This window comes from Eptesicus fuscus, chromosome 4, assembly GCF_027574615.1.
Source record: "Eptesicus fuscus isolate TK198812 chromosome 4, DD_ASM_mEF_20220401, whole genome shotgun sequence".
NCBI classification, from domain to species: Eukaryota; Metazoa; Chordata; class Mammalia; order Chiroptera; family Vespertilionidae; genus Eptesicus; species Eptesicus fuscus.
The window spans coordinates 77,468,463-78,621,895 of NC_072476.1; the positions used below are offsets into that span (position 1 = coordinate 77,468,463).

The window sequence follows — 1,153,433 nt, forward strand, 5'->3', positions numbered from 1 at the left end:
TTTATCTGTTATTCCTATCTGTTGTCCAGACAGCACATGCTGTGTCTGGGGCGATTTCTACCACTTTCTCTACTAATGGAGCACCCGTGACATCTGGAGCTCCAACTGGCTTGAGCACAACTCTTGGACCCTCCGGGCGGGCCAGGCTTTTTACCAGGCCTCTGAGTACTTACAAGGTGCTCAGATTTGTAGGAACGAGGGTGTTGGTAATGATCGGAATTGCCCACTCTGCCTTCCCACCAAGTGAAAAATGAACCTTTTATAGATAAATGCAAATCTCTCTAAGCAGAGGTGGTTGGCCCTTTAAATACCAGTCCTAAAGGACTCTGGGTTAACAGGATCAACCTGGCTGGCTCACATCTTCAGTCGTGCCAAACAAAGGGACACTTCGTGGATCTAAAGCCCGAGAGTCTGTTCCTGTCTTTGGCCCCTCAGGTAAGTCAGTGCATTTATCTGGGTCTCATTTTTATCACCTGAAGAAATGGCCACATTCGAAGCAAGCCATGGTATTTTAGCGTTTAGTCTTCCCCACAATTTAGTTATCACTAACTACTTTACATAAAGAGGGCATGAATTAGTGCTTTGCATTTTCAGGAAGGCATTTCCCCACCCAATGCATGTCCCACATCAGTGATTCAGCTTGCTTGTCTGTGTCTGAAGGCTCCAAGCAAGCTACCCAAGGCTGTTGTTTCTCTGCTTTAACAGGAGCAGCATATGCAAATCTGTTACAGAGAAGTGGCTTCTGATACGAAAACCAAGCCCTCTCACCTTGCCTTTCTTGTGCTCTTTCTTTTGGCTGTAACGCGCCCCCTGATTCCTGCCCATCTATTCGGACATATAGCAACCTGAACCACCTTATTTGTTGGGGTTTCAAGGTGACCACTTCTCCTGAAGACTAGGTCTGCACATTCCCAGACCTCAGTGTGCCTGCCTGGCTTTCTGACTTCATGCTTTGACTAAACCATTGACTTAATGGTCCCTGGCTCCTGGCAGCTCCTCACACCCATCCCAGATCCTGGGAGACCATCCAGTCTCAGGTATGTGGCCATCTCAGGCCCCATACCTTGACCTGTGTTTAGGACTCATGATCTCCTGTCCAGATAACAGTACTTGACTGGCCCAAAGGAGGTTGTTTACTCAATTGGACACTGAAGAGACGATATGTCAGTGATAATTATTACTAAAGCTGTGTTCATTTCTTGCTATTCGCTGTGTACAAGAAACCCTGCTAGGAAAAAGAAAAGGGAAGGGTTTGAACTTGCTCTACCTTTCTGATTAAGGACTTGCTTAAAGGAACTTGCAAGTTTATATCTCTGCATAAGGTCTGGCAGCTGCTGCCTTTATTACACAAGGCGACTTGAGCTAAACAAAATGAATCGGAACTGCACACTGTAAGCAAGGGATATTATTTCTGTCATTTTTGGCTGCCAACAAAATGTCAAGAAAATTACAATGTAATAGCTACCACTGTGAAAGAGAATAAAAAAATTTTAAAAAATAACTTTTTATGCCTACGGAAAAGCTTTCCATTCTCTCTGCTTTTACAGGGCAGCACAAGAGCCTTCTGTGGGTCTTGGCACCAGACAGCACATAAACAATCATTTGTACACACTAGGCATCAAAATGCGCGCTGTTCCTGGGGTCTGTATCCTTTACCTTGACAGGATCAGAGAGAGAGTTTTAATCTGATTTATTTTATATGCAGCAATTGCTTCTTTTGTCAGCAAGAAAGCAATCCAGCTAAATGAATATTTTTATAAAGAGCAGCATAAGCATTTTAAAAATTAAATCACACCTTAACAAGAGTTGACCTTTCTTCCCCTTTTCCCACTCCCCCCCGAATGCACTGCACAAACCCGGCAATGACCTGCCTTCTCATTGCTCAAAGCACTGGCAGGATCCTTCAGGGGAAAAAAAGTTGTCCAGTCAAGCTCTGAGTGTGCACTTAATCCCTGTTGAAAATTTATAACAACAACAACAACAACAAACAATAAAGGCCTCAGGTGGCAGTGCAACTTTTAACATGTCTCCCTGGCTTCTCCTACTTGGCTTCAGAAATCTGTAGACTTTAGACAGGGTATTGGGGGGTTCCTGGGGTTTAGAGAAGGTTGTCGGTCTGGAGCCAGGAAGGGCCTACAGACTTGGAAAAAGACCAACCCAGGGGCAGAAGGGGAGGCAGTACTGTAAGAAATGATTATTAATTCATTGATGCAGTTCAGCTGAGGACCTGATGAGTTCACAGAGGAGAAAACCAGCTCTGAGAGTGATGTGGCCCCATTAGACTGCTATTTGCCTCTGGACAGCACATCACTGAGGGAGCTGGCTCCAATAATCCTCTGAACTAAGAAAATATTAGGTTGTAAGCTGCTCTGGGTGAAATAACACATCCTGGACTTTTTGTCACGTGTGAAGGCCATGTACAAAAGCCTGAATCTCCTAATCTCCAGCTCTGAGCTCTCCTTGTTATATCATGTCTAGTGGTCAGCACAGTATTCTGCTTTGAAAAGGAGCAGAGAGAGGAGAGGTTGAGAATGATGTATAAATATCTTTAAATTGTGTCTGCCACGAGAAGCAGCTCAGGCTGTTCATAGGTGAATTGTGTTCGTTTTTTCATTGGGTGGATGACCAGAGTCTGAACTCCAATAACTGTTAGCTGTTAGCACTAGTATTTGCAAGTTTTTATGTATCTAATTTTCAAACACTATTTCCATTGACTTCACTGAATCTCACAAGAGCCCTTTCAGGTAGTTACTGTAATTATCCCCTTTGACAGATGAGAAAGCTAGAGCTTAGAAAGGGTTTAAGAACCTGGCCACATGTCAAGCACTTAGTAAGAGATGGAGCTATGGTTAGGTCCCAGTAGACCACAGCGTCTAAGCTTTCGGCTTTACATTATTCTGCCTCTCATCTGCTTCTAAGGATGGTCATGTTATGTAATTGAAAAAATAAAAAATAAATGAAAAAAAAATGATGGTCATGTCAGCATAGACCAAGGTCATGATATGGTCTTGTTACCTTTTTTTCTATTCAAAAGTTACCTCTGTCTTCATTTGCCTGTGAAGAAAATTCACATTCTATTTTCCCTCTCTCTCTAGCATAGCATCTTACTTTGGGAAAGAATGTCCTGGGTCATCAGAGGTGTCAAAAGATGTTTCATCCCCTACCCACCCTTGAAGACCCATGTGCATGTATTATCTCCAGAGCAACTGGTCCTTGGAGAAGGGTGTGGACTTGCAGTGAACTCTCTCGCCCATCCTCCAATGCCCAGAAGACTGCCAGAGGAGTCCTTTTCCCAGGAGTAAGCCTTTTTACTTCTCTTCTATGGGTGGTGTCTTTCTGATTTTAAAAATACTTTCTTTTTCTCATTCTCATTCTCTGTGTGCATATACTATGCATGCTGCTGTTTCTTCAATGCCCGCCTGCCACACTGACACCATCTCCCTCTGCATGCCTCTTCTTTCCTCTACACAGGACAGGGTGGACAAAAGCCCAGACTTTGGAGGGACTGGGGAGAGATGGGTTGTGTTTTTCTTCGCCTGTGATACATTATTTCCTTTCACCAGTAATGGTTCCTCCAATGCTGTCTCCTGGGGACACGTTGCTGCTCTGGCCTGGAGCTGCCCTGGTTACTTGGTCTGGGCTCATGTACAGCTCTAATTCAATTTACAACGCACTTACATAACTGTTCCCAGTCTCAAGTTGACCTTGATGTCAAGCAGCGGTCAAGTTGTACCAGCCCGGAGAAAGGAGGAGGAATCTCTGGTCCGCCCTTGAGAACATTTTAACTGGGGTTCTGGAATGGAATGCGGCACGAAAAGGCCAAACCAGACCAGTACATTCTTTGGGAGGGTGAAAGCAAGGTTGTTAATTTTTATAAGATGGATGCTGTTGACTTTTAGGGCAAATTTGTGTCCCTTAGGATTGTGGTAGTTGTCCTTTGACCAAAGATAAGGGAGCTGTCTTCTTTCCCCATTAAACTCTGTAAGGGAAGGAGCCATTTGACCTCATGGAAAGTGCTCCGAGGAGTGTCTTCAGCTTGGAAACCTCTTCAGGACAGACTTTCAGCACATTCTTTTCCGGAGAGTCCTGGTTCTACTCAGTTCTAAATAGTGTCAAGAATACGAAGTTTTGCTTCTGAGCCAGGGGTTTCAACATGAAAGCAAAAAAAAAACACAAAACAAAAACACACACACACACACACACACACACAAAACCAACAAAGTGAAGGCTAAGCAAATTAGTGAAGATTTCAGAAATTCAATAGCACAAAAGCTCTCTGAGAACAGGGACTCTGTTTATCTTGTTCTCTGTTGTATCTCTGCAGCACAAAAAGTATCTGGCATGGCCTAGATGCTCAGAGAATATATGTAGAGTGATGCATAACATGATGTATAATATAATTTATGGATAGTGGCAACTGATCTTTTACCTGTTAATTTGCCCAAGAATATCATTCCAAAAGTTTTCAGAATTCTATTTCACATATTTAGTCATATATGTGTCTGTGCAATTATGTTGGATAAATATGGTACAAATTTATACATATGTTGTAACTTTATAAATATACATCCTATCTAATAAAGACGGAATATGCAAATTGACCATAACTCCATGACAAAAGTGGTGGCGCCCACAGCCAATAAGGAGGGAACATGCAAATTGATGCAACAAGGTGAGAGGCGGAAGGTGGCTCTAGATGGAGCGAAGGCGCAAAGGCGGCTCCGGGCCATAAGCGAAAAAAGGCGAAGGAGGGCAGAAAGGTGGCTCCAGGCTGGAGTGAAGGCGGTGCCGGCAGCCAGGGGAAGGAAGGCCTATTCTTGCACGAATCTTTGTGCATTGGGCCTCTAGTACATACGTATATATTAAGTTATTTTTGGCTTGTCCTGCAGAGCTTATTTGAGGGACTCACATGAGGGACATCCAGCTCACTTCCTAGCTTCTTGTTAAACATGTTTTTCTCACTATCCTTCCACATGACCTTGGCCACTGCCATCTCAAAGTCCTTAGGCTTTAGTGGACAAACCCTTCAGTTTAGCTTTTGATGCTGCTGATATGGCATGAACTTGCAATTTTTCTTTAGGTTGAACCCCTGGGTCATCCTATATAATAAAGAGGTAATATGCAAATTGACCCTCACACCCTCACATCACAAGATGGCCGCCCCATGTTGTCACAAGATGGCCACCCCCATGTCATCACAAGATGGCCACCACAAGATGGCCGCCCCCACATTGAGACAAGATGGCTGCCCCCACATCGTCACAAGATAGCCACCACAAGATGGCCATCCCCACGTCATCACAAGATGGCTACCCCCACGTTGTTACAAGATGGCCAGCAGGGGAGGGCAGTTGGGGGTGATCAGGCTGGCAGGGGAGTGGGTAAGTGTCAATCAGGCTGGCAGGGGAGCAGTTAGGGGGCTATCAGGCTGGTATGTCGAGTGGTTAGGGGCAATCAGTCAGCCAGTCAGGCAAGTGGTTAGGAGCTAGCAGTCCTAGATTGTGAGAGGGATCCAAGATTGAAGAGGGTACAGGCTGGGCTGAGGGACATCCCCCCCCCGCCAGTGCACAAATTTTGTGCACCATACTAGCTTCATGGGTGTGAGACTTGCACAGTTATACAGGGCCCCTTCCTTAGAAGGCCTCATGCTTAGTTTAGTGCTCTGCTATCCTCATCTTGAAACTCTTCACAATTTTGAACAGGAAGACCTCATTTTCATTTTGTACAGCACCCTGCAAATTATGTAGCTAATCCTGTCCAAAATACAGACAGAGCTAGTGTAAAGAAATAGCATCCAATATCACCTGCATGTGCTAAGAGTTCTCAGCGAGAAAAACAGCTGCTTACTGAACAAACCAACAACTGGGATAACACACACATCAAAAAATAATGTTATACTATTTACAAATCATTGAGAGATATTAACTATGCTTTTAAAAAGAATAACCAGGGATATAATTCATGAATTCACTTGTGGTTCTTCTCTTCTATGAACTCTCTCTGCTTTAGCTATCTTTCTTTACCTGCCAAAATTCTACCAATTTTGAGGGGGTCTATAAATATTCTTAAATCATCTATATTGGCTACTATATAGATGTTTTCTTACAACAACACGAACATCTTGATTTCTAACTCTATTGCTTAATCTGTATCACATTTAGAATTTGATAAAAATTAATTTGAGGCTTCAGTACATGCTTTCTAATGCTTTCAAAAAAAGTGTTGTCATATCAAATTATTTCCAAAATCTTGCTTCCCAATGTTAACTTTTCTAATAGTCCATAGCCTGGTACTAGGCATCTATAGCCAATGAGTAAATATCTAATTAGTTAAATTAAACTAACTAGTGATTAGTAATTTCTTGTGTGTCACACATTAACATAGGTATCAAGAACTCTCACATATCCTTTTAAAGTAAAAGTTAAACTTTCTAATCAGTTGTTTTTGCTCAAAAACTTTTTTAAAGTTGCCATAATATTAGATGATAGCCTACACATGCTGCTTGTATACAATGAATTCAAGCCTCTTTGTATTTCTAAACTAGGAAGCTGAAGAAACTTTAAGAAACACCAGGCCTTTGAAAAAAATGGTTATGGTGTTTTAGTAGATTTAATTTTCCTAAGGTCTCCCAATTTCAAAGCATACCAACTGCTCAAGCCTTGCTTTGCAGAACCATTTAACACTCACTTTCATCTCATACAGTTTCCCGTGTTTATAATTACAAAGGATATTTTATGCCGGCTTAAATATTTATATATTTATTTATAAAAATGTCAAGTCACTCAGCAAGTTGGCTGATCAGAGCCTGATTCTCATGCATATCTTGATGCAAAGTAAGAAAGTTGTTGCTTTAAAGTTGAGTGGGGCCAGATCCTCACAGTCAGATAGTTCTTAATTGCTTTATTTTCTACATAGGGATTTTCTGAAATATATTTATTTTGCAGTGAAGAAAAGGTTTTAAAACTTTGCTTTCACTTCACACTGAGACTAAGAAATAGGCAGATGGAAAATAATAATTTTCCTCAGTGCTGCCTTGGTGGGAGAAATATTTTTTTTAGACTCCACATTTTCCTACATATTCCAGCAACACCAAAATTTTGTTTTCCATTCGTTTGATTCTTATTAACTAACTTCAATCCTCTCTGGGTAGAGAGGATCCCAAGTGAGATGCCATCTTATCATGATGCCCAGATAGAATAAATGTTCCACCTTTAACATTGACAGAGAGCCTAACATTTAAACTCATACCACCTCCTTTTATGCGAGGAGGCCCTCATTTACACTGCTCTTTTCTAAAGAAGCTCAAACTTTTTATTTTGTTTCTCTGTTTAAAAAAAGTATCCCTAGTCAAAAAACAGCCCTCAAAAATTAAAAGAACACAATGAAGTAATGACTTACCACATGTAAACAGGCTGTGAGAGTAAATAATCTCTGAAGAGAATCAACTTAAAGTGTTTAAATAGCTATTAATTTAGTCATGGAAACAATTTAAACCTAAATGTCCAGGCATAACAGAAGAAAAAGATTAGGACTAAATGGAAATCAGGAGTCACCCATCATTTTCTGCAAGGCCTGCTTTTCATAAAAATCATTGTCTTTGGGAAAATTCTGTCCTTCTTTTGCCGCAGGCAAATAACTAACTCTCTTTTCTTATTTTCAAGGTTCTCAATTGGGATTCAGATAACACAGGTGGTTTCTCTTCAGTGTTTCAGGTTTGCCTGATTTTAAAATATATTTTCTCCATAAATGTTCATCTACATTCTAAACACAAAACACTTCCAAGAAATCTACATACCTACAATAATGATTACCCAATTAGTCACTCCTTCTAAAAAGGGTGAGGAACAAAACAGTGAGGTGATGGAAGGGATTGGTTAAAGTAGGTGATCCACTAGGATGTTGGGACCATGAGCTCCTAGACACAACACATCCTCCTTTCCATGTGCAATAGAAAGCCCCAGGGGTGGAGCTGAGGAGGGTGGCATGAGAGGAAGCAGGTGTACTCCATACGTGAGTAGTGGTACAAATCTAGTATTCAGCTCTGACTTTCTGCGGATCAAGTTCTAACTAACCATTTGGATGTGTTGATGACTCATCCTTTGAGCTAATGTAAGTTTTCATACACTGCTGTCACCATAGGTGAATACCAGATTGACACTGACTAAGACTCTGAGAGTTAGAAAAATGCGATAGACTATTAATGATCTTAAGTAATAATTCATGACACTCTCAAGACACAATTTTAATTCATTTCAATAAAAGAGGCTCTACCACATATTGTATGAGGTGAAGGGGAGAGGTCAGGAGTGTCAAAAAGTCAAATCTAAATAGGTTGAGTTACAAGACTTTAAATAGGATTAATGTAACTAGCTAGGTATATATCTATGAATGCTGTTTCCAAAACCTTCATATGTGACTAGAATGATAATGGTATACTGGCCATGGAGGCTTGGGTGGTCAGCTTTGTTCAAATTTGGCCCGAAGTCCTAAGAATGCCCAGGCAACTTAGGGCTAGTCAATAGAGAAAGACCAAAGTTAATCCAGGTAGTAATTGAGAATATTTATGGATTTAGTGGGTATGTCATATATTCATTAGTATGAAAGAATGTAACTCGGGAGCAGCCAGATGGAAGAGATCCATAGGCCAAGGTATATGGGAAGGGGTACAGAGCTTCCATGACCTCTCCAAGCCCACTACTCTCCCAGGACCTCCGGGTGTCTACCAACACAGAAGCTCTCCCAACCCTGTCTTTCTGGGTTTAGGGGGCCTGCATTATACAGGCATGATTTATTAAATCATTGCCACTGTTTGATTCAATCTCCAATCCTCCCCTCCCTGGAGGCTGAACGGTGGGTAAGTAACAACCCTCTACTTATGGTTTGTTCCCCTGGCAACCAGTCCTCATTCTTAGGGCCTTTCTAAAAGTCACCTCATTAACATAAATTCAGATGTGGTTGAAGTGGCTTGTTATGAATAACAAGATACTCCTTTCACCTTTATGGTCTGAAATGATTTCTGGAACTGAGGACAAAAGACAAAGTATTACATCCAAGTCACTCCCATTACTCTTACACTTAGGAAATTATAAGAGTTTTAGGAGCTTGGTGCTAGAAATAGGATGAAGATCAAATATATATTTATTATATATTACAATATCACAATATTATATTATGTTAACATTATACATTTAATATCTATTTTATTTTTAAAAATTTATTGTTATTGTTAAATGTATTACAGATCTCTCCCTCTTTACTCCAATGACCTCCTCCACTCCCCATCCCACAAGCCCCCAGGCCTTCACTGCACTATTATCTACACTGAGTAGCCAGATTATTATGATCTCTGAACGCATAATAATCTGGCCACTCAGTATATATCCTATATAATAAAAGGCTAATATGCAAATTGTCCCCTCGACCAGGAGTTTGACCAGCAGGCAGGCCGGCCAACTGCCTGTGTTCCCCCGCCTGGTCAAGCCAGCCAGACCCCACCCATGCACCCCACCCATGCACGAATTCATGCACTGGGCCTCATACATACATATATATATATATATATATATATATATATACACATATATGTATATTTACCAAGTGGCCAGATTATTATGCATTCAGAGATCATAATAATCTGGCCACTCAGTGTATGTCCATGGGTTATGCATATATACATTTAAGTACTTCTTTTTATTCACATTAAAGATAATCTTTTAAGGCAAAATTATATAAAGCACCACAATTTAATGGATAGCAATTAACCATACTTGCAGAAATGTCTATACAGCTGAATTGGGCTTTTAAGTTACAAGCATCTACTGAGACGCAGTGGTGCACATGTTGGTTCCCTAAAGCCAGAAGGAAGAAAACTCACTTGTGTAATGCTATGATAATTCTCTCTCTTCTATGTAGTCTTCCTAGACCTGTTTCATAGGTTAATTTTTAAAAATTCTTTCCTGTTGAGGCCGATGTTTGCAAGTATCTTCTAATCATGAAGTGTCTCACTTTTAAGGAAAATATAAACCCTTACAAAACTCTTATGGGTACTTTCACTGCTAACATAGAGTAAGTATATTGTGTTTTATGATAAAGGAAGGTGTCTGCAACCCACAGCTTACACAAAGGTTAATCATCAAACTTATGTTTGATTTTCTTTTTTAATCCTCACCCAAGGATATGCTCATTGATTTTAGAGAGAGGGGGAAAGAGAGAGAGGGAGAAACATCGATGTGAGAGAGAATAGCATTGGCTGCCCAGGGACTGAACCTGAAACCTTTTGGTATACAAGAGGACACCCACTGAACCACACTGGCCAGGGCCAAAGTTGTGTTTTAAAGGAGGAAAAAGAGTTAGGAAGAAATTCTTTAAGAGTAGTAAAGCCATTTCCATAACAAAAACAAATTATGAAAAGTTGACTAAATTACATCCAGTAACTCTGTGCTTAGTGACTAGTTAATCATGGCATCTGGAGGAGCCTGCCTCGCACTGGGCTTTCTGAGGTCTAAATAGCAGAAAATTGAATATTGGAGAAAAGGGGGCTTATCAAGTGATTTTGCTTTGTTTTATTTTGTTTTAACAAAAGCAGTAATGCACTCAGGAGTCCTTAATTTAATTCATAAAGCCAGGCAAAATGTTTATGTGTTTGTTACTATAAAAGTTAAATTAAGTATCAAAGAAGATTTTTTGAAGCAAAGTTATTTAAATAAAAATAAAAAATTTAAAGAGAACCATGGTTCAGTGATGGAAAAACAGGGCTTTTTCTTAATTCAGTTATTTAGTGCAGAAAAAGTTACGATAATCACCAGACTGACCCGAGGTTTCGGATTTCTATGAGACATCAATGGCAGCCTGTGGGTAAAACGAACCTGCAGAGATACATAGAGTAATAGTTGAATCTTCTAAGGCTCTCTCTGCAAAGGCGAATCTCCCCTGCATGGAAATATTTTTTCACTTCTCCTTTTCACAGTCTTGCCTTCTTCACATTTTTTTTGAACTGAACTGGCAACCAAGTTAGAGTAAAATCCCACATCTCTTTGTGAGAGCTAGAAAAGTCAACCTTGATCTGGACTCTGCCTCTTAACAGCAGCCCTCTCCTTCATCTCTGAGAGAATGTGATGATGTTCTGGACCATCTTGTTCATAGAATTAAACATGATAATAAATGGAAAATGGGTAGCAAAATGCTCAGAACAGACTAAACCCCCTTCAAAGACATGATTCCTCTTCCCTTTCATTTTTTATTCACCAACTGAGACTCTCTTTTGAAGGATCCTAGGAAAATCTTCCTCTAAACCCATCCTTTCCCACTGCTCTGCTTCTCCCTACTTCTGAAATCCATCTGACCTACTCAGGCTACTTCTATTGCATCTTTGCTTGACTTGTATATGTGGTGGGTAGGAGTGAAGAGAACAGATTAGGGGGAAGAAGGATGCAGGCTGAATTCAACAGAAGTGGTGGAAATGATGCCTCTCCCCCACTCTAATAGAACTGGGTAGAGTATAAGGCTTACACTGGGCCTCACTCACCAGGGGAGGAATTACTTTCCTCCAAAAGCAGGGCATAGATGATTCCTATGTCTTCTCTGACCATCTCATGGAAGGGGGTATGAAAGGTCATGGACATTCTTCCATTTTCTGCCACCATGTAAATCATACACCTGGGTTGAAGTCCAAGGCCAGAGACAGGCCTGGTCTGGGCAGGCAGGATTGGCTCATTCATTAGGCACAGTGCCTATGGCTCAAAACATTCTTAGGGACCCACAAAAATGCTCTAATTGCTTTTAAAATCAGAAGAAGAAAAAATAAATACTTAGGTAAAAAATAATGTTTTAATATATACTTTTATTATATTATTATTACTATTAATCTTTATACCAACACTATCAATCAATGTAATTCTTGATTTTTGTGTTTGATTAGAGGAAGGTGCCTACATCGACAGAAGACCTAAGGTTCTTGAAAGTCATGTGTGGCTCAGTGGCCAAGCTCTCATACTCTTTTTCCAGTTGTTGACCTGGTAAAGTGAGTCTGCAATTCACATCTTAATGGATTCTGCTCAGCAGCACCAGCCTTCCCATGTGCAAAGGGAGATTAAGAGACATTGCCTTGACTTTAAGTCAAGGCATAATTTCCAGTTGATTCTTACTGGACATCCCTAATAGTTGCCAAGTGTTTGCCCATTAACAAAGCTGACTATGTTTGTCTTATCCATTTTGCCTATCTTAATTTTCCTTTTCATTTCTTCTACCAATTTCTTGTGACTGTTTTGTGTCAAGTTAAAGCTGGCATGAAGTAGAGATGTCTTAGGTGCCCATAAGCTCCAAAAGATTTTCCTTGCAGATACTCACCTACTTTTTCCTGTTCCTCACCTCCCTCCCCCTACATTTTCCTTTGGAGTTATTTGGTCCTACTTTATTTCTATAAGAAAACAAAGACTTATTTGGAACCTAAGAACTTTCAAATCAACCAAGAGTTTTACAAGTAGAAGGCCTTGGCTTCAGAAAGAAAATTTAGTTGCAACAAATATTCCCCATAGTTCTGACCCTCATAGTACTTTTTGGCTCTAGGTCACAGGGATCTCTGTTGAGGGATTCTATGGGATAATTCTAAGGAATTCTGCCATAATTTATTGAATGCTTACTAAGTTCAATGCATTCCCTATGCATGACCCCAGGAGTCATATGACACAGATCCACCCCTTCAGAATGGTGCAATGTAGTATTGATGACTGTTAGGGGTTGAACTATGTTTCATCCACATTGTTGTGTTGAAGTCTTAGCCCTCAGTACCTTTGAATGTGACCTTATTTGGAAATAGTGTCAATGCAGATGTCATTAGTTAAGATGAGGTCTTTAGGGTGAGCCCTAATCCAATATGACTGGTGTCCTGATAAATAGGGGAAATTTAGACCCAAAAACGCAAGGAAAATGCCATATGAAGATGAAGGCAGAGATCAGGGTTATGCTTCTACAATCCAAGCAACACCAACAATCACCAGCAAACCACGGGAAGCTGGGCAAGAGCATGGAACAGACTCTCCCTCACAGTCCTCAGAAGGAACCAACTCTGCTAATACCTTGATCTCAGACTTCTAGCCTCTAGAACTGTGAGACAATAGATCTCTGTTGTTTGAGCCATTATGTGTGTGGTCTATTGTTATAGCAGCCATAGGAAACTAACACAGCACTAACTAAACCCCTCACATAAAACAATACAATCAAGTCATTATTACTAAGCAAACACGAGGGATTTATTTGTACAGAAAGAAATAGGTAAAAAAGACTCAAAGACGCGAAAGCCTAGTAAACAGTTCCATTCTGAAAATGAGAGTTATTTAAAACTTACCAGGGAAAACTCTATTTAGGTTTTGCTCATCATCTTTGGAAGAGAGGGAAGTTGGTTTTTTTCCGTTAGCACCTCACACTGCCTTCCTCTCCAGCCTGGGTGGTGACCGTGTGGCTGTCAGCCCTCTTCACACTACTCGGCTGTGGTCAGGGCTGGCCCACGATGTTGGATTTGGTGTGGCCCTTTCAACAGACTCACTTTCTGGCAGATATTCTGCCACCACAGAGAGAATTTTTTGACCAGGTTGTGGTAATTTGCAATAAAAGGATAAACATAAATGGAACTCCCTGTACTTTTTCATTATAGAAATAGTCAACATTTAGCACTTCAATGGTACTGTGTACTTTTCTCTGAATTGCTCTGTGGGAAGCATTTTTAAACATGATATCTGGTCCCCAAATAGATAGGACATAATGGTTTCATATCAACCATGAAGCAGATTGAAGACTCTATAAAGCCTTTTTTAGCATTACAAGTAGAGTGATACCTTCCCTCTTCCCAATACATAAACGACAATAGAATTTACCCTGAAAAGTTCCTCAGAGCAAACTCTCTCCTATCTTAACACGGGATTTTCACAAACAATCCCATGTGGATGTCTGTCCTACATGGACGTCTACCAGTGTAGGCAGAAAAGAGTAGAGTAGAGTTATTAAATAAAAGGGAAGCTCAGATTAGTGATAAAATATGCAGGAAATCAGATGTAGAACTAACAGCCTAAAAAGTTTCTTTGTTATTAAGACAGGTTGAGGATAGAGAACCTGTGTTGTTCAAGGAAAGAACCAATTAAGGGCCAGATCCTCAGGTTTTATTCATTCAGTTATTCATTGATTCACCAACTCCACCAAATACCTATAAACATGCTGAAAAAAATGCACTTGGGCCTTGTCTTCATGTAGTTTTCATAGGACATGGAAGATGAGGCCACACACAATTAAGTCAGTAGAGTACAATGTGGGGAAGTAGAGACTGTTACAAGAACTCAAGTTATCTTAATTATGGGAATTCTCCTAGATTTTTAGGAATGAACTCTGTCTTTACCATTCTCTTTTCTACCATAGTAGAGTCCATGGGACATAAGACACATGTTTATGTGAGCAAAATTGTATTTACAAGGATTTTCACTGTATACTGGTTTATAGTAGCAAGAGTCTAGAAATAAAAAGAAAGCCAATTTATTTATGTTAATATTGAAAAAAATCTCCAAATATATTAAACTAGAGGCCCAGTGCATGATTGAATCATGCATGTGTAGGGTCCCCTACACGCTTTTGCTTTCGATCACGGGGGAGCTGGGTGCCTGTCCGCTGGTGCACCAGGCGCCAGACGCTTCTGAAAGGCCTGGTGCCTGAGCGGAAAGGCATCCAGCTCCCACGCTGTTGCTTTTGACTGCGGGGAGCTGGGTGCCTGTCCGCTGGTGCACCAGGCCTTTCAGAAGCCTCTGGCACCGTGGAGGCTTCTGAAAGGCCTGCAGCCTGAGCGGACAGGCACCCAGCTCCCACGCTTTCCTTTCGATCGCTGGTGCCTGAGTGGACAGGCACCCAGCTCCCACACTTTCGCTTTCGATCGCTGGTGCCTAAGTGGACAGGCACCCAGCTCCCATGCTTTCGCTTTCGATCGCTGGTGCACCTGAGCAGACAGGCACTCAGCTCCCCCGCTTTTGATGGTCCCCGCGGTGGGACGTCAGCTCGCTGCCCCAGAGGCCCCTTCTGTGCCACAGCACAGCCATGGCGCAGTCGCTGAGCTTGTGCCGCTGCTGGCGACGCAGCTCAGCGTCCCGCTGGCCCAATCAGCTACCCCGGCCACCCCGAGTCCCGCCCCCCCGCACCTCCTGGCCAATCGTGGGCATAGCAAAGGTACGGTCAATTTGCATATTTGTCTATTATTGGGTAGGATAGAAAAGTAATGTGTAGAAATATGGATGCTATACACTTATTTATGTGGGGAAAAAAGTGACCTTCAAGGAGAGAAATAGCTGTCTGGGGTAGGAGAGAGACTTGCTTTTCAATCTATAAGCTATTTTTGCTATTTGATTTTTAAAAATCCCATTCATCTATTGCTTAAAAAAATAAAAAAAACACACACACAGAAACTCATTTTTATACTAAGCAATAAATGTATAATACTAGTTTTCCATTTAGTTTAGAAAAAAATAGAGGAGATATCTAAATATTTAGTATTTCTTACATTGAGAAAACTAAGCCTGTCAGTACCTAAAGAATTTACGCAGTCTCTGCCATTTTTTCCTATTCCACTTATATAATTTGTAACAGGAAGGACTTAGAAAATCCTTAAATAGAGTGTAAGGATTAAAAGCATTTGGAATACAAGAAAGTACTTAGTACCAAAGAGAATCCTCCCCTGAAGGAAAACCAGTTAGACATAGACTCTCATTATGTCATTGGACTCTCCTGGGCATTTAGTATGACAGATGAATTCTATAATCAATTAAAGAATGTTGTGCAATTCTTTTCTACTTCAGCTATTATGAGACAGTATAGATAGAATAAAAATAACTGAGATGTTGGCCTTTACACTGCTTCCATGACCTTCATCTCTTCTCTTTTGCTTGGATATTTACTTGTATTATCTTTGGTGTTACATAATGAATTAAAACAGAGCATTAAAGATAAACTTGTATTCCTAATAAGAATAGCATTGTAAATTCATAATTTTAGACATTCCAAATGTTACAAACATATAACAATGATATATTTTAAAAATAGGAAAAAATACAGATATGATAAAAAATAAGATAGACCAGAGAGGAATATGAATTGTATAGCAAAAATATAGGCTGAAGTTGAGAGCTATTGGGCTGGGGACCTTGGGGGCTCTAGGTCTGGCAGTGGATGCTGAGGATGTTGATGCCTGTGGGATAACAGGGACTAAAACTGCCTGTTGTAAGGCTGAGGGACACAAGCCTAGAGACTGGCTTACTTCCTAAAATCAGGAGGTGGGATGGGTTGACCTGCCCTCTAAAAGAAGCTGGAATAAAACTATTTGCTTCCATTACCTTGGGCTACAGTTTCTGTAAAGCTATGTGGATTTGGAGACAGGAGGGAGAAATATCGCTTCAATGCCAGTTTAGCCAAGCTATTTATTATCTTATGGTTTGATTGTATAATATTTTCAATATTCTTCAGCACAGATACCATTAATAGCCAATAGAAGGCCTGAGTCTGAATTATCAGTCCTGTGGAAAAGGATGGAAGCAACCACAAAATTGGTAGACAGAGCTGATAGTTGGTTTTCAAAAGAGAAGAAGAAAAATAACACTGCTACTCAAGATAAACCTTCAAATAAAAGTTCCACACAGAAGAGAAATACAGACACCAATAAAATCAGCAAATTGGAGATGAGTTTACCCAAAGACAGAAACAATACAGCATCTGAACACTAGTTTAAAATTAGTGTTTTGGGGATACTCAAGGTGATAAAGAAAGAACACCTCCTCCTTAAAATACTAAATAAAATCAATTAAGCAGAGAATTAGTATACTAAAAGACAGTTCTAAGGAATTGATCCAAAAACACAGTACAGAGAGAAAAATAGATTTTAAAGTGTAAAAGAACAGTTGATAAAGATGGAAGACAAACTATTTCCAACAAAGGCAACCAGGAAAGGAAAATAGGGGAAATGAGAGAAGAGCACTATCCTAAGGAAGAATGGCAAAATGTATGGTCCAGAATTAAAGAAATACTTGATTTTTCAGATTTAAAGTGCACACACAGCACTTAGTCAAATAAATTAATCCAGACTTAGAAAATAAATTATTTTATATATCAAGCTTAAAAAAAAATTAAGCCTGGCCAGTATGGCTCAGTGGTTGACTGTTGACCTATGAACCAGTAGATCACAGTTCAATCCCAGTCAGGGCACATACCTGGGTTGCTAGGTCCATCCCCAGTGGGGGGAATGAGAAGGCAGCCGATCAATGATTCTCTCTCATCACTGACGTTTCTTTCTCTCTCTCCCTCTCCCTTCTCTCTGAAATCAATAAAAATATATACATTTTAAAAAAGAAAAAATTAATATAAGCTACCAGATAGAGAATATGACAATTAGAAGGAAAGCAGGTTAAAAAGCAATGGAAAAGGAGGGTTCTGGGAAGATGGTAGATTAGGAAGCACCATAAATCTGTCTCCCCACCTAGACAACAATTGCACTGGCAGAAGTTGTCTACTCAACTATTCAGAATCTGGAGTCTGTTGAAAGCTTTCAAATTCCAGGGGAATCCTTCCCACTCTTGGTGGGAATGTAAAATGGTATAGTTTCTATAGAGAATAGAACAGTAGTTTCAGAAAATAATAAAAAATAGAATTAACATTGTGTATGTACTTAAAATATTTTTTAAAGTTTCAAAGAGATATTGTACATCTATGTTCATAGCATTATTTATAATATCTAAAATGTGGAAGCAATCTAAGTGTCCATTGGATAAACAAAATGTGACATATACATACAATGGAATATTATTCCACCGTTTAAAGGAAATCGTGACATGTGCCACAACATAGGTAAAACTTGAGAATATTTTTCTTCCTCTCCCTGTTGGAGATGCAAGATATATCTCTTCCTTTTGGGAAGGGAAAATAAAGACATTGGATATACTATTAAAATTATTTAGGTACGGGAAGCCTAGCCTTACCTTCAACTGGGAAGAACTCGGATACCTCCCAGGACAAAAACAATACAAAAGATCAACAAAACCAAGAGCTGGTTCTTTGAAAGGATAAACAAGATTGATGAACTTCTAGCCAGGCTCACCAAGAAGCAAAGAGAGAGGACTCAAATAAACAAAATCAGAAATGAAAGAGGTGAAGTAACAATCAATCCCACAGACATACAAAGAATTATGAAAAAATACTATGAACAGTTCTATTCCAACAAAATGGACAACCTAGACGAAATGGACATATTCTTAGAAAAATACAAGCTCCAAAAACTCAATGAAGAAGAATAAAAAAAACCTTAATAAGCCAATAATAACTACCAAAGAAATTGAAGCAGTGATCAAAAAATATTCTAGCAAACAAAAGCCCTGGTCCAGATGGCTTTACAGGGGAGTTCTACCAGGCATTCAAAGAAGAACTAAAACCTATCCTCCTCAGACTATTCCAAAAAATTCAAGAGGAAGGCACATTTCCAAGCTCTTTCTATGAAGCCAGCATTACCCTAATCCCAACACCAGATAAAGACACCACAAAAAAGAGAACTACAGGCCAATATCCTTGATGAACATAGATGCTAAAATCCTCAACAGAATTCTAGCAAATCGGATTCAGCAATACATTAGAAAGATCATACACCATGACCAAGTGGGATATATTCCAGGGATGCAAGGATGGTACAATATCCACAAATCAATAAATGTGATACATCACATAAACGAACTGAGAGACAAAAATCACATAATCATATCAATTGATGCAAAAAAGCATTTGACAAAATCCAACACCCTTTCTTGATAAAAACTCTCAGCAAAGTGGGAAAAGAGGGATCATACCTCAACATAATAAAAGCCCTATATGACAAACCTACAGCTAACATCATACTCAATGGGCAAAAACTAAACTCATTTCCCCTAAGAACAGGAACAAGACAAGGATGCCCTCTTTCACCCCTCCTGTTGGACATAATACTAGAAGTACTAGCCACAGTGATCAGACAAGAAGAAGAAATAAAAGGCATCCAAATTGGAAAAGAAGAAGTAAAACTGTCCTTATTCACAGATGGCATGATACTATACATAGAAAACCCCAAAGACTACATCAAAAAACTACTAGACCCAATAAATGAATTTGGCAATGTAGCAGGATACAAGATTAACACCCAGAAATCTATGGCCTTTTTATATGCCAATAATGAAATCACAGAAAAAGAAATGCAAAAAACAATCCCATTTACCATTGCACCAAAAAAATTAAGATACCTAGGAATAAACTAACTAAGGACATAAAAGACCTCTACTCAGAAAACTACAGGACATTGAAAAAAGAGATAGAGGAAGACATAAACAAATGGAAGAACATACCAGGTTCATGGATTGGTAGAATCAACATCATTAAAATGTCCATACTACCTAAAGCAATCTATAGAGTCAATGCAATACCTATTAAAATAGCAATGGCATAATTCAAAGATCTAGAACAAACTCTCCAAAAATTCATCTGGAATAAAAAAAGACCCCAAATAGCCACAGCTATCCTGAGAAAGAAGAACAACGTTGGAAGGATCACAATACTAGATATCAAGCTATATTACCAAGCCACGGTTCTCAAAACTGCCTGGTACTGGCACAAGAACAGACATAGAGACCAATGGAACAGAATAGAGAACCCAGAAATTGACCCAAGCCATTACACTCAATTAATATTTGACAAAGGAGGCAAGAGCATACAATGGAGTCAAAACAGTCTCTTTAATAAACGGTGCTGGGAAATTTGGTCAGATACATGCAAAAAAATGAAACTAGATCACCACTTACACCATACACAAAACAAACTCAAAATGGCTAAAGGACTTGAATGTAAGATGGAAAACCATAAAAATCCTACAAGACTACATAGGCAGCAAAATTGCAGATATATGTCATAGCAGTATCTTTGCAGACACAGATCCTAGGGCAAGAGAGACTAAGGAGAAAATAAACAAATGGGACTACATCAAAATAAAAAGCTTCTGCACAGCAAAAGAAACCATCAACAAAACAAGAAAGTCCACTGCATGGGAGAACATATTTGCCAATGTTATCTCCAATAAGGGTTTAATCTCCAAAATTTACAGGGAACTCATACAACTTAACAAAAGGAAGGTAAACAATCCAATCAAAAAATGGGCAAAGGACCTAAATAGACACTTTTCAAAAGAGGACATTCAGAAAGCCAAGAGACATATGAAAACATGCTCAAAGTCACTAATCATCCGAGAGATGCAAATCAAAACAACAATGAGGTACCACCTCACACCTGTCAGAATGGCTATCATCAACAAATCAACAAACGACAAGCCCTGGTGAGGATGCGGAGAAAAAGGAATCCTTCTTCACTGTTGGTGGGAATGCAGACCGGTGCAGCCATTGTGGAAAACAGTATGGCGTTTCCTCAAAAATTTAAAAATGGAATTGCCATTTAACCCAGTAATACCACTTCTAGGAATATATCCCAAGAAAACAGAAACACCAGTCAGAAAGGATATATGCACCCCATTGTTCATAGCAGCACAATTTACAATAGCTAAGATTTGGAAACAGCCTAAATGCCCATCAGCAGATGAGTGGATTAGAAAACTATGGTACATCTACATAATGGAATACTATTCTGCTATAAAAAAGAAGGAATTCTTACCATTTGCAGCAGCATGGATGAAACTGGAGAGCATTATGCTAAGTGAAATAAGCCAATCAGTGAAAGAAAAATACCACATGATCTCACTCATTTATGGATAATAAAGAACATTATAACCTGATGAACAAAAAGGTAGATACAGAGGCAGAGAAGCATCAAACAGACTGTCAAATTTTAGCAGGAAGGCTGGGGAAGGTTGTGTGGGGGAGGTAAGAGATCAACTGAAGGGCTTGTATGCATGCATATAAGCATAACCAATGGACACAAGACACTGGGGGTGGGGGTAAGTGAGGGCATGTGCCAGAGGGTAGGGGAGGTCGGGGGACGGTCAATGGAAAAAAAAAGGAGACATATGTACTACTATTTGTAATACTTTAAACAATAAAATTAAATTAAAAAACAAACAGAAAAAACCCTTGAGAATATTATATTACCGTATTTTCTGGTGTATAAGACGACTTTTTAACCCAGGAAAATCTTCTATACGCCCAGTCGTCTTATACGCTGGAAAATATGGTAAATGAAATAAGCCAGTCACAGAAAGACAAATACTTTTATGATTCCAATGATATGAGGTACCTATACTAGTCAAAATCATAGCGACAAAAAGTAGGATGGTGGTTGCCAGGGGCTGCAGGAGAGGAAATGGGGAGTTGTTATTTAATGGTACAGAGTTTCAGTTTTGTTTAAACTACCTTCTTTTCATTTAAACAACACACACCCAACTGGTTATCATTTGTCACCGTCAGTATTCCGTTCGGTTTGCCAACAATACATTTTCCCAATTTTTGTGTTTACCCTTGTTCTCTGCATCTCAGTCCCTCTCTGTGTGATTCTATAGGTGCACTAATGAATGCACGGCTGCAAGTTCTAAGGTGGGAAGACACTCGAAAGTCACAACTCTGTGCTTTTAAGCTGTGTACTCTATCCCACTGTTTGTTTTTTTAAAATATATTTTTATTGATTTCAGAGTGGAAAGGAGAGGGAGAGAGGTAGAAACATCCACAATGAGAGAGAATCGTTGATTGGCTGCCTCCTGCACACCCCCTACGGGGGATAGTTCCTGCAACCCCGGCATGTGCAGGAAATTGAACAGTGACCTCCTGGGTCATAGGTCCACACTCAGAGGACATCCAGATCAAAGGAAAGTAGATGTGGATACCACAGAGAAACCATAATGCCTTTGTTGGTTTGTTTATTTCTTTGCAAAACAAGAGAGCTTTTTCTTTCCCTCCAAAGAACATAATAGCACTTATTGAAGTTACCACTCATTTGTCTTAGTTGATTAATACTGATAATTAACATTAACTCTAAGTGTCTCATCTTAATCAGACTGCATACCCTTTGAGGGATAGTATTTTATTAATCTTAGATCTCTAGCACTTAAAGTAGTGTGGGCATCTAGTAAATACAATAATGTTTGCTTAATTAATAAGTGCTAAAGGGGACAATACATTTTCTCTATAGAGTGAAATTAAGAAGTCTATACAAGGAATTTAGACACAGAAGCAGAAGGAGATACCAAAGACATTGCCCTCCCACACCCAGAGCACCACACCCTCTAACTACACAGCAGACATACTCAGGTGCTTTCCTGGCAAGGCCCTGTTATACCAACCAGGCTGGGACAAGATGATATCTACGGCCTCTGCTGACTATAAAATACCATAACAATGACCTGGTGTCTTTAATATCTACCAATAATTACAGGGGAAGAAAGCAGTTTAATGCCACAGGTGTACCGTGACCATGATCCCTAGGTGGACTCCCTTTGTGCTGCACTATTGTAAAATATAAAGGAAACATTTCACCCCTTCTACAGCTCTTTTTCCTTGAAATAGTCCCACATATGGACCCTTAGAGATGACCTTCAACTTGCCATTATAAGTGTATTTATTTATTTCATACCACAGGCCACTCCTTTTTAGTTTCTGTGTTAGTAATTCAAGAATCATGGGTGCACTACCTTCCTGGAGCCCAAAGGGAAGAGGCAATAATTGTCCTCCTCCTAAGCACATTACTTGCCTATTTTATAAATGTTTCCCGTATAGTATAAGGATCTTTAAAAAACAATAACAATCAGTTGGCAATTACATTATAAGTTATGAATAATATAAAAATTGCCCAGTTATTTTCTCTGGGTAGCCTAGACCTTTTTTTTTTTTTTCTATTAGAAAGGACTTATAGGTTCATTTATCAAAACATATTTTTCTCTTTCGATCTTATATTTTAAAGTCTTGTGAATTTTAACCTTATATTTATTGCCTACTAGACTAGAAATACAGGAGAAAGTGGCAGCAAGAACAGCTGAATGGCATTGTTAATTATGATGGACAATGAGCTGCAGTGTGTGAGGGAGAAACAGAGAGACCTTTGTGTTGCTGGGAAGCATGTGACCAGCTGCTCCAGGTCGGCCAGAGCAGCTCCATTTGTGAGTCTACTTTTCTGAATTTTCTTCAAGATGCTGATTGAACCTGGTCTTTTCCACCACCTTTCCCACTTTCCCCCAGTAATTGTGAGAGATAAGAAAAGGAGGAACTCCTATGAATAGCGGTATGGCTTATTTCATCCTCTAGGCTTTTCTGGAACTTTTCTAAAACATAGTGTCCAAAATTTTTGATCATGGATTTAGTCAGTAAAACATATGTTCCTGCTTATAAATTATACTAGAGGCCCGGTGCATGGATTCATGCAATGGTGGGGGCCCTCGGCCTGGCCTGTGGGGATTGAGCTGAAACTGGCTCTCCGACATCCCCTGGGGGGTCTCAGGTTGCAAGAGGGCACAGGCCAGGCTGAGGGAGCCCACCAGTGCACAATCGGGGCAGGGAGGGACTGTCGGAGAGCTCCAGGTGTGTCCAGCCCATCTCGCCCAGTCCTGATCAGCCAGACCTCAGCAGCAAGCTAACCTACCGGTGGGAGTATCTTCGCCCTGGTGGCCATTGCACATCATAGCGACTGGTCAAACAGTCGAACAAACAGTCGGGCACTTAGCATATTGGGCTTTTATTATATAGTATTCTTGTACTACTTATGTTGACATTTTGTGCTAACATATCATGTTCCTTAAAAACATACAAAAATAGAAATTAGAAGAGTGATGCAAAATAAATAGAATTTTTCTTAATAGTTCCCCCTGCACCCTAATGCATTACCTTGTACACCCTTTAGAGGGTTTGTACCCTATTCTGGAGGTTCCTGAATAAAAGACAGCTATGAGTTGACCAGAGAAAAGTGCATTCCTATGTAAGAAGCTGTACCCTCCTTTTGACATCATTCAGGGATATGACAACTCAGACAGTTTCCCCATGTTGCAGCATACTGCTGGGAAGACCATGCAAAAAACACAGGCCAGTGCCCGTTGAGGGTCTGGAGCCATGAAATCTAGTCCCAGCCCTATCATTAACCAGCCCTGTGACTCAGAAAATCATTTAAACTCTCTGAGTTTAATGTTGCTGGTAAAAATAACTTTCCTGTCCATTTCTACTAATTGCTATAAATATCAAACAAGGTAACAGATTTATAATTTCCTGTCTATTTCTCCCAACTACAATAAATATCAAACAAGGCAATAGATTTACAATGATTTTGTAAAGAACAACATGGGATATAAATGCAAGGCAATGTGACTGTTTTTGAAGATCCTGATAGGTTGCCCCCACACCAACGTTTGCTGCAGCAACAAAACTAATTCCATAGACTCACCTCCCTTTTGCCCACCCCAAACAGATAAATGGTGAAAATCCAAGGCTTTTCTTTTAGGTTTTAGTGAATAATTTCCTAACTCTTCTTTTCAAGGTTTTAGGATCATAAGAGGTAAGAACAGAGAAGTTTTATAGTTGAAAAAAACCTAACCGGTCATGTCAGCTCTGAGAATATTTTATGCATGAAGACAGCAAAGCTCAGAGAGCTCAGTGTTGTTCCCAGGATCACCCCGCTGGGAAAGGAGTTGCATTAGTACCTGTGCTCCTGTTTTGGAATCCCGTATTTTCCCACAATGCAGCTGCAACTCCTTTCCTTCTCTCAATGCTGACGTGCAGGGCTGATTCACACCATCATGTAAATAATATTTTCTTCATTAGCTGCACTTTGCTCTCAGGCCAAGGCAGGTCCTGATGAAATCCAGCAGATATCTATTCTCCATCACAAAAGATTCTCTCCCTTTTCTTATCTTTAAGTCTTACAAGTCAATCCCACCCTCTCCACTGTCTCCAATTCGTGTGTACTTTTGTTTGATTCCTACCCTGATTGCTTTGTTAGCTCTCAGTGATTTTTTTATTTTATTTTTTGGTCAGGAAAGGACTGTGGACAGAGGTGATGGGCACTTATGTTGCCATGGGAGGTGTCTTTCCCCTTCAAAGGACTGACAGCTGTTGTGTGAGACACTCAAGGTAAAACAATGTTCTCACGGAGGGTAAAAATAGGGAGGTAAAAATAACGCTCTCACAGAAGTCTCACACCAGAAGTAGGCGTGAATATTTGGGAGAGGAGAATTTAGAACAGGGGGGTAGAGATGCCAGGAGCAGAGGCTGGTGAAATGGATGTGTATCCCTCCAGAGGCTGTTTCCTCTCTAGGGTTTATTTCTCCAGTCAGGCGGGCCTTCCTCTTTCTCCTTCTCCCCTTTTCTACCTTAGGCTTCCGTCAGCCACTTCCCACTTCCCAACCTACCTACCTACCAAAATCCATCTCTGATTTAATGTGAAATCACTCTCAAGTTACATTTTCTTCTTATAAGTTTATATTTTTCAATGATAGTTGACATTCAATATTATTATTATTTTAAAAAAATATTTATTGATTTTTTTACAGAGAGGAAGGGAGAGGGAAAGAGAGTTAGAAACATCGATGAGAGAGAAACATCAATAAGCTGCCTCCTGCACATCCCCTACTGGGGATGTGCCCGCAACCAAGATACATGCCCTTGACCGGAATCAAACCTGGGACCCTTGAGTCTGCAGGTTGACGTTCTATCCACTGAGCCAAATGGGTTAGGGCGGCATTCAATATTATTTTATATTAGTTTCAGGTGTACAGCATAGTGTTCAGACAATTATAAAATTTATGAAGTGATGCCCTGATAATTCTATACCCACCATACATCGTAGCATTTTCAATGCGTCCCATTTTCCCCACTTAGGTTTTTTCTAGGTATTTAATGGAAAAATGCTCTCTAGGAGCAAGATATATTAAACCCCAGGATCCATGTTTCCAACTGGATAGAAATAAGTGAATTCATTTAATAAAATGCCTTTCAATGAAGCCTTCACCCAAGCTGTCAAGATAAGACTAAGCAGTCAGAGGTCCAAAGCAAAGAGCCGGCAAGACCTTTTTGTGACTTCCATTCATTCTTGACTTTGTTCTCATAAAATGTCCACTTTGTGTGCCACAGGATCAGAGTACAAATAGCCAGATCACCAACGTAACTTTTGAGAACAAAGACATATTGATATATACTGCAACCAATTTGTCTTTTAGGGTTATCTGGCCAAGTCAGGATTCACGTGACTCTGGTTTGTGCATGGAAGAAAGCCCAGCATTTTTGTTTTCTCCCCGCCTGAGTGTTATATTGTATGTTTGAAATCCAAGTGCCAGCTAGGCCCCTAGCACAGAGCAGGTGTTCTATAAATGATTACTGAGTTTAACGGACTGGTACTCAGAACCAGAAACACCGTAGTTAAAAAGCTGAAAGGTTTTCCTTTGTCTAAATGTGAATGGTAAACACAATGTAAGCTCAAACGCTCAAAAAAAGGGGATTAGAAAATGATGAGTTAGAGGAGGGGAGAGAGGACAGCAGATAGCAGACTCTTGAGAACTGGTCCAAAACATTTCAAGAGGAGAACATATGAAAGGCCAGTGTTTTCTGGACATGTCATAAGAGTCCTATGACAAGAGGTTTGTTAAATAATCACTAAGAGGAGACCAACCTTGCCACAAAAGACATAGAAGAAAGAGAAGTAGACCAGGAGGTGCCTGTGAGAGCTTGGAATTGTCCACCCATCATCTTCTCCTCCTTTGCTCCCATTCCACACCCTGTACGCTGACTCACAGGGCAGTGAGGGGACAGGCTAAACTCCTGTCAGGCTCATCCCATTAGAGTTCACTGAGTGAGAAGGAAAGAATGACTCCTTGCTTCTTCACCGCTCACTCTTTCACCACTGCCAGAAATTAAAAATATTTGATGGCAAAGAAACAATCTTTATGACTCCTAAACCCAGGTATAGCATATACTATGGTCCAAACACTTCCGCAGGTAGTGGAAGCCAGATTCATCGTACTAATAAGAATTCTTAACTTCTTAGAGTAACTAGGTTTACACCGGAGCATTTTTCTTAGTTCAAATGGGAATTCGTAAAATATCTAAGATCATATAGTTGAATACAAGGTAAAACAATCAACCAAACAACCAAGCAACAACAGCAAAAACTTACCTTTGAGGCTCCTTTCACTTTATAAAAAGATTTCACAACACAATCAATGTTTTAATTTTAACACAAACTCATTTTATAGGAGACCTACCAGATACCTCTGCTTGTCTTGATCAAGTGTTTTTGTTTTCTGTTATTTCACCAACTCAAGACCTTTCCTCCTTCCTTCAAAGACCCTCAGGAACCTGACTGAGCTCCTTTGATATCTCCATTAACAAGAGCTTACAGGTGAGATCTCAAAGGCTGGGGTGATTGGCAAAATGTTCATAGATATCTTCCAGATATTCAGTTGCCTCAAGTTCATTTACAGCATTGAGAGAGTTGGAGAGAGGAAGGATAAAAGGCCTAGAGCTGCTCTGGCCAACACGATGCTACAGGTGGCTATGAGCACTTAAAATGCAGATAGTGCAACAAAGGGAATTTTAAGTATGTTTGGAACAATTTGGACTCTAAGTACAGATCAAAGATTTCTGATGAAAACTTATGATCTGAATTGAGATGTGCTCTAAGCATAAAACACCAGATTCTTAACATTTCACAGGGAAAAAGAACAACCTTTACTATTATATATTTGCATTCGTTAAATATGAAAATGATAATATCGTGGATATATTGGGTTGAATAAAATATATTGTTAAAATTAATTTCGCCTCTTTCTTTTTACTTTTTTAATGGGACTACTAGAAAATTTAAGATTAAATATTATAGTTCCCATTGTATTTTCATTTGATAGTGCTGGTCCAAAGGGCAGTTTTGACTTAAATCAAACTATTGTAGCTCACCCACCTGCCTAATCACACCTTTGGCAGTAAACTTTAATATTTCTTTGTCAAACATGCTTTTTGTTTTCAAATGGAATTACTGACATCTTCAAAAGGAAATTGGGGTCAGGGAGGAAGAGAAGCCAAGAGACAAAAGGCTATCACCAATGAGCTTCCTCCATGAACAAGCAGATGCAACTGCTTCTTACTGCAGTCTCAAAATTTGTACGTTCTAATTCTTGCATTATATATATAAAATCACAGAGAAATTTAAAGATGTGGAATTTATAACAACAGTGGGAAGGAAATTTCATTCTGACCTGGTTTCCATCACACTGTATGGGAATAATTATAAACAGGAGAGGGATGCTTCAAGAATAAATTTTCATGGTATTGTCAATGGAACTTTGGACTTAAGGAAACACATTCCTAATGATATGGTAATTACAGGATGTCAAGGTTTGGGGGTGGGAGAGTGGGCGTCAGAGAGAGAATACCACTCATAACATTTCCAAGGCAGAGATTTGTCTTTGGATATTTTCAATTTTTTTTTAGAAGACTTAGCAGAGCTCCAGGATGAGCTGCTTTTGTGTCTTAGAAAACTTTACATATGACATCTCTAAGAGTAGCCCTGTCAGTCACTACTGGATGTGGCATCCGTGAATTCTGGCACCTTAGATGCCCTGTGCTCCACTGCTTCTCACATGGCATTCACATTCACTTATAGTGCTTAATCTAATTGATAGCTCCATTATTCACCCCAACACGACGTAGAAACGTGAATTAATTTTAACTTATCATTCTTCCTTACCTCCCCAACTCCCAATCAATCACCATATCCAGAACCTCTCAGTTTCATCCTTTCTTTCCTTCCCCATTCATCATCTCTATACTAATCCCAATTGCCACATAACTCATCTCTCTCAGTCTTCAGTATTATCCTTTTAGAATTCATACTTCAAACGTTTCAAAAGTTATCTATCTAAAATTTAAATCATACCATATCATTCCCCATTTAAATACATTCAAGAACTACACATCACCTATAGAATTTAGCTTCTTGTGCCTGGCCCACAGGCTTTTGATGCCTAGCACCGATCCACCAACCTCTACAACTCCATTACTTGCTACTTCTTGACTCACACTTTATGATTAAATAATACCAACTGTTTTATGTAGACACTATGCTGTTTTATGACTTTCTGTCTTTGTTTATACTCATCCCTCCATCTGGAACACCTTTCCCACCTCTTTTATTACCACTCTTCCTGTAAGTTCCAATTTAGTTATTATCGCTCACAGAAAGTCTTTCCTGGGCTTTTAGGCTGAACTACATGGGGCACTCTACTCTGCATTCCCATAGCACAGGAGGCTAATTTCTAGTTCAGCAATAAAAATTTATGTTATAGTGACATTATTAAAATTATCTGCTCAATGTCTGTCTCTTCTGCTAGATTCTAAGACTAAAGTGGGAACCAGAACATACCCATCTTTGTAATCTCACTGCTAATATTAACTGACTTTTGGTAAATATTTGTTGGAATGAATTCACCAAGGGGAAGTGTATAAGGGATTGGGGATGGAACCTCTACAAGTTTAAAGTCAGAACTTAGACTCCTGGTGCTCTTGCTGTTAACCAGGGGATTGAAATGGAAAGAAAGTAATAAAATAACATAGTGGCTGAAAGAGAGTAAGAGGAGAAAGTAGTCACAAGCTGTGGACTCAAAAAATAAAATAAATAATAATCCTCAAGGGAGGGACTACATAATCAGTGAAAACTTGGGGAGGCCACATTATCAGGTTGAAATCTGGGCCCTTTACTCTTCTGCTCCTATCCCAGAGGAAGCAGTGGGCTTGTTAGAATGTTTTCCATCTCTGGACATTTCATTCTACCCTTAAACTTTTGTTTTATCAGATTTCACCTGTATAAAAACAACTGTGGGCTTGGAAGTATAATTTTTCAAAGTTCAAACAAATCTGATTATGTTCATATGTTCAAGATCTGGTAGATTTAAGGGCCAGCCCTCAGGAAGCCAACACATCAACTCTCGGGATGAAGAACAGACGGAGTTGCAAGCAACATCCAAATGACTTACCCAATGACCCTTTTAAGAAAGTGTTCTGATGACATTCCCAATTGGCAACCAACGCCTGTGGCCCGCAGTGTGATAGCTGTCCATTTCTATCTGGGAAGACCAGTGGGACCTGGAAGATCAAATTGGCAGTCTTAGTTTCTGGCTCAGCACCAAAGGCTTTGCCTAGATGAGTGGCTAATGGCGAAGTTGGCTTTCTTTTAAGCTCAGTTACACATACTAGGCAGTGCGTGCTTAAAGTGACGGGATTGTGACTAACGTTTTATCTCATCACTTTCCCGAGGTACCACTTTCAATGTTATCTAAGTAACTGAAACTCAACAAACCCCCATAACAATGAACTCCTGTCCAGAGGGCAGTGAGTGGAAAGGGGAGTTGCCCCTTACAGCCTCTTTTCCCATATTTGCACTTGGCTTTATTACAGTGGCAAACTAGTCAGCCTAAGAAGAGCTGATCTTGTAGTTTGAGATTTTCCGAACCAGATGTGCAGATGAATGTGCAGCTTAACAACAGGAAAGCATATTTGAAAAGCACTCAAGCCCACTTGAACTTGGGTGGGTTTCACATGCGCTCTGTGAGCCCAAGGTTTATGAGAGAGACTGTTGTTGAACTGTGGTGCCTTCCTAGAGGCCTGAGGACAGGCAGGTATTTCCACACCAAGACACTGAGACAACGGACACCCTGGAAAATGAGCACAGCAGTTTCTCCCGCCTTTTCCCTCACTCCTGGTCCCAGAAAAGTACAGTGTGAGCTGGGACGGCAGAAGAGGTAGGCAGAGTAGCAGTGACAGGAGAAAGAGTAAAGAGGTCAAGACTAATAGCAGAGTAGCAGAGGGAGGTGATGATCTGGAAAGAGACGCAAGTCTGACAACCCTGCATTATGTTGTCAAATGCTAAACCAAGTGAGTGTTACTCCCTTTTAGACTGTGGGAAAGGGTGATTATGACTGAGCCTGGTTTCCCACACCATTCTCTAGTGATCATACCTCTCCGAATGGTAAACAGATGAAAGATTACACATGCAGTTGAGCCCAGATGGAGAGGGCATGATAAAGATAGAATGATAAGCGTTGCCCTGGCATAACTGCATATATTTGGAAATGAAACTTTCCTTGCAGACATCGTCCTTATACCAAGCCATGCATTATGGAGTTGCTAATAATTTCTTGTGTTACCAGAAGAATTTCTTGTTCTTGTACATAACACTCCCAGTGTGAATGGCAGAAGTGCATACTTCTGTGCCAAATGCCTAATGCATAAAGAAACCAGCTGTTGGTGCTGGCCAGCTGCTGACTTAGACAGGCTCGACACAGGAAATAAACACCTTGTGTAGAACACAATGTGGCCTCTGCTGAGCCCCAAGTGGACTGGTGCTGGTAAAATCTCCAAAGGAAAATCTCAGCTGCCAAATTCCCTCTATCCAAACACAAAACATCTACTACTTGCTTGAAACAGATGGCTATGGACAATGACAAGGACACCAGGGGCCATTTCCTTGCTATCCTCTAACATTTGTAGAGAGTTGCTAGGGACCCTGTGGCTGTCCTCACACCTCATTTCATCTCCATGATAGCTCTCTGGTGGTGAGGTTGGTGTTACTCAACTCCTAGCACCTTCTCCCTTTGCTCATTCGCACTAGCTGCACTGGCCTTTTTGATGTTCTTTCCATAGCCCTGGGCCCTTGCAATTACTTCCTGCCTCAAACATCTCCTCCTCACCTTTGCAGGGCTGACTCCCTGAGTTCATGCTGCTTAAACATTCCAACCTCAGAAAGGCTTTCTTTCTCTAACCACCTCATCAAACCTCTAATCTACTCCCCTCCTTCCCTATACATTTTAGCACTTATCCTGCCTTATCATTCTGTGAGCAATTTTAACTATTTTAAAATTATATTAACCCTTATTTGGCTATTTTGATGTTGCTGTCTCTGTCTGTAACTAAAATGTAAGATCTATATAGGCATGGTTTTTTTTTTCTCTCTTTACTGATTTCTAACATGGAGACAGTGCTTGATACATGGTAGGAAAGCAATAAATATTGGCTGACTGACAGAATGAGTGAACAATAAGAGGAACATCCTATATAATAAAAGGCTAATATGCAAATCGACCAAATGGAGGAATGACCAGTCGCTATAATGCACACTGACCACCAGGGGGCAGATGCTCTATGCAGGAGCTGCCCCCTGGTGGTCAGTGTGCTCCCACAGGGGGAGCGCTGCTCAGCCAGAAGCCAGGTCTGACTGTGGCTTAGTGGCGGAGCTAAGGATATCCTTGGGGAGCAGGCCTAAGCCGTCAGTCTGACACCCCCGAGGGCTCCTGTACTACAAGAAGGTGCAGGCTGGGCTCAGGGACCTGGGCTCAGGGAAATTTGTGCACTGGGCCTCTAGTGTGTAATAAACAGATTCACTCCACATCACTCCATTCGGCAGAGGGGGATGTGTGACTCAAACAAGGTCTTTGGATTTCAAATCTCACGCTGTTTCCTGTACACAAGGTTTTCTCTATTTATTACAAAACTTACATTTGGTTTCAATGTTTATTCTAGGAAAAAATAAACGAATCTAGACAGGAATCCTAAGGCACTGTCACCACCCTCATGATTGGGAACCACTCTCATGATTTATTATCCAGCATTTTATGTTTAAGCCTCCCAAAGCTAAAAGCAGCAGTTTCCCTGAGTGCAAAGCTAGACACCAAAGGCAACAGTTTCCAGAAGAGTGGGATCTATGAAGCCTCAATGAATGTGGGGTGTTTCTAATTAGCTTCTAATAATAAGTAATGTTAAAGGTCTCCCAGAAGGCAGGAGGCACACCATCTCAATTTTAAGTGACATATTATAATCCTGATTGTAGTGTGTTACTGAGGTGGAACTTCACATATGGATAACAGCGACTGTCCTGACTCCCAGACCCTGTTAGAGGAATCTCTTTCTTTGAGATCTGTGACACTTGTTTTATACCTCTCGTATTTTCCTCATCAAAACAGCCACATATACAAAAGATTACTCATATTCTAAACACCATATTCTGCATTTATTAAACTGGAATTAAGCATTTATATTATTATTATTATTTTTCAAATGTGATATATACTCATTAGATAAAATTTGGAAAATAAAACTCCTAAATGACAAAATCATTCACAATCCTATATAAGTTTACAGATGAACTGTAGAATCATTTTATTAAGTTAAAAAATTCTTCTGGAATTATATATTTTTTATGTTTATATTTTATTAAACTTATAAATTAACTTATGAAGAATGGATATTTTACAATATTCAGTCACAAATTCTGTAAGCATGATATATATTTTAGAAGTACTTTAAATATTGAGGGTAATAACCATTAAGAAGGAATATTTTTGGTTTTTAAAAATGTTTTGCTTTATTAATTTTATATGTTTTTAGATACTTAGAAGTTAAAAATGTGTGTTTAGATGTGTTGGTGTTTTTTTCAAGAATCAAGAAGGGATAGGAGAGATTTCTGAGCTCTAAAATGCTATCATTCTTCTTGCAGAACACAGATGTTACTTTGGGGCTACATCTCAGCCAAGGCAATTCAAACTTCCAAGAGCTGGGTAATCTGCTTCTTGTCCTCTCTCTTCTTTTTTTCTTTCCTTTATTTCCTCTATGACTCCCCATTGCTTTCTTTTCCTTCCTGAAAATACTTTTTTCCTTTATTTTGTCTTTATTGTTTCTAGTTTCTGATTTATACCTTTTAAAACTTTTATTCTATTCTCAGAAGAAAAGAAAAAAAAAATGATCAGTGTTCCTATCCTCACGAATTAAAAGAGCATGCCAGACTCTATCACTTCTGGGGGAAAGTTCAGTTAATCACAGAGATGGCACCCAACAACAGTGAGTAGCCAAACATCTACATAAGATGATCTGAGAGAACTGGGCACTACCTGCCCTACTTCTGAAACCCCCATTTAGGGTTATGGAGAACAATGAAGGGTGGAACATTCAAGCCTCCTTTTTTTTTAAAAAAAATTTTTTTTTAATTGATTTCAGAGAAGAAGGGAGAGAGAGTTAGAAATATCAATGATGAGAGAGAACTATTGATTGGCTGCCTCCTGCATGCCCCACACTGGGGACTGAACCCGGGCAATGTGCCCTGACCAGGAATTGAACCATGACCTCCTGGTTCATAGGTCAGTGTTCAGCCACTGAGCCACGCTGGCTAGGCTCAAGCTTCCTTCAGACTATTTATTCCTTCAGAGTATTAACTGGTCCTTTCCACCTCTTCTGTCTTTTCTCAAATCCCTGATGTAGTCCTTCTAACTTGAATAACTCCAGTTAGCCTTAAGTTGGTCTCTCTCATTCATCTTCTCCCTCATTCACCTTGCACATCACTGCCAGGCTAATCTTCATAAAACTGTACTTATAGTTGTCATCTGTTCAAAAATCTACAGTGGCTTCCTGTTATCTTTGGCATTAGTTATAAATTCTTGGTTTGGCTTTCTTAGCCATTCATCACATGATAGCAATTTTATTTCCCCAGCACTCCCCACCAGGATTTCATAACCACTCACTTCCTTTCATACATTCTGCTCTTATTTCCAACTTCTTGCCTCTGCCTCTGCTGCTTTTCATCATTTTTAAGAACTTCTCTCTTCTCAGTCTACCCAGCATTTTTTCTCTCCTACATAAAGCTTCCTTCCACTACTCTAGACAATATAAATTTTCCTCTTAATTTCTTATTGCCTATAAAATGAGCACCACACAGTTCAGCACTTAATTGATCTCCATATTTTTGTTTTGTTTCCCCAGCTGGATTGTAAACTCCATTAGGAATGTGGACTTATGTTTTCAAATTTATAACACCAGATTATTTTTTGAACCAGAAGAGCTTTCTTTGTGTTCACTGACCTGTGCAGTTAAGTCCCTGAAATTAATTCAGTACACAGAACAATCCCAAGTGATATGCAGCATGCTTTATAAGAAGATACTGGGTGTTGATGGGAACTACCGGTCTACTTCAGTGAATTTCAATTGAATTATCTTCCCTGTACCAGAAAGTCTAGCAGGTACATGTATTTCTCTTTTAGAAAGCGATGAAAATGAATCCTCCCAACCAATGTATTCAAGAGCAGCTCAGTGTCTTTCAAAATGAGGATAATGTATAAAATGAAAGAACACACAATTAAGCCAAACCAAGTAGAAATTTCTCAGCTTGTCAATGAGATAAACAGCTTCACAGGTATATTCCCCAAACAGCAAGCCTCCAAACCCTTTGCATATATAAACTAGTGACCCAATACATGAAATTCGTGCACATTAAAAGGGAATTAATTAGAGGAAATATTTTAATATTGCTATTTGCCCTTTTCTCTATAATAGAAGTGTCAGAGATGAAAATTAGTAAAATGTATGTGAAAATCTTCCTCCTGTCAGAGTCTGGGGTGTGCCACAGGAACCAGAGTCACATCCCCACCCACCCACGTGTGCCTCGAATTTACTCAAGACCCAGACTTGGCTGGCCCCACCCCCATTGGGCTAGATCCAGACCCGGCCGGCCCCACCCCCGTAAAGCCCTGCCAGGTGGGGTGTGTGGCCTCAGGTCACCTGGCCGGGTGCCAGGGCGGGGGGCACCACCTGAGGTCCCCTGGCCTGACTCTGGGGTCGGGGGCACAGCCTCAGGTCCCTTAGCCTGGCACCGGGGTGGGGGACATGGCCCAGGGTCCCCCGTCAAGCCCTGCTGGGTGGGGGATGCAGCCTGAGGTCCCCCGTCAAGCCCTGCCAGGCTGGGGGCACAGCCTAAGGTCTCCTGTCAAGCCCCACCAGGAGGGGGGTATAGCCTCAGGACCCCTGCCCTGGCCCAGTGCCAAGCAGCCTGAGGTCCCTGCTGATTGCTCATTAAGGCTTGTTATGGGAACTTGGCCTCTGCTGTGGGTGCAGCCATCTTGTTACAGTGTGACGGTCAATTTGCATATTCCCTCTTTATTAGATAGGATGAAGATGTTTAAGAAGTCACATGGCAAGAAAGGAGCCTCATCCAGTCATTTTCCAAAGAGGGATTTAGTTCCTCCTCCAAGGAGTGTGAAATACATATACAACTCTTTTCATATGAATAAGAAAATCTTTCAATGCTGCCTTTTTAAAAGCAGCCATGTCTAGGGTAACCTCATAAATATGCTGACAGTTCACAACTCTATTCGCTATGTACAGCCTCTGTGTTCCCCAGCTGCACCTCTCCTAAGTCTTGCTCATTTCTCATAGACACTAAAGCCTGCCAACTGGACTAATCAACAATATAAAGGCCACTGGCTCACTCGCTGCCTCATTTTAATTCAGCTATGTAATTAGCAGATAATTTATATAAAGTATCCATCAGAAATACTCCTAAAGGTATTCACACTTTTGAATTAATCAGAGTTAAAAACAATGCTAGGATTTTCAGGAAAAATATAAACTTTTATGAATTTCAATAAAACAATAAAACCCTAGGGTTTGAAAAAAGTGAGACTGTTTGGTGAAACTTTGCTTCTGCCTTTGCTGGCAGAAGCTGAGGGACCAATACTATTTTGCAACAAATACGCTTGTGCACATGGTTCTCAATGTCTGCATAGAAGCATTGTTTTCTCTAAAATCTGGAGATAGAGCTGTGGTCCCCCAGTCACTGCAGAGAAAGGAACCATGTGTTATGCTGCAGATGGGCAATTTCCTCTGGCCGCATTCATGCACTGTACAATGGAAAAGCGAAGAGAAGTGCGGAATGATTTGATAAAAAATGCTTTTATAACAGGAATAGTGGATTATTTACTTTTGAAAGGTCAGTTAGGAAAGGATATCATGCATTGTAGAGTAATACATATGAAAATGAGTTCAAGTCATGAACTCCTGCAGGGGGCTCAGTACTAAAAAGTCACTCAAATAGCTATAGTAAGTACTCAGTTAGCTGGAATGGTTAGAGAATTACATCCTCTGCTTAAAAATATGTTGCAGTGAAGTCTCCATTGTGATCTCCACATCATGCCTAGATTTAAAATCTTCAGGAATTAGGGTAAAGTAACAACCTGATTCCATGTCCTGGCCACCGCCCTTACCAGATGTGTGATGTTGATTATGTAATCTACCCTCACCAAGCCTGAATTCTTATAACTGGAACATGGAGGTAAAACTGGATTAAATGTCATGCTAGAACTGCCACTTCAGGCCAAAATAGAGTTTTCTCTCTTGTCCCACACAAATAAAAATATAAAATATATAAAGCAGTGGCTTCTAAAATACTGGGTATTAGACAATGGATGGTGATTCCTGGGGTATGAGCAATGAATGTGGTGAGTCCTCTGACTGCCCCAGCTTACAGCCTGGAGAATGGTTTTTGGCCATGGAACAGAGAGGGGAAATAGGGAAGGTCCAGCAAAATCCCTGAGTTGAAGAGATAGGGCTGAGTGTCTGGGGACACTGAGGCAGCTGGAGTTCATAAGACAAAGTACAGAGAAAAAAGAGTCTCATAGAAAGAGAACTTCAGGAACTGCAGAGGGTCCCCCTCAAGTTAGCAGAGCATTGATAGCACACACATGTGATTAAAGTAATTGAGACTGGGGAAAATTCATCCACAGGATTGGAAGAAACAGTACCTGCCACTCACAGAGTCAGAAAGTTCCTGTTCCTAACAGCTGGAGTGGAAAACATCGTAAGTCACATGAACTTGGGAGAGTACTGAGAAGGGTCTGCCTCAGTAGCAGAGAATAATTACATTTAAACTGAACACGGCTCTGATATTGCATAACGGAACTTCGAAGGAAGACTTGAAAAAAATCAAAAGGTTTCCAAATAAGTGTGTCCTAGAATAAAACATAAGAATATTTATAGAAAGACAAAAATATCCCATAGCTAGCAAAGAAAAAGTTAGAACCCCTAACATCCAATAAAATATTACCAGGTATTAAAAAAGGAAGGAAAACATGACTCATAATGAGAAGAAAATCATAACCGACCCACAACTGACACAGATGTTAGAATTAGCAAAGATTTCAAACAGTTATTATAACTGTATTCCATATATTCAAGAAGTTGAGACATGAAAACATTAAAAAAGCCCAGATCTAAATTTTAAAGAGGAAAATTACGATATCTTCAGTGAAAAAATAAACTTCAAATTAAACATGGCAGAAGTGGAGAATAGTGGACTTAAAGATATAGCCATGGAAACTGTTCAAAATTAAGCACAAAGAGATAAAATAAACCCCCAAAGTAAAATGAATATTAGTGACTTGTGGAACAATTTCAAGTGGATTAATAGATGTGTAACTGGAATCTCTGAAAGACAGGGGGTGATAGAAAAATATTTGAAGAAATAACAGTATTTTCCCCCAAATTTGATAAAACTATAAACCCATAGAACCAAGATGCTACATAAAATGCAGCACAAGTACACACATATACCCACAAAAACATGAGAAAAAAAGATTATACTAAGGCACATCATAAAATTTCTCAAAAACAGTGATAAAAGAAAATATTAAAAAACAAGAAAACAGGTGTGTTACATACAGAGAAAAGACAAAGAATACAGCAGATTTTTTTAAATAAGAAAAAACATAGTGAAAAACCATAGTGACCAACATTCAAAAGAAAAAATGTCAACCTAAAATTCTATTCCCCAGTTAAATATTTTTCAAACACAAAGGGAAAAAAGACATATTCAATCATACAAGAGCTGAAAGACTTCATCACCAACAGAAACACACTACAAGAAATGTGGAGGGAAATTCTCAAAGCAGAAAAAACAATTTATCACCTGGACTATGGATCTACAAAAGGAATGCAGAGCACCAGAATGGGAATAATATGAGTAAGTATTTAATATTGTTTTCTTGTTATTTAAATAATTTTAATAGATAATTGGCTATTTCAACAAAAGTAACAATTGTAGTATGGGGTTTATAACAGATAAACAATATTGAAACACACCAATGGTACCAAAGTTAACTCTGGGAAATTTGAAGTATACTATTATAAACTTCTTAAAATATACATGAAGTGGCACAATATCACTTAAATATAGAGTGTGAAAAGTTAGCAATGTATACTATAAACCCTAAAGCAACCTCTAAAAAATCAAAATGAAGATTTAGAGCTAATTAGCCAACAAAGGAGATAAAATGGAATCAAGAAATATCCAGCTGTTACAAGAACAGAAGAAAAAGAGGAAAAGAACAAAGAATAAATGGAGTAAATATAAAATAAATGACATAATAGAATTAAACCTAATCACATAAATAATCACATTAAATGGGAATGCTATAACCACCCTACTTACAAGGTAGTAATTGTTAGATTGAACATAAAAATAAGGCCCAAATATTTTTAGGCTTTTTAAATAGAAATTGGCAAGCTGATACTAGCATTCATATGGAAATGTAAAGAACCTATTGTAGCCAAAATGATTCTGAAAAAGAACAAAGTTGGAGAATAAAACTACGTGATTTTAAGATTATTATAAAACTTCATTAGTCATGACAGGGTGGTGCTGACTGGATATTTGTCTTTATTTTATCCTCTTCCTTCCCCCTCCCCAGTGTTTCAAAGTTATTTATATATTTTATAGCATTAAAAAACAAAATTATGTAACTAAATAAAAGTTCATCTGCACAGCAGATAATCACACTGACATTTATATGGCACTAAATCTACAGAATATATACAAATTTATATATACAAATATATAAATTGAACAGAATTGAATATAGAAATAGACGCACACATAGATGGAAAAGTTATTTTCAACAAAGGTAATTCAATGGTGAATGGTTATCTTTTCAACCAGTGGTGCTGGGAAAATTGCTAATTCATCTACAATGAATAAGTTTTTAACCATGCCTTGCATCATATAAAAAATTAACTCAATTGAATCATAGACTTAAAGTAAAATAAAATAATAAAAAGGCATCATTTAGAAGAAAACAGGAGAATGTCTTTGTGACCTTGGATTGGTTGATGATTTCTTAGGTATGACACCAAAAGTGTTATCCATAATATTAAAAATTTATTAATTAGACTTTAGGGAATTTAAAACTTTGATCTTTTTGGTAGACAGTATTAGAAAATTAAAAATAAGAGATAGATGTAAAGAAAATATTTCAAATCATGTATTAGACAAAGAATTTGTATCTAGATTACATAAAGAATTCTCAAAAGGTAATAAGAAAACAGATTATTCAGTTTTTTTAAAATAGGCAAAAGTTTGATATATAGATGGCAAAGAAGATATATAGATGACCATGAAGCACATGAAAACATGTTCAGCATTATTAGTCATAAGAAAAACACAAATTAAAACCCCAATGAGATACTACTACACACCTGATATGACGGCTAAAATTAAAATGTCCGGACATACCAAGCATTGGGGAGAACTTCTAGAAACTGGGAGCTCTCTTATGGTACCGATGGGAAGGAATATAGCACAGTCACCTGGGAACATAGTTTGGCAATTTCTTTTAAAGTTAAACACATACTAGTTCACTATTCGGTAGTTATTAGATAAATAAAAGCATGAGTCATACAAAGACTTGTATAGAAATATTCATAACCCAAAACTGGAAATAAATCAAATGTTCATCAACAGGTAATAAATAAACAAATAGTGATCTAGTGATAGGATAGAGCATTATATCAAAGCCCTGGAAAGAGGCAATGCTGGTTGGTAAAAGGAGCTAGGACTGAGAATCAGGAGTCTTGCATTGTGGTCCTCACTCTACCACTGTCTGAGAACTCAGATAAACAAGTTCACTTTCCTGGACCTCATCTATTCAATAAAGCAGAAATATTTATTTTTACCCTAAAAGCTTTTGAATTCCCTTACTCAGAAAACACACACACACACACACACACACACACACACACACACACACACACAACTAAAGAAAGTAAGGCAGAGAATCTTATAAAAAGGATAATGGATAATGGATTCTCTTCAGTTTCTTATTGTTTGACTGGCTATTCTGGAGAATCTGTGCCAGTGATAGAATAAAAGTGATCAAATATGACTAGAAAAGGACTTTTATTCCAAAAGGAATAAGAAACCAATAGCCCACTCTGGCCTCTGAAGTACAGAACTCAAGGTATGAGCCCGGAGTATAACTCCAGTTTCTTGGTAGTTCCAATAGAATTCTGTAGACAAAAAGTTTGTGGATATTTGCCTTTATTTCATCCTCTTCCCCCCCCCCTTCCCAGTGTTTCAAAGTTATTTATATATTTTATAGCATTAAAAAACAGAATTATGTAACTAAATAAAAGTTTATCTGCACAGCAGATAATTACACTGACATTTATATGGCACTAAGTCTACAGAAGAATACAAATCCTCAAAGTCACAGGAGGCTATATTATAGTCAAGCTCTCTTAATTCCACAGCTGGGCTAGCATCAAGCCAATCTTGCCATGACAATCCAGAAAGTTACATTCTCATATAATATTTTATTGGTTGACTAAAATTTGGAGTGGTGCCAACTCTTTAGGATATGTAAATAAGTGTTTTAAGCCAGGAGAAATTGTTTTCTAATTCAAGGGTTAAAGTGAGTACTTTTAGTTATGCCTAAGGGAGTGGGTTACATTTGGAGTTATTATTAAATGAATGTGTATATACCTATCTATGTATAAACAAATGTGTAGGCATCTTATTGCTTATCTGGTTCTGGTAATGGTAATATCACTATTATGACTTAGTTCATGCTTTATCCCTCTGAAATATTCCATGATCTTATTTGAAATGTCGTCACATTAAAGAATTCTTTTTTTTTCCTTTGCTGTCAAAAATAAACTACTCTAACATGGGCACAATCCCCTGCAAACATTCACACTTGTAATCACACTCATGCACACCCCAGGTCTTTTCTGACAGCTTGCAAAAATCTCTATTGCCTTTTCATGCGGCCTTCACAGTTACAGAGCTGAAATTTCTTTGGCTATTTCCTCCCATGTTTATATAGCTCAGCTTTTCAAAGGGTTTTTAAAAATGGCTTAGACACACCTAAGAAAAATATGCATTTCTTTTCATGACTTGGCTAATAGCCAAGGTTTTTAAATCCCCATTTACCAAGAAAACAGTGCTCTCAAAGTGTGCCATGTATCAGCAAAGCAAAGATGCTCTTGATAGCGATTCAAAAGCCCATATCAGCACTGCGCTTTCTTCTGTCCTTGTTGCCCAGAGTTATTTGTTACCTGTAGAGAGAGCTATTCCAGCTTCCCCCTCCTATTGATGAATTTCTGATGCATATCTGGTGTCTGATACAACATACACAATGTAAACCTCACCCCTGTACCCGTATTCTTTATAAGCCCTGGAACAACATAGTAAGTGAATAAAAAACTTCCTACTTTTCAGGGACAGTTACTAAAAAAAAAAAAAGAGTTTACTTAATGTCTTAAATTGGGATCTTTACAAGCAAAATATGAGTTGAGGATTTGTACGCAAGTGATTTATTGCTAATATGTAGGAGAAACTCACAAGGGGATTCAGACAGCAGTGTAGAAGAGGGGTATGACTCCAGGCTAAGTTTCATGAAGGCTTCAAGTTCATTCTGCACAAAAACTTGGAAGTATAACTTACACCTCCAAGTTTTTCTCCTTTGAGGTCGGGGCTGGGCCATTGGCTAAGGATGGGTTGGGAAGATATAAAACTCTAGGCACTTCCAGCTCTCTAAATATTCTGTCAATGAGGCTCTAGATGTCCCCAAGGGAGTACCTCAGAGCAAATCAAAGTGCAGGCCATTAAAAGCAAAAGCTGGGTCAACAGTGATCGTACTTCTAGGAATCTAACCTAAGAATCACGAAACACCAATAAAAAAGAATATATGCACCCTTATGTTTACAGCAGCATAATTTATAATAGCTAAGATGTGGAAACAGCTAAATGCCCATCAGTAGATGAATGGATAAAAAAAAGCAGTACATTTACACAATGGAATACTATGCAGCAATAGAAAAAGAAGTATCTATTACCCTTTGAGACAGCATGCAGGTACCTGGAGATGATTATGCTGAGTGAAATAAGCTAGTCAGAGAAAGACAATTATCACTTTTATGTGGAATCTAATGAACACAATAAACTGGTGAATAAAATAGAACCAGAGACATGGAAACATGGAACAGACTGACCAATCTCAGAGGGAAGAGGGAAGGGGGACAGGAAGAGATTAACTAAAGAACTTATATGTGTATTTGCATTGCCCATGAACACAGACGATAGGATGGTGGTGGGAACCAGGTGGTGAAGGACAAGAGGGAAAAAGGGAAGACATTTGTAATACTCTCAACAATAAAGATTAAAGCAAAAACAAAAAAAAAACAAAACGCAAAAGCTCACAGAAGCCAGGGAAGGAACAGACAGAAATAGTAAATGGGCCCTAGGGCATGTGGCCAGCACCAGCAGTGTTCTCTAAACACTCATTGGGCGCCTGCTCTGTGCTGGATAGTGCTCACTGCTGGGGATACGTTGGTGGCAAGTAGATCTCTTGCCCATTCCAGTTAAGTTTAAAATGGGGTTGAAAAAAAAAGACTCATAAGCCAATATTCACACAAATGAATAGAACATTACAACTATAAATACTTTGAAAAAAAAACACGTTATGAGAACATTTATTAGAGGGACTTGACTTAGTCTTATGTTCAACAAATGTTTTTCGAAGGAAATGACTCAATATGTAGCAATTTGGTTTCCTGGCCACATGAAGAAAAACCACATTGTAGTTGTTAGTGTTTTTGCTAGGTAAAAGCAATTTACAAACTTTCAGGTATCCTGAAGTAATTCCCAAAGTCAGAAAAAATCCTATGAAAAGCCTTTAAATAGTGAATCAGAAGAAAGGAGATAATATTCAGATTGGGTAAACTAGGGAATAGTCTACAGTCCAATCTTTATATAGGCATCACAGTATAACACAAACAGCCTGGATAAGGAAGTCTCTCTCTCTCTCTCTCTCTCTCTCTCTCTCTCTCACTCTCTCTCTCACACACACACACACACACACACACACACACACACTACACACTCCCTGGTCAGGTTTTGACAGCAAGGGGAATTTTATGACTAGGAATAATGATAGAAATTTCTATATGGTGACACAATATGTAGGAACCAGATTAGACGCTCTATATTCATTATCTGGTTAGGTCCTAACAAACAACCCATGAGCTAGGTACTATCTTTATCCCAACTTTGCAGAAAGGAAAATAGGAGGCAGGAGGTTAAGACATTTGCCCAAGGTCACTGAGATGTAAACCAGTTGAATAGGATTGAATGCAAATCTGTGTGACTTCCAAGCTGAGCCATCATAACCAATTTGCCAGGCTAGCTGGACAAGCAGCACCCACTTATGTGAAAACTCTTCCTGGAAAGGGAATACAGACTATGGCAGCTTAAATCCAGTAGGGTCCTAGCTAATTATCCTCTTTAGCTACAAGGCTGGCTAGCTAGCTAATAAGCCCCCTTTCTAAACAATGGGGTTTCACTAAGGAGTCAGCTGGAGCCCCTAGCTCTATAGACATGCTCCCGTGGTCTTGTAGGCAAGCATATTGTAAAACTTTGTTTATAGCCTCAGACACATCATATCTTAGACTATTATTTCCAACATGTTCATCAGGGAGCGTATAAGGTCAGTGCCAGAGGCCCACTAGATCTTGACAACTAGAGTCCGCACCAGCAAGAGTGTGTCTTTTCCCATAGCACCAGGCATGCGGTAACTCACTCAATGCTTTCCATGAGCAGTTAAAATATGTGAATTTCACATCAGGAGCCTTTCACCCATTCATTACAAAGGAACACTAGATTGTTTCTTTCCTCTCTCATATATAGTGACTATGAGTGCTTAGTAGTGACTGCCTTGAACACTGTTGCAGAGAATCCAGAGGCAACATGAAGGTTCAACAGGAGGGAACCCCAAGATCAACTGGTGAGGTCCCTGGTGAGTGCAAGACTGGGGAGAGTGTGCAGCCTGTTGTCCACCCTGGATGAAGCAGTGTTTCCCAAACCTTATGCCTCTCAGGGGACTCTGGCCCAAAGCACAGATTTCCACATCTAGGTCAAAGCTACTGAACCTGCAAGGACAGGTGCCTGGAAACTGGCATTTCAACAATGGCTTCAGGTGATTTTCACAATTAGGTAAGTTTGGAAAACACTGAGGGTAGCCATCCTTTATCCCACATACACTCCCAGGTTTTATGGTGTCAAAAAAATTCTCACAGTTATATTTTATTTGACCTGAACAACCCTTTCTGCAGCTGTATGTACTTGCACATATGTGTGTGCCCTTGCTCATGCATGTGTAGGAGCATGTGACAAGGAGAGGTTCCCTACCATTCAGCCAACCCAAGAACTAGTGATGGCTCTTCCCTTCCTTATCACCACCCCTCCTCCAGGGTTCCAGAACTCACACCTTCTTTTGTGTGTGGCAAGAAGTTCAAGTGTCCTGAGCAGTTCACAGAGTCTCAGCTACTTTTCAAGTGAGAGGCAGGCATCCTTTAGTTGTATGATCATGACAGGTGAGCAGCTGCCAGAGGGGTGGCCTTTAGGCACCTCTTCTGCAGAGCCAACAGGCACTTCCAGCCAAGGCCACAGGTATGTGGGCCCTGGCTCAGCTTCCACATGGTCCCCGCTTCTGACCACTGGCATTCTCTTTTTGTTAAAGCTTCCTCTCTCCTTGACTCCCCCAATTTCCTGACTACCTCCTCCATGGTACCACCTCACTACCTATCTTTCTCTTTATAGCACAAATATACCTCATCTATATTCTAGTGTGTGTGTGTGTGTGTGTGTGTGTGTGTGTGTGTGTGTGTGGTGTACATTGTTCATGTAATCAGCTCGCTCCTATACTCCTCCCCTCAGGACCTCTCCTGATTTTCCTGGTTTGGGAGAAATAATAAAAAAATTTAAAAAAGCACACACACACACACACACACACACACACACACACACACACACAACAACAAAAAAAAACCACCAGGGAATCTTTTCTGTTTATTTTCTTCTCTCCATGCCATAACAGAACTAGTTTTCTGTTATTGTTCTGCCTGATGTTATCATCAGGAAATGCAGGAAAAAAAGGAATGGCCACCTTAAATATTTTATGGCCTTATCTGGCCATTTCTTCACTAGAATATAAGCTCCCCAAGGGCAGAAACTTGCCTGATTTTGTTGTGGTCTTTTTAGAGTTTGGTCCACAGTATGGCATGTGTATGAAATAGCTATTGGGTTAATGAGCGATATTCCAGCCTTGACTCTTCTAGTGCCCTTTTCAGATTCATAACTCAGCTATATTTTCAAGGCCCAGCTCAGGTCTTACCTCCTCCAAGAGGATGCTCCCGAGTAACCCTGTTTTTCACTCATCCCTTTAAAACTTTTATCTCTATCTCACACCTCCTTGTTATTTCAATAATTTTAGCTTATTGGTCTATTTAAGGCATAGGACAGTCTCAACAACTTTCAATAGTGAGTTTCATTCAGGTTGTTTTTTAGAAATCCCTCAAAGCACACCGATGGCATCATTCCAGAATCTAACTCAAGAAAAGTAATTTGGGTCAAAACAATGCTCTCTGGGTCCACAGCTCTTTGACTCTTTGACTTGTCATTATTCTCTTATTTTTAATATGTGCCCTATTTCCTCCTCACTTCCTTCATGAACAAAGGATTGTGTGTTTTCCTCTACAGCGATGAGCGTGGCTCGAGGCACGTAGTAAATTCCCACTGATGACTTGATTGATTTTAAAGACACTAGGGTTATTTCAGAGACACTAATGTTCTTTTCCATGGATAATTCTGTGGCAAATATATCCTTCCTAATTCACAGGAAGACTCTCTTGGTCTTATGTTGTGGTTTCAGTGTTCTGTGGACAATAAAAGAAAATGTGTATGACTGCAAACACATGTGCTCCCATCCTCTGTCAGGATAGCAATGAAAATTAAAGTCTAAAAAATGGTTAATTGCATCTAAAGGGGGTGTGTGTTTCTGTTTGTTCTGAAATGTTGCTTTTGACTAAGGGAAAAGTAAATTTCTGGAATGGTTAGGGTCTTGAATGTTATTTTCCTCTTCAAAACTTTGTCTCAGCTCAAAGCTTGCTTTTGCAAAAAAAAAAATTTTTTTTCAAGCAACTGAAGGAAAGAGAGTATTTTTTGCAACAGTATTTGTCTCATTTTAGCAATGAAAATATAAATGTTCAAACGACACTGGCAGCACAACTCAAATCTGGGGAGGTAATTTTTCTTACACACCAACCTTTAATACCGAAAAATTAAACAAGGATGGGATTTCATGCTACTCCAGTAAATTAGAGAATCATTTAACAAAAAGAAGTAAAAAATAAGAAAAGAGCCCTGGATGGCTCATTTCATTGGAACATTGCCCCATATACCAAAAGGTTGCAGGTTTGATTCCCAGTCAGGGTACATACCTAGGTTGAGGGTTCACTCCCTGGTTGGGAAGGTTCCAGGAAGCAATTGCTCAATGTTTTTCTCTCTCATATTGATGTTTCTCTGTATCTCTGTCTCTCTGTCTGTCTCTCTCCCTTCCTCTCTCTCTGAAAATCAATGGAATCATATCCTTGGTTGAGGGTAAAAAAATAATGAAAAAAATAAATAAAATAAGGCATCATTAGACAGTAAAGCCTGTACTAATGAGAGAATAAGGCTTTGATTCTTTCCCCCAAGATCTAGCAGTGCTGGTTGGGAATGAAATGATTAGGGTTTGTGTAATACATAACCCAAGCACAGCTTCCTTTTACCACAAAACCCGCATCTCAGAATTTTATATTCTTGAACTCTGGTGTTCTTTCCTGGTAAAGCAAACACATGTATGTTTTCTTAATGGTTTCCATACAATTATAAAGTCATTAGAGTCATTAAGCACTATTCCAACTGAGGATGTTTAGACATGTGCTTCAATAAAGATTAAAAGAGGAATCATGGACATTTAAATGGCACTAGCTTTTAAACATGAGTATTTTCTCAAATTTCTAATCATTTCTTTTAATTTGTTTATAAGAATAATATAGTTCTTGGCTTGAATATACATATTAAAGGGAAGGATAATTTTGTAAAAATATCTTAACATGAAAAACTTCATACATTTGGTGAACATGTCATCTCAACCCAGATGAATTTATTTTACAAATATCTTGATTCTCCTAATGTCCAGATAATTTCTAGGTGCTGGATATTGAGAGGGAATGAATTCAACTAAGTAGAAAGCATAATTCATTACAATAGGTGTTCTTTATACTGGGTGACCCTTCCTTCCTTCCTTCCTTTCTTTTCTTTTCTTTCTTTCTTTCTTTCTTTCTTTCTTTCTTTCTTTCTTTCTTTCTTTCTTTCTTTCTTTCTTTCTTTCTTCTTTCTTTCTTTCTTTCTTTCTTTCTTTCTTTCTTTCTTTCTTTCTTTCTTTCTTTCTTTCTTCTTCTTCTTCTTCTTCTTCTTCTTCTTCTTCTTCTTCTTCTTCTTCTTCTTCTTCTTCTCTCTCTCTCTCTCTCTCTCTCTCTCTCTCTCTCTCTCTCTCTTTAAATCTTCACCCAAGGATATGTTTTTATTGACTTGAGAGAAAAGAAGAAGAGAAAAAAGGAAGGTAGGTTAGAGGGAGGGAGGGAGGGAGGGAGAGCGAGAGAGAAAAACATCGATTGGTTGTCTCCCATAGGCACCAAGACCAGGGATGGAACCTGAAACCTGGGTATGTGCCCTGACCTGAAAGAGAACTCTGCAACCATTTGGTGTACCAGACATGCTCCAACCAATTGAGCCATCCAGCCAGGGCAGACTGACCTTTTGATTCTTTTTCCCATGGGGGAGTCTAGCCAGATTTTAAACGCATAGTATTTTCCATATCCTCAACTTGTCAGACAAGTGGCTGAAGTAATCCAAGACTATTAGCAAAAAAAAAAATGTTATGATTAGCTTTTGGTCAATTTGGATAAACTGAAAAATGAAAAACAGGAGCAAATGACAGACCATGGGATTTGCAAATTATAGTTAATGAAACCACTATTCAGGCTCTGAATCACACGGACAATTACAGATAACTTTCTGCAGAAAGGATTTCTTATTTCTATACACAGTGAAAAAAATCACTGTTATGTTTTTTCTGATTAATATTAAAAGACATATCTGGAGAAAAAAAAAAGGAAAAAAAATACCATTAAACTGATCCAAAGCAAAGTCATAATATCCAGTACCTTAGGGCAAAAATAGATTGTAGTTTCTTCATTGTATTACAGACTAGACAAGGGGGGAAAAAAGAGATAGCCTGTAAAAAATGAAAACACTGGGAAGCAGTTTTCCAGTGTCTTCATTGATATGGAAATAATTAAACCAGCAGTGAAAACAAGCACTGGGCAGGAACAGGGTCCTCAGAGCATCAGTGTGAAATGACAGAACACTAAGGAGTAGGTCTAATGGATATTGACTCTAAAAGACATTTGGGAATCGTGTTTTGGATGGTGCAAGAGTTAGCTTACAAGCTTGGCTTCTGTAACAAAGATCCAAAAATAACGATGGCTCAACAGAAGTGAATTTCTCTTTCATATAATTGTGGCGAGGGTGACAGGGACCCAGACTCTCAGTTTTTTGACCTGCCAATCTCAATCCTTATCTTTTATTTGTTCTCTATAATAGCTACTGCAGCTCGGCCTTCATGTGAGAAAGGGCCTATCCCTTTTCTTTAAGGGCTGGTTTCAGGTTTCAGAATCTTTACACATCACTTTGATTCACATGCATTTGGGTTGAGCTTGGTCACATGACCATAACCTGCTGAAAGGGAGGCTGGAAATGTAGTCTTTGAACTGGAAGCTATATGCCCATGATAAAACTTGGTGGGTCTTCCCTTATGTTTAATGCCTAATTCTCTTACCGGATCACCTGGCTGTCAGGGGTCTTATTATTTTAGGGACAAAACTTCCTTCCAGATACCACTTTGTGTGCGCTGGTAAAATTCAGGATGCTTTCCGTCTGTTTATCAATCACCAAGGACAAGCACCTTGAACTAATGGTACTAGTTGTCCATCCTTGTCAGTTCCTTCCTGATGTTAGGCTAAAATTTTATGTCATTTTTGCTTGCTGCAACATTTAGCATGGTACTCAGTCCCTTGGATTTGCTATTGTGTGTGTGTGTGTGTGTGTGTGTGTGTGTGTGTGTATAAAAGTCATAAAAATTTTGTTTTATTGTGGGTGGGAATGGGCTTGGTAATTTAGAAGAACAATTAGAAAAGCTGGACCAACAATTTTAAATATTTGAAGGCATCACAGAAAAGAAGCCCGTGAAAAATACTGAGGCTGTATTCTAAGAGAAGAAGGAACCTGAGACATTTTGGTTTGCGTTGCTCCTAAGGGCATCTGTAGATTTTGAAAAGAACCTAAGCAGTATACCCTTTAGCCTCACAGGCACGCTCCCTCTGTGATAATTCATTAAGTGATATAAGGTCAGAATTTGTGTAATTTCAGAAAGCATGTTATACATTAATAAAAGAAAGTATGTTTGAAACAAATGAAACTATATAGAAAATAATATAACAAACACCTATGAACCCAAGATGAAAATAATTCTATCATTTAAAAAAATTACTTTGTATTTCTCTTTCTATTTTTATAAGAAATAAAATATTTTAGAGGTAGTCGGAGATCTACCCCATCTGCGTTCCTCCCATTCTTAGAGCATACAGCATCTTAAAGTTGGTGAACCACTCCTATGCATATATTTGTACTTTTACTATATTTATAGTAAACATTTGTAAAAAATTTGGTCTAATATTTTGGGTTTTAAATTTCATATAGAATATCACCTTTTATCTTTTCCAATTTGCATTGATCACTCCATATTTTCTTAGATCTCTCCATGTTGAAATGTATAGATGAAATTTATTTCTTTAGACTCCTACATATAGCTTCAGTGTCTGAACAGTCAATTCAGTAACCATTCCCCTACTGCAGGACAGGCGAATGGTCTCCACAATTTTTGCTATTAAAAACATTACTGCAGAGAACGTCACTGTACCTATCTCTTTGTTCTCGTGTTTGAGACTCCCCTATAGTAGAAATCCAGAAAGGAAAAGGCAGACAGTGGGGCAAACACATCTTCAACTTGACTATATATTGTCAAATTATTTACTCTACAGTTGGTTGCCATAGTGAAACTCCCACAAGTAATGTGAAAGAGTGCCCGTTTCTTCACATTCTTGCCAGGAGTTGATATTATCAAGGTAGTTTTGTTTTATATGTTGGGAGTGTTTAAAGTGGCACATCAATGTGGCTTTATTTTGTGTTTTCCTGAATACTGGGGAGGGTGAACAGATTTTCCATATGTTCACTGTGCATTATTTTTTCCCCTTTGTGATTTGCATGATAAAAATTGACCATTTTCCCATTGGGTTGATTGCATTTTCCTTACTGATTTTCAGGTTTTAAAATGTACTCTAGAACTGTATTCTTTTTCTGATAAATAAGTTACAAATATTTTTTCCCAGTATGTGACAAGTATTTCTGTCACAAAGAAGCTTTTATTATTATTAAAAGAGTTTTTATTTATTATCAATGATAATGTAGTTAAAGTTGTCATTCTTTATATTTTGGGTTGTTTTTCTCTATCTTAATTGAGAAATCATTCCTTAATAATTCATAATGCTATTACCTTTTCTTCTAATACATTTAAAGTTTTGCTTTTCAAGTAAGGGTTTTCAACTCATCTCTTTTGCAGAGCAGTAGGTTTCACATTTTAATTATGTTTTGCTGAATTTTATTTTTGGGTTATATTTTCAGTGTTGTAGTTATCTCCAAACCTAAGTTCACAGGGTTTCCTCCCATGTTTCCTTCTAGAAGCTTTATAATTTTTATTTGACATTTAGCTCTATGGCCCATTTTGAGTTAATTTTTGTAGCAGGAGTAAGGTCTGCACCTAGATTCATTTTGTGTGTATGGTCATCCAGTTATTGACATCCAGCACTATCTGCTAAAAGGACTAGTCTTTCTCCACTGAATTGCTTTTTCTTTTTGGTCAAAGATCAATTGGTTATACTTGTGTGGGTCTCTTTCTGGGTTCTCTATTTTGTTTCAATAATCTGTTTATTGTTTCACCAATACCACATTGCCTCGATTACTATAACTTTACAGTAAGTCTTGAACTTAGGTATTACGAGTCCTCTAACTATGTTCTTTGTCTTTAGTACTTTACATCTTTTTTTCCCCCCACTCACCCTCCTGCTTACACTACCAAATAAAGTGTCAGCATTGAAATCCTTGCCTTGTGTTCTGTTTTCTGTAAGACCAATGTTATGTACTGAATATTTAGTGCCCCGCCCCCCACCAAATTCATAAAGCCTAACCCCACAATATGCTTGTATTTAGAGATGGGTCTTTAAGAAAATAACTAAGTTTAAATGAGGTCATAAGGGTGAGGCCTTGGTCCAATAGAATTAGTGTCCTTTTAAGAAAAGACACCAGAAACTTTCCTCTCCCTCTCTCTGCCCCCCTTTCCTCCTCTCCTCCTTTCTGTCTCTGTGTATTTACCAATGAAAAGCCATATGAGCATATAGTAGGAAAGTGAACATCTACAAACCAAAAAGAGAAATCTCACCAGAAACTGACCCTGACAGCATCTTAATCTTGAACTCTATCCTCCAGATCAGTGAGAAAATACATTTCTGTTGGTTAAGCCACCACGTCTGGCATTTTGTTATGGTAGCCCAAGCAGACTAGTCTATTCTTAGACTAGAATAAGACTAAGTATAACTTTTGTAAATATCAAATAGGATTTTTCTTAATCCAATCTGACAATCCTTGTCTTTTAACTGTTGAGGTTAGTTCATTGAAAGTTATTGTATTCCTGATAGTATTCATTGCTAACACTTTATTTAATGCTTTCTAAATCACATATTTTTCTTTTTCTCCTTTCAGAACAAATATTATACTGATTTATTTTCCTTAATTCTTTCTTTCATTGGTTAAGGAATTATACATTTAATCTTTATGGTTTACCCTTTAATTTGGAACATGCATGCCTGTCTGAACAGAGTCAAAATTGAATCCACAATGTTACCACATTTCCAAACAGTTCAAGGACTTTAGAAATGTTTACTCTGATTACCCACTCTTAACTTTAACGTCATATTTTTTTAGATTTTTACTTCAACTTTCTTTATAAGAACCTCATATTGTTCATAATTAATTTCATTTTGTATATTGCTAACATGCATTTTGTTTACCCTATGTTTGCCAATTGTTTTGCCCACTATTGATTTTGGAAACCCTCTTCTTCCTTCTGGGTTCAATTTTCTTCTTTCTGGGATAAATCCTTTAATAATTGCTTTAGCAAGGATACATGGGTGGTAAAGTCTCTATGTCCCTTTTGTCTAAAATTGTTCTTATTATGTTTTCACTCTTGATTGATAGTTTGTCTAGTTTATAATTCTAGGTTGACAGTTATATTCTCAGCAATTTGAAGATGTAATTTAATTGTACCATGGCCTCTATTGTTACCATGAGAAGTCTATTGTCAATAATTTTTCCTTCATTTGTCTTATTTAAAACATTTTATTCTTGGATCTAAGGATTTATGTTTTTCATCAGTTGTATAATATTCTCAGCCATCATCTTGTTAATATTTGACTCCTCATCATTGTTGTTCTTTATACTTTTGAACTTTTAGTAGCCATGTCTTAACCCTTCTCATTTCTCCTTCATGTCTCTCTCATGTTTTTTTTTATTTTTTTTACCTTCCTTAATTGCATTTTACTTAATTTCCTCAGATCTATCTTCTAGTTCAATATTTTTACTTTAGCTGTTTCTAACATACCCCATAAGATAGTGTTTATTGCTTAACTTTAAAAGTTCTGTTTAACTTGTTTTAATCTGCTTGGATTTTATGTATTTGTTTCTTGTGTATTTCTTATAGATTTGATTTATTACCTAATTATTTGAACACAATTTTATATTCTCTATTAGAATATGCTATAATGTGAAAATATTGATTTTTCTAATGTTGCTATCCGTGTGTCATTAGTTTCTCACCCATGTTGCATCATTTACTTATGAAAGCTCAACTTGGGAGGCACTTTATCTATGGGAGTCATGAAGCATATATGTAGTGGAGTAACATTATCTTTGTGTCTAACAAATCAATAAAAATATAATTTTTAAAAAAGAATTTATGCTCAAGAGACATATCTCAGACTGTAGTCAATATCTTGAATAGACTGGACTCATTACTTGTGGGTGGAAATAACATAATTTAAAAATATATACATTTTTATTGATTTCAGAGAGGAAGGGAGAGAGAGAAACATCAATGATGAGGCAGAATCATTGATTGGCTGCCTCCTGCATACCCCCTACTGGGGATTGAGACTGCAACCTGGGCATGTGCCCTTGATTGGAATTGAACCTGGGACACTTCAATCCACAGGCCGACACTCTATCCACTGAGCCAAACTAGCTAGGGCTAAAATAGCATAATATTTAATACAAAGTAAATAATATCAGAATTTCTGATAAAGATCAAATTGAGCTAAATGTTTGAATCTCGACTGATACTGTATTTTTTAAAGATGGGGCTGGTTTTGAATCTTTATGTTATGGCAGCCTATACATATCCTATATAATAAAAACCTAATATGCTAAGTGGCCAGTCATCCATTCAACCAATCAAAGTGTAATATGCTAATGAAATGCTAAGGTTGCTCAACCACTCGCTATGGCATGCACTGACCACCAGGGGGCAGACACTCCAACCAGTAGATTAGCTTGCTGCTGGGGTCTGGCAGATGGGGGGACTAAGCGAGATGGGCAAGACATGCCCTGGAGCCCTTCCATGGTCCCTCCCCAGCTGGCCAACCTCCTGAGACCCTCCCTGGCCCCGATTGTGCACCAGTTGGGTTCCTCAGCCTGGCCTGTGCCCTCTCCCAATCTGGGACCCCTCAGGGGATGTCAGAGAGCCAGTTTCAACCCGACCCCATTCAGCACAGGAGCTGCCCCATGGTGATCAGTGTGCTCCTACAGGGAGAGCGCCGCTCAGCCAGAAGCTGGGCTCATGGCTGGAGTGCAGGGGTGGTGGCAGGAGCCTCTCCTGCCTCTGCGGCAGTGCTAATGATGTGCACTAATGATGTCTGACTGACAGCTTAGGCCCGCTCCCTGTCAGTCAAAATCTCCCGAGGGTTCTTTGACTTCAAGAGGGCACAGACCTGGCTGAGGGACTCCTCTCCCTCATGTGCACAAATTTGGTGCACCAGGCCTCTAGTCTTGATGATAAAGTGACATTTTAGATAAGACTTGAAGGACGTGAAAGAGCAAGCCATGCGGGTACCTGGGAAAAGAACATTCCATTCTGAAACAAAGCAAGTGCAACATTTCTGAAGCAGAAACATGCTGGGTGCCCTTGAGGAACATTGAGGAGGTCACTATAAATGGAATGCACTGAGGAAGGGAGAGAGTAATAGGTGATGAAATTTGAGGTAGCAAAGGATCAAGCTACAGTAAGTACTTTGCCTTTTACTCTGAGATGAGAAGTCATTGGAGGATTTTGAACAGAGAAGTGTTTGTTTCCTTTTTAATGAGTTCATTCTGACTGCTGTGTTGAGATCAGACTGAGGGAGGCAAAATCAGAAGAAGGGAAACAAACTAGAAGGTTATTTCAGTAACTGAGCGACAAGAAGATGGTAGCTTATACCAGAGCAAAAGCAGGGAGGCGATAAGAACTGGTTGGATGCTGGACATATTTTCAGTCACTTATTCAACAAGTGTTTACTAAATCTGGTCCTATCTTGAATATAGGACATGCCGTGCTGAGTCCCCCAAAGAATCAAAACCAAACAAAGCCCCTCTCCCCCATAAAAAAAGACCAAACCACCCTGGTGTCTATTCTTGAGTTACGATAAAATTTGAGGTGGGAGGGTGGGGGTAGAATCAGGCAATATAGTCGTAAACAAATAAACAAGATTAATTTCTGAGAGGCATACATACTATGAAACAAGTTAACCAGTGTACTGTGAGAGTTCCTGGGTGGATGGACTCTGCTGCTTTAGATTGTGTGTCCGGGAAAGGCCACTCTGAGGAAGAACGGACCTATCTGCTTGGATGCGAATGATGAGAAGGAGGCAGCCAAGTGCAGATCTGTGGGTGATTATTCCAGGTAGAATGAACAGCAAGTTCATAATTTTGGAGCTTGCTCAACACACAGATGTTAAGTCCAGCAGTATGGCTGGAACACAGGGTGAGAAGGGGTAAGTGGTAGGCAGTGAGATTAGGGAGGAAGATTATGTACTAGTAGGACCTTGCAGTCCATCATAAGGAATTTGGATTTTACTCCAAGTAGTTTACAAAGCCACTGGGAGCCTTTAAATAAGGGAATAGCGTGGTCTGCTTTACAGTTTTAGAAAATCCTACTGGCAAATGTGTAGAGGATCGATTTTGTTGGAGACCAACGTGTGGAGAGCTCATGAACAGTTGCAAATATGAGCCTGAAGCTTAGGAGCGAGTCAGACTAGAAGATACCACCTGAGCCCTAACCGGTTTGGCTCAGTGGATAGAGCATTGGATAGAAAGGTCCCAGGTTCGATTCCGGTCAAGGGCATGTACCTTGGTTGCGGGCACATCCCCAGTAGGAGGTGTGCAGGAGGCAGCTGATCGATGTTTCTCTCTCATCAGATGTTTCCAACTCTCTATCCCTCTCCCTTCCTCTCTGTAAAAAATCAATAAAATGTATTTTAAAAAAAAGAAGATACCACCTGAGGAGTCATTGGTGTATGGATGCTATTGAAAGGAAGGAGTTAGGTGAGCGGACTTCCAGAGTGAGGGGGGTGGCAGAGTCAGAGCCCAGAGGATGGCCCAGTCCACTTCTAGGGACTATTCATGTATCTATCTGTCTCCTCTCAGATTCCCTAGTTCTTATTCCCATTCTCTCCTGAGCCCACTCCCATCAGACCTCTAGCTCCACTGCTCTACTGAATCTGCCCCTGTATGATCACCATTCTTTTCTTGAAACACAAGGCAAGTGGGTTTTAATAAAAGAACAGCAAACTGGAGAATTGGGGAGAATTAGAGCAATACCACCGTGACAGTACCCCACCAGAGAGAGATGAAGGAGTGAAAAGTTAAAGTGTCAATTTCCACCATGTTTGAGAGCAAAATCCTACCAGAAGCATCGTGGCTTGGGTCTGACTTCTCAATTTCAACTGCTTGCCTGTGATTATATTCACCACCTGCTCCTGGATTCCCTCAGGCTAAGTTCCACCACGCAATCCTGTGACTTCCAGTTGGACCTCCCCAGTGCTGTGCCAGCCTGGCATGCCACCTGCTATCTACTGCCTGGCCTTTCAGATATTCTATTCTGCCTGCTAGACTGAACCTCTCTAACACCTACAAATAAATGTATTCCTTTCCTACCATCTCTTATGCATTTCTAGTCCTAATCCCTGATTTCTCTAAGCTATGCATCTTGCAATAATTAATGAAGTTCCGGTCAGCCATGCCTTTCAATATGACATTTACTACAAAAATTCCAACTTGCCATCCTTTATTCTTTACAGCATTCTTTAGGGTCTAGACAGGGCTGGGGAATGTCTGGCCTGCGGTCCGTATAAGGCCCGCAAAATCATTTGGTCTGGCTCTGCCAGGGCATTAGGGCTGAGTTAATTCAATGTTTGATCAAGTATAGCAGGCTAATTTTTAAGTTGATACTTGTGTGTGGCCCACAAATAATGTTATAAATATCCAAATGGCCCTTGGCAGAAAAAAGACAGCTTACACACTCTGTGCTTTAAATCTGACTCGATGCACTATATGAATTTGAAGAAGTCTCCGGGCTCATTTTAATAGATACCTTGTGACTGACCCGGGTCAGATAACCAATAAAGGCTGCGCTCTTCTATTAAGCACCTACTCTCATATGTTTATCAAATTGACAGAAGTGGTGAAGAAAACAGTGAATGGAGTGAAGAGAACTTGGTAATCAGATTCCATTTTTAATATACTGTACTGGGAAATATTGAACCGAAGTTTGGTGAGCAGAAAAGCCTTTGCTACTAGTTATAACTCTTTTTCCTAGTGCTTGGTAAAGGAAGACACAAGAGTCTTGGAGGAGTTACTAGGAATTAAACACACACACACACACACACACACAAAACAAAAAAAAAAAAAAAAACAGTCACACTACTTTTTAAAAAATCAACTCCTCTATTATTTTGAGTTTATAATTCTCTCTATATATGTATTTAATTACATACTTTATTATTTATTTGACACTCTTATGGGGTGAATTGTGTTCCTCCAGAATTTGTATGGTGAAATCCTAATCACCAGTATGGTATCTCAGAATGGGGCCTTATCTGGAAATACCATCATTGCAGATGAAATTAGTTAAAATGAGGTAGTCATACTGGAGTAGGGTGGGCTCCTAATCCAATATGACTGATGTCTTAAAGGGGATATTTGGACACACACACACACACACACACACACACACACACACACACAGGGAGAATGCTCTGTAAAGATAAAGGCAGAGATCTACAAGCCAAGGAACACCCAAGGTTGTCAGCAAAGCACCTGAAGCGAGGAGAGAGGCCTGGAACAGGTTTTTCTTCACAGCCCTCAGCAGGAGCCAGCCCTGCCAACACCTTGATCTCAGACTTCCAGCCTCCAGAACTGCGAGACAGTAAACTTCTGTTGTTTAAGCCACCCAATTGGTGGTGCTTTGTTATAGCAGCCCTAGCACACTAACACAAAGCTTGAGCAGACATAAATCCCATTCTCTACAATAGTCCAGTCATGTTTTCCATGTTGCATTGATAAAAGTGCAGCACAATTTGTCCACGCTTCAGCATTCTGCCAGCACAAACCCTCACCTCATCAACATCACCACAGGAGGGAAGAGGAAACAAGCCCACGTGTGTGTGTGCAAACACATGCTCGCTCTCCCGAAGAGACCGATGGAGCGCTTCTTAATCTAGGTCTATTTCAAAAGGGCCGCAGAAAAGAAAGCACATTTAAAACAAACGTTCACCCTCGTTGCGAAGTCAATGCCTCACAACATTACTTTAGTATCAGACATGAAAATGAAACCTGAATTATGCGGTTGAGTCTAATGTCTCTTCAGGTGCTGTGTGACAAAGAGAAACAGTGGCATTTTGTATGATAATTGGTTGGGGGTGAGCAGCATGCATTTAAACACCATGCCAGGACACCTCTGCATTTCAGAAAACAATCTCATTAACACATTTCACGGGACACTTGTGCAGTGGAAGAATTTTAATTATCCCCGAGGCCTTGGAAACATAATGCAAACTGCTTCAGGAACAGAAAAAAATAAGCTTTATATTGCCCTCGGTAGTGTCAGTTTCATAGTTTCATCTGTATTAATATTTCATCATTGTTTTATTAGGATAATTTCTACCTTGCAGGGTAAGTAAAAATACACGTTTAGGGGCTGGGAAGAGGGAGGTAAAAGTGTGGGCGGGGGGGGGGCATGGGAGAGATTTGCAATATTATCAATAATAAAAATATATTTTTAAAAACGTGTTTATGGAAATACAGGACATGGACAGATAGACAGTATATTTATTTCATTCAGTTGACACGGTGGTATCTACTGACATCAGGAATGGGATGAGATAGTCTATGAAAGAAAAATGCTGGTTTCTTGTTTGTTGCTTTCAAATTTGTATAAAACCCAAAGAATAAAAACCAGCCCAAACAACAGGTAACCTTCCCAAACTTGATCTGGTAGTTTGGCTTCAGACTACGTGCACCGAATGAGATATCCGGTTCCACACAAGGACTTTAGAGATCACTACCTCTATTCTGACCCACGTTCTTCCTCCGCCCCACCTCCCTGTCAACCAGACACACAGGGCTTAAGGCTGCTTCTGAGCAACTCAGACAGGACAGAGCAGCACGTGGTAGCCACCTAGCTGGAGCCTCACCAGCACATTTCCCAAGCCTGTCTGTTAGAACTCATTTATGGGTGAGTCATGGGCCCGTGCGCACCACCCAACCTGCTTAGGAGCATCGCTCTGTCATTTTAACAGCTAGACCCGCAGGCAACATGTACACAGTTATGATAGGGTGAGGAGTGTTCAGCTCGTCTAGGATCTGATGGGCAGGGCAGCCTTAGTACTTTATAATAGTTCTTAGAAGTGTTTACAGAACGCTGTGTTTTGCACCTGATGGTAAAGCACACTGGGAGGCCTTGCTGTGCAGAGCTGGGGGGCCTTGCCATGCAGAGCTGGGGGCCCGTGAGAAGCCTCAGTCTTCCCAAGCAGAGGCGGCCTCTCCTTTCCTCCAAGCACCACGAAGAAGGCATTACATTTAAATGGTAGCAAGAAAGATGTGGATGAGATCAGAAGAGTTTAGGGCTCTGAAATGATAACAATGCTTTGTCTACCTAAATTCAGCATCTCCTTGGGGAGTATTAAACAATGGCAAATTAGAATTATCTTTCACCCATTTTGTAATACCCAAATTCAGTGCACCTTGGAAGACATTAAAGTGCATAAATCTAAATGGTGCTTTGTGGATTTAGGACTAGGAGTCTATGTTCCTGCCTGTTATGGAAATCCCTCTGGATTTATGAAGATGAAATTAGTTTTTCCAACTCTTTTTTAAAATTAATTTGTTGTTGTTGTTGTTAAGCCTCACCTGAGGATATTTTTAAAAAATATATTTTATTGATTTTTTTTACTGAGAGGAAAGGAGAGGGATAGAGAGTTAGAAACATCCATGAGAGAGAAACATCGATCAGCTGCCTCCTACACGCCCCCTACTGGGGATGTGCCTGCAACCAAGGTACATGCCCTTGACCAGAATCGAACCTGGGACCCTTGAGTCCGCAGGCCGACGCTCTATCCACTGAGCCAAACCGGTTAGGGCGAGGATATTTTTTTAAATTGATTTTCAGAGATAGTGAAAGGGAGGGAGCAGTGAGGGAAGGAGAGAAACATTAATGTGAGACACATGGATTGGTTGCCTCCCACAGGCAGGATCGAACCTGCAACCCAGGTATGTGCCCTTGACTAGAATCGAACCCAAGACTCTCGGTGCATGGGCCAATGCTCAACCCACTGAGCAACATGGCAAGGGTAGTTTTTCCAACTCTTAACCAATGAACATCTCATATCCTACCTACAGTGCTCTTCCTTTAGATGTGTTTGCTACTAATCCTCTTTAGGTGCCTCTTTGCTCTCTGTTTGGTCTTCCAGATAGTTTTCCTGTGGACAAAGAACTAAAATTTAAAAGTACATTGTGCTTTCAAAAACAGCTTAACCCTTTCTGCCTTCAAGCTTAGTATGCTTACATATGAAGAAAGATCCAAGAATTCATCCCATTGCTATACTTTATCTTGGTTTGTTGGAGATATAAATTGAAGGAAGCACTTTCATGCTCAGACATTGCCATGAATGGTGAAGGAAAAAGACATGTGAATTCAAGAAAGGGCTCATTAAGAAGGAAGCATGAACAGGTGGATAGAAAAATCAGCTTACTACAGTATAGAGATAATGCCATGTTAATCTGAAGTCCAAACTCTGATGGGCAATCAGTGCTCTAATGAGCTAGAAGTTAAGCTTTGAAATCCCTGAATTCTCATGTTCCCAATTAAATTACAGATTTACTTGTGATTCCATTATTGGTTCAGCTTGACTACAAGTAGGGAGAAAAGGAAATGCCATTTCTGCTCTCATGTTTCTCCTCTTTGTGAGTCTCAGTGACGAATAGTGAGTGAATGAGGGTAAATGGTTTTGGCTAATTGTAGAAAACTTGGAAGTCTTCTTGCTCCCCTGTGTCTAGTTTTTAAACTATTTCACTCAATAGTTAAGATTTGATTATGAAAGTTCAGAGAGAGAACTCTTTTCGGTTCTAGCTAAGCCAGTATCTTGATTCAAATCCATTATTAAAGCATTCTTTCATTAGTTCTACAAAAATTTATTGAGTGCATGCTATGTACCAGAAATCATTCTAGATTCAGGGTAGCAGTTGTAAAACATTTGACAAATGTTCCTATGTTCATAGACTTAACTTGTAGTGAGAGGAGATGGACATTAGATAAGTAAGCAAGTGAAACTCTTCTGCTATGACCCAATCTTCCCATAAGTAAATAACCCTACAATAAATTCTGTTATATTCTATGGAGTTGTCTGCTTTACCTTTTTGTCTGAAGATACCTTCTCCTTACAGTGTCCAGTGTACCTTTGCGTCCAACTTCCCTGCTCCACATCGCATCTACCTACTAATCCCCTTACCTCAGGAAAAACTACTTTAAAAGTTGGATATACATTTATCAGTCCTTTCTATGTTTACATACATAATGTGTATATGAAAGTTTTATTCATGAATGGGATCATCCTTTACATATTTTTGACAACTTGCTTTTCTGACTTAATAATGTAGATTTACCTGGATTAATACAGAAATATCTATCTCATTCTTCAACGACAGTGTAGTATTTCATAGTATGGATTTACCACCAATTATCCTTCCCATTGGTGAAATTAAAATTATTTTTAATGAATATCCTTTTCCTCACTCAATAGTGAACATATGTAAGTGTTTCTGTAGGACAGATATCCAGATTTTGGAATAGAAAAACAAATGCAGGTTTTTACAAATTTTCTTTTGGTCACAGCTTCTGTGAGATTTAATTCACCCACTTAAAGTATAAAATTAAATAGTTTTCATATATTTAGAGTTGTGTAGTCATTACCAAAATAAATTTTAGAACACTGTTGATTTTCTCTATTTTTCATATACCCTTTATTTCATTAATTTCCTTCCTTCCACCTGTTTTATGTTTAATTAGCCCCTTCTTTGCTTTTGATTTGGCAGGTACTGCACCAGCATGGTTCTGATTGTGTTTTTATTTTTTTCTACATGAACCCATCAAAGGGGAGAAGGGATTGTGCCAATGGAAAATAAAATGTTAATGATAGTAGTGTGTATAAATATGATAAGTTGAATCAGAACAAACTAGATGCTGCATATTACAAATTTGTTGGAAAGCTTTTTTTTATTTTAAAAAGGCACTCTGATTAGCTTCATATGTTCTGTAATATTTATGTGTTAAAATATTATAATCATTTAAATATCCAGTAATATTTAATGCTTAAAATATTTTTTAAAAATATTGACTAATTAGATTGTGAATCTCCATGAGGCCAGTGGCTGCCACATTATCTTTTTTTTTTAATCTTCTACATATAGTGCAAGACTTTAGAAACTGGTAGATGTCCAATATGTGTTTGCCAAGTAAATGAATTTAAAAAAATTATTTCTAAGAATAACATTTTTACTCTGCAGTACTAAACATGTACTCCTTAATATTCCTCCTAAAGAGTTTATTTAGACACCCCACACATATTCTCTATGTGCCTATTATGTGCCAGGCCATGCATAGGGCACTGGGGCCACAGAAGTGACCTGGGCAGACACAGGCTCTGATTTTATAGATCATGAAACACATAGTCTCGGGATCATTAGATAAAATTGTAATGACTGGTTCCATGGAAAGTATATGGTGCTAGAATACCGAGTAACAGGGGATCCTCATCTAGTTTGTAGAAGGTTTCCCTGACAAAATGCCATCTAAGCAGACCCCTGTAGGAAGTAAGGGGCTGCTATACTGATGTGTTCTTTTAGGACTGCACAGTAGACTTTGTGTTTTAAAGTATTTCATGGTTCTTGCCTTTAGATTGGGCACGCACTCCCCAGTAATCTATAATGCTCACAGCTTTGTTCTGACTGGTCCCTGGCCTGAGCAAAAATTTATGTTACTTGCTTGTTCCCTGTAGGTCTCTGAGTATGTGAGTATTGATGTAGAACATTGGCTCTTGTTTTTATGTTTTGTTTTGTTTAACTCAATCTAAGGTAAGAAATGCATTCTACATCTTGATTCAGTACAAACTCATTTCCTATATGTGTATGTGAAAGAATCTATGCTTACTACAGATCTATTTCATTATTTAAAAACTCTGGTCATGGTCCAATAAGTTAATTTTATTTCATGAGACAATAATTGTCTATAGACTATAATTTTAAGGAAAAATTTATAGTTTTGGAATGCAGAAAAAAGGCTAAGCTAGGCCAGTTTTTCATTGTGTACTAAATAATAATCATTTATCATACAGAACAAAGAGACATCCTTCTTCTACCCCACCTCCCAAACACTGAGGTTTAACCTACTATAATTCTTATCCCATGGCCAGCTCCTCATATGCTTGACTACTTTGACATCTAGAAAGCCACAGCATAGAAAATAATAAGCAACAGCGAGACAAATTACCCTGCTCAATTGCACATAACCTTTCAGAAGGCCCTTCGGGTTGGATTTCCAGAACTCTCACCTTTATATTGCAAGTTTAGTATAATAAAATGAGAACAATGAAAGACCTGGGAGGAGGGGAAGAATCACAGAACGAGAGACTTGACTGGGGCTTTGGGCCAGCAGGCTCTCCTCAATAAAGTTTTTCTATGGCATCTGAGGAGTTAAGTATTAAGGATCTGAAATGGAACTTGGACCAGTATGAGCTTCCCTGGGGGCTGGAGTAGAGGCCAAGGCATGAATGATGACATGAGTGAGGTGAGTCTAAAGTCTAGAGACAAAGAATTTGTGACACACCCCAGATGCCTATCAAGAGTCACTTTGGGCAGTGCCAAGGCAAAAATCAGCATGTGATCCTGCCTCTCTGGGAGAGGCCATAACGATCCACTTCCACTATGAATATCTGGAAATCTTTTTCATAGGTCTGGCCACCCCTCCCCACCCCTGCCCCAACCATCCTCTATTATTGCATTATTTCATGGGATTAAGAAAGCTGGCCTAACAATGAGGCATCATTCAACACACTCTAAACACAAATATATAAAAGAATAATTATTTGGAAGGGACACTTGCTGGGCAGCTTTAGACAAACAAAATTACTTAATAACCCTTGTGGAAAAAATTATAGTAGGTTACAAGACTGGAGGAAGCCATGGTAATTTGGAAACAATGTATGTTTCTCTGGAACAGACTTAATAGAAGACACTTGATTTTGTTGGTGATAATTGCAACAGATTTCCATGATGAAGTACATGAAATGTGCCCATGGTTGGAATTTTACCCAGAATTGTTTTAACATGTTGCCTCTTCCTTTTCTGGTGTTCTAGAGTCAAAGCATACTGTTTCTCTACCACCCTAGTAACACTTGTGTGGAATTGGAGATTGGTGAAACTATATAATAAAATCTCAGCACTTTCCCAGATGCTTGCATGAGGTCCTATTTGACCTACTTATATGGCTACAGCAATCTGTTAGGTTGGGCTCTCTGGCAGCTCTCCTTGGCTTTCTGGGAGTTAAGTCCATCTGCTTTTGCTACAATGTGTTTAACATTAATTTTGAAATGTACATTCAAAATCCAGTCTAGGTGTCCATTTATATCCAGAGACACATACCCTTGTTATAAACCCCCTGTAGGTGACATGCCTTACTGAAGGCAGCTTAAGACTTACCTATCATTGTTCTCAGGCAGCTTCTGTGCCTCATTAGTCAGGATAATTGAGAATAAGCTGCATTTGTAAAACTAAGTCCATTGGCTAAGCTTCAAAATCTTCTTGCACATGTGCGACACTGGATGGCATCAGGAAGATGGCATTGGTAGCAGATTATTCTTGTACCCTAGTAGCCTAATGGAATAGCTGCTTGATATTATAACTTATAAGTTCTGCAGTGATGTCTACTAGCATGGGGTGAGACAAGATGCTATCTGGCTAGAACAAAAAGAGCTCCCACTCCTGGAGAATAAATATTTGCTGCATTATTGTTCTTCAAGCAAGGGGTTAGGAGTGGTGAGTTGTAGGCATAATGCCAAAGGGGTCATCATTTGCCAAGCTCATTATTCCCACAGTGGGATATAATTGAAAGTCCATAGAGGTAAAAAGTGCTGGCTGCTTAGACCACTCCTTTCTGTGCATAAAGTGAGGGAAGACCTTATGCAAACCACTACCACATGGGCATTCAGAGTCAAGGAAGACCTGTACCCAGGACCACAGCCGTACCGCACAAGCCTCTCATCCATTCCCCGACCTTCTCAACCCTACAAATAGAATCCTATAGAGAGCAGCAGCCAGAGATACGAAGCCAGCATCCTAGGGGAGACCATGCATGCCTCATGACAGGCAGATTTGTGATGTCTAAGGCCAGAGAGTGAGCACCTAAGTCAAGTTCAGCACATCCATCTTACTGAGCTTCCGTCTGTCTGCCTGCCCCCTCCTGTCATTTCCATGTCTCTAGCCACTGTTTAGACTCTCCTTGGTGAACTCCTCTCAGCTACTCTCTCTCTTATTCCACTTCAATACTATTATTGGAGTGGTTACTGGTGGCTTATAACTTAACTCTTTCTTCAGCTTCATAGGCAAACCATCATAGTGTAAAATTCATGGGATTTTAACGAGGCAGATATGTAATTGATTTTTAGCTCTTTTGCCTATTGGCAGTGGCAACTTGAGCAAGATGCTTAACTACTCATCTGTAATCCTTGCAGGGTGGCTGGGAGAATGAACTCATCCCTTCATTCAGCAATTGTTCATTAAACATCCTAAAGCAGGAAAAGCAGAAGACCTAGTGCCTGGCATATAAGCACATTATAATAGAAACACAATTAACATTTTGTTCTTATTATGATGAAAATAACAATAGAGACAGAAGTAATATTCAATAGCAATATAACCTGGATCCTACATTTTAGCCAGTAAATATCAACCCATTGACTATTGTTTCTATGATTCTTGTTGGGCATAAAATTTCTAGTTTATCCTCACTGTAGATAGCACTTTTTTTTTCTTGGCTTGGCTTTTGCAAAGTGCTCAGGTTGTAGTCTTTTGATCGGGATAATATAGTCATCTGCGAGAATTTGAATTCCTTCACAAGCTTCCTGTATCAAGTGACTCTCACTAGAAGAGTTCCCGTGCTGAGGAGAAGTTGGATGGCGTCCTGTGAAATCTCCACCTGCCATATGGTGTGACAAATGTCTCAAGGTAATCGTTTCCTTCATTCCAGTCCAGCCTGCCAGGGACCCGGTGCTACGTCTGCAACACACAACACCAGCGGCTTAACTGCACTCAGGCCTTCAAAAGAAACTACTGGGAATCTTCTGATACCACGAATTCTCTGAAGTCTCCACCATCCAACAGAGCTTGGGTTTCCCGAGTTCATCCTCCTAAGTGTCGTCTTCTGGTTTTATGTTAACCGTGCTTGTTCTTATTACTAGTTCTGGGAATTGGTTTTAAGTTAATAAAAGTGTTCCTAGTATAATTACTAAGTGACTGTTGCCCTAGTTCCCTGTGGTTAATAGGCCCCCGCTAACAATCTCACAACTTAGAGGAACTTGTTTATAATTGTTTGTGAGTGTTTTGTCTTATTTTCTTTACTTGGAAAAAAACTCCAATGATGTTTTCTTCTACAGCTTGTTCTACAGAGTACTTGCCATTAAGTAGCAGTTCCTACAGCATGGGTATCTAGAGGGCATTGTCTTTCTTTAGCTGATATATTGTTTAACTTATTAACCACATGTTTGGGTGATTAGTCAAATTAATTGCTTTACATAAGAGGTCTTGTACAATAAGGTTGTTATTTATTTTTCTTGGTCACATCCTTAGGGTTAGGAAAACAACAACCTAGTTCATGCTTAATCTCTTGAAACCTTTATTTACTAATTGCCTTGTTAGCCATGTTGATATTTTTTTCTTAGGCTTGAAAATGGGAATTCCCCAATGGAATGGAATGGCTTGTGGGAAAGGACTGAAAAGAAATGGTGAATCCATGCTCCATATTGGCAAGCTCAGTGGTGCTAGTATTTCCGATTTTGACAAATACAGTCAATTGTGTACTCACTGTTCTCCAGCAGGAACTTCTGCTGGAGAACAGTGAGTACACAATTACCTGAATACAGCTCTAGCGCTCTCCAGTAACCTTTATAGGAGCATCATCGCGGTACCATGGATCCCAATGAGACCAGCTAAGGCCTGTTGCTTCCACATTGTAGTTAAACTTCTCCATCTCACAGCCTGATTCTCTTGCTTCCCCCACAAGCTTTCTGCATACAGATCTCTACCCCAGAGATTATTTTCTGGGGAACTGACAAAAGAGAGTTAATACCAAGAGTGGTCCTAGGAGGAAGACTCTAAAATGGAATCTTTGAACTCAATGATATGCAGCCAGGTGGCCATGAGAACACAGTCACTAGTGGTAAGTAGAGAACTAACAGCCCCTGGTGTGCTGCATTGGTGCAATTGGCATGCTATTACCAGTGGTGAACTGACCTGCAATAACAGCTAAAAAGAATGCACTGGCTAGTGCAATATCTGAGGAGAATTTGAGCAGTATGGGGAAAGGAGGAATCATAGTGATTATGAAATTGGATGGCTACTCTGGTGCTACTGATACAGGATAGACAGCAAAATGCTGAGGAAGATTAATGCCCAACAGCAAAGGGCAGAAAAATTTGAGAACCAGAAAATTTAACTGTAAGGGGAGTAGAGCTGAAAAGAAGGTTGAATTCTCAACCCCAACCAGTCTGCTTCACAAAAGTTAGTTTCTAAACTTCTAAACTGAGCCTGTATCTCAGATCCAAACTCACTGACAGAAAGAGAAGCTGTGTTGTAATCAGAAAGAACCCTGCTACACCGCAGAGAGAGTGTACAGGATTGGGTTCCCAATCAGCATGGAACAACATCCACTTCCTTGGATAACATATACTAGATACAGAGCCATAACCAGACATCTTGAGGACTTTTGGCAAAGGTTTTATGTTAACATAGATCACTTAAAGCATCATTATTGCCCTTGTTAGAATTGTGATAACCTGAATGCCAGGTAATAAATGGAGTCATGTCCCAAGTCTGGCTCAGCGAGGGTCCAGTTGGTGGTCATGTTCCCATGTGGCAAATGTACATTTTGAAGGGTCAGGCTTAGGAGTTGCCAGGAACCCTACATTAGTTCCGTGGCCTGTAGTAAAATAGCTATTATAGTGGGTAAGGCAAAGCAGAAGTTTATGAAATTGCCCCTTCCTCTGTCCAAGAGAGCGAATCAAAAAAGACTTTGACATCCTGAGCAGAATGTCAGCGCTAAGTGTTACCTTAAAACCTAAAGTGGTAGTCGCCTTCTTATCTCCAGTTAATTCACAAGTCTGGCCCCTACAAAAATTACATGGATTCTGATAGATGAGAGTGGACTACCACTAACTCAATCAAGCACCAGAATCAACTGTAGATGCTGTACCAGATGTGGTATTTCTGCCCACGCAGATGGTCATGGCCTCAGGGACATAATCTGGCAAATGCCTTCTTTCCATTCCTATTAAGAAGGAGGCTCAGAAGCCATTCCATGCATGCAGAAAAGATAATATTTAAGATCTTGCCTCAGGGCTCTGTCAGTTCTCTAACCCTGTGTCAACATTCATTGTAAAGGGACCAGAACTATCCGGACATTCCACAGAACATCACATTGGGTCACTGTTCTGATGACATCTTCATCGGATTGGAAGGCCATTGTAAAATGCTTTTGCCTCTGACGGTGGGAGATAAACTCTATGAAGATTTGAGTTTCTTCCACACTGGTGAAGCTCTGAATAATCCAGAGGACTAGACATGCTTGGACATTCCTCTAAAGTAGGACAGATGATTGCGTCATGTCCCTTCTGCTGCTGAGAGGGAAGCAGAGATTCTAGATGCAGTGTATTTCACACTTGGGAATATTGCTCTGCTCCTTTTGCTAAGTAACACGAAGGCTGAGAGCTTTGAGTGGAACTCAGTGTAGCAAATGCAGGCCATGGAATCATCAGCCCTATACCGTAGACCTTCTCAACCCTAGAAATAGAATATCCTATAGAGAGCAGCTAATGCTAGGGTACTAGAGGTGCCTGTGGCAAAAAGAGACATTCAGTGCAGGGTCTAGTCTAGCCAGCCCTTACAGGAACATCACAATGTAGACTGCTGCAGATCTGGAGCCAGCCAGGCCATCTGAACTCCAGAATCACATACAGCATTTAAAATACAATTACTGCTATGCTACTGAGCCCTGAGAGAGATTGAGCTTCTGCCTATGAGGTGACTATGAAGCCACAGCTGTCTGTTGTAACTGGGTTCTGCCCACCAGGCCCTGGCCATGCAGTCTCAATAGCAACCCATCCTAAGCTGGAAATGGTGCATCCAGAATAAAAAATGATCAAGGCCAGAGACACAAGTAAGCTGGTTACACAAGTAACCAAGAGGCCCAGGTTACCACGTCATCATCAACCACCTTGCCACTGACTTCTTTCCCTCAGATCACATCTATGACTACATGGGAGTCCATCAGACCAGCTGAAGGAGAAATTAAAAGACTGAGGTTGTTCCTAGATGAGTCCATTCAAGTGTGGGTACAAGCTGAAAATGGTCTGTTACTCTACTACAGTCTTACTCAGGGAAGGTCCAGAAAAAGGGTACTGAGGAAAAACCCTGCTGATGGGCAGAGCTTAACAGAACGCATCTGGATATCCACTTTGTGTGGAAGGAGAAGTGGTGGAAGGAAATGTAGACGTGGATTCTTGGGCAGCAGTGAATGGTTTCACTGAGTGGACAGAGGTCTGGAAGGAATAATATTGAAAGACAAAGAAAAGGAGGAGAGGGAAACAGCATGAGAATGGACCTGCGAGCAGGCACAAAATGTGAAGATCGATACTTTAACACTTCCCAGAGAGCATCCACCCAGAAGAGTGCCTGCTAGGGTTCTAGGCAGAGAACAAGGGCCCTAACAGAGATGTATTATTTGGGAAATAACAGACAATGGTGGGTGTCTCCAATCAGATACAAAGCTGTTTGAAACATTCAGCAAGGCAACCCCTCTCCCCGCCCCCCACACATACATATTTTTCTCATTTGAGTTAGTTTTTAAAATAGCATAACTAGAAGCAAAAATTAGATGATAAAGCAACAGTAAGTGCCACTAAGATCTTCTATTGCTCTGCACCACAGGACTCTCAGTAGTGTGTGATGAGATGAGGAGGATGTTCTAGCTTGGGTCCAATAACTGGGACTCAGCATTTCAGGAGAGATTTTGTGGAGCTACATGGATGCCTGTGTGTGGCTATATTAAAAGGGAAGTGTTTCACTAGCTCGAGAAACATTGGGTAGTTCAGAGTCCTGAATGAAGACTCGTGAGATCTTCCTTTAGCCTCCTCTTGCTAACATGTTTTTAGACTTGTCTTTCTAGATCTTGATTTCCTCACCTATAAAATAAGGGGTCGGGCTAGATCAGAACCTCTTCATTTTTCTTGCTCTAACATGCCTGTGAGTAGCTCAGAAACATAAATGAGACCTCCACGTGCACCCAGACTTTGATACACTGAGCGTGTTAGAAAGAACCACTCCTTAATACTACAAACAGGAAAAGCCTGGGTCCGTAATGTGCTTAAATTCTTGTTCAGTTATAAATTCTATCTTTTTTGATATAGCTCATAATAAAATCATTATATAAAACTAAACCACTAGGCGTTTTTGGGTTGTTATTTTTGGTTTCTATTCATCTGCTTGTAGAATATTAGAATATTCCAGGACCTACATGTGTTTCTTCAATCACCAGTCATTTTTTTTTTTTTTTTTTTTTTTTTGGTAAACATGTCTTCCTTTTTGCCAAAATATTACAATTAAAATTTTCAGAAAAAAGAAATTTGTGATGTACTGCCAGTTTTATGCACTCTATGCTTTCCCTCTAAACCCATCAAATATTTTCTTTGTGATTACAACTATATAGAGCAGGCGTCCTCAAACTACGGCCCGCGGGCCACATGCGGGTGTTTTTGCCGTTTTGTTTTTTTACTTCAAAATAAGATACGTGCAGTGTGCATAGGAATTTGTTCATAGTTTTTTTTTAAACTATAGTCTGGCCCTCCAACGGTTTGAGGGACAGTGAACTGGCCCCCTGTATAAAAAGTTTGAGGACCCCTGATATAGAGAGACAAAAAAGAGCAAACAACAAATAGAAAATACTCTGCAGGGAGTATGTTAGGTAATTAAGAAGAGATGTCTACAGTGGCTTAAATGTATGACTTTGATAAGAATAAGTAGTAAAATATAACACCCCCCCCAAATGGCATTTTGCACATACAAGTATTTTTCTTAAAAAAAAAAATTACTTTGGGATGTACTCTAGCAAAATTAAAAAGTAACAGAAATGCAAATCAAAATGACAATGAAATATCACTTTATAACCACTAGGATGATTGTAATAAATGTTGGTGAGGAAGTAGAGAAACTGGAACCCTCATACACTGCTGGTGGGGTTTTAAAATGATGCTGGTATAAACAAACCTACTGCACTGCCAGTCATAGAAAAGTATGGCACACACAATTATGTACAGTACATCATATTTGATAATGATAAGCAACTATGTTTCTGGCTTATGTATATACTATACTTTTTATCATTATTTTAGAGTGTACTCTTTCTACTTATATAAAACTAGGAGCCAGGTGCATGAAATTCGTGCACTGGGGGGGGTGGGGGGGTCCCTCAGCCCAACCAGCCCCCTCTCACATACTGGAAGCCCTCAGGGGATGTCCTACTGAGGGCTTAGGCCCAATCCCCACGGGAAGCGGGCCTAAGCCGCAGTCTGGCCTCCCTTTGTGGGAGGCAACCAGGCTGATCAGGGGAAGGCACCAGCCCCATCACCCCGCTGCTGCAGCCACTGCCAGTCACCACAGCCACCAAGGTGTTTTCATCAACACGACTCTAGTCCCTTCACCAAGAAAAAATGACAACTTTCTTTAGGCATTTTCAAGATGTGTCTTTCATAGGATATGCATTTCTTTCTTTCTTTTTTTTTTTTTTATCCTCGCCTAAGGATATGTTTCCATTGACTTTTAGAGAATGTGGAAGAGAAAGGGAAAGACAGAGAGAAACATCAAAGTGAGAGGAACACTTTGATTGGTTGCCTCCTGCATGAGCCCTGATCTGGGCCCCGGCCAGGGAGGAGGCTGTAACCTAGGTATATGCCCTTGGTCAGAATCAACCCAGACCCTGCTGTCGGCAGGCTGAGGCTCTATTCACTGAGTCAAACCGGCTAGGGCAGGATATGACATTTCTTAGCCCTCCAGCAGCGGACCTTCGTTTTTTTCTCCAGATGTGTGGTGGAAAAACCCTAGATCACCTTTTCGGATTCTTATTACCCAAGTTACTAAGAATATTACCTGTGGCATACAGGAAGCTTAGCCAATGTGCAGTCAGAAAAGGTGTTTCCTCTATAGTTCATACCAATCACCGGCTGTGCCCTGCCCAGGCCTAAAGCCTCTGGCCAAAGCTTTAGGCCTGGGCAGGGGAGCTCCAGCTCCCTGTTATCGCAGACACCGCCCATTGGGCAGGGGACCCCAGCTCCCTGCAATCCACCACAGGAGCAGACTCCCTCTCAGGAGAAGACCCCCAGTTCCCTGCGATCCATCGCAGGCTCCCCGCTCTTGTCCAAGGCCAGAAAAGCCTCTGGTGGAGGCTTTCCCGGCCTTGGGCTCGGCGGACCCCAGCCTTCCTGCGATGGATCGCAGGAGCGGACCCCCAGTTCCCTGCAATCCATCTCAGGCTCCCCGCTGGTGCCTAAGGCCAGAAAAGCCTCCAGCGGATGCTTTCCTGGTGGGCGTGGCTTGTGGGTGTAGTGAAGGTATGGTCAATTTGCATATTACTCTTTTATTAGGTAGGATGTTTGCTATAAAACAGTATGTCATGTCCTGGATGGTGTGGCTCAGTTGGTTGAACATTGTCCCATGCACCAAAATGTTGCTGGTTCGATTCCTGGTCAGGGCACATGCCGGGGTTACGGGCATGATTCTCAGTAGGGAGTGTGCAGGAGGCAGCTGATCAATGTTTCTTACATCAATGTTTATCTCTCTCTCTCTCTCCCTTCCTCTCCCTTCTTCTCTCTCTAAAATCCATAAAAATATATTTACAAAACAAACACTGGCAGCAGCCTCATGCATCTCATGTGTAACACATACCTTAATTGCATCATTTCCTTTTTTTCTTAATTCCATCTCATGTTGTTTTGTCTAGTAATATGATATACAGGCTTGTAGTCTGGGAGCAATAGGCTATACAATATAGCCTAGGTGTGTACTAGACAGACCCTATCATCCAGGTTTGTGTAAGTGCACTCTATGATGTTCTCACAAAGACCCAATCGCCTAATGATGCCTTTCTCAGAGGTATCTCTATCATTAAGTGATGCATTACTGTCTTGTTCAGCAATAAAAATGAGTGAAGTATTGATACATGCTTCTGTGTGGCTGAAACTTGAAAACATTAAGTGAAAGATGCCAGATGCAAAAGACCACATATATGATGGTTTAAATAAAATGTCCAGAACAGGCAACCATATAGAGATAGAAAGTAGATTAGTGGTTGCCTAGGGCTGGGGTGGGTGGTGGGTGAGAAGAAATGGGGAATGACTGCTAATGAGTATGTAGTTTCTTTTGGGGTGATGAAAGTGTTTTAAAATTATTATAGCAATGGTTACAATCTCCGTGACTATACTAAAAACCACTGAGTGGGGGAATTGTATGGTTTGTGAATTATGTCTCAATGAAACTGCTATAAAACAATGACAGAAGAGAGGCAAAGACTCAAAATATATGATAGAATGTACAATGGAACCAAGAAGTGATGCAAGAAGTCCATTGTGACAGTTACACAGCAGGCTGATCAACGTTGACACATATTAGAATGAACAGGGCAACAGGAAGAATATCTTCAGTAAGAAAATAGGTATCATTACACAAACCATGTGATTTAGAAGTATAATGTGATATTGGTAAAATGAAGGCATATATCTCTTCTGATAAATTAGAACAAAGAAAGGTCATTAGAAAAAGTACATACAAAAAACCATTACCCAAAAACGGCATGATCTTTAGCAAATAATGTCTAAGGAAAAGTACTGCTTGAAACACAAAGCTACACCTCAGCTGATTGAGAGAGCAAACAATCAACAGTCACTCAGAGCTCATACGGAATGGCTTTGGGTCAATAACAGAAAATGAAATCATTTCTTTGTGATGGGTTTGTACTTTTCCTGACAGTAATATGATATTTTGATAACATATTTGTTCACAGAACAGTCTTTTCCTTTTAATTAATTCTTTTAAAAATCATCTAAAAATGTGTTTGCATCTTAAAAATTGTTTTTCTTTTATAAAAATAAAAGGGTTTACATAAAAGTTACGAGTATTTTCTGACATTTTCTTCTACACTTTTTTTTTTTAGAGACAACTGATCAAATTTTACCTTTGGTAAATTTAAACTTATTCTCATGTAAGGAATATGTAGCTTAAAAATAAAATAACCCCAATATCTTAATAATTTTCATAATCTCTTTTAACTCAGGATGAATTTTTAGTATTCAACCAACAGCTCTAATTTTAAAGAAAATTTGGCTGAAGTTTAATAGTTTTTAAAATTTCTGCTGTTTCTTTATATTCTTTTTAATTCACATATAAGTATCAGGTTATCTTATTTAAAAAGTTAAAATAACTACTTTTAGTTTATGTAATTCATGTAATGTTATATTATTCAATATATAGTATCAAGTTGACTGGCTAATTAAAAAAATTATGATTTTTCTCTCCAAGCTACCATATCTCAAAATATACAGTATTTTAGATTAAAAGCATATGTTTAAAAAAATTCTAAAAGTACAGTCAAAGAAAATAACAAACACTTGCTTATTATGTACTAGATGAGAGAAGTTTTAATAAGCCTACATCAAAGGCAGAGCCATAAAAGGAAAAATAATAGATTGGTCAACATAAAATATATTTTTATGTGAAACAACAATGTTAGCATCAATAAAAGGCAAAAAGAAAACAAAAGGCATATCAATAACATATAGCATAAAATGCAGTTATTTAACTTAAAAAAGAGATGCCAATACCAATGGGCAAAACCATAAATAATATATGCACAGCTGATTTATCAACAGAAATTTTTCATACCAGAGGGAGTGGCAAGAAATATTCAAAGTGATGAATAGCAAGGACCTACAACCAAGATTATTCTACCCAGCAAAGCTATCATTTAGAATTGAAGGTCAGATAAAGAGCTTCACAGACAAGAAAAGGCTAAAGGAGTTCATGATATACCAAGCCAGTATTATGTGAAATGTTGAAGGGTATTGTTTAAGAAGAGGAAGCAAAAATAAAAATTAAAAAAAGAAGAGGAAGAAGAAGAAAAATAAAAGATAAAAATATGAACAATAAAATGGCAATAAATACATATCTATCAACAATGAATCTAAAAATTAAAATAAACAAACAAGGAATCCAATGAACAAAACAAACTGATGAATAAAATAAAACCAGAGACATGGAAACATGAAACAGACTGATGAATCTCAGAGAGAAGGGGAGTGGGAAGAGATTAACCAAATAACTTATATGCATATATGCATTACCTATGGACATAGACAATAGGGTGGTGAAGGCCTAGGGCTAGGCAGGAACCAGGTACAGGGGGGCAATGGGGGGTAAAAAGGGACATCTCTAATACTCTCAACAAAAGAAGAAATACAAATGAATAGTGAAATATTCACTTTCACTGGTAATCAAAGAATGCAAAATAAAATCCTGTTTTTCCTTAGCAAAGGAATGAAGATACATTATAATGATAGAAATTATATATAGATATATAGATATATTTTAATGCAAAAATATTCTATATAATTAGATGTAATATGCAAACTGACCCTCACACCCTCGTACAAGATGGCTGCCCCCATGTGGTCAAAGATGGCCACCACAAGATAGCTGGCAGGGGAGGGTAGTTGTGGGTGGTCAGGCCATCAGGGGAGGGCAGTTAGGGGCAACCAGGCCAGCAGGAGAGGGTAGTTGGGGGTGACCAGGCAGGCAGGGGAGGGCAGTTAGGGGTGACTCGGCCAGCAGGGGAGGGCAGCTGGGGGTGACCAGGCAGGCAGGGGAGGGCAGTTGGGGGTGATCGGGCCAGCAGGGGAGGGCAGTTGGGGGCAATTGGGCTGGCAAGGGAGCAGTTAGGCATTGATCAGGCTGGCAGGGGAGTGGTTAGGGGGTGATCAGGCTGGTAGGCTGGTGAGCAGTTGGGAGCCAGCAGTCCCGGATTGTGAGAGGGATGTCCGACTGCTGGTTTAGGCCCCATCCCACAGGGGTCCCAGATTGGAGAGGGTGCAGGTTGGGCTGAGGGACACCCCCTCCTCCCCCAGTGTACGAATTCCATGCACCGGGCCTCTAGTATTACATAATATAAAACTTCATTAGCAGTTCATGAATTTGCTGAATTATAAGACTTTTATATGAAAATTATAATGGAAAGCTCTTATCCCCTTTTTTTAAATTAAAAATTCTTTTTAGAATAAGTTCTGGGAATCTAAGGTATAGCATGGTGATGGCAGTTAACAATACTTTGTATTATATACTTGAAAGTGGCTAAAAGAGTACATCTTAAATGTTCTTAACACAAAACAGAAATGGTAATTATGCGACATGATGGAGGTGTTAGCTAAGCTATGATGGTAATCATTTTGCAGTATATAAGTGTATCAAATCAATGAGTTGTACATCTTAAATAGGATCAATTATAAGGTAATAAAACTGGGAATAAATAACAAAACTTCTTTTTAGTTCAGGACTTGATCTTATGTATCCTTGAAACACTATCACATACTGTCCATCATTGAACTTAAAATCTAACAGTGTCTGGTAATAAAATATTTAATATGTATCTGAATAAATCCATATGATATAACAGCTCAATTAAACACGAGTTTTTGGTTCCCAGAGTTCTTTTTTCTGCGTGGCCAGTGTTCACCCACAGAGCCTTTCACCCCTCAGGCCAGCATGGGGCTGCTGAGCTTGCTGAGGAGGTGGGTGGAGCTCTTTTGTCAGCCTACGTGGTCCCAAGGACATAAGGTCTATTGTGTCCAGTCCAGGAAGGAGCTGTGATTCCCCGGGCAGGCAGGTCTCAGCAAGCCCAACCACAGTGGCGCCATTCAGGTCAGCTATCCACAAGCTTAGCTGTTAACGCATGTCACCCGTCAATTATTAAAAAACAATGCTAAAAGATTTTCTAGTTTTACACTTTAACAAAAATAATGTTAGAACCTACATTTAAACTCCTATATTATAATTGACTTTTGTCAGCCAGCTTATATTTAAAGCCTACTTATTTCCATTTATTTAGAAACTAGAGGCCCAATGCACGAAAATTCGTGCAAGAGTAGGCCTTCCTTCCCCCGGCTGCCGGCACCGGCTTCCCTCTGGCACCCGGGACCTGGCTGGCTTCCCTCCAGCCCCAGGGAAGGATGTCCAGAAGATGTCCAGTCTAATTAGCATATTACCTTTTTATTATTATAGATGAGGTTGTATTTTTTGAGGGGACCTGGCCCCTAAACAGGATTGTTCCAGAGACTGCTACCAAAGGAATGAATATTTAGTAAGAGCTAACAAATTCTAGATATTGATCTATGTACTTTACATAAATTAGCTCATTTAATTAATTCATTGAGAAAATGTTATAGTTGAGGAAAATAAGGCTTTGTAATTGCTTTGCCCAAGGTCAGTCACACAGCTTAAAATGGCAAGGACAAAATTTGAATCCTGCTGTTAGGGTTCCCAAGACCACATTCTTAACTACCAAGCTATCTGATAAAGATTTAAAAGAAGACTGAATATGGAAGAATACTTAGCTATTTTTATGATTATAAATTATCACAGCAAATATAGAGTTGGAAATTTATGATGTGTCTAAAGAAATAAAATCACTGTCTCGGAATTTAGATGAGAACAAAAAGGTTTCCCAGTCACGTAGGCTCTGACCAGAATGCTGGGTTAAGCACCACTAGCGATTTGCATCTATTAACTTATACCAAGCCAACACATTAAGCCTCATTACCTCAGTCATATTGAATTACATTTTGTAATTTAATGAAATGTGAAGTTATACCATGAAGTGCAGTCATCACCTCAAAGTGCTGATGTGTTTTCTGGCAAAGGATCAACTGGACAGACCCGATTCCCAATCTTCCCTCCTGCTGAAGGTGATCATATCCTGCCTCTGCCTTCTTTTGGCCAAATGCTTCTTTTTCTACATCTTTTCTCAAAGTGGTTTACATTAGAAGTAAAGTAGACACATTATGTTTATAATTTTATCTTGTATCATTAATTCTCTTTCCCTTGTGACAAGAAACCCATGGGTAGAGAAAATGCTGGAAAAGTGTATTCCAAGATTGGGAAGACTCTTATACGAGGCAGTATCTTGCTTAGACAGATGGCTTTAGTGTCAACATAATAGAGACCTTGTACCTTTTAGAAGTATCCTGGTACTTTAGTAAATAGATCCTGTTAGACAAACCACAACATTCACGTACTCACATGCACATACTGGATTCAATTACCTAATGTTTTTAGTATTTCACGTCTACCATCATAGAGTGATTGGACTCGATGTTTTTACTTATACTTTTCTTATATGATTTTGGTATCAAAGTTATATCCATATGCAGGATCTGTTTTAGCATTTTGTATGTATTACCTTCTTTCTAATTATTTCTAGCTTTCTGTCTCTCCTTCTGCATGCTTAGAATTTCCTCTGGCTCATCCTTCATGTTACTGGTTTGTCTTTGTGCATTGCTGATTTCCTTCTATCTGTTCTCTTATGACTTGTAATACCATTCAATTTTTTGAAATAACTCCTTTTTATAGCTAAGCTGATACTTTTAAATTTCAGTCTATTTACTTATCATTTCATCTTTTATCTCCTTTTTGTTAGAGTCCAGGTTTCTCTCTTTTTTCTGATATCCCTTTAAAAGGCAATCATTTATTACCTAGGTTTTTTTTTTTGTTTGTTTCCCAGAACACATATTTTCAAAAATTATGCTTTATTTTGAAATGTAGTATTTATTTTCCTTTTTTTATTACAGATTTTTTTCACAAGTCACATTTCTCCCCTTATTCAGTTAAAAAGAAGGCTATCTTTAACTATCATTTCAAAATAAACAAACAAACAATAAATAGCCTAAATGGATTCTTCTTGCATTTCCTCATGTACTTGGGTAAGTTTCCTGCCTCCTCTTTGAATCTCGCTGCATACTTGGCTGGACAAGCCAATGGCATCCGGTCACCCATTTAAGGTCATAATCATCAGCCTTTGGTGGAGGAGATAGCTGAAGATTATGAGCCTTAATAATTAAATAATTTTATGAATGAAAGATTTTTCTATATATTTGTGAAATTATTTCACCAAGTTTTAGTTCCACTGACTTGGGAGTACATTGTTTTATTCAGCCATATTCGTACAAATTCAACATCAAGAGATTCCCATTATTATGTCCTTTCTGTTTGGTAAAGGAAAATACATATTTTTTTCTCCATCACCAGCTTCTCCCCTTCACATATCACCATATTACCATGAGCCTGCGATTGTAACATGTAGCCACCAAAATAGTTCCAAGTGAGTTGTGTCCCATCTCTTTAATGATCTAGACATTGCTTTTTCCATATTACCATTGTTAATCACTTTCAGAGACAAAGAATATATGCGGGGGGAGGGGGGACGGCCCTTGCTTTCCTCAAAGGGTCTATGACATATAAATGCAGCACAGAGACCGGTCCTAATTGTAGTGGTTTTCCCCTGCAGTCTTTCAACTCTTTCAGTCCTTTTAAACTGAGGGATATTTAGAGGAATTTTCCATAATGTTTTCTTCTTACTTGTCACAACTCATGCTGCCCCAGTATTCTCTCAGTTGTACGGTAGCTCACTGAATCTGTCTTCACTTTCATTCAAAGGTTTGTGTGTGTTTTTTTCTAATAGAAAATGTCAGAAATTTTATAGTGCCATATTGACACTATTGCAAAGATTAAGTGCTGGTATGATTTTCTTATATATTCTTCCCTACCTGTAGTCCTCCTAAATCCCTGTATTTTCAATATTAGAAGTTCTGGATCTTACTATTATTTTTTGTTTATTTCCTTTTTTAGTGAGTCCTGTATGGACCTAACCCTTATAGGGTATAATACCTTGAGACAGTTCACTACTTTCTTTATCTGTTTAAAAAATGTGACTTTTCATAAGTTAGGTTTCATACATATGGAGCTTAACTGTGGTTATGGCAACACACTTTGCAATTTGCTCTCTTTTTTCTTTTTCTCTTTTGATTTTGAACAAGGCAATTACACTCTTTTTCGCATATGCAGAATTCTTCTGCTGGGAGCAATATTGCGATTTACTTTGCCAATGAAATTTCTGTTGCAGCAATATGGCAGAAATAAAAGTATTTTTTTCCATAGGAATATAATTTCAGTTCATTTCTCTATGGTTTCCACTCCAAGTATTAAATACACCACAATCTATATATAAATAAGAAAGCTTTTGAACTCTAATGGCAAAAGATGATGTAGATATTTTAACGCTACTCTCATACAATTATCCTGGTTTAAAACTCCCTTTGATGTGGTAGAGTGTTATGAAGCTGGAGAAGATGCAAATATAAAGGAAAATTATTAAAAGTAGCATTCTTATGATCTATAAACCTCTTGTTTCCATCCCCTTTCACTTGCTTTTAAGATCAATTGTGAACGGAGGCTCACGATTCTGGTTTTCTAAAGGAAGGTACAGCGTGCACCAAAACCATAACCGAGACATCGCAGCCTCCAGCACAGATCGTGAAATCCCCACATGGCCTTGGCTAGTGACCCTGAGGCTCCTGGACATGCACGAAAGCAGTCAAGTGGGCAGGGAGATAGAAATAGTTCCATTCCTAGAATATGCTTAGATACTGTCCAACCAAATATTGTGGGAAAGATACTTTGATCACTACACAAATCACTGGAAACTTCCTTAGTCCAATACTAGACTAGGCTTGACAATGTAAAACCAATTGTGCCTCAATACTGGTGCCTTAGACACCGGGCAGATATTGCTCATCGTGTCCAAGCATTACCACCGAGCCCACTCCTCCCACTCCTTCTCCACAGAGCATTCCAGAAACTTCCCCCAGTCACCTAGGGTCAGCCTGCAAGATGCCATTACTCTGCCATCCTAAATCCTAAAGCGTTATTCAATCTCCATAGTAGGTTACAGTTTACGGAACCTAAGGAAACATATAACACCTTATACTAGTACCACTCGTCATTCATTTACTGAGAAATGCCCTGCCTCTTCCTTGAAGACAATTCACAACTGAAAACCCTTTGAGAAAACTTGGGGAAGCAATTTCTATTAGATAGTCTTGGCCTATGATTTAGTGTAGCTCTGATTTTACTTATAACTGGTCCATGATGAGGACAAGAGATCAATTCCTTCCTACACAGATCAGGCTTGGAAAGAATGGGTAAAGAGCTGGAGAATGGTGCCCCCGGGTAGAAGGGCTGCTGGAAACTTTCCTCAGAAGCCTCCTGACCTGGAGCCCACATTCCAGGGAGGCCCATCAGAGTGGCCTCATTTGAGGACAGTGAACACGCACGACTAGATCCTTGGATGGAGAATGCACCTTTATTTTCCATTTTTTTCATTTATATAAGAAACAAATATTCATGTCAAAAACTATAAAAGAGAAAGAGGAGGTTAAGAACTAGAAAGAGAAAGTAAAAATTCCCTGTTATCCCATTTTCTGTGAAAAACTGCTATTAATAGTATCCACAGGTATTTTTAATACAAATTGACAATAGGAACATATCCAGTTTTATACCTGCTAGAAAGGCCCATGCTTACAGCATTTCCCTGACCTCAAGCACATTTTCATCTGTTGGCTAAAGTTTTATGAGGTTGAGATTATTTCTCACCTACCTGAATCCCTCTAGCTCTAAAAAGCCATAAAAGAACAATCTGGGACATGGCTTTTAATGCTCAGGTTTGTGTCCTTTGAGTTTTCCATTAGAAAGAAAGAAATGATTTGTTTCATTGGAATCAGAGTTAAGGAACTTGACTCAGAGCTAAGAAAATGTCCAGATTTGTCAGTCTCAAGATTACTTTAGCAGTTTCAGGGTTGGTTTTTTTGGTCGTTGTTTTTCTTTGGTTCTGTTCTTAACATGTCCATTGGATTATCTTCTCTCCACCACCCACCACTTTTTAAAGGATGAACACGATTTCAGTACTTCTATGAAGCAGAATTATGCCCTTGCCTGGAGCCAAGCGACCTGATGTTTGAATCAGTGTTGTCATAACAATGAACATTGAAGGAGGAGGATGAAGAAATAGTCTGCATCTCACTATGATTTCTAGTGCTTTTTAGCCTTCCTGGCCCACCTGCAGAAAGGATGGGATGTTAGGAATGAAGTCTATTTACATTAAGCAACTGGCCTAACTATTTGGTGAAGGAACATTTGTAAAGGTCCTCCTTCCCTTTAGAATGTTGGCCAAGACTGCATCCTTTCTCCACAGGGTAAGAAATGGGAACTGCCCACTACCTCAGCGTTTTAGCATTGGTGTGTTTTTTGAGGAGTGGCAATGTACTCTACTTGTTGAGGATGAGAAACCATGTGATTGATATTCAAAGAGGACCCACAGGAGATTCCCCTTTTAGGAAAACACATCTGAGTGAGATGGTTAGAGGAGGAGGACTAGGGTGATCAAAGTTCCGGAGATGAGCAAAGAGCACGTGCACCAGCTTGCGTGTCCAATGTGGATGGGTGGGCGACTCCGGCAGGGGCTTGTTCTCCTCTTGCTAAAACCCCAGTGACCAAGAAGAGGAGAGGACAGTGCTGGCAATGTTTCCACGAGAGCACATGAAACCCAGGCCCAAGGAGAACTGCAGAACACTTGAGAAAACCACAAGCACAGGGACTCCTAAAGCTTTCATTAGGCCCCCAAAAGGATCAAACTCCCCACCCCCTTAAATAAGCCATCTTATGGCCTTGTGGCTCATAACTGTCATCCCATTATTTGGGGATCAAGAATGGATCCAGGTAGGAGCCCGGTTAAAATTAAGGAGAAGAAAAATTAAATTGTTGTATCTGGTTTATCTTTTTAGTGTAAGCAATGAAACAACTGTGAGGCATATACTGCATACTTCATGTCTTGGATCAACAAGGGAGCCATGCCAAATGTCAGATTAAATATTCCACAGCTGAAGTGTTTGCATAACTTTTCAGTGGCTACCATTTAAAGAAAAACAGTGATGGGCCTTTAAAGAAAATATTCCCTTAACTTGACAAGCTCACAGTGTACTGCCAGCAATTGCTCTCAACTTGGAAGGCAAGGCCATGCATATCTTGTCCCTGGAGTGTGGGTGCCAGCTGGCAAGCGAGGCCCAGTGTTTCCATTCGCTCCCGAAGCATGAAGCCCCACTGTGCGCCCTGCAGGCCACAGCTGCACTGCTGTATTGTTCAACCATGTCTGCTTTGGCTAAGAAGCAAGTCATTTCGGGAAGGTATTTCCTGGTTCTCAATGTGTCTTGCAATCGCTGCGTGTGTTTTCAGTTTGGGTTGGCTCTGTGGGTCTGCTGAGGAAACTGGAGACGTGTCTTTTATTGAAACAAAATAATAAGTTTGAACAAATCATCTTTATTGTCATTGGCTCTGGTGTGGTTTGGAGTAATTTGAGCTTTGTATTTTTAAAGGATTGCTCAAGAGGTGATGCTCTTCAATCTCAGATTATGTGAGGGAAGGGAGAGAACTGATATACCCTAAACACCTACTAAGCGTCAGGTGTTGTTTGTGTATTATCTCAATGTCTATTCCTAACAATCTAAGGAAGGAGTTGTTCATGCATTTTCCCTGATGAAGAAATGGAGGTAACTGAGAGAGCCTCTCACTTGCCCAAGGTCAGGTAGTTTAGTTAAGAACACACACTGTGAAGTCCAGTTGCTTTGTTTCACTGCAGATCTGCCCCTTACTCCCTGTGACCTTGGGCATGCTCCAAGTCCCTCAACTGGAAAATGAGAGTAATAATAGGGACCCTCCATTGAAAGTTAAATGTGTGGAAAGTGATCAGCATGCTAACCAGTCAATAAATTCATCCCTGATTATGTGACAGTGCAGAGATTTCAACCTAGTGCCGCTCCTTCCTAACCTGGTGCCAAGGCCACCTCACCACTCTGCTGGTCAGTGCTAGTCTTCTAAATGGCGAAGCTTTGAGTCAACACTGTTATTCAAGTGACTCAAAGTAGAAGGCGATTTAATGTCCTCATTTTAAAATTCTTTTCCCTGGTGAGACAAACAAGGCCTGCAGCTCTAGCTCAGGCGTGGGCATCTACAAAAGCAACTCTTCCTGCAAAGGAACCAGGAGGGAATGAGGAAGAAAAAATTGGTGGGAGATATAGAGGCTGGAGGGCTCTGTCGTCTCGTTATCTGGGTTAGTGGCTTGGATTGAGAAGTAAAAATTGAAAAATTGCCATGTGGTATGTTTTCTCATGACAGTGGCTATCTGGTCTACTCACTGCCACAAAAGCGGACCTGATGGTAACTGTGCTCAGCCCTCATGCTCAAACCCCAACTGGTGCTCCCTATGTGTCAGGCTCTGTGCTGAGCCCTGGGATGCAAAGATGCAGAAGACAAGACAAGTGGATCTCTGTCCCTGCAGAGATCCAGGCAAGTGTTCACATGAGCCTTATAACACAGAGTCTTGCTCTCCATCACAGCTGTTTAAGTTTCAGACCCTTGGAATCCATTCAAAAGAAAGCCTTGTGTACTTCATCATCTGTCACATAACCAGGAATTTTTAAGCTTTGTGAAGAGGCTTAGGTGACTTTCTTTAATAATCCTTGGTGAGAAAATAAAATACACAAATAGGAGAGAGGCCCATAATGCAACCAACATGGTTAATCACTTGGAAGTTTTTTCCAGTCTTGCATGGATTTCTTGGGCCTCGGTAACTGTGTAGCCCCAGGGACTTGGAATCAGAGACATGAGTTCCGGCTTTGACATGGATAAGTTGTATGGTTTTAGCCAAAAATCACTCAACCCATCTGAGTCATATTTTTTTTTTATCTGTAAAATAAGGAGGATGAATAATATTAAGGCCATAGACTTATTATCAAAGAGTGAATAGTTTGTCTTTGGAAGCCTTTTATATGCAGTAAAGACTTATAAGTATTTATTCTTGTTACTTCCATTCTTGCTTTCACTTCCATTCATTTTGGATAACTTTTGCAAAGGGTGACTTTTACTTTGTAAGTTTTTGCTTTAGAGTTTGATGTCTGTGAATGTGTCAATAAGGAGGTGAAAAAGGACAGCATCAGTGAGCAGTTTCTCAATATCACATCCATGAGGGTAATAGGTGAAAAGAGGGCACCTCCACTGTTTGATTTTTTTTTTAAAGATCATTTGTGAATTATTTACTTTATATCAGATATTACACTAAATACTGTTTGTGTATGTGTGTATGTAAAATTTCACAACATTCTCATTTTCACACAAACTCATTAGATATTATTTCCATTTTACAAATTAAAAAAAAACCAACATCTGTAGTTCAAAGAAGATGTGGTACATTTATACAATGAAATATTACTCAGCAATAAAAAAAAGAATGAAATCTGCCATTTGCGACATGGATGGACCTAGAGGGTATTATACCAAGTAAAATAAGTTAGACAGAGAAAGACAAACACCATATGATTCCACTTATATGTTGAATCTAAAAAAACAAACAAGCCCTAACTGATTTGGCTCAGTGGATAGAGTGTCAGCCTGCGACTGAAGGGTCCCAGGTTTGATTCCGGTCAAGGGCATGTACCTTGGCTGCCAGCACATCCCCAGTAGGGGATGTGTAGGAGGCAGCTGATCAATGTTTCTCTCTCACCGATGTTGCTAACTCTCTATCCCCTTCCCTTCCTCTCTGTAAAAAGATCAATAATATATATATATAAATATATAAAATAAAAATAAAAAAACAAACAAATGAATACACAAACAAAACAGAAACAAGCTGGTGGTTGCCAAATGGGGGTGGATGGGTAAAATTTTTTAAAAGGGAAAAAAAGTATAGCACAAATAATTATGTACAAATCAAAATACTTGATTTTAAAAGAAAAAGCTTGGTTTTAAAAGCCTAAGCAATATTCTTAAGGTCAGAAATCTAGTAAGTACTTGAACTAGGATATGAGCTTCTATCTGCTTGAATCCAAACTACCGTTTCTTACTGACAATCTATTCTGTGTCTGAAGACGATTCTATATAATAAAAGGCTAATATGCAAATTGTCCCCTTGGTAGCTTGACTGACTGGGAGTTTGACCACTCGCTATGACATGCGCTGACCACCAGGGGTGGCACGGAATGAAGGAAGGCCCCAGCTGGCAGCCAGCAGCTGGGGGAAGGGAGGTCCTGGCCAGCAGCCGGCAGCTGCTAGGGACCCTACCCGTGCACAATTTTCGTGCACTGGGCCTCTAGTGATATAATAATCTGAAATGGACAAGGGACAACTAACAACAATGCCCATGTATTCTGTTTATAGGAACTAAGATGTGATGGTTTTTAGCTTTCTTTTAGAGTTCTATAAATATGTGCCTATGGATAAGAACTTGTGAGATATCTGAGCAAAAGATAAGTGAAAAGTCTTCTCTTCTCCTAAAGAAATGGAGAAGCTATGTCATTGAAAATTTAAAGTTCATCTATACCATACAAATCTTACATCTATTCTGTAGTTGAAGCTATTTCACCTGCACCACCTAGCAGGTCCCCAGATTTTATATCATTCACCATTCTAATGTGCTCAGGGAAGCTGACTCTGTTCTCAGATTTGTTGGAGGAAATTAGGAGTAGTCTGAGCCCTTAGGGGATATATATATATATATTTGTATTTGGGATTTGGGTAGGAGGGAAAGTCCTTAAAGGCCATTATTTTTTTCCTGGATTTGATGACTTTTTTAATCTTCAAATGGTTCTGTAATCTGTGATTAATCTTCAGAACTCCTGAAACACTCCTATGAAGGCAACCCAGATTCCACACTTAATGAGATTTATCCATCACTAATCTCTGTATCTATTTTTAACAGAAGTATCTCACTTATTTCCAAGACAGAACACGTCTCTATAACATGCTACTGCAGCACATTCTATATCCCCGTTGATTAGAGCACAAGACAGGGTAGAGGGCGAGGGCTCAGCCAGAGACATTTCACCCTTTATATTTCAGGTTGCACTGCAGATAGAAGAACTGCGTGGTTTAGACACTATGCAGACGAATTAAAACTCAAAGCTACATTTAAATGTGTGTGTCTGTGACTGCATGATTATGCTTCATAATTTCTAATTCCATTCTCTGTTCTACCCTACCCAGGCCAAAGCAAAAGAAATGAACTAAACCAAACCAAACCCAAACCAAAAAAATAAACCCCACACAAAAACAAAACAAAAAACCCAAACCAAAAATGCCCAAACCTGCTTTATTTGTTGACAATAATAAATGTGGGACATTCTTTCAATTAAGTGATAAACTGCTTTTCTCTGGCACCCACCATACATGGAAAATCGCATGCAGCTAAGGTGACCTAGGTTGGGAACCCTCAGAGGAGCCACCTGGGAGGCCTGCACTAATGAAGCCATCTCCTCTGGAACTCTTAGTTGGAAGCGAACCCATTTTCAAGGCTCACTTGGGAAGAGGAGAAGAGATGCTGAGCAGGTAAAATTAAGATGCCTTGCCATACTTTTTGCATCTACAGTATGAAGGATTTGGACTGATTAAGAGAATGCCAAGGACCAGTTAAGCTTCAATATTCTCTCATGATCTGATGTTCTCCCTATGTAATATGCTCTTCTGTCAAACCAAACTATAATTTCTTTCTTCACAGAAACCCAAACTACTTTCCATGGAGTAGGCTGCTTAATACAATTGCCCTGTGAGCAAAATAAAATTACTATTTTGAGGTTCATAGCAAAGCAATGCTAGATAGTTATTTTGTTCTTTGGTCTCTTATTCTAGGCGCATGAGCCACACAGTACATCTCACCGACCATTAGCTCTTTACCTTGCTTCAAACCAGCTTCAGAAGTTATCAAGGTCTGTGCTAGAACAATGAAGAGAAGATCTGTGCATCACATTTCCAGCAAACCAGAGCTCTGGGAAATAAATGTTTTCAAACTTCAAGGGTTACTAGCCAGTTATTTCAGTGATTAGAGCTTCGGCCCAAGGGCCTGAGGACGGAAGGGTCATGGGTTAGATTCAGGTCAAGGGCAAGTACCTAGGTTGCAGGTTCCATCCCTGGCCCAGTTGGGGCGCATGCAAGAGCCAACCAATCAATGTTTCTCTCTCTCCCCCTCCCTTCTACCTTCTCTAAAAATCAATGAAAAAATACCCTGGGGTGAGGATTAACAACAACAACAACGAAAATGTACTAACATTCTTTTAGGTATTGGCTTGACAAAGAATCCTTTCCTTTTGCAGATAATCACTCTGCCCGCTTTTCTACCTGGGAAGTCTAAATTTTTGTAAGTTGGGTTCCTTTAAAGTGAGTTGGCCTGTGAGTAAACAGTGCACTTTCAGAGTGACAAAATTCCAGGTGGACTGGCTGGGGCTTGCATGGGGTGGCCATAACAGCAATGCCATGGGGTTTTTCCTTGTTGTTGCATTTAGAAGCTAAGAATATCAGAAATGACATTTCTTAAAAGCACATATTCATTGTCCTAGTTTGTCTGACTGCTTCCAGGGTGCCATCATCATGATACCTGAGCAGGTTTCACAAAAACAACTTTAAAATAAAGAGTCTTCAGAAGATTCATTCTTGATTCTAAATAAAGTGTAGCAAATAGTAACTAAAAAAAAAGAATGGCTGGCCTGGCTGCTGGCATGGCTCAGTGGTTGAGCATCTACCTATGAACCAGGAGGTCCTGGTTTGATTCCTGGTCAGGGCACATGCCTGGGTGGCAGGCTCAACCCCTAGTAGGGGGTGTGCAGGAGGCAGCCGATCAATGATTCTCTCATCATTTATGTTTCTATCTCTCTCTCCCTTTCCTTTCCTCTCTGAAATTAATAATTTTTTTTTATAAAAAAGGATGGCTGCAAAAAATTAAGATGTTGACACATATTCAAAATATTTTCTGAAATGGAAAGACACAGGGGGCCTTTTTCTCTCCCCCAGGCTTACTCTGTACTTCTAATCCTCACTTAATTATGCAGGGACTGGCTAAAATAATGGCTCTGAATAAGAAATTTATTTGGGGATGCCACATAAAAGTTATTTTATAATGGCTCTAATCTGATCATTTTAACCTCCAGCTTTCCCTGAGGGCCACTGTGAGGAAGATTTCCATTAAAATGCCCAGTTTCCACGGCTTCGAGAGGCACTGCTGGCGGTGCCGGGCTGTCACCAGCACAGCCTTTCACTTATCTGACAGGGGATGGGCCGGAGCCAGTGCGGAACCACAGTGAGACGGCTGCTTGTGTCCCTCCACAATTCACATGTTGACATTTCTTCTCCAATGTGATGGTATCTGGAGGCGAGGCTTTAGGGAGTGATTAGGTCATGAGGGTGGAGCCCTCATGAATGGGATTAGTGCCCCTATAAGAGACCTCAGAGAGCCCTGTTGGGGTCCACCATGTGAGGACAAGTGAGGAGACAGCCTTCTATGAACTAGGACGAGGGTCCTTACCTGACATCAAATAAATCTTCTGGAGCCTTGGTGTTTGGACTTCCAACCTCCAGCACTGTGAGAAATAAGTGTTTGTTGTTCAAGCCACTCAGTCTATTCTGACATTTTTTATAGCAGCCTGAACTAAGACAGAGTAAGCCCTGATACTGCCTGTCTCTACTGCTAAGGAGCAAACTTTATAAACTTCCCTTTCTTTTTTAGGGACTCCAGCATTTTATCCTTAGCACCTTGTAAGTTCACACAAACCCCTTTGTCATCTGTTGCTGAGTTTCTTTGAAGCTATTTATAGCTCGGGTTGTGTCCTCCTTGAGTCTACTTTTTTTTCTAATTTAATAAATTGAGTGGCAGGTCCCACTTGTGAGGCTTGTTTTCATTGCTCCTTCACCATTCCCCATGTTAGGATTCATTTGAGGTGGTTAGAGAGAAAAAAAAGTATGCATCTGCCTAATGTTCAGTGAATATCTATTTGCAAAACACTGTGGAGCATTCAACGTTGAATCAGACTTGGACCCAATTTTCATGTAGTTTCAACGTGAAGGAAATATAAAACATTAAAAAATAATCTTATAAGAAGAAAGTGTTAGGGGTCAGTAGCAAGTTCCAAGGAAAATGACATTTGGTCTTCCTGGGGATCAGGAAGAGTCTCGTGGAAGTCATTTTGGGGTTAAGCTTTAAAGTATTCTTTTAAAAATGTGTAAGAAAATCAATTTCATTTTCTTGATGTCACAGCCCCAGCAAGTGGTTTTGTACCAAATTTAATGGAAGTTCCACAGAACTCCATTTGCGTGGGAAGAAAAAGAAAGGGAAGTAACCACAAATTTAAAATAAAATAAAAAAGAAACAAAATTCTGGATAACTTTTAGCATTTGTTCCACTCCCCAAGTAATAAAATTCACCTGGGAATTCTGAATAAAAGGACAGAAAACAGAAATGGGGAGATGGGAAGGAGGGCATATTGGTGAAGAAAAACAGCCACAGGGCAGACCTCACTCACCCTCCCTAAACCAGGAGGACATTCAGAAGGGAAGCTGAAGGTCCCCTAGATTTCTCTCTCCAAAATATAGCTGAGGGGAAATGAAGGGAGGCAAACAGAGCCTGAGAGGGCAGGGGCATTGGGAAAGGAAACAGTAAACAAAGGAGATGGCAAAGAGTAAGGGAGATGGATTTGTATAGACAGACAGAGCTGAGGAACACTTAAACTAAAAAAGCAAATGTCCTAAACTTCATTTTTATTTTTTAAAAAGATCTCCTTGTTATCTCTACCCTATGCTGAACTCAGTCCCTTAAACCCCTACCCTACCCCCTTTAGTGTGTATCATTAATACTTTGCTCTTGCTTGAGAGAATCCAGTGATCTCATGGGGTTGAGGAGTATGGACTTGTACCTGGAAGGAAGTGCAGAGTTTCCCCTGACCCAGGACTTCCAATGCTAGGCAATGCTAATGCCATTTTGGGGGTTGGTTTGTCTGGGGACCCAAGGCTTATATGGCCTGTGACTTTCCCTTATGGGAACTGTTTCAGTGTTTGGCTGGGCTTCTCATATGGAGACTAGAAAACAGATACAATTTGGGTATGACCTCCTGTACCTCTGGGTCCGTAAACACTGAAGGCCTGGCATTTTCCAGCACAGTGAAGGAGTCAGGACCTCTAGGGCCTCCAGCCTTGCAAATGCTACATCGGCTGAATTTTGAGGTGGCTTGTTGGGATGTCCAAGTGTACCTTCTCCTGGGACAGGGAAGTCAGGGCAGGGTTTGGTCCAGGACCAGCCAGTTGCTGGGCTGGGTGGTACCTCCTCATCTTCCCTTTCCTTGCTTCAGCTCTTTAAATGTTTTAATCACTGGAAGGGACCAGGTAAATGAAGCTCTTGAAAAATAAGCGTGGAAAGGTAAGTTGGAACAACATTTAGGAAAGTCTTAAATGAAAACAAGCCTCACAAATGTGACGTTCTTTGGTAGGCAGTAGGAAACTACTGAAGATTTCTGAACATGGGAATAACAGGATCATGACTTGGATTTAGAATGATTCACTTTCCTATTATTGTTTAGAGGGAAAAGAGTCAAGATGCAAGCAAGAGAATATTAAACCAAAATGGCTTAGATGATAGAGATTATCTCACTCAAGAAATCCCATGGCTACAGAGAGATTCTATTGTTTTCTACAAAACAGTGGTGATATTTGAAACCAAGATACTGGCTGAGGGTGTCAAAAGAGGACACGGAGACCACAATAAAAGTGATCAATAATAGAAATGTAGGGAATGTCAAGGAAGTAAGTTAGAAGGCAAAAAAAACAAAAATTAAATTTATTATTACCTATTTTTTATCACTCCTAGTTTAGCACAAAATCGCACCTCTACCCTTAAATAATTATTTTTAAATGAAAATAATTCAATATGAATAACCAGTCTCTCAGGAGTATTATGTTCTTATTTTAGAAAACCAATTTGGCCAAGTATAAGGTTAATGAAAAGAGATCTTTTTCTATGGACAAGACTTCTGATCTATTTCAAAATAATTTTACTACTGTCACCAAAAGTAATTAAAGCATTCATCCCTAGTGGCCACTTGTCACCTTACGAGAAGTTTCCACATTCCCACTGGGCGTACCCACTGAAATTCGTACAGTCACTCAGCCACCCACAGGGCAGTCTCCCACTGAAAACGGGAAAGGTGCTATTTCCCAGACTGGCTACAGTTGTCTGTAACCAGGCCAGGTGCTCACCAAGAGTTTCAGATATGAATGCCCACGTCAGGGGTGCCTCTTCACATGTCTTGGCAGGATATCCTCCAGGACTTTATTATAATAACCCTGAGATTCTATTTTGCACGGCAGATGAAGGGATGTGGACTTGCAATTAAAATAGGAAAAGATGATTTGCCACATGTTGTGGTTGACCTCACCTCGTTAACGCATCACCACTGTCATTCTTCAGAGCACTCTAGGTCCATGTGGCGACAACCCGCCAAGGCAGGCATTGCTCAGTGCTCTGCCATATAATTGTTCTTTTCATCAAGAGACCAAAATTACCCAGTCACAGGACAAGGATTCTGTCGGGGCACCAAAGAGCATGATGGGCCTCTGCAGATCATGAAGTAGATGTCAGGCAACCTGACCTTGCAGATTGATTCTAGCACCCACCCCCAAGGACTCAACTCTTTGCTCTTTGGGAGATAGGCTTTTGCCACACAAAAAATAATGAAACTTGTCTAACATGAGTTCAACAGCGCTACATTCTGTAAAATTATATCAGAACTTTTAATGTAAAAAGCTCAATAGTGTAATTATAAAGGGATCGCTAGGACACTGTATATTTTTGGAGCAGATTTGAATGACTGAAAAGATAAGTAAACATCTATAGATGCACAGGCCTAGATATAGTTAACATTTATTGAGCGCTGACCATGTGCCAATATCCCTCTATATAAAACCCTAATATGCAAATAGACCGAACAGCAGAACAACTGAACCACTGAACAACCGGTTGCTATGACGTGTGCTGACCACCAGGGGGCATGCGTGGAACATGGCAGACATTGGCAGCAGGCGGCAGAGCGTGGAACATGGTGGGAGTCAGCCGCAGTGGATGGTGGATCAAGCAAGTGGGGGTGTCAGACCAAGGCAGGGGGCTGGTTGCTGTCATTTGGGGTGAGCCTCTGGTGGTTACTGAAAATTCTTTGCTTCCATGTGCCGCAGTCTCGCCCAGCGCTCGCACCCACTGCCGGCACCGGAGCTGCTGCTCACACCTGCTGCCGGCACCAGCCCGATTGCTCGGCACCGTCAGCGGGTGCCAGCCCCGATTGCCCCTGGGGGGTGGCTTCTCCACCTCCCCCTGCTCCTTGAGGGGCTATCAGAGCAGCAGCCACTGCTCACACCCACTGAAGGCACGGAGCTATTGGGGCCGGCGCCAGCAGCAGGTGTGAGTGGGGCCGGTGCCATCAGCATGTGGGAGCAGTGGCGGCAGGAGCGGGGCTGCAGGCAGAGAGGGGACTGGGGGCCGTGGTGGGAGAGGCCAGGCGGGGGAGCAGAGGATGGGCCGAGACCCGCCCCTGTGCCCACTGCAGCCTCGCAGCCCACAATTTCTTTCAAGATGCATGAATTCATGCACTGGGCCCCTCGTATGTAAATATATTCAATACCTGCATATCAACCAGATTATATCAATTTATTTTGTTTTTCTTTCCTTTCTCCTCCAAGCTTCATTACACAACACAGTTTTGACTTGGATAGCTGAGCAGCAATCTTCAGGACTGCAAGGGGAAGCTGCTGCTAATGAACAGGACATAACACACTCCATTCTCTCTGGAACCTGTGTCCATGGACACTGGCCTCAGATAGGTAGCTAGCTGGTGGCTCTTTCAATCACGTCTTCATACTTTGCGGTTACAATATGTATGTAATTCAGTGCATTAAGTAAATGGTTCTCAGCATCTTGTGACTGAGGACCTATTTCCAAAATGATTTAGTGCAGTTTCTCTTGAAGTCTGGGCTAAAGAGGAAATTATTAGGCTCAGAAGGGTTTTACCTAAAACCTTCTGTGTCTGCTTGTCGAAAATGACTGTGCCAATTAGGCTTCTCATGAATCCCCCTGCCACACTTCACTCTGAGGGCTCCAGTCTTCACCTCAGGCGTCCCTCGGGTTCTGGCATGCCGCTGAAATGCCACTGAGGTGGGAGTCACTCAGTGCGAAATTCCTGGAAATATGTAATTCACTTAGGGACACAGGGCTCTTATATGGCCATACATTCCAATGTGATTTTTTTTTTTTCTTTCCCTAACCACATATTGAAGTCAATCTGCTCGGGTTAATAGAAGAGGTATAAGCAGGGCTACACCAAGTGTGGTCTACAGACCAGGCCATGACCTGTGAGTTGTTGCCAGTCCATGCAGTAATATGTACAGAGATCAGAAGTGAACATTTAGAAACTTCTATAGCAATTTGACAGAGTAATATTTCTATGTCCATTAAATCTGATATTTTTTTTTTATCCTCATCCAAGGATATTTTTCCTATTGATTTTCAGACAGAGTAGAAGGGAGGGAATAGAGAAGAGGGGGGAAAGAAGAAAGAGAGAGAAAAAAAGAGAGAAATCTCAATGTGAGAGAGACACATCGATTGGTTGCCTCCTGCTCCAGCCCCGACCGGGCCAGGGATTGAACCTGCAGCCCCCTTTGGTCCATGGACTGATGCTCTAACCACTGAGGAAAACTTCCCAGGGCTAAATCTGATAATTTTTTTAGTGAGTCTTATATTTTGTCTTTTTGTTTCCTGTTTTATTTTTATTATAATTTATCTTCTAACAGTTGATTTCCCTCTACCCCCCCCCCCTTTTTTTGCTTCTTTTCATACTTAGTAACGTTTTGTATTGGATTGTGGAGAGTATAAATTCTCGCTGTTGGGTGCTGGATTTTGCTTGTTTCTTCACATAGCAGTGGGCTTTGTTGTGGCACACAGTTCCGTTACCAGGGATCAGTGTGATCCTCTCAAGGTGTGCGTTTAGGCTGCCTCCAAGCAGTAAGCTAAGGCAATAGCAGGACTTACTTTGTTTGTTTCCCTTCTCTAAAGGGATCAATCTCCTAGAAGGACTTTTGTCCAGTATCTGAAAACCATCGTTTCACATATTTTTCTGGTTTCTTAATTGCTTAATGTGGAAGAGTGAATCAATCTCCTTTATTTCATTTTGGCTAGAAATGAATTTCCTAGCACTTTATCTTAACATCCTTGATCTTGATGTCCAGCAATTCACTGTTAGTAATTTACTATATTTTATAAAAGGATCTATCTACAATAGAATAAAAGTTTTTTAAAAAAGCAAAATGGTAACAAACAAACAAACAACTCAATTAGAAAATGAGCAAATGACTTAAATAAAGAGAATATACACATGGCTAATAAGCACATAAAAACATGCTCTAAATAGCTAATCACTTGGGAAATGCAAATCAAAACCTAAATAAGATGCCACCTCATACTCATTAGAGTGGCTATTAGACACAACAAGCCCCAGAAAATAAGTTCTGGTGAGGAGGAAAATGGAACCTTTGTGTATCACTAATCTATAATAATAAAAGTGTAATATGCAAATTGACCAAAAGACCGAACAGCAGAACAACCCGTCCAGACGACCTTCTGGATGACCACGCTATGACAACCACTGGTGCCAGGCCAGCCAAGGTGGGTGCAATGCGATTGGTCGGGGGCTCGGCCATCGTCCCATGATCGCCTGGTGGGGCGATCACTTGGGGAGCTCCACTATTACCCCAAAGAGGGAGGCCTAGGCCACCAACCAGCAGGCTGTGGTGGGTGGGCGGGGCCTCCCTCTGCAAGGGGTGACCCATCACGAACCCACGGCCAGGTGGGTAGGGCCTACTCTTTGGGGCAATTGGTCGTGGGGCTCCCGGACTGTGAGAGGGCACAGTCCGGGCTGAGGGACACTCTCCCCCCTCCCCCGCAGTGCACAAATTTCATGCACTGGGCCTCTAATGGGAATATAAAGTGGTTCAGCCTCTCTAGAAAACAATATGGTGGTTCCTCAAAAAATTAACAACAGAATTATCGAATGTTCCACCAATTTCACTTCTGGATATGCAGGCAGTCCTTGGGTTATGTTGGACTCAACATACATCATTTCGTGGTTACGTAGCCATCTCCCATTTATTTATTAAAAAAAAAAAGTTCCGTCATTTCGGCATATGTACATATGTGCTTTATGTTTTTTATAATTTATTTACCACAAGTAAAGGTCAGGAATTGTTACCTTTCTTTTAAATTTATTTTACTGTTTCACTTCGTTACTACTGTGTATGTGCTCCATGTGAGTGACATAGGTGCTTATGTAGGTGGGTTCCGACTAAGGCGAAAATCACATTACATCGCACCGTAGGAACAGATCTCCGATGTAACCTGAGGACCTACTGTATACTAAAAATAATTGAAAGCAGGCACTCAAACATTTGTACACTAATATTCATAGCAGTACTATTCACAATAGCCAAAAGATGGAAGCAACTCAACTATTTATTGATAAATGAATGGATTTTTAAAAAGTTGTATTTTATACAATGGAATATTATTTAGCCTTAAAAAGAAAGGAAATTCTGACATGCTATAGCATGAATGAACCTTTAAAATATTATGTAACTGAAATAAGCCAATAGTCATAAAAAGACAAATATAGTATGATTTTGCTTACATGTGGTACCTAGAATAGTGAAATTGAAAGAGTCAAACTGTAGAATAGTGGTGCTCTGGCCAGGTGGCTCAGTTGGCCGGAGCATTGTCCCGTATGCCAAAAAAGTTGCAAGTTAAATTCCTGGTCAGGGCATATACCTAAGTTGCGGGTTTGAGTCCCGGTTGGGGCACACATGGAAGGCAACCCATCAGTGTTTCTCTGTCACATCGATGTTTTTCTCTCTCCCTGTCTCTCTTCCTTCCTATCTCTTTAAAATCAATGAATGTGTCCTTGGATGGAGATTAAGAAAAACAAAAGAAGAAAAAGAAAGCTACCCGAAGACTATTGCACAAGTTTAATAAAAAAATAAAAGAAATAAGAAAAAAAATAGAATGGTGGCTGCCTGGGGGTGGAAGGAGAGGAAAATGGGGAGTTATTGTTTAGTGGGTACAGAGTTTGAAAAATGAACCGAGTTCAGGAGATGGACAGTGGTGATAGTTGTGCAATAACATGAACACACTTAATCCCTCTGAACTGTATACACTTACAAATGGTAAAATGGTGAATTTTGCATTATATACATTTTACCACAAAAAGAAGATTACTTAAAAACAAAACAGCAACTGGATCTTGCCCACACATAGCTTGGGAATCACTGATCTTCTGAGGCTGCAGGTAGGAAAAGGCCTATGAGGGGGGGAGTTTGATGAGCTTTCTACCCATGACTAAAGATGACCGGCAGTACAGGGACCACCCAGCCAGGCAACCAGGAAGGTCCCACTATGTCAAATCTTTAGAATCTGCCACAGTGGTTATTTTTGTATCATCTTTTTTCCTCCTCAATTAGCAGTGAAATCCTTAACAGTGATCTGTACATGGGCTTCGTAATAGTGAGGAAAGCATCGTCTGGGGGAGGCTGCATTATCTCCTATCTTGGGGAGAGACCTCAAAAAATTGGGGAGGTAACGGCCGCTCGGGAGAGGATCAAAAGCAATTAAGTCCTTATGGTCTGAAGGGAGGAAGAAGGACAATATCAGCCCAAGACATTTTTTTTTTTTATCATGAAAAAGGAATGCTATTAAGTAGTATGTATAGCATGATCCCGTTCCTACATGCTAGGAAAATATAAATTTCTATGTATATATGCGTAGAAGAAAATTCCCTGGAACTATATAAGTCAAAATGTGAACATTGTATATATTTGTATAGTTATACTTTCTCTCTCTAGGTTTTGTTTTTATTACCTGTTGTTTTCACAATGGGTAGGTAAAACTTTTATAATTAGGGGCAAGAAAGTGACTGTTTTATTTCAAAATTAGAAAAGGCTTAGAGGAAGATGTTATATGCCCAGGCTTGAGGTACCCTTAATTTTGCTTTTGGAGATTTATGCATAAATTAGCCTATATTTTATTATTTCTCGTTGTTTTAAACATCAAAGATCTGACCAGCAGTTTACACATTATAAGGTAACAATGCTTATCGTTTTAAGTGCTGGAAATAGATTTCATTCATCTAGGTCAGATAAGATTAGAGTAATTAAGGTCACTGGACTTTGTCATTTCACAAATCCTTAAATCCAACTCTAATCCTATTCATTAATGCTGCAAAAAAAGGATTAATTGCTAACTTAAAATGTTTCATGCCTATCCAAACACAAATGTTAGACTATTACATGTTATTAATGCATGGCTTTGTGTCTTTAGAGAGGCACTGATGTAGTCAGTACTCTAAGAGTTACAGATTTACTAGTCCTGCAGAGGTTATCCCTGGGGTAACAAGCACGGAATGTTCTGTGGCAGGAGAATGTCTAAGATGAAACAACCTAATTAATCAAGATGGGGCATGCATGTGTTGACTATGCAACATGAGCAGATGCCGTCAACCCCTGAACTGTCACCATGCGGCCTGTGGCAGAGGCAATGGCCCAGCTAGAACAGGCTGGCTGCCAGGGCGAGCACCCTGTTTTCCTATTGCCACATCGGACTCGGGCTCAGTTGTCTCAACTTCAGCCTGACCCAGCTGGAAAGGACACTCTTATGATTCTCCAGCATCAAACCTTTCACCACTTTAAAAAGGAGACAAACAGACTGAAGTCTTAATCAACCTCTCAATCTCTCTCTCTCTCTCTCTCTCTCTCTCTCTCTCTCTCTCTCTCTCTCTCTCTCTCTCCTTTTCTAATTAAGACAAAGTGTCTATCTCAACCTTTACAGTCCTCTGCAGCCATTAAAAATGTTGCCTTGAAAGGTTTTGAAAGACACGGGGATGAGTTCACTCTCCTCTATTATTGTGAAAAGAGCAGCTTACTAATGTAACCTTCTGAATATAGGGTAAAATTCCAATTTTGTAAACAAAAAGATAGAGCCTCCATCTAGTATAAAAGGCAAGAAGGGGTAAAAGACCTAATGTCCACATTAGATGGGGAGAGTTAAAATTTATGGGTTTTGTTTTTGCTTTCTTGGGAGAAGGGGGGCTTTCCCTCATGTTCCAAATTTTCTGGAGTAGAAATGTATTACTTTCTAAATATAAAAGACTCCTAATAAATGTTATTTTAGAGTTATTCCCTACCCCGATGATAGAGTAGCTTCTATTTCAACAGCAACAGATATTTTCCTAGAAACAGAAATTGTTCAGCCATGCCACATTTTTCTCAAGCCGAAATCTTTACATGTACCCTGACCTTCTTTATCACAAAATCAGAAAACTTATCCAGAAGGGGAAAATGGACACTGTCCAATCAGCTCTGCTTTTTCTCCAAGCTCTGCAGCAAGATTTAATAAAGAGGCTGCCTTGGGCCAAGGGGTCATTTCCTTTGAAAATGCTTTTCCCTCTCCTTGCCCTGACACCAGGAAGGAAAAATATAACAATTGGCATTCATAGGGTTTAAAAGTACTTTCACACATAAGAAGAAGAATGCAAAGAGACGTTCTCTCCAGAACAGTCTGATGCCGTGCTGACAAACACATCCTATTACCTAAGCACATTCTAACTTGGGTCAGAAGGGGCGGTGAAGGGAATCTGCGGCATGGGATACGGGAACTGGTGTCATGCCAGGCACTGTCCTAATCACTGGACATATAGCATGCCGTCCTCATAACCCCTCTTAGAGGAAGGCATTGTTATTTATATCAGGGGTCAGATACAGCTTATAGCTTGCTTTTTAAAAAAATAGAATTGTATTGGAACACAGCCACGCTCATTTGTTTATTTTCTAGAGCTGCGTTCCTTCTATAATTGCAGGAGCCAGTCATTGAGCAGAGACCACTTTTCCTGCAAAGCCTAAACTGTTTATTACTTGGACCCGTGCAGAAAACATTTGCCGATTCCTGATTTGCTTGATACCTATGAGGAAAATGAGGATTGAGGACACTCAAGAATATTTCAATGTCACTCAGCTACTTATGGGCGGGGTCAAGATATAATTATGTGTCTATCTTACTTTATAGCCCATGTTTTTTATAGTTCTCCAAATCAGAATTTAAAGAGTAAGACCCCAACTTCCTCCAGAGGATGTCATGCATGTGGCATAGCACATTACAAGCTAAGATGAGATGTGAAAAATGGTGCTACTATTTTAAGACACATTATGAGGCATAATAACTGTTGGGTTCCTGAAGCTTTTAAGAATACTCCACTCTAAGCTATTTGCCCTCCCCCGACACACACACCTTTCTAATTTAACTCTAGAGCAAAAAATAAAACAAAACCATTAAAAAAAAACTAGTAAAATTTTATATGCAAAATTGACATTTGGTGTTATTATATAGCTCTCACATTAGAAGAGACTTTGAAATATTTGATGTGTTTCCTTAGTGCGATATGGTACCACCTGTGTGAACTGGTGAGCTTCTTCCCGGTCTAGATAGGGAAGGGAAGGAAAATGTGAGCTTAAAATAAAAGTCTAATCTAGGCTTCATCTTTAGCATGGCTTTTGTTTTAAATGTCAGTTTCTCTTTCAAAACCTCTTTTACTTAACTCCTTCACCGCTCATTGAGCTGAGGCAGGGGACTTTGCAGAGTCGTTTTGTAGGTTTCTGCTGTGGGAGAAATTGCTAATTCTCACCTGGTCACACTACCTCACGCATTGGTGACATAAAGATACAAGGCCTTAAGAACAGAGATCAGACAAGGGTGACAAGCTGGTTCAATTCACAGGAGGGGCAACCATGCAGGGAAGTCGCATGTTCCCAAGACGTGTCTTTCCCAGACAGAGTCTAGCTGTTCTGTCAGCCAGAGCAAGGCTAGGTAAGGGGGGGGGAACAAAATGGAAGACCACCAACTTGTTTTTTGCTCTTGAGACAAGTGAGAATTCAAGGTTTTGAAAGTAAAGGCTTCCATGTATTTGAGTCCTCTTACCTCTGGTTCAGGACCCAAAGGGAAGAAGTTAAATCAGTAGCAAAGTAGTGATCCTACCAGGCAAATGTAAGAAGCAGAAATAAAAGCCTTCATTCCACAAATCTAATCTGGGAGCAGCACCACTCCCTGGCAGTCAGGCAAGGAACTTGTTCCTTTTCTTGCTGATTTCACCTGTCCCTTTCCCTCCGGGAAATGGAAGGGGAAAAATTCCAACCAATCAGCTCAACTTGGTGAAAGTGCTCATTAACTGTTTCCTGGTGATGGCAGTGAAAGTACTGGCTAGAGCCTAGCTTGGGTGTTTCCATTTCCTACACATGCAAATTGTCTGTTAACACTGAAGAACTGGGTTGGCAGTTACATGCTCCAGAGGCCCCTAAGACAGTGATGGGCAACCTTTTGAGCTTGGTGTGTCAAACTTCGCCAAAAAACTGAGCATAACTCGGGTAGTGTGTCACTTTGAGGAAAAAACATTATTTCGCAAATGTTTCATCCTCGGGAGCAGCAAATGTTTCATCCTCGGCATGCGGCCCCCTCAGCGGCCGCGTGTCATCAGAAATGGCTACGTGTGTCAGTGCTGACACGCGTGTCATAGGTTCGCCATCACTGGCCTAAGAGAAGAGCCTCTGACCTCAGCTCATGCCTCACTGGGGATAAGAAAGCCAAGGGCAAGGGATCTATCTAGCAGGACACACTGACTCAGTTGGGTCATGCTCTATAATCACAAGATCAGGACAACCCACAGCACCAGACAATTTCTGCCAAATCAGCTTTTGCGTCTCCTGGGTAGGACATTCCTCCTTGTCTGAAACAAGTAGAAAGAGAGAGAGAGAGAGAGAGAGAGAGAGAGAGAGAGAGAGAGGAGAGAGAGAGAGAGGTGGGAGGAGGGGGGGTTCAATCAGATTTTTCTCAATCCCATTATACCTCTCTGCAGCCTACCAGGTGACTTGTGGCTCCAGAGGGGAATGTTCCTGCAGCCCAGTACATTCCCACCAAAACACAGCTGGGATTAGCAGTTGGCTCTCCCTGTCTGCCTTTCTTCCATTTCTCCAGTTGGCAATTTCATCTGTTGAAATGTGGCTGAGTCATTACCACACCTCTGTGGCCCCTTTCTTGATTCTTCCAACCAGAGATCGTTCCTTTCTCGCCTGTGTTTCCTTACATCTCCACGTAGAGGGCATCATGCCATAAAGGAGGCACCTGGTTATTATCTGTCCACTAATCGCTGTGTTTATCTTTGTAGCTGCAGCATCCAGTTCAGTACCCAGCACATGTAAACATTCAGGAAGTCTTTGTTTATGGCTAATCAGAAAATGTGGTTATGGGTTATTTCATAAAAATAAATATTAAGTTAAATATAAATTAAAAGTAATTATTAAAATTAAATTCAGAATGAACTGATGAACAAAATAGATCCAGAGACACTGAAGCATGCAACAGAGTGAAATCTTTCACAGAGTGACATCTTTCACAGCGGGGCTGGGAAGAGATTAACCCGAAGAATTTATATGCATATATGCATAGCCCATGGACACAGACAATAGTGCGGTGAAGGTCTGGGGAGCGGGTAGTAGCAGGGTGGAGAGGGTCTCTGGGGGAAAAAGAAGGGGACATCTATAATACTTTCAATAACAAAGATACATTAAAAAAATAAAATTCAAAATAAATGGATTAAATTTGATATTAGTAAAACTATTGCTCAAAGAATCACAAAACAAGTATCTACATTATCAGAAGAAATGAAAAGTTTAAGCAAAAAAGAAAGAAACAATGGGCAGGAATGTGTGCAGGTAGCATTTCATTCTAGAAGAAGCCAAGTGTGGGACGCATGATGCTCACTGGCCTCCAGCTGCCAGGGAAAACATGGACAGGGAGCTATCACCACAGGGTAAATAAACATTTCATGCCCAAAGGTGCAAAGAGCAGGAAGGCACCAGGAGGTGTCATTTAGCTTACACATGGAGTAAAATTATTGGGGAAAAAGACAAAAGACTGAAAGCCCCAAATTCAGGACAGCAGCTACCTCTTGTCAGTGGGATAGGCAGGATGATTGGATTGGGGAGCACATGTGCAACTTTGACAGATAGTGATGGGTTCATTGTTGGTCAATTTTTGTTATGGTTCTGATGTACATATATGTTATGTACTTTTCTCTATGAATCAAATCCTATATAATAAAGAGGTGATATTCAAATTGACCATCACACCCTCACACAAGATGGCCACCCCCATTTGGTCACAAGATGGCCGCCACAAGATGGCCGGCAGGGGAGGGCAATTGGGGGCGATCAGGCCAGCAGGAGAGGGCAGTTGGGGGGTGATTGGGTCGGCAGGGGAGCAGTTAGCGTCGATCAGGCTGGCAGGGGAGTGGTTAGGGGCAATCAGGCAGTAGGCAGGCGAGCTGTTGGGAGCCAGCAGTCCCGGATTGTGAGAGCGATGTCCGACTGCCGGTTTAGGCCTAAACCGGCAGTCGGACATCCCTTGAGGGGTCCCAGATTGTAGAGGGTGCAGGCTGGGCTAAGAGACGCGCCCCCCCCCTGAAAGTGTACGAATTTCATGCACTGGGCCTCTAGTATTATATAACATCTAACCAACATTTTATTACTAAAATCCATTTTGTTTTGAATGAGTTTTATATTTAGAAGGTTTGCTATCTATTGTTCCACGATACAAGAAGTGAAAACTCAGATATGGAGTAAAAATGTCTTCAACATGAAACAATTTTTCAAGAAACCTTTTATCTCTGATTTAAAGATGAGAAAACCAAGGCACAGAGAAATCAATTAATTTGCCAAAGTTACCCAACAGGCAAATGTCACTTTTTATTTCTTTCATTCTTCCAGCCAATAGTAATATTTAAGCTGTTTTACTTTGAGAGAAAAAAGAAAAGCCAGGGTAAACTTTCTACCAGCAGAGATAATATTTCAAATAAGCTCAAGTTTAAAATATTTGTAGTAATTGATTTTTTTTCCTTGAGACTCTCCTTGGTCATTTCCACAAGAAACTGGGCAGAGCTTAGAACGATAGCCATCCAAGTTCTGAAAATATTTAGAACAAGTTCCTACCAAAATTTCCTTCACTCTTCCCACATGAAATCATGACTCCAATAGACTAATACTGATGAACATTTAAGAGTAAAAATGTCAAAGGAATGTTTGAAGCTTCAATATGCTTCATAGTTTAATAAATGAGAGAAAAGATTCAATCAACTGAAATTTCCTTTGAAGTAATTTTGCTAATCTCCATATCCAGTTTAATCTTCCTGTCACACAGAGGTAAACAATGAAAGTTGCTACATAGAGATGTAAGTGGATTTTCTCTTCAGCAGAACAAGAATAGATTTCATAAGTGGAAAATTTCTCACTTGGAATGAGGGTCCTCAGCCAAACCAGCCCCTCCGTGCGAGTGACATTCACAAGAAAAGTACAAATTGGTTATTACAAAATTGTCATGGGGATATAAATACAGCATGGGAAAAATCCTATATAATAAAACCCTAATATGCAAATTGACCGAACGGCAGAATGACCAGTTACTATGACGCACACTGATCACCAGGGGGCAGATGCTCAACACTGGTGGTCAGTGTGCTCCCACAGGGGGAGCACCGCTCAGCCAGAAGCCAGGCTCACACGCAGTGGTGGTGGCAAGAGCCTCTCCTCCTGCTGTTGCAATACTAAGGACTCCTCCAGGGATGTCCACTTGCAGGCTTAGGCCCCCGAGAGGTCCCAGACTGTGAGAGAGCACAGGCCAGGCTGAGGGACCCTCTGCCAGTGTACGAATGTCATGCACTGGACCTCTAATCCTATATAATAAGAGAGGAATATGCTAATTATCCATTACGCCGTGAGGCGTAATGACCGACTGCCTAATGACCGGTTTATGGATCTGCAGGAGGGTGGGGCAGTGAACTATAAGCTGGTGGCGGAGAGCTACAGGAGGGGACAGGGCAGCAAGCTATGAGGGTGGGGGGGGGAAGGGCAGCGGGGGGAGAGCTACAGGAGGGCAGCAGTGACCTACTGGCACACGGATTTGTGCACAGGGCTAGTAGTAGTTAATAATATTCTAACTATGTACAGTGCCAGGGGGGTATGAGATTTATCAGGATGATAACTTAGTAATATAATTATGTAATGTCAATCACTGCGGGTGTACACCTGAAACTAATATAAGTATGTCAACTATAATTGAAAAATAAAAAATGATTTAAATTAAAAAATAAAAGCCTATGTGCCTACGTCCTTACCACAGCCTGTAAGACCCTTCATAATCTGTTCTTGACTAAACATCTGCCTGATCGTCTCTCCTCTTCCTCAATTTAGTTCAGTTGCACTGGCTTTCTTTCTGTTTCTGGCATATACTATCACTTATTCCTGCCTTAGGGCCTTTTTTTTTTTTTTTTGCCTCATAGCATATATAATTAACTGGCATTACATTACATGCGCTTAGACTGCTTGTGGGCAGTCTCCTTCCCCAGCCCCAGGAGAATGTAACCTCAAAGAGAATAAAGACTTTGTTTGCTCTGGTAAAAAAAACAAAACAAAACAAAACAAAAAAAACACGATGAATCCAGTAGTTCTGTGGAGAAGAAGGGAAAACCTAGAGGATTTGTCCTTGGCATGCTCAGTGCCAAGCAGGATCTGGTTCATTTTGTTTCTTCCTGTGACTCCCCAAGGAAAACGTCATGACTTTGTGAAAAGGCAATTCCCCTAACGTTTATAAAACGACATGGAAATTCAACTGTCTTTCTGAAAGGAGCCAGCAGAATGAACATATTGAGCAGAAAGTGATATCCTTACCAGGGAAACCGAAAGGATGGAGATTAAAACATGTGGTAGAAGTAAGAACGGTGAAATAATTGGAAGACTATAAAATCGTAAATGAGATTCCTCAGAGGAAGTGATTATCATACAGGGAAAGTAGGATCCCCAGTTGCCATTCTAAACATACATTATGAAGAGTTAGTAAGAGACTGAAAGTGGAAAGAGGTTTCCACTCAATAACCTTTTCCTTTAAACAGTTTTATTGAAGTATAATTGACATACCGTAAAACTTACATATGTACAGTATATAGTTTGGTTAGTTCTGACAGATGTATTCACCTATGAAACTATCACCGCAATCAAGATGATGAACATATCCATCACCACCAAAAGTCTATTCATGCCTCTCTGTAATCCCTCCCTCCAGATATTCTCTACTCCCAACCTACGCAACCACTCTACTGCCATATGGGCTAATTTGCACTTTGTAGAATTTCCTATAAATGGAACATACAGTTTTTGTCTGGCTTCTTTCACTCAGCATAATTATTTTGAGATGCATCCACATTATAACTGATACCGTAGTTTCATATCTTTTTATTGCTGAACAATATTTCATTGTATAGATATACCATTCATTTATCCATTTGTGGATTTCTGTCATATTCAGGTTTTGGTTATGCCTCCTCATGCTCAAATCTTTGTAGAACATATGATTTTATTTCTCTTGGGTACACAGTGGACCATCTGATACATGTTTGTTTAAATTTTAAAGAAACCATTAAATTTTTCTAAAGCAGTTGTACCATTTAACATTCTCACCAGTGGTATGTGAGGATTCCAGTTGCTCCACATCCTTGCCAACACTTGGTATGGTTAGTCTTTTTAATTTCAATCATTCTAATAGCTGTAGAGTAGAAGGGCCTTATATTTTTAATTTATGCTTTCCCAATGACAAATAATACTAAATATATGTTCTTGTGCTTACGTGACCTATAAATGTTGCTCATATCTTTTGTCCATTGTTTAGCTGCGTTCTGCACATAAATCCTCCATCAGATAAAGATTTGCACATGTTTTTCCCTAGTCTGTGGCCTGTTTTTCATTCTTTTAACATAGTCTTACAAAGGCACAACTTTTTCATCTTAATGAAATCCAACTTATCAATTTCTTTTTGTATGGACTGTTTTGGTGTCATAGCTAAAAATCTGTGACTAACCCAAAGTCACAAAGGTTTCACTTATGTTTTCTATTAGAAGTTTAAAAATTTTGGGTTTTATAGTTAAATCTGTAATCTATTTTGAGTTTATGTTTGCATTTGGTGTGAGTTGTAAATTGAATTTTTTTTTGCATGTGAATAAATATCCAATCATTGAAAAAGCTATTCTTCTTACACTAAATTGCCATTATACTTTATCAAAAATCAGTTGTCCATATATGGGGTGGGGCAAAAGTGGGTTTACAGTTGTGAAATACAGTTTATTCTTATATTATTATTTATTAATTATTACATTATTTTACATATCACCCCTGTTTATGTGGGTCTAGTTCCATGCTCTCTATGCTGTTCCATTGATCTATTTGTTAACTTTATATCAATTCCATAGTGTCTTGATTACTTAGTTTCATAATAGTGTATAAAGTAGATTGTGTTAATCCTCCAACTTTGTTCCATTTGTCAAAGTTATTTCGGCTATCTTATATCCTTTCCATTTATGTGTGAATTCTGGAGTTAGCTTGCTAATTGCTGAGAGTTTGATAGGAATTGCATTGAATCTATAGATCAATTTGGAAAAAAAAGTGCTAGCTCAACAACACTGAATAGTTTGTTCATGAATATGACATATCTCTCCATTTACTTAGGTGTTCTTTAATTTCTCTCAGCATAGCATTATAGTTTTTAATGTACAAATCTTATTCATCTTTTGTCAGATTTATTCCTAAGTATTTAATATTTTGGATATTATCTATTTCATTTTTTTCTTGTTCCATGCTGGTATATAGAAATACAATAAAATATTTTATATTGATTTTGTGTCCTGCAATCTTTCTAAATTTACTTGTTATAGTAGTTTTTCTTATGGATTCCATTAGATTTTATACATAGTTGATTATGTTGTCTGTTGAATAATGACAGTTTTGCTTTATCCTTTTCAGTTTAGATGCCTTTTTTTTCATTCATTCACTCATTCATCCATTTAACCATCCATTCATCCATCCATCCATACACACATACATACATACATACATACATATATTCATCCATTCATTATTGGTCTAATTGCACTGCTTAGAACCTTCAGTACAATGTTGAGCAGATGTTCTTAATGTCTTTCTGATGTTACACCTATAGATCATTTTAAAAGCAATTTTTAAAAAAGAAAGAAGAGAAATGTAAGAAGTGGTCAGTATCATTCAAGTAAAGGGTTAAGATGGGTGATGGTTTCCAGAGATGTGGGGGTTTGGGGAGACTGGGTGAGAAAGATAAAGAGATTAAGAATTGATATTTACAAAATAGTCCTGGGGATGTGAAGTACAGCATAGAAAATATTTACTTAGATGTTCTTTAATATTGTAATAACTATGTATGTCACCAGGTGGGTACTTAAAATATTTGGGGGATCACTTTGTAAAGTATATGATTATCCAACCCCTATGCTATACACCTAAACTAATGCAAAATAATATTGAATGTAAACTTAATTGAAAAATTAAAAAAATAACAAAAGAGTTAAGAGGTGGGGGACAACTAGGGCAAGGGAATAACCAGCAGGTGAGGGCAAGATATAAGTAAATGCTATGGCAAGGCCAAGCATCGTTCCAGTCTTCGGGGGAATTTGATATAGGTAAGGAGCATTTGCAATGTCCACACCTGGGCACCAGTGCAGGCGAGCTGGAAGGAAATGAGCACAATCCAACCCCTCTGCTGATCATGGATTTGTCCCTCCAATACATCCCTGCATCACAATGTTAAAGACTACATTTTGCCACTCACAGTAATCATGTTTTACCTACAAGTGAGATTTAAAATATGCCACAAATTCTTAGTTGCAGTCTCTAGGTTGCTGGGACCTGACCTAACCTTTGGGCATCAGCAAGAAGTAAAAGCACAGCAGGATTAAGTAATCTGAAAGAAGCAAATATAGATAAGCCTTAAGTCCAGCATGAATTTATTTCTTAGGCAACATAGCTTGATTACTGATTTGTTTTTCCCAGTGTTTTGGATGATTGTACCCCATGAAAAAAAAGTTGAGTTAAAGTTAAAAATAATTCTGATTGGAACTAAATCACACCTGTTCTCAAAACATAGGCAAAGTCTCATGCTCCTTACAGGAAGTTTATGGTATGCGTCTCTTTGTATGCAAGCTCAAACATCATTAGTCTGTATTGAAGTAGGCAAGTTAGCCTGGTGCCACAGAACAACACTCGATCAGGAGTCAGAAGGTTTTATTTTAGGTTCATATAAGACTTTTTCAAAACCATACAGCAACTAAAGAGTCTGATCCGAGCAGTGGGAAAGAACATGGAACATCTGGAGTCAGAGGGGAAGGAAAGAAGAGAGAAAGTGGCAGGTAGAAGGGCTCATGTTTAGAAGATTCATGTAAGTGAGATGCAGAGCAGGGGTGAGGTACCTGAGCTCTGCAGCAGGAGAGATGGGTTTCAATTTTGGCCCTACCACTTCCTGGTTGTGTTAAAGTAGGTTCTTTACAACCTTTCTCATTCTTTAAATTGGGGTGATTATAATGCCTGACACACAGGGTTTTGTGTGGCCTAAATTATGCCACACAAATGTACAAACCCCTTATAAATCGGCCTGGATATGAAAATATAATCTGATGTCATTATGGCTGAGGTGACTTCATTCATTCAACATATATATGTTGAGCACCTACTATGTGCCAACACTGTTCCAGGCACTTAGTTTACCTTAGGTGAACAAACCAGCAAAATCCCTGCCTTCATGGTATCTATAGTCTATTGGGGGTGATGGATAGTGGACATAATAAATGAGTAAATGGTACAATATGATTTAAAGTGATACATATTCAGGAGAAAAGAAATAGAGCAAGTAAGCTATTAAGGGGGGGAGCGGTTAGGAGTGCTGAAGAGGCTCAATTATCATAATAAATGTGGTGGTCAGGGCAGGCCTCATTGAGAAGGTAACATATAAGAAAAGAGTGAGAGAGCAAGGCAGTCACATATGAGGGAAGATCATTCTAGGCAGAGGAAACAGCAATGCAAGGTAGTCAGGCAGCAGAATGCCTAGAGAGCATTAAGAGTAACAAAGAGTTCATTGGAGTAAAAGACTTGTAAGGGGTGAGGTCGTGGGCCCTGATAAGGCACCCCTGACAAGGACTTGCGCGTTCACTCTGAATGAAATGGGAAGCGATTGGAGGGATTGGCATAGAGAAGTGACTTGATCCAATTTATGTTTGAAAGGCTCCTCTGGCTGAGAACAAACTCTGGGGTCACAAAGTTGTCAGTAGGAAGGTTATTATAATAATTCAGGAGTGGATGATACTAACTCAGAGCCAGGGCAGTAATCGTAGAAGTGATGAAAAGTATTTTTGAGATAGAAGCAGGAGGATTTGGGGCAGATTGGATTTAGGTGTAAGAGAAAGGGAAGAATCAGGATGACGTTGAGGTCTGAGTAATGAGAAGGCTGGACTTGCTCTCAGCGAGACAGAACATAGGCTTTGGGCCAGATCAGGATTTCAATTTGAGGCATGTTACACTTGAGATGTCTATTCATCATGTCTACTAATTTTTGTGATGCTCATATGAAATAAAGTGTATTATCTGGACGAGTCCTTAAGTTGTACCTATGGAAGGAAGAAGCAGATATGCTAAGGTTCAGAGAGCATCTGCCTCCAGAGGATTCACCTTAAAGCCTGAAAATGTAAGGTCATTGCTTTAATCTCATCTCTACAACCTGCTTCCTCCCTCTGCTGTCACTGTTTACACTTAAAAATATTTTAAAAATTATATGAAGTCACAGGACTCATAGATTTTTCTTTCTACTATTCCTATTACATTTCATCAAAATGTTTATTCTGACCTTATTTCCTAATATGATAGGTGCATGAATGAGGGTTGGCTATCATCTGACTCGGGGACAATGAGAATCTTGGACCACTTGACAGCTCACCCCCATGGTATCACTACAAATATCATCACATGGTTGCCTTACACCAGGACTGCGCCAGGCACTATTTTAAAACATTTCCTTTCTTCTATCCCTCCCCATACCTGAAGGACCTACACATGCTATGTCAGGTCTATCAGGGACAGGGTTTCACTTCAGCAATCTTATTGAGAGCAATCCCTGGGCATTGCTCTAGGGATGTGTTGCAGATGCTTCTATCTGCCAGACGAAAGCCCTGCATCACACATTAGATAAGGCAAACCCATGTTCCCTCAGCCATGCACGTGGTTGGAAAAGTTGACCGATCATCTGGAGTTTCCTGACTACCACCGATGACTTGAAATCTGGGCAACAGGAAATAGTAACGATGATATTTATGGTGTTTTCCCACAACAGTGCTGAGTGTAAGTTGCCTCTGAGCCTTGTTCTCTGGGGGGCACAGATGTGTGTGTATGTGATCCTAACGTCGGGAATCAAGGAGACGCCTCTCTGTCCCTCTGTTCTGTTTTAATGTCCTTCTCCTGTAAACCATGTCTCTGGAGGGCAGATGGCAGGCTCTGGCTGGCTACCCAGGCAAGCTAAGCTGCCATTGCTCTCCCTTTCAGTTGTTTAAAGATACCATGTCACCCCCAAAACCAATTTCTGACTTAAATTTGCTTATCCACCAAAAAAAAAAATTTTTTTTGATGTGGTTCATAAGACATTTGGACTGAAGATAAGAGATAAAAGTCAGAACAAAGTTTATCCCGAGATTCAAAAGAAATAAGGAAATACAATTCCCAGCTTAAAAACCAAACTGTCCTTTTGAAATCTATTCAGGGGCGGGGGCAGAGGGGGGGAACATCAATATTCTGCTTCAGTGCCTTAGCACTTAAAAGGGATATATTGGGCTCTATAATTTAACTGCCAAATTTGACATTCATATCCATCTGGACATTTTTAAAAGGATCCTTGAGCCAGTCAGAATTGGCAGTTGACTGTATAATCACACCTGCATATGGCACGGGGCTTTTTTTTTTTTTTAATGGGCAACAGTGAGAGCATGAAAGTATTGCATGATATGCCTTCATTGAGAGCCCACACTGAAAACATGTTTGCACGTGTGAGTAATTATATTTAAAGCCCTCTGTTAACAAGCCTTTGTTCTTTGTTTCCTACAAATCAAATTAGTTGGGGACCCAGTTCATTTTGAAATTATCTGGAAAATGTTTTGGTGTTCGAAAATTTCCTTTGTACCAAAGTTAAAAGGCAAGCCACAAACCTCCACAGCTAGTGAAATAAAAATGCATAAAACCAACAACAAATTAAATATGGTAAACACACATGCAGCATGGGAGTGTAAGTAAAACTTGTGTCTCCAAGACCATGTCAACCTCCACGTGGGATTTACCTCTGACTCATTGTAGATAAAGACAATTTAATGCTCATGTATTTGGAGAACCTGACTTCAGAAAGATCACATTTGTCTCGGACCAATGTAGGCTGCCAGGTCTCTCCTTCCACCTCCCATGTAAATTCAAGTCTAACTGCACATACTCCAGCTCCATCTGGGAATAAAGCTGTTGCACAAGGGGGGGCTACTTTTTGAGATGATTTCAAAGAAAGATCAAAGGGAACGGGGAAGGGCACCTCCTTACTTGGGAGAGCCCAAATAAGAAATTGTCTTCAGTCACCTGCCCTGCCTTCTTTGCCGGTAAACACAGCTCAGTTTGGGAAAGGCAATGAGATAATCTACAAGAAGCCTTTGGGATGGTCTTGTAAAAGATGGCCCGTTGACTCTGGCTACTCTGTTTCTTTAGAAAATGGTCACTGTGTGAAAATCCTGTACAGAATGGCCACTCACCCCTGTGCAGGAGATTCCATCTAAACAGCTCTTGGGGAAAGCTTTAAGAACTTCTAACCACCAACATGGAAGGGGACATCCAAAAACACATGGGAAATTAAAGATTTTATTTAAAATGCAGAGTGGGAGCCTACAGGCATCTTCTATCTCACGCATACAGGGAATCCGTGGTTACCTTGGTGATGTTGGGCATTTCCTCTTCCTCAGTCTCCCTGTCCCCCTCCCCTTTTCCTGTTTTCTCTCTTCCTATTCATCCTCTGGCTTGCTCATCAATTTACAAGACACCAAAAGCCATTGTTACCCTTTATGTGCAGAAAATGCTTTTGAAAAATCAAAAATGCCTAATGTAAAAGACTGTAGTCATCACAAACATTATTTAAAAAATCAAATCATGTTTCTTACTTAATTTGGTTCTATTTCTTTGGTAGCTAAATATAAGCAAATATATGAATTTATAGAATAAAACCCATGCTTGGTTTTGACTCCTGAAGTAAGTGGAAAAAACCACCATTTCATGTTTCTTAGCGAGGGGGTAAAAAAATCAGTCTTGCTTTCCAAATGAGAAGGGTTTTTAGGACTTGAATGGGGCAAGTGTTAGGATACAAGATTTTATAATCATCATGTATGCCTTGCAAATCATCCTCAGATACATTTACCTTGAACAATATGGGGTTAGGGTGCCAACTACTCTGAACTCAAAAATCCACATATAATTGAAGTCAGCCCTCAGCATACATGGACTCCCAACCACCAGTTGGCCCTTGAATAATGCACGTTGGAACTGCATTGGTCAATTGTAAACACTCTGGGTTTAGGTGAATCTGTGCAGTTCAAACCCATGTTGTTCAAGGGTCTATTGCAGGATATTAGGTCATTTGAACATAAAATATGTGAAAATACAATGTTTAGTTTCCCAGTCTCTAGCATGACCTAGGACTGTGGTTCTCAAATGTTGCTGCATATTAAAACCATCTCAGCAGATTTTAGAATTCAAATTCCAAGCTATAAGTTAATTTAAAGCTCTATGGCTTCTTCTTCTTCTTCTTTTTTTAACACCACAGGTGATTCCAATATGAAGCCAGTGTTAAGTCAGACACAAGGCATGGCTTCTCAAACTTCACTGTACATTTGAAAAATCTGGTATTCAGTTCGTCTGAGTTGGGGTGCAAGGTTCTGCAGTTGTCACAAGCTCTCAGGTGGTGCTGATGCAGATGCAGATGCCACTTTAAGTAGCAGAGATGTTCTGCAATGGTTCTCAAATGTTAGTATGCATCAGAATCACCTGAAGGGCTTGTTAAAACACTGATTGCTAAGGCTCGCCTCTGGAGTTTCTGATTCGGTAGCTCTGGAGTGGGGCCTGGGAATTTAAATTTCTAACAAGTTCTGAGGTGATGCTGAAACTGCTGTTCTGGAGACCACAGCACCCCTGATGCAAAGCATGCTTCAAGGGGGTTGGAAAGAAGTTGAGTGAGCCAACAGCTATATCTGCAACAGATGGCCACCATGTGGCATTTCTAATGAATTCAAAGAGTTTCTATTCCATTTGGATCCAACAACAGAGTTGGACTCAGAGGAGAAAGTGAAATGTAATTACTTATACCAAATCCAGTTACCTTTGTCCATCTTCCTTCCATGCGTGGAATTACTGACGAGTTCCTTGGGGAGACCTCACAGGAGCATGTAGCTGGGTGGCAGAAGCAAGAAGAAGGAAAGGTAGAAGGTTCATTTTTTGTATCTCAGTTAATGAACAGGACTATTTATCTGCACACTTTACTCTTTGGAAAATTAAGGAAAAATATCTGAATGTTAGATGAATGGCAGAGGTAAGCAATCTGTGGCTCACGTGGTTCCCATGGGAAAGATTTCAAGTGACATTCAGTTTATTGCTAGTTCATTAGACACACACCAGACATTATTGTGTCTTTACCACAACTTACTCTAGTGTGTGTGTGTGTGTGGGGGGGGGGGCGGGGGATTCCTGAATGTATCAGCAGCCAACAGCTTTTAGGAAGACTTTTATCATAAGTGAGGCAAATAAAATTGGTGTAAGGCAATAATAGTTTTTGAACAAAGTGTTCCATTTTAATTTACCAATCAGATTGAGTTTCACTCAAAATCTTGGTTTGGGATCATTACTTACACTTTATTAGGATACCTCCTATCTCCCCATTTGTACTACTTCTACTCCATATTTATGGGGTACTGGGCTCTCAAAATGGAGATCCTGTATCTCACTCATGGTTACTGCATAAGTCAAATGAACCTGAGAATACTATCATGATCTGAGGCTCCATGACCTCTATTTATTAAGGAACTGAAATAGCTAAGCACCTGGACTTAAACAAAATGTAATGCTCTCCATTCATAGATTTAAAAATGAAAGCCTGGTGTAGCTCAGTTGGTTGGAGCATCGTTCCGTACATCATAAGGTTTTGGGTTTGATTCCCAGTCAGGCTGCGGTTGGGGTGAGTGTGGGAGGCAACCAATTGATGTTTCCCTCTCATGTTGCTATTTCTCTCCCTCTCTAAAATCAAATTTAAAAATTCTAAATACCTTGTGAGAGAAATTTTGACTAATGTCTGACTCTTTTCTTGAGTTTTAACTCAAAATGACCACAATGTCTTTCCCATCTGACTAGCCCCTGGTGATTCAAAGCATTTTCTTTGACACTAGGAGAGAGTCTATCAAAACTACTGAAAAAGATGGAATACTCCAGCCTTGGAAAGGCAAAGATAAATGTGACAGTGAGCCGTTTCTACTCATAACACGTCTGACACCAAACCAGAGGGTCCCACCCGTCCTTACAGCAACTGATTCTCTGATGCTCCAGACACCAACTGGTTGTCCAACAATTTAATTTAATTCTGATACTAACTGCCCAGAGTTAGCACAGACAGATTAGGGATAAGTCCCAGAGAACTGACCCATTGACTTCAGATGGCAGCTGCAAGTCCCAGCCTTCCATACTTCTGACCAAATGGCTATCCATTGGGATTTCCCACAACCCCCTCCTCAGATTTGATAATTTGCTAGACTGGCTCACAGAACTCAGGAATACACTTTACTTACATTTGCCAGTTTATTATAAAGAACACAACTCATGAACCACCAAATGGGACAGATGCATAGGAGAAGGCATCGGAGGGTGTGCCACCCTCCAGCACATCAATGCGTTCACTAACCCAGCAGTTCCCGGAATCATTTAGGGGTTTTTTAAGAGGATTCCTTACATAGGCAAGATTAATGCAAGTATTGACCATTGGTGATTAACTTGATCTCTAGCTCCTTCCTCCTCCCAGTAGGTTAGAGAGTGGGGCTGAAAATTACAAGCTTCAATTAAAATTCAAGGCTTTGTTTTTCTGGTGACCAGCTCCCAACCTGAAACCATCTATAGGTCTACCAAGAGTCACCTTCTTAGAAAATAAAGATGCTCCCATCAGCCTTATCACTTAGAAAATTCCAACATTTTTAAAAGTTCTTTACCAAAGTTTTTAAAAGTTCTCTGGGAACAAAGACCAAATATCTTTCTATGATATCACATGCAGGGGTCTCCAGTCCTGGAGAGTCATGCAATCAAGTAGTGGAGGTAAGACATAAAGATAATTACAGAATGAACAATACAATAATGCATCATCTTTGAGGGTTATAGACTAAAAGTGGTACAGGCATTTAGAAAAGAGGGTTCAATCACCAAGGGCTAGATTTGCCTGTGCCAACCCAATCTCCAAAATGACTGATGAACTTACTCCACATCAGGCTCAGAACAGATGGAAAAAAAAAAAAAAAGCACACACACACACACACACACACACACACACTCTAAAGCTCAGTTCTTTTGATCTGAGGGATAGTGGAGCAAAGGAGAGAGTGAGATTAGAAATGGAACCCACACCTGGATTTCATCCTTCCCATCTTCAGTCTGTGCCCCAATCTTGTGGGGAGAGAGGAGGTGACAGGGAGGTAGGGGGAAATAAACTTTAGAAATATTAGGTGAGTGACATTGAGAGGTACTGGCCTTCCTCCTAGTCACCATGAAGAGTAGCCTGTAACACCTTAGGAACCCAAGCCTACAATTTGCAGCAAGACCAATGTAATATAGAAGTGATAACATTGGGAAAAGCGGCAGGAGGAAAGAGGACACAGAAGCACTTCAGCCCACTACATTTTGCATGGGATGTGAAGGAACCCAAGAAATCCTTCTGTTGTCCATGAGGAGACACAAAGGTCCCGAGCAAAGGCTCAGGGAAGGATGGAGATGCCTTTGCTGGCAGGAAATTAAAGTGGCAGCGAGCGGACTTTGTGTATTAGAAGACTCCTCTTAGTCAGACCAAACCAGTCAGACCTTAGCAGGGATCGTTCAAATGGGCAGATCAGTCTGGCCACACCTGCTGCAGAAGCCAGCAAGAATCCAAAGGTTGCACCACATGTGTAGTTAGGCCAGGTAATGTCAAGAAGTTCAAAAAAATATATAGGAGTGTTCTATGATGCTAAAAGAAAATGTTGTTGGGTATGTAGATAAAGAGATCTGTGTGCATAAAAGTGACAATTGAACCCATGCTAGTGAATGAAGTCTCTGAGGTGTAACGTAAGCTGAGCCAATCACATGGGGAGAAGGAGCGTGGCTATCGAAGACAGACAGGAGACCCCAATAAACATTCACCTGTCCCTGTTCGGAGGCAGGGCTCAAAGGCAGAGATGGCAGTTTGTGATTTAAAAAGATGTTGTTGAGAGAGATTTCCATTGGTGCCCGAAACCTGTTGCCAATTCACTATTCACACATCAGATGCTGGGAGAGGTGTTATCCACACCATGTGGCAAGAAAATTCAGTGGAAAGAAAACAGCAACTTCTGAATGTTATCAATCAACAGTTATTAAAGAGAGACAGCAGAGCAGCTTCAGAGGTAGGGGATTGTATACCTGGCAGGCAAGGAAGAAGAGAGCCTTAGGAAAAGCAAATGACCAAAAATGCTGAATGTCCCCTGAAGCCTGAAGTCAAAATGAGTCCAGAATAAAGAGTGGGGTTGGGGAAGGAAAGCAGAAAGAAAACAACTCTACTCATATAAGAAATTTTGCAGTAAAAAAGAAAACAGTGTGCATTTCAACATTTATAGAAGAGCTTTTGAGTCATCAGTCATTTCATATCTAATTTGGAGATGCCTACTATGTTAGGAAAACCTGGGCCATATTTATAGACAAAGAAGAAATTACAGGAGGAACAATAAAAGATGTAAGAGAAAGAGGGGCTACATGGGATGGAGTGAGGGAGATGTGTGCTGGAGTCAAGACCTGAAGGGAGAAGGAAGGGCTCAGGAGGTGGGTAGAGAGTGAGGGGATCTCTTCTTTTTTAAAGAGCTGAAGTAAAGAACAGCACGATGGAATTCCAGACCGTGAACTGGGGGCAAAGAAAGGAGGCAGTCATTGCTTACAGCAAGGCTTCTCAACCTCAGCACTGTTAACATGTTGGCTAGGTCATTCTCTGTTGGGGATGGTGGTTCCTGTGCAGGGTGTCTAGCAGCATCCCTGACCTCTACCCACTGGATGCCAGTACAAACCTTCAGATGTGACAGCCAAAAGGTCTCCAGACATTGCTGATGTCTTCTGGGGAGACTGGGGCAACATTGCCCTTGGTTGAGAACCACTGGGTTAGAGAGAATGGTGGAAGGCACCAAGATGAGGAAGCTGCTCCCATATTCCAGAGGGCCTCAAATAGGTGAGTCCATATGGGAGAATGAGAATGTGTGTGTGCAGGACACAGGTGTAAACACTGAGGCAGGGGTATAAAAGATAGGGAAGGGGCTAAATCCCACCAGGAAAGCATCTATCCCTTTGTAGTTGATACACCTCAGCTTTTGGAAAAATGACATTATTTACTTGTTAGGTTTAAAAACCTCGTGAGTTATTTATAATATATTATTGCAGCCACTGACTGCTAAAACTTCACCAGAATGGACTAGCAGGGGGACCGCCCTGTCACACAGTGGATTCTCATAGCCTCTTCAGAACCCCAATGCCACTGAAAATATGGCAGGCTATGGGCAAATCTGATTAGTCTCCTGTTCCCAGAGAAATTCTATGGGATAGAGATGGGCAGACTTAAATAAACCGGAGATTCTAGAATCTCTTGCTTCTGAATAAAACTGGTAAGAATAGTAAGTTTACCATTTACAGGTAGGAGCTTAGGGATACAAACCACCCCTAATCTCTAGTCCCTCACTACACAATGATTGGTGGCAGAACTATGAGGCACTCACATCTTCCATATTCAGTAGCAAAGCTACAGATAGTTCCTCCATCTCAATAATATATACGGGGATGGACAAAAGTAGGTTTATAGTTGTGAGTATGCAAAACAGAGTTTTTGTTTAATCTTACTTATTAACTAGAGTCCCGGTGCACAGATTTGTGCACCAGTGAGGTCCCTCGGCCTGGCCTGCAGGGATCAGGCCGAAACCAGCTTTCTGACATCCCCCAAGGGGTCCTGGATTGCGAGAGGGTGCAGACCAGGCTGAGGAACCCCACCAGTGCACAAATCTGTGCACCGGGCCTCTAGTATGCATATAAGATCTTTGTTTAATCTCTTCCCGCCCTCTCCCCTCCCCTCTTCCCTCTGAGATTCATCAGTCTGTTCAATGTTTCCATGCCTGTGGTTTCTGCTCTTGTGTCAAGCGTTTGCCCCCTGGGGGTTAGTGCTTGTCATAGCTACTAGTCAGATGGTGGAATGGTCAAACAGTCGGCTAGTCGGCCAGTCACTTAGGCTTTTATATATATAGATTATTTTGTTATTTATTTACATTACAACTGTAAATCTACTTTTGTCCATTCCTATAAAATAGAATTAGGAACCTTTCCCAGGCCCTGGACAAAGCCATAGATGCTGTGTAGGTGGATATATGATTGATTATACATTGCTGATCAAGACAGTGGCATAAGTTGGTAGACATATATTAAGAAAATTGAGAAGAGCAAAAACTCCCCTCGTCTGTTGATTCTGGCCAAGAGAAGTTTTCCTGTCTACTTTTATGGAGGAAAATATCTCTATTTGTTCCAGAGGGAAAATGCCTCTCACCTTCCACCAGGCTTATCCAAACTGCTTCTCAGGAAGATCATGTATATTTCCTGCATCCTCACTGCATTCTCCTCACAATTTGAAAATAACCTCTTCTGATACTGTGAGAAAGAGTGCCCTAGGGGAAACAACCCTGGATTCACTCATTCTCCCATCCATCCATTCACTCATTCATCTGACCCACAATGATTGCACACCTGGCACTGTTGTCAGCTCTGTGGATGGATAATGAATAAGATCTGAATGCTCCTGCCCTACTGGATTGTAATGAGAAAGTGCAGTGCTGACCACCACTCTACTTCCAAAAGGTGTTGGTCACTAGACTTCTTTCATCATAAGACAAAGGACAAGAGCATCTAGTCTTTAATATCCACAATTGGTAAGTCAGTCTAGAGCAGTGGAACAATACTTTTGGTCTATGCTATAAGCTGAATTATGCCACCCCTCTTCCCCAAAGAAAAGTCCTATTGAAGTTCTAACTCCCAATACATCAGCACATGACCATATTTGGAAACAGAGTCTTTATAGATGTGATTAAATTAAAATGAGGCTACTAGGGTGAACCCTAAGCCAGTCTGACTGGTGTACTTATAAAAAGACGAATGCTGGACACAGAAAAGTACAGAAAGAAGACCATGTAAAGACACAAGGAAAACGAGGCCATGAATAAGCCAAGGAGAGAAGGAAGCCTCAGAAGGAACTAATCCTGCCAACACCTTGATCCCGGACTTCTAGCCTCCAGACCTGTGGGAAAATAAAATTCTATTGTTTAAGCCACCCAATCTGTGGGATTCTGTTATGGCAGCCTTAGGGAACAAATGCAGTCAATATAAAGACACACAGAGAAACACTTATTTAAAAGTAAGTCCTAACCCTGAATAAGAATGTCCAGGTATCAGGGCCCCAACTATATCTAAAAAATAAAAAAAATAAAAAAAAAACGGAAAGAGGGCTGGTGATATATCTGATATCACCAAAGTCGGAAATCCACTCGCTTTCCCAAGATGTCCATTGTCACAAGTCATTTGCCCTGTTCATATCTCACTAGGTTTCCTTTTGAAAAAGGCAGAAAAAATAGGGCACTGCTTGCTTCACAGAGGTGTTTTGAATTTAATTACTAAATGCTTGTTAAAGCTCTCCATGAAGCCTTTTGATGAAACAAACTCTCTTTAATTACCAAGTATTGTTTAATATGGAGGTGCAGCCTGGAGGCACTGCAGGCTCCAGCAAGGCCTAGCTCATTTTTATGCAAATTAAGCACCTTAATCTACCTGGCAAATTACTGAGCCAGCAGCAAGCTTTAGTCAGGGGCTCTGTGGGTGTCCTTTCTACTTCCTTCCAAGTCCTCTCCACTTTTTCACCTCAGTCAGTTTAGTGTGCTCCCATCAGAAAATCCACTAGCGTAATTTCACATTAATGACCTTCTTGACACTTTGTGTTATTCTTCTGGGATAATCCTGTGCTGACTTAAAATATTGGTGTGCCTGAACTCATTGGCCTTATCACTGTTGTACTCACTTGTAATGTTCTTGGAGTAGAGCCCTGAAAGAGTGTGCATGGGAGGGTGGCTGCGTAGAGTTGAAAGGAGGTGGAGAAAGGTATCTATCTAGAAGCCTCAATTACCTAGAAGCCTTGGGTTATCTAGAAGCCATGAGGAGAGAACCAGGCAGAGAGAGGAGGATAGTAAGAAGTTGGAAAGGGGGAGGCTCCAAGGAAATTTAGCCAAAAGCCCTCCTTATCTTTGAGGTTATTTGCATTTCCCATTGATGTTCTTAAAGGAGAGAATGTAAGCACCAGGGATAGGATTAAATCACAGCTTTCCAACAGGTGTGTAGAAAATGGTTTACAGTGATGCAGAAATGTCTAGCTATTGATTCTCTTCAGCCCTTGGAGCAGCCTACTGATCTGGAAGAAGTGGTCCCCAGGCCTGTTCCCTCCAACAGCTGGAAGCCTAATCAGGGGCTTTAAATTCCCTCCAGTTTACACAATATGTAGAAAAACATCACTTTTTTTTTTTCATGTGTTTCACAATGGGGGGAAATTTTGGAACAACTGGATTAATGTGTTTCCATGGCTTCCTTTATTTTCCCTGCTTTCTCTCTCACCATGTCAGGTTAATCTCTACACAACTACCAGGTGGATCCTGATAAAATGCCCTGCCTTGGTTCAAATCCTTCCAATATTGCCCATTATTTTAAGAATAAATCCCTTAATGTGGCTAATAAAGCCCTTCACAATCTGCCTCTATGTACATTTTAGGCCACATAATTCACTTCTGTCTCATTCTCTGCTCTAACCAACTCAACTGTTTTCAGTTCCCCCAACAAGTCATTCAGACTCTCAGTTTCAGGTCTTTACACATGATGCTGCCTCTGTCTGGAACACCACTCTCAACACATACACACTACCTGGCAACTCCAACTTATTCATAAGGGAAGGAATCATATCGGTTTTGCTCACCATTGGTATCTAATTGGCCTTGTACACTGTTTCACATAGAGTAATATTTGTTGGATGGGAGAGTAGATGAATGGATGAGTTTTTCATACTGGAGAGTCAATAGTTTTGTTGCTTTTAACTTTAGTATCTTTTTGTTTTGTTTTTAATTCTACATCAGTACTAGAAATAAAATAACATTCTCCTCACCAAATCTCCTCAAAGGGGTATCACTGTCTCTGGCCACATTATAGGCATAAACTTGAACAAAATCAGGGCTTTATTAGCAAAGAAGAGGATTTGGAAATAAATATTGGATAAGAAACTACTAATGTTTTCTGTAGACTTCAAGAGATGGAAAAAACATAGAGGAAGTAATGAAGGAAGGACTACAATTCAACAAATACTGAGTTCCTATAATGCCATGAGGATAGAGCTAAGTACTAGGGAAAGGGTGGTATACAGGCAGACAGCCTCTCTCTTCAGAGATCTTGGATTCTAGCAGATAATTCATAACTCAGAGAAGCCATCTCATTTTGAAGAGGGTATTATGACTAGAAGCATAGTTGCCATAAACAAGTATAGTGAACCCATGTAACCTAATCTAGAGGGTAAGTTAACACTTCCTTGAGGAAGGGACACCTAAGTTGATATGTGAGAGATGGCTACTTGTACAGAAAAGTGTAAAGAAGAGTGTTCTAGGCTGCATGCCAAAGGTCTTGCCTCCAGAGAAAGAATGATGGTCTCAAAAAGCTGACAGGATATCGGTGTGATGGGAGTGTAGACAGCGAAAGGTGTGCTCTGAAGTAAGTGTAAAGAAACACACAGTCCATGACACAGCCTTGCAGACCACATTTGTTTTGGAGCTTTATTCCAAGGGCAAGTGAAAACAAGTGCTTCTCACTGAGGAGAGACATGATCAGATTTGTTTTATAAGATCACCTGGTGCATGGTGCAGAGAATGTTTGAGAAAGACAAGTGGGAATAGAATCTAGGACCCCATACAGAAGGTGATGGTGCCTAAATGAAGGTGGCAACAGCGGGGCTGAAGAATGGTAGATGGATTGAAGAGAGGCTTAGTAAATAGAAGCAGCAGGGCTTGATGATTTAGCTAGCTCAGGAGGGAGAGTGAAAGAGAAGAGAAAAGGAAGACTTTGAGGCTTTTTGCTAGAAAAAGCAGGTGAAATGTGCTTCCACTTATTATAGTGGGGGAAAAGAGGGGAGTTTGGCAGGGAGTGGATAATGAGTTCAGTGCTCCATACTTGGTTTTGAGATGACTAAAGTACCGATATTGAAGAGTCATAGTATTTGTTAGAACAGTGGTTCTCAAAGTGTGGTTACAGAGACAGCAGTTTTAATATCAGGGAGGAATCTGTTAGAACTGCACATTTTCAGGCTTCATCTCAGACCTACTGAAGCAGCAACTCTCAGAGTGAGGCCCCCGCTCTGCATCTTAGCGTTCTACTTAAAATTCACTACTTATCACACACTGCTTTTTATGAGCACTAGGATGTAGTGGCATGTCACAGAAATAACAGCACTTGGGATTCAGAAGATGTGGGTTTGAGTCACAGCGCCCTCCTTTACCAAGGCTTCCAGGTGATTCTGATGCACTCCCAAGGTGAAGACCCACCAGCCCAGTGGTCGGCAAACTCATTAGTCAACAGAGCCAAATATCAACAGTACAATGATGAAATTTCTTTTGAGAGCCAAATTTTTTAAACTTAAACTTCTTCTAACACCACTTCTTCAAAATAGACTCACCCAGGCCGTGGTATTTTGTGGAGAGCCACACTCAAGGGGCCAAAGAGCTGCATGTGGCTCTCGAGCCGCAGTTTGCCGACCACTGCACTAGACAATCTATGAGGAATAATAAGAAGAAAGGGTTGGATGAAAGGAGAGAAAACAGGAAAAAGAACATACCAGACCAGCACTGCTTTGGTGGGAAATTATTCTACTTTCTCCTAGTTTGCTGACCAAACTGGATTTGTTGTTTTAATTTATCATCTCTAACTGGCCTGTATAGCATCTCAATAAAGGTTCTTTCTTTCATCAGTCTCCCTCCAATTTCCCTGGCACCAATTTCAGATGGCTGCTAGAGACATCTTAACAAATACAGCTCTGACCATAACTGTTGTCAGGTTAAAAAACTTCACAGGCCACAGGGACCTACTCAACAAATCTAGCTTCCTTGGCTGGAAGTTAAGGCTGTCTGCATTCTAGACCTGTGTAACAATTTACCCACCATGCACACTCTGTACTTAACAACAACTGAGCTGGCCATCATTTCCAAAACATGCTTGGCACTTGTCCAATCTTTTGATGTGTCTCTTGTTTTTTCTCCTCCACCCATATTCTATTTTCACCTGTTGATATCCTACCCATAGCCTGAAAGTCTTCAGTGACACTCTTAGGCAGTGATGTGTTGGGGATGGCTTATCCATACCTCTTCCCAACTCACCATTCAGTGATTTCATGCTGGTAGCTTGAAATCAGCCATGTTGAGAATATTTACATCACAGACACTGGCAAACATTACATATCAGGCTTGTATCCCCCCAGAGATCCAGTTGGTAAATATTTACCAGTACACCACTGTCCTTCTATGATCCTCCAACAAAGCTAGACAAAGTATGGGACAAATCTGAACTGCTGCCTGTTTTTTGTATATAAGGTATTGTTGGCACACAGCCACACCCATTTGTTGACGTGTCATCGACAGATTCCTTCACACTATGGTGACAGAATAAAGTAGTTGCAACAGAGACCCTATAGTCTGCAAAGCCTAAAATACTTACTATCTGGACCTTTAAGAAAAACTTTGACAACCCCCATCCTTGGCACAATATTGTATATTCACTACGTACCATACACTGGTATTATGACTAGAAGTGTAGTCATAATACATTTCATTTTCATCAAATGAAATGGACATTGCAATGAAATGTCATGGAAATAACACTTGGAATTCAGAAGACGTGGTTCACGTCTCTGCTTGCTAGCTGTGAGTCTTTTTTACTTAACCGTGCTGACTGTGAATTTCCTCATCTAAAAAAGAATGGCCTACCTGAGAGCAATGTGCTGAAATCAAACATGTGAAAACGCCTTGTAAATTATAAAGCATTATGCAAATACAAGACCATGCCATTGTAATTTATGTGCAGATCTTTCCCACCAGACTCTCTCAGGGCAGTTTCATAGCTCCGTGGTGTTGGCCTCCATCACAGTTAGCATCTTGTATGCAGGTGGTATTCAATAGGTCACTGCGGGATGAAGGATGAATGGTGGGGATTTTCTTTTACATTCCCTAACAGCTGACTTGGTTTCTCAGCAATGAGGGCAAGATTAGCCCTAGGGAGAAAACCATGAAATGATCCTGTGTCCTCTTGCTTCCTTGACTGCCCCATTCCCTACCTTGTCCTTGCTGATGTGATTCTTCCTAATGGAGTCTCCTTCCTTCTGGGATCCATCTTGTGCCCATTACATGATTGTGTGCTGATAAAAATAAGTAAACCGTTTTTTTGAACAGTCTCAACTCCTTGGGATATCAACACGTGACATCTTCTTCTTTTTCAAACAACTGTCCACCAAATTTGCTTTGTTGAGCCTCGTTTCCCCATCTAACCTATCCTTTGTCAATCCACTCAATCTGAAAACAGTTTACACATTCTTGCCATGCTGTGAGGTAGGAGTACAGGCTGCTTGGTCTCTATCTCTCCTCTTGGCCCACAGTCACTCTCCAATTCCTTTTCTCCACTTCCCCTAGTTACGCAGTTACCTAACGGGTTAACGAAATGGCAGCACCCCCAGTTTAACTGGTGATTCTCTGGAGACCTTCCTGCATGGGCTTCAGGGAAGCCAAGGCCCCCAGGTCACTGGCATGATGTAAAAGAGAGCACTTCCTAAGACTGGCCAGGCTCTCTCCACCCCATTCCCCTTCCTGTCATGATCAGGTGGGGAGAAGGAATGTGGTTGGATTGACAGAGCTGATTTGGGGCCTCTTGATAAACCTTTGGGGCTGGGAGAACACCTCTAAATGCTGGCAGCTCTCTAGACTTCATAAATTGGGTTGTTGGTGATTTTGGTATCCACTTTTGGCCTTAGCCATAATTCTGTGACCACGAGAAAAGCATTTCTACAGCCTGTTATAATTAAACAGTAATATCCTTTAATTCTTCAAGACGTTAAAGCAAAAGTAGCTATGGGTGGCAGAGGGGAGCGGGTAGGGTGGAGATTTAGGAGACCCCAGGAGAACCAGCCATCTCCACCTTTGTACAAGTGCCCTCTACTGCAGACGAAATAAGGAGAGTCTGTTTCTTAAGCATTCTGCAGAAGTCTTACCAAAACAGTACTAAGCCTAAGGTTATGTCAGTATTGCCCTTCAAACCCAGTTTACTCTTGTCCATGAAGGTCTAAACGTGCTGTACCAGGGAGTTGGAATCTAGGGAGACTGTGGGAGGGCTAAGGAATAGGGAGCGGATGAAAGCAAAGCAATGCCAACTAAGGTTCAGATCAATAAGATGGGCTTGCAGGAGTGAAACAAGATTTCCTTGGAGAAAGACTATATTGAGTCTGAGTCATGAGTCCTGGTAATCCAGCATCTTTGTAAAACTGAATACAGTGACCGTTTGAAACTTTTAATGAGAACTACTTGAAATTCTTTAAATTGGAGAGATTGTTGTTTTTCATTGTATTTATCTTCCTTCCAATGAGAGAAATCTCAAATAATGTTTAATTGCTGTTTTCTGATAGTACTAGTACATATATTTCTTTCTCACAAAATGCCTCTGCCAGGAAAATCAGTGAATAATCTGTAAGTACTCTCAACCAATAAAAAGGGATGGGAATGGAAAAGTAATTGCATGTGTTGCACCTGCCTCCAGAAATCCACTCACAGCTTATGGTTCTCTGAAATCCTCTCTGAGGAGTTTGAAGACAATGGTGCGATTGTTCTGCTTCCTCCTGGCTTTACGATGCCAGCACCTCGGTGGCACAGACATGAAGGAAAAGCACCTGCTTTTGCTTCCAGGGGCCATACCAACCTGAAACTAGCAAATTAAGTAATGCCTGAAGCAAAGAGAACTCTGAAAACTGATTGTACTTTTAAACTAATTTTGTAAGCAGGAATCTTTAATTAGTAGCTTCTTCATTGCTATAATTTATTTTGAAGAAACACTTCAATGGCTGACAAAGAAATGCCAAACAAAATGAGCTGTTTAGGTGCACACACAGGAGATTCTTTCTCCTTTTATATATCTCACTGCATGGCCTGACTCCCTCAATGGCTCCTCTGGCTTAGTACTGTTTTGGTAAGACTTCTGCAGAATGCTTCATTCAATCTATTCCCCACAGTCATCTGCAAAGTTTTCATGGCAACATTTTCACAAAAGAGGACTCTTCCCTCTTCCACTTACTTCCCGTGTGTTGTTTTTTTGTTTGTTTGTTTTTGTTTTGTTAACAGTTGTGAACAATTATATCTGGAGGAGAAAATGCCAATCATTGCTACCATTTGTTGAGCACCCACTGCGCAGTGCTGTGCTACATTATCAATACTTTTCACAGCAATACAAGAAAAAACTCTGTTTTAGCTCATTTTATAGTGGGGAACTGAGGCTCAGAGAATGTATGCCTGGCCAAAGTCCACTTATCTCTTTAGTCAGAGGTTTTGTCTCAACAAAAATGGTAAAAGGGTCATAACTTCAGCCCTGGTAAGAGTTCTAGGGACAGATATCTGAGGGGTCAGACAAGTTTATATATTTCAAGAGTTCAAATAAATCTGGTCAATTCATCAGAAGTTAGTTTAGATGCCAATGCGTCAGGTGCCGAGAGAGACAAAGAGCAAGTACATGATGATATCCTCCTGCCCTCGGGAATACACATTTCACCTACTAGACAAGATGAGCTTGGGATAAAAAGAATCAGAGACTATAGTCAAGACAGTATATTTATAAACTGAAAAACCATGTGGCAGACAGAAAGAATTCAAGAGGCCAGAGCAGTAGCTTCAATTTCAGCAATGAAGAGGACACTCAGAGGAGCCTGTAAAACTCATTGTGATTTCAATAAAAGGAGGAGAGCAAGGGTTTTTTCAGACCAAATTTCAACCAGTTGCTGCTTAATCAAATCCTAGTCTCCTGTTCCTGCCCAAGGAGAAATCTACCTTGTTCTCACGTTGTGCGGAGAGCTGATCCAGGCTGCGAGCTCAGGAAGCTGATCCAGGATGCTCTGTCTGCTTCCAAACCCAGGGAGTCACTCCCGTGAGCTGCTGCTAATTGAGCTCAGCTCTCATTAATTGACTAGATATTGGGTGTTAAGTTGCTATCAGTTGTACCTGGCATGAGTTGTGTCTGTCTTTCACATTCAAAACAGAAAATAAGCAGGTGTCAGCCTCCTTAACTATTCACAGTCCTCCTGAAACCTCGCAAGAGTCATCTTTCCATCAGAAAAACATTTCTCTGGGAGCCACACTTGTCACTAAGTATCCTCCACCCCAAGCAGGCTCCTTTGAGATGTTTTTGTGTGATGCTTTCAAATGCTTGGGTAGAGTACATATGTCAATTATTCTTGCATTTTCTAAACTTATACATTGTATAAAAGTTCTACCCTCTTTTTTGCCCTACCTATAGATATTTTTAGAATTAAATATTAAAAAAGTGTTCAGTTTAGTCTCTGATAAGTAGTGGATATCTCATCATTATTAATCACTTTTTTTTATGTCTCTCTCTAGCAATTTACAGATAAAGACACTGAAGCTCATAGAGATTAAGAGTCGCACTAAAGTCACAGATCTAAAAGTATTGGTCTGAGGGGATGCATTTAGGACTATGGGAAGCCTAAGCTCCTGTTATTTTTCTACTGGTTCAAAAAATATAACCAGTTTAGTTTATCTGTGATATATGGTTTAGACAATCTCTTCATTCTCTCTCTCTCTCTTGTTTTCATTTTGGTTTTGGTTAAGTTATACAACCAACAACACAATGAAAATACAGAATTTGTCATCACTCTAGTCTTTCCATGCCCCTTTTTAGTTAATCCCTTCCCCCAACTCTCAGGCCTTGGGATTTGATTTCTGTTACTATGAAAAGATTTTTGTCTTTTATAGCACATCACATAAATAAAATCATATAGTGTATAGCATTTTAAAAAATTAATACCTATCTAATTCACATACCCTAAAATTCATCCCTTTTAAGTATATAATTCAGTGGTGTTTAGTACATATGGAACATTGTGCTACTATCACAAATGACAGACTCCAGAATATATTCACCTGTTTAAAAACAAAACAACAACAAATAAACCCATGCCTATTAACAGTCCCTCTTCATTCCCCACCACTCCTAGACCCTAGAAAACACTAATCTACTTTGTATCACTGTGCATTTGCCTATTCTGGACATTTCTTATACATGGAATCATACAATGTGTGGCCTTTTGTATCAGCTTCTTTCACTTAGCACATTGTTTCAAGGTTTCTCCATGTGGTAACATGTATCAGTACTCCATTCCTATACTATGGCTGAATAACATTCCACTGTATGTTCATTCCACAATTTGTTCATTCATTGATCAGTTGATGAACATTTGAGTTGTTTCTACTTTTTGACTATTATGAATAATGCTACTATGAATGTTCATGTAAAAGTTTTTGTGTGAATATATGTTTTAAATTTCTGTGGGCTTCTATACCAACAAGTGGACTTTTTGGCTCATATGGAAACTATGTTTTACCTTCTTGAGCAACTGATACACAATTTTTCAAAGTGGCCACACCATTCATTTACATTTCAATTGGGTTGTCTATTTAATAGCATTTTATCTGACTTCTTTTATGTAGTATAATGCTTTGAATGTTCCTTCATGTTGTTGCATTCCTGTTTATTGTTGAGTAGTATTCCATTGTATTGATAGACTATAATTTATCCATTCACTAGATGATGAACATCTGGGTTGTTTCCAGTTTGGGGCAATTATGAATAACACTACTATAAACATTCTTATACATATGTTTTCAATTATCTTGGGTAAATAGAAGTCATATTATTGTGCCATATGGTAGTATATGTTGACTTTTATAAGAACCTGGTTTTCAAAGTAGCTGTACCATTTTGCACTCCCACCAGCAAAGTACGAATGTACGAGATAATTTATGTCTTGATAGCTCCTTGTCAGCACTAGGCATTTTTAGCTTTTTAAAATGTAGCCATTCTGGTAAATATATAATAGTCTCTCATTGTGGTTTTAAATTCTGTATTTAATTTGTAGTGTTTAATAACATTGACCTTTCCATTTTCATTTTTAAAATTTTATGGGAGTATTTTATTTGTTGTTTTAAATTAAGAGGGCATTTTGTTGTTGTTGTTAATCCTCACCCCAAGGATATTTTCTCCACTGAATTTTAGAGAGAGTGGAAGGGAGGAAGGAGGGGGGCAGAAAGAGAGAGAGAAAGATAAACATCAATGTAAGAGAGACACATCGATTGGTTGCCATCCACACATGCCCCCAATAGTGGTAGGAATCAAACCTACAACCCAGATACATGCTCTCAACCAGGAATCGAACCCCTAACGCTTTGGTTTGCATACTGATGCTCAAACTATTGAGCTCACCAGCAAAGCACTGCTCTACTTTTTATTGTTTCTTTTCTACTGCTTGTGTTAAATTTAATTTGCTCTTGTTTTTCTAGTTTCCTATGGTAAAAGCTTAGATTATTGATTTTAAATCTTTTTTCTAATATATGCATGCATTTCTATAAATGTCCCTTTAAACACTGCTTTCTCTCTTAATCCCACATATTTTGAAGGATTATACAAAACTCATTTATATACATATGAGAGAGATAGAGAGATAGATAGAGAGAGAGTAGAGAGAGAGAGAGAGAGAGAGACAGAGAGAGAGAGAGAGAGAATAATTTCTGCTATTTCACCAAGGATGCATCTTTATAGAAAAAATTTTAATTTACAGTCTTGGCTGGGAAGGGGGACATTTTCAGGGGCTTCCAAGAAAATGGTCTTTTCTACTCTTTTCCACAGGTCAAATAATAAATGTGAAGTTTTTTCAGTTGCTCAGTATGTCCACCCTGATTATGCATTTGGGAAATGGAGTACCACCAGGTAGATCTATGGATTCAATAGGTCTACTATTAAAATAGACCTGGGTGAGGATTCTGCTTCTCATCTTACAATTGCCTCCACTTCATTGTGGTTACTGGGTCTAGTAGGGCACCTGCGGTTATCACTGGGTAAGCTTATGAATGGAAAAGAGAGTTTTATACTCTGAACTCATAATGCTATCTTGACTGGAGGCTTAAAGGTCCTAATGCTTTGATCTTTATAATGTATCATTTTATCCATCAGAGATTGACAGTTTTCACATACACATATTTAAATGGAGTAAAGTTTTGTTTTTTTTCTTATCTCCCCTATAAGTTTGTAAGTTCTTTGACACTGTCCTATGTATTGTTTGTTGTTCACACAAAGCCTGAATACTGATCATGGGTCAATAAATGTTTGCTAAAGGAACAATCATACCCTTTATAGGTTTTCTATACTTATGACTCTATAAATGATTCACAGTCGTTTTCCAATAAAAGTAAGTGGAAGTGATTTTAAAATACCCTTGTGGGATCTGACACTCCATAACTGTAAGATATTAGCCCCCAAATTTAGACATAATGTGGTTTGTCTGTGCACCATTAAAAACACAGTTGGTCCCAAACATAAAGTATTGGCTCAACCTGTCACCACATGTTGGCTTTAATCTCTCTTACCAGAGCCTGCTTTTCTGCAAAGAGCTGGAGACATGGACATTGACTGCACCCAAGCTGTACAGTTGACAACCTCCACCACCTGACAGGAGCTGATCTATGCTCACTCCCAGGAAATCCAGAAGTCTCTGGTTTATCAGTTTCAGATCGGTGCACAAGGGCAGGGAATTTAACCTCTCAAACCTCAGGATCTCAGGGCAGAGGAGTGGACACATGTCAAAATATGGAGGCTCCTTCTGACTCACTAGTATGAAGAAGAGGCATTTCTAGAAGATGTGACAATCCTGACATGACTAGAAAACAGGTGCACATCATCTCCAGTAATAAATGAAAAAAACAAAATAAGTATTCTCTTAACAAAAATATCAAATAGCTTAAACATGAAAAGACTGGATACTTTATTATGCCTTCACTTTTTGAAAAAAATTGTGTTTAGTAAACTTCTTTTAATAAAGGAATTAAAATACTTTCTTGTCTTTTTTTTTTTTTTTTTTTTTTTGTACTTTTAGGCAGCAAAGCCATTGGCTCACTAATAATCCAAGGCAGTCGCTCAGCCATTGCAGTAGTTACAGCTTTTTGACAGCAGGATCTGGGTGAGATAAATTGACTTCAACATTTTTGTTAAAAATAAAAGCCCCACAAATCTGGCCCATCATTTTAAACTGGCAGGAATATAAATAGTTGATGGACTTTACTCTGCATAAAGCCAAACAAAGGCCAGGAAGATGTCATTTGAAGGTGATTAGAGCCTGTGTGTTTATGGGAGCAAGATGTGGCCACCCTCTGGCTTAGGGTCCATCTGATTTGGTCTGTTTATAAATAGAATTCCGAAGTGAATCAACCCACTTCCTGTTAGTCTCTCAATCTCATGGGTTTTTTTTTGTTGTTGTTGTTTTCCCCCCTCTAACGTCTGAATTTGATGTCTTTCACTGTTTGGAAGGGAAAAATGCTGTCTGTCATTTATCAAAACCTAAACAGCTGTAATAAAACAATGTTCATTTAATTTTAATACTAAGTAAATAAATGTGAGCAATGACTATAGTATGGAAACATGGGGCCCTGAGGTTCAAATTGAATGAATTTTACTTCCAATTCAGGTTCACAAGTTTTCAGATTTTCTTGAGCTCCCTTCCAGTTCCCCAATGTTGCTAGATGAGCAGGGACAGCATACTCTTTAGAAATAGCTTCTTAAATCACTCCCACACCATAGTACTAAGCTTGTTTAGATTTGAGGAGTTTTCTATTTGTTTATTTTTACTTTACCCCCTGGCAATGGGCAAGGAGACTCCTGATTGGTGGTGTTGCTCTTATATCAGTGAGGGGGTGAAGCAGATGTACAGTCCCTAATTCATCCTAGCCTGATGCCTGGGTTGGTGGCCAGAGCTGTTTCATGCCTGGGGCACATAAAAAAATAATTTACTTTGAGAGCAAGAGTGGGTGATTTGAAAATGTGTTGGCTTGAAAACCATGGAGCAATGAAAGACATCATTGTGCTTTCCAGATCAGGTGTAAAATGGACAGGAAAAACATGTGCACTTCTTTATAATTCTACCCATATGACTCATCCCTAACCCACAGTAATTGTGCACGTAATCCTATGACATGCTTTAGTCATTAGCAAGCCATTTCAATGTTCTTGTACTTTGGATCAAACTCTGTATCATTTCAGTGTTTCATTCAATCAAGGTGATTAAGGCCATCAGTAAACAATATTTATTATGAACCCATGGTGTACCATTTCCATCTTACATCCTTCAAAAAGCAAAGGTGGTCTGCCTTTGGACACTTGAAGGGTGTTTGCAGTAAGTTGCATGATGGGAGAGCCTGAATTAATAATGGCTTTTTAGAACCAAGCTAACATTAAACTCTATTGAGACTAATTTGAAAATTTAAGTTGTATTTTTCCGTTAAAGCATATGTAAATATAGAACTAATTTGGAATAGCACCTATGCTAACATAAAATATGCTCCCAGCTAAGAGTATTTTAATCAAAGGGATTTCTAAGGTTGATTAGGGCAGCTATATAACTACTGGTCATTATTAATTTTTTACTAATTCCCTAGAACACTGCCCATGGCAACTGGTCTGAACCTCCTTTAGTCTTCTCTGTTTCTGTGCCCCTGCTCTCAGCAGGCCAGAAGGAAGTAAAACTTGTCTTTTAGCTTATTAATTGACCATGAGGAGCTACATCAAGACATGATATAGAAAACTGCCTTCTACCAGAGACAGTGAACTTCAAGCCGGATGCATTAACTGCATGAGACTTCCTTGAAAGTAGTCCATTCCATGCAAAATAGAGGAATGGGAGTACTAGAAAGAAAAGGGTGGTGAATGCAGGGATGTGCACTCGCACTCAGATGCTCCATCAATATCAAGGAAGATCCACTGTCCAGCTCTCTAGTGGATAGCCCCTGGCTGTCCAGCTCCACCAGGGTTTGCCTCGGTTGCAGAGAACTTCCTCACCCAAAGGCATGCTCTTCTTGGGCAGCTCATATGCAGTGAGTGATTGCATTGGAAGTGTATAGTCCTGGACATTTCAGACCAGTGCAGACACCCCTACATGCCCCTCAAGCTCTGAGCCTTTTCAGGCTCCATCACAATTTTTCCCTCTAAACAATGAGGTTTCAGCCTCCTCTCTTCCATGGGAGCTAGTCTTTAATAAATATACTACGTGCCTAACTCCATCACAGGGTCTGCTTTCAGAGACAGGCTTTCAACAGAATGATATAAAGAAGAACAGATATCAATGGGAAAAAATAGATAAAAAAACTAAAAATTGGTTCTTTGAAAGATCAAAAACATTAATAAACACCTAGCAAGATGCATTAAGAAAAACAGAGCAAAATGAAACACTTAGAAAAAAATGTTTGACATTGGTAGAGTCAAGATATAGAACATTTCTATCACCACAAGTATCCCTTATATTGCCCTTTCATAGCTGTAACCACCCATCCCCCCTCCTCACACCCTAATCCCTGGAAATATCTAATCTGTTCTCCCTTCTATTTTATCTTTTCAAGAAAAATATATAGTATGATTTCAAGAAATCACATAGTATGATTTTTATTATTGGATTTTTCACTCAATATAATTCCCTGGAGATTTATCCAAGTTGTCATTTATATGAATAATTCATTTCTTTTTATTGCTGAACTAGAGGCCCAGTGCATGAAATTTGTACGGGGAGGGGGGTGGTGTGTGTCCCTCAGACCAGCCTGCACCCTCTCCAATCTGGGACCCCTCAAGGGATGTCCGACTGCCCATTTAGGCCCGATACCTCTCACAATCCAGGACTGCTGGCTCCCAACTGCTCACCTGCCTGCCTTCCTGATTGCCCCTAACCGCTTCTGCCTGCCAGCCTGATCACCCCCTAACCACTCCCCTGCCAGCCAGATTGCCCCTAACTGCCCTCCCCTGCCAGCCTGGTCACCCCCAACTGTCCTCCCCTGCAGGCCTGGTCACCCCAACTGCCCTCCCCTGAAGGCCTGATCACCCCCAACTGCCCTCCCTTGCAGGCCTGGTCCCTCCCAACTGCCCTCCCCTGCTGGCCATTTTGTGGTGGTCATCTTGTGTCCACATGGGGGTGGCCATCTTGTATGTTGGTGTGATGGTCAATTTGCATATTGCCTCTTTATTATATAGGATAGTATTCTATGGTATGGGTTGTACCAGTTTGTTTAACCATTTGTTCTTTGAAGGACACCTGAGTTGTTTCCAGTGATTAGCTAGTAGGAATACAGCTAAACACTGGAACATTTATGTATATAATTTTTTAAAGACAAATCTTACTTTTTCTAGGATGAATGCTTATATGCAATTGTTAGGTTATATGGTCATGGCATGGTGCCTCGAACTGAATTGTGTCTTCCCAAAATTCATGTCTTGAAGCCTCAATCCCCAATACTTCAGAAATAGGGAGGTAACTACAGTAAAATGAGGTCATATGATTAGGCCTTAATCTCCTATGGCTGTTGGTCTATATAAGAAGATGGGATTAAAATACAGACAACTCACAGACCAAGAGGTTACCATGTGAAGACACATTGAGAAGGCAGCCATCTTCAAGCCAAGGGGAGAGGCCTCAAAATAAGGCTAGCTAACACTTTGATCTTGGATTTCTAGCCTCCAGGACTACTAGAAAATAAATTTCTGTTGTTTAAGCCACCCAGTCTGTGGTCATTTCTTATGGCAGCCCTAGTAAACTGATGCACATTGGCTAGTTTTATAAGAAACTGCCAAACTGTTTTCCAGAGCTGCAGTGCCATTCCTGCCAACAATGTATGAGTGATCAGTTTCTCTGCACCTCTTTTAGCATTTGGTGGTGTCATTACCTTTCATTTACCGAAAATAACTTATCTTGTGCTTATTTTCCATCTATATATCCTCTTCATGTCTTTTTTCCATTTTAGATTTTTGTTTTTTATTGTTAAACTTTGAGAGTCCTTTATATATTCTAGATACTAGTCTTTTGTTGAATTTATGGCTTTTAAATGTTTTCTCTGTAGCTTGTCTTCTTGTTTTCTTAACAGGGCATCTTGTAGAGTAAATTTTTTAAAAATTTTCATGAGTTCCAGTTTATCAATTTTTTTTCTAATTCATCATGCTTTCATGCCTGTTTTGTGAAATTATGAGTACTTCCAAGGCTAGTCTTGCTTTCCCTGGAATTGGTATTACTATGCCTCTTGGCCAAGGGACAAAAAGTGAGCTGAATATTTAATCATAGAATATAGACCGAGGGAGGCATTAGTTCTTTTTATTTTTCTATATATTTTTTAAATTTTATTTTCTTGTTTAAAGTATTACAAATACTAGCACATATGTCTCCTTGTCTTTTTTTGGTCAATGAGTCATTAGTTCTGTTCACCAAATATTTCTTCTCTTTTTTGGCATATAAATTGTATTACAATGTCTCTTTGGAGTTCAGAAAACCATGTGACTTGCTTTGAGCAATAAAATATAAGCTGAAGTAACATTTTGCATTTCCTGATTAAAGCCTTTAATAACGAGAGTGCTGCACCATTGCCTTCCTGTATAGATTCGTGATGCTCCAGATGGTAGAGGCTCCATCATCCTGCAAACCTAAGTAAAATGATGTGAGACAGAGCTCTGGAAACCCAAATACACATGTAACATGAGTGAGAAATAAATCCCATTGTTTTAAACCACTAATTTTGTTTGTTTATTGCCACTGCATAATTGCATCCATTTTTACTGATATAACACCAACTAGAGGCCCGGTGCACAAAATTCATGCACTGGAAGGGGGGTCCCCTCAGCCTACCCTGCTCCATCTCACAGTTTGGGAGCCCTCAGGGGATGTCCTACTGACGGCGTAGGCCTGCTCCCTGCAGTCTGGCCACCCTCTGTGGGAGGCGAGCAGCTGATCAGGGGAAGGCATCACCCCCATCACCAGCTGCTGCTGCCACTGCTGGTTGCCGCAGCCACCAAGGTGTTTTCATCAACATGGACTCCAGTCCCTTCACCATGAAAAAGTGACAACTTTCTTTAGGCATTTTCAAGATGTCTCTTTCATAGGCTATGCCATTTCTTTCTTTCATTTTTCATATCCTCACCTGAGGATATTTTTCCATTGATTTTTAGAGAGTATAGAAGAGAGAGGGAAAGACAGAGAGAAACATCAATGTGAGAGGGACACTTCGATTGGTTGCCTCCTGCATGAGCTCTGACCTGGGCCCCAGCCAGGGAGGAGCCTGCAACCTAGGTACATGCCCTTGATCATAATCGAACCTGGACCCTGTGGTCCATAGGCCGAGGCTCTATCCACTGAGTCAAACCAGCTAGGGCAGGATATGATATTTCTTAGCCCCTCCAGCAGAGGACCTTTGTTTTTTCCTCCAGGAGTGAGGTGGAAAAACCCTAGATCACCTTCTTGGATTCTTATTACCCAAATTACCAAGAACACTGCAAGTGGTGTACCAGGAGCTTAGCCAATGAGCAGTCAGAAAAGGTGTTTCCAAGCTCAGAGGCGTGACTGCTGGTACGTTGCGGCTGGAGCAGGCCCCCCTGCCTGTGTCTGCTCCGGGGCTGCCCAAGCCAGTGCAGTGACTCGGGCAGGCCCCCCTGTCTCTGTCTCCATCTCCACTCTGGGCCTCACTTGCGTGTGCAGCCTCCTCCTGACCGGTCATGACTGTTACGGTGTCCCAGCCTAATTTTCATATTACCTCCCTCTCAACTCTCTCTCTCTCTCTCTCTCTCTCTCTCTCTCTCTCTCTCTCTCTCTCTATATATATATATATATATATATATGTATATATGTATATACATATATATCTATATATATATATATATCTATATATGTATATATGTATATACATATATACGTATATATGTATATATATATATATGTATATCTGTATATCTGTATATATATATACATATATATATATATATAGATATAGATATATCTCTCTCTCTATATATATATATATATATATGTATATATGTATATATATATATATATATATATATATATGTATATATATGTATATATACGTATATATATATATATACACGCATATATATATACATATATATACATATATATATATATTCATTAAATGGAAATCCAAATTTGAATTGATCTTCATATCTTTGTAAGTCTATTTATAGAAATAAATTTGCTAAATGAAAAAAGTATGGTCATACCACGTTCCCGAATAAAACTTATGAAAACACGGTTTCTATATGTAGATCAGCAACAGCAGTCCATGGGTCAAGATACAATCACACCAAAATTCATTCCTGGCACTGAGCCAATATTTAATATTTTTAAATATAATTCACAAGAGGGAGATGAAGCGATTAAAGGGCAAAATGCTGAGCAGAAATAGCTAAGTAAATATTTCAAAGGTTTGACAACAGCTTAACAACAAATAATTTAACTAAATTTTATACTCACTGAGCAAGGTGCTGGGTGAATAAAAGAAAAACACCACCTTTGTAGTTTAGTCTGTGAATGAGGGAGGTACTAAAGAGATTATGACAGTAGACATATGTCCCAGGTCCTGAGAAATCACAGGAGGGGTAAATGCTATGGTATCCAAGTTTATGCATTATGATGAAAACCCATTTTTAGCTCCCGCCCACATGGGAAGGTTGCAGTCTTGATTAACTGAGTAAAATTTAATCCAGACCCATAAGGGTAGAATCCAAGAGAAGCCAGCCAGAGAACAGGGTGTAGTCAGATGAAAGAGCCAGAGAAGTACAAGGTCCCTCAGCAAAAACAAGAAGATACACCTCAGTAAAAAGTAATTAGAGAGAGGCATTTCACACAGTGTGGGAAGAAAATAGGAATAAGTCCCTCTGGGCAAGAAAAGATTAGGTGTATTTTGGGTTTGGTGCATATGTGTATACATGCATGATATTTCCCCTGAAACTTGAAATGCTTTAAATGGTAACTAATAGTCTTGATAAATTTAGACTTAAACATATTCTTTATGAATAATCTTATACTTACTTGACTCAGTGTAAGAAAAAGTAACAATAGCATGGTCAGTGTGGCTCAGTGGTTGAGCATTGACCCATGAACCAAGTGGTCACTGGTTCAATTCCCAGTCAGGGCACATGCCCAGGTTACAGGGTTGATTTCCTCATAGGGGGCATGTAGGAGGCAGCCTATCGATGATGTTTCTCTCTCATCATTGTTTCTATCTCTCTATCTCTCTCACTTCCTCTCTCTCTCTAAAGATCAATAAAACATATTTTTTAAAAGTAACAATAAAGAAGGTTTTCTGCATCAAAAGAGGTTGGGAGTTAAAGCCCAAGTGCCCAGGTCACAACTTCTAGAAACTTTCTGAACTTCCTCAGTCATTAGCAAGTAATGATGGTGACTAAGCTTGCTGCCCACACCCTCCCCCATAACATTCTTAATGTCAAGCCCAGGTCCAATTAACAAAATTTCACTGAAGAAGGAAACTGAAGAAGATACAAATAAGTGGAAGCATATACTATGTTCAAGGATAGGAAGAATTAACATCATTAAAATGTCCATAATACACAAAGCAATCTATAGAAAACATAATTACTTTCAAGACACCAATGCCATGTTTCACAGAACTACAACAAATAATTCAAAAATTTATTTGGAACCATAAAAGACCTCTTATAGCCATAACAATCTTGAGAAAGAAGAACAAAGTTGGAGGAATCACACTACTCAATATCAAACTATATTACAAGGCTATGGAAATCAAAACACTATAGTACTGGAATAAAAGCAGACACAAAGATCAGTGGAGCAGAATAGAGCACCCAGAAATAAATCCACACCTTTATGGCTAATTAGTATTTTGACAAAGGAGGCAAAAATATACAATGGGTCAAAGACAATCTATTCAATAAATTCTGTCGGGAAAATTGGACAGACACAGGCAAAAAAAAAAAAAAAGGAAACTAGACCACCTTCTTACACCTCACACATAAATAAACTCAAAATGGATTAAAGACTTAAATGTAAATCTCAAAACCATGAAAATCCTACAAGAAAAAATAAGCTGAAAGTCTTGAACATTTCTCATAGCAATATTTTTTTTCTGATTTATCTTTGTGGGCAAGGGAAACAAAAGAAAAATAAACAAATGGAACTAAAAAGTTTTTGCACAGCAAAGGAAAACATCAACAAAATGAAAAGACAACCCACTGAATGGGAGAACATCTTAATTAATCAATGATACATCTGATAAGGGGTTAATATCCAAATTTATGAATACCATATATAACGCAACACAAAAAAATCAACAATCCAATTAAAAGAAATTGAATAGACATTTATCTAAAGAGAACATGCAGTTGGCCAACAGACATGAAAAGATGCTCAAGTCACTAATCATCAGAGAGATACAAATTAAAACCACAATGAGATAACACCTCACTCCTGTCAAAATGGCTATCATCAACAAATCAACAAACAAGTGTTGGTGAGAATATGGAGAAAAGAGAACTGTCATGCATTGTTAACAGGAATGCAGACTGATGCATTCACTGTGGAAAACAGTTTGGAGTTTTATGACTTGTGACTCAGTGATTCCACTCTAGAAATATATTTGAAGGAAACTGAAACACTAATTCAAAAGAATATATGTAACTCTCTGTTCATTGCAGTGTTATTTACAATGGCCAAGATTTGGAAGCAGCCCAAGTGCCAATCAGTAGGGGAGTGGATAAAAAAAGCTGTGGTACATTTACACAATGGAATACTATCCATTGTAGGGTAAGAAGGAAATCTTACCTTTTGCGACAGTCTGGATGGACCTGGAGCATACTACGCTAAATGAAATAAGCCAGTCAGAGAAAGACAAATACGGTATGATTTCACTTACATGTGGAATCTAATAAATAAAATAAAATAACAAACAAAATAGAAATAGACTCTCGATATAGAGAACATATATATGTTCTCAGAAGGGATGGATTGGGGAGGGAGGGGCTGATGAAAAAGATGAAGGGATTAAGGAAAAAAAAAAAAGCTCACGTAACACCTCATAGACACAAATAGTGTGATTACCAGAGGGAAAGGTGATGGAGGGAGGTAGAAGAGGGGGATAAGCCGGATAAATGATGATGGAAGGAGACTTGACTTGGTCAACACACAATACAATATACAGATGTGGTATTTTAGAATTGTACACTTAAAACCTTTATAATTTTATTAACCAAGGCCACCCAAATAAATCAATAAAATAAACAAACAAAAATTTCTTTCACCTGTTTATTCAACACCCTTCCCAGCCACTGCTCAGCTCCTCTATGCCATCCCTGTTCTTTGACCTAAAGAAGATACAGTCTATGTCTTTATGACTACTTTTAGTTACTAGCCATGGTTTTAAAACCCCTGAAGTATACATGACGAAAGAAGAGAGAGACTAGATACATAATTGGACAGATGAAGGTGGATAGTTGGAAAATCAGGTTGATTGTGAACAATAAAAATTCCAACTCTGCCCTCTGGGAGTTTACAATCCAGCAGGAGCCAGGTGTGCAAATCAGAACAATATACACTGCGTCAGTGCAGACACACAATGCATATTCAATGGGGGCGAAGGCGCACCTAAGTCAGCCAGGGCGAGATGGAGAAAGCTTCACAGAAACCCTTGAGCTAAACATGGAAAGACTAAGTAGAAATGCTTTGAGCCGGCTGGGGGAGGCACTCCAGGCAGAATACGTGTGTTAGAAAGTGTGAGAGTCTACAGAGAATCTGATATTGCTATGAGGATGGCTAGGGGAAGAGAGGTGGGGCATGAAGCCACTTCATAAGGGATCAGGAAGAAAAAGTCATAATGGTGGTAAAAGCTATTGAAAAAAACTAAAATATATTCACATTAATCATAAAGGTAAGGCATTCTTTATATATTTTTTAAAAAAGAGTCTGTTTTATTATTTATATTTATACATTTTTACTTTGGTTTTAATGTGTACTGAATACTAAGTAGTGACTAGATAAAAAGAATATGTAAAACAGGAGTAGTTATAAATCATGATAAAACAAATACTGCTCCTTTACCTGGTTGAAGAAGAAGAAAGTTACTATCACCTGGAAAGCCCCTCCCAGGGTCATGCCCTTGCCTTCCTGCTCAGAAATCATCATTAAAGGGCTGAGCCCAGGCTAAGCCCACATTCTTCCCCCTCCCTGCTTCCCTATGAATATTTAACCAACCCCTCCCTTCCTATCCTAATCTCATACCCTGAACATAAAAATAAATGCTTTTTTAAAAAAAAAAACAGGAAACAATGCCTCTGATTTTTCTCCCCTAACACCTTTATTATTTTAATTTATCTTTATTGTTGAAAGTATTAGATGTCCCTCCTTTTCCCCCCATTCCTACAACCCCACTACACCCCACTCCTGCCCCAGGCCTTCACTGCACTATCGTCTGTGTCCATGGGTTATGCACACATGAATATAAATTCTGTGGTTAATCCCCACCCCGCCACCCCCCTTATACCAGAAAGCTGAGGCGCAGGCAAGTAATATCCAGTTAATTAGTGGTAAATGCAGAACTAGCACCAAGAGCTCCAAATTCCATTTTAGTTTGAGTCAGAAAAACCAACTCTAATTTTACCTCTAGTTTGCTTACTATCCCACCTTGCATGACACCTCACTTCCTTGGAATTTTATAGTTTGGATCATAGGGAGACCCAGGTTAAAAAGCCACAAGCAGATGACAGAGAGCAAAGCATTGTAACTTGTCCCTGTATTTGGGAAAGTTTAGGCAACTATCATAATAAATTACATCTTCACTACTGCAATATTCATTTTGAAGGCTTGAGGGTATATAGTTCCTTAATGTTTAGTGGACTAATTATCAGTAGTCTGAGCCAAGAGGTGTGTCAAATTAAAGTTTGAGTCACTGGGAGCTTCAACTTAAAATTCAAGAATCCTCTTGGCTCTAGATCAAGGACGTCATGTCAAGCAACATTAACATGAGAAACATTAAAAGTTAACTTTTGTCCTTGCTACAGAACCAAAAAATGACCACAAAAAAATAAAAACATTATAAATAAGTACCACGGGGCTCTGCTCTTACCTGCTGGGCACAGGCATCGTAAGTGTTTGAATGTTGTCTGCAGATGTCTATTGACAGACTCATTAGGGAAGGTGGCTTTGTAAAGGCTTTGCATCCTAGGTATGAAAATCATTATGCAGCCAGGAACTTCCAAGCTTCAACTCATTAGCTATTCTTCCCTCATCTGGGTCTTAACTGTTTGTCCTTTAGAATAAAGCAACCATACGGGCTGGCACAGACATCCAAAGGCCATTTAACTTTTGAATGTTGATGGGAAGGGACTTCAAAGATGGCTTAATCTAACTCCCTCTGTTTACAAAAAAAGGGAACCTGGGACCCAGAAAGTATCAATATCTGCTGAAGGTCATGGAAAGGCAGGACTTGGGACATGGTTCATTTTTCTTCCCACTCCCTCAGTCATTGTATCAGGCAGCAGTAGACTGCACTTTTACACAGGACATCTGCCCCTGCAGGGAAGGTAGTGCTGGCTGAGCCTGTCAGAGAAGGGACACACAGCCCTTGACTTACCTCTTTGACTCTATGCCTTTGCTCAGAAAGAGCCATGAATCTGTGCTTCATCCCAGGAAGGCTGTCTGGAAGGACTTCCTGGCAGCCCACAGCGACAGCCAAGGCTTCCAGAGTGAGCCTTGTTACATCATCAGTCCTGTAGGTGGATCCTGGGGTGAGTGGGTAGGTGGAGTGGGATTCTGTCATGAAATATACTTGGGCACATTAGCCTGTCAGTGCAGTAAATAGGCTGCCTGACTTTGTTGAACCCAGCACTATCTCCACCTAGTTTGACCAGTTTCCCCTCTCCTTTATTCTTCTTTCCATATGCTCATTATTATTCCAGAGTTACATTCAATGGATTGCGCCTTGGGAATCCTGCACCAAGGAATGTCTTCTGCCCACCTCATTGCCTCAGTTCAGCTTTCCAGAAAGGGCCCATGCTCCGCTTAGGCACAGGTAAGCAGAGCTCTATTGCTGGGGGGTGGTTTGATTTCATCACTTCATTGTAGAGAGTTCAGAGTATTGTTACTGTCACACATGACAAAGTCAACATTATAAGACTTGCTGCTAAGCTTCTACAAGGCTGTGACAGAGTAAAACATCAGATCCATATTTCCATTCCTGAAAAAAAAAATCTTCTCAAACTCTATGCCAATTTTATTTTTTTTAGGCAACATAGACACATTTTTCACATTAGATCATATATCAAACATAATTTAACTGACCCTTACAAATATCAATGTGTATAGGTGAATTTAAATCCCTTTCTATGATCAAATTCCTTTCTGAAAGAAAGTTCTTTTGTTCATTTATAGTCACTAAACAATATTTATTTAGCACCTACTATATGCCAGATATTTTTTTAATTTTTTTATTGTTTAAAGTATTACATATAGTAGTAGTACATATATCTCCTTTTTTTTTTCCCATTGACCTTCCCCCAGCCTCCCCTACCCCCAGTCGCATGTATATGCCAGATATTTTATATGGCTATGAACAAAACAGACCAAGATACTTACTAGTACATGCAAGGCTTAGGTGCTAGTAGTAGAAACAATCAATCAAAAAATCAACAAACATACAAATAAATAAATATAAAATTATTATTATTATTATGTGTACATAGGTAAAACATATATGATCCTAAATGCTAATGGTAGGAAAGGTGTCAATCACATGTTTGTAAAAGAACTGGAAGTTTCCTTTACCTTCTGACCATCATCTCATCCTAAGTGTAATTCCCTGAAGTTCTCTGGGAAGCAGGAAGGCTGGAAAAGCAGAGGAAGATGGCTGTCTCGGGTGGCAGCCTTATGCCAGTAGCTACCTTTATCCATTCTGCTGTGGTGACATCTGTCCAGGTTGGATAATCTATGCAGAGTCACCTGCCTGCCTTCAGCAGGGGTTCAGCAGAACATGTATCTTGACATTACACTGACATGCCCACTCCCTCCTCTCATTCTAGAGTTGCCTGAAGGTGGGAGGCCAATCTAGAAGTAAAGGAGGTGATTTGGATGCCATGCAAATGCTTGCAGAAGATTCAAAAATTGTGCCTTAAATAACATTATTTTCTTCTTGTTTTCTCCTAATCTTTCTGATTCCTTCCAGGAGAAAGTCTCAGCAACAATCCCTGACACTCTCCTCTAACACTACCAGCTTTCTTTTTTTTTTAACTGGAAGAACACAGAACTGAGGCAGAGCCCTAGACAATAACAATATGTAGCCAGAACTTAATGACATTGATTTACTTTCACTGTATTTAACATTGCTTCAAACAAATGTATTTAAGCAAAAGTGAGGCGATTTAAATAAAATATTTATTAAGTAGCAGTCCAGGTGTTTTTAGATGTTTCACAAATTGTGAAGATGGAACATGGGTGACTGAAGTTAGGAAAACACTATTCTTGCCTCAAAAAAGCCGACAGCAAACTTCTGAATTTCCCTCATGCTCTTAGAGTTACATATCACTAAATAGCTCAAAAAGCCAGTTACTGGGGATTTTTAGCTCCATATTTCTGCCCATGTCTAAATACTTTCCTAATGATAATAATGTCCTATCAATAACCAATGCGTGATTTCTGTCCTCTTCCAATCCATAAGCTTCTTTTAATCCCTTGGAAATCTTCTTGCCCATGGGTTTGGGGAAAACTAAATGATCATGAGCACACTGTACCTCCCAGATGACCCGATGACTACTGCAAGTATTTCTGTCTACACTGGAAATTAGAGTGCAAAGAGCCTCCAAGGTGACTGGAGGATGATATTGCAATTTTTCACTAAATGACTAGAATTATTATAAAAAACCTGACACCTGTCATTAGTATCCTGGAAGGAGATAAAAATTCACCCCAAAGCAAGGATATTTCAGCTGGATCAACTGTGCCAACTGAACCAGTTTCTCTACGTACACATCCATCCCTCCTGTCTCATGTCCACAGATGGGATACAGAATGTACTGATGTGGCAATGGTGTTAAAAATAAAATATCTTCTCATAAGTTTAAGCATGGTCAAAAGTAACACTCATGTAACACCTGGACTTTTCTATTCACCCCCTTTCCCTCCACAGTCACCCACATGTTCTTCCCTGCCAACCTGTCTGCTGACAGAAGGGCTGGACAGCCTGAAAAATATATTTTTAGCACAAATCATCTTTTTTTAAATCAGTCAACATATCAAGAGAACATTTTATTCCTTCTCTCTCTCTCTCTCTCTCTCTCTCTCTCTCTCTCTCTCTCTCTCTCTCACACACACACACACACACACACACACCCTTTGCTTTTTCCACAACGTAAATCCTCATGTGAATGTATCTTATCCTTCAAAGCTCTTCATTATAATTTAAAACTTTGGATTATTTCTTTCCAAGAAACCAGGGAATACAAATGATACACACAATATTCTTTGATTCTTAATAGCTTTGTTCCTTGAAAAACAGAATTTAAAATTCAGCTTTACGCAATCTCCCCATTCTCTAAAAGTACATAGCTGCCTACACTTGTTGTTTTTTTTTTTTTATTTTAATTTATTTTATTTTATTGATTAAGGTATTACATATGTGTCCTTATCTCCCCATTGCCCCCCAAATCCCCCCACTCATGCCCTCACCCCCCTGTTGTCTGCGTCCCTGCCTACACTTGTTGATTGTCATTAAAGCCATGTCCACATAGTTCACTCCTGAGATTGACTTTCTATGTAACTGTCCAAAAACTAGACAAAATTGGTTGAGTCTATAAATCTTTCTAATATATTCCCAATGAGGCCGTGCTTGGTTAACTTTCCTATGCAAGCACAGTAAGTCTGCTGCAGGAACACGTTATAAATGGATATCTGAGAAGCAGAGAATGGGTTATTCTCCTGGTCTCTATGTCCTCTGCCTTCTGCTCACAAGGCCAGGCAGGGTAAAGTGATGCACACCAAGGCCAATCGGGCTGCAAGAACTTACGTTGACTTCTTTCTTCTGAGCACACATGGGCTAGGGCTCGCTTCCTTTTAACTTTTAAATTTTATGTGTGTGCTGGCAACTGCAGCTCATCCCCAAGACATAATCCAAACAGAGAAACTATAGAGTTTTCCAATTGGCTTCACATGGAGTATCTACAAAGGCATATAGTGCACCTTGGATGACTTTCAAATTTTTTCAAAGCCATCTGGAGTTTTTTAAAGTTGTCATTCTTTAAAGAACCTGCAGAGAGAGTGGAGAGCATTGGGGTCTCAGGAAGAAATAAGATTTAAGATAGCCAACAGCTGTGGGAAATCCAGGTACTGTCCCCTCCAAGTGCTTCAGCTCTTACCTGCACTCCCCCTGCTGACTCAGCTGCACTCTCCTGAAGTGGTTCTTTCTCCCTGAACACCACCTGCCTCGCTGCAGAGAAAGTGACAGTCTGCTTTGCCTTGTCTGTGAAAAGCCTGGGGTCTTCTCATTCCCAGCGATTCTATCTTGTCATTTAACTCTACACAACAACAGCTGTTTCTCCTTTATTTCTCTCCTACTGTTTTAAGCATAAATTGCCAAACCTAGTTCTGAATTTGCAACCAGATAATCCTTATTCTTCCTAGTCTCTCTTACTAAATCATGACACATCACCATTTTGCTAATGGTAACTTCTTTATTTCTCATGTTTGGCACATTTATGCTTTTGATCCCTTCCCTATAAGGAGAGGTTCCTCTGCTTCTCTTCTGCTTCCTATTTCCACGAAGCTCTGGATTTGAGTCTAACCATTGCTTTCCTTCTGTCTCCCTCTTCAGCATCCACCTGCAATATTTATTACTTCTCACTCCCTGAATCCCATCTCTTAGGTCAATATGTCAATATCTACCAATGTAGGTTATGATTTCATGGGGCTTTTTAAAGCCTTAATGAACTTCCATCTCTGTCTCACTCTTGCTACTCAAATAAATTTTAAAGATCCATGCTAGCAAAAAGAAATCTTTATGACACTAGACTTTAACTATATTTCCCTTAAAAAGCATGAAATAAAAGCACAAGTCAAAGAAAACCTGACCCAAACTGATTCAACAATATTCCTCAGTGAACTCAAATAAGGGTGATTTACTATCCATGCATCTATCCAGAATGATATCCTGTCTGTGTCATGGAAACCCCTCAAGTGCCGTGCAGGAATAAAAGGTACACGCAGTTTACACTCTTCCTGTTTAGATAACATGGTCTTAATCAGCAGAAGCTAAAAATAGAGATCACTGGTTTCTGGAAAGAATTGACTCCAAATTCTCTTTCTAAGGAATTGGAAATGAGAAGTCAAAGGGTCTTTGCTTCTTAGGAACAACAATAAAAATTAAAAACACATTTCCTCTGCTAGTATTTTCTAAACATTGAGAAGGTTGACGAGTATATTTAGTCTTTGAAAACACTTTCCTAGGCAATGTATAAGCTTGAGAAATATATAGTTTTTGCTATGGAATTGAATATATTCATGAGCCTTGAACTCTTAGAGAAAAGTCAGTCCTAAGTCTATAAAATGCAATTTTCCAAAATGTAAAGTTTAACTATGAAAAGTAATTTTTTAACTCCTTTCTGTCTTGAGAGTCACTAGAAGTATTTAGGCATATTATCTATCTGTCTACCTATAATGTTTTTTAAAATGATTATTGGGATGATCGATCTGGCCACTACATTATAAATTAATGATCTCAAACATGCTCATCTGCATGAGCAGATCAATTGTAAACAAATTATAATGTTCTGTGCCTTAGTTCACAGCTGATTTCAATTATCATGTTCCATTCCTCTCTGTTTGGACATATAAAGTTAAGAAAATTGAAGTTCTGAGTAGGCCTGACTTATATGGAGAGGTGAGTTTAGGGTAGTGATAGAAGTCATTTCAGGTCCTCTGGCACAGTGATACCTGGAGACAAATAAATCTCAGTAAACACTATTTATGCTCATTCCCTCCCACCTGGACCTGAATGAATCATCCAGAGTGACCACCCACAAGGTCTTGTTTGTACTTATTGATTACTCCACGCTATTGTGACCATGTACAAATTACAGTATTTCAGAGCACTCAGAGTTCTAACTGAGCATTACAAAACCCAACTATATGTTACCTTTTATTATTCCTTTTTCTACAAAATGTCCTTGTGCAGAATAATGCATCCTCACTCCTATCAAAGCATACAAACAATAAATACCTATGATTACAAGGTTGAACCAATTTCCCTGAGAATGGGGAGAGGTATTTTATATTTGTTATATTGATATTCCATTGAGTAATTTTTCTTCTAAAGCCCAAATTACTTCTTGGAAGTAAATCCAGAGCAATAAAAAATTTGATATAAATCTTCTGGGCTACTTAGGGCTAGATTATTGTTAAATTGTCTCTTAGGAAACCAATTTGTATTTTCAATCAATTAGCAGCATTTGTTCATCAACACAGAATACAAACTAATAGTTTTAAATCTATCTCTGAATATAATAGGAAGAGTAATAAATTATGTTTATTTGTAAGGGGGAAAGAGGGATAAAGACATAAGCTATCTAATGTGCTGTTTAGAAAAGAACCAACAGGAATCAATAGAGTACTGCTGGCACAAAAAATTACATCTCACTCACCCATCTTCTCTGTTTTGCCAAGTGAGAGAAGACCACATGACTTGAACGGCTAAAAGTAAGACGATGCCTTTGCTTGGGTTTTTCAAGGACAAAGAGGTAAGCTAGGGTGCTCACTATGCAAGTCCCTTTCTTGTAATACTGCTGTGCAAATGTCAACATCTTCCAATAAATGGCAGGTCACTAAAAAGCTAATAATTAAGTCCCAGTGTTTGGGCTAGAAATAAAAAAGAACATAGCTAACATATAGAAGTCATCATGATTTAACTGGAGGAATAAAATGTCTACTTCTAGAAACACTTCAGTTGCAAATTTCTGAGAAATAAATTAATTTTGTATTTGGATTGGTCTTTTAAGAGATGAAATATAAATTGTAAATATGAATTACAGAATCCCAAAATTTAGGTAATTTTTTTTTTTTTTTTTTTTTGGCAGGGGGGCGTTAAATTAGTCTGCTGTCAAAGAATGAGTCAGGCCAGGCCAAAGTGGCTCAGTGATTGAGCATCGACCTATGAACCAGGAGGTCACAGTTTGATTCCCAGTCAGGGCACATGCCCGGGTTGCCAGCTCGATTCCCAGTATGGGTCATGCAGGAGTCAGCCCATCAATGATTATCTCTCATCATTGATGTTTCTATCTCTCTCTCCCTCTCTGGAATCAATATAAATATATATACTGTATTTTCCGGCGTATAAGACGACTTTTAAACCTAGGAAAATCCTCTCAAAAGTCAGGGGTCTTATACGCCAGAAAATACGGTATATAATATATTTAAAAAGAATGAGTGAGTAATTAGATATGAAAACATTTGAAAGGTTGCCCCAACCTTTTGAAAGAATGCATTCAATTGAACGATGACTGCCATGGAACACATCCTTACCTTCTCTTAGTCCAAAAACTTTTAGGGTAGAATATATACAATATATTCTGAGCCCAATGAAGCAAATGTATAGAAAAAAAGAGCACCAGGAAAAAAAAAGATGCTAAAAGTAAAAAATATTTGCCTTTCAGTGGCAAGATGACAATGACTTTCTCCTACTTTTCTATATCTTTTAGTACCTCCTTGTCTTTCAAATTGAACATTTATAACTTATAATCACAAATGAAAAGGCGGAAGGAAACCTATACTCATTTACTCATTTGTATGCCAAACATCTGGGGAGTGCCATGCTTGATGATAGAGGAGCTATAGCCCATTTCTCAATTGGATCCCAGAACTTCCTACATCTTCTGGGAAGCCATGGATTTCCAGGGACCACTTTAGACCAAGGTGACACTTCTCCTCTGAAGTGGGGCTCAGGAAGCTGCATATCTGAGTCACCCACAGGGGATTCTTTTGCATACTAGTTTGAGAAACTCTGGTACTGAGACACTTTGAAGGAACCTCTACACCTGATTGTGGAAGGCTTCCCTAGGCTGAGACTTGGAGAAGTGATGAGACTGGGGGAGAAGAGGAACAAGGGAAGAAGAACAGGATGACCCTAACATCTGATCTCTCTAGCTCAGTGTTTTGCAGTTCTGGCAGTCCATTTTAATCATTTGGGACTTTGCTCCTCAAGGATGCTGAGCATTGGCATCAGTTGGGAGCTTGTTCAAAGAGCAAATATTCAAGTGACAGTCTGGACCTTCGGATTGTGAATCTACATTTTAACACAATTCCTGAAAATCTGCATGTCTGTTAAATTTGGAGAACCACTTTTGAGAAGCACCTAGATTAGGGCTTCTGAAATGGATACCTTTCATTAACTTCACTCTTCCAGGTGTATATGTATTGAGTAGAATTTGTTTTTCTTTGCTTTGAATGATGCCTAAATGCACCATAATCTTCCCACTTAAACAATTATATAGAACTAGAGGCCCGATACACGAAGATTCGTGCAAGAATAGGCCTTCCTTCCCCTGGCTGCTGGCACCGGTTTCCTTCCAGCACCCAGGACCCGGGCCTTCGCTCTGGCCACTGCCTCCCGCCTTCGCTCTGGGTGGGCTGTCATCTTTGTCACGTTAATTTGCATATTTCCTCCTTATTGGCTGTGGGCACCTCCATCTTTGTTGTGAAATGATGGTCAATTTGCATATTACTCTTTTATTAGCTAGGATAGTAAATGAAAGTACCTCTTTCTCCAGGGTAATTGGTATTGACAATATGATATAAAGAAGCATTCTTGATCTTTCCCCTAAATTTATGAAAAATATACTCTAATTACTTTCCATATTGGGGCCTTTGCACACACTATTCCCCATTTGTGAAAGAGTCTTATCTCACTTTTCATTTAAGCTCTAGCTCATCCTTCAGATCTCATGTTAAAAAGTCACTTTCTCAAATAAAATCTAAATGCAGACTAGGTCCTTGGTATATGCTATTTTTTAAAAGAAAAATTTTATTTCACTCTATGGCTATAATTTTAGATTTCCTACAATAATTGTGACCAAAGGGGGGGGGAGGGGCATATTTTTAAGGATCCTTAGATATACCATACAGTGAAACAGTTATTGGTAATTCACACTGCATTTAAACTTACCTGAAGCCTTGTTTGTTATACATAGAGATTTACTGCATAACTTAAAAAATGAATGAATTTCATGTCAGATCGGGGACTAGTGTATCAAATTATAAATTAGGAACTCACTTTCTATTAGGTGAGAAATCATTTCTAACTCAACTTTTTTGGTAATTAAAAAATTCCTTGTAAAATTGTTCCTTCTTTGTAAAGTAGTTTCTTTGGTGTCATGAATTTTTCTTCTGAATAATTTCAGAACTGCTTTTGTGAACGATGTTTATTGTATTTATCATCCAACAAATGTGTTGGTACTTAACATTGCCAATGAAAATGACATTCTGTGGTCTAAAATTCATTGGTTATTATCATAGTAGTGTTTAACTTGAATCACAGAAGTCTATACTAAATGCTTACTATTACTTTATGTTTGCCTTATCTCTTCTTTCTACATTTTATTATGAAACGGAATCAAGTTAATTTAGAAACTATTTTACTCATCCGACAGCCATTACAAAAATATGCAAGTAAACAAGCCAAATATTTCTTTCTTGGCATAGTTTTAAATATATGTAAGTGCATATTATGTAAAAATCTTAAAATTTCTATAAAAATGGATGTTGCCAAATCAGTTAAGTGCTGAAGTGATTACTGAAATTATTCTCTTGTGAATGGTTTGTAATTTTCATGCTGTTTTCTCATTTTTCCACAACCTTTAAATGTTTGATCTTAAAATGTTTTTTTTTTCTCTCCCTCCTTCTGAAGATTTTGTAAAGTCTCAGATTTTTTATTTTTTACATTTTCTGCATGCAGCCACTAAACTTTAAAGCTTATTCATTTTTACCATTTTTTACATATGAAGCGAGTGATCAGTTAATGTTATGGTCAGAACTCACTTCTGGCAGTGACTGATTATGACTGGGTGCAGAGGACACTTTAAGACACTCAGTCTCCTCAAGAGTGTGTGTGGTGTCCTAGCTGGTTTGGCTCAGTGGATTGAGCATCGGCTATGACCTCAGCTCGATCCCCAGTGTGGAGAATGCAGGAGGCAGGCAATCAGTGATTCTCTCTCATCATTGATGTTTCTATCTCTCTCTCCCTCTCTCTTCCTCTTTGAAATCAATAAAAATATATGTTTTTTTAAAAAGAGTGTGTGGTTTGAGGCAGTGGTAAGAAAGAAAATACTTTTATTGCATTATATTCCACAACCCACAAATTTGATGATGTTAAGAGTCATGGGTGCTAGCAGGTGCTAAGTAAACATTTGTTTAATTGGTTAATTTCCTGCTGCTAGAGACATAATCCAGGATACATCTATAAAACAACTTTGTTAAATATATCATTCAGTTCGTCTATCTTCTTTTTAAAATTTTTAATTATTGACAGTATTATAGATGTCCCCCATTTTTCCCCCTTTCCCCACCTCCATCCAGCCTCCACCCCACCCCAGGCCTTCACCACACTATGGTCTGTGTCCATGGGCTATGCATATATGCATATAAATTCTTTGGTTAATCTCCCCCACCCCCCCACCACCACCACCCCACACATACCCCTTCCCTCTGAGATCTGTCAGTCTGTTCTATGCATACATGTTTTTGGATCTATTTTGGTCATCAGTTTATCGTCTATCTCTTTTTATTTTGTTTGATTTTTGGCTATGTAATCAAAGACTGAATTAAAATCTTTCACTACAGCTGCGTTCCATTGTGTTTGGCAACTTCACCTTAATCTCTACAATGTTCCTGCCTTTGTGAAGCTTACATTCCAATCAGGCTGCCTGACAAGAAAACAAGCAAACAAATACACAAAAATGTATTTGTCAGCAGTGTTTATTTTCATCATAAATTTTGTCATCAACCAATATAAAAAATATAATCTTTTTAGTTTTTTATAATACTTTCTACTTAAATATTTTTTTGTTAATGCTAGCATGGAAATTCCTAATTCTAATTGTTAACATTTATTTTTATTTATTTTATTCCCTTTATTTTTAATGTTTTTGTTATATTTTATTTTGGCAATCCGTCTTTTAATAGGAAAGTTTATTCCATTCACATTTGTTATGACAAATAGCATTTGGACATATTATACCATGAAGATTCAGGGGTGTTTTATATTGCTGATTTATTTGGGGGAAAACTAGGATATTTACTGGTAAGAAATACGTAGATTAAAGTAGCCTGAATAGGGAATTACAAATGAAGAAACCAAAGAAAAAGCATTTAGTCAAAAGATGGAAGATGGTCAATAAGCTCAAAAAGCTCCAGAGAGACCCAGCCGGTGTTACTCAAACTATGAATCTGGAGGTCACAGTTGGATTCCTGGTTGGGGTACATGCCCAGGTTGAGGGCTTAACCCCCCAGTGGGGTGTGTGCAGGAGGCAGCCGATCAATGATTCTCTCTTCCCTCTCATCATTGATGTTTTTGTCTCTCTTTCCTGCTCCCTCCCTTCCGCTATGAAATCAATAAAAATATTTTTTTAAAAAAAGCTCCAGAGAAATCAAAGTGGTGATTGAGTTTGACAGCTTGCACATTAACAATGGTCTTGCATTTTCAACAAGTTGAGAAAGGATGGGAGGTAAACTCAAATAATGCATATAATCTCCTCTGAGAAGTCTTGCTCTCCTCTTTTTCAATTCATAGATCCTCTTGGTTCATTTTCTTTCTCTCTTCCTCCTCCCAATCTTCCTACACTCAATTACCAATAATCGAACTAAGAGAATCCTGGGCATATAATAAACATTCATTCTCCATAAAACATCTATGGCTGTACTGATCACCTGCGGGAATCCTGTAGAACCGCATTCACTGCACACACCACTGTTATTCAACCCAAAATACCAGTCATTGCAGCTACAGCCTGAGTAGTTATGCCATCTCTCTCAGAAGCTAATTTTCCAAACTCAAAGGCATTTATTCCAGGTTTTGTATACTGCATCCCAGGACTTTTTAACTTTTTTTTTTTTTTTTTAGTGTCATGGACTCTTCTATGTTCTTGTCTGCTTCTTTGCTGATTCGTTGCTATAGGAATTTAGCCTTTAGGGGAAGACTTTCTTGAACAGACAATTAATGGGATTCTTTGACCAGAGCCAAAAATTAAACTTAAATCCCCCTTACTGCAAAGAAACAGTTAAGTAATACTTTTCACTGTTTGGATCTCTTTTGAAGGAACAGCGTCATTTACTACTTAGAAATTGCATTAATATCTAATGTTGCCTGCCAACCTGTGGCTATGCTAAGTTTGTATAGTAGTACAAGCAAGATGGATAAGGATCCAGATAATTTACATTCATGTCCAAATTGTATGTCTTTCTGTCAAGTAAACTTGGGCACATCGCTCAATCCTCTGGACTTTTGTTTCTTAATTTCTCAACCATAAAACAGAATACCCTCAGAAGGATTGCTATTGAATTAACTGAGATAGTGACATACTTGTTTACTGAGAACAGATGAAGAAATAATCTACATTATTAGAATAAGCTGTGTTATTTTTCATTGGCATTCTTTTATTATAAACCTAGATATATTAAAATCCTGAAATGAAGTCATTTTATAGTCATATTAAAGAAGAAATCACTCTTCTTTACTGATATGTGGTTTATTATATTCTATTCACCTCGTGGGTTTTAGGAGAAAATGTGGAAACAGATGTTCAAGTGCTTGAAATGAACTGCACAAGTCAACACAATAGCCATGGAAAATGTACATTCAGTCAGTGTAATTAAAACTCTGCCTGAATTTCAGTCCCAGCATCTGCTCTTACCAGACCATCTCAAGTCAAGATCACCTCCTCCCCACCTTTATTTTTTTTTAAATATTTTTATTAATTTCAGAGAGGAAGGGAGAAGGAGAGAGAGAGAGAAACATCAATGATTAGAGAGAATCATTGATTAGCTGCCTCCTGCACGCCCCCTACTGGGGATTGAGCCCACAACCCAGGCATGTGCCCTTGACCAGAATTGAACCTGGGACACTTCAGTCCACAGGCCGACGCTCTATCCACTAAGCCAAAACAGCTAGGGTATCCCCTCCCTCCTTTCAAACATTTATCTCTAAAATCCACAGAAGAGGTCAAATCATCTCTCTTCATAATTCTAAAATTATAATCATATGTTTGATTCTAAATGTTGGCCTGGATCTCTCATTCCAAATGAAATTAATTTTCAAAAGCAAATCTAAATTGGAGATAACCATATGCTCTCATCCCAGTAACAGGCACATAAAGCTATTTCTAGGATGTTATTTCATTATATAATCATCAGTAATTCCACTTCTAGGGTTTTCTCTTGTACTACACTGACCTCGGGAAAACCTAGGTTAGTAAGCATGACATGACATACAACTCCCGGACAAATTATATCAGCAACACCTGCAGATCATATATAAAATCCCCAGGACAGAAGCTAGAAAGGGCACTCGGAGCCCAGCCAAACTCTAGTCTCAGAGGCCACATCTAGCACAGGACAAGCTGCAGGGAAATGAGTGCCTGTGACGGATGGGCCCAGAGGCGCTGCCATGCCATCAGTCAGAATCATGGCTATTTGGAGGTGCCTCCAGGCATGACTGTGGGGTGAGGGGGGAAGGGGAAATTCCCAAGGTACTACAATCTATTAGGAGCGCTGCTTATTAAACTAGTTTACTTTCTTCTTAATGTTAAACCACGTACCACAAATATCACAGCCGCCTCTGTACAGACATGAGAAAAGCCTCTATCAAGCAGAGGGCAGGAGCATATAGGAGCCCTTTGTGAAAAGGAAAAGTACAAATAGACAGCCAGACGAGGAAGCCAAACGATGCAGCCAGGAGGACAAGCAGTGCTGAGAAAGAGATGTCTTTATTTGAAGAAGGTGACAGCTGTGGAGGGAATTACCTGGCTAGATTCTAATAAGAAATAGCATACTCAGAGAGGCTCAAGATTTATTCAGCTCAGTATTTTGTCTTACACAGTGGCCCTAAGCAATTTTTTTTCTGGAAGGATCTGATTTCTATCATTGCCAGCAACTTAAATTTAAAAAAAGAACAGAAGAAAAAAAGGCTAGACGGATACCTAGACTTCCTTAGAATGCTCTAATGGATGCTCATAGTGAATCACAGTGGATGGGATGGTTCTTTTGCTGCCTGTACTATATTCCCAATGGAAAGGAGGGTCTATCCTGGAAAGGAGGGATCCTTAATATTAACGCTCATGGTGAGTCAGAAAATGGAATGTGGAGCATATCACTGACAGGAATGAAAAGAAAGTAGAAGCCCCCAGTGTCGCCACATTTCATTATCTGAAAACATCAGGAACCTAGAATAATCTCACGCTTTGTTATATCCCCTGTGTGTTATTTAGAATTTACTCTAAATGACAGAGTATCTAAAGTATGAGTATAAAATAAGGAGGGAGAGAAATATTAAAATCAATGACTCAATATCCTACAGAGGGAAACGTCCTCTATCTCTTAAAGTGTAGCTATAGAAAGCCAATCTTATATAATAAAGGCTAATATACAAATCAACCGAACGGCAGAATGACTGGTTGCTATGACACGCACTGACCACCAGGGGGCAGATACTCAATGCAGGCGCTGCCTCCTGGTGGTCAGTGTGCTCCCACAGGGGGAGTGCCGCTCAGCCAGAAGCCAAGCTCACTGCTGGTGAGCACAGTGGTGGTGGCAGGAGCCTCTCCCACCTCTGCGGCAGCACTAAGGATGTCAGTCGGACATCCCCCGAGGGTTCCCGAACTGTGAGAGGGTGCAGGCTGGGCTGAAGGACTCCCCCCCACCCCCCCAAGTGCACAAATTTCATGCACTGGGCCTCTAGTATCTTGTATAATGGTGAAAAGTTGGGCATTTTCCTTTTGAAGTTAGGAATATGACAAAGTTGCCTGTTGTCTCTACTTCTATGCAATGTTTAACATTTGGAAGAACTGACAAACTGTTTTCCCTAGTGGCTATATCATTTTACATTCCCACCAGCAGTATATGAAGTTTTCAATTTCTCCACAAACCTTTTAGCCCTTGTTATTGCCTGTCTCTTTTATTTTTTTTATTTTAGCATCTTCGTGATTGTGAAGTGGTTTCCCAAGGTGGTTTCGATTTGCATTTTTGTAATGACTAATGATGTTGACCATATTTTCAAGTGCTTAATGGCCATTTATTATATCTTCTCTAGACAACTTGTTAAAATCCTTTGCTGGTATTTTTTAATTGGGCTTTTTTTTTCGTTGTTGACTTGTATGAGTCTTTTATGTATCTGGATAAAAGTGTCATATCAAATACATAATTTACAAAGATTTTCTCCCATTCTCTGTATTGTCTTTCTACTTTCATTATGGTGTCCTTTGAAGCACAAAAGTCTTTAATTTTGATGAAGTACAATTTATCTTTTTGTGTGTGTGTCATTTGTATTTTTGGTGTTGTATCTAAGAAACCATTGCCTAACCCAAGGTTACAAATTTTTACTCTCACACTTCCTTCTGAGACTTCTATAGCTTTAGCTCTTACACTTAGAACTACTAGTATGATTTATCTTGAGTCATTTTTGTGTATGGTCTCAGGTAGAAATTCAAATTCATTCCTTTCTTTTTTTTTACTAAAACCATTGTAGCTTTAATAGGATTCTTAAGATAAATAGTAATAAATTATTAATTTCCAAAGATTGAACCATATTCTAAACTTGATGAGAATTACTAGGTGTACCAGTTAATAATGTGGATTTTTTTCAATAGATGGAGTTATACATATGTTGATATATATGCGATTTGATATGTATGCTATTTTGTTGTATTGACAACAAGCCTTAAAACTTCATATGTCAAATTTTCTGAAGGTGTTAACATCATAGATATTTTTACACTTTAAAATGTCAAATTTTGTGCCAAAAAGAGAGCATTTGTGGGAAGTTCTAACTCATTACTTTATTTTGAAGAAAAATGCTGCTGAATACTTCAGGAAGCTTATGATGAACATGCTCCATCTCAAGATACTTGTGAACACTGGTTTAAATGCTTTAAAAGTGATGATTTCAATGTGAAAGACAAAGAACGTCCAGGTCAACCAAAAAAGTTTGAGACCAACAATTACAAGCATTATTGGATGAAAATGTGTGTCAAACTCAAAAACAACTTGCAGAAAGATTAAACATTGCTCAGCAAACAATTTGCGATCATTTACAAGCAATGGGAAAGATTTTAAAGGCAGGAAAATGGGTGCCACATCAACTGAACGAAAGACAAATGGAAAACCAAAAAGTCATCAGTAAAATGTTGTTTCAATTGCACGAAATAAAGTCTTTTTTGCATCGAATTGTGACTGGTGATGAAAAGTGGAATTATTTTGAGAATCCCAAATGCACAAAATCATGGGTTGATTCAGGTCAACCATCAACATTGACTGCAAGGCTAAATCGCTTCGGAAAGAAGACAATGCTCTGCATTTGGTGGGATCAGGAAAGTGTGGTATTATGAGCTTCTAAAACCAGATGAAACCATTAATACTGATCGCTACTGACAACAAATAATAAATTTGAATCACGCTTTGATCATGAAATGACCAGAATGTGCCAGAAGACACGGCAAAGTAATTTTGCTTCATGATGATGCACCATCACACACGTCAAAACCAGTTAAAGACACATTAAAAGATCTTGCCTGGGAAATATTAACCCACCCGCTGTATTCACCAGACCTTGCTCCTTCAGATTACCACTTGTTGTGATCGATGTCACACACACTTTCTGAGCAGCACTTCAAAACATATGAAGAAGTGGAAAACTGGGTCTCTGAATGGTTTGCCTCAAAACAAGAAAAGTTCTATTGGGACGATATCCACAAATTACCTGAAAGATGGGGAAATGTGTAGCTAGCGATGGACATTACTTTGAATAAAGCACTTTTGATGTTTCTCTTTAAATTATTGTGTTTTCTTTGATTACAAAGTCCACTATTATTAACCGGTACACCTAGTAGAAGCCTGGAAAAGTCTCAGTGATTTTAAGTACTCAGTGGGGCAAATTGTAGTTTCCTGTCTCTTCTGTTTAAATATGTAAACCCTTGAGCTAACCCTGGACTTTTTTGAGGACTTCTCTGACTGCTGCTTTCCTTTCCATCACATAGTTCACCAGATTAAAAGCCAGGCCTTGCCCAGCCGGTGTGACTCAGTGGTTGAGCACTGACCTATGCACCAAGAGGTTTCTGGCTGGATTCCCAGTCAGGACACATGCCCGGGTTGCTGGCTCTATCCCCAGTAGGGAGTGTGCAGGAGGCAGCTGATCAATATTGATTTTTTTTATCCATGTTTCTATCTCTCTCTCCATCTCCCCTCCTCTCTCTCTAACATCAATAAAAAACATATTAAAATAAACAAACACACAAATAAAAATGTGTCTTCCCTAAACATCCTTCCATCAAGACTTTGAATGTTATTTATTTTGAATGTGGATATTCAATTTCCTGACACCATTTGTTGAAAAGACTGTCCTTTCCCCATTTATTGGTCTTGGCACCCTGGTTAAAATCAATTGATCATAAATGTAAGAATTTATTTTTGCATTATCAACTTTATTCCAGTGATCAATGTACCTATTCTTATGGCAATACTTTGCTGTCTCAATTATTGTAACTTTGTAGCAACTTTTGAAATTGGAAAGTGTGAGACCTCCACCTATGCTCTTTTGTCTCAAGATTGTTTGGCTGTTCTGGGTTCCTTGAAATTCCATATGAATATTTTTATTTTAATATATTTTTATTGATTTCAGAGAGAAAGGGAGAGGGAGAGAGAGGTAGAAACATCAATGATGATAGAGAATCATTGGTTGGCTGCCTCCTGCACGCCCCCTACTGGGGATTGAGCCCACAACCTGAGCATGTGCTCTGACTGGAATCGAACTCAGGACACTTCAGTCTGCAGGCTGAGGCTCTATTCAATGAGCCAAACCGGCTAGGGCTCCATATGAATTTTAGAATAAGCTTACCAATTAATGCTAAAAATGCAACTTGGATTTTGATAGGGATTTTATTGAATATGTAGATTATTTTGAAAAGTATAGCCATCTTTACAGTAGTAAGCCTTTTAATCCATGTACATGGAATATTTTTCTATTTATTTATGTCTTACTTAAGTTATTTAAATAAAGTTTTATTGTTGTATGTCTTGTCCTTTTTAAAATTCTATTACTCAACATTTCTTTTATAGTTTGTACTATTGAGAGTGGAATTATTTTCTTAATTTTATGTTTAGATTGTTTAATAGGTTAACATTATTTTTATATATTGATCTGTCTTGCAACTCAGTAGAAAAATGAGCAAATAATTTATAGGCACATCACAAAAGAAGAAACTCAAATAGCCAATCACACAAAGAAAAGCAGCGGTACATTGGAAAAATAAAAAGTACAAGTACGGTCATGAGGAGATGCCACTACTCACCCGTTAAATTCGGAAAATAGAGAAGTCTGACAATGCTTAATGTAGGTAATTATGTAAGTATCAGAAAATACTCTACTGGTAGGAGGGAAAATTTTTATGGCAATGTTAGAAAATTGTGTGTCATTATCTGGTAAAATGAAATATATGCAAACACAATAATCCAGCTATCCCACTCCTATACATATTGTACCTTAAAGACATATTTGCTTATGTGTACCAAGATTATCATTTTAAAACATTCATAACAATATTTCTCATAATTACAAACTTTTTGAAAGAATCCACATGCTCACTATTAGAACGGATATATAAAATGTTTTATGTTCTTACAGTAAGAGAATACATTAAAATAGATTTGAATAAATTACAGATATGTAGATAAACTTACAAATGTGTATGCAGGAAAAAGAAAGTCATAAAATAGTAATTTCAGTCTTCTTCTATTTACATACAGTTCAAGAACAGGCAGTACTAATCTAATTTTTAAGGATGCATATACAAGTATAAAAATCTAAAGAAAAAAATGAGTGCTAGAAAAGTAAGGTCAGAGTTGTCTTAAATGCCCTAAGTTACTTTATAATAATGTAGTGATGACAGAGTAGTAAAGAATGTACGAGAAATTCTGTGATTCCTTAATGTTCTATTTCATGACTTGGTAGAGTTATATGGGTATTTGCTTTATACACAAATGTTAAAATGTACCTACAATTAATTAAGCAATTTTCTGAATATCACATCTTATAAGAAAAACTAGAGGCCTGGCGCACAAAAATCATGCGCAGATATGGTCCCTAGGCCTGGCCTGTGACCAGCCCAGGTTCTCTGTTCACCATCAGGGGATCGGAGCCTGCCAACCGTGTGGGAGGGACCAGGAGGTGGTCAGTGCGCCTCATAGTGACTGGTCGAGTGGTCATTCTGGTTGTTCTGCTGTTCAGTTGATTTGCATATAACTCTTTTATATATATAGATATTTGAGCCAGTAAACAAACACATTGTTTTTCCATGATTAGCTTACATCTACTCATGATTTAGTTAACCCTGCCTCTTATCAGAGAGAGATATTTGCAATATTTAAAGTTTTTGTTGCAAATGGGAATTTTATGCTGAAATTCAACAAAGGAAAACAGATCAAACCTAGGGCTCTGTTTGAAGTGGGGGATGGGAGGCCTGGATCATGGTTCACTCAAAGCTCTCCCTTTGACATCTTTCTCTCAATCCAGTAACACCTTTATGAAATCCTGGAACTACAGGCATGAACAGTTTGGAAACCACTGTTAGAGGCTGTTGGAGCAGGAAAAACCTTGGATTTCACCTCACTTAAGCTCCTCATCTTACAGAGAAGGCTTTATGACATGTCCAAGGTCATCCAGCTAGTTAATGGCAGAGTTGGCTTAAAACCCAGGATTGATTTTTAGCAGTGTATTTATTTTCACAGCTTAGTTTTTCAATGAATGCAGCATTGAGAATCACTCATCTGTAGTTTCTAATATGTCTTCCAGAATTTTTTTATGGCAATTAGCTCTATTAGCAATGCATTAGCAATAAAGTAAAGCATAGCCAAAAAATTCTCTGGGGACAAATATATGTGTGTATTAATAAATACATATCTATACTCTATATTATAGATATACTAATAACTACATATTATAATATATATATATATATCCTAAAAAATGAGGCCACTATATAAAGTTAAAATCAGTTGGGCTACTTTAACCTCAATTAAAAAAAGCAAGCAAAAGGAAGCATTTATTACAGGGAAGGTGAAAATTGGCTGTGTCTCTTCCCCACTAAGTCAAGCCAGATGAAATGGGTTGAACAGAGAAGAGCAAGAGATTTAAGACATTATCTTTCAGAAGAATTTCCTCATACCATGAGTGCTAAATGTAGACGTAAAATGATCACCTCTTTAAAATAAAAAACATTCTAAAATTATTTTCTCTGATAGTTTGTAAACAGGATAGTTCTCTATGGGACTTTTATAGTAATTGGAAGGACTAAATACTCTTCAGTGGCATTTTATGCGTAACAACAGGATTCAGACTGTCCTGGGGTGTGGCCACAGGGTCAGCCTCACCCTACTCCCAGCCTTATGTGGCAGCCAAGGAGGCGTGCTGTCCATATCTGCCTTCAAGAAAGAACTTGCCCCTTAGCTGCGATCAGCAATGTTTGAGCCAAGGTTACACTCTTCCTGGGCAGTTTCTAGCCAATGTCTCAGCCCAACAGAGGTACTAGGGCACCATTTCTGACAATATGGAATGCCTCTATGGACAATTTTTCTGCCCCAGCACCTAATGGACTGGCCTGCAGAGCTGTACTACTGTCTGAAGCACTTGCTTCCTACAGCTCTTTACCTTCTCTTCTCCTTTTATAGATAGCATATCTACATCATGATCTAAAGCTTTTTCTTATTTATTCTAGCTTCTTCTTCATTTTATTTTTCATGAGCATTACCCTCAATATATCTCTGACACCCTGAATTCTATCTTGGTGCCCAGAGGACCCAAAGGGCACAGAAGCTCTGATCACTTCAGCTCGTGCTCTTTCTTTTCCTAAGGAGACCAAGTTATGCAGTTACAGAAAAGAAGAAAGCTGTTTTACTCCATTATAGTAAATGCATTTAGGAAGAAACAAACTAGAAAAATTAACATACTGGTCTAGGAAAATTTAACTTGCCCACAAATGGTTCCTTGCCAGGAAACTTTTGAAAGGGTTCCTTTCACTCCACCCCATTCCTTCCTTCCCTCTTCTGTATAAGATTAGAGAAAAAAAAAAAAGGAATAAGAAGGGCAGGAGACCTGAAGAATCTCTCTCACCCTCCATCACAGGCTGAATGATCATGGCCTGCTCACCCATGTCTACTCTTGGTTCTATCTGCAGACATCTTGATCTCAGAATTAGCCCCAACTGTGGCTTTGGGGCCCATGGAGAACAACAATGCAATCATCACATCTTATTTTTTTTGGGAAAAGGTTTACAAAATTCTCTATTCCTGTGATTCTTTAGAACTCTCTAGACCCCCATCCATCCTCCAATACATCACACATGTACACATGTGTATACACACACACACACACACACACACACACTTGAACACTTTTCTCTACTCTTGGCATCCCCATATCCACACCTCTATGACTCATATTGTCTTATTACTCTTCCTACATTAAATAAAACATTTTAGTTCAGCTATTTTGGTTTTGTATGCCTTATGCATCTTTGTACCCAGACAGAATCATGGCAGGCCTAAGCAATTCAAGGAGAAAGGAAGAGCGGGAGGGACTAAATGAATCTTGGGTCTATTTAAGTTTAAAATCTATCTAGCCAAGTAAATATGGACAAGAAATTTGTTTCTAAGCCTCAGTTTTCTCATCTGTAAAAGTGGAATGTAATAATACCTTTAGAATATTCGTCTAGTGAATATAATTCTATATAATATCTAAAATTAGAATTGCTCTTAAATCAAGAAAGAATTTGTGTTCACACAAAGTAGCTAATGTTTCTACATTTTTAAAAAGTAAATATTAAATATAAATTTGTTAAGAGTAATCCATTTAGTTTTAAATTTTCATGCTGTGAGATTAATGTGCTACAATAAAATTTTATTTAAGTCTCACCCTCACCCCTTAACCACTCTTTTCAGCTGCACATTTTATTTATATGCTACATGTGTTCACTTATGTTCATCAAGACAGCCTGACTTTTCTCAGCTATTCGTTCAAGTTGACTTAAAATACATCCAGATATTTTGTGGATGAAGCAATTGCACTAACATCATAAAGTAAAACCATCCAGAAAGAAATTGTTTAGACTTGCATAGGTGACCTATTTGTTGAATTCTCCTGGAAGGCTTTATGCCAGGAAGAATAATTCCTTCTCCCTATAGATTAAATCGAATATATATTGCCAACACACAGACACCCTGAGCCACCATCCAATAAGTTGACTCACTTGAATTTATAGTTATGATAAAGTCATTTGCAAAAACAAACCCAAGCTGTTAACCAGTCAGAACTAATCCCAGAATCAAAATCCAGTCCACAAATGGGGCTGTACCACTGTGGCCATGAACATTGGCTCATGCAGATGCTCTGAAGGCTCTGAATGACAAGCCTGATGGAAAGGAAGGGGGAAGATTGGGCCTGCGACATTGTTCACCAAATGTGGTGACTAAAGAGAACAAGCAATTCCGTCTGGGACCCAGAGTATTTGGCAGCAATCAAGGCAGCTTTGCCTTTGGTGGCAAAACAAAGTTTTTTTTGTGTGTTTTTTTTTTTCCTCCCCCTTGTCTTTCACAAGGGGAAAAGTGTAATCATTTTTTAATATTGGCTCCTTTATTAAAGTCTGTTAGCACACATTTCCAGATTCACTTCAGAAAGGAAACAAAATAAAAGTGTGGATGCGTGCTAATTACTCAAAAAACATGGTGCACCAGATGGCAACCCAGGTCTGCTTCAGTCTAGTAGGTAAATAATGCTTCCCAAGCTCTTTGTCCCCTTTGAAAACCACATTTTGAATTATTTTCCTGGCAAATACTGTTAATGCAGGAAATAGCCACAGGAAAGCCACATTTACTAGTAGTCCATAGTGGGTGAAGGTAGACATTTTTCCCCCGCATGCTAAATTCTGCAGGATTATTGGGCTCAGAAAAAGTAAAGAAAAGTTCTCATAATAGCTAAAAGCATGAAGTCAGCTTTCAGTCAAAACACAAACACCAGAGAGAATGGATTTATTTTCAAAGCATGTGTAATGTTTCAGGCCTTGTCTGCCTGTTTGATATGGGTTTGACGATTTTGACTTCAAGGTTCCCCTCACTAAGTTGTGTAATGAGCTCTCTTGCATTACTTATAAGAGGTTTTAAAATTCAATGTCAGTACTATATACAGTCATGGTCCATTCTAAGAAAAACACAACTTGCGCTTTTCAAATGTTTTTCTGCTGAGTGGAATATACACAATAAATTCTGCATGACATTTCATTCTCTACATATCACCACAGTGTGCTCCATGGTTGAAAGCACTGCCTTGCATAATATATCTGTAAACTTGAGGGGCAGAGCAGTGCATTTGTGATACTGGCATTTGGTTCCTTCCTCTCGGGTGGTTTCTTTCCTTTTTTCCTTACCAAGTAGGTAACTGGCTATGATCATTGCTACAGATGAGGGATGTGACAAGTGAGAGAGTGGAAATAACCCACAAGAGCAATCAGTGGCTTGGGATACAGACCAAATAGCTGGGAGAACCTGGGAAGAAAGCATAGCTTCCCTGTCCTAGGGAAGGAATCCCAAGTCCTGACATCCAGGCAATTAGGGGAAACATCAGATAAGACAGGACCACACACAGGACCACAGTGGGACTAGTGATGATGGATGATCAGGACCAAGGCAGAAAATGGATGTAGCAGTCAGTTCTTGCATTGTTCAGTCTCACATTGATGTTTCTCTCTCTCTCTCTCTCTCTCTCTCTCTCTCTTCCTCCCTCCCTCCCTCCCTCCCTCCCTCTCTCTCTCTCTCTCTTTCTTTCTCTTTTTCTCTCCCTTCCTCTCTCTCTCTAAAAAAAATCAATACAAATCTTTGAAGAAAAAAAAAAAAGAACAAATGTCCCTCCTTGCCAAGCTTTGGCATCATGTATGTTTCACACATTTACATATAATTCTCGGGAAAGGATGGTGGAGAAGACAGAGATATCCTCAAAATGATGGGCATTGTTACTACCCTTTCTAGGAGAATAAAGTCTCAAAAATCAGGTTGAGCTTTAAAAAAAAATAGAAAATTTATTTTTCATAACTCAGTTTGCTGATTGAGGGTCATGCCTGTAATGTTTATAAAGGTAATTTGAAGTTTGGGAGAAAGCATATTAGGGATAACAGAAAGATATTTCCTAAAGAAATTTGGGAAAGGTAAAACTGAACAAATTAACAATTCTACTGAGGGAATTCTCATGTTTCAGAACATTGGCCATGCTATATATGAGAGTTTCCAGTATGCCAAGTGCTTTGCCCGAATTAACTTATCCACTCCTCCTAACAGCCTTAGGAGGATGGTGGGACTATTATCTCCAATTCACAGATTCAGAAAGGGATGTGTTCATAGCAGTAAATGACCTGCCTGGGATTCAAAACTAGGCTAGTAGGAAGTTACAGGTGCAAAATACAGGACCATGAGCTTGGTGCTCTGTTGCACCCTGAATGTGCAGAACTGATGCAAAGTAGGAAGTGCTTTTTAAAGCATCCTCTTCTTACTTTCTCAACAGCCTTGGTTCAGAATCCAAGCAGAATGTGGAGCTAGGTGTCTTGCTCTTCAGAACACCATCTGAAACTACAAAGTCATCATGACCCATTTACTTCTTTCATTTCCCAGTCTCTCCATGGTGTGACTAGGGTTAATGACTTTATTTCCCAATAAAAGTAGCATTTTAATGCCTTAAAAAGTAAAATACTATCTCGGCCTACACCAGCATCCAGACATCCCCCGAGGGCTCCCAGACTGCGAGAGAGCCCAGGCTGGATGGAAGGACCCCCCCCTCCCAAGTCCAAGAATTTCGTGCACTGGGCCTCTAGTATATATACATATATATTTTATAAGGGAGATATATCTCTTTTTTATGAGGTAGGACAATCATCATTATTTCCAAATGTAGGGGGAGGGGATTGCCAAGTTATACAAAAAAAGAAAATTAGGATGACAGATATTTGTCTATGGAATTGTGATTCAAGAAAATAAAATATATTTGTGTTAAAAAAAATTAAGGTTATATATTGGCCAGAACTATGAGTAAGCAGAATGAAATTTCCTTTCTTTGTACCTTTTTTATTTTCTCTCTGACATCAGTGATAATCTTTTCATTTTACATAAATTTACTCAGTTTTAAGTAGCACCTCTTTATAGACAGAGAATCTCATAATAAATATGGATCCAACTTCCAGATGACCAACCGACTGACCCAGTTTCCAGGACAGAAGCCAAGATTTGATTTGAATTAAAGCACCAGATAGTTTCTCAAACAAGTTTATTGCCTGATTATCCAAAGAGCCTGCTCAAGTCTCCAGTTCAGTTTATCCAAGGTATACTTTGTAGTTTTCCATTCATTACAGCTTGTAACAACATGCCATAGTGTTTACCTCTTCCTTCAAATGCAAGCTCACCTTGCTCAGATGGGAAGTTTCTCTCCTGCTTTGCTGACTGACCCTTCAAAGGCTCCTTTGCTGATTCCTTTCCTTCTACTAACAGTTGGAATTTCTCAAAGTGCAACCCTTGGCCCTCCTTTACCCAACAATCTCTCTCCAAATGATTTCTTCCACTCCTATAGCTTTTGTTACTATCACAATGCAAGGGCTGCTAAAGGCACCTCTCTCCGAGCTCCAGGTCCCATCCCTATGTCTACAGGCAGCTAATATTTATTGACTAGTCAGCAACTGCTGTACCAAGAGGTGTGCATGTATAATTTCAATTTGGTCTTTCATATGTTTTCATATTTAATTCTTTTGTTTTTTTCCATATATATACATTCTTTGTAAAATTAAATGATAAAAGATGAAGAGTCATCTCAGGCTATCTACTGGTCCCCTTCCTATATGATCTCATCTCTGCCCATCCCCAAGTGTCTACTGTTAGTTTGATGTGTGTTCTCACTTAATCTTCACAACAACTTAGTGCAGGTACAGTCATTGTCCTCTCCATTTTACTGATGAGGAAATTGATGCATAACCAGATTTAAGAACTTGTCCAAGATCTCATGGATCTTAAGTGGCAGAATAGGGATTACAGATTCAGGTTCACCTCACTTCAGCCCTTCCACTCTTCCATTTTCATTCTGTCACTTCACCTGGGTGTCTCTCAGAGGCACCTCAAATTCAACTGTTCAAACTTAAGCTCACAATTTTCCTGCCTTGTACCCACTCACCAAGCCTGGCCCTTCTTTTGGGTCTTAATGTCAACAAAAGACACAATCCAATAACCATTTGTTCATTGAGAAAACTTGGGTTTATCCTTAATACCACTTCCTCTTTTTTATTAATATAATGAAAAAGTACCTTTATTTTACAGAGCAAAAATAGCATGTATACTTAATTTTTCAAGGATTGGTATAATGATATATACATGGAAGGACCAAAATTTCCACTTCTCACAACTCTAAGTTACTAGGAAAAAGAATCCAATCAAACAGCCCATTTAATGTCTTTCATAACTTCATTTTCTTTTATAAAGTTAGTTATACTAAGTTGAGTTAGTAACAGCGGCTAGATCTCTTGACTTTATACAGATAACCACATTTTGTACATCTATGCCTATGGCAAATATATCCAATCCACTTCCTCTTTAATAATTAATATCTTATTGGTCACCAAACCTTGCTGATGTGATTCTTAAATCTCTATAGGTTCTGTGAGATTCTCTCTATCACCACTGGCACCAGCACCTCTTGATAAATCTGCTTCCAGACTTGCCACTTTCCAAATCAACCAATACACAGTCACCATATGGATTTTTAAATATGCTCACATTGCAGCATGCCACTCCCCTCTTTAAAATCTCTAGTTTCCCATTTCTCTTAGAATAAAAGGAAATATCATTAGTATTGCTTATAAGGCTCTCTTCATTCCATTTCTTGCTCATTTCCAGGTCTCCTGGCCTCAGTCTCTGTGCTCCAATCAAACTGACTTTCTCTCAGTTCCTCAAACAAGTCACTCCTCTTTCAGCCACAGAATCTCACACATGCTGTTCCCCCTATTGGAGCTCTTTTCCCCTCATTCTTAACCTATATAACTGTTCAGCAGGCAAAACTTAGGTTGCCCAGAAGAACCCTTATTGACACCATAATCTATTTCTGGCTACACTTCTATATGCTTATATCACTATTTTGTGTTTATTACACTTACCACTCTATATTTAATTCATTCATTTAATCTATGTTTCCTTTACTAGATCATAAGCTCTAGGAGGGCAAAAACAGTGTCTCTCTCTCACTCACTCCTGTGCCTGGAACACAGCAAGCTTATAATAACTTGTGAAATGAAATTCAGTATGAGCGCTGGTATGTAGCATACTTACTTGGCTGTCAAGTTTCCATTCCCGGAAAGTAGAAATGGTAGCATGAGCTTAGAGTTACATTACCTCTTTCAGGTGACTTGGATTCGTGCCTGGCAAGCCTGGCTTCTGGTAAAAGTATTTAGAGACAGTTTCAATAGTTCAAGGAGTTAAGGATGTTCTGTAGTGGACGACCCTAGGGAACAGAAATGGGGCACTTTCAATCTTGGTCTTCTCCCCCAACTTTCCTCTCCAACCCAAGAGTCACCAGAGGAACTCTAGATATCACAAAGCAAGATTACTGGGAAATCTTTTGCAAACACGCTTCTCTGTATATTTCCAAACAGTACTACTTTAATTGATTCAAGTTTGCAAAATTGGATTCTAATTTCAAGACAACTCCCCAAACAATTCACCACAGCACAGAACATTAGAATTATGGTAGGTATAATTAAAACGCCAGTGCATTCTAATATTGTCTCGTCCTCCATTGCTCCCACCCACAATTGGGTTTTCATACCAACAAAGAAACAGCTGTATGATCAGCGGGCTTCCATCTGTGAGCCTCCATCTGCAGATTCTTCTGCACTTGTACCAAGCGGATCTGGAAAAGCAAAACACATTCTATTCTTGATTTTACTCTTTTCTATTATTTCACATGTGCAAAAACAAAAGCTGAGAGATCCATTGGGGCTTTCCCTCAAATTAGAAGTTCCCAGTTTATTTCTGATATTCCTTGGGTCTTCTGGTTAATGCTATTGTGGAGAATTCTGAAGCAGTTGAGGAGGGGGTAAGGGACAGAAGAACAAGAATCCTTATCAAGGTAACAGCACTGCTGTGGCTGTGCCTCACTCAACATAAAATGAAAGAATATCTGAAAAAAAAATGAAAATCATGAGGCACCTACTACTTCAGAATAGTTGTTGTCAAACTTCTTCACTCACAATACTTCCATCATTCCCCACCATCAACTCCCATCAAAATTCATAAAACAAGTTACTTACTTGTCTTTTCAGCAGATTTTAAAGCCTAGGGAATATGTCATGTGCAGGAAGTTGTAATGTTCTAATTCTGATCACTTGACTATTGCTTCTACCAACTTTTTGGGGATCTGTTCTTTTCAGCAGTTTCTTGAGCCACTGCTGCCATAGGCTCCATATTTATTTAACATGCTTTTAAGAAATATACTGGTACCTGGCTGGTGTGGCTCAGCGATTGAGTGTAGACCTATGAACCAGGAAGTCATGGGTTCAATTTCCAGTCAGGGCACATGCTCAGGTTGCGGGCTAGATCCTCAGTGTGGGGCATGGAGGAGGCAGTCGATCAATGATTCTCTCTCATCATTGATGTTTCTCTCTCTCTCTCTCCCTCTCTCTTCCTCTGTGAAATCAATAAAAATATATTTAAAAAAAAGAAAAGAAACTGGCGATCTCTTACACATCCTTCAGTACTCAGTTCATTCAAGTGCCACCTCTTCATAATGTCTTTCCAGATATCTTCAGGAAGAGTAAAATGCGCAAGTAGTCATTTTATTTTTTTTATTGCTGCATATTCATATCAATTATATCTCTGATTACAAAGCTATATCTTTTATTGACATATCTAGCTCCTTAATTAACTGGTTCTTATTTTCCTATTTTTGTTTATGTCTTCAGACACTAAAATATAAATAAATGAATGAAATTAGTTTCTTGATTTTTATTAACTCAAAAATTGTCCAGCAAAATGCACCAAACAAGCAAAAACTCTATGAAGTACAGTAAGACATCCATTGTACAAAATACTCTCTATAACCCATGGACATGGACAGAGAGTATTTCTTTCGAGAAATCAACTACAAAGATAAATTCAAATTCTCATTTTAGCTCCTCATTACTACCTTCTATCCAACCATATCTCTGCCATTTTTTAATATAAAGTATAAGAAACTACCTCCAATTATGTAACTGGTAGCTTGCTTTACCTTGCCAAACTTCAATTTCCCCAATCAAGGCTCATAAGGTTGGTATAAGGATTTAATGGAGTGATGCACAGTGCATGTAACAACGCTTTTTATAGTGCTGGGCAGATTGTGAGGAGTGAATAGAACTCCACTATCATTTTTTATGAATATTAGGAACTTAACATCTGTTTTGATGTCTTCCTATTCTCACTATACAAAGCCATTGACAAAGCCATTAGCCATAAAAAAAAAGATGATCAAAAGACAGGGAATGACAGGCAAAATGTGAAATAAAACCCATAAAATCCATCTTTGAAGAGTAATAATATATTTTATTTATAGCAAATCCACAGGTAATCTATCTGAAGGAATCTGCACTGTCCATAGGTCACTTCTTTGATAACTAATGGTTTTCCATATATTTTGGCTCAAAAGGCTTACCACCCTATGTTGCAAGAACTGTGATGACTGGGGATAGCTTCTGCAAAAGCCACTCTGCTGATGAACTTTATTTAAATAGCTACTTTCAGACATTAGCAAACTGACATGTATATCATATTTTATGTCACATATATACCACACATATATACCAAAGGCACTAAAGCACTAGTTTCATCATTATAGTATTCTAGTTAAAATTAATAGACAAAAGAATAACATATCAAAGGGTAACCACACTTATTTCTGCTTTCTATTGACTCCAAATGGTCCTCTTTTGATATTATAATAAAAAACAATAAACTGGATAAAGGTAAAGGTCATGTGTACTCAGGATCTCTCATTTGCCATCCAAGTAGGTACACAATCAATAAATAAATCGATCAATAAACTCACATTGAGGTCCCTGGAGATACCAGGTTCTCTGCTGTTAGTTGAGGATTTTTAGTTCAATAAAATACAGTCCCTGCTTTCAAGAGACTTATTTTCTAGTAGATTATACAGTCTAATAAATTAAATTGTCATATGTGGCAAAAAGTATTATAAAGTTAACAATCTGGCACTTATGGAGACAGAGCCCAAAGGAGACAGAAAATTATGGAAGCTTCCTAAAAGAAGTGGCATAAGCTGAATTTTAAGGCATAAATAGGAGATATTAATCACAGAAAGAGAAAAGAGGCAACCAAGAGGAGAACTGCATGTGCAAAGCTGTGAAGGATAACTTGTCCAAGGAGCTGCAGAGATCACTATGGTGCTAACTGAGGTAATCTGGAGGTTGTGGAGATGAGACTGGATGAAAAATACCTAAAGATAAGATCTTGAAGGACCTTGGGTGTGAGGAATTTAGGCTTTTTCATGAAAGCCATTGAGAGCCAACCTATATAATAAAAGCCTAGGTGGTGCAACATGCTTGTGCGATGTCATCACAAGATGGCCACCACAAAATGGCTGACCTCATGTCATCATAAGATGGCCACCACAAGATGGCCGACAGGGGAAGGCAGTTGTGGGCAATTGGGCCAGCAGGGAAGGGCAGTTGGGGGCATTCAGGCAGACAGGGGAAGGCAGTTGGGGGTCATCAGGCCAGCAAGGGAGGGCAGTTGTGAGTGATCAGGCGAGCAGGGGAGCAGTTAGGCGTCAATCAGGCTGTCAGGGAAGCGGTTAGGGGGCAATCAGGCTGGAAGGCAGAAGGAGTTGGGGGCACACAGGCAGGCAGGCAGGCAAGTGGTTAGGAGCCAGCAGTCCCAGATTATGAGAGGGATGTCCGACTGCTGGTTTAGGCCCGATCCTGCAAACCGGCAGTTGGATATCCCCCAAGGAGTCCCAGATAGGAGAGGGTGCAGGCCGGGCTGAGGGATAACCCCCCCCCCCCCCCATGCACAAATTTTGTGCACTGGGCCTCTAGTTAAAGAATAAATGGGAAAGTGACATAACCAAATTGGCATCACAGCAGATGACTCTGGCTGAAGTGTAGAGAATGAACCATATGCAGAGATACACCAAACTTTGTCACACATTGTAAACACTCTGACATAGCAACCTAGTGCACTTAAACACAGAAATAGAAATAAAGAATAGTTTCACATAGCAACTTAGTACACTTAAACACAGAAGTAGAACTAAAGAATAGCTTCACAAAACAACATAACGTTGTACTAAATGTGATACACTGATACTTTATATTTTGTGTCATTTTTAAATATTCTGGTCTTGGTCCACTAAATTTATTTTACAATCCTCTATTGGGATGTGACCCATGGTTTGAAAACTCCTGGATAAGAAGAAACAGACTGGAATCAGGGAGATCAGATATGACGTTGTTGCTGTAATTCAAACAAGAAGAGATGTGGACCTCAGCTAGGGCAATATAATGAAAAGGATATGGTATCTCTTGTCTTATTACTAAAGATCTATTTCTTTCACATGCTATAACCTAGTTAAGTAAACTTGGCAGTGTTAGTGCACTTCTGAGATAATCATCATTTGAGTGCTTGCCACGTTTCACACCGTGCAAAGAACTCTACACCTGTATTAGCTCTAATTCTGACTACAACACTGCAGGGCAGTTATTATTACCTCCACTTTACAGACAGGAACACCAATAGCCCAGGGACATTAAATAGATTTGCCAAGTTCACACAGATAGAAATTAACAGAGAGGTACACGGCCAATCTGTTTAACTCTAGTTAATTCATATTAACCATTGTATGCTAGCCTATTGAATGAATACATCGCAATACCTGTTGAAGATTATTTAGCTTATTTCCAGCTCCTTGTTATAAATAATGCTGCCAATGTGCAAGAGTTTTGTTAGAGTGGAATTCCTGGATCATAAAGTGGTCTTTGTCATAAATATATTTTATACTTATTAAGGAATATAATTTAATTTTATTTTATTTACTTATTTAATCAATAGAGTTAGTTATTTTTTCCTATTGGCTTATAAACAGCATTGTTAGGCTACAATATTGTAAATATTATTTATATGTGGTAAATTTTTTCTAGCAATATGATTTTGTCATATGTTTGGGAAAAAAAGGTAAGATAAACCCTGTGTAAGATTTGTTACAATATAATAGAAGTGTTTTCTGTAATATATTAAGTTTAGTATAAAAGATGATGGATACCTCCCACAGATTACTCATTTATCCAAAAACATTGTACTGTGACTGTATAAGTGGATTTAAAAAAATTATATTTATTGGGGTAACATTGGTTAATAACATCATAAGTTCCACGTGTACACATCTATAATACATCACCTGAACATAAGTATTCTGTGCTTACCACCCAAAGTCTAGTCTCCTTTCATCATCATATATTTGTTCACCTTAACCCTCCCCATCCTCCTAAAACCCTCTTCCCCTCTGCTAATAACATACTGCTGTCTGTGTCTGAGTTTGTTTTGCTCATTTGTTGCTTTGTTTTACATCACCCATATGAGTGGAATCATATGGTTCTTGTCAACTTGACCCCAAAGGCAAAGGAAGCAAAAATTAATGAATGGGACTCTTATCAAACTAAAAAGCTTCTGCACAGCAAAAGAAACCATCAGCAAAACAAATAGGCAACCAACTGAATAGGAGAAGATATTTGCAAACAATATCTCTGATAAGGGGCTAATATCCAAAATATATAAAGAACTCACACAACTCACACAAAATATATAAAGAACTCAATAACAATAAAAAAATCCAATTAAAAAATGAGCAGAGGACCTTAACAGACATACAGATAAATAACAGGTATGTGAAAAGACACTCAACTTCACTAGCTATGAGGAAAATGCAAATTAAAACCACAAAGAAATACCACCTCATTCATGTTAGAATGGCTATTATCAATAAGAAAAGAAGATGTGGAGAAAAGGAAACTCTCATATACTGCTGGTAGGAATGTAAATTGGTGCAGCCGCTATGAAAACTAGTATAGAGGTTCCTCCAAAAAGTAAGCATAGAGCTACCATATAACCCAGCAATCCTTCTTCTGGGTTTCTACCCAAAATCTTGGAAACACTTATTTGTAAAGATCAATGTTCTCCTATGTTCATTGCAGCCTTATTCACAAAAGCAAGACCTGGACCTTCAATAGATGAGTGTATAAAGAAGATGTGGTATATTTATGTAATTGAATACTACTCAGCATAAAAAATGATGAAATATTGCCATTTGAGAGCACATGGATGGATCTTGAGAGTATTATGTTAAGTGAAATAAGTCATCAATTCCATTTTATTAAATGTTTTGAACATTGTTGGTTGTTGATTTTATTCCCTAGTCCTTTTCTGCATCCTTGGAAATAATCATATGAAATGTAACACTAATAGTATGATAAATTTTAATATATTTTTTAATATTAAACCATCTTTGCATCACTGAAATAAATCCCACTTATATATATTTCTTTTGTAATGTACCAATGGGGTCTGCTTATCATTAAGTATACTAAAGGCCCAGTGCACGAATTTGTGCACCGGTAGGAGGAGGAGATGGCAGGAAGTTGGCCGGCTGGCCTGCCCCAATCAGGCCAGGCCGATCAGGGCCAGGCTGGCAGGGGGGAGGGGCCGAGGGCGATTGGCCCATGGACCCTGCCTCTGATTGGGGTGGGGGGCTGCTTGGGGATGGGGCTGGCCATGGGAGGGGCTGTGGGCCAGTGTGGGGGGGTGATCGGGGTGGGCCAGCTGGAGGGAGGGGCTGCGGGCCAATTGGGGTGGTGGGAGCCTATCAGGGGCAGGGTTGGCTGCGGGCCAATTGGGGTGGTGGGAGCCTATCAGGGGCAGGGTTGGCTGGGAGGAGGGGCTGCAGGAGGTTGGCCAGCTCCATCCCCCGATTGGGCTGGTTCACTGGCCGCAGTGGGTATCATAGTGACTGGTCATTCAGGTTATTTTGGCATTCTGGTCACTGGCTTTTTATATATAGAGAGAAACATTTCACTTTTTAAAAGACCTTTGTATCAATATTTATAAATAAGATTAATCTGTTGTTTCTTTTCTGGTGTAATCTTGTCTTAGCCTTTAATACAATACCTACTTCATAAAATTAAACTTTAGTATGTACTTAAAGAAAATAAAACTCCTACCAAGTGAGCATTCAAATGTTCTCTTTTCAATGAATGGCTATGACTTATAGTGTTTAATAATATTCTTGCGTACTTTTGCATTTCCACATTTTTTAACATTCTTCAATGTGGAATTGCTCTGTGTGTATTTCAAATTCTGGCATAAATTTTCAAATTGCTCTTCAAAGATGTTGTAAGAGTGGTATATATTCTTCGCCTAGCCCTGCTACTTCTCCCTAAGAGTTGAAAAGCCCCACAAGTACACAGTGCTCCCTGTGGTAGAACGGAAGTGAGTCAAACGACAACCCACGGGCAAGCCTGCGATTTTGCTCAGAAATCCATTTGAGGGTCTCTCCAGTTCAGAAAGACAAAACTGGGCACTTTCAAAATTCGAAATCATAAGCCAAAGCTAAAATAATTTTAACCTGGGAAAAAGTGTGATGTTAATATCAGGCATGTGCTAAGCCAGACAGTATCACCTTCTTTCAACTTTAACCTCTCTGTTCACTGTAGGTTCTCTCCACTATGACCATCCTTCTATCCTGCTTCTTGTTCAATAGTTAGTAAATAAGTCACACTTCCTTGAAGGGAAAATATTTGAATGACAATATATTCAAAACACAAAACCAGAAAGGAAAAAGGGTTACAACAGAAGATAACACCAGCAGGTAAAGTAAAAACAAATTTAAAACAGAGAAAAGTAAGTAAAAATTTAAATGGCAATAGTGTTAAGGTAATGAGAATAAAACAAAGTAAGAAATAAAAATAAATTTAAAATTGGAGAAGCAGGTAAAGTAGAAGTTTTAAAGTATCTGCCTATATCAGAGCAAAGATGCATATTAAAATATTACTTATTTTCTGCAATAAAACAGAAGGCAACCTTAATATATAACCAAACAGGACAAATAAAGTGAAAGAGAAGGAAAAACATGTAGCCCTAGACAGTTTGGCTCAGTGGATAGAGCTTCGGTCCACAGACTGAAGGGTCACAGGTTCAATTCTGGTCAAAGGCATGTGCCTAGGTTGCAAGTTCCATCCTGGCCCAGTCAGGGTGTATGTGGGAGGCAACCAATCAATGGATGTGTCTCTCTCACATTGATGTTTCTCTCTCTCTCTCTCCCCTCCCTTCTACTCTCTCTAAAAATCAATGGAAAAATATTGTCAGGTGAGGATTAACAACAAAATAAATAAATAAAAAGAAGAAGGAAGAAAAAAATGTGGACGCCTCACTAAAGGGAAGCTTCCTGCTGCAGAGTATCTCACTGCAGAACATGGAGACAGCCATTAGGAGCTCGTTCTAATTCTTACCATTCTACTGATATGGATTATGCTTTAAAACAGCCATCAAATAACATTATGTTCCTTTGAAGAAAAGAAAACCCTCCTTCCCAGCTTCAGCTAAAGGTAAAAAAGTAGAAGTCAACTCACATTATAATACTCATTCTCTATTTTTTTTTCAAATACAGTGATTTTAAATCTCAATCCACACCCTTAGGTAAATAAAATAGTATAACTTAATAGTCTATAACTCAACTGAATTTCTATTTTAAACCCCATCATGCCACATGACAAAAGCTAATTTCCATTACTATAATGTGACCTTGCTTCCTCTCATCTTCAAGTCTAATTTCTACGGGCCTGACCAAGTCTGAAGGCATGGCAGAGTAAGCGACATTCTTCTGTCCACACAAGTACATACTAATCTATGCATGATCATGTTTTATAATCAGTTTGATCCCTGGAATACTTTAGACAGCCCTCGGCTCTCTGCGTGGCTGTTTTAGGACTGAGTCCTCTCAACTACTTCTAAAGAATCTCTACTCTAGGACTCGAGGACCATCCTGGTGCATCTGTGCAGAAGTAACAGCCTAGAATCTTGTTGAAATGTTGCCATAATGGATACCAAGCTATTTTCTAGTGTCTCCCAAGTCCATCTCGTGTTTCATTACCTTCATGGGACTGCCTGGGAAGTAGGGTCCAGGGCCCCTCTGTCCAGGATGCAGAGCCTCTCTCTTTCTTGGCCCAAGGAAATCTTTTCTATTTCCCAAAGAGAGCTCCCCACTCTCCTCAAATCCATGCCACCTGTTTCTCTTAAATCTTAGATCTTTAACACTTTCAATCCGAAAAGCAACTAGGAAACAATAAGCTTTGGCAACCAAATTGAATGACAGGAGAGAAAATGTAAAATATTTGGAGAAAAATACTGGATAATAATTTTAGAAATTATGTTCCTATTACATAGTCTTTTTCCTTCCTCATTATGTCTTACTCATCTTCGAACATTTTGAACTAAATTCAAAAGGTTGCTTTTTTTTTTGATTTCTTGTTCTTAAGATTTTTAGAAACACGTTTTCCCCTTTTCATTTATAGTAACATTCTTTTTGCATATTAATACTGCATATTAATAGAATAATAATAGTGTCAGGTTAACACAACACAATTTCCTGGGTTAAAAAATATTGCCCCTATCCTTTCTGAGTTTCTGTGCTAAAATTTGGGGGTTGGGCTTTTAAGCTTAATCTTAAAAGAAAACCTAAACCTACACTTTTGATGAAAATGCATTTTTCATTGTCTCCCTTTGATATTAAAATAATCTTAAATTTTAGAACTTTCTTTTCATCTTGAATTGAAACCAGCTTTAGAAAACTGGTGAGAGGAAGGGGAGGGGAATCTTCTCCCTAGTATCAAGTCTACAGATGTGGAATCAAAGCTTATGTTTATAAGACAATTTCCAACAATATTATATTGTTTAGTTTATGCCTCTCTTTTTTCTCCCACATCTAATGGATGGAAAAGAACTAGGTGTTGCTCACTGACAGCCAATTAAGAGTCCGTTGTGTAAAAACTCCTCAGAGGAGCTGGACAAGGGGGTTTGAAATATTTCTTTTGATGTATTTTCAGAGGGCAATGGCAGCACTACTTAAAACTGAGCATATATAATTTGAAACCTTCATCTCATTTATCATTCTTGACATTTTTTTTCACATTAACAATCCAGAGCTCCAGTTCATGCAAATCTTCCCAATGATTCTGACTTAAACATTCAAAAAATCATTATAAATAAATGCAGTCTATGATATATACTTTTGTTCAAGGAGAATTTTATATATATGCCACCCTAGTAGGAGGAATGTAAATATATTAATAGGTGAAGCATAAAGAAAAAGAAAGTAGGCATTTGGATTTTTCTACATCTTATTTCTACAAATCACTCCCAATTTCCCATATTAAGATTCACATACAATACAATTACTAATTGCTCCACTAAAATGACTTCATTAAATTTTTCCATCCATTTTTTAAACACAAAATCTACACATCAAATGAAGGCTCTCATTATATATTCTCATTGACAATAGCATAAAGGGTACATCCATAATGGGTTCCTAGAGAATATAATCAAATTAACTAAACAATAAAAATAATCATAAAGACTAAAGAAGCTTCAGGAATAAAAAAAGAGAGGATGTGAAAGAACAAATTAATAATAAGACTTCTGAAAATCTCCAGTGTGCGGTTTTTTGTTTTGTTGTTGTTGTTTTACTATATGCTTCCCAATGTGAGTTAAAATACATCCATTCCAATTAGGAATAGCCAATTATGTAAATTTGTACTCTTAACATAGACTTCTGATTGAGACCACGAGAAAGAACAAGCAGATGGAGAGACCCTTGGGAGAGCTGGTGTAAATAAAAGCTTGTGAGACAAAAAGGATCCTTTCACACAAGGAGAAAAATCCAAGCTTTTTCATCAAACAGTGTTCTTATTGTGCATTTAACTATTTTAATAAAGAGTGCAATAATAAGTTGGGTCTACCAACATATTCAACCTTTCAAAACAATGTCCAAGTCTGCTGTTAATAATTTAGTATGATTGATTATTTTGGAGAAAAGAAGATTCTTCATTCAGAAGGCCACTTTTTACCACCCGCATTCATCTCTGAATTCAGAGCTTAAACTCGCTTCTAGCTAGTAGGCCAGAGATTTTAGCCATTTTCTCATGGGCCTTACAAACCACAGCAGCAATGCTCATTTGGACGTGAGCATGATGATGGTAATGTACTCACTGCTAATATGCATACCAGCACATCTTTACCCTTTACAACCTCTTCAATACCTCCTAATGGTGCCTCTCGTGAGCTAATGTAAATTAGCTGGTGGGTATTTTTCCTACCTTTCTTCCTGGCCATTGAAATGTTGAAGGGAGATCTTGCATTATCAGAAGTTAAATCATTCTAGAAAGCTACTGATAACAAAAGACTATGGTCTTGGCATAGAAATTAACAACTACTAGTAAGGGGAATAAAAGAAAGTGTAAAGAAATAAAACCTAATATAAACTGGAATTTAATACACGATGAAGGTGATGTTTAAATCAGTGGGAAGAGATGGTTTACTTCATAAATGGAGCTAGAAGAACTCAGTATCCATCTAGAGGAAAATGAAGTTGATCCCTTAATTCACACCAAATGCAAAAATAAATTTCAGATGAATTAAAGATTTATGTGTAAAAATTAAAATAATATAAAAAAATTCTTTTAAAATTTCTATATGTACAATCCTATAGACAGGGGAGACTGTTTTACCAATTCTGTGAACCAGACACACAAAAATGAAGATATAGATGTACATATTTAAAATTAAAAATGTTGTTTGAAAAAGGGACTATACTGATAAAAATATTTACAACACACATGACAGGTAAATGATTAATATCTTTAGCACAAAAATAGCTCTTACAAATTAACAACAAAAATGCAACAACCCTATAATGTTGGAGCAATAGATATAGTCAATTGAAAGCATAATATCAAAAAAAATTCAACCCTATTGAAGCAACAAGTGAATAATTTATATCCATCAGATTGTCAAAAAATAGTTATAATATCTATATTAGAAGAGATTAAAGAAAAATTCTACTATATTGTTTGTGTAAATCTGAATTACTAAAGTCTTTTTTGGAAAGCAATCTACAGTATTTATTAAATTGAAAATATGTATACCATAATCCACACAATTCCACTCCTATTAATTCATTTTATAGAAATAATAGTACTAATCTATAAAAGGATATATTTATAAAGCCTTTAAATGGAGAATTATTTAGTGAGGAGAAAATATAAATAAAATGAATGTTTATCAAAAGAGGAATTCTTTTTATTATTTATTTATTTATTTATTTATTTATTTATTTACTAGTGGCCCGGTGTACAAAATTCATGTATGGGGGGATGGGGGACCCCTCAGCCCGGCCTGAATCCTCTCCAATCTAGGACCCCTTGGGGGATGTCTGACTGCCAGTTTAGGCCCAATCCCACAGTTGGACATCCCTCTCGCAATCTAGGACTGCTGGCTCCTAACTGCTCACCTGCCTGCCTGCCTGATTGCCTCTAACCACTCTGCCTGCCTACCTGCTCACCCCAACTGCCCCCCCCCCCGCCAACCTGTTTGCCCCCAACTGGCCGCCCCTGCCGGCCTGGTGGCCCCCAACTGCCCTCTTCTCCTCTGCCTGATTGCCCCTAACTGCCTCTGCCTTGGCCCCACCACCATGGCTTTGTCCGGAAGGACATCCAGAAGGTCTCCCAGAAGGTCTCCCAGTCTAATTAGCATATTACCCTTTTATTAGTATAGATTATTTTAATCCTCACCTGAGGATATTTTCCCATTGATTTTTAGAGAGACTACAAGAGAAAGGGAAAGACAGAGGGAAATGTCAATGTGAGAGAAACACATTGATTAGTTGCCTTCTGCATGAGCCCCGACCAGGGCCTGGGCTAGGTAGGAGCCTGCAACCGAGGTATGTGCCCTTGACCAGAATGGAACCCAGGACCCTTCGGTCCGCAGGCTGATGCTCTATTCACTGACCCAAAACGGCTAGGGCAGAATTCTTTTTCTTTTTTTTTAATATATTTTTATTTATTTCAGAAAGGGAGAGGGAGACAGAAATAGAAATATCAATGATGAGAGAGAATCATTGATTGGCTGCCTCCTGCAAGCCCCACACTGCAGATCAACACCACAACCTGAGCATGTGCCTTGACCAGGAATAGAACTATGACCTCCTGATTCATAGGTCAATGCTCAACCACTGAGCCACACCAGCCAGGCAAGAATTCTTAAATAAATGTCGTTATATTCATAAAATGAATTTGGCAGTATTAAAAAGAATGCATTAGACATACACCAATTAATTTGGAAGTTTTTCTCTAGTGTATGGTTCAGTAAGGAAATCAAGATTCAAAGAAGCTTATGTGATATGACCGTTTTTTAATGAGAAATATATACTGCATGTGAATGATTGCTTGTCTTTTTCTTTCTTTTAAAAATGACATTGCTATTTACATAATTCACCCTTTCAATGTGTACAAATCGGCATGTCATTTATTTTTACATTCATCTTAAACTTTCATGGAACACTACCGAAGGCATCCCAGAGCACAGGAGGACCTCTCCTCACTGACGACAGAAACACACGCATCAGAAGCTTATCCTGAAGATCAGACACTAAAAATCAGTGGCTACTGTGCCACGCAGATGCATTCATGATTGCCCTGTGCCAAGCAGATGCACTCAGGATTGCCCTGTGCCACGCAGACGCATTCAGGATTGCCCTGTGCCACGCAGACGCACTCAGGATTGCCCTGTGCCACGCAGACGCACTCAGGATTGCCCTGTGCCACGCAGACGCATTCAGGATTGCCCTGTGCCATGCAGGCACATTCAGGATTGCCCGGGGGATGTCAGAGAAGCATCTCCAGGGCTCCCAAGAGTCTCCCAAATGGGTTTGAAAACCCAAGGAATACAGTGCTAACTATTGTCAAAATGCATATTCTTCCTTGCCCACTCCCTGAAGAAATTCAGGTAAAGAAAAAGACACTTCTAAAACATAATATTATCAACAAGTAATGCACTGCGCAGCTAAAAAGAGTGAGTAAAACTCTTCTACCGAACCCTGTACTTTGCCTTCTCCAGCCTGTTTCCACTTCTCCTTGGTTAGGCATTGGGTCTTGGCTAAACCAATATGTTCTGATTTTTCCCCCCTATTTCTTTTCAAACCACATTAACTCACACAGGAGCCAAACCTCTTAACTAAAGAATAATTTATGACAGAACAACTAGCATTTTAAACCAAGTTGTTTTGGGGGAGGAGGGAGAAAAGCCAGGAGGTCAGGAGTTTATCCCTGAGCACAGCATGCTGGCAGCCTCCTCTCTAGGGCTGGCCTGCTGGGATTATCACATTACAGCCAGGGCCTGTGCCAAGGCCAGAAACAATACCACCCCGATCCTTTTCATCCCCTCCATGGTCTCGCAGAGCCACCGAGCCCACAGAACAGTGAGGCTCGCTGCTCTAAGGACCCTGGACCTGCAGAAGGGCTTGGTTTTCAGCAGCGGAAAAGTCACAGAAATGCAGGAGGCTTGGTTGCCTCAGTGAAGAGAGGCCATGTTGCTGGGATAAGTGATCCTTAGGCACATTGTGTGGTTCAACTGAAGGCAATGCGGTCCACCAACAGAAGCTCTAAGTGGTGCTGGGCAAGACAAGGCCCAACCAGCACAATACAAAAGGATGACTCATCAAACTGCCTACACGCATGCTTAGCATCTCCCTTCCGCTCACAAATCACAAGCAGATGCTGCGGGTCATGACACTGAATTTCACTCCTAGGTCACCTTGTCAGCTGGACAGGTTCAAGGCCAAGGTGTCTGACCCAGGTGCAATGAACCCAGAGCTGGCATGCAACCTTGGGCAGTGGGACAAAAAACAAAGCCAACTGGGAAAAACTTGGGGGGTGGGGATGGGATTTCCAGATCTGTGTGGTGGATGTCACTGGAGGCAAAGGTTGACCCAGAACTAACAAAAACCCTATTTCCCCTTCTTCTATTATAGGGAAAGTCTCAGATTCTCTGTAGAAAGTGAGAGAATTTAGTAAATGCTCCCTCCCCCCTGGGGTGGGGGATGGGGACTGGCGGTGATTGTAGGAATAAACAGTGCATTGGCACCTGCTTGAGCAAGAGGGGATGGTGTGGACGTGTGCAGGTGGAGACAGCTGCTCCTGTAGTGGAGAACCCACGTCCCAGGAATGGCGCTTCCTCCTCCTGCCTCTCCAGGGTCACTGACCAGAGACAGCTGTCGGTGTCGGCATGCTCAGTGTCACTGGCTGGTGCGTCTGCGGAGAATCACGCTGCACTGGCTCCGGAATCCTGTAAGCAGATGGTGAGCCTGGGGTCTGTGTGCTGAGGGAGCTGCTGCCATCTACCAATGGGCCTCCCTGGGCACTGACTGAGCTGGCACAGAGGGAACAGGCTCGTGCAAATGTCCTTGGTGTGGTCAACTGTGGTTTAGTTGGCAAGGCTACCCTGTGCGTTATATGAATCAGATCCGTAAGTGTCACTCCAGTCAACTCTGCAAATACTTCCAGCAGAATTCCCCCAATGGTTTATTAACTGTACATATTTTGTATTTTAAGAGCCAGCGCTCTCTTGGAAGACAGTGAGGTATACCAATAATTATATAAGATTCCTCATGTCACATATGCTATTTATTATGACTATAAACTGTATAATATCTAATGACTTTTCTCCTAGATAAAGTTAATTTAATCCACTCATTTTCCATTTACTGTCTTTTCAGTTTCAATGGGGGAAAATAAAAACAAAAGTGGAAAATGAATTATTTTTTGTTTTATGAGAATTAATATAGCTAAGAAAATATCCCCTTCTGGACCGGTAATGATAGGCCCCTGCCTGGCTCCAGCAGTGGATATTGTTTCAAACGTTACAGCATTTTGCTGATGAACATGCCCCACTAAATTCCTAACCATTAATTTTCTAAATTGTACTTTTTAAACTTGACAAGACTTGTTTGGATACGGAATTATATCCTCTTCTAAACTTCTTCCTTCTGAGTTTATTTTTTCCTTTAAGGAGTATTTCCCTGCTTTGTACAACGTTCTTAATAGTCAGATATTCTCAATTTGCTTCGCAGCCTCCTCTATCTCCACGTGTTAATTTTTGCATCTGAATGATGGAGGTTAAAGGCCAGTTTCACAGTCAGATGGTGTTGCCTTATGAGAGAAAGAAAGGAAATAAGATATCAGAGCAGGTCTGACCCAGGCTCTTCATGTTGGTCTGCGGCTCCATTCCCCAGATTTTTCTTAAAAAGGACCAGGTCAGATGCAGACCCAAGAACCACAGATACATCTTCCAGACTTGACTGTTTATGCTCTGCAGGTAAGATCTCCCAGTACAGGGCTTGTTTTATCCAACTTCTTGTCAGTCTATATAGAACTCCTAATATAGAAATCACTTTCCAGGACCAGAAAGATTTTTTAAAAAAATATAGAGCTATATGTCAACATTTACTAGATTATATATCATTTTTTATTATCATGTCCCGAATGCCCCAAAATCCCAAAGTTCATCCCATAGTAACATTTTTGGCTACTACTAAGAAGACCACAATTTTGGAAAGGAAAGGCCTGCCTCCTTTAATAAAAGTATGAGAGAAAAACAAGGTAAAAAATGATTAAAGGCAACAGAGACCTAAAATGTATCTACTAAAACTAGACATTAATATTTATACTGACCTTCAATATTGAGCTTCAGATATTTTACCAATTTCTTATTATGAAAAATTCTTGTCATAAAGAAAACAATCACTGAATTCTTTTTGCTTCTATCTGTGTATTGTTGCTGAAAATCAGTAGGTTCCAAACTTTTATGACCCTTCATATTACCATCTTGAGATTCTTAACTTGGGGTTCACTTAGATGGGAAAAAATGGTAGTGGTATCCATGACTTTGTTAGCAATATAAATTACAGATATTTTTTATATCATGCTATAGCTATATGTGATGAATTATTTTATTCTCATCACTGTGTTGAAATCCAGTAAATTTTATAAAAAATTCATTGGTTGATATTATTTTTAGTGTATTTATAATGAAGCAAATGTATTACTATATCATAGATTTAAAAACATTTTGATAACTAAATGTCAAACTAATCCTATGTATTTTACTTTATTCATTAAAATATTTTCAAAAAAATAAAATAAATTAATATTATTCTAAGAAAGAATCCACAGACATTGCCAGACTGCTGAAAGAGACTGGCTCATGTGTGCACACACATACAAGCTAAAAATCACATACCAAGCCTACATGATTGATGGCATGGCCCAGGTGATATATGAAGAAGTAGTCAAAGAAACTAAAAAAAAGAAGTGCCATGCTTCATTATCAATGCTGGCCATGTGTGGGGATGAGAATATACAGGAATATGCACCTTGAATTTACTTTCCCAACTCTAACACCTGTGGATGAGATTTACATACTTTGGGGGGAGTGGATAGTGAGCTGTAGCATGGTTTAATCATAAAAAATGCTGATTACTTTTGAGTTCACTATTACTGAATATTCTATAGGTAACATTATGCAACTCATTACATTTGAGGATACATTTAAAACCCTACAAATTACTTCACTATTTTGAGGCCAATCCTGGAACAACAACCTGAAACAATCTCTCTCCTCCCATAGAAATGCTAATTTAAGTATTTTTAAATATCTCACCTAAAGCTGTATATTGAGGCTACCTTGTTCTTGGATTAGTGCTCCCAATCTTATCACAGGTATTTGCACTTGCTGCTGCCAGCGATTCTAGTTTCCGTCATTTTAAATGTAAAACCTGCTCATGAAGTTGGTTTCAAAATCCCTCTAGTGGAGAAGTCACCTATTAAATCACTCCCTCAGCAGATTGAGTGTTGCCCTGTGTTCTGGAATTAAATATTTAACATTTCCAACAAGTGGCTAAAGATAATGCAGGTAATTGTACATTGAAAGCATTTTGCTGTATCTCCTGACCCAGCAGAGGCCCATTTTATGAGGCCCTAAAAAAACCTCAGTAATGTATAGAAAAATGAAAAGGTATAGGTTGGGCAGTGGTCTATACTAGAAGAGATTGTCAGCAATTGAGAGCTGGGTCTTACAGAAACGTGAGGCCCAAAGAGAAATTACTGAGGAAAGTGATAGCAGTAACTTTCTCCATCTTATCGTGTCCTTCGCTGTTCTTTTCTGCTCCCTACTCTGCCCCTTCTCCTGTATCCTTTATTTTCTCCTTTAAATTTATAAACCCTCTCTTTCTCTTCCTCTATTTTCCATTTTTCATTTTCTTCTCTCCCTGTCTTCCTACTATTTTCTAGCTCTTTCTCCCATCTCTTCTTTTCTGCTTTTCTCCTTTAATTTCTGTTTTGCCTTCCCCTTTTTGAGCCCCATAAGAAAATCCCACCTGTGTAAGGAAAGTACAGTAGTCATGGGAGCCCTCAAGAGGAAGTGTCTGCATGATCTATTGTTTCCCATTCTTTTGCTTTCAAACTACCTATGTCTTTATATTCGAAGTGCCTCTTGTTAGTAGTGCATATTTGGGTCATGCATGTGTGAGCACAAGTATGTTTTAATCCATTCTGGTAACCTCTTTTAATTGGAATGTTAGACCGTTTATATCAAATCTAATTATTGATAAAGTTGGGATTAACTTTATCATTTTGGACACAGGCAACAGTGTGGTGAAGAACGGAGAGGGGCGGAGGGAAGTGGGGTAGAAGGGGCAGAATAAGGGACATCTGAGACATAGGAGACACAGGACATAGGAGATCACATTCAATTCCTAGTCAGGGCACATGCCTGGATTGTGGTCTCTGTCCCCAGTGGGAGGCGTGCAGGAGGCAGCCAATCGATGATTCACTCTCATCCTTGATGTTTCTCTCTCTCTCTCTCCCTCTCCCTTCCTCTCTGAAATCGATAAAAAATATTTTTTTTAAAAAATAGTGTCAATAATAAAAAAAGGAGTAAAAAAAAAAAGCAAACTAGTTTATTTTGATAAAAAATCCAAGTATGGTTACCATTGGGATTGAGGAGGTGCCTGAGTACAAGCAGAGATGATTCTGGGAGAGGCTGGAAATGTGTGTATCTTGATCTAATTACAAAAATGTATGAATGAAAGGAAGAGAATGGTTTCATTAAGACTATCGACAATGAAAAAATATATGGTGTTAATCATAGGTAAAAAAAAATAATAACAAAAATCTTCTATTCCTCTTCAAAGAACATAAACTAAAAAAATTTTTTTTGTAAATGTAATAAAAATTTAAACTTCTATGTAGAAAAAAATACTCTGAATAATTGACAAGGCAAATCATACACTGCTTTTCAAAAATTGCAAATATCCTTAAGATATAATGATTTTCCTACAAATAAATATAATAATAGAGAAATAGTTATCACCTATGGCCAGAAAATTTAGAAAAAATACAAATGACCAACAAATTATGAAAATTGTGTTTATTATAAAAGGAAAGCATTACAATACATAACACCACAATATTTTTAGCTTATTAAAATGCTAAAGATTCTAAAGAGATAATAGTATATTTAAAAGTGAGGGAATAAAGTTCTCTCAGATGTTGTTGGTGAAAGAATAAATTGGTACAAGAATATTTATTTGAAAATGCTTTGAAAATACTGTTCATTTTAATGTATGAATCCATTTATAAGACTATACCCAAGAAAAAAAGAAATATATGCAGAAGTGTTTACTATAGTAAATGTATTGAGTAAAAAAAAAAAATGTAGCAAAGCATTATGTGAAGAAAATTTCATTTTCAGAAAAATAAATATCTGGGGATGGGCATTATGAGTAAGTTATAATTTTCTTCAGTTTTTCTATTTGCATGTTTAATTTTAAAAAACAATTTGATTTATTTAAAATTCTATATGACCCTTAACTTATATTTTTAAAAATTATAAATATATTTAAGTAAGCATATATATAGAAAATGAATATGAAGGAAATTATCACAATATTACCTGTTATTTTTACTGCAATGATAGCCTTTGGGATATTAATTTTCCTCAACATTTTTAAGTGTTTCTCTATAATAAATATATATATTTCTTTTTAAATAATATAGAACAATTTCTAAAGTAAATGAGAAATTTAGAGAAGTACTAATAGAAAGTCCACCATTGGGGGCGAGATCAGGCCAGCAGGGGAGGGCATCAAACTGCTCTCCCCTGCCGGCCTGATTGCCCCTAACTCCCTCTGCCTGCCTGATTGCCCTAACTGCCCTCTCCTGCCAGCCTGATCTCTCCCCCAACTGCCCTCCCCTGCTGGCCTGATCGCCCCTAACTGCATCTGCCTCAGCCCCCACCACCATGGCTTTGTCCAGAAGGAAGTCGGACATCCGGAAGATGGCCGGTTGACCTGGTCTAATTAGCATATTACCCTTTTATTAGTATAGATAGATTACATAGGATAGGATTGCTTAAATCGGGGGGAGGCCTTTTTCAGCAGGAGATGCTCTTGGCAGACAAAAATACATAATCCCTATATCTGGACTGATAGCCAGCCATATGCACTATACTGCCAAACGGTCATTAAGAAATTGAACCACTTTCTTACACCTTACACCAAACAGCTGTTGCCCTTAAAATCCCTCCTCAGCCTCCACCTTAGGTTCTGCCTTCTTAGTTCACCCAGACTAGGTTCTGATTGGTCAGTTTCTATGCCAGTCAGTGTCTCTGAGCCTATCTCCGGGCCTGATCAGAGAGGCGGGGCTGATCAGCAGCCACCCCAGGCTGCTGGCGAGTGGGCTGAACTGCTGACCTCTTGGAGAGAGAGAGAGGCTCAGCTGCTGGCGAGGCCCCGGGGGGGGGGGGGGGGGGGGGGGGGGGGGAGAGAGAGAGAGAGAGAGAGAGAGAGAGAGAGAGAGAGAGAGAGAGGCAAGGGCCCTTGCCTCTCTCTCTCTCTCTCTCTCCCTGGGCCTCGCCAGCAGCCTGGGGTGGCTGCTGATCAGCCACACCTCTCTCTCTCTCCAAGAGGTCAGCAGTTCAGTCTGCTCACCAGTCCCCACCCACCTGAGCCTGCTGCACGTGCAGCCTGATGTTCGGTCTTCCCTTCAGTTGTTTTGGATGTTACAGACCCTGGCTCTTTATATATACAGATATTCTGGCTATTTTATAACCAAATAGGCAAAACTAACCAAATTTTCTGGTTGTACACTAGTGAAAAATGCCCACATTTCTCATGACACATCCTCAATTTTAGGACCCATTTAGAACTCAATGACATTCAGACTGAAAGAACCAATTTGTTTCTTTTCTAATTGTACGTCAATATGAGAAGAAATGTGGTTAAGAGAAATGGCTTATCTAACCTGTGAATGTATGAAAACTATTTGTCAGGTGGTGACTTGAAAGCTGTTTTAAATTTAGAGTGTATTTCACAAAGCGGTGGCTAGAAAAAGCTCTGCACACAATAGGCCTTTCTCTTGTTTCTCTAATGAGTAGTTTTCAAGTATTCACTGCACAGTCCCTGGAGTAGCAGCACCGTTAGAAATGCAAATTCTTGCGCTCCACTGTACTACTGAAGCAAAAACTCAGGTGTTGTGGCACAATAATCAATTATGAACAAGCCACCTAATGAATCCAGTGATTCATACACAGTTTGAGAATGATTGCTCTAGATGGTCTTTTGTGCATGTCCTTTATAATCTACTTAGAGAAGATAAAAGCATTATGGCTTCATCTATAGAAATAATTTTATTTCATGATGAATCTTTTTGAACTTGTACAGCATTATCTATCATTTATTATCTCTGAAAGGTGAAAATCTGACATCAGAATTCTTATGATGAATAAACAACATTGTGACATATTAGAAGCAAATTCATATGTCAATGTGTTCCTATTTAACATGGATTAAGGTGAAGACAGCAGATCCTACTGAAAGAACCTAGGTTACATGTTGTCATATAATATCCTTGTGTTCATTAGACTAAAACAAAGTCCTGAAATCTTAGAACCCACCAACAATGATAAAATAAGAATATTATCCTATCATTACTATAGTTCCTAAAAACAGAGTTTAAGATTATCTCTTTTAGCAACTCAGAAATATGTTAGAGGATAGAGGTGAAGAATTTGTGGCACACATTGCCCAAAATAATCGAAGTCTGCAAATTATCAATTTAGCTGTGTTGAGTCTATATTCTACAGCAAGAATACTTTCCAGAAAAGAGAAGAGAATCAGAATATATACATTTTGGGGGAAGGGTATGATTTGACAAGAGACGCATGTCCATTTCTAATCATACAAGAAAAATATATCAGCAGGGATGATGAATAAAGCCACTTTTGTCTCAGAGTAATCTCTGGGATCTTCAGAAAATGTTGAACACATCCTTTCTTTCATCTTTAATGTTTTATCTATCTGTTGCTGTTATCTATTTATTTCACGATTTTATGTCTGCAATTTGGACAAGACAGTATGGCAGGATAGTTTGTCTCTACTCCACAAAGCATCAGCTGGGATGGCTTGAAACCTGGGAACTAGAGTGAGTGAAGGCTCATTGACTCAGATGTCTCATAATTGAACATGGTTGTTGGTTGAGGATTTAGCTGGGATTGCTGGCCAAAGACTTATCCATGTCTTCTTTCTGTTTGGCCCAGGGCTTCTAAGGGTGAGCATTCTGAGAGAAACAGGTGGAAAGCCACATATCTTTTGTAGCCCAGCCTCTACAGTCAAAGCTGGCAAGATGTCTGCCACACTCACCATCTTCCACAGAATCAAAGGAAAAGAACACAGACTCCCACTTATTGATGAGTGAGTGTGAAATTTCTAGAAGAGAATGTAGGACCAGAAATATAGCTATGGCCACTTTTGCAAAATACAGTGTGCCACAGTCCTCTGGCCACAACAATTCACATTTCTTCCCTAGAGATAAGAGTGAGCAAGACCTCAGATGCTTCCAGCCTCGAGCTTTAGAGCCAACCCAGGTTTTCTGAGAATAGCAAAAGAAAGCTAACCCCACTGAGCCCTGCCTAAGTTGCATATTCATGAGCAAAATAAATGTTTTTATTGTAAGCCGTTATGTTTGGACTGATTTGTTATACAGCAATCATAAGTGGAATACAGATCCTCAACTATTTTCCACTGGCTAAACACAGGTAAGAGACACAATAGCATAAAAGACACTATTCAATACAACCAGATGTTTAAAATAAGATAAGCTGGTTCTCAAACTCTAACTCCTTCTCTTACTCCAGAAAACATTTTGAAATACAAGTAAGTGGGCGTTATATCATAGTAATAACCCTGAATTCACTTGAATTTAGACAAAAAATAATATTTTACAAATTTTGGTACCTCACCTATTGCTTCTGACATACCACACAACTGTAACAATGAGATGTAGATGAAAAGCCACTGACCTAGACGCTCTGAGAGGTAAATGCTGCTTTAAAAGAGTTTAACAAATGTCTGCAAAGCTAACAAATGAATGCAAAAACCCGAGTTTAGTTATTTTTGTCTTTCAAGAAGATTAGCCTGCAGTAGCTTGCTTCTGGCTGGACAGGAATGTATAAAATGAATGAGAAATGGAAATATTATCAATAAGCAACTTTTTCTGTTCATGCTGAGAGGTGGTGGAGAAACCACAAGTCACTCTCTATCTCAGACACCTAGCCCATTGGGCAAGTTAAATCTTCACAAGTACAGTGGGCATACTTCTCATTGTGCCCAGTAGAGTCCCACCATTCCATTTGATTTCACACTCTTCCCAAACAAAATTTTCTACAATAACTTATGTGGTCATTATACTCATAAGTAAAGTGTTCAGAAAATAACTTATGGGTTTGTGGGATGTATTATGATCTCTGGACAAATTTTTGGAATAATTTCTAAGAGAGGGGATCTGGATAATGTACTTTACATCCAAAAAGATAGTCCCAATCTGGAATCAAGACATGAGAATCATGTTTGCCCTGGATTCATCATGTTACACTCTGTTAGCTGTCCTCCTCTTAACAGTCTGACTCCTTGCCAGTTGTAACACTACATCTGTTAGTTACAGCTGGGCAGTAAGTAGAATTTTCACTAAAAGCACTCAACATAGCTCTCCAATGGCTTCTACTGATACTTTAAAGTCAGCTTCTAAGTGTTCTGTAAAATTAATTTGCTTGCTCAGGATTGCATACTTCCTTTATCACAGTATGCAAGGAAGCCATGGGAAGAAAGTCTTTGCCCAAGTTTCTGTTGATTAAGGAACTTTGTCTTCTATCTAGCCCAGTTGTCTTGCAAAAAATATCCCAAATTTAATCAAAACATTTTTATAAGTTTTCTAACAGGAACATTGGCTTTGATAATTAAGTCATCATACTTTAAGCTTTCATACTATTCATTAAAAGCAAAGCCACAGCCCTGGCTGGTGTGGCTCAGTTGGTTGGAACATTGTCCAGTGCAGAAAGGGTTGCAGATTCGATTCCTGGTCAGGGCACACTCAGGTTGTGGATTTCATCTGATGCAGAAGGCAACTGATTGATGTTTTACTCTCACATTGATGTTTCTCTCTCTCTCTCTCTCTCTCTCTCTCTCTCTCTCAGGTTATGATTACTACAATATGGAAAATTTGAAACATTAAAACAAGTAGCCTAGCACATGCTGTTCTTAAAATAAAGCCAAGATCTTTGATTTTAACCTCCAAGGAGCACATACTTTGCACATATGGGAAGACAAGGGGTCCCCAATGCTCTGGGCGAGGCTATAAATAAAGAATGTATCACATGACAGATAAAAGCAGAGCCTGATTTTCCTGTTCTCCCTGAACACCCAAAAGATCAGAGAGTTAATTCTTGTCTCTGAAGTCTAAAAACCATCAATTATGAAAAGTCTCAGTTAGGGATTACTTTTATTTTCATCAGTCTCCATAAACTTGAAAGCACTAAATGTCCAAGCTCATAAGATGTATTCTCTGACTTGCTCACCAATCTATCGAGTAGACTCACATATGCATGTGAGTAGGTATAGATACCTCCATCTCTCAATATTTTATGCAACAAAAACATCATTTGCTTTTATGAAGGAGCCCCTCTCCACTTTTAACAAAAACAGGGCTTTTTAAACAAAAGGTGCAACATTCCTGTGAGTCAGACCCTTCCCAATAGCCTACTAGATTCATCATATTAAGTGAACTTCCAACAGAGGGAGCTGACTTTGGGCATTAGTGGGGTGCTCTCCAGTCTCCTTGCTCAAGTCCAAAGGACTTACCATAACTGGCTTCTGCCTCGTTACCTAGCATTATTGAAGAGATGTCAATTTGGAACATCCTATTAGTCACAGTGACCAAAATGAAAGTCCATAAAAGTAAACTGAGTATAATGTTTTGGGGTTTGGGCCATAGGCGTTGGGGAAGGTGCTCTGCCTGGTGTGGCCTTGTGTTCCCCTGTGTTCTGTTCTGGGTGGATTTAAACCCAAACTCTCCTTGCAGGCAAACCCATGGATTTAACTACAGGGTGCCTGGGATGCTGAACCTATTCTCCTGGCATTGCAGCTACTCTCAGCTCAGCGTGGGGTGACAACTAGGCAATGGAGGTGAGCATGAGCAAGTTCATAGTGTGAAGGTTCTTAATATATCTCTGAAAGAAATCTTGCTCACAAAGTTCAAGTTCAGATGACTTTGAGATGAAATACAAGAATCTTAAACTAAAGAGTTTTCATTGGCTTCATTAATTTCTAACTGTGGAACAGTGAAAGCCATAAAAATTAACTAGCTATGGCGTACGCAGGCAGAGAGCAAATATGACCATATTGAATGACCATATTGATATCTCTTATCATCCAGATATCAACTGCCTGTCTCTAAACATTTCTAGTTCCTGAGTTTAAGCAGTGACTATTGCCCAATGGTTTGGAGCTTCTGCAATGAGCCTCCTAGAAGTTAATACAGTACCTAGCAAAACTTCTGTGAGTATTAAAAGCATAAAGCAATCATAGGCTAGGCTCAGACAATTTAGTGTGTAAACCTGCTTTGAGGTCATCCTAATGTTATAGAGCCTGTTCCTTAAATTTATGCTTGTGATACCCTAGTGTGCTTTCAAATGGTAATTGTCTAATCAATATTTTATTATCATCTGTAGGGAAACAATTATAGGGTGTTAGGACTACCATCTTCCACTCTCCACCCTCCTGCTCCCAAGAAAAAGAAATCTCTCCTGCTTATCTTGTCATTCTTAGGACAACAGTAAAGAGTTAAAAATACTTTTCCCCTGAGATAGAAGAATTAAAATATAAGTAGTATCTCCTGCCCAGCAGCTGTGTGGATGAAGGAAAATTCTGCTAAAGAAAAAATAGCACAGAGATAGGAAGGTTCAGTGTGGGTAGATTTTATGTTTCTCTGAAAATTTTGATGAAAAAGATATTAGAATGAGAAATAAACATCAGCAATCTGGACAACTGAGAACCATTATAGAGCTATGCCTTTAATGCTGTTTTATTTACAGTATTTACACTGGTCTTTAGAGGATAAACAGTGTCTATCTTACTCTGAATGTACTAATTTGACCCAGAAAATATTCTCATACAAATATGTAGGAAACATATTAATATTGGACACTTAAACCCCCCAGATCAGTTTCCATATTTAAAATGAGACTCATATTTAATTAAAAAAATGTCAGCTCATTAGTGGTTGCCCCATTTCACATACCCTTTGCACAAGAGACAGAACTCCGTGTTCTTCACAAGCTAGTTTTAGTTGCGCATGCACTGGGATTGAGTTATCATGCTGACTTAATTTACTGCTGCAACTCTTGCATCAGTCAAGCCAGAAGGGTATAATTAGAAGGAAGATGTTCTTAAGTATTAAAAATTTAATCATGGCAAACCAGGGCGAGGAGAAATGATTACCTATGTGGACAGCTTCTATCAAGCAGGCATTGGGATAAATTACCAAGATGCCAAGCCATTAAGCAGAACTCTTAGATAAACCACTAACATTTACTTTCAGTACTTCCCAGGGAAAGTACAAAATGCACAGGTCCCTAAAATGATCTCAGATTGTCTTCTGAGGTAAGTTACTCCGGGCTATAATCTATTTGCTCTCTCTCTTGTTGCAGTTTGTATTATTCTTGATTATTAAAAAAAATTACTCTTTGTGATATATTCAGCTAGGGTTTTTCTTTCACTATAGGTCACTGGTTTTCCTTATATTTATTAAGAAGAAAATTTACTGGCTACATTTTTTCAATCACACTTTACAAAAGAAGTCCCCTGAATCTTCAAGAGAGTCCTGGCTTTACCCACAGAGCCCTCTACTAACCCAGTGCCAAGAAGAGTTAGGGCAATCTTCCTTCTGTTCAACCATACCATGAGACCACAGGGTTGCCAGTGTTCACAGGGATGAGTAACATGGAATACCAGCACTCCAACCTTTACTTCCAACTCCCAACAAAAGCCCAGCAGAGGACTTCCAGCCAAGATGGTGCAGAAAGTTAGCCATAGACATATTAAAATGCAGCTAAATTCTCTAAAAAAACGCATTCAGAAATGCTGAAAGAAAAGGCATGGAAAGTTCTACTGGGCAAATAGCTGCTATGGCAAAAATAATGCAGACAATGTAGAACTTAAGGTAAAATTGTTCACTGTTACTAGAGAAAAGGATCAAAGGATCAATAATTTCTTAAAATAAAAGAATTACCCCACCAAGGAATTCTACCAAGTATGAAGTTTTTGCTATAAGTAACAGAGAGAGTCTCAATATAAATGGAATAAAAACAGATAGAATAATAATGAGGAATTAACCAATTCAGAATACCAGAGTAGGATTTTTTAACACTCTTCTATCAGGCAAAGAAAATACCTGAACTATATGAGATTTAAATAAAAAATCAGTAAGATTATATCTTTAGAACAATCATGCAACAAAGATAAATTTTTTTTCAGTTCATGTGGAAACTTTATAAAAGTTGACTACAAACCAGGCCACAAAGTAAGTCACATAATCTGTATAATAAAGACTATACTAGACAATGCAATTTAGATGGAAATCAATAATTAAAGGTTAATTTATAAATACATTTGAAAACAGAAAATGTTCTCCTGAACAACACCTTGGCCAAAGAGGAAATTAAAGGGGAAAAGAATGACAATAAACATTCCACTCAAAAGTGCAGCTGAATGGTATGTAGAAATTACTAGCTTCTTTCTAAGGACTAGGCTGTCATGAGGTAAAATTTAATGAAGAAAGAATTACAATCTAAAGATTCTAGAAGACTAATAATGACAACTTTTGAACTGCTACACAATGTCTGACATTCTTACATCCACTTTGTGCTGTTTGAGTAAGCATTTCTGTGCTATATTTTTACAGAGCATGAAAGGTTTGTTGGTAAAAAGGTTGATGCTTAAGGAGTCAGATCATGAACACAGAAGTCAGATAGCATGGGCTTGAATTTCTGCTCTGTTGAATGACTAAGGGCAAGTTATTAGCTTCTTACGCTTCAAATTTTTCATCTAAATTGTTTTAGTTATTATAGATTTTTTTACTCTTTAAGTTCTAGAATCAACTTGTGTATATGTACATAAAATCCTACTGGGTAGAATTTTTATTAAATCTATAGATAATTTTGGGAATAGTTGACATCTCTACTGTGTTAAGATTTCTAGTCCATAAACATGGTATGCCTTTCTATTACTTAGGTCTTTATGAAAATTTCTTTTCTCAATATTTTGTAGTTTTAAATATAGAGACCTTATACATATTGTATAAGATTTATACTTAAGTATTTCATATTTTAATTCTATTGTAAAAGGTAATGCATTTAAATTTTGGTTTCCAAATTTTCACTGCTTGCATATAGACATACCATTTATTTTTGTGTGTTGACTTCATATCCTGCAATCTTGCTATACTCACTTACTAGTGTACATTAGAGAGTTTTAAAGGGATTTCATGAATCAACCTAGAGAGATGTCCCCAAAGCAGCTCAATTCTTCAGTGGAGAAATCTCACTGAGTGTTGTTTAGAAACAAAATATTGGAAATTACAACAGGGACAGGGCTCACTAAGTAGGAATTTTTCTCCCTTATTTCTATATATTCCCTCCCTTTCTGTTAAATGGCATTTAGTTTTGGAAACAATCATTTCTACATGCAAACATTGGAATTGTGTGAGACTGGATACCCTAGGTTTAGTATAGGCACAGCTCCACTTCCCATATGTGTAGTCCTACATAATAATTTCTGGGTTGATTCTAGTGTCTTTTGTTTTTGTGCTTTATGTAGTTTGAAAATTCTTGAGGTACCTACATCCTATATAATAAAAGCCTAATATGCTAAGTGTCCAGTCATCCAGTTGGCCATTCAACCAATCAAAGTGTAATATGCTAATGCTATGCTAAGGCGGCTCAACTGCTCGCTATGACAGGGGGAAGACAGTCAACCAGTCGACCAGTCGCTATGACATGCACTGATCACCAGGGGGCAGATGCTCTGACTGGTAGGTTAGCTTGCTGCTGGGGTCCTGCTAATCGGGACTGAGCGAGACAAGCCAGACATGACCTGGAGCCCCTCTGCAGTCCCTCCTCAGCTGGCCAACCTCCCTCGTCCCTCCCCATCCCCAATCATGCACCGGTGGGGTCCCTGGTCTGGCCTGTGCCCTCTTGCAATCTGGGACTCCTCGGGGGATGTCAAAGAGCCCGTTTTGGCCCAATCCCACAGGCGAGGCCGAGGGACCCCACTGGTGCACAAATTTGTGCACCAGGCCTCTAGTATTTAAATAAGATTAAATCATTTCTGGGATAGTGTTATTGCTAGCTGTATTGTATTATATTCAAATCCACATATGAAAATGCTCAGTTAATCAGAATATTCATTTAACTAAAAGTCAGTCCACTAGAGATAAACAACCTTTTGCAAAATGAGGCAAATCCACTAGTGCTAAACCATAAAGAATATACAATGAAGTTAACATTACTTTGTCAGCCACATAATTAGAAAAAAATTAATTGGCATCTATGAACCACAAAGAAGGTAGGCTGATGGTTGGTTGCAATTCTTTGTTTTTTTTTTAAAAATATATTTTTATTGATTTCAGAGAGGAAGGGAGAGATAGAGAGAGATAGAAACAGCAAAGATGAGAGAGAATCATTGATCATCTGGCTGCCTCCTGCATGCTCCACACTAGGGATCGAGCCACAACCTGGGCATGTGCCCTGACTGGGAATTGAACTGTGACCTTCTGATTCATAGGTTGATGCTCAACTACTGAGCCATGCCAGCCAGGCACAATCCTTAATCTTAATATCCTATACCTTGTTACAGTCCTCAAAGAAAATGTTAAAAACCTCCTAGAAAAAATGACTCAAATAGCTAATACTACCAGTGGCCTGTCATTTATCACCCCAATTTTTTTGAAGGACCTATATAATAAATGTGCCTTATATTTTCTCTTCCTGAATATAATATAAATGTCTTAACCCTTCAGACAGTGACACTGACTTTTTAAAAAATCTGATTTATTTTCTATCATTTTGTAGACAGCAATTATTAAATAATTGTTAAGTAAATCAATTAATGAAGAAATGACTGCAACAAGGACTTACTGTGAACAAAAGCAGTAAAACGAAATGCTAATTAGAGGCAGCACGCCACAGTTTAAGGGCATGTACCTTCCCTCTGGGATGAGCAGATGAGTCTGTGGTCTCTAAGCATCTCATGGACCCATTATCTGGCAATGCACCCCCATCTCGGTGCCTAATTAAAGCATTTCTCTGAAAGGCATCAAAAAGTTAACGTTGCTTCAAACCAGATGTGCCTGGCATGCAGAAACATTCTGGCCCTAGCAAACTGCAGTTTCTTCATCTGGGTGATGTAAGCACTGGCCTTAGCTGTACCCAATTTAGACATCAGAAACTTGTCCATTTGTACTATGCTATTTACCCATTACACTCATTCAATTTTCCCACATGCCTTTCCCAATTATCTACCAATTTAGTCCATTTAATCTATCTCTACTACAGTAAATATGTTCCCCTTTAGCATTTACTAGCATTTGGGCCCGACTTTCACGGGCCTCTAACAGGCTTTGTGATTCATTTATTTTTCCTCTTCCCATTCAATTTTGTACTTATGAATCATCACAAAAGTGGATGCTGCTGCTGTAGACAAATGCACTGGCAAGAACCTAACTATACAACTGCCCATTTAGTCCTGAAACTACATGAAACAGAATAATGGCTGCAAAATTGATCTAGGCCACAGGGCAGAAACCATACTTAAACTTCATTCAGCATAGCACCTGCCACAGAGCTGATGCCTGGGTGCCATTTACTGTCCTTTCCATTATTGTTGATAATAACAGTGCTTACAAATGGAACAACATTTCTCCTGCTGCAGATCAAAAGAATCTAGAAAAATAGCCAATTATTTTATTTGAGAGAGGAAGAAAGTAATAATTCAATTTCCTCAGTTTTGCTGGGAGCTTGGCAGCTAATGTTAATTATTATCTCTAGTCATTTGGGCATTAGTATAACTAGCGCTTCTAAATTAAATAAAGAGCATTTGTCTATTTTTGTTTCGTAGGTGATTTGGCCCATTCTAACTTTTGGGAAGAGGACCAGTCTGGCTTATCTGACTTATAGGCACTTCTCCCGGGCACTTCAAAGCACTCCTAACTCTCCTTCAGCACTGATCATTCGGCATAAGGATCCTGGAGGCTGGTTTGTAATCATGTACATTTGCATCACCCATAAGATCTTTATTAAGGAGGCTTTATTAAGGAGGCTTCTCTGTTTCAATATATTTCTTTATACTTTAGGAAAGCTCTTTCTCCTATGTGCCAAGAAAAATATCGCAGCAATACGGAAGTATACATAGAACCTCAAGAACTCCAGGGTTTGCCACTATGAATATTTTATCATGGGAAGAGAATCATTTGATACAATCAAAAGACAATTCAGAAGATTATCAAATTCATAAGAACTTTACAAAGAGACACATTCTTGGAGAACATTGTTTACTTGGCAGTCTTATTGAAAAGGGGCCCTTTGATGTGGCCAGTTTGGGAGGTCAAGGGTTTTCTATGGCTAATGTTGGAACCAACAATGTCCCCCGCCCACATAAATCAGAAACAAGGGAAAACATGATCACCTAGCCGGCAATCGCCGCAGTAGCCTTCACAAACCCGAGATTCTGAAAAATGGATCTTGGCACAGATGGCCGTTTGACCACCCAGTTTGCATTCCCCTCTCTCGTCCTTACTTACAGAATCTGATTTTATTTCGGGGGGCAATTTGCCCAGATAAAAGAGTGTATTTCCTAGTCTTTCTAAAACTAGTAGAGACCAGTGAGACTAAAGTGGAAACAATTGGGCGGGAGACCTGGGAAAGCTCTTTAAAGACACCTGACTCCCCAGGCAGCCCTCGCCACCACTACAACCACTTCTTTGTGACTGAGATACACACGTGATGGACAGGAACACTCCAGCAGTCACTATGGACCATTTTGCAGATGAATGAAAGATGCAAAGGATGATGAAGCAGCAGAAAGAGGAGGCTGGTCGCTGACAACTAGGACCCTGATTTGCCAGCTCTGAAATTTCTACCTCTTATAGGAGAGAAAAGGGAAATCAGTGTCTATTTCATGCCACAGTTCTTTGGGTTTTCTGTTCAGGGAATTCTGCCAAGACTAATCCTAACTGACAAACTGAACAAGCAATCATCTAAGCTGAGGGAGCACTATCTATGTCCTTCACATTGGATTTGGTGCTTACATTAATACAGTATATGCGGAAGGGGTTATCCTTGCCCTCTGATTTAAAACTTAGGGAAATAAGACTGAGCACATCAAAGTGTCATCACTTCTGTCAGAAATACACATGAACTCATATAACACACTGTACTTCTGTTATGATGCCATTTTCCATACAATGTTTCCTTCTTAAAAACACTGAATAATCCTTGAAAGATCAACTGTGCCTAATTTAAAACCCGAGTAATCAATGAGAACATTACAACTATGCACAATGGTAATGATGATGTGTGAGTTGCCCTGGCATTCTGCTTCTCTCTCATAGCTACAGGTGATTCCAGCTTGTTCTACCGTGTGATTTGCCTCCTTCTCAAATTCAATAAGCTCCTGCTTAATCACTTAAGTGCTTGGACTTGTTAAATAAATTAACCCAGGAGGCCATTAGAGTGGGGTGTCTCATATATGGTAAAGGCCTGTTGAGCAAACCCAAACCTAAAAGCCTCAAGGTCACAAAATCAAAACCCAAAGAGAACCAAACCCAGTCAGCCATCTAGGCTTTGAGCTCTAGCCAGTCACCAATTTCCTTACTTTGCTTCTGTGTTTGCCCCATAAAAATCTCTCCTCCAGCTCCTGTCTGCACAGTGCTTCTAATCACTTTTGGTTGATGCTGCCCGAATCAAATAAACTTTGGCTCAAATAAACCCTTAAAAATGTTTAAGTATTCCTTAGTTTTTTATTGAACAGAGTTCTGTGATGGAGAATCAGGAAGAAATGGGAGAATGGGAGTTCAATAAAGCAGGAGATGCACAGTGGTAAAGACTGAAAGAGTGTTGTTTTTCTTAGCGTTCAATAGCTTTTCAACAAAGGGTTAAAAGCCATTTATCTCAGTCATCGAGTAAGTGTATTTTAATTTTTTCAGAAACTGGCAGATTATTTTCCAAAGTGGCTGTTCCATTTTATACTACCACCAGCGATGACAGAGAATCTCAGTTACTGCACATTCTCAGACACACTGTCAGTTTGTTATAGCCTTTCTAATGATATACAGTGGTATTTCACTGTCGTTTTAATTTCCATTTTTCTGATGACTAATGATAGTATCTTTTCATGTCTAATTGGCCATTTATAGATCTTCTTTTGTGAAATGTCTGTTCAAATTTTGCCCATTTTCAATTGGTTTGCTTAACTTATTGTCATTGAATTATAAAACTCATTATATTTTAGATACAAGTACTTCATTTTGGATAGTAGCTATTATTGCTCCTTCAAGTTCACTGATCTATTTTTTCTTCATTGTCTAAGATATTAAACCTATCTTGTGAAATTTTTAACTCATATATTTATTTTTTCAGCTCTGGAAGCTACACATGTTTTATATGTTCCATTCCTCACCTCAATATGTTTATGTTTTACTTTAAATTATAGAATATTTAAAAGAGCTCTTTTCAAGTTGTTATCTTTCATAGTTGTTAGGTGCTTACATTAATATAGCAGACATTCCAGTTTTTATTTAATTCCATCATCTCTATCATTTCTGGGTCTATTTTTCATGCCTGAATTGTCTTTTGATTGTTGTTCACATGTTTTTGCTTTTTTTGATTCCTAGTATTTTTAGATTGGATGCTGCCTTCTGAATGCTCTGTTGTTGTCTAAACTGTACTATCTTCCTTTAAAGAATGCTCTCTTTTGATTTTGGGCAGTTGAATGGAAAGGATCAACTTTTTCCTTTTAAGCTTTGTTTCTAGGTGTTGTGAGGGCAGGTCTAATTTAGCCAGGATTCTGAAGTTTGACCTTTTGGGAATCTCTACCCAATGCCTGTGTGTCCCGAGTCTGTCCATTCTAGAATGTCTCCCAGACCAATATGATCTCTTGAAATTGTTTGGCTTATAGCTTCTTGGTCACTCTTTGTCCTCTTGGAGTATCACCCTATACCTACACAGTTTAGTTTTCATTAGAATACTTAAGAGGCCCCTCTGCCCCGCTGCAGAGTTCTGGGGCTCTGTCTCTGATAAGCTTCCCCTCTTCTGGTACTCTGCCCCACCACTATCAGTTGCCTCCATTTATATGAATTCTGGCCTCTGTCACTTCAATTCAGTGAAACCACCAATGCTCTACTGGAGCCTCTCTCTGGACCAGGGTCCATTGAACACCTATAGGTAGAGGATGAGTTAGAGTTTACCTTGTTTTGTTCCCTTCTCTCCTGGGACACAATCCTGTTTGCCAAGGGTCTGAAACCAGAGTTGCTTTGTCTTTTTTCCAGATTTCTATTTGTTTACAGGAGAAGAGAAACTTTATTACTGCCATGACCAGAAACACTTATCCTAGATCAAGCATGTCAAACTCAAAGGCTAACATGGGTCAAATAAACAAGGTTTAAGTTTATGTGGACCTCAAAAAAACAAAAGCCTCAATTTTCATAGAAACTTAGGTTTATTTTAATAGAGACATGCTGAATACAAAGGGCTGAAATAAAAGAGGAATCATTAACATAAAATAATAGAACATTTTAATAAAATTTAATATTTTTCCTTGAACATTAACTTACCAGACACTGAATAACTGCACAAATTAGTAAGTGTAATGCAAATAAACCTATTTTTCTTGTTCTCTGAAAGGGAAATATTTCCTGTTGCACACACCAAACAAGTCAGTACAAGACTAATGACTTGGCAATTGGCTGCTAAAATATTCGCTGCTAGTATTAGTGGAGAGAAATGGTGCGCCTGTGTGTAAGGCGTATAGGGAAATGAATGCAACAGGATTATAGTAATCAGTCATTAGTGAACGTTGTAGTTCGTTATTAATAATTATGTATAACAGGATATTGTAAAAATTAAATTATGAAATTTTTATTAAAATGTTTCTTACATACCATTATACTGGCTGAGCTGCAAAAATATTCATTGTGGGCCGCATGCGGCCCATGGGCCACAAGTTTGACATGCTTGTCCTAGATGAATATTTCTGCATATGGATGTGTAGTGTGATGGTCATTGACAAAGAGACAATGAAGCAATTGCGATGTCTGAGGGCCCTAATATGTATAAGATTTTAATATATGATAATAGGCATTTAAAACAATGCAAATGAGATAAATTATTCAATAAATAAGATAGGAAAATGCAACAAATCAATAAATGACAAGTGCTGGTGAGAATGTGGAGAAAAAGACACCTTAGTACACTGCTGATAGCAATGAAGACTGGTGCAGCCATTATGGAAAACAGTATGGAATCTCCTCAAAAAAATTAAATATGGAACTGCCATTTGACTTAGTGATCCCACTTCTAGGAATATATCTTAAGAAACACTAAATACCAATCAGAAAGAATTTATGTACCCCTATGTTCATAGCAGCACAATTTACAATAGCTAAGATCTGGAAACAGCCCAAGTGCCCATCAGTAGATGAGTGGATAAAATAGCTGTGGCACATTTAATACTATGGAATACTATGGAATACTATGAAGCAGTAAAAAAGGATCTCTTACCCTTTGAGACAGCATGGAGGGACCTGGAGAGCACTATGCTAAGATAAATAAGCCAGTCAGAGAAAGACAAGTATCACATGATCTCACTTATATTTGGAATCTAATGAACCATATAAGCTGATGAATAAAATAGATCCAGAGACATAGAAGCATGAAATAGACTAATAAATTTCAGAGGGAAGGTGAGGGTGGGGAGTGATTAACTCAAGAACTTATATGCATATATGCATAACCCATGCACAACGACAATAGAGTGGTGAAGGCCTGGGAGGGGCAGGTGAGGGGTGGAGGGGTCAATAGGAAAACAAACAAACAAATAAACAAAGAGGACATCTGTAATATTTTCAACAATAAAGATAAATTTTAAAAAATAATGGGATGCTGACTATAAATAATTTGGGAAACCAGAAATAAAAGAGATATTGGATTGGAAAAATCAGGAATATCTATTTTTTACAAGGTTGGTTTGAATTGAAACCTGAAAAAAGTGATAGGACTGAAATAAGCTGAAAAAAAGCGAGGACAGGCTTATGAAGGAAACTTCCAGGTCTTCCAGCTGCCTCCAATAGGGACAATATCAAGGCTTAGGTAAAAAAGCTGCTCAAATTTGCTTAAGTTGAGTAGTTAAGATCTATATGGATGCCTGGTATTTATTGCCTTCCTAAAAAGTATTATATGTCCACTCAGTTTATGAGACATCCGTTAAAGTCCTTTGAAAATAATAATGTCCTAAGCAAATAGTTAATATCAATATTAATCCACATATGTGGGGTGAAATTCAGGTAGCATTCAACTCAAACACTCAATAGCAATTATCAAAACAACCCTGTTATTGAAATGAGTAGAATTCAACCTAAAAAGATAGTCAGTGTCACATGTTTCAAACATAAACTTGACCCAATTAAACTTGCCTCACCAACCCAAGGGTGATACTTAATGATACCACTTTGTACTTAGATGTGCTATTTTAATAAGACATGGACAGATTTAACAGGTGTTGCAATGAACAAGTAAATATTTTTCAGTCAATAAATCTGCACATAGATATTCAGGATAGATTTAAATGTAGCACTGCAAGTAATATCTTATTACTAATTTCAGATGCATACAAATATTCGTGGTCTGCTGGAAGTAGCATCTCCATATGGTATGACTTGCAAAGTCCTCACACATCTCATGCATTATTATAAAATTGAGAGAACATTTCAGCATTGTAAATATGCTGTATTTCATAAGTCAAATGCTTATGTGACTTGGTGAAAAAAAAACAAAAACCCACCACCTATTCTGGTAACATCTGAGTCACAAATTGAATGTATTCACTTGAGAATATCATTTCATATCTTTCTATACCTGAGTTTCTCCATTTCTAAATTGAATTATCTAAACTACCAAACAACTTGGTGGATTGAAAGAAGAAGAGAAAGTTGTTCTGATGAAACAAATATTCTATGTACATTTAAAAAAATAATTTTATAATGTAATATGGAAATATTGCTGCACAAATTTCCCCACTTGGACACTATATAAAAAAATTAAGGCTGAAGACAGAAGCAAATATGGCATTAATTCTTTCCATTTTAATGACAAATAGAAGTTATCATTTTCAATTTTATACTTCCTTCTAGTGAAGTAAAAATCGCATGGCTTATATGACAGAAATAAAATTACGCAGAGAAGTTGCACTTAGAGAGATAGTCAAGTCTAATATTGAAGATCAGCATTATAAAAACACATGACTAAAGAAATATATTTATGGCAAAATAAAAAAAGATTCACTCCTAAACCAAGAAAATATTTGGACAAATATTGTTCACATCTTTAGTTCTCCAAACAATTTTTATTTGGATGGGCAAGTTAATTCTTCTAATGACACTATTTGCTTAATAGTTATAAGGTAAAGCAATACTTAATTTTATATAAATAGAAAAGGTAAACATATAAAACTTTAAACAGGGAAACAGGTTATTCATTTTGAGCAATATCACTGTTGTTTCCCTAGATCCTTGGCACAGTGGTAGCATACAATAGGTGTTCAATAAATAATGGTTGAATAAATAATTGGATAGTAGTAGGAATTTCTTATAAGATTATAGACTAGTAAACAAATCCAATAAATTTATAACTCACATTGGCAAAGCATGCATCTTATTTTCTGGTACTGCAACATGTTGATTGTTTCAGCCTTATATAGTACTATATAGTTGTTTGTTGTTTTGGGGGGATTTTATTATTGCCCCCACTACCAAAAACTAAAAAAAAAGTAAGGCTCATAATTTAGGGCTCAATTTAAACCTGAGAATGAATTCACAAAAAGAGGAAAGAATTTGTTTACTGAAAATAAGGGATCCAAGACCATTTTTCTATGGTTCTACCGGTAGTTACTTTATACACTAGCCGCATTGTACTTGACACACTAGCAGCATTAGGTAAAGTTAAAAAATGAATTAACTCACTTCCCCTTCTCCACTCTACTTTCATTACTCCCAGCCCTGGGCACTGTTCTGATATAGCCCAGTGGTCGGCAAACTGCGGCTCTCGAGCCACATGCAGCTCTTTGGCCCCTTGAGTGTGGCTCTTCCACAAAATATCACGGCTTGGGCGAGTCTATTTTGAAGAAGTGGCATTAGAAGAAGTTTAAGTTTAAAAAATTTGGCTCTCAAAAGAAATTTCAATCGTTGTACTGTTGATATTTGGCTCTGTTGACTAATGGGTTTGCCGACCACTGATATAGCCAATCTGCATGAGTTTTCAGACAGTTTCACAGCTATCCTTAAAACAGTATGTCTTTTAAAAATATTTTAGCAATATCTTAAAGCAATCACATACTTGTGATCATTCCTTGTCTCTCCTGTATCTTGAAACTTTCAGTCCATGATGAGTTATTCTTATCAGCATTTTAAAATAATCTGGCTCTTTGCCATAAATACAATCATGACCAGAAGATCAATCACAATGAAAACTACTCTCTCTGGGACTATGTTTCCCATCCATTCACCTGGTTATCTCTCATTACCCGTTCCCTACACTGCCAAACTTCTCAGAAGACTGGTCTATACGTGTTGTCACCAATTTCTCAATTCTTTTTCAGTCCACCTTGTAAACCCACCATTAGAGTTACTACTATTTTCTATGCTATGAGAGTCACCAAATGCACAAATGGCCACCATGCTGCCATAAACAATAAAACAAGTTATAAACAATAAAAAAGTCTGAATCTCAAGCCTTTATGGGTGAGGTGTATGCTCAGATCACATTGAGAGTTATTCTCCGATGCCAAGTGGATCCATGAAGAAGCATTGGGTTTGTCTAGTTATGGGCTGGTATCCACCCAGGACAGGTTGGTGTAGTTACCCAGCCACTTCGCTGTGTGCACTGTAGCCTTCATTGCCACAAACCAGACACGTCTCTTTGTGTTTTAGTCTCCATGACAGCAAGATAGACTCAATAATAATGAGTTCAGTGTAGAAATTATTCACAATAAAAAAATATAGTCTACCAAATGCTTTGAACTCCTGGGAAACTGTGTAAACACAGTTTATCATTTGAATTCTGAGACCTTGTCCTCGGAATCGTGTGGCTCCCAGTGCCATGTTGCCTCTGCATTCTTTCCACATAGGCAGCCTTTTCTGTTTAATGTCCGACATGCTGCTCCAAGATTTCACAATTTCCAGACAAACTTTTCTTTTTTCCGTTTAAGGGAAAATTTTCCTATGCCCATAATCATGCATTTTTTTCCTTCTCTTTAAAAAAGTGAGGTTCTTAGTTGTCATTTCAATACCAGTTAATTTGGAAGGCAGGAGACAAGTTCCAAAACACTGTGATTTTTAGATGGCATCTAATCACTTCTCTGTTTTAGTTTCCATTACAAACGAAATGAGGATGGCAGACTACTCAGTCATGGGGCACATTTCCCTGAATGTGGCCTATGATCAAGTAACTTCTGTAAGGCCTCCCTAAGCAGAAATATTTAGCTTGAGACATTTTTAATAGGCAGCCCAGCCATAATTATCTATGATAAAGCTTGAGAACCACTGCTCCTAGAATGATAATTGATGATCTTCTGACTTTAGGGACTTCTGTGATTCAAGCTTTGCCATTCTTAACTAACCTCTCTAAGGAAGAAGTTCTTAGTGGGCCCAACTCTGCCTCATACAACATTTTCTCTCAGAATGCTGGGCAGAGCAATGGGGAGCCTTCCTCTGCTGTACAGTGTGGCACAGTGCGGAGAGGTGTCCCCAGTGGTAAACAGAGTCACACCTACCAAACCCTAATCTTGAAGAGAGTAAGGCCTGGCTGTGTTTATAGTCCATCCCTGTAACTGCTTTCCCCAGGAAACATAATTAGAATATGTGTGGTCTCAGATAAGTACAAATCCCACCAACTAGAAGTTAATCTAGTTAATTATCAGGATAGAGTGACTTGTTCTATTGCTTCTTGGGAGTTTATAGAAACATTTCTGATGCCAACTCAATACAAAAATTATATTAAACTACTTGCACTAAAGACCATCTGATTTTTAACTTTTTAACCTTTAGGTTACAACTTCCAAAAATGTCTTTTCCTTCTGTATTGAAGGAAGTATGCGCCTTTAAGACACTCTTCAGTCTATCCAAGCTATGGAATAGAAAGGGTAGAATTTGGGACATCAATTTTACCTCTATAAACAGAAAAAAAGGTTGCATGGTTTGGTTGAAATCCTCATTCAAGAGAACCAGACCGAGCAGCTTTCACTACATTTGACACAGCACCTTTTTACTCTACAAAGCTATCACACACGCCTGTGAAAAGTGGGACTTCATACCTGTCAAAGTGTTTCTTTGACATTTCAAGAATAACATCAGGAGTTTGAACTATGCCATATACCATATGGTTTATATCACCTACTTCATATAATTTTATGAGAAGTTTCATCTCAATTTTTTACAATGTTATTTTTTAAAAAAACAATTTTTATCTTTTTCTCTAGGAGGAAAAAAAAAAAAAAAGATCAGTGGCTCATGAAGAACAATAAAGAAAAAAGAGGCTCCATGGTTCATTCAGTCCTATAAAAAGTCAAAGTTACCGAGGAGCAGTGTGAAGGGGTCCTTTTGTAGTGATGGAATGGAACGGTCTGTATCTTGTTGTAGAGGTGGATCCATGCATGAATCTATACATGGGATAAAGTTTCTTAGTATTACGTGCATACAAAATGAGTACTTGTAAAAGCTGGTGACATTTGAGTAAGATCTGTAGTTTAGGTAATTGCATTATGCCAATGTCAATTTCCTGGTTTTAATAACGAACTCTAATTCTGTAGAATGTTACCATAATAGGGAGGTGAAAGGTAGCTGGGCGAAGAGCACATGGGACCTTCATGTATTACTTTTTTGAAACACATTGTGAGTCTATGACTAGTTCAAAATAAAAAGCTAATGGACAGATTAAGCGTTCATCTCATCGTTTATTCCTTCTCAAATAAGCTGATGCCAGATGCTTTACCCACACACATTATCTGTGCAAAGTACAATTCATTTGATTTGGAGAATCCAGTAGGGATTGGGGTCAACATCACTAGTCACTCATCACCCTTTAAAACTCAAGCTACAGAACCTAAGTAACCCAAAAGTGAAACTTGAGCAGGTGTTTTTGGTGACTTATAAACACAGGGTTCTTAGACATTGAAAAACTGTCAAGAGATTTATTGCCCAGATCTGGGCCATCTGGTCGCCTCAGGGAGTTGCCTATCTTTTAACCCTTCTCTGTAGACACTTGCTTTTTCTTGTCTCCATCTTTGTTATCTCCTCTTGCCCCTTTACATGCTATAAAACAAACTCTTCTTAGAAATTCCTGGATTTTTCTCCAGAAATTGTGTCTTGTATACCCTTCATTGAGCATCACGATGGTCTCACATATTTGAGATGTGCTTTCTTGTAAATTTCTCCTTCTATGCTAGGAAGAGCTTGAGGAGCATGAGCCTGTGCGGTTTACTCTCTTCTGAAATGATTGCAGAGAAAGATATTTGACTTGTCATTGCATAATCACTGTTGGAGGGCACTTCAGGAACCTCAGTATTACACTCAGTCTGCTATTGCTAAAACCAGGACGGGCTACATGGAAGCATATTTGGGGAGATGGTGGGGTGGGGTGGCAGGCAACTGGTATGAATGTATCTTTAAAAGAATTAGAGATCAGTGGGGAAAGGAAAAAGCCACAGTATTTTTAAAAAAAGATCTATTATCTCTCTCGGCCTCAGTTTCTTCATTTATAAAACACAAGTTTTGACTAGAAAGCCTAATACAATAATATTCTATTATTTGGACCATTCAAATAAATTAAGCAAATAATCCAAAAGGCAGAGAAAAATCACTTCTCCAAATGCAGTTCATCTTATAGATCAAACATAAACAATTTCTTAAATTTTATCTTGAAAAATTCAAGTATAGGAAGCAAGGAGCGACTGCAGAAATAACTTTCTCCTTGAGTCTCTTCACAGTTAAAGCTGTCATTAAGTCATGTCTGATTCTATTCCTATCTACAATCTCTGATCTGCTTCCTAGAGCTTTTTTTGAGAATTGGAGTAAAATGGTCTGCAGTTTTTGGTCCTTCCTTGTATACAACCCACACTAGGGAATTGAAAAAAAAAAAAACACAAAAACACCCAAACAAACATAAAAACCATATTGCAGCCCTAGCTGGTTTGGCTCACTGGATAGAGCGTTGGCCTGATGACTGAAGGGTCCTGGGTTCGATTCCAGCCAAGGGCATGTGCCGGGTTGCGGGCTCCATCCCCAGTGGGGGATGTGCAGGAGGCAGCATATCAGTGATTCTCTCTCATCATTGATGTTTCTATCTACCCCTACCTCTCCCTTCCTCTCTAAAATCAACAAAAATATACTTTAAAAAAAAAAAAAACATATTGCAGGCTCCAGAGCAGCCTGGTTCCTTGCACTGGGGGAAAAATGTTTTACTATGTTCGTCTGCCTTTGCTCTGCAGGATTTATTGTGTGTTGAGGCCCCTGGATCACCCTAGTTCATATAAACAGGAAACATTTTTCAAATAAAGGGAAAAAGGAAAGAGAAAGCTAGAACACACTACGCACTATAGGTACAATCCACAATGAAAAATTAGCATATTGCTAAATTTCCTTCCCCCAAGATTATGTGAGTCTGGACTTCCAAAGAGCTTGACATTGTATATAGTTGATGCAAATCAGGTGTCCTGGAGTCCCAGATGGGAAGGTCATAAGTCCAAAGTTAAACAGCGTGGGGGTGCCCTGTTGCAGACCTAGAAATAAGATTTCAATCTGCCTGGGTCACATCCTCTCATGATAGGTAGGCCCAGTAAATACTGAAGTACTCAGGAACTGGAAATATCATCTCACACAAGCCAAAATGCATTTAGGAAGTGAGAAATTGAACAGAATTTAATGATACGGTGAATTATGAAACTGCTAGAAGTTGTACAGTAATGGTGTGAAAAGTTAACCAAAGCTTCTATAGAGAACATTTTCTAAAATAATGAAAACTTGTGGTAAAGTATAACACTGTATCTCTCTATTCATAATGTTATAGTTTACCTTTCTGTATGCAATGCATAATTGAAATTTTAAATTTATGCACTTTTAGTATGCCCAAAGTTGCTTTTAATCTTTTGCTGAAAATGAATACAGCAAGAGGTCATAGATGCCACAGGTATTCTAATAGTGCATTGGTGGCAAAAAGCTACATGGATGTGGTCCTTTCACGCTCTTGGCTTCACTGAGGATATTTATGCATGGTAGCAGTGACAAGCTATTGCCTTAAGATTGTGCTTTCACTGGATACTATTTAAACTGATCTCTAGAATATATTTACAGAGTAAAAAATTGTATTTGTGAAAACTCTGATAAGTGAGGCAAGAGGAAGGGTTGGCTTACAAATAATGATGAGAAACAATTCCTATTTGAAGTGCCCACAGTTTTACAGCAGATGAGAAATGGCAGCATCGGAAAATATATGCTATGGGGCCTGACATATTCTGGAAAAGTTAGGAAAGGCTTTCTGGAAAAGGTGATCTGAGCCAAGGGGAGAAGTAGGAACAGAGCAGGTTGGACAAATGAACAGCTTATACCAAGTCAAAATGTAAGAGCACAGGGGGAAATGGCAAGTACATGGTTTTGCTACGTCTGAGTGATGCTGCTACAAAGCAGGGAGTGGTCACGTCAATATGGGCCTTGGACATCCTATCAGGAAGTTTGAGCCTGATCTCAAGTGGTATAGGAGACATGGATGGATTTAAGAAAAGGCATAATGTGTTCAGATTTTCCTTTCAGAAAAATCACTGCCAGTATGATGGACACATTTAAGTGACAATGAGACCAGTTAGGAACCTGTTATGGGGATTTAGATAACAAATAACGACAGCCTGAACTAAGACAATGACAATATAAATAGAAGGAAGAGCATGAAAATAACAGGTGATGAGGAGGCAGAATCAACCAGACTTAAAGATGAACTGGGTGCTGCAGGGAGAGAGAAAGGAGGGACTTAGGTATTTCCAGGTTTAATGAGCATCAATTACAAGTAACAAATATGACAAGAATTTAGAGGGTGATGTGTTTAGTTGTAGACATGTTTAATGGTGAAGTATCTATAGATCATCCAGAAATAAGTAATTTCTGAGTAATCAGACTCCAAGAGGGAGATCCTAATTGGAGATGTGGTCTTGGGATCATCACAGCGTCTATGATCAAAACTGTAAATGTAGCTGAGGTCACTAAAGGAGAGGGTATAGTAGAGGAGAGAGAACTGAACTCTGGAAAATATGTCCATTAGAAGTATGAATTAATGGGGAGAGATCTATCGATAACGGCATCTGAGAAGAGGCAATAAGACACAGCAGCGAAGGGTCATATACTAAACAGGATAGTGTCAAAAAAGAGGAATAATCAAGAGAGAAGATTGAGAGAATAACATGGAGAATTATCCACTAGATTTGACAATTTGGAGATATTGGCAAGAGTAGTTTCAAAAGAGAACAAAGAGAGGGTATGTGCTGAGAGGAAAGATCATTAAAAATGAAATAACTGAAGATCTAGAAATGAGGAGAAACCACTTATAGAGTTCACAGAATAAGTGTGTGTTCAGAGGAGTTGGGGAGTGTAGTCAACAAAGGGGTTCAGAACACAGCTGAAGAAATTATTCCTGGACAAGTGAGTGGTTGGCTTTTTCATTGAGTTAGAAATAAAGGAAAGGAGAGGTGCAGAAAGTTGAATGAGATCTTAGGATGGGCTTCTATCTTCTCCATGAAAAAGGAGGCATGGTTATCAGTTGGCAGTAAATGAGGAGGAGGTGAGATAAGAAATATAAGATTAGTATGAAGGTTTCATTCATTCAACAACATTTACAAAATACTTAGTTCAACACTTACTATATTGTACCAGCCAGGTCCAGAAATTAAATTCAAGGTGCTCAGATGCATGGCAGGAGAAAGTCCTAGAAAGGCTATCAGAAGGATTTGAGCAAAAGCTGACTGGTTACAGACAGAAGGATCACCCCAACCAGGCCGAGCTTCACTAATATCAATATGAACACTTGAATGGAGTGAGCTTTTCTTTAGCTGTGACCAGAAGTCTAAGTGTAGAAGTAGATGCTTAAATGGATCCTGAGTTGGATATTGTGAGTAAGATGTAGTAGAAAGACCAGGGGGTGAAATAATTAGAAAGTAAGGTATTGTGAGGCCAGGAGGAGGAAACACAGACTCTAAAGTGGTAATAGACCTGTACATAACAGAGGATTCAAAACACTGAAGTCTCTGTGAGCTGGAAGGGAAGGTTGAGGGAGGCAAAGAGGTAAGATTGATAGATGAATAGGGTCCCCCCTCCCACACCCGCCCACCGCACCACCACCGAAGTATGAGATAAAAGCTAGGATTTCAGAAGATAAATACTTCTGGAATGTGGCCAGGAGAGTAAATTGCTAAAGTGGAGGCAAAAGAAATTAGGAGATTAAGAAATATGGAGGCTAAGGCACTAGGAGTATGGGCCATATAGACATTGGAGTGATGAGCAAGAGTGTGACTTGTGTGCAGGAGTTGGGTCAAAAAAAGGATGATTCCAATGGTATAGACCACAAAGGATAAGCATTTTTTTTACAGGAATAGGTATATATTGACCTGGAAGTAGAAATACAAATTTAGGGGGAATCCAATCCAAACCTGTTCTGATGGTATGTGGCATGTGGCAGAGAGAGCATCACAATATAAAACAAAGTGGTGTTTTCAGAGACCAGCCAGGTTTCTATTATGGCAATACACTGGAGGAAAATTCAGAAAAGAGGATATTGGAGAGGTTGGTGAAGGGAAGACTGGTATGAGGAATTGGGGTAAAGGGCAGTAGGAAACAAGGATAAGGAGCAGAATATACAGGGCAATAAAAGCCGTTAGTAATAGGATGGATTCCTGGAGAAGCTGGTGTTTTGGGAAGTGGCCAAGGATGACATATACTGAGTCAGATTAATTTAGAAGCAGATGGACCTCTGATTGATAAGTCATGTCAGTGACTGCTGAGGCTTACATAAGGAAGTTTTCCATTGCACTCTGGTATAGTTGGTCAGGGGGGAAATGGTGCAAGGAAATATCGTGGGAGTAGAGTTTAGGGAACAAGTTGAGAGGAATTGCCATGGTGGGTCTGCCAAAGGAAGGGGCACAACAAGGGGACTGGGCTGAGTTTCCTAAGCGCCTTTAAGTGTCCATTGTACTTAGTATCAGCATTGAACAGCATAAATCTCTCTCATACCCATACCATTCTTTTTTCTTCCCTGTGGACTCTATGAATCATGCAACCGATCATGTTTCTTTTCACTGGCTGCCAGGAAGCTCAAAAACAAAAATTTGGCTTGTGGGTACAAGACTTAAAAGCATACATTTAGAGGAATAACTATGCCCCAGGTTTCATCTTACTTTTATTAACCTTATTTTTTCTTTCACCAATTTTTCTCAGTTTTTTTTTTCTTTTTAGGCTTGTTATTAGAAGACACTTCTACTCTGTTTAAAATGAGAATAGGCATACATAATAAACATTAAGCTGTGATTAACTCAAGCTTGTACAAAGGACATAATTAAATACTCAGATACTAGACACCTGAGGGAGAACATTTATTAGTACAGAACTTATGAGAATGCTAATGATTCTGCAAGTCATGTGTGTTGCCAGGTTTACATCTTGCATGTAGACTCTGATATTCATATTATGATTACATAGGCAGTGCTCCAGCTGCAAGTTCCCATGTGACCATATTATTATAGTGACCATATTATTATAGTGACCATAAAATTAATTGCCCAAACCCAGGCACTTTTGAGAGTCATAAGAAGAACCCCAAATTATTATGTCAGGACAATAGTATAGGCTGAGACACATGATCACCCTCCAACTAGATCAATTTTAAAAATATGCGCTTAAGTTCCTAATTACCCTCATTCTTTAAAGAAAAGCCTCAGCTCTGTTATATTACTCTTGCAATTTTCTACAGGAACACAGCTCTGTGTGAGAGTTTGTTCAATTTCAGAGTTATTTGGATGTCCACAGGGCTCTGCTGACTTCCAATAAAGGGTTATAAAGCTACTAGTTCTGATAACTAGGAACTCTCTTGCCAGTCAATCAAGCAACTGGTTAGCTCATTATACTCATGGTGAAACCACCCAGCAGGATGGAAACGGAGGAGAGAGAATGAATTTAGACAGCTGTTGGGTCACCTTCCCTACGCCACTGCAATGTGTTTCACTTGATTACACCTATGCAACATGAAAATAAATCCCATACATTTGAAATGCACAGTGCAAAATATCACATGTACCTGTGCACCAAATAGGAACTGAAATCATTTGTGTTGGATTATGGCTCCACGTGAGCTGTCAGACATGATATTCGTGGCCTTTTTGGTAGGCACGTTTAAAAAAAGGTTAGTAAAGGGAGCTTTGTCCTTTTTTATGTATACCCTAGATGGTAGTAAACACATGTTCACATCTCAGATGGCTCTGGAGTCTCAGGACTGGCTACCCCTGAAATATCAGAGAAAAATGCAGGTCGCAGTTCTAACCAAATGAGAGTGAGAAACAAAGGACATTTCTGATAGAAACATAAACGGACAAGTTTTCCATCCTCAAGCGGAACCCCCAAGACCACCCACATGGCAGGTTTTCCCAACTCTGAAAGAAGGGCCCACCCTGAATCAGAGCATCCATATGAGGCATCTAAAAATAGCGTGTGGGGGCTGGGTTAGTTTCAGCTCCTTACTCTGACAGATCCTGTGTTCCAGCTCATTATTAGGCAATGCACCCTTAGGAGGAGATGGTTCCAGAGCCTCTGAATGTTTGGGCTGCTTCCAACCATAACTCTGATCTCCCCTGCCTGCTAAGGCAGGACCCTCGGGGGTGCAGCGGTGCAGGGGTAGAAGACCTCCTCATCCAGCGGCAGGTTTGTAAAACTGAAGGGTATTTGCTCCCAGGTTGGTTCTGAGAGTGAGTCAGGTGTTAGGCCTCCCCAGGCGAAATGAAACCCCGGCTAAAGTTTGGAGCTGAAGCAGAGAGGGGCACTGGGAAGCACCATGGGGAAGCCAAGCACATGGGACCAGGCCTGGAGCGATGCCGGACCCTTTAACTCTTTTCTCTACTCCTGACCCTTTAACTCTTCGGGCATCAGTTCACTCTGCATGCAGCCCACGCCTGAGACCTGCTTGGATGAGACCCCCATGCCCCAGACCCCAGGCCCCATGAGGTTCAATTTGCATCATTTTGGGGGTGCCTCGCTTCATCACCTTGAGATTAAAAATAAAACACCACCAAGAGTGGACTAATCCTCTGTACACATCTGAGTATAACACATCTTAGGTCAACATTTATATAATAAAAATGAATCTCAAACAGAATTTATTCATGCTGCTGCTGCTGATCAAAGAAAACGTTACCCTTTGCAGGGGGCGGAGGGCAGGACATTTACTAGCAAGGAATTTTCTTCAACACTTTGAGCTTATAGTTTGTGGCTACATTAATGCCCTTCGTTCGAAGAGTATTTTTCAAAGAAACAAAGTGGGTTTCAACTGTTTCTACGTTAGAAAGTATTAGGTGGTACATTGATAGACGGCAAAGTAATATAATGATTTTTGCATATAGGACACGATGTAACAAAACGCCATTTTACTTTGCCATGGTTTTGCAAATCATAGTAAATGATTACTAGTCCTGTTCAGAAAATAGGTAAATTACCAACATGTTTGCAAGCGAAAACTCTTTTCTTTGTCAGTGTAAGTAATCCCAGACCGTGTTTACTGAGGATAAAATAAAATAACATTAGGCAGTTAACCAGAAAAACGCTCCTAATGTGGGTCTTGTTGCTCTCATCAATCACACGGATAACTGCTGCCCTGAACCGAATCAATCTGAAATAGTTGGTTGATCTGGCATCCATAACTCTCTCCTACCTCAAGGTCCCACTGCTCTCCTCCAGTGACACCAAAGTTTACCCAGGGAGTCCCGGAAAACTCCGTGTGAGAATCGAACATAACCTTCAAAGTTTTATAGAACAGAAGTCTGGCTTTTTAGAATTATTGCATTACACTTAGAGCTGCTCCGTGAGCAACATAAGCAGAACGGTCCACCAAAATGTTGGCTTTCCTTAAGCCTCAAGTGTTGACATAAACAGAATGTTGACACAGCACTGTAGCTTCACCACTCCACATGTACATCATCACTTTTGTTCCTCTCACGCTGGCTGCTAACCCAAACGGGACCCTCGGCCCATCTTTTACTCTCAGTCTCAGCCAGGGAGCATATTTGATTGGGTCTCACTGGGATAGAAAGTAAGAACAATTAAACCATTTAAGACTATGAAAAAAAAAGGGAGGGGGGTAAATTCCAGTTTGTTCAAGAAAAAGAGATGTTCAAGATAGATATAAAGGACATTTCATCCATCCCTAAAAGGAGCCAGGTTCATAGCTTTGACAGGAAGAGAAATCCACCTCTGGGAGTGGATGCGCCCACTGTGGGAGTCTCCCAGCTTCTTCAAGGGTGAATTTTCCTTCAGGTTAGCAATATGCTTGAGCGCAGGGTCTGTAACTCTGCCTTCATCCACGGTGTAACTTAAGCACGTTATCAGTCTCTCTAACCAGAGCCCCAAATACATAAAATGAGAATGACAATAATAATATCTACTGCACTGAGTTGTCCTGAGAATAAAATAACATGTGTAGGTGTTTAATTACAGTGTCACATATGCAGTAAACATTTGAAAAGCAATGTTACTTTATTATTATTTTCCACATGAAGCCCTAGTACTAAGAAATGTTTATAAAACCTAGTAAATGTGGAATGTTTATTGACAGAACTGATGGTAATATATACTAAAGTACACAAACAAATTTATTTACATTTTATGTTAACATGGGATTTTATTATTCTCACCCTGTCACATAATTCACTAGTTCCACCAACTTGTCTTTACTAATTTTCTTCATTGAAGTAAAATTATACATCCTACATCCCTTGTACTACATCTGAACAAACTGTGATGTTCTGTGAAATATGTTTGCCGAGGTCTTTGCTTAAATAAGAACTTTCAAATCCTACCATACAATGTCATCAATAGAAGCATCTTGTCCGTTTGTTAAAAAGCAAGCAGAGGAAAAAATCACGAATTTGAATAAAAGATTCCAGGCATTGTTACTATCACGGATATTAGTGAAGTCCTACAGAGAATGTGAGAGAATTCAACCTGTACCAGCATCAAAACATTCACGGGATTTCTGATAGTTCCGGCTGCAGCACTAATGTCTCAGGAACCACTTATATTTATCAGAACAGTCATGTCAAAAGCTCAGTTTTACTCATCATAGCCATACACTGTATTGACTGTTCTTTAATGATTATACTTGCAAAGTTCAAATAGTCAGCCGTTTTTCATTTATGTTGTGCAATATTTTGAAGGCTGTAAACACTCCTTCAAAATTATTCTGGGTGGTCTCAGTAAGGGGGAAGGGGACATAATTAAGAATGACATTAGCAAAGGGAAAGAAAGGCAGACTTTAATCTGAGAACAGAAAACAACTTTCCTAACTACACCAAGAGCTACTATGATAATATCCAAAGGAAAGTGAAGGAAAACAATGGCACAAAATAATTTGATGAGGCCAAATGAAGAATTTTAATTCCTCAAATATCATTAATGCAATTTTTAGCTGAAAGCTGGAACACTGTAAAATAAACAATAGCACACATTTACTTTATTTTGAATGTGAAATGAATAGAATAACCCCGAGGGAATATTTATATTTTAGACCAAGACTTTCACATCAGGTTTGGAAACCTCAGCGAATGTGGCAAAGCATGAGTAAAGCAAGGGAAGGGCCAGCAAGAATCTTAACTTTTCTCCTGACCCATCCTATGGGTTAGGATAGTGAACACCTCAAACAAATGAGACAAGGAAGTCAGGGAGATCTTTTTCTAGAACTATTTTTTTGGATATAAATATCATGAATCATCCCAAAACTGGTAAGAGAAGTGTGAAGAATTCGGGAAGGCACAAGGAGAGCTATGCAGCCAGCACTGATGCCTCAAAGGGAAGGGAGGCAAGGCAGCTGAAGGTCAGCCAGAGGGCAGCCTGGAAAGGGTGGGGGAAGGGAACCCAAAGTATGATAGGCTCTTCCAAAGAGATGAAGAGCAGGCAGTCTGTTTGAAAGAGAAAGTTGTATAATCTATCCAAAATGGTTGATCTCTGCTATCATCAGAATCATGCCCTCCCTGCCCCTTTCCCCACACTTCCCAGGTAAAACTTGTTTGCTGCTGGAAAAGAATATGGAAGAATTAGAGTTACTGACCCTATTTCTCAATACTTTGGATGTGCATAATTAATACTCAGCAAATGAGAAAGAGGGGGGAGTATTGGGAGATGGGGACAGGGAGAATGTGAGAAAGAACACCAAGAGGAAGAGAATGGTTGGGAGCCTGCAGAAATGGTAAAAAGAAGAGGAGGATGAGAGTAAACTTCAAGGGGATAACAAGGGGGGGGGGGTAAGAATGGCCTGCTGGGCTTGAGGATCCTGGGATATTTCCAGACACAAACCATATGGATGAGGAAATAAACAATTCCAATTCCTAGGGTTAAAATGAAAAAGAGTTCTCCATTTCCTGTGGGAAATTGGAGCCTGCTCTAAACACTGGTGGTGATTGTGTTTGACTTCCTTTGCAAATGCTCTACTATAAAATGCTAATACTAAATAATCTTGAAGACTTTATTTTCAAGCTCATTTAATTTGCAGAAGAGCTTTTCTTGTTTTAATTTTGGAATTCTAAATTCTCAGGATTGGGACCATGGAAGTCAACTAGGCCAGCTCTTATCAGATTCATAGAAATATTTGGCTTGATGAGCCAACACCTCCCATGGCACTCAGTTAAGCAATGTGGTCAAAGTCCTATGTACTCCCAATGGGGTGATATCTCAGATGACTGGCCAAGGTCAAGGATTATGAAATGTGGATTTCACATCCCAGCTCTCTAGGCACTTTAATGAGCAATCACATGAAATCTGGAACTCTCTTGAGACTAAAATCCTTGCATGTAGATTGCACTTGCAAGTTTGCCAAAACCATGTACAGTAGTTCCCCCAAATTTCCATTTCTGCTGTTTTAGTTACCAATGGTCAATTGTGGTTGACCATTCAGGGGAAAAAAGCGCCTCAGAGAAGTCCAGGAATTAACCTCACATCACACAGATAATAAATGGCAAAATCAAGCTTTGGCCTAATCTCTGTGGGTCTGTCTTCAATAGCTCCATCTAGAGAGAGTGGTGGAGTACAAGTCAACATGACCGCTATGTGTTAGTTATCCTTACAAATATAGACAGACCCACATTTTAGGCCTCAATTCTACAAACTTATAATTATTCATTTAAAAGTCAATTAAAAAAAAAATATATATATATATGTTTTTATTTCAGAGAGGAAGGGAGATAGAAACATCAATGATGAGAGATAATCATTGGTCAGTTGCCTCCTGCACATCCCACACTATGGACTGAGCCTACAACCCAGGCATGTGCCCTCACCAGGAATCAAATTATGACTTCCTGTTTCATAGATTGACACTCAACCACTGAGTCACACCAGCCGGGCTAGAAGTCAAAATTTTTATCAAATAAAGTCTCTTAAAGAAATAAGTATCAGTTTGACCAAAGTGTAAGAAGTTATAGTTGCTAGGCATATTGCAATTGTACAGGATCTTATATTCTGTCAAACATCTCATAGAGTATACCTCATTCAATTTTTATAGCAAATGGTTATAGTCTGCATTTTATAGTTGAAACACAGGTTCAGAGATGTTGGATAATTCAGGCATTTCTATACCATATGCTTAGAGAACCATTCTGAATCTGAGTGTATAGTTATAGTTTTTCTCTCTGCACACTTCCATCTCTGCCAATTTATACTTGAATGATGTTGTTTCTAATTTTTTCCTTAAAAAATTAATGTGGTGCTTCTAACCAGATATGTCCCCCACTGAGCCACTCATCAAAATATATCCATACTAGAGGCCCAGTACACGAAATTCGTGCACGGAGGGGGGTGGTTCCCTCAGCCAGCCTGCACCCACTCTAATCGAGGACCCCTTTCACAATATGGGACTGCTGGCTCCTAACCACTCACCTGCCTGCCTTCCTGATTGCCCCTAACCCCTTTGCCTGCCTGCCTGATCGCCCCTAACCTCTTTGCCTGCCTGCCTGCCTGATCGCCCCTAACTGCCTCTGCCTGCCTGATCATCCCTAACTGCACTCGCCTGCCAGGCAATTTGATTCTGATTGGTCAGTTTCTATGCCAGTCAGCGTCAAAAGCTCTGCCTCCTAGGCAGCCATTGGCTCCTCACAGTTGACCCAGATTTGGTTCTGATTGGTCAGTTTCTATGCCAGTCAGTGTAAAAAGCTCTGCCTCCTAGGCAGCCATTGGCTCCTCACAGTTGACCCAGATTTGGTTCTGATTGGTCAGTTTCTATGCCAGTCAGCATCTCTGGGCCTATCAACAGGGCCTGATCAGAAAGCCAGGGCTGATCAGCAGCCCCAGTGGAGGCCTGGAGAGAAATGGAGGCATAGCTTTTGGCCAGGCCAGGAGAGAAAGAAAGGCAAGTTCTGATCAATGGCTGCCACAGAGGCTACAGATCAGACCCTGCCTCTCTCTCTGCAGGCCTCTCTCTGGGCCTGATCTGCAGCCCCCTAGGCAGTCAGTGCTGGGTTGGGGCACTGGCAGTGGCCCCAGTCAGTGCTGGGTCACCATGACAACCCAGCACTGACTTCTGGTCTGTTGGAGCCTTCTGTCATAATGGTCATTACGACCCTGGCTCTTTATTATATAGATTACCTGCAACAGGATAGACCCTACACAAGCAAAACACACATTAGCCATCAGAACCACTTTTACTCTATAATGAAGGTCCCTGAAGAGTACAGCTTACTCTTTAACCTTTTGCACTCGGATGTCGAGTGTGACTCGACACGGTTAGTGTTAGAATAAAGGAATCAAGAAAAAAGCAAGCGAGTGCAAAGGGTTAAGTGGCTTCTCTAGTAAGTACTAATGGAATAGTTAGTGGATATTAGTACAGTATAATTAAATAATTGTTATTAAAGAGAATTTTAAAAACAAGCTTTATCTTGTGTGACTTCAAATTGCCGTTTTACATCGATAGCCACTAGGGTGGGTGATGGTAAGTTACAAAGAAAATAGAAAAATTGCCTTTATTAATTTTTACTAGTAAAATATACTTTACTAGTGAGCTTTCAAGACATGGTCATGTTCAATCCTGTTTCAAGGCTAAAAAGGGGTAGGAAATGTATGCATATATCTTTCAAGGTTCTTATATAAAAACTTTCAGAAACATCCATGTGGAATTAGGGTAGTTTAATGTGTATCCAACAAAGGGATTATGATGCTAGCCATGTTTTCCCACCCTGCTTGCTATATCCCAGGAAAAAGACCAAAGGAGCATCTCTGAAATTTTACTTGGACAAAATTTCACAAGTGCCCTCTCAAAATTGCTACTGGGCAGAAAGAAATCACCAGTTTCAGTTCACTTGGGAGTCATAAATTCAGAAATCAGGTGAAAAAGCTTTGCATACACCGATTTGAGTTGGGTGATGCAATGGAACAACTTCATTGAAGTATTTCAGAGCTGCAGTTCCAAGTAGAAAGTACAAAATAAGTAGGATGCCATGGTATTTCTCACTTCTTCAAGAACTTTAGACAAGTCAGATTTTATCCCCTCTAGGGAACAAATGTCTATTTTGGAGCTCCTTCCAACATCTACTAAGAACAAATCTAATGTGATTCAAAGGGAATCCCATAGGGAGGACTTACAAAGCTTTAGACGGCCAACACTTCAAATCAGTGGGTACGTTTAACCAATTATGTCAGTATCATTAGCTGGGCAATGAAAGTTTTTTCAGGTCTATTATTCCTCCTTTCACAGACTGGAAAAATATACATATTATTTTCTGTTATTCTAACTATTGAGATTAGAGCCCATAGAAGTTTTCAAGAAGATTTAAATCATGTGTATTTTATATGAGACAAAGTGGAAGTGCTTTAGTGTTTAATTAATGACCTGGTGACATATTTTCAAAACACCCGTGTTTCTAAGTCCCTCAGCAGTGTCAAATCCAGGACTTCCTCCTCACTTCAGCCAAGGTTGAACTTAAATTCCAGCTCCATGGATAATAGGAAACAAGCTTTCTGTTATGGTGGCTAACAAATGTATGTCACCCCAGTGACTAACTGCAATGAAACAAAGAAGCAAAATACAGGAAAGGTGAAACAGCAATAGGACAGAGCCTAAATAAATGGGCAAGCTTGTCCGAGCCACAATAAACAGCGGATTATTTAAAACCACTCTTGCAATGCTCCTTACATCCCTCATAATGAGATATCAGGAATAACTAGACTTAAAAGAAGAGGCCCTGCAGAGTTACATTGGCAATGCCATGAAAACTACAGAAAAGGAGAAACACTAATAGTGAACAAAATAATAATAATTACACGGTGCATTCACTTTTGTGTTCTGCAAAAGCATCTAACGTCATTTTCTCAAAAGCATGCCTAATCGATTTTTCACCTGAAAAAAATAGACTTTACATCAGAGGAATACAAAGCATGTGTCAAATTCCCAATGTCCTTCGGGCACATCAGCTTGTAGCTGGTCAAACGGTTTCTCCCTTCTTCCATGCACCATGTCGGTTTGAGTTAATGGTGCCACTGTTGACTGGCAGAAGAAAATCTCTCATTCAAAATCTTTTCCTCACAATCATTTTTTAAACTTGAAAGGCTGTTGCTTATGTTAAAAAATTTTTCTCACATGCTAATATCCCCATTTTTTAAAGTAATTATAGTTCAAGTGATCTCTACAAAATAAACATATATATTTTCTATAGCTTATTTCCCTCTTCTCATTTTTTTTCCTTCTCATTTTTGCTCTAACTCTTGCCTAATTTCTTCAGCAAAATCTCTCATTTCTTTTGGTTGCATATACAAACAACAACAACAAAAATGTTCATGTTGTTTTGGAGTTCTAGAAGTATAAAAACTATTATTAGCACAGCCATATCAAACAAAAGGGAAGCATTTACCTTTTAAATAAAATTAGATACAGCCCTAGCCGGTTTGGCTTAGCGGCTAGAGCGTTGGCCTGTGGACCGAAGGGTCGCAGGTTCAATTCCGGTCAAGGGCACATGCCTGGGTTGCAAGCTCAGTCCAACATGCAGGAGGCAGCCAATCAATGATCCTCCAATCATTGGTGTTATTATCTCTCTCTTCCTCTCTTCCTCTCTGAAATCAATAAAAATACATTTTTTTAAAATTAGATATAATAAAACATTTATCTGCAAAGCCCTTAAAAGTACTCACAAACCTAAAATCTTCTCCAAAGTTTCTATCTACTTCCTCATTCTCCTTTCCCTTAAGCAAAATCATCTAAGAGTAAGTTGTAATAACATCCCACCCTCTCTTTTTACCAATATTGTGACAGCATTACTCTTTTTCCCTTATTTTATTGCCAGTGAGCGTATTTACCAGTTATCTCATGGCTTAAATAGAGTATGAATTTGCCTGGAAATTTAACTACTCTTTATGACATTGTCCCTATCGACAAATATGCTGATGTTTAAGATACTTCAACTTCAAAATAATTGCCAAACAGAACTCCATATCAGCAGTGGTCAAACTGGCTGAACAAATAAAACCAAGAGACTGAGCCTCAAAAATACAAAAGGACCTCATCAAGGATGTATCAGGACATTCTTTCAACAAGTAAGAAGATTCACTATTTGGATTATTAGCTAAGAGCACATCCCCAACACCATGACTCTTCCTATAGAACCCCGTCACATGTCCCGCAGGAAGCAGCAGTAAATGTGGAAATGCTACCATTTCTGATCATGGCCAATCACTTTATAGGCAGCCTAAAAATGATTTTAAAAAAACCACATACACATATTTCTGAACTTTAAAATCTTTGGCTCTTAGAGCTGAAAAACAGAACTAAAATGGTGCTTATGCATCAGCAAAAATTCAGTGATAGCACAGACTCGTAAATGTCACAAAAACTTTCATATGTAGTGTTGCTTATGCTAAAAATTTTTTCTCACATGCCTGCTAAAATCCCGAGGCTACAATATCTTGGATCATTGTCTATATCATTAGAGAGGAGAGAGGCAGAGAGACACTAGAGGAGAGAGAAAGCCTTAGAAGCAGAGAGGACACTGCAAGAGTATTTTAGAAGCAGAAAGGACCAGAGGCATCAGCTGGCCCAGTCTTTTCTGTATCACATGTGGGCAAATGAAGCAGGGAGCGAGCTGTGTCCAGGGTCACATAGAAGACTGGGGGCACACGTGCAACTGAGGTTTCCATCGCCCAGCTCTGGTCTAACACTGTTTTTACAGTACTCCATAGTGCTTTGTATTAAGAGAGAGCTGAAATTACATTTTAAATATATAGTATTTTAATTAAACGTATATATGGTTTTCAAATGAAAGTAGCTAAGAATCAAGGAATGCTACTTATAAACTCTCTTTGTAATTTATATTAGCTTTTTTTGCAACTCAAGTTATGAATAAAAAGAAAAAAGAAGGGATACCATTTTATTTAAGTATGTTTCATATTTTCTATTCTAAAAGTAAAATGTGCATTTGAATAAAATTGGACCACATAAGACTAAAAACAACAATAATTAAAATAAGCCTTAGACCCACCATCTAAGACAGTCACTCTTAATAAGCAGGTGTATATCCTTCTATTTTTATTTTTCTGTCGTAATTTTACATATTTATAACTAGATTATATACATAATGCTGAATTTTCATTTTCACTCAGCAGTATAACATAAGCAATTTTTAAAATGCATGCTCTGAGAGAAAACTAGAAAAGAAAAATAATTTATTTTAACTCAATTTAATAATTAAAATTAATATTAGTTTAAACTTTTTAATAACAATTAAATAATCCCTAATACCACACCATTTAGTTATATCCTTTCCTGTCATTCTTCAGTGTGGTTTCCTATCCCCTGTGTCGGCACCTACTCTCCTCTGTAAATGCCAGGGCTTGACTTTGGAGCCTCAGGATACAGCAAGTGAACAGAGGCGAGAAGAGCAATTAGCAGGAGAGGCCAACCACAGGACCTTTCCCTTACCTCTTGCTCAAGTTCATGCCACGTTTAAAATCTCTTCATTTAGGATGGTATTCAGCTGGCAAAGGAGATTCCAAAAGGATAAAGAGGGAACAGAATGATCCACAGAAGGGGAAACAGTTAAAAATGAGGCGCTGACCACAAAAGTCTATAAATTTCAAAAAGAAAGCCTCCCAAGGAAGTCAGGGGATAGTGGGTGAAATCCAAGGTAGGAGAATGGAATAGAGAATAACAGAGGAAAACTAAGAAACAGCAGGAAAAAAGATGAGATTAAAATAGAGCAACTGCAGTTCCCTCTTTTCTACCTGTTCTTCTGTGACCTAGACTGATAAGTTACTGCCCAAAGCACGATGGTACTTTTTGGGACATATTTTCTCCCTCCTACTGACACTCAGGCTCTTCCAGTTATTTTCATTTTGATGTAGGACTTGACTCTGCCCACACCTCCTCACATGGTGGAGTACTGTGCTAATTTAGCTTCCTTTACCCTCTTCTCCTGCCAGCTGGCACAAAACCTTGAGAGAGCCAATGGTTTGAAATGATTTATAACTATATTGAGAGAAGGTTCTGAGGTTTCATATCTCTCAGTTTTTACAATGATGTTTTTACTGCTGGAAAAGGTTTTGACTGCAGGAAAGGTAACCATCACTTTTCAACTGATTGGCAGTGGTAGAATATATTCAGTTGAAATTTGAAGATGACAATTGTCCTTGTCATCTTTCCTATAATGAAATAAACTATCTGTTTCACTTTCTGATGGGTGTTTGTAGACACACCTACTGAATTTAGAGTTCTATATTTAAAATCTTTAGGCAAGCAACTGAGAGGGGAGGGTTTAGTAATTTACAGTTATCAAAACAACAAACTGTATATTCCTGGGTTGTTTTCTAGAGTGAATTTATGAGAATTTTTATAATTAGGTCAGTTTTATAAAATTACTAGAGGCCTGGTGCATGAAAATTCATGCATTCGGGGGGGGGGGGGTGTGTCCCTCAGCCCGACCTATGCCCTCTCGCAGTCTGAGACCCCTCAGGGGATGTCCACCTGCCGGCTTTGGCCCAATTTCCCTGGGTCTAATCTGGTAGTCAGACATCCCTCTGGCAGGCTAGGAGCCCTTGGGGGATGCCTGACTGATGGCTTAGGCCTACTCCCCATGGGGAACAAGCATAAGCCACAGTCGGACAGCCTTAGCACTGCTGAGAAGGTGGGAGAGGCTTCTGCCATCGCTGCTGCACTCGCAGCCATCAGCCTGGCTTATGGCAGAGTGGAGCGCCTTCTGTGGGAGCACACTTACCACCAAGGGGCAGCTCCAGTATTGAGCATCTGCCCCCAGGTGATCAGTATGCGTCATAGCGACGGGTAGTTCCACTGTTAGGGTCAATTTGCATATTACCCTTTTATTATATAGGACTAGAGGCCCGGTGCATGAAATTTGTGCATTGGGGGTGGGGGGTCGTCCCCTCAGCCCAGCCTGCACCCTTTCCAATCTGGGACCCCTTGGTGGATGTCCGACTGCCGGTTTAGGCCCAATCCTAGGGGATCGGGCCTAAACCGGCAGTCGGACATCCCTCTCAAAATCCGAAACCACTGGCTTCTAACTGCTCACCTGCCTGCCTGCTTGATTGCCCGTAACTGCCCCCCCTGCCATCCTGGTCACCCCCAACTGCACCCCTGCCAGCATGGTTGCCCTCAACTGCCCCCCCTGCCGGCCTGGTCACCCCATGCAGCCTGCTGTTCAGTCATTTGGTCACCCCTCACTAACCCCCCTGTTGGCCTGGTCACCCACACAGCCTGCTGCTCAGTCTTTCGGTCATCCCTCACTAACCCCCCTGCCGGCCTGGTCGCCCCATGCAGCCTGCTGCTCAGTTGTTTGATCATCCCTCACTAACCCCCCTGTCGGCCTAGTCGCCCCACACAGCCTATTCGGTTGTCAGTTCGGTTGCGATGGTTGCTTAGGCTTTTATATATATAGCTTGTCTATCAGTCTAAATATTTTCAATATGACAGCCTTTATATGTAAACTAGAGGCCCAGGGCACAGGTTTTGAGCACTGGTGGGGGGCATGGCCTGTGGGGATCAGCCGGCTGTGGGAACACTGATCCTCCCAGTCAGCCGAGCAATGCTCCCACTGTGGGAGCACACTGACCATCAGGGGGAAGCTCCTGTCAAGCAGTTGACTGGTCACTTAGGCTTTTATATATATATATATATAGATTAGCTACCCAAGATACTATAAGAACCAGAAGTAAGCCGGTGTGTCTTCCTCATTCCTCTTGATACTTGGCTACACTGCAGCTCCTGGGGGTATTCTCACCATCCTTACTTAACTAGTATGAAAAGATAACATTGTAAACTGGACAAGCTTCCAACTACTTGTACAGAACTCTTACCCTGGGTCAGACTTCACACCTTTCTAAATTCATACAGCTTCTTTCATGGTGCAGTTTGAAGCTAAAGAACAAGTAAAACATTCCCTCCAGCTTGCCTTTTGACACTCCCTATACCTCATACAAATACCTATGCCAATATTATACTGAAAGGCCACATACATAGCTAACCATATCAGTGTTCTGTCTCTGTAAGGCTGCAGCCACAACCCTATGTGTATATGTGCATGTAAATAGATATGTGTTCCACTCCGAAAAGAATTGCAATTGGATTTTCATGTATCTTTCAATGTCCACTTTGAAAATGAGTAAAAAGAATAGAATCAAAATGAGTGATCAAACACAGCCATATATGTCAGGCTAAAGACTTGCCACATGGGGGCTTTTAAAACAGTAGACGAGAAAGGCTCCGGAGTGCGCTGAGCACTGGCCCCGATTGCACTGAACCCCATTCCGGGCGAACCCTGGGAAACTCACTCACTTTCGCAACTCCGCCGCCCCCGCAGGCTGCCCGGCCCGGGACGCTGGGGACGCCGCCGCAGCGGCGGCGCCCGGAGCCCGGCGGCCTCCCAGCACCCGTCCCCGCCGCGCAGCCCCCGCGCGCCTGGTGCCGCGGGCCGCGCGCCCCGCACACCGGACGAAGGCCCGGGCGCCCTCTCCGTGCACCTCCCGGCGGCGCTAGACTTCAGTAGAGTTGACTGAATTAAAGGGATTAAGAAGTATAAATTGGGGGGACGCCACGGCGGCGACGTCCGGAACACGGCGATGGCGGTGCCTGGAGCTCGGCAGCCGCCCAGCGCCCGTCCCAGCCGCGCGGCCCTCGCGCGCCTGGTTCCGCGGGACGCGCGCACCGCGCACCAGACAGAGGCCCGGGCGCCCTCTCCGTGCACCTCCCGGCGGCGCTAGACTTCAGTAGAGTTGACTGAATTCAAGGGATTAAGAAGTATAAATTGGGGGGACGCCGCGGTGGCGACGTCCGGAACACGGCGATGGCGGTGCCTGGAGCTCGGCGGCCGCCCAGCGCCCGTCCCAGCCGCGCGGCCCTCGCGCGCCTGGTTCCGCGGGACGCGCGCACCGCGCACCAGACGGAGGCCCAGGCGCCCTCTCCGTGCACCTCCCGGCGGCGCTAGACTTCAGTAGAGTTGACTGAATTCAAGGGATTAAGAAGTATAAATTGGGGGGACGCCGCGGCGGCGACGTCCAGAACACGGCGATGGCGGTGCCTGGAGCTCGGCGGCCGCCCAGCGTCCGTCCCAGCCGCGCAGCCCTCGCGCGCCTGGTTCCGCGGGACGCGCGCACCGCGCACCGGACGGAGGCCCGGGCGCCCTCTCCGTGCACCTCCCGGCGGCGCTAGACTTCAGTAGAGTTGACTGAAATGAAGGGATTAAGAAGTACAAATTGAGAAGTTTGAAAAAGATGGCGGCGGAGGTTAAAGGCTGTTCTGTTGCCTCGCACCCAGCGAAATCGGAGGGGATGAGGTGTGGAGGTGCGTGGGTCTGGCTGGTGGCGGGGGAAAGGGGCTTTTGTTCCAAACCTAAGGGAGATTAGCTCTCCATCACCCTGAAACCCATCTTCTGGCGAACCCCGGGAGACCCAGATGCCTGCGGGGAGAGGCGGGACTCTTGCAGAGGTGCGCCCAGCAATCAGTGTTTGCTGCGCTGGAGTGCGGAACGAGGGGACTTAGATACATGGAAGGCAGAAGGACCAGACTCACAGCCATCGAGGCTCGCCGCACCATGGCCTGTTGGCGCCCTGAGACCCCGCCCCGCCCTGGGACCCGCCCCGCACGTTTTGAAGACCTGCCCCGCAAGTCTTGCAGGCACACCTGCGCCCCAAGCAACGGCTTATGCATGTGGGTGGCCTGCCCTCTGGCAGTGGACCAGATGATCTGCTGTTCTAGTCGGACTGCTCCAGGGCCACTCAGACAGGAGGAAGAAACTACAGTTTTTGCTGTAATCCTTGCTGAGTGCCTAAGGCAGTAGCTGATCTACACCCCATTGGAGACCCAGAAACGAGGGCATCTAGTGGTCTGTGGGAGATGACACCAGATTTCAACCACGTGCATAAGGGACACATTCAACGGGAATATTCAGTGAGCGCCAAAGCTTTGCTGCACCAAGACCCGGCCCATAAACGTGTCTCCTGCACAGCAACTCTTCCTTTATAGACAAAGAGAGCCCCCCCAGTGACACCAACAACAATCAAGACTTAACTATACAAAGGAGGACCAAGATGGAGGCATAGGGCGGAAGCCTGATTGTTGCCTACCACAACAACTTTGAGACTACGACAAGAGAGCAGAGCAGACACCATCCAAGACTACCATAGGGCTGGATGAGTAGATGCTCTACAACTAGAATAAAAGAGGGGTATGTGGGATGAGGGTGATGCCGGTGACCCAAAGACCACACTTTAAGAACTACAGCTCAGGCGACACAAAAGAACTATGGCTCAGGCGATACAACAGCGGCCTGGAATGTGCTCGGCGCAGTTCCCCCGGCGGTCTCCGGCTGAGGGGACGGCTCCACTGGCAGCCAAGCACGGACAGACGAGCCCCTATGAGACATGGGGTGGGAGACTCCGCGCTTGCTGACCTCTGAGTCCGTCAAGAATCTCAACGCCCCGGAAGCGGCCAGGTGCGCATGCTCGGCGACCGGCCACCGATGCAGACCCAAGGGCCGACGCAGCGACGCCAGACTGGCCCACCGCCATGCACCGGGTGCACCGGAGCTTCGCCGAGCCGCCGCCCGACGAGTTCTGCAGCAGCCATACTGGAGCTCCGGAAGGATGGCCAGGGGAATTGCTGAGGGGGGATTGACCGGCAGGAATTGGGATCGGGAAGACGGGGCCCCGCTGAGACCCGGATGCGGGCGGGGTTGCGCGCCTCTGGGCTCGGGTGTGGTCACACGCCTCTGGGTATAAGTGAGGCCTCACGTCCCTGGGTCTAGCTGAGGCCACATGCCCCTGGGTCCAGGTGAGGCCGGACTCCGGGTCCGGGTGAGGCCAAGTGCCCCTGGACCCGGATGACGCTGGATCCCGTGCCCGGGCGAGGCCAAGCGCCCCTGGGTCTGGGAGAGCCCACACACCCCTGGGTCCAGGCGAGACCATGTGTCCCTGGATCCGGGTGAGGCCGCGTGCACCTAGGCCCGGGTGAGCCCAAGTGGCCCTGGGTCTGGGAGAGGCCAAGCGTCCCTGGGTCCGGGTGAGACCATGTGTCCCAGGATCTGGGTGAGGCCTCGTGCACCTAGGCCCGGGTGAGCCCAAGTGGCCCTGGGTCGGGGAGAGGCCAAGCGTCCCTGGGTCCGGGTGAGACCATGTGTCCCTGGATCCGGATGAGGCCTCGTGCACCTAGGCCCGGGTGAGCCCAAGTGGCCCTGGGTCGGGGAGAGGCCAAGCGTCCCTGGGTCCGGGTGAGACCATGTGTCCCTGGATCCGGATGAGGCCTCGTGCACCTAGGCCCGGGTGAGCCCAAGTGGCCCTGGGTCTGGGAGAGGCCAAGCATCCCTGGGTCCGGGTGAGACCATGTGTCCCAGATTCCGGGTGAGGCCTCGTGCACCTAGGCCCGGGTGAGCCCAAGTGGCCCTGGGTCTGGGAGAGGCCAAGCGTCCCTGGGTCCGGGTGAGACCATGCGTCCCTGGATCCGGATGAGGCCTCGTGCACCTAGGCCCGGGTGAGCCCAAGTGGCCCTGGGTCTGGGAGAGGCCAAGCGTCCCTGGGTCCGGGAGAGACCATGTGTCCCTGGATCCAGGTGAGGCCTTGTGCAACTAAGCCCGGGTGAGGCCACGTGCCCCTGGGTCTGGGAGAGGCCAAGCGTCCCTGGGTACGGGTGAAGCCAGATCCTGGGTCCGGGTGAGGCCGTGCGCCCCTGGATCCATCCGGGTGAGGCTGGGTCCCAGGCCCGGGTGAGACCACGCGCCCCTTGGGTATGGGTGAGGCCACGTGCCCCTTAGTCCAGGTGACGCCGTGCCCTGGGTTCGGCCAAAACCAAACCAGAGGGAGTCGGACCTCCATTACCACCATTTGTCCACCATCCAGAGCTGAGGGGTCAGTGCTGACATGTACACATAAGGAACTACTGGACATCGAAATTGGGTCTCAAAAGAACTGTTGGTCCAGGGGGAAGCTCGCTACAGATTGATTCATTTGCCTGTCAGCATAAATATTATTGCTCGTCTCACATTCAGTTCTTATTAGTATACTAGTAGCCCGGTGCACGAAATTCGTGCACATTGAAAGGGAATTAATTAGATGAAATATTTTAATATTGCTATTTGCCCTTTCTCTATAATAAAAGTGTGAGAGATAAAAGGAAATGAGTACAATGTATATGAAAATAATACATAAGTTTATTAATAAGTAAACAATAACAAACTGATATAACAATAACAAACTGATATAACAATAACAAACTCGTAATATAAAAACAACATTGATGCAAATAATGATTGATAAAGTGATTAAACTTATTCTAATATCTTCCTGTATACCACATTAAGAGTAAAAACACTTTCAGAGTGCTTGACTAATTTCCCTTGAGATAAAGTATTTACAGCTTTAACTTTAACGTAACATGCTCTTTGAACTCAAGAGAAAGCAACAGCCATAACTGGTTTGGCTCAGTGGATAGAGCGTCGCCCTGTGGACTGAAAGATTCCAGATTCGATTCAGGTCAAGGGCATGTACCTTGGTTGCGGGCACATCCCCCGTAGGAGGTGTGCAGGAGGCAGCTGATCGATATTTCTCTCTCATCGATGTTCCTAACTATCTATCCCTCTCCCTTCTTCTCTGTAAAAAAAAATCAATAAAATATTTTTTAAAAATAATTTAAAAAAAAGTGAGAGAGAAAGCAACATATAACTGACCATGTCCAAAAATGGGTTCAGGTAGGAATATTCCTACTCTGTCTAGAGTTTGTCCTTGTGATTTATTAATAGTCATCACAAATGCTGGCATAACAGGAAAATATCTTCGAATTAATTTAAATGGGTGGCCAGTGTCAAATGGTGACAAATCAATTCTTGGAATCAGAACAATCTCTCCCTCTGCAGATCCTGTTAATATTTCAGCTTTGATAATATTAGGTTGCAATCTTTTGATAATAAATCTGGTACCATTACAAAGACCCCATTTACTATTAAGATTTCTCAATAGCATGATGATTGCACCCACTTTCAATTTTAATTTATGACACGGCATTCCAGAAGGAGTAATACTATTAAGAAATTCAATAGGAAAATTTTCCTTTTCAGCATCTGTTGAGTCAATGGAATCATCACTCAAATAGGCATGAAAATCTCCATCAAGTATATCCAAAATTTCTTCATTTAATTTTTGAACATGCTCATTTTTTGAACAAAGAATTGCATGTTTAGATATATTTCCAAAGATGGCTTAAATAATAGATCCATTAAAAATCATTTCATGGGGAATTTCAATAATATCCATTCCTAAATGAAAACTGCTATCAAGTTTGCCATCTCCAAGTTTTACTAACCATTCACTATAAGCAGAATCCTCTGATCTCATATTTGTTTTAAGAGACAACTGTCTGAAACATCCCCAAACACTACAATACTTTAAAACTTATTTGTACTATGGCCAATCGTATAGCATGGCAACACAAAAATTCCCTCTGAAAAGAACTTTCCCACCAAATGCAACATTCAAATTAGCGCCAGCGAGAGCTTTATATGTATGGCACATGTGCGAGTCAAAGCTTATTTTTATATTTCCAGTGCGTCATATGTACCAGTTGGTCAGACGGATGGACAAATGTCGGTCACTTAGCCTTTTATCTATACAGATTATACGTCATGATTTTAACTTTTTAAAAAATTATCCTTTAATACCTCCAAAGCACAATGAGTAAGAATCTGAAGGTTTATGTGGCTTCTATTTGGTTTCTAGGACAAAGTTCTTTCCTTTACCCACCACTCACTTCTCTCCTTTTACTCTTGAATGTTAATTCCAACATAATTTTTGTAACACCTCTTGAAAAGAATCCCACCAAGTTTTTGATAGTCCACATGATAAAACTTACAGAAAAATACAGCATGAGACTTTCATTCTCTCACTAAGTTCTTCATATAACTGTAATTCCTCAGCCTCTAAAGAATGAAAAAGGAAAATAAAAGTGCCTTCTCTCATTCCAAGGCCTTTCTCAGTCAGGCAACCACAAAAAGAAAGAATGAGCCTACAATTCATGCCACGTAATCTCTATCAGGCATAATTCAAATCAAATCCCATCAGGCAAAGTCTGGGATAATTAAAATGTGTAAGAGAACAGTGGTGACCTGGGGGAGAACTTATGAAACCTTGTCTCCTGCTTTTGCTGACTATTCTTTTCGTTATGCTAGACTCCCAAGTCCCTATAGGGGACCTGGTCAGATGGCTGTGGGTGCTAACCCATGCCGTCTGCCCTGGTCCGTGATCCGTGATCGTGGACCTGGTCAGATGGCTGTGGGTGCTAACCCACGCCACCTGGATCCGTGATCGGGGACCTGGGCAGCCTGCTGCAGGCATTAACCCACGCTGCCTGCCCTGGTCCATGATCCCTGATAGGGTCTTTGAGTCAGCTGCTGCTGGCGGGAACTGACTCGAAGCCCTTATCCCGGACCTGGTCAGGTGGCTGCCTGCACTAACCCACGCCGCCTGTCCTGCTCTGAGATCGGTGATCACGGACCTGGGCAGCCGGCTGTGGACTTTAACCCACGCTGCCTGCCCTGGTCCATGATCCCTGATAGGGGCTTTGAGTCAGCTGCCACTGGCGATGGCTGACTTGAAGCCCTTATCCGGGACCTGGTCAGGCGGCTGCGGGCGCTAACCCACGCTGCCTTCCCTGGTCTGTGATCCCTGATCGTGGACCTGGGCAGGTGGCTGCAGGCCTTAACCCACACCGCCTGCCCTGGTCCATGATCAGTGATGGCGGACCTAGGCAGCCAGCTGCAGGCCTTAACCCACGCCGCCTGCCCTGGTCCATGATCCCTGATAGGGGCTTCGAGTCAGCCTCTGTCAGCAGCAGCTGAATGGAAGCCCTTATCCAGGACCTGGTCAGGCGGCTGCAGGCACTAACCCATGCCAACTGCCCTGGTCCGCCATCGGTGATGGCGGACCTGGGCAGGCGGCTGCAGGCGTTAACCCGCGCCGCCTGCCCAGGTCCGCGATCGGTGATGGCGGACCTGGGCAGGCGGCTGCCCTTTCGGCCCGGTCCGCGATCGGTGATCGTGGACCTGGGCAGCGGCTGCGGGCGTTAACCCGCGCCGCCTGCCCAGGTCCGCGATCGGTGATGGCGGACCTGGGCAGGCGGCTGCCCTTTCGGCCCCGGTCCGCGATCGGTGATGGCGGACCTGGGCAGGCGGCTGCCCTTTCGGCCCCGGTCCGCGATCGGTGATGGCGGACCTGGGCAGGCCGCTGCGGGCGTTAACCCGCGCCGCCTGCCCAGGTCCGCGATCGGTGATGGCGGACCTGGGCAGGCGGCTGCCCTTTCGGCCCCGGTCCGCGATCGGTGATGGCGGACCTGGGCAGGCCGCTGCGGGCGTTAACCCCCGCCGCCTGCCCAGGTCCGCGATCGGTGATGGCGGACCTGGGCAGGCGGCTGCCCTTTCGGCCCCGGTCCGCGATCGGTGATGGCGGACCTGGGCAGGCCGCTGCGGGCGTTAACCCGCGCCGCCTGCCCAGGTCCGCGATTGGTGATGGCGGACCTGGGCAGGCGGCTGCCCTTTCGGCCCCGGTCCGCGATCGGTGATGGCGGACCTGGGCAGGCGGCTGCCCTTTCGGCCCCGGTCCGCGATCGGTGATCGTGGACCTGGGCAGCGGCTGCGGGCGTTAACCCGCGTCGCCTGCCCAGGTCCGCGATCGGTGATGGCGGACCTGGGCAGGCGGCTGCGGGCGTTAACCCGCGCCGCCTGCCCAGGTCCGCGATCGGTGATGGCGGACCTGGGCAGGCGGCTGCCCTTTCAGCCCCGGTCCGCGATCGGTGATGGCGGACCTGGGCAGGCAGCTGCGGGCGTTAACCCGCGCCGCCTGCCCAGGTCCGCGATCGGTGATGGCGGACCTGGGCAGGCGGCTGCCCTTTCGGCCCCGGTCTGCGATCGGTGATGGCGGACCTGGGCAGGCCGCTGCGGGCGTTAACCCGCGCTGCCTGCCCAGGTCCGCGATCGGTGATGGCGGACCTGGGCAGGCGGCTGCCCTTTCGGCCCCGGTCCGCGATCGGTGATGGCGGACCTGGGCAGGCCGCTGCGGGCGTTAACCCCCGCCGCCTGCCCAGGTCCGCGATCGGTGATGGCGGACCTGGGCAGGCGGCTGCCCTTTCGGCCCCGGTCCGCGATCGGTGATGGCGGACCTGGGCAGGCCGCTGCGGGCGTTAACCCGCGCCGCCTGCCCAGGTCCGCGATTGGTGATGGCGGACCTGGGCAGGCGGCTGCCCTTTCGGCCCCGGTCCGCGATCGGTGATGGCGGACCTGGGCAGGCGGCTGCCCTTTCGGCCCCGGTCCGCGATCGGTGATCGTGGACCTGGGCAGCAGCTGCGGGCGTTAACCCGCGTCGCCTGCCCAGGTCCGCGATCGGTGATGGCGGACCTGGGCAGGCGGCTGCGGGCGTTAACCCGCGCCGCCTGCCCAGGTCCGCGATCGGTGATGGCGGACCTGGGCAGGCGGCTGCCCTTTCGGCCCCGGTCCGCGATCGGTGATGGCGGACCTGGGCAGGCCGCTGCGGGCGTTAACCCGCGCCGCCTGCCCAGGTCCGCGATCGGTGATGGCGGACCTGGGCAGGCGGCTGCCCTTTCGGCCCCGGTCTGCGATCGGTGATGGCGGACCTGGGCAGGCCGCTGCGGGCGTTAACCCGCGCTGCCTGCCCAGGTCCGCGATCGGTGATGGCGGACCTGGGCAGGCGGCTGCCCTTTCGGCCCCGGTCCGCGATCGGTGATCGTGGACCTGGGCAGCGGCTGCGGGCGTTAACCCGCGCCGCCTGCCCAGGTCCGCAATCGGTGATGGCGGACCTGGGCAGGCGGCTGCCCTTTCGGCCCCGGTCAGCGATTGGTGATCATGGACCTGGGCAGATCGGTGATTGGTGATCGTTGACCTGGGCAGATCCGTGATTGTGGACCAGGGCAGCCGGCTGCGGGGTTAACCGCCTGCCCCAGTCCACCATCATGGCTTGGATCTCACAGGCATAGGTGCTGCCCTCTCCCCCCCGCCATCTTTGCTGGTTTAACGTGTATATTTGCTTCTGATTGGCTGGTGGGCGTGGCTGGTGGGCGTGGCTGGTGGGCGTGGCTGGTGGGCGTGGCTTATGGGTGTAGCGAAGGTGCGGTCAATTTGCATACTACTGTTTTATTAGATAAGATATCTAGTGACATTTGATCTCGTTCATCTAGAGGACATGATGAACAACATAGACTGAGGAACAAGAACAGAACCAGAAGCAAGGAGGCATCGATCGGACTATCGGGCCTCAGAGGGAGGATAGGGGAGGGTAGGGGGAGGGTGGGGGGAGGGGGAGAGTCCAACCAAAGGACCTGTATGCATGCATATAAGCCTATCCAACGGTTAAGTTCAACAGGGGATTGGGGCATGCGTGGGGAGAGGGGTGGGATGGGAATGGGGGGGATGAGGACAAATATGTGACACCTTAATCAATAAAGAAATAAAAAAAATAAATAAATAAATAAAAAATAAAATGTATTAAAAAAAAAATAAAATAAAATAAAACAGTAGACGAAAAGCCAAATTATACAGCCACCAGGCTCTAGTGATGTATTTCCACTTACATCCACTGGGAAAACAGCGTGTAGGGCCTTGTAGGCCAGTGTAAGGGCTTTGAGTTGTATTCTGCATGAGAAAGGAGCCTCTGGAAATTCTAAGCAGAGGCAGATCATAGTCTGGCTTATGTTGTGAAAGGATCGCTCTGGCTCCTGTGCTGTGATTAAACCGTAAAGGCAAGAGCAGAAGCAGGGAGTCCACTTAGGAGGCCAAAGCAATAGCCCAGGAGGAAGGCGGTGGTGGACTGGCCCAGGGTGGTAGCAGGAAGATAAGGAGCAAAGGCTGGATTGAGGGGACTGGATTTGGCCGTGTGTTGGAGGAAATAAATGAGGAAGAACAGAGTTTAATGTTGCCATAGAGTAGATACTCTCTACATGTTAGTTTCTTTCATTTCTCTCTTCCTAATGGATATTTGAGTTAAAGCATTGGGGAAAGGAGGAATTTGGAGGGATGGAAGAAATAAAGATTGATAAGGAGAGACAGAGCATAGGCTTGGGTATAAAGTTGGGTGCCTCTTCAAGCCACATGGTCTTTAAAAGCTGCTAGTGGGGTGGGGGTCCCTCCCACACCTCACCCCTGACCCCTGCAGAAAGGAGTCCTGCTGGAAGTGTACTACACAGTTTCCAAAGGATGCTTTCTGACTTTAGTCTGACTTTAGAAGATCAGTCTTGATAACCCTACAAGAGGAGGAAAAAACCTTTTTGAAATGTTGATCAGGTCTTAAGGTCTTTTTTTATTTTTAATCTTTATTGTTGAAAGTATTACAGATGTCCCCTTTTTCCCCATTGACTGCTTGTAGCTCACCCCACCCCTCTACCCCAGGCCTTTACCACATTATTGTATGTGTCCATGGGTTATGCAGATACGCATACAAGTTCTTTGGTTGATCTCTTCCTACACACCCAACCACCCCTGCCTTCCCTCTAATATTCCACAATCAGGTCAAATCTCATCAATGCTTAACTTCTCCTCCCTCCCCCAAACACCTGAACTGACACACCCATGGCACAAGATAAAACCTGGAACTTGGATTCAGCTAAGGGAAAATGGGGGCATCAAAGGACCTGAATTGGTTAGTATATATTTTTATTTCCCAGAGACATAAGGGCTGCAATGATAAATGATATCACTTGAAAAAATAAGCTGTATTTCACCCACCGAACAATGTTTAAATATGAGATGCTACTCACTATAATAATAATAATAATACTCTAATGTTAATATCTACTCTAGTAGTTTAATGTCCATCTATCTATTTTTCTCCTATAAACATATATTTGAAATGTATTTTGCAAATATGTCTTGTGAATTTATTTAAGCTTGGTTATATTTCAAAAGCTCCAACTCCAGCAGGGTAAAATAGCTTAATTTATCAACATCTGATAGTCATACTGAAATAAACCATCTACAGCCTTGAGAAGAGTGGGCAGTACAGGCAGGGAACCCTTTTCCCAGGAACAGTCCAGAGCAGAACTTGGATAGCCCAAGGGATACCTGACATCTGGACATGGTGGCAAACTAGGAAAATGAGGAAATCTACATGTCCCTGGTGTGGCTTTCTTTGGTGAAAGATAGCAGAGAAAAAGAAGTCTTTTTCTTTCCTTCATGTTTCTGACAACGCTGCCATGTCCAGTTGAAAATGAGCCTCTGGCAGAATTCTGGACCTGGGCTACAGGTCCCCTGTGGGCACATATGATGGAGAGGAATTAGGACAGTCTTGATATACTCATTTAGCCCTCACTGCTCTGGGGGATTTTCTCTCTCTCATAACTTGAGACAAGGTTTTATTTCATTTCCTTTTCAACATTGGCCTCAGCCATTTCATGCTCTTACTACTCTTCAAAACCAATTTCTAACAGCCAGAAATCACTTGAAATGAGAACGAGAGTCTTTGAAAAGCGGTGGGGTTCTAGAAGCCAAAAGTTTTAGAAGAGAAAAGTGAAGCCAAGGAAGTCTGGGTAATTGCTCTCAGTTATGAGAGGAGAAAAAAGAAAAAAGAAAAACCATTCCGACACGTGACATTCAAGTTTTTTCAACTTCACAAAATGTTCAGGTTACACACTATAAAACTCTATTTTTATAACATCTTTGAAAGGATACATTTTAGAAATGAAGGGCAGATTAGTGGCTGAAGAGGCTTGTGGGGGAAGTGCAGGAAGAAGGTGGTTGTGATTATAAAAGGGCAACAAAAGAAATCCTTGTGTTGTTGGTTGGCATTGTTGAGTATTTTGATTGTGGTGGTGAATATGCCAACTTATAGGGGTGATAAAATTTATTGAACTTAATACACACACATGGGGTGCGAGTAAAACTGGGAAACTCTGAATTAAGATTTCTGAATTCTATCAATGCCAATATCCTGGTTGTAATATGTTACTGTAGTTTGCAAAATATTATCACTGGGGAAAACTTGGCAAAATGTACAGGGGATTGATCTGTATTTTTTCTTACAACTGCATATGAATCTAAACTTACCTAAATAAAAAATTCAATTTTAGAAAAGTGATTAATGAAAAGACTTTAAGATGTTCTTCATGCTACTGATACTGACAAATCTAGAAAAGCTGACAAAGCATTTTTACCAGTGAGGTATAGTTAATAAAAAACAATGAAAAATTGTTTTAGCTAATAATTATAGAAATATAAGCAATGATAGTTAAACATCATTTTTACCCATCAAGAGTTAATATTAGCCCTGGCTGGTATGGCTCAATTAGTTGAAGCATCATCCCATACACCAAAAGGTGGCAGGTTCAATTCTTGGTCAGGACACATACCCAGGTTGTGGGTTTGATTCCCTGTCAGGGGAGTATGGGAGGCAACTGATCAATGTTTCTCTCTCACATCAATGTTTCTTTTTCAGTCTCTCTCTCTCTCTCTCTCTCTCTCTCTCTATCTATCTCTCTCTCTCTCTTTCTCTCTCCCTTTAAAAAAAAAAGATTTAATAAAAATAAAAAGCTTATGGGTAAGTATATTAAGACCTATGCTCCCATGCAAAGATACTAGGGGTACAAATTGATGCAATATTTCATTTAAAGCTTTGTAAAAATGATTACAAATAGCTTTGTAAAAATGATTCATGCTTGGTATTTAAAATTAAAAAAATAAATAAGGATAGTAGAAGAATGCAAAAAGTCATCTAAAATTCTATCATCTATGCCCTGGCCTATTTTACTCAGTGGTTAGAGAGTCAGACTGCTGACAGAAGGGTCAAAGAGATTTCAGGTCAAGGGCACATACCTGGGTGTCTCTCTCATTAATGTTTCTCTCTCTCTCTCTCTCTCTTCCCTTCCAGTCTCTCTAAAACTCAATGAAAAAAAATATCCTCAGGTGAGGATTTAAAAAAATTCTATTACCCAGAAATAGCCCTTAATATATGGCAAACATTTCAGACTATAGGGTTTTTTAAATGCATATCAGACAGATAAAATAATTTAAGAAATAAATTACATTATACATGATTTTAAAATAAAAGTATTTAATTCTGTTTTCCTTGAAACTAGCAAAACAATATAACTATCTTTAAATTGCAGGAATTGCTGACTATCTGGTAAGCATTTCTTTGTAGCAAGCAATATAATTTCTCAAGAGGATTTTCCAAATTAAAAAGATGAGGTAAAATATTATGAACTGGGTTTATTATGTGTCTCTATGTGTATTTTAATATGCATCCATTAACAAGCATCTATTTCAATTTTCAAGTACTAAAATTTAGTCAACTCAGTGATAAAAAGTAGGGGTCTAATGAAACTCATAATTTAACCACAAATATCCCATTCTATATTTTACATACACAGAACAAGCTTACTGAGAGGATGAGTTTTCAAGAAAAAAGTAATAATGGAATGCTAGGCTAAAAGCAAAACAGTATATAAAATGAAAAAGTGATATGAGATGCCAAATATAGCAGTGATTATAGCAATTCTCAATACAGAGAAATTACTTATGTATTCAGATTATCTGTATCCTTCCTCCTGAATTACTTGCCCAGTGAAGATTTAGCTTGGTGATTTCATCAACCAATGCCTTACACACAATCAGTAACTCAGAACAACACTATGTTTTAGAAGTGCCCTGGTTTTATTCTATAACCTTTTCTCTACATTTTCAATTGCTTTTTTTCCTTTTTTCTTTTTGTTTATTAGACAGATGAGTACATTGATTCATTACAAAAAACTTCCAGATTGGCAATAATGAAAGCTATATGTCAGTATATACTATCTTAAAATAATATCCATAAAACTATGCACTTTGGCCCGTTAATCCTATAAATTTATTTCAAAGAAATAAACAGAGATACGTTCAACATAGGTAAAGCTATTTGTTATTATTTATGATAATAAAAATTAGAAATAATGAGTAGTAAAGGGCTTGTTAAATAAATTATAAGGAAGCATAAACCATGAAAAACTATTTTCAAAATGTATATATATGATAGCAAATGCATAGAAAAACATATGGAAAGGTACATGCACAATTGATAACAACAGTTACCTCTGGAGCCGAAACCGGTTTGGCTCAGTGGATAGAGCATTGGCCTGCGGACTAAAAGGTCTCAGGTTCGATTCTGGTCATGGGCATGTACATTGGTTGCGGGCACATTCCCGGTAGGGGGTGTGCAGGAGGCAGCTGGTCGATGTTTCTCTCTCATCGATGTTTCTAGCTCTCTGTCCCTCTCCCTTTCTCTCTGTAAAAAATCAATAAAATATATTTTTAAAAAAAAATAAATAAAAACAGTTACTTCTGGTGATAGGATAAGGACTTAATTATTTGAGACTTTTAAAATGAAAATACATTGGTATATTACTTGATTAATTTAACAAATACACAAAAACTATTATTAATGTTCTACAAGCCCTACACAAATAAGAACTAGGTAGAAGAAAAATAGCAATGAACAAAAGCACATTCTTAAGATGAAGCACCATATGTCTATTAAAATTCCTGTTTTTGAATAAATTTTAGTGACATGGGAAAATGTTCACTATATATTACTAAGTAGAGAAAAGGGAGGGTAAAATATTCTCTCTGCTGCAAATATCTGTGTATATCTTTAAACAGGAAGAAACGTCAAAATATTAATAGTTGTTATATCTGGTTTGTAAACTATTGATGATTTCTGTTTTCTTTCTACATTCATTTCCTAATTTTTCTGTATATTATATAATAACAGCAAAAAAAATACTTTAAAGCCAAACTGAAAACTGCCCAGCAGTGTGGCTCAGTGGCTGAGCATCCATCTATGAACCAGGAGGTAACAGTTGGATTCCTGGTCAGAGCACATGCCCGGGTTGCAGGCTCAATTCCCTGTGTGGGGTGTGCAGAGGCAGCCAATCGATGATGCTTCTCTCTCTTTCTCTCTCTCTCTCTCTCTCTCTCGCTCTCGCTCTCTCTCTCTCTCGCTCTCACTCTCTCTCTCTCTCTCTCCCCCCTTCCTCTCTGAAATCAATAAAAATATATTATAAAAAATAAAAGTCAAACTAAAAACTGAGTTTTCTCTTCAATTATACAGAACATTGCCATTAATTCCCAGAAAAACAGCCTTTTTTATAGCTCTTTCTCATAAAGGTGATGCATGGTACATGATAGTCAATTATTTCACTAACTAGAAACTGGCAATGGTCTCACACAGGCTGAAGGGATCTGTCAATTTTACTAAAAACAAAACAAACAAAATGGGGGAACAGATTAGAGAAATTCAGAGGAGTTTTCCTAAATAATCAGCAATGTTAGCAAATAGTAGACATCTTCTTGGCTTTAATAAATCAGTGCATTCTGAATGGCAGCTCATGTAATGTTGTTGCATCCTGGGGACTGTGGGTTAGTCAGAAGTGAAAAGTCCTAATGGAGTAGATTTCAAAGCAAGGCGAGGAGTGCTCCTCTCTGGGATAGTCCTTGCCTGTCAGCGATGATTTCTATGTGCTCTGCTGAAGGCAGTGGGCTGCACGAAAGGACTTGTTTTCTGCTTTATCACAATAAGTAGCAAAAACAGCAAAATACTTTGTGACCTAAATGACACATTTTATAAGTTGGGATTTCCAGGCAATTTTAAGTACAAAGTGACCTGGGCAGAGATTCTCACTCACATTAGTTTAGAAGTTCAAGGTTCCCAAATGATTTCAATAGATGCCATAAAATTCTCAAATCAAAATTATATTTAACTTACTTTAATTTTTTAAATGTCAAAATATACACATCATGCAGTTCTTTAAGAGGTCATGTGTGTGTGAATTCACACACACACACATACAAAACGAACAGGAGTTGCTGAACATAGCAGTGAGCATTTTACCACCATCTGAGCCATGTAGACCCCCTCCAAAGCCTTCAGTTGTTGCTAGTGATCTTCTCAATTGACCATGCTCTAATAAGGGTCATGAAAAAAGATATTGTAATTTTCTGCTTAAAGAGATGGGCCAATGTTGTATATGCTTTTAGCCCCACAAACCTGGACCCATTGCTAAGTGGCATTAATAAGGCCAGAGTATAGCTGGAAGGAGAGGAGATCAGAAAATGGAATGATATAAATATTTTCTGTGTGCTAAATATATGCTAGGTCTAATGAAAGGCATTTTGTGCAAACTAAAGCTTCTACCTGATCCCAGAACTTCAATTTCATACTTCAGAGCTCACACCTTTACTTCCTGGCTCTGGGTAAAATAAGTTCAGGTGAATTATGGGGCCCACAAAGGAAACAGGTTCACAACAACTCTTATAGGGATGAGGGCAATGGGAAAGGGGTGGGGTGTTTGTCCCTGCCTTGGTTCTTCATTGTCTTCCACTTCTCTTTTCTTGATTGATAATATTACATTTTATTTATAAGGCACTCTTTGGTTTCAAAGTATTTTTAACATATTTCATCTGAGCTTACAACACCCTAAAATATAGGCAGGTATTATTAAAGCCATTTTACAGACTAGAAAACTAAGATTTACAGATGTTGGCTTGTTTGCTGAGGATCATAAGCAAATCATAGAAATAATAGACAGAATGCTTACCAAAACCCAGGCTTCGTGACCTTCTAGGTCATCCAGTGACCTTCCCACTATTCCATGCCTTGAATCAATATAAGAGGCAAAGAGTAAACAGGCCTTCCTTCACATAACACTAGTTTCTACAAAACTCCCCTGGGCCCATTCCAGGCTAAATTAGATCTACACACAGCCACAGGAACTCAGAGGAGCAAAAACACTAACATAATAATCTTTTCTCTTGACTTTCATTATGAGAGTATCAACAAACAAGCCCATCCATCTAACTCAAGGCCAAGGCCAACCACTTTGCCCCTAAACTCTGCCTCTAAAATAAATGCATTACCCTTGGCCTCCACCATCACATACCCAAAATCTTAGCCTTCTCTGCAAACTTCCACAAGCTTCCCCCTCTCTCTCCTCTCCCCTCTGTCACTTTGGTACTTCAACAAATTCACCCTTTTAGGAACTCACATCTCATTTTTTATTGCATGTGGAAATCATGATAGTTCTAATGTCAAAACAGAACCACTCATCATCATCCAATGTTACTAAAAGAGGAAGAAGTTGAGTGTGAAGATGGCCAAAGAGGTGATCTTGCCAGCTCTGCCCAATTCCCCAACTACAGGAAATTCTTTTCCCTCCCTAACTCCAATGAAAGGCTTTTATAACTCAAACTGGGCCAACAGAATGGAAAAGTAAAGGTAACTGACATGAAAAATGATTTCCAGAGAACATGGCCACATTTCTAGAATAAGCAGGTTATGGTCATTGCTTTAATTTTTTTCATCACTTGTTTTTTCACCTCCTCTTTTTAATTAGTTTTCCTTCTTACCACTCTCCTGAAATGGCACACTTTAGAGTTGCCAATAGCCCCTTCCTGGCAAGCCAATTGCTTCTTTACTCAGTCCCTGTTGTCTGCATTCTCTACATGGCCATTTACCCAATTATTTTCCCCTTCTTAAAACTTTTCCATGCCTTTGGCCTCTCAGGCATACCAAGTTCTGGCTCTTCCCTGTTTCTCCACCTACTACTTTTTTCTCTGGTTCTCATTAGAGAATGTTCTGCTAAACTCTGTCCCTCATTCTGGTTTGCTAATTTTCCCACTCCAATAAACAAAAAGGATTCAAAACCTATGCGTTACCCCCCAGTGAATCTGAGAAATAGGCCATTTGTTCCTACTTGAAAATAAAAGGTGTTTTTAAAGTTTAGCTCAGGAAGGACTCTGCAAGAAGGCAGGGACATGGTGGGTTGACTTTGGTTTGAGACATAAATGAGGTTGTCCAAGGAGTCAGTGAAAGCTCAAAGACCTCTCTGCCAAAGTCTTCCCCAAGGTGGGAGCAAATAGTGAATCTTTTTACTCCCATCATTATAGGCCAAATGCCAAGGACTCAAGGACCATAGCTCAAGGGCCACACATTTAATGTGAATCACTAATAGCGATAATCCTGTGGCTGATCAGTCATAAGCTAAATTGATATGTAATTAAGAGCATCTTTGGCCTTTCAGTGCTCCATGAGAATCAGCACACTTTTCTAATAGAAGGGCGATGTAATTTTAGAAGTTGTGAATAATGGAATTAGGAACTCACTGAGGGATATGCTTGCTCACAGTGTATCCTACTTAAACAAGATCCCCTCCAGAGCCCCCACATGTCTCATGCCCAGGGAAAAAAAGCAGTGGCTAAATGTTTGATTGATTTTATACAGATAGAGGTAAAATTCCTTGCTTTCTCAATATTAACTGGAAGGTACCAGTACACATTACAGGGCTTCTTAGGATTCATTCACTCATTCAGAAAGTGATCTAATTTACTGCTGAACATGCATAGGCAATGTAGGAAATGTAAAGGTAAGTTGGAAGTATTTCCTCTGGACCAAAATTTGACAATCTAGTGCTATGTACTTAAATAAATCAGTATAAGTGGAAAGTAAGTGATGTAAGAACTGTCCAGATAAAACACTATGTGTTTAGCTTTATTAGAATCAGGATCGAAGATTACTCTTAAGTAGTATTTTATTTTCATTGCATATCCCAATTCATTCCTTCATTTCACTGTTACTTATTACTTGCTCACAAACTGAATGGACGTGGGGAATACAGAGTGACAAAACACATAGTAATCCAGTCCCTATGTAGCTTAGAATCTCATCAGGAAAGCACATCCTACCTAATAATAGACAAATATGCAAATTGACCATACCTCCGACACACCCACAAGCCATGCCCACAAGCCACGCCCACCATCCGATCAGAGCGAGCATGCAAATTAACCCAAACCAAGATGGCTACAGCCACAGAGAGCAAGGTTTCCTAGGTAACAGAGGAAGCCAAGCTTTCTGCCTGCCCTTGCCAGGCCTAAGCCTCCACTCAAGCTACAAAGTTTCAATTATAGAAGGTAAACAAATTCAAACAAATGGCGGCAGAATGGAGCTTGAGAGAGCAGGCCAGGGTTGCTGCCGGCAACAGGGGAAGCAAAGCTTTCTGCACACCCTGGCCGGGCCCACCCGCTTAAGGCAACAAAGTTTCAATTATAACCCCAACACAAATGGCTGCCAGCCTGGAGGGAGCCCCAGGCTTGGCTCTGCTCCAGGCTACAAAGTTTCAATTATAGAAGGAAAATAAATTCCAGATACCAGGGCCTCCGCTTGGGTTGCCAGGGGGCATGGTCGGCCTGCAAACCACCACAGGCCCCTCGCTCAGGCCGCCCCATGTCCCAAGGGAACCCCCACCTGATCTGGGACACCCTTCAGGGCAAACCAGCTGGCCCCCACCCCTGTAGCAGGCCTCTATCCTATCTAATAAAAGAGTAATATACAGATTGATCATCACTGCAACACACAATATAGCTGCCCCCATGTGGACACAACACACAATATAGCTGCCCCCATGTGGTCAAAGATCCTGCCCCCATGTGGACACAAGATGGCCACCACAAGAGGGCCAGCAGGAGAGGGCAGTTGGGAGGCACCCAGCCTGCAAGGGAGGGCAGTTGAGAGGGACCAGGCCTGCAAGGGAGGGCAGTTGGAGGTGATCAACCCTGCAGGAGAGGGCAGTTAGGGGTGACCAGGCTGGCAGAGGAGGGAAGTTGGGGGCAAACAGGCTGGCAGCAGAGTGGTTAGGGCGTGATCAGGCTGGCAGGCAGAAGTGGTTAGGGGCAATCAGGAAGGCAGGCAGGCAAGCAGTTGGGAGCCAGCAGTCCTGGATTGTGAGAGGGATGTCTGACTGCCCGTTTAGGCCCGATCCCACCCACCGGGATCGGGCCTAAACAGGCAGTCGAACATCCCTTGAGGGGTCCCATACTGGAAAGGGTACAGGCTGGGCTGAGGGACAACCCCTCTCCGTGCACGAATTTCATGCACCGGGCCTCTAGTGTTACATAAGTAATTGCAAGGACACTGAGAATCACCAAAACAATGTACTGGATCTTGAAACTTTACAATATCCAGTCTTGCCTCCTCCTCTCCATCTCCCACAAGATATCCTTGTGCTTCCTCTTTCTCAGCCAGGAAGCCCAGGAAAGTGGCTGTGGGGTTGAAAATTTCAACCTATGATACAAAAGATCCATTTATGGATCACAGACAATATTGGTGTTTTTTATCTCCAAAGGACCTAGTCTCTAGTGAGAATTAAAATTAGGGCAGTCAAACATATGTTGGTCCTTCAACTAACCAGAATGCAGTCTAAGACTAATTACTAGGCAATGTTTCTCAATTAGACATGATAATCCTCTTCACAAAAGCTAGGTTAACATACTTTGTTTTATACCAAGCCCCAAAGTTTGATGGTGAAAATAGCCTTATATTGGGTAGCTGAGAAACTCAGCTGGGACACAGCCTCATGATGGCAAGTGATAAAAGAAAGTGACTCATATCCATTCTTGGTCATTCACTTATTCCATATATAAAAACAAACTCATTAATAGTTTATTCTCTCATTTGTTTGTATATTTAGCACACATTAGGCATGGCATGCTATACACTACACTTGGAGTTAAAGACAAATAAAGCACAGCCCCTGCCCTCAAGGTGTCTAGTTATCAAAGCACAGAAGAGGAAGTGATCAGCACCCAAAGCTTAACTACAACCCCATGGAGGTGGGTCTTAGAGGAAGACAACAGCCATTACTGGGCCTGCCAGGCAGAGATAACAGCTGAAGGAAAAAACCCAGAGGTTTATGGGAGGATAATGAAGGAATTTGCATGTTTAGAGCCTGGTTGAATTACAAGTTTTATGACATATTAATTTAATAAGACTTTTTATCCTGAGTCTTGGAAGAGTCTGAAAATACATTGACTATCGACTTTAAGTGTTTCTCTCTAAGTAAAACCATCCTTCAATCTGAACTACAAGGCTTACAAAAGCATTGCTTATTAAAAGTAACTCTTCTCCAAAAAGGAAGAAAAACTCTAAATCCTAAGAACAAATGTGGAAGGAGGGTCAGAGTATAGTGAATGCTTCAACAGTTACACAGTCACTTTAGCAAACTTTAGCCCAATTTCATTGTGAGAGAGAGAGAGGGAGCATTTTATAGTTATAAAATAATGACCAATATTTTCTTCAGCACGTTTTTATCCCTATCTCTCAATATCCTTGACAAGTATCATCTGATAGAATTTTTATTATTCCATAGCTGAAGCCAACAGTGGTTAAGAATCTGACACAAATACATTTACTCGGGAAAACAGAGTTAGATTTAAGGCCCAGTGCCCAATCCACCATTCTATTTCCAAACTAGTTCTGGACAACACTTTTGAAAATGAGCTATAATTCAGAAAGGAAATGAACTCTGAGTCACCTTGTAACTAATCCAAAACACCTCCATTCAGTGCCATTACACCCTCCAACTTAGAGTGACTGAGGGCCAAGACATCTCATAGATCCTGTGTCTTTCATGCTGAACCAGTGATTTTCTAGGTAGAGAAGCAGAAAACTCCCCCAGCGCCCCCTTCCCGGCCCTCAAGATGTAGGAAGTGCCCTTCCTTCTGCTATACTCCCTGGGGAGAGAGTAGATGCTTCTTTTGTGGCCATTATTTTTTCTATTATTAGTTCATTTTAATTTATGTTTTATTCTTAATTGTACGGTTTGATGAATTTTGACAAATGTATAATTCTGCACAATAACCACTACCCCCGTCAAGATATACTTTTTCATCACCTGAGAACTTTTCCTATTGCCCCTTCCCAGGCAATTCCTGTCTATCCCCAACAGAGGCAACAACACTACTGATTTCTGTCTCCATAAAACAGTTTTGCCTGTAATAGAATTTCATAAAAATGGAGGCTTCCAATATAAACCCTTTTGTGTGTCTGGTTTCTTTCACTCAGCATGTTTTTGAGAGCCATCCATGTTAGTAGGGGTATTGGCACTTCACTCCTTTTTACTGCTGAGTAATATCACACTGTATGAATATACCACAATTGTTTGTCCATTTTCCTGCTGATGGATATTTGGGTTGTTTTCAATTAGAGGCTGTTAATAATAAAGCTGCCTTAAATATACCTTAAGAAGTATTTCTAGGGGCAGTTGCTTTCATTTCTCCTGGGTATACAATGAAAGGGATGAAAGAACTAAAGGCTTTGCTAGGACAGGGCTAACCCTCATTGCAGGGCTAAAGTAGCCCACTCCTAAGGCATGGCCTCTGGCATCTCAACCAAACATTCAATATGTTCATTGAGGTCTCTCCCCTCTGAGTGTTGGGAATTCCAACATCTCCAAATCCTATGCTACTTTCAGAATCCTCATTCATCTAAGAGTAATTATTTTTGCCAAGACTGACAGTCTCATGTGCATAATCGGCTACAGCCCCAGAGAAACCTATATTCAGACTTCTGAAATTCCTTCTCTGTACATTATTCTGTATTCTGATGCCCTGCCTTGCAAGGTTCAATACCCCACAAACTTTGAAATCTATTTTCTTTGTCCAGCAAGACAGCTGTTTTCTGTGTGGGCTCTTTTTCCGTGTGTTGTCACTTGGCAAGGACCCCAACTCAGAGAGCCAGGGTAAATGTGGAGCTCACCTTGTTTATTTCTCTTCTCGCAAGGATCACAGACTCGTGCTGTTTGCCAATGCCTAAAAAAAAGCTGCTTCAAATTTTTCACCCAGTGTTGTATTTGTTAATGGAGGAAAGATAAATTTGCTAATAATTTATATGCCATGGATGGAACTCTAAGACCATTACTAGAGGTTTCTTTTCCCAAGTAGAAGGAAAACACACACACACACACACACACACACACACACACACACACACACACACCAACAGAAACTCTTAAATATGTAAGACTTTCCAATACCTGAAATTTGGAACCTATACACTTTTTTTTTTATAGCAAAGGTGGAGATTTATTGAAGAACAAGTACAGACTCCCATGTGGGGAGGGGGAAAGAGTCCCCTGGAACCTACACACTTCTAATCCTGATTAAATTATAACCCCCCCAACCCCCTAAAAAGGCATTTACTGGTGGCAACATTTCTTGTTTGTCTTAAGAAAACTAGAAGAAACATAAAACCAAACCAGACCTTGGAAAGGTGGCTTCATAGGGCATGGGACCTCAGAAGTTGACCACCTGGGTTGCTGGCCAGTCTAAATTTGTTCTTGAGCATGATTATCAGCTCTACACACCTGATAACCTTTCAAGTGACATTTAGGCCATTCATTGAGTCAAAGTGCAACTTCTTTGGAGATCAGATTCTCTTGTGGCTAGAATGATCATTTATTGTTCAAACTGGGAATCCGACAGTTTTAATAAATATGCAAGGACAAGAGTCATACACTATGACGGGGACACATGGTCACGCTGCTTATATTGTGTTCATGAGGAGGTAGTCAGAATGGTCTCCTGCCCGGAGCTGGAGATAAGAAAGGAAGGTGGTCCTAACACTACTTGTAACTCTTACACTCAGCATGAAATGGCAAAGTCTGTTACTTTTCTCTCTAAGGAAACAGAGGTCTGAGGAAGTTTACAGATCTACTAGTCTCAAGTGGCCAGTTCTCACTTTCCTTTCCTTTAGTACATTTCCTGTCATGTTCTGAAAGACGACTTCACTCTAACTGCAGGAATTGCCATTGTGCATATGCCGTGCATGTGTGTGAGGGGATAAGGAGAAGGAGAGAGAAAACATAAAGAGAAAGTGCATTTTGCCATTCTTCTTGATAGGCACATTAAGTTGCTTTCATCTTTTTTTCTGTGGAAAGTTGGAGAAATGGTGCTTAGGTCCTATGCATTGTTTATTGTATTGTCTTCATTAAGGGCATTGTGTGATGCATGAAAGTAAGAATCTTCCTTTTTATTAAAGATTGTGTTCCTCATTGTGATTAGTGGGAATACTAATCAGCAAAGAAGAAAAGAAGGAATGATCATGCAAGAACTAAAATAAATAGTTTGTTAAAGGGAACAGATTTATCCTAGTCCTTGAAAAATATTCTCTCAATATCCTTTGTAAAAAGGCCTGCAGCGTAAAGCATCCCCAGTCCTCTTCTCTTTAGTCCCTTGGTTCTATTTAACAGTTGTTCCAGAACATTTACAGCCATTCAGCCTGGTTTCCATTGATTTCTTTAACTGTTCTCAGAAAATATGATTACAAAATGTTCTCATGCCATTGGGATATCAAAGAAAAAGTACATAATAATGTTCTTACAAAACAGAAACCTTATTTGTCCTACAGTCATCGCCAGATAGAAAACATTTTTAAAGGAGCAATGAACAAATGTCTTCTCTAGTCTTCTTCTTAATTAGATGGTTAAGAAACAGGTAATATTCTTGGTATGGGAAATGTAAGTAAATGATGATGTATGACTAGCAGCGTTCTCAGAGTGGCTTGATCTGTCTGATGTCATCCATGCATAAATGGATAGGAGATAGGAGATATTTACATGAAAATAAAACAAAACACTGATGTCATTTGGGCCGAGTGTAGCATTTAATACAGCAGTGCTGACACATTGCAGAGGTAAAAACAGGCACTCCTAAAATCTCCAGAGTTCTACAGCAGGCATGTATGTGCAGTTCAGCTATGAGAGAGCTGCATCTCCTTAATTCTAGAAGTTTATGGGCATGTAAATACTAATCAGAACATAAATCATAATAGCTTTATTTAGACAGTTTATGAAGATTCTGAACTTATATTTGAACTTTCAGCAATCGAAGAGAATGATTTAAAAAAAAAAAACCCTCTCTTTAGTGCCTATTACTTCTGACATAAGGTTATTCCTTTGTATCACATACAAATCGGAAGAAACAGGAAGCCTGCTGTTTCAAATGTAGAAGATGAACAAGGAGAGACAATCAAGACTAGGACTAATCCTTCCCTTAGCTCCTCCAGATGAAATTTTCACCTGTTCCTTGTTGAGGAGAGTTGATATGAAATACTAATCAGCATCACAGATGATGAGAAGTTTATCCTTCTAATTGGGCCAAAACAGCCTTCTAATTGCATCAACTCTTGCATCTTATAGCCAATCCACCAGGAAATCCTGTTGGCTCTGCATTCAAATATATCCAAAATCTGACGAATTCTTACTATCATCAGTGCTCCTACTCTACTCAAGCTACCATCACCTCTCAACTAGAGTATTGCAATAGTCTCCAACTGATCTTTCTGTTTTCAATCCTTACTTCTGGCATCCAGAGTAACCGTTTGAAAACTAAGGCAGATATTGTCACTGATCTTCTTGAAGTGCTGCAATGGCTTTTCATTTTACTGGGGGGGCCGGGGGTGGGAGGTGTGGAATTAAAGTCCTCATGAAGGTATATATAATTTACATATAGTGTGGGGCAAAAGTAGGTTTACAGCTGCTTGTATGAAAAGTAATACAATTACTAATAAATAATAATACAAGACTAAATTGTTTTGTGTACTCACAACTGTAAACCTACTTTTGCCCCACCTGTATACTGGTGCAGAACCACTAGTATCAGTCAATCAATTATCCTGCCAGATGGTCCAGTACACAGGTCCAGATTTATGCACAAAGCAGAACAGACCACTTGTAACATCTAAATGAAATGAATTTATGAAGCCAGAAAGACTCTCTCACTTAAAACCCCTTCTCTTACTGATAGATAATAGAAATTTGAGCAAGGGGATCTTAACGTCTGACCTTATTACTTTGATCTTTGTTGAATAATAAACATATTTTAGAAAGGTAAAAGTGTGTGCTATTAGAAATTATATTTAAGAGATTATGACTTATACCCTTTTTGGCAGTAAATTTTGATAGAAAAATAACATGGACGTTGCAATAATGGGAGAGAGAAATGGAATCAAATCTTACATAATGAACAGGCAGACCACAAGCTTCAGCTGCATCACAATTTTACCAAGGGCCAAAACTAAGAGACTGGTATTAAAATTTTAATGGCCTTTTAAGAATTCACTATCAAAAATAATAGTACATACTTGTTGCTATATTTCAAGTAATACAAAAATATGTAATTAAGAAAAAACTTTACCTTCACCTCTAATTCTATCCTCAACACCATCAACCATACATAAGTTTTAGTTTAGTATATATCCTTCCACTGAGATAAATTTAAATTTAAAGTATACTTCTAATGCTAACTGAGCCAAAACTTTTACAATCAGTTTCATTATACCATTTACTAGGGTTAATTATTTTTCAAAAAATTGTCTTAGCTTTCTGTAGACTATTAGAAGGTAATTATTTTATTTTTAAAAAAAGAAAGAAAAAGGATTCAAATATAGAAACCCTTTTATTACATCTCTCACTAAGTCTGGCAAACTAGCTCATTAAGCAACATTTTCTTAAGTTTTATATTTTATCAAAGGTCATGAATTCTTTCAGAAAAAGAAAATGAGATGCTGTTTTCCCAATGGACATTTTACAGAAATATTTTTCTCATTTTTTACATTGAAAGTACACTTGGATAAATTAATAATTTCTGTGATTTTTTAAATCCTAACTCAGGGACAGGCTCTGAGTTCAATAAACACGCTTCATGAAATATCTCCTGTAAGTCCTCATAACAAGCAGAAATGTTTATACTGGTTTTACTGATTATACAGTTAAGAACTAGAAATTAATCAAGGAATTTCCAAAACCCTCAAAATTGTCAAAGTAAGGTTTCTATGATTTATAGAAAAGTGTCTATGTAATTTCAGATTCTAATTTTTCTGTTTTTCAGTTTTGTCTTCAAACTTTCAAAATGTGCTTTGAACTAGAATTTTTCATATTTTTTTGCTAAAAGGGAAATGCTTTTTCTTTTGGGAAAAAAATAGAGGAATAACCAAAGTAATAAAGTTACTACAATCAATTCAGCACAATATAACTTTATATATCCAAACCCTAGAAAATCATATCTTTGATTTCTTGGAACAATTTTAGAATATGAGAAAGAAATAATCATGCAGGAACATGGCTAAGACCTGAGCTAAAACTAAGTGAAGGCAAGTGCTAGACCAATAGGGGGAGAGGAGGTCTAAGCAGACAGATGTAGCTGAACTATATCTAGAAATGGGAAAACATTATCTCTCATTTATCCAGGACAAGATGACAAGTTTCATCTCATGTGTGAACATCTGATTGATAGCAGCTGCCTGGGAGTATTGTTCTGAAGGGATTTGAAGGCTCTCCTTGTGCTCAGCCAGAAAGTATTAGAAAGATTTTGACATGTCTAATTTGGGAATAAATTAGGGAATGGTAACATACATGTTATGCATTTGCTATCTTTTAGCTATAAGACAAAGCAGAAATGGGGACTAATAGTCACTATGCACTTATTTTGTATCAGGTGCTTCATATCTATTCTATTAACTTCTCATGGATCCAATGAGGTTAACATTACAATCAACATTTTACAGATGAGGACAATCATTCTCTGGGAGAAAGAGGGAAGAAACAGTGACTTTGTGATAGAGGGAAGGGAAGGCAACATGCAAATTACCAGTCCTAATATGAAAAGTGTGTGTCAGCTGTTGTCATCCAAGAAGAATCTATGTTCACTAATGTCTTCCTTTCCCATTGCTTCCAGTGTTCCTAATGTTTCTTATAGTTGAGTATCACAAATATTCATCAATCTAAATGTTCTCATTCTTTAAGATGTACCATTATGCTAATTATATCTTCTTTATATATGGTGAATAATTTTTTCTCTTTGGAAATTACTTTAGAGTTTGAAGAAACTTTATTCAAGCTCTCTGATTACTGCTACTAGACCAAAAAAAGATTTAGAACAATCAAAAGGAAAACATACTAGTCCAAGAGTACAGAACTCATCAGCAGTCTCAGCTACTGAGAAATACCCAGATACCAATAACTTGATCTGCATTTTTCTTAAAAAATACATTTTCATTGATTTCAGAGAGAAGGTAAGGGGGAGAGAGATAGAAACATCAATGATGAGAGAGAACCATTCATAGGCTGCCTCCTGCACTCCCCCTACTGGTGATGGAGCCCAAAACCCAGGCATGTGTCCCAATGGGGAACTGAACTGTGACCTCCTCGTTCATGAGTCGACACTCAACCACTGAGCAACACTAGCCAGGCTTGATCTGCATCTTGATTAGTCACTCCTCCCCTCTGGACCTCAGTTTTCCTGACAGGGGGTTGTCAGTCCCTCTAAGACCTTTGTTGACTCCCAGATGTTATTGTTTCTAATAGTTCAAGTGCAACTCTTACTAGAAAGAGTCAGAGAGGTTTTGCCATGAATAGTAAATAATGTTGGCTGTGGATAACGAATAAATTTTTCTTTGTTTCTTTTGTCAAATCACTTGGGATATTTTAAGACATATTGGGCATCTACGAGCTGTAAGCTCCTTGCAGGGCCCAGAGACCAAGGAGGGTCATTCATTCACTCAACCTGTGTTTACTGACCACTGGCTATAAGTAAGAAACTGTGTAGGTTTGAGAAGAATCTAAAGTTGTATGAAGTTATAAATTTGCTATAAACTTATGAATAATAAAGACACTTTGGTAACTAAAACATATAGCAGAAAGTAAAAAGAACAATAAGTAGTATACAGGTAAGTTGCTAGGGGAGGTCAGAGAAAGGGTATGGTACTTCCTATGGAGCCATGGAACTGGTAAAAGCTGTCTCCAAGGACAGAGCCGTGTGAGCAGGCCCTCAAGAATAAGGAAGTCCTGGTCACATAGAGAAGAGTGTGAAAAGGAAGGTGATCCTGGTAGATGATCCACTGTGAGCCAAGACAAGGAGGTGGGCAGGTGTAGAACATATATGGAGAAAAGTAAACCACTCACCCTGGCTGGAGTGAAAGGTCCCGGAAGAGGACTAGAAGTAAATGACAATGGAAAATAGTACAGAATCTTCAGTGCCAAACAATGGAGTTAAAGACTTTGTTTTCTGATTTAAATCGTTTTGATCAGGAGAATAAAATCCTTTGCCATCTGTTCAATAAATCTGGCAACATATAGAGTACATTGGACCGAGAAGATCCTGGGGATAAGGAGATCAATTAGGAACTACCTTAATATCCAACTAACAAGTACCTGGATTAGCATCATTAAAGTGGGCATGGAGAAAGGGGAGCACATGTAAAACTAATAATAATTATAATAATACATCTATTGAGTGTTCAGTGTGCCCCCTGCACTGTTCAGAGAATAAGTAAATAACTCATTTAATCCTCACAATAGTGCTATGAGGGAAGTTCTAGTTTTCAGTTTTATATAGTTGCTCAGAAAGATTAAAAATTTCCTGAAGTCACCCAATAAGGAACGTAACCTCTGGTTCCAGAACCCTGTTTCTTAACCATTCAGAAATAAGATTGGCATGACATAGCCATTGACTGATGATGAGAAGCAAGGATGAAGGATGAATCAAAGTGGATGCTGAGACTCCAAGCCTGGTTGCCAGGAAGATGCAGAGGCAGCTGTCAAAGAATGGAGGAGGGAAATTGTGGGGCAGGCTTGGAAGAAAGATCATGAGTTTAGGGCCTGTTACTTTGAAATGCAACCCACGAACAAAGGTATTTGTTCATATGGGGCTAGTGACACAGACTTGTTAGGGTGAAAGTTGGTGTCATGGCATTTCCCAAGCAGAGTAGGTGAGAGGAGAGTGAGGTCAGGCCATGGTGGAACAATGAAATGGAAAAGAAGAAGAACTAGAAAGGGTTAAAAAACAAAGACAGTCCATGGAGAAAGGGAATGAGGTTGGGGAGTACGTGCTGTGGAAACTAAGAACTGGCTCCAAGAGGCGAAAACGACGATGTCAGTGGAATCAGGGAGGAGAGAGCAGGGTGAAAAGCCACGCAGGAAAGCCCCACGTTAATTTGATATGTCACCCTAGCCACAGAGACACAGTGTCGTTTCCACGAGGGCTCACCCTATGATCAAGGGCATGGAGAAAATCTGACCTCTCATTGAATGTAACACATGCTAACGAAGGACAAATGAGCAAATCATTACCTAGATTCTGACTCTTCCAGGGAACCTCTGCCTGTATATGTAACAAGCAAAATAATAAGCAGGTAACCAAAATAGGTAATAAGTAAAATAAACGTCCCCAACTTACCTACACCATGTGCTTAGTCCTTTAGAAATGCATTTCTAAATAATCAACTCTACTGACCAAATAAGTATCCTATGACCTCACTTACCAGAGAAACATGCTGTGACCTCTCAGCCCCACCTGCTATTTCATACACTGTTGCTCCCCAGATGAAATAGAAGAAGTTTGTTATTAAATCTGTAAGGGAAACGGGCTCCCATCCCTGTCCTCATTGTGTGACAGCTCACTTTACCACGGGAGGTGTGTGGCTTTATTCCAGGTAAGCCAAGGATGTGGACTCAATACTTGTCCCTGCCCAACTCTCCCCTGGCCAGTCAAGCTGACTCAGCCCTGGTCCTCTCAGCTTTCGGCCACAAGACCCAACTTAAACTGAACCAGTGATTAGGAATCATGTGTTCTCATAGAAGGACAGAGGGCAGGAGTCAATTATAAAGGAATGTAGAAGCACATTTACAACTCCAATTCGCCCTGCTTCTTGGAGGTAACCCTGACATTTACGAGAATAGGCAGGGAGCACCCCATGGCAATCTATCTGTAGTCCATGTTATGCTGCTACCATACCGTTTTTCTGTTTGTTTTCTTTATTGCTTTTTGGTTGTTTAGCTGTCAATAACAACATGTAGGAATACAATGACATCAGTGACATAAAATGCTGGAAGGAAGGAGATATGTCAGTGATGAAAAGCCAGAGATTCATATTTAGAAACTAAAATAAATGCCAGTTACATAATTACAAGGACGAGGCCCTTGCTTTGGTGCAGCCTCTGGTCCCCGGTGGCCCTCTGGCGTCTGTCTTCCAACTGGCAGAATTCAGCACAGGGAAGAACACAGTTGCCATTTGATAAAGCATATTAATTCCCAGCGGGGAACATTAACTGTCTTCACAATACTTCTCTTGATGCAAATATATTGTATATTTAATTACAAATCATCTACTAATTTTTTTTCAATTGTCCTAATAATTATTATTGCTTAAAAGTATGGCAGTGAAACAGCTTCTGCTTTTTGAAAAGTTGATTTTGACAGCAGGTGCTTTTTATGCCACTGTAATTTTTCCTATAAAGATCATTACCACTTCATTGTAACTGCCAGCTGTTCGAAGGGTATTTCTGTTCCTGATGATGGTTTGATTGATTATTGCAGCTCTGATTCCTCTGTGCTAAAGAGTCTAGTCTGTTGGGATTTCCAAAAGGCATCTTCGTAATTCTTAATATCAGCTCATATTAGTTCACTCTGTTGCCAACTGTCAGCCATGAGGTAACGTTTCTTTATAAAACACAAAGGCAATTATCCTTTCCTTTTTGGTCAACAAATTTTAAAAAATAAACAAAACATTTGTGTGTGGCTTCAAATAATATGTTTCTTCAGCTTCTAACTCAACCAGTTATGCTTTGAAGACAACCAATTTGGGCAAAGTATTTTGTTTGAAGGATAGTATCGTATTTAAAGAGGAGCAGGAGTTCTCTAGATTTAAAAATATATGATGAGTGTAATACATACAATATTTTTCATGTTTTAAAAAGTAATACCTACCTTACAAACCCAATTTTGTAATTTTACCCAAACTATACAGTATACCTAAAAGTGAACAGATGTTGTTATCTATCTCTGAACCTCATGCGATCCTTAGTTTAAAGGCTCTATGGATCCATGCTGATCTACCTTTGCTTTCCCTCAGAGAGAAGGATGCTGAATATATCAATTGCAGGAACATCCTGTCCTCTTTGGGAGCCTAACCCAGCAGAGGAAGAACATAAACAATTGCCTCATCGCAGTCCTACTTCTTTTCTAACTTCTTAAAGACATGCAGCTGCATGGTCTCTGGCAAGGCCTTCAGCTTCTGGATGCCGGGATGGCTCCATCTATAAAATGGTGCTGACAATATGACCTGATTTTGTGCAAACCAAATGACATAACCTCCACGAAGTTCTTGGAAGAATTACTGTCACATATGACATATTCAAATGTTATAGGCTACTTGATGTTCATTATTAAAGAACTGCACAATTTTTATTGAGCTTCTTCTTACAGTCAGGCAATCTACTGAGTGAAAGAATGAAATATAACCTTTCTTTTCTAAGGCCAAGGTCAGCAGACGGCAGCCTGCGGCAGCATGTTTTTGCTTGGCCCCAAAGCTAAGAATCAATTGTATATTTCAAAGGGTTATATATATAAAAAAAGAAAACACGAAGAATAATATACAACAAAGACCTGTAGAGCCCTTAAACTCTAAAATATTTACTAGCGATCCCTCCACAGAATAAATTTGCTAAGTCCTGCTCCAAGAAGCTTTCAGTCTAGCAGGGGAAACCAGTGAGCACTATGGTGAGAGTGTCATGTGGAGCAGAAATGTTCTGGTGAGGGAACCCCAGGCTATTTATTAATCTTGCCAAGAACAGTAGGGAGAAAACCACAGAAGGATTTACAGAAGACATTATACCAGTATTTGAACTAGGACATATAGACTTGCAGAGCAGGTAAAATCACATCAGTCTGACAAGGGATAGGAAGATGCACAAAGAAAAAAAAAATGACAAAAATACAAGGATGGTTTAAAGAATTATGGTTCCATCAAGTGTGACTTGATTCTAGGGTACCTATTTGTGTGGGATGTGGAATGAGGAAGAGGGGAGTTAATAGTCAAAGTTGAGTGTAGAAAGAGCCATAATGTGAAGAGCCTTAGAAACCCTAATAAAGGTTAGGACTTTGATTTCCAGATGAAAAGTTATCACCAAAGGTTTTTAAGTCGTAGTGTGACAAAATTAGACTAGAGATTTAGAACCATAATTCAGACAACAGTACAAAAAATTAAGTTATAGAAAAGCTTTGATTGGGGCCAAGATGAATAATAGGAATCAGATTAACCTTCTGCCTGAAACACATTAAAAAACAACAACAAAAGACCCTAGACACAATATATGAAACAAGGTTTTCAGACATTGACAACAGGTAGTGTCCATTACTCCAGAGAGAAGGGGGAAATAATTTGCCCAGATTCCTGTGTGGAGAAAGGTTCTAGGCTTCAGCACAGAAGGGGTTAAATATAGCCCATAATAAGGAGAAAAATCAATCAATAGAAGCAGACTTTAAGAAATGACAAAGATTTCAGAATTGGTAGGCAAGTACATTAAACTTATAACTATGCTAGAGGCCCAGCGCATGGAATTTGAGCACGGGTACGGTCCCTAGGCCTGGCCTGTGATCAGGGCTGATCTTTCCCAGCTGCTGGCAGCCGGCCCTGCTCCCCACTCCACCACCAAAGCTGGTCACACTCTGTGTGTGGGGTGATCGGTGGGGTGATGGAGGCCCCACTTGCTCGCACTTGCCTTGGTCTAGTGCCAGCCGCCACCCATCCCCGGTTCCCTATTCGCCATCAGGCAATGGGAGCCTGCTGGCCAGGGGGAGGGACCAAGAGGTTGGCCAGCAGGCCCCGATCAGGCATTGGGGCCTGTGGGCTGGGGGCAGCTCCTGCATTGAGCATCTGCCCCCTGGTGGTCAGTGCACATCATAGCAACTGGTTGTTCCACTGTCCGGTCGATTTGCATATTATGCTTTTATATATATAGATTCCAAACATGCAAAAGTCATAGTCATATTTGAGCATGTTAAGGAAAGATATAAAGGATATTTTTTAAAACACCTAAGTTAAATGTCTAGAGACAAAAATAATACTGCAATGTCTACAATGAAAAATAAACTGGATAGGATTAACAAAAAATTGACACTACTGAAAAATAGCATCAATGCATCTGAAAACATAGTAATAGGAACTATCCAAAATGACACACACAGAGAAAAAAAGCCCCCTTACCTCAATAAGAATGGAAATAAGTGTTAGTGAGCTGTGGGATAACTTCAAGCTTCCTGATATGTATGCATTCAGTCCTTGAGAGAAAGATATAATGATGTTGGACAAAAAACTATTTGAAAAAATAATTTTTGAAAGCAAAGTTTTCTAAACTGAATATATACTACAAATCCACAGACTCAAGGAGTTAAATGAACCCCAAGCACAAGAAGCATGCATGTAACAACCCTAAGTTTTATCATAATCCAATTGGTTTGAAACCAGTGATAGGCAGAAAATCGTAAAAGAGGCTGGGGCAGGGGGCAGGAAAACATAACTGTGCTGAGTGAAAGAAGTCAGAAAGAGAGAGAACATCCCACTTACACAACATTCTGGGAAATGCAAACTGATCTGTAATAGCATAAAGATCCATGACTGCCTGGGAATGGAAGAAGGTTTATGGGGAGGGGAGTAAGGGACAGATTACACAGGAGCACAGGTTATGTCCATTATCTCTATTATGGTGATGGTTTTGAAATTCCTCAAGTTGCATACTTTAAGTGTGTGCAATATATTGTACATCAATTATAGCTCAGTCAACCTGGGAAACAAAATGATGTTCAGGATTGAGATGTAGAGAGGCAGGGATCAATCTACTAATGATAATAGATGAAGGAAGAAATGATGAAGACCAGAGCCAGAGAGGTGACTTTAGGAATGAAGAGAATAAATGGATGTGAGCTGTTCTGAGGTAGAGTGGGCAATTGGGCAGCCAGTGTATGGTGTTACTATTAACAGTATTTAGGAACATAGAAGGAACAACTGATTGAAGGAGAAAGGTAATGATTTGAGTTCTGAGCATGTCCTATGGGACCTCTAATTATAAATTGAAAAAATCACTGTGTATACAGCACTTGATTTAAGGAGGGAGATCTTGGTTGAAGGTATAGATTTTGGAATTGTAAGTATATATAGTAGAAAACTTAGGATATGGGATTGGGTGAGGATGCCCAGGGAGTCTCCTTAGATTAAGAAAGAAGTAAGGAAATGGAGCCTTGAAAAATACCAATATTAAAGGAGGAGCAATAGGCTCAGTTCTCTGAGGGGCTCACTCCTCTTTTTATCATCCTACACTCTAATCTGAATTTTCCAATCAGGGCCGATGAGAAAATCTTCAACAACAAGAGATTTACTTCTCCCAGGAATGGCCAAGATGTGTGCTTACTATTTCAACTCAGCCTTGGATCAAAACAAGAATTATTTCATCAGATTATCAAGTGCCATACAACATACATACCCAACTCTTCTCAGGGTACACAATGCACCTCCATTTTGCTATGTTTGGTGAGAGACATAACAGAAAACTGGGAGATGAAGGAATGGAAGGAATTTTAGAAGACAAGCCTCCTTATCCTGGCAAATACTTCTGTAGCTCTCATCAAAGGGCACTAAAATAAGATTTTAATTAATAGGGGGAAAGTATTATACTTCTCCTTAAGATAATAAAAAAAATAACTTTCCACTCCAAATTCCTCTGTGCTTACCAAGAAAAAGGGGGGTGTGTTGGGGTAATTGAGAGCTGTCTTTTGTGGATCAAGCTGAGAGAGATTATGTCCCTTCTGGTAAAGGACACCTGCTGGGCACCACCACTTCCTTCCTGTCCCTCCCCAGTCCCACTGCTGCATGGGCTTAGAGAAAGCAAAACTGTTCACATAACCACTGCCTCTAATGACAAACATTTATGTTTTGATTTCTAAGAAAAAAATCCAGAGAGCCAAAACCTCTTTATTCTTTGCTCAGTACAATGAATTCAAACCTCTTAGGCCTGGAAGCATCAGAAACTAGTAGAGCATAAAATAAAGAGCACCAGCAGAAGGATCCTTTCTTGGATATCCCTACAAGTGAGGCAGCATCTCGACAATACTTGGTCTTTGGGAGGGAAACAGTTTGCAGTCAGACAAAGCTGCTTCTTGCTCTCTGACATTTAACTTGACCTTTTATGTTTTCCCATCTTCCATTTGTAGACCAAATTCAAACTCACTAAGCTCTAACTCATCAAATAGACTACCCTGCAAAAATGAAGATGGTGTCAAGCCCTGGCCAGTTTGCTCAGTGGTTAGAGTGACAGCCCTCGGACCAAAGGGTCATGGGGTCGGTTCCTGGTTAAGAGTATGTACTTTGGTTGCAGGCTTGAACCCGTGTGGGAGGCAACCAGTCACTATGTCTCCCTCACATTGATGTTTCTCTCTCTCTCCCTCCGCCCCCTCCCCCTTCCATTTTCTCTTAAAAAAAAATCAATGGAAAATATATTCTCTGGTGAGGATTTAAAAAAAAAAAGATGGAGTCAAGTTTTGGATAACACTTGAAGATTGTTTTTGTTTCTGTATTGGTGACTCACACCCTGGACTACAAACTATCCCTTCTACCTGGTCAGCTCAGAAATCTACCTGTTTCTAGGGTGGGTACAAGCAGAGAAGACAATAAACTTCAGATACATGGTCCAGAAAAAAGTTCCAAATTTCACTGCTAATGATATATTTAGGACTCCCACAAGGACTTCCTTTCATGAAAAGATAAACTAGTGGTTCTCACGGAATTCCTCTTGTGATTGCTGTGAAGTAACTACTGACTGCAATTTCGAGGCCACAGAAGAGACAGCATGGCAAATGGCATCATCATCATAGAGACGTGCTACACAAACAGATCCTAACATCAGTTACTTTGTTTTTAATCAACTGAGATATACTGTATTCAAGAAAGACAATTCAACTGAATACCTGGGGGACAAATGTAGATCAAACAAGCAGATCAGGGCAATTGGAGTGCAAGGTCCAATCCCAAGTACAGAAGGGCTGAGTGAGCTAACCTTAAGTCTCTTAAAATTTGTTGGTTGAGGTCTTAGTATGTTCATCGGACCTTTCATTCAAGCAGGCTTTTTGAGTTTTAAAAGCTTTAATAGCTTCCTTTTATTGCCTCTCGCATTAAGTTGTCTTTCTTGTGTGCCCTCTTTTCTTACTTCCAGCTTTCATCCTTTTCAAAAGAATTAACAGTACTTGGACCTCCTACACGATGATCCTCAAAGAGATTCTGCACTCAGTTTAGTTGAAACATAATAGGGGAGGGAGAGAAATATAAGTCTATTTTAAGAATAGCAACATATAATTCAAAAGAATGGAATTGCTCAAAGGAGACAGCCCCCTGAGGAAATACATGACAATAACCCATAAAAAGTAATTAAAACATTCCTGGTATACTCCAAAGTGGCCAGGATAATTTAATTACAAACCTCATAGTTACATTATGAAGATTTACACCAAAGCTAGAAGCAAGAAGTGACCAAGACGGGAAAGACTTAATCACAGAGCATCTTAATTACTTCTCCCTCAGAGAACCACTTGCGTTCTCTCTCACAGAAGCCTTCTTCACCATTTCTGAGGAGCATTCACATTAACTTTTTTTTTAAAAGCTGGAAAGCTCACGAGTGACCCTGATGGGAATGGTAAAGCTGTCGTATTCAGATCTTCTGTGGCAGAAGGTAATAGGAGCATCCACATCAAGAATGGTCAGCAGACTTGGGTTGTGAAATCTTTCCTGCATGAAGTCAAGAACCTACATACTACCCGCTGGCCCTGGGCAGACCCACTCAGGGAGAGGTCCCTGTCCTGGTAACATCTTCTGGCACCCAAAATGGGACCTTCCAGAGCCCACGCAGCCCAGCTGGCTCACTTGCTGTGAATTGGATTGTCTTATTGTGGTACAGAGTGGCGGGATTCCAGAGAAGCCCACCCAGGACCACCTCACAGACTTGGGGCTCTGCTAGGTACCAGCAGGGTCCACTGGACCCCACCAGCTCCTCAGTTTGCTTCCAGTGAACTTGGAAGAGTTCCCTTGGAATTCTGGACCCCCCTGTTTTAAGGAGGTCAAGAACCCACACACTACCAGCCAGCCCTAGACAGACCCCCTCAGGTCCCCTTTCTGGAAACAGTGGGACCTGGAATTGTTTTCATTACATCCTCTCTTGTCATCAGTGTCGGGGAAATCTACCTGTCAGCTACAGAGTAAATCCTTCAAAATGCAGCCCATCAACATTCAGATGGAAGATAAACCTGCCCCTCTGGACATGGAGTCACCCACCCACATGACCGTCTCCAGGTGACACCTGGGTGATGGGGTTCGGTGTATCAGGACCTGATCACCCCTGACATCTGAAGGAACCCCTTCCTTCACCCTTGTTTGGACTTCGTGGAGTTGAGTCCCCTGTGTAAGGTAAAACCCATCCCCAGGGCATCTGGATACTGCCCTGGTTTTATTAAGGTCACCCTCAGGGCATGAGGTCAACACATTCACGGGAAGAACACACTTTGTCTTTGTATTTCTCTCTGCTGGCTTGGAGTTGAGCCTCTGTCTGAGCAAGGTAAGTCCATCCTCAGGCATCTAATGCCCTGACCACGGGTAAGGCCACCCTCAGGACATGGGGTAAACACATTGACAGGCAACTCATACTATAACCCCCAGTCCTCTATTGGAGCATTCATTATACTGATTTTTGACAACCCTGCTCTTGTCATGTCACGTATTATGACACCAGATTTCTGGCTTTTCAGTGAGCCAAAGCTGCTCCACCTAGGCTCTCTCTTGATGCTTAATTCCTTCTATTGGAACTGAGGCTTCCTTTGTTGCTGCTGATCATTCACAGCCCTAGAAGCTTTCATTGAGGGCCTCAACAGGCCTTCCAGCGGGATAATTCGGAAAGTAAACCAGGCTGATTTAACTGAAGAAAAAAAAAAGTGCCATTTTAAACTTTAAGCAGCTGAAGTTGTCACTGCCTGATTCCACCCCTATTATCCAGCCTTCTTAAAAGTTATCAAGAGCAAATAAAAAATCTTGTGCCTCCTCTACAAAAATTGTAATTCAAACTATGTGTATGGTCTTTATGTAATACTAGAGGCCCGGTGCACGAAATTTGTGCACTTGGGGAGGGGGTGTCCCTCAGCCCAGCCTGCACCCTCTCAAATCTGGGATCCCTCTCACAATCCGGGACTGCTGGCTCCAAACCGCTCACCTGCCTGCCTGCCTGATTACCCCTAACCGCTTTTGCCTGCCAACCTGATCATCCTGTAACCACTTCTCGGCCACCTGATCAATGACTAACTGCTCCCCTGCCAGCCCGATTTCCCCCAACTGCCCTCCCCTGCTGGCCTGTTCGCCCCCAACTGCCCTCCCCTTCTGGCCATCTTGTGGCGGCCATCTTTGAGCACATGGGGGTGGCCATCTTGTGCAAGGGTGTGAAGGTCAATTTGCATATTACCTCTTTATTATATAGGATGTGGAAATCTGTATGATATGTGGTGAATTTTCTGGAGTTTAATATTTTATTGGCCCAAAGACATTAAATAGATTAACCAGGATCCTGTGGTCTGGACAAAATATTCGATGTTAAAACCTGTTTAAGTTTGATTGATGTCTTTTAGAGTTTAATACCATAGAATATATGCTTGTTTTACCTGGATTTACAAAAAGTTTATGTCATGGTCTTTTGGTTAAGTTATTTGACAAGCTTCCCAAGGTTTAAATTTTAAGAAACTTTAAACTGAGAAATGACTTGGAGTTATTCTAATGGGCCACTGGAATACCTCAAGGATATGTTCTATCTCCTTATAAAAGAGAAGTCTTTGAACTAATTAGGCCTCTTTGATGTGCTGGAAATTTCATAAGAAGCTTTGCCAAATAAAAATAATAACTATGAGAAAAAAACAGAATGGTCAGCAGTCATCACACCAGTAACCGGAGTGTATATCCAACAAAACACATTCTGTCTGGTCCATGGGCAAGCGGGCAGCTTTCAACACAATGGTGTTTAGGATTCTCCATAAGGCCTCCTCTGCTCTCAAATAACTAACCTCCTACCAACCTAGCATTCTGCTTCCCTCTGTTCAAGATTTGAGTCATTAGAAAGAAGAGTGCATTAAAAAACAAAGGCAATGCTATTGTTTTCAGAAGGCTTCTTTTACAATGTAGTTTCTTCTTAGGAGCAGAGGGGATGGGCCTTATCCTAATGCCCAAGATCATGATTCTGACAATACTTTCAGCTACCAGTAACAAAACACAGAAAAATTATGATTTCACATACAACAAAATACAAATATAGGGGAGCTCTAGACGTATATTGTGATATAATAAGAAATCTATTTGATCTTTGCCCCTGGTTTCTGGCACAGAGTTCTGAAAACCTCTCAAATTTCCTGACAAGAGTATCTTATATTATTTTCATAAAGAGCCCCTTTCTATAACACCTGAGTTTATGCTAATGAGGTGACTTAGAGGAGGGCCCCTCCATCACCTCATGAGGGGACTTTCACCAGAAAGACCAAGTGACTAGAAAGACGGTTGAAGTTTTAGCCCCACCTACCAACCTCCGGAACAGGATGAGGGCTGCAGATGAAGTGCTATAAAAACTCTTGAATAATGAGATTTGATGGGCTTCTGGGTTGGTGAATACATCAAGGAGCTGGGAGGATGGCATGCCTGGAAAGGGAAGGAAGCTCTGTGAACCTTTCCCCCTCATACCTTGGCCTATGCATCTCTTCCATTTGTCTGTTCCTGAATCGTACCCTTTTTAGAAAATCTGTAATAGTAAGTAAAGCACTTTCCTGAATCCTATTAGCCATTTTAGCAAATTACTGAACCTGGGGAGGGGGTTGTGGGAACCCCCTGAATTATAGCCAGACAGTCAGAAGTGCTGGTGGTCTGGGACTTGCAATTGACATGGAAAGGAGAAGCAGTCTTATGGGACTGAGTCCCTAACCTGTGGTCTGTGCTAACTTCTGGTAGGTAGTGTCAGACTTGAATTGGGACACCTACTTAGTGTCTGAAGAGCTGGAGAATTTGGTTGTTGTGAGGAAAAAAAAAACACTTGTTTGATGTCAGAAGTGCCGTGTGTAGACACAGATCATAATACATAACAACCTGGGTTCTAGTTCAAGATTTGGAACTACAACCCACAGGCAAAATCTGTCCTACTAAGTTTTTTTGTGTAAATAAAGCTTTATTGCAACAAAGCCTTGGCCATTCCTTTATGTATGTTTGTGGCTGCTTCTGTACTGCAAAAAGAGACATGAGTGGTTGTGCCACAGATCATATGGTCTCAAAGCCTAAAATAATTATTAACTGGCTTTTAACATGAAAAAAGTTGCTTACACTTGCTCTATCTCTATCTTTTTTAACATAAAAATATGCTTTTATTGATATTGAAGAGAGAAAGGGAGAGGGAGAGAGAGATAGGAACATCAATGATGAGAGAGAATCATCTATCAGCTGCTTCCTGCACAACACCTACTGGGGATGAAGCCCACAATCCGGGAATCGAACCTTGACCTCCTGTTTCATGGATTGACAATCACTGAGCCACACTGGCTGGACTCTACCTCTATCTTCCTGTAATTCTCTAGCAATTAAGAATTCCTGTAATTATTAAACAATGCAAGTAGTTTAAGTACAGGCAAGTCTGGACAGAATGCAATACATTCTTTCAGTTGAGTCATTTTATAGATTCTGACCTTCAATGACATTTGATACCACCTATTTAGCACTCAGACATACACGGTTAAATCTTATTAATGGTTTCACAAAATTACAAGTTTCCTGACAGATTATATATTCCTACCAGGGTAAGAATTTTGTTTCCTCTGAATAAACGTTGCTAATAATAGGTGCTCAGCATAAATTAAATAAACAACTCTACCTTTTTTGCAATCCACAGTTTTTAAATGTTTTATGTTCCAAATTTTATCTGTAGACATGAACTGAAAGTTGGGTCAATTTTCCCCTTAAAATAATTGTTAAAGACAGTAGTTAGGTCTCTAGAATAGTCCACAAAAGATTCTTTAGTAAATAATGCAGCTAATATAGTTTATAATAAAAAGCAGTGAAAAAACCACACTAAGAAGGCCATGATCACTTTAGAAGCTTCTGATTTAGAGTATTATGCTAAGTGAAATAAGCCAGTCAGAGAAAGACAAGAGAATATAATTTCATTCATATATGGAATCTAATGAACAAAATAAACTAACAAAATAGTAACAGACTTATAGATACAGAGAACAGACTGAAAGCTATCAGAGGTGAGGGAGTTGGGGCTGGGTGAAAAGGTGAAGGGATTAAGCAAAAATAACAACAACAAACTCATAGACACAACAACATGGTGATTACCAGATGGAAAGGAGGAATACGGAGAGGCAGAAGAGGATAAAGGGGGGATAAATGGTGGTGGAAGGAGATTTGAATTAGGGTGTTGAATACACAATACAACATACAGATGATGTATTATAGAATTGTACACTTGAAACTTACATAACTTTATTAACCAACTAGAGGACTGGTGCATGAAATTCGTGCACTCAGCGGGGGGGGGGGGTCCCTCAGCCTGGCCTGTGCCCTCTCACAGTCCAGGAGCCCCACGATCAATCACCCTGCAGAGGGAGGCCCCACCCACCCATTGTAGCACTGCCGGCCAGGTAGCCCCAGCCTCCCTCTGTGGGGTGATCGATCGCTGGGCTCCACAATCAATCGCACCCGCTTTGGCTGGCCTGGCACCAGTGGGTGTCATAGCATGGTAGTCCAGACAGTCATTCTGCTGTTCAGCCATTTGGTTGATTTGCATATTCGCTTTTATTATTACAGATGTCACCCTGATAAATTCAATAAAAAAAATTTTAAAGAATATTATAGAACAACTTTCCCTTGAAAAGTAAAAGCATTTAGTAGTCATCAGGACAAGAAGCACCTCCACAATTAAAAGCATTACAACCAGACCAGCTGGCATGGCTCAGTGTTTGAGCATCAACCTATGTATCAGGAGGTCATGGTTCAATTCCCAGTCAGGGCTTATACCTGGGTTATGGGCTCAGTCCCCAGTGTGGGGCATGTGGGAGGCAGCTGATCAATGATTCTTTCTCATCACTGATGTTTCTATCTCTATCTCTCTTCTTTCCTCTCTGAAATTAATAAAAATATATATTTTTAAAAAGCTTTATAACCAGAGAAGATCAATCCTAGCCCAAAATGCCACCTTTTCATGATCACTAGCACTCAAAAAATTCTTTATCTGTTTTTTATGGGTCAGAACATGCTGAAAATTCATACCAGCACACAGACAGTTTTTATCTAACCAGTTTAAATAAATTAATATTTTCATTTTTTTTTACTGCTTGCCAAGAAAAATTTTACATGCCAGTTGCACTGGAAAAAGTGGGAAATAGTACAGGGGTGGGGTGTGGGAGAAGGGAGCAAAATGAGATACATTGTACCATTTATCAATTAATGAAGACAATATTTTTTAAAGTATTGGCACACCACTTTCAATAGTGTAGTAGGTCTGGGGGAGGGGTAGACAGGCAATTGGGGGTAAATGGAGGATATTTGTAATACTTTCAACAACAAAGATAAATTTAAATACATATATATCAAGTATAACTAACGTTTATACTGGTTTTACGCCTTATTTCTAAAATCTTTTGATAAAAGGAATCACTCTTAGGATCAAGTCCCATAAGCATCCAACCAATTTTCCTCTTCTATTTGCATAGATACCCATTACAGATACAGAAATGGTTTAATAGTCCATTCTGTACCTCTGTTTAGCAAACCAAAACTAATTCTTAGAGTAAAATTCAAGTAATCAATTTTGATCCCTGCAGCTTGTTTTATAATTATCATAACTAGTCAAAGGTGGCTAAAAGGAGACAGCGTATCATTTGCTTCCCAAGGACATGCCTTGGGATGCCTCGCCAGTGTGTGTTTTTTTTTTTTTAATTTAAATTCTTTATAGTTTAAAGTATTACATAAGTCTCCTCTTTTCCCCATTGACCTCTCCCTGGCCACCCCCATTCCCAAGCACATGCCCTCACCCCCCATCTGTGTCCATTGGTTATGCTCATATGCATCAGTCCTTTGGTTTATCTCTTACCCCCTCACCCTCTGCCTTCCCTCATAGGTTGGACAGTCTGTTCGATGCTTCTATTACTCTGATTTTATTTTTGTTCATCAGTTTATGTTGTTCATTATATTCCACAAATAAGTGAGATCATGTGATATTTATCTTTCTCTGACTGGCTTATTTCACTTAGCATAATGCTCTCCAGCTCCATCCATGTGGTTGCAAATGGTAAGGATTCTTTCTTTTTTATGGCAGCGTAGTATTCCATTGTGTAGATGTACCACTGTTTTCTAATCCACTCATCTGCTGATGGGCACTAAGGCTGTTTCCAAATCTTAGCTATTGAAAATTGTGCTGCTATGAACATAGGGGTGCATATATCCTTTCTGATTGGTGTTTCTGTTTTCTTGGGATATAGTCCTAGAAGTGGGATAACTGGGTCAAATGAAAGTTCCGATTTTAGTTTTTTGAGGAAACTCCATACTGTTCTCCACAGTGACTGCACCAGTCTGCATTCCCACCAGCAGTGCACGAGGGTTCCTTTTTCTCCGCACCCTCTCCAGCACTTGTCGTTTGTTGATTTGTTGACAGCCATTCTGACAGGTGTGAGATGGTACTTCATTTTTGTTTTGATTTGCAACTTTCAGATGATTAGTGACTTTGAGCATGTTTTCATATGTCTCTTGGCCTTCTGTATGTCCTCTTTCAAAAAGTGTCTATTTAGGTTCTTTGCCCATTTTTTTATTGGATTGCAACTTACACCATACACAAAAATAAACTCAAAATGGATAAAGGACTTAAATGTAAGATGGGAAACCACAAAAATCTTAGAAGAATCCATAGGCAGCAAAGTAGCAGACATATGTCATAGCAATATCTTTACTAACACAGCTCCTAGGACAATGAAAACTAAGGAGAAAATAAACAAATGGGACTACATCAAAATAAAAATCTTCTGCACAGCAAAAGAAACCATCAACAAAACAACAAGAAAGCCCACTGCATGGGAGAACATATTTGCCAATGTCACCTCTGATAAGGGTTTAATCTCCACAATTTATAGGGAACTCATTCATACAACTTAATAAAAGGTAATGTTTCTTTTGCAAGTCTATCTTCACCAAGATATTTTTTTTAATCATATAAAAATATGTAAGTGCCAACTAAGCTAACATGCGCTACAGGTGATGAGAACCCAGCAATTCCAAAGTTACTTTCTTACTTTTGAAATGAGGATATGACAATATCTACAACATTATTATTATATCAAATGAGATAAAGCATAAACCAGTTAGCAAACAAAGTGCCTAACACAATGGGTCAGTAAATATACAGTGGTTTGGAAGTAAACGTTTAACAACTAGCGGGGAAGACAGATGTCCGATTTAGAATATTTACTAATTTTTATGGTACAAATACTCTCACCATGGCTGATTTCAAACTACCAACATGATTTCACTAACCAGACAGCTTAAGAGAGATGTACACAATCAGAGAATCGCTGTACTTATACAGACATTAGTTAAAGAAGAGATGTAAGATTTGAAGAGCTATTGGAATGATAAGGAACAATTAGGAAGCTCAAAACAGGAAGCTGTGAAAGCACTTCTAGGAGAAATGTGATCTTTACTTCATCCAGGGAGGGGAAGGCAAAGATGGGGAAACAGAGAGATTCAAGATAAGCTACAAGAAAGGGTCATCAGGTTGTGGGGAGTGAAGAGAGGTAGAAGTCCAGTTTCTGGCTCATACAAGTGGGTTGATAGAAATGCCATTTACTGAGAGAAGGAAAACCAATGAAAACTGAGATTTCAATGGTGTATTGAAGTGAATTTTAGACTATCCTTTTAGGTTCTGGTCTTCATGTGAGCTCGAGATTGAAATTGGGACTTGGTCATATACTTGGCATTGAAACCATTATGTAGATGAAAATGCCCAGAGGAAGGATGTAGAGTAAGACTAGAAAAGGACCCAAAACTGAGCCCTGCCGTTCCAAAAATTATTGACTGATAAGGGAAGGAGACACCTTCAAAGGAGCCTGAGAAAAGCCGTCTGAGAAGAAAGGATTAAAAAAAAAAAAAAAGTGGTACCATGAAAACCAATACAATTTTTCAAAGAGAGGGAAGAGCTAACCACTGAGATGTCACATAAAATGAGTAAAATGTATATTAGATTTAGCAATTTGGGAAGTTATTGGTAACTTTAGTAAAAATTGTTTTAGGAGAGGGATTGAGGTACAACCCAGGCGCCAGTTTCTTGGACAGAAAATGATTCTTATCACATGATTTTTTAATGTAAATTCAGGGCACTAAGATAGTCTGGATTTCCTGAGGATTTGTTCAATTACATGACACAAAAATCCATGTGTGATATCCACTATATAGACATAGGAATTCATCGTCTGTAATCTCATGAGATTCACACATCCTCCAGAAAAGAAGTAGTTAAAATTTCCACATAGTGCAAAAATAATGAACCATATTTGCAGACATATGTCCAGTAGTCTTCTGAAGGTTCCTTTCTCATTGAGTGCTATCTATGTGCATACAAGAGTTGGATGGAGGAAAGAAATTAAATTGGCTAAAAAATAAGACAACATTGACTTTCCTTTCCCAGTGGAAATGTTCTAGAAAACATTAGAAACAAATCAGTGTAAGAAAGGTACAGGATTTTTTGTTGGTTGATTTTTGGGTAATAATGATAGTTTCTTGTTGTTTTGTTACTGTTGTCACTACCTATTTGCAATTAAATAAAATGGTGTTTTAAAACTAAGTTTATTTATAACTGTGGCATAACAAAAATGTACTATTTTTTCATCCAAAGCACAGGTGTCATATTTCTAGGCAAACATTTAAAAAGTTACCTGTGCTATTTTCCAAAATTCTTCACATTGAAAAGAAAAAGGCCAAATAAATTATGATTTTTTTCCTCAGAGTAGATGGTTTGCATTCTAAGAACCACTATTAGTTAATTTCAGGCATTCCTGCTCTGGTTTCATTAAAAGACCATTTGGCAGACTGAATAATTTCTACTTGAGTTAACATATTTGCTTAAAATAGATATTTCATGAGCCCATTTTTTCTCTTTACAGTTAAATGTACAACTGTAAATTAAAAATCTTTAAGTAACTAAGAAAAAATAAGCAAAAAGATGCTCTTAGTCAATTTAAATAAACATTTTTCAAATAAAAATGTGTTAGCAGCCTAAATTACACAGTTTTCCCCATTGTGTTGTACAAGTAGAACCTGCTTATATTATCATCTTCATGGAAATTTAGAGTTGAGAAACTTATAAGTTCAGAAAAATCTCAGAAATACTTTTAGTCAATGAATAATCACAGAAAATGATCAATTTCCATCATAGAAATTTTTTCTTCTCACTAGGTTTCATTCAAATTTCATTTTGTCTTTTATTAGAAAATGGTTGGATTTTAAATGAAATAGTCATGTGCAAACAAAATGCATGTTGTAAAATCACATGAGATTGATAATATTTATTAAAAGCTACCCATTTGAATTATAACAAGGGACAAAACATTACTAACAAGTCCATAGTCTAAACAAGTCAATACCTGCTTGCAGCACTGCATCTGAAGAGGCAGCCAGTCTGGCCCACCGTCTGCCTAATCTGCTTTGAGAGCAGCGGGAATTTGAGTTAAGCAGTATTTCTGTATTTTTCTATTTCCCTTATGGAATCTTCAAATCATAGCACAAAGGTATAATAAGTAATTCACTTATTTATACATTTCCTACCAAGTATTTTTCTCCCTAATCCACTTTAATGAACAGCTCTTCAAGAGAAATGAAAGCTGACCATCTGGCACTCACAACCCAAATACTTATTTTAGTCAAAGTAATTGAATATAAGGATGGGATGAGGAGAATGAGATTTTGCTGAACAGAGCTGATCCTAGTCAGCAAGTCCTAGCTAATCAGTAGTTAATCCCACTTTGGTTGCATGAAACGGGAAGCTTAGAAAAAGTCTAAGCTTCTTTTAGGCACCCAAGAGTTACCCTCTGGAATAACGATTTCATCTAAGAGGTAACCTATGCTCTTCACACCATCCAACCATTCTGGGTCTGTAAGTTTAGTCCAGGTTCAGCCTCCTGCCTGGTCACCCAGCCTTCTTTGCATGGCCTTATACTTACCTTATATTTGTCTTCAAGTTGCCCTGTCTCCCACTTTCCTATGAACCACACCTACTTTCTGCTGGGCACAAATGATTTTTAGGTCTTATTTCTACAATAGAATAAATTCTTTGAGGATACATGCTGCATCTAATTCTTCTAAAGCAAATGCTTTTAGACCAAATGCATGCTGGGTTGTTTTAAATATAACTGTCTACATGGGATGCTTACTCTATGCTAGAACTGTGCTGCAGGAATCAACTGCCTGTTAAGCTGTCCCCCTGGCCTGAGTTGAAGAAGTATTTTAAATTTTATCTAGAGTTGAGAAATTACTAGACTCTTCTCCGGTTTTGTAGGAGGAACTGATGCTGAAATAAAAATCAACAACAGCAATATTGCCTTCTTGATTTTCCCAATGAAGAACAAGTCCTGCTAACTATTTCTAGTCTTAATTCCTTGTGGTCCATGGCATTAGCATCACCTGGGATCTGTTAGCACAATAGCAACAGAGGCTCCACCTCAGACGTTGTGGATCAGAATGTGCAGCTTAACAAGACCCACAGGTGCATTATTTGGCACTAAGTTTTAAGCAGTGATTTAGTTCACAACTCTTTTACTTTATATATTTGCCTTTTGTTGCATTTGATTGGACCATTTAAGTACTATGTGTCCGATGTAACAACTCAGACCATATAAAATAGTATATGTAAAAAGTTAATACTTCATCCTAACCACCTGTGATAATCAATGATGAAAGTTGACTGTGTATTTGTCTATACCTTTCTCTAGGTTCATATATACTTAAACAAAAATATATATGCACATAACTGATAAGTTATGAGTGGTGGAGCAATCCTATTTCCTCTGAGCTCCAGAATGTGGACATTGATACAAAGAGGCTGTTAACCCAAATCAGCATCATATGCTTACATCTTCCCAAGCCATTTCTCAGACTCCCTGCTAATGGGCAGTTTCACAGCAATCTGTGCACAAATGCTAGCCTCCAAGCAGTAAAACAAAAATGAATCAAGTGGATGCATGGAATAAATGCTCAGGCTATAAAGGCCTAAGCCTTTGTATATATTTCACATGACAGTCTGCACACAGTGTGAATAGAAACAAACATCCTATCTAATAAAAGAGTAATATGCAAATTAACCATCACTCCACTACAACCACAAGCCATGCCCACCAGCCAATCAGGAGAGAGTATGCAAATAAACCCAATCAAGATGGCTGTGGCCACGGATCGAGCAGGAGGCTTGGGTTTCCCCAGCAATGGAGGAAGCCAAGCTTTCCCCACACCCTGGCAGGTCCAGGCCTCCACTCAAGGCTACAAAGTTTCAATTATAGAAGATAAATAAATCCCAGATACCAGGGCCTCCGCTTGGGTCGCCGGGGGATGTGGCCAGCCTGCAAACCACCACAGGCCCCTCGGCCAGGCCACCCCATGTCCCAAGGGAACCCCCACCCTGATCCAGGACACCCTTCAAGGCAAACCAGCCAACCCCCACCCATGTACCAGGCCTCTATCCTATCTAATAAAAGAGTAATATGCAAATTGACCATCACTCCAACACACAAGATAGCTGCCCCTATGTGGTCAAAGATCCTGTCCCCATGTGGACACAAAATGGCGGCCACAAGATGGCCAGCAGGGGAGGGCAGTTGTGGGTGATCAGGCCAGCAAGGGAGGGCAGTTGGGGGGGATCAGGCTGGCAGAGGAGGGAAGTTTGGGGCGACCAGGCCTGTAGGGAAGGGCAGTTGTGGGGGACCCAGCTGCAGGGGAGAGTAGTTGGGGGGGGGGGGGGCACCAGGCCTGCAGGGGAGAGCAATGGGGGGGGGAGGGGGCGACCAGGCCTGCAGGTGAGGGCAGTTAGGGGTGAGCAGGCCTGCAGGGGAGGGCAGTTAGGGGTGACCAGGCCTGCAGGGGAGGGCAGTTAGGGGCAATCAGACTGGCAGGGGAGCAGTTAGGCATCAATCAGGCTGTCAGAGGAGGGTGATCAGGCTGGCAGGCAGAAGCGGTTAAGGGCAATCAGGAAGGCAGGCAGGCAAGCAGTTGGGAGCCAGCAGTCCTGGATTGTGAGAGGGATGTCCGACTGCCCGTTTAGGCCCGATCTGGGATTGGGCCTAAACGGGCAGTCAGACATCCCTCGAGGGGTCCCATATTGGAGAGGGTGCAGGCTGGGCTGAGGGACACACACCCCCGTGCACGAATTTTATGCACTGGCCCTCTAGTTTATGCAATAAAATCAGCACATTGTGGTCTTTTCTTTCTCCACCTACAACTGAGCAGTATTGATAGTGATGAAAATTATATGGCTTGATTCAGAGGACAAAGGACATTAAAGCGCACTTTTCCCTTAAAGTCAAATGTCAATGTTACAAAGCCAGGAAATGGTTGTTATACATTCACAAGTTTTATCTACATAATCAATGCACATTATTTATGCATCTACAGAGTAAATTATATAAGTAAAAAGAAATAACTATTTTGCAGGAAATAAAAATTATAGTTTATCCAAGGACAATAGGTATTTGAAAGCATCAAAATAAGATAAAACTGAAGAAAATCAAGAATTATGTTAACAATAATCAAAGGCAGGGTATGCATCAAATTATGAACTCACCAACTCTTCTTGTAGATGGCTTCCTTAGTGTGGGACAACACTAACTCTAATCCTTTTTTCCTACAGATAGGAATTTGACGGGTCCATGTAGGATACCATCTGGAGTGTGGGTCAGCGAAGGGCCTAAAGCCCTATCTGATGGCGCAGTTCTCTCTGACAGCACAGAGTGTGTCCTCAGAGGTGGAGTCAGTCCTTTTAACTTATCCTTGAGATCTCATCCCACATCTTAACTCTCCAAATGTCCAAATTATAACACTACAGGGTTTCCAACTTTGACGGAAGCCTCCTGGTCTGGTGTTCAGAAAAACTGGAACAAAAAGAATCCTTAAATAAATGAGCAGTGACTAGGTGAACCCAGCTGGTGATATAATACAAGGCCATTAACCATGGTGCCAGTGCCCTCCAATTAGTGGATATTGATCAGCATCCAACTAGCCCAGAAACTTTATTTCTATTCTTGTGAAAATTTGCTTGTGTATAATAGAACTCTGTTACAAGAGGATATGTGGAAAAACATAACATCAGGCAGGTTTGAAACATACTTGAAAAAATATTTTTTAAATGTATTCCTCATGCGCTACTCTGCCAAGAACATCCAATTGGCCTGACTTAAAACACAAACAAAAAGAGACCTAGGAATCAGTATCACCGAATGAGAGTTAACTATGCACCAGACAACATGCTAAATGTTTTACCTACACTATCTCATGTCATCACTAAAACAACTGTGTGTTAAACATTATCACCATGCTACAGATAAGGAAATAGAGGCTAAGAGTCAATGGCTTCCAAGGGTCATGCAACTACAGGAGCCGCAGAGACATCTTTTGATGGCAGATATTTCTGCCTCAAGAGTCCAGGGTCCTTCACGCTCTTCTACGGAGGCTTTAGAGTGAATGCATTAACACATGGGGGGAATAAAGCATTGGATTCAGAGTCACAATACGAGTGTCTGCAGTGCAGTATAACTTTACAAATCTTTTTCCCACCCCCGCCCCCAAGATGAAGATCCTTAGCCATTTAGAAGGATTGCAGAGATTCATCCTTGACATATACATTTAAGCTCTTGCTGCAGGTTAAATAATGGACAGACAAGTGCTATCAAGTACTTAAGTATTGTGTGGGAAGAAAGATGGCATCATCCATACATACATTGGAAAAGGGGATTGGAGAAAATGTCTGCGGCGTTTTAGCTTTTCCATTAATGTATGACTTCAAACAAATGGACAAAGATTTGTATCCCCCTAATAGCAATCCAATTAATTCAAACAGAATTTGAAGTTAACCTATAGATTTCAAGCCAAGGGCATTATTACCTTTTAACTAGTGATGTGTAGCTAGGCTAATATTTATGAAACAGTACAAATCTTATTTAGCAAAAAGTCTGCTTCTAAGCTGGGAGACATGCAGGGCTCTAAATCTTATCAGCACAAAAGCCAGAAAAAGGTTAATCCTGATTTAGCCGCCTAGACATTAAAAGCCGGTCAGCTGTTTCTGTCCTTTTGTTCTGTCCCACCTGCACAAATCCTCAAGGCTCCCTCTAACTCTGCTGCAAGGGGCTGGGTGTCAGGAGGGCCCCAGGCTGGTGGCATGAAGGGACTTTACAGAGAAAGTTCCCGCACCATACCTACGCTGCACACATTGCCAGAGGGCTCACACATGTCCAAAAACTCAGGTGAGAAAATTATCCATCTATTCCAGCTTTGAATTATGTAGGGTCTTACAAGAGTCTGTATGTTCTCTTTCTTTTTGTTTAAAGACAAAGAATAAGAGAGAGAAAGCAATCGGATATTTTGAAACATCAGGGGTTATAGTTTGGGGCTGGTATATATGCAAGCTAAGAATGTCCGTGGTGCTCTAAGTGTCAACCCAAGAAGAGCTGAAAGTAGACAAGGCAGGAAAGACTAAGAGTCACAGAGAATTCTACAGCTCAGGGGGTATTTTGCTGTTATCACGCAAACAAACAAGCTAGCAAACACACACACACACACACACACACACACACACACACAAATAAACAGGAAATCATTTTGTCTAACACGTGTATTCTACTGATTTAAAAAAAAAAAAAGTAAGTCCAGAATTAGGGGGTCACTCACGTCTCTTTTATTAAAACAAAAAACAAACAAACAAAAATAGGCCTTCTTTTGACCCAATCTCTTCCTCTAATTATCAACTCCTTTCACTCTTTCACAATTTGTCTTCGTTCAATTCCCCCTTCCATAGAATTTACTATCTCTTAGGTTCATGGGCAAGTTATTTAAATTATCTGTCCCTTATTTTCTCATCCATAAAAGAGGAGACTAAGAGTCCATACATCAGAGACTGTTGTAAGGATTAATTGAATACCTAGGAAGAGTGCTAAAGTTAGGAGAGACAGTTTGAGACCAGGACAAGTCTGGGTCTGCACTTGTCTGCAGGACAGGCCTGGCCACTACCCTTTGGGAATGTCCTTCAGTGATGGGATTCACTATGAAGCAGAGTTCTAGAGCTAGGCACTTCAAGAAAAGAGGCTGAGGGTAGCATATAGTCTACTGAAGAGGGTTTATGGACTTTAACTCCAGGTTTTAGACATTAAAAACTTAGCAGGAGGAGGAACCAAAGGACCTTTGGGAGGTATCCACTCCATGGGGAAGAAGTTTGGGGTTAGGAGAACCGAGAATTGCTGTTGGGAGGGGGAGGAAGAAGATGCAACACAGAAGGTAGATCACATCCAGTATCAGCAATCAGAGACTCCGTTACGAAGGTAATGAGCACCACTGTGTTAGTTCAGGGCCTCTGAGAAGCAGAAACCAAGAGAGGATTGGATATATAGGAGATTTGGTGGAGGAAATACCTGTGAAGGGTACAGGGATAGGAGCCAGAGAAGGTAGGGAAGAACCTTGAGACTGTGATGTGGGTCTGAGTCCTGTGGAGAAGACGGGGATGGAAGGATTTGGGACAGGAATAGTCCCAGACTGCAGTGCTGTTCCAAGAAAGTCTTGGCCAGACCAATGGAAAGTCCTCTAGCCAAAGTTGACCATCAGAGGGGTCCCACATCTTACAGGGAAGGGCCTGAATTAGTCCCTCGCTGTGCTCAGTCATTGACTGAGAGAAGCCTGTGGGAAGTGTGGCTGCAGTGGGAACCTGGTGGTGGATCCTGAAGTACAGAGCTGGGCTATCAATCCATTATGCTCCTGCAGCAGGAGATCTGAGAGCTCATGTTCATGGCCACCACATTACACTTGTGCTGCATGGACTTATTCTGCATACAGGCTTAGGAGTTGGTGGGGGAGAGGGGTATCTCATACTGAAGGAAGGAAGTTGGTCAGAGGACTATAACAAGTTCTCATTCCATCCATTCGAAATTCCCTCACCCCCTGCTGCCACCTCGGCAGATTTGAGTGGCTTATCTGGTAGTGTGACCCAAACTTCCACTGTTTCTGAGAAATCACACCCTTCTGACCCTGAGGTTCCTGCACATATCTGTTCACAGCTCTAATAGGGTAAAGGAGTGCCAGCAGATGCCAAAGCAGATCAGAAAGGTTGCGCACACATTCTTTTCTCCCCACGTTGTGCAAATGCAGCCCTACTACCCCTGCTGGTTAGCATTTCCCGCCAGAATATGACTGTCCTTTGTGCCTACTGGCCCCTGAACACAAGTTGTTCAAAGTGCTTTGCAACAGGGGCCACATGGACTTCAATGGGACCTGACTGTATCCTCTGGCAGAAGGTTATTTGCTTCAAACCTGCAAGCCTAGGGACAGCATCTCCAGTGGGTCACTGGGAGTGGGGGTACCTGGAGCCACTTCTGCATCCACCCCTCATTTCCCAGACTCATATATTTTTTCTATTGAGGACACAGTGTCATTGAAAGCTCTTGACTTAATGCCTATATATTGCATCTCAAACGATAGCACTCTACTCTTCCATAGAGTTGCCTCCAAGCTAGTGCTTCAGCCATGCCTTCAGATGGCTATTTTTTGAAGTCAGCTCTTTCTGGGTGGTGGCGGTGCAGTGTGTGATAAGATCAGTGGGTCCTATGGTCATGACCCCACGCCTCCTTTGCTATAAAGTCAGAGACATGATTGGTCCCGTGTCTGTGGGTCAGGCATCCTGTGAGTCTCTGGCTATTGTTTGGCAGACAGGAAAGGCAAACACGTACACAGTGTAGATATCTATGCCTGAAAGGATGAGCCATTGGACCTTCCAAGACAGGCCCAATGTAGCTACTTTACCACCAAGTGGCCAGTTGGACTCCTGATGGAATATCTATATGGGCTCAGATTTGGCTTTCTTGCAGACAGAGCATTGAGAGGCTGCAGGGGCTACATCTGAGGGTGCACAGTTCAAAGTCACCACTTCGTCGGCACGGACCTTGAGCAAATCACAGGGCCTCTCTGCTTTTATAAATAACTAGAGGCCCAGTGCACGAAATTCGTGCATGGAGGGGGGTTGTCCCTCAGCCCAGCCTGTACCCTCTCCAATATGGGACCCCTCAAGGGATGTCTGACTGCCCGTTTAGGCCCGATCCTGGGACATCCCTCTCACAATCCAGTCGGACATCCCTCTCACAATCCAGGACTGCTGGCTCCCAACTGCTTGCCTGCCTGCCTTCCTGATTGCCCCTAACCGCTTCTGCCTGCCAGCCTGTTTGCCCCCAACTTCCCTCCTCTGCCGACCTGGTCACCCCTAACTGCCCTCTCCTGCAGGGTTGATCACCTCCAACTGCCCTCCCTTGCAGGCCTGGTCCTTCTCAACTGCCCTCCCTTGCAGGCCGGGTGCCTCCCAACTGCCCTCTCCTGCTGGCCATCTTGTGGTGGCCATCTTGTGTCCACATGGGGGCAGGATCTTTGACCACATGGAGGCAGCTATATTGTGTGTTGCAGTGATGATCAATCTGTATATTACTCTTTTATTAGATAGGATAGAGGCCTGGTACAGGGGTGGGGGCCAGCTGGTTTGCCCTGAAGGGTGTCCCAGATCAGGTGGGGGTTCCCTTGGGGCATGGGGCGGCCTGAGTGAGGGGCCTGTGGTGGTTTGCAGGCCGGCCATGCCCCCTGGCAACCCAAGCAGAGGCCCTGGTATCTGGAATTTATTTTCCTTCTACAATTGAAACTTTGTAGTCTGGAGCGGAGCCAAGCCTGGGGCTCCCTCCGCGGCTGGCCGGCAGCCATTTCTGTTGGGGTTATAATTGAAACTTTGTTGCCTTAAGTGGGTGGGCCCGGCCAGGGTGTGCAGAAAGCTTTGCTTCCCCTGTTGCCAGCGGCAATCCTGGCCTGCTCTCTCAAGCTCCATTCTGCCGCCATTTGTTTGAATTTGTTTACCTTCTATAATTGAAACTTTGTAGCTTGAGTGGAGGCTTTGGCCTGGCAAGGGCAGGCGGAAAGCTTGGCTTCCTCTGTTACCTAGGAAACCTTGCTCTCTGTGGCTGTAGCCATCTTGGTTTGTGTTAATTTGCATACTCGCTCTGATTGGATGGTGGGTGCAGCTTGTGGGCATGGCTTGTGGGTATGTCGGAGGCATGGTCAATTTGCATATTTGTCTATTATTAGGTAGGATAAGGGAAGCTGAACTAAGTATTCCCTAAAATTTCTTCCATGTCCCACACTATGAAATACTATGAAATGGAGGTCTAAGATCTTCCTGAATAGAGGGGTGGTGCTCTTCTAGCTTCTGAGTCTATGCACAGTGGCCCCATTCTTGATTTACTTAAATTAGTATTTTCTGTGGATAATTATATTGGCAGAATTCACAATAAAGTAGATTGTAAAATATTTGAGGCTTTGTTACTTTCATGTAAACTAGGCTAAAGAACCTACTTTAATCAAGTAAACTTTTTAATTATTTCACTAATTTGCACATGAGACAATTGTTTAAAACACACACACACACACACACACACACACAAACACACACACACACTCTTACCCTGGCCGGTGTGGCTCAGTTGGTTGGAGAATCTTCCTATACACTGAAAGGTTGAGGGTTCAATTCCTGGTCAGGGGGTCATGGCACATACCCAGTATACATCCCCTGTTGGGGTGCATACGGGAGGCAACCAATCAATGTTTCTGTCTCTCCCTCTCCCTTCCTCTCTCTCTCTCTCAAAATCAATTAAAAATAACAACAACAACAAACCATATTCTTCTGTGAGGATTAAAAAAAAAAAGCACTTTAAACTTAAAAAAAAAAACTTTAAAAAAAGCACTTCTGCATCCTCCTCCTGCCTACTAATTCACTACTAAACCACCAGTGGGGCTCTTGGTTTAAATCACTTTGGTTAGGGTATCACTAGGGTGACAGATGCAATCCACATGATAAAATCCAGATGTTTTATTATCAAGATTGTGGTTTCAGAACTTCAGCCAGTTATCTGTTTACCTGCCTGCTCTGTCCCTGTTTCATCTCTTCCTGAGACCCTCCTGGTTCCTCTCATCTGGCTTGACCTTATACAAGTTACTTAACTTCTCTGTAACCTTGATCATTTCTTCACCTATAGAATTATGTCCTTCTCATTATGTGGTTCAGGAGATTAAATGAGATTATGTACATAAATGGTTAGCCGAGATCTGAAGTGTGCTATGTGTTGAATACATGATCATTTTAATTATTTTGATTCGTTGACCATTTAATTGCCTCACTCTACTCCCTCCTACCAACAAATGCCCTCAGCATATTTGCATAGACTTTGGGTCTCCTCTTAACTTTCTTAGTTCTCAGGAGGAAGTAGATCTTAATTTCTACTGATCCCTGTTCCAGACACTGGCATTTCCCATGTGTCTCAGCCTTATAATTGCCCAACTGAAAGGACCCTGTTTCATCTTCACACTCCCAAAGTGAGGGTCTCAAAAGGAGTTTGGTTTCTGATATTTTAAATAATATCCCCTTCCTACACTCAGAAACATAGTCATTTTCTGTTCATGCTGATTGGCACAACCTGTGAAGGTAGATTTCGTGTGCCCAACAAAGGTAAGCCAGAGCTCAGACTTGGTTCAAAGTACTAGGGTCTGATTTAATGGCAATGTCCAATAAGTGCTCAAAGCTAACAATTTAAAAATTTTCCCCCAAAACAAAGTCACTACAAAATAGGAGTCCACTTTTCCCCCTCCCCCAATTTAAAAGTAGTCCCATCGAAATGCATATTTTTTCAATGGAAAAAGGCTACAAGTTTTGGGTGATACTTCCTAACAATGCCTGGTTGTAGGTGATGGTTTTCAAACTTCCCATTTTTTTTATTTGTGAGATTTCAGTTTAACGATCCCAAAGTCACAGATAAGGGAGCCGGCTCAGAGCAGACATGCAGTTTGCTAGGGATCACAGAGATGAAGGAACCCTTTCTTATTTAGAGTATATTGGAGTCAGCACACTTTTTCTGAAAAGAGTATGATTGTAAGTATTTTATGCTTTTCAGGCCACATATAGCTTCTGTTGCATATTCTTTATTATATGTCTTAAAACCTTTTAAGAATATAAAAATCTTAGCTCTGTGCTGGACTGGATTTGGCCTACAGGCCGTAGTTTATCAACCCTGGACTAGAACATCTTTGCTGATGTATTAATTGCATTTTATTTTTCACTTGTCTCATGAACCAGATAAAATTTAAAATGGCTTCATGCTTCACAACTATACTAGTAGTTTACCATTGAACAACACAGGTTTGAACCACATGGGTTCATGCTTGATTTTTTTTTTTTTTTTTACAGCAAATAGCTATACTGTTTCCATCAGTGATTGGGAGTCTGTGGATGCAGAAAGCCAAGTGTATGCATTGATCTACATCATCTCATGTAAGGGACTTGAACATCAGCAGATTTTGGTATCTGTGAGATTTCATGAAACCAATTCCCCATGGATACCAAGGGGCACTGTTTTGGGGGAGTCAAAAGTTATACACAAATTTTTGACTGTGTGGTGGCTTGGCGCCCCTAACACTTGCACTGTTCAAGGTTCAGCTATAGTTATTTATTTTGTTTGGGAAGGTGATGTTATTTGTTTGTTCAATAACAATTATAATTTTTACTGCTTTTTCATAATTCTCTTCCAAAAGTTTTTAAAAATAAATTTATAATATACACTGAGTGGCCTGATTATTATGATCTCTGAATGCATAATAATCTGGCTACTCAGTATATATATATTAGAGGCCCGGTGCATGAATTCATGTATGGGTGGGGTCCGTCCAGCCTGTCCAGGGGGAGGGGACATGGGCAGTTGGCCGGCCTGCCTGCCTGCCTGCTGGTCGAACTCCTGGTCGAGGGGACAATTTGCATATTAGCCTTTTATTATATAAGATATACACTGAGTGGCCAGATTATTATGCGTTCAGAGATCATAATAATCTGGCCACTCAGTGTATAGATCTCTAAATTAACAGATCCCTCAGCCTAAAAAAGCTAAGTAATTTGACTATATTCTTATGAACAGTAAAATATGTCAGTCTAATCCCTTTGATTTAAAAATATCTTATATAGTCTAAACTGCCAAGGATTTTGCATGGTGTCCTTTTTCCGAAAATTTCTGTATATAAAAGGGGAAGAAAATGGGGCTTCTGAGCTAAACTTTACTACTTGTCAGCACTTCAAACTTAACCAGTGATTCTGTCTCTAAAAAATTCATCAACCCGTATAAATAGCACACAGAAAAGTTGAAAAGAATATAAAGAATTAGGTTCTTTCATCAATATTCACTTGTCTGTCTTTTTAGTCCTCATGACTTTTTTAGGGATTACTAATAAAGATCATTTTTCACGTCGGCTCAGAAAAAAAGCAAACAGGAAATCAATACCATGTTAATAAATACAAGGGTGACCCTGGGTGGAAATTAGTCATTCTTCAAATGTTATTGGCTTTAATCTGTTATGAGAATTGCTCTTCTTATGTCCTAGAGTCATAGGAAACATGGAATTTTGTAAGCCAGATGCTAAGATGACCTTCTTCATAATCTATTCCATATGCTAATTGTTTCACAAACCCACTCATCTTAACAACCAGGTGGGTCAAAATCGTTTTGGCATAGTCTTGATGAAAAACATATCTCATATGTTATGCATTACAAAATAGAGACATGGTCCATCCTTCTCCTCCTTCCCTCCACCTTCCTTGAGAGAATTAAGGATTGGCTACAGCCAAAAGCTGGGTACTGTGTGTCTCATCGATTCCTGCTGGTGCATTTCTAGACCAGGCCCTGGATACAGTCAGTCTTTGCCTGCTGTTCTTTTCAAACACCTGTTTCTTCTCCATGAACCTCAGGGTTATCTTCCACTCTTTTTTGCATTTTTATACATTTCCTTAGTATTTTTCTCTTAAATAAATTAATTTTACTTTGGGTTATTTTGTGATATTTTAAATTTGAATCTGCCACATACTCCCACCCAATGACAACAACTAGATCCCATATGTAAAAGAATTGCCTCATGGGTTGTGGAGACTGGGTGAGTCCAAAATCTGATGGGGGAGTCTGGCAGGCCTGAGACTCAGGAAAGAGCTGCAATTTTTAAAGTGAGGTTTAAAATAACTGTCTGTACACAATGCAAAAGCTTACTTCTCTTTGATCTTTAGATCTTTAAAGCGAGAAACTATTAATTCTTTTTATCATTTACTTGAGATTCAAAATATCCAGATTTTTGGAGGGTAGAGTTCAACGGAAATCATTTATGTGTTTACTCTTTGTTCTCAACTTCCTTCATAACCATGATTGTAAAAATCTACCAAATGATTGCTATATATCCTTCTTTCAGAAGAAACATGGGCCTTTGATATTCCCTTATTAAAGATATTTTTATGAGTTAAAAACCCCAATTTTTTTAGTCAAAGTCAATCAAGTAGGGTGCCAAGTGCCTCCAAGGGAATCTTGAAAAATCTGCTCTTGCTTTTAAAAGGATCCTATGTGGTTTTTAAGCTTGGAAAAATCACTGCTTTGCAAAGGTGATATCTAGCTAGTTTAACAAACCAAATATCCTTGTTGGGGGCAATAAGGCTAAAAATGCATGCTCTATACAGATATTCCAGATTTTCTTGGTATTTACATGTGCATTTGAATAGTGAAATTTCTGCAAGGTAAATCCTGGCAGAGAATATCCAAATGCCAACACAAACAAATATTATCAAAATCAACACAGTGTGAGGAAGCACTGCCTACTAGAGAAGCTACTCTACATCAGAGCATTAATACTCTGAACACTCTTACAAAAAAAAAAAAAAACACCACAAAAAACATTACAAGTCAAACCATGATAACAATCTCCAGAATAGAGTTCAAGTTCTTCACTTGCCCAGGAAGTTTGCTATATCAAACATTGTTATATATAATTTAGCCATTACCTGGGGTCTACACATGCTTTCATTTTGTTTGGCATGGCATTCAACACCATTGCTATTAGTGAGTAGATGGTATGCATGTGTACCCACAGGTATATACATGGAGGGTTTAGAAACCAGGTCTACCATATAATAAGTATATAGAGCTCTCTTTGAACATATAAATGAAATGAATGGAAACTATCTCCTCAATCAGATATATCTTTAATAGAATGTCGCAGGGGCATGCCACTCTACAGGCTCCTTTCCTCGGAGAACTCACTTCTGTCCAAATCTCGATCCTGTGTTTCCTCTTCTCTCTAGCATAAAGTAAACTTCCTTTACATTATTATCATAAACTTTTATGGGCTTTTCAAATTTTGTGTGTGTCTGTGCTATTTTGTTCAAATGTACATTTTTTCCTCTTCCAAAATGCTAAGAGATTCATTTTGGTCTCTTGAAATTCTGAATAAATTCTTGGATTAAGTCAGTCCAATCAAATTGCCAGTTCTAAATACTGGCTACAGCACCAGAATAACACATTTGTGCTTGTGGAAAGTGTCTTGGGGTTATTGGTCAGACCCATTTTGGGTGTTGATTTGTTTCCCCACATAGCACCTTGAGAAAGACCCATACTTCTAGCGGGGGGGAGAAGGGATTCCTCTTCAGAATGATCTTGAAAAAAAAATTCACTTATATTCTGAAAAAGAGTGATTGGGTAACCTGTTGTGAGACAATTATACTAAGGATACAGAGCATAAAGCTGAAACATTTGTCCATCCAAATATTCTGTGCTCAGTGATGAGGGTACACAGATGAAAAGGGTGTGTTTTCTCTCCTCTAAGTGCTAAAATCTATGGGAAGATATATAAACAGATAGTTATAGCACCATACAATAAGTTCTCTAAGGGTATGTGAATACAGTGATGTAGAATCCAAAGGAGGGGAGGATGTGTGTGTGTGCGCTGTTATTTTCCCCCATTACTGGCATCTCTTTCAAGAAGTCTCCTGAGACAGAGTCAAAACAAAGAAGTTCTAAATATGCATCTGGAAGCGTCACACAAGAATGAGGGCTTCATTGTATTGGGATTGAATAAGGTGCTGATTATATAAGTATCATTACCTGCCCGGGTTGAGCTTTGACTATTTCTAGCATTTGCTAAGAACGAAGGCTTCTCAGTGGAGTGCCAAGGAAACTGTTGGAGGTTGCCAGTCATTTTACAGAAATGCCACAGAACACGGCATGCCAGATGGCTACTGATGAAAGTGATGAAGGTTCACGCTTGGAAATGAAGTCCAATTCCATATTTGGTCCTCCTTTCCTTCTTTCTCTTTTGAATGCATAAGAGAGCACAAACTCAGCCTTATTCTACTCCTGCCCTACAAAATCCCCATTATCCTTTCTTCTTTTAATAACGTCCTGGAGAGATGGAGGCAAGTTAAAATCTGCTTTATTCCCAAAGCCTCAGAGGCCCCAGAGCCCTGTCTCTCTGAGCCAAGAGCTTTCTCTTACCTCTTCTTATTCATGACTGCCAGAAATGACTGTCAATGAAACCCTCAGAGGGTGGCCTGCCAGGGACTAAAGTTTCTGTGAGGTAAGTTTTTCCCATCTCAACACCTCATACAAGGGGGAAGAAGAAATGCCCGCTGGAAATGTTTCTAATGGTTCTGTTTTGTGGAAGGCTTACCTTGTCTCTACTGAGGACATTCCACACAACCACATCCCTTGGCTGCCTTTTCCTTTTCTGAGTAGTGCAGGACAGTAGAGCTAACTGCTTCTTCCTCACTCCTAATGTCCCAGGTAGAGGGGGCTCTCCTGGGGTAACAATTCTAGTCTATCTCCCTTCCTTCTCTCACTATATCCAGGGAAGAGAAGGGGTAATGAGGAGAAAAAAAACTGAGCCTGCTTCTCCCAGCATCTTGTTTCTTTCACTCTGTGGACCACATCACCACTGTTTCTCTTTGCCAGGGCTTGGGTGGGCAAGACTGGGTTCAGCATCACTAGGCCATCTTACCTAGAGTCATACGACCACCATTCAAGCTAAGGTTTTATCATAGTAAAGGTGACATTTTAGTTCTTTATCTGATATTTAAGATCATCTCAGTGACCCTACAGATCAGAAGTAGTGATTTTGTTGCATTCTGTTCTTTGGTCTTGAGGTATAGTGGGAGAAAGGGAAATGGTGGCACATTTCTTCATCCACCTTCAAGGTATAAGAAAGCCCTGAGATGAGGCAGAACAAGTCAGGAAAACCCTGCTTTTTGATGGCTTTAAGTTGATTTTGTCCTATAGGGTAGGTAAACAACAACATTCTGACATTCGGGTGTTTTGGTTACATGAAGACTTTGGGTCTCCCTCTTTTTTCCATATACCATGACCTCAAAACTACATCTCCAAAAATCCTTCCTAAAGCTTTCCAAGAAGTGTTCCCCTGAGCGATATCTCCCTCCTCTAATTGCCCTGTACTTGCTCTGATGGCATTTGAATGAATGAATGAATGAATGAATGAATGAATGAATCTTAAAAATGAAGTATCCTTTGCTTTCCCATCTGTGGAAGAGATGGAGCCCTTCCTGACCTTCTCCAGGGTTGCTTCTCTGCTACTCTAAGCCCCACTGAAAAGCCTCAGGAACAGCAGGAGCCCAGAAACTCTTCATCTAATAGCCCAATAAAAATGTATGAAAATCTATTGTAACAACCATGTATGGTGTCAGATGAGTACTAGATTTATTGGGGTGATCACTTAGTAAGATATATAATGTCAAGGTCATATACCTAAAATGAATATAATATTGTATGTCAACTGTAATTGAAAAATAAAAATTTTTAAATAAAGTAAAAGATCAAGACAGATTAGAATATGCAACTTGATTTTCATCTCACTGGACTTTGCTTTGTATTGCCTTGAACTTTGGGGTCAGCATAAGGTCTGTAACTTTCAGGTCTCCACTGGCACAGGATGGTGAGGTAGAGTGCAGTGTTCCAGGCAATTTGAAGGAACAGAGACTGGGCTTGGCTAGAAAAGACCTGAGAAAAGCAATTTTGATGCCTGGATAATCGCCCCATTGCTTACAAAGCATGCCAGTGGAAACCTGTCCCAGGGGTTCCAAGCTTAGAAAGTAAAGTGATTGAAGCTCAATCCAGAATGAGGATAGTGAGGCAATTAAGCAGGGGAAAAAGTGGGGCCTTTGCCTGGAGCAACTTCTGTTCCATCAATTGAGAGAATTCACTTGCCCGAAAAGGAAGGTTGTTTCAGCACCTGGCACCAGAATTCTCAATATATGAGCTTTGCAGTCTCCTTTGATCTGCATTTACTAGTTCCTGGATTATCAGGCAGTAACTAAGGGAAGAAACATATTCTCTAGCTGCACTTGGCCCATGGGCTGTGACCAGCTCTGAGAGCTGCAGCCCCCACATAGTTAACCTACTCTCTGTACAGGTTTTCTCATTGGGGCTGCCTTCCAAAATTCCAGTTGAAGAGAATTTAGTCATCTCAGGCCAAACTACACCTCTATCCTTTATAGGTTACTTTTAGCTTCACACATCTTTCATCTCCTAGCCTTGCAATGATGGCCCCAATGCTATGGTACCACCCCAAAAATTCAGGTACTATATTTTTTTATTTGAAAGGAGAGGGATTCAGAGAAGTAATTTGACTTTTCAATTTCCTTGTCTAAAAAAATGGAAATAACAAGAAGTAATCTCTAAGATTTGTCATGATGACCGAATGTAATATTTTATGTCAAGGACCAAAAACAGTGACTAGGATGTAGTAAGTATAGACTAAGCAATCACTTTCTCCTCAACCTTCTCCCCCAAGTAGGCCCTAGAGAGCTGTTCTAGATCAGTGGTTCCATTCCAGTATGTGCTAGTGAGAGCCAATTGTCAAAGTTTTAGAAATTTTGTGAGCCAGTTGACGTCTTGCTGGGAGCTGGAAATTGGCCATGGTGGGAGTATTCGTATCATAGAAATTAGCAGACACTGTAAATCATGGCCTGCACCCACCCACCCAGAGATCTGGTTGATTAGCAAACTACCAGTGGTTCTCAAGGTGTAGTCCCTGAAATCCCAGCAACAACGGCACTTGAAACCTTTTAGTAATGCAAATTACCAGTCATATTTATGGCCATGAGCCCTGATGAATCACAAACTCTGGAGAAGGGGTCCAGAAATCCATGTTTTAACAAACCCTTTTAATGAGAGTTGTACCTGGTATGTCTAATGACTAGCAGAGAGATCAGTGTGGTGAAGTAAGGAGAGTCATAGAGTAGGTAAGAGGAGATGGGGTGGCAGAGGAGTGCAGGTCACAAAGAGATGAAGACCACTATAAGGATTTTAACTTGTGTTCAAAAACCACTAAAGGGTTTTGAGCAGAAGAACATAAAGTATTTTAAGTCTTATGGAAAAGAATCACTGTGACTGCTGTGTTGAGAATAGGTACAAGGGTGATAAGAGGAGATAGTGGCTTGGGCCAGGATGGTAGAAATATATATGACAAAAAAATGGTTGGTTTCAAGATATATTTTGGAGATAGAGCCAACGGGATTTGATGTTCATAGTTTAGATGTAGATAGTGAAAGAATGAGGAGTCAGAGACGACTTAAAAATTCTCTAGCATTCTCTAGCCTGAGCAACTGGAAAGAAAGATATTCTTTTTAAGATCTGGAAAGGATGGGCTAATGGAAGGTGGGAGAATGGTGATCAGATTAGTCCACTTTGGACATGAGTTTAAAAAGTCTATTAGACATCAAGAGGAAATGTCAAGGAGATCATTAGAAATGTATTTGGAGGTTGAACTGAGGATTTCATTTTGGAAATCATCACCTTCCAGATGGTACTTAATGAGCTGGGATAACATAGTGACTGCAGATGGAGAGAATGCAGATGGGTCCTGGCCCTGAGAAGTGCAGAGGTCTGGAAGATAGATGTGAAGAAACCAGCAAAGAACACTGAGAAGGAGCAATCAATGAATTTTCATTCAATACAAGTTATGGAAGCATTCAGAGAGTGAAATAATACATTGCAAGTAGCTATACAACTTTAGTTGATGTTTCCCAGGGCCTCCTATATGACCTTTCTTAACCATCAATGAGTGACATAGTCATCACTCACAGCAGGCCCTCTAGGTTAAGGCAGTGTTGAGTTACATGTGAAGGGGGAACCACTGAGCTGGTCTGCTCTTTCTTTACTTGTTAACTTCCTACGGGACTCACTGCTCCCAAGAGTCATTACCACAAGTTAATCTCGGGCAGCAGACCAATCTCAATCTATGCCTGTGTTTGTGAATGTTTTTGCTTTATCAAAAGTAACATGTAATTATCTTAAAAATAGAATTCTCCTCTTTACCATGAGCTGGAACAGTCAAACCTCCTTAAGCCCTGTGTGCTTTTACAAGGACAGTTTATCCAATTACCTTTTTAAGCTTTTAAAAGTCTCTGACTCATTTGAGCAAGTGGAGAAAAAAGACAAAACATCAATATCTTGCTGGAAAAATATTGTGATTGTTGGCACTGAAAAAAACAACCCACTATGATAAAGGCATTGTGTTCCCCAAATCAAGTGTATGCCTCATCTTTTTCTTAAGAAATCTTCCTGCATTTGGGGGCTTTACGAGTTGTGAATGTCTGCAACCTACACAATACAGCTTTGAACAAGTTATTTTCCCTGATCATTCATTCTTTCCCAGGCAAAATGAGGATAATAATATCTACACAATAATATGTGCCTAGGAAGCACCCAAAACAATGCCTGATACTCAGCTCCTTCCACTGCCCTGAAACGTGGCCACAAGCTGCTGAAATGACTATTCCACATTTGAAAGAACTGCTGCTACTGTCTGTCCGATCTCATCCCTACTTCACAGTCCTTCTCCAATTGCCAATAGAAAGCAATAAAACATGTACTTGGGATCATTTTTACCAAAACAGGACATTATGACTTGGTTGTTTATTTATAGAGAATATTAGGACATAACCTTATTAAAACAGCTGTGAATACAATGTAAAATGACTTTTTTTAAAATTATCAATGGGGTGGGCAAGAAGGGGTCAATGGGAGGGGAAAAATGGATACATCTGTATTACTTTCAACAATAAAAATAAATTTAAAAATTAAAAATAAATAAATAACCCCAAGTATTTGACATTAGGGATTTGTCTGCTGGGAATAGCTTTCACTATGATAGAAAACTCGAGAGAAGAAGTAGGTTTAGGGAATGGGAACAAAGAGGGAAAATAAGCTAAATTCCTGGTGTGTTAAATTCTACATTTCTACAGTTTATTCAAGTGGAAGTATGCAGCGGGCAATTAAGTATGAAAATTAGAAAGGAAACGTGGATAGAAGGTAAAGCTTAGAGAGTAAACGGCATGTCAGCATGTGATGGTGAGTGGGAAGAGGTGACATCTACCTTAAAGGCTAGAGCTGTGGCTCTGAAGCTCTAGAACAGAGCCCAGAAAGTATCCTTGCAGAAGAGGCTAAGAAGATGCCTAAAGAGGAAGGGGAGCACTGCAGAGCAGTCTTTTCAAAGGGATGGACTTTACAATAATATGCTGCTGTTATCAAAAATTGAATGTATACATGCCAATGTGTAAAGATGTTCAACAGACATTACATAAAAAGAGCAGGTTGAAGAACAATATGTGTGGTATGATCTCATTGTATTTTTTTTCATGTTGAATCTGAACTGAGTATTTCTAGGATATGCAAGAGATTGTCAAAAAGTGGTCCTTAAAAAGTGAGACTGGAGAATCAGAGAGAGGAGAAGGGGAGTGTAAATTACCACTTAGTGTGCCCCAGTATTAATGGAATATTAAGTGTGTATTACATTTGTATATATTTTTAAGTTAATGAAAAAGGGTGAGTGAGACCAACAGTAAATGGTGCAGAGAAATAAAAATGAAAACTATTCATTAGCTTTGCAACAAAGAGGTCATTAGCACATTTATGGAAGTCTTTTCAGTGGCATGATGGTGCATTGGAATGGAAAAACTCTGTAGCCACCTCTTTCTAGAAGGTTGGTGATAAAGAGACAGGAAACCATAGGACAGTTACAGGACAGGGGATGGGTTCAGGAAGTTTTCTTAATCTGGAGAGTTTAGAACCCTTTGACATCTTGATGGAATTCACCTTATTACCAAGCAGGAAGGGGGACAGGGACTTGAGATAGACATCTCAGAGGGGTAGCAAGAGATTGGACGTGGAGAAAAGATGCAGGAATTAACCTGGGACAAAAGAGGCACCTCTCTCACTGCAAAAGAATGTGAAAAGGAAAGAGTTAAGACAATCCAGGTCCATCTGTAGGGTTGCTATCAATAACACACACCAGTACCTTAGGCTTTTGAAATTTCCCTCGATGCAATAAAAAAAGTATAATCAAATTCTATGCTGCAGGCCTGTAGCAGAGTGATTTAGAGTTTGAAAACTGACATTCATGATGAAAACATAGTCTCTCTTTAATATCATTACTGTGCAAAGCAAGCCCATTTGCTAGTAAAAGGCCTTATGTACAATTACAGCTTTTGAAGGGGTTATCATTTAGATCTGGATAAGTTGTATGAATTATAAGGTGTCTCTTCACTCTTTATTTACACCCCAGAAGTCCTGCAATATGATAACATTAATTTACTTTATGAGTAATGCTGTGAGTTTCTTGAGGTCGGGGTTTATGTCATCTTTGTCTTTATGTACTTGGATTCAAGCACTGGGCCCAGCACAGTCACTGCTCAAGTAACGGTTAATGAACAAATGGGCGTAATTAAAAAAGAAAGTTGGTGCTTTATTTTTAAATGTATATGTGTTGATATATAAATTGCCATATAAACTTATTCTTTAAAGCCTAAAAAGAAGCCATTGCAAGAGTGCTTTCAACAGCAGGGAGGAGAGAAGAGGTTATAAAACTGTTCATAGTGCAGACTGGCCTGTGTGTATTTATTCCATATTGCTCACTCCAGTGTTAGTCATGACTTCAAAATAATAGCACAAGTTCATGCATTTTCACACCTCAAACGAAGGTTACACTCCTCATGCCAGCCTGCTGTGCACATTTATAGGAGAGAAACCTCACCGAGTATCCAAGCATCTCCTAGGACATCCAAGAGTTTTTACCAATATTCACCACGGGAGCTGCCCAGTGCAAATTCAATCAGACCTGTCATTGAAAAAGTATGCATTGGATGGCACACTCTTCTGAAGGACCAGATTGCCCCAAGGGGTTGCAGGGAGTGGAGCTCTGTGCACCTAAATAACTGGCTCCAGGATTTTTTTCTCCTGCTTGGAGACAGTTAGAATGCATTGCCATCTGAGGGCTATTTATTAGTCTGTATTAAAAAAAAAAAAGTTGAATGTTGAGCTAATAGATTGGAAATATGTCCACATAACATGACTTGCTCTTCCCACTGGCACTCAGAATGGCAGCTTGGAAAAAGGGCCAGGAATGTAAAACACATCACATCTACTTAGCAGCTTCCCAGGTGGGCCAGCTCTGACAGTGTTAAGGCAGACCCACCAGAAAGCCATCCTGCATGTGCGTGCTCTGATTTTACTCAACAGGAAGAAGACCTTTCGGAAGTACTGGATTTATTTTTGAAAGTAAATTGAAAGGCTGGTCTTCTACACAGAGCATCCTGTGAGTAAATTACAGAGCTTGTTTTTCGACTGCCACACACTAAGATGGGCACAGTTTCGTTGAAGCATCCTTCTGAAATGGCCTGTTTCTTTTTGCTCTCATTTTCACAGCACATGTAAGAATTTGACAAGCTAACCTCCAGTGATTTTCTTTCTTTTGTCAGGCTTCATATATTTGAGAAGCAATAGAGAGAGAGAGAGAGAGAGAGAGAGAGAGAGAGAGAGAGAGAGAGAAGGAAAAGAAGCAATGACACAAAATTAGAGGGTAAGCAGGACAAGATAATGTCTCAATGTGGGTAGATGTGATATCTTTCTTCTGGAAGTTTAAGGCTTACACAAACTCACCTAGACTCCTGAGTATATTCATGGCATAATCATTCATCGCCTCATAAAAGCAAAGAAAGAATCATTTGACATACTGTCCTAACCCTTAAACCTCAATGTCTTCCTCTGTAAAATGGAAATAATGCATATATGGTATGACGGGGCAGTCATGAGCACTAAATGAGATCACATAGTAATGTGATTGCACAGTTCCTAGTACCACAAGAGCCCTCAATCAGTTATGATCATCATTGTAATTAAGCAGAGTAGGAATGTTACCTTAAGTCTGCAAGATAAACTGCCACATTATCTTGATCCATGAGGTACAAGGCCACTCACCACTCAACCTGTATTTCAGAAAGAAATAAAAGGTCTTGGGCATTGATTCATAGCACTTACCAAAAAAAAATCTGGTTGTTATTAAACACTGCAAATGACCAAATTATCCTCAAACACACAGAGTCACAGCATAGCTGGAAAATGAAAGTGCACAGGCATCCTTTACCACCTTACCAGATAGCACCCCCAGACCACAGGTGGAAGGTCTATGCCCTGGGTGAGGCCATCCAGTGTAGCAGAAGCCAACCTATGGGTTCCTGACCTATGCCCCCTTAGCAGCAACCCAGCCAATGGCTTCCACCTGCATGCACCTATGTCTCTTTGCCTGAGGGCTTTCTTTGGCCCTCTTAGCTGGATGGTGGAGAGGGCAGAAATGCTAGATAGTTAATATCCCCTGAAGCAGACCTCCACATATAACTAATGGAGGTTAGTGAGTTTCTAGCTAGGTGGGATAACCTGAGACATTTCTACACAGTCCCTTAGAACTCCCAGCAGGATGGAGCCTTGGCTGTGTATAGCGATTACCTGCTCGATAATGCCACTGTCAGCTTCCTTCCCTTCCCTCTCTCTCTTCCCCCTTTACCACTAGTATTTCCTGGGACCACCTCCCAAATCCTTGTCTTCAGGATCTCCTTCTAGAAACACCCACCAAACACACCAAAAAAAGGCCCTTCCTTTAGGCTCCATAAGGAGCTCCCTCAACTCCTCATCACAGAGCTGCACCCTCCACCCCCCCGCCCCCACTCCACCATGGACATTATCATGAGTGCTATTTCCATTGTGGATTTCTAATTTAGGAATAGCATATACAGCTTGCAAAACAATGTCTACCTTATGGGAAACAATACTAGCCAAGATTCCTTGGGAGCTCCCCTTCTACCCAGCATCATAAGAATCAATTCTTTTGTACTATCTATAACCATCACAATAAAGTAGGTATCATTATTAACCCCACAGAGGTGTCAGGTCATGTGCCAAAGTCTAACAAAGTGAGAGGGAGAGCTGGGTTGGAACCCATGTCAGTTTGGCATCAATGCCCATGAAGTTGAATTCCTTATGATCCCCATAAAACCCACTGAGGAGCAGTTCTGGAGTCTGTATATTTATAGAACATGGTTAGGTGACTAACATATTTGGGCTTACTGCCCCAGTTTATCACTTTTTCCTTCTTCTTACCCATCAGCAACTTCTGTTTAGTCTGCTTTACTCCAATCTTCAGTCATTTTCAATACAAAGTTTAAGGCATGAGTGTATGACTCAGACAGGTATTTGTCCCCTCACATTGTTCTCCCCTTTCTTCCTCTGATCATAAAGCCCCTTAGTTGTAACTGAACACGTGGCTGTCAGCTAGAGACGTCCTCTTCCAGCCTGTCTTGCAGCTAGATGTGACCAAAAGCATGTCAGTGAACGTGCTGAGGACAACTTCCAGGAACGACCATGTTGTGCTTTCCTTCCACATCTTCCTCCTCCTTTCCTCTGGGAGAGAACTCAGATGCTGGGGCCATGGAGCATCAACAGTGACCAGAAGCATGAGGACGACACCCTTGGATGGCAGGACAAGAAACCTGGGTCCCTAGACGCCCAAACAGCTGATAGCAATTGCTCAGTCCCTCTGATCACACACATGCCCACATTGTCAACTGAGGGTTAAACAGTTATCTCATTTGAGCCATTGTTATTTGTTCTACTCGGAAGCAGCCAAACCAAATCCTCAATAATACAAAGAGAGAAAGAGAAGGAGGAACTGAGAAGAAAGTGAGCAGGGAAATCGTGTAGCACAATTGGGATTGGGGGTTGGGAGGATCCCAGAAAGGAGAGCAAGGCTTAGAATGAGGATGAAGTGTGTTTTTATTTATTTGCTTGTTTTAAAGTTTCAGAAACACAGAGGAAGAGGAGGAAATCAAAGCCAGAGAAGAAAGGATGAGCAACGGCATTCTCTTTCATCCTGCCTCTTGGGAGGCTGTGGGTGGCAGGGAAACAGAAGGGGAAATGAATTGCCAGCTGTTATCAGAGCCCATAAAAAGTTCAAATCCAGCCTTCTGCTGGGGAGCAGAAGATGCCATTGACTCTGAAGCAGAAGGGGTCCTTGGGATGAACTAGGTGACCACAGGCGCCTTTGCACGTGCCAGCACCTCAATCAACCCTGGGCCTCCCTCGCTCTGGAGCAGAGCAAACCTCCTCCCGGTAAGGGGAGTGTTCAGGTCAGTCTACTCACAAGTGTGATGATCGCACAATGCGAACGTGTGCAAATATCCAGTCATTTCCTAAGAGGACACATGTTTTTAAACATTCATTTCCAGAGTCCGCTCACCAGGACATTGTCAGTTACTTACATAAAAACAAATACAGCTACTTTGAATTAAGGAACACTTTAAAATCACATGCTAATTATTCTTCCATGCAATGCCTAACCACAGCCGGCCCTTTTGAGTGAACATGATTGACTGCCTTTCAGGACCTGGCAAAGCCCCAGTCCCACACGGTCCCACACACAGTGCTGCTCAAGCTGGCTGCCAGGCCTCCGCCTCGGCCACGCAACCGCACTTCGCTGGGGCAGGGGGTGTTGATGTGGCGCTTTAGAAGCAACACGCAGATCAATGGGAGAAGCAAATTAGCCGTGGTCAGTGAATAACGATGTGATAAAAAGTGCAACAACAGCACACAATTTGAATCAGAATATATCAAAAGTTAAAAGCCAGCGACTCTGGAAGAATATGAATAAGAGTGCAATCCAGGGTCCAGGCTCCCTAATTGTCTTGAGTCATTCTTGCCTTTAATGCCAGTGGTCTGAAAACCCATTCTGCAGAACTTCAAGAAGTCCAGTCTTGGGGGAATTTTCCTCCCTTAACTATTGCTGAACCTTGATGGAGGTACTTACACATCACAAAAGTCTCTCCTGACTGTCACCCACCACCTCAACCAGACATTTTTTTTCTCAGCAACTTGTCTCTTCTGTGGGTCATTACTTGAAGGCTCACAACTAGTTGCTGGGGCTGTTGTCTTTTTCCCTGAACTATGTCTTCCTGAGCATTAACACCCTCAAGGTTTCTCTCTCTCTCTCCCTTTCTCTCTCTCTCTCTCTCTCTCTTCCTCTCCCTTTCTCTCTCTCTAAAAATCAATAAAAATTAAAAAAAAGAAGAAGAAGAGAAGAAGTGGAAAGGATACACAGAGATAAACATGGGAAGAAGGCCAGGCCAGGTGACGATGAAGACAGAAACTGGAGTGATGCAGATACAAGTCAAGGAATTAACTCCAAGGACTGCCAGGAACCAGCAGCGGCTAAAAGAGAGGCATGGAACAGATTGTGCCTTGGAGCTTCCAGAAGAACCGCCTCTGCCAACATCTAGATTTCTGACTTCTGCACTCCTGAACTGTGAGAGAGTAAATTTCTGTTGTTTTAAGCCACTCAGCTTGGGATGATTTGTTATGGCAGCCACAGGAAACCAATGCAACTCCTAATATTTTCTAGTCACAGTACCAAGCACTAAATGTGTAGAAATGAGCAGACAGGTAAAGTTCCATTCTCATTGACCTGAAATTCAAGTGGAGAAAACAAATAATCAGCAAGTAACCAAATAAATAGGATTACTTCAGAATGTGATTGATTTTATGAAGAAGCAAAATAAAACAGAGTCATGGGTAGAGCTGACGGGGGTGGAAGGTGCAGTAACATGGCCTTGTAGAGAGGATATTTCTGCCATGTTCACACCCAGAGTGTTGGTACTCCCCACTGACTCCCCCGCCCAGCCGGGACTCTCCAGACAGTGCTCCCTTCTGCTCTGTGAGTTCCTCTCATCCCAGCCATGGAGATATGGCCCCTCCTCTCCTCTCTTCCAAACCTCAGTGCCTGGGGATCCAGCGGTGGTTCTGCTTCTGACCTAACATCCTGTGTTCACCCACAGATATTTTCCCCTCCACACGCTCCCAGGCCTGAGCATGTATCAAAACTGACAAGAATCGCACACCCTCCGCCCTTCCAGCTTGTACATAATGGATGTCAGTATATTTCCTCACCATTCTAAGAGAGCAGATCCAATTCGACTTAATTATCTCCGGAGCTCTGTAAACAGCCGCCAGTCAGTGCTAAACCCTGTGGTTTATGGAGAGAACACCACAAATGACAGGAAGCTGCAGGGGAAAATAGTCTGACTGCCTTTGGCATGCTCATTTCTGAGTAAAGATACCTCCATTCATCAATGGGGACATTTATGAAACCTGGGCTGTCAAGATGATATTCTAGAAAGAGGCAAAGGCGTCCCAGAGCGTTGTCATTATGCTATTTGAGCAGAAGCCCTACAAACAGAATGGAAGATGCTCCACCAGACAGGGAACCAACCAACTGCCAAGTGTGAATGTCAGTGCTGCCCCGCCCCCCACACACACCTACCCTGGCATTCTGGAAGCAGCACAGACCCAAAAGCAAATGCATTTAACCAGACTAGACTTCTTAAGAGAAACGTTTCCACGCAACAAATGCCTGGTTTCACAAGATGAAAGATGCCGCACCAGCCTCTGATTGACTGACAAGCGCGCTGTGGGCACAGGGAGGAAGCGGTGAGTGGAAGCAGGCTCCGCCCTCTCAGCAGACTTAGGAGCCCTGAGCTGAGGGGCCCTAAGTCAGGAGCAGGCGAAGGTGGTACTCAGAGAGGGACGCGCTCAAGTGTGAAAGTGGGGTCTTATTACAAAGCAGATTCCAAGATGGGGCCTAGAATTGGGCACCTGGAAGAAGCTCCTGGTGACAGGGCAGAAGAAGCTAGAGAACCCACCAACAGGAATGTGAGTCCACTCAGGAGGCCGTGAGGAGCACCTAGGTGTCCGGTAACAAGCAATACCTCTCTGCTTCTCTGCGAATGTCCAAACTGGGGCAATGATAAACTGTTCATATTAGATGTCATTTACCACCAACAAAGGTAACATTGATAATTACATACAGCAATTCTACGTGCTGAATTAAGACAGGTTCAAAAAATAAATGTTATTTTTAAAAGATGATAAATCAGTGTCTTTCCAATTGGCCTGAATGTGACAATCATCTCAAAGCAGTTCAAAACACCAATGCCGAGCCCCAGCTCACAGCGGCTGAACCCGAATCTCTGGGCCTAGTGTGTGCGCAGGAGGTGGGGGGTAGAAGGGAAGAGGTGGACAGCCCTGAAGGGAGGGAAGAGAAAAACTCAAAACAAGAGGGACTACAGAGAAGGAGTACATACACACACTTCTTCCTTCTATCCCACATCCTCTCGGTCCCATTAATGGACGCTCCGTTTCCCAGTGTTTTTCTATTCCAAGTGTGTTCCATGGGCCAGCAATGTCAGTGTCACCTGGGAGCTTATTAAAAACAATTGTAAGCTCCTCCCCCAACGTATTGAATCAGTATCTGCATTTTAACAAGATCTCCAGGTAATTAGTGTGCGTAGTGAAGTCTGAACGCATGGCTGTATGGAGACTTGAGCCCAAGCTCTCCTGCGCCGACACATGCTAGATACCAAGACGATAATTAAACTGCTCGAGCAATGCAAGCTGGGATCAGCTGCCGCATATACCCCGCCAGGCAGGCGGCTGCAGGAGAGGGTGCCTGCGAACTGTAATTGATTTACAACATCATCTGGCTGTAAGGAAGTGAAAGCCAAGTTGTCTTTCTCTGTATTGATATAATTACCGACATGAGGGGAAGCAGGTTCCTTCTTCAGATCAACTAACCTTGTTATTTATCAGCCTGTGCTCACTCTGCTTCTGATTAGCAATTTATTCTGGGTGGTTATTGACTGACCCCACTCAGCCTCGTTATTCATCCTGTTCCCACCAGCAACAATTGTTTAGCTCTCGGGATGATGGAAATGTAGATGCAGTTATGTTTGCATTTTCTATGTTTCTTGCCTGCCTCTATAGACAGAACATTACCTAAGGACCATGACTGCCTTTTTAACTCCTTGCAATACCTAGCAAAATAGCATTTATTTTCTCAGCAACTTGTCTCTTCTGAAAAAATATAATGGATGCTGCTGGGTGATGCCAGGAACCATTCTCAACACTGTTCATCTCAATTCTCCATCTCATGAGCTAGAAACAAAACTGTTTTAAAGCCACATTGGAACACCCTCAGTTCAACAGAGCTCACCGCCTGCCTCTGTGCACCGACTCTATGCTGCAAGTCAATCATAAAAAGCAGATGCTGTCACCAGCTTAGAAGTTGCTTCCCAAGAGTCCATTTCAAAGTCATTTATTGGAGCCTCTAGTGTATTATCCCCAAACAATCCCTTCCATTCCTTCTGTTGCCAGACTGGAGCCCCAGAGTAGGAAGCCATACTCCTACAATACTAATCAAGAGCCAACAATGTTAAATGTAATCCATGTGGGGTTTATTCAATTTGACAGTTGGTGCTGAAGGAACAGTTTGAATCAGAAAACTATTAGTAGGTGGAAATGGATGATGTTACAGATTCTGACTTTCATATATGTGTAGCAGCTTTAAAGATGGCTAACATTAATTCTTCAGAGCTAACCTATAAAAAACTAGTAATAACAATATACCTTTAATAATTTACTGAAAAAATACAGTGTTAGCAGGGGAAAGAGTCCTTCCAACCTGAAAATTCTTTGGTTAATTTGCTTCCTGTGGATTTTGGCTCAGCCCCAAAAATGAGAAGGAGAGGTCATGAGAGAGGAGGACTGAGGTCCTGTGCATGGCTGGAAAGGGAAAATGGCCATTATAAGCCAATAAGTCTCTTTGATTAGGATACAACTACAGGATTTTGGCACCTCCTATGGTTACTTGAAATCCTAGAGTTCCTCATATTCCCCCAAAAGAGCCTTTGATTCAGATAAGTGATTGCAGATGAATTAGAGAAATAACTCTAATAAACCTAAAAGAAAATCATGATTTTATTAAGGAGTCAATAATGATCAGTGACTAACCATCTATCTTGTATGTACTCATAAGCATTTCTATCAGATATATATACACACACACACACACACACACACACACGTACACACACACACACACACACACACACACACTAGAGGTTCGATGCACAAAATTCATGCAAGGGGCTCAGCCCTTGCAGCTCTGGCTTTGTCTGGAAGGTCATCCAGAAGGTCGTTCGGCTGTCTGGTCTAATTAGCATATTATGCTCTTATTATTATAGATATATCATATATAATAAACACCTAATATGCTAAGTGTCTGGTTGACTGGTTGGCCGTTCAACCAATCAAAGCATAATATGCTAATGATATGCTAAGGCCACTCAACTGCTCATTATGACATGCACTGACCACCAGGGGGAAGACGCTCCGACCAGTAGGTTAGCTTGCTACTGGGGTCTGGCCAATTGGGACTGAGCAAGATGGGCCAGACATGCCCTGGAGCCCTCCTGTGGTCCCTTCCCAGTTGGCCAACCTCCTGCGTCCCTCCCCGGCCCTGATCATGCACTGGTGGGGTCCCTCAGCTTGGCCTGTGCTCTCTCGCAATCCAGGACCACTTGGGGGATGTCAGAGAGTCAGTTTTGGCCCAATCCCATTGGCCAGGTTGAGGGACCCCACTGGTGCATGAATTCATGCACAGGGCCTCTAGTATATACATGTATGTATATACTAGAGGCCTGATGCATGAAGATTCATGCAAGAAGAGGCCTTCCTTCCCCTGGCTGCCGGCACTGCCTTTGCTCCGGCCCAGAGCCACCTTTCTGCCTTCGCTCCAGCCTGGAGCTGCCTTTCTGTCTTCGCTCTGGCCCAGAGCTGCCTTCTGCCTCTCCCCTTGTTGCGTCAATTTGCATATTCCCTCCTTATTGGCTGTGGGCACCACCATCTTTGTCAAGGAGTTATGGTCAATTTGCATATTCTGTCTTTATTAGACAGGTTATATATATATATATAGGGGCCCAGTGCACAAATTTGTGCACCTTGAAAGGAACTGTGGGCCATGAGGCTGCAGTGGGCACAGGGGCAGGTCTCAGCCCATCCTCCATGCCCCCACCCAGCCCCTCCCGCCACAGCCCCCAGTCCCGTCTGCTGACAACCCTGCTTCTGCCTCCACTCCCACAAGCTGACAGCTCTACCCCCCTCACACCCACTGACCATGCGGAGTGATTGGGGCTGGTGCCAGCAGCAGGTGCAAGCAGGACTGGCACCATCAGCAGGTGCAAGTGGTGGCTGCTGACCCCAATCTCCCCTCAGAAGCAGGGGAAGGTGGAGAAGCCCTCAGGGGCTGTTGGGGCCAGTAGCCACTGCTCGCACCTGCTGACAACGCCGAGTGATCGGGACTGGCACTGGGCGCTGGCAGCGGGTGCATGTGGGGCCGGCGCCATCAGCGGGTGCAAGTGGCAGCTGCCAGTCCTGATTGCCCCTCAGGAGCAGGGCAAGGTGGAGAAGCCCTGACAGGCAATCGGGGTGGCAGCTGCCGCTTACACCTGCTGATGGCTCTGAGCAATTGGGGCCAGCACCAAGTTCCAGCAGCGGGTGCGAGCAGAAGCTCCAGCCTCAGCAGTGGGTGCGAGCAGGGCAGGCACCAGCAGCAGGTGTGAGCGCCAGCTGGGACTGCAGCACATGGAAGCAAAGAAATTTCAGTAACCACCAGAGGTTCACCCCAATTACAGTGGCCGGCACCCCCCCTTGGTCTGGCACCCCCGCTCACCTGCTCCACCATCCCGTCGTGGCCGATGCCTGCCATGTTCTGCGCTGTGCTGTCTGCTGCCAACGCCCACCATGTTCTGTGGATGCCCCCTCATGGTCAGCACACATCGTAGTGATCGGTTGTTGGGTTGTTCTGCTGTTTGGTCTATTTGCATATTAGCCTTTTATTATATTCTTTATTTAAATAGATTTTAGAATAAAATGGCTATACTTAGCCACATTGCATGTGAAACCATGCTGAGTTCTCAGTTAACTCTGCTTTGTGAGAATGTAGACTTAGGGACCACAAAGACCCCTAGTCCAAGAGCCACTGTTTACCTAGTGGCCTATATCAGAACTGCATTCAAAGTACCCAGGGGAAAAAGGCAGTGACCTATTAAAACCCACAGCTACAAATAAGTAACAATATCACATTTCTGAAAATGGGATTTGTAAAATGAAAACTTCATGAAAAAACAATTTCCAATAGTGGAAGGTTGGATAGGTGGAGAAGAGTAAGAATGGGGTTTACATGGGTAAAGGGGATTCTAGGCAGACTAAAGCAAAGACAAACTTGTATTTTGACAGCAGAGAAGGCCTCTCCTCATGCTCCCCAAGGGCATTGTGTCCCAAGGGAAGTCCCTGAGCCACAGTGACTGCTGTTGTCTAGGGGACTTGCATTCCAGGTTGCTGGAGCTGGGAGCAGATTATGGCCAATAGCCCGGACATTTTCTCCACTTAACATTGTACATAAGCAGACCTGACTCAAATAATTTCAGAGCTTTGGGCAGGAGTATAAATGGAGGTCCACATGCCTTGTGTCTAAATTATAAGCCAACCAAGCAAACTATTAAATACAATTTCTTCTATTCTCCTACCTTAATGGATATACCTTTCTATAACCTGGAGGCCAGGTTCCAAAATAGAGTTCTCAGAATTTGAATAAGAACATGACATCAGAGAATGATATCCCAGGGACAACCGACTTCAGCCTCTGACATGTGGGGTGTTGCTGCCTTGTCTTCCCAAACCCAGCTCTATCCTGCCCCTTTACCCGCACCTATGTGGACACCCAGACTTCTGTCCACAGCAGCCATTTGACCACCCCACAGGCCTTGAAGTTCACACACCAGTGGCCCAGTCTGCCTTCTCAAGACAGACCTGGAGAAGAGGACCATGGAGGTTCATTGGGCAGAGAATTTCAGGGTCCTGGGACCAGGAGCATGACCTTGAAGACCTGGTGCAGGCTCCAGGTGGGCATATGGGGAAAACATGCTTGGACAAGTCCAGAGAGGATCTAAAGATCTTTCCTGGTTTGAGGCAGAAATGACTGCCCCAGAAATTTTCTCATGTCTCCTAATGCCCCCAAGGAAACAGGTGGGAAAATCAAAGTTTATACTTCTCCCAAACAAACAGCACTGGATATGTTACTGATTCAGAAGATTTCCATTACATCAGCATCTTAAAAAATCATTCAGGAGAGAGAAGACCAATCTTTTTGAAAGAAGAATTCCAAAAACTCTTAAGTAGATTCCCTGCTCTGGGAAGTGGAACTTAACCCACTCTCTCTTGAACATGGGCTAGAGTCAGTGATTTGTATCACTGAGAGAGACTAGAAAATGAAAAATAGTAACTTGACAGTGAAGAAACCAGGCAAATACTACCTTCACCAAATGATTAAGGTCAACCTCATCAGTGAAAAGTCATGTTGATATCATGTACTCTCCCCGCCCCCAAATAATAATATCTTATGTTGATAAGGAGGGATATACTCTGTGGTTTTCTTCCCCAAAACCCATAACCCCAGTCTAACCATAAGAGAAACATCAGACACATTCAAAATAGGAACATCTACAAAATACCTGGCCAGACTCCTTAAGACTGTCAAAATCCTAAAAACAAAACAAAAGACAAAAACAAAACAAGAAAAACTGAGATACTATCAGAGAGCAGAGACTACAGAGACATGAAAACAAAATGCAGTGTGGAACCCTGGGCTGCATCCTGGCACAGAAAAGAGACATTAATGTGGAAACTTGCAAAATACAAATAAAAATTGGAGCCTACTTAATAATACTGCAGCAATGTTGGCTTGTTAGTTTTGACAAATGTACTATGGTAATGTAAGATATTAGCAATGGAGACAACTGGGTGAACAGTGTATGGAAACTCTCTGTATTCTCTTGGCCACTTTTCTATAAATCTAACATGATTCCAAAGCAAAAAAGTTATTTTTTAAAAAATGTTCTTCCACAGCATCAAAGAATCACAGTCTATCCATCACTCTGTCTCATTGTGGCCCACATTCACTCGATGGAACAATGGGATGGCATTTCCCAGGTGGGGCATGCTGGTTTGGAGCCCTTTTGCATGAGATCTCAAAGATGCCAATTTTCACAGACAAGCTCAGTCTGATCCATCCCAGGGGGGCACACAAAAGTGACAGAGCCTCAGAACATCAAGATGTGTCTGTAAGCATTCCAAAGAAAATAAATAAGGTTTAGAAGAAGAAGAGAAGGGGAAATTACTTGTGGCATGTTTACAATTTGGAACAGCATAAAATAGGAAACAAATGACATATATAAAATCTCTGGTAATAAACTTGAGGAGGAATCATTAAACAGACCACATAGACCATGTCACTCTGGAACAATAATCCACTCTAAAACCTCCTTTTAGCGAGCACACAGTAGGCATTCCACAAAACTGACTCAGAATGAAATTATTTGTAAACAGAAGCCATCATCTGCATCTATTGTTAAAAAGGGGACACTGGGAGTCTGCATTAAACTCAATATATCAACTATTTTTAAGATAAGCATTTGGGTTATCATGGGAAAGTAGCACCAGACCTCGGTCTGGCCATACACCAGCTTCCATTCACTCAGACAACCAGGAGAAAACTCGGTGAGTCTCATACACATAAGCATATAGGATTTGATAGTGAATAATACACATGACTGCAAGTATTTTCTGTAGTTATACATTTGCTCTAGGCAAAAATAATGTATTTTCTAATTAATTTAGGTATCTTCAAATCAGCCCCACTATGTTTCAGGGGAGCAAAATCAGGTAACTGCACCATAGCTGATCCAATGGAGAAGAGAATATCAGGAAATTCACTAGTACCTCTTTAAAAAGCCACATTTTGCCCTCTCATGGAGATTCTTGCTGTTGAGAAGTTGTTTTGAAAGTGATTAATTATATGAAACTCTAGGTCTTATAACATTTAGCAGCAATTTAGAAGTACCATTTACATAGGATTAACTACTTTTGAATAGATGTTTCAACATCCATCCAGGACTTAATTGTTAAACCTTCCTTTGTCAGATAACCAAAAGGGATTTGAACTCAAAGTGAACGATATTGCTAAAAGCCCATACTAACCCCAGAAATACTGTGGAAGACAGAGATAGAAAGAGAGAGACAGAGAAAGAGAAAGAGAAAGTAATATGGAAAGGGAAAGAGAGATAATGAGAAAGAGGGGGAGGGAGAGGGAGAGGGGGAGGGAGAGGGAGAGGGAGAGGGAGAGGGAGAGGGAGAGGGAGAGGGAGAGGGAGAGGGAGAAGGAGAGGGAGAGGGAGACAGAGGGAGAGGGAGAGGGAGAGGGAGAGGGAGAGGGAGAGAGAGAGGGAGAGGGAGAGGGAGAGGGAGAGGGAGAGGGAGATCGGCTGTAGATAAATTTTGAAGCAAATTAAGTTTCTTTGTATCTGGCCATGCTCTAAACATTTGCTTTGCTCTCCTTTTCTCCCCTCATTCAAACTTTCCTGTTTTGAGCATCATCCCTTCAATTTTACAATGACTTCAGTTGCAATGAACAGAAATCAATTGATGAAAAATTTTTAGATCAATTAACTAAAAAATCTAGAATCAAGCACTATATAATTGTTACTTATTTGTAAAAATCATGCCAATCTCAGTGTAACCAGCAAAATACACTGGCTTTGTGTTTTATTTTTACAACCTCTCAGAACCTCAAATTTTGTCATCTATACAGCAAGGAGAATAAATCCCATTTTGCAGGGTTGTGAAGGTATGAATGGCCCTGTACGTGGTAGGCATCCAATGAACGTTAGCTTCCTGCCCCTTCCTTCCCCTCCTCCTCCCTCCTGACTTTACTATCTCCTTTCCACTTACTTCAGAAAGTAAACACTCCTCCTGTGAGAATGTTTTTGTACTTCACTAAACTGCCCTCTGTTTATCATCACTTTATTTATAATAATTATTAATAGCAGTCCAATACCCATATCCACCTCAGAGAGTTGCACACATCTGCATTTGCTGGAAGCTGGTTTTCTCTCAAGGTGTCCACAATAATAACAAAACAGAAAAGTGCCTTTAAAAACTTGCCCAGAACACACAGAGCCATTAATGTCACAGGCAATATGGCAGAGTTGATTTCTTGACAGCAGGTTAATTAGTTCTCTCCCATAGGATGGCATTGCCATAACTAAACCAATAACAGCAAGGAAAAATGCACCCTTGGGCAATCAAAGACATTCAGACAATAATGAGGAATGGCAAGGGGCACTGAGTGCCAAGGCTATTTTCGAGTTGCTGTTATTTAATCATGATGGGCCCAAGAAGTCAAGCCCTCCCAGGCCAGATAGCATCTGCCCTCGAGAGAGCCCCCGTGTTAAACAGATAGCAGGTATTTCAGCTTTATACTAGGCCTTCCTTTACAAACTCGTGGTAAATGCAAGCAAGAAGGCCCACATGTAGATAAAACCTTGTACCTGTGCTTATGCGGTGCCATATACCATCTCCCCTGGTACTGACATGATTAATAGCATCTGTTCTGTGACCTAATTATAGCCAAATTCATGCATATTCATGACAGGGAGGGAAGGAGGGAAACTCACACACTCTAGGAGCCTACCTGCATGGGCAGGTCCCTCTAAAGGAGAGCACTAAGTAAGCCCCACGAAAAGGCTGCTGTTCTGAGTGCTCATGACACCCCGTGACATGGCTGAAGGGTGCATTTTTCTCTCCTCCATTCAGATGTTAGGAGTACATAGTTTCCCCAGGGACACTTTTCTCAAAACCCTGGAGAAGGTCCAGGGAAGTCGTATTTGGCAGCATAGACTCATTGGGATACCCTTCAGAAAGGTTTGGGGGATTCAAAATTCAAAGAAAAGCAGTACCACATGGTCGTATATATATCCCTACACCACCATGCCCTAAAGGCTGGGTATGTTGGGGAAATACAGCCCCCCTGGCCCTTCTACATCCAAGATTCATTGGGCTGAGAGGTGATTATCAGTGTCCAGCCTAACCTTCAAAGCTCAGCTGAGTATATGGGACCTTGTGGCTCAAAGCAACAGGAAAAATAGACCTAAACAAAGATGACTGATCAGAATATGTACAAACTGCTCAAAAAGCCTTCAATGTGAGTTCCAGAGCACAGTCTGCTAAGCCTTGTCTCTTGACATGACGTTGGAAGGTCACAGGTGTTCACAACTACTAGGACCTCTACCATGATCCTCCCATAGAAACTCAGGTGTGACTATGCAGAACCAAATGAATAGTCATCCTTCTCCATGGGAAGCTTGGCTCCATGGGAATTTAGACACCCTGATTTTCTCTGCAAAAGCCCGTCTGAATCCTGTCTGTCAATTTCCTGGGATCAGCCTGGTTTTCAGGGCATCCCATGAATCAGTGTTTGCCAAGCAATTTAAAGAATCTGCTCAGAGGAAGCAGGTATGCAGATGGTTACGGTTTCCTCGAAGGTCAAGGACATCAGCAGACATAATTGATGGGCTCTGTCATCAGGCACCCTTGGAAATGCATCTTCAGTGTCACTGCGAAGTCAGAAGTGACTGCTACTTTCAGATGGCTCCTCACACATGATTTATAAGAATCTTCATTAAGGTGTGAATCAAGGCATGGTGTCAGAATATTTCTGAAAAGTTGTAGAATTTTGAAGTGATTGAAACAACCCTTAGTTAATTCTGGATTATTCACTAGAATTTTCAGTTCTTATACAATCAAGATGCATGCATTATGAAATTAAACCCTATGAGGGACACAACAGAAATTAAGATACAGTCACTGACCTTGCAGGACCTCAAAACCTAGGTGAAAAGTGAGTAATGTGAAATGAACAGCCCTAAAATGAAGCAGAATGTGATTAACCAGTTAACTACCACAAGTCCAAAACAGAAGCCATCCCCACACGCCACGATATTTTGAATTTAATTAAAAAATAAATTTGCAATGAATATTATAAAAATAAACTAGAGGCCCAGGGTGCACAAAATTTGTGCATGGAGAGGGGGTGGGGGCAGCGGGGGGGTGGGCCTCAGCCAAGCCTGTGCCCTTTCACAGTCCGGGAGCCCTCAGGGGATGTCTGACTACATTTTTAAAAAATCACCCTGTACTTAATTTTCTTACTAACTTCTCCTTTTAAACTCCCCTCACTCTCACATTCTGTTTCTTCTTTTTATTTAACTATTTGCCTGGCCTCACCTCATTTTAGCATCCTTCTCTTTATTGCTTTCTTTCCCTCCCTCCCTTTGAACCTCCCACGGCCCCTCTCCCTCCCTTCCCCCTCCCTTCTCTCCTTCATTCCCCATGTCTGTCTCCTTCTGACTCCTTGCACCCTCCCCCCATTCGCCTTTCCCTTGTGAGCCTGAACCCTGCCTCCCTCCCTCCTTCCCTATTATTACCCCCCCTCCCCCTTCACTGGTTTCTCTTTTAAACCTTCCCCTTTCCTCTCTGGGACATGATTCCAGCCCCGCCTGAGCGCACTTTGATATTAAAGCTTCCGTTCAGGGGGCGTTAACCCCCAGCCCAGGGCCCAGTGCTGGCCAGGCCTTTGCCGCCCCGCCCCCCCCATCCCCCCATCCCCAGCCTCCCCACTGCCATCATCCTCCCATTCCCTGCCCAGGACGTTCTAGTCAACAAAGTACACTTAACGCGCCAGCAACCTAACCCTGGCCCATGTCTTTGGGGTCCAGCCTCAGGGACGAAAGCGGTACCCTTCTTTGTGTCCAACTCCGCCCCAGCTAAGTTGTGCCTCCCCTCCCAGCGCAGGGCACCCAGCCCAGTGAGGGTAGCCAAGGACCTGCAGCCCCAGCACTGCGAGGGCCTCCGCCTGGAAGGCCTCAAACTGTCCACCCCTTCATCCCAACAGCCCACACCGAGGCCACTGCCCTCCTCCCACATCTGGGCAGGGCTCCCTGCTCAGAGCCTCCTGCACCCCGCCCCTCACCAGGCACAGCTTCTCCACCCCACCCCACCGAGGTCGCCACCCCCTCCCGTTTGCAGCCCCGAATTTCCTTCCCTTTTCCATTCCTGCATCTTTTTCTTGTTCCCTTTCTGTATTTCTGTTTCTCCACTTGGCCTGTCTGCATGCAGGCCTGCCTTCCTCTCCCTCTCCTTTCTTAATCCCTCCTACTGTATCCTATCCTACCTACCCCAAGCCTCGCAGCTGCCTGAGCAGGGGGCAGGGAACGCAGCCTGCTGAACAGTCGTTATGTGACGCTGTCCTGGACAATTTGCATATTCCTCTATTATTAGTGTAAATATATTACTCACAATTCAGGTGTTATTGAATATTTTCAGCTGAAAATTCTCACAAAAAATGATTTTAAAGTTGGTCAGGGCTGTCACTTAGGGAAAACATTTTTTTTTAATAGACACATGTGGCGTGTGGGAAAGGTCCGCCGCTTGCGTCTACAGATGCTTATGGTGTACTATGGGTTAGTGCCACAGAATACTGCAGAAAATAAATACCAAGCTTGTCCGGCCACAAAAATAAAAATAAATAAAACACCGCTAGGAAAATAAACAAAACCCAGAGACCTACTGTTCCGTCTCCAAATAATATGAAACTCCTTTTACCCACACAAAAACGTAAATTTTCTTAGTCTTCATTGATTATGTCCTAATCAATTCACATATCAAACCAATTATTCATTTTGTGGCCTAATGCTATTACCTTCTCAAATAGCCATGACTATACATTCACTAAGACAATGAGGCCAGTTAAACAGATTACAAATGAGATGTTCATCATAAACCCAGAAGGCAAACCAAATCTTCAAGATGGGAAATATTTGACATATGAGAATTTAATCTTGCTATCTTATATTTAACTGATGGTGCTCGTGGGAGAAATGCCAGACATTCTAAATGGAAAGTTTATTGATTGAACTTAACCTCAAAGTTTAAAAATACATAACACCAAGATAAAAGCCATGGTTTGAGCCTCAACCAAAGACGATTTAAAACTCAATTTAGTACTTAGTAAATATTCATTGGTCATTGAATGAGAATACAAATAGCATTCACATCATATATTTCAGCATTCAGGTTTTCCACAACCAATGATTACTTACTCCCCGAAACAGCATAGCACATATGAGGTAAGACATTACAGATGGGAAGGGTATGGATCCCAGTCCTCTTAACTCCAGTGCTGCGCAAAGCTGGAAACTTGGAATGCATATGTCTCTATATGTGTGCTGAGCCCTCCCAACTTGTACCATTATTTGTTACATCACATCGGCACTGACTTTAACAAAATCACTACCAAGGAACATTCAAATAATAGGTACCCTTTTTTTTATTCTTCCACCTTCTGTGTTCCCTCTTTTTACTCTGAAAAGGAATTCATTCATAACTAGAAACTTGATCAAGTTTTGCGAACACTTATAGCTCTTGGATAGCTCCATTTTCACTAAGATGGGATATAAAAAGTAGGTCACTTATTATTAAATATTCCAATTAAATGACCTCAAGCTCCTTTATCAAGAATGAGTGACTATTTGCTTCCCTTATTTGACTCCAATAATGCTGACTCAGCAAGAAACAGTCCTAGTGAGCACCTCAGCTTGATGCAGAATGAAGGCCTTGAGGCCCACCTGCACTGGACCAAGTTTGTGCTGCTTGGGCCTTAAGCCTTAAATGGGTGCCGCATTCCTTGTTTCCTAAGCATGGAAGCACTTGCAATAGCTCAAGATGTCCCCATAGTTTGAACATCTGCTGTTGGTGCTATTGCCATCACCACGACAACCGGACCCCATGCCACAGATGACAAGGAGAGACCTGTGCACTGGCTGGCTGGACCCACAGAGACCCTGGCTCCCCAACCATTTCCCAGAGTGGCCAGTTACACAGCCCAGAGTGCAGGGGTTGGGGGACAGTTCTGAGACACCTCTTCATAAGGCCTCTGTGAAGACATCCCCCAAATAACTGAGCAGTCGGCTGTGCATAAAGCTGTGATCTGCTCTGTAACACATCCCCTTGTACTTTCTCTCCCTCCCTCCCTGCTTCACATCCTTCTTTCTACTGCCTCTTGCTTCCCTGGAATGATACCCCCCTATAAAGCATAGGGAAGCACCTAAGCTTCTTCCTCAGGCTATTTCCTAGTAAGTCTGAGCTAAGACTCCATTTCTGCTGATTAAACTGAGACATCTCAGGTTCCCACTAAAGGGAGGAAATCTCCCTCCATACATGTTACATGCAGCTCTATTTATATCATTGTAGCTGGGTCCCAATGCTACTATAGTAAGTTACAGTGTACTTGCAGTACACACACACACACACACACACACACACACACACACACACACACATCTCCATGAAAATATCCCACATCCACCCCAGTGCCAGAGAAGCTAGGACAGAAGGAGCCTCTATCCTTAACCGTACTGTGTTCAGAAACTCACTCCCCTCCAACCCCATGACATTAGTGTTGCCTTTGAGAGTAGAAGAGAAAGCATCTCCCTCTTTTAGTCTGAAGAGCCACTCTATTTCCTGCCTTACAAGAGCTGAATTTTGTTTCAAGGAAAGTCTCAGCTTATTATATGAGGCGATGAGAAAAGCATGACCATCCAGAAGTCCCTTCAGTTAGAGTCCTTGTATGGCTCACTCTGCCTCTGTGGGACATCACAAGGCGGATCACCGCAGGCAGGTAGCATTCTCCCCCGCTACTGTTTAGCCAGGGCCAGGCCTACTAGGAGGCTTATTCAGCTCTCTTTACTCTGTCATTTCAATGGCAAATAAAGGTCTTTCTCCCCCAAATCATCCAGTCCCTTCTTCCCTCACTGACAGGTTATTTTCATTTCTGGCAATGAATTCCTTTTTTAAGGAATTAAGTGGGGAAGACAGGACAGGGAATGGTTATATATTAGCCAGTCAATATACTTGCCCAGATCCATGGACAGCAAGCCTGGTTCTAATGCAATTGCATATCACTTGCAACTTTCAGCCAACGTACACTGAGCACGTACTGTGTGCCAGGCATTGTGCCAGGTGCTAGGAAAAACAAACCAAATTTCGTCTCTCTGCCCCAAAGAGACACACTGCAAAATGGTTGGGACTTGTTTTGTTTGCCTTGTTATTATCATTTTATTATAAAACCTCATGTTTCATAATAAACAAATATGAAAACAAATCCATATTATTGTCCATCACTCCAAGTGCATTTTGGGGAGTCATATGGACCGATAAATGCCTTTTCACACAATTATAATCATTGCTTACAAAGTATTTTAAAATAAACATCATGTCACATATATCATGTCCTTGCATGAACTTAAATGTTAACATTTAGAAAATTATATAGAACGGTAATTTTTATCCTTCTTTCTTTTCAAAGATACCTAACAAAAATGACAACCTTCTACCAGTGACAATATCTTGGAGACTTGTGGTCAAGTACCCTTCTCACTTCTGCCCCCTATTCTGAGACTCACCAATCCATAACATTCCATAGTAATGCAGAACCAGAGTTTACATAAGTGCTGCTTAATGGTCATCACTTGGGTAATTGTTCTCTTTGGTGTAGAGTAATGGGTACACATCACTGCCATGGACATTTCTAATAAATCACCCTCTTTCTTTGGGGGTATATTCCTCACGGTGAGTGTGTGACTGTTGTTGTACCATACCAGATCACTGCCCAGAAGGACTAGAGCAATAGAGAGCCACTTACAGAGTAATTCAAGTGTAAGAGTCCCCTTAGCCCGCTAGGTTTGATCAGTTAAGCTCATTCTGCTGAATCAAGTTGTTTTCATTCTCATTTCCGCAATTATTTCAAAGCCATGTATTTATTCTACATGTTTTACTTCCTGCATTTCCTTTGATGTAAACCATCTGTTCAAATCCTTTGACACCTGCAAAAGTGACTTTATGTGAGAAATAGAAGGAGGTAAGAAGAGACTTGGGACATGATAGGGCTTATGGGCTATGGCTGCTGGGGGGTGGGGGATCCTAACCATGGGGACCAGGTCCCAAAAGAAAGGGGACAAGATCAGGGAACTCTTTACTGCGCCAGCCCTACGTTCTGCACAGAAAGCCACAGACCGCCACCAAAGAAGGGGAAATTCCCCAACCTTTGTGCCAGTTCCCAAAACACAGACTACAGCCAGTCATTCTACATGAGCCAGCATTTTCAAAGGGCTTTTTAGACATGCCTCACAGCCCCTGAATCCATCTGAGCACCCCTATGACAAAGGAAGGAGCTGAGTCACTGCGGGTTGGCTGGCTGACTTGGAGGCCAGGGCCTGTTAGCAGACCTGGAGGCAAGAAGCAAAGCCTAAATTCTGCCCTGGGCTGGTGAAAAGAGACCATCTTGCCTCTTCATTGTATCCATCAAGGAACAGACCACCAATTGTGACTTCCCCCACTTCCCACAAAAGAGCAGTTTGCCACTCTGCCAACAGTGGGCCCTGAATAGACTGGCCCTATGCTGAGAGTTCTTGGATCCCAATTCTCTGCACCGAGCCGAGAGCAGCCCCAGCTTGCTCGCCAGTCATATCATATGCAAGCCAAGTGCCCTGAGCGGTTGGAAGTCCTCTCCTGCAGCTTGAGGTGGCTTGGGTATAAAAGTGAGTGCCAGTGACTTGGCCATTCCCTCCATGTTCTTGAAGAAGAAAATAAAAACTGCATAATGCCTCAAGCTAATTGTTCAAGTAAATCAATCCTAGTTTCTTAATTAGAAATTTGACTGTACTGCCTCTCCATAGATTTAAAGACTATCAAAACACCAGATCAATTTAATTGCCTTCCAAGTTGTTCAGGCAGCTTTGGCCCAGCATCCATGTAGGTTATAGGACCACGTTATCGATACTCAACAGACCAGATCTTTGGCAATGAATTTTCCTAAAAAAATCAGGCACCACCCTAGCTGGTTTGGCTCAGTGGATAGAGTGTCGGCCTGCAGACTGAAGGGTCCTGGGTTGAATTCTGGTAAGGGCACATGCCCAGGTTGTGGGCTCAATCCCCAGTAGGGGGCATGCAGGAGGCAGCAGATCAATGACTCTCTCTTTGATGTTTCTATCTCTTTCTCTCCCCCTCTCCCTTCCTCTCTGAAATCAATAAAAATATATTTAAAAATAAATAAAGCCAGGCACTGTAAAAACAAGTTCTTCAATATTCTGGCTTTTCTATTTCATATCACCTGGAAGTGAGAGAAGAAGGCAGATATGTCTGCTTCCAAATTGACCCTTTCTAACTCATTGCATGAAAATTTGGATCCTACTTAAAGGGCTAGTTTGTTCTCCCATACAGAACCAAATGTGCTTCTGTTGTCAGGGTTTTATTTCACTTTATGGCTATATTAGAGGTAGTGGATCACAAAAAGAAGACCAAGATTTTATGAAAGCAATGTTTATGCAGCCCCTTGGAAATTCACTGTCAAATGTATACAGTGGGAGTCTTGGGAATGAAGACACGGCTTTAAAAGCCCGTCCTTCAAAGTGTGATGATCATTCTGGGCAAATAAATAAAGCAGCATTGACTCCAGACCTTGTCTGCAGCCAGAGACAGAGAGCTACAAAAGCCTCCAGTGCTCCCAGGGTCCCTGGCCACTCTCCCTGTCCCCATTTGCTGCCCTGCTCCTCACAAGCGGGCAGACTGCATTTGCTGCTGGCAAGTCCCCAGACTTTACCTTGACAGGAATGCATCTATGGGTTTCATTCCCCAGCTGTAGGAACCACCAGGGGAAGTGCCTCTGTTTTCATTGGGTTCCCCACAAACCAGCTCTTGGCTCTCGTAAGCATTCTCTGGCCGGAAGGGCAGGCCATGGTGGCAGCTCGCTTACTGTGACACCCAGGGCTGCTCACAAATGGCTGGGGCTGCTGTTCCATTTTGTGTCCAGAGCCCCAGCAAAGGAGGCAATAATTCAGCCAGGACTAACTTAGAGGCTACGTGTGCCAGGCTCGGGTTTAAGTGCGAGGTTTATAACACTGAACGAAAAGGCAAGGTTCATGCCCCAGTGCAGTTTATTTTCTAGAAAGGGAAACAGACAATAAACAATAAAATAATAATTAGATGTGACCACTGCAAGCACTGGTCGGGCCTTAGTAAAATTGAAATTGGATGACATGAGAGTGAGTGACTTGTGTTGCATTGGGGTTTCAAAGGAGTCCCATCCGGGGAGATGACAATTGAACTCCTTATGACTGAATGATGAAGTTAGATGAAATAAAACTTGCAGAGACCTTGGAGATAGGGCAAAGGGCAGAGCACTTGTGGCCTTCGAGAAAGATCCATGAACTCTGCCATCACAGTCTGTTAGCCTTGCCAGAGAAGTGAGACCAGTGTACCATGGGAACATGGCAGAGAGCCAGCTGTGGCCCTGGAGGTCATCTCATCCAGCCCCTTATTTTAAGGTCAGAAAGCAAAGGCTCAGAAGACAAAAGTGTTTTTCCCTAAGTCACATGGTTTTAGATGGGCATGGCAAGTTCAGGGGTGGGGTGGGGGTTATGAGGAGGTGGGGATGTTTTAAGGAAGGATAGCCTTTCTGAAACCTCTACAATCATAGTAGTTTACTCCACCACAGGGAAAGCAAACCCAATTCTCATAAAAGGTAACTGCCTAAATTAGTCAGGATAGGCCGGGTTATGCTGCCAAAACAAATGACTCCAAAACTTAGTGACTTAAAAGCAATGTAGCTTGCTTATTCTGGGTCAGCATAAAGGGTCTGTTTATCATGGTCAAGTCACTATCGTGAGCATTCCCCAGAGGAGAGGGAGAGCTCTGGAGGGCCTCACATTGACAAAGAAATATTCCAGCTCAGAAGTAAGGCATGCCACTTTGCTCACAACTCCTTGGCCAGGGCTACTTAAATGGACCCTCACAAATACAACGATTGAAATTTCTTTTGAGAGCCAAATTTTTTAAACTTAAACTTCTTCTAACGCCACTTCTTCAAAATAGACTCGCCCAGGCCGTGGTATTTTGTGGAAGAGCCACACTCAAGGAGCCAAAGAGCCGCATGTGGCTCGTGAGCCGCAGTTTGCCAACCACGGGGCTAGGATATGCAGCTTACACGTGCACAAAGGAGAGGGAAGAACTAGAAGTATTTGGCAAATTATACTTAGGACCAACAGTAAGTTCTATACTCTACAGGTTGCACCAGCAAATGTAAAACCCTACACAGGACCAAATAACAGGCCTTCATTTTCTATCCTAGAAAAGTGGAGACATTATCAGGAATAAAGTAACCAGAAACCATGATGAGAGGAATCCCTAATAGCTGATCACTCACTGTTACTGTCAATGTGCAGAGGGGGAGCTCAGGAGGGAGAATGCTATGCTAACATCTGGATATCAGTTCCCTGATTCTCAGGGCCTCGAACCTGGATCTAAGAAGTTCTATCCTATTAGGAATTGATACCCTAAAATGTATCTTACTGCCCAATGAGTAGGAAGTCCTAATGTTATTTTAGGAGACAGTTTCAATGGTGAACTGGCTCAGAAAGAGTGTTGACTTTGACAGAAGGTTCATCTCAAACCTTCTAAGGCTATTTCCCTGCCAGAAAGATCCAGCAACATGTCATACCACCTCGACCTTGCCTTAGAAATAGCCACATGCAGATTTGCTACCTGCCTCAGGCACCTGCAGCCCCCAAAAGAATTTTCATCTTCTGCCTCTCCTGCCCTGAGTGACCTTGTGCATCCTTGTGAGTATGGCACTATGGCTGTACTCAGGACAACGCCACAAACTCAAAGACATGCACACACCCTCTCACGTGAGAGCTCCCTCTGTCTAATGCAAACACAGTGTGAATACTGAGGAATGGAATTCTCTTCTGTTCTCTTTTGCTCCAGCAAAGACATTTATGTCCAGGGCAGAAGTTGATGTTCTGTTCCCAAAGGCCACAGTGAGAAGGATTTAGAAATTCAGGCCAAGGACCCAGCACTTCAAAGAAACCACACAGTAGAGTTCCAGTCACATGAACCCCAAGAATGTGATGGTTATTTTTAAATCTTCAAAATCTGCCCACTTTTTCCATATACATCACTCTATTAGAATTTCCTTGACCAAAGCCCCCCTGTCAGGAGGGGAAGCAATCCAAAATCACATAGACTTCCTGGCTACAGAATTCTTCCCCACTTTTCCATGGAAATTGTGCAGAAAAATCTGGGTTCCCCGCAGGATGTCAAAATGGCCTCAGTCTGCTGGCCTCTCTAAGACCCTGGAATCCTCCTTAAGGAAATTCCACCCAATGACCTTTTTCAGCACATAATTGGTGTGTGAGGTTTTCTTAAGCCCTGCGCTAAGATGTTTCTGGTACTAAGCCGTTGGCAATTTGGAATCTCCTGTGATTACTGCAGATTGCTGTGCCACTTCGCAGAGGTCAAAAGCCAAGCAGGCAAGTACCGCGGGGCTTTGGGGACACACAGCACTGATGTGTTTGCCAAACTAAAATGTTTTCTCATTACAACTACACAAAATCTGCAATTACTGGTCTGCTAAGACCGTTGAGAGAAGTCCTATACATTTTCTGCACCTCACAAAGAGTCTGCAGGAGTTCACAGACCGCCACCCCGCTCCTCCATCTGGCTCGACTTTGTCAAGGCGAGTTTTAATCGTATTAAAATGTCACATCTGAAGGATAAACTTTTTCATGGGGCCGAACACATTGTATTTACAAGGGACTTTTAATGCTGATTCATGATCTGAGCTGTCTCCAGTTTGAGTGGAGGTTCTGGTTTGGCTTCTGGCCAATAGTGATCTCTCCCACCACCCCCTCCTTTCTCCCTCCACCTCACCCCTTACCACCTTTGCCACTGGCATTGGATCTATGGTTTCACCAGTCACAGCTGGGGAGGAAATTCTCCCTCATCATCGAGTGTTTAGCTCACTTCCTCCACTGAGTCATCCAAGAACATGGGTTTCACCAGCTAAGAAGTCATTTTTCAGGAGCGGTACACCCTCACTCCTCCAGGCAACCTGCCAAAATTCCCTCTCCTTATTAACTTAACCAAAATATCCCTATTCAGTGTCAACTCCCAGGTTAATATGAGAAATGACTCTTTGCCAATGTGAAAAGAGGCAGCAGTGGGTTACCGGTATTGGCAACAAGGTCATTGTCACCGTCGTGGTTGCAGCTACCATTTCTGAGGGCTTACTCTATGTCAGACACTAACCTATTCCTCTTCTACATCTTCTCATTCAATACTAAAAACAAATGCATGAGGGGAAAGCTTCATACCCACATTTTAGAGAGGAGGAGACAATTCAAGGAAGAGTAAATAACCTGCCCCAAGGTCAGTTAGTGACAGAGCCAAGATAAGATCTCAGACATTCTGACTCTGCTTATTCTCTTAGCAGTCTTCCCACACGGAGACAAACATAAAAGGTGTTTCCCCAGAATAGTATGCTCTCAGGACCTGTTCCTACCCTTTTTCTGCTCTCTCCTCTGTTCTCCTGAGGAACAGAGGACACCCTCGCCTTGTAGAATGGCAGAGATCTCAGTGAGGGAGCAGGGGGCCCAGCCTCAAGCCCAGCACGGGCCTCAGTTCCACACCTAGTCTGGTTATCAGATTTCCGTCCTCCATGTGGGAGAAAGGAAGGCAGGCACACCCTCAGCTTGCAAAGCCTTGAGCTCCTCTGGCACACATTGGGGTCTCCATTTAGCATGTAGGTAGGCTTGTCACCCGAGGTAAAGACCAGACACTAGTTCCTCTATAACAGGATGAAAACCAGGCCTCTCCCTGGCCAGCACTAGCCTGGAGGCACTGACTAGATCGGGACTGACTTCATTCCTGCATTGAGAGTCAAGACACAGGAGGTGAGTCAATACCCAAAGCTCTCTGAGACTTATTACATGGAGATGGGGCTGCCATAGCCCTGCACAGAGTCAGGTGGCCTGAGGCCCAGCACCTATCATGCAGGTCCAACACATTTGGTTCTTTCTCTGGAGATGGACTGACTTTAGGGAGCTACACTGCAGAGATCCCCAAATCCCACAGGCTCCTCAGCTCCAGACCGATCCTGACTCTATGGCCTTTGACATTCTCTCTGGTTCCAGGTGTTGTTGTTTTTTATCACTTCACACCTGACCTCCAATTCACCTCTCTATTCCCCACCAGGTCCTCCTTATCTGATCCAACCCTGTCTGGGCAGGGGGGTGGGGGGCCTCGGCCACCACCTGTGTTGGGGGCTCCACCAGGCACAAGGGTGAGGACTGCCATGTGTTTGAGCAGCAAATTCATTGAAGGAGAAATCATGAAATAGGTGATTTGTTTCAGCACACCCACCAAATGTGCCTCGTCTGTCCTCTCCTCAACACTCATTCCCTCATTCTCTTACACAAGAGATTGAGTAGTATCTTATGGATCACAAAAATTAAGCACAAGTTCTCACTGAGGCATTTCAATGCCACCCCACCCTTTCCTTTGACCAACTCTGGGCTCTATTCTCACTACTTCTCTCCACAGAAACCCTGCCTGGCCACCCGGAAGCACTGCCAGCCACTGACCTTGAGCAAGTCCCCTCATCTTCCAGGACTTCAGGGTCACTGCTCATTGCAAAGGATATCTAAAGCCTTTGCCCCCAAACACTCAATTCTCAGCCTTGAGAAAATGGGGGTTCATTTGACAGCAAAAGGGCTAGACAGCCACATTTTTTAACCATAGTGGGAGTTATTTTTTAGCTCCCAGTACCCTGAAAAAACAAAAACAAAAAACTACCACTTCATTTTGTCCATCATCACCTTGACCTCTGCTTCAGGATGACTGACTATCTTTAGTCCCTGGAGTGGCCCCGGCTCACTCTATGGTCAGGCCACTGTGGAATGACAAGTTTCCTCACATCCCTGCAGACTGTGCCAAAGACTTGTCAGGGTCTGGAATGATCTGGTAATAAAAACCCACTAAAGCTAAAGTTGCTACAAGTGAGAGAACATTTATGAATGAGATGCTTCTCACTGCACTCACGTCAGGAAGTGAATCACTCAACCTTCCACCCGCCAGAAATTCCTCCCTTTAGATCTGGAGGATTCACCATCCAACAGTTTTCAGATCCAGTGGGGAACAGGAAGGCGGGCCCCCCAAGGGTGGGTGTTAAAATAAACAGGCTCTGGCAGCATGAAGAACCTCCTGTTTCTCTAAGAAGCAGCTGAGACACAGAAGGAAGTACATGGTCATAACATGCAGGTTTCTGTACTGCCCTAGTGTGTAAGTCAAACTCAATTTTAAAATTATGACATAAATGCTAATACTCATTGCTATATAAAGCTGCAAACCACCCCCCCCCTTTTATTTGAGATTATGCTGCTATTCACTACAGGCAAGAAGATGGAAATCTAGAAAAATAACATATTGTGGAAGTGAAGTTACAGGTGTCGTAGAAACCTCCCAAGTTCTGTTTTTACGAGGCACACATATTGTTTGCTCAAAGGCAAATAGTCCTGGCCAACACTGAGCCACTTCCAGGAATTGCTTTCCTCTTTGTGTTACTTTTCATTCCTAAAGGTGGAGTTCAAAGGACACATGAACCCCTACACCCTAATATCTACATCCTTGTATTTATGTGTATATGTGCCTTCCTTTAGGAAGGGAACTCATACATTTCATTGAGCTCCAAAAGGATTCAGAAACCCGACAAAGGTTAAAGACTCACCATTGTAATAGGAGGGCCTTATCCATCTTTCAAGGTAAAGAACTACAGTTGATATTTGAACAACACGGGTGAGGGGTGCAGCCCCTTGCAATCGACAATTCAAATATAACTTGATTCTACAGTCGGCCCTTTACATCCAGGAATTCAACCAACTGAAGATCAAAAGTTGTATTCTTGGTTCTTGGTCCACCATTGGAAAATCATGATTGAGAATTGGGAAATACTGTGTGTGTTTTTTATCTGTGGTTGTTGAACCTATGGATGTGAAGGGCTGACTGTATATATTATTTTTTTAAAGTCCACATATAAGTGGGTCCTGCAATTCAAACTCATGTTCTTACAGGGTCAATTGTAGGTCAAATAGAGCCCACATGGATGTCTCCAGATTCCATGCACTGTCACCAGGAAGGACTCCCACCAGATGTCTGCAATTTGTACCCTCCATCCTCAATCAGGAAACTATTTACATATATTCAAATTATCTGGCTTTAATTCAAAACAATAGGTACTGGACACCTATTTGTGCTAGGACTGTGCTAAGCATTAGGGATAAAATTGGCATGCACAGGTACTGCAGTGTGGGCTGTTAAAGTATTGAAGTTCTTCCATACTGCCAATGTCTCCCCTTCTGGGATCCCTGGAGTTCCCCAAAATCCATCAGCTAAAGGGTTAACACCTGGTTATGCAGAGGGCCTCCAGGACTCTCCTCAGTACTGCAGTCAGTGTTTGTGTGGATCAACAAGGAGTGGGACAGAGGCTACCAAAAGGAAACACACGCTAATTTTAATGTAAACGAAAATCTCATAATCCTGACATCTGTTAACATTTTGACTATCACCCCTGGATATAATTGTGGGCAAAAACTAAACTGGTATTTGTCCTCTTTTTACTTACCTTCTGTATCAACCAGAGAAATTAATAGAAGCTGCTGTGAGAGATGACCCCAAAATCTTAACTGTTTAATACAATAAAACATGATGCCTCAAGGTTCTGTATGGGCTGGCAGTACACCTGTCAGGACCCAGGCTTTAACAAAGATTACCTCACTTCCATGCTATTACATTGGCCAGGGCCCAATCATGTGGCCAATCTAACTGCAAGGGAGGCTGGGAAATGTAGTCTTCCTGTGTGCCCATAATAGTAAAGATTGGTAAGCTTCTAGACACCTCTGACACACAGTCTAAACTTACAGCCTAGTATGGCACATGGCTATTAAACAAACAATTGCATTAATCTCTCTCTCTCTCTCTCTCTCCCTCCCGTTTATGTTCCTTCTCTGAAATGTTGGCACTAGATGGTATTTGCTATCTCTCTGACTGAAGTGAGGAAGTTGCTGGGCTCTTCAAGGCTAATTACATGTTGTTAATGGCTGCCTTTCACACCCTTCTCTCTCTCTGCCCAGTGTCCTTGCCCAAAATCAGATGCCTCCAATGCCAAACAGCCACCGAGGTCATACTGTGGGGCGGTCTTCTTCAACCAGTCTCCTTCCTTTCTGCTCCTTCCCTTTCCCAGTTGTAGCAAAACCCTGGTAATAACTTTCACTTCCTCAACGGGAAGGAGTGGGATAGAGGGTGCCAAAAGGAAACACACACTAATTTTAATGTAAACGAAAACTAGCAAGTCAGCTTTTATCTGAAATGTTTACTCTTCGGTTGCTCTTAGCATCCAGATGTCATGATCCCCCTGCCTGCCATACCTGTTCCATGTCCAGAGAACTTTGCTTTTCCATGATCCACTGGCAGTCAATAGAGGGGGGCCAGATACATGTGAGTACAAACCCTATCCGTCTCTCTACCAGCTCTGTGACCCTGAGTCCCAATTTTCTCATTTGTGGTACCAAAGCCAACTTCATAAAGCCCTTGTGGTGGTGAAATGAGGTGAGTCGTGTGGCTGCCCCAGGCACACACAGGGCTGAACTCCGGTCTTCAGCCTGGGGTGCACTTGCCAGATACCCCATACACAGAGATTATTAGTCACTCTAGATACAGTGCCCATGTCAAGCGCTGGCAGCATTCAATGCCCAGTGAGCATGCGCGTTTTACATCAGATCCCAACTCTAGCTGTGTGACCCTAAGCAAGTCACCTAACATCTCTGTGACTCTAGGCCCTTTGCCATCTGTAAGAAGGGCAATTTAGTACCTTCATGTCTCTCCTGAGTACATTCTGCAAACAAATAAAAAAAATTAAGTTCTTGGAGCTCCTTGAAAAGGAGCATTCCCTAAATTCAAACCTATGATTACATAATTCTGCAATATCAAAAGGTGAACCAAAAAGACTATTCGATGCAAACTTGTTTTTCTAGGGGAAAGCTTTATTTTCCAAGAAGGAATAATCTACAAACAATACCCACTGCAATTTTAAGTGGGAGGTTGGGTTCTGGGATTTTATTTGTTTTGTCTTTTGTTTTAGCGGATATATACCCAGGTGAGCCTGAACATGAAAGTTTTAACCTGCGATCCAATACCTAAATATTTAGAAAGGTTCTATAGCAACTTGAGGATTAACCATGAGCACATCACCACTGAGGAGAAAGCAGGTGCCACTGCTGTAATCCGGGGCTGAGTTCGTGTGATCTCCTCTCTCCTCCCAAACGGCACATGGGGCACCTGGATAGCTCGGCATGTGCTCCAGCAGCCTCCCTCCTGATCTGGAGACAGACCAAAGAGCACCACTGCTGAAAGGAAATTAGGAGGGCTGATGCCATCCATCAGGAAATGGAGTATAACTATAATGGAGCTAAAGCATAATGTGTTTTTCCAGCTTAGAGAACTCTGTGAATGACATCTTTTTTGCCCTGCTAATGACAGGAAATGAATCATTCCGTTTGAGTTGCCCAGGGAAGTTCCATGCCTGGCCTTGGGGAGTTAGCCTGCAGCAGGGCTTCTCTCTCCTGGGCAGCAGCGGGAAGGCCTCCCAACACTTGGAATCGGACAAAAGGCCTGGACCGGAAGGGCAGGTTGGTGCAACTCAGCATGGAGGAACACAGGTCTACTGGGCTTGGAATTCAAAATGTGGTACTTTATCCCCTTCACATTCCACAGACAGAAAATCATCAGGGGGCTTGGTGTGTGTGTGTGTGTGTGTGTGTGTGTGTGTGTGTGTGTGTGTGTGTGTGTTGCGTCCCTGTCCCTCTCTGCCTTACGCAAAGAGAGACAAGGAGACTTAAATAACCCAATAGCAGTCATCATGCACAGTAAAATGAGGACTTGCCAGTGTAGAATCTAGCAAACAATATTATATCACCAAGTGGATTCTAACGAGTTTGAGTGGACACTTCTAGCTCCCTCCCTGCACCATCTCTCCACTGAGAAACCTGAGAAGGTTTTAAGTATTTGGGTGGGGGGGGACTAAAACAAGGGAAAGATCACCGGTTAGTGCCTAAATATGCCAAACTCTCTTCTAAGCGCTCCATGGGGCTCATCAAATCAGATTATGTGACCTGAACAGATCAGGCCAATTCATGACTCCTTCCATCCAGTGTCTCCTGCTTCTCAGGAGCAGCCCTCACTTAGTGTCACTGATTCAAGCAGGGACACTTGACTAGAGGATAAAGGGAAAACCCACAAATAGGAAAGAGCGGGGTCACCCTGTACAGACGGGAAGCTATGGAGGGGTAACCCGGGGAAACAGGGCTTCCCCAACCACAGAGGGAGCCTGCCCCCAAATCCCACACCCTGTGTCCTAAGCGGGTAGTGTGCAGAGAAAATATGCAGATGCCAAGGCCAGGGATGGGCCTTCTAGGTGAGGAGAGATCACACAAAAGCACAAAAAGATCCCAGAACAAATACAAAGAAACAGCGAGCTGTTCAATAGGACTGACAAGGAATGAACAATGGGCTAACTCCATTTAAAAAGACGGGAGGGAGAGGGAGAAAGTAGAATAGGAATGACCTCTAGGGCAACTTATGTTATATTTGGAGTTACAGAATCCTTTTGCTTCTCTCCAAAGTGTGAGCAGAGGGATGGTTAACCTTGATGTTGAAAGCAGATTTGATTTTATTCCTTTCCTTCTATATTACCTGCCTCCATCCCTCACCTCCATACACATACAGAGCAGAAAGTTTAGTGATTTGATTTTTAGCCGGAGGGTTTGAAATGCTCAGACTCCCTGGCACCCCACGTTCAAATTCTAGCAGAACAATTAAAGCCTTCCTCCTTTCACGCCTGCTGGTTGGGGGTATATTCTGTTTACTTTCTTCTGCAAGGTCCAAGTGGATGAATTTCCAGTCTGCAGCAAGATTCCGTGCCATTTACCAGGGTAGATAGAACAAAGATACGTGAGTTCTTAAGAGGGTAAATGAGGTGATGATCTAACGTGCACAACGGGAAAATATTTTAGTAAATTAAAGACTCAGATCTCTTGTTATCTCTCTTCATGAGGAGTAATTGTTTGCTAATGCAGGTGAGTGGGAGATCAAATATTTGATTCCAAGCATCAGTGGAAGAATGTGTTGATTAGAACTGAGTGAGTCCCAGCCACGCAGATGCCAGAAGCAGGACATTCAAACACATTCATAGTTGTTCCTGACCACCCATGTTTTTATTGAGGTGCAACATCTTTTGTAAAAACAAATGATTAACCGTGACTCTAAGATGAAAATGAGGCCATCCTTAGTGGTTCCATTTGTATTCAAGATCATTGGCTCTGGAACAGGACAGCCTGGGTCCTCTCCCTGTCCCATCACTTACTGAGGGGTGTGATCTTGGGCAAGTTACTTAACCTCGCTGAGCTTCAGTTTCCTCATTGGTAAATTAAAGAAACAGCAATGCCAAGATCCCTGAGTTGTTGAAATAATTCAAAGAAATGACTTAATACAAGTACAGCCATGAGGAACAAGGCTTGGCATTAAATATAGACTGGAAACGGATACTCTCATGATGTCAAACATCTATAATGGGATAGGACATTGATTTCCCAGGAACAGGGAGGACAAATGGGCAATGCCATTTGTTTAAGGAAAGGGCCCACAACTCAAAATAAGAATTCTTACAAGGGATATGTGTTGCCTATGTGAGCAGTATGACGTGTGTGTTTTTTAAAGAAGTTAAAACAACTGGCCGACCGGTGTGGCTCAGTAGTTGAGTGTCGACTATGACCTCAGCTCAATCCCTGGTGTGTGGAGTATGCAGGAGGCAGCCAATCAATGATTCTCTCTCATCATTGATGTTTCTATCTCTCTCTCCCCCTCCCTTCCTCTCTGAAATCATTTTTTTAAAGTTAACAACTGAACCATAGGCATTGATTAGTTTAGTGTTTAACCACAAATGTTCACCATACAAAGATACATAACTGAAAGAAGTTATTTTATATCTAACAACACTTATCTTCCAGGCCTTACTAACTAAATGAGAGCTGCAAATACTGTATAAAGAGGCCATGATCCTCACAGCTAATAGAAAAAGGTGCATTGCAATGCAATGCTGCATGCACACCTAATAGAAAAAGGTGCATTGCAATGCAATGCTGCACGCATGTCTCAGGGGATGCACAAAATGCCAGAGGGGCAAAGAAGAGGAAATTGTTGGTTCCATCTGGGGAATCCAGGAGGCGTATGTGTGCTGGGTCTTAAAAGATATGTATTAGTGATCTAAGGCAGTGGTTTTCAACCAGTGTGTGACAAGAAATTTTAAAGTATGCAACACCTCACTATTTAGTCAGGGGCACTGATTTCTTTTCCCTTAGATTGTCAAATTAAAAAATGACAACAACCAACACAACAATAGCTATTTGGTATGAATGAGTCTAAATTATTCCTATTTTTTTGGTCAGGAATATATATATATTCCTGCCATGAGATGGAAAAGGTTGCAAATCACTGGCCTAAGGGATAAGAATATCCTCTAGAGACAAATTGGAACAAGACTGGTAAGGGCGTGTATCCTGTAGACACCGGGAGACCTGTTAAGAGTTTACTTGGTGAAGTGTGTGCTTCAGAAAGACACCTTCAGTGGCAGTGTGGAGAATGGGTTGAGGCGGGGAGAGATACAGTGAGGGAGAATAGGCAAGGACTACTGAAATAGCCCGAGCATGAAACAATGCAAGCCAAAACTAGGACAGAGTCGATAGGAATGAAGAGATGGGGGTGGCTGGATAAAAGAACTAGAACTAGCAGAACATGGCCAATACTTAAACATCAGTTAGGAGTAAGGAGTCAAAATGATGGGAGGACTCCATCTTGCATTGTCAGCTGGATGGTGGTACCCTATTGGAAGGAAAGACTATGGGATAGAAACAAATGCTCTCATGTTGGTTTCGGTGGGGGTTTTGCACATACTGAGTTGGAGGAGCCTCTCAGGTGATTAGGTGAAGGTGTCCATAGGTACTTGGGACCAAGTCCTGGAATGGAAGCAAAAGACAGGAGTTTGAAACCTAGACCTAAGCATCATGGGCCATCAGGCTTTCTTTGAAGACAGGGTCGAACGGAACATGTAACATGAGGAGAAAGTCAAAGATGGAACCCAAGGGCACGCAAAGTGGGGCAAGTGACAGAGCTGCTGGTGAGAGAGGAACGTGGCTGAGGCACCTGGTCATGGAAGAACTCAGGTTCTAACTTTGGGGCCTCAGGCTAAAGTTAGACTCCTCAAATTCTCCTTTCCACCATGTACATTGATGAGAAGAGAGCTTACCTCTATTTGATCTCACAATGAACAGCTAAGTAAACATCTGTAAAGAACGCAGAACCTAGAAGGTGGCACTGAACATAGCATTGGCGTATGACGGGGACACCACTTTGTCTTGCTATCTATTCAGCAGCTTGGACATCGGCATGGGACTACACATGTTCTTACTATGACCTGTCACTGTTGAAGGATTAGCCTCTTTCCCCCACTGTGTCTTCAGAGGCACCACCCCACTTCTGGCTCCTTGCCAGGTCATGCTGGCTCCACGCGGCATTCTCTGCCTTCCGCATTGCCAGGTCTTCGGCTTTCGCCAGTCCATAAGCTTTCACAATCCCCTAAAGGAATCTTGCTGCAAATGCACTCTCATGCTCTGAGTATTTGCAAAAGACACAGGATAGCTCTACAGTTATCTGTTTTAGAGATGTGTTATCATTAGAGTTAGATGAAACATGGATTACAACTTTGTCTCTGCCCCTCACCAGCCACAGGATATCATTTTACTTATTAAGCTCTTTGATTGCCAGTTTCCTCATCTGGGAAAATGGGGTTGATCCTTTAGTCGGGTGCTAATGGGTGCCAACCCAGCACCTATTCTTCTTTCTTAACAAGATCCCAGTTTTGCCAGATACCCACTTCCTCTCATGGCATCATGAGCCTCAGGCCAGTGGACCTCATTGATCTAAGGGTAATGATGTTCGCTTTTCTAATGACCGGTTCAGAAACAGGCCGCATTCTGAACACTGGAGTGTCAAGGAAAGTCTGCTGCAGACACTTGGGGGGATGTTTCTCACTTCTAAGAGAGCGCCCCACAGAGAGATGACTGCACTCTGGACTTCGCTGTGTCTGGCGTTGACGTCTGGAACGACTGCCACCATCGTGCTTCTAGCTTGAGAGAGAAGCCAGTGGAGGGATGACAGCTGAGAGGGAAAGAAACAGAGCTGCACTTGACGTTTTGGATTGCTAATCAGCCAACTCCGCAGACCGCTCTGAGTCTGGACTTCCTATTGTGAGAGAGAATGAATTTTCTCATCGCTTAAGCCGGTTTGCCCTGGCGATTTCAAATATTCTGACAGAGTGGTGGTATCCACTTCATAGGATTGCAGTGAAAATTAAACGAACCCCTGTGAAGTGCTTGGAAGGCAGGAAGTGCTCGAGCAGGTAGGAAGTGTGCTGTTCCGTCACTTCCATACAAGAGCTGCATCTTGTATGGCTCACCTTGGGAAATATCACGTGAATGCTGCATATTACTTGTTCTACAGCCATGCAGTTGGTGAACCATGATTTTCATAAACTGAATGTGCTCCATATTATATCCATTGTGCTGAGCACATTGCCCAAGTTATCTCATTGAATCCTTTCAATAATCCTGGGTCCACCACTCACTCTTAAAATCCCATTTTGCAAGTGATAAAACTGTGTCGCCCTAGCTAGTTTGGCTCAGTGGATAGAGCGTCAGCCTGCGGACTGAAGGGTCCTGAGTTCGATTCCAGTCAAGGGCACATTCCTGGGTTGCAGGCTCAATCCACAGTGGGGGGCGTGCAGGAGGTGGCTGGTCAATGATTCTGTCTCATCATTAATATTTCTATCTCTCTTTCCCCCTCTCCCTTCCTCTCTGAAATAAATAAGTATATATATTTTTTAAATGTGTCTAAAGAAATGGACCTAAACGTGGACTTATACCTCCAAATCTAATATTGCACCAATTTGCTTTTGAATGTTGAAATGATCTATTTCGCAGGCAACTGTGAAGAAGGTGCTCCTGTTTGTGAAGCTCGAGATGGGGCCAGCTGGGGACAGAGAACTGAGGCTATTCAGACTTGACTTTAGAGTCCAGAAAGCAATCTGAAATAGGGTGAGCAGGAATGCAAATGTTGAGAAGCACATGATTGAGATGAGCAGATTAAACTAAATGGTGAGTTTATAAGCTCTAAGGATATTAGAAAAATCAGAAAAGGCCAATGAGTAAGTTCTCTGTGTCAGGCAAAAAGCATATTTATTTTATTTTGGCCTAAATAGAGTTATCAATAATGAGCAGGTGTAAGGTCATTTTTTATCTAAAATATATGTGTTATATATGCATGTGTGCAGTCACAAAAAGACAACTGGAAATAAATGTAGCAATATTAAGTAGGAATTTCTCTAGATGGTGAAATTGTGATTATTTATAATTATCTCCTTTGGATTTTTCCATAGTTTCCAAATTTCCTAACCAAAATTATTTATATGCATTAATTATATAATTAGAAAAATAAGTATGTAAACATGTATGTGTGTGCACACACATGCACACGCACACGCACACACACACAATATACTAAGCATATTCCTGCTGGGTCAGCCAGCTTTAGTCAACTCCGCTTTCACCCTGGCTCTCCTTCTTCTAGCCACCTGCCACCTTTTTGCTTGTACCAGCTTCTCTTCCCCAAGGGAGTGAGCTCCTGCCTTGAAGGGAGGGATGCAGTCTAGAGGACATCCTCGCCTAACCAGTTGTCCTGCTCCCGTGGCCACAGAGCCAGGATGAGAGAGGCACCCCAGGTGAGGGGCACTCTAAGCATGTCCTGCTTAGGGGAACAGCTTGCTTTCAGATAATGGCTCCCCACGGGCTTCATGCTCAGTCTGCAAAGGAACTAGGAGGTGAATGCCCCCCATAGACTCCTCCAATAGGCAATTGGGAGGAAAAGAAAGGATTCTCTGAAAATTCAATAGCACTGGAAAGGGAAAAAATAATATTTCAAGGCACATATTTCTCTTGATATTAGAAAATACCCAGCAGGTGAATTTGATATTTTTCTCATGTTTTGAAACATGGAAGGAAGGAAGGAAGGAAGGAAGGAAGGAAGGAAGGAAGGAAGGAAGGAAGGAAGGAAGGAAGGAAGGAAGGAAGGAAAGAAGGAAGGAAAGGAGGGAGGAAGGAAGGAAAAAGGAAAGGAAAGGAAAGGAAAGGAAAGGAAAGGAAAGGAAAGGAAAGGAAAGGAAAGGAAAGGAGGGGAGGAGGACCAACAACAAAAATAGTTTCCTTTTCTTGAAATCAGTACCAAGAGTTAAAAAGAAATTATCTTGACAGCCAGCTCCTGAATTTTCTTTAGGAAACTGTTTCTTTATGAAAACATCTTAATAAAGTAGGGTGTGAGGCTGTGAGCACAGGGGTTAGCAGAAGACAAGGCAATTAAGCTCTGACATGAATAACATGGACTTTAGGAAAAAGAACATCTGATTTTCAACTAAGACTATGTGCTTTCCTGAGAAATGAAGAGGTAATTCCCCTCTGATTCTCTTGAACACTTGGTAAAACCTACTAAGGACATACACAGGGATCTGGAGAAATAGGGGTAGTTTATGGAAATCTAAAGGACTGAATTTTATGCTGGGAGTGGGACCCAGGGACTCAAGAACTAGAGACCTTCATAAAGGGAATTCATTTAGCAGAAGCAGGAGCCCAGGTCCAGAAGCAACGTCCATAGCAATCATTAGGACGAATTAGTTTGGATGAATTAGTTTCCACCTCACAGCAGCCCTGTGAAGTAGAAACCATCCTGATCTCCATGTTGTAGATGAGGGCAGCAAGGCACAGACAGGTCGCTCACGCTCCGCAGGGGCCCATGCTCCTAATCACTAAGGTGAACCACTTCTCCTACACAGAAGTTCCAGTCCCCAGAAACTCACGAGGTGCTATTGGACTTTCTCCCCTTTTTGGATGGGAGTTTCCTGGCAATCTTATGTATTCATACCAAGTGGCAGGAGGGCACAACTGACATTTGGGTCACAGTGATATGAGACAGTCATGATTTGCTGGCAGACACTCCAGGTTTGCTTTCTAGTTTCTATTTCTGTGACCTTAGAAAAGTCCTCTTTGCTGATCCTTGGTTTCTCTTCAGTAAAGTAATGGGCTAGTAAGAAGACCAACCTCATGAGATTATGTAATAAATCAGCCAATGAACCGAAAGCACCCATCACTGAGCCCAGCACAAAAGTGCCCAATAAATGGAGCCTTTTATTTGTTCTCTGCAGTTAAAATATATACTGATGCTGAGAATACGAGCGAACAGCTGGCCACCAGCAAACCTGCGCAGGCTCTGACCATCAGGTGCACCTCCTGTAAATGGGAAACATCTGGTTCCCTTTATATAGGCCACTAGGATTTCAGTCAAATCAAATAAATATAGGCCTAAAGAAAATTTAGGGAAAATATGCATTCAAAGGTCACTTTAATGTATGATTGTGTGAACTGAATATTAGAGTGGGAAATACAATGTTCCTGCCACTGTCTGAATAGACTGTGATTCATTGCCATCTGCAATTTACATGATACCATTTTTCCAAGGATTAAAGTTTCTGATTTCAAGTTCAACACATATGTTGAAGTTTTGCTTTCTTTCTCCCATCAGGATTTTTATACAGGAGCCTGAATTCAGATTAAACAAACATATAACAAGCCCATATCACATTTTAAGCTGAAAAGAAAGAAAGAAAGAAAGAAAGAAAGAAAGAAAGAAAGAAAGAAAGAAAGAAAGAAAGAAAGAAAGAAAGAAAGAAAGAAAGAAAGAAAGAAAGAAATCGAGCCTGGTTGAGCCAGCCCACCTCTCTGCTTCCAGCTGGGCCGTAACTGTCAGATGTTCTACTTAAACAGAAACAGAGGGCCTGTCTCGTGTCTCTGTGGGAGCCAAGTGAGATGAGAAACCAGAGAAAAGGCGATTGTTTCAAAAACTGCAATGCTGGTGTACTTGGAGTTCTCAGAAAGCAATAATTGCTGAACACCAAATTTTTAGCTATCAAAGGGCCCCTGTTCAGGAGTTTAACCTCATCCCACAAGAGGGCTTGGAGAACATGTGATGTGAATAAAATGTTTCTATGCATGTTCTTTCCGAAAATATTCTAGAGAAAATACTAAAGCTGCTAAGGAGGAGGAGGAGGAGGAGGAAGAAGAGGAGGAGGAGGAGGAGGAGGAGGAGGAGGAGGAGGAGGATTACTTCCTTTTATAGACTGGCTAATATTCCATCATGTGTGTATACCACATTTTACTTATCCATTCATCTGTTGACGGGCACTTGAAATGATGAACTGTCCGGGCTTTCAAAAATCATTGAAAAAGAATTTTGCACAAAAATAGGACACTGAAGTATGGGGTGAGAGGCATTCATTCATGTGGCTTTGCACCTGAAACATTAAGGGTAAGAAGTGTAAAATGAAATCCATGAATTTGCACCCACAAAATAATTCCTTAAAAAAAAGTGTACCGGTACTTGATATGTCTCAGATGAAGGAGAGCTTTCATTAAAAAAGAAAAAGAAAAGCAATTCCATGGTTTCCAGAATTCCAAGTGGCTTAAATTCATTTTTTTTTTCCCTCTGCAAACAAAATCAGAGGGCTCCAGAGACCCGGGAAGATCCCGTTACTGCACCCCAGCTGGTGCACGAGCCATTGGCCCAAAGCAGACACCAGCGAACCTTTAACAGCAGTGCCCAGCCACTGCCTCGCCCTGTGCCTCAGAGTTAGACAATGCCAGGTGCCCCTTCCGGGAAAGTTTCCCACAATCCGAGGAAAGCAAAGCCGTTAATGATGTCTGACGAACAGCAGTTGGAAATATAGGCAAAATTATCTCCCCACCCCCACACACCCACTCCTGTAAGGAGGCCCATGCTCCCCCTGTGACCAGCCTGCCTTGGTCACGGCACTGCACTGAGAGGGTCACACTCAGGACAGAAGACACAGGCAGAACACTCAGTAATCCCCTGCAAAATCCTTGGAACAAGAAAGCTAAGGGAACAAAAATCTCGTTGAAAGTTTATATTTTCCTTTATTTTTATTGCTGACACTATTGCAGATGTCCCCGTCTCCTCCCCGTTGCACGGTGAAAGTGTTTTGAAAGAGTGGATTTTGTGCATGTTGAACAGAAGATCACTTGACTTGCATTTGTTTTTTGAAAACACTCGGGCAGAATGGTCTGATGTGCCCCTTCTGTGGGTGTGCCCAGCAAGTTGGCCCCGAATCAGCCCCGGAACTCTCCCTTTAGAAACAACACAGCCCCATCCCCACCTCTTTCAGCATGTCCAGAGGTTAATCATTTAACAATAGATGCTCCTTTACTAGAAGCAGGGGGCATCCGGGGGGTAATAAAAGTTCACTCCCCATTTTTCAATTAAAGTCAATTATTTGAGGTAGGGGATGTCCAATAGGCATATTTGGGTGAAGGGTTCGAGCAAAGATCAAAGGGACCCAGCAGCAAAGCGTGTAGAGCAGCAACCTGCGCAGGCTTCCCAAGGGCTGTCTGAGCCCCTACAGGGGTGGGATGAACAAGCACAGCCAGAAACTGGGAAGATTAAAGGGGCTGACGACTCCTATTTGCCACTTCTTAGTGCTTTTCCCCCAGAGAGCCCCGCCAAGGCCAGGAAACAAGAGTGGACCGGAGCCTGTACCTGCATCTGTTCTCATAATGAAAACGTAACAGATTTAGGGAAAACACCATCACAGCCCCTCTCAGAATAAACCAGATGTGCAGAGACAGTTAAGACATTTAGGGACCCAGTTCAGGAGTTGTTAACATTTGGGGAGCAATGGTCCACTTTAGGGAATATGGCAAAAGCGATGAGCCTTCTCTCCAGAAAAAAATAAAATAAAAAATGCCCACATGCACAAAGCTACAACACATTGCAAACTGTTTTGAAGGGTTCACAAGATCCCTGAAGCTCTGTGGGTCATGAGCAAAAGACATCTAACCAGCCGCCTCCCACCCATTCCCACCCTATTATAAATTGAGAAAGCTGAGGGCCCAATGGCTAACTAATATCTGTAGTTTTGAGTAGCCAGCATAGCGGCAGAGCCAAAGCGAGTTCCAGTTCTCCCAATTCCTAAAGCAGGATTCTTTCCAGTGCTTTGTGAATCATTAAAAGAACTTTCCTATTTTTTGTTTTTGTTTTATTTTGTTTTGTTTAGATCTCACCCCAAAGATAACTGACATAAAAATCGGTATCTTCTGAAGCCACTCACTCTAAAGGGGCCACAGGGCAAAATGTTAAGGGATCTGGAATATTAAACAAGAGCATCCTTGTTTTATATACAGGTCGATTTTTTTTTTTTTTAAATTCTGGGAAAAGAACGTTCTGATGAGAGCTGCCTGGCTACTCGCAAAGTGAGCTCCCATTTATCCCTGTTTGTCCGCTCCTGGATGTGACCGCGCCTGAACCATCCGCCACATGCGCAAGTGTGCTTGTCTACTGCTGGCTGGACATCTTTTTGAAGCAATTTCATCTTATTCTCTTTAGCATTCACTGAGAACTCTGTCCCCGTTTCCCTCTCTCTATTCAGAACCTGGCTGCCGTTCTTTCCAAGTCAACAGTAAACCATCCAAGTTGTCATGGGGCCAGCCCTCCCCTCCCCACCCCCCACAGCCACTGACTAATGAATCCTCTTGAAATCCAGGCCTGAAGTGTAAGCTATTATGGAGTGGACGACCCCTTTAGGGGCCCCTTTAGGCAACAGAGCGAGCAAGGATTTGGGTGGGCTCTCCTAGAACATGCAATATATCTTTATCACTTGGCTAGGAGGGCTAATTGAAAGTTACTGTGGACCAATATGTTTTTGGATCCCTTGCTTCCTTCACTTTGCAAGACCAAGAATTAGTCCTTAGAGAGGCAAAGATTCTAGGAAAAAGTAGAACACTAGTTGCATAAAAAATTTTTAACCAAGTATGTAGAATGCAGATCTTTCCAAGATTGGTCATTATCTTGGGTGCTTTAGTCATTGCCTTTTGGGAGGCAGCAGGAACAAGAATGCAGGTCCCTGGGGCACTGGCTGGGCCTGGCCCAAGGAGGGGAAGTACTGGTATCAGATGAGATCATTTCAGGCCAAGGAGGGTGACCATTCTAAGACTTTGCCATGACTCCCAAGCTTGTGCCCACTTCATCTGCCCTCTTACCCAAAGGCTTACAGCTGGGAGGGTGCACACAGATGAACCAGTTTTGGGGGACCCCCTAGGAGTTCTGTGTTAAACTCCAGAGTCTGATTTGGGTCCCAAATGAATCCAGGAAGCTACAGGAATGTGCCCATCGCCTTACAGCCCCAGAGCAGCTTTAAGCCCGGCACACTCCAGGGTCATCCTCATTTCTACACTGGAGAACCGGCAGGCATCCCGGCGGTGGGCCATCACTGGGCAAAGGGCAGGCTGTCCGTGGCAGGGCCTCACCAGCAGCAAAGGGAAGACGCCTGGCAGTGGGCATTCGAATGGCTCCTGAAGTGCTGGAGGCCCTGGCTTGGCTTTCTGGAAGCTCCCTCAAAGCTAGCTACAGCCTCTGCAAGGAGAACTTCCGGGTCCAATCCTCCACTCTCCCAGCTTGACCTCCATTAAGATGAAGCTTGTCCCTCTCACCTGCCCCATGCTGCCGAGGCAACTGCCTCCATCAGTCCGTCTGGATGCAGAGTCCTGAATTATTTACCTCTGCCCCTGCTCTTCCAATCTGCTGATACAGTATACATCGTATAACTGACTCCCCTGAGGAACTCCCCTTTTCATTTTTAAAGTCTATTTTCGGCAATTCCACTTCTGGATATGTACCCAAAAGAACTGAAAGCAGAAACTGGAACAGATATTTGTACACCCACATTCATAGCAGCATTATTCAGAATAGTCAAAAGGTAGAAGCAACCCAAGTGCCCATCAACAGATGAATAGATAAGTAAAATGTGGTATACACACACGATGGAATATTAGCCAGTCATCAAAAGGAAGGAAATTCTGACATATGCCACAACATGGATGAACCGTGAAGACATGCTAACTGCAATAAGCCAGTCACAAAAGAAGAAATACTATATGATTCTATCTCAAGTAATCAAATTCACAGAGATGAAAAGTAGAATGGTGGCTCACAGGGGCTGGGGGAGAGGACAATGGGGAGTTATTGTGTAATGGGTACAGTGTCAATTTGAAAAGGTGAAAGAGTTCTGGAAACAGATTGTAGTAACGGTGGTATACACTGTGAATGGACTCAATGTCCTTAAACTATATACTTGAAATGGTTAAAAGGATAAATGGATAAATGCTATATATATATATATATATATATATATATATATATATATATATACTGAGTGGCCAGATTATTATGACCACCCCATCAGTACTTTGTTGGGCCACCTTTTGCCTTCAACACTGCGGCGATTCTTCTTGGCATTGACTCCACGAGATGTTGAAGTGATGTGAGGAATCTGACACCATGCCTGATGAATAGCACTGTCCAGTTCTGTGAGATTTGATGGTTGTGGAACCAGCTGCCTGATGGCTCTTTCAACTTCGTCCCACAAATGCTCAATTGGATTGAGATCTGGTGATTGTGAGGGCCACCTAAGCAAGGTAAAGTCTCCCTCATGTTCTTGAAACCACTCCTGCACAATACAAGCATGACGCATTGTCTTATTGGAAGAAGCCATCTCCATTGGGATACGCCATCAACATGATAGGATGAACTTGATCAGCAATGATACTTAGGTATGTTGTGCTATTCAGACGTTGTTCCACACGAATTAAAGGGCCCAAATCATGCCAGGAAAACATGCCCCAAACCATAACACTGCCCCCACCAGCTTGAAGGGTTGTACTCATGCATGTGGGGTACGTGCTTTCATGCTGTTTCTGCGAAATTCTCACTCTGCCATCTGCATGATGCAACTGGAAACATGATTCATTGGACCACATGACTTTTTTCCAATACTCGACTGTCCAATCCTTGTGTTCCTGTGTGAATTGGAGACGTTTTATCTTGGTAACTACAGACAGCAAAGGTGTTCGAACAGGCCTTTGGCTTCCATATCCCATACGATGCAGTGTACGGCTAATTTGCCGACAAACATCAGGTGGTCATAATAATCTGGCCACTCAGTGTATATTTCATCACAATTTAAAAATGTTTTAAGAGTCTATTTGGAAGAAAAAACAAAACAGTGTCACCTCCTTGGGGCACATGTGCTGACTGCGATACTATTGAAACTGAAGCTAGAAGTCCCTTCCCAGGCTTCCTGTCACTTGCTCACTCCCCTGTTGTGCCCCAATAGCTGCCCTAGAGTTGCTGGAGGCCTGGAAAGCATGGGGTGGCTTTGGGAGGCAGAGTGTCCCTGCAGGCCCAGAAAGATGCCATCTTTCCCCCATGTTTCTGCTGAGATGATAACTATTCACAGCATGACATTCTAAGCAAAAATGACATAAAAGCAATTTTCCTCAATACTATTTCTGGACTTTGTCAGAGTCGTTCATTGCCTTCTGAAGTGCTTGCATTGCTAATGAGGGCTTTCAGTGCACAATACAGCAAGGGTCCTTCAAAATCCTATTGGGAGGGAGAAGGAAGAAATTGCTGTTTCATTCTTAAGTCCATCCTGAAAGGTTACAGGCAATTAGATGGGAGAATCAAGGACTTCCTAGCTCCAGGCATCTAGGACCCACCCCCATGCCTGCCTCCGGAATCTAATGCTTCTAAGAGCTTGCTGTGCTAGTAGTGGGAAACAGAGTGATACGTTCCTAGAGATAAGTCCAGCTCATGCTATATGTGGGGTTGGAACCTTGCACCGAGTATGACCAATGGCACTTGTAATGACTGCCTTTGTAACTGTCATAAGTATGATGGACCTCAAAGTTGAAGGGCTTCTAAAACATCAATTCAAAAGTCATGCTAGATAGACTAGGGTCCTGGTACAAAAGCTTCTCATAGATGGGCTGGTCATAGGACAGCCCACTATCAAAGGATTGATGCCAATTAGCTTCTGCCTCCCTACCACCTACCTCCCTGGTAGAGTGAAATAGGCATGGATAAGTATAAAGCACTACCCAAACATGAAGAATTCTAAGAATAAGGAAAGAGAGGCACACTAGGACATTAAAGTGTGTGACACACAGCTACGCTTAACGGCTTTAAGACCTTTGCTTTTCCTCCTCACTCCTTACATTCTAAATCCTCAAATTTCAGGGAACATGGACTTGCTGAAAAGGACTTAGATCCCGTGGTCTATTTGATGAAGGGGCAGAAGACCAAGGCAGCAACCAATCAAAGACGAGAACTCCTTCATCCCCCTTCTTCCGTAAATTGATCTACACAGCAGAAGAGTTCCTTCTTTCGAAGGAGCAAATGATCCTTCTTTGAAGGGGCCTTCCACGTCCAATGGGCTGCTCCTCCTTGTGTGAGGGTAGATGTTGCCTTATTTACTGTTTCCTTATTCTTCCCTCTGGAGGGTATTGCCGCTGAACAGAACATCCTTTCAGGAGTCATTTCTGTCACTGACACCAAAGCTGCCCTCTCCCTCTCCCATTTCTGTTGAATTCTTAGACTATCAGAGCAAAAGCCAATACTAGAGATTCGCCCTAGTCCCAGAGAGGATCAGGGACTTGCCCAAGGTCACACAGCTAATTAGTGACACACCTAACTAGTGAAATATCATCTTCCCCCTCACCACTCTATTCTTTATTTCTAGCTCCATGCCTAGCATGTAATAATCACTCAGTCCATATATGATATAATAAATGAGTTCTTTTTGTATCTTACATGGAACCAATCATTCTATTTCTTGATGGGAGGTGGGATAGGGAAAGAAATGCCGATTACTTTATTAGTATTTGTTTGGCCAGCAAATGAGAGGAACAGTTACCTGGGGCTGAAGGTTCTGAGGGTGCACTCAGTCTTCTTAATATCTAGGTTGTCTTTCCTGTCACCTGAACGTCTAGGTGTAGTCAAGACCTTTGTGTCATTTGTGGATGAGCACCATGCCTTGCCCTTGGTCTTGTATGGGAAATCACAAAATTGTGTGCGCATGCATGCACTTGTGTATGTGTGTGTGCATGTGTGTGCGCGCATGTGTGTGTATGTGTGTGTGTGTGCATGCGTTGGAGAGAGGTGGGGCAGAGGCAGAAACATAATGACTAACTCTTGCAGGTAGAGACAGCAGGTGGTGAGAAAGAACAGGAGTGTGGGCCTAGGGCTGCAATTCCTGTGCCACCGAGTCCCTCCGCAGCAGGCAATGTTGGCAGGAGGCATTATGCCACATTTGCAGATGATAATGAAACTGAAGAAGAGCAAATTGTTAGTCACTGTTATGAAATCCCGAACCCCATTGATATTCCCTCCCTCTGGGCTGGGAAAACTTATGCTGTACTCAAGCACAATGTTTCCCAGCCCAAGGCTGCTCCCCTGTTGAGACTGACCCTGAATAGGTAACAACCATTACCAGATAGACCAGCTGAGGGCTGACCCTCTCTGGGCCCACTGACTGCCCCTGACCTGCAGGAGCTCAGCTGGGTCCTGGACCCTGCCGTGTGTCTGAGCAGAGCAGGCTGAGGAACAGGACTTTCCTTGCTGAAGGTTTGCATGTGGCTGATACAGCCTTTGAGAATTTTCAGAGGCCATGTGTCCTTTGAGTGAAGAATGACACTATAATTTGCAACCTAATTTACTATAAGCAATACTCCATAATCCTTTTCAAACCTCAATGCATTAAAAGTGCAAAACCGTTGCCTGCTGCCTTCCTTTGCCAAAGAAAATCAGGGTGGGGCCCGTGTTGATGTAGTCCTATTCTCTGCCAGAGGACAAGAGCCTGTTGTCAGCTTATCTGTCAGCTCCTTTGTAAGGACGGATCAATGCAGACAAAGGCAAAGGGGGGGTCCTTTGTGACCTGCCCCATTTTTTCTTGCTCCTCCATAGTGGTCTTTTATTTGAGGTCATGGGCCTGAAATCCTCCAAGAAGAGGCAGCAAAATTAAAAGCCTGTTAAACGCTGTTCAGACCAAAAGAATACAAAAATTACAAGTTGTGGTTCAATTCTCACAAGAAAGGTTGTCCAAAGAGTTTATCATATTTTCAAGTATAGAATCATGTCTGACACATAGATATTCAAAAATATTTCTTCCATTTAAAGCTCCACACAAGCAATATATCACAGTAAAAGTGAAAAGATGTCTGAGAAAACATTTTCTTCAATGCAGAGACCAGGGCAGAGAAATGGACGGGACAGAGCTTGGAAGTGGGCTCACGGAGCGCGCCACCGGCTGACGCAGCCCCAGCAGAACCCAAGTGGCTCCATCAGCACGCTGCCTTTCAGCGGCTTCTCACTTCAAAATCTAAGTGACAAGCTTCTCTCCTTGAAACCACTGTACTTCTCCAAATCAGTACGACTCTCATTACAGATGGCTAAGAGAGAAGAAAATGTTTTAAAGCCACAATGAAGATGAGAAAAAATGGAGGTTGAGATAAAACGACTGGAAATCAAATTCGTGGTTTTTTGAGGACTTTTCCATCGTTAATTTATTTCTACATTGGGCTGCTGTGGAACTGAGGCTGGCTCCCGAGAGCAGGTGAGAAAGCTGAGGCTGAGGTACTGCTGGCCAGGTCGAGGGCTTCTAACCAAAAGCCAAGCCCCTGTGGCTGGAAGGAGTCCCAGAGGTACCTCCCCTTCCAAGTCCCAAGTGGCCTCAAAGATGCTGTAAGACAAGGCTCACCACCTTGAGGCCTGTTTTAGCATCACCTACAAGCTCAGCATGGCTTGTCCATTTTTGTAAAAAAAGTTTTATTGGAACACAGCCCCACTTGTTCATTTACATCAGTGATGGCGAACCTCTGACACACGTGTCAGTGCCATTTCTGATGACACGCGGCCGCCTCAGCGGCCGCATGCCGAGGATGAAACATTTATGTTATTTAAACTATAAATATCGCGAAATAATGTTTTTTCCTCAAAGTGACACACTACCTGAGTTATGCTCAGTTTTTTGGCGAAGTTTGACACACCTATTTCAAAAGGTTGCCCATCACTGATTTACATGTTCTCTGTGGCTGAGTTTTATGTTACAAGGACAGTTAAATAGTTGCCAGAGACCGTAGGCCCACAAATCCTAAGGTATTAGTATCTGGCATTTGACAGAAAAGTTGCCCATCTCTCTCCAAGATCACTCAGGAAAAGCGTCAAGAACAGGCACCGTTCTGCATGCCTCTTCCTGAGACCCAGAGGAGAGAGGCTTGTTTTCCCCACTAAGGCAGAGAACTCTCTCCGAGGCTGAGGCCTGAGCTAAACTCCTCTGCCAGGGCATCCTGATCATTTCCAAGCTTGTAGAGCCATTAAAGTAAATGATCTGTGCATTTCCCGCTCCTGTTCTCAAGCTGCTCGGGGCCCCCATTATCTCATGGTAAGTAACGGACTGTAATTGCCCAAACATGTGAGGATACACAGGACATCAGATAAACACTGAGGAGGGAAAAGAGGTGACTGTTTGTGGCTCTGGGCTGAGTCATCAGTCAGGCATTTCACACACACACCCCAGGGCAGACCTCTGGACTTGCCTACTGATAAAAGGACCTTCCCCGAGATGAAAATTAACTTGGATTGACTGTTTTAGGACTATCCTATTTTTATAATGTCCAGATCAAGCATCAACCAAGTCTAGATCTCGGGGCAGTTGGCATTTATGAACCAACTGTTCCACAGGGCTTCACACCCAAGAATTCAGAGCTTCACAGAGCGGGGAGAATGCTGCCGCATTTGGGGGACTGGAGGAAGACAATGTGGGACTGTTTGCCAACAACAAGTTCCGGGCATCTTTTGTTAAGATGAGTCTGGAAAGCTGCTGCATCTGCCTCTGCTGGGAAGTGGGCACGATCGCCATTGTTTGCAGCCCCCCTGGTTGTGGCTGCTCCGTGTGCACAGAGCTGGCCAGGGCGGAGGTTCCATATGCTAGTCATTCTTTTGAGTGCTTGGTGGTTGGTTCTCCAGGTACATAAATCGTTGCCTACCATGCTCCTGACTGGACAGCCCAGGCTGGAATGATTTGGGGGTGGGGGTGGCACATGGAGCAGCCAGTTCCTTGAGTGTGAGGTGAAGAGGCCTCCTGAGAGGGAGGGACAAGGCCAAAGGTGCCCTGGAAGTAGAGGACACACAGGACATAGTTCTAGCTTACAGCATACATGTGTCCAACGACTGGAACCCTACAGACCCCAGCATTTCCAAGGTGCAGATTGGACTGGGGACAGCTTCAGCCTGTGCCTGTGCGGTTCCAACTTGATCCCGATCTTCCCTCCCAGCCTGCCCTTGGATTTCAGCTTTCACGTCATTGAAGTCAATTCCTTGTCATGCCTGTCTGGCTCTAGCAGTTCTGTCTCTCTGGTCGAACCTGATTCATACAGAGGACAGGCTACTCTAGCCATGCAAACCAGCACAAGATCACGGCATTGTAAAGTCCACCAGCAAAGTTGTTCTCAACTTTTCTCCACTCCCCCCACCCCACTTAAGGGACGTAGGGATATGGCACTTTTCTATCCAAACCATGGCTCCCTCGCCATGATTTCAATAAGGGGGTTGGTAGGCGACTGGAGCCAAAACTCTAAGAGTTGTAGTTCCCAAAGCCTCCCGGAGGTTCTGCTTTCCTCCTCCCACAGCTCACCTGAGCATCCCTCTAACCAAGAGGCTCTGGCAGAGGAGGGGCACACTGGTCTCATTTCTTCCCTTGATATCCTGTTCACCCAAAAGAGTGTCCAGGTAGGAGAATTTCAGGCCTGGCAATGATGCAGTGCTCAGACCACCAGACCTTGATTCAACATAAGCTTTTCTCTGTTCCCCCAATTTCCAGCACCTGCGTAGAAATGACCAGGCATAGCCAGCACATCCTTTGTTATAGTTTGCATATTATTTGAGTTATATATTCAGTAAATCATCTGTTGAAAACCTTTTCTCTGTATTTACTTAACCTGGGTCCCACCTGGACTTGGGCAGAGTCGAAGGAAGGGACAGGTTGCATGTGGGTTAGGGTGTGGTGTCTGGCTTTGAACACCAGCCCATCCTGGGATCCTGTTTCCCTGGGGAAGGATGCAGGGCCCTTCAGTGGTTGAAGAGGAGTGAGATGAAATAAGGGAGAGGGGTGGGCAGGGATGGGGAGGAACCAATTTCTTTCAGCCTCCCCACCAATATCCAGAATCCCCATCCAAGGAGGTGTCCGAATCCAGGTGGGGTCCCTGAGGCTAGAAACTCCTGTTGGATTTTATGTTTATGTCAGTGCCGTCAGATCAACAGATCCTTGGAAACACAACTTTGGAGGTTTCTGCTTATTGTTGACTTCAGAAATGACCAGGAAGAAGCTGACATACAAATAGTATATTTTTAATTACTCGCTAATTTAAAATCTTATGTATGAGTTCCAGCCAGTGTTGCTTAGTCATTGAGCTTCGACCTATGAAGTAGGAGGTCACTGTTCAATTCCTGATCAGGGCACATGCCCGGGTTGTGGGCTCAGTCCCCAGTAGGGGGTATGCAGGAGGCAGCCTATCAGAAATTCTCTCTCATCATTGATGTTTCTCTCTCTCTCCCTCTCCCTTCTTCTCTGAAATAAGTAAAAATATATATATATATTTTTAAAAATAATAAAATCTTATGTATGAGAAGACACAGAGCACAGAATCTATCAAATCAGCTCCATGGTGCTGCATCGGAGAAAGCACAGGATGGCAGTCGAGGTAGCAATCACTGAGCATGATGTGTGCGTCTCTTTCAGCATCTATGCTTGTGTGGGGTTAAACTTGCTCCCCAGCTCAGAGATACTGCAGAAACAATATTTTCATGACTCCTTTATGAAACTGCTTTTTAAAACAGAACCTTAATCGTTAGCAAAAACTATTTCTTTGGGGATTAGACTATAGGATAATATCAATTTGGGAACAAACTTTTGGCTAAGATTTAAGATTTTCACGTGGCTGGATCAAGTTTCTGGAGAGTAAAAAAAGAGAGAAAGAAAAGATTTGAGACAAGGCACTCTTTTGTGTTTAACTGAGTCAAAATCAACTTTATATCAAAAAAGGGAAAGATGAAACTGATCATGTGAATATTATTCCCAAAAGGAGGGAGAGCGTTTTTACCAATTAAAAATATGTAGGCAAATATATATATTTACACACACACACACACACACAACACACACACACACAAGTCTGGTGTTTCAGACTCATCAAAAGCAAAAGAAGTAATACATACACACAAGTAACCTTCTACATCTCTCAGAACTAAAAAACTTACCCTATTTTCCAGCATATAAGACACCCGACTTTTGAGAAGATTTTCCTGGGTTAAAAAGTCGTCTTATATGCCGGAAAATACGGTAACATTATTACAGAAATTATTCTGAAGCTTGTTAGCCTCAATGAGGTTTATGAACTTTCCTATAAAGCAGGCATTATGTCTGTGATTAATATATTTCTGAACCAAAAATTAGGGCACAATCTGCCACATGGAATTTAAGGGGGAGGGAGAATAGTTTCAGGAAATTCAGGACACATGGTAGCCGTAAGGAAGCCACATGTAAAATAGCACCAATTTTTAAATTTCTTCAGTTTTAAGAATTATGTTCCATGTATTCCTGACATCCTTCCTCCCCCAAGGAAGGAGGATTACAGTTCATGTGACAGGTTTGGGAGGCTTGGGTGGTGCTTTATGGTTTATAAAATATTTTCACATTTTTTATTTCATATAATTAGCAAAAGTACCTTAAAATGAAAGCAAAGAAGCAATTATGACTGTACCCACTTTATTGGAAGTACTATTAAGCTCCCCATTTTGTTATTATAGAAAAAGGGGCTGGCCCTGGTTGGTGTGGCTCAGTTGTTTGGAGCATCGTCCTGTATACTGAAGGTGGCGGGTTCAATCCCAGTCAGGGCACATACCCAGGTTTCAGGTTCAATCCCCCATCAGGAGTGGTACAGGAGACAACCAATAGATGTTTCTCTCTCTCTATCCCTCTCCCTATAAAACTACAATGATCAAGACAGTGGGGAACTGGAGAAAGGATAAACACACACAAGAGAATAGGACAGAGTCTAGAAATAGATCCACACATAAATGATCAACTGATTTTTGATAAAGGTGCTATGGTAAGGAGAAAAAATTTTCAACAAGTAGTGTTGGAAAATCTGGACATCCATATGCAAATAATGGACCTCAACTCACACTACACACAAAAACTAACTCTAAGTAGATCATAAACCTAAGTGTAAAATCCCAAATCTATAAGGTTTGTAGAAGAAAACAATGGAGAAAATCTTTGAGAGATTTGGTTAGACAAAGTTTCTCAGATTGGATACAAAAAGTATGAGAAAACTGATAAAACAGGATTCCATAAAAATTAAAAGTTTCAGCAGCATCAGAGGCAGTGGTGAAAATGAAAAGAGAAGCTGCATATTGTGAGAAAGTATGCACAAATGTACATATGATAATGGACTGGTATCCAGAATATACAAAACCTCTCATAACTTAATAAGAAAACAAACAACCTTAATTAAAAATGGGCAAAATATTTAAAGAGAAACTTCATAAAAGAGATACAGGTGGCAAATGAGCACATAAAAGGACTTTCAACCATTAGTCATTAGGGAAATGTATGTTAAGATACCACAATATACCGAATAGAATGTAAACAAACAAAAAACTGGCATTACCTAGGGCTCATGAGGATGTAAAACCCCTGGAACCCTCATGCATTGTCAAGTGGGCATAAAAAATGGTACAGCTACTGGAAAATGCTGCCATTTCTTAGAAAATTAAATATACATTTTCCATATAACCCAGCAATACTCTTTTCTCAGTATTTATCTTAAAAAAATTAAAATACACATTCACACAAAAAAAAAACTATAAGCAAATGTTTATAGCATCTTTACTTATAACTAGTGACCTGGTGCACAAAATTCGTGCATGGAGGGGGTGTTCCCTCAGCTCAGCCTGCACCCTCTCCAATTGGGGACCCCTTGGGGGATATCTGACTGCCGGTTTAGGCCCGATCAGGCCTAAACCGTCAGTTGGACATCCCTCTCGCAATCTGGGACCACTGGCTCCTAACCACTCACCTGCCTGCCTGCCTGATCACCCCTAACTGCCTCTGCCTGCCTGCCTGATTGCCCCAACCCCTCTGCCTGCCTGCCTGATCACCCCTAACTGCTCTGCCTGCCTGCCTGCCTGATTGCCCCTAACCTCTCTTCCTGCCTGCCTGATCGCCCCTAACTGCCTCTGCCTGCCTGCCTGCCTGATCACCCCTAACTTCCCTCCTCTGCCAACCTGATCTCGCCCCCAAATGCCCTCCCCTGTCAGCCTGATCTCACCCCCAACTGCCTCTGCCTGTCTGATCACCCCTAACTGTCCTCCCCTGCTGGCCTGATCTTGCCCCCAGCTGTCCTCCCCTGCAGGCCTGATCTCGCCCCCAATGGCCCTCCCCTGCCGGCCTGATTGCCCCCAACTGCCCTCCCCTGCCAGCCTGATCTCGCTCCCAATGGCCCTCCCCTGCCAACCTGATCTCGCCCCCAAATGCCCTCCCCTCCTGGCCTGATCTTGCCCCCCAATGGCCCTCCCCTGCCTGCCTGATCACCCCTAACTGCCCTCCTCTGCCGGCCTGATCTCACCCCCAACTGCCCTCCCCGGCTGGCCAATTTGGTTCTGATTGGTCAGTTTCTATGCCAGTCAGCATCAAAAGCTCCACCTTCTAGGCAGCCATTGGTTCCTCAAGTTTACCCAGATTTGGTTGGTTCCTATGCCAGTCAGCATCTCTGGGCCTATCTCTGGGCCTGATCAGAGAGGAGAGGCTGATCAGCAGCCCCCATGGAAGCCTGGAGAGAAAGAGAGGTGCGGCTGCTGGTGAAGCCCAGAGAGAAAGAGAGAGGCAATGGCTGATCAGCAGCTGCCACAGAGGCTGCGGATCAGACCCTGACTCTCTCTTCGGGCTTCTCTCCGGGCCTGATCTGAAACCCCCTCAGTAGTCAGTGCTGGATCACCACAGCAACCCAGCACTGACTGCAGGACTAATTTCCGGTGTTCAGTCGAGCCTTTGGTTGGTTGTTATGGACCCTGGGTTTTTATACATATGTTAGGATTATAAAAAACAAACAAACCTGGAAACAACCCAGGTGAATATCAACTGGGAGAGAAATAAATTGTGATAGAGATATATTTTGAAATACTGCTCTGCAGTAAAAATGTAACAAACTACTGACACACTTAATAAAATGAGTAAGACTCAAAAGCATAATTTTAAGTAAAATATGTTATACATAAAAGGTTCTATACTATATGATTCTATTTTTCTGACAATGTTGAAAAGGCAAAATCTAAAGGAGTGAAAAATCATATCAGTTGCTTTTAAGGAGTATGGTGGCAGAAAGGGATTAATTACCAAAGGGCGTGACTGAAATTTGGGGGTTATAGAAATTTCCTAGAACTTGACTTTGGTGGGATTACATGACTGTATATTTTTGTCAAAAGTCATACACCTAAAATGTATGAATTTTATAGCATGTAAATTATATCTCAATTAACCTTATTTTTTTTTTAAATAATGAGGAAAAAAAGACTTTCACCTTGAAAAACATACAAAAATCCCCCAGAAGTATGAGTCAAATAGGTGACAAGTCAGTTTAACATTGGCTGATGTCAACGTATAAGAGAATGTGAATATCTGGTTCTTTCTATGATTTTGATCATATTTATATGTTTTCATATATTTGGAAGAAAACCAACTAGTCTTAGCTGGATTATCAACCAGAAAAAATTTAATAGATGCCAGAAAAGGCAATTTTTCTCCAAATGTAGTAGAATGAATGGTAAACTGCGCCCCCCCCCCCCCCAAAAAAAATATATATATATGCACATTCTAATTCTCAGAATCTATGAATGTTACCTTATATGGCAAAAGGTGTGATTAAGTTAAGGATCTTGAGAAGAGACCCTTATCCTGGGTAGTCTGTCCTAAATTTAGTCACATGTATCTTTATAAGGGAGGCAGATTTGAGACACACAGACAAGAAAGTGATGAAAGATAGAGGCAGAGATTGAGTGATGCAGCCACAAGCCAAAGACTGCTGGCAACCAACAGAAGCTAGAGAAGGCAAGAATTGGATTCTCTCCTGGAGCCCCCAGAAGGAGCATGGCCCTGTCGACACCTTGATTTCAGCTCAGTGAAATCAGTCTTGGATTTCTGAACTCCAGACTTCTAAAAAAATAAATTTCTGCTGCATTAAGCCACTGAGTTTGTGATAATGTTACAGCAGCCATAGGAAAACAATACACCACATTATGATGATATGGTAATACAAGAATATGGATAGATGTGCTTAACTTCACAACAGAAGTAGGCCCTGCATGGATTATTCTTGGATTATACTGACCAACATAGCCTGTTGCATGGATTACTCCCCATGCCCTCACCATCACACCCACATGGTAGGCCTGCCCAGAGGGGAAGTCAAACCACAGTGACTGCAGCAGAGGCTGCTACTTGCCTACCCAGTAGCCATTCTCCTTTCTTCCTTAGCAACAGACACCTACACAGTTTGACATTGCAATGTGCCAGCTGAAAAACCACATTTCCAAGCCTCCTTCACTGACACAGGTGGCCAATGAGATTTAAGCAGAAGTTACTGGGGAACGTTTCAGGGAAAGCCCTTCAAAAGTTGATTCAACTTGTATTCAAGTGCCCTTATCCACCTCTTTTTCTTCTTTCTGATGTCTGTAAGGCAGAGAGAATGGATGGAGCTTCAGCACCTATCTTTTGACAGTGAGGTGACCTTGAACATAGCACACACTAAGGAGGGAAGAGCCAAAATGACAGAAGGTGCCTGGCTTCCCAGTGACCCTGGGGCTGCTGTGCTGGCCCTAGACTGCTTGCGTCTGTTTTACATGAAAGAAAAAAAATGGGGAGCGCCTTATTTTGAGTCTCTATTAGTAACAATCAATAGCAATTCCTGCCCAGCCTGTGTGGCTCAGTGGTTGAGCATTGACCTATGCACCAGGAGGTCATAGTTCGATTCCGGGTCAGGGCACATGCCCCAGTGTGGAGCGAGCAGGAGGCAGCCGATCAATGATTACCTCTCATCATTGATGTTTCTATCTCTCTCTCCTCCCTTCCTCTCCAAAATCAATAAAAATCCTATATAATAAAAGCCCAGCCACCAAACGCCGGGACGACCAGAATGACCATTCGACCAGTCGCTATGATGTGCACTGACCACCAGGGGCAAGACACCAATGCAGGAGCTGCCCCCTGGTGGTCAGTGCACTACCACAATGGGAGCGCAGCTTGGCTGACTGGATGAGCGGCTGCTCCTGCTGTGAACCCCTGGCCGACGGGCAGGAACCCGGGCTGCAATCGTCACCACGCAGCCACCGGGCTCACAGAGCTGACACCAGAGGCTGGGAGGCGAGTTCGTGGCCACCTCAGGACTGAGGCCTACTCCTCTGCCTCTCAGTGCTATTGTCCCTGGGCCCAGCCCCGACCAGGTCCCCTGGAGAGACAAGTGCTCCAGCTCCACAGAAGATGTGGAACCAGTGACAGCCGCTCAGAGGGCGGGTCCACAGCTGCTCAGCTGACTGGGATGAGTGGTGCTCCCACAGTGGGCCGAGCCCCGCAGACCACGCCCCCCACCAGTGCATGCATCCCATGCACCAGGCCTCTAGTATATATATATATTTTTTTTTAAAAAGCAATTCCTGATTCAAGGACTTAATTAACTTTATAGAATTGATACTGGTGTAATGAACCTAGTTATTAATAACAACAAAGGACCAAAGAAAAGCCCAGACATTATATGCATGTCCGCTGGGACTGGACAAATGGGAAGATAGATGCATGCCCTGTAAATTTGGGGTGCTATAGGGAAGGTGCATGCTGTCAATCACACCTGGGGACAGAGGTCATTGGCCAGAATGGGCTTGGCTACTCAAGCATACCAAGATTTGGGATATTTAATCCCCTGAACAATCCACTCTCTTATGCTTTCGGGACCCTTGGGACTCTTGTTGCTTGGGGCATGCTCTCCTGCCTTCTCCCATGTGGCCCAGGGCCATGCAGATCCCCACACACAATGGACTAATGGACTGTAACTAGCCTCACGCTTACCAAATCCAACTCTGGACAATGGCTTTGCTTCTAGCTTTACTGAAACCCAGCTGCACTTCTCCTATGACTGGACTAAGGGAAATGGGACTTTAGGAACCTAGGGATGTAATTCAACACAAATAAAAATCACTCATTCTCCCAGGTGAGTCTCAGAAAATTCTTTTTCTCAAGATATTGTAGGGACACCACCCCCAGCACCCAGTGGGGAAAAGGACCCCCCCTCCTCATACTTCATCCAATAACAAAATACTACAAACTTGAAAGAGAGAGCTGAACATGAAAAGTCTAAAATGATAGCTTGATTTCTCCCCTGGTTTAGCTTTCTCAGAACAAGATTTCTCTTATTTTAATCTGCTAATCCTCGCTCTTTCCTTTTTCAGTTAAAGTGAAAATGAATAGAAATGTATGAATAGAAATGTAAGTCACACCATTCTACATTCCAAAACTGTGTGAAAAGAACCCCCAGCCCTGTTACTTGTTACAAATCAGGAAAAAAGTCACCTTAGCAGCCAAATGACTCACTTCCCCATTCTCTTACTAGGTGTACCAGTTAATAATGGCAGATTTTGTAATAAAAGAAAACAGGATAATTTCAAGAACAACATCAAAAGTGCTTTATTCAAAGTAATGTCCATCACTAGCTACACATTTCCCCCATCTTTCAGGTAATTTGTGGATACCATCCCAATAGAACTTTTCTTGTTTTGAGGCAAACCATTCAGAGACCCAATTTTCCATTTCTTCGTACGTTTTGAAGTGCTGCTCAGAAAGTGCGTGTGCCATCAATTGGAACAAGTGGTAATCTGAAGGAGCAAGGTCTGGTGAATAAAGTGGGTGGGTTAATACTTCCCAGGCAAGATCTTTTAACGTGTCTTTAACTGGTTTTGAAGTGTGTTGGTGCGTCATCATGAAGCAAAATTACTTTGCCATGTCTTCTGGCACATTCTGGTCGTTCACAATCAAAGTGTGGTTCAAATTGATTATTTGTTGTTGGTAGTGATCAATATTAATGGTTTCACCTGGTTTTAGAAGCTCATAATACACCACACCTTCCTGATACCACCAAACGAAGAGCATTGTCTTCTTTCCGAAGTGATTTGGCCTTGCAGTCGATGTTGATGGTTGACCTGGATCAACCCATGATTTTGTGCATTTGGGATTCTCAAAATAAATCCACTTTTCATCGCCAGTCACAATTCAATGCAAAAAATACTTTCTTTCATGCTGTTGAAGCAACATTTTACTGATGACTTCTCAGTTTTCCATTTGTCTTTCGTTCAGTTGATGTGGCACCCATTTTCTTTCCTTTAAAATCTTTCCCATTGCTTGTAAACAATTGAAAATTGTTTGCTGAGCAACGTTTAATCTTTCTGCAAGTTTTTTAGGAGTCTGACATGCATCTTCAACCAATAATGCTTGTAATTATTGATCTTCAAAAGTTTTCGGTTGACCTGGATGTTCTTTGTCTTTCATATCGAAATCATTACTTTTAAAGCGTTTAAACCAGTGTTCACAAGTATCTTGAGATGGAGCATGTTCACCCTAAGCTTCCTGAAGTATATGATAACTTTTCCTTCAAAATAAAGTAATGAATTAAAACTTCCCTCAAATCCTTTTTTTTGGCACAAAATTCGACATTTTTAAGCGTAAAAATATCTATGATGTTAACACCTTCAGCAAGTTTGACATATGAAGTTTTGAAGCTTGCTGTCAATGAACAAAATAGCATACATATCAAATCGCATATATATCAATATATGTGTAACTCCATCTATTGAAAAAATCTGCATTATTAACTGGTACACCTAGTATATTACTTCTCAATGTACTCAAAGAGCATTGAAACACTGCCTTACTAAACTAGGTACTTTTGCATTTTTCAGAGGCCAACTTAATTTTACTCTAAAGAATTCAGATAATTTTCTCTTGATCATTGAAAACACAATTAAACCTACAAAACAGGTATAGAGGTGTGAGGTCTAAAAATCTTTTTAAAAAAGTGAAGTTCCACTGGAGAGCATTATGCTAAGTGAAATAAGCCAGTCAGAGAAAGGCAAATATCACATGATCTCACTCATATGTGGGATATAATGATCAACATAATTTGATGAACAAGAATAGATCCAGAGACAAATGGTAGGGGAGGGGGGATTAGAGAGCAACCAAAGGACTTGTATGCATACATATTAGCATAACCAATGGACACAGACACTGGGGAGATGGGGGCTTGCCTGGGGTGGGAATGGCTGGGGGGAGGCGTCAATTGGGGAAAAAGGAGACATGTAAAACTTTAGACAATAAAAATAAAATAAGATAAAATAATAAAAAAGTGAAGTTCCAGATGAGGGTAAAGAATAGGGAGAATTGATGATTCAAGTGACTAAAAGCAGATGCATAAAATAGCAAGAAGAATGATCATAATAATAATTAATAATAATCCTAGCTAATAGATGGAATATGCTAATTGACCATCACACCCTCACAAGATGGCAGCACCCACAGCCTCAAGATGGCGGCACCCAGTCCCCTCAGCCCTGCCTCATCCAACCAGAGTCCCCCAGTCCCCTCAGCCCCACCTCATCCAGCCTCAGTCCCCCAGTCCCCTCAGCCCCGCCTCATCCAGCCTCAGTTCCCCCAGTCCCCTCAGCCCCACATCACCCAGTCCCCACAGCATCCAGCCTTATCCAGCCTCAGTTCCCCAGTCTCCTCAGCCCCACAGGGGAGGGAAGTTGGGGATGATCATATTGGCAGGGGAGCAGTTAGGTGTTAATCAGGCTGGCAGGGAGCGATTAGGGGGATATCAGGCTGGCAGGGAGAGTGGTTAGAGGCAATCAGGCAGGCAGGCAGGCAGGTGAGTGGTTAGGAGCCAGCAATTCGGATTGTGAGAGGGATGTCCCCCGAGGGGTCCCAGATTGGAGAGGGTTCAGGCTGGGCTGAGGGACACCCCCCTCCCATGCATGAATTTAGTGCACAGAGCCTCTAGTGATAATAAAAAGAGCCTCTGCAGGTTTCAAAACCTCAGAGGACCAGCAACTGGAACAACTGGTTGCTGGGGGCCTGAATCTCAGCCTCATTTCTGTTGACAAGAGCCCATTCACAGCCCCTCACAAACCTCCATTCACCCCCCTCTGACTGTCCTGGGGGATCATCAGGGCATGCCAGGACTATACACACAGGGCACGTTAAACAAGATGGCAAGCTCTGCCAGGTACAGGACGGAGGGTAAGACAGTTCATCTAAGCTGGACTCCTAATCTAATTTACCCACATTGGAGTTTCCTTCAACCCCAATAATATTTCTTAAAAGGAGGGTTAAACCAGCCCAGGGGAAACCCGAGCTGCCGAGTTTTTGCTGTGTGCGCTTCCCGTTGAAAGGAGGCCACTGTCCACACACAAAGGAGGGGGCTCCGTGGAGCACTGCCCAGCGAACCGCCCCAGGATGCTTCCACCCAAGTGTAAACACAACGCGTCTGTGCCGTTAGTGCCACTGGGTCACCAAGTGGAGAGGAACAGGGGGTCACTTCAACTGCACTTTAACTTCAGCCCGGGAACCTTCTCTGAGCAAAGCTGAAAGCTCACTCACACCACAGGGCACACTGACCTCCGTCTGGGAGGGTGGGAAACAGAGAGGTTTAGGCAGCCAAGGAGTTGAGTGCGCTTCTGCCACCATCCTGTTTTAGCTCCTCAGGCTCCTTGCACTTCAGTCTCCTTATCAGCAAACTGGGTTGACAATACATTTATCCCGGGGGGGGGGAGGTGGAAAACAATGGCCATAGGAGCTCAGTAAATTCTGACTCATTTTTCACTTCTACACATTCCCATAGCCCCACACTGACAGCCTGCAGGCCAAAGCCGGCCCACAGACATAGCTTTGCTACAATATTGTGTGTTCTGTATTTTAAGTAGCCACAACTAAATATTGTCCCAAAACTGCAGTTTCCGTTTATCTTGAAAAACTGCAATGCTAACGCCCGTGCCTTTGGTCACGTGACTGCTAGTGTTGCTTGTTTAGACAGGGCATACGTTAGCCAGCTCATCAGCTTCCTGACACAGCTGTGCTTGTTCCCTGATAACACAGACATTTGAACCTGCCAAATCTGCTAGCAGTCACACAGGGGTCCACTCAAACCACCATCTCTTTTTCCCACATCACATGTTCCTTTGGTACCCCAGTCCAGTATTCACGATAAACATGCCATTGGGATAACTCTGCTCATGATGTAGCAAGAGATTGAATGTGAAACTGAAAGTCCAGTCAACCAGTTACATGAAACCAAGTGATGGAGGAGGGAGGTCAAAGAGACACATGCCCCAAACCCACCCACGATAGATTGACTATATCCAATTAGGTTCATTCGTTTTGCTTTGTGAATTCAGTGAAAATAGTTCATAGGAATAAATGAAGTATAAATCATGCACTTTAATCCTATTGCTGTTAATTACTGTTTAAATGCATCTCTTTATTCTAAGATAATTTGAGCCAGCTTACACTTACAATCAAATATTAAGTTAGATTAATTATCAAATAAATAGATAATGGGAACAAACTGTTGAGAGCGCAAGGAGAAATAAGCACTCTCATATTGCCGACTCGATATGAGTAAAAAATGGTACAACCCCTACAAGGGGGGATTTGGAATATCTAATAAAATTCTAGATGAAGTTACCATTTAGAGCCCCCAAAACCCACTTCTAGAAATACATCTTAAAGTTACACCTGCATAAGTGAGAAATAACATATGCATAAGTGTATTAGTTACCTATTGCTGCATCACACATCTAGGCCTGGGCGGTTTACTGACACTCATCATTTCCAGGCAAACAGGAATTGTCAGTCATCATAGTAACAAATTGCCCTAAAATTTAGCAGCTTAAAGCAATATACTTTTTTAAAAAAAATTCACAGTTTCTGTGAGTCAGGAACCCAGAAATGGCTTAGCTGGACCTCGCTTCAGTCTCCCTCAAGACTGCAGCCGAAATGTCAGACAGGTTGGGAGTCCCATCTGAGGCTTAATAGGAGAGGATCTGCTTCCAAACTCACCTGGTTATTGGCAGAATTGTGTTCCTCGAGTGATTGGAATGAAAGCTCTGCTGGCTGTGGGCTGGAGGCCGTACTTAGTTCCTTGCATATGGCCCTCCCTAACATGTCAGCTTGCTTAAGCAAAGCCAAAACAAACAAAATAAGAGAATTTCCTAGGAAGACAGAACTCACAATTTTGGTAACCTAACCATAGATGTGACATCCTTCAACATTGCCTTATTCTATTGGTCAGTAGCTAGTTAATATTGCCACACTCTATTGGTTAGAAGGTGGGGCTTACACAATGCCAAGAAGGAGAAATCACCTGGGTCCAACACAGAATCTGATCCCCGTATCAGACACACCTGTATTCCATTTCAAATCTGAGGTCGTGATCAGCTTTACACAGGTGCAACTGACAGGGCTTTGCTTCAAGCCTGTGATGATGGCTAATATAGATGATAGTATTCTGAGGAGTAACATAGATGGACAAGAGTGGAGTGTTTCTTGACTTTTATTTTTTAAACAAAAACAAAACAAACAAAAAACAGAGCTAGAGGGCAGAACACTGAAGTCAGATGCTACAATGGAAAAATCATGGCCTTCGCCTGAGTTCCCAATTGAGTTCCTAGACCCAGAACCCACTGACTGAAGGGGAGACTGAGTCTCCTTAAAGACCACTGCAAGTCCATTACAAGTATATCCAACAAACATTCCCACAGTCCTTCCCCAAATAACCTACGGCCACTTACCAGAATAACTGTGCATTGGGAAAAGGAGAATAGAGAGATGTTTCAAGAAATGGTGCTTGTGGGTTCTAAACCTTAAACACTACCAAGATATTTAAAATGGCATATACTATGGTTCTCTGGTTAGAAAAGTGTGGAGGATGGGTAAATGAAATTCTGGCCCAAGTCCACCTTATGGTGGGACTAATAGTTATTTCTCCACTAACTGAGTTTATAATTGGGATACATAAACTTAGAAGATGGCAATCCCTTACACTTGTTCCCTGATTGCTGAAGTTAGAGCCTTTATGGTAAGAAGGCCTAAGTGGAAGGCCATTGTGATTTTTTTAGCTCTAACAGCTTTGGGTGATAGGTACATGCAAAGCAAAATCAGATACCACCCATTTTCTTCCTGGGCATCACTTGAGGTGAGACTAAAAGTCCTAAAGCCAGCGTGTGCCCAGAGAGTGTGATTTTGATGCACACTGGGTATGTTTCTGGACTCCTGATTATGTCCTCCACCCACTAGTCTATCTTTGTAACACATTAACAGGAGGTCAGTTATATATCCTCTACAGAGGTTCTAGACCCTCCCAATCAAGGTAATTATAGGCCACAGCTGGTCTACTCAGAAGGCTGTGGGACAGGACTAGAGGTCACCTCTGAAAGTCCTACATCACTAGATCAGCCCACATCAACTTCCCATCACTAACTTCTCCCCAGGGACAGCTCAGGTACAGGGAGGAGATCCACGCTGGGCAGGTGTGGGAGCTAACCTGGCTTAAAATCCTCACTTCCCAAAGGAGCCAATACTCTGTCCATAACAAGTCCCCAATAGCTTGCTTGGCCCCCAAGGAGCACCTCTTACAAAAGTCACCACACTCAGGGAAGCCAAAGCACAGTGTCCTTAACAAAGCATGATTCTGTCTAGTTCCGCCCCTTCCTGATGCAATTTACCAGTCAGGGGTCATTTGTATCAGGACCAATGGGGCCTGGAAATATAGTTTGTAACCTACCCTTAAGAGGTTGCCAGTAACAGAGCTATATGGCTAACCTCAAGCCAAGTTCTCATTCAGAAGGAAAAGGTTTGTTTACCCTTTACCCACCCATCATTATATGAAAAAACCCACAGATTCTGTTCTTCTTTAGGAAGAAGCTACTGTTCCTGTGTCTTTGGGGGAGCCACATGGAAAGATATGGGTGAAAGGAGAGGAATTCCAGAGCCAGCTCTGCCTCTTCCCTTGTTTTCTAGAGCAATCCCTGCTTGAAGCATGAGGCTGACATGCTTTTTGGTTTGTCTGTTTGTTTGTTTGTCTGTGAGAGGGAGGCTACTATTGCAACAACCCAGCCAAATCTTCGGGCTTCACCTGACAGCCAGAGACTGAGTGCTGGGGACTAGGAAAGCAGAATGTAAATGTCACCACTCTCTACTGTGCCCTCCAAGTCAGAGGCAGGGCGGTCCTACCCAGGGTCCAGAAAACCTGGTGAATAATCAGAAGCAGTTCTCCTTAACCCCTGGGAGCTCACTGCCTCCCAGGTGGGCCTGCATGCTGGACACGGCCCCGAGTCGGCAGGGACCTCTCACCTTTCCTCTCTCAGGCCCCTGAGCCCATAGGCCCTTTCAGCTCGGCCCTTCCACGGTGCACCCTCTCTCCCTCTCCCAGGTCCGTCCCTGGGCTCCATCCATGTGCCGTGGTTTAGAGCTAAAGAGAGTTTAGGGTCCATATGGATAAAGGGCAGGGTGAAAGTCAAGCATTTATTCCCACAATAATGAAATCATTTTCCTCCAGAGGCTGATGCCTCAGTAAAACTCTCCTGCTCTATTTTGCTAAAAGGATCTAGGACTCTTTCCTCCCCCTCTGAGTTACATGAAGGACAGGTGTGGGGATGAACTCATTCTGCACCTAAATAGCCCCAGTTTCAAAGAAACCTGCCTTTTTATTCCTCCCCCCAAACAGAACCTCCATGGAAAGAGGTGTTCCCTGAAAGACCTCCCCTCCCCCAAGGCTGAGCAGCAGGCACCTCTTCCCAGAGTCCTGCGTTTTCACCTTCAGGGCTCCGCCCCGCCCTCCGTGGCCAGAATCTCCCTTTGCAGCATGCCAACCAGCACCAGCCCAGCAGAGAACACTCGTTCTTCCCTCCCCCAGCAAGTCCAATACACATCTTTAGTGATTCTTGTGGGGCTTTGGTCAGCTGTCCAGAAGGCCAAGAGCAGGCTCTGGAAGGAGACAGAAGAGCTGGCATCTGTGGGCCAAGGAGAGGTGTGTAGCGACTCCTTAATGAACTTGTTGGAGGCGGGGGGGATGAAATGGAGGGCCACGTCCGTCCGAGGAGGCAGGAGAGCTGGGGAAAGAGAGCAGATGCGGTAAAAGATACCCTTTCATGTTTCCTGTGCACTAGAAATCTGCAGATGTATGCTGGCAGGGCTACAGTCAGACAACGGGGAGGCTGGAGTTGACACATCTGGAAGTCATTTGCAGGGGGCAGAGTTCAAACGCTCTCTGCTTCAGCTGCTTTCAGACATACCTAGCCCTGCAGGCTGTGAGGGAGGGAGGGGCCGGCCATTCCGCCCCTGGGGCCTCACTCCCGGGAAAGCCCTACCTAAGCCCTTGGGTTTTCCTCTGTATCGGTTCAGTCACGTGGAAAAGTCGAAATAATTATTTAAAAAAAAAAAATTTAAAAAAGGACAGGGGAGGAGGGGTGCAAAAAGGGAAATGTGCCACAACTGAGAGAAGCCTGGCTGGAAATCAAGAAACAAAATGTACTTGGACCCCGTCCAGTGCATGAGTTAACTTGAGAGCAGAGAACAGCATTCAGGGGAGGGAAGAAAAGGCTTTCTCTGTGCAGAGTAACACCCAGGGATCACGCTCACACCACATTCCCTTTTCTCAGAAATCCTTGTACATTTTGCCTTCACTGATTTCAGGAATGCAGAGGGCTCTTGGTCCAGAGGGAACTGCTCCCGATGGATGGATTTATGGGCTGCTGCAGAGAGGGGGCAGCGTCTCTGAGGGCTGGTCATCACCCGCACTGACCCGCAGCCTCCTGCTGCTGCTGTGAGACGGGTCCTCCCTCCCAGAGGGGGCAAGGTCGCCTCGGGTGTTCAGCTTCCCTCAGAGGAGAAACACATCTTTGGGGTGAAATTGTGTCCTGGCTCAAAGCTCCTGCCATGCTCAGCTGTGCAGTCCAGATTGGCTGCAGCTGCCGGCTGGCTGAGCTGAGCGTGGGCTTCGCGGACTTGCGTGTGGCAAGAGGAGCGTGCAAGGAGCGGAAATGAGTTCAAGGCGCCGGGGCACACCCAGGTGGGTTGATGTGGTCCAGGACCCCAGAGAGATCAGAGTTCACCTGGGGAGAGGACAGAGCACATGAAGAGATGAGTAACAAAATACAACTTCATATTATAATAGATGCCACATGTGAAATAAAACACATTCAGACAGATGTGCTCCTAATCCCCATCCCCAAAACCTGCTTACCTTCCTGTCCCCTCTACCTCGAAGCATGTCTCTGCCATCCCTGACATTGCCCAAACCGGAAATGTTTATTTCTCTCCCTCTGTCACCCCACATATCCCATTTGGCCTCAGGTCCTGGTGATTTTATGCCTTTAGCACCTCTTGAATGTGTCCAACTCCCCATCCCACCCACCTCAGCATCTCTTGCCTGAATCACTGTAGCTACCTCTGAATTGGACTCGTTGCATGAATCCATCCTCTGAGTTATCTTTGTGAAATATAATGCTGAGCATTTCACTTCTCTTAAATGGTCCAATGGCTCCCTACAACTTTCAGCATGAAGCTCAGCCTCCTGAGCATGACGTACAAAATTTACATGATCTGGTTTTTGTCTTCTTTCTGAACCTCATCTTCCACATTGTGCTGGTAAATGTTGAACAACCCGACCTCCAGATGCACCGTGTGCTATCTTATACCACAATTCCCCCTCAAACATCACTGAACTTTTCCCAACTTCCTGGCCACGCCCTCATCTCTCCCTCACCTGGGCCTCTGTATATCTTTCTCTCTCTGCCCAGAAAAGAGATTATTTCCACCTCCCTCATCCCTAGGCCTCCTTTAAGACATAGATCCTCCAAGAAGTTACCCTGTAACAAACACAGTGAACTGCCTGTCGTGGCCACCAGAATGCCGCACTGTCATTGTGCGCTGGCGGGGCCTGCTGCTCTCACCAGGCACCATGAAGAACAAGCACTATTTTTTTTCAATTACACTTGGCATTTACTATTATTTATATCAGCTTCAGGTGTACAGCATAGAGGTTAGACATTTATATAATTTACAAAGTGATCCCCCTGATAACTACAGTACCTACCTAGCACCGTACATAGCTATTCTAAGTGCCCATCAGTAAAAAAGTGGATAAAAAACCTGTGGTACATATACACAATGGAATATTACTTGGCCATAAAAAAAGAATGAAATCTTACCATTTGCAATGACATGGATGGACCTAGAGGGTATAATGCTAAGTGAAATAAGTCAGTCAGAGAAAAATACCATATGATTTCACTTATATGTGGACTCTAAAGAACAAAATAGACAAATGAACAAGCACTATTTTTAAATCTGTACCCAAGCAGCCTTAAATGTTCAGTAATCACTGAATTAAAGAGTACAAATAGTGCTGGGTTTTAATTTACTACCCTCTTCTAAAAAGTTATGTGTACCCTCTTGTAAAAAAATCAAGGTTGTGAATAAATGCTATTGGCCTTCCACAGACATCTAACTCTGGGAAGTACAGATGTCAGAGTAGCCAGCGAAGGCTTCTTGGAGTATGGTTTCCAAATTTAGCAAATTAGAGTACAAGATGCCCAGTTAAATATGAATTTTAGATAAACAATAAATATTTTAGTATAAATGTTCCATGCAATATTCGAGATATATAGTAAAAAGCATTCAATAATCTGAAATTTATATTTAATAGGGCATTCTGTATTTTATCTGGCAACCCGATATTTGATGAGTCTGCATTTGAGCAAGAACTTGATGAATGAGTCAGATTTAGAGAGGACAAAGAGAACAGGGACTGGGTCTTGTCACTGAAGACTGGTTGGGTGTTGGGTGGGGGGGGGGGGGTAATAAATACACAGCAGAGAATGAAAACTTTCAAGGAACTTTCAGTTGGTCCGGTTAGAGCAGTGGTCGGCAAACTCATTAGTCAACAGAGCCAAATATCAACAGTACAATGATTGAAATTTCTTTTGAGAGCCAAATTTTTTAAACTTAAACTTCTTCTAACACCACTTCTTCAAAATAGACTCGCCCAGGCCGTGGTATTTTGTGGAAGAGCCACACTCAAGGGGCCAAAGAGCCGCATGTGGCTCGCAAGCCGCAATTTGCCGACCACGGGGTTAGAGCATAGGTTTGTGACCACAGAGGTTGAGAGGCTGAAAAGTGAAAAATATTAAAATAAAACTTGAGATCATCAGAGAGGAGACCATCGCAATTATCCACACATTTGTTCAGAGTTCATGAGTCCTGAATTGGCCTAGAGCCGTGGTCGGCAAACTGCGGCTCGCGATCCACATGCGGCTCTTTGGCCCCTTGAGTGTGGCTCTTCCACAAAATACCACGGCCTGGGCGAGTCTATTTTGAAGAAGTGGCGTTAGAAGAAGTTTAAGTTTAAAAAATGTGGCTCTCAAAAGAAATTTCAATCATTGTACTGTTGATATTTGGCTCTGTTGACTAATGAGTTTGCCGACCACGGGCCTAGAGGCAATTGGAATAAAAGACAGGAAGAAAGGGCAGATTTCTAAACACATGGGGAGTGTGGGGGGAGGTCTAAGGAATCCTCAAAGATTCAAGACTCTGGAGGAGCAGTCAGGTTAGAAAGAGCAGTCAGAAGAGGATATGAGAGTTAATTTCCCTCCCTCAGTATGGGCCTTGCTAAGCTAGGCTGTTTGATACTTCCTATCATACCCAAAGGCCTCAGTGTCTCAACCCACCCCTGCTGAGCATTGACTCAACAAAGGCACCAAGTGGACTCTGCGTTTCCAGTCCTCCTGGGAGAGTGTGTTTGTTTTAAATGCCAAAGAAGAGCCACATCTGAATGCAGATTCCAGAGCTCAGCATGTGCCTCTGACCTGACGGCTCTTTCTGCACAGTTCATTCCCCTGTTTCTGCAGAGTGTTGACTAGACACCGCCTTGCACATGGTGTTCTGCAGAGCAAATGGAAGAGAAAGGATCCCTGCCCCTGCTAGGCTTCCCAGCATGAACTGGCATCCCTAATGTAGAAAACGCAAAAAAAAATGCACTGCAGCTGAAGCGCCGATGAGCCTTGAAAGGCATCCAGCTGCACTCTTAAACCCAGCTGGTCTGTGTCCTGGTTGAATAAGGGAATAGACTGGCAAGTCTTGGGAAACCCGGTCCAAAAGGCTGACATGTCTGAGAGTGCTTGGCCTCCCTTGGAGGCACGAGGCTGGGGGCAAAAAGGCTCAGTAGCAGGATGTTAAGAAAGATGGAGGGGTCCTACCTAACAAGGACTCCAAAGAGCTGACTCCTATTGGAGTCTAGTTTCAAGGAGAGGGATGGAAATTAGCAGTGACAGGTGGCCCACAAACCCACAGGGACCAAACCGGAGAACCTCAAGAAGTCAGGGTGGTGGCACCTGAATTCCCAACAGGTCACCGTGATAGGAAACCTCCTGCCACGCTCACCATGCGCTCCATCTACTCCTCTGTCTCCACCCGTCTCCTGTGTGTCAATCACCCGGCCACCCACAAAGAGGCCAGAGAGGAGGCTCCCTGCTATCTCCTGCTAATGCCCCGGGACTGCCTCCTGCGAGCCTTCCCCTTCCTCTGTGAGGCCATCCAGCTCCACAGAGCTCAACCCTTTCTCTTTTCCATTCTTGTCCTCAAGTTGATTCATAGCAGTATTCCTTTGGCCTCCTAATTACTGCCAGACATGAAGCTGATGGGTCGGGCTTTGTAGACACTATTACTGCCAGATTCTCTTCCCTTCATTGTCTGGAAGCCTGTCTCTATTTAAGCCCTAATCCTTTTTGCCATTTTTGACCTAGTTCCCAGTATTTTATATTTTTCCATATTAAGTTAAATAAGCCACTTGTCAGCCTGCATATATTTTATTGGATCCAGCTCTTCTTTTGTGAATCACATGAATGCCTGGCAGAAAACAATTCCACCGTCCAGTTCCAGGGATTTATCCACTATCTTAACTTACAGCATGAAGGACTAGATGAAAAGCCCATTGATATTCCTTAACCAGGCAAAGAGGTGCTGTAACTCATTACCAACCTACGCCCTGCCGTCTTCAGATGGGCCAATGTGTTTAAATATATCAAAAATATGAAAGAAGCATGGATAAAGGACTTCTTACAACTGTTAAATCTACCCATTCCTGAATGAAGAAATTATAACAGTTGATGTGTTTCACAGATAAGGAGGAAGAAGTAATTGAGCAAGAGAAGAAAAGGAGTGTGGGGAGTCAGGAGTCCAACAACAATAACTAGACACTCATCTAAGGTATAATTAATCCTCCCTCCTCTTAAATCCCAGGTAACCCTGTGTGTAACTGAGCAAAAGCCTAAGAGGCACTGCTTTGGAAATTTTGTTTCTTGAAACGTGTATGGCATGACCACAGATCTAAACAAAGACATCTTTGGTGATAAATAAACCACAGACTGGACCCCCTGCCCCTTTCTGAGCATATTTCAGAAGGAACCACAAACCCTTTGCTCCAAACCAAACTTGTAATGGCCCTCGCTATTGCTTTAATATGCTCCATCTTGCTTATCCATCATTCAGGGAAACAGACGATGTAGGGGTTTTTCAGGTAGTACTGTACTTAGCCTATTTTCTCCTCCCAAACCAAGTATTTTCACAGCTGACCAATGAAAACTGCACAGCCCGTGGGAACCTTGGGAATTGCACTCAGAAATAATGTTGAGGTCGTTTTATAATCCCAGCAAGGAGTGGTATCAGCCTTGCCCTGCCTGGTGGCAACTTGCATTGTGCAATGCAGAGATAACATCTGGAACATGTGAGAAATAAGAAATAAAAGCTATTGGTTTTGGCCCTCCAAGAAGAGAAGCTGATGCTTATCCAATTTTTATCAAATTATAGAGTCAATCCATTCTGTTTTAGAAGAGTATTTTTTTATGACTGATAAGATATCAACAGTAAAAAAATAAAATAATTAACAAATAGCTGTGACAAATATATGCTATGCACTTTCTATGCATTATTTTAACACAACCATCTGTCAGATAGATGTTGTCATGATGAACGATTTGTAGGTGGAAACCTGAGATTTCGTTAGTTAACAAGCGTCCAAGGACAGACACTTGGTAGATACGCACCGATCCATCTAAGCCCAGAGCCCATGCTCCTAGATACAATGCTTTAAATTACGCTCATGATAAAATAAAATAAAAAGTTTTAATTAGTTATGTATAAAGGAGAACAAGACCACTCAGAGACGTGCTCAAACCTCCTCAAAGACACATTATATATACACTCACGGTTTCACATGCTTAACATGCTGTTGTACAAGCTTTGTGTTTTCATTTGAAATGCACTGTGAAGGTCTTTTACAGCAATAAGTACACTTCTACCCCATCGTATTTAATGCTCTTTTCCATTGTTATCCCTACACCACAATGTATATAATCCATCCTCTTGTTGGACATTTTAGAGAGTGCTGTGATAAATATTCCAGTAGCTAACGTCTTACACACATCTTTATATCTGTTAGATAAATTCCTAGAAACAAGGTATACATTGTTCACATATTACCAAATTGCCTTGGGAAGTGTGAATTTCCATTCCTGTCAGCAGCATAGTAAACAGTGTCCTCTTGCCCACACCATTACCAACATTGGGTGTTAGCGTTTTATCACCTTCGCCCATTTGAAAGGGGAAATAATAAGATCTCCTTGGTGTTTAACTTGCTCTTCCTTAATTAGTACTGGGGTAGAACCTTTTTCATATGGTTATTGGTATTTGTATCAGTTCTTTGTGAACTCCCTACTCATGTCCATAGCTCATTTTTCTTAAAGGGCTCCTTATACAGTAATCATTTGCCAAAACAATGTGTCAAATATATTTCTCTAATTTTTCATTTGTTTTTTTTAATTGCAAACAACTTTATCTTTTTAAGTTTTTAAAACTAAAATTTTATTTCTTAGAACAGTTTAAGATGTATATAAAAATTACAAAGATAGCACAAAGAGGTTCCATATACCCTGTACCAAGTTTCCCCTATTATTTACCTCTTACCTTACTTAGTGTGGTATGTTCGTTCTAGTTAATGAACCATTATTAATTCCTCTTGGCTGTGGCCGTGCCTTAGACTTTTCTTGCTTTTATTGATCTTGACAGTTTTGTGGATAATTTGCAGAATATTCCCTATTGAGGTTTATCTGTTTTTCTCATGATAAAGATTTTGGGGTTGGCATGAATGACCAGAGATAAAGTGCCATTTTCATCATATTGTATCAAGTATATACTAATATGACTTATTCTGTATACTAACATGACTCTTGATCAACAGCCAAAGCAGTGCTTGTCAACTTTCTCCATTTACTCTTACTTCCCCTCCTTTCCATCCTATGTTCTTGGCAGAGGGGCTGGGGGAGGCGCTATGTACAACCCACATTTAGGAGTAAGCACTTATGCTCCCTCTCCTTGAGGACAAAATATTTACATAAATAATTCTGAGTTCTTCTAATTGCAGAGAACTTTATATTTTTCTCCTTTTTCTGGTTTCTGCCATTGGCATCATCCTTATAAAAAACTTCAAGGCTATAAAAATACCTAGTTGTTGGGTTTTTTTTTTTTTGTACTTCACAGTATTTTTTATATTGAAATGTTGAATTTGTCTAGAAATAAATGTTTAATTTATCTACTAATTAATTTATTAGTGTAAGATGTACTTTATTGCTTATAATATATTAAGCCAAGTGTCCAAACACCATTTGCTAAATAATCTATGAATTCATAACTCATTTGTAATTACATATTTATTTTATACAAAAACTTTGTATATACTTATGCTCATTTTTAGAATTATTGCTCTATTCCATAAATTGTTCTCCTACTCCTCCACCCCTATTATCTGTCTTAGTTGATATAGCTTTATAAGCCATATTAATGCCTCAGAGGGCAATGTTCCCTTCAGTATTATCAACAGTTTATTCATTTAAATGCATTTAAGAATTATTCTGGTATTACAGTTAGAATTAGATTACATAACTAGAATAATTTGGAAAGAATTGATAACCTTACAATCTGAGTAAATTGTTCCTTCTAGGAATAAGGAAGGCATATCTATTCAAGTTTTCTTTTATTTTTCTCATTAATATATTAACTTTCTTCATATCCTACCTAATAATAGAGCAATATGCAAATTGACCATACCTTCGCTACACCCACAAGCCACGCCCACCAGGAAACCATCCTGCCAGAGGCTTTTCCAGCCTTGGTCACCAGGAGATCCGTCGCCGGGATGCTGGGGTGCAGCCTTGGGCACCAGCGGGGAGCCTGCGACAGATGGCAGGCAACTGGCGGTCGGCTCCTGCAACAACCAGAGGCTGACCAACTGGAAGTCAGTGCTAGCCCCGCCCCCAAGCAAGCGGTTAGGGGCAATCAGGCAGGCAGGCAGAGGGGTTAGGGATGATCAGGTAGGCAGACCAGTGGTTAGGGGTGATCAGGTAGGCAGGCAAGTAGTTAGGGGAGATCAGGTAGGCAGACCAGCGGTAGGGGTGATCAGGTAGGCAGACAGACCCTCACTGGGCTTGCCCCGCCCCCAAGCAAGCTGTTAGGGGCAATCAGGCAGGCAGGCAGAGTGGATAGGGGTGATCAGGTAGGCAGACCAGTGGTTAGGGGTGATCAGGCAGGTAGGCGAGTGGTTAGGGGCAATCAGGTAGACAGACAGCCCCTTGCATGGCTGGCCCCACCCGCCAGCAAAGAGGGAGGCCCAGGCCAGCCAAGCCATTGCACCCTAGCCTGTCGCCTGCAGAGGGAGGCCACCGGTGGCAGGGGAGGGGAGGCAGTGCTGCACAGATGGCAAGCAGTGGCAGAGGCAGGGGTGGGGCCAGCTTCCTGCAGACCGGGGAAGGAAAGACCCGATAGGCCCTGATCTCAGGCCAGGCCTAGGGACCCTACCCGAGGGGTCCCAGATTGTGAGAGGGTGGTTGGGCTGAAGGACGCCCCCGAGTGCATGAATCTTCATGCACTGGGCCGCTAGTATATTATAATGTGTAGTATTACTTAAATAAAATCATCTTCTCTCTGTTACATTTTACAACTGGCTACTGTGAAACTTAGATTTACACAACTAAAATCAAGCTGACCTCATTCTCACAATGGTAAACTTGATGCCCAAAGACACTAATTGTCACTTAAAAGTCTCCCATTTCATCAGCCACACAACTTAGTAAGTAGAGGCAGCTAGTCCTGACAACTCTGCCTCTAGGATCCACTTCCCCCTCTCTACCACCAACACCCTGGTCAATGCCTGGGCTATTATTATTATGACTTTCCTGCTCCCCCTAACTGGTCCTCCTGATTCCACACTCCTTCCTTTAATCCATTCTTTGAATTTCAAAAATGAACAAATTATATCACTTCCCTGCTTAAAACCTTCCATGGGCTTCTTAAATCCAAATGTCTTACTCTAGCCCATAGGACTTTACATGATCTGGGCCCCAGGTACCTTTCCAACCATATTTCCTACCTGCCCTCCCGTCTCAGTGTGCTCCACACATGACCATTTCCTCAGGGTCTTTCTGCAAGCTCTTCCTTTGCCTGGGGGCTCTCCCTGGTCCCGGTCACTGCTCCTTCTGATCCTTCAAAGCTCATCTGAAGTGTCACCTACTCAAGGTCCTTCCTACCTATCCAAGATAAAGTAGACCCTGTTACTCTCTTATCACATCCTCCTGTTTTATTTTTATAAAAACATTTAGCACAAAATTTTAATTTATTCATGAATTGTATATCATTTCCCCTCAACCTGGCTCTCTCCCATCTCCATCGTGAAGACAGGGTCTCTGAACAGTCTTAATCTGTCTTGAACACTGTTGAGTCCCTAGGGACTAGGTAAGTACCTGGCACAGAGCAGATGCTCAGTAAAAATCTGTGAAATGAACAATTCAATGAATAAAGTCAGGTCTTCTAAGTCTCGGTACACCTTGGTCGGTGCAAGCAGGTCATATTCTACAACCTGGAGGACCTGTGTTTGCACCTCAGTCTTAGTCCTCTTTTAATTTGCGTCCTTGGGAAAAATACTGAAAGCCTTGGAATATTGCTTCCTTTAGTCATAAAATGGGGTGATTAGTAACTGCCTCATAGGATTGGCTTGAGAATTACATGAGAAAACATGTATAAAGCACCAGCATAATTCCTGGTATAGAATAGGTACCAAGATCTGTTAGTTTTTGCTCATTCCTGAGCGATTTCACTCACCAACTAGCATCTTTACCTAAGTTTCAACTAGGGAGCTACAGAATTTAATGCTCAAAGAGCCTCAGTATTAGATTAAGTAAGACTTTCAAATTAGTACAAAGTAGGAAGTGCTACCATTTGGGATGGCTCCTTGTTGCAATTTTTTTCCTGAAATTCAGAATAGGCATGTCAGCAGATTATTTTCTACCTTAAATTGGAACATGGAATCAAAGACAAGGACAGTCGAACAAGTCAACAGCAAAAAATCTTCATTTTGCTATAGATCAACACAATTTGGGTCTTAATCTTAATACCACACTAGGGGAAAATACTCATTGCTCAGATGTCACATAGCACACTGGAATTATGAAAGGTGGCATTAACCATAATCCCCAGAGGACTATTAAAACTTCAAATACATGGATGATGGTGGTTTCCTGAAGCAATTTCGCTGAGTTTCCATGAGCCTCCAACATCAGGGGAGTACATAAATTACATAAGCTATAAAGTCTGACACAGTAGAAGTGGTTCATTCTCAAAAAGGAAATGAATTCTTTGACCTTGACTATCAAAACACCACCATTGATTTTTCTTCGCTTCCTTTGGAATTTATAATTGAGAAACCAGTTCAATTTGTTTCCCTTTTATTTATATTTTTGAGAGGTGAGCACATGGGTACAAGTTTCTTAAATCTTTGAAGGGTAGGCAGGTCACTGAAAAGGCTAACAATATTAGTCTGTGGCACCCTCCAAATCGCGTAAGCAGCCCTACTTAGGATCAGGGCTCACTTTAGTTGAAATATTACCTGGAAAATAGTGGGCACAACAGTTCAGGTCACCTAATAGCAACAGTACAGGTGCTATTATGAAGAGGTAATACATGAGCTTGTTTGTTTGTTTTTAGTTTTAACACACAACATGTGTTTTTCCAAGAGGTGCTAGAGAGGATGCAGCCAGCACCAGGCAGGAGCACCCGCCCAGCACAGGTACTGAGAGCACCCACTCCAGGGTGCTGCCAGGTTTGAATTCCTGTTTCACATCTTTAGCTGGGGGCCTCAGCAAAGTTACTTCATCCTTTTGTGCCTCAGTCTTCTTGTCTGTATAAAGGAATGATAATAGCAGTGCCTACATTTTAGGGTTGGAATGAGGACCCAATGGGAAGTTAGAATTTGTAGGGAACTAAATAAAGCTGATTAAAGCTTTCATGTAATTCGGTTCTAACTCAAGGGAGATTTTTAATGTTTCTGCTCCATGACCTTGTGTCTTCAGTGGGAAAGGAAGGGATAAACCCTGCCTTTAATGGGATGATGGGCAGAGACTCTCTTCACCCAGCCCCACCTTGTCCCTACCTTGTCCCACAGGTGGAAGAGGTAAATATGAGTTGTGAAGAAACTGACACAAGTGAAACGATAAAAATCCAATCCAACTCACCTTAATATTCAAAGGAGGATTCAGAAATTGAACCCTGGTCCTTCAGTTTCCAGTCCTGCCTGCAACTTTCTGCAGGTGTCATTACAAACAGTGACCTGTTCTCAGAGCACAGATCCTGAGAACTTGCTTGGCAAAGGGCAGATATCAAAATCTCCATGTGCAGAGGGCCCCATGGTGCCAAAAGAAGTAAATAAGACAGCACCACTCTAATGCTCCCAAGAATGTAAAGCCCCCGTACGGGAAAGAATGCTTCAAACTCTTCAGTGTCGATTTGGCTGTGCCCCAGGCCTCACCATCGCTGCCTTGCTGTCTTACCTTTGCCCCTGAGTACTGAGTGATCTCTCTGAAATGGGAAAATAACTTTCAGCACAGCCCCTGAGAGCAGCCCATCTACTGAGAGGAAACTTAAATGAAACTTCTGAGTGGCCCACCTTACCACTACATGGGGGCAACTCTTTAAAACTAAGGTTTGTGAGAAGGAAGAGGAATTCTGTGAACCTAACCTGGGTGTCCACCTAAGAGGGCTGTTCACGGATTTCGGGCTAGTCCAGATGAGCTATGGATTTCTCAGCCCCCAGGGCAGACTCTCGTAACGAGAGGATAATTCTAGAAGATGATTCTAGAAAGTGAGAACAAAGACTGTGTCGACCCATTCATCACAATTGCAATAATGAATAGCCTAATGTCGATGGCAGAAGAAAGCGGAGAAAATAAAATGTTAAAAGACAGAGAGGCAGTTAGGAAAACTGCATACTGATCATTTTTCTTAGGACACACCATTGAGAAAAATTAAGTCTTTAACCTCCGATAGCTTCCTGTGGCTCGGCCCCAGAAATCTAATTGAGAGACTCGGGTCCGCAGAAGGCTGCTGTCTGCTCTGGCTGCAGAATCATATTAGAAACATGTGACTCAATTACTGTAAGAAACGAAGAATCGCTGCTGCAGCCTCATTACATAGACTGTATGCCCAGACGATGCTTTTCTAATCTTTGTTTACAGGTCCTTCTCTCCCATTATCTCTAGCACACAGATGAAGGAGAAACCTCAGGGGACATGGCATTCTATTAGATTCTTGGGTTTCCCAAGTGCCTTTTGCATTTCCATTGTAGAAAAGACCCAGGAATGAGTGCCTGTATAACAGACAGAAGGACAATAACTTCTGGGAAAGCATTGTAATATTACGACATTACAATACACTTTTTATCTTTGGAGTTAGTCAAGCTGTTAGACCCACAGTGGTTTCTCACAATTGCGTGCTTCTCTCCTCGTTTTATCTGCCCGTTGCACATTCTGAGACAGGATAAGTGCATCTTTCTGTTTGTTCACAAAATTTTGCTCCAATAGTATTTGCACAGAATCAACCCCTGCTGAGGCTCGGGGTCTCATCATAGTTTTGCACTTTCTCAGTCTCCGGCTAGTGGCAGGTGTAAGCAGCTCAGATGAGTCAGCAGGCCTTCAGAGGAGGAAGTAGCAGCCAAGATGTAGTCTCAAATCTCCCTCCCTGTTCGGCCTTTAAGACCCTAGCCCCAGCTCAGTGCCCAGATCTCAAGAAATGTTCTGTGAGTAAATGAATAGATGAGCAAATTAACCAACCAAGGACTGCAACTAAACGGCCAGGGAGACTCAGGAACATGGGATGTTGATACCTGCTATGAGTACGACTCTCTCATTAAAAATGCAATTGAAGCTGCAGTCACCAATAGAGAACTCCCAAAAGAGCACAGGAATTTCTGATGGCGGTATCCAGAATTGGCTGTATTTGCTTAATCTTCTATGGCATGCAGTTTACATAGCCTGTGGGGGTAAAATAATAAGGAAATAATATTGATGTTGATAATGATAACAAAACAACCAGTAAGGGGCATTACAGGTTAATTTACCATAAAAAGTAATATTACTAGTAGACGTTATTTTTGATGATGTCCTTGTTCTGAGATTGGGCAGTGGGCTCATAAGTGTTCATTATTCTACTAAAAATATTGAACCAAAGATTGTAATCAATAATCAATAAAATTCTGTGTGACTAGGGGTTAAAAGTAAACTAAAGAGAGCAAATCTTACAATATATAATTCTCAACCTATTATTATACTTATCTACCTTTGCAAAGCACTTCAACTTAAATAGTACTCAGTGTTCGATTTCAGTTACTGATTTACTTTTGTCTAAGGTTTAATAAAATGCTTGTTAATATGGAAAATGGTCAATAGATAGCTCTCAATAACCCTAAGTGAGATGAACATGTGATATATGGCTTTGATTACAAAGAGCCATTCTGTTTTAGGGCCATTATGGACTGGGGACCTATCCAAATCTACACAATAAACTATGTTGAAAGAAAGAAAGAAAACAAAAACAACAGGCTTCCACTATATTCAGGCACGTGGCCTGAAAGGAAGACTTGTGAAAACCAGTTCAGTGCTATGTTCCCTCATTCATGAGCAATGTCCTCAGTTGTCACAAACACTAATCATGGTTAAAGTGCAATTCCGAGGACAGGATTGAATTAGCCAATGCCCCAACAACAATAACAACCATAAAAAGAGGACGAACTGAGTGATGACTTTACCCTTGCGTAAGGCTTAACGAATTTTTCATGATATTAGAGCCCGAATTTGTTACCAGGCTGCCAGAGGAGTAGAGCGCTGTGGAGCCGGATGAATGATCCTAGTGACTGTGACGGCGCTGACTGGACCATCCAGTGTTCTGCTCGTTCCCTCAGGAGTCAGCACCAAATCTGACCATACACACTTCATTTTATGGCCTGCTTGTACTTACCTACAGAGAGCAACCCTACGAACAGTGAAGAGATTAGACTTTAAGTTAGAGGGAGCATTTTTACCCTGCAAGTCTATAATGGTGCCTAAGAAGAGCCAATCAGCTCTAGGTTGAGAGCTAATTCTGCAACAGGAGGATTTTTTTAACATGAAGAAAATGCCATTTTGCTCTGTATTAAATCTCACAATTGAAACCTGGGCTATGTCAGACTGTCATCACTCGTGTTGCCTTTACAATTATTCTAAAGGTGGGTCTCATGGTTTGCACCCTGCCATGCGTGTACCTTAGAGGGAAGTCCAATGTCACAGGATACAGTTGAAGGAAAAGACTTTATTGAAGAAAGTGGAGGCCTGCACAGTGAGGCTCAGCAAGAGCAGAGGGGCTGGGTCACCGACTGTCCCCATAGAGCAGAAGCCAGGGCAACTGCTGGACACGCCGTGTGGCTCATCTACTACTGAGGGAAGCCAAGCCCCTCTTCTCTATACATGTGCAAAGGCCATGAAGGAGAAAATGGGTTTGTTACAGAACTTGCAGACAGACTCCTGCTATAGGTGGGCTGGGTTTAGAGGCCAGCTGCTCACTGACCTTGTCCAGGGAAGCCAGACAGCCACGCAGCATCCAGCAATCATGAGGCTCGCTGGATTGCAGGCCTCCCTGCTAGGGAGAAAGGCCATCCTTTGCATGAAAAGCTGAGCTTGGGGACTTGAGGTCACTTGCAGACACCTGTTCTTTGCAGCACATTATGACCCATAAAAGTTTACACAACACTGAAATAAAATCATGATAACCTAAATTTTTTGCTTCCCTGTGTCTTAATTGGCCTTTTTGGAATGATCCTTTATAGCTAGTCCTATCTAATAAAGAGAGAATATGCAAATTGACCATCACACCATAACAAAAATGGCTACGCCCACAGTGGAGGCAGGAATTCCGTAACACAAGATGGCTGCACCCACAGTGGAGGCCAAGTTCCCGTAATGAGCCTTAACAGCAATCAGCAGGGACCTGAGGCTGCTTGGCACTGGGCTGGGGTAGGAGACCTGAGGCTGCGCCTCCTGCCTGGTGGGGCTTGACAGGGGAACCTCAGGCCGCACCCCCCCACACCCTGGCTCTGGGCCAGGTGACCTGAGGCTGCGCCCCCCCCACCCAGCGGGGCTTGATGGGGGTGGGGTCGGCCAGGTCTGGATCTAGCCCAATGGGGGTGGGGCTGGCCAGGTCTGGGTCTCTCGTGATTTCAAGGCACATGTGGGTGGGCGGGGACTTGACTTTGGTTCCCATGGCATGCCCTAGACTCTGACAGGAGGAAGATTTTCATATACATTTTACTAATTTTCTTTCATCTCTGACACTTCCATTATAGAGAAAGGGCAAATAGCAATATTAAAATATTTCCTCTAATTAATTCCCTTTTAATGTGCCCGAATTTTCGTGCACCGGGTCAGTAGTGTTAAATAAAGCATTCTGTGTCTTCTTAGAGAAAGAAGGCATCCCTTGCCAGGTTTCTCTATTTTCATAAAAAGAAGCATACATATTTCTCTACAAACAACTATAAATCCTTTGCTTCCTTTTATGTTGTAATCTATTTGTTATACTAGGACTAATGTGAGAAAACACAAATCTATGGTGTAGGTCACGCCTGTCACCAGAGCCCCTTGCCTGTGACAAGGCCCTGGGATTGACCACCTGCTTCTCAGCTGCTAAGCTCCTGACCTGACCCCCTTCGGCAACAAGACATACCTGTTTTCTCCTCATTCTCTAACAATAAACAGTGATGTAATATATGGATCAATTAACCCTATGAACCTTTTTTTTGGTATCTAATGTGTAGTGAAATTAGTGGTGAGAATTCTATGTACTCAGAGAGGATATCTTTGTCAGGAAAGGCTTCTGAATTCCTTACTTTCTGTCTGTGAAATTTTTACACTTGGATTCAGTTGGGCTCGCTACCAGGTGAGAGGCTGTATCATCACAGCTCATGAGCCCTCGTGTAGCATGTCCTTGGGTCTGGTCTGTGTTAGCCTCTTGTCCTGACCTGTCTCGCAACTCTTCATTTTAGAGTTTACCATTACTTTATTGTATGTGTATTGTTGCAGACCACTTCCTTCCCTTTTTGGGGATGAGGTTTTGTGTAAATAAATTAGTAATAAATACATTACTTATTACACACATTGGATGTTGCTCCCTAATGGTTGGTTTTTGGTGTATGTGAATCTCAAAAATGGAGCCACTGTCTACAGCTTTTGTTGACCAGCTATTAAATACTTGGTTGGCTATGAATATTGCCAAAACAGTGTACTGAACGTGGGACCCCAAAATCTCAGTTTGATTCCTGACCCTGCATTTGGTTCTTTTCCCTAAATGTTCCTTTCCCCTCTGTTGTTTCTTCATACTGGGGAGGGGAGGGATGTCATAAAAATAAATGCAAAAGGCATATTCCACAGGAAATTACCAAAGACTCTGCTATATTCTTGGCAACACTTTGCAGTCAGGAAGAAACTTCTCTTTAAGAAAAAAAGAAAATATCATATTGAAATAATTTATTAACTGATTAAATACCAAGATAAGGTATGACTCAAGTCTCATTAACAAACCAACTCTGGGCCAAGTCTCCAAACCTCTTTTATGAGCCCTTGAAGGATTCCTTAAGCTAAGTTTCCTAAGGTCTAGAACAGATTGCTTGACCTTGAGCCCAAATCAATAAAATTCTCCCAAGTATCTCCCTGAGCCCTCTGGGTGAGGGCCTGACAGCTGGATGGGGCATCACCCAGGAAGAGCAGTGTGTACCATGCCACACGTCGAGGAATGTCGATAGCGTCAAGAATCAAGCAGGTACCTGTCTGCTTCCTGTGGTCCTCCAGCACTGGGAACTAGACCAAGGCACCAAGTTTCAACTGTAGTAAACCATGAGCAAAAGGGGCAAATGACAATAGTGCAATTTAACAACAAGCAGGGGGCATTTTTTTTTACACCAAAGATGTCCTGAAAATACAACTAATAGGCTACCATGTAAACAACACTTTTCCCATAAGCAAAGTAGTCTTGCAACTGTCAGTGACCCAGGTCTTCCAATCCACTTCTTTACAGCGGGCCTTGGAGACCCCTTCATGATATACATGAGTGAAGAAATGAGCAAAGGAGCAACGAAATGCATGTCACTCCTACCAATGGTTCAGAACCACTAGAGGATGCAATCAGAAATGTCAACATAAGCCTCAGGTCTTCCGATGCTGTCAGAATGGCTCTCAGTTGCTCTTACTTTTATATTAATCAGACTCCAGCTGGTTCAAGGTTTGTCATCATAGAATGAGATGCCATTTTTATGCAAATTAGGAATTCAATTCTTTTGTGATGCATCTCTCTAAGATCTATAAGGATATTTCGTTTCTTCTCAAATATTGTGCCACATTCCATTCCGATTGCCTTAAGACTCAAGGGATCTATTCTAACTTTTTCTTAATCATCAAAATATCTCAATATTTTAAGTATGGCTGTGTGATGAAATGTCCTAAATAAATCATTTAGATCCCCAATGCACTATGGGGCTTGACATCAGAATTGACTAGCCCACATACACAAAAGTTCTGTATGTATGGAAGGTAGCCGGCCTGCTGTTCTAGAGTAAGCGGGGGTAAGATAGGGGGGTGGGGGGGGAGGGAGGAAGGGGGCCGCTATCGACATTCTTGACGCTCACTCCTTCCATACACAGTGACCAGCCCACACACAATCATTCTCTCCACACGACTGTCCAGATGACACAGAGGCACCTCTGCTAATTATAGGCTAAAACCTCCTGCCCTAAATAGAATTCTATTAGAAAATCTGATACTAGATGTATAGTCCTCTAAAACACTTCAAAACAACAAGAAGCACCTTTTAAAAACATTTGCTGTAGGCTCAGATTCTGCCAACATGTTGAGTATCTAATATGTATCACCATACTTGGAGTTCTATATTTTCATCAACATAATTTTTCCTGAAGCAGGAACCACTTGATTTCTATATCATGAATGGTATTTTCAGTCGGATTAATGTCCTTGCAACTTGAATTACCTGAGAGATATCACAGCTACCGTTTTCATGATTGACTAGTACTTCTTTCCTTAACTACGGCAAAAATCCAGCCATGTTCCCAGGCCTCCTACTTTGTGGATGGTAAAAAACAATATTATGCTAAGATAGAAATTAATAGAAAATTATACAAGAGAAGTAGACAAAAACATGTGTGTGTATCCGTGGGTGTTACTACACGTGTAGCCCTCATCTGGCTGTGGGGGAAGCAGGCATTGGAAGAGAGCAGCTCTCTTTTTCTTTCAAAGACATCCACATTATTTCACCAGGTTTTTATCTAAATACAAATTGCAAGACAGCCTAGACGTTTCCCTTTCACTTCCTTGTATTTTTCTCCCTTGAATAATTTCCGGGCTCGACTCCCGATTCTGCCACACAGCAGCTTTGTGACAGTTGACAGGTTACTTAACTTCTCAGACTCTCTCCTGAAGAACAGAGATATTAACATCATCTGACTGAGGGTTGCTATGGGGATGAAATAAGGAAGCCTCCATGTGAAGTTCTGGGCGCCTCTCCTCACTTGCATTAGATCACTTTCCACTCCTGGCCTTTCTTCAAGCGTATGCTTATCAGAACCACGGTATCAACACCCCAGTTTCATGTACAAACTTGCAAAATATCAGCTCTTCATCTCTCTGCCCTTCAGTAAATGGGTACCCTGGGCACACACACAATGCACAAACATGAAAACATTCACTTTTAATACCAGTGGCACCGGCATCAAGGAAGTCGCTTAATAGACAACATGTTTTAAAGTCAGGAATTATTTTCCAAGTATTAATTTACCAGCTTTCCACACGCCAAGTTCCCAATGTGGCCAAGAACATTGGAGACCTTGCAGGCTTCATGTTTCCCCTAATGGGGCACTAATTGTTTTCAAATAAATGCCCCTGGTATGCAAGCTCTCTATGGAGAATGAAAGTGGGTTAGGGAATGGTTAACTTAACCCATCATCTCATGGCTGCAATGGCACACTCAGAAGATTCCAGGAAAGATCTGCTTGGGATTAAATATATTTAATATTCGATGAGATTATTTACTATTTGGATGACAAGAGTATCAATTGTGAAACACCTCTCTCAAAATTAACAGTGCAATTCTATCACTGCTCCCCATAACATTTACTTTTCCAAAAATAATCGCATCCTCAATACAAAGACACAGGCGCACACACATAAGCATCACACACACACTCCACTTTCTTGATACAAAGTATTTTCTCTGTGAAAGGCTCTTTAATTTTGCAATCTTTTTTTTAGGACTTTAAAAATGAGGTGTTTTCGCAGCGCCACCTTGTGGTAGTAAGCCATTTCAAATTAATCCATCCACCATCACCTAGAAGCTTCTCCTTCCTTGCTTTTTTTTTAATGCATTTTTTTTTCATTTGAATTCATTAATCATTCCTCAATATTAGTGTTACTGAAGATAAGGATTTCATCAAAACTCAAAAATTCCATTAAAAAAAAAACCTAACAGACAAGCAGTAATGTGAGCCCAAGTAGAACCTGTACACATACGAATATCTCTGTCTTTAGGGGAAAGAAGTGTAGCTTAAAATGAACCAAACTTATTAAGGATAAGCAAAGGGAGAGGTCGGTTTTAAAAGAAAGCTAACCTGATTTAGAGCATTTTGGTGAGAGTTTCCCCCCTTACAGTGCCACATTTCTTGCTGTGCTGCCAGTCTGAGAGCCAGGCAGCTCAGACCAGCCAGCAAATGCTTCTCAGCACAAACAATGGAATATTAAAGCCATTGATACTCTCACAGCAGCAGGGATCATAGCCAGGTGCTAAAGGAATTGCTTGTTTATAAACAAATAATCAAATATTCCTTCCTTCTTCCTCATTTCTGCTCCCTCTCAAATAACTACCAGCATCCCTTTCTCCAAGGGCCAGAGGGCTACTTGGGGAAAATAATAATAACATGATTTTTTTCCTAAATTACTACACCTGTAAGGGTTTAGACATTCACTAGAAGCAGGCAATGTATAGGCTTTTTTGAGGATGAGATCATTAAATCCATTGAAAACTTCATCTAGCCTTTGAAAGTCCTTGACCTTTTCAGCATTGAAACATACGTGATGATGTGGATTCATATAATGAACAATGAGAATATAGGAGTAGAGAGAAGACTCAAGAATAATGGCCACAGAGCCCTAGCTGGTTTGGCTCAGTGGATAGAGCATCGGCATGCGGACTAAAGGGTCCCAGGTTCGATTCTGGTCAAGAGCAGATGCCCAGGTTGCGGGCTCAATCCCCAGTAGGGGGCGTGCAGGAGGCAGCCAACCAATGATTCTCTCTCATCATTGATGTTTCTATCTCTCTCTCCCTCTCCCTTCCTCTCTGAAATCAATAAATATATTTATTTTTAAAAAAAAAAAAAGAATAATGGCCACATAATATCCACTCATGAGTCAAACCAAGAGTACCCAGGCAGCTGAAAGACCTTCTCTAATGGTGAGACCCAAGGGGATGGTGACCTCCTGATTTAAATTTCAAGTTCAGATACACATACATATGCACACATAGGCACACACATGGGCACATGTGCACACATGCACATGCATGAATACATATACACTGGGACAATCATCCATTTCATTGGCATAGGCATAGGGTTTAACCCAAGGTCCTTATATCCAAGGCCTCAGACCTGGGTCCAAGTCCCAAAAATGATGGAATGGGATGGGGGAATCAAAAATCAAGTTGTCAACTTCTGTGCAAGACGAAAGTGAGAGAAGTAACCTTTGTCTATTGGAGATTTTGGTTAACAGGAACAAAAGCTTAGCATGAGCAGATGACAAATGAGGGTGAGATAGTGGGGGGAACTATATACCTGACTCTGAGGAGGAAGGGATGACTGGAGCAGACACAGGAAGCTCCGAGTAAGCCACAGAAATCACCCAAACCCAATGCATTGTCCGTGCGTGCAGGGCCCTGGAGGCCTGCCCGATTCAGACAGCTGACCTTCCCAGGTCTGAGTGACTCCCACAGGCCGAGATTGTGACCAGGCAGTGAATGCCTTCCCTTCCTGGTGACCCTGCATTACATTCCAGTAAGTCCTCCCGGGGTACAATTGTTCCTTTATCTTCCCAGGAAGGAATTTGTGATTCCTTCTGGAAACGGGAGTGTTGTGGGTGTCAGACTCGCTCTCTTGGCTGCCGGCTCAGAGTCTGACCATATACAGACCTGGAAGGACGCCCAATCATGTGTGGGCCATGATGCAACGGTCCCGCTGCCCACCAGGCTGGGTGGTGGCTTTAACTCTCTAGGACCCAGTAGCCTCTTGGTGACCACAAAGCAGAAATCGCCATGTCTCCAATGGTTTAAAGCATGGGTCAGCAAACTATAGCCCCTAGGCTGAATCTTACCACCTGTGTCTATAAATAAAGTTTTCCTGGAACCCAGCCAGCCTCATTCATGTCAGTATCCTCTATGGCTGCTTTGACACAACAATGGCAGAGCTGAGTGGCTGCAGCAGCAACCATGGGCCTGCAGAGCCTGAATTATTTACTATCTGGCCTTTTACAGAGAAAGACTGCCAACCTGATTTAAAGAAGGGCCATCCAGAGAAGGCAGTGTGGTATACCAGAAGGACCATGAGAAGGGGCCTCCAAAGGCCAGGGTTCTAGCCCTGGCTCTGGGAGAAAGCACCTGGTCTCTAGCTCTGAGTGACCTCCAATGTCTCTTCTAGCTGCAAAAGACACAAAACTTCCGTGATTTCAGTATTTGGTAAGGCACAGGGTTTCAGATACCAATTTTACTGCCAAATACTTTTCAGTCTCAAAAAAAAAAAAGAAAGTCATTTTGCTATTTGTAATCCAAGGATTGTGATATTTTAAATCATTAGATTGGTATCTATATCTAGTTCTTAAAAAATCAGCACACACAGACACCCATATATGCGTACACCAGAGCAAGCTGTCCAGCCCTCTGGTATAAGCATAGAGTTTCACACGCAAGCTCCTGCACTGACCTTCCGTGGGAAAGACGTGCATTCTAGGGCCTCACCACTTGCTCAGAGAAATCTGCTGTGACCAGGGCCTCACCATCTGTAAAGCTGTGATCAAAACATCACTATTCAGTTACCACCTAGGACACAGCTGTAGAATTATGGAGAAGTGTTTCTCAAAAGTGAGCAACTGTCTGAGTCTGTCTCCTGACTAAAAAAGGAGGCTAATTCCCAAAACATGTTGTACTTTAGAGCACATTTATATACAACTCAGTGGATGCTATCCTGTTTACTTGTATCCCATACCATTGTTATTTAATGGCTTCTTGATGAGACTTGCAAATAGTTTCCAAGCCTTCCTCAAATAAAAAATATAACACAATGGGGCTGGTTTTCAATCAAGGCTTCTTAGTCTAGGTTCTCTACAAACACACAGTCTGAAATAAGATCATTTATTTGGGGAAGTGATTTTAAACAACAGGAGTGGAGAATTAGGCAGATTGAAACAGGGAAGGAGGAGAAGCCGATGCAAGTGGCCGTCAGTCACTGGTGTGGGCAACTGCAGCTCCACGGCCCTGGGATGCTGTGAGTGGCCTTGCAGAATGGGCCCCCGTGTCTCCCCAAGAATTGCCGGGAGGGAGAGTATTCATCCACCAACTCCCATCATTGCCCCCTCGGGATTTTGTCCACTCCCACTTCCAGGGCATTCATGCAGCAGGTTGGCTGGCCAGGCCTCGGCAAGCAACAGCCTCAGAGAAGCCCCAGCTCAGATAGCAAGAGCTAGCGGGTCAGAGCTGCACGTAGCTGTCACAGCAATGGCGGGAGGCAAAGGGCAGACTAAGAGGATATAAGAAAGGGCATAAGAAGTGACCCCTCCACTGTGTGATGCTTAAATTTTACTACCATCCTCCCAACACACCATCAGTTAGGTTCACAGGATTCCATTATTCCTTCATCCCACATCAGAATGGCTGCCTCCCGGTAGACACCAGGAATAAAGGAACGAAGACACTTTCCTTGGGCTCAAAGAGAATTCCAGTTTGAAGGAGGACACCACTCTGTCCATAAACTACTTTAACGCACTCAGCTCAGCACTGTCAGTTCATATGTGAACACAGACAGGCTCTCCTGCCTGTATGATGGGTAGTCATGATCCGAGGTCAATATAAGGGAAATCTTCAGAAAGAGGATGGTGCCTGGGGGGTTTCAAAGGACCAACAGGAATTTTTCAGGAAGTAAAATAGGTCACCTAGGCTGTCATGGAAGTTGGGGAAGTCAAAACGCACGCAGGGGAATACCAGGACTTTTAAGAGGTTGAAACATTGATCACGTGTGGGGAATGGTCAGCCAGGAAGAGGTAACAGAGCCCAGACCGGGAAACTCTGGGCCCCATCCTGAGCACCTTGAACTCCATTTTACTGAAAATAGGGGAACATGGAAAGATTATTAAAAAGGAAGGGAGTTATTCAATTTGCTCTTAGGGAAGATAACGCCAATAACATCGGAAGGGAGTTTACACCATCTCAAAGGCATTCCAGAGGTAAATTAAACCCTTGTATCTTGATGATCCCAAGATTAAAATAATTCAGTTCTGTCAAACATTTCAATTCATAGAGTACACAGGAATCGCTTTTTCTGTAAATGTACAGAACAGTGTGGCTAAATTTAACACAAGACTAAATGAAAACCATCTCGAGGCTTCATCAAAGCAGAGACTTTTGTGAGAGTGTGTGTCTGTTATTTATTATTTAGTGTTCACAGCAGTTTACAACTCCAGCCTAGAAACAATTTAAACCATGGGTCATTTCCCTGGCCTTTTACTTCTGAGAAACAGAATGATAATTTAGAAAGATTAATGCCAGGGCTCAGCCCAGAAGGGTAGGTTTTTCCTACCCTGTTGAGAAGAAAAATCAAGTCACTTGGGCTTTTTATTACGACCATGAACAATGGGCATCCAAAAGCAAGTTGACTTTCTCAGCTTAAGTTTGGCAAAAGAGATTCACTCTAAGGCTCCTTAGGTGAATATACGTGGCAAATAAAAGAGGCATGGTCATATCAGTGGAGGAAGAAGAAGGCAAAGATGTGAAATTGATCATTAAGGGACAGATACTGACACGAGAGAAAGATTTAAAGGAGCAAAGAACCTCCTTCCCTCAGTTTCCACATTGCCAAGTATGAGCAGGTGCCCCATTTCTCCCTTTGCTAGACTGTTCATAATTGATGCTGATGTTGGATGGCTAGAAATGTGACCCATTTCTAGAAAGACAATCCAGAGTCCCTCCGCTTATGTTGAAGTCCCTTCACTTCATGAAGACAAGGCCACCATCTATTTTCAAACCATGGGCCATTTGGACAGTTTGCTCAGACCCGGGGACCCCTTTCCTATTTCTATTTTCCAAATAATAATGTATTCAAGGACATAAAATAAAATTATATTGAAGCCCAGCTCACAATTCAAAATCGCACAGCGCCGCCCAACTTCAAGTTGCTGGTCCAGCCCCTCCTCGCACCCTGGGCTCTGCAGCAGCCGTGGCCACTGCCAGTCCAGCCCTGCCTCACTCTCCAGGCCCCGCAGCAGCCGCAGCCACTGCTGATCAGGCCCTCCCCCAGTGCAGGCGCGCGGAGGCCCCTGCCACCCAACCCCCGACGCTGTGCAGGCAACCTCCTCCTGTCCAGTCGACCCATTACAGTGTCCCGGTTAATTAGCATATTTCTCTATTTTATATATATATGTAGGTAATCACCAAACTACTGCAGAACAAATTCTGTGATATACTAATGCATGTACTTCTTTATTGGTGCACAATACCAAGATCTAATGGGGACTCTGGTAACTGGCACAATTTTGATGGCATCATGAGCATGAATGATATTGTGAAATATCTGCAACACTGTGAGGTGACATGAAAATATCAGTCATTTCTAGTTGGCAAACTCATTTGTGCTGGGGATATTGCTATGGTTTATTGCTGCTAAAAATTGACGCATGTGCTAAAGTTCAATTAGGGGCCTGTGAAACTAAAGATGTAATTCACAAATCCCCACTTACTCTTTCAGGTCACATTTCTGAAGGTGTGGCCTCCATGTTTCAATTCACTTCCTGGAAAAAAAGCAATTCCAATTCAAGGAATTCCTCAGATCTCCATATAATAGACGTTATTATAAATCAATTGATTGAAAACACACAGAATAACTAAAAGCTACCATGAATTTAGAGTTACTTAGAAATATTTAAATTTTATAAATCAAAACCCCATCTATATATACTAGACCTAGATCAGTGCCCATAGAGCCACTCATGCAAGAACTTGTATTTATTCAGATGATAGACAATGCACTCAGCACATAAGAATTTGGAAAGTTGTTTCTAACATAACTCATGTCCGTTTTAAAAAGAAATGTAATTCCAGCCCTGACCAGTTTGGCTCAGTGGATAGAGTGTCAGCCTGCAGACTCAAGGGTCCCAGGTTCGATTCCGGTCAAGGGCACGTACCTTGGTTGCGGGCACATCCCCAGTGGGAGGTGTGCGGGAGGCAGCTGATGGATGTTTCTCTCTCATTGATGTTTCTAGCTCTCCCTCTCCCTTTCTCTCTGTTAAAAATCAATAAAATATATTTTTTTAAAAAGAAATGTAATTCCAAATATAAACCACAGATTTTGGCTTCTTTGTGGGACCTTGAACAAATGAGCTCAGTTTTCTAATTTGTAAAATGGGTACTAAAGTCATATCGAGTTCATTAAATTACTGTAAAAACTGAAATAAGCTAGAGAAGTGTTTTTCTAAAAAAAAAAATGGGTTATAAGCCATTTAGCAGAACATAAAATCCATTAACATGTCACATTCTTTAAATGAAATAGAATAAAATGGAAAACAGCAAAGTGCACCATACAATAAAAGTAAGTGTTGTTTGGGGAAACTTCTATTCCAAATATAGATGTTCAACTTAGTCCTGCTTTACAGCACTACATTTTAAATAGTGAGTCATGAAAAAGTTTTTTTAATGCTGAAATAAAACATGTGAAGTATATAGCAGAGGCAAGCTGTTGTTAGTAATTACAGCAAATCATTGGGGTCCAAGGTCCAGAGTCACAGATTGGGGACCACTCCTCCAAAGAGGCTACTCGGAGACCTGGTTTGCTAGGAAGGTATGGGACCAGCATTTTCAACATACTATAATCCTGCAGAGGGACCAGGACAGCCTTACCAGTGGGAGAGGAGAAAAATAAAACTATGGCTCTAGGAAAACAGAATCAAGTTTTATTTATCTTACCTCAAGACCCTCTCTGTTAACAACTGGTCATGTGACCTCATATAAGTTATTTAATTTCCCTGCCCCACAGTTCCCTAGAAATGAAGATAATAATAGTAACTATCTCATAGAGAATTACATTAGTTAAATGCAAAAAGTGCTTACTATGCCTGACACATAGTAAGTGCTCAATAAATGCTAGCTCTTGCTGTATTGGCTATGATTATTATTATTATTATTACTATTGAGAATAGACGAAAATCTACAAACAGTGATGATTTTTCCATCTCCTCCAATACTTTTAAATGATTGGTATCTTTCATTTTTATTCCCGAAACAAAAGACTTTTTGAAACCAAATAAGAGTCTGGGAACAACTTTCTCTTCAGGAAGTCCTTTATCTATTACCACCTACACTCTTCTTTCCTCTTAGATCTGAATTACTTTTCCAGGGTTATTTTTCTGTCTTTCGTGGCTGGCAGTGGGGGGTGGGGGGGTGTAGAAATGCTCCCACCCTAACCATAGCTGAAATTTCATCAGGAGACCCACAGGTGCGAAGCCCGGCTTTCCAGATGCACGATCTCTTGCTTCCAGGTGGAAAACACCATCAGGAATCGGTGTGACCCATGCGAAGGGCAGTGGAGCTTTTCCAATATTCACAGACACATGGGCCCCGAGATTAAAACTGGGATTTAACACACCAGAGCCCAATCCCCTGACACTGCCTGGTAGCCGCCGGACTGGAAATAGACTTTCTGGGGGACCGCGGAGTTTCTAAATCACATTACCCTTTTGTCAAGCTACGCAGCAGGTGAGCAGTGGAATAATTTAGAATCTCCACATCTGGGAACAGCACGCACTCCAGAGAGGAATTAGCCTCTCCAAGGCTGCATTTCTTCTCTGCCTCCCTTGCCCTAGAAGCGTCTGTTAAAACTCAGGTATCCACCATCCTTTGAGTCACAGTGGTGCCCTCCTACCCCCCCGCCCCCCCCCCTGCCAAAGGGGGTTTGGAATGCCCCTCACCCAGCTTCCCACCCAGACCCCTATGTTCTCTGTCTCCTTTAAGTCTCCAGAAGAAAATATCGCCGATCCAGAGAAAATAAACGGCCTCGGGGGCTGGGCAGAATCTCAGAGAATAAATAACAGCAGCCAAGAGCAGAGCCAAAAGAAACACAGCAGAGCAGAGAGGGTTTGGCCAGGCTTTTAAATGTGAAATTTTTCCCAAATGCAAGTTGCTAGGTTAGTATAACCAGTGTCTATTTATCCAGCATCTAGAGGCAACAATTGCTCATATTTTAGCATTATGTACATGTGTGTGTATCTATTTGATTGTGGGGGGTGGGGGGGCAGCGGGGGGTGTTCATAGAATCATTTGAAAGTTGCTGACATCATGCACTGCACCCATCACTATTTCAGCGTGTCCTTGGAATGAGGACAGTCTCCTCTGTCACTTTAATAGAATGATCACATCTAAACAACTGGAGAATAGTTCCGTAAGGTCATCTAATGTTAGTCCACACTCCAATCTCCCTCCTAGGCTAAGAATTAAAGCATTGTGTTTGCTTGCTAACAGCCCTTTCAATATAGTGTGGTCCTCTACCTCTTATTTCAATGGCATTGGCCTTTGCGTGCGTCTGGGCCAGCTGCCTACAGAATAGCTCTCATTGAGCCCAGCGAGTTGTGATTGGAAGGGGCAGGAGAGGAAAAGGTGCACGGCACAGGGTAGCAGGGGCAGTAAACAGGACCTTCCCTCTCACTCAGAGTGAAGACGAGGGCCCCCGCCCTGCACCCCTGCCCTCGCCCCATTTCTCCACCTTACACACCTCACCGCGGCACGCTGGCCTCCTGCTGCTCTGCTCGTGCTGACAACACACCCAGCATGACCTTTCGGCCCTGACTCTTCCCTCTTCCCAGAATGCTTTTCTCCCACGTGTCCAAAAGGGTGCCCTCCACTCCTGCAGGTCATTGCTCTGTGAACCTTCCTTAAACATCTCCTTTAAAATTGCAAGCCACCCCCCACCCCCGGCTTATTTTTCCTGACAGTGTGTTTCGACATGGAGCTTTCCACGCTTTTCATTTCTTTGGCTGATTGCTTGTCTCTCCCCTGGAATCCTGCTCCTCTAGGACAGGGTGTTGTGTGATGTGCTCACTGCGGCACCAGCGCCTGTATCCGTGCCCAGCTCCATTCAGCACATAGTTAGTAAGAGCCCCTGTGGTGCTGCAGACACTGGCAGAGCAGCAGGCCACGGGTGCACCCCTGGGAGCTGACAGCCTCGCTGCCCAGCACTGGAAATGGCTCTCAGCAGCCCGCTGAGGCCCTAGTGTTAGCTTGGATCTCGGCTGACCACACACCACACCCCTCTGTCCCACCGGCAGCTCATGAATCCCCCAGATGCCTATGTGGGTCTCTGACAATTCACCTGGCCTGACACCTTGTCTGTGGGTCCCAGTCAGAGCAGCCACTCAAACTCGATCCCCCCTCCCCCTCCCCCTTCCCACCCCTTCTCACCACCTGCCACCCCCTCACATTATGTTTAATAATTCCTGGCACAGCAATGCTCCTCACACCCTGCTCTTACTTTTCCTTGTATCCACCCATCACCTCCAGCTTGTGGCCCTGGGAACCTTCAACCCCTCCTTCACATTTCAACTCAATGCTACCTCCTCTGGGACCTGGGCACTTCTATCTGCTACACTCACACAGGGCACGTTGTCTGAAATGAACACTTGAGCGATGATTTGTCTCCTGACAGCTGGACCTCAGCATGGTCCTGGGAGGCACACCCTGTGACGGGCTTGGGTCCTTGCATCTTCCTCTCCACCAAGTCTCTGGCGACATACTAGGTGTCTAACCCATGTGGACAATTTGGTCTAAGTCACTGTTCTGCCCTGGGCAGGGCTGTCTGTTGAGGGCCTAAGGACCAGAGTTAGCGACCCTGAACTTCCTCATTCCAATTTTATGGCTCAGGCCCAGGGTTAATGGTAAATGTTCTCATAGTTTACATTTGCTGAAACATTATGTAAACCCAGCATCAGGCAGCAGTTTGACTGGCGACAAACAATTCTGCATTCCAGAGAATGGTGACCTTGTGGCCAGTTGGTTCAGTTTGCTTTTCACTAACAAAGAGACTCTCATTTAAAGCTCTGAAAGGTAAACCACATTCTATGTTCCATCTTGCCCTCCCTCATAGAAATGTGAGCGTATGTGCATGCATGTGTGAGTGTGAGAGAGACAGAGAGAGATAGAGAGAGAAATTAGCCTAGGTGCTCTGCTTCATGCTAACGCGCATGCCCGGACCCAAAATGAAGAATGTATAACATACAAGGGATGAGGCACCAGGTTTAAAGGGCCATGGTGCGTCACAGCTAGCCTTAGCAGACCACCTGTTTCCAAAGTATTGACAAAAATGGACAACATCCTTGCTAAATCTCTGCTTCATTTTATTTCGCTCTTAGTGACATTATCTTTTTCTCACACACACACACACACACACACACACACACACACACACTGAATCCAGGCGATTAGATGTGCCTAACATTCTTGTCATGGCCAACACCCAATAATCAGCAGTGTTAGGATTTCCATAAGGAGTTCATACTAATTTTCTACAACCAAAATATTGTCTCTATTGTGAATGCGCTTCTGTCATTTCTACCTATGACATGTTCACATGGCTGCAATGTCACTGAACGCTCTTATTTGTAAATCTTCAGCCATTGTGGTTGCCATAACAGACCTGCATTCATGTTTCTGTGTGGGGGAGGGAGGAGGGGAAGCACAGGAGCCCCAGCTAAGAGCGTGCAGACTCGGGGGTGATGGTAGCATTTCTTGTGGGGTCTTGAGGCTCCCTCCCCTGGCTGCGAGCATTGTTTCAGTTTGTCTAGTGTAAAGCCAGCTGAATCTCCTCCAGATTCCAGTTTGGGTCAGATCTCAGGAGACAGCCTGTCTGGTTGTTCAAAAAACAAATATCTGCCTGAATGTTCACCCCAACCTGGAGTCAGGGCAGATCACGGATGCCTTGTGACCCGCCAGTGTTCCCGCCCAGGTGGAGGCGAGGGGTAAGGACATGCAGTGCTGTGACCTCCACATCTGAAGTCAGGAAAAAGCCTACACAGAAGTCCTGCGAGCAGGTGCTGAGGCCGCGGAGCCCGTTTCTCTCTTGCACAATCACTCTCTCCTGAGAGGCATCTAACCTCCTCATTCTTTTCCATCCACTCATGGACCCTGCTCTCAGGCCTCCGAGCACTGCCGACGGTCCCCCACTAATTAGTGAGCATATAGGCCTGACCCTGATCAGTTCCCAGGAAAAAGGGGAGAGGACTAGAGAAGGATCCCCACTCATGAGGAATTTATAATCCAGAGGTGGAGACAAAAATATAATAGCATACAAAACAGTCTAGGAGAGAAACAGCCTAGGTGCCCGTCAGCAGATGACTGGATCAGAAAACTGTAGTACATCTACACAATGGAATACTATGCTGCCATAAAAAAGAAGGAATTCTCATCATTTGCAGCAACCTGGATGGAATTGGAGAACATTATGTTAAGTGAAATAAGCCAGTCAATGAAAGAAAAATACCACATGATCTCACTCATTTATGGATAATAAAGCACATTATAAACTTGAACAAAAAGATAGATACAGAGACAGTAAAGCATCAAACAGACTGTCAAATTACAGGGGGAAAGTTAGGGAGAGGTGGGGGAGATAAGAGATCAATCAAAGGACTTGTATGCATGCATATAAGCATAACCAACGGATGCAAAACTTGGGGGGGTGAGGGCATATATGGGAGTGGGGTGGGGGGTGGCAATGGTAAGATATGTACACATATAATACCTTATTAAAAAAAAAAAAGAAACATGTAGCTAAAAAAAAAACAACAGTCTAGGAGATATGGGATCATAGTATTGTACACACATGTTAGGGGCCTTTGGTCAACAGGTTTTTCTGCAAATGGGTGAGATGATCTTCAGATGGGCATTAAGACTTGTCCAAGAAGGGGCAGAGGCAGGTGGGATTTGAGTCCGTGCTTTAAATCGTCTGCCTTTAAAGCATTTCAAACATTTTTTAATTGAATTGCAGTGACTTCCAATATTTCTCATTACAACCTGACTTTTTAATATAGTGAGAAATTTCTCATCAAATGTAGCATTTTAAACTTATATTTAAATGTGTAAGAATATGTATATTTTATTAACATCTTTGTCTGTGTGTGTGTGTGTATGTGTGTGTGTGTGTGTGTGTGTGTTTCTTTTCTACCAGGAAAATCAGAGAAAATTTCTATGCTAATGCTAACCTCCAAACACTAATATAACAGAGGTATCTGCTAATTAATATAATAACTTAGTAAAGAGGCAGGTAGGTGGGGTAGAAAGAGCTTGGGCATTGGAGAAAGGAGGCATAATTTAAACCTGCTACTTTCTCATTATGTGAACCTAGAACAGAATAACAACCTTTATCTCATGGGTTGTTTAATGGGGAAAAGGGTTAATGTACACAAAGTGGATAGCCCAGTTCAGTTTTACATATGCTATTTTGAGCTGCCTAGTATTCTTTTGGGAATTGGGTTTAAATCATTACAAACCATGACAAGGCTGCTTTTAAAGTTAATCTTTGTTTATTAATTATACTATCTTTAAGGATGAAATCACGCTCTCAGGCCTTATCTTGAGACTGGTGATAATCAGATAACAACTGCAATGGGAAGTTTAATCACAGTCGGTTGAGGTTTACTTAGTATGAGCTTTGAAGGGAAGCTGTGTTTCAGGGAGGTGTGAGGAGGGGTGTGTTCTGACAGAGGGGATGGAGAGGACATTCTGATGAGCAACAATGAGTGAGACTGGAAGGACAGGAAAAGGCTGGGGACAAGAGAAATCGATCCATCAATGCAAATAGAAATCTTGCAGGCCCTGTGGGGAGACAGCATGGGAGAGTGGAGGTCTCACAGGTTTGGCAATCAGCTGCTTCCAAATTCATGGTCAGCAGTAGAAGCTGTGTGACCCTGAGCAAGGCACGTGACCTTTCCACACCTCCACCTCATCACTGGTAAAATAATACACTCCTCACATGGAAGATTAGAAATGATCTATGTAAGGTGCATGACACAACAACCTTTCCACAGGGACATCTACTAAATAGCCACTAAAATCCCCAACACCTGTGTGAAGCAGGTCCCTAACCAAACAAACTAGAACTGCTAGAACTATCCAACTAGCCAGCCAAAATGAGGGCAGAGACTGATGAGCTAGAAAACAAACAACAGACAACGCACAAGCAAAACAATCTTTTTGGGAGCCCTCGTAAGATCAACCAAGAAAAAATATATATAAAGAATAATATTGGAATACTATGGATAATGTTTTGATGTGCCCACAGATATGAGGTTTTAGGGGACCTGGTAACTAAACATCAGGAAACCAGAATTCACCAGCTATACCTTATGACCTTCAGGAAGCTCCAGTCTGGAATGGCGCAGGTGGAACAGGACAGAAAAACAGCCGGGCTACCAAACTGGCATTGCAGACATCCGATCAAGAAATTCATGTGCACCTGATGGAACAGCACCAGACGATACCCTTTCTGTGGAGAAGATTAATATGCTGATTTAGGAAGTGGGACTGAGGCCATTGGAAGGTGGTATCCAGGTAGTCCGTGAGGTTTTCTTTCTCCCAGAGTTTTCCCATGTACAACAGTGGTCAGTTCTGGAAGGACATTGCTTAGAGGCTGACTGCTCCAAGAAAAAAAAAAACTAAACTAAAAATACTACACGAAAACAAAACAAAACAAACAAACAAAAAACAGAGAAAACAGGCAAAACCACAACAACTGGGACCCACGACATGCCTTAAGAATTTCCCTCCGAGTTTCAGGTCCTGCAGGTCCTGAAGCATGTGAGGAAAGACAGTGTGCCTATGGGTTCTGGATGCCAGGCCCTGGTCAGCAGCAGCGGCCACACACAAAGGAAACAAGGAAGAAAAACCCATAAGCTCCAACATCATTTAAAGTGGTACTACCATGCTTAATCCTGCAAAACAAGAGTAAACATGTCGTACGCACTGATTGCACAAGGCCTCCCTGTGTTCTCTAAACAGTTCTACTGCATGTAAGACTAATGATGTATATTCCAGCTATAAGGAGCTTTCCCCATGTAATTGACAAAAATTGCTTTCTTGGAATTCAGAAGAGTTTTTGAAGTGATGCTATATATGGCCTCGCTATCCTTACATAAACCAAACAAATACAAACTCCAACCCGAGAAGTTTGTGCTGCTGCCTCCTATTCCAGTCACATATGTTAAATTAATTAAACATGGAGGTCATTAGACCGGGCTAGCTGTAATGTCTTGGCAGCCCACATAAGCAAACCAAACCTAATCCTGTAAATGCCTCAAGGTCAAGAAATTAAAATCTAAGGACAACCAATCATAAGCAACCAGCTAGGATCTCCCAACAAGGCAACTGCTTACCGTATTTTTCTGTGTATAAGACCCCCCCCCATGTATAAGATGCCCCACACTTTTCCAACCCAAAATTAAGAAGGTCAATATTTTAAACATTTTGCTGGTTTTCCTCTTAAGACCTTCTTCCTTTTTGGCATCTTAACGAGTTGTTCTTCCTGTTTTCTCCACTGTCTGATCATACACTCAGTGGGACGAGGTCCAAATTGTCTCTCTGTAGTTCTATTTCCATGCTCTTTTGCATAGCTCTTTACATTCAGTTTGAATTTTGCAGAGTAAGACCATCGCTTACCAGTATTTATCTTTTTATTCTTTGACTTTTGGCTTTAGGATGCTCCGGTCCCTGTTGCATCTGTGCACTCTCCACCTCCACCTCCAATTACAGCTGGTGATTGGAGGCAGCCTGTTTGACAAGGTATAGGCAGGTACGCACCCGCGGCTCACTCCTCATCTGACTTCCGTGTATAAGACACCCCTCGATTTTTCAGTCTAACAATTTTAGAAAAAAATAGCATCTTATACATGGAAAAATACGGTATACTATAGCCAATCACATAATTTTCTCACTTGCTTTGAGTCTTCTCTATAAAACTCTTTTCTCTAACTACCTCTGGCTTGTCTCTGCCTGATTAGAATCCATGTTTGTGCAAATAAACTCTTAAGCATTTTAATATGCTTCAGTTTATCTTATAGAACATTCAAACTCAGTCCTAAATACCATCCTAGCTTATTGTCATGTTCTCTGGCATTTAAGGAGGAAAATGTTTTAGAGACCATCTAGGCCACCTCCCCTCCCCCCTCCCTCCCTCCCTTCCCCCACCCCACTATCACCCATCGCTGATTAAAATAAAGGAAATAAGGTTCAGGGATGTTGAGAAATGTCTATCCCTCCATGTATGTGAACAAAAAATTTTAACAAAATTTAACTATATTCATGTAAGTTGCCACCTCCCAGCACGTCTGAGTGACAGATGCTACTCAGTCACTCTATCACTCATACTGAGTGACAGGAACCCGCAGTGAAAGTGCTGTGTCATGTTCAGTCATGTGAGAAATCTATTTTTTTGAAGATTGCCACAAATGCATTACAACTTGGATGTTCATATCAGACAAAGACAACTTGGAAACAGGAAGTGTTTTTAGTTGCATGAAGCTCATAGTGACAGCCCTTCAAGCAATTCACACATCACAGAGAAGGATTTTTTAATACGGAGCTGTTTTTTAAAAAGTAACTTTAGCCCTGGCTGGTGTGGCTCAGTTGTTTGGAACATCATCCCATGCGCCAAAGGGTGGGGGTCCAAACCCCTCCCAGTCAGGGCACATACCCAGGTTTTGAGTTCAATCACCGGGCAGGATGGGTATGAGAGGCAACTGATCGATGTTTCTCTTTCTCTCTCCCTTTCCCCTCCTCTTGCTCTCTCTAAAATAGCAATTAAAAAACATATCCTTGGGTAGTACTAAAAAAAAAAGGGGCAACATTAACCATGGCTGGGTAACTCAGTTGTTTTTAGAGCATCTGCCCAATTCACCAAGGTTATGGATTCGATCCTCTCCCCCTACCACCACCACCACCACATTAGGGCACATACAAGAATCAACCAATGAATGCATAAATTAGTGGAACAACAAATCGATGTTTCTCTCTCTCTCTCTCTCTCTCTCTCTCTCTCTCTCTCTCTCTCTCTCTCTTCACCTCTCTAAAATTGAAAAAGCAACTTTAAAAATATTTCACTAAAATTAGTATTTCACTAAAATGACTAGAAGTCTTAAATCTGATAATTGCTCTCCTTCCCCTCACCCTCCAAGCCCCCACCAGTCCACACGGAGTCTGGCCCTGCTTGCCCACCGTGAGCTCTCAGGACCTGTCATTCCCATGCTCACCCCGCTGGCCTCCTGAGAAAATCATTCTGGTCTCTTCCTTTGTCCATCTGCCACAAGCCCGCATGTCCCTCTCTGAGACTTAGTGCTCCTTTTGTTTGCCTTGAGCAGATCTATTTTCACATGCTCTATAATTCCAACAGCAAACTCATCCCACATGAGAGCCTGAAACCTCGCCAGTCCACACAAAGGCATGGGCCATCCAAGCACCTGCCACAGGTACCAATTTTCAGGAAGATACAGTGAGCCAACAGGAGGAGACACGTGCAATATGTTGCCAGGGAATCAGCTTTGCAAATGAAACTTCGCATAACGGTGCAAGGGTAATCCACTCCTGGCTCCCAACGTGTGTCTTTAAGAGCATCCCGCGTGGCAGTGCCTTCTCCCTGTGGTGCATCCAGCAGACTGCATGGCCCGAAGGCTGTCACAGATCTGAACATCAGCTGACAGAACAGCCAAGGTCGGGCCTGAGGGGCCAAGAAAATGCATAATACTGCAGAATGTAATATTATTTACCAGTAACAAGCAATCCACATTATCTCAATTGGAAGCCCTCACCTAAGATTTCTATGAAGTTGACTAGTTCAGGGGGGAAAACAAATTTAAAGAGAGAGAACTAAAGAAAAATGGGAAATGTTTTGCTATCATAAAAGTCAGAAATAAAAATGTTTAAATACCTTTTGAACAAAAGTTTACTACTGTTCATGTAGTGTTTCCTGCACTTTGCAAACAGGAGTTACTTATCACTACAGAAAACATGTGAGGTGGAAGACAATTTTAATGAAGGCTGGATGCTATGCTATAAATCAGTGCTAGTAATAAACTGTAATTTTTAAGTAGAAATATAGGTGTGTAATTTTTTAAAGAGAAAATAGGCTTTTCCTTGCCATCACAAAATGACCATTGAATAAACCCTTAAAGAATAGCCACTTGAAGTCTGCCAACTATTGCCTTGCCCCAGAATCCCACCCACATGTCCAGGCATGGCCGTGACCTTAGCCCCATTTTATTAGCATGTCCCCACACAAGACCCATCCCAGTTTTCCCGGCACAGTCCCTCCTCTCCATCGCAAAGTTGGTCCATCCACTTACTCCCCTGTCTGTTGCTTCTCTCTCCTGTTTCAAAAGCAGCGAGGTTCCCTTTCTCTCCAAATGTGTTTCTTCCTTAGCTTCCACATATAAGTTTGGTTTCACTGATCAGTTCCTCCCTCACCTCTGTACTCTCCTATTCTGTACTCACATTCTTCCTCTTGGGCAGCATTGAATGGAGCCTAAGTCTCGTTTACTCTGACACACCCATCTCCTCTTCACTAGCACCCTGATGGACCATCTTCTTTCTCTTCCGCACATTATCTCCAAACTTTTGAACAAGTAAACCTACTTGTAAGAGTAAATGACCTATATTTCTTCACCAAGCCCACATGCCTTAGCCCAAAGTCCAAACAGACAGGTGGTAGAAATGCGAGAAGGAGGCTGGGTGCAGTGGAGGAAATCTGGAGGGAGGAAACCCACCCTCCCACTCCCCCCACCCCATGACAGCCCTGACAGGGGCTCCGGCCAACATCCAGCCCCAGATGAATGAGAGCCCTAGGGAGCCAGATCACTTTAATTTGGAATATGAGCGTTTCATGTGAAATTTAACAATTTTTAAATATTATCACTTAATTTGATTTTTAAAAAAAATATTGAAGATTAAATACCTCTTCTGATTGAAATCGGCTATGGCCCTGAAATTTGCAAAGTGTGCTTTAAACCTGTGGCTTCCTTTACCCAGCAATCTCCAAAAACAGTTCTCGTCCAAGCCATCGGTGCCCTCTTAGCTATCACAAGCAATGGCCTTTCTCAACTCACTTTCCTCAAGCGTGAGGGCGGGGGAGCATATTTTATCTCAAGCTCCAGTGCTGAACTGTCCTAACAAATTCTGGGACACCGCCCTCCCTTCACTGTTCTGTCTTGTCTCCTCTTTCTGAGGCTTATCTTACTTGATCATTTTCTTCTTTCTCTTTCAAAAATCTCTAGTTACAGAAATCATCTAATCTCTGGGCTTCAACTTCAAGAGCTCACTCCCCCAAACTCTCAGCTTCTCAACACCAGTCTCAAACTCCTGTGTATTTGGGTGCAAGAACACCCCCCCCCCCCAAACAAACAAAAAAAAAACAACTATGTGCTGACTCATCTCATCCCTTAGCATGTTGCCACCAAACTCACTTATTCCATTTCTCTTCCTCTTAACCAACCGGCCTCAAAACATCACCAATTGTTCCCTCTCTCGCAACACCCAATCCATCATCACTTCTTTTCTGTGCCCTTTGAAGTCTGTCAGGAATGGCTCCGCCTCTTTTTTCTTCCTCCTTGACTCTGGCTAGCTCTCAGCTGAAAGATGACTCACAGAGCCTACAGATCCCCGCTCCCGGCTCAGGCCTTCATTTCTTCATCCCCACTCTGCTACCAGAAGCATCGTCCTGGAGGGCTCCACTCCTGGCCCTCCTGTCCTCAGATCAGCTAAATGGCTTCAGATTGGATCTCAAGACTCTCTGTCGGCTGACTCCTCCTACCTTTCAGCCTGATCTCCTTCCACTGCCTTCTCAACACCCCCTGCATTTCAACCAAACTTTCCTGTTTCCTGAGCACACACCTCTTTCTCTTTGCTTAAGCCAGCCTCCTGCATGAAATATCCTCCCTTCCCTCTATTAAAATTCTAAATGGCAAGCAAAGCCCTTTTCAAATATCCTGACTGCTCCCTGACTAATGTAACTCTTTTCTATCTCTTGCTCTGGCGGGACTTATCACAGAGGAGCCTTGTTAGAGTTCGTGGTGCATGTGTTATTTCTGTAAGACAATGGGTTTCTGTAAGTGGCAGGCATTTGTCTGGGGCCCCTCATCACCCTACACAGTGACTTCCATCTGCATATCTGAAGACCTAATGGCAGGGCCAGTAATAGTAATAATAATCGCATCATGGGTGTTCCCCAGCTGGGGCTGAGTCTGGTAGCATGAGAAAGTGAGGCCTGCTTGTCTCTCAGGCCAAGGCGATCTTGGGATTAGAACGATATATATGGCCTGGCTGGCATGGCTCAGCGGTTGAGTCTCGAACTATGAACCAGGAGGTGACGGTTCGATTCCAGGTTAGGGCACATGCACAGGTTGTAAGCTCAATCCCCAATAAGGGGCATGCAGGAGGCAGCCAATCAATGATTCTCTCTCATCATTGATGTTTCTATTCCTCTCTCCCTCTCCCTTCCTCTCTGAAATCAATAAATATATATGCATATATATATTTTTTAAAAAGAATGATATATACGTAGTGGACAAGTTACAGGTGCAAGCTCACAGTTCTCATTTTAGCTTGATTCTGGTTCATGTCACGTGAACTTGAACTGCTACTTTCAGTTCTTCCAATTTGAGATGCAAATACTGCCGAGTTGCCAGAATGGTAAACTCCTTTGTTCGTTCTCTCCACCCCCCACCCCCCATCCTGTCCCCTGGTACTCTAGCCTCTTTATTACCTTGGACTTGGCTTCCTCCAGGATTCGGCCCACAGCCTCGGATCCACACAGTTGCCTTAATCCTTTGCACTCGCTTGCTTTTTTCTCGATTCCTTTATTCTAATGCTAACTGTGTCGAGTCACACTCGACATCCGAGTGCAAAAGGTTAAACTATTTTCATTCTCCTTAAAAATAAATGCAGTGGGTTTGTGTGTCTGTGGTTTTTTTAAATTGAAACCGGAGCACATCCCACATGGTTAAAAATAATTTAAACAGATAAAAGTGTACTGAACGAAAAGCCTCCCTCCCACATCATGGTTCTCTCAGTCCCTTGAAATACAATCACTATACCAGTGGTCAGCAAACTCATTAGTCAGCAGAGCCAAATATCAACAGTACAACGATTTAAATTTCTTTTGAGAGCCAAATTTTTTAAACTTAAACTTCTTCTAACGCCACTTTTTCAAAATAGACTTGCCCAGGCCATGGTATTTTGTGGAAGAGCCACACTCAAGGGGCCAAAGAGCCGCATGTGGCTCGCGAGCCGCAGTTTGCCAACCACAGCACTATACCATTTGGGGGTACCTTTTCAGAAGTTTTTCCTCCCTTGCAAATATATCTATAATATAATTATTTTTATAGGAACAAAGAACACAATGCACACTCTTGTGCTACTTGGTTTTTGTTCTTAATGCCATCCAGTAACTTGTAAATCTGTTAACACATGGAAGATGGTGCCTGGCCCATGGTAAATGCTAAATAAACTTCACATATATGTATCAGAGGACCTCCCAGCATTCAAGCGTGTACACCCAGAGGACCCAGGAGCACTCGGGAAAAATGCTGCTTCTGCGGGACCAGAGCTCAAAGATGCCTTTTCCCACCCATATGCCCAGAGACAGCCTGCAGACGTGGCTGTCCCTCCTCCCACCCCTGGTGTGACATTCCGAGGAAGCACTGCCACCACAGCGCCCCTAAATGAAGTCCCACCTCACTTTCCCCGATCCCACCAGGTCTGAATAATACGTGGGCGGGTAAAGGTTTCATCAAGGGTCTGGCCGCAACCACTTCCAGAAAACTGAGAAGAAAGCCTCCTCACACTTCAATTGGATCACATGGTACTGAAAGCTAGATCCCCCCCAGATACAAGGCGCCGTGTTGAGCCAGCACCCAACCCGCTTTGCAGAGGCTGGCTCGGCTCTGCTCCCGTCCCAGGGTGTTTCCGGCAGGAAAAGTGAAGTCCTCGCCTCTGGCTCCTGACCCGAACCTCCGAGCTCACAGGAGGAGAGAATTAGGAAGCTGCATGGGGCAAGAGCAAGGCTGGGTGCTCCGGGGGGGCAGGGGAGGGGGTTGTGGGGAGACACTGGCGTCTCGGTTCCCCCTCACAATCAGCTTCCAGTTCAGATATTTCGTGTGAACGCTCTGAGGAACACATGCCCTGCTTTCGCCATTCTCAGTTCCCTAACCGGGAGGCTGCAGCGCTTACTGTGGGCTGTTAGCTTACCTGCAGAGCCTTTCACTGTCCAGGCTGACAGCCATCCGCCCAGAATGCACCAGGCCAGACAGCAAGCACCCAGAATGCACCAGGCCAGATACCAACCAGGTTGGGGGATGGGGAAGGGAGAGGCTCAGGGCAGGCTCAGAGCTTCTTGATGACAGTTAGTTTTTTGGAGCGGGGCAGGGAGGTCTGTGGAATTTGGGAGAGCCTGCCCCTGCATTTAGGAAGGAAGCTGGTGACCTCAATAAACACTGACCGCCCAGCAGGTGTGGCTCCGTGGGTGAGCATCAACCCAGGAACCCAGAGGTCACTGGTTTGATTCCCGGCAGGGCACACGCCGGGGTTGCGGGCTTGATCCCCACCCAGTAGGGGGCGTGCAGGAGGCAGCCCATGGATGATATTTCTCTCTCATTCATGTTTCTCTCTCTATATCCCTCTCACGTCCTCTCTAAAAATCAATAAAAACATACTTCAATAAAAAAATAAAGAAACACTGACGGCTCCTGAACAAATAGTAGAGTCTATTTAAATCATTCCCCCTAGAGACTTTTCTTTGCGCATACACATGGGTTTTGGGCTCACGGACATGTGTGCTCACACGCAGGGCCCACCTGGCCACTGCGCACCGGTAGAAACAGCGGCGCCCCCGAGCCTCCTTGGGGGAAGGAACTTGAGCTGTTTGACCCCGCGTGTAACTCGCAGGGAGGCTTGGGTGGGTGAGGGCCTGGGTCAAAACAGGGCCTGTCCCAGACAACTGTTCCTGCCACTGGCGATCCAAACATTTCCCAGAGCCCTGCAGCACCCGACACCTCCCCGCCTAATGCCCTGGGAGGGAAAACGAGCCTCTTTCCTAACAGCTGCAGCTTCTTAACCGAAGGGCCGTCCATCCAGCCTGACGCACAGACCCGCCCCGAGGCCCTGTCAGCGAGGATATTAAAACTCCAGGGGGAAGCGAGTCTACGGCACATTACCTCCAGTGGCACGGGGCCAGGCACCTGGGCCGGCGGAGGCCGGGGGCTACTGAGTGACTTCAACCACGCTGGGCCTGAACACCCAGACACTTGTTCTGGCCCAGACCTCCGAGAGCCCTGGGTGTGAGCGCCACGCCGCCGGCGGGAAGGGCACCACTGCACAGGTGTCCTGGCTCAGACCTAGAGGCGAAGGCCAGGGATGCACTGTGCCTGGGAGTCACGGGTGGAATGTGGGCCGTGGGCCGAGCATTGTGCTTGAAGGCGACCTGACCCAGTCCCGGTGCACAGATGTGAGCGGGGAGTGGGGCATATGCTTAGGAAAGGGTCAGACACTCTCCAGGGAAGGATGGATGACAACTATGTGCAGCTGTCTGCAAAGTTCAGGGCGGTTGAGCCGTTCCAGTGACTTTAGGGAATTAAGATGTTTGGGGTAGACGTTCCAGACAAAACTCTGAGTTTAGTCTGGCTTCCAGTTGCTCAAGCCAAAAACCTTGGCATCACTCTTGATAGCTCTCCTTCCTTCTCTCTCCCCGCCAACATCCAATCTATCAGGACCCTATCTTCAAAATATATCCAAATTCTGCCTGTTTCTCACCACCTGGTCCAAACCACCGCCCCCTCCTGCCTTGATTACTGAAATAACTTCCCAGAGGTTCTTGCTCCCCCCTTGCTCTGCTGTAATCCAAGGAGCAGCCAAGGGACACTTATAAAGTGTAAGTCAGACAGTGTCTATTCTCTGCTGGAAACCCCCGAAGGATCCCCAACTCACTCAGAGGAAAAGCCAAGGTTGTCTCTTGCCTTACAGGCTCTTACACAGGATCCTCTCAGCCCTCACTCTCTCCAGCCACACCGGCCTCCTCCTCCCCCATGAACTGCCCGGACCTCTCCTGCCCTCCGGGAATATGGGTGGGAAGCAGGAGAGGACCTCCTCAAATGCAGGGTCCTCAGCCTGGAAGCTCTTTCCCCAGCTACAGTCATGGTTCACCCCTTCAGCTCCTTCAAGCCTTCTCTCAAATGCCTACATTTCAGAAAGCTCTACCCCATCCAAAACCACTGGTGCATACAAATTCCCTTGGGACTGCTCTGTTCTTTTCCATGTCATGTATCACTTTCTATTGTTACATGTTAGCATATATATATATATGGAATGCACTTATTATATATTATGCTACCTGTCTTTCCCCACACTAAAATGCAAAGTTTCATGAGAGCAAGGAGTTGTATGCAATTTGTTGATTGGTGGATTCTTTGAGCCTACTAGAATGTCTGGCCTATCAATACAAATAGTTTAAATGAGCCAATGGCAGGAAATGTGCCATCCATTCATTCATACATATGGCCAGTGTTTATTGAGCACCTACACGATACCAAGCACTGTGCTGGGCTCTAAAATATAATGGTGAAGAAACCATAAGTGACCCTGCCTTCATGGAGCTTACAGTTTAGTGACTGGAGACAGACACTTCACAAATAACTGCACAAATAAGGAGATAATTACCGCTGACATAAGTGTCTAGGAAAGACACTGTGTTTTGGGTGGGGTTGATGACAGAGGAGATGGAAAGAGCTGAGCAGATAAAACATATAGAAATCATTAATGGATTAGATAGGGTTGGGGAGAATTTTATGACAAGGTGAGTCCCAATTTTTGGTTTAAGCAACTGGGTAGATTACAGTGCCCTTTGTATGAATTAGTAGGATGAATGATGGTCCCCCAAAAGATACCTTATATCCTAATAGGTGGTATCTGTAAATGCTACCTTATCTGGAAAACGGGTATTTGCAGGTGAGATTAATTTAAAGATCCAGAGATCATCTGGGTAGGCCCTAAATACGATCACATGTATTATAAGAGAGAAGCAGAGAGAGGTTAAAAGTTACACACACACACAAGTCAGTGTGAAATGGAACAGAGAGAGATTTGAAGTTTGGAGTAATTCAGCACAGGCCAAGTGTGATGGTTGATTTTATGTGTCAACTGGACTGGGCCATGGGGTGCCCGGACATTTGGCCAGACACCATGCTGGGTGTGTCTGAGGGTGCTGGGGATGAGATTTACATCTGAATTGGTAGACTGAGTCAAGCAGATTGCCCTTCCTGAGGTGGGCAAGCCTCAGTCAATCTGCGAAGAACCTGAATGGAAAGGCTGAGTGAGAGGGAAGCCCTCCTGCTTGGCTGCTGGAAGTACACCATCTTCTCCTGCCCTCAGACTGGCATTTACGCCATGGGGGCCCTCTGAGTCTCCAGCTTGCCAACTGCAGATCTTGTGACTTCTTACCCTCCATAGTTGCATAAGCCAGTTCCTTATAATAGAACTACACACACACACCCTTGGTTTTGTGTCTCCGGAAAAAACCTCACTGCTACCCCAAGGACTGCTGACAGCCACAAAAGACTGAGAGTCAAGGAACAGATTCACCAGGAAGACTCCGGAGGAAGTGTGGTCCTGCTGACTCACCTTGATTTCAGTCCGGTGGAACTGGTTTTCCATTCCTGGCCTCCAGGACTGTGAAAGCATAAACGTGTGCTCTTTTAAGCCCATCTGTTGCTGTAATTTGATACAGAAGCCACGGGAAACTGAGGCATTGGGAACCACTGCAGGAGGAGCAGCTAAGGTGGGGGGTTAGCGGGGGGGGGGGGGGGGTGGGAGGGGGAGGAGGGCATCAAGATTCAGTTTGGACATGAAATCAGAGATGCCTGTCACACACCTCATAGCGAGGCAGGCGAAACAGGGGTCCAGATGCGCAGATGTGGGACGGGCGAAACGGTCTCCGCAGGCATTGTGAGTCCTCAGGTCCCGGAGACTGGAAAGCGTGAGAAGTGTAGTGAGGAGGAAAGATGGCCGAACATGCATCCTGAGGAACTCTCAACACGGAGAGGTCAGGCAGAAAGGTCGCCTGAGAAGGAGCAGGGGAGCGCAGGTTCCTGAAGGCCAGGGGAGGTGTTTTGGAATGACAGGGCGGCCGGGACCCAGCCTGGAGTGGATTTCAGAGGGAAGGGTTAATGAGGAAGCAGAGACAGCCTGTGCAGGCAACTTATTCTTGGAGTTTGTTTGGCTTAGAAAACACACAAAGAGCAGAGAGTTGTGGGGAATACTGGACTGAGGGAGGCTTTTCAGTTCCTATTTTCAGGCAGGAGAGGTGAGGGCATTGTGCATGACTTGGAAATGACCCAGTAGAGTGGAAACAATTGGAAATGCGGCTGAGGGTGGGATTGCCTGCTGACGCCTGAGAGTGCTGAAAAGAGAGTCGTGAAGAGCAGGTCTCAATCCGGGCTGTAGTTTCAGATCCTGCAGGGATAATTGTGAAATCTCCATGCCCAGCCTGCACCCAAGATCAATGGCATCAGATTTTCTGAGTGGGACCCAGACATCAATCATTGTAAAAGCTTCCCAGGGGGTTCCAATGAGTGGTCTAGGGGATGCAGAGCACATCTGGAAGGCATGGCATCGGGTCCAAGGGCGATCAGGTGCAGGCAAAGGGCAGCAGGTTTGCAAGTTTGATGGGTGTAAGTTAGGGAGTTTCCAACTTTGCCTTTGTATTTCCAAAATTCAAGACAAGGTCATGTGCTAAGCATGTTCTGAGCATATAATGGAATGCAGGGGAGACTGAGAGCTAAAGAAAAGGAAGCGAAGATGACAGTGCATGCCAAGAGTAGAGAAGGGAAGACGCCCTACATGGAGAAATGTGGCAAGAGTTCTGGGAAGGGCTGTGAATTTATAGCTATACCATCCATCCTTTCAACCGACATTTCTCAGACAGATAATAAAGAGGCTGTGGCAATAAAACATAAGCAAGACCTGTCCTCACAGATCTCACAATTCAGTGGAGCGGGGAGTCACACAGTACACAGAAGATTCAGGAGCTGTACTAGAATCAAGTGCAAAGGGGTAGCAGGACGCTTACCCTTGAGGGGACAAAAATCTCCTCCCATCATAGTACTTGGCACATAGGATGTTCTTGAGACATGTTCATTGGACTCTGAGCACCTTACTGTTGTGGGGGAAGGAGGGGAAATACGGCTCAGCTGTAATTCTATGGGCCTGCTCACGCTGAAAGGGCAGCGACATGGCAGCAGCTGAGCAGAGGGAAGTCTCAGAGCTGCCAGCAACGGGCAACTCTGAAGTCAACCCAGAATTTCCCACATGGTCACCTGCAGGTGACATTCAGAAAGTGGTCACTAGGTGGCAGGGCTAACATTTGCAAAATAACTGACAGTAGCTGGCTATTGTTAGGAATTAAACTGGCACCATTTCAGTGTCCAAAACACAAACCTCCTGGCTTCCCTGCCATTTCCTGTGTCGTCATGACCAGCACAGCCTAGGCAATGGGACTTTTAATGAGGCAACAGGAGACTGGGTAAGTGTGGGACCCAAAAAAAAAAAAAAAAAAAAAAAAGACGAGGGAATGAGGCTGGCCTGGAGGCCACAGAGCAGTGGGCTGGCATTCTCCAAACATTGTTCTGTTCTTGACCATGAGACCCTGACCATACGGGCATTTTTCATTTCTAGCCCAAAGAGAAGTTGGATCGAAGTCCTAGGAAGACAGTGTGGCTTGGCAGGTCTCTGGCATTTCACCCAGAGCCTTCTCCATATGCAACTGATGCCTTGCTTCTCAAGCCAGACCTTTCTCTCTCTCTCTCTCTCTCTCTCTCTCTCTCTCTCTCTCTCTCTCTCTCTCTCTCAGAGGTGCTGGCCCCAGCTCAGACCTTGTCCTGTGGTCAGTTTCAGAGAGGGGTGGGGATGGAGAACAGGGTTCAAAGATTTCTTCAAAGCATCGGCCAAACTAGTCATTGTGCTGGCCTTTTCCCTTCTTCCCTGTCACCTCTGTTTTATCTCTGGAGGCGGACTCCCAGGCTCAGCCTGTCTCAGCCACACAGCTGAAGGACCTGGAGCAGCCTGTTTAGCGTCTTTCTATTTCTTTACCCAGAAGTGACTACTCATAAAGATTACATGAGTTAGTATTTGTAAAAAGTATGTAGAACAGTAAGTACCTGGGCATAGTAAGCACTGTGTGCTAGGTATTATGATTATTTTCTCAAGAGAAAAAATGGTAACTATTTTTTCCCAACTTTCTTATGAAAATGGTAAATGGTTGGCATTCTAAGTCTTTTTTTTTTTAAAAAAAAAAGACTCCCAATCCCAATTTTGCAATGAAAGCGTAAAGAAAAAAGTAACACCTCAACAAAAGGTGCATCTGCTCTGGAACTGTGACCCGTGGTCGGGCTGTTTTCCTGGATGGGGCATGGGCCACCTCCTGCCCTGGTGTCCAGCTGCCCACTCTATCCCCTGCAGAAAAACAGCCTGAAGCCCAGGGTTAGCGTGTGCCATAACCAGGCCTCAATAGTGGTGGTAGTTCATTCATTCCCGGAGTAACACCCCATTTTGACATCACAGGCCACCTCTCTAGACACTATAAAGCTGCACTGCCCCATCCAGGTTGTTGCGGGGGTAGGGGGAGTCGTTTTCCGCAGAAAGCCACAGCCCAGGACACTGGGACAGCGAGCTCCAAGTCTGCTTTTGACACTATTGACCCCCAGGAAGCAAACACTTTTTGTCATCTGTTTGGTTTCTTATTGGCTCTTGAATATTAATGTGCACGTTTCGAAGCTACAAGTCAGCCTCACTTTGCGCAGCAGATTGCATGTGTAGTTAAATTTTGAAAAATCCTGTCATCAAAACTGTAGTAGATTTGGTTATAGTTTCAAGGAATCCTACAATGCTTTGTAGTCATAAATAAAGAGTCCTTTGATAAAATAGAGCATTGTATTTTATCAGTTCTACAAATTTTAATTTCTATGTAGATTTGTTTAAAGCAAATCAAACTATATTCAGAAAATGAAGTCTTAGAATTTCCTCTTTCTTCTTCTTTTTTGTTTGTTTGTTTGTTAATAACAGATTACTACAGGAACAAATTATGTTCCAAAGAGGAAGACTATGCTAGAGCTGAAGCAACAATCTTACAGTTTTCCCATATGTGACCACCGTTACTGAATCTCTGTGTTAAGACTTTTGCTCTTACCTTAACGTCTACTTATGGCTGGTTTTATCACAATATGTTTATTCAGCAATACAAACTGAATTTTCTCTCCTTGTTGAGGATCCCAAGACATACTGGTTATTGGCCTCCTATTTTCTTCCCTACATATTCCATATACTTGCATCTCATTTACAAACAAAAAATGCCAAGAACTAGATTTCTACCATCATGGAGGTGAACTGCCTATTGTGTTGGTCCATGTCAGGGCTGTGGCCCAGGGGTTTCAGGATCCCACTCCCTGACTTACCTCCAACCAGGCACATCTCATTGGTCAGGCTCAGAGAACCACTGGGTTCCAGGCCTAGAGGTGGAGGAGGCTCAGAGCTGAGATCTGAGGCATCTTTCCTCTCCAACTTTGGCTGCTGACCTGATCATCCATCTGGGCAACCTCAGAAGACTGGGAGCCTAGAAAACAAAAGCTCTAAGGAGAGAAAACAAATGGGTCCTCCCGGGGCCTTCCAGAGACCAAGAAACATGGTGATCCCACAGAAAAATGTTCAGATGAGTAAAGGACAAATGGGAGGATGAGATGATGAAAAGCCATGTCGAAAGGTGAGGTTCAAAAATAAAAAAGGATTATAAAAATCCGAGGGAAGGAAATTGGAGACACAACTGAAGCAAGAGCCACATGCTAACACAGCAGGCCTTACAGGAAAAAGATTTTCAGAAAAGGAAGTGTATCAGAAGTGAAACGGGAGCCAGGCAAGAAAATAAGTGTGGAGAAGGAGAAGCAAAGGAGAAGAATCAAGAGGCCTTTTCCTGAGCACAGAGCCAGAGGGAGGGCAAGGTCTGGCCACTCCCCATCCATCTCTGCCTAAACGGATGAAGTCCCACTACTGAGATTAGTTTTGTTTTGTTTTTAAGTCAGAAATAATAGTAACTTAGAAAACACTTGTAGGTGCAATATTTTTCATGATTTTGAAATAAAAAGATTCTCAAATGTAAATTGCCCCAGACTAGCAAATCTTTCCCCAAACAAAACACCTACCATCTTTTGCAACTATGCAGGAGCTGAGAGGAGCATTTGGATCAGGCTTCATTAGTGCCCTTTATGGGGATTGGGGCAGATAGTGCCTCTTTCTGGGGGGAGTCCTGGGGAGAAGAGTCTGGTTGCAACCCTGCCAAATTCAGTGGCTTTGGCATTTATTGGAGGGACCCGAGCTCTGCTTTAAAATAGAAGTTGGTGTGTGATAGTCAAGTCTTCTCTAGAATTGGTTGCAGAAAACATGTTCAGATGTGGCCACAGTAAAAGCCCTCTGTGCAGGGTCTGAACCCTAAACTTCTAGTTCCTCAGCTCTACTCCAAGCTCTTTGGTTCTCCGGCCAGGGCACCCATGCGCAGGCTGAGTGCTCAAGAGTTCACGTGGCTGGAGAGAGCCTCCCGCACAGGAGGAAGGAGCAGCAGTAAACACGGATCGGCTATGCAAACCTGGTGAGCCACCTTAATTAGCTTCTTTGCATGTACAAATATTTCCTCTCATCCCTACTTAACGATCAGCAGTCATGATGTGTCCTAATTACAGCAATAAATTGGGCCTGGGGCGGCCACCTCCTGCTCCATCATTAAAGAGGACCATTTCCAGTGGCCTTTGCAGTCAGTCCATCTCCTTAGCACTGGAGAGTCCCCACGGCTCACAGTGGTCACTGGCCATGAGCAGGGAAGCGCTTGGTGGCCAGCCGAATCAGGCGCTCAGCGGCCCCAGCAGTCGCTCAGAGCTGTCGATTCTGCACAATTAAGAAAATGTGTCTGAGTGAAATGAGGAGCAGCCCACGGGCCTGGGGACAGAGACAGCATGTCCTTGGCATTTCCTAAGTCCAGATGTCTTTATCTTCTGGGCAGGAAGTCAGAGTTTGTCCAGATGGCATCTTGATTGCTTTCGGTCCAGCTGATTACATTTCGAAGGCTGACATCTCTTCATCCTATGAAAACGTGGTTGTCAAATAAGTGCCAGGAAGGATCCCTGCAGAGGACAGCAAACTGGAAACCTGCGTGCCTGGGACATTCTCGCCATGCAAGTCCTGCCCCACAGTGAGGGTGCTGGGATTCTTCCCACTACAAGTGAGGGAGTTTCTGGAGAGGCAGTGAGGTGAGGAGCAAGACTCTTGGATCAGACAAATCCAGCGAGGGGTCCTACATCTTCCACTTTTTGAAATGTGACCTTGTGCATGTCCCTGAACCACTCTGAGCTCAGTTTATTCACCTCTAGATTTGGGATAAGAATAGGATCTACCTCAACCAGGTGTTCTGAGGGCTGTACGAGAGAATGCGTCAGTGCTCACCTGAGAGCGTGGCACCTGGTGAGGGTTCCCTGCCACATTTCCTTAGGAGTTCGTTTATTTTTGTCCTGAGCCTTACTTTGTCTTCTGAGGAGCTGCTCCTTAAAGATACAAACCTGCCCGGCCAGTGTGGCTCAGTGGTTGAGCGTTGACTCATGAACTGGGAGGTCATGGTTCGATTCCCGGCCAGAGCACATGCCCGGGTTTCCGGCTCAATCCCCACTATGGGGCGTGCAGGAGGCAGCCAATCAATGATTCTCTCTCATCACTGATGTTTCTATCACTCTTCCCCTCACCCTTCCTCTCTGAAGTAAATAAAAAAATATTTTAAAAAAAAACAAACCTGACTGAGGACAAGGGACCAGCTTGGCCACTGGCACATTCTTTAAATTAGAAATAATAAATCTTTCTCCATAGTCCTTTGTGGGTTACCCTTGTTCCACAAGGACTCAGGGCAGACAGTACATCTCATTTATGGAAGTTAAGATTCTGCAAGGCTAATGTTGACTTGTGTAACATCGGTAGAAGCTGTGTCTGAAGTTGGACACAGTAGAGGCTGTTGCTTGCCTGTCTGCTGCTAATCCACTCACACAGGAAGTCAGCACCCTGCATGGAGCAGAGGAATGGACAGGCTCCCCTCACACCACCACCATCCGCCCTGCAGATGCGTCCTGTCCTCCCCATGGGGCGTCTGGGGTTCACCTGGGTGAGGACAGGGCGCCACGTTGCCATTTACAGAAGGTGCCACCTACGCTTGGCTAGTTCAGAAAATCCTTCCCTCCCACTTCACTGCAAAGAGCTGCGAGATTTACTCTACGCAGTGCTCACTGAAGAAAGCCGGGCAGGAAACAGGATGTGAAAAAGGCCCCAGAGGGCCTAAAGTAAACGGCTTGATAATAATATGAGCTCAACTCTAGGGAATGTTAGACAGTTGTTCTTTTACATTCTTTAAGAAAAAAAAATGGCAGAGTTGGATTAGATTATTTTGAATCTTATTTTTAGCTTTAAAATCTGAAGTTAATGTATTGGTGTTAGGATGACTTTATTTGTGAGTGGAGAGTTTATTTGGGAATCTCAATCCCCAGCCCTGTTCTCTAGTTCCCACATCCCACTGCCTGTTAACATCACATTCATTTAAAGCTTGGGAGAAAAAACCCCAGGGGTATCTTTAACATTTCTGTCTTTATGAAATACACCATTTGAAAGAGAAGTCAGTAAATGGCACTGATCTAATGGTTAAGTAGAAATTAAAGCTTGACAAATATGTAGAAATTAAAGCTTGACAAATATTCTAACAAGTTACATTTATTTCCTGAACCATATCTATCTATCTATCTATCTCTCTATAGATAGATAGATAGATAGATAGATAGATAGATAAAGGCTAATATGCAAAGTGTCCCCTTGTGAGTTCAACCAGGAGTTCGATCTCTTGCTATGATGTGCGCTGACCACCAGGGGGCAGCTTGGAATGAAGGAAGGCCCCAGCTGGCAGCCAGAAGGCCCTGATCAGCCCTGATCACCGGCCAGGCCTGGTACCCTACCCATGCACTAATTTCATGCACCGGGCCTCTAGTGTGTGTGTGTGTGTGTGTGTGTGTGTGTGTGTGTGTGTGTGTGTGTATGTGTGCACGCGTGCGCGCGTGCGCGCGTGTGTGTACTTATATATAACCAGATGACCACAGATAATAGTGAAACCTAGATTTGGAAAAAAATCACACAGTTTCTAAATTGTTATAATGGGGCCCCAGGGAATAGATATATCCACTATCAGTCATCGGGGGAAGAGATGAATCCTGGGGCAGGAAATGCAGACAGAAGCCCAGAAGGCTTGGGCTCTGAGATGTGACAAGGCCGGAGTGATTTTTGTGGTGGAGGGGAGCTGGCTATGTCATATAAAGACATTGCACCTGCTTTGTTGATGGTGGTGCCATCAACAACAGAGCAGAGAAGTAGCCAGTATTGGAGTGGCAGAATCAAGAGTGGCAATGTGAAGCCATCCATAAAACTGAGCCTGGACTCACTCAAGATGTGAGAAAAGCCAGGTCCCTCCCCAGTGGGTTGGGGCACAGCATCGCTTGCTCGTCCAGCCTGGTGACTTCACAAGAACCACCAACCCCAGAGGCAGCAGTGTAGCAGCGTACTGTGCAGAGGCCTGAGGGCTCTGTCCCCAGGTGCCCAGGAGGCAGCACAGTGGGGAACCCCTCAGAGAGGGGGCAGGACCACCTTGAGAGGGCTTTGCTTCCAGCCTTTATGGCTCTGAACCTTGTGTCACAGTAATTGGGTAAAATCAACCGACAAATATGGAGAAGTAATAATCAGGAGTAAAATTAACCACAAGGTGCATTAGAACATTCAAGTTGAAGTAGACTTTTAGATGCACGTAGATGTAACCCATCTGGGGTGGAGGGGAAAGCAGGCATGACCAAAAAGCAGAACTAAAACCACACGTACAGAAGGGGATAAAGATAGAACAGCTTAATACCAACAGGTGCTCATCAGGCATAATGAACATTAAACATCTAGTTCTTTGCTAACGTTGGATCCTAATAGCATATTTTGTTTTGCTCACCCTTGAAATAAAGGACAGAGCCTTGGGTTATTGTGAAGAAAGGGCTTGAAGAACAAACAAGCTCTCCCAGGACCCCACCTCCCTCCCAGATCACAAATGACCCAGAAACACAGGGAAGTGAGTGCACAGGCCTCCCAGACCTGAAAGGGAGCAGTTCTAGGGAATCACTCATGGGTGGCAGCTACCCCAAGGGATGAGCTGCATGGAAACCTGGTGGATTAAAAGGCAGAACAGCAACAAAAAAGAATGGTGTGGGATGTGTATAAATATCCTATATAATAAAAGCCTAATATGCAAATTGTCCCCTCAGGCTGTTGTTCAACCAGGAGTTTGACCAGGAGACCAGGAGTTCAACCACTCACTATGATGTGCGCTGACCACCAGGGGGTGGTGCAGAACATGGTGGGCATCAGTGACGTGGTGCTGGCAGCAAGTGGCAGTGGAGGTGCTGCCGACCCCAATGGGCCCCAAGAGTGGAACCACGGCAGGATGGTGGAGAGGTGAGCGGGCAGCGCCAGGCCAAGACAGAGTGCCAGGTAGGGCTGCAGGGCTGCAAGGCTGGGGGTGCGAGCTGGGGCCCAATCCCCACAGGCCACCCTGAGAGATCCTACCCATGCACGAATTCATGCATCGGGTCTCTAGTGTAATATATGAGTTTTAAACTTTACGAAAATGTCTTGGGTCCACAAATCTTTTTTCCTCCACTGACATGGTTACTGGTCAGTAGAAATAAGTGAGTTTCTGATGCCTCAGCTGACCTTCTCTTTCCCTCTACTTATCTCTGCAAGAACTGTTTTTAGAATAGGTATGGGCAGTGCCATCCCTTAAAGGCACTGTGACTAAATCAGGATTGTTAACAATCATGATGCCCTTTGCTCCAGCCAAACCTTTCTATTTTTGCTTGCCAAGAAGAGGTAAGACCAACCAGAGTAGAAAAGAAAGAGCAATTGTCAGCAAAAAGCTAATGTAACTCCATGTTATTGGCTCAAGCCAATGACAGTTACATCAGTAAAATGGAAATTATTGTTCTGAACTAGAGTAATGGGTTTTTCAATGAAGAGGTGCCTTTTAGATAAGCTAGGAAATGCCATCATCCTATATAATAAAGGCTAATATGCAAATCAACCAAATGGCAGAACGACCGGTCGCTATGATGCACACTGACCACCAGAGGGCAGATGCTCAGTGTAGGAGATGCCCCCTGGTGGTCAGTGCACTCCCACAGGGAGAGTGTCGCTCAGCCAGAAGCCAGGCTCACTGCTGGTGAACGCAGCAGCGGTGGTGGGAGCCTCTCCCGCCTCCGTGGCAGCGCTAAGGATGTCCGACTGACGGCTTAGGCCTGCTTCTCAGGCCTAAGCCGTCAGTCGGACATCCCTCGAGGGCTCCCAGGCTGCAAGAGGATACAGACCAGGCTGAGGGGACCCCCCCCCAAAGTGCACAAATTTCATGTACCAGGCCTCCAATTTTATAGATAAGCAAAGGAAGACCAGAGAAACCTTCCCAAGCACGCACAACTGGTTAATGGCAAAGCCGGGACCAGAATTCAAGTGAGCTTTTCATGGGAGATTTAGAAAATATTCAGACAAACCGACTGCTAGGGACCATAATGCCTGAACTCACACCACATGTGAAGAAACTAGAGCTTTTTAACCTAGAAAGGGAATGATTCAGGGACGTAGTAACTAGTTTCAAATACATGGAGGACTGGCAAGTAGAAAAGGGCTTGACCTTGTTCTGTTGGTCCGAGGAAACAGGAAAGCTCCTGGAGAAGTTAGAAAGACTAGCAGTTCAGAATAAGATAAAACTATTTAAACAGTCAAGATTTGCCAAAAGAATTTGTTGGGGGAAGAGTAAGCTTTCTGTCACCTGAGGCACTTCAGAAAAGACTGGAAGGTAATGTTTTTGTCCACTGAAAGGCGTGGAGTGAGGAGTATGCAGGAGAGAATTCAGGCATGAAAATCATTAGGATGGGGTGACCTTTAAGAGTATGTGATTCTTTATAACCTGGGACCAAATAAGGTTTCATTCTTGCCTCCGAACTCTAAAACCTATCTTCCCATCTGTTTGCAATAGTTTAAATTTTAATCTATTTCCTATTTCAGGGTATTATGCCCTGAATATTTGATTTGAATGCTGTGGCAGAAGGTTACTCGTATTCATTTATTTTCTTTTACTCTTATACACTTGCAGAGAGTCTTTTGAATTCATTATGCAAATGCATGCAAATCATATGCAAATACAGTGGCCTCAGAAAATGACAAAACCTTAACTGAGCTATCAAACCTTTCTCTAAGAAGGAAAGTAATACGCCTCTTCAATGTCTCTGGGGCAGGAGACAATTTCCTGAGTGATATTTACATGACATTGGAAGTGGTTACTCAGAGGAGTCTTTTCCTCACATTCTTCATATTTATGTAGGACTTTAGGGTAAGAAAGCAGTGTCATGTAAACCGTCTCTTTTGAGTCTCATAATTACCCTGTGATGTCAGCAGAAGAGGAGTTGGATTTCCTGTTCTATTTTTCAGGTGGGAAATAGAACAGTAAATGACTTGCCCAAGTTCTCCCAGTTGACAAGCGACGGCTCTGGGCCTCCTCTGGTCCAGACTCCGCCCATCACACCACGACGCATGCCTTCCCTAAAGCAAGGCTGCTTGTCATCAGTCTGGGTTTGCTTAGGCCGTGTTCTGCCGAAAGCACCTTTTGCTTTCTTAAGGTGCTTTTGGCCGAAGCTCTAGAGAGTAAAAGCACATTCTCTGCAGTGAGACTGGATCTAAGCCTTAGTCCACCACATTCTAGTTGGGATTGGAGAGGTCATTTCATTTCTCTAAGCACCTGTTTCTCCATCTATAAAACGGGATACATAAAAACACCTCTTTGATAGAATATGTGATAAGGAGACACACAAGGGGACAAAACAATACCCCCGCCCAGTGACTGACGCATAGTAAGTGCTCAATAAACGGCAGTTGCCATCATTATTGTCCTAGTGGCTTCTCAAGTCACTGTGACTCTGATGCTAACAATTGGGCTCTCAGAAATATGATGGGAGAACAGTGATGCTAAATATCTCCTATAGGCCAGAGGGTTGGAGAAAAGACAAGGTTTGAGGCAGCTAGATCCAGCCCAGTGAGAAATGCTTGAACTTTCACTTTCTTTAATCACTACCACATCTTGCACCATAATGGGGGGTTTTCCAATCCTGCTTCAAAGCTATTTCTCAGGTGAAACAGAGCCAAGGATGACATCCTCAACTCTGCTCTCTCTTAGCCAGCCTGCTGGGAACACAGCAGTGTCCTCTGCGGAGTCAGGTTGGCAGGGAACACGAGGGGACTCCGCTGCTGCTGCGACAACAGGCCTGAGTCACCAGGTCAGGGAGGGGTTTGTCCTCCTCTGTCGCACCAGAGGTGGGTATTGGCGAGGTGGCCACGCAGCGCTACACTCACTTTCTAGGATGACCTGTCCCTCTTGCTCCAGGTCCCAGCTCCAGCAGCACCACCCCTGGGCTCAGCCCTTCCATCGGGCCCGCAGAGTGCCTGCCCGTCCAGCACCTCTCCCGGCCACACACCTAGGACAACCAACCCAGTGGCCTCTTTCGTGAGGACATTGTCTGCGTCCACAGCCTCTCTGGGGGAAAGGGACCCAAAGACGTTGGAGTTAGCCAAACCATGAAGGCAGCCTAAAGTCCGTAAAAACCGTCCTGCTGGGAGTCAGCGTGACCAGCTCGAGAGGGCAGCACGAGTGATTCGCGTTTGCCAGGAAGCGCACTGGGCCACACTGGGGCTGGGTCTCAGCTATTTTTGGCAAGGGTGGGTGGTATGTAAAGGGACTTCCCTTTTTTGCAGCACAGAGCCACCAAACGCTGAGCAGTCCTTGTTCGGAGATCACCCTTCTGAGCACCTCTGACTGATTTCTCAGCTTTGGGGTTAGATAGGCCCACCACACTGGGGTGGCACCGGTCCCGTGATGGCGCCCCCTGTCAGCTGCCTCCTGGTGGCCGTGCTGTTTTCTGCCAGCTGTAAAGCCACCACCTCCTCGGATCAGACATGCACGGAGGTGAGTCCAAACTTTCTGCCTTTATCCAGATTAAATGGCCTGGAAATTCTGAGATTCAGCCTGCAGTCCCATCTGAGCCTTGCATCCCAATATCCACTGTTTTGAAAGGGCAATGAGGGGTGTAGAATTTTTATTTATTTATTACTAGTAGCCCGTTTGCACGAAGATTCGTGCAATAGACCTTCATTCACCTGGCTGCCTGCACCAGTTTTCTGCCGGCACCGGGGACCCAGGCCTTGGCTGTGGCCACCGCCTTCTACCTTCTTTCAGGGTCCCGGCTTGGCCCTGGGTGGTGGCCTTGGGCTCGGCTGCACCCAGCGTCCCTGTGACCGGATCGACCGGATCGCAGGAGCGAGCCTACCCCCCAGGTCGGCTCGCTCCTGTGATCGGAGCAGGCACCCCGCTGGCGCCCAAGGCCCGGAAAGCCCCGGGCGGCTTTCCGGGCCTTGGGCTCCGCCGCGCCGCACCCCGGCATCCCTGCGACCTGATCGCAGAAGCGAGCCGACCCCGCAGGTCGGCTCGCTCCTGCCATCGGAGCAGGCACCCCGCTGGCGCCCAAGGCTGGGAAAGCTTCGGGCGGCTTTCCAGGCCTTGGGCTCCGCCGCACCCCAGCTTCCCTGCAACGGTTTCCTGGTGGGCATGGTTGATGGGCGTGGCTTGGTTGGTGGGTGTGGCTTGGGCGTAGCGAAGGTGCGGTCAATTTGCATATTTGTCTATTATAAGGTAAGATTATTATTATTATTTTATTATTGTGAAGAAGGAGCCAAGAGCTCAGCCAGGGAATGATCTTGCAGATCCTTAGCAGGAAGAAGTGAGAGTCTTCCTCCTCCGCAAACAATGCCCCCAAAATAACACTAATTGGGACATAAAATGTTGACAGGGAGCCAGTGCAAAGAGCAGACCTACGAACCTGCTCCCAGCACGGAGGAGCTATTTGCCCAACATCCCAGCACATGGCCACTACTCCAAACAGTCCTTCGGTTTCTTGGCTCTCGGGTGGGGATTAGTAGGGATAATCCATGCCAGGTTTCAGAGCATATGAGGATCACTCTGGATGAGTCTGGCATTCTCCCCGAGTTGGACCGCCCTCCATCTGCTTTCCTCACCCACCAGAGTGGCATCGGAGAACAGAGCCAAATCGCACCTTCTGTTTTGGACCATCACAATATTTATCAACCTGTGGGAAATTCTTGGAGGAGGTGGTGAGAGAGAGCAAGAAGGGCCTCAGTCTCCTGCCATCTCCTAAAACGTTTCAAGCTGCCTCCCACTGCCTCTGACCCCAGCAAGTGTACAGCACCGCACGGCCTGTCGGACAAGGGCTGGGGCTAGAAGCAGAAGCGGAGGTAGGAGAAGCAGAAAGGTGGTTGGGAGCCACGGGCAGGAGAATGATAAGGGAGAACAGGGTACAGACCTGCCAGGCAAGAGGAAGAATCCCAGTCAGGACTGGGACAGAAAGGAACAACCCTGTTAGTCTGGTATCAGGATGGAATCAGGATGCACTAAGACTGAGAGGAGGCACAATGTCCAGGGGAAATGAAGGCTGGGAAAGTGGGTGACTTTGTTCTGGCTGCCACAGCATGTAGGTGCCATAGACTGGGAGGCTTAGACAAAAGAATCTAATTTTCTCACAGTTCTGAGAGCTAATAATCCAAGATCAAGGTGTCGGCAGGACTGGTTTCTTCCAAGATCTCTCTCCTTGGCTTTTTGATGGCTGTCTTCTATCTGTGTCTTCACCTAGTCTTCCCTCTGTACATGCCTGTCTCCATATATATTCTTCTAAAAACAGCAGTCACATTGGGTTAGGATCCACACTAAAGATCTCATCTTAATTTAATTACCTACTTAAAGATTCTATATCCAAATAAAGTCATATTCTGAGCAACTTTGTTAGGGACTCAACATAAAAATTTTCTTGGGGGAGGAGGGTGCACAATTCATCCCATAGCAGAAGGGAGTAAGTTTTTATCAGCCCCAGAAGCTCTTGCCCACTGTCTCCTCCTCATTCCGGTTGGAAGGTCAGGTTCACACAGACATGTAGGTAGCATGATAAGAGGATAGGAGTGGGGACACCACCTCCTCAGTGATCAGGGAGGTATGCCATCCACCTCTGACAACATCCTCACATAGGATAGTATCACCATTACATTCCAGCTCCTGGGGGAGATTTGTTTAACCACCACTCTGAAGCCTGTCCATTCAACTCGTAAATACCCACGTTCCTGCAAAGCCTCACCAGCGCTTCTGAAGCCCACAAGGGAGTCCCGGGAGATTTGGGAAGCCCTTGGAAACACTAGACCAGTCTAGCTTCCTGGTGAGGACATCAGGCTGAGGACTGCCAGTTCCTTTCTGCAAATGACCCTTCCTGGCAGAGGGAAGGGAAAGAGGCAAGGCGAGCACCCTGGTCCCTTTGCTGCCTGCTCCGGGGCCTTCTGAGATATTCAGGTGGCAAGAGTGATGCTGAGGGTCCCAGGATCTCCAGGCCTGGCCTGTGCTGCAGCGAGCTTTCCCTTTTGGCTAAGTTTCTATTGACACCTTCCAATACAACAACCTCCATACAGCCCTCCCTCTGAAATAACTTGGGTTTAAATGCCCTGGGCCCTATTCCATTAACATTGGATCTACATTTTCCTGGACCTCCTTATCATGTATGAGTTCTTGGCTGCCGGGTTCAAAGGCTGTGTATCGAGCCCTCACTCTGTGTGAGTACTGGGGAGGTTGTTGGGAGATACAAAGATGGGTGAGTTGTTGCAGCAGCAAAAAGAGAGCTTGCTGCAGCGTAGGGTCAGGCCTGGAGAAGGTAGGCACTTCTAGGCTGCAGGCAAACGGGATAAAAGTGGGAATGGTGGGAGAGGAAGCTCTGACTTAGGGTTTGGCCCTTCTTCAAGCACAAATGACCCCTATTAGTCTCCCCACCCCCTACCCCCGCCCCGTCTTGCTTTCCTTTCCTCTTTAGTTCTTCCCCTCTAGCCTAAGCATAACTAACCATACCATGTATATATGTTCATGTGACCACCATTAGCTCATCAAGCTCTATTTAAAAAACAAGGTTTTGTTTTGAGTTTAGAAAACTTTCTACTGAAGTAAAACATACATGTAGAAAAGTCCACCAATCCTCAGTGTGCAGTTCAGTGAGTTTTCACTAAGTAAATACATCGGTGTGACCAGCACACAGATCAAGAAACAAAACTTTCTCAGCACCTCAGAGCCCCTTCCCACCTCCTTCCTGTCGCTAGCCCCCAAGGATGCCCAGTTCTTTAACTTCCATCACCACAGATTGACTTTTAATGAATTTTTAATTGTTCTCAATTACTCTGGCTATTACGAATGCTGCTGCTTTGGAATTCTTATCTATGTCTTTAGTAAGCAAATATACAAATCTTTATCAGGTGTATCCCAGGGAGTAGATGCATTTCTTCATAGGGTATACACATGTTTAACTTTAGCAGATACTGCCAAACAGTTTCCAAATTGTTGATACACATTTATATCCATCAGCAATGTATATGAGTTCTGTTTTTTCCACAGCCTCACTAATATTTGCTATTGCTTGTTTTAAAAACCCATTCTGTTGGGTAGATAGTGGCATTTCACTGGAATTTAATTTTTATTTTCCTGATGAATAATTAAATTAAATCCATTTTCATGCTTTTGTTGGTCATTTGTATATCCTTGTATGTGTAAAGTGCCTTTTCAAGTCTTTTGCCCATATTCTTTTGAGTGTCTATTTTTCTTTTATTGAGTTGCAAGAGTTCTTTATGTACTACAAGTCCTTAATCAGATTGCACATTCCTTCTCCCACTCTGTGGCTTCCTTTCCACTTTCCTGGTGATCTCTCCTTTTTTATGTTTATCAGATTATTATAAAATATACTAGAAGCCCAGAGCAAGAAATCGTGTGGCCCCGCCCACCCACGCGCACAGCCCCGCCCACCCACCATTTGGTCATTATGGCGTGATGGCTTGCTTTTTATAATAGAGACTAGTAGCCCATTTGCACGAAGATTCGTGCAATAGACCTTCATTCACCTGGCTGCCTGCACCAGTTTTCTGCCGGCACCAGGGACCCAGGCCTTGGCTGTGGCCACCGCCTTCTGCCTTCTTTCAGGGTCAGGGCTTGGCCCTGGGCGGTGGCCTTGGGCTCGGCCGCACCCAACATCCCTGCTAAGGATGGCAGGAGCCGACCCCCAGTGGTTTCCTGCGATCCATGCAGGCTCCCCGCTGGTGCCCAAGGCCGGGAAAGCCTCCACCTGAGGCTTTCCCAGCCTTGGGCTCCGCCACACCCCAACGTCCCTGCCACGGTTTCCTGGTGGGCGTGTTTGGTGGGTGTGGCTTGGTCGGTGGGCGTGGCTTGGGCATAGCGAAGGTGCGGTCAATTTGCATATTTGTCTATTATAAGGTAAGATTATAAATGATACAGATAAAGAGGTATATAGAGCTCAGTCCAGAAGGGTCTTGAGAGCAGGATCTTCTGTCCCCATGGAACCACCCTCCTGCCGCAGGAATGTATTTATCTGCCTGGAAGGACTGTGCCCTATTGGGATTGTTTTGTCTTTATCTTGTTTGCAGAGAATAATTGTTACTCTGGGATTTGGAAGCTCATCAAACTCTCCTTTTTCAAGAGTTCTTTTTTTTTTTAACTGAATATATTGTGGTGACATTGGTTAATAAAATTATATAGGTTTCAGGTTCCTAGTGATGGATGAGCAGAAATCTTTAATTTTAATGTAGCTGGATTTATTATTGGTGCTGTTCTTTCAGTGCCTTTCTGTCCTATTTCAGAAATTTTTGCCTACTCAAGGCCATGAAGATATTATCCTATGTTTTTTTTCTAGGAGTTTTATTGTTTTGTATTTACTCCTATTTCTAGGTTTCACATTAAGATCTAAGATACATCTGAAATTACTTTTTGCATATGAAGTGAGGGAGGAGTCAAAGTGAATTTTTTAATAAAATTTTCTGTTTGAAAACATTTCAAATTTAGACAAGTTCTAGAAATAATACAGTGAACACCTATCAACACTCCATGTAGAATCTTCCATTGCTAAATACTCTATGTTCTTTCTGCATGAATGTGTGTGTGTGTGTGTGTGTGTGTGTGTGTGTGACATGAGTAACAAAATTAGACCCATGATCAAGTCTTTGGAGACTGACAAATATGTAAAGCATAGCTGGAATTCAGCGTTCTGTGATTTGGATTCTGGTGACATTTTAGATGTGCTCTTGACTAATGACTTGGGAGTGTAGGCATGCCTCCTCATTTCAAATGGGCTCATCTCAGCTATTCTGTGCATTCAAAACCATGGTAGGAGACAGGCCTTCAATCCTAGGTATGAGAAGGAGGGGGTGTGCTTAGTAGAGCTTCTTTTTAGGAGAACTCCAAGTTCATGGATACAAAGCCTTCCTAACAGCTCTAGACAATGACATGATGCTGTGATGATCCAGTGAAATACTAACTCCTCTTGGGAGTGCTAGGCATACATTATTCAATTAATCCTCAGAGTTGGCCTGCAAAGAGGGTTATTGTCCTCCATTTACAGTTGGAGGGAAAGGAGGCTCAGAGAACACAGCTTGGGACTTGAACCCAGGCAGTCTAACTGCCAACAAACAGAAAATGAACTGCATACAATGGGAATGCCCTTTGCTCAGAGGACTCAGATAGACAACAACATTTTAGGATGGTGCCCTCTTGGGAATGTTTTATTTGCAGAGAGTAATTGTTACTCTAGGATTTGGCTCAGCCACATCGCTATCTCTGGATAAAGGAGTGGTTAGTGGGGGCGGGCTGGGGTTCAGCCTCCCAGACTTCTTGTGCATAGAGGGGCGGTGGGAGGGAGGAGGCCTGGCTGCTGCGTGTGCCAAGTGCAGATGAGCCACCCGTAAAGGTGGGAATTGGCACTAGAGTGAAACGCAAAGGATCTAAATTAGAAAATGATTTCAACACTTGTGAGAAGAGAAAATACAATGGGACCGGCAGGGAGTTAGAGATACAGCAGAAAGAAGCAAAATAAGATCCTGATTGAAAAAATGCAAATGAATGCCTGCAGGGAAAAGGGATTGCAAGCACAGATACAACACTTGGGAGCCCTGCTCTGTGTAAAAGGCACGGCTCTGACATGAAGCTGGAGACAAAGTGGTTGGTGCAGGTCCCAGTGCACAGTGGTCCTGAGTAAATGCCCGTGATGTGGCATGGGCGTGCCAGGGGCAGCTGTCCTCAATACCATGTAGCCTTGCATGGGCCTGCTAACCGCATGCACATCCAGAAGGGCGCTACTGAGGTGGAACCAACCAAAGCAGAGGGTGAGAAAGTGGCTTTGGAAACTGACCCCATATATGGAGATGTGGAGAATTAGGCTGTGTTTAGAGGAAGTGGTCATGTCTCCGGAGTGGTGGTGGGTGTCTGTCTGGGAAAGCAACTGAATATGTGGCCCTGGTAGCCGGCCCAGCCCTGAGCAAAATGAAATGGCCACACTGTATTTCTTCTTTGCACTCTGTCCTTTTTTTCCTCTGTTGCATTATCATTCTGCTGGCCTGAAATCCTCTGCTATGCTTTCAGAATGCGCTCTCAAAAGGTTTTAATATGAGCCCTGGCTGGTGGTGTTCAATGGTTAGAGCATCGGCCTGCACATCGGAGGGTTGTGGATTTGCTCCCCACCCCCAGTCCAGGCCTGTGTGGGAGGCGACCAGTCAATGTGTCTCTCTCACATTGATGTTTCATGCTTCTCTCTTTCTCTTTCTCTCTCTCTCCCCCACTTTCACTCTCCCTCATTCCCTCTCTCCCTCTTGCTTTCCCTCTCCGTCCCTCCCTTCCACTCTCTCTGAAAAGCAATGGAAAAAATATCCTCAGGTGAGGATTAAAAAAAAAAAAGTTTTGATATGAATCCTGATAGCAAGAAATACATAACTTCCCTGATGTAGTGTTTCTACCCAAAATGTATAACCTGAATCAAATCATGAGGACAGGTAAAAAAAAAAAAACCAAACAAAAAACACACACACCTAAATGAGGGACATCCTGTAAACTATGAGCGTGTATTCATTTTTTAAAAAAATCAATGCCATGAGAGATAATGAAAGGCTGAGGGGTAGTCTCAGGTTAAAGGACACTAAAGAGACAAGAAAAAAAAATGCAATGTGTGATCCTGGATTGGAAAAACAAAAATTACTATAATAGACAATATTAGGACTTGGCAAAATTTGAATATAGACTGTGTTGGATAATAATATCATATCAATGTTAAATATTCTGAATTTTTGGTAATGGCACTGTGGTTGTATAAGAATATCCTTTTTCCTTAAAAGATTTAGAGGAAAACAGTCATGGCATCTGCAATTTACTCTCAAAAACAAAACGAATGAGCCCTGGCCAAGTGGCTCAGTTGGTTGGAGCATCATCCATGCACCAAAAGATTTCAGGCTCAATTCCCAGTCAGGGCTCATACGTAAGTTGCAAGTTCCATCCCTGGTCAGGGCATGTACATGAGGCAACTGATGGATGATTCTCTCTCATATTGATGTTTCTCACTCTTTCTCTCTCTTCCTTCCTCTCTCTCTCAAATATATAAAAACATATCCTCTGGTGAGGATTAAAAAAAAAAGAATGAGTGTGTGTGTGTGTGCGTGTGTGTGCGTGTGTATACTTCATCCCTTAAAAATACAATAAGCTGAAAGCAATTTACTGCTACTTAAATGATTCCAGAGCAGGAAGAGTTTGGACATCACCACCTATAATATCTGAAATGGTAATTCTGACTGTACAGGGGAGTGAACATGAAAGCCAAAGAGAGAGGTCAGTGCATTCTTGAAATGTGTTTGCTTTTTAAATTCTCCTATAAACTACAATTCTTGCCATTTGCCTCTTTGTCCCAGGAATCAAAGGCAGTGTCTCCCTAACCAGAGAGGAACGTATGGCACGTGCTCCTGCTGGCTTCTCAATACTCCTCCACAGTGTGAGATTCACTGGTCCCTGGACGCTCACTGGGTTCAAACTGAGCTCCTTCCTCCACGCGACTCTCCTTTGATAGCAGCTCCCTCAGGTGGGCTCATAGAGCTCCGACTCCATCCTCAACTTCTCCAATCGCTTTAATGCTATAAAGTGCTCAGTAAAGCTCCAAAGAGGAGCAGTTTAGGTGTCGCAGGCACGTATATAATCAGGAGGAGGGAATTGCCAGAGCGGAGCCTTTGGCTGTGGGGTGAGAATACAGCAGGACGAATTGAGGAAAGGCCCCTTTCTCCACGTGTATGTGGCATCAGCTAGGCCCGTGGTCGGCAAACTGTGGCTTCGCGAGCCACATGCGGCTCTTTGGCCCTTTGAATGTGGCTCTTCCACAAAATACCATGGCCTGGGCGAGTCTATTTTGAAGAAGTGGCGTTAGAAGAAGTTTAAGTTTAAAAAATTTGGCTCTCAAAAGAAATTTCAATCATTGTACTGTTGATATTTGGCTCTGTTGACTAAAGAGTTTGCCGACCACTGAGCTAGGCCAATGGAGACCAGGAAAGAAAAATGTCCCCGCAAAGCTAACCCGAATCTTGATAGGTATTGGGGCAAAAGCTGCATATCCATCTCCTCTCTGGGTCATCCATGTTCATGGGCACCAAAGAGGGGTCTATCAACATGTGTTTTTCCCCACCAGTCACCTAAATCTAAGTTTTCAATGCAAAGTATGCATTTCAAGGACATTAGGGGGTTCTGGGCCAGTGCCTGGAGGACTTTGGGCCTATAAAACGAAAAATGAATTACAAAGAAATACGAATACCGCATGTTCATCTGTGACCTTCATAATATTGTCAGAATTAGAAGACACAGTGGTTTCTAGAAAGTGAGCATGCTCACTGCAACTACAAAACGTGCACCACAAGCAGAGGCTGGAGTGAGAAAGCAAAAAGCAAAGTGATGACATCTCTAAAACATCATGCTTCAGAGCAGAGAGAATGTGGGGACTCTTCCGCTTCCAGCTACGCAGGGCTGTGTGCAACTCAATGTGAGGAAAGCTGCTGGTCTCCAGTTTGATGGGCAGATCTTCCCCAGACCAGGCTCAGAGGGGCCTCTGGTGAGACCACCGCATGGTCTGGGGAAAGGCAGGGTCTGAAAGGGTGGGTGAAACCACATGGTGCTGGGGAGGATCTGAAAGATGGCCCCCCCAAGTGCATTTCCCTTGGAGATTATTTCATAATAGACACCATCAGATCTTTATACCTTCCACTATGCTTTATCCTAAGGCATCATCCAAATAAATGATGACACTGTAATTATACAGATGTCTAACCAACCCCTTCCCATTTTTATCCAGTTAGTACAAGATTTATAACTTGAGTTGGGGAAGCTAACAAGCAGTTTCTGAATACTTGACTCACTTGGGACGCAGAATCGGGCAGTCCTCTTGACTTATGTGCAGGGCTGTACCCCCAAAAAACAGCAGTCTGTGGCTCCCGAGATCAAAAATAAATTCACACTCCCAGGCTGCACAGCCCCATGACTTCAAGTTTGTGCCACATTGCTAGTTCGTTTGCATGTTATATTTAGAAATTTTCTTTTTTTTTTCTCTCTCTTTTTTTTTAATCCTCACTTGAAGATATTTTCCCATTGATTTTTAGAGAGAGTGGAAGAGAGAGGGAAAGACAGAGATAAATATTCATGTGAGAGAAACACATGGATTGGTTGCCTCCTGCATGAGCCCTGACCAGGGTCCTGGCCGGAGAGGAGCCTGCAACCCAGGTATGTGCCCTTGACCAGAATTGAACCTGGGACCCTCCGGCCAATGCTCTATCCACTGAGCCAAACTGGCTAGGGCTAGAAAATTTCTAACCACATATACATAACTAGTTACTTACAAGGGATCTCTATGCATGTATCACTCAACATTCAACAACCATCAACATTTTACCTGCTAATCTCATCTACCTACTCCTCTCCTCCCTTTTTGCCAGAGTATTTGAAAGCAAATTTCAAACATTATATCATTTTATCCCTAAATACTTCAAAATGGATCTCAAAAAAATTAAGAACGTTTCTCTTATCATTAACAATGTTTATAATTCTTTAATTGTCTCTAATATCATGTCTATATTCAAAGTTCCTTGATACTCTATAAAAGTCTTTTCCTAAGTGCATTGTTTGAACCAGAATCTGAACAAGGGCTACTCTATTATATGTTGGTTATGTCTCTTAAATAGCTTTTATGTCTCTTTTTTACAAGAACAGTTTCCTGACTCCTCCCACGCCCTCCCCTCTCCACTTCCGCCCGCAGCATTCACATTCCATAAAACAAAGTCAGTTGTTCTACAGAATGTCCCACTTTCTGCATTTGGGTAATTGCTACCTTGTGGTGCTGGTGAACTTACTAGGTGTACTGGTTAATAATGCGGATTTTTTTCAATAGATGGAGTTCACATATGTTGATATATATGCGATTTGATATGTATGCTATTTTGTTGTATTGATAACAAGCTTCAAAACTTTATATGTCAAATTTTCTGAAGGTATTAAAATCATAGGTATTTTTACGCTTAAAAATGTTGTATTTCGTGCCAAAAAAAGAGCATTTGCAGGAAGTTTTAATTCATTACTTTATTTTGAAGAAAAGTAATGCTGAAAGTGCTTGTATACTGTGAGAAGCTTATGGTAAACATGCACCATTTCAAGATATTTGTGAACGCTAGTTTAAACACTTTAAAAGTGATGATTTTGTTGTGAAAGACAAAGAACATCCAGGTCAACCAAAAAGGTTTGAAGACCAACAATTACAAGCATTATTGGATGAAGATGCATGTCAAACTCAAAAACAACTTGCAGAAAGATTAAATGTTGCTCAGCAAATAATTTCTGATCATTTACAAGCAATGGGAAATATTTTAAAGGCAGGAAAATGGATGCCACATTAACTGAACGAAAGACAAATAGAAAACCGAAAAAGTCATCAGTAAAATGTTGCTTCAACAGCACGAAAGAAAGTCTTTTTTTTTGCATCGAATTGTGACTGACGATGAAAAGTGGATTTATTTTGAGAATCCCAAATGCACAAAATCATGGGTTGATCCAGGTCAAACATCAACATCGACTGCAAGGCCAAATCGCTTCGGAAAGAAGACAATGCTCTGCATTTGGTGGGATCAGGAAGGTGTGGTGTATTATGAGCTTCTAAAACCAGATGAAACCATTAATACTGATCACTACCGACAACAAATAATCAATCTGAACCACACTTTGATTGTGAAACAACCAGAATGTGCCAGAAAACATGGCAAAGTAATTTTGCTTCATGATAACTCACCATCACACACTTCAAAACCAGTTAAAGATATGTTAAAAGATCTTGCCTGTGAAGTATTAACCCACCGCTATATTCACCAGACCTTGCTCCTTCAGATTACCACTTGTTCCGATCGAAGAAATGTACGAAGAAGTGAAAAATTGGGTCTCTGAATGGTTTGCCTCAAAACAAGGAAAGTTCTATTGGGACAGTATCCACAAATTACCTGAAGGATGAGGGAAATGTGTAGCTAGTGATGAACATTACTTTGAATAAAGCACTTTTGATGTTTCTCTTGAAATTATCGTGTTTTCTTCCATTACAAGAAAATCCGCATTATTAACCAGTACACCTAGTAAATCCCCCACATCCCTTATAGACTGGAAGTTAAGCCTAAAGTCATGGTTGGATTCAAGCTTTAATTGGGGGAGAGGTGGGTGAGAATACCTCATAGGTGGTTCTGTGTCCTTACATCAATCACATCAGAAAGTGTGGCTATCTGATTGTCTAATTTTGCTGATGCTAATCTACAGTGATTTAAAACATTTTAGGCATCCAAAATGAAACCTATAAAACAAAGTATAGTCAAAGAAGTCTTGCTTCCATTCTTGCTCTTCTCTCTGGTTCATCTCTTCCCTTCAAGACAACCAATTTTGAGTTTTTCCCCCATGGTTTCTTTTTGCAAATAGAAGAAAATACACACATACCTATCTTACAGAAAAGATAGTATACAATACACTACATACTAATCCCATTTACCATATATACTACATATGTACTTGCTTTTTTCACCACACAATATACCTGGATATCACACCCTATCAGTGTGTGGAAATCTCAGTCATTTCATTTTCAGCTGCTGAAGGTTCCCTTTTGTGACTGTACCATATTTTGTGCAATTAATCCTATAGTCATGGATAAGCTGGGTATTGTCAATATCCTATAAAATAAAGAGGTAATATGAAAATTGACTGTCATGCCCTTGCACAAGATGGCTGCCCCATGTGGTCACAAGATGGCCACGCCTATGTGGTCACAAGATGGCCACCCCCATGTCATCACAAGATGGCCGCCCCCATGTCATCACAAGATGGCTGCTACAAGATGGCCAGCAAGGGAGGGCAGTTGGGGGCAAACAGGCTAGCAGTGTAGGGCAGTTGGGGGTGACCAGGTGGCAGGGAAGGGCAGTTGGGGGCAACCGGACCTGCAGGGGAGGGCAGTTGGGGGTGACCAGGCCTGCAGGGGAGGGCAGTTGGGGGGCAATCAAGCTGGCAGGCAGAAATGGTTAGGGGCAATCAGGCAGGCAGGCAGGCGAGTGGTTGGGAACCAGCAGTCCTGGATTGTGAGAGGGATGTCCGACTGCCGGTTTAGTGGGATCGGGCCTAAACCAGCAGTTGGACATCCCTTGAGGGGTTCCAGATTTGAGAGGGTGCAGGCTGGGCTGAGGGACAACCACCCCCCACCCCCAGTGCACAAATTTCATGCATTGGGCCTCTAGTTCTAATATAAAAATGCTTAAATGAATCATCTTATGCATAAGTCATTTTGTGATTTTGCAAGTAGTATATACTTGGTAAAGACTCCTAGAAGTGGGATTGATGCTCAAAAAAATACCACATATGTAAATTTGCTAGTCAATCAAATTATGAAATCTGATATTAATTTACATTGTTTATCTCATCAGAAAGAAGCCAACAAAACATATAACTGTGAAAATTTAGGTCTGAGAGAGATTCCTGACACTCTACCAAACACAACAGAATTTTTGGAATTCAGTTTTAACTTCTTGCCTGCAATTCAAAACACAACTTTCTTCAGACTCACAAATCTGATCTTTTTGGATTTAACCAGGTATGTATCTGAGTTCCCTGTGTGCACTGATGTTTTACTTAAGGAAAAGCACAAGTTGCATTCCAAGTGCATCCGGAACTTTTGGGGGGCACAGGGACCATCAGCTTATCCTGTGTGTGTACCCTCTCCCATGAAATAGTTTTGCAGGTGAAATATAATTTTAAAAAAGCAATCAATGGAGTAGAAAGGGAATTGTTAAACTAGACTGGCTCAGTCATGCTGCTTAAGTTCTAACAAATACTAATAATAAAACTGGAAACAAATTTTACAAATATAGCAGATCAGTTTTAATATTTTTTTCCTTCATTGGACTGTTGATTTTTACTATTTTCTTTAAATATGTAAAACATGTTTGATATAAATAATGTATCATATTTTCTGATAATATATAATGCATTTTCTATATTCTTTATATATCATATATGTTATCAAATACATGATAATTCTTATATTAGCTTTTTAAACCTAATTCTGTAAATTTTTAAATTATCATCATTATTATTATTATCATTATTATTTTGCTGACTTTGGCTACTGTGTTTCCCTTATTTGTTTATTGAATTTTTATTTTGAGCGTATTTATCTTTTAGAAATATGTGTAAATCTTTGTTTAAAATACTTTCCTGGAATTAGATAATACCAATGAATTATTAATATTGCTACATATGACAATGGCATTATGGCTATAGAAAGTAAGCCTCAATTTTTTTTTGCAGATGCCTACTCAAATATGTATGGGATAGCTAAGATTTGCTTTAAAACAATTCAGGAGATAAGAGTTGGGACTAGATGAAGCAGAGCGCACATATGGCAAAATCTTGAGAATTACTGCATCTGTGTAATAGATATATGAAGGTTTATTGTATTATTCTCTTTGCTTTTATGTAAATTTGGAAGTTTTCTTTATTAAAATTTAAGTACACCGATCTGGAAAAGTTTTCTATTTCCTTCTGCCAGTTACCTGAAGATACTGCCATCCTAGAACAACTTCAAACTCAATTTTCCACTTGGGTTTCTTTGGGCGGGTCTATGGAGGTGGCATAAATTCATGCCACAATCCTCCTGATTAGAAGCTTATGGTTAGGGAATCTCAGAGGAGTCTTTCCCTGTTATTGCTGTCCTTGTTCCATTCAGAGCCAAGGCCAAGACAAACACATATCCTGAGGTCTCCCTCTGTGAGCTTTCTTTTTTAAGGTCACCCACTGAAAGGATCCCTTTTGAGGGTCATGGTAGTGAGCAGGTTTTTGAGATGCCCTCCTATCCTATCCCCAAGCTTTGTCTTCTGCCACTGACACATGTGGCTCATTAAAAGCCAGGCTCTAGGCTACTAGGGACTTACAGATATTGGCAGATGTGACAAGGCTAGCTCTAGGGCTCACTTGCTCCTATGGATTCAAGCTTCCTTCCCACAATTCATTTCTAAGGAATTCCCCTTGACCTTCAGGGAAGGTATGTTGTATCTGTGTGTGTACTGTCCATTATCATTAGGTTCAGTACTAGTAGGGATGTCTTTTCAGCTCTAGTGTTGCATATTTCTATGGAGTAGAAGTGCACTCACCACCGTTCTATAATCATAATTTCTATACTTTATAGATAAAAAAACAGAGGTTGAAAAAAGTTGTAACTTGACCAGGATGACACAGATTTCTATGTAAATATCATTATTATGCATTATATATATATAACACACATGCACACACACACACACACATATATATCATATATATCATGCTTTATATATAATATTTTCTATTACTTAAAATAGTAAATAATCGTTTGATTTTTTTTTCAACAAGCAAACCACTAAATTGTTCTCTAGATTCCAAACACAAACTTCTTATAGTTTAACCTAAAGGGGCAAGATATCTAGGGGGAAAAAAATCTAAATTAGTGTGTTTAGAATTGAGGCTAGTCATTAATTCAAGAGGCCATCTGTAGTTACTGAAGAATGTTTTTCATGTTTTACTTTGAATACTAACGTACACTGTTTTTACTATACACAAACCATGACTTTTTAAAGGTAGTTCACGGTGACAGGATTTATTCTCCCTTTTTCTAATTAGTTATTGTTAAATACTATTACCTTTTCAAGGTGCCAGATCAATTGGATACATGAAGACACTTTTCAAAGCCATCACCAATTGGACACCCTTGTGCTGACCGGAAATCCCCTGATATTCATGGCCGAAACATCCCTCCTCGGGCCCAGGGCACTGAAGCATCTTTTCTTAACCCAAACGGGAATATCCAATCTTGAGTTTATCCCGGTGCACAATTTGGAAAACTTGGAAAGTTTGTATCTTGGAAGCAACTATATTTCCTCCATTAAGCTCCCAGAAAACTTCCCAACACAGAATCTGAAGGTTCTGGATTTTCAGAATAATGCTCTCCACTTCCTCTCTCGTGAAGACCTGAACGCTCTGGGGGCCACCAACCTCAGCCTCAACCTCGACAGCAACGACATTAAAGGCATGGAGCCTGGGGCTTTCCATGCAAAAGTCTTCCAAAGTTTGCGATTTGGAGGGATTCTTGATGTGTCTGTCATATTGAAAGGTCTGCAGAACTCTACTACTCAGTCTCTCTGGCTGGGGACATACGAGGACACTGACAGTCAGGACCTCACTCCAGCCATGCTCGAGGGACTCTGTGAAATGTCTGTCGAGAGCATCAGCCTGCAGCTGTACCATTTCTCTGACTTGTCCGCTACCACATTCCGGTGCTTCACGCGCCTCCGGGAATTGGACCTGACGGCAACTCACTTGAGAGAGTTACCCTCTGGGATTCAGGGTATGAACTCTCTCAAGAAATTAGTTCTCAATGTAAATCACTTTGAGCAGTTGTGTCAAATCAATGCTGCCAGTTTCCCAGCCCTCACAGACCTCTATATCAAAGGCAACCTGAAGGAACTTGACCTTGGTGCTGGGTGTTTGGAAAAACTAGAAAATCTCCGGAGACTTGATTTAAGCCACAATGGCATAAAGGCTTCTGACTGCTGCAATCTGCCGCTCAAAAGCCTGCACCACTTGCAGTACCTCAACCTGAGCTACGCTGGGTCCATTGGTCTCCAGAGTCAGGCGTTCCAAGAGAGTCCTAAGCTGGAAGTCCTGGATTTGGCATTCACCCACCTGACTGTTAGGGTCCCACAAAGTCCTTTCCAAAACCTCCCTCTTCTGCAGGCTCTGAATCTCTCCCACTGCCTCCTCGATGCCAGCAATCAGCACCTTCTGGAAGGCCTGGGGGGTCTCAGGCAACTGAATTTACAGGGAAACCGCTTTCAAGACGGGAGCCTCTCCAAGACCAACCTTCTTCAGACAGTAGCCGGCTTGGAGGTTCTGATTTTATCCTCCTGTGAGCTCCTCTCTATAGACCAGCAGGCCTTCCACAGCCTTGGCAATGTGACTCACATAGACTTAAGCCACAACAGCCTGACGGAAAACAGCATCGATGCTCTCGGCCACCTGAAGGGGCTCTACCTCAATCTGGCCACCAACAGCATTCGCATCATCCCACCCCGTCTCCTCCCCATCTTGTCCCAGCAGAGCATCATTAATTTAAGTCACAATCCTCTGGACTGCACTTGCTCAAATGTCGGTTTCATAACCTGGTACAGAGAAAACCTGCACAAACTTGAGGACGTGGAGGAGACAGTGTGTGCGAACCCCCCATCTTTAAGGGGAGTCAAGCTGTCTGAGGTCGAACTATCCTGTGGGATTACGGCCCTGGGCATTTTTTTTCTCGTGGTATTTTTATTCTTATTCACCATCCTGCTCATTTTTGCAGTTAAATTCCTTCTCAGATGGAAATACCAGCACATTTAGTGCTGAAGATTTCTAGGGATGGCAAATAAATGTGTTTAGCCAAATTGCCCCAAATAGAGGGACTGTTGTCTGTTAGGGACCAGACTTGACAGATTGGTCCCTGGAGCTGGGCAGGGATTTTCTGTGCTTTTCTGAGCCCCGGGACTAATGACACTCCCTGGAAAGTAAATGCGGGACAGATGTGGCTGTGAGAAACACCCAGCCATCTCCTCATGTGGAAGTGGGTGGAAGTAGAGGGAGGACCTGTGGCAGGGCAAGGCTCAGGCAGTCACCCACGAGGAGGCCACCTCCCTTCCACTCCTGGACACCCTTCGAAGCATCTCCCACCTTGACCCTAAAGGGAGACCACCAACGCCCACAACCTGGCAGCTCTGAGGACCCCAGCTCCCGACTCTCTCTTGCACAGCTGGGGCACTGTGCTTGGGTCTGACTTCCCAATAATGTAGCTGTTTGGGGAACTGGTTGTGGATAAAGTCTTAATGTTCATTTCAAATGAAAAAGAGAAAACAATGAATTTAGAAGAAGAGGCTGAGAACTGAATCTTACCATCAAATGGACTCCATTAATCTCCCTGACCCTTAGGTGTCTGCAGTCTCTACAAATGCCACTAGGATGCAAATAGCTACAAAAGAGGACAAATGACACCCTCCCCCAGTTCCTCCTTTCCCCAGGGTTTAGGATTTTAGCTACATTGGCCAGCTCACCTGCGGACCAGGCAAGCCCCTGCAGCCAACCCGGTGTTCTCGCTGTGTGGTTACAGAGCCCAACTCCCAGGTGGGCTGTGGTGCGAGTACCTTCTCATTTGGAGGCCGGTCCTTCCAAGCTTCTTTCCCACAGGAATCGTGAGATAAATGGTGCTTTGGCTCCCAGGCCAGCTCTCCAACGCCGATTCTCCTGGGACAGCAATTGAGATAGCACATTTACAATGAAAACCAGTGGGAGAAAGCAGCTCCGTATACCAGCTGTCTCTCAAGAGCACAATAAGCTGGCTCAGTGAGTAGTTTCTGTTGCGGCTGGAGTGTCAGTAAAGATAGTACCAGCGACACAGAGGGGACAGGACCACTGAATACGATAGAGAAAGAGGACAGGGAAGCTCCAGTGTGATGACTTGGGCCCCCCCCCCCAAAGCCCAAAGAGTCACCCTCCCGCAGGCCTTGCTCTCTGAAGTCTGCATTGATGGCCAGGGTAGCTCTTGTACTCCGGTGCTGCATTTACAGGCCTTGATTCAGTTCTATAACCAGTTGTAGGCGTGCAATGGTAACTTATAGTTGTGAAATTCTGATTGGATATCAAGGGAAAAATCGAGTAATATCTAATCCGAATTGTTTGGCCCTTAGGCTGAGGGCATAATGGTGAGACACAATAACAGAGTGGAAACTTGGGAACGAACTCCTTTTCACTTGTATATGCCCAGAAAAAGCAGGAAAGACAAGGGAGTCGTGAAGTGAAGTCACAAATCTTCACTGAAAAGGCTCCGTAGTCTTAGGGGATATTTTGTGCTAGATAGGAGGCCACGTTTTCCCACTGGTTCTTGGTTAGGAACACAAGGCAGGGGCTAGGGTAAGGTGAGTGAGGCCTTTGCCTTGGGTGCAAAATTTAAGGGAGAACCATGCTATTTACCACGAATAGCCACGATCTGGAAACAGCCCAACTGCCCATCAGTAGATGAGTTGATAAAATGCTGCGGTACATTTATACCATGGAATGCTATGTGGCTGTAAGAAAGAAGGCTCTCTTACCCTTTGCAACAGCCTGGATGGACCTGTGGATTATTACGCTAAGTGAAATAAGCCAGTCAGAGAAAGACAAGTACCATAGGATCTCACTTATTTGTGCAGCCTAATGAATAAAATAAACTGATGAAGAAAATAGAAACAGAGTCATGGATACATGGAACAGACTGATGCTGTCAGAGGGGACAGGGAGAGGAAGACTAGATGAAGGAAGGTGAAGGGATTAGCCAAACCCACAGACAAAGGAAGGTGAAGGGATTAGCATAACCCACAGACACAGACAACAGTGTAGTGACAGCCAGAGGGAAGGGGGCTGGGGACTGGGTGGAACAGGCAAAGGAGCCAAAAATGGGGACATCTAACAAAGGGAAAAAAAATTTTAAGGGACAACCAACAACCTCAGTGAGCAAGACAAAAAAAATTAATACAATATTTTAAAAACTTTAAGTTAATGCAAAAAAAAAAAAAAATGATGGTAAAACATTAAAATTTTAAACAAGCCCTGGCCGGGTAACTCAGTTGTTTAGAGCTTTGTCCCGATGTGCCACGTTGCAGATTCAGTCCCCAGTCAGGGCACATACAAGAATCAACCAATGAATGCAAAAATAAGTGGAATAATGAATCAATGTTTCTCTCTCCCTGCCTCTCTCTAAAAAACCAAAAAATAAAAATTAAAGAAAAATTTAAACAAAGACGGGATCCATAACAGTGCCCTGATGAACCATGAAAAGAAAAGGGAAAAATTAGTGATACCAGTCTTGCCTTTGTTTCAAACGTTGATATTTTGTCCACTGTGGATGCTTTGCATTAGTTTTTATTTTTTAAATGTTGCATTAAAACATCACTTATCTTCATTACTGAGTTTTTGGTGCCCCCTTAAATTTTGTGCCCAAGGTGGGTGCCTCACTCACCTCCCCGTTCCTGCCCTGAGGATTGGTGAGACGTGGGATTCCCTGCGAACTCCAGGCTACAGTTTCCGGAGGGCCTGTAGCTGGCACACGCTCTCAGTGTTACTCCAAAGTGTGCATCTCCGTCCCCTTTACATCCTGGAAGCAGAGAGAAGTGTCCAAGATCTCCCATCATGTCCCTCCATCCTTAGCTAACTCCCACTAACTCCTGAGTTCAAAGGCATCGTTCCTTCAAAACCAGGACAGGTGCAGAGACGAATGGGTACCAAACCCTCTGAGCCCCAGGTGCCGGGGCCTGGAGGGTGGGCCAGCACAGCATACTCTGCTAATGAAATGAATCATCACACAATTAACCGCTTTAATGATCTTGAATGTCAGCATTTGGGAGAACAGGTGGCACTGGTCTAGAAAAGTCAGGCCTCTCCCTCTCCAAAGTGGGAGAGAGCCCCCGAGAGCCACGCCCACTCCGGCTGCCACTCTTGTGCAGGAGCCATTCATCCCGGCGAATCTAGGCAGGAATGTGGTACAACTCATAGCTGCTTTGTTGTGTTGATCATGTTCATTTGCTTGTAAGATGAGGAGCTCTGGAAACTTTGGGAACTAGTTCTGGTGGTGACCATGAAGATGCAAAGGGCACGCTCACCGGTAGCTCCCTCCCTCTCTTTTCTTTGTTTCTCTTTCCTTGCTGTCTCTTCCCCTCCTTCCTTCCTTTCTTCCTTCTCTCCCGCTGTGCTTCCCTCCTTTATTATTTCCTTCTTTCCATCGTAGAGTACGGAAGCCCACACGCTAGGAATCCAGTCTAAGATAGCACCAACCCACTGCGTCCCCTGTGCTCTCCAGCAAATGTAAGCTCTTTCCTGCCTCAAGGCTGTAAGCAGCAGCCAGGACATACTACTGGCTGACCTGCCGCTCCATAGCCCACTGTCACACATGATATGTAATGTGCAACTTGGGAAAACCAAAGCATCCTGTAGACTCTCTCTAATGTGGACTGCATCACCCTAAGGACCAGAGGGCCCCAAGCCCTAGCAAACACACCTGCCCATCTTGCTTGCGTTTACCAGGCACGCGCCCCTCCATGCGGTGTAACTTGCTGCTCCATCACTGCACTGATCCGAGGCTCCGTGCCACTCTGCTTTAAGCAACAGTAAATTCACCTGACAAAGTCCGGAAGGGAGCTTTTTGATGGCTGCTGTCAGTTTTATTGCTTTATCCTGGTTACTGGATAGAATCTGTAGACACGGCGTGTTTATTGGTTTTATGTATCACGTGTTGTTGCTGCTCTGACAAGGCAATCCTATAAAAATGTGTTATTATTGCATGTTGTAGCTCAGTGAGCTGACCCTGCATTTCAAAGTGCACTGAAGCAAATAGCATTGAAGTCCATAAAAACTGACTGGCCTCCATCACAGAGGACCTTGCGTGGGCTTCAACTCCCACAGTCTGGGCACAAATTTCCCCCCAGCCAAGCCGGCAGCCACCACTGCTACCTGGACACAGCACCAGCCCAACACAGGCATTGCCTGTGACATTTCAACACAGGAAATGTCGCATCATTCCTTCTGATTCAATTCTCCCATAAGTGCTGTTTCCAATTTTCAAGTTTACAAAAGTATGTAATAAATGGCTTTTTAATGTTTTATATATTAGTATATGATGCAGGAGGGGTAGCTGATGCTGTTTTCCATCTGCTCTGAAGGCTGAAGAGAAAATTAACTTGAATTACATCGAGAGAAGATGTGATTAGTTGTAAGCTAATGGTGCTGGATGGTGCTGGATGTCAACTGGAATCAAGTGCCTGATGCATTCAGAGTTAGACTGTCTAACTCAGTGGTCGGCAAACTGCGGCTCGCGAGCCACGTGCGGCTCTTTGGCTGGGGGTGCTGGATGTCAACTGGAATCAAGTGCCTGATGCATTCAGAGTTAGACTGTCTAACTCAGTGGTCGGCAAACTGCGGCTCGCGAGCCACGTGCGGCTCTTTGGCCCCTTGAGTGTGACTCTTCCACAAAATACCACGGCCTAGGCGAGTCTATTTTGAAGAAGTGGCATTAGAAGAAGTTTAAGTTTAAAAAATTTGTCTCTCAAAAGAAATTTCAATCGTTGTACTGTTGATATTTGGCTCTGTTGACTAATGAGTTTGCCGACCACTGGTGTAACTGAAGGCTGCAGAGGAATGGGCCAGCAGTGGGGCTTCCAGATAATGATTTATCACTGGAATCACCTGGAGTGTCTTTATAAAACAGATTCCCATGCCCCACCCTAGATTTTGGGATTCCTTTAAACTGGGGTTGGCCTGGGATTCTCAGCCTAATGATTTCATGTAATATCTTTCCCTAATCTTAATTTGATCAAAAAAGAAATAGCAGAAGCATGTGTTAGGCATCCCTGAGGAGAAGATCCGCATTCTCTAAGAGGAAATATCCCAACAAAAGGGAAAAGAGGACCAAGGAGCCTTGGAACCCAATGGTGAGACCTGCTGGGCAGGCGGCTTGCTCATCTCCTGGGCCTCACTGCCAGGCCACAGGCTCTGCTCCTGAACTGGCCTGCTCTGCCACCCACTCCCGCTAGTCCCAATTGTAAATGATATATTAAATACTGTGGGTCTTGAAAAAGGGAAGAACTCATCTACAGATCATTTTCAAAAGCCATCATTTCCCATTTAAGGTTAAATAGTGAACTTCATTGACCATCCTCCTGTGATTCCCCCTATCTTTAGGTAATATTCTTTAAGCATTTGACTGTTCAAGACATACGAGATCCTACAGAGGTGAGCAGAGGGCAGGGGCTGCCGGATCATCCATCCATCTTTTCCTTCTCCCTTCACATTGGTTCATGGGCTTTCTAAGCAGCTTGCATCTCCCTTTTCCTCTTACTCTTGTCCTTGGGAATAACCTGATATCCAACAATAGATCAATGGTGAAATAAATAGGGGATACTCGGAACAAATGGGGAGACATTCTATGTTCTTAGGTGGGATTACATTATAAACATGTTGATTCTACTAGAAAATAGAGAAATACAAGTGAAAATGAGATAAAGTTTTGTTTCAATTTTCCTGGCAAAAAGAGAAAGCTGGGTAATAGTGCAGGGGTGGGTGGGGAGTATAGGAACTGCATGCACTGCTTATGGGTAAAGACTGGAGCAGCCACTGAGACCACAGAGCAATAATTAGCCAAATTAAATTCAGGATCCACAAATCCTGTTGAGGGTATATATCCCAAGACAGTTTCACATTTCCAAAATGATATTCAGTGCAGCACTATTTATGGAGAAGGGAATTCCAATTTGAGTGTTCATCGCTAGGAAAATGGATAGGTAGAATGTGGAAGACACCCACCATGGCAGTGGTCGGCAAACTCATTAGTCAACAGAGCCAAATATCAACAATACAACGATTGAAATTTCTTTTGAGAGCCAAATTTTTTAAACTTAAACTATATAGGTAGGTACATTGTTATTAACTTAATTAGGGTACTCCTAAGCTGGCCTTTACTAAAAACTCAAGGGGCCAAAGAGCCACATGTGGCTCATGAGCCGCAGTTTGCCGACCACTGCACCATGGCGTATAACGAAGTAGTTAGTAGCAATGGATTCAGTATGGCTATAGCAGCCTAACTGAATCTTAAACACCTAGTGTTGGGGGAAGTCATTGAGGGGATGTGACCGCCAGTTGACCTACAAGCTGTACCCTTGCAATGGAGGGGCCTCACCCCCTTCCCTGTCCTTAGAATGTATACTCTGCCCAGTGGTCCCACAATGGGAGCCATGTTCAAGGACACAGCCCGAGAAAGGAAGGTGTGGTTGAGACCATCTGGGCAGTATGTATGACTGAACCCAATTAACCCTTTGCACTCACTTGCTTTTTTCTCGATTCCTTTATTCTACTCGGGATTTAATTTTTTAAATACCCCAGATTTTACAAAGTGCGGCAGTAGAATAAAAAACTGGAGTTTCTTTTCATACAAACTTATTTGGATTTTTTTTGTATTTCAAATTATTGATACATTCAAAGAGTAATTTTAATCTCGACATCCGAGTGCAAAAGGTTAAGGCCTCTATATAAACTTTTAACATTCTGGCAGGCGGGTGAGAAGATCTACTCTCGTGTGGCCACCCAAGACCAGCCTTGTTTGTACGTCCTCTTGCTTATGAAAACTGCTACCTACCAGTCTGGAGTGGTCCGCCTCATCCTTCGGTCTCTCCTTGCCCTCTGAGTATGGGGGCCAGTTTGCAAACCAACATACAGGGCTTGATGGAAAAACAAACCCAAAATGACATGTTAACATGAATATTTCTATAAATTAAAACTACATGCATACAAAACAAAAATACCTATGTTTTTTAAGAACACAAAAATATCATCCATTTGACATGGTTGCCTATGGAGTGGGAGGAGGAGATGGGAGGGAGTGTAGAGATCAATGAAATGAACCTTGGTATAAGCCAAGGTCCATGTGCCAAGAACTGAGGAGTAGGATGGCCTTAATCATTTGCCCCTGAGGTTCTCTACTGCATGTGTGGACATGAAAAACACCAATATGGCACATCCATAAAAGGAAATGCCATACAGCCATTGCATGTAATATTGCAGGCCTGTATTTATAGACATCAAAATATAGTTGTGATTTAATACTAAGCAAAAGAGCAGGTTACCAAACACGCCGTCTATTATTTCATTTTTTTGGAAAAATTAAAAATCTCTGTAAGTGGGAGAATGACAGGGCTGATGGGATTTCAGTGATTCAAACGTTTTTCTTCTTGCTTTTCTGTTATTGCTCATTTGCCTTCAATAGCTATGCACCGTGCAATAAAGAAGAAATAAAAGGTTTTCTTTTAAAGACTGTTTTTGCTTTTACACAAGTACAAGAATAATAAAGAGGTCACTGGCTGTGAGAATTTACTGGCACTAAAAGGTGACTTCTTCCTAAGGTTTTGGTTTCCAATGTACACGGTCGGCCCCAGCTTTAGGGGTTGCTCTTTCCTTTTCCTCGAGGACAGAGGGAGCCCCACTTATTCTAAGGCTGCCCACGTGAACGGCCCAGAGAGCTGGGACTCGCATTACGGATGGCTCTGCGCTTAGGGACGTGGATGGGTGTCCACATGAACTGCCCTGGGTCCCAACAGGAGTACCTCTGTCTCCAGCCCAGGAAAGCCACTTCCCACAGCGTTTACAGTGTGTGTGTTCCGAAGGGACAGCTTCCAGGCAAAGGTTTGGACAGGTCAGGGCTGGCGGCCTTGATGAAGCCAGCCCGACGGGAAGAGGTGGAAGCCGCCGCTGCTGGCTTCAGGCCACGCAGACTCTTCGTCCTTTGCCTCCCGGCTGCTGACAGCCATCCCCAGGCAGCGCTTAATGAAATCTGTCCAAGGCTTTCCGCTTTCCAATTAATCAACTTTTTGTAAAGCTGTGTGGGGCAACAAAGAGTAACCAAATGCAACTGATCTTTCCCTTCCCACATCTGGGCAGACTTGACTGGCATGTAACAGAGCGTTCAGGGAACTGCAGTCTTGGGAGCAAATCCCCTTTTTGAAGTGCTCGCCTGCATCCAAGTATCGGAATTGACAGCCCGCCGCCAGCCCGTGACGTTAGGAAACAACGCTCTTGTCTTTCGGAACACGCGGTGCTGGGATCTGTCTTCCTCTGAGGGCTGGTGCTGACGGCTCCAGGCTAGAGTTGAAGCTGAACCTGGGCCACACTGACTGACATTCACACAGCAGTGAAACTGAGATTCAGCAAAGCTGTGGTCATAATAGAGAAGGTGTGTTCAGTATTAACCGGGGTTCGAGGTAGAATAAAAGAGGGAGGGCACCAAGTGACTGCGTGGAGGAATGAATTAAAACGGGGCGAGGAAGTGGAAGACATCTGTAATAGTGTCAACAATTAAAAAAAAAATGATAGGAGGGAAGTTAAATTTGAGAACTGTCCTACCACTGAGTTCCTTAATGCCAGGCCTATACTGAAGGAAGCATATTTCTGTAGTTAATACAGCGACACTTTTTTATGTTGCATTTGTGAACTGAAAATCCTAGATGGGAAATTGCCTACTGATTAATTTAGAACGAATAAAGGAGCCTATTACATAGAACGAATAGCTTCCTTGGCTCATGACTTCCCACCAATCATCACATTCATAATTTTGCACCAAAAATTCAGTTGCTGAACTATTTTCAGCATGTAAAGAAAGATGAAGTGGCGTACCTCATTCCCAGAGGTCCCTGGATCTGAACTAAATTACATGACATCTGGTAATGCTGATAAAGGTCAAGAGCTTTCGGACCAGAAACAAACTAGATTCTAATCCAACCTCTTTAAAGGCTGTACATTAAGAAATTACATAGCTCTTCTGGGTCTGTTTCCTCACCTATAAAATGGGGTGCCACCACCATCTGGTCGGAGGATTGTGTTTGGGGTTCAAATGAGATGGTTGATGAAAAGCATCTATCTGGCCCAGTACTAAGCACACATATATTATGTGTGTGTGTGTGTGTGTGTGTGTGTGTATACACACAGATAATATATATGTATATGTATATATATATACATATACATATGTATATATATATATGTAATGTCTTACATATAACATATATAATTCTATCATCTATCTATTATAGGTAGACAATAAGTATTGGGTTGCTTCTTTCCTCCCTGATGGCTTCAATGGTTTTTCATTACGAGGAGACAGGAGGCAAGAAAAAGAAAGATGAGAGGACAAATGGTGATCAATGGAGCAAGGTTCTGGGAGACTCGAGGGAGGTGGTGTCACTGAGAAAGGACACCTTTTCCTGAGACTGTAGGGAGATAGTGAGTGTGGCAGCTGAGTTTTGCAGGCAAGGAAGAAGGTTGTTAGAAAACAGGACCGAGTTAAAGGAGAATCAATCTTGAAGAATGGAACATGTTTGTGTAAGTTAAAAGAAATGGCAAACCTTTCCGCTCAACAAAGAGCAATCTGCAAAAACCCATAATTTCCATGATATAGTTATATTCAGTACCATTTTAGAGATAGTATGTATGTGTGTACATGTAAAAAAAAAAAACCCACACCTTATTAGCCATTATCTTTTCATGCTAAATTTTTATTTCAATGTTATGCGACTGCATAAGTATAAATATTTCAATATACAACAATTAGGACATCCATAGGGAGTTTCTTAGAGAAAATAAGACTGCAAACACTTTATTGCACAGATCCTAACAAACGTTAAGCTGGTAAATCTATCGCTGGGAGCACTACCGGGGGCACGTCTTACAATCACAGGAGACGGACCAGAGGGAACACAGGAGGGTTTCTACCAGCTGACCGGAGGGTTACCAACAACAGACAGTTACCACATGAATGCAACCGTAGTACTCCTTATGCATCCAAAACGCAAAAGCATATTTGGCAAAAATGATAATATACTATACAAAATATACATAGATATGTTGTTTGTAAACAAGCACCTAGTTGTGCTTTAAAGGAAACTGGACAGTTAAGAAGCAACGGCTGTAAACCATGAACTGCCTCCCCGACGGCCCTGTCTTGATGTCTGAGTGCAGAAGCCTTGGGTTATGACAACCGACAAACACAGATATGAATTATAAATGTTGAGACCACTTTTGAATCCCTCTTAAGTTCTTATAAAATATTTGTTTCTTCTACAACTTCACAACAGCGTGATGGGGAATGGCTAGAACTACGGGGGGAAAGATAGGGGCAAGGAGACTTTTCCTACTCTCTCTCTTTTTTTTTTTTCTTTTGTCATTGCCAACTCATTTTACAGTGAAGGACAACCAAGTTAAGTTAAATTATGCCTTTGTTTTTGGAGCGGAGTTTACAGCCCCGATAAAGGATTTACAATCCACAGGGCCATAGGATGATGCTGTGCTTAGATGAAGAATTTTATAGCCTAAAGATACTAAGATATCCCGAGGGGGTTTGGGTGCTGAGTTAGTATTCATTGGTATTTTTTTTTTCCTCTTACAAAAACAAAACAAACATTCCTGCTATGGATCCCAAGCATCTTATAAATACTTATCTGTGTGTATTTTCTCTTAGTACTTAGTGCCTTAGTACTTATGTCAGCAAGTGCCATCTTACAATACAATACAAACCACCAGGAACACGGCAACGGAAAACAAACAGAAAAACCCCTTCAGCACTAAAATGATTGGACAACTTCTACATATTCCATGGTATACAAAATTTAAATAAGGCTTAGCAAAAGTAAAAAGGACAGTCACATTCAAGCACCAAATAGCTCCAACAGGTCTTTTTGTTACAAAAATGCTCTTTATTAATAGTCTTTTTTTTTTTTTTTTGCATAAAGAGATCATGTTATGAAATGTATGGAGCTACTCGATGCATCCGAAATGAATGTGAAACCCAGGAACTTGCTAAAAACAGCAAGCTTCATCTACAACATAAGGCCCCAGCTATGTATTAAAAGGTATCTTGATGTCCTGATTACTTCTTAATATATATGCTGTGATGCCAAAATCTACCCCCCCTCTTTCCCGCCAAAAAGCAAATTTAAAACCTCTTCCAATGCCTGATGCTCAAACGAGTAAAACTCAACCTAAGTCCTGGCTGTGTGCAGCCAGTAATATTCCTTTGTGTCTGAGAGCAGAGCTGGTGCAGGACTACAAAACGTGTGCTTCTTAGACTAGCGACTCACAGCGGAAAGGCCTGAGTTTAAGAGCATGAGCAGGAGAAAATGCAGGAGAACAGACATCAAGATCATGTGTGTTTACAGACCCCGCTCTACCCGGGGTGAAGACCTGACACACACAGCCACAGACGAGGACGGCTGGCCTTCAGACAGGCGGACCCAGGAGCGAAATGCCCACGAGGATGACCGTGAAATGAACATGGCTAGCTCCACAGTCTGGCCCTTCCTGATGGAGGAGGGTTCTAAATGCAGCAGTTAGAGAACTTCTTGCTTTGGATCTGGAAACACAGGCAGCCAGATACAGTCCTATCAACATCTCTGGTTACAAATGCACATAAAAACTCACAAGCTACGGCAGGTAGGGCTTTCTTGCATCGTTATCTCTACTTAGGATGGTTTAACTTAGGAACATGTAGTCTTGAAATAGTCTCTCAAACCACAGACAAACACAGGTGGTGGATGCGCATATACACGAACATGGGTGGATCTCTACTTTCACATACATCGGTTTTAACCATTTGCTTCATTACTACATCATGGTAAGTGGTAAAGCAGAAATCTTATTTTTTTTTTTTTAAAGGAAAGCTGTCATAAATGACACAATCAGCAGCAAGGTATAGACTCTACATCCCAAACCCAACACATGGCCAGATATTTACAGAGAAAATCCTTTTCCTCAACAACCCTCGACTGTGAAGGTGTTTATTTTTTCTTGGACACACACTATCTGGTAACAGCTTTACCGGTGACCACGGGGCAGGCATTTGGAAGAGGTCCCTTTCTTTCCACCTTCTCTCCCTCTCCCCTCCTTCGGTGAGACTCCAGGCTTGGCCTGCGATGCTCCCACAGTGCTGGTTTCGAAAGGTAGTCAGGACTCAGTGACACGTTCCGGGTGGGTCCCCCGGGCCAGCCCCCTTATGAGGCCTTTTTGTGAGGGCTGCTCCGCAAACTCTCTTTCCCCCGCCTCTGCCGGACCACAGAGTCCTTCTCGGGAGGAAGGGCGACGGGGCGGTCTGTGCCTGGCGCGGGGGACGGCTTGGTCACCTCTCTGCCCGCATTCTGTTTCCTGGTCTGAGGCTGGGCCGGGGCAGGCTCTCTCTCTTTGGTTTCTCCTGGGGGGGCAGTTACTGAGAGGGCCCTGTCCCGGGGCCCGGCGCCCCACGCCGTGCTTGGGTTGGGATGCTGCAACTCCACCGTGATGGAGGAGCTCCTGAAGGAGGGCAAGGAGTCACTCTTTGTCATGTGGCTCCCACCATCCCCCCCAGATGGGAGTTTCCTCTGGTCCCTGCTGCTGGGGGCTGTGGGCTCAGCCGTGGCCCCGCTGGCCTTGGCAGGGGCGGGGTCGCTGCTGGCCGCGGGGGCCTCGCGAGCTCCTGGCCTGGCCTCGGGAAAGCTGGAGGAGGTGCTCAGACACTTCTCCGGGAGGGCAGTGGGCCGGAAGGAGCTCTGCCCGATGGCCGAGGGCGACCGCTTCATGCCGCTGGGCTTGCCTGCCTCGGGCGGTGGCTTCTGGGCACCAAGGCCTCTCCCCTTGGCGTCTGGCAGGCCCTTCCCCGCGGCCCCTGCCGGCCTCTCCGTGCCTCTCAGCCTGGCCTCGCCCTGTGCCGGGGGCAGGCTGGCCTCCAGCTTCCTGCTGTCCGTCGGACCATAAAGTGCTTCCATGCATTTCTTCCCTTCAGACTTCCTGTCTGCGGTGGTGGCCAGGGGACTAGGGCTCTTGTCTGTCTGTCTGCACGGTGGGGGGCCGTCTCTCACAGTGGGTGGTTTGGGGTGCTTTGGAGACAGGTTTAGCTTTTCACTGACAGTGGGAAGTTTCTGGTCTACAGACTCGCTGACCCCGGGGTGTCCTTGCCGGGGCGGATGCACAAGCCTCTCCAGCACCTCCGGGGCACGCCCGCCGTCAGTGGACTTCAGCTTGGTGTCCAGGGGACCCGCTTTGGGGGGCAGTGAGCCTGAGGACCCACTTCCTGCCTGGCTGATCACATGGCTGGCTGTGTTCTGGGAACCGGGGAGGGCAGGGTACACATTCGACACACCCTTACTGCTGCCCTTCCCATCTTGGCTGGGGCCGCTGGGGGGGCTGGGGCCACTGGGGGGCTGTGTGCCAGGCTCTCTGGCTACCGCAGCCCCAAGGCCCAGCCTCTGGGAGGCGAGGGGACGGTCTGGGTGCTTGGACTTTGCAGGGCTCGGGTCAGGGGCAGGCCCGGGCTTGAGGCTGCTCTCACCACGCACAGCAGCGGGCCTGGGTGGGTCCAGGAGGCCCAGGCTGGGCTCTGCAGCCCAGGGCTTGCTGCCCAGCTCTCTGCCTGAGGAGGCGCTGGGTGCGCCGCAGGGCTGCCGAGCAGGGCTGGGCAGGTCCTTGGTGGCCGGTGGGGGCTGAGAGCCACTGCTGAGCCGCGGCTGCAGCTGTTCTTTCCTCTCTGGTTCCCGGGGATCATCTCTCTGCAAAGAAGGGAAACTGCGGAGCTTTTCACTCTTCCCACCCTCTGGGGGCTGCAGAGACTGCCTGGCAGGAGGGGCTTCCGATGTGGGTTGCAGGCTGCTCCTTCCCTTGCCCAGCTCCCGCTCACAAGGCGTCCCCGTCCCCACGGGGTGCAAAGAGGGGTCCTCTCTGGCCAGCGGCCTCACCTCCTCCTGGCCATCCCTGTGGCTCGGTTTCCCGCAAGGCCCCCGGGCCTTCTCCGTGGCCGGGGTCTGCGTGTGGACATCTGAGCGGGCTCCTCCCACAGACGGGAGATTTCTGTTGTCACTGGTTTTAGCAGCTTGTGGAGGACTCGGCTCCGTGGAGGGGTCTCTGCGGACGGCGGCCCTTGCAGCCTGCGGCTCTGTTCTGGCTGTGGAAGGGCCCCGCTCCGACGGTTCCCTCCCGCTCGGCTTCTCCCGTGAGGGGACACCTTCGGGTGGGGGCGGGCCAGGTGCCCTGGATGGGTCGGCGCCACACGGGGTCTGCCCCGGGGAGGGCAGGCATTTGGTGTTGGAGTTGGAGTTGTGATTTTGGCGTGGGCTGGGCCCGCCCTCTCTCCGCTGGGGGTCATTCTCCGTGTCTGTCGCAGGGCTCCTGGTGGCCTGGGAAGTGCTCTTGCCCTGCTTCAGCGCTGGGTCAGGCGGGGGAGCCGACGGTGAATTCTGGAGACCCCGGCTGGGTGGCAGGAACCGAGGCTCGAGCAGGTAGGATTTGTTCACCTTGAAGCTAGCCGGGGAGGCCTCCCTCAGACCAGCAGCATCACCCTTCTTGCCATCGCTGGGAAGGGCGGGCGGCACAGTGGGCCCCAGGGCACCGCCGGGGCCGGGGCTCTGCGTGGGTTCGGGGGAAGGCAGCTCAGTCTTGGAGGCCTGAGGTCCAGACAGGAGAGCAATGTCCAGCGTGCCCTCGATTGGCTTCAGGCAGGACACAGACCTCCCTTCCAGCTTATACTCGGAGGGGCTTTTCCGGACAGGGGGCTCGGGAGCCACCGGGCCCGGCTTCTCCGCCCCGCCGTCCACCCGGCCGGCCAAGGCCTTGAGAGGGACGAACACCACGCCGCCCGTCGGAGCTGCATGGGCGCTGCTGCTGAACGCCCGGCTCTCGGGGGCCGGCGCCTCCTGCTGCCCGCCCGTGGGCCGGACCGCGCTCCCGGGCAGGCATTCGTGGGCACCGGCTGTCATCTTGGGCTTGAGCGCGAGGCAGAGGTTGTCATCTTTGTCTTCAAGGGACACTTTCTTCCGGAGGTAATCCATGCTGGCCAGCTTGCCGTCTAACTTCTCACATCGGAGACACTCCTTGGCCGGGGGAGCCTTCTCCACAGCGTCCCCCCTCCCGGAGGCGGGCCTGTCGCTGGAGGGACAGAGGCCGTCTTGAAGGGTGCTGGGCGCAGCGGCTGCGGCTGGTTTGCAGTCGTAGGGGCCCTGGCTGTGGCCCGCGGGGGCCTGGCCACGGCCAGCTGCCGCCCCGCCGGAGGCGCCGGCCGGCTTGTGGAGGGCGCCCTTCAGCAGGCTGCCCGGGGCCGGGGCCTCCAGCACGGCTGCTTTGTTCTCAAAATGACTGGACCTTTCCAAAGCCTTTGGATACATCTTCTTCTCCCTCTCCTCCAGCCTCACCGTGGCGTGGTTTTCCGAATCACTGACGAGTGTGTGGGCCTTGGGGTGGGGCTCCGGTTTCTCGGGGAAGCCGTCCGGTTTCTTCACCACCACCTTGGCCTTCAGCTTCTCTCGGTCCAGGTCGTCCACGGACTCCTGCCGGCCCAGCTTCCGGGCGGCGGGGCGCTTCAGGCAGCCCTGCTCCACGGGCCTGGCCCGGCTGAGGGCCGGCGTGTCGCACGCCGTCTCCTCCAGGCTCTGCAGGGTCGCTTCCCGCTGGCACGGCTCCCGCGGCGCCTCCTCCTGGGTCACCTCCAGGCTGTGCTTGCGGGAGCACAGGTGCTTCTTGTCGCCGCCGTAGGCCGGAGACAGCTTCTCCTCGGACTGCACGCGCTTGAGCAGCGGGGACCGCGGCGGCTCCGCACTCTTGGGCCTCGCGATGTGCCTGACGATGGTGGGAGGGGAGTGCATTTTGCCGGGAAAGGCTTGCGCGATCTTGGAGTTGCCGAGGGGAGGTCCCAGCAGAGGTGACGGAGACCGCTGCGGGGAGGTGGGCTGTGGCGTCGGAGAGGGGGTCCGGGCCAGCGGGGAGAGCGGGATGTTGCCGGCGGACTTACGCCTTCCGGACCGGTAGCGCTGTCCGCTGAGCTTGGGGGCCAGACCGTGGAGCGTGCTGGGCCGGATGTGTCCTGACCCCGCTGGGGAGTTGGGGGCACTAGAACTTGGGGAGCTGCTCTGCGAGGAGTTAGTACCTGGGGGTAGAAAACAGAACACTGTGAGCAATGGCCACCTTCCCTCTCTTTCCCACCCTCCAGCCCAAAAGGCTTCAGGTGAGGTCAGGTCAAGGTCAGCAAGCTATCTCAGCATCCAACACTAATGAATGAATGCTTTTTGGATAAACCTCCCTACACTAAGTTTTTTTTTCTTTTCTTTTTTTTTTTCTATTTTATTGATTTTTTACAGAGAGGAAGGGAGAGGGATAGAAAGCTAGAAACATCGATGCATCGACCAGCTGCCTCCTGCACACCCCCTACCGGGGATGTGCCCGCAACCAAGGTACATGCCCTTGACCGGAATAGAACCTGGGACCTTTCAGCCCGCACGCTCTATCCACTGAGCCAAACTGGTTTTGGCCCTACACTAAGTTTTAACCCAACCCTTACTGTCTTATCTTAATGGTCCGAAGAGCCCTATCTTATGACCTCCAGGCTGGAATAATCCTCAGGGGTTTTGGGATTTAAGATGGTGACTCTGACCTCCTCTCAACCCTCCCTTGCTGTCCTGGCCAGGAGACTCACTCACCGGATGGGAAGTCGGGGGTGGAGCGGTAGCTGGGTGTGGGAGATCGGGGAGACAGGCTGTGAGTGGGGGACCCCGGGAGGCTCTCCCCCGACGACAGCGATCGGTTCAAGCAGGAGAAACTTCGGCTCGTGTGCAGTAGAGGAGAAGGCTGCTTAGCTAGTTTTTTGAAAAGGGATCTCCTCCTAGAGTGAAAACAAGAGAAAATGAATCAGATTCTATGTCCAGAGCCGCTCCTGCCTCCCCACAATTCCTGCGTTCCAGTCACACCTCCGTGCCGGAGACGTGATATGATGGCAGATCCTATTAAAGAGTAGGATCCCAATGTGCTATTAAAAATATTTTGAGGACTTAGAAAGGAAGATATATACAATGGAAGCTCTCTGAATTCCAAACACTTTAAGATGATATAATATACTGGGGAAGTATATTAAGTGTATATTCATTTATTTACTTGTCAGGTTTATGAGGAGGGTGTTCTTTGCCTGAAGGTATGTGCCCCCAGATGCTGACACAATTTCATTAAGAGATAACACCCAGTAAATCTCTGGAGGAAAAATCATCTCGGATATAGAATTCTTTAATGGTGACACATTGGGCAGAGGCTTATCTGTGAGGGGCTGTTTGCTGGGCTTATCCCATTGTGGGCTCCCGACTATTCCTAATGACAGTGCAGGCTGTACATTTCCATAGAAAGGCCGGGAAAGGTGAACTGAAGCTTATCCTATCAGCAGGGCAGCAGCCGCCACGCCGCCGCAGGAGCAAATGTGTGCTCCATGCTCAACAAGCACAGCCTCGAGCAGAAGGGGCAGCCCCCGCGGCTCGGAGGTGCAGGCGGCTGCGCAGGGCTCCCCACCCTCCCGCAAGCCCGACCCACCCCGGGGAGCGAAGGAAGAAGGGCAAACACTGCTACCCCTTGAAACAGTGTGCCCTGTATGACTTACAGCACAGACAAAATATAAGGCACCCATAAAAAAGGGAGGATCTCAGAATGTATGTGTTGTGCTGCATGTGTGTGTGTAATTTTAATAAAAGTAATGAGGGCACGTGGGTTAAAAAGCCAAACCTTTTTATACTAGTAAACGTATAATGAAAAATAACAACCCCCCTCCTCTGCCTTCTTTTGCCCCCTCTCCAGAGACCAGGATTGTGTCTTCTCCCATCTCATCAGTCTGCACATTGCTAAGCAGTGTGCTTACGTTACTTTTCGTTTTTCAGTCTCAGAAAATATCTGTTGCTGTCCTACCACAGAAGATGAGAACTAACCTCTTCTATATCCCCCTTCCACCTTCTGGCCAAATACACTTCCCCCTTTTTATTCCTCTCAATAGATGAATAAAAAATTTTGGTTAAAAAAAAAAAAAAAGGCTGGTGTCTTCTTTATGTTGTAAGTATTGTTCACAGCAGGGCCATGGCAAGCTGAATTCTATTTCCTTTCCTGTACAGCTTTGTCTTTCCCGGGGCTGATGAGCATCCCTTTCACACTGGCCTTTTCCTCCTACATTTCTATCACAAAAGTCCTCCGACTATGATCAGACACAGCAGATTCAAGAGGGGAACGGAGAGCTGCTGCGGCGTCCCGCAGGGAGCACCCCGACAGGTGCCTGGCAGGAAATGCCCCCGCCGGGAACGGCTGCCGCGTGGTGCGTGCGGCACAGAGAGGCCCCCACAATGCCTCCCAGACAGCCCACGGTCGCCGGGCCAGATTTTCAGTCAGTAAGACAGAGCCCGTTCATTTCTAGGCTTATTTGGATGCTCTTAAGATATAGTTATTTCAGAATATCTGGCATTTAAAAAAATACCAGCCGTTTTTAGATAGTGCAACGGACATTATTGAATGTAGATTTAATGTTAAGAACTGCTTGAGGGTCCAGTTCCTCAAATCCAGCTCACATGGAATGAAGCCTAGAGGCTTAGGAAACACCCAAGGGGCTTTTCACAGCTCTTACACGTGAGCTAAAGCAACCTGAACCACAACGGTTATGTTTACAACATAGCTACGTAAACCTCTCCAGTATGAAAAATAATGCTATTATGAATATGAACTTTCATGTATAACTGTATGTGAACCACAGCATAAAAATCGCTCATCTATAGCATTTAAATTAAGTAGGGAGTTACTCTCCTCCCACGTGAATATCCACTGAACTCCCAAAGAATAACACTGCTTGAACTAACCGTTCCAGACTCTCTTTCTTCTTAGATTTCTTGCTTCGCCTCACCATCCGGCTCTTATAGCTGTTTCTCCTGGCTGGTCCCGTTTTGATTGATGTGTTTTCAAACGGGGTCGTAGTGATTGACACCTTATTCCCACTCTATAAAAAAAAAAAAAAAAAAAAAAAAAGGTGGTGTTAAAGGGAAATGCTGTAATAAAACAAGACGAGAACAGAGAAAGGAGGTTCAAACACAAAGATACATAAGGACATACACACAAAAGGACCTCCATTTCTAAATAACCCTTTAAGCAGTGAAGTCCTGGAGAATGCAAACTGGGTAGAGGCACAATGGAAGGTTTCTTCAAGAGGGTGGGCTCTGATCTGAGTTCAAATCCGAGCTCTGGGACCGGAGCGGGCCGCTCCTCCTCCCTCGCCTCCACTTCCGGTGCTACCTCACAGCAGAATCACACCTCCTCCCAGGGCTCCTCTGAGGACCGCATGAAGGACAGAGTTGGTAAAGCCCTCAGACCCACTGTGACACCCGGAAAGGCTCTATAAATAAGTCAGCGCCATCCATATGTATGAAGCATAAATAATGTGCCCAGAGGCTGTCTCCTTGGTTGATTTACTTTTCTTTTTTCTCATGTTTGTGTTTTTCCTTTGACCTAGAAATCAAAGAGTAACAAAATTGAAAGAGACTTATTTTTTCATTATTTTAAAAGGTTCCTTTTCTATCACCATAAAACCTGTCAGTTTGCCGAGCTGGAAAGTTTATGCCAGTGAGCACACAGCAGCCTCTCTCCACTCAGGCACGTGTGGTGAGGTCATCCCATGGGCCTCGTGCCCTTTCACGAAGTGCTGGGCAGGGGCTTCATAAAAGATTTAAATCTTGCCCTAAGCGGTTTGGCTCAGTGGACAGTGCATCCACCTGTGGACTCAAGGGTCCCAGGTTCGATTCCGGTCAAGGGCATGTACCTTGGTTGCGGGCACATACCCAGTAGGGGGTGTGCAGGAGGCAGCTGATCGATGTTTCTAACTCTCTATCCCTCTCCCTTCCTCTCTGTAAAAAATCAATAAAATATATATTTTTTAAAAAGATTTAAATCTTAAATTATTCTAACATCTAGTTTTATGTTGTTTTTTTCATTTCACATTATAAAACTTTGAAAAACTTTGCCTTCATCACTGAATATTCTTTAAGAATGTATTGTAATTGGCTATATTATAATATTCTGTGAGATGGGTGGATCAAAATTTAACTATCTCGCTACTGCTACTGCCTTCTACTTTTCAATTTATATAAGAGTTGAAATAAATGTCCCCATCTATATATCACTGTCCTAACCTCTGACATTTTCCTTAAACTGGGCAATTAGACTCCAGGCACTGAATCACGTGGCCTATCCGAACTTCTTAAAGACTGTCATATAGACAGGTACACTATTTCCCAGAGAGTTTGTCAGTTCACACTCTTGCCAGCAGCACCTGGGTACCTATCTTACCACAGGCCTGTCAGAAATGAATACTAACATTACACAAATTACCAATTTTATAGGAAAAAGTTATGTCAAGTTTTAATCTTAATTCCTTGGCAATTAACAGGCTGAATGTTGTGTCATTGATTTTGGTCATCTGTGTTTCTTCAGGAAATGTTTTGCTCACGTCTTACATCTAATTTAGTATCTGAGAGTCTTAGTATTTTGTTATTGATGTTAGAGTTCTTTATATAGTTAAGAATATATAATCCCATACCTAATGCCATAATTATAAAACTGTTTTATGGAAATGGATTTGAAATTGAATGAGAAAAAATTATTTTTCATTATGAAAGAATAAATTATATATTCTATATGCAAATGACAAAGCTTTAAAAATAAACCTTTAACTGATAGTAGAGACTGGCATTCTATGTATATTTAAATGGAAAATTCTTGTAAATATGAAAGGTCTACCAATGAAGGTTGTTTGGGGTGGGGTATTTCTTCTCTTCACAAACTGAGTGAAAGCATACTGAAATTTTGTGTTTTCCTATGCCGCAGGTGAAGGAAAGGGCAAAAATGTGGAGTCTGGAGCTTATCTCTCATTGCAGCGCTTCCAATCTTTCTCCACACTCACACACAGAGTGGGCACACGGGGCCACACGCTCACTGGGGTGTTCTGTCGTATGGGCTACCAAATCCAGTCTATCCTTTCCTATCATAATCAACGTCGACTCTTATGCCTTTATCTAGAAGAAGATAACAATGCCACCTGGTATTTTAAAAGTGCATGAATACTGAAGTATTTTTCACATATATTCTTTTACCAGGTCACGAGGATTATTTTTTTTACAACCGTATGAGGTGCGAAGGGATTGTTATCCTTCCTTGCATTATAGAAAAGGAAGGCGGATTCACAGACATTCGTCCTTCCCAGGTCATAGCGTCCAGTGCAAGAGCCCAGAGCTGGCTGTCCTGACCCTCACCTCCACTGCCCACTCTGTTCCCCGCAGAGGGCACGGCTTGTTCTGGAGGAAAAGTGGTGCTGAAGGAACAGGCCCTGACTGACAGGAAGAACAATCATGGAATCAGACTGTCGAGAAGAAATTAAGGAGCCATAAACATATCATAAACAATTTAGAAAATAAATACAGTTATAAACAGGAATGCTAAACCAGAACACATCACTAGACTATACAAATGTCTCCTTTGCCTACGAAAGCCAAACCCAGTTTTCTCTGTCTTGTTTCTACATATGGCTATTCCAGAGGACAATTCACCCGACTTATGGAAATGCAATATGAGATAATGTCCCCAGATACAAAGATGCAGAATACCAATAGCTAGTTAGAAACATTAACGATTGTGAGAATGACAAATGACTGGAAGATAACTTTACAGAGAACAGGTGAGAAGTAGGAAGCCTGCCACCTGGTGGATGCATCGGCTACAGCGAGTGCTGCCTAAACTCGGCACAATGGAGCTAAGGGGGTGAGTTCATCCTCAATACTGGACGTTCTGTTGGGGAATGAGCAGCCTCGCATCAGAGAAATTCTGCGGTACTTGTTCAAAAATAACAAAAAGAGGGCCAGCAGACTGTTAAATGTTCAGTTAGTTCTCTTTTACTTCAGACCATTTGTGTGATTAGTGCACAGTGGGAGGGAAATTATTTCAGCTGATGGAACTGAACACAGAGCAGAAGTCATCTACCCAATCTCTTCTCTCCATCTGGCTCCACACTAGTTATCTGTTGGCCCTGGGTACCCTGAGCTAGCCTGTTCTCCCATTTATTTCTTTGCAAAGTGCACGTGGGGAACAGCATCTTCCTGCACAGCTGCGTCCTTGCCCTGATCCGCACCCTCCACAACCTGGCCCCAGCCAGCTGCCCACTGCGCCCCTCTTCTGAACCCAGGCTCCAGCCACACTGGTGTACTCATGCACCCCTAGCACCTGACTCTCCTGTGATGTAATCCCCTTGTGATTTAATGCCTTCTCTTCGTATTGCCTCCCCTTCCCACATACTAAACACCAGCCTTCACAGCCCGTCACAATGACCCCTAACTCCTCACACCTGTCCACCTGGAGGAAGGCCATCACTCCTTCAGAACTCGGGCCACAGGTACAGTCTGTTGCTTATGTTAAACACTTTGTCGCCTGGAATTGCCACTGTCTCCCCTGGGAACATCAGACGGTAAGTTCCTGGCAATCGGAGAACGTAATGGAGGAGCACTCTGGTGCGGGGCTCGAAAGCAGGCTCCAGGCCCGCAGTGCCGGGGCGCAAATCCTCTTCTGCTCCTTCCTGGCAGACAAGTTTGGGCTTACCTCTTCACCTATAGCAGGGGGCATTTACCGTATTTTCCAGTATATAAGACGACTTTTCAACCCAGGAAAATCTTCTATACGCCCAGTTGTCTTATACATCGGAAAATACGGTATATTCAAAGTACCTACCTCCCAGGGTGTGAGGATTCCCTGAGCCTAGTCACCTAAAGCACTATTTCCTATTATGCTTGTGTGTCATTTGGTGGGGGACCCTTGCAGTACTTAGCACAAGGCTCTGCACATTTCAGGGCTCAGCAGTTATGTGAGGGTGGTAATAATGAGGCTATTTGGTGGTCCCCACTTTAGTATCCAGAGGTTCCCCAGAGTTCATGCAAATGAAAAGTCGGAAGTAGGGGCTGATGACGTTTTCATAGGGCTCCTCTCATGCATTGGGGATTTAAACTCGTGCTATCCTAAGAAGGCAGCCTGGTTGAGAAGAGAGTTTCCTGGATTAGAGAGGTTAAGCCAGGCAGGTTATCACGTGAGCAGGCGATAAGACTGGGTCAATACGGCCTCCACTGGCCACTACAGCGAGGCCATGAAACAAACATGGAATACACTAACCATGCTCACAGTCTGAACGCAGCCCTGTGTGATGGCTCTCCCTCCTTTTTCTAAGGGTGCATGAGCTTTTGTAAAGTAGTCTGTGAGGATAAAACACCGCGTAAACAGCATCCAAGAACAGCAAAGCACAGCTCCCGCACTGACGCCCCACCAGCGATGGCACGGAGGAGGCCCCTGTTGACACTAGACACTGTGCACGATGTCGAAGACTGCTGGGTAAATTTGGAAGAGAGCGGCATGATTACACAGTTCACTGGGAAGATAATTAAATCCCTGGTATCCTCTTTGTTTCGTTACACTGGCTACTCCTCTTGAGTGCTTCCTTTATGAACAAGAGGCAGGATCCTCTGCTTGGATCTGTGACAGCGTGCACGGCTCCGAAGGGTGCCCATGGCTCTCCACTGCAGCCTGTCTATGCAGGCAGCAGGCAGCGTCAGAGAACACACTGACCAGGTGCAGGAATGGAAGCACCCTGTAACCAGATGATATGGATAGAATCGCCTGATTCTGCTAAGAGACCTTGCCAGAGAAATGGACATCCAAATTTCACCGAAGCAGAAAGAGAAGTTTTAAGACCCAGAATCCTGTTAGAATACTTCATCAAATAAACGAAAATAATCATGTCTCAGCATCTCTCCTACAGGCTGCTGTCCGGTCTGCTGTATGTTCAGCATACCCACAGCCGATTCCTAACACTGCCTAACTGTCTCCCCTGGGAACAGCAGACGGTAAGTTCCTGGCAATCAGAGAACGTAATGGAGGAGCACTCTGGTGCGGGGCTCGAAAGCAGGCTCCAGGCCCGCAGTGCCAGGGCGCAAATCCTCTTCTGCTCCTTCCTGGCAGACAAGCTTGGGCTGCTTGGCTAACGCCTCTCTGCCTAGGGCTCTGCAATGCTCTCCTCATAGTCAGCCCTGTCCCCCTGGTGTAGCATGTGTTGGTGAGAAAGCTGGCTAGACTTAGAGGACGCCCTGTGAGCATGGATGACAGTGAATCTGGCCCCCAGCCCACGGGACACCTGAGCCCAAGATGAATATCTCATTAATGCTATGAATCAGTCAATGACAATAACTTCTCTACAATCTGCTACTTCATACTGGACCCTTGAACATACATGCTATTCTACTCTCGGGACCTGGGTCAGACTCAGGGAATGACAAAGAAGGAGGAAAAAGGTCACTGAACTGAACTTATTTCTGAAAGGCTTTCCACACCCACTTCCCTGTAATACCTCCCAAGTTCCTCTTTTTTTTTTTTCAAGTTCCAGTTAAACGTCATTTCCCTGTGATGCCTCTTCCACTCACAGAATGTTTTCTCCAAGAGTATGAGATTCCTTCCTCTGCTATAGCCCTGAATAGTTAAGTTAGTTGAATTTTATCCACTTACAGATCTTCCATACTCCTTGAGGGCAAGAATTTTACCTTAGTTCCTGTGTTGCTACTTTCTCTATGGTACCTGCTCAGGGCCGGTGCTCTAGGACTGGCCTGAGTGCATGTTATCTAAATGGCAGGTACGTGCACAAGCTTCCTCTCCATAGGCCCCGGGTGAGCTGCAGTGCGGACTCACACCCGGTGGTCAGCAGCCCCTCACAGTGCTCAGGGAGCAAGGAGGTCATCTGGAAATCTGTTGATCTGTAAAGCAACCCTACAACTAGATACACTGCACTCTAATTGCAGGAAAATTAGCCTTTGTTTCTGAACAAAACGTCACCTCAATCTCAAATTCATCTTTATTTGTTTTAATCAAATCTATGTTTGGAGTTAAAACTTTATATTCTTGTGTCAGCAGGTGGCAAAACAAAGAACTCGGAAAAAGAAAGAGGATCCGTGTAATATCCACTCTCCTCTCCTTTCATGATTCCCGTGACCTTCCTCCTCCCTGGGCTTGATTCAGTTTTAAACAGAAAATGCTCTCTATGCAAGGTCATTTGCATGGAGGGAAAGGCCTACTGGTTGCCAGGACCGATTCTTCCATTGCCACCTATGTATGTAATTGGTAGTAGACATGTTTCCATTCACAATTCTGTCTTTCTGAGGAAACCCAACTCTCAGGCTAACCTTTCAGATCAGACCCCACAGCTTTACACCACTCTGTCTTCCTCCACTAGAATAAAACCTCCTGAACGTTCCTGAGCAAAATCACCTTTAGTTGATTTCCAACCAGATTTTTCTATGTGAAGTACATAAAACAAATTATTCTTTATAATTTAGGATAAGAAACAAAATTAAATTAGGGGGTGATTATGCATATATTCATGATATAAAGCCAGAGAATTGTTATCTCTGTCTTTTAACAATAAACCTGAGACTACTGAGTAATTCCTCAGTAATGAGCCTGCATGTGTAGGGTGTGCTGAAGAAGGACCCTAGGACTCAGGTATGTAATTCTTGGTACCAGTTCCTTCTGGCTCTGCCTCGTCTGTGCGGTCGTGACATAAAGACAGTACCTTCAGCAAGAGCTCTATCACTTCCGTGTGGACGAGTCCATGCACCGGCTCTCCATTGATGTGTGTGATCAGGTCCCCAGCCTTCAGGCCCGCCTGGCAGGCTGGGCTTCCTTCTTCTACATTCTGAAGTCCAAGAGGAGAGGGTATACTTATAAGCAAACAAATGACAACCCTAAGCCTACAGCTTCTAGTGCCAGACTATTCCGAGTTAAGTATCAAATGATCCTAAGCTCCTAAGAGGAAATTAAAAAGGCACAGATATTGCTTCTACTGTTATCATCCTAAAATAGGGTAATTTCTACGTTTTCTTAAAAAAAATTCAGGATGTTACCAAGGTAGTTTTTGTCTTTTTTAAAAAAGGTGGTCAAGAAAAAAACAAACACACACAGGAAAAACAAGAACAAAAGAATAAAGAAGGATGGAAATAGGATTGTCTTTGACCCTTTCTACCAGCTTGGTACAAAGAGGAGACAATCAAATGTAAAAACTGGACAGAACTATGAGAAAGGACTGTTCTGGTAAATTCAATTGTGTCATATAGATAAAGGCAAAGAGCACTAAAGGAAAATAGAACAGGTCCCAAATACCAGTGTAACAGATCATACACTGAGTGGCCAGATTATTATGATCTCTGAATGCATAATAATCTGGCCACTCAGTGTGTGTGTGTGTGTGTGTGTGCATATACATTAGAGGCCTGGTGCATGAATTCATGCATGGGTGGGGTCCGGCCAGCCTGGCCAGAGGGAGGGGACATGGGCAGCTGGCCAGCCTGCCTACTGGTCGAAATCCTGGTCAAGAGGACAATTTGCATATTAGCCTTTTATTATATAGGATATACACTGAGTGGCCAGATTATTATGCGTTCAGAGATCATACTAATCTGGCCACTCAGTGTATATTTGCTGTTATGTCTGTCTCAGCCAACTCACCCATCCCCCAGTTTGGCTGGGAATAAAAAGCAACAAGGATGAGAGACCGCTGGCCTTACCCAAACGATGTGGTGCACTGTGTAGACGTCACTGTCTCCCACGTACACCCGGATGGCGCGGATGGTGAACCCATAGTTCTTCCCTGAACTGTGGATGACCACGGGCTGATGCGGACTGGCAGAGGCTGCCGACGAATCCCGGCTGGGAGAGGAGTCCCGTGAAGAAGAAGGGTCCGAGGACAGGGAGTGGGGAGACATTGGACTCCCCAGTGGAGAAACAGCAAACATATCTGCAACGAAGAAGCCAGTCATCAACACCGATGCTGGTCACACACGCATGCATGCAGCCAGCCCTCACCTCGTCAGCCCTGCTGGGATTGGGAGCGTGGTTGCAAAACAAATGCATTCATTCTAACAGAATAATAAAGGAGAAATAATATAAAAATATTTCTATTGGTAAGCAGTATGGATTTCAAAACAGAGGTCTGCCAAGGACACTTCGAAAGTGTATTTTAACTAGCTTTCATTTAACAAACTAAAGGTATAATTTCTTAGTTCTCTATGCTAGTTAACACACACACACACAACTCAGCTACTATCTAGCTGTGATGCTTTTTAATGCATTTTATTTTACTTAAAGAAACAACTCATAGATGCACAAATTTGAAGTCCACGCCCACAGAGCAGACTGTGTGGACTAGAGTAAAAGATTCTCAGGCTCCAACTCTTGCCCTAACCAACTTTCACATGGTCCTTTTCAAAGACCCACAGCCAGGAAAGGAAGTTGTAATTTCCCAGCTGTTTTTTTTTTTTTTTTACATCATATTATTGAACTAGTACTGACTAAAACATTGAATCAAGAAAGCACTGAAATGGTAATTTTTAAATAAAAGAATCACTCCTTATTACTATGGTTACAAGTGATTCGCTTCCTGTATCACCTGCATTTCTAACAAGGTTTCTGAGAGGACAATGCAGGCGAAACAGAGAAATTTGAAAGGAACTCGGTTCACATTCCAAAACACCAGTTCTGCTCTGTTTTCCTTGTTTTATAAGCAAACACCTTTTAATGTATAGTTCATATCATTGTTCCAGCCATGTGAATCTAAACAGATTTCCACTGGTCATGGGAAACTGTGCGTGTGTTTGAGAAAAAGAATAATCTACAAAAGATGCTGCGGTTTAAATGTGAGCTCAGCGGGAGCGAGGCTACAGAATGCCACGCTGTGGAAGACGCAGCAGGGTGGCGAGTCGCCGTGTGGCCACAGGAAGCTGAGAGCATCCGTACCCTCACTCCTTCCCATTTTGATGTCTGTCCAAAGCAGAGCAATGAGCTAAAGGTGCCACTGTCCATGCCCCTTCACTCTCTGACCTCCTGTGGCCGCCTGGTGTGCTTTTGCTGGCTACCTTCCGCTATTCAAGAGACATACGCAGGTGGGCCGGGGACTTCAAAACATGCAAGCGAAAAGAGGACAGGGTGGATATGCAGATCCAAATGGATGGAAAGCCAGGCCTTGGAACAAGCATGTCAAACTTGCGGCAGGTGGGCCGCACACCTTTTTTAAAAGGCCCGCCGGCCATGAGTTTGACATGCTTGCCTTGGATCCTTCACCTCATGATGGTTTTCCTTACCCCACCAAGTTGACTAGTTGCCCTACTTTACCCAGATGCGGGCTTTCTCATCAGCTTCCAGAAGTGACTGGGCCACACCACACTTACCTTCCCGGCAGCAGCTGCACTGGGGCCACTGCCTTTGGGCACGAACAGTTAAAGGGGTAGGGGTTTGTTTACGGTGCTAAATGGATGCCTCCCAGCAAACAGAATAAGGTAAGGTGAGCCGCTACCCTCAAATGAGCATTTGTTTATATCCGGTTTCTTTCTGCACAAATTTCAAAAATGTAAACCATCTCTTTTATACATGGTCTGGATTCTTCCACGTGCAAGCCACCTGCCATAGAGTCCAATTGCCTCTTCCACTGTACCGCGCTGTCACTTGAATGCTAAGCCACAACCACCACCAGGGCGCATATCGCATCTCTGCCAGTGGAATTACTACCGACTCAGTGACTACTAGAGGCAAAACCAAGTTGTGGGAAAATACTGCAATTCAATGAAACCATAATTAAGCCCCGTTTTCTAATATAGGGCAGAAAGTGATTTGACTACCAGTAGGAGGAAGCATAGCTCAAGAGACAAGGCTGGGAAAGCTTGTAATTTCAGTGCTGTCTGTGACTCTTTGCATCCCAGAAATAAAAAGGTATGTTTTCTCTATTTCCTCATTAATTAGATGAGAAAAACTAGACTTAAGTATATACATGATGCATAGTGTAGGGAAGAAAACTTATTCAGGAGGGGAATTTATCCCTTCACCTGGAAGGGGGAGAAAAGGAAAGAAAACAAATAAAAGAAATAAGGCTTTGCTGGGAAGGAAGGCTGCCTCATCTCCTGATGCAGGAAGAGGGGAGAAGACATGAGGCCCCCGTGCTCTCTGGGAGCTTGGGGGCCTGCAGGGAGGAGCTCTAGCGAGCTGGGCTGGGCCCCCTTGCTTATTGCTCTAAGCAGTCCTGTACCTCAGTCAGCATTCCACACTGGCAGGGCGGGGGCGGGGGGGGGGGGTGGGCACATGCACAAACCACACAAGTTCATGCAAGTAGACGCCGCGCTACCTCCTGGGATCATGAGGGACAGAGCACTGGCGGAAAGGGACTTGGTGACTTTCCCCGCGATTTTCTTTTTCTCTGTGCTTTCTAAGCGCTGCCGAGCCATGTGGGAAGCGGGTTCACTGGGTGGCTTGGAGGGATTATCTGTATTGTCCACACACTCGCTTCGTCCATTTATCTGATCCAAGTGCTCTGAAAAACTGCCAACTGCACAAAGAAGAAGGGATAAACACGTTCAAGAAAAATTTGGGGTAGGAGAGGAGGGGGAAGGGGAAGAGAGAGAGAAGGAAGGACGAATGTTGCGAAACATACTCCCACATGGCTCTTGATCTGGACGGTGTCGGCAAACATCGAAAACACAACTGGTTTGAGAAAGGTGACGTGGAGAGGAAAGACGAAAGGGGTTTCATTCTACTTGAATATGCCTGCTCACATCAATGGCTCTGTTTGAGTAGAATAATTACTTTCTAGAATCTATATTTCACAACCCTCGTAGAGACGACCCTGCCCCCCTCCACCATACTACGAAGCAAGCATCACCTTTATGCACACCACGACCGCCTACTGTACACTGTCCTCTGATGGCAATGATCCTCACTAGGAATGCTGGTCATGATGGTTTTTGATATCTGGACATCATTTAATCACGTCATGCAGACGCAAGCCCGTGTCATCTCCCACCATCTTCCTAGTACACACCTCACACTAGGCTTAGGTGTGTAACTTACAAAAAGAACCTAAAGTGCCTCCTTTGACTCCTCACCCCTTTCACTCTCAGCTCCTTGTACATTTCATAGGACAAGGCAGAGGATATTACTGGCTACGTTACTCAGCGGCTCACTACACCTTCCTGGCTTTTACTCTAGACAGTGGGCTGCATTGCTGATCTGCCCTCAAGCTACTAGACCAGTGGGAAGAGGCCCCCTTCCCCTCTAAGCCAGCCATGCCTTCTTTTTAACTTTATTAACCTTTCATGTTAACTAGAGGAGATATTTTTAGAGAACTGCCTTCAGCAGAGGACGATCAGAGATTATAACCTCATGGGAGGGTGCAGAGATGGACCATCACTGATGTCGGTCAGGTGACTGCGCAGTCCGGAAGTAAAAATGTTCTTGCTCAGAGTGAGGGGCTGAGGCCCCCAGAGGGAAGTTCAGTGGCCACCCTGGTCTCTACTACTCTTTCTTTCACAGGCTACCAGTGTTTTTTGCGTGTTTTTTTTTTCTTTTTAAAATCACTGATGCTATATCTTATTGTTTTTTTTTCCAGAAAAATAAATGCTTATTGCATTTTTACTTCTAAATGCTAAATTATGAGCCTGTGCTTTAATAAATCATCCAAACTCTCATCACCTTAAGATATCTAATCCATACAGAGAATTTAATACCATTATAAATGATCTTTTGAAAGACCAGCCAGCACATTTTTAAAGTGCTGACCATAGGACATCCTTTGCCTTGAAAAGTGCTACGCTTAATTAGACTTAACTAACATTTCTGACACAATGCTACCTACACGCCACTCGAAGGCACAGTTGAAGTCCGGCCCTAGGTTACGGGATGTGGCACAGACTCCAGAAGAGGGTGCAAGCTAAGGCAAGCCTGGGGTTTGGGAGAGTGGGCTAGGGCACAGCACTGTCCGTGGCCACCTACTGTGCGTGGGTACAGGAAAACATGCATGGACTTCCATGCCACACCCATCTGACCGACAAAGGAAGACAATCTTAAGGCAAATACCACAGTCTTTCTTTATGCCAAACTCAATCTTGCTTAATGGTGTATCAGTTCCATTCATTCTAAATAAAGAAATCTATTTGCTGAAGGACTTGATAAAAACTGCTTCACAAATCACAAATCTCATCTCCACTACCTCAAGCTTACTTCGGGGTAAGGTACACACTCTCCCTCCTTTCTAATTTGGTTTGGATAAGATCACGGACGAGTATAAAACGAAAAGCTGCATCACTTTACGATGAATACTTTGTTGGATGCCATGGAGCACTACTTCAGGACTTTTACTTTTTTTCTGATTCAAATACAATGTAGTCATTCAAAAAAGAGAAACCGGTGTGAGCTGTCCTTCCCTAAAGGCCAGAGTGTGAACAGTGTCCCCTTGACCCTCTCTCCTCTCGCCTCGCCATCGCATTTCACAGCACTGCACCGCACACGTGCTCCCACTCTGCCAACGGTGGATAATGTCACCTTAATGTTCTAGAAATGTCAAGGGTTCTTTCTTCTTGATGGTGGAGCAATATGAAAATCAACAAATTTAATTTTCCTGCAGTCACGGCTTTCAGATTCCCTAATTACCCTTGGCTATGAGCAAATCAGCTCATCTCTCTATTCTGTGCAGCCCCCAAGGTCTTTGATTATTTTTAGTGAGTGTCTGGGGGAGCCAGAGAGAAAGGTGGTTTGAATCTATTAATCAAAATGCATGGCAGGACCTAGGCAGATTTTTTTTTTTTTAATTATGAAAGTCATCTATCAAATGCTTAGACACCCTTCCCCTCCCTTTACCTCCTACCTTTCTGATAGTGAGTAGGCTGAAGAGACTAAGAGATCATCAGCAATTCACCATATTAAGAATACATTTTAAATGGAGGTAAATATACTCTATTCAGAGTAAGAAAATAAACTTAGAAATAAATACAGACCTTAGTAACTAGAAATATAAAATACTGAGTTGATTACCAAGATGAACTAAAAATGGTCAGGGATCCTAGATTACTATGTTGTTTCTACACTATAAATACACCGCTATTATCTTGGCTTTATAGGATTTGGACAAGTGGAATTATTCTAATGCCGTGGTTGGCAAACTGTGGCTCGCCAGCCACATGCGGCTCTTTGCCCCTTGGGTGTGGCTCTTCCACAAAATACCACGGCCTGGGCGAGTCTATTTTGAAGAAGTGGCGTTAGAAGAAGTTTAAGTTTAAAAAATTTGGCTCTCAAAAGAAATTTCAATCGTTGTACTGTTGATATTTGGCTCTGTTGACTAATGAGTTTGCCAACCACTGTCCTAATGGAAACAGAACTAAGGTGACTAGGGAAAGAAAAACCCCACATTATTTCCCCCCATGATAAACTATAAGTAGATATAAAGCTCCTCTATAGAACCAAACTTTTTTTTCTTACTTACTTATTGAATTTATTGGCGTGGCATTGGTTAATAAAACAATATAGGAATCAGGTGTACAATTCTATAATACATCACCTGTACCTTGTATTGTGTGTTTTCCACCCCAAGTCAAGTCTCCTTCCTAGAACCAAACTTTTTAATGAGGCTCAAACAAACCCACCCAAAGAAATTTGTTTCCTTAAAATGATTTTTTAAAAATTACACTATGAATATTTAGTTAGTTTAAAAAAATGTTCATGAAAAATCTTGGAATCATTTATGGTTAGCAACATAACCTATTGAATATGGCTGAGTGAAAACATTTATGACAGCAACCCTAAGCCACATCCATGTTTTTTTAAAAAGAATAAATGCACACTGCTCTGTAGAAGGATATGCCATGCATAAAATTTTTATAAACCAAATAATATTTTAAATTCACCTTCAGGGCTTGCTCTGAGGGACGTGAACGTTTGATTATCGGATGAAGACGCCTCCGTTTTTGAGGGCCAGCAAGTATCTATGCTACAGTAAACATCAAAAACACACAGGAAGACGCCATTCCTGTTGCCAGGGAGCTCACTTCACACAAAGGCAACGTGATCAAGTGCTTCCCTAGACACGGCCATGCCTCTGGGCTGCCTCCCGAACCCACGTTGCCTCAGGAGTTCCTTACTCCAGTCACCAGGCTGGGAAGGCAACTTCTGTCTGCAGTGGGGCTGTCTCCTCTGCACAGAAAGCGCCAGTCTGGTTGGTATTTCCGATTCCCCTGCCCTCTGGGTCCCGGGCGCAGGAAAGCCATCCTGCATCTCCCAGCTGCAGGCGCCCTGCTGCGCTGGCTCAGAGTCTAGTGCAGGGAGCTCAGTATTGGGTTTGGCCGCTTCACAAAAACCACTGCCATCTCAACCACCTATTTCAACACAAGGGGGAAAACTGGCTTCTGCTCTACTGCCGCCTTACAAGTGATTTACGGCATCTTTTAGGGCAATTCTGACCATTTTACTATCTGATATTATCCCTTACTCCTGTGAGTTAGATGCAACTCCCCAAGACGTGCCTTTGCATCAACACCAGAGGACATGCTCCCCTGGTATGTCCTGACCATCACCACAGGATCCCACGGACCCAGCTGTGGAAGCTGAAACGGGCTCTCAGGTGAAGCGGAAGCAAGAATGGTTTGCTGCATGGCCATGCACTCAGGAGGGTCTGACACATCTTAGTTCTTAGAGCTCATCCCCCAAGCCCAAGAAGCTGGAGTCTAGTAGCATGACACACCATCACCCCCACCTGGCTAGGCCAGCCCCAGGATGAGGGGGTGATGTCTGGGTGGCAGGCCCCACCACCCCAGGGCTTACCTGACAGGGTGGAGCTGCTGATGGTGCTGGCTGGGGTGGTGACCTCAGGCTCCTCCTGAGCACACTCGGCCGGAGGAAGGGCTGGCTTCTCTGGCTCCTCGTGGAGGTCGCCGGGGCAGGGAGCAGCCTCATCGGGCTCTGCCTCGGCTGAAACGGCCAGTTTGGGAAGCAGGCCAGAACTGAGCTTATGCCTGTTGCTTTCCGTATCTGAAGAGTTGGATGTGGATAACTGTTGCCTTAATTGAAAACAAAAACAGAGTCATGAATACGTACATACCCGGACACTGTTCAAGGTGAATTTGTAAGAAACCAGGTACGTATGGAAGTTAGATAAGTCTAATGAAGACATGTCTAGTGCAGTGGTTCTCAAAGTGTGGCCTCCAGGCCTGCAGCATCGACATCACCTGGGAATGGGCCAGAGATTCACCCTCTCAGGTCCCCCTATCCTCCTCCCTCCCCCCCAGGGTCTAGGGGATCAGACACTGAGGAGGGGCCCAGCATCCTGTGTTTCACAGGCCTCCCGGTGACCCTGATGCACACTCAGGTGTAAGAACCACAGCTCTAGTAGCTGCTGCTTATATTTCTTAACGGGCACTTCACATACATTTCAGAATATTCCGAGCTCCAGCTTAATGTTTCCGTGGATGGCAAAGTGGTGCTTTTGGTTTTGTCCCCAGGGTCTTCCTTCTCTTCTCCTGCGTTCTGAGTTATTCGATCTATGCTGCTGAAAACCTGGGGGGCAAAGAGTCAGTGCTTATTAATATCTTCTTGAAAGAGTTTGTCAGAAAAAATACCCAAATCTCAGGAGCAAACCCTGAGAACATGACTAAAGCATGAACTGGGACTGTATCCAGGAGGTACTTTCCAATGCTGTTTACTCGGTCCTGAGATGAATGGTCAACGTGTAACTTTTTTTTTCTCTTTTGGAGTGGGGAGCTATGAATGCATCAATCTCTCACCATATCCGGAATGAACTTTGTAGCTGCAAACACAATCCATAGATGCATTGGGGTTTCTAGGCCTGGGGATCGATGCACACCTTAGATTACTTTTTAACCATGAAGTCAATTGGAAAAAGAGAACCAGAGAAAAAGATTTAATGGCCACCAGTTAGGGGTGGGAAGAAGAAAAATGAATTGGAATTGAGTGCGAAGAGAAGGATAAATGACTTGTTTCAGATGCGTGTGGGGTAGAGTTGGGGGGGAGGGGATTCAGTCCATATTTGGTTGTGAGTCAGAGATATTTGTTTGGCTTATAAATTACATGCACAGTCAGGCAGCTTCCTATGTTGGTACTGGGATTTCTGAAGGGGATCAGAGCTGAGGCAAACTGGAGACCTCTGCTGACCCACAGGGAAGATGGAAGATAACTGAGGACGCGGAGAGCCCAGAGGCACTGCCTACGGCCCTGCTCAGCCTTTTGCCACTCTCCTGGGAAGGGCTCTTACACCATCTACATTTACTGGGGTCAGGAGGAGATTGGCTAAGAACAGGAGACAGCGGGAAGGAAACAGAGTGGAGGGGCTGGCTTTGATGGGCAGAGGACAGGTGCTGGGAAAAGTCAGCACTCAGTGATGTCAACGCTCGGGTCCTGGCTCTGGGCACACCTGCCACCATACCCTCCAGGGAAATCCCCGCCTCTCCAAGTGCTTCCTATAAATAGGGAGGGCTGTGCTGGCCCCTTTGCTGGTGCAGTCTTGGTAGTCACTTAGGAAAAGGTACAGAACACTAAAGTCCCTAAATGCTACAGAAGAGCTAAACAGCATTCATGCAAAATGCCAATGCCACGGCAAAGGCACAGCTCCCGGAAACAGCAAAGGGAGGCAGGTGCCTTCTAGGTCCTTGTCCATCTTCCCAGGGCCCCGCTGCCCTGTCTCGGAAATGCCGGGTTTCTTTGTTTTGACTGCTTGTTTTAATCTTACCGCTATCAGCAGAAAAGGCAGCATCTTCCTCAAACACCAATTTTATCATCTTCGATCATTTCCAAAATTCTAGCTTCACTTTTAACTGCCATTTTAATATAACTTACATTTTTATTACTGGTTACCAGGCTTCCTTATTCCACAATCAACCACCCCCAAGGGTCTTAGCTTATGTCAAGGACTAAGGCTTCTCCTTTGAGTTTTAATCCACACAACGCAAAGGAGAAGGCTCTGCATACACTGAGCCCAACGTGCTTCCTTGCAACATGCAATAAATGGGTGGGTGCCTCCACAGCCTGGCGCCGAGCCACACCAGGGCATGCAAGGCGAAGTCAGCATACATATAGCTACACGGCACTCCACTGATGACTATGAGTGGCAAGTCTGTGCCTCCAAGAAAAAAGGTATAAATTTGTGGAGAACGAACCTAAGAAATATACTCCTGAGGGGTATGGACTCTGGATTATCAAGATGGTGGGGTCACTTTTGCTAAACAAAAAGGAATTTTAAGTACAGGAGACCCCAAGCTCCAAAATACTGTGGGTGGCTTTGACAACTGTGTCCAGCTGTTTAGGGGTACCACACATCTGGCCAGTGGCAGCGTCCCTCCGAGAGAGCCTGCGTACTTGTGCCATATTTCACTTACTTTTGAGAACCTATGCGAACACGAGGAAAACTGCCTTATTTCCACGTTGAAGTCTTCATCATTCGTGTCGTCTTCTTCCTCCGTCTCCATGTGGTGATACTTCTCTGACCGAGCTGCAAGAAACGTTGGGGAACAGTTCCCATTACTCAGGATTTCAGCTTTCGATTTCGGTATTTTAATGGTTCGTTTCTGTTACCAAAGCAACATTATGTTTAAGAACTCATGGGTTCTAGACTGGAAGGTCCTATGACAAGTAGAGATAATTTCCTGCAATGTTTTATGTCAGGTAATGCACGTACTGTCAAAATAACTCGTGTCATCTTCGGATTCCAGCTGGGGAATAAATTCCGCCTTCTGTCTCAGCAAACTGTTCCAGTCTAAGGATCGGAAGAAGCGATGCTGTTTGACCTCATATGCGCCACCTGGGGTGGGGAGACGTGAGGAAGGACAGAAGCGAAAGGGTTAAACTCTCATCCAAGTAAAGGGAAACGAGTGTTTTTAAGAACAACACCTCTCCCCCCCGCCACGGAAATCTTACTTTCTCATTCTTCAACCAAAACACCTCCAAATTCCCCCCATACTTTATCAGCAGATTTGATGTTGCTAAAAGCAGCTGCCCTGGCATGGTTCTTCATTGTTAACTTTTCCAGGGCTTCTTCCATTTTTCAAAGGTTAACGATGTGGCCACTTAAAATCACATTAAGCTGAACCCGGGGAAATGGACGCACGTTGGCCCCAAGCACACTTGCTCATTACAAACCCACAGAAATTCTAACAAGGCACAAAATGTGTTCACAGCAATATTTCCCCTGGAGGTTGGGTTAATAAAGATGAATTTTTCCCTAAATAGTATATAATGGTTACCATTCAATTTCATTGGATTGCTCATTAACATAGGTAGGAATTAGATTCTGTGGATTACAGATTCTTAACTAAGAAACAGGAAACCCATTTGATAGGTTTATAGTGCAGTGAATGAAAATCAATCACCATTCCTAAGTTTTAGGCTTCTTTTTGCCAACTCAGCAGGATAGTACGATTCAGTGAAATAATGTTTTTAATTCAGTTCATGATTTCAAAGAGTGATTTTGAAGGACAGGTCCCATCAAAATATCACGCTATGCCCCTGTAAAGAGAAGGTGCACATGCTCTAAAGTCAGAGTATGAGAATGAGGCCGCTGCCCGGCCACAAACACACACACTGTTAGTAAGGGACATAAGGCAGCATGGACCCTGAAAAACCATCCGGGAGGCAGAGATTCTCCCAAGACCGATACCGGGGTCTAGTCAGCCTCCCTGGCAGGAGAGGCCCCTCTGGGTGTGATGTAAATGCTTCGCTGATGCACTTGTCACCCACGCTTCTCCTCCTGTCCTCAGGGGGCCACAGGAGGAACAGAATGAGAAACGCAAGGTGGATGAATAATGGGCGTGGGTCTTGGAGTGGGGGAGCTGTCTGCATGGTTCGAATGGGGCTCTGTCCCCAGCAGTCCCCTCTAGTCCACAGCGCAGGTCAGACCTCTAAACCCAGCCAGGGAAACTAGTTTTCTGAAAACAATGGAGTAGAGAGAAAAGAGCAGAGGGGGGAATCACCCCCCAGAAGGGGAAATGGGTTCTTCTTTACAAAGCGTTTGATTAGAGTCTTTATCCAGGTCGCATGCAGGCCTTCCCTGTGCTCACAGCACAACACTGAAGTCGGATGCGGATGACAACAGCTAAGTACTGGCAGCATCACCGGAGGGCTGACAAGTACTGCACTGGAGACCAGAGGCACTGCGCTTCCTTTAACCCGTCACTGAAAGTAACCCCCACAGTAGGCACTATCAACTCCATTTGTGGGTACGGAAACTAAGAATAAGCGACAAGCATCCTGGACCACGATCCCCTGAGAGTAAGCGTTAGAGGGCTGGATGAGGTCTGACTAAAAACACCCACGTCCACCTTCTGTGCCATAAGCCATAGGTCATATAAGGGGGAGGTGTGTTTTAGTTCAGATCCTGCCCTGCTCTCTTTCTTGTCTTGCTTTGCAGATGGATTCACAATTGCCAATCCTGGGGAACGGAGCCGAAGAGCCTCTTCTTGGAGCTGCTGTCACGGCGCCTTTATAGAGTCCAACTCCAGTCCTCCATGCACCCCGGCTCTCATCCAATCAATGTCCAGAGCGCAACTGCCAGCGACATTTTCTTTTAGTGCTCTCATCTTGGAGAAGTTAAAGGGCTTCAATATTTATCTACCCAACTTCCTCATTGTGTCAAGGACAACCTCCTCATTGTGTGGTCCACAGAGGCAAGCCCTACTTCGTGGTCACCACACATCACACTACAACGACCATCATTCAGCTGCTGCTCATATGGCCACACCCAATGGCAGCTCTGATTTACCCAGAACAGCACAGTTCCCTGAGCCAAGGGCTCAAAGGGCACTTCTGAACCACGTCCAGAGTGTCTGCTTTTCACTCCCCTGCCTGCCACCCTTTGGAGCACAAGCTGATGAGAGTATATGACAAACGGGTCTTCCCCGATGAGTCAGCCACTGCTGACCCAGCTCACACTTCTCACCCTCTGGCCTTTGTGCCCCGCTGAGAGAAGGTTGCTTATCCCTGGGTCTTGATTCTCATAAACGTTTGTAGAGATGGGGAACAAAACAATGAAAAGGACACACTGGGGGGGAGGTGGGGAGGGGGGGAGAGGGGCAATTATCCCTAGGCTAAACTGTTGGCACAATAAGGGTGCTGGCATTATGAGCCAAATGCAAATCATCAGACACGGGACTCATGCAAATGACGCTCTCCTAAGAATTCACCGGGTAGAGAAGTGAAACTGATCACTTCTTGAGCTCCTATTATGTACTAGGTTAATCTAGTAGGTACCTTCGCCAACACGTTTGCATTTAGTCCTTACAAAACCCCGTGAGGTGTATAACATGCCCCTTTTATAGATTAGAAAACTGAGATTTGGGGCAATGAAGAAACCACTCCAGACCTCCAGTACATGGTGGGAGTCCATGGTACATGGGTAGAAGTCAGTCACATCTGAGCAGCTCTAACATCCAATGAGCCAGGCTGCCACTCAACACTCAACACTCTACAAGTTCAAAAGTCCAGTTCAGTTCAAGTTCCCAAATTGCAAGTTATGCCTTGGCACTAATGTTCTCCCTTGGGTGCTTCTCTTCTTTCATGCAAGTTTCTTAAACATCCATTATGTTCCTCACACTCCTTTTCTCAGCCTCTCTAGTCTCTCGGGCAAATGTGCATTTGCACATTTTCACGGTGTATTATTTTGCCCGCTAAATATGCATTAAATCCAAAATGCTGTCACTGGAAGCAGCATGGCAGGCCCGAGGGATTCTCAGCCTCTCCCTCCGAGCCCTACTGGAAGCACTTCTTGACCATGCTGAGAGCTTGGGCAGGGGCTTTCAAATGTCTCCTTTGAGCTTGTGCTAGGAGATTTGTTTCCCAAATTGTCAAACTGAATAGACTGAAAGTAGCAGTCAAGGAGAAAATGTGCAGAGAGAGAACTTGTAGCATATGATATACAAACATGGATGTGCTGACCATCACCATAGCCCTGACTTGCTAAATCAAGGGCAATCAAGAACCCAAGTATGCTTAGAGGGAAATGGGCAAACTATTAAGTGGGGAAAACTCCAAACTGACATGAACACTGAAGGGGACTCTTCAGAAAGGGTGGGCTGATTCTAATATAATTTTAGTCAGACCTAGGCCAACAGTTCTCTGGGACACTTGCTTGAGACGTATGGATAGGTATGTGCATTGTTGCTTCTCCAGCAAGTAAAAATCACTCCTCAAAACCCTGCCCCACACGGAGCCCTGACACCAGTTCTTTGACAGCTACTCTTATCTTTTGAACCATAAAGCACATCTGCCTACGGATCACACAGGGAAATAACAAGTTTGCTAGTCACTTCAGAGAAGAGGAAAACCAGAGAGAGAGAGAAGAAAGGTAAAGGACTTCGTTCACAGAGTTCAATCAGCTCAAAGGTGGGGGAGAGGGGCCACCATTTCTTTATCCCATGTGTCCAAAGGGGAAAGCATGAGATGACACCCGCAGAAAATGAAAACGACATGCCAGCAGTGGCAACGTCCTCATGGTTCTATTATTATTCTCGCAATAATCCTGGGAGGTGCTACTACATGCTTCATTTTATAGGTGAGGACATGAGGCACAGAAGGGGAAACAAATGGCCCATGGTCACACAGCTGAGATTTATAATTATGTATTGATTGATTGTCTTTTTGTTTTGTTTTTTATTTTTTTTTTTAGAAAGAGAGAAACATTGATTTGTTGTTCCCCTTGTTTATGCACTTATTGGTTGATTCCTGTATGCACCCTGACTGGGAACTGAACCCGAAACCTTGGCATATCGGGATGACGCTCTAACCAACTGACTACCTGACCAGGACCACAGCTGAGATTTAAACTCAATCTGTCTCCAGCCTTTGTGCCCTTACCTTCACTGATGCTACCTTTCCTAGTTTAAGGCACACTCATCCACTGAAAAAGGCAAAGTGAAATAAGCCAGGCAGTGAAAGAAAAATACCACATGATCTCACTCATTTATGGATAATAAAGAACATTATAACCTGATGAACAAAAAGATAGATACAGAGGCAGAGAAGCATCGAAAAGACTGTCAAATTACAGCGGGAAGGCTGGGGAGTGTTGGGGGGTGGTGGAAAGAGATCAACCGAAGGACTTGTATGCATGCATGTAAGCATAACCAATGGACACAAAACACTGGGGGGGGGGGCGGGGCATGTGCCGGGGGGTTGGGGAGGCCGGGGGAAGATCAATGGGGAAAAAACTGAGACATATGTACTACTATTTGTAATACTTTAAACAATAAAATAAAATTAAAAGGAAAAAGGCAAAGGGGCCCGGCCGATGTGGCTCAGTGGGTGAGCGTCAACCCTTGAACCAGGAGGTCATGTTCAATTTCCAATCAGGGCTCATGCTAGGGTTGTAGGCTCAATCCTCAGTAGGGGGCGTGCAGGAGGCAGCCGATTGATGATTCTATCTTTCTATCCCTCTCCCTTCCTCTCTCTCTAAGAATCAATAAAAACATTTTTTTTTTTAAGATAAAAAGCAAAGGAGCACATGGGACTCCAGTGAGAGACTCAACTCAAAACGGTTTTCCCAATTGAGCCCTGATTTTAAATTCTGATTCTCTAACTCAGAGTCTGTAAGATTTTTCTGTAAAGAGCCAAATAGGAAATATTTTAGGCTTTATGGGCCATCCAGTCTGTCATGACTACTCAACTTTGCCACGACAGCATGAAGGCAGCCACAAACAATGTGAATGAATGACATCGCTGTGTTTCAATAAATCTTTATTTACAAAATAAAGATTTGGCTCATGGGTTTTAATGAATCATCATAAACTCTGGCGGTGTAGCATTACTTACTTCAGCAAGAACAGACCTCTCCAACTAGAGAAGCTATGGGCAAATGTGGGGAACAATGTGAGATAAATATTTGGAGCTGTTGCAAATGGTTTTTGTCCTGAAAAAAAGGAGGGAGAGACTCATTTCTTCCATGTTTTCTGATATTCCTATTAAAATGCAGTAGAATGAAACAGCTCAGTAAACAACCCATCAAGCCAATTTTTACTGCTGGAAATTGTGGCTACTGTCTACTGTGTGAGTGTTGTATGTGTTTATATTCAATATTTAGTCTCATCTATAAAAATCTGCATAGTGAGGTGGGCTGGGACTCTATCTTGGGATCTCTAAGTCTGTCTATTCAGAATATAAGGAAGAAAAGAAAAAGAGGAAGCAGGAATAAAAATCTGGTAGCACAACTGTCAGGAAAAATAATCAGCAACTAACAAATCTATTATCGCCTTAATCCTGAAAGTCCACAGTTTTCTGTCCTCTTTCTTTGGCCTTGGCACTGATCACCACGATGGCACCGCGTGGTCCAACCCCACGCACTCCTTTCCAGTGATCAGTTCAAAGCCTGTAGATAATAACACGCTGGGTCCAATCCTTCTGGGAATACAGATTAAAAAAACAAAAAACAAAACAAAAAACAACTCCAAACAAAAAAGCTGGACATCTCTAATCCTCTGTTTTGAACTATGTAAGACCCATGCTTTTCAGGCCCAAAGGGTGACATGGACTTTGAGGTTTTTCTCCCAGAGAAATTTTATTCATTGAAACAAAGTAAGAATAATTTCTGCTTTGCAACAACAACAACAAAGACAAACAAACACCACCACCCCATGCTCCCAGTGTATGTACTGCTCTGAGTCAGAAAAAAAATCCAAAATACTATTGTTATAATGTGTTGTGGTCATGTTCTACATCAACTAACAGATGTTTCCTATGCAAAAAAAAAGAGAGAGAGAGAGACAAGCACAAACCTCTGAGTGTTCCACACAGACATTATTTCTTGCGTATTAGCACAATTAAAGCACATGTGCTCTAACCTGTTCCCAGTCTCTCCAGGGGGTTCTGCCTGAGCAGCAAGGTGATCAGATCTTGGGCGTCTGGCGGTGGCGCCTCATCCTTCTCGGGCCAGTTGATCTCATCTAGGAGGAAGAGAAGTCCTTTACAACTTGATTGCTCAAATGGTGGTCCATGTCCCAACACATGGACATCCCCTGGGAGACTGTTAGAAAGGCAGGCTTTCAGGCCCCACCCCAGGCCCACTGAATCAGAGAGAGCATGTGAACAGGCTCTCCGGTTGAGTCCTAGGCTCAGGCAAGTTTTAGAAGCATGTTTCACAAGACATGAAGAGCACAGCTTTCAGCAAGGCAGGGAGACACTACTCAATAAGCGGTATCTTGGTTGAGCAACGTCCCATGCACGGAAAGGTCACTGGTTCGATTCCCAGTCAGGGCACATACCCAGGTTGTGGGTTCAATCCCTGGAAGGGGCACATACAGGAGGCAACCAATTGATGTTTCTCTCTCTCTCTCCCCTGCTCCCTTCCTCTCTCTAAAATTAATAAAAACATTAAAAAAAAAAGCGGTATCTTTCCTTCGCCTTTTTGATTCATATTTCTTTGGTGAAATTGGCTCACAACAAATTGCTCTTTCTGGTTATGAAAAGGATGTCATAGAGCGGCAACTCTAAACACCTGCATTTCAGGTAGTCACCCATTCAGGGATCATCTGAGTAAGGCTTTCTCTCCTACTATATCCTCAGCCATAGAGTTCTGCAGCTCCAAGAAACAAAAAGTAATTTAGTAAATATAACTATTTCCAGAGACAAAGGAAAGGTCCAAATGCTAATGCCAAAGAAGAAAAACAAGTTCAAAGTAATCATAGTAATGGAAGTATTTAAAATCTGTCATAAATATTAGACTATGTTCTACATTCTAAAGGCGTTTGCCTAAAGATAGGTATGCATGCTTGTGTGTATGGAAATGCAATAAAAACATGAGTTATTTCTGTGTGTGCCTGCCTCTAGCTTCCTCTGCTGCAGTTTAAATCTGATTTGGAAAATAAAACATGAATATGCATCTGAGCCGTAAGGCATGGAGAACAAAGCCAGCATTTGCTGCTTGTGTTAATTAAACAGTTGATTCCTCTTGCCATTCAGGCCTTGGAATGTCAGAAAACAGCCTAGTTATAAATCCATAAACAGCTCAGATATTGTATAAAAGGGTTATTCACTGCAGGCAACTCACAAATCTACTTTGTTAAAGTTTACAAATATGCCTGACTTGCAAAGTCAATGACAGAAAATAATGCTGTGGTTAAAGGGCTCCAAAATTAATTTCCTCCTGTTCCCATGGTTGGATCCCATAAAGGCAGTCCAGAATGGACCAGAGGTAGGTGATGGGGATATCAGTAATGACTGACAAACTTTGAGAAAAGAGGCCTTTTTGGTCTATGCTTAGGGGAAATTTATAAACACAGCAGGTAGGGTAGTAATAGAGCCTACTTAATTATAATTTAGTTTTGCCAGGAGCCACATAAAAATAGTTAGGGTCAGCTTGCAGGTTAAGATCTAAAGGTTATTGAATTTTAAATGAAAGATGAACAGCTGTTGCAGAAATAACATTACGCCATAATAACTACCAATGAAATCATTAACAATCTGTGGATTAAATTTGCCTCCTTCCCATTCTCATTATTTATTATTTGGTAGACATTTGTTTTAGGATTTATTACATTTTTGTTAATTTCTTCGTTGTGCCTTTAGCCATTTTTCCCATTTATGTAAGTGTTACCCACATTAACCTTCTCTTCCCGGGTGCAACTTTGCTACTATGGAAAGGAAGACTGGACAGCAATGAACTCATTTGCAAGTCCCACACCAATTTCTTTTGCAGAAAAAGCACACCATAAACATCAGTTACATTGCCAGTATATGTCCAAATTCCATGTTAACAAAACTTCCTCAGATCAATTTTCAACCCAAATTGCTCTCTCGATATTGTGAAAGCCAGTTATGTGCGATGATGAGTGAGTTCTTTTAATCTGTTGGCTAAATTGTTTGACAAAGGTTAACATTTTAGTAGTCAATTCAGCGATACTTCATAAAATTACATTAAATAGCTGCTTCCCAACAGGGGCTTAAAGATAACTCCTGATGATATTTACCACTGATGACTTGTCCAAATAGCTCTTCTGGAGTGTCCCCAAAGAATGGCACGCATCCAACCAGAAATTCATAGAGGATAATGCCCATGGCCCACCAGTCCACAGGCTTCCCATAGCCCTGCCTCAGAATCACTTCTGGGGCAATGTATTCAGGTGTGCCGCAGACCTAAAAGATGATTGCAATATTAGAATAATTGGAATATTGGACGTAAATTAAAATGAGCAGCAGGGCCAAACATCAATTATTTTGCCCAGAGTGCACCTGCTCAACCACATGGAACCACATGGACAAAGAACGTAAAAACAGCACTGATAAGTTGGCATCCCTAATACCAAAGGCAGTAAATCCTGTAAATAAAGGGACGTTTACAATTCTACTCTAATGTCAAACTATCTGTAACGTGCCATTTCAAACCAATCGCTTGACCCTGTTTGGTGGCTTTACCTATTTTACAATATTAAACACATCTATAATCCTTAAATTTAAAAGCATGCCTTTTTTATCTGTCACTCTCAGAGATAGTTTTAGCATTTGCGTGGCCCAAATATATTCACATCCTGGTTACTTTATAAAAGCATGACAGTTGAGATGTGTTTACCGTAAGTAACTTTACAATGAACAGATTGTGGGCACATGGTAATGAGGCATGCTTAAAGGGAAATGGGCCATGGCTCGGATTTTAGCACCCGTGATTGCACGATGCATCATGAGCTTCACGAGTACTCTACTGAGACTCCTGAATTCCTTACAAAAACAGTTTTCCATTTGTCTCTCTCACACCCTTACTTGTGTGCAATTAGGCCGTTCATCTTGCTAATAGACCATAATGTTGGGGGAGGAATGTGGAGGAATGGACAGTTCAAAGAGGCCCATGGAGAAAAATGGAGGCAATTTGCACTTTATTAAATGTAAGGCCTATACAGACATCTAAACCCTCAGTACTGATGTGATTCCGAAATTCACTGGCAATATCGCACTCTGTATTTCTCTGTAGATCTGAACAGCATGCAAGCTTACCTGTTTGTCTAGGAACTCGCGAGCATCCTTCTCAATATGACCCTCATAAAGATTGGTAGTCATGCTCATCAGTCCCACCTTGGATAATCCAAAATCTGTCAGCTTGATGTGCCCCATGGAGGTGACCAACAAACTACGAAGCAGAAGGACATACATTACAACACTCACTTTGCAGCTCGTTCTATTTTTTTAACTCTCTCCCTTTTCTTGTCAACTGTAAGACTATTTAGTATATAGGTGTCAACCTTATGAGAAACCCAGCCTGGGAAGAGACAAAGTCACAGGAAGATGTCAAATACGTGCATCTGGCAGCTGAGTGTAAGTCACAAGGGAAGGCCAGAGACCAGACCCAGCTGATCTTTGCTGGAGCAGCCACATACACTATCATCTACAACCTGAAACTCTCAGAAAATTCCAGTGTGGAACTCTGACATCTATTTTCAGAATAAGAAAACAGAAGAGAAAGGGCTACAATAATATACCATGTCACACATCAGGAACTAAGATAAGCAACCCATCTGTGACTCAAATGAGACCTAAGATAAGGAGCTTGGACTGGAAAATGTAGCATTGTTTCAGATTTCAACTTTTGGGTTGAATTTAAATTTCTACGCATTAGCACAAAACCTACATTTCTTATACACGCAACACATTCACATTTGACAGCTTTATGAATTTATATTTTTTAAAATTTTCATTTTAGAGGAAAATAAAAATGTTAATTAATTAACAATTACAGGAACAGAGGAGTTGGGGTAAAAAAGCTACTAAAAGGAAATATGATAAAATTCTAATAGTTGTCTTTGCTCAGTAATGTTGTGCATTACTAAAAATATATAAAGAAAAAAAATTTTTCCACTTTCCAAATTTTCTGGAATGAACATAAGTTAAATTTATCATTCGATTTTCTGCGCACATAAAAGCTATACATATTAACATGTAATGCATTTAGAGGCTTTTCAAATGTGAAGAAAGCATGAAACATTTAATAACTGGCATCGAGATGAATAACTAGTCATTTGGAGAAAAAATAGTCTATCTGTGTCTCTAGTCAGATACCATAATGAACTCTATATAGATTTTAAAATTTTACATTCAATTATGAGTAAAACAGAATAGAATATCAAGCAAATCACCTTTCAGTAGAAAAAGATTATATAAGCATGATACCAAATGCAGAAACTATCCAGAAAACTAATAGCAGTGTATGTAGCTATTCACTAGTTTATAGAATAAAGCCTTTTAAAAAAATTAACTAACCCTAGCTTTAAAGTCATCTTTTTATTTTGTTTCCTATAAGCTATTATTATAAGCATCACAGCTTTAAAGGATTACCATATATACTTTACCTCATTTGGGCACATTATAGAAGGATTTTAAAATGTGTAAACAGCTTTAAAAAAAATAGTTTTATAGACCTAAGAAAACTTTTATATTGTGTAAAAAAAAATAGATAAATTTCATCAGTGCACATACTTGTCTGGTTTCAAATCCCTGTGGACTATTCCATAATTGTGCAGATATTCCAAGGCCAGGACCGTCTCAGCAAAGTACATCCGGGCCATATCAACAGGGAGAGGACCCATGTTCTTCATTAAGGTAGCACAGTCACCCCCTAGGAAACACAGGGAAAAGACTGATCAGGTATAGCATTGGCCAGGATTGAAGAAGACCAGCAGTTTAGTCTTCAGATTTTCAAAGCAGAATGGCCTTTACCCACAGACATAGCATCTCACATTCACACGTGGAGACTGTGTGTGTTAAGTAATCATGCTTCTCATTAAGATGTGGTGTGGAGAAAATATAGATTTCTTATTCAAGAAGCAGTACTCTGAAGAGAGCAGGTTTGGCTCTGATGTGGAACTGAAAATTGAAAAACAGCTAGCATAATTTTAGGAACATGGTGACAATTTAAAATATGCCCGTGAAAACCACAGGTTTTGGAATCTGGCTGCCTGAGTTCAGTCCTAGCCTCTGAGTGGGCAGATCTTAGGGAAACTCCTCTTGGTTCTTTTGTCAGTAATATCAGGGCAGTAACAGTGCCACTCCTCCCAGGATTACTGTGAAGATTAAGTGAGGCAATCTATGTAAAGATTTGAGGATACTGCCAACACACATTGAACACAGGATAAATGTTAGTTGTTAAAATAACCACAACAAAGGTTAATAAAGCCAAGTACTGGTATGGTGAAAACACCAATGGGTAGTAATCAGACAAGCTATGTTTTTGTCTTATATCTACACTGAATATCTAGTAAATCTCCCCCCTTCTTGGGTTTCAGTTCATTCATCTGCAAAAGGAAATAGCTGAACTAAAATATATTTAAGGTTTCTTCCAGTTTTATAGTTTGGGCATTCTGTTCAAACAATTACAAGAGCTTAAATTAGATGCTTTAAACATTGTTTTGGCCCTTGCTGATCAATTAATTTTATTAACTGTTTATGTCAACAAGTTACTGAGAAATGAGTCACAGTGACAGCACTGGCTGGTGTGGCTCAGTTTGTTGAGCATCCTCCCATGTCCCAAAGGGTTGCTGGTTCAATTCCCAGTAAGGGTGCATACCCAGGTTGTGGGTTCAATCCCAGGTGGGGTGTGTATGTGGCAACTGATCCAAGTTTCTCTCTCACGTCAATGTTTCCCTCATGTCAATGTTTCCCTCTCTCCTTCTCACTTTATCTCTCTCTCTAAAATCAATAAAAAACATTTTTTTTTTTTTAAAAAAGGTCACAGTGACAGAAGTGACCCAAGGCTGGGCTTCCGTCAGCTCACTGGGAAGTCAGAGAAAAGGGGGCCTTGGAGACAGGATCCAGGGGGTTATCTGGGATGAGCTGCTGCTGCCCATTGCTCCCTGCTTGTAAGTCTCCTGGGGTCTCTTAGATTCAGGCCTGTGGGGGCAGGCCTGCAGGGAAAGGTGGGGGCGTGCTCCCTGGATGGAGAGTGCAGAAAGATTGTACTTTTAATTAATTCTTTAAGAGATCAATTGTAACGAATGCTGTTAGGATATGTGATAAAAATAAGTAGAAACAATCCCATTACCTATATTCTAAATTTAATGACCAATTGAGAAGAGATAATAAGAATTAAAAGCTATTAAAAAAGAACAACAACCTTTTCCCAAATAGCACTAAGTTCCCCTTTGTTATAGTAGAGCAGGCTCTTTACAAGCAATTATCACAAGATAATGACGGGGACGCAGCCATCTCCTTGCCCGGCTCCGGTTCCTGGGTGGACACAGCTATGATGTCGCCCAAATACAGAGAACTTCAGCCACACCAATGAGCGAGGCATCTCTGGGCCCCGGGGTCACGTCCTCCGTGTCAGACTGCCTTACCTTCCACATATTCCATGACCATGCACAGGTGGCGCCTCGTTTCAAAGGAGCAGTACATGCTGACCACAAAGGGGTTCTCCGCGAACGTCAGGATGTCCCGCTCCACGAAGGCCTGCTGGACCTGGTTCCGGAGAAGGAGGTTCTGTTTATTGATCTTCTTCATGGCGAAGCGCTGCCGGGACTCCTTATGCCGGACAAAGTAGACTGCCCTGGAAAGGAGCATGAGAGTTGGGGTTCACAGGAAGACGGGGTGTTTCTGAGTACAGTAACCATGTGATCAGGTACTCTGTTTCAGTTCACACGCCAGGCGGAGTTCAACTCACACACGCTACGCTGGCTGCTACCAACATCCGCTCCAAGCCAAGAGCCTTTGGCTAGATAGATTTTTTTTTTTTTAATTCCTTCAATAAAGATCACAGGTCATACATAAGACATCAAATCCATCTTCACTGCTGAAGGAAGGAAATGTCTCCAGAGTGGGCTATTTTCCAATAGCTACCTGATGTTTTCAGTTCCACAAACAAAACAAAATCCAATATAGAAGTCAGAACAGGAGAGAATTAACAAAAGTACATACAGATCATGAGAGCAAGACCCTTCCTAACATTAGAAACCTTTAGGCATTTTTCCTCCACTGACTACAGAAAATATTTTCTATGTGATACCCTTGGAATCTGCAAAAGGACCATAGCTTTTTAGAGTAATCGGCTTCCAACTGGAGAGATCTTTACTTCCCAGATAAATGAGGAGTGTATAATAGGTCAACTAAGGCTGTTCGGCAGCAAAGAATCGTGTATTTACTCACTGCAAACCTTGGCATGAGGAACACCTGTGCCTGGTTCAACAGGAAATGCATTTTCCAACACAAAAAGGGGCCAATAATACACTGACTTCTGCCCCATCCAACCTCTAGCCAAGGTGTCAGGCAACTTTATGGTAAAATTTGTAGGCTGTGTTGAATCTGTGCCAAAAGCCTCACTTAAATACTCTATAGGAGGGACTGATTGACCTTCCACATACTCCACGACGTTGCACTGACTCCCTGAGGCTTTGAACGTTGTAGAGAAAAGGAATAATTAGGAGGAGTCTTACTAGTAAAACCCCACCTGGATCTGATGAGCAATGAGGAAAATGCGTTGGACCAACTCCTTTTCTCATTAGCTACTCCTCACATGTCATTACTGTGGGAGAACAGATTTGAACTCCCAGGTTAGGTAATGCTCAGATAAGTAATAATTTACCAAAAGAGCCATCATTCGTTAGAATTGTGTAATAGGTTACATGAGGCTACCTTGCAACAAATGCAATGATCTAATAAGTAGTAATTTACCTAAAAGCAATCAATCACAGTATGATATATCCAATGGTCCACCCCCTGAAACAAGGGGTCATCTGATCTGAGATGCATTTTCCACTAGTTATTTTCACTGTCCGTGAAATGAATATAGGGGGACGACGACACCCTATATTCCTGCTTAGCCCATACAACAGGGTCCACTGACATAAATCTTAAGTATATTCCATTTCAGTTTAATCAAAGTTCACTTCTCCCCCTTAATTATTCAACCAGGAATTCATTTTTCTTTCAAGTATGTGTATCTCTATTTTTGTCTTCTCTTTGTATCCATCTTTTCCTTTCACTCACAAAATCACACTTTTTTTTTTGGTCTCTGTTTAAACATTACTTTTTTTTTTCTTTACACAGAAGCTGGCCCACTAGGTGCTCATGCTTTCCCCCTGGGCTAGGAACTCATCAGGATGCCCCCAAACCCAGGCTCCCACCAGCTGGGCTGACTTCCACACCTGTTTTTCTGGCTAGGCTTGATATCATGATTAACTAATGTAAAAAAATATTTAGACGGATGAAACATGAGAGTGAGAAGGAAAAGTATGACTGTTTATAAGAAAACTAGAGGCCTGGTGCATGAAATTCGTGCACTGAGGGGGGGTGTCCCTCAGCCCGGCCTGTGCCCCCTCACAGTCTGGGACCCCTCAGAGGATGTCTGCCTGCCGGCTTATGGCTGGATGGCCTTCTGCTGCTGCACGGCCTGCTGCTTGAGCTTCAGCAGCTGCTGCACGTGCACAGGCTGGGCCACCATGGTCTGTCCTGTGAACACCATCGAGTGGGTGAGTCAAGCATGGAGGCAGGCTCACCCTGAGTTCCCTGCGCTTCCCTGAGTCACTGAGTTTTTCAGACTGACTGCCTTCTACAGAGAACGGCACTGGGATCAGGCCTAAGCCGGCAGTCAGACATCCCTCTCGCAGTCCAGCAGGTGGCCAGGGAGGAGCCCAAATCGAGGCCAGCCACTGCCCCGTTCGCGCTCATCCTGGCCTGCTGTGCCTGCTGCCACCGCTAGGTAGTGCTGCCGTGGAGTGGGGAGAGGCTCCCTCCATGGCAGCTGCCCTTGCCAGCTGTGAGCCTGACTTCTGGCCAAGTGATGCTCCCCCTGCGGGAGCACACTGACCACCAGGGGGCAGCTCCTGCATTGAGCATCTGCCCCCTGGTTGTCAGTGTGCATCACAGTGACCAATTATTCCGCCATAATAGTCGCTTAAGGCTTTTATTATATAGATTAAATGGAATGTTTTGGAAAGTGAGTTACTAAATATAATTCCTATTGCTTTAGTATGGGTGAAAATATTTCCAAAAGTTAAGAAAATAATAAAAATCTAGGTTCACACATTCGGTTTGCTTCAAGTTCTTCATCTTTAAAGAAGTTTAAGTTGGAAAACAGAAACAACATATAAGTGTGTTTATAGTGGCTGTCATAAAAAGGCCTTAACATCAAAAGACTAGTAAATTCACATATATTTAGGTTAAATTAAAGTGTTTAAAGTACATTTCATTTATTAATGATTTCCTACTTTGACCAACTTTTTAGTTAACCAACCCACTACTCATTCTTTCTAAATAAGATTAAAGGCTTTTCTTTTTTCAACTACTGATTGGATAAAATCAAAATCCAAAGAAAACCTGAGCTTCTCCTACACAGATGCTGGGAGCAGGACAGACAGATGCATGAGAACCTAGGAAATAACTTGGCCTTCCCTTCGATGTAAGACAAGCACCAGTAAACAAACACTGCCACGAAGAGGAGTTTTTGAAATAGTTAATGAAATTTGGAATTCCAAATGTTAAAAGAAAGATAGTATCCTTATATTATCACTTGCCTATCCAAGAGAGTAATTGGAATAGAGCTTACTTTCCACCTCTCCTTTCAATATTTAATACTGAGCAGGCTTGGTGCTGAGGACCCAGACGTATGACATCACTAACTCCACTGCTGGCCTCTCAGAAGGTTGCCACTTTGATTTTCTGTCAAGTATCACCATTTCTTACATGAGTAACTGTTCAGCGATATGTCTGAGAGCAACAGGAAGCAGAGGAAGAAGAATGGAGCTGTACACAATTTTATGAAAGAGCAGAAGAGAATGCTGCCTCAGGCTCTACTTGACCGCCATCCAGACTAGGTTTTGGGTGGCACTGTGTGAAAAACTGCTGCAACCTTTCTTCTCAGATTTTGAGTTCATAACGTTTGATTTGACTTTCTGCTTTCCCTTGCTATGATGTGCTTAAAATGATCAGCTAATCCTTAGGAAATTGACCTAAACCAAGTGAAATTAATCCTTTAGGTAGCTTGAGCTATCTCTGCCTCAGGACACACATATCTTGATCAAGTTGCAAAAGTCAACTAGACTTCTTAATTAGAATTTCTTTTGTCTTATGTTCATCATTTTTACATGTCTGTACTGCTTTAGGAATATTATTTCTTAGGAGGGAGGGAGAGAGGGAGGGAGGGAGGGAGGAAGGGAGGGAGGGAGGAAGGGAGGGAGGGAGGGAGGGAGGGAGATTGAAAAAGAGAAAGAGAGGCAGATAGCAGCCAATAGACAGACATCTGACACTGTTAAGCAGAGCTGTAAATCTCCCTAGATGATAAAACTGGAGTGAAGTGATTCAGCCCCACACCTCTTTGCTTTCTGGCCCCCAGGGTGGTTTTCTCTGAAAAGGCTGCTGCTTCTCTCTCTCTTTTCCTACACTGACCTCCCTGTGAAATAGGAAAATTCAAGGTGGGAAGTGATGCAGGGAGCAGGGGCGCCTGGGGCCTGGGTTCTCTCTGGGCCAAGCTCCATGCCACCCGTGCAGAACTGAGGTGTGTGTGGGGGGTGGAATCAGACGCTGACAGGATCTGGAGCAGAATGAATCCGTCCTATTGGGAGTGTGAATATCTGATGCGTATAAAATTATGCCTGAATCCGAGAGCCCAGTACATGAGTCTGTGCACGCAAAGCTGCACGTGGGAATGGGAGTGCATGTGTTGGAGGAAAGCTGAGAGGAAAGGCTGGGGGAGAGAGTGTGCGGCAACGGGGCACCTGGCACAGGGCACATCTCCTGACCTTTGAGGTTAAAAGAGAACAACTGTGTCAAGGCTAGAAGGAAAGCAAACTGGGGGAGAAACGTTGTGCCTTTCAAGTTTAGTGTTTTTTACTCTTTAGAATTTTTAGTCAATTTTATGCTTTCACTTTAAAAACATTCAAAGTTGTAATTTACAAATCCAAGTGCAAGTGCTCAACTGAAGACCTCAACACCCCAATTAAGATGACCAGAACTACCTGCAGCCCCTCCCTCTGGCCCGCACAAGAACACTTCATGTCAGGAAAGAGCTCTGCGTGGGGTCAGTGCCCATGACCTTGCCCAAGCCCCTCCCGCCCCGGCCAAGAGGAAGTAACACCAACTGCCCACAGGGTCCTGTGGGAGACAACATAGATCAGGAAACTGGAGGATGAGGCACACACGGAGTATTAGCTTTCTACAAAGTGCCACACTGACATGAAGGGATGTTTAATTTCCAGTCAGGCATTCGAAACGTTAAAAAGAGAAGGAAATCAGATGCTTATCAAATTAGCAAGTTGGCTTGATGATATGAATTGTCACTAAGCAGGATGCTGAGAAAACCACGACGTGTTTTAGCATGACATGTAGGAAGAAGCTCGTCCTAATGAGAGGATTAGTCCTCAAGCACAACCAGTTCTCAAAATCAGTGTCACTGTGAGTCACTGACGTGAACGTGACACTGTCACAGCGATGCCTACCAAAGCCTCCCTCAGAGGGTCCACTTGTTCAGCAGCCAGGGAAGCTTGCAATCAGCACTTTGACTGGGTGGACCAATGGGCATAGCTCCATTCAAATTCAAATGAGAAATAATTATTACTTAAAGGAAATCTGTCAAAAATGTGATGAGAGATTGAATCTGAGAAGAGCCAAAGAGGAAAGAAAGTTTTAGTTGATTGGCAGAGGCTCCTGCAGGCAGCTTGTGAGCCCATTAATGACTTGGCCTGCATCCTGGGTGTTTACTGATTCATAGCTTGTTTAACTTCTTGTATATTCCCAGCCATTCCCCAAAGTGTGATATACCTCATCTACTATACCGTGCTTTAACTGCGCTACAAATGAGTTTACTCAACCAATTAGAACTCCAAATACTGCTAAGATCTATGCCCACGTTTTATAAAAGCGGTGCTTCACAGATCATCTTACTCCAGAATTCCACTGCCAATTAAACCTAGCAGTGCTCAAACCATCGACCCATTAAATCAAAGTCCAGCCTTCTCCCCAATGAAGTAAGAAATCCTCATAGGGTCTCCAAAACTAAAAAGAACTAAATACAAATAATAAACAAAACCCACAAATAACTGCATGCTAAAATAATCTTCTTAAGTTTCAATGAGATTCTTGAAGGACAGAAAGCATCCCAAAAACAAACAAACCTCACAAGAGAGCATTTATAAGCCACATCAGGAAATATGCCACTTGACATATCCTGAAAGCAAATCAGTGAAGCATAGGAAAGACCACAAATATTTTTCTTCACTAAGTTAATGGTGTGGAAAATATTAGAGGTAAAAAAAAAATTGTAAGGAGAAACATCCCTTGTGGCACAACAAAAATCACTTTTATCTCATCTGCTCACTTATGTGATAAATGGCAATAAATGTCTAGGAGATTGTTTATTGCTTTCCATATACAGATGGAACTGGGATTAATACTTAATTAAACTGGAGTTCTTGGGCCATCTAAAATGGATCAGGACATAGTTTGTGTATTAATTACCCTTTTAAACTGTTTATTAGAAACTCAGAAGGATCATGTCACTATTGACCCTTTGCCATGAGAATAAAGTTTCATGTCTATAAAAATTGGTTAAGGAAGAGAGACCACTAATGTCATCAGATTATATAACACAGTGTTCAACTGAAAAACAATCCTGGTGTAATATAAAGACTCAAAGAAATGTACTGCTCTTAATTTTCAACCAACCTTTCTATCTAAATACTTCTCTACTAGGTTGAGTGCTGGTCAGAGAGGAAGTACTGGCTAATTCTCAAGCAGGAATGCTATATGTGAATTTATACATATTCAGACATATTTATTTTAATTCAGATGCTAATATATATGTTCAGATACATATCCTCCTATATAATAAAAGGATAATATGCAAATTGTCCCCTCCACCGGGAGTTTGACCAGAGTTTGACCAGGGGGCGGGGCCGGCCTGCCAACTACCTGCAGCCCTTCCCCCTGGCCCGCATGGCCGATAGGGGCTGGTCGGCTGGACCCTAACCATGCACAAATTCGTGCACTAGGCCTCTAGTATACTATATCTAGGTGTGTATGTGTGTGGGTATATAAACATATATTCATACATAAATCTATATCAACCAAGAGACTGTTACTTCTGAACCCAAAAGGGCAGAATAAAGGAGGCAGAAACAGGCATATATACAAAATTTCTTTTACTTTATAAATCTTTACTTTTGAATTCATCCTTTCTGATCCTCTAAAATAACTCTCAGGCTGCCTGATATGTTTTCTGATGGAGTATCCAGTGAAAAAATGATTTTGGCTACATGTTATACCCATCAATGAATAAGCAATGATGTAAAAACTAAAGTCCCTATAAACATCTATTTGACATAAGCTAAAGGTAAAGAATACAGTACTTTAGTGCATTAAAATACAACAGAGTTTTCTTTAATTACTCACCCATAAGCTCCATTGCTAATCAACTTAATCGTTTCAAAATCACTTTCCCGAGGTTTCCTTCGAAGTTTCAAGGAAGCATTTGAGCTCTTGGAAACAAAATATGGAAGTTAAAAAAATAGTTGAGAATTCAAGAACATAGCCAAATCAGTAATATTTTAATTACATGCTCTGTTGTTTAATATTTTGAAGAGTCGTATTCTAGCACAGGAACCTGAAGGACAGCTTCAAAGATCAATTTTCTAGAGCTGTGTCTAAGTTTCATTTAAGTGCACCCACATTTCCAGGTGCTGAAGGCATCCAGTTTTTGAAAATTCCCAATTTCATTTCACCTCTATTAACTATTCAGGTTAGCCTTGTCCTAGTCTTTCAAAGTTTGAGATTGAAGTTCCTTCTGGCTTCAGTTGGCCAGGAAAGAGCAGGCTAGAGTGGCTGTCCTTGGGCCGCGATGCTGTGTCTTCTCTGTCCCCGACCAGAGCACAGCTATTTCATTCCTGTGGCAGCCTTTCTTGCTTGGAAAACGTAGTCGGCAACCAATGGGACACCCAAACATAGAACGTCTGCCTCTCTTTAACTCCATACCTTAAATCTGACCATAGTTTAATCTCAGTGTTCAGAAAGAGAGTTCTTTAAAAGTTTAGTTCAAAGGATAAGAACAAAAAAAGTGCTGTTAAAAATTGTTTTCTCATACTCCATGTATTCTTAGCATAGAGAGGGTGTTACCAGCCTCTTTGCTCCTACTGCAGAGCCCAGAATTCCTTTCCTATAATCTGAGAAGAAACACCAGCCTCCCCCATTCAGAGCTGTCATCGCTGACCCTGTCATCCACTCATCTTTGCAAGACTTGGATACTCATCTTCCCACCTATCTTTCTGCCCACATTCTCTCACCACCTGGATGCCTTCAATGTCTACACAGATAACTCACATAACATCCTGGCCTCTGGGCTACTTGACCTCCTCAACTCAAACAACCAACTCTCTCCGCTACCTTTCCTTGGCCTCTGGCCACAGGACCTGGATCTAGCCACCACCTGCCAATGCTCCACTTCAGAAAATATAATTGAAGACTGGGCCAACCTGTCTCATTAACTCTTCCCTACCCAAGAGTGACCTCATTATGCCAATGGATGACTCCTAAGTCATTCGGACCGCTACCTAAAACCCCTCCTCCAAGTGCCAAAAGATACTACACCCTGTACAAAGCTGCTAGTTTGATGGCTCTTCTTGGATGTCTCAAAAGGACTTCAATCTCAACACATTAAAAATTATGACAGTTATAATAAAATAAACAGAAAGGGCTACCATTCATTTAACATTACCTAAGTGCTGCTGTCCTAACCATTTTACACAAACTACCTCCTTTAAACTTTTCTATTTATTCTGCAGAAAAACAAACAAACAAAACAAAAAACCTGAGGCACAGAGAGAACCCACAGTTAGCAAGAGGTGGAGCCAGGTTTCAAATCAAGCAGTTTGACTCCAGGGCCTTGATTCTTAGGTTACATGGTTGCCACTCTTTCCTGATCACCCCAGCCTGCTCCACCTGATTCCTCTTCCGGTGCTCAAAATTAGAGAGAACAGCAGAGCATCCGGGACCTCTCACTTGTGAGCTGCATCAATCTCTTCACTGGCTTCCCAAGGTTACCCCTGCCTGCTCCTTGTAATCAATGTGATTTCTTTCAAGCTGGAACTCAGATTGGGTCATCTCCCTGTGACCCCCTCTACCTCACATACCCATATATTTCCTCCAAAACTCAATAACTTCCCATTGTTTTAAAAGAAAAAAATTGACAGAGATGAACAAGGACTTCCGAGTCCCTTTTGAACCAACCTCTCCAGTCTCTGCAGTGTCCCTTGCTCTTAGTCCTCAGATGCACTCTGCTCCCTTGCGTCACAGTCTTTGCCTGTGATGTTCCCTCGGCCCGCAATGTTCCCTCTGCCCTTTCTTATCCTAGTAACACCTCACATCTCAAGCTCAAGGGTCTTTTGGGACTGTCAAGACTAAGGTAAATCTCTTCATGTTATGTCCCAGTAGCACATGGCCCTTTTTCTTCATAGATCTCCTTCAAGTTTATCATTTTAACTGTTTTTGCATAATTTCTTGGTATTTTATTATCTCCCAGTAATGAATGCATCACTTCATTGGAAGCAAAGATCCTTTCTCTTTGAAAGGAGGGGCTAAAATTTCATGCCTAGTGCCTTACACATGGAATGCACAATAAATATTTGTTGAACAAATAAAGTAATTAACACATCCCAAATCTCCAGATGCCATAAACAGAAAAACTAACATCATATTTCATCAAGAAAGATACTTACACTCACTGATTCATCTGTTTCAGGTGTTTCTGCTGTCCCGCTATTATAGTTTCCCAACTGAGCCATTTCTAAGTTAAAACAAACAGCAAAGTTTAAGAAAAATAGGGCAATTGCATTTAGACAAGAATACATGCTGAAACAATGGAAAAATAATTTTTCCAATGTGAAAAAAAAAGAAAAATGTACTCTATGTTCTAATGAACCCATAGAAAAATCTTCAAAATGGCAAGAGCCAACAACTGACATTTGGAAATTGTTCATTACAAGTCTTTTCCTGGAACCTCATTTCTTTCTTTTTTTTTATTTTATCATCTGTATACTGTATTGTGTGTTCACCATCCCAAGTCAAGACTCCTTCAATCACCATACTGTTGTCTGTGTCATTAAGTGTTGTTTGGTTTATTTTTTCTGAATCCCTTCACCTTTTTCAAACGGCCTCCCAACCCCCTCCCCTGACAACTGCCAGTCTGTTCTCTGTATCTGAGTCTGTTTCAATTTTGTTTGTTAGTTTATTTTGTTCATTAGATTCCACATATGAGTGAAATCATAGGTTCTTGTCTTTCTCTGACTGCCTTATTTCACTTAGCATAATACTCTCCAGGTCCACCCATGCTGTCACAAAGGGTAAGATTTCCTTCTTTTTTCCTTTTTTTCTGGCCAACTAGTATTCCATTGTGTAAATGTACCACAGCTATTTTATACACTCATCTACTGATGGGCACTTGGGGTGCTACTAAAAACAATGCTGCTATGAACATAGGGGTTCATATAGTTTTTCAAATCAGTACTTCGGGTTTCTTCAGGTATATTCCTAGAAGTAGGATCACTGGGTCATAAAGCAGTTCCATTTTTAATTTTTTGAATAAATTCCATACTGCTTTCCACAGTGGCTGCACCAGCCTGCATTCCCACCAGCAGTGAACTAGGGTTCCCTTTTCTCCACATCCTTGCCAACACATGTTGTTTGTTGATTTATTAATGAGAGCCATTCTGACAGGGGTGAGGAGATATCTCATTGTCGTTTTGATTTGCATTTCTCTGATGATTAGTGATGTTGAGAATTTTTTCATATGTCTATTGGCCATCTGTATGTCCTCTTTGGAGAAGTGTCTTTTTGGCCTTTCACTCATTAATTGGATTGTTTGCTGTGTGTTGTTGGTTTTTTTTTGGCGTTGAGTTTTGTAAGTTCTTTATAAGTTTGGAATATTAATCTTTATCAGATGTATCACTGGCAAATATATTCTCCCATTCAGTGGGTTCTCTATTCATTTTTTTGATAGTTTCCTTTGCTTGGCAAAACCTTTTTAGTTTGATGTAGTCCCATGGAGCCTCATTTCTTACGAACACCTAGACACAGGTACTTTAGAGCTGGGCCCCTGCTTTAGCTAGCAGGATTCACTGCCTAAACACAACCACCACAGCTTAGAACCGGTTTGGGGGCCAACGACTGTGCTTATTTATAATCAGACATCCAAAAGAGGCAAGTCTTCCCAGGCTCTGACAGGCATCAAAGAAGCACTGACTATAGCTCAGAGGGGATTCTCAAGTTGTAGTTTGCATCCCTTCCTCCATTCCTTCGTGTCCACTAAGAGACAGCTCACCTAGTACACTAAGAATTTGCAGTTTGTCAGAAAGAAAATACTAAGTGGTTAAGAGGGACTTGGGAATGCAAAGATGTGGGTTACCAAACACTATCAACACTTACTAGTGACCTTCTAACCTCGGGGTCTTTCTCTGTAAGATGGTAACATACTATATATGGACCCCTACGTTCATGGCAGCATTGTTTTTAATAGCACCCCAAGTGTCCATCAGTAGATGAGCTTTTTATGAGTATTACTTTGATGATAATGCATGTGAAGCTCTTAGAATGCTGACTAACAAAAATTAAGTGCTCACTGACTGTTGATGGTCATTTAATATTACCAAGTATATTATGTACCTAATCCTGGGCTGGATGCCACATGCTTGACACCAGCTTATTACCATGGTGGTCTAGTTAAAAGAGACAAAGTTGTCTAATTATTCAACCGACACTGGGATGCAACCTTGAAGACTAAAATCTAATTCAGTTTACTGTTCATTTAGATTTTTATACTTAAAAAACATGTTTTATTAAACAAACAAACAAAAAAAAAAAGGACATGAAGGAATTTTCTCCCAAACTTTGGTAGGGGTATCTCTGAGTGCTAGGATCACAGGTAATTTGCATTTTCTAATATTTTCAAACTTGAACATGTATAATAAAAAGTTACAGTTTTTAGTTATATATTTTTCTATGCATCTGAAATTATTTCTTAGGCTCTTATTTCATATATTTATTCTCTTATAAATATAATTACCCTTTCGGGGGGAGAGATTACACATAAAGATATGAAGCAAAACAACAGTGAAATGTTGCCTCTGGATAAAAATAAACTCCAGATTTGACAATAACTGGAGACTGACACTCACTTTCTCAGTTTCCCTGTAGGGAAAGTTTAAGAATAAAAATGAGCTCTCAGTACAAAGTGTATGCTTTCCTGGTGTCATTCAAATGCTGTCAACATCCTATGTGACTAGCATTTCAGATTTATGAACAAGGAGGTGAACTAAAATGTATTCAGTTGGAGGGGCTTTCCAGGAAAGAGGCGATTGTAATATGGTTTAAATAAAATGGTAGCAGCAGCTCACATTTATTAAGCATTACTATCTCTTGGGTCCAGAGATAAACTCATATAACCCTGAAAACAATTCTTTGAATAGGCACCACTATGATCCCGTTTTTATGGAAAGAACACCAAGGCACAAACAGGCTCATTAGCATGGTCAAGGTCACACAGCCTGCAGTGCTGACTGCCAGAGCTCAGTTCTGGGCAGGCCCACTCCAGACCCTCACTCTGCACCATCAAAGGTCAGGCTTCAGGTATATTAGTGTAGACAGAGACAAGAAGGGGAAGCAAATGTGGATCAGTTTGTAATAATCACATTCTGAGTGATAACAAATAGATTAAAAACTATCCTCAGCCGAAACCGGTTTGGCTCAGTGGATAGAGCGTCGGCCTGCGGACTGGGGGGTCCCGGGTTCGATTCCGGTCAAGGGCACGTACCTTGGTTGCGGGCACATCCCCAGTGGGGGGTGTGCAGGAGGCAGCTGATCAATGTTTCTATCTCTCTCTCCCTTCCTCTCTGTAAAAAAATCAATAAAATATATTTAAAAAAATATATATCCTCAGATATGAATCAAGAAAATTGTGTCAAGAGTTAAAAAAAAAATTCCTATGGATCAATTTGTATTACTGAACTCAAAACTGGTCAACGATCACTATTCATTTTTTAGACTTTATGAAGGTATATAAATGGGCCTGAGATTATTTACCCACCCAAGTTGAGCCTACAGTGGTATTTACTGCTCTTTAGCTAAGAAAACTGAAGAGCTCTGAGACTACAATTCAAGGGCTGACACAGACAACTTCTCCAGCGTGAAGAGTCACTATAATCTACTTTGACAGCCTCCCCCACTCCAATTATTTTCATAAAAAAACAAATTAAAAAATGGTTCTGTTTTAAATAGAATTTCTGCTAAATAACTATTATCTGGGAAACACATATTATTTGTAAGCAGTGGGTAGTAATGGGATGGAACCAAGAGTCAGCTTTTGAAGCAGGAACCTGAGGCATCCTTTTGTAATGCCTGAAGAGATTTTTAAAACTCATCTAAATACCATTAAACATCTGCCCTTTTTATTTCATTGATTTAAACCATTTCTGAAGACTCATGATTCAAAAAGGTAAAGATGGTAATTTAAAAGCCATGGGGGAAATCTCTCCCCGGGGAATGCTTCAGAGCGGCAGCCACCCGTCTCTGATAAGTGCTGAGTCTGTCGTGGCACTGCTTTCAGTACAGTATCCATTTTTCTGGCATTATCTCCCAGGAATGTATGCATCATTTCCCTGGAAGCCAAGATCCAATGGCTGTAAGTGCAAACGAAGCAGGGGTGCACAGAGGAGCAGGGCGGAGAGCAGCAAGTTCCCTGGTTGCGGATGGACAGATGTCTGTGCTAAGTTACCTTCATTACAAACAATTTAGCAAGACAAACACTGTTTGCAAATTCCAGGTAATGAGCCTGGAAGATGATGTTGAATGAAGGAGTCTATGATTGTGAGTCTTTTTAGACAGTGTATAACTTAAATGTTTTAAATGACAATCCCATACAATAAAGAGCAGGAAAAGGTAGGGGAGGAATTATTGCCCAATATTTGATTTTCAAAAAATCACAAAGAGGATGCTTCCTCTTCTTTGTACCTAATAGCATTAGACTTGTATTTTTTATTAGAGTCAATCATAAATCCTTATGTAAGCTTTAAAAAACACCCCCCTGGCTCTCTTTTATATTACTATTATTCAGGTTTTGGGGGGACAAGTAAGCAAACTATATCTACCAACACTGTTCCTGATTAGAAGCAATCTATCATCAGTTAACTTAACCCCAAACTACTTTAAATTTAAATGTCACTTTTATATTAGTTATAATTAATTTATTTAGCAACATTTTCAAGATTAAAAGCACCCTTGAGAAGAACTCAACTGAGCTTTGCACGAGAGAAAAATACTTGGAAAGACTGAAATCTAACCTCCTGGGACTTGGGCACGGTCAAGCCAAGAGGCCACGAGGATTTCAGGGCGGGCCCCACACCCCAGGTAAACACAAAGGTATGGGGCACGCTCACTTGCTCCTCAGGGCTCAACTTGTACCTGTTTCCTTCAATCACAATTGGTCCCCAAATTTGGACTTTTCAACAGATAGAGCCAAAACTTGAGGGGAAAAAAAGAAAAGATTTGTCATTAAGTTCTTCCATGAGGTCACAGTGCATAAGCAAGTGGAAGGTCAGCCCCACCAGGGTACTCACCTTCCAGAGGGTCCTTGTTGAGTCCCAGCTGGCTAATGATGTACCTGGGAATGTCCGTTTTAATACCCTGCCCTTCTTTTGCATGGCCCTCTGCTGCTTCCAGTAGGTAGTAAAACTCTTCAGGATCAAATTCCTAGCAGAAGACAAATACAGATGGACACTTCTTTGAGTCAAAACTGTTTAAGGTTTTATTACATAAGTCCCATCCACAAGCAATTGCTAGGTGTACATCGGTGTGGGTTATTTATGCAGAAAGGAGGCAAATGGCTTTAAAAAGTCTATAATTCTCCCTTCATATTCAAAGACGATTCATTTTTTTCTAAGACAATACATTTGTGTACTTGGTAACCCAGATAAAATAACCATTTCCAATGTCCTTGTAATGCAACTTTGAAGGTACTGTCTCCACTTTTAAGATATCTATCTATCTTACTGAAAATAAACATGTCTGAATTTTTAATTGTGCCTCTTTAGCAAAGTTTTAAAATCTGGGAATCTCATCCAAAAGATCCAGTTTCTCTCTCCCCAAAAAGAGCCACACACCAAACAAATAATGTTAGAATATACTTTGTCAAAGGTTTTGCCAGAAACTCCCTTAGTACAGGGGTGTCCAAAGATATTAGAAGGAAAAAGTTCAAAATTATCACTTTTTTATCAGTAAACTCTAAAATTAAGTCATTAACATTCATATAATGTGAAAGAAAAATGCAAAGCTAGTGCTTCCAATTACCTCTGCCTATTTTTAAAAACCGGTAGCACATTTTTCCTATGTATTTTTACTTGCCTTGGTGTCTGTGGTGTCTAGCACATAGTAAAAAGCTTTAGAATCACATCCCTCTAGAAGGATTTATGTGCTATAAACAATTATGCTCCCAGATTTAAAGCACAGTTGCTATTTTCAGTTACACTTCCTAGATTTTTTCCATCCTGAAATTTTCCTATTTTGATTAATGTCCCAAAAGCATGCAACTTTGGAATCTCAGGATTTCACCTGACAATTACTTAAAGAGTTTCTAAGATACATGGTGATGGAAGAAATAAAATAAAATGAGAAAGTTAATAAGAAAAATAATAAATAAAGGCCATATTAAAAAAGCTTGCTGCAAATGGAGTAAAACCAAACCAATGTAGACACTCGGTGCCTTAGGCAAACCTAAGACATTGACAGATAAGACCACTGGTGGGAGACACATCCCTAAAATTCAGAAACTCCAGGCTCAGCTGAACTTTAAACAGTTCTGAAAGCAACATTTTTAAACCTACTTCTACGTTCACTTGTTTCTATCTTTGAGAGGCTATGCCTTTACTCTCTCTCTTCTGATTAGGAGTGATTACTGCAAAAGATTCATTTCCTTTTTAAGGCCAGATCTTCTCTGAGCCTATCAGCAGCTGTCCAGAGAAATGAGTTTCAATACTAAATAGTATTTCCCCCCAAATTAAATCACTGCAGGAGGTACACACACGTGGTGCACAAGGTTCACTAGGAGAATGAATAACAAGTCTTGCTTCTACCCACATTTGCCAGTCACACAATCTCCTCCTCTCCCGAGGCATCAGTCTTCTTGCCCCTTTATCTTTCCCAAGACCACTCAGTGCCCAGTGGTCCTTTTGATTCTGTGGCTCTAAGGCTCCTGGCCATCGATGGAGAGGCCTCCTCCACAATTCCCCTACCTTTCTCAAGGTTTCTCCTCTGCCACGTCTCACTGTGCATTTGTATATATTAATGGGGCTGTGAACATGTCACTATGATAAAAAGCTATGAATGTTAATGTCTGTGTGGTGGGGGGTATGTATAATTCTGAAAAGTTATATTAGACACAGAGTTATAAAATGTTTTAATGCAATTAAAAGTTAGTGTTCATAGTATGCTAAGCTCTTTTAAAAACCATTCTTATATCCAAAGCTTCATATTTGTTCAGTATTTCATGAAATCTCAATGAGAATTACATAAAATAAAACAGAAATTTTATAACAGAAAAATAATTACTGACCAGAAAACGCCCAAAACAAACAACCCAATAAAATGAACTAATCTCCAAGTCATGTCTTCAGATCTGGATGAGGCCCTATTGTGTTCTCCCATATGGGCTGCTGACTAGAACATATTTCTAACATGCCGAATTTTAACAAACAAATAATAATTACAACCACAGGTTACCATATGTCATACCTCTGATTTCTGTCTCTCTGCATCTGGGCAACACCCAAAAAGTAAGGCTCAGCAAGAGTTTAAATCAGCAGTAACAGAGTAATTACACTGAGATAAGGTGAGGCACATGTTTCATGTTCAGCTGCTATGTTTGGTCAGAATGTGATGTGACTATCACTTAATACAGCACAAGTCCTAGAATTCTTACTTAGAGCCAGAAAACAAATCACACATGGATGTCATCAGAAACGTTCACAATTATAGTTCCCATGGACTCTACTGAGCCCTGGTCTTTGGAGCCAAAGGGAATTGGAGCGGAGGGTCATGGCTTTTCCACAGTTAACAATCAATAATGGAGTCACCTCTAGGGGCAACTTACCAGGCACTCCAGTAACCGAGCGGGGCGGGCGATGACAATCAGGATCTTCCGGACTAGCTGTTTAATAAAAGCCAACTCACTGCTTTCTGAACGCTCGTGAGCCTGTGAGGAAGAATGATGACACAGAGTTGCTCCGTTACACAGAAAAGAAATTCAGCAAAGTATGCTAATTAGATAATTGCAAATATTCAAACATTAAGCGATTTAGAAAATACTTTTAAAAGATTGATAAGCGGACATTAGCTCTACATAAATGGACACTATTAAACTTCTATATCTCCAAAATGGCTCTATTAGCTAAATTTTAATTGCAAACCTTTGATTAATTCTCTCTGTTAAAAATCAAATGTTAGGGCCCCTAATGCGAACCATGAATGAAGGAGACATTAAAAGTTTACGACACATTAAGTCTGTGGTATAAGTAGAGTGGGCAGCTGCCAAGGAATCTGATTTTCCAGATGTAACATCTTACGTGTAGGAAACAGCTAACAGAGTGAATGAAGGACCACTTTTGTAACCCAGATGATGGGTATTTAACACATTCACAAAAGACATTTTACATATACGTTTAGTCTATACATTAGTTATTTCATAACATGTAAAAAGTGTGCATTACTTTTTTCCAATGTTAGGTGGATAATGTTTAAACTTGGATACATACATATGATTTCGATTTCACTTACTGAATAAATAGTACCTAGGCATGGAACTCAATAAAATTTAACTGACTTAAAGTCCTTTAAAATTTTATTATGCATGTTGCCTACATGTGCAGTCTATGCACAACAAATAGCCTGAGGACAAAACTCCATTTACTTAGAACCCTTTTAATTTTCAATGCTATTTTCTTGAAGAAATGAGGTAAATCTGCATCAAAGGAGACCTCAAATGAAAGTTTAAGAAGTTTAAATGTAAACTTCTGTGCATGTTTACTTTTAGGCTCTTTTTAATTTTAAATTTTTATGATTTACTTTTCTCTAAGGATTAAAAAATCAAGGTGATGCTGGTACAACAGAATATAATTGCACAGACATAGTAATAAGTATTTAAAATCATTACTGAAGGTGCTTTATTCTGATAAGAATCAGCCTTCCCATAAAAAGAATTGGTTATATTTGAAAATGGTTCTATTTAGCAGTAATATGATTACTGAATTTAAACCACCAAATCAAAGGCAACTTTCCAAAATGTAAGTACAAAAATCATATACCAGCAAAAGCAAAACAGCTAACATTAAAAAAAAAAAATGACCATTGGTGAATAATGTTAGAATAGAATGTGTTCAAAGCAAACCAACTAGTAACTATAACTATAGGTCCTGGTAACCAGTAAGACTGCTGCAACATACATAAGGAGATATACATAATATTTAAGCTATCTTTAAGTGTTCTTTCCAATTTTTGTTTTACAATAAAAAGATTTTGGAAGATATAACGAGTGCCAAAAAAATGTGGTTATATGTCTTCTTTATAGTTTACCCTTAAGATAAAATAAAACATCCTCACCTAACTTTTTTTAAAATACATTTTTATTGATTTCAGAGGGGAAGAAAAGGGAAGAGAGAAAGAAAGAGAACCATCAATGATGAGAGATAACCATAGATTGGTTGCTTCCTGCATGCCCCACACAGGGGATCGAGCTCACAACCTGGACATATGTCCTGATCGGGAATCGAACCGTGACCTCCTTGTTCATAGGTAGACTCAACCACTTGAGCCACACTGGCTGGGCCCCATCTAACTTTTTTTTTAAATATATATTTTTATTGACTTCAGAGAGGAAGGGAGAGGGAGAGAGAGTTAGAAACATCATTGATCGTCTGCCTCCTGCCTGCCCTCTACTGGGGATCGAGCTAAAAACCCAGGCATGTGCCCTTGACTGGAATCGAACCCAGGATCCTTCACAGTCTGCAGGTCGACGTTCTATCCACTACCAGCTAGGGCCCTCACCTAACTTTTTTTCTGACAATTTGGGCTAGATACTCTAATAATTACTAATTTATAAAGTCAGAAATGCAAAAAAAAAAAAAAATCTAAAAAGTCTGCATGTTTTGTTAGTCTCTTCAAAGAGAAATAAGAATTCTATATCTTAAAAATTTTTTTAAATATTCAGTTTAGATTACACAAATTCAATTTTAAAAACTGTAATAATTATCCATTCATTCTTACTTCTAAGAATTATTAGTCATAATAAGGCCAAAACATGCAATGGGTTATATTAACTCAGATATATTTTATCTCCCAACATTATTGAGGAGGGATGGGGAAGCTTCGTTAAAATAACTCCAATCAGAACCATATACACAGCATGAGAAGAATAATATATTCTTGGCTGCCAACAAGCTCCAATGCTCACCGATACCTGTGTTTGTATTTTAAGTGTTGGGCACTGTAAAAAATACTGAGACCTAGATCTGAGGGCAGGCTATAGCTTCCTATGTATTTCATTTTCTTTGGCTAAGTACACCTAAGTGAAAAAAAAAAAAAAAAAAAAGAATGTAGACACAAAAGCATTTATCAGGAACTGACCTAGATGTCAGTACTTTAAAAGGCATCAGTTAAATCAAGCTATCCAAACCTAGGGAGACCTGGTTTGGGTATGCAAGAGAATGACAATGGGAAAAGTGGCTGGGAGGCAAGCCAGGCGGGCACACAATGTCACAGCTGGGAACTGACAACAGTGCATCGTGGGGAAGGCAAAGCAAGTCCCCACAATTCTGCTTTATCCAAAAAGGGTACGTTCCCCTGTGACCTTTTAGCGCCAAACTCTGAAAGGACATTGTGAATGTGATTGTGAAGATAGTTCTGATTTTCACAAAAGGACTGAAGGAAATGTTTATCTGCAAAGATAAATAAGAAGACATTCTTATTCAGACCCAACAATGCCCTTTATGCAACAAGCACACATGCTTCTCTGCCCCCAAAAAGAAATTTCTCTAAAAATCAACATTTATTTATTTATTATGTGGTCCATTCTGATGATTTTTGAAACCCTAAGACTTTTTAATTGCCATGAACAATCCGTCAGGTCTCTCATACAGAAACAAAATTAAGTGAAAGATTTCAGTGTAAGTAGCTTTTTGTATTGATTGTACCCTTTTTGGGGAATGTCCATGATGGAAGGAAAAACAGGACTAAGCTAGTCATTATAGTAACCTCCTGGGACAGAACATGGAATTCAGAAAGAGTATCTTGCAGAGGCCTCTTCTGTTTAGAAAGGCTCCGTTAAACAAATATAATTTTTAAGGTATTTTCCAGAAGTTGATTTAATTAAAAGGAACAGCAGAATTAGATTACCTGACAACAGATCAGAACGGATGGAATATTTTGGCATGCATACACATGCATCCTCTTCCTCCCACCTGCCTCCCTCCCAGTTACTGAGGAGCCAAGTAAACATCAGGCATGGGGCCAGGTGCCAGGGAGTTAGAGATGATTTGAGGGTGGTCCTTATCCCTCAAAGAGCCCATGGTATGCTGGTGAACTGAGGCCCCAAAACAGATCAATACAGTGTATTGTGGTTAAATGTATTGAGGTGAGGTGTGTGACACAGGCCAGTTATGGTTTTTACTTGTAGGCAGAATGGAGCCACTAAAGGGTGTTAGATAGATGTTCTTGCAGTTGCACAGAAGTATGAATTTGAGGGGTTAGGGATAGAAGGGGGCAGACCAGTGAGGATGAGGGCCTGAGCCCGGTAATAGAACAGGAGGGAGGATTTGAACTCCTATCAGTGAGTTTAGTGAGAGTGCGTCAGAAACCAGTTATTCTGCACATGTGGACTGAGCCCTCCCCTGCGTCGCAACTTATCCTAGGTCCATGGTCGGCAAACTGCAGCTCGCGAGCCACGTGCGGCTCTTTGGCCCCTTGAGTGTGGCTCTTCCACAAAATACCACGGCCTGGGCGAGTCTATTTTGAAGAAGTGGTGTTAGAAGAAGTTTAAGTTTAAAAAATTTGGCTCTCAAAAGAAATTTCAATCGTTGTACTGTTGATATTTGGCTCTGTTGACTAATGAGTTTGCCGACCACTGTCCTAGGTGAATAGAACAGACAATATCTCTGCCCACACAGACATGATGTCCTAGTGCAGTGCTACTCAAACGGTGGCCTGAAGACTGGGACCAGTCCACGAGCCGTTATCAGTCTGTGATGAGAGAAGCGCGATGGCTGAGAATAAGCATTTAGCAACCCTTACAGCAATTCTACACGCTGGAACCCAAATGCATGATCATCTGCCTGTAAATTAATTTTCATTTTAATTTATAGGAGAATTGGTCCATATCAAATTGGAAATTAACACCAAAAAATAAAAAATAAAACAATGTGTTCATCCCCAAAGTCAGTCTGAGAAAACACTGCCTTAGTGGTTGCAATAGGTTGGAATGTGAGAAATGGGAACAGAGATGAGAAAACTCAGTTGGGAGATTAGGATGGGCAAGGGGATAAAAGAGTAGCTGCCTCCCAGAGCGGGATCTTCTCATCTTGCCACAGCTAAATTCCGCAGGGGCAAGGACAGATGAATTTCTAGATAACTAAGATGCTAATATTTTCCTTCAGCTTCATGCAATTATTCGCATATTCATACTTACAGAAAACCACCTTCGATTATGTTTACATAGGCATAATTTATTCCCTATGAGATACAGAAATACAATATACGCTACTATATAGGCTAAATAGGTTTTACTTGTAGGCGGTGGCTTATCAATTTCAATCAGAATAGCAACATTAAGCAGTAATTCCATTCCTCCGTGCACACTCCCTTCCGGTCCTGGGGATTATCAGGAGTGAGGCCTGCAGGAGTTAGACCTAGACAAGCCCTGTGTATACCTATCATTTCGGAAATTGGATATTTCGTTAGAAGAAGAACTGACACTAATGAAAATCTAAGTTGCCATTTACCGCCCAATACCACATGCAGGTTAATTAATAGGACACAACAGCCTGGAAGAAGGCAACAATTTTCCATTTAGCTTTTTCAGATATTAGAGCTAGATAGCATCATCAAATAACACACATGCACTCAGGCAATTTATAATGTTATAGCTAAGGGATGGGGGGAATCATTGCTTCAAAATCCTTCACAATCCACTTATCCTGGAGCCATGAGCTGTTGGGTCCCAAGGTTCCTGTAAAGGTTATTACATTAACTTTCTATTACTATAAATGAGGACCGGAATCCATTTATGGCAAGTAGCAATCAGGTGGTATTTTTTCCCCCTGCTTCATTTTTGCTTCCCTGGAATATGAACGCCATCGCACGGCTAAAACTTGTTAAGTAAATGCTCTCATAAAATGTCCCCACCCCGCCAGGGGAAAGGCAAAATAAGTCAGCAAACTCTATGTACCGTGTGGCTCTTACCTCCTGCAGCAATTTATCTAATTTGTGCTGCAATTCAAGGAAGTATCGTGAGGTGATGAGGCCCTGGTGGGACTTATCCAAGCAATCTCGAGCCAGCTCAATAATCTGGTGGTGAGTGAAACTGAGCACCCCATCTGCCAGGGGGAGCACGTGGTCCGGGGCGTAGCTGGTGATGATTTCCTTCAGACGGTCTTCCATCTGCGCGGTGGCCTATTTAGAGAAGATGTGCACACACAGATGTAACAAGGAAACACACATCTGGACAATCCAATCATCATACTTCTCTTGCATTTTCAGAGACTTCCTTACGTTTTTAAATATAATTCTAGAAATTAAATTTGAAAGAAGCCTCGTTTCTGAATGATACTACACTGGTGCACACGTCACTATATATTCCTCAAAGCCCGTGGAATGTATAGCACGGAGGGTGAACCCTGATGTAAACTAAGGGCTTTGGGTGATGATGATGTGTCCTTGAAGGTTCATCCACTGTAACAAAGGGGCTACTCTGGTGGGGGATATTGATGGGAGGGGGTTGTGCATGTGTGGGGTCAGGGAGTATTTGGGAACTCTGTACTTTCTGCTCAATTTTGCAGTGAACTGAAAACTGCTCTAAAAAACAGTCTATTTGAAAAAAAAAAAAAAAGAAGAAGTCACACCATGTGGAAGGAAGATTTGAGGTACGGAAGGGAAACGGAACGTCCCAGGGCAATAATTACTTTTTTCCTATGCCCTATCGAATGTAAAATGGTCCATGTAACCTTCTTCGGGTAACTTACTCTCCGTGAAATGTTATGCTTTCATTTCAGATCTTCAGTCCTTTTAAAGACACTGTCAAAAGTATCGAATGGCTTTGTTTCTACCTATGCCACCATCGGGGCTGTCACCGGAGCCCCACAGGGCAGGCCAAGTGTGTCCTCGGCTGTTTGCATGTACCAGGAACCAGCATCTTACACCACCTTGATCCTTTCCTCAAAAAGCTGCACGACATGTGCAAAAGGCCAAGGGGGTTCCCTCGGTAGCATAAATCTAAAATGTCCTTTCCAACGTCCATGTCCTGGCCTGTGATGCCCCATTGCCTAGTCAATACTCCTCACTGTTGGTTGCCTAATCAGGGAGGAGGTTCCCTCTGCGTCCTGCCTCCTCTAAAGTCCTAACCCGTATTAACTACAGTCAGGACCCGCTTCCCCGGGGAACAAGTGACATGTGATAAATAGCTGAAACGGCTTTAATCAATGGCATCAATGTTAGGTTCATTACAAAAAATAAGTACTCTACTCCTGATCTATGAAACCAAAGGTTTCCTTTTGTTCTCTTGCCCAGGGCTGTAAAGGTAGTGGGGGGAGGAAAAGGGACGAAACGGAAAAATTGCCTTCTTCCACATGCGCAGGACACTTTGGTGGAAAAGCCGTGGAAATGAGGTGTCGGAAACTATCCGACAGCAGCTCCTTGCAGCCAGGGTGCCTGGCAACAACCATTCATCCAGGCCCCTCAGGCTCAGTTCAAATCCCTTTTGCAAGCCCTGGCCGGTGTGACTCAGTTGGGTGAGCTCTGTCCCATACACCGAGAGGCTGCGGGTTTGATTCTGGTCAGGGCACATGCCCGCATTGCATGCTCGACCCTCCGTAGGGGGGTGTCCAGGAGGCAGCAGATCAATGTTTTACTCTCACATCAATGTTTCTCTCTCCCTCTCCCTTCCTCTCTCTCTAAAATGAAAAACAAACAAACAAACATATTTTATTTTAAAAATTCCTTTTGCCACTCTAATGGGGAACATGGCACTAATAAGGTTAGATATATAATTGGTAAAGAGATACGAAGTCATAAAAACAAAACATTAGACTAAAAAAAAAAAAAAAAGATTTCCATGACATACCGGGCTTCTAAGGAAGGACACGGTCTCTGCTTAACAAGACTGCGGGCCCAGAGCATGTTCGAGGCCAGTTGGGGCCCGTTCAGCACCAGACTGTGTGGCTAGCTCTCAGCCGTTTGTAAACATGTTTAGTGACTCCATCTTTCTAAGGAGGCTGTGCTGTGGTACGCAGGTCATTTCTAGATTGAACCATTCCATCCCTCACAACCACCTTACGGACTCTAAACCTACAGTGCCTGTCTGTTCCAATGCCAGGCACCTTCAGTTCAACTCATTACCTTTGGGAACCTTTCTTTGTAGACATGGTTCATCATAACTATTTCATGGTCACAGCAGGCGGGAGAACGTCCAGGGCTGCAAGCAAAGCAAATTACCCTTTTAAACTTGCCACAGCGTGAAATGAAAATAAGCCTTTTATTTATAAACAATTGGTTGCATCAAAAGTACTATGCAACCTTTGTAAAAAAAAAAATAAACAAATGTATTAGGTACTAAACTACAAAATCATTCATTAGTGCACCCATACCTTCCCACAAACATAGAGATACCCTCATGAGGATTCGAAAAGCAAGTTCGAGAAGTGGAATGCCACATATTAATTACAGCTGCATGTATAACTCGGGAAACCGTCTTAAACTGAGCTTACATTCTGTATGGAGCATGCACTTGTGCATGAGTTCTGGGAACCAGTTAGTGAACTGCAATATAAAAGCAGATAGGGTGGCCACAAAAACAACCTCAAGCCCATGTGGAAGTGTCTAATTTCACACTTTTATCATACACCTGCGCTCCGCCACGGCCCACTGAAGAGGGTTAGGAGCCTTCCACGCACAGGTGTCAGCATTGAAATCCATTTTCTAGCCTAGCAAACATTTATGTGGGATGCCGAGGTGGGCATTGTGTACAATATGAAACAGGCATACAACTGTGGTGCGTTTTTCTTTATTTCAGTAGAAGGTCTGTGTTTCTTCTTAGTGGTATGTAGTCGTGCAACTTCCGTGTGAGTATTTATATTCCCAGGTGAACATAGTTTGCACTAGAGATCCTAGAAACTCCTTTCATAAAACTAAAGGGCAGCTGTGTAGTAACATACAATGTCATTAAATGCAGGCATAAAATTGGTCTTTTATTCCATATCTCAAAATATTCTAACACATCCTACAATTACCAAATGGGGTGATATTTGTTATCAGTGTATGATACTAAATATGAAGGATACAGAGGGGAAAAAACCCTTCTGAGTAAAATTTAATATTCAATTGTACTCCTGACAAAATATTTTTTATAATAAAACTTTAATATGTCAAAGTGTACCAATTCTATACCATCAGATCTGGTAGTTGGTGGACCCAGAGATGGCTGCCCGATCCCCCTGCAGTTGCTGGGACAGGAGCTGGTCACTTCAGAGAAGGCCTCAGCTGCAGAGTCACCTCACCCAAGGCCACACCCTCCCCGGGGGAGTACATCCAGTAACTGAGGCGGAGATGAAAAGGAAGGGCCATTGGACCTGGAGGTACAACTCTGATGGGTCATGTCACCCCAGGGCTCCCTGTGGGGTCGGCTACACTGTGGGCCTGTGTGGCAGCTACACATCTCCCTGTGCCCCATGCTGCTTCCCCTCCTTCCGCAGGGGTGGATCCCAAGCACTCCTGATAAACATCCCGATCTCTGTTTTAGGGTCTGCTTACTCAACCATCAAACTGCGACTTCTGAAATGAGGTCAGAATAAAACTGGCTCTGTTTTTTGTCAAAAAATTTGAACTACATTGGGTATTCACAAAAATGCAAGGGACACAGACTGCTAACAGTTTGTTCAAAATCCTGGAGAAAAGAATGAAAACTCTCGGAGGGCTTTTGTAATGTAGAATCTAAATTCCACATGTGAATTCAATGTGCTGTCTTTCCTTTCAGCCCAACTTCTCCCTCTTAAATTATTAACTCCTCTTGCACCATAATTCGACCGTCTTGAAATTTCCAAAGGCTAGAAGGTCTTATAGATCCTTTAGCCAATGTAATTACTGCTACTACAGCAATTCGTAAGAATTGTAAGAATTTAAAAGAAAAATAACACGACCTCTTTCAATGGTAATTAATAACATCCTGTGCAGATGGGAAAATCACACGATAGTTATAGCAGTTCACAAGTCAATGAACGCATATATGAATGACAGGACCAAAAGTCTTCCCTTGAAAGGATTGAAAAGAGGCAATCCAATTAAGCAACATTGTTCAATTGGGTCTACACACCTCAGACTTCGGGAACGGGGGCGCAGAGGGGTGTTCCTGCATCTGTTCTCCGTGGCGATGCTTTCGGTAGTACAAAAATGTTTCGATAAGAAGTGTAATTCATCTGGCGTTGGTTGGTATGGTAACTGGTGCAACTTCTCCTGGGAGGAACAGGATGACTAAAAGAAACCAGAGTGAAGTTATGTGAGTACCTTAAAACATTAGGGAAGGGGGATAAATGGTGATGGAAGGAGACATGACTTGGGATGATGAACACACAATACAATATACAGATAATGTGCTATAGAATTATATCCCTTACACTTATATAATGTTATTAACAAATATAAGCCCAAATAAATTCAATTTTTTAAAAATGTCTTCCAATGTATATATAAAAGCATTAAAGCTTGATATCCCACCATTTTACATTGTTTCCTTTTCATGTTATAAGTAACTAGTGCCTACATGATAACGCCTTAATACTTTCTCTGGGAGGCCAAAAGGGCTTCTATATTTCGTCTCATTGGTCTGTAAGATGATTTCCCCAAAGAGTTTCCTCTCTGGAGAAAACCCGGCTCTGAAAATGGATAGGACCCAGTCAAAGCCAAAGCAAGAAAGTAACAATTGGAGTGAGAATTTGGGTGCGTTAAGTGACAGATTAGCTCTCAATGGAGTACAGTACACTTATTTCTACTGTGGCTTATAATCAAGCACTGTGACTGTGACTTGCATGATGCGTGATCATAAATTAGGAGCTGAGATCTCTTTATAAAGCATGCTGCCCTTTGATGCAACTACCACTGATATGTGTCCTGGGTGAAAAAAGGAACAAAAAAAGATTCTTTTCTCAATAATGCCATTGTTTTAAAAACTGGATTTTTTTTCCTTTTTTCTTTGACTAAGACTGTCATTTTTTTAATAGCTTTAGTGGTGGCGAGTTTTTAATCCCTTGAGTTTAGATTTACTCTTTGAAAATGTTCATTCAATACTTGGAGCAAGGTAAGGTAGGAAAGGTGAATGGTTAAATCACACTGCTTTTAATCAATCGGAAGAATAAAACTAAAAAGCAGAGACTGATGTTTTTATTGGATGATGAACTCTGTAAGCAATTCTAACAAGAGACTGATAAATTTCTGAATAATAGAAACATGGTTAGAATAAACATATTTGGAAAGATACCACTCATTTAAAAATTCAGTTATAATAGGCTTTTTTCATTTAAAAAAGTCATTAGGTTAAGAGCACACTTCATAAACCCTGAAATCACAATGCAGTGACACTAGAAATGCGTGACTAGAGCTTAAAAATATCCTGATGCCTGGAAATTATAGACCACTGTACCAAGTACATACAGAGATAAAGAGAGATTTTTCTAATGTAATGATATTGTTTTATAAACCATTAAAATGAGAACACTACTAGACAGGTTTATGAGATAAACCAAAACTCCATTCAGAAAGTACAGGCACAGCCTTTAAACCCTTCACTATGAAAAAACAACAACACTCGCATAAATGAAGTCAACTCAAGAAATAGGCAAAAGAATAAAAACCCAAGCAGGAGAGAAGCAGCTGTGATAAAAGCAAAAATAAGGAAATTAACAATCAGAAAAAGAGAATTAAGAATCTGTACATATATCTCAAAGGTAAATCCAGGCCCCATAATTCTGTATCTAAGATTTCAAAACCCAGAAACCCAGAAGTTAATTCTTAAGTGTATAGTAATCCCCTTTGATGGCAAAGCACCAACTGAACCGATGGCAAGCTACTTAAAAATGTGTATTTAATCCACTTAGCGTGAATGTTGACTCAGGTTGCTGTAGAAATTTAATATATTTGGTTATGAGCTGCTGGGCCAGTTGCTGCTGGGCTGTTGTGTACAGTATAGGGATCATGTTACCTTTCTAAAATGTGAAAATTAATTCCAAGTTAATTTGTAGCAGGCTCCAGAAGTTCACATAAGATATTATGCTCTTGCATGAGAATGATCCCAAGAGACTCCAAAGCAGGTGAGGGGGAGGAGGGTTCTTTCTGTGGAGGGCGGGAGGAGAAAGGAAGGGATCGGGTGGTAGGGGCTTTCGTAGTATAGTTAGCATTTTATTTATTAAACAAAATAAAAATGTATCTTTAAAAATAGTTGCAGCAAAGGTAACAAAAATGTTAATAGGAGTTAATGCTAAGAGGAAAATAATGTGGTTATGCCATATACAGACATATAACTGAACTCCATAAGGAATGTGTACTAGGGAATATGTAAAACAATGGTGCAGGGTGTGAGTCCTGTATCTTTAATACTCCACAGTATTAAAGAAGCATGGAAGCTCGGAGCTGCTCTGGGGAGAGCCTCATCTCAGTGAGAGCAAGCGAGGTGCGAATGGAAACAGGTGACAATGGGATGAGTCCAACTGGGAACAACTGCAGGCCCCCAAAATGCCCTGGGGAGTCAAAGGCACCAAATGGGGCCCAAGCAGTGAGTGGATATGGGACAACAGAGCAATGCAAGGCTCACTTTCAGTGGCCGTCAGAAATGCAAAGCCAGTGGAGAGAGCATCCAGGACAACAGAGGGTGTAGGTACTGCCCCCCCCCAAGACCTCATTCCCCATTGAAAAGATACCTCCACTGGTCAAAACATCCTTGGAACACCACTTTTACAAGAGTTTCAAGAATTAGTTTCTTAATTAGCTGAGCTCATTACTTTACATTTTTAGCATGTTCTCTAAGTGTGGTCCCAGTGAGTCTCACCCAACTAGTTTGCATATGACCTTTGACTGTATCATAAGTCAAATTCACTTTCAAAGAGTGAAGACTGACACAAAAACTGTGCTGCTAGTTCTCAAGGCAATAAGAAGTTACCCCAAAATGTTCTTAGTAATGATATCCTATACAATAAAAGGCTAATATGCAAATTGTCCCCCCAACCAGGAGTTCGACTGGTAGTGGGGCCGGCTGGCCAACCGCCCGGCCCGTGGCCCCTCCCCCTTGCCGGCCCTGACCCCGATCGGCACCCCCTACCCCGAACGGGGGCAGGGGCAGCCCACCAACCACCTATGGCTCCACCCTCAGACAGCCCCACCCATGATCAGCTCCCCCACCAAGATCAGGGGCAGGGCCGGCTAGCCAACAGCCCTTGGCCCCTCCTCCCAGATGGCCTGACCCCACCCATGCACAAATTCGTGCACTGGGCCTCTAATCATTCAAATAAGCATTTAGTCTCTCAAGATAACCATTTTGCAAAGGATAGTGTTCATATGCATGCATAATTTTTTACTTGTTATCTATTTCAAGTAATACCATTTTAGAGTCACATCTCATATTTAAGGCATATTCTGATTTCCTCTTTCCCCTAGCAGAAAATAATTTATCTGGTAAGAAATATAAGGAAGGATCCTCCCATTGCTGCAATTCCATATGACTTATTTTAAAATTAAAAATTATGAATGTTATCTGAATATTCTTTAAAAGTTCCACAAATTAATTTTAACTTCAAAACTTGAAGTTAAAATAAGTTGCAACACTAAATATTCTCTGGAAGGACCGATTAAACTTCATATGATCAAATCTTTCCAATTTAGGAACATAGCATTTTTAACACTAGCCAGTTTTGCAGTTTCCATAATATCCAAGAACAAAGACATGATATTTACATTCCAGCATAAGAAGTTCTGGAATTCAGCTAACAACACAATTGTCTGTAAAACTTACACTATATTTTCAAAGTGTTTGTAGTTTTATTTGTATATATTCTGTATTTTTATTTTAAAAATAACTAAAATGCATTTCTGATTGACTAAATAACTTAAATGAACCCAGAAATAAAGAATCTAAAAGTGATTCAGATTAGATTTAGAAGAGAAGAAAAAGAGACTAATAAGCAATTTTGCTAAGTTTTTGGCCTAATATTTAAGATACAAGAACACAAAGAAACTGAGGAGAATGAGAAGTAACTCTTCAACTTTTCAGTCATAATTTTCAGCAACAACCGATAGGGAGAAAAGGCAGCTGAACCTCTGTGTGACAGCACCTACACTCCACAAATGAAAGAGTGCCTTGTGTCCTTCGGCAAAGAGAGTAATTCTGAAAGCTAAAATTTCATTTTGAAGGACAAAACAGGAATAGGAGGTCAACGGTGATATGCCACTACTTCAATAAAATACACACAAGAGAAAAGCTGTCTTACCTCTGGCCAGAAGCTGTTAGAAACACCGAGTATGTGTGTGACTAACCACTGTCCCAGGGGGCTCTTCCTTAGGCACATATGGAAGTCAGGGACAGCAGGGACTCCATTCTGACAGATGGCTAGGTCAAGTTTATAAATCACAAGGTTTGTTTGAAGAAACACCATGTAAATTCCTTAAAAAGAGCCAGGAGCCTGAGTCTAGCTCATTTACTGTGTTCTTAGTGTTAAAACAAGGGGGTCGGTACACACAGCCCCTCAGTCCATTCTCTGTGCCTCACATTTTTGATCCATAAAATGAAGAAAAAAATAGCAACTACCTTACAGGGTATGCTGCTAGGATTAAATGAGCAAATGCATTACAAATAATTAGACTAGTGTCGAGCACATAATAAGTATTTATTTAAAACTTGTTTTTAAAAATTATTTCTACCAAACACAGCCTGATTCTATGTAGCTTATCCTTTAAAAAAAAATAGGTACACTTTTAAAAGTGGTGCATGATTTACTAGTTGGAGATAGAAAAAGAAAGATCCTGTACTCTTCCCTGTTTTTCTGGCAAAAGAGAAATTTCGATGTTTCAATTACAATAAAATTTGACTGAATGGTAAAACAAGGCAGTATAGTTGAGATAAAAAAAAATGACATGGAGTCAAAGGACAAGATATACCTTTAGGGTCTGGGGAGGATTAAATGAGAATATGTATGGAAAGCCACTGAACAAAGAACCACGCATTCTGTTTATTGGTGACTGGTTCCTAATTGGAGATGCCCGAGGTCTAGGGAAGAATAGCACTTACAATTTAGAAAATGCCACTTTTGTTCTTTTTGGTCAATAAATTTTGGCATTTATTTTCACACTGTGGTTGCCCATGTTTTCAACATCTAAAATATGAGCCAACAACCAATGACAGTTACTGACACATTAACTGAGGGTGACTTTACTGTCACTTAGTGACCTTCTTATCCACTGAAGCCATTTAGGAGTTTCAAGCATCCTTTTCTGCTGTGAGAAGGATGTGCCATTGAAACTACTCAAGGTTGTCAGGATGTTTCACAAAAATGACTTAAGTGGACAATAAACTCATATACCACAACAAAATGGAATAATGGGTAGGAAAATAAATGACCTCCCCTCAATAAAGTGCTATAAGGAAATGGTAAAAATAATCCAACAGATTTTAGTAAGGCACTTTTAAAGGGGCCCCCCAAACCCACATATTTTGCATCTGGAATTCGGAAACATATAAGATAGTAATGATACCAGTTAGATTTTATAAATTTTAATTGTAGTTTCTTTTCAATTTAAGTGTTATTAAGTGGCTGACTTTATAATGCTTAATTAGCACGGTACTTGGGTCTGTGAAAAAAAAAAAAAAAAAAGTAGATGTACAGCCCTCCTCAATAAACCACAGATTTTGACAAAATGGAAATGAACCAAAAGGGGTTCTAAAATCACCAGGTGACACTCCTGGCTGGGAGAAGAGCATTCGGACCACCCATGGCTATTCACTGAACGCATACAACATACCAGGTCTTTATAAATGACCAGCTTCTAAGGCTCTGCAAAGACAGAGGTGCCACAGCATCACTAATTTAAACTGAGAAAGCATCTATCTAACCTGCCGGGTCGTTTCCAGGCATTATTAGGGCTCTTGTTGAAATGCTATGGCTTGGAGCAAGAGAATATCCTCCTTCCTTTATCGTTTTTCATGGTCTCATCTTGTCTCTTTCTTTATCTTAAGTTCTTTAAACTCTCCTTAAAAGGAAGTTCTTATCCAGAAGGCACAGACAAATTTAAGGCTGGCCATTTTTTTTTCTTTGAAGAAGAAAAACAAACAAAACAAAAAAACACCCCAAACAAATACTCTGTGCATCTGACCCCACAAGAAAACAAGACCCAGGCCATCAAATGGCATTGTCAGTATTAATATCACTGGCGTGGAACCAAAGCAATAAAACTAGACTGTGTTTTCCACCCCGAACTACACATGGTATGAAAAGGAAAGCTCCTGATCTTCAAACTTGTGATCCTGGGACTTACTCAATTGGTGCGCCATAGCGTAAAAAAAAAAAGCTTGCTGCCAAAAGGAGGTCCTTTTTATGTTTGTTAGCTCATCATTTGATGCATAACCTATTCAGAGTGACAGACATACAGCATTTATCCTCTCCTCCCAACCCGGAAACACCCAGAGAAAACCCAGGCTGCGTAGGAGCTGTGGGTGGTGAGGGAGAGGGGAAAGTCAGACACTCACAGAGACGGTGGAGCTGGGCGTGTTTGTCCCATAGCCAGAGGAGGGGAGAGAAGCCAAGGACCAGCGGCGTCCATCGGTTCTGTTGAGAAGATGAGATTAGTTTAGGCCAACAGTGGAGTGCTGTGACCCGGGAATCCCAGGGAAACCAAGTACTTTTAGGCAAACCAATGACACAAACATGGTCAGTGAGGATGTGGAAATGTTCAGCAGGGGCCAGAATAAACAAAAATTATACAGCAGGTTGACTTTTATCTCAACTGAATCAATACGCCCAAACAAGGAGAAAGTGAATGGGTTGATCCATATTATCGATCTCTCACTAATACACTTTGACAAAATGAATACCTGGGATAATTACAATGGTCAAACTCAGCAGATTCAAACGAATAAACACAGAAAGGGAGGAGGAAAACACTCTAATCTGGAAACTAATAATGAGGGCCGTGATCTGGAAGGGCCTGGATTCCACGTGCTGCAAGCCGATGGGGACTTTCCTCACACCCTAAAGACAGTTCCGCTTATTATTTCCAAGGGACTAGTCCTACGCATGCTGCCTGGGGAAGAAAGGATCAGCAGGCTCATGGCTGGCTCAAGCCTTAAGTGGCAAATGTCTCTGGCACTAAGAAAGTGTCTGACCTTATGCTCAGAATCTCTTAAGAGTGATTCCATTCTGACATGACCTGGCTTTAGAAAGTGTTTCAGCTAAAGCCTCTTGCAGAGTTTATGCGTATGCAGCCAGCTCTAACTGACAGCGGGGGCAGATTAAAGATGTGCTAGGGACGAAACTTAATGCAAAGAGGGGAGTTGTCCGCCCCAGTCTTAGAGCCAAAGCTGTCAGGAGTCTTAAAAGAGAGTCGTTTTAGGCCGAAACCGGTTTGGCTCAGTGGATAGAGCGTCGGCCTGCGGACTGGAAGGTCCCAGGTTCGATTCCGGTTAAGGGCATGTACCTTGGTTGCGGGCACATCCCCAGTAGGGGATGTGCAGGAGGCAGCTGGTCGATGTTTCTCCCTCATCGACGTTTCTAGCTCTCTATCCCTCTCCCTTCCTCCCTGTAAAAATCAATAAAATATATTTAAAAATAATAATAAAATAAAAGAGAGTCGTTTTACCTCCAAATGGTGATGGGATGGGTAGCTCTCTGGGTTGAATGAATTAGGGTCATTACATGGGTCTCAGATGAGTTAATGAAGTAGTAGAGACAATACTGTTGTGAGACACCAGAAAGCAAATTTTCTGAACTCTCTCACCTTCCAGAGCCATTGCTTTATTAGCGAGGAGGAAACAGGAAAAACATGCTCTATAAAGAGCTACACTGCATCCTCAGATGGAGTGTCAAATACAGACTTTTTATAGTTGATGATTATATTAATTTACTACATGAGAGATGAGAGTGGACCACGTTTATCAGACATATTCACCGTAAGTTGAAGTCAGGGAATTTAACAGCATTAGACTTGAATTTGAGAAATGTCACAATTAGATGTTCATGTAAAAAAACTGACAGTTCAGCCTAAATTACGTTCAAGGGGAAAATGTAATCCTAGGCTACCATGGATACTGCCTCCGAGAAATGCAAATGGTCCACAAAGATGAAATGGAGAGTTCCAAGTGGACAAATCACAGCAGGACTACAATGTGAAGATTTCAGTAACATTTACCTGTCATTTCTGTGACCATGATTGGAGTACAATTGAATCAAGAATGTTTTAAGAGAAAGAAGCAAAATAAGATGTTTGTAAATATACCAGAGAGAAGAAATGGGGAAAATTAAGTCATATGTTCTTTAAAAATATTTTTAAACCACTGAAAATGTTCAAGATTTAAGAAGAAAACAATTACAGTAAAATGCTTCTAAAGATATCAAACTATCAAATAAAAGGACACAGGGTGGTCCTGTTTTCTTTGGCTACTTATGACAGACTTAAAAACCAATGCCTGTAACTTTAGAGTTTAAACACCTCCAATTTTTAAAAGCAAGAAAAGGCTATGATTTTAAAAGGATTACTTAATCCAGTGGTCGGCAAACTCATTAGTCAACAGAGCCAAATATCAAGAGTACAACGATTGAAATTTCTTTTGAGAGCCAAATTTTTTAAACTTAAACTTCTTCTAATGCCACTTCTTCAACATAGACTCGCCCAGGCCGTGGTATTTTGTGGAAGAGCCACACTCAAGGGGCCAAAGAGCTGCATGTGGCTCGCGAGCCGCAGTTTGCCGACCACGGACTTAGTCCATTTAATAGCAATTATCAGAAACTAGTCTCTGGAAAGAGTAAGGGACAGAATTTCCCCCACCATGATTTTGTTTTGTGATTCATTAACTCTCCTTTCCCTCAGGTATCGATGAACTTTTTTCAGACGAATGAACAATTCTAAGAGGAGTCATGTTCTTATTAGTTCTGAAGCATAAATCACATTTGCTTATTCCAGAAAACACACAACCAGAAAGATGTTTAAACAAAAATATGCTCGGGACCTAGTGCAGCCACGGACCAGAAATAATTTATGTCTCATGAAGTTCCCTAAGTTGTCCATGTCTATTTACTCAAATGGAGCACACAGGACCATTGCATTTTTATTACCATGACAACCGCACATTAGAAGTTACTATACATGCTATATATAGTACTTCAGAGAGAATGCCCCTTTCTTCAAGAAAGCTATCTCAAAAGTGCAATTTGGATCCCACTAACAATGTTGTCTTTTCTTTGCAGTAGCTACCAATAAAATGTTATCTGAAGACAATATTCTTGCCAAAACAAGGCTTTTTGAAAAAAAAAAAAAAAAAAAAAAGCTTTTTCTTTGTGGGTGGAAATCTCAGTGTTCTGCTAAATGAAAAAGTAAGAAGGGGAAAACATCTGATGGGAACACGGGATACAAAGAGATGGGCAAAAAAAATCTCAATACCACTCACAAAAATTTAGATTAATATGGTGAACAACAAAGAAAGAATGAAAAGTTCCCATATCAACCTGGCTGTTATAACTGTATGAGAAGGAAGCAGATTTCTTTGTTTAATTGGTATAGTCACCTGGGTGATGCATTTTATATTCTAGTTGAAGTTGGACTAAGCTAATATAATGTAACCAACTAAAGTTCACTCCAGAAAGAATTCTGAACATAACTAGTAGGTGGCTCTGCCCACTGGCGCTCAACAAGTGCCTTTTGACCTGAACTCAGCAGGCAAGTCTGTGCTAGTCATCTGCCTGTGGAAATATATTCTGATATTTAACCTGGTAAATAACAACAAGGCAACTAGGAGACGCACATGGCTTTATTCAGGGCTTATATGCCTGATGAGAGTGAAAGCAATCTATAAAGAATAAATCTCCACAACTTCTGGGAAAGGCAGAACCATGTTATTCTTCCCATCAAGGAAAAAAAAGTAACTCCACGATCAGATGGACTGTAAATCAGTATTGTAGTTAGCAAAGTAAAAATGTGTTTCCTTGCTTTGGACAAAATCAACTATATTACAATGCTTATTTTCATCCTCTTGTTTTAACTTGATATTAAAAAAATTTAACTACATGAATTTTCTCTCAAATATGTATTAGATAATTTGGAAAGCAAGTGTGCCCATCATATTTCTGAGTCTGAAATTAAACTATGACATTACAGAGGATGTCTACAGGGGAAGTATTACTTATCACATGGTATAAGATCAGAAACGATTAATAATCTGATCTTCATCCCTATACCCAAAAGTAATTTGAAAACAGGGCAAACTCTCCTCTATTGGACCAAATACACAAAATAATAAAATGTGGAAGTCTCGGAATGGCATTACTTTTTAGGCTCAGAAATTTATACCAAATGAAAGCCAGTGGAGGACCCGGAGAGGAATTTCCATGTTTTCTAAATGAAACTGAGCTTTAAAATGCAGGGGACAGACCCTAGATAAATAAAAATATGCCAACTGGAGTTTTCACAGCAAACACGGGTTCTATTTACTTGAATAAAAGTTTAAAAAGATGATCACTCATATCCTATCTAAATTAATACTTTCTGAAGAGTGTGGAGAGAGTTCCATCTGGAAATTCATGCAAAATGAACTAGAGGTCTCCCATGATAATCTTCTGTCACGGTTTATGGTTTATTTGTAAAAAATTAACATGCCTGGGGGTTTGTGTATTTTTTTAATAGCTAAGAAACCAGATTCATCTGTCTTCCAGTCACCCACTTAATTATTAGATTCTCTTCATTTTCATAAATCTGGCAGGATTAAGAGGCTATGATTTCTGTCATGTTTAAATGCATGCTGTAATGAGATTGCATTTTTCTTATTACTTAAAATAATTAAATGCATTCTCTTTAAAAAGAAAGAGAGAGAGAGGTGTGTGTTTTAAAGACTATGGTGGGTTCCTATTTGTCAATTTTTAAAAGTTTTTTTTGTTTTCATTTATAAGAGTAGCACCGCCATGAATTAATATTCACTGGGCAAACAGAGGCCTTGTGGGACCAGTTTATTTTTCCACTTTCTTTACAGTGCTTAAAACAAGGAGCTGCCAAAACCGGTTTGGCTCAGTGGATAGAGCGTCGGCCTGTGGACTCAAGGGTCCCAGGTTCGATTCCGGTCAAGGGCATGTACCTTGGTTGCGGGCACATCCCCAGTGGGGGGTGTGCGAGAGGCAGCTGATCGATGTTTCTCTCTCATCGATGTTTCTAACTCTCTATCCCTCTCTCTTCCTCTCTGTAAAAAATCAATAAAAAATATATATTAAAAAAAAACAAACAAAAAAAAAAAAACAAAAAAAAAAAACAAGGAGCTAAAAGTTGGAACTAGAGGAAATCATGGTATGGATCTCAGGAAGTTCTTGGAGTCATGTCTTCATTCCTCTGTGTCCTCCTCATGATGGAGGGCCGAGACCTCACACATGGGCATTTAAACATACAGTGTGTGTGTGTGTGGGTGGGGGGGGGGGGTGCAATGTTTACAAGGGAATCTTACCTACAGAGAAGTCTGAAAATACTGCAAACAGATCCTCTCCTCTGGATTCAGGAATATAAAATGCATTACATGCTGACAAATGGCAGTGAGGACACTGTAGTTTTGCTGGTCAGTAACAAGTGTTAAAACAAATCTATTTTTTAAACTTACCTATGTGTCTTTCAGTGCTACTTTAATCCACTTGAAGATATAGCTAGGTCTCTGAGGAAAATTGGGCAAATATCTAGGGCATTCAGACCATCAACTGAATTTATCCTGAATATTCAGAGACTTCAGTGAAGGGGCATTTTGTTTCCTGTGTGTGTTATTTCTGGGCAGGAAAGGACAGGGTACGTATGTGAGGGACGATGGGGCCAGGAAGGTGGAGGTTTGAATCTGACAGGGTAAAGTACACTAATTCCGTAGACAGAACATAGGAAAGGTGGCTGGGTAGACCTCTCTCACTTGGCGAAATCAGAGTAGAAGATCTGGCCCTGAAAAGTTTCTATATGAGATTATATGCCCCGCTGTCCTTGGAGGGCAACACTTCTCTTGACTCAATGACCCAGACATGAGGCAGATATCCTTGATATTGGTGCCCAATTTTAACTACAACAGAAAACATAAACCTTCCTATGGCTCCTGCATGGCTTTATCTCAGGGGGATCGATCAAATGATGGCTGATGATCTCAAGTAAAGAGGCATCTTAGAGTTGATACCTTGTGACCCCCAAAAAAGTCATTTTTATTTTTTAAAAAGTGCATTTCAAAAACAACAACAACAATGAAATATTGCACCAAGGACACATAGAGGAATCAAGTCCTTATACTGTAAGCTCAGAAAATTCACTAAAAATCTGTTGAGCATTAAGCATGTATAAGGCATGTACTAGGCCTGGGGGAAAAGATGGAAAAGGTCATTTCCTGCTATCACTGGGAGCCCACCATCAAGTGAAGGACCAAGAGGTAGAGATAACTCTAACACGAGGCAGAAATCATCACTAAAACTGTTAAAGCAAGAGTTACATCGAAGTTCTGCGATAGCCAATGCTATCTTTGGCCAGGGGAGTTCAGAGAAGGTCCTATGTAACAAGCAGGACCTCACAAGGCAGAAGGCAAGGGTGAAGGGGGTTCAGGGGAAAGTTGAGGGGAGTGGGAGTGTGGTTCTCTACATAACATTTTATTATTCAACTCACAAGAAGTCCTTACCTCCGTGCAAATGAAAAATGGGCTGAGGCACTGGGGGAGAAATTTCTTGGGCTATCTTGAGGGCTATTGCCTGCAGAGAGAAAGAAGGACAAAGTTTACAACATGATCTTGTTTTTGTATCATTATCCACATCCAGAATCTTCTTCTCTTTAGTAGTAAGTTTCTGTCCCCTTTTGCAAAATGCTTTAGTTTTACCTGCAGCCAGGAATTTGGGTGGAGGGGACAGAGTTCCAGCACAGCGTTCCAAGTATACAAGGTATACGAATCACCTCATTCCCCTATATCACCAGCCAGCAGCCCTCCACATGTTTAATAACCCACATATTCCAGTCCTACAGAATATCGGACACACGAATGTATGGGCTTCCACCCTCCCAGATGTGCTAGCATTTCAAACAGCAGGATGGATGCGGAAGCGTCTGCTTCAAGGGGGCAGGGTGGGATGGGCTTTCTATTTTAGAGAGGGAGCCTTAGTGGCTTTAATTTGTAGTAAACAGAATAAAAGTCTGAGTTCTGGAAAATAAATCCTCCTATTCCCTAGTACATATTTTAAAGGTGGATAGATATGTTAGAACTAGTCATAAACGCTGCAGTCCAGGCCTATGTCTCACGTAGCCCAGGTCAATCTCAGCATGGCCAACGTGGCCCAGTAGGATTCGCCCTTATCAATACTTTCTTCAACAGAGCCCTCTGCTCCTAGGCAGCTGGGCTGTGACTGGCCAGGCAGGCGTTAAAAGCCACAGTCACACACCGGCTGACAGGGGGCCTCCCCAAGACCTTCTGGGCGGACAGAGCACAGACGGACTGCTCACTGTAAGGAGGGCAGCTCCGTGGGGGCCCTGAGAACACGCAGCCGGCTGCTGATCACTGAGAAAGCTTGGCAGGCAGCTGGTGTGGGGAAGCTGAGGACACTCCAGACCACCCTGCTTCCCTCCGCATGTTTAATTAGATTGGCAGAATTATCTGAGGACCCGATGGGGCTGTGGCTGGTTTCAATAAGGAGGTGAGGAAAGGCTGCAAACGAATCCTGTACGTTCTGGAAACAGGGAAAATAATCAGGAAGACATTTTTAATCCTTAACAGCAAGCCAGTTGCCACATTACTGGTTTTGCAATAGAAGTGACAATTGTAATTAGGTGTAAGGAATACAGGATTGCACATTAAAGTCGGTACCTAGTCGCAGAGGTAAACAATTTATTACCTCTGTGCCAAAAGAATAGACCAACACATTAAAGAAGGTAAGTTTACTGTTACCTTGAGGAGTTTTGGATCGGCTACACCGCAACTGAAATTTTTCAATTAACTCAAGGTTGCAAATTTCACAGTGATGCCGTCAACAGATGCCATTAACTTTATGACAGACAGCACAATCAGAGCCATTAACGGGGAAGCACGGAAAAGCCCATGTTTTTGTGGGTAGAGAACCGAGAAGCATTTTCCCCTGCTGCAATCAGGTTTATCTGCCTTTGCATCTGCTATTCCTTGGGCCCCTGGAGAATGGATTCTGTTTCTGCCACCCAGCAATCCAGAACTATTTCTGTCCATTTATCTACACGGCCAAATTAAGTGCTTTCAACTTCTCCCAACAGCCTTTGTTCCCCTCGCCCCCCTCCCCAACTTGGGTGGTACATCACTCTTCATATTCCTTAAAAGGTCTCAATAATTTCAGGGTGGCTAAAAAAAAAAAATTTTTTTTTTTTTTTAAAGAGAAACATATCTACTGCCAGAAATCTTCATGTAAATTTTGTTTTCCACTCGGGAAAAAAAGTTCACTTTGCTCACACCCCATATAGAGCACACTGCCAGTAAATTATTAGGAGAAACAAAATGACTGTTTGAAGCCAAGGCGCTTTCAGAACAATCCCTGCTAGCCTATTCACTCAGAACAAATAATAAGGCCAACGGAACTTGTCACCAGTTCTTAGCCCTGTGCTCTTTGTAAAGAAAGCACTGTGTATGGAGATTATCTGAGACCAACTACACTAGCTACAGAGTGCTTAGTGAATATATTTAAGAGTCGGAAGGAGGAAAAAACAGGGAATTAGCTTAAAATCCTTTTCACTTTTAGAAAGTTTAATGAGTGGTCCCCAGGAAGCCTTGTAACATTTTATAATACACAGTGACCCATCACTTTGAGAATGAATGGGCAGAGATAGAAATACAGAGGCAAGTTAACTTAAATCTGCTAAAGGAAGGAAAGAAGGAAGGAAGGAAGGAAGGAAGGAAGGAAGGAAGGAAGGAAGGAAGGAAGGGAGGGAGGGAGGGAGGGAGGGAGGGAGGGAGGGAGGGAGGGAGGGAGGGAGGGAGGAAGGAAGGAAGGAAGGAAGGAAGGAAGGAAGGAAGGGAGGAAGAAAGATAGATCTTCAGGTTCTGCCTTTCCATCTTATGCTGCCTTTCTAGACCCATTCATTGAGCATGTTCCTCATTCTCTTCTCATGAACTCCTACACAGCTGTAAATAAAACCTAACCCAAATTCCCACACCTTCAACTTCAAGACGATACAGCCATCTGTACTGTCTTACTACTCATAGAGCTTTCTTCTTGTTTCATGTCAGATTGAAAAACTAAATTGAAATTCACACACATACACACACCACATTATTTCAAAGGCTCTTAAGTGTAGTGAGCTATTAGAGAAAATGAGGGTGTTGTGAACAGAATACCTGGCAATTCCTTAAGGACAAGAGACTAGCTTAATTTGAGGGCAGCTCAGCAAGCTGGAGGTAAGAGATGAAATAGAAGGACTCAGGAAGGGGACAGAAACAACCCAGATGCAGGAGAGACAGGCTCCCTGGAAGTAGGAAACTATCACCTACATGTACTGGTATTAGCTAGTGGGAAGCCTAAGGAGATGTGTGGAGGCAAGAGAGAGATGCTAGAGATTTTAACCTGGCATGACTGCGCTGGCTGGGTGGACAAGGGAACGGCTGAGGAGGAGCTAGGTTAAGAAAGACATGGAAAGACAATAGAAAAATGGTTAGGTGAGCAAACCAAGTATAACTGGTGATATACTAGAAATAAGTGAAGAGAAAGGTCACAGACTACAAATGACCCTTGTTTCCAATGTGGGTAGATTGGGAGAATGGCTGTCCCATTGACAGAGAATTTTGAGAGAAGTGGGGTGGGCGGGTCACAGAAGAAAACGGTAGATGAGTATTGTGTAGATTTTTGTCATTTATTACCAAAAACATTCCTCAGTTTTCCTTTGGGAGAAATTACAAGGTTAGCAGATTAGATAGGTAGTAGTCAATCTTTGAAGTCTTTTGTTCTTATTTAAAATAAACATGGATTTCTGTTATCGACACAATCTTTGAAGACTCAGGGACACTATTTAGTAGTTATATAGTGATCAAAATAACCGCTAATTTAGAACAGATCAAATTATAGAGCACACCTTCTATATTCCTATCTCAGAGGTGAGGGCCCAGCTGCTGTGGACAAGCACAGAGCTTCCCCGGATGAGAAGGCAAGATGGATCGAAACCAACGTCCTATACATGACCTTCACTCCTCACAGCACGGCTTTCCGAATTCATCCCCCCATCTGCAGAGCAATACCTGAGAGACCTTCAAATGAAAACTGGTGCCAGTTAATTCTCTGCCCATATGTGCTGCACTTGCTTATAACTCAAATCCTGCTGCTCCCAGGGATTTGCTGCCTCTCGGATGTTTGAGAGCTAGGACACTTTACAGACGGCTGGTACCGCTGCAGATGTTTCTGACCTGGTGAAGAAAACCTTAGCAGTGGTCAAGCGCTGGGTAGGTAATTAACTCGGTGATCCCCAGGGGGAACCAGGGAGGCTAATAAACAAGCAGTATATCAAAATGGTACTTTACCTAATGGCGCTGCACAGGGAGCCTCATTTTCGAGGCAGTTATTGTTAAGAAAGTGATTTCCAGATTAATTAAATTGTTTGATTGCTTTGTAATTAGGCTGGAGAAGTCCTGTGTCTTCACCACAGAGAAACAGGCTGCAAATCTTTTTAAAAGGCATATGCTATACCCACTACAGATTATTAATGTGCTTTTAACAGCTGTCTGTTCGCAAAATGATCGTTTCTGGTTGCCTTGATTTTTCTATCAGGACTGAGGGAATCCAAGAATTAATGATAACTGCCATGTGAAACTCCTAGTGGATCAAAGAGGAAGCCCCCCTTGAATCCTTGTTGTTATTATTGACTGATCTGCCTCAATGACTTGCGATGTTTGAAACCTTAACAATGAGTGTTGTGTTGGAGGTTCTCGGCAATGAACTGGCACTGCCTAAAAACCTGAAGACCTAACTTGACGCGGTCAAACCGAGGATCTTCTTACAGGAGGAATGCCAGTTATGGGGGAACCTCGGGCTGAATGAACTTTCAAAAACAGTTCAAGTCACCTGAGAAGTTTGCCTCCCAGACCCGGCTGATGCAAGAGTTAGAAATCTTCCTTTCACTTAGACAGCTGTCTCAGAAACTGGCTCCTCTCCAGATGTGATTGCAGAATATTAATTAAACCTGGACAGCTGCTCAGAATCTAAGTGGACACAGGAAAACCTTGACTGGCCTTCAGTGGAACTGTCCCTGGGACGCTGTGAAGTGTCCACAGCAGGCCAAGGAAGAGAAGCAGGCTTATCTGCCTGGGTTTTCAAGTAGAGCAGACAAGCAATGAACCAAAGCCTTCTTAAACTCTGGGCTCTCGGAACCTCTTTGGTTTTCCCCGACCCCTCGCTGCTTATTGATCCTCCCATAGCCAGCACCACTACTCACTGCCATCTGACTGGTTCATTTGACAAATACTCATCAGTCCTCCCTCTGGTACATAGAAGGGAATGGTGTGATTTGGTTTACATTGTAGAAAGATCCCTCTAGCTGGGCCCAAAGCAGACAAGAGTGGAAGGGAGATCAGTTAGGAGACTATAGCACAGATGGGTAAGAGAGGACAGGGCTTTGAAAAGGGTGACTGTAGCCCTAACTGGTTTGGCTCAGTGGAGAGAGCGTCGGCCTGCGGACTCAAGGGTCCCAGGTTCGATTCTGGTCAAGGGCATGTACCTTGGTTGCGGGCACATCCCCAGTAGGTGGTGTGCAGGAGGCAGCTGATCGATGTTTCTCTCTCATCGATGTTTCTAACTCTCTATCCCTCTCCCTTCCTCTATGTAAAAAAATTAATAAAATATATTTTAAAAAATAAAATACTTTAAAAAAAAGAAAAGAAAAGGGTGACTGTAGACCTCAGGTGGGTTCTGGATGCAGAACCAACAGGATCTGCTGAAAAACTGGACTTGGTGGAATGGCAGGGAAAGAGAGGAAACAAAAATGACTCTTAGATTTGAGGACTAAGCAAAGGGATAGACAGTGAATTAACTGAGATGGGGAAGAATGAGGGAGGATAGAGTTTGGGAATGTGAGAAAAAATTAAGAGCAAAACTTGAATACCTGGGTAGGCTTTAGTCTCTTACTTATGGAGGCACCAACACAAATAATTTCGAATATGCTAAAATGTACTCATAGTCCACACTGTGTGCAATTATATATAAAAATGTCACATTCGGTTCCAGTTCTCATATGTAACACTTATATTACTTAATTAAACACTTACAAATAGTTATAGTTTTGTTTTTTTTAAATTGTACTTGAGAGCACGGAACAGTTTTCCAGCTCACATTACTTAGTGCCTATCAATAGTCTTAACTGGTTTCAGACGCTCAAACCAACCAACAGTGCTAGGAAGAGGTGTGTAGAGAAGGAAAATTCTATAGGCTAAATACTGCAGTTTGGGTACTGATAACTTCAATCACTCTGTATCCTGTCACCACAGGTCAAAATAAGTGAAATATAATGACGTGCACTATATTCTATTTTTCTCTTCCTCGCACTAATTTGTAATTCTAAATGCTGGTGAGGGAGAAATTCTGGTTATATGGGTAGACAAACAAAAAGTATAATTTGATTTCTCAGTGTCTAACCTAGCCCTGTTATGTATTAAACTAGAAACATATGATTTTTTCTAATTTAATAATTATGTATTAAGTTCTGTTTATGCACAGAGGTTTGAACTACCTGGTAGAACAGATTAAATAGGCAAACAGGACCCAAAAAACTAAAAATCTACTGATAAGATGCATATCTGTACATCATTAACTCTAGACTCATTTTATGAAACCAATTCTGGGTCCTAATTCATGTGAAAAAGAAACTTTCTTAAGCAGAAGTCCCTAAATGTATCAAAATTACTAAAATACTCTCAGTGCACTGTGTTGTAACAGACTCTTAGCAATTGTGCCTGTACTGCTTTCTAAGGAACGGTGATGAAGTGGCAGCGGGGAGAAGATGTAGGGAGTGAAAGAGAGTTGCCCAAACAGGTCAGTTTCTATGTCACACAGCTCTCACAGATGCCTGTTGTCTTCATTTCATGAAGCCGTTCCCCTGGAATTTGTGTCCTGTATTTGAAATGCTATGGCAATGACACGAATCCCTTGGAGATGTGTTATAATGGGTTCTTGAGAAGGTTTGAGCTTTTCGTTGACCTTTCCTTATTACTCTGAATTGGTGTCACATCTCAAGGTGATCCCGGGTAAAGACTGGTGAATGTCAAGAGTGATGAGGAAAGTTGAGTTTTAGTTGTATGTTTTCTTCCCATCTACAGCAATTTATCTTCCCAGCAATAGGGAGGAGATTAATTTTAGCCTTTGCTTAAAGTTATCGAGTAGCAACTGTAAGGTCAAGGAAGGTGAGGTGAGACCATAGCCACTGCAACAGTAGTTTCATGCAATTTGATGAAACTCGATGCAGTCTATTAGCCTGAGATAGTTAATTAGTCTCCAAACTGGGTAAAAGATTGAGGTAAAGAATATAACCTGGGGTATGAATGTTATATTTTTCTGTCTTGCATGAAGGGATTTCAATTTTTTACCATAATTAGATACAAAGAATTTCCCTTTTCACCTAGAAGAGGGATGGATGCTACCAGGAAATCGGTTCTCCTCAGAGTGTTTGCTTCAATTGCTGAGTAATTTCTATTCAAAGGGGAAGTTTGTAAGTGAAATGCACGTCCATATAACCTGCACAGAAGGTAATCTGAATGTATTCTCTATTATAAGCCTCTTCCTTTCAGCTGCTCTTAGTTAAAAAGTGAATAGTAAATGTAAAGCGGTCTCATTTAACACAAGCTAAATGTTCCTCTGGCCTCTGCTATCTGAAAGAAGGAATTCTATCTGAAAGAAGCAAAAATGTGTATTTTTTCTTTTAAATTGTTAATCATTTTTTCAGTTAGTTTCTAACTCCACAAATACTAGTATGTTCAGATTTATCAAAATAAAAGACACTCAACTCTACAGCTTCATAATAAAATAATATGTAATGTGCCAGTTATCTAACAAGACTGAATTCTGACTTTCAGCTTCCATAAACCATACAGATCTTGAAAATCCATGGTCTTTCTCCTCTAATGTTTCCCCCTTAGTTTCCTCTTCCATTTCCTTAGCTAAATAAATAGTTCTCAATCTGGGGTGCATAGGAGAATTACTCGAGAAGCTTTAAAAATGCTGATGGCCAGGCCCTACTGCACCCCCCTTTCAATGAGGTGATTCTAAAATGCTGCCAGGGTGGACAGCCATGGCCTTAGGATTTCCTTGTCCGCCGCAAATCTATTCCAAAACTTCCAATTTAGAGCTCTTAACTAGGAAGTCTTGGATTTCCCCCCTACTTTTCTATTTCCTTCTATAAGCCAACTTCCCTCTTTCTTATCTCAGGTATACTCACTAGTTCAAATCCCCTTTTATACATTCACTGCTCCCTGACTTCCAAGTTTTCTCAGAACAGGACTAAGACCTGAGATCCCTTCCCTTCAACCCAAACAAATACCTTCCTACCATGTCAACACTCTGAAAACATGGCCACCTGCCCAGGGGTGTGCTCTTAGCTTAATCAAGTAAGTCAGTGGTCAGCAAACTCATTAGTCAATAGAGCCAAATTTCAACAGTACAACGACTGAAATTTCTTTTGAGAGCCAAATTTTTTAAACTTAAAACTTCTTCTAACACCACTTCTTCAAAATAGACTCACCCAGGCTATGGTATTTTGTGGAAGAGCCACACTCAAGGGGCCAAAGAGCCGCATGTGGCTCGCGAGCCGCAGTTTGCTGGCCATGGAAGTACATTATTACAGGTACCCTACCCAACCCATATAGCTCCTCTCCTCTAAACTCAATCACCTCCACAATTTCTCCCTTCCTCTAAAACAGGAACATCCCCAACCTAAATTGTATATCATTCCCATGTTCCTGGGTTAAGAGTAAAAGTCTCTATAAAAGAAAAGCATGGGAAAGAAAGCATTCATAAATCATAATCTTCTTACGACCAACTTTAATCATTTGATTGTTCAGTTGGAACACCCAGTGTTCCTTTTGTTCAATACCTAAAAATAAATGAATGAGACATTTGATTAAAAACTGCACATCTCATGCTTTCATTGGTTTCCATGGGCAGAATGCCTATTACTTGGTCCATGTAATAGTAAAACATTTAAAATCATTATGACAGTTAAAACCAGAGCATGGGGTTTCAATTTAACAAGTGATTTTCAGAAGCAAACATAAGATCACTCTAACCATTCTAGTCATTCCTCCTTGCAGAAAATATGACTTGCCCTTAACCATGACAGGGACCTGTCCATTCGGGGACTTATTCTATTTAGTTCTGTACATGTGTCCATGATATGTTTAGCAGAGGATCCTAAGTAATTGATGGATGGGGTGAAGGAAGCTTATTTCAACCCTGAGAACAAGCTTCTCTGAGGTTCGCTGTGTGCAAATATCAACCTTTAGAGAATTACTACCTTAAGGAGCCACAGTTATTAATTACAATGTGCTGAACCCTTCAGATATGTCGGGGTATATTCAGGCAGGGTAAAAAAGTTGTAATTACCCTCTGAAAAAGCAAGACAGGGTCTTTAAGGCTCTCTGAATAAAAAATTAGAGATAATTGGAGCATTGGAACATAAAGAATATGGAAGATAAAGGTACTCTGATATAGAAACTCTGGCCAACAGTCAGGAAATTGTCTGAATTTTGCTCTTTCCATTTTTTTTTTTAGCATTTTTGTGTATATGGACATTCATATTGCCCATAATTTCGATAGTTTTGTAAGAAGAAATTATAACATTTCTGAGCCTCCTAGTGGTCTTCCTTTATTGTGTTTCTTTACTTCCAAATTATTTTTTAAATGTATTCATATTTTTATAGTACTTTTATGGGTTCTTTTCTTAATTAAAATTTTTTAACTATGTGAAACTTTTTGGGTATAAGCAGTAAAATAGCAGTCTACTTTTTTTCTAAATTGCTAATCAATTGATTCAAGACCATTTATTGGCTTGAATAATCCACATTTTTTCTAATGATTTAAGGAACTAATTTGATGCAATTAGGGCAGGGCAGTGATTTGTGGGGAGCATAGAGAATAAAGAAAAACTAGTACCCTGGCCAGTGTTGCTCAGTAGTTGGAGCACTGGCCCACATACCAAAGGGTCACAGGCTGGGTTCCTGGTCAAGGGCACATACCAGGGTTGCAGTTTCAATCCCCGGCTCTGATAGGGGCATGTGCAACCAATCTCTCTCCCACCCCCCTCTTTCTTTACCGCCATCCTTCCCACTCTTTCTCTCTTAAAAAAATAAATAAATAAAAAGATCAAATTAGAAAAGTCTGAGGACCCCTTGGAAATAACCTTTAGGGCAGTATTCCAGGTGAGTCATCACCTGGGTGGAACCCTGAGGTCTCTATTTTTATCAAATACTCCAGGTGATTCTTAAGCACACTATCGTTTCAGAATTTGAGTTTTAGAATGGTGATTCTTAACCTTGGCTTCACATCCTCCTATATAATAAAGAGGTAATATGCAAATTAACCCCCACACCCTCACAAGATGGCTGCCTACAACCAGACCAGCAGGGGGGTTAATGAGGGACAACCAAACGACTAAACAAGCAGGCTGCGTGGGGGTGACCAGGCTGGCAGGGGGGTTTGTGAGGGATGACCAAACGACTGAACAAGCAGGCTGAATGGGGTGACCAGGCCGGTGGGGGAAGGGGCAGTTGGAGGTAACCTGGCCAGCAGTGGGGGCAGTTAGGGGCGACCAGGCAAGAAGGCAGGTGAGCAATTAGGAACCAGCGATCCAGGATTGTGAGAGGGATGTCTGACTGCCGGTTTATGGCCTAAACCGGCAGTCGGACATCCCCCAAGGGGTCCCAGATTGGAGAGGGTGCAGGCTGGGCTGAGGAGACCCCCTCCCCCCATGCACGAATTTCATGCACCGGGCCCTCTAGTTATAACGTAATAGTCCGGGGAACATAAAACAAAACCCAATGGCCAAGTCACACTCCAGTCCAATTAAATCAGAATGGGGTGGGGTGGGGGGCAGGCATCAGTCATTTGTAGAGCTTCCCAGGTGATTCCCATGTGCATTCAAGTCTGAGAAAGACTGCTAAAGAAAGTGAATTTTACCGATTAAGTTGTTCTCTACCTTTTCTATGTATCAGAATCCCCTGGGGAGCTTTTAAAAAGCTATATACTGATGCCAGGCCAGACACTTGACATTTCTGATTTAATTGGTCTGAGGCCTGAGTTTTTTGTGTGTGTGTTTTTTAAGTTCCACTGGTGATTCTAATGCACAGCCAGGCTTTAGAACCTGCAGTAGTTCTTAAACTGTAGAGTGCATCAGAATCACCTTGAGGATTTGCTAGGCCATGGATTCCTGGACCCCCAGTAGTTACTTAATCAGTAGGTCTGGGTTGGAGCCTGAGAGTTTGTATTTCCAACTGGTCTCCTACTGCTGCTGCAGGTGGTCTGGCGATCACACTCTGGGAACCATCACACTCATGTATATCAAGGCCAACCATGGCATGTGTTTCTTTAGTTAAAAGACATAATTAAGTGAATATCTTTTAAAAAAATAGCTTCAATGTATACGAGGGATTTGATGGAGGTGCACAGGCAAGGAGTGCAGGCACAGAGAGGGGGCCCCATCTCATTCTACTGCAGGAGCCCTGAGCCAGGGCTGGGGAGAGGAGTCAGGTGTAGAAACGCATCAGAGGCAAAGTCAGACTTAACAAGGAGGGCGTATCAGAATATGAGGCCGAGGATGCCAGCTCGGGGAGCAGCTGGGTAACTTTACTGAGTTGCTACGTTAGTGTTCTAACAGACTGGTGATGATAAACTCGGTATTGGCAAGAGGTGCTGCTGGGGCATCCTCCAATGGAAAGAGCTCCAGGAAATAGCCCCAGTGTGCTCAGGAGGATGTCCAGGTCCAAGGGAAAGCTGTGGACAACTCCGCACGTCCGCGAAGCAGACCTTGGGCAGAGAGTGCTGGCCACCAGTAAAGGGTGTACACCGAGGGACCCCAATAGTTAAAACGGGCGAGGAAACAAAAAGGAGCCAATGAGGAGGATGGACACACAGAAGAAAGTGTCACGGGGATCCGGGGAAGAGCAATTTCCAGGAAGTAGGAAATGTTTCCCGGCACCAAATGCTGTGGGTGCTCAGGCTGAACACAAAGAAGTCACTGGACTGGGCCCGGCGAGGACCGCGGTGTCAGTGGAGCCGGGCAGGAGCAGCGCCTCACCTCAGTCCTCCTCAGGGAGCCTCGGCCAGGGATGGACCTGAACTAGTTTCCCCAGGTGCTGGAGTAGGAGTAGCCGACTGTTTGACCGAGATACAACATAAAGATAATGAATAACCACATCTACATTTGGTTATCCATTTAATCAAATTATAATTTTAAAGGTAAGAAATTGCAAGTGTTATAACAGCTCATCATTTCATAGAACGACTTAAAAACCTAACATTAAAAATGTGCTATCAGGTGGAAAATGGACTAGATAATGGCTTGGTGAGAGCTTAGTTTTTACAGTTTATGATATGAAGCCACAGCAAAACAAATATTTGATGTTTCCCCTACAAGATAGAGGTACAATTTGGAGTCTCAGCACAGAACAGTTTTACTTAGGACATTTTTAACTAAAAAAGGTTTGGTAACATTTTTACCAAAAAAAACAACAACAAAAAAACATTCTACTAAATAGTTTAGTAATTTGAATAATGTTTCCCAACCACAATTTTTCAGAAAAAAAAAAAAAAAAAAAAAGATTGTTATTCAGCAATCTATGTCACAACACTCCAGTCTCACCCAGACCCCACACTCCCCCTGGCAGACTCAGGTCTTCCTAGGGGGTGGCAGGTAGAAGGTGGTAGCATATGCCCACTGCCACCGGGGGGCTGGCCAAGGATGAATTAGACTGAGGGCTAACTTTAGTACTGCAGCCGATATTGGAAAATGCTAAACATGAAGCTGTTTAACTGCTCTAAACTGGAGGCAGATGGAGAGGGGGGAGCAATGTGCACCTGGGATTTTGCGGGTATAATGTTTAAAATCCAAAGAAAAGGAATTGCTCACTTTGGAAATAACTTCAAAACCTAATTCTAAAGGTAACACATGAAGGACTTGGAAAATAGATTAAGTTATAACAGTGAAATTGGTAATCCTACTAACGTAATATTGTGGTTTATCCTTCTGTCTGTTTTTTATAGTGTGTATGTGTATATACAAAGAATACTTTTAAATAGGATCATAAACCATATTCATTTTTTGTATCCTGCTCTTTATAGTTACACTGTAATTATAATTTTCCTATGCCATTAAGTATTTTTTACTGTGATGAGATTTTAACGGCTACAAATTACTCATTATACAGATGGATCACAATTCAACAGTCACCCTTCTTTCTATTTAAAGTTTAGACTATTTCCAATTTTGTACTATTACAAATAATGCTGCATTTAACAACCTGAAATATACTTCTGAGTACTTCTGTTATCATTTCCTTTAATTATATTCCATAAAGTTCAAGTAATAGTTCAAGTGATAGGAACTATTTTTAGGTTTCTTGACATAAACTATCACTGTGCCTACTAAAAAGCTTGTCAACTTAAAATAATGTACTGAGAATACCCATTTCACTATACCATCACCAGAAGTATTTATTACCAGGTGTGCTTTTTAATATTTGCAAGACAGGTGAAAATGGTATTTCATTATTTGATTTGCATTTATTTGCTCAGTGAGAGATTAAACTTTTCACTTGTTTACTGGTCATTCCTACTTCTGTTGGTGAGCTGCCAGTTCTTGTCCTTTGCCTGCTTATTCAATGAGGCATTAGAATGTTTTCGTACATCCATTTAAAAGAGCTCTTTATAATTTCACTAGAGGCCTGGTGCACGAAATTTGTGCATGGGTAGAGTCCCTAGGCCTGGCCAGCAATCAGGGCTGATCGGGGCCTTCTGGCTGCCAGCTGGGGCCTTCCTTTGTTCCGTGCTACCCCCTGGTGGTCAATGCACATCATAGAGAGCAATCAAGCTCCCGGTTTCCTGAACTCCAAAGGGGACACTGTCCATCCGTCCATCCGGTACATATGACATGCACTGGCAATCCTATCTAATAAAGATATGGATTAGATAATCCTGTCTAATAAATAATATGCAAATTGACCATCACTCCAACACAAAAGATGGCCACCCCCATGCGGTCAAAGATGGCTGCCCCCATGTGGACACAAGATGGCCAGCAGAGGAGGGCAGTTGTGGGTAATCAGGCCAGCAGGGGAGGGCAGTTGGGAGGGACCAGGCCTGAAAGGGAGGGCAGTTGGAGGCAACCAGGCTGGCAAGGGAGGGCCATTAGGGGTGACCAGGCCAGCAGGAAAGGGAAGTTGGGGGCGACCAGGCCAGCAGGGGAGGGCAGTTAGGGGTGACCAGGCCTGTAGGGGAAGACGGTTAGGGGCAATTGGCCAGCAGGGGAACAGTTAGGCATCAATCAGGCTGGCAGGGGAGTGGTTAGGGGGTAATCAGGCTGGCAGGCAGATGTGGTTAGGGGCAATCAGGCAGGCAGGCAGGTGAACAGTTGGGAGCCAGCAGTCCTGGATTGTGAGAGGGGTCCCAGATTGGAGAGGGTGCAGGCTGGGCTGAGGGACACAACCCCCTCCCCTCTCCGTGCACGAATTTCGTCCACTGGGCCTCTAGTCCTATATAATAAAAGCCTAATATGCTAAGTGTCTGACCATTTGACCAGTCGCTATGACATGCACTGACCACAAGGGGGCAGACACTCTGACCGCTAGGTTAGCTTGCTGCTGGGGTCTAGTCAATTGAGACTGGGCAAGATGGGCCAGACATGCCCTGGAGCCCTCCTGTGGCCCCTCCCCGGCCCTGACTGTACACGGGTGGGGTTCTTTGGTCTAGCCTGTACCCTCTTGCAATCTAGGACTCCTTGGGGGATGTCGGAAAGCTGGTTTTGGCCCGATCCCCACAGGCCAGGATGAGGGACCCCACCAGTGCACGAGTCCGTGCACCAGGCCTCTAGTATATAGATAATAGTAAACATCTGCCCATTATATTTATTGCCGATATTTTCTCAGTTATTTGTTAGTGTCTTAATTTTGTGTATGGTGTTTTTTAATTCCAGAATTTTAAACTCTTAATATTCTCTATCATTAAAACACATCATAAATGATAACTATAACAACTAAATACCTGTAAATCTATGTGTCTCTTTTTGGAAAAGTAACCTCTCCCCCACCCCCTCTTCAGGTGGGGGCCCACATTCTTTGACAGACTAGGACAGAAGATACATACATGAAAAGCATTAATCCAGACACTGTGTTCAGGCCCCAGAGTGAAGAGTGATTCATAGCTCACTCTAGGGATATCCCAGATCGTTCCTGATCCCCCCAGAGAGCACCTTCAGGGCCAGACCCCAGGGCCTCACTGGGAAGGAGGCAAGAGGCAGTGAGCAGTGATCAGGGTTCCAGACCTGGTCCTGATCTTTATCTTCAACTCAAGCAAAAAGTTACTCTCCAGCCCAAACTGTGACAAAGGTTGATGTTCTCCGGCTGAAGCAAAGGTGGACTTGGGGGGCAGGGGGCTGTGAAACCCAATCCCAAATCACCTCTCCTACTCCCTGTCCCCGAGGCAGCCCCCCGGGAACTGTTGTGGTCTGACCCACTGGAGTTGACTTGTTATGAAATGCTGTTCATTTCCCGCATCAGCTCTAAGCCAGAGGACGTGCACCGTGAAAGGCCGGTGTGCCAAAATGAAATATCACAGGCTCCCCCAAGGGTGTCCCAGCAGACGGTCACAAGGATGCCACATCCCACTGTCCAATCCACCTCGGGACTCTAACAAGCCCATGTTTGAATTTGCTTGGAATTTACACACTATGGTGTCCTATCATTGGAACCACATCATGAATTCAGATTGGTTACAATAATACTTCAGTAGTTTCGTAAAACCTCACACCGCTTGGCACTTGATAATATTGCAAATACTGTCACATGTAATCCTTCATCTGAGACTGCGAGGGCAAGTTCTACTGTTTCCATTTTAGAGAAAAGGAGGTTCAGGCCTAGAAAATGATCTGCTCAAAGGAGCACCGCTGATACCTGGCAGAGGTGAGCAAAACCCAGACCCTGACCCTGAGGCCCAAAGTTTATTACATACACCGTTTAGTACTTGACCAGCTGTGAGAGATCGCAGAATTAACATGGCTCGGTGGCAGGATGCTGGAGTTACACTGTAGCTGGAGCTTTCTACATGAGGGTCTAGCGCTCCAGGCCTGGGAAAGCAGGCACACTGTGTGAAGTGAGCAGCTCTGCAGCTTCCCCTAACAGTCCCTTCCTTATCTACCTCACAGACTCGCCAGGCCACCGTGACGTCACTGGGCACAGAGTTCCTGGAAGTTTAATGGGACGAACTATTGTTTCGCCTGGAGAGAACACAGTTGAGATGCACTGAGATAGACATCAAGTTATTTTGGTGCCTTCTCAACACATTCTTGATGCTTATTAAATGTCATTTGCAGCAAACATTAAGGAGCATTTCCTGTGGACCCAATCTCTGACTCTTAGGGCCGCAAAAAATGGAAGTCAGACAACAATGGATGGCCAACGATACAAATATAAGACAATAGAAGGCCAGCCCTTTAAAGAATAACTTCCCAGATTAAGCTCAGAAACTAATCAGTGTTGGTCACAAAGAATTTTGTATAATACTATTCTCCACAACATTACTTATAAGAATAAAAAACTGGAAGCAGCCAAAATATTCATTAGGGGAAGGTAACTATCACACATTCACAAGCTGGAATATTTTGTACTCATTAAAAGCAAGCATTTCAGGGGAAAAGATATTTAATGATATGAAAAAATCTCAAAATAATATAGAAAGAAAATGATCTAGAGAAAATTATATCTATGATCCCATACTTACACATATATACACAGATATATGTTTACATATTAATTTGCTTGCATGCACAAATTTATGTATACACAAATGTAATAGATATTATAAAAATGTCGATATATGAAAAATACACATTTAGACAAAAATACAAATGTTAAGTAGTTAATTCTGATGGAAAGAAATATAGATGAGTTTTATATTTTCTTTCATTTTCCAAATTATCTATAATAAATATGCACAGCTTTTATAAATAGAAAAAAGGGTTTAAAATACAATTTTTAGAAACCTAAAATATTTGAGATTTTTTTAAAGCAAATCTCATCTTTTCTTCCTAAACTCTATGACTTTTCTTCTACGTACACTCTTCTACATTTTCTCCACCTCTCTCTTCCCTAGTCCAACGAAACCAAGTGGGCTCGCAACTCCGAAGCAGAGGTGTGTATGGCAGCTCTTCCCTGTAGCCGAGCCCTCTGAACTGGTGAGGGTTTCCACAGCGCACGCACACCCTGTAATTCACCCACTGGTACTCCTAACATAACAGCTTAGAACTTGAGAAGCTTGCAATCTGCATGGCCTTTGTAAAGAAGTACTCACACATTGCTGCAGTAAATACAAGAATTTGCAGTAAAACATCGTTAAGCTGATACTATAATGATGCCAGAGTAAGTTTGAAGATAGGGATGGCACTGCTATACATGATATTTAAGAAAATGCTCTTTAGCATATGCAGTTAAATTGGAAATGTAGATTGCTAAACCTTTCTGGCAGGTTTCCCAGTAGGTAAAGGCCACCTTGCTTATGCTTAGCCTTCTATCAAGAGTACTGGGCACTTAATGAAGACAGAAGGCTGATCCCCATGCTAATGGAACCCCTACCTCGAGTTCTTTAGCTCTGTGGAACAGTGCATTTTTCTGTGACCCAAATCCATACTCTTGCCAGCGACTGGGCTGGAGGTAGTCTGTGTTTACACAGCTGAGGATTACTAACTCAAGTTCAGAGCTGACCTGGGCTACGCTGGTCAAGAGGGTGGCAGAAGCACCACAGTACCAGAGAAATCAGTCACGTGACAGTCCTCAACCTGTCCAGTCTCAGAGCAACAGGTTCTGAAAACCTCGAGGGCGAGGAGAGAATTGATTTAGCAAGGATTTTAAATGCACCTTCTATTTTCCAGGAGGTGATCATTCATCATAGATCTTAGAATAAAAGCAATCCTCAACATGAAGGAATCTCCAATTTTTCAAATAGTAGATAAGAAAGAAAGTTTTGTGGGTTTTTTTTTTTGGAGGTGGGCAATGTTAATAATATAAACTTTCAGGGATTTAGAAGACATAATACATGTCATTTATATCTTTTAAAATAATGAAATATAAATCATACTCTATCAACTTGATAGTAGTAACATTAACCACTGGCCCTTCCTGGGAGCCCTGTCATCCCTTGGATTCTGAGACACTATATTCTCCTCTTGCCCTCCCTCCTCTCACATTGTTTTTTCTCAGTTTCTTGCTGGGTACTTGTCCTTCTAGAACCTCTAAGTGTTTGCACTGTACACTTAACCCCAGGTCCAAAACCTTTTCTCTCAATGATTTCATCCCTTCCCAAGGTTTTAAACACTGTCTATGAACAAACTGGTATCACCAGCATACTAGTAGATTCAACCCCTTCAGTTCCACACCCATAGAACAACACTGTTTGTCACTTAGGTAGCTCACTGGTATCTTAAATCCATTATGCAGCAACATGAACTCTTAAGCATTAAGCTCCTATCGGTTCTCCTTTCCTCCACCCTGGGAAATGCCCCTGCCTTCCATCCATATTCTCAGCAAGACAGCTGGAAGCCACCTTTGATCACCTCTCCCTCACCCCACATCCAATCGATCACTAAACACTGTCAACTCTAACTTGGAAAACACGCAATTAAGATCTAACTATTACTTTAGCAATCAAACCAAACCAAAGCAAATCCATAGTTGATGCATAAACACAAGAAAACTACAAAATTTTGATTTTAAAAAAGAAGAGAATAGTCTTTTCTAGTGGATGAAAAAACCCATGTACTAAAACAAAACAAAACCCCACAAACTAATACCATTTTTATTAACACAGAAATTAAAATTAAATTTAGACATCAGTTTCCAAAAGCTTCAGTTTATAATGGAGAAGCTAAAAAGCTAACTCAAAGGCCATTCGGGTTAAATTCTACATTTAGAGAGCAGGGGGATATGAAAGATGTCAGTCATTAAATTATTATTAGGAATAAATTACACATAAACATTGCAGTCTTCTCAAAGGACCAAAATGATAACCGGAAGTCACAGGGCAGAGGGATCTTCATGAAAAAGTTAACACATATTCATGATGCTGGTATATACCCATCATTAGTGATTCCACACAAAGCAATACCCCAACTAGGAAAACACACTGACGTCAGTCCATCTGATTTTATCATCCTTTTTCTTAAGCAGGAAGGGCAAGATGTGTCATTGCTCAGGCCAACAATTGGCAGTTACACAAAGGCTCAGGATTACAATATAAAACTGTGTGTGCAGCATGGAATAAGAAAGGTGGCATTCTCCATAATTCACAGAAACTGATTTATGAAATAACTGAAATCACAGAACAGCTGCACTGTAAAATCATAAAACTTGGACACACACACTAGATTGAGAAACTCTGGGTCTCGGTCCTTCTGAAGGTTTTAATAAAACCAGATGAGTCCCAGGTGATGTTCTACCCAGGGCTGACTAAATGATTTGCTGATTTTAACCTACATAAAATGAAACCCTCTGAGGAATACTTCAAGGTGCTCTGAACTGAACACAAGTTTCATAAGGTTAAGTTGATTTTGTTGTGATCGGCTTATAATTAGAAAAAAATGCCAATGAGTGACCATGTCAGAGATTCCTCTTGAGTAGAAAAAGACGTTTCTATCTTTTTAAAGAAAGAGTGGTTGTATGGGGCATCTGGACACTTAATTTCTACCACGGCTAACAATCAATTTGCCATGACTCCATGGGCACACAATTAGCCCTGTTCTACTATCCAAATACACAGAAGCTAGGAATACATTTGTCTTGGACCATCATGTCTACTGGGCCAAAGGAGGTTGCTGCCTTGCTGAATGAACACTCTTGTTAAAGATCCCCAAAGCAGATTTACACAGTTTGGCAAATAATATTTCAAGCATGAAAAACCTGCTAATAGCTTTGGAATGAAAGTCACAAAACAGATAAAATAAAGGCACTATTACATTCAAGGCTCTGTCCCTAGTCTCACCTCATCCAAGGAGAAATCTTCCACTGATACCTGAAGATCATTCATCTCTATTGACTAAGCTGTTCCCACCAGCAAACTAAAATTCATGAGTAACAGCTTTCCCTCTGAGTGTGGCATGCGAACCTGATGGTGCTGCAAACATCTAGCAGAAATGTGTAAGTGCATAACCTCCCCTAGTTGTCTAGGGCGTAGAGAGAAACGGTTTTGATGCCTTTTTTTCATCGCTATTGTCTCACCTTTGAAGGCAAGATTCAGGAAAAATCTTGTAGTGAAAACCTTGGTCACTGCTTGGAAAAAACACCACCCCATAGGACATACTAAGGAGTATGAGTAAGGAAATGCTTCACTGATACCAAACTTGTCAAGCAAAGAGGGCAGGGAAGCAGCGAGGTCAGAGCAGGTGATGCTCAGAGCAAGCCCAGCCTTGTACATAAAATGAAACTCTACAACTAGACACAATGACGGCAAAAACGGAAGAAATCAGAAAGAAAAAGACTGACAAACTGTGCCACAAAAGAATGAAAGAAAAAAATTACATTAATCAAAAAGTAAAATAACAAGAAAAAGCTAAAGGAGTTCATCACCACCAAACCAGTATTAAATGAAAAGTTAGAGGCTTTTCTTTAAGGAAGAATAAAAAAAGATAAAAAATTTGAACAACAAAATGGCAATAAATACATATCTATCAACAATTGAATCTAAAAAATAAAACAAGCAAATAAGCAGCGCAGAAACAGACTCAGATGGAGAGAATATTTTGTGAGATGGGAATGGGGTTGGGGGGATGGGTGAAAAGGTGAAGGGATTAAGAAGTACATATTGGTAGTTACAGAACAGTCGTGGGGATGTAAAGTACAGTATAGGGAATACAGTCAATAATATTCTAGTAACTATGTGTGATGTCAGATTTATAGCACATTTATTGGGATGATCGCTTAGTAAGTTATGCAACGTCTAACCACTGGGGTGTACACCTAAAACTAATATAACAGTGTATGTCAACTGTAATTGAAAAATGAAAGTAATTTAAAAATTAAATTAATTTTAAAGTCAAACAGCATATTACAAAAGAATATCAGTGAAACTACAAAAGATTAATAAACAAGCACATTAAACATACTAAGAATTTACCTCACACCTGTTACAATGGCTATTATCAAGGACATAAGGAATAATAAGTATTGGTGAGGATTAGAGAAAAGGAAACCCTTGTGCTGCACTAGTGGTAGGAATGTCAATCTTAGGTCAGTTCCATCATCGAAGAGGGGCTTGGTGAACCGAGAAGCAGCAAATACAGTGGTGACTAATGATATACATATACTAGATACTAACCTAATAGGTTATGTGAACTTTTTAAAGGTATTTCCTGTCTTGAATAATTTCCAGAGGTGTCCAATAGGAAATTGATACTTCTTTCCATCTTTTCTTCCAAAAATCCTCTTATAAACGAATCTACGTAATCACCTGCGAATTCACAGTAAAACAGTTTTTGAAGACACAAAAGGTTAGGTATTTTGGCCAATAGGGCAATATTTGCTCTTAGGACTTTAAAAGCCTAGAATCAGTAGGTCTCAGTTATTTATCTACATCTAGCCTGTGGGTCACCCTCTATAAGCATAATTAATTTTAGAGCTCATACTTTTACCGTTAGAATCCAATACTCTATGGGAATAATATTGGAGTAGGCAGAATTTTAAAACGGTCTCCTGTAGATACCTGTACCTTGGTTATTCAAGAAAATATATTTACACATATTCATAAGAATATTTGGAAGGAGAAAGGAGCAACTTAGTAATGCTTATCTTTGGAGAACAGGAAGGTAAGGAAATTAGCATATAGTGATTTTACAATAAAATACGGCTCTAAAAATAAAACCAATAAACACACAAAATAATACCTACATTAGTTTTCTATTGCTAAGGAATACATTACCAAACATTTAATGGCTTAAAAAGTGATCATCTATTTATGAATCTTAGGTAGGCTTGACTTGTGTGAGCTCAGGGGGCTCTCAAAGCCAAAATCAAAGAAAGACAGAAAAGCACCAGCTCCCAGCTCCCTAGGAACCCTCACCTAGTTTTCCTTCTCAGGGTGTCATGTGGCCACAATCAGTGTCAGCAGGGCTGGGCTCTTATCTGGAGACTGGGGGAGAATCTACTTCCCAGTTCAGACAGGCTGTGGAGATTCAGGTCACTGAGGTGATAGGACTAAGGTCTCCATTTCATCCTGGCTGTCAGCCTGAGGCTGCTTCCAGCTCCTGGACGCTGCCCTCTCCTAACTCCAAGTCCGCAACTGCCACGTCCAATCAATCTCAGGCTCACATCTACCTCTAACTGCTCTGCCCTCACCAGAGAAAACGCTCTCTTTTAAAGGGCTCGTATGGTTGGGTCAGGCCCACTCAAACAATCTCTGTATAAAAGATTATCTGACTTGGGACTTTAATTATGTCCGCAAAATCCCTCCACAGTAGTACCTCAATGATGAATACGATAGTATATGAGAAGAACTGCTTCACCACAACTTTGCTCTTGTTGGATTCTACCAATTTTTAAACTTTTTGGACAATATGCTAGATGAACCATAGTATCTCATTATCCTGGTTCACATTTCTCTTGGGATTACAATGAGTCAACATTTCACACATTTTTGTTGTTCATTTTAATTTTTTTTTTTCCTGTGACATGCCATTTACATTTGTTGCCCATTTTTTTTCTCTTGGTGCACTCATCAATTTTCACACTAATTTACACAAGCTCTTTCTATATTAAGGCAATCCTATGTTTGTCAGTTATAAGCATGAGACATTTTCACCATTTTTCTTTTGATTTTGTTTATTATGCAGAAATTTTCATTGTAGGAGAGACACACTAGTCTTGACTTTGGGGCTTCTGGATTAAATTTCATGCTTAGAACCTTCCTGGAAATAGGAGCCCAGGATATTCAACCTTCCTTTTTTTTTTTTTTTTTTTTTTTTTAAATGGGACTATCCTGTTCACTGTTCTTTGAGGAATCCCTGGCTTTCAACAAGCACTGCTTTGTGCGTGGAGATAAGCTGCAGAACACTGTGCCAGTATTCCTTCTCCTCAGGCCACAAATGACGTTCTCATCTCCACTGAGTCACGTGATGGGTGTGAAGTCATGTGTCAGTGATGAGTGGCCTGACTCAGATCATCCCTAACTAAGAAAAACAGAAAGCATAACTCTGCATTTTGGGTGCGGAAGCACGGAGAGAAGGCAGTTTTTCTCCCTCTTGTTTTCCTGGAGACTTCTAGGAACCCTCACCTGGCATTCTGTGGATCACATCCACAACAGAGAAGGTGGCAATGGGAAGTCAGAGCTAAGAGGCGTGGTGAGTGGGGAGGCATTTCACATATCAAGGCATGAGAACTGGTTCTTTCCTTAATTATACATTTTCTTCTTTTTATACAGAAATAGGAATCTACCAGACTGTGATGAATGCCATTTCTCACAAAAAGTCTGACAGACTTCTACAGCTTCTGGGTGAATAAACAACCTGTTGGCTTCGTAACGTAAGGAAAAGTACTCTCAGAACCTGAAAGAAAGGCTCCTCTCTGCCCACTCCTCTGATTAAATCCTAAAATGATGTTTGAAGGGGAAGGAATTCAACCCAAGTCTACATAGAGGAAAGAATTAAAAGGATCATTACAGTCTTAACCACATTTTCTCTAATCTCAATATGAGAACTGAAGACAATCACAGTAATAAAGAGTAATCAAAAGGCACATAAAGTGTGGTACAATTACTACAGAACACTATAAAGAGGAGTAGGGTTAATTTTTTTAATCGAATTATATGTTAACAAATAGACTTCATCAATTACTCAGCACCTAGTATATACCATCAGGCCCTGTATGGAGGAATATAAAGATGAAAGAAAGAATTTCAGCCTCTACTAGGTATGTGGCCTTGCTTGCCCCTCTGTCAGCTTTTGATTTTATAACAATGATGTAACATAAATCTCCGAAATATAAATGGTAACATTACAGCTGTGTATTCATCACACAGCTTTGGAAATACAATATTACCAACTGCTATCATTCTCCCCGATTATATCCCCCTCACACCTCTCAGGGGTAACTGCTGTCATGAAATTGGTCTTTAAAATTACAGTGTTCCTCTATACTCTTACTATAAACATATATGCACATATACATACATATTTATGTGAATGTGTGTATCCCTAAACAAAATATTCTTTGTAGCTTCGTGTTAGCCTTATATGAATGGTTTAAATAATATCCTTTTGTTCCTTGCTTTTGTTGCCCAATACTACCTTCGAGTTTCACCCATGTGGACATGTGCAGGGCTAGTTCATCTTCTGCTATGTACACAGTGTTTTGTGGATGACTATGCCACAATTCATTTCTCCATTTTCCAACTGATAAATGTTTAGGTTGCTTCAAATGTTCAGCTTACATAGAACGCTGCTATGAGCAGCCTAGAACATGTCTCCCCACATTTCTCTCTAGTTTTACCCGGGAGTGACATTTCTGAACTTTAGCGGTCTTGCTACATACAGTATCACAATTTTACCTTTTCTACTTTACCGTCTTTTATTACTATGAATAAGACAAAATTCTACTCCACAGAGGCAGCTACCTCTGTCTCTCCCTTCTCCCCAAATGTGTCACGGGTAACACCCACTCTCCAATTGAGTGCCGCCCCACCCAAGCAAAAGGACTTCTGAGGAAGAGTCACAGCCCTGCTTTCAAATATGAAATCGTCATCTGAAAGCCCTTCAGTGTGAAGTCAGAGTTTTCACAATAGTACAATAGAGGAAGTGCTCATACTGTCAACCCATCATTCTTCACAACCCTGAAGACATCTTCCTAAAACGCGGATCTTGCTCAAAATCCTTGAAAGGCACTCAACGTCAAAATTCCTTCTACTCTCTGCCTTTCATTTCTCTTTCCACCTTTATCTTCTCTTACAATCAAGCATACACCTCCCAAGCTCTAGCCACACACTGGGAATTCCCGTTCTCTCACCCCATTTCTACCTGTCAAAGTCTTACTCATCTTCCAACAGCGTAAGCAAGTAGTTCCTTCAAACTCTCCCGGACTTTCCTGATTGGAATTAACCCTTCTCTTCTTTGCACCATCTTGGATAGAACTTTAAACATACAGCAGTTTTCATTACAGTTTTTGTAATATGGCTCTATCTTCCTTATAATTAGTACCTGAGCCCAAGGGCCTCATCTCTTAATCTTTATTGTCTCTACAATGGTTCTGGATGAAAGAGATAATTATATATGCCACCAACAGGTATGACTTTAGAGAACACAATGCACACATACAAGAGGAGGCACGTTCTAGACTGCTCGAAGCAGCATTGTTTGTAATAGCACGTGTGTGTGTGTGTGTGTGTGTGTGTGTGTGTGTGTGTGTGTCCGTGTATATATATTAGTTCAACTTTAGCAGGAAAAAATGCTGGCTAGTTCTGACAGAGTATAGGACGTGCAACCCCAAAATACGTCATCTTGGCATACTGACTATTTCAAGCTGAAGGAATGTGAGGAAGGGTGTGTGCAAGAAGACCTGCCCTAAAGCAGGTCATAAAACCCTCCAGTGGAAGGTAAGGTCCTATGCCTGGAGTAAAGAAACCTTATCATCTCTAAAGATAAGGGACATAGAGGAATGTGAAGCATAGGCCTCGCTAATTTCAGTTTATCACAATTAGCTCATCCCCTCTGCCCGATCACATTTTTGTACAACTTTCCACTCTTCATTAAACCTCGTATAAAAACACTCAGTTTAACTGTTTCTTTGGGTCTTCACTTCCTTGTGAAGGCTCCCGTGTTACGTAAAGCTTACATTACGTAAGTTGGTATGCTTTCCCCTTGTCAGTCAGTTTCTGGTTACGGGGTTCCCAGTGGAGAACTTAGAAGGACAGATAAAAGATATTTTCCTTCCCCTAAAGTTCTTAACACAAATCCTCTTCATGTGAACCAACATGTCTGCGCTTCTCAAAGATAATCCTAATGTGCAAACATGTCTTGCATCATCCACACATTTAGAAACTGAGAAATAAATAATTGAAAGAGGACCCCACATAAAAAGAAATTCTCAATTTTAGAGTTCAAACACTGTGAAAGAGAACAAGGTTTGGGCTAACATCAGAAAGAACAACTTAGTGAAAAACCACCAAGAAAACAAGGCTAACAAGACATGAAGACACACCTGAGTTTCAAAATACCTAGATTATTTTGAAACACACACACACACACACACACACACACACACAATAAATAAATAAATAGATAGATAGATAGATAAATAGATAAATAGATAAATAAATAAATAAAACTAGCAAAAAGAAGTAAAACAAAACTCCAGGAAGGAGAACGAATTACCTGCATGAGCCGAGAGAGGTGAGTGTGGTCGGGGCAATGCTGTTGACTGCCCATTTCCTATTAAGCTTTTTCGGTTGCTTGTTCGGCAACTGTCAAAAGGAAAGGAAAAACAAAGTTTTAAAAAGATAATATAGCATTAGATGAAAAATGATAAAATAATTGTAATAATAATAATTCAGGCATATTTAATATAGGCACAGACTAGAGGTTAAACTACCTATCAGCTCATACTATCAACAACATTTTTGCAAGTCAATATGCACTCACTAATATTTGAGGGGTAGCTGCCCCTTGAATATTAGAAAACATAAAGTATTCATGTAGTATAACATCATCAATATTCCTCACCACCAGGGAAGCTATAATCAAAAGCCTTCTTTCAGGTCTTGACTGCAAATATGTGACATGCCACACATACAAGTGATAAATTAGGGATTCAAATCAGCAAACCACAGGTAGCATCTTTGTTGACATGAAATTTCTAATACAAAATTACATGCAATGAAGCGCAATGACATTAATCTTACAATGATGCACTAATTAAAAATCTAATTATTTAGACAAATTTCACATTTGTGCCTTTTGTCAATAGAACAGCCGATGCCTAAGATAAATGTATTTCACTACTCATTCATTTTTCATCTTGTATACAGCATTCAAATTCCTAATTAAGGTAAATATTTTGGAATCATAAAAACAGACTCCTGTTTGCATGAAAATAACAGGGAAGGTCTATTTTCACAGGCACACTCCCTACCGTTTTTATCCTGGTACTCCATGAATAGAAATAAGTTGCTATATATGGACATAGGGCAACTATGTTTTCCTGTTTCTGCTAGTAGAAAATTATAAAATAGCCAATCTTATTCCAATGTGACTTTCACAGGCCTCAAAGAATAAGACAAATGCAAGGCTGGTTGATGGTGAAGTGGGTATTATTTCCATTTGCTTTCCTTTGGTGCAGGTTGGCACTTCATTCTCTACTATCAGCACCGACATTAGAAAGATAATAAATGAATTCACCCATAATAAGTTTCAGGGCACTCTGGTTCCTTCTCCCACCTGTGGGCTGCCTTCAACCACCATTAAAGGTTTACTATAATGTCTTTCTAATTAGGAATAGACCTGCTAGAGCAGGTTCATGAAACAGGAATTTTCACCTGACTTCTAAGTTAGATATATTTTAGAGTTTGTAGAAGATATTTGAAAGGAACATTTTTAAATATGCAAATAATACATTTCTAAACCAAATGCAATTTCAGCAATATTGGCTTGCAAACCAATTCTTTCTCCTAGATGTTTGCTGCTTATCATCATTTGTTAACATGCCCATATTTATCATTTCTTAAGTTGAGGCTGCATCATTTTATTTTCCTTACTGGAGCAATCAACATCCTGTAACATAATCTGTGAGTATAATTAAGATCATGTTTAGTCAGCCTTAAAGAAGCTGTTGAATAAGAATAGACCCTTGATACTTAATTATGAAGGTGGATTGTGTTATTACCAACTCATCTATCAAGAACTGCATTCAACCTATTATATTCATAATTATTAAATCAGATGGTGTGATTGTTTTACAAATAAACTGTATACTATACTTAGTGTTAATTCAAATTAATGTCTCCTTTCATTTTAATACAGATATTTTAAGTATACCAACTTGCTGGTGTTAATAAAATAAATTAAAAATGACAGATTTAACCTGCAAATCTCAGCAAAGTTATTTATTAATTTGAGCAAATTAATTGAAACAAGGGTTAGTTACCCAAAAAATGGCTATTGGTATTATTTTTTATATTTACTATTTGTTCTACATCATTTATGAAGATTTTCTTTTGACATTCAATTATTGTTTATATATTTAAATCAAATTAAAATGTAAATAAAGAGAAATAGTCATCTGATAAATATCTTAACTAGAGCTATTAGTGAAATATGCTGACATAAACCTAATATTTAGAAAATATTTCTTAAAGAAAACTGGAATTGGAATTTCATTAAGAGATATAGAATGACTAGTACACTACCACAACAAGCAAAATAAATAACTAAAAATGTAATTTATAACAAAGAAAACACAAACAAAAAATCTAACATTTTAATCAGTTATTTAAAAGTCTATCATAAAAGGGTAGAAAAGTATTGATTTCTAAAATGTGATTTTTTAAAAAATCTAAAAAAGAAATGTCTAAACAAAACCAGAAAATGGAATATACTTGCTTGGTCAATATGAAAATATAAAATATGAAAAAACTTTATATTATATTCACCCTGTGTTTGCCTTCTCTCTATAAAGGTTTGTAATCTTTACAAACAGATGACTATAAATGCAATTTAGAGTGAAAAAAAATAAGGATTCTTCATCTATGAATACAAGAGCAAGTTAAAAGAAGTTAAAAACAAACTGCTTCAGAATTTTAACAGTTTACCACATTTAAGGTACTGGTAGTCTGTTACACTAAACCTTAAATAATTGGCATATGTTATTGACAAATGCTATAACAATCAGAGCTGGAAGTGTCTTCTCTAACCTCATATGGATCTTGAGCATGATGCTAGAGAGTTAAAAAAGTTCCAAGATAACAGACTTGGAACTTTCTTGAATCTCTCAACAATCAAACAGGAACATGTTAGACATGAAATACTCCTCAGTGTGGCAAATCAAGACTTGATAAAATACAGGTCAAGATACATTTCCATAAGTACACAAAATAAATATCTACGCTCATAAAGTAGGGTCTTGGCCTCAGCAATTAATTTAGTTGTTGCTAACATTCTTAAAGGTAATGGGGCATTTTATACTGTATTTAACCTCAAAATACCTCGATCTTGATATATAATCACTTTTAAAATTCTAGGGCCCTACTAGAAGATATTCTGTAGATAACTTTGCAAGGTTGGAGGGGAAGGGTGGCCATTCGATCTCAATACTACCTGTCTGATGTCTCTGAGAGTCACCTAATCTTATTGCTCTAGGTACCTGACTCCCAATAAATGAACTGAAATCTACACTTAATCCCACAGTAAGAAAGCTCTGGGTAGACAGGACCTATGAGTATTTACTACCTGGATTGTCTCAGCACATGACACTGCCCACATTAATAATGACACAGGTGCAAGAGGCTGAGCTGAGCTCTGCTGCCATTATTTATTCATCCAGGCCTCACACTCTTTCCTGCTGATGAAAGGAGGAGCCTATGGCAGTGTGAGGCAGCCTTCAGGTGCTGGTGACTACACTATGCTCATTTGATCCATAAAATGATAAAATAGTGGAAACATCACCACTTGGGCAAAATCAAGGTCCCTTCCCTTTCACCAGCGTGACTAAGTTGATTCAGCCTTGCTTTTTCTCAGGCAGTGTCACCCCCCCACCCCCCCACCCCGCCCCGCCGCTTTCCCCACCCCCCAAACGAAACAAAAGAAATGCTTACTGGCACCATCAGCCCAACTTGATGCAAAGACCACTTTGCCTGTGTCCAAAGTTTAGATGGCTGTCTGCTCTGGCTAAATTAGATTTTGCAAGTAAAGAACTGTGCCATCACTGTGCAACCTTCCAAACCGAGAGAACAAACGGAGCCTGTGACCACAGGCAGAGTAGGTGTCTCCGTGTGCTGCTTCAACTGGAGAACCGAGGAGGAGGGGGAGGTGCTTTGTGGGAAGTGGACACCCCTGCCTTTGGCTTTCAGATCGGAATACGGGCAGGGTGAGGGGCTTCCATTTCTTCTTAAAGAGTGGAGGAGAAAGAAGGCTTTTGGGAATGAACTTGAGCAGAAACTTGAGTCCGTATGTCCTTCAGGTTCACTTGGGAATTATATACCTTTGTTCCCAAGGCTAAAAACTGGAGATAAATCTGTGCAAGCTCAAATGCTTAGGTGAGGATACATTTTTTAAAAGTTAAGAGCTGATGTTCCTTTTACCTTAAAGTGCCAGAAAGCATTTCTGTTTACCTCATTCTATTGGTTCCTCCCTGGAAAGATCCACCCACAGGTAAGACATATACACCATACACAATACAACAAATAGTGTGGACCAGGGATCTGAGAAGAATGGAAGGTGGAAAGACAATGGCAGTACTTTTTTTAATTGATTTTTTTTACGAGAGAGAGAGAGAGAGAGAGAGAGAGAGAGAGAGAGAGAGAGAGGAGAGAGAGAGAGAGATGAGGGCCAAACACTGATCAGCTGCCTCCTGCATGCTCCCCATGGGGGATCAAGCTGGCAACCTGTACATGTGCCCTGACCTGGAATCGAACTAGCGACCTTTTGGTGCACGGGACGTCGCCCAACCAACTGAGCCACACCTACCAGGGCAAAGGCAGTACTTTTGAGTGAGCAGGGCTGGTTGGCCCCTGCGGGCTGGGAGGCAAGGCAAGCAGAGACAGAACACTCATTGAGAACCTCACAGCAGGGCAGGCACTCAGGTGGAAATGGCACGTTCGTGATGTGTGGCTACCAGAAGGAAGTGTTCTATTTGCATGTTTTCTGGCTCAGGCAGGTGAAGAGAGGACTGAACAGGGCACCACTCCTGCCCCCTGAGTTCACTGTTCCCATTCACCAAAGCGGTTTCACGATCTCCTAACTACTGCCAACAGTGCCTTCCCTGTGCTAGGAAGACAGAGTCGGAGCACGCGTTTCATCCTCTAAGTCAGGACTGACTCAGTGTGAAGGACAAAGAGGAATACGGGCGGCTAGGCTGAGGAAGGGAGGGGGGGGGGATGCCGTGAGCACATTTTTGGTCCAAAGCACCCACACTCTACTTCCGCCTAGGCTGTTCTCATGCTTAGGGTCCCATAGGAAGGGCTTGCTGGGGCCTGTAAACGTTTCACATCTGGCTTTGTCACATCTCTCCTGGCAGGAAAACCTGCCAATTATCCCCAGCCAGGGCTGTAAAAGCCGTGAGGCCCACCAGGCTGCGGCCTTTAGCAACTGTTCAGAGTAGCTGAACCCCAGCTTAATTTTAAATTACATTCATTTTGAAACATGAATACCGATCATGTCTGATCATGGCAAGACAAGCCGAGGAGAGGAAGCCCCAACAGGCAGTGATTTCTAACATTCCTGGCTGACTTGAAAGGTCAACGCTCATTATGGAGTCTGACTGACCGCGACTGAGGGGCAGTGATCACACCGTGAACTGCATAAGAACAGCCCCAGGAATTCTCAGAGGCGAGGCTATAATTTATTAATTCATCCTGATGAAAAATTTGATAAATTTGCACAAGAGACCAATTACACACCAAAGCTTTGCTGGATATGAACATCTGCTAACTATTCCCTAATACCTTAATAGAATACGAACATATGACTATTCCTTAAACAAAGAAGGCTGACGTGGAGAAAACCTGGGCAAGACCAGGAGCCAGGATTTGTCCGCCAATGCGGGGCTGCTGCGTACAGGTTATAAGCCCAGGGGGCTTCTGTTTCCTTCTCTTTACAATGACGGGGCCGGACCAGATTAGAGAAACAGTTGTAAACATATTTACACTTTTTGGTCAATGAAATTTTAAAAATTTAGAAAATATATAAACATAATCTAGTAATTATCCCGCCACCTGGAATAAACAACTATTTCATCTTTTCATATATGTATGATAGGGAGAAATGTGCCTCTGACATCCAAACCAACTTTCCAGTCCCCAACCAGGCAACGACTAAAGGAACTGTGGCTTATAGCTTTCCCATCCATTGCTGGTCCTTCAGCGTAGATACATGGATACCTACGAACAACATCTGTGTGCGTGTTCACACTTTCACTAGCAGTAATCGCATATCGGGAACTACTGGCAAAGGCCCGGAACTGTGCAAATAAGATGATTGGCTTTCCTTTCAGTGGCTTACGCTCTATAGTGAACCCCCGGGGTAGCGAGTCCATAAGAGTATCTTTCATTATCTTTCTATTGATTAGCCTATTTAAAAACTCTGAAGGGACAGAAGTTAAGTTGTGGAAAACTGGTAGTAATACAAATGATTCTTGTCCATGATATTGTAAATTAACTTTGTATGGTACAGATATAATCAATCAATTTTCACTCCATGGAAAGATAAAACCAAATATTTAATATCATGTACTACAAGGTATGAATCAGTTCTGCATCTACTAGCAAATCCATTTCATCATTCCTAATTGAAAAATATACATATGTCTGGTTTTCAAAATCTTCTCTGAACCCGTTTTAATATGTTACTGCTACTCTCATTAATAATTGAAATAAAATCATTGACACATGTTCACTTTGTACTTCAATGGCAGTCATGCTTTTGGTTTTTGTATAAACTATACTTTCACACTCTATACATTATAGAGATTCTGTAACTACATATTTTTTTCCACTTGACATTATATTTTTGAGATTTAACCGTGGCAACATAAAAATTGGTCTAATTCATTCCTTTTTTAGATTATTCATTTGAAACAAATTTTAGGGTTTTAAATGTACTAAAAGTATATAAGCATATATTACACATTTCTTTTTCCTTTTTGCAACATGAAATATCTAGGCCTTTATGCATTTATAAATGTGATCGCAAAAGCCTTGAAAAAAATATCTCTGAGGATGCATTTGAAAGGAAAAATATATTATACAACATAAAGCAAATCTTCCTTAAAATCTTATTTGGACACTTTCCCCCCAAAATCTTGCTCAGTTCTCTTTATGAGGCCGCACAGAACAAAGCATTAATGTTTCTGTCTCTGAGACATACTTTGCTACTTATGTGAAGTTAAGGCAATGCCAGTGTCTTCCCTATGGCCCATGAAATCAAGGCTCCATTCTGGCTTTCATTAATACATTCAACAAATCACTTTTTGAGTCCCTCATATATGCTAGGTACTATTCTAAACAAACAGAATCCCCACTGCCCTCAAGGTGATCCCATTCTGCAGGAGGAAGCAGATAACAAACACAATAAATTAGTCTAATTTAGAGTACGGGAGATGGTGATAGAGAAAAATAATGCAGAAAGTAAGACAAGGAGTGCAGATGTGAAAAATCACAATTTTAAATAGGTGGTCGGGAAAGGTCTCACTGGGGAGGTGATATGTGAATAAGACCAGAAGGCTGAGGTGGAGTGAGCATCCACAGGAGCAAAGGCCCTAAGGCAGGAATGCTCAGGAACAGCAAGCAGGCCAGTGTGGCAGGAGTGAAGTGGGCCAGGGACAAGCAGCAAAGTGGGCAGCGGAGAGGACAGGGCACAGATCTCTGGCAGTTTCAGGCCACAGTATGAGCACTGGTTTTTAGTCTCAGTGAAAAGGGAAGCCTCTGGAAGGTTCTGAACATAATCTGACTTTTAGGAGAACCATTCTGGCTGCTAAATTGAAAAAACCAAAGAAGGACGTAGGGAGATCAGTGAGGACGTTAAGTTGATGTGCGGCCCTAATCACAGACATCTCTTGTAATCCTACTTTAAAATAAAGTATTTTATTTTAAAATTAATTCATACTCCCAAAAAAGGCCCCCAAATTCAAGGCAAGTATTATACCAGTCTATAACTCTTTTGTTAAAAAATACGTTTTTATTAACTTTTAGAGAGAGAGGGAGAAAGAGAGAAACATCAATAGGTTGCCTCCTGCACGCCCTTACTGGGGACTGAGGCTGCAACCCGAACATGTTCCCTGAGCAGGATTTGAACTGGCAACCTTCCAGTGCATGGGTCGAGGCTTAACCACTGAACCACACCGGCTGGCCCAGTCCATGCTCTTCCCCACAAAACTGGGGGAACAGCAGTGCTGATACCTGACTACCAAGCCTGAGCGCTTCAGGCTTTTGCATACATGCATCAATGTAATGACCTAGTCCATAGGTCCTGGGGTTTGCAATTATGAATGCTTACTATTGATATTATTGGCTGGATACTTGAACTTAACTTTTCCATTAGTAGAAAAATTCCTTTTGAAGGCATTGATTATAATGGAAATGAATGGTTGCTCATACTATTTTCACCTAGGAGCAAAAACTTTAGGCTAATTATATGCCTGGAGAAAGGGATAGGTCTCCAGGCTTTCAAAAGTTCTGAGAGGAAAAAAAATAAAATAAAAAAAAATATATATATAAATATATATATATATATATATACATACACACACACACACACACACACATATATATATTTCACTATATACAACATTTCTTAGAATTATATCTAATCTATTAAGATAAGCCTATAGTAAGGTCTGGCTCAATTTGCTGTATTCACAGACAAAGAGGGAGGTGGCTGAACATACAGACAATAGCAAGAAAGTATTCAAGGTAACAAATTTACTTTCTGGAACATCTACTCCTTTGTACAAAATATTATTGGGAGATAATAAGATGAAGAAGACATTCTCAGAGTGTTTGAGGTATAAAACAAGAGAGAAGACTGATTCAGATAAGGCAGAATCTGGAAGAGAGGTACATACACAAATCTGTTGCCATCTAAAGAGATAAAACCCCATTCATCTTGGAAACATGTTTTCATAAATAATAAGCACTAGAACTTTATAGTATACTAGTCTCGTGCACCTTGAAAGAAACTGTGGGCCACGAGGCTGCGGTGGGCACAGGGGTGGGTCTCGGCCCATCCTCCATGCCCCTGCCTGGCCCCTCCTGCCGCAGCCCATGGTCCTCTGTCTGCCAGCAGCCCCGCTCCCATGCACTGAGGGAGCCAGCTCCGCTCGCACCCGCTAACAGCGCAGAGTGATTGGAGCCGGAGCTGTCAGCGGGTGCGAGAGGCGGCTGCTGCCCCAATCGCCCCTCAGGAGCAGGGGGAGGTGGAGAAGCCCTCAGAAGCGATCGAGACCAGCAGCCGCCACTCACACCTGCTGACAGCGCCAAGTGATTGGGACCGGCGCCGGTACTGGCAGCGGGTGCGAGCAGCAGCTCCGACGCCGGTTAGGGGGTGCGAGTGGGGCCAGCACTGGCAGCAGGTACGAGCACCGGGCAGGACGGCAGCATGCGGGATCAAAGAATTTTCAGTAAACACCAGAGGCTCGCCCCAATGACAGCAACCGGTGCCCTGCCTTGGTCTGGCACTCCCGCTCACCGGCTCTACCATCCCACCGTGGCCAACGTCCGCCATGTTCCGCACTCTGCCACCTGCTGCTGACGCCCGCCATGTTCCGCGTGCGCCCCCTGGTGGTCAGTGCATGTCATAACGACCGGTTGTTCAGTTGTTCCGCAGTTCGGTCTATTTGCATATTAGGGTTTTATATATATAGATAGATACTATGGCAAACTGTCCTTTCACTTCACTGGCCTTCCCTTAAATAAGCCCTTCATTTCAGTGATCCGCCTGACACAATAAACATTTTTTAATCCGATTTCTTCTTAGTTATTCCATTTTGTTGCTATTTCAAAGCGAGACATACCAATGGAGCAATTTCCATGTGGCTGGCACAGTGAGCTCTGATGTCATGTTAGCATGTGACTGATGGGTAGCTGACATTCACCATGTTGCACCACCGTGATCCTGGCAGGCAGAACATCATGCTGTCGTCACCCATTCAGTGAACAAACATAACCAAAAATTCCACAAGGAGATTACAATCTAGACGGGGGGATAAATACCTTGAGGGCAAAGATTATACTCTATATAACAGCAAATCTCTGGATAGCCAGAAAAATACAGAAAATAAAAATGATTTGAATATAGAGTCTATAAATGTTTTTCAATGAATAATTAAATATGTTTCCTGCCTCTAGAAAGTTTATAATTTAACATGGAGGACAAACATAGGCTAATTTGCAAGACTAAACTGACCCAAGATGGTATTATAATAGTGTCTAATGCTATTAGCTTAGACTAAGCAAACACACAGAGCTGACAGGTTTGTGGTGCTGGGTATATGGTATGAAACATCTTACTGGGAAAACCTATAAACACGTCACCCTGAATAAAATTATAGTAGGGTAATCAGTGGAATTAAAAGAGGGACATAATACAATGGCCAAAGTCAAGTAGGAGTTGTAAATGATGTGAGATTTATAGTAGCAGGCTAAGTTCAGCTGATAAAAATGTTTGAAGTAAAAAGTAATTCGAGTGAGAAGGGGTCTGAACACCTGTGAATTTTTTTTAGTGCTATTTATTTGTAACCCAAGTCACAGGAGGTACCAAGCCTGTGTGCCTGCTGAGGAACCCTAAAAATCAGGGCAGGTTAGCTGTTTGGATGAGGACACTTAAGAGGGGAGAGAGTCAATGAGGAGATGACTTCTGGACTTAGGATTACTCAAGAGTAAAGAGGTCAAACCCCACCTGAAACAGGCATAGCACAGACTGTTCCTACTTGGGAGGAGGGTGTGAAGAGTGCTGAGAAGCCAACGTAATTAATTCTGATCTACTAGTTGAAAGGCATGTGCTATACCTTGGGAAACTGCTTCAAAGGCTGATCTGACCCAAACATTGTGTGGAGTCCTTCAAAACTGTGTCTAAGCTGTCCCGGAAGTGTAAAGAGCTGTTACCCACCGATGAGCCTGCCTACGGTTGGGCTACCAAAGTGGCAATGAGGACTGCTGGGAGGAGAGGAGGCAGGGCCCCAATTTTAAACCTGGGTAAAGGGGTCAGGGTCAAACACGCAAGACTTTGGGTGTTCTCAGGGCATTTGTGGTCAGGGACCAACGATAAACCTATAGGCATGTTGGGGAGCTAAAGAAAATACAAACTAATGTTTTTCTAAACTTCCACTGTGTGTGCGTGCGTGCTTGTGTGTGCGTGTGTGTGCGCGCGCGCGTGTGTGTGTGTGTGTGTTGGGGGAATGTATGTTTTAACATTGTTTTAAAACTCCCATTTTCATGCTTAACATGGGTAAAAGTCACAACTGGATATGTTTATTTTTTAAGTAGCAAAAAAAAAAAAAAAACATGTTCAAAGTCCAACTATAAAAATTACTTTGAGTCAACTTAATTTAATAGTACTGGATTATTCTCTGTTAGCCATTAGTAAGGAAATATACCTTTAAGAAACCATGGAAAGTGGTGGCAGTACCAAATCAGAGTAAATGCAACACCTTAATCTGAGGTTCTGACCTGCCTCTTTGGAAATACCATAATAAAATTTTACTATGAACTCCTTTCCCCTGTGCTTACTCTCTCCTACATTTATTGCTTTTAAGAGATGGTCCACAGCTTTGTGAAGCTGGATTGGAAGGTTTTCTTCTATCCAAATCTTATTTGTGTGTGTGTGTGTGTGTGTGTGTGTGTAAGAGAGATATATATCTGCTGAACTGATATAATGTTTTACATACAGGCTTCCCCATACAGAAATCAAACCTCAGTTTAACTTGCAATAGCTACAAACATTGGATTCTGTGGCTATATTTTAGTCTAGGAGAGGAATTTAGCTACATAGCTAAGCACTACCCATAAAAAACAAAACTCTGTTCCTTCTCTCAGGTTCAGAGGAATCTGGGGCCGCTCCTCTCTCACCCACAAAAGGGAGGGGACTTTACTTCCAGAACTACCAGGTCTCCTTTTCTGACACTCACCAGAAATGTATGTCAAGCCCAGAGTGAATAGCACGACTATTTACACCCTTCCAGCTCTAAAGCATCACACACACACACACACACACACACACACACAGGAGGCCGACATCAGAGCTCCACTTTGTTCTTTTCGGGGAGAAAAAGACGTGGGCAAAAAGCCATTATCTTCCTGTTCAGTATGTTTTGTTGCTAGCTGCGCCTAATTTGGTATCTTGCAAAATGACATTCTGTTAACGACATGAATGTCAAAGCTGTGATAATGGGCAGAAGTAGAAGAAAATGTTTCCTAACCAGAGAAACAACAGGAAAACTGCCAAATGGATATTAAAATTAGTTGTGCATTCATCCCACACTGAAGCACTCAGCCCCTCTTCCACCCCCCCCACCCCTTCCCACATACACACTATTTGTTTACAACAAGAAAAGGATGCAGTCCTCTGAGAAGAGGAGACCACCCCACCTTGGCAGGACACACAGGAAAAAAAGAAACAAAAAAACAACAACAAGAGGTCAAAGGAATGTTTCCTCTTAATTAACTTGACAGATGTCTTTTCTTTCCTCATTTGCATCCACTGATGTTTTCTTAGTTGGCCTCATTTTGCAAAGATGAAATTGGCCACAGGGAATCAATTCTGTTGCTGAAGACAGTTGGGCTGGGGAGATACCAGAAGATGCTGGCCTTGAAGTTGCTCAGTGTTCAGCCTGGGTCATGAATGTTCCTCGCTCTTGCCATTTGTGAGCGGAGGAACAGAATTTTAGCTCCGGAAGACGATGCATTGACTGCCAAGGCAGCACCACCAGCTAGAGCACACCAGCTAGGGCCAAGGAAGGGAGGCCGTGTGGCTCGCACACCCAGGACACATTCAAAGTTAGAGATCTGCATTAGATGTGAAGATAAATCTAACTCCTTCTCATGGAAATGTATCAGAATTCAATTCCACAAAGGAAGGGAGAGTTCTTTTAAATTTCTCTTGGCTATTTCTTAGAGGAGTACAGTTATGAAACGCCATTGGTAGATCTGACTTCAAAATCTAACTCCCTGAGCCTCAATTTACTGCTCTGTAGAATGGGTTTAAGAATATAAGCTACCTCAGAGGGCTATGGAGAAATTAAATGAGATAAAGAATGTAAAGATACTATCCTAGTGCTTGGCACATAGCAAGTGCTTCAAAATATTAGGTGTCAAAAGAAAGCATTTTGGTCTTTCTCTTTTGCATACATCCTTTCATGCATATATGTCTTCATTCTTAGAATGCTACACCAAAGCTTTCCCTCAAGGATCTTGGAACAAGCAGCATAAGACTGCTAGCAGAATTAACTTCTAAAATTAATACATTGAATTATGTAAAAGCTAAAGAGACTGGTTCTAAGGCAGGTAGGCTTGATAGTAAATGTTATCGCAGTTACAGAAAGAATTTAACAGTAAAAAAAAAAAAAAAAAAATGACTGGTTGGCTTTAGAAACCGAAAGACAAAAGCTGCGGAACCACAGGTTCAAGAGTCCAAAGAAGCACTGGCCAAGGGCTTCAAACTGGCAAAGTTAAGGCAGAGGTGCAAGCAAGGACTGCACCCACCACACTTCAGTGTTTCAGAGCAACTGCCCAAACCATGTGCATCTGCCCGCCTTTGCCCAATGCCATTAAGCATTTAAGCCATCGAACGTGCCTCGCTCTGCTACCATCCTGCCCAAACAAGCTTCTGACCAGCTTCCTGGAGAGCTCTGTCCCAATGTGAGTCACAGGAGCAACGATAACAACTGCTCACTTTGACCAAGTGTTTATTTAACACATGCCAAGCAGAGGCTTACTGTCCATGATGACCCTAGGAGGTAGGACTTCTTTTCATCCATACCTTACAGGTGCGAAAACTGAAGAACTGAGAAGTTCAGAAACCGTTTAAGATCACACGCACGTAAGGGGTAGAATTGGAATCCAAACCCAGGCAATCTGCCTTCATTCAGAGCCTGTGCTTTTAACCATTCTGTTAAATGTCTATAAGGAGGAGAGTAAGAACGTTAAGGGGCCTAAGCCCAATATTAACTGTATATATCCTTGTAAATTAACCTCAGCATTCTGGTCCCAGATAGCACTTGGTGAGCGTGATGACTATGGATCCACGCCTAAGAAATGGAGCTGCTCTTGGGTCTGAACCAACCCAGAGTTCTGAGCCTGCAGCCTGATGGTCCGATACAGGAGGTGGGTCAAGCTGTAAAGTTTCACATGAGAATGAGAGGTTTTTCTGGAGGCGACAAGCCTGGCCCCGATGGACAGATACCTCAGTGTCACCCAGGGGCATGCTTTTTATCCTGCAATATACGTGCAGAGAGTTTTCAGGCTCGTGGTAGACAGACAGGTGAGATGTCATGATTAGGACAGTCCCGCCTTCACAGAGTATTCTCAAGGAAACAACGGCAGAGGACCCAACACAAGGATTATCATGGCAAGCAGGCCGCTCTTCCTTATCCCCGTCCAGGCCAGCTGGCCCAGTGAGACACAACCATGTGTGAATCAGATTTTTTTATTCCCCTGTTTCTGAATAGATTTCAACATTAAATCCAAATTTCCGGATCATGCCCCCTTTAACATGGCTATTTTTTGCTTCTCTTTTTCTAGATCTGGCTCTTTTACTAGAGAACACAGGAGTCAAATTTGTGATGTGAAATACCTTTTCATGTACTGGCTTTGGAGAATAGGACTAAATGTATTAGGAATTGAATCTGTCCAGCAGAAGATCTAAAACGTATAATGAATACATTGAGACAAGCTGTTTTTCTTTAAGTTGAAGTATTTAGAAATGATACATCTCAACATAAAACAAACCCAACACAAAATATACAACTTATATAATCTTGTGACGCCAAATCTTGGATACTCTTGTTGTACCTTAGTCTTTCAAGATAACATTCCTTTAGTCTGGCATCTTCCCCCATTCTTGCTCCGCAGAGACTTTCCAGACTCTAAGAGAACTCATATGGGAATGTGTCTGTGTGTAGAAAAAGGTGCCCCTAAGTTGTGTGAATTACATAAATCTATGGCAGGAGTTCGGACAAGTCCCAGTGCCAAGTCAGAGAAGCGTCAGTTACTAAGGAAAAGTTCCCTGCTTCACTCCCTTCAAATCAGGGGCCTGCCTTTTAGGGGCGTGGCCATCTATTTCTCACAGGCCCAGCCTTGTGTTTAAAGAGGTGAGGTCATTTGTCCCTTGCCTGGGTTTGGCCCTTATAAGTAAGTACCTTGAGCTCCAGACTAACACACCAACTCCCCCTCTTCACCCAATTCACCAGGCATCCAACCTACATGCATCGGACGTTCCCTGCAGTGACTCAGAGAGTTCCTGCTCATTGTGTTCCTGGATTCCTGTTTATTAAAGTTATGGAATCCCTGGCCTTCTCAGGAAAACAGTTCTAAGCAGAAGTTCCATGGTATAGAGAGATGGCACCCTGCTGCATAAAATTTCCATATTTGGGGGGAAAAGGAGGACCTATGTAACACTTTCAACAATACAAATTAAAAAAAAAAGAAAGAGGATTCTGAGTAACTCACTCACAGGAAATCATACTGCATATCAAGACTAGAATTAGGATATTTCACTTTAATAAAAACAAATCATTGATACTAAGAAAGAAATGAATGGGGAATCTCCCACAGGCTACTTTTGCTTATTATTTTTAAAACTAGAGGCCCGGTGCACGAATTTGTGCATGTGTGGGGTTCGGCCGGCCCAGCCCCAATTGGAGATCAGAGTTGGGCCTGTCGGGAGGAGGAGATGGCAGGAGGTTGGCTGGCTGGCCCGCACCAATCGGGGCGATCAGGGCCGGGCTGGCTGGGGGGAGGGGCCATGGGTGATTGGCAGATGGGCCCCGCCCCCGAATGGGGTGGGGAGGACCGATCGGGGGTCAGAGGCCGGGGGAGGGGCCGTGGGAGGTTGGCCAGTCAGCCCCACCCCCGATTGGTGTGGGGGGGGCCAATGGGGGTTGGAGATGGCGGGGGGGGGAGGGACCGTGCGCTGATCGGGGTGGTGGGGGCCCATCAGGAGCAGGGCAGGCCAGGGGGAGGGGCTGCAGGTTGGCTGGCTGGCCCCGTCCCCTATTGGGGTAGGGAGGCAATCAGGGGCAGGGCCGGCTGGAGGGAGGGGCCACGGGGGGTTGGCTGGCCACCCCGCCCTCGATCAGGGTGGGAGAGGCTGATCAGGGCGGGGCCAGCCGGGAGGAGGGGCCACAGGAGGTTGGCCACCAGCCCCACCCCCAATCAAGCTGGTTTGCTGGCTGCAGTGGGCATCCTAGCGACCCGTCGTTCTGGTCATTATGGCGTTCTAGTCACTGGATTTTTATATATATAGATAGATAGACCCTAAATCCTATTGAAAGATCAAGATACATATGAAGACAACAATGCAACGCAGGGATCTTGAAAATAAAATCTGTCCATAGCTGACAAGTGAGCCATTCCTGGGGCTTTGTGGACACATAATATTTTCATTCTCAGTTAATAACAAAACTGAGGGCTGACATATAACAGAGTGTTTTCTGCCTCTGCTCATTGTGCTCAGAGTGTTTTCTGTTCAGCTTTCATCCGCTATGACTGTTTATTCAAGTAGGCACCAAAGTTTCTGAACTCACATAATTACACAGAAAGAGCAAAACCATTTGTGCTGTTAGCTAATCTGCCTCACACACAGTACACCAAAAATGTGGTGCTATGTTCTTCAGATGACAAAAATTATTTCTCATTTTAGTTAGGAGAAAAAAATCACCCCCCCCCCTTTTTTTTGCATCTGAAAGACTCAATATTTTAAAATAATTTAAAAGAAAGCAATAGGTCATGTCAATTTTGAGCAAATTGGAGACTAGCACCTGGTGATAAAAAGTGTCATCAGACAAAGCTATCTCCATCAACTTGGTTTTCTGTTTTAACTCAACTTGTGTGTCTGAGGCGCACCACCAAAAATCCCCAACATTTCTTAAAGAGTGTCTCGGTCCCAGGGAGAGGGGGCAAGGGTACAGGACCCACAAGATGTGCTTCTGAGTCTGCAATCAGGAAATCTGGGCAGGGAGACATTTCCCTGCATTTTTAAATAGTTTCATTGTTCGGTTAGGGGACATTGTGTATTTGAGAAGACAAAAAAAAAAATCTGTCTACCCAAGGTTTGACGGAAACTAGGCAGGCACGTTAAAAAACACATACCACACACACTGAAGACCAAAATGAAATGAAATAAACCAACATGTAATCATCTAAATTAGAAATGCACCTGCTAAAGAAAGGTTTCATATCTGGGTAGGCAAATTGTTCCCATCTTAGTCAGGGGAAGGCATTTTCTCAAGTAACTGCTACAGAATAAAGACACTTAGCACAAGAAACATGGTATCACTGAGAAACAGGAAATGGAGAATGAAGGGTTGGGGAGATCCCAGGAGATTACTGAATGTGTCCATAATACATTATTCAACAAAAACATACAATTCTATTTATAAATACATTTTCCAATTACTGTATTATAGCAAATACCAGTAGAACCAATAATTAATTTTTGTGTTCTAGTTTTTAAAAAAAAATATTGGCAATGAGTCTGGCACCATAGCATCCATGGCATATTAATTATAAATGATAACTCTACGCCCCAAGCCCCCCCCCCCCGCCCCCCGGCCCTCACTGTCACTGCCTTCCTTCTAAGATCAGTCATTTCTGAACTGTTAAAACTTCCTCTTAGAGAACTTGGATTAGTTTTCTACCTCCTTGCAAGAAATGATTGTACCTCCAAAAGATTAATCTCTAATTCATCAAGAGAAAGAGTTAATTTGTAACTACTTCCCTACCCTTTTTTAAAATGCTTTTTAAAAAATTGATAAGATTCAGGAATAGAAATAGGGCTGGAAACTTTGAGTAGGATGGCTCATTTTTTGGTCATTCTGTCCTCCAAATGTTTTTTATCTACGGAATGAAGTGCATGTGCCTACACACCTACCCCACAATTAAGACCTGGCTCTCCTGAGCCACACTCGCCTGAAGTCCAATGATGAGAAAGCCCAGGACGGACGGACGGAGGAAAGGGTCATCCAGACAGGCTCAGGGACTGAGGCTGACCGAGGACTGACTTTCCCCCCGAGAACCGAAAAGCTCGAGTCTCCAACCAAACCTCTCTGCTTGCCCACGCACTTTTCTCCTCTCTGAAGACCCCCTGGGACTGCCTGGCCCCTCTCTCTGGACGTTTTTGTTTGTTCGTTTTTAATCAAGCGAATTTACCACCCTCCTCCTACCCACATCCTTTTGAACTCTTTCTGAGGTGATAGAGAACAAAGGATGATTCTGAATGATCCATCTTGTTCTCCTAAAAACCCTGAATGAAAATGGGAAACCAAGATGGGATATGATTCCAAAAATGCTTACAAAGACATCGGTGAAAACATAGGGTCCAAAGCCTGATAGCAAACGTATTTAAAACACAAAGAATGCAACGGAAATGCATTGGGAGGAAAGGCACGCAAGTCGTAATGGCGACTACTTCCCTGTGGTGGGAAGATGGGAGTCTAAATGTGTGTGCACTTGTGCTTTAGTTTTCAAGATATTTTAATCACGAATCCTATAACCTCTTAGTCTGGGAAAATATGTGTTTGTTTTACAAAGAAAAGCAGATGTCAGTTTAATACTGCTAGCCACCAGTCCCAAGAGGGAGTGATGACAAATGCATCCTGTGACAAGATAATGTGAGATAGCTCGTTTGTGGCACTCTTGCTCCTGGAAGAGAATGAACAGTATGTTTTCCTTCCCTCATTCCATGAGGTCTGTGTGTTCAGAGCCTGGGATCCTGGGCCTGCAAGGGTGTTCAGTGGCTCTGTTTCAGGAGGGAAAGCAGGAGTGAGGAGGTAGCTGAGGGGAGCTCACCCTGCCCTCCCTCAGGACGGAGCTGCCAGAGTGACACCCCTACAGGGGATGGAAGGGGAGAACAGGTGTGGTGAGCTGTCCGGCTGGGGTGGGGGATGGAGGGAAGGCAGAGGTGTCTGGCTGTGGAGCTGACTGTGTGAATGACCAGGACCTGTGCCCACTCCTTTCCAACGCAGGGCTCCAAGAGGCACCGGACGCGGGCCTCACGCTGGACGTGCATGTGGCTGGGGATAAAGGTGAGCAGGAAAGAATAAGAACAGGAGCCACGCTTGCTTTGCCAGTGCCAGTTACAGATGTGCGTGCCCACTGTAGGCATCCAGAAGTACCAGGTGCCAGCTTAGGACAGGCCTCCCTGTTCCCAGTGGGCTTCGACTATAAGCAACTCAGTTAAGTAGAGAGCAAGTGCTGGTGTCTGTCACCTGACCACATCAGAAAGGTTACCGCCAGCATGCCTGTACACTCACCTCCACCTAATCACGTTGTACACATTAATATGTACAGCTTTCTGTATGTCAACCATGCCCCAATAAAGTAATCTCTCCTGCTTGAGAAGTACCCGCCAGCCTCAACTCACTCAGAGAATATCGGCAAACTGCTTCTCTCAAGAAATCATCAAAAAATGTCATTTAGTTATTATAGCAGAAGCCTATCCCTCCTCAGAACCCGATTTAAAATGAAAAACAAAGCACAGAACGTTGACCATACAGTTTGCTAATGGAAGGACTCGCCTGAGTCCTTTAATTATGCTTTCTTCACACGTGACAGTGATTCCACTTAGGTTTGGCTTTGCCGCTGGTTGTGAGGCACCGTAGTGCTAACCAAAGCCGTGCCGGGCCCAGTTCTAATAGTTATTAATGATGCGGGGGAGACACAGCAGACTTCGGCAGCTTGGTCAACTCGACAAATAGCAAAGCCAAAGGAAAATGGTCTCCTTGACTGAAAATGCCAATAAAAACCCGGAATGCACTCCTGGAGCTGCAGAGATCTGAAAGCGAAGATGGGCGACCTCAATGGTGCCCTCGGGAGGAGCAGTCCTTAGGATCCTGTTTATAAATTAACCCCCGAGTCACGCGAGGGCACTCACAAACGAAGACTACCTCTTAGAATATCCCCACTGAGCACACTATGCACAGCGCTAGACATCAGCAGCTACGCTAAACTAATCAAGAACTCTAGATGCATCTTTCCCCAGCATCTGTTGTTAAATATACTCACTCCTTTTAGAGCCTTAATGACTAGATTTATATTCGGGTGGTGGTTACTATATTGCATTGGAATATAAAGTGTCTCACATTCAATTTCTGGAAACTTACACAGTTGAAGCGGCAAAGCCAAACCTAAGTGGGATCACTGTCACGTGTGAAGAAAGCATAAAGCTCCCAGGATATGGGGTTAGAATGAAGCCCGAGGTTGGGGGAAGGTCACCTGGTCCTCACCATAGAACTCCTGGCTATAGAATCAATGGAGAGATGGAAGTTAGGCATCCGGCACCGCAGGGAGAATGGAGGCCACATGTGGGTTTGGAATCACTGTGATGTACCCTCCACACACACGCCGCATCCAAATGCCCACAAGTACTGCTTGGCAGGAGCCCCATCCATTTCCTGCCTGAGCCTTTCCCAAAGGTTGCAGAAATGTCATATTTTTGTGGTGACAGAGCGCACATCAATCACCTTAGGAGTTCATGGCCCAGAAAGAGTATGTTGCTTTTCAACACCTTCCATGAAGCAGCTTAGCAGAAAACATCTGAATAAGCTCTAAAGAATAATTCTAAATATCTAGGTGTGGCTTGTGATGACACTACAACAAAAGATAAAAAGCCTTTTAGGTAAGCTGTTTTGAATGAAGAGATTGCACAAAGCCAGATAAGACGTTTTATACCTAAGTCATTGGCCAACTGGCTTACGCTCTAATCTCTTGTTTGAAATGTGGTCTGGTGTGAAAAGTAAGCTGCCATGAAGGGCCTCTTTCATGGAGAACCAAACAGATAAACAAGGTTATACCTATAATGAAATGTAATATCGTGTAAAAACCTGTTCTTGGACTTCATTGTTTGTATGCATCTCCAGATGGATGGCGTATGTAGATGCGAATTCACAAAAGCCATATTACTTGACAATAACCTGATACTTTCCTTTGAAACTTGAACTTTGCTTATCACAGAAAGTGGTTGCAAAAGCAAGGATAAAGGTGAAACTGTAATGAGAAAATGAACACAGGCAGACTGTCTTCCCACAGGAGAGTCTAAGTTAATCAGCGATCATATTGCAAAATCTAGATCATGCTAATGTGACCCATTCACAGGGCACTCACTCTGCTGAACTAGCTCTCAGTTACTTTGGCCCTGGCAGCTTCACTAGCACTCTGACCAGAAGCTTCTGGGTCTTGGTCGGAAAGCACAGAACATTTTCTAAACTATAAGCTATGCCTACACTGCTCCGTATCATGACGAGCAAACTCAGCCTGATCCGAATTTCTTCTCTACACATTCTTCCCAAAAAGGAGAGAGAGCTTACAATCTGTAAGAAGCACAAAGAAATTAAGACCCAAATAAAGTAATGTTCACAACTCCATCAGTCAGCAGAGAACAACATTCCACTCTGTTAATTTAATGTTAATAGTTGACACTTTTTTAAAAAGTGCTATAAAGTCAGCAAGTTTTTTTTTCCTTCCTCTGTGTGTGTGTGTGTGTGTGTGTGTGTGCACGCGCGCACGTGCCAAGAAAGAGATGGGTTTCAAAAAGAATACTATTCTACTCATCAAATGTGGGTTTCCAGCTTACTTTCTCTACACATTTACTGTAAGTAAGGCTATCCATTCTTAATCCGAGTCTGTAAATATGGTTAGACTAGGGCAATAAGCATTTCTAGATTATTCTAAGACATAAACTAGGTATCTTAAAACAATGCCCAACTGAAATTTATCTTGTTTAATGTGTAAAAATGGTATACAATGTCTAATACTTTGAGGAATGTATAATATTGGACATAAAATAAGCAGCAATAAGTCTAAGCTACTACATGTTGTTTGTAGTTGTTATACATATGTGTCTGTGTATTTGTACATAATAAAATATATAATTGCTTTTTCTGGAGTAGAGAATTCTGTTATTTTCAATAAACCTTCTCAGCATTTGCATAAAGTTCTCTGGTAAACCGTTTCACATTCTGATACGCATGGCCTGTGGAGCAGGCAAACCCTCGGCCAAGAGAGACAGGGCTGGTGCGGAGAGGAACAAAATCAGGCAAGAAATAGTCCTCATTTTAAATCTTGGTGTGGAATAGTCTGCACTTCCCCACATTTAAAATGCTGTTTCAAACTGGCCTTACTCTTATAAACTCCTTGCCAGCAAATATCATCTTATTCTCTTTGTGACCCCAGTCGCAACACCAAAGGCACACGTGATTAAACCTTGTTGAATAAATGAATGACCAAATAAGCTAATAAAAATGAGAACAGGAAAGTTTTGCTGAAAATGGGGGAGGGGAGAATCTGGTCATACTAAACCCTGGCCTAATCTTCCTTTCTTAAATCAGTAAGAATTCCTATTTAAAGTTTCTCCTCAAAAGCCTAGAATCTTCATCAGTGATCGTGGGTCAGGATGTGCTGAGAGTTACACAAAGTCAGACTCTACCCCTTGCCTTCAGGGCTCAATCTAAAAGGATTAGAAGTACAACAGAATAATTGATGGGCAGATCCAGGTAACTAAATATTCTCAAAGAACCTATAGGCTCAGTGGTTAAAATAGCAATGGAGCAAGAGTTTCTGGAAGGGGGACAGATGGCTTCTGACAAATAAGCACACCTTCAATGCAAGTGACAGAAGTAGGTCACGATGAGTAAGTGAATTTTCCACTGACTCATTTCCACATGTATCATGGGCAGCAAAGGATACCAGTGATCTAACTCTCCACCTAGAAGAGCGCTACAAATTAGTTCTCTAAGGAAAGGAGCTAGAATTAAAACTGACTTAGAACTGACTCAGAGCGAGAACCACCATCCCTGCCTATAAACTGATCAGCGAGCAGGCAGGTCGACGGGCCTGACAAATAATACGCACTTCATAAAAATCCTTGTGTATTTAGAAAATCTAGCCACTTAGACTGCAGGTCCACGAGAGTAAAGTGATTCCTGCCCTTTCTCCCGCTAACGGATCGATGCAATCAGGTTTAATGGGGTTGCACCAATTAACATATATTCAACAAATCTTCACTACGTCTGCATGCAGTTTTTCAGTTGTTAACTTTGCATGCAAATAACCTCTATTTTAGTGCCGATAGGAAAAAAAAAATCTGGTAAATTATTTTTAAATACAAATTCATTTATTTTAGTGCAAATGGGGCATACCATCGCAAATGTCAGATAGTCACCATCCATTATGATAATAGGGTCCAGCCAATCTTACCAACTTATTCAAAGTTCACTGCATGAATGATCAGAGCTCTCAGTCCCCAGACAGAACTTAAAATATGTCCTTATTTAAAAATTCAAAGGCAATAAATCAGGTTAAAAAGGTGACAAGAGATGACCCTCCTCTGCCATCTACTCTGGGAAATGCCTCCTGCTTCCTCCTGGAGGAGCCAGTGAGGTCAATGCAGGACTCCAGGTGGGGCGGTGCTATGGAGACCCATGGTCTCTATCCACCAGGAACTTTCATTAAAATAAGTCTGTTGAAATAATGCATGCATTTTACTCCAGTGGGGGATCATTCAGAGATGAAAGTAAATGCTTTCCTTCACACAGGAAAAAATATTGTCCCCATTTGGAAAGATTCTACCCAATGGACATCAGTTTTATTTTTCTTCCAGTACAGTTAATGAGTTAGGTAGCCTCCTCCATGCTTGAAACAAAATTAGTCAAATATTATCAGCCAGTTCTGAAGCTATAGGAAACATGCTTTTCACTGTAAAAGTTGACTGGCATGAGGACAACCCTCGTGACCTTGGCCTCTTTAGCTCAATGCACTACTGAACCAAGATACCAAATAAAAATATACTCAAGGCTCTATACAATGAGACATTATGAGTGACACAACACTCAGGATAGGAAAGTGCTGAGGCAAAGAACATTTACAAGACTGTAGGTGCTCCAAATATATAAAGCTCATATGGTTTCAATGTTTTAAACTAAAGCTACTCATAACTGTAAAATAGAATGAAAGGGTTTAAAACCAGTCTCTTTACTATATATAAAACAGGTCTTATTCCAAAACTCAGCCCCAGGCCTCTGACAATTTGCCTTAAGACTGCTCTGGAATGACAATTTATAGAAATAAAAAGATTGTTGTTTTTTTTTTCCCTGAGTAAAAATGTCACTCCGATGATATATTTTGGCCACTGGGGCTGTGGTTACCTCTTCAAGAACCAAACTTATGGAAACGTCATTAACAACAGCTATCCAATAGCCATCAGTAGGTCACCTCAGATCTTACACTCAGTACTAACCTGGTTCAAGCCAAAGTTTAAAAGGAAAACAACCCTAAACCATTAAATATTGCCCCTGAGACTATGAAGCAAAAGAATATGAAATAGAGCTATTATTTAATGGAATTACTAAATTACAAAGCTTTTATATTGTATTACTCTGGGAAATTCTTCGTTAAATGAACACATTTAAGGATGTGAAGAATGTGAATGAATGATATCTAGCCACATGTATATAAAGTATTCAGATAATAAAAATATATACTTAACTAGAAATGTGGATTGGTAAATCTCTAGATGTTCCTAAATATACATTTCACATTGAATCATGAAATCAAAGTAAATTTCAAATTTAAACATGTCTACATTTTTAATTTAAAATTTCATTAAATGAAATTCTGTAGTATGTAATTCAGAGGATGTATAAGATTTATTTTCAGATCAACTTTGTATAGACCTGAACATGGCACAAACTTTTCAAGGTCACAGACAGCTATTTCAATGATGTGGTTAGCATCAAATTATAAACAACCAAAATGAACTTGTGTTCTCCTCCTACCCTTTACTCCATTTGCTTTCCTTTTAAAACTCCTACTATTCCCTTTTCTTCTATGTGGACCCAAAAGTAATACTGTTAACGGAGGACTTTTAAATAGAAAATGCTTTTTGTTCTTGTCAAGAGTGAAAAACCAAAATAAACAAAACTCAACAATCAGAAAACACTATGTCACAGAACTTTTCAACCGCAATTTCCTACTCAACTCCTATCATCTCTCTCAATTCTTAATTCTTTTTCCATAGAGACAGAAGGAACAGGATAGTGAGGTCCCAATATACTTTTAACTACAATGAAAAGGCCAATAGTACCATGAACCTAGAGTAGCAATCAAATTCTCCTATAATAAAAAATGCTTAAATCCCAAACGCTAATCCAAAGTAAAAGAAAGCACACATGCCTACAGAAAGATAAGTATATAGTTTTGTGGCTTGTCCTGTCTCAGAAATACTATTTAAACCACGTGCACATCATCTCCCCACCCCCACCTTCATTTCACTTGGAAACACAGAGGGCCCGAAAGATTAGATTCAGTCCCTGAGTCCAGGCAGCCCTGAAACCTTGAGACCCCTGAAAGGGTAATAATCAACATTAACTCTGGAACCCTTCATTAATCTTAATGTAGATGACTCTTAATCCTCAACCTGGAACTCTTCTACGTTCCAAACCCTATATCCAACTGTCAGCTGCACATCTCCACCCATGTGTCTACAGAGGCTCCAATCCAATGAGTCCCAAACTGAAATTATCGTCTGTATCCAACCTGTCCTGCTCCATGTGTCTTTAGTTTCAGTGATGGGCACCATTATCCAACCACCTATAGCAGAAAACAGGAACAAACTCATTTGCCCTTCCTCACTCTGATCATCTAACTGATCATCCAGTCCCATGGATTCCATTTCCTGAACATGTCCCTTCACCCTCACAGCCACCAGCCTGGTTGTGGTATCATCATCATCTCTGGCCGGGAAGCCTACTGAATGAAGCTTGCCCAACTCCAACACATCCTTCAACTGCCAACAATTTTTTCAATGGGGAGGTATGATCGTGATAGCATCATTGCCCCGTGTAAAACCCGCCAGTGGTTCCTGCTGCCCACAGAGTGAATTCCAGGCCTCTGCTTATCACTGTAATCAGTTTCTCCTCAAGTCTTACTGCACAGGCTCGTTGGATAGGCATTTGTCTCTTTGCCTGGACTATTCTCTTCCACCTTTCACGGACTCCTCTCTTACCCACCAACCTGGTTTATTTCCCTGACAGCCCACTTTTTGTTACATGTCTCTGGGATGCTCTCAAAACCCTATTTATTCGCTCATCTACGACATGGCTAAGAGGAGGTAAGCACAGACATATACACAGGCAATGTTATAAATTCTTGTTAATCCTTTGTGTCTTCCTCCCCCGATACCCACCCACACCACATGCCCCATGAAACTGCAAGCTTTCAAGTGGGCAGGAACTATCTGTCTCCTTTGCCACGGCCTCCTCAGCACAATGTCTAATGTAAGAAAGGGACTCAACTAGTATTTACTGAATTCATGAACTAATAGATGCAGAGGATGGAGCAGGCTACGCCTACCTCACAGCTCCCAAGTGGAATTTCCCCTGCTTTAGGACTATTCTCTTAAACTCAGAGGTGGCCATAGCAACAGATCCTACCCTAAGGGTTGGCTTCCAGGAAGTAAGAATGTTTCATACATAAATTGCTTAAAAACAGACTAAGAGCCAAATCATCCCTTCCTTATCCAACTCTCTATTCACTGACAATCACAAACCTTTTCTAGGCTGAAAGCTCTCCTGGGAAAATAAGGGGAAAAGGCTTATCGTCCTTAGGGAATGGAGATTCCACTTTTCATGCTGATAGTCAAATTTTTATTTGGGATGATCTAAAGAAAACTAGAAAAAAGCTTTCCCATCGTCATGCAGTTCTATGGGTAGTGACATCTAGGGACCATGTTTAAGACCATCACTAAATGGGGTTTCTTCTGGAGTGTTCCATGAGGTCCCATTAGCCCCTTCAGACCCTTCTATGCACAACACACTGACATTCATGGAGTACAGCTGGAGTCAACTTTGCTTCCACAGCATAGTTGGGACTCTGATGAGAATAAAGCACATATGTCTGAGCTACTGGTTAAGACAGATATATTTTACTTTGCTTTTGTAATAACTGTACATTTCAATGAGTTCTGCACCTCAAATAAATGTGAACAATAGTCAAACTGTCTGAGTACAACATTAAAGTAAAAAACGGCTGTCTTCTACAGTATTTGAATTATATTATTAAATATGTAAATAATAAATATACACACTGACAACTGTAAGAGGGGAGGGGGTTGCGGGGCTGGGTGAAAAAGGTGAAGGAATTAAGCAAAAAAAAGAAAAAAAACACTCATATTCATCAACAACTCTGTGGTGATTACCAGAGGGTAAGGGGTAGAGGGAGATAGTAGAGGTAAAGGGGATAAATGGTGATGAAAGGACACTTGACTTGGGTAGTAAATGCATAATACAATATACAGATGATGTGTTATAGAAATATACACCTGAAATCTATAAAATTTTATTAACCAATGTCATCCAAATAAATTCAATATACATAAATATCAATAAATATCCTTATACATCTTCAAGTTACAACTCTGATAATTTAAAATAATTACATAAACATGCTTACCTGATGAAGATAATTTTTAATACTCTTATGTAAAAACATTAAAATAGGATATATTACAGTTTATTTCACATGATATATTTGGATTTTCACAAATAAAAGTAACTGGCTAATTTAAACCTGATTTCTTTTCATAGGGAGTTTCAGTTTCATTTGCATTTAAAATTAAAATATAAGGTGAAGCCCAAAGATAAAGAAGGAAGAAATCCTTGCCATCCACATCTGTGTCAGTTCCATGCGTCACTCAAAAATGATGGATTGTCTTTTCATCTCTTGTGAACAGAATTCCATGGTCTCAAGTATAACAGGAGGGAAATATGTGCCTAAGGGGCTATGATTTACAATTATTCTGTTTCATACTGATTAGCATAAACGACCATGATAGAAAATTGCATGCAAACCCTTAAAAAGTCAATAAAAGATATTGATCCATAGCAGCAACTAAAGGAGGAAAAATTGCTTATGGCCTCTGCTTCAAGCTTCCTATCTAATTTGGTAGAGGATCTTTTAACCTGAAAATAATTCCATGTTTACAAAGTATGCTTATGGTTGCATGAATTACGTTTCCCAAACATATGGACAAAGCAAACCTCAACACTTTGCTCCACTTCCAGGTCTATTAGGCTAAAAGTTTGCACCCAGATTAACATGGAGGCATTTTTCAATGCAACTGCAAAGCCAAAAAAGAATCCTCCTTTGTATTAGAAACTAATATTGTGAGATGATGCCATAATGGGCAAGTGGTATGACATTTAAAAGCATTCTCTCTCTTCCAAAAAATATTCTCTTGAAAATGCCAAGTTGAAGGTGGTATGTAGGTAATGAAAAGGAAGGGCTTCCATTTTCTGAAAGTCTGAGGGTCAGTTTTGCTTGCCATTCCTTCTCATTCAGAACACATGCAGACCTTCATTATTGGCATGCTTATAAACTCTCGAAAATGACTTCAACACTAGTACATGAGAAGAGCTTTATCACCATTATTCCTTAACATCTTTTTATTACAAAGATCTTCATTCCAGCTACACAATACAATCCAAGCTGGTAGTAGGTAGGTAGAGCACATGGTTTTGTAACTTCATGGCCCTATTTAATTGGAGGAATATGTGGTTATGACAAAGAGCTGGTGATGCTCTGGTGGCAAGATGCTGAGACACAGGCTCCTCTGATGTAAGTAAAAGACACAACTTACTACACACAGAGCAGGGTCAGGGCCACATTCCCACAAGCCCTGATCTTTAGGTCCCTCCAAAGGCAAATGGTCAGGGTGACAATCAACACACTCACGCAGCTGGTGTTTAATCCACTCCTGGGCTTTCCAGCTACATGCTAGAAAAGTAACTGATGAAAACCCAGCACATTTCTCACTGCTTAATTCCCAGCTTAACTCCCAGGTGAACCAAAGGTTATTTTTCTGGCATAAGATCTGCTTAACTCTGCCAGGCCTGAAGTTGGTGTTCTGATAAACTGAAGAGGCCATCTGGGTCAGCCTTTCTCTGTAATACAGTGTCTAAGCTGCCAGAGACGGCAGCTGCTGATCCAGCCATTCCTAACCTAGAGTCCATGGACTTCTAAGGGGACTATGAACAGAATTTATTGGGTCTATGAACTTGGATTGTTTTGTGGTTTTCCACTAATCACAAACAGAAATATATCAAAATGTATCATTTCCTTCATGTACATTCTCAGTATTAGCAGTCCTTTTAATTTTGTCACCAATGGAAATCACATATATTTTTGTATCACATTATAGTTGCTGCAAGTATAATAAAAAATCATTTATGAGCCACCAAAGGACTTGTATGCATGCATATAAGCATAACGCATGAACACAGACAGTAGCGGGGTGAGGGCATGTGCTGGGGGGGGGGGGGGGGGAGGAACGGCTGGGGAGAGGTCAATGGGGGAAAAAGGAAACGTATATAATACTTTAAACAATAAAGAATTAAGATAATAATAATAATAATAATAAATCATTTATACTCATTATCATTTCAAAATTATGGTAGTTAGTGCACCTGCCTCTAGATCTTCATCTGATGTGCTAATAATGCATCACATATATCAAAATTAATAAATGGTCTAAGTGGCTATTTCAATATGCCTGATTTCCCTTATCATCCTGCTACATATTTCATTTTATGCATTTTAAAACATTATTCTCCAAAGTGGTCACAGGCTTCACCACACTCCCAATGGAATCCATGATTTTAAAACAAACAGGCAAGCAGTGGAGGGTCCAGGAAGTGTTGCCAATGTCACACAACTAGTTAGTAACAGAAGTGTGACCAGAAACCAGATCCCCTGGTTACACTTCAGGGCTCCTTTCATTATATTTTATGGCTTTACTGACCCTAGCAAAGAAAAAAAAAAAAGTAGAGGATCCCCCAAAGAAAGAGCATGTAATATAAGCATGTTCCAGGCACTGTTTAAGGAGCTGGGCTCTTAAATCCATCATTCCTTCCCCTCTTACACTCACTCACTCATTATTATTGGTACGTGTAGAAAAGAATTCATACACAATGGAACATATAACACAAAAGACTGATACATTTTTTTAGAATACCTATTGAACCTTACTCAAAGAAAGCTATTTGGTAGAATCCTCAGGCTCCACAAACTTTCTGTGCCGTCTGTAAGGTGGCATTCAGATGACTCAGTGTGTTCATCAATAGCATACTTGCACCAATAGGTAGATATGGCCATTTATCACTGGTAACTTATAAGCCTGCCAAGTACCAGATGAGGGAGGGGAATAATATCAAACTCAAAAAAAGCTAGTGTCACCCAAGGTCACAACAAGGAGGTTCAATCTTATCTCACACACACAAATCAGATCAATTGGAAATGGAAATGCATAATACATTAGACAAACAGTTCCAAACCGTGATAGAAAGCAGACCTTGGAATGTGCATGAACAGCAATTTGCATTTAGCAGTGTTTCATATGTGAACATTAAATGTGTTGAGGGGAAAAAGCAAGTAAAAGCCATTCAATTGTTTTCTTGAAATATTGGTAATAGTACTGTAAAAGTTCAGAGCAGTCATAAAACTGCAGGAGTTATTTGCCTCAATAACAATAGCTTTTATCCTATGCCTGGTCCCTGCTTCCTATTTCCCTCCATTTCCCAAGTTCCACAGGAAGGATTTTCATTCTTTTAGAAGATTTTCATCCTAAAGCACATGCGATGTTCATTCCAGACTTGAATCTGGCAATGATATATCCTCTTGTCATTTTCTTCTTCTTCGTTTTTTGCTAGAGAAAATATGGAACACCAGACTGCCAATCTAGCAATAATGTACCACGCAATATGAGAGTCACAAACTTGGAAGGAACCTCAAGTAGACATAAGAGCGACTTGGCATTTATGTATCAAGATTCATAAACATGTTCATGTCACTTTGGCCTAGAAATCTCTATTCTGGGAATTAATCCTAAGGAAATAGTTCCAAAAGACAGAAAAAGCTATATGCATGAATATGCTCACTGGGGAGTGCTTTCATTCAATAAACCTTTATTAAGTGTCTATTATGTGCCAGGCACTATGCTGGCACAGAGTCTCTGCCTCAAGACATTCACAATCAGCTGGGAATTCAGACAAGTGCACACAGAATTTCAACATGTTGGGATAAATGCTAACAGGCCTGTAGAGAAAGCACTGGAGACGCTGAAAAGTGCTGGAAGAGAAACCTTCTTCACGACATTCTTTTTAAAGACACAAGGTCATGTTAAAATATTGTTTTAAATCCCTTTATTATTCTGAGAAAACATTCCTCAATACCATCCTATATAATAAAAGCCTAATATGCTAAGTGTCCAGTCGTCCATTCAATCAATCAAAGTGTAATATGCTAATGATATACTAAGGCCGTTCAACTGCTCGCTATGACGTGCACTGACCACCAGGGGGTAGACAGTCGACTAGTCGACCAGTCACTATGATGTCCACTGACCACCAGGGGGCAGACGCTCGGACTGGTAGGTTAGCTTGCTGCTGGGGTCTGGCTGATGGGGACTGAGTGAGATGGGCCAGACACGCCCTGGAGCCCTCCAGTGGTCCCTCCCCAGCTGGCCAACCTCCGTGTCCCTCCCTGGCCCCAATCGTGCACTGGTGGGGTCCCTCGGCCTGGCCTACACCCTCTCGCAATCCAGGACCCCTCAGGGGATATCGGAGAGAACCAGTTTTGGCCCGATCCCACGAATTCGTGCACCAGTCCTCCAGTTTATAAAGTAAATAATTAAATAACAAGCAAACATAATTGTCCTTTAACAGCTCTCAGAAGTCCCCACCTTTCTCTACTCCCTGTGGAAGGGGGAGCGGAGCCAGCAATCAGAGTCCTCATTGGGCACATCCAGCAGCCGACTGGGGTCTTCGCTTTCTACTAGACACTAGGGTGTCCCTAATCAAAACTGTTGAGGAACTCTGAGTATGTTTTGCTTAAAACACAAAACAAACAAGCAAAAAGGTATCGCTCCTTTGAGAACTTTCTCTTTCAAATAGCCCGAAGCTACTTCAGAAAACTCCTGCTTTGAGATTTCAGAAAGGCCTTTGCAGAACACAGTACAGAATGCGCAATCATAATTTTTTAGTGTATTTAGAAATGGAAAAATAATCCAGTTTTAGGGGTTATACTGAGAAGTTTTTAAAAAAGTATAGATTAGACATACCTCGTACTATATGGTGAGATATAATTTAAAATAATTTGAGACATGTTGCAAACGACATAGCATGCCTGTATTTACACATGGATTAGAGGAAGTTCTATTCCTACAACATGCACAGCACCCAATACAAGCCAAGACATGCTGCATATCAGGGTGTTGGCCCCATGGAGATGCCTCTTTCAGTGTGTTCTGTCTTGTGTCATGGCTCAAGGCTTTGGCCATACTCCAGAAGTGGGCAGGGGCTTTAGAAGAATTATGAGAGAAGGCCACACCTGAACTATTTTTCTTTAAAAAGTGCCTAAAGAGTAAAATTGAACCTGAACTAATCAATGGGAAGAAGGTAAAATGAACATTTATGGAGTCCCTGTATTTGCTAGGCATTGTCCTAGGTCCTGGGCTGGCAAAGTCTTTCTGAAAAGGGCCATATAGTACATATTTGGGGTTTGCAAGGCCAGAGTCTCATGTTACAACTCCTGGATTCTGCTACTGTAGCACAAGCAGCCATAGACAACTCCTAAATGCACTGGTGTGGCTGTGTTCTACTAAAGCTTTATGTACAAAAACAGGTGGCATGGTTTAGATTTAGCCTGTTGGCTGCAGTTTGTCTACCCCTGATCTAAGTACTTCACAAGGTATCGTACTTAAGGCACAAAAAAGGTACGCTGGTTATTTTCCTACTTAAAGATGGAAAAACCAGTATCAGAAGTAAGGGGACCTGCCATGGTCACCTGTCTCATTTGCTTCTGAGCCAGGATTCCAATCAAAGTCCGCCTAAATCCAAAATCTGAACTCTTTCTACTAAATGAACTGAATACAGATTGTTGACTACAGATGACAAAGAGAAGTCAACTTGAGCGGAAGGAAAAAAAAAAAGTCTAAATCCTTCCTCTTATTTAATATTAACCAATCTATACCTATCTGTCACAAAATAGGGGAGACAGCAAAAATGCTGGTAAACAGGGTTACAGGTAAACCACCCATCCCAAAAGCTTCTGGAATATTCAGTACTGAACTCATCCATACATACCGTAAGGAAAAGGGACCCAAATTCTGTATTTATCCTGTGCTCACTCTCCTATAATTTCAATACTCCCTGAGAGGATTTGGCAAAACAACTCATTGACATGCATATATTCAGCAATTAATTCTTTCCATGCCCAGAGAGCACACTATATAAAAGCTTAATAAAGGATGTGGTACCCTGGACAGTGTGGCTCAGTTGGTTGAGCATTGTCCCATGCACTGAGAGGTCGCCAGTTCGATTCCCAGTCAGGGCACATACCTTGGCTGTGGCCTAGATGCCCAGTGTGGGGCCTACAGGCGGCAACCGTTCAATGTGACCCTCTCACATAGATGTTTCTCTCTCTCCCTCTCCCTCTCCCTTCCTCTCTCTTTAAAATCAACAATGAAAACATTTAAAAATAAAAATAAAGGATGTGGCACTTGTCCTTCAGGAACTTTAGCAGAATTGGAGGCAACACACAGACAACTAATTACCCTCTGATCTGAAATGCCACTTGACTCTGAAAAGAAACTACAGGGGTAATGGGTAGAGTTCAGTGCCTGAAACTCAAGGAGAATAAGCAATAAATATGTGTGTGAACCTTATTCAAGGTTCTCATTCCTTTTATTCCCCTTCAGGGATCAAAGGTTTATTTTCACCAGTGTTGTCCTCATTTGGAACCTGAAAACCAGGTTCCAAGTTCATCCAGGTTCCAAGTTGTTTACCAGCTTGAAACTTTGGTACCTAAACATTAATTTCCTCATCTTACAATAAGGAGGTTCAACTAGACGTTTCTGAAAGTCTCTTCCAAGTTAAGCCTTCTATGAATCAGTTTTTAACCCATGATTCTGTATGCCCAATGTTCAAAAATAATATTCTGGATGAAACTTAGATGCCACATATCTTAATACACAACACAGCGTTTTTTAAATCCTTAGAGTAAGAAGACGGTTCAACTATTAAAACTAGCTCCCTTAAAAAGCAGAAAGTATCGCCTAGAGAGCTGCACATTATTTATGAAAATTAAATGATTTTTCCCAAAGGACACCGGGGAAAGGAAGATGTGGAGCAGATGGATTCATTGTTCCCCAATGGAGAAAAAAAACATTTCTACACCTTGCAAAAATATATTAATTGGCCCGCCATCTGGCAAACCTGCTCACACACATAAGGGACAAAGTTTAGATCTTGAGGTTTAACATTTAAACCTGTGGGGAGATGGTAATTGGAATCTGAGCTAGCAATAGTATTTTTAAAGGGAACCTTTCAAGAGCGATCTGAATAAAGGTGGAGAAAAACAAGGCCTAGAGTGTGAGACCATCCAAGGCGACATCACTAGTGCCAATGGCCTCGCCCTCAATGCTAACCAGTGAGCTGGCTGTGGCCACTCCCATGGCAGGTGAGGTCATGCATTGGCTCAGTGGCTCTCAGAGCACAGGTGTGAATGCTTCCCCACAACTTTACAGGTAAACGTTCTATACCTTCTTGTACATTACAGATAGTTTTCAAATTTTCTGGAAATTGTACTATTGTACAGCTGGGTATTTAAAGAATCTCTTTAAGGAGAAAAAGCAGCTCATAAAACAGGAGGTACAATAAAGTATGAGTTTTGTGCATACAGGTGCCCAGAAAAAAACCTTGGTAGGATAACTCCACATTTTTAATAGTGGTTATGCTTGAGTACTAGACTTTGGGGTGTGTTTTTTTTTCTTTATGGTTGTTATATTTTCTCCATTCTTGAGCATGTGTTAAGGTTAATTTTATTTTAAAAGCGATCTACATTTCACTGAAATTAAAATATAATAAAAATAGCGGAAAGTCATGATAAATTATTTTTACGAAGTGCCCTGGCCAGTGTTGCTCAGTGATTAGAGAGCTGACGCACGCACCGAAGGGTCTTGGGTTTGATTCTGTCAAGGGCCCGTACCTGGGTTGCAGGTTTGATCCCCAGCCCCTGTTGGGGCACGTGGGGAGGCAACCAATCCATGTGTCTCTCTCACATCGCTGTTTCTCCCTCCCTCCCTCCCACTCTCTCTAGAAATCAATGGGGAAAATATCCTTGGGTGAGGATTAACAACAACAACAGATTATTTTATAAAGCAAATAAGGTATCGTGCATTTATCTTTCGTGAAACGCATGTTTTCTTCTGTCTTCACTTGCATTAAAAAACTCCAAGATTCCTTCCAGAGCTCTATATTCATTTTCCAACAGCCATAACCTATGTTTTCAACTCTGTCTTCCAAATCGTCCACTTCACCCGGTTTCCTTCACCAATAAATAACTCCAAATTATTTTTAACAATTTTCTGCTAGTCAAACTTGTTGATCTGTTGTCTTATAACTTCTTCACCTATGTAGCATCAAAGGGGCTATTATATATTAACAGTGGGCCACACAATTTATGTAGTTTCTGCTTTTCTTTCAAATATCTTAGTTGGATGCATTTCCCTGGTACCCACTTGACATTATCAACCATGTAATCAAACTATGTGTTAATCATCTTCCTAATCAAACTGTTTTTTAAAAAGGATGAACACAGTGTAACAAAGTATCCTAGCTGGGATCCTGGGACTGAAAAAGGACACTAGATAAAAAATCAAATCTTAATGAATATGGAACTATTTTTTTAAAAAAGGGGGGAGCAGGAGTGAGCAAAATAAAACATATTATTCTAATCTTATATTAGCATTATCAAACAATTAAAAACACCTGAAACTTTTTGAGGTGATACAAATATTCTGTATCTTAATTGTAATGATAGTCATATGACTGTATTTGCCAAAATTCACAAGACTGCACACCTAAAAAGGAAGGTTTTACTGTGTATGTAAATTGTATCTCATTAACTATATTTAGAAAATAAAACAGACCTAGCTGCCTGGACTTCCTTTTAATAACGTGAGTAAACAGAAGTGATAAACCCTCATTAGCAGGAATGTGAAGAAGTCTGGGGCCTGGATTAGTGGCCAGGAAAAACACCTCTTTAGCATTTAAAAAGCACCTGGAAGGAAGACTTCTTTCTCTTTAGCAAGCAGCTCACATATTGTACCACTAGGAGCTAAGAGATGGTCTGTGAAGGGTCTCTGTAGAGTAGGGAAATTCTGAACACAATGCTTGTGCCATTTTGCATATTGTATATTGTGTATACTTGCTTCTCATGCAATTGTTTTGTGCATAACAAAGCAATTATTTCTTAGTTCTCGACAATGATTTTCCCAAAGGAAAAGATATATTTAAGTAAGTGCCACCAACTCACCCCTTTAAAAACTTAGTTAACATTAACATGACTCAACAGGAATTATTATATTTTTAAAAGGTAAAGAAGGAGCCTGTAAGTAATTCATCTCTAAAATCTCCCAACAGACCTTTTCTGGCAATCACACTACAATGCCATCTAAGATGCAAGAAACTTTTAGCCCTTCTATGAAATGACCTGCATGCACTATTACAAGATCAGGGTTTTGAGATGTGTGCATAATATATACCCTCATGTGAATGCACAGGATTTTATATTAAACACAGGGAAATCTTAGAAAAATAAGTATGTGTGCTGAGGGGTGCTATTCATTCAGAAGGCCTGTAAGATAGCAGCTGTTCAGAGCTCCACTGTAAGTAAAACCTCAATTTTAAAAGCACAAGCCCACTCAAATACTACTATAAATTGTGATGCTTTAAGATGAGAAAATTATAGGAGAAAACATATGCAATTTCCATTAATGGGAAAGAGAATCAGCAGGTGGCAACTTTAAAACAAAATAAATCCAATTCTATTTGTCACCCTCTTTCCTCAGACCGTGGGGACATTTCTATAGCAAAGGTAAAATTTACCTTTGAATTGCCAGGAGGCTACTGTACTATAAAAATTAAGAGACTAAAATCTTACTTTACAAATATGACTTTTAATAATTAGAATATTGTTGGAGCTCTAATTCCTTTGGAGACAGGATTCTCAAGTTTTTATCCAGGTTTACCACTTACTACTAGTGAGATATGGAGACAATTAATTTTTCCGTGCCTCAGTTTTTTCCATCGGTATCACAGATACTATAGATAGGAGTAAATGAGGCAACATACACCAAACTGCCTCAATAGATATTGTCCTTCTACCTCCTCTTCTGCTGATATTGGTAGAATTACCGGCTATTACATATTATTGTAATTCTGTCTACAATGCTTTCTAAACCTATTAGACGGAGCTACTTGAAGAAAAGGATCATGCCATACATATCTTTCTTGCCCAGGTGATAATCATAGCTCTGGTCACATAAAAGGTACTTGATAAATATTTGGTACGTAAATGAATAAATGAGATGATTCAATAAATTCCCAGACCTTGTCCACACAAGTCAAACATAGTCAAACTAGGTCATTAGACTACCAGGTTTCAGAAGGTGATTCAGGTTCCACCACACGCCACAAAGCAGGAAAAGGGTCACACAGAGATGTGTCACTCATATATAAGCCCCTTCAAGGATCTTTCATCAACTTCCCCTGTTTCTGAGATTAAACCCACAGATCTTGGCTGATGGTTTCTCTACCTTTTGGCCCAGTTTGTAATCATCTGATTCCCCTTCAGTGCCTGTAAGGCAGCCAAAGAAAAGGAACTGGAAGAGGAGCTACCTGGCCTTCAGGACTGGGGGCTAGCCCCTCCCAATCCAATCCCTAAGGCATCTTAAGAAATGCTACGAAGTGAAGGCAAAACCAAACAAAACCAAAATCATTGCAGTCCCATAGGCCTTAACATAGAGTTTAAGATATACACACCTGGAACTTCCCAACAAAATCCATAAATGCTGGGCCATGAATCCCCTCCAAACATGTTAGTTTCTTAGGAAAGAGATTTGAAATCAAACCTGTTAAGTGGCTGAAGAAGCAGCTACAAGCCACTGCCTGCTGGACACACCTAAAAGAATGGAAGGTTTGAAAGGCGAAGCTTATTTCCTCTGCTCCAGGCTGGGCACGCCGCTCACATGGGAACTAGAAAACTGGCTTAAAATGAGAACTATAATCTTTCTGGAACAATGGGTCATGACGAGCTTCCTTAAGGCCAAAGTAAGTGTTTAGAAGTGACTTCTGCTAACTGAAAGAAAGAGTAAAGGGCACATATATTTACTCTGGCTTAAACACAACATTTTTGAATATGTCTCTCAGTGCCAAAAGTCAGACCCTTTTCTTCATGGATTTTGAACCTGGCACCCATTCCATGGAATGTTTGCATTTCCTAGGAATGGCATAAAAAAGCTGCTTCATATGAATATCTAACCAGCTCAATTATCTGTACTTTTTGACCTCCAAAAGGTTTGCTGTGAGATGGTAGACTGATTGTAAGGTTAATACTCAAAAGGTAAAACAAAACAAATCACAATTTCTCTTGTCTAAAGAGTTTCCTTTAAGAAGCCATCAAATGATAACTTATCAATCACAACTGCAAAGAAAACTGAAGTCTACCTCTCACAAGGGCGTCTTGACAATCAATGGCTGTGCTGGTCAAATGACATAAAAGATACTAAGATCCGAGAACTGGACTGAGGAGAGCAGAGCTCGGATCTTGTGCCTGATTCCTATGGTAAGAAGGCTTTTCAAAACCACTACTAACTTTTCACCTTACAAGTCCTAGATTTCCAAGGCTAACTTATCTGAAATTGACAGAAGGAAGACATGTATTGAGAAAGACTGCCACGAACAAAGTTCACATAGTAAAAATATGGCAACTCTTATTCCTTACCAACTTTGTGGTACAAACACCTAACCCCAGACATCAAGTCCTAAAACATGCAGGGAATTATAATTCATAAGCATAAAGCTCATTTTGCAGAATGCATACCAGGAACTAGGACTTAAAGCACCCTGAACTATCCAATACTCTACCTGCCCCCACCACTGGCCACTATGGCCATTTGAGATCAAAGATTTTTAAAAAATTCCTTTGCTAAAGGATCTATCATTTGTGAAAAATGTAAATTCATATTCATCCTTTCATCCTGCCGAGTCTGGTGAGTGTGACCATCAGCTACTAGTATTTTGCCACCTGCCTGCCCTTTGGAGTGGTTGAGCAGGCACAGGTCAATTTTACAATGGACTAATTTTTGGATTAGCAAATAATTTGTGTTAATTGAATGGGTACTAGAATGGAGAATGACAAATGGATAAAACTAATCCTCGCATGCAAAAAAAAAAAAAAAAATCTATCCGACAGGGTTTCAGCATTCCCAGTGCTAGGTGCCTACCCTAGGTAATATACTTGGAAGTCTTTGATTCTGTATCAAAAATCTTGAGATAAGCCAAGTGAAAGTAGTATTTTTACAGGAATTATATCTCGAGTTCCAAGATCAACAAGCCATTCCAGATCAGACGTAAGAAATAACATTACATAATAGTCACTTAATAGCTATTGTTTTATGGTAACAAAGGTTTCATTTACCATATTTCCTAGAGTACTTTATTCAGCGGCAGTTTTTCCCATGACAAACATACTATTTTCCCTTAACCCCTCCATACATCTGTAAAAGGAATACACGTATAATTACAAATTCTAATTTAAAGATACCCATCATATAACATTTTAAAAGATATGACTATGAAAGGGAGATAGGTGATTTTTATGCAAGCTACAGACTCAGTGATTTTCTTTAGATTGAGTAGCTAAGAAACCTGGCAGTGGCTAGAGAATATTCTAATGGAGACTCCCGAGAGAGAAATGCTGTAAGGTCAAAGTCGGGGTCCTGAGACATCAACATGCACCTGCAATGTTTAAAATTAGAATAAAGCACAGCAAAGGCAGCTTCAGCAACTCCTCATTCATCAGGCAAGAGGAGCCAGGTGGCTGGCATCAGATTTCTTCCCTCTCTGATCCTATGACCCTAGGAGACCCCAGCAGGTTTCGCTAGTTCTTCTTCACCCAGGTGATTCGCTCAGAACCCAATACATTGCCCTCCCAAAGATACCCGCGATTGGAACTTCCTGTCCGGTTTGAAAGTTTCCAGGGACATGGAGCTTGTTCTCACCTGCTAAGAGCTAAAAGCTTATTTGAGAACTTCAGAACGCACATGGTGGTGGCCTCCCGTATGTCAAGCTCTGGACTTTGCCCTTACTTTTGCCTGCAACTACCGTTTCCTAAGAGACCCCCAACTCTAACAAATGTAAAACCTCGAAATCAGAGGGATGGAGAAAGTCCCAGGGTTCTACAATAAAGCAAGCAACAGAGGCCACCTTAAGATAAGAGATAAACATTAATGATGGTCTGTTCTTCTGACCAATCTATTTTACCTTCAAAAGCAGATCAAAGCCTAAATTCCCTCCTTGGGCCTTTTCTCTTTAAAACAAAACAACATGATGCTTCAGTTTGATATTGGCATAATTACCTCCTCTAATAAGCATGTCCAATAGCCATTAGTGTAGCTAAAACTCCCACAGGTCCTCTCATTCTGTTAGTCAGGTTTAAGGTCAACATTTTCAGAATTTACAGCCAAGTTCACCAGGGAAGCTTTCCTAATTACCAAGCTAGAGAAAAGGAGAACAAAGCGCCAGGACTGCAAGTATTGTCAACCATGTGAACTCTTACTTAGAGATCTCCGGTTACACAATGTGCCCCTTATCACAAAAACCAAATTTGCTACTCCACAGCCAGGACTTCTACTGCTCCAGAGTGACTCCGCTTTTAATAAATGTTATTACTCACACCCGGTGCCTACTACTTTCATCCGGGTAACCCCGGACCATTTTAATATCTTGTCTCGACTACTTAACTTTCAAAGGGATTACTCAGTTACCATGATGTCACTCCCAAATGACTAGGCTGAAGGTAGTAAAGATAGCTCAGATTGAATAGCTGGGTGGGTGCTCACCCACACTGGAGATGGGTGTGTTTGGGGGAAGTGGGGGTTCGGGGCCTCCAGTCTTAATGTCCCTGAGACACCAGCCTATTTCCTCTTCAACCAACACCAGGAAGAATCTCCCAAATTATTCAGAACGAGTCCTATGCCAAGCTTCCCCTCCATCTTCACACAGGGGCTCAAATGACTTCTCACTGCCAACACCTGTCAGTTTCAGTCCAGAGGCAGATGGTTCCCCTGTTTCAAAGGCATTACTTAGGCTTCTGATACCAGGATAGATGTGTAAAGAGAAGCAAGCAAAGCCATAAAAGCATATAATGTCCGACCCCCTCACTGTGAACTCACTGACAGCACCCCCCACCCCCCACCCAGTATTGACCAATTAGAGCAATGAATAGCCCAGGCCTGCCATGGGGTATATGAGATGTATTTAACAAACTCTTGAAATCTACTTTATGCACTCTCACCTCTCTCTCTGTTTCTCTCTCCATCTCTCTATCTATCATTATCTCTCATTCCTCCTCCCTCCCTTTCCGCCTCCCTTGTCCCCATAAAAGACCTACATAGTCAAGGGGCAAAACAAACAATCTGTAATCTCTTGTAAACTGCACGCGAGAGGCTAAAAGCAACATTTTCAAAATGTGCATGTGCCTGCTCGGGTCCTTTGTATCTGAGCTTTAATAGTTTGCGGTGCACAGAGTCTGCGAAGACAAACTGCTCTGGAGTGGGCCGGGACTGTGACACAAGGATTAAAGGGCGAGCCCATGGAAAGTACAGTCCAGGGCATGAAAAAAGGAAAAGGATGAAAGGAACTGCATGAGACAGGCCTGGGCAAAGCAAGGAGTGGGAGCAAATGGGCACAGAGCCTCCGGGAGGGGCTGAGCCTGCAGGTCAGGCGTGGAGGGGATGAGAGGAGGCGCAGCGAGGGCCACAGGCTTCAGCCACCTGTGGAAGAGGCTGGAGGGGCAGGCAGGGTACACTGCCCGGGCTGGGGAGGACACAGAGTGGCGGTGGGTGGAGGCTAGAGAAGCTCAGAGGCAGGGCTTTAGAGAAAGAGAAACTTCAACCATAAACACATGAGAAAGCAGATACTCATCAGGCTGTGGAAACAATTGGAGCTTCCAGACAGGAGGTGAGGAGGAACCTGTCAGAGCCTATTTGGGCGGTGAAGCAAGTGAGCAGCAGTGAGTAAGGGGATATGATTCAGGGAAGAGGGCTGCCCGGCCAGCTGTGAATATGCAGAGGCCGTGGGACACAATGACGTGTCAGTGCTGCATTTAACTACCCACAGAGAGTGGTCACCAGCCGCGGTCTCCAGTTCCGCACTTCACTCCTGTTTTCTGGCTCGGTACCTCCCCACGCCCACCCCATCGCTGCTGCTGAAGTCATCACGACTTCCCAGTTGTCAGATACGGTGCATGTGTTCATCTCCCTGTGGAGTGAGTGCTGACAGTTCTCCCCTTGGACTCCCGGTGAGAACACTCCGCTGGCTTCCTTCCTTTCTACAGGACTCTCCTCCCGGTCACCTTTCTGTGCCGACCTGCATCTCCACCCATTCCTTAAGTGGGGCATCTCCAGTTCTCCCACAGATTAACGTGACGGGTGTCTCAGACAGTCCTAATGATGACTCCCAAGTCTATTATTTCTGGTCCAGCCTCCCGAGTGCCCTGGACCTACACATCCAACTGCCTGCCTGGGGCTCTTGCTTTCCTGCCTCAGAGCCTTGCGTATTCTCAGATGCCTGCCCCCAAACTCTTCCCACAGACAGCTCTTTCTCAGCCTGCCAGCCTCCCCTTAAATATTACCTGCTCAAAGGCGTTCCCTGACCACATTATCTAAAGGAGCCTCCCACACTGTTAGTTCTCAGCTCTGACTGCCTTCCAATACTGACCACCACTTGGAAACTGACTGACTTAGATGTTTGTTCATTTGCGCGGCCCCAAGCACTCTGTCTTGTTCATTACTATAGCCTTTGCCCAGCACCGGACCTTGGTGCCACGGATGTTAGCTGAATGAAGGAATCAACACACCATGGTAATCGGCACACAACAGGTGCTCAATAACGTGGATTAACCGAGCTTTATGTCTTCCCCTCCCCGACATTTACATAGATAGCTGGTTCCTCCATCTCCCTGGTTCCTCAAGTTAAAAACCCCAGGGCCATTGTGAAATCGTTCTTCATTCCTCAGAGCCCATGGCTCATCAACTTCTGTCAATTTTATTTCTTTAGTATCTCTCAGAGGCATAATCTCACCATATCCTCTGCTCAGGCCTGCTTAACCCTTTCTATGGGCTACAACAAAAACTTATTAACTGGTTTCTAGGTCTCACCCTCCACTCCCAGACTTAAGCTCTCAGTGCGGATAGACATGTCTCTCTCTCCCAAGGATAAAGGACAAACTCCCACAATACCAAGTGTTTCAACTCTCCTCAGCTTCCTTGGCCACCACACATCTCCTTGTTGCATCAGAGTAACAATATTAATAGTTAGAATTTACTGAGAGTTTGTATATGCCAGTCATTGCATTAGGCATTTGATACCCTATGAACACAGTTTAATCTTTACAAACAGTCTTATGGGATAAGTAATTTACTTGTCCTTATTTTATAGATGGAGCAACTGAAGTCCAAAGACATTAGCTTACCCATATCATTCAAACCCAGGTGAACTGGCTTCAGATCAACCCTCTTAACCCTTGTGCTATGTTATATTACCGCCTCAAACTTCACGCTTCAGTAAGACTGAATTATGCTTCTGGTTCTTTATGCTCCGGCAATATTGTATAGTTCCTTGAACTTCATGTTGCCAAGGCCACCATGCCTTTGTACACACTATTTCTTTTGCCCCTCTGAAAGGCCCAGTTCTTGTCTGATAAATTCCAACCTATCCTGTGACCCTGGGGTGTTGCCTTTTCTATGTGGTGCGTCTCCTTGAGACCAAAGTCTGTCTTGCCTACTGACCACTCGTATGGTTTATGTGTACCTTGTAAATACTTCCCTGTAATCTAGTTTGCAATGATTCATTTGCATATTTTCACTGAAGGCAAGCCTAGGGCTTTCAGCTTTGGGTCACAGAGCCCAGGCACATAACAGATGCTCAAGAAATACGGGTTTAACTGGGCTTTTCATAAACGGGGTGAGTACAAGTTCACTAATACTTGACATGTCAGGTCGGGAGAGAAGTGCTTTTGCCATACTTTTTAAAGACATATATTCATGAGCAAAACAAAAACTTACAAAACAAACACTACAGATGTTACTGAAGAGAAGATGCAGTGTACATAAAAAATGCAATACATTCTGACAACTACAGCAGTTAGTTGAAGATCCCTGAATATACCTGCTGTTCATAGCAACTGCTGAGTAATGTGAATTCAGCAAAAAAGAAAAAAAAAAAAAAAGCCAAAAACTTTTATCCCATGGGTTCTCAGAAACATATATTTGGAAACTTGCTCAAAGTTATTTACTGAGTCACACTGCTCAAAGGCATGGATGAGGGTTTTACTGATTTAGGTCATTGAGGTTTGAAGATTATTCCTTACGCACAATGAGAACATGCAAATTTCTGACCATTAAAATTAAAAATCAAGCATCTCCTACATTCACCAGACTGTACTTTAGCAAAAGTAAAGGTGAACCTCATCGGAGCAGCAACATTTAGAAATCAGTGGAAGCCCTTTCTTTATGGTGTGACATAGAGAGAGAACAAGGGAAAGAAGCTTGATCCCTTCCCCACAACATTTTGAATCCAACGGGAAAAGATGTTATAAACGTAAGTGGTAACATAAATAAAGCAGGCAAACTCATTTCCATTCTAAGATGTGATGGGTTCTTCAAGTGAATGGGCTATCACAGACCTATGAAATTTACAGTCTCTAAAGCATGCAATTATTACTTCAGTTTAAAAATGATACATTTTAGTTAAAATAATCTATCCATTCAGCCTAGATTTCTGTCCCTCAAAGCAGCAGGTAAATAAATGGCTGCATGGCGACTGCCTTGAGGAAATAAGAGAGGGGGAGAGAAGTACAAAGCCAGTCGTAAAAAAGAAACTGTTTCCAATGGAGCATGTGAGCTTTACAACAAAAACAGCAAAGTCACCAAGGTCTGCCAAGGTCAAGACTGAAAATAATGATGGGAACAATGTACCACCTTTGGGACACAGCACAGGAACCCAGGCCTTGCGTTCAAGAGTCTAAGCCTGGGAGTAAGTCTGTAGGCATCTTTTCCCAAGAATCCAGGGAGTTAGTTATAGGCCCAGATAGGTGGAAGAGAGACCTTTAAGTTTTCCTGTGAGAGGACAAGCCAACAAACCAGTGTCATGCTGAACTGGCCAGGCGGAAGCGATGGAGCAAACCAAAGGTCTTCCATGATGGCAATTCCTTCCAAACACAGATTTAAGGAAAGAATCTGAACCCATCAGCCTCTCTCTCCTTTCTAAGGTAAGTGGTACACACGCATCCTGTCCCTAGAAGCTCTAAGGTGCTCATTCAGAGGCTCAAAGCCAGATTACACCCTTTGATAGACACAAGATGCTGATATTAAAGAAAAGGTTAAGATGAAGTTCTCTAAATCAGAATGTTAATCAGAACAAGTCCCTGGGATAAAATATGCAAAATGAATGAAAGTCAGTGCACGTGCAGAAAAGAAGCTAGGCTTGGGCAGGAGAGATATTCCAAGGAATAACGCACATCCACTGAGGGCAAGAGCCAGGCATCCTCCCCCGGACACTGGCATGCCCTCAGGGAAGCTGGAGAAGGAGAGGACACCTTGGGCATGGAAAGGTCCTTTGGAAAGGGCAGCTTTAGGGAATCTGATCAGCTACATAAGGAGCAGGGTTCACGTGGGCCGTGGAGACGAGACAGGATTTAGAGCCGTTAAGGGAGGTCACAGAAGGGGAGAGTCACACTGTAAGCGTATGCTCCATGTCCTTAGGGAAGGTCACCGAGCCGGAATGGATCACTGTATCATAAGGGAATGCAACAGCTACACACACTGCCCTGGGGAAGAGGACAGCTGCCTGCATCTTTCTGAATCTACATAATAAATATAAAGCAATGCTGGCCTTTGGAAAAGACCAACAATAAGTAGAGATACGTACAGATGATCTTCAGGACACCTATTTCCAGACTGTGAATCTTAGAAAACCCCGGTAACAAACAGGCTGTGGCAACCACTACTGTGGGAAGGTGGAGAAGAAAATCCCCTTCCCCCTCTACTGAAGAAAGGGGAGTGGAGACGGCCCGCCCCTCCACCCCCCAGCCCCTACTCTCCCACCCCTACCTACTCTCCTGTTTTGCTGGAGAGAACCCAGGTGACTTTAAAACCTAGGCTCCCTGCCGGCGTGAGCTGTCTGAATTGGAGTGTTCTGGGCTGGAGAGATATTCCCCTAAAGCTGAGATAAGACCAGCCTGAGACTTCCTCATGCCTGTGACTGTCAATAAGACTATCAACAGGTAGGCATAAGGAAGAAAGGCTCCAATGCTTTTCAGGTTTACAGACACAGGCGGGATGCCAGTGCAGACTTATCTCTGCGAGAACTGGCTGCGGAGAGAGGAGAGCCTGCCTCGCAGCCAGGACTACGCCACTCACACAGAGTAAGGGCTCCTGGCAAAGGGAAAAGGGAAGAAGCTACAAGGTTCACAGTCTTGAGGAGGAGTGGCCTTGTTCGTGTACAGCGTGATTCTCTTCAATGGATTCGTTGTTTTGTGTGTGTGTTGTTGTTTTTTTTTTTTGGGGGGGGGGTATCGGTGCATGGATGACACAGCTTGAACAAAAATGACCAATACCAAAAGTGTCTCTGAACATAAATATAATGAGAAAAACATAGTCACCCTATTTAAAAGGCGCAACTTTAGAATCTTAACATGGTTTAGTGGTACCAACACTGTTCAAGCTGCATTAGAAGGTAAGGTTGACCTAAGAATCTCTCTCTCTTACACACACACAGACGCACGCTTGTGTTTGGCTTGATCGATATATATGTGTATGTACAAATAGTATATGTGAGTATTCCAGATGCTTCTGAGATGTACGAAATACCATGGGGAAATTTAAAAATAAAGCCAATAATTAAGTTCTCCAAACTATTAATTGTCTGCATTTATGCTACAACAAGCCACAGGTATAACCAAACAGAATGAACTATTTTTTGGTGTGTTCTCTCAACACTGCAGAACAAAGATTATGAAGCTCCAAATCTGATAGCCTGCATCCTGTTGACCGGACTGCACCATTGCTCTCATGCATGTTCACGTGTATGCGCAAGGCAAGTTTTGAAGAAAAACAATGAGCCCGTATTTACACACAACTCAGAGGGTGTGCTCCCCCAAAACCACCATAATGCCCCTTTCTGTGCTAGACACGAACGGGGAGAGAGGAGAAATGGCTCCTTTAAATCACGTTCTCTCAATCCAAGTGTCAGCAACCAACTCTAACCTGCCTTTCACTTATGGCATGAGCTTCATCTTGCTTTTTATTAAGTCTTTTTCCCTCCCACCTATTCTATCAACTGTATGTTACCAAATGAAAAGGCCAGACCCGTATGCCAGCAAAGCAGTAAAAAACAAACAAAACAAAACAAAAAAACCACACACATAAACCCAAATGGCAAAGTTATACAGACCTGTCTCTTTAAGCAGACAATTCAAAACAGGATAACCTGAACTATCTTTGTATAGTACATGTGCATTTATAAAGGTCAAATATTTAATAGAAGGGACATCTGAAAGCCTCTCCAAAGAGAAGCAGAAGCCCTGATGTGTGGGTGGATGAAATCTGAAATCGATAAACATGATCAGATCAAAGAGATAAGACTCAAAGTCTCTTCTCCCCCTTCCCCTTTTCTCTCCCCACCACTCACAATTCCACCTCATGCCATCCACATTTCCAAAGAACCCCCACCCCCGAGAAGTCCATTCATCAGGATCCCCCCCCCCCCCCCCGAAATCCACCAGGAGGAGAGAATACCTGAAACAATGCCCCCCCGGGGCAAGGTACTAACTTTTCAAACTGTCACGCAATAAACAACGCATTCCCTCTCCTGGCAAAGGGTCCCCGCGTTTTTACCTTTGTGTTCGCCGCAGCCTGTTCCCACTCCTCAAATGAGGCAGAGTAAAGTTTGAGAGCACAGTCCAGAAATTGGGGTCCGACATATCCATGCCTTTCTTGAATTCGCTGCGGGTTCAAGGCTATAAGGATCAACACGGGGAGGGGAAGGCGAAGCTCCCTGGGATCTACCTACTCGCTCCCTGCAGAGGAGCGTGCTGCGACCTGGGATCTGGGGAGCAACTCGGAGACGTCTGAGAAGCGCCGTCCCGGTCTTTCATGGACCCACAGCCATTTCTCCGGGGCTCAGGAAACTTATTTCCTCTCGGGTCTGCCCTCTCCTGGGCAGCCTTGGCCGGCTACACACAGTAAGTACAAGAGTTGGGCCCTGCGTTCTGCTCAAAATGCTGTCTGTGTGCGACTCGGTCCAAGGTACTTTGTCATCCCTTTGGCAGATACCATTTGCAGCGCCCGCGGGGGGGTCGGGGAAGACGACTATTTTAAGTCTTGGGTTCCGGGAGGCTGTTGCTTATCAGGAAACCATTCAACATCCGAACATGCCCAGTGCTGAGTTTCCTTTTGGTATCTACATACAAGGAAAAGAATGTCCATGGAAAAAAGCTCCTCTTTCGCTCCCCCTCCCCCCCAAAGGAAACTTACAAGCACTTTTACAAAATTGGCCTCCTGGCCCACTTGAGCGGGACACCTTTGTGTGGCCTCCCAGCCTGGCGCTGAGAGGGGGGTGGGCTGCGGGGACCCCTCCCCACCCGCGGACACCCCAGGGGGAGCAGAGCGGGGCCTCATGGGAAAGGGAGCAGCGGCGACCTGGGTGGAAGCCCAGACCACGGAGCCAGGACACCCAAGCATCTCCGCCTCTGCTGCGCCGTCCCCCCGCCCCCCCCCGCCCCGAGCCCCAAATGGATCATCCCCCCCAAAATAAATAAATCAATCCAGCTGCTCCAGGAGCGGTGAAGTGTGGGCTCACACACCTGAAGGCTAATCTGTGATTCACTGCAGAATGGGTCACCATGAAAATACTCCAGGGAAGTCGGTCATGACCTGCTGGGACGCTGTTTGCTGGGTAGGAAAACCACGCCAACGGGCTTCCACCCTCACCTCGGTAAACTACATTTATGAGTGACACGCAGTTGAATTACCACAGTGCACACCTGTTTGGCTTCAGACTGCAAGGACTTATCTAGAAAATGGCCAACCACCAGGATTAAAGACACTGTCTGCATTTATTTAACAAATGCTAGGATGATTTCCCTTCCAAGTGCATTAGAGCTTGAATGGAAGGAATGAAGGGGAGGTTGAAGAGATGTCACTGTTATTCATTTTGAAGAAGGGTGTGGTATTCAAATAACTCCCCAAACTGACAAATCTTCATATAAAAGTCTAAAGAAAAAAAAAAAGGAATTTAAATTAGCTCTCTTAAATCTGGGGTAATATGGCAAGAGATGCTACTCTTTTTAATTAAGCAAAAATAGCTTGTAAAAATGGTTTAGTTTATCCAGTAAATACAAACTTGCTAACAGAAATAGGAGGGTTACAAGAAGGGGTGGGGCAGCTGACCAGGAAGACAGGGTTAAACAAAGGACAGGAGTCCACTTGGGGATCCTCTGTATCCAATTCTTGTAACCCACAGAAGTATTTCCACCCCAAGGACTCTAAGGATTTCTGATGACAATTCTTGTACAGGTCTTTTTTATGCATTATCTCCTCAAATGCTTACAGAGCCTCCTCAGATCCTTGAAACCCACAAAGGTAGACAAATAAGGCAATATTTTCTCAATTTCACAAGTGACAAAATACACTTCACCAGATACTTATGGGCTTGGTCCAGTATTTTTGCCCCATACTAAGCCATTTATTCTTAGGAAAATGTAAGTATTTAAAAAGTTATTTTTTGCCGAAACCAGTTTGGCTCAGTGGATAGAGCGTCGGTCTGCAGACTGAAAGGTCCCAGGTTCGATTCCGGTCAAGGGCATGTACATTGGTTGCGGGCACATTCTCGGTAGGGGGTGTGCAAGAGGCAGCTGGTCGATGTTTCTCTCTCATCGATGTTTCTAGCTCTCTGTCCCTCTCCTTTCCTCTCTGTAAAAAATCAATAAAATATTTTTAAAAAAAAGAAAAAAAAAGTTATTTTTTAAAGGCTTACAATCTCTGCCCATTTCCCCCATTCTTATGGGGTCCATGATAGGACCAACCTCTATGAGACTGACCTACATAAATGAGATGACATACATAAGCCCCTTCCAGCAGTGTCTGAAACACATTTCATGTAAACGTTCACAATCCTAGTATGCAGAAGCTAAGAGAATACTATGCTGAGAAATGTAAGACTGGAACAGAGGGCCCCCTTCCTACCCCCCAACACCCTCTACTTTTATGTGCTGGTCACACCGAACTAAATTGATTGTGTACTGCTGTCTTCCCTATTAATCTGTTAGTTCCTCAAGGGTAAAATCATGTTTTATTGATCTTTGTATTTCCAAAATCTGACAGTTCCTGAGCATTTAATGAATGTGTTTTAAATGGAGATGCTTTAGATGCTCAGGTATCTATTCTTTCTCTCAGGATGTCAAAATTATCGGTATTAGCAGGTCAGCTGATTTTCTCAAACAATCCTAAATTCTTAAGAACCCCATGAGGATATTTTTAAATTCTAAAGACTTTCTCTTATTGACTCACTTTTACCTACATTCTGTAACTGAAAACAGATGTGCTAACATTCCTCAGAAATGTCACATGGCTCTAAGAAATGTCACAACTAAATCCAATCCAAGGGAAATTCTTTGAATTCCCCCCATCCCTACCCCAAAGCTAAGCCCAGGGAATCATTTTTGTGCTCACTTTTAGGTATCTGAATTTAAGAGGAATAATTACATATCAGAAGCTTCCCAAAAAAGAACAATCAAGAAGGAGAAAGGGGACTTGTATGTGTACTATATGAATTATGGGTTGAAGGAACTCTGTGTTGAAGAAGAGAAAGTTTAGAGAACAAGTGAGAGAGGTCCCTAAATAGTGAAATAACTACTATGTGGAAGAACCTTTGGACCCAAAGGTGAAAACGGCTGAAATAAGGAAGGACTTCCTATAAGGTGTCTGAGCAGAGGTAACTTGAAGGAGATGAGGTGGGTGGGACTCAATTCTGGATGGTTTCAAGACCTGATAATTCTGTATCTCTGAACTCTTGTACTCTCTATGGTCCTTCTAGAAAAGCCCATGCATTTGGGCAGCACCTAAAATGGATAAATCAATGATAGTAAATATTTATTTCTTCTCTTGATTGAATGATTCATACCCTAACCTGTGGTCAGAAGATGTCATTACTATCTCCACTCTGTATATTTTGGGGAATCCATCATGCATATTCTCGAAGGATGGGTAAGGAAGGACATGAGTATTTTTAGCTAGGTAACTTTATATGTTTTTTACACTTAAAGGGCTTGGGAGAATTTGGGTTGTATCCAAAATGAAAAAATAAAAATAGGTAAAGTAATGAGGATCCAGAAATGAACTAGTTAATACAGTGAAAGTGGCTGATATATTCCCACACTCATTTAAGATTAAGAGTAGGTGTGACTTGTCTTTTAACCTGTTTGACTTGCTTGGGGAACCTATGATTCAGAAGATAATGCAGTCAGTAAACACAAGAATTAAAATTGTCAGAACTACTGACATTTTCCTACAGATAAAATAATTATATTGGCAGACACTAGAGTATAGTTTAGTTGCAACTGTGGTAAAACTCTGGCTATGGAACTAAGAGGGAATTGAGATTATTGGAAATTCTTAAGACAATAGTTGGTCTAGGTCAGTATACAGATATTTAGCAAGACTTTTCTACTTATTGCACAACAACTAAGCCTACACAGCAATGGGCAAGCTTTGTGATCCTAGACGCTCATTCATTTCATCAGGATGTTATTATCTGACATTGTTTTTATGAGAAAGGTAAATAAGATTGAAAAACAAGCTTGCATGCTACTGAAATACTAGCTCAGGACTCAATGAGTGTTTTACAAATGGGCAAGTTCTTCATTATGTACCCCCGTCCTACATATAAAAAATTCCAGGTCCTTTCCACTGACTTCAATTTTCTCTATTTATCATCCTTTGCTCACTCCGTAGGGTTTGCCCCAATCCTACACAGAACAGTGTTAAATATCCCTGGAGCCTCGCCTTGAACTTAGACACCGTGAGAGACTACGTTTACTACTATAGGTGTGAGGCCTGAGAAGCTATCAGCTCCCCTCTGGCCACAGGGCCATGTCCAATGAGAAGACGTTAAGGAAAGTGAGGTTTATATTGAGTTTCCAAACATATTCTACCCGATCTTGGCCTCATCCAGGGATTCTGCTAGAAATTAATGTTGATTTCCATATACCACCATCTTCAGAGCACCTACAAGTGACTGCCTTCCCAAGGCTGTCCACACCTACAGGTCTACTTTGGTCACCTTCCAAATGCTGCCTTGAGAGTTTAAGGGTAGGAGGGCTTGCCCATCTTGAATGAGCAATCCTTGTAAACATTGTACATCTTGAGAAATAAGGTTTCAAGACTGGGCTAGAAATGTGAAGAAAGTTGTATCAATGGAGGCAGGTTGAAAGAAAGCTCTTCTAGTGTTATTATTAAACTTTTTTTTTTCTCTCACATTACTAAAATATAAAGGGAGATAAAAAGTTAAATAAAATTAACTTGCGGGATAGATCTGAATATTAAAAAACAAGAGATGAATAATTAAGGTTGTATTATCCTTGGAATATTAAAACTACTTTTTAAGTAATATCACAAGGTAGAGAGATTAAGATTTCTAGAGTGAGTAGATTAAAAAATGAAACAAAGTAAAATAGATTTATATTGCCCGGCTAATGAGGCTCAACAGTTGAGCATCGACCTATGAATCAGGAAGGAAGTCACAGTTTGATTCCCAGTCAGGGCACACACCTGGGTTGCAGCTCGATCCCCAGTAGGGGATGTGCAAGAGGCAGCCATCATTGTTTCTATCTCTCTCTCCCCCTTCCTTCCTCTTTGAAATCAATACAAATATATTTTTTAAAATTGATCTGTATTTTTAAATCAGGTAAACAGAGATGGGTTGAACAGAGAACTACATAGTCTCCAAGAGCAGGTTGGAGGATAAGGTCCAAGACAGGAAAGGACAAGCCAAAGACTGGCCAAAATGGGGAGAGAATGTAACATTTCCCTCATGTATTCCCTGGATCCCGGGAGAATCAGAAACTCAGAAAATGTAGCAAATAACCAACGACTTTACAAAATCTAAGAGGAGAGAGCAGACAGATATGGGAAATGAAGTACTTTTCTCCCAAATGACTGACTCCTTGGCTTGTGTGATAGAGAATAGCATAGAGCAGTGGTCAGCAAACCGCGGCTTGCGAGCCACATGCGGCTCTTTGGCCCCTTGAGTGTGGCTCTTCCACAAAATACCACATGTGGGTGCGCACATACAGTGCGATTGAAACTTCGTGGCCCATGCGCAGAAGTCGGTTTTCGGCCTGGGCGAGCCTATTTGAAGAAGAGGGGTTAGAACACTCAAGGGGCCTAAGTGCCGCATGTGGCTTGCGAGCCGCGGTTTGCTGACCACTGGCATAGAGCATGCGTGAAGGTGGCCCAGCATGTAGGACCAGGGAGGGTTTCATAATCACTGCTTCTAAACATATCACCCCAGCACTCTATCCTCTGACTTTCAAGTAGGGAAAGGCCTTGGGAGAAGCCCCAGAGCTTAGTTTGACAGAATCCCACTCCCTGAAAGAGGAAATGGACAGAAAAGGTATATGATCCTTACAGGGCTGGAGGGGTCATCCTGTAGGAAGGTGACACTGACAGCCAGCCAGAGAGGAATATTTCTTTCTATCTAAACCCGCCTTCTGAAAGGCCCATCCATTGACCACACTGAGCCCTGGCTTCCAATAGAGCTAAGCTATCCAATCATGGAGCCGAGAGCAAGGCTTGGAGATCAGCACCCTCATCTGACAAATGGAGGGCTAACTGCTCTCTTGCTTTAAGACCAAACTTGTTGCCACTTATTCTAGGCAGCCTTCCTGGGAGCCTCCTGATCCCCACTGGGTTAGGTATTCCTCCACTGGGCTCTGCTTGTTTGCAGATTAGTCTTCCTTGGAATGAGAGGCCCATGAGGACAGGGGCTGTATCTCCTTCATCTTTAAACCCTCAATACAAGCATTAGAAGGAATGTTAGGGCAAGGGAGAAAGGCTTTGCACAAGGTTAGAAAGATACCTGATAGAAAAGTTAGGTCTAGAATCCTGATATTTTGAAGACACAGGTTGAATATGTCTTCACAAGATTTTTCTGTCTATTCCTCTTTGAGTCTGTTCCATTATCTATCTACGCTGCACCCGTTAGGCAGGTCTGTTATCTCAAATTTCAAAATCTCAGAAAATATAGATCACGTATATATATAGCTGTATGTATACATGAATATGTATAAACTGGTTTGTAAGAAATACCAAATGTTTTTTTGGCTGTAACAGTGACCCTCCGATATTAATAACTGCCTAAGATCTCAGTCTGGAGTGAACTTCAAGGACATGGTATTTCTTGTTCTAGAAGCTTAGGTCTAAGATAAATCATTTGTCATCCAGCTCCTGAGCATGAATTAACAAGACAATTATAAGAAGTGCCAATTTGGTTCAAGTGGGTCAGTGTAAGTTATATTAAGCCCTGAGGTAAGTACACTAAGACCTTTCTGTAATATAGGATTAAGGTTAATTCATCAGTTCTTCTTTTTTGGGATATTTTTCCAGGTCACACATCTTAAGTTACGGGAAATTATCCCATTAAAATAAGAGGTGAGAATTTCCATGGATGTACCATACAGGGAACATAGCAAACTGAGGTAGAAAGCATGTGCTTCCATAGCAATCAGAATTTTATTCCATAAAGTTTACTCAAATTATTACACAAATTGAGGACAATATGTCAGTGAAGACACAATATTTTTAGCCAAGGAGTTCTCAAGCAAACTTTAGTATCTCTATCTATTAAGTTATGCCATTTTCATACCAACAAAAAAAAATTAAGAAAAATATTAATTCATAGGAGAATTTTAAATATGGTAGGCATGAAAAGTCTTTAGTCTAACTATCATAGAAATGCAATTAAAGCATCAATCAGATATTATCACCCATTTAACTGGCAAAGATTAAAAAAAGACAATACTCAGTGCTAGCAAGAGTGCAAGGAGATAAGCTCTCTCTACCAATTTTCTGGAAAGCAACCTGGAGAATGAGAACACATATACACAGACATCCTATCTAATAAAAGAGTAATATGCAAATTGACCATCACTCCAACACACAAGATGGCTGCTCCCATGTGGTCAAAGATGGCTGCCCCCATGTGGACACAAAATGGCCACCACAAGATGGCCAGCAGAGGAGGGCAGTTGGGAGGGACCAAGCCTGCAAGGGAGGGCATTTGTGGGCGATCAGGCCAGCAGGGGAGGGCAGTTGGGAGGGACCAGGTCTGCAGGGGAGGGCAGTTAGGGGTGACCAGGTCAGCAGAGGAGGGAAGTTGGAGGCGACAAGGCCTGCAGGGAAGGGCAGTTGGAGGGGTGGGGGGACCCAGGCCTGAAGGGGAGAGCAGTTGAGGGGGACAAGGCCTTTAGGGGGGCAGTTAGGGGTGACCAGGCTTGCAGGGGAGGGCAGTTAGGGATAAACAGGCTGGCAGGGGAGCAGTTAGGCATCAATCAGGCTGGCAAGGGAGTGGTTAGGCGGTGATCAGGCTGGCAGGCAGAAGCGGTTGGGGCAATCAGGAAGGCAGGCAGGCAGGCGAGCAGTTGGGAGCCAGCAGTTCTGGATTGTGAGAGGGATGTCTGACTGCCCATTTAGGCCTGATCCCAGTAGGGGTCCCAGATTGGAGAGGGTACAGGCTGGGCTGAGGGACACCCCCCCCCTCCTGTGCATGAATTTTGTGTACCGGGACTCTAATATACCTATAAATGTGTTGTGTGCATATATACATATACATCTAATACACACATGTATATATGTAGTATATAAAGGTTGACATCCTAAGATTTACACAAATATCATCAAGTATGTGCACAAAAATTCATGCATATGGAATTTAAACTCACAATTCCTTATAACAGCAAAATACTGGGGGGGGGGGATCTAAAGGTATAAAACAAGGACAATTGTTAATGAATAGCCAACAAATGAAATGATGAAACCAACAAAGACCATTATGGTAGATAGAATAATATATTCTAAAGCTATCCAGCTTCTAAACCCTGGAACTTATGAATATGGTATTTTATATGTAAAAAGGGATTTTGCAGACATGATTAAATTAAGGATCTGGAGACCAGGAGGTTATCCTAGAAAACCTGGGTGGGCCTAGATGTAATCATGCATCTTAATACAAGGAAGCAGAAGAACACTGGACAAGGGAAGAAGGCAATGTGACACTGAAGCAAGATGCTGTCTGTGCTGCTGGCTTTGAAGATGGAGGAAGGGGCCCTGAGCCAAGGAATACAGCATGCAGCTCTGGAAGCTGAGAAACGCAAGAAAAACTCCATCCTAGGGTTGCTAAGGAGCTTAAGCCTGCTGAGACCTTGACGTTAGCCCAGGGCAACTTATTGCACACTTCTGATCTCTAGAACTCTCAGAGAACAAAATATATGTTATTTTAAACAACTTCATTTGTCATAATTTATTACAACAGTAATTTGTTACAGTGGCCATAGGAAATAAAAACAATGTTTTTAAAAATTATCTAATAAATGATAAATGCTTCTGAAATATGTTTGAAAAAAGTGGAGCACTTCCATGATAATAAATTGTTTATTATATATATGAGTTTAAAAGTTGGAACTAAAAGTATTTTTAGTGAACATCTATGAGTGTGGGATTATGGTTGATTTTATTCCTCTTTATACTTTTTATATTTTTTTACGACTCTATATTATTTTTAATTAAGATTGAAAACCTTAATTTCCAGAAGCCACACATCTGACAGAGTCTTTGTTTCATGACATGAAAGTTCAAGTTCCTGATGATTTTTGAATATTTTTCAAGAGTTTATAAACTTATGAATACACAGTTTTACTCAGGCATTTTCATAAAATTTGATGGATAGTTTTTGACAAATAAAATAAAATGCATATATGCAAGCTATCCAAACCTTAGAAATAAATACTAAAAATGCTTTCAAAGTAATCTTTCCAACTCCCGGGAATTTTAAAATATAAAAATGAAAAAATATCTGTTTTCTACACATAAATCTTTACCTGTTTATGGCAACTAGGGAAATAGGTGTTTTTAAAGCTTACTGGGTTATAAATCTGTATGGTGGCTTGTTTTAGGTTGAATATATATGTTATTATTTATAGATTGGTCTGGCTGTACATTTTACCCAAGGAGTTTTGAATTTCAGACCTGCTTCACTCCATTGTACTGTATATGAAAGCTTTCTTCTTTCATTGCTCAGAAAAATCATGTACTTTTGAAAAGCTCACTTTTAACATCAGTCAAATATGTATAAAGTAAAAAATGATGTGCTTAATTTCAAAACATATTAGCTATAATTTGGGATTACCTCTCCCCTCTCTGCAATATACACAACCTTGTTATTTTCCATGAGGCTAGATAATTCAGACGTTACTGTCTTTGTTTAGCTATACTGTTAGGACTGAAAAGCAAAGACCAAGTTTCTGGTACCAACCAGAGAAATATTTTTTGAACCAATGTCATACATGTCACAGATGACAACCATATTAAAGTTCAGAGTTACCAGAAACTTAAAGAAACAAGTTATTCCAGTCATTAAGAGTTATAATACTAGCCAATCATGCCACCAATATAGTGACAGATGGGTGATGGATTAATATCTATTGTGAAGAATTGTCTCTATAGGTGGCTCTTAGGAAATGAACTACGTACAGAGTTACAAAGAATGCTAAAACACCAAGGATAAAGAAAAACAAGGCCAGATGACATCTACACAGCAGGCATAGAAAACTAAAGAGAGTAGAGCAATCCTTACTTAGAAGTGGCAGAAAAATACAGTACACTCTCGATTTTGCACACCTTGATTTAACAGACTTCGGATTTAACAGACAAAATTTTGGGTCCCTGTGTCATATGTGAAAATTAATAACCCTGTTAATTTTTAAATGCTTTTATCCAAGATTTGCTTATAGTACTAAATTAACAAGGTGTTGTTGTTGTTGTTGTTGTTGTTAATTCACTATTTTTAACAAATTTTAGCAAATAGACTACATGTTGGAAAAAACACTGTAGCAATTTCACTGACATAAATAAATATTACATATCTACAACTAAAGCCTACATATTTACATCCAAGAGTCACTGCGAGTAAACGATGTTTGGGGAATGATTAGCAGGTGATCACACCACATCTCCAGCCGTAATTGGTTCTGCTGTCTCAAGGCGTGACTCTCTTGAGCAGTTTTAACACATGTGGTCAACGTTCCACGTGCGCTAAGCCACGCCCAGTGTGTGCATTTGTTTACTTGCGGTGACCTGTGAATGCACGCATTGACTAGACCTACTCAGTAGAAATTTAAAGTTATGGTAATACATATAGAAAACTTTTCCATGAAATTATACTTTTCATACATACTTGATTTTAATTACACAAGCTAACTAATTTGTCAATTTTTTAACATACTCATTTGGAAAACCTACTTTATTATATAACAGATTTCCTGCTTTAACGGACACCCCCCCCCCCCTCGCCCAAATTAGACTATTATATCAAGGTTTTATTGTACACCGGTTTGGAAAATTAGATAATAGAAAAAAAGTGAACTGGGGGAGTTTTTGCTGTATATAAGATGATAAAAGAACAACTGGCCACACCCCGGTCATGCCTCCATGACCTCTTGCCTGAATTGGTTCCACACCCTTATGGCTCCCACCCAAACTGTTCTCCCACAGCTGCCCAGCTCCACTGTGTGCGGGCTGTGCAATCTCTTCCCTCTCCCAGGAAACCCAGCTCATGGCACCCACTGTGCCAGCAATATTTCTTCAAGTATGGTGTCTTCCCTCCCATCATTAAACTATCTGAAGTGCTTGTTAGAAATACAGACTAGGTGAGGCTTCTCCACACTGCTGATCCAGCTTTCCTGGGAGTAAAGCCCAGGAATCTGCATTCTACCAAAATGCCCATGGTATCCTTATGCACACTAAAGCACGAGAGATTTTTCATAGGAAAATCAAAACCTCTTCAAAGAGAACACTTTATGATGGAATCCCTTGTTATCTCTCCTTCCTCGTCCTTTGACACATCTCCTTGTGGTTTATGCTCCAATAGTAATAAATTACGTACTTGTCAAAAATATTGAATGACTTTAAGATCCTCGGACACTGTAGCTGGGCCACACCTCATTGCCTTTGCACACCCTGTTCCCTGTTTCTAGAATTCCCACCTCTTTTGCCTGCAAAACTTCTGTGCATCTTTCACATGTGAGGTGGAAGGTCACCGCTCCAGCAAAGTCTGCCTGACTCTCTCTTGCAAGCAGAAGTGTTTTCCCTCCTGGATCTCCAATGAGTTTCAGGCACGCCCATGCCTCTTGTCTAGCAGTCATTCTCCAGTGGCCCCATGGGGTGCTTATGGGTCCAATTCTCCACTAGGCTTTGAGTTCTCGGAGTGCAAGGACAATTTCTATTCATCTGTGTATGCCTCAAAATACACAGCAGAAACTCAGCAGAATGTATGGATGCACATCCATTATTTTCTAGGGTTAGTTAAAAACAAACAAACAAACACAGTTATTTTTGTATTTTTCCAGCTTTTACATACAAGCCTCAGGGGGGATGCTTCTGAAACCACGCTGCTTTTGTCAATTGGCTGGATGCATTTTCTTTTAAAGCACTGTCATTATTGATGATCTTCATGACGATTAAGAAAAAAGATAATAAAAATGCAAGCCTATGATTTTTAGGCAGATTTTAATGGTTCATTAAGAAATGAACCTAAAACACGACTAGCTTTTTACTTTCCTTCACAACAAGTATGGCTGAAGTAAAGTGATACCTTGTTTCCTCTGTAAAAAGGACTGAAAACAGGAACTAGGGCAGGGTGACCTTTTTCCAAGGTTGGAAACTCAGTCCTACTGGGGACATGACTGACAAGCCCCACACTGCAGGGAACACATGAGAATAGAGAGGGCCACAGCAGGAGAGCTCCAGGTTTGTGATCTGCAGGTTACCACCTCCCAGCCCCAGGCTCAGGGCTCAGATATGCCAGCTTCCACAGCAAAACCTTCTACCCCATTTAGGAAGAACTGCAAAGTGAATAGCCAGCCAATGTGAGCAATGTTTGACAATCAGCCTCCTCTGTCCGTCTCCTCTCCTAATACCTCTCTTCTCTTTGGCAGATGCCCATTCCTACTTCTTGCTCTTGCTCTTATTCTGTAGCCAACCAATCCCATGTAAGGGGTTAACTAAGAATTAAAGTTTTAGTTGATAACGCCTCAGAAGTGACCACCCAGCTGGGTTTACATTTTAAAGAGGACTGAAAGTTTTGGAAAAAGGTATAAGGAGTAGGTGTTGGGCAGAGTCCACCCACAACTGCAGGAGTCTGAGTTTAGTGGATGATGCTAAGCATTAGAACACGGAGATGGGCTTCCCAAAGAGGGGTGGCCGGAAAACAGAAGTGGAAATGCAAAACCTTGCAGTGGAACGACTGTCAGGACCAGGTGTAGATACTGATGTCTTTTGTATTTTCTACCCAGGCATCAAAAGTAGATGACTTATTTACGAATTATAAAGATACCAAAAATAATCATTATAGATTATACTGGGGGGGGGGGTCCCTCAGCTCAGCCTGCCCCCTCTCACAGTCTGGGAGCCCTCAGGGGCGGGAGGCGACCCGGCAATCAGGGTAAGCTGAGACCCCACCACATCTCTGCTGCTGCCACTGCTGGCAGCACAAGCCTTGTCCGGACCTCGTGACCTGAGCCTTGGGCCAGCCCTGGGTGGCTGGGCAGCCACCATCCGAGGCTTGCCTGTGCCTCGGGCCGGCCCTGGGCAGCTTGGGGGCTGAGGGGACTGGGTGCCGCCATCTTGTGGCTGTGGGCACCACCATCTTTGAGGGCATGGCAGTCAATTAGCATATTCCCTCCTTATTGGCTCTGGGCGCCACCATCTTTGTGACAGTGTGAGGGTCAATTAGCATATTCCATCTTTATTAGATAGTATAATAGCATGGTAATGTTACATCACTTGATACAGAAATACACAGAAAAATACGGAAGGATCCAGGCTGTAGATGGGGGCTCAGGGAGGGACAACCTTCAATTGTTCAGAAACACTAAATGATAAATTGCCAGGGGCTAAAAGATGAACATCATCATCATTGAACACTTGGGTGGCATTTGACATTCTCAAAGTCCTCTCTGTCCCTTGGAAAATAACCACTTCTTCTATTTATCCTTTGTCATTCCCTAGTACACCACAGCTTTGAAACAGTACTGTAGAATTCATGGCTGAAAGATTCCATCAGAGCTTCTACCCCAGAAACGGGAGCAGATACATTTCAGTGAGCTTCCAGGTATCTTTAAGTTAGCTAAAACTCGAGGGATTATTTGTCACTTTCAGCTACACTGGGGAACAAATCCTGCTGCATGTAATTTTCATAATAATTGGAGAGCTCTGGCCCAGTCTCCCAAATCACAAAGGTTATTTTAGTATGTGTTTGCAAAAATCTAAGACAGGTAATACCCACCAGCCAACATGTGATCTATGGTTTGAGCCTATTGGTTAACGTAAGTATTGAAACAAGAACAATTTGGAGGGAAAGGGGAAACGAAGTCTTTGTGATGTCTCATAAATCTGAGCCATGCAATAAATTACTTTTTTCAATGTACTACTTCCAAGAGAATCAAAGAACAAGCGGGAAATAATAAACTGATGAATAAACCAGAGTATGCAAATGAAACAGCGACTTTTTATAAAGGAATAATAAGTATCAGAACAATATCTGTGCCTAGAGTCTATAACAGGCCTTCTTCTATCCCACTCGCTACCTCAGAGAAGATGAGAGCGTAATTGCATCTTTGAGTAATGTCAGAATTTAAGGTCCTATATTTCAGTCATGTCTGAGACACTTCCACTGACACAATTCTGAATCTTGATTATTTTTACTTTTCATTCAAAGAATCAGCATTTCAGGAAATAACTAAAATTGTAACATGCTATTTTCCTAGAAAAAAAACCCAATAAAATTTAAAAACTTTGCTTGTCCCCAAGGAAATCACATCTAATCTTCCTGTTGAGCAAAGTTTCCAGATTACAGGAAACTCTAGAATCGATTCATATCTAGAAGTGTGCAAGATTAGTTAGGTAACAACAAAAAAACCTCATAGAGAAACATGGCCAGATGAATGTATCATCCGCTGAGAGATGAAGTAACATACACTGGTCGTGGTCCTATGGCTCTTTAAGTTTGGGTATGAAAACTGATTTCATAAACAGGATACAGTTCTAATTAAAGTTTATTATTGACATCAGTTTCTATGGCTATATAAAATATATTTTTATTTCTTTGGTAAAGAGAATAAGCGAAGCATGAGTAATGAATTTCACCTTATGAAATTATTTTGACTTCTTATCACATTGAACCTTCCATAGAGTTGTCAACAACTGGCCAGCCCTAAGTCTGAATTTCACATCTGCATTTCCCTCTGAAACCTGTGTGGGCTTGCAGGAGAGCAATACCCTCAGGGCGAGGTCTGGGCTGAAGCCACAAAACCAAAATTCTCAGTCTGTATATGTACATATGGTCTTTGACTATTCCGGCATTGATACAGATTTTTAAAATTAATGAAGATGAGACATGGAATACAAATAACATTTAAAAAGGGAGATTTAAGCTAGATGGTCTAAAAATTATTTTATGTTTGAACTAAAAAAAAAGTGTTTTACTTATTCTAGAAAAATGTTCCCTTCTTCCCTGAGAAAACTTTTCCCGAGTATGAATATGTGTTTAATTGCAGATTCTTGGGAACTCCTTTTAAGATGTATCTGAAAGTATATTTCTTTCCTTAAAGAGCTGGTTTCAAAATGTCAGTGGGGGGAGGAGGGGAATAACACTGTACCATGGGAAAAAGCATTTTTCACAGGAATCCACGTGTGTGCCAATATGAGTTTTGGCCAAACACACACAGGTACTGCTCTTGTGCCTCTGTTCCCAAATGCCACAGACTCTGCCCCATTCATCTGAATAATTCTGGCTGTCACGTACTTCAGTGAGACAGTGAGAACGTCAACTGATCAATGACAGGGCAAAATCACTCTGAAGACAAACAGCTCTCCCCAGATGTCCTATAATGTTACTAATTTTGAAGTCTTGAGAGAATAACAGGCTTCCTAAAGGAAAAATAAGCAGCCTTTACCAGACTATGCCTGAGGAGAGGTAAGGAGAGACAGTCATGGTTACAAGGTGCCTCTGAGGATCGGAGAAGAGGCAGAATTCATGGCCCTATAAAATGTCAAGGTTCTTGGAACCCTTGCCCTTGGAAGCCCCATCTGACAGACGGTCAAACATGAGCACATCCCACATCAAACCTTTTTTCCTATTAAATGTGTACTTTATATTTTTGCTTCATATATAAGCAGTCATCACACATACTTGGAAATTCTCATGAAGTGCAAGGATCTAAAATAGAAGTTGTTTCCAAATATTACACTTCCGTTATAGATAGATGTAACGATTAATGAAGTTGTTATGTTTATAAACAAATATCTTATTTTTCTCAAACAAAACTGTAAGCCACAGCCTGATTTCAGACATGTTCAAATGTAAAAAAATATATGCTTTATTTAAAATATAGTATAGATTTTCATTCTGCAGTTTTCTTTTTTGTTGTTTGTTTGTTTTTTAGCCAAAATATCTTTCCACTTTGCAGACTCAAATCTGTCATAATTCTATGAATGTCTCTTCATTATTGGGAAACTGGGTGTGTATGAATAGACAATATCACACAGTGGTTGAGAAGATAGATTAGAGCCACTGCCTGGGTTTGTAATTACAGCATCAACACTAATTAGTTCTGTGATCTTGGGTGAGTTATTAATGTCTAAGTGCCTTAGTTTCCTGTTCTGTAAAATGAAAATAAGAGATTTTACCTCATAGGACAGTTGTCAGGAATGTTAGTATTTCTTAAGTGTTGAGAATAGTGCCTGATAACCTAGAAAGTATTACTTTTGCTGTTCTTTCAAACCCAATGGATGAAATGATTCTGGAAGAATAACCCACTTTCCCCAGCAAAACCATCTTGCAGGAATTGGATGGACCCCACATTTCGGGCAGGCATATCCATACACCAAGTCCTAGACCAAAGCCCTTAATTCTGCCTCTTCCTTCTCAGAGATTCTTCTGTAGTACAGGAGCAGGGATGATCCCAATGCTAAAGATAACCCCCTTCCAGGTTAAGGGTTAATGAGGAGGCAAAGGATTGGAGAGATTAAACACCTCTCCCTAGAATAAATACTAGTGTCACTTCCCTCTAGTGGCTGAGATATGCAGTTACAACTCCCCCAGGCAACCGTAATTCTTTAGGTCTGTTGTACTGGAAATAATTCAGAGAACAGTCAACTTAAGTGAAAAGTCAATTTTAAGCCAGTTGGCACAGAATAACAAACCACTGAGGTTTTTGCTTTTAAAATAAAGCAATATTAAACATGAACGCACTGTGATCATTATTAACCTTAGCATCACAAAAAGAGCAATGTTAATTAAATGTAACCCCACTGTAAGTATTTAATGCCTACTTCCATGTCCTCTAAGTACAGTCAGTGCAATCCACATGATAAATAGCCTTTCTTCCCCTAAGTTTTTTAATGGATGGGGCTCATTAGTTTACATAATCGTCTCTAAAACTAGGACAGTACTCCCACTGTCGCTCTGCAGTAAAATATTAATCCTACCAAACCAAATATTTGACATGATCCATTGGAGTGTTTTCCTTAAAACATTTAACTTCTCAGGGGTATGGGAGACAGAAACGGAAGAAGGAAAAATACCATCTCTTTTACTACACTTGGTTACATATGGAATATATAACAAAGAAACTATATCTTCCTTAAGAGTATTGAAATTATTTTCTTAGCAATTTATGTCCTCCTCCATTTCAGCCACTCGGGCATCCAGCTCTTCTGAAAGGTTCTGATTTTAAAAACACACTGCACATGATTTATCAGCACACACTATGTGCTGTAAAATACACTGTAAACATGTGACTTATTGTTCATTTATAAATTCACTTAAGACTAAAAAAAGTCACCTACAAGACGGAAGATCTTCCTAAACTAAGGCTCTCCTATCTTTTTTCATATAAACTTTATACACACATATATACACATGTAACTTAAAAAACCTCTTATAAAATACACCCACTAAAGAGTGTATTTTATTCTTTCATGCTATTAAATATACAAAAGTCAATAAATATTTTCTGCTGGGAAGGGGGGGAAGAAGGGGATATATCTGTAATATTATCAACAATAAAAAGTATATTTTTTAAAAAAGAAAGAAAACAAAAAAGAAATATTGTTCTAGCATATGAAGAATCTAGTAAATCTACATAATTTCATACTTAGGATATTAGAGGTATATAAGAGTACACACATGCATATTAATGTTTGTGTGAAACAAAATAGATAGGGAAGAATATCAGTTTTAGATAGTTTATTTGATGTGGTGGCAATTCATCGAAGGGGATGAAGTTCTCTCAGCCTTTGGACACACAGGGCTAGAAATAAGCAGAGGAAAAGACAGAGTGACATCTATATTTACAAATTTTCTATAATAAAGATGAATTATTTCTCTGTTTAAAAAACCTATGCTCTCCACAAGACTAAACATATTATTACCATATGACCCAGCAATTGCACTCCTTGGAATTTACACAAAGGACCTGGAACTTATGTCACACAAAAACCTGCATGCAGATGCTTAGAGCAGCTATATTCATAATTGCCGAAACGTGGAAGCAACCAAGATGTCTTTCATTGGTGAATGGATAAACTGGGGTACACCCAGACAAAGAAATGTTATTTAGTGCTAAAAAGAAGTGAACTATCAGGTTATGAAAAGCCAAGAAGGAATCTTAAATGCGTATTAGTAAGTGAAAGGAGCCAATCTGATGAAGCTACCTACTGTATAATTCCAACCAAATGACATTCTGGAAAAGGCAAAACCATGGAGACAGTAAAAAGACTGGTGAGTCCCAGGGGTTTAAGGTGGAGGGAAGGATGGATAGACAGGATGGATAGAGGATTTTTAGGGCAGTGAAAATACCCTGTATGATAGCATAATGATGAATACATGTCATTATACATTTGTTAAAGCCCACAGAATGTACAACACCAAGAGTAAAGCCTAATGTAGACTATGGACTTTGAGTGAGAATAATGTGTGAATGAAGGTTTATCCATTGTAATCAAAGTACCACTCTGGTGGGAAATGCTGGTAATGGGGGAGGCTATGCCACATGTATGGGGACAGTGGTATATGGTATATGTGGCAAATCTCTATCTTCTTAATTTTGCTATAAACCTAACACTGCTCTAAATATTAAGGTAATTTTAAAAGGTTGTATGTTCTTTAAAAAAAAGAACTATATTTTTAAGCCAAAGGAAATCTGTAATTACTGATAAATTATCCTTAAACACACACACACAAAAAAAAAACCCACCCACAAACAAACAAACAAACAACAACAACAACAAACAAACCTATAATCGCTCCTGTCTATAGAAATAAAGCCCCGCTTGGTCCCAGCCTCCCTGTCCAGCCTCAGCATTTCACACGTGTCCCTTCGGTTAAGTCCCCACCACTGTGCTCACTGAGCAGAGCTCACAGGGCTCCGCTCTCTTTGCTGCAACCACATCATGTGCCCTCAGACCGTCCGGCTGCACCGTCACCTGCTGTGCTCTCTGCCCAGGAGGGGCTGCTTCCTGGTTGACATCTTTTCATCCTACAGGCAACTAGCACCTCCCCTGTTGGAACTAAATCAGACAGAATTAATCCCCTCTCTCCTTTTCTGTTATTATATTACAGTTAACTGTTTCCATGTCCATCTTCCCTGAGGGAAGGTCATGGGTCACCATCTGGGTAGCCCGGCCTCTATTGTGGGGTCATCACTGGCAATCAATACATGTTTGTAAGATGAACAAGTGGTTCTACAATGTCAGATCTCTTTTAGAGGTAGGCGGTGTGCAAGGAATAGTGAAGCCCAGGTTTCCACTGTCGATGTGCTGCTTATTGGAGTTTTCACTATTATGTTAAACTAGAGGCCCAGTGCATGATTAAATCATGCACGTGTAGGCTATCTGTCCGATGGTCGGGACCCGGTGTGGCCGGCAGCTCCGAAGTCTCTGGGTCCCTAGGGCGAGGCGGGGCGGGGGCGTGGTCCTCCAGCGGCCAGAGCCCAGGCCGGGGTCTTGCCTTAGCCTCCCGCCCAGGAAGGGTGGGGCCACCACCACCTCCTCTGCCTTCCGGCTCCCTCATGAGCCCTCCCTCGGCCAGCCCAGGCTGCGCAGAAACCCATGTCCTCTGCAGACAAAGCCGAGCGCTCCTGCGGCCCAACTGCCGCCAGACTCCTCCCCCGGGAGCCGTGCCGCCCACCTGCTGGCGATGCGAGCTCAGCATCCTGCCGGCCCAATCACCACCCTGGCCACCCCAAGTCCCGCCCCCTGCTCCTCCCGCTGGCCCAATCGTGGGCGTAGCGGAGTGATGGTAATTTACATATTACCTTTTTATTATGTAGGATACATTCCTGATCCCTGCCACCCCCGCCAACTGAATTGTTTCTGTTCCCCTTCCCACCTCCACACCCTCATTCCACCTACCGAAATCTTATCCTTCCTCACAGCCTGATTTTTATGGTACCTCCCTAAAGGCCTTTTACCTACACAGACATGCTACCCGTGGGAGGAAGAGAACTAGATAAAGTTTTAAAATCACTCCAGGCCTACTGCTCACATAAGGTTGGCCCGGAAGATAAACCTGGTTTGGCCACAGGGAAGACAAACACCTTGGAAAGGACAGTTGTGAGGTCTCTTCCAATTTTCCAGGAGGAGAATCTAGAGCCCCTCAAGCTGCAAGTAATTAAGAGGATGGTCAACATTAAGTGAAAATAAAGTATCATGCCCTAGCTCAGTGGTCGGCAATCTCATTAGTCAACAGAGCCAAGTATCAACAGTATGATTGAAATTTCTTTTGAGAGCCAAATTTTTTAAACTTAAACTTCTTCTAACACCACTTCTTCAAAATAGACTCGCCCAGGCCGTGGTATTTTGTGGAAGAGCCACACTCAAGGGGCCAAAGAGCCACATGTGGCTCGAGAGCCGCAGTTTGCCGACCACGGCCCTAGCTGGTTTTGCTCAGTGGATAGAGCATCAGCCTGCGGACTGAAGGGTCCCAGGTTCGATTCCAGTCAAGGACACATGCCCAGGTTGTGGGCTAGATCCCCAGTAGGGGACGTGTAGGAGGCAACCAATCACTGGTTCTCATCATTGATGTTTCTATCGCTCTCTCTCCCTCTCCCTCTTTGAAATCAATAAAAATATACTTTTTAAAAAGAAAATAAAGTATCATAAGGGCTTTTGTCCTTTATCAAGTGTTTCTTCTAGCACCTGCATTATTCTACCCCCGACCCATCTGCTTCTCCCCACCCCCATCCCCAGCCTAATTCCATGGCCATTGCACAGATCAGCACTGACCTCTCAGCATTGTTCTGCATAGGGGACCGCTCTCCTGCTTGAAACTTGCTTTCACTTCTGTGAAACCACTCGCCTGGTTTTCCTTCTACTCCCTAGCCACACCTCCTCCAGGCCCTCAGCCTGACATCTGTATTTGTGGTATCTCAGGGTCTTTCCGGGAGCCACTTCTCACTAGCTCATTTCATACAGACTCCTGGCTGTATGTACCACCTACTTGCCTACAAATCTCACATTTGCTTCTCCAGACTAACCTTTCTTTGGAATCCCAGACTCCACACGGGTATCACACAGGCATCTCAAATTTAACATGAACAAGACCACACTCTTGATATGCTCCACAAGCTGCTCTTCCCCAAGTCTTCCCCACCTTGGCAAACAGACCCACCATCTACTCTGTTTCTCCAGCCCACAGTCTAGGTGTTGACCTTGAAGGGGTTTCCCTGGAACCCACTCCTGCAACTCATTCCCTGGTGAGCCCTGCTGGGCATCCTCCTTTCAGAATACTGCCTTCACCATTTACCCCGTGCTCCAGCCACCATTACCTCTCACCTAGACTACTTCCTAAACCTCTAAACGGAATTTAATGCATCCACTACAAAAGCGGTGAGAGGAAACTTTAAAAATGCAAATCCGATCATGTTATTGCCCCATTTCAAAACCTCCAGTGCTTCCCCATCAGGCTTAGGGAAAAGCCCATTCCAGACTCAGACTTCAGACCTGGCCCTGCCCACCTCCCACCTCATTCTCACACCTTCCCCTCGCCCATGCCTGTCGTCTTTAGGCGGCTCTTTCTCCCTGGATGCCTTTGCTCAGGTATCCTCATGGCTGTCTTCTTCTGTCCATTCAGGTCCAACTCGCATGCCATGCCACTCCCTCTGAGGGAAAGAAGCCACCGGACCAATGTGCTTAACTTCTCTCGTATCACTTGCTACTCTCTGGTGCTTTTCTGTCATTTTTATGGTAGGTCTGCTTTCCTCCTCCTCCCATTCCCCACCAGGACATAAGCTACATGAGAGCAGACATTCTCCATCCTGTTCACTGCTGTATCCCCAGGGACTAGACACAGCCTTGTCAGTAGTTGATACTCAACTTGAATGAGGGTTGTATGAACAAAGGTCAGGCCCAACATTGGTGTCTCCCTGCGTATTCCTCAACACTGTTGGCCAAAAGACTTTGAGATGCATGGTCCAGGATCCCTCTGTCCTCTCTCTGTTTACATGTACTGATATTCCAGACTCCATGCTCCATAGTCTGATGTGGTAGGATACATCATTGTACTTTTCCAGAATCTCTGTCTTTAATTAGACTGCGTAGAAGGTATGCCACTGGAACAGACCCTCTGACAATGTCACATTACATAAGCAAATAACCCCAAGCCCCCTCTTCATCGACAGTTTGATAGAAACTGGGCCTGGTACTTAGTCATCCTCGATACTGAAAGATATGTATTCGCAACCCCATTATGTAGATAAGGAAAACTGAGGCTCAGAGATACTATGAAACTAGCCCCAAGTCCCCTAAAGCAAGTGGCAAAGCCATGCATGCCTAGATATATTTAATTGAATAATTGTCTATTCACCGTTAAATTAGCATTCCAAATCCCAGCTTCTGTCAAAATCCCAAACCAGAGTCGCACATTCGGATTTCCGGAACAGAGCTAACTAGCAGCCACCTGTGACCATGGAGAAGAAGCCCCACAAAGATAGCTGACATCAACTAATGTCTCCAGAACTACACTCTACCGCAGTTTCACACGAGGTCTCAGCCGCAGGTGCTGCCATTGGTAATGGCGCTGGTGACATTTCAGATCCTCCTCATGAAGAAGCTACACGTCGTTGCTGAGAGCATAAGAAATGCTCACTGGCAGCCAAGGGCTGGAACTTTAAACGGTCCAGCCACCCCCGAGAAATGAAATCGACTACACAGTCAAAGCAATGCTCACCCCTGAGCTCCTTAAATAAAAACGCTACATGAGTGCTAAATCAAAATGATAACTCTCTGATCAATGGGGTAGCATTCCCTGATACACAGTTTAGTGTACTTTAGATTGATATTGAAACTAAATTTAACTAGACAATGAACCCTAAGGAGTTGAGCAAATTAATCACCAGCAAAAGGGCACCGCACTCCAACACTGGCAACCTCCTTGGAAGAAACTGCAGAGAGGCACTTTAATGAGGGAGAAAATATGAGCGAACATAACTGCAGTCCCATCATTTCCTAGAGGAGGGAAAGGACAGTAACTGACTGCTGATATCAGCCGCCAAAATATCAGTGAGGAGAACAAAAGGCTGTCAGAGCAAGATGCTGTTTCCAAAGCCGCGACAGCCCAGGTTTGGGCTTACGCTGCAGCATGACGTTCTCAAGGGAAACCTGAGTTTTGTTTCTAATGTCAGATCTTTAGGTGATTTTTATTGATGTCATTTTTTTAGGACTCGCTAGTTTTCCCTGACTACCAACAGGAGATTCCAACAGCTTGTCACGATGGCTGCAGATATATATACTTTGATAAATAACGAAAATGTCCTGTCATCCTTAAATACTCTTTTATGACATAATTTTCCTTCCTATGCAGGTAACTGTGTCCTGACACATTCATTTCACTCAATTACATTTCTGAGTGACCCTCCACACCACCTGAGACTATTAACCAAATAATTACAGTGCTCCCCCTTTCTTTGGGGGAAGCATTCCAAGATCCCCAGTGGACACCTGAAATCATGGATAGTACCAAACCTATATAAACTATGTTTTCTCCTGTATATACATATCCATGAAAAAGTTAAATTTATAAATTAGGCACAGTAAGAGATTAATAACAACAACCATAAAATAGACCGATTATAACAACATAATAATAAAAGTTATTTGAATGTGGCCTCTCTCTCACAATATTTCATTGTACTGCACAGACAGCATGGACACATTGGACAAAAGGGATGATTCACGTCCCAGACAGGATGAAGTGGATGGCGTGAGATTTCATCATGCTACTTAGAACAACATGTAATTGAAAATCTATGACTTGTTTATCTTTGGAATTTTCCATCTCATATTTTTGGGCGGCAGTTGACTGCAGGTAACTGAAACATTAGAAAGTGAGACTGTGGATAAGTGCGGATTACTGTATTAGAATCAACTCCAGTCTCCTTAAAGTAAAGAAAAATGGAGAAGTTAAAGATGAGTGAGTACAGACACACACACGTATGCACGCACACACAAACTGAAGCCATGGTTCAGAATGGAATAAGGCTGAGGATGTTAAAGGAAAAGGAAGTTATCATCCACAGAAAGCTCAGATGAACAAGGCCATCATACTGGAGAAGCTGGGTCCTGGCTTTGCCACTTTCTAGTTTGTGACACTCTGGATAAGTAACTTCATCTCTGTAAATCCTGATTTCCTCACCCATAAAATGGGAATCACATGTTGAATAGCTATATCTTCTACCGACTCCCACAATGTGGAGGCCTCACACCCTCACGCACTATACGGAAATAAATGATGGGATGAAGTTCCAATAAGTAAACAGGAAGAATGACCTCATTGGGCTTTAATGAGGAACCAGTTCGAGTTTGTGAGATGTGTCCCTAAACTGGGGAGCACTTACAATTACTGAGCCAGACTGATCTTGGCAGACAGCCTGCGTTTTTAATGCTTCTTCAGAAGCAATACCACTGCACCATGCTCAGAATCAAAGTGGGTCAGAGATTCTCTTGAAAAATGAAATCACGAAATTAAGTGGAGCACAAATAAGGCTGACCCCAGCCTTCCTTACCTCTCAACTACCCAAATCAATTTATAGGGCGATGAAATGCATGGTCCCCAGAGATAACAAACTAGGACTTTGTTTTTTCAAAAGTACCTGAAGCTTCTGGCCAATTTCTGCAAAACAAATTCAATGCAACTATGCCAATTTCAGAACACAATTTCCATTGGCAAATCTATCCCCATCCTTACCCCTACCATAACCACAGTAAGTACTGCTGACCACGCATACAGGTTTTGTTTTTTGCCCCTAAGCTCCCTCCGAATCCTTCTCAACACAGACTTCTGAGTGGATCTTACAAAAGAGTAGTTGGAAAGAAGTATCTGTTATTAGCCATCCTGAGAATAGAGAAACGAGCAATTGACTTATAGTCGAATGGCTTTCCAAAATGAAGATTTCTACGTTAGGCGGGTAATTTCCAATAAATAAAAGCATCAATATTAAATAATTTCTTTCATCAAATCAATGTATTCTAGCTAACATTTTGCAAGTACCTGACAGTGGAAGCCTTAAAAGTAAGCAATGCTACGCAAAGTCACACATTCTATTTTATCATGAGGTAACGTGGGAATGACAGCAGATTACAAAATTCTGCTTTTAAAGTTTTTGTGCCCAAATGATCTCTCCCACAGTCCAAATGCACAGAGCTTTGGGACCTGGATACAGTGCTATTTTTTTTTTTCTTTAGCATGGTCCTCATTCTTTCTTGAGAAAAGAACAGTGGCCTGGCTAACAGCCACCCCTGCCATCCACCTCCACAAGACAGAGACTTTTGCTACTGCTAGAATTCCTCAGGCTCCTTGCTGGCATCCTAAGTGGAAGAGGTTCTTCTGTCTGGTTTCTGGGGCATCACTAGGGGGCCTGGAGGCTGTGGGCCCAAATTGGAACTTCAGGCTATTCAGGTGTTTCTCCAATCAGAGCACTAGGCTTACTCCCCAGTTAAATGGACTCAAGAAAGCTCAGTTGCAGGTTGCAGCTGAACACGCCTCCTCAAGGCTCGCCCCTGTTCCCTGGACTGGAAACTGTTCACTGTTTATCCTTCGTCTAGACACAAACCACAAGAATAATGAGCAAGGTGGATTTTGCAGAGCATCTGCCTCCCACGCTCTAATTGAAAGAGGCCTTAGTGTCTCTGTTGCTACCTCCCACACCTTCATCCACATTATACCGATGTCCTGGAAACTTCTCCATTCTGGGAATGCACCGCCAGCAGCATGCTGGATGCTGCCACTCGGCCATTATGACATCAAGCTCAGATTGGACATTTCCAGACATAATTCAAAGTGAAATCATTATCTCCCAAACTGATTTTTCTCCAACTTCCCTATTTGTCTCTGAGATACTGCAATTCCTCTGATCTATGTAACGCCTCCCATCCTTCAGCAGGTCCTGTGGACTCTTCTTTCCAGCATCCTTCACAATCTTCCTTCTCCTTCTCTGCCATCTTCCCAGTTCTGTTCTTTACTGTTGCTCTTCTGCACTTTGCTTCTCTCCACTCTATGCGCACTATGTTTCTCCAATTCTTGCTAAAACTACCATGTTCCTGGTTTAAAACCTCAGACATGTCCCACACTGAAAAATAAAACCCAAGGCTTGTAGACTGGCTTGTGAGATACTCTGCAGTTTGCTCCCCACCTTTCTTTTCCAGGAAAACCCCATCTCTACCTACAGTCTAATGTTACTGAAGCTCCCGGGAAGCTGGCTCCTCCCCACCCCTGAACATGTCCCATCATTCCTTTCTTTCCTACCTATCTGCTCATCACTGCTGGCTTTCCTTCCTCCTCTCACTTATTTTGCCCCTAATCAACCTTTACAGTCCAATTCAAATTCTGCTTTTAAGTACCCAATCCTCTGGTTTTACCATTTTGTAGCCTTCATAATATAACCTTTACAATGTGTTTTTTCAGGTAGCTGGGCCTGACCAAATGGTTACTTAAAACAAGAACATCAGAACACCTTTTCTTCTGGATACCTCCACACGTTACTAGAGCAAACCAACCAGAGTGGGTTGTATTCGCTGATGGTTATGCTCCAATTTACAAATAGTTTTCAGATGATTTTCTAAGGAGACTGTTACACAGAGTAAAGAGGAATGGGCACATTTTAGGTCTTGCCTTTTTTGGGTACATTACTCCCATTACCACAACTCACCCAAGGGCCACCAACCTTGGACGCTCTTAAGAAACTCTATACTTTTTAGAGGGAAAAGGAGAATAAAGGAATTCATTTTACTTCACTGGAAAGACTGTTTCTGATTTTAATACTGTGTTAAAATGATCACAATAATTTCAAAATATATCCTCTCATATTCATTCATAACCAAACTCAAACTTGTGCATATTATAACATAGTGCCTCAAAATAAAGCAAGCAATATAATTTTATATGTGTAATTTTATGACACTATTTTATTTTTCAACTACAGTTGACATACAATATTAGTTTCACATGTACAACATAATAAGTAGACATTTCTATAACTTACGTAGTGATCACCCCAATAAATGACAACACTACTTTAGGCAATGGGTTCTGCACTGAAAAATGAAATCTACCTTGAAGCTCCAATGAAGCAGAGGAAAGAAATGAAAACACCTTAGGAGACAGGATAATCATAGAGCTACGAGCACTGAGTTCAAATCCTTTGCAGTCACTGCTGTGTTAGCCAAGAGCCACTGTTCAACTACTTCAGCTCCATTTTCATAAAAGAATACGGCATCAAATGGAATCTCATATTTTCTCTAACTTCGGTGATTTATAATCTTTTTTCCTTTGGGAAAGAAACAATGGCCAGTGTAAGCTCAGAGTACAGCCTGATGGGCTGTTAAGGTGGAGAACAGTGACTCACCCCCAAGAAGCTATTATGAAGAATCTGTGATCCTAAACACTGCCAATTGCCTGAATAAACAAAGCCACACATAGAGGCCGTATCATTTTCCCCCAAATGTCTATAGCTGCTATTGTGATCAATGAATTAGAAAATTGTACATGTTCTAGAATTCACAGTCCTTTTCTGCTTCCCGTCTTTTCTCAATCAAGAGATATATTCAATCAAGAGATCATGTGGGGGCCCTGGCCGGGTGGCTCAGTTGGTTGGAGCATCATCCCATATACCAAAGGGTTGTGGGTTTGATTCCTGGTCAGGGTGTATACCTAAGTTGTGGGTTTAGAGGATTAAAAATATATAGAGAGAGAGAGAGAGAGAGAAAGAGAGAGAGAGAGGAAGATCATGTTGGGTGTTCTGGAAAATGCATGCCATTAAAAAGAATCCCCCAAGTAACAAAAGTGAGATGGCCTATGTCACATCCCTGATGCTGACACCATACATCATCCAATGTCATATCGTTCTGGGGCTTGTTCAAGCTCTCAGGTGCTGGTCTTTGTACAATTTCTATAAAGTTGAGCTCCTTTTATAGTTACCATCAGAAGAATAGAGATAAAAAGGAGTTTAGGATGGTAGTCATTGGCTATTAAAAGGATAAAAAGGGTCCTGCGTTATCCTTACTCTATCTCAGACTGAGCTAAATGGAAAGCCCATATGATCATGGCTCTTGGCTAGTGCTGAAAGTTCCAGAAAAGTAGCAGGTAAAGGCTGGGTAAACCAAAGCACATTCTAATCATCGCATACAAAATACTCAGATCTGCATGTGGGGAGGTTCATTGTCCAGCCCTCCCGCCAGACACCACAGCCTCGGACCTCTTCCACGCCCTGGCCCAGGGAGAGCCTGCAGAGTCCCCTCCATAAACAGGACTCCGCTCTCCCAGGGTCCATGCAGAGGGAGCAGCATGGGGTCCGCATCGCTCTGTTATTGGGGTCACACTTCAGTCACGCTGTTTCCTTGTCTGTTTCCCATACACCTCTGAAAGCTCCCCGAGGGAGAGATTTTATCTCCATCTCCCCAAAAGCACCCCTGGCTCACAAAAGCAAGACAGTGGTTGAATGAATCAGAGAACAGAAGCCCCATCCCTGGCATAGGTGGCGGGAGCCATGAGGCCGAGAGCGTAGATCCGCAGCAGGGCCTGCGGCAGGAGGACCTCGGTGGCAGCCGGAGAGGAGTGAGCCACACCAAGCGCTTTCCTACAAGGGTGACGGCCCCACAGGCTGGAAGGGCAGTTACACCCTCAGCTTTTATCTGGGGCCATGTGCAGGCTTCCCCAGCCAGGGCCCCCATGGCTTGTGGCATGTCAGGAGGCCGCCTTCACGTGGAAGATACGATCATTTCATGAGATGGGAGCAGAATCTACCGCCATCTACGCAACAAGGGACTCTCTCCTCCAAGAATACACAGACACATGGACACACACATGCTCTAAGGCATCCAAAATCTGCAAGGCAGAACAGCACTTGAAGAGGCAGCAGGTTCCCTGGGCCGTGGGAACCAGAGACCAGCATGTTCCAGCTTCAAATGTCTTTATCCTGTTGGACGCCCCGGGGGTTCCATCTCTCTCAGGTCTGCCCCAATCCTTCTGGCCACAGTGGTGGGTCTCCTTTATGAACAACTTTATGAGCAGTCTGTGTTGTTCACTGTCTTCAGCTTTTGGGAGGGGGCACAGTACTAAGTAAAGTAAAAGGAGAACTGGACTGAGAATCAGAAAAGCTGGTTTGAGTCACATGACCCTTGGTCCATGTGGCTTCTTCTATGAAATGGAGGTAAAAGTGCCCATCACACGGCTCTCATGGGGCATGAGACAGTCACAGTAAAAATGAATGCACAATTCACTATTATACTTGGTTTCTATAGCTGCTGTAATACATTACCACACGCTTGGTGGCTTAAAACAATAAAAATATATTCTTGCCCAGCTGGCAGGACTCAGTGGTTGAGCATCAACCCATGAACCAGGAGGTCACAGTTCAATTCCCGGTCAGGGTGCATGTCTGGGTTGTGGGCTTGATCCCCAGTAGGGACTGTGCAGGAGGCGGCCCACCAATAATTCTCTCTCCTCACTGATGTTTATATCTCTCTCTCCCTCTCTCCCTTCTTCTCTGAAATCAATAAAAAGTATATTCTAAAATATATTTTTAAAAAATACATTCTCTCTCAGCTCTCATGGCCATAAGTCCAAGATCGGCATCAGTGGGTCAAAATCGAGGCCACGTTCCCTCCGGAGATGCCAGGGGAGAACCTGCTCCTTGCTTCTTCCAGCTTCTCTGTCATCACATCTCCCTCTGCTCCTCTCACAAGGAGACTTGTTTGGATTTAGGAACCACCGGGATAATCCAGCATATTCTCCTCATTCAAAATCCCTCATTACATATGCACAGACTGTTTTTCCAAATAAGAAAACGCTTACAAGTTCCAGGGATTGGGATCTGATAGCTTGTCCACCACACCCATCAACTGCATTGGGTGTGAACACCCAAATCCTGCCCTGTATTCTTTTCTTAATTCTTATCCTCCCAGCTAGACTAGAAACTCTTTGAGGATAAGAACAACTCTCATATTCTTCTAGTCCCACAACGGCTTTTTAAGGTACTATTTACTTATTTGCTCATTCAGAAAAATAAAACCTTTACTCAATTCTAGTTCCCAGCATTCGATCCCACGGAAAAACGCTAACATAGTGTCAAGTGCTTCATTTTTGAATTCTAAAATAGCCAGCCCTTCTGTTCGGGAAGCTGGAGGAGACTACACCACACATGCTTCCACTGCCATTGCCAAGCGCCTTGCAGGGACTGTCACGTGTGACGCACTGTTAGTTACAGTTGCGACTCTGACCAGAAGCCAAAGGCAGGCAAACGGCTAGAAGCAACTTGCAGTGAACTCCTGACCAAGGAGCATGAATCCCTGCAGCCAGATTCATCTCAGCGCAAGAAACAAGAAAGCAGCGGCTTATCTGAAAGAGCTCGAGGTAGCCTCCAGATGGGGGGAAATTCATTCACTTTTCCAACAAGTATTTGTTGAGAATGTACTATGTACGGGACACCAAGGACCCAGTGGTGAAGAAAATAGGCACAGCCTTGCCGATTTGGGGGCTTAGTAATAATTCAGCGGAGTATATTGTCATGGGAAAAGTTACAGAGGAGCCTAAAAACCCACGAAATTCATCTCGTCTCCTTTTCACCCGGGACCATTCGTACGTTTATCCCAGCTTCATAATATCTCATCATCCACTCTCATGTTCAATTAGAATATGCAACCTCTTTGATACAAGAGTCAGCTGTTACAGCTCATTTTGAATGCTGAGTTTCTAAGAACAAACGTAAGCTAATGATAATAAAACAGAACACATCTTAGAACGTTTCACAAGCGTCACCTAATTAATTCTTGTAACAGCTCCAAGTGATATTATTGCCCCCATGTCTCTGCTGGAGAAGCTTGAGAATTTCTTTTTTTAATTCTGCATTTGCATTACTCCTCATACTAAGGCACCTCCGCGCTTCACAGTATCATCACCACCTCATGCTTTCAAAGAATATCACAACTGATTTTCATATCAACAGGGCGGGTGTTAATGGCTGTAGCCACATTTTAAATGTAGGAAATGGGTTTGTTTTTTTTTATAATGTGAAATTCTTTTTTCCTAATTCCAAAGTAATGCAGTAACAAAATGAAATATAGGGCAGAACCTCCCCCCGACCCCCACACACCAAAGTAACTTTTTCATTTACCCCAAGGTAATCTGGTAAATAAGAGATAACTACTGAGGGTCCATATAGTCATTCTAATGTAGTCTGAAACCAAAATTCCCAAAGTTGGTTAAATAAAGTAATCACACTATTTGGTGGAGAAAGCCTGTGTAATCATGAACATGCTGGAGTGATTAGACCCCCAAGGAGTGTTCGTTGGCAGGTGCTAGAAGGGGAGTGTCCTGGCTCCTTGCCCATGGGGTGAGGTTCCTTTCCCTGAAGAGGCTTGTCTTCTAGCAGGGCGCACAGGGCTGGGACCACACCGCAGGAAGAGACACCGTCACCCCCCAGCAGCAGGTCCCCGGCTGAGGGGACCCAGCACAGACTGCTCAGGTCAGAGCAGCGGCAGACATCAGAGCCGCTGGGGCCCGTGGCCTGATTTCCAAATGAGACCAATTTTAACCTCATTGCATCATTCTGGGCCTCATCTAAAATAAACTTAATAAAAATAGGAATATAGGGCACCACAACTTAAAACATGTTCCCCAACCCCGAAACTATACTCTCAACAGAGCCCCAAAAACGTATGCGTACAGTGAAATGAACCAAGCAGAGCGAACAAACAAAACCCCCTCCCCTGGAAATGGACATTCTATTCCGAATGCAGACTTAAGTGACTGCAGACTGAAACATGTGGAAGGGACCTGTAGATGGTGCAGTTTTATGCCGCAGAATAAGAGTGCGGGCTCTCTCTACAGGTGCTCGAGTGAGAACCAGGCCAGGCCACTTTCTAGACACTGGTACGTGGGTATAATTTTTGGTCCAAACTTGGAGGGTTCCCTGCCCCACAGGCATGGTGTGAGAGCTGCATGCGTTAGTATTCGTGGAGCACGAAGCCACAGCACATGCAAACACCTGAGCTAGTCATCCTGGCCTCCCACCCGAGTCAGTAGACCAAACAGGAACGCCAACATGAAAAAGTGGACGCACAATAAAAACGTGAGAACCATCATGACGAAAACCCGAAGCCCCGCACAGCTCTCGGGGCCGGGCACACGCAGGCTCCCCCTCCACAGGCCTGAGCAAGGCTCTGACGGACTACGTGCTCCTGGAACCCAGTGGACTAGGAAGCTCAGTCTCCCTCTGAGCTCACAAGCAGGTAACACAGTATCAGCTCAAAATAGGCTGTGCTCCAGAAAGACCGAAGGAAGCCCCCTAAGCGTCTTTCCACAGTACATGCTGATACTCACTTATCCTCATGAATGCTAACACATGAGTCTGTTGTCCTCCCCCCACCCCCTTAGTATCAGAGACATAGCATCTCCTTCTCCCTTCTTGGGATTCTTACACGCAACAGAAGCCCCCAGGAGGTGGCAGAAACCCGGTGAGGCCCAGGGGAGTGCTGCCTGTCTGCCCGTGGTGAGGTCAGCCCAGCGCACACCCACAGGACCAGCCGAGTGCTCACAAGCAAGCTCATCTCGGCTTGGAGGCTGCCGCTCTGAGTGTCTGCACTAAGCAGACCCGGTCCTCCATCACATCTCGGAAACAAAACTCAGGGACGCAGACGACAATTCACACAAGCACAGGGAAAATTTGCCATCTGGTACCAGTTTCTTCATATTTTTACCACGTTCTTCGTGAAGCGAAAGAAGGAAGAGGGAGAGAGAATAAAGAAGACAAATGGTCCTGCTCATCCCACAAAGTCAAGGAAACTAAAACGGCTTGGCAGCCAGGTGACTTTCCCACACGCACAGGTTCCCTGTGAAAAGCAGACACAAAAACATAACGTATTGCCAGGTATTTGGTAAATGCTTATTATGTCTGCCCCTCACCATGGCAACAAGTGAAGTGAGGGGAATTCAGGCAGCCGTGGATACTCGGTAGTCATTCCAACAGCATCAGAACAAATGGACAAGCTCCTGGAAAAACGAACAATGGTCCTGGATGCCTCCTCTGTTAAGGTACTGCTTGCCTGTTCCACCCACTACCCTGAGGACCCCCATACGTCCCATTCTTGCTAATACAGACTCACCAGGCAAAATGCCTCTAAGCTATGATTCTTACTCGTACATTGTCAGTGAGGTTGGGGATTTGCCGATGAAGACAATGAAGGTCCATGAAGTTCATCACTTGGGCAAGGTCATGAGGCTTGGATGTGGTGGGGGAAGTGACCAGGACCCGGGCACTGACTCCTGGTCTGTTGGGCTCCCACACTCAGTTCCTCCAGGGCCCGGCAGGTAATGGGGATGAAGGAAGCCGGCCGGATGGGGTCTGCGGTGCCCTGGAGAACAGGGTCACCATTGAAAAGGGCGGCAGGGACCCAGCTCTAGACTAGGCCAGACTCACCCCAAGAGGGATATGAACTTCACTGAAGAACTGAAGGACTTCAGTTTCTTCAAAGTAGCCCCCTAACGTCCTCAATTCAAACTTTCTAGTTGGTTCAAAGCACATTCAATGGCCACAACTATTTAATTTTGTCAGCTATCTACTGTATACGCAGTGCTGTGGTAGGGAGACAAGAGAGACAGGCCTCCACCCCTCGGACCTTACATTCTAACCACCTGTCCTTCCGGTGACTAATCCTCTTCGGCATGTGGTCTGCCGTGACTTCTAGATCATGTTCTCTGTCCGGCATCATAGCCAGGCACGTTCTCCAATACACCCTGAGGTTTACCTTTCTTTAATAAAGCCTTTCTCCTTTGTCCTCGAACCTTCATCTATAACAGATACTCGGTCTTCACATTTTGACAGCCATCATTTAATATTTATGGAAGAATCAAAATGCATGCCCTACTTCCCAAGGTGCTGGCACCATTCTCAGGGCTTATGTACCACATATGTGAAAACATGAGACTAGGCTTGAGTTCCAGCGAATAACAGTCATTCATTCCATTCATACATACTGGAGTGTCAGGCACTATTTTCGGTGTGTGGATACACACTTGAAAAACACACACAACAGACCAAAATGATTGTCGCCGTGAAGTTTATAGCACAGTGACAATATTCTCAGAAACTCGTACTGTGACCTACTAGCCATGTGGCATGTGTGTTCTCCGCTGAAACAGGGAGCGGGGACTGGGGAGAAGGAATGGGATACCCGCTCCACTGCCACTCAGCAGAGCTGACTGTCTACCATCTTGAGACTCAGAGCTGACTGTCTACAATCTTGAGACTCAGAGCTGACTGTCTACCATCTTGAGACTCCAGGAACCAAACAGGAAGGCCAATAAAAGGACAGAAGAAGTGAAATAGGGGTACAGAAAGCACAGCAGATGCTCTGATGGTTGCCATCCACTCAGAAGGTGGGGTGTGAAGTGGAAAAACGAAAGTACATCCCTGTATTGTGATAGGATGTCACTGAGCCATAGCGGGCCCCCAGCTGCTTCCAGGGTCCCTATTGAGGGGAAGGCATGCTCAGTGCCAGGAAAGATACTGAGAGCGTAACGTGAGGGAGCTCCTTTGCAATCCTGCTATCTAATCACAGTCCCGGTGACCAGCCGGCACAGGTTACACCCACATCACTCACAGGCACTGGCGTCATCCTTATCTGCACCCCCACCAAATGGTGGTCCATGTAAGTAAGTAGTGTGGACCATGGAAATCCCGAGTGGCTATGGTTGCTTCAGATATAGGAAAGGGAAGAAATACCAAGATTCCTCTTAAGGTTCTAAAAATGTTCTCTGTCACGTTGGTACAATAAACTGATATTTGGGCTTTTTTTTTTTTTTTAGCTTGTGGACAAATGGTGTATTTTGCCTCTCTCGCTCCAGTCCTGCAGGAAGACCATGCAAACATTGGAATTTCAGGATGGAAGGACCTTTGGGGAAAATGTGGTCTAATACTCTGCTCAACGCAGGAATGACCTCTGCCTCTTCCCAGGCAGGTGGGAACTTGGCCTTCCAGTGAAAATTTCCAGTGGCACAAAATGGATGGTCTGATGAGGCAGCCCATTCTACATGCAGAAAGCTTTCTTAGAAAATTCTACCCCTCATACTGAGGCAAGCTTTGCCTTGCTGTAACCTCTCAGCAGCAGTGTGAAGCTGCATTCCCAGGGCAAAACAAACTAAACTTAACTTGCACTTGGCAACACTGAGCTGCCAGGGAAGATGCAGATCTCTTCTCTCTGTACCTTCGGGAGGCCTGAGCCGGAGACGCCCGGAGGAGGAGAGCCTCTCACCTCTCAGCACAGCCTGCTCCAGGCTTTTCTATGAAAGGAACAGTCTTCGTGGCCATATTTAGAAACTCTGTGTCAGCACCTCCAAAGGGCACAGGCACAGTTATGCTCGCCACCACCAGTCTTCCCCAGACCTCCAAACCCCACCCACAGAGAAGAAACAAAAAAGAAATCTGATCCATCACAATCGATGGAAGAAAAAGAAAATTCTCTTCAGGGATGCAATGCATGCTCTTCTGTGATAACATCATAAACATATTTGGAATCTCTCCAATTCATATTAGGCAATCACTTCAGGGCCCACTATCAGATAAACCCAATTCCACGCTGCCAACCACATATCTCTATCTAGAGATGTCTTCATTACTCTTCATCACTAAATTTGCCTCCCTCTCCAACTCTGCTTTCTTGGGTTCCATTCAGTGACGGCTAGAAATCTCAGTGTCAATCATGCATTTAAAAATATTGACTCAACACCTACTATGGACACCTTTTTTCATCAACTTCTGTGACAAGGATTGCTAGGAGAGCTATATGTTCTGGCCTTCCTTGTCCTTAGGTGTAGTCAGAATACTAAGTTCTGGGCAATGAAGTATGACTGGGAGCGATGCATACCACCTTCACATCTGGCATTGCACCACCTCCCATTCTCTTTTCCCTCACACCACCAGCTGGATGTTTATGCCCAGGGCAACCTTGAAGGCCAGCTGTTGAAGATTCCCTGAATCCCTCCGTGACTGTGTGGAGCAGAATCTCCCACACTCTTGGTCTGTGAGTGAGAATCACAATTGTATTATTGTATATTTACCTGGTGGTTGAGTTCTGAAGAGCACTGTTCATATAGCTTCTATTTTCAATTCATTCATTTATTCATTCTTTAATAAACATTTCTCAAACACTTACTATATGCCAGGCATTGAGAGAGGCACTGGGAAAAATAGAAATGACTCAAGGAGGTCACAAGGTCTACCTAAACCAGATAATTAAAACTCCATATTCATGATCTCATAGCAATAGGTATGTCTTAAGGTAGCCACAGTGGGAAGATCTGAGACTTCATTTTGAATCCCAGGCTAATTAAGTGACTTAATTTCTAAGTGTGTTAGCATCTTCATCCATAAACAGAAGCAATATGCTTTCCTGCCTCATAGTGGTATCAGGTGGATTAAACTGAATGAGATAATGTAGCTAGAAACATTTGGTCAACTGTATTTTGTAAATGTCAATTTAATTCATTGCAATTGACTCATGAAATATTGTGCCAGCATCCTCACTGCAGTTTCTGTCTAAAATTCAACCGATTCTTTATACTAGTAAAGGTAGATTTTCTCAGTCTGAGCTCAGATTGGTTATTTCCTTATTCAAAAAAAAAAAAATCTTCCAGTACACTCGAATCTTGGCATAATGAAAGTCAAACTTTTTAGCTCAGTATTCAAGGCCCTACATAGCATATTTCCAAATTCATTTTTAAGTCCACATCAAGCTCTGTACAACTCCATGCTTTTCTTAGCTGCACACGCCTTTTCTACAATGTGCCACACTTTCTCAGCCCCTTGCCTCTGTTTTACTCTTTGTCTGTTTTTGTCCTTCACCACCATCTCTCCCCACTGAAACCCCAAGATTTGTCAAGGTCCAGCTCAAATATTATCTGTTCCAAAAACCCTTTCTCCAAAAATACTCTTCAGAGCTTCATCCTCCTCTGTACTGCCCCGGCCTTTATCTGACCCTTTCCTCCTCCACTAGTGAGAGAAGCTTCATTTTGAATAGCCCATTGTCTTCAAGAAGGAAAAAGAAAAGCAAATGTGAGCATTTAATGAAGACATGCTATACCGAAGAAAAAATTCAGAAGACAGTCCAATTACCTGTGGTTGGATCACCAAAAATAGACAAATTACCAGCGCAATGCGATTCTCTGGATTGCCAAAAACTTGCCTATGTTTTAGGATCTATTCTATTCAGAGCTTCATAAAAGCTATTACATGGAACTTTCAGGTTGAAAGTCATTTTTTATAATAATAAATGTAATTCTATCAGCAAAAGAGTAGAACCAAAGTTCAAAGCCATTACTTCATTTCCCTAGTCAATTCTTCTTCACAGGTTTTATTTAAATCTTATTTTAGAAAAAAAATGAGAGGAGCAAATGTTAAATTATGGTACTGATATCATCCAAGCATAAAGCTTCTAAGTTCCTCTTTTTAAGGAACTGGCCATGAGTGGAAAATTCTTCATTTATTTACATATATGAAATAAAAAGTATACATTAATAAAGAATTTAAATTATTCTTTCCATCAACTGAGAGTTTGATTCTACTTTATCCCTTATAATAATAATAAAAAAAGACAGGAAGGAATAAGGAATGCTGGGTTTTTATGTGTCTCTTATTAGATACCAGGAGACCCACTATACCTATAGATATTGAATTAATGAAAATTCTATTAGAACACATATGCCATACATACAATACCATCAGTATTTTCTAGCATGTATTCTGTAACAAACTGGGCTAAAATGCAAGTAGAGTTCCTAAAGAATTTATGTATCAGCTGATGAGTGAGGGGGAGGGAATGTATGTAACTGGGTGTCCTAAAAAAAATAAAACCACTTAAAAATACTAATCCATTTACACAAGTTAAATACTTTGTCCTGTAAATAACGGAATACAAAATCATTTGTGGCCACAGATATTATGACACTCTAATATGAATTAGAAAATGTTTTCTAGAAATTGTAATAAACTCTATCATTATGCAAGATTCATAACAAGTTGTGGAATTTAGTGTAGATCATTTGCTAAGGAAGCAATAGGTATCACTGTAATATTCACACGGGAGTCAAACAAACAACTAGTCACCAGACACTGAGTGCAATAACAGCAAGAGATGCTAAATGGAACAAGCACAGTGCCCGCCCTCAGTGCGCCTGTAAGTCATCCAGCAAACAACCCAACCGGTCTCCTCACTCTCTACGTTACAGCTGGGACAACAATTAAGAAGAAACTGTTTATTGTGCACTGCAGAGTCCCAAGTGCTCCGAGACCGTGGGGGGAAGGGAAGGGGAAGGCACAGCAGCCTGGGCGGGCACTGGAGCGGGCTTACCTCCAGAAGTGAAAAGCGAAGAGAGGACTACAGGGACTGCCTGGGCTGGATGGGGTTGGACTCAGGCTCCGTGGAGTGAGACTGAAAGTTAAAATAATGTCATTCCAAGTGGGAGAAATGGTGGCAGTAAAAATAGCATAGCTCATTTAAGGGACTGTGCTCCCTTTAGGCCAGAATCGCTCCAGCATGCCTATCAATACCACTGGGCAATCATCTCATCACTTGTCCTTTTTCAGCTTTTAAACGCAGAACAAGTACAAGGCTTCCTGCTGAAATCTACATGCTCCACACCACTGCTGCCATTTTCATTTGTGCGTGTCCTTTGTCACAAAGCAACCTGGCAGATACTTTCGACATTTGATTTTTGCAAAGAAAACGCAGTGCTGTTTTATAGGGAGCACATTTCATTTCTGATTTAGAATCAATGGTAAAATTTTAGAGAACAAAAGGGAAGTAGCTTTCACATAATAGAAAATTCAGGTTAAATACTGTAGATTTTAAATAGCAAAGCAACAAACTCTTCCATATAGGAAGAGATGTCTTTAAGGACTCCATAGAAAAAGCACCTAACAACATTTCTCTGGTCCTTAGGGGCAATGATCAAATATACTTATACTCATAATAAATATCTTCAAAATTGCTTACATAGAGCTATAAACTATTTTCATTTCAGAGATTTTTTTTTTTCAAATCCATCTATCAATGGACTACAATAATCCCCAACCCCCTTCCTCCCATCCACACCACCAAATGCATGTACCAGCCAACTCTCAAATATCCATCTTGGGGTGATAAGTTGCTAGTCCCTTTATCTTTTCCCCTCTTTTGGACTCCTGTCTCTTTCAGAGAAGAAAGAAAACTTAAGTTTGTCAGATATCTTACTTTTAAGAATTTTGCCAACAGATCAAAGTATGAAGTTGATAACAGTCAACTACCAATTATTTTTACAGGGCAAAATCAAAGTAAGAATTAATGTGGTATTCTAGCCCAGGTTCTAGAGCTGCAGCAAGCACAAGGTCCTCCTGCTACAGTGCAATGGATCTCTTCTAGAACATTCTGCCTCTCCACGGACCGTACTACGCCACACCGTGTTCCTACCTCCGAGAAAGGGGTCGTGAAACAGAGCTGTCTCCTGGCTAATTCAGGCGGATTGTGCCTCTTCACTGAATGGAGCAGTGGCTACACCTACTAAGAAGTCAGATTCGGGCTTACCCAATTCTTTACGCCATCACTGTTTCCCATTACATGGATGGTTGAGAACTGGCTGTTATTTATCTTACTGAAACATAAAATTATTGCTCAAAATGCTCCAGTTTATTAAATAAAATGTTTTATATCTTCTAAAACCATTCTCTGGTTTGGTGCCAGCTCTTGGCAAACTCAGAAACCGGTGTCCCATATATTCAGAGCACATTCGAAAGCTACTGCCTTTAAACATACTGTACTCGAACTTAGCAGCTCACTGGAAAGCTCTCAGGAATGCCCGCTGATAAAGCCATCAATGTATCTAGGCCAGTCTTATCTGCCACCTTCCAGGCCTAAAATAAACATGGTTAGGCACTGACGCCACCCCAGGTCTCCAAGCTGAGGCCTGTACGGTGTGCTACACAGTGTCCATGATTGTAATTCCACACTTCATTAAAAAAGAGAAAGGCCGAAACCGGTTTGGCTCAGTGGATAGAGCGTCGGCCTGCAGACTGAAGGGTCCCAGGTTCGATTCCATTTAAGGGCATGTACCTTGGTTTCGGGCACATCCCCTGCGGGGGGTGTGCAGGAGGCGGCTGATCGATGTTTCTCATCGATGTTTCTAGCTCTCTATCCCTCTCCCTTCCTCTCTGTGGAAGATCAATAAAATATATTTTAAAAAAATAATAAAATTAAAACAAGAGAAAGAAGAAAAACAACCCCCTTTCTTTCCCAGAAACTGGAAAGCCATGCTTAGGCTAGCTACAAGTCATAAACCTCTAAATAAATGACCCATTCATTTCTGAAATATTTACATATTTGGTGTCTCACAGCCAGGATCTCAATTTCTGAAACTCGAATCAAAAAATGCCCCATGCTACTGATAAGTGACATGGAAGATTCTGAACTGAATCTACAGGGTATACAATCTGCTAGTAGAGTAGTTCCTGGCTGCAGTACCTATGGAATAAACTTTCCTGAAAGAACAAGAATAATGTCTCATGAGAGAACATCCAAAAACTCTTCTACACATATGGTCTGCTTTAAGGGCCCCACATAATTAAAATTATATGCTATACATTAAGTCTTCTTTCAGTAAAATCTATGATAAGGCTCTTCATTATAACCTTTCTCTGCAGTGTTTGGAAACTGACTTTACCCAACACTGCAGAACTAGCTCCTCCATGAATGAATGTATACTTAGCTATGTCTGCCTAAGAGTAACTTCACATCTCACGTTAAACAAGAGGTTCAAATTAAACTTCAGGCTAACACTACAATGACATTTAAGGGTGATCCGATGTTCTATTACCTCAAGGTGAAGAGGAGAAGTCATATATTTTAAATGCACATTAGTATTTATTAGGGTAGAGGCTCTACTGAGGGTGTGTGACCTGAAACCAAAACCAAATCCAGGGAATCCCCTGTGTCGCTGACCCATATGTCCTGTTCATCCTTGGCAAAGTCATCAAGACTGAGGTGGCACACCTTGGCCTTCCAAATTATAAACAGAACATTTGATACAACCGAGTTTGTATTTTTAAAAGTTACTTTGAAATGTCTCTTGATGTGGATGAGATGCTGAAAAAGAAAGGAAAGAAAGAAGAAAGAAAGGAAAGGAGGGGGAATGGTAGGGGGAGGGAGGGAGGGAAGGAAGGCATAATATGAAATTATATACATTAAGTCCAAAGAAAACAAGGAAGCAGCACAACCAGAAGCCGGTGAAAGCAAAATCTGGGTCTTAAACACAAAGCTATGGGCATTTCAGCTGAGGATTTCCAGAATGTTGGAAAGAGGAGGGTAATCAATATATGCCATTAAAATACTCCCCATCCATGGTGAGGGCTGAATGTTGGGATGGAGATGGGGGCATCTCTATTATGAAAAATACCACATCTAGCAAGAAGGTTGGAAGAGCCCTCTAACTTTTTATAAGTGAGTCTCGTTAGTATTAAATTGGTATACAATTTTAGAACAAGAACTGATTAGAAAAGTATCCCAATCACTTCAGAAATGTCCTGGTTTTACTCATTTACTAATGAAGGAAGTAATTTCTCTTGCATGACACATCTACAGAATTCAAGAGAAATAATTAATATTAGGAACTGGGCACCCTTCTCTTCCTAGTAGCAGCCCAGGATGAGATAATTTGGGTTGTACAGATTTCAACCAAAATGTAATTTTATATCTATATTGTAAGTAAGAAAAAAAAAGGATGTTTATGCTTTTCTACCGATTTACATTTTACTGGTTATTATTTTAAGTGTGCCAGCACAGACTAACTCAGGCTTCTGCATCTTTGACTAGCAGATTTAAAATAAAAATTTGCTGACACTTCCTGCAACACAGATGTGTAACTTCTGCGCCACAGATTAGATGTGGACATTTTCAGGAGGTGACATCAAATCAGAAGGTGGTCAGATGAGTTAATGGGTTAAAAAAAAAACGCAGCTAAGCAAACACAGAGCTCAACTAGGTAAACACACTGTACACAGTGGCTGGAGAATCTGCAGAAAGGATTCAAAATGTACTACAGTTCATTAATATTCTGTTGCATAGATAAAACATGGATGGCATCTAATGAATGTCACAAATAACCCTTCTCTTCACTCTAATGCATTGCCATGCCTTCTGTCATTCAGGGCAGACAGAGGCCTTTCTTTAGGAAAAGACAGCACGGGGATAAACAAACAGTAGAGAGAAAGAGAGAAAGACAGACACACCATGGCCTGCTGACACATTCTTTCCAAATGAGCTGTTAAGAGGTTTCCAGCACTGAGGTCTAGTAACTTTCAATAACGCAGCAATGCTTTTCCTCAGACACTGCAATGCAAAAAACGCAGGGTCTGGGTCTCCACATCAGCCGAAACCGAATGCCAGGCGTTTAAGACACGTTCCTCCACCTCACACTGCAGTGCTCTGAGGCTGTCAGTACCAACAAATGCTAAAGAGCTATTGGTGGCAGGAAAGCGAGTGCCATGCAGAAAGCATTAAAATATTAAAGGCAGACAATACTTACTCCAAGGTCAGCCCCGGAATCTGCAGCCTTTCCCGCTGGGCTCTCATGGTTGTGATATGTTAGCACACTCTATTGTAACCATGACACTCATCCCCCGCCAGCGTCCCGGTGATGACAGAGAGCCAAGGCGAGCCTCTGTAAAGGACTGGACTAACACTCTCTCGAGGGGGAGGGAGAGCCTGCAAGTTTGGGTCCTTCCACCTCTGGCTGTAATCAAGAGATGTCAGCCGCTCTGCTCAGGTTACCGGCAGTGCACACTGCACTGATTTCGTTAAGGGAATGAGGCTTTCAGCTCTGCATATCAAGTAATTGGTTTCTGATTTTTTTTTTTTTTTTTTAAAGAAAGTCACTCCACTCACAGACCCAGTTTTCACCTCAGTGAAATGAAAAGTCCTTTGCACCATGCAGGCTGGAAAAAAAAATAATAAAGCCACCGTATCACACTTTTGTAGAAGAGTTTATCTCAGCGAATCTCAACTATTCCCCCACCTTCCAGGGATGCTCTCGAATAGAAGCCAGACACCCTGAGGAAGTTCCGCTTACTCGTGGTGGGAGTAACAAAATCACTCCTGTTCCACAAGAGAGACATGGGAATGACTGCCCAGTGAACATAATTAGATTTTTTTTCTATATATGGCAATCCTCAGAAAGAGGAATAAACTAACTGCATTAATTGGGGGGAAGCTGAACTCTGAGGCAAAGACTTCTGTGACCGGCCGAGCCCTGCCGTGGGGAAATACCAACTGGAAATGCAAGCGACAGGAGCCCGCAGTTTCCTACCTGCAAGCTGATTTGGAAGAACATCACAGTGCTACATACTTCACACAAGGAGCCAAACATGAAGGAGGCAGGAAAGGGAGAACGTATATTTTGAAGCCGGAGAGCTTCATCCTGTGTTTATTTATTTAAAGAACACAATTTTTCGCAGCATTCAGAACTTGGGACTGAGTGTACTTTCATTGTCATGTATGAAGAACGTATCTGACTCACTTCCTCTGATGCATTTTAAAATCTGGCAACCACGGACTTGTTGAGAAGGAATACTAGAACAAATTAGAATTTTCTTTTAGCAAGAATTCTCGTTCTCCAGCACCTCAGGTCCACAACACAGGGCCAAGCTGGGGTGAAAGAACTGTTAAGTACTTGCAAGCTTCCACCGTCTCACAGAGGACAGAATTGAGAGCACACAGCTGGCTGCAGGGCTGGGGTAAGATGCCGGTGTGTTCACTTTTATCCCGCTGCGGCCTTTGTATCAGGGACCCACGGGCATGCTCAGGTGGAGCCCTGGACAGGGTGCTGGGCAAAGGCGGGAGTGAGTGCTGAAACCCAAGCCTACATCATGGCTCTGGGCAGCTTTGACCTCACTTTTCCCTCATTTTCACAAAATCCCCCTCAGCTCTGCACCTACTTAGAGGGTTTCCTGTATGTAACTCTAGAAGTGCATGTGGGCGAGAGGAAGTTCCCAGGAGATTCCTAGAATCCCTCTCTAAACCCTCACCGGCCAACTTGCTCTGGGTATTTCAACTAAGAGCCAACTTCTCCTAGGTGGGCTCACAGAACGAACCACCCCTCCTCCCTTTAGAGGTAAGGAATCCACACTGGGAACACAGTCACTGGTTAGTGACAATAGGGAGGCAGGTAGTAACGTAAATAAATAATTGAATTCATATAAAGGCATAGCAGTAAGGAATAATAAAGATAAAATGGAATAAAAAAGATAAAATAATAAAGATCAATTGTGTGGATCAACTTTGCTCCACATCTTCCTTTCCTCCCCAAACAAGCTTCTTTGAAATGTAAAATATCCAGAATCTCACCATTCTTTCCACCTAAACACCCTGATACCATGTCATGGCTGGATTACTGAAACTTCCTGGTAACTAGTCTCTCTACTTCCTCCCTGGTACCCTCTACACTTTTGTTGGCCACACAAACTCCAGAATGATCTCTTTCAGAACATACCACTCCTATGTTCAAAACCCTCCAATAGCTTTCCTCTTACTCTCAGTAACAGCCAAAAACTTAGCAAACTTGGCCAAAAAAAAAAAAGGATAATAAAGCATCAGTAGGAATGATAACAGTAATATATTAAAACATATCAAATGTTTAAGGGAAGGAAGAAAGGATGGAGGAAAGCAAGCAAGCCAGCCAGGGTCACCTTTGGGAGACACTAGGGAATTACTTCATTAATTCTGAAAACTGGTAAAGAGGGGAAAAAAATCAAGCACTTATCCTGATTTCCCTATGAATTGCAACTCCTAGTTAGGAAAATGGTTCTCTTTATAGATGTACTCCAACTGTTAAGTAAAGGGGGAAAGACAGAATTAAAAAGTCACATATTTCAAACCCTAAATAAGTCAATGGATCCAGGCGATGGCCATCAATGACTGCTGACCCAGGAAGAGAAAGAGGACGGCTCATTATGTGCCTCACAATGAAACACCTATGGAGTGGTCTTACCCGAAAAGCCCATCCCCAGGGTAACAGCCGAGCCTCTCCATCAAAATATCAACTTATAGGAAATGCAGGGACAAAGGAACATGGGAAACAATATCACAGAGATGACCAGCAATAACTAGACTGTGAAACATTGCCCCTCTAACAGCAACCTGGTTTCTCAATCAAAAATTGTCAAAGTCGGCAAATAAGAGATAGGGGGAGAGCGTAAAGATTAAAAGAGACCTATCAACTAATTGTAACATGCAAAGTTCTGAGGTCCTGATGTCATACAAACTGTAAATCAAATACATACCAGCCTTGCCCATACAGGGTCTCTGCCTCAATAAGAGGAGACTCCAAGAAGGTAAGTGCATTGTGTAGTATATCTCCAGTTCCAAGAACAGCCCACACGGTATTCAATGAATTTGCTGAAAAATGAACGAATGACCCACCCTATATTATTGAAACCACCAACTTAAGAGACCCACCCTCCTTTTCCTCATAATTATAGCTCTCCAGAGTGTTAGGTAACTGAAGAGTGTCACAACAATGACCTCAACCACTGACCTCCAAGAACTAGAGAACTGGGAGATGTTCAGCTACCACAGGAAAACCCAGAAAGGCCCTGCTGGCTGGAAGGCATGCAACAAGGTTATACTAGAGTAGCGTGCCACGTGTTAGTGGGTGGGTGGGGAGAGCACTGGTTTTAAGTACTTTGGTATGACTAAGAAGACATACTCACAACAAGGCTGAAGGTAAACAACCTTCTACTCTTACAGGAAGGGAACGCCAGTCAATGGTGACAATATAGAGTTGGAAAAAACCCAGTGGCACAGTTGATGGCTGGGTCCTTCAAGGTATTCTCTAGAGTAGCAGTTCTCAACCTGGGTTGGCCACATCCGGAGACATGTCCGGCTGTCGCAACTGGAAGCAGGGGGTTGCTGCGACTAGCATCTGGTGGGTAGAGGCTAGGGATATCACTCAATATCCTACAATGCACAGGACAGCCCTCAACAAGGAAGGGTTGTCCAACCCCAAATCAACAGGGTTGATCTAGAAACCCTGCTTTAAAGACAAGGGCCAATTTCTGCATCATTAACCAATTCTAAGCATTTTTGGTTCTGATTTCATTGCACTCAGCTCAGGAAAAATAAAAAGCAGTCCTATTGTTTTATTTCTCATTCCATATTTCCTCTCTCGGCAATGCTACTAACCTTAGTGTATCTATATGCTTCTTTCTGTCTTCAGGGGAAATGGCTTTTTATAGCCAGAGCCCAAAAGTGTCTCTATGTCACAGAAACCTAATTACCAGGCTCTCCATGCCAGACCTGAGCAGTAACCTAGATATGGGATCCCACCAAGATGACCCAAACTACATGCAAAATGAGCTCTACGGCTGCTCAGGGCCAAGGTGGAAGGGACGGGCTCACAAGACCACCCATGTACCTGGACCTGAGGCACAAGGGCAGATAGAATTTAAACATAAGGGTTTTGACTTCTATAAAATTCAAAGAACGGATCTCTCCAAGCCCATATTTTCTCGTTTTTTTTTTTCTCCTCTCTATATTCAAGGCTTCCACAAGGAATATATAAAACCCTAAGGCAAGAGTGATAGTGAGCATCACTCTCCTTGAATGTTCAATTATTTATATGTTCTTAAAAGGTGCTCACAGTTGAGTAGGAGGTGGAGAAATGGAAGAAGAATATATACTAGTATATATAGTGGTAGGCAGAATAAGGACCCCTCTAAAGATGTCATAACCCCCAGAATCTGAGAGTAGATTACATGGCAAAGGGGGTTCCCTGGTCTGATTAAATTAAGGGTCTTAAGAAGAGTGGTTTGGATTTATCTGTGTGGATCCAATGTGATCATGAGGGTCTTTATAAGGAAAATGGAGGGGGGGGGGGACAGGAGAAGTCAATGTCAAGGCAGAGAAGCCGATGTCAGTGATGTGAGCAGAGATCAGAAGGATGAAGCCCCCAGAGGCTGCAAAAGGGGAAGACCCAATTTCCATCTCGAGCCTCTGGGAGGAATGCAGCCTTTGATTTTAGCCCCCTAGGATCCATTTGGGACCTCTGACCCCCCAAAAATCTACAATAATAAGTGTGTGTTGCTTTAAAATACCAAGTTTGTGGTAATCTGTCACAGGAGCAATAGGATGTAGATAAACGATGAACAGTGAATATTGTTGTAAACAAAACTTATAAGATAATAGTGACATAATTTTGGGCAGTTTGAAAATGCAAAAATGAGGTAGAGGAGATAGAATAAGAGTTCAAGTCTCATACTATCTAATAAAAGAGTAATATGCAAATTAACCATCACTCCACTACACCCACAAGCCACGCTCACCAGCCAATCAGGAGCGAGTATGCTGATTAACCTAACCAAGATGGCTGCGGCCACAGAGAGAGCACGAGGCTTGGGTTTCCCCGGCACTGGAGGAAGCCAAGCTTTCTGCACACCCTGGAAGGCCCAGGCCTCCACTCAAGGCTACAAAGTTTCAATTATAGAAGATAAATAAATCCCAACAAAAATGGCTGTGGCCACGGAGCAAGCAGGAGGCTTAGCTCCACTCAAGACTACAAAGTTTCAATTATAGAAGATAAATAAATCCCAGATACCAGGGCCTCCGCTTGGGTTGCCCAGGGGCATGGCTGGCCGGCAAACCACCATAGGCCCCTCGTCCAGGCCACCCCACGCCCCAAGGGAACCCCCACCCTGATCAGGGAAACCCTTTAGGGCAAACCAGCTGGCCCCCACCTGTGCACCAGGCCTCTATCCTATCTAATAAAAAAGTAATATGCAAATTGACCATCACTCCAACACACAAGATGGCTGCCCTCATGTGGACACAAGATGGCCAGCAGGGGAGGGCAGTTGGAAGGGACCAGGCCTGCAAGGGAGGGCAGTTGTGGGTGATCAGGCCAGCAGAGGAGGGCAGTTAGGGGTGATCAGGCCGGCAGAGAAGGGAAGTTGGAGGCGACTGGGCCTTCAGGGAAGGGGAGTTGAGGGGAACCCAGGCCTACAGGGGAGAGCAGTTGGAGGTGAACAGGTCTGCAGGGGAGGGCAGTTAGGGGTGACAGGCCTGCAGGGGAGGGCAGTTAGAGACAAACAGGCTGGCAGGGGAGCAGTTAGGCATCAATCAGGCTGACAGGGGAGTGGTTTGGGGGTGATCAGGCTGGCAGGCAGAAGCAGTTAGAGGCAATCAGGAAGGCAGGCAGGCGAGCAGTTGGGAGCCAGCAGTCCTGGATTGTGAGAGGGATGTCCAACTACCCGTTTAGGCCTGATCCTACCAGGATCGGCCTAAACGTGCAGTCAGACATCCCTCGAGGGGTCCCAGATTGGAGAGGGTGCAGGCTGGGCTGAGGGAAACACCCCTCCGTGCACGAATTTTGTGCACCGGGCCTCTAGTGGTTCATAATAGGAAGTTAGCATGTAAGGTACACAATTGATAAATGAAAAAGAGCAGCATCAATGCATTATTTTGAACTGTGGAGAACACCATTAAAAAGCCCTGAGATTTGAAGCAGTCCACTCAGATAAGCAGGACTACAGGGTGCAAGGGAGAGGCAGACCTCTCTAGCTTTTCATAAGCCTGGTAGCAACTGTCAAAATTATGTATATACATTATGTTGACAAGAATAAAATTAATATTAAAAAGAAAGAAAAGATGAGCTGCCAGATACCAGTAATCCCTCACTGTATGTTTGGATTTTGCTTTACTCACTCTTATGGAAACATTGTCCAATTTCCAGGTACTGGTTGTCTACTATGGTAGAAACACAGACAAAAGCAGAGCTGAGTATAAATGGAATTGTTGGAGCCATAGACCAAGCCATACTTGAAGCTGGATACCTAAACTTTCCAGGTAAGTGACCCAGCAAGTTCCTTCTCGCAGACCAATCTGGGCTGCACATTGCCACTTGTGATACCAAGTGCCACGATCAGAAAGTTTTGTCAGCTGTACAAATAATTTCTTTATAACCACTTTCCTTTCCATTATACAAGAAAGTAAAACAACTAAACAAAACAACAGGACTCGGAGACCGCATTGTCATATGCCCTGCAATAGTAGTATGAAATCACCTAAATGCCCATCAGCGTAGAATGGTTAGAAATACTGTGGCTCATTTACATATGGAATGCTACACAGCAATGAGAAAAATTATCTACAATGACACACCAATATCGACTAATCTTACATTCATAATGTGGAGGAAAGTTAAGTGGAACTCTCAACTGTGGGAACATAAAATGAGGCCACCGGTGTGGAAAAACAATATAGTGATTCCTCCAAAAATTAAGAATTACTGTACAGTCTAGCAATCCACTTCTGGGTATACACACAACTTATAAAAGCAAAGACTTGAACAGATATTTGTACAATCATCTTCCTAGTGTTATTCACAATAGCCAAAAGGTGGAAGCAAACGAGGTGTCCACCGATGGATGAATAAATAAAATAGGATATATACAAAAACAGAATGTCACTGAGCCTTCAAAGGGAAGGAAATTCTGACATATCCTATAACATGGATGAACTCTGAAGATACTATGTTAACTAAAATAAGACAGCCACGAAAGAACAAATATTGTATAACTGCACTTAAATTAGGTACCTAAGTAATCATATCCATAGAGAAAAAGTAGAGTGGTGGTTGCCAAGAGCTGGGGGAGAGGGACGTGGGGAGTTAGAGTTTGGAAGGACGAAAACAGTCTGTGGATGCCCAGTGGGGATGGTTGCAACAATGTGAAGGTACTTAATGCCACAGAACCGTACATTTAAAAAGGTTAAAATGGTAAATTTTGTTACGTATATTTTACCAGAATTAAAAAAAAAAAAAAGAATGTGCAAGAAAGTGCAGCTATCCTATGACACCACTTACATGGAATTCAAAATCAAGAGAAACCACACTATACTATGAGAAGTCAGGACAGAGGTTATGGGGGTGGGGTGGTGTCTGGATGGTAGTGGCAGGAAGGACTTCTGAGGCAGAAATAATGTTCCAGTTCTTGATCTACGTGCTGGTTACATGGAGGTGCCCAGTTTGTGAGAATCACTCCAACTTGTGAATTTGGGGATTCCTCATAGTCTCAAGTTACATCTCTCAGGAAAGTGAAGAATCTATTTTAAAGGTTTGACAGCTTCTTCAAACACTTCTCAAATAAACTCCCTCTTTTTAAAAAGTTGTTTATATACTGCATTACTCCAGGCAGAATTTGAGGCAACACATAAAAACACGAACATGCAATACTCAATAATTATTTAAATAACAAATTGAGCAAAGTAAAAGTCAACTGAATCAGAACCAGAGAAAATAGAAAATGGAATGAAATGACAAATCCATGGGAAAATAGGAACACAAACATATAGAAGACACAGAATTCTAAAGTAAATGGATAAAGTTTATGGTGTTACCTGGGACCAAAATAATTATTACTTGCCCAAGTTAGTAAATGGCCCAGTTAGCAAGGGATTAAGCCAAGATTTTGAATCAGATTTTCTGAACCCAATTACTTTGTTCTTTTTATTACAGTACACTGTACTTTTCCAGATCAGAAAGTATAGACATTGAGTTATTTGAAAATATATATATATATATTCTAGGAGCATTTTCTAGGTAATATATTCAACAATTAATTCACCAAAAAAGATTTTTCAGTAGCATTGTGGAACACATATTGAATGAGGTACTTGTTGAAAAACTCTAAATGTCAAAAATGGCCAACAAAAATATTAAATTACACAGGACCTCATTCACAAACTACAAAGTAGTCTTGAGAGGTGATAACTGATAACGAATTCTTCTATTTTCACACTCAGCAACACCAGGGTTATCTCCTATTCCAACACACTACCATTACTATTTCCCATTTTTGTCACCTGCTTAATTACCTGTGGCCTGATCTATTATCAGCTGCACCTTCTTTGTTCAAGAGCTTTGCCCACATTAGCAGAGTTCCTTATTAGAGAAAGGCCCATCTTTAATAGGCTATACTAAGAATGTCTGTCTGATTTTCAGTATTTTTAAAATTTTTCAAGTTGTTAATTATACAGCTAAGACTTTTTCACAATTGAAGCTCCATGAGATTTTTATAAATAGATGCAAAATCAGAGAAACCAAGATAGCAGCATAGGTAAACACCTAAACTGCTGCCTCGCACAACAATTTCAAAACTACAACTAAAAGACAAAACGAACATCATCCAGAATCACAGGAAGGCTGGCTGAGTGGAAATTCTACAACTAGAAGAAAAGAGAAAAGCACATTGAAACTCAGAGGAGCTGCAGAAGGCAGAGGTAAAGAGGCGCGTGCACGGAGAGGGCTGGCAACTCAGTATGCGGCTGGCTTTCTCAATCAGGAGAGAGACAAAAGCTCCCAACTGCTCTGAACTCCAGTTCCAGGCGAGACTCTGGGGACCCAGACTCATTCGGGGAGAAACTGGACTGTCTGGCAGTGGGCAAAACTCGAGGGCAGCTTTCTCGCAGAGGTGCTTGCAGTGATTAACGCGGGACACTGAGACCCAGGGGCCTCTTAGGGCAGGGCTGATGGGAAGCCACTGCTGTCTGCTCCACCCTGAGACTCCGCCCCATCCAAGCTGAGCACAGAGGCTTTTGCAAGTCTTGTCTCATAAGGGTGTCTCCAGCACAGAAGTTCTCCCAGCATAGACACAGCTGATCCTCACAGCCAATTGGCCTGGAAGTCAATTCCTCCCAGTGATACCAACAACAATCAAGGTTTAACTACAACAAGACTGTGCACACAGCCCACAAAGGGGTGCACCAAGTGTGTCCACCTCAGGTAACTGAGGAGGCTGAGCCACTGGGCCGTATAGGACACCTAGCACACAAAGCCACTCTATCAACTCAGGGAAGCAGCCAAATGCAGAGACAAAGAAACAGGTCAGAAATGAAAGAAATGGAGGAAAACAAACAACTGGATATAGAGTTCAAAACCACGGTTATAAGGTTTTTCAAGAATTTTCTAGAAAAGGCCGATAAATTTAGCGAGACCCTCAAGGATATGAAAAAGGACCAACTAGAAATTAAGCATACACTGACTGAAATAAAAAATAATATACAGAGATCCAACAGCAGACTAGAGGAACGCAAGAATCAAGTTAAATATTTGAAATACAAAGAAGCAAAAAACACCCAACTGGAAAAGCAAAAAGAATCCAAAAATATGAAGATAGTGTAAGGAGCCTCTGGGACAACTTAAATCGTACCAACATCAGAATTATGGGGGTGCCAGAAGAAGAGAGAGAGCAAGATACTGAAAACCTATTTGAAGAAATAATGACTGAAAACTTCCCCTACCTTGTGAAAGAACTAGACTTACAAGTCCAGGAAGCGCACAGAACCCCAAACAAAAGGAATCCAAAGAGGACCACATCAAGACACATCATAATTAAAATGCCAAGAGCAAAAGACAAAGAGAGAATCTTAAAAGCAGCAAGAGATAAACAGTTAGTTACCTACAAAACACCCATACGATTGTCAGCTGATTTCTCAACAGAAACTATGCAGGCCAGACAGGAGTGGCAAGAAATATTCAAAGTGATGAATAGCAAGAACCTACAACCAAGATTACTCTACCCAGCAAAGCTATCATTCAGAATTGAAGGTCAGATAAAGAGCTTCACAGATAAGAAAAAGCTAAAGGAGTTCATCAACACCAAACCAGTATTATATGAAATGCTGAAAGGTATTCTTTAAGAAGAGGAAGAAGAAGAAAAAGGTAAAGATAAAAATTATGAACAACAAATACATATCTATCAACAAGTGAATCTAAAAATCAAGTGAATAAAAAATCTGATGAACAAAATAAGCTGGTGAATATAATAGAATCAGGGGCATAGAAAGGGAGTAGACTGACAATTCTTGGGGGGAAAGGGATGTGGGGGGTGCAGGAAGAGACTGGACAAAAATCATACACCAATGAATGAGGACAGTGGTGGGTGGGGATAAGAGCAGAGGGTGGGGTGGGAACCGGGTGGAGGGGAGCTATGGGAGGGGGGGGAAGAGGAACAATTATAATAATCTTAACAATAAAGATCTATTAAAAAAAATCTTTCCACTTTCAGGATTCTGGCTGCCCACTGAATGCAGAGTGGTGTCTCCATGCACTAAGCATGGCTGTGTCCCTCACAGCACGCACATCCTGAATCCTTAGTGTGAGAGACATCTGTGGGGTGAGTTAGGGCTGAGGGCTGTCCCTTCTCCCCTTTAAAGAGAAAAAGGAGAGAAAGCAGACAACATTTCTGAGATTAGGGAAGGAAACGGTTTCTTTATTGATCCAGAGCACAGAATCTTAAGAACAAGTCACAGAAGAGGATTTCTGTTTTTAGTCCAAGACCAAGAGTGGTCAGGTGAGTCAGAATTCTAGAAAACTGAAAGGACAGATTCACAAACAAAAGAAAAATATGACCTTTTATATAGAAAGGTGGAATGGTACATCTAGAGCAGGTGAGAGAAAGAAGAATTCAGATACTTCTCAGTAAATTTTAAACATAAAAGGCCACATGCAATGGATTAGCTCTTTTAGGGAAATGCTATCAACATTTTTGGTAGCGTGTTTTGAAACCTGAGAAAGACAATGAGTGAGGAAGGGGCACCAATGTTTGCATCATAACCGAAGGTCTACATTTTTCTTTTAAAAATGCTCATGTTTCTGGAAATCCGCCCCCCCCCCCCCATCTTACATAATTCCAAGTGAAGCATACCCTTTAGTTATGAAATACTATGATAACTTAACAATCCATAATAGATGACCCATTGGAAGTAATGGCAACAACACAGCAGATTTAGATGACTGGATGGATGTAATGCTGTGGAGACTAGCAGAGCGATGGGAAACACGTGTGATTTCTTTAGACTGCATGTTCAAATACTGGAGACAATAAAAATATTAATCTTTCCTTATTTTATTATAAAATGTTTTCCTGGCTTAAAATAGAATTTTATGAAAACGATTTTATTGGCTATATTCTGGGAAAAGAAAGCGATGGGAGGAAGAGAGGGAGGAACAAGTTTACTCAACACAGCCTTAATGACAATCTTTCTATTGATTTTTATCCTCATATTCCAAGTTCTACTAAACAACAAGAGAGGTGAAATTAAAATGGAAAGACTAATGTTGGCTTTGTGGTCACCATATATGCTTGGACATCAGGCATTTTTATGAGAGCAAAAAAGAAGTCTTATTCCTTCATTTCCATTAGCCAAGCAATGCAAAGAGAAATACATGCTGTTAATGTGATATTTTCACATATTTGTCACTGTACATTTTTTAAAAGTTTTTAAAGAGTATGTCCTGCCTCATCTCTCTCACAGTCAACTATTGTTTGCAGCTTGTATAAGCTGTTCCCAAGTACAAAGAAGAAAATCAAAAGAGAATGCAATCCAAAATACAAATATCACTTTTTCCTGAAAATATTTCTCCAACTCTATCTCTTCCAGAAATAGTCAAATAAAATTATAATCTTTCAATGCAAATATATCACTTGTCCAGAAACACTAAGAATTGCTGAAATATGCAACTCATAAAACCTAAAGATCAAAGAAATTCGCAAGAATATCAAGTGATCACTGAGCTATACATGGAGATGGGTCACCTCAACACACAAAATGCATGCTGCAGGAGTATGCTAAAAACGTATTTCAAATTTTTTATTTTCTCTTGAGCAGAACATGAATAAATTATTAAATGTGTTACATTTGTCTTAACCATTATTATTATCTTCTATAGACTTTCTAGCTGGAATTTTTATATTTTTCTTTTAGTCCAATTTTATCCAGGAGACTGTATTTCCAAAACTTGAAAATGTTGACATTATTAATTTATAGTACTGTGCTATAACATTTAACACTTATGTGTCAATTTCATATACTTCTACCTATTGGCATTCTTATCCCCATTTTACAAGTCAGGAAAGGGACATAGAGAGGTAATAATTAACTTGTCCAAGGTCACCCAGCTGGGAAAGGAAGAGAAGCTTTAATAGCATGCTTTGATAATTTATTGAGATTGCTTTCTACAGCCCAATGAAGGATCGATTGCACGAATGTTCCTTAAGTATTAGAAGGTGAAGTGGGAAGATACAGTCTTCATTTCTAGCATATAACATTCAATATAGATGCATTCAAGTCCTAATTAACTGTATTTGTATTTATTTGGCCTAATACTGATAATACTGTGTTAAAACACCTGCTCCCTCTGAAACAGCAAGTGCCCCTTGCACAATATACTGAATGCTTTTGGTTTCAAGGAATGTAGAAGCGCAACATTTGTTTGTGAACTAAAAGGTACTTGCAGAGGGTTGGCATCTTACTCATCTCCAAGGAATCTCTGTCTCAGAGTACTTACTCATAGTTTATTGGTCTGAACTCAGACCTTTCCTATTTCCAAAAAAAATAATTTTCTTCATTCTCTAGTAGTACATTTGTTTCTAACCCCATTATTTCCATATTCAATCCTCTTACCACAGTTTTCAATGTTCTTTCCCTTAACGTAGATTATTATTTATAGAAATTTTATACAATTTGAATTATTCTACTTGGTTTGGGGCTTTTTTGTTTTTGTTTTCTTTTTGGTAATAACTAAAGTTTATTTCTTTTTTTAAAAATATATTTTATTGATTTTTTACAGAGAGGAAGGGAGAGGGATAGAGAATTAGAAACATCGATGAGAGAGAAACATAGATCAGCTGCCTCCTGCATACCCACTACTGGGGATGTGCCCACAACCAAGGTACATGCCCTTAAATGGAATCGAACCTGGGAACCTTCAATCCTTAGGTCAACGCTCTATCCACTGAGCCAAACCGGTTAGGGCTAAAGTTTATTTCTTGAATAGCATTGTGAGGTTTAAATATAACTAAAGATTCTATAATTTCAACTGCTGAAAGAACCCTGTGATAAAACAGAACTACCCAAATTTCACATAAAAATTTTTCCTTCTTCTATTCTAAATTAAAATACTGACCTCAGCTTAAGTATCATTTGCTCAAAGCAATGTTCCCTGACCTCCCATTTTAAATTAGACCCACAATGATCCTCACCTAGAACATTCTACTCTTTTTCTTCAGAGCATCTATCACAATCAAGGTACATTTAAAGTAATAAATATTAATATAAACCCCATAAAGGGCAGGGGTCATGCCTTTTCTGTTTACCATTTTATACTAAATGCTTAATTAGCACAATGCTCACACAATGGAGGCATTCCGTAAATGCTTGACAAAGCAAAGAGTTCATTAATAGTTAACCAAGATTACTGAAAGTATAGTCACAGTAGCTAAAGGCATTACATTCAACTGGGAGATTAGTTCTAGAAGGCTTGGTTACCATCTTGGATGAGAGAAACCAGAATTTCCCTGGGCTCTCTTGAGAAGCCTAAAGTGCCATGTTTTACTTAACTCTGTGCGAGCTCCTGATGCAGATGGTATCATCTGTGAATAGCAATAATAGTCATGTCACTGCTTTGAAGAAAAGCCAAGAGTGACCTTGAGTGAGAGAGGCTCAAGTGCTCTGCCCTGCCCTGGACCAGGGCAGAGGCAACAAAACGGCTTTGGGTTTCAGGATGTGGGAAAGAAGAAGTGTCAGACTACAAATATTCATAACTAGAGGCCCAGTGCACGAATTCATGCACATTGAAAGAAAATTAATTATAAGAAATATTTTAATTTCGCTCTTTGCCCTTTCTCTATAATAGAAGTATCAACCAAATTCATGATCAACAATGACAGATCGAAACACACGCATGCAAATGGCACCAGTGAGAGCTTTATATATATATAGATAAACTTGCTTAATTAGACCAGCTTTCTGATTTAGCTAAACTTTTTCCAGCCCAGTGAAGCACCCCAACTTCTCTTTCAGATAATTGTCAGCAACACAACAGTAAATATCAACATGAAACAGATTATTATTGTAGATCATGCAGGGAGAACAAAGAGCAAAAATATTTAACTGCAGCAGTTTTTGACTATATTCTGTACAGTAAGAAAACCTGAAGTCATTTTCAAGGTCCACCATTTCTTACTTTTTTTCAGTCGGGTAAATTTTCTAAGCTTTCTAAATCTCCGTTTTCTGGCTAATGAAAAGAAAATACATAGGATTCCACTGAGTCTCCTATCTACCTACTCCAGGACTTCTGTGAGGATCAAATGAGATGAGGCATGGGAAAATGCTTCACAGACATTTGGTTAAAGTGTAAAATGTTTCCACCTGGCTATAAACCAAGTCGTGTTTCTGGGCTGAAGAAACTCCAAGGAGGTTAGTTGCTAGGGAGAGGAAGCTGGGTGTTGCTATGTGACATCATTACCCAGTGCCCACAGTCAGCATTTCTGGGCTGGGCTTGGGCTGTGGGCTGCATTTTGCGCTATGGGGTCTCAGCAGCATCTTCTGTGATTTGGTGGACTGTTGCTCCGGGGTGGTGGAGGGGCCTGTGTCCAACTTGGAGGAAGTGGAGTGTTGCTTTGTGGGCACCAGGTCCGTGGTGCTGTTTATTGTTAAGTGGCCTGTTGCTAGGGAGAGGAAGACGGGCATTGCTACATGACATCATTACCTGGCGCCCACAGCCACTGTTTCTCTGTAAACAGCCAGTGGGCATCACAGCAGCTCTTGTGTTGGGCGTCTGCCCCCTGGTCGTCAGTGCACATCATAGTGACCAGTCAGACGGTCAGACACTTAGCACATTAGCCTTTTATGTTTATAGATTATGCCAAAGAACAAAGAACTCAAGAGAAATCTCTAGTGACAGAGAGTTTTTATGTGGATACCAGTGATGCCACACTCCTTCCCAGACAACCTAAAATTGGGAACCAGACTGTATATATCGCTCATCATTCCCACAGAGCTCAGGCTTTGATTTTGTGACAGATAGTCCAATTCCAAACATGACATGGGTTCTTGACTTCACCTTCCTTTCTGTCTGCTCAGCAGACTTGGGAGCTCAGTCTTCGAGCCTGGAAGCTAGTCTCCTTCATCACCCGGCCCCCTTCTTTACAAAGGTGGTTCTCAGAAAGGGACAGGACCTGGGACACAGACTTTGTGGATAAGACAGATAGTCACTTTGTATGAGAAGACGGTCAACTAGACACTCTATTTTCCTTCACATCTTGCAGGAAAGACAATTTTTTAAGTCCCTATACTACATGAGATCCTATATAATAAAAGGGTAATATGCAAATTGACCCTAACAGCAGAATGACAAGGAATGACCAGTCACTATGATGCACACTGACCACCAGGGGGCAAATGCTCAACACAAGAGCTGCCCCCTGGTGGTCAATGCGCTCCCACAGGGGGAGTTCTGCTCAGCCACAAGCCGGGCTGACGGCTGCGAGCACAACGGAGGTGGTGGGAGCCTCTCCCACCTCCTTGGCAGTGCTAAGGATGTCTGACTGCAGCTTAGGTCCGCGCTCTCCGTGGTGAGTGGGCCTAAGCCGTCAGTCAGACATCCCAAGGGCTCCCGGGCTGCCAGTAGGATGTCTGACTGCCAGCTTAGGCCCAATCCCTGGGGAGCCAAGGGGATGTCTGACTACCAGCTTAGGCCCGATCACCCAGGGAGCAGCCCGAAGCCGCAGTTGGACATCCCCCGAGGGCTCCCAGGCTGCCAGAGAGCGCTGGCCGAGCTGAGGGATGCACTCCCTGCCCCGTGTGCACAAACTTTCGTGCACCAAGCCTCTAGTAATTAAATAAATGCTAATGTGTCTTTACCAATGTCAGTCCCAAGCTGCCTCCTCATATCACAGGGTATTGCCTCTAAGGGTGCAATTCAACACTAAACTGTGAAATGTACGCACGGTCTCAAACCCAAATTACAATTTCACTTTTTTTCCTGTGGGCCTACTAGGCTTTGGTAACAATGTGTAAGCTTTAAGGGTTGGTCTGTCTCTTGCCATAGAACATGCTTTACAGGATGGACAAGGACTATGGCAGAGAGGAGACTGTCCTGTGGAAGTTTTGCTATAATAATTCTTCTAGAAAGAAAAGTCTGCAGGATGTAGTGCAACGAGTGGGAGGCTAGCTCTCAGTACCTAGATGCCCAAGCAAAAAGCTTAAAACACTGAAATCCCTCAGCAATCAGAAAATAGTGGAAACCTGTTCCCCTGTGATTTTCATAAAAGCACAGACTAGAAATTGGACGTGCTTTATGAGAAGAGGCAGGAGAGAGAAATGTTCCCACATTTTAGTTCATGCGGAAATGGGTACTATGTTCCTTCATTTCAACGTTCCTTTGACAGGTCAGGATCAGGCAGAAAATCAGATCTGCTCCGAACCCTACAGGGACCATAAAAGTCATTCAGGAAAAAAAAAAAAAAAATCCATTTTCCAGGGCCCTACTTCTTCCAGGGCAGAAACAACAATAAAGAATTCAGAGGTGAGAAGAATTAGTACGTCATAAAAAAACAGGGAAGAAAAATAAAATCCTCTCACATTGACTGTCCCTAAGAGAATTTACTCACAGACTTAAATTTATGCAGCAAGTTACCAGGAGCGTCATAAATACCGGATCCATAATCAAGCTGTAATCATTCATGTTATTTACATGTCATTAGGGGGCACTAAGGGGAAGATATGGGAAAGAGTTCCCTCAGCCAGTGACGGAGGAGGTGGACACCCTCAAGGAGGAGGGCACAAAGGAGGTGCCATTGGTCCCAAAGGCACAGAATTATTTAAAACAATCTGCTTTACAAGCTACTCTGTTATTTTTATGCGTTTCTCACTGTTGATTGCGTTCTAGGTCATTTTGACTCCACACGTGAGGCAAGATGGGAATCTGACTGAAGAATTTAGACGGAACTTGGAGCATGACGCGGGGAACACACAAACCTCCATGAACCAGAGGCTGCCGCAGTCATTTCCACTCCACCTAGAACAGGTACCTCATGGTACCACTGGTGGCTAATCCCTGACAGCCTCTTGGAATCGCTGCAGCGAAGGGCAGAGCAGCGATGCGCTGAATAAAACATCGCGCTGCGTCCTTCCTTTGAAGGCTGTCAGCCATGCATTTTGAATAGCCTGAAATGAAGATCAAAAGGGAATAGAACTCATTCATTCATTTATTTTACCCGAGGCAGTAAATGAAAAGAAAGTAAAATTTAGGGTTTTTTAAAAAAGTTTAAATTTAGGCCAAAGTCCATACTTAGTTCTTCAGATCCATACGGTTCAATAATTGCATCGAAGCCACCAAGCATGACACTGAGGCACAAAAGAAAAGCCAAAGCAACAAAAAGGGTTAGAGAAGTAACCGCAGACTTTCCTCCGCTCATTTTCCCTTCCCAGCCGCTTTCCATCTGACCGTCCACAGACACAGGTCCTCCTGGATTCCGGTCACGAGGGCCTCCTCAATCACTTCAGCCTGAGAGTGCTTCCTGCTTGCTGTGGGGATGCCCAGCCAGTCGCTCATGCCCCCCTCTTTTCTCCACACGAATTAAAGACAGGAAGAAGGAGATGGGACTCAAGGTGGGAAGGAGAGAAGAAGAGAGACTGCGGCTACGTTATTTTGAAACCATTCTACCTCACGTGTAGATATCAGTTGGATGTAAGCCCTGTAAGTCACCTTTTGATACAGATTTAAAACAACATGGCTGAAGAAAAGTAACTGAAGAATAAAAATGGTGGTCAGCCCGGCCAGTGTGGCGCTGTGGTTGAGTGACGACCCATGAACCAAGAGGTCACTGGTTCAATTCCTGGTCAGGTTGCATGCCCGGGTTGTGAGCGTGATCCCCAGTAGGGGCCATGCAGGAGGCAGCAGAACAATGATTCTCTATCATCATTGATGTTTCTTTCTCTCTCTCCCTCTCCCTTCCTTAAAAAAAAGAAAAAAAAAGAAAAATCAATAAAAATCGTGGTCAGAAAGTTTCAAACACAACCTCCTATGGAAGTTGAATGACCATTTCAACACCTGATATAGTTAGACAACTGATTCTATGTAAAAGAGAATTCAGCTCTAATACGATTCTGAAATAGAGTCTAACATAATTACCGTATTTTCCGGTGTATAAGATGACTTTTTAACCCAGGAAAATCTTCTCAAAAGTTGGGGGTCGTCTTATACGCCGGGTGTCATCTTATAGGGCGGGTATATCCCAAACTCTATATTATAACTGGAAAAGTTGGGGGTCGTCTTACACGCCCAGTCGTCTTATATGCCAGAAAATACGGTACCTAGTTGACAATATAAATAGGATCCCAATGTCACAATGCTGGGAGATTCTCCTGTCGCTGAGGGCAGCACCTGCTCCTGTCCTCCCTGGGTGGCCTGGGCCTTGAGGACTGCCACCTCTCAAAGACAGCCCACACAAGGCAGCTGCCGCAGATCCACGGGGCCAGGGGCTGTGCTTGCCTCCATGGGGTTCGGGGATTAAGACCCAAGTTCTGGATTCTCCAAAGACCATTTTCCTGAGAGTGTGGGTTAAGTTGGATTCTGTAGATGGGAACTCACCATTTATAGCATGGCGTCCCTGGAGAAATGGGTTCATAGGTTTTAAACAACCAATCTGATTGTGAACTGTTAAAAACAAAAGCTCATTTAAAAACCCGAGGCTGTTTATATGAAAGAGCAACTAAAAATGGGGCTCTCGTTCACTTGGAGAGTTTGGCTCCGAGGTTTTTCGTTTGGCTCTTGAAGTCAGTGAGATCTTGTGCCAGTGATTTAGTCTCCCTGAGTCTAAGTTTTACTCATTTGTACAATGGAGGTCATAACACTGTGCCTAGCAACCAGGAGGTTGTCAACAGATGTGCATGTATTCGCCTTCCCACAGAAAAGTGGGAAAATCCCAGGATATGGTAGGCAGAATTCTAAGGCCCCCAATAAGTCACACTCGGGTACACGCCCCTTCCCTGTTCACAGTGGACAGACCTGTGAAATGATGGAAGACCACTCCCTTGATTTGGTTATTAAGCAGCTGAGTCAATAAAAAAGAGATTACCCTAGGGTGGGCCTGACCTAATCAGGTAAGTCCTTTAAAAGAAGGTGAAATGTCAGAATGGCTTCTCCTGCCTGCCCCGGAGAAGATGGAAGACCCTCTGAGCTCTGCAATGGTGACAAACTGAATTCTGACATCCTTGTGAGCTGGGAAAAGAATCCAGCTGAGCCCTGTTCAGACTTCAGCACCGCGGGATAATAAATGAGTGTTGTTTCAAGCCATTAAGTTTACGGTAATTTATTACACAGCAATAGAAAAAATATATAGAAACATAAATTTATGTTTCTATACTTCTTGGGGAAAGAGGCATCAGAAGTAACACAGTATACACATATGGGAAGGAGAAAGGAAAAGAGAGGGGAGAGATCTGAGATGCACTGTGCACTCTGATAGATGCTTTACAAATGTTACCTCTTGTAAAGAAACAATTTTATTTAGGAAGTTCTAGTGCCTTTTATTATTCTAACACACAGTTTCAGTTTAAAACCAAATTATACCAACTTAATAAAAGTTTTAACTTCACTATCATGATGGAATGTTTTAATTAGCAAAAGAGTAAAATCTAAAAGTGGCATTTAAAGATTTTTACTTTTAAAACATTCAGTGACCTTTGAAACACCTGTACTGGTATTCAATGAAAGTTACTGCTTATCATATAGGCTATTCAGAACCAATTTTCTCTATTGGTGGGAAAACAAGCATATTTTAGTAACCAAATCTGCAACATAACCTGCGTGGCGGCGAGGCAGAAAGCAATTAGCTACACCAAAGACATTGAGAATAAAATATAAATTGTGACCTATTTTTTTTTTAAACAGAAAATCTGAAAATATCCCCACAGTGTTTTAGAAATAGGAATTCTACACATCAACTCTAACAAAGCCATAAAGCAAAAAGTAGGGAGAGTGTTACCTATATTTTGAAAAGTCTTGACATCTATGTAAGATTAACTTTACAAGAAACCTTGGGGTTACCGGAAACCTGAAACTGACTTAGAGAAGACCAGTGAATGCAAAGCATACTTTTGCTACTTCAGAATTATTTTGAAATTTCTATCATTTTATCATGTTCTAACTTTGTTTATTAAAAAGGGAAAGCATATGCATCAAGCACAGCCTCAAAAACATTTCAGAATGCTACCATAGGGAAAAGACAGCATACGGTTTTTCCACAAGCATATATTTTTCAGCACTCTAACTGACAGCCCCCTGTTCCAGGAGATAGAATGGAAATATTCAAATAAATACTAGAAAGTTTTCAATACAGCCCAGGCTGGATCCCCTATGTAGGGTGTGCGGGAGGCAGCCAATCAGTGATTCTCTCTCATCATTGATGTTTCTCTCTCTCTCCCTCTCTGAAATCAATAAAAAATATTTTTTTAAAGTTTTAAATACTATTAGTAAAAATTGTTGCCTAAAGACAACACTTGAGAAAGTGGATTCACCTTGCAATTTGTTAAACAAATGAGCCTGTTGGAATTTGCTACTGTCTTAATTTTTTATAAATCTCTTTCAACTGTCGTGCTACAGATTCCACAAGATAATGACAACAAGAGCTATAGTGGCACCTGAAACTTCCCTGCAGTCACTGCTTACGTTTTAAAAGCAGTAACAACTTTAGAAAACAGGGAAGACTCTTTCAATGCTCCTTAATCTCAGGGTGTGGCCTCTGCATGTTCATGTTTGGTCGCTATTTGCTCACCACTCTGCATTTTCACCACAATGTGAACAGACATGTTTTACTAGAATCCTAAGCACAGCTTTCATTCATCCATGCCTGCCCTCGACATGCATTTTCAAGTTTAATTCTAGGAAGGAGATACTATCATCAACCTCATTTCATTGCTAATGAAATGAAGACCTACAAAGCTTACTTAACTTGTCCAGGGTTAAGTGGAGTGGTAAGTGGTAGAACTAAGATGGTCAGTTTCCAAAGCCAAAATAAGTAAGTAATCCTTAGGTGAATGACCTACCATGAAATAATTAGCCTTAACGAAACAGAGGCTTTCTATCTATCAGGGCTACTCTACCCAACGGGGAGAAATCACTGAAAATATTTTGCACATATGTATGCCGATAATTGGACAATTTTAGATCTTTAAGGAAACACACTTGCTCTCTCTCACTCTCACACCCAGATACACTCTCATATTAGAATCAACAGAGTGATTGACCTCAAACTGCAAAAAGCTGCTGGCTACTTAATTATACCCAAATAAATGCTTACCTTGCAAATCAGACAATGGATATATTAATTCATTTCTGGGCATCAAGTACCCTGACATAATTAAACCAAGCCCAAGAAGAAACTGAGGACACAAAGCTATCTCCAAGAGCTTTTGTTAAACAAGCTAAATACAAGGGTAATTATAAGATATATTCACATACGAACATATATATGACAGCCTGGAATATAAAAAATAATGACTATATTCTTGTGAATGTAATTTAGAATCATGTTGTGAAGTGCTTATTTGGTAATAGGGTTCAATGCAATATGTCAGTTAAAAATCAGGTAAAAATATTGGAAAAAAGAATACATACTGTTATTTTTACATGATACAATTTTACTAGAGGCCCGGTGCACGAATCTGTGCACAGGTGGGGTCCCTTGGCCTGGCTGGCCATGTGGGCCGATTGGGGCTGTGGGAGGTTGGCTGTGGGAGCACACTGACCACCAGGGGGAAGCTCCTGCATTGAGTGTCTGCCCCCTAGTGGTCAGTGCGTGTCATAGCAACCAGTTGACCACTCCTTCAGTCACTTAGGTTTTTATATATATAGACTAGTGGTCCGGTGCACAAAATTCGTGCACAGGGGTGAGGGGGTCCCTCAGTCTGGCCTGCACCCTCTCCAATCTGGGATCCCTCTTGCAATCCAGAACCACTGCTCCTTAAGCGCTCACCTGCCTGCCTGCCTGATGCCCCCAACTGCTCTCCTGCCTGCCTGATGGCCCTAACTGTTCTCCCCTCCTTGTCTGATCCCCCTAACTGCCTATCTGCTCTCCCCTCCTGGCCTGATCCTCCTAAATGCCTATCTGCTCTCCCCTCCTGGCCTTAACCCCCTATGTGCTCTCCCTTCCTCTCCGCACCTTCAGACCTCAGAGCAGGAGAGCTGAGAGCTCTCCGCCAAGGCCCTGCCCCCATCCTGACACCCACCTCCGGGCTGGGCGGTGCCATGGGCCTGCACACGCTTCTGCCAGGGAAGGCCACCGCGGCCCATCCTGACGCCCCCCTCCAGCCTCATGTCCCAGTGGCACAAGTCCCCGCCCCTGTCCCCACCCACGAGCTCCTGTGCGTGCACACCTCTGACCAGTCATGGCTGGGACACTGTTAGGACCAATCAGCATATTACCTCTTTACATATATAGATATTTAGAAAGCCAAACCAAATCAATTGAAAAATTATTGGAATTAACAAAAGAGTTAAGTAGCCTGAACAGTTCACATATCCTATATAATAAAAGCCTAATATGCTAAATGCCCAGTCGTCCAGTTGTCCGTTCAACCAATCAAAGCATATGATATGATATGCTAAGGCCACTCAACCGCTCACTATGACATGCACTAACCACCAGGGGGCAGACGCTCTGACTGGTAGGTTAGCTTGCTGCTGGGGTCTGGCTAATCAGGACTGAGCGAGACGGGCTGGATACGCCCTGGAGCCTGCCCACGGTCCCTCCCCCGCCAGCCAACCTCCCATGGGGACTGGGCAAGATTGCCTTGATTGGCCCTGATCGCCGGCCAGGCAGAGCGACTCCACCCATGAACAAATTCGTACACCGGGCCTCTAGTAAATATATAAAGTCCAAGAAAATGTAAAAGACTTTGTCATTGACTTACATTATGACATCAATTTATTGAACAAACCTACACAGTGCTTAATACATACCAGGAATTGTTCAAGAACTTTTACAAATATTATTTCATTTAATCCTTATAATAGTTCAAGATTCAGGTGCCATTATGACCATATCTACTGTATAATGAAGCAACTGCCGAAGGTCATGTAGCTATTAAGTGGTAAAGCCAGGATTTAAATTCAGGCTGTTACAAGGAAGTTCCCATCGATGCAATTCACCCAAAATGCATAACCCCCAAATTAACACTTTCTTTTAAAATGGGAATAGCAGAATGATGAGGTCAAAGGAGTGATGAAGACTTAGGCAAGTGACTTACCATCTCTGGGCCTTGGTTTTCACAGCAGTTAAAGGAGATAATACAGAGATAATACGACCTCGCCTACAATTAAGGACTCGGAGGAAAATGTCTATGGGGGAAGCACCTGGCAGCAGCGGCAGCAAATGTAGCTACGGCTGCAGTAGGACTAAGCATCACACTGAGTAGTGACCTGGCAAAGCTCGTCCTGGGGTCCCTCGGGATAGAGAGGGAAGAAAGAACAGAACTGGACAAATAGCTCAGAGAATTTAAAGGAGTTGAGGGATAACCAGGTTGGAAAAGGGCAAAAGGGCAGATTCCATGGATAGCAAGGACGCTGCAAGGTCACAATATAACTGGCCTTGGGAGATAAGCAATTCCTCTTATAAAGGAGCGAATAATAATATGAGTACATCAACCGCTGCTACGCTAAAAACATCACACTGAACAATATAAAAATCTCATTGAGAAACGGGGAAGCCTCTTCCCAGACCTTTACTGGTCCATGCTGTCTGTAAAATGAATAAAAAAAAACCCAAATACTTTGAATATTTTTCTTATAGTACCAGTAGTACTAGTAGGAGTCAGCAAACATTTAATGCCGAGCACTGTGCAGAGCATTTTTGATGCACTATGTCACGGAATCCTCATACTGGTCCTACTTCCATCATGGCCATTTTAAGGAAGGCAAAGTCACGTAGCTACGAGGTGGGAGAAATGAACTAGAAGACAGACTTACTTCCAGAAATAAGCATATGATCTTAACTATAGTAGTTACTGCTACCCAACACAGATGTTTTGGGAAAACATCTTCAAGAAATATGGAATCACCAAGTAAAGAGCGGCACTTTGCCACTCACTGCAGAGGTCCACCACTTTTGAACTCACTAACACTCGGGTTCGCCCATGTTCTTCCCCACCTGCCCTTGGGACCCCTCTTTTGCTGCCATGTTAGCGTACCTACAGCAGGTGAGACAGCTAAAAGCAAGGCTGGGTTTTGAATAAGAGACAATCAAGGCCAAGTTAAAAAAAATACAAAGCTTAGGTACAAATAACTATTTCAGTAAAGAGAATGAAGACAAGGATTAATTAAACGTAGGCTCGCCTATTTTAAGTATAAATATTAAATCAGTCTACTTATAAATCAAGTCATATCCATTAATGCACCAAAAGCAATTACACCAATTCTGACCCATCATGTACTCTATGTCAGTGCTCCTCAAGCTGGAGTCTAAAAATGATGCTTAGGGAAATATGAATATTTAATACATTTTTAAAGAGTTTTGTTGACATTTCATTGATAGTCTTAAAGAATATGAACTGTGTAATGACTACCCTTAATTTCAGATTGCTCCATTATTTCAGTGCCATATTTCCACTGTGTTAATGATCAAGTTAGACAAGTATTACTGTTTCAATTGCCTTCAGCAAATGGAAAAGATCAGAGGCTTAAATACTAAAAACTCAAAGTGAGGGCCACATGATATCATGGGGCACTAGGGATCCACTGCTCAAGGTTCTTATCAGAAAAGTCAGATGACAGAGTTTCCCATTGCATAAAATAATTATCATCTCCAAAAACAAACAAATGTAGCAGGCAACAGCACATTCATATATCTAAGGATATTTCGTTTCAGCAAAGCATCATCCATTCATATGTAATATTAAATTGATATTGATATTTTAAACATTACTCTTTACAGTTTTGTTGTATTGTTTTAGTTGTAGTGGTAAAACTATTCAATACAAGCATATACATGACTTCCGAAGCTTAACATCTAGGTAGACAAAAAAGGCCTATCTGAAGGAAACAAAATAGTCCTTAACTTTGGGCAGTCAAGCAGGCTTTTGAGAATCAGATGAAAGCTATACAACACACACACACACACACAAACACACACACACAATACACTGATATACACTTTCAGGCAGTTCATAGATTCCAGAGAGCTGTCCAAAGACCCCAGGATGAGAGTACCTAAATAATTAGAGAATAAGAATAGTTCATAAGAGGTGACTTATTCTATTTAATTAGTAAGTGGAAATGAGACAATGACATATAACCAGTTAAGAAATAAGTAGGGACTAAAAAAGTTTGAAAATACCTTGCTGGATCAGTAAAAGGGTTAGGAACAACCATTTATAGGCTTGGTGGGGAAATTTTGCCCAAATACAAGTATACACAATTTCAAACCTTATGATTTCACTTGTAAAGAGTCAAATTACAAAAGTAGATCATCACCACCAAAATATTTTTTTTATTTATCAGACATTTTTCTACATAAGAGGGGCATATAAGTGCAATGTAGACAGAGGGACTTATCAAAAATATGAGTACTTAATTTACTTCAATGAGAGATATGGACAGAATCTATGGATGGTTAAATGTGGTAATAAAATGATAATAAACTTGATATATGCAAAAGGTTAGTCATATTAGCCTTTGAAAGGCCACAAAGACCTCTGGCTTCGGTGTCCACGAGTTTCAAATATGATTCCTTGGTAGGTGAGAATTAAAGCCTATAACTATCAGATTAAAAATAATTATGAAGAGCCCTTTACATTAATTGGTTGCAAAAGAATCACTACGTAAAATTATAAAAGCCCCAATACAACATTTTGTTGAAATTTATTTATTCAAAATGTAGACTTTGAATAAATAAAAGAATTTAATTGCTAAATTTCATGGTTTGTCATAGAGAAAATATGAAATTTCACTCTGCCAAAGATTAATAGAAAAATCATAATAAAAACTGCAAATTATTTACATAACTTAAGCAGATATCAAAGATTGCAGACATGCTCTAAGAAACAGAACTAATCGCCAACCCATGACCCATGCGTAGCTAATTACCAACCCCAATATCGCCTGTTCCGTTTAGACTGCAGCTTTCAGACGAAGGTTTCATCATTTCTGGTCTTAAGTAAGAACCAGCCATGCAGGGAATTAAATTCAAACTGCAAGCGCAACTTTAACACAAGTTTATTTCATCTCCTCTTTCCTCTACTTTTTCCTTTTTATTTTCATAACAAAACCAACCATGTTATTTCTTGAAAGACACAAGCTGTGGGTGGCCTAGAGTTCTCAGTCACCTCCGCTTCGGAAATCACACCGTCCACCTCTAACAAAAAGAATGAAACCGAAGTCTTCCATGGAAATGGCCTTTTACATTCCTAGTTGAACAAGCAAAATAGAGGTTAAAACAAGATGTTCACTTCTCAGGCTGGGCACTCTCTCCACGCCCAAGAATTCCCAATGAAAGGGCCGATCTCTTACAAAACTGAGGAGGTTTTGGCATCTCTCCCAGGAAAGGTGACAGAGCTTTTCCTGGTGAAGACCTCTTACCTATTCAGCTCCAGAAGCCTCTCAAATAATCCAAAATAAAGTTTGAAAAACAGACTTTCGTATAAAAAGCCCTTACTGATTACGATTTTATACACAGCAATTCTGGAGGCGTAGTGCATGGAAGGTGGGCAGTACGTTATTTCTTACCAGCTTTGTTACTGTCTAAAGGTAGCTTCCGTCACCATCTCTGAAAGAATAAAGCTGGATACTAACCTCTTTTGACAGTGTCCCCCTAATTTCTAGAAGGTGACATGGCTTCAGGGCTCCGTCCAGCCACTTGAAAGACTGGTGAGGCCATCCAACAGGAAGGCCAGGCATCAGCATTCCCACAGTGGCTGGAATTTCAGTGGGCACCTACCAGAGATCTACATTTGAGGAACTAGATGCCGTCACTTTTCACAGTATCTTAATATACACACGCCTTCCGGGCAGCAGCACTGTCTTCAACACAATCTGAATATTTTTGGTGATGGAGACCAGCAAGACTATGGATAAACGAAACAATTTTCAAACTTTCTAGATGGCTGCAGATGAACAACTAGAAATTAATCACTGAAATCCAATGTAATGTCCTGCCCAGTCTAATCTACAAGTGATAACTAATGATAACTTCATCAGGAATGTGTTAACTGTTTGGATTAGAGTGAGCTGGGCTTTTTTTTTTTATCACCTCATCACTCCCCGACCCCCTCCACAAAGAAAGGCAAGGAAAGAAGACATTTATCCAAACCAGTGCAGAAATTCCTCTCCCTCTACAAAGAATTAGGATCCTGATAAGCACTGAGGAAGGTGAACATACAGTTGATAAAATGGGTAGCTTGGGGGAAATAGTGTAATAGGAACTGAGGTTAGAAGGGACCTTTAAAAGGCCTAGTGAATATTTGAAACCCCTTACAAATAAAATAAAGAGAAACTCAGTAAGAAAATATATTTTATATACTTTCAATGGACAGTATTAATTGTCTCCTAAATTCCTCAAGCAACAGATACTTTGTAGGGCCTCACATCATTGTGACTTTAAATGAGACACTTAGAAAATGACTTTACCTCGTTACAGATAAAATTCGTTCTAAAGAATATGTTGCCTCTATATCTGGACCTCCTTGAAAATGTTTGTCTGGGGACTAGCTGTGAATCCAGAGATGCAGATAAACATGAATAATTCAGGATGGATCAAGAAAGCTTTGGGATAACCTTTATTCAGCCAACACAGCTGTGTGGAACCCCGGCACAGCACCAAGTGTACAACCTTAGCTCTGCCGCACCAATGTTATAATCGTCCTCCACAGGGCTGTCCCAGCAGCTCACCCCCACGTGTTTCCTCCCAATTCACTATAGCACATCAGAGAATCAGGGGCTACAAACTGTGGGTCCACCCATAAAGGCAAGTCTCTACTTTTCTGCTTCACACATTCCTGAAAACATGTCAGAGAGTCAAATATATATTATCAGGGAATTGTTTATTCCTTGAGAGATTAAAAAATTCCAATTCCTTAATTATCCCTCATACACCCATCTCCGATACACTTCCAATCTGTCCACAACCTTTAATTTTATTCTTTTCCTTCAGAGTCAACTACACTCATCACCGGCCCTCCTACAATGAATGTCTGATGGAAGCAACTCATCCTTTTTTGCAAAGTCAAAATATTTCCCTCTGGTGTCAGCTATTAAGTTTAGGAGGGCGACACTTCTAGTCACTGATATCAGCACATTCTTCTCTGTTTTCTAGTCAACTTTCTGAAACAACGGTAAAAAGCAACGAGGCACTCCAAACAGTGTTGCACTGCCAAGATGGTGATGCTACTGAAACTAAACGTTAGTTGGCAGAAAATGGGAATGACGAAAGCCTTCTGTGCTACTAGGAAATAGAGTGTTGAATAAATAAGGAACCAGCTAAAGGGAACACAGAGCTGGAGTCGTCTCTTCCACCTCAGATAAACAATGTCCAGGAAAAAGATGTCATGGCACACAGCAGACTACTCTTCACATCTCAGAGAGCAATCCTCTTTTCTTCATTCTCCTTGGACTGGCCTTTCCTTTCTGATACACGGTATTCTCTAAAGGGCAGCGGTTTGGGTTCCTGTGGGAAGGGTCTTTGGATCAAATTAGGATTAGGTGTAACAGCAGCTGCATATAACTGGTAACTCAAATGTGTGGCTTAACCAAAATAGCTTTATTGCTTTCTTGTGTAAAACAGGTTCAGAAGCAGGAATCCAGGGCTGCTGTGCTGGCTACCAATCACCACACTCAAACCACTTCTACCTTTCAGTTCTATCATCCTTAGTAGGTAGTCTACCCTAATGTTCACCTCATAGGCCAATATGGCTGCTGGAGCTCCAGCCAATACAAATGCATTCCACATCAGAAGGAGGCAGGGAAATATAGAAAAAGAGTTCTCACCCTTGAGCAACTTCTGTTTATGTCTCATTGGCCAAATTCGTGCATCGGGCCACTACCACTAGTGGCCCGAGGCACGAATGAAGATTCGTGCAAGAATGGGCCTTCATTCCTCTGGCTGCCGGCACCGCCTTTGCTCTGGCCGGAGCAGCCTTTCCGATCCGGCCGGGAGTCGCCTTTCTGCCTTCCCATGCTGCCCAGAGGCCAGGAGTGGCTGTGGTGGTGCGGTACACCTGTGTCATCGCCATGGCGACAACGCAAGTGTCCCGCCCTGCCTGTGTATGCAAATTAACCCTCCATCTTTGTTGAGTTTATTTGCATCCTCACTCCTGATTGGCTGGTGGGTGTCACGAAGGTATGGTCAATTAGCATGTTACTCTTTTATTAGGTAGATGACTATATCCAGCTGTGAGGGAAGGAGGCTGGTAGTTATAGGTTTTCAGCTGAGCAGTTTACCACCCAGACAAAAACCAGAGTTTGATCAGTAGAGCAGCAGGGATCATGGATACCAGGTATACAGCTAGTGCCTCAGCCAGTTTTAATTCTGGACATACACCTATTTCAGAAGAATCCTTAAGGCACCTAAAGGTCCAACCTTGTTCACCAAAATGACATCACTGTCCAGTGAGGTGACAGCCTCCTGTACAGAAGCACTCTTGCTCAGTGTCCCTCTGCACCTCGCCCTTACGCAGGAGGGAGAAAGCTGCCATGCACTCTGGTCCTACCCAACCCCTCTTTCCCAGCTCCTCCCAGCAACACACTGGGCTGGGCTGTGCTGTGAAGGTGCAGCCTTAAGGGTAAGACACCAGACCACATTCTTGAAGAAACAATGTTATAAGTAGGGGGTGGGGAAAGGCTTCCAGGTGTATCCACAAAGCCCTATTTCATAGGAAATGTAGTAGAAATAGTATCCATCTGCCATCATCAAAAGTGGAATTGATTGGATTTCAATAGATTAGTCTTTGCTCTAATGAGGTGTGCAGAAGAGCCTGGATAGAAGGAAAAAGAGTCAGTAGCAAGGAGCAACTCATATGCCTTCCTGGCTTTGTTCTCTGGCAAATGCACTTTCAATTGTTATCTCCCTGACAAGTAACTTGTCTTATCCCTGTGTTTTCCACAGTCCTTTCACTGTCAGCAGGGCTATGGCGCCCATTCAGAGGAATTTGGTGAGAAAAGGAGGAGAAATTCCACAGATCACAAGTGAGAGCTGCACAATGCCTACTGGCGGGTGGAATCTGCCTTCCAGATGTGAGGCGTGTGATGAGAACGGAGGGACAGGGGTTATGGATTGAACTGTGTCTACCACCACCAGATGTTGAAGTTCTAACCCCCAGCCCCTGTGAATGTGACCTTAGTTAGAAAGAGGGTCTTTGCAGATGACAAAGTTAGGATGAGGTCATAAGGGTGGGCCCTAGTCCAGTAAGACTGTGTCCTTATAAAAGGGGGAAATTAGGACACAGATGCACACAAGGAAAATGCCATGTGGTTCAATGAAGACAGAGATGATGCCTATCCAACCCCAGAAACACCAAAGAGTGCCAGGAAACCACCAGAAGCTGGGAGAAAGACCTGGAACCAATTCTCCCGCTCCGTCCTCATGGGCACCCAACCCTGCCAACACCTTGATCTCGGACTTCAGCCTCGGAAACTGTGAGACAATAAACTCCTGTTGTTTCAGCCCCAGTTTGTGGCACTTTGTTACAGCAGCCCTAGCAAACTAACACACGGGGTGGCTGGGACATCTTCACCCACCTCCCAGGGCCCAGCACAATGCTCCCTTTCTCTCGAGCGTCCACACCTGAGTGTGCCTCCAGTGACTCTCAGTGCCCACCACTTTCAGCCCCATCATTTACATGCAGGTTCCCGGAGTGGCTCCAGGAACATTCACTGAGGGCGTGGGGAGTCACAGGACCTTCCACCCTGAAAAGGATCCTCTATCACTATGACCAAGACAACGAGAAGCCAGGCGCTGCTAACTTGGGTACCTATGTTTCAAAGTCTCTGCAGGTGATAGAACTGCCCAGACATGGAGCTGCCGTAAGCTTCTGTAGAAGCAGAACTGGGTGAAAGAGGAATAAGAGTAAATGAGTATGTATTGGGAGGCATTGTAATCACACCGCTGATGACTCAACGAGTTCCAGTATCTAAGTGTATTCTATTTGTCAGTATCTCTTAAGCATGTGTTTGCGCTTCCGTGACACAGTGCAGAGGCTGAAAAAGCTGGTACAGAAAGCTGAACCTTTTAATGCCAAAAGTGAGCTGGAGGAAACCTCACTTCATGCACGCTCACTCTCCATTTTCTACTTCCACTTTTTGATTTAAAAAAAAAAATCTAGGGAGGGAATAACACAATGAACATCTGCCTAAAGATCAACTACTCGGCTTCATACATCAAAGCTCTGTTGAGGCCCCCAGCATCTGCTCCCTGACCTCAGTTCCCCTCTCCCCCAGAGGTAACCTACAATATGAACGCGGTGTTTACTAGTAGTATTCTCGCGCATGCCTGTATACTTCTACTATAAAAACAACCACTTAAATAATGGTGCTCCTCAGTCCTGGTCCCACTGGTTACTTTTTAAAAACCCCTTATCTCTTTCCTTTATTGCCCTCATCTAGCAAAAGAATAGTTATCAGATAAATGTATCCATACCATGAGAGTAATTCATACCATGGGAGTAACTGCAAAGAGCTTAATTTTATTCGTATCAACTAAGATCTATTTTATTCATCGGTGTTACTTGCCTCCTTTCTCCCAGCAAATGCTATGATGTAAGGAATTCAAGCCAGTTCAATGAGAAGCACAATGAATGGCTAGCTATTTCTGGCACTCAAGTCAGGTTGGTAAACGGAAGCTTGCATCACTCATAGTTAAAATGCTCTCTGGCAAAATCCCCAGATAGACAAATTAGAACTTCGGATAACATTATATTTAAATTGCACTCCTTTATATAAAGGACTGGAAAACATTAAAACATTAATCAATAATGAATCCTTCACTCTTATCTGTTTTCATAAAAACATAAATGCACAAAATAAAATGAAATTGCACTAAACTCAAATATGTTAAGTGGATAAACCAACGTCCACCATCATATTTGGAGAACAGCCCATCCTTAACAAGTTTCAACAACTTAATCGAGGAATTCAGTAACTGCTCAATCAACTAATGGGCCAGCCCCTGAGAGTGTTAAGCAGCAAGGAAGATACGTGATTTTAAAACACAAAGCAATATTCTACGAGTATTTATGGAACTGTTGCATGCCAGGCATGATTCCAGTCACGGAGGATGGGGCTGGAACCACACGCCCGGCCCCGGGAGCCTCCACTCCAGCAGGGCAGTGCGCACCAAGTTCCACTAACCATGTACCCTGAGGCACTCGGGGAAACCCTCCCTGATCGATAAATCACTCTCCAAATCACAGCGTGGCTAAGAATGGCCACAGTGCTGGTTTCTGGGGAAATCTTAGAAAGCCCCAAGTGTTACAGCAAAACAAAGAAAATCTGTTCTATTCCCTAAATGAATATAGCATCTCTTTGTTGACTACTGGAACCTATTAAAATGTGTTGTTCAGAGTGATTTCCGGCACATAAAAAGTGCAAACTTCCCTGATCCTAAACAAATATCACCAACAGCTGTTGAAAAAATGAGGCCGTTTGGAATTTTAAAAAAATGAATTACTGAAAGTAGGGAACTGCCTCAGTGCCCTAAAAACAACTATACATGGCCATTCGAAACAGTCCAGCACTCCGCTCTCGGGGCTGTTCTGCTTAAAGATACAGCCAGTTCTGTGGGTAAGAAGAGCACTGCCTTCATACACGCCTGTCAGCTCTAGAAAGCATTTCCCAGCCGGGAAGAAAGCGCACACTGAGAATCAATAATCATCAAGTCACAGGATTTAGAACACAGCCTGAAAAAACATAGTAAAAGGCTTGTGAGATGAGATCATGGATACAGACTCTTATCCTTCGTACGTCTATGTATTTCTACAATGGAAATAGTCAGGAAAAATGATTAATGCTTTATGTTACAAGAATTTTTACGGTAAAATAAAATGCTACCCCATTTCTTTAATGCTAAGAGGCTGTAAAGCTGAAAATACCGAAAGGAAAAAGTTATTTGGTACATCGGGAGATAGAAGTGAAATCTCAATTCCCTACTTTTTAAACTACCTTTTCTTTAAGTGATAATTTGCAATGTGTTTTTTTTTTTCCTGTCTGTGGTTTCTGGTGATCACCTGTGTGATTGACAGAAGTATTATTCAAATTATTATTTTCTACAAAGACCAATTATTTCCTAACTTATTAAGATACTATGAATTCTACATTATTAGTAAAAAAGTTTTTAAAAAGACCATAATAATAGGGATACACATATCAGTTTATTCTCCAACAACAATTCTTAGAAATGCCTCCAGGTTTGAATTACTTCCCTCTTTGAGAGGACCCATAAAAGTTCAGAGAGGTCAAAATGCACAAACGCTTCTGAAATTAGCTATTTCAATGAGAACCGGTCCTGGTTCGTGGCCACCGCTGCTCTGACAGCAAAGCACCACCAAATCTCATGAGTCAATCAGAGGAGATGGCAACAGGGAGAAAATGGGGTTGTGGGGGCTTGGTTTTTAAACCTCTATCACACCACATACACTGAAGGATTTGAGTGTTTCCTGATGATGGAAAAACAACTGAACCCAGGGCCAGCTACCTCTTTTATGACAGGTTTTTAAAGCTCATCTGAAGATGAGATTTTTCTTCGTTCTGCTCCAAACCCCATTTCCCAATAATTGGATGGTAGTTTATGGAGCCAGACAACAATTTGTTACAACTCTGAATCCCTCTAACTACAAGGCCAAGTTTCATCCGTCCCCCCTCCCCACCAACAACTTGAAATATAGGCCTGCGTTCTTAGGCTAAGGTCAGTGCTCAGGGTTACAAACATGGGCAGAGGGATTTGTACACAGGCAACAACAACAAAAAGCAAGAGCTACGGAGTCCTCAATAGCGTCATTTACAGGCTATGGAGAAGAGGGCTGAGAGTTGCCCTGAGGTGTGAGGCAATGGTTTCAGGTTTCAGGACATGCAGATCCGGGACCACAGCAGAAAGAGGCCAAGAATGAGAGGGTAACGTGAAGTGTGTGAGCCACAACCTCAGAGAGTGCCTGCACCCACCAAAGCCCTTCTCCCACGAGCCAGCTTCCTTTCGTCTCGAGGCCGTCTGCCCATGGCTGCTAGAGAGTTTTTCAGCCTTCATTCTGAAGGTTCCCGCTGCCAACACCTGTCTCAGTGGTCACTGGCTGACCCCTAAAGACCAGAGAGTGAGATTCCCCAATATTAACGTACCCCAAGAGAACCATCCTTTCTGCCAGGCTCATGTTGGGTATGAAAGCCTTCGACTATCTGGCATTTCTTTTAATCAGTTACAATGCTCTGGGCTCCTTTTACAAAGCCATCTGACTGGCAGACATCAATGCAGAAACTGTGAGGAAACCCCTCCCTCCCCTTTCTGTGGCCCTGCAATGCGCAGTCATCCATTTCAAAGCCTGTGTGGATCCCAGGGTTCAGCTGTAGACATAGCTCACTCAGATTCTTCATTGTTCAGACATCCAAGGAGCCTAGCCGTCGAGGAGATAAAAGGCTTCTTCTGAAGGCACCATGGAAAAGAAAATATTTGTTCTGTCGCCGTGCCCCTACAAATGTGCTCTTATGCTCCATGGCTGGAGGTCTAAGAAGATGAAAACGGAGGGGCCTTCACAGAGCTGGTGGAGACCTGGCCAGATAAATTGGGGGTTGGGGATATGTGCTGTCCTCAATTGGAGAACGCTGAGGTGCCCTCCAGCCTGCGGCTATTCTACTCATTCTTACAAAATATTCCGCACTTCAGGATGGCATTCAAAAGAAATGCTTTGACTTTTTTTCCCCCCACTACTGAATATAACTGCAATTATATTTAAAATATCTGTACTTTCCATCTCTGTGACAGGCCCTCTTCACTTGTGAAGTTTCTATTCAATACATTTCAATAGCCCGATCTCTTTCTAAAAAAATAGTAAGCTGGCCCCCAACAAAGCCAATACTAGGAGAAGAGACCAATGTATTTTTTTTTAACGTTTCTTTGCAAATAGTTATTTCATTCATTAGAATTTCAATGTTAGAAGAAATGACAATAGAAAACTCAAGGAGATTCACATTTAAATATTTAGATGTATAAAAATATTGTAGAGATTAATACCTAGGGGCCAAATTTAATTGTCCTTTTAAAAAGTCATCCTTCCCCCCCCCCCAATTTCCCCCCCTTTAGCCCCTCCTCCCAGCCCCTCCCCACCCTCCCCAGTTCTTCACTACCCATTGCCCGTGTCCAGGGCTATGCATATAAGTATGTAAGTTCTTTGGTAAAAAGTCATCCTTTGACGTAACAACCTGGAAGTGAAATGCAGCTGCAGCACATGTCCCAGCTCACAGTAGGTTTCCCTAAAGAGGCAGCCATCCTCCTTCAGGCACCGCGAATAAGGGTCAATGACTACTGACCGGTGGCTTCATCTGAATACATGGACAGCCTCAACACCTTTCTTAACGGCCAGAGGCCCCAGCAGCAGAACAACCAAGTGCTTAGGTCACACTTACGGCTGGTTTATAATCTCTAGGATGAGCCCAGGGAGAGCGAGTCCTCACTCCCAAAGAACTACATCTTCTCTGGTGGTAACACTCTACCGCCGGCAGGCCTGTGTGAAATGGAAGCAATCCGGGAGTCCCACGCTTGCATGGGATCTCGTGTCACCCCAATGCTGTGGTCTACCTCCTATGTGTAAGAGGCTTAACATATTCCAGTGGTGGATCAAGACAAAATAAAGATGGGAAACTGGTGAGATTTTATGTTGAGGTCATTTTAAGAAAGCACCACACACACAAAGGTAATGTTTAAGGAGGGTAACATTTTCACAAGAACAAGAGGATAGTATGAAGTTAGAACGTCAAGGAAAGTTCCCGTTTTCCCTTGGCCATTTGTAGGCAACTTTTGCAAGTCTTAAGCTGATAATTCATGTGTGGAAAACATGCACCTCCGCTCAGTTTTGTTTAGTTGGTGTGGTTTGTTTTTAGTTGTAAGATCTTTTTTATCTTTTAAAAGTATCATCCCATAAAGTTGTTTTATTTCCGCTTGATGTAGATTAAGGATACCTGTGAATGAAGATGGGTTCCAGTTTACCTCATTAGGTCCAGAAAAGACAGCCCTGCCTGTCAGAACGTAATACCTGACATGTTTCTGGAGGTACGTCATTGTTTCGTGGTCAGCTCCGTCATATCATCACTTGTCCCGTATCTTTATGTGAGGCACAGGGGCTCTTCATGACAGTTCATGCATTTAAATCAACACGTGGTTATTTTTACTCAATGTTGCTGCATTGGGGCATAACCCTCCTCAATCCTCAAGTCCTGTGAGCATTATTTTAATTATTCTAGTGCTTATATCTTCCTAGTTTATCGCTTCACGTCCTCTAATTATGGTGACTTTTTGAATACATTGAAACACTGCAGCAACACTGCAGAGATTTTCTGGCTCCAGGAATAAAAACTACTCTGTTTATTGCCTGTGGACGCCTGTAGTCACTCCAACCCCAGTCACGGATGGTTGCTTATGTTTCTTTGCTTTATAAAAGCAGAGAGGTTCTCTATCCTAATTTAAACAACTCTATCCTTCCAGAGTCTTTAGAACTGGGCAGCCCTGGAGCAAATTAAAGGTTTAAATATTTGACAGTATTGTAAAGGAAACATTCCTTTATTATTAATTTTATGATACCCTTATTTATTGTTTTTACTGTGATTTTAAGTTCCAGTGATAGCCTACAGATATTTAACACACACGCATAATTACATTTAAAATATATTCTAGTTATATCTTTTTATATGTGTTTATCACATCTGTCAATTTTGATGATTATTAAAACTTGAGTGCAGCAAACACAATTTGAATGGACCGAAATACAGCTTATTTTGACACATGATATGCCTTTTAATTAGTACAATTTATGCCATTTGTCACCTTTGATATAACATGATGGACTGTTGGCTTCTGGAAGGCTCAACTTGTTCAAGGCCTTATAATTACCATTTCCTCTGTCACTTAGCTGTCCACTATGGGCCAGCAGAAGTGCCTTCAATTTGGCTCATCTGTTCTTTATAGCTCAGCCTCCACACACCATTGAAAGCATGCTTTTTCTTTAGCAAAAACAAAAAACCCAACCAAACAAACAAAAACACCTATTCCAAACCGATAATTTTTCCCTAAGTTCCAAAAAGAGTCTTGATGCACTTCAGTGGAAAGTAATATTAGAAATCAAAATTGGGGTGCAGGGAGGGAGTGCCTAGTATGATGTTTCATATGAGTATGGACTAGAAGCTGGAAGGAAACTGTTCATTACCTTCTTTAGAACAGAGCAGAAAAACTATATTTCGTTTTCATTTAATAAATATTGTAAGTGCAGCGTGGGCCAGGTGGCTCAGTTGGCTGAAGCATCATCCCGTGCACCAGAAGGGTTGCGGTTCATTCCCAGTCAAGGCAGATGCCTAGGTTTTGGGTTTGATCCCATGTGAGAGCCCGTACAGGAAGCAGCCAATCGATGTTTCTCTTTCACATTGATGTTTCTCTCTCTCTCCCCTCACCTACCAGCTCTCTCTCTCCCTTCCTCTCTCCCTCTCTCTCTAAAATCAATGAGCATATCCTTGGGTGAGGATTAAAAAATAAATAAATAGCTTGACCAGCGTGGCTCAGTGGTTGAGTGAGCCACATGAGACCTATGAACCAGGAGGTCACAGTTCGATTCCCGGTCAGGGCACATGTCTGGGTTGCAGGCTAGATCCTCAGTGTAGGACATGCAGGAGGCAGCCGATCAATGATTCTCTCTCATCATTGATGTTTCTATCTCTCTCTCCCTCTCCCTTCCTCTCTGAAATCAATAAAAATATACCTAAAAATACATACGTAAATAAATAGATAATTTTTAAAGATTATAAGTTTATATAGGTTTAAATGTAACTCTAAATTTACTAAGTCCTTTTTTTCCTTATGTGAATAATATTCATTAATATTCTCCTCTTTTCTAAATTATCATCTTTAATATTTATACACATGCAAAAATTGCCATAGCAATCCATTTATTTAATTAATAATATTGAAAGTACTAGGAATCTCATTTTTTTAAACATAATTATAATTTTTCCAAGTACACCATTCAATAATAATCACAATACATTAATTATTTTATCATTACACTTTTGGCTATAGAACAAATTAATGGTTTTGTGTCTTTCTCTATAACCAAGTGAACATGGGTAGAACCTACAAGGGATGTCTCTTTGCTTTCATAAGCAAAATACAAACCTCCTATGTAATTGTATATGTGTTCATTTGTAAGACAATATTACTATTATTTCTTATCACAGTTTTAGTGTTTATCTCCAATATTTCAAATGCCATTAGAAAAACAGAAATGTATTTATTACCTTAATATTATAACAACTAAAGTTTCTAAAAGCAATCAAGAATATCAGTGAACCCAAGTAAGTTACTATTCACATTTACAAGAATTTAAATTAAGTATTGTCTTTAAGATTCCCCAAACTAAAAAATAGTAATTTTTGTTATATTTATCATATTCATTGTTATATTATCTTTTATATTGAAAACACTTAAGAAAAAAGTCCCAAAATTTTAAATTTAACTTAGCCAGAAAAATAAATGGTTTAAAAACAACCATGAAAAGTATTAAAAAAAGACCAGTTAAGGAGAACTTACCAGACATTACAATTCAATAAAAAGCCATTGAATTCAAAACAGAATGGTTTTGGCACAGAAACAGACATACAGAGATCAGAAGACAGAGTCCAGAAATGATCCAAATATATATGTGACAAGGGTAACATTTCAGTCCCATGAAAAATTAAATTTCTTGTTATAACTAGGATTTAAGTAACTGGAAAAAAAATAAAAGAAAGACTCCTACCTCATATCATTTATAAAATTTAAAACCGGAGTAAGAATTAATGTTTAAAAAATTTGGGAAGAAATTTTAAGAGAATATTTGTATGACCTTGTGATGGACGACACCACCTTGTGCAAAACAGATAACTAAGAAAAAATAAAAAAAGACAAACATATTTGATTGAATAATAATAAACAATTTTCATTTGGCAAAAGGCACACAGAGACAAAAACTGTAAAGATATATTTGCAAAAATACAGAGTATTAACATTTCTAAAACACAATAAATAGCTTCCCGGAACTGTGAAACAAAAACACTACAAAATAAATAAATGGGCAGTGGAAATGAACATGAAATGAAACAAAGAGAAATTCAAATGGACAATAAACATATGAAAATATACTCCACATCAATGGTACTGCAGAAAATGCAAATTAAAGTAATGGTCGGAGAAAATAAGACTGGCACGAATGAAAAGGAATGGTAGCATCCAATGCTGGTGAGAATGTAGGAAATGGGTGCTCTGATGTGCAAATGTGATTTGCTAGTCCTTTGGGGAACATAATCTAACAATATCTATTAAAATTAAAAATACACATACCGTTTGACCAAGCAATTCCACTTCTGGGAATCTATCCTATAGGGAAAAAAAAAAAAAAGGACCAGTATGTAAGGACATAGGTACAAAGATGTTTATTGCAGCATTGTTTGTGGTGGGGCAGAGGAAGGAACGGGCTGGTAATAACACAAATCACCGTCAATGGGAAAATGGTTAAATGAAATGTGATATATCTGTAATATATAATAGTATATAATTATAAAGAAGAATGAGATAAATCTGACTTGGAAGACTGACATTGTCAGAAAAGCAAATGGAAGAGCGAGTGCTACAATCTCATTCTGAAGAGAGCAGCAACAAGGGCAAGAAATGATGGGTGGGAATGCACTCGTGCACCTGCACAAGGGACAGAAGAATACAGAGAAACACGGAAGGCAAGCAGCGGCCACCTGGGGCTGTGATTGGATAGAGGGACTGGAAGAGATGAGGATTATTTATTTTTCTTAGTGTATCTTAGTGCTGTTTCACTAGTTACTATAGCACCACATTAATTTCATAATTTAAAAAATCTATTTAAGAACAATCATTCGCGTTTCTTACTGGTAGTAGAGCAGCAGTGTTTCCAGACATTCATCTTTTAGTAAAATAGTAAATAAACAAACATTCTCCTAAAGTGAATTAACACAGATGGTTGGTGAACATTGATTTCAATCATTGGTAGTCAAGGCCATGCTTTTGTAAACTAGTTTTATTTGATGATAATATTTTTAGACATCTTCTGGAAATACGCCCCAAGAAGATTTCCACAAACTACCTCCTGGTCATGCAGGGTACCTTTCCACGGTCACCACACAGAGAGTGTTTCTCCTCCAGACGACACACCTGAGGCGTCAGAGCAATCAATGACTTCCACTCTCGTGCCGCCATCTTTACTGGTCCACCCGCTCTGGATCAGGTTCCCCAACTTGGGCACTATTGACATTTTGGGTAGATAAGTCTTTACTGCAGAGAGCGTGCTGTTTTCCTGTGCTCTGTAGGAGGTTTAACAACGTCCCTGGCCTCTGCTTTCTAGATGATGGGAGAAGCCACACTCCCCAGTAGTTGTGACCATTAAAAATGTCTCTAGACATTGTCAAATGTTCCCTGAGGGGACGAAATCACCTCTGGTTGAGAACCATTGTTTTAGACCAACAATCAGTTGAAATGTACAGTCGACCTTCCTTGTTTTATAAGACTCAGTCACTGCAGGGACTGTTAAAGCCTAAGGCCAACCCTCCCTAACTATTCCCTGATCCAGACTGTGTGGCCCTCTCTCCCACTAGACGTGAACACCTGAGCTTACACACCTGAAACTCATCTGGTCACATCCTTCCTCCTCAATTCCCCGGCTATGCTGAGCCTGAGCTGTCCACTGCAGTTCTTTCCAGAAGAAATGTGGCTATTTCCCTCTGACTTCAGCTTGAAATCATTACCTGAGCTGCTCCCAGAACTACCCATCCAACCGTTTCTCTTGGGCTTCCCTGAGGGAGTTTTTCTGACCAAGTATTTGCTTATTGCTCAACTCAGTCTCCCCCATCTCTTCCAACAACACATGTTGGGGGACATTTTTAGCCCAGTGCCTCCACACTGTATCAACTCACATTTAATTCTCCCTAATTTGTCTCTAAGACTAGAGTATCATTATACCACTGGAAAACTCTTCACAGTTTCCTCAATTGATCTATACACGTAATGCAATTCCAATAAAAATCTCAACAGACCATTTTTGTAGAAAATGATTCCAAAATTAAAAACCTAAACTCGCCAAAACAACTTTGGGGAAAAAAAATAAAGTTGAAGAACTAACAATATCTGCTATCTAAAGTTCTTATAATGCTATAAAATAAAACGGAGTGGTGTTGATGTGAAGACAAACAGGCCAACGGAACAGAAAAGAAAGTCTGTAACTAGACACACAAATATGTGGACAACTATTTTCAACAAGGTACAAAGTGATTCAGTGGAGAAAGGACAGTCTGTCCCACAGATGATGCTGGAACAAATATGTACTATACTTAAGAACATGAACTTCAATCCATACTTCACCCTGTATACAACATTAACTCAGAATGAATCATAGACCTAAATGTAAAGCTGGAAACTATAAATCTTCTGGGGGAAAAAAAACTCAGGAGATAAATTAGACTTCATCAAAATTTAAAACTTTGCTCTTCAATAGATGCTGTGAAGAGACTGAAAATACAAGCCACAGGCTGAGAGGAAAGCCACCAATCGTGAATAGTAGCTTTATTTATAATGGCCAAAACCTATACGCTATAAGCGACGGGAATGTCCATCAGCAAGTGAATGGATAATCCAACTATGCTGTACCCACTTAATAGGATATTACTTAGCAATACAAACATAATTTCAAAATAATTATGCTGAATAAAATAAACCAGACCATAAAAAAAGTGCAAACAGTACTCTTTCATTTATTTAAAATTTTAGAAAATGCAAACTGATCTTTAGGTATGGCAAGGATTAGTAACTGACTGGGCATGTGAGGGTGGAAGGAGTGATTATAATTTGGTAAGAGGAAACTTCTGGGGAAGGTGGGTCTCCACTACCTTGATGGTGATGGTAGTTTCAGATATATACACACATCTATTTATAAACTTGTACTTTAAGTGCAGTTTATTGTAGTCAATTATGCTTCAATAAAGCTGTTTAAAAAAAAAGGAGGGGGGAGCATTGTTAGCTGCTGGGGAACATTAACTACTAGACCATGCAGGGTTCTGCCGCTCCTGGGACAGCTGAAACTGGCTCATGCTACGTGGAATTCCATGATGGCCTCTTTTGTTTGTTTGTTTTGTTGTTTTAAAATCTGTTGGGGTTTATGACACATAGAATTCACAATTCTTGGGTACTTAGCCTAGGAGATGTTACATAGTAGATAAAAGGTGCATGTTGGGCAGGTAAGTACCAATTCAAATGATCTTTGCTTTAATTTCCCCTTTAACTGTTTCCCAAGACAAGCACCGCCATCACCATCCTACTGTGATCTTAGAGATATTGTCCGACCAACAACTGTGGGGGGGGGGGGGGGGAGAGAAGAAATTAGAATAGAGCCAAGTGGCCTGAACCCTCAAAGATAATAATTAAGTACCATGCTTTTAACCAGATGTTTGATGACAGTAATTTTTCTTGTGATTCTATCCGAATCAAGTGCATTTACATACAAATTGGTAATATCTTAGAATTCCACCTAAGAAAGCCACCATTGTTCCCCTAAGACGTGGAACCCATACACGGATCTATTCATTTCATTTCAGTATATAATGTCAAGTGCATTTGTAAAATATACTTCCACTGCTTCCAAGTGCTTCTTTAATCCACAAGGACTGGCTTTAGCGTTTAAACTAATTTGCCTTAAACGTAAAAAACCTGCTTATTCTCCCAGATAATTGATTCTTGATTTGTTAAGCTTCTAAACATGATGCTTTATACCCTGCAATACAAAACCCCTGGTGAACTCGCTCATTGCCCCATGCAGAGCAAATGCTGTTCAGGGCCTCTGCAGCGAGGCCAAGGAGAGCGCAGGAGAGGAGCGGCACGCTCCCTCCCTTCTCCTGCCCGCGCCAAGGTCCCCACTGCCCCCGCAGTAAACATCATTTGTTCCACAGCAGCTACACGAGGATGTCACGAGGTGCCAACTCCTCGAAGCAAATACCGTCCTCAGCTTTCGAAAAATAAAAAGAAATCCAAAAGATAACCTCTGTCTTAAGCTAACCTCCTAAGTAAAAGCACATCCCACCATCACCGATGACAATAAAGACTGCATTGGAAAATCAGGGTTTAGTGAGAGTCCGGCATTCAGTGCTAATGTCACCATAAGGTTAATCCTGTTGGTCTCTATGGCACCATGGAAGTCAGAAATCATTTTTTCCTGCACAATGAAGAGCACAGAGCATATGCCAAGTGAATATTTTCTAACAGGGTAAGAACACCTTCACATAAGCATCTACTAAATATGCAAATAGTTCTTGAAAGAAGAATTTATATTCCTAGAATAAAGGCATTTAAAAATCTTTCCCTGAATAGAATATACATATTTGATTTTCTTATTAGGATTTTCATTCTTAAAACGGTAAAATTTATCCTTCTGTGTTTGGTCAAATGGATGCCACCCATGTCCACTTGCAAATAAAATTCAGAGAATATGTTTAATAAAACGTTTTTCTCTCCTGCAATTGTGCTTCCAGAGTTATCTGCCTGCAATTCCTTTGGTCACAATTTACCTGGGTGATGTAGGAGGTGACGCTGAACCAGAAGGCCCCTGGGAAGAGAAGTGCATATTTCCGGCATGTGCTATGTGCGTGTCTTAGGTTCCCACACCTAAGCATGGAAAAGTCCTCAACCTCAATCATGAAGTTATAGAACAACATGATAAAAGACAATGCATGTGAATTCAGCTGGAAGAAATGACCCCCAGAATTCTCAGAGGGAAGCCCCTGTGCAGAAAGCAGAGAAGGAAACCCTGAAATAACTTTGCCCAGCTGGTAAGGTCTGACAGCGGGCTGCCAGCAAGAGCAAAGAGCAGGGAGCTGAACTGTCAGGAGTCAGAAGGGCAGAGAGGGTAAGGAGAAACTCCAAGACACAATGAGCTCTTCCAGGTACCACCCACCTCCCCACAGTTAGCCAGAGGGCCAGGCAGCACATGGGGTACAGAGGACAATACAGAATGCAGCTGCCCAGCGCAAATGTCTCATTAGGTATGCACGCATTTGGGGACTGCCAGTTACTGCAGCTGGGAACACCACATCCCACCAGTGTGACTGTCACAAGTCTCTTATTTGTCTGAGCAAACAGCATCCTGGTGGTGCTGGTGTGACTCTGAGGTCTTCCCTTTGGTTGTAGTTTTAAGAGTAAACTCTTAAGAAGAGGCTGAGGCCACGCTTTGTAAAATGTTCAAAGAAACCGTGACAAGCGTGGTGAAGTCAAGCATGCCTGTGAAGTGCCCCCTTTATTTGGTCCGCGCTATGGATGTCAGTGCTAAAATTCGTATCTTTACAGTACAAATGCAGCCACATCCTTGCAGATGGTCTCTGACTCCTAACAAAATAGACTTGCCCTTAAGAAAGCAAAGGTTGCTGTCCAGTTCCTGGTGGGTAGGAACCCCAAATCCTAGTCCCAGCTCACAGCCAAGGAACTCTAATCCCGAATCCTCGGAACTGGTTCCTCACTTACCCAACAGAAGTATTTCTCATCAGATGTCTGTTAAGGTTTCTTTCAGCTTTGCCATCTTATGATTAAAAGTCTCCATATGGACATCTATAATATCCTACTTCATTTTCCTCAAAACCTGTCTGTCCCAAAGCACAGTGTCAAGAAGTGACCTGTCTTCGTGCTGAGGATGGGCAGGCCGAAAGGGATGAATTGCTCTGGAGGAGGGGCCGCTAGCACAGCCTGTTCCTTCACAGCCTGATGATGCAGAACAGAACACCTGTGGGTCTATCCCCACAGGGCACCCACAGGAAACGCATAACCAGGGTGGACCTTCATGGGTAAATGTGGATTCCCACAAATATGACCTCTTTAACACAGCTCCACTGACAGAAGATTTGTAAACAGTCCCTAGAAAATGCAGCTCAAATGACCTGGCTTTACAGGGCAAAAATAAGTGATTGGGAGAAAGCTTCATTCCCAATATATTTTATTTACTTAATAAAACACTTACATTTTATTTATTAATAAAATACTGCGTGCCAAACACTGTTATAAACACTTTACAAATATTAACTGATAACAATCCTCAAAACACTCCAGGAGAGAATAGTATTCCCATTTTACAGATGGGAATACTGAAAACGCATAGAGGTGAAATAACTTTCTGAAGGTCACACGGCTGGCTCCATGACAGATATAGGATCGGAACCCAGGTAGTGTGGCTACTGCGTCCATGCTCTGAAATGCCCATTGAGCAGCAGACCTGGGAGGTGGCACTACTAGTCATTTCTCTTAAAAGACTGAGAAAGCACAGCCATCTGCCTGCTTCAGTGGCACCTGTCCAAGCCTTGCTGAAAAGGATTGCTCACTAAAGACTTCCCCTAATTCCCATTTGACTCAGGTTTGCTAAAAAGTTATTCTAGTACATATGAAATAGGAAACTTCCCCTCGTGCCTTTGGGCCTCGAGAAGCCCACTCTGTTACATCCTAAAGCTCTCCTAAGAACAACAGTTCTTAATTGGGGTGACATTTTGGATTCATCTTGAGAATCAGATGAAAGTCCGCAAGCCTCCGGCTTCCCCTGCCTCCACCCAAACACACACACCCACAGATTCTGCTGGGCATTCCCAAGGTGTTTGCCAATGCACACACATATTCTGATAAAGCTCCCGAAGCAAAGCTAAGGTCTTCCTGCAATTGTCAAAGGTAAGATGATCAATCCCACACTGTTTCCATCTCCCAGGTCTGCTCTCCTATCCACTTCACAGAAGATGAACGCAGGCGTGATGAGGGATGCTGCAAAAACACAAATACCAAACTACCTATTCGATGAATATATAAATGCAATTGACATTCCTTCACAGTCTGAAATCCTCTCTTTCCTCCCAGGATATATTACACCGTGCTCTCTTTATATAAACATGCCACTTTAAATGCTAATTCGGGTGTAACACTCCATGTTTTTCTTTGTTTTGTTTCTGGGATTCTAACATTCAAAACGACATTGGACTTCCATTTGGCTTCGACATTAGATATTTTGAAATTCTTGCTTCAATATTTGTGGGGATGGGAGAGAAGAAAGTGCTATGAAGGAAACTAAATTTATTTTAAAACTCATCCAAATATGGTTTACATGTTCTTTATTTTATTTGAATTAAGCTCTTTCCCTCTCTTTCAGGAAATGTTGCCTTCATCTTGCTGAAAAGTCTCATAAATCTAACTCAACTCAGTTGTAACGCCAAGGTGATTCCCTCTCCTAGTATTCTGGAATAGCCTCATTTTATTCAAACTACTTTCCCAAAGGGTCCGCCAAGGCAGTATATTCTGGCTGAAACACAACCGGCCTGAATGTCTTCTTTTTAAAAAGTACACAAACCTATATATGTCCATTACTCCATTCAATACATCAATATGAGACTATCTCCTACGTCCAGCAGGCCCAGCTCACCCAGAAGTTTCTAGGAATGATCAGGTCCTTTGCCTCTGCGGTCCTATCCACTCTGTGACAAGACCCTCTCCCTCTGCTCACTCTCATCTTCCACCCCATACCTGCACACCCTGTCCTGTCCTGCTCTGCCCAAGAAAGACAAAATCAGAAAGAACTGAAAGGAGTCCCTCACCCTTTCATACATTTCTTCACTTATACATGTGGCAAAAAGGTTCCCGACAGCTGCTCCCCTCTCGGGTCACCCTGTCCCTCTGCAGTCATCCTTTAATGAATGGTCTTCCGCTACGCTAAATGCAGCTCAGAGACACCCTGCCCCGAAGTATTGCACTCCAGTGAGACACTGAAGAGAAAACACCACTGAGATGCAAGTGAATGGGTTTCTAGCACTGGGACGTCCAGCACTGCGGTAGGTGTGTTTCAGACGCCTGGCTTCGTTGTGGAGAGGGAGGCGAACTTCCTTGCAGACCTGGACATAGTGTACGGCAGTACACACCCGCACTGCTGATCCCATGGCCAGCCAGGCAAGAGCCCCGCCACTTCCAGAACAATGATAAAAGGGAAGGGTGGAGGAGAAGGAACACAACTCCATGGAGAGAAAGAGTTACTGGATACTAGTACTGTGGCTGCAGCAATAATTTAAACTAAGTCAAAAGGATTGCTAAGTTGCATTCTAGTAATTGCAACACTCCCAGCAATACCTCAGCAGGCAGAACACACTTTTCCAGGGCTTCTGAGCACCTAGGAGCTGCCTCTCCCTCGGTCTCTGCCACTGTTCACCCCTGTCAAGTGGGTATGGCCAAGAACCATCAAGTCAAGAAACTGGCCAAGTGTCAGTCACTGTTTCTACTGAAATAGGCAACTGCAGAGAGTTGCATGGATCCAGCCTTGTGGGGCTCCATGAAACAGTGCTCAAGATGGAAAGGCGGAGAAGAAAGGCTATTTTAAGTAGGGGGGGAGAATTTACTTGCTGAGAATAGACAGAGCAAGTTTCCTTCTTCTCTGTGTAGGGAAATCTGAAAGTCCATTACAAAGCAAGATTGGAGGAGGCACGGGAGCTGGCCCAGCCATTCCTGCTCCTCTCTCCAGGGAATGCCATGAAAAGAGAAGCTCCCTCCATCTTGGAGAGCTGTAGACTTGGGCAATTAAATACCAAGGGGTCCTTGGTAAATGAAGGGTAGCTGCCAGGGACACAATGGTTTTGCCCCTAACCATCCATTAACTCACACCTTAGGCTTTTAGCCTTTTCCCACTTACCCTGCCTGAAAACACCTCCCAGAGAGTTTTTCCACTTAGAAACATCCTTTCAGGACCCATGTTCTAAATAGGAGACAGGCCCACAGCTCTACTGGCACCTTCATAAGTACGGGCAGTTTAGATGCGCTGTTATGAAAAAAATCAAAAGAACGTCAGGAGGGCCTATGTGTTGCACACTGAATTTAAACCAAGAAGGACTGAGCTGGCAGCTCCTGGCCCTCAGGTAGCGGATACTGAGGAACTAGAGTGAAAAAGCAGGTGATTCACTGGGCTGGGAAGCTCACAGTCTAGCAAGGGGAGACAGACTTGCAAACCATCTACAAACATCTACACTGTGTACCTTACCCTGCAGGCCAGCTTGTGGAAAACAAAGAATTGTTAGAGTCATTTCTCTTAAAAGACTAAAAATTCAAAACAACAAATCTAGGTCTGCAGCGAAATGTCACACTGTACCATTATATAAGCTATCATCTCATTTGCCTTACCCCTTCCACCTCCAGGTTAGTCAGTCTAGCGTCAAGTACTTCAAGCACCAAAATTTATCATCATAACTCTCCCTAGGATTTTGGCATTAACCAACAGGTACGACCACAGCAGCTATTCCAATCATTGTAAAAATTTTCTCCAAAGTATCTTTAAGTCTCCAATAAAGTATTTGGGTAAAGCATTAGGTAAATTATAAAGCACCTGCATATAATTACTGAAAATTTTAAATAACATATTCCAAGAACATCAAAATGTAGAGGGAAGATTACAAACACCCATGAACACACCACTACATTAATGATACACATGAAATTTTCTCTAGGGCTTTCTCAAATTCCATTTCTTTCACTCCCTGCACTGATAAGTAAGCTGCTTATTGTGAAACTGCTTCCCATGAGTGTTTTTAGACTTTGACTATAAATGTTTGTACCCAGAAATAATAGTATATCTTGCTTTGCATATGTTTAAATTTTGCAATGAAAATACTATTTTATACCTCGAATGTGCTTTTAACTCTGCTCATCATTCCATTTTTGATAGTTACATTCATTGATACATATACTCTAGTTCTGTGGTCAGCAAACTGCGGCTCGCGAGCCACATGCGGCTCTTTGGCCCCTTGAGTGTGGCTCCTCCACAAAATACCACGTGCGGCGCGCACGTACAGTGTGATTGAAACTTCGTGGCCCATGCGCAAAAGTCGGTTTTCGGCTCTCAAAAGAAATTTCAATCGTTGTACTGTTGATATTTGGCTCTGTTGACTAATGAGTTTGCCGACCACTGCTCTAGATCATTCATTCTGCCTGCTGTATAGTATTTCATTGTATAACTATATCATGATCTATTTAAAGGATGCATAGATTTTGAGAGGCAGCTGAGAGGAAGGCTAGCAAAGAGTATGGCAACTTCATCTCCACTGAAAAAGAGAGGAAAGTGCTGGAAGAATCTGGGATTAAGAGCCTTGGCAAATGGCTAAATTCCTCTGTGAAAGGAAGAGGACGAGCGGGAATCCAGCTACCCCAGGGGCCAGAAGAGGGATGGAATCTGCAGCCTTGAAGTTGGTAATGGGCTGGAAAAGCCTCTGGAAAACTGATCTGGGGTCACTTGATTATTTAGTAACATCTTGTCCAGAAAGTTAATTCCCTTGATTTCTCTGGTCTGTTGCCCTCTGCACCATAAAAAAAAAAAAAAAAGAGTTCAGAGTCATTGCCTTTGCAACCTTTTAAGTCATATATGGATCAGCGACCAGTCATTCCACTGTTTGGTCTATTTGCAATTAGGCTTTTATTATATAGGATAGGATTAGTAATTGAAAAAGCCTATTTTCTGTCTTTTATTTATATAAACTTAAATATATCTAAATATTATGTTTCTATGATTCTAGACATAACTAGAGGCCTGGTGCACTACATTCGTGCACTGGGGGGGCGGGGTGGGGACACGGTGTCCCTCAACCTGGCCTGAACTCTCTCACAGTCCAGGACCTGTCGGGGGGTGTCCGCCTGCCGGCAGTCAGACATCACTCTCACAGTCCAGGGCTCTCACAGTCCGGGGCTCTCGCAGTCTGGGACCCCTCGCTCCTTACCGTCTGCCTACAGCGGAGTCAGGAGAGGCTCCCACCACCGCCACTGCGCACTCACCACCTGTGAGGCCGGCTTCTGGCTGAGCAGCGCTCCCCCTGTGGGAGCACACTGACCACCAGAGGGCAGCTCCTGCGTTGAGCGCCTGCCCCCTGGTGGTCAGTGTGCATCATAGCGACCAGTCATTCCACTGTTTGGTCTATTTGCAATTAGGCTTTTATTATATAGGATAGGATTAGTAATTTAAAAAGCCTATTTTCTGTCTTTTATTTATATAAACTTAAATATATCTAAATATTATGTTTCTATGATTCTAGACATAAAATACATAAAATTATCTTTAAGCTTACTTAAAATAATGTTTTTAATCTGATGAATTCATTGTGTCTCAATGATGTAAATGCATTTTTAAAACATTATCTTTCAAAACATACAAATCAGAAGTGGCAGATACAACAAAAGCCCCTTGAAAGAGCGCAGCCTGTCTGAAGGTGCACACCCCGACAGGTTCAGTCCCATCTCTGTGTAATCAGAGGCAATGAGGAATACAGCACACCATGCCACTGCTCACTGTTCCCATAGAAAGAAGATTCCTCAGCACATTGGGATCAAATCCCTATTCTTTCTGGGAGAAGGTGCTAAGAGATCTGAAAGCATGTATGCAGTAAATAAACTGAGAAAGTCATAGCAGGTTTAATAATCAGGTACCATTATGTTGGCAAGCGTCAATACCTAATAAAGACACACTTGTGCCCTTCTACATTTGATTTGTATTTAAACCATTGTAGCATTTATTTTTAAAAGTATTTTCTTTTCTCAAAGTCATAAAAAAACCTTGCATGAGAAGAGTAATTATTGGTATCTGTCTGGTGGTCACGGAAAACGCTGAGTGACGGTAAGTCCCAGAACATCTATATTATACATCATTAATTCTTTGAGGGATATTTGGATTTAATTGAAAATTCAAAATAACATGCTTATTTTTGGTTTGCTTCACTTAGAAGTATTAGTTTCCCTAATAATAAAAAGTGTAGATTTCTGTTGAGTTATATACTGTGCTTTATTCCCATATTCTGACTGATAGATCAACTGATTTTTATTAGGAAGGGGATTTTATTTTATTTTTTTTTGGCTTTTTTTTTATTAAGGTATTATATGTGTACATATCTTACCATTGCCACCCCTAGGAAGGGGATTTTAAATGGCTTAAATGTATTCTAACTTTCTTTTATTAAGTAGTCAAAGCATAGACTCCAAACAAACCTAGGCCATCATTTTTTAATTTTTATTGAAGATTCATACTCTCAAGTAGAGAAATTTAAATATTTTCTTTATATTCCACCCCCCATCAACTCATGGCTATTAGTTAACATTAACAGAATTGAGACTTGCACAAATATTAAAAGAGGTTTGGCCCTTAAACAGATATGGGGAATGTAATTTGCTAATTCACGTTACCTTAATAGTTTATAGAAAACATACTAATTCAGAAACAGAAAAAAAAAGTGTGGGCTATTTATTAAAGGCTAAAAGGAAGAGGTATGTAAAGGAAAGGTTGAAAACCACTATGAAGAAATCAGGTCAAGGGTTATAAATCTGCTATTTAAATACAAAGCCTTACATGGATCAGTTCATTAAGACATAGATCTAACAGTAGAGAGCTCAGTTCATTCAAAGTCTTCCTTAATTCAAATGCAAACGGCATTATTTACTCTATATGAAATTCATAGTATAAAAAAACAGAGATTTCCAGATCATAATTCTTTTTTAAATATATTTATTTATTGATTTCAGAGAGGAAGGAAGAAGAAAAGAGAGATAGAAACATCAATAATGAGAGAGAATCATTGATCAGCTGCCTCCTGCACACCCCGCACTGGGGATCGAGCCCACAACTCAGGCATGTGCCCTTGGCCAGAATCAAACCTGGGACCCTTCAGCCCCCAGGCTGATGCTCTATCCATTGAGCCAAGCCGGCTAGGGCCAGATCATAATTCTTGATTCAGATCAATTTATACTATCTGCAGACCAAATAATGTTTTTGCTTGTTTACATAGAATTTTAAAATTTAAATTAAGATTCTCCTAGGAATAAATATGCATTTTGGTTTACAATGCCAGTAAGGAATAAAAAAACAAAACACCTGAAAACTTTCAAGTTACCTTGAACTCACTAATATTGAACGTTTATAAAGAAACGCACTTTCTGGTTTTCCTAATTTGGTTGATTATCATTCATTTTCCATTTGCCACTGAAAATCTAACAAGTCAGAGAATAATCATTTTACAAACTGTACCTCCCTCCCACCCCCCAACACCCCCCAAAAAAGGAACAGAATTGTGCTACTTACAAACTTCCTCTCCTGGGAAGACTTAGCTCCTTCTGCAACAGAAAAAAAAACACAAAGATATATATGAGAAGTTATATTCCCTCAGACCACTAGGACAGGAAATGGATAACAAGAAATGTACTGTCCTTCCTTATGCGTAATTTGGCATTCGCTATACATAAGAAATTTTAATGTCATAATTTTACGCTGGATCCCTCCTTATATTGTTCTTTTTATCTATTGTGTTCAAGATACAAACACTGTTTACCTAAATTCCAGAGCAGGAGACACCACTCCTCACAAAACAATGACAGGAAAATACTGAGTTGAGTTACCTGGCCCTATAACTGAGCATCAGGAAAATCTGAGGAACCAAAGGCCTTATCCAAAGAAGAAACAGACTTAAGGGGGAAAAGTCCTGCGAGATTATCTATAATAATAAAAGCGTAATATGCAAATCGACGGAGAAGTCCAACAGTGGAAGGACTGTCTGGATGACATTCCGGATGAAGCCTGGGCTGTGAGGGCCAGCCGAGGCAGGCGGAGCTGCGAAGGCCCACTCTTGTGAAATGAAAAGAACAGTTAAGTCAGACGATTTGTCCCCAACAGAAACAGACTCATGCCAAAATATGGTGCATACCCAAGATTACACTTTATCTTTTAAAATAAATCAAAAGACTTCTTTCTGGTGTTATTTTTTAAACATATGTAAATTATGACTTAGGGTATTTGAAAGTAGGTTAATGAACCTCTATAAAGGTAACTAGACAGCAACACCAATTAAGAGAGCACTTTCTAGCTTTAAAAGGGTGCTCTCACACTTATCTTTAATTAAGACCATTATGAACCTACGTACAGAGGGGCTGTGGGGAAAAACAACAACAAGCAAACAAACAAACACAAAGGGACACAGAAGTACCTCCACCCATTAATGAAGCTTTCAAATCCGGGCTACTCAAGAATGATCACCTGATGACAATAATTAAAGAATAGGAAGCAATGAGTCATTGGACTATTTAAATTCAAAAAGAACACACTATAAATTCTAAAGACTCGGCTAATTTGGTTTTCCATTCCCATAACTATAATTTATTTTTTTGCCTTCCAGGAGCTCAAAGCATTATCTTTTGAAAAGTGTTTCCCCCTCAGCTTCAAACTCACCTTTCCTGTCCCCTATCTTTATGGGCTCCTTCAATGCCTACCAGGACAGTGGCCTGAGATCTCACTTCTGGACAGTGCAGCTTGCTCCGCAGAACATGGCCCGAGAGTCGCAGGCTGGAGGGGAGGATACTGCTTTAGATATGATGCCGGACTTATTAAGTGGCAAATGTGTTTTGATACAGGGTCATAATAACCATATCACTGTTTAACTGCAAGAAGAAACAATCAACAATTTTAGGAACAGGGTATCTTTTTCCTTCTTCCAATAGCAAACTTGCCTTTTTCAAGGTCTGTGGGGGTCAGTGGTGAAATGCTTTTTTTGCTGTTTTGTTTGGCTTTATTGCTTAAGCCTTGATTAGCCCCATGAAATTACAGTGTTTGCTAAACTCCGCTCCCTGATTCTGAAACGTAAATATACCTTCACTGACTAAAGCCCCTGACTATGACAGTTTTCCTTCGGAAGTGCAATGGAAATGGAAAACCAGTGAGGAGCTTTCTACATGTGCATCTTTGGCTATGACAAGCCCTGAGAAATTAGTTTTGGATTCAGATTTAATAAAGAAATGAGAGAGCTTCCTAGAAGTACATGTTCACCAGACTGTTCCTCGAAGCAAAGGATTAGAGACCCACTGCCCAGCAAGATGCCAAGAGGTTCAATAAGGAAACACACTCTGTCCAGTAAGTTGACTCTAACTGGATTCAGCAGCATCAAAAGAAAAGGAAGTGTACCTGAGATGTTAGCATTAATAACAGAAAGAAATGTCAGACGTCCCTTCAACTTTATATGCAAACAGATCACTATAAAAGGGAAAGGGCCAAATGAGTGATCCCAAAGAGTTGGATCAATCATATTTCACCAAATGACTCCACCATCCGCGGGCTGCTCTGCTGTGGGGGTAAAAACGCTGAAACAGCAAGATAAGGGATAAACACCAGCTCTGTTTTTAATCAGTCTTTCGAGCAGGTCTAGAATTATGAGTTCTAAACAAGGAGAAAGGTCACGGTGTGCAGCCCAGCACCGCGGTTCCGCGGGACGGCAGCGGGGCTCAGCGATGAGGCGCAAGGACATTCAATAGGCCGCTGTCAGCTGACCTGAGGCTTCCAAGCTAACCGAGCCGGAGGAGCTAATCCACCTGACGGCTTGAATGTCAGGCTCGGGACTGGAAACTCAATTTGGTAGCAAATTGGAATCAGATGTGATGGTAATAAAGTGAGAGAAATGACTGTGCGGTGGCCAAGACCTTGTGAACAGGAGCTGCAAACGGCTGCAAACACCAGGCAGGCGAAGCAATTGCAGGCAGCGCGAGGAGTGCGGCTGCCCTGACACGTGGGGACCACATGCTGATAACGTCTGTACCGCTCAATCTAAGTGAGCAGCATCAAGGCATTTACTGCCCAGGTCCCTGTGGGACTCGGTGTGTGTGTCCTTGTTTATTTTCCTAATGTCATGATAAGGCCACTAACAAATACCTAGTTAGATCAACACGTGGTATTGGTCACAGTCATAAACCAAAGTTTGTGCATATATATTTGAAATATGTGTTAAAAACTTAGCATCCGGTAAACATTAGAGGCACTGGGGATAAAGGACTGTACTCGCTATAAAACACTAGCGTCGTGTGGAAAGGCCTGGAGCAGAGGTCTTTTAAAAGTACGCAGCAGTACGAAGGGCGGAGGGTCAGTGATGGTCCCCATTATCCATGATGACAAAATCTGGCGGAACTGACATTATGCTCAACCTCAAGAGTAAGCGCAGGTTAAATTAAGCTAATGGCAATGCTCAAGGCTTGGACAAAGGAATTGGTTCATAGACGGCAGGAGATTCAATCTGGGAAAACAAGATGCAAAACAACGTTTGCTCGGGATTCCTGGGAAAGAACTCCCTTTCCTTTTCCAAGAGAACTAGCAGGAAAGAAGGGGCATCATTCACCCTAGGAATCTAATGGCCACTACTTGACAGACATGAAAGGTGGCATAAAAGAAACAGACAGAAACTTGGTGTTGGGTGGTATCTTTGAGACAATGGTTCTAGGCTTGCCTATTACCTGGATTTCTCAGTTACACCAGCCAATCAAGTCCCTTTATTGTTTAAAGCAGTTTAACTTGTGTTTTCTGTTCCTTGGGATTCAAATATTCCCAAGTGACACAATACTTGAGCCTCAGCTTTATTAAGCGTCGTCTGGGAGTTGGCTACGCAGCCTCAGGTGTGGGCGAGGAGAGGGGCATTCCAGAAGTGGGCACAGATGTGGCAAGGTCGGGTGGAGTGAAACCATACACAGCTCTTGGGAAGACAGGAATGGCGGGACAGGGGGAGAAAGTAAACACCACCAGGACATGAGAATGGACGCAGGGACAGGGCCAAGTCATAGAAGGTTTTTGGAAGGGTCTGTCTTTATCCTATGGACAATGGGGAACTCCTGGGACACTTTAAACAGGAGAAAACATGGCCGCATCGGCACGTTCAAGGGGATCACTCTGGCATCAGGGTGTCCATGGGCTCACTGGGAACAAATGGGAAAAGAATTAGGGGCTTATTCCACTGTCCAGGATTCAGGACCAAGTGCCAAGACCAAAGAAAGAGGCAGCGGGGAGGGTGGCGAGGGGCAAATTCAAGAGACAAATGTGTGCACAGAATCTACAGGAGAAGAGCAGGAATGCTTAACTTCTGGAGCAAAGGCAAGGTCCGCCATGCAGAGATTAGGGAAAAGGGGACATCCTAAGCATTGGGGCCTTCCAGACGTTAAACAATGGAAATCGGAATGTAAATGAGGGGATGGCAAAAAACCACTGAAGTTAGCTCAGCGATGGACAGGAACACGAGATCAAGTTGCAAAATTAAGATTAGAGCAAAGGTTGCCATTCCAGGTCTTCCTTGCATGGAAGTTAAACACCAAACCCCTTTCCCACTTTAAATTTTGACACAAATGGTGGAAATTGTTTTTCTTTACTAAATTCATCTGCTTTCGTGTGCTGAACAACAGTACCTAACATTTCCTGTGGAGTAACATACATTATCTTATTTAATCTTCACTATTATCTCCACTTTAGGGAACTGAGGCGAAGGCAGGTTAAGCAGCTTACACAAGGTCACGGAGCTGGGTAAATGGCTTAGCTTGTCCTTGAATCCACATCAGCCTTAGTGCTGGGCAGTTTAATTACTTTCCATCACCAAGTAAGACCTGGTGTATTTGTATCGTGGACTCCCCTCATGAAGGGCACCAAGCTGCATTCATAGTTGATAACACGCTGGCAGGCAAGCACTCTCAAGAAGGAGGGACACAAAAGATCTTTGCAGCTCTTTCTAAGCAAATTTCACACTTAAATTATTTTTATAGACTCTGATTTTACTTGAAGCAAAGCCTTGCAAATACATTACTTTTAACACAGGCCTTTTAAAGGAGAAAAGCGTAACAAGTCAAATAATCAGCTAACCCCAAAGTAAATGAGCAAACGTAACAAGCTTCCTTTCCAGTCAATTACTGTGGTTTTTGATGCTTCCTAACATGTTATACCCTGGACGTCAAGAAATTAAGCTTGGAAATGAGATATTTATATACCTACTGCCTTCCAACTCAGTATTCTATAAGGGATATCTCCCTCCTAAGTCAAAATTTTCCATGTTTCCCTGCAGGGTTTGTCAAATAACAACTAGAACATCCTATCTAATAAAAGAGTAATATGCAAATTGACCATCACTCCAACACACAAGATGGCTGCCCCCATGTGGACACAAGATGGCCACCACAAGATGGCCAGCAGGGGAGGGCAGTTGGGAGGGACCAGGCCTGCAAGGGAGGGCAGTTGTGGGTGATCAGGCCAGCAGAGGAGGGAAGTTGGGGGCGACCGGCCTGCAGGGAAGGGCAGTTGGGAGGGACCCAGGCCTGCAGGGGAGAGCAGTTGGGGGAAACCAGGCCTGCAGGGGAGGGCAATTAGGGGTGATCAGGCCTGCAGGGGAGGGCAGTTAGGGGTGACCAGGCTGGCAGAGGAGGGCAGTTAGGGGTGGCCAGGCAGGCAGAGGAGGGAAGTTGGGGGCAAACAGGCTGGCAGGGGAGCAGTTAGGCATCAATCAGGCTGGCAGGGGCATGGTGAGGGGGTGATCAGGCTGGCAGGCAGAAGCGGTTAGGGGCAATCAGGAAGGCAGGCAGGCGAGCAGTTGGAAGCCAGCAATCCTGGATGTGAGAGGGATGTCTGACTGCCCGTTTAGGCCTGGTCCCAGATTGGAGAGGGTGCAGGCTGGGCTGAGGACACACACACACACACACACACACACACACCCGTGCACAGATTTTGTGCACTGGGCCTCTAATCTATAATAATAAAAGCATAATATGCAAATCAACCAAACGGCCAAACAGCGGAATGGCTGAACAGCAGAATGGCCGAACAGCAGAACGACGATGTTCAGATGACCTTCCAGACAAAGCCGGGGCTGCGAAGGCCTACTCTTGCACGGATTTCGTGCATCGGGCCTCTAGTATATCAATAACGTCTCCCGTTTATTGAGTGCCTATTATATACTAAGGGAAATGCACGTATTTCCTCCAAGTTGTTAGCTTCCACCTCACAGTCATATTGTATTTTCTGTGCTTATTTTGTGCTCAAAGAACAGAAGAACTATTTCTTTCAAGCTAACATATGTCATTTTTTGAAATTAAGGAAACTAGTTTTGATCAAATTAGGAAGCCACAGTGCTTCACAACAAGTGAAGCTAAACAAGACCAACCAAACATGACACTAAAAAAATAAATAAAAAAAATGAAAATAAATCCCAATTTAAGCCAATTGTATACTTCACAGTGCTCCAATGCACAAAACCTAGATTCAGACCTACCTATAGTCTAATATTAGCTAATGCTGGAAGTGCCCTTGAAAACTTCCCCTAACTTTCTCGGTTTCCTACATTATAAAATGAGGCTATACCAAGTTATGTCATAAGGTGTTGAGGAGATTCATGAAAACCCATGGCCTACATTTAAACAGGGGAGCAGCACCCCAGATATCTCTCACAGTAGGAGAGACACCCTAGAGCACTAGCGAGCGCTCTGACAGAGAGAGGTTGGGTGGCATCAAAGAGCAAGTGCCCAGGACCCGCCCTCCTCTCTCAGGGCAGAACCTGGGCACAGTCTGTGAAACAACTGGAAGATTCAAAACAAATGAGGCTTCGGTGAAATCATGCAAGAAAATTCCTCGAGTAGAAGGGGATCAAACACCGATGCTAGCTACTTAGAATTTTAATCATCTTTAAGGCAGTGCCCATTTAGAGGTCCTTTAGGACTATAAAATTAAGGTCATCATGGACAAGTTGTGTGATTTTCCTTTTTCCCTTAGAAGAGACACGTGAAGGAGGCTCTTGATAAATACGCGTATCAGCCCTGCCACTTAGCTGTGTTTCTTGTTGCTCGGGAAAGCCTGTGACCTACAGTGAGCTCAGATAACAAGGCAACACCGCACAGCTGTGCCCCACAAGGCTCCGCAATTTCTTCAGTCCTTCCATCCATTACCAGCAAATTACAGTAAATTCAAAATATTGATCTGCACACCCCTATATGGGAAGAAAGTTACCATCGACTTTTATTGCTTATCGTGGGTACAATTCCCCAGGATCAATAAAAGCTACAATGTTCATAAGCTTCTAAAAAGCTAGTTAATATAGTGGATATGAGACACCTCTTAGGATCACTATAAATCTATAAGAGTCTTCAACAGAACAGCAGCAAACTTCTTCAATGTTCGAAAGCCTTATTTGAGTTTAGAATTTTCTCATTACCCAGGAAAATGCCCTTGGAAAGAAGTAAACATCAATGACTGGAAATAAAAATTAAGCAACTAGAAAGAACCCTACTCAACCGATTTTCACTTTTAACTTTCAGTTCCTCGTATTTCCACACCGACATCACTGTCCAATCCAGAGTCCAGCATTAAGAGTTGTAAAAAAACAAAAACAAAAAAGTTGTAATCACTTTTAAGTGTATCTTAATGCAGGTTTACATGAGTTTTCTTGACAGTGGTTTCAATGAAAACCAGTTTGGCCATAAACAATATTTCAATCACCCCAATTTAAAAAATCAATCTCCTTTTATGAACCAATTTTTAAAAATCAGATAATTCAAAGGTCCCATTAAAATTACAGACAACCTTAATACAAAAAAAGGAAAAGGCTTTTTATAGAGCCAGGGAAGAGAATTGGATGAGACTATCTGACCAGTGAAAGTGAATTTATTCAGCTAAGATTAATCATTTTTATTTACTAAGGACACCTCGTAGTTTAGCAGTCACTTTTCTGAAAGCCCATTTTAGTACAGAAATTTACAGGCAAATCAGCTCTAGGGAGCTCTTGAAGTGCTGTATGAAGCTAATACCCACAAGTCTGCTTTTGCCTGACCATTCTTCTCCATCTAAATGCAAAAGACGACACTTAAAATGTACATAATAAAATGTATGAGGGCGATGGAAGATTAATGGCACCCATATTCAAATAATCAATAATGTGACTTAAGCCTTTAATGGTAGTGAAATTTATTGTAAAGAGGTCACAGAATAAAATAAACAATTGGCTTGTACAGGATATATTTTATTTAGTAATAATAGGTTCTATTTGTGAAAGGGTACGCTATCTGACTTTTTATAAAGTATTTCTTCCAATGTTCTATTTGAAATAACATCATCAGCCGAACGTATGCTGGCTGGCACTGGCAACACCAAGACTGAAGAATCCAGGTTAGGAAGGCTCCCCTATCCCTACTTCACACCTTCCCTCCATCACCACTCCCCTCCACACCTTCCCTCCATCACCACTCCCCTTCACACCTTCCCTCCCTCACCACTCCCCTTCACACCTTCCCTCCCTCACCACTCCCCTTCACACCTTCCCTCCATCACCACTCCCCTCCACACCTTCCCTCCATCACCACTCCCCTCCACACCTTCCCTCCCTCACCACTCCCCTCCACACCTTCCCTCCATCACCACTCCCCTCCACACCTTCCCTCCCTCACCACTCCCCTCCACACCTTCCCTCCATCACCACTCCCCTCCACACCTTCCCTCCATCACCACTCCCCTTCACACCTTCCCTCCATCACCACTCCCCTCCACACCTTCCCTCCATCACCACTCCCCTCCACACCTTCCCTCCATCACCACTCCCCTTCACACCTTCCCTCCATCACCACTCCCCTTCACACCTTCCCTCCCTCACCACTCCCCTTCACACCTTCCCTCCCTCACCACTCCCCTTCACACCTTCCCTCCATCACCACTCCCCTTCACACCTTCCCTCCCTCACCACTCCCCTTCACACCTTCCCTCCATCACCACTCCCCTCCACACCTTCCCTCCATCACCACTCCCCTTCACACCTTCCCTCCCTCACCACTCCCCTTCACACCTTCCCTCCCTCACCACTCCCCTTCACACCTTCCCTCCATCACCACTCCCCTCCACACCTTCCCTCCCTCACCACTCCCCTTCACACCTTCCCTCCCTCACCACTCCCCTTCACACCTTCCCTCCCTCACCACTCCCCTTCACACCTTCCCTCCATCACCACTCCCCTTCACACCTTCCCCCCCTCACCACTGTGCAAACAGGTGCTGCCCCGGCTGCTGCCACAGCGACAAAAACCAGCCTTGCTCTAGGAAGCCCCGGGCACCGTGCTACACATCTTCTCCCACAGGACTTATTTCAGCCTTTCCCGACCCTGCAATTACAGGAAGGCTTAGCACCATTTTTTCTTCTGCTGCAGAAACCGAATCTTGGACAAATCGGGCTGGGATTTGCTCAAGGTCAGAGGCCTCACCTTCAGCACAGCAAAGACCAAAGGAGCCTTGATGACGGTGTTTCCATACCACACCAACCTGGACACTCAACCAACAGAGATTTTTAAGAGGCAAATAATAAATCCTTAGCTATTTAAGCTACTATGAGTTGAATGTTTTGTCATTTGCAGCTAAAGACATTTCTGATACTCTCCAAAAACTGTACTGGGCTATGCAAGTCGGCTTTTGGGCAGTGTCTCCCAAGGCACACCAGGGCATCAAGACAGCCCTGGCGCCATCAGCTCTCAGCACGAGCAGGGCTGGTTCCCCAAAGAAAATGACCAAATGCTCCTTAAATTAGCAGTAGGTTCTTTGAGAAACAAAAGCCTTGGACGCATTGATTATAGATCTGCCGGTGTGGTTCCTCTTTCCAAAATAGATTTGGGAGAGCTGCACAGTGTGTGTTAATAACTTTGAAGTTAACCAAAGAGACTTCAAACTTGATGGCATCACGTTTGTGGCCGTTAATTAGCAGAAAATATTATAACTCGGTGAAGTTTTAGATTTTTTTTTTAATTGCTTCTTCCCAAAGACTAAATTCTTTTCTCACCGCAAATACAGAATCCTCCCAAAGTCAACATGACCCCTGGTGATGTTTTTTTATCCCAAGGACTACAACAAGGGTGGACATTTAAATTTGAGACCTACGAACTTTTTGATTAGATGGCCTCGTATTTTTGTTAACTAAAACACTAAGTTAACAAGCAGGAAGATTTCCCCCTTAAAATATGTGAATGCTTCCACCTGTAATTCAGGGGTGAACTTAGGTGGCTTCCACTTTGGTTTTCGGTTCTTCCTTTGAAAAATAAAAGGCACACCGGGCCTTATTGTACTGACAAGATTACTGTGTTCCACAGAAGCTGTGTGTCCTCACACTGGATTACACTGGATTACCTTGGAAACCTGAAATTGATAGTTGAGTCTGGACTCACTGCCTATAGAATATAAGTTAAAAAAAGAAAAAAAAGAAAGAAAGAAAAAAGTAAGACCTGACACTACTATAAAATAGTATGAACCAAGAGGGAAAATCAACTTCAGAACATTGACGAATACAGTCATAGGCAGCCTAAACCATTTTTCAAAGCCACACTCTAGACAAGCTGATGAATTTTTGCTAATGCTTTTAAATGGTTCTGTTGCTTTAAATGCTAGTTTGAATAGATAAACGGAATTACACTGAATTGAATTATATATCAATCAGAATAAAAACAGTAACTAAGTAAAACAGACTACTAAAGAATTATGTCTTTTTTATTGAGATATAATCGACATATAACATTGTACAAGTTTAAGGTGTACAAGGTAATGATATGATTCATTTATATTGCAATATGATTGCCACTGTAGCATTAAGTAACACCTCTATTGTGTCACATAATTATCATTTCTTCCAGTAGTGGGGACTATTAAGATCTAGTCTCTTAGCAAGCTTAATGTTGATAATACAGGTTTGGGGTCTGTAATCACTGTGCTGTGAATTCGATTTCCAGGACTTATTTATCTACTAGTTACAAGTATGTTCCCTTAAACAACCCTCTCCCAGTCCCCCAACTCACTCCTGGAGACCACCATTCCTCTGTGTTGTTGTTTTTTTTCAACTTCAATTATTTTAGATTCCACACATAAGAGGTATATGTCTCTTTTATCTAAATATAAAAATCCAATGTGCTATACGCTAGCTAACTGAATTAAGTTGCTCGCCCATGGAGTCCTTTGGCCCACCCATGAATGCATTGAGGGGGCAGAGCCACAAGGAGGCCACCGAGCACAGTGGCCCAGAAGGAGACTGGCTTAGGAGTATGGCCCTGAGCAAATTACTTACCCTCCTGGGGCTTTCTGCCCTCACTGGAAATTACAGATAGGAAGAGCTCACAGTTTTCATGTGGATTAAATAATACACATAAAGTGTCTAGAAAAGTGACTGGTACACATTGAGCACGCTAATATTAGGTTATTATCCTATCTTAAATATTCATGCACAAATCTGACATTGCAACCCTGGAGTTTTACAATTTGAAAGTATAAAGTGTTCATCTACATAATAGGTAGTTATGCTGATATATCTCCCTCGCACCAACAGACAGGTGAAAACTGATAATATGTTTAAATATTCTCTAAGCCTACTTGAATGAAAGCTTAGGGAATCTATCCTGGAGTTTCTTATTGATACGCTCAGATGCTTTTTAAATGAGCTCTGCTACTTTAAAAACTAAGCCAAAATAGCTGACCTGGGCAGTTGTAATTGCCTTTTATCAAGCACGGTGTCCATCTCAATGAAAAACAAACTTCTTAAAAAGCCAGACTCCATTTTTATCTACACACATGCTAACCAAGTTGGCATATGTTCCCAGCATGCTATAGTATGGACTTTAAGCAGATCCTTCTTATCTTGTGTGGCTTTCATTATATCTACAGGAGAGAAAGTATGTCTTTCTATGACCAGGAATAATGCTGGATGTGTTGTCTACTGTGTTTGCATTCTGTATTTTTCTCAGTCCACCTTTCATCAATAAATAACAGTGTTGCTTTAACTAAAAAGTGTGGAAAATTCTGATTGAATTTTCCACTTCAAAGTACACAAAATCATTTCATCTAACATGCTGTGTTAGAAAATCTATGCCCCATTCTGACCTCCTGTTGCAGACTATTCAAGTATTGGTGATGCACCGTATCACACTGCATGGCTGGCAAAGTCCAGTAAACATATTGACTGAGAAATGTTTTTTAAAAAAAAACCCTATTCCACACAGATCCCAGCTACTGTCAAAAAAAAAAAAAAATCACAAAAATGTTTGCATTCTGTCTGTGTGAGAGCATGACAGAACTCTAGGAGAAATTCCCACAATAACTTGCATAACTCCCCATCCAAGCAGGAATATGCAGGGCTGGAGGGAGGGGGAGCGCGGGGAGGGGCCCAGCAAGGTTCTGCCCCAATATATGCTCAGAAGTACACGAGAGAAGACGTTATTAACCGTGTCCTTCCTTTAACCTATTTGCAAGGTAAAACAAAATTTAGCAGAAGAGATTACTACCACTAGTGAGAAGGCACAACTCAGCCGGCAGGCAAGGAACACACGGAGGAAAGGTAATGTATTGATTGACCTTTCCTTCCAACCGCAGTCCAGGCAGCGAGCTGTCTTTTTTCATTTGCAGGGAAATGACAGCTGACCTAGCTTATTTTCCGGGGCCAGCAAACCAGGATAGTCCTTGGACGAGTTAGGCAGCCAAGACTGGCGTACACCGACAATGGCATCGCACTCTAACATCACGCTGTTCTAAGTAGGAGACCCTAGGCAAGAATACTGTAACCTGATGGGTTAGAGCTCTTTCTTCCTCCAAAAATTCAAGCTTCCTTTTGGGAAAGCAGTGGGGAAGGTGTTTCCTAGGTTTCCGAATGGCAGCCAGGATGAATTATTCATCTTCCCTGAGATAAAGAGCAACAGGGTCCACTTAACTCCACATTTCCTAAAGAACTTTGTCACTGGTTATTACTTGACAAGAAAAACTTAAAGTTTCCGGGAAAATGTTTTGTATTCGACGTTTCAGAAACACCTAGTTAAACAGAGCTCAGAAAACTTACTTAGTGTAAGATTTCTCTGAGATTTTTACAATTATTAGCATTTATACATATACATATATATATATGTGTGTATATATATGTATATATATATATATATATATATATATATATATATAATTGATTTCAGAGATGAAGGGAGAGGGAGAGAAGATAGAAACATCAATGATGAGAGAGAATCATTGATCGGCAGCCTCCGGCATGCCCCCTACTGGGGATTGAGACCACAATCTGGGCATGTGCCCTGATTGGGAATCTAACTGTGACTTCCTGATTCATAGGGTGACACTCAACCACTGAGCCATGTCAGTGGGGCATGATTAGCATTTTGTTTAACAAGAGCAACAGGCACCATATGCAGTATTCCCCCAATGAATGGGACCATGGAACACCCCTCAGGCACACACACAAAACATGCTTTGAGAGAGAGACGTAGGTTTAACTAAACCTTTATTTTAGTACAATGATAGGATGACCACAAAAAAAGCAAACAGCGAACTATTTCCATGCACTTCACCAGTGACTGCCCTCAGTAACTTTGAATTTCACAGTCTTGTATTGCACTCTGATGAAAGAGGTAGGCACCCTACACTGTAATTCAATCAAGTAGCCCCAGCATACCTTGCAATGCACAACAAATCCAAGAGAACCCTGAAAAATGAGGACCACCAACGAATTCCTGTGCACCCCAGTGATCCAATCTACAGAGAAACGAACACGGAGCATACAAGCACATGACTAGCATGCCACCGGCCTGCATTCATGAGAAAGATAACCCCAGGAAGTAAGGGCTGTTACCATGCCCATGTGTTTATAACTGGCAGAATAACAGAGCTGGGTCCCTATTTATCAATGGCCGAGGCTTATCTTTGTTCTCTTTTCCCTATTGGCAAACTTCCTGATCTCCTCGGACAAATTTCCTATGTCTGAGGCTTCTGCTTCCACTAAGGATGCAGACAAGCACAAACGACCACTTCTCTTGACAACATGAATGGAGATATGAAGGAAAGCAGGAAATGAAAGTATGTTACCGGTTTGTCGGGCTCCTCCCAGCCCTCCATGGCCGGTTCCCCCTCCTTCCGCCCCTCCACCAGGTGGAAAGCTGGCTGTGGGCCTCTTTCTTCCTTTCACGCGTTTATCACTTGCTGTAATTTACCTTTTCTAGGTGTACTGATGACCTTAGCTTTTGAAATGATTTTTTAAACTATGGTTATATAGCTTACCCAGCTTGTTTTTATTGTTAAGGTAATGGTAATGGTGTCTACATCCTAAGTGAAAGGGCAAGTCCAGAAATAGGAGACTTTGCTTCTTCATGTGTCTATAATTTTGAGTACAAGCCAAACATTTTGAATAGAAGCCCAGTAGAAACTGAGGTAAATAATAGCTCCAGAGGAAGGGGTGTCTCTCCTATGTGACACCACCTGAAGAGGGTGCTGAGTCATGCTGTTTTCTACCTGAATGAGGTGCTAAGTCATGCTGCTCTCTACTTGAGCTGGGTCTAAGTATTCTTTATGACTTATGGTCAAGAAAAGAAACAGGCAATACACACAGATGCAGAGATAGCATCATCATCATCAAAGACTCAAAAATAATTATGCTAAATGATATAGTGGCAAACACATATGATGACATGAGTGAAGACATGGGAAATTTCAGTGGAGAGGTAGAAACTTTAATAATAGTAAGGAACAAAAGGGGAACACTGGACTGAAAGATACCAGAATGAAATGGACTTAGCAGCTGACTGAGCAAAGTTTAAGTTAAAATGATAGGAGTTATTAAAACAAATCACCCAAAGAATAAAGCTAACAACAAAAACAAAACAAATAAAAATGTCTAAGACATGTAGGATAACATCAAACTGCCTAACGCAGGTATAAATGGAGTCCCATAAGAAGTGGAGAGAAAATGAGGTAGCTGAATAGAGTAATTCACATAAGGACAACAGAGGTCGGGCTGTACCAAGTCACCTATGCAAATCAAGGATTTCCCAAAAAGTAAAGAAGGGCATCAACCCACATATGTACGAGTGTATCCTGAGCAGAATAAACAGCAAGAAACCATACTTGGGCACATCATAGTCAAATCTCTTTTCAGGCAGGAAGTAGGTAAATGTGTATGAAGTAATGGGAGGAGAGCACCTATAAAAAATTAACAAGAGCCCTGCTGGTGTGGCTTAGTGAGCACCAACCCATGAACCCAGGGGTCACCAGTTTAATTCCCAGCCAGGGCACATGCCCAGTGCGGGTTCAATCCCCAGTAGGGGGCGTGCAGGAGGCAGCCAATCGATGTTTCCCTCTCAATGTTTCCACCTATCTCTCTCCCTTCCTCTTATATATTTTTTAAAAAGTTAATATGAAAACTATATTAAAACAAGCTATGGGGTTAGCAAGATACTCAAGCCAGTTACAGAAAGCACCATGGTCTCTGAGCATGGCCAACCAATGTGTCTGAGCTGGTCAGGTCGCTCTCCTCAAGTGCTGTTGGAAACAAAATCCTTCCAAATCCCTATTAGAAGCCACAGAATCCCCAGGCAAGATAACACCTGCCTGGCTAAATGTTTCAATTACTTTTTTAGAGTTGCTGGTTATGTTTTGATTTTTTTTTCTTTTTGCCTGAGGGGTAGAGGGATATACGGGCAAACAGGACCCAGAAGTCCTTGAAGGCAAAGCGATGATTTCCGTAATTCTTCATAAATCTAGAGCCAAATTGGGTAACCTGTACTTAACCCAGTCTGTGATCTTTTCACCTCTAAATTTAAAAGATTTCCTATACCCTTCCTCCAAATAAATTGCTAATCTCATCTTGGCCAATTGCTTGTTGCTCAAGTCTTTGGCAAGCACAACTCTGATGACTCTGAGAAAAGTCAACAAATGTAACTCACCAGCTTTTCAAAGCCCTTGGGAAAAAGTAATCCACATAAGGACAACAGAGGTAGGGCTGTACCAAGTCACCTATGCAAATTAATCTTGACTAGCTGGGGAAAAGGGGGTGCTGGGAAGAAAACTGATGCAAAAATCTGTTAGGAAAGAGAAACAGGCCAAACTAGTTTTTTCTCCTTAATGGTTTAGGTCACAACATTCAGAAGAACTTCAAATAGACACTCCAGCAACTGAAATATTAAAAGCCATAATGACTGTGATCTTTACACTTGTTCTTTATATTACCAGTATTCTGAAACCAAATTACACCCTTTTCTTAAAAACAAAGGAAAACCAAACAAATATCATTTTACTGAATAATAAATCAGGATGTTGGAAAGCAATATCAGGAAAGACATAAGACTTTGAAGACAAACAAGAGAAATTTAAAACATTCTAAATATTGCTAGAAGGACCATGAAGGGGTCTTCGGGTGCTGCTAATGCTGTCCTTTTATTATTTTTTACTGGGTGAGTTACATGGGTATAGTCAGTGTGTGAAAACACATTGGTATCTGCACTTTTTAAATATGTGTTACTCTAACAGAAACAAACAATTTGTGTCTCAGGTCTGTAGGACAGTATCTGTATATATGTTATCGTTCAATAAAAAGATGTTTACACGCCCTAACCGGTTTGGCTCAGTGGATAGAGCGTTGGCCTGCGGACTCAACGGTCCCAGGTTCGATTCCGGTCAGGGGCATGTACCTTGGTTGCGGGCATATCCCCAGTGGGGGGTATGCAGGAGGCAGCTGATTGATGTTTCTCTCTCATCGATGTTTCTAACTCTCTCTCCCTCTCCCTTCCTCTCTGTAAAAAATCAATAAAATATATTTTTTTTTAAAAAAGATGTTTACTAGTATAAAGAGATTAGGGAGCCTGCTATACTCACCTTTAACTCTAAGCACTAAACCCCACAGTGCCTGGCCACCAAATGGATGTGTGTACTGAGGTCTGTGCTCATTGTTACATGCCATTGAGTCAGTCCGACTCCTGGGAACCCTATGAACAAGTGACGTCCACAACATCCTGTCTTCAAGCTCCTGTGGACACAGGCCTATAGCTCCCTTATGGAGTCAACCATCCCCCATGACCTCCTCTTTCCCTGCTGCCTTCTGTTTTCCCTGCACTGCTGTCTTTTCCTGGGAACCCTGCCTTCTCCTGATGTGTCCGAAGTAGGACAGCTTTGGTTTTGTCATTTTTGCCTCCAGCAATGTTCCAGGCTTCATTTGCTCTAGGACCCACCTGCAATTGAACTGAATTCCAAAAGGACATGTCTCAGTCTTGTAATTTTGAATGTTTTAGTACTGTGTTTATATCAGACTTTACAGATAGCATCGTGGGAAATAAATTAGAGTCCACTTTCCTGAAAATTACTTGTATGTGTCTGAGCGATAATAGGCTAAAAAAAATTGGGGGTTCTCTGTTCATTTTTCGATTGAACTGCGTGGGATCTGGAATTCTGTTAAGGCCAAAAGAGACAAGAAGTCCTGTAAACTGGGATGGACACATGTAGAAACATTAAGGAGAACAGCCACTTTTCCGACAGCTTTGCAACATGACGTAGGTCCCCAGTGATGTGGAGTCAGTGGCGTGAGAGTCATACCTGGGTCCAAGGATGTCTCTGGCATTTGAGGCTGAAAGAACTTCACCTTGGGTATAGTGGTCGCCTTCCTTTTGAACCCTGGGAAATCCTGCACTGTATAGGGCGTCCCTGGGAAAGAGGCTGATCCCTGGTAGGTTAGGTAGGAAGTTAGACAGGAGTGGCTGGGGTGGGGCCTGCCCGGGGGCCCTGACAGGGGTCAGACCAACATTACCCTCAGATAGCCTCTCTATGGGCAGCCCAGCAGCCAGAAGACCACCAGTGGGCAGGTTCTGAACCAGCCGTTTCTTGGCACAATCTCAGAGGAAAAGGACATGACCTCAATGCGATCTTACTAGGGTCCTGGGCTAATTATAATAAAACTAGAGGCCCAGTGCACAAAATTTGTGCACGGGGGTGGGGAGTGGTCCCTCAGTCCGGTACTGCACCCTCTCCAATCCAGGACCTCTTGGGGGATGTCTGACTGCTGGTTTAGGCCTGATCCCACAGGTACATCCCTCTCGCAATCTGGAACTGCTGGCTTCTAATCGCTCGCCTGCCTGATCGCCCCTAACTGCCTCTGCTTGCCGACCTGATCACCCCCTAACTGCTTCTGCTTGCTGGTGTGATCACCCCCTAACTGGTCCCCTGCTGGCCTGGTTGCCCCCTAACTGCTCCCCTGACAGCCTGGCCGCCCCTAACTGCTTCTGCCTCGGCCCCCGCCACTGTGGCTTTGTCAGAAAGGACGTCTGGAAGGATGACCGAAAGATGTCTGGTCTAATTAGCATATTACCCTTTTATTAGTATAGATTTGCATTGCAGTTTTGATCTCCCCATTTAGCCGCCCCACCTCCCACCCCCATGTTTTTTTCTGTATGCATTATGGGTAAGGGCATGTGCAGAAGAAATACAGTTATATAACTCTTTTCTGTCAATCGTCCCTAATGCAAATAAAAGTCTCCATCAATTTAAACCATTAAACCATATAACCCAGGAGTTCAGGGCCATTGTTTCCCTCAACTGGTCCGCTCCTCACTTGGAGTGTATCTTCAGTAAATCTCACTTTGCTTTGCTTTCATTTTTGTTGACCTTAAAATCTTTTCTGCATCGACAAGAAGAACTGAGGTCCCAGCTGGTAACCCCAATTGGTAACAGTAGATGGTGGTGGCAAGGAGCATGGCATCATGGCTCAGTACAAGGACAAACTGGGTCTGGATTCTAGCTTCACCTTTTACTGTCTCTGGGACCTTGTGTAAGTTATTTAACCTCTCTGTGCTGCCTTGCCAAAGGCAGCGAACTGTGCATAAGTTTGCCAGGTAGACAGATCAAAAGTGTAGCCCAAAAATTGCAACATGAGACTTCTTGGACATGAAGAAGGGAACTGACCATTTGAAATGTGGGAAAACATTATCCTTGTAGTGTGATGTGCATTGTCACAGCTTTATCCTGCCCACAGGCACACCTGGCCTCTAGGAGCTATTGAACATCAAAGGCAGTTGTCCAGAAGAGTTAAAGAATGACTAGGAGAAATGAAAATGTGATCCATCTGCCCATGGCAAGGTGTTTCTTACAATCAAACCATGTAGGCGTTTATCTACTTATTTACTTTTGTCTATCACAAGCCTAAAGCTCAATCTGCTTTATCTATGATAACAGGAAGTTGCCTTCAACTCATTGAAAGATTTTCTGCTTCCCTTCATGAGTACTCTGTGGCCCTCTGTACATTATTATCACCCATTAGTTTACTTACATACTTTTCCACTCCCATGGCCTTTCCCTGCTTCCCAGCAACCTTTCTAAATGTGCCTGATGGATATTCAGCTCTTTGTATGAGCTCCTAGAAGAGGTAAATTGCATGCTGTGCATGTATTTTTCATTGACATTAAAGGTATGGTACCAGATAATTCTTTTTTTTTTTTTTTACTTGTTTTCACACAGCAACGGTGTTTCAGGCTTCATCCATATTGCTGTGTGTCCTTCAGGCTGTTGCTTCTAATTGCTGGGTGTTATGTGACAGCAACCACCCTATTTTCCCCATCACTCTCTCAACTGTCTACGCCCACAGCATCCTCAAACTTTCTGACACAAGAATGCTGCAAGAACAAGCTGTCTCCTTGGACAGAGGCCACCTTTCGGGTGGGGACTGCTGGGTCGTAGAGCAGACTACGTCTAATGTAACTTAAGTCCTGCCATTTTATTGCCCCCCAAAAGCCATTACTCTGTGGGATGGCTGCACCAGGCCATTTAATTACAACAACATTCTTAATGAGGTAGATAGTGTCATCCGCCCACTGTACTGATGAGGACACAGGAGACTTTCCCTCGGCACAGAGTTAGGATACAGAGTTGGGAGCAGGCCTGCATGATCTCCAGGCCCACAGAGGCTCCAACATTGGGGGGCGGTGCATGACACGAGCTTACCTTCCACATCCACTTCAAGTCACGTTCCCTCCATTCTGATTTTGCAGATAACTTTGTCACACACATTCTAGAACGTTCCTGCCCACACTCACGCTGCTTAGAACGCCTGGCCCTGTTTTCAAGGCCCAGATGGAAACCTGGCAGCTCCAGGAAGCCTTTTCCAACAGCCACTCACAGATCTCCCTCAGCTCCAAATCAACACCGTAACCATACAATATTGTTACCATACAATTTACTACCATCGCTGCTTTCTTTCTCTGCTAATTATATCACATTCCTGAAGATAAGAACCAAATCCTGCAAGTTATATTCCTCCATGCCTAACCCACGGCTGAATGAGCGTTAGACAATCAAAAACAAATTGAACTGTACAGATATAACAATGCAGACATTCTATCTCAAAGATCATCTGGTCCTGAACTCTTAACTTACAAAATGGAAGTAAAAAAATATACCCTGGGAAATTTGAATAATGATAACCTAATAACCATGTTGAAAGCAATCACAACTTAAAGGATAGCCACAATTTGGTACTCGTTAACTGCCCGGCTGAGCAGTAAAAACTATTCATGCATTATCTCATTTATTCCTCAAAACAATCTGATGAGATAGATATTATTTTCTTCTTCCCCATTTTTCAGATGAGGAAACTGAGGCTTTCTCACGGTGAGTAAGTAATTGGCCCAAAGTCACAGCTAGTAAGTTTCAGATAGGAGATTCATGCCCATTTTCGCTGGGACCAAAGGTTATTGGTAGATAGATGGCCGATGTAAAAACAAACAAAAACTGTAAGCAGCTTCAAAATGTTCTAATAGAAATAGATCGCCCCCTAGAAGTCTTTGTAAAAAAGTTTACATAGTACAACATCTAAGTGACTTAAATATTCCCAGAATAATTATGGCAACCAGTCTTCCCAATCCCTTCCCCATCTTTCTACATCTTTAAATATAGTAACAAGTAGTACATCCTCCAAAATGGAAGAAATTATTCTTTAACACTTGAAATTCCTGGGACTAGGAAGGTGTTAATTACCATCCAGAAACTCACTGCATAATAAGGCTCAAAAATGTAGTTATTTTGAAGCCTATCCCCTTCATGCTTAAAAATCAACCTATTTTCTTTTGCTTTTACGGACAGAAACACAATTCCAGGATTTCATTGCCTTTATTCTACATCATCTTTGCAACTATGAACTCAGGTCAATGCAGCTTCTTGTCCCCTCTGAACACTGGGTTTCTAAGGTCTCAAAGACATTTACTCCTCAGATAGGTAAAAATGAAAAAGGATCAATCCTAAAAGGTTTATGGCAGTGAGAAAAGAAAACCATCTGCTCTGAGATAGCTCTGGGCTTCTATTCCCAGCAGGGGCGGCCGGGTTTTATAAACCTTGTTCTCATTAGTAAAAGATAAAGAAATCACGGAGAATTCGTAGAAAGGATTTTTCAAGCCCTCCAGCAGATTGAAACAGTGTATTTTAGAATTATACACAGGTTTTTGGTAGTTGGATTATCTGTGCACGTGGGTAGTTTGGTTTGCCTTTTTAAACAAGAATAGAATGTTACAACACTTTCTGGTTTTGAAATTTATTAGATGCTCTGCCTACCACTATTGACTCTCGCGTGCTCAAAATTTCAATGCAATCTTTACGAACCTATTTTTTTGGGGGGGACCAGCAAAGCTTCCAATGGAAAATGACAGCTCATCTAGAAGAAATCTTCATCATCCTTTTGTGCTGAAATGCCAGGAGATTTGAAAACTAATCCTTTGTATACTCGGGTCCTTTTCTGCCCACCTCCTGTCTCCCCAGATCGTGTCCCTGATGCGCCCATAGCAAATTGATTTTTATTTAACAGAGGCCTTTCCCAGCTTCACAAATAACTGCTCTGTGGTCTTTGAACTGTTATTTCTATTGCCTATTTGCTTCATTCTTTGTTCATTTGCTATGTTACAGCGTTCATACTGGAGGATAGACAGGTAAGCATAGTTTGAAAGTGAAAGACACTTTAACAATTCCCAGTGGACAAGCATAGGCAATTAGAGGTACATTAGGTACCTTTGATTTCCCCCTAACCCTTTACTCTTATTCAAATAAAACAGTTTTAAAAGCTTGCTTTCCTATACTCAGAAAGCACAAAAGGCTTTCTGAGACTAAAGGAAAAAAATTCGGGGTGGAAAAAAAAAAGCTACTCCTTGAGCAAACAAGCCCCTTATTTCTGGTCTATATATTTTCACCATAGCTTTAAAGTAATTCCGTTTTAAAAATTAACTTCTGCCTGGCTGGTATAGCTCCGCAATTGAGTATCTTCCCATGCACCAAGAAGTTCCAGGTTGTGGGCTCAATCCCCAGTAGGGGGCATGCAGGAGACAGCCAATTGATGTCTCTGTCTCACAGATGTTTCTATCTCTCTCTCTCCCTTCCTCTCTCTTAAAAAAAAAAATCAATAAAAACATATTTTTAAACAATTAACTTCCACTGAAGATGCTGAGAGAAGACTGCTAAATAATCGTGCTTTGCAAGTAATGACAAATGATGCCATTTGTAGAAGGATTTTAGGATTGAGAAATACCATTCAAAAATCTCAGGTGAAATGATAAAGTAGCTAGCTATAAGTAGCTTTGATGGAAAAGAAAAATAATTCCATAATTAAGAGAGCATTTCATACACTCTCATTTTATGGGCGAGAAAACCTGGAGCAATGGAGGCTCAGTGTTATGTGGCTCCGCGAGGCCAGAGCTGGTTGACGACAAAGTCCAATGTCCAGCCCAATCGAGTGTATTTTTTTCTACCACTCCCTGTGGCTGCTGGGAAACTAAATGTTTCTACTTGCTCACATTTCTTTCAAGATTATGCAATGCGACTCACAATGAAATCAATGTTCTCAAAAGATTTGGCAGCTGGTTTGCCATAACCTGTCAGAACATGGGTGCCTATGATTTGAAAGGGTTCTTTGCTACAATTCAGGTTATTGAGTTGAAAATAATACAGTGCAAATTCCAAACCAATGTGCTTAGAAGGAAAGGTCACTGGCGCCACACATGCACATTTCATTCGCTATTTACTGTCCAGGTAACGCCGCCGCCTGGCAGGCCGTGGCTTCCCCTGTCACTTCTTAATGGGAGAAGAGATTGTCAGGCCCTTCTCAAATTTCTACGACTGCAGTATTTTGGGGAGCAAAGACTCTGACCTTTAAATTGTATTTGGTAACATGGCTGAACCTATTTACACAGCACATTAAGGCACCGGACATCTTTATAGCAGTTTAATGAGTTCCTCTTAGAGTTTTTGTCTCAGAAAAGAAGCCATGATTCTCAGTCACAACAAACCAGGACAACAAAAAGACTCTCACCAGCAACAGGAGGGAACGAGCTGACTTACAGTGTCATATATGGCACTTTGCACGGTGAGGCACAGTTCTGAAAATGCCAAGGCGGAACGGAATGAATACAGAAAAAAGAGAAAGGAGGAGCGAAGGCATATGCCGAGTGAAGCCCTTACAACGGCACTGACCAAGAGGTGCATGCTGGGGGGGACCATGCAGGAGCTCAGTCACATCACGTGTTAGTGCTGCCCTGGCTGAACTCCCAGGTGGGGCCCCAGAGGGACCTGCTGCGCTCGGAGCCATGCTCTCCCCTGGCCAAGTTCACATCTTACATGATGATACCATCGGACCCATTCAAAGCTGGTTCGTTCATTTTTGCCCCTCACATACCAACAAAACATCCATGACTTCGTCACAAGGATCCTGAGCCCATGTGAGTGAGCTTGGGGGGTGGGGGAGAGACGGCCTCGGCACTCAAGAAGTGTAACAAAGGGCTATGACGTCTGGAGTCCATTTCCAAGTACTCAGCACAGGGAATGGGATGCATTTGACCCTTGAACAACAAGGGGTTTAAACTGCGTGGGTCCACTTATATGTAGATTTTTTTCAATAAATGCCATAAATATGTTTTCTCTTCCTTGTGATTTTCTTAATGAACATTTTCTTTTCTCTATATTACTTTATTGTAATATATAGTATTTAATACATGTAACATGCAAAATGTGTGTTAATAAACTGTTTATGTTGTGAATAAGGATTCCAGTCAACAGTAGGCTATTAGTAGTTAAGTTTTGCGGAGTCAGACGTTATACATGGATTTTCGACTGGGGGGAATGGGGTCAGTGCCCCTAACCCTTGCATTGTTCAAGGGTCAACTGCACTATGTATTAGTTAAGATGATATTCTATACACAGTCAGGGGGCTCAATCTGAATTTACTCCCCTAGGGGAGTCAGCCAGCCTTACCTCAGATGAAGCTATCTCTCAGTCAACGCCAGAGAGTCTAACTGGCACACTGAAATGAACTTTCTTTGCTGAAATCAAAATCTGTGGCTTCATAGTCAGCATGATGGATATTAAAAACAGGCTTTCATTGCTGAAACGAGTGGTATTTAAGGGAAGCGAACTGGCAAAATCACTTTGAGAGACATTCTTCACCCTGGAATGAAGAAGGGCCTAGGGTCCTAGGGAGGCCTGTAACGTGGACGGGCACCCATAGTCCAGAGGTCCTCGGGTCAGAGGAGAGCTGCGCGTGATGCACTCGCTTTAAGGGCGAGAGCCCCACCTCTGAAGAGTTGCCAGGTGATCCACCTTGAGGGGAACTTTCCCCAAAGGTCTGACTAGACTGCAGCGGTCGCCAACCTTTCGGACCTCACGGACCACCGGTTGGCGACCGCTGGACTAGAGCACTTCCAAGGCCAGAGGGCAGGGGCGTCAGGGCGTTTAGGGGACAGGCTGCAGGAATGCTTCGTGCCTGTTTGCTAACAAATGTTTGCTTCAGAAAGTCCGCACGGAGCAGAACTGGCCTACGACTTACTAGTGCCACGTGGAACCTTGCCCCAAACCTTTCTGTGGCTATTGCTACTTGTCAAGCAGAATGAAAAGCGTGGACGTGACCCAACTGGCTTAAGACTATTCTCAACAAATACGTAACGGATCGGTCACACAAATCACGGCTGCACTGGAGCCGACCCACCCCGGCTCAGTAAACCTTGGGGGTATTTTTATTTTTTTTTTTTTTTTTTTTTTTTTTTTTTATTTTTTTAAATTTCTTTATTGATTAAGGTGTCACATATTTGTCCTCATCCCCCCATTCCCATCCCACCCCTCTCCCCACGCATGCCCCAATCCCCTGTTGAACTTAACCGTTGGATAGGCTTATATGCATGCATACAGGTCCTTTGGTTGAACTCTCCCCCTCCCCCCACCCTCCCCCTACCCTCCCCGACCCTCCCTCTGAGGCCCGATAGTCCGAACGATGCCTCCTTGCTTCTGGTTCTGTTCTTGTTCCTCAGTCTATGTTGTTCATCATTTCCCCTAGATGAGCGAGATCATATGTCACTAGATATATACTAATAAGAACTGAATGTGAGACGAGCAATAATAGTTATGCTGACAGGCAAATGAATCAATCTGTAGCGAGCTTCCCCCTGGACCAACAGTTCTTTTGAGACCCAATTTCACTGTCCAGTAGTTCCTTATGTGTACATGTCAGCACTGACCCCTCAGCTCTGGATGGTGGACAAATGGTGGTAATGGAGGTCCGACTCCCTCTGGTTTGGTCTCGGCCGAACCCAGGGGCACGGCGTCACCCGGACTAAGGGGCACGTGGCCTCACCCCTACCCAAGAGGCGCGTGGTCTCACCCGGGCCTGGGACCCAGCCTCACCCGGATGGATCCAGGGGCGCACAGCCTCACCCGGGCCTAGGTGCACGAGGCCTCATCCGGATCCAGGGACACATGGTCGCACCCGGACCCAGGGACGCTTGGCCTCTCCCAGACCCAGGGCCACTTGGGCTCACCCGGGCCTAGGTGCACGCGGCCTCACCCGGATCCAGGGACACATGGTCTCACCCGGACCCAGGGACGCTTGGCCTCTCCCAGACCCAGGGCCACTTGGGCTCACCCGGGCCTAGGTGCACGCGGCCTCACCCGGATCCAGGGACACATGGTCTCACCCGGACCCAGGGATGCTTGGCCTCTCCCAGACCCAGGGCCACTTGGGCTCACCCGGGCCTAGGTGCACGAGGTCTCACCCGGATGCAGGGACGCATGGTCTCACCCGGACCGAGGGACGCTTGGCCTCTCCCAGACCCAGGGCCACTTGGGCTCACCCTGGCCTAGGTGCACGAGGCCTCACCCGGATCCAGGGACGCATGGTCTCACCCGGACCCAGGGACGCTTGGCCTCTCCCAGACCCAGGGCCACTTGGGCTCACCCGGGCCTAGGTGCACGAGGCCTCACCCGGATCCTGGGACACATGGTCTCACCCGGACCCAGGGAAGCTTGGCCTCTCCCAGACCCAGGGCCACTTGGGCTCACCCGGGCCTAGGTGCACGAGGCCTCACCCGGATCCAGGGACGCATGGTCTCACCCGGACCCAGGGACGCTTGGCCTCTCCCAGACCCAGGGCCACTTGGGCTCACCCGGGCCTAGGTGCACGAGGCCTCATCCGGATCCAGGGACGCATGGTCTCACCCGGACCCAGGGACGCTTGGCCTCTCCCAGACCCAGGGGCACGTGGCCTCACCCGGGCCTAGGTGCACGAGGCCTCACCCGGATCCAGGGACACATGGTCTCACCCGGACTTGGGGGTATTTTCACAAGCCCGTTGTTAAACGCAGTCATTATTCTTGATTAGAAATACCTACACTTACAATTAAATACATTATGTTGCAATCAAAGGTAACAGTCAAAAATGTGTCCCCTTAGTTATTTTGCTACATTTCACTGGTGTTGACATCAGCTGTATCTACACGGGGGAAGTATGAAGAGCGCTCTGCTGAGCATCTCTTCCCAGCTCCGATTCCGTGTCCTCCCACTGCTCCTTGAAGTTGGCCCTGGTGGGAGTCCCTACATCTCCGAAACCAGCAAAGGCGACCACGGTAAAGCCGCATCCCCATTTTCCGCAGAGGGACCGCGTGGCCATGCACCCCCGCCGCCGGGCGCGGGACACACTCACTTTTGAAGCCGCAGGGTCCACTAGTCTCTGGCGATGTCGGGCTGAGCTGAAATGGTTCTTCGGAGGCTGCCCTTCCTGACAGGGAGTGACGATGGGGATGAGCGAGAGGTGGGAGGGAGTAGTGGGGTGGGGGATGATGGGAAATGGCCAGAAAAGGGAGAGGGACAGCGTTTAACAGCACTGTACTTTGTTTAGCTAAAATCTAATCATAAAAACACATGCTAGCGCCCCCCCTCCACAAAGTACATGCCAACGCCCCCCCACACACACACAAAGCACATGCCAAGTGTAGTCATTTTGTTAAAAACAGCCTTGTATATGCAGGTGTGTGATAAAGCCATGGACACAGCCCAGTAATAAAGCAGTTCCCATCAAATCTAAATTTTTCTGTCATCTGATAGTGTCTCTAATGATATTTCAAGGATAAGCGAAAACTGGAACATGATTTGCCTGAACATGAAGTCCATCTTACAAGAATCATGGAAGGCATGAGGGGGCATTCGTAGAGTTAAGACCTGTCACGCTTTTGGACGTCAAAAAAACATCACAGTTTTCCCTAACGCCATGAAAAGAAATCTCCTGTCTTGGAAGTTCCTTTCTCCAGCATCCTGGCAGAATTCCTGCTGTCTGGCAACTGCCAAATCCTCTGCCCCTAAATGCAATTAAATTTTACTGGTTCAAACAGTAAATCTCTCCTCAAACAGAGATTCAGGATTAAGTTTATAACTTAAACTATAGAAGGTTAGTCCAATCCTACTAATTTCTGTGTGTGTGGCAAATGGATCATAAAGAAAGAGTTAACACCTCCCCCTTACTCCATGTCAAAGACACACACACATACACCCACAGAAAAAAAGAAAAAAAAAAAAACCCACACACAAGGAATTATATTTTAAAGGGGAATTTGGGGGTCTCCATAAATGATGCAGTGTTTCACTTCTCCATCTTTCAAAGTTGGACAACAGTGAACAAGGATTTAAGAAGCAGGCACTGTCTACTGTGAGCATCGACTCCAGGGATGGGGAGATGAAAGCAACAGAGATATTTCAGAAACCCCCTGGGGGCTTAAACCTGTGGACCAAGTGAGAGACAACACGGGGAGCCAAAAGGCCCTCGGATGAGCTTAGCATCTGCTTGGCTGCGTGCTGACAGCCAGTGAGAAGACCTTCTACTCAGGTAAAAAGCAATGTCTACATTATAATACTAAGAATTATTTTCCTCTGCTAGAATAACAGCTCTATTACTTTTAAGACATGGATCAATCACACCTACTTGAATTGCCAACAATCACTGCTTCGCTGTCCAAAGTATAATGCTTACCTTTCAAAAAGGAAATGTCATAAGTAGCAGATTGCAAGTCAGTATTATATTTTCCTAGTAACTGTCCTGCCAACATGCATTCTTTCCCTACCCTCTTCTGAAAAAGAAAGAAAGCCAGAAAAGTGTCTTAAAATTCAGCTGACCTAGAAAATGTATCAGAGCTTTAATGGCAGAAATGGTGCTCATTAATTCACTGAGTTCCTGGCCAAACAAAACCAAACAAAAAAGTGAGGAGGACCTCCCATTCCATACAATCAATTGTTTTTACATAAGAGATAGCTTCTTTAAAAAAAATCACACATTATTTGGCTTGATCTGAAAATTCTCCTTTAAATTTAATGGTCTATCCACTTTAGTGCTTTTAATTCCCTAAAAAAAAAATGAGATGTAAATAAATAATTATTCTCATTAAACGTATCTGGAGAATATCCACCCTTATTAAGTCCCTCTGGAATGATTACAACCCATGTAAGAGTTCCAATGCACAGTGCCAGGCTCCTGCTCTTCAGGAAAAAAATTAATTCCGGCGTTAAATACACAATTACAGTCAATGCGCAAATTAACTAAATCCTGGGCCTGTGGTTTATTGCTCTTTTTCAGACTCCAAGGTGAAAATGTTATTTTATTTTAATTAGCTAATTGCACCATGAACTCAGCAGGAGACAGATGTTGATATTAAACCCAGAATCTGAATCTTCAACCCCCAGCATGCGGAAGGCTGGTGTAATGAGAGCAGCGCACCCTTCAAGGGAGGAGAGGGGGTTTTTGAAGCCTGGTCTCCATTTTAACTCATTTACTATCAAGTACAATAAATCTGTAATAGTCAGCTTTTGATGAACAAATAGGTCTCTGAAATAATCAATATATTTACACAGATTCCAGTAATACATCTTAATAGAAACCAAAGAACAGCCTGGAAGGTTAATGTCATTTTAATGAATTGCCTATGGAGTGAAAATAAAGGAACTGGGAACAGCTCACAGCAAGCTTTTCTTCATATGACTCATTTCTTAAAATAATCTTAATTGTAAATAAAACAGTCACATTGTAGTTTATTGTAGGAAAAAAGGGTGGTAGTGGTCCGTGGCTCAGATATTCTACTTAGTTTGATGTTGCTGAGGCTTTGTGCAAAGGCCTACACAGCGAGGACCCGGATAGAAACCCTGGAGAAGAATTTAATTCATTAGAAGTTGGACATGCCTGCTTCTTCACTTTAGAGAGACCTTAATTTATTAAAAGCTTTTCCTTTCCCTTTCCTGTCTTGTTAGCAGCCAGATTCCCTGACACATCATGGACCTGAGTGGGGGAAGGGGGATTGCGGGGGAGGGGGGAGGACAAACAATGCATCTTTGAGCATACATAGTCAGCTCTATCAGCTCAATTACGAAATCCTTTACAGTTTTAGAAAAGCAAACAGAGCTCTCATACATGGTATTGCAGGAAACCAATGTCCCTATAAAGCAAATTTGTACGTATACTTTTCCATGTTCAAGAAAAACATTAAATTCTATCACTCAGGCCAACACTAAAGACAAAATTTGTGCCTTCGATTTCTTTTCCCAAATTCTTAGTGACAAGAATCCATTTCTCCTCCTAAATGACAGCTAGCCTTCAGATTCTGGTATCAGGCATTCCAGACTGAGACCTCAGTCTCCTGGTACCAGTTACCTCAGGGCTAATGCCATCAACATCAGCAAAAAACAGATTAAAGACCTGGGTGGGCCCCCACTGAATGGCTTATTTACATATGCAAATAGGGCTCCTTTACTACTAGAGGTGGGGGTGGGACAAGGAGGGTTGGATTTCTCCCCATTACTTTTGTGGGAAAGGAAGCACCTTACAGGCAGTCCTCTGGTTACGTCGGACTCGACGTACCTCGTTTCGTGGTTAAGTCGCCATCACCTCCCATTTATTTATATTAAAAAAAAAGTTCCGTCATTTCGACGTATGTACATATGTGCTTTATGTTTTTTTATTATTTACTAGAGGCCCAGTGCATGATTGAATCATGCACGTGTAGGGTCCCCTACACGCTTTTGCTTTCGATCGCGGGGGAGCTGGGTGCCTGTCCGCTGGTGCACCAGGCCTTTCAGAAGCCTCCGCCTAGCCGGAGGCTTCTGAAAGGCCTGGTGCACCAGCGGACAGGCATCCAGCTCCCCCGCTTTTGATGGTCCGCGGCTGGACATGAGCTCGCTGCCCCAGAGGCCCCTTCTGTTCTGCAGCACAGCCATGGCGCAGACGCTGAGCTCACGTCGCCAGTAGTGACACAAGCTCAGCGTCCTGCTGGCCCAATCAGCTACCCCGGCCACCCCGAGTCCCGCCCCCTGCGCCTCCCGCTGGCCCAATCGTGGGCATAGCGGAGTGATGGTAATTTACATATTACCATTTTATTAGGTAGGATTTACCACAAGTAAAGGTCGGGAACTGTTATCTTTCTTTTAATTTTTTTTACTGTTTCACTTCGTTACTGCTGTGTATGTGCTCCATGTGAGTGAAATAGGTGCTTATGTAGGTGGGTTCCGACTTACGGCGAAAATCGCGTTACTTCACCCGTGGGAACAGATCTCTGATGTAACCGGAGGACCTATTGTATATTGCTTAGGTCAACTTAACCAAAATCATTTTGCTGTGATAACCACCACTAATAAAAGCAGCAGCCTTCAGTTGCATAAATAAACTATTAAAAGATGACAAAAGGAGTGTTGACATGTGCAGATCTGGAAATTTATGAGACATATTTCATCTCCATGTAAATGCTTTCATCAAGCCCTCTCCTGTTAAGTCAGTCACTTTAGAAACTATAGCCATCCCTTAACACTGCAGATCATACTTTTTAAAGAAATTATTGTTCCCTAAACATACAGATCTGATAGCATAGTACTTTAGCTTAATTTGCATCACATAAGCATATTTACAAGAATGCTTTGTGGAAAACAATATATCAGGTGTGAAATAATGGGTGCCCAATGCCTTTAGCGGCTGACATCAGATTATTTAAAAGCCTAATTCTTTAAATCAGGTATACATTACTTTATCTCAAAATCAGAGTCACATGGAAAATTTAAACCTAAGTTTATCCATAATTTTGGCATTGGTCCCATTATTTTTTTAAATCTGCCATTAGACTTTTCCAGTCTAGAGATTTTAACATAAGAAAAGGAAGGAAGGAAGGAAGGAAGGAAGGAAGGAAGGAAGGAAGGAAGGAAGGAAGGAAGGAGGGGTTTCAATTCTGAAAAGAATCACACGCATTCTCAGATAAAAATAGAGCTTTTCACCCAACTCTTAGACATACTTTTGTCTATCATATATATTTCAACCCCCCCCCCCCTCGTGCATCAGTAAAGCAATCTAGGACCATGCAAAGCCAAGATAAATTGTTTGGAAGTATTCACAAGCTGAGGAGATTTAACAATTACCAAGCATATCAAAACAGGAATCAGAAACCCAAAGAATAAGGAAGAAATGTGCCATTTAGAAGGTAGAGCACATTTTCGGGGATCACATCATAGGCTTCTAAAACCCATGGAACTAACCATACAATAATTTAGGAAGCCTTCATAATTAATAACATTGTAAAGATGCAAGTACGTAACTTTTTCTTGTCCCCTTTCACACCCAGGTTTTTCAAGTTGCCTCAGAGGAGAGTCACCAAAATTGGGTCTGGAAGGAACACCCACCTCGGAATGCAAACCCTGAGACAGTGGCTTCCCAGCTTTTCCCAGGCAGATGCTCAGTGAGAAGCATATTCTACATGGTGAAAGCGTAGTCGCCAATACTGCCAGCAATGCACTTTACATTCTAATCCCGTCCAGCTCCTCCTTAAATAAATGCTGGTCTCCCCCGCAAAATGGATGGTTTAACGTGCAGCTATAACTGTGATGACACAGGAGTCACCTAGAAACCCCTTACACATGCTTTAGGTTGTGTCCCAAACCTCAGTCATTGCCTTATTCATTCATCCATATCCATATAGTATGTGAACTATTACATCTACTATGTATACGATTCTTTTCTTAATTTATTTTAAAAGATTTCTCCATTTTTTAAAAAAATCTTAAATACTTCCATTTTAACGATGACATCTTGAAATCATGGCTTTGTTGTGCCACTTACATGTTTATATGTTAAACGCTATATAAAAGTATCTGTGTACTGACTAGAGCAGGGGTCCTCAAACTTTTTAAACAAGGGGCCAGTTCACTGTCCCTCAGACTGTTGGAGGGCCGGACTATAGTTTTAAAAAAACTATGAACAAATTCCTATGCACACTGCACATATCTTATTTTGAAGTAAAAAAAACAAAACGGCAAAAACACCCGCATGTGGCCCGCGGGCCGTAGTTCGAGGACGCCTGGACTAGAGTCATCCGTGGCATCCAGTGGCGTCTATGCCATGCCAGTGGCAGACAGTGGGAGTGAGCAGGCCAGGCTCTGCAGTTTTGTTTTGCTTGTTTGGTTGGTTTTTCTTTGGGGGGAAGGTCAGAGGGGGGGAGAGGGGGCATCACCATAACCTGGCATTTATGGTTCTGCCATAACATCTCCCCCTCAATTCCAACTGTCTACTCTGAGATGTCAAACAGAGATTGCAAATGTCACGTGTCCATGAGCCAATTCTTGACCTTTGCCCCCTAAATCTGCCTTCCTCAGTGTTCTCCAGGAAAGGGCACCACCTTTCACCCAGGGAGGGGAAGACAGAGGAAGGAAGAGAAGTGATGAAGGGAGAGGAGGGAGGAGGGGAGGGAGAGAGGCAGGCCGGGAAGGAGAGTTAGAGGGAAAAGAGAGACAGAGAGGCGGGTATGGGGAAAGGTGCAAAGTGATTGGAGGTCACAGAAGATATTAGGTACCCACAGGTCACTGAGCCAACGTTAACAGCAGCAACCACAGGAACAGCTTCCCTTTTCCCTCTCTGCTCAGTCCCACTTCTGAAACAGCATGTGCTGTTCCACCTGAAACCTGCCCTTGCCGTACCGCGTCGGATCCACGCATTAGTATGATGAGAGGAGAGGCAAACAATTCGAGCAAGGAGGCCACAAAGTACTTTTCTTCTCCGGCTCCTGCTTCCCAGAAATGCTGAGGGGGTGAGCTAGATATCCTCTGTGAAGCACCACTTAGCTAATGATGGGGTTTCCTTTCTTCAAGGTTTCGCTTTAATGTAATTTGGGTAGCTTTGCAATCTCAAGTCAAAATAAAATCCTGGGATTGGATTCCTGATGAAATTCTTACTTTGAATTCAAATTTACTTCTCAACCCAGGTACATTTCAATTTGCCTTTTAAAGGTGTTTGGTCCACACGAGGAAGGTAGAAAGCCAGTCTGCATGGAGTCCACCATGATTCCATGGAGAAGGTAGCTCTGGGACTACCTGAGGTTTAGGGAGCAGAGGAGACCTCACTGAGGGCCAGGCTCCTCCTCACCCCAACCTCCTGGACCTCAGCATCCGCATCTAGCATGATGCATTTGAGGGGTTAAAGTTCCAAGGCCCTTTCTGAAAGGTAGCCCAGAATTGCAAAGATCAAACATATTCAGGATACCCAGTTTTAAAAATGAGTGAATTCAATTATTGAGCTCATGTCATAGTTCAAATTTCTTGTAGGCTCCACAGTATGTGTGTTTTGGGAATCATAGTATTGACTTCCTATTTAGACAATGTTTATGTTTACTGCTGTCCATAAAGTAAGTTTGGGTCTTGGACTAGATCATACCCATCAGTCATTGATCCTTTGTTAGAGCATTTCAGAACATTATATATTGATTCAAATTAATGAATTTTATGTCAGAGAGCAGTTAACATATTTTACCATAGACAATAAGTTTATGGATGTAATTACTGACTTGAGCTCCAAAAACACAGCACAATTATACTGCAGCACATATGTCAGCCCACTTAAGTCACTCCAATTTAGAAAAAAAAAAGTCTAATGATATCACACGCCACACATTTTTTAATGAGAAAAAATTACAAGATAGCTAAATTAAGAAAACCAATTTTCCACAGGGAAATCTGGGGAAGGGTGAAATTTAAAGTTTTACCAATTTTCTGAAGACAAACTAAAATTTTCAACATAACTCCGAGATGTACCCAAAGCAAATTATTGCCAGCAAGTAACATGGCCCTAATAATTAGACTTCTTGGGGTTCAAATGCGGCAGGGGCTGCACTGTCGCCCTCCAAGCTGTTCTGATTTGTTTCACCTATTCCAGCAGGCATCAGGGGAAATGGCCAGGGTCCCAGAAACGGGGGGAGGCCTGCCTCTGCCGATAGGGGTAGGATGTTGTCAAATGGCCTCTCTATCACCTTGCAGTTGTGAAACAGATAAAGTCCGACAAACACACCCCAATCATAATGACCACAACGAACACCTGACACAACACTGCTAGCCCACAGGACAATGATAACGCTGTCCTTTCCACCAGCATGGTCGCTACACATTCTCGGGTGGGGTATACAGATGAAAGGCTGTCTTGTTACTCCCTCTCAATAAGGCTCTAGATGCTTAGAAGACAAGACCCTGTTAGGCGGGTGCAAACAGAACCATCCTCACGTTCAGGCTGCAATTCTACAGTTTCATCTTCCCGTCTCACCAACACAGACCTGTATCTGGAGACTGTGAAACATTGCACTCTGGCCTCCCCACAGTAGTTCCACTGCTGGGCTCTGCCCTGTGGAGTCCACCCAGCGTGAGGGCATGCTATCATCGTGGAAAAGGTCCAAAAGACCCACAGGTATTTGCATCTGTAAAATGGGTAGAAGAACAGCTACCTCTGTAGGGTTGTAAGATAAAATGACACCTATACCATATTCAGCACATGCCCGCGGTAAGGAGGTGGCGCACAGTAACTGCTGATTTATACATAGCACCTCCGACACTGACCCACTTCACACTGCTAGTTCTAGACTCCACACTGCTGACTTCGTGAGGACTTGGAGCATCTTCTCCATTTGTGACTGAACATAGCAGTGGAGCCTAGATCCGACCCGGGAGTTCCAGGCTGTGTGGGGACGACCCATGGCTCAGATCCTCTGTTCTATCATAAAAAAAAATAAAATAAAATCCCATGTAACATAAGCATCCAAGAAGTGCCTCTAGTTGTAAAGCAAATCCTGGGCTAACTAACCTCTCTGAAAAGAACTGAGCAGTGACAACAGACTGGAGGCAGATGGCCGCGTAGCCACCTCGGAGCAGCAGGCCCAGCACTGCCTCAGTGAGCCGGCCCCGCATCTGACCGCATGATGGAGCTTGGCCTCCCAGTGACACAGTGACTTTCCCAGGCTGCCGTGCCTTCCACGCGATTGTCCCAGACGTCTGCCCAGGGGAATGCAAAATAGGAAGGAAGCGGGCTCCACAATCAGCGAACTAGGGATTTTTTATTTTTATGTGTTTTGTCAGAGGATGGGGAAGTGGTGGGAGGGAAGGGCGGAAACGTGGGGCATGGAAGGAGGACAGATGACAGAGAGAAGCAGAGGAAGTGTGGGGAAGAAAAACAAGAAAGGCTGCTGACGAAAAGCTACTCCAGCAGAGAAGGAAAAGGGGCTCCGTGCCAAGAAAAAATGTGCTAATCTTATGCAGCTGAAACAGATATTTAAAGAAACCTCGTAAGACTTTTGTCTTTAACTCCTTCATACGTAATCTTGAAGGACTACTTCAGCCTAAACACTCCCAGGGGAATGAGGGGTACTCTGTGACTTCCCGCTATGAGCCACACTTCTATAAATGCGAACCTCTTTTTTCTTTTTTGTTTTATCCCATTTATTTCTTTTTGTCCTGCGGCATATGCACTTTTTGTTTATATTCAATACTAGAGGCCCAGTGCACAAATTCATGCATAGGTGGGGTCTGGCTGGCCCGCCCCTATGGGGGCCGATTGGGGCCGGGCCAGCTGGGAGGGGGGGCGGGGAGAGAAAGGGCCGCAGGCAGTTGGCCGGCTGACCCCTTCCCCGATGAAGGGGGTGGGGGCTGATCAGGGACCAGGCTGGCTGAAGGAAGGGGCCGTGGGAGGTTGGGGGAGGCAATCAGGGCCCCAAATGAGCTGCTTGGCCACTGCAGTGTACGTCATAGTGACCAGTCATTCCGTCATTCCAGTCGCTGGGCTTTTATATATATATAGATTATTTTGTAATAGTTTCAGGTGTATAGCACAGTGGCCAGATAATAATATACTTTATAAAGTGTTCCCCGATATTTCCAGTACCCACCTGGCACCATATATAGTTACTGCAATATTATTGACTATATTCCCTATGCCAGTGGTTGGCAAACCGCGGCTCATGAGCCACATGCGGCTCCTCTTTGGCCCCTTGAGTGTGGCTCTTCCACAAAATACCACGTGCGGGCGCACACATACAGTGCGATTGAAACTTCGTGGCCCATGCGCAGAAGTCGGTTTTCGGCCTGGGTGAGTCTATTTTGAAGAAGTGACGTTAGAACACTCAAGGGGCCAAAGAGCCGCATGTGGCTCGTGAGCCGCGGTTTGCCGACCACTGCCCTATGCTGTTCTTTACATGCCCATGACTATTCTGTAACTGCCAATCTTGTTTCTCAATCCTGTCACCTTTTTCACCCAGTCCACCAACTCCCCTCCCCTCTGGCAACCATCAGTCTGTTCTCTGTATCTATGAGTCTGTTTCAGTTTTTTTGTTGTTGTTGTTCATTTACATTGTTCTTTAGATTCACATATAAGTGAAATCTTATGGTACTTGTTTCTCTGACAGACTTATTTCACTAGCATAATACCCTCTAGGTTCATCCATGCTGTCACAAATTGTAAGATTTCATTCTTTTTTGCAGTTGAGTAATATTCCATTGTACATTTGTACCACCACCTTTTATCCACTTGTCTACTGGTGGGAACTTGTGTTGCTTCTTGAGCTTGACTATTGTAAATAATGCTGCAATGAACACAGGGGTGCCTATATTCTTTTGAATTAGTATTTTGGGTTTCTTCAAATATATAACCAGAAGTGGAATTGCTGGGTCCTAAGGCAGATGAACCTCTTTCCTTGTGTAACAGCAACAAACCAGGGAGCAGATGTTATTGTCTCAATCAAATTGCAAGGTCCTTAGAAGAGAGTAAATGTTCTTGTGAATGAGTTTTTAAATAAGAAACAGTTGTATATAGCCTTACTGTGTGCTAGGCTCTAGTGCACATTACATACATTAACTATGTTAATCCTCATGACAGCTTTATGAAATGAGCACTATTATTATCTCCATTTTACAGATGAGAAAATAAAGGTATAAAGACATTTAAAAATGTGTCTTAAGTCACAGAACTGGTAAGAAGTGGAGCTGAGATTCAAATCCAGGCAATACTGGCCACAGAGTCTGTGCTTTCAACCACTACCCCAAAGAGCCTCTCACTGGTCTTAATTGAGCAATAATAATATATATTGAACCACTTTTTCAAGTTAGCTGATCAACTTGGCTTTTTAAGTTCAGTGACCTCAATGTGCTGAGATATTTTATTTCTTTTTTTATTTTTTTTTTTGTAAATATGTTCTCATCAATTTTAAGGAGAGAAGAAGGGAGGGGGGGTGTATATAGAGAAACACCAATGTGAGAAAAACACATCAATCAGCTGCCTCCTGCACACCCCCCTCCGGAATTGAGCCCATAACCAGGGCACAGGCTTTGCCTGGGAATTGAACCCGGCGACCTTTTTGGTGCACAGAACAATGCTCAACCAACTGAGCCACACTGGCCAGGGCGAGCCGGGATACTTTATAAAACACGTGCAAAACCTTACTGCACGACTGTCTAATTCTCGGAGAGCCAAAAACATGGGAGGGAACATGGATGAGGAAACAAAGTTCTAGGATGAGTTTTCAGTCATGTTATATTTATTATGTTAAAACACACACCCTTGTTACTATATTCAATTGCTTTCATTAAAAAATACTGTCTGAAGAAAAATGACAAAACATTTCCTAACTCTAGATGTCAGGTATACAGGTGTTTGGTATATCATTCCCTATACTTTCCAGAATTGTTATGAAAGTTTCACATTTTTAAAAGACACACATTTAACAGCTGGTCATGTAACGTGTTACCATGATTCTTGTTTAGATCAACACTTAAAGCACAATCCAAAGATCGTCCTACAATAATATGGGCATAAGGGCCGTCTTTGTGCAAATGCACCGTGTTTGATTCAAAATCAGATACAAAGAAAAGGAGATCTAAAATCAGGAAGGCCATCAGCCAGTATGTGTCTTCCTGATGAAGACAACACACAGGAATTTCTAATCTTGTCCTCCAGACAGCACTGACACTGACTGGCACATGTGAGGGCAATTAGTAACTCTTCAAAACTGAGATCAATATCTCACTTGCCTTTCCTTCAAGAGGAAAAAATAAAGAAAATAACATAAATCTCATTCCCCAACCTCTCACCCGCCCCCCGCCCCGACATCAGCCTCAGCTGCACCAAGCTGGTGCTAATAGTGTCCCATCTCAATCACATCCACACGCATTTTTATACTTCAGCCACAGGCATTCTCCGATGGGAACCTGCTGGACCTAGAGTGAGGAGGAGTTAATACCTCATTGGACAACCTTCAACTACCGGGGGACAGGATGGCGGTGGGTAAGCTCAACCTTCCTGTAAGAAGTCCTTCAGATGGACAGTTCTGGGAGGGTTCCTTTTGATGTGTCTCAGGAGGTCCCCGTGAGGTGACATCATTGCAGCAATCTTTCATGGCTTCCCTTCCATATGCCTCCTACTTGCCCCCAAGTCCTTGTCTCCAGCTCTGCTTTCAGGAGAAGGCAAAGTAAGAGACAAACGCCACCTAATCCAGCTCAGAGTGAATTTTTTTTCTAATTCACGGATTCTACTATTTTTTAAATAGTTAAGTGCCAAACAGCATATCTGATGTGTAATTCTAGTTCTTTCATGAACTCATTCAATCAATAAGCATGTACTACGTGCTAGGTGGTGTAGATACAAAAGCTAACCTCAAGGAGACACTGCCCCTACCTTCTTGGAAAAGGAAAGCTTGTAAAATTTTTTGTCAAACCTGTTTATTCAACCTCACTAACTTATTTTAAACTATGACTTATTACAAATGTTTAATGTCTGCTGACTCTATATGTAGTTTATTAAATATATAACTAAATGTCTTTGCTATATTAATACATTTTGTGTTCAATGCAAGATACCTAAAGGTTTGTTCCATCTACTCAAAACATAACTTATATATTTAGAAACGAGTTCTGATTTTCTTCACCACAAAAATTCTTACAGGAATTGGGCCTTTTCCTTCCATTCATTCAAAAAACTATTCCCACAGGTAGAAAACCCATGAAGCAGTGAATTGGAAAACTTTATGTCCAAACATTATGTAATATTTTCCAACTTAACTACTTGGAAGTCTACATTCTCCTCTTACTCTCTGATGAGACTCAGTAGCCATTGTGCAAATCCAGGATAAGCACTTAAACATCACTGAACAATATTACTTATGTGTGACTTCCATCTTTTGTGACAGATCTTTTCCTTTTCACGTGACACTAACTGGGAAGAGCAAACGGATAAAAGCAGGGGCATTCTCTTGCTTATTCACAAAATATTTCTTTAGTGCTATTTGTTTATGTAAAAAAAAATAACATCAGCTTTCCCACAGTATCTCACACAGTTCAAAGAAAATATAAGAGAAATATGACCATTGGAATACATACAAAAAGAAAGACAAGGGGGAATGATTCTTCAGTTATGAATGGAATCATACATAGGGGCACGCGTACCAACAAAACCGTGCGAGGAGAATAATTAAACATTCCAGGGAGAATGTTAACTAAATTATCACACTGGTTATGAAGCCTTTTAGAACAGGCCTCTATTCTCTTCCCATTCTTACGATCGTCTTTAACCAGCCATGGCTTGAGCAAATGTCAACTTCCATTAGTAGCAATACTTGACATCCACCAGTCATGGCATAAAGGCCATGGACTACAAGGTTCAGAAAAGAGGTGGGGGGGTCACAAAAGAACTGGAGATATATTAGCCACCCTCTCTCAGACTCCCTTTTGCCTTCAACCAGGGGATGCCACCCACTAGACACTGTGAAGAAGAGGATGTCATCCAGTTTGTTTTCCAGTTTCAGACGCAGTGACATGTGCTCTTCCTCTGCATCTCAGCACATTTTCCACTCGTTCCTTCACGCCCTCACCGAAAGGAATAGAATGGGAATTCTAGTTAGGGTGGGAAGAAGATCGTTTATACCTTATTAGGGTGTCCTTTGGAGAATGCTAACACATATCTCTGCAACTTTTGTAAACTCACAGTGCACAAATGAGCTTTGGGAATTTGCACTGGAATGGTAACTTCTATACACAAATTTAGCCGTGTTTCTAATTTGGGGGGCGGGGGGGTAGCATAAATTAATGGATTTTAGCTATGCAAAATGTTTTTCAGCCCAACCACTTTGGAATAAGAAAAGGCCAGACCATTGTACAGGGGATAAGTATAAGTTGTGAAGCCAAAGAACTAAAGATTTGTATCTACACAGACAAGCCGTATGATGTCCAGGCAATTTATTGAACGTCTCTGAGCCTCAGTTTCCTCTTCTATAAAATGGGGTTAATAATACCTAGCCAGGCCATTTTGAGGATTGGAGCTACTATTCATAAAGAGTCCAGCAGAGCATCTAATAGTTAGGTGGCATCCATTACTCTATGGAAGGTTATTATTATGTATTTTCAAAGTATTTCACTGAATTGAACCCAATACTAAAACTGTTCATGGAAATCATTATTCACTAAAAATAACAGGAGTTTAGCTAGTGTTGGATAACCTCTTTGGGCTACACAACAAGGCCGTTCAAACCAGGTAATTCTCCAGAACCTCTCTAGCTCTAAAAATAAACAATACAATGAAATTAGGTTCCAGTTAGCAAATCTAAAACAGTCCAAAGGGAGGGTATATATGGAAACTGCTCTTGAAAAGAATTTTTCTGCAATTAATTCATGCCCACGTGCAGGAGGAAATCTGCAGCAAGATAACATGATACGAAGGGACCCGACAGAGGGGAGCGCACACTCCGTAACAGCCCAGGGTTACGCTGTGCCAATAAACACAAGGAGGGTTCTTTCTAACTATGTAGCACGGGTTTTAAACAGTAAGAAAATGGTGACTCTAATGAGTCATGTCCCAAGGAATGAAAGAGACAGCAAGCCGAAACAGTATCTCACACAAATTAAACTGTCCTGTAAGAGCAGCGGCCAGCGCAGAGAGCACGCACCGGAGGCCACTCGCAGCATCTGCGTGGCTCTTGTCACGGGTGTTAAATTTTGCGTAACAAAAATTTGTAGCTAACGGTTGGTTCAAATTGCCCGGCAGCCTAATCAATTAGACGGGCTGCCCCTGCCTACTCTCCCCTTAAACCCTCGTTAAGGGGATGCCCTACCGGTTTTTCTCTTCTCAGAGCCTATCCGCTAAGTCTTTCCATCGATACATGTATATAGAGAGTGAGATAAATAAATAGGTAAGATTGTGGTTCTTACACACACACACACACACACACACACACACACACACACACACACACCAGGGCCAAAATGGACTACAGGGCTAAAATCTCCTTTGTTTTTAGAATGGCTTTAACCATTCCAAATGGTAGAAGACTGAGATTACCATCTATGGGGAAATGCTCAGCCTGCACTGAGTATAAATACTGCCTAAGCAACTTCCACTGGCAAGAGCAACCCTCTCCCCATTCCAAGAGAAGATTCTTCCCACTTGGAAGCAATGTTAAAAAAAAAGGGGGGGGGGCTTAAAACGGGTTTGTTCTCTCTCTCTCTCTCTCTCTCTCTCTCTCGCTCTCTCTCTCTCTCCCCCCAACCCTCCCTTCCTCCTTCCTCTCTCCTTCCCTCCCTCCATTTATATATTTGAGGGTCTAGATTTGAAAGGAAACACAGACACAAGTATCAAAGACTACAGATAAGTCCTATTAGGATTTCCAAATAAAAATGCAATTTGATGACTTTGGCCAAGACATGTGCTCTCCAGTTTGGCCCCAGGCCCCACCACTCCTTATTGGCCCCTAGTGGGCTTTATACATGTACTAGAGGCCCAGTGCATGATTGAATCATGCACGTGTAGGGTCCCCTACACGCTTTCGCTTTCGATCACGGGGAGCTGGGTGCCTGTCCGCTGGTGCACCAGGCGCCGAAGGCTTCTGAAAGGCCTGCTGCCTGAGTGGACAGGCACCCAGCTCCCACGCTTTCCTTTAGATCGCTGGTGCACCAGGCCTTTCAGAAGCCTCAGGCGTGGCGGAGGCTTCTGAAAGGCCTGCTGCCTGAGCGGACAGGCACCCAGCTCCCACACTTTTGCTTTCGATTGTGGGGGAGCTGAGTGCCTGAGCAGACAGGCACTCAGCTCCCCCGCTTTTGATGATCCGCGCGGCAGGACGTCAGCTCGCTGCCCCAGAGGCCCCTTCTGTGCCGCAGCACAGCCATGGCGCAGACGCTGAGCTCGTGCTGCTGCTGGCGACGCAGCTCAGCGTCCCGCCGGCCCAATCAGCTACCCCGGCCACCCCAAGTCCCGCCCCCCCCCGCGCCTCCTGGCCAATCATGGGCATAGTGAAGGTACGGTCAATTTGCATACTTGTCTATTATTAGGTAGGATCTTATGTTTCTAGCCCCTGAGGATGTTTTAGTTTGCTTTACCTTCCTAAACTGTATATTTAAACAGTTAAAAGAATACCTATTTATTCAAAGGCTAGAAAATGAGGGGGTGGTCCACCTTAGGACAGGCTTCTACAATTACGTTAAATCCGAAGACTCACTCCAGGATATTAGTGCACATTTTGAAATGGGGTCATTTTTGTTAGGCATGAAGCACTTTCTTATTTAAAAGTTAGAGCAAGCACACCTCATTTTATTGCACTTCACAGATGTTGCGCTTTTTATAACTTGATGGCAAGTGTGTCTACCAGCAAAAAGATAACGATGCACTTCACCGTGGTGATCTGGAACAGCACCCACACAATCTCCAAGGCATGATTGTATTTAAAAGTTCAAGCACAGCCACGGAAAAGAACTCCAGCATTTGCTATGCATAGGGTGGCAGAGTGCACAGACTAGGAATGAAAGCACCTTGATCCTGATAGTTGCTATTTCGATAACTTCAGGTCAGTCACTTCATTTCTCTGAAACCCGGGGTTCTTAGCCAAAAGACGGAGGAATTAAGCTAGATTACATCTAAGGTTTCTCTCATGGACTTAAAATTCTATGATTCTCTATTTCTAAGCACCCCAGGCCTGAGCTGGTGAAGAAAAACTAACACTTTTTTACAGAAAATCTCCACACCGAGACCCTGGAGGAGTTATAGAGTCAAAGGCAAATCAGACCGAGTCTTTACCTGGGATGCTGCAGTGAGTCAGAGGGTGTGCAGGGGCAGGGATCCAGAGCTCATCATCTTTATTCTGGCTGATGCAACCACTGTAAGTAATTGCCTCGTGCCTGTGAGGTAATACGCTTTTTGCCAAGGACCCCATTAACATCCGAATGGACCTTGACAGATTCTCCTTTATTTCACACACAGCTTTTATCAAATTATATTTCTTTCTAAACTTTCTGTTCTGATTATAAAAAAATAATACATGACAGGGTCACCATAGAACGTCTCGAAGACACAAAGAGAATCAAAATCACCCGAAACTTAACCCTTGAAAATACACTTTATCAATCATTTACCACATGGCTGACCATGTATTTGGGATATAACAGGGAAAAGGACACTTTGTTAACCTCAAGAAGTTTACAGACTCTGGGTGTGGAGAGAGACAAGAGAATGGGCGATTGTGATAGGACCTGAGCAGGTGCTAGGGACCCGCAGACGGGGCACCTTACGCTGGCTTGGGTGTTTAGAGTAAAAAATTGCTTCTCTAGGGGGGAAATAGTCAAAATGAATTCAGAAAAAGTAGGAGGTGGAGTAAATAAAAAAATATATAGGGGAAGAGGAAAGGAAGGTGGGGCAGGGGGAGAGGAAGGAGGGGAAGGCCAGGAGGAGGACAGAGATGGGCAGGGAAGTAGGATGCAGGAGAGAGACAGGGGCAGCAAAGGGCAGGGGTCCGGAGAGGCAGACAGCTCCAAGCAGAGGGCAGGGTGTCTCCTTGGTGAAGCTCAGATAACAGATTCAGGCTCTGCTGCCTCCTCAAGCTCCCACAGGGGTAGGAAGCAGAATAGAGTAAATAGGGCAAAGTTAGACAGAACCTTCAAAGTCTCGATCAACTCTGCACAAAATGCTTCCTGGTCAACCTCTGAGGCGTAGAACACCAGTTTGGCCACATCACAACTCAAAGATGTCCAAAACAATCAAGAGAACCCACATCAAGACACCCCCAATTATCCAGATTACTTTCACTGAGTCAAATAGGTTTCCTATTTTGCAGAGACTTGGACCTGCACCAAAATTCCACCTCATCAACTGATGATGTGAAAGGAACATGAAGGTGGGGTGGGCAGCATGAGAGCCAGCCGCCTGCACGTGAGTGACAGGGCTCCCTGCTCGGAGCACACCAGCCAGGGCCCAGCCTGTGCCCCGTGTACAAATGCTGCAGCTACGGACATACGTGTGGCTTGGCACGAGCACGTTAGGAACTGGATTTTCCATTGTGAGCACTACAGACCACAAACTTGAGAATGTTTCATAAAGTCAATGTATCAGAAAGAAGAGGAAAACAGGGAAGAAAAGATGAAAAAGAAATGGAGGATTAAGAAAAAATCGCTAGCTAGAACATCCCCCTTCCACACTTCCTCACCCTCACACACTGTAGCTAAGAGCCAACAGATGTGAACAATCTGTTTAGAGGAGCAATGATAAAAGACAATAACAATATAAAGTTTTATGCGGACTTGCCACTTCAGCTACTTATCACTGTCAAACCATTTAGGATAAAAATTATAACAACTGAGGCTAACTGATCGCTAGAGAAGTCATGCCTAATAATTCTTTACTTGCTAAACAAACAAAATAGCTGCCTGCTTTTATGAGGTTAGCAGAGTAAAAGCACAAACATACTCTTCAACATATTTTAAGAGGGAAACATACTAAATTTACTTTGGCATTAAACTAAAATTTTCTAAATAGTCAAAAGGGAAACTCGCCACCTTAAGCAAATAGTAACTAAATAAAAACCACAAAATAGGATTCTTCTTGTTTCAAGTAACAAACTACCCAACACAGAGCAGCTTACACAATATAAGAGTTACCCACTGGTTTAATTAAAACATTGACTCAGCAGCCTTACATTACTGAGGACCAGGGTTCTTTGCATCTCTTGGCCCTACTTTCCATGGCACTGCCATCTTTCTAAGCAAGCATTCTTCATACACCCAAAATAGCTTTGAACTACTCTTAGGGTATGTCTCTCTAAATTAATGCCCAAGAATAAAAATCATCTGTGCCCTGGTCAGTGTGGCTCAGTTGGTTGGGCATCGTCCTGTGCACCAGGAGATTGTTGGTTCAATTCCCAGTCCAGGGCACATGCCTGCCCAGGTTGGGGGCTAGATTTCCACCCCCAGTAGGGGGCATGTAGGAGCAGCTGATGGATGAGAGCTCTCACATAGATGTTTCTCTCCCTTTCTCTCTCTCTAAAAAAATTAATAAACTATTCTTTTAAAAAAAGAAAACTTAAAAGCATCTTTGCCTCAACATTCCCAATAAAGTGACACAAGACTCAATTTAAGTCCCATGCCATCCCTGCAATCACTGTGGTCCACGGGTAGAATATGCGGGTTGGCCCAGTTCATATCACATGCTCCCCTAGATCTGGACAAGAGTTAGCTCTCCCACAACCAGATGCAAATCAGGAGCCACTAAGAAGGAAGAAGAAAGGGATGGATGACACACAAGTATTCCGCATTGGAGGACCATGGCTCCTAACTCGGTAAGGTCTCAATCTGGTTAAGTCATACAAAGCTATAGGCTCCAACTCAAAATTACTTTCCATAATAAAAGCAAGAACTGTTCCTAGACACCATTCTATCTCCAGATCTCTTTGGAGGTCTTTCACACTATCTTTAAAGAAGGAGGAGTACCTTAAATAGCAACTACAATTTAAGGTATTCCTCCTTGCTCTGAGTTACTCACTTCTTCCTGTTTAATAGCATGGCTCTCCATACACCAAGTAGTTTATGAAGTCCCTCCAGGCTTCAAGAGGCTGTCTCAGAGATTTAAAACTATAATATATCTCTTCTCACCCAACTACATAATTTACAATCATAGATTAGCTATATTTTCTCTAGAATCCAAGTTGTTAATTCCTAGCAACAAACGAGAGGACCTTCCATAGACCAACACAACACAGTCTGCCTCTTAGGGCAGGGGTATTTCATCCTGCCTCCCGTGGATAAAATATCCAGAGCTGATATCTAAGCTTGGAGTTGCAAAAATACATCGCTTTCACGCCTCAAGGTGACTGGGAGAGTGTGGATGAAGGGAACTCATTACTGCTTCTATCCAGCTCCTCCATTCACATGAGCACCCCGCCACACCCATCTTATCCATCTTATCCTAGACCCAATCTCTACGGAACTTGTCCCAGATGATAATTATCAGTTGAGCTGTCTGCCTTTCCACCTCGGACAGGCAAAAAACCATAAGGCCATTAAGAATGTGGTCAAGCTGCCAGGATTTGAATCGTGGCATCTAGTTTTTGAAACCAGGCTCTGCCATTTAATAACTGTATGAACTTTGAGACCCAGAAAGTTAACTTCTCAATTTTCACCTCAGAGAGTGGAGGGTAACAGTACCTTTCTCAAGGGGTGGTTGCAGAAGTGAAATGAGCTGTCACGTGTAAAGCATGTAGAATGGTGGCTGGCGTGTAGTAGCTCAAGGAGTGTTCGTGTTTATGAGGATTACCGTAGCTATCGCAAGAGCACCCTTAGGTCCCAGCACCAAGTAGGAGCCAATTTACACTGTCAATGAACCCATCTCTCTATTTTTAATTTATTAATTTGGTTCTTAATAAAGTGTTCCTCAATACTACTGACCCTAATTGGTCAGGGTTATTTTCTAGGTCCTTTTTTTTTCCCCTCTAATGCTCACCTGAGGATATTTTCTTCACTGATTTTCAGAGGGAGTGGAAGGGAGAGGGAGGGGGAGGGAGGGAGAGGAGAGAGAGAGAGTAACACTGATGTGAGAGAGACACATCAACTGGTTGCCTTCTGCACGTGCCCCTAATGGGAATCAAACCTGCAATCCAGGTACGTGCCCATGACCAGGAATGGAACCCACGACCCTGGGGTGCACAGGGTGACGCTCTAACCACTGCCCACGCCCACTAGGGCTCTAGGTTCTCCTTTTTTCTCAGACGCTCACTGGGTGATTTCATGCACATCCAAGGCCTCAGTACACACCCATATGATAATGCCCCCTAGATCTCCACCTCCAGGACATTTTTGTCCTTATCTCTCCAAGCTCACACATAGCCTTCTTGTCTACTCGCTATCTCTCCTTGAACTTCCTGAAACTTAACAGAACAGAAATCAATTGCCACTCTCCATCACTGGTGTTATGCTTCTGATAACCCCATGGTGGGGTGAGTGTCCTCTTATGTGCCCCGGCATCCAATATACTCACCCTATTCCTATACCCATCCAGTTATTAAGTAGCTACTATGTGACAGGCTAACCATCAGAAGACTTATCACTCTGCATGTAATTGTCTAGTTACTAGTCTGCCTTCTCCACTTTTGGGCCATAAGCTCCCTAAGATGAAAGGTTTGGGATCGTGTTTGCCCTTGTATCCCCCCAAACCTTGCACACAAATTAAAACCACATGACAAATACCTGTTGGGTGATAAAATCCAAAGATGCTTTCTCAAATCAAAGCGATATTCTTAGGCTATGTCCAAAGCAATGCTGTTTTTAATAAAGACGGAAAGAAGATTAAATAAGTGTGTGCCTGAAGGTTTAAAAGGTCATGTAGTCCATAACTGAGAAAACCTAGGGGGCACACTGTGGAAAGCAGAAATCAACAGCCCCAAGACACACACACACACACACACACACACACACACACACACACACACGGGGGGGGGCGGGGCGGGGGCTGGCTGGGTCCAGTTGTTAAAGATGAATGCCGGACTTCACACCAGTTTTTAGTTGAGAACAACTTAAGGAAAGCATCTGACAATGACGGGAAGGACTACTGTAATCAAAGACACCCTCCTCATGTGAGCAGGCAGGAAATGATGCAGCCACTGCTCACCACCACCCCTCCCCATCCCAGCATATCCTCACCGCCGCCCCCACCCATCACATCCACTGGAGCGAATCTGAGGGCCTGACAAAGCAGCTGAACACTGAGAGAACTGCTAACAGCAAGAGAGAGTGCCCAATCACAAAACTGGTGCAACTCCTTTCTGCTCCGAGCATGGGCATGGAGGTACCCGGGCCCAAGCATGGCCCAGGTCTGAACATGAACATGTGCTAGTTTCCCAGACCTGACCCTGCTTGGAAGTCACAGAACCCTTGTCACATGGCTCCCAGAAAGTGACAGAAAGCTTAATTCAAAGCATCCCCAATACTCCTCCAGGAGGACACGAGGCTTAACAAAGGATTTCACCTAAGACTATGTCCCTTCTGCCAAATATAATGCTGGATAGTGGCCTCTCACGACCGAAGGCTTTATCAGAAGAAGTTACTGCCATCACCAAGGGGCAGCCGGCAGGAAGCTGGCTGGGGAGGGCTCTGGATGTGGCTGGGAAACATTCTCCACTCTGCTCTGGTGTGGTGACCACAGCTCAGGAAAAGGGAGTTCTTGAAATCATTAACTGCTCCAGGAGGCCAGGCTGGAGAGAAGATCAAATAACCGAGGAACCTCCTTGCTGACACACAGTATTCTTTTAAAGTACCTGACGAATGGGAGGGGGTGGATGACAGCACAGGTAAGAGGACCCGTTTCAGGACCACTAACATGACAACCATAAAACAAAGAAAGCCTGTGTCGACATCAACGCTCCGTCTCACAGAGGCCTTGTCACTGCCACATACTAACAATTCGGGGTTTTCTGGGATAAAACAACAGGAGGAGTTTTGGAATTCTTACCCATTTTTTACACAGAGTAGATTTAAATATAAACAGCTGTGGATAACGCCACAGCGTAGGTGTATATATGTAAATGCATCTCCACAGAAACATGCAAGTGCTACATTCCAAATAATTTTGATGGCCTCAAGTTGTCTAGGCTAGGGTGGCATTAGAGATGCAAAGTTTCGTTCATGAAATTTTAAATAATGGTGATAAGATTTATCTAGACATACAAGCAGAACCTAAATATAAAGCACATGAATAATAGAATGTGCATGAATTTTGAATGCTTTTTTTTTTCTGGAAGAAAACAAAGAACTGAATGTGTGAATTCTTCTTTGAGCTTCTAAGTGTTGCCTGTATTTGCATTTCAATCGCTTGCAAGGTAAGCTCTGTGAAATTGGTCAAATGTATAGACTCTCATCTCTCCTCCACCCCAAATCAGTCAATTAGCTTCCAGAGAAAGTGGCAAATAGAAGTTAATAGCCACATCTCAGAACCTATTCCAGCGGACACAGATCGAAATAATTTCAAAGCAAGTATGTTGAGGACACAGGTTTTCTAGGAAACAAACTCGGGATAGGAAGTGTACAACACCAGGAGCTGAGGTGATGTGGGGAGTGAGCACACGCAGGGAAATGAAACAGACAAGACAGACTACAACAAGACTTGCACAGGCAATTAGAAAATATAAGACTAGCAATATCTCATCATGAAAAATATCATTAAGATGAAAATGATATAAAGTATTTCTAGACTTAGCTGATATCTCACTAACTTTGAATGCTAAGCTAAAAAAAAATCCCTTAAAAATACTTAATGTTTTCTATAATCATTTCAAGACCATTATAATACACTCTATCTCCAACTCCCCATCTCTTTCCTAAGAATTTGCATGTCCTCAGCATACTCAATTACCAGTCAGGAACTCAGAAAGTGTTCCAGCTAATGAAGTTAAGCTTTGATCCTCATTTGTTAAGGAAGGAGGGAAGGAAGGAAGGAAGGAAGGAAGGAAGGAAGGAAGGAAGGAAGGAAGGAAGGAAGGAAGAAGGAGAGAGAAATAAAAGTTCAGTTGGTTTTATCAATATGATTTAATGTCTTTGAATATACATAAACCAATTAGAAACAATATGTCAGAAAATTGATAAAATTTACTTATATCGTGTGCCTTTCTTGGTTGCACCCCTATCTTCAATTACAGATACTCTATTCAAATGGAACAAAAATCTTGGCTGAGTTTGATGTAATCTCACTCAGGTTTTAAATTCACTCACTGTTTCAAGCAATACAGTACCAACCTCATCATCCTCATTTAAGAATGAATTGCTTTTTCCATTACAGACTCTAGTTTGAGATGTTTCATTGTTCCTTTTCAAAACTGTATTGTAATGAAACTTGTAGGCAAGTTGTCAAAGTTGGAAGCAATTTGCCAAAAAAAAAAAAAAAATTGTATCTTCAAAATTGGATACATTATTTTCAAGGCCTGATACTAAAGCATAAAACTACTCTGCTCTCTATGTAATTTTAACCAGTCCTACAAAATAAGTGTTAAAATACACTTTATAGTAATTTTTTGAAAACTATTCTAACACAAATCTATCAGTCTGGGAGAAACTCTCTCTTTATTCAGTTTATTTCAATAAATTACTTGAAGCAGATGACTTCAGAATCTATATTCAGGCTTGACCTCTCTTGGGAAGTTTAAGTCCGTATATCCCACTGTTTCCTGAAATCTCTACCTTGCAGACACCATGGGTGCTTCAAAGTCAACATACACAGCCAACAAGCCTATTTTCACCATCCAAATCAGTTTTCCGTCTTGCTCTTATTTGTTTCTAATTCTAACACCTGAAACCTGGGAGTCACCTACAGCTTCCTCCATCCCTTTGGCCAACCATTCTAACACGTCACCAAGTCCCGCTAATTCTCCCCTCCGTTGCCTTCTCTCCACGTCATTGTCAGCAGCATCTCAGTCCAGCAGCATCACCTCTCACCTCCTCATCTCTAACCTCCTCGCTGTTCACAGCCCCTTCTCGGGCATTTGTTATGAATGGTCGACAGAACCGCTGACTGTTGGTAAAATATTTCTGCGCCCTGCTTAAAATCTTTCAGTGGCTTCCTATTGTCAGATGAAAGTCCAAACCCTTCAATATGGCATCATTCTCGGGACTCTGCTTGTGACTACCTGCCTCTCACATGCACTATTTGCAGCACCTTGAAAAGGGTGCACCCTGTGTAGCCGCCACACCTTCGCACACCCCGCTGTTTCCCCTGCCTGGAACGCCCTTCCTGCCCAACCAGCACCTGTTCATCCTTCTCCAACCAGCAGAAATATCCCCACCTCCACGAAGCCTTCCCGGCCTCCCACAGCAGAGGTGGGCACACCTCCAGGCACTGTGGCTGGCATGAGTTTCAGCACTAGATTTTCAGAAACTGCTGTCGGTCTCCCCACCATGCTATAAAACCCTCACAGGTCGCTACCATATTCCACTCAAATTTGTACTGCTGGAGCTGGGAATAAAAGTGCAACGGTGTATATTTATAAGACATGACCCTGTTCAATATACATAGCTGTTGCTATTCTTATTATTAAACATTCGTTGAAAGAAAGGGAAAGGATGGAGTCTGTCCCTGAGAGCTTGAATCAACAGCATTCACACTCACAATCTAAGTAGAAGAGCAAACGTTTGGAGAACTCAAGCACGCACATTACTGAAGAGCATCTATGATACGGGTTCCAAATCACAGGCGTTGGTTATCTCTAGCATTAGGAGAATGCTTCAAGGGGTAAAGCAACTGCCTCACCATGCCTTCGAGGTGGTTTCCTGACGTGAACCATTGAGCATGTGCTAGCAATTTAAAACAGATAAAATTGCACCTGGACAGCCCCCAGTGCCCTGGGTCCTTTCAGGGTAATGGTCTAGGGCTGCCTCCAGCCCCACCGCTATAATTGCCCCCCGAAGGTGTGCTGGTTAGTGATTGAGCTCTCACATTACTACCACTGCCATTATGTGGGAAGTCAAGAATGAGTACACCCACCCTTCACCCACTGCTCTACAAAAATAAACCCATGGTTTGCGGGCTCAATCCCCAGTAAGGGGCATGCAGGAGGCAGCCAATCAATGTTTCCCTTTCACGTCGATGGTTTTCTCTCTCTCCCTCTCCCTTCTTCTCTCTCTAAAAAAAAAATCAATAAAAATATTTTAAAAATAAAATAAACCCAGCTCTCACTGGAAGAAAGGAGGCCAAACCTTATGTTTGGAGAAATAGAAGTGTTGCATTCCCTAATCTGGGAGTTCCTTGGACCTGAAATCCCCCAGGATTAGCAGGTCTCAACCCGGACGGCACACCACTGAGAGATGCGGATTGAAATGACATAGATTGCTAGGCCTTAGGCTTCAGAAAGCTCTCAGGTGGTGCAAAAGCTCAGTCTCAGTTGAATCACTGTCCTAAGGTTTAGAGCTATGCATAACCTGAATTGATTTACCTTTCTCAGTTCTAAAAAAAAAAAAATGCCCCAAATAAAAAACTATCTGTAAGAGCATTTCATTGATGGTGGTGAGGAATATAAAGTTTTTCTTAGACAATGAAACAAAAACATTAAAAAATAGGGTCCCCAGATCTACTTCTTAAACTGATTATAAAAGTAATAAATGCTTACAATAGAATAGTTCAAAGAAAAATAAGTCTTATGATCCCACCATCAAGATATAATGAATTAACATGTTCGTGCATTTTCTTCCGGTTATTTTAATGATAATAACAAATAAAAAGAAAATAGGTTCTTAATAATTGTTAGATGTGATGGATATATTTTAGCCATTTTATACCTCATTTTAATTCATCCTCAGCGCCTCCACAACTAAGGGTATTTTATTGGTTAGGAATTAACTAACCTGACCAACATCAACCAGCAAGGATGGCCTTGAACGCTCCAAAGCTCATGCATGTTCTTTCCTTCTGTCCCCTGGGGCTATGCTACATTCTCTCTCTCTCTCTCTCTCTCTCTCTCTCTCTCTCTCTCTCTCTCACCCTTGCCTCGCACACATAGGGTATATATGTGTATGTATGTATATGCATGCTACCCATTTTTTATGGAACTGTACATATATTATGTATACAATTGAGTAACCTGTTCTTTTTTTTTTTTACTTGACGTTATTATTGCCAGCTTTCCCCCTTATTAAGTATCTGTCCAAAGCATGCTTTTAATGGCAATTGTCTTCTAACATGAGTGTCTCACAAGCTATTTGCCAGTCTCCATGCTTTTGGTTGCTTTTGAGACAAGTAATATGACTTCTAAGACACTATGAAAAGCTTTATTGTTACTCATAATTTATCCGAAATGTGTTTCAAGTAAACTCAAACACTTTTAATTGATTGCATTAGTCTCCAGTGCCAACAATAATTTGACTGGTTGCTGTGTGCATATTGATCTTTGTAAATTCGTGTAATTCTCAATTTTTATAGTTTATCTAGTTTGTTGATTAGCTGGTCTTTTAGTCTCCTTTTGTCTTCTTCAAAAATTATTCATTTAAATTCCACTGTTTTAAATGCAACAGTATTAAATTTTTGGATCTTGGGCTGAGAAATCTTTTCAGGCCACTTAAAACTTCAAAAATATATAATAAATAAAACCACGCAATTCTTAATAGAAGAAGCTAAGAGCTAAACAGTGAAGAAGCGGTGGCTCGTTTTATCTAGAAAGCTATCACCACTGACTATGAAATCCTGTTCTAATCAGCTACAACCAGTGGAAACACACAGCCAGCTCTCTATCTGATTCTAAGAAGCAAGCCGGTTCACCGAGGGGGAAAGAAAGTTTTTGAGCGCTGAACTCTAAGCTAATTTCTCAGGTGGGCCTACTCTAAGAGACAACACACAAATAATGGATAGAGCTTCCAGGGGAGATTTACACAAAGTGCAAAGTGTTCTCTCACAGCCATTGCTTTTAGAAACCTTCAATAAAAGCCAAGGACATAATGTGAACTTGTAATTCTGTAAAGGGACTTCGAGGGGAGCGGAGATGGACGGTCTAAGTGCAATAGGAGCTGCTACAGACCAGACTCCAGGGAATCTGGGAAATGAATGGCAGGCGGTCTTCTGGGCTATCCCTCTCACACGTCACTCAGGATCCGTAGAGCAGAGCAATTCACAAGTGAGACTGCTTGCAGGACCTGAAGTGCAGGTGCCCTGCCTCACTGATGCAAAGGAGACCCATGTGCTGCAGATACTAAAGGGGAAGGGGGGCAAGCTAACATTTCCCAGGAGTAAGAGCCTAATTGGAAAGACATCATTACACAAAATGGGAACCCTTTGGGGGCCATGAATTTTCACACCAAAAAAAAAGCAGCTTTGAATCTGTGCAATCACTTGAACTCAACTCAGGCCCCAAAGATCGACACTATGAAGTCTGCACACTGACTCTGGCTGGTAAAACGCTAAGAGCCAGGGGGCAGTTCAACGAAAGTTCATTACAAACCAAGCTGCATGCACTTCCGCTGCCCATCTAGACCTGCCCGCCATCCTGTGCTGGGCCTTGGAGTTCGCCTACATGATGACACCTGTAGGCTCCCTTGCCCCTCTGGCTTCTGGGTGGGTTTGCTAATGGGGAGCGCCAGCAAGAGTTAGGAGGATGAAGGAAATGAAGGTTGAGATGTCTCCCTGTCACCTCCCTGAGGAGTCACCATAAGCGGCTTGTGTCCCTTCACCTAAGGTACCTGCTACCTGCCTTTTCTGTCCCCGGGTTCTGGAAATGCTGTGTCCCTCCCTCCTTCAGGTCTAGTGAGGTCAGTGGCTTCCTGTTGCTTCCAGCCCTTGGTATTGCACCATTCCTTCAACTAGCCCTACACATTTTAAACAGTTCTTTATTAAACTCTCCTCACATTACCCAATTCATGCATGTCACCTTTTTTATTGCCTGAACCCTGCCTGATACCCATATCTAATTATTTAAAACCACACTATGCAAGACCCTGTAGCAATACAGAAGGAAATGAACTAAGGTTAATTGAGTAAGTACTATGTGCCAGATACTGCACTAAAAGATGCTTAATCTTCCATCTCTAAACACCTCAGTTTTAAATCTCCTACAGAGGTGGGCACAGAGATCAGAGGGCTAAGAAACTGGTCTACTGTGCCAGAGCCATTCATTGTCACTGGACACATACCTGACTCTATCGTTTCAGAGGAAGACACTCATCAGTTCAGTGATTTAAAATAATGCATCACACAATAGTCCCTTCTTTAACCACCAGCCTATTAGCCTCGATCCCCACCTCAGTCCCGGGTTTAAAATGCCCACGTGGCTGTCCATTAGCTCCCTCGGGAACTGAGTAAAAATGCAGATTGTCCCTACTTCAGCCTGTCTATATTTCTGGTCTCATCTCCAACTCTTTTCCTTTCAGATTTGTTTATTTTACACTATTGGGGGGGGGGGGTGGAGAGTATGTTAAGAAAACTAATTCTTAGAAGTCTTAGAGTGCAAAATAAAAATGTGAGGGAACATAAGATTTTGAGGGTACTCCATCCTTATCCCCTGTGGATCAGGAAACTAAAACTGGAGTATTTTATTTCCATCTCAGAGACAGAAACTGAACTGAGATGTGGCCACAACTGGCCTGAGGAATCAGGTTCCCACAACTACCAAAAGTTCACTTAGCATCTTGATTCTTTCTGCCCCAAACAAGTATCCATACCTTTCTGGGGACCTCTGAAGAACAGAAGCACCTCATCCCAAAGTCTGATGATCGTACGTGTTGCTGTGGTCATACTCTAGCTAGACTCCTTCCTTACAACCACCCAGTCTTCAGATGAATAAGGACAGAGTAAGGCTCCCATGTAATGACCCTGCTATTAAAGCTCAGGTAGAGTGTAAACACATCCGGAACCACATGAAAGCGGCACAGAGCAACACTGAGACACTGTGAGTTACATGACCTACACTCAGGCACAGGTAGTGTGACACCCAACCAGAGTGTGAGCTTCTACCTGCTTCTCTGCTTTCTACACTGAGTGCCAGAGCAAGACCAGTGGAAAATCAGAGCCTCAGCCAAGCTAAGGATGCTGCTGTTTCAAATAAGAAGGGGGTATGAGGTCATGTATGACAGGAAAAGAAGCAAAAGGAAGCCAAGAAAACCTGAACACAAATCCAGAAGTTTAAATTATAAACATTCAGTTGTTAACTGACTGCATTATATAGGAAACATCTGTTTAATATTCTAGCCACATGTGACGGTCTAGAAGCGGACTGCAATGGCGATGTTTACTTAGGGAGTGGGGAGATCGGCAGAAGGTGACACCAGGGGAACCAAGCACCAGAGGACGCAGGAAGGAGCTCACAGGAGGCCTCTCTGGGTACCTCCCTCTGCAGTGACTCCTTCCCACTTTACTGATGCCTGTTATTCGTGCTTTTCTCGCCTTGGGATCCATCACATTAGGGATAGGGACACTTTCATTAAAACAAATAAAAGGGAAACATATAACAGAAATCACTAAAACAATTTTCCCTGACAGTTAAAAAAATATGTTCCACGTCTGAGGGACATTAGGCCCGGAAGGAGCCAGTTATCCTTTGACGAATTAGACCTGTCTAGAAATTCAAATTGCCCCAAGTCCAAGGTCTGCCCAGGCCCTCAGAATGTCCCATGTTTGGAGATGCAATATGAAAAGTTTCCCAGATTCTAACAGAGGCAGCCAATGGGGCCTCTTTCTCTCGTTCTCATTCCGAAGGCAGTGATTGAAACGCTATCAGTGGTACTGGAAATATTAACACAGACCGCAGAAAAGATGGAAAAGCGCAGTCACTTCCAATGAACAACTCAGTTGTGCTGCTATTCGATGAGGTAGTCATGCCTTGAGGAATTCTATGTTCTGACTAAAAACAATATTTCAAAGTCCAAATTTTTAAAACACTACTAGCATGCCTTGTTTTAAGAGCTAGAGCAGTGGTCGGCAAACTCATTAGTCAACAGAGCCAAATATCAACAGTACAACGACTGAAATTTCTTTTGAGAGCCAATTTTTTTAAACTTAAAACTTCTTCTAACACCACTTCTTCAAAATAGACTCTCCCAGGCCGTGGTATTTTGTGGAAGAGCCACACTCAAGGGGCCAAAGAGCCACATGTGGCTCGCGAGCCGCAGTTTGCCAACCACGGAGCTAGAGGTACCAGAATTCTAAAAATTGAGATGTTTTTACATATACTGCATTGTTTTATGCTGAACATGCTGTATTATCAAGTTAGATTTCAGAGAACTGGAATATTTGTGTACTCCAGATTTTTCACACTCGACTTTAAGTTATTTAAAGAACTGGTCAGTTCCAGCTCTAAGCATTTAATACTAAGCATTATTCAGTGTGACAGATCAACAGACTCTTATTATTATATAAAGCCTATATAGCCTGTCATAATAACCCCTGTAAATAAAGAATGCTGTCTTCACTAGTGATTCTTCTAACTTAAAGACACATTCAAATAACAAACAAACTATTTCATCTCACTAATAATGATATGGAATGTTATAAAGAATAGAAATCATCCCTCACTTTTCAAGAACATAATATTTATTGAGTACCTATTATATGTTAGTGTATTTATTATATGGTCTTTAACTTTAAAAAAACTCGATTATACCCACCTCCTATTTAGTCCATTCAAAAGTCCTATGCTATGGTGTGCATTTTACAGAAGAATAAACAGACACTGAGAGCGTGTGTGACTTGCTCAAGATGGCCTAGAAGAATCAGGAATACAAAGGTGTAGGTGTTGGCCTACCTTCACTACAGGTGTACCTCATTTGCATGCAGAAATGTTTCACAGAGTATGCATTTGTAAATTAACTTAATTCTTAAACTCACTAGGTGGCGTTACTCCGGTGAACTATACAGTGGCAGCTTTTGTAATACAAATAAATACTAAACCCTTGTATTTTGTAAATAGTTTTCTTATACTGAAATTTCTGCAAAAGCTACTCTGCATATATGATGTCTTAAAACAATTAGATATAATGGGAGTGGAAAACAAAACAGGCTTTGTTTAAGCAAAAGTAAAGTCATAATGAGATGGCAGAACTTTTAAGCACTTTTATATTGTTATTTCTCACAAAGTGAAGATATTTATTTCACTCATAACAGAAAGTAGACATTCTTTATACATTACATAGATGATAGCAAGTGTAGTAAAAGTATGTTAAGTACAACAAAGACCTAACACTATAAGCACTACGTAACAAGTAATGCTTCCTTTGTTTTGTTGCAAAGCCCTTAGACAGAAAATAGCTATTACTTTAAATAGCAACAATAATGGCTTTTTCTAAAATTAAAGGTCTATGAAATCTATACTCTTCATGAGCACCACATTTCAACTATGTCCTCTGAAGCTGTGACAATATGTATTACAGAAACAAACCACACAAAAAAAAGAGTGCCTTATTGAAAATACATTTAAAAACTCAAGGAAATTAAAGGAAGGAGGAAACTCTCAGAACTGCCATCAATTTGCTCATCATCAGAACCATTAGGAGTTTAATAGAGTTTATCATCTTCATAACAAAGAGCCTTTCATATTTAACCGGTGACCCAAAGAGGATGTGGCCCCGCACAAACAGCTGTGCATTGCGAGAACTTTATAGATGTGATGAAAACAAAGAAAAGGAAACCCAGGGCAGTGACTAACCGCACTGTGCATTCAAAACAATGACCACACTGAAATCATTAAAGAGGCAGGCTGTTTACTTAGGTTTGGAACAATAGATAACACTTAACCCAAACTTCTTTAATCCCTCTTTTGTTTACCTGCAAATAATCCTTAGTTTACCTATAACATAATATTAGAATAATGTGAATAATATTAGTAATTGATATTAAGAACAAAAAGCAGACTACTAGACCAGCTGTCAAAGACCATTAAGGAACATTTGAAAACATTTCTAAATGTGCTGTATATTCTGTACTCTCAAGCATGACATTTTTTTTAAATTTTCAAAAATAATAAATAAGAGTTTAACAATGGCCAAGATTAGATTCTTTCATTGAGGAAAATATCACTTACACAGAAGAAAAAGGAGTTACCAAGGAGTTAAACATACTAATTTTGAACATACTTATGTCTTGGCTTCCTTAAACTTACAAACTGCCAACAGATGTTTTTTTTCCAAGTTTTCCAATTTGCCAAGTTTTAACTTGGAATACATTTGAACACTAAAGTCAGAGTAATTTAATTAGAGAAACTCGGGCACAAAAAGCAAGGAAATAAGATACAACAGATCTTTTCCTCATCTCAACATAAACAAACGGCAGTGAACTTGGATGGAGCTGCCAGCAGAAACTTTCATCTTAGGGACAGGAGGGACACTCGGCAGCTGCACACATCTGTAAGGCGACCAGACAGATGCTGCCCGGCACTGGGGTCGATCCCCACACAAAACTGAGTCCTGTGTTTCCAGAACTGAACGGAGTTGCCACCCTCCACAGACTTCCCCGCACTTGAGAGAACGCCAAATCGGCTCATCAGCTGTCACTGCCAGCCACGATCTCACTATTCTTGAACAACCGGCAGAAAAACAACCGACCAACAAAGTAGCAAACTAAAAGTTGCATCTATTGTCTCTGACAAAAGAGCCTTCCTCATTGGACTCGGCGATGTGTCACTGAACCCGGTAACTAGAGACTTCGCGTATCTCGTTGCCAAGTGGATACCAAGAACTGTGCACAGATCGGTGCCCAGGAAAGGAATGCAAAGGGAACTTTGAAATCCTCCATGGCTGGCCGGTGGCGATGCTACATTTCAAGAAGGGAAGGATCTCCTACCTGGAGCCCTCTTCGTCTTAGAATGCTGGACTCATCCATCTCCCCCTCCGCTTCCTCTGAGCCTCTCACAACAGTCTAGCCATGCTGCGCTACCTCTACTCTGCACGCGAATTCCGAGCCGGCAGCGGCCGAGCACTTACATCACGCTCTAGCTGATTGGCGCCGCGAGTCAGCTGGTCCCGCTTAGTTATTCACTCCAGCAACTTCGGAGACCGCGGGGGCTTGCAGTTCGGTGGCAGCGCGCAGCAAGTGGGCTGGGCACCTAGTGCATCCACCCGGGCGGAGGAGGCTCTTCTATTAGACGGGATATCGTGGGGTCCCTGTGTGCTCTTCTGCAAATGCAGGCTCGGGCATTCCCGGCGACCCGTGCATGGCTTTCAGCAGTGGCTTTGGGTCAAGCCCCTTCGGAAGCAACTATAAGGTCAAAGTGGCGAAGTAAATCAGCGGTGACAGACACCTCTGGAAAAGGCAGCCGCTGACGGGGACGGTGGGGAACCGGGGGCACAGCTGGTCAGCCAAGCAGCACCACCATGCCTGGCGCCCATCCCCTTCCGATGGCATCAATGAAAAAATGTAGCAAAGCGCACGCACGCGCGCGCGCGCGCGCGTGCACACACACACACACACACACACACACACACACACACAGGCTGCCTCAAATCCTGAAAACGGAGGGCTCAGGGCGGCAGCTCCGCAGCCACAGAAGAACACTTTACACCTCCCCGGGTGAAAGCCCATTCATTTACATCAATACCTGGTCAGTTAATTTCTAGCCCAAAAATAGAGACATTGCAGATTTTAATTTCCCTCGCGATAACAACTTAGTTCTTTTGCCACCTGACCAAAATGTAAAAAGGGAGAAGAAATTCTAAGAGCCATGATTAGTTGGAATATTAATCTATTTATAGTCTATAAGCAGCTAAAAAAAAAAAGATTCCCATCATGTGCAATTTCACAGTCTGTTTCAGCTTGTTTACCCCGCGCATCCTCATCTTATTTCAATTCAAAGCAACCAAGAGATGAATATTAAGTTTTCATTACTGGCCTGGCACAGGAGGGACAATATATAATACTACCAATTTATAATAAATTATTCCCCCTTGATTTCCATTCTAAAGATATTTAAATTGAGAGAATAGTTTGGTTCTGAGAGGCAGACACGAGGACTATCTGCAGTTTTCCTGGGAACCACATCCCATTAGACAAAAGTCTTTTTCTTGAAAGACAGTCAGAAAGGCAGGCATAAATTTTTTAAAAATCAGTAATTCCTAGATTTTACCTAATGCAGCTATCTAGAGACTTCTAAATGTAGGGGTGGAGAGGGACGTGTCTAATGGTTCCTTACCCATCCACCTGCTATTATACAAGCTTTTTGTCTCTTTCTGGCTGTCAACACACTATTAGGCTTGCTATCAATTGATTAGATTATGTCATTAAAAATAGCTCAGGGATTTATGAATCTAACCACTAAGGAAATTGATTGCGTTTTACGTTCCCTAACGATCTTTGCATACGTCTCCAGACATACAAAGAGACACCCTGTCAAAAAATGCCACCACCGACTGGCAGAGGCATCAGCAGAGAAGGGTGCCGGCGTGTTCTTCCTCCCAGGCGTCTCGTTTGATGCCACGTAAGGAAGAACACCACAGAGAGCCTTTCGTTCTCGCTCACACGTGGAGAAGCAATGCCATCTCTAAAGCAAAGAGGCAGCACCTCGCTCAAGCCCATATGAAACCAACAAACCAGCAGAAACGATGGTTTAAAACAGATTTTTCAGAACCATATATTTTCCTTTAAAGTGAAAGGCAAAAGAAAAGAACTGAAAAGAAAAGAAAAAAGCAGCTCTATGGGCAGGGAGGGAGAGATGGGCAGGGAGGCAGCTACCTGTGGGCAACCTGTAAGCGCGTGGCCTCATCCTTGGCAGGCCCACGCGCACTGGAATCTTTTCCTGAGGAAAGAATACCTTCCTCCTCAGTGAAAACAAAGAAATGACCGTGGCTGCCCTTGCTCCCTCAGGTCACCCGCCTGAGAGAGGACCAGAGACAGTCCCCTGAGTGTGAAGTGCCATCTTAGACCAACGGCCCTGGCAGAGGGCAGAACACATCTACCCACTTAGGATGGCACCGTCACCTGCACACGGGGGCATGAGGACGTCCGGATGCTAGAAAACAAAATGTCTTGACCCAAGAGGCTGAACTTTTAAAAGCAGAAACCAAGCAGGGTGTCCTTATCTACGCATGTGCTCTGAGGACTGTGGTCTTCATTGAGCTGGTCCTTCCAGAAAAAGTGGGGTCTAACGGAGGACATCAGGTTCTCACTACAGAGAAGGAAGGGGACAGGCCTTCCCCCTTGAAATAAAGATCCTAGGTTGCCAGGAGGAAAAGAAAAGTATCTTTTCTGTGACCAATCGAGTAAGGGTTGGAAGGGCCGTCAGAAGACATTTCGAGGACACGCTGTCAGAAAGTCAGGCGATGTGTGTCCAGGGAAGGGACGCTGTGCAGCTCAGGCGCTTGGCAGTGAGAGGTGGCTGCTGGGTAGGAGTGCAAGAAAGGAATTTGGCGAAGGCTGAAAAGTGTGTTTCTTAACAGGAATATTTTGAGATAAAAATCTAGGTTCGTATTCAACCACTAACTAAGTCTAAGATGAGGATTACAGCCATTGCACCAGCAAATCTGGCATGAAAAAATATCGATTACCTGTCAAAATGTATCACTTTGAGAAGTGATACACATACATTTTAAAGAAATAAAACCAGCCAGAGGCAAAAACATTTGGGACAAAAATGAAAGGCTGCTGAAAAATAACATCAAGCAATAATGGCTTAGCGGAGGGAATAGTAAAAGGAAAATTGCTACATTTACCCTTCGCTATATATATTCGCTCATCAAGATAAGCCATGTGTTAAAATGCAATAAAAACTTCAAATGATGACACTATTCACAGGTAATAATTAGGATCTAGCCTAATTTCCATTAATAAACTCATTTTTTTTCCTGCAATTTTATACCTTCATGGAATATGCTCACACTATTTTGAGCATATTCAATTCACAAAGTGCCAACCTTTTACATGTGTATTCAAATAAAATCTGGTAGGCCTTCTCATTCCTTATAATCTGACACCAGTGGCTTCATGGTACTTGATTTTTTTTAAATTATTTGTATGGATACACTATATGCCCACTCTATGGTAGGCATGATTTACTACATAAAATACTCAAAATCTAGGGACACCTTAATATAGGTCAAATGTAGTTTTATTAATTATTACAATAAATGACTCCTGGAAACAAAAACAACACCAAACCCCAACAGAAAAATCAGGGAAGGGGTGGGAAGCATTTGTTTGCACATATTTTCGCAAAGAGCTAGAATGAGATTTCGTGATCATCATCCATAGTAATGGTTCAAGGATCCAAGCTGTCACCTGATTTACATGGCCAGATATTTCTCACAAATTCAGAAACAAGTTGATTCCCTCCACTAGTTCCACGTTGGTTACTCTAAAGCAAAGGTGCCTTCCAACGTTACCCACTCTCCAGCTCACCGGGGAACTGCTGTGAGAACACAGAGATGGGGGATGTCTGCCAACTTAGCCTTGCCCACTGCCCTCCACAGCAGAATCCACTCCCTGCCCTCAGTGCTCAGCCTCCTGCTCCTGGACGGCCCATGCAGAAGCCAAGGTGAAGGTGAGGGCAGGGACAGGACCCTTTCCTGCCGGGGAGGAGGTTTTTCCCTCCGTTATTAGCCAGAGGAAGGTGAGTCAGAAGGGCACTGCTATTATCCACCCCTCCTCCCACACATCAGTCCTCAGCCTGCTGGGAATGTGATTTCTAAAGTCATCGCCACAGTCTGTGGTGGGATTTCCCCTAATGTTTTCCCGTGTATGTGTGGCAGCAATCACTGCTTCTTTGCAGGGTAGACAGCCACAAAATGCATTAACTACCACATCCTGTCTGTTGCTTTTAGACAATAGGCCCAAGGGTTCATATGTCTCTATGCATGTTCCTTTACAAGGAAAGCCAGTATGGCCAAGTGGATAAATCCCTCCGTTCATTTATTGATTACTCTTTCCACTCATAAGACAGACGCCAGCGGCCAATGAGTGTGTTCTATTTTAAAAAGGTAATATAAAGGTTATTAAAAGTTACAGAGGAGAAACAGGCTATTCATGAGAATATCAACATAATCTTACCTCTGTGTGTGTCAATTTAAGAAGTAAAGAGAACCCTGGATGTCAGTGACCAATGTACCTGTGATATTTGTTCAAACACGCATTTCAAGGTTTACACTTAAATTCCTTCTTAATTGGTGTATTTTTTTCCTCTATGTTTCACTTCTAAATATTATTAATAATAACCAACATTTATTGATCACATACTATGTGCCAATAACTACTCTAAGTAGTTTATACAAGTCATCTCATTTGATCTTCATTAGGCATATTGTTATGCCCATTTCACAGATGAGGAAACTGACACTCAGAGAGGTTAAGTAATGTCCTCAGATCAAATAGCCAAGGAAAGGCAGAACTGGAATACAAACCCTGACAGGCCGACTCTAACCCAGTGGTTCCCAACATGGGGCACACACCCCATGGGGGCGGGGGACAATTTGATTTTTAAGGGGGGGCGATTCAAGAATGAGTTATTAACACTGAATTTTTGGCATTTCTTATGGTTCTAGGGGCCTCATATACAGTGTGTAATGACATATTGATGCATTTCAGTTCTCTATATGTATGTTTTGAAACTTTATTTGCTATTTTTTCATATCACTTTTCATATTTTTATTATTTTTTAACAATTTCTTAGTGATTTCTTCCTCAGTACTTCAACTGTCCTTTCATTCTTTTATTTTTCTCTTTCATGGATGCCATGTTCTTTGGAAGCTTGTTTAGACCAAGTTAATGGCCTTTTGGGCTTCCTCCACGTGAAGAGGAGTTCACTTTTTGAATAAGAAGAATGAGATGTCACGGGGGCAGAGGGGAGGCATCAGGATTTTAGAGATGCTTAGGTGGGGCATGGCCAAAAAAAGGTTGGTAACCACTGCTCTAACCACTCTATTGCCTCTTAGTCTTTAAACAGAGAAGGGAAACAGGCTTTCAAGGTGAAGGATCACATGAAAGGTGTCACAGTCTTTAGCTCCTAAGGGTAAATTATCATCCTCTAAGCTGTCAATGATTGGAACATACCAGAAAGAGCATTTGGAATCCCAGCTTCCATGGGACATGTATCTCTAAAAGAGATAAGGAACCAGGTCTCAGCTGCTTTAGGGAAGAAACCAGAGAGCCCCCCACCCCCACCTCCAGGGCAGGAGCAGGTAGAAGAGGGTGGCCAGGGACAAGTTCTCTACTTACTTCTTAAATGTCTCTGAACCTTCAGGGGCTCCACTCTGACTGTGAACAACCCTTCACCCTCTTGTTCCAAAATCACACAGTTCTAAATATAACATACTAGAGGCCCGGTGCACAAAATTCGTTCAGCCCAGCCTGCACCCTCTCCAATCCGGGACCCCTTGGGGGATGTCCAACTGCTGGTGTAGGCCTGATCCCCAAGATCTAGCCTAAACCGGCAGTCAGACATTCCTCTCAAAATCTGGGACCACTGGCTCCTAACTGCTCACCTGCCTGCCTGATTGCCTCTAATTGCTCCCCCTACTGGCCTGGTCACCCCCAACTGCCCCCCCCCCTGCTGGCCTAGTTGCCCCCAACTGCCCCCCCCCACCAGCCTCTTTACCCCTAACTGCCACCCCTAACAGCCTGGTCTCCCCCAACTGCCCCCCCTGTGGGCCTGGTCGCCCCACACAGCCTGCTGCTTGGTCATTTGGTCGCCCCTCACTGACCCCCCTGCCGGCCTGGTCACCCCATGCAGCCTGCTGTTCGGTTGTTTGGTCGCCCCTCACTGACCCCCCTGCCAGCCTAGTCGCCCATGCAGGCTGTTTGGTCATCCATTTGGTTGTGATGGTCACTTAGGCTTTTATATAGAGAGATATTTATTTATAATCATGGGAATTCCATGAAACCAAGGGCACCCTTTCAGCTATTATGCCAGGCATGATACACATCCCATGAACCTGTGGGGCTCCGAGCAGCTCTTCATTTGCTAGCCTGACACGCTTCATCTTTTCTGGAAGCTACCATTGAGGGCACTCCTTACATGACGTTCCTTTCAGGTGAAATGACTCGGACCAGGCTGCTCACCCTGTCCTGAGCAGTGCTGAGAAGAAGAAAGACCAGGGAATTCCCAATTCTGACATTTCCCCTTTGTTTTCTGTAAGTCATGACCCTGCAGGCTCCTTAGAAAAAAGAACCTACCCTGGACAACAAGTCCCTCGTCAGGCTCTGCAAAGAAGAAACTCTGGAAGCTTGGGGCAAGTCCCTTCCCTTCCTGAGCTCTAGCTTCTCCCATGTAAAGTGAAGGTATTACTACGGGCTGAGGATCAGGAAGCTGGGCAAGGGGAAGAAGCCACCTGCTGGGAATTCAGTCCCACTGCCTCCAGGTAAGAGCAGCCCACACCACTCACTTTCGACACCAGGTCCCTCCCTATGACCCCACTGGCATGTCTCCAAACTCCCCTCCCTTCCAGGTCACTATCATCCCTCCAAGCATCTGCTTCCCATGCCACTCAGCGACCTTCCTGGATTGAGGCTCCTTCGCCAGCCCAGGAACACAGAGAGGCCGAGGGCTGGGCTGGTGAAGGAGTGGGATTCCACTCTGCCACGTCAGAAAGCAGACCTGACATGGATGTGCTGAGCCGGGGCCGGGACATCTACAGCCATCCTCACGTCAGTTCCGACAGTAGGTAAAACACCTGGCTACGGTTGACACTCATCTTCCTTCCTAATAGCAATGCTGTAATATTACAATATTACTGTCCAATGTCATTATGTCTAGTCTTTAGAAATACTACTATTTATCAAAGTCACACACAATGAACCAGATACTTATCACCAGTGTCATCGATTCTCAAAAGTAAAAGGACGCCTGGAAGTAGGTTCCATTTTATTAAAGTCCCAGGAGGTACTACACTCAGGAACAAACATTGAAACCACGAATTACCTATATTTTTTAAATAGTCATTTGAAAATTTAAAGTAAAAGTCCAATCTCTAAGGTCGACAAGGTTAAAGAAATAGCAGATCAGATCATACGTCTTTTTCTCCCCAAAGAAGACAAAATTTAAACCTGTCAGGAAGGAGACTAAAACAAAGGCAGGCTGCCTACCAGGGGAAAGTGGAATTTTTCCCACTCAAAAAGGAAAGAGAAGATCTAAAACCTTCCCACTGACAATACACCAAAGTCTGAATTCATCCAAAGACAGGGATTTTCTAAAGCACATTTCATTTAGCAAAAATTGCAGGTGGGGTCAGTAGCAAGACTGTACCTATAAAGTATGCCGCAGCCCACGCTTCCTGAATCTAGTTCCATTTTCCATCCTGCCTGTAATCCTGAAGACTTTTTAAATGTATGCAAATGGTGATTCCTACAATGTAACATGCATGATTTTGCTAAGGCTTTTCACAAGGAAGCTATACTGCCTTGACGTTTGCATCACCTTTTTTTATCTAATTATTTCTGGCATATTAGCCATCAAATCACTACTGACAATGTGACAGGAATCATGGTATTGGAAAAATTACATCCTAGGAGGAAATAATAAAATATAAACCACATACATAATTTTCCTTTGAACATTTTAACAATGACACTCTCATATACATATGAAATATAGCAGACTATCCTCATAAATGCCCTAACATCAATCACAGCAGGAAAATATTCTCTACTTTGCGAACACACGGATCCAACAAAATATAGCATTTCTAATAAAACTGGGTAATACAACTTCATTTTTCTCATACAAGAGCATTTATGAAGATCTGACTATTGGAAATAGCTCCAATATAGTTTTTTCAATTATGGCCCATATCTCTAAAGGATACACAGCTAACACTGGGACTATGAGCTAATATTTAGCAAACCCTTATATTCATATTAATATATAGATGAAGATGGGAGATGAGTGAAGCGATGTTGACAGTATTGCCACTATAAGAGGCCTATCAAGGACATAAGCTTTAGAAACAGGGATGTCAATATGTATATATGGGTGATAAACTCCTGGAATTAATTAAGCATTTTTGAGCTTTTTAAAGAGTAATATTCCTAAAAGTATTCCTAAAGTGACAAGATATACCTAGAGATAAAGATGAAGAGGGATTATTTTTTTTAAAGTTTGAACTCCATCATGTATATTCCAAGTCTGGCTACTGAGTCAGAGATTATAAGAGCACTTTCCAGCTACACACATATTAAACTCTTATTTTTAATCCTACAGTGGCAAGCAGCTAAGTTCTAGGTTAAAGGCACTGTTACCTAGCTAAAATTCTCAAAAAAAGTAAGCACAAGGTGGGGGGAAAAAATCTGGAAAGCCCTTTAAGGAGAAAAACAAGCAAGTCACCTTGAAATTAAAAACCTGATTGGCCAAAGACAGCAGGCTAAATGAAATTCGGATGGGATTCCATACGTGAAGTCATTAATCATTCTTTCCATGTCCACATGCTTGCATTGATAGGCGTCACAATATACGTCTGCAGAGCCTCATGCAAGCCGACCGCTTACACCCTGCGGTCATACCTGCAGCCTCATTCTACCCCAAGGCATCAGGTAGACTAACGCGGAGGTTTGGGCTGGGAACCTCATGCTGACCTTGTTTGCACTATACGCACATAGTCAAGCATTTCTGGTGACTCTCTATAAATACTGGAGAGCCAAATAGGTCTGACAGGTGTATTTATATGCATACTAATAAAATAGTTTTAAAAACAGCCAGGTTTCTTTCAGGCAAGCACGCAGAAGTCAGCTGTTCCCTGGGTCCTGCTTGTCATTCCACTACTCTCACATTTGGTTGGGCTTTCTCTCCATCATCCTGAGCTAATATGTCCTTCAACTCAGAAGTGAACAGAAACGGGGCTGCTGCCTGCCGCTCATTCTCAGCTGATGGAGAGCAAGGACTCCTTGAGACTCCGTCATACAACACGGCAAGTAGCGTGTGCCCCCCACTTCCTGTGATATTAACCCTCTCTCCTACCTTCCCTTAAATGTGCTCTTCGGGGAAAGACAAAACGTGCTCTGATTCTACCTCATTAATCCTCATCAGTGTCTTGTGAAGTGGAAAGGGAAGAGACTGGTCCAATTTACCAACAAGGAAAGTGAGGCACCAAGGTTAGAAGAAGAGCCCAAGGTCATGAAAACAGCAGAAAGGCAGAGCTAGCAAAAGAATTCAGGCTTCTCAAGCTGGGTCCCAGAGCGCAGACAGCAGTCATGCACCCAAAACCCCCTTTCCTCTGACAGTCCTCGCCCATCGCATCCTGACTCTGAGCACCACAAAGGCATGGATGTCCTGCAAAACTTGCAAATAGGCACAAATAATAAAACCCAAATGTGTGTGTACCACACGTCCATACGCATATAAAGGGAGCAAAAGAAACAGTACATGAAGGTCAGACCAAGGATACTTACTTATGAAGCACGTTCGGCACTCCCTGAAGACACGGGATTTTCATCTGTCCAGTTCAGCAGGAGGATGTTGAAAACGCAGCACTGAACTTACAAGTGCACGGGCTGTAGCTAACTCTGTTTTTTGTTTTGTTTTGGATTTTAGTGACCAAGTTTCTCTCTATACTACAAGAACTTACGTCATGCTTTAATACCTAAAATACCATATGGTTCTTGGGGTCATGTTATACATTTAGTCCACAACTTTTCCCTAAGACCTCTCTCCGTTCTTCCTGTGCCACCTTCTTAGAGCAAGGAAAATAAATACTTGTCTAGCTTTTGTAATAATATTTTAAAATTTTAAATGTAATAGGTGTTTATTAGAGGACATCTGGAATCTACAATAATGCCATTAAAATCAATATCTAATTTTAATGAACAATGATTTATTATCCTTATTTTTTAAAAAACACCAAAGTGTACATGCACTTTTATGCATGCAGGACCTGGAAATTTCTATTAAAAGCTGTCTTTAAAATAGTTCTTAGTGTAAAACTAGTGAGTGGCTTTCTTTAACTGAAATCAATACACTACAGTCTTACCAAAAACGACAGTGAATGTTTAAAAACTTTGATCCTTCTTGTAGCTGATTTAATTTCTCTCTAGTCTATACACAAACGTACCAGGGCTCCAGCACATTATCCTTAAAAATCAAGGGAATCTATCTCAAGTTTCACAGACTGATATAAAGTCACTATTTCCTGTTTGAAATCCCCAGCTTACTCATTTATATTCATTAATTTTAACGATATCATTAATGCATAATGTGTTTCGCAGAAACTAATTGTATTTTGCCAGAATCAAACATTAACAATTATGCCTCCCATTATCACCTAATAAAATAAAATAAAAATTTTAAAGTCTCCGGCATGTCAGTGAATATTCTGGTATGGTAGTTGATTTGCATTTTTAAAGCTACAATAAATTGACCACATTATTACCAATTAGATAAATTAATATTCTTTAAGTAAGGCAATCAGAAATTATTCTGCTAGAAATCGACAAACTTTACAGCCAATTCCTTGAGCTTTATTGAACACAGTCTTAGCCGACCTTTGTCCCTTATCTAACGCTGGCTTTTGTGATTCAAGCTAATGCTTCACAACAGAACATATTCCTCTTTAATTTTAGAAACTTATCACTGCTTTAGGAAAAGATAGGAGATTAGGAAATCTATACTCTGCAAGGGAAGGAGAAATACCTGCCTGCATAATAAAAATGCCCTGATTCAGAAGTGCATGAATCAATTTGTTTAAATCATTAAATTACTATATATATCTATTACTATATATATCATTATATTCTATGTACCCTTAATGCACAATGTGTTTCACAGAAACTATATACCCTTGATTCAAAAACCAACTGCTGAACATCTACTGTGAGCCAGGCATTAAGATGGATGCTGAGACTAGAAAGAGAAAAACGACTCAGTCTCACCGGGATCCCAAGACACATGAATAAATAAACAAAATACACGGAGCTTGGTGGACACACTGGGACGTACACACGTACATACACTCAAGGTTCTGGTACTCCCAGGAAGGATGAACTCAGAAGATGGGCCAAGAATAAAGGAGGCTTTGGGAGAGGAGGTAAACGTGGCCTCTAAAATGTATCTGCGTATTAGAATCACTGGAAGATCTTTTAGAAATTCCCAAAGCTGCAATGACACCCAGACCAATTAAACCACAATCTCCAGGGTGGGCCCAGGCACCAGTAGTTTCGGAAGCTCCCCAGGTGATGATTCCACCCTGCAGACAAGTTTGAGAACCACTGGTCTAAAAGGGCTAGTCGTAGAGAACTTCTCACCACTGAGGTCCTGTAATCTTACCCATGGGGGATTAGGATACTACTTGAGCAAAGGGCCCAGGCAGAGAGGTCATGGGAAATAGCAAGGCAAAGGAAGGATTTGTTAGTCTCCCTTTCATCACAGACTAGCACTGTCACGGAAAGACGGGCACTTTTTGTACACTCTTCTTCTAAAACTGAAGTTCAGTGAACTGGACGAGTCCCAGCTGCCGTGGTCTTTCTAAACACATTACACGACTCAATTATTAAAAGCAGACAGGATCCTTCATCTTTTCCTTCTCGCGGTTTCTCCACTGCCACCGGAACTCTGGTGATGATTTCATACCTCACCTGACAACCCCAAAAGCCTGTCACCACTCTCCTCGGAGACTGTAGAAAAGGACAGGTGTGAGGAGCCCGCTAATTGTGTTCTTTCACTGTCCTCTAAAGAAAACCCGACACAACAGGATGTTTGTATCCTGATTGTTTTAGCTATGGACTAAATTAATAGATTAAATCTGATTCTATTTTTGTGAAACAATACGCATAGATTCCTGACCCTAAATCCCATCAGGAAAAATATACACATCTTTGGGGGGAAAATATAATGAAATTCTAATACTTTACTGGAAGGCAGGTTTTTTTGTGTTTTGTTGTGGGGGGGTTTTTTGTGTGTGTTTTTTTTAATCCTTATTTGCCTCTGTTTCACAAGTTACTAAATTCACTACTTCATTTTTAGAGGGGACATTTGTATTAAGGAGTGAACATGCTCACTCCTTAATTAAAAGCAGACAGGATCCTTCGCCTGCTTCCAAAGAAGCACCTGTAACCATCTTGGAGTGTAAGAACCACAACTTGTACACTCTCAGTGTGGAGGTACTGACTTAGCTCCGGTGCAATAAGAGTTACTAATAATGCATTCCAGAGACACGAAGCCCATTCCTTCAGGAAGTTACACCTAACATGTTCCACTAAATTTTTTTTAAAAAGTCACTGGAAGGAATTTCTTCAGCTCAAGTGTGCACCGCTTTGTGAACATAATTCAAATACAGAGACCTAGGATGCCAAAACGTCGACCATAGATTTTTCTCTAAAACTCAAAATGCTATGAAGATTAGCAGCATTCTCTTACTTCCGGCTGTGACCTGCAGCCCAAAATGTCCTGGAAAAATATCGCCACAGGACATAATACATTTAAGTTTCAACTGGACATTTAACTTGAAAAAGGTTCTTCCTGGGAGTTTTCTTACAAGAAAATTAGTTTTAAATAGCCCAACTGTTTTTCCCATTGACTTAGTGAACCACCTTGCACACAGGGTGTACCTTTCTCTCACATGTATTACGGATACATCTTTTTCAGAATCCTCAACAAACTGACTTCTATTCATGGCAAATGAGATTTGCTGATGCGCCACCTACTGGACAAAATGCAATTTGCATCAGTGCACTTCACCTTGTTCTAGCTTTTAAATCTCGGTTTTCTAATAGAGACAGACTCATAGATAGAGAGCAGGCAGACAGCTCTGGTCTCAGAGTGGTGGTGGGGGTGGAGGGATTAAACAAAAAAGATAAAGAACTCAGAGACACAGATAACAGTGTGGCGTTTGCAAGGGAGGGGGGGGGTAAACGGTGATGGGGGGAAAGTAAAGAAAAAAGCTTGATTTTCTGAGTTAGTGGAGATTAAGATCAGCAAAAATGCTTTTCAAAGGAGGATAATCTAACAAGAAGCAGAGTCTGTCCCATCAAGGGCATGGTGGGAGTGATGCTATGAATGATATTGAGCAGAGTGTGGTCCTCTATTGCGTACCTATGGCTGCTCGCCATGCTTGATGAGGCTAAAGGGAGGCAACCAAAGGTCATGAAAGACCCACAAGAGGACGCTGCTTGCCTGAAACTAGGACAAAAGTGATTGCTTCGCTCCCAAGCTGAGGATCCACCCAGAGGCTCACCTAGCACTGACTACACAGAGTGACGGAATCTCGGCTTTTCACCAATGCCGTAATGTCAATGAGGTGCACACCAACCATAATCAGGTATTTTCATTTCAGTTTGCTTACTAGGCCCGGTAACACCACCAAACTCTGAAAAATGTCTGGGGGCCCTCGTTCTCTGAGGCTCCGAGGAGAGAACTGAGGGGGGGGGGGGGTGAGGGGGAGGGGGGGGGGGCGTGGTGCACCAGGCAAGTAGCACTGCTGGTTCATGTGAAACTGCCCCTGGAAACCCACACAGACCTCGGATCGGGCGGAGCGCAGAACAGGTTCAATGTCCCTATCCTAACACCCCATTCCAAAAACATGGAGGGGTTCCCTGTGCGATTCTGATTTTGTCTCCCCTTCAGACTATCAGATTGGTATCAAACATTCCTTGTTCCTCTACAAAATACTGCTTATCATGAACTCCTTTTTCTATTTAAGAAGTTCCGAAATGAAAATTCTCTCGGCTCAGAACTAGAACCACCCATTTTTTCTCAATGGATGAAATATCCACCTAATGCCATTCCAACAGCAGTTTATAAAGCTGACAGGTACCTGCCTCCTGCTCTGCCCACTTGGTTGATTTGTCTGTGGACACACACAGCAATGTCACCTGGCTCAGAGACACTTTACCTGCCTCCTGCTCTGCCCACTTGGTTGATTTGTCTGTGGACACACACAGCAATGCCACCTGGCTCAGGGACACTTTGTTCAGAAGCAGAAGCTGGAGGGAAAGCCTTCCTACACCTGCCCCTCCTTTCGGGAGGAGATATAGCCTAAAAAGCACAAGAATGGCTTCTGAGCAACTGGGATCTATTCTAGGTGCTTCCACGGACTCTTGATTGCCCTCAGGAAAGCCATTGAATAAATCACTTCATTTGTCTTAGTTCCCACTAGCGAGAAAACACACCTGCCTGTTAACCCTCCAATATTTTATTTTGAAATTTTTCAAACCTACAGAAAAGTTAAAGGAATACAAAAACAAATAGACGCTTCATCTCACTTCACCAATTGTGACCATGTCTCTATAATTTTTACTATAAATATTTATGAAAAGACAATGCAAACAAAAATGTCTTTTTTTCAACTTAGTAGAAAAATTATGAGATAAAAAGCTCCCTGAGGTGGTAAACAGTCAATAACTATATATTGAGCAAGATTTCCCAAGAATATTTTTATCAGAAATTAGGCCTCTTTAAAAACTGCAAACAGCAGAAGAGTTGTGCTCATTGACATTTCCCATGAAATGCTCCGGCAAGGACGTCAGTCCCAGCCGAGCCCTGGAACCACTCCAGGAGGCCATGCACTGCAGACCCTTCCTGGAGAGATGTGAGCACCAGGCCCCAGGCGGCTGCCTCTAGCGCCATTCTTCCTGTAGGGGCTCTAAACCGTACACTTCCCAGCGAGAGAGGCGGAGACCTCAGAAGGAAAATGACAGGACAGGGAAGACGGGGATGGAGGGAGAGAGGGGAGTAGCCATGCATGGCCAAGGGCAGCGGCTCCCCAACCCCACTGACACTCACCAGCAGCCACTCAGCATCACTACCTCCCAGGGGCAATGCGGGGGAATCTTCTATTCCCAAACTCTCAGAATTCCCCTTCCCACCCCCAGCATTACATCACTCCACTCAGAAGGTCTGGCCCTGCTTCCCACCCTCATGGCCAGCTCATCTACGCTTCCTCCGAGTAATGAGGAAACACAGGCTCTATCAGAGCGAAGATGGACCACGGCAAATGAAGCTCGACCACAGGTGGCTTTGGGAGATTGCCACGTCTCCAAGTAAACCCGGGCAGGCCCTCCTGAGGATGCACACTGCAAGTTTTATGTTCCCAGGGGTCAAGGTGTTGTGTTAGAGATGGGATCTCCTCTGTTATTTTGGTCTTTTTGGTTCAAGAAACAAAAATGCTTTTGTTCATGAAGTTATCTATGGCCACTTTCAAAATCCCTGAATCGATAAGAATAATCCAGCAGCAGAATATTAATTGTCAGTAATACATCTCCTATCGATTGGTTCCTGGCATACTTCCTGGCCTGGTGTGGTCAGCTCGGCACCCACTGGCTGTGATGTCATCACACTTATCGACGGTAAGCTAATGCAGAAGGTCACACATTTATCCACGCGGCCCTCTCTTGCCTTTCATGTTGTTGTTAGCTGTTCTCTGCCTCCTGACTCTAACACAGACCTAGACTGTGGCTCAGGGGCAGTCTACCATCAGCCATCGATGGCTTCGTCTGTAAAATCAGAGTGCTCCTGAACTCCTTTGCAGAATACTTTGCAGTACTTTGATAAATTATAGCACCAGTACACAATTACCGTATTGATTCCTGAAGTCACCAGGTTCCCTGTCAGGCCCTGTTGCATTTGCAGCTATCTTTTAAATATCTTTTCTCCTTTCTTAGAAAAGTGTCCAAAAACCTGGCAGGCACCATTATTTAAGGAGTGTGCAATGCCTTCATCATTTGAGTGTAACAGGATAGGTCTTTATAAGCCTCCTAAGGTGTCCATTTGCCTCCTTTACAAACACCTGCTCTAGGACCCAACACAGGACTAAATCAAGATGTTGAGCAGATTATGTTTTCTTGACAGAACTGAATACTAAAAGGCTTACGATAGCGGGTGTTAACCTACCCAGAATGTGGCACGTGTTCTATGAAGACATCAGAAATACTCTGAGGCTTTCCCAAGCCTTGGTATGCATCCAACTTACTTGAATCAACACAAGAAAATGTGGCAAAGGAAGGGGGTGTGTCAAGGCACAAAATACCTATTTTCCAACACTTCCTGGATCATCTTCTCAGTTAAAGTTTGAACGTGTTTAGACGCGTCTGTCTTTTAAATGTTTCTCACTCTGAAAACATATCCATATACCAAGAATAGAGCTGGCATTTTTTTTATTTTTCACCACCACCCTAAAATGCTATCATTAAAGGGAAAAAAAAAAACACACCAGAGTGCTGATACAGAGCAATATATTATGTTTCCCAGCTCTAAGTAATCAGGCTGCACGTGGCCGTAACCATGCCTCTTCCCCACAGCCAGGCGGGGTTTCTGGGCAGCAGAGGCGAGGGCAGCGAAGCATAGCTGATACCTCTCTCCAGCGCTCAGGGACCAGCTGCCAGGGAGCCGGGTGGCAGCATAGAGAGGCCAGCATGCGCCACGCTGCCCGGAACAGTCTCTGGGCCTCTGCTCAGCTCCTGTCCAGGCTCAGCCCTCCTCTTTTCCAGAAATGCATCACCTGGAAAACCCCCGGCTGTGTTTCCTGCAAACAGTAGCACTGAGGGAACGAACACGGTTGTTCCGTGGACTGAGACCAGCATTCCCCGAACGCCTCTTTCACAGGAAAGGCCTTTGGGGGACTCAGCAAACCCCTCCCATCTCATTTTGCTTCCTCTCTTACCTCCCCACGTTCAGCCAGCTGTTTGGATTAAGACCTCTGCATGCAGCCAGCACCCCATCCCGGTCCTTAAAGAACTGTGTGGGTGAGGGCGGGCGGAGGAGCTGCAGAACAGAGGGAAAGCTCCCTTTCTAGGATGACGGCCCATGGACTCAATGCCGGGAACAGCGACGAAGTCAGGCAGCCGGATGCACCACTTCTGGCCACAGCGGGGCCTTTGGCGGCATCCCCAGCCATGTTTTTGGCCATGCTCACTGGCAATTTCCATGCTCATCCAACCTCTTCGTTTGGCCCACAGGCACGCAGCTAGAATTCACTTCCCAGCCTCTCTGGCAGTTGGGTGTGGTCACAACTGAGCTCAGGACAACAGACTATGGCAGGGGTCCTCAAACTTTTTAAACAGGGGGCCAGTTCACTGTCCCTCAGACCGTTGGAGGGCCGGATTATAGTTTAAAAAAAAAAAAAAAAAAAACACCTATGAACAAATTCCTATGCACACTGCACATATCTTATTTTGAAGTAAAAAAAAAAAACGGCAAAAACACCCGCATGTGGCCCGCGGGCCGTAGTTTGAGGACGCCTGGACTATGGGGTAGATGTGTGCCACTCAACAAGATCTGGACCATTAGCACTTACCATGAAATCCTTCGCCAAAAACCATTACTAGCTGAGTGTCAATACCCAGGGGGACCTTGGAAGGGACATAAAGATGGCAGAAATCACGTCAGCCTGAATCCCTGAATGAGTGCATGGAGCAGAGCACATCTCTGCCATCATGGCCTATAGGTGAAGAAAAAATAGCTTCTCCGTATACCGAAGTAAACAATGACAGCAGCAAATATACTTCTAAGCCAGTGAGAGCTCTGAGTGTATCTGTAATGACAGCTAGCATTTCTTTAACACAACGCAATGCACCCTGAGTCATCCTGATTAGACACTGGGAGGTTTACCTCACCAACAACCACATATCATTCTACAACTAAAAATAACTGTGTGCAAGCATTCTCACAGTAGAGGTCAGGTGGGTCCGGGCCCAGGGCGTTCCCTCCAGTGGGAGAGTCTGCTGGTATCTCCACGGGATGAAATACGACCATTAAAAGGGCCCAGTAGAGCTGTATGTTCCAATATGATAGATTTCCATATTAAATTAAAAAGTGAGGCTCAAACAGTGTATACATTTTTTCTTGTATATATTTATGGAGTCAGACACATACTTTTTTTTCTGCAACGACTAACAAGAAACAAGTAACAATGGACTACCTTTGGGGAGAAGGACCAGGAGGAGCAATGAATTGCTTTTTATTTTATACCTTTCTGTATTCTTGGAATTTCCTAATATTGCATATTTATTACTTTTTATTAAAAATGTCACAGGGGGTAGCCACACTGTGGGCTATTTAATTTTTTCTTTTTCCTATGCCCTTGTATTAAAAAATAATTACGGTTAAATATAAATCAGGCGGCACTGAAGGAAGGATCATATCGATGGAATGAATGAGCTTTGTTCTCTCCTCCCAGGCAGATTAGCCCCCAAATGAGGACACTGTGAGGTTGTTGCTGATCAATTGCCAATCAGGGCGATACAGTGCCGAATTTGTATTAATATCACGAATGACCAAAGGCTCCCTTTTTTGTTTATTTGAAACTTGGAGCTCTCCTGTTTATTAGAAAAGTGACGTGGCAAAAGCATTTCTGATTAGCAATCACTGAAGAGATGCCTGAAGAGCCAGCTCCATGGACGTTTTCTCCCAGATAAATTAATACGCCTTTCCCTCTGAGCCCAGAGCTCTTTGTCTAAATGCCACATTTTGTGTGCACTCCAGTTCCAAAGTCTGGAGAAAGGCACCAAGAAAGAAAAACGCAGGGCAAAGGGGCATATGCAGGCCTACAGGCAGGCTCTGGTGGGTCTGCAGTTAGCAATGATCTCTCCTATCCCTGGGAGAAGTCCCGGGTCTCATCTAAAAGATATCCTTCAGAAAGAAGTTCCCCTTCAACCTGCACATTTCCCAATAAAGTACAAAAAGGCATCTTCTGAGTCAGAGCCTGGCTCCCCTCGTTGGCTGGGGTTTAATTTGCACAGCAGCGGAGAAAAGGCTGACCCGGGACGCAGGCACCACATCCAATGCAAGGCAGGCACCTGCTGAGCTGTCTGATATTTTGTTTAAATCAACTGAACACAATTCCACCGGAACACAGAAGTTAAGGCAGAGAGAATGTGTGTGTAAATATTCTGAGCTAAAGGTTTGTGCTATGGTGTCAGGCACCACAACCAAATGTAGGGCAAGCAGGATGCTGTGAGTGTAAGCATGGTTTCCGGTGCACCTTCTGGTGCCGGGCCTGATCTAGGCCAAGGGAAGACACAGACATGGCCCTGCCGGGCTTCCGAGAGTCCGGAGTTTCCTGAGGGAGCAGACGGATAAAAAAAATCACAACTAGCCAAACAGTCTAGCACCCTCCAGCCGCGGGTTTGACATGCTTGGTCTAGCATAATAATATATATATTTGAAACTTGGAGCTCCCCTGTTTATATATATTATAAAAAGCTAACCGTTATTCTGTACTTGATTTCAACTCCACATTATCTTTAGAGCAGTCTGAATCAGGAAACAGCAGCCTGGATTTGATCTGGGGCTGTGTTTGACACCAATGTGAAACCGAGCGGCTCCACAGTGAACTCAGAGCTCACACACCAGAGGCCTGCCAGGAACGAGGAGAAAGGGCCCAGCACCGGGCATTGCGGCCGCCTCCACCGGCATCCCCACCAGCCCTCGGGAGCATTCCTTAAAGAAGTTGCTACCAAAACACCTCCAGCTACATTTTCAAGCAACGCTCCTCACAACAAAATCCCACTGAATTGAACACGACTGAATAATTCAATGCATATCTCTCTCTGGCTGCAGAAGTTGGAGACTGTTGAAGAACGCAGGAAAATGAAGCACTGGATACTCCCACTCCGTGACTGCGGAGTTGAACACGCACTTAGAAATGGGAGGAAAGGCGAGGGGAGGCAGGCATTGTAAAGAACAGGGCGACGGGATACATTATCCTTGGGACTAGAGTCCACTGTTCTTTTCTAGCCTCGCCTGGAGGCAGAGGGAGGTAGATGCTGCCATCTAGAGAGACCTGGGGATATCGCCTTTGATGTTAATGCAAAGGGGCTAATGGCAGTGGAAGGGGAGGACTTCGCAGTCTTAGGAAAACAGCTGCCCCAGAGACTTGCTTTCAGGAGCCAGGTCCCCGACTGGTTTGAGGAGAGGGCATACAGGAAGGAAATGCCAGCAGCACAATTCCCCTGAGCAGAAGAATGTAAACTCCTCTGTGCCTGGAAATGTGGGCGCAAGGAATTAGGAGAATGAGAGGGAAGAGATGACATGAATAAAATACGGGTAGGAATGGCCAGAGGGTCAGGGGTGGCATCGGACAAGGTTAGCACCTGCTGAGAGAAGGAAACCCCTTGAGTTCCTGAGGTATGAACTACAGCCTAGGACAGTGGGCAGAAAGAAAGCCAGAGCGGGGAGGTAAAATCAGACAGGTAATCAGCCTGAGGCTGGCGTCCTGGGAGAAATAGATGTGAGCAATGAAAAGTGCATCGGTGCTGTCACAAGTCACTGGGAGGCGCGAAAAGAGAAAGAAAATCTACATTTAGAGACGTTAAGAATGGCTGTGTATTGTGCATGATTTTTATCCCGACCTCTAAAGAATTTCCTGTGGGAAGGTACCATCTTATCATAGAAGAATAAACTTAACTTTTCAATATAAAAAAATAAAGAGCACAGAAGTGATCTAACCCTGAATTTCCCACTTGACCAGCTGGATCGAAGATTCCTGAGGTAGAAAGCCAAATAAAGTTCTACCAGCTCAAAGGTGGGGGGTCATGGGCCCTGATATCGGATCCCCAATCTTTCCCTCGTAATGAAGAGCTTTCAGCACTGACAGGCTCAGAGGATGAGCGCTAATCCAGATGCTCATTTGTCACATCCTTCAGCCTCGGCAGACAAGGTTGTAAGCTTCGGACTTCGGCGAGGACTGTTGCCACCAGCAACTTCAGCGGCATCTAGTTAATTTCATATCAGATTCAGATTAGCTGAAAATGCCAGACAAGTGGAGGCCGTCCCATCCCGCTCAGGTCTCTGACAGGAAGAGGAGTCCAAGGGTTGTCAGGCCTGATGGATGAGGGAATTATTCCTTGTGCGCTGTCAGTGCCCATGCCCCTCTGCACACATCCTTCACGTCAGCAAGAGGCAGGGGATGTTCTGAATAACTCAGAATAAACGCAGTTTGAGAAAACAGCTCATGCCAGCAAAGTGGTGCAGTCATTAACTTTTCACTTCTCCTTCTGTTGGCTCGTGTGACACTGCCATCAAGAAAACCTTCCTCTAGCAGAGGACATCTCTACAGCTCGCGTAGCCGTTGGTGGCATCTATGATTTCACAACTGCAAGGGATAATGAAACTTGTCACTCCCTTCATGAAGTCTCAGCGGCAGCCCCGGATGCTAGCCAAGGAGGCAAATCTGCACGTGTAGAGGGAGGCCCGGGCCTCGCAATCCCAGCTCCTGTCCCTGGGAACAGCCTTGTCCTTCGGAAACCTGCTGTGAGTAGGCTCGTCTTAGGTCGGTGGCTGCAGCCTTCAGGGAGTCCTGGTCCAGGGGACAGCGAGGCCAGGTGATGTGTCACAGGGTTCCAGGGTGAATGCACGCGATGCTGCATGGCACGCAGGCCAGAAAGATGACCGCAGAGACTTAACAAGAGAAGAAACAGCCTCTCTCCCTAAGGATGATCCAAAAGAACTATTGTATATAATAAAAGCCTAATAGGCTAAGTGTCCGGTCAACTGGTCAGCCGTTCAACCAATCAAAGCATAATATGCTAATGATATGCTAAGACTACTCAACCACTCACTATGACGTGCACTGACCACCAGGGGACAGACAGTCGACTGGTCAACCAGTCACTATGACGTGCACTGACCACCAGGGGGCAGATGTTCCAACCTGTAGGTTAGCTTGCTGCTGGGGTCTGGCAGATCGGGACTGAGCGAGATTGGCTGGACAGCCCTGGAGCCCTTCCGCATCCCTCCCTGACCCCGATCATGCAACAGTGGGGTCCCTTGGCCTGGCCTATGCCCTCTTGCAATCCAGGCTGAGGGACCCCCCCCCCAAGTGCACAAATTTCATGCACCGGGCCTCTAGTGAATTTTATAAAGCAGGGAATGTTTAATATTTTCACAAGGGATGATTTTTTTTTCTCTCTCACTGGTTTTCAAAGGAAATAAGGTAGTTATTTCCAGAGATAGAAAAATATTAAAATGAGGGGCAGTTTTCTAAATGTAACTGAACATAAATTTTTACTACAAGGGTTATGAAGCTCCTCTACCATGCCTTCTAGATATTAAAAATAGCACAAGAATTAGCCAAGCTGGTGTGGCTTAGTGGTTGAGCATCAACCTATGAACCAAAAGGTCATGGGTTCAATTCCTGGTCAGAGCACATGCTCAGGTTGCAGGCTCAATTCCCAGTAAGAGACGTTGCAGGGGCAGCCAATCAATGATGTTTCTATCTCTCCCTTCCTCTCCCTTCCTCTCTAAAATCAATCAATATATATATTTTTTTCTTTTAAAGAATTAGATTATAGGATATACATACAGGGAGACAAATGAAAGGAATAGAACAGAGTCAAGAAAGAGGCCCATAATATACTTTGTATTTACAACAAAAGTGATGTTTTAGATGAGGGGTTAAGAGATGTTCAATAACAGTGCTGGAATAACTAGCGAGCCCATAAAAATATGAGAAGAAAACATTTTTAGAATATGAGAAGGAAAACAAAATCTTTTTAAGCATGACATGAAATCTAAAAGCCACCCAATATTAATAAAACAAACCTCTGGCAAAATTAATCATGAGAAAAAAAGGGAGAGAAGACACAACTAAATAATATTTTAAAAGGGAGTTAAAACTGCAGATGTCACACACAATAAACATAATTTTCAGACTTAGATTAAATAAACACACAAAATTACAAAATACCAAGCTGAGGTAGAAAGGCATACAGGAGAGGGCATACATTGAGAAGAAATTAAAAATCTGAATAGTCTTATAATCATTTAAAAACTTGGATCCGTCAAAAGTGCCCCTGCAAAGAAATGACCAGGTCCAGATAGGTAACACTGGGAATCGTCAAGAAACAAATACATGATTCTTACACAGACTTTTGCAGAGATTAGAAAGGAGAGGAACTTTCCCTGTGGTAGAAAAAAAAAAATCACTGTTTAGCAAATATTCCATTGCTCCCTCACGGATGCTGGATTTAACCATGTAGCTTGCTTTTACCAATGGCCACAGCAAAACAGGTCTTAAGAATCGGTCAGTGTTTCTGCTCATCCTCTAGGGCAGTGGTTCTCAACCTTTCTAAAGCCGCAAGCCTTTAATACAGTTCCTCATGTTGTGGTGACCCCAACCATAAAATTATTTTCGTTGCTACTTCATAACTGTAATTTTGAGACTGTTATGAATCGCAATGTAAATATCTGTGTTTTCCGGTGATCTTAGGTTCTACAGCAGCGGTTCTCAACCTGTGGGTTGCGGAAAACACAGATATTTACATTACGATTCATAACAGTAGCAAAATTACAGTTATGAAGTAGCAACGAAAATAATTTTATGGTTGGGGGTCACCACAACATGAGGAACTGTATTAAAGGGTCACGGCTTTAGAAAGGTGAGAACCACTGCTCTAGGGGTTCCCAACCTCCAGCATGAGAACACCACACCACAGGCAAGTGCTGCCCCTCGTCCTGGGTCCCAGAGTAAGATGTGTAGAGAAGGCAGGACTCTGACCAGCAGTCTGCAAGTAAGCCAGGCCAACCCACAGAACCACAGCCCAAAGCAGCCACCCCAGCCACCCCACACAGCCATAGCAGGAAATAACTACTACTGACAAGAGCACTGAAAAAGCGTGGTGTATTGTACAGCAATTACTGTAGTATCATAGGAATGGCTGATACATTCCTAATTCATTTTGTTGAGTTCACATAATCTAACAAAGGCAACACATTGAAAGAAAACTATAAGCTATTACTACTTACAAACATAGATGGTAAATCCTAAACAAAATACTAGTAAACTGAATACAGACATGTATTTTTTAAGTTGCCATGACATTGTAATTCTTCAAAAGTGTGAGATTAATAATGGCCATCAACAAACACAGAGAAAGCATTTGATATTAAGAATAATTTAAGCAAACAAAAAAAGACATTCTTCAGGTGATACAGAGTACCCCCCACCAAAAAAAAAAGCACCATAGGATTCATCATACTTAACATGAAATGTCCAAAATATTCTCTCTATGTTTAAGAACAAGACAAGAATGCATGGCATCACTCCATCTGGCGTGGCTCAGTGATTGAGCATCGACCTATGAACCAGGAGATCATGGTTCAATTCCTGGTCAGGGCATATGCCCGGGTTGGGGGCTCAATCCCCAGAGCATGCAGGAGGCAGCCGATCAGTGATTCTCTCTCATCATTGATGTTTCTATCTCTCTCTCCCTCTTCCTTCCCTCTCTGAAATCAATACAAATGTATTTTTTTAAAAAGAATGCATGGTATCATCCTTCTATACATTATTCGAGAAGTCCCCAGTTAGTGCATTAATACAAAATAAATAAATAAATAAAAAAAGACACAAAGATAGGAAAAGAAAGAAAGCTGTTGTTTGCAGATTTCCATTGTCTACAAAATATTTCCATTCCCATAGTCTACAGATAAGAATCAATAAGGATTAGTAAGGTTCATTAATTTAAAATTTTATATACAAAAGCTAATTGAATTTCCATACACTAGCAAACAGGTATACATATTTATTTTTAAGGGATGTTATTTAAAACTCTTAAGAATAAATCTAACAAAGAATACACAAATTCTTTCTACCGAAAATAATGAAAACTTATTACAAAACATTAAAGAAGTCCTAAGTAAATTAAGCAATATACTATGCTCTCGAATAGTAAAACTTCATCATAAAAATGTCAATTTCCCAAATTGATCTCTGGATTTAATGCAATTCTAATCAAAATCTCAATCAGCTTGCAGAACTTTACAAGTGAATTTATACAGAAAATAAACATGTCCAATATAGCCAACACTCTTAAAGAATAACAATGACATCAGGGAACTTTCTTGACCAGTTATTAATAAGACTTGTTATGAAGTTACAATAATTAAAAAACGGTGATATTGGCACAGATAGACAAACTGACCAATTTCAGGATACAGAGTCCAGAAATAGAGAAACACACAAAGAATGCCTAATACTTAGCAGTCACCTCTGACGTGTTATGTTCTGTAATTGGTACAACAGTGCTGTCAGGATTAACCATTCCCATTTTGCTAATGAAGACACCAGGGCTCCTGGAGGGTAAGTGACAAAACCATCCAAAATTACTGAGCCAAGCAATGTCACTACTAGAATTCAGTCCTAGGTTTCCCAACTTCAACAGGCCCGTGTTTTCATCACCTGCCACGTTTTGAAGAACCGTTAGTAAAGAAAGCAAGACAAAGGGCCTATACGCAAAAGATGACAAGGGCTCCATAAATGCTGAACAAAAACCTTAGCAGAAAAATAGGCAGAACACCGCATCTGCCAGCAGAATTACACAGTGATGGTTGTAGGCGGCATTAAGAAAAAATGCTCTTCTCTTCTGAGCACATCATGCTGGGGCCAGACCATGAGTTCACTGAGAGAGGTATGTTGCAAGTCCTAGAGATTAAAGCCATGACATTAAAAGAGTTAGGCTGATTTATGTGGGTCACAAATGGAAAACACACCCCCAGACACTCAAATTAGAAGAGGAAACACATAAAAAAATATATATATACTTGCCCTGGCCAGTGTTGCTCAGTGGTTGGGCATCATCCCATGCACCGAGAGGGGGACGGTTCAATTCCTAGTCAGGGCGGGCACACGCCTGGATTGTGGGCTCCATTCCCCAGTAAGGGGCGGGGGGAGGGGGTGGCAGTCAGCTGATCAATGTCTTTCTCTCCCATCAATGTTTCTCTCCCTCTCCCTGCCTCCCTCTCTAAAATCAATAAAAACATAAATACTCAAAACTCTAAGAAAACCACAGAGACTAAAACTCTGTCTTCATGTAGATATGACTCCAACCAAAATCATCAGATAGAGGCATATTTAACACCACACATATAAGAAGTAACGGGGATTTAAAATCAACCACAGAAATGCTATTTTTAAGGAACTGTAACAGAGGGTAAATTAAGAACACCACATCCCATAAAGTTTGATTCCAAAGAGCCGTTATTCTCTAGTTGGGCTCTCAAATACTTAGTTTAGTTATGTGAAATGCCTATTAAAATGTTTTATGTTCTCAGCTCACTTAAAACCTGATTTTTCTAGTAGTTTGTTTATGTCTAGCTTCCAGGAATACAGAGAGAAGCATACTTTAAATAAAAATGAAATACAAGAAAAATGGAATTTTAAAGAATGGAAATCAAATTAAAATCTAAATTGCAAATCCACTAACATGTATAAGGAAGCTAAATTAAAACTCCAAGAAATGCTGAAAGGAAATATATTTTTAGGGGTCATAAACCAAATGATAATATTAATTGCAATAAGAAGGAATATTTAAATGAAAAGCCTAAATTAAGGATATCATAAGCAATGTTCCTAATTTATATGCTTACCATGCTAACATTTGTTTCTGTTTTTTACACAGCTAACCAATTAGAGCATATTTCTAAAGAACCAATTTGATTTGCTGGCAATTATTTGTTATCTTAGTTATAATTCTGCAGCTTTTCACACAACAAATGAATGATTGTCTTACATCTGGAGAAGAAAATACAAAAAGTGATGGTATGATTTTTGAATACATGCAATTACTGGCATGTTACATTCTAATGAACATAATTAGCTTTGAAACAGTTCTTGTAATAACTGTCAACATTTGTGTCAATTTAGTGGCAGTTAATGATGTGTAGCAAAGATCTGCTATTCCTTCCTCTTACAAGTAAAATAAATAAACCTTTCCAAAAAGGAAGAGACAGCTTCACTGAATATTCAAAACTCTTTTTAATCAATAAAGCTCTATTCTGGTACATTCAGAAGGCAAACCTTGTAGAGTATTCTAAGGATACATAAATTGGATTATGGGTACCAGAAGGGTACACAATATCCTCAAATGGGATTTAGGAAAAATTAGATTATCAGTTTCCATTTCCATTATTTTTTTTTAAAATATTTTTATTGATTTCAGAGAGGAAGCAAGAGGGAGAGAGATATAAAAACATCAATGATGAAAGAGAACCATTGATTGGCTGCCTCCTGCATGCTCCATACTGGGGATTGAGCCCGCAACCCGGGCATGCACCCCCTGACCGGGAACCAAACCATGATCTCCTTGTTCATAGGTCAACGCTCAACCACTGAGCCAGGCAGGCCGGGCTCCGTTTCCATTTTCTATGTCTTCTCTTTTTGTTGGATTTGGTGCATTCATAAGTTGATAATCACATTGATAACACCAGTTCTGATGGCTAAAATACCTCCTTACCGGTTGGCACAGTGAGTGCTCCAGGTCTCCCATGTCCTTCCCCAGGACCTATCCATGATGTGGCAACTAAATGGTTAACACCCGGCAAACTAAGCTGCCTTCAGGCCACTGCTGAAACCCTATAATAAATGTTCTCTATCTGTTAAAATATTTTTAAATACCACCATTAAATACATGTAAATCATTTTAAAATATAGTCACATATTAGGCATGCGTACTAAAAAATGTTTCATTGATGGGGTGAGCCAGCAGAAATGTTAGAAGCCTAATAGGTATCCTTTGTTACACCTGGAAGAACAATAGCAACATTTAGCAATGGCAAAAAAAAAGGGCAATATTAATATTTTCAGTAAAATAGATGTTCATATTATAAATGTCCAAATATACAGGCACTGTGAGTTGGTTACAAAATGTCAATTGAAAAGAAAGCAAGTCATATATTCGATACAAAAAGAAGACCCTAGTCTTTGATGTAATCCAATGAAAGGAATGAAAAGAAAGGAGTTGAGGTGTCCTTTTTCTGGTTGCCTTTTTGTGTTTTACTATTTAATGACATCAACCCTAAAAGTTTATTACATGTTGAAAATACCGCATTATCTTTTCCCCATAACTTTTCATTTCAAACAAGCTTCATGCCTTACAAATTATCCTGCAGGAAACATAGAACTATATTTATCGGAAAATAATCATTGAGAAACTCATATTTACAAAGCCAGCTTCATCCATTCTTTAATCCATACACTTCAGATATTCATTTAATACAACTAAAGTTCCCTGGTTTAATAAACACATCAGCTTACTGCTCCTGAACAAGGTAACAACAGTCTACAGTATCGGGCTCTTCCGATGGGTTCCAAGTGCCTTTCGTGTACCATCTCACTTGATTCCAGCAACAACCATGTAAAGTAGGTGCCATTACTAGTCCCATTTTTCAGAGGCTATGTTTCTTGGAAGGTCAAAGTCACACATCTAGTACGTGGTAAAGTCCAGATGCCAACCCAGGCAGCCTGGCTGTGGGGCCCATGCTCTTAAACATCACTCTAACTACCTACAATAGTTAAATTCCAAATCGAGTGCTTGTGAAAAAGTGCTCACAGTTAGATAAAGGCCGTGGCAACACACGATCTCTCTAGGCAAGGGGAGAGGTCTGTTCCTCCCATAAAATTCTCCAATCCCAGGATTCATTTTCAGAAGCAAGGCTCTCAAAGGTCAATTAAAATGCACACCAGTGCTATGGGCACAGCTCATGTAAGCCCATGGTAGTTCATCCAGTGTCATTTCTAAGAGCCCGTCCAATTTAATATTCTAGGCTCACATCTTCATCAGCTCAGATCATTTTCCTGTGCTCTCCAGGCAATCTGACATTTGGGGAATGAGGAGGGAAGGGGGAGAAGGCAGGTAAAGAGACAGTTACAGTCCTATATGATAAATGCTTTGGCTCAGATATGCATAATTCATAACCCAGGTGGGGGTGGGGATGGGGGTGAGGGTGGGCAGGGATGTCAAGGAATACTTCCTGGAAGAAGCGTTATGCTAAACTGCACACAGGCATTGGCCAGGCAAAAAGAAGGGAATTGCATACAAAGGCATTTTCTTTCCAGAACAAGGAAGGGCATGAGATGAGGAATCCGAGGCCCTTAGAGGAATGGCAGGTGGTTCACTATTGTCCAAGTTATTTTGCCAAACTTTAGAAGCACTTAAAATGAGAAACCCTCGACTCTCCAACAAGGGAACCTGTCAAGGGCATAGATGTTTTCTAGCAAATGGGGAAAACACAGAAGTTCCTTAAAGTTTAATTAATGCTTTTTGATCAGAGCTATGTAAAGAGAGGGGGACAAAATTATATCACTGGTTCATATTATTTATCAGATTAAAACATCAATGCTTGTGTCTAGGAACCAAAACAAATAAACAAAAACACACTTATACAGAGAAACAAGGAAAGAAATACAAATACTTAAGAGCACCTATATAAGCAAGCAGGGGACATCTAAGATGAAAGAAAAACAAGTTGGTTTCATGCAATGAAGAGATACTCCACAAGACTTCTAGAGAAGCATTCATTCTTGCAAAAAGAGCAATAAATATATACCCCTCTTTTCTTGGGGATATATATACCCATGACATGTTAAACCTTATTATTACTTAGTGAATGCTGAATTCTACAGTACAAACAATAATGCAGTATCTTAGATTCTTAAATTGTTAGGCTATACACCACCCAGAGAATAATTCAAGTTTTAGTAGAGAATCATCTTGGATAGAAAGGTCTAGAAACAAAGAAAATAGGCAAATGAAAGAAGGAACAGAAGTTAGGGCTCTAGTGCTCATTCCACTAAACACCAAAGCATATCTAGAAAAATATGATGTTGAAGTATGTTGGCTTTTCCAGATCCATAATAACCAGGAAGCCTAAGAAGTCTATGAATTAAAATAAATTTTCATTTTTCCCAAGAAGGGAAATGTTACATCCTAATATCTTCCCTCCCACAAGCCACTGTCTAATTACTATGGGTTTCTCGTGAGCTGTAGAAGCCTTTTGACAATAAGATAGCAAATTGGCAAGTGCTGATATTTTACCATGGAGGCCACGGGACACCAGAAAGGACAAGCTGTGTCACACCAGGAGTCCACCAGAGTGGTACCTGATCATCACTACACCAAGAGACACTTCCATGATGGCTGCCATGACTGCTTCATCACCCTGATCCCAAGCATGTTCCCCAACACACAACCCAACCAAATCCTTGATATCCCAACCATTCAACTAGTCTGGACTTGGAAACAGAACAACAGGAACCTCATAAAACTATTGAAACTTGGAATCAAGAACTCCTCAACATCCTATATAATAAAAGCCTAATATGCAAATCAACTGAACGGTGGAATAACCGGTCGCTATGATGCATACTGACCACCAGGGGGGAGACACTCAACACAGGAGCTTCCCCCAGCCCACAGGCCCCAGGCCAGCCAAGGCGGGTGCCAGCAGAGGGACACAACTGGTGGTGGCGGGGGGCAGGGCCAGTGAGTGGGCATCGCCAGGCCGGCCAAGGTGGGTGCCAGCAGGGACCCCCTGATCGCCCCGCAGGTCACCCTGCAGATTGGCCCTGATTGCCAGCCAGACCTAGGGACCCTACGCATGCACAAATTTCATGCACCGGGCCTCTAGTTTGTTAATAAACAACCATAATGTGAGTACTAAAGGCATACCAGGAACTGTCCTTGGTGCTAAAGACACAGTGAGGAATAAGTGCCAGCATCATCTCATAATGCTTGGTGAACAGGTTGGCCACTTTCAAAATAGGTCCACATTTGGGTAAGTGGGTAATAAGTGAAAGCTAAGCTTTAGCGCATGTGCACGTGTGCACGCGCACAGACACACACACGCACGGTACTGCAGTAATAAATTTGTTTCATTCCCCTATATGATTGTAAACAATTAAAAGAGGGCATGCATCTTTTCTCTTTAAATCCCATAGAATATTTATGGCCTTTGATAACAAGAAGTCTTCACTCGACCAGTCTGTCTAGCCCGCCCCTCCCCCTCAGCCCGACACACACACACACACACACACACACACACACACACACACAGAGCTATTCCAGCAGGCACCCCATCCTTCCCAGAAAGGATGACCCCTACATAAGGTAATGAATATTTTTAATCTTTGCAAAATGTGAGAAAGAAAATTGGGATGGAAACTTTTAAGTGACATTTTCTGGGTGGATTTCCATTAAAAAAAAAATCAATCTCTCCTCCCGACTTGCATACATGCATATAAGCATAACCAATGGATGCAAGACACTGGGTGGGGTGGGGGGGTGAGGGCATGTGCCAGTGGGTAGGGGCGAGGCCGGGGGAAGGTCAATGGGGGGAAAAAAGGAGACATATGTACTACTATTTGTAATACTTTAAACAATATATATATATATATATATATATATATATATATATATATATATCCTCCCAAATAAGTAGTTTATTCATCCATAGTCTGAATCACAGCATACTTCACATGTTTTCTGCTAATTATTCTCATGACAGCCAAGCATGTGTAGAGTAAGGATGCACATTTAGAGTATCTCTTCATAGAGGCAGTAGTTAGATTACAGTGAGCATTTTATAGTTTGTTTTTAAGCCTATCTTTGATTTACAGACTCAGTTAAACCAACTACTCTGTGGATGGGCCCAGGTGAGCCTATAATGAGATTTATCTTCATGGATTAGGCCTGACCTGTAATAATCTGCTCAGGGCTTCCTTTCGCTATTTCAGCGCTGAGTTATGAAAATTCATCCCTTCACCATAAACAGAACCTAGCTCAGAGGGTAATAACTCAAAGATGTATTGCTCCTGGAATACAAGCACCCCTGAGACTCCAAGTATAATGTCCACAGCTGAAGGCACACTTCACAATTGAGATTACTACTTTCCAGATGAAAAAAATGTTGAACGGTGGAATAATGCCATCAGCTACATACATTATAATCACACTCAGCAGTTCCTGTATCCCAAGAGCCGGGGAGGATACCCACAGTTGCTATAGTAAGCTGGTTTAGGGAACGGAAGGAAGACGTTATAGGAGGAAGTATGGATAAGCCCAGTTTCATATTTGCTTTATCTGAGGGCTTTGGTGTACGAGTTCAATGTGTCCATTTAACATATTGACTTCACTGGAAATCAACAATAGATGTAAAAAAGATTATTTTCACCTAATGAACTAGCAAAGTTACGTTTTATTGAGAAGGCAATACTGACTGCTGGCCAGAGTGCAGGGAGACACACTTTTTCAATATATGGACATGTAAATGTGCAGAGCATTCCAAGAAACAATTTAGCTAAAGTCTGAGGAAGCTCCATCATCCTCACATCCGTTACCAAAGTAATCCTGCTCCAAGAATATACCCTGAAAAAATAATTAGAGGTGACAAGGGCTTATTAAAAGCCTGCTCATCACCATTATTTGCAAGAGGGAAAACTTGGAAATAACCTAAAGGGTGACATAGGGTGACATAGCTTTATAGACTGGGAGAAATCCATACGTTAGAATAGTATGCAGCCTTTCAATTGAGTCATAATGGCTAAGGAGAGATGTTAATTCATAGTTGTATTCTGCAACTTTTGTTAAGCAATTTATCCAAGGGCATTCAAATTGTCCCAACATCAATATTTAGCAGGTACTCTCTCAGAGTTCACTAATTGGACTTCAGCTCAGGTTTTTGTTTTTGAGCTATAAGGCTAATGAAGTATTGATATAATATTAAATGGCTGCAAATAAAGTCTCTAGCCTAAATAAATGCTGACATTATGTCAGTACATTCTGAATGAATTAAAAAAGAAAAATGCACTTTTGCATACATTTAGTGAATTTGCCCTGGCTCTTCATAATGCATTTTTGCAAACGGAAAAGATGAATATTCATCAAGGCTCTTTGAATAGATTAGTTTAAATAGTTCGGTTTTAATATTTATTGTACATCATGAAACATAAATTTTCCATGAAAAGGAATGGATACAATGTCAGAAGAGGGTCACTGAAGAAACAAAATTATATCACTTAACGTAATATTAAAAAGTTGAAAAACAATATTAAAAGCACTCCCTCGCCTCAATAAAGTTAACTCTTCTAGAAAGATATCTTCCAGTTTGTTGGGTTGGTGAATTTTGAGTGAAAATGAAGAAGAAAGAAACAAAGTGGTCCACCATCATGCAAAGGATAAAGACAAAAATGAAATCAAATGATCTGAGAGGTAAGTGCTTGTCTCCCTCCCTTCTGATAATACCATCTCAGCCAAGCCCAGCTGATAACCCCCAAGAAACATTTTTCCTACCAACTCCAGGAACACTGACTCCAGCATTTGAGTGACAGGCACTGTGCAAAGTAGCACATAAAAGTTCATCCATTTAACCCTCGCAATAACTTTATGAGGTTACTACAACCATTAGACCCCCTATATAGATGGAGAAACTGAGGTTCACACAGCTAACAAGTAGTAGACACTAGAGTTGATCTGTTAACCACACTGCTTTTCCCCCCTCATTCTCATTTTCCAACTAAACAACTATAGTTTAATTCCTGAATTCAGTTTGCATAGTGAACTGCTCTTGGGCTTGAAGAATAGCTTCTTCAGTGGAATAAATAATATAAACCCCAAAAGTTAATCACAGATTAAAACAACAAAAAATAAAGAGGAACCCATTTAGCATACTAAAAATTTATAGAAAGGAAATATACATGTCCATGCATTCAATAAGCATTGAGCACCTGAAGAAGTAGCTGGGAAAACAAAAAATATCTTCACCCTCATGAATTTCTCATTAAGTATTAAGAGATATACAATAAGGTAAATTATGTAGACTATTGGAAGGAGCTAAAGCTATGGAGAAAAGTGAATGAGTAACACGGAGGCGGCGGGGGGGCGGGGTGTGGATGGATAGGGAGCATCCATGTGGGAACAGTTTCAAATAGGATGGTCAAGAAAGACCCCAATAAGAAAGAATGTGACAGGATGTTCACACAAACAAAACATAAGTCTCATGATTCAAATCACAGAGAAAACTGGAGGAAAAAACTGGAAACTAATTTTCACTGTGTTTCTGCCATCTATCTACTACCCCAAAGTACAAAAGAAGTGGATGCTTCTTGCGATGACCACATACACCATTTCTAACCTTTAACCATCAAAGCTCACAGCCCTGCCGAAACCGGTTTGGCTCAGTGGATAGAGCGTCGGTCTGCGGACTGAAGGGTCCCAGGTTCGATTCCGGTCAAGGGCATGTACATTGGTTGCGGGCACATCCCCGGTAGGGGGTGTGCAGGAGGCAGCTGGTCGATGTTTCTCTCTCATCGATGTTTCTAGCTCTCTGTCCCTCTCCTTTCCTCTCTGTAAAAAGTCAATAAAATATATTAAAAAAAAAAAAAAAAAAAAAAAAAGCTCACAGCCCTATTTTCCTAAAGAAAAGTAAGTCACCACTGGTCCTTGCTTTTGCCTCCTGAAATGTCCATGTGTTGCCAGAAAGCAGCATCTGTCTAAACCCCCCTGCTTTTGACGACTATGACTTCTTTGATAAACTACCCGTGTGTGTGTGGAGGGACAGAAAGATGGAGGAAGCAAATGGGGAAATGAGTTTTCCCCTCTTCAGATTAATGTATATGAAGTATACATCTGACACTTCATCAGCACTCCCGGCTGGTGTCCCAGCAGGCGGACACTGGCTGAGCATGTATTCTGCCAGCAACCAGGCTACTTAGGATGAATTGGCAACATGTCATTTATCTGAAATGCCCAAAATGTCGGGGAGAGGGAGCACAGCTACATTTAGCATTGCCAAGAAAAACTAGATACTTTGGGCTAGGAATTAATCTCCTTCTTGAGAAGGTAGTTAGCATTACCTTCAAGCTTGCCTATGGCATTTAAATCACTATAGGTCATGCATTTACTAAAATTCATACCGACCAAACCATGGGGCCTTCATTTATATCTTGCTAACATATGAACACCTGCCAGCCACGGGGCCTTCATTTATATCTTACTAACACATGAATCCCTCTCAGGTTGAGGGTCTCTACTTTTCTGAAATGTATGTTGTGCTGAACATGAAATTCTGTTACATCAACTTGTAATGCCGTTATGTGGACATAAACTGCTTTGATTCCTATTTTTCCCATTTTTACACACTTGAATACACACTTTGCTTCGACTCACTTTTTCAATGAATCAACAAAATATTTAAGCCAATGTGCTACATGACTGCTTACAGGCAGATTAATAAAATCTCCTAGAATGTGGACACTGTAATCTCTTCATAATTTTGTCAGCCTAGTTTTTGAACGGCTGATGTAGAACTAAATGGGATTTGGCCCATTACATGGACTTTAAGGCTAATCACAATTGTAAGATGCCATGAACAACAAAACCAAAGAGGTTTTAGATGGATGATCTTATTAGGCCACCCATTACAGCACAGAGAATCACACCATCACTCTCGCCTAGCAACTAAAGGAATCTGTCACTTCCTAGGAATAATTATTCGTTCCATCAACATTATTTATTGAATGCCTCCTAAATCCAAAGCCTTGTGCTAGGAGCAGGGAGGGGCAGCAAGCCAACCTGACAGGAATTCTGCCCTGAAGAAGCTTGCAGTCTAGCAGGGGAATATTAGGCATAAACACAAAGAATTAAAACAAAGGTGCGCCGTGATACATGCTAAGGAGAGTCAGGAGGAGAAGGCTGGCTTACAGCTCCAAGATGGGGCGCTGGGGGTGAGGACCGTGGCCAGGAGAGGGTCCAAGAGAATCATGTTCTATTGTACAGAGCACCTCCAAAAACATCAGCTTGTTTAGAAGATAAAGAAAGAAACAAGGAGGAGGAAGAAAAGAGAAAAGGCCAGTCAGAGAAAGACAAGTATCATATGATTTCACTTACAGGTGGAATCTAATGAACAAAATAAACTAACAAACAAAACAGAAACAGACTCACAGATATCAGAGAACAGACTGACAGCTGTCATAGGTGAGTGGGTTGGGGGCCAGGTGATAAAGGTGAAGGGATTCAGCAAAGGAAAAACAAAACTCATAGACACAGACATCAGTAGGGTGATTAGCAGAGGGAAAGGGGGTGAGGGGGTAGAAGAGGGTAAAACGGAGATAAGTGGTGATGGAAGGAGACTTGACTTGGGCTAGTGAACACACAATACAATATACAGATGATCTATTATAGAATTCTATACCTGAAACCTATATAATTTTATTAAACAACTAGAGGCCCGATGCACGAAATTCGTGCAAGGGTAGGCTCTCATAGCCCCGGCTTCATTTGGAAGGTCGTTCGGATGGTTGTCAGGACGGTCGTTCTGCGGTTCGTTATAATTAGTATATTAGTTCTTTATTATATAGGATGTCACCCCCACAAAAAGAAAAAAGAAAAAGAAAGTAAGTTCTAATAGGTGTATATTTCCACCTCTCAGCATCATTATCAAATCTGAATCTGTTAGTTGTAATCAGCAGAGGTACTTTAAACATAATCCAATCCAAAAACATTAACTATTAACACGTCGCAAAGGGTACTGTGACACACTGAAATAAACGATATGGCATAGAAACCTCGACCAGTTCAAGCAGAACAACAAGGGAATCAAGAGGGTCTCTGCCCGGCAGCCCTCCTCCAGCTACTGTGGCTCTCAGGTTGGGGACAGAGACTTGGTCAAACAGCTCACAAATAGTTTTCCTTAAACTACAACTCGGGAATCATGAAACTTCTGAATGAGACATATGATGTGGGCTACATTTTAAACTTTCACTGTCTAGCAGTACGTGGTTGATCACAGTCTGGCTTCTCTATCCAAACTTACCCATAATATGATAAGAACAGAAGTATTAATTCTGCTAAGATTTGAGACTTGTTATGTGCCAAGTACTATTTTAAGTTTGTTTCTATAATATTTTAACATTTTTCTCTAGTTTTACTTTTTTAAAAAAATATTTTTATTTATTTCAGAGAGGAAGGGAGAGAGAGAGAGATAGAAACATCAATGATGAGAGAGAACCATTGATCGGCTGCCTCCTGCACGACCCCCACTGGGGACCAAGCCCGCAACCCGGGCATGTTCCCCGACCGGGAATCGAACCGTGACCTCCAGGTTCATAGGTAGACCCTCAACCACTGAGCCAGGCTGGCCAAGCTAGTTTTACTTTTAAGCAAACACTATAAAAACTTGCAGGGTGAATAAGTTAATAATTTAAGTGACTTTGATAAGAATGTCATTGGATAGACTTTGGGGAATACACCTCTTATGTTTTTTATTAATAGTCCTCCTTATTTTTCTATCTTATTCCCAAATACCTTAGGTCAATGAGTAAATCAGTTTCTGTGTTTGAGTATGTAACATATATCCTATATAATAAAAGGCTAATATGCGAATAGACCGAAAGGTGGAATGATCAGTCACTATAACACGCACTGACCACCATGGGGCAGATGCTCAGTGCAGGAGCTGCCCCCTGGTGGTCAGTGTGCTCCCACAGGGGCAGTGCTGCTCAGCCAGAAGCCAGGTTCACAGCTGGTGAGCACAGCAGCGGTGGCAGAGCCTCCCCCGCCTCTGCAGCAGTGTTATGGACATCCCCTGAGGGCTCCCAGACTGCATGAGGGTGCAGCCTGGGCTGAGGGACCCCCCTCCCCACCGAGTGCACACACACTAATAAAAGGGTAATATGCTAATTAGACTGGGAGACCTTCCAGGAGACCTTCCGAATGTCCTTCCGGACAAAGCCATGGTGGCAGGGCCGAGGTCGAGGTGGTTAGGGGCAATCAGGCCAGCAGGGGAGGGCAGTTGGAGGTGGTCAGGCTGGCCGGGGGGGGGGGGGCACGGGAGGAGGGGCAAGCAGACCAGCGGGGGGGGGGCAGGTGGGGGAGAGCAGGCTGGCAGGGGGAGGCAGTTGGGGGCAATCAGGCCAGCAGGGGGAGGCAGTTGAGGGCGAGCAGGCCGGCAGGGGTGGGGGCAGTTAGGGGTGATCAGGCCAGAATGGGGGGGACAGTTGGAGGCGATCAGGCTGGCGGGTAGAGTGGTTACGGGTGATCAGGCAGGCAGGCAGGTGAGTGGTTAGGAACCGGCAGACGGACATCCCCCAAGGGGTCCCACATTGGAGAGGGTGCAGGCTGGGCTGAGGGACACCCGCCCCCCGCCGTGCATGAATTTCATGCACTGGGCCACTAGTGTGTGTGTGTGTGTGTGTGTGTGTGTGTGTATCCCCTTTGTAACAGTGTTGATTTAATCAGAATGATTTTTCTTGGCAATAAACATACAAGATTACTATTTAAGTGTTAAGAATAATATTGCATTGACCCCAAAAAACACTTTTAAAAAAGTCACTAATTGTGAAAAATTTTCCTTACAAAGTAAATACTTACAGTAAAATAAGCTTCTGATAAAATTCCCCAAGAAGAAAAAGTAACTTTGAACTTGGGGATGATATGGAGGAAAATGTGATCATCACTTTAACTGCACCTTTAAAATAAGTCCCAAATTTTTCATAAAAGGAAGACTACAGTGGAGAAATCTGGCAACACCTTGACTGGGGAAAGAAATTAATGTCACAATGAGGGACAGATAGACATGTGTCTGCAGATGGCAGGCCCAATGTGATATTCTAGACTGGAATGCAAAAACATGAGGAAATATCAAACATATAAGCCACATGTAATATGAGAAATATTCCATTAAAACACATAGGTGGGAGTATGTAGTCTTCAAAGATCTTGATGTCAAAGTGGTAAAATAAAGGCTCTGGAAATAATCCCAGATTAAAGGGAACTAAATAGATATGACAATTAAATCCAATGCGTGACTGTGGACTGGATCCTGTTCTGGGGGAGGGAAGATGCTATAGAGGACATTACTGAGCCAATTGATAAAACTGAAATGCAGATGACAGAGGAGATAAGGGGCTTTTTATCAGCCATAAATTTACTGAAGCTGATAACTGTGATAACAAAAGGCTATGATACATACAAGCTACTCGCAAACAGTTTAAAAAGTATGTGTGTAGGTACACATATATGTATATGCATGTGTCTATATACAGGGAGAGAAAGCAAATGATAAAGCAAGTTGGGCAAGAGGTTAATAGTTGAATCTAGTAAAGGACCAGCTGGTGTTCTATTATTTTTCTTAGTCTTGCGACTTCTCTGTTAGTTTGAAATTGTTTTAAAGCTTAGAAACATATTCCTTTCTTTTGAGGGAAGAGTGGAGACAGAGTAAAATTGAAAGAAATACTCCAAATTAGGTTAGGGGGTAGGGGGTTGGCGCTTAGAAAAATGAGCACACTGAAAGCAAGGAATTTCACATTGCCAAATCTGTGCTTAATGTTAAATGTAGGTTCAAATCTATCTAAACTCAATAAACTTAAAACAGTCCCTAGGGAGGTGGCAAGATGGGTAAAACCCAACCCACCACAGACAGAGCCCGGAGACACACTTACCAGACTGGCCGTGAGCGAGGGCGCCGACTGGCCCAAGGCCTGGCTGCGCATGCGCACAAGGTTGGACGTCTCTGCAGACGCTGACCAGGTCTGTCCTGCGGTGGGGTTAGGAAGGAGGTACCTTCCTGTCGGGATTAAAGAAAAGACAATGTAAGTGACAGGCAGAACAGTTACACCTTCATGGCAACAGGAGACCTCTTTTTTTTTTTTTAATATATTTTATTGATTTTTTACAGAGAGGAATAGAGAATTAGAAACATCGATGAGAGAGAAACATCGATCAGCTGCCTCTTGCACACCCCCTACTGGGGATGTGCCCGCAACCAAGGTACATGCCCTTGACTGGAATCAAACCCAGGCCGACGCTCTATCCACTGAGCCAAACCGGTTTCGGCAGTAGATCTCTTCTTGACCATCCTTCTATATAATGTTTGCCAATAATTACATTTACCAAAAGCAACCGGAGGCAAATTGTTTTAATTAAGACAAGTTCTGACCCTGATTTCCCACATACTGGTAAACCCAAGAGTACCTCTTCATCCCCAGCATTTGTAGCTTTCAGCCAAGGCAGAATGAAGTATCTTGTTACTGCTGCCTATTCCACCAGAATGTGCTGAGGATAAATATAATACACAAAGCATTCCTAGCATCTTAGAAATAAACGTACGCAGTTATAACTGTACTTTTAAAATGTCTAATATGGAAAGTGATTGAGGATTCATCTGGAAAAGAGTCCGCAAAGTGGAGATCATGACCAACAAAAGGAAGAGTTGGAATTCTTTCAAAGTGAAATGGGGCTGGTGCTTCTCTCTCTGAAGCACTGGTTGGTCATCCAACCATGTCCACAGGACACATAATTGTATCCATTTGCATAAATCAGGACATCAATGTCAGTTGAGCTTCACTGAGCAATTCACATCAACCTTGAACTCTAATATATGTGTATGCCTTTGAAAGTCAAACAGTTGAACCAATTCACCCTGTATTAATTTCTTAGTACAGGGACTAGACCAGTTATCAATGCACAAGAAATAAGGCTTTTTAACTTCAGGAAGATAGGATGAAGTTATGAGTATTCACATAGTAATGAAGCTCAGTAAAAGCAGAGGCCATATTTGATTTTTATCTGCCAGCACAATGACTGGCCGTAATCGGTGCTCATTAAATATTTCTCAAATGATGAAAGAACAAGTGGGCACTTCTTTCCCATAAAACACATAGGAACAATAAGATGGCAGGCAGTCTGTGGTGTCTCATCTAAGGGCTGTGTCTGTGGGGACTCGAGCTTCGTACCTCTCAGAATCAGGAAGGACTGTAGCCACATGTGTGGCTGGTGGTCCTGGAGCAGAGGTGACGTTTGTTCCTTGGATTCTCCCCCAACAGATCTGTTCCACGTAAAAGAGGCCCACTCTCTTACCTGTGGCATACACTTCACAAGTATGTCCCACTGGTTAATAAATATTGCAAAACATTAGCTAGTTAGCTATTAGTATCCATTCTAACTATCAGCACTATCAAAGTATAGGAGCTAGGTGCAGCTCCCACAATTGTCTATGTTGAGGTCTTATCTATCTATCTATCTATATCTATCTATCTATCTATCTATCTATCTATCTATCTATATCTATATATAAGCCTAAGCAACCATTCAATTGTTCGATCATTTGACTGTTCAACCGGTACCTATGACACACACTGACCACCAGGCGGCAGACGCCCAACGCAGGAGCTGCCCACTGGTGGTCAGTGCACTCCCACAACCAACCTCCTGCATCTGGCTGATCTCCCACAGTCCCTTCCCCACAGCCGGCCGGCCCCAATCGGCCCTGATCAGCCCAGATCAGGCCTGGGCAAGACAACCCCGATAGGCCCTGATCACTGGCTAGGCCGAGGGACCCCACCCATGCACGAACTCTTGCACTGGGCTTCTAGTGTTTTAACAAAAGTGCTTCTAGAAATATATATTTTCATTGCAAAGGTAAAAATGGTTTCCTATTTTGCCAAAATTGCTCTTTCACTCTCTTATACAGTGAAAGCACAGACTCTAGAGAAAACCAGATCTGCTTTTGATATCTTAACCTATAACGGAATGACACTGGGGAAGGAAGTTAGTCAACCTCTCCTGGCCTTCATTTTTCCATATCTAAAATGGGGATAGATTATAGGATTGACTATGTAAAGCTATTGAGAGGTTTAGAGGATTTTTATAAGTAAAGCACTCAGTAAATGTTAGCTATTTAGCCTTAACAATAGTAAAAATGAAAACTATCTCTTTTGTTTGGTTTTAATTTCTTGTCACTCACAAGTAGGAAACATAAATATGTCTAAAGAAAAAAAATAACAATTACACCAGCAAAAACCACCATCAACATTTCAGTGATTTTTCTTCCCCATTTTCTAACTGCAACCTATATTTTCCAATAAAAAAAACACAGATTTTTGTCACATGCTCCCCTCAACACCACATAATAGGTTATGACCTTTGCCAAGCAAAACACATAAAGCAAATCAATTGAAGCATAAACCCTATCATTAAAAATTCAACAATAATTACAATTTGTGGTTCTGGTCATCATCTCAAAAAACAGTCAGATATATATTGTGTAGGATATGTTACATTTAAAGTCTAGAATTTTTTTCCTTGCCTTATTTTGAAACATGAACTAAAAGCTGGACTAATAGGAGCTTTGGGAAATCTGCCCCCTTTATACCTAAAAGCAGGATGTTAATAAAGAACAGGAAAATTACAGACTGCATTTAGGAATGCTAACCATTATTACATAAATAAATGGTTTCTTTAACACAGAATTAACTCTCACTGTTGGAAGGGCATCACCTGTTAAAAATATACCAACCTCCAGTAATCAGAATCCATACTATTATTTTTCTTCTAGTCCTTCCTGTGTCTTTTCCTGTATTCTATGCTTTATATTTTCTTTGTACACGTTTCAGAGAGAGGCCTGATAGGAGGTACAGAAGCTACCTAATGTCAAAGTTTACATGATGGAGGGAGTATACTCTAGCCTCATCAGTGTTCTGGCCCAGATGCTTCATTTTAAAACCAAGCAAGGTAGATATAAGAACTCTTGAAGAATGTAACATCATCATAAAAAGTGTAAAGGGTAAACATTGTAAGTCACTAAAACATTCTGTAATTCAGTCCTTTTCTCTTTTACTAGAAAATAATTATTAGACTATCTCCCTATAATCCCCAAGATGAAGAAATAGGTATTCATTTCTGTATTCCTTGCACCTGGCACAGTCCCTGGCACAGGGCCTGGCACTTAGTAAGTGCTCAATAAACATTTGTTGACTGAAATGCACTTATAAATGGGAAAAATAAAACTAACCAGATTATCTCCTTAAATTTAATTTGTAGTATAGCATAATAGTTAAAATATATTGAGACATTACTATATGCCAGACACTGACACATCTTAGCAACCCTATGGGGTACCAGGTCATATTATCTCCACTTTAAAGCACAGAGAGGTTACATAATTAGACCAGGGGACTCAGCTGATAAGTGAGCAAAACATGGATTCTTACTTTGGAACCCAAATCCTATCACAGGAAAATATTCATCACATATGCCAAGGTGAAAAACAAGGTATAAGAGAAGATGATTTTATATTTAAAAGAAAATTACCTGCAGATGAGATTAAATGAGATAATGCACTTAAGGCACCAGCCTGGGACATGGAAGGCAGCCAATATACTGTTACTACTCACATGATCATAAGAGCTTTACAACTCCACCAATACACCCTCACCATCATAGCAACAAAATAAACCAAGGCAATGGATTCCTTGGCCAGATCACAAAAGAAATGGAGAAAACTACTGAACAATATTACAATAAAGAACAAAATTGTTGTTCTCTCTGGCAGGGAAAATGGGAACTGGGTCCAGGGAGAAGTATGCTATAATATTTCATTGTTTTAAAAATTATCTGCAGGAAGTAAGAATTAAGTTTTCACTTGTGGTTTTAATAAATTTAATATTAAGTTTTTCTAATGTAGCTGAAGAATGTGGCAAATATTAAGCTTTGAAAGAGGTGGCTGGCAGGTATATGCAGTTGTATTAAATTATTCTCTACTGATTTCTTTATATGATACTAGAGGCCCGGTGCACGAAATTCGTGCACGGAGGGGGGTTGTCCCTCAGCCCACCCTGTACCCTCTCCAATCTGGGACCCCTCAAGGGATGTCCGACTGCCTGTTTAGGCCCGATCCCTAGGATCGGGCCTAAACGGGCAGTCAGACATCCCTCTCACAATCCAGGACTGCTGGCTCCCAACTGCTTGCCTGCCTGCCTTCCTGATTGCCCCTAACCACTTCTGCCTGCCAGCCTGATCACCCCCTAACCACTCTGCTGCCAGCCTGTTTGCCCCCAACTTCCCTCCTCTGCCGGCCTGGTCACTCCTAACTGCCCTCTCCTGCAGGGTTGATCACCTCCAACTGCCCTCCCTTGCAGGCCTGGTCCTTCTCAACTGCCCTCCCTTGCAGGCCGGGTGCCTCCCAACTGCCCTCTCCTGCTGGCCATCTTGTGGTGGCCATCTTGTGTCCACATTGGGGCAGGATCTTTGACCACATGGGGGCAGCTATATTGTGTGTTGCAGTGATGATCAATCTTCATAGTATTCTTTTATTAGATAGGATAGAGGCCTGGTACAGGGGTGGGGGCCAGCTGGTTTGCTCTGAAGGGTGTCCCTGATCAGGGTGGGGTTCCCTTGGGGCGTGGAGCGGCCTGAGCGAGGGGCCTGTGGTGGTTTGCAGGCGGGCCACGCCCCCTGGCAACCCAAGCAGAGGCCCTGGTATCTGGAATTTATTTTCCTTCTACAATTGAAACTTTGTAGCCTGGAGCGGAGCCAAGCCTGGGACTCCCTCGAGGCCCACAGCCATTTGTGTTGGGGTTATAATTGAAACTTTGTTGCCTTAAGAGGGTGGGCCCGGCCAGGGTGTGTGGAAAGCTTTGCTTCCCCTGTTGCCGGCGGCAACCCTGGCCTGCTCTCTCAAGCTCCATTCTGCCGCCATTTGTTTGAATTTGTTTACCTTCTATAATTGAAACTTTGTAGCTTGAGTGGAGGCTTAGGCCTGCAACGGCTGGCAGAAAGCTTGGCTTCCTCTGTTACCTAGGAAACCTTGCTCTCTGTGGCTGTAGCCATCTTGGTTTGGGTTAATTTGCATGCTTGCTCTGATTGGATGGTGGGCGTGGCTTGTGGGCATGTCGGAGGTATGGTCAATTTGCATATTTGTCTATTATAAGATAGGATTATAAAGGGTGTCCCAAAAAAAATGTATACATACTTTGAATAGTTATTAATTCCAATGGGTTAAATCTGAAAAGAAAGAAATATCAATTGAGCTATCAAGGAAAAGTGTGTATACATTTTTTGGGATACCCTATATAATACTGCTTTTAATGATTCCTATCAAATAAATTGCTCCAAAATCTAACATGGCAAACAAGCCAAGAGCATATTCTTCCCACACTCGTAATGGCAGTTCCTGAGGCCACATCAGGGAGGCAGGCAGCCCGCGGGCCAGGAGTTTGACATGCTTGCTCTAGACAGACTAGAAAAAGCACTAGAGGAGGGGGCACCAGGAACCAGAGCCACTTTGTTCTCTCTATAGACTCAAACCACACTTTGAACAATTCACTGTTGTTAGGTCTCACAGGGCGGTTTACAGCAAGCTGAGACCCTTGCTAACAGGACACACATGCCATCCTCTCCTCTGAAATCCCTCAGGCCAACACTACACATACATTTCATTTGCTGCTATCTCTTGCATGAGTCTAATCTTGGTAAAAAGACCATAGGTGTGCCTTGTCAAAGATAAGCAAAGCTGGACACTACTTAAAGTGGTAGGGACAGATTTTAATCAGTAAGAACTACTACCACAGGAAAAAAGAGTCCAGTGTAAACTGAATTCACCTTCAATTTATACAAAAGTAACTGGGTGTTTTAACAGGAGAAGGGAGGAAGAGGGCAGGGAGCCAGTGGAGGCTCAGCTGAGTCATGGAAGGGAAATTTTGCAAAGGGTTAGTCAGCAGAACTGCGATCGAGCCAGCTCTGCCTGCTAGCTGGCGATCATGGAAGTTAGGATTCCATCCTCCCACAGAGACAGGGAGACACAGATCCTACCTGGTGGCCAGAACAACAGCAAATTTTTGGCAGCCTTGAGTTTTCTCAGGCAGGCACTTTAAGAGAGTTAGGGTCATCCTGAGGAAGTAGCCTTGAGCTGTTAGAAACTATATGTGTGTGTTCAAATCTTTAATGGTCAAGGTTAAGGCCTAGTGGAGAAAGAGGGCTTGGAGACGCCTGGCTAGAATTTGGCCGAGGCGGGGCTTTGTCAGCCTTCAATTCTTTGTGTCTTAACAGATCCTAACCCACAAGGAGACCTTTAGACGGTCAATAGTTGATCAGTTATAGAACTGAGTTTGAACTAAGTTTAACAGGACATAAAGGTCCTTGGCAGTTGACAGTAAAATTAATGTCTCTAAGTCATGGTGGACTCTAGAGTCAGACTGCTGAGTGCCAATTCTGCCCCCAACACAGACTCCATCACATATTCATGGATTTCTCCAAGCCCCGGGCTCCTCAGCTGTAAAATAGGGGTACATTTATGCAGTGGTTGTAAATCAAAACAGAAAGGATTTTTACACAAGGAACATTCAATAAATGTAAACTTTGAAATAAATAAGAAAGACAAAGGGCTACCCAACACACAATGAATTATAAGGTGAGCAAGGAATAAAATGGTGTTAAGCCACTGGAAAAAACAATTCAATGAGGAAGCATGTATACACATATATAATGAAATGTTTATAATGCCATCGCGGGCTAGATTTTAGATGTCATTATTCTTGTATGAGCCTTGTCCTTAGGAATCATATGAATGTTACAAATTGAAGGGCTGGTTAACCTAACACATGGGATGTTTTATTCCTGCCTAGACCCCCATTAGTGTTATTAGGGAAGAGAGGACAACAGATGGATCTAAGGCAGTCATTAGAAGGCACTAACATTGTGCCATAGTTGGTAGTGATTACATCAAACTTTATATAAATTCCCTTTCTGATGACTACCAAGAGCCTCTAAAAAAGTGTGTTGCTGTTATATTCATGCATCATTTGCTGCCTACAATTTAAGAAAATTAGCATCTGTCAACCACATTATTCAGCTGCACAGGGTGGAAATTAATGGATAACACCATTCCCAATTAGTTGTATGAGAGGTGAGCTTGCCTGGCAATCTGGCGGCTATGTTTTAATACCGAATGGGGCCTGTTGTTACAGCTGGAACTTTGATCAGCTCTGTGCTTTTCGGAAATACAGCTCTAAAACTCCTGTACGTTTATTGAAACACTTAATAAATATGTTCTACTGGCATAACAAGAACTTTAGAGGCAATAATAGAATCTGTATTAGAGCTGGAGTCAGTTGGCCAGAGTGACAGAAGAACTGGTCAGGTTTCAACCACAGAGGTGTGGGTTCTTTGAATGGACTCTTTGTACTGGTGAGTGTTACTGTTTGGTTACAGGGCCTCTACTTAACAGAGTAAGAAGGACCGGAGCCTTTAAAGATTATACATAAAAATAAGTAGGTTACTGAGCCTAGACCCAGATTGTGCCCAGGCTACTCAGAGCTTCTTTTCTAAAGTGTTTTCCTTTGTTTCCATCCTGAATTCCAAGAAACAAGAAGCAAGACCATAAACGCATGTTTTCAAACAGGAGATACGCCCATGCTTTCAAAGCACCCCTAAGCTTAGAGTACCCCTCTGAAGTACAAAAAATATCAGGCCAGCAATAATTTTAACAGAATGGCTATATAAAGAATTACGTATAGCCTCTGGAGATGTACTTTGCCACCGAGGAATAATGGCGCCTGACTAGATTTAAAAGCCTCCAGTAAAAAAGTTCCATAGCACCTGAACTGCAACATAGATCTAGCGGTCAGTCCACAGTCTTCCACTGCCGGCTACTTACCTTGGAGCACAAACAGGACACTCAAGGGAAAGTAAGACCTGGTTGCCACATTGCAAAGCAGCCTAAGGCTTCGGTGCTCGGCTCCACACAGAACTCAGAAAAGGTTTGTGTGTCCCTCCAAGGTACCAGCCAGGAGCAAAGAGAAGCTCAGGGGACGACTGCATTGCTCTTGAGGGTTTTGGTGAGGTGGGAGAGCTACATAGGAGGGGAAGCAGAATGGGGGTAGCATTACAGAGACGAAGGGGCTGGGACAAAAAGAGCAATGGGAAGCTAGCCCTGTGCTGGAACCATGAGCAGGAAGATGGGGCCACGTGCTCACATCTCACCCTATGCTGCCCACCTGGGTAGATACTGAAGCTCTCACAGAAAGTTCACCTCTGCCACTAACGTGGGAGGAGGGACAGTTTCATCCTCTCCACTGCTAACTGACACCTCCCTTGCTTAATTCCACTTCTGAGAATACACACACGAGTTGGAAACAGTGACTTCAACAGATACCTGTACACCCATATTCCTAGCAGCATTAGTCATAATAGCCAAAATGTGGAAACAACCCAAATGTCCATTGATGGATGAATGGATAGACAAAATGCGGTATATACATACAATGGAATGTGCTTCAGCCTTTAGAAGGAAGGATATTCTGACACACGCTACAACATGGATGAACCCCTAAGACGTGCTGAATGAAGTAAGTCAGACAACAAATGTTAACATTCCATTTACATGAGGTTCCTGGAATAATCAAATTCATTGAGACAAAAAGTATGTGTTTACTGGGTGCTGGGGAGAGGAGGAAATGAGGGGGTCATTGTTTAAATGGTACTGAGTTTCAGTTTGGGATGATGAAAAGTTCTGGAGGAAGATAGTGGTGACGGTTGCACAACACTGTGAATGTACTGATGTACACATAAAAATGGTTAAAATGGTCAATTTTGTTATGTATATTTTACCACACACAAAGCCACCCTCTCTTGGCTTAGCCCAGTGGTCGGCAAACTCATTAGTCAACAGAGCCAAATATCAACAGTACAACGATTGAAATTTCTTTTGAGAGTCAAATTTTTTAAACTTAAACTTCTTCTAATGCCACTTCTTCAAAATAGACTCGCCCAGGCCGTGGTATTTTGTGGAAGAGCCACACTCAAGGGGCCAAAGAGCCGCATGTGGCTCGCGAGCCGCAGTTTGCCGACCACTGGCTTAGCCCAAAACACTGCACCTTCCAGAGGAAAAAATCAGGGAGTCCTTTTTGTGGTCCAAAAGGAGTTATCCACATTAAACTACATCAGCACCTGCTCTTACAAATCACACTTAATAACTTAAGTCCTTTGGATCATTTACAAGTCAGAGGAACTGTGTGTTTTAAGAACCCTCCATGGAGGAAGGTTAAAGACCATGGTAAGTCACTGGCTGAATGTGGATGGAATCCATGAGTCAGCAGCCACGGCCCTGGAGTGCACTCCATCATCATCACGATATTCCTCTTCTACGGCCCATTGCTCACTCCTAAACACTGGGTCCCTCATCATCGCGGCTGTCACGCCCACAGGCAATTACAGCCCCCCTTATTCATCCTCAGTGTGCTACTACCACCGAGACACGGCTCCTTTCATCTCCCTCTCACATGGCTGACTGGCTTCCAATTTCTTGTCCCGGTTGCAAAAGAATAACTATACCTAGACAGCATCAATAATGCTGCTAAATCATTCTTCTTAATGGCATAAATAAATATAATTTGAGAAACCGACAGACCTGTGACCAGTGGGTGCTGAAGTTCACTGACTTCTATATTGTGCTGCTATTCTATCCTTAAAAAAAAAAAGTGGTCTGTGTTTACTCACACAAGAAAAGTCCAAAGCAGAGCTTGGACCCTGAGACCCTGAAGTGACCATTGACTACCAGCCAGAGGTCCCCAATTCACAAGCTGAAGGGAGACAGCATGCATGTATTTTGGGAGGTTGGAAGTCAGGGCATAGGGTGATGCCAATGGGGCCTCAAGGTCTGAATCAAATTCACTGCCCAACGCAGCAGTCTCTGAACTCCTTCTGTTTCGCAACAAATCCCCCAGAGATGCCCAATTGCACTCATCACCAGCATTCTATGTTTAATATTGAATGGCAAGGTAACAGGACCAACCACAGGCCTGGTGACAGAGTGAGGAGGCCACTTTGAAAGGAAGCTTACTGCAAGCAGGGCAGGTAGCAGAACATAAGTTAGGGCCGCCCCAGACTGACTGGGCACATGACAAATATTTCAGGAGTTACCAAAGCCCAATGCTCTCCTGTGAGAGAGCTGGGGACTGTGGGAAAATGACAACACACGTCTCCACCACAGCAATCAAAGCCTTTGGACAAACCACGAGGCAGTGAGCTGCATCTCGTGCTGCCACTGCCACTGTCCACTGTGGCTGCAGCTTTCAGTTAAAATGACTCTCCATGTGGGTGACGTGGAAAGATGGTGCAAAGGAGCAGAGGTCTTGTCACCCTCAGTCACAGAGAGCCACCCTGTCACTCTTGCCATCTTATTACAAAAACACAGAGATGCCACGGTAAGTCCAAAGACACTGTACAGTTTTAAAGGGACACAATTTGAATCTATTCTTACAGAGAAATGCCTTTGGCCTTTCCTTTCTTTTCTTTCCTCTTCACTTGTTCTTAGAAAATAAATATCTCTTCTCACCCAATGAGATTACCACTCCCAGTCAGATTCTAATAAGGGCGGAGACGAGGGCCCAGTGACTTCATATATGAACTGGAGCTTAGGAAGCCTCGATGCTGCTGGGATTATACAGCTGCCTTTCCGCAGACCAGCACCCAGCACACTCCCCGATTCTGCAGTGCGACCCAGCCTTGGCCAGCAACTCCCTGATGACCTGGACCACCAGGGTGCCCTCCCTTCCGATGGTGAGTCTCTGGACTTAACATTCTCACCAAAAAGAAACCCCACACAAAACATAATAATTTGGCTGTAGAGACCAAAGGCTAACGTGACAACTTCAAATTGATTTTTGAGGACGTAGTAAATAGAGCCTACTCTAATGAGAACATGGTAACAAGAATCGGGCATCAAGCAGTGTTGCTCAGAATGTCTAAGTGAGGGCACCCAGATGCTGGGCGGGGTGCTGGCGGTATCGAAGTGAGGCTGGGCACAGGTCAGAGTTAACATCTGCAATCTGGCTGCCTCCATCCGCGTATTGAAATATAATGCAGCAGAATGAATTGCCAGACATGTCCAACCCCCCTGGGAAATGACAGATATTGATGAATGCTGCTGGGAAGATATATGGAAGGAAACGGCAAATAAATAGAACCATTTTTTCTCAGAGTCAGCTGCAGATAAGGGGAGCAGCTGTTAAACTCCTTGTCAGCTTCCCGTCCTCTCTTCCTCTTTCTCCTTCCGCTCCCCCCATCTGCCTCCTCTCCACCTTTCTAAAACCTCCCCGAGGACTGGTATCTTGCCCTCTTCAAAGTAAGAATCAAACAGTAGACGCTCTCCTCCTCCCCTGTGATACTTGGACGTCTCAGCCCAGTTAGTCCGATCCTTTCTAAAATGTCATGCCATGCAACATGTTCATGGGTCCCTCTGGATCCTGGAAATACATTCAATTTTTAAACTCATGGAATGACACTGTTAAATTCAAGTCCATTCGACAACCCCAGTCACGAGGTTCAGATGCAAAATTCAAAGGCTAACTACCACCATGGAGTAGCTGTGCGACTTTGGTCAGGCTTCTTAACCTCCTAAGCCTCCGTTTCCCACAGACATTCTGTAAAGTGGAGCGCACTGGTCAACCTCATAGGGCGATTGTGAGGACTAACTTAGAATGTAAATGGGAGCCTATCCTACCATCTGGCAAATAGAAGGCCAGCAATAAACAAGGCCTTTTTGTCCCCTCGACTTTCCATTGCTCAGCACTTCCCGGCCAGGGCACTCCTTGGTGTCACCGTCAGGCTGGATCAGATCCGCCCCACACGGGGCACTTGGGGAAAAACTGGCTCTCATTCCATTTGGCAAATGGGCGTGGCAGCTCCGAGTGGGAAACCGGTCAAAACACGGGTTTGCATCCTGGTTTCACCATGTATTCGCTAGGGGACCCCGGATACATTACTAGTATTTTCCCCTCTGAGCCTCCATCTCCAAATCCCTAGAGATAAAGGCAGGGATAACACAGGTCAAGTGCCCCACATCCCTGTCAACACACAGTTTGTGGGTTCAGGTCCCTATCCAGGACGCTTTGCCCATCTTGGCATCACTGGCATTAAATCCACAACCATCTGCTTCCATGCAGCTGCGTGTGTACAGAGTGACATTTACTTCTGTGCACAGCACGCTCTTCTGTGCTGTCAACTCTGTGTCACCAGGGACCAAAGTCATCTGCCCTTGCACCCCTCCATCACGGCCCGCACACCGCATCGACTGCACTTCTACAGAATCACAGACTTATGTCTGTGCATGTTAACTTTCCATTCTGTCTCTCATTTGTATTTCTCCCAGGGCTCACATTTTCCCATTGTTTAGTTCCAGTCTGCCTGGAAGAGTATTCAATTTTGGTTGTTTGTTTGGTAACAATAACAATTATGAAAAAGACTCAGCGACCTTAAACTCGATACGGAGAACATCGCGTCACTTCTGCCTTTGATTTTTCTCTTCTAAAACCCATCTCCAAAAGAGTCCAACACCTCCACAGAAGTACTGTGTATTTTCAAAGTAAGCTGACTAACTGTCGGGATACTAGAGGACAATTTGTATTTAGCATCTCACTTTTTGGAGAAATTACGAATCCTACTCAATAACGTCCTTTTGCACACTAAGATGCTTTCATTGACACGCTGAAATGTCACTGGCAGCCGTGAGATGCTAAACATTTCTGACAACTGCCCTACATCTAAACAGTTGTGACAGAGGCCACGGAGGAGCTGGGATCAGGAGCTTCAAAAAAGAAACAAAAAGAACAAAGGTAGCCACAGAGGAGATAAAATACATTTCCCAGCTACACAGAAATTTCTAGACAAGTCCAAATTTCCCAACAAGTCCTCTATTTTTGCAAGGAAACATCTATATAAATCTAATTCACCTAACAGTGTATTTCCACATGTATTTATTTGGAACAGTTTTTGTTCCATGCTGGGTTTTAATCCAAACAGATTTCAAATTCTTCCTCCTCAATAACAACGTCTGTGTATGCTCCCTAAAAAAATCTAATAGTTTTGTCTTAAGAAATGTTTGTTGATACTGATGGCTGAATAAGCAAAGAATCTAGAACAACTATAAAATGTCTCTTAAAAAAATATATCGTATAGATCGCCTCCAGCGTCTCCAAATGGTAGCATATTAAAGGCCCCAATTTTGGGGGAAGAGAGTGTAACCAGGGACTGTTTCACCTGGTCTCCTTCCTCCCTCACTAAAAGCCTAATGTTCACTGCACCTTGTTTAAAAGCAACAGAATCTAGGGACCACTGTTATCCCAACTGCAACCCTGTGCTCTGAATCAGATTCTAACAAATCACTAAGTGCTCTCCAAAACATAATAGAACAAATAGAACATTGCCCTTGTTCTTTTGTTATTGTTTTTTAAAATATATTTTTATTGATTTCAGAGAGGAAGGAAGAGGGAGAGAGATAGAAACATCCATGATGAGAGAGAATCATGGATCGGCTGCCTCCTGCAAGTCCCCCACTGGGGATCGAGCCCACAACCAGGGCATGTACCCTTGACCGGAATCGAACCCTCTATCCACTGAGCCAAACTGGCTGGGGCTGCCCTTGTTTTGAAGAAGAGAAAAATCAAAGCCAAGATTAGGGTGACAATTGCCTCAGCACTGCTTGGAAAGTAATGATCAGTGTAGGGTTGGAATTCAACGTTTCCATTTCTGGTCTATCATTTAGCCACTGACTTCTTCTGAAAGCTCGGATGATATTAAGCAGCCACAAAGTCCAGGGCCGAGGTCTGTCTTAAAGTAACAGTATCACTAGGCTACTAGGCTACCTAACGTTCCTTTTTAGAGAATGTAGCCAAGCAGTGTGTTATGGTGCTCAGGTGGGGGAATGGCCCTTTGGTGATTCCAATCACCCTCCAAATGGCCATCTCTCAAGACTCAAAACGGAGAGCCTGGTCATTATTCTTTCTAGCCATCCCATTAAATGCTAGATAATCTCCTATTATTTGAATCCACAGAGAGCACTGTGACTGTAGAATGCATGGCAGTGGGGCTTATGCACCCAGTTTTTCACATCAAAGTGTATATCATATATCAGATCTGCTCAGGGTCACCTGCAAAGATGGTCCTTCTCCAAGGTGACTAAACAGCTAGAGGGGAGAAATTAAGAAAAGGATACAGTACTAATGTCCATGTGTAGGGACTCTGACCTCCTGCCTGCCACATCATTCCTATCTATACCTATGAGAGGACATGTGACAATGCCCACGTCCAGAACCACTCCAGCATTTACTGATAGAGTGGCCAGATTTCACAAGTAAAAATACAGGACACCTGAATAGACTTGAATTCAAATAAATCTTAATACACATGCCCCAAATGTTACATTGATATAAGTATACTAAAAATATTAGCTGTTTATCTGAACGTAACATTTAATTAGATGCCATGTATTTTATATGGCAATACCATTTCCCCCCATTATTAATTTTTTTAAATTGTTTTATTTTTTCAATTACAGATGACATGCAATATTAGGTTAGTTTCAGGTGTACAACAGAGTGACTGGGCACGGATATAACTCACAAAGTGATCACCTCGACAAGTGCAGTAACAGTCTGCCACCACGCACAGCCATCACAATGTCATTGACTACATTCTCTCTGCTGCACTCCGTATCTCCACGACCCCCTTTCTAACTGGCAATTTGTACATCTCAACCCCTCCCCCCTTTTCACCTATCCCCCAGACAAACCTTCTCCCATCTGGCAACCATCCAAATGTTCCCTGTATCTATGAGTTTGTTTCTGCTTGTTGTGCTTATTTTGTTCTTTAGATTCCACATGTAAGTGAAATCATATGGTATGCATCTCTCTCTGTCTGACTTATTTCACTTATTCAAAACGAGGGAAGCAGGCATTTAAATGATACTGTTCTCTCTTTTCAAAGGTTTACCCTCCAGGTTGCATGGCAACCCCATTTGCTGAGTGTTCAGTGTTTGCAATGCAGGGGGCATTGCTTTCAGATGTAAAGAATGGGTCCTCAAAGACTTTATAAAGGAGTAAAAGGGATGATAGATACATAAATAATAGGGAGTTAAAAGTGATCCATCTTGTAATCAGAGAACAATATAAGAGGGTAGTGGGGTGGAAACTCCAAAGTATTTCTGAGAAACAACCAGCAAAAGTGAAATGAAGGTGTTTGGAATGGAATGGGAATGCGATAAGGTATGTTAGGGATTCTGTCCCTGTATTACACTCCTACTGTGGGGTCTCACTGCTCTGGGTTTGTACAGCCACAGCTGTAAAATGGAGCAAAGATGAAACAGCAGAGTTCTTTTGAGCAGAGGTTTGTGGCAACCAAAGCAAAGACAGATACACAGTGCGATACCCAGCTCTCTTTACTTAAAAGAAAGAATTCAAATTTATTAGACCAAGCCAACCTATTTCCTTATCCTGAGCTCAGAGAAATTCATTTCAGTTTTAATAAAAGGGAAATGACACAATTGTTACTCTAGAGTAATTTATGACAAAAATGCAGGCACATCTGCTTAGAGGACACGAAATAAAAACCAAGGGCACAGTGCCATGTACGCATGCATACATGTAAACACATACGAATGTCCCAGTATGTTACTTAACAAAAGTACATGCCTTCCCTTTACAGGGTCTTGGATGCTGGAAGCTGTGCTACCTTAAGCAAAAACCATCTTCAAGCCTAATTTGGTGCCACGTTCATCATTTATAGCATTCCTGATTCCACCTGTGTTCTTATTCAAAAAGAGGGAAAGAGACATTTAAATGCTAGTGTTCTCTCTTTTCCAAAGTTTTACCCCCCATCGAGCACAGCAGCCATGAGTTAAAGGCCAGGAGGGGACTTACCCTCAGCTCTCCCTTCAGGCCCTGGTGTGAGGCAGGCACCTGAGACAGGACTGTCAAAGGGCAGAAAAATTATCCACTAGGCAGACACAAGGAAATGAATTTAGTCCTGGCAGTACACGGAGATTAAGTGCTTGAATGACAATGGAGTTTGACAAAGACAAATGCCGCTACCACCACCAGCGGCATTACTGTATCAGAAACACTAATTGTTATAAATCTTTAAAATCCCCTGTTGGTGGCATTTGCAATTCTTTGCCTCCTTTTTTCTGGGGAGTTGACATAAACTCAGCTTCATTATCAGTCTCCATCCCGGAAGTTAAAAAAAAAGCCTCCATTCCTGACCTTGGATCAGCCACTAAAAAATAAGTTTCAAACCGAAATGGGTGCTGGTGTGCTCAGCTTCAGAGGACAGCCACAGGACACCACAGCCAGCCTCCTGGGAGACCGTGCGCGCGTTCAACCACCCACGGTGAAAGAATGTGCATGTACATGGAAGGAAATGAAGGGGAACCAGCCTGCAAAGACTTTCCCTCTCTCTTCGTGGTAGCTAAAAATTTACTACTCCAATTACAAGGGGCCTTGAGAGTATCTGGCCCCACCCACTCATTTTACAGATGAGAAAACCCAGAAACAAGGGTATGGCTACTCAGCGGTGGACGTGGGGCCCAAATCTGGGCCTCAGCTCCCCACTTCCTGTCCTTCCCATTACCTCTTGAAACTGTGGTGTAGGAGAAGTCAGGATGCTATTTCCACTCAGCCAAGTCACTGGCTTCCTATCTGTACACCCCATTCACTCTCTGATCTACTTCTCCCCCCCCCCCCGCCCCCCGACCCCTTCCCCAGCTGCTACATGCCGGTGTTGACCTGAGAGACTGACAGAGGTCTAATTTACCAACTCCAGCACAAGCACCTCAGCACCTCCCCTGCACCGCGGCACTGCACTGCAGTGTGTACGTAAGAAAATGTCAGCAGGAGAGCCAGTTACTATATCCAACTGCGTACATGGGGTCCAGGGTGATGTGAAATGGCAGCCCCCACCACCCGCCTTGCCTGCCCCAGCCTTATCTCCCTCTTCCCAATCATAACTAAAGGAGTGTGGTGTGTGCAATTTCATAGTCAATACTAATTTTTCATTATTTATATTTCACGGTAACTGTAATATAATCATTTCCATTTTTGTGGCTTCCTCACATATGCTAAAGGGTCACAGCAAGCTAAAAGCATTTCATTTCTTGAGGACTACATATATGAGGAACTGAGAAGATAAGCTTAAAATCCGCATGCTTTTCAGAACCTAAAAATACACAGTGCATGAAAGATAGGGAAACCATGTCCAGTCATGACTAGGCCTCAGTACATCCTATCAGAACAAAACATATTTTCAGGGAAGTACAAAAAAAACCACCAGTGGAGAGAAAACAAAAAGGAACATGATTATACCCCTTCAAAAAATTCAACCCCTTGATAAAATGCTAAAAAAAAAATATTTTTAAAAGCACCTGAAATCAATTTTCTATTACAAAGGGAATTTTAAGAACAACTTAAATTTTTGATATATGGATTCAATAAATTCATTTGTCTCTCAGGAATAACTGAAATCCATTATTTATGGAATCACACTAGACCACAAGAAATACAAAGGGAGAGGAAAAGAGGGAAAGAAATGGATATTGGAAGAGATTGGGAGAAATTGGGAAAGAAAGATGAATGTCTAGTGCTTTGTGGATCCTAATAATATTCATACATCTTTGGTTTGTTTCTGTAAAGCTTCTTCATCAGCCTAATTGGTAAAGACAGCCTCCTTATCCTATATAATAAAAGGCTAATATGCAAACTGTCCCCTAGGGAGTTTGACCGCCTGCTATGATGTGCACTGACCACCAGGGGGCAGTGTGGAATGAAGGAAGGCCCTGGCCAGCCCTGATCGCTGGCCAGGCCTAGGGACCCTATCCATGCACGAATTTCGTGCACCGGGCCTCTAGTATAAATATGTTTACATATAAGCCACTTAAAAGAATGCCAGCAAAATTTTCAATGACCACTAAACACTTTCATCTTTGGTGTATTTTGAAGAATTTCCATTACTGTATTTGATTTGCCACATCCAACATACTGGGCCAAAGGTCAAGAAGGCGAACTTATTTTGCAGGTGTTAAAGGTTTAGCTGTGTCTCAATATGCAACTGCTTTTTCTGTCCTAGCAATTTTGAAATTCTGTCAACTACAATTTAAGACCCAAGTTACCTTTTGTTCTGCAGAAGGTACTTCAGCATTCTTAAGAGAAACTGGGCCTTCTATCAATAACATCTTAACACTCTGGACTAATTTTTAAGTCTTTCAAACCTGATCTGGTCCTGAACTGTGAAACAGTTTTCTGGAGAGCCAGATTTGCTAATCTAGCTTGGCTCCCAGCACTCTCTGGAGCTCACACATACATCAAAGCAAACAGCCCAGTCTCTCATCTGATTCCCAGTATAAGAGAAATGCATTCAATGATTTTCAAGTCCTCATTTAGATTCTTTCCTTAATTAATTCTCTCATCATGCTAGATATCACCACTTCTTGGGTAGGTTGCATTGGTGTAAAATGCCTGAAGGAGAGATTTGAACTCTCGTTAGGACTTTGTACCTTAGATCTGAGCAAGGTGAGCTGGGCAGTTTAGGCAGCAGGTAACCAGAACTTGGGAACAACCATGTGACCGCCCTTTTATTTATTTTTTTAAATATATATTTTATTGCTTTTTTACAGAGAGGAAGAGAGAGGGATAGAGAGTTAGAAACATCGATGAGAGAGAAACATTGATCAGCTGTCTCCTGCACACCTCCTACCGGGACTGTGCCCGCAACCAAGGTACATGCCCTTGACCGGAATCGAACCTGGGACCTTTCAGTCTGCAGGCCGATGCTCTATCCACTGAGCCAAACTGGTTAGGGCATGACCGTCCTTTTAGAGGGAGCAACCACTCGTTGGTAGGTCATCTGCATGGGAGAGGAGCTAAACAGAAGGCTCCCTGACAGGGAGCTACTGGGAGGCAGCAACTGCCAAAGGAACTGGCCAACAGATGCGAGCCCCATTAAGACTAAGTCTCAGAAGATCGTCCTACCCTGACTGGGAGAAACTGCAAACACAAAAATATGCCAAAAAAGTCATCTTCAAATTAGAACACCTAGAGAGCAAACAAAATATCCTGACACAAACTGACATAGGAGTGGTGAAGACAGCAAGTGGTTTTAAAGGCTACTTAAAATCACACACTCAAACCAGAAAGAAGATGCAAATGGATTTGCTTCTTGATCCCTTGGTGACTCAGAAAATTGGGTAGTGACTGCTCAGTCCCCAACCCCACCACAGACCCAGGTCCCTGCTTCCAGTCTCCTTCCATGTTCCCAGAGCTCTAGCTCTACCCCTGAGAACTCCCACCAGAGACACCAAACTCCTCCCATGTTTATGTAGCTCAGCTGCACCCTCCCCACCTTTGCCTTGATGACCCCTGACCAGGCCTCTCTGTTATATTCTGTGAAACTACTGTTTCTGGTACACACATTTCCTCAAATATGTAGACAAACTTTTCACTTTCATAGTCTCAGACCTTCAATGGCTGTCAATGCTTCCAAGAAATCCACCCTGTCCTCCCCAAGATTATTCAACTTCCTTCTCTACTCAACTCCCACCTAACCCTCCCCACCTCACCCAGGGGCCTCATCATGCATTGAGAAAAGTGAAGCCACCACATATATTTTTAAAATTAAATGTATTGGGGTAATACTGGCAATCTATTAAAATACCTGCTTTTTATTAAAGGCAAATTTATTAAAATCAGTGATCTAGAAAGAGGACATTTTAAAAATAGGGTATTTTGAATATTTTTCAATTACAGTTGATATTCAATCCTATATTAGTTTCAGGTGTACAACATAGTGATTGGACATTTATATAACATACAAAGTGATCACCTAGATTAAGTATAGTACCCACCTGACAGCATACATAACTTATTACTGACTATATTCCCTATTAAAAATAGAATTTATTTTGAGAGGAGTGTAGATTCACTTGCAGTTGTAAGACATAATGCAGAGAGGCTCAGGTACCCTTTACCATTTTCCCTTGATGGTAACATCTTGCAAAACTATAGTTCACTATCATGACCAGAACAATGACATTGATACAGTCAAGTTACAGAACATTTCCAACACCACAGAACCACTCGCGCTTCCCACTTACAGTCACACCTACTTCCCTCCCACCCCCCTCCTTAAATCCTGGCAACCACTAGTGAGTTCCCCACTTCTATAATTTTGTCATTCCAAGAGTGTTATATACAAACTAGAGGCCCAGTGCATGAATTCATGCACGGGTGGGGTCCGGCCAGCCTCCTCCCAATTGGAGGAGGAGATGGCAGGAAGTTGGCCGGTGGGCCCGCCCTGATTGGGGCCCGATCAGGGCCAGGTCGGCTGAGGAGAGGGGCCATGGGTGATTGGGCAGCAGGCCCCGTCCCCGAATGGGGCCAGGGAAGGGGCCATGGGAGGCTGGCCAGCCAGCCCCACCCCTGATTGGTGTGTGGGGGCCAATCGGGGGCGGAGCTGGCTTGGGGGGAGCAGATAGGGGGTCACCGGCCTGGAAGAGGGGCCATGGGTAGTTGGTGGGCTGGCCCTGCCCCTGATCAGAGTGGGGGGACCAATCAGGGGCAGAACTCACTGGGGGGAGGAGCCGTGGGCCAATTGGGGTGGGGGGAGCCCATCAGAAGCGGGGCCAGCTGGGGGAAAGGGCCGCAGGCAGTTGGCCAGGCAGCCCCACCCCCTATTGGGGTGGGGGAGCAATGAGGGGCGGGGCAGGCTAGGGTGGGGGGGCTGTGAGCCAATCAGGGTGGTGGGGGCCCATCAGGGGTGGGGCCAGCCAAGGGGAGGGGCTGCAGGAGGTTGGCCAGCTAGCCCCACCCCCTATTGAGGTAGGGGGGCGATCAGGGGCGGGGCTGGCCGGGAGGAGGGGCTCCAGGCCGATAGGGGTGGGACAGACCTATCAGGGGCAGGGTTAGCCAGCTGATCCACCCTCGATCGGGATGGGAGAGGCCAATCAGCAGCGGGGTTGGCTGGGGGGAGGGTCCATGGGAGGTTGGCTGGCCGGCCCCACCCCCCGATCGGGCTGGTTAGCTGGTCAGAGTGGGCATCACAGTGACCAGTTGTTCTGGTGTTACGGCATTCCAGTCACTGGCTTTTTATATATATAGATGGAATTATAGAGTGCAGAACCTCCTGGGATAGGCTTTTTTCTTCAATCAGCATAGTTCTCTGGAGATTCACCCAGGTTGTCAGAGGCATCAATAGTTTGTTCCCTTTTATTGCTGAGTAGTATTCCATAGTGTGGAGGTACCTAAGCTACCTGCTTTTGCATCATTTTCTCCTCCTTCCCCCTGTCACAGTGGAGGAAGTAGCTCTCTTCCAATAAAAGGCCAACCCTTCACATGTGCTCTGGATACCCTGCCGGGTTCCTCCAAAGCACTTCACTTTTTGGCTACCATCTCTGTCTTCTGAACTCACACCCGTGCCTGCATGACCCGGACGCTACGATGCCTCCCTCTGAGCCCTGACGCCCTTTCAGTTCATACTCTATTTCTCGAAAGAGCATATCTTCTCAAAAGAGCTATCTACAGACTTAACCATCAGCACATCAGCTACCTCTAATTCTTTAATTACCGTTGATCTTAACCCACCCACACTTCACTACTGTCCTAGGTTACCAGTGACTACCCTGCTGACGCCAAGGGTGAGTTCTTGTTCTCATACCACTCTCAGATGAAGCCAATCCTTTTTCTTCTCCAAATATGATCCTCTCTATCTCTGTGATTCCACAGTCCTACTTGATGTATCTATTTACTGTATCTCATAAGCATTTCAAACTTAACGCACTGAAGACGAAGTTCATCACCTCCTATTTCTTATTAAAACCTATTTCTCCTAGTTTTCCCAATTTAGTAAGTGCTATGTTGCCTCTGCCTCGTATGTAAGTGAACTCAGTGGCAACGGCCCAACAGGGACCATCCTAGTGTCCCCGCACAAGCCTTGCATTCCGCTGTGACCATGTGATGGGATCTTGCCAGAAGAATGTAAATGGATATAAAGTATGACTCTTCCAGGCTGGGACTTTTAAGAAGTTAAAAATGTTTCTCCTCTCTCTTTCCACTTCCACCAGTTGGAAGCAGAGTATCTTAAGGCCATAAAGAGCAAAATCAGAAGATGGAAGGAGTTTGGGTCCCTCACTCACCAGGAGAAAGAGAGCCGCCAGCAACCCAAAACATTTACATAAGTAAGAAATAAATGACTATTGTGGTAAGACATTGATTTTGGGGGCTTTGCTTGTTATGGCATGTAATGTAACAACACACCATTTTTCCATCGGTATTATTACAAAAGTAAATAAATCTAGATAGCATGGGAGGTATTTATCTGCAAAATTTACTAAATACCAAGGCCACCCATAAAACAGTCACATTTTATGTAGATTTGCTTTCATCTGAATTCTTCCAGACTTGCCCTCTAAGCTAGGGAGACTTTTAGCATGAGAAACCTGTTCAGCTCTCCACAGCATACAAACCTTATGTCCTCCAGGTTAATTTTAAAGAAAAGGATGTTTTCTGAGGTTGTGTTGTTTTTCCTTTCGCTCTGAAATGCCTTTTTCTTTTTTTGTATTTTCAAATCTTATTCCAAACTGATTTCCATAGTCCAAAAGAGAAAAATTTCTCAATTTTCCCCCCAAGACAGAGCACCATAATTCTACTTTGTACTGTCAGCAAAGTTGATTTCTTATTATATGCAAGTTACACACACATACATAGATCCTTCTTTGTTTTACATTCCAAACAGCCCAAATGTGTTCTGAAAAATACAACTCTTCCTGAGGAAGAGAAGCCCTCCTTTTCCGACTGTTAGGGCTGCCACATCCATACACCACAGCATGGAAAGCAAGGCGAGGATTCAGGGCATATTTGCATATCAACCAGCCAGGACTCTGGATCCTGAGGTTCTGCCCTTCATTCTGCAGCTCCCTCGCTGTGAACTGTCAGGTGCATTACCACATGCCCATGCCCAGCCTGTAAGGGTCTGAATAATGACTAGAATAATGCTGCCTTCCTCATCAGGGGGCTCTAAAGCTCAGTCAATGTTTACAGGATGCTTCCTGGTGCCTATTTAGCATGCTGCAGACCAGGAAGGCAGAAAGCACCATCAGCTGACAACAACAAAAAATGTATGTAAGCAGTGATGGGCACAGTAAAGTCTGGGTCTGTTGTTTAAATGCCAGTCCTGCAAAAAAGGTACTGATTGCTTTATCTTTTAATCTAATACTCTTAAGAGATTGATTCAAAACTTTAGTTAAGTAAGAAAATGCTAAAGGTCAGCCAGTTTGTATGCATGGTGAGATTATGGCTTTTTTCTTTATAGTGCTCTGTCTTTTTTGAAATTTTCCACATTGAACACATTTATCATTAAAAATAGGCAAATGTAAATATTTATACTGTAAAAGACTGTTTAAATAAGAGAGTGAAAGGCTAACTATGATAGACGGACTTGTTAGTAGCCAATTTTTCCCTCCCCTCTAGTTAGTTGCATTCTACATCTGCATCCTTGCCAAGGTGTCAAGGTGGGTGGAGCATGCTCCCACCCTTTGACTCTGGGCTTGACCATATGACTTGCTTTGGCCAATAGGAAATTAGCAGCTATGATGCCAGCTTGAACTATGCCTGTGCAGGGGGACGAACACTCTCATGCTCCCGTCTTTTAGCAGGAGAACATGATGTCCAAGGAAATCAGACATGGAGCAGAGCAATCTAGAACCAATCCCAGCAGAACCCAGGCTAAATCACCCCAAACCCAGCTGACCTGCAGCCACCTGAGCAAAAAACACTTACTGATGTCTATCACTGAAATTCTGTGGTTATACAGCATTGTCACCAACTGATGCTCTACCAAGTGCCACACAAAAAATAATCAGGGAGAAAAAATGTGTCATGGACTGAATTGCGGGCTGGAAAAAGGCCATAGCATTCTCCACATGCCCGTTTATAACGGGAACCCAGTCAACCATCATCCCAGTTTGAGAAAGTCTTTAGCAGGCAGAGGTTGTTTCCCCTTCTCTTATGAAATATAAAATTATTTCACTACAATTATAGTCAGTCCTATGAAGCAAGAGCTACTACGTGACCATTCAATAATGGGATTTCACATAAAAAAAAATATAGTGAGGCTCTTTCAATGTTAAAACATATTATTTTACAACATGGTTTTAAATGTTTACAATTATTTTCCATTTTATGTGTATACCATATTATGGCTAACCAATATTCTTTTGCTAGCTAGTTAGATGATATGCATTTTTTATTATTATAAATGGTGCTGCTCGAAATATAACTAGAGTTCATTTTTTTAACATATTCATGACTATTATCCCAGGAATGAAATCTGAGAATTAGATTTGCTAGGTTAACAAATGTATAAATTTCAAAGTTTTTAATATGTATTAATTGCCTAGTTTTAATTTAATTTTGCAAATAAGGAACTAGGAGACCTACAGATTGAGTCAGCCCCTGATTCCAACCGAGCAAACATTTTCCCACCTAGGATTCACTCCAATTAATCCTGCTGGAATTTACGGAAAACCTCACGAGTGTTTACTGTGTAGGAACAGAGTGATGGTTACAAGCATGGACACCAGAGCCACAATGCCTGGATTCAAATCTTGATGTTATGCAATTTACTCAACTGGTTTGGGCCACAGTGTTCTCATCTCTAAAATGGGGGTAGGAGTGCCTCCCTCATGAATGCATAGAGATGTAGTAAGGATTAAGTAAATCAATAAATGTAACCTCCTAAAAAACAGTGCCTTCTACATAGTAAATTCTTAATGTTAGCTGTAATGTTATTAGGGATAGATGAAAAGATCACAGATCTTCCTTTCAGAGAATTAAGCATTTAAGGAAACTTATCATAACTTAGGATAACTAGGTGGCAAATTTTTCAAACTGTAAACTAGTCCTTCACAAAGTCTTTGTTCTAAGGAACCAGTAGAAAACTGCCAAAGAGAAGATCCTTCGATTAAAACAAAGTTATGCAATAGGAAGGTGGCTGGTCTTTAAGTAACAGAATATATCAGGGACACATTTTTTATGGCAAAATCAGTTTGACTTGATTTAAGTGAGCAATAGGGTATGACCTTAGGTTAAGTTCTTATGTGATTATTAGTAGTTGCCTAAAACAAGTAGAAACTATGTTTCTTAAAGATCAGAGACGACGCTTCCTTTCCCCTGCTCCCTCTCCTGACACTAGCACCGTGCCTGACTCCAAGGAGAAACTCAGTGGGTAAGGATTCCACACTGATGGTCACAGGCCCAAGTTCTCTAGCAACTGCAAATACCCCAAGTTCAATTAGTTATACCCAGAATGCTAGTATCCACCCATCCCTGGACTAAATGCTTTGCATAAATTATTCCATTAATGTATTCATGACCTATTAAGAATGTTTTCTTTATATTCCAATAAAACTTTCAAACAACTGTTTTGAAAAACAGGCTGATGTCCAAGGTTTTTAAGTTCTTCCAAATACTATTGAATATTTTTTAAAATTATCTGACCAAAGACTTAATTACCTGAAATAATTATATAGCAGGCTAAATTACGTAAGTATAGAATTGCTAGAGCTGCTGAGATTATGAAATGAGAATTAAGTCCAGCTTTCCGCCCCCCCCCCCCTTAAAGCTAAAGATAAATTCATGTTTCAGGCCATATATCTGCATCAAGAGCTATAACCTTGCATTCTCTTAAAGCTTTAAATAAACTGCTTTAGCAAAAATTGGAAAGAACCACTCCTGCCCCTCCTATTGGTAACAAAAAAAGTTTAAGCAAGTAAGTAAATTTCTTAAGTGAAATTAATAAGCATGGGGATGAATGAGCCTTTTAACTTTTAAGATTTAATTCCCCACCCATAAAATAAGGGTTAGACCAAAGAATCTTTAGTATCTAACCTTTAGTGATTTAAAGTTAAGTTTAATAACATGAAATTTACATGATGAGTTAGTTATTAAAAACCCAAGTTATATTAATTTGGCTATCTTTCAAGTCAATAAAAGTGTCTTGTGGGTTTTCTGGATTTGAAATTTTTAATTAGTTTAATTTTAACAACATGATTGAAAAACAGGTGAAAGATTTGAAAAGACACTTCACAAAAGAAGATATATGAAGGTCCAATAAGCATATGGAAAGATGTTTGACAACATTTAGTTGTCAAGGAAATATAAATTAAGACCACAACGTGATATGACTATCTACCCATTAAAATGGCTAAAATTCAAAAAGACTGGCCACACCACAGGTTGGCAAGGATGCCGAGCAATTAGATCACTTGCCTGTTGTTGGTGGGGATGTAAAAAGTCACAGTTTTGGAAGCATTTTGGCAGTTCCTTATACAGTTCAACATACACCACTGACATTCACAACACGGATGAATCTTAAAAACATTACACTGAGCCCACGAAGCCAGGGACAAAAGAGTATGGACTGTGTGATTCCATCAATATGAAATTCTTAAGATATTGTAAATCTAATTTATAGTGACAAAACGCAAAGCTATGGTTGCCTGGGGTCAAGGATTGGAGGGTGCGGGGAGAGAATGACTAGGAAGGGGCACAGAGAATATTTCTTGTCTGGATTTTGGTGGTAGTCTGGCATATAAATTCACCAGAACCCACCCACACAGACAGTGAAAATTAGTATATATTATTGTATATAACTTATATTTCAGTAAAGCTTACTAATATGCTCCTCAATTTATTTTTTTTTAAAATATATTTTATTGATTTTTCACAGAGAGGAAGGGAGAGGGATAGAGAGCTAGAAACATCGATGAGAGAGAGACATCGACCAACTGCCTCCTGCACACCCCCCACCGGGGAATGTGCCCGCAACCAATGCACACGCCCTTGACCGGAATCGAACCCGGGACCCTCCAGTCCGCAGACCAACGCTCTATCCACTGAGCCAAACCGGTTTCGGCTGATCCTCAATTTAACTGCTCTCTGGTTTGGACTAGATTTTACCAAATGGTCTGCAGAGAGGCAGGCCCATTCTTAAGCAGGCTGATGTTTGCACCTGGAACTTCATGAGCACCGTTCAGGACCCTCCAGGGCAGGGGTCCTCAAACTTTTTAAACAGGGGGCCAGTTCACTGTCCCTCAGACCGTTGGAGGGCCGGACTATAGTTTTAAAAAAAAACTATGAACAAATTCCTATGCACACTGCACATATCTTATTCTGAAGTAAAAAAACAAAACGGCAAAAACACCCGCATGTGGCCCGCGGGCCGTAGTTCGAGGACACCTGCTCCAGGGTATAAACAAAATCCCGCCTGCACATATCACTGCTGACTCACCTGTCAGCGCACCTCCCAGGCTCCCCCGCCGCAGCTGCCGTCCATCCTCGCTCAGCTGGCTTTTAAACTTCAGGGACTTCCCAGGGCCCAAAGCCAGGTCCGGGTTGCTGCACTTCCGACATGGCATGGGTGGTGGGGACAATATGTGGTCAAGCTGCAGAGAGAAGGACAGGGCATCACTCGCTGGGGACGCTCCCAACACAACCAGAATGGAAGACTAACCAGGCACAACTTCCTCCTTCCTTTTCCTTCTCTAAATCCTCTTTCCTGGCCCTGTTTTTAATTTAGCCAGTTGAGAGCATTCAGGATTTCACTGTGTGTCTTCCATCTGACAGGGTCTGGCTGGCTCAAAACCTTAATAACAGGGCTTTTCAAACGGTGGGTCACAAAGCATTAGTGCAGCGATTCTCAACCTTCTTCAACTCATGACACATATACTAATTATTAAATTTCTGTGGCACACCAAAATATATATATATATATATATATATATATATATATATATATATATATATTTTTTTGCCGATCTGATAAAAAAAAAGGTATAATTTTGATTCATTCACACCAGAGGGCTATTGTTGTGTTGGCTGCTGTGATTTCTTTTTATTTGACAATCTAAGGGAAAAGAGGTCGGTGCCCCTGACTAAATAGTCAGGTATTGCATGTTTTAAAAATTCTTGCAGTACACCAGTGTGCCACGGCACACTGGTTGAAAATTGCTGCGTTAGTGGGTCATGAAAGCAAGGTTAGTAGATTGTGATCAGTATTTTTAACACAATAGAACAGAAATTATCAAAATCCAATGAAGGAAGGGGAAGTTTTGTTTCATGACATTTTTACTTAAGTTACACATGTATATGTGTGTGTCCTGAGTCACTATGTAAAATACATATCTTTCTGTGAGCCTTGATCCCCCCCACCACCACCAAAATAAAGAATATTGCTCGACAGAGAATCAATAGATTACTTATTTAGTTGTTCACAAAAAAATTCACAAGCTTTTGATGCTCATAGACATAGGAGAGGGAAATTTCTAGCACCACAGCCCATAATGGAAATCAATACATCCCTATATCACTTTATTGCTTTTAAAAGAAAACCTGTCACAAGAATCAGAGAAACCAAAGTCCCTTCAAGAGACAGCTTTCTACAAAAGAGTCCCCTGTGTCACAACACTTACTTCAAGATCTGTCCAACTTTTATAAGAAAACCTGTCATAGCTAAATAGGGCCATATCTTCTTAAATGGTCACCTTCAAGTAAGCATATATGCATATATATATGTGTCTAGGTAGTTACTAAGGACAGAAATATCCATGTACATATACTATATCCAGATAGTTACAAAGAAATTTAAAGGAAGAGCAAAAGATATTCATGGAAATTTAAATGGCCACAGAAAAAGGCCAACTTTGTAGAAATTTAAAAATAGAAAAGAACTGGGTAACAGCACTCAAGGCCAGGCATTTTTAGGGATGTTTGATTGTGATATGTTTTGTTTTCATGAAAGAGATTGTCATCTGGTTATAATTATCTGCACTGTTTTCGATTGATATTATCATGGATATATTTATTGGAGGAATAAATTCAGGAAGAAAGTCATCATTTGCCTGTCTATGTGCCCCAGCACATTCAAATCCATGGCACGCAAAGAAATTTGACCCTGCCTATGAGTGACTCCTCCCAAGCTAGTTGAGATGGAAGAGGCCGTATTGGATCAGCTATTACCAGATGTCAACTCTCCCTCAAGCTCCACTGGAACCGCTGGATTTCAAGCACTTGTCAGTAAGTACAATCTCAAATTCATTGCAAGTCAGTATTTTACTGTATTTCATTGCCACTTGGCACTTTATTGAGAGGTATACAGAAAGCTAGCAGTGTAGCCACTTCAAGATCAAGCCATATCAGGGCAAAGGGATTCCAGATTGCACTTTTGGAAGGTATTGGTTGAGGCTGCTGTTCACTGCATGAAGTGTCCTACAAGGAGGAATTTCTATCTAGTCTTACACATTTTTGCCCCTAAGCCCCCTGGACAATGAATTGTAACAAGGGAACCCTGGACAGTGATATCAGCTACTAGAAAAAGTAGAGCCCAGTCAGTGGTCCAGACATACCAGGTCATTACACAATGCAGAGGTTCTTTTTGCCTCCTTCTTGGCTCCACTTATATCCTTACCCCCTTTTTTTTAACTATCAATACTTTTTAACTTCAGAAGAAATTTTGCAACAATAGAAAAGTCGTAAGAGTAATACAATGAACACCCATATTCCCTTTACCAAAGGTGAACTGTTAAGTTTTTCCCATATTGATTTAGCTCTCTCATTCTCTTTTTTTGTCCCTGTCCCAAGCACACAATTAGATGCAGACATTGTAGATCTTCACCCCTAGATACTGAATCGTGCCTCTTCTAAGAACAAGGATGTGCTCGTAAATGCTCCCTCCCTCTAGTCTATGTATTCTTAAAAGGTGCCTCAAATCTTTTATCGAGGTAAAGGATAAATACTAGGAAAAATGTAAGATTATATCAGATACACTTAATATTAAAAATGTGCTCTTACATTTAGAAAGAAAACTTGCAGCCACAAGGTGGCAATGTGCTATAGACATTCAGCAAAATGTTCCATAATAGCTACTCGCCCTGTAAATGCACCAAGAACCCCTCAGAGCAATCAAGCACGTTAAGGTCCATTCTACTTAGTTATTTCCTCTTAATTACTAGTAGCAGCAGCATAAAATACAAGTATTTATTGTTTAAGGATCATCAACTTCTGTCATTTATTTTTCACCTGACGTTAAAATTTTCAGCTTGCAGAATTACAATGAATGACTCTAGGGAAGATTGTTATATCACAAATTAACATTAGAGGTGGAAAAACCAGCAGATGAAAAAAAAAAGATAATTCCTAAATAGGAATTATGAGCCTTCCTTACATATTTCAAAAAAAAGCCATAAAAAATATGAAACACATATAGAAAGAAGAGAAAGAGATCAAGGAGAAAATGTAGAAAAATAAAAAAGAAAGTATTTGCTCACATATATGGTGCCACAAACTATTAATAAGACAGCGTTTTTCATCAGAATCACAACCCCAAGAGTAGAGTAGAGTTTTAAATCTGGAAAACCTGAGGCAGTGACTTGTGCGGGATGCCAATGTTCCAAACACAATACAAGTAGAAAAAGCTATAAATATAGTGCAGTGTTCCAGGATCCACTTCCTTCTTCACATCCAATCCCTCTCCCAACAGGGCTCTCTCTAAATAGATCATTTTTCCAAATTTGCCGTGCTGTCACCGGCTCTGCTTTTCTTTCTACAATTAGTCAAAGCTTCTCAAAATGGTCTACTGCAGCCCTGCAATTTATTTTTCACTTTTTTGTCCTGATTCAAACACTCAGGATCCCTTTAAAAACGTTCCATCACACCCTACAGCTTTTAGTAGACATCAAACCTATCACTTTACACACTGCCCTTTAAATGATTTCAGTTTAATCTTTTTCAACTTTTCCAAAGTCTTCATACTACAAGGAGCTCAACTAAAGACAGAGGTTGTCTTTGAACTTTCACTGATGTTCAAGGACATCCAAGCCTGAGATGGTCATTCTTGCTTCCAACACTTCTAATTTCCTGCATTAAGCCGACAGTGGACTCCAAGGAGCCAGACGGACTCCTTGGTCGTGTGCTTCCCTAGCAGGTTTCGAGAGCCACAAAGTGTCCTGGATTGACATGCATTCTCCAGAAATGGATCCTTACCTCACTCACCAATCACAAATATTGTTTTGTGGTGTGCTATATTTGCTCATAATTTCCTATGTCAGTTTCCTATAGTTCCAAGAGCCACAAAACCATTGGAAGAGGCATATTAATAAATTTAGAAGTCAGATAGATAGGGACCTAACATATCACTTACATGTGAGTGTTGCACAACTGCTCTTGCTAGCCAGGAAACATATAAGCATCTTAGAGAACAAAAGGTGCTCAGCTACTCTAAGTCTAATGCAGGTCTGGGGGAAGGTTTCTAAAATTATCAGTCCTATAGAAACAATAATCACCAAAATTCAATGTCTACAGTTTTCTACATTTATCATCTCCACCCACTGTCTTCTGTTTTACAAAGTTTCAGGCTAGGAAAAAAAACACAAAACACACAGAAGAATTCACCGCGATTACACTGTGGCTTCTGCCATCAGTGAAGATGAATGAAAAGCAAAGGTACACGGTTTACGAGACTGGACCTTATTTTTGTTGAGTGTCTCTGCCATCACCACCACCACCATCTCCAAACACAAACCAGGGGTTTCTTATTCTATGGCTATTCCCTAGAAAAAGGCATATAGTAAGTAATTTTCTGTTTAAAAGGCATGTAGTAATTTTCAGTGACTATTGACCCTACAGCCTTCTTATCTGACAACTTCTCCAACCTCATCTCCAGACACATTCATGCGCAAGTGCATGAGTTCTCTAATTTATAGTTTCTGAATATTAACAACGTTGATATGAACATAAACATATTTTTTAATTTAATTTTTTTCAAAATTTCAGTTTGCATTCAATATTACTTTAAATTAGTTTCAGGGGTACAGCATAGTGGTTAGACAATCATATACTTTACAAAGGGATCCCCCTGATATTTCCAGTACCCAACTGACACCATACATAGTTATTACAAAATTATTGACTATTCTAGAGGCCCGGTGCACGAAATTCGTGCATGGGGTGGGGGGTGTTCCTCAGCCCAGCCTGCACCCTCTCCAATCTGGGACCACTTGAGGGATGTCTGACTGCCTCTCACAATCGGACATCCCTCTCACAATCCAGGACTGCTGGCTCCCAAACACTTACCTGCCTGCCTTCCTGATTGCCCCAAACCGCTTCTGCCTGCCAGCCTGATCACCCCCTAACCACTCCCCTGCCAGCCTGATTGATGCCTAACTGCTCCCCTGCCAGTCTGTTTGCCCCTAACTGCCCTCCCCTGCAGGCCTGGTCACCCCTAACTGCCCTCCCCTGCAGGCTTGATCACCCCCAACTACCCTCCCTTACAGGCCTGGTCCCTCCCAACTGCCCTTCCCTGCTGGCCATCTTGTGGTGGCCATCTTGTGTCCACATGGGGGTAGCCATCTTGTGTGTTGGAGTGATGGTCAATTTGCATATTACTCTTTTATTAGATAGGATTTTCTAGGCTGTACTTTACATCCCTGTGACTATTCTGTAACTACCAATTTGTACTTCTCAATCCCTTCACCGTTTTCACCCAGTCCCTCAACCACCCCTCTCCTTTCCTCCCCTCTGGCAAGCTTTTCCCATTTCAATTAATGGGAGCTCCTTTTTTCTAGCTACACCCATCACAAACCTTACAGTTCTTGTAAACTTCTCTTCTTACTCCATATCCAATCAGCAAATCCTCTAACTCAACCTCCAAAATATATCCAGAATACAATCACTTTGCAATCTCTATTGCTACCATTCTGTCCTTACCATCAGGATCTCTCTCTTGCAATAGCCTCCCACCCTAGTCTCAGCACAGCAGTCAATGCCCTTGTAGAGCACCAGGCAGGGGTTCCAAATCCTCTGCAGCAGTCCTCCATGGCTTCCCCTTTACCCAGAACAAAATGCAAATTTTTACACATCAATTGGCTGCCTCCCACATGCTCCCTCCTGGGGATTAAGCTGGGACCCCTGACATGTGCCCTGACCAAGAACTGAACTAGTGACCTCTTGGTGCATGGGATGACACTCAACCAACTGAGCCACACTGGTTGGGCTCCAAAGTCTTGACGATGCCCTGAAAGTCCTACCTCCTCTACCCCTAGCTCTCTGATCCCCCACCCCTACTGCTCCACTCAATCCACCTTGGTCTGTTGCCAGACCTCAGGTGGTCCAGGCATCTTCCCACCCAGGACCCATCCACTGATCATTGCCTGGTGCACACTCCAGATATTAGCTACTGTGCTCCCTGCAGCCTCCAGGTCTCTATTCCATGGTGACACTTTCAGGTGGACCTCCCCTAACCACCCCACATGAAACAGCACACCTACCACTTTATTCCCTTCTCTATTTTTCTTCAGAGCATCTATTACCACATGATATGCTAGATCTTTTCTATTTGTTCATTATCCTCCTTCTCCCACTAGCATGCAGGTTACATGAAATGATACACTAGTCCAGCTGTCGCCAACCTTTTGAACCTCATGGACCACCAGTGGTCCGCGGACCACCAGTTGGAGACCGCTGCTCCAAAGGTTTCCTTAAACCAGTCGTCGCCAACCTTTCAGACCTCACGACCACCAGTGGTCCGCAGACCACTGGTTAGTGACCGCCGCACTAGTCTGTTTTGTCCACAGCTCTATTTGGTCCACTGCTCTTCATAAAAGGCACCCTGTAAATATTTGTTGAAAAAAAAATGCTAACTTCTAGGAATATGTCCCAAGAAAACAGAAACACCAATCAGAAAGGATATATGCATCATGATGTTCATAGCAGCACAATTCACCATAGCTAAGATTTGGAAACAGCCTAAGTGCCCATCAGCAGATGAGTGGATTAGAAAACTGTGGTACATCTATACAATGGAATACTACACTGCTATAAAAAAGAAGGAATTCTTACCATTTGCAACAGCATGGATGGAACTGAAGAGCATTATGCTAAGCGAAATAAGCCAGTCAGAGAAAGATAAATATCACATGATCTCACTCATCTGTGGAATATAATGAACAATATAAACTGATGAACAAAAATAGAAACAGAGTCATAGAAGCATCGAACAGACTGTCCAACCTATGAAAGAAGGCGGGGGAGAAGGGGGGGCGTGGATGTGAGGGGGTAAGAGATCAACCTAAGGACTTGTGTGCATGCATATTGAGCATCACCAATGGACACAGGCAGTAGGAGGGTGAGAGCATGTGCTGGGGGGTGGGGCAGCCAGGGAGAGGTCAATGGGGGAAAAAGTAGACTTATGTAATACTTTAAACAATAAAGAATTTTTTAAAAATGTTTTAAGGGAAAAAATGAATTGCAAGTCTCTGGTATTTAGTAAAAAATATAACAACAGATAAATAAGGAACACATGCCACAAGGGTTTTTATTGTTGGAAAAATCAGAATAAAATTGTATTAAATGTTACTCAAGGTGAAAAGGCTAAAGTGAAATCTATAGTACTCTGACAAAATCCAACACGTCATGTATAAAAAAAAAAAAAAAAAGACCCTTAGGTTATAGCAAATGACATCTTTTCAAAGAATCTTTTCCATTTACAAACTAATATGCTAATTTTTGAACACTACTACCTTTGAAGGTGATTCCTAAATAATTAATTATTCGACCTTTTAACTATCTCCTAACTAGCATATTCACTTGTGTCTATCAATCCAAGCCTTTTCCTACCCCCAGTCCTCCTTTCTGTAATTCCTCACTTACTCTCATGGTGTGGAACATGCATTTTAAAGACCCATTCAGAATGCATGTGCCCTAAGGCCAAAGTTCGTTAGTTCAAAGGGATCACAATGCCATCCTCATACATAATGAGGGCTCATCAGTAAAGTCTTTTTTTATGATTAAAAAATGAGAAAGAGAAAGAGCGTGACCATAAGGTTACGAAGACATTGTTCAGTTATTCTGTTTCTTGATATTAAATATTCTAAGAAACCAAAGATATGAAAATATAGGAATAATTATAAAACTGCATAGACAATGTTTGTAATTTTAATGAACTGCTCCATCACCACCATCCAAAATGGAGTCAAACTGGCAATCTGAAATGACTATTTCAAAATTGGATTATATTTACTTTTTAAAAAATTTTATTTCTTATCCTTTGCGACACCATGGATAGACCTGGAAAGTATTATGCTAAGTCAGCTAAGCCAGTCAGAGAAAGACAAATACCATATGATTTCACTTATATGTGGATTACATTTACTTTTAAACCAAATCCTATAAACAATATTTAAAACTTGATGCAACAAGGTTATATAGTTAAGACAGTTGTTACTGGCTTCATACTAACTCCACAGTTGTTAGGAATGCCAACACTTAACTATCCTAATTAAGACATATAACTATTTCTATGCTTATTTTCTCATCCACAAAATGTTAGTAATAATGCTACCTATCTCCTGAGATTGTTTTAAAGATGAAAGAAATTCATACATGGAAAGCACTTAAAACAGTGTGTGAAGTACAGTAAGCACACAATGGATGTTAGCTGTGCTGGTTATAACATTCCTATAGAGGAAGTCCCCTCAGCCACAAACATCGCTGCAGGTGTATTTCATCAAAAATAGTTTGCAAGAAAATTAAACTGATTACAATTTAGATATCGAATTTTCCAGTGTCTTGATCATGGACTTCTAGGCTCCAGATCTGTGAGAAATAAATTTCTGTTGTTTATAAGCCGCCAGTCTGTGGTAGTCTGTTACACAGCTTCAACTAAGACACTTTCTATACAACGTGTGGTAATTTTGTCACCCAGAGGATGTCTGGCAATGTCTGAAACCATCCTTAGTTGTCACAACTTAGCAGTGACAGGGGATGCTGCCAGTATCTACTGGCAAGAGACCACAGACGCTACTGAACAATCTGCAATGCCCAAGACAGCCCCCAATAACAAAGAACTCTCTCTCGCCAAATGTCAGCAAAGCCATGTTAAGAAACTGCTCTACACTTACTTTCCTTTTGTCCATCTTCACCTATTTTTAAGTGATTCTTGCTAAGTTATCTGTTATTGTAGGTCATCCTAAAACCCTTTGAGAACAAGAAGGGGGACAGAGGAAGAGCACAGATAGAATCTTAGCAAAAAATGTTCAATGTCAACAAGATTTGTTAAGTGAATAACTTCCTGAGCCACATTAATTTACCCAACCTATTAACAGTTTATTGCGATTCACTTTCTCAATGAATCCATGTTTTGAAAAATTAACACATCAATAGAATGTGCTTAAACTAGATGTACTAGATACCAATATCATTTTCCATCTTTAGTTTTGTAATTAATTCTTTGAAACACAAACTTCAATTCACAATATAAACGATGTTTCAGAAACATCCTAATACACATTAGTAGAGCAAACTACAATTGCATTCACCTAAACAGAGCTGCATCACACTTCATTCCTTAAGAGAATTGATTTTCTTTCTTCCCTTCCCTGAGAAATATGTAAATTAGCACTTTGATATCAGTATCTCACTTTTGTCTGTCAACCCAACTTCAAGAAAGTCAATTCCTTTGCTTATGAACATCTCTACACACACGTCCACCCCCAGCAATATCATCACAGTCCCAAGGACAGAGCACCACACAGCAGGCGATTAATTGTTACTATGATGTTTACATTAAGCAATAAGTTCAACAGTCTACAGATGTAAAAAAAAAAAAAAATAGAGCTAATATTACATTACAGTTTTAAAACATAATATTACAGTTTTTTAAAACGCAGCAATTCTCAAAGTTTAGTTTAGGGACAATGACACTGGGGAAAGCTCGGAGAGTGTACAGATTTGACTTTACACACGCATCGCCTGTTTTCTGTCGCTTTAATATTCTAGATGTTTCCCTGACCTTTACATAGGGATCTAATCTATGCCTGGAGTTGTTTACTCATCTGAACTCATTAAATTCCCCTGGTACCGTCATGTCCCCATCAGTGACATAAGTAAAGATTCTAGCCACGGTTTACAAAGCAGGAAGAGAATCCTCCTCCCCAGCCATCGCCCTTCCATTGAAAGTCAGAGGGGAAAATGTGTCCACCTCTCCCTCTGGCAGAGGGTAGGGTAGACCCCCAGTTAGGTAGTGGCATTATTCCCATTTCACCAGTGAGGAAGCATTTTCAGAAAGATTAACCCCAACCCCCACCTCCCCCACTATCAGTTCCATAGGTGGTGCAAAAGGAATCAGGCCCAAGATTCCTAACTCTAGAGCCCGCGTTCCTTCCACTGTCCCCAATGGTCTCCTGGAGAGGGGCTCCCAGTGGCGAAGCACATCAAAGCCACTGTTAAACTGCTCTACACTTCGAAGCCCCAGAAAGTTAACCTTAATTTCCTCTTCCATCACGGAATGGGAAGACTCCCCAGAGAAGACTGGGTGGGTCATGGACTTGGGTCAACCAATTCAAATGGTCCATTTCAGTCCTAATTGACAGCCTACACTAACAGCTGCTAGAGCTTCTATAGCTGAAATCCTTAAATTGGAATTATAGAATCACAAAATACTAGCAGTGGAAAAGACCTAAAAATCAGCCATAGTCCAATTTGCTGTTTGGGGGAAGACTGAGGCCCATGAACTGCCCACGTTTACAAAGACGTCTGGTGCATAAATCCAGGTATTGAGACTACAGTGGCTTTGAGAAGAGCTGTGGCCAACACCTAGTTAATCTTTTTTCCTTGTTGGGTTAGCTGAGCAATGCTGGGATTAATGACTGAAATGAAGAAGAAGTTGACTTGCATGTACTCATATAGACTATGATCTTCTCAGGTAACCAGAAGCCAGTCCAGAGAGGGCATGGAGTGGTGTGTAAACAGTTGCTAATATGTCTTCTGGTTTGGGGCTTTTCAAAGGCCCCCACCTTGTCTTAAAGTGTAAGAGGGAGAGCAGAGTTTCTCCCACCATCGGCACCACGTAGCATGATCCTAATCACCTACTGCTCTTTGGCACCAGCTCTCTCAGCAGGGTGAGGGGCTCTTGGAGAAGTGCAGGGCATCACATCCCATATCCTGAGGGAACCGGAAGCAGTACAGCAGAGGAAGGACGTGGAGTGAGACAGGTGGGTTCGAATCCAGCTACTTACCGGCCATATAAAGAGAACAAATGATATTTTCATCTATAAAATAAGGATAATTACACTCTCCTCACAGGGTTCTTGTGGATTAACTGAAAAGGCACTCAAATGTTTATTCTCTTCCCCTTCCCTACCCTTTCTTAGCCTAGCTCATTTTATCAGAACCATGAAAGAAAATAGTCAAGGGCTGGAACTTCTGTTCAATAACATCCATGAGAGCTAAAAATAAACTTTACACAAGATTCTGGGAAAAACTTCAAAATACACTCTGCTTGTAAAATAATGTTAAACTCTTCAACTGGACAAACATATAAATGAATATCCATCTCATGATTTTACACTAAGAGGAAAAACGGGCTGTTGAGCAAGATTCCCGAGGGTAGCAGGAACAAACTGAACTCTGACCCAAGAGGCAAAATAAATGTTCTTAAGAAAAGCTTTCCTAAGAACCGTGAGTCACGAGTTCTCAGCAGCTTAAGGGCCTCACCTGGTTAAAATGGAAATAATTTAGAAGAACAGGAAAAACAATCACTGAGAAATTGGCAGATAGTAAGCAAACCAAAAGGAGAGCTGGGGAAGAGAGGGTGCAGGACCATGCAAACCATTTTATCATCCTGACTTCTTAAAGAGGGAAAAAATAACCAGAGAGCATGAAGGGACCAGAGAAGAAAGAGAAGGAAAGGGCTGAGGGAGAAAGGAGAGGGAGAGGATGAGGTGAACGCGATGAACGAGAGCTCTTCAAGGAAGTGAATGCCTGCCTGGCTCCTGTCCCCATGTCATCTCCCCCGTCCATTCCGGGTTGTGTCCCACCATAGAGCCTACGACCAACCTCTCTTAGCAAAAAGAACAAATAATATATAAAAATTATACTAAATCATAAATACATCATGAAATAATTATAAATAAGTACATTCCGTAGTAATAAATCAATTCTGAGGTCTTAAGTCAGTAGCTCCTGGCTCAGCACTAAATCCATCTGACATCTGGATTTCTACCTGACCAGGTTCCCACCCTCGTGTCTACCGTTTCCCTGGGCTGTGCCCTCTGCGTCTTAATGACTAGTCTCCCTGACCTGTACCCTCAGAACTCGAGGTCTGGGGGCTGCCTTGTGCCCAGGGTCTTGCTCTGACTGCTTCCTGCCTCTGAGATGGAGCCTCCTAAGGACCAGATGCCGACATGGTGCCGGGCCTCAGTGCTACCTGCCTGCCCAGGGAACTGCCACACATCTGCCCTGCCTCCGCTGGGAGTCACACCTGGGCTGAGGGCTTGCTTTAGAGCTTTGGGTAATGGTGCTAATATCCCAGCATTCCTTTGTCCAGTTCACACCGTCCCAGGGCTGAATCCAAGTCATCATCCACCACCAGGTTCCCAGGTCCTAACCGTCAGGCCAAGTCTAACCTGCCAGGCCCCAGGAGAACATGAACTACAGAAACATGGAAAGAGAAAATGACACCCAAAGACATATAAGAGGAAGGAAGAAGGGGGTGGGGAAGGCAATGAGGAAGACAGAAGAAAAAGGGGAAAGGAGAGCAATTAATAGCTTGTTAGATTCTGCAGAAAATGAACCCATCTTAACTTTCTTCATGTTCTACTATTCACTTGGGTCAAGAGCACGTGAGTAACTTAATCACTCTGATCACTGATTACACTGTCACCTAAAGGTCGGATTGGCTGATCACCCATTACAGGAACCTCCTCACGTGTTTTTATCTATTCCTCATGAAAGGATATCGCTCCAACCAAGAGCCCTCTGCTCTGACCCCCACCGCCCTTCCCCATCTGGCAGGAAGAAAACGTTCTCCAGGTGACAGGAATGAAGGACAAACCACGATGTTCCCAGCCGTCTGAAACAGACTCAGGCAGATGACCCAGAAAACAACCTGACAGTGAGCATCTGACCCAGGCCCGGCTCCCACGCCCAGGCCTTTGTTTTCCCATTCTTGCCTGAGACTCACAGTGGAAGGGCTGTGCATTGAAAACATCGACTCTAAAAGCTGGAATCAAGAGACACACTGAATTAGTGTGAAAAATTCAAGTGTGAGCTTGAAATCTGCTGCAGTACAGAGCACGATCTGGGTACAACAGTCTGTCTTCCTTTCAATAAATCTAGGACTGTCATATATAAGAACCTGTACTTCCAGGTAGATAAGTTAGATTTCTTCTCCATATAGGGGGATTTTAAACAATGAATTCCTTCCTCTGCCATGTAAGTGTTTATTTAAAGACTAACAAAAAGCAGTTCATAGCATATGAAAGCATAACCTTCATTGACATGGCCATGCCCACTGAATGGTCTGGCTGGTGATGCACACGACCCCCCAACTAACTGTATCATCATGGCTTTCAGAAGCCAGATGGCACCCCCATCAGGACTATAGGTTTTCTTTGTCCTCTAATTCGGCATATTCCTCTAATGGTTATCGTCACCTCTACTGCTAAGAGGCCCCATTCCCACAAGCTCAAACCACCACAGCCACTAAAGGTCCATCCCTGATCTTCATCATTTATTGATATTCCTAGGATTGCATGCCAAATAAAATATTGAACCACAGCCATGCTCATTCATTTACATACTGTCCACACTCTGCCTACAACAGCACAGCTGAGCTGTTCTGCATGGTCTGCAGAACCTAAAATATTTACTATCTGGCCCTTTACTGAACCAGTTTGCCAGTGCCTGATGTCCTCAGTAAAGTCACTGAGCATCTTCTACTTGCCAAGCACTACGAAGAGAGCGGTGATCAAAGCAAAATCCCTTTCTTTCAGTGGTAGTAAGTGCTGTGAAACAGCAGTGCAGGATATGGCACAGAGAATGAGGGCCACTCTGTCATAGGGGTGGTCAGAGGTCATCTCTCTGAAACAGGGCCATTTGAAGAGACCTAGAAGGAGGGAAAGAGCTGTGCAGGGGAAAGAGCTTCCAGGAAAAGCCAGCAAGGTGGCAGGGCAATGGCCCCTTTCCGCAGGGTCTCAGTCCACCAGACCCTCCCCAGATAGGCACAGCACTCACTCAGTGCAGGCACCTTCCTAAGTGTTTATCTCATTTAATATTTAAAACAACCCTCTGACATAATATTGTTTTCATCCCCATTTTACAGATAAGAAAACTGAGGCTTTTGGAAGCTCAGGGTTATCAGAGCTAATGAGGAATAAAGATTGTGATCCATGGTTCGCTGTCAGACCATGTTTCTCATTCCATCTTCCATGCAGGCAGCACTAGCACTATCACCCGGCTTTACGTCATTGTTACACCTGGTCCCAGGCGCGGGCCACCTGGGTGGGTGCGAGAGGCTGCACGGAGCCTGCTTCCTGTTTCACTCTGTTTGGACCACCACCCCTGACATACATCGCCTGCTAAGACTACCTCCCCCCAAACATCACTGAGCTATGGAAGACTCCCTGATGGAGGGAAGTAGCTTGCAAAAGGAAAAGGAGAAAGGGAACTAATGTTTACAGAAGGTCTTCTGCACGCCAGCCTCTGATACAAACACTCTGCACACTCTATTTCTGGGAGATGAAACTTAGTGAGAATACTGAAGTAGAAAAATGATCCATCTCCCATGTGGATTTCTGCACCGCACAACGCAGGAGCTGCTTGAGGAGTCTGCACAGCCGGCATGATATCAAGTTAAGAGAAACCACGTGCTACTGCCCAGGGTTCCTCAGGATCAATCTTTATCCAACGTCCTGAGACAAGGAATACAGCGACTTCCTATTCTTTCCTGCCTCAGAGCACAGTTCTGGTGCCCTCATCAGTCTTCTCTCTCTTTCAAGAGTTTATATCAGCTTTTCCTGCTTTGCTCACAAGTGAAGATGGTTTCCTGAGCACAACGGATTAGTCCTAAAGCAAACATTGACATGTATACAGAGTTAGTTCTTCCCAGAGATGGAGGAGTCCTCAGGCAGTTGGATTTCTGATGGTTTGCCACCACAATTTCTCAAGCATTCCCAAATGGATTCATTTCCCCAGTGTAGACCTCAATATATAACAATACTAAGGAACCTAAAAATCATTTACAACAAAATTCTAACAACATGTACTAGTGAGCAAGAAGCACACAGAAATTGGAATGGAAAAATGGCAAGAGTGATGGAAAATAACTTTCTCTGCTCAGTGGGGAAAAAGTACAAAAATACTTTGCTGATTTCTCTATTTTAGTGTTTAAAGGGAAAACATAATTCCATTCTTGGTTAATATGTTTGCTGCCCCCTGTGAATTCTAATCTCTTATCTATGCCTCCCAAAGTTTAGCAAAGGAGCTGATACAGTCAACATTTAGTACATATGTCACAAAAATAAATGTCTACTTATACTTGAGAATATTATTAGGTGACAGGTATCACTAACGGGTTAAGAGATACACCACTGAGAGGGAATGAAAAGACTGAAAGAAGGTTAAAATCGCTCCATTCATGTAAAATGAGATGAGGATTACGATTAGCTATGTAAGAAAATTCCCTGGAGCTGGATTAGGAAGGGGCCCTGTCATTCTTTACACGCTGTTGCTATTCCTTTCTGATTAGGCGAACCAGTCTTTCCCATCTCCTCTTTTTCCCCCAAGAAGCCCTGCCGTCAGGGGTGGAGAGGTCAGGAGAGTAAACAAGAACAGCCTCTACTCCAGCAACTGGAGAAAGATGAGGTGAGACAGGTGGGTGCCCTCTACCCAGGGAGGGAGGCGTAACCACAGGACTATCTGGACGCGTAAAATAATTTTACATTTTGTTACATAAATAATATTTCACTAAAACTGGGCATTTATGTCTTATTTCCACATTTCCCAAATGAATAAGAATATAGGAAAAAACAGGAAAGTCAACTCTGAGAATCATTCTTGAAAATTCAGAAAAGACTTTATACAAATCACAGCAACGTAATTAAGTGACTTTTTTCACTTGATAATAAAGCACCCTTCATCTCTGCAGCTAATTAACACCAAGAAAAAAAATAAGATCTGTAGGAAAATGACAAGGAAGGTATCAATAATTCAAGACTTCAATAGCTGCCCTGAGAGAGGGAAGCAATCTACCTAAAACCTCTCATGGAGTCTTACATTTCAGAATCTTATGTCGTTACATATCTCATAACCAGAATTTAATCATCAACAATGGTAAATAATCAAGTTAGAAATAAAAGGTCAAAGAAGGGAGATGAAAGGAACCTGCATGCAGCCTAAGAGTATGACGGGGCTGACAGTGCAGAAGGCCTGCAGTAGCTAAATATTCAACATCGAAAGTAAGAAGGCAGATCTGAGCCACAGCATCTTCACACTGAAAGGGAACATCATGACTACCTACTCTGGCCTCCCCAAAATACCTTTAAAATATAGAAACAAAAATAAATAAATAAAATCAAAAGAAAACTATATAGAGAAACACCTTCCCCACCCCCACACACTTTACCCTTCTGCTTTACACTGAGTGGCCAGATTATTATGATCTCTGAATGAATAATAATCTGGCCACTCAGTGTATATCCTATATAATAAAAGGCTAATATGCAAATTGTCCCCTCAACCAGGAGTTCGACCAGCAGGCAGGCCGGCCAACCGCCCATGTCCCCTCCCCCTGGCCAGGCTGGCCAGACCCCACCCATGCACGAATTCATGCACCGGGCCTCTAATACACACACACACACACACACACACACACACACACACACACACACACACACTGAGTGGCCAGATTATTATGCATTCAGAGATCATAATAATCTGGCCACTCAGTGTATATCCCCCTCCACAACACCTGTCATCTAATACACTGTGCATTTTATTTGTTTGCTTATTGTTTCCCCCCATCCATTAGAATATAAACTTTAGGAAGGGAGAGATTAGGGCCTGCTTTGTTCTGGTGAACACCCAGAAGCTAGAATAGTAACTATACTAGATATGGAACTGATGAATGACCTAGAGCAAGAACCAACCAGCTAAGCTGCTCCTGATTTACTCACTCAAAAAGCTTTGCACCCTGAATGGGGTGGCATCATCCAGTGAACTAAAAAGTTGCCCGTTCAATTCCCAGTCTGCCCCAGTTGTAGGCTTGATCCCGGGTAGGGGGCGTGCAGCAGGCAATCGATAGATGTTACCCTCTCGCACTGATGTTTCTCTTTCTTGCCCTCTCCCTTCCTCTCTCTCTAAAACTCAATAAGCTATTTTTAATAGCTTTGGGATGATAATTCACTGGGTTTTATTTTACTTGTTTTTTTAAGCTGCTAAATTTGGGGGATAATTCCTTACATAGCAAAATATAACAAATATATCAAATGTCCTCTGGTTTGGGTGTGTGCAGGGGTGTGTATGTTGTGTGAATGGCATGTTCACAGTACTACATGGGATGGAAGACACACTGACCCTGATGGTCTGGAGATAACTGAGCAACCACACACATGCTCGATCACATACAGCACACCTGGGCTCCCTAATCCTCAGTGTTCTTGTTTGTCACATTGAAGTGTAAGATAGTACTTCCCTTCATTGCTGTCGTGATCTGTTGAAAATAGCCTTCCATGTATCACATGAGAAAACCAGTTTCATTTCTCTGTATCACACCATCTATGATAGGCCTTTCACTATGCATGACTCAAGAAAATATTGAAGAACAGCAAACCAGAAAATTAAAAATTAAATAAAAAAGATGTCTGGGCCACAACTAACAGTACCCAAACATAGAACTGTGCAATGATGACCTGTATCTTTCTTCATTCCTATTCTATTTCTAAAAAAGCCTTACAGAATGTAGCAGAATAACTCTAGCAAGAATTCCTTCCTCTGGCCCTAAGCCGTTGCCATCTTCAGTAGCTAAATATAGTTGTTGTTGACTTTCTACCTCTCCTCAGAACTTGCATTTGATGTCCAGGTAATTTACTATCTTGTTAAATAAAAACACAGCTCCAATTGTGTGTGTGTCCCAGCAGGAAGTACATATAAGCCAAGGCATACACATGAAAAGACAAAAGCAAAGAAAACCAAACAGGCGGTTACCAACGTATTCTCCACCTTCTGGCATTTTGCATCTTCTGTCCCTGTCCTAGCTCGGGGTGTAAGTGAGAGCAGGAGATGGTCATTGAACAGTCTGAGGTCTAATTTCTGGGGCAAAGGTTCACTGAGTCCCGGCCTGGATGAGGATGGGGAAGAAAGGGACAATGGGATGAGGGTCAGGTGAGGTTAAAGCAAGACGGTGCTGAGGTTTTCAGAGGAATCAGCTTCACCAAAAAGCGAAGCCGTGAGCCATGGAAATGGGAAAATTAACTCCTGCGGATCCCCCAAATCCCATAGCTATTTCCTCTAGGATTAAATGTTCCTATCATGGTACCAAAAACAACGAAAAGCTAACATCAGAAGCATTGAAAAATAAAAATTATCATCGATTCCGCTTGCCTCGGTTAAAAGAAAAGCAGTGTATCCACAATGAAAGAAGTGGTTTCTGATTCTATTCTATTCTATTCTATTCTATTCTATTCTATTCTATTCTATTCTATTCTATTCTATTCTATTCTATTCTATTCTCCTGAGTGCTTACTGTCTCTCTGAAGGCCCTGGACCTGGGACGGCAGGACAGAGTGACAGTGCACATAGCCCCGCAAACACCAATAGCTCACTGCTACAAGGGCCTCTTAACCTTTGAGGTCCCAGCTTCTACAAAAATTATAGCTCTTCTCCCCAAATAAACACACATATGAGTAAATACAAAATTTTGCTAACAATCTCAGGCTATCTCAAGGTCAACTGATTTTTGGGTAAGCACTTCTAGATCTACTAGGGAAAAAGCATGCAGAATTTTGTTTAACAAATGTACTACATAATATAACATTAGATATTAACCTAACCTCTCTTCCAAGCAGGGGGAAAAAAAACACCTTTATTCTTATCAAACACCAGATACTGTAGAAGAAAAAATACATTCATGTAAAAGTAACATTTACTAAGATTTCTGGCATCACTACTTACAGGTAATAGTAATTGAACTGAAATGAAATTTGCATGAAAGCTAAATTTGAAAGATCCACATTTTCAACCTCATCCTTATACTAGATGCAGTCATTTTGTATGATTAATTCTGAATATAAAAATTTTTCTTTAGCTCCAAAATAGCAAGCTGAGAACTCCTCATTAGTTACAATGGTTTAAATAATTTCAGGCTATGCTCTTAGTAGAAAACAGTTCATGTGAATTTTTAATTTTTTTTAAAAAAAGCTCAGTTTCCCTACATACACTGTATGCTGTCAAAAAGCAAACATGAATGACAAGTGCATTAGGCACCAAAGATTTTAAAAAATTCTTTCTCATCTCATTTCTTCAGTGTCTTCCAGGAAACGTGTTCTCAAACCCAGGGCAGATGACGTGCCTCAGGGTGGAGTATGGATGCCAACAGGTGATGTCAGGCGGGAGAAGTGAGGAATAACGAGAACAGAGAGAAAGACTGACACTGTAGTGGTGAGCAAAGTGAGGACAGAGCTAGAAAACAGGAAAGAAACATAAAGTGATATGTTTTCAAGCTTCCAGCACTGTGCTGTCCAGTAGAATAGCCACTAACCACCTGTGACTATTCCAATCTAAATTGATAGAACTGAAAACCCAGTTCCTCACTTGTACTCGCCTCTTTTTAAGCGTTTAAAGGCCATCTGTGGCTATGGCTGCCATACTGGACAGTGCAGAATATAGGACGTTTCTGTCATCTCAGAGAGTTCCATTGGACATTCTACTCCAGGAAGTGAGAACCCAGGAAACACTGAGAATCTCATTAGTCCTGAACAGAAAGCACATAGGTTCTTTTCAGCTAAGTTCTTCTACTGATAAAAGAACACAAGTTGACACCAAGCAAACAGAAAACAGTTAAATTAAGAATGTTGAGCACAATGGACAAATGGCCCCACATCACATAATACAGCCCATAATACCAAAGGTAACCTATACTGAATTCCGAATATCTGTATACGCCCTTCAGAGAAAGAGAGTACTAAAATAATAAAGCATGCTTTAGCCTTGAAGAATTCAGTGGAGTAGGACAGAAAAAAAAAATTATATCTAGAAGAGAGACCTATTTATTTATATTTATGGCCCACATATTTTCCATAGCCACACATTGAAGTCACGCTGCACATAGTCATAAGTATTGCAGAAAAGTCATACCATTACTGCGATGAGATATAATTTCCATTTTCATTCTCATAATATCTTTCCCAGAGACTCATTTCATTATATGCTTCCTAATTCCTTTTGGCTCATGACTGGAGATTAGGTCTACTTGAAAATATGACCTTTCTGGAAAGTTCCACGTTCTTCACCTGGAAAGTTAAGGAACTGGACAAATCATCTAAGTTCATTTCTCCTTTTGGTCCTCTAAGTTCTATTATTGCATTTGTTGCTCGGAGTGCTCTAAAAATCCAAAAAAGTTTGTAACTTGAGAAATCGGAGAATTTTAAGACTCACACAGGAACTATAGAAAAATTACAAAATATATGTGATTAAATATAATCAAGTAGGGCAACAACTTTTCATAAAGAATATACAGAAAAAAGCAAAGTTTGAGCCATAATTTTTCAAGAAATTTGATAAAAAGGAAGGTGATGGCAAATGCTTGTATGGTGGAGTTATGCATCAGTTTATTATTTTGTGACAAGAAGAAAATAAGCTATGAGATATATATTAAAGATACCAATTGTTTTCTATTACTATATGTCAGTAACTTTCAAAATTATTTGACCACAAATGATACTAAGATCTATATATATAAAAGCCTAAGCGACCGTTAAAACTGAACAACCAGAATGACCGGAATGACTGGTCGACCAGTTGTTATTATGCACACCAACCACCAGGGGGCAGACGCTCAACACAGGAGCTGACCCCTGGTGGTCAGTGAGCTCCCACAGTGGGAGCGCCGCTCAGCCAGAAGCCGGGCTCACGGCTGGTGAGTGCAGCTGCAGCGGGAGCCTCTCTCGCCTCCTCGGCAGCGCTACTGGACAGCGGCAGTGGCCGCAGCAGGAACAGCGGGGCCGGGATGAGCAGCAGCTGAGCTGTGCCCAGCCCCAGCTGGGGCTCCTTCCTGGCCGCCTGCCGCTTCGGCACTGCTACATCCCCCCAAGGGGTCCCAGATTGCGAGAGGGTGCAGGCCAGGCTGAAGGACCCCACCTGTGCACAAATCCGTGCACCAGGCCTCTAGTATTTTAGATAATTTTTCCAGTAGTCATATACCTGAAACATTTCACAAGGCAATAATTTAGCCTTACTTCAATATGCATTTTTGGATATTCCCTATTATGATTTCATTTTTAACAAAGATATAATCATAACCCAATAAACTAAACCCATTAAACTAATTAAACTAACAAAAAATAAACATATACTTTATGACCTATCATGGGTTCCAAGGAAAATATTACCATAAGGGATAAGAACTTCAGGTGATAGAAATTGGGAAATAAATGGTCTGCTTGAAAAAAAGAGAATTATATGGAATTATATTTTTAAAAATAGAACTAGAAAATACAGAATTAGAAAACTCTGTCTATGTGTGCATGTGGGGGGGGGGGTGTGTGTGTGTGTGTGTGTGTGTGAGAGAGAGAGAGAGAGAGAGAGAGAGAGAGAGAGAGAGAGAGAGAAGAGTGGGGGAGAGAGAGAACACAGTTCGAGGGAGGTGTTTATTGAAAAATGTTATATGCGATTTCTAGGCTTGCCAGATAAGAGGAAACCACTTGTATGTGGTGAAAACAAGTCGGTAGCTCTGTAGAGAGTGAACCTGAAGACCTGTGGTACAGAAAATACTGTCTTGGAAGGCTATCCGTGGCTGCTTATGAAGCATAAAAAACATAAATATAATAAAATGACCTGGATACGATGGTAATAAAGAGGGAGAGAGCAGGACTGTGGAGAACAGCAGGACTAGGAGAACAGCAGGCCTTCCCAATGGGAACATAAGAATGAGTTTCACATTTTTACAAAGAAGAGGGCCTTTAGAAACTGAATGACATAAGTACTAAAGAGAAGATGTAGTTGGGAAAGAGACAGAAGGAAGCTGATCAACTACACAAACTACACTGGTTCCAGCCGATCTTCTTCTTTCCCTAGTGAGCTAGAACAGACCATGGCTCAACACCGGATAGAAACGGGATGATCTCCATTCCCATGCCCAACACATCCAGATGCTGAGCCATCTACAGGTGTTTTTCATTCAATGAATCAAATGTTGCCTATCTTTCATGTACCAGGTACAAAGCTCATTAAGCACAGCCTCTGGCTTTAAGAAACCAGTCAAAAGTCAGCTTCCTAGGTAAATGACTACAGCACAAAGTGATATGCTAAGAGAGAGATATATACAAAGTGCTATAAAATGAAGATGGCCCTGTGAGTAGTTCTACCCGGGTCAGCGAAGCTTCAAGGAAGACAAGGCAACTTCAGGAAGCTTTTCCTTCAGGGCAACAATGCATGCAAAGCAAGGACGCCTGGTGTGAGTGATGTGCAGAGAAATGGTGAAGACAGTGGGGCCACAGTGTGAGGTCTGGGAGAGAGACGGAGAGGGAGGGAGCCACCGCTGGATAGGAAGGGAGGACCGGCTTGTGAAGGGTCCTGTGCACAGTGCTGACAAAGGCAAGCTGCATCTTGAAAACAATGGGGAACTGAACACTATTGAGCCAGGAAATAGAACAAATTAGGCACACACCTTAGGAAGAAGACAGAGCAGCTGTGTAGGGGTGAACTGGAGAGTGGAGGAAGCAGGAGAGGGACAGTGAGGAAGGCTGTTGAGAAAGCAAAGTCTGTGTGAGGAAGGGGAAAAGCAGACAGGCAGATGTTTTTAAAGTAGAGTGACACGTCTTTATGCCTGAGGGGACAGAAGGCAACAGAGAACAGAAAGTCACAGATCCCTAGGGGGTCGTTCCCCCATCGGGTTTCTTACTGGGGGCACAAGGGTGGTGGGCTTGGGGGAAAAAAGATAATACCATTCTTCAACAAGGTGTACTGAGGTTGTCTCTAGGACACCCTAATGGCTAAGTCAAGAAAGCAGGTGATAAATCCAGCTGTGAGGAGCAGGAAAGAAATCTGGCAGAAGCAATCCATTTGGGAGTTGGCAATACAGAAATAAGCAAAATGGGAGCATAGACAATGAAATAGTCAGAAGCGGGATGGCTAGAAGACTATAACCAGAGGAAAAGCTGAATCTGTTATATAAATATATATTCTTATTGATTTCAGAGGAAGGGAGAGAGAGCGAGAGATAGAAACATCCATGATGAGAGAGTCATTGATCAGCTGCCTCCTGCACACCCCCAACTGGGGACCGAGCCCGCAAACCAGGCATGTATCCTGATCAGGAATCAAATCATGACCTCCTGGTTCATAGGTCTACATTCAGCCACCGAGTCACACCAGCCAGGCTAAGCTGACTCTTTGTAATAAGAAAAGTTAGAAGAAAAAAAAAGAGTGGTTTGAAAGCAAATGCCATAGAGAAGGTGAGCTGAATGCTGTGCATATATTTTCTTTTTTTTCTGTGTATGTTTTAGAAGTGAGCAGCTATAGCCTAGCCAAACAATAATGGAAGCAAATGCTGCTACAAAGAGAAAAATTGATAGGTTTCCATCTCACTGGATGCTCTGGAACCAGGAATCAAGCGAACTCCCAAGAAAGGTGATGTAATTAAACTATCATGACACGTTAACTGCAACACCTTGTTCTATATGCAAACATCTGACAGATACACCCCAGTGGCTCTGCACATAACAGCTGTTCTGATCTTTGGATATTGCTAAGCTGCACCCAATGCTGCTTTATCATAAAGCATGTCACGAGGAAACTGAAGTGTTATTATGCAATTGTGCAACTCTTTGGGAGCTCCAAAATGCCTCTAAACAACAATTACTCGCCTGGGGCACATCCATGATGTTTTTCCATAAATGAAAACATAACTACTCCAATCATTTTCACAGGTAGGCTAGTGCCTATTTTAAGGCATTTGTGTAAGTAGGTCTCACTGCTAACGACTTACTTGATTAAAGTTCTAATACCTATTTAGATTAGGATTTTGATAGCTGCTTCTATTAACAATATCTTGGAAATCTTAAGTCAACATCCTGTTCTAGCCCCTGTTTTTATTTCCTAAAATGTGTCCAAAAATACAGTTTTTACCTTTTTGAGGGTATATTTGGATACATGAAATAAAGTGGCATATTGTTATATTGTTAACCCATGTCTTTTTCCATAAGAATTCAATTAAGTGAAAAGAAAAAAACAACACAGTGAATAAGAAAGAATAAGGTATATGTATATTCATATGATAACCAGCTTCCAAAATCTGCATTTTACTTAGCGACTTTGAGCGATATTTGTAATTTAGGCCACCCTGATCTTAACTGATTAATGTGAGGAAAATGACTGCCTTAACTAATGTTCAGAATCCCTTTAAATTACAACAGACGGGCAATCCGTCATCAGCAAATATGCTTATGTCAAATGCCCTTATAATGAGCTATCACATTTTCAAACATTTCCCTCCATTACCTAACCAGGAGATTAACACAATGCTATAACCTACGGAGAGGAGAGGAATGAAACACTGGGACTCCTTTTCAATGAGCAAACTCCCCCACTCTGAACAGAAGGGGGAGGAATATATAAATTGAGAAAATAATTACCTATTCGTCTTCATCCACAGTTGACACCATCATCATTTGGCCTCTAAAAACAAGGATGTTTTAATTTGCTGGGAAGAATACATCTCTTCAGGGAGGAGATTTGGGGATTTGACTATGAATAATAACAAAGTGAGCAGAGTTTTCTCCATATGCAAAATCTAGCTCTAGCCTTTCAATCCAAATGAGATTCTCAAAGTTGCAGGTGGAAGGCAAGGGATCCGATTTATTTATTCAAGTCCATGTAGACTTCCTTCATCCACATCAACCAGATGCACATATTCTCTCACTCAAATTAATATTAAGACAAAAGACCAAAAATAAAATATTCCCAGTTGGATTGGCCTGCTTGTAGCAACAACCCTAGGTTCAAAGACCAACCTCTGTTCACAGGCTGCTGGGCCCTGACTAGAATGCTCTTCCAACAGGAAATTCAGGCACCACTGAGAGTCCTCTGTCATTACCCCAACTCCTTTGGTAAATGCAAAACATTCTCTTGGCATTGGGCTTGCAATAAATCATTCAGGCTCATGCCAAAGCTGGAAACTCAGCATTTATTAATTTAAAACAAGTTCTGATCCCATTATCCCTTATGGACAATGACAATATTTCTCTAAGCTCATTATTTGCCTTCTGTACCACAGAAAGCTGAGAGAAAGCAACAACACGGCTGACCTTTGGTGGCTTCCTAATCATGACTGTTTCCCAGAGGAGGAAAAATTTAAGAGTCCCAAAGCATTATGCAAGTCAGGCAGAGAGAATGAGAAGCCAAGCAAAGCAGACTTAGAATAAGAGCCCCTCCCTACCAGCATGAAGTGACGTATAAATCAATAGAGAATGATTAAAACACTGCTCTATGAAGGGCCTGCATAGTTAATACACGTTTCATTATGAAAAAAGAACACTACAGTCAGGCCAAGGGCTTGGGTGTGCAGTATAACAGAAGCAAGACAAGTACCAAACTGTGTAAATATATAGACGTCTAAACTAAGCTAATCAACACCATCATTTCTTTAATTTCACTGAAATAAAGCTTCTTCAAATATTTGTAATTTAAATGTCCACATTCTTTCTCTCTCTCTCTCTCTCTCTCTCTCTCTCTCTCTCTCACACACACACACACACACACACACACACACACACACACACACACACGGTTCCTAAGGTACTCCACCATTTAATTGGTAGCCCTCCCCGTAAGGGCCCAACATCAATAAAAACCATACTATTCTCACTCAGATTGCAGCGCAAAATCCATAACTAAATATCCCTAATTGCATAATCATTGTATTCACTGGAATAAAACACACGTTTATCTTATCCTTCCTTTTCAAATGGGTCAATTAAGTGCTGCTCCACGTCTTTCCCTTTTCCAAAAAGCAAATTGAAGAGCTAAATATGTTTTTGCTTCATTTAACTCCACTGAAAATATGGTATTGTATTTATAAAGCAGACAGAACAATAACTCCAAATAGCAAATGATACTGAGGAAAACCCAGGGACCACAGAACACTCAGCAATCCCCTCTCCTTCCTCCTCTCTTAGCTTACACCTCCATTCCCTCCACTTTATTCTTTAGAAAGTTATGTTTAGCATCTACTGGTGTAAAGAAAGACATTATGGCATTCATTAAGGAGCATTTTGCTAACCCCTTCCAAAATAAAATGAGGTTCCTTCATCCATTTTTCTACATTTGACTTAAAGGGAAAGTGAAAATTGGTCTCAGTAAAATTCTTCTGATGAAGATGTCCTCTGTTACCTATTTCCATAGACTTCTACCAATAATTTCTTTGAGCTAAAGTCTTCCACTATTCAATAAAAACCCACCTTGTACATCCATGACTTTCCCATCATTCAAAGAAATCGCATATTCAAAAATTTAAGCTTAATCACCAAAAATTCACTGGAAATCTATGCAAAGGACTACAGCAAAGATATTCAAGATGATATATAAATGTATGTCAATTAGGGGGCAGAAAACCAGTACTGGTTAAAAGCTTTGTTCACACTAAGCATATTCAGAATGTGCTATTGCAAAGAATCCAGGTCCTTCAGAAGCCACCTCTAGAAACATCTCAACTGGGATGTATTTTAATATCTTCCTTCCTGAATGCAAATGCATCTTTATTTTTCATGGAAATTAATATACTCTGGTAAAAATTCCAGCACACACCAACAGGAGAACTTTAATTTTAGCTTATTTTATCTATGAAGCTCAGAAAGGTTCCACATCTGTCCTAGTGCTAATTAAAGTGAAAGTATTTTGGTGCCAAAAAACACGTTAGTTACATGAGGAAAACGACAATAGCCATTTATTTAAAATGCTTCCTATGATTCACTGTAGTTTCTATATGTTCTCTTATTTAACCCTCATGAAACAAACAAACCAGTTGAGTGGCATTATATCTCCAATGAAGAGCTGAAAAACCTGAGTTATGTGGTCAGAGAAAGCCAACAATGTTTTCATGAACCCAACCAGAGTACCACAGGCAAACATCATATTGCAGGACCCCAACTTCTGCCATTCTGTATCTAGATTTTAGCAGCAAACAGAGTAGAAAAAGAAAGAGGACATCCCTTTTCCCCCCATCCCCTCCCCACCAAAAATCCACATAAACAATGCTTCCAGCACAATGAACCACCCTCTCAGCAAAGAGAACTTACTAGTATCTAGGCAATTGGCAGGGACACACTGTGCGCACCTCTGTAACTGTCCTACTAAGATGGCATCAGTTGATTTCACACACTATTTCCTCAAATGAATGTTTCCACAGTGCCCTGAACTTGGAAACAACACTTTTTACTGCCTCCTCCCTCTCCCCCTGCTCTGAGTGGAAGGCGTCTGGAGATATGAGACCACAAAGAACTGAGAGTGGGGGAAATATCCTGTCTACTGAAGATAACCTGAAGAGATCTGTGTAGGCGTTTTCCATATTATGGGTCATGGCCCATCAGTACAATCAATTTAGCAAGTCAAGGTCAGCATTTTAAAAAAAATTGAAGTAGAAGAGAAAATATCAGAGTATACTACATACAGTGAGGCCAAAAAAAAATGGTTTATTAAACTTTGTTTCAGCAACATGTTCTATTATCAGTTAGATGTATATTTGTAGCACGTGTACTAGGTTGTGATATAAGATGTAGGTTAGAAAAGGTACTTGACTGTAGGTTAGAAAAGGTACTTGACTCCTCTCACCTTTACGTAAAATTACCAAGGTCTGCTGAGATTACTTCCTAAATATCCTGATCTCCATACCCCCAAGTCCTGACCCCCTGCACACCACTTCCTGGGTTAGATCAACATCTCTCACCAGCACCATTAGAACAGCCTCCAAATAGATCTCCATTGTATTGTCATGTCTCCTTAAATCAACCTCCACTCCTTTGCCAGAATGATCTATTCAATATGCAGACCTGACCCTTTCAATCTGCAACTTAAAAGCCTTCATCGCCTAATCAAATCAAAGCTCCCTCAGTATGGTGTGCAAGGCACTCCACAAACCAACCCCAAGCACCTTCCAAATTCATCTACAACTCCAGCCTCAATCACTACTCAGCAGGAACACCAAGCAGCTATCATGTCCTGTGTAACCTGCGGTCTCTCACCTCAGACCTGTGCTCATGTGCTACTCTGGAACCGCACTCAGAGTCCTCCCGGAACCCTGCATGTGGTTATGTGACTCTCTGGGCTCCTGGCACACCCTGTCTGATCTCTTACCTCATGAAAATCAGATTTCCTGAACGCCTATCTCTTCCACTAGGGAAAGTTTTAATCTCCTTCCTCCAGGTCTTTACTCAAATGTCACCTTCTCAATGAGACCTTCCCTGACCACCTTAACTAACTAAATTTTCAACCTACCATTGCTTCCCCACCCCTTTCCCAGCTCTGTCCACGGGCTTCTTTTTTTCTCCTTACCACCTACCACTTCCTAGCTTATATTTATGTATATATGCACTTATATATATGTTAGTTATATGTATACATGTTATATATACACTGAGTGGCCAGATTATTATGATCTCTGAACGCATAATAATCTGGCCACTCAGTGTATATCCTATATAATAAAAGGCTAATATGCAAATTGTCCCCTCGACATGGAGTTTGACCAACAGGCAGACTGGCCAACCGCCCATGTCCCCTCCCCCTGGCCAGGCTGGCAGGACCCCACCCATGCACAAATTCATGCACTGGGCCTCTAATACATACATACATATATATATACTGAGTGGCCAGATTATTATGCATTCAGAGATCATAATAATCTGGCCACTCAGTGTATATGCATATACATGTACAATGTTAGTAAATGTATGCATATTTTTAACTTAAATCTTGTTTAATGTCTGTCTCCACCAATGAGGAATGTCAGTTCCATTTCTGGTCTGTTTTATTCCTGTTATATTCCCGTGCCTGACACAGAAGAGGCACTCAATAAATACTTGTTTAATGAATAAATGAGTGAATATCATCAAGATCAGAGACTGCAAATGATTCAACTTTGAATCTCTAGCACATATCATTGTCCCTGCTGCAGACTTGGTACACAATAACTGTTTTGCATTTTCAGAAGTGAGTTTAGAAACTCACATATAACACATTCTAATTTTTGCCTTATACTCTCCTCCTTTTAGTAGACACAAGGACACAAAGACATAGGCTCAACAGACCAGTTAACCAAGCAAAAGGAAAGCAGAAATTTTAGAAGATCACTGTATCTGTGGTATGGGCAGGCCATCTAAGATTTTTTTAGGGATCTGCTGTCTTTTGGAAGTGAATACTATTAATTTTCTATGAAGATATAAAGAGCTACTTTGCTATGACAATATAAAGAGCTTTGAATATCCACATTTTCAGCATTCATATTTGTTGACATTAGAACCATTAAAACTCTGCAGGCATTTGAAGCAAATGAATCATCCAGCATCTTATTTTCTGAAGGAAGAGGCTTTTATTTGATAACAAGTCATGGACACATCCAATATTTATAATCATTTAAAAAATCATATTAAGAATGTAAAGAGAATGATAAAATATGCATATGTTCTTGAAGCTTAAAACTAAATCGCACACATGTACTACAGCAATTTCTGTTAAAACACAAATTTGTAAACAATACTACGACCCAGCAAAGAAATATGAAGCCATATAAAAAATATTTCTTCTGATCAAATAAAAGATTAATACAGATGTCCTAATAAGAAAAGTATATCACTTCATCCTGAAGATATAAATTAAACAAAACTGGTAGAAACTTAAAGAAGGAAAAGAAAAAAAAACTCTGTAAAAACACATGACCAGAAAAATACCAGTATTTCTTTAAAATGACATAATATTTCATTAAGCACAAGGAAGATTTAGGTGAAACTAAGAAAACAACCACTTTTCATTGTTCTCAAAAAGAAAAACAACTGAACATTTAAAGAGAAGCAAATGGATGGTTGTAGCCTACAGGACCGTAACACTAGTTGAAAGGTTTTTACATTTCATAATACACAAATACAGCTGCCAGTTACTAAGTTAGAATGACCCACACCCAAATCCAGAACTCATCACTAGCAGTCAAAAGCCCACCTGTATAGTTGACTCTATCTGACTTTAAGACGTGCTCTCACTGTGACATCTTGGTCAACCAGGAATACAGTTCAATACACAAAACCTGCCTGTATATCTGTGCTCCACACCTTATAAGCACATTTTTGAATCAACAACTTACAACCAAAATATGGAGAATTAGATATTGATGTAACTGTTGTAAAAGGAAAGAAAAAAAGAATGAATAAGAATTCTTTCCTCCACAAGAAAGAAAATTAATACCTTGCTTAGGAAGGTGGGTCAATGTGGAGTCACCATGTCAGACTGGAAATGAAATGAGAATAATTCCACTAAAAGGGACAATTTCATACTTTATATCCCTGAGTCAATCTTTCAAAATATCTCTCTTGTTTCCCTCCAGCTCGCCATCCCCAGAAATATCCTGACCATGTATTTGGCAAAGGGAGAAGGCGGAGGTGTTCCACCAACTGCTTAGGGAAGACTGTGCCTGGTGTGAATTTCACCAGCACCAAATGTTCTTCCTAAAGCATTTTCATTCTTTTAATAGGAGACAAACGAAGAGATGTCAGCTTCATGAAGAATAATGTTTTAATATAAAAAGTGATTTGGTAGTGAGTAATTTGGTCTTTCCTCTTAAATGACCTGGTTAAGTGAGAAAAATAATATGTGATCTGATCTGAAAGAAGAAGAAACAATCAATTTGAGATCATTCTTGGGAAAAGCACACAAGTATCACCTCAGAAGATTTCCATTGTTTTATAGTCACAGAGCCACGAAGAAAGGTCAATGTTTTCCTAAGGGAATAACCACTTTCCTTTACTTTATCATATTCTTTACACTTCTCTTCAATATCCAAAATGAAAAATAATTAGCATTTTTCATATCACTAAGGTTCTACGTCATTTCTGGAGGATCCTAGGAAGAAGTCCTCTGAAAAGGCAATGTCAGCAGAGCCATGGCCAAGCCTCCTCTCACAGCCAATCAGCCTGCAGCACTGCCCTTTCTACAGTCGTGAAACAAACGCGGTTCTGGGCCCTTGCTCAGGACTTAATGGCAGAGCTAAAGTCAAGAATTCTAAAACAGTCCTCATGGCGTTTCAGAACAACCATTTGAATAAGCAACAGGAAGAAGACACTTTGAGGACCTAAACATGGTTGATCAATATTCTGGACAAAGGCTTATCCATGAACTCACATGAGATTTCTGATTAAAAACGGTGTGTGTCTAAGTTGCTGGTGCTGTCTCTCCCAACTTCTCGCTAAAATGTCACTGAAGATTTAGAAAGGAGTGACTATTCCCAACACCTCCAAAAACCAAGCCTGCTGCACACACACACCACTGCCAGAATCTGGAAAGTACCCACGGTAATGATAGGACAGAAATACGCCCATGCTTCTGCTTTATGGCGCACCCTCACTTCACTTCATTAATAGATTTTATTTTAAAAGGTGGGACAGTGCTTCATCATTTTTCTACCATGTCCCTGACTCTAGCACATCCCTTTTCCACTAAAATATATAGCAGTTGTCCCATTCTCCACCCCAGACACTTCTGGGGAAGTAAGAAGGGTATTGCTCCCCGAACACCTTGTCCTTGCTACCGCAACTGTGACTGCCTCCCTAAAGGGTCATCTCTCTTCATTCAGGAAGAGACTATAAATACCAAAAAACTATTTAGAAACTCAAGACAATGAGTATGTTGAACATCAAAATTTACGAGCTGTGGCCAATATTTCTCACAGCAAAATCACAGCCCTTGTTCATCATTTGTTTGACAAATAATCATTGAGTTTCTTCCATGTGCTGAGCGCTGTTCTATGTGCTTGGGACACATTAATGAAAAACAGAGACAAAGATCCCTGCCCTCCTAGAATTTACATTCTAACGAGGAAGTTAGGCAATAAATAAAAACAGTAAGTTACACCATTTGGTAGACAATAAAAAGAGCAAGATAAATGGTGCTGGGAGTTGAGGACAGGGGGCTGCAGTTTTAAGTAGGGTGGTCAGCATAAGCCTCAAGGAGAAGATGGCATTTGGGGAAAAGTTATGGGGTTGAGGAAACTAGCTTCCTGGGTAGCTAAGGGATAATCTCTAACAGAGGCTTGAGACAACCATAGGGAGGTCCTGAGGCAACAGTAGGTCTGGCACATCCAAAGAACATCAAGGAAGCCCCGTGGTTGGAGTGGAGTGAGGGAGGGAAAAGTAGGAGTGGGTAAGGTCTGAGAAGAAAGAGGAGGTGCGTCGACTGATTTTGGCGTTCACTCTACGATGTAGACCAACGGCAAAGCTTTGAGCGGAAAGGTGGGTTGGCCAACATTGTTGGGGTCACTTGAGCTGAGCACTGACCAAAGGGGGCAGTGATGCAGGCAGGGAGACCATTTAGGAGATTACAGCAGTACAGTGAGAGCCAGTGGTGACACAGACCAGAGCAGAGGCAGTAGAGAAAGTAAGAAGTGGCCAGATTCTAGCTATACTAATATATGAAGGTAAAACCAAGAGAATGGCCTGGGCATGGTATAAAATAAAATAAACAATCAAGGATGGTTTCAGCATAGCATGAGCAACTAGAAAGATGCACTAGCCATGTACTAAGATAGAGAAAACTGGAAATGGATAAAATGTTCAGCTGGGACACATTAAGTTGGAAATGCCTATTAGACATTCAAGTAGAGATAAAGAGCAGGCAGTTGGACATGCTCCTCTGGAATGTGGGAGAAAGTTCAGGACTAGAGATATAAGTGCAGGGACCATGAGTACTTAGATGGTAGCCATTGTACAAGACAAAAGAGGAAGGCTAAGAATATATTCTGGGATGCTCCAGCACTCCGACATTAAGAGGTCAGAGAACTAAGGAGGCACCAACAAAGGAGAGTGACAAAAGCAACCAATATGGTTGGAGGACAACCAAAAGTTTGAGGTGTCCTAGAGGCCAAGTGAAGACCAGAAGAGGACAACAGAGGAAAGACTGTGTTATATGAGGTCTGAAAAGTGGTCACCACTCTAGTTCAATTACCAATGGAGGTCCTTGACAACCTCAACAAGAGTAGTTTCTATGGAGTGAGGGGATGAAAGCCGTGTAAAGTAGGTTCCAGACAGACTAGAGAAAGATGAATTTGTGACCGGGAGTAGACTTTGGCATAGTCTTCTCAGTAGAGCGCTAAAATTGTGGGTACCTGATAGAAAAGTGAGAGCAAGACAGTTTATGAGAGATGGAGCCATAATAGCATGCTTGGGTAAAGGCAAGCATAATCTAGAAGAAGGAAAATTTGAGTTGTAAGAGAACATCTGGGTGGTTTCTATCTTTGAGATTAATTGACATATTGCATAAATTTAAGGTGTACAATGTATTGATTTGATAAGATCAGTACCATAGCATTAGATAATACCTCTATCATGTTACATAATTATCATTTCTTTTTTGTGGTGAGAACAATTAAGATCCAGTCTCTTAGAAACTTTGAGGTATATAATGCAGTATTGTTTACTATAATCACTAGGCTGTACATTAGATCTCCAGGATTTATTTATCTACTATTGCAATTTTTTAAAATATAATTTTATTGATTTTTAGAGAGAGAGGAACGGAGAGGGATAGAGAGATGGAAACATCGATGAAACTTCATCCATCTGCTGCCTCCTGCATCCACCCTACTGGGAATCAAGCCCGCAACCCGGGCATATGCCTTGACTGGGAATTGAACTGGTGACCTCTTGGTTCCTGGGTTGACACCCAACCTCTGAGCCACACCAGCTGGGCTACTAGTTACAATTTTATACCCTTAAACAGCATCTCAAGATAGTAAATGTTACCTGCTGTGGGGTAGTTTCTTTTGAGCACGCTAGAGGACGCAGGATGGAGGCACTTGCAGAGGAACTGGCTTTAGACAGGAGCATGAATAGTTAAATATGTCTATTTTATGAATTGTTATCTATGCAATAAGCAGAAAGAGAGAAGACAGGGGTGCAGATGTGGGGTGCGGACATGGGTCTGGGAGTCTCCAGAAGCTCCCTTCTGACTGTTGCAATGTAGGAACCTGTTTATCAGCTAACAGTGAAAATAGAGGAGAGATGTTTAAAGCTTGAGGAGAGAGAAGTTCAGAAAATGTCATCTTAAAAAAAGGCATTTTCATTATTAATCAAAAAATATTAAATCATTCAACTCAATAAGCTTAAAAAAACCCAATCAAATAAACCTAAGGGAAGCAAAAGGAAGAATTATTAAAAGATAAAAGCATCAAGGGATTAGAATATAAACAGTAGAACAGCTGGTTCTTTGAAAAGATCAATAAAATATACAAACCTCTTGCAAAGCTCATCAAGAAAAAGAAAATACAATTCATAACACTGGAAATAAAAAAAATGGGATATGTATCGCCAAAGAGACAAAGGAAATTTAATACAAGTATAAGGGAATATGTACAATTTTATGCTGAAAATTTGGAACACTAAGTGAGATTATTCCTAAGAAAACATAAATGATCAAACTTGAATCCTGATGTAGACTGAACACTTCCATAACAATACAGCAAGAGACGATGTTGACAATGATTTTACAGGAAAGCAAATCAAACCTTTAAGATAATTTTTATATACAATTTACAATGTTAGATGGTATTTTAAAAAATCAAAGGAAGTTTCCCACTTCATTGTATAAAACTCAGTATAACCTCAACATTAAAACTTCAAAAAATATGACATCTTATTTATAAATAAAAATTCTAAAAAATTACCGAATCACATATAGTTAGAATGGATAATATAGTTAGATGCCAAAATTGCATTTGAAAAACTTTTTTAAATTATTCCTGATAAAAAAAATTTAATAAATTCACATTAAAAAATATTTATTACTAACCAACACTTGAGACCTTATTTCACAACTAGAGGCCCGGTGCACGAAATTTGTGCACGGAGGGGTGTGTCCCTCAGCCCAGCCTGCACCCTCTCCAATCTGGGACCCCTTGAGGGATGTCCAACTGCCCATTTAGGCCCTATCCCAGTAGGATTGGGTCTAAACGGGCAGTCGGACATCCCTCTCACAATCCAGGACTGCTGGCTCCCAACTGCTCACCTTGCCTGCCTTCCTGATTGCCCCTAACTGCTCTGCCTGCCTTCCTGATTGCTCCTAACTGCTTCTGCCTGCCAGCCTTATTGATGCCTAACTGCTCCCCTGCCAGCCTGATTGCCCCTAACTGCCCTCCCCTGCAGGCCTGGTCACCCCTAACTGCCCTCCCCTGCAGGCCTGGTCACCCCTAAATGCCCTCCCCTATGGGCCTGGTCACCCCTAACTGCCATCCCCTGCAGGCTTGATCGCCCCCAACTGCCCTCCCTTACAGGCCTGGTCCCTCCCAACTGCTCTCCTCTGCTGGCCATCTTGTGGTGGCCATCTTTGATTGGAGTGATGGTCAATTTGCATATTATTCTTTTATTAGATAGGATAGAGGCCTGGTGCACAGGTGGGGGCCAGCTGGTTTGCCTTAAAGGGTGTCCCAGATCAGGGTGGGGGTTCCCTTGGGGTGTGGGGCGGCCTGGGCGAGGGGCCTGTGGTGATTTGCAGGCCAACCATGCCCCCCAGCAACCTAAGTGGAGGCCCTGCTAGCTGGGATTTATTTATCTTCTATAATTGAAACTTTGTAGCCTTGAGCAGAGGCCAGGGCAGGCCAGGGCAGGAAGCTTGGCTTCCTCCATCACCAGGGGCAACCCAAGCCTCTGGCTGGCTCCAGCTCCGTGGCCGCTGCCATATTTATTGAGTTAATTTGCATACTCGCTCCTGATTGGCTGGTGGGCGTGGCTTGTGGACATAGCAGAGGTATGGTCAATTTGTATGTTTCTCTTTTATTAGATAGGATGAACTACTGAAGGCCTGCCATTAACTTCAGAAACACATAGTAAGTGCTGAATAAACTGTAACTACTGTATTTTTGGAAGTACTACATTAAAATGAGGATGGCTGTTCCTAACACTGACACTTACTATTTCTATAAAAGTAATTATTTCCTGTCCTCAGGTGAGGTAATAGTCCAATGACTACAGCCAATGCTTCAAAACACTTGAACATAAATTCAGGCAGGTTGATCACAAACCTTTCTGAAATGTAACACAAAACACAAATACTCTAAGAAAAGAAATCTGCTTTAATTGCATTTTGTTCTGACAATGTAGTAGATCTTGATGTTTGCCTAAATTCCAATGAATTAAGAATAGTCAATCTGTAAAACACTAAACAGTAAAGCAAGAATATTTCATCTCATTTTGTAAACAATTCAGGATAATGCGTAACCCATTAAACATTTGGTTTTAATGTTTGCTCAGCTGATAGTTTCCAAATAGGAAATTCTTCAGCTTAAGGAGAAAAAAAAAAGTTCAAAACTCTTGTTTTTCCTTTCCAGCTTTACTTATTGGGAAGAAGGCTCATTAGGAGTTGAATTCATTATCCTCCAGGAAGAATTTAGTTGCATCTTTGATTGCAACTCTTGAGGTTTGAGAAAGCTTTTTAAACCACCTACCACAAGGAAGTAACCAGGTGGTGTCCCTTGGTAATAATTAACCCTAATGCAAGGCAACTTTATGCCATCCAGGGTGGTTGGATTCTTAGCTTTCCTAAAGAAAAATAATTTCCAAAATAACATGTAGCTCACTTCCGTAACTCACTTCAACTATTTTATGTCTAAAATATCCTCTGCTTCTCCTCCAGAGAATTCAGGAAATTTGATGTTTCTTTTATTAAAAAAATGCCAGGGTATAACTGTAATTGGTGTAAACCACTAAAAGAAGAGGGAGTTCAGAGCCAAACAGTTAAGCACGTGAATATACACAAAGGTATTATTAAGAATAAGGTAAATGCACCCTTCCCAAATGCAAAGCTTCACTGAAGAACTCAACTGGAAGTCAAGCAAGAGTCATAGGAGAGAAATGGAGCAGCAGAGAGTGTAACCAAGTGGGAGCATGACCTCACATGCAGGCTGCATACATACAGGACACAATGCAGGTAAATTTGGGGAGATTAGGGATTAGTGAAAAACCCAAACATTAATATTTCTTGAAACAACCCACTGTATTATTTTCAAACATACACAACCACCCTGCAATGGATATATATATATATATATATATATAAGGTTGTCCACCAAGCCCATAGCTCCTTTCTCTGAAAACAGCCTCTTGAGAGATGCAGCAGCCATACTTGTCTCAGGTGACCTGGGCAGAGCCAGTGGCCCTGAGGCTGCCACCTCCACACCCTCAGCCAGTCACACTTCCGCCCCACACCTGACCCGGCTCCCAGCCCTCACAGGACTGCCAGGTTCAATAGACACCAAAAGAGCCTTGGCTGAGAAAAGTCCCTACTGAACTAACAAAATACCAGCACGTAAAACAGGCCATGTGTCTGATTTTATGAGCAAGAAGGCATTGTAATTAAACAACTTGTATTTAAAGGCTAGCTTTAAGGGTTAAAAAAAAAAAAAAAAGCTTCCCAATATAGCGCCTTTCATTTTGCTTATGCTTTATTTTCCTAGAAAAGCTAACAAAACACTAGTTTTAAATATATGTATTTATATACATATGGTCACTCCATATAAAGCCCATAGATACTGAAAAGTCTTTGAAAGAAGGACATTTTGAAAACACACAGGATGTGAGTTGCTGCTATACAATGGCCAAGAGCAACAAAACCCTGTCACAGCTGAAAGGAAGTCTCTCATGTCCCTGCAAGAGCTCAGGGAGGGAGGCAGGCTGAGAGCTTGTCACGTGGCCTCCTCCTTTCCTTGGACCAGGTGGCAGGACTGTGTCTAACTGGGAATGATAAGACAACTAATACCTGAGGGCTACCCCAACAATAATGGGTGGAGATCATCTTCTAGGAACATTTTACAAACATGAACTTACAGGAAATTAGATACAGACTCCATAACACAAAGCTGTGGCCAACAGAGGGGCAAAAACACCTAAGACTGAATGCTCAGGAGAATTTTCCTAACATGGAGATCTATTAAATGCCTAGCAACTTCCCCCGGGAAATAGCAGCAAAGTCACTCAGAATGAAGCGAGAAATTCATTTCTGAAAGCTTCTTTTCCAACTTGGGAAATTTAACTCTGCCTCTGCAGTCCCCAGAGACAGCTCGGCTGAGGCTGACTGGGTGTAACCATATGTCAAAACTAATACATTGGATATGCTCCTCACCCACAATTTGCTAGAAAATAGTCAAAACTGAAAGTGCCAAAGGAGTCGTTTTTTTATGGATAGGAGCATAAGCTGTGATTTTATAATGTTAAAAATACTTTGTCCTTTGCCTAGGTAAGAAACATTTTTAAAGAGGAAATGTTTAAAAGACCACAAAAAAGGCATTTCTTTTTTTGGGGGGGAGGTGGAGGATGGGACAGGAATGTTGGCCATCTTTCTCCTCAACAGCAGCATCTCCACCAGAAGTGAAGCCTTCTGCTCCATCCTCCTCAGCCTGGCTAATGGTCCTGGTCCAGGCCTGGGCCTCATCCTTGAGGACTTGGCTTAAGGTGAAGTCCAAACTCCCCTAGGAAGCCCTCCTCCAGGATCCTTTGCACCATGGGAACCTCTGCTGCCCTCTAGTTGAGTGGTCATAGCCTAGGGTCGGACGGCCAGTCTCCCCTGACAGACAAAGCTCTTTAAAAGAGAACGCTTTCCTCTCCATCTCTGAGACCCATACTGAGCACACAAGAGGCAGGTGATCATTGAATAAATGATGGCTTATTGGCGACTGAGTCAAAACAGAAGGGAAAGATATAACTGATAAACGAGACATTAGTTCTGGTAATGGGGCTCCACTATACTGATTAATGTGGTCAAGGTGATGGGCCAGAAAAACAGAACAAGGGGTGTCATGAGTCCGGCCTGCCCAGGTTAAGTTCCTTGCAGAAGTGGTCTACAAACATTTTTGTTTCCAAATGCATCCAAGGAAATTTTAAAAACCATATATGCCCTAACATAACTTAAAGTAGACATATAAACTTGTTCACCCTAGGTTTAAATAGTGGCATGAATCTAATTTCTAGCACTTCATAAATATTGACATTTTAAAATGAAACTTTCATTTCAATGTATCCATTCTTTTTTTAAAATAATTATATTTTTTTATTTTCAAGAAAAAACATTTTAAATATAATAATGTTACATGCAATAAACACCAGTTATTCAAGAAAAATGATCTTAAATATAATATTACATGCAATAAACATTAATATTTCAAGAAAAAAAGAATTTTAAGTATAATAATATTACCAAAACTGTACTAACATAGTATGATAACACAAAAGTTGTAGGAGGAAATATTAAAAATCTGCAAATAACAGGATTACTTCTATTATTTTCTAAAATATTTTTTCTCTGGCTCTATTTTTATCAGTTTATGTTGTTCATTATATTCCACAAATGAGTGACACCATGTGATATTTATCTTTCTCCGCCTGGCTTATTTTGCTTATTGTGATGCTCTCCAGTTCCATCCATGCTGTTGCAAATGGTAAGAGTTCCTTCTTTTTTACAGCAGCGTAGTATTCCATTGTGTAGATGTGCCACAGTTTTTTAATCCACTCATCTGTTGATGGGCACTTAATCTGTTTCCAAATCTTAGCTATTGTAAATTGCGCTGCTATGAACATAGGGGTGCATATATCCTTTCTGATTGTGTTTCTGATTTCTTGGAATATATTCCTAGAAGTGGGATTATTGGGTCAAATGGGAGTTCCATTTTTAATTTTTTTAGGAAATTCCATACTGTTTTCCACAATGGCTGCACCAGTCTGAGTCTGCATTCCCATCAGCAGTTAAGGAGGGTTCCTTTTTCTCCCATCCTTGCCAGCACTTGTTGTTTGTTGATTTGTTGATGATAGCCATTCTGACAGGCGTGAGAAGGTACTTCATTGTTGTTTTGATTTGCATCTCTCAGATGATTAGTAACTCTGAGTATGTTGTCATGTGTCTCTTGGCCTCCTTTACGTCCTCTTTTGGAAAGTATCTATGTAGGTCCATTGCCCATTCTTTGATTGGACTGTTTACCTTTTGTTAGGTTGTATGAGTTCCCTGTAAATGTTAGAGATTAAACCCTTATTGGAGATAACATTGGCAAATATGTTCTCCCATGCTGTGGGCTTTCTTGTTGTTTTGTTGATGGTTTCTTTTGCTGTACAGAAGCTTTTTATTTTTATGTAGTCCCATTTGTTTATTTTCTCCTTCGTTTCCATTGCCCTAGGAGCTGTACTGGTGAAAATATTTCTATGACATATGTCTGATATTTTGCTGCCTATGGATTCTTCTAAGATTTTTATGGCTTCCCATCTTATGTTTAAGTCCTTTATCCATTTTGAGTTTACTTTTGTGTGTGGTGATCTAGTTTCATTTATTTGCATGCATCTGTCCAATTTTCCCAGCACCATTTATTGAAAAGACTATCTTTTCTCCATTGTATGCTCTTGCCTCCTTTGTCAAATATTAATTGCACATAATAGCTTGGGTCAATTTCTGGGTTCTCTGTTCTGTTCCATTGGTCTATATGTCTGTTCTTGTGCCAATACTAGGCAGTTTTGAGAACAGTGGCTTTGTAATATAGCTTGATATCTGGTACTGTGATCCCTCCAACTTTGTTTTTCTTTCTTAGGATTGCTGCAGCTATTTGGGGTCTTTTTTTATTCCAAATGAATTTTTGGAGAGTTTGTTATAGGTCTGTGAAATATCCCGTTGGTATCTTAATGGGGATTGCATTAAATCTATAGATTGCTTTGGGTAGTATGGGCATTTTAAGATGTTGATTCTACCAATCCATGAATACGGTATATTCTTCCACTTGTTTATGTCTTCCTCTATCTCTTTTTTCAACGTCCTATAGTTTTCTGAGTACAGGTCTTTTACCTCCTTAGTTAAGTTTATTCCTAGGTATCTTAATTTTTTTTTTTTTTGGTGCAATGGTAAATGGGATTGTTTTTTTTAGTTTCTCTTTATGTGAGTTCATTAGTGGTGTATAAAAAAAAGCCATAGATTTCTGGGTGTTAATAACACTATCATACTTCTGAACAACAAAAATAGTTATAAAATGTAAATATTTTTATTCACTGTGACTAAACGGTTCTAATTTCATTTTATCCAATTATCACAACTATTAATAGAATGTACTTTAACAAATGTCTAATTTTATAATTAAAAATTAAAGATTTTTTTATTGGCAACACATTTCTCAATAAGATCTATGGTGATAGGTGTTTTGTTTTTTTTCCAAGTATTTCATGTACCTATGAATATTTTTTATGGCTAGAATAAGAATTTTTCAACAGCCATTCTATTCCCAATTTTTGTATTAAAAATATAAACTAAAAATGTTATTCATGTAAGTAAGTTGTTGGGAGTGGAAGTTTTATATCAGTGGCACTTAATTCTTTGAGCTTCTTCTGAGATTTGGGCCCCCCAAATCATAGATAATTAAACAAAATTTTATATAGTAATCCCTGTTCCTGGAAAAATTATTTATGGTCATCTTCAGTTTTTTAAAAAAATTAGAAGCCACTTGATTTGCAAAAGGATTAATTTCCAAGTAGTTAGATTCATCCCCTTTCTCAACATCAAGCCAATATTCTGATGGTCCTTTTGTCTAACACCCTGGGGTGGGAGAGGTTATTTCCTGTGACAATACACCTTGATGAGACTGCAGAGAGGTAAAGTCAGGCCACCCATTAGTACAGGTTTGTTCCTGGGCAGATCCATTTTAGGAAAGAATGCAAAGAGAAAGGGAAGATCTGAAAGCGTTACCTTATAATTCTGCATGGGCTTAGAACCTCTTGGAAAGTGTCCAAGTACCTCAGAAGTAACACCCGACCCAAGTTTGTTGACTTCAAGGGCCAAGTGCCAGAGGCATGTCCTGAGGTAGAGAAAACATTCAAACACAGGCAGTAGGGGAGGGAGAACGCATAACAGAGAAGCCATCTCTTTAGTGGAGAAGAAAAAACAAGCCCAGCAGAGACACAGGGAGAACCCCCAACACAAAGTACAGCAACCAAACCTGAGTGCGCAGGTGACCCAGTGAGCCAGGCCTCCCACTCAAAGTGCATCAAAGCAAGAATGCACCATCTAAAAAGTAAGATTTTTTTTTTGCCTTGACCACTGTGGCTCAGTTGGTTGCACATCATCCCATGCACCAAAAGGTCGCTGGTTCAATTCCTGGTCAGGGCACATGAGGTCCAACCAATCAATGTTTCTCTCTCTCCCTCTTCCTTCCTCTCTATCTAAAATCAATAAAAACATATTTTAAAAAAATAAAAAAAGTGTTACAAGGAGGGCAATCCAAACACAAACAAGAAAAAAAATATCAAAACAAAACAGACCAAGAGAAAGAACAGACAAAGGCAAGATGGCCCCTCCATCACAGGCTGGTTTAGAGAAGGGAAACAGGTAGAGATCATGTATGGAGACAAAGTACACCAGGAGCAGATACTTTTGGACGAATCCCACCAAAACTGCTCCAACTGAACAGAAATCATTTTTTTACTTGGTACAAAATTTAATATTACAGTAATGTAAATCAGTGCCAAAAGCACGGGCCTCACTAAAAGAAAACTAAATAGAAGCAAATTCAACCCATTTTCTGATGGTTTCTAATTTTCTATAGGTAGATCTTTACATTATGGAGAGAATACTCAAAGACATAACTCGTGTTTTTACCTTCTAAAAGAAAGCTGTAACAACTTTCCATTAATTTTTCATTGTGAATCATTATTGCCAAGATGTCAGTTCTTCCCAATTTGATCTACAGATTCAATGCAATCCCAATTAAAATCACAGCAAGAAATATTTTAGATATTGACAGACTGATTCTAAAGTGTCACAGAGAGGCAAAAGACCCAGAGTAACCAACACAATTTACACAGAAGAACAAAGCAGGAAGAATGACACTACCTGACTTTAAGACTCACTATAAAGCTACAGTAATCAAGATCCTATGCTATTGGTGAAAGAACAGACAGATAAATCCACGGAATAGAACATAGAGCCCAGAAATAGACTCACATAAATACAGTCAACTGATCTTTAACAAGGGAGCTAAGACAATACAATGGGACAAAGATAGTCTTTTCAACAAATGGTGCTGGAACATCATCCCCATACAAGAAAATGAATCTAGACACACACCTTACACCCTTCGCAAAAATAAACTCAAATTGGATCAGAGACCTGAAAGTGAAACACAAAACTATAAAACTCCTAGAATACAGGCGAAAACCTAGATGACCTTAGATATGGCAATGACTTTTAAAATACAACACCAAACACATGATCCATGAAAGTAACTATTGGTAAGCCACACTTCACTAAAATTAAAAACTTCTACTCTGAGAAAGATGCTGTCAAGAGAATGAGAAGACAGGCCACGGACTGGGAGAAAATATTTGCAAAAGACACATCTGATCAAGGATTGTTATCCAAAATATACAAAGAACTCTTAAAACTCAATAAAACAAAACAACCCAATTAAAAAATGGATCGAAGACATACAGATGGCAAACAGAAAAAAAATGCTGCATGTCATATGTCACCTGGGAAATGTAAATTAAAAAACAACAACAATGAGATGCCATACATACCTATTAGAGTGGCTACAATCCAAAATGCTAACAAAGCAAATTCTGGCAAGCATGTGGGACAACTGGGGCTCTCACTCACTGCAGGCAGGAGTGCAAAATGGTACGGTCACTTCGGTAGAAAGTCTGGTAATTTCTTACAAAACTAAGCATATTTTTACCATATGACCCAGCAATCATGCTCCTGCTTATTTATACAAAGGAGTTGAAAACTTATGTCCGCAAAACGACCTGGATGTGGATGCTTATTATAGCTTTATTCATAATTGCCAAAATTGGGAGCAACCAAGATGTCCTGCAATATCCAGGTGAATGGAGAAATTAACTTTGCACATCCAGACAATGCAACATTATTCAGCACTAAAAAGAAATGGGCTATCGAGCCATGAAAAAGACATGGAGGAACCTTAAATATATATTACCAAGTAAGAGAAGCCAATCTGAAAAGGCTGTATACTTTATGATTCTAACTCTATGACATTCTGAAAAAGACAAAAGTAGGAAGATAGTAAAAAGATCAGTGGTTGCCAGGGGTTGAAGAAAGGGATGAATAGGTGGAACGCAGAGGATTTTCAGGACAGTAAAATGACTCTACATGATACTGTGATGGTGAATGCAGGTCATTCTACATTTGTCCAAACCCAGAGAACGTACAACATCTAGCCCAGATTCTAGAATGAACCCTGGTACAAAATGGAGTGTGGGTGACTATGATGCGTCATTGTAGGTTCATCAACTGTAACAAATATACCACTCAGGTGGGGGATGTTCATGATGGGGAGGTTATTCATGTGTGGGGGCAGGGAGTATTTAAGAAATCTCTGTAACTTCCTCCTAATTCTTCTATGAACCTAAAACTTCTTTTTCAAAAATAGTAAGAAATCACCCTGAATTATAGGTTATTTCAGAATTTTCAAAGAGTATTTATTGGAACTCTTTTTTTTTTTTTAGACCTCAATCAAGGGAAACTGAGTCAAAGTTAAACCCACTTGGAAAACATAAGTCAAACAAAAACAAAACAAGCTTAAAACCTTTAACATGTTCATCAGCAAAGAGAACATCCCAGCAGGATTCAATATTTCCCCAAGTCATTAGATAAATTTTCTCTGACAGTACCTCTCAGGTCCCTGTTCACAAAACAAACTTCAGAAAATCCTGGATTATAAACAAATGGTCTAAAATGGGGCTATATCAATGGGAAAAATTCTGGAACAAGCTTCCAGTCCAAACTACGCTGAATTCTTTATGGGATATTCAGCATCTCTTATGCTGCTAAGAAGGGTATAAGTTGGTACAACACTTTGGAAAACTCTTTGGCACTAACACCTATAGTTGAACTTACACATTACTATATGACCAACTCCTAGATATATACACCAAGAAATGAGTGTGAGTGCACATGCACACACATGCACGCGCGCGCACGCGCACACACACACACACACACACACACACGGTTATAAATTATGTAAAATAATGCTCAAAGCAGCATGATTCATAATAGCTCCAAATTGAAAACAATACAAATGCCCAGCAATGGCAGAATGGATAAACAAATGACAGTACCTTCACATAACGGGTGTGGTATTCAGAAGAATGCCCCCCTCCCAAAATTCCACATCCTAATCCCCAGAACCTGTAAATACTACCTTACATGGCAAAAGGATTGTGGGGGTGTGATAAAGTTAAGAGTCTTGAGATGTAGAGATTAACTAGATTGGCCTAAATATAGTCAAAATTGTTCTTAAAAGAGAGCAGAAGAAATTTGAAGAAGAGAAGAGGGAATGCGAAGAGGACACAGATGCTGGGGTGCCATGCTTTGAAGATGGAGGAAGCAATGCCAAGCCAGAGAGAATAAGCAGCCTCTAGAAGCTGGAAAAGACAAAGGAACAAATTCTCTCCTCAGAACCTACAAAAGGGAGGACCCTGCCAATACCTCCACCCTAGCCCAGGGAAACTGATTTCAGAATTCTGACCTGCAAAAGGATTAAGCTGTGCTGGTTTAAACCATTAACTTTGTGATGATTTACAACAGCATTAGGAAACTAATGCAATGGGATGCTACACAGAAATGAGAAAGAATAGAGCATATAAGCAAGATTCTTACAGGCATAGAGAGCATTTGGTAAACACAGCAAGACTCAATGGGACATACTGTATGATGACATTTACAAAAGCTCAAAAAACAGGCCAAACTAATGCACAGGGTTAGAGAGAAGGACAGCAAGTGTCTCTAGGAGGCGGCACTGACTTGAAGGGAGGTAAGGGGACATTTGGATAATAGTCTCTTTCTTATTATGGGTCCTGATTACAGGGCTATCACGTACTCTAAGAAAATTCATCGAATTATACCCATATAATGTGTATGCTTTTCTCTCCAAATATTATATATCAACAAGAGTTCTGTTCAAAAAAAGAACTACATGTTGTTTTTTCTCTTTAAGCATTAGATCCAAATGACTCATAAAATAAACCCTTCTCAGGGAAGGACTGGCTGGGAGCAATCCCAGAGCCTGTGTTCTCACACAGGGAGGGAAAGAAACAATGATAAGGAGGCCCTGACGGCCCCCAAACAGTCGATAAGGAAACAGGGAGATTTAGGTCTCTGGCAAACAAAAATAAATCAATGTTTCTAACAGAAAGAATATAATATGTGTTTACAAATAAAAGGACTCTAGAGCTAGACTCCCTTTTTTTTTTTTTTTCTAAAAATCCATTCTATTATTTTATAGTAACAAAAGTAGAGTAAGAATTTAGTAGAGATGTTCTAGTGACTCCACTGGGCTAAGGAATTTGCAGGCGAGCCTGCAGACTCCCATCTGGAGAAGATGACGGGAAAGACAATTCCCACTGAGGAAAGCCCTGCCCAGCCAACAAGGTCATGATGCTACTACTGTATCCTTTCTTTTGTTCTCTTATCAAGTGAAAGAATAAAAAGTATAAATACTTTAACCTTGACACAGTGCATATTAAATACTAGAGGCCCAGTGCATGAAATTCATGCATTGGTAGGGTCCCTAGTGGCTGCCGGATGGGTATCCTCCCTTTCCCGGACCAGCCCCGCCACCTGGTCGAACTCCCGGACAAAGTCCCGGTCGAGGGGACAATTTGCATACTACACTTTTATTATATAGGATAACCAACATATATTATGGTAGAGTTTATTTATTTTATTTTTTTTTTTAAAATATATATTTTATTGATTTTTCACAGAGAGAAAGGGAGAGGGATAGAGAGCTAGAAACATCGATGAGAGAGATACATCAACCAGCTGCCTCCTGCACACACCCCACAGGGGATGTGCCCGCAACCAATGTACATGCCCTTACCCGGAATCGAACCCGGGACCCTTTAGTCCGCAGGCCGACGCTCTATCCACTGAGCCAAACCGGTTTCGGCAGAGTTTAAAACAAACATATAATATTTCCCTGTTTGTTTTTAAATCAACCATTGCTTCCTCTTGCAAATAAGATCAGAATGAATCTGAATGCAAAGTCACATGGTTTCTATAACTCAAAGCTTTCAGAGTTACAGTCAGAATAATTGCAAGTAAAAAATTACAATAGCTTTGAAAGGCTAGCACTGCATTGTAGTTCTTGTTTTACATCTTATTATAAAGATATTGTATTATTATTATTATTATTATTATTAGGCATTCAAATGAGGCCTAAGAGCAAAGTTTCTTGTGGTCAAAACATTTAATAGACAGTAAGTAATTCAGCTTTGGCTATTTATAAATCTAAGTCAAACTCTGTGAACCATCCCCAGAGAATTAAATCCCCTTTTTACATAATGGCAATTATTCAAAATGCCTAGCTTGAAGAATGAAATGGACTAATCAAAGATGAAGAATGTTTATGAATCATTAGTTTGAGGGTTTTATCTGATCATTTTAAGGAACAAAAAAAATTATTCTTTCTCTATTCCATTATTACTCAGAACACATTTTCCTTGAAAATGCTACATTTTTGTGGAATGTCATTCAGTAAAAGAAGGTTATGGATAAGATTCATTATGACAAGTAATAAACATTCCTGAAAAGAACATATAGATAACATGTCTTATTAAGCTCAAAGGCTGCTTCCTTTTACAATGAATTAAAATTATAAATTGTCCTTCTATGTCACATGGTTTCACAAATAAAGGGTGGGTTTAGGGCCTGGCTCTGTCCTCCAACTCACCTTGTGATATTTATTGAGTCCTCTCTGACCCAGGCGTGGATTTACAGTCATCATCACATACACAGATTAGATCACCAAGGTCTCTGTGTCCCCCTAAAGTCCTTTGTGCTAGTGAAGATGAAAAAGACGCTGAGGACAGCAGAGCTATATTTCTTAGAGAAGTCTTTGGATCAACTCTAACTAGCATGGGGGCGGGGGTTAAAATGCAGATTCCTGGGCCACACCTAGATTTAATAATTGAATCTTAGAGTAGTGCCCAGGAATCTTCCAATTAATCAAACTCCTTAACTGATTCTTTTTTTTAATGATTTTTTAATTGATTTTTAGAGAGAGAGGGAGAAAGAGAGAAACACTGATGTGAGCGTGGAACATCAATCAGCTGATGGATCCCACAACACGGGCATATGCCCTGACTGGGAATCAAACCAGCAACCTTTGGGTGCACAGGACAACAACCAACCAAGTGAGCCATATGGGCCAGGGCGTAACTGATTCTTAAATTGTGTTATAGTTTAAGACCCAAAGTAACATGTGTATCTGTGAATGCCACAGGGTTTTAGAATCTGACACTGCCATCTGTAGCCTGTGTGACCGTAATAAATTACTTCACCTTCCAGAGTCTTGATTCCCTACCTGTATTCTAGAAACAACAGTACCTACCTCCAAGAGTATTAGAGAACAACAAAGAATAATCTACATAAAGCTTTCAACACACTGCCCAACCCACTGCAACTATGTTAAAATGCTATTATCACAATATGTAAAAGAACTTTTAGTTTTCTGATTACATTTGGTTGAGTGACTGATTAACCCTTCATTACAGCAAAGTAAACATTTTAAAGGAGCCCTGACTGGTTTGGCTCAGTGGATAGAGCATCGGCCTGTAGACTGAAGGGTCCCAGGTTCGATTCCAGCCAAGAGCATGTACCTTGGTTGTGGGCACATCCCCAGTAGGGGTTGTGCAGGAGGCAGTTGATCGATGTTCTCTCTCATCAATGTTTCTAACTCTTTATCCCTCTCCCTCTCTGTAAAAAATCAATAAAATATATATTTTTTAAATATTTTAAAGGAACCCTAGAAACATGTCTTCTGATTGAAAACAAAAACGTATGAGTGCTTGGATTTTAAACAATATCTAATGGCAAATGGCAGGCATCCTATATAATAAAGAGCTAATATGCTAATTAGACCGAACAGCAGAACAACCATCCGGACGACCGACCGTCTGGACGACCTTCTGGATGAAGCCGAGGCTGCAAGGGCCAAGCCCCTTGCACGAATTTTGTGCATCAGGCCTCCAGTATGGCTATAAGAACGCATTCTGAAAATGCAGTTCTACAGTCAACTGGGCTTTCATTTTATAGCATCCTAAATGGAGCTGTCGGAGCCGACTCGGGGGAACCTGAAACTGCTATGAAACATTTGACTTTCCATCCAGTAGCACAACCACAGCATTGACCTGGATAATTACGTATTTGGCTCAGATTTTTTTTTTTTATAATTTATATCTTTTGTTTTTATCTTTTTAAAAAATCCCTCTGAACTATAAGGCAGAGATTAGAAACACACCTGGGACTACTGTAGACCTGAAGCAGCACGTGTATTTAATTATGGTGAGGTTTCTGGCATTATCATTCTAAACATGCTCATACTATACCCATGAAAAACAGAAAAAAAGAAAGCGACAGGGAAATGCAGACAGCACACAGGAAGTTTAATCTTTAGATTATCTCAAATGAATTTGTGCAAGCAGAATTCCAAATGACCACACGTCAATATAAAGCACCAAACCTGCCCCTCCAATATCCGCTCTCCAGAGATGGCTTCCAGAGCATTTCTGGAATGGATCCCCATCCAAGAACTAGGTTCCCAGAGGAGCCATGACTGTGGCAGGGCAGTTTCCATGGCATGGTGGGCACCCAATATTCACTGCTTGATCCCAGACCAGAAATCTCTGGATCTGGATTACATGACCCCTCTTTCAGAGCACCCAGTACCCTAACATATATATAACTTCTCTCTGACTGTTTCCCCAGAAGACAGTGAGCTCAAGATTCTAGCACATGGGAAGATAAGACACAAAAGACACAAAAGACGCAAGTGGAGAAGCAGGAACAGTCCTGATCAGCAGCAGGCTGTGAAGAGTGGGACAGTAGAGCAGCAAGCATGGGGAGAAGGCAGAAGGCTGGCACAGCAGCTTCAGAGTACACAAAGTCTCTCCTGTAGTTCAAAACTGGGGCACAACACTATAGACAAGAGTAACAGTTATTAATTATAATAATCCTATCTAATAAAAGAGTAATATGCAAATTGACCATACCTCTGCTACACCCACAAGCCATGCCCACCAGCCAATCAGGAGTGAGTATGCAAATTAACCCAACCAAGATGACTGTGGCCACGGAGCAAGCAGGAGGCTTGGGTTTCCCTGACAATGGAGGAAGCCAGGCTTCCCACACACCCTGGCCAGTCCTGGACTACACTCAAGGCTACAAAGTTTCAGTTAGAGAAGATAAATAAATCCCAACAAAAATGGCTGTGGCCACGGAGTGAGCAGGAGGCTTGAGTTTCCCCAGTGATGGAGGAAGCCAAGCTTTCTGCCTGCCCTGGCCTCCGCTCCAGGCTACAAAGTTTCAATTATAGAAGATAAATAAATCCCAGATACCAGGGCCTCCGCTTGGGTTGCCTGGGGGCATGGCTGGCCTGCAAACCACCACAGGCCCCTCGCCCAGGCCACCCCATACCCCAAGGGAACCCCCACCCTGATCCGGGACACCCTTCAGGGCAAACCAGCTGGTCCCCACCCGTGCACCAGGCCTCTATCCTATCTAATAAAAGAGTAATATGCAAATTGACTATCACTCCAACACAAGATGGCTGCCCCCATGTGGACACAAGATGGCTACCACAAGATGGCCAGCAAGGGAGGACAGTTGTGGGCGATCAGGCCAGCAGGGGAGGGCAGTTAGGGGTGACCAGGCCGGCAGAGGAGGGAAGTTGGGGGTGACCGGACCTGCAGGGAAGGGCACTTGGGGGAACCCAGGCCTGCAGAAGAGAGCAGTTGGGAGGGACCAGGCCTGCAGGGGAGGGCAGTTAGGGGCAATCAGGCTGGCAGGGGAGCAGTTAGGCATCCATCAGGCTGGCAGGGGAGTGTTTAGGGGGTGATCAGGCTGGCAGGCAGAAACGGTTAGGGGCAATCAGGAAGGCAGGCAGGTGAGCAGTTGGGAGCCAGCAGTCCTGGATTGTGAGGGGGATGTCCGACTGCCCGTTTAGGCCCGATCCCGGCAGGGTCGGGCCTAAACAGGCAGTTGGACATCCCTCGAGGGGTCCCAGATTGGAGAGTGTGCAGGCTGGGCTGAGGGACACAACCCCCCTTGCACGAATTTCATGCACCGGGCCTCTAGTGGTATAATAATTATACCACTGATTACTAAACGGTTATTTGTTTATAGCCATGACTAAGTGCTTTGCATACATTACCTAATATAGCCTTTATAACAACCCATGACATAGTTGTGAGGATCCCATTTCACAAGTGAGGAAACTAAGGTTGAACACTTAGCACTTAGGAGGTACTCAATACACTACAGTTCTTTTCGGATAAGCAAACAAGTTAACCCAACTGAATGTACTTTTAGAAGGTTGACTTTGGTACTCCAAACATATCCTATATAATAAAAGCCTAATATGCTAAGTGTCCAGTCGACTGGTCGGCCATTCAACCAATCAAAGCGCAATATACTAATGATATGCTAAGGCCATTCAACTGCTCGCTATGATGTGCACTGACCACCAGGGGGCAGACAGTCAATCGTTCGACCAGTCGCTATGATGTGCACTGACCACCAGGGGGCAGACACTCCGACCTGTAGGTTAGCTTGCTCCTGGGGTCCGGCCAATCGAGACTGAGTGAGATGGGCTGGACATGCCTTGGAGCCCTCCCACAGTACCTCCCCCACTGGCCAACCTCCTGCATCCCTTCCCGGCCCCGATTGTGCACCGGTGGGGTCCCTCAGTCTGGCCTGCACCCTCTTGCAATCCGGGACCCCTCAGGGGATGTCAGAGAGCCACTTTTAGCCTGATCCCACAGGCCAGACCGAGGGACCCCACAAATTCATGCACCAGAACTCTAGTAGCATAATGAGATATAAATATTTACAGGGGGAAAAATCAGGTACTCAAGAGGTCAGTGTCTCATTGATAAACTCTGGAACATGCTAGCCCTGGAACAAAATTATATTGTTGATGAAAATTAGTCCATTCGAGCCTCTGGCCTCTTCCACTCTGGCAATCACTAAAACCTCACCAACCAACTTCATCCATCTGCAGTATTCTGGCACTGTACATGAAATATGGATGTCCCGATGGTGTTCACATGCATTAATGCTTCAGGTTCCCGTAAGAGTTGTGACTCCAAATACTACAATCTTTGTTTTTCGAGACAGCTCACATTTTCTGACTGCCTCAAGAGTTCAAATTGGAGCACAAACACAATTTTTTTCCTGATTTGATATTTTATGTACAAATTAAATGGCTATTTCTGAACTTCGAACATTCCTAAAAAGAGCATAACCACTCCACTGCATAGATGGAACAGGAAATTATTGCAAATGGGCGCAAAGGGTCTTTGAGAAATGATCTAAAATTAGATTAAGGGGATGGTTGCACAACTCTGTATATATATATATATATATATATATATATATATATATACTAAAAATAATTGAATTATACACTAAAAATGGGTGTATTTTATGGCATGTGAATTATACCCCAATAAAGCTGTTAAAACAACAACCAGACACCATTACTACATACCTGTGGAGTTCACCCCCAAGAAAGCAGGTTTACTGTCAAGAAAAAGAAAGGTCTAATCTTGCTGCTTCCATTCCTTACCCTGCACCCCACTCCCACCACAGGTCTAACTAACAAACCCAGATATTCCTCAAATTATAGAGCCATTTTTATGAGAATGATCACACTTCTTTCAGATACCATGTAATATTTCCAATTTTATCCTGAGTTTTTAAAATGACTTTATATTTTTTTCTCATCTGAGGATATACTTTTATTCATTTTAAAGAGAGAGGAAGGGAAAGAGAGAGAGACATCAATAGGTTCCCTCCCACACATATTTCAACCAGGGCCCTGACTAGGAATCGACCAGGGCCCTGACTAGGGACAATGCTCCAACCAACTGAGCCATCTGGCTAGTGCTTTAAATGGCTTTTTTTTAATAAAGAATTTAAGGTTGCTTATGTCATAAATGCTGTGCAAAGTTAGCTTAAAATGAAGAACTCCTATCAATTCAGTGTCATCTTCTTCCTGGATCAGTTTGCTGGAAACTGAGCCTTCCTCCAAGCACCAAAGACATTTTTGCAAAGCTGAGAACTTACTCTCCCTCCTTCACCCCCAGCCCACCTGTGATAAAGCGTGGAAAAGTGAGGTTATGTGCATTATGCCAGCCACTCAGCCAGGAAGGGGGAGCCACAAGGATGTGCATTCAGCCCATAACCAATCCTGACAGATCGATCTCTAAATATGTCCAGTTTCTGGTCCCCTGTCTCTGCTTTCTGGTCGAAGTCATGGTCCTCTTCCTTCTAATGACTTTTTTTTTTTAATATATTTTATTGATTTTTTACAGAGAGGAAGAGAGAGGGATAGAGAGTTAGAAACATCGATGAGAGAGAAACATCGATCAGCTGCCTCTTGCACACCCGCTACTGGGGATGTGCCCGCAACCAAGGTACATGCCCTTGACCGGAATCGAACCTGGGACCCTTGAGTCCGAAGGCCGACGCTCTATCCACTGAGCCAAACCGGTTTCGGCCTCTTCCTTCTCAAGTGTTGCAGCAGCCTCCTCACTGACTTCCCTGCTTCCGTCCATCTTCCCTGTAGTCTATTCTCAGCACAGCAGCCAGAGAGATCCTGCCAAAATGTAAGCCTTATCACAACAGTCCTCTGACCAAAACCCTCCAGTTACTTCACATCTTCTCAGTATACAAGCCCAAATCCTTGACAATAGCCTCAAAGCCCTGCCTCATTCAGTCACTGATCTCCTTTCCTGCCATCAGGTCCCTCCTGTGCACTTCATTTGATCCACACTAACCCATCAAACACAGTCCCACCTCAGGGCCTTTGCACGGGCTGTTCCTTTGCCTGGGGGGCTCCTGTCACAGATATCAAAACAGCTGGCCCAATCACTTCACTCTGGCCTCTATGCAGATGTCACCCTGCCTGAAAGGTCTTTTCTGACCAACTTTTCTAACATATCAACCCCCCACCCACCCCCCGACACACACACACACTCAGTGTCCCTCTGCCCCTTCTACCCTGCTTTAATTTTTATCCTGGCACTGACCCCCCTGAACACTGACTGTAATTATTTGTGTGTTGTCCATCTCTACATTCCTATACCTCAGTGTCAACTCCATGAGAAGACAGGCTACCTCCAGAGCCTGGACCACGGAAGGTTCTCAATAAATTCTTGGTGGTAGTGAGTGAATTAAAAAAAAAAAAAAAGTGAATCCTATGTCAGAAAGGTGAGAGACCACTTGGGGTGAAGATGCTCTGCTTTACGTGAGGGTAGTTACACACTCCCAGCAGGTCCACAGCCAGATGCTCCCATCTCCTTATGGAAGAAGGAGGAAAGGGCCAAGGAGCAAGTCAACATCAGGGACTTTTTCAATCATCAAAGCTCAGTCTACTTAGTCTACTCATTCAGGACCCTCAATGATCAGAGCAAAAACAGTCATCTTTCAAAACACTTCCAAGGTGAGAAATATTTTTTAGTAACAGAAAAAAAAAAAAACATAACAAAAATGAAGACAAAAGTGGATGAAGATAAAATAAAAATGAATATAAAAGTCTAGCAAAATTTGAATTGTGTGTGCATTTAATTTTTTAAAAAGTTTACCTTGAGCCCGGCTGGTGTGGCTCAATGGTTGAGCATTGACCTATGAACCTGGAAGTCATGGTTGATTCCCGGTCAGGGCACATGCCCTGGTTCTGGGCTCAATCCCAAGTGGGATGTGTGCAGGAGGCAGCCAATTGATGATTCTCTCTCATCACTGATATTTCTCTCTCTCTCTCCCTCTCCTTTCCTCTCTAAAATCAATAAAGAAATGTTTTCTTTAAAGGTTTACCTTGAAAAGTCCATAGTTTTGGTAAATCAGAGTCCTCTGAAAGGCAATAATACTCATAGGATATTTTCACTTTTTTTAACAACAGCCCTAAAAGGTAGGTATGATTGCCGTTTCCATTTGGTGAAAGAGCAGACAGAGGTTAAGAAAGGTTAAGTGCCTTGCTCAAGGCCGTGAAATTCCAGCATTAGGACTTGACCTTATTCCACTTCTTTTTCCATTATTTATGTTGTGTTGACTGAAAACCAAGTTCAAAAAAAAGGAAAAATGATCTTTGAAATGAAGCCCTAACTAAAGAAACGTCTAAGTTCAAATAGCGGTGGCCTTAAGCCCGTGAGAAGCTCATGTAGCCAGGTCAGAAAATCAAGGTCTAATGGACGACAAAAAAAAAAAAAAACACTAGAAAAGCAAAAACAACACTAGATTTGCTGACATGAGACACAGACCAGCAGGAAAGTCAAGTGAAACAGAAAATTAGTTCTAAGAGGTACAGCGCTTGTACTAATGAGGAAATGGACCAGAGGCAAACAACACAAAAGAAAACCCAGCCAGGTGCTCTAAGACAGCAAGCATCAGTGCCATAATCTCTCAGACTGTGTTTCAGATAAATCTACAGAGAAGCAAGTTGTATAATTTACCTCAAAGGTTATAAGGATCATTGCAAACACATCCAACCTCTACCAAGGTTGCTCCGTTACTGAAACTCAAACTTCAGCTAATCACTACTTGTTAAAGTCATGGTTAAAATATGTGCTAGTAGTGACTTCAATAGTATTGGTAGTTAATGATAAATTATATTTTAATAATTATTACTTAATGATATTGTTTTATTAATGAGTTATACAGTAATAAATGTACTTCATTATATTAAAAACAGCAAATGTAAACAGCATTTACAATGCAACACAAAAGATTAAAAACATTTTATTTGCTTGTCTCAGTCTTAAATTATAACCAAGTTCTACTTCTCAATGTGTTAATATTTAAAGACCGAAAAGGCTATAAATTAAGCAATCCATTATATAAAATGAAAGGACATTTGAGCATGTTGTCCAGAAATTCTAATACACTAATATGTACACTTTTTTAAAAGATTTCACAGCCTCGTTTCCATACAGGGAATGCAAGTCCTCAGAGCCTGTTGTGCTTCTCGTCACAACTGATGAATACTGGGAGGCAAAGGCCACAGGGAGGAGACACTTCCTTCCAAACAGGAGAATCTTAATCCAGGATGAACCGGCTAGAACGGCAGGCTTCTAAATGTGCTAAATGTACCACACAAGAATGCACTGGCACGCTTAAAAAGAAAAATAAAGTCATAAATATTTTTACTATTGATAGAGCCTTCCAATAAGCAGTTCTTTTTGGCTTCTGTCTGACCTTCTGCCTTCTAAAATTCTGATGAAATCTGTTAGAATTGGACAGCCTAATAAGATTACCACAAAATTCAAAACGTGTATGCATATCACATCAAAGTTTAAGGCTTAGAGAGTTTTACCAAGATTAAAGACCCTTTGAATACTAAAAAAAAAAAAAAGAGAGACAACAAAAATTGTATAGGATTAGGATGGAGAGAGATGAGCTATCGGAATGGCTGGGAATCAAAAGATGATGACTGAATTACAAACAAGGTGATTGTTTTATATATTAGAACCTCCAGCAAAATGGTTTAATGACTCCACTCTCTGCAAGCAGGAAAAGGCAAGTTTAAGTGTTCTGATGGTGGAACACACCCATTGCCTTACACAAAGGACAGCTACCAGGGACGGAAGATGAACATGAGCTAAACTGCAAGCCAGGTCTTGCCTATGTGATTCAGGACAAGCCTAAAATAAGGCCAAACAAGAGATGCAGCAAAAGAAAGGTGGGCTTGAACAAAAAAGAACCCCCCCCCCCAAAAAAAAGACTCTAAGCAGAAAAGCGTTTATATAGGAAAAGGAGGATGTGAAAAAGCAATGAAAAGAATAACTGTGCCTGAGTCTCTGGTTCAGTTACAGCTAAGTTAGTATTATAACTCTTTGGGAAGTTTCTCTTTCTGTGGGGGAGAGAGAGAGAGAGAGAGAGAGAGAGAGAGAGAGAGAGAGAGAGAGAGAGAGAGAGAGAGAGAGAGAGAGAGAGAGAGAGGCAATGAGTTATCTTTTAATGTGCCTAAGGGTATGCATAACATTCAGTATTTTTCAAAACTACACTAAAATAAGGCTTTCAATTAGGGATATTCTGTATATGTCCTTGAGTTCCTATAACAAAAATTATATATAATTTTACATACAATAATTTTGTTATATGTATATATACACATACACATACAAACACATATACACACACATAAAATCTCTCCCCTGATCTGAGTAAAAAATAAAATTGGGTACCATTAATTGTACATTACCAATAGACCCTCAATCTGGGACATCACAATCATCATCATGAATAACTAAAAGATGGCTGTTGCCAAACTCAATTTCTAAGTAGACTTTGGGGGAGGTCATTTGTTTTGGTTTTGGTTTTTCCTCACCAAAGATATTTTTTTCCATTGATTTTTAGAGAGAGTGAAAGGGAGGGTAAGAAACAGAGAAACATTGATGTGAGAGAGACACATCAGTTGGTTGCCTCCCTTACATACCCCAACCAGGGCCAGGGATTGAGCCTGCAACCGAGGTATGTGCTCTTGACTGGAATCGAACTTGGGACCCTTCAGTCTGCGGGATGACACTCTATCCACTAAGTCAAACTGGCTAGGGCTAGACTTTTTTATTTTACTTATTGTAACTCACCTATCTGGAAAAAATTATTTAATTTAATCTGTACACATTAAAAATAGTCTCAACATCATATATTTCTTTGTCATTAAAAAAAAAACCCTAAGGGAGTTAAGATACTTGGAAAAGGCAGTGATTTAAAATGATTCCTTAATTAAGAATTTTCCTGCAAAGGAATATGAAATTCCTTATTTTTTCCAAAAAAAATTTTATTTATTAAAAATTTCGTAGGACATAAAATTTACGAGAAGAGAAAACCAACTCAATTCAAATGCTTGACAGCAATAATAATAATTGCAGTTCCTGGTTTTGGGACCCTAGGCAAATTGCTAACCTAAATTACCTTCTTCTAAGTTACTGTCACTCTGAGTAAGTTATTGGGAGGATAAAATAAAGTTCAATGAAGCAATATTATGTAAGTCACTTAGCAAAGTGCACCCAATAAGAGTCACACAATAAGTTATTGAAACAAAAATGCCCAATTCGTATTTACTAGCCTAAATGGAAAGCAGCTAATCAATATTCCTCTTCAAGACATCCCACAGCCCTCCGATGCTGGAAAAAGAGTAGCCATCAGCTCTCATGATGCTGGAGAAAGAGTAGCCATCCTGCATAAAATACTGTCAGCAGAGCCACCAATGGACACAGTCCCACTTCCATAACAGGAATAAGGTCAGTAAAGTAGAGGCAACACCTTCTCCATAAGTTCTATTGCTCGAGCTCTCTTAAAATCACCTCCTCACATTTTCAACAGTGCTAGATTAAAAAGTTCTTTAAGCAATGGTGTTTTCTTCTCTCAGAACTCAAACAAGTACACAAAAAAGGCCCATAAAGGGTCAAGTTCTGGAATGAACAACTCATAATCAAGGCAAAAGACGGAAGCAATGAAGTGTCATTCTAACATTTAAAGAAAGGGAAAAGGAGTTAGGACATCTTCTGAAAAATGATACCCAAAGGCATGTGAAGTTTTAGCTCAAGGCTGGGAAGCAGTAACTAAAGGAAAATTACAGTAAATACTTTCTAACCTTGGACAATGAAAACAAACTCATACAATTCTTCAGTAAGATTATGTGGTTCCAAAAATAATACGAGAATCATAAAAATTCATCTCCTGCCCAGACTTCAATTCTATAAACACTTATTAAATAGCACCACTAAATACCTTACATTGAGAAAATATTGCAAGTTCTGTAAATAGTTCTTTATTCATTATTTAATTCTCAAATTAGAGAAGAGATCCTGCGAGGTAGACAAGGCAGGTTATCATGGTTCTCATTTTACAAAGAAACTGAGACATTAAAAGCTCAATGACTTGCCCAAAGTCACATGCCCAGCAAGTGGGTGAACAGAGTTTCCCTAAATCAGAGCTTTCCCATAGCCCCACACAGATTAATTATTACTTATAATGATTAATGCAACTGCAAGGGCTCTAACTGCTCCAAAAAGTTTCCACAGCACACGACTATAATGCACTAAAGCTTTCCAACTGACGAGGCCAATTCTAGGTGCACCCAAATCACGTGAAAAAACAAAACCTAAAAGATCTATGTTACTCAGTGAGCTCTATAGAATGTAACGAGATCACATGAAAAAACAAAAACCTGAAAGATCTATGTTACTCAGTGGCTCTATAGAATGTAATTTGAGATCTCGTAACACATATGCTTTCCAGGAGGATAGTACTGCACAATATACTACATGGCCAGGCACTGTCCCTTTAATGATTGCTAGGATAAAAAGTCAACTGTTTAATCCGAAATGCAGAGCTAAGGTTATGTAGTCAGTGCAGATGTTATTCATCAACCTCAGGGACAGACAAACCTGAAGGTAACCAGCGTATGCTGGACCAGGGCAGGCTTGGCATTCCCAAGGACTTGGAAACCAGTGGATTTCAAGATCGAGGTAGGTCAAACAAACTACCGTATTTTCCGGCGTATAAGACGACTGGGTGTATAGAAGATTTTCCTGGGTTAAAAAGTCGTCTTATATGCCGGAAAATACGGTATAAGGTACTAGGCTGAAGTTTAACAGAAAAGGTAGAGCAGTGGTAGGTTTAGGAAGAAAGCAACATAAGAGGACGTGAAGGCTCTGGAAAGGGAACACTTAACTAAGAGCAATAAGAAGAGTCAGTGCACAGAAGTGACGAGAATGGACACAAGCACAGCTGTCACTGGGGTGTGGTAACTGTGGGTGCTCCTGGAGACCGGTCACCCCCCTCCTTGGGATTGAAGAAGCCCTGATCAGGAGGCAGAACTGACTAAATCTGGCCCAGGTCTCTCTTCTAAGAGCTCACAGATGTTTCAGAGGAGACCTAAGATAAAGTGATAATGCAGCATGAGATTGGATAGCCCAAAAGGAAAGAATACTGAGCAGCAATTAACGGTCCTCAAGAATATGAAGAATTTTTATAAAGATCAAAGTAACCAACATTTCATTTTCACTAAAGCTTAAATTGCAAAAAGATAAACCATTTCAGCAGAGCCATTGCTGATTCTTAAGACAATGTTACTAAACACCCTCACATCCTCCTTTATAATTTCTTTTCCAAGGTTAGTAAAATGCTTAAAATAAACTATGTGGTCAGCCTGGAAGAAGCCCTTTTGTGGTTCCATCCTGATGAAGAGAGGTTAGGGATATGAATTTAAAAGTAGGTCTTTTATACCAAATTTTACAAACTGTTCCTCTTCAGTTAATTCCATCCCTGGCCCGCAGATGGTAGAGGGGCTGCCATGGAAAGCATCTCACTGGGTTGTACTGTTGTCCTTAGTGGCCAGTCTTGGGCCAAGGAAGATTCTTCCCATCTCTCCCACAGCCTAGATGACAGTCCAGGGTGACACCCTATATCTGAGCCTCTAAAATCGTTGAACCTTGAACATGCATAATTTCCCCACGAGTTAATCGTGTACAATAGAGCAATCATACTTTCCTTCTTGTCTCATTCCAGAGTTCTAGAAAAGATACCACTCTTTTCACTAACCATCTGAGAGCGTCTATGGAAAGACTGGTACTTTTCTTGTCTGAGGAAATAGAATCTATATATATAAAAGCCTAAGCGACCTTTTACGACCTGTTGAACGCATGACTGGTCGACTGGTCGCTATGACGTGCACTGACCACCAGGGCACAGGTGCTCAATGCAGGAGCTGCCCCCTGGTGGTCAGTGCACTCCCACAGCCAACCTCCTGCGGTCCCTCCCCCGAGCTGGCCAACCTCCCGCAGTCCCTCTCCCCCAGCTGGCTGGCCCCGATCGGCCCCGATCGCCAGCCAGGCTGAGGGACCCTACCCATGCATGAATCTGTGCACTGGGCCTCTAGTAAAATATAAAGAGCCAGCAACCCCTTTCATTCTTACCCTCTCACCATAACAAAGGATCCCAGCCATCGCTGCAGGTTCAATCTCTGCAGAATTCAGCCCTACAAACTGGGAACTGGCCTGGCCAGTAAGGCTTAGCTCATCCAAACTTGGTCTGAAACCATGAACAGAAATGGTGCTTCAGGAGGTCGGATAGCCAGAACATTCCTAAGGTTACTTCATACCTATAGGAGTGGTCATGTCAAAGCTGCAGTCACCCTTACTGACATGTCCAGTGTCACTGATATTATAATGCTCTTGGAAATAGGTCCTCCCCTTTAGTCTACTTGGCATGGACATGCTCCGAGGCAGAGACACCTGCACCTAGTGGGAACTGTGCTAAAAAACGAATGTGAAGCTAGTATGAACTTAACTGGGGAGTGAGTCATGCTGCATTAACGTCCAGACCAAGCCAGAGGTTGGCGCCATGTTAGAAAAGTCTGACGATTCTCGTGGACACAGATTTGGACACGAGGGCCGTGTGACTACGTATGCAGTATAATCACAAGCTAATGTTTGGTGCCACACAAATGCACCTGGAAAACTGCTGCATGGCCTTCAAATATGACAGATATTATAAGCAGAAGGGTTTTCATTTGAATTTGAATATCTATAGAATTTAGGATCATTGTCTGTTTTAAAGTCAGTTTTGCCTTAAAAAAATAGCTGCTAGAAAGCTAGAAAGTTATGAAATCAACTTCAGGTAGGTAACTGAAGTTAGGATTTCCACCAATCTGCTAAAAAATTGATATTTTTAGGAAAGAACATTCTTTGCACACTTGACTTTAATCTTATAAAAAGCAACCGATTTAAAACCTCTAGCAAAAACAGAAAAAGTTTAGCTGAAATGTGAAGGTTATACTGCTTATACATTTTAAACTTCGTATAAACACTATGTATACAGTACCAAATGATGTTATTTGGCAATATAAAAAATATAGATGCTGTAATTCTTGACCACAAAAAGCTCCTACAAGGCCGGGGACAGGGGAGACTATTTAAATGAAGTGGGGAGAAATTGGGATATGCAAAATAATCCTATATAATAAAAGCCTAATATGCTAAGTGTCCGGTCATCCAGTTGGCTGTTCAACCAATAAAAGAGTAATATGCTAATGATATGCTAAGGCCACTCAACCGCTCACTATGACATGTACTGACCACCAGGGGGCAGACACTCAATGCAGGAACTGCCCCCTAGTGGTCAGTGCGCTCCCATAAGGGGAGCACAGCTCAGCCAGAAGCCCTGAGCTGGGTTCACAGTTGACGAGCACAGCGACAGTGGCAGGAGCCTCTCCTGCGGGGAACGGGCCTAAGCTGTCAGTCGGACATCCCCCAAGGGCTCCTGGACTATGAGAGGGCACAGGCCAGGCTGAGGGACCCCCCTCACCCCAGTGCACAAATTTCATGTACCGGGCCTCTAGTTTTTAAATAGAGAACATAAACTAGAGGGGTGGGAGGGGGAAAGACTCATAGGGAAGAGTTGAATATGGGCTAATGAGGAAGCTGCCCAACTTGAAGCATGCAGTTGGAATGTTGATGTTGTGAAATGTGCTGCTGTTAAGTCCCTGCCTATCAGCAGAGCTAATGGAGGAAAAACTCCTAGGGGAGATGACAGAACTATAAACCGGAGGCCTTCCTTGAAATCTTATTAAAATAGCTTTACTTTCATGACAAATTTTTTATCTAAATTTTAAATCTCCAAATTAGTAAATTCATTACAAATCTTCATGTTGCTTACTCAGAGAAAGACATTATTATAAAAATTTCATATACTTTTGAAAGTGCACACAGCTATAAAAATAACATAATAACAATAATAATAGCAGTAGTAACGCCTTATGGCTAACATTTGTTAAATGCAGATTATTGTGCTGGGTACTGTTCTAAGCACTTAAACATATTAACTCAGTTAATCTTATAACCACACTATAAGGTTAAGTAACATGATTAACCCCATTTTACTGGTAAGGAAACTGAGGCATAGAGAGATTAGTAGTAACTCCCAGATCACAAAACTATTGCTGGGCCAAGACTTTAGCCCAGGTGGTATGGCTCTGGTGCCCACATTTTTAACCTCTATGCTTTGATGGAATCAAGCATTATTCTTTCCTCTATAGAAACCTTCAGTAGCAAGAACACTCTCCTTCTGTAGTGACGGACACGGAGATCAGATCCCTCTCCCAAACACGGTTCTCCAAGATGAAACAAAGAACGAATCTCATTGTTTTTATGATACAATCACCCATGGCCATTCTGAAGGGGAATTTTTCTTTACTATCCACTGTCTTATTTTATCAATGATTTCTTTTTTCTTTTTGTTAAGCCTCACCCGAGGATCTTTTTCCATTGATTTTTAGGGAGAGTGGAAGAGAGAGTGAAAGACAGAGAGAAATATTGATGTGAGAGAAACACATCAATTGGTTGCCTCCTGCATGAGCCCCGACCAGGGCCCGGGCCTGGGAGGAGCCTGCAACCAAGGTACGTGCCCTTGACCAGAATCAAACCCAGGACCCTTCAGTCTGCAGGCCAACGCTCCATCCACTGAGCCAAACCAGCTAGGGCTACAAATGATTTCTTTTAGAAAAAAAAAAAAATATCTAAGAAGAAAAACAAAGTGGTCAATTATGCTTGTCTCCATGAAAACGACTATGCAAATGTTTTATTTCCTAGTTCTTATACCCTGCTTCCAGCTCCTTCCGTTTCATCTTCTCTGAACCTTTAGCATTTACCAGATTATCTGTGTAGACTTGCTTAACCATGTGTGTAGCTATTATTTGGTTAAGGACACATGCCCACACCCATCTGTTCTTGTTCTTACACTCTAAGAACTAGTCGAGTCCCAGAGGCCAGCTTCATGGCCTTTATCTCCAGCAAGAATCAGCTGGTGCTGACTCAACACCCACAAATACTGACTCTCTGCAGCTTTTCTAAACGGTCAAGAAAGTGGCCCCTGCGCACAGCTCTTCCTCTCCCTCTTCTTCTAGAAACCCTCAAAGTTACCAGCCCTTACTCTTTCCAGGAACATCAGCATGAAAATGAAAACTCCTGCTCACAACTGACAAAGCCATTTTTAAATTTTATATGCGTGACTAATTAGACATGTGACTGGCAACTAGCCCTTTAGGCAATTTCTTCAATCCTGCCTTTTGGCCAAATGTGTGTGTATAAAACATACACGTGCACCTTCACCCACATTCACGTGTATATGTATGTATACATGTATTTTTAAATTCCTTCCAGAGAAATGTATACACCTGATTTCCAAACACAGTTAAATTGAACCCACCATTGTTTCAAATGAAATTCTTACTTAATTGTTAACTGCATGTGAATAATTAATCGGTGCTCTTTGAGAACAGAACATAAAAAAACAAAACAAAAAAAAAAGCTCCTGGTATAGCTGAAAAATTCAAGAAATGACCATTTTCCCCACAGTGCTTGTGCAACAGACTCCTCCCCTTTCCTCCAGTTTCATTGTTAGACTCAAGTGCGACAAGCAGCTGGCCACCCTGATCTGTGCCCTATTTAGATGGAAAGATGTTGAAACCCTCTCTGCAGAGCAAGCGCCTCACTTTCATCAGAGTGTGGCACAGAACTCACTGACCGACCTCCTTCTCAAACAGGCCGCCGCATTAGTGCTTAAGGCAGCCAAGCCTCTTTCCCCAAATCCAAGAGATTAGGGTGAAAATCACGCAAGACTTGTGTGCTGGGATACTGCGATTCCCAAGTATAATATCTGTCTTCCCAGCTTACACCCCTCCCTCCACTCCGACTTTTCTTTCATCATGAAGAGCATGCTCTGTTGCCAGCCAATGTGATACCCGTTTCTGCATCATAGGTCAGTACCCCTCACAGTGCCAACGGGAACGCTGACATTCAACCTTGACCCACCAGTTATCTCAGAGCCAGACAGGGAGCTGGAGGATGTGCCCCAGGGATCCAGCTCACTCTGGGGCAATCCAAATCCCAGGCTCAGGTAAGCCTCTGGGAGGCACATAACCTTTAGAGGCCCCAAGGCAGGCCACCTACCACATATTTGGAACATGACCTTTAGGAATGCACAGCTGACCAGCGAAGTCTGCCAAGACATGCAAGCATGCTAAGCAAGTCTCCCCGGGAACAATCTTCTTTTATTGCTTTTAGGGACCCATCAGCCCTGATCCCAGCTGAAAGGCGTGAAGGCTGGTCAACTGAGAGAGAACAGGACAGTACGCGTAAGAACAGCAGTTTGAAGATAGGTCAGGTACCAGACACTAGGTTAATCTGGCAACACTACTACCTGTACCTTTTTCTTCATCTTTATTGTTGAGAATATTATAGATGTCCCCTTTGTTTGTTTCGGGTTTTTCTCCCATTGACCCCACAACCGCCCATCCCAGGCTTTCACCACTCTATTGTCTGTATCCATGGGCAGTGCATAAACGCACGTAAGTTCCCAGGTTAATCACGCCCCACCACCCCACCACCCCACCACCCCTGCCTTCTCTCTGAAATTCGTTGGTCTCTTCCATGCTTCTATGTCTCTGGATACCCACACTTTTTTTTTTTTTCAGGGTTTTTTGTTTTGTTTTGTTTTGTTTTGAGAGAGAAACATCAATGATGAGAGAGAATCATTGATTGGCTGCCTCCTGCATGCCCGCTACTGGGGATCGAGCCTGCAACACAGGCATGTGACCTTGATTGGAATCGAACCCGGGACCCTTCAGTCCACAGGCCAATGCTCTATCCACTGAGCCAAACCAGCCAGGGCAGAATATCTACATCTTTTAAATAACAATGCTCCCAGCTAGCAGAAAGTATCTAAGGCTCCAAAGTACCAGAATAATGGTCCAAAGAAATAAAACAGGGGCATCCAAATGTCAGTTCTCATGGTGATAGTCTTCTTGCTTCAGCCTACGTGATACCAAAGAGTTAACTTCATAGCTAGAGCTGGGTGGAAATTAGGGAGTTTAATCTCTTACATGGCAGCCAGAATGAAGGTGCTAAGACCCTGGAGAAGAGCAGCTTGTGTGCTGGGACAGTGAGGCAGCTGCTCATGATGAGAAGGAAGTGAATGCCCATTTCTAAGACTCGGGATCTCGTTTTCCAATCAAGGTGAGCCTCAGCTGCTGGGTCTCCTCTAGGGGTTCCTCCTTTCCCCTCAAAAGCCCCACCCTCCCTTCTCCATCTTTCACTCCATCCATTACCAACAGCCAATGAACAAGCTAGAATACAACAAACAAAACCTCTTGAAAGGTTGGCTTTTGAGAGAATAAAACCAGATGGTTTTCTTGGTTTCCTTTGCAATTATAGGCCCCCCAATGCCTTTTACCTCTTTGGATAAGCAGGTTATTACCAAAGGCACTCGCTCCCTCCTGGGCAATAATAACGCGTAACATCTATTCTCTTGTTACTCTGTGCCAGTCACTATACCCAATTCTTTTCTGTATTGTCTAATTCAACAATTCTAAGAGATAGGCCCACTACAGTTCTCTTTTCCCAGTTATAATGCTAGTCAAACAGCGGTCTGAATTCACACCAGGTCTGACTCCAAAGCGCAAACTAGACAGAACTCACCTTTATTTTTAGCTTCTCTCTTGATGTAATTCACTGCTACAGCATCAGCAGTGACATAGCACCTTTCACGTGTGAAAACTTTTCCTGTCCAGGTGATTCCTCACGTTGTCCTTTAGGAACTCATAGCCTATGAAAGCACTTAAACTATAACTGGGATTCATGAAAATGCTGGTGAAATTAACCTCAGTGACCCCATAGTGTAGGCACCAAGCTCACCAGGCCAGGCACGTCCTAACACCTTCTAATCCTTTCCTGGACTGTGGGTCCACGAATACATACTCTTAGCCTTGATCTATCTATTGGGTACCCTGGAAACTTCTGTCCCTGCAGAAGTAGGGAGCAGCACAGACCTGTCCAACCCAGATGCTTTCATACAGGTCAGGGAACAAGCATGTTTATGATCTGTAGTGAAGCCTAGACACCTGTCTACACGTAAACGCAATTAAATCACACACACACACACACACACACACACACACACACACACACACGACTGTCCCGCTATCCCAGCCTCCCATATAATCCTGAATTACCAGTCGCCTTAACTGAGGCTTCACCCGACATCACCCATCCCCTGGAACAATCCCAAGTGGAGGAGCTGATGATGGTAACACTATTTGGGGGTGTGGAGTAAGGGTGGGTACAGAATGCCAGTGAGAGAAAGAGACATACAGGAAAGTGGTGACAACTGAAAATAAGTTTGCTGTTGTCGCTTCATGGAGAGGCGGTTTGGGAGAAGAGAGAAGAAGACAGAGGTGCAGGGAGATCAGCATCAAATGACTGCACTGTCACCACCACAGTCCATTCCTGAAGCATCCAGACCCGACCTGCAATGCCCGCCCGTCAGCCAAGCTGGGTCCCTTAGTAGGAGAAGCACAAACATAAAGCAATTAGGGCCAAAGAAGCACGTCCAGGATTAAGTCTGCGTCTGAACAAGGGAAGGTCAGAGCCAAAGTTAAATCCCAGGGTCTTCTGTCAGCAGTTTTCAAACATCAGCGTGGCTAAAGTCACTTGGGAAGTCTGTTTCAAATGCAGGTCGCTGAGCCCCACCCCTCCGGATGCTGACTCAGTCATTCTGGAGCGGGGCCCAGAAACCTGCATTCTCAGTGGGTCCCAGGTGATCTGCTGCAGGCCGCTCAGGCCACGCCGGACCAAACACGGACATGAGTCACCCCTGCCCAGCGGCGAGGGAAGCAATCTTAGATGGAAAGCTGGAGACCTGGGTTTAAGTCCTGACTCTCTTGCTGAGAAGTGACAGTACCTGGGCAAGTCGTTTGAACTCTCTGGGTCTTTCTCTTCCTGTGAAATGAGGAGACCGGAAGCGACCTCTGCGGGTCCCTTCGAGCTTGGAAATACTGTGACTGTGGAACGTGCTTGTGATAGTAAGCCCAATAGACCTGTACATTTAGCGTCATGAACTCTCAAAGTTAGCACCTTTGGTATGCATATGTGTGGGCCTCTTCATAAAGAGATAAGTAAGAACCGAACTGGGGAATATCAGGTTGTTCGTAACTCATGGATTCGAAAACATACTCTGCCATGATCCCCGTGGCCAAAGGCGTTGGCACCTTGACTGGGAGGCTGGAGGTGTAAGCTCCCGCACGGAAGGACCCAGGTGGCAGGGCCCATGCCCTTAGGCTCCTCAGACTGAGCATTGAGCTTCCAGGTGCACTTGCTCCAGGTCAAGGGCACGCCTCTGGAGAAGGCTCCTGGGAGACCTTTCCAGTGAAAAGAGCTTCCATCAAGACCACAGCATCACTGTGGTCTTGATTTTTTTTTTTTTCTACTTCAGATTTAGCCTTGTGAGGGGTGGTGGGGGTGTGACACCACAAAGAATAGAGGAAAACCTAAGAGCTGCCCCCCCCCCGCAAGAAGCACAGCACCTGTTCAGTGTTCTCTGGGAAATCACAGCTTGTTTGTTCAGTAAATAAAGCGTCTGAATTAATAGGGACTGAGGAAGCTGGAGGGGAAAGGCCTTGCCCTAAAATAAGATCTGTGGTTAGCACCAGCTCTCAGCGAGATGCTGAACTGACATTCTCATTCCCTCTTTAATTCCCGAGGGAGGCCGCGGGCAGCAGGCATGGAGGGGACTGTCAATTCGATCAGGGGGCACCCTGGAGGACAGTCAATGACAGCCCACACACAGGTTTAGCATCTGCTACCTGGCTCTTCCCTTGTTTCCTTCTAAGACAACAAATTACATTTGATTACAAACCAGTGAATCCTACCAAAAAAGTCAACAGAACTCTGCCTCAGTTTAGTGCGTCTCTCCAGTATGAAAGGGGACTCATACACTGACAGGGGCCCGGGGTCACAGCAAAGTGCATTCCCAGCTCAGCCTTCGATGGGAACGCACCATTTCCGACTGATGCCAGAGGCCCGATCCAAACCATTAAGCCTGGCTCTCTGTTAGGATGGAAGGTGCTTCCCCAAGGTGCACATGACCAGTCATTACCAAAGGGGACTCAGGGAATTCGTAAATTTGTGTGTAATAGAAAAATAATATGTAAGTAATATCAAACATTAAATCCTGAGGACATAATAAAATGTAAAATACCGTAAAGAAAATAGCCCACACTGAGCTTAGTGAGTCAGAATATGGGCTTTGGAGGACAATGAATTCCACCATCAGCCCAACAGCATCAGTCAAGGTGAGAACCAAAGGACAGTCCTGCACAGAGCCGCCCACGCACCTGCTGCAGGGCCACGGGGAGAGCGTACGCGCTCCAACGTGCAGAGTTAACGGCCTCCCCAACACTGGAAAGTAGGCAACTCTGCCGAGAAGCCTACTGCTCCCCTGTCGTTAGAACCACTGGACCGGTGTAACTATGGGTGCATTTCCCACAACACGTTTGCTTTAAGATTGACATGTTTATCAAACTTCAGCAGTGGTGAAGGAAGAGGGGTAAGAGGTTATGGCAACTGGGAAGAAAAAAACCTCACCAAGCCTCCTCCTCTGTGGGGTCTACACATAGCCCTTCTACCTGCTTCTCTCCTCAGTTAGGAAAGCAGAGAGGGCAAATCTCAACTGGAGGATGCTCGGAGCCTGCCCTGCCCCAGCACGGCTCCTGCCATAGGGCTCCTGGAACATCTCTCTGATATCTACCAGAAACCAGGCGCTCAGCCCACTCCACCACATCTATTTGATCACTGCATCCGGCCAATTCTAGCTCCTACATACTCTGTAGATCTGCCCCTCCTCTCTGAAGCCACTGCTGCTTTAATCCCTGCCCTGCTCTCTCTCTCCTGAGCTATCACAATATCCAGGCACTCAAATACTGACCACATTCTGAATAAATGAACAAATGCATACACTTTGAGCAAACCCCAAATGGAGAACCGGCAGTGTTTATCTTCAGATGGTCTTTCATTATCCAGGAACAATAACCTAAAAGAGAGATTACAGAATTGGAAGGAGAAATGTCAAAGGAGTGAAATTAATACAGGAATGAGTACAGACTTCTCCAAGGCAGTGTCTGCACGTCTCCAGCCGTTATAACTTGGGGATCCTTGACAAGACTGTAATTTTCAAATCGTGCTGCAAGCTAGCTGTTTTATGTTCATCTCTCTCAATAAATATTACTGCTGGAGAAGACACAGGCACTTGTTTGCATCGTCATGGCCCAAAACCTTAAAAACACCACTTTAAAAAATTTTTATTTCCATTCTGGGTATCTGCACCAGAAGTCCTCAGTCACAATAATGGGTACAGAAGGCACTCACAGGTGTTCTTTCAGGCATCACGAACAATGCAGGTATGAAGCATACAAAACCCTACAAGCTGCTCCTCCACTAAATGACCTTCAAAAAGGAGATGTCTGATGAACAAACTCTTTAGCCCAACTCCCAATACTGGATGATGAATCAAGATGTAATTTTCTTGACAGAACCATTATTTTGCAACTTGTTTATATGTTTTAAAGTATGAAAGAGATGTGTCTAGGTCTCTGGCAAGTTAAAACTCCCATAACAATTATCTTCAGAATTTACTTCATCAGCCAGGCAATTCCAACACACCGACATCTTAAAGGATGGAAGTAAGTTGAAAGTAAAACCCCGTGAATGTGAAAACTACGAGCCTTCTGAAGAGCTGCCACTTGTGTAATGGCAGCCGGGTGCCAATTAAGAAAAAATTTCCTTCTCAGCAAGTGCTCTGCCGATTGGTTTAGGATCCCACCTCTTCAAATCAAATATTTATCATCTCGTGTCACTCTTTATTGAGACCTTCCCTTCCAGCTTTATGATGAATTAATATTCCCAGGTCTGAAAGCTATTCTGAGTCTTTTCACCAGCCTCGTGCAGATAATAGAATTTTCAATCGCCTTGTGAAGAAAGCGCTTTGGGAAGCTTCAACAATCAGGGAATCTTAAGGCCCGTGGGAGTAATATGGGCAAAAATGCTCGTGAAACGCCTCGTTGGTCACAATGAGTGGTCACAAGTGACGTGCAACTTACTACTGCCCTTCAAGCTGTAGCCAGCTCTTGGTGTGAGAAACCTCCAGCCTTGGAACTAACACCTGCTGGCTTTAGTTCACACTCTGTGCCACCTGCTGCTGCTTCCAGACACCTGCCTATATCTGCAAATAGCAACCCTACCCCGTCTCCCAGGTCTCCAGGGGAACAATCAGTCCTTCCTCTGCCCTTCAGATGCCAGGCTTTTATATCACCTTGCACTATGGTCACTCTCTACCAAAAAAAAAAAAAAGGCATTCTTGAGTGGGGCCAGAATTGATGACCACATATGTCATCTGTTCCACACAGAAAATCGGGAGACTCTCTCCCCTGGGATAGACACTTTATTTTCACTAACTCACGGTAGATCACCTGAGGAGTGCTTTTTTAGACATCAAACTACCGACGTATATAGTGCTCCCATTCAACTAAAGGTTAGTGACATCGTCACTTTGACGCTGTGCAGAGGGGACTTCTTCATCCATCACAAGATGAAGCTGGTGCTCAGAACCTCAGAACAAGATGTAATATTTATTCCCCATTACATTTCATCCTGGTCGATTCACTCTGTTCCCAGTGCACTCACTATCCCTTCCCACTTAACCTCAAGAGCAGACTTGATGAGCATCCCCAGATGTTCTCTCCCCTGATGTTCTCGGCCAGGTCATTAAGGAGCCCACACTCTCCCCACTTGATTTGCCTCAAGGCACTGCTCACATTACCCAATGCTTTTTGGGGTCAAATGTCCTATCAGTATGACTTTTAGATGAGATTTTTGTCAGGAAGTTTAGCAAAGGCCTTTCTAAAAATCAAGAGTAACTGTTTGGTACCATTCTAACTAAGCAATCCCATCCATAAGGATGAGTTTCGTGGGATATGAATGGCCCATTAGCCATGCCATTTCTCACTGGCATTCTTCTTTTCCTCTGACCGCCATAGTGACCACTTACAGTTCCCATGGGCTCTCCGATTTCTGAACACGCTTCCTGTGTTTGAGGGTTCTACCAAGTGAGAGAGACTTGGGAGAGATGGGGAAACTTCATCTTCTTCTAAGAAAGGTAAAAGGAAGCTAAATCTATGCATATTCTCCCACCGGCAACTAGAGCATGGACAACTTATTTAAGCTCAGCAGCAGCTGTGTCTATCCAGGACTCTGCTTGCAGTGGATAGAAGCCAGGGCAGTTCGGAATGTGTATTGCTGGCAGAGCCCAGCAGTGAATGTCTAGTAGCGGGCCCCAGGGGCAGCTTTCTGACAGTCCCTTCCCCTCCTCAGCAGAGGCTGGCTGTGTGTTTAGCTACCTGGCCTCCCGCGGTGTCTGCCATTTCCTGAGACAGGTTTCCAGTCTTCCCATGAAGATGCCCAATATTTTTTTTAAGAAGTTATTCAGAATCGGATTCTGTGGGCCATGGCCAAGAATGCTTGACTGATAACAGCCTCACAATATATCAATGAATCAGTCTAGGATTCTGCCTAGAGACCATACCAATGTGGCAAAATTCACTTCTTATCCCTTTTAAAAATTAGACACCACTATCTCCACTTCTGGCACCGTTCTCATTCCCCAGCAGGAAAAATAGGTCGCCTCTAAGTTTAGAAATTCCATCTCCAGGTTTTTTCGGGACACTGGGATGTAATTCATCCAAAACAGAGAATCTAGACTCATTTATACCAAAAGGTGCTTTTGTCCAAGTTTCTCATTCATCTTAGGTTTCTAATCCCTCTTACCAAGTTTGTTCTTGCCCTTTCCAATCACCCTATCATTCTCTTTAATAAAGAAGCACAAGCAAACCAAAAATTTAGACACTCCAAGAAATAGTCTTTTACCTCCATGGTCTTTCTTGGAAATGCTAAGTGGTCTTAGACTACAAGGGTCCAAAAACTCTCTCACAACAAACTAAGCAGGTAGTTGCCCTCAGGATATAGTAAAAAAGAAGACACTCTCTTAAGACCTCTCATCTCTCCCCTCCCCACCTAAAATTTATCATTACACTTTGTTCCAGCACAGTCAATAAAATATTGTTTTCCCCAGACATCCTTCCCAAGTTTAGACTCTCAAAACTCCCAGCAGTATATCCATTCCTATTTTTAAGAGAACATCAGATTCTATGACTTGATTGCTAGCCACATTCTTTTCAAGTTTTAGCTTTCATGTTATATACCTAAGTTCTTTTCTGGGGAAGCAAGGCTAAGTTAATATACTTTTCTATCTCATGACTTTTTCAGACTTTATGTAATCTAGAGAGCCTCCTACTATATAATGCTGTTTTTAAAATTCTAACTGAACATAAAAATGCAAGGTACAGTTTCATGTAGATGACCACTTTGTTATGCTAATGAAAGATGGAGGCTCAAAACCCATAAGACAAGCCAAAACTTTCAACTTCTATTTCAATTATGTTTAAAATACTCTGCCTGCAGATCTTTAAAAAAATCTAGACCATTATAGTTCCAATAGATAAAATATAACAATTTATGCATCAGAGAGGCACAGTGATTTCCAAAGGTGCCAAGTAAAAATGATGTTTCTTCAAACTTAAGATATAATAAATGCTTTTAGAAAATCTAACACCATAAAAAGAAATGAACCAAGTTGGTGGCCTAGGAATCTACAAAAACAAAAGCAACAGCAAAAACAATGATAACATCAAAAAATGAGAATTTCTGTCTAAAGAAGAACACATGGATACAGCTGAGAAAATGTAAGCAGATATTCTTAATGTAGAAAAATAACAAAGGACTCATTTCTACAATATATAAAAAAAAACCTCCACAAATTAACAAAAGAAAGATAACTCCAACAACAAAAAAAAAAAAGCAAAGAATATGAGCCAGCAATTTACTGACGAGAAAGACACACACACGAAATATTGCATTTGATGCCATGCTCAACACATTAGTCAGAGAAAAGCCCATTAGAACAAAGAGTTACTATTTTACACCTATCAGATTGGCAAATATCAGAAAGCTGGAAGATATCAGGTGCAGACAGGTATGTGGGGACTGGGGGAACTTCATGTGACTGTCAGGGGAACCGTACCTGGTGTGACCACTACACCTGGTGTGACCACTACAGAGAGCACTCAGGCACTAGTGAAGTAAAAGAATGTACAGGATTAGCCCATGACCCAACCATTCCCCTTCTATATGTAAGTCCCATAGAAATTCTCTCCCAGACCCATAAGGCAACACGGACAGGAGTGCCCATTGGAGCATTGTTTGTGGAGGCCCCTGGCCTTGGGTGAGGCTGCTCTGATAAAGCTGGCCCCTGACACTGACCACCATGCGGGCAAGTACACCTCTCCCAAGCTCAAATGAGCAAGAAAATAACAAAATGTGAAGGTGTGCCCAGGGCACATAAGAGAGGCCTGGGGGAAAGACCGCCATACCATTACAGGGTTACAAGAAGCAGGAGGAAAATGCTAGGCGTGGTGAGTAAGCAGCCTCAGTGCCCATCAGTGATAAGTAGATAAGTAAACTATGGTAGATGCAGCCCAGGCACAGACTACATATACACGGATCTTAGAAATACTGTATGGGGTGGAAAAAAGTAGAAAAGATTTATATTACACGAAGTTTAAAATACTATGTATCCTTTCTCTTTCCTACTTTCTTCCATCATCCTTGGGGACATAGAATATTTAAAGATGCAAATAATATAAACAGATGCAATATTATAATATAATAAAACATAAAATCCAGATGCGTTGTTTTTATGATACTTACTTTACAATAGCTTATTGAACTAAAATGATGCACATTAAAGCGACGGCCTGTAGGGGATAGGAGAAAATAAGAATTGACCGTGGGATAAAAGGAGGAGGGAGGAAAAAGGAAGAACATATCATCTAATAAAACTTTCAACTTGCAAAAATATTCTATTTCCCAGGCGTCCATGGTTAGGGGCAAGCTTCCCTTGGGAATGAGGAAGGGAGCTAGGGCAGGCCAAGCACAAATATACACAAGCTAAAACCCAGGTCTATGTAATTCAATTACACTTCATGACTTGCAGCCAACATCAGCAGAACATGGTTTGGATTCATAGCAGCATCAGGTATCATAAAACACATTGTGTGTTTACATCAAACAACAGTAAGGCACTTAAAAGGAGATGAAGAAATTAAAATATTCATGCACATCTTTGGTGAGTTTCTAGTTCAGCTAAAAATGGGAGAAATTAAAATCGGTTTGCCAACGTAAGATATTTGAGATTATAAGATGCTTTTAAAATTTAAACAGCATGTTTTCCAAATTTTAATGACATCGAGTACCTTGTAGAGTTGGTCATGCTTAACACAATCTAAGCTAATGAAACACACACCCTTGAAAGAGTTGCCGAATCAGTTAGCTTTCTTTTCAGAATGAAATTAGGGGGGAAATTAAGTTGGACATTGTGTAAAATCCACTGGACCACACTTGAGGAAACTCAATTTAACTTTTCATAATTCTTGCTCAGTCATGGGTGTTACAGGGTTATTCGCAGTGTGGCATGGTTAACTTTTGAAAGAAAAGGATTATTCCAAAAACCACACTTCCCCATCAAACAAAAGAATTTTTACAGCTGTGGCAGACGGTGCACTGGTGACCATTTATAGCCCCTTCTTCCTTGTCATCCTTTAACATAGCCTTCCAACGTTTCCCAGAAACTCTTGTGGGTAGGGGATAAGCATGGGATCTATTACTGGCCAATGAGACATCCACAGAAGTGTCCTAGGGAACAGACTTAGCTGGCAGGGCCTCTTTTGTCCCTTCCATCTTCCCACTGGAGAATAGAGGCAATGACTAAAATGAGGCGAGATAAAAAAAACCTTACCCTAAAGAAGGCGGAATGGGAAGACAGTGTCTCTAACGTCCTTAAGCAGCCTGAGACCATCTATGTCTACATTGTTGTTGAGTAAAATAAACAAAATCCTTACTGAGCAAGAAACTGTGAGTTGAGTTTTGGCTAACTGTGTTCCTAAATGATACAACAGCAATGAAAAAAAAAACACAGGAACTATGCAGCAGTGTAGAAAAATATTCATAAGACAATATTAGGTGGCAAAGACTATGAGATGGCATGCACACTCTGAGAGCAATGCATTTGGTCAAAGTATAAATGGCAACAAACAAAGCAAAAATAGTTGTGCCAGGGAGGTAGGCCTATGTATGGGTAAAGTGACCAAATAATTTATCTTTCCAAACTGGGACGTTTTAGAGTGAAAGGGGCGCTATTAATAATTATGCTGAGACGAGTGTAAATGGGGATTGTCCCGGGCAAGCACAGTACATGAGTAATGTGTGGGGTTTGTTCAAAAACTTCAAGTTAACATCTCTATGTCACCTTTTCCATTTCCAAAGAGCAAAAAATGCATACTTCCTTCTCTAACAGTAGCCCCTCATCTTCTTTGGAAGGGATCCTGTGCCTCTCCTTATAAGGAAGTCAGCACAAAATAGTTCTAGTGACATCGGCTGGGTGCAATCCTCAATGAAAAAAATAAAAAATACTTCGCTTAATTTTCTATACGCCTTCAATTCAAAGCAGTTTTTTCTGAGATTTCTCCAGCCAAAACTTTCTCATTAGTTAGCATGTTTTATCCAAAAGATGGTAATAAGATGACACATTATGTGCAGCAGGTAGCATAATTAAGTGGCTTCCAGAGAGTCCTGATTTATAACAAACTCTGTTAGAAGTGATCCCCCTCTCCCCACTCCTCCTGGGACAAAGAAAAGTAAAGATTAGGGCTTGGTAAATTATTAAATTAGTATGACTGTATTTTAAAAATTAAAGATTCTAATTATATGTTTCTTAAAACTGAGACCCACACATGGCCAAGCAGACACGCTGGAGAAGAATCGAGGGAGCCATGAGTAATTCTAAATAACAGTCGTCCCAACAGCCATTTATATCTGACCTTGGAGCAATTGTTCTTATACTTGCTTTTGAATAAGATCAGAACACACAGGACTGTCAACTTCTGTAATAGCTTCACAGAAATTATAACCACACAGTGCAGAAGGTTAATTGCCACACCTTCCCTGGGAATCACCCCAATTCCGCAGTGTAAACGAGCAAACCCCGAACAAGGCATTGCAAAGCCCCGCACGTCCCAGCAGTCGCCTGGCCTCCCAGGCTCATCTCTGATCACTTCTCCTTGCTCCCTAAATGCTGGGCAGACATGCAAGTCCACACTCGGGGGATAAGCTTGTGTCCTCTATCTCTGCCTCTGCCCCCTTCTCTCCTGGCTAACTTCTATTCTTCATTCAGGGCGCAACTCCAATGTTACCCTCTTTCAAATGCCAACACCAGTAACCGAGGCCAAAAGTATAATTCTTCCCTCATGCTCCCCACTGTACTACCAGCTCACTCGTTCCAGAGATCGTTCTTCTTGGTGCTTGCAGAGCTCTCAAGCCCTCCACAAGTTCCTGTCCTCCCGCTCGGCACTGTGCAGAATCACTTCCAACACCCTCTCCAGACAATGACTTCAGGTCCACACTCCCCTCACCTGTCAGCGTGCCCAGCACAGGCAGCTGCCAGCCTTGGCTCACTCCTGCTCTCCGGGTCTTTGCTCCCTATCACCCCCACCACTGCTGAGTCCAAGGAGAGAACCTCCAAACTAATAGGACACTCTACAATCCTTTGTACACAATCTCACCAGCTCCCTCTCACAACCACCATTCCCAACTCTGGCCCCACCCCATGCTTCCAGACACGCCAGTCTCACAAAGAAGCAAAGACTATGTGAAAACGGATACTTTTCACATTAACAACGGATCCGCATGACTCCCTCTCCCCACCAGGAGTACCCATTCTAGCAGCACTTTTCTAGAATGCTAGAAGGTGAGTCTGCAGGCAGCAACTCAGCCCCAGGGCACACCAGCTAGAGATTATCTGAGAAGACTACCCTTGATCTCTTCAAGACTAGCTTCTCTGAAAACTCAGCAGATGTAACAGAGGCTGGATAGAGAAACATTCTCTCATGCTGGTTCTCCAGTTTTCCTCTAACCATTTTTATACAGGCACTAGAATGAGATTTAAGTAAAGGAAATTAGTCTATGGATGCTGCATTCTCACTATATCCACTGAGTTCTTATTCGTAGGGCTTTCAGACATTTCCTGCCTTTTTTTTTTTTTTCCTCTGGGAGTCTAGGGTAGCTTTCAGATTTCTTTCCCACGGGATTCCTCCCCTCTCTGCCACAACAGCTCAGCTAACGTCTCCCATTCCTAGTCTCTGAGCAACCAGGAGCCGGTGATTACATCTGGCCAAGGCTACGTTTCCTCCTCCCCCAGCTTCTTCCTCCTACTACCTCTGAATATTGAGCAAACCATATTCTACAGGCATGGGCAGCTTTCTTAATATAGTAAGTCTAGATTCCTGAAGATTCTCGTAGACAAATTTATATCAAACCAATAGCAGTTAACACGTCCACACTTCCTACATGCCAGGCACTCTTCTAAGCCCTTACATGAATTAACATCCAGACCTCACAAACACCCTTGTGGGGCGTGTACTATTACTGTCCCGTTTCACAGAGGAGACTGTCCATCTTGGGAGACAAACTAGGATGGGTGGTAAAGCTGCTTAGTTCTCCCTGGGAATCCCCCCTCAGCATCTCCCGCAACCTATGCCAGCCCTTTCTTGCATGGGTACCAATGACCCACCTATGCAGAAAAGCCATCTTTCAAACCCTTTCCAAAAATGGGGAAGAAAAGCTTGGAGATTGGGTTTCAAACATCTGGAGTACTTGGCACAAGCAAGAGACCTAAAATGTCAAAGCAAGTAATTAAACAAAGGTAATGCTAATACTCACAAAGGCTGTAAAGGAGGCTTTCTCGGGATACAAACTATACATAAATCCCACTCAAAATTTAGAGTTAACTACATTAAGTTTCCTGACCATGCGTACTGATGTCTAATTACAGAATATAAAACCAAAAATAAAATTATAACTCTTGTTCTTTCTTTGCATCTCAAATTGCGGTCAATACAAAATAAAATTGTTGCAAATTAGCACAATTGTGACTGCACTCGAAGTGGCCAGGCTTTGGTGCAAAGCCAGGGGCCAGAGGACCCCTTCCTCCTCGTTGGAATTCCAGGGGAAGATTTTCCTTAATACAGAATGAATAGAAAGTGATTCCATGAATGAAGCAATCTAAAGTTCAATGCATGAGGAAAAAATTAAGTCATCAATTGTTAACGCAAACTCCAAAATGAAACGGTTCTAAAAGCTAGTCTCACTGTTGATCAATCATGGAGCTGGCCCTTATCATTTTCAAATTCAGATGAATAGGTGGAAATGAATTGCATTTTGACAATGTGAATACCAAATCCTATCACCACTTGCTGGAGGACAAAAATTCAATTATCATTTGTTGGATTTGCTATTAGTAGCAGCAGCCCCATTCCCCGGACCAAAAGTATGGAGCACACAGGCAGTCTTCCCTTCATGCAACCCTAGCACTTGCTACACGGCAATAAACGTCTCTTCACTCATTTGGCCCTTGACTAACGATGCCAAAAGTTGATTCCTAAATTTCACTTGCATTCTGTGATTTTAAAATGGCCTCATAGTTCCCAGCACTATTCGTTTATGGGGAAATAATATTTAAAATTATAAAGTCACAGCCACATGAATTACAGGGGCTTCTGTATTGATCTGTAGGCTTGTAAATTTTATGGAAAAACAGCAGTCCTTGAAGAGAAGAGACACTCAAGTGGTTTTGTGTTTATTTCTATTAGAGGAGACACTCCAGCCAATTTTTCTGCTAAATTAGCTTTCCTTGCCATAACACAGTCAGTGTGAGAGCAACTGTCCCAAAGGCTGCACATTTTATGTCACATAAAAAGCAAATGTGCAGGAATGAATATTCCATTTGATTTTGGCAGGCCTCGCAATTCATTTGTTGTGATTTGTGCAATTTTTTCCCAGACTACAAAGTTCCATACGAGCGAATCACAGAGCGGAATATAGATTACCAGATATGGCGTCGGAAACAAGAACGACACATACTTTCTTCAGCTGGTTAGGGGTCTGTAGAGATAAACACCATTACCATCACACACATTTCGAAGTCATCTAGGATGAAAATATGAGCCAAGTCTTAAAGGCACAACCCAAGGCACATTTGTAAACATGGACTCGGCAAACTGAAGCCTAGAATGAAGCTTCTAGAGGGAGGAAATGCTGAGTGTCTGAATTCATCTCACCTTCTCAAGCCAGGGCAACCTCGGCTACAAGTTGGAATAATTGAAGTAAGTTTGTTTGTTTGTTTGGTGTTTTGTTTTGTTTTTTATTTTTTTGTCTTTTAAAATATGTTTTTATTGATTTCAGAGAGAGGAAGGGAGAGATAGAAACATTAATGATGAGAGAGAATCATCGATCGGCTGCCTCCTGCATGGCCCCTACCAGGGATGGAGCCCACAACCCGGGCATGTGCCCTGACTGGGAATCAAACCTCGACCTCCTGGTTCATGGGTCCATGCTCAACCACTGAGCCACACTGGCAGGGTGAAGTATGTTTGTTTTTAATTAAGTACTAATGGTCTAGGGATCTGAATCTAGACCAATTAAATCAGAACTTCAAGGGGTAAAACCCAGGCATTGGTATTGGAGCTCTACTGCTGGATCATATGTTAAGAATATGCTTAGCTGACTAACTTTTCAAATGAGTACCATCTTCTATTAAAACCACCCATTAAGTTCTTTATTTTTTATTTCATTCTTTGGTTGTAACATTTCCTCTTGTTTTTCTAATTTCTGATACTCTTGACAAAATTCTCAATCTCATCTTTTAACTCTTTAAAGATACTTAGTCATTTTAAAGTTTCATTTTCTGAATTCCCTGTTGATCTGTTTCTATTTCTTTCTTCTTCTTGATATTTAGACAAGTCTTTTCTTTGTTTTTCTCTCTCCTAACTACACTCATTGCTTTCATATTCTCATCCAGTCCCATGTCCTTAAATATGTCCTATATGATAATGACTTCTAAGTCAGTATTTCCAGCTCTGATCTCTCCCCTTAACTTCAAATTCTTATATCCCACAGCCTACACTTGACCATCTCATAAGGGTACCGAAGTTAATATATCTGCAACCAAACTCTTGATTTTATCACCTTCTCCTCTGGCAATTTTCCACATCTTAGTACATGCCAATTCAATTCTTCTTGGATCAGAAAATTAGAACTTATCCTTATCTCCTTTCTTCCTTAACACCCTACATCCGGTCCATCAGCAAAGCCTTGGATCTACTTTCAAAATATAGCCAGGATGCAGCCACTTCTCATCACCTTTGCTTCTGCCACCTAGCTGGCCCAAACACTGCCTTCCCCCACCCCCCCACCCCCCCACCCCCCCCGCCACCACACACACACACACACACACACACACACACACACACACACACACCTGTACTACTGCACTAACTTCCCAGCTGGGCCTTCCTACTTCCACCTTGGCTTCTCACAATCTGTTCACACAGTAGCCAGCATGATCTTGGCTTTAAGACTAAAGAAATATCCTTTGCTCCTTTGTCCAAAACTTTCCATCGGCCTTTTTCTCAACTGGTATAAAAAGCAAAGTTTTTAAAATAGTCCGCAGGGCCCCCTACGTTCTTCCGGTTATCTCTCTGAGCTCATCCCCCACTTCCTGTCACACGCTCACTCCACTCCGGCCACAGTAAGAAGTCAGACACGCTCTCATTTCAGGACTGTGAATCTTCAGTGCCTTCTATTCTAAACATGCTCCCTGACAGCCATGGGACTCCCTCCCTCATTCCCTTTAGGTCTTTATTCAAATGTCACCTTCTCAAGGAGGCTCCCCATAAGTGACCAATAACAAAAAAACAGCAACTCCTTCCATCAGTTCTTATCCCTCCTGCCCTGCGTTGTTTTTCTCCATGGCAGTTATCACCAACTGGCACTAAGTACATGTTTTATTAATTTTGTTTAGCTGTCTCCCCTTCTAGATTTCAAGCTCCTTGTAAGCAAGAATTTTATCTGCTTTGCTCAGTGCTGAGAAATCAGAGCCTGGTCTGTGAGGGTATTCAAATAACTATTAAGGAAGGAAAGAAGGGAGGAAAGGGGAAAAGGAGGAAGGGAGGGAAAGAGGAAGGGTGGGAAGGAGAGAGGGAGAGAAGGACAGAGGGAGGGAGGGAGGGAGGGAGGAGAACCAAGTTAACTGATTAATTTGTATCTGTCTGACTTATATGAACAGGTGAAAATCACTCCTAAAAGATGTATCTTTCTTAGAATATAGAATTTGTTAAATACTAAACAAGCACACCACCCAAAGTAGCATACAAAACTGAGGGTTCGGCAATCAAAGATCAAAATTATCAAAGAAGCATAGCTGAATAAATATCTTTTCTTAAAATCCTCAACTGAGAATATGTTTGTTTGTGTGTATGTTTGTTTATTTATTTTTAGAGAAAGGGAGGGAGAGAGAAAAACATTGATGTGAGAGAGAAAAACATCAATCAGTTGCCTCCCATATTCACCCAATGGGGGATTGAAACGCAACCTAGGCAGGTTCGATACCCTAAATCCGTGGTCGGCAAACTGCGGCTCGAGAGCCACATGCGGCTCTTTGGCCCCTTGAGTGTGGCTCTTCCACAAAATACCACCGCCTGGGCGAGTCTATATTGAAGAAGTGGCGTTAGAAGAAGTTTAAGTTTAAAAAATCTGGCTCTCAAAAGAAATTTCAATTGTTGTACTGTTGATATTTGGCTCTGTTGACTAATGAGTTTGCCGACCACTGCCCTGTACTGTGGATATTTGGCTCTGTTGACTAATGAGTTTGTCGACCACTGCCCTAAATGGGAATTGAACCTGGATGCCTTTTGGTGTATGGGACGAAGCTCCAACTAACTGAGCCACCTGGCCGAGCCATAAATATCTTTCAGAAATCACCCAAGTATTTCTTTTTTTAAAATTACATTCTCTAGCTAACGATCTACAGTCTAGAAGGATTTTTTCCAGATACTTCTTTTCATTGTCTTTAAACAGGGGGAAGCAGTAAGAGACATCCAACATACCCAGCCTTCTAATTTCCCGACTATATATCTTTTGGAATACCACTGTCCCTTTAATTTTAAATAAACTATTTACAGGCCCCAAGTTCAGACTATTAAGTGCTCTTGAACACATTAAAAAGTGCCTAAAGAACTAAAATCCGTGGCTGTATTATAATATTTAATTAGGAAAAGAAGGGGATTCTGTAATTAAGGCACTTTACATGATGGAAATGTGAAATGAAGAGCTTAAAATGAAATAATCTGACAGACTCTGAAGGGGTCTTTCTGCTCACAACGTTTGATTGCCTGTGTGCCACCTCTCTGAAATCGAAAACTATAGCTTAATCAATTAACCATTATGTGTCACATATAGCCAACAAAAGTTTCAAAGATACAAAAGCAAAACTGAAGGGCAGTCACAGTCCAAAGAATTTTTAACAACCTCAATTATCTGGTAATGGAGAGCTCATTTAACATTCTGTGAGGATAGAGATTTTGGTCTGTTTTCCTCACTGCTGTATCCCCGAAGCCTAGAATAGCCCGGATACATGTTAGGTGCTCTTTAAAAAATTTAAAGGCTAAATACCACCCTGAACACTAGGCACAGTATAGGGAAAACCTACCTGTTTTGATTACCACCACCACTAAAAAAAAAAGAAAATGCCACCTATAATGCATGGCTTCCTTCGGGTTTGGTTAGCATCCAGAAAGTGCTATTTATAGGAGGAAAAGCAAGCTTGTAATGGAGAATATTATTACATCCTGCCGTTTCTTGCAAAATAAAAACTGAGGTGGACCTAAAATTGACCGTAGCTCTTGGAATGCCATCTTGCTCAATATTTCAGAATACACCCCTCAGTTAAAAATATTAAGAGAGGAAAGGGAAAGGGGGAGAGGTGGAGGTGGGAAAAGGGGATGGGCAGTGGGGAACATCTAAGAGTATCAACAATAAAAAACTCAAAAAAGGTATTTGTGTAGCCTATTTTACTTCCCAATTTATTAAGAGAAAAGAAAAATGTCCGCTTTGGCTTTATTTATATTTTCTTTGTCAGCCCATCTTCTCACCAAAGGGAACATTCATCCCATCTCCAAGGTGATGCGGCAAATGCGTGAAAGATCTGAACAGGCGCATTTGAAGATCCTTCAACCGGGTATGGTGACACACATTATAGTTGCCTACCAAATATCCTCTTCTCCTTCTTTCTCACTAGCAGAGCCCTGATTTATTTCAGAACTGCAACATGTCCAGCTAAAGGGGAAAAAAATCAACATTCTCTGGGCTCCTATACAACTAGGAATGGCCACATAACAGTTCCGCCCAGTGACATGAATAAAACAGTGGTTAGGTGGAGTTCTAGTCGGCAGACTTAGGAGCATGGGTTTCACCCATCCCCTTCGTCCTGCCTGGAACGTAGAGGCGATGCTGGAAGCATGGCAGCCATCGTGAGGTAGACAGGCACACCCCAAGAACAGCTGATAATAAGGAGAGAAAGGTCTGGGTCGGGAGGGAACCTCAACCCCGGAGCCACCACCTCAGGTATGTGCTGCCTTCCTCACTGTTTCCTTCAGGGAGAGAAACAGACTCTCACTCGATGAAAGCCACTGTTTTTAGGTTGCATTTCTTGATGCCAAATCAAGCCCTCATTTGATACCGTTGTTAGTGAGGATTAGCAGATGCAAGGAAATAACCAATTTCGATAGTGCTTTCCCTCAACTTATTAACCTGGCATATTTACAAAAATAAAAACAAACTACATGCTCATCTCTGATTTTTCACACATTTTTAGCAAGGCAACAGTTTTGCAAGACAGATTACTGTCTGATGCTAAGAGAGGTTTTTCTTTAAAGATGACACATTCTTTTAGTAAATAAAATTAGCTAAAAAAATTCATACGAGGTTTGCAAAATTCAAGCATCACTAATAAAAAGACTGAATTATAGAATTTAATTGTATTCCTTTCAACTTAGTATTTAATAAGTTAGTTATTTATATATAAATAATACTTCTAAAATATTTGCAAAAATAAAAAATAGTTGCATCTCAGAAATTAAAATCCCTCACAAAACTTGCAAAAAAACATTGACTTGTAACGTGAAGACGATGTTTCCTACACCACGGTCAGCAAGCTAGACCAGCCTTATTGTGTTTCTCTCAAATGTGGGGTTACTGCAGACAGCAATCAAGTTTTACTAAACCCTACTCACAGTAGGTTTGGAGATGCGGTGAGGCTTGACCTGCACAATCCCATGGCCCTCTGGTTTTGGAGGGAAGAGGGGCTACTGCTCATGGGTGTCATGTCTGTGCAGATTCCCCAGCCCTGGGCACTGCACGAGGTGAATCACAGCTCTGCCTTCCGGAGCACTCGGCCATACTCCGAGGCAGTCCTTCCACCACTGTCCTACCCAGCAAACGCCCCCTGACCGTAGAAGACCCAGACCAGGGGTTCACCTCTCAGAGAAGGTCAGCCCCCTTAGTGCTCCAGCCACATCTGTAAGACAGCATGCTCTATGCAGCCTCATCATGCTCTCTCCATGTATCTGCTGTTCTCTTGCATGGCTATAAACCAACCATGGAGCCTAAGCTTTCTTCATCTTTGCATCCCTAGAGTCTATGAGAGACATGAAAAAATATGTCGACCAATTGTTTGCTAATGACTAAATGAATGATTCGATGACTATTCGATGGCATTCACTATTACCAATATCATAGAAAATGCATCAAAATTTACTGCATAGCATATACACAAAGCCAAGTTGACTTTAAATAGAATCTTTAAAGCAAAACGAAGGATTGTTTTAGTCACCACATGCCTAGAAATCTTTCAATCCTGGATACCAGGGCCACCCTACATAGGAAAAGTGCTTTCACATGTAAGTTCAGCATTTGTTTGCACATGCATTGTTTGATTAAGCTACAGTATCCACATGAGGTGGGTACTGAATGGCAATATGGTGTATCAGAGATGGCAGATTAGAAATCAGATGACCCGAGTTCAAGTCCCAGCATGGCTACTTCCCAGCTACCAGACAGCAACAGCTTTTCCACCTACCTTGCAGGCTGCTCTGAGAATGAAACTTCTTTGCTGCTGACCCCTGAGCTAGAGCCCGGTATCTGGCACCCAAGGGGTACGCAATTGTCACTGAGTGACTGACCCAGAGCAGACTCAGTGTCTGACTCAGAGACCAGGCCTTTTCCCACCACACCTGGCAGGCTCATACCGCTTCCTTACAAAAATGCCACTTTTTTACAAGTTCAGTTAAAACTACCGCTTACTGGTTCTCCGCTCAGTACAGTGTTTTCCTGCAAGACTATATGCCAGTTGTTGCCTTGACAATTCCACTTGCTTAGATTTAAGTTGATATTATTAGTAAAAGGAAAGAAAGGTGGGGGACCCATATCCGTTCTACAATTAACAGGTTCACTTATATAAAACGCGGTTGGAAACAGGCTGGTCTTTGTGACACTGTCTTTTCTAGAAAGGAATTGCATCCCTAGTTAGCCCAGACAGGCCAACCTAAACTGTTTAGCTGGGGAATCAAGGTGGTACGTTCACAATTAAGCTTAAAAACCATCTACTTAACCTATGTATTTTCATGATGCAAATTTTAAAAAAGCAGAATAATGCAGCCTGCAGTTATCCCTATTCCTCAGCACTCTTTTACGTCACACACATTCCAATTAGTGCTTCTTTTCACAGCTGATCAGCTGGTTCTGAGGTGGCAGCAACTTGTACTGGAAATGCAAAGGGATAATCCAAAGCTTACCAGTATCCATAAAATAAATGTATCTATGCAGACACTAAGTTTGTATACAATCGTTTTTTGTATCATTTAACACAAACACTGACCTCCATATAGGAGCACATAGAGGATTTTAAGAAAGCATCTTTCAACTTTTCAACCTTCCTCCTTTGCCACCTCCTGTGTGGGTAGGTTCCATTTTTTAACTGTTTCTATGTTTTGTCACACTGGAATAGAACTGAAGACCCTTCATATCCATTAGTAACCAAGGCACATTTTACAGTCGTCTTCATGGTTAACAAGGAAAATGACAAGCAGCAAAGGAGGAAGAAAGAGCACATAGAAACAAGCAGAACTCAAGCTGAATGGAAATTAAACTTCCCTTACTGATAATACTCACACACACACACATCTTTCATTCAGGGCCATGCATTTACAAAAGCAAAATTCGATTAGCTGAAAATGTATATGGGGAATTATATTACTAATACGGATTTCACTTCAGTATAAAATGCTGAAGAAAAATATTGCTACTGAACCAAGGGGGGAAATGGAATGTCAGCACATTAACACAGAATGTGCAATTTCTTCTCTAAACAAAATTGGGGCAGCGTTATATTTATTTTATGAGGATACAATTAGAATGTTAAGGGGTCTCTGGGCATTGTCCAATTCTGATCAGGTGGCAGATTTCTAACCTATTAGAGATGCTGAAGATCTTCTCCTTGGTGATAAGACAGTGTCCTCTGTTAAAACAATGATAATTTTTTATCTATGCTTGTCACCCAGTAAACTAGATAGGCTATTGATTTAGGTTGGACATCCAAACATCCGACAACAATGAATGGTGAATAAATTCAGTTGTTCATAGAAGGCAAAGACAGATCAGCTTTGTGTGGCCGATCAGCAATCGCTCTATAACGCAGAAATAACATAAAACCTCTGTAAGTTTTATTTATGTTTCCTACCTTTACTAAGTCTTCTCAGAAATATGGTAAATAATTTGCCAAGTGAAATAAGTCAGATAGAGAGACAAATATCATACGATTTCACTTATATGTGGAATCTAAAACAAAAAACAATATAAACAAATAAAGCAGACACAAACTCATAGATACAGAGAACATTTTGATAGTTGCCAGATGGGAGGAGGGTTGGGAGGGTAGGTGAAAAGGGAGAAGCGATTAAAATGTACAAACTGCCAGTTATAAAAACAGTCACAGGGATGTAAAGTAGAGTGTGGGGAATACAGTCAATAATACTGTAATAACCATATATGGTGCCAGATGGGTACCTGACTTATCAGGATGTTCACTTCATAAGGTATATAAATGTCTAATCACTATGTTGTACACCTGAAATTAATATAATATTGTATATCAACTATAATTTTAAAATAATTTTAACATTTAAGAAAAAGACATACCATGTATAATATTCAACAACTGCAAAATAAATAAATATATAAAAAGAAAGAGATATTGGATGCTACTGGGCAAAGGAGGGCATGCAGGCTCTCAAAACACAATTTTGCTTGGGAAAATGAAACCAATATACCCAATATTTGAACTGACATGCACTATATGCCCAAGAATTAGGTCTCACAGGTATAAACAAAGGCATTTTTCCTTCCCAAGGCAGTAGATATAGAAAACATTGCATTTAGCAATTTTCAAAATATATGTAAGACTAACCCTTTAGGGTATTTTTAAACTGGGAGATACTGTTTTTCCATAAAGTCAAGTCACATAAGCAAGGAAATGTACTGGCAATGCAAAAAGCATTCTTTTAGCCAATAATGCAAGCTCTCTCAGAATTGTCTCCCCATTACATGGAGAAACCAATGAACCTAATCAAGTGAGGTTATCAGGGTTCCTTTAATCGAATGTAGAGTCCCACCCACACTGTCTTCTCATCAATATTCCTCAAGGCTTCCTCTTCCCCAATTACAAAGGACCAGATAACCCTGTGACTGATGGGTGATGCACACAAGTTTATTTCCCACTGTTTGAAACAGAGTTAACATACCTGGAGAAGCTATTTCAATTACTGAATAAATGGAAAAGGGTTAAGTGTGGAATTTAATGGAACAGGATTCAACAACATTCCCAATCACATCAGCAAGTAAACAGGCAATTTTTGAAGAAAATATGCTAGAGAAGATAAATCTTGTAAAAGATAATACAGAGACAGCATACATATATCAGTGTTATTAAACACACACACACATACACACACACACACACACACACACACACACACACACACACACACCCCAAACCCTGAGCAATAGTGGACATGCAGGGCCCATTGTTAAGACAAGCACAAAGCAGAAAGGTCTCTGCCCTCACACAGCCCCTGCAGAGTTCCCACCTCCACACCTGGGCCCATGTGCAGCCGCCTCCAGCAAGCCTGCCTTGCTTGCCCCTTCTGCTAAGTCACATGCACCACGTTTTTCAGGACAAGGTTCTTGGCTCATCTATTTCAGGGTGCCATTCCCAACTTTTATAAACCTCTCTTGATCTTTTAAAGCCTTTATACAGGGCAGGCAAAAGTAGGTTGACAGTTGTGAGTTCACAAAAGTTACTAAAGCCATTGTAATAATCATAACCCGCATGTCTTTTTTCCATATGAACTGTAAACCTACTTTTGCAACCTTGTATTTCCAAGGGCTGACATTTTCAACAAATATTTTCCAAGTTCAAAAAAAAAAAAAAGACATATTGCTAATGGTTTGTGAATTTCATTTTTGTTAGCACAGTAAAAGTTCCGAATCACGCCATTCTTTGCGCTCAGAAAAGGCATTACCATGTGTCAGCTGGGTGGGCCTGTTTATTCATGAGCCAATTTCCACATTGCCACTGTTAACACATGCACGTTAACACACAGGCGCTTTACACTGCATTGTGACACATGACTAACTATAGCGTAATCACCAAGTGATGCATCTTGATTCCCAAATTGAGGTGTAAACACCTTGAGAGAGAATCTATGGCTTCCTTTGCCTTCTCTCCTCAGAGCACCCTAAGAGTGGGTATTTGCTGCAAGGCAGCCTGGAACCCCAAATTGGTTTCCTAAAAAAGAAACTTGTGACAAAAGTTTACCTCAACGTCAAGATTATTGGTCTTTAGCAAATTCACTAAAATCTCTTAACCTCCAGATTACTACTCTTTCTAGTGACTTCATTTCTAAAAAGGATTCTTTGCCTCCTTCTATTACTGACTGGGAACTGAGTAGCTGGGCGGGTGCCAGTTCTGCCACCTTCTAGTGATTGACTTAAGTTACGTCTATGTCCTTCAGCTCCCTCAGCTACAAAGTGCTTAAGGATGATCCTTCTAGGAAGAGTCCCACGATCCTAAATTTAAAACATTGTTTAAAAGGTAGCAATCTTCTAATGAAAACATTAATACCCTAAAGACAGTTTTGAAGCTTTCAAACACCAAAGTTCTAAGACTCCAATTATAATGCAACGTGTCTGACCTGACATAACACTTAAAGGCAGTGTCTACCTCAGAATGTTGCTGTGAGTGGTTAAGGTTAAATCAAGTAATGAACATAAAAATCATTTAGCTCCATGCCTGGCATTTAGTCACGCCCTCAATAAATATTAGCTATTATTAATAATATTGAAATAAATATAATTAGAACTAGTTCTATAGATTTCTCATCAAATCTCGCAATTTCATTGTAAGTTGACAAACTGAATCTGTTTAGAAATTCCAAAGGACTTGTATGCATGCATATAAACATAACCAATGGACAGACAGAAGGGGGCTAAGGGCATGTGCTGGGGGGTGGGAGCTGCCAGGGAGAGGTCAATGGGGTGGGGGGGAAAAGACATATGTAAAACTTCAAACAATAAATAATTTAAATTTTAAAAAAAGAAAAGAAAATCATGATGTGTTCACTTGGCCACTAAGCATCATAGAATCAAGAGAAAACACATCCCAGCTACCCAGAGCCTCCCTATTTAATTTTGCGTGATTCTCTCATCTCTCTGCTGACTCTTGTTTCCTGCTAAAAAATAATCCTATTTTATAATAGACAAATATGCAAATTGACCATACCTCCGACACACCCACAAGCCACGCCCACAAGCCACGCCCACCATTCAATCAGAGCGAGTATGCAAATTAACCCAAACCAAGATGGCTACAGCCACAGAGAGCAAGGTTTCCTAGGTAACAGAGGAAGCCAAGCTTTCTGCCAGCTGTTGCAGGCCTAAGCCTCCACTCAAGCTACAAAGTTTCAATTATAGAAGGTAAACAAATTCAAACAAATGGAGGCAGAATGGAGCTTGAGAGAGCAGGCCAGGGTTGCCGCCGGCAACAGGGGAAGCAAAGCTTTCCGCACACCCTGGCCGGGCCCACCCGCTTAAGGTAACAAAGTTTCAATTATAACCCCAACACAAATGGCTGCCAGCCGGCCTCGGAGGGAGCCCCAGGCTTGGCTCTGCTCCAGGCTACAAAGTTTCAATTGTAGAAGGAAAATAAATTCCAGATACCAGGGCCTCTGCTTGCGTTGCCAGGGGGCATGACCGGCCTGCAAACCACCACAGGCCCCTCACTCAGGCCGCCCCACGCCCCAAGGGAACCCCACCCTGATCAGGGACACCCTTCAGGGCAAACCAGCTGGCCCCCACCCCTGTACCAGGCCTCTATCCTATCTAATCAAAGAGTACTATGCAGATTGATCATCACTGCAACACACAATATAGCTGCCCCCATGTGGTCAATGATCCTGCCCCCATGTGGACACAAGATGGCCACCACAAGATGGCCAGAAGGAGAGGGCAGTTGGGAGGCACCCGGCCTGCAAGGGAGGGCAGTTGAGAAGGACCAGGCCTGCAAGTGAGGGCAGTTGGAGGTGATCAACCCTGCAGCAGAGGGCAGTTAGGGGTGACCAGGCCGGCAGAGGAGGGAAGTTGGGGGCAACAGGCTGGCAGCAGAGTGGTTAGGGGGTGATCAGGCTGGCAGGCAGAAGTGGGGCAATCAGGAAGGCAGGCAGGCAAGCAGTTGGGAGCCAGCAGTCCTGGATTGTGAGAGGCAGGCAGAAGCGGTTAGGGGCATCAGGAAGGCAGGCAGGCAAGCATTTGGGAGCCAGCAGTGCTGGATTGTGAGAGGGATGTCCGACTGCCCGTTTAGGCCCGATCCCACCGGATCGGGCCTAAACGGGCAGTCGGACATCCTTGAGGGGTCCCAGATTGGAGAGGGTACAGGCTGGGCTGAGGGACAACCCCCCTCCGTGCACGAATTTCGTGCACTGGGCCTCTAATCTGAATATAATTCTGAATAAAGCCACCAACCAATAAAGTGAAAAAGTTTATTTGTTCTATTTAATCACTGTATTATGATACAGTGATTAAACTGTCCATTTCTCTAAACTTCATTTTTATCTTTGATACTTAATTTGTATTCAAAAGAGACTTCAGCAACAGTTAAACCTTCCATTTTTCCTACCTACCCTGTCCATCTGAACCTTCCCCTCGCCTCCTCATCCCTTCTCTGAATCAACAACTGCCACTGTTGGCATCCTCAACTTCCTTCCCTCAAACTTCCTTCCCTCAGACTTCCTTCCCATCTCGTCTCTGATGGCCCATCACCATCTGGAGCCCCAGTCCCTTCATGAAGCTCCTAAAGAGATGTATCTACTCCATAGCAACCACAGTCCATCAGAACCAAACCACCTCTGGTTGCCCTGCAACAGAGACCAAGTGTATAGGTATAGGATGCTTGGTGGAAACCACTCTCCCTTCAGGATACTTAGTGGAGAATTACCTGGTATTTCTTCCTGTTTTTGTTTGTTTGTTTGTTTTTTTAGACACAAAGCTTTACCATCAGTACTTTATTAAATATTATCTCCCAGAGAGGTTACCCTTGACTGTCCCATCTAAAGTCCCTTCCTTATCACAGCACACTGTTTCCTTCATAGCAGTATCACAACATTACTTATTTAATGCCTGCCTCCTTTACCAGTCTTCCAGTCACATGAGGACAGGGACTTTATTTAGTCACTAGTGGCCTGGTGCACAAAATTCATGCATGGGGGGAGGGGTGTTCCTCAGCCCAGCCTGCACCCTCTCCAATCTGGGACCCCTCGAAGGATGTCCTACTGCAGGTTTACAGAGATCAGGCCTAAACTGGCAGTCGGACATCCCTCTCACAATCCAGGACTGCTGGCTCCAGCCACTCACCTGCCTGCCTGCCTGCCTGCCTGATTGCCCCTAACCACTCTGCCTGCCGGCCTGCTCGCCCCCAAATGCTCCCCCCACCGACCTGATCACCCCCAACTGTCCCCCCTGCTGGCCTGCTCACCCCCCCCTTTCCTCCCCACTGGCCTGCTCACTCCAAACTGTCCCCCTGCTGTCCTGCTCACCCCCAACTGGCCCCCCTGCTGGTCTGCTTACCCCCAACGGCCCCTGCCATCCCATCCTGGCCTGATCACCCCCGGGCGACCCAAAGTCCCAGCCCCTCCTTTTTTTCTTTTTTTTTTCTTTTTTCAGCGCCTCCTTGAGCGGAGGCCAGGGCTGGCTGGAAGCAAGTATCTAGGATTTATTTATCTTCTATAATTGAAACTTTGTAGCCTTGAGCGGAGGCCAAGGCCGGCCAGGAAGCTTGGCTTCCTCCATCGCCAGGGGCAACCCAAGCCTCCTGCTTGCTCCAGCTCTGTGGCCGGCCGCCATCTTGGTTGAGTTAATTTGCATACTCGCTCCTGATTGGCTGGTGGGCATGGCTTGGCGTAGCAGAGTAATGGTTAATTTGCATGTTTCTCTTTTATTAGTGTAGATTCTTCATTGGAGGCCAAATATCTAGTGCAGTGTCTCATAAAACACAAAGTACTCATATATGTGTTGAATTAATCAATGAAATTTGGGGTGTTTATGTGCTTCCACATGCTGTCAGGCTCCATGGGGGAACAACAGATGTGGTCCTCCATGTGGAATTATAATTTAACACCAACAACTTTTTTTGAGAAACTTGTAATTGTATGGAACTTTCCATCTATTTGGGAAACAAGACACAATACATTAAAAAGGCATGGTATTGATTATAAGCACCTTACAGGAAAGGAATCAGGGTTGAAAGAGATGAATGAATGAATGGATGAATGCAGCCACCAGAGAAAGTTACATGGACAAAGTGAGACTTGTGCTGATCTTTGTTGGATGAATTAAATTAGGCTAGAGAACAGCCCAGATGGCATTCCCCAATGAGAGGAAGCTGGCAGAGCATATGCCAAGGAAGGAGATGTGAATAAGCCTGGCCTAGGCGGAAATGACACATGCAAGACTCACGTTGCTGAAGAGAACCGGCCGGGCAGCCTGGAAACAGAGTATGAAATGAAAGGCCAAATTAGGAAGAGCCTTGAACACAAGAAGGAAGCCTTTCCATTCGATGCCACTGTCAAAAGAAAACCTCCAGAGGGTCAGTGGGGAGTACCCTGGTGGCCTTGGTTAATATTAGCCTCGTAGTTACAATCAACAAAGTAACACTAGACTGGAGGCCAACAAAGAGGCGGCGGTGGTCACCAGGGAGAAGGGAGAAGTAACAAATACTGACAACCGTGCAGGTTCCCACAACGGCCCTTTCTACGTCGGAAAAGAAGAAAAGCCAAGGGGAGAAATTACATGGTCTCAGTGGGAATGATTATAAACATGGTTCCTTTGCCTCAGATGAATGTGTACTACATGCCTGGGAGATGAGAACAACATGGTACTTACTGTTAATGACAAATGTTAAGTCCTTCTACCAACTGGTAACAGGTCACACTAGGTAAATCACAAGAGGCTGATCACCAGAAAGAACCACTGAAAGCCTGTTAGGGAGCTAGCACAGCTCTGCCCCTTTGAACAGCCACAGACTCCTACACAAACCGTTCCCTAAAGACGTGCAAAAGAACAGAGCCACGTGGCCTCTCAAAGGCACCAGGATCCACGCTAGCAAGCCAAAGCTCAAAATCACACTAATTCCAATGTTCAAGGCTGGTGCTTAAAGCAGAGAAGCAAGCAATGGGGGTACTTGCCTAAAATAAAGCCATTTCTTTTCCTTAAATAAAAAAGAAAAACTAAAGAAAATTAAAGGTAATATTAGTTTATGCCCAAATCCCAAAAGCCATCCTTATTACTAAAAAGAAAAACACTGGACTCTTAAGACCAATTATGACCAAAGAACTAGCTGTCAAAAGACAGAAAAACTATGTTATTATCTCTTAGGTGGCATTAAAGATTGAATTCTATTTTTTAAGCAATATGGATATTTAGGTAGATAAATGGATACTCACAAATTGTTCTTTATACCTTATTCTGAAATAAACACAAAATTCTAATTGCAACTGCTTTGTCGACAAATAGATATATTGCTTTAGTCTTCAGACTCGGGCAATGGAGAACAAGCAGTTTTTAAAAGCTTGAGAAATATTTAAATGAATTTGCTATATTAAAAGATATCTTTGTAGTTAAGGAACTAAACACAAAGAAAACTAGAGGAGTAGAACATCTAAGAAAGTCATACTACACTGTCATTTAATCATTCATCAATCCAAGTATTTTTGGAATACTGACTGCATTTCTGGCACTGTAGAGGGTAATGTGGTACAATGAACACCTCCTTCTGCAATTAACATCCTAGCATTAGCTTTGACTGCAGTGATTCAAATTGTCTTCTGGGATGGAGAAGATTCCAATCTGAAGAACCAGTTACAATATTTGCTGCATCCTGACCTTGAAACAAATGATTTAACCTCTCCAGTCCCTCACTTCCTAACCTGAAAAATAGGGATTTCCCACTGTGGTGGGAAACTGATAAAATAGCCCCCAACAATCACCATCTTCTTATATCCATGCCTTCAGGTAATTCTTCCTGCCCCTTAACTATAGGCTGGACCTCGTGACTTGTTGCTAATGAACAGCGCAAGGCAAGTTATGGATATCACTTCCAAGATCAGGTTATGAGAAGACAGTGGCTTTGGTTTTGCTCGCCCTATGGAGAAGTCCCACACAGCAAGGAACTGAGGGAGTTCTCTGGGCAGCAGCCTGTGAGGTGCTCAGTCCAACAGCCGCCAAAGACTGAATCCTGCCAACAAGTCTGTGAGTGAGCAAGGAAGTGGCTCCTCTCCCAGCTGAGGACTCAGAGGAGACGGCAGGCCTGGCTGACACTTTGACTCTAGTCTTATGAAAACATCAAGGCACCTAGCTAACCCACAGCCAGGCTCCTGATCACCAGAATCTAGGAGGTAATAAATGTTGGTTGTTTTTTACACCACTAATTTTAGGGGAATTGTAAAAAAGCAAATAGATAATTAATATAGTAATATAAATGCAATTTGTAAAACAGGATATACTATATAAGGTTTTAAAAAAATTATATCTTGGACAATCCTAAGTAGGGATTTTTTTAAAGTCCTTTTAGGACCTTCCTTGTCTTGAATAAAAGTAATCTGTTTATCTACTCTTATCTAATACATCTGAAATGTATCCAATTAACTCATCAACAGTACCAATCATTATGAATACTATCATTAGTAGTGTTTACAAGTAAATCAACCATCAAAAAAGTAAATTAGAAGTCAATCAACCATCAAAAACATTAGAATTGAATCAACCATCAAAAATATTTTTGGCACATTTTATGAAGATATCAGTGTTACTTAGGACACAGAGGGCAAAAACATAAAGGGAGAGCAAGAGTAAACTTTAATATCAGACAAAAGACTTTAGAGAGAGAAATTAGCATAAGAATATACTGAATGATAAAGGAGCAGCCTACTAAAAAATGACAATCCTGCATCTATAGCTGCCAGACACTGCCTGGCAAAATTATAAACATACAAAGCAAAAATTCAGACTTCAACTTTTAACCCTAAATCTTTCCTAATTACATTGCATGAGACACACCTCAAAAAAATTATCACAAGCAAATCTGCTAACAGAATTGATATTCAAAGGTGCTCCCATAAGAAGTATGACTTAAGCATTTCAAAAACAGGGTTAAAAGCAGTTAACATAGTACAGATATTGTTTCAACAGGTAGCCATGGCCAGCAGGCAACATGCTTAGTAGACTGAATCACTGGCCCCATTGTTCCCTCCATGTAGCCACACCCTTTGCCCTGTGACTGCAGGCCCCCTCTGGAGGCAGGGTGCCTCCCCACCCAGCTCCTTTGAGCTCCGCCATAGGGCTTGCTGTGACCAATGAAGTGTGAACAGAAGTGACAATGTGGAGGTCCTGAGCATAGGCTTTCTTGCACATCGTGTGGGTTAACCCAGTGATGTACTGGAGCCAGCTAATACCAGTTCAGAAAAACTGATTAAGTTTTCAGGGATGTACAGGTCATTGTTAAAAAATGTCCATTAATAAAAATTAAGTTACCTAGGGTTAAAGATAAATTATATTTTAAAAGGTACTCAAAATTCGTAACTTCCTAATTATTCTATGACATTTTACTATTATATATGCGTTTGGGGTTGTCTGTTGGACCTGCGTGGTGAAAAACACTATATAACGGCGTGCTACTGTGCAGCGCTTCCCAGTGACGTCATTCAGTAGCCTGAAATCAGCCATGATGGGAATACACACACCACAGGAGACGGCTGGTTAGGCTTCTATCACCAGAAGTGCTTCCTGGGAGCGTCCACCCTTTCAGCTGGGGCCCTGGGAAGAACACACATGCAGCAGATCTGAGCCCAGCTCACAGCAAGGAGGCAAGTCCAGCCGGACCACAACCGGAAGCAGAGCCCCTAGCTGAGCCCAGCCTCCATCAGCCAATCCACAGGCAACTAAGAGAACCCTGAGCCTGAGAACAAACCCTGATTGAATGAGCAGATTTAGGAGAGGGTTAGTTATTCAGCATGATTGTGGCAATGGCTGACTGAAACACATGGTAAATTGGGGTTTGGTCAATTAGTCTATCTGAATAGGTGGGACAGGCAATTTAAGAAAGAAAAAAAAAAGGTGAAGTGGTATAGGCCCTGGAAGTGAGAAGTTGATGGCTAACCACAGAGAGAATAATATAAATGTCAGGCTCCAAGAGTATAATGAACCAAATCTTGGGTGGTGAGCACACAATGCAATATATAGATGATGTATTATAGAATTGTACACTTGAAACTTGTCACCCCAATGTCACCCCAATAAATTTAATTTTTTTCTTTAGGGGAAGAGAGTTTTCCTTAGGGGGAGGGAGGGAGGGAGGGAGGGGGAGAGAGAGAGAGAGAGAGAGAGAGAGAGAGAGAGAGAGAGAGAGAGAGAGAGACACCAATCAGCTGTCCCCTGCATGCACCCCGACCAGAGGCTGAACCGGTAGCATGGGCATGTGCCCAATCAGGAATCAAACCTGCCACCCCTCAGCATACAAGATGACGCTCCAATCAACGGAGCCAAAACAGCCAGGGTAATAAATTTAATTTTTAAGAAGTATAGTGAAATAGCAGTACTAAGGACGTTACAGAAGGGTGGCCTGCGCAGGGAATGCAGCAAGAACTTATTCAGCCCTACCATGCACCAAGCACAGTATCAGGCACCATGGATTCAGCAATGAAAGGAGAGATGCAGTCCACGTACTTACAGACTAGGAGAATAAACATGTAACTATAGAGCCATTATACTAGTGTGATCCGTGGTGCTGAGGGGCCAGCCAACAGCCAATGGCAGGTGTACAGAGGAAGGGCCCCTTGGCCAGTTCATGGGATCTCTGAGCAGAGAATACTCCCCAAACTTCAACTGGAGTAATGAGGAAGGCTGCTAGAATTTAACAAAAAGGGGGGGGGGGGTGCGCAGATTCTACAGGAGCAACGAGAAGGATTTGACAGGTGATTAGATCACAAGGCATCATAGCTGACCTTGGAACACCAACTGGGCAAGGAGACAACCCATTCTGCTCCCCCTCCATCAGGTGGGGGCTGTTCAGGAAAGGTCCTATTCATCTATGCGACCCCAGGCACCAAGCGTAGCGTCTGCCCAACATCTGTGCCCAGACACTGAGTACTGCCATTGTTCTCACCTCTCATTTGCAGCTTTATCCATTCACCTGCCAGACAACCCTAAACATGTCCCAGAAACAAAACTCAGCAGCTCCAATTCAGTTCGCATTTCGTAAGAGCATTTGTGCACACGTGCTGACTATAAGCAGCAGGACATCCAAGTGGGTTAATTCAGCGCTTGGCCCACGGCTTCCAGGAATCATTGCATCGCAAAAGCAGGAACGCCCTGTGCTCCCAACCAAGAGGACACACGCTTGTGGAGGACACCGCTTTCTTTATAGACTTGAAAATCCCAAGTATAAGCCTATTACTTACACTTACAAAGGTATGTCCAAAAGCAGCCAGCTAAAACAAGCAATTTAAAGTAGAAAAATGAAGTGTCAAGCTATTCTAAAATTGGCTCTTTTAATTTAAACAGTCCCAATTGGTACTGGATGATCACAATCACAAAACAAGTCTTAATCTAAGATTTTTGATTCAGTAATTAATTCTGTAAATATGACTACCCTGCAAATAATGTAAAAACAAACTTCATTTTTGGCCACACTGTAAATCCAGCCTACTAAAGCCATTCTTACAAGATGACAATTCAAATATTGAAACACAGAAGGAAAACGTAATATTTGACAAGGCTTTCATTTAGAAATATCTCAGGGTACACAGTTCAATCGAGCATGAGTCTGTCCTTCTGAGATTGTTAGCCTGCAATGAAATATTAAAATTAATAGGCCCATTCTCTTTAGAGACCTGGATAAAAAACAAATTAAAAAGAAAAAAACACTCAGTAGAAATGCCAGACAGGATAGAATCATTTAATTAAAAAAAAAAAAGTAAGTTAAATCACTAAGCCATTACTGTCTTTCTCTGCTCCTGTTAAATGTGCACCTAAGGCATTTCTGGCATAAAACCTAACATTTAAGCTGTGGGAGACACATAAAGTAGACACCCCATTTCATTTTCCTGCTTCGGCTCAACTTCACTTGTGAGCATCCTGTGCACTTGATTCTTTTTCACCAAATATTTCTTTTTGCAGCAGAATCTCTGCCATGCCAAGTTAAACTTTCCCAAATCTTCATGTTCTAATCATAGCACAGCGAACTTGGGTAAAAAAATAAATTAAATAACTGAGTGAGGCTTCCTTAAAACGACGAGGACCTGTCACAAAAAGCAGCTTCTGAATTCAGATTTTTAAAAATATTATGGCCAAAGTCACCACATTGCCACAAAATCTGAAATAGCATGTAAGTACTGAGTACAACTACACACACACACACACACACGCACACACACGCGCGCACACACACACAGGCTACATTCACCAAAGTTAGGAATTTCCCGCAAATTGCAGAATATCAATATGCAAATGATTTATTAGATATAATTAAGCTGCAGGTTATTAGAGGTAGGTCTAATTCCTACCTGACTCCTATATTTCTAAAGTGCAACTCAAAAACTCAGTCTTTTCCCTTATGTTTGAGACAGCAAAGGTAGAGGTATGAAAACTGAATGGTCCAGTAAATTCTCTGAATGGCTCAGTAAATTCTCAAGAAGCAATTATAGCCTGCCTGTGGCGAGAGACGCGGTAGTGTGTGAGTATATAATGGGCCTTTACTTCCCACACTTCATCCAGGGAGCCTGGAACCCATCCCCCCATGCCACAAGAATTCTGCTTGATTCTGCAGACACTAAATCTTCAATCAAACTACAAACAACTTGGGCCAGTAATATTGGATTATTCAAAACATTTTAATTTCTCATGTCTTTCCTTATTTAAAACAATGCAAATATTACAGATAATTTTTCTTTTAAGAATTAGTTAACCTATGCAAAACACTGGATGATAATGTTCAACCTTCAGTAGGTGGTAAACACATAGCTTTCGTTCCTACTGATTTTTTATTCAATATCTTAAGTCATTTGGTAAAAGCATCCTACCAGATATTTTGAAATTAATTCTTTAGATCTTGGACTCAAGGACAGACACAGGGCAGCCACTTGGGAGTGGGAGGAGAGGGTGAACCCGAGGCCAGAATATGCAGTTTTAAATAACCATTTCTTTAAAGATTTTATCATTTGTTATGGGAGGACAAAATATTTCAATGATGTCTCCATCAGTGATCTTGGAGCCAACTTTCGAAAAACGCCCAAGTTTTTCAGAAGAGAATGGGACATAGGTTATGAACAGGCAGCTTACTTGGCCAGCGGTTCTGTATATGAAGGTCATTTGGAAATTTGTTCATGAAGCCCTGACATTCATAACCCCAGATTTTAGTCCTACATGGCAGCTACATGCACTGGGAAAGCCCATCGGTATTATACTCCACTTGGAAGCATGGGGCAAAGCTCATGCTTGAAATTCACAGCAATGACTTAGACAAATAGCTAAGTTGGACACCTTATTTAAAGGTTATTTTGAGTCATTTAAATTTTCAGTCACATTGATAACAATAAGCTCTTAAAAGGTATAGGCTGCAAGCCTGGGCATTGCAAAGAAACATGACGGCGACCTGGAGCCTGACACGCGCTTCTGTCAGCTAAGGTGGCTGCTTGGGGCGATCGCATTCTTGAGTTATTGAGCTGTGCTCCACAGTCCTGATAAATGGCTTCATGAAGTGCTCCTGGCACATCTGGCATCATCCCCCACTGAAGCCGAGGAGCAAGTGAAACATGAATTAGAGTTAAATGGAAAATAAAGGGTACAATGATTTTCTAATACTTGGTGTTAAAACAGATTAATAAAGAAATTAATAGTATCTCTATGAACAAAGATAATGAATGCTGTATTCTTCCCTAAAATAATAATACTAGCTTTCCGGGAAAATTATATGAGAGTTACACATTATCACCATGTTTTTGTTATTCCTACATGAGCAAAAATGACAAGTTAAGTAGCCACAGAATGTCACTTTTTAAAAGCTAGCAATTGAAGGGAATTTTTAGCACTCAGAGAAGCTCAAAGCTCAGCAAGAAGTAAAGAATTAAAATCAGAGTCTATAATTGAGATTTAAAATATATGTGGCTGTCACAATTCAATTTCTGATGTCTAACTATAACCAGTGGCATCCCTTATTAAAAGGAGAGCTCTGAAAACAATCAAAATGATTTATCACAAAATATTTTTAAGTATATCCTTTATCAATGATTAATGACCAAAAAGTTTCCTCATGCAGTTATCTGACTGAACGACAAAAAGAAGGGTTTATAACATTTATCCACTGCGCATTGTAGAGGGAATGATATGAAACAATTGGGGGTGGGGAGATGTACAAAAAAGGACATTGTTTCCATTGTTAGAAAATGCCTTATAATTGCCTATGCTATCAATCTCCATTCTAGAACATTTTAGCCTGTTACAGTAAAATCAGAGTAGGAGCGATATGGAACAAAAGGTACAACTATTTTAAGTCTTACATGAATAAAGAAAATATTTCTCTGTGAAATGTTTTAAAACTAAACATGGAAAAAATTTCAAATCTGGGAAGAATATCCTACCAAAGGAACAGGAAAGAGAAAGAAATGTGAAATGAACTGGAATTTAAAGGACAAAATAAGTTTTCAATGTTTGAAAAGTAAAAATCCAAAATAAAATTACAAACTCTGTCAGAGAATTCCAAGCAGTTCAAAATGGCTTATTATTATAAAAGAATATAACTTCCGCCTTAATTTGCCTTTACTTCTTTTAATAACGAACAGGCAGCTAAGCAAATACTATAATAGTGCTTTCAAGACATTTAACTATTTGGGAGGAAAAAACTGTGTTAAATAAAGTCTCTCTTTACATACAGACATTCTCTAAATTAGTTAAAACCATTAAAACAACTTCTCTAACCATGATCCACCAGTTATGAATGGTGAACATATGTAGTTGATAAAAAAAACTAAAATAAATATTTTATAACTCTAGACTGCCCACCACTACCACCTCCCTGAAGCCCCAGCTCAGTTTTTATCTCATTAAAACAGAGAAATTGCCGGATCATATGGTAGTTCTATTCTAAATTTTTTGGGAAACTCCATACTGTTTTCCATAATGTCTGTACCAATTACAATCCCACCAACAGTGTAAGAGGGTTCCCTTCTCTCCACATCCTCTCCAGCACGCTATTTTTTAACTTCTCGGTAACAGTCATCCTCACGGGGCCTTCAGGAGGTGCTGCAGAAGAAGGCCTTGTTATCACAGGAGAGGACAGCTCCGTGCCCCTGGAGGCCTTCCCGGGGAACAAGATGGAGAAATGAGAGTGAGTGACAGTGGTGATCCTAACCTAGGCTAGTGTGTGTTAGTGCCTTAGTTTTTAACAAAAATGTTTAAAAAGTAAAAATAAATAGATAAAAGCTCATAGAATAAGGATATAAAAATATTTTTGTACCACTATACAATGTGTTTGTATTTTAAACTAAGTGTTGTTACAAAAGAGCCAAAAAGTTTTTTTTAAAAATTTCAAGTTTGTAGAGTAAGAGTTACAGTAAGCTAAGGCTGATTTATTATCAAAGAATACTTTTTTATAAATTTAGTGTAGCCTTAGTGGGCAGTGCTTATAAAAAGTCTACAGTTGTTTACAGGAATGCTCTAGGCCTTTGCATCACTCACCACTCACTCACGGACTCACCAGAGCAGCTTCTAGTCCTGCGGTCTCCAGTCATGGCCAGTGCTCCATACAGGTGTATCGGTTTTTATCTTTTATACTGTATTTTCTCTGTGCCTTTTCTATGTGTAGATACACAAACACTTACCACTAGGTTACCATTTCCTACAGAATTCAGTACAGTGACACGCTGTCCAGGCTTGTAGCCTAGGAGCAACAGGCTGTAGCACAGAGCCTAGGTGTGTGTAGTCGGTCCAGGGGTCGCCCACCGGTGGTCTGCGGGCCACTAGTGGTCCGTACGGTCCGAAAGGTTGGCGACCACTGGCTAGGTTTGTGTGCGCGCACCGTGCTATTCACACAACGACAAAATTGCCTAGTGAGGCATTTCTCAGAACCTATCCCCGCTATTAAGAAATGCATAACTGTAAAAAATATTACAACTCTTGGTCAAAATTCATTTTCTACTTCTGAAAACTATTTGGGTCACTTGACCATGATACAAATCAAGCCCTGCTCTTCTTTCCTTCCCAATAAATCCCTTAGAAACATCAGCAACAATTTAGGAATGTGAGTGGATTTTCCATTTGCATTTATACTTAATGATGACTTAAACAGAAGGAAAACAGCTTCATTTTTTTTTGGAGACAGAGTGAACCCAGAGGAATATGTTCTTTAAAAAAAAAAAAAGAAAGAAAAAACCCATTTTGACTAGTAGAACAAAAAAAAGAATGTCAAAAGGGAAAACCTGGCATAAAAAAGCAGCTGAGGCCAAAAAGAAATGTAAAGATACAGCCTGCTGCCTTGTCTGATGGCGATGGAATATCCGAACACCAATAAATTAATACGGAAGACACTAAAACCCTTCAAATCTCCATTTTGTTTAGTTTCAGTTTTAGATTCTCACTCCTTTTAATTCCTTTTGCTACCTTGAACTTTACATATGACTAATATTGAAATGTTCCATTTATAAAGGGCCCTTTGGTGCATGGCCCCCCAAACAATCCAAAGAGAAAATTCAGGGGGTCATGAATTTGCAAGGACCCACATACCGTGAGTGATTATAATGAAGAGGTAAAAGGTGGAAGAGCCCTGGCCGGTTTGGCTCAGTGGATAGAGCATCGGCCTGCGGACTGAGGGGTCCAGGGTTAGATTCCAGTCAAGGGCACATGCCGGGGTTGCAGGCTTGATCCCCAGTAGGGGGCGTGAAAGAGGCAGCCGATCAATGATTCTCTCTCATTAGTGATGTTTCTATCCCTCCCTCTCCCTGCCTCTCTGAAATCAATAATAATTTTTTTTTTAAAGTGGAAGAGATCCATTCCAATTGGGAGAAGAATTCTATCACTGATTTGTTTAGAATTCACAGCACATGGTGAAAATGAAGAGGAGGCTGCCTTTTTGTCACTTTTAGTATTATTGTAAAATTCTCTCCAGGCCATGCATCCCGATTTTGCCTATACCCAGAGTGGATTGTTCCCACCACCCCTTCCTTGGAACTCCACTGCCTTGGCCACCCCAGGCCTCCCAGACTGCCAATGGGCTCGGGACACGTGGAAGGTTAAAGAATCCCTGAGCAGGAGCTTCCACAAGGAAAGGCACACTGGAAGATTCTTACAGTGATACAGAATCAATAAAACAAAATCAATAAAAATTTAATCAAGAAAACAGAGAAAATATGTCAATAGGTATGAAAGAAAGTTATAAAATAAAAGCTAAAACTTTCAAGCTACAATAAAATGGCTAAATTCCCCCATTAATATATCGCTTACTAAAATTCACAGAAAGAGATCAGTACTCTAAAAATACACGGAACTCTTACAAATTACTAAGAAAGAGACCCAATAGAAAAATGTCAAAGGACACAGATAAGCAAGTTAGAGGAGGAACAAATAAAGTGCCCAGAAATATAAGACAATTTACAGCTTCACTAGTAATCAAAGAACTGCAAATTGAAACAATGTCATCTATCAGATAAACACACTTTAAGAAAAGATAATACCACTTAATATAAGTAAAAGTGTGAGAGAAATACTAATATACATTATATTGCTTTCCTAAAGAACAGTGTGGCATACATATCCAACATCTTAAAAAAATATATCTACTCTTTGTCTCAGCAATTCAACATCTGAAAATTTATCTTAAAAGGAAGATGACACAAGTGTGCAATAATTTATACAAAAGAGTATGATCAAAACATTGTTTACAACTGTCATTTTTTTAATGAATGAAAAATAATCCACACATCCTAAAGGAAATGCATTAAATTATGGTACACCCATACAATGTAAAATCATTTAAAACAAAAGTCTCAGTTTTTTTCTGATATGGAAAATACTTAAGATGTATTAAGTGGAAAAACTAGATTACTAATTTGTATGTATTTTATGAGTCTTTTATGAGCCACATCTTTTTTGTTTAATCCTCACCCAAGAACATGCTTAGAGAGAGGGAGAAACATCAATTTGAGAGAGAAACATCCATTTGAGAGAGAAGCATCACTTGGTTGCCTTCTGTACGTGCCACCTCTGGAAATGGAACTGGCAACCTTTTGGTGCACAGGACAAAGCTCAATCAACGGAGCCACTCCAGCTGAGCACAACTTGGTTTTGGTTTGTTTGCTTTAAGTATGTATATGTACATAATATCTAGAAGGCTACCAACATTTCCACAAGTGTCACCTCTAGGTTGCATACAAATAACTTCTATTTTTAGTTTCATTTTCTAATTTTTAAATATGCTTTTACTGATTTTAGAGAGAGAGGAAGGGAAGAAAGAGAGAGAGAGAGAGAGAGAGAGAGAGAGAGAGAGAGAGAGAGAGAGAGAGATCGATTAGCTGCCTCCCCTATGCACCCTGACCAGGGACCAACCCACACTGGGCACATACCCCAAATGGGAGTCAAACTGGGGACCCTTCAGTGCATTGAGCCACACTGGCCAGAGCTCTAATATTTTTAACAAAAGTAACATGTTACTTGTATAATAAAACAAGTTTTTATCTTTTAAAGATGCAATTGCCGTGTTAAAATGTTCTGGGTTATAGAATAAAATGAACACTAAGCATCCTCTTAAAGTGATACACCTTTGGCTCTCTCCAGATAGAGGTGGCATGCCCTTCTCTTTGGTATATGTCCTGGCCATATGTCCATACAAATAACTTTTATTTTTAGTAACTATGCAACACAGAAAAGCTATACCCCAGCTTCTATTAGTAACTATAATCTCACTGTCATCACCACCGAATACTTATCAAACGCTGGGTGAAACAAAGCAAGGTTATGGAGTCCACATTTTCTTTTGGATTCTGTGTCTACAATAGGCCAGATCAGCAGAGTGGAATCTGGCCCCATATCTCATTGTTCCAACCACCACCACCACCACTGGGTATCAAACCTACGGCCCCTTAGAAGCTTGCTCTTCCTGGATTCGCTTCCATGGACATCCATCAGGCTACACTATGGCATGCTGTAATAAACATGCCTATAAAATTCATCATGCTGTCTGCTGAAAGTGAGGGGAATCACTACTCCTCCTGGGATGAATTCCTGCCTGAGCTTAGAACAGGTATCTGTAGTGTGTCTTCTGACTAATCGGTCTACCTTTACCTTATGGCTGCGGTTTTTAACCTTTGGGGTCTGATCACACAGGCCCCTGAGAAGCTGATGAAAGCCACGGCTCCTCTGCACATGCACACCCTCCACTTCACAAACAATCTCAAGGACTTCCGATGCATCTCCCCATAATCCGGGTTAAGAACCCCCATCTTATGGCCCAAGTTTCCTTCTCACAAGTCCCCATTCACATGGGCTGCTAGAAAGTTTAACTTCCTGTATTAATTCACTTCTTTAACAAATACACCGTTCGTTTTGATATGCATTCTGTAATACTTGCATACCTGGTCCCACTTTACATCTGTGTACTAATTTCTACCCCAAGCTTTTCATGTATTGTTTTGCTGAAGTTCACATAGCCTGGAAGATTAATGTGTCGGGGAGGAGACAAAGCGAAGGAGAAGAGTATGAACAACAAACCACCATGCTAATTTCAAAACCTAGTCCTTAGTGTGATAGTGACTAGTGTGACTGACCATACATTTCTAGTTCTCTCCTTCTCCAGGCACAGGACAGCACTGCCCTTCCTGGTTGTGGGACACGTAACAAGGACCAGCCACGTGGTGAGCAGAAGTGACAATGCCATTTCCAGGGCAGCACATCTAACTGCTGATGGAAACCCCCAGAGTCCTTTCCCTCCGGCACCGCTCCCAGCAAGGTTAGACAGGGAGGGTGCTCGGGGAGTCTGGTTCCCCAGGTGACCACGACGCCCCTGTGGACCTGCGATGGACAGGTATGATGAGGGTGTGTTATGCCAGGAAAATGGGGTGGTGTTTGTATCTGCAGTACAGCCTCGCCGATGTGGAGTGGTGGACCTGATGCACAAAAACGAGACGCTGTACACCTCTCTCACTTGTGAACCTAGACCCTCCGCATTTCAAAGTAAACCCTGGGGTGACAGGGTCGGGTCTGGAGGCTGACTCAGAACTCAGCACTTCTGAAATAACCCAGATGGGGCACTGATAGGGCAGGACCAGCAGGTGCTGGGGACAGGGAGCACTGAGGGCTACCCCAGGGCAGGGAAGCAGAGCGGCTCCCCTTGGTTTCGGAAGAGGGGGCTGGGCTGGGGGAGTGGCAACTGGGTAGAGCCTGGTTGCATCACTTAGGCCCATGGTCGGCAAACTGTGGCTCTTTGGCCCCTTGAGTGTGGCTCTTCCACAAAATACCACGGCCTGGGCGAGTCTATTTTGAAGAAGTGGTGTTAGAAGAAGTTTAAGTTTAAAAAATTTGGCTCTCAAAAGAAATTTCAATCGTTGTACTGTTGATATTTGGCTCTGTTGACTAATGAGTTTGCTGACCACTGACCTAGGCCATCCCCTAGGTCCAGCCCCCACGCACTCACACAGGGGGTGAGGTGGCTGCAGCCAGGGGGCAAACAACTTCCACCGGGCATTGCTGATCATGCTCAGGAGGCTGCATGTGCTTCGACAGGCACTAGGGCCTCTTACAATTATTTCTCCCTGGTTATGTGCCCAACAGCACTTAAAGCAGTTCATAAAATGTGTGCATTTTTCTACTAGGAAGAAGATAACGTTCAGGGGGGAAATGGACATTTTTTTTTTTAGATTTTAAAAAGATGAGGCTCAGACAGTTTAAGTTTTTTAAAAATAAAAGTATGATTTACAGTTCTGTGCTCTATAGATAGGTAGGCCACAAATTAGGCTTTTCAGCATGTTCATAGGCAGCATGGAAAAGAAACAGGCTCCATTCCACAATGTTCCTCAGAACAAACAAACTGCTTACTCTAGTCTAGAGTTAACACAGCTCTCAGGGGAAACTTCTCCCCTGTGTCTTCATAACAGGAGCCTGTGTAACAGGATCTTCCCAGTAAATAAAGGTTTCGGGGGACTTTTCCCAGGAGTGTGCCATGGTGGAAGCTGGCGGCCTCCAACCAGGCACCATTCCGAAGAATTCATTTCAAGGGCCTACAATCACTTCCTGGCCTTTTGGATACGAGCGAAGGCCACAGGTCTAAAGCTAGGTTTTCAGGAACTCAGCCATCTGGTGAGTTGAATTGCTCCAGCAACAAATTTGTAAAATATCTAAGAAATTAGATGATTTGCCTGTATATAAAAAGTTAATTACAAAACAAAGGCAGGCACCCCAGTTGCAGAAAAAAACAAAACTAACCAAGTCTCCAATAAATATTACTTGAATAGTGTTTGAATTCTATGAAACCACTAGTATAAGTTAAGCAATAGAACTTTTAAACAAACTACTTGGATACACTATTCAGAAAAGAGATGACTAGTTTGCACACATGTGCACCTGGGGATAAGATCTATGCCGGATCGATGTGGGGGAGTAGAAAATAGTTAATAGCTTCCATCTATTCAACAAACACCTTATGAGAGAGACATTCCCACCCCCACTTCACAGTAGGTCAGCTTGCTCCAAAGTCCCTATTCAACCACTGTGGTGTCTCCCAGTAATATTACCATCATAGTCATGGCATCATTAAAGTTGGTATTTTTAAAATACTCCAAGCTCTCTAACACCCAGTAGATGTACTTTACAGAAGAATAAATGAAAAGCACTAAGGAAATAATTCTGCATTTCTCCCTACAGCTTTCTTCAGAAAGCTATCAACAACGGAACTATGGATAGCAGCAGGGCTAGGCCTCAAACCTGCCTGCTCCTTAACACGAGCCTAAGATAACCAGGTTTACAACTTAAAAATAAGGCAGCTATCACACATTTCCTAGAGTAAAGTAAGAGAAGTCTCATCGGGAGAGAACAGAGCAGTAAATCTCCCCAGAGTGGAGGGAGTCAATGGATCATTGTCATTTTTGACTCGGTCTATGTAAGATTCTGTGTAAGAAATGCAGGACAAAAACTGAAAATCAAACTGTAAGACATATACCCAATTAGACAAAACACTAACCTTCATAAATGAATATAACTGTTAAGAAAATCACATCCACCCCCAGAGTCTGATTCTAAAGACTCTGAGTAAGGGAGGAGAGTTGTAGGAATGTTTATTTTGAAGATGCTCTTCAATTGGGCACAACTTATTCAAAACGGTTTGTCCCCCCAAGAGTTCCAAAGCCACTATGTTGTCCCCAAGGCGACTTTGGGGGATAGTCCCAGGGCAGGTGTAAACTCCTTCCTACCTTTCCCTCCTGATTTGTGACATGCCACTGGCCAAAACGCAGTTCCTCATATAAAACAACCAGAAGGTAAGGGTCCCTCTGGATAGATGTGCTAATAATTGCTTTGGGGGAAGGGGTTGTATGGCTCTCTTAAGTCAAATCCACAAACTTGCAAGATACACACCAAACTATTAACAGATAAATGGTTAGTAGGCTACAAAGGAAATTAATATAAATTATTGGTTAGCAAATAGAAACGGGGGGGGGGCCACAAAATTGCTTGTACAAAAAAAAATACATACTGAAAAATAGACTTCATTTTATACTTAAAATTACCAACAATTTTAAAACATTACATTATTCACTGATAGTAAATTGCAGCAAAATAGTTACGCTTCAACTTTGTAAGATGCATTGATACATCTCTTTTAAAAAATCGTTTGACAATACTGATCAGAGCCACAAGAGTACTGAGGGCATTCATGACAACCAAAGACATGTCTGCCAACATAACTCTATGAATGCCAATATGATGTGGCCAGATACACAGCTCTTTGGGCTTAATCCAGGGATAGGTTTTGGAGATTACACAAGGACACATATACTACCTATCCTTCAGGCAACCTTCCACACATCACTTTCCTATTTTAGTCTGGACTGAGTTCATTTGGCTACCAGAATTGAAACTCATAAGGAATTTAATCAAAGCCAATAGAGGTCTCTCTCCAAGTTCAAATGCAATAAGGACAACTGGGCACCAAGAAAAATTCAACCCCAAAATTGTCCACCATCAAGAATCAAGGCATTAGCTCTACAATTCTCTTGCATACCCAGCAGCCACTGGTCTCTATTAATGTCCCATTTCTGCTTGACTCTCCTCTGCTGCCGAAATGTTACCTTCTCTATTCATTCACCTGTTTATAAGCAACCCCTTCAAGGCTCCTGCCAAATAGTGGCCTTAATCCTCGTATTCTCCTGACATTTCCTCTCACCTCCCTAACAACTCTTCATATCCTGATTGCAGAACATCTGAAAAGTCTATCTGATTGTCCTTCCTGGGGCCAGATGCCCAGCCTGGTCCAATCAGCTGCGGGGCTGATCACATGGTACTGAAAGCTACCACTGACCGACTGTGGGAAGGGTGTGGGCCAGGAGGAAATGATAGGCATCTCTACCACAGTTTCTCAATCAGAGTTTCGGAGAGACACTGCATAGCAGTGAGTTTAGGATTATTCTTTGACCTAGTAGAATTTTTTTTCCAGAAATCTGTATTAGTTTCCTATGGCTGATGTAACAAATCACCACAAAAACAGTGGCTTAACCAACAGAAATTTATTGTTCAAAGTTCTGGCAGCTAGAGTCTGGGGTCAGGGCGTGAGCAGAACCGAGCTACCACTGAAGCACTAGGGAAGGCTCTGTTCCAGGCCTCCCTCCTCGCTTTGGTGATGCTTTGCCTGTGGCAGCATACCTCCAATCCTCACAGCATTCTCCTCGGGGGCACGTGTGGCCAAATTTCCCCTTTTTATCAGGATGCCAGTCATAATGGATTGGAACCCACTCGACCTCAGCAAGGCCACATCCTTAGCTAATTACATCAGCAATGACTATTTTCAAATAAGGTCACATTCTGAGGTATGGGGGTTCAGACTTCAACATACAAATTTTTGGTAGTTACAATTCAACCTATAACACCTAAGATTCTGTTTATGGGAGTTTTTTCCACAGGAAAATAATTCAAAGAAGAAAATTTTATTCATGGAAAGGTTTAGTATATTGTTGTTTGTAATAAAAACTCCGAATTGGGTTCCTAGTAAATATAACACCCCCACCCACTTCTCAAGGCCATAGAGATAGCTGTGAAAGCATGAGGTCATGAGACTGCCTAAATTCGGCTCAAACCCCACTGCCAATTATTAACTGAGAGACTCTTGGGAGAGTTACTTAAATTCTCTTTGCTTCAGTTTCCTCATCTATAAAATGGGATGGTGTGAATACCTACCTCACAGGCTATCTCAAGAATTAAATTAATATAATAAAATCACATCACAGCATTATTAGAAGGATCGGTCCAAACATTAAATCATGTAAAAACACAAAATACTATTATTGTGGAGTTATGTATGGGGCAAGCTTTTGCCATTGACTAGCTTCACGATGCCCAAGAATCACCAATAGCTGTAGAGCTCAAGTTACCATTTTAGAGCATGTTATTGAGGGGCTTATAACACATGTAAAGCACTTAGAACACTGCCTATCACAGAACAGGCATCAAATAAATCCTTCATACTCACTCTCCTAACCCTGGTCTCCCACAGCTCACTGTGGCACTGGGTCCCATTTTGTTTTTTGTTTTTTAAATATATTTTTATTGATTTCAGAGAGGAAGGGAAAGGGAGAGAGAGACAGAAACATCAATGGTGAGAGAGAATCCCTGATTGGCTGCCTCCTACATGCCCCACATTGGGGATGGAGCCTGCGACCCAGTCACATGCCCTAACCCGGAATCCAACCATGACCTCCTGATTCATAGGTCAGAGCTCAACCATTGAGCCATACCAGTGGGGGTTGGGTCCCATTTTGGCTTCTCCCCTTCCTCTGTGTCCATGTATATCTCCTCAGCAATTTCACATTCTGAAATGTAGGATTCAGATTTAGAGATAAATGGGTATATAAAACATGGAAATCCAAATTCCAGAATATTTTTCATTTTAAGCCCCTGACTTTTTTTTTTTTTTTTACATATAGTAAGTCTTTACCCCCAATTTGGAAACTGCCCACCTTCCTAGCACATGGCTGCAGAACCAGAAGAAAACAAACAAACAAAAAAAGGTAAGTCTATTCACTGCAATTAATGGATTTTATTCTTTAAAAGGTCTTCTTTACTGACAGCCTATTTATTCTTATTTGGCCCACAACTCTAACTTATAATTACTTGGTTTCCAGGTCCAGGGCAGACTAGAAGAAACAAATTAAAAGGGAAAAAATGGGGACAACGATAGAAAAACGATGGAAATAAGATGGAATACAAAGCACAGCAGTCTGAGGGCACTTAGCAAAAGGACAACAGTCCTCCCCACCCTCCCGGTTGCTCCTGAACTCAGCGCCTTCGTGACCCAGCCCGGTTACTATGTCTGCAACGCTGGTCTGAGTCAGCAGGAAGTAGCTGAATTATCCTTAGAAATCTATGCGGCAGCAGAGATGCAGAGATTACTCTCTGCAGCCACCTCTTCTTCCTCCTTTTTTTCAGTTCTGATGCTCTCTCATAGGGTAAACTCGGAGCTAGCTGGGAAAACTGAGACATGAGAATCATCTGAAACAGCTCCAGTAGCCATGTGTAACCGTACATACACTGTGATAAAAACTCACTGACGAGGTTTTCCAGGTAGAGTCTCCAGGAACCTTTAGAGGAAATGACATATAATTAATGCACAAATAGTCTGAATTTCAATATATGCTCTGAAGTGTGTATGAGTTGGTTTTATCAACTACTAGTATATTCAACTCCCTGCCCAACCTTGTTTATGTTGCTTATAAGTCTTCTTCAAGGTAGAACAGGGACAAACTTCAGTCCAGATGCTACCCAAATCAACTCCCAGCATAAAATCCAAATTATTACCCACTGCACATGTCAAGTGGTTATACTTTTCCTAAATATACCCATGAACACAGAATGTGGATTTAGCATAACTCTGTAGAACAAAATGGATTATCTGGAGGCTCCATCTACGCTTTACAGCCAGCTATGGTTTGAATCTGCATTCTGATGGCCAGAGTTTGTGACATCCTTGAACAGCTGTTCTCAGCCCTGCTGCACCTTCCAGTCCCCTGGGAACGGAAGCAATACCCAGGCTCCCACCCAGAGAGCGGGACTTAATTGGTCTGGGGTGGGGCCTGGGAATTTTTTTATTCCCAAACTCAAATGGCAACCAGGAGTGAGATCTACTGCCCTAAAATGTGTTAAAAATGGGTGATCTACCCTTCACCTCATTCTGAAAAAGCCCGCCATTCCATCCTTGTTACTTGAAAGTGAATAAAATAGTTAACTCAAATATTTTTAAAATATGTTTTTATTGATTTCTAGAGAGAGAGGAAGGGAATGGGAGAGAAAAAGAGAACAACATTGATGTGTTACCTCCCATTCACACCCCGACTGGGGACCGAACCCACAACCTGGGCATGTGCCCTGATGAGAATTGAACCAGCGACCAACTGAGCCACACTGGCCAGGGCTCCAATATTTTTAAGTTTCAAAATATATTCCTATTCAAATATGAATATGACTGCCTCATAGGCATTCCTTACAGTTAAAATTAGTAAGTTCTGGCTTTTTAATAAGTTGCTTAATGTTAGTCCACACATTCTCAGTCATTCCTGCCCAGCCCCCAGCAGTCAGAGGCAAGTGAGCGGGCAATTCTTAGTGGTCTGACAATACCTCCGAGTGTTCCACTAAATACTGTGTTATACCAAAGGAAACCAATGAGAAACAGGCAGACTGCAGCTGTATGTGCTGTAAAACACACTGAAAATCTATCTGAAATCCTTGCACAGAGATAAATGGAGATGTGGATGGGCCCAGGTGGAAATGGTTCATAATATTAATATGAAATGCTCTAAGTCATTTGCTAAAACTTAAAAAGAGTAAGACAGCTGGGACTGAAAAGAAAAACACTAACAAAGGAAAAGGCTGGTCCACGGGTGGGTGTGGGCGTCAGAGCTCTGGCAGGCTCATCACAGAGCCAACCACACAGTTATCAGATGTAGGACCTCCCTGGAAGTGTGCTTCTTCCAACCCTCACCGTTCCTCGTTTTCACTAAAGCCATCAGTGTCAAAACCAGAACTTACACCGGGCCTTCTAAAGGACTCTGGGGTGAAGAGAAGATAGTTTTCTATGCCAAGTATGTTTTTGTTGATGTAAAGGAGTTCCAGTAAGAAAGCAACACAGCCCTCCCCTTCCTCCCCTCCCCATCGTGGTGGTCATCCTTGCAGGCACACAGCCCCACGAGGCTTCTTAATAACCCAAGAAGTCCTCGGCTTGCAATCCACTCACTCAACTGTCAAACCACATGGAGATGACAAATTGACAACATCGAATATCAGCAATGAAGGTTTTCTCAAAAAAAAAAAAAAAAAAAAAAACACCACACACACACACACAATAGAATTGTTTGGATCCTGAATATAATCATGCTTGTGCATTATCCCTCAATGTAAGATATAATTCTAGATAACTCTGGAATATCTATAGTAGAGACACTGTGGAGGAGATTGTATACTCATAATTCAACATTCCCTATGTTGTGGGGAAATGTCTCATACCAAGAAAAGCTCTGTTTCGCCTGAGTAACTGTTTTGTTTCTGCCTTCAGCACACTGAGTCACTTCACAATCGGGTTTCCTTCCAAGCCCAGGCTGCTTAAATCTATGAATTTCATAACTGAGTCTTGGCCCTCTTCCAGCAACTACCTAGGACCCGCTCCCATACATTCTTGTGCACTAACTTCTCCGTGACTTTTTCTTTTTTAAATCCTCACCAAGGATATGACTGAGAACGAGAACCACCCGGGCAGGGCTCACTATGACTTTTTCCCCCTTCTACCTTTAAGTTTCCCTTTGCTCCAATTTCCTGATCTAGTTCTTTATCCTCTAAGCACAAGTGAAAACTCCCTGTACAATCAATCGACAGGGAGAAGTTCAACCTGCCCATGTTAGGTGAAGTAATCTTTAATAAGCAGCATGTGAGTCTGGCTAAATAGGTGGGTTACAATGTCCCCTACACCTTTGAGCTACTGACAAGAACCTTCCTTGTTCCTTGTCTCACAGCTCTGTGATCTACTACTTGGAAAAAAACAAAACAAAACAAAAAAACACAGGAAGCACAGCTGGCACTGTGCCCCAAGGGGACCTGAGGGTTTTTAATAAATCTGTACAGATTTCTAGCAAATCTGAAAGAGCGTGATGTGAACCCACTGAAACTGTACTGACAAACAGCAGGGCCCCACAGTCACACGGCTGAAACGGGAAAGACCAACGCAAGTTTGTGAAAAGAAGCTTCACATCTTCCCATTTCAGCCTTCTTAATGGATAGGCTCTGAGTTTTACTGCAGAAAGTTATTTGTTCTTTATCCATTAATACAAAGCAATGATGCTGCTAAGTGGTGAGAAGAAAAATGGCAGGTCACAGATGCCCACATTATATATGCGGAGTTTAATTACTTGCAGCCACTGATCTAAAAGTTCTTCGTGAACACACCACTCGATCCACACTGCTCTGAGGTCATCGAAGACTTGTGCCCTGGTAAAGACTCACTTCTCAGCCTGGCCTTCCTTGACCTCTCAGCAGCCCTGGACATGGCGACCCCATCATCCCCCTCAAAACATCATCCTTACTTGGCCTCCAGGACACCCCTGGATTTCTTCTTAAATCTACTCTTTGGCCAGTTGCTCATCTCCCTGAACTATAAGCTCCAATGTACCCCAGCATTTCGTTCTCTTCTACCTCCGCTAACTCCCTTGCTGATCGCATTGACCCACTACTTTATCTACCACCAATGACTCCTTGAATGTCTCTCTCTAGCCTGAATGTCTTTCCTCGCCTCTATATTCATTTATATACTACCTTCTTCACTTCTCCACTTCCATGTCTAATAGACATCTCAACCACCACCTCTTGAAAGGATTTAATTCCTTCTATACCAGAGCATTATGAGCACCGACAGACAATTGCCTAATGAGATAAAACTAAGACCAAACCATCTGTCTTACTCAAAGCAAGAACCACCACTCACTGCCTTCAAATCAGTACTGCACTTTAACTGCCATAAACTGAGCAATGTACTCATGAAACACCCTGCAGATATTTTAGCAGATAACTTACAGAATGCTCTAAGCAGACAAGACTATCCTAAATTGCTTATTGGCACTGAATATTACTGTGTTATTTACATGCACAGTAACAGTGGAGTGGGAGAATATTGCACCTTCTTCAAGCAACACAGCCAGAACCATCAATAGTGTGTGAAACCCATGATTCATATTAAGACCTTTGGCTCTTGTAGCCACCAGATGTCAGTCCACACATCTCCCTAGGTTTGAGGGATCGCTTGGTGACCCACTGAATATCAGGATAACTTTATGGATCAAAAAGGACTCACGCAAAGATTTGTATGTGGAATCTTCCCCTTCCCCATAAGAGCTCAGGACTCTTGGAAACCCACAGTAGCACAAAGCATGAACTTCAGCAACAGACTGGGAGCTGTGAATAAGCCCCAGCATGGACGGTATGGACTTCAGCCTTAGGAACAGGGCACTTATGGCCACCTAGGCCCACGCAAGTCCAGGAGATGACACGCCATGCTTAGTCTTGAACCTCAGGCTGTGTGCTTTATTGGGCCAGGGGTTCTGTGCAGTAAGATTGCTGACTGTTGGGCTAGCTGCCCAACCATTTTTGCCACTCAGTACATGGCACCTCATCCCTCCAGTTTACCTGGCCAAAAACTTTGGGGTCTTCTTTGACCCCTCCAGGTCTCATATCCCACTTCTACTCCATGAGCAAACCCTGTTGAGTTGATGATCAATGTACATGCAGAGCCTGGTTGCTTCTCAGCACCTCCACTTCTAGGAGCCCCCTCCAGCACCACCATCTCACCTGATTTCCTCAATTACCTCTTATTGATTGTCTAGGTTTTCACTCTAACTCTCCGATAGTCTCTTTTCCATAGAGAAGCCAGTGATCTTGTTAACAATTAGATCATATTACTCTTCTACTCAAAACCCTCCAGGAATACCCAACTGATTTACCATTTTTTTAAATGTCTTACAAGATGACATGATGAGACCTTGTCCCTCATCTTCAGCTTTTGCCTGTGATCTCATCTCCTACCACTCCCTCCCCCGTTCCCCCGCCCCACTCGCTCTACTCCAAACACCCTGGGGCCTTACCACTCCTTCAGTTCTCCAGGTATGTTCTACCTCAGGGCCTTTGCACTTGCTATTCCCTCTTTCTTTTTCCAGGATATACACATGGCTGAACACATCTTTTTCAGATCTTTACATAAATCACCTTCTCAGTGAGGCCTTTCCAGTCAAAAATTGCAACACCCCTCACCCCATACCCCATTGGTCCAAAATGCTTTTCATTTTCTTTTCTCCTTGGGGCATACTACCATCTAAAAACTATGGGCAGTGGGCCGCACCACCTGATTCTGTAAATACTGCTTTGTTGGAACACAGCCACACTCATTTATGTACACGTTGTCTGCGGCTGTTTTCACACTACAATGGCAGAGTTGAACAGCTGTGACAGAAACCACCTGGTCCACAGCGCCTAACATGTTTACTGTCCAGCCCTTTACAGAAAAAGTTTGCTGGCCCCTCTCCCTGACTCTAACACATTGTTTAACATATTGTCTCCATTCAACGAGATCAGGGACTTTTACTTCTTTTGCTCATTACCATATTCCCAGAGTCGGTAACAGTGCCTGGTGCATAGTAGGTGCTCAATAAGTATTGTTGAACAGATGGAGGAATGAATAATGCATTCATATGGTTGAGCTAGAAGGCTTGGGACTCACTGGTGGCTTTTCTTTAAACCATTTTTATTTTTAAATGTATAAAAAAACACCTAAAACATAAAAGTACAGTATAATAAATAATTACACACACTCAACCACCCAGGAAGGAGAATATGGCTAATGCTTTTTTCAATCAAAACACTGTATTTGTCTAAAATCCGAAATTAACTAAAATTCAAAGTACAATTTTACTTGCCACAAAGATTCTATTCACCGAACAAGAAGTGCTGGTTTACTCTGCATGCCGTGGTCCTCAGACACCAGTAAACATTTTCTTGCTTTTCATCCAATAGCACACGTCAACAAAGAAAGAGCAGGGAAAATTCTGGAGCCTCGCTGTAAAGCCCTGGTAAGGCTCATGTTCCGTCACCTTATAGTGGGGCTTGGGGTATTTTAATGTAATCATCTGCTCTTTATCTTGGGTCCCAGAATCCAATTCCCCTGTAAAATGAGCACTGTACCACTGAGGCTCCCAAGTCCTCATGTGAGCCCCCGACTTCCTTTACCTTAAACATTTGTGATCCCTCAGAGCAAGAAATTAAGACAGCCACCCTCAACTTCTTTTCTGTTATATTTCTCTTTCATTTATTAACAGATACTGCTGCTGGTGCCCAGAGAATTCAGGAAAAAAACAATCTATTAGAAACAATTCTGACTTAACTGCTATGTCAATTCCTATCCATGTCTCCCTTTCTCTGAATTAGGGGGGACATTTGCATTAAAACAGTATCTCTCTTACTTAGAATGCACCTGCTCAGGCTGATTAAGCCCCAACTGGAGTCATAATCCTCCACTTTTGAGATCACTACCATTCTAACAAAATGAGTTATCACTTCTGGTGAGACAGAAGGAAAAGATCAGGGCCTGTAAAAACAGAACTGTCCTCGTAGGAGGTGGGAGAAAAGAAGGACAGACAGAAGCAGGGAAAACAAGGACATAAGAAATAAGTACTAGAAATATTTTCTTACAAAATTCATAAAAAAACATTAAGCACAATTTATAATTAACATTCCATAAATGAGACTACTGTCCACTAAGCTAAATTCTTCTCCACTACCAGAAATGCTACACATTGGTTTTGTTCTACAAGGTAGCTTCTTTGTTCTTAATAAAAGGTTAAGTCCTACATAACTGTACTTAAAATTTGAAACTGTACTGAGGTTTTAAAACATATTAGTTTCCAGGCATAGTTCTAGATGGTTTTAAGATAAAAACAAAAAAGAGTAGCACTGTAGAGATCTATATATGTTCCCCATTCACAAATATACCCACACAATACGGGACAATCGCTGCATAATAAAAGTGCTGGAGAAAAGGACTAGCTATGCACTCTACACGGTATCAAGGTTCTATCTTACACAGTTAAGCATATGGGATATGGTTCTCCCCACAGAATGTTTTGGTAATGATGCACTGTAATTAGTGGGTCACCGTTATTTTTAAATATTTGCCTCTCTCCTCTATCAAACAGGGGGAAAATGCCAACAAATCAATTTTTCTTTGTTTAAAACAAAAAAGGAAAAGAGTAACCTAAATGTTTCACTCAGTTGAAGACCTAGATTTAAAACACTAAAATTCTGGTATAATGGATTAGGCTAACACCATACTTTCTTTTTAAGGGTACAAGAATATGCACAGTGTTGGTAAGAATTGACAAATCTGTTGTTTCTAATAACACGAAAGGTGACCTCGCTAAATATATTAATCATAAAAAAATGTTAACTCCATTAATCACTTTTGTACCGTTCCTGATACACCAGCAAAGCATTATTATGATAACAAAATACGCAGATATGCTGAAAAGGCATCTGGTGAAATGTATACAAGGTTAATGAAATTTAAAATATTTGCCAGAATGGAATCTCCTGAGAATACACATAGAATTATCTTAGTCACACTGAACCAGTGGGGGGAAAATTAGTTTATTCATTTCCCTCAGCAAACCCACTTTGGCATAGACATGAGCTGCCTCTATCAATTCACAAGCACACATTTGTATGCCCATATAGGAGGAGGATGATATATCTATTAGGGAGAAGAGGGTATAAGCAGCTCAACAAAATTCTACAGGATCCTGCAGGCATTGATATTGCAACATGAATTTTTATGAGTTTTCAGGGAGAAGAAATATTTCTAACAAAAGGCTGATAAGACCTGACAGCCCCAAGTAAGTGAAATACATTCACCCTCAGGCTCTCGCTCACCGAATCTCCTCTTCACAGGTGGCACGGCTGTAACTTAGCACCAGGGAGGCCCTGTCGTGTTTAGGGAATCCAGGTTCAGGGGCAGGAACCCTATCAAGTGTCACAAACCATCTACTACAGTCACTCCTGTAATAGTTATTCTCGCTATTGGTCACACTTCTAATTGAGGATCAAAATACTAATAAATGATTACAAAATATATTAGGTTGAGTGTTAGTCTCTTCACCCACTGATTTCTTGCCACTGTTTGCACTATCCACACCATCGGCCTGCCTTGGGGTGGCAGGCTGGCATTTAGAGCATGGCCATGAAGAGAATATTGTACTCATAAATGGAATGTACGTGAACTTTGCTGGCTTACAAACCACAGAAAGACACAGATGCCCTAGAAAGGGTGAGAGGTAGACTTCCTTCTCCATTTCTCTGTCCTCACATCCCCAAATACCCTCCAGTTCAGCAAAATTGAGTCAGAAAAACAATCCTTCTCTTTTTGTAAAATGTGCTCCAGCAAACCTCATACTACTAAAGGAAGACACAATACTCCTAATGGGAATGACACTTTTTAATAACCGCCTTGGTATGTGAAGATCCATCAAAAATGATGGGGGTAAACATCAGAAGTCATATCTAGTTACTCTGAAGTCTTTTAAATGGGCAATGCAGACAAAACTGTTTGGTTCTGTAATGAGATGTTAATGTCTGTCCAAACGTCACGTTTAGCGAGGGCAGCAATCTGGAAAGACAAACAGAGGAGTTCAAATCCTATCCCTGTCACTAACCAGAAGACCAGGTACCAGCCCCATAGCTGAGTTCCCTGGAACACCTGTTTCCCGGCCTGTAAAGTGGGGCTACTCCCCTGCACCTCAGGAACCTGCAGTGAGGATGAAAAGGATGACACGTGCAGAAAAAGCATCTGGCACAGCTCCTGCCCTCGGTGAATGGCCCTGGGCAGTAAACAATCTTCCTCCACAAGCCAACGGGACCAAGGCCAATGCCTTCACCGCGGGCCCCTCTCAGAACCACCTGGCAGCCTGTAGCAGGCACAGGCACGGGTCAAAGCTCCATCAGAATCAACTGTGCTCAAAGCCGAGACCAAAACACTGCCACGGCACCTATTTCCCTCTCAACCCGAGCTGCCAGAAAGACACGCCAAATACCCCGCTGACTGTGCTCCCGCCTTTGTCTTTCTCCCTTTCTTAGTTTGCATTGGTGTTTTATTTTGTTCATGGTCCCTGGCCAATCCACCTCTGTGCTTACTGGGTATGCTCCCCTCACGGTGGTACTGTGGGGGGAGAGGGGGAGAATCCCAGGCAAAAGGGACAGAAAGAACAAGGGCCACCTGAGCTGGTTATCTATCGTGTGGGACATGCTATCCCAAACGTAGTGGCTCCCAACAAACACCGTCTCATTTTACCACACACTTCTGGGAGTCAGGCATGCAGACCAGCCTCTGCAATTCTGCTCTACGTAGTTTTTAACTTGTTTTTTTAAGTCACTGACAATAAATGGGTAAAGCTGTTCATGAGTAACTTTAGGGAAAAAGTCAACTCCTTTCTGCTCTTTCTGACCCACTGTGGGAAAGAGCCCTGGTTTTGGAAGCAGACAAACCGTGAGCAAGTTATCTAATCTCTGTGAGCTTCCCTTTCCGCAACTGTGAAAGGGAGATATCCCCCACCTGCCTTGCAAGATCACAGGTAAGTTTTAAAGAGATAATGTACACAAAGCATGAGCACAGTGCCCAGCACATAGTAGGCCTTCAATAAGGCATATGCTGAAATGATTTACAAACATTTTCAAAAGCTAGATAGCCAGAGTGTTACGTCTAATTAACAGCATCAGAAAACCCAAATCTTTTAGTGAGGTACTGCCCACGGTTGTAGTTGAAGATAATTTCAGTGCTTCATGCTCAACTTGAATGTGTTCATTTACCTTCAGGAAGAAATTTGATCAGATCATTAAAAACATTTAATGCTCTTCTTTCAGCCCAGATATGAAAGTGCAAGGTGTCAATTTTCAAGGCTCAGCTGCTCAGGTTGAAACCACTTTTTCCTGGCTTTATATGTTGTTATAGTGCCAATTACACAGACAATTCAACGCTGCAATTCAGCAACCAATTGTGAAGAAGAGCCACCAGCAATGCTGTTGGGGAAATTAATCAGTAACAGGAAAGAAAGGGGAGCTACTTACCAACTATTTACACAAGGAAGTCTTGGTCTTTTCAGAATTTGCTTCTGCAAGCATTTTTAAGTGTTTGTCCCTTCCTGGGATGAGGTACACAGAGCCCACGTCCACTCACACAGAGGCCCCTGCCAGCTGCTCCTCATGGGAGGCTGAGAAAGCAAAACCCTGGCTCCCCAGGGCCTCAGGGAACTTGGCAATCCAGAAAGGACACCCTTCACCTCCAAGGAGGCCGCATGGGGGCCGTGGGCTTCACCCTTGCCTGGACCAGCACTCACAGGAGTTACGGGAGGAGAACCAGGAGCCCTGTACATCTCCCTTGATGTCCAGCCAGCCTAAACTGGTCTTGCTCCAGGCAGTTCTGCCTAACTGGTGACAACTGGCCAGCAAGCAGTGCAGACTCCTAGACACTGATTCTTACATATAACTTGAATACATAATACTTAAAGCTCATCTCTTCTTTGAATCCCACTCTGAGTCACTCACCTTGACAAGAGGGAAAAGATGAGTGGGTAAAATTCTGTCCCTGCCTGCATCCTGTTCCACCTGCATCAGCCTGGCACTCGTCTTAGAGCCTCAACCTCCCTTACTATGGTGTCAAGTTTCCTCTGTGCATTTATTTATTCAACAAAGATTTATTGCACGCTGAGCTGCTGTGGCTACGAAGATAAATAAGACAGGGTCTCTGCTCGTGTGTAGCTTGTAGTCGGCCGAGGGGAAAAGACATCCCAACCCTACGAGGTCAGTGCACTAACAGGCAGGGCGATGCCCAAAGCAGGAAGTCGGTGGCTTGCTGGGGGTCGAACAAGGGGAGGAAAGGGTGGAGGCGAGGCCTCTGAGCTGGGAGAAGCTGAGCCCTTGGCGCCTTCTGATTTGTCTGGATCACCACACTGTAATTTCTAGTAACAGGACACAGGAGGCAGGACCCAGATTAAGTTTATGGGCTATCACACCTCATCTAGGTCTGTTCATGAGTAGAGCAGGTCAGAAACCTCAATTCACAAAGTCAGGAGTACACACACAAAAAAAAATCACTCTTTTCTTGAAATCATATTAATTCTGATTCCAAGGCCCATCCAGTTGCTCCTGGATGTCACTCAAAGGAATGCCTAGCATGCCCACTGCTGAGCCTTCTGGCCTACAAGACCCCAACGGCCCTGGAAATCCAGCACAGCTGGCTCCCAGGCCCTCCACGTGGCACTGGAATCCTTGCCAAGGCAGGCAGCCCCGGTGTCTAAAATCAAGCCTTCCCAGGAAGTGGCCAGTGGCCTCCTCCCTCGCCTCAGGCTACCACCAGAGATGTTCACTGAATCCCAACCCCTGTTCCCAGAACCCACCAACCTTAACCCCTTCCCGATCGGGGAACCTGCTTCCTTCCTCTCCCTGCTCTCAAAGAGAAACCAGCCTGCACCCCAGGAGGTACGGAGGTCTCTTCTAAGGCTTTAGGCTTTTTATAAAGAGACTGAGAAGAACCTCTGCTTCAGTTTTCAGCAAAGCAAATATCCCCAAGGCAAGGAATTACAACAGTCACAGTTCCTGCTTAAAAACCAGAGATGAGAAAAAGCAAAGAGCAAGGCACAGGTTTAACCACTTAAAAAAATTACTCTGCCACATGAGCCCTCCCCCCTCACCCCCCACTGAACACAGCATCAGAAAGGAGGTCCTGACTGTAGATGCAGATTAAACCACCCCTCATGGAGGCAACACCACCACTTCCAGCAGAAGAGACCCTGCCCTCTCCCTGCGTGGGCACCATGAGGCTCCTGCTCTCCCCAAACCACTGTCCTCGCAGCCCCTTCACACTAGGAGGTGTGCAAAGTACCACGTCTTTTTGGCACAAAAGAGATCTGTCAGCTCCAAGAACAGGAGGAACTGGCTCTCCAACGGATGGAAAAATCGGGGGCCCCTTGAATGGTCTTCTGCTCTGCAACATGGAAACGTGTCCATAAGACTTGTTTCAACGCTTAATCTAAAAGTGGGATCTCATTGCCTCCTCAAGAGTCAAAGAATCTAGACCCCAAATACATGTCAAGAAGGCCACATGGACACCTTAACTCCACCTGCGAGAAGACAAGTCTTATAGGAAGAGCTTCTCCTCTGCCATTTCCTGCGTTCACCAGCTGTCTGCAAGAAATATGTGGAGAGGCAGAATATCTCCTTTTCCAAGGTGAGGTGAACAGCATAGCTGTAACTGTCAATTTCAGGAGTCCAGAGTGCGCGCTGTGGTTAAAATAAAAATAACTGGGACAGAGACTCTTTGAAGAAGTAGAGGAACTAGCCAGGCCCTCGCCTAGGGCCTCCCAGGCTGCCTGCTTAGTTCTTTCTCCTGAGGGAAGAGGGAAGGGTAAGGTGTGCTGGGCCAGGGAAGAGAGAATGAAGCTCCACGTGAGTTCATCTGGGAGACTGGTGTTAATTATAAGAGCAGAGCTGCCCTAATCATTCCACCTTGGCTTGGACACCTCTAAGTAGCACCATCTCCTCTGCGCTGTCCCCGCTCATGCTATAACTCATTTCGCCCAGAACCCCCGCAGACTTGCTTTGTAATTCTGTGCGGCTTTGAGAAGTGGCTCCCACATCACAGGGGACCCCGTGCCACACAAGGACTGCAGGTCACACAGGGCCCCCACACTGGTAGACCATGATTGGCGATCACTAATGCTTTGGTGAAGGAGTTTCCCCCCACGCTTGCAGAAACTTGAAGGAGACCGATAATACCCTGAGAATTTGGTAAAGAGTGGGTTTTATTGTCAGCTGGCTCACTTCCCTCCCCGCCTGCAAACACTGGGAATGAGGTACCCTGACAGGTTTGAAACCTGGAGAAACTACCTTATAAAATCACAGGATGTGCCTCATAAAACCCAGTCTGTGGAAGCGGAGGACTTACAGCCAGTCCCCATGGCTCAGAGGCCCGGGAGCTCGGGTCAGGGTACGCCTCAGGCACAGGGTAAGTCCTCAGCACTGGGGGCACATCCCTGGCAGAGGCCACGATTCTACCCAAGACCCAGATGGTGAGAGCATCGCTAAGAAGTGTTTCAAATGCACTTTGAGGAGGAAGAAGAAGGCAAAAAAAAAAGGGGGGGGGGAGTGTTTTAAGTTCCAGCTGGGCCAAAACATCATTGCTCTAAACTTGGCAAATTTCAAGTAATGAGTAACCGAAAGATATCCCAAAGCAAGAAAAGGGCTGGCCTCAAGAGATGCTACCAAAAATGGATTACCTGGTAAATTCTCACCAAACATACTCTCACCCCAAACTCTACCCCCACAAACAAAACCTAAAAGTTCCTGAAGACAGTGGCTAAGAAAATATTAGTTGTAAACATTGCTGAATTATCTGGGGAAATATGAATCTTTAAAAAATATTCTTGATTAGAAATTATGCAGCCATAAGTAAGCTGGTTTTAGAAAAATACTACATCCTGGTAATATATTTTTGCACCAGTCATTTTAAATTTCACAGGCACAAAGAGATAACCATACGCATGTAGAAAAACGAACCTGCCAATTACTATTGCTTCTAAATATTACTACTTTTAAAGAGAAAAACAGGAGACTTTCCTAAAACTGCTGATACATAGAAGGAATATTCTGAGCGGGCCAATCATTTCATCCAGCACAATGTTCTTTTCTCCTGTCCAGTGCTTACTAGTACATCTTCAAGCCACCAGGAAAACCACGTCCAGAGAAAGCCCATCAGGTGGATGATTCTGTACTTCAGTCTGAGTCCCATTTTCACTTGTTGACAAGGCACTGTGCACATTCAGGCCAACTCGCTCTGTGTGCACTCTGACTGCTAACCCGACTGTATGTTGCTTTAGGCACTGACCAGATTTTTTTATTTCTTTTGCATCTCCCTTCCCTCCAAGCCTCCAACTCCTACAGAGCCTTGCAAGCAGGAAGGTTCAATACATACCTTCTGATGTGCCAGAGGAGAACAATGTGCACTTTCACACCAGCTGTGCCCACAGCAAGAAGGATGAGAAGGACCTCCCCTCCAACAAGGCCATCTTCACCCGCACTTATTACTGAAACAGCATGCTAAGATAACACCCTTACATCCCAGTATCCCACGTCCACCCATCCAGTACTCCATAATATTTCCTCCCTTTCTGCCTTCAAATGTGTAGGCCAGCAGGCAAGGGAAGAAAGATAGGCACTTCAAAAAAGAAACCCAGGAAGAACGCGTCTTCGCTCAGCTCACTCACCACCCTGAACTGCAATAATGCCAGATACGTCGCTCCAGCCTGCAAGTGTAGGTTAAAATGAGCCCCACACCCCAAATCCCACTGCAATAAAGCCCTAGTTTTGTACAGTATCATAAGTAAGCAACTGATTTAACACAACTGAAAGTTACTCCCTCAAAAGCCAAATTACTCTGCATGCCCCAGATATTGCCAGTTTAGAAACAAAATTTGAAACACTCCTGAAATTTAACTTTTAAAAAATGACAATTCATCCCTAGCTGGTTTTGCTCAGTGGATAGAGCATCGACCTGGGGAATGAAGGCTCCCAGGTTCGATTCTGGTCAAGGGCACATGCCTGGGTTGCCAGCTCAATCCCCAGTAGGGGGTGTACTGGAGGCAGCCAATCAATGATTCTTTCTCATCATTGATGTTTCTATCTCTCCCTCTCCCTTCCACTCTGAAATCAATAAAAATATATTTAAAAATAAATGAATAAATAAAAAACAACATTTCAGCCCGGCTGATATGGCTCAGTGATTGAGCGTCGACCTATGAACCAGGAGGTCACAGTTTGATTCCCAGTCAGAGAACATGCCTGGGTTGCAGTCTTGATCCCCCAGTGGGGGGTGGGGAGAGGGGGGGAAGGTAGGGTGAGGGGAGGGGCGTGCAGGAGGCAGCCGATCAATGATTCTCTCTCATCACTGATGTTTCTATCTCTCTCTTCCTCTCTGAAATCTATAAAAATATATTTTAAAAAAGCAAACACTACATTTCAGTGGCAATTCTATTACAGAATCTGCCACTTTTCATCCAAGCCCACAGAGAAAGCAGCAGTGGTAATTAAATTTACATCCTTGGATGTCCTTAAGTGTCAAAATAATTTCTAAAAACTGCAGGTAATGGTATCTGAACAATTCAAGAAACTACCCATCTGATTACAGGTTTTTCAGGAGCAGAAAGTGAGCCCCCCTGGTGTTTCTCAGCAGGGCTCACACCTACCATGATGGAGTCACTTGGTAAGCCTGTATTTATCATTTTAAAAATCTGTTTTGCTTTCTTTTTAATTACCGCAGACAATCTCTAAGGAGACACTGAGCGGGGCTCTGCTGGAGTCAGCCCCATTGCTGGAAATGCTATAAACAATCTTGATGGGCCTTCCCCATCTCTTTAAAAGAACAAATTACACTAATCCCACACAGCCTTAACCATCTACTGAGAGGTGGCAGGGTAAAACCGGAAGCGAGAAGAAAAAGAAAACAAGCAGCTCCTGGCATAATGAATAAAAACATCCTCTGGTTAGAGTGATGAGGCCACCCATCCTCAGACTGTGGGTTAGGGTTTAGAAGAGAAAGGGGTCCCTAAAAACACACATGCAAGTGACAGGTCCCCAGTGGAATGAGGACACGTGGCAATTACTTAAAGCTTCATCTACAGGAACTATCCTATCATCTGAGTTAAACTAAAAGAAAAAGCATGGGAGAGTGTAATATCTGCTGGTGAGGGAGAGACAAGACCACGCAAATGAGAACATCATGTGTTCTATGAACCAATTTTATAACACACACAAAAAATGTTTTGGACATAAATGGTCCCTACATCAATAGTACTTGGTGAATTTAAGGCACTCTGATGGGTTTTCTGAGATAACCACCTTCTACATTATTTTTTAATTGAGTATAACTGACATATAACTTCATATTCGTTTCAGGTGTACATGATTTGCTATTCCTATCTATTGTGAAATGGTCATCAAAATCAGTCTAGTTAACATCCATCATCACACCTAGTTACAAAATTATTTTCATGTTGTGAGAACCTTTAAAGTCTCTCCCAGCAACTTCTGAATATGTGATACAGTATGAACTATAGTCACCAAGCTGTACAATACATCCTCACGACGTAGAAATGAACAGGAAAGTGGCAGGAGATGTTGCTTTGGGTTAAAAGGATTTGCCCCAAATAGGAAGGAGTCTTGGGCACCCATGAAGGTGTCCTAAAGGCAAAGAAAGGGCACTGCCACATCCCCAGGCAGACACCCAGAGCCACCACGTGGCTGGCTTGAAGGCTTGGTGTGTGGGTTCCCTCTCCTCCAACTCACCTGTTCCCTAACTCAGGACACCTGGGAGGCAGGTCCGGTGTGCAAATGTTGAGAATTACGAGCCAATGTAGTGCCACCTCCAGTGCCCCCAACACTGTAGAAAAGAAAGACTCACCCACGGCAAGGAGCCTAAGGTAAACAGAAAGCCAGCAGCAGCACTGCCCAGCGGACAGGAGCACTGGCAGAGCCGGAAGGCCCAGGCTCTGGTCCCAGTCTGGCCAAGGAGAACTTAAGGCGGGGTGCAAAGCAGCCTTGCCCTTCCAGACCTAAGATGCTACTTTCTTCACCATGTCCAGCACCATCATCCCATTTCTAGGACTTTATCACCCATTCTGGAGGTTAAGTAGGCTTTTGTAGGCTGATTTGGAAGCTGAATCCCTATTTAAAACTATCTCTATGAGACTTCACACTCCAAGTTCCACACAACTGACTTTGAAACAAACGGAAGACAACTCTGAAAGCTCAGGCTAACAGCTTAGGATGGAGCCACCAGCCTCTGGTTAAAACAATAGCAATAAATAATAACAAAAATCAGTTTGCTGATAAAAAGCAACTTTTCCTGATAGATTCTGATTTTTTAAATTTTTATTTATTTTTCAATTATGGTTGACATATAATATATGAGTTTCAAGTGTACAGCATAGTGATTAGACATTTATATAGGATACAAAGTGACCACCTTCATAAGTCTATTACCCACCTGACACCACACATAGTTATTAGAATTACCCACCTCACATCATACAGTTATTAGAATATTATTAACTATGTTCCCTATGCTGTACTTTACGTCCCCGTGACTGTTTTTATAACTGGTAATTTATGCATCTTAATCCCTTTCACCTTTTCCACTCAGCCCACCCCCCCCACCACCCACCACCACCACCACCACCATCTGGCAACCATCACAATGTTCTCTATATGAGAGACTCAGATTTAACTTTGCAAACAAACTTTAATCCACGTCCAGGCCTGAGCAGAGAGGATCCAGAACAGTATAGGAGGGCCCTGCCACCTGGGGGAGCAGAGACCATACAAATCTTTGAAATGAAAGAATGATTTTTAAACATCAGACGCTGTCGGTCCAGCACACGGGAATGACAGACCTGTGATGTGGCCACTAGAGTAATTCCAGGCAGCAAGCAGATCACAAACCCACATGTTTTCGGTTTGGAGCCTGTAGTAAGAAAGCAGGTTCTGCCACGGAGCGAAAGATTTGCAGGTGGGTTCTGAGGAGAAAGATCTACTAGTAGTTCTGCCATCTCCAGAAGCTAGCACTAAAACCATGCCTCCTCGTTTCCTGGAACAATAATAATAATGTCTGGTGTGCACACCAGGAAGGTGTAGTGTCAAGAGAATGCACAGCTGACTCATCATCCAGAATAAAATCCCCTTGCAGGGACTAGCGGGTACCCTCCACATTTATTCTGATGACTGACAGGAACATACCAAATCATTTTAAAAGATGAATAGAAATGGGACATATAAGTAAACCATATTTCTTCTGCATGCTCACATCAGCATAAGCTAAAAGGAAGAATCCAAGAGTAAGTGTCCTTGAGAGAATTCCTTTAAGTACATGTTTCTATTATTCACAAATCAGAAAACACAACTGACTATCAGGTTTGTCAAAAGAAACATGTGACTGAACAGTTCTATAACAAATTACATACCAATGACAACTTTAAGTTTTTAAATTAATGTTTCTATAATAAGAGGGAATCACGCTGGCACTGAAGCTGAAAGGACCACTTATTTCATCACCTGTGAAGACCATGGGGGCTGATAATTTGCCCAGCAAGAAGTCAAGGCAAAGTTCAGACCTCCCAACTGCTACACCAACTCTCCCTATAAAATTGCCAGAAATCCTGTAACTCATTTCCACTGCCAGCAGTTTTATCCTGAGCCCTAATGAGTACAACCCAGTGTTACTGCTAATATTTTAAGGTGAGTTGTTAATATATCATCAGAAATTAATTCCTTTAAACATATAGCCAAAATGGCTTACTGCTACAAGCATGATTATAATGAATAATCAAAAATTATCTAAACAGAAAACAGTTTACCAAAGTTAACAGGAAAATAAGTATTGATTTACAGTCAAAACCTTTCATTTGAACAAACCCACTCAACCCATTAAACTGACAATCTGAAACCCAGGATTGGAGCCCTGTTAAATCTTAGCCCTGACCTCAACGAAAGTTCTTCAGACACTTAATCCAAGCTCTTACATACCAAATGCACAGGGACCTATCTGCTAAGTGGTGTTTCATTCCTCAACGATCATGCATTCAACCATCATTTACTGCGTGCCACGTCTGTGCTCAGCTCTGAGATACAAAGTTGACCAAGAGGCTGGGACCTTAGGGAGTGCACAGTGTTCTCAAAGGTCTTTGTAAACCTGTCCTCTCCCAATCTCTTCCCACTATTCTCCTCCTCGTTTGTATAACACTGAGAAGATGACTTAGCTACAGCATGGTAATTAAATGAGCAAATGCACGTAAAACACCCAGAATGCTGTCTTGACACACAATATGCCTCAACTGCCATTTGGTGCAATGGCTTAATTATGCACTACATGCCACACACTCTCCCTGCTGCAGAGATTTGAGTTGATATGACATTGCTCCCACAAGAGGAGCCCACAATGTAGTCAGAGAGAGAGAGAGAGATTACTATTAACTCCACTACAAAAAGAAATGTGTACAAAATGGGAATGAGAGAACAGTTGAAATAATATCAGAAAAGGCTGTACAAACTATTAAACGCCATACAAATACTGACAATATGTACACGATGTGGCATATCCCAGGAACAAAGATAATGCAGCAAAATCCTGCTAGTTTCAACTTTTAAAGTTAAAAAAGGAAATCAAGATTGTCTACTCTTGTTAATAGCACATGCAATTTCATACTCCCTTTCTACCTCTGCGTACACACTTATGTCTTCGATGGTCTTCAAAGATGATTGATGTGCAAAGGGAGAGGCCTAAAGCACTACAAGATGTCCAATCATGTATTAAAAATCTAGCTTGTTCAGCACAGAATAATAAGGCAGGAAAACCATGCCACGACATTCTAAGGCAAAAGGGTAAGCAACAAAGTGAGGACAAAAAGAGCTTTCAAATTAATTTTTGGTGAATCATAAAATTCAGTAACCAAAAGGCCTTTCCCCCAAACATTCTGTGTAACAAACATTTTATTACAATTTTCCACCAAAGTGGTTCCTCCTTTCTTTTTAAAATTCCGATGACCCAGCTATAGAAGGGAAGGGGTGGAAGGAAAGAGGGATGAATTAGAACAAGGAGTGACAGGTAACCTAATACACCGAAAGTGATGACTCAGAAATAATTCTAAGGGAATTTAAAACAGTATGATGTTAGCAGGTTACCGAAGTGTCATGTCGCTACTCTACTAGCCTATCAGTCTTACTCCAAAATCCTAAAACTGTTGCCCTCAGTGTTCTCCAGGTAGAAATGTTTTCATTTCAAAAGCAGAACTCTTGGAAACAAAAGTGATACTGACGTTTGAGTAGAGAAAACCAAGAGAGTTCAAAGCAATTTCCATTTTATCTCTTTCCCTCCTATTGTTAGAGAATGGGCACCATGGCTAGGACCCACCCATGCCCACGATGAAAGAGAACTGGGGTCGCTTATCAGGGTAACTTAATGCACGGAGAAGTAAGACCCAAGAGATTCCAAGGAAATAAGGTGGTACATGAAATAAAGTTGACAAGGGTAAAATTTCAAACAATAGACACAGAAGTTAAAGTAGCGGAACCTAGGGCAAAGAGATGACTGTCTTCCTTACTTGACAAATACTTTTCTTCTCAATCTCCTTCACTCTTGGGCTCACACACTTGCTCAGTCTTCAAAGTAAGGTGGCACAGACAGCAGGGCGCTTCTACTTACTACTCTGATGAAACCACAAGAACAGGAAGGTCTGTCTTCCCCATAGGGACGTTACTCCCCTGAGATGAGCCTGAAGTTCTCGTCCTTAGGTGGAGCTTGTTCAGTGGTCCTTTCTCTCCAAGCAAGCTACCCTCTTCTCTGGAGCAGTTCTCCCCATCTTGGCAGCCTCTAAGTGAGTATCCTCTGAGCCACCCTTTTAAAATGAAGCCTGGGGTGATGGCTAAAACTAAACCTCAGGTGATTTCAATTAAGCACTGCAGCTATAACTCAGCGACAAAACAAATCTTAGGAGTTTCTGTGTATGGGAGCCAGACAGATTCCTATGGAACCAATGTATTCATAAAGAACCTGTTTGTAAAAACCATCACTTAACCGTCTACACAAAATGGATTTCCCCACCCTGCATTCTATTTCAATACCTTAATATAGTTTAGCCAGTATTGTTTACCCTAAGAAGCCATTTTAAAGTTGCAATTTCTGTGAATATGTTTCAATGAGAGTGTACAGTGAAAGAAGATGTTAACCACAATTCTAGCCTAATTTTACTCTATTTCCCTACCACTGATGAGGCACTGGGGCCTTGCTGTATCACTCACTGAAGGTGTGGCATCTCCACATAAAGGAACGCCCGAAAAGACAAATGTTAACACCAGAAGCCCGAGAAATGATAGTGTTACTTTTCAAATAAACATAGAAAGGCACAAAATCATCATCCAGGGTTGAACTACCTACCTAACTTCTCAGCTTATTAGAAAAGCAGCTGATCAAGTTTACAGCAAAAGCCAAAACATCTGTGAGCTTGCCACTCACCAAAAATGCCGCAAAGTTACAAAAACTTCATTGTCCACATGATAGCCTAGGAAAGTTAAGAAAAGAAAGCCAATATGCCAGTCTTGCCGGTCTCCTTCCCACCTCCCCACCTCTCCCTTTCCCCAATATCAGTTCAAAGCACTTAGGCTGACAGGTTCACTGAAAGTAAGTACCATAATCAAAATTATATCGACTGTGTCCAAGAGGGGAATTGATGGGCTAGCAAAGGAGTACAGGCTTAGGGTACACATTTATAAGCTGTCTCAACGACATGTGTCTGGTTCTGAATTCAAACCATTACGTAAGAGAGAAGCTCTTCAATAAGAGAAGATGGAGGAGCCATCAGGAATTTCACCCAAGTTCTATACATTTAAATGTGACTTTCAGGGGCACTGCTGACCACGGTCCTGAACCAACAGTTCACATGTAGGGAAGAGTTTTCTCTCCAACCCTGGAAGCACAGGTGACTACTGTCCAATCTCTCCCAGGAATTCTGAACCAGGTGGGAGAACGCTAACGAGAAGGACAAAGAGAGGAAAAGAAACAAGTACACAGCAGCGGCCAGAGAATGAGATTTCTGCTTAATCATATTTTGTGTTATGCTTTACCCCAAAATAACATTGCCAGATAAGAAACCAGACGTGATCTCGGAGACATAAAAGAGAACAAGAATCTTTGAACTAAACAATGCAAAGTTGTGTAAATATCAACATGAACAGGTGAGGAGGCAGAGCACGGGGCTGGCAGAAGGGAAATGAACTGCAGTCTCAGGAGGTGCCAGCATTTGAGTAATATCAAAAGTGCTCCTGGGTGATTTGCATATTTGCCTTAAAACGTGAATTGTTTACACTGTCCCAAAGGGACAAAACAGAATTTGGGGGGAGGGCAATTTACATACATGAATTCTTTCATTTTTATGATCTATTGCACTTCTAACATATTTCCCCTCTGCCAGGTTAGGGTGGCCCCTGGACCACCTGCCTAACCACCACCCCCCCCCCCCCAGTTCCCGCTGCAATGCTTATATGATCCAAAGTTGGCTTCCAGAAAATCACTGAATTTCCTTGTTACTTTCTTCTCAGCCCCTAAATCATTACCTTGAAGCTTAAGTGCGGTACATGGTCTTCTCACCGGCCTCACCACATGGCTGACATGCTGCCTTCCGACTAATTCCCGGGGTGTAGCTAGTAATTTACATGGTCATAGAGTCTTTTAGGGCATTATTTAATAAATGATCACTAAGAGCAGGTTCCATGAGCAAAGGAGAGATAGTGTCTTAATAAGAGGGTTAATGAACCATACACCATAAAACTTTGCTGTTAGTGCATCGTAAGAATGCTCTGTCCATGAAATTAAAAGTGATAACTTACACGACCTACTCATGAATGAAAGGACCTGCCGGGACTACCAACAAACATGCTGGGCGCATGCTCCCTCAGGGAAGGGACCTCTGGGCTCCTGCTATTCCTGCCTATGGCACTGATATTCTGCATGAACCAGCATGGCCACGCTCCGTAACAATAGCAAATTCCATTAATTCTCATAACAAGCCCTGTAATAAATATTGGCATGCCCACTTTATAAATGAGGGAACAGTCTCGGTAGTAATAACCTTTCCAAAGTCACATGGCCTATACATGGCTGAACCAAGGTCATTAGTCTGTACCCTTAGGCTCTCTCCACAGACCCTGATCCCAGAGCACAGAAACACTGGCTGCCGGCTCTGAATGGATGAAGGGAGGAGCACAGGCTCTCTCCAGGCAACACTACAGAAAGTGAGAATGTGATTATCAATGGCATGGGGTGTCTTTCATCTAAAAAGTACAATCATCTCTTCTAAGATATACATGTGCATGCGTGCACACCACCCACACACACACAGAGAGACACACACACACACAGAGCACTCAGTTTTCTCTCATGCCAGGCCACCTGGTTAAGGACCCTTCTCATTGTGAGACATTTCAAAGCAGGATTCTTCCCACCATTTGTGCTCTGCACCATGCGTGGCACTGATTCCACACCCTTCCTCACAGCGACAAACTTAAAACCAACCGCACTCACATCCAGTACCCCCTAAGTCTGAGGGGATAGACAGCCTTTGTCACTGGCTCCAAAGCACTGGCCAAATATAAATATTTGACACTTCCGAGAACAGCTCAGGCCAGAGGGGGTAAGGGTGAAAGCCTCAGTTCTTTGATGCCGACCCTTCCTTCTCTAGGAAAATCCAAGCCAACAAGCACATCCTGGTCATGTGTGCGGGCCTAAAACATCACCCCTCCTGTCACCCGAGACTCTCACACAAGTTCAAAGCAATCTCCACTCTGCTCACCTCAAGTATATGTTCCCCTGCAATTTACCAATAAAAATGAACCCTCTTTCAATGCCCTCTTCTCAAGTCCATTCATGTTAATATAGTTTTCCTTCAAGAAAATGCTAGGTTCAACGCAATATCACAATGAAAAGTAGAATTAGTGTTCACACTAAGATGGTCTCTTGAACAGACCTAAATTCTTTTCCTGTTGTATTTCCCAGGTGTTTCCCTGGAGTGCCTCAACTACCAGGAAGGAGCCCCCTGTACCCTCCACAAAGCATTTAGTACCATGCCACCTTCTCAGGTTATTCGTTCCGACGTTTAAACAGGCTACACCAGCAGTTCCTAACAGGAGGCCTTCATGCTGCCTGGCCTTCCCAACATGCAAATCCGACCATGGCACTGCCTTGCTTCGAAGCCTTCGGTGGCTCCCCGTGTCCTTAGAGGAAAGTCCAAAAGGCTCTGTATGACCCAGGGGCTGCTTCTCTTTGCAGCATCACCTAATGCCATGCTCTCCCCTCCACCATGCCAAACAGACCCACCATCCTCTCTCCTGCTTTGGGGCTCCTGCTACCTGCATCAGTCCTATCTCTCCCCTTCTCTCACCTAACTCCTCCTTGTCCTTTAGGTATCAGCTCAAATGTCAACATCCTCAGGGAGGCACTTCCCCCAGACTAAATGAGTTACACAGGACCGTCTCACACCCCTCACAGCCTGTTCCTCATATACCAGTTAAGACTTTTGAAGCCAATCCTAACTAATAAAGAGGGAATATGCTAATTGGCCCTCACACCATCGCAAAGATGGCAGTGCCCACAACCAATAAGGAGGGAATATGCTAATTGACTTCCCCATCCTCAAAGATGGTGGCACCCACAGCCAATAAGGAGGGAATATGCTAATTGACTGTCCCGCCCTCAAAGATGGTGGTGCCCACAGCTAATAAGAAGGGAATATGCTAATTGACCGTCCCACCCTCAAAGATGGCAGTGCCCACAGCCAATAAGGATGGAATATGCTAATTGACTGCCATGCCCTCAAAGATGGCGGCGCCCACAGCCACAAGATGGCGGCGCCCAGTCCCCTCAGCCCCTCAGCCACCCAGGGCCAGCCCAAGGCGCAGGCAAGCCTCAGATGGTGCTGCCCAGCCACCCAGGGCTGCCCAAGGCTCAGGTAACCAGGGCCGGCCGAGGCTTGTGCTGCCAACAGTGGCAGCAGCAGAGGTGTGATGGGGCATCGCCTTCCCCTGATCTCCGGGTTGCCTCCCGCCCCTGAGGGCTCCCGGACTGTGAGAGGGGGCAGGCTGGGCTGAGGGACCCCCCCCCCTCCAGTGCATGAATTTTCATGCACTGGGTCTCTAGTTAATCAATAACCGTGTGCTTAGCGACCATCACTTCCACTACACTGGAAGCTCTGTGAGGTCAAAACCACCTCCGTCTTGCCTGCTTTCGTGTCCTCAGTGCCCAGAGCTGACTGACTGATTTTCTAAACTCGTGACTCTTACAGAAGTAATGAGTCAAAAAGCAGACTAAATAATAAATATGCCAAGATTTATGCACTACTTTTTTTTCTCAAAGTACGTAGCTGCTGTGATTAATAAAACTCAAATTCAGTAAAAAGCTTTACTGAATTGATGGTTGTTTTTTGCTATTTATTCTCTTAACCAGTGAACACTAGAAATTCATCTACTGCATTACTATCACGTGAGGGACCCACACACATCCAAAATGATATTAGAAACAGTCCTCAAACTCCGTTTAATAGAACGGTTAAAAGGCAGCCCATACTTGTGCCTATTGTTAATAAGGAACACTGTTTCCAAACGTATGCCAATAAAATAAACCCTTTAGTGTAGCAGAGAGTAAAGGAGACACTCTATACTGAGTAGTAAATCCTTTCAACTACTAAGCCTGTTTTCCTGCCATTCTAAGAATCCATGAAAGTTTCAAGTTCGAATACACAGTGAAAAGCAAAGTTAACACACAAGTCCCTTCACAGGCATTCTGAGTGGATCCTCAGGGATTTAACTTTGTTCAAAAATTACCTAGAAAAACTGTTCACACAGTTTCACTCTGATTGAGGTGGTTTTTGTTTTGTTTTTTTATAAAAGATCAAGAAGTTTAAGTAAAAATCACAATGGGCAAAGCAATTAAATACACACACAGTCACCCTTCCATCAAATGTGTAACTATATTCAAAGATGTCACTTTTCCCTCATCATTCAGCATATAGTTCCTGAGCCCCCACTAATATATTAGAGGCACTGTGCTAGGCATACAGAAACAAACCCACTGCCCTGAGTTCACTGACACACAGCAAATGGCACTGAGGATTTTATTAGTCATCACAGAGTTCTTTGGGAAGGGACAGGGCAGAATGCCTAAAGCAAAGCTCAGAGATGTGGTCAGAGGAACAACAGTCCAATCCAGATTGTCCCAACTGTCAGAAACGCAGCCCACCACCCCTCAACACCCACAGACCCCAAATCCGCAGGCTTCAGGAAGAAGTGCTAAAGTCAGATGAAGTTTATTTAAACAAAAAATCATGTACCATCGCTAACTCTCATGTGTTTGACATTAATTAAGTACATAAAACTACCACCTCTTTTTATTTGGCTTCACTTTATTGCACTTCACATATATTGCATTTTTTTACAAGTTGAAGACAAGACCCTCCACCAGCAAAAAGATTACCACTTGCTTTATTGTGGGGGTCTGGAACTGACCTTGTAAAATCTCCCAGGTCTACCTATCTATATATATAAAAGGCTAAGTGTCCATCCAACCAATAGCTATGACACACACTGACCACCAGAGAGCAGACTCTCAATGCAGGAGCTGCCATGATGTGCACTGGCTACTTAAAAATAAATGGCACCACACACCTGGCGCCAACTAGCCCCAAATGGGACACAGGCCCCATCATCACCCTGGAACGACACCCCACAAAATCAAAGCCAATGCTGCCAAGACCCTACAAAATGCGGCCCACAGCCCAGCCCAGCTCGGAAATGGTCACTGTTGGGTGCTGGGTAATGACGTTATGTAGCAATGCCTGGCTTCCACTTTCTAGTGATGACTAGCCTCCTTGCAGTTTCTTCAGCCCAGGAACACGACTTGCTTTATAGCCAGGTGCAAACAGTTTACACTTTAACCAAATGTTTGTGAAGCGTTTTCACATGCCTCATCTCATTTGATCCTCACAGAAGTCCTGGAGTAGGTAGATAGGAGACTTGGTAGAATTCTATTTTCATTAGCCAGAAAATGGAGATTTACAAAATTTAGAAACTTGACCAGACTGAAAAGAAGTAAGAAATGGTGGACCTTGAAATGACTTCAGGTTTTCTCACTGCACAGAATATAGTCAAACACTGCTGCAGTTAAATATTTTACCCTTTGTTCTCTCTGCTTGAACTACAATAATAATCTGCTTCATGTTGATATTTACTGCTGTGTTGCTGACTATTACCTGAAAGAGAAGTTGGGGTGCTTCACTGGGCTGAAAAACGTTTAGTTAAATCAGAAAGCAGGTCTCATTAAGCAAGTTTATTCTATCCTACCTAATAATAGACAAATATGTAAATTGACCGCACCTTCGCTACGCCCAAGCCACGCCCACCAGCCAAGCCACGCCCATCAGCCAATCAGGACGAGTATGCACATTACCCCAACAAAGATGGCGTCTAATTTGCATATCAAGACAGCGTAGAAAGAAGCCAAGAGCTGCAGAAGGGAGCAAAGCTGCGGAGAAGCAAGCAAGCCGGGGGGAGGAGAAGGGAGGAGCGGAGGCGGGGCCGGGGGAGAAGGGAGAAAAGCAGGCAGGCTGGCAGAGAAGGCGGGGCAGGGGAGAAGGGAGGAGAGCAGGCAGGCTGGCGGAGAAGGTGGGGCAGGGGACAAGGGAGGAGCGCAGGCAGGGCCAGGGGAGAAGGGAAAAGCAGGCAGGCTGGCGGAGAAGGCAGGGCGGGGGAGAAGGGAGGAGCGGAGGCGGGGCTGGCGGAGAAGGGAGAAAAGCAGGGGGGCTGGCGGAGAAGGCGGGGCGGGGGACAAGGGAGGAGAGCAGGCGGGGGGGGGGGGTAGAGTGCAGCAGGAAACCCTATTGCAGGATTTTTCCTGCAATGGGAACGCTAGTATATATATAAAAGGCTAAGTTGACTCACGCATGCGCAATACATACAAAGTTCTCGCTGGCGCCAATTGCACGCCTGTGTTTCGATCTGCCATTGTCAATTGTGAATTTGGCTGACACTTCTATTATAGAGAAAGGGCAAATAGCAATATTAAAATATTTCTTCTAATTAATTTCCTTTCAATGTGCACGAATCCATGCACCGGGACACTAGTATTGTTTATAAGCACCAAAAGCTTAAAGGGCTGATTGAAGTCTACAAGACACTGTAAACTTACACAAATATTGACAGTAAAATAACATATGAAATTGGTCAAACACTGTTAACATTACTAGATTTATTGAAAACAGCTTTAACAAAGTTGTCCAAAAAAGCTAGCACTGTACTAATATATCAGAAACTTGAATTTTGTAGATTTATAAAATTCATGCAATAAGTTAGTGTAAAAATAACTTTGGAAAAACAATGACTCTCCCAAGTTAGACATAACAATTTTAAAAATCTAAATGAACCTCTTTGCATTTTTATGGACTGTACTTAAACCTTTTAGTGCTTTTTACTCAGTGCCTTACTATAATACAACCTGATACAAATAAAAACTGTTTCCCACCTTATCCTAATAAAATGGAAATAAACTGAATAGACAGCCTCAGGGTCTCTGAAAGTATACAGCAGATTAACTATGCATAAATAAAATAAGCCTGCCCAAGCTTATACTTCCATTTCACAAATTTTATCACAAATGAACTTGAAAAGTTACTCTTTACTTAGCACTCAATGCTATATGCTAGATATTGTGCTAGGATTAAATTAGATGGTGTGTATAAAATGTCTAGCAACTCTATTGCTATTATTCCCACTTAAGAGGTAAAAAACTGGGGCTTATGTTAGTTGAATGATCCACAATCCCACATCTAGTTAAGGTGGTAGAGCTGAGAATCAAGCTCAGGTCTTTCACTGAACTGAAACCTGAAACTGAAACCTCTGGAATAGTGTGTGTTCTCTGAGCAGAGAGTGGAGAGCTTTCATTAGATTCCCGAAAGGCCGCCCTCCCAAAAGGTTACGAACCACTGCACCATACCATCACCAGTGTATGAACCAACAAAAGTGCACTGGACTTCAATCCCTTTCACCAAGACTATCACTTCCCTAAACCTGAGGGAGGTGTGTGTGTGTGGGGGGGGGGGGGGGGGGGGGGGAGAAACTCACAGTTTTTTCACTTTAAAATTCTCAAAGCAAATCAACATTTCCACTTCTGGACAATTTCCCCGCACCCCCTGCTACAGGTTACCATAAGTTACACAATAAACTGCAACAGTGTATCCGTTTACATCCAATTCTGAGATCTCACAAATACTGACCAATGTCATTTTGTCATTCCACTTTCCAAAATGTGATTCAATCAACCAATCCTCACTTGCATTGCCGGTGAAATAAGCTATCATGATGTTCTCTTCCGGAAATGTAAAACACTGTCACCCTGGGGCCAGGCAATAGATCGGCTACAGAATCCAGGTCAAAAGTGGGAAGTTCCCGGCTTCCCCTGCCTAGGATCTGCAAGACCATGGCGTGTACCAAGGAGCACCCTCCTAGCTACACAGAAAACGAACAGCAACTAACTCTACCATCTTCTCTACCAAGGACAATAGTAAATTAAAATCTAGCGGTAAATCAATGTTAAGGCATACCGCCAGCTGCCCAGTGACAAGTGTGCTTGTTTCTGAAAACTGAGGCAGGTGTCACAGGGCAAACAAATATAAAAAGCGTGAAAAACACATGCCTGGCATCTTCAAAAGGAGATGCAACCACTAAGGAGCCCTGGTTGAGTCCGGGGTTTGCTTAGGTAGCTCTACGGTGGGTATGGCCCTCAGCCTAACTCCTGCCCTCGGGTTCCAATAACCAATCTGAACTTTGGATAAAAATCCTGATCAGAAAATGGAGACGTGTACGCGTATAAATGATTTTTACCTTGAAGTTCATTGGTCAAATTATTGAGCTGAACTTCAGGGGGAGGAAACAACTCCCCCAAAATGCCACAGCTCGGGAGCAGAGACAGTTCCAGAAAGCAGTCTCCACCCCAGGATCCTTGCCCTCCTCCAGGGGAATCAGGGGTGGGTCATGGTTACTGCCAGAGACTGGGCTGGACCCACCACGGGCTAGGGTCTGCTCTGGCCCTGCCAGGCTAGGACTTGGACCCCTCACTTTGTGCTAGATCTAGTTTTTGCCTCCAGGCTGAGGTCTCAGGGGGCTACTGTCAGGGCAATGGCCTCCGCCTGCAGAATCTCTGAGAAAAAAAAAAAAAAAAAGACATTTACTACAGCTAATCCCATCGGAGAGGAGGAAAATACCAACCTGGCACTGAGGAATTAACTTCACAAGGAGGCTGTGTTAGCGTGATGTTTTATTTATGGCTCTGCCTAATCAAGATGACTTCCCCCGCAAGAAACGTCCAAAGCAAACAACCTTCAAGGCATGAAGAACCTTATGCTTCCTGAAGTGTCCTCCCTCCAAAGGCGAGCGGGAGGGGGCGAGAGGGCCTGGCGGGGAGGCCAGAGAACGCAGGCAGAAGACACCCATCACGTGCATGTCCCTGTCTAGGATGCAACCCACAAGTTCTGGACGAACATCCTCCCAAGGAAACTAGGATGGGCACAGTCCCGGGAGGAAGGTGGTCCCTATTAGTTTGGCGACCAGCGCACATCTGGGCACCCTGAAACAAGTCCAAATGGAAGCCGCCGACGCGCCCCTGGGAGTCCGCAGGAGGGCCGCCGCGGGGACCGGCCCAAACCACCCGCGGGCCATCCCGGGCGGGTGGCGCCACGGAAACGCACCGCGCGGACGGCCCCACCCGCCCTCCACCCGCAACACCCCATCTCTCCCTCTCACACCCATCCCGTCAACACACTCCCCCCTCGAACCCAAGCGCTCGGGCGGAGAGCCACACCCACTCGGAGAATGAGATGTTAGTTGTGGGGACAAGCCAGGTCTCCAGATCGCATCCATTCGCAGACCCACGACAGCAAACACAGAAGGTACGAAGTTTGCTGCTCCGACGTTTTAAAAAAGCAGACCATCGGGCAGCACCGGCCCCCGGGGCGGCTCCGGTTATTGCCCCGTCGGGACAGAGTGCCTGGGGTCCCTCCCCTCTCCGCGCCCCCGTGAGCCCAGCCCACCAGCCTCGCGCAGAGTGGAGAATAGGGTTCCCCGGGCAGCCGGGACCCCGAGGGCTGAGGGGGGAGGGAGGCGGCGCCCACCTCCTCGTCTTGCTCCTCCAGGGACGCGCTGCTGCCTCGGGGCGCGGGCGGCACGGCTCCTCCGGGCGGCGGCGCGGAGACTCCGAGCTCCAGCACCGCGCGGGTGGGAGCCCACGCGGCGGGCGGCCGGGTGCCCAGGGCGCCGCCCGGCGGCGGCGGCGGCGGCCGCTGGCAGGAGAAGCCGCCGGGCTCCCCTTCCTCCGACAGAGTTTCTGAGCCCGACGAGGACTCGGCCGAGGAAGCGCCCTGCGAGGACGCGGCGGTCGCCGCAGGGGCGGGAGTCCGGGCGCCGTAGCCGCTGCAGCCGCGGGGCACCGGCTCGGGCGCCTCCGAAACTTTCTCCCCCATCTCCCTCTCCGGCCCAAAGTGCCCCCGGAGGGGCGGCGGGGGCGCGGCGCGCACTCAGCGCCTCTGGGGGAAGCGCGCGGGCTTCTCGGCTTCGGCTCGCGGTCGTGGTCGCTCCCGGGCTGCGGGGAGCCCCGCCGGCGACTACATGGCCCCGGCACGGTCGCCGGAGCCCGCCGCCAAGTTGGCAGCCGCCCGGGCCCACGGGCCGGTGGGGGTTCCCGCGCGCGGGGACATGCCGGCTGGGGTCCGCGCTCGGCGCCGAACGGTCCTGCCGCGCTGCGCCCCAGCCGCCGGGACTGCGGCTTCCCCAGCAAACCTGCCGACGGGACCGAGCGGGGCGGGGAGACAGGCAGCCGGGGAAGCCAATGGCAGGGCGGGCGCGCCGGTGGGCGGGGGCTGCGGCGCCCGGGCCGCACGGGCGTCAGGTAGCGGGGCGGGGCGGGGCGGGGCGGGGCCGAGGCGGAGGCGGCGGGGTCCCCCCGGAGCGCTGGGTCCAGTCGGCTCGCTGGGACCGCGGCAGCTGGGCGAGGCGCGGGCCGCCCGGATCCGAGCCAGAGGCTGGGGTTCCGAACTCAGCGGAGGAGTGGCTGGCGGTCCTTGGAACGCCACCGGGAGAGGGCCGAGGAGGCGGTGAGACCTTGGAGAACTGGACTTTGTTTAGAAAAAGTAGAACCGAGGAAACTGACCAGAAGGAGAGTAGCGCGACTTGGATGAGAAAAGGAAACACACACACACACACAGTCACACACACACACACACACACACACACACACACACTGTCACGCGCACACGCGCACCCACCCGTGTTTTGGGGAGGAAGGGGGAAACTTCGTGGTATAGTGAGTGGATCCAATCGGAGGTGATCTCCAGTCCAGGATTCTTCATTTAAGTTCCTTGGACCTCAGTTTCCTTAACTGGAAATGGAGACAGTGATACTTGTCCGACGATGGGCAGAATTACAGCAAATATATATAAACCTTCAGCAGACTGCCTGGCTTAGACACATGGAGAGTTTTCAAAAAGACATTTTTCTGTCTTTATTTCTGTTCGCAGAATAAAAAGTTAAATCCAAGACTTGTACCTTTGGGAAGGGGAGGGATGACCGATGATGCTCCTCTATTTCCTTAGGACCCAGCACTGTACAATGTTATATTTCCTTAGGACCCAGCACTGTACAATGTTATATTTCCTTAGGACCCAGCACTGTGCCAATACAGGACAATGCTGACCGAGAAAGGGCTCCGTGGCTTCCCCTGGCCTGTCTCCCGCACATCAGCTAAGCAGAGGACGGAGAAAGTTCACATTTCCCGTCTTCCTTCTCCTAGCCCTGGATTATCCATCAGCAAGATGAAGACCTGGGTGCTTCATTTTCCTTCCTTCCCAGAATTAGGAGAAAGAACGCTCACCAAAGGCACCCATAGAATCGTGTTAAGGCCCTTTCTGGGGCTGGAGGAGGCAGCTTTGGGGGTGATGGGGTGACTTGAATTACTCAGAGGCGAGCCCTCAGCGCCGCAATGGGAAATGAATGATTCCTCACTTGCTTGCTTTCAGCTCCAGTTCTATCCCGAGCTCTGGCAGTGTGACCCGGGAAATAAATTCAAACAGATTCAATTCCACAGACGTTGATTGAGATGTGTGCCAGGTGCTTGCAGGGGATACAAAGATGAATAAGGCAGGTTCTCTGCCCTTGAGGAGCTTATGGTCAAGCAAGAGATTGATGCTGCATAATATAGCTTCACTTTCAATTTTTAAAAGCTGGGTAGTGCTACAGGAACAATGTGCCATGGAGAAGAGGAGAGCGTTACAGCAAAACAGTCACCAGGTCCTCAAGCTGAGTCCTCGAGAATCTTAGATTTCTCTTTGTCAGAACAGTTTTCCCCAAGGTCCTTAAGAACTGAAGGGCTCGGGTTGAAATCCCCTTCAGCTAATGAGCCCTTTTATGCTATCACAGTATTTAAAAGCGATACATCATACAAAACGCTTCATCATATTGGACAGCATGCTTTGTCCTGATCAGTTTTCTCCCCAGAGATGAAGGGGGAGGGAATACGACGTGACCCCATGGCCATAGTAGTCGTACTGCAAAATGGACTTGGGCTCTCAGGCTTGCATTGTGACACTTCAGAATTATCTGCGGGGCTGTGAAGACCTGCTGAGGCAAAAGGACGATTCTAAGTGACTTGGATTACTTGTGAGAGCAAGGCTGAAGAGAGAGCACAGTGGGGCAGTCTGAGTCAACCCTAGGCTGCACAATTGCTTTTCCAGTCAGCAGTATCGGTCTTTATCTGAGCCCCTATGTGGCTGATTCGCCCCAGCCTAAGTAAAATGAGTTAAGCAAGCCATTCACATGGAAGAGCAGGAGGGGAATAAGAAGCAATGACATGATCTGAACTACTAACAGGAAGAATGATAATAGCTATTATAGTTTGAGCCCTAAGCATCGTCTATGGATGGTCTCATTTAATCCTGGCAACAGCCTTATTAGAGTCTATTAGCCCCACTTTATAGATTAAGAAACCGAGGGTCTGCAAAGTCAAATAACTTGTCAATGGTCACACAGCAAGTGAGTGGTAGGACTGTGGTTAGAACCCAGCAGTCTCATTCTGAAGCACACTTTCTAAAACATTCCAGTATAATGCCACTCAGAACATAAAACGTTTTTGAGTACATATGCATATTAATTATAAATATCCGTAAGGTAGGGACTTTGTTGTCTTGATTCAGTATGTAAAACACTATAAAAGGATACTTGTGGAACAGATTTGCGCCCCCCCCCCCACACACACACACACATGCAATTTACAAGGCACTTACAAGAGTTTAAGCACTATACAAATGTTAATTTTCTTTTTTTTAATCCTCACCTGAAGATATGTTTTTATTGATTTCTTTTTTAGAGAGAGAGAGAGATCAATATGAGAAACAACAATCGGTTGCCTCTCACACGATCCACAACTGGGGACCCAGCTATTATTATTTTCATATTACATATTTGAAATGTGTGAAAACTATGGCACAGAGAAGTTAAGTAATTTTCCCAAAGTCACACAGCTGGCAAGAGATGGAGCCAGGATTCAAACTTAAACAGTTAGTATGCTTTTAAGCCCTACAGATCAAAGTCAAGTACTAGCTCAGTATTTCTTGAACTTTTTAAACACTAACTCCAAATAAGCAATATATGACATTGCACTTCATGGCAATATATACATACATACAAATATAAATGAAATTCCATGAAACAATGCTTACCCTTCCTATAAGCATTGCAGTCTAACATTTTTGTGATAGTTTAATGGAAAATAAAACTGCTAGTTATGATCAGCTAAATGGATGTCACACTCCACTTTGGCACACAGGCAAAAGCAGTGTACTTGATCATCTTCACAGCTGACCCAGGAGGAAAATATGACTATGGTTTAGGTGGAGAGTTTCTAGGCCAGAACTGGGCAAACTCAAAGCGTGACTCTTAAATAGAAGATGATCAGAAGGTCAGACTAGTTCCCCAAAAGTATCCCCATTATGCCTACTGATAAATGCTAGGGTATGGCCAAACCGATAGATCCAAGTCAGTTTTTATCTAAATCCAACAGCTCACCTTTCTTATTACTGTACTCCTAATATATAAAAACCCTGGGTTGAAATGACCAGTAACGACCGGAGGCTGATCAACCTGAAGTCAGTGCTGGCCCCGCCCCCAAGTAAGCGGTAAGGGGCAATCAGGAAGGCAGGCAGAGGGGTTAGGGGCAATCAGGCAGGCAGAGGGGTTAGGGGTGATCAGGTAGGCAGACCAGTGGTTAGGGGTGATCAGGTAGGCAGGCAAGCTGTTAGGAGAGATCAGGTAGGCAGACAGCCCCTCACTGGGCTGGCCCCGCCCCCAAGCAAGCAGTTAGGGGCAAACAGGCAGGCAGGCAGAGTGGTCAGGGGTGATCAGGTAGGCAGACGGCCCCTCGAAGGGCTGGTCCCGCCCCCCAGCAAAGAAAGAGGGAGGCCCAGGACAGCCAAGCCATTGTACCCCAGCCTGTTGCCTGCAGAGGGAGGCCACTGGTGGCAGGGGAGGGGGGGCAGCGCTGCACAGATGGCAAGCAGTGGCAGCGGCGGGGGTGGGGCCACTGCCTGCAGCCTGGGGAAGGAAAGCCCTGATAGGCCCTGAACTCAGGCCAAGCCTAGGGACCCTACCCGAGGGGTCCTGGATTGTGAGAGGGTGCAGGCCAGGTTGAGGGACCCCCCGAGTGCACGAATTTTCATGCACTGGGGCTCTAGTTAAGTTATAAACATCTTTCTCCATGGCCAGGCAAGCATCCCTCCAAGAGAACGTCTCATAAATGTCCCTAATGTTAGAATTTCTCATAATGTCCCTAATGTTGGAGACTTTGGGACCAGAGATGGGTATAATAGCGTGGCCTTTTTTTCTGCAGTGTCATTGTAGACAAGAGTCAGAAAAATAAAAATGACTTAGTCATAACTTCTGGGAAGCCGATAGTGTAGCTTCACATGGCAGAACCAGATTAGCCTACAGACAAGGAAGGACAAGGTCAGCTTACTCGAAGGTAATGGGGTCCAGACTTTCTTTCAGACATACTCCCAGTTGTTTGGTTCAGGGACATGCACCCCTGGGCACTGACAAAGTGCTCACTGTGTTTTGTGTGATCACTTGCCTCAGTTCTCCTAAGTGATGGGACACATTGCCTCGGGGAGTCACTGTTGTCTCTACTATGTGTGTGCGGCTCAGAGAGAATGGCAAGCTCCTCTCTGAGAGATGGAGGGTGTTCAAAGACAAGTCATCACACCTTTAGTCTATTTCCAGTGTCATGGCCTTTCTCCCAAGGCTTAGGTTTGGGAATTAATATAATTGAAATCAAATTATCTTTCTTTCTTACATACTTAAAATTAGGACATCAAACTCAGAATGAACATTTTTGCAAAATTATCTACACTAATATAAGAGAAACATGCAAATTGACCGTCACTTTGCGATGCCCACCAGCCAATCAGGAGTGAGTATGCAAATTAACCTGACAAAGATAGCAGCGGCCCCGCCCACCTCCCTAGCCACTCTGGGCCTCTGGGCCCCACACATGCAGGCATGGAGCGGGTGCGGTGGGACGCCTGCTAAAAGGGGGAGGGCTGGGGGGCGGAGGGAACCACAGGAGCTGCGCTCCGGCTGGAACGAAGACTGAAGGCTCCGGCCAGAGCGAAGACAGAAGGTAGTGGCCTGAGTGAAGGCCTGGGTCCCAGGAGCCAGAGGAAAACTGGTGCCGGCAGCCAGGGAAAGGGAGGCCTATTGCACAAATCTTCTATTGCACAAATCTCCGTGCAACAGGCCTCTAGTAAGTAAATATGTTCCTATGTAATACATTAAAATATCCTAAATATATTATCTTGGTTTATGAAGATGATGAAATTATTCACCCTTGGTAGGTTTTTTATTATGATTATCAGTGATGGATTTGCCTGCTGTCCATGACCAATGAAGTACAATTTTGAGAGAAAATGAACATTGATGAAAAGGTGGCCCTTGAGGCTGCCTAGGTGGGGGTTTCTGATTTGCATAAGAGGGTGTAGCATAATACAGACCATGGTAGCTCTGACCATCCAGCCAGGAGGAAAAGCCCTCAAAGCTTTTGTTTGCCTAAGGCTCTAGGAAAGGAAGGGTTACAGTTACAAAGTTCCAGAAGAAAAGTAGAAGGATTTTTAAATGATTATTTAAAAGGATAGGGAAGGAGAGTAATAATGTGATTTGCAGCTGTTGGAGTCTTTGACATAAAGGTTAAAAAGAATGGGAAAATAAGCTATGTTAGCAAATTAAAATCAGCCTACAATGGAGCAAAGGGGAGGATGCTGATGATCTCATCTCTTAGATCAATGTTTCTCGAAGTTCTGTATGTGGAACACCTCATCAGATCACCAGGATGCAAGCAAGGGAAGATGGGGTGCTGTTTCCTGGTCCCACCCAAAGATTTGGGAATCAGTATATTTTAAGCCCCATAAGTAAGTGTCAATTATACTAAAGCTTGAGGATTCCTGAAGATGATCCTAATTTGGAGATCAAAGAGCCATTTTATGAAGCAAATGTGCATGGTCCTGTAGGAGGGGACAAAAGGAGCTTGGCTGACTGTAGTTATGTCTCTTTGGACCCCTTTGTTCTTATCTCCTGTAGAACAACTACCTAGGGAAGACCAAGGCAACGTAGCAGCTGGACAGGAATATGCACTGAAAACAGCTGGAAAAACTGAACAAATACACAAAAAGACTGAGGATAATGTTCCCTTGAGGATCCTGTTTAAACAAAATCCAAAATGGTGACCTATTTCCCACAAAAGACTCCAATCTTTTGTATTTGTCTTCCCAAGATGGGTAAGATGGATATTCACATCTGGGATTTTTTGTTGTTGTTGCTATGCTTCCAGCATGAAATGTTCTTTTATTATCACTCTTCATTTTTCAAGAAGATTTATTCAGTACTCTTTGCCTGTTTGGGAAATAGAAGACAAGCAAACACTCTCACTCATTTTCATTCATTCTAGTAGTTTGCTTTCAGAGTAGAGTGGTTTCCTCTTCCATGTCCACTTCTTAGAGCGATCTCCATGACCCTGTCCACACTGCATGATTAGCAGTTCCTTTCACCACTAACACCAAGTAATTAGAAAATAAAATGATGCTGAATAGTAACCTAGCAAGTAGCAACTCTCTCCACAACCATCAGCCAGTTTGTAGCCCTAGGGGTAATTTTTAAGATTTTTGTTGTTGTTGTTGTTGTTAAGGAAATTGTGTCATCTAGTCCCTTACCTCTCAAATAATGGTTGCCAGTAGGCCATCCTAAGAGCTTCTTTAGAAATGCAGAATCTCAGTCCCCACCCGACACCTACTCTACCAGATCCTTAACAAAATTCCCAGAACCTCATAGCCACATTATAGTTAATAAACTGCTGCTCTAGTTTGGTTTTCAAACTTGGCTGTGCATTGTAATTACCTGTGGAACTTTAAGATATACTGGTGTTCTATCCCCAGATCTTTTGATTTTACTGGTTTGGGTTGGGGCCTCCACACTAGGATTTAACAAATTCCCCAGCTGGGAAGTGGTTGATTTTAGGTCAGGGCAGGAATGAGCCTGGAACAACTCGTTAGGGAAATTCTCAAAGAAAGGTAGGACTTGTCTGAAGAACACAGGTTCCAGCCTAGAGGAACTCCCAATGGTCAAAGCTAGAACAATCTGAGCAACAGAAGAAATCATGGTAGTGTTGGCTTTTCAACCATAAAATAAAATAAAATCCATGAGTACAAACTCATATAAATAGTGAAATAAAAAAGTAAATGGAGGAGCAGAGATTAACTCTTCCTCACAATTAATTCCAATTAATACTAGTAAATGTAGAAAGAGGGAAATAGAGAATAACTATTAGACAAACATCAAAGGAATAACTGTTGCAGACAAGACCCAAAAATGTATGCTCAAATTAGCAAGCAAAAGAGGAGAAAAAGGATTTACATAGATTCGAAAAGTACTCTTCCCATGAAACTTACGAATATAGAGTAAAATACAGTAACTTTACAGCAGAGAAAGCCTGCAGACACCAACTTAACAATGTAAATATCACTGGTAATAAAACATCTCAACATCCTGAATCTCTTGCTATGATGTACAATATCATTTTTGTGGTATTCTTGATAAAAATGCATAACCTCACTCCAACTGTAACAAAACACAGAGACCCAAATCGAGGGACATTGTACAAAATTACTGATCAGTACTCTTCAACAAAATCAAGATTATGAAAGATGAAGAAAGTGGGAAAAACTGTTTCAGAACTAAAAAGTCACAACTAAATAAACTAAATACAATGTGGGATCCTAAATAGTATCCTGGAACAAAAAATATGTTAGTGAGGGGGAAATGGTGAAATTTGAATCAAATCTATAGCTTAGTTAATAATAGTATACCAACATTAATGCCTGTTCTTGATAATTCTAATATCTATATCCTATATAATAAAGAGGTAATATGCAAATTGACCATCACACCCTCACAAGATGGCTGCCTACGACCAGGCTGGCAGGGGGGTTAGTGAGGGATGACCAAATGATTGCACAAGCAGGCTGCATGGGGCGACCAGGCCAGCAGGGGAGTTAGTGAGAGAAAACCAAATAACTGAACAGCAGGCTACGTGGGGTGACCAGGCCGGCAGGGGGTGCCGTAAGGGGTGACCAGGCCGGCAGGGGGGGAGCAGTTGGGGGCGACCAGGCCAGCAGGGGTACAGTTGGGGCGACCAGGCCGGTGGGGGGGAAGGGGAGTAAGAGGCGACCAGGCTGGCAGGAGAGGCAGTTAGGGGCGATCAGGCCAGCAAGCAGAGGCAGTGAGGGGCAATCAGGCCGGGCAGGGAAGGACAATTAGGGGCGATCAGGCAGGCAGGCAGGTGAGCGATTAGGAGCCAGCAGTCCAGGATTGTGAGAGGGATGTCTGACTGCCGGTTTAGGCCCCATCCCCAGGATCAGGCCTAAACCAGCAGTCAGACATCCCCTGAGGAGTCCCGGATTGGAGAGGGTGCAGGCTGGGCTGAGGGGGCCCTCCCCATGCACAAATTTTGTGCACTAGGCCTCTAGTATATATATATAAAAGCCCAGCTCTGGAATGGCAGAACGACCAGTGGCTATGACGTGCACTGCGACAGCCAACCAGCCTGATCCAGGCCCTGATTGCCCCCCTGCCAGCTGTCCCAGCCCTCAGTTGGCCCCCAATACCCCAATTGGGGGCAGGACCAGCTGGCCAACTGCCCATGGCCCCTCCTCCCTGCTGGCCCAGCCCGATGTGCCCCCATTGGGGCAGGGCGACTGGACCTCACCCATGCACGAATTCGTGCACTGGGCCTCTAGTGTTTATATAAGATGTCATCATCAGGGGAAACAGAGGAAGGGATATTAGGAAACTCTTTGTGCTAGTTTTCAAACTTTCTGTAAATCTAAAATTAGTTCAAAATGAAATGAATTGTTACAAAGCAGAAGTCCCTAGGTGAATCTAATGGTAGCTAAGGTTGAAAACTACTATTTCAGAAGTCAGTGTCTGGTCTCCTTCCCTCCTTTCTTCTTACTCAAGGAAAATCAATTCTTCTTATCTTTCCCTCATCAAGTGGAATAGCTTAAGGTGGTTGGATAAGGAGCAATGCTATAAGTAACATCAATGCTACATCCAGGAAAACATCCATGGGGACCATACACTTGGATCATGGTAGACATATTTGGTACCTGGATTCCCTATATTCACTCTGCCTTCTTTTGGTAAGAGCAGAATTTATTTTTAAGAAGTTACCTATTTCCTTTGGAGTAATCTTGATGACCTTCATCCAGGAGTGGGCTATACTTTTCTCTGAATCTTGAAAAAGTAATACAGGGAAGGAGTGTCTGGACAGAGCTATTGACTAGCTCCCATTGACTAGATCCATAGCTACTGTGGTTCCAGTACTATTCCAAGTCGCATTCTCTGGCTTCCCTTTTGATTCTCTGAGCTACCAGTAAAATTTCCTTCTGATTGAATTAGTTAAAATCAGCTATTGCTTGCCACCAAGGAACCATAAGAAACATAAGTATGCTGACCTGAATCAGTGAAAAAGACATCTGAATGCCATCCAAAAGCTATCAGTGATACTAAACAGAAAGATACAGTATTCCTGACCTCAATAACAGTGCTGCTTCCATCACATTTTACGAAATCATTATTGTTTCATTTATAAGTAGGGATCTCTCTTACTAAAATATTTGAGTAAAAGAGTGCCCTGGTAAAAAAAAAAAAATACAAAAACAAAAAAAACCGTATTTGCAGTTATGGCAGAAACAGATTCCAGCACCGCACTCAGTTGGAATTATCAGTCTGTCTTTATATTAGGTTATGAGATTCTTGTTTTTTAAATATATTTTATTGATTTTCTTACAGAGAGGAAGGGAGAGGGTGATAGAGCCAGAAACATCGATGAGAGAGAAACATCGATCAGCTGCCTCCTGCACACACCCCCACTGGGGATGTGCCCGCAACCAAGGTACATGCCCTTGACCGGAATCAAACCTGGGACCCTGAGTCCGCAAGCCGACGCTCTCTCCACTGAGCCAAACCGGTTAGGGCTAGGTTATGAGATTCTTAAGGGTGAAAGCATACCTAATCTTATTTATCTAGCTCCTTATTTTGCTAACACCTATCACAATGCCTGACATAGAGTAGTCCATGATACTTATTGAATGAATGCATAAGACATCACCACCACATGACTTCAAAATAAAAATTAAAAAATGTGTTATTGGTTCCAGAAAGAGAGAGACAGAAACATCATTCAGTTGTGTACTGCATGTGCCCCAGCCAGGGATCGAACACACAACCTGACTGGGAATTGAACCTGCCACCTTTTGGTATATGGAATGGCCTACAACCCACTGAGCCACACCGGCCAAGGCAGCACCACATGACATTAAACCAGCTTTACTAAAACTCTATTTATCTGAAGTTCGTTTAGTCTAAAACATGCATAGGTTGATTAAAAGAATCAAAAAGTATTTTAGGAGGAAAAATCTGTTTATGTAACAAGGTGGCCTCATTCCTGAAGAGTCCCTCATTTTAATAAAACAATACTTGCCTAAAATCTTCAACTCAAACCACTATTACTGTCATGCTCACAGAAATTTCTTCCCAATTCTTTGCCTTCCTAAAACAGCCAAAAGAGTAAGAACTGTCTGCTTGTAATGAGAATAGGGTGAAGAAAAAAAAAAAAAAAGAAACACTTGAGGAGCCATTGAGACAATTTGGTCCAGCCTCTTGAGAGGCTATTGTGAGCTACAAAAACCTCCCTGCAGGCAGCCCCAAGACACCACTCAGGATCCTAGTCAGGGTGAGAAGAGTCTGAGCCTTACTTATAGAAAGCCCCATTCTTATGGAAATTCCATTCTTATGGAAATGTATGAGGGTCCTTTATTACATTAGGTTATGCTGCAAAATTAATGCAAAGAAATTGTGTGGCAGGAAGGAAGATGAAATGAAATAGACATTTCAGCATTGTTAAAATCAGGGTTCTTAGTTGCCAACCACAGAACCTATTCTATCTGGTTAAAGTAGGAAGTAATTTAATAAAGATTTAGAATATTCACAGTCTTTGGAAGAAGTGAAGAAACAGGCTCTGAAGTGAGCCTCCAGGAACAATCCCCAGAACCTCTGTGCAGAACTGGCTGGGAAGGAATTCTCTGCTCCTGATGATTCCAGAACCACACTGCCTCTTCCTACCATCTGTGCCTGCAGAACGGATGCCCTGCATCCCACCTGCTTCCTCACATAACTCACTTCTCTTTCTAAATCTCTGTCTGTGCATCTGATTAGCAGAACCTGAGTCACATGGCTGCATCAGGGAGGCGAAGGAAAGTGAGAAACGTGGGAGCTTTGTGTTCTATCTTGAGAAGATGGGATTCACACCATGGGGAACCACCATAATGTAGAAAGAATGTCAAAAGATTTGACTAACAGCGTCAAATCAACCAGGATGATTTGGACTTTAAAAGGCTCCAGCTCTTGATTCGTTGTATTAATCTGCCCCCTGGCATAATATTTGCAGCCATCAGGTAGAAGTGGGCCAGAGTGCCAGCTTCAGGATGCCTGTGCCAACATCAGTCATTCCCTGCTAAATATCTCATAAGAGAAAAGAATTCTCGTGTATGGAGCACATTCTTTATGCTAGACACTGTGCTAAGTGCTTTACATGCACTAAGTGCTTCATTTCCTCAATCCCAATTCAAGGGTACAATTCTCATTTTATAGATAACTAGTGACCCGGTCCACAAATTCATGCACATTGAAAGGAAATTAGTTCGAAGGTAGCCAACAGGGCAGGACTGGGCGAGAGGGGCCGGACACGCCCTGGAATCAACCTCCTATGGTCCCTCCCCTGTGGCTGCAGAGTGAGCGGGGTCCCTCCGGCAGGAGGGGTCCCTCTGCCTGGCCTGCCGGGATTGGGCCGAAATCAGTTCTCCGACATCCCCTGAGGTATCCTGGAATGTGAGAGGGCAAAGTTGCTGTTGTATAGGGTGCAAAACACAAACACAAGTGTGCAGTAAACCAGATTTGCAGCCAACAGTGCCCAGCAAAAACATAACCCACGACCAAAGGTGGAATTGTGTGGCCCCACGAGGAATTGGGCTCCCTCCTCTCTGGTTTCAGGCTGTGTCACCGGAGAACCACTGCTGTCAAGTCACTGCAGCTCGGCAGCTTCTGTGTTGAGCATCCACCCCCTGGTGGTCAGTGCACATCATAGCAACTGGTCAGAAGGTAGGAGGGACACTTAGCATATTAGCCTTTTATATGTATAGAAGAAATCATTTTTCTTAAAGTTGATAGGAAGCTGGGGATAGGATTTAATCTAAGTTCTCTCCTAAATTATGTTCTTTCTGTTCTATTGGGTTCTTAAGCAGGGCCTTCATGGATCTATTGAAGGTGGTTCTGGCTTCAGAAGCCCTTGTAATTATGGACATACATCTCTCTGGGGAGGTCATCTATAGCTTTTATCAGCTTTCCAAAGGAGCATATATGACTCCCAAGCACTAGTGGACAACGGCACTACCCAAAGTTACAGGTCAGTTTATAATCATAAAGCTGTTGTTGGGAAGGGGTGTGTACTCCAGTTAATTATTTTTATTTTTTATATTTGCACTTATTAACTATGATATCATTTTGCAATATAAGATTCAAATTTTAAATATAAGTCAAGAGACCTATTTCAGGGTGAGGGGGGGATACATGTCTGTGTAGGAAGGAGCAAGAGTTAAAAAGTTGCTCTCTGAACGATGAGAAAGGGCTGAGCAAAATAGGGACATATTTTTCATTTAACTACTGAAGTATTAGCCATATATCAGAAGGCCTAGCATCTATTTGTGACTTTGTCACCAGCACCATTTATCCGGGCCTCCATCACCTGTGTGATGGGAGTAATATAAAACCTGCCATCATTTCCTCCATCACAATGTTATAAGATTGTTTTGGAAGTACTTTCATTTCTCCAACAGAAAGGCACCATAGATCTGTATATACACCTGTTATGACCTCTTTGGGGAAAAGAAAAGCACCTCAGAAAAGACTAGGTTTACAACTTCTAGGACTGAGTGATTTTTGAAGCTCACAGGCATCCATACACAGGATGTTCTTTGTGAAAAACATGTTTATTTCTTAGTTTTTCATTTCTAGTAGGTCGCTTCTTTCCCCTTTCCATTTTTTTTAAATTCCAGTATAGATACGTCTCTCAAATTGTGTTAGCTAGCTGGAATGTTGCTTTAGATGGTTCATTATTTATGTCTTGCTGTCAACATGCATATTATTTTCACAGAACACAAAAGCTTTACTCCAGAAACAAGATAACGACTGTTTTAAAACAGGAAGATGCAAAGAAACCCAGGAGAGTTCGCCTGGCCCACTAGGAGAAGTAGCAGTACACACCATAAATATAGAAGAATGTCTAAATGTAGCATTTTATGAACAGGGCCAACCATCTGTGTGTGAAATGTCCCCTTCTTTGCCATCTAGTCCCCAAGCAATCAGTTTTTAAAATGGCATTTTAGAAAGGTAATGAATATCTACTAACACCGGATGTAAACTTAATTTCAAAGCTGTGGAATAGGCCATAAATAAAACCATTGAGTAATTTCCATAGCTCAGACTGTTCATACCAATGGAAATATGGATTATCAACAAGGGAAGCGGAGAGCACCTCTCAAATAGGGTGAAACTCGAGGTAGTGTGAAGTTCAATTATTGATGGTTGTTCTTGCTGTTATAGTTGTATTGTGTGTGTTTTCTTGAGTGGTCTTCATAAAGAAAAGTATAAAGAAGTGAACAATTATGGTGGTATCTATTATAAGGGAATTCAACATGTGATATTTATTAAGCAGGTGGCATGGAGGAGAAATTTTGAAAACTGCTTTTCCCATGATGTTTCTTCCAACTTAGCCACTTCTAATTCCAAAGTAGGGTTTTTTTGCACATTATATTGCTTGGATGAAGATTAATTGTGCTTGCTCAATCAGATGCTACCTCCCACCCCGGGAGTTAAAGAATTCTTCAGATTGCCACTGGCACAGGAAACCTGCTCTGTACTGTTTTTCCTCTGTAGGAAGCAGACAGCGCACCAGCTCTCATGATCCCTTCCCTACCCAGTTGGTCATCAAGTCTTGTTGCTTTTCCTTCACATAACTCTCCCATTTGTCCCTTCTCTTCCATGTCAAATTCGGCTTCCCTAACTAAGTTTCATCACCTCCAAGATTACTGCAACAGCCCTCTAAATGAGTTCCTAGTTGATAGTCCAGCCCTTCCCATTTATCTTGCATCCTGTGTCAGATTAACCTTCCAGGTATACTACCCTGATCATGCCACTCCCCTGCATGTCAATAGAGAAAGGCCAAAACTCTTAGCTTAGCACGCAAGGCCCCACTATCTTTCCAGATCCACCTCCCAGACCTCCCTCCACAAACATCATGCTCATGCCCAACTGTTCTCTCCAAGGTCGCAACTGTTCTGCTAGTCACTCCTTTGCCCTCCTCTCAGCCACTCACCTTATTCTCCACTCTGGTGGGCAGAATCCTGGGCCCCTGCACAGCTCCCTCAGTCATGCCCACTCTACTACCCACTGACCAAAGTGGACACAGAGCTGCTTCAGAGCTCATGGTATAAATTCTCTAAGTTTACACACTCACAAAAAGAAGAACACTTATAGATTTCTTATGATGTCACAACACCAAGGCAGGGCATAAACTCTCATACACGAAGCCAAGTTTTCGGAATCTAAACCTATTCTCTCTTAAGAGCCTTAAGAGCTCTTGAAAATCAAACCTGTTTTTGCTTTCAGACTACTTTTCTTTACTTTGGACTTAAATAACTTTTTTGAAAGTGCAAATGGCTTTATTTTAGATGGTCCTTGCCATTTCTAAATGCCATTGATGTAATGAGGAGAAATCAGGACAATTAAGAACTTCCAGGAACAAACAAAAAAATCAGATAATATTTCAAAACTGTTATCCAATTAATTATACAGGGTCGGTCAAAAGTAGGTCTACAGTTGTTCATATGAAAAATAATACAGATTAATAAATAGTAATATATAAGAATAAGCCTACTTTTGACCCACCCTGTATTGGTTATGCACATAGTTAGTAATCAAATCATATATAATTTAAAACATTGCTATTGAATTTTTGTTATAAAAAAGGCCACTTAGTTGGCCTAAGATTTGCTATCATTTTCCAAATTTGGGTTTCCAAGGTCAATTCTTAAAGGACTCTTTATTCTATGACTAGAACTTAAACTATAAACATTTAGACTATAAATAGTGTCCGTTGTCAGAGTGTTATTGTTGGTTATGACTTTGCTTCCTCCCAAAATGGTGTCCCATAGGCATTATTAAATTGTAAATAAAGATTAGTATGTTATCCCCTGTCTTTATTCTTCTTAAAAGAAAGTCAAACACTTTATTAAAACAGACAAGCCCACATTTTTGTTAACATTACTAATTGCTCTGTTTAAAAAGGACATATAATTAGGATGTAATTAAAGAAATGTAAGATTCTTGATACAATTACGTCCTTCTTTCCCATAATTTTTGTTGTTAATCACTGCTTAATATAATCCTGGGTTTATCCTAAGTTTAAATAGAATTAATTACCCTTTAACTTCCCACGAATCAAACCCCAAGTTTCTGGACCGCTTTCCAGAACTGACACACCTTCGGCTATTTCTGATTAAGGAATATTCTTCTAATTGCTTATTTTCCCAGGCTACTGCAAAAGCAGTTTTCCACAAGTTCTAACTCTTTTTCTGTTTATAGCACACCCTTGTTCTTTTTTTCTGTTCTGTTCTTTTCTTTTTTTAGAAATCTTAGTGGAAATTGAGAGAGGGAGGGAGGGAGGGAGGGAGGGAGAGAGAGAGAGAGAGAGAGAGAATATAGACATGTAGCAGTTGTGCAATCACAGCATGAATGCCCTGGAACACTCTGCCCCGAACTAGAAGCTGTCCATTCTACAACCTCTCCAACTCAGTCTTTCCCTTTGGAGGAAACCTGACTCTCCCATTCAGCAATCAATCTGGCATGATTTCATGTAAAACTGCTTTCAAAATGGGCTATGGTTACAAAGCAAAGCTTATCAAAAGTTACCCTTTCTAGTTAGAACATATGGTTTTTAAAAAGAAATAGAGAATGATGTCACCTTAATTGGACGAATGTTCCACTTGTAGGAAAGGAAAGCAACAATCTCAGAGGTAAACACAGATGGATTGGAAGGTAAGAACCAATTAAATCTTATGTGTCGACCTGGGAATGCAGCGAAGTTGGGAAAATAAAATTGTTGAAAATAAATAAATGGTGAGAGAAATAAATAAGAAAATCAAAAGCTACTAAAGAAAACAAGAGAAGAAAAGAAGGCTAAACTGATTGCTTCAAAGAGAGATTGGTGTACTTCAAGTCAATGAAAGAAGAAAAAAGGTAAGAAAAAAAAACTGAACAGAGGAAATAATTGGTCCTATGGTCAGAAAAAAATAATTTTGATGAAATATTTATGAGTGAAAGGACTTAATAACAAATGCCTAATACCTTGCTGGGTCCCCTTTGAAAAACTAATACATGTTTGTTGACTAACAAAAGGTAGGAAAAGAGGTTCTTAGATGGAGTGGGAGAGTGTAGATGAGGGAGGAGCTGACAGTTTTCTGTATGAGATAATACAGATGGTTTTCAAGAAAGGGAGTGTCTGTTACTGATACCTGATTTATGACTACCTAAGTATTTTAGGGATGCGTTTGCAGCTTTACTCTCCTGCTCACGCTCAAAGTGGGTGGGTTTATGGCACACCACACTCTACAAACCCTTACTGATTTTATAGAGGACCAGATCGGGGTTTGGGGTGGGGGGTGTGGAGGAGACACACAAAAAACCCGATACACAATTGGGAATTTAGAAATATATTGAAATTTATTTCTGGAAATTTGTTAGCTGAATTTTTATATTGAGAATTTGTAAAAATAATTTTCTACTATTAACATGTTTTTAGAAAATAAATGGAATGTGAAAAATTGTACTTTTCTCATCTACTGGGAGATGTGAGTGTGTGTGTGTGTATTTGCCAGTAAGATTTTCTAGGTTAGAAACTAAACTCAGTTATCACTGATAAGGACTGTCCATTCATTTCACCTGCTCAGATTGGGTGTGTTTGGAAACTCACCCTGTAAATCATGTGTGCTAACAGTCTTTCATCACGCCTTCATGAAAGCTCCCTGTGCATTCCAATGTGCAGAGGTAGTTATCCTAGTTGCTTTGGTTACCAGTGTTACAAAGGCAACAACACAAAAATTAATGGGGAGAATGAAAATTTTGAAGCTGCACCCCAGATTCCTCCGGGCTTCAACAGCCTTCCATTCCCCAGCCTCCCAAGCAGAGTCCTGCAGTAACCTCAGAGACTGGAATGGAACTGGGGGCCTGCACTCTCTGTCAACATGAGCCTCGCATGTCCTAGAAAGTACAAGGAAGAATGCCCAGCCCCTCCCTGGGGCCCAGTGGTCTGGGGACAGCTGGCCCTGGGAAGCTGTTTGGTCAAACAGCTGCGATTCTACGTGGCTCCACTCCATAGGCCCCAAGTGCATAGCTGTACTTCTCAGTTATAATGATTTCCACCATCAAGATACATAACATCATGAAGGAGGAAAAGAGACTGTGGGTGGTGGGTGGGGAATAGTCCAGGCTCTTCACTCAGTGTGGTGATCTTAAAAATGTTATTGGGCTATGTCACTTTTTCAAGATTTATTACACACATTGTTAATACCTTCTGAAGACAACATCAAACTCTTAAAATGAAAACATAAATTTATATATTTGACCTAGCAAATGCTCTTCTAGAAAATTATTATAAGGAAATAATCAGTGCACAAATATTTATGTACAACGGTATTCACCAAAGTGTTGTTTATAATGCCAAAGTGTGAGACACAATTTATGAAGTTTGATTAAATAAATGATGGTATATATTTATATGGCAATATAATATTAGTCATTAAATACTATAATCAGTCATATTTATTTTTAACTTAGAAAGAGGTCGATATTTTGATAAATGAAAAATTTAAGTGAAAAACAATGCATAGTCTGATGCCATTAAATTTGAACGTGTACATGGAAAAGAGACTAGAAGATTCTACAGCAATATTTTCTAGGGAAGTATTATAAGTCAGTACCACTCTCTTCTTCATACCTTTGTATATTTACTGAACAAAGTATAAAATCAAGCAAGTAAAAAAGAATCTACCCTTGCCTTCTAGGACACAGGACAATTTTTATTAGACTGATAATTCAGACCATCTCATAGTCCTTTTTTTTTCCGAATAACATCCTGTTTGTGCCTGCACTGGGGGGCATTATGGTTCTATGCTTACATTGGAATCAAGCAGTAGATGCACAGATCCGACATACTTTATTCTTGAACATATTGGCTCTGGCAAGTCAGGAAATCATTCTGATGACTAGTTGAATAAAATCAGCCCAAATACCATTAGCATCTTATCTCCATGCTGTCAGAATATGCCCATACTCTTCCAAGTAAAATCTGGCAGCCTCATGGATGAACAGTTCTATTCACCAGGAGATTCTTATTCAGGGATTAAAAATACATGGCATGGCTACCATTGCTGCCCCCTCTCACAGCCGTGGCAGACATCATTAATCACACTTTGTCCTGTGAACCCAGATGTGGCCTCAAAATCTTTTCCAACACAGCTGTGCTCCAGGCAGCCCCTATCAATCATTTATTTCAACTCAAGTTGAAACCTATTAGCCATATCTGCTCTGATTACTCTGGCTGGAACATTATTATTCCTCTGACTGGTTCCCAGGACTATGGAGTCGAGAAGCATGACCTCTTTCTTTCTTTAATGTTCTCTCTCCCCCTAAAATGTTCAGAAGTTATAAAGGTGTTGCTGACATAAGGGTAAGTCTCTAGGCAGCATGTTTTAAAAAGCCCCCTACCTCCAGCCCTGAACCGCATAAAAGGAACATTTCATTTCAAGATCTTGAAAAATTACAGAATGAAAACTTGAACCTGATGAAGACTACATGTATATTCCATATAAAATAATGGAATATTAAGAACAGTCACAACTATTAACAGAAAGTAGAACCCAAAAAGCAACATGGCAGACTAGAATGGAACCAATGCAATAATAGAATAATTTTTTCATTCTATGTCCACAAAAATCATACTTCTTCCTAAAGTTTATCTGAGGGAGGCATTACAAAATCCTAAAATGTGGAACTTCCACATGTGAGACAGACAGGATCCAGCCTTAAAGAAATGGTCACCTGGAAACCTGGATCAATATGGCATATTAGTCACATAGTTCTAAACCCAGCTTCAAATCACAAGAAACAAATTTACACACATACACACTGTTCGTCTTTGAAAAGTTATCAGCAACCCAGAAATTTTGAAGAAACAATGTAATAATCAAAGATGATGTGATCACATTGGTAGCAAAAACCATAGCCAAAATCAAGTAGAAAAAATACAAGGGCCGAAACCGGTTTGGCTCAGTGGATAGAGCGTCAGCCTGCGGACTGAAAGGTCCCAGGTTCGATTCCGGTCAAGGGCATGTACCTTGGTTGTGGGCACATCCCCAGTAGGGGGTGTGCAAGAGGTAGCTGATCGATGTTTCTCTCTCATCAATGTTTCTAACTCTCTATCCCTCTCTCTTCCTCTCTGTAAAAAATCAATAAAATATATTTTTAAAAAAATACAAGGGAGTGAGGATGGTTTAAGAGGATCTCCAGAATGGGAGAATAATAAAAATGAAGAGGCAGAAATCAAAGAAATTATACAAAAAAAAATTCTCAAAGCCAAAGAATGACACATGTTTCAGATTGAAAGAACCCACAGAATGCCAAGCAGATCTTAACAAAATTGCAGAATACCAAGGATAAAGAGAAAGTTTCCATCGAGAGAAAGAGAGAAAAGATGACTCAGAATGAGAATCAATTTGGCATCAGACTTCTTATCAGAAACACTGGATGCTAACAAACACTAGGAAACCGCCTAACAATTTTAAGGGGAAAATATTTTTTTATTTTTCAATTGCAGTTGACATACAACATTATATTAATTTCATGTGTACAGCATATTGATTAGAAATTTATATATCTTACAAAGTGATCACCCTGATAAGTCTAGTACCCATCTGACACCACACATAGTTATTACAATATTATTGACTATATTCCCTATGCTGTAAGGGAGGAATATTTTGAATGGAGTATTTTTTACTAGAAAAAATAATATCCAAGTTAAAGGGTAACAAGAAACTACAATTTTAAGTACAAGAAACACTTGTCACATTATTGAATTTTTAAGGGAATTAAAGTTTTACAATGTTGAGGCAGTTGGGAAATTGTATTTTAGTTTGAGAAGGAGAGGATTTTGATTGCTTTTGAAAAAATCATCAAGAGAACATCCAGCAAAGTTGCTAAAGGTGTACATTTTTAAAAGAGAAAGAATAAAGAAAAGATAGTCTTTTCAACAAATGGTGCTAGAACAACTTCGACATCCACATGCCAAAAAAAAAAAAAGAATCTATACACAGACCTTATACCTTCACAAAAATTAACTCATAGACCTAAGTGTAAAATGCAAAACTATAAAACTTCTAGAACATAGATAAAAACCCAAATGACCCTGGGTATTGTGATAACTTTTTAGATACAACACCTAAGGCGCAATCCATGAAAGAAACAATTGGTTAGCTGGACTTCATTAAAATTAAACTCCTGCTCTGTGAAAGATAATACCAAAAGAAAGAGAAGACAAGCTGCGGACTGGAAGAAAGTATTTGCCAAAGACACATCTAGTAAGTGACTAGATGTGTTACATACTATATATTTGCAAAAGTATACAAAGAACTCTTAAAACTCAACAAGAAAAAGAGACCTGAACCTAGAAAGACGTCCAGATTTTGTTATATCTCAGCAAAGAAGCTATACAGAAGGCAAACCAGCATATGAAAAGATGTTTCACATCATAGGTCATCGGGGAAATCCAAATAAAAACAACAGTGTGATACAACTCATCCCTTTCAGAAGGGCCAAAACTCAGAGCACTGATATCCAATGCTGGTGAGGCTGTGGAGCAACAGAATCTCTCATTTACTGCTGGTGGGAATGCAAAATGGTACAGCCTCTTTGGAAGACAGTTTGGTGGTTTTAAACAAAACTAAACATACTCTTAACACATATCCAGCTATTGCACTCAGAGGAGTTGAAAATTTATGTCCACAAAAACCAGCACATAAAAATTTACTGCACTTTTTTCATAATTGGCAAAACTTGGAAGCAACAAAGGTGTCCTTGAATAGATGAACAGATAAATAAACTGGTGCATTCACACAATGAAATATTATTCAGTGCTAAAAAAGAAAGGAGCTATCAAGCCATAAAATGAGGAGGAGGAGTGTTAAATGCAAAAATAAGTTAATCTGAAAAGGTTACATACTATATATGATTCCATCTATATGACATTCTGGAAAAGATAAAACTATGAAGACAGTAAAAAGATCAGAGGAGATAAACAGGCAGAGTACAGAGGATTTTTAGAACAATGCAAATTCTCTGTATGATACTTCAATGATTGATACAAATCATTATACATTTGTCTAAACCCATAGAATATACAACACCAAGAGTGAACCTTAATGTAAACTATGGACTTTGGGTGATAATGATGTGTTCAAATGCAGGTTCAAATTCTGATGTTGATAATAGGGTAGGCTATGCATGAGTGGGTGTAAGGTTTATATGGGAACTCTCCATATCTCCCTTTTAATTTTGCTGTGAAAATAAAACTGCTCTGAATAAATTGTCTTAAAAATAATATTATGGAAGGAAGGAAGGAAGGAAGGAAGGAAGGAAGGAAGGAAGGAAGGAAGGAAGGAAGGAAAGAAGGAGGGAAGGAAGGAAGGAAGGAAGAAAAAAAGAGGTGAGGATAACTTCTTATTCGGCAACTTAGTTAGGGGCCATGAAAAGTTGTTACCCTCTGGATATTCATTTAGCAACTTAACGTGAAATAATCCAGTTCTGAAGTCCAGTTTCTTGTATTTGGAATCTGGGGTTTTATTCTCTCAGCAAATACAGCAAATGCTCTGTCCTTGTCCCCTTTCCATGGCAGGGGCAACGGACAACAAACAGATCTACTTCCCTACAGATTTGCTCATTGTCACCAGAAGAACAGATGGTTTCCTATGAGGCTGATGAGGTCCTCTTTCACTTACAGAATCAGAGACATGTGCGCCTTACACAGCAGTAGAGCGTTGGTTTCCTTGAACAACCACCATTCTATGCTTTGTCTCTCTTATCCCAGTGTATACAGAGTGTACAACTCAGGCATTAATTTATAGTATTTTCTTGACCTCAGCATATGTAAACAGAAGGATGGTCCCAAGGAACCATGAGGTAATCCTCTTAGAAAATTAATAGCAGTAAGGTCTGTGTCCAAAGTGCTTCCACATAAATTCTGAACCAGCCCTCAAAGACAGCCCAGGAGGCAAAAGGACAGACATAATTATTATTTATTATTTTTTGCAGAAGAAAAGTTTGAGAAAACTTCAGGCACTGCCATAAAGAGAATAAGCATGTAGCATTGACAGGATGACTTGGGCTACGGCGGGTGGGTGGCTGCTTCGGCTCACATGGAGTTGGGGTTGATTTCTGAATTGAGTCCTGAATGTTGAAAAGGAGGCAAGCCTGTGAAAGTCTGAGGGACTAGCAACCCTAGCAGAGGAACAAATGCCTGAAAACAGAAATGCACCTGGCAAGTTAGAGCAGTAGACTAAAGGAACATTGCAGCCGCTGGGCGCTATGAGCAAAGAGGCCAGCAGAAAACGAGGTCTGAGTGATAAAGGTCAACCACCTAGGGCATGTGGACCATGGCAAGGAGTCTGGGTATTATTCTAAGTGTAATGGGAGGTTTTTGTGTGTTTTTAAAAAATCTTCATTAAGGGATATTTTACATATCATAAAATTAATCTATTTCAAGTGAGCAATTCAATTAATGTTTATTGCATGTAACATTATTATATTTAAAATTGTTTTTCTTGAAATATTAATGTTTATTGCATGTAAATGGCTAATTATTTTGTGTCTACAATCTGGTAATAGATTTATTTTGTATATTGTAAAAAAATAAAATAAGTAAAATTAAAAAAAATTTTTAAATCTTTATTAAGGGATATTTTATATATCATAAAATTAATCTATTTCAAGTGAGCAATTCAACATTTTTTAAAAATAATTCAACAGAGGGGTGCAACCATCAGCATAAATTAGCTTTAGAACAATTCCATCCTCCCAATAAGACCTCTTATGCCCACTTCCATGTAAGGTATTCCCCATTCCCACCTTCAGCCCCATGCAAATGCTAACCTATTCTTTGCCTCTTTAAAGTTGTCTTTTCAGGGCATCTCATATAAATGGAATCACCCAATACATAGTCTCCTATTTCTAGCTTCTTTCACTTGGCATAATGTTGTTGAGGTTCCATAGCATGCCAGTAGGTTGTTCCTTTTTATTGCAAAATAGTGTTCCATTGTGTGGCTATGCCACTATTTGTTTATCCATTTACCTGTTGATGAACAGGTAGGTTGCTCCAGATTTTGGTTACTGTGAATGATGGTGCTTTGAACACTTGCATGCAAGTCTCCATGTGATTATGTTTTCATTCCTCTTGGGTAGATATCTAAAAGTGGAAATGCCAGGTGGTATGGTAGTTTTATGTTTAACATTTTGAGAAACTGCCCAACTGTTCTCCAAAGTGACTACACCATTTTACATTCCCATCAGCAGTATGAGGGTTCCCATTACTCAACATACTCACCATTTGTGGTTGTGTGTTATTTAGGCAAGCCATTCTAGTGGGTGCAAAATAGTATCTCATTGTGGACTTCATTTGCATTTTTTAATGACTAATGATGTTGAGTATCTTTTCATGTTCTATTACCAATGGAGACGTTGTAAGCAAGGGAGAGATATGATGACTTATGCTTTAAAGCTCAATCTGGCTGATAAATGGACACTAGGCCATGGGCAGTTGACTAGTTAAGAGATGGTTGTAGTAATCCAGAGGGAGATGATGGCATCCTGGACTCGGGTTATAATAGTGGAGTTGAGAGAAGGAGTTTGAAAACAGATACATTATGGAGGAAGTCAACAGAGTTGGCTGATGGACTGCGTGTGGGTGAATGGGAAAGAGAAGTATTAAGCTGAACAACTGTGTAGGCAGTGGTACCATTAAGAAGGCTTAAGGGAGAGCAAATATGGTGATTATGCTGGGAGTTGCTAATCAATACTTATTTTGGTCACATTACATTTTTGGTGTTTATTATAGATCCAAGAGGAAATGTTGAGTATTTAGTTGGATATGAGGGTCTAGAGATCAAAGGAGAGGCATAAATTTGGGAGGCATCGGCATTTAAATAAAGCCTTAAAAACTAAGGAGAGAAAATTGAGAAAAAAATAATAGGGTAAAGAATGAGACCTTGAGGCATTTAGAAAGAGTTATTTATAGAGATCTGAGGGTAAGGCTGACCATTTGAAATTTAAGATTGGGGAGAAGATAGGCTAGGGAGGCATCTAGAAATATGTTCAGTTTACTAGTAAATCTATCCCTGTGCTGTCAAAGGCTATTGAACATAGGGAATGTAGCTTGTCAAACTGAGATATGTGTAAGTATAAAATGCACACTGTATTTCAAATAATTAATACAGGAAGAATGTAAATTCTCATTACTAATTTTTGTATTGATTACATGTTGAAATAATATTTGGGATATAGTGGGATAAATAAAAACTATTATTAAGTTAATTTCACTTGTTTCTTTGTACTTTTTTATGATGTGGCTACTAGAAAATTTTAAGTTACATATGTGGTTCACATTCTATTTCTATTGGGTTGACTTTAATGCTCTGTCCATGGTCTCATCCTACTTTTCCAGAAATGTCATTGTGACATATTACAGTATCCCTGAATTTATATGCAAATTCCAAAGGTATTTGCTACAAGCCTCTCTTAAAGCATCGATCATGTCCACAACTTAAAGTGCCAATGTCTTTTGTATTTTAGCTACATGTTTATGTTGTACAGACAGACCTATATTTTAGTAAAGACAATGCCTCATGGATCATTTGCTCCTTGCTGAACTGGGAAACTATTAAAATAGACGTATCATATCCTCAGTAGTAATAAGACTCAAGATGTCCTTGAAAAAAGTTCAATCAAATAAGTCCCTTCTTCCATCTGGTGATATACGACCTGATTAAATGAAGAGAAACTTAATTATTTAATAAGGTCACAAAATGAGTTAGAGATGACTAGATTTTTTTTATCATCTATGAGATTCTTAATAAACTACAAAAATCATTTACACCAAATTCTCTTTTCATTGCCATTATGCAAGAGTTTCCCTTTAGAAACAGAGAAGTTCTATTTGGTTAGAGATCATAGAGAGAAACTGTTTGGTTGTAATTCAGTAAAACTTGCCCACTTTCCTCCCTGCCCTCAATGAACAACAAGGTAATTCCCCAAAAAGGGTTGAGTTACACAGTTTTTTTTTTAAGTTTTATAAAATGAATAACTGGGTAGAATTCCTACAGACCTCTGTGAGAACTTTTGTGATCTCAATCTAGAATGTTCCCAAATGCTTATGATTAATATATCTAATCAAGAGATGTAATAATAGTTCATTCATCTATTTGAAGTGTTGGTTGGCTGTGCCACAGAGGTGAGTTCTCTTACTGGCTAAGCTCTGCAATAAAACTGAGAATCAAAAAGATTATTTAAAATAGTGTGCCATAAAGAGATCCTGATTAACTCAAAGATTTGCAATGGGAATTAGCCAGGTAATGTGTTTTAGTGTCTTAGCAGTCAATCAAAGATCATGCTTTTGCTATGTTTGATGCAGAATCTAGAGTTTGGTACAATGGAGATACTTTGAAAAGCCTTCAGTCATGATTGAAATGCTCAATGAGATTCTGCTAGGAACTTGCTGGTTATAATTGGAAAAGTTCCTTGCTTTCATTTTGGTTCTATTTCCATATTTGTTTCTCAGTTTTCCTTGTACACAAGTGAAGACATATTTAATTTTAAGCAATATATTCCCCAAAGTTTTTGACTGGAAAATGCTGGATTCCCTCTCTGAGGAGGCAGTCCCCTTTTGGCAAGAGCGCAGCTTCTGAAAGTGCAGGCCATGGAGATGAAGGACGGAAGGTGTCACCAGCCCAGCCAGCCAGCCAGCCGAGGTGAGGGTTGCAGCAAGCTCACCCCACATCCGTTCTCAAGCAACCATGATCCCTAACATCAGAAATAGTAAGTGCCTCTTTGAAAAGATTTAAAACATAGTGTTCCGTATTGGCTAGGACCCAGTGTTAATGGGAATGAAAGTTGATACATCATTTCTGAAAAGCAGTTTGGCAGGAACCACTGGGATCTGTAGAATTTCACTTCCTTTAACTCAGCACTACCCTTCTAGGAATCCATTTCCAGGGAACTCTATGCATGACAAATGTTTGCATGCATAGAGTTCCTACAGCACTATCTGTAATATAGGAAAACAGAAAATATCCTAACTTACCAATAATAGAGGGATGGTTCAATAAATAATGGTTCATCTGAATTTCTTTTAAATTAATTTGGAAGAATATTCAATGATATAGGAAAATGCTCTTGCCATTGGAAGGGAAGCCAGATGAAAATGTATCAAACCATACAATCCTAGGTTGGGATGTGCTGTGTCAACTTGCTTAAGCTGGGCGCCATGGGTTCCAGAACTACAAACTGTTCCCTCTATGGGTTGGAGCTGGCCAAAGGAGAAACTTGTGTACATGGGCATCTGCATAAAGACCCTGGAAAGGTACACAAGAAACAAGTCGATGGCAAGGAGTGAGGCTTCTCAATGTATACCTTGTTCAGGCTTTTAGAGCTTTGAGCTATGTGCATATATTACTTGTTCACAACAAATAGTAAAATTTTGAGAGAGAAAAAGATATAAAAATACTCAAAATGTGGTATTGATGACAAAGGAAGGGAATATACCTGTTGTTTTACTCAGTTTGTTATCACTTCTTTCCTTCCAGTGTTATCATTTCTTTCCTTATTGTTGGTCTCGTCAGATTGAGTACTCATAGGCTAATGGCCAAGGCTGAGTAAGATTTTCCCCTCTTCCTCATCCCTTCATTGGCTGGTCACCAAATCCAGCCCAAGTAATTATCAATCCAGCCCATTATTTCTTTTTAACTTCTACTCTTCTTGTAGCCTAAGGTCAGGCCACCAGCTTCCCTTCCTTGGTTTCTTGCATCAGCCTCCTCTTGTTCTTTCTCCAGTATTAGCCCTCCAAGTCGTCCTCCAAGGTGCAGGTAGAGTGTTCTTATTTCATTTTATTTTTTTTACATATATTTTTATTGATTTCAGAGAGAAAGGGAGAGAGAGAAACATCAATGATGAGAGAGAATCATTGATCGGCTGAGTCCTGCACGGCCCCACTAGGGACTGAGCCCGCAACCCGGACATGTGTCCTCCGTGACCTTCTGGTTCATAGGTTGACCTTCAACCACTGAGCCACACCAGTTGGGCTGTTCTTATTTTAAATACAAACCTGATCCTCTACCATTCCTGTTCAAAGGCCTTTATCATCTCTTCTTCCTCCAATGTCTTCAAGATAAACCCTAACTCCTTACTCAGCACATAAGTTTCTCCATGACCACACCCCTGATTCCCTTTCCAGCCTCATTCCCTCTCACTCCTATGCCTTCCTCTCCCCAGTGCCTGGTAGGAAGCATCCACCCAACTTTCCCAACCCACCACCGCTGGTGACCCAGCCTTTGTGAGTGCTATTTCCTTTGTAAAGAACACTCCCTCTCTGCTTCTTGGCTTTCTCTGGCTTGCTGTCATTGGTTCCTTATGCCCCAGCTCTGATAGGATCTTTGTGGGAAATCTGTCCTAATATCCTTCTAATCATATACTTCACATTTTAAGGGTTCATGAAATTAAATAATAACAGCATACCACTATGACAAACAGAGCAGATTTACCAGTTTATATTTTAATATAGAATTAAACATTTTTGGAGAAAGTTCCCAGATTATTTTGGAGTGATCAATTTTCTAAAAATTGTGCTATTTAGCAAAATTTTAAATGCTTTTAGCCTTTCTGGGTTATGTAATCTTTCTCTCTGATCCTATAGCAATCCCCCGCCCCTCCACCACGACCACCATCTGCATTCCTCTATTATAGTCACCATCTGACTGCCTTACCAGACTGTGAGTCTTTGGGGACAGGGCTACTGCTCTGAATTGTTGCATCTCCAGTGATTAGCACAGTGTTGACTGTCTTCCAAATGATATTGAGCAAGAAGTGATTAAAGGGCAACACCTCTAAGCTACTTTTAACCTCCTTCTACCTGGGAAAGTATTAAATGATGTTGCACAACTGTCATAGACTCCCTATTTCTGAGCAATGACAAAGCCCTTTATAATTGTTATACCTCAAAGCAGGAAATGACTCTTTTGCTTCAAAGGGTTTTTTAAATGCCCCACCCAATGCCATAGCGCTAAGAAAGAAAACCCCAACGAGAACATTTACAGAGCTCTAGTAAACCAGATGTAGAGCAGTCCTTCCCAAGGTGAATAGACAAAGTCTAATAATTCTCTGGGGCAGCAATAAGAGACCTGCAGCCAGGGGGCACCTCCAAACCCATCATAGGAGGACACCACAGAAGTACACAATCACATTGGGAAAAACCCAAACGTGTTCTTTGTTATAAGAGTTAAAGAAGGCTTACCTATTATTTTTTTTTAGTGTGGAGAAATTAGAGGCTTATAATAGACTCATTGTGATGCCTCTATTTTTTTATGTACTACAATGAATTAGTAAATACACAGTTCTCATTTATAGATTCATTTATTCTCAACAAAGATTTGTGGTAAACCTTTAGCTACCATTATTATAGACACACTAGAGGCCCAGTGCATGAATTCATGAACCAGTGGGGTCCCTCGGCCTGGCCTACAGGATTGGGCTGAAACCGGCTCTCCGACATCCCCAAAGGGTCCCGGATTGCGAGAGGGCACAGGCCAGGTCAAGGGGCCCTACAGGTGCACAATTGGGACCAGAGAAGGACATGAGAGGTTGGCCAGCCAGGGAGGGGCCACAGAGGGCTCCAGGGCATGTCCGGCCTGTCTCGCTCAGTTCCTATTGGCAGGACCCCAGCAGCAAGCTAACCTACCGGTAGGAAGAGTCTGCCCCCTGGTGGTCAGTGCACATCATAGTGAGCAGTTGAGTGGCCTTAGCATGTCATTAGCATATTACACTTTGATTGGTTGAATAGATGACCAGATGGCCGGACATTTAACATATTAGGCTTTTATTATATAGGGTAAACCAAGATCATCAGAATTAAAATTCTAGCTTTTAGGATAGGCAAAACCAAGTTAGTACCTCCCCCATTCCTCTAGCACCCTGTGCATGCTCCTTACCCTGTGTCCTTTCAGATTAGGTCTTACCAGGGTTTATTTTTATTTCCATGTGTGACATGCATACAGAATTGATGCTCGAGATTTGCTGAATGAGTGAATGAATGAAATTTGCATGTCACCTGCCAACATTTCAGATTCTACATCTTAACATTTTATACCTTGTGCCACTTTTTCTCCATCACAAGCATAAATCTTATAAATGGATTTCATGTACTTCTGCTCGATGTAGAGCTAATGCCCAAAGACTGTATTTTCTTCTACCATTAATCTTTCTCCAGCTTGTGAGCTGGAAAAGTCATAATGATGGGACTTGTCATTATGAACCCAAACAGTAATTGTAATATGAAAAAGGAGGAAGAAAATTGAAAAAGAAAATGTCTCTCCCACAGCACCACAGATAAATGACCCTATTCTCTCCTGGTTCCAAATCCACATGGCTGTTTTTGTTCTTGTCAAGATCATTAGGTACCAAAAGACCATTTGACATTAGTGAGAATGATGTTTTTAATAGGACTAATATATTTGAAGATGAAAAAAAAAGGAGCATACCTCTCCTTTCTGTAGGTTCCTGTCTCATTTGCAAAACCTTAACAGTTACAATGCAATTAATATAACTTAATATAAAGTTTATATGAATGAGATATGTAAGTGAGTAACCTGCCTGAACCAAGCTTCTTAAACCGAGGTAAGCAATTGCTTCTAATAAAACAATCAAGGGTTTGAAAAAGAACAGGTTTGTGCTAACTTAGTTAAATATTAATTTGGGGTGTTTAAAGGGCTCTTTTTGAAGCTCTTTCCTCTTTTTTTTTTTTTTAAAGATGTTTTCAATGTCATTCCTAGTCATTTTGATAAGTTATATCTTCCTGTCATTCTCAAGCATTTAACAGACAATGAGAATTACTAGAGAATATAGAGAAATTTATAAGACTGCTAAATCATTCTGACACCCTCTGGGCCCTGATGGATTTAGTAATGAGTTCCACAATGAGATTCCAGACAAATTAAGCAATTAAGCGCTTGATTGAGGAAAAAGTAAGGCCTTCTCCTGAAGTGCCAAGAACTACTTAGCTTGGATGATTGCTCTAACCACTCTGGCCACTTAGCAATGCTGCTGTAAGGAGGCGTTACTTATGTTAAGCTGACATGAATTTCATTTTATCTCCTCCCACACTGCCCACGTCCTCGCCCAATGCTCAACCTTCCTCCAGGTAAGTCAATGACAAAGAACCCTGACCTTATCCCAATATTTATGCTTCATTTTAGTTGAGTGAAACAGACATTCTTAAAATACAGAAAAAATTTCTCCTCCAATAGCTTTCTTTATTTTTCCTAGCCTCCTTAAAGTGGCTATTTTATATTCAACCCAACTCTTAGACAAAAATATGAAGTCAGAGAAGTACTGAGTTAAGTCTGGATTCTCAATCCTGGCTCCACATAGGAACCACATGGGGAGCTCTCAAAATAACCCTATGTCCAGGCCCCCTCCCCCGCAGGCCAGTTATGTCAGAAGACCTGGGGCTGGGCCCAGATATCTATTTCTAATTTTCTCCAAAAGAGTCCAGTGTGCAGCTAATGTTGAGAATCTTCAGGACAGTTGAGTCAATTGGATGAGGTGTGTTTTGGGTCATCAAAAGAGCAGTTAGTTTAATTCCCCTGCCAGGTGTAGCATTGGGCTTGGAGATAGAAGTCTCTTACAACCTATGTTATAAAGGAACCTTAGGATGATTTATATTTAGGAAATCATCTATGGAAAGACTTTTACTTGGTTTAATTAAAAAGCCTTTTCAAATTCATGCACAATGCTAGTGTGGGGACCCTTGGTGACCTACTATAACAGGAAGAAGCAAATAAAAAGTAAAGAATTGCTATGTACCCAAGGTTCTCAACACCAACTATTTCATCAAGTTAGTTTCTCTCTGCAGAGAAATCTGTAGAGACCTCACAAACTTCTCAATATAGTTAATGCAAAGAACACAAAACCTCCTTAGAAAATTAAGCTGATTGCTTCTTTAAGAGGAAAAAAGGGAAGAAGCATTCTACCCAACTTGAAGGAGATGATGTTTCCCTTCTATATCATCCAAGGCTGCTGTCCCCATCTAGTGTGACTTTATTGACACTATAGTATTTCAAGGTTAGAGGGCTGGTGATATGACAGATGACCTCTGGGGTAACTGTAAGTGATTCAGTGGAGCGTGTCCTATGTGGCTTTTTCAAGGACTCTTCCTCACATTGAAGTGAGACCACTAAACTGATAGGCCCAGTGCCCAGTGGGCCAAATGTATGATCATGATGGTGAGTAAAGCTACATTATTGTAAAGTTGTATCTGTTCTTACCAGCAGTGCCTACAGAAGTGCCAACATCATTAAAGCCAAATTGACTCTTGGATTTTTACTTCAAGAGTGTTTGCTGCCACCCTAACTGGTTTGGCTCAGTGGATAGAGCATCGGCCTGTGGACTGAAAGGTCTCAGGTTCGATTTCGGTCAAGGGCAAGTATCTTGGTTGCAGGCACATCCCCAGTAGGAGGTATGCAAGAGGCAGCTGATCAATGTTTCTTTCTCATCGATGTTTCTAACTCTCTCTCTCCCTTCCTCTCTGTAAAAAAATCAATAAAAAATAAAAAATAAATGTTAAAAAAAAAAGTGTTTGCTGCCCAGCCAGTGACTGGTAGAAAGCATCCACCCAACTTTCCCAACCCACCACTGCTTGCTCAGTGGTTACGCACTGACCCATGAACCAAGAGGTTACCGGTTCAATTCCTGGTCAGGGCATATGCCTGGGTTTTAGGGCTCGATCCCCAGTAGCAGGTGTACAGGAGGCAGGGGGTCAATGTTGCACTCTCATCGATGTTTCTATCTCTCTATCCTACTCCCTTTTTCTCTCTCTAAAATCAACAAAAACATTTTTTAAATAAAAGAGTGTTTGCTACGTTAGACCTGTTCTACATCCAGTTCATAAAAATATGCAGGATTTTCTCCACATTTTTCTTTCTTTTCTTTTTTTTTAACTGTAAAATATAAGTTCTTTGAGGGTAGAACTTTTGTTTTGAAGTTGTGTGCAAGCATTAAAAAACAAAATCCTTTTGGGGTGGGAGATCCTGTCTCTTCCTCTCTTAGTTTAATGGTATCTGATGTGGGTTCTAAGTGTTCTGATTTTGCTATTAACCAACACATTGGCCGGGATTTTACTTTTAATGAAAAAAAAAAACCAAGGGTTAGCAAGTTAATTTATGCAGACTTTCTAAAGGAAAATTTTTACAATATTATTTTAAAAAATATGTCCTAGAATTTCTGCTTTTAAAAAATATCCAAAGGAAATAAATAAATATATAAAAAAGCGTATGTGCCAAGAAGTATACATGCCAAGATAAGCTATAAAGATGTTCATTGCAGTGTTGTTTATAACAGGGAAAAGTTAGACATAATCTAAATGAAGAGAGATTGGTTAAATATATTATGGCACATCCCGCATGACTGTTGATTGGATCCACAGGGTTCCTTTGTATTGTCTCAGGGGCAACTGGCTGAAGGGTAAAGAAGAAAGAAAGCCAGTGGCAGCCTGAGTGGGTGGGGCCCTGGATCTCACATTTCTGCTTCAACCTCAAAAGCTTCAATTTTATGGGTTTCATATAGAGTGGTTCTGTCTGAAAAATTAGTTCTGCTGCCAAAAACAGTTGGAAATGGGTTGAATATTATTGAAATAGAAAGAACTTTAGAACACTTTGTAAAGTAGAAAAAAGATGGCAAAACTACTTTAGTTTCATCTCATTTTTGTTTTTGCATATATGTATATGTATAAATACACATAAAAATACACCCAAACAATTTATATAACAACGAACATGTTATTCTTTGGGGTAATAGGGAAAAGTTATTTTTAACTTTAAAAATGTTTTCTATATGAGTCTCAATAACTTTTCAAGTTTCTCAACCATTGTGATGCCTACATCAAGTCCATAGTTAATTACCAGTACTTCATCTTAAGACTATAATGTCCACATAAGAATCCTGAAACCGTTGTTCTATCTGTTTTATAGTTAGAGAAACTGAGGGGGGAAACGATACTTTGAATTACTGCAAGATTGAGAAATTGTCTCGGATCCCTTAGTTTCCTTCTCCAAGTTATGTTTCAAGTGTTACCGCAGAACCCTTCCGTTTTACAAAGTTGGGCAAATCAGTGGGTAGATAAAGCAAAAACATGCTTCTACAGTAAAGACATACATGTCTTACATATTTTTGTGCTCACTGAAATTATAACAACAAAGAGATGTTAATGAAAAGTTAATATAACCAGAGACAGATGGCAAGGTAAGGGGGAAGGTGTGGCAGTTGGGAACAGCTAAACATGGCAGAGAGCAGTTGGAGCAGCAGTTTTATCTGAGCATCGCACACAATGGTGGCACTTAAGCCAAGTATAAAAGATGATGGTGATGGCGATGGCAATGGTAACGCTAATATTTATGGAGAGATTTCAATGTGCCGGGCACTGTTCTAAGTAAACACTTTACACGTGTTAGCTCTTAATCCGAACAATACCCTAAAGGGAGAGGGACTATTAATAGCCCCATTTTTCCGATGAGAAGACTGAGGAGCTGAGAGAATACACAATGGGTGTCCATGCAAGGATTTAAATAGCTTCATTAATTTTGTTTTCAGCACTATGAATCTAAATTTGTTTTGTTTTTGAACGCACAGAGGCACGCTGACAAAAGACTACTGTTGCCAATAGACCTGTGTTCAAATTCTGGATCTGCTACTTTTCCTCTCAGAGCCTCAGTTTCTCCATCTGTAAAGGGGGTTAATAGTTCTCACCCTACCACAGGGCTGTGAATAAGATTTCACATATAAAATCTTGACCCAGAGTATGCTGCATGTGGGTATGAAATAAGTGAAAGCTAATATGTTATTAAGGCAAGAAAATAAAACAAGTGAGGGGACTTAATTAAATACATTTTAAATTATTTTACTACCAAAAAAAAAAAAAAAACACACAACAACATTGGCTGAAAGGACCTAGGAATAAGTATGCTCTTATAGTGATTACACCAGGTCCTAAAATACATCATTTAATTTAATGTTGTTTTATTATAAGGTTGATGAAATGCTGTAGGCACTTAACTCTTGATTATATCAATCAGCCTATGGCAAAATTGGTTTCACCATACTTTGTTTTGTCTAAAGCCACAGAACCTAACTAAAAAACCCCTAACTAAGTGAGGGTTTACTGTATATAATGTACCAACTATGCCAGGGGAGTTTAAGAGGAAAAGGGCCCCATTAGTAATTAGTCTGGAATAACATGTATAAACAGACTCTGTCATGGGCAAGTCAAGATGTGCAGTCACCTGCTGCTAAGCAGAGGCTCTGAGCCCATAGCTACGGGACTTTCAGGGGCCTCCCCCAGCCTACTTCAGGATAGTCATGAGGCCGGGGAAGGAGGTGCCTAGAGAAGAAACTCCCTAGGCTGTATGTCAGCAATATTCAGGAGATGGTGAGTTTATATTGCCTCTGCTTAGATGAATTATCTGGAAAAACCAATCCTCATCCAGAACACATGCTCCAGTACATCTTGTCATATGATCACCCGCCCCTCCGTGATCTTTAAAGGGCAAGACCATACAAGTTCGTAGGTAGGCATTTAAAATCAAACCCCATGCATGTCCTCCATCAGGAGGCCCTGCTGGCCTGGTAGCTGTGATTACACTGCGTGTACACTGTGCTTTCCGAAAGTTATGTCCGTACTTCTTGCAAAGGCAGGGTATTGGGCTTGCACAGAGCCCTCCTCATTCACAGGATCTCAGGCTATCAGAGATTGAAGGGGATCTCCAGTCCAATCTCTTCAGTTCAGGCCCTGAGACCTCAAGCAGCTTACTGTAGCCAAGGCCACGCACCAAGCTAAAGCTAACTGCAGCAGCAGAACCAGAACCCAGGACTGCACGCACAGCAGTCCTCCGTTCTATACAGCTGCAGCCCTAAAAAATAGACCTACCAGCTCGAAGCTCAATATAATAATTCCAAAAATAACACGATTTCAGACTTGTCAGGGTTGTTAGTAGGAATAGGATATTCTCCCTTTGTAGTCTATAGCATCCTTACACTTACATATATTTTCCAGTTCTTATTCAGAGAACCCTCCATATTGTGGGTGAGAATGTAAAATGGTGCAGCCACTTTGGAAAATGGTCTAGCAGTTTCTCTAACAGCTAAACATAGAATTACTATATGACCCAACAATACCCGTCCTAGGTATGTATCCAGGATAATTGAAAACATCTTTCCACACAAAAGACTGTACATGAGTGTTCACTGAAGCATTATTCATAACTAGAGGCCCGGTGCACAAAATTCGTGCATGGAGGGGGGGGTCCCTCAGCCCAACCTGCACCCTCTCCAATCCGGGAGCTCTCAGGGAATGTCCTACTGACGGATTAGGCCCACTCCCCATGGTTCTCTGCTCTCTGCAGAGCCTGCCTGCTCCACACCATGGCGATGGGCAAGCAGGCCCTGCTGGGTGCTGTCTGCGGGCCGCACTTACCTGCTCGTGGGTCGCCGCGGCTACGACCAAGCAGTCCTGCTGTCTGCTGTCAAGCTGCGTGGCTGCCATTGCCTCCTGGGGCCAGCGATGGTCCCAGGAGCCTGTGGGCATGGCTTGGTGTGGCCGCCCTCGCCTCCTGGGGCCAGCGATGGTCCCGGGAGCCTGCAGGCTTGGCACCTGTCCCCAGGACCCAGGCCGCTTGGTGCACCGCCCTGCCCCAGCTGCTTGGCACCTGTGTGTGCAATTTAACATGCCATCTTTGTTGGGTTAATTTGCATACTCACTCCTGATTGACTGGTGGGCGTCACAGAGGTACAGTCAATTTGCATCTTTCTCTTTTATTAGTGTAGATAGCCAAAAAGTGGAAATAACTCAGGTGTCTGTTAACTGATGAATGGATAAACAATGGAATACTATTCAGCCATAAAAAGTACTGCAGTTTTGATACATGCTACAATACAGATGGACCTTGAAAACATCATGCTAAGTAAAAGAAGCCAGTCACAAAAGACCATGTATCATATGATTCCACTTATATGAAATGTCTAGAATAGGCAAATCCATAGAGACAAAAAGTAGATTAGTAGTTGCCAGGGGCTGAAGGAGAGGGTATGGAAAGTCGCAGCTAATGGGTACTGGGTTTCTGATTGGGTATGAAAATCTTCTGAAATTAGATAGTGGTTATGATAGCATACTTTGGGAATATGTAAATTATATCTCAATAAAGCTGTTGTTGTTTTAATGATTATCAAGTGGAGTGCAGAGCAGGCATGACACTTTCAAGGATTTAACACCCTAGAATTATAACCCTGCTGAGTGCACTGAAAGCAAATATTTTAGGTTTAGAAAAACCACACATCTGACACACCCCTTTCTCTACCTGAGTTGTTCGTCATTTCCAAGTGATTCACAGTCCTTTGCTCCGATCTTGGTCTGCGTAAGAAGGATCAGCTAAAAGAATGGAAACGTAATCCTCTGTGGGTTCCCTTGCAAAAATGTCTAGAAAACGTTTTGATCATCATGTATGTGACTCCCTGCTTCACTCATCCTTGGCTTTGGCGAGGGCAGGGAGCCCACTGTTGTCCCTGATTAATATCCTAAAGTGAATTTCTTTCTTATCCTGGTGGTTTTTATGGACATTTTGTTTAAAATTATCATAGAGTAAAATTTACTTTTTTCTTTTGGCGTGCAGTTTTATAAATGTTAACAGACATATAGGCTCATGTAACCACCACCAAAATCAAGAGACAAAACGGTTTCATCATTCCAGAAAGTTCCCTGTATAGTGCAATCCCTTTAGTGTCACCCCTTCTTTCCACCATCACCCTGACAACCTGACCTGCCTTCTGTTTGTGCTGATCTCATTACCTAGCGTGTCCATGCACCTCTTCTCTCCCAAGGCATACCAAAATCATCTTTTAAGGTATCACACAGATTCCATGTCTCCATGAAACTGTCTCTGATTATGCCCATTCACTGTCCCTTATACCCAGCTATTTATTTCATCCATTTACCTACTCATTCATGTATTCAAGAAACATTTGTGAAGCCCCTGTGATGTAACGGACAGAAGTTAGGTAGAGGGACTACAAAGCTGGGTCAAAGCACTTCCTGTCCTGAACAAGTCCAGAGAGGGCGGTAGTAAATGATTTCGGAGGAAGTGCTCCGTGCAGCAGGAAAGGTGCCTGCACGATGTACAGTGATAGGCCAGGAAAGGGGGTCTGTGTCTTCAGAGAAAATGAGTGCCCTGCAAAGAAGGAGCCCTATGTGCTATAGCAACGGATTTGGTGTATGGAGCCTGAACCTAATACCATTTGGGGTCCGTGACTGAGAAGGAATGCAAAGTTACAAATATGAAATTAGGCAAAATTTAAAAATTTTAAAAGCTGCTAAGTACCAGGAGCACCACAAATTCCAGAAGAACAACATATTGTTATTGCTGTTGTTGTTGTTGTTATGATCAGTGAATTAACTGCCTGAACCACCGCTGTGATACTGCCCTCCCCTGCATTTCAGCCTCCTACTCTTTGACTGCTTTTGTAATATCTTTTTCTGGGGAGAGACTAGGAAGACATTCCATCTCTCCTCTGGGTGGTAGGGAGAAGTCTGGTTGTTGTTACTGAGAGTTTTAGAAGTTTGTTTTGGATTCACAACTTTGTTATCAGCCACGACTCCTCTGTAACTTCCTCTGCAGCTTCTTGCCCAGCCAGAGGGAAGCCTGAGAGGTTCCCCATCCCCTGAGGGTGGCCCTGGGTAAGGGGGTGGGACTGTAGTCATAGTGGCCCCCAAGCAGGGGTGAAGCCACTTCTAGTTCAGATCTTCTCTAGGGACCAAAGACAAGTTCTGGGTGCACAATGGGGTTGCAGGGGCAGGTGTCACTGAGGTCTGGATAGAAGGGGAGGCAGTGCTGGCAGCCCACTGGCCCCACCTGAACCTTCGGGACTACCATCCCTGGCTCCACAGTGCTCTTTGGCTCCGACTCCCAGCTGGGCTGCTACTTTCTCGGAGTCCTGGAGAACATGTCAAGCATTTGGAGGTGCACGTGCAAATGAGGGACCCTGTAGCGCAAGCCTCATGTCATCAGTGTAAACTGCCTCTGTGCAAAGCAAGGATGTTTTAAATAGCAGTGCACGTTCGGGGAACTGCAGATTGTCTAGTATTGCTGGAGGAATGCTGAGCAATTTAAACTTGAATCTTCAGGCAAAGGGCAGCCAAGGGAGGTTTTGAAGCATGTAAAAGAAGTGGTCGGGATTGTCCTTCAGAAAAGACAATCAGGTAAAAGTTGGAGGGTGGGTTCGGGGGAAAAGTCCTGAGAAGGTGATTGCAATGGCCCAGGAAAGGACTGATAAGGGCTGGAACAAAAGCAGGAGGAGTACATTTGGAAATCTAATAATTACAATAATATTATGGACATCAATAAAAACTACCATCTATTGAGCACCTTGCCAAGTACTTGTAGGTCTCTTAACTTATTCGATCCTCATAGATCCACAGAAAACAGATGAGGACACTGCAACTTTCAGAGGTTAAATAACTTGTACAAGGTCAGTACGTGAGTGAAATTAGAACACAAAGTGTTTGTTTCCAGAGCCATGAAAAATGATGACAGATTAGATTCGGGTGTAGAGAGAGAGAGACAAAAAGAAATAATGGAAAGCAAAGAATTTAAGGTGGGTAAATTGAATCAGGAGATATGCTTCCCTCCTCTTGATTCTTATAGCAAATAATTTCTATTGTTCTCTAGATGATTCACATGTGAATGTTTCTCTTTCCAAACAGACTGCAAATGAGCTGAGTACAGCATTATTTATGCTATGTATCACATAATCAACAATTACTGGGTGTCTACTGTGCGCCAGACCTTGGGCTAGGCTCCAGGAAAACAGAGATGAATAAAACAAAATGCCCTTCCTGACCTTTGAGACCCATAGCCAAGTGGGACTGATGGATGAAGCATTTCGATAAACTCTGTGATCTGGGAGAACAGCAGTAGGAGCTCAGGAAAATCCACTATGGAGGTCACGAAAGGCTTCAACAGCAGTGATACTTCAGCTAGTGATTAACATACACCTAAGAGTTCATTAGATGAGTATATTGTAGATGGGCCTTCCGGCCTGATGAAACTGCACATACAGAGGCCAGAGATGTTGGGTGTTTGGGGTAAAAGACAAGAGTCACATAGACAGAGTGGAAACCTAGTGGTACGTGGTTGGAGACTGATAGCAAGTAATTCTGAAAATTACCATTAATGACCAGTCTGTACTTACTTGCTGCCTGGAGTAACAGGTGTGTGAGATGATGTGCCCAGGCTGTTGAGAACAGGAGAAGCAAGCTGTGGCTGCTAAGGATTGCAATCCCTCACATGCATGCTCTTTCCGATGTGACTTTGCTGCTCCTCCCATCAAGAGGTGGGTCTGTTTCTTCATTACTTGAATCTGAGCATGGCCATGTAACTCACTTTGGCAAATGATCACCAGCAAATGTGATGCCAGCAGAAGCTTGCAAACTGCTTGCACACTGGAGTTTACATCTCTTTTTTTTTTTTTCATTTTTATGATTTCAGAGAGGAAGGGAGAGGAAGAGAGAGACAGAAATATCAATGATGAGAGGGAATCATTGATTAGCTGCCTCCTGCACATTGGACCAAGTCTGCAACCCAGGGAACCTGGACCCTTCTGTCCGCAGGCCAGCGCTCTATCCACTGAGCCAAACCGGCTAGGGCTGGAATTTACATCTCTTGATGTTGTCTGGGAACTCTTCCACCACTGTGCGACCAAGCCCAGGCTGGCCTTCCAGAAACTGAGTGACCTAATAGATAGAGGCTCTAGTCCAGCCACTCCTATCCAGACAGCTGAGTGACACTAACCTAAAGCATTCAGCCCCAGATAATCTGGTTTAGATAAGAAATGCTCATAAAATCCACAGAATGGTGAGAAATTATACATGGCATTGCTTTAGGCCACTGAATTTTGGTGCGGTGAGTTACACAGCAAAAGCTCACTAGTGCACTGTCCTACTTACTCTCTTCATCATGGTCACAATCAGGGTGATGAACACCAAACAGCAATTATTCACTTGGATTCTTTCCTTAGACTTTGGGAGGGTAAACAAGTGAGTCCTTAATGATGAGAAGAAAATTAATCTTCCAAAGATGGATGCCAAGCCCCTATTTGATTCTAGGATTTCAGTGCCCTTATAATATGTGAGCAGGTGCAAGGATTTTGCTGGACTACTTATCAGCTCTAACCACATCTTTTCTGGGGACTGAGTTGGGGTTAGCCTCAGATGTGTAATAATAGCAAAGGAGCCTCATGTTCTAACTATGAGGAGGAGTGAGTCTTGCTCTACTCTCCAATTGTTATTAAAATTTTTGAGAGATATTAAAGGGCTGATTTTTCCACCTCAAGGGAAAAAACTCTGGGTTATTGTTAACTCAAAAGCCTATATTGCTCTGGCTGTTCTACAAAGGAAATTAACAGTGTCTTAGTTATGATCCTAACAGAGTAAAGTTTAAAATTTTTCTACTTTGTTTTCTACATAAAGTTCACCTATTACTTTCATTCGTCCAACTGAAATATTTTGGGAAAGTGCTGAAAGGGATTTCAGAACAAATAATTCTTCTGGAGGTCAAGTCAGGAATGGGACTATGGATGCAATACATGCGAAGCATGCCGTTGTCTATCTGCTCTCTTCCCCACCCCACCCTGAGGAAAATGGGTAGAGATAAGGATGAAAAATGGTAATTTTTGACATCTGAAACTTTTCTGTAATAAAACTAACTTGGAGCTAAAAATAAAAAGATATTTCTTAAGTTTGCTTGCTTAAACACAGAGGGGGAAGACAGTGAGGGCTACTAAGGAAGGGACCTAATCTGCATACTGATCTCAGGGTTCTGAGACCTCAGGGCAGACCACCAGGAATCAATTTGCATGAGAGAATGAGCCACCAGGATTAAGGTGCTCAAGTAGTGAGAAGTAAAGTTCCTGTATTCCATTCTCTGCAGCTTACACACTGGGGAGGCCACCCACCTCTCCAAACTTAACTCAAACATCGTCTCTTCTAGAAGCCTTCTGGACCACTGCACCCTGAAAGAGGATTTATAATTCATTTGTGCTTCTACTTTTGCTCTTATTAGCCTGCTTCACAATGTATTTCCTCACATATCTGCTTCTTCCACCAAAGTGAGAATGGCTTCAGATTGCAAGGAATAGAGGGGCTGTGTCTCATTCATTTAGCTACTTCATCCATCATACAAGAGCTATAAAATAAATATTTGCTGAATTAATGAATCAGACTTCAGTTAATGGAGAGTGAATAAGACAGAGATTAGAACTATTCAAATATCTTTTGGTACAGATACTAAGGAACTTGTTCCAAATTTTTCAATAGATAATAATAAAAAAAAAAAACACAGAAGGCACCCAATAATCTAAGTCCTTGCTATTCAAAGTGTGAGCCACAAACCAGCCGCATCGCATGATGTGGGAGCTTGTTGCAGATGCAGAATCCCAGGTCTTGCTTCAGAATTACTGAATCAGAATCTTGATTTTAATAAGATCCTTTGGTGATTCAATGCACATGAAAGGCCAAGAATCACTGACCTGAGGTATTGGCTTTCATGGTTATTTGTATATTGATTTTATCTAGAAGCTTTACAAAATATTGACATCTGGGTTCGAATCTGAATGGTCTGGGACTTCTTTCTGAAGAAGATGGGGTAACAGCGATCTAATTTATCCTCCTGCCCTAAATGACACTACCAAAACAGACATCATATGTGAGGTGATTATTTTCAGAATGTATTAGTTATCTAGGACTGAGTAACATGTTATCCCAAATTTTAGCAGCTTAAAACAACACATATTTATTATCTTACAGTTTTGTGGTTCAGGAGTCCAGGTGCGGTTACCTATTACAAAATTACCACAGATCACCAATATCAAGAAAGATCCTCTAGCTCAGGGTTTCTCCCAAGGCTGCAGCTGAGGTGTTGGCCAGTGTCATGGTCTCATCTGAATGCTCTCCTGGGCCCTCACTCATGTTGCAAGACTCAGCTCTTTATGGGCAGTTGGACCAAGGGCTTCTCTTATTTTCTGCGAGTTAACCAGAGGCTGATCTGAGTTTCTTGCCATGTAACATGGCAGCTTGCTTCATCAAAACCAGTAAGAGAGTCTGCTAGTGGATGGAAGTCATAGTCTTCTGTAGCCTTCTGTAATATGGAAGTGATATTTTATCACACTTGCAGTATCCTACTTGCTAGTCACTAGATCCAACTCCCATTCAAGAGAAGAGGGTTACACCCTGGCTGGTTTGCTCAGTGGTTAGAATGTCGGACTGAGGACCGAAGAATCTCAGGTTCGATTCCTTGGTTGTAGGTTCGATCCCTGGTCCCAGTCAGGGCACAAGGGGGAGGCAGCCAGTCAATGTGCCTCTCTCACAATGATGATCTTTCTCTCTCTCTCTCCCTCCCTTCCACTCTGTCTAAAATCAATGGGAAAATATCCTTGAGTGAAGATTAAAAAAAAAGAGAGAGAGAGAGAGGAGAGTTACACAAAATGTGGATGCCACAAGATGAGATCATTGAGGGTTGTCTTACAAGCTATCTCACACTTAGACATTGAACAACAGATAGCAAGGAACTGTGGCTTCTAACAGAAGGGAAACAAGCGAAGTTGACTGAATGATTGTACAAGCTTATTGCCGGGGGGAAGTTCCCCCTTGAACCTTTGGCTGAGTACTGATCTGTGCATATCTGAGCAGAAACTACCTGAATCCAGAAAAATAATCATCAAGGAGGAGTAAGCAAAATGACTTCCAGAGTTCACTCAGGGCAAGTGTAGAATGTCATAATAATCTACAAGACATAGAGTAGAATCCTCCCCTATTCTTTAACCTCTACTAAAGTCCAGTCTGGAATTGTCCTAACCAAATTTAAAAGGAAGTCTCTAAAGTTTTCAACTAATTCCAAGTAAATTAGTTGTGTGCCAGAACAAAATCCAACACTATTTGAAGGAATACCACAAAATTTAGCAATCAGTAATGTAAAATTTGCAGCATCTATCATCTAATAACAAATTAGCAGGCATGCAAAGAAGTAGGAAAATAAGACCTAAAACCAGGAGAGAACTTGATCGATAGAAACAGATCCAAAAATGACAGAGGGAGTGGAACAAGCAGACAAGAATCTAAAAAAAAAAAAAGTTAGAAGAGCTATTATAAATATGCTCCATATGTTTAAGAAAGTAAAGAAGATCATGATGTGGAGAAAAATGGAAGATATAAAAAGACCAAAATGAACTACTAAAGAAAAATCCAACATGAGAAATGAAAACACACTGTATGGGATTAACAGAAGACCAGAGGAAAGTTCAATGATCATGAAGGTATAATAATAAAAATATCCAAAATGAAACAGAAAAGCAACTAAAAAAAATATGAAGAGAGCATCAGTGACCCATGGAACACTATCAAGTGGGCTAATTGGAGGCCCAGAAAAAAAGGGGGAAGGGAACAAAAAATATGTAAGGAAATAATGGTCAAAATTTTTCAAATTTGATAAAATCTGTACACTCACAGATTCAAGAAGCTCAATGAATTTGAGCAAAATAAGTATTAAAAAACACACATTGCAATTAAATTACTAAAGCCAGTGATAAAGAGAAAAGAATGTTAAAGAAGTCAGAGTAAAATGATACTGTATGTACAGAGCAATAATGATAAGAATTATAACAAGCTTCTTATCAGAACCTATCCAATCAGAAAACAGTGGAAAGTCATCTTTAAAATATGAAAAGGAAAAAAAACAAACAGCAACCTAAAATTCTTACCTATTTAAAAAATAACTTTCAAATTTGAAGGCACACTAAAGATATTTCAAACAAAACTCATTGCTGGCCAATGTGAATGATAAGCAATGTTACAGGAAGTTCTTCAGGCACTAGGGAAGTCATACCAGATGGAATGCATAAAGTAATAAAGAGAGCCAGAAATGTAATTATGTGGATATATAGAAATGATTTTTCTCTTTTAAAAAAAGTAATTGTTTAAAATAAAAACAATATTTTCTGGAAATGCAAAAGATAGCATATGAAGAAGTAAAATTTAAACAGTATCATATAAGAGAAGCAGGCAGAAGTGCAAGTGCCAGGTGTAAGTTTCTTATAACATATGCTGATGCAAGCGTAATTTGTGAGGAAAGACCTCTTCTTCAAGTACCATCATCACTCTGAGATGAACAAATGGTAATGCTGTCAAGGGCTTGAGCCGCAAAGAACCCATTGGAAGAAAGGAGGCTGAGAGACCCCAGGCCTCAGTTAGGACAAAGGACGCTGAAATTGTTAGCTATATCCTGACGTTTCCCTATGGGTAGCCAAGAGCTAGAGATTTCTCACGATTTTTCAAAAAGTATGTTTATCACATACCCATGAGAGTTGCCTTAACCTTTGTTTATGTAAAATACAAAACAAATCAAAGTAAACCCTAAATAAACATGAACCAAAATTGCATTCATTAATCAAACCCAATACACATTTTACTTAACTGTGAACTGAGTCAATTTGTATAAATCTAATGGCTTCTTTTAATTCATATATTTTTTTAAATAATTATTAAAAATAAAACTCTGCAACATGAGCATATTCCAAACCTGATAAGATGTGGGTGTGGTACTTCACAGGTTGGAAACTTAGCAGAACAAGGCTGGGGGGACCCAGGAATCACAGGGTTAGGGGCCCTCACAGCTCGGGGCCCAGGTGATGGGGGCATATCTATAGGAGCCAGGGATTCAGAGTTTTGGTGAGGGCTTTAAAAGAAGGGCCTGGGGGAAAAAAATAGGTTCTATAGGACAGTTATGAACAAATTAAGAAGATTAAAATTAGGATCTATGAGGGAAGCTTTAAATAGGGTCAGAGGTAATTTTGCATGAAAAAGAAAAAGATAAAGAGTGGCTGTCTTCAAACAAATTAAGAGTAATTACCAAAAGATAATTACCAGCATTGTTCATTCCCTACATAAGAGAGAAACAGGAAGAAATGAGTTTAAATTGTGATAGTGAAGTTTGGCCACTAACGGAGAATTTATTGATTAGAAGGGTGATTAAACACAGAAAACTCTAGGTTCCTAAAATGTTTCGAGTGAAGCTGTGTTTTCCTGACAGCGAAGTATCTGTTGATATTTAAAATTCATCCATCTGACCTTTTAACTGTGGATAAAACATCTGTAACATAACAACTGCATTTTTTTTTTTAAATGAATTAATTGAACTGAGTCAATGTTTTGTGGCTTTGGGAAATTTTCACCTAAATAATTAAAAGCAAAGGAGTCATATTCTGTCTGACCTTGTTTTGGAATAATTTATATTATATAATTAGAACAACAATCCCCTGTGGGTTCCTGCAGCAGACAGAGCTCCACCTAATTAGTCAAGTTTTTCACCTCGATGATAGTGAGGCTTACTGAAATCACTTGATGCCTTGACTCCACCGTGAATCATTGCTTTCTGCCACCTCTACACTAAGCCACCCAAAAGTGTGTAGGAACCTTAAACTGATCATCTGTTTAGAACTATGAATGAAGGCGTTGAGAATTCTCCTCATGTTTCAAACTCGTCATCTGGTTGGATTCAGGCAAGAAAGGTCTTTACCAACTAATGTTTCAGGGCATGTAAAAACAAAGATGACGTGAAGTGGGAGGTCTATCATGAATCTGTAAATTGTTTTTCCAGAGATCTAATGGTTCTCAAGTGTGTTTTCCAGACCTGCATCGGCATTACCTGGGAACTTGTTGGAAATGCAAATTCTTGGGTCCCACCCAAGACTTACTAAATCAGAAACTCTTCAGGTAGAGCCCAGCAAGCTGTGTTTCAGTAAGCCCTCCAGGTAATTCAGTACAGGTCTGACAACCCTGGATTAAAGGAATGATTTATCATTATTCCCAGCTGAGCCCAAGTTTGGTTTCAGTGTCTGGATGCCTGTGTAACTGGTGATCCTTATGGGTCTCTCGCTCCATACACAGGAGTTTCAGAATTTCTAGATGAAGGAAAGAGACATCGAAGATGTGAGTGTGGCAAGATGTCTGGATAGTAAACATTATGGTATACCATGAGTGGCCAGATTATTATGATCTCTGAACACATAATAATCTGGCCACTCAGTGTATTTGTATCTCAAATGGGTACCAAAAGTATTCTAGACTTTTGCGGGAGATCAACCACCTATTTGCCCTGAGCTTTCTATCAGCCAGTGCAAAGGGGAACACTGATCAGGTGCACGATTTATAGTATCTTTGATATCAAATAAATGAGGTACTCAAGAGAAGTACACTGAGTGGCCAGATTATTATGCGTTCAGAGAGCATAATAATCTGGCCACTCAGCGTACATTCAATATACATTGATTCTTTAAAAAATAGAAGCTTTACACATAATAGAATCCACAAGTATTTGTTGATCATTTCATTCAGCTTAGTCCTTCTGCCTAATGAACTGGTTTTGATCCCCAAAGGAGTGCGGAGGGCGAGAATCTGAAAGATCTATGTTCATTGAAACAAAACAAAACAAAATGAAACCTGTGATGTGACTCGGAACATAAACAGCTGCTCCAGGAAGAAACGTGGAGGTCAGCCCTGGGCCACAAGGGAGCCTGGGCATCCCAGGGCTTAGAGCAGCTCCCAGGGGAAGCAGCTGTGCCTAGTTCCTGTGTGTTGTCTTACAAGGCAGCAGCAGTAGCAATGATGGTAAGAACACCAGAGAGACCCAGAAAGGGACTGAAGCTCTACTGAGGCTCCTGTGATTTGAATATCAAGATGACTGTATCTCTTTATCCAGAGGTTGGTCAGGCCTGGGACAATCAGGTTACAAATATAACATAAAACAACACTAAACCACACTGGGAGAAATGAGAACGCACGTAACCGGAGCTCCCTGCAGTGTTACATGGGGAGTAATTTGAAGCTTTGGAAACTTGATCTAGGTACTTTCAGATTCCAAGCAGTGCTGTGATTGTCAGGCTCAATAGCCGGCTATCTGTTGATGTTGATGGCCTGGGAATTATGCACCTGAGAAAAATCAATTCCTATAACATTTTTTTAAATGGAATAAGCTGCAATGGCTTCTATATGATCAGTAGAACAGAGAGCACTGAAGCTAAGCGGCTTCAGGTCTATTTTGAACCAGTGGTCAATACGTATTTATTGCTTTTAGAATGTGTGTCATGAATTCATTCTAGAAATATTTATTGGGCGCCTACTATGTGCCAGAAATGGTGGAGACACTGTGAGTCATGGAATCAGTCAGACTGCGGTCGGGTGCTTTAGAGCTGCTCTCTTCAGTACAATAGCCACTGGCCACGTGCAGCTACTGAAATCCAATTCCGTGGTCGCTTGCTACATGTCCAGTACTTACTAGTCACAGGTGGCCAGTGGCCACCATCTTGGCCAGCACCGATTCAGGATGTAAGGGAATACAGGGGGGTTCCCATTGCATGTCCTCCCAAGTGTTCCAGCTGGGATTTTCCTTCCCCACTTCCGTCTCCCCGGGGGATCAAAGCCCTCCACCCTCCTTCAGGGCTGGTGTTTGTTATGAGTACCTCAGACCATGGTATTGGCTGAAGGTGTCATGTGGATCATTTTTGACTGGGTCTCCGAAAACCTTGAGGCAGATGCTGGCTTCCATCGGCTGAGTGGACCATGGGCAAAATGCCACATTCGCTTTCCAATTCCATGGTCATGGTATAAACCCTGGGTCTGGGAGAAAGCCCTCAGACTTCCCCTTTTGATGATCAGAAAATCTGTTTGGAAAGTTAAAGGTTGAAACCTGGACCTTTAAGGGTTTCTTGCTTTTTCTCTTGCTCTCATTTTCCACCCCGAGGCAACGTAGATGCCTCTGCTGAGAGGAGGAAAGTCACCGGCAAGGACAAGAGGGAAACACAAGCGCAGAGATGAATATTTCACGATATTATCCTGCTACATCAAAATAGGCGAAAACATGATTCTTGCCTACATAACCGCGAAAACATGAAAAATGGGGAAATTCATGAAAAGTTAATAACCATGAAGAACGAAGCAACAATATTAAACAGATATGAAAGAGGTGTCGCCGGGTCTGCATTATTAATAGCCGAGGGCCGATGTGGACGCCAAGTGTGGATTTTCACAGGAAGGAGAGGTCCCAGCCGCACAGGGTTAGATGGAGCGAGGGGAGAAGAGGGTGAAGTGTCAGGTGGGAAACGTGATAAGCAGAAGTGTGAGTATGGACTGCAAGTGTTATTTAAAATACAAAGGATGTAAGAGTTTGCCTGTGGTGTAGGGTGAGGGAAACTCCTAGGGAAGGCTGAGAAATGCCACCATAGACCCTGGATGGCAGGCTGAAGGGCCTGGTCCTCATCCTGTAGCGGGATGGGAGTGTCCCTGGATGATTTTAATGGGGAACTGAGATAGAACAGTGCTATGACCATGAATCTCACATTGAACCCTAGCAGCAATATTTGGATATTTGGATATACTGAAGCCGAGGCAGGCTGGAGACAGGAGTGTGTGTAGGAGGCTATTCCAGGGGTGGAGGAGGAAGTGACGCAGGGGCGGAATAGAGTGGGTAGCAGTGGAACGAAAAGGGAACAGTGAGTGTGAGCAGCATGTTGAAGGAAAATTCAGCAGGGCTTTGATTCTTTGAAGCTGAGAGAGAGGGGGAGAAGTCAAATATGCTATTAACTTTGGCAAATTACTTAGCATCTATAAAATATGGTAATAGCCATGTTTTACAGGTTTGCCGTGTGAATTAATAAAAAGATCTTTGTAAAACACAAGAAGTCTCCGCATACAAATGCAACTTGAATCCGTTGTTTGAAACTCCAATGGCCCATCACTGCCCCCGGCATCCCAGCAGTCAGGGCCCCTGGGAAGCAGATCTGCTGGAAAGGCGAGACCAACGAATGCTCTTTCCATATGGTCTGGGACACGTGGAGATTGCACATAGACCCACAATTCTCAGCACTTCCTGCTAAACAGGGTTTATATCCTCTCAGTCCAACCCTCAGTGATGGTCCCAGGCTGGAACCACTGGAATATAATAGAACTTGCGAGAGCATACTGGAGCCCGCTGCTCTATTTTTAAGCACATGCCTAGTTTCAGGTCTCTCTCAATGATTCCTGAGGCTCCTCCCATAACAAACATAGGACCAAAGCTCAAAAGCCAAATGTGCTTGTGTCTTTTATTGTCTCAAACATCTAGTCTCATCCTAGAAAGCACCTCACACCTGCTTTTTCTCTATTTCTAATCATTCCTAATAAATTGGTGCCTACATTTTCACACCGGCCACAAAACCTTATTTAACACATAATATTGCTGCATGTGCCTTAGACTTATAATGAAAAATAGGAAAGAGTACTACTACAATGCTAGTTCTCATTAAAAAAAATAAAATAAAACAAAACAAAATGGGGAAAACGAGTAGGAAATTTTTTTCCCTCCTATTTATATTGAATACCAGTGTTTAAAAAAAAAAAGCTGGTTGAATTTGTGGAGAATATAGGGGCAGATGGAGATTTTTATAAAAATTATGAAGGAAATCTTCTGAGCACCTTTCAATTCTCTAAAATGTGAAGGTTCTGAGTCTTTATGTTTAACTTCAAGTCTCTGCCCCTCCTTTTTGCTTGAAACAGGTGTATATAAGTAGACTGTGAGGATATTGATGCAGATGTGCACATGTATGCACACACACAGATGAATATATGTACTCCAAAAAGGAGCACAGGAAGGGAAAGAGAGGATAGCGTGGCAAAAAGAACTTGCTGAGTAACTATAAATAAGGGGAAAGAAGTTAAAAAGAGCATGTGTGTGTAGAAGGAATGAATTGATCTGTGAATAGCAAAGGCAGAGGGGAAAAGAAAGGACAATAAAGATAAGTCCGCCTCCAGGAGATGTTTGGTAGTAGTCGAATAAATGGACCAAACAGCCCTGACCAGTTTGGCTCAGTGGATAGAGCGCTGGCCTGTGGACTGAAGGGTCCCAGGTTTGATTCCAGTCAAGGGCATGTACCTTGGTTGCGGGCACATACCCAGTGGGGGGTGTGCAGGAGGCAGCTAATCGATGTTTCTAACTCTCTATCACCTTCCCTTCCTCCCTGTAAAAAAATCAATAAAATATATATTTTTAAAAATAATTTAAAAATAAATGAGACCAAACACAGGGCAGTGCAGTGGCAGGAGGGAAATCAGATTCCAGCTAATCATCCAAATGTTCAAGGTCTAAGATGGCAACTTGGAGAGTGTCTCTATTCTGGAACCCAAAGAAGAGTCAACATATATCAAAGTTGGATTATAAATAATTGGTGAGTCTCTACTGGGGACCCGGTGTCTCTTTACTGCCCTGGCTGGACAGCAGGTACCACTGAGGTGTCCAGTGAAGCACCGCTCCCAGATGCACTTACTGCCGTGGCCCCATTAGATTCTCCTGTCTGCTGCCTTCTAATTTCAGAACACGTTTCTAAGTGAGGGTTTGGTAAACTTACCCACACAAATGGGGATGAGAGTACTAATGAGTTCACCTGCAGTGGCACTTATATTTAAAGATGATTTTCTAGGAATAGCTATTCAGGCTCCAAAGGTGTCTTAGGCAAGTTGATGGGTCCGTAGGGGAGACAAGGTTGGACAGGGAAGTTCTCCGGGCATGACTTCTCAGAGCATTCCATACAGAACTTTGATTCAGCTCCAATACGGAAGGCAGAGAGGAGACCTCCCTTTACTCACCATAGGCCAGGAGGCTGGGTCTATTTTACCCTTTCTCAGTTTAATTCTCAGACAATTCAACGAAGACTGCTGGTAGTTTTTGGAGAAGGGTGAGTAGCTGTCTCAGTTTTCCCAGAACTGCAGGGCACCTGGGATATGAAACGTTTGGTCTTTAAACCACGAGAATCCTAGGCCAACTCAGATAGTTGGTCACTCCAACATTCCTTCTCACCTACGTCAGGCCCTGACTTGAGTGAGGTATGCCAGGAGAGGGTATTGATCTACCATCTGTACCCTACTGGCTTTTCAGTAAAGAAATAGTAGAGCTCAGTATTTATACTATCAGTTTTTACTATTTCTCATTTTTCCTTAACCCCTCTCTGTTCCCCCCAACACCCTCCCTCTCCCCCCACCCCCCGCCAACATTTCTGTAGTCATATCAAAGGCAACTTCTGTTGTTTGGTAGCATTAGTCCAAGATAAAGAGGCCACAAAGCACCCCACACATTTGAATGCAGAATCTATGAGCTCTACAAGTTCCAAGTCTCTGTGGTTAGTCACAGCACTAATAGTCTGGGTTTTTAAAGTCCAAGGCTGACCCTGGGCTAACGTATGAAGTACCTATTTTAGGTGTCCCTTGTCTATCGCTGTCTTTTCCTAAACAGGACCTGAGTGCCTCCCACCCCCTCTTCCTCATAGTAAAACCTGTGCCCAGGGAAATATCTAATACCAGCAATTTACTCATTAGTGTGAATGAAGTGGTCTCTCCCCCAGGCTGATTTTAGTTAAGTCTTATCTTTAATTATATTCTTTCATTCTTTCTACTAATAAGTATTCGCTGAGAGCCTTCCTGAGGAAGTGGAAACACAGTAAGTGAAAGTGACACAGAGGCTGCCCCCAAGGAACTTACAGAATGTGGCCTCCATTAATTGCAGACATCAGCCAGAAAAGGAGTGTTTGAGGGTGGGGATGGATTTCCTAACTGCTCCTGAAATAGGAGCTCATAGGCTGACACTGAGAGGGGCTATTGTGTCAGGCTGATGCAGTTATGAACTCAGTGTAGGAATTATTATGGAAAGTAGAGCTTAAAGCCGCACGGTCTTGTCTACTTCTCCATTTCTATGAATTAAGAGATGTTAAGAGCAAAGGGATGGGGAATTGGAGACGTGAACCCACAAAAGTCTGGAGCAGGAATAAAACTAAAAAGCAAGAAATCTAAAATGGAGAAATATAAAACCCTGATTTAGGTCCAAAAAGTCATTGATTTCAAGGACTATATAAAAATCCCCCAAAAGAAAACATTTTCTATATAATGTCTGAGACAGGGACTGGATGAATAAATATGTTTCATCTTACTATGGAATCTAATGCAACTATTGGAAAGTATACAGCAGGCGTCCTCAAACTATGGCCCGCGGGCCACAGGCGGGTGTTTTTGCCGTTTTGTTTTTTTACTTCAAAATAAGATATGTTCAGTGTGCATAGGAATTTGTTCATAGTTTTTTTTAAACTATAGTCCGGCCCTCCAACGGTCTGAGGGACAGTGAACTGGCCCCCTGTTTAAAAAGTTTGAGGACCCCTGGTATACAGTCATGTGCACATAACAAAGGACTGTATATGTGACAGTGGTCCCATCTATATATATAAAAGCCCAACAACTGGAATGGCAGAATGACCAGAACGACCCAAACAACTGGTGGCTATGGCATGCACTGCGGCAGCCAACCAGCCTGATCCGGGCCCCGATCAGCTCCTCCCCGTGGCCAGCCCTGCCCCTGATCAGCCCCCAACACCCTGATTGGGGGCGGGGCTGACCGGACCCCACCTGTGCACAAATTCGTGCACCAGGCCTCTAGTAAGATTATAAGGGAGCTGAAAAATCCTAGTAACTTAGTGACATTGTAACCATCCTAATATCACAGAGAATTGCATTACCCATGTGTTTGTGGTGATGCTGGTGTAAACAAACCTACTGTACTGCCAATTGTGTATGGTACATAAATGTATGACAGTACAACACATACATTTATGTACCATACACAATAATTATCTATATATATAAAAGCCTAGCAACCAGAACAGTGGAACGACCAAAATGACCAGAACGACCGGTGGCTATGATGCACACTGCAGCAGCCAACCAGCCTGATCTGGGCCCCAATTGGCCCCTCCCCCCTGGCCATCCCCGCCCCTGATTGGCCCCCAACACCCTGATCTGGGGTGGGGCTGGCCAGCCAATTGCCTGCGGCCCCTTCCCCCCCCGCCAGCCCGGCCCAATGGGCCCCCACCCCCAGCCGACCAGACCCCACCCATGCACAAATTCGTGCACCGGGCCTCAAAAAAGGAGCACAGGAAGGGAAAGAGAGGATAACGTGGTAAAAAGATCTTTCTGAGTAACTATAAATAAGGGGAAAGAAGTTAACAAGAGCATGTGTGTGTAAGAATTATTTTCATTATTTTGGAGTATATTTTTTATCATTATTTTGGAGTATATTTTTTCTGTTTATGAAAAAAATTTTATCTTGTGCTTGATTCAATCTCATGTTGTTTTGTACAGTAACATGCTGTATAGGCTTATAGGCTGTGCCAGGTAGTCTATGTATGTAGTAGGCAGTACCATCTAGGTTTGTGTAAGTGCACTCTATGATGTTCAGACAACAATGAAATTGCCTAACAACACATTTCTCAGAAGGTATTTCTGTCATTAAGTGGCACATAACTGTAATTATAAAAAACTAGTGGCCTGGTGCATGAAATTCGTGCACATTAAAAGGGAATTAATTAGAGGAAATATTTTAATATTGCTATTTGCCCTTTCTCTATAATAGAAGTATCAGAGATGAAAGAAAATGAGTAAAATGTATATGAAAATCTTCCTCCTGTCAGAGTCTGGGGTGTGCTGCGGGACCCAGAGTCAAGTCCCCACCCACCCGTGCATGCCTTGAAATCACTCAAGACCCAGACCCAGCCAGCCCCACCCCCATTGGGCAAGATCCAGACCCAGCCAGCTCCACCTCTGTCAAGCCCCACCAGGTGGGGGGGGGGGGGGTGCAGCCTCAGGTTCCCTGTCAAGCCCCACTGGGTGGGGGGTGCAGCCTCAGGTCCTCCAGTGCAACCTCAGGTCCCTGGGCCCAGTGCCAGGGTGAAGGGCATGGGCTAAGGTCTCCCAGCCTGATACTAGAGGTCCCCCATCAAGCCCTGCCAGGCGGGGGGCATGGCCTGAGGTCAACTGTCAAGCCCTGCTGGGCGGGGGGTGCAGCCTGAGGTCCCCTGGACCGGTGCCAGGATGTGGGGTGTGGCCTCAGGTCTCCCGGCCAGGGGCGAAGGGTACAGCCTGAAGTCCCCTGGCCTGGCACCAGGGCGGGGGGCATGGCCTGAAGTCCCCTGACCCAGGCCGTGGTGGAGGGGCACACCTTGAGGTCCCCTGTCAAGCCCCACCAGGCAGGGGGCATGGCCTGAGGTCCCCAGTCAAGCCCTGCTGGGCAGGGGGTGCAGCCCCTCAGGTCCCTGCTGATTGCTCATTACGGGAACCCTGCCTCCGCTGTGGGCACAGCCATCTTGTGATGGCATGAGGGTTAAGTTGCATATTACCTCTTTATTATATAGGATAATGTAGTCACTTATGAAAATATTAATATGTTAGCCTTTAAAGTCAAGATGTGAAAAATTATCTAGATTATGTTGAAAACTATATAAAATTTATGAAAATTGTTGAGTAAGGACTAGAAAGGAACATAGACAACTGAAAATTGCTGATGTCAGAGTAGTAAGATTCTGGGTCACTTATTTAATTTTCATCTATCGTTTTATGATATTGTTTGTAGAACAAACATTATGATACATCAATTGGACAGGTAAGGATGGGGAAAATAAAGGTTGTTTACAAAGCACCTGCTGATTTGATTGACTGCAAGCTCAGAATAAGCCAAATGCCAGTGTTATGAGATTACTTTTTAAAAAGCTGATGAAATCAGACTTCATCTATGGCAATAGAATCCAGATCCAACAGAAATATAAGTCTCAACATACTGTGCATGAATCCAAGCACATCTGGACTATTCTGTTTAGTTCTGGGTGATTCCCTTTATGGGAAACATCGATAAACTAGAGTGCAGTAAAAGAACAACAACTTGAAGATTTGGAAAGATCTGAAAAGAGTGGTAAATAACAAATGGTTGGAGAAACTTTGCAATTCTAATTTAGAAAAGACAGGAAGGAAGGAAGGAAGGAAGGAAGGAAGGAAGGAAGGAAGGAAGGAAGGAAGGAAGGAAGGAAGGAAGGAAGGGAGGGAGGGAGGGAGGGAGGGAGGGAGGGAGGGAGGGAGGAAAGGGAAGGGAAGGGAGGGGAGGGGAGGGGAGTGGGAGGGAGGGGGAGGAAGGGGAGGGGAAGGGAAGGGAAGGGAAGGGGAGGGAAGGAAGTGGAAAGGAAGGAGGGGGAAGGGAAGGGGAGGGAAGGGTAGGCAAGAAGAAGAGGGGAGGGGAAGAGAAGGGAAGGGAAGGGAAGGGAAGGGAAGGGAAGGGAAGGGAAGGGAGGGAAGGAGGAAGAGAGGAAGGAAGGGAGACTCAAGGTGGGTGTATCTGTAGAATTGTTATGAAAATTATATTAGGTTTTTATAAGTTTAGAAGACAGAATTAAAATCAAAAGTAGAAACCTTAGGAAATCAGTTTCCTGGCTTAAAATAAGGAGGAACTTTCTAATTATAACAAGCCAATAATGCAATGAATTACTTCAAAACATGGTAAACTTCTCATTGTGGGAAGTATTTAAGCAAAGACAAGTAAAATATGCTGACATTTACTGGGAGGATGTTCTGGGTGGTACTTAAAGACCCACTGAATCCTTAAAGAATATGTTTCTGTCTAATTTGAAAATGACCAAAATTCTCTTTGGTTTCTACAATTCTTCAGGCATATGCATGAGACAGGTCAAGCCTTCCCTTACACATCCTCCTTCAATTTAGAGACATAAAATGTAATTAGACTAAAGCTAGATGAGAAGAAATAGATTTTGTCAGTTCCCATTGGATTGTGTGGGTAAATCCTCTGAGTTTATTTTAAACTACATTGCTCAACATCTGTTTGATACTCTCAACCTAATTACTTTTGGCCACACCGTCATTTACATTCTTGATCTTTAGTCTAATCACTAAGAAAAGGGTGAAAGAAATAATGTTTACGAAGCATCCTCTATGTGCCAGGCACAATAATAGGCATATTAGATACATTTTTTGCAGTCTTCCAACTCTGTGAGGGAAGAATTATCACCCCCATGTTATAGTTAAGCAAACAGAGATTTGCTTCTAATTAAGCAAATATACCCAAGGTCCCATCCCAAGTGCCAGAGCTGAACTTCAAACCCTGAGTCTGGTTTATTCTGAAGATCTGCTTGATCACGCTGCTGCCACAGCTTTCCCCAAAACAAACCACTGTGAGACTGAAACTCACCCAGAAGCAACTAAAATCCTATCTCTAGGCAAGACCCTGCCTGTGTGTTTTGTTAGTTTTATTTTTGGAATCTGAGCTCCTTCCAACAAGAGGTCCTCAAGCTGTTTGTCCTTTGAATAAGAATGTTCAAGCCAATAACTTACTTCTGGGATCACTGGCTTCCCGGCTGTGGTAGAGAGAATAAGGGCTCCCAAAGATGTCCATGTGAAACAGCAAAAGAGACTTTTCAGATGTGATTAAGCTTAGGAGCTTGACATGGGCAGATTATCCTGAATTATCCAAGTAGTCCCACTGTAATCACAAAGGTCCGTATAAGAATGGGGCAGGAGGGTTGGGGCCGGAAAAGGAGCTATTATGATTAAAGCAGAGGGTGTGTGTGTGTGTGAGAGAAAGAGAGAGATTTGAAGATGCTATATTATTGGCTTTGAAGATGGATGGAGGGACCACCAGCCATTTGAATACAGACAGCCTCTGGAAGCTAGAAAAGGCAAGAGAATGGATTCTCCAGAAGGAACTCAATCCTGCTGATTCCTTGATTTTTAGGGCTTCTTTACTTCCAAAAATAAGATAATAAATTTGTGTTGTTTTAAACCATTGAGTTTATGGTAATTTTTTACAGAAACAACAAGAAACTACAGCCTTGAATATTCTCTTCTTTGAATAAAGATAAATTACCACATTGAAGAATATCTTGACAACTATATTAGTGGAGAGGCCAGGAACTTCTTTCAGTCCTGCCTGTTGGTGAGACAACTAAGATGACTATGAGTGACCCTGGCAGGCCTAAGACCCAGGCAAGAAAGAGGGAGAAGGGAGGAAGGAAGGCGAGGAGGGAGGAGGAGAAGGCAAAGAAGGTGGGATCAAGAGAAAAGGATGGATTAAAGAGTGAATGCAGAGGAGAGAGAAAGGCTAACATACAGGTAAGGTAGTATGAGCAGTACCTTGCCATTATTTTTCCACTAGAAAGACATATCACCAAGTAGTCTATTCCTGAATGGACTTATAATGTCAAAGTTAATATGTCCATAATACCGTACCCACAAAGAGTATTAACTTGATTCAAGTTGTTGGAACGAAGGTTTTCATTTGTCTCTAAACCTCTTGGATTCACTCCCGTGTTCCTTTCTGTCCCCAGGCCCAGCCTCAGAGGAGACGAGGCCAGAAAGCCGACCACACGCAGGCATTACTACGAGTCTGAGTCGAAAAGGAGAGCATTGACCTTCTTAGTTCAGAGCGCACTTGGGTGAAGTGCACAGCGATCCTGCCTTGCTCCTTGTCAAGAAGCAGCACTCCTGCCGGCGTGGTGGTAAGTGTCTGGTTCTATCCCTGCTCAGCTTTTCGAAAGAGAGCTGCCAAGTATGGGTCCTAAAGAGCACTGGCCACGGTGATGATTTGTGGACGCACAGGCCCTGGCGATCCTAGTATCTACTGGAACAGGTGGGTTTGTACCTCCGTGCTCTGTGATGTTAGAGACTTTGTCTTCCTGAAATGTTTCCTTCACGTATCTAAACCCAGGTATAACCGGTTTAAGCAACTGTGACCAAGAATCTGTACAAAATGCTGTGATTCTCTGTGATCACTGACTGTAAAACTAGCTCAGGTACTCTTGGGATTCTGAGAAGCCATGGACGCTTAGTCAATGTGAGTCCCAGTAGATCTATTTTAAGTAAATACTTCTTAAAGATGACTCTGCACCCACTAGAAGGCAGCTCAGACATCACTTAGCTGTGCACTTTTGAGTAGATTATTTCATCTTGCCGCATCCCTGGTTCCCCATCTAGTCTAAGGAAATGCCACGCACTCTAGTCCCTATTTGCATATCAGTGCCACCCTCCCTGGACCCACTATTAGTTGGTACATTTTCTTAAGCCATTTAGTATGAACTCATCATCTCTGTAAACCCAAAAGTCATCAATTGTGCTCTCTTGTTTGGTCACTTGGAGAAGAAGAAAAAAGAAACAGAGCAGAATAATTGGAGAACCATCCCCAACAATCAGTAATAACAAAAAGATATATCCAGGCATTTACTGAACTTTTCCTATAAACATTAATTCTTTTCTTCAATGAATTCTTACTGAGGGTCTCCTATGTGCCAGGCCCTATAGTAGGCACTTGGGAGGCAACAATGAACAAAACAGAAAAAGTTCCTGCCTTTAAGGAGCTTACATTCAAATAGGGAAGACACACTTAGCAATAAGCAGAGATTAGGAAAATGATGCTGGGCAAAGGGATAGAGAGGGATGAAGTGGACAGAGGTGGGCATGAGCTGTGCTCTGCCAGGCCGTGCTCTGCATAATGGCATAAATCATGAAATACCATCTCTGTGACTAAAAGTTTACAATTTGGACAAAGCTTAAACATCACAGGTTGACATTTAGGGGACCAAATAAGATAGTTTATATGTTTGAGCTAAGGTCAAAAAACCATTGGGTTACACTGGGGAGTGAAAGAAATTGTGGGGAAAGAGAAAGACAAAGAACAGAATTCCCACCAGAAAGTACCTTGGACCCACTGTGTGGATCAGAAACAGGGGATGAACTGAAATGAAGGGGTTACCCTCCTACTGGTGTCTCACAATGGACTCAGGAGCCCACGTTCCTTTCTGAGTTGGGGCCCACATCTCTGAGTTGAGTTTCTTTTTGAAAAGCCTGCTTTCTGCTTTCTCTTCCCCAAAACGCCTGACCCCATGTCTCCCAAAGGACCAGAGGGAGGATTGATGAGGTAATGTCTCCAAAGGGGTTAGTGCTCTGTGGACTCTTTCAGTAAAATGCAAATTATAGCCAGGTGAAGTCACACAGTCAAGAATGGAAATCCTGGAGTTAAAATATTCAAAACATAACACCAAATATATAATCTCTCCCTAATCAGACGGCTCCAAGTACATAGGATGTGGCGGGCTTTCCTGTCCTTCCTCACCATTTATAACACTCCAGCCTCTGGCCAGTATGTGGGTTTTGGGATGCAAAATGGAAAAAGTACAAGGGACTTCTTGTGAGCCACGGAATAGGTTCCAAAGTAAATCAGGACACACATATATCAGGCATGTTCATTTCCTTGGCTCTGTGTTTGGCCTGGTGATGTCAATACTTAGTTTGCTGTAACCCTGGATCCAGCTGGCAAGCCCTGTCCCCGTGCAAGTTACAGGATTTTAAGGACTGAAAGCAGCAGCATAAACCAGGAACGAAGTCCTGGACAGTGAGATAGGAAAACTTCACTTTCAACAGACTCCACGAATCGGCTCACCCTGAAACTTCAATGCATCATCTAAGGGAAGCCTGTTGGAACTGTGAGAAGTCTTATTTAGTAGATGCATTCCAAATACATTTCAGATATGAAGTTCTACAGCAATACTGAAGGACAATCAAATTCATCCCTTAATTCTCTTTTCTGTATACGTTGTCTTTTGACTCTGAGGTCTTGTAGTGTTGAAAGTGACAGGCTTAAACACAGAAAACAAAAAATATGTATATGTATATGTGCGTGTGTTATTCTTTTGTAATATATCTTCATTTTTTAAATATAGGATATTAATATATGTATTAATATATATTAACATACAAAATAAATTAGTATCATTCATAATCCCAGTGCCCTGAGATAATCATAGAAATAATTTGGAAAATAGCCTCCCATATTTTACATGTTAGGAAATTATGGCCAAAAAAAATGTACAGAACTTCTCTAGAGCCATTAAATAAGCCAATATAGTGGTCTCTTAATAGGAACTCGGCTCCCTAGTTACTGCACGGATTCCGCTGTGCTCCTAGCTAACTAAAGACTTACTAATTCTTTAATGAAAGTGTTCCTGTTTTAAATAATATATTTTCTTTATTTTTTTCTTCCCTGTTTTTAATTTCTATGAATACTTAAAATGATATATTTGTTCCTAAGTGTTCATCAGCGTCGACTACAGACCCCTCACTGCAGGCATAATGTTCTTTTAATGTTGGCCTATATATGACTAGAGAGAGGAACGTGGATGTAGGGGAAATTAGCTGTATTTTTAAAGCCCTATTTCCTATTTTCCCATGTAACACTCTCTCTTTTTCTGTCATATCCATCCAGGTGGACCAGTTACTATGTGTTCTCTCTCTAATTACTCTTATCCCAACCAGAAACCATGATTGGGACTTATATTTCCATCAGTCCTTCAAAGGGACCTGCAGAGTCTCCCTGCTGAGCACTGGGGTCAGAGTGGTATGCTTGGGAGGAAAAGCCCTGATTTGTAGCAGTTGCCAATTTCCATGGTGTAAATATTACCACCAAGGCTGATTTCAAACTATCAACATAATGTTATTAAACGTGACTCAGATGTGAGCAGCCCTAGGATCCCACAGCATTGAGCTCTTTGGAGGACCATATTCACCTTTCTCCATGATGGCACTGCGGAGCAAGCCCTTGCAATACCACAAAGAGCAGCTGTCTTCTCATCAATCTTTTGCTAAATGTGTGGATCCAAGGATTGTACTGGGCCCAGGGTGAGCTCTCAGATACCCTAAGAATAACCACTTCCATGGGTCTTCCAGGTGAGCCTTGCTACCCAAAGTGTGGTCTGAGGATCCATAGTGTTGGCCACATCTGGGAGTTTGTCAAAATACAGAATCGCAGGTTCTTCCCAAACCTACTGAATCCAAATCTGCATTTTAACAAGATTCCCCGTTGGAGAAGCACTTACCTAGTAAATGCCATCCAATATTAAAGATATGATGCTAATTAAGACCTGGGGACAACACTAATTTCTCAAAAGTAAATATTGAACAGCATCTAAAACTGACCAGAGACTACAAATGAAAATGATTCTCCTCAAATTAAAATAAGTATATAAGCAGGCTTATTAGACCTGGTGGTTTTTAGGATCCCAAAATTGCTAGGGGGAGAAGCCTTTTTTTTTTTTTTTTTTTTTTTTTTTAGCTGGGGGGATCTTTTCCTACCAAGAGCCACAGACTCAGAGGAAATAGGTAATCAACAGAGAATCACTTATTTTGTCTGATTTTGTCTACCTGCTTTTAGATAACTGTTGAGGTTTTTCGGCAATGTTTAGAATGTTTTATTAAAGTATCAAGTTGTTGGAATTAAGCTAAATAGGAAAACATAGTAAAGTACTTACAAAAACATTGATGATACCACTCAAGCCACACACATGAAGAGTTTTAAATATTCTATCACTATATTTTAATGAGGAAAAAGAAAATAAAAACCTTCCCATGACTAGAGAGAGGAACATGGGTTTTGGGATGCAAAATGGGTTTTGAAGATGCTATGCTATTGGCTTTGAAGATGGATGGAGGGACCATCAGCCATTTGAATGCAGACAGCCCCTGGAAGCTATATGTAAGTTTAGTTTTTTACGTCTGACTGTTGCATATTTCGTTGTATGCATGTAACATACTAGAGTGATCAAGTTCTCTAGTGAAGGACATAAATGATGTTTCCTACTCTTTGCAACCACAAACAATGCTTCAATGGATATCTACAGACATTTCCTTTTTTGGATCAGTGTGGAAGTTATTTGGGTATACATCCAGGAGTGGGGTCATGGAGTTGTAGGATACATGCATACTTAATTTCACTGACTACTTTCAGATGGCTCTCCAGAATGGCTGCATCAATTTACACTCCACCAGCAGGGCTTGAAGGTTTCCACTTCCCCAGTTTTCTGACTATCAAATTTTTGCCAATCTGATAAACATAGAATGTTATTTCATACTTTTTTTTTATTTATACCCTTCTGATGTGAGATTAACCATGTCTTTAAGTATTTACTAGAGGCCCAGTGCACAAAATACATGCACGGGTAGGGTCCCTAGGCCTGGCCGGCAATCAGGGCCGATTGGGGCCTTCCTTCATTCTGCGCCGCCCCCTGATGGTCAGCACATGTCACAGCAAGTGGTAGAACTCCTGGTCAGTAGAACTCACGAGGGGACAATTTGCATATTAGCCTTTTATTATATAGGATTAGCCATTAAGTTTTCTCTTTCTGGTAATTGCCTACTCATCTCCTTCGATACTCTTCTATGGGATTCTGCTGTTTTTTATGTTCATTTGCAATTCTTTTATTCATTCATTCACTTAACAAATTTTTATTGGGCATCTACTGTTCTAGGTACTAAGACAGTAAAGTAAGCAAAACAGAAAAAAAAAAGTCCTGATTTCATAGAGCTTAGAATATATTCAGGAAAAGAACATTGAACAAATAATAAAATAATGTTGGGTTTTGGTAAGTGTTATGAAGAAAAATAAAGTAAGTTAAGGGAATAAATAGTAAGGAGGCAGTAGTATTTTGGACAGAAAGTCCAGGAAATCCTCTTAGAGATGCTAATACGCTGTGTCCACTATGTATTCTGTTTTAGATGTTTAAGTATATTTTCTCAGAAGGTTACTCATCTGTTAACTCTAATCATGGTTCCCTTTGTTATTAGGCAGTCTTTAATATTTATGTAAACTCATCATTTTTTCCTTTTATGCTTTGTGCTTTTTTGAGTTAAGAAATTCTTATTCAGGGTGACAAAGATATTCTCCACCGTTTTCTTCCATTAACTTTATAACTTTACCTTTCACACTTAGGTTTTTACTCTACTTGATGTGGAGGATCAATTTTCGTTTTTCAAATAGGAAGCAATTAGTCCCAAAATTACTTAGATGTGACTTCCTTATATATCAAGTTTTCAGGTATTTACGAGTCTTTTATTAGGCTTCCTTTTAGTTTCATTGGGGCATTTGCCTGCTCTGACAGTCATCACACTTTTATCTTATTGTACTTTAGATATAACAAGTAATATAAAACTTTATGTCAGGTAGCAATCTGATTTGGATAATAGATAATTACTCCTGTGAGACTTAGGAGAGAGGCATACCTTGAAGCTATTACAGGCCTGGCTCCAGACCACTTCAATAAAGTGAATATCACAGTAAAGCAACTCACATAAATTTTGGTTTCCCAATGCATATAAAAGTATGTTTATATTATACTATAGGCTATTATATGTTAAACAGCATTATATCTAAAAAAGATATAGATACCTGAATTAAAAAATACTTTATTGCTTAAAATTCTAATCATCATCTAAGCCTGCTGGAAAAATGGCACTAATAGACTTGCTCAATGCAGGATTGACACAAACCTTCAATTTGTAAAAAAAAACACAATCACTACAAGTTGTAATAAAGCAAAGTGCAATATGAGATATGCCTATACTGTCTTAGAGTCAGGTGTTGCTCAATAATTGTTATAGACTAGAGGCCTGGTGCACGAAATTCATACACAGGTAGGGTCCCTAGGCCTGGCCAGAGATCAGGGTTGTTCGGGGCCTTCCAGCTGCAGCCAGGGCCTCCCTTCATTCCACACCACCCCCTGGTGGTAACCCCATGTCATAGCAAGCGATTGAACTCTCGGTCTCCCGGTCGAACTCCCGAGGAGACAATTTGCATATTAGGCTTTTATATATATGGATTACATACAGTAAATTGTATTCTTTGGATCTTGCTATTCACTTGGCCTGTGAACATCACAAACAATTATCAACTATTGCCCATTACATTGGCAGTGCTGAATTTATCCTTTCTGGATTAGGAAACTGACTTTCTGCTCCTATCTTCAAGCATAAAAGTTCATTTTGAAAAGTAGGCTTATTTTGTAATGAAGATTTTACATGGGTGAGTGTCAATGGTATGGAACTTAAAATGAGTCAGTCTATTTATTATGTAACACTTTTTCGTTACTTGAAATTTTGTGAAAATTAAGACACATTCTATCATGTTTAAAAAGTAACTTGGAGCTGGAAAATACTTCATTATTATTAGTATTTTTTCTGAATCAATTCCAGTTCTAGTGAGGATAAAATAAAATTCAGTTTATTTTATAAATATTAAATTAAATATTTTGAGAATAGAACTCCTTGCTCCAGTTAGTATTGGACTGAGTAATGCAGAACAACCCTCTTTTTGAGGAACTTAGAGAGCATAGAGGACCTAATAAGACCATTAAAAATTGTGGGTCAAAGATACAAGAAAAGAAGAAAAAACAGCTCAGTATTTAAAACTGTGTTTCCCCTAGGAGCATCTGGCACTTAAAGAATCATCTGAGAGATTGAGAGATTAAATACAGATTTTTGTCAGCCTCTCCAAGGTAATAAAAATTAGAGTCTAAGACCCTCCAAGAAGGGGAAACCCTGATGAACTCCCATGCTTTTGGCTGGAACCTCTAAGGGCTATACCTTAGGAATAAAAGTAGACTAGAGTAGCCACACCATCCCTTGGACTGAGGCTAGCTTTAACTAATACCAATACCTACATTAGTAGTAAAGTGATCTGGGATAGCCATGTTCCTTATTGCCCACCAAAACTAAATGTAAATCTCCTTATGCTTCAAATTATTTCTACATTTTTTAAAAAGTAAAAGATAAAAAATCATAATCAGGAACATACATGAACAGACAAGACAATGTAATTTCAAACCGAGATCAACAATGGTCATTATTCCATGTGAAATCTGGACACTATATTTTAAAAGAACAAAATGTAAATTCTAAAACTGAAAAAAAATGTAATGACTGAAATAATACACTTATTGCATGATAGATACTGTTGAGGAAAGAATTCATTAACTAGAAGAATAAAATATCCAAAATAAAATACACACACACACACACAAAGGTGAAGAAACTAGGAAAGAGTGTGAGAGACATAGGAGTTTAGTGAAAGATATCTAACATATATGTAATGGAAGCACCAGAGGATAAAATAAAGATAAAAAGACAATAGCAATATTTAAGCAGATAATGGCTGAAACCCCCCCTCCCCAAATAAAATAATGAAAATCATCAATCCTCCTTTTCAAGAAGCTTTACAAATGTGAAGCATAAGACTTCAATAGAAAATCACAACAATCCCGGCCAGGTGGCTCGGTTGGTTGGAACACTGTCTCGTACACAAAAGTTGTGGGTTTGATTCCCAGTCAGGACACATATCTAGATTTTGGGTTTGATTCCCGGCCAGGGTCAGTACGATGAGCAAATGATCAACGTTTCTCTCTCAAATTGAAGTTTCTCTCTCTTTCTCTTTCTCTCTCTCTCTCTCTCTCTCTCTCTCTCTCTCTCTCTCTTCTCTCTCTCTCTCTCTCTCTCATCAATAAATATATCCTCAGGTGAGGATTTGAAAAAGAAAATCACAATAAGGTACATCATGATAGAATTGCTAAAATCAAGCAAACAAAAAATAAAAATAAATATCCTAAAATCAGCCAAAGAGTCATATAATCTTTAAAGAAGCAACAAATAGACTGACATCACACATCTCTAGAAACAATAAAAGCTAAAACACAATGGACTGATATCTTCAAAGAAAATACCTGCAAAATAGAATTCTGTATCAAGAAAAAATATCTTTCAAAAATAAAAGTGAAATATAGGTATTTTCATATGAGAGAGAGAAAGGATTTGTTACTGGCAGAGACATATTATAGGAACCACTAAAAGACATACAATGAAAATTTTCTCAACTAGAAATCTGAAGAAATAGGAAGGAATGAAAAGTAACCAAAGAGGAAATGTAGGGCAAAATATAAATGAACACAGAATATATAAAACAGTGATAATAATTTCTGGTGTGATTAAAGTAGATATAGAATTAAAATACATGACAACAATAGCATATATGTAAGAATGGAGGGATTTAAAGTGCTCTAAGTTCTGCTGAAACCGGTTTGGCTCAGTGGATAGAGCGCTGGCCTGCGGACTGGAGGGTCCCAGGTTCGATTCCGGTCAAGGGCATGTACCTTGGTTGCGGGCACATCCCCAGTAGCGGGTGTGCAGGAGGCAGCTGATCGATGTTTCTAACTCTCTAGCCCTCTCTCTTCCTCTCTGTAAAAAATCAATAAAATATATTTTTTAAAAAATAAAGTGCTCTAAGTTCTTTTCATTCGCTAGGAAGAAATAAAAGCATTAATTTCTTAACCATATAAGTCAGTATATATGTTTTCATTTCTGAGTAAGCACTCAAACAAACAAAAGCAGTAAAACATGTACACCTGTGTATAATGTATGTTCTGTAGCAAATTGTATTTTCTAATGATGGCCACAGCAATATCTGTTTTACCACATGATTTTTTGGCAGTATGACCCTGCCCTTCCTCGCATACGTGATAGGCTCTACTTCTCCACTCCCTTGAATCTGGGTGGGCTTGTGATTCCTTTTACTAGGATAACAGAAGTGATAATGTGTCAATTCCAGGAAAGCTGTGAACTAGCCTGAATCAGTCTTCCACCTAGAATCAGTCTTCATGTAGGAAGTGAGATTATCCTGAACAATTATGCTGTAGAAGCACAAGCAAAGTGAAGAGACTAAAGAATGAGAACCCATGGCTGAAGGAAGGAAGGAAGGAAGGAAGGAAGGAAGGAAGGAAGGAAGGAAGGAAGGAAGGAAGGAAGGAAGGAAGGAAGGAAGGCCAAGGAGCCCCATGGCATTGGATATATGAGTCAAGAAGTCATCTTACAAGTTGATCCTACAGCCATATCACGTGAATTAGAAATGAGCTGCCCAGCTAAGTCCTTCCTGAGTCCCTGACTAACAAAATTATGACCAAACTAAAATTATTATTATAAGTTATTACGTTTGGGGTGGTTTGTTATGTAACAATAGATAATCAGAATAGCTCCCGAGGTAGGAGGTCGGTGAGACATGGAATAATGAAAACTACTCAATGCCAAAAGTAGCAAGAAAGATGGGAATAGAAAGAATATAGTAAGATGGTAGATTTAAATCTCAATATGCCAGCAATTACATTAAATGAACCAAATGTCTCAGTGACAAAGATCACCAGCCAAGATTTAAAAAATAAAAATAAACACATTGGATGCTTATGAGAGATAACATTAAAAAATATAAAGATATAGAAAGATTGAAACTAAAACAATAGGAAAATATATAGCATCTAAACACTAACCATAATTTTAAAAAAAAAACCTGTGAATTTTTAATATCAGATAAAGTAAAACTTAAGGCAAAAAGCATTATTAAGAATAAAGGCATTCACTTTATAATGATAAAATGTTCAATTCATCAGAAAGAAAAATTATTTAAAAGTTGCCTGCATAAAATAATATAGTGTTAAAATATACAAAGCAAAAAATGTAAAGTATTTCATGGAGCAATAGATGAGTCCACACTCAGACTGGGAGATTTTAAAATACTTTGAAAATAAATTAACTCATTTATTCATTTATTCTCTCTTTTGAATTCTCATTCAACAAGTAAGAAGGGTGCTAGATGATTGCTGTGGATGTTACACATTCTCTATTGAAGAAATTATTCTAAGTGATGATTCACTATTCTTTTTTTGTTCAAGCCAAAGAAATTAAGGGAGCCCAAGTTTAGTCTCAAATTTTAAGATTTCTCACCCATCTTCTGCCTAAGCTTTATTAACTGATAGATATTTGGAGGAGTTGGGGAAGGACTAGCTCAGTCTCATGGAGATAATTTTCCACATAAATCTATTTGTGGACTTAGTGGGATTATCTCTGTAAAAAAAAAAATTCCTAATACTGTACGTACGCAGAAGGAGTGCGGCACTACGTTACAATTAGGTCAGAAACCGGATCATCAGCCAAGACACACCTACCCATTCTGTAGAGCAGATTGGCTGATCTGACCCCTCTGTGGCTCAGTTTTCTCCTTTATCCCGGTGATCACTTACTTTCCAATAATAATCATTACAGAGCTTACAAAAATACTCAATTAACAGATAAACTGTCTGATTGTACTCTCTTCTCCTTGTTGATAACCACTATATGACAGTTCAGTTGTGTTTTGAATCATCTGCTTAATCCCACTTGTTGTTCATGATGTTTTAGCTCTGTTTACACCATTCTGTTCCTTAGGAATCAAGGATTATTTTACTGTTGACTGTGGGCCATCAGGAATATGGGCCCTTGTCTTATCGATGTAGAGAGAACTGAATTCCATTCTATAGTCAGACTTGGGTAAGCTTTTGACTTTGCCAGGTATGCGTAACACCCATCCTGCATGAACAGTAGTGTTCATTTTGAGCATTGTTCTAATGTTCCAGTACTGAGATGAATATAGACTCCGAGCAGTGAGGCAGAGTACTGGCAGTCTATCACCCTCATCTCATGCAGGTCTCTAAAGAGAGTCTGGACAAATCTGTGCCGTTGCTTTTGCCAAGTCTTTCTACCATGACTGTTACCATTGCTCCACGGTCTTGATTCTCCGCCAACAGTACATTTATTTAAGTCTGCTAAATTAAAATGGAGGAACAGGTTTCTTGCTTATCTGCCAGATAAGCAGCCTGGGTTATTCAATGAAGCACAGTCAGAGGAAATCTTCCTGCACAGCACTTGCCAATGGGAGATAGACCCTGTTGGGCAGAACAGCTCCACTAATGGGACAGCAAACCCTAGCCTCTAAGATCTCTAGTACCGGAGCTCTAACACCTTTTACACAGCTAACACATCTTTCCCTCCATTTCTAACCCCAGTCTATGGGTAAGTGTATCTGCTTTGCTCGGTTTTGTTATCTCCTCAACAGCCAGCCTGATCGCCATAAAGAAGCAAAGTGTCTGTTTCACTCTGGGAAGTAGGATGCATCTCCCCTGATGATCGTTAATGCCCTTCACTGGGCTAGGTCTGGTCTTTGATCTGCTGACACAATTGATCTTGAATTTCTATTGGTTCTGATGCATCTTGTTCTGAGATTTCTCTCACGGGCTTTGTTTCATTCTCTCCAGCTTGTCGTTTTATGTCTGGCCTTTGAACCCCCTCCCGACAACCCCCCGCCCCCCCCGCCGGCAGGGGCTTGAGTCCCACCCCCATCCCATTTTCTTTTATTTGTTTCTTATTTTTTAAGCTGATTCAGCAAGGTTTTCATGGAGTGTTTTAGAAATAACGGGTGGTAGGAGGAAAGCGCATTAGTAAAAACATGGTGTAGTCACCACTCAGTTACACTTTTAAATGTGTATTATATCCTCACAAAGTCTTTAAAGGTTTCTGACGAGGGCAGTTGTTTATTTTCCTCATCTTAAGAGCAAGCAAAATAAAAGTCTTTGAATGTGGTGGTTTAGTTCTGCGGCCTTTATTTGGGCTGCCTGACGTTCAAAGAAGCCTGCTGTCCAGGTATGGTGCAAAATTTTAGTCCTACAGAATTAAATAGTGCCTTAACTTTGTATAATTTGTAAAACATATGATCTGCATTGGAGCTCACGTGATTTTAGCACAACACTGCACATGAGCGGGTCAGGAATTTACATGGAAACACTGATAACCCACAGGGGTCAACAGGAGTTTCTCCAGGAAGCCAGGCCCTCCTCCTTGTCTTCCCTCCTCAGCAGAAAGGGATGGTAAACTGTTCCCTTGGCCTGAAGGAATCTAAGATGAACTGAAGTGAAGAAGCCACCGTGAAAAAAAGAAAAGCCCGCCTGGATCCTTGACTGCCGTCTTCAGTTTACAAACTACCCTTCCCTAATGGGGAGCAGAAAGGTGAGCCACGTCTTTTGCATCCGTAAACAAATAATGAGGAGAAAGCTGTAGTGAGATGCCCATTTCCAGGGCCTCGGTGGGTAATTAGCCAAGTGACTAACATGAAGGGTAATTGACTTCCCCCGGTTAAATTCCCGTCCATTGTAGACGGTTGGAAATAGATCCTTTGGGTCAATGAAGCTGTTTTAGGATCTCTGCTGAAATCCAAAAGGTGCAACCCCAGAGCCCATGTCAGGCTTGGCCTCACCGATGGATTAACAACAACTTCTACGTTACTGAGGAACAGAGTCCGTTTCCTGGACCAGAGTGTGGAAACGGAGCACTGAGGAGAGCTCATCCACAAGCCAAGCAGACAGCCTGAGAGGAGCTGCCCGCAGTGGTGCAAACAAAAGCACAGCTTCTGAGAACAGCAGGTAGGGAAAGGGAGCCAGCTACCGGGCGACGCCACTCATGAAGGTGCCATGAAAAATCGCCTGTCTACTAAAATTACAGCAAAACAGCATGCTGGGGGGGTTAAGGAAGATGTTGATGCAGATGGGAATTTACTCTTTTTTTTTTTTTTTTTTTGCACCTGCTGTCAGGAAGCATTAGACCATAAACATCAGCAAACATTGATTAAGCATATTGCCTTGATGAAACTTCAGGCGAAAGAAGAAAGTGGTTCAGCAGCTCCGTAGCCCAGAAGACAAATTGCTCTTGGGGTAGCAATTAGAATGAGGCAAATTGCTGCACCTTTTGCAAAATTTGCACTCTGAGCTTGGTTCCGTAGACAATCTAATAATCGCTGATATGACTTTAGAGGAAGCATGAGCAGTCCTATTATGCTTTATAGGTATGTTTAAAAAAAAATACTTCAGGTGTATAAAATGCCACATATAAAGGTCAGTCTATTTCCAAGATATGCCTCTGACTGAATGTGATAACCTAGTTTGTTTCAAGAAATATGTGGTATATTAAATGAAATGAGAAAGACTTTAGGGACCCAGCATTCCGGCCCTTCCTGTAGTAAGTCCATCCTGAGGTGTGTTTTCTGTCAATTTTCACCCAGCAGGTCGATAACATGAATGTTGCACAAGCAACTCCAAAATGCTTTAATCATTTTGGGATTCATTTCTTCGGTGTTTCTACTGCTCCTTTGGATCACGTGGCTGCTGTTGGGCTGTAAGCACAAAATACTAACATTCCCAGCTGAGAAGACCTGTTATGCAGTGTAACAGTGAGCACGAGTAAAGTCTAGTTTACTTCTACTTTAAACACACCAAGCTGAATAGGAGGTAAGGCTGTGTGTGTGTGTGTGTGTGTGTGTGTGTGTGTGTGTGTGTGTGTGTTGTGCACTAAGCATACATTTATACTTATGTTTTATATTGCTTCTTTCCTTAAAGTGGAAGGGAACTAAAATTGATGTTTATTGTGCATTTATTGTGTGTCAGGCTTTGTGCTGGTCCCAATTAGAGCAGCCGAGTGCTTAGGCCCGTGGCCTCTGAAGTTAGGCGGCCCTGGTTGAAATCCTGACCTGCCATTACCAGCTGTGTAACATCAGATGGGTACTTAGCCTCACTAAGCTTCCATTTTCATGCCTGTGAAAAAGAAATATTAACAGAGCTTCCTTCACAGGGCTATTGAGATGATTCAATGGGATAAGGTATGTAAAGTGTTTAGCACAGGGTCTGGTACATGGTAATGTTCAATACATGAGATGCTATAATATCTCATTTAGTATAACAATTTTATGACATAATAGAGTTAGCCCCATTTTTTATATATGTGACAAAAGCTAAGAAAAATGACGCCTCCACAATTTCAAAACTAGTCATCTCATCAGTAAAAAGTAAATAACTGAATTTTCAAATGAATAAACAACTATATTTATTAGGGGAATGCTAACTGCTATAACAAATAAACCTCAAGTTTTTAAAAGCTCAAACACAACGGAAATGTATTTCTTTCATGTCACTTTTCACGGTGGGTGTTCCTAGTGGTCAAATGACTCTCTTTGCTGTGACTCAGACATGAAGGTTTCTTCCATCTGGGAGTTCTGCTATGCCAAGGCCTGGGAATCATTTCTATCCAGCTAGCACCAGGGGAAGGCGAGCATGAAGAGGTTGACTCATCAGACGTCACTTCTACTGACAGTCCATTGCTGAGAACTAGTCACGTGGCCACATCTAGATGCAGAGGGTGCTGGGAAATATAGTCCCTGGCCAGGCAGCTGCTTCTCAACAACAACTAGATTCTATGTAAGGGGGAAACAATGTCAACATAACACAGGGTTTATTCCCTCCTGCCAGTGAGTCAAAGGACAGCATTTGTAAAGATGAGGGACAGTGTTTGATTTTGCGCGTTTCTGTTATTTCCTTATTTCATAAAATTTCTTCAAATTAAAACTTCATTTCTCTTACCTATCATTGTCTTTATTTCTTGCCAAAAGAATTTCAGGTCACTCTACTTCAGGGTCTTTAACAACTATCTTCATGGGCCAAGGTAATTATGCTACGCTGAGTCTGATGGAGAAAAGACCAGGAGGACTCTAGCCAGTTCAATGAATAGCCTGAAGCTTATGGTTTTATGTATGTGCTTGTCTGTGCTTCAAATATTGATAAGGGCCAGCAAATGAACACATCTTTTTTTTTTTTTTAAATCAAAGCCTTGTACTGGTTGTGAACTAGAAGGGTTCTGCATTCAATGGCTAACATTAACTCACAGGAAAACATACTAAATGCCTGGAAGTGGAATTCGGTCAAATGAATAATTGAACAAGACCACACACACAATCAATGACCCCTGTTTCAGTTCTCTATCGCTATGTGAGAAACCATGTCCAAACAGTGACTTTAAACAACAACTATGTTGGGTCCCTCACTGGGCTCCTCTGGGCAGTTCTGCTCTACTTGACATCAGCTGGGCCACGGTCCTCTGGACCTGATTGGACTGGAACATTCAGGTTAGCTCTCGCCTGTGATGGGTGCCTTTATGGAGACAGCTAGAAGATGGGTGCAGCTGGAACACTGGGACAGTTGGGTGCTTTCTGTCTCTCTAGTGTCAGAAGCCTCTCCCTTTCCCTGTGGCCTCTCCCTGGGGTCTCTCTGTGTGGTCTCTCCAACAGAGTAGCCACACGTCTAATATGGCAGCTCAGGATTCCCCAAAGCACAGAAGTGGAAGCTGCCAAGTCCTCCCAAGACATAGTCCCATGATTAGCACAAAGTCATTTCTGCCAAATTCTATAGTTAAAGTGAGGCCCAGTCCATCCCAAGTTCAATGGATGTATACTAGAAGGTATGACCCACTGAATACCATCGAAGAAGCTATTGCCACACCTCTATCTCCACTGTAAGAATAAGCACCATGCCACAGTCAAGGTCTAGAAGAGAAGGCTGAAGTGATGGAAAGTTTGATGGACTTGGCCTCTCATCTTTTCCTTTCAGTTGACTCTCTCTCTTTTTCCCTGATCCATTTCCACTGTCCGTGTCTCCTGCTTTGTGTAGATGGGAAATTTCATACTGAAGGATTCCTGATAAGGGACAGCCAACCTCCCAGTGCAAAATCGTAAAAGGCTAGATGTTTACTTTCCTAGCCCCCTTATAACAAAGATATGGACGCATGATCCAGGGTTGACCAGTCACATGCACCCTTCTGAGACTTTAAATTAGGAATGAGTGACTCAAAGAAGCAAGGACAGTGGAGAATCCATTCTGAAGGTGGCCACAACACCCATTTTCCAAAGAACAACACTGATAGTGCACACTGCAGGGTCCAATGCTTGTGGCAGTGGGGACCTCTCTGGACGACGGCTGAGCTTAGCTTTGGCCTCCCCTTCTTCCAGCACATTCTCTGAGTCTTGTTTTCCAACAATTCTGAGAGCTACACGTTATCTCTTTGATCATTGACACGGCTGCTCAAGGCTTACACAGACTTCCTCCACCAGCACATACTCTGAAGCCTGGAAGAGGGACTTGGGAGGTCAGCAGAGAGGAGATGAAGGTGGGAAGCTGTAGAGGTGAATAAGATTGTCCAGGGAGAGCATGTGGGGGTGAAAAGAGAAGTGGGCTGAGGACAGAACCCTGAGGAATAGCCTCATTTAAAGGCTGGGCAGAGCAGAATGCCAGCACTGTGCCCCGAAGGGCAATCTCTTAAAGAATTACCTTCCTATGTCAGTTCATCGTAGTGACGTGACCTAGAGCAGAGTGGATTCAGAGGTCCGTGGTGTTTAGGACTCAGAGTCCCACAAACAGGAAAGATCTCTTGGTATCTCAGGTCAGAGAAACCATGAAGGCCATCAAGGGAAGTAGACAGAATTGGAAGCAGGAGGTCAACCTCAGCAGCCTGGTAAGTAGCATCTAGAGACCAGGGAAGACAGAAAGGATCCGGCACAGCTAAAAGGTCTATGCACAGGTTGTCTGGGGGCCAGAGTTAGGGAGGAGAGCCCAGGCAAGGAGGACGCACCAAGATGCATGCTGCTCCCAGGGCAGGCAGAGGCAGAGCTGTCTGCCATGCTGTCCTTTCACATTTTGTCACCTGTTCTGGGCTGCCGGATCCTGGCCTTTAAGGCATGTACTTATAGTCAGAGAAAGAAGAGGAGCCCCCTGAGGCTTGTAATTTATAACTGAAGCAGGGAAGGAGTGCCAGGGCTCCTTGGGAGTTCTTACTCCAGGCAACACAAACAACTCAGTGCTTTAAATTATACATGAGAATCAAATATACATAATATTTCTGGATGTGAGTTCATCCTTGGTGTCAATAACAACGAAAGGGTGGGGAACCCTGTTGGTCAGCATCTCACAGTTCCCCAGTATTGGCTGCCTCTCAGCTAATCAGTGCTCTGTCACACAGAAGGCACTCATTCCTCAGTAGTTGGTGCTCATGATTTAGCCCTGTGATGCACACTGTCCTGGGCTTTAATTGTCACATGTCTAAGTCTTTTCAACTAGGTTGAAGCCTCTCACAGTATTCAATCCCTCTTTTGCCCTTCCCCAGCGTAGCCAGCAAAGTACTAACATGTAGCATTCAGTAAGTACTTGACCTAGATGGTGTCTATATATATAGAACCAACACTAAGCTTTTATGCCTAAAACTTCAGGCCAATTCTTACCATAGGTCATGGTATATTTGCCTTACCATAGCTTTTTCTTTTTTGCTCTAGTTCTACTCAGAAAAAAACTAGGACACTGAAATTTGAGGACTTAATGGAGTTTAGCAAGTTCAGCTATCTGATGTCCGTGAAGCCCGATCAGTCAACCTCTAGTCCATAAGATCATATGGAAGTTTCAGTGGCAAGCTTTCTACTTTAATGATCTTACGATCCTGATACCCACTGTAATTGCTCAAGTGGATTTTAATTAGCTGCTTTAAATGACTTCGCTTTTTTACTAAAAGCAGTGTGTGTTTTAGTTTAAAATATGGGTCATTTGTGTTTCATACAAGGCAAAATGAGTATATATTTTAGATGTTTAACTCAATCATTTCTGTACTCTGGTTGATTTCTGGAATATGAATGCTACAATACTCTTGTGGACTCAATGGTGTTATTTATTACAATTTTTCTGGTTTTAAACACTGTTAATTCTTTCATGGGCTTTCTACAGTTTCAGTTTATTTCTGGTAACTGCAACAAGTTAATTAGCTATGTTTATGATTATATACCGCTTTAGAAAAGAGAACTGATTTAGTACATTGTGTGACAGAAAAAAATAAAGACACTCTGGGTACAGATTTGCCTTCCCTGCATACAGTCCCTTTTTTTTTTTTTTTTTTTTTTTGCCAAAACTATCATCCAGGCCCTTACAGAATGCCTTATCCATGGTCATGTTGGTCTACACATACTTGCTACTGATCAAGGAAATCACTTCACAGCAAATGAAGTGTGGCACTGGGCCCATACTCATGGAATTTACTGGTCTTGCCATGTTCCTCACCTTCCTGAAACAACTGGCTTGATAGGACAATGGAATGGTCTTTTGAAGACTCAGTTGCAGCACCAACTAGATTGGAATGTCTAGTGGGGCTGGGCAGAGGTCTCTAGGAGATGGTATATGCTCTGAATCAGTGTCCAATATATGGCTCCTTTTCTCCTCCAGCCAGGACTCAGGGGTCCAGGAATCAAGGGGTGGAAATGGGATTGGCACCACTCACTATTACCCTAAGTGACTGATGAGCAAAATGTTTGTTTCCTGTCCCTGAGACCTTATCTTCTGATGGCCTAGAGGTCTTAGTTCCAAAATGAGGAATACTTCTACCAGGAGACACAACAATGATTCCATTGAAGGAGGAGTGAAGACTGCTACCTAGTCACTCTGGGCTTCTTATGCCTCTAAATCAATAGGCAGAAAGGAGTTACCATGTTGGCTGGGGTAATTGATCCTGACCACCAAGGTGAAATTGGACAGCTAGGCCACACTGAAGGTAAGAAAGAGTGTCTGGAATACAGGAAATCCCTTAGGACATCCCTTAGTATTAGTAGGTCCTATGATTAAAGTCAATGAAAACTACTATAACCCAATTCAAGAAGGACTACTAGTGGCCCAGATCCTCAGGAAAGAAGGTTTAGGTAAACCCATAAGGCAAAGAAAGAACCATGACCATATGAGGTGCTTGCTGAGAGAGAAAGGAATGTGGAATAGACAGTGGAAGACAATAGTTATAAATACTAGCTACCCCGGGTGAGGCCACGTGCCCCTGGGTCTGGGAGAGGCCAAGCGTCCCTGGGTCCGGGTGTGACCATGTGTCCCTGGATCCGGGTGAGGCCTCGTGCACCTAGGCCCGGGTGAGGCCACGTGCCCCTGGGGCTGGGAGAGGCCAAGCGTCCCTGGGTCCGGGTGAGACCATGTGTCCCTGGATCTGGGTGAGGTCTCGTGCACCTAGGCCCGGGTGAGGCCACGTGCCCCTGGGTCTGGGAGAGGCCAAGCGTCCCTGGGTCCGGGTGAGACCATGTGTCCCTGGATCCGGGTGAGGCCTCGTACACCTAGGCCCGGATGAGGCCACGTGCCCCTGGGTCTGGGAGAGCCCAAGCGTCCCTGGGTCCGGGTGAGACCATGTGTCCCTAGATCCGGGTGAGGCCACATGCCCCTTAGTCCGGGTGAAGCCGTGCCCCTGGGTTCGCCGAGACCAAACCAGAGGGAGTCGGACCTCCGTTACCACCATTTGTCCACCATCCAGAGCTGAGGGGTCAGTGCTGACATGTACAGATAAGGAACTGGTGGACATTGAAATTGGGTCTCAAAAGAACTGTTGGTCCAGAAAGAAACTCACTACAGACTGATCCATCTGCCTGTCAGCATAACTATTATTGCTCGTCTCACATTCAGTTCTCATAAGTATATATCTAGTGACATATGATCTCGCTCATCTAGGGGAAATGATGAACAACATAGACTGAGGAACAAGAACAGAACCAGAAGCAAGGAGGCATCGATGGGACTATCGGGCCTCAGAGGAAGGATAGGGGAGGGTGGGGAGAGGGGGAGAGTTCAACCAAAGGACTTGTGTGCATGCATATGAGCCTATCCAACGGTTAAGTTCAACAGGGGGTTGGGGCATGCGTGGGGAGGGGGGGGATGGGAAGGGGGGGATGAGGACAAATATGTGACACCTTAATCAATAAAGAAATTAAAAAAATAAAAAAATAAAAAATAAATAAATAAATACTAGCTACAACCATGTGACCAGTTATAAAAACAAGCAATGTAATTGTCATGAGTATTTCTTCCTTATTTTGTTATGAATATGTTTGCGTGTATACAGCAAATGTCTTATTTTTTTCTTTCTCTTATTCCCTAATAACGCAGCATAAGATGTATTGACATTATATCATATCATATTATATCATTTTTAAGTATTGTTAAATTTACATCATAATATTTCAGTTACAGGATATCAAGAAGAAAAAACATCACCAACGACTTCATCTTTTTCTGTGGAAAGCATTAGTGCATTTTGGTTGTCCGCAGGATAGTTGTATCATGTTAAGCATAAGTATGACCTTTTTATCTTTATTTGGAAATTAAGCATGATTAAGAAGGTGAATATAGGTGTCAAGTCGACAGGGAGTGAACTTGTGATGGTTAAGTTTATACGGCAACTGGTTGTACTACAGTGCCCAGATATCTGGTCAAACATTATTCTGGATGCTTCTGTGAGGGGGTAATTTTGGACGAGATTAACATTTAAATTAGTGAACTTTGAGGAAAGCAAATTGCCCACCATAATATGGGTGGGCCTTATCATACCAGTTAAAGGCCTGAATAGAACAAAATACTGATGTCCCTTGAGGAAGAGGAAATTCTGTAGCAGGTTGCCTTTGGACTTGAACTGCAACATTAGCTCTTTCCTGGGTATCCAGACTCTAACCTGCAGATTTTGGATTTACCAATCTCCATAATTGTGGGAGCCAATTCCTTAAAATAAACATAGATATCTTATTGGTTCTGTTTATCAGGAGAACTCCAACTAACAGATGATCAGATCATGTGTTAATAGCTATGATAAGTGTTTTGGTTAGGATGATGTATGACAGGAATAGACAGATCAGACCTCAGGTTCTGAAAACATGACAAACTGAGTTAACCACCCCCCAATTCTGATAAATCTGTATAAAAATGCTATACAAAACATAACAGAAAAATGCTGAACTTAAAAAAAAATTACCAAGAATGCAGCACAGAGAAATAAAAGTATAGGAAACTAGAACTAGAGATTAATAGACACAAGGGATAGAATGAAAATCCACTCATGTTTAATAGATGCTCCAGAATGAAAATCTAGGACAGAGATTGGCAAGTTTTACCTGTAAAGAAACAAACAGTAAATCTATTAGTTTTTGTGGGACATATAATCTTTCACAAGGACTCAGCTCTGCAGTTGTAGTGCAGAAGCATAAGTAGTGCAGAAGCAGCCATAGACAGATACATAAACAAATGGACATGGTTGTGTTCAATAATACTTTATTTGCAAAACTAGACACTGGCCATCGTTTACTGACCCCTGGTTCAAGAGATAATAGAAGTCAATATTTGAGAAAAGAGAAGAGAATTTTTCTGAATTTTTAAATGTTTAATCCTTAGGTTGAAGAAGCATACTGAATCTCAAGCAAGATAATTATAAATACAGCACACTGAGTTACATTTTAATGAAACTTCAGAATGCCAGAATCAAGAGAAAAATTTTATAAACCAGAGAGAACAGAGTATCTATAAAGGAATAGCTGATAGTACATCTCTCATTGGCAACAAATAGAATGCAAAAAAAAAATATGATACAATCAAATTTTCACAGGGCTGAGGGAAAATAACAGGCATCCCATAATTCTATACCCTGAAAAATTATCATTCAAGAGTGAGGTCAAAATAAAGACATTTTGAAACAAATACTGAAAGAAGATTCAACTCATATACCTCACGTCTAGCGGAAGGCATACTTCAGAAAGAAGGAAATTCAACCCAAAGGAAGGAGTTGAGTGCACTGCTGAGCAAAGAAACCCATTTCCTATGGGTAAATTAAATATGCTTTAATAACAATAACTGATGTTGACAGTCATAAAAATAAAATGAGACTATAATACTAGGCAACAACAATTTAGATTTTGTTAAGACGGGTGTACATATCTAAAATTTAAAAATTAATAAATGAAAATAAAATGTTTAACTTTCAAAACCAGTAAAAAGTAGCATCTAAATCTTGGGCTTCCTACCCTCCAGAACTGTGAAATAAAATTATCTATCATTTAAGCCACTCAGTCTGGTATTTTATAATAGCAGCCTAAACTAAGATAGCTGGAAAGAGCTAATTATTTCAGAAAAACTTTACCAATTGATAGTGTCTTCATGGGATCACTGTTTGTCAAGAATTTAATTTATTTTTTCAGTTCAAGAAGGGTGCTATGAAACTGATTAATAATGCACAAGCACAAATATCATGCCTTCATGTATAGTGGTTAGTACTGGTGTATTTGCTATCATTGCAATCACCACCTGTATTGCCTTACCTGTTTTTATAGTCTACCACCACCCAAAGACAGAACTGTATGAGGCCTTTACTTGTAATTGTATTATATTTATATGCAAAGGGAAGCTAGGTAGTAAAATTTAAAAGGCAAAGATTTATGAGTGAGAAATTGATTAAGGGAGAAAATTCCATGAGGAGTCAGGAAACAGTACGAAATATCTATAGTAGCAAGATTAGCCTTAAACAAGTAGAGGGACAGCTTTCCCACAAAGAAGTGGGGAAGGATGCATGTGAATATAGAGATGTTTATTTATGGAGTAGGGTGGGGCAGTTAGTTGAGGGGACTCCCCTGTCATCTATATTTGCTTTTAAGTTATCCAGAGACTATGAACTCTAAAAAAATCAGGTAATTGCCTATTTTATCATCATTATATCCTCAGTATCTAAAACAGCATCAGGTACATGTAAATGTACATTAATTACTTGTTAATATGTTAACTGAGCTGTTGAATGCTGTGATGTGACGGAGAGTGGGAGACAGTGGAACAGAGAGCTTAAGGAAGTTAACAATCAGGTAATGGGACTTTACAAGTGAGCTCAAGGGCTGACTGCATCTCTCACATCATACCTTGGTGGCAAGGTTGGGGGGAAGGAGGAGCTGTTTACAATAGAAATCACAATCTTTCAACAAGAAGGGCTAGAAGGCCGTTCCAAGGACCCTTTTAGACATATTAACTTAGAACCAGGGAGGAAGAAGCCACGCTTTGGGAGAGTGGAACCACCTTAACCACCAGCTAATGCAACTGTCTTATCAAGCCAATGAAAAATGAAGCAGCAGCTCAGTGGAGACTAAAGAAGCCTGGAGAGGTGTGGTAAGCCAGTTATTCGAGTCTGGGATTTCAGGCTGAGACAGTATCTTTATCCCATGAACAGGTCTGGATTACTACTCAACAATCTTCCTTTCTTAATATTCTGTATTGAATCATTAAGACTTGTCCCTGCACCTCCCTGTTTCCAAGAATATAGAGTATCTGTGGACTACAGTAATTGTGCTTAAGTTGGTGGTTTTCTTTTAAGCGAGTCACCTAAAACCCCTTTCTGGACATTCATAAACATCCTAGTCTCAGCAGGATTGCACTAACAAATGACTTCATAGTTGAACTAACTAAGCAACTGGGATGCTTTTTCAAATGTATACTCGGACCTGGAAAGAGCTAATTATTTCAGAAAAACTTTACCAATTGATAGTGTCTCTTTAATGAGCAATTTCAACGGGTGACATTCTTTTACCTTGACAGAAAGAAGTACATCATTTTAGACAGAGGGTTATGATCTAAAACATCTTCATTTACCATTTTTTTTCAGACCCTGAGAAACCCAGTTCAGTGTTGCTACCCAATGGTCATATTTTAGTTATTTTCCTTTCATGATCAACTCTTTATAAAATTTAGATATTTCCCAGACAGGCTATTTTAACTCTATGTCAGAATAAGGTATTATAGAACTTGACAAATCTAAGAAAGGTTGTTATTTTTTATTCGTATACAAGATTATAATTGGTTTCTTGTTAAGAAATGTTGAGTAAGCAGTATTAGGCCATCCCTATTAAAAACAAGATGTTTTATTTTTCAGAAGAATCACATTAGTTTTTGATTAGCAGCTGAACACTTTTCAGATGCAATATCAGTTTTAGCACCAGGATAAATTTGGATATTGTATGAGTTAAATTACACATAGATAGTAAATAGCAGGGACCCAAGTCAAAACAGCTCAAGGAAACAAAAAAGATTTGTCCTTACACCTCCCTTACACATTTCAGATGAATAAGAATTCAGTTTTCCTATGGATCTAAAGTGTCCTCAAATTATATCATCACAGTGGCTTCATCCTCAGACAGGCTCTCTCTAAATTGTAGGAAAGATGCCCTCAGAGTCTTTGGGTTTACACCACCCTTTGGCTTCCAATCCCAGTAAGAAAAAAGATAATCCTCTCCCCCAGCATCCATAGTAATCCCTGAATATATCCCCCCCCGCCCCCCCATACACACACACACCTTGGGTTACATGCTTTCCCAGAGAATTCACTAAACCCAGGGATTCTGAGAAATCTGATTGGCCAGCCTGAGTCCTGCAATCTCCTTCCTATCCCCACCCCCATAATGGGAAAGGCAGGACTACATGATTGACAGACAATTTCCAGAGGCTGAAGGCCCTCTTTCGGGTTGCAGACTATCAACTTGTGGTGGTATCCTCACATAGTGAAGGGACAAGAGAGCTCTCTTGGGCCTCTTTTGTAGGACGTTAATGTCATTCATAAGGGCAAAGATCCCACAGCCCTCACCTCCTAATACCATCACCTAATACCTCACCTCCTAATACCATCGCAACAATTCATATATTGAGGGTGAGGATTTCAATATATGAATTTGGGGGAGACACAAACATTCAGATCATAGCACTTGGTCATTGACTCACTAGTCTATGCTGTGCTAGTCCCTCCCTTCCCCAGATGATGTGTGACTTTCCTCTGTACCAGGAAGGAGACAGATTCTGAGAAAGAGGAGTACAAAAGGTTTACTAGGGAGTAACACCTATGAAAGGGAAAAGAGAGAAACAGGATTAGGCAAAGAGAACTCTCAGTCTGTGATGCAGACATGACAAGCTCTCTTGCCATCCCAACAGGAAGCTGCTGTTAAAGAACTACAACCTTGGGCAGAATAACCTTGGGCAGAAATCCGTAGGCCCCGGCTCCATCATCTTCCTCGGTCACTGGCTGGGAGCCACCTCAAAAAGAGTGTGCCCTCAACTACCATCCCCTTGCTCAGGCTTTGGCCCCAGGAAGATTATGATCTTGGCTCCAAAGCTGCAGCTGACCCCGAGGAAAGAACTGGCGTCTGCAACACTACTTGAAGCTGGGCAGGGAGACCTTCCTCAAAGGGGAATCCATATGGGTATCTGCCACATCTTCCAAGACCCTGTTTAAGAAGGAATTTCTAAAGACTGAATGTCTGACCTCAAAGGAGGCATCCTGATTACGGTAGGTAGATGGGAAAGAATGGGGCCAGAAGAACCTTCTCAATCACATCACATAGTGCTGCCTACTCAGCCCTCAGAGCCAGTCCTACCCCCTACCCCCCGATTCCCTCTAGAACTTCTCAAACCAGGGACCCTCCAACTTGATCAAGTGTATCCTTCTATTCTCTCTATGATCCTTCCAGGTATTGGTGTTTCCCCAGACCATGTCTAACATATGGAAGATGGGAACAGGCTGGTGGCCTTAGAAAACCCAATAGTGAGGAGTACTTACTATTTGTTACAATTAACCAAGATTTCCTATATACTGCAATTATGCTCAGTTTACAGATTAAGAAACTGAGGCTCAATAAAGATAATAAGAAAGGGCACTCAACTAGCAAATAGGGCTGTGGGTATTCCCGCTCTCTTGCCCTCCAAAGTCTGGAATCTTTCTATTGGCCATTCAGGAGAGTGTGTAAAAACATTTTCCAGAGACTTTTCCACTCAACATTGTTTTAAAAATATTTTGTGTTGAATTAGATGAATTTCTGGCGATCCAGAATGTCTGGCTATTTGGAATGACCTGTTCATTTCAAAAAGGTACGAGAAAGCTGAGATTTTTATTCTCCCACAATTTCAGCATGCAAACCATTCAAAGTGAGCCTTCTTTTATAAAAATAGTTAACACATGCTGGTTAACTCTTGATGGCTAATCCCCTTCAAAGTTGGAAGGCTCTTTCTCGGTCTCTTCTTCCTTTGCCAAGTGGCATTGCAATTTCAAATTGACCTTGCCTATGACATTGAACAGTGTTCATTGTAAAGGCTCTGTTGACTGGAAGCATCTGATCCTAGATTTGTTATTCACACCATATCCTCCTGCCTTTGTGTGAGGAGCGAATACACATACAAGGACAGCAAGGCCCACACCTTCTTCCTTAAAATGAGCGCACCAGAATTTCTACAGAGACCAGTACCAAAAGCATACAAGTACATAAACAGTCCTTAGTTACTTTTACTTGTTTATATTTAAGAGAGTCCGACAGCCTTTTTACGGGAAAGCACTCTTCAAGACATGCTGCTCCTTCCATCAGCGCCAGGGGAGGGGCGAGAGAGGAGCAAAGTGCTTGGCTAACAAGGACAGAGACACCTGCATTAGATGTTTGAAGAAGACAAAGGGAATTGGGAACATATTTATTTAACCACATTACTTATTACTTATTGCTTTGTTATTATTCCTGCTTGACATCTGACTGTACTCATGTACCTTCAGCGCTGTAATCCACAGTTTGAGATACTTAACTCCTTACTACAGAACAAACATGCGTGACTGTCTGAGGAACTGGGAGATGTGATCTGCAACTCAACACCGAGATGATGGTTAGTGAGAAAGACGTGGGGTTTTCATGCACCTGCTTTTTTCTGCCCTAGACCCTTGATCCTCATCTTAGACAAACGGAAGAGTTAATGAATATACTTTAAGCTCCGTTACCTAAAATTAACTTACTCGACCAAAGAAGGATGTCAAGATCTGAGGCTTTCTGGTCAGGGGAACCTGGGGTCAAAGATATTGTTTGTTATACATTTGGGTTTTTTTTAATACAATTTCCTGCTTTTGAAAAGGCAAGTGAGGAAGCTGGATGGTTCAGTAGGCGGAGCACACGATACCCTCAGCTCTGGAGCTCCAAGCAGCCAGGAAGAGGCAGAGCCGGTCTCCGCCTTATGTGTTCGGTCTTTCCTGTCACTGTCACTCTGGCTCAGTGAAGATGGTCCTGGCAGCATTGTTTACAACAGCCACCATCTGGAAACAGCCCAAGCGCCCATCAGTAGCTGAGTGGGTAAAAAAGCTGTGGTACAGTTACACAGTGGAATACTACTTGGCTACTAAAAAAAAAGATAACTTTTGTGACAACATGGATAGACTTGGAGAGTATTATGCTAAGTGAAATAAGCCAGTCAGAGAAAGACAAATACCATATGACCTCACTTATATGTAGAATCTAATGAACAAAATAAACTGATGAACAAAAAAGAAACAGAGGCATGGATACATGAAATAGACTGACAGCTGTCAGAGGGAAAGAGGATTTGGGGGTTGGATGAAAGGATTCAGGGATTAAGCAAAACACACATATATACAGCACATAGACACAGACAACAGTGTGGTGATAGCCAGAGGGAAAGGGGGTGAGGGTAGGTGGAAGGTGGGCAAAGCGGGGGTGAGGAAGGGTGGGGGGTGGGGCCAGAAATGGGATGGAAAGAGACTTTGCTTGGGGCGATGGGTGCACAAAGCAGTGTGCAGATGATGTTGTGTTGAAACCTGTATGGTTTTGTGAACCAATGTCACCCCAATAAATTCTATTTTTTTTAAAAAAACTGGTGCTCAGTTTGGCTCCAGCAAGATCTCTTCCATATGTAATACCCATCTCTGCATGAAAGTCAGTTCACTCTTAGAAAAGCGTCAGTCGATACCTGATTTTAAAAACTTTTTATACAGGAATGCAGAAAACCTCATAAAATAAATTTATAGCTTAATGAATGATTAAGGCAAACACCCTTATAACTATCATTCAGGTCAATAATGATTTTGCCAATAACCCCAGGAGCCCTTTCCTTCCTCTCAAAGTGATTAACATTCTGATTTGTATAAGAAGTCTTTCTTATGTTCCTTTTTAGTTTTTTAGCCAAATGATAAAAACTACAGGTTAGTCTTGCCTTTTTAAAAAATGTGTTTTATGTCTCATTAATCCTGAAAATACCCCCTCGGCCCTTTTTCTTTTCCTTGGGAAGATGGATCAACAGCTTGAACAGTCTGGATTTTGCTGATGGCACATTGATGGTGCATCCAACATGTCCTCCTGCCCGTGGGATTGTCCAAAAATTAGAAGCTGGATTCACTCTATTGCTTGGCTTTAACCAGTCTGGGAGCCAAATTTTCTTCCTTCTCTCTCCCCCACCCAGAAGGCAGGGGCCCTCCCTCCAAGGTGCAGATTCAGCCTTTTGGGGCACCTCCCCCATTTCGCGCTTCTATATTTTCTTACTAGCTTGTCCCACCATCTGAAACGCCCAGCCTGCTTTCTCTACCTACAAAACAACTACTCAGTCTTCAAGACCCAATTCGAAAGTCAAATGTCACTCACCAAGTCTGTGACATCTTCATATGTCTCCTAGGCAGATTATGCCGCCGGGTCCCCATCGTGTGCTCAGTCCTCTCTGTCACAGCACTTGCTACACCCCAGCATATTTACCTGAACACAGGGCTTTTCCCAGCACCCAGCTTTCCCACCACGTCCCTGCTCCTTAGCAGTGACCATATGATCTGAGTGGATGCAGGTGTGGGCAATGTCCTTCCATCCCACCTTGTAGGGAACACCTGGCTTCCTATCACTCCCTCTGCTTTAGGGTCCACAGAGGGGTACTCCCCTGAAGGGCCTTTCTTCCTCTCCTGGTGTCTCCAAGGTTTCTCTTAAGCAACTCTTGTTTCCAATTGCCCAGCAAACCTTCCTGCTCTCGGCTGCCTCTTCTTGAGAAGGATCTGCACCATCATCGGATCTGCAGTTGGCTTGGAACTTGGCTTTCGAAGAGAAGAATCAGAGAGTATTCCCTGTCCCCTGTGGAATAGAACATCCCCGTTCCCCTTAGACTGCGGATATTTCAACAGCATCTGCAGTATAATGCCATCTCCCTTCAGTCAGACCATTAACCAATACAAGTAACATTGGACATACACACAAGCCCCATATCCTCCAGCAGGATGGGCAAGCAATGAGGGATGTATTTGCTCACACAGATCCATTCAACTCTCACTCACCTTTCAAGTCCGTCTTCAAAATCACTTCATAGGAACATTCCCTGATTAACTTGGCCCAGTTCTCTTAATTCCTCTACTCAATGAGCCCTCATTAATTATGTACCTAGAGATTTTACTCTATTATGTGCTCTTGCTGTGTTATTCTATGAAGATGTTTATTTCTCTTCATCAGTAGTCTGAGAGGCAGAGCTGATCTTGCTGTTCTTTTGAATTTCTCCCACCATCAGTTCCCACTTCTGTGCAGAGGACAGACCCAATACATGTCACTGACAAACGTCTGTGACTCTACATGTGCCTGGACTCCTGTAATTTTCTAGTATGAGAACTGAAAGAGCAGAGGAAGGAAAGATGCTAATATGTCTACTCTCTCTGAAGAACATTTTTTTTTTTTTTTTTTTTTTTTTTAATTTCTTTATTGATTAAGGTGTCACATATTTGTCCTCATCCCCCCATTCCCATCCCACCCCTCTCCCCACGCATGCCCCAATCCCCTGTTGAACTTAACCGTTGGATAGGCTTATATGCATGCATACAGGTCCTTTGGTTGAACTCTCCCCCTCCCCCCACCCTCCCCCTCCCCTCCCCTATCCTCCCTCTGAGGCCCGATAGTCCGATCGATGCCTCCTTGATTCTGGTTCTGTTCTTGTTCCTCAGTCTATGTTGTTCATCATTTCCTCTAGATGAATGAGATCAAATGTCACTAGATATATACTAATAAGAACTGAATGTGAGACGAGCAATAATATTTATGCTGACAGGCAAATGAATCAATCTGTAGCGAGCTTCCCCCTGGACCAACAGTTCTTTTGAGACCCAATTTCGATGTCCAGTAGTTCCTTATGTGTACATGTCAGCACTGACCCCTCAGCTCTGGATGGTGGACAAACGGTGGTAATGGAGGTCCGACTCCCTCTGGTTTGGTCTCGGCCGAACCCAGGGGCACGGCGTCACCTGGACTAAGGGGCACGTGGCCTCACCCATACCCAAGGGGCGCGTGGTCTCACCCGGGCCTGGGACCCAGCCTCACCCAATGGATCCAGGGGCGCACGGCCTCACCCGGACCCAGGATCTGGCTTCACCCGTACCCAGGGACGCTTGGCCTCTCCCAGACCCAGGGGCACGTGGCCTCACCCGGGCTTAGTTGCACAAGGCCTCACCTGGATCCAGGGACACATGGTCTCACCCAGACCCAGGAACGTTTGGCCACTCCCAGACCCAGGGCCACTTGGGCTCACCCGGGCCTAGGTGCACGAGGCCTCATCCGGATCCAGGGACGCATGGTCTCACCCGGACCCAGGGACGCTTGGCCTCTCCCAGACCCAGGGCCACTTGGGCTCACCCGGGCCTAGGTGCACGAGGCCTCACCCGGATCCTGGGACACATGGTCTCACCCGGACCCAGGGATGCTTGGCCTCTCCCAGACCCAGGGCCACTTGGGCTCACCCGGGCCTAGGTGCACGAGGCCTCACCCGGATCCAGGGACACATGGTCTCACCCGGACCCAGGGACGCTTGGCCTCTCCCAGACCCAGGGCCACTTGGGCTCACCCGGGCCTAGGTGCACGAGGCCTCACCCGGATCCAGGGACACATGGTCTCACCCGGACCCAGGGACGCTTGGCCTCTCCCCGACCCAGGGCCACTTGGGGTCACCCGGGCCTAGGTGCATGAGGCCTCACCCGGATCCAGGGACACATGGTCTCACCCGGACCCAGGGATGCTTGGCCTCTCCCAGACCCAGGGCCACTTGGGCTCACCCGGGCCTAGGTGCACGAGGCCTCACCCGGATCCTGGGACACATGGTCTCACCCGGACCCAGGGATGCTTGGCCTCTCCCAGACCCAGGGCCACTTGGGCTCACCCGGGCCTAGGTGCACGAGGCCTCACCCGGATCCAGGGACACCTGGTCTCACCCGGACCCAGGGACGCTTGGCCTCTCCCCGACCCAGGGCCACTTGGGCTCACCCGGGCCTAAGTGCACGAGGCCTCACCCGGATCCAGGGACACATGGTCTCACCCGGACCCAGGGACGCTTGGCCTCTCCCAGACCCAGGGCCACTTGGGCTCACCCGGGCCTAGGTGCACGAGGCCTCACCCGGATCCAGGGACACATGGTCTCACCCGGACCCAGGGACGCTTGGCCTCTGCCAGACCCAGGGCCACTTGGGCTCACCCGGGCCTAGGTGCACGAGGCCTCATCCGGATCCAGGGACGCATGGTCTCACCCGGACCCAGGGACGCTTGGCCTCTCCCAGACCCAGGGCCACTTGGGCTCACCCGGGCCTAGGTGCACGAGGCCTCACCCGGATCCTGGGACACATGGTCTCACCCGGACCCAGGGATGCTTGGCCTCTCTCAGACCCAGGGCCACTTGGGCTCACCCGGGCCTAGGTGCACGAGGCCTCACCCGGATCCAGGGACACATGGTCTCACCCGGACCCAGGGACGCTTGGCCTCTCCCAGACCCAGGGCCACTTGGGCTCACCCGGGCCTAGGTGCACGAGGCCTCACCCGGATCCAGGGACACATGGTCTCACCCGGACCTAGGGACGCTTGGCCTCTCCCAGACCCAGGGCCACTTGGGCTCACCCGGGCCTAGGTGCACGAGGCCTCACCCGGATCCAGGGACACATGGTCTCACCCGGACCTAGGGATGCTTGGCCTCTCTCAGACCCAGGGCCACTTGGGCTCACCCGGGCCTAGGTGCACGAGGCCTCACCCGGATCCAGGGACACATGGTCTCACCCGGACCCAGGGACGCTTGGCCTCTCCCAGACCCAGGGCCACTTGGGCTCACCCGGGCCTAGGTGCACGAGGCCTCACCCGGATCCAGGGACACATGGTCTCACCCGTTCCCAGGGACGCTTGGCCTCTCCCAGACCCAGGGCCACTTGGGCTCACCCGGGCCTAGGTGCACGAGGCCTCACCCGGATCCAGGGACACATGGTCTCACCCTGACCCAGGGATGCTTGGCCTCTCCCAGACCCAGGGCCACTTGGGCTCACCCGGGCCTAGGTGCACGAGGCCTCACCCGGATCCAGGGACACATGGTCTCACCCGGACCCAGGGACGCTTGGCCTCTCCCCGACCCAGGGCCACTTGGGCTCACCCGGGCCTAGGTGCACAAGGCCTCACCCGGATCCAGGGACACATGGTCTCACCCGGACCCAGGGACGCTTGGCCTCTCCCAGACCCAGGGCCACTTGGGCTCACCCGGGCCTAGGTGCACGCGGCCTCACCCGGATCCAGGGACACATGGTCTCGCCTGGACCCAGGGGTGTGTGGGCTCTCCCAGACCCAGGGGCGCTTGGCCTCGCCCGGGCACGGGATCCAGCGTCATCCGGGTCCAGGGGCACTTGGCCTCACCCGGACCCGGAGTCCGGCCTCACCTGGACCCAGGGGCATGTGGCCTCACCTAGACCCAGGGACGTGAGGCCTCACTTATACCCAGAGGCGTGTGACCACACCCGAGCCCAGAGGCGCGCAACCCCGCCCGCACCCGGGTCTCAGCGGGGCCCCGTCTTCCCGATCCCAATTCCTGCCGGTCAATCCCCCCTCAGCAATTCCCCTGGCCATCCTTCCGGAGCTCCAGTATGGCTGCTGCAGAACTCGTCGGGCGGCGGCTCGGTGAAGCTCCAGTGCACCCGGTGCATGGCGGTGGGCCAGTCTGGCGTCGCTGCGTCGGCCCTTGGGTCTGCATCGGTGGCCGGTCGCCGAGCATGCGCACCTGGCCGCTTCCGGGGCGTTGAGATTCTTGACGGACTCAGAGGTCAGCAAGCGCGGAGTCTCCCACCCCATGTCTCATAGGGGCTCGTCTGTCCGTGCTTGGCTGCCAGTGGAGCCGTCCCCTCAGCCGGAGACCGCCGGGGGAACTGCACCGAGCACGTTCCAGGACGCTGTTGTATTGCCTGAGCCATAGTTCTTTTGTGTCGCCTGAGCTGTAGTTCTTAAAGTGTGGTCTTTGGGTCACCGGCATCAGCATCATCCCACATACCCCTCTTTTATTCTAGTTGTAGAGCATCTACTCAGCCAGCCCTATGGTGGTCTTGGATGGTGTCTGCTCTGCTCTCTTGTCGTAGTCTCAAAGTTGTTGTGGTAGGCAACAATCAGGCTTCCGCCCTATGCCTCCATCTTGGTCCTCCTTTGTATAGTTAAGTCTTGATTGTTGTTGGTGTCACTGGGGGGGCTCTCTTTGTCTATAAAGGAAGAGTTGCTGTGCAGGAGACACGTTTATGGGCCGGGTCTTGGTGCAGCAAAGCTTTGGCGCTCACTGAATATTCCCGTTGAATGTGTCCCTTATGCACGTGGTTGAAATCTGGTGTCATCTCCCACAGACCACTAGATGCCCTCGTTTCTGGGTCTCCAATGGGGTGTAGATCAGCTACTGCCTTAGGCACTCAGCAAGGATTACAGCAAAAACTGTAGTTTCTTCCTCCTGTCTGAGTGGCCCTGGAGCAGTCCGACTAAAACAGCAGATCATCTGGTCCGCTGCCAGAGGGCAGTCCACCCACATGCATAAGCCTTTGCTTGGGGCGCAGGTGTGCCTGCAAGACTTGCGGGGCAGGTCTTCAAGACGTGCGGGGCGGGACCCAGGGCGGGGCGGGGTCTCAGGGCGCCAACAGGCCATGGTGCGGCGAGCCTCGATGGCTGTGAGTCTGGTCCTTCTGCCTTCCATGTATCTAAGTCCCCTCGTTCCGCACTCCAGCGCAGCAAACACTGATTGCTGGGCGCACCTCTGCAAGAGTCCCGCCTCTCCCCGCAGGCATCTGGGTCTCCCGGGGTTCGCCAGAAGATGGGTTTCAGGGTGATGGAGAGCTAATCTCCCTTAGGTTTGGAACAAAAGCCCCTTTCCCCCGCCACCAGCCAGACCCACGCACCTCCACACCTCATCCCCTCCGATTTCGCTGGGTGCGAGGCAACAGAACAGCCTTTAACCTCCGCCGCCATCTTTTTCAAACTTCTCAATTTGTACTTCTTAATCCCTTCATTTCAGTCAACTTTACTGAAGTCTAGCGCCGCCGGGAGGTGCACGGAAAGGGCGCCCGGGCCTCCGTCCGGTGCGCGGTGCGCGCGTCCCGCGAAACCAGGCGCGCGAGGGCCGCGCGGCTGGGACGGGCGCTGGGTGGCCGCCGAGCTCCAGGCACCGCCATCGCCGCGTTCCGGGCGTCGCCGCCGCGGCGTCCCCCCAATTTATACTTCTTAATCCCTTGAATTCAGTCAACTCTACTGAAGTCTAGCGCCGCCGGGAGGTGCACGGAGAGGGCGCCCGGGCCTCCGTCCGGTGTGCGGGGTGCGCGGCCCGCGGCACCAGGCGCGCGGGGGCTGCGCGGCGGGGACGGGTGCTGGGAGGCCGCCGGGCTCCGGGCGCCACCGCTGCGGCGGCGTCCCCAGCGTCCCGGGCCGGGCAGCCTGCGGGGGCGGCGGAGTTGCGAAAGTGAGTGAGTTTCCCAGGGTTTCGCCCGGAATGGGGTTCAGTGCAATCGGAGCCGGTGCTCAGCGCACTCCGGAGCCTTTATCTCCTTCCTGCCAGTGAACTCCGGCCAGGTCATCAGCCGCCCCCTCCTCTCCGGTTCCATCCTCCCCGCAGGCGCGTGTGCTCGTGTCTCCGCCCGTTTCTCCATACCTCAGGCTTTTACGGCTTCCCCGACTGTCCCCGTGGCCTTCTCCTTCCCCCCAGCTGTGGGCATTTCAGTCCGCCAGCTCTCCTGTGGTTCTGGACGATGTCCGTTCTGACCTCTAGTTGTATTTTTGAAATTGTTGTGCCCGGCTGCAGGTTAGGTGTTTAACCTATGCCGCCATCTTGGTTTCCCTCCTGAAGAACATTTTATCCCAAGGGTCGGTTTTTCTTTTCCTGAATGGTGCTCTTTTTTTTTCCTCACTAATCTACAGAAATTTGCTAACCTGCCAATCTTTGAGCTGTTTAAATAAAGACTTGTGGAGCAAGTTTTGACTTTTCAGAACCCAATTTACACTCCTAAATGTAATGAAGTATATTACTTTGAGTATGGCTGTAGCTATTTGTGGTTTTTTTGTAAGCAAACACCATTTCATCAACCTGTAGAGTTGTTACACATTCTTACCACAGTCCCCTGTGATATCGTAATGGTTTCTCTGAGGCAATGAGCCCTGGTAATAATGTTGTGAGTCAAATTGGAATTGTTTACATTTTTATTAACGTTTACTTTCCAAAGGGAGTATCTTTCAGGTCCTGGAATTACAGATCTATGATAGTTTACAGTACACGTTGATACTTTTCTGAAGACAAAAGTCATTTGGCTGAATCTGGACAAAAGAAACGTGATATTTCTTCTGAGTGAAAGTAAGCTCCCAGAAGACTCAAGTTATCCCAGGTTTATGAAAAAACTGAGCAGCGCACGCGTGTGTGTATGTGTGTGTGTATGCATGTGTGTGTGTGTGTGTGTATGTGTGTGTAAAATATGTCCAAGTTGTACACTCAGGTTAGGGCCCCTTACTGCCAAGCTGAGGGAAGGACCTCATGCATTCCAGGGAAAATCATTAATTAGTAAATGCATGCATTAGACTTTACCTATTAATTTTAAAAAGAATTACAGCCTTGGTATACTAAGCTAGGTGAAACACATTGCATTTATTCATGGTAATTTAAATATTTAAATGGGAAGATATGACTTAAAATAAATGAGTTATTAACTTTAATAAAATGGATAAAAGAATTGACTTCCTTCCATTTGCAGTGTCATCTCTCAGTAGCTGGGCTCCCCTCGCAATGGGCAGCCTGCAGCCCCCGGGCTCTGTCATTTATCCCTGACAGATTTTCCAAATTCCCATCCTTCCTTCTGCCCTCTCCCTTCTTCCAAAGGTAGTTAGTACTTCTACTTTCTTATTTCTAGCTGCCATTATAGCTTCTCCCTGGGTTATTTTATTCCCTAAGCCTATTTCTTTTCTTCTCTTCATTCTCCCTAAAATAATTAATCTATCTCTTGTAATTCTATGTTCTTGTTATTAGTCCCTAAATGGAAGGAAATAATGGGTTCAGAAAATCCTCAAAAGCTATATCCATAAATTATTGAGCAAGAAACATTTACAGCTTCTTTCTAAACCTGCATCATCCAAAATGGTCGCCACTAGTCACATGTAGCCATTTAAATGTCAATTTAAATAAATTAAAATTCAATAAAATTAAAATACCAGTTCCTTGGTCTCACGGACCACATCTTAAGTATTCAGTAGCCACAGCTAAAATACTGGATGACACAAACTATTTCCATCATCACAGAATGTTCTATTGGACAGGGCATTATTCTAGATCCCCTTCTCTGAAGGAGAGGCCAAGTGCTTTTATTCTATCATTTTACCTTTCAACAAATGCCCTCTCTCTTGTTGAGGAGGTCACACACCTTCAGGCCTCGCCAGACCTCCTCCTGTTCAAGCAGGACAGTCATTCTGTTTCTGAATCAAGTGGATTGCAGATGCTTCAGTGAGAGGCCATCGTAGGTGCTCCATATGAATGAATCACATGGAAACTCTAGTACCCAGAGAGCCCCTAGGAAATCAGCAAGCCTGATGGAGCGTAGTCTTCCGCCAGAAGATACGAAAAGAGCAGGGAAGAGACAGTGAAGCAATTCAGGGAGCATCTTTAAGATCCAAAGATACAGTCCAGTCATACACCACATGACGTTTCAGTCAACAACGGACCACATATATGACCCTGATCCCTTTAGATATAGTGGAACTGAATTTCCTGTAAGAAATGAAAGGATATGTGGCTCAGGAGGAATTTCTTTTTCCTCTGATGGGAGCAATATCTGTGGGGTTGGCCATAGATTCCCCTCACTCACAGCACCTCAATATTGAGGGCCCAGATTACATCCCAGCCAGCCACTGACTTGCTTCAACAGAGGGTCCTGCCTATCCCCCAGCATGTTCAGAGGATGCTACAGTCTCCCAGATCGAGTTTGAATGTCTTCAACGAACATTGCTGTAAATTCTTTGTTGAGAACCTAAGACCCTGAACAAGGACACAGGTCCTCAGGAGCTCCCTTAACAAGTATAAGTGCCACTGTCGCTTGAGTAAAAGCTTTCTGTGTAGTGTGGAGCCAGCCTGTCGCTGTACTTTGGAAATATTTTCAGGTCATAATGATATAAAGCACAGGTAAGTTTTCTTTCTCCCATCAATTCAATGCCAGAGAGAGCCCTGTGTAACAGACAGGGTAAAGGGAACCAAACACAAATTTCCAAAGTCAAAATATTAAATCCTCAGTTCCCTATCCTCTCTATGTTGAACACCTTTTAAGAACAAATACCACAAAGTTCCTTAATCTGACCTCTGCTCCAGCATGCCACAGCCAAAACCACTTTGCCATGACAACCCCTATGTTCTTTATGTCTCCATCTTCATTTCTTATTTCTGCTGGTCCTCTGGCCCCTCTCCCTCCCTCCTGCAGTCACTATCACGATGATTCACTCCTTACCCAGCCCGTTTCTCCTCCGTATTTCTAATCAGTCAGCCCACATCCCTGTTCACGGAGCAGCACTGACAGCTTCGATGTCCTATTTCTGACCCTGTCAGAAGGAAGCAGGGAAAGGGCTTGTGGGACAGTTTATAAAGTCTACAGTCACGCACGTAGGACTTCACAGCCGCTCGTCTTTCACTCACTGACTCCCTCAGAGCAACTCCCAGTCCTACAAATTTCATTCATTTAAGTGCCCTATACAGGTGTGCCTTTTTTTTTTAAATCTTTTACACCATATTTTTACAGTACATTTTCTATGCTTAGGTATGTTTAGGTACACAAATACCTAGCATTATGTTACAATTGCCTACAGTATTTGGTACAGTGTCATGCTGTACAGGCTTGTAGCCTAGGAGCAATAGGCTGTACCATGTAGCCTAGGCATGTAGTAGGCTGGATCATCTAGGTTTGTGTGCATGCACTCTATGATGTTCACAGGAAATGATGAAACTGCCTAACAGCACATTTCTCAGAACGTATCCCCTTCCTTAAACAAGGCATGACTGCTCTCTCATTAGAAGAAACTTAGAATTCCTCAGGAAACCTCCCTTTATGCATAAACCTCACTTAATGGAGCATAAACAAATAGGTGAAGAACAAAAGTTCACAATTTTTAAAAATCATGGAGTGAAAAGATCACAAATTTAAGAATCCTTTTTCTTTTAAAAAAATATATATCTTTATTGATTTCAAAGAGGAAGGGAGAGGGAGAGAGAGATAGAAACATCAATGATGAGAGAGAATCATTGATCAGCTGCTTCCTGCACACCCACTACTGGGGATCGAGCCCGCAGCCTGGGCATATGCCCTTTGCTGGAATCGAACCTGGAACCCTTCAATCCGCAGGCCGATGCTCCATCCACTGAGCCAAACCGGCCAGGGATAAGAGTCTTTTTACAAGTATAAATTGCCATCCTTTTAAAGGATCCAGGCTTTCAGGAAGGAACAGGGCACACCTATAAGCAAGGCCTCAGGGAGTTTGCTGGAAGCATCCCATTAGCACAAATTACTTCTCAATCTCTCCCTTCAGACTGTGCACGCCTTGGAGGCGCGCCTTCATCACCGGCCATCTGGAGCCGGACACAGCACAGGAGCCAGGAAAGTTTTCCCAAACAGATTCATTTATGTCCGTGGTTCCTCTCTGCTGTCATCTTCCCAACATAATTAAATCGCAGTTTTGGGCTTAATTAATAGGAAGGTTTACACAATTATGGTTGTACAAACATTGTGTGTGGCTGAGCCGAGTAATGTGTGTGACTTTCACTGACCTCATTGTCTTCCCATGTCTTTATCTTTGATGTATTCTGATTCTTTCGATGTATCACTGATTCTTTCTACAGTTCTAACACCTCTGCAGAGCCCGTCCTCTTCTTCATTAGGTCCAACTTTGTGTCTTCTATTGGGCCATTTCTCTCTGGGATGCCTCCCTCCTGGCCTCAGCTGCCCTGCCCTCATTGGACCTGGTTCACATGAGGCTGCTGTGATGCTGTCCTTGGGTTTCTCTTTAGCTGCTCTCCTGGGACCCGTTTCCGGGACTCTTGTCCTCTCCTGTCTTGATTTACTCCCGTGTTTTGCTGGAGAACATTTTCTAGGTTTTTTTTTTAATCTGTCGTTGTTGTTTTTCAAGAAAAGGTGCATAAAATGTTAAGTGTCTGAAAATTATTCTGCCCTCACATTTGATTCCTACTTCGTCTGGTTTAGGGTTTAGGTTGGCAATCACTTTGACTTGGATTTTGAAGGCCTTGCTCCATTGTCTTCAAGCTTTCTAGGTGCTGATAAGAAGCCTGATGTCATTTGATGTCAGATCTTTCATATGTGACTTAACTCATATACTGAGACCCGAAAATGGAGGCCACCCGGTGTCCTGGCCCATGTCACAAACCCAAACCTGACTTAGCCTGCACTTCCGGGAAATGCCTCACTGTCAAGGAAACCTAACAGCAATTCCCATCCTTCAACTCACCTTTACTTAGACTACCTTCCCCAAGAAAACAGGACCTGCTGGCCTCATAAGGAAATCCCCGCTCTCCTAGCCAACCCTGCCCTGTTTCCTGTTGCCTCTTCTCTATAAAACTCGCTCTTGCCCGAATCCCTGGGGAACAGTGTCCCACTGCTTGTCAGCCACCCCCTCCCCAGTCCCAGGCTGTTTTCCCTTGAACCAGGACAGCAAACTCCTTATTCAATGCTTTTAGTTTTGTCATTTGACACGTGTTTTTCCCCCTCTTTAATGTGCATTAATGTGCATTTTTTTAAAAAACATTACTATTCTTTGGACAAGGAACTTTATGTCTGGAGATGTGAGGTTCTTCAGCCCCGGAACTTATGATATGCTTTAACAATTTCCTCTCCATTTTAGCTGTTTTATCTTTCTAAAATTCTTCTTAGCTAGGTATAAAATCTCTTTAATTCATCCCCTTTCTTATTTTTCTTTCTTCCTTACTACTTCCTAGGAGATTTCATCAACTTTATCTTCCAAATGTTCTTCTCAGATGATTTCTGCTATTATGTCTCAAGCTCTGATATATTTATGGCTGCTTTGGTTTTGTGAATGCAGTATTTTCTCCTACCTCTCTGGGGCTATCAAGTAAGAGTTAAATTTGCCTCTGTTTCCTCAGAGTTCCTTCTTCTACTTGTTTATATCGGCCTTTGTCTTTCACACACAACAGACTAGTTATCTGTTGTGCTGGATAATTTTTGTGTCAACTTACCTGAGCCAGGAGGTGCCCAGGCATTTGGTCAAACATTATGCTGGGTGCGTCTGTGAGGGTGTTTCTGGGTGAGATAAATGTCTGAATGGGTAGGCTGAGTAAAGCAGATGGCCCTCCCAATGTGGGTGGGCCCCATCATCAGTTGAAAGCTTGAATGGGAACAAAAGGACCGTCCCTCCCCCAAGCAAGAGGGAAAATTTTTCCTGCCTTTGGACTCAAACAGAAACATTCTTCCCAGGTCTTGCTGGCCTCTAGGTGGGAACTATAACTGGTTCTCCAATGCTCAGGCCTTCAGACTCAGAATGGAACTAACCCATTGCCTTTCCTGGGTGACCATCTTCAACTCACCCTGCAGATCCTGGGACTTGCCCACCTCTATGATGGTGTGAGTCAATTCTTTGAAATAATTAATTTTAAAATCAATACACATACACATTCTACTGATTCTGTTTCTCTGGAGAACCCTGGCCAATACAATTTTTAATTTGTGAGAGAGAGAGAGAGACAGCACAATGTTGATTTGAAAACACTGGATCTGGGCAGGGCTTGTTGACTAGAGGGTTTCTCTGCCAATACTTGTAGGCCTTTTTTTTTTTTTTTTTTAAGCGTTTCAATCTCCCCAAGGAAGCATCTCCTAATCTTGAGCCTCCCATGGTATAAATACGTTTGGTGGGTGGGGGAAAGGGCTGGAGCGTCTCAGAATCAGTGTTTTCAATAGTGGTTGAAGGTTACAGATGCCCTGGTGTGTCCAGCTGTTCCTTCTCTGCTGGAGCCTGCAAAGGGGTTCAGTTCTAATGCACTAAGGAATCCATGGCACGTGATAAAGGAATTTCGCTCTTATGCTTTGAGAATAGCACTGACGTTGTGCCATCCTTGGGAACCCTGAGAGGACAGTCACTCAAACCATTGTCTGTAGGGCTTAACTCTGCAGAATCCTGGTTGAGAAAGGCTGGTAAAGACTGCATGTCCAGACTCTCAGGCTCTCCCCTCGATTTCAGCCCATACCTCACCCCATCTTCCTACAAGTCCTTGAAGTTATTGGTGTTTTGCAGCTGATGGGCTTGCCCTCTGCAGGCACAGACTCCTGACTCTGCTTAATCAGTTACCACCATCCACCTGCCTTAAACATCATAGCAATTTGTTGCTGCTGCGCATTCTTTGTCTCCATGCTTCTACTCCAGCTTTATGAGTTTAAAGCGTTTTATTCCCTTACAGTTGTTTTGGTAGGATTTATAGAAGTGTATCAATTTACCACGATAACCCAGATGTCCAGTTATTTGTATACATGACTAATACTTTTAAGTAGGGTTATGTAATTGAGCAGCCAAAGGAGGACATCGCTGAGAGTAAAAGGGGCACTTAAAATAATTACAATTATATAATTTTACAAACTTTTTTCTATTAACTAAAGAATTGGTATTATGATACTAGTGGATCTACAAAAAAAAGTTGTACTCAAACTATTTTTAGATATAAAACCTTTCTAGAAAATTATATTAATGTATTTACAAATAAAATGACATATCCATGTAGATAAAAGTTAAAATTTCAAAAATTCCTTAAACACTAAAAATTTCAAAAATTATCTAAACATTACAAAACAGAATAATCATTCCTGGAACCTATTCATTTAATCAGTTTTTGGTTGTACCTGTTTCTAACAGCATGTCAGTCTTACTTTTCTGAACAACCTACTTTTAAAAGCATAATTATTGAGTTAATTATTCTTAATATTTCATAAAATTTACTATAATATTTTCAATGTTCTATTTACAGTTACTAAATTTGAAACTGCTGACACCTTCGATTAATTTCTCTCTGTAGACCATAATATTTACACAAGAAAACACACTCTGGAAAGGGGCTGAGGTACATGGAAAGCTCGGAGCAAATCCTAATAAATGGAAGACATTCTCCATTTTACATTTTCAAATTGAAACGTGTGTATATTGAGCCCAATATTTTTACAAGAACTGTCTTTGGCCTCTATTCAAAGTAATATTCTTTGGCAACTAAACTTATAGGATAAAATTTGTCAATATGTTGTCTCAGTTTATTATTAAATACTATTTTCTCCAAAAAAAATGCAACCAAGATTTAAAGGGCTCATTTACAAAATCATATACCATTGTAGGTCAGTTAGGTGGGTTTTTAGTTCTTCAAAGGCTCAAGTTTTTCTAAATTCCAACTAATGATGGGCAATGAAAAGAAAATACACATCTGGCCAGGCCGGAATATCTTTCTGAATTCAGCTTTAGAATTTTGCAGTTCAGCTACTCTATGCATACTAGCATGTAAAAATATTAGTAAATCTTAGCAAGTACAATCTCTATTTTGATTGGTGGAGCACTGCAGCTTGTTTGAACACACAGTTGTGAATTATGCATGCACACAACCAATTCCAAATACAGTTCTGCTCCATAGTTTCCTAATTTAATAAGAACATTGTTATTGCTCTGATTCTGTGCCTTACCACAATTTGTATTTGTATTATGAATACAAAAACAAATCATTTTATCTTTAATGTTTAACTTTTGAACTATATGTACCGTGAAATTCACTATAATGTCACATATTTCAAATTCAACACAATGAACTTCCGAAAGCTTTACGTTGACTCCATGAATTTGATTTTTTTTAAATGAACCATTATTGGTATCAACTCGACTGATATCTGTCTGAAGCATCTGATGTCACAGACATAAAACAGGCATCAGTGATCTTTTGCAAAGTCTTCCTTTGCTAATGGAGATGGCACATGGACAGTTATCACTTCAATTTTTGTACAAGCACAAGAGAACTTGGGATTAAAAACGAGTGAAATTAATTTAGGACACTGGTCATTTTATCCAAAGAAAAGTCACACTTCACAGAGTGATGTGTAAGCACCCTTTTCCCAGCCGTACATGCTAAATTGTGTTTAAACACAGCAAGTCTTCTTAGAATGACTACCAACTTTTCAAGCAGATGTTGATAGTTCTTCGGCAAATTTTCATCTCCTATTTTCAAGTAGTCAGAGATGTTACCACTGACTCTATGGTGGATAGTAAAATTGAAAAAAATATATTTGTTCAGATTATACATTCACCATTGATTGTACTGAGAAATTAAAAATTCAGTATTTTTTTTTTATTAAACATAATGTGTGCTCTTAAAAGTTCATTGCTGAGACAAAAAGTGGGATAAGAAACTCCAAAAACAGTAAGAATCAACTTCTTTTTTAACTTTTAAAACTAACCCAAAGCTGGCAGCAACCTGAGGAGTGCTTGTTTAAGAAAAATGGCCGAACATCAGTAAAAACAGTGAGCTTTGTGGCCTCTTAAAGGTACTGTAGTCCGATTCCCCATTTCCCAGCTCTCCAGTAGCCTGGAAAATAACAGCTTGTATTCCTGATGTAGGAAGAGGAGAGAGTAGAACAGATATCACTTACTACACATTGTTCCCAGCTGATCTGTCCGGTGGCTCTCTGGAGGAACTTTTTATGAGGCTTGTCTTTATCTCACCTGGCTGGAACTCATTTGTGCTAAAGCTATGTGGGGACAAGGACTCCTTGTCAAAAACATTTATAGGCAAATGTTTTAGTCATATGTAATGAATAACAGTTGGAGCAAATAATAGATGAAACAGAAAGCTTGGGAGAAAAGTTGTAGAGTGGGATGCTTTTGGAAATACGGGTGCTTTCTCTGTCTCCTAGCAAACATGTAATGTCCCTCAAAATACTAAATGAATGAGTAACCGTCATTGGTATAGATATCCTTTATGACAACTTCTGCTAAAACGCATAGAGATGTATTATTTATTTATTTTTAGATTTTTATTTTATTTTATGTTTTTACAGAGAGAGGAAGGAAGAGAGTGAGAAAGAAGCATTGATCAGCTGCCTCCTGCACGTCCCCTACTGGGGATGGAGCCTGCAACCCAGCCATGTGCTCTGACTGGTAATTGAACCAGCAACCTTTCTGTGCATGGCACAATGCCCAACCAACAGAGCCACACCGGCCAGGGCAGAGGTTTTGTTTTTTTTAATTCCTTCCATTAGGTTTAATCAAAGATTTAGCACCCACCAAGATGAAGCATCACAGTGAAAGAAGCTCAGACTGAGTGTGTTTCATGTACTTGCTCCCCTTGCCCCGGCTGCAGCTGCTGCCGGCTTTCTGGACTGTGACTCAGAGCCTGACTCCATTCCAGAAGGCACTCATGCCCAGAGCCTTTCGTCCTCTTCTCCGGGCAGATTTCTCCAGAGCCTTTGCTGCCTCAGAGACAACAAGTGGCTTTATGTTTATCTAATACATGTGACTGTATTTTCAGCCTACAAGTCCTTGCTGCTGTAAGTTGGCATTTCCAACGTTTTGCCAGAAATGTGTGTAAACAACCAGTTTCTATAATTTGGGTAAATATAATTCAGTTTCCAGAGTAAGACCAGTCACACAAAGTTGTACTCCCTTCCCCTCTCCTCCCCCCCCCCCCCCCCCCCCCCGCCCCGCCACCAGTACCAGGGATTGAGCCTGCAACCAAAAATTGAACCCAGGACCCTTCAGTCTGCAGGCCAATGCTCTATCCACTGAGCTAAACTGGCCAGGATGAACATAGCTACTCCTTAATTCATCTTTGGTCCTCTAAATTATCCACCATCCTTCTCACTCGATTGGGTGCAGCTCTTTGAGAATGGCATTTCCTGGAGGAATAAAGATGTTTTGGCAACCATCACACTAACAGGAAAAAATTAATTGGGCCTAATGAAGTTGTTTATATTTCAGTTGGTTGTTTATTTTCCCCGCAGTAGAGAATTATTATGGGTACAAAACATATTTTCATTTACTATTCAGTTGATGGATATTCATGGAGATTATAAATCTTCAGGAGATAAGTTTAAAATATGAGATGAGCTTCATAATTAGAAAAAGCTAACCTGAAAGCAGTATTTTAAAGTTTATTAGGCACAAAAGAGAGGTTTCTCAAGTATGAAAAAAGTGAAGGAACTATATGCTATGTCTACACAACCTTGAAACACCCACTTAGGCTGTTTCTGGGAGAGAAAATTCTATTTAAATCAGTTGCTGTGTTTCCTTAGATCAGAACATGAAACAGAAGTTTCTGCCCCAGCAAAGAGATAATACTTGAAGGTTTTTTTTGGTCAGGAAAATTCAGATGTGTCAGCAATAAAGCTATAAAGCTAAAAAAAACAAATATTCATTTTAAAACTTAGAAGTAATCTATGTAAAGGAGTTTACTTGGCACCCAGGACACTGAGTCAGACTTCTGCTCCAGGGAGTCATGGGTGGCTGGCCAGTAGGAAGCAGAAATCAGTCCACGCAGAGAGCAACTCTTTTTTTATTGTTCTGGGGTTTTTTTTTAATTATTTTAAAATTATATTTATAAGAAAGGGTCATGAAAATGTGAGCAGTTTCTCCAAGGACAAGACAGAATAGCTGTGTACAAGAACAGGACTTGTTATTTTCAAAAGACTGTTATTCTCAAGGACGCAACCTGAAATCATGGTCAAGGTCACGGCTGCAGCCGGCATGGGCTGAGGAACTGAGCTACCTTGAGTCAGGGTCAGGCTGAGAGTGCAGCTCTCTAGACCTTGCTGTGGGTTAGAGTACTGTCCTCAGAAAATTGAGAAAAGGCAGATTTCATAGTGGCATTTCCTGAAAGAGGGAGGGGACATATTTCTCAATAGTTCAATCTAACGGAAATATTATCCTCTATTATCTCAGGAATACTGGATACGCACAGTCCTCTCTGCGAACATATTTCTCCTGGCTTCTCGTTCGGTGAGGAGCAAAGTGCAGAGGCGCAAGGCCTGTGTGGCTGCCTGGGGGCTAGGGATGCCTAATGACCAGCAAACGACCAGAGGAAGGGAGAAGAAACCCGGCTGCCCTCTTCTTTATGAGTCTCCAGGGAAGGGAAAATTCACCTCAGGCCACCGTCTTTGAAGGAGCTGTTCAGTCCTCTGCTGCATCCTGAGAGCTAAACACAGTCAAACACCCTTTGGTATGGAGAGGCAGGCCTAAACAATCTCATCTTTTCGCGCTTTGCCAAAACCTGGTTTTCGATTTTGCATTAGAAATGAGGAGGATTTAAGTCTCAGCTAAACCTTTGAAGCACTTCTACTCTCAGCACTTTGAGTCCAATCAAGGCCTCTAGACTTAATGCCGGCCCATCCCTGGGTTTGCAGCTGCGATTGGGGGTGAATTAGAGCCAGAAACACACCTGCCCCAGTACTCATATTCATACCGCACACCTTTTCCTTACAGAAATGGGCCAGAAGATGCTCTCCCCTGTGGTGACATTCCACACCGATACCCAGGATGGCTCATCTTGCAAAAGGCATTGCAATTTGAAAAGGTGAGATTATAGAGGCATAGACGCAAATTAGTGCCATATGTTGAAGAGCCTTTGTTATTTATGCCTGAACCAGATGCTTCTATCCTTTACATTATATTTGCAATCAATCATTTTTAGCTCTTTTTCATGATGCAATGTCAATTTAATAAAAGAACTGTGCTTCCTTTTTTCTTCATGACTGTGAAAGCTCTCGTGACCAAATAACCTCACTATTTCATCTCAGAAAGGTTCCCCTTGGACTTAATTACTTTGAAATCAAAGTACGGTATTCCTGAACTCACAGGCCCTTTTAAAAACATCATTGGCACTTCTTCCCAACAGATTATCTTCCATAATTGAATCAAATTTTCACCGTGATATCAGAGAGAAGAATTAGAGCAATAAAAATACATGGCGAAGCACTACAAATCAACCTGGATGATTACTCCATGCCAGTTATCAAATGCTATTCTTACCCTTTTTCTTATTGTTACTTTATATTCTAAAGTTGGATTTGAAATGTACTACTGTGGAATTAAGCCTGAGACTTAAACATGGACATATGGGATCTGTGACATTCTGCCTTGAATGTAACATACATCAACATTGTGCATATGTATTCTCATTTAAAAAGAAATACTAACTTACGTATATTCACATATTGCTCTTTTTAAAGTTTAGAGTTAACTCTCAAATAAGGTGACTCAAATATTGAAACCATTCCCTAAATTACCCAAGAATATCTCTCCCATTATTTTGTTTTCTGCCTTTAATTATTCCTTTCTCCACATAATATCCCAACATCTGCTTCTTTCACTGTATTTTGAGTATTACCCAGAAGTGGAATTGCTGGATTATATGGGAATTCTATGTTAAATGTTTTGAATAATCACCATACTGTTTTCCAGAGGAGTTGCACCATTTTACATTCCCACCAAACAATGCCCAAAAGTTCCAATTTTCCATATCTATCTCAATACTTATTTTCTGTTTGTTTGTTCTTTATAATAGTCATCGTAATGGGTATAAAGTGGTGTCTCATTGTTGTTTTGATTCATATTTTCCTAATGACTAGTGATGTTGAGCATCATTTCATGTACTTAGCTATCTATATATCTTCTCTGGAGAAATGTCAAGTTCTTTACCTATTTTTAAATGGTTTTCTTTGTACTTGAGTTTTAGGTGCTTGTTTGTTTTTACATATATATTGTGGGTACCAATCCCATCTCAGATATATGATTTGCAGATATTTTCTCCCATTCTGTAAGTTGCCTTTTCACTCTGTTGATATTGTCCATTAATACACAAAAGTTTTTAATTTTGATGAAGTTCAACTTATCTATTTTTATTTTTGTTGTCTGTCTTTTTGGTATTATATGTAACAAATCCTTGCCCAATCCAATGTTATGAAATTTTTTACCTGTTTTTTTTTCTAAGAATTTTATAGTTTTAGTCTTATGTGTAGAATTTTGGTTCATTTAACTTTTGCACATACTTTTTTTTTTTCTGTGGATTTCCTGGTTTTACTTAGTTCTCACTCCACTCAGTCTGGGCACCAAACTCAGTCACACTTTCTGAATTCTCTCCCTGCCTGCCTCACTGATTCTCTACTTCCTTGACCTAATATTTCAATTTTGCTCTTCATCCTAGATAAATCTGTATACATTTGTTGTCTTATAGCATAAACTTCACAAAGGAAGGACAAAAAGGTTTTGTTTCTCTTCTTGTAGTACTCAAAACTTAGAACCTTTCTTTATAAATGCTTTTGTTCATGGTCATTACTGTATATCAAGCAAATTTCAGTAGCAGCAAACAGAATTGTCTCTAGCTATTTTCAGTAGGGACAGGTTTAATAGAGGGCTGTAGATGTCTTCAAATTTACAAGAAAAGCTAGACTAGAGGGGTAGATGCTGGGCTTCCAAAAACAATGTTGTAGTCCCAGCCATCAAGGGGAGTTGCTACTTCAGTCTCAGCCAGGAAGGTGGAGACTCACAAGGTTCCCACTAGAATAAATCCTAAGGTCAGAGAACTGGCTTTCGCTGAGGCCCTCAAATCACATCCATCCTTCACGGTCTCTCCCGGCTATTCTGAGGAACCAAGTCCTTTACGGTTCTGCTTCAAGTTGTATTTAAGAGTTCTTGCTCTTATTTTTCATTAGGACAAGAAAGCATTTTGGAAAAAGTGAGGGTTCTCTATTCCATTCTATTTTATAGCTTTACATGAAAATCCTCGGTATGTTGCTGTTGGTTACCTTCTATATATTTTGCATTCTTTAGGCCTATCCTAGGGCTGTTTCTACTTGGTTTGGCCAGGTCACTCTCACAGAAAATCAATTCACTGGAGAAAAACAAACAAACAAAAAACAGAAGCTGCATTGGTCACTAGGGGCCAATGCAATCGGAAGATCTTGGACTGTTTTTTTGTTTTCTTTACTTTTTATCCAGTTGGGTCAGTACCACCCTGAAGGTGGAGAGCACATACAGAAACAAAAGACTCCAACCACTCTTTATCCATAAACATCGTTCTATTTCATTGCTTTCTTTCTACCAGCCTCAATTTTTTTGAACCTGAGCTAATTCATATTGAAGTCACACTCAGCTCAGCCTTTCCTTCCATATAGATCCACTGAGCATTTTACCCAGATCTGTTAAGCTGAAAAGTTGCATATGGGGCCAGAAGATATGTGGGGTAGAGGGCTGGATTCAGGTACAATTAGATTCAGAGATAAGATAATTAGCTGTAACAGTTTTTTCATTATCCCTTGGCTGAGCCTCCTGCTTCAGAGGCTTAGTGCTCCAACTCCATGGTGACCCAGACAGCTTGGGCTCTCTCACTGTGGAAGCTAAATGCACGGAGCAACTAAAACCACTCAGGTAGACGAAAGAGCAAGAGTCTTCTTAGAAAGCAGGAAAAGCAAGAGTCTTTTTGGAAAGCTCTCTTAAAAGTCTGAGGTTCATGCTGATTAGACCGGGTTAAGCCACTCACATCTCTTAACTCAACCATTGTGATGTAGTGGGAATGTGATATAGTAATTGGCTTAAAGCACAATCATGTTTGCACCCCTAAATCTTGGGGTGAAGGCCTCTCAGACTGTGTAGATCCAGTATGGAGGGTGAATTCCCCTCAGAGACTCATAAGCAGAAAAAGAATTGAGCTGGGGAGGTGACTAGGGTCTTTCTCCCTTGTCTCTATAGTTCTAACACCCAGTACAGTGTCTGGCACAGTGTAAACTGTTTGAGGAAAGAATAATGTGAGGTACATGAGTGTTGTAGCATCCTTAGTGTTTCCTTTCCTTGCTCTAGCCCAACAGTTTTCGCAGTGCAAAAGGCATCTGATGAATTCTTAGCTCACATCCACTGAGTATTCCTTCAACCACATACCCTTCATTTTTTATACAACCGAGCTCTACCCAAGTAAGGTGAGAGTCAGCTAGGTTCTCAGAAGCAATTCAATTGTTCCTGAAGAAATCGGATGCAACTGAGTTGCTTGTTGATCTCTTCAGAGGCAGCTGAACAGTGTCTGATAGAGTTGGGAGCAACCCAATTGCATTTGAAAATTTCTACTCACTATTCAATTGAGCTTAAAAATTATTATGGCATAACTCCATGATATGTAACACTTGTAACAGTGTTCTCTGCATGAAAGCCAGCCTAGGGGAGGCCCTTCTAAACAATTTTTGACCATTAATATTAATCTATTTTCTAGTTATCAAAAATAAATTAGAATATTCTTTTAATGGCTATAAAGAAAGCTAGACAGGGGTTTTTTTTAAACAGATAGCTATTTAAATAGTAGTTGCCAAAACCATATAGTTGAGGGTGCAAATGGCAATCCTAAGGCTGAGGAGGAGGTGGAGGAGGCCCTCCAGAAGAGGAAGGAGGAACTACAGAGGCTGCTCTGAGACAGTTTCTTCCCAGTGGACGTAATTATGGGTAAGGAATGTGCTATTCAGAATCTCTCGTCCAATGTAGTTCAATTCGGAGAATTTTTACTTTATTATGAGTCTGAGAATGAATGTCATATAACATGAATTAGGCAAATTCACATAAGTGGGCTTTCAATTCTTTGGTCTCACCTACTCTAACTTTGAAAGCCTCGTGAGTTTCACCCTGACTTTTATTCCCATTATTATAATTTATAACAAATAACTGAATCCAAATAGGGAGCAGAACATTCCAGAAAAGAGGTTCTTATGACCCTATCTAGTTCCCATGGCAGCCTGCCCTCTACAAAGCTGTGCTGCAGGCAGTTTGTCTTTGGCAGTCAAAGGTCAACATCCCCAACCATGTTTCTCAAAACTCTCCACCACATTTGTTAAATTTCCATCTCTGAATTGCTCAGTGGCCCATGCTCTTCCTCCCACATTTACTACACCTGTTCTTAAATCATTCACACACACTTAGCTAGACATTACTGACTATGGCTTAAAATGATAGGCCTCCTTGGATACTTGAATTTTGATAAGTATTAGAGCATTAACATCACTAACATCAGCAGTGGAATTTAGACCCAGTCATGGAGAAGACAAGGCTCCAAGTAATACTATGCTTCTTCACCTGGGGTGATGGTCACATGGGTGAGTTCAGTTGTACACTAATGATGTGTGCACTTTACTGTATGCTCATTATACTTCAACTCAATGTTTTAAAAAATCCAAGAGAGAGATAAGGAAGTATGCATTAATGTTGGGGCACAGAAAATTCAGATTTGAGAATCTGAAATTCAGATTTTTGAATTTTCAGAAAATTTGAAAATTTGAAATTCAGATTTTCAACAGAAAATCAATAGAGCTTTATAAGTAATAGAACATGAGCAAGAGAGACAGGAGTCATGGTATTTGGAATGCTGGGTTGATAATGTTGGCACTAACCAAGACAGGGTTTATGGAGGAAGGATACTGGAGGAAGATTAGATTTGGGGGGAAGATAATGGGTTTTATTTTTGGACATGTTGAGCTTGAGCCATTGAGGCAATAAACGGCTTGAAACAAAGGTCAATATTTTGGGGGGAAAATAGATATAGATCATTAATGTATCAGTGGTAAATGAAGTGAAGTCAGTTGAAAACTAGCTAGAAGAATGTATTTGAATGTATTCTTTGAGAAGAGAAGTAGGGTTGAGACTGGAACACTGGGGAACATCAATATATTATATCCTACAACCTCTCTCTCTCTCTCTTTCTCTCTCTCTTTCTCTCTCTCTCTCCTCCTTCCCTCCCTCCCTCTCTAAATACATATAGATATATAGGAAAGGCAGACTGAGAGAGGGAGAACAGCACAGTGGGTTCACCATAGTTAAAGGTGAGTAGCTCAAACATCACCTTTGCAAGCTGGCTCACTCTTATCACTCCATACTAATGATCCCCTTTATTGTTTCCCAATCACTTCCTTTCTCTGTAGAGCATTGCTCTCTGTTTAAATGACTAAACAGCTTACTTGCTTTCTTTCTAATTGTCTGTTTGTCCAGTAGAATGTAACTCCACGAGGGCAAGGACTGTTTATCCCCAGTTCCCAGAACACAGTAGGATGCTCAATTGTTTGTGATGAATGAATGAGAAAATGAACGAACGATTGTAGTTGCTGTGGTGACCATTTTGAATAAAATGTTGCGTAAATTCAGTGCCTTTTATACATTATCAGTCAAATTGGTCACCTGATCATTTTGATAGCTATTTTGGTCAAATTAAGCAGTCAAATCAATCAAAGAATGATCAACCCAGGAATTTCATTTAGAGCCTTAATTTAGACCTGTTCAGATGGTGACAGAAGTATAACAGTGTCCTCCTGGTAGACTTATTCAATTTTATTCTCTAATTGGTTACTTCCACAGACATAACTAATAAGAGAAAAACAAACAATATGTTAAAGTGCAGAACAATTAAGTTGTTGAGGCAAAATGGCTGATGTAGGCAAGTCAAATCAAATCAAGGGCTTAGTGATTGTGGAGCAATTGACCTGTATGCGGTCAGTATATTGACCGCTGAATCACCTAATTTAGAGTTTGGACAGGGCTCATGACACTAAACCATGCTCTCTGCATCCTTATTTTAAGTAAATAAGGACTCTATAGAGTTTAATCAGTGCTGAATCTTACTGAATGTTTGAGAAGCATGTAGGTACCATTCACTCGTTTGGGAAAAGAAGCTTTAGGAAAAGACAGAAAGAAGGGAAGGAGGGAGAGATGAACAAGGGCAGCAAAACACACACACACTCCACATCTAAAACAAAGCAAAACAAAACAAAATTCAATTCCCTAAAATCCAAAGCACTTAAAATGAAAATGAAATGGTGCCTCTAAAGTATATTACCAGCAGAAACATATAAATGAGGACCAGGCCAGTTTCCTGAGTTATTAGGAAGAAATATAAATGATGTAGCAGCTGGCTCCACCATAGGAAAACTTTATCTCGAAAATATATTTTACCAAATGCATTGAATTAGGTGAGAGAGGTTTCTTAATAATAAGAAATGTGACCTATTTTGTTTGCTTGATGCCTTTGTGGTTATAAATGTGAAAACGGAGCATTCTCAAGCCCCATAAACAAAGCCCTCCCCAAAAGCCCTGCGGGGGCTTTTGTTCGTATCATAAAGATGATGATAATATGGTTCTTCACTGTCAGAAAAAATTCTGTTGAGGAAAAAGAGATATTTTTCTAGGGGTTAGGTTGTATAGAGTCAATGCCAGCTCTCTCCAGGTTGTTAAAAATGATGAGCATCAGGGTCAAAAACAAAAGCTGGAGGTGGAGAAGGGAGAATTGACTTGTGAATTGATTAGTTCAAATGGTTCGGTATAGAGTGATGAAACACTGGGGTGGGGGTGGGAGTACTTTTATGTCATAAATGGAACTCCTTTCCATGCTTTATAGGTATTTGGTGACTGAAAGCATTAATATATTATCATTTTCATAATATATGCCCGGCTTTGTATTAACTATCTTACATAAATTATTTGTTTTAGTCTCACAATAACCCCACATTGTATATATTATTCCCCCGTGTTACAGATAGGGATATTAAGCTCAAAATCATTAAGAACAGAGGCAGCTGATGGTGACACTCATGTTCCCATGCATAGCCAGTACCTCAAGAAGATTTCTCCAGAAAGAGGCAGATTCTGGCCTACCATAAAGCATGGACCATCCTGAGGCTCCCAACTCATTTTATCATGCCAGTGTTACCCTGATACCAAAACCAGACAAAGACATTACAAAAAAAGAAAATTATAGGCCAATATTCCTGATAAACATTGATGTAAAAATCCCCAACAAAATATCAGCAAAGCAAATCCAGCAATACATTAAAAAGATCATACACCATGATCAAGTGGGATTTATTTCAGGGATGTAAGGTTAGTACAAAACCTGCAAAGCAATGAACATGACATACCACATAAACAAAAGGAAGGATAAAAAAATCATATGATCATATCATTAGATGCAGAAAAAGCATCTGACAAAATCCAGCACCCATTTATGATAAAAACTCTCAACCAAGAGGGGATAGAGGGAACATAATTCAACATAATAAAGGCCACATATGACAAACCCACAGCTAATCTAGTTTAATAAATAGGTAACATGTCAACTCAACTGTGAAAAGCTGAAAGCTTTTTTTTTTAAAGATTAGCAATAAGACAAGGATGCCCCCTTTTACCACTTCTATTCAACATAGTATTAGAAGTCCTAGTCACAGCAATCAGACAAGAACAAGAAATAAAAGCCATCTAAATTAGAAAAAAAAAAGATGTAAAATGTCATTATTTGCAGATTTTATGATACTATGTAGAGAGAACCCTAAAGATTCCACCAAAAACTATTAAAACTAATGATTGAATTCAGTAAAGTAGCAGAATACAAAATAAATATTCATAAATTCGTTGTGCTTTTATACAGCAGTAACAAACTATCAGAAAGAGATATTATGAAACAATCCCATTTAAAATAGCATCAAAAAGAATAAAATACCTAGAAATTAATTTAACCAAGGAGGTAAAAAACTTTTACACAAAAAACGATAAGACATTGAAGAAAGAAACTGAGGAAGATACAAATAAATGGAAGGCTATACCATGATCAGATAGGAAGAATTAACATCATTAAAATGTCCACACTACCCAAAGCAATTACAGATTCAATACAATGCCTATCAAAATAATGATGGCATTTTTCACAGAACTAGAACAAATAATCATAAACTTTGTATGGAACCACAAAAGATCCCAAATAGCCACAGCAATCATAAAAAAGAAGAACAAAGTCGGAGGTATCATACTACCTGATATCAAACTATATTACAAGTAATCAAAATAGCATAGCACTGGTATAAAAACAGACACATAGCTCAATGGAACAGAATAGAGGCCAGAAATAAACCCATGTCTATATGGTCAATTAATCTATGAAAAAGGAAGCAAAAATATACAGTGGGGTAAAGACAGTCTCTTCAATAAAGAGTGCTGAGAATACTGGACACATACATGCAAAAAAAATGAAACCAGACCACTTTTTATACACATCTACCAGAATAAACTCAAAATGGATTAAAGACTTAAATATATCACCTGAAACCAGAAAACTCCTAGAGGAAAACATAGGTAATAAATATAGCTCTTAGCAATATTTTTTTATGTCTCCTTGAGCAAGGAAAACAAAAGAAAAACAAATGGGACTACATCAAACTAAAAAAGGTTTTGCACAGCGAAGGAAACTATCAACAAAACAAGAAGACAACCTACTGAACGGGAGAAGATATTTGCCAATGATACATCCTGTAAAGGGTTAATATCCAAAATACGTAATAGACATATGAAAAGATGCTTAAGGTTACTAATCATCAGAGAAATGCAAATTAAAACCACATTGAGATATCACCTCACTCTTGTCACAATGGCTATCATCAGTAAATCAGCAACAAGTGCTGGTGGGATTATAAACTGGTACAGCCACTATGGAAAACAGTAAGAAGGTTCCTCAAAACATTAGAAATAGAGCTACCAAATGACCCTGTTATCCCACTTCTGGATAGTCAGCCAAAGAAACCCAAAACACGAATTCAAAAAGATACATGCACCCCTGTGTTCAATGCAGCATTATTTACAACAACCAAGATATGGAAGTAACATAAGTGTCCATCAATAGATGAATAGATAAAGAAGATGTGCTACATATATGTGATAGAATATTACTAGACCATAAAAACTATGAAATCTTACCATTTATGATAACATGTATGGACCTAGAGGGTATTAAGCTAAATGAATAAGTCAGACAGAAAAAAGACAAATACCATATGATTTTGTTTATATGTGGAATCTGAAAAACAAAATAAATGAACAAACAAAACAGAAACCAACTCATAGATACAGAGAACAAATTGATGATCACCAGATGGGAAGAGGGCTTGGGGGAAAATGGGTGAAAAAGGTGAAGGGATTAAGAAGTGCAGTTTTCCAGTTAATAAGTAGTCATGGGATGTAACGTGTACCATAGGGAAAATAGTCAACTAGAGGCCCAGTGCATGGATTTGTGCACTGGTGGGGTCCCTCGGCCTGACCTATGCCCTCTCGCAATCTGGGACTCCTTGGGGGATGTCAGGCTGCCGGTTTCAGCCTCATCTCTGCAGGCCAGGCTGAGGGACCCCACCAGTGCACGGATGCACCAGGCCTCTAGTTATGCATATAAGATCTTTGGTTAATCTCTTCCTGTCCTCCCCCATCTCCCCTTCCCCCTGAGATCCATCAGTCTGTTTCATGTTTCCATGCCTATGCATTGAGCATCTGCCCCCTGGTGGTCAGTGTGCATCATAGTGAATGGTCAAAAGTCACTTAGGCTTTTATATATAGACTAGAAGCCCGGTGCACGAAATTCGTGCATGGCAGGGGGTTGTCCCTCAGCCCAGCCTGTACCCTCTCCAATCTGGGACTCCTGGAGGGATGTCCGACTGCCCGTTTAGGCCCGATCCTGGGATCCTGGTGGGATCGGGCCTAAACGGGCAGTCGGACATCCCTCTCACAATCCAGGACTGCTGGCTCCCAACTGCTTGCCTGCCTGCCTTCCTGATTGCCCCTAAACGCTTCTGCCTGCCAGCCTGATCACCCCCTAACCACTCCGCTGCCAGCCTGGTTGATGCGTAACTGCTCCCCTGCCAGCCTGTTTGCCCCCAGCTTCCCTCCTCTGCCAGCCTGGTCACCCCTAACTGCCCTCTCCTGCAGGGTTGATCACCTCCAACTGCCCTCCCTTACAAGCCTGGTCCCTCTCAACTGCCCTCCCTTGCAGGCCATCTTGTGTTGGCCATCTTGTGTCAACATGGGGGCAGGATCTTTGACCACATGGGGGCAGCTATATTGTGTGTTGCAGTGATGATCAATCTGTATATTACTCTTTTATTAGATAGGATGGAGGCCTGGTGCACGGGTGGGGGCCAGCTGGTTTGCCCTGAAGGGTGTCCCAGATCAGGGTGGTATTCCCTTGGGGCGTGGGGCGGCCTGAGCGAGGGGCCTGTGGTGGTTTGCAGGCCGGCCACGGCCCCTGGCAACCCAAGTGGAGGCCCTGGTATCTGGAATTTATTTTCCTTCTACAATTGAAACTTTGTAGCCTTAAGCGGGTGAGCCCGGCCAGGGTGTGCGGAAAGCTTTGTTTCCCCTGTTGCCAGCGGCAACCCTGGCCTGCTCTCTCAAGCTCCATTCTGCCGCTATTTGTTTGAATTTGTTTACCTTCTATAATTGAAACTTTGTAGCTTGAGTGGAGGCTTAGGCCTGCAACGGCTATCGGAAAGCTTGGCTTGCTCTGTTACCTGGGAAACTTTGCTCTCTGTGGCTATAGCCATCTTGGATGGGGTTAATTTGCATACTCGCCCTGATTGGCTGGTGGGCGTGGCTTGGCTGGTGGGTGTGGCTTATGTGGCGGAGTGATGGTTAATTTGCATATTACCATTTTATTAGAGAGGATAGATAATATTGTAATAACTATGGTATCAGATGGGTACTAGACTTCTTGAGGTGATCACTTTGTAAGTTTTATGAATGTCTAATTGCTATGTTGTACATATGAAACTAATATAATGTTGTATGTCAACTGTAATAAAAAATATGGCATATTTTGCTAATCCTACCTAATAATAGAAAAATATGCAAATTGACCATACCTCCAACACGCCCACAAGCCATGCCCACCATCCAATCAGAGCGAGCATGCAAATTAATCCAAACCAAGATGGCTACAGCCACAGAGAGCAAGGTTTCCTAGGTAACAGAGGAAGCCAAGCTTTCCGCCTGCCCTTGCCAGGCCTAAGCCTCCACTCAAGCTACAAAGTTTCAATTATAGAAGGTAAACAAATTCAAACAAATGGCAGCAGATTGGAGCTTGAGAGAGCAGGCCAGGGTTGCCACTGGCAACAGGGGAAGCAAAGCTTTCTGCACACCCTGGCTGGGCCCACCCGCTTAAACAACAAAGTTTCAATTATAACCCCAACAGAAATGGCTGCCAGCCTCGGAGGGAGCCCCAGGCTTGGCTCCGCTCCAGGCTACAAAGTTTCAATTGTAGAAGGAAAATAAATTCCAGATACCAGGGCCTCCACTTGGGTTGCCAGGGGGCATGGCCGGCCTTCAAACCACCACAGCCCCTCGCTCAGGCCGCCCCACGCCCCAAGGGAACCCCCACCTGATCCGGGACACCCTTCAGGACAAACCAGCTGGCCCCCACCCCTGTACCAGGCCTCTATCCTATCTAATAAAAGAGTAATGTGCAGATTGATCATCACTGCAACACACAATATAGCTGCCCCCATGTGGTCAAAGATCCTACCCCCATGTGGACACAAGATGGCCACCACAAGATGGTCAGCAGGAGAGGGCAGTTGGGAGGCACCCGGCCTGCAAGGGAGGGCAGTTGAGAAGGACCAGGCTTGCAAGGGAGGGCAGTTGAAGGTGATCAACCCTGCAGGAGAGGGCAGTTAGGGGTGACCAGGCCGGCAGAGGAGGGAAGTTGGGGGCAAACAGGCTGGCAGCAGAGTGGTTAGGGGGTGATCAGGCTGGCAGGCAGAAGCGGTTAGGGGCAATTAGGAAGTCAGGCAGGCAAGCAGTTGGGAGCCAGCAGTCCTGGATTGTGAGAGGGATGTCCCAGATTGGCGAGGGTACAGGCTGGGCTGAGGGACAACCCCTCTCCGTGCACGAATTTCGTGCACCGGGCCTCTAGTCTAGTTTAATAAATAGGTAACAAGTCAAATAATTGTACGTCAAAGCTTTTAAAAAACGGGCCATCCCTAACTTTGGAGTAAGCCAGTTCCCCAGGCTCTTAATTGTCCTGCTCCTAGAAGAGAGCGCTGGTCCATTCAGGCAGAACCAGAGAGCAATCAGGTGCAGAGGAGACGTGTGCACTTTATAAGGGGTCGTTTTGTTTTCACGGCATCTGTAGCCATTTTTTCATATTTCAGGCACTATGATGGATTCAAACTTACCAAGAAAAGTAATAGTCAGTTCTGACTTTTAAAGGTAATTTTGAAAACTAAAGGGGAAAGGGAAATTGAGGTGATCATGCTAAGATTACAGAGTGGATTACATCTAGATTTATTTGTAAGATGGAGAAAAAAAATTGGAAACAAGAATTTTAAGGTGACGGGGAAAATGGGAGGCTGTCCCAGATATAAAATAAGGTCTGGAAGAAGAAAAAAAAAAGAGGCAAGTGGGGAAAAGGGGAAGCAGAGGAGACCCAGAGTAACTAAAACTACAAATGAGAAAATGGACTGAGCAGCCAGCCTCAGGAGATGGTGTGTGTGAGGGGTGACTAATTAGATTGGGGGCTGTTTGGAGAATTGTGGACTCCATTTACCATTTTCTCTCTTTATGGGAGAGTGAATGATAATCTCTTTGGCAGGAAACAAAGAAACCAATTCTCTGGGTTTTTGAGTGCACTTGGATTTGGGCAGCCCTGCCCCAGCTGCTTATAAATGACTTCTGAGCCCTCAGCCTTGTCACGTGCAATGTGAACCCCTCGCAGGTGGCAGGGGAACAAATGAAAACCAAATGGGAAAAGGCAGAAGGACTCCATGCTGCGTGTCAAGAGCCAGGGGAAGCAAAAACATAACCTTGCAATGAAGTGATTGAAAGATTGTTAAGACATCCCATGTACAAGATAAATCATTGTTTCAACAATGCGATTGCCTGATTCCCTGGCAGACAATACTCCGGGCAAACTTCTCCCTCTCCGAATAAAGCAATCTTGCCCTAAGACAAGAACAATTTCCCTGCATATTGCCGAGGCAGCGAGAAGTGGCGCTTTGGATCAGGGATGGAAAGTGCCTGTCAGACATCTTCGCGCTGCCTGCTGTCTTTCCAGATTCTCTCTTCTTGTTCCAACTGACCCAGTCCCCCCAAACTGGTGATGCGAAAATGAACCTGCCTGGCAGTCGCCAAAAGACTGACTATTCTTAGAAAAACAAAGAAACACTTTGGGTTCCGCTGCAGCCCATTTGCAAGGAGTGCATCTGGAGGAACTGTCCCATCTTTGACTGCCTCCCAGCCACTCACTGCTCCAGCCTGGGTTTTGATGTGGCGTTCTCTCCCCACAACTATCTTGGCACTAAAGTGGGGTTTGACTGATGGTGAAATTGAGTGTGAATCTCAAGCAGGCCATTTCCTTTGACTACTTCAGGGAAATGCTGTAATAAGGAGTGCTTTTTAAAACCAAAAAGGAGAGTTGGTCATTAACCCTAACGAGTGGCTGAGTGCCATAGGAGGCATTCACCGACTTGGGCCATAATTATATTATTATTTATACATTTCCATAATAAGAACTTATTTCCAAGGGGGCTCAAATTGTTTTATAAATGCGAGTTCCTTCATCTTGGGAGTATTCCTAAACTACAAAACGGGGATTCGTTTTATTAGCTCCATTTGGAGACAGAGAAAATGAGGGCTTAAGAAAGTCTAAGTTTCTAGCCTCCGGTCACCAAGCAAATGAAGATGTAAATTGGAGATGGAACTCACGCCCCTGCCTTCCACTCTGGGGCTGTTTCTAATTCACGAGGACAAGTGGGAAATGTACAAAAATGTCTCTGTGGCTGTGAGGTGGGGTTGAGACTCTGAGGACAGAGCCAGGGCGGGATGTAGGGTGTGCACCTACACGCTAAGCAGCGTGGCCGTCATGTTCTTGCTCCTGCACACGGTGGCCCCTGGGTCGTGAAGACAGGAAGCTGGTGACTGCACGGTCCTGGGTGCGAGGGCCTGCTCCCCACTTGGGAGTCACAGTGGAGATCCTGGAAGTCCCTTCCTCCGCCCCCTCCTGGGTACCAGGGAGCGGTGGCCAGGGTACCACAAAAAGCAGCAGCAGCTCTGATCCGAGTGGGGAAACCAGGCCCTGGGCAGATCGTTTACCTCCTGCCCAGAGGCAGCCAGTGGCCGGGAGCAGCCCACCAGCCCCAGCAGCACCTGGGAGCCAAATGGGAAAAGGCAGAAGGACTCCCCCCTCCCCCCCGCCCCGCCCAAGACCCACAGAATCAGCTTCTGCCGTTAAGGAGATCTCTAGGCGACTTGCATGCACATTAAATTTGAGACTCACCTTTCCGTGGTTAAGTTTAGAGCTGGATTTCTAGCACATGAATTAGACTCCCTGGTTCGCCACACAAAGCACCATGGGACCCCAGGCACGTTCCTTCACTCATCTGAGGAATTAGGGACAATAAGACTGCCTGCAACGGAGGATTATTAGGAGGATTAAGCAGGAGAGACGCTTCACACAATATATCATGAACAGTGCCTACCGAGTAGCAAGTGCTCATTACCTGTTACCTTCAGGCCGCTCCTGTAATTCATTCTAATGTGACTTTACATGGTGAGAGAGTTGGACAGTAACACACTGGGCCCCCATTTCTTTAGGAATGTCTGTTTCATAACCATATACACTCGTGGAACTTTCCTCCAACCAACTTCCTGCCAACTCCCCTCCCCCTGACGTTTTGTATGGGAGGGGGCAGTTTCCACAACAGGGGTACCTGCGGGGGCACAAGACCCTCCGAGAACTTGAGTCAGTTCCTGCCCCAGGATTTAGCTACCCTCTCACCCACCCCGGCTCCCACCAGGATCCTGAATGCTGTTCAGGAAAATGACTGTCAATAGAACAGCGGGACAGCCCCGCCCCCCTCTTAGCCTCGTATTGTCAGGAAGGTCTGGAAGCTAGACCGGGTTGTGACGAGACCAGGAATAATGGGATGCAGTCGGCTGCCCACTGTTCCCTGACCTTTCTGGAGCACACAGAGGTTTTGTATAAAAACACACGTGCCATCAGATTGAATTCTGCCAGCCAGGCGAAGGCCAGCCCCGATTGGCCAGCTCACAAAAGACTGCCCTTTCTTCAACCACTAGAGGGAGGGTCATAGGAAGAGGCCTCCTTCTGTGCACTGTCCCAGAATTACTTCTCCGAGACTGTCAGCAGTCGAACAAGGGCAGGTCCTCATCTGGCCCCCAGGCCTCTGGCCAGGAGAACGAGGGGAGCACGCCAGAGGGAACCACATCTCCAACTTCCACATTTCATTTTCCAAGGAGAACATATATTCAAGATCCCATGAGTAGAATTTCTCAACATAACATCTAAATTGTGGTATTTTCCCCCCACCCCCCGCCACCTTCCTTCCCTCTTTCCTCCTGCAGGCCACAGGAAAACGAGCAGAGATCTCAGGGTGAGGGTCTGCCATCAGCTGCCATTCATGAGGAAACAAACTTCATTAACTGGTTAACCATCTGCTAACCAGAGCACCACCTGGGATGCCACGCGCCAGAGCTGATGGATGGGTTTCTACGCAGGTGAGATCCACAAGTGCTAGAGACTTCCCCCCAGAATCACAAACGGCTCCGTGAGGGAGGTGGCTACCAGGCTGCTCATGTGAACGCAAGCCTCCCCTTCTCCCACAGCTCTCCTGGGCGTCTCCCCTCCCTCCAGCAGCCTGTGCTTATTTACGCTGTGTATCTACCCCATAAACACACTGATAACATAAGCAATGAGTGGGCAGGGTCGAGTGCTGCCCGCGGGGGCTTCTAAGCCAGGCCTCCCACAGCGTGGCTCCCCCTGGACCATGGACAACCTCTCAGCCTCCAGGTGTGGACTCTGTGGATGTTGCTTGTCATTAGTGAGCGCACATGTGCAGCAGGGGTAGGCGGTAACAGGAAGCAGTGGGCTTCCCGCTGTTCTCCTGACGTTTATTCAGTCTGAGTGGGGTGCTTGCTTATATCAATATAAAACAGCTGTCACATGAACAGCCCGCCGTAAGGAAGCAAAACAAGAGCTGACTGGTGAAGGGAGGGGGGAAGTGACTGAGATTGAAATATTTACTAGGTGAACAGCACACACGTGCGCACGCAGAGAATTTGTTAGTTTGGTTATTAAACATTTCACCTGGCAAAGTTCTAGGGGTAAAAGGCATGACTCATAAATGGCAGGGCTGTAGTTTTCTCACGGAAAACCGGAGCTGGCAAATGTGCTGCGTTGACAGCTTGGCAGGTAGAAATATGCAAAAAGCAGCTGGTTTGGGGGTCTCGGCACGATTTCTGCAAACGGACTCACTGTTCGTGGCCTATCGTGGGCGTGCTGACATCTCTATTTTCCGTTTACGAAAACCTGGGTGCCACTTAAGCCTTGGCAAGGCCACTGGGAGCCAGACAGAAAGCATCCAACAGCATTTCCTACTTACCGCTGTGTTCCAGGAACTCCCAGACTCCCCGTCGGTCCTGGTTGCAGAAAGAGACCACTGTTGGCTCCCCGGGCACTCTCTTCAGGGGAGAAGAAGAGGCTGAAAGTCAAGGTTGGGCATGGAACCAACCGTGAGAGCCAACTGGCTCTCCTGCTCCTGATGTCTTCTATCTTTCCTCAGACTCTGCCGGCATCGGTATCACTGGCAGGGCTTGTCCACTAAGTGCTGCACAGACCCCTTCCACCTCCCAGAGATTTCCATTCAGTGCCTCCGGGGGAGGGGAGATTGGAGATTTGCATTTCTGACAGGTTCTCAAGTGGTGCAGACTCACCAGTCCAGAGATTGCACCTTGAGAACTTCTACCTCAGGGAAACCTGGGGAGCTGGGGATGCCCCCTGAAAGTCCTGCTCTGTCTTCAGTAAAGTCTGAACTGCCTGTGGTATCCCGGGGAAAGGAGAAAGAGTGGTTGCCTCTGAATCAGGGCCCTCGGGCCTAAAGCTGACAGGCACATCATTCCTTAAAGGGAAAGGCAGAAACATCTCGGACTTGTGGGATTATTTTTGGTATCACACCAACCTGGAACACATAAGTTCCGTAGAGCCAGGTTCTCCCATTACCTGCATAGACCAACCAACGGGGAAACCACAAGAGACACTCAATTCCTTCCCCACACTTCTTACCTGAATACAAAGATTTGACTAGGAATCTTTTCTCCTTCTTCAGAACCAATGTTGTTCAAATTGTTTAGAGCAAAAGATCAAGGGAGACGGCGGAATATAGTTTTCTGAGTACAGAATCTGCTTGCTCTTCTTGAACATTTCCCTTAACCTTGGTGGCAGATTGTCAAAACTGTGAAAGGAACTGTCGAATCTCACAGGGAAGGTGCGAGTGGGTGAGTAGGTGGGAAGAGATCAGCCAAAGAACTTGTATGCATATACACATAACCCATGGACGCAGACAATAGGGTGGTGAAGGCCTGGGGTAGTGGTGGAGGCGGACTGGAAGAGGTCAATGGGAAAAAGGGGGGAACATATGTAATACTTTCATCAATAAAGATTAAAACAAAGTTACAGAAATAAATAAATAAATAAATAAATAAATAAATAAACTGTGTAACCTTCAATGAAACAATTTCATGTCACAGATCCACGTCACTACTGAATTTAACATGCCACTCTGATTTATCTGAAACTATATTTCTGATAGGAACCTTCACTTTCTTAAATATCTTTACCTTTTTGCTCATGAACCTAAACATTAATTACTTTTCATAATAGAAAAAAAAGTTGTGATATATCACAAGAAGGACTGTATTCCACAGGTATAGAACGTCAGAATCTGTTTGAGATGTGGGTCTTCGCTGGCCAGCTCAGAGATTCACTCCCACACCCTAGCCTTGTGGCATGTGTTTCATCAAAACTATAAATTACAACGTAGCATGGTGTCTTAAGGTTAAAAGAACAAAAGTTAAATCATGACATGCCAAGGGGTGACTGGCCTAGGCTGATTCGCATTCGGGGTGCCAAGCCAGACCCCACACTCTCTGGCCACGCACTCTTTTCACCTTTCTGCACTCCATCATTTCACCTTTCTGCACCCCGTCTCCCTTATCTGTGCTTTGCAGTTCCCCCAACTGGCTGAAAAGTCACTGTTTTGCAAGGCAGTGGGTTCCACTGTTGGTCAGCTCATTCCAAAGTCAAAAGAGTCTTCTGTAATTTACGCCCACGTCTGACACCCTTTATCACCTGCTCACCTTCCCTAGTTGTGCCCTCTGGAAAAACACAGATAAGCCTCCTCACTCTTCACACACTTGAAAACAGTGTTCCTATCCTTTTAAGTCTTCTCTTTTAGAAGCATGTCAGACATCCCCTCAGCTGTTTCTCATAGCAGATTACCCCAAAGCACACTATAGTTATTGGCACATAGGAGACATTCAATGAATGTCAGTGAAACAATTGAGCATGTGCATAGGTAGAAAATACCTGGGTGAACACAGATTTTAACCTTCCCACCCTTTCAGGCTGTCCTCTTTAAGTGGGGTGCCCAGACCTGGGCTCAGTACACCTGACTCATCGCAATCACCAAGTTAACATTTGCTGTTTTAACTCTTCATGACTGATTTTGAAGGCTTATGCCTTGTAGTAATTTGTCATTTGGTTATGGAAAAAAAAAAATATTTTGAATGGCTACCACCAGGTTGGTGTGACATCTGACATTTGAATCACTTTGCTAGTGAGTGAACCTAGCTGATGCTCCAACATCCAAACCTCAATTTCACTTGTATTATGTATGTGTCTTATAGTACAAATGATATTTTAACATGGCATCCGAAATTCTAGGAATTGGCAAGGGTCTTCGGTCATATTCTTCTTGAATTATGAAGGTCAAAGATTTTCCAAGTGGAAACTAACAAAAAAATCCAGGCGCTGATGAGTTCCCATCACCTGGTCCCCATGATAACCGTGGAACCCCTGCTTTCATTAGCCTTCTTTTCTTAGTCAGGTGACACCATCAGATCACACAGGAATTTTTCATAGGAACTGCTGCTCAGCATGCTCCTCCTTTTGCTTTGTTTATGCTTATCGCATTTAAAATAGGAGGCTCAACTGTCTAAGAGGGACACTGGCTGGCTGCTCTGCTGGCCTCCCAGGGGTAGGACCTAAGTAGACACTGCTCCTCAGGTTTGTGTAGAGAAACTACGTGGCACCGGGGCAGTCAGGCTCTCAGACGCGATTCACAGAAATCTGCCTCCTGAAAGGCTGATCTGTAAACTGAAATGCCCTTTTAAAATTTCTAATGGGGTCTCCAGTATTACAGTGACTACAATACTGTTTCTAATATGAAAGAGATTGCTAGTAAAAATCTACAGAAGCTTAATTAGTCATTAAAAGCTTGCTCAATTGAGCACAGAATCTACTAGTAACCCAAGGAAACTGAATGCTCTTGAGTCATATAAATACTCGTCCCTAGTATTAAAGTGCTCACGTCTGCTAACTGCTGCCTTTCTCCTTGGTTTGGGTAAACACTGACAAACCCTTACTAATTTCACTTTATCGCGGCTCTAAACAGACCACTCACCTCCTAGAAATCTATTCTTCCTCTATGCAGAAGAAAATACAATGACTTATAACTTTCCTAAGTTATATTCCAGGCGTGAATATATTCTCCTTGCTATCACGATTGTACTAGGAAGTTTTCCATACATCAGCTACACATTTTAAAACTATCTTTTAACACAGATGACTTTGCATCTATTTTAGTTTTCCAATTGTTTAATTTTTTAAATTGCACTTGGTAAAAGACATTTTTTCCAAAAGATATCAAAAAAGGATATATAATAAAAAGTTTTCTCCCTCTGCTGATCCCCATTCTCCTCCACAGTTACCAGTGTCTTATGTATCCATCTAAAGATAACCTTTACAGCCTGGCTGGCCTGGCTCAGTGGTTGAACGTCGACCCATAAACCAGGAGGTCATGGTTGGATCCCCAGTCAGGGCACACACCCGGGTTGTGGGCTCAGCCCCCAGTAGGGGGCATGCAGGATGCAGCTGATCAATGATTCTCTCTCATCACTGATGTTTCTTTCTCTCTCTCCCTCTCCCTTCCTCTCTGAAATCAATAAAAATATATTTTTTAAAAAGATAATCTACATATACTCTCTCGTTTTGTGTTACACAAATGGTAGTATACTATGAACATTGCTTTGTTCCTTGTTTATAGCATTACATTATTCTTTTTAACAGCTGCATAGAATTCCATTAAATGAATGTATATTTATTTAACTAGTCCCAGTAGCACATTTAGATTGTTTCTAGTCTGCCATAATAAACAAGACTGCAATAAACAAAATTGTTTAATTAATATTTCATACCAGTGCAAGTATATCTTTGGATGTATTTCCACATGTGGAATTACATTTTTACTGTAATAGATATTGCCTAATATATCTCCAAAGCACGGGTCCAATTTATATTTCCACCAGGAATTTATGCAGTGCCTAGTCCCACACACTCACCACAAAGCAAGTTCATTAGTTATCTATTGCTGAGTAACAAATTAGCACCACACTTCATAGCTAAAACCAACATGTGCTGTCTCATAGTTGCTGTGAAACAGCGATTTTAGAGTGTATAGCTAGGTGGTCCTGCTGACCGTCTCACGAGTCTTACTTGGGGCTGGGTAACCCACTTCTATAGCATCTCGCTCACATGACTCTTAGCAGAAAGCCTCACTTCCTTGCTGACTGCTGGCAGGATGCCTCAGTTTCTCGCCGTGTTGACTTCTCCATAGGACTCCTTGAGTGTCTTCATGACATAGCAATTGGCTTTCCCAGAGCAAGTGAGGAAACAGTGATGCCATTCAGGATCTAGTCTCAGAAGTCACAAACCGTCATGTCTACTATTTTCATTCATTAAAAGTGAGTCACTGGTCCAGCCCACACTCTGAGGGAGATTACGTTCTCTATCTTGAAGAGGAGGAATATCAAAGAATTTGTGGCTATATTTTCAAATCACCACAGTATTAATCAAACTTTTTTTTTGCCATTTATAGTAGAAATGGTATCTATTGTGGTTTTAATGTGCATTTCCTTATTATGAGTAAGACTAAGTATTTTTTTAACAACTTAATTGACGTATAATTAACATGTAAAGAGATTGCACATATTTAATGTGTACAATTTGATGAGTTTGGACATAGGCAAACACCCATGATATCATTACCACAATCAAGGTAATAGACATACCCAACACTTTCCAAGATAAACCAAATTGACAAAACTTTGGCTAGAATAACTAAGAAATAAAGAGAGAACACTCAACTCAATAAAAGCAGAAATGAAAGATAACACATTACAACTGATACCAGAGAATAAAAAGAATTATAAGAAACTACTATGAACCATTATATGCCAACAAACTGGATAACCTAGGAGAAATGGATAAATTCCTAGATACATACAACCTACCAAAACTGGATCATGAAGAAATAGAAGATCTCAACAGACCAATAATGAGCAAGGAGATTGAATCAGTAATCAAAACCTCCCAGTAAAGAAAAGCCCAGGACCAGATGTTTCACTACTGAATTCCAAGTATTTTTTTAAAGGATCATTCATATATCCTTTCTATAAACTTTGTTGATTTTTCTATTGGGGTTTTGGTGTTTATGGATATGCATTGTAAATATCTTTCTGTTTGCTGATTTCCTTTGTGCTGGCACTTTTTTTTTTGGTCATGTCAACACTTTTTATGGAATTAAATTGTTCAAATGTTACTTATCTGGAACATCTCAGAAACACCTTCCCTCTGAGATATTTTTAAATATGCCATGGTTCCTTCTGTATTTTTATTGTTTTCTAGAGGCCTGGTGCACGAAATTCATGCATGGGAGGGGAGGTCCCCTCAGCCCAGCCTGCACCCTCTCTAATCCAGAACCCCTCGGGGGATGTCCAACTGCCGGTTTAGGTCCGATCCCTGGGATCTCTGGCTCCTAACTGCTCACCTGCCTGACTGCCTGATCGCCCCTAACTGCCCCCCTGCCAGCCTGTTCACCCCTAACCACCTCTGCCTGCCAGTCTGGTCACCCCTTACTGCCCCCCCACCAGCCTGGTCACCCCCAACTGCCCCCTCTTCCAGCCTGGTTGCCCCTTACTGGCCCCCCTGCTGGCCTGGTCACCCCCAACTGCCCCCCCTGCCAACTTGGTTGCCCCCAACTGCTCCCCCCACTGGCCTGGTTGCCTCCAACTGCCCCCCTCTGCTGGCCTGGTCACCCCTAACTAACCCTCTGCTGTTCAGTCATTTGGTAGTCCCTCCCCAACTGCCCCCCTGCCGGCCTGGTCACCCCAAGCTGCCGACTGTTCAGTTGTTTGGTCGTCCCTCACTAACCCCCCTGCCAGCCTGGGCACCCCACGCAGCCTGCTGTTTGGTCGTCTGTCTGGTTGTTTTGGTCGTGACGGCCCTTGGCTTTTTATATATTAGGATGTTTTCTACATTCAAATCTTTGATTTATTTAAAATATGTTTTGGTATAAGGTGTGATGTGGAGAACCAAATATTTCCCCCCCAAAGGCTGACTACTAGACTCACCAGTATCATTTATTGAATAATTGTTATTTTCTCCTTGTATCAGTTAGTGTTCTATCAGGAACTCTGAAAGCACTTTAGCTATTGTAAGCAGAGGGAATTGATGCAATTAATTAGTGACAAAGACACTAATGAGCAAAAGAAGCAAAGGAAGAAAGGGATATTACTTACTATTCGGTGATCACGAAGCCGCTAGTGCCCCCGGTAGAAACCACAAGTTGGTGCTTACCCACTGGTAGCCTGGTCATTGATTTCTGTGGAATCTCTCTGCAGACACTGAGCAGGGTCCCAGGAACTTAAACTTTAATGATTCTGTAGAAACCACTACCACTCTCCTTAATGGTGGCAGAGCCCAAATTGCCTGCCATGAATGCTACTACTGCTGCCAGAAGAGGCACCAGACGCATAAAATGGCTTCTTTCTACAGGTGATAAGAATTGCCCCTCAATTCCAACCAATGCCTCCCATTCACAGAACCTAAGCAAAGGACGCTGGTGCAGGAACTTGAAAATGTAGTGTACTGTCTTCCAGCCAGCACCTTCCTAACACAGGAGAGCCTGGAAGGTTAAGCATGCAGCTTAGTGCTAACACAATCAGCCCACCCACTGATCTGAAAAGCGATGGTTATCACACAGTAAATTTCTCTATGCATGAGGCTCTATTTCTAGACTTTCTGGGGGTTTTTCTATTAGTCTATTTAAAGTTCAGTGTTGCACTGTTGCACAGTCTCCTCTCACTACCTTTCATTATTAGAATTTTTATAGCTTTCCCTGATGGTTTATTTTTCCAAATAAATTTTGCTTAGTTTAACAAGCTCCAGTTTGTGTTTTATTTGAAAGTATATTATAATTTTAGCATATCTTAAAGAGAATTAATATCTTTATGATATTACAATTTCCTATATATTAATTCAGTATATAATTTACTTGTTCAACTCTCCTTCTTGTGATCCTCACTAGTATTTCAAAATTTTTTCTACAGATCTTGCACATTTCTTGTTTATTCATAAGTATTTCATGTATTTTGTAATTGCTCTGGGGGCCTCTTGTTCTAATTATCATCCACATATATGAAAGCTATTGATTTTAATATATGATCTTTGTTTACTTGTCTCATTGAATTCCCTGATTGAAACAGTATTTCAATTTACTCTCCCTTGGGTTCTGGAGGCAAATAGTCATCTGCTAATAACTATAATTTTATGTCCTCTATTTCAGCTTTAAACCACTCATCTTTCTCCTCTACTTGGCTGAAGAACACCACCAGACCATGATAAATAACACTCATGAGAGTGTGTCTTCCCTTGTTCTGATTTTAATAGGATTCTTCCACTCTTCCACTTACACATAATTCTGGGGTTTTGCATAATAAAGTAATATCTATTGATTCCAATTTTATTGAAACTCTTTATAAAAATCAAGAATACGTGTTGAATTTTCTCAAAAGCCTTTACAACATTCATAGAAATAATCATATTATTTTTCTATTTATATCTATTAATGTGAAATATATTACCAAATATACAAATATTGAAATATCCTTGCATTCATAGAATAAATCCATTTTGTCATGCAATATTAATCTTTAATATGCTATCTTTTATTTAGTATTGTTGCACTGATTGTTATGAGTGAAACTGGTCTCTAGGTTTGTGTGTACCTGTGAGCACATGTGCGCTCTCTGTCCTCATCCATTTTAAGGTGGTTTTTACTAGCTTCACTCTCAGAGAGTGACTTTGCTACCAGTGTCATTGGGGTTTCTTTTGGTGGCCACCTAGAGGTTTTCAATAAAATTGATTTTTTTGAACATAAATATTGGACTTGATGTCTATTCCTTAATAATTTTATCTTATGGTTTTATCTTATTGCATCAATCTACCACCATCTTTTTGATTCCTCACTTCCCTCCGTATATTCTACTCTGCAATTTGAAAAATAGTTGGCAGTTGTAATAACTATGTATGGTGCTTGGTGGGTACTGGAAATATAAAGGGGAACACTTGATAAAGTATATGATTGTCTAACCACTATGCTATATACCTGAAACTAATGCAAAATAATATTGAATGTAAACTGTAATTGAAAAAAATTTTCAAAAAGAATACAGGGGCTCTGGCCAGTATGTTCAGTGGTTAGAGTGTCAACCTGAACACCAAAGGATCTCAGGTTCAATTCCCAGTCAAGGGTATGTTCCTGGGTTGCAGGTTTGATCCCTGACCCTGGTTGGGACACGTGCAAGAGGCAACCAATGGATGTGTCTCTCTCACATTTCTCTCTCTCTCTCTCTCTCTCTCCCCCCACCCCTTCCTTCTCTAAAATCAATTTTTTTAAAAATGTATCCTTGGGTGGAGATTTTTAAAAAAGAATACAGGGAAAATAAACTTAAGGGAGATATTAAAAAAGAAAAACAGTTGGCAGATGGGTCAAAAGCCAGTAGACACACTGGCCTATATCCTCGCCTTACCTTGTAAGAAAATAAAGAATTCAGAATCAGGTAATGACCCTCCGTGCCATGAAGGAAGAACACTGAAGAAATACTTCCTATGTCAGGTGAAGAACCGCCCACCAAAGCCTCCTGCAACCAATAAGGAGGGGGCTGTGGAAGCCAGGACCTGAGAGGATCTCTAAGGCCATTGTTTTGGTTTCCAAAGGTGTCTTTTTAAAATTAGTCAGAAGGCAGAAAGTGTGCTGCAAACTGGGACTAAGGGCAATAAGTGTGAGGTCATCTGTAATTGCTCACTCCAAGCCTGAGTTACAGCTTCAGACACTCACACTTTTTGGTCAGAAATCCAGAAGCCAGCCTGTCAGAAGCCATTGGCCATATTTGCTCAAAATTCCTACCCTGTATGATGGCAGAGGACACACATTTCCAAGGGCTGTTTTGTTGACAGAAACAACTAGGAGTTTGTTTTGAAAGCTATTACAGGATACAAAAAAATGTGACTTTTTATTTCTGATAAAAATGAGTATCTCATTTTTTTAGGCTCTGCCTACAATCCCAAAAAATAAATAACCAACTATTATTTTGTCAAACTACAACAAATTCTGAACACACATTTAGAATTGTTACATCTTCTTGGTGAATTAATACTTTTATCATGGTATAATATCCCTTTACTGTTGGTAATATTTCTTGTTCTCAGATCTGCTTTGTCTGATATGAATATATAGCCACCCAGCTTTCTTTTGATACTGTCTGCACAATATATCTTTTTCTATCCTTTCACTTTTCATGTATTTATGTCTTTACATTTCAAGTGGATTTCTTCATGTGTTCAGATAATTTTTACTTTATCTAATTATTGATATGCTTGAATTTAGGTCTCTCATTTTATTTTGTTGCTCTGTTCTTCCTTTCCAACTTTCTTTGGATTATTTCAATATTTTTAATATTCCATTTTAATTTATATATTGACTTTGGGGATATATTGTTTTCTAAATGTTTTACAGTTTTACATATTACATTTACATCCATGATCCATTTTGACTTAAGTTTGATATTAAGTTATGAGAGTTAAATCAAGGCTTTTCTTTCTATCTTCCTTTCTTTCTTTCTTTTTTTTTTTTTTTGGAGGGGGGCAGGAGTATGAATATCCAAACCCCAATGTCATTTTTTTTTTTTTGAAAAGCTATATTTCCTTTGGTAAATTACTATTGAAACTTTGTCAAGTCTGTGAGCATATTTATGATCCTAATTCTGGGTTCTCTATTACTCTGTTCCATAGATCTACGGGTCTAACCTCCCACCAATACCACAGTCTTGCTTACTGTAGTTATATAAATCCTGAGATCATGTTTTCCTATTCTAGTCTCTTTCCCTTGCCATATAGATTTTAGAATAATTTTGCCTATATCTCCAAATGTTTTTCTGGAATTTTGATAGGAATTGTGTGGAACCTGTATATCAGTTTGAGGATAATTGACATCTTTATTATGTTGACTTTTCCAATCCACAAACACAGTAAACCCCTCCATTTATCTAGAGTCACAGTGTATGTAAAAGCTCAGCTGTGGCATAAACTGCCTGTTTTCCATGGTGGGTGTCCTAGTTTACATTCGCCAGAAATGCATGCGAGTTCAGTTCCTCACCAACACGGTTTCCTTCTGGCCATTGTGGTGGGTGTGCAGTAGTGTTGCATTGTGGTTTCCCACATCCTTGATGACTAATTACACATTATTTTTAATGTAAACTCTTATAGTTTTATGGTTATTTCATAATTTGAAATTTATTTTATAATTTTCTTTTTTTTCCCAGTTCTATTGAGATGTAATTAGCATACAACATTCTATAATTTTAGGGTGCACAATGTAATGATTTGTTATATGTATCAGTTAACATCAATCACTTCATATATTTACAAATTCATTTTCCTTGTGATAAGAATTTTTAAGATTTATTCTCTCAGTAACTTTCAAGTAGAGAATACACTATGGTTAACTATAGTCATTCGATTGTACATTATATTCCTAGAATTTATCTTATAACTGGAAGGTACTACCTTTTGACAACCTTCCAACTATCCCACCCCCCCAAACTGGGCAACCACAAATCTGAATTCTATATCTATTAGTTTGGTTTTTCAGATTTTATATATAAGTGAGATCATAGAGTATTTGTCTTTCTCTGACTTATTTCCCTTAGCATTATGCCTTCAAGATCCATTCATAATGTTGCAAATAGCAAGAGGAAGCATGGTGAATTGAGACTAACATAGTTCCTTATGGCTGGGCATAGAGTTGAGGAGAGGGTGGGGTGGGGATAAAGAGGCCATGAATGGGAGGAGACAATGTTAAACAGAAAACAGGAACAAGGTGACACTGTGTCTGGAACATAGTGAAAAGCTTGGCGTTCACTCCTGAGGCTGAGGGCGATGTTAGCGTGTTTTACAAAGAGTTACAACAGTATTATTTCGGAGATGGCTGTGGCCATCACAGTAATTCAGGGAGAGATGAAAGTAGCCTGAACCAGGACAATACTGAGTGAGTGGGAGGTGTCAGCAGAGTTCTGCTCTTCTCTAAAGACGCCAGGGGAAAATCTGTTTTCTTGTCTTTCTCGGTGTCTAGAGGCCCCTGTGTCCATCTTCAAGGTCAGCAACGTTTAATCTTTCCCTTCCTTTCTCCCCGTCTTCTCCTGCCTCCCTCTTCCACTTCTAAAGATCCTGGTGCTGACATTTAGGCTCCACTTGGATAATCCAGGACAATCTCCAAACCTCAAACCCTCTAACTTAATCACAGGGAAGGGAACAGGCACACAGGATTAGGACATGGACACTGGGAGGTCGTTATTCTGATGACCCCACAGGGGTAAGAGTTAAACACCCCACGTGACTCTTCTGAGCAGCCAGAATCAGGCTACCCAAAAAGAGAACAAGAGTGGTAATGGAGTTGACAGAGAGGTTTTTGGTTTTGTTTTGCTTTCTACAATGAGGTGGGCAATAGTAGAAATAAGGGAGACAATCATTTCAGTTCCCTCTCTTTTTTTCCAGTGGAGTCTAACTGGTGAGGTTACGTTAGGGAAGAACAATTTTCAGTTGGCACTTTCTAAAGCCTGCCTAGAGCCGCCTCTTTCCCCCTTGTTCCCGTACTCAAAACATGACACACTGTACGAAGCTTCCAAAGCATGGTTGTAATTAAAAAGATGAGCACAAGATATGCAGTCACATGCTCCAGGTGGGCCTGAAGATATCCAAACCTAGATTTACAGAAAATGAGCTTTTCCGAGACAGAAGCTGAAGAGCTAATGGGAAATGAAACTCAATTTTCTCCACCGCAGCGGCCTGAGGTGACTGGAGACCAGCCCTTTGTCAGCAGCGGGACTCAGAGAGGAGAGCGCCGAGAGGCCCGGATGCCAAGATTGCCAGATTGCGCCGGGAAGGCGAGCATGTGTTTTGGTTGGAAAGGGGAAGAGTGTTCGATTAATCCTGAAATGTTTGCAAAAACAAAAGATGGGCAAAAGGAAAACTCCACTTAAAAGGGGTGTGATTCTTTATGAAAAAAACCACCTCCACCAGCCTGGCAGCCACAGCAGCAACACGCCCGCCAGCCAGGCCAGCGCAGATAATTAGGAATAAGCAGCGGCACGTGGAGAGTTTCCCTTAAGACCAAGGCAGCGTGGCAGATGGCAGGCCTCAGGGACCCGCCTCAGTGGCCACCGACGTGGGCTTGCGGGGAGGCTGGACCATGCCTCCCCTGGTCCTCCTGGGGCCCAGGAGCCAGCCGCTTCCCCTTGGAGCTGGGGCCAGGATGGGAAGGAGCACGCTCAGGCTGTCCCTGCTCCCGCCCCTGGCTCCTGGCGGACAGCAGAGGAAGCCAGGATGGGGTAAGTAAGCCCCCGGGGGGTCTCAGGCCTGTCGAAGCTGGGACTCCTCCCTGCTCTGTGGGCACTCCCAGGATTGCAAAGTGCTGAGGATTGCCTTGCCCTGACACCTTAAATACAGAGGAGAAAGAGCCACACACACACAAATATATGTATTCTGTTTAAGCAATTGCCTCATTGTTACATTAAAATATGAATATTTGCGTAATCCAATGAGGGCAGCGTGCTGATCGCTGCAGGATGAAGCCTGGGGTTTACAGGGCGCCTCCGCTCGCCGCTGTTCTCCTGGTGGAGTCTGCGTGGTGACCTAACCGTGCCTTCCTGGCCGGACTTGTGCCCGCTTGACAGGAAAGCACCCGTTTGACGCCAGTGATGATCCAGTTCCCCCGGGGCCGGCCGCTTAATGACTGCTCTGCATCGACCCGATGGAATATTTGATTTGTGTGGCTGTAAAAGGCACTGACTGACTGACACAGTCAAATATAAGGATGGCCAAAAGAGTCTGAGGCTTGCATCCTGCCCCGCCTCCTCCTCCTGCCTTCTCCTGAGGGGTGCAGGTGGGGTGGGATTTGACACACAGCCCGTGGTGGGTCTGTGTCCGCTGTTCCCTACTTCCCACCCCCTCCCCCACCTCTGTTCCTGGGGAGCCACTTCTGCCCACGCAGCAGAGCCACCCTCCTCGTGAGGCAGGGTGTCATGACCATTTGGGCCGGAGAGTCCAGTGGCCCCTCACCACTTCCTCTTGCTGGGCGCACCTGCCTGCCCAGAGCTGCTTCTGCTCTGGCCTCTGGCGCTCTCTTCAAGGGCATGAGTTGCTCCACTGAGGGGCTGTCTGGAAGTCTCTGAGCCTTCCCAAGCGATGCAGCCTGGTTTGCAGATGGGGAGTATGCTTCCAGGCTCCTATCTGTGCGCTTACACAGATCTACTTCCGTCGCTATGGGCTCCTGGTCAGCTCCGCCAATGGAAGGCACTGGTGGAAGATTGGAAGGTATAAGGAAAGAAGCCTTTCTCTGCTTCCTCGGGCATCTTCTCCACAGCTTCAGGACCCACGCGACAGGCCCACCAGGTTCAGTTCAAGGCTATGACCTTGATTCTGAAGGCTTGTCAATATGGTCTTCTCTGTCCCTCTCAGAAGGATGGTAGCAGCTTCCCACTTTGCTAATCACTAGGTGACCTGAGCTCTTCTCTTGGCTGCCCTCTTCTTCCATCTAAAGAAACCAATTCTCTGTACTAGATTCACTCATAAAATAATCTTAACCTTTTCTAAGTGCACAGCTCAGTGGTGTTGAGTACATTCACCTTATTATAGATTCATTCTACTTTAAAACTAGAGAAATTTCTGTTCTTCTGGTTGATGTGGCTCTTGGAGTGGTCTTCCAAATCAGAATTCTGGTTTGGGTTGCTCACCTGTTAGGGCATGAATATCGTGGCGATCTCCTCACAAATGGAAGTAATATGTTGCATGCAGTGGCCACATCTTTACCTAAATTATCACCTGAAGGTTGCCCAGCACAACGTGCCAGTTCAGACAAGGCAGTGGGAACTCATATACCTCCTGCACTCAGCTAGTATAAGCTGTTATGTGGCCGACGGCTTCTAAGCATGCTGGCTGAGAGCTTACAGACAGGAAACTATAAGCTCGGGTACAGGGACAGCACCATTGAGCTGCTTTGGTGTCTTTAAAGAATCTCTTATTTCTAGTAGCCCTGGATAAACATGTCTGAAGATTTGGCCCCAAATCTAACGGTGCCCATTACAGAATAACATCATAAGCTGAATACAAAACCTAGCTATTTTGGACATCCTTATATTTGTTTTATATGTTGAGAAGGAGTGGGACCTTGAGCCTTGAAAGGGGGACATTTGGGTGGTTTGACAATGCTCAGCATCTTAAATCCACAAACTCTCAAGCCCCCTTTCCCGTGGAGCAATCCATCTTTCCTTCTCTCAGTAAACTAGCCTATGTCTCTGTAATGTCATGATCTTACTCTAGGCAGCTCCTTGCAATAGAATACTATTATCCTCAAGACCCACTGTTATTAGCTCTTGTTGTCTCTGGGCCCATAAATAGAATCCAATCCCACTATACTCTAGGGGGAGAAATGCAAGGTGTGCTCTGAGAAAAGGTATCTTCTACCGCAAAAGAAATGTAAGATCTTGCTCTTCTTATGGGCATGAGCCTGGAGAGCAGCTGGGCAAGCAGCTTCTAAGGGTGACAGCCCAAGAATACAAGATTACATTAAGTGAGGCTGCATATGTCAATAAGGGTACACTTACTCAAGATTCCGGACAATGTTCTTGCTCATGCAGTTGGAAATCATTCCAAGAGTTTCTTTGATTGGCTGACTGAACCTTGGATTCAACTGCCTACAATCAATTGCATCAAGTTGCCAAAACTTCCTGGGTATAATGAGCTTTGCATATTTCTGTCATCCACTGCTGATGGGTCTAGATGGCCTAGATGGATCTATCACAACATTCAAAGCAAGTGATACCTTTTATAATACAGGAGAGGTACAGCAGTGGCTTTACACTATGGAATTCATGGACCTTACCATATACCTCAATTGCCCAGAAGAAGCTGGCCTGATAGAATGGCTTGTTACAGACCCAGTCACAGAGCCAGATGAGAGACAACGCCCTGCCAGATTGGGTACTGTCCTACAGGATGCAATATATGCTTTTAACTGCAAAAATGATTGGTGCTTTTTATCCTGTAGACATAGTATCTGGGAAACAAAGGGTAAGGACTGGCTCCATTCTCAGAGATTTGCTTTCTGTCCCTATAATCTTGGAGTTGTTCCCAAGGAATGACTGCTTCCATGGGGAAGATGAAAGGGAGACCGCCAGCTAATTATCTGTATTTCCTTGTGTCACTGGACAAACAGACAGAGAATGTGTTGACTTTAATAATCAAGGGGAAATTGTGTTACTATCACATGGTGGAGGCTAAGAGGCCATCCCTGGAGCTTAGGGGATAATCTCAGATGCCTCTTACTACTTCCAAATAAAAGTAAGTAGAATAATATAACAATCCAATAAAGTCATGGCCACTAAAGACTCAGAGCCTCTAGAAATTGTGATTTCAGTCACCTTACATGATCGAGAACCCAACCAGGTGGAGAGCTGGTTAGGAAGGTGACAGGAAATGGATGGTGGAAGGAGAAAGTGGTAAATATCCACTGTGCTCTCGTGAATACGCTATTTTGCTATGTGCATATTATTCAATTCTTGCTTGTTTCTTTCCTCTTCCCTTATTTTTTATGATAAGTATCCGTGGTGTTTGACTTTATAATTAACTCAAGAGACCACAAGTTAATGAGAAGCCACATCCATACCTTTGGGAAGGAACATATCAACTGGAAATCATGTGTTAAAATGGATAATGACAACTGATGGGACTTTGGGTCTCCCCTTGTTGAGGAGGTGAGAACAGTTTGGGTTTAGATGACACATGCCTCATGTCAGGAGAATAAATACCAGGCTGCAAAGGGGATACACTGTGTAGGTCAACAGCCTGTTTGTTCTGATATTCACTCTGCTCCTCTTTTGTTCTATTCTCTATTCAGGGAACCACATTTCTCAGCTTCTCTGTACCCGGAGCTTCTGAATAGATATGGCCAATAGGCTATGATGGGGGAAGATTGAAGGGTGGGAAGAGGGGAAAAGACAGGTATTTCTCCCCTTTTCCTCCCCCTCTTCCTCTAGCATCTCTGTGGTGGCTGCAATGCCTCCAGACCAGCTCCCATGGGACAGGCCCTCCATGCAAGTAAGTGAACTCCCACCTGGCACTTTCTCCAGTGCAGGGTTGCTTCTCACCTTTGTAATCAAGTCCCTGTGTTAAATTTCCATTCTTTTAAATATTTATAGGACTTTTTATTTTTCTGGTTAGACCATCACTAATACAGTTTGTTTTGTTATGATATAAAAATTGGCTATATATTGTTGGACAATCTGTTCTTTAACCCTACATTGTGTCAAGGACACCCTGCTATTTCAGCCAGACAGATCTCTCTCTTTTTTTTAGATCTAATTCACATGCCACAAATTTCACCCTTTTACAGTTTACAATTCAATGGGTGTTAGTATATTGTTCACAAAGTTGTGGCACCATCACTGCCATCTAATTCCAGAATATGTTCATTTCTGCCCTAAGAAAGCCTGTATTCATTAGCAATCACTCCCCATTCTTTCCCTTTCCCCCAGTTCCCGGAAGCTATCAATATCCTTTTTGTTTTTATGGATTCGCCTCTTCTGGACACTTTATACACAGCAAGTCCTCACTTAACGTCATTGATGGTTCTTGGAAACTGCAACTTTAATGAAACGATGTATAACGAAATCAATTTTACCATGGCCTAATAGATATAAACAAACGTTAAGCTTTTGGGGCATGATCACAAAAATATCACCAAATTTCTAAATAAAGACCCAAAACACGTCTAATATTAAACATTGAAATAATGTGAGCTACAAGTAAGATAAACAAGTAAGTTAAGCTTTTTCCAACCTGCTTCTTGCAGGTCAGGGTCTCAAGTGCCTGGAGCCTATCCCAGCAGCTCAGGGAACAAGGTGGGAACCAACCCTCGACAGTACGCTATTCCATCACAGGTCACTTTCCCACACACACCCCCACTCACTCAGACTGGGACAATGTAGACACGCCAATTCACGTGCACATCTTTGAGAGGACGGGTTCCAGGAGAAAACCCACGCAGACATGGGGAGAACCTGCAAACTCCACACAGACAGTGGCCCTCACCGGGAATCAATTTCTTTTTCTCATCAACGTTATAAAGATTATGGCTAAATAACATTCCATTGTATGGATATGCCACTTTCTGCTTATCCATTCAAATAGGCATTTGTTCTATTTCCACTTTTTGACTGTTATGAAAAATCCTGCTATGAACATTTGTGTGCAAGTGTTTCTGTGGACATATATTTTCACTACTCTCGATTGTATCCTGCTTAGTCATATGGTAACTCCTTATTTAATTTTTTGAGCAACTGTGAATTGTTTTACAAGGAGCTGTACCATTTAAGTTTCTAATTCACTCTTTTTGATGGCTACACAAAATTCCACAATATAGAAATATGGATGTCCTATAATTAACTTAACACTTTCTCTATTGAACACATTTAGGTTGTCTCCATTTTTTCATGATCACAATTCATCATGATCATTCATGAACACCTAATTTTGTACCCCTCCATAAGTATAAGGATTCTTCCATGTGAAATTGCTATGTCAATATATTTTTTTTGCTTTTTAAATTTTTTTGCTATTTAAATATTTGCTGATTAAAGTGCCGTTTAATTTTTTGCTATTTCCAGTTCTGCTTTGAAATTTGCCAAAGTGGCCCCAAAAGGTTGCTACTAACCTACAATCCTACAAGAGTGAGATAAACAGATTTCTCAAATCCCTGCAAACCTGAGTATGTTTTTGTGTTTGCCAGCCTGACAGGGGAGAACTCTGTCTTCTTGTTTTAATTGAATTGATCACTGGTGAGAGTGAGCACCTTTTCAAGTACTCATATATTTATTACACAAACATATGATTTCTAAAATCCTTTGCAGCTATAAATTTGGTTTGTGTGATTTATGCTCTGGCAAGAAGTGATGGCTACCACAACTGGCGTGTGGTCAGAACTGGTGTGTGGAGCATGTGATTATTTCATTGTGTTTCATAGGTGCTGGAACGGACTCTCATGCAAACCACAGAGTTTATTCTCTTACAATTATTTATTAATTAATTGTACATGGTGCACAAGATTCGTGCACTCGGGGGGTTCCTCAGCCCAGCCTGCACCCTCTCACAGTCCAAGAGCCCTTGGGGGATTTCTGACTGATGGGGAGTGGGCCTAAGCCAGCAGTCGGATATCCTTAGCGCTGCGGCAGAGGCGGAAGAGGCTCCCACCACCGCCGCTGCATACACCAGTTGTGAGCCCGGCTTCTGGCTGAGCAGCACTCCCCCTGTGGGAGCGCACTGACCACCAGGGGGCAACTCCTGCATTGAGCGTCTACAACCTGGTGGTCAGTGTGTGTCATAACGACCAGTAGTTCCGCCCTTCAGTCAATTTGCATATTAGCCTTTTATTATAGGACTAGAGGCCCAATGCATGAAGATTCGTGCAAGAATGGGCCTTCCTTCTCCTGGCTGCCGGCACTGCCTTCACTCTGGCCAGAGCCGCCTTTCTGCCTTCCCATGCTGCCCAGAGTCCCGGAGCGGCTGTGGTGGTGCAAAACGCCTGTGTCATTGCCATGGTGATGACGCAAGCATCCCGCCCTGCCCCTGGCCACTCAGTGCCTGTGTATGCAAATTAGCCCTCCATATTTGTTGGGTTAATTTGCATACTCACTCCTGATTGACTGGTGAGCGTCGCGAAGGTATGATAAATTAGCATGTTACTCTTTTATTAGTGTAGATTATTGGATTTTTTTCAAACAACTGTAAACCTCCCTTTGTCCTGCCCTGTATTTAGCCTAGGAGAAAATGCCAACATCTCTAGGAGAGGCACAAGTTAGCACGACCAACAGGATAAGAGCAAGTTTTGATTGAAATAGGGGAACTGCTATCTGAGGGGCAAAACATTATAGAAGAGAGAACCTGGAAGATTTTAGGACAGAATTGACCAGCTTTTCATTTTTACCTATAGCCAACTATTTCCCAGAGGTGAGATTGCATTGTAATGGAATGGGCCTTGAATGTAGACTCAGGGGACTTAGGGTCTATTCCCAACTCAGACACTCATGTGAGTTCTTCAGTCATTTCCATGCCTCACTCTTCCAGTCTATTAGGTGGTAACATTCCCTATTACACTAAATTATTCCAAAATTCAAATTAGAAAACAGGTTAAAATGCAATGGAAAAAAAAAAGGAGAATGTTCTACCTAAAAGGCAGTGCTCTTGCTTCTTCTCTCCCATATCCAGTCCTCACAGAAGCTGCACGACCTGGCCAGCAGTCCTGAAGGAAGTGCCTGGAAAATTTTCTCCTCCCCCTGGCTGGAATTTGAAAACGACTCTTAGAAGCACTCAGATTAGAAGAGCCACACTCCATCCAGGCTTCCCCATTCCAGAATTCAGCATACCTGGGTTCCAGGACCTGTGCGAGGCCTTTCTTCATCTCCTGAAAGATTAAGACAGTAATTTAGGGAGTCAGATGGGCTTTGTTTATGTTTCACTTATTTCTCAGATTATCTTATTCCACTGTTTTCCTCTGTTGTTCCAATTGCTTCCAGAACTCTTCCACATTTCCTTATGAATCAAATTAAGTGGTGGCTAAATTTGGAAGACAGCTGGTGAGCTGACCCTAGCTGTGCACCAGAGCTGGTTAGCCATCCACCCACACACAGTCCACGCTCTCAATTTATAATTAAACATTGTGATGGAAAGCACTTAGGGATCACATTACCGGGCCCCTTGACATCCAGATGTGACCATGTGACCAGTTTTCACCCATAGACTGTGAGTTGGAATCATGTCTGTCATTTCCTGACCAGAGTTTTCTAAAAGTGGGAGTATCTGCTTCACATTGTTTTATCTTCTTCCAGCTGGATGCAGATGGTGGCACGGCTTAGAGAAGAGCTGAGCCATCCGATGGACAGATAACCATGCTGAAGAAAGCTAACTTGCCTTGACTATTACATAAATGAGAAATAAATTTTTACTATTAAATTTGGAGATTTATTCCAGCAGCTACCATGACTTTAACATCCTGTCTGAAAACATTTCACCAGTATGTTCATTTTAATAAACCAGGTAATGGCAACCCTCATGAGACTTCCAATAGACATCTTCTTTACAGCCTAGAAGTTTCTTCAGAAAGCTTATTCAATTACCCTCAGGTCATAGGACAGCTCAATTCTGCGATATCCAGCAATTCTTGTCCTATGCTTTGAAAAGCTCTGAAGCATGAGACACAGGTGTTTTACAATGAAGAGTTACAACAAATATGTTGATTGTATGTCACTGAAAATTCTCAGGAGGTATGAAAGATTTAAAGGAATATTGTAAGCATAAGATCGATCTTGTCCACCTTAAATGGGAAGGCAGCCTACATCCAAGGTTTCTTTACCCAGCAAGGCTATCTTTTAAAATTGAAGGAGAAATAAAGAGCTTCCCAGACAAGAAAAGGGAATTTGTTAAGTGGGAAGGCAATGTGCTTATACAAATAACTCAACTTCAAGACTGTATGTCTGGTTGATACCAGGAATAGGTACTCTTAAGATTTTTAAAGAGAGGTTATTTTTATCTGGGGGGGCAATAAGGTAAACCTTCATGAAGGAAACAAGATTTGAGCTGTGGCTTATAAATTGGGTGGAATTAGTGGTAGAAACATGTACAGAGGCCAACAGAAATCAAACTGGCCGGGTGAGTTACTCTTACATGCTAGACATCTAGAAGGTCTTAAATGCCAGGCTGAGGAAATTGGTCATCTTTATAAAGGCAACAAGGAGTTGGTAATTTTAGGACTCCCTTAAGTTATATAATTTTAGAGCTAAGTATGTAGCTTATCCATATCAAAAACCATGGCAGCTATCTGTTCCTTTTAGAGATAGACTCCAAATCTTCTTTATTTCCCTGTGGCCTACTTTCATGCCCCCGAAATTTTAGTTATTCACATTTTATTCCATTGCTATGTACTACTTGTATACTTCTTTAATATTTTCCTTTAAGTCTATTCCCAATTGACTTCTAAGCCCAAAAAAAATCTGTGAAATTACAGGGTAGTCATACATGCAGTGTAAATTTTTTCAAATATGTAGTCAAATCAATGCATGCCCATAAAATATTTAAAGTGTTCTTCTGTCTGTTCCCATTAGTGGTTTACAGATGACACTTGGAAAAAAACATGGTCCTACTCTGAACTTCCGAGATATCTTCTTTCCTGGGTTCCCAACTCACTTACCTTTTCACAATCACTTCCCCATCTTGTTTTGTCCATATTTGGACTCAGTAACTGATGAGTAAGTAATGCTGCCACAGACAAGTCTAAAAATCTCAACAAGAGAAAGTTTATTTCCTGCTCGTGCACAGGTGGGACAGCCCTCCTCCTCTTGTATCTAAATCATCTGGAACTCAAGGTCTCCAGAGTCTCCATGGTGGGCAAAGAGAAAAGAGCTGGAGATCGTATGGGCCTCTTGAAGGGCCAGGCCTGGAAGTAGCCGATGTCACTTCTGCTCACACCCCATTGGCCAAGTAGCACCAACCCAACTGCAAGGGAGGTTGAGAAATACAGCCAGTCCCATAGATACTGGTAAGCACTGAGGGTCTCCATCATGATAAACTAGGCATTAATGACCTACAGATCCTCTAGGACAGTGGTCGGCAAACTCATTAGTCAACAGAGCCAAATATCAACAGTACAATGATTGAAATTTCTTTTGAGAGCCAAATTTTTTAAACTTAAACTTCTTCTAACGCCACTTCTTCAAAATAGACTCGCCCAGGCCATGGTATTTTGTGGAAGAGCCACACTCAAGGGGCCAAAGAGCCACACTCAAGGGGCCAAAGAGCCACACTCAAGGGGCCAAAGAGCCACACTCAAGGGGCCTCACGAGCCGCAGTTTGGTGACCACAGCTCTAGGACATTGCTCCAAAACTGCCCCTGAGACAGGGCTGGGCATTTCAGAATTAAAAGATCAGATGCATCTGCTTAACTGGTCAAAATGGTCTCTAAGGAATTCAAGCAGCCAAGCCTCGTATTCATTCTCTCCACCTGTCCCCCATTATTATAAAGGGTAAATAGAGTTCTCCAGCGTTTTCTACTTTCACTGTATGTACATACCTTTCCCCTGTTCCATGTCTAGATTGAAGTTTGAAACTAGAGACTCTATTAGTTTCCTTTTGCTGCTGTAACAAATTACCACAAATGTAATGGCTTAAACAACATAAATGTATCATCGCACAATTCTGTAGTGGAGAAGTTCAAAATAGGTCTTTTTGGACTAAAAACAAAATGTCAGCATGGCTGGTTTCCTTTCTGGAGACTCTAGGAGACAATCTGCTTCCTTGCCATTTCCAGCTTCCAGAGGCTGCCCACCTTCCTTGGCTCCTGGCCCCCTCCCTGCAGCAGTGTTGCACTGATTCTTTCTCACATCTCACCACTTTGACACTGACACTTCTGTCTGCCTTATCCACTTTTAAGGACACTGTGATTACACTGAGAGAAGATAGTATAAGACCATCTCCCCATCTAAAGGTCAGCTGACCCGCCACTCAATTCCATTGCAACTTAATCCTCCTTTGCCATCCTATATACTAAAGAGTTAATATGCAAATTGACCTTCATGCCCTCGCATAAGATGGCTGCCCCCATGTGGTCAAAGATGGCCACCACAAGATGGCCAGGAGGGGAGGGTAGTTGTGGGCAACCAGGCCAGGAGGGGAGGGCAGTTGGGGGTGAGCAGGCTGGCAGGGGAGGGCAGTTAGGGGCAACCGGGCCTACAGGGGTGGGCAGTTGGGGGTGACCAGGCCAGCAGGAGAGGGAAGTTAGGGGTTACTGGGCCAGCAGGGGAGGGCAGTTGGGGGTGATCGGGCTGGCAGGGGAGGGCAGTTAGGGTTGATCAGGCTGGCAAGTGGTTGGGAGCCAGCTGTCCCAAATTGTGAGAGGGATGTCTGACTGCCGGTTTACGCCCGATCCCACTTCTACAAAATACCGATCCCCTAAACCGGCAGTCAGACATCCCCCAAGGAGTCCCAGATTGGAGAGGGTGCAGGCTGGATGGAGGGAACACCCCCCAGTGCATGATTTTCATGCACCAGGCCTCTAGGGTAACATAAGGTCACAGGTCCTGGGAATAGACATCTTTGGGAGGCCATTTTTCTGCTTACTATAGGCAGAAAAACCAACCCCAGGCCATGGACACATTTTGTTTCATCAGCCTGGTGTTTTCTTTCCTCTTTTAAAAAAATATTTAAAAATTTTTACTAAGTTAAATGTTTTTAAACTGGGCGATTTTATATATTTTTAATATAACTTCTCTGGGAACCTCAGGAGATCAAAGAACAAAAGCCTAATTTCCTCATCTAAACAAGGGGCTGGTGCCAATCACGGCCTCCCCCATTAAAAGGGTGCCATGGGCTCCACCCCTTTCTATTACCACATACTCCTGGCCCTCTCCAAGGTGACCTGCCTTGCCCCCTTTACATCTGCAAAATGTATGCCAAGTATCTCAGTAACATCTGGATCCCAAACTCTCGTTTTGCTCTCTGTCCCTGGACTTCAGAGACCTTCTGTTGGCAGCGCATCCTCCCATTCATAATTCCACCATCTGCACTGAGACGTCCAGACAGCCCTTTCTTCTGCCTCCAGAAAGCAAATGGGCCCGTGGTGTGGCCAGATGATCTCAGACCTCTGTGTGATAAATCTGCTCCAGAAGCAGGGACCTCCGTGCACCCCGGAGCAAGAGGCAACGTTTTAATTTGCTGTCGCTCGACCAACCCCGCCCTCTCTTGCTTTCCCTCTTCAGTCCTTGGGTCTGCGATCTCTAATGAATTTCTTTCCTCTGACAACAGGCCCAATTCTGGCTCCCATCCAAGCGGCACGCTGGCTTTCATTGTCCTCATGGGCTTAAGTGAAGGGCATCTCACTTTGTTTCACTTGCAGATGCTCACAGACCTGGCGCGGGCATTAATAACACCGCAGGCCTGGCCGTTCCATCTTCATCAGGGGCGCGCGCCTCTCGCTGCACCGCGCACGAGGAGCTGCCTCCGCTGCGGGAGATGAACTCTTCATTACGCAGGCGGGCCGCGGGGCCTCCTCACCGCATACCTGAAATCACATTAGCCAGGCCAAAGGCTCCTGTCACACTGACGGTGAGAGAAAGAGACCTTAAAGATCTAAATTGTGTTAGATCCCTTACAAAGGTCATGGGAGCTAGAGACAAGGTCAGGGGCCCTGTAATTGAGTCCCGCGTTTCCCCAGACTGCGTGGTCTTGCTCTACCTTTGAGATTTTTTGCCATTTCTGTGCCATACCTGTAATTTTTATTCATTTTATAGTTTAAAGCAACTGTCTATTGATTCGCTTTTATGTAGCCCTATTCGAGGCAACAATGAATAGAAAATTAGAGCTTAGGTGTGCTAGTTATTATTTTTTTTCTAATAAAGATTGAAATTGGAATATTTATTTCATTGGTTAAAATTAAGAAATTAATATTAAAATAAGAAATGTTGATTCACATAGCATCTGAAAGTGTCATGCGCTCTTTGTTGAATGCAACCCATACTGTTTTGGAAAACACAGATCTCATGTATCCTCCCAACTCAGAACAGAGTCGCACCTAAACTACATGCCATGGGTTGCTCCTGTGTCATTCCCAAGGTTCTCGGGGTAGAGTTCCGAAAATTCTAAGGGGAACGATGGGTACCAGTATCACTGAGAAGTTCTTTCTGACATCTCACTTAAATCTCTCAGCTTACCCTAGGTCTGTTTCCTTATATTTCGATCTATAGTTGATAGTGGCAGAACTAGGAAATCTAGACGGCTCAGTGAAGGGTTCTAGAAATAGTCCCTCTCCTCTAATACAGCAATTTCTAGGTAGCATCTCAGGAACCAGCTTGGAGCTAAAGGCTCCAAGTTCAGAGATGGACGTGACCCATATTTTCTACATAGACAATAAAGAAAAAAGGAAATCAAGAAGAAAGGAAGCATGAGTGGGTGGGATAGAACAAACAACTATATTGTAGAGCAGAGGTCAGCCAGCATTTTCTGAAGAACAACAACAAAAAACAGATAGTAAATATTTTAGGCTTTGCAGGATGGATGGTCCCTGCCATAGCTACTCGTGTCTTCATCAGCGTGTGAAGGCTGTGAAGGCAGCACAGACAGTACATAAGCATATGGGCACAGCTATCTGTGTTCCAGTAAAATTTATTTACAAAAGCAGGCCAGGGGGCATAGTTTGCTGACCCTGTTTTAGTGTGTTGATTGATGAGATTCAGTCAATATAGATGGCAACCTCTCCTGTTGTGTTAGTCAGGAGTCTCCAGAGTAACAGAGCCAATAGGAGATATATATACACTGAGTGGCCAGATTATTATGATCTCTGAACACATAATAATCTGGCCACTCAGTGTATATCCTGTGTAATAAAAGGCTAATATGCAAACTTGACCAGGAGTTCAACCAGCAGGCAGGCCGGCCAACCGCCCATGTCCCCTCCCCCTGGCCAGGCTGGCTGGACCCCACCCATGCACGAATTCATGCACTGGGCCTCTAATATATATTATATATATATATATACATATATACACTGAGTGGCCAGATTATTATGCGTTCAGAGGTCATAATAATCTGGCCACTCAGTGTATATACAGGGGTGGGCAAAAGTAGGTTACAGTTGTTTGTATGGAAAATACAGTAATTAATAAATACTAATACAAGAATAAACTATATGTTTCACATATAACTATAAACCTACTTTTTATCACTCTGTACACACACACACACAGATTTATTATGAAGAATTGGCACATTCAGGGTGAATCAGCAAGCTGCAGACCCAGGAGAACTGATGAGTTAGCCTCCTTGGAGTCTGAAGGCCTGAAAACCAAGAGAACCATTGGTGTGGTTTCAGTCTATAAGCTGGCAGGCTTGCAGCCCAAGAAAAGCCAATATTCCAATTGGAGTCCAAAGGCAGGAAAAAGCCAACATTTCACCTAAAGGCAATTAGGCAAAACAACTTTCTTACTCAGGGAGGGCCAGGCTTTTTTTTTTTTCTATTCAGGCCTTCAACTGATTGGATGAGGCTCCCTCACATTGAGAGGGCAATCTGCTTTTCTCAACCTATAGATTTAAATGTTAATCTCTTCCCCAAACACCCTCACAGAAATACCCAGAATAATATTTGACCAAATATCTGGGTACCTCACTGCCCAGTCAAGTTAGCACATAAAATTAGTCGTCACCTCTGGCCAAGTTCTGTCCTTCATCCTAGGGCTGGAAGTTGCCAGATAAGCATCAAGTCCCAGCTTCACTGAGGAGGCAGACCTGAAAAACAAGTTGAATGTGAGAGATTTGTTAAATTTCTGAAAGAGACTAAGGATGAACACAAACTTTGGAAATATGAGCTGGACGAAGCCTTCAGAATCATTAAGCCCAGATTTTTCATTTTTCCGATTAGAAAGCTAAGCTTTAGAGAGTTCTGAAACAAAATTATATAAGGGTTAAAAATAAAATTACGCACCACAACTTTTAAACGTAATCATAGAAGTATAAACAGGAGAGACCTGACTAAACTGCATGTGGTTCATATACAAATATAACTCTAGGGGTTTAGTTTATGACAGCTCACTGTCAGTTCATAGCTTGATGCAGGTCCCAACAATGGTTTTGCAGCCTCAACATGATTCAGTGAAAGAAGGGTGATCTAATTAAGGGAAATTATATTTCCACCTCACTTTGCCCAGGCAAAGAACTACTGCTAGGGAGGATAATGGCTGTCACTCACTGAGCATCCTCCATGGCCAGGCCAGGGCATGTGCTGGGCATTTCTGGCACCACATCACTGACCCTCATAATAACCTGCTAAGGTGGCTGCTGTGGTGGTGATGAAACTTCAGACTATTTTATTATAGAAACGTAACTTTTCCTTTCTTTACTACACCAGCTAGATTTGAAGGTTAAGCCCATCCCATTCCACTTACTGAGAGGAGGTAACCTATCTTTCCATTGATTTGAACTCTTGTGCCCAAGAGCCTGGGAGCTGATCAAAGAGGAGTTGTCCAAGAAAACAAAGGGATCTCTACCCAGAAATAGTGGGGGGAAGGAGCATTGTGAAAAGGACCATTTGAGCAGTCAGAGTGGGAACCCCCACTCAAGAAAGCAGTACCCATCACTATCCTGAGAGACTATGCTGGCGGGTCCTTGAGAAAGATCCAAGGGGAACTTCACTTCACTGGAAGCCACCCAACATGTGGTCAAGATCATTCTTGGTTTTCTTCTGGTTCATACTGGAACCATTGAGCCCACATGTGCCTGTACAGATGGGGATTAATCTGAACCAGTCAAGAATGCCTGAGCTTAGACAATAATGACTGTCCCATTATAGTGCTTTATCCCCACTTTCCGATGACGACGCTGAGGTTCCAAGGTGAATGTACAAGCAGAGCCTAGGTATGAACCATTGTTTGACTCCAAAACCTATACTTTGTCCACTTTTTAATACTCTCTCGATAAAATAGAGTGTGTCCAAATGAGAGTGTCTAGGAAACTAAAGATGCAGAGCCTGTAGGAGACTGTGGAAGACAGGGAGGAACCTGGTTTCTCGTTTTTAATATTTAAAGGCTTATCATCTGGAAAATAAATTAAATTATGCTGTGTTATCCATGAGTAGACCCTGGATTAACTAGAAGTCACAAGGAGATAAATTTAGGTGACAGTAGTAGAGGGACCCAAAATGAAATGGACTTCCTTCCTAGGTAGTGAGATATCTACCACTAGAAGTGTGCAAGCAGATGCTGAGCGAGCAGGTCAGGAATGTGGAACACTGAGTAGAAGACTGGGTCTCGCTCTCTGCAGTCTTTCCCTATGCTCAGATTCTAAAATGCCAAGAAGGCAGGAATTTGGCAGAACCTCTGAACCTTGTCCAGTTTCTGGTTCCATGTTCCATGGTTCTGCTCACCCAGAACAGCCAACGCTCATCACCAACATGTGTCCCTTGGAGATGCCCCATCCGTGGTCTGCTCATCTTCATCCACTGGGGCCCATGGCTAGCGCATCAGCCCAGCTCCCCACTATCCTGAGAGCTCATGAGGTTGGGGAAAGAGGACAGATCTACCCAAATCTACCCAGTTAGAATGTGAAAGGTGTCTTAGAAGTGGTGTGGTGGAGGCTGGAGGGGGTCATTGGAGGGACTGCTGGGAGGGGAGGGGTGAGGAGGGTGCTAGTGTGACATTTGTGGCCAGAGGCTCTGGGGAGTGGGCACCCTAGGGTGAGAGGGTGAAGGAATGCACAAGCCCTGAAAGTGTGTACGAACTTCACATCCTTGGTCCTGACCCCTGCAGAGCTCTGATGTCACCACCGCATGGGAGAAACAGCACCGTACAGCCTCCCCTTCTTCTTCGAAGACCAACCTCCAAATGCACCAAATCACTGTGTCTAAGCAATGTGGGCACAACCTCCCCTGCAGAATCTTGCACTGGCTTCAAGTTCAGCTGTGTGGGGGGCCAGCTGTGCAACCTTGGAAGGCACTCTACAACACTGCTATTCAGGGCCCAGATGTGCAGGGGGAGGGGCAGGCCTCCATCATCCATTGCAGTGGTGACCTGCAGATTCCAGGATTCTGGGCCATCATGCACCCACAGAAGTTTACACAGGTCAGCCTCCATCAGAATTGCTTATTGTTTCTGCAAGTGAAAAACATCGATATTTCCACTTTAGTGCTTCACTTTCTAAACGGAATTAGGAAGAGGACAAGATTCAGGAATGGGTCAGGTGAAGGGGCAGGTGCCATGCCTCATTCCATGCTAGGTTAGGGCCATCTCCCCCCACCCCCACCCCCGCATCTCTTCCCCCCAGAACTGAACTGCTCCTCTGCTGTGAAGGCTGTAGCCAGATGGGATGAGTTTTGGAATCTGGGTGATGCTGAGACAGGGAAACGAAGAAAGCAGGATCCATGGTGGATTCATCCATGGAGGGGAGGGGAGACCCAAGGACCTCGGGGGGAAGCTGTGGGAAAGTCACATGGGGTTCTGGAAGAGCCTGTGGAACCAGGCGCTGGACCGTGTGGGGTCGACGGCTCCGTCCTGGAAAGGGACGGCCAGCATTCCAGGTGCCCAGCTTCAAAGGCCCATTTCATGACCACAAATGAGAGTGTTCTGTAATCAGCCCATCTGTCACCCACTTTTGCAAATATTTTGATTGTGTTCACATTCTATTCCCGAGGGAAATGGTGATACAGAGCTGTTTGCCCACCACAAATCTGTCCAACGGAATAATTAATGAATCCTCAGCTACAGGAGCATAAAGATGCCGGGGATGATGGAACACCTGGGGGACCTGCCTCCTGGAGGAGCAACTTGGCTTCCTCCTCCTCTCCCTCCTTCAGCTCATCCTCTCCAAACATGGGTGGTGGGCAGCACTTCCCAGCTGGGAGGTTTCCCCACTGACAGCAGCAGGGAAAGAAACAGGAAAGGAGCGAGAAAGGCTGCTCTTGTCTCCCCCACAGAGTCCAGGGCCTCTGGCCCACAGCTTTCCATGGCCACCTCTCTGTCCCCTCCCCCACTTCGGTTCCAAATTGTGAAGTCCCTTTGCTTTCCCCAGACCTCTTCCTACCTCATCCGAGGAAGAGTGAGGACAGTGTGTGGCAGCCACTCCTCATTCTCTCGGCCTCCTGATTTAAAGCCCCACATACCTGAGCCACATCATAAGCATGAAAACTTTGAGTGGAATGTAAGTATCGATATTATTACAAGGAGATAATTTGTCTTTTAGACTCACACTCAGGACATACTGCACAAATTTTGGGTTTCTCTCCTAACACATGCTTTTATAATAATTACTAGTGGCCCGGTGCATGAAAATTTGTGCACTGTGCGGGGGGGTCCCTCAGCCTGGCCTGCACCCTCTCACAGTCCAGGAGCCCTTGGGGGATGTCTGACTAACGGGGAGTGGGCCTAAGCCAGCAGTCGGACATCCTTAGCACTGCGGCAGAGGCGGGAGCGGGCCTAAGCCGCAGTCTGGCCTCCCTCTGCAGGAGGTGACCGGCCAATCAGGTATATAGATACTTTCTGAAGGCAGCATGGACTCCTTCCTTATTTCTTTCCTCTGTGGTTGGAGAATAGGGGACTAAAAGGTGGAGACAGAACTGTGGCCGGGCCTGGGGCTTTTGTAGGCAGCGGACAGAGAGAGAGAACTGGGGAAAGTCTAGACACGGTTTCCTTCAATTGTCCTCCCTTCCTCTCGGCCCCTCCCTCCGTTTTTTCCTTGTTGTGGTGGATGCTCAGACCTCGGAATGACAGGAGCCCAGCAACAGTGGGGTTCAGCCCCCTCACTTCTCAGCTGAATGTACAGCCGCCTCACATTCCAAGCGGGGCTGTTTTCAAGTGGCTAAAGCGCTGGGAATTCACGCCTCCCAGCCTTTCCCCTCTCAGTTTCCTCCTTAAGTCTGTTGCAAACTTCACGGAGACACCGAAGCAGCTCTGCCCTGGTAGTTCTGCACCCGCCCCCACCCGGGCCCCACCAGGCACTCTTCCTCGAGGTCTCTGGGTCCACAGTCTGTACTCAAGGAGGTCACCCAGAGCCCCGTTCCCCCGAGCAGGTGGGGCAGGGGGGCTGGCTTGGAGAGCTGGAGGAAGATGGCAGAGTAAGAGTTGGTATGAACCAGCGCCTGCTCAGCCAGACTTCCTAAGCTCCACACTGCCTGTGCCGCCACCTGCTGGACTGGCAGGGCCCCCTCCCTGCGCTGGGAGGATCCCGGCTGAGGTCCCCTCCCTGCACCCAGCACCCTCCTCCCTGTTCCACCATGGGTGGGGAGGGGCGGGGGCAGGAGCAGCTCGCCCGCTCTGGACCTACCAGTCCAGCAGGTGGTGGCACAGGCAGTGTGGCCTAGGGTGCCAGTGGCTGCGAGCCTCCTCCCCCTCCCTGAAGCATGGGGCAGGGTCGCAGCAGCTTGCGGCTGCCCCCGGGCACCATGCATGGAGACACCGCTCGCCACAGAGCCACCGTCCGGCCCGGGATCTGTGGGGGCTGAAGTGGCCTCGGGCTCCCACTGGCCCCACTGAAGCTGGCTGCTCCTGCTGCCTCATGAATCACCGCAGCCTGGCCGTTCTGTCCCAGGAAGTAGCCGTCCCAATTGCCATGGCTCACTCCTGGAGCAGTCAGGCCTGCCCAGCAAGCATGTAGACAGGAGCTGGGCTGCCAAGGGGAGGGAGGAGGGATGTGCAGGCCGGGGCGGAAGTGGGGAACTTGGCAGTGTAAACATAGCCCCGCCCCAAGCCATGCTGGCCCCTCGTGCTGCATTCCCGGACCCCCAGGTGCCCCTGTCTGGTGCCATGCTCTCGGGCCTGGGGTGGGGGCGAGGGACCTGGGGCTGCGGCCTGGAGGCAGCCCTCGCTGGCTTGGAGTGGCAGTGGTCGATCAGGGAGGGATGCAGGGTGCCATGAGGCAACCTCACACAAGTCCCCGCTGCAAGTCCCAGCCTCTCTCTCTCGGAGAGGTCAGTAGTTCAGCCCACTCGGCATGCTGCGCACGCAGCTTGGCGATCAGTCGAGCCTTTGGTCGTTTTGGATGTTACGGACACTGGCTCTTTATATATAGAGATGAGAAAGAAATATTCTCTTTCATTTTTGGTTTCTCTCTAAAATTTTCCACCCAATAGTCTATTGCTGAACTAGCAGCAATGTATTCATACTTTTGTCCCTTGAATTTCCCACTTAGCACTGTGTGCTGGAATTGTTCCATGTTAGATCTATAGAAGGAGTGCTATAGTTCTACCTCACTCCCATTAATGGCTGCAGAGTATTCCATTGTCTACTCTAATTTATTCTATCACTTCCATATTCATGGGCATTGAGGCCATTTTCAGACTATTGGTAGTTTAGACAATGTACAGTGAATATATACATATATACATATGTATGTATGTATGTTTCAGCACATGTGTAAGCATATCCATAGCATAAATTCCTAGAAATGAAACAGTGGAATTGTTGGGTCACAGAATATGCTCATTTAACATTTGTATAGATATATATAGCTGGATAAAGTATAAATCATAAATATAAATCTTATTGATAGCTTGAGGAGTAAACTCTAGAAATGAATAAAGGAGAAGAGATACATATACACTCCTCCACATCTTTTTACTTTCCCTAAAAGTTCACAAGTCATTTGTGTTTAGATGGCCTCTATTTGGGTGATTAAATAGAATTTCCTGGAATAATTGGAATATTTGAGGTAGGAAAGTTTGCAGACTAGTAAATGGACATTAGGGCCTTGAGAGATCAGCCTCTCACTAGCTATCCCCAGTTATTTTCTTCCCACTCAGTCTGTGCCTGGCTTGTTATAAGCACTCAAAAAATATTTGGTGAATGAATGAATATTATAACTATGAAGACTGCTCAAGGATCCAAGGTCAATGTTTAGATTTGGCCACTATCATCTTGTTTCAGTGGCACCCTGGTGAGTCAGTAGCCTTTAAGTCTATGAGATTCAGTTTTGCCACTTTATGTGTGGATCTACAGGCTTTTGGTTATCATTTCGAAAATCAAGTGTATGTTGATATTTTCAGTAGCCAATCATAATAGGTTAATATCCATATGCTGATATATTTTGGAGTCAAATCAAGATCATTCAGTTTCTGCCGAAACTGGTTTGGCTCAGTGGATAGAGCATCGGCCTGCGGACTCAAGGGTCCCAGGTTCGATTCCGGTCAAGGGCATGTACCTTGGTTGTGGGCACATCCCCAGTAGGGGGTGTGCAAGAGGCAGCTGATCGATGTTTCTCTCTCATCAATGTTTCTAACTCTCTATCCCTCTCCCTTCCTCTCTGTAAAAAATCAATAAAATATATTTTTTTAAAAAATCATTCAGTTTCTAAATGCTGCATGATGTAGCAGAAAGGAGTTTGGACATTGGAGAGGCTCTGAAAATGGGTTCTGGTTTGACCTACCGCCCAACACTGAACACACAGACCAAGTGAACTGTGGCTGTGGCGACTACCAGTCCTCCTTCTCTTGGAACAAAGGAGATTGAGCTGCAAACCTCAAGTTTGTTAGAAATATTAAATATGAATATAGTTGATAGCTATGTTTCTCCCAGCTTCAGTTTCCTCATCTGTGAAATGGGGATAAAATGCCTTTGTCATGGTAAAGTCAATGCAGATACTGCACTTACATCTGTAAAACACATGTAGCTAGCATCTTTTTTTCCAGTGTCTGATCTGATCCTCTTTATAGTCTCCACTGCTAAGTGGATGTAAGGGGGGAATAAAACGTAATTCAACCCAGTGGCAATCAGCCCAACCCAACACTTACAGCAGTTTCCTTAGTTCATGCTGGCTCTCACATAAACACCCAATCTTACAGTGTCCCGCTCCCTCCCATGTCTCCTCTCCAGATGGCGGGCCTTTGGGGAGCTTTCTGTGGAATAAAGATACATCTGGGCATTCCCTGTACTATACACTGACTCCTCTGGTCTCCTCTTTCTGCCCGGTGGCAGGGTGGCCTCCTGCCATCTAACTGTGATATCTACCTCTCATATTTCTGCCTGTTCTCTTGGCTAAATCAGAGCCTGGTGGAGCTCCTCTGCTGACATGGACTTAGTTGGGCCCTTACTGGAACTGTGAACCCCTAAAATCTGTGACTCCCATTCAGTTCCTGGACTAAGAAGCCAGCCTCATCGTCCTTAGCTACAGTCTCACTTCACCCCAATCACTGTGAGTTCATCTCCTTACTCCCACCTGCTCCCTCAATCTCTCCAGCCTGATTCTAAGCAGACTGGATATATCTTAGGATTACATTTCTCTCACTTTAAAAAAATAAGTGGATCCCTGGAGTCATCAAGGATCCAGATTGCCTATGTTTGTGCTCCTACGCCCAAGATCACCTCATGTTACAGGATGGCAGCTGAAGCTCCTGCCATTGTGTCCAGCTCCAAGCAATCGAAAAAAGGGTGGGGAGTGTATCTCTGATGGGTCAGCTTCCTTTAAGGATCCATATCAGAAGTTCCACTCAAACTTCTGCTTACATTTCATCATCTATAATTCCATTCTATGGCCATATCTAGTTGCAACGTAGTCTTTCTGCTCCTAAATTTGGATTCTGTTACTTAGAAAGACAAAGGAATGAACAGGAGGGAGAAAGCCAGTCACCCCTGCTGACCAGCAGAAACCTCTACATTGATTCCAACCTATTCCAGGCTCCAGAGTTCTTGCTCAGGGTTTCTCTCTGCCTTGCGGCCTGGCAGCCCAGGGTTGTGGTTTATTCTTCAAGGCACTATTCATGAGACCCACACAAGGTGTTTCAGCAAGATCTCTCTGTCATCTAAACCTCATAGTGCTCGCTTACCCCACCCTTAACACACATTCATATACCGGTGTTCCCTGGACTCTGGCCAGAGGAAGCGAAGCCAGGATCTGCATGTTGCCACCACGTCTTTCCCCTGTTGTATCCCCTTCTCTTCCACAATCCTTGGGGATGGGAGGGATAGGATTTCCTCCTCCTTTTCCTTTCTATCCTTGACCTTCCTATATCACATCCCACAACCCTGCCTCCCTTCCCCAGATGCAATGTGTGAGGGAATGGCTGCCAGGCATTATGGGGGAGAAAAATAAAATGCACAGGCTTAACATTTTGAACATATTACCCCTGGCACACCTACATTCTTTCTTATTTATTGAGCACATGGTAAGCAAATAGGCCTTCTAATGAAGAATAGGGTTGTCATGGGAATCAAATGAGCTAAAACATGGAAATCTCTTGTCCCAATGTGTGGCATGTTGTACATGCTTAGTCAACATTAGCCATTACTGTTATGGTTTCACTTAAATAGCATTGCACAGTCTGCCTCAGTCTTCATTCATTCTTTTGGTCTCCCCCAGACAAACAGGCTGCGTGCACGGCTCCATCTCACAGAAATGGCATTATGTTTCTCCGCAGCATTTTCTGTTTTGTTCTACTTTGAACCCTAGTTTCTGGAAGTGGGGACTTTTTCTTTCCTGAGGAAAGGAGGAACGACTCAGAGACCTGACTCCTAATTTACTTTGTTCCTGGGAGCCGTGGCACCGAGCCAGCCACCGTTCTTCAGGGGAGGGGGCTAATTGGAAGAGGAAAGATTGATGAAGGTCAGTGTGGATGGCGATGTAGAATTACGGCTGGAGGCTGGGTCAGCTGAAGTCAGGCCTTTCCATACTGCACCTCATTGTGCGGCTCCAAATGATTTCCTAGCCCGGTGACCCCCACACTTCGTGTTCCCTCTGTAATGGCAGCTCAAGAGAGCATGTGCGTTAAGTAAGGCAAGATGAGAATTGATCTATTGACAGTCAATCTGGGGGTTGCTCGGTGGGTCTGAGAGGGAGTTGCCAGAGGCCCTGCACTGTAATTGCACTGAAATAGATTTGAAAAGGCGTCCGGAGGAAAATGAGGTGAACATCGTTTCCTCCAGCTGCCTTGGGCCTGGCGTCCACCCGCTGCACGGGGTTCCCTGGGGTTGAGAAGGAAACCCCCAGAGATGTGGGGCTGCGCACAAGTAGGTCATTGTAAAGTAGGGAAAATATGAATGAGCGAATTTGTACAGAAACATAGTTCAGCTACTTTCAAGTACAGCACACTGACATCCAACAAAAATGTAAACAAATACTTTAAACAGCCTCAGGAAATGTCTCCGCCAGGGCCCAGCCCTCCCGGCCAGGGTTCCTCGCACCCAGCGACCAGAGGGGATCCCTCAGGAACAGAGAGGAGCAGGAAGGTTGAGGGAACTGAGGAGAGTTGCTGAGGGGTTCCCCAGCAGCCTCGAGTGGGGCTCTCAAGTCTTCAGGCAGATCCATCCCCATTGCCTCTGGTGTCCCAGACAAAGAAGCTGCATGAGGCATGGCCAGCCAAACCTGGAAGGATTCCTGCTAATTTCACATTTCACACGAGGGCAGTGTGTCTGGTAGGGAAAGACTCTCCCGGTGATACCGGAAATTCCCCTACTCAGAGAAAACGAAAGGAGGGCGTGAATGTTGGTGGAACTGGACCAACATGAAGGACAAGTCAGGGAATGGATTTGGGAAATATCAGATGAAGGCCTTGGCTTCCTAGTTGATGCTAACTTATTTATATATATAAAAAGCCAGCAACCGCAATGCCATAGCGACAGGAAGAACCCGTCGCTGTGATGCCCACTGCAGCCAGTGAATGGGCCAGATTGGGGGGTGGGGCCAGTCGGCCAACCTCCTGCAGCCCCTCTCCCTTGCTACCCCACCCCTGATCAGCCTCTCCCACCCCGATAGAGGGCGGGGCAGCTGGCCAAACCCCTCCTTCCTCCCAGCCCTATTGGCCAACAGCCCCTCCCCCAGCTGACCCCACCCTTGATCGCCCCCCCCCACACCAAGATCGGCCTCCCCACCAACTGCCTACGGCCCTCCCCCCAGCCAGCTCCACCCCTGATCAAACCCCCCACACACACCAATCGAGGTAGGGCTGGCTGGCCAACCTCCCAAGGCCCCTCCCCCCACTGCTGATCCCACCCCCAATCGGCCCCCCCCCAATTCGGGGGTGGGGGCAGGGCTGGCCGGCCCACCACCCACAGTGCCTCCCCACGGCTGGTCCCACCCCAATCGGCCCCCCCACCCCAATCGGGGGTGGGGCCCACTGGCCAATCTCCCTCGGCCCCTCCCCACAGCCAGCCAGCCCTGATCAGACCCCCGATTGGGGCAGGCCAGCCAGCCAACCTCCTGATGTCTCCTCTTCCCGACAGGCCTAGCCCCGATCTGCCCCAATTGGGGCCAGGCCGGCTGAATCCCACCTTGCACTGGGCCTCTAGTCTATAATAATAAAGGCGTAATATGCTAATTAGGCTGGAAGTCCTTCCAGACGTCCTTCCAGGACAAATCCAGGGCTGCAGCCGTGGATCAAGGCAGCTGCCCACGGCTGCGAGGGAGGGATCGAGGCTGGGATCGAGGCTGCGGCTGCAAAAGCCTTCTCTTGCACGAATTTCGTGCATCGGGCCTCTAGTACTTAATAACAACTGACAATAATAACTACTTACATATATCATCTCATTAATTCACACAGCAAACATATGAAGCAGGTAATATTATTACCACCACTTGACAGATGAGGAAATTGAGGCACAAAGAGATTAGGAAATTTACCTAAAATTATAGATTTTGTAAGTGGTAAAGTTAAGATTTGAACCTGAGGAGTCTGACTCCAGAGACCCATGTTATCACAGAAATACATCCTAAAACCAATATTTGTCATACCAAAACTCCCAACAGTAAAATGGATAATCCTTTTAACATTAACTATAAAGTACTACATTAGCATAAATTTCCACAAGGTAATTTTCAGAGTTAATTATACAATATTCAATTCTACTTAGGGCCATCCTTTAATAAGTGAGTTAAATTTTTTTCTACATTTTAAAATAATTGCCTTTGGTTTGTGTCTTTAGCTCAGATCTACCTTTTTACTTTTAAAAGCCAGCGTCCAGGAAGCTAGTTCAGAGCCACCAAAGAACAGGGAGTTACCTTGAAGTTACATTCTGGGCCCCCCTCTGCTTTGGCATTCTCTCTGACAGCCTGGGCTGGGCCCCCTGCCGTGCCCAGCACAGAGCCTGGTGCTGCTCAGGAGCTGGGGGGGGGGGGGGGGGAGACGCTGGAACAGAATCCGAGGGCAGTTTAGACGCATATTTTCACTCACTGACTCTGAGAGCTACCTTGGAGTAGCTGTCGTTTTCTCTAAGAAATTTTAGCTTTATTGCCTGAAATAAAAATAGCCTAAGCTATTTTGTGTTCATATTTTACGACTCATTGTGAGAATTAATATTTCATAAGAAAATTATTTTGATTCAAAATGTGACTTTTAAAAGGTTTATGGTATTCTTTAAGTGTAACTTTTATTATGCCTTGGGGCCAGCAGCTTTTCTCGAAGAATATACTGTAGTTATGGATGTCTTGTACCCCTTGTGAATTTCCCTTCATGTTCTGAGGCTGAAACGAGAGAAATTATTTTCTGTACATAATTCACTCTCTTCTTTCCACCTCTACCCCTCCTTTTCCCTGGCTGCCTTTTTTTTCTTTCCATGTAAAATACATAAAATAACCACCATTGCCAGTGAAAGAAGTGTTTTAAAAACTAGGTCGTGTTTTAACCAAGCCAAAGTTAAGTTAAAAGAATGGGAGGCTGACCATTAAGACCTGGGTAGGAAGATGTGGAAAACTGTACTCTCAGTCCTACCCCAATCTCATGCCCTTCCCTCCTAAACATTCTTTTTCTTCCTTCTCCCCTGGTCTACATTGAAATAATTGATCTCCTTTTCAGCCTCCCACATGATGGAGAGGCCGGCATTGACCTTCAGCCGAAGTAGCTGCCTGATGCCCTTCCAGAGGACCTAGAATGCCAAAGGCCCCAAACTAAAACCGGAGATGCTGCAGTTCCTGTATCAGTTAGTTAATGATGCGTAACAGACCACCCCGAATTGAATGGCTTAAAACAAAAACTGCTGGTTCTTTCTCATGGGTGGAGGGGCTAGCTGATTGGAGCCAGGTTTGCCTGAGCTTAGTGGGGCTCTGCCATGCATCTGTTGTCAGCTAGAGGGCCAACTGGGCTAAATGCCCTTTTCTGAGACAACTCAGCTCTCCTCCATGTGAGTCTCACACCCCTTGCAGGCTGGTCCAGGGCTCCAAGAGGGAAAGAGGAAGTGCGCATGTGCTTTTCAAGCTTCCACTTCAACAGGTTTGTTAACATCCCATTGGCCAAGCCAAGTCACATGGCCAAGCCTGGGATGAAAGCAAGAGGGGACCAAGAGTTACAGGGCAGAGAGCCAGTATGTAGGCCATTTGTGCAACTAAGCTGTCAGAGTTCCCAATTAAAACTTGAAACTGGGCAAAAAAGGACATTTTGCAAGCAAAATACAGTCAATCCTCATTATTTGCAGATTCCCTATGTGCAAATTTGCCTACTTGTTAAAATGTGTTTGTAACCACAAAATCAATGTGAGGGCCCTTGCATAGTGATTCCTGCACGTGCTCAAAGCAGTGACGATTTTGAATTGCCCAACACACATGTTCCCTGTGCTGAGGGTGAACAAGATGACGCTCTGTGTCAGCTCACATACTGCAAGCAAGCGTCCTTTTCGCGGTATGCTTAGTGCCACGTTTTTTGCATCTTTGTGCTGTTTATTGAGCTGTGTAAAATGGTCCCCACGTATAGCGCTGAAGTGCTAACTGGCGTTCCTGAGAACAAGTAGGCAGTGATGTGCCTTGAAAAGAAAATACTACATGTGAGCTATGCTTGGTTCAGGCATGAGTTACAGAGCTGTTGGCCATGAGTTCAATGGTAATGAGTCAACACTATTAAATTAGGTGTCTTTATACAGACACCTAAAGCAAAGTTATGCATTTATCGATTGACGAAAATGTGATCGAAGGCTCACAGGAACCTAACCCCGTATTTCAATATGGTTCAATATTCACTAATTCAGTGTCTGCAGCAACATTATAGAACATAATTGCCTCAAATAATGAGAATCAACTGTGCTTCCATTTATTTTGAGCATTATAATTCTTAAAAATGTTTAAAGCGCAAAAGCTATATGCTTATCACCATATATAATTGCACACTTCTAAAAAGCAAAACAAAACCAACTCTTTCACATAAATACCTATGCGGGCTTACATCAAACAATCTTTTCTTCTCAGCAAAGCATTTTAAGAGTGCACCAACTAAGTGGTAAAGGGACACATATTAGTGCAATTCCTGGTGACATTTGGCAAATGGTTACTGAGCTTCTCCTATGAGTAACTCTAGCTGAGGCTTAATTCTGTAGTAAATGGATGAAAACTCTGAAAGAATAATAGATTCCAGAGAGTAAAATAGGATTCAAATGTGTCTTTGAATGAAGACACTGAGCAAGAAAGAAAGGTGCAGCCACAAAATTATTCATAGAACGAAAGCCAAGGAAAGCCAGGAATACTATTCCCAGGAGTGCATCTATTATATATAGAAGTTCAAAGGCATTTTGTCTTGTTACAGCACACGGTATCCCCAAAGAACTTTGAGCCCCAAATTTGAGCTTCGATGCTGGGTGTGGTGAAACGGTTAGAGAATATCCTGCTAAAGCTTAGCCTCTGCAATCGGTCAGACCAGGGTCTAGGTCCCAGCTCCACCTTATTGGCTGGGTGACATGGCAAAAGGCACTCCCTCCGTAGGTCCCAGTTTCCTTATTTATAAAACAGAAGTAAAAGGAGCAATAACACGAACATAATCAGACCTTTTATGAAGGCTGACGAGGTTCCTGGCCCCCTGCTGGGAGTTCTCCAGGCATTGCCTCGTTTACTCCTCACAGCTGTCCCTCGAGTGGGTGCTGTCGTTGTCCCCATCTTCTGCACCCGAAAGTAGAGGCGGGGAGAAGTTAAACAATCTTGCCTAGAATTCGAGTTGGCAGAGTCAGAATTCGATCCTAGGCATCTGGCTCTAACTTCCTCATCCTTTTGTTTGTTAAAGTTAAAGGAGATAATGCATGGAAAATGTCCCGCACAGTGCCAGGCATGGATCTTTTTAAATAAGTGTCCCACCATCCCTCACTTCCACTACCAACAGATCTGCAACACGGAGAGGCTATGTAGATGCTTTGTGTGGGGACTCTGTTCACACTGAATTCTACTCCAGTTGAAAGCACCACGGGAAAGAATCTTACCTCACCAGGAAAAGCATTCCAAATAACCCCCTGGAGAAATTTCTACTTATCTTCATGAATGGAAGCTAATAAATATAAGGTTGGGAGATCAGATCCAAGATTGGTGTTTTAAAACCTCTCCCAGGGAGGTTAAAACTTTCAAAGGTTTATCTAAACCAGTGGTTCTCAACCTTGGGTTGAGACCCACAGGTTGAGAACCGCTGCTGTAGAGCCTAAGACCATTGGAAAACACAGATATTTACATTATGATTCATAACAGTAGCAAAATTACAGTTATGAAGTAGCAACGAAAATAATTTTATGGTTGGGGGTCACCACAACATGAGGAACTGTATTAAAGGGTCGAGGCATTAGAAAGGTTGAGAACCACTGATCTAAACCCTTCTTGTAACTGTTTAATCTGTAGGATATTCTAACTTCATTTCTTGTCTTAGATGCAATGGTCATGTTTTTATGGAAACATGTTAAGTACAGAGGGAAGCCAGCTGGATAAGCCAACCTCTGACAGACTGAAGCAAAACACACTTGGGGATCTTCTGGGTTTTAATTCCCTGTTGTAGGAAGGGAACTAGAGAGAGAGCAAAGCTCTCTAGATACCATTTCCACTCACATAATTTTCTTTCCTATTTTAATCCTGTTTTATCAAATTATCACAAATTCTCCTAGTCCTGCACTTTAAGATTGAACAGACATAGGGTGTAAGCAAGAATTACTGGTTGTAGACAGAAAGAGACAAATATCACACGATCTCACTTATATGTGGAATCTAATGAACAAAATAAACTAACAAACAAAATAGGTCCAGAGGCATGGATGCATGAAACAGACTGACAGATCTAGGAGAGGAGGGGGAGGGGGAAAGAGGGAATGGAAAGAGATTAACCAAAGAACATATATGCATATATGCATAGTCCATGGACACAGACAACAGTGTGGTGAAGTTCTGGGGGGAAGGGGAGGTTCAGGGTGGAGGGGGGTCAATGGGAGGGGAAAAAGGGGTCATCTGTAATACTTTCAACAATAAAGATAATTTAAAAAAAAAAGAATCAAAACAGAATCTTAAGGTCATTCAGGAATTAAAAGCATGTTCCCCAAAAGGAGAGAGTGGCAGACCTCAGCCTTCTCCGTGGCAACATTCAATGCAAGAAGTCAGTGAAACAATAGCTTCAGAATTCTGATGGAGAACATGTGTGGCCCAAGAAATATTTGCTTGCCCGGCCAGTGTGGCTCAGTGGTTGAGCATTGACCTATAAACCAGGAGGTCACGGTTCAATTCCCAGTCAGAGCACATGCCTGGGTTTTGGGCTCGATCCCCTAGTTCGGGGTATGCTGGAGGCAGCCAATTAATGATTCTCCCTCATCACTGATGTTTCTATCCCTCTCTCCCACTCCCTTCCTCTCTGAAATCAATAAAGAAGAAAAAAATATTTGCTTTATGTCTAAAGGTAGCAGATAGTTTTAATAATGCAAAGCTATAACATAGCACTTACGAATCCTTCTTTTAAAAAAAAAGATAAAATCAAGCCAACCCATAGAAAACTAAAAGAGTTTGAAGTCATGTGAACAGGAAAGCCATGGATGAAGGGATTGTTGGTGACGACGGGTATATAATTACATTTCCAGAGCTCAGCTTGGTATGTTATAAATCTTGGTAATACAAAAAAATAATAATAATAAGTGAGACAGGAGAAGAAGCTGGAAGGAAACGTGAAATATAAATTTTCCTCCTCTTTCATGATGAGGAATAAAACTGCAAAACATGGATAACGCAAGAATTAGAAGTTAAACTGTATCAAAGTTTTAAATATTATAAATAAAAAGTATATTTAAGGCAACAATATAAACAGAAAATATAGATATACTATGACCAAATAAATAGTGATAAAATTATGTGCAATAAATATGTTATAAAAAAATAAATGTTAATGAGATCAATCTACATAATAAAAGGAATAGACTACCAGTCTGGATTGCAAAACTAATCTATTTATAATGCTAATAGTGAAAACATAGGAGGCCTCGGTAATAAATTTATTGTACACTCATATAATAGAATATCTGACAGTCATTAAGAACTGAATATATAAGATATGATGTGAATAAAGTTCAATATAAATTAATAGAAAAATAGTGTAAGAATAATGCATAGTTATTCCATTTGTATTTTGCAAAGGATATATATTACACACTCATATTTATACATTTGCCTCTGTATGTATATACATATATGTATGCAGTTGCCTGTGTGTGTGTGTTTTCAGTGTTACAGCAATGGGGAATTTGGGCCAGTGAGAAGGATCTACCCATTGGGGGAGTATTCTATCCCTGACATTGCTTAGAATTGCTGGTGCATGGTGCTAACAAAAACCAGACTGACCTTTACAATATTTTATTATTTTCGACAACTTTTCTAGCAATATACCTTCTTATTGTCTATACCTGGAGTGGACCACTCAAATCGCCTCACCCTTGATATGTCAGTGTGTGTGTAAGGAAGGTGTCTGGCATGGAAGACAAGTGTGTGTGTGTGTGTGTGTGTGTGTGTGTTGGTGTGTGTGTGTGTGTGTGTGCGCGCGCGCGCATATGTACTAGCTGGGATGATACACAACACATAGTTAATAGTGGTCACACCTACAACTAAAATTGGAGGATATTTGAGAACAGAGACTATACAGGAGTGGGCAAAAGTAGGTTTACCATTGTTCATATGGAAAATAATACAATAATTAATAAATAATACAAGAAAAAACTGTCTCCAAATCTTGGCTATTGTAAATTTATCAACCAAAGGGCTTGTATGCATGCATATAAGCATAACCAATGGGCACAGACACTAGGGGGGTGAAGGCATGTGCTGGGGGATGGGGGTGGCCAATGGGGAAAAAGGAGACATATGTAATACTATATGTAATACTTTAAACAATAAATAAAGTTTTTAAAAAGAATAAACTGTCTCATGTACTCACAACTGCAAACCTACTTTTGCCTACCCCTTATAAACTTTTCTCTACCATATGAAAATTTTTAAATTGAAATGTATCTCTTCATAATATAGTTTTGTTTGTTTGTTTGTTTTTTAAATATATTTTAATTTATTTTAGAGAAGAAGTGAGAGGGAGAGAGTGATAAAACATCAATGATGAGAGAGTCATTGATTGGCTGCCTCCTGCACACCCCCTACTGAGGATCAAGCCTGCAACCTGGGCATGCACCCTGACCAGGAATCAAACCCATGACCTCTTGGTTCATAGACTGATGCTCAACCACTGAGCCACGCCGGCTGGGCCATAATACAGTTTTAACCAATAGTGAAAATAAGGAGGGTATAAAAGAATTGTACCTGGAAAGAGGCCATTGATTTAAATTGAACGCTCAATGTAGTTTGGTGCTCCTGCCAGATATAGCAAAATGGAATACACCTTGGCTTACATAGTGCTTATGTCAAATAAAAGAAAACGTACTAGATCACCCATGTTCCCACACCTAGCCCAGTGCCTGGCACACAATAGACAGCCAATAAAAGTTTGTTGGAAAAAATTAATAAATTAATTTAGTCAAAGAAACTTTTCCTAGCAATGAATTTCAGGAAATGCTACTTGACTTGTATAATGAGTGACAATTTCAAAAACAGAAATGCAAAAGGTACAAAAACAGGTGCAAAAATGACTTTTTGCTGCATCAACTCTCAGGACTTTCCAAAGCCTAACACCCGGCTTCCCTGGTACTGGACCTTCCTCTAGGCGCTGGAAGCATCAGCATGCTGGTTCCCAGAAGCCTGGATTGACATGCAGCTGCTGCTTCGAGGATGCCGTGACATGAGGTGGAACATGTACCTCAGACTGTGTCTGTCAAGTGACAGATGTCTCCAGCGGCCTTCAGCAATTGCAAGCCTGCAGTCTACGTCCATGTGTGTCTCTCACGAGTATACGAAGCACCACGCGTCATTGCTGTGCTCTGAAACGTTAGCCATTAGTGGCAGAGCCCATGTTGCCCTCATCTGTTTAAGGAACGATTTAGTCAACCCTGTGGTAGAAATAAAGTGGGTCCTTTTTCTTCTACTCTAATGGGAGTTTGCGCAGTGAGCCAGACTTGCCCTGTGGATAGACCCCAAGGCCTCCTGTGCTCCCCAGACCCGGTGAGAGGAGAGGGAAGGGTGCCTAGATGAAGTGGGGAGTTCGGGGTTACAATTTCTGACCAGTGTAGGCAGAATTATGCTCTTACTGAGGGTAAAAGAGGCAGTGGTGCCATGGCCACATTTTAGAACAACCCAGCCCAGCGGGTGGAAGAGTCATGGCCGACACCCACTGCGGGTCCACTCCTCAGGCTGACCTGTGGGACGGGTGTTGGGCTCCTCCTCAAATGGGACCAGATGAACTTGGTCCTGACTCTTGCCGAAGTGACACTGCCAAATACAGGCTTACAGGACATACATGCAGCCAGGAGACAATCACACAGCACTACGCCCATCGGAGAGATGGCATTTCAACTCAAACTGCAGTCCATGCACATCAACCAGCTTATCTGAGGCCTCAGACTTTCCTTGTTCTATAGGAGATCGTTGATCAAAGAGTCTCATCTCACAGTGTGGCATTTTCTTGGAGGAACCTGGGCCCTAGGGGAGGTTATTGCAGGGATCATACCATACTACTGTTCTATGGAGGATATTTATGGACTTAATTTGTATTGGGATACAGAATGGAGGCCGGCCACAGAGGTGATGGCCGAAAGAACCACTATTTCTGTCCCAAAATGAAACTTTAAATCTACGCATGCATTTGGAAGCATTCTCACCCTTCAGGGATTTCCCTCGATGCCAGTTTCTCCAGATAGGCCTCTCCAGTATCCCCTCTTCGTGTTCCCCAGCCAGGGTTGTGGGGTTGCTCTGCACTGAAGATTCCAGGCATGACTAGTCCCTGCTCACTGAGGGAGGAGGTCACAGCGTGTTCAAAGTTCCTGCGCGTGAACGTTTCTCTGCGCGTGGCAGGTATGAATGGACGTGAGGAAGTCTGGCCACCCAGCTCTCTCTCTTTTCTTCTCCCAGGCTCTCTCATATGCTTCATTTTCTGTCCCCTGATGTGGCTGATGAGTGGTCAAACAGTTTGGGTTTCAGGGAAAAGAGAGGTCCCTTTTAGACCCCACCCTGAGCCCCAGGCTTCCTCACTGGGGTTTGTGACATTAACAGCACATGCAGCAGATGGAACTTTGAATCCTATGTTCTTTAGCTGTTGTCCCCTGCAGCTTTTCAGGGAAAGGGAGCTGCTGAAAAGGAAGGCCACAAGTGCCCCGGCCACTGTGCCTCACCTGGCACCGTGCACATGGGAGGCACTCAAATATCGAGGCGACTGAGAGGGTTCGACGTGTCAGTCATTTGTGAAGAATTGAAGTGTGTGGCCAAAGTGACTTTGCTTCCACAATGACAAAGCATCAGGAACAGCTGCATCACGGAGAACCCTCTGAGAGCCCCATCTTGAGTGGAGGTGAGTCTGTTACATACAAGGCTTCTGGTGATGTGAACAGGATTGTAGCTACTTAAAGCTCCTCTGTGTCTGTGCTTTACAAAGTGTGGTGTGTGTCCCCCTAGAGCTATGCAAGATGATTTCATTTGTACACAAGCAACTATTTTATTATAATTATTCTGAATATATTGAATGTTCCTTAGAAAAAATCTAAGTAATATACCCAAAGTATAATTTCACAAGTATTATTGATTAGGACAAGGTGAAGGTCCTTGTCTTTATATTTTTTGCACAGATTTAAAGAAAAAGTGTAATCAATAATAGTCTAGGTATATAAAGTCAATAACGAAGATGGGTATACGGAGGACTGATAGTAGAGAAACTCTGGCCACATCCCTCTCAGTTCCCAAGATGTGGGGCTTGGAGACCTAGCCAATAGCAGAGGCCGGAGAGCCATTCTGGTCAATAATACACTAGCACGTACCCTGAATGGCCTTTTAAAAGTCACCAATGTCCAATAGTGTTACATAAGACCAGAGGAAAACCAAGCACCACTTAGAGAGATGGAGTTCCACTTTATTATTATTACACCGGCAGGCTCAGAGAAAAAAATGTCTTTCAAATTCTGAGCAAAAACATGGAGGAAGCTTTTCCTATTTATATCTTTCTACCCCCTGTGTCTCCCAAATAAGGGTTTTTCAGGACCTTATGTCAGATGACTAGCCTACAAGGTCAGACAGCCAAGTTTATCTTCTCTATTATTCAAGCAGCTAGAAAGCAAAGTTAATTTACAGAGTAAGGGGCTGCCTAAAAATAACAGAGTTGACTCACAGAATAAGGGATCATCTAATAGCAGAGAATTTCAAACAGTAGTTTTTACAAAAATAGAGGTTAGCCTTCTAAGTAGCTCTGCTGGATCACTTTTGAGGCTGAACTCACTGCTCTCTAGATGGAATCTTTTTTCTTCAGCTCTGCAGTGATCAGAGGAGGGCCACTGGGTGGGGAATTGTGGACCTTCCCCAGAGGGTGGCTTTCAACCCAGGAGGCTTTCCAGGGAGATGTTGGGGGTTGGGACCTCTGTGGAGCTGACCTGCCTTGTTTGATTCTGGGCTGGACCCCCAACCTGGGGCTTTGTTTCCCCAAAATTGGAAACTGACATGATATGACGCAAAAGACATATTTTTAAAAGGAATATAATCTAGAACTGTAATGAGTAGAATGAAAGGAGTAAAATGAAGTTGGCCAAGGCAAAAGAATCCACTAAACAGCCAGTCAGCGCCCTGAGCACCTGAGGAGGCAAAGCTGGGCAGTGAGCCTCAGACATGAGCCTTCGCTGCAGGGCTGGTCACTCCCAACATGAGAAAATATGGCACTTTTGGTCCATTCTGAGGCACAACTATGTAGTTCAAAAGCAATATTAGTTGGGGAACGTGAAAGGCTAATGGCAGTGAGCTGTGATGTCAGACTGAGGGTGAAACGATGACAGGGAGCACGGGCCGGGTCTTGTAAGCTTCCTAGTACCAGGCTCAACTCCAGGAGCTGAGATCGGAGTGCTGGATGGTTGGGGACTGGGGCATGGAATAGAATGGAAACATCCCCAGGCTGTGGAGCAAAGCAGATAACTATGATCAATTGTCACAGCTGGAACCATCGGGGATGAGGAAGTGGGTTGGAGCCAGGATTCTGCTGATACTGACAATAGTTGTGATGGATGAGTCAGGCAGGTGATCAAAAGTTAAGGGCTAGGACCGGGGTCGGCCAACTGTGGCTCGCGAGCCACATGCAGCTCTTTGGCCCCTTGAGTGTGGCTCTCCCACAAAATACCACGGCCTGGGCGAGTCTATTTTGAAGAAGTGGCGTTAGAAGAAGTTTAAGTTTAAAAAATTTGGCTCTCAAAAGAAATTTCAATCGTTGTACTGTTGATATTTGGCTCTGTTGACTAATGAGTTTGCCAACCACTGGGCTAGGAGATCCCTAAAGAGAGAGCAAAACAGAGGGACAGATTTGAAGCATCAGCTCCAAGGAGGACTTCAACAACCACAACCAAGTAATTAGATGTGATAACTGCTCTCATGAAGCTCTTCTCAGACATTATGGCCTCTCTGACAGCCTTTGGTGACCTTCGTCCCAGGCTTGGTTAGGTGCCCATCCTGTGTGCTCTGCAGCTTCCTGTTCTTATCTTACCTCTTTCACAGCATTTAGCACACTGTATTGTCATTGTCCACTTACTCTCCTCTCTCCTTATAAGGACAGAGACTGTGTGTCTTTCATCTGAGTAACTCTACTACAGAGAGGGAGGGAGGGAGGGAGGGAGGGAGGGAGGGAGGGAGGGAGGAGGTAGAAAGGGAGGGAGGGGGGAGAGAGGGGGGAGGGAGGGAGGGAGGAGGTAGAAAGGGAGGGAGGGGGGAGAGAGAGAGAGAGGGAGAGAGAGAGATTAAGTGAACTTGAACTAAATTGGCAAACTTTCTCCACAGCCAAATCACTCGGAGATCCCAAGGGGTATCAACCACAGGGTTTCAACTGCATTTCAAAAACTAACTCATGCTGGCTGATGCTTTGGAAGTAACTTGTGGTGCAGAGGGTGCCTTGCTGAATCCAGTTTCCACCTTCGCTGTATCAACATGACACTCTTTCTCTTCCCAGGAGGCTCCACCCTCCCTCTTCCTTAGAGCCATTGTCTGCTCGACATGAAAAAATGTCCTCTAGAAAACGTAATCTCTGGCCGAAACCGGTTTGGCTCAGTGGATAGAGCGTTGACCTGTGGACTGAAAGGTCCCGGCTTTGATTCCGGTCAAGGGCACGTACATGGGTTGTGGGCACATCCCCAGTGGGGGGCGTGCAGGAGGCAGCTGATCGATGTTTCTAACTCTCTATCTCTCTCCCTTCCTCTCTGTAAAAAATCAATAAAATATTTTTTTTTAAAAGAAAACGTAATCTCTAATTACATCAATGGGAAAATGCAGCTCTCAGGTACAGAATGATTAAACACAGAAAACCTGCTTTCCAATAATAATGAACCAGTCCCTTCTTTTCTAGTCCCTTCTTTTCAGCCAGAGTTGGTTCAGCCCGTGCACTGTGATTTCCCAGAGTCCTTCAGTGCTTTTGCTCACTGTCAATTCGCAGTAAAAATCCTCTCTCAAAGTTGGCACTCTGTGTTAGAAGTCTGAACTGCGTGTCATCAAACTGAATTGCTCTCCTTGGCTTCTCCTCCATATAAGTACACACTTCGAAAACCACTTGCTTTAAGCTCCTGAGTTTTCTTGACGTCAAAACTCTCCCTGGATTTTCCTCACGTCCTGCTCTCTGATCGCTGCCTCTGAGTTTCCCCCCAGCATTTGCACACCTGGGCTCGCCCCGCAGTTCGCAGTTCGTCGTGGGCCAGGCCAGTGCTTCTCGCCCTGCACCATGCGTGTGGCCCTGTGCCGTGGGAGGTGGGAGATGAGGAAAACAGTCCTGCTGTGTTTCTGAGGGGTCATCCATCTACCCCAGGGAACATCCTCCAGGTCAACAGACAGTTAACGGAGCCCCTGCTGGGTGCCCTGGCTGTGCCAAGGCTGAGGTGGGGGCAAAGACCAATCAGAAGCAGGCTGGCAAGCCTGTAGGTCTCCACCTGGCAAATTCCCCTCCATTCAAGTCCCAGCTCGTGTCACCTCCTCTGGGCAGGTGCTCCTGACTAGTCCCTTCATCTCTAACTCTACAGTTTACATTTCTGCTACAGCGCTCATCCTGTGTGAGGAAACATGCATGACACCCCTCCCCTCTGGTTTTGGAATCAATTGAGAAATATACACATGAGTTGAAGAGGTGGCGCTCACAGTATCTGCTTCATTATATATCAGTTGAAGCTCGATGGGAGAAAGCAATGGACCTGCAGCCAAGTGAGCTTCCTAATTTGCCGCAAGCACATCCATACACACTCGCCCCCACGGGCCTGGCTCAGCCACTGGGCCACACTGAGCAGCTGGAGAACAGCAGGCCTCCCTGGACAGAGCAGCTCTCTTGGCACACAGAGGAGTGAGCATGCCTGCTCACCTGCTAGGAGACGCTTTGAAAGAGAAGGGGCAGGCCGTTTGGGGTGATCTTCATGTTAACACATTACTCCCTCCAGTAGACTAATCTAGAGCAGCGATGTTCAACCTTTTGCCTCTCACATCACACCTAAACTAATTACTAAAATTCTGCGGCACACCAAAAAATACATATTTTTGTCGACCTAACAAAAAAAAGGTATAATTTTGATTCATTCACACTGGACAGCTATTGTTGTGTCGGTTGTTGTCATTTCTTTTTTTCTTTTTTTGACAATCTAAGGGAAAAGAGGTCCGTGCCCTGGCTAAATAGTCAGGTATTGCATGTTTTAAAAGTTCTTGCAGAACTCCAGTGTGCCACCTCTAACCAAAGGGATTGCTGCTCTATAGTATTGGGGGATCTTTTTTTTTTTTCTTTTAAATTTCTTTATTGATTAAGGTGTCACATATTTGTCCTCATCCCCCCATCCCATCCCCCCACCCCTCCCCAGGGATGCCCCCACCCCCCTGTTGTCCTTAACCATTGGTTAGGCTTGTATGCATGCACACAAGTCCTTTGATTGATCTCTCCCGCCTACCCCTACCCTCCTCTACCCTCCCTCTGAGGCCCAACAGTCCGATCGATGCCTCCTTGTTTCTGGGTCTGTTCTTGTTCATCTGTCTATGTTGTTCATCATTTCCCCTAGATGAGTGAGATCATGTGTTACTAGAAAGTATTGGGGGATCTTACTCTGTGATTCTTTTTTTCCATTTTGTATCTTTTTTCCTATACTCCATCCCCCAGTCCTTGCATTTATATTGTTGGTAGGAACCTGGCAAAATGGAAACAAAAGTGGCCTACACATATTTCTTGCTTTTGTTTTTAAAGCTTAAGCCCTTGGGGACGGGGTATTTGTTAAGCATAGATAGGGTTTCTGGACAAAATGGGAAGGGAGAATTGCCTCCATTTTAGAAAACATTTTTATTCAGGTTTGGGTTGAAATGTGGAAGGGAGAGAGGTGGGGACGGGGGAATAAAAGGAGGGAGTGCCTGTGGGTTCTAAGAGCAAACTGAAGCAAAGTCCTGGAGCAACAATGAGAAGCAGAGAGACTCTAGGGGAAAGGGGTGGCCTCCACCGAGATGTCCATGAGTTGAGCACAGCACGGAAGCGTGGAGAATCACCACATCCAAGCGCCATGAGAACCAGGACAATGATGTTCACAAGCCGCACCTGGCGGGCCCGTCTCCAAAGACTGAATGAGGCCTCGCCTTGGGAAGACAGTGTGTTCCAGCTGAGCCCGGAGTGTGTTGTGGGGAGGGAAGGTTGGAAATAGAAATTAGGTTATATTATAAAATTTAAAGTTGTGTTTCTTCAGAGAGCAGATTGGTGGCTGCCAGGAGGGGAAGAGATAGAAATGGGTGAAGACAGTCAAAGGGACAGACTTCCAGTTAGAAGATGAATAAGTTCTGGGACTAGAGTGAACAAAATTGTATTGTATATTTGAAAGTTGCTAAGAGAATAGACTTAGAAGAGAAGCATTAGTTCCTATTGAAGATTAGTCTAACTGAACTATAAGAAACTATAGGACACCTAGGTCCGGGTGAGGCCACGCGCCCCTGGGTCTGGGAGAGGCCACGTGCCCCTGGGTCCGGGTGAGGCCATGTGTCCCTGGATCCGGGTGAGGCCTCGCGCACCTAGGTCCGGGTGAGGCCACGCGCCCCTGGGTCTGGGAGAGGCCACGCGCCCCCGGGTCCAGGTGAGGCCATGTGTCCCTGGATCCGGGTGAGGCTGGGTCCCTGGGCCCAGGTGAGGCCACGCGCCCCTGGGTCTGGGAGAGGCCACGCGCCCCCGGGTCCGGGTGAGGCCATGTGTCCCTGGATCCGGGTGAGGCCTCGCGCACCTAGGTCCGGGTGAGGCCACGCGCCCCTGGTTCTGGAGAGGCCACGCGCCCCTGGGTCCGGGTGAGGCCTTGCGCCCCTGGACCTGGGTGAGGCTGGGTCCCTGGGCCCAGGTGAGGCCACGCGCCCCTGGGTCCGGGTGAGACCACACGCCACTGGACCCGGATGAGGCTGGGTCCCTGGGCCCGGGTGAGGCCATGTGCCCCTGGGTCCGGGTGAGGCCTTGCGCCCCTGGGTATGGGTGAAGCCGGATCCTGGGTCCGGGTGAGGCCGTGTGCCCCTGGATCCATCCGGGTGAGGCTGGGTCCCGGGCCTGGGTGAGGCCACGCGCCCCTTGGGTCTGGGTGAGGCCACGTGCCCCTTAGTCCGGGTGAAGCTGTGCCCCTGGGTCTGGCCGAGACCAAACCAGAGGGAGTCGGACCTCTGTTACCACCATTTGTCCACCATCCAGAGCTGAGGGGTCAGTGCTGACATGTACACATAAGGAACTGGTGGACATTGAAATTGGGTCTCAAAAGAACTGTTGGTCCAGAAAGAAACTCACTACAGACTGATTCATTTGCCTGTCAGCATAACTATTATTGCTCGTCTCACATTCAGTTCTTATAAGTATATATCTAGTGACATATGATCTCGCTCATCTAGGGGAAATGATGAACAACATAGACTGAGGAACAAGAACAGAACCAGAAACAAGGAGGCATCGATCGGACTATCGGGCCTCGGAGGGAGGATAGGGGAGGTTCCGGGGAGGGGGGAGAGATCAACCAAAGGACATGTGTGCATGCATATGAGCCTATCCAACGGTTAAGTTCAACAGGGGGTTGGGGCATCCGTGGGGAGGGGTGTGGGATGGGAATGGGGGGATGAGGACAAATATGTGACACCTTAATCAATAAAGAAATTTAAAAAAAAAAAAGAAGAAACTATAGGAATACTGTACCAATAAAAAATACCAGTTTTAACATACACAAAGCCAAGAAAACCAATGATGCCAGATACTGAATTTATATCACACTGTCCTTTGAACACCCAGCAGGAATAACTGCTGAATGCAGATACCATGTAGTCAATTCTTCCTCTTTTCATCAAGAAAGAAAACGGACTTCCCCAAACGTCTCTCTACCTGCGACTGTGTTCTAGAGTTGCCTTTAGCTGCAAAGGAGTCTGAAAAAGTGATCCTCTGGTATTTTCAGACTTTACTATTGGAGAGGGGCATTGCCATCACGAAGGAAGCAAGATAGAATGTCTGTGACGTGGAATAATAAGCAATGTCGAGCCCCACTCCTGCCTCCGATGATTATTGGTGCCTGTGGGTCCTCACCTGCCTTGACCTTGGACTTTAGCCAGCTGACTCCCTTTGGACTGGTCCTTTGTGTCTGTACCAACCCCAAATCAATCTCCCTGCTCCCTGCTGTGGTATCATGTCCCAGATGACAGGCTTGGCCTGGTGTTGAAATGGATATAACACCAGCCAGCACTCTGGGCCTCCACTCATCTGACGCAGCCAGGGAACCGCAGAGAGAGAGACCTAGACTTGTGACTCTGGGGGAGGAAGAATCTGTGGAACAGGACAACGACAGCCAAGGAGTTGGTGCCCAGTCCCCCAGGAAGGCAGCCTCGTACCAATCACCAGCAACCTTTGAAGACCCGTGTTGAAAGGTAGGATTGTGCAACTGAAGGAGCATGAGTTTCGGTGCTACAGACATGAATTTGAACCGCAACTCTTGCCACTTAATAGCTAAGTGATGTTGGGCAAGTTACTTGACCTAAGTCTTTGCTCCCTAAGCAACAAAATGGAATTACAGTAGCACCTAAGCCCCGGGCTGGTGGAAAGGACTGAGTGAGCACAGGGCTTGGCACAGACTCAAGGGTCAGTACACAGTAAAGACACCCCTGCCGTCATGCCACCCTGAGTGTTCCCCTGGGTCATAATTCAAAAGTCTGGACCAGGACAGGCCCTAAAACCAGAGCCTGAGCTCAAATCCAAACTTGGCCCAGACTCTTGGACCCAAGGCCAGTCACTGAACCTCATTGTGCCCCAGTTTTATTATAAAAAAGGGGGTGTCAATATCAGTGCCTGTCTCTCTGCGTGGTAGGAGACTTGAGGACAATCATGCAGGCGAGACACTTGGACAACTGTCTCACAGCGTATGCGTGTTAGGTTAAATTTGTTGGAGCATAGCAGTTATGTCACTTTTTGTACTCTCTGCTTAAGATTAGAGGAAAAGAGAGATGTGTGTGGAAAGACTTCATCAAGTGGCTGACATTAGATTTGGACACTTACAGAGTAAATCTTCCCTGGAAGATGCACTTTTCCAGAAACACTTCGCTTCACTGCCAGCAGAGGGCAGCCTCGTCCTCCTCACCAGCGGCCTGTGCGGGTCTTTAGGATGGTGGCCAGATGGGAGTATGGTGAGGGCCAAGTTGATGTGGGTCAGACCACCTCGGTCGGGGTCCCGGACCACCTATGCCAGGCTACACAAAGTTGAACAATTTTTTGAACTTCCCTTTGCCTCAGTTTTCTCTACCTGTAAAATGGGAATAATAAACCTACCTCCGAAGGTTGCTGTGAAGAACAGCGCCTGGCACAACAGGCTCGAATTAATGCTGTCAATTACTGGTATCGGAAGCTTAATTAACTAACTTTGATTTCATTGGGATCGTTGTTGCCCCGTTTTACAAACAGCGAACCGAGGTGACCATTGCTCTGGAGCCGCCTGGAGCTCAGCCTCCTGTTTTACTGCTCATTCCATTGAATTCCACTCTGAAAGTAAGATTGATTTTTGGTGTGTGGGTCCTACCCGTGTGCGATTTTATTTTCCCCTGGTGCATTTTAGAAACAAGGAGGTCAGTATTCCTTGCCAACTTGCCTGCCATTTCAGACTTGCTAGACTCCTCTCGGTTTCCTCCATAAAAATAAAAGCGCTGCGCTCAGAATAGAGTGGCACATTGGAAAATTTCCCCAACGAAGTGAGACCTAATTGTGGAAAATAGGAGCAGGTCTTCAGGTTGGCACCCACTTGATCTAGAGACAGAACATAATGATGTCACCACTTCCCCACCCCACGCTGGCGAGGAACAAAACAGAGAGGAGAGAAGGTAGCAAGATCCTGCCATTTTAATACTGTAATTAGAGCACATGACCCATGTTCACAGAGCAGCTTACACCCTAAATCCCAAAAGGAACTCCTGCCAGGAAAATACACCTCTTCCCTCCCCCACAGCCTAAACCTCCGGAGCTATCTCTGCTGCTTCTGGAAATTAAAATGAAGTTCAGATCCATTGTCTGGTACCCTCTAAGGAAAAAAGAGTGGTTTTGTGTTCAACCAGGGTAACTTTTTCGCCCTCTATCTGAACGTCTGACCAGCTGCCGGAATCATGCATCCTTCCAGCCGACACGTGGGCATCAAACCCAGGATGACCGTCTCTCATCCTGGGGTGGAGGCGTCAGCTCTGGCTGCTCTCACATCTGCCTTCCCAAAGTCTGTCAGTTTGATGAACCCAACTCCGTGATCAGCCAACTGTGGACTTGAGGCCCTGCAGCACTGGTCCCTCCGTCAGAGCTCATTCTATCTGCACGTTCTGAGGGTCCACAGAAGCTACAGAAAGCACAGTAATAACCAAAGCCGCTGCTTCCAGGGCACTTACTTAAGCAGCAGGAGGCGTGCTACGTGCTTCCTGTGCATTATCTAATTTACACCCAATCTCAACCTATCCGGTGGTTTTCCGTCTACGCCTGAGAAAGCTGGGCTTATAGAGCAAAAGTCACTTGCCCAAGGCAGCACAGCCAGCAAATGGCAGGGCTGGGATCTGAAGGAAGGTCTGCTCTGCCTCCAAAGCCCATGATTTACCCATGACGTTGGCACTCCTAAGGCATAGCCTCCAATAGATGCCACACTCTCTCCAGAAGACAGCTGGGGAATCTCATTCATTCAGCAGATACTTTATTGAGCACCTAGAACCTGTCAGCCACTGTGCTAAGTACAGGGGATACAGAAGTGAACAGGAAGCTTGATATTCAAGATCTTACAGACAAAGGAACGATAGTCAATCAACAGTGTGTCCTGTGAAAACAACTGAACTCTCAAATACGTTTCAGGAAATCCAGGAATAAAAGAGGCGGCTGCTGACTTTCCACCCGGAGCTCTGGGACACTGGCAATCCCTACAGATCAACCACAGAGGACCGATCGCTCTGCAAAGTGTCGAGGCCCCAGAGCCAGGGGGCACAGCCTTCCGGGGTCCTCGAGATACCAGCAGGTGTGGGAAAAGTAACCAGATTCCCCCAGATTCCAGGGCAAGAGCTTGCTGCGTATTAAGATGCAGAATAGATGGCAGCATGGTCCTGAGATGTGCACCCAGGTTGCTTCAGCAAATGCCAGCGGGGGGTCATCACTACAAGCCCACGATCAAGACCAGACCTCGCTGGGGGATACAGATGTCAGCCCAGAGTGACCAGGAATCCAGACGCCCCCTCAGTGCCACTGCACCATGCTGTGCCCCCGACAGCGATAGCCTTGCCTTGCCGGGGACAGGAAGGGAGGCAGAAATACTCGAACACGACCGAGCTTAAGCCCAAGTCAACTGAGAAATCACTGAATTTCACTGAGCTGACCTGGGTGTGACAAGATTGAGCTTCCTGCATCAGTCACCATGGTGACTGGAGGTAGAAATCCAGTGGAGCTAAAGGAACATTTGGAAAGCTACATTTCTGCACACGAGACGTGTGAATCCAACTCCATGGGCTAGAGCAGTAGTTCGAGTGAGTGCTGACAGCAGCCTGGACTAAGGGATAGAAGAGGAGCTGGGGAGAGTGGGTGCTTTAAGTCCTTATTTCAGAGACAGGATTTGGGAACTGTGTTCCGCTAACGTTCTAACCCCAACACCTCAGGATGCACCATACTTGGCAATAGAATCACGGCAGATTAATTCATTAAAATGAGGTCACACTGGAGTGGTTGGGCCCTTTCTCCAATACGACTAGTGTCTTTATAAGAAGAGGACTTTGTGCTGGAGGGACTGCCGGGGACCCTGGCCCTGAGGCCATATTCAGTTGTCTATCTTTCTAAGCAAGGCTTCGAATTTCCAGTATTAAAGGAAGAATCATCGAGGCACCGTAGACGCTCAAGTGGCTCTGAGCGGCCCGGGCCCGCCTGCTGGCGTGGCACCTGTAGTTCACCTGTGACACTAGCTTTAATGGTTCACCACTTCCTCACCCTATACAGTCAGGGCCCCATACAAACTTAGGGACCTGGGTTGAGAAAAGGATGGACACATCGAAATCTGGTTTTGGCAATAGATTCCATCATTTTCACTGAGTCTATAATGGGGAAATGAACAGATGTGTCAACGTTAGTTCTTACATGATAACCAGACTTAAATAGAATAAGAATGCCAGCAGCCTGCCTTAGAATAGAGAAAGGAATTTTTCTCCCATCTGAACATGGAGAAGAGACACAGCTGTGTCAGAGAACACGGGTGGACACGTCCCTCGGGAGTCCCGCATCGGGTCCTCTCTGTGCCTGCGCTCGGTCACCCTGTGGTTCGGTTGTGTGCGCGCATGCTGGCGTCCTGTCTCTCTGGTGGAGCTGGTGGAATTGAGGCAAACACCAGACCTGCTTAGACTCTCTCCCTAGGCTTCTCAGCCTTCAGCAAGGCTGACATGGCACTCGGAGAAACTTCCTGGCCTCTCAGGAGGTTCCCTACTCACCCCCCCCACCCCCCCCACAAACACACACACACACACACACACACACACAGTACTCCGTCTCAGCACCAGGAGTCTTTCTACATAAATTCACCCTACCTGTCATTGTTTCCTTTGTTGTTGCCTTATAGTTAGCGTGTAAACTCCGTGAAGACAAAGAGCACATCACTCATGTTTAATCTTTTGTTTCCAGGGACTAGCCAGGAGCCTAGCACTCGGTAGGCATTTGTTAAATGAAGGAATGGGTGAACTCCAGCTTATTGCCACTGTAACTTCTTTGACGAGCAAGAAGAGTGAAGTTTTCTCTGTTGATGTGGGTAATGTCTCCACAACATCTGTTTATAGTACACGAGGGAGCATTTTGCTTTAACAAGACCAAGAATTTACATCCCCAAGAAACCATGTGGTTACTTAGTGACATTAAACTGGTGGTGAGCAACCTTTTCTGCTTGAAAGCCAACTCAGAAAAAAATACAAATGTTTATGATCAGCATTTTAACATTTAATATGAAAGGAACTTTATTGGACCCTATGGGATGGGGGCGGGAGTGGTGTGTACTTTTACTGAGATGATGTACTTTATTGACCAGACAAATATCAGTGGGGACGCGCATTACTTCTTGCCCACTAAAATGCTCATATGAACAGCAATTCATAGATATCTGATATAATAAGAAACATATATTTGGTCTTCGTCCTGATTCCTGATACAGAGCTTCTAAAACCTTTAGAACTTCCTGAGTGGTCAAGGTAATAGGAGCATTTTTTGTTATTCATAAGCAATCCCCTGTCAACCTTAGCTGAGTGTATGCTAATGAGGAGACTCTTGATGAGCCCCTAGCTAGTTTCAGGAAGGAGCTGGCTGCAGAAGGACCAACCATGTGATCAGAGGGCTGGAACTCTCAGCCCCCACCACCTCTGGGGAGGGGAAAGGGGCTGCAGATTGAGTTTAACTACCAATGGGCGATGGTTTAATGATTCATGCCTGTGTAATGAAGCCTCCATAACAACCCCGAACAATGTGGTTTGGAGAGCTTCCAGGATGGTGAATACATCAAGGTGCTGGGAAGGTGCTGAGCCGGAGAGGGCGGGAAGATCCGCGTTCCTCCCTCACACCCTGCCCTATGTATCCTTCCCATCATTGGTCCTGAGTTATATCCTTTATAATAAACCAGAAAGAGTCAGTAAAGCAGTTTCCTGAGCTCTGTGGACTGTTCTAGCAAACTATCCCCCTAAGGAGGGGGATGTGGGACCCCTCTGGGCCTTGTGACCAGCATCTGAAGTGGGGGTGTTCTTATGGGCCTAAGCCCTTAACTTGTAGGACCTGACACTAATGTCAAGCAGATAGTGTCGAAATGGAATGGAATTGTAGGGTTCCCAGCTGGTGTCAGAGAGCTGACGTGGTGTTAGAAAAGACACAAAGCACTGGGTGTCAGAAGTATTGCCAGTAAAAGCAGTTCAACATCTTATCTTTTCCCCCCGTAAGTGTTCATCAGACTTTAAAGTCATAATCTCCCAAGCAGGATCAGCACACCCCAAAGGTGCACAAGATTATTTGTTGGATTACAGGATATCTATCTTTGCCTCATCCATTAGAAATATATACTGCGTAGCCCTAGCCGGTTTGGCTCAGTGGATAGAGTATCGGCCTGTGGACCAAGGGGTCCAGGTTTGATTCTGGTCAAGGGCATGTACCTTGGTTGCAGGCTCCTCCCCCACTCGGGCCTTGGTCGGGGCTCATGCAGGAGGCAACCAATCGATGTGTTTCTCTCACATCGATGTTTCTCTCTGTCTTCCCTCTCTCTTCCACTCTCCCTAAAAAGTCAATGGTAAAATATCCTCAGGTGAGGATTATCAATATATATATATATACTGTGTAAATATATATAGAACATGTAATCAGATGCATATATGAAACTTCCTACTAATAGGAGCACATGCTGAAAAAATATTGGAGGCTATTAATATCACATCCCCAAATGCATTAAATTATTTCGTCCTTGAAACAATATGAGAGTCATGATTCACACCTAACAGATGGGAAAATGGAGACCCAGATGTATACTGACTAGTTCAATATCCCACAGGGTATTAGTGGTAGAGCTTGGGCTGAAATGTGTTCATGCCATTCCATAACACCTACTGACTGATGCCCTGTTTATGTCAGGTGTTGGGGATGAGAAGAGAAGTAAGATTATACCTCCCCTAACACATACACACACCCTCCTAAGCTTGGGTCACCCACTCCCAATATGATAGAATCTCCTCTTCCTTCAGGGCATGGGACCTGGAGCAACACTGTGGCTCCTGTCAGTGTCCTGGGGCTCTCCTCTCTGCTGCTCTCCTGCCTCCTGTCTCACCCCTCACCCCTCACCCCTCATGGGACACAAGACCCCCAAGGCTCAGTAGCTTTGCCTGAGGTGATTCTAAAGACATCCTGGACCTGGCTGGATCCCTCTGGGGTGTGGCCATATGTTAGAACAGGCACTTGCAAGGACAAGAGCGAGGGGACTCAGACTCCAGAGACTTGTGGGATAGGGTGGCTCTCTAGAGGTCCCCAGTAGAAGGAAGGAAGAAGAATGGTGTTGTGTCATAGCAGCACAATGCACAATAACTAAGATCTGGAAACAGCCCAAGTGTCCATCAGTAGATGAGTGGATAAAAAAGCTGTGGTACATTTATACCATGGAATACTGTGCAGCTGTAAAAATGAAGGATCTCTTACCCTTTGAGACAGCATGGAGGGACCTGGAGAGTATCATGCTAAGTGAAATAAGTCAGTCAGAGAAAGACAGGTATCACACAATTGTACTCATATGTGGAATCTAAGTAACAAGATAAACTGATGAACGGAGTTGATCCAGACACACAAAAGCATGGGACAGAGTGCAGAATCTCAGAGGGAAGGTGGGGAAGAGTGGGTGGGTGGGAGGTAATCAACCAAAATCCTCATATGCATAACCATGGACACAGACAACAGGGTGCTGAAGGCCTGGGGCGGGGGAGGGCTGGAGGGGATCAAGGGGGGCAGGGGGGGGGGGGGGGACATATGTAATACTTTCAACAATAAAGAATTATATAAAAAAGAAAAGAATGGTATCATGTTTCAGGGAGTCTGGGTTCGGGCTGCGTGGAGAAGTCTATGGGTTGAAGCTGGAGGCATAACTGCATCAGGGGCAGGTGGTGAGGGTGGCATTGACTCTGTCAAGAGGACCCGGGCTCACTGAAGGGCTCATTCCCTGGAGGAGGACTGAGCAGGGACCTATTTACTAGGACTGAGAAAAGAGGCAGAAGCTTGTTAACCAGGATTGAAGCAAGAATCCTGTTAATAGAACTCAAGCACACAGTCACAATGTGCCCGGCAACGATGCTGGCTTATTAAACCCAAATTCCCTCACCTCAAAACAGAACTCTTTCAAGAGCCCGGGGGAGGCAGCAAGTAGAAGTAGTGAATTAGAAGTGTGTAAGCATATCACCTATCTTCATTCATTTGACCTCTACCTATAGAGGGCCTACTATGTGTGAGTCACTGTGCTGGATACCAGGTACAACAGTGAGTAAGGCAGCTGACCCGGCTCCTACAGAGCTTTCTGTGCACAAACAAGTGAGAACTAGGACAAGATATGTCGAGTGCTAAGAGGGGACATGGCAGTGATGAAAGGAAGTTTTGTGCTTCTATCAAGGTGCAAAGATGCAAGCATATCCAAGTAAATTCAAGAATCAAGGACAGCTGAGACCGGTTTGGCTCAGTAGATAGAGAATTGGCCTACGGACTCAAGGGTCCCAGGTTCGATTCCGGTCAAGGGCATGTACCTTGGTTGCGGGCACATCCCCAGTAGGGGGTGTGCAGGAGGCAGCTGATCGATGTTTCTCTCTCATTGATGTTTCTAACTCTCTATCCCTCTCTCTTCCTCTCTGTAAAAAATCAATAAAATATATTAAAAAAAAAAAAAGAATCAAGGACAGTCATTAATAAAAGGAACCTAGAAGAGACAGAGGTAGAGAGGGCATAAGTAATGGATCGAGGATGTCAAGAGACCAGGAAGGGAGTAAGATCTAGCCTTGTACGGTATTTGTTTACCAGTAGGAATGATGAATGGATCTTAAGTGCTGATATTTTAATAGAGAATGATGTTTCTGGAAGGGTTGCAATTACCAGTACCATGCTGCCTAATGGAAAAGCTTGGCATTTGGAGTTGAATGGGCTGGTTTTGAGTTCCAATTCTACCACTTTCCCAGCCTACTGGAAGGCAGGATGTTGGGTTCAGGGACCAACATTCAAATCCTTCTTCCCATTAAGGCAGAGAGTGAAGCAATTTCCCAGAGATTTGGATTTATCATTAAATTACCTTGGCCTGAATTAGAGGGTAATAGCCCACATCGCTGTTTCACCTGTGGATTCATGCTACAGAACAATTCCCCAAATCCCGTTCCAAGCTCCTTCCCTAATGGGAGGGAGAGAATATTTGGTATGGAATAGCATTTTTAATTTCGTGTGAGAAAAATGCCAATGGCTTGAAGACCTTACCATAGTAAACAGAAATGTAGCAGGCATTGCTTAGCACAAGCCCAGGTGCTGGAGGTAAAAGCTGACCAGCAGTTCTCCCCTCTGAGGGTTCGCAGTCCAGTGGAGGGGATCAGCAGGCGGGTAACTCGTCCACTGCACAGCCACGATAGCCCGAGGATCTCGGGAGAGGGACTCAAAGTGCCATCCCGGCCTGAGTCTCAGACTGACCCTTCCCCCTGACCACTGTGTGGACTGCCGGCTAACACTCACCTTTCTCTCCCTCTGCAGTGAGGAGAGGCTAAGGGCCCAGGCTGCCTCTCTTCCTCAGGTTGCCCCAGCTTCTTTTTTTAGCCCATCTCATCTTCTGGTTTTGTTCCATTTTCTGCAAGCCCTTCTACCTGGCTCCCTTATCTCCCTTCATCCCTCAGAACCGGCTCCCGTGATTCCAGTGACTGGCGGGGACATTTTCCGTCAGAGGCAGAGCTGAGCCACCGCCCCCTCTGCTTGGCCGTCTCTGACCCCAGTGGACTCACTGCCCGGCTTTCTGGGCCAGTGGGGACTTTCCTGACAGCACCTCTTTTTTCCTTTACCCTGTTTCATTTCTGGCTGCCGGGTTTTCTTTTCTTAATTATGTGTGGAATTGCATTTCACACAAAAGCCAACCCAGTTTTCAGGTGACTTGGGATTCTGTAGGGGAATCTCATCATTTTCAGTCCCTCATCAAAGGGGAGCTAAGTTTAACCCATTGTAAATGTGACAACGAAAAGGACAGATGAATGTGGTACCTAGGAAAAGGCACTAAACTAGGCTACGGGGACCCCAGCACGAGGCCTGGCCCACAACCTGTTCTGCTGCATGCTTGCCTAAGCCCGCTCACTTCAAAAGATTGTGCCCCTCAGCCTTCC

General features: G+C 42.4%; 2 protein-coding genes, 1 non-coding gene and 1 pseudogene across 9 annotated transcripts; 2 read left to right on the forward strand and 2 right to left on the reverse strand.

Annotated features, from left to right (window-relative positions):
- The first annotated feature begins 134,273 nt into the window (after positions 1–134,273).
- LOC114230217 (small nucleolar RNA SNORA48) lies at positions 134,274–134,420 on the forward strand (annotated as a pseudogene).
- A 290,610-nt stretch (positions 134,421–425,030) lies between these two features.
- CD180 (CD180 molecule) lies at positions 425,031–442,184 on the forward strand. Its single transcript, XM_008162063.3, has 3 exons — positions 425,031–425,224; positions 438,154–438,320; positions 440,413–442,184. Exons 1-3 carry the CDS (start codon positions 425,135–425,137, stop codon positions 442,136–442,138), a joined length of 1,983 nt encoding a protein of 660 aa, XP_008160285.2. The 5' UTR covers positions 425,031–425,134; the 3' UTR covers positions 442,139–442,184.
- Positions 442,185–453,200: 11,016 nt separating this feature from the next.
- On the reverse strand, positions 453,201–969,337 carry MAST4 (microtubule associated serine/threonine kinase family member 4). Of its 7 annotated transcripts, XM_054715203.1 has the most exons (32): positions 968,672–969,337; positions 825,062–825,215; positions 797,620–797,744; positions 725,195–725,269; positions 698,738–698,769; positions 685,954–685,989; positions 556,010–556,098; positions 530,100–530,169; positions 525,620–525,628; positions 523,962–524,040; positions 517,551–517,708; positions 515,582–515,657; positions 513,431–513,640; positions 508,074–508,175; positions 505,546–505,678; positions 500,656–500,723; positions 498,338–498,423; positions 491,296–491,504; positions 489,440–489,578; positions 487,964–488,096; positions 486,946–487,111; positions 484,822–484,923; positions 478,674–478,796; positions 478,375–478,487; positions 476,412–476,539; positions 475,808–476,043; positions 471,345–471,545; positions 468,739–468,968; positions 467,748–467,870; positions 460,963–461,099; positions 458,788–458,969; positions 453,201–458,237 (listed from the first exon to the last, which is right to left on the reverse strand). In XM_054715203.1, exons 1-32 carry the CDS (start codon positions 969,017–969,019, stop codon positions 454,345–454,347), a joined length of 7,965 nt encoding a protein of 2,654 aa, XP_054571178.1. In that variant the 5' UTR covers positions 969,020–969,337; the 3' UTR covers positions 453,201–454,344. The 7 variants fall into 7 exon arrangements, with proteins under 7 accessions (XP_054571178.1, XP_054571180.1, XP_054571182.1 ...); XM_054715205.1 differs by lacking the exons at positions 685,954–685,989; positions 725,195–725,269; XM_054715207.1 differs by lacking the exons at positions 525,620–525,628; positions 968,672–969,337 and having other exon boundaries at positions 825,062–825,188.
- A 173,910-nt stretch (positions 969,338–1,143,247) lies between these two features.
- On the reverse strand, positions 1,143,248–1,143,385 carry LOC114230210 (small nucleolar RNA SNORA8). Its single transcript, XR_003616069.2, has one exon. It is a non-coding gene; the product is annotated as a small nucleolar RNA SNORA8 (small nucleolar RNA).
- Positions 1,143,386–1,153,433: the final 10,048 nt, after the last annotated feature.

Excerpts from the sequence above, each read along its gene's own strand:
- CD180 (XM_008162063.3), top strand. The coding sequence starts at position 425,135 with ATGGCGCCCCCTGTCAGCTGCCTCCTGGTGGCCGTGCTGTTTTCTGCC. Across the intron at positions 425,225-438,153 it reads CGGATCAGACATGCACGGAG|AAAGAAGCCAACAAAACATA; the intron begins GTGAGTCCAAAC and ends TTATCTCATCAG. Across the intron at positions 438,321-440,412 it reads ATCTTTTTGGATTTAACCAG|GTGCCAGATCAATTGGATAC; the intron begins GTATGTATCTGA and ends TACCTTTTCAAG.
- MAST4 (XM_054715203.1), bottom strand. The coding sequence starts at position 969,019 with ATGGGGGAGAAAGTTTCGGAGGCGCCCGAGCCGGTGCCCCGCGGCTGC. Across the intron at positions 500,724-505,545 it reads CAACAAGGACCCTCTGGAAG|AAATGGCTCAGTTGGGAAAC; the intron begins GTGAGTACCCTG and ends GTTTTAACTTAG. Across the intron at positions 461,100-467,747 it reads TGATAGAGCTCTTGCTGAAG|AGTGGGAATAAGGTGTCAAT; the intron begins GTACTGTCTTTA and ends TTTTTTTTATAG.